At 49.2% G+C, this 1,050,607-nt stretch overlaps 476 protein-coding genes, 6 non-coding genes and 6 pseudogenes across 482 annotated transcripts in view; 243 read left to right on the plus strand and 245 right to left on the minus strand.

Annotated features, from left to right (window-relative positions):
* Positions 1-1,500: 1,500 nt before the first annotated feature.
* Positions 1,501-2,733, minus strand: GL50803_0050102 (VSP; the record flags this gene model as incomplete). Its single annotated transcript, XM_001703839.2, has 1 exon — positions 1,501-2,733. One exon carries the CDS (start codon positions 2,731-2,733, stop codon positions 1,501-1,503), a length of 1,233 nt encoding a protein of 410 aa, XP_001703891.2.
* Positions 2,734-4,199: 1,466 nt separating this feature from the next.
* Positions 4,200-7,736, plus strand: GL50803_004263 (uncharacterized protein; the record flags this gene model as incomplete). The annotated part of the gene is made up of 1 exon (XM_038046102.1): positions 4,200-7,736. One exon carries the CDS (start codon positions 4,200-4,202, stop codon positions 7,734-7,736), a length of 3,537 nt encoding a protein of 1,178 aa, XP_037902284.1.
* Positions 7,725-9,746, minus strand: GL50803_004264 (Ankyrin repeat protein 1; the record flags this gene model as incomplete). The annotated part of the gene is made up of 1 exon (XM_001704732.1): positions 7,725-9,746. One exon carries the CDS (start codon positions 9,744-9,746, stop codon positions 7,725-7,727), a length of 2,022 nt encoding a protein of 673 aa, XP_001704784.1.
* Positions 9,747-9,802: 56 nt separating this feature from the next.
* GL50803_004266 (uncharacterized protein) lies at positions 9,803-13,063 on the minus strand (the record flags this gene model as incomplete). The annotated part of the gene is made up of 1 exon (XM_001704731.1): positions 9,803-13,063. The coding sequence occupies one exon, from the start codon at positions 13,061-13,063 to the stop codon at positions 9,803-9,805; it is 3,261 nt and encodes a 1,086-aa protein (XP_001704783.1).
* Positions 13,064-13,239: 176 nt separating this feature from the next.
* Positions 13,240-13,827, plus strand: GL50803_0015944 (SRR1 domain-containing protein; the record flags this gene model as incomplete). Its single annotated transcript, XM_038045841.1, has 1 exon — positions 13,240-13,827. One exon carries the CDS (start codon positions 13,240-13,242, stop codon positions 13,825-13,827), a length of 588 nt encoding a protein of 195 aa, XP_037902285.1.
* A 430-nt stretch (positions 13,828-14,257) lies between these two features.
* GL50803_0024321 (Kinase, NEK) lies at positions 14,258-15,124 on the minus strand (the record flags this gene model as incomplete). Its single annotated transcript, XM_001704728.1, has 1 exon — positions 14,258-15,124. The coding sequence occupies one exon, from the start codon at positions 15,122-15,124 to the stop codon at positions 14,258-14,260; it is 867 nt and encodes a 288-aa protein (XP_001704780.1).
* Positions 15,125-15,256: 132 nt separating this feature from the next.
* On the plus strand, positions 15,257-18,649 carry GL50803_0041467 (Ankyrin repeat protein 2; the record flags this gene model as incomplete). The annotated part of the gene is made up of 1 exon (XM_001704726.1): positions 15,257-18,649. The coding sequence occupies one exon, from the start codon at positions 15,257-15,259 to the stop codon at positions 18,647-18,649; it is 3,393 nt and encodes a 1,130-aa protein (XP_001704778.1).
* Positions 18,650-18,658: 9 nt separating this feature from the next.
* Positions 18,659-19,036, minus strand: GL50803_0033862 (Ribosomal protein S12; the record flags this gene model as incomplete). The annotated part of the gene is made up of 1 exon (XM_001704724.1): positions 18,659-19,036. One exon carries the CDS (start codon positions 19,034-19,036, stop codon positions 18,659-18,661), a length of 378 nt encoding a protein of 125 aa, XP_001704776.1.
* A 123-nt stretch (positions 19,037-19,159) lies between these two features.
* On the plus strand, positions 19,160-20,326 carry GL50803_0016791 (uncharacterized protein; the record flags this gene model as incomplete). Its single annotated transcript, XM_001704722.1, has 1 exon — positions 19,160-20,326. One exon carries the CDS (start codon positions 19,160-19,162, stop codon positions 20,324-20,326), a length of 1,167 nt encoding a protein of 388 aa, XP_001704774.1.
* Positions 20,327-20,378: 52 nt separating this feature from the next.
* Positions 20,379-22,490, minus strand: GL50803_0014768 (uncharacterized protein; the record flags this gene model as incomplete). The annotated part of the gene is made up of 1 exon (XM_001704720.1): positions 20,379-22,490. The coding sequence occupies one exon, from the start codon at positions 22,488-22,490 to the stop codon at positions 20,379-20,381; it is 2,112 nt and encodes a 703-aa protein (XP_001704772.1).
* A 73-nt stretch (positions 22,491-22,563) lies between these two features.
* On the minus strand, positions 22,564-24,156 carry GL50803_008722 (Myb 1-like protein; the record flags this gene model as incomplete). Its single annotated transcript, XM_001704719.1, has 1 exon — positions 22,564-24,156. One exon carries the CDS (start codon positions 24,154-24,156, stop codon positions 22,564-22,566), a length of 1,593 nt encoding a protein of 530 aa, XP_001704771.1.
* A 1,221-nt stretch (positions 24,157-25,377) lies between these two features.
* Positions 25,378-26,787, plus strand: GL50803_008725 (uncharacterized protein; the record flags this gene model as incomplete). The annotated part of the gene is made up of 1 exon (XM_001704718.1): positions 25,378-26,787. One exon carries the CDS (start codon positions 25,378-25,380, stop codon positions 26,785-26,787), a length of 1,410 nt encoding a protein of 469 aa, XP_001704770.1.
* A 110-nt stretch (positions 26,788-26,897) lies between these two features.
* GL50803_008726 (uncharacterized protein) lies at positions 26,898-29,804 on the plus strand (the record flags this gene model as incomplete). Its single annotated transcript, XM_001704717.1, has 1 exon — positions 26,898-29,804. The coding sequence occupies one exon, from the start codon at positions 26,898-26,900 to the stop codon at positions 29,802-29,804; it is 2,907 nt and encodes a 968-aa protein (XP_001704769.1).
* A 106-nt stretch (positions 29,805-29,910) lies between these two features.
* On the plus strand, positions 29,911-33,282 carry GL50803_008727 (uncharacterized protein; the record flags this gene model as incomplete). Its single annotated transcript, XM_001704716.1, has 1 exon — positions 29,911-33,282. One exon carries the CDS (start codon positions 29,911-29,913, stop codon positions 33,280-33,282), a length of 3,372 nt encoding a protein of 1,123 aa, XP_001704768.1.
* Positions 33,283-33,344: 62 nt separating this feature from the next.
* Positions 33,345-34,733, plus strand: GL50803_0033863 (uncharacterized protein; the record flags this gene model as incomplete). The annotated part of the gene is made up of 1 exon (XM_038046066.1): positions 33,345-34,733. One exon carries the CDS (start codon positions 33,345-33,347, stop codon positions 34,731-34,733), a length of 1,389 nt encoding a protein of 462 aa, XP_037902286.1.
* A 22-nt stretch (positions 34,734-34,755) lies between these two features.
* On the plus strand, positions 34,756-35,385 carry GL50803_008731 (Zinc finger domain; the record flags this gene model as incomplete). The annotated part of the gene is made up of 1 exon (XM_001704714.1): positions 34,756-35,385. One exon carries the CDS (start codon positions 34,756-34,758, stop codon positions 35,383-35,385), a length of 630 nt encoding a protein of 209 aa, XP_001704766.1.
* A 72-nt stretch (positions 35,386-35,457) lies between these two features.
* On the minus strand, positions 35,458-38,115 carry GL50803_008733 (uncharacterized protein; the record flags this gene model as incomplete). Its single annotated transcript, XM_001704712.1, has 1 exon — positions 35,458-38,115. The coding sequence occupies one exon, from the start codon at positions 38,113-38,115 to the stop codon at positions 35,458-35,460; it is 2,658 nt and encodes an 885-aa protein (XP_001704764.1).
* A 118-nt stretch (positions 38,116-38,233) lies between these two features.
* On the plus strand, positions 38,234-38,650 carry GL50803_0028620 (uncharacterized protein; the record flags this gene model as incomplete). The annotated part of the gene is made up of 1 exon (XM_001704711.1): positions 38,234-38,650. One exon carries the CDS (start codon positions 38,234-38,236, stop codon positions 38,648-38,650), a length of 417 nt encoding a protein of 138 aa, XP_001704763.1.
* Positions 38,651-38,877: 227 nt separating this feature from the next.
* On the plus strand, positions 38,878-40,245 carry GL50803_0016792 (Kinase, NEK; the record flags this gene model as incomplete). Its single annotated transcript, XM_001704710.1, has 1 exon — positions 38,878-40,245. The coding sequence occupies one exon, from the start codon at positions 38,878-38,880 to the stop codon at positions 40,243-40,245; it is 1,368 nt and encodes a 455-aa protein (XP_001704762.1).
* A 36-nt stretch (positions 40,246-40,281) lies between these two features.
* GL50803_008738 (uncharacterized protein) lies at positions 40,282-42,267 on the minus strand (the record flags this gene model as incomplete). The annotated part of the gene is made up of 1 exon (XM_001704708.1): positions 40,282-42,267. The coding sequence occupies one exon, from the start codon at positions 42,265-42,267 to the stop codon at positions 40,282-40,284; it is 1,986 nt and encodes a 661-aa protein (XP_001704760.1).
* A 26-nt stretch (positions 42,268-42,293) lies between these two features.
* GL50803_0016793 (uncharacterized protein) lies at positions 42,294-46,085 on the plus strand (the record flags this gene model as incomplete). The annotated part of the gene is made up of 1 exon (XM_001704706.1): positions 42,294-46,085. One exon carries the CDS (start codon positions 42,294-42,296, stop codon positions 46,083-46,085), a length of 3,792 nt encoding a protein of 1,263 aa, XP_001704758.1.
* Positions 46,086-46,107: 22 nt separating this feature from the next.
* On the minus strand, positions 46,108-46,452 carry GL50803_001649 (Tubulin binding cofactor A; the record flags this gene model as incomplete). The annotated part of the gene is made up of 1 exon (XM_001704705.1): positions 46,108-46,452. The coding sequence occupies one exon, from the start codon at positions 46,450-46,452 to the stop codon at positions 46,108-46,110; it is 345 nt and encodes a 114-aa protein (XP_001704757.1).
* A 111-nt stretch (positions 46,453-46,563) lies between these two features.
* On the minus strand, positions 46,564-46,971 carry GL50803_0012741 (uncharacterized protein; the record flags this gene model as incomplete). The annotated part of the gene is made up of 1 exon (XM_001704704.1): positions 46,564-46,971. The coding sequence occupies one exon, from the start codon at positions 46,969-46,971 to the stop codon at positions 46,564-46,566; it is 408 nt and encodes a 135-aa protein (XP_001704756.1).
* A 104-nt stretch (positions 46,972-47,075) lies between these two features.
* Positions 47,076-47,765, minus strand: GL50803_0016794 (uncharacterized protein; the record flags this gene model as incomplete). The annotated part of the gene is made up of 1 exon (XM_001704702.1): positions 47,076-47,765. The coding sequence occupies one exon, from the start codon at positions 47,763-47,765 to the stop codon at positions 47,076-47,078; it is 690 nt and encodes a 229-aa protein (XP_001704754.1).
* Positions 47,766-47,915: 150 nt separating this feature from the next.
* On the plus strand, positions 47,916-49,367 carry GL50803_0016795 (Vacuolar protein sorting 4b; the record flags this gene model as incomplete). Its single annotated transcript, XM_001704701.2, has 1 exon — positions 47,916-49,367. The coding sequence occupies one exon, from the start codon at positions 47,916-47,918 to the stop codon at positions 49,365-49,367; it is 1,452 nt and encodes a 483-aa protein (XP_001704753.2).
* Positions 49,368-49,377: 10 nt separating this feature from the next.
* On the plus strand, positions 49,378-51,006 carry GL50803_003706 (DNA pol epsilon, sub B; the record flags this gene model as incomplete). The annotated part of the gene is made up of 1 exon (XM_001704700.1): positions 49,378-51,006. One exon carries the CDS (start codon positions 49,378-49,380, stop codon positions 51,004-51,006), a length of 1,629 nt encoding a protein of 542 aa, XP_001704752.1.
* A 30-nt stretch (positions 51,007-51,036) lies between these two features.
* Positions 51,037-51,822, minus strand: GL50803_003705 (uncharacterized protein; the record flags this gene model as incomplete). The annotated part of the gene is made up of 1 exon (XM_001704699.1): positions 51,037-51,822. The coding sequence occupies one exon, from the start codon at positions 51,820-51,822 to the stop codon at positions 51,037-51,039; it is 786 nt and encodes a 261-aa protein (XP_001704751.1).
* A 93-nt stretch (positions 51,823-51,915) lies between these two features.
* On the minus strand, positions 51,916-52,641 carry GL50803_0016796 (TP53 regulating kinase; the record flags this gene model as incomplete). The annotated part of the gene is made up of 1 exon (XM_001704698.2): positions 51,916-52,641. One exon carries the CDS (start codon positions 52,639-52,641, stop codon positions 51,916-51,918), a length of 726 nt encoding a protein of 241 aa, XP_001704750.2.
* A 17-nt stretch (positions 52,642-52,658) lies between these two features.
* Positions 52,659-58,772, plus strand: GL50803_00112295 (uncharacterized protein; the record flags this gene model as incomplete). Its single annotated transcript, XM_001704696.2, has 1 exon — positions 52,659-58,772. One exon carries the CDS (start codon positions 52,659-52,661, stop codon positions 58,770-58,772), a length of 6,114 nt encoding a protein of 2,037 aa, XP_001704748.2.
* Positions 58,757-59,932, minus strand: GL50803_0092892 (TatD related DNase; the record flags this gene model as incomplete). Its single annotated transcript, XM_001704695.2, has 1 exon — positions 58,757-59,932. The coding sequence occupies one exon, from the start codon at positions 59,930-59,932 to the stop codon at positions 58,757-58,759; it is 1,176 nt and encodes a 391-aa protein (XP_001704747.2).
* A 194-nt stretch (positions 59,933-60,126) lies between these two features.
* Positions 60,127-60,798, minus strand: GL50803_007685 (uncharacterized protein; the record flags this gene model as incomplete). The annotated part of the gene is made up of 1 exon (XM_038046338.1): positions 60,127-60,798. The coding sequence occupies one exon, from the start codon at positions 60,796-60,798 to the stop codon at positions 60,127-60,129; it is 672 nt and encodes a 223-aa protein (XP_037902287.1).
* Positions 60,799-60,830: 32 nt separating this feature from the next.
* Positions 60,831-72,536, plus strand: GL50803_0041451 (uncharacterized protein; the record flags this gene model as incomplete). Its single annotated transcript, XM_001704691.2, has 1 exon — positions 60,831-72,536. The coding sequence occupies one exon, from the start codon at positions 60,831-60,833 to the stop codon at positions 72,534-72,536; it is 11,706 nt and encodes a 3,901-aa protein (XP_001704743.2).
* A 169-nt stretch (positions 72,537-72,705) lies between these two features.
* GL50803_0024584 (uncharacterized protein) lies at positions 72,706-74,253 on the plus strand (the record flags this gene model as incomplete). The annotated part of the gene is made up of 1 exon (XM_001704689.1): positions 72,706-74,253. One exon carries the CDS (start codon positions 72,706-72,708, stop codon positions 74,251-74,253), a length of 1,548 nt encoding a protein of 515 aa, XP_001704741.1.
* Positions 74,254-83,231: 8,978 nt separating this feature from the next.
* GL50803_00t0051 (tRNA-Gln) lies at positions 83,232-83,327 on the plus strand (annotated as a pseudogene).
* Positions 83,328-84,361: 1,034 nt separating this feature from the next.
* GL50803_00114535 (Kinase, NEK) lies at positions 84,362-87,472 on the plus strand (the record flags this gene model as incomplete). Its single annotated transcript, XM_001704975.1, has 1 exon — positions 84,362-87,472. One exon carries the CDS (start codon positions 84,362-84,364, stop codon positions 87,470-87,472), a length of 3,111 nt encoding a protein of 1,036 aa, XP_001705027.1.
* A 957-nt stretch (positions 87,473-88,429) lies between these two features.
* On the minus strand, positions 88,430-88,525 carry GL50803_00t0050 (tRNA-Gln; annotated as a pseudogene).
* An 8,607-nt stretch (positions 88,526-97,132) lies between these two features.
* Positions 97,133-98,932, plus strand: GL50803_00101877 (uncharacterized protein; the record flags this gene model as incomplete). The annotated part of the gene is made up of 1 exon (XM_038045602.1): positions 97,133-98,932. One exon carries the CDS (start codon positions 97,133-97,135, stop codon positions 98,930-98,932), a length of 1,800 nt encoding a protein of 599 aa, XP_037902288.1.
* A 49-nt stretch (positions 98,933-98,981) lies between these two features.
* GL50803_0025713 (Ribonuclease P) lies at positions 98,982-99,428 on the plus strand (the record flags this gene model as incomplete). The annotated part of the gene is made up of 1 exon (XM_001704979.2): positions 98,982-99,428. The coding sequence occupies one exon, from the start codon at positions 98,982-98,984 to the stop codon at positions 99,426-99,428; it is 447 nt and encodes a 148-aa protein (XP_001705031.2).
* On the plus strand, positions 99,382-101,076 carry GL50803_0032419 (uncharacterized protein; the record flags this gene model as incomplete). Its single annotated transcript, XM_001704980.1, has 1 exon — positions 99,382-101,076. The coding sequence occupies one exon, from the start codon at positions 99,382-99,384 to the stop codon at positions 101,074-101,076; it is 1,695 nt and encodes a 564-aa protein (XP_001705032.1).
* An 86-nt stretch (positions 101,077-101,162) lies between these two features.
* Positions 101,163-101,675, minus strand: GL50803_0017524 (uncharacterized protein; the record flags this gene model as incomplete). The annotated part of the gene is made up of 1 exon (XM_001704981.1): positions 101,163-101,675. One exon carries the CDS (start codon positions 101,673-101,675, stop codon positions 101,163-101,165), a length of 513 nt encoding a protein of 170 aa, XP_001705033.1.
* A 69-nt stretch (positions 101,676-101,744) lies between these two features.
* GL50803_0021498 (Serine/threonine protein phosphatase 5) lies at positions 101,745-102,905 on the plus strand (the record flags this gene model as incomplete). The annotated part of the gene is made up of 1 exon (XM_001704982.1): positions 101,745-102,905. One exon carries the CDS (start codon positions 101,745-101,747, stop codon positions 102,903-102,905), a length of 1,161 nt encoding a protein of 386 aa, XP_001705034.1.
* A 195-nt stretch (positions 102,906-103,100) lies between these two features.
* On the minus strand, positions 103,101-104,207 carry GL50803_0032686 (uncharacterized protein; the record flags this gene model as incomplete). Its single annotated transcript, XM_001704983.1, has 1 exon — positions 103,101-104,207. One exon carries the CDS (start codon positions 104,205-104,207, stop codon positions 103,101-103,103), a length of 1,107 nt encoding a protein of 368 aa, XP_001705035.1.
* Positions 104,208-104,310: 103 nt separating this feature from the next.
* Positions 104,311-105,027, minus strand: GL50803_006679 (High cysteine membrane protein; the record flags this gene model as incomplete). Its single annotated transcript, XM_001704984.1, has 1 exon — positions 104,311-105,027. One exon carries the CDS (start codon positions 105,025-105,027, stop codon positions 104,311-104,313), a length of 717 nt encoding a protein of 238 aa, XP_001705036.1.
* Positions 105,028-105,167: 140 nt separating this feature from the next.
* GL50803_006680 (Kinase, NEK) lies at positions 105,168-106,217 on the minus strand (the record flags this gene model as incomplete). The annotated part of the gene is made up of 1 exon (XM_001704986.1): positions 105,168-106,217. The coding sequence occupies one exon, from the start codon at positions 106,215-106,217 to the stop codon at positions 105,168-105,170; it is 1,050 nt and encodes a 349-aa protein (XP_001705038.1).
* Positions 106,218-106,283: 66 nt separating this feature from the next.
* Positions 106,284-107,177, minus strand: GL50803_0014275 (uncharacterized protein; the record flags this gene model as incomplete). The annotated part of the gene is made up of 1 exon (XM_038045753.1): positions 106,284-107,177. The coding sequence occupies one exon, from the start codon at positions 107,175-107,177 to the stop codon at positions 106,284-106,286; it is 894 nt and encodes a 297-aa protein (XP_037902289.1).
* A 265-nt stretch (positions 107,178-107,442) lies between these two features.
* Positions 107,443-113,163, minus strand: GL50803_0017527 (uncharacterized protein; the record flags this gene model as incomplete). Its single annotated transcript, XM_001704987.1, has 1 exon — positions 107,443-113,163. The coding sequence occupies one exon, from the start codon at positions 113,161-113,163 to the stop codon at positions 107,443-107,445; it is 5,721 nt and encodes a 1,906-aa protein (XP_001705039.1).
* An 11-nt stretch (positions 113,164-113,174) lies between these two features.
* On the minus strand, positions 113,175-115,022 carry GL50803_006685 (uncharacterized protein; the record flags this gene model as incomplete). Its single annotated transcript, XM_001704988.1, has 1 exon — positions 113,175-115,022. One exon carries the CDS (start codon positions 115,020-115,022, stop codon positions 113,175-113,177), a length of 1,848 nt encoding a protein of 615 aa, XP_001705040.1.
* Positions 115,023-115,116: 94 nt separating this feature from the next.
* GL50803_006686 (putative membrane spanning protein) lies at positions 115,117-116,406 on the plus strand (the record flags this gene model as incomplete). The annotated part of the gene is made up of 1 exon (XM_001704989.1): positions 115,117-116,406. One exon carries the CDS (start codon positions 115,117-115,119, stop codon positions 116,404-116,406), a length of 1,290 nt encoding a protein of 429 aa, XP_001705041.1.
* Positions 116,407-116,443: 37 nt separating this feature from the next.
* GL50803_006687 (Glyceraldehyde 3-phosphate dehydrogenase) lies at positions 116,444-117,454 on the minus strand (the record flags this gene model as incomplete). Its single annotated transcript, XM_001704990.1, has 1 exon — positions 116,444-117,454. The coding sequence occupies one exon, from the start codon at positions 117,452-117,454 to the stop codon at positions 116,444-116,446; it is 1,011 nt and encodes a 336-aa protein (XP_001705042.1).
* Positions 117,455-117,960: 506 nt separating this feature from the next.
* On the minus strand, positions 117,961-118,608 carry GL50803_006691 (GA binding protein beta-1 chain; the record flags this gene model as incomplete). The annotated part of the gene is made up of 1 exon (XM_001704994.1): positions 117,961-118,608. The coding sequence occupies one exon, from the start codon at positions 118,606-118,608 to the stop codon at positions 117,961-117,963; it is 648 nt and encodes a 215-aa protein (XP_001705046.1).
* A 63-nt stretch (positions 118,609-118,671) lies between these two features.
* Positions 118,672-119,394, plus strand: GL50803_0021502 (Bromodomain-containing protein; the record flags this gene model as incomplete). The annotated part of the gene is made up of 1 exon (XM_001704996.1): positions 118,672-119,394. The coding sequence occupies one exon, from the start codon at positions 118,672-118,674 to the stop codon at positions 119,392-119,394; it is 723 nt and encodes a 240-aa protein (XP_001705048.1).
* Positions 119,395-119,576: 182 nt separating this feature from the next.
* Positions 119,577-120,605, minus strand: GL50803_0017529 (uncharacterized protein; the record flags this gene model as incomplete). Its single annotated transcript, XM_001704997.1, has 1 exon — positions 119,577-120,605. The coding sequence occupies one exon, from the start codon at positions 120,603-120,605 to the stop codon at positions 119,577-119,579; it is 1,029 nt and encodes a 342-aa protein (XP_001705049.1).
* A 136-nt stretch (positions 120,606-120,741) lies between these two features.
* On the minus strand, positions 120,742-121,335 carry GL50803_003158 (uncharacterized protein; the record flags this gene model as incomplete). The annotated part of the gene is made up of 1 exon (XM_001704998.1): positions 120,742-121,335. One exon carries the CDS (start codon positions 121,333-121,335, stop codon positions 120,742-120,744), a length of 594 nt encoding a protein of 197 aa, XP_001705050.1.
* Positions 121,336-121,393: 58 nt separating this feature from the next.
* Positions 121,394-123,469, plus strand: GL50803_003157 (uncharacterized protein; the record flags this gene model as incomplete). Its single annotated transcript, XM_001704999.1, has 1 exon — positions 121,394-123,469. One exon carries the CDS (start codon positions 121,394-121,396, stop codon positions 123,467-123,469), a length of 2,076 nt encoding a protein of 691 aa, XP_001705051.1.
* A 233-nt stretch (positions 123,470-123,702) lies between these two features.
* Positions 123,703-123,966, minus strand: GL50803_003154 (Microsomal signal peptidase 12 kDa subunit (SPC12); the record flags this gene model as incomplete). Its single annotated transcript, XM_001705000.1, has 1 exon — positions 123,703-123,966. One exon carries the CDS (start codon positions 123,964-123,966, stop codon positions 123,703-123,705), a length of 264 nt encoding a protein of 87 aa, XP_001705052.1.
* Positions 123,967-123,989: 23 nt separating this feature from the next.
* On the plus strand, positions 123,990-125,975 carry GL50803_0017530 (uncharacterized protein; the record flags this gene model as incomplete). Its single annotated transcript, XM_001705001.1, has 1 exon — positions 123,990-125,975. The coding sequence occupies one exon, from the start codon at positions 123,990-123,992 to the stop codon at positions 125,973-125,975; it is 1,986 nt and encodes a 661-aa protein (XP_001705053.1).
* Positions 125,976-126,023: 48 nt separating this feature from the next.
* Positions 126,024-127,439, minus strand: GL50803_0017531 (uncharacterized protein; the record flags this gene model as incomplete). Its single annotated transcript, XM_001705002.1, has 1 exon — positions 126,024-127,439. One exon carries the CDS (start codon positions 127,437-127,439, stop codon positions 126,024-126,026), a length of 1,416 nt encoding a protein of 471 aa, XP_001705054.1.
* A 120-nt stretch (positions 127,440-127,559) lies between these two features.
* GL50803_007896 (26S proteasome non-ATPase regulatory subunit 7) lies at positions 127,560-128,420 on the minus strand (the record flags this gene model as incomplete). Its single annotated transcript, XM_001705003.1, has 1 exon — positions 127,560-128,420. One exon carries the CDS (start codon positions 128,418-128,420, stop codon positions 127,560-127,562), a length of 861 nt encoding a protein of 286 aa, XP_001705055.1.
* Positions 128,421-128,959: 539 nt separating this feature from the next.
* GL50803_007893 (uncharacterized protein) lies at positions 128,960-129,598 on the plus strand (the record flags this gene model as incomplete). Its single annotated transcript, XM_001705004.1, has 1 exon — positions 128,960-129,598. One exon carries the CDS (start codon positions 128,960-128,962, stop codon positions 129,596-129,598), a length of 639 nt encoding a protein of 212 aa, XP_001705056.1.
* A 13-nt stretch (positions 129,599-129,611) lies between these two features.
* Positions 129,612-131,384, minus strand: GL50803_0017532 (uncharacterized protein; the record flags this gene model as incomplete). The annotated part of the gene is made up of 1 exon (XM_038045934.1): positions 129,612-131,384. One exon carries the CDS (start codon positions 131,382-131,384, stop codon positions 129,612-129,614), a length of 1,773 nt encoding a protein of 590 aa, XP_037902290.1.
* A 69-nt stretch (positions 131,385-131,453) lies between these two features.
* Positions 131,454-133,274, plus strand: GL50803_007891 (uncharacterized protein; the record flags this gene model as incomplete). Its single annotated transcript, XM_001705006.1, has 1 exon — positions 131,454-133,274. The coding sequence occupies one exon, from the start codon at positions 131,454-131,456 to the stop codon at positions 133,272-133,274; it is 1,821 nt and encodes a 606-aa protein (XP_001705058.1).
* Positions 133,275-133,451: 177 nt separating this feature from the next.
* GL50803_007890 (putative Transcriptional regulator ATRX) lies at positions 133,452-137,555 on the plus strand (the record flags this gene model as incomplete). The annotated part of the gene is made up of 1 exon (XM_001705007.1): positions 133,452-137,555. One exon carries the CDS (start codon positions 133,452-133,454, stop codon positions 137,553-137,555), a length of 4,104 nt encoding a protein of 1,367 aa, XP_001705059.1.
* A 27-nt stretch (positions 137,556-137,582) lies between these two features.
* On the minus strand, positions 137,583-139,220 carry GL50803_0014578 (Kinase, CMGC CDK; the record flags this gene model as incomplete). The annotated part of the gene is made up of 1 exon (XM_001705009.1): positions 137,583-139,220. The coding sequence occupies one exon, from the start codon at positions 139,218-139,220 to the stop codon at positions 137,583-137,585; it is 1,638 nt and encodes a 545-aa protein (XP_001705061.1).
* Positions 139,221-139,235: 15 nt separating this feature from the next.
* GL50803_00t0052 lies at positions 139,236-139,307 on the minus strand. The gene has a single exon. It is a non-coding gene; the product is annotated as a tRNA-His (tRNA).
* A 932-nt stretch (positions 139,308-140,239) lies between these two features.
* Positions 140,240-142,855, minus strand: GL50803_0021505 (Ankyrin repeat protein 1; the record flags this gene model as incomplete). The annotated part of the gene is made up of 1 exon (XM_001705012.1): positions 140,240-142,855. The coding sequence occupies one exon, from the start codon at positions 142,853-142,855 to the stop codon at positions 140,240-140,242; it is 2,616 nt and encodes an 871-aa protein (XP_001705064.1).
* A 1,258-nt stretch (positions 142,856-144,113) lies between these two features.
* GL50803_0015918 (uncharacterized protein) lies at positions 144,114-144,800 on the minus strand (the record flags this gene model as incomplete). Its single annotated transcript, XM_001705014.1, has 1 exon — positions 144,114-144,800. One exon carries the CDS (start codon positions 144,798-144,800, stop codon positions 144,114-144,116), a length of 687 nt encoding a protein of 228 aa, XP_001705066.1.
* A 153-nt stretch (positions 144,801-144,953) lies between these two features.
* On the minus strand, positions 144,954-146,987 carry GL50803_0094003 (High cysteine membrane protein; the record flags this gene model as incomplete). The annotated part of the gene is made up of 1 exon (XM_001705016.1): positions 144,954-146,987. One exon carries the CDS (start codon positions 146,985-146,987, stop codon positions 144,954-144,956), a length of 2,034 nt encoding a protein of 677 aa, XP_001705068.1.
* A 94-nt stretch (positions 146,988-147,081) lies between these two features.
* GL50803_004414 (uncharacterized protein) lies at positions 147,082-147,993 on the minus strand (the record flags this gene model as incomplete). The annotated part of the gene is made up of 1 exon (XM_038046108.1): positions 147,082-147,993. The coding sequence occupies one exon, from the start codon at positions 147,991-147,993 to the stop codon at positions 147,082-147,084; it is 912 nt and encodes a 303-aa protein (XP_037902291.1).
* A 115-nt stretch (positions 147,994-148,108) lies between these two features.
* GL50803_004415 (uncharacterized protein) lies at positions 148,109-149,674 on the plus strand (the record flags this gene model as incomplete). Its single annotated transcript, XM_001705018.1, has 1 exon — positions 148,109-149,674. One exon carries the CDS (start codon positions 148,109-148,111, stop codon positions 149,672-149,674), a length of 1,566 nt encoding a protein of 521 aa, XP_001705070.1.
* GL50803_004416 (E2F/DP family winged-helix DNA-binding domain-containing protein) lies at positions 149,664-150,452 on the minus strand (the record flags this gene model as incomplete). The annotated part of the gene is made up of 1 exon (XM_038046109.1): positions 149,664-150,452. The coding sequence occupies one exon, from the start codon at positions 150,450-150,452 to the stop codon at positions 149,664-149,666; it is 789 nt and encodes a 262-aa protein (XP_037902292.1).
* Positions 150,453-151,346: 894 nt separating this feature from the next.
* Positions 151,347-152,147, plus strand: GL50803_004420 (uncharacterized protein; the record flags this gene model as incomplete). The annotated part of the gene is made up of 1 exon (XM_038046110.1): positions 151,347-152,147. One exon carries the CDS (start codon positions 151,347-151,349, stop codon positions 152,145-152,147), a length of 801 nt encoding a protein of 266 aa, XP_037902293.1.
* A 5-nt stretch (positions 152,148-152,152) lies between these two features.
* GL50803_0015988 (uncharacterized protein) lies at positions 152,153-155,800 on the minus strand (the record flags this gene model as incomplete). Its single annotated transcript, XM_001705019.1, has 1 exon — positions 152,153-155,800. One exon carries the CDS (start codon positions 155,798-155,800, stop codon positions 152,153-152,155), a length of 3,648 nt encoding a protein of 1,215 aa, XP_001705071.1.
* Positions 155,801-155,837: 37 nt separating this feature from the next.
* GL50803_0015987 (Lysophosphatidylcholine acyltransferase) lies at positions 155,838-156,854 on the minus strand (the record flags this gene model as incomplete). Its single annotated transcript, XM_001705020.1, has 1 exon — positions 155,838-156,854. The coding sequence occupies one exon, from the start codon at positions 156,852-156,854 to the stop codon at positions 155,838-155,840; it is 1,017 nt and encodes a 338-aa protein (XP_001705072.1).
* Positions 156,855-156,968: 114 nt separating this feature from the next.
* On the plus strand, positions 156,969-158,816 carry GL50803_00101904 (putative Serine/Threonine protein phosphatase; the record flags this gene model as incomplete). The annotated part of the gene is made up of 1 exon (XM_001705022.1): positions 156,969-158,816. The coding sequence occupies one exon, from the start codon at positions 156,969-156,971 to the stop codon at positions 158,814-158,816; it is 1,848 nt and encodes a 615-aa protein (XP_001705074.1).
* A 34-nt stretch (positions 158,817-158,850) lies between these two features.
* GL50803_0021512 (putative S-adenosylmethionine-dependent methyltransferase) lies at positions 158,851-159,726 on the minus strand (the record flags this gene model as incomplete). Its single annotated transcript, XM_001705023.1, has 1 exon — positions 158,851-159,726. One exon carries the CDS (start codon positions 159,724-159,726, stop codon positions 158,851-158,853), a length of 876 nt encoding a protein of 291 aa, XP_001705075.1.
* Positions 159,727-159,890: 164 nt separating this feature from the next.
* On the plus strand, positions 159,891-161,255 carry GL50803_00101906 (Vacuolar protein sorting 4a; the record flags this gene model as incomplete). Its single annotated transcript, XM_001705024.1, has 1 exon — positions 159,891-161,255. One exon carries the CDS (start codon positions 159,891-159,893, stop codon positions 161,253-161,255), a length of 1,365 nt encoding a protein of 454 aa, XP_001705076.1.
* A 27-nt stretch (positions 161,256-161,282) lies between these two features.
* Positions 161,283-162,110, minus strand: GL50803_00137699 (uncharacterized protein; the record flags this gene model as incomplete). Its single annotated transcript, XM_038045727.1, has 1 exon — positions 161,283-162,110. One exon carries the CDS (start codon positions 162,108-162,110, stop codon positions 161,283-161,285), a length of 828 nt encoding a protein of 275 aa, XP_037902294.1.
* Positions 162,111-163,075: 965 nt separating this feature from the next.
* Positions 163,076-166,431, minus strand: GL50803_00103946 (ABC transporter, putative; annotated as a pseudogene; the record flags this gene model as incomplete).
* Positions 166,432-166,600: 169 nt separating this feature from the next.
* On the plus strand, positions 166,601-169,789 carry GL50803_00114497 (uncharacterized protein; the record flags this gene model as incomplete). The annotated part of the gene is made up of 1 exon (XM_001705971.1): positions 166,601-169,789. One exon carries the CDS (start codon positions 166,601-166,603, stop codon positions 169,787-169,789), a length of 3,189 nt encoding a protein of 1,062 aa, XP_001706023.1.
* A 35-nt stretch (positions 169,790-169,824) lies between these two features.
* Positions 169,825-170,085, plus strand: GL50803_0060376 (LSM domain-containing protein; the record flags this gene model as incomplete). The annotated part of the gene is made up of 1 exon (XM_038046210.1): positions 169,825-170,085. The coding sequence occupies one exon, from the start codon at positions 169,825-169,827 to the stop codon at positions 170,083-170,085; it is 261 nt and encodes an 86-aa protein (XP_037902295.1).
* Positions 170,086-170,121: 36 nt separating this feature from the next.
* Positions 170,122-170,880, minus strand: GL50803_00d113284 (Ankyrin repeat protein 2; the record flags this gene model as incomplete). Its single annotated transcript, XM_038046445.1, has 1 exon — positions 170,122-170,880. One exon carries the CDS (start codon positions 170,878-170,880, stop codon positions 170,122-170,124), a length of 759 nt encoding a protein of 252 aa, XP_037902296.1.
* Positions 170,881-171,042: 162 nt separating this feature from the next.
* On the minus strand, positions 171,043-172,959 carry GL50803_0042657 (Kinase, NEK; the record flags this gene model as incomplete). Its single annotated transcript, XM_001705970.1, has 1 exon — positions 171,043-172,959. One exon carries the CDS (start codon positions 172,957-172,959, stop codon positions 171,043-171,045), a length of 1,917 nt encoding a protein of 638 aa, XP_001706022.1.
* A 491-nt stretch (positions 172,960-173,450) lies between these two features.
* Positions 173,451-174,122, minus strand: GL50803_00103094 (Ankyrin repeat protein 1; the record flags this gene model as incomplete). The annotated part of the gene is made up of 1 exon (XM_001705969.2): positions 173,451-174,122. The coding sequence occupies one exon, from the start codon at positions 174,120-174,122 to the stop codon at positions 173,451-173,453; it is 672 nt and encodes a 223-aa protein (XP_001706021.2).
* Positions 174,123-175,211: 1,089 nt separating this feature from the next.
* On the minus strand, positions 175,212-176,870 carry GL50803_004789 (Tubulin binding cofactor C family protein; the record flags this gene model as incomplete). The annotated part of the gene is made up of 1 exon (XM_001705967.1): positions 175,212-176,870. The coding sequence occupies one exon, from the start codon at positions 176,868-176,870 to the stop codon at positions 175,212-175,214; it is 1,659 nt and encodes a 552-aa protein (XP_001706019.1).
* A 126-nt stretch (positions 176,871-176,996) lies between these two features.
* On the plus strand, positions 176,997-177,521 carry GL50803_0016162 (uncharacterized protein; the record flags this gene model as incomplete). The annotated part of the gene is made up of 1 exon (XM_001705966.1): positions 176,997-177,521. One exon carries the CDS (start codon positions 176,997-176,999, stop codon positions 177,519-177,521), a length of 525 nt encoding a protein of 174 aa, XP_001706018.1.
* Positions 177,522-177,588: 67 nt separating this feature from the next.
* On the plus strand, positions 177,589-180,102 carry GL50803_0016161 (Kinesin-16; the record flags this gene model as incomplete). Its single annotated transcript, XM_001705965.1, has 1 exon — positions 177,589-180,102. One exon carries the CDS (start codon positions 177,589-177,591, stop codon positions 180,100-180,102), a length of 2,514 nt encoding a protein of 837 aa, XP_001706017.1.
* A 175-nt stretch (positions 180,103-180,277) lies between these two features.
* On the minus strand, positions 180,278-181,783 carry GL50803_004365 (26S protease regulatory subunit 6A; the record flags this gene model as incomplete). The annotated part of the gene is made up of 1 exon (XM_001705964.1): positions 180,278-181,783. One exon carries the CDS (start codon positions 181,781-181,783, stop codon positions 180,278-180,280), a length of 1,506 nt encoding a protein of 501 aa, XP_001706016.1.
* Positions 181,784-181,824: 41 nt separating this feature from the next.
* Positions 181,825-182,259, minus strand: GL50803_004364 (uncharacterized protein; the record flags this gene model as incomplete). Its single annotated transcript, XM_038046107.1, has 1 exon — positions 181,825-182,259. One exon carries the CDS (start codon positions 182,257-182,259, stop codon positions 181,825-181,827), a length of 435 nt encoding a protein of 144 aa, XP_037902297.1.
* A 178-nt stretch (positions 182,260-182,437) lies between these two features.
* On the plus strand, positions 182,438-190,816 carry GL50803_0041304 (uncharacterized protein; the record flags this gene model as incomplete). The annotated part of the gene is made up of 1 exon (XM_038046098.1): positions 182,438-190,816. The coding sequence occupies one exon, from the start codon at positions 182,438-182,440 to the stop codon at positions 190,814-190,816; it is 8,379 nt and encodes a 2,792-aa protein (XP_037902298.1).
* Positions 190,817-190,836: 20 nt separating this feature from the next.
* Positions 190,837-191,796, minus strand: GL50803_0013948 (uncharacterized protein; the record flags this gene model as incomplete). The annotated part of the gene is made up of 1 exon (XM_001705962.1): positions 190,837-191,796. One exon carries the CDS (start codon positions 191,794-191,796, stop codon positions 190,837-190,839), a length of 960 nt encoding a protein of 319 aa, XP_001706014.1.
* A 678-nt stretch (positions 191,797-192,474) lies between these two features.
* GL50803_005522 (uncharacterized protein) lies at positions 192,475-195,498 on the minus strand (the record flags this gene model as incomplete). Its single annotated transcript, XM_038046167.1, has 1 exon — positions 192,475-195,498. The coding sequence occupies one exon, from the start codon at positions 195,496-195,498 to the stop codon at positions 192,475-192,477; it is 3,024 nt and encodes a 1,007-aa protein (XP_037902299.1).
* A 31-nt stretch (positions 195,499-195,529) lies between these two features.
* Positions 195,530-197,644, plus strand: GL50803_0013947 (uncharacterized protein; the record flags this gene model as incomplete). The annotated part of the gene is made up of 1 exon (XM_001705961.1): positions 195,530-197,644. The coding sequence occupies one exon, from the start codon at positions 195,530-195,532 to the stop codon at positions 197,642-197,644; it is 2,115 nt and encodes a 704-aa protein (XP_001706013.1).
* A 47-nt stretch (positions 197,645-197,691) lies between these two features.
* GL50803_005517 (Ribosomal protein L37a) lies at positions 197,692-197,976 on the plus strand (the record flags this gene model as incomplete). Its single annotated transcript, XM_001705960.1, has 1 exon — positions 197,692-197,976. The coding sequence occupies one exon, from the start codon at positions 197,692-197,694 to the stop codon at positions 197,974-197,976; it is 285 nt and encodes a 94-aa protein (XP_001706012.1).
* Positions 197,977-198,028: 52 nt separating this feature from the next.
* On the minus strand, positions 198,029-198,394 carry GL50803_005515 (uncharacterized protein; the record flags this gene model as incomplete). The annotated part of the gene is made up of 1 exon (XM_001705958.1): positions 198,029-198,394. One exon carries the CDS (start codon positions 198,392-198,394, stop codon positions 198,029-198,031), a length of 366 nt encoding a protein of 121 aa, XP_001706010.1.
* GL50803_005514 (uncharacterized protein) lies at positions 198,395-198,598 on the minus strand (the record flags this gene model as incomplete). Its single annotated transcript, XM_001705957.1, has 1 exon — positions 198,395-198,598. The coding sequence occupies one exon, from the start codon at positions 198,596-198,598 to the stop codon at positions 198,395-198,397; it is 204 nt and encodes a 67-aa protein (XP_001706009.1).
* Positions 198,599-198,610: 12 nt separating this feature from the next.
* GL50803_005513 (uncharacterized protein) lies at positions 198,611-198,994 on the plus strand (the record flags this gene model as incomplete). Its single annotated transcript, XM_001705956.1, has 1 exon — positions 198,611-198,994. The coding sequence occupies one exon, from the start codon at positions 198,611-198,613 to the stop codon at positions 198,992-198,994; it is 384 nt and encodes a 127-aa protein (XP_001706008.1).
* A 28-nt stretch (positions 198,995-199,022) lies between these two features.
* GL50803_0060379 (Ferredoxin Fd1, Fd2) lies at positions 199,023-199,202 on the minus strand (the record flags this gene model as incomplete). The annotated part of the gene is made up of 1 exon (XM_038046211.1): positions 199,023-199,202. The coding sequence occupies one exon, from the start codon at positions 199,200-199,202 to the stop codon at positions 199,023-199,025; it is 180 nt and encodes a 59-aa protein (XP_037902300.1).
* Positions 199,203-199,370: 168 nt separating this feature from the next.
* On the plus strand, positions 199,371-199,808 carry GL50803_0018559 (uncharacterized protein; the record flags this gene model as incomplete). Its single annotated transcript, XM_001705954.1, has 1 exon — positions 199,371-199,808. One exon carries the CDS (start codon positions 199,371-199,373, stop codon positions 199,806-199,808), a length of 438 nt encoding a protein of 145 aa, XP_001706006.1.
* Positions 199,764-201,359, minus strand: GL50803_0096580 (uncharacterized protein; the record flags this gene model as incomplete). The annotated part of the gene is made up of 1 exon (XM_001705953.1): positions 199,764-201,359. One exon carries the CDS (start codon positions 201,357-201,359, stop codon positions 199,764-199,766), a length of 1,596 nt encoding a protein of 531 aa, XP_001706005.1.
* Positions 201,360-201,423: 64 nt separating this feature from the next.
* Positions 201,424-201,795, minus strand: GL50803_002863 (uncharacterized protein; the record flags this gene model as incomplete). Its single annotated transcript, XM_038046024.1, has 1 exon — positions 201,424-201,795. One exon carries the CDS (start codon positions 201,793-201,795, stop codon positions 201,424-201,426), a length of 372 nt encoding a protein of 123 aa, XP_037902301.1.
* Positions 201,796-201,909: 114 nt separating this feature from the next.
* GL50803_002864 (uncharacterized protein) lies at positions 201,910-203,520 on the minus strand (the record flags this gene model as incomplete). Its single annotated transcript, XM_001705952.2, has 1 exon — positions 201,910-203,520. One exon carries the CDS (start codon positions 203,518-203,520, stop codon positions 201,910-201,912), a length of 1,611 nt encoding a protein of 536 aa, XP_001706004.2.
* Positions 203,521-203,573: 53 nt separating this feature from the next.
* GL50803_0015939 (uncharacterized protein) lies at positions 203,574-204,872 on the minus strand (the record flags this gene model as incomplete). The annotated part of the gene is made up of 1 exon (XM_038045840.1): positions 203,574-204,872. The coding sequence occupies one exon, from the start codon at positions 204,870-204,872 to the stop codon at positions 203,574-203,576; it is 1,299 nt and encodes a 432-aa protein (XP_037902302.1).
* A 70-nt stretch (positions 204,873-204,942) lies between these two features.
* Positions 204,943-206,070, plus strand: GL50803_0033629 (uncharacterized protein; the record flags this gene model as incomplete). Its single annotated transcript, XM_001705950.1, has 1 exon — positions 204,943-206,070. One exon carries the CDS (start codon positions 204,943-204,945, stop codon positions 206,068-206,070), a length of 1,128 nt encoding a protein of 375 aa, XP_001706002.1.
* A 27-nt stretch (positions 206,071-206,097) lies between these two features.
* Positions 206,098-206,649, minus strand: GL50803_0013413 (uncharacterized protein; the record flags this gene model as incomplete). Its single annotated transcript, XM_001705949.1, has 1 exon — positions 206,098-206,649. One exon carries the CDS (start codon positions 206,647-206,649, stop codon positions 206,098-206,100), a length of 552 nt encoding a protein of 183 aa, XP_001706001.1.
* Positions 206,650-206,735: 86 nt separating this feature from the next.
* On the plus strand, positions 206,736-207,461 carry GL50803_0013412 (Ribosomal protein L10; the record flags this gene model as incomplete). The annotated part of the gene is made up of 1 exon (XM_001705948.2): positions 206,736-207,461. The coding sequence occupies one exon, from the start codon at positions 206,736-206,738 to the stop codon at positions 207,459-207,461; it is 726 nt and encodes a 241-aa protein (XP_001706000.2).
* Positions 207,462-207,612: 151 nt separating this feature from the next.
* Positions 207,613-212,496, plus strand: GL50803_0096570 (uncharacterized protein; the record flags this gene model as incomplete). Its single annotated transcript, XM_001705947.1, has 1 exon — positions 207,613-212,496. One exon carries the CDS (start codon positions 207,613-207,615, stop codon positions 212,494-212,496), a length of 4,884 nt encoding a protein of 1,627 aa, XP_001705999.1.
* A 25-nt stretch (positions 212,497-212,521) lies between these two features.
* On the minus strand, positions 212,522-214,504 carry GL50803_0041311 (uncharacterized protein; the record flags this gene model as incomplete). Its single annotated transcript, XM_038046099.1, has 1 exon — positions 212,522-214,504. One exon carries the CDS (start codon positions 214,502-214,504, stop codon positions 212,522-212,524), a length of 1,983 nt encoding a protein of 660 aa, XP_037902303.1.
* Positions 214,505-214,786: 282 nt separating this feature from the next.
* GL50803_006650 (Ankyrin repeat protein 2) lies at positions 214,787-217,342 on the plus strand (the record flags this gene model as incomplete). Its single annotated transcript, XM_001705945.1, has 1 exon — positions 214,787-217,342. One exon carries the CDS (start codon positions 214,787-214,789, stop codon positions 217,340-217,342), a length of 2,556 nt encoding a protein of 851 aa, XP_001705997.1.
* A 236-nt stretch (positions 217,343-217,578) lies between these two features.
* Positions 217,579-220,887, minus strand: GL50803_0023389 (uncharacterized protein; the record flags this gene model as incomplete). The annotated part of the gene is made up of 1 exon (XM_001705944.1): positions 217,579-220,887. The coding sequence occupies one exon, from the start codon at positions 220,885-220,887 to the stop codon at positions 217,579-217,581; it is 3,309 nt and encodes a 1,102-aa protein (XP_001705996.1).
* A 167-nt stretch (positions 220,888-221,054) lies between these two features.
* Positions 221,055-222,392, minus strand: GL50803_0096562 (Zinc finger domain; the record flags this gene model as incomplete). The annotated part of the gene is made up of 1 exon (XM_001705943.1): positions 221,055-222,392. One exon carries the CDS (start codon positions 222,390-222,392, stop codon positions 221,055-221,057), a length of 1,338 nt encoding a protein of 445 aa, XP_001705995.1.
* Positions 222,393-222,422: 30 nt separating this feature from the next.
* GL50803_0016630 (uncharacterized protein) lies at positions 222,423-226,229 on the plus strand (the record flags this gene model as incomplete). Its single annotated transcript, XM_001705942.1, has 1 exon — positions 222,423-226,229. One exon carries the CDS (start codon positions 222,423-222,425, stop codon positions 226,227-226,229), a length of 3,807 nt encoding a protein of 1,268 aa, XP_001705994.1.
* An 18-nt stretch (positions 226,230-226,247) lies between these two features.
* Positions 226,248-226,976, minus strand: GL50803_008118 (Ribosomal protein S2; the record flags this gene model as incomplete). Its single annotated transcript, XM_001705940.1, has 1 exon — positions 226,248-226,976. The coding sequence occupies one exon, from the start codon at positions 226,974-226,976 to the stop codon at positions 226,248-226,250; it is 729 nt and encodes a 242-aa protein (XP_001705992.1).
* Positions 226,977-227,104: 128 nt separating this feature from the next.
* On the plus strand, positions 227,105-228,742 carry GL50803_0014641 (Transducin; the record flags this gene model as incomplete). The annotated part of the gene is made up of 1 exon (XM_001705938.1): positions 227,105-228,742. The coding sequence occupies one exon, from the start codon at positions 227,105-227,107 to the stop codon at positions 228,740-228,742; it is 1,638 nt and encodes a 545-aa protein (XP_001705990.1).
* Positions 228,743-228,829: 87 nt separating this feature from the next.
* On the minus strand, positions 228,830-229,183 carry GL50803_0028433 (uncharacterized protein; the record flags this gene model as incomplete). Its single annotated transcript, XM_001705937.2, has 1 exon — positions 228,830-229,183. One exon carries the CDS (start codon positions 229,181-229,183, stop codon positions 228,830-228,832), a length of 354 nt encoding a protein of 117 aa, XP_001705989.2.
* Positions 229,184-229,297: 114 nt separating this feature from the next.
* GL50803_008122 (uncharacterized protein) lies at positions 229,298-229,639 on the minus strand (the record flags this gene model as incomplete). The annotated part of the gene is made up of 1 exon (XM_001705936.1): positions 229,298-229,639. One exon carries the CDS (start codon positions 229,637-229,639, stop codon positions 229,298-229,300), a length of 342 nt encoding a protein of 113 aa, XP_001705988.1.
* A 25-nt stretch (positions 229,640-229,664) lies between these two features.
* Positions 229,665-230,603, plus strand: GL50803_008123 (uncharacterized protein; the record flags this gene model as incomplete). Its single annotated transcript, XM_038046354.1, has 1 exon — positions 229,665-230,603. The coding sequence occupies one exon, from the start codon at positions 229,665-229,667 to the stop codon at positions 230,601-230,603; it is 939 nt and encodes a 312-aa protein (XP_037902304.1).
* Positions 230,600-233,377, minus strand: GL50803_008125 (uncharacterized protein; the record flags this gene model as incomplete). Its single annotated transcript, XM_038046355.1, has 1 exon — positions 230,600-233,377. The coding sequence occupies one exon, from the start codon at positions 233,375-233,377 to the stop codon at positions 230,600-230,602; it is 2,778 nt and encodes a 925-aa protein (XP_037902305.1).
* Positions 233,378-233,616: 239 nt separating this feature from the next.
* On the plus strand, positions 233,617-233,976 carry GL50803_0014642 (Prefoldin subunit; the record flags this gene model as incomplete). Its single annotated transcript, XM_001705935.1, has 1 exon — positions 233,617-233,976. One exon carries the CDS (start codon positions 233,617-233,619, stop codon positions 233,974-233,976), a length of 360 nt encoding a protein of 119 aa, XP_001705987.1.
* A 633-nt stretch (positions 233,977-234,609) lies between these two features.
* On the plus strand, positions 234,610-236,175 carry GL50803_00102662 (VSP; the record flags this gene model as incomplete). Its single annotated transcript, XM_001705934.2, has 1 exon — positions 234,610-236,175. The coding sequence occupies one exon, from the start codon at positions 234,610-234,612 to the stop codon at positions 236,173-236,175; it is 1,566 nt and encodes a 521-aa protein (XP_001705986.2).
* A 1,054-nt stretch (positions 236,176-237,229) lies between these two features.
* GL50803_008135 (uncharacterized protein) lies at positions 237,230-237,784 on the plus strand (the record flags this gene model as incomplete). The annotated part of the gene is made up of 1 exon (XM_001705933.1): positions 237,230-237,784. One exon carries the CDS (start codon positions 237,230-237,232, stop codon positions 237,782-237,784), a length of 555 nt encoding a protein of 184 aa, XP_001705985.1.
* Positions 237,785-237,815: 31 nt separating this feature from the next.
* On the minus strand, positions 237,816-239,666 carry GL50803_0096537 (ATP-dependent RNA helicase; the record flags this gene model as incomplete). Its single annotated transcript, XM_001705931.1, has 1 exon — positions 237,816-239,666. One exon carries the CDS (start codon positions 239,664-239,666, stop codon positions 237,816-237,818), a length of 1,851 nt encoding a protein of 616 aa, XP_001705983.1.
* A 282-nt stretch (positions 239,667-239,948) lies between these two features.
* GL50803_0016629 (uncharacterized protein) lies at positions 239,949-242,336 on the minus strand (the record flags this gene model as incomplete). Its single annotated transcript, XM_001705930.1, has 1 exon — positions 239,949-242,336. One exon carries the CDS (start codon positions 242,334-242,336, stop codon positions 239,949-239,951), a length of 2,388 nt encoding a protein of 795 aa, XP_001705982.1.
* Positions 242,337-242,616: 280 nt separating this feature from the next.
* Positions 242,617-243,816, minus strand: GL50803_008140 (putative GTP-binding protein ARD-1; the record flags this gene model as incomplete). The annotated part of the gene is made up of 1 exon (XM_001705928.1): positions 242,617-243,816. One exon carries the CDS (start codon positions 243,814-243,816, stop codon positions 242,617-242,619), a length of 1,200 nt encoding a protein of 399 aa, XP_001705980.1.
* Positions 243,817-243,850: 34 nt separating this feature from the next.
* Positions 243,851-244,237, plus strand: GL50803_008141 (uncharacterized protein; the record flags this gene model as incomplete). The annotated part of the gene is made up of 1 exon (XM_001705927.1): positions 243,851-244,237. The coding sequence occupies one exon, from the start codon at positions 243,851-243,853 to the stop codon at positions 244,235-244,237; it is 387 nt and encodes a 128-aa protein (XP_001705979.1).
* Positions 244,238-244,254: 17 nt separating this feature from the next.
* On the minus strand, positions 244,255-246,102 carry GL50803_0024330 (uncharacterized protein; the record flags this gene model as incomplete). Its single annotated transcript, XM_001705926.1, has 1 exon — positions 244,255-246,102. One exon carries the CDS (start codon positions 246,100-246,102, stop codon positions 244,255-244,257), a length of 1,848 nt encoding a protein of 615 aa, XP_001705978.1.
* A 323-nt stretch (positions 246,103-246,425) lies between these two features.
* GL50803_006226 (Glycogen phosphorylase) lies at positions 246,426-249,200 on the plus strand (the record flags this gene model as incomplete). The annotated part of the gene is made up of 1 exon (XM_001705925.1): positions 246,426-249,200. One exon carries the CDS (start codon positions 246,426-246,428, stop codon positions 249,198-249,200), a length of 2,775 nt encoding a protein of 924 aa, XP_001705977.1.
* A 145-nt stretch (positions 249,201-249,345) lies between these two features.
* Positions 249,346-250,158, plus strand: GL50803_006227 (uncharacterized protein; the record flags this gene model as incomplete). The annotated part of the gene is made up of 1 exon (XM_001705923.1): positions 249,346-250,158. The coding sequence occupies one exon, from the start codon at positions 249,346-249,348 to the stop codon at positions 250,156-250,158; it is 813 nt and encodes a 270-aa protein (XP_001705975.1).
* Positions 250,159-250,178: 20 nt separating this feature from the next.
* On the plus strand, positions 250,179-258,368 carry GL50803_00102654 (uncharacterized protein; the record flags this gene model as incomplete). The annotated part of the gene is made up of 1 exon (XM_001705922.1): positions 250,179-258,368. The coding sequence occupies one exon, from the start codon at positions 250,179-250,181 to the stop codon at positions 258,366-258,368; it is 8,190 nt and encodes a 2,729-aa protein (XP_001705974.1).
* A 64-nt stretch (positions 258,369-258,432) lies between these two features.
* Positions 258,433-258,939, plus strand: GL50803_0016623 (putative Nudix hydrolase; the record flags this gene model as incomplete). Its single annotated transcript, XM_001705920.1, has 1 exon — positions 258,433-258,939. One exon carries the CDS (start codon positions 258,433-258,435, stop codon positions 258,937-258,939), a length of 507 nt encoding a protein of 168 aa, XP_001705972.1.
* Positions 258,940-258,946: 7 nt separating this feature from the next.
* Positions 258,947-260,089, minus strand: GL50803_0016622 (uncharacterized protein; the record flags this gene model as incomplete). The annotated part of the gene is made up of 1 exon (XM_001705919.1): positions 258,947-260,089. The coding sequence occupies one exon, from the start codon at positions 260,087-260,089 to the stop codon at positions 258,947-258,949; it is 1,143 nt and encodes a 380-aa protein (XP_001705971.1).
* A 934-nt stretch (positions 260,090-261,023) lies between these two features.
* On the minus strand, positions 261,024-263,153 carry GL50803_0030354 (Kinase, NEK; the record flags this gene model as incomplete). Its single annotated transcript, XM_001705917.1, has 1 exon — positions 261,024-263,153. One exon carries the CDS (start codon positions 263,151-263,153, stop codon positions 261,024-261,026), a length of 2,130 nt encoding a protein of 709 aa, XP_001705969.1.
* Positions 263,154-267,922: 4,769 nt separating this feature from the next.
* On the plus strand, positions 267,923-269,182 carry GL50803_00d14331 (VSP; the record flags this gene model as incomplete). The annotated part of the gene is made up of 1 exon (XM_001705908.1): positions 267,923-269,182. One exon carries the CDS (start codon positions 267,923-267,925, stop codon positions 269,180-269,182), a length of 1,260 nt encoding a protein of 419 aa, XP_001705960.1.
* Positions 269,183-271,819: 2,637 nt separating this feature from the next.
* On the minus strand, positions 271,820-273,079 carry GL50803_0014331 (VSP; the record flags this gene model as incomplete). The annotated part of the gene is made up of 1 exon (XM_038045760.1): positions 271,820-273,079. The coding sequence occupies one exon, from the start codon at positions 273,077-273,079 to the stop codon at positions 271,820-271,822; it is 1,260 nt and encodes a 419-aa protein (XP_037902306.1).
* Positions 273,080-277,847: 4,768 nt separating this feature from the next.
* GL50803_0050110 (High cysteine membrane protein) lies at positions 277,848-278,285 on the plus strand (annotated as a pseudogene; the record flags this gene model as incomplete).
* Positions 278,286-278,338: 53 nt separating this feature from the next.
* On the plus strand, positions 278,339-280,252 carry GL50803_00114773 (Cysteine protease; the record flags this gene model as incomplete). The annotated part of the gene is made up of 1 exon (XM_001706831.1): positions 278,339-280,252. One exon carries the CDS (start codon positions 278,339-278,341, stop codon positions 280,250-280,252), a length of 1,914 nt encoding a protein of 637 aa, XP_001706883.1.
* Positions 280,253-280,255: 3 nt separating this feature from the next.
* GL50803_00137690 (Helicase conserved C-terminal domain-containing protein) lies at positions 280,256-281,047 on the minus strand (the record flags this gene model as incomplete). Its single annotated transcript, XM_001706830.1, has 1 exon — positions 280,256-281,047. The coding sequence occupies one exon, from the start codon at positions 281,045-281,047 to the stop codon at positions 280,256-280,258; it is 792 nt and encodes a 263-aa protein (XP_001706882.1).
* Positions 281,048-281,434: 387 nt separating this feature from the next.
* On the plus strand, positions 281,435-281,686 carry GL50803_0016323 (uncharacterized protein; the record flags this gene model as incomplete). The annotated part of the gene is made up of 1 exon (XM_038045859.1): positions 281,435-281,686. The coding sequence occupies one exon, from the start codon at positions 281,435-281,437 to the stop codon at positions 281,684-281,686; it is 252 nt and encodes an 83-aa protein (XP_037902307.1).
* Positions 281,687-281,840: 154 nt separating this feature from the next.
* GL50803_0016322 (Neurogenic locus Notch protein) lies at positions 281,841-283,619 on the minus strand (the record flags this gene model as incomplete). The annotated part of the gene is made up of 1 exon (XM_001706828.1): positions 281,841-283,619. The coding sequence occupies one exon, from the start codon at positions 283,617-283,619 to the stop codon at positions 281,841-281,843; it is 1,779 nt and encodes a 592-aa protein (XP_001706880.1).
* An 83-nt stretch (positions 283,620-283,702) lies between these two features.
* On the plus strand, positions 283,703-291,601 carry GL50803_0016321 (HECT domain-containing protein; the record flags this gene model as incomplete). The annotated part of the gene is made up of 1 exon (XM_001706826.1): positions 283,703-291,601. The coding sequence occupies one exon, from the start codon at positions 283,703-283,705 to the stop codon at positions 291,599-291,601; it is 7,899 nt and encodes a 2,632-aa protein (XP_001706878.1).
* A 106-nt stretch (positions 291,602-291,707) lies between these two features.
* On the plus strand, positions 291,708-292,262 carry GL50803_0025715 (uncharacterized protein; the record flags this gene model as incomplete). Its single annotated transcript, XM_038045993.1, has 1 exon — positions 291,708-292,262. The coding sequence occupies one exon, from the start codon at positions 291,708-291,710 to the stop codon at positions 292,260-292,262; it is 555 nt and encodes a 184-aa protein (XP_037902308.1).
* Positions 292,263-292,283: 21 nt separating this feature from the next.
* Positions 292,284-292,898, plus strand: GL50803_00940 (Rab13; the record flags this gene model as incomplete). Its single annotated transcript, XM_001706825.1, has 1 exon — positions 292,284-292,898. The coding sequence occupies one exon, from the start codon at positions 292,284-292,286 to the stop codon at positions 292,896-292,898; it is 615 nt and encodes a 204-aa protein (XP_001706877.1).
* A 132-nt stretch (positions 292,899-293,030) lies between these two features.
* GL50803_0093856 (uncharacterized protein) lies at positions 293,031-294,731 on the minus strand (the record flags this gene model as incomplete). Its single annotated transcript, XM_038046415.1, has 1 exon — positions 293,031-294,731. The coding sequence occupies one exon, from the start codon at positions 294,729-294,731 to the stop codon at positions 293,031-293,033; it is 1,701 nt and encodes a 566-aa protein (XP_037902309.1).
* Positions 294,732-295,887: 1,156 nt separating this feature from the next.
* On the minus strand, positions 295,888-297,306 carry GL50803_005820 (uncharacterized protein; the record flags this gene model as incomplete). Its single annotated transcript, XM_038046176.1, has 1 exon — positions 295,888-297,306. One exon carries the CDS (start codon positions 297,304-297,306, stop codon positions 295,888-295,890), a length of 1,419 nt encoding a protein of 472 aa, XP_037902310.1.
* Positions 297,307-297,461: 155 nt separating this feature from the next.
* Positions 297,462-299,768, plus strand: GL50803_005821 (uncharacterized protein; the record flags this gene model as incomplete). The annotated part of the gene is made up of 1 exon (XM_038046177.1): positions 297,462-299,768. One exon carries the CDS (start codon positions 297,462-297,464, stop codon positions 299,766-299,768), a length of 2,307 nt encoding a protein of 768 aa, XP_037902311.1.
* A 25-nt stretch (positions 299,769-299,793) lies between these two features.
* On the plus strand, positions 299,794-301,800 carry GL50803_005822 (uncharacterized protein; the record flags this gene model as incomplete). The annotated part of the gene is made up of 1 exon (XM_001706822.1): positions 299,794-301,800. The coding sequence occupies one exon, from the start codon at positions 299,794-299,796 to the stop codon at positions 301,798-301,800; it is 2,007 nt and encodes a 668-aa protein (XP_001706874.1).
* A 112-nt stretch (positions 301,801-301,912) lies between these two features.
* On the minus strand, positions 301,913-302,701 carry GL50803_005823 (uncharacterized protein; the record flags this gene model as incomplete). The annotated part of the gene is made up of 1 exon (XM_001706821.1): positions 301,913-302,701. One exon carries the CDS (start codon positions 302,699-302,701, stop codon positions 301,913-301,915), a length of 789 nt encoding a protein of 262 aa, XP_001706873.1.
* An 89-nt stretch (positions 302,702-302,790) lies between these two features.
* Positions 302,791-307,776, plus strand: GL50803_0021474 (uncharacterized protein; the record flags this gene model as incomplete). Its single annotated transcript, XM_001706820.1, has 1 exon — positions 302,791-307,776. One exon carries the CDS (start codon positions 302,791-302,793, stop codon positions 307,774-307,776), a length of 4,986 nt encoding a protein of 1,661 aa, XP_001706872.1.
* A 94-nt stretch (positions 307,777-307,870) lies between these two features.
* Positions 307,871-308,167, plus strand: GL50803_007046 (uncharacterized protein; the record flags this gene model as incomplete). The annotated part of the gene is made up of 1 exon (XM_001706819.1): positions 307,871-308,167. The coding sequence occupies one exon, from the start codon at positions 307,871-307,873 to the stop codon at positions 308,165-308,167; it is 297 nt and encodes a 98-aa protein (XP_001706871.1).
* A 215-nt stretch (positions 308,168-308,382) lies between these two features.
* On the plus strand, positions 308,383-310,572 carry GL50803_0032676 (Ankyrin repeat protein 1; the record flags this gene model as incomplete). The annotated part of the gene is made up of 1 exon (XM_001706818.1): positions 308,383-310,572. The coding sequence occupies one exon, from the start codon at positions 308,383-308,385 to the stop codon at positions 310,570-310,572; it is 2,190 nt and encodes a 729-aa protein (XP_001706870.1).
* Positions 310,535-312,034, minus strand: GL50803_007236 (Reduced folate carrier; the record flags this gene model as incomplete). Its single annotated transcript, XM_001706816.1, has 1 exon — positions 310,535-312,034. The coding sequence occupies one exon, from the start codon at positions 312,032-312,034 to the stop codon at positions 310,535-310,537; it is 1,500 nt and encodes a 499-aa protein (XP_001706868.1).
* A 540-nt stretch (positions 312,035-312,574) lies between these two features.
* Positions 312,575-313,714, plus strand: GL50803_007234 (uncharacterized protein; the record flags this gene model as incomplete). The annotated part of the gene is made up of 1 exon (XM_001706815.1): positions 312,575-313,714. One exon carries the CDS (start codon positions 312,575-312,577, stop codon positions 313,712-313,714), a length of 1,140 nt encoding a protein of 379 aa, XP_001706867.1.
* Positions 313,715-313,759: 45 nt separating this feature from the next.
* GL50803_007233 (uncharacterized protein) lies at positions 313,760-315,058 on the minus strand (the record flags this gene model as incomplete). Its single annotated transcript, XM_001706814.1, has 1 exon — positions 313,760-315,058. The coding sequence occupies one exon, from the start codon at positions 315,056-315,058 to the stop codon at positions 313,760-313,762; it is 1,299 nt and encodes a 432-aa protein (XP_001706866.1).
* Positions 315,059-315,375: 317 nt separating this feature from the next.
* Positions 315,376-315,669, plus strand: GL50803_007231 (CCAAT-binding transcription factor subunit A; the record flags this gene model as incomplete). Its single annotated transcript, XM_001706812.1, has 1 exon — positions 315,376-315,669. The coding sequence occupies one exon, from the start codon at positions 315,376-315,378 to the stop codon at positions 315,667-315,669; it is 294 nt and encodes a 97-aa protein (XP_001706864.1).
* Positions 315,670-315,823: 154 nt separating this feature from the next.
* Positions 315,824-317,485, minus strand: GL50803_007230 (uncharacterized protein; the record flags this gene model as incomplete). Its single annotated transcript, XM_038046325.1, has 1 exon — positions 315,824-317,485. The coding sequence occupies one exon, from the start codon at positions 317,483-317,485 to the stop codon at positions 315,824-315,826; it is 1,662 nt and encodes a 553-aa protein (XP_037902312.1).
* A 2,009-nt stretch (positions 317,486-319,494) lies between these two features.
* On the plus strand, positions 319,495-326,598 carry GL50803_0017192 (Sec7 family protein; the record flags this gene model as incomplete). Its single annotated transcript, XM_001706806.1, has 1 exon — positions 319,495-326,598. One exon carries the CDS (start codon positions 319,495-319,497, stop codon positions 326,596-326,598), a length of 7,104 nt encoding a protein of 2,367 aa, XP_001706858.1.
* Positions 326,599-326,644: 46 nt separating this feature from the next.
* Positions 326,645-327,862, minus strand: GL50803_003256 (Epsin related protein; the record flags this gene model as incomplete). The annotated part of the gene is made up of 1 exon (XM_001706805.1): positions 326,645-327,862. One exon carries the CDS (start codon positions 327,860-327,862, stop codon positions 326,645-326,647), a length of 1,218 nt encoding a protein of 405 aa, XP_001706857.1.
* Positions 327,863-327,943: 81 nt separating this feature from the next.
* On the plus strand, positions 327,944-328,798 carry GL50803_003255 (uncharacterized protein; the record flags this gene model as incomplete). The annotated part of the gene is made up of 1 exon (XM_001706804.1): positions 327,944-328,798. One exon carries the CDS (start codon positions 327,944-327,946, stop codon positions 328,796-328,798), a length of 855 nt encoding a protein of 284 aa, XP_001706856.1.
* A 5-nt stretch (positions 328,799-328,803) lies between these two features.
* On the minus strand, positions 328,804-331,713 carry GL50803_0017193 (NHL repeat-containing protein; the record flags this gene model as incomplete). Its single annotated transcript, XM_001706803.1, has 1 exon — positions 328,804-331,713. One exon carries the CDS (start codon positions 331,711-331,713, stop codon positions 328,804-328,806), a length of 2,910 nt encoding a protein of 969 aa, XP_001706855.1.
* A 12-nt stretch (positions 331,714-331,725) lies between these two features.
* On the minus strand, positions 331,726-339,165 carry GL50803_0032681 (uncharacterized protein; the record flags this gene model as incomplete). The annotated part of the gene is made up of 1 exon (XM_001706802.1): positions 331,726-339,165. One exon carries the CDS (start codon positions 339,163-339,165, stop codon positions 331,726-331,728), a length of 7,440 nt encoding a protein of 2,479 aa, XP_001706854.1.
* A 65-nt stretch (positions 339,166-339,230) lies between these two features.
* On the plus strand, positions 339,231-340,262 carry GL50803_0013945 (uncharacterized protein; the record flags this gene model as incomplete). The annotated part of the gene is made up of 1 exon (XM_001706800.1): positions 339,231-340,262. The coding sequence occupies one exon, from the start codon at positions 339,231-339,233 to the stop codon at positions 340,260-340,262; it is 1,032 nt and encodes a 343-aa protein (XP_001706852.1).
* Positions 340,263-340,306: 44 nt separating this feature from the next.
* Positions 340,307-341,725, plus strand: GL50803_0021485 (uncharacterized protein; the record flags this gene model as incomplete). The annotated part of the gene is made up of 1 exon (XM_001706799.1): positions 340,307-341,725. One exon carries the CDS (start codon positions 340,307-340,309, stop codon positions 341,723-341,725), a length of 1,419 nt encoding a protein of 472 aa, XP_001706851.1.
* A 44-nt stretch (positions 341,726-341,769) lies between these two features.
* Positions 341,770-342,774, plus strand: GL50803_0013943 (Eukaryotic translation initiation factor 2 alpha subunit; the record flags this gene model as incomplete). The annotated part of the gene is made up of 1 exon (XM_001706798.1): positions 341,770-342,774. The coding sequence occupies one exon, from the start codon at positions 341,770-341,772 to the stop codon at positions 342,772-342,774; it is 1,005 nt and encodes a 334-aa protein (XP_001706850.1).
* A 117-nt stretch (positions 342,775-342,891) lies between these two features.
* Positions 342,892-344,394, plus strand: GL50803_0013942 (uncharacterized protein; the record flags this gene model as incomplete). Its single annotated transcript, XM_001706797.1, has 1 exon — positions 342,892-344,394. One exon carries the CDS (start codon positions 342,892-342,894, stop codon positions 344,392-344,394), a length of 1,503 nt encoding a protein of 500 aa, XP_001706849.1.
* Positions 344,395-344,658: 264 nt separating this feature from the next.
* Positions 344,659-345,654, plus strand: GL50803_0013941 (putative Histidinol-phosphatase; the record flags this gene model as incomplete). The annotated part of the gene is made up of 1 exon (XM_001706796.1): positions 344,659-345,654. The coding sequence occupies one exon, from the start codon at positions 344,659-344,661 to the stop codon at positions 345,652-345,654; it is 996 nt and encodes a 331-aa protein (XP_001706848.1).
* Positions 345,655-345,661: 7 nt separating this feature from the next.
* GL50803_0013940 (uncharacterized protein) lies at positions 345,662-346,453 on the plus strand (the record flags this gene model as incomplete). Its single annotated transcript, XM_001706795.2, has 1 exon — positions 345,662-346,453. The coding sequence occupies one exon, from the start codon at positions 345,662-345,664 to the stop codon at positions 346,451-346,453; it is 792 nt and encodes a 263-aa protein (XP_001706847.2).
* Positions 346,454-346,499: 46 nt separating this feature from the next.
* GL50803_0017195 (uncharacterized protein) lies at positions 346,500-347,036 on the minus strand (the record flags this gene model as incomplete). Its single annotated transcript, XM_001706794.1, has 1 exon — positions 346,500-347,036. One exon carries the CDS (start codon positions 347,034-347,036, stop codon positions 346,500-346,502), a length of 537 nt encoding a protein of 178 aa, XP_001706846.1.
* A 61-nt stretch (positions 347,037-347,097) lies between these two features.
* On the plus strand, positions 347,098-347,751 carry GL50803_001995 (Proteasome subunit beta type 4; the record flags this gene model as incomplete). The annotated part of the gene is made up of 1 exon (XM_001706793.1): positions 347,098-347,751. The coding sequence occupies one exon, from the start codon at positions 347,098-347,100 to the stop codon at positions 347,749-347,751; it is 654 nt and encodes a 217-aa protein (XP_001706845.1).
* A 300-nt stretch (positions 347,752-348,051) lies between these two features.
* On the minus strand, positions 348,052-349,416 carry GL50803_00103676 (Alpha-tubulin 1; the record flags this gene model as incomplete). The annotated part of the gene is made up of 1 exon (XM_001706791.1): positions 348,052-349,416. One exon carries the CDS (start codon positions 349,414-349,416, stop codon positions 348,052-348,054), a length of 1,365 nt encoding a protein of 454 aa, XP_001706843.1.
* A 45-nt stretch (positions 349,417-349,461) lies between these two features.
* GL50803_00114751 (uncharacterized protein) lies at positions 349,462-355,005 on the minus strand (the record flags this gene model as incomplete). Its single annotated transcript, XM_038045675.1, has 1 exon — positions 349,462-355,005. The coding sequence occupies one exon, from the start codon at positions 355,003-355,005 to the stop codon at positions 349,462-349,464; it is 5,544 nt and encodes a 1,847-aa protein (XP_037902313.1).
* A 71-nt stretch (positions 355,006-355,076) lies between these two features.
* On the plus strand, positions 355,077-357,338 carry GL50803_0015377 (Metallocarboxypeptidase, M14 family protein; the record flags this gene model as incomplete). Its single annotated transcript, XM_001706790.1, has 1 exon — positions 355,077-357,338. The coding sequence occupies one exon, from the start codon at positions 355,077-355,079 to the stop codon at positions 357,336-357,338; it is 2,262 nt and encodes a 753-aa protein (XP_001706842.1).
* Positions 357,339-357,353: 15 nt separating this feature from the next.
* GL50803_0015376 (uncharacterized protein) lies at positions 357,354-366,089 on the minus strand (the record flags this gene model as incomplete). The annotated part of the gene is made up of 1 exon (XM_001706789.1): positions 357,354-366,089. The coding sequence occupies one exon, from the start codon at positions 366,087-366,089 to the stop codon at positions 357,354-357,356; it is 8,736 nt and encodes a 2,911-aa protein (XP_001706841.1).
* Positions 366,090-366,272: 183 nt separating this feature from the next.
* Positions 366,273-367,310, plus strand: GL50803_0011220 (Qa-SNARE 4; the record flags this gene model as incomplete). The annotated part of the gene is made up of 1 exon (XM_001706788.1): positions 366,273-367,310. The coding sequence occupies one exon, from the start codon at positions 366,273-366,275 to the stop codon at positions 367,308-367,310; it is 1,038 nt and encodes a 345-aa protein (XP_001706840.1).
* A 126-nt stretch (positions 367,311-367,436) lies between these two features.
* Positions 367,437-371,354, plus strand: GL50803_0039587 (Translation initiation factor; the record flags this gene model as incomplete). Its single annotated transcript, XM_001706787.1, has 1 exon — positions 367,437-371,354. The coding sequence occupies one exon, from the start codon at positions 367,437-367,439 to the stop codon at positions 371,352-371,354; it is 3,918 nt and encodes a 1,305-aa protein (XP_001706839.1).
* GL50803_0011218 (Inositol hexakisphosphate kinase) lies at positions 371,351-372,280 on the minus strand (the record flags this gene model as incomplete). The annotated part of the gene is made up of 1 exon (XM_001706785.1): positions 371,351-372,280. The coding sequence occupies one exon, from the start codon at positions 372,278-372,280 to the stop codon at positions 371,351-371,353; it is 930 nt and encodes a 309-aa protein (XP_001706837.1).
* Positions 372,281-372,298: 18 nt separating this feature from the next.
* GL50803_0017198 (Leucine-rich repeat protein) lies at positions 372,299-374,650 on the plus strand (the record flags this gene model as incomplete). Its single annotated transcript, XM_001706784.1, has 1 exon — positions 372,299-374,650. One exon carries the CDS (start codon positions 372,299-372,301, stop codon positions 374,648-374,650), a length of 2,352 nt encoding a protein of 783 aa, XP_001706836.1.
* A 2-nt stretch (positions 374,651-374,652) lies between these two features.
* On the plus strand, positions 374,653-376,881 carry GL50803_0017199 (Sun/nucleolar protein family protein; the record flags this gene model as incomplete). Its single annotated transcript, XM_001706782.1, has 1 exon — positions 374,653-376,881. The coding sequence occupies one exon, from the start codon at positions 374,653-374,655 to the stop codon at positions 376,879-376,881; it is 2,229 nt and encodes a 742-aa protein (XP_001706834.1).
* Positions 376,882-376,933: 52 nt separating this feature from the next.
* On the minus strand, positions 376,934-378,013 carry GL50803_0011214 (Kinase, AGC PKA; the record flags this gene model as incomplete). Its single annotated transcript, XM_001706781.1, has 1 exon — positions 376,934-378,013. One exon carries the CDS (start codon positions 378,011-378,013, stop codon positions 376,934-376,936), a length of 1,080 nt encoding a protein of 359 aa, XP_001706833.1.
* Positions 378,014-378,070: 57 nt separating this feature from the next.
* Positions 378,071-379,618, plus strand: GL50803_0017200 (uncharacterized protein; the record flags this gene model as incomplete). Its single annotated transcript, XM_001706780.1, has 1 exon — positions 378,071-379,618. The coding sequence occupies one exon, from the start codon at positions 378,071-378,073 to the stop codon at positions 379,616-379,618; it is 1,548 nt and encodes a 515-aa protein (XP_001706832.1).
* Positions 379,619-379,693: 75 nt separating this feature from the next.
* On the plus strand, positions 379,694-380,467 carry GL50803_0093938 (Triosephosphate isomerase, cytosolic; the record flags this gene model as incomplete). The annotated part of the gene is made up of 1 exon (XM_001706778.1): positions 379,694-380,467. The coding sequence occupies one exon, from the start codon at positions 379,694-379,696 to the stop codon at positions 380,465-380,467; it is 774 nt and encodes a 257-aa protein (XP_001706830.1).
* Positions 380,468-380,555: 88 nt separating this feature from the next.
* On the plus strand, positions 380,556-382,361 carry GL50803_0092645 (5' nucleotidase family protein; the record flags this gene model as incomplete). The annotated part of the gene is made up of 1 exon (XM_001706777.1): positions 380,556-382,361. One exon carries the CDS (start codon positions 380,556-380,558, stop codon positions 382,359-382,361), a length of 1,806 nt encoding a protein of 601 aa, XP_001706829.1.
* A 314-nt stretch (positions 382,362-382,675) lies between these two features.
* GL50803_0011209 (Cathepsin L) lies at positions 382,676-384,289 on the minus strand (the record flags this gene model as incomplete). The annotated part of the gene is made up of 1 exon (XM_001706776.1): positions 382,676-384,289. The coding sequence occupies one exon, from the start codon at positions 384,287-384,289 to the stop codon at positions 382,676-382,678; it is 1,614 nt and encodes a 537-aa protein (XP_001706828.1).
* A 377-nt stretch (positions 384,290-384,666) lies between these two features.
* GL50803_0011207 (uncharacterized protein) lies at positions 384,667-386,244 on the plus strand (the record flags this gene model as incomplete). The annotated part of the gene is made up of 1 exon (XM_001706775.1): positions 384,667-386,244. One exon carries the CDS (start codon positions 384,667-384,669, stop codon positions 386,242-386,244), a length of 1,578 nt encoding a protein of 525 aa, XP_001706827.1.
* A 17-nt stretch (positions 386,245-386,261) lies between these two features.
* GL50803_0060401 (uncharacterized protein) lies at positions 386,262-387,347 on the minus strand (the record flags this gene model as incomplete). The annotated part of the gene is made up of 1 exon (XM_038046213.1): positions 386,262-387,347. The coding sequence occupies one exon, from the start codon at positions 387,345-387,347 to the stop codon at positions 386,262-386,264; it is 1,086 nt and encodes a 361-aa protein (XP_037902314.1).
* A 32-nt stretch (positions 387,348-387,379) lies between these two features.
* Positions 387,380-388,015, plus strand: GL50803_0015369 (uncharacterized protein; the record flags this gene model as incomplete). Its single annotated transcript, XM_038045822.1, has 1 exon — positions 387,380-388,015. One exon carries the CDS (start codon positions 387,380-387,382, stop codon positions 388,013-388,015), a length of 636 nt encoding a protein of 211 aa, XP_037902315.1.
* Positions 387,992-389,554, minus strand: GL50803_0011204 (Rab-GTPase-TBC domain-containing protein; the record flags this gene model as incomplete). Its single annotated transcript, XM_001706774.1, has 1 exon — positions 387,992-389,554. One exon carries the CDS (start codon positions 389,552-389,554, stop codon positions 387,992-387,994), a length of 1,563 nt encoding a protein of 520 aa, XP_001706826.1.
* A 6-nt stretch (positions 389,555-389,560) lies between these two features.
* On the plus strand, positions 389,561-391,090 carry GL50803_0015368 (Katanin (p60); the record flags this gene model as incomplete). The annotated part of the gene is made up of 1 exon (XM_001706773.1): positions 389,561-391,090. The coding sequence occupies one exon, from the start codon at positions 389,561-389,563 to the stop codon at positions 391,088-391,090; it is 1,530 nt and encodes a 509-aa protein (XP_001706825.1).
* A 38-nt stretch (positions 391,091-391,128) lies between these two features.
* Positions 391,129-391,695, minus strand: GL50803_0015367 (uncharacterized protein; the record flags this gene model as incomplete). Its single annotated transcript, XM_001706771.2, has 1 exon — positions 391,129-391,695. One exon carries the CDS (start codon positions 391,693-391,695, stop codon positions 391,129-391,131), a length of 567 nt encoding a protein of 188 aa, XP_001706823.2.
* Position 391,696: 1 nt separating this feature from the next.
* On the minus strand, positions 391,697-392,302 carry GL50803_0011201 (uncharacterized protein; the record flags this gene model as incomplete). The annotated part of the gene is made up of 1 exon (XM_001706770.1): positions 391,697-392,302. One exon carries the CDS (start codon positions 392,300-392,302, stop codon positions 391,697-391,699), a length of 606 nt encoding a protein of 201 aa, XP_001706822.1.
* Positions 392,303-393,283, minus strand: GL50803_0011200 (uncharacterized protein; the record flags this gene model as incomplete). Its single annotated transcript, XM_038045651.1, has 1 exon — positions 392,303-393,283. The coding sequence occupies one exon, from the start codon at positions 393,281-393,283 to the stop codon at positions 392,303-392,305; it is 981 nt and encodes a 326-aa protein (XP_037902316.1).
* An 18-nt stretch (positions 393,284-393,301) lies between these two features.
* GL50803_0017202 (uncharacterized protein) lies at positions 393,302-399,322 on the minus strand (the record flags this gene model as incomplete). Its single annotated transcript, XM_038045905.1, has 1 exon — positions 393,302-399,322. One exon carries the CDS (start codon positions 399,320-399,322, stop codon positions 393,302-393,304), a length of 6,021 nt encoding a protein of 2,006 aa, XP_037902317.1.
* Positions 399,323-399,340: 18 nt separating this feature from the next.
* GL50803_0011196 (uncharacterized protein) lies at positions 399,341-399,970 on the minus strand (the record flags this gene model as incomplete). The annotated part of the gene is made up of 1 exon (XM_001706765.2): positions 399,341-399,970. The coding sequence occupies one exon, from the start codon at positions 399,968-399,970 to the stop codon at positions 399,341-399,343; it is 630 nt and encodes a 209-aa protein (XP_001706817.2).
* Positions 399,971-399,974: 4 nt separating this feature from the next.
* GL50803_0017203 (SacB) lies at positions 399,975-401,066 on the minus strand (the record flags this gene model as incomplete). Its single annotated transcript, XM_001706764.1, has 1 exon — positions 399,975-401,066. One exon carries the CDS (start codon positions 401,064-401,066, stop codon positions 399,975-399,977), a length of 1,092 nt encoding a protein of 363 aa, XP_001706816.1.
* A 144-nt stretch (positions 401,067-401,210) lies between these two features.
* GL50803_0092618 (Nicotinamide-nucleotide adenylyltransferase) lies at positions 401,211-401,960 on the plus strand (the record flags this gene model as incomplete). The annotated part of the gene is made up of 1 exon (XM_001706762.1): positions 401,211-401,960. One exon carries the CDS (start codon positions 401,211-401,213, stop codon positions 401,958-401,960), a length of 750 nt encoding a protein of 249 aa, XP_001706814.1.
* Positions 401,961-401,985: 25 nt separating this feature from the next.
* On the minus strand, positions 401,986-403,890 carry GL50803_0017205 (5' nucleotidase family protein; the record flags this gene model as incomplete). The annotated part of the gene is made up of 1 exon (XM_001706761.1): positions 401,986-403,890. One exon carries the CDS (start codon positions 403,888-403,890, stop codon positions 401,986-401,988), a length of 1,905 nt encoding a protein of 634 aa, XP_001706813.1.
* A 431-nt stretch (positions 403,891-404,321) lies between these two features.
* On the plus strand, positions 404,322-407,231 carry GL50803_0014901 (uncharacterized protein; the record flags this gene model as incomplete). The annotated part of the gene is made up of 1 exon (XM_038045797.1): positions 404,322-407,231. One exon carries the CDS (start codon positions 404,322-404,324, stop codon positions 407,229-407,231), a length of 2,910 nt encoding a protein of 969 aa, XP_037902318.1.
* A 13-nt stretch (positions 407,232-407,244) lies between these two features.
* GL50803_009210 (uncharacterized protein) lies at positions 407,245-408,054 on the minus strand (the record flags this gene model as incomplete). The annotated part of the gene is made up of 1 exon (XM_001706758.2): positions 407,245-408,054. One exon carries the CDS (start codon positions 408,052-408,054, stop codon positions 407,245-407,247), a length of 810 nt encoding a protein of 269 aa, XP_001706810.2.
* Positions 408,055-408,117: 63 nt separating this feature from the next.
* On the plus strand, positions 408,118-409,911 carry GL50803_0023699 (uncharacterized protein; the record flags this gene model as incomplete). The annotated part of the gene is made up of 1 exon (XM_001706757.1): positions 408,118-409,911. The coding sequence occupies one exon, from the start codon at positions 408,118-408,120 to the stop codon at positions 409,909-409,911; it is 1,794 nt and encodes a 597-aa protein (XP_001706809.1).
* GL50803_009213 (uncharacterized protein) lies at positions 409,912-410,844 on the minus strand (the record flags this gene model as incomplete). Its single annotated transcript, XM_001706756.1, has 1 exon — positions 409,912-410,844. One exon carries the CDS (start codon positions 410,842-410,844, stop codon positions 409,912-409,914), a length of 933 nt encoding a protein of 310 aa, XP_001706808.1.
* Positions 410,845-410,884: 40 nt separating this feature from the next.
* On the plus strand, positions 410,885-414,496 carry GL50803_0016460 (Kinase, NEK; the record flags this gene model as incomplete). The annotated part of the gene is made up of 1 exon (XM_001706754.1): positions 410,885-414,496. The coding sequence occupies one exon, from the start codon at positions 410,885-410,887 to the stop codon at positions 414,494-414,496; it is 3,612 nt and encodes a 1,203-aa protein (XP_001706806.1).
* Positions 414,497-414,519: 23 nt separating this feature from the next.
* Positions 414,520-416,331, minus strand: GL50803_0014903 (uncharacterized protein; the record flags this gene model as incomplete). The annotated part of the gene is made up of 1 exon (XM_038045798.1): positions 414,520-416,331. The coding sequence occupies one exon, from the start codon at positions 416,329-416,331 to the stop codon at positions 414,520-414,522; it is 1,812 nt and encodes a 603-aa protein (XP_037902319.1).
* Positions 416,332-416,416: 85 nt separating this feature from the next.
* Positions 416,417-425,683, minus strand: GL50803_0092602 (uncharacterized protein; the record flags this gene model as incomplete). Its single annotated transcript, XM_001706753.1, has 1 exon — positions 416,417-425,683. One exon carries the CDS (start codon positions 425,681-425,683, stop codon positions 416,417-416,419), a length of 9,267 nt encoding a protein of 3,088 aa, XP_001706805.1.
* Positions 425,684-425,872: 189 nt separating this feature from the next.
* On the plus strand, positions 425,873-426,697 carry GL50803_0014905 (Nuclear LIM interactor-interacting factor 1; the record flags this gene model as incomplete). The annotated part of the gene is made up of 1 exon (XM_001706752.1): positions 425,873-426,697. One exon carries the CDS (start codon positions 425,873-425,875, stop codon positions 426,695-426,697), a length of 825 nt encoding a protein of 274 aa, XP_001706804.1.
* Positions 426,698-426,744: 47 nt separating this feature from the next.
* Positions 426,745-427,011, minus strand: GL50803_009219 (uncharacterized protein; the record flags this gene model as incomplete). The annotated part of the gene is made up of 1 exon (XM_001706751.1): positions 426,745-427,011. One exon carries the CDS (start codon positions 427,009-427,011, stop codon positions 426,745-426,747), a length of 267 nt encoding a protein of 88 aa, XP_001706803.1.
* A 97-nt stretch (positions 427,012-427,108) lies between these two features.
* Positions 427,109-428,545, plus strand: GL50803_0014906 (uncharacterized protein; the record flags this gene model as incomplete). Its single annotated transcript, XM_038045799.1, has 1 exon — positions 427,109-428,545. The coding sequence occupies one exon, from the start codon at positions 427,109-427,111 to the stop codon at positions 428,543-428,545; it is 1,437 nt and encodes a 478-aa protein (XP_037902320.1).
* A 55-nt stretch (positions 428,546-428,600) lies between these two features.
* Positions 428,601-429,887, plus strand: GL50803_0023694 (uncharacterized protein; the record flags this gene model as incomplete). The annotated part of the gene is made up of 1 exon (XM_001706750.1): positions 428,601-429,887. One exon carries the CDS (start codon positions 428,601-428,603, stop codon positions 429,885-429,887), a length of 1,287 nt encoding a protein of 428 aa, XP_001706802.1.
* A 687-nt stretch (positions 429,888-430,574) lies between these two features.
* Positions 430,575-453,590, plus strand: GL50803_00137689 (uncharacterized protein; the record flags this gene model as incomplete). Its single annotated transcript, XM_001706746.1, has 1 exon — positions 430,575-453,590. The coding sequence occupies one exon, from the start codon at positions 430,575-430,577 to the stop codon at positions 453,588-453,590; it is 23,016 nt and encodes a 7,671-aa protein (XP_001706798.1).
* Positions 453,591-453,729: 139 nt separating this feature from the next.
* On the minus strand, positions 453,730-454,251 carry GL50803_005593 (Ribosomal protein L11; the record flags this gene model as incomplete). Its single annotated transcript, XM_001706745.1, has 1 exon — positions 453,730-454,251. One exon carries the CDS (start codon positions 454,249-454,251, stop codon positions 453,730-453,732), a length of 522 nt encoding a protein of 173 aa, XP_001706797.1.
* Positions 454,252-454,299: 48 nt separating this feature from the next.
* On the plus strand, positions 454,300-458,088 carry GL50803_0016701 (uncharacterized protein; the record flags this gene model as incomplete). The annotated part of the gene is made up of 1 exon (XM_001706743.1): positions 454,300-458,088. The coding sequence occupies one exon, from the start codon at positions 454,300-454,302 to the stop codon at positions 458,086-458,088; it is 3,789 nt and encodes a 1,262-aa protein (XP_001706795.1).
* Positions 458,089-458,134: 46 nt separating this feature from the next.
* Positions 458,135-459,352, minus strand: GL50803_0016700 (uncharacterized protein; the record flags this gene model as incomplete). Its single annotated transcript, XM_001706742.1, has 1 exon — positions 458,135-459,352. One exon carries the CDS (start codon positions 459,350-459,352, stop codon positions 458,135-458,137), a length of 1,218 nt encoding a protein of 405 aa, XP_001706794.1.
* Positions 459,353-459,411: 59 nt separating this feature from the next.
* On the plus strand, positions 459,412-460,680 carry GL50803_005171 (Ankyrin repeat protein 1; the record flags this gene model as incomplete). Its single annotated transcript, XM_001706741.1, has 1 exon — positions 459,412-460,680. One exon carries the CDS (start codon positions 459,412-459,414, stop codon positions 460,678-460,680), a length of 1,269 nt encoding a protein of 422 aa, XP_001706793.1.
* A 147-nt stretch (positions 460,681-460,827) lies between these two features.
* GL50803_00121046 (Histone H2B) lies at positions 460,828-461,220 on the plus strand (the record flags this gene model as incomplete). The annotated part of the gene is made up of 1 exon (XM_001706740.1): positions 460,828-461,220. The coding sequence occupies one exon, from the start codon at positions 460,828-460,830 to the stop codon at positions 461,218-461,220; it is 393 nt and encodes a 130-aa protein (XP_001706792.1).
* Positions 461,221-461,965: 745 nt separating this feature from the next.
* On the plus strand, positions 461,966-467,044 carry GL50803_0016699 (uncharacterized protein; the record flags this gene model as incomplete). The annotated part of the gene is made up of 1 exon (XM_001706737.1): positions 461,966-467,044. The coding sequence occupies one exon, from the start codon at positions 461,966-461,968 to the stop codon at positions 467,042-467,044; it is 5,079 nt and encodes a 1,692-aa protein (XP_001706789.1).
* A 57-nt stretch (positions 467,045-467,101) lies between these two features.
* Positions 467,102-467,494, plus strand: GL50803_00121045 (Histone H2B; the record flags this gene model as incomplete). The annotated part of the gene is made up of 1 exon (XM_001706736.1): positions 467,102-467,494. One exon carries the CDS (start codon positions 467,102-467,104, stop codon positions 467,492-467,494), a length of 393 nt encoding a protein of 130 aa, XP_001706788.1.
* A 1-nt stretch (position 467,495) lies between these two features.
* Positions 467,496-468,074, minus strand: GL50803_00102978 (N-acetylglucosaminyldiphosphodolichol N-acetylglucosaminyltransferase; the record flags this gene model as incomplete). Its single annotated transcript, XM_001706734.1, has 1 exon — positions 467,496-468,074. The coding sequence occupies one exon, from the start codon at positions 468,072-468,074 to the stop codon at positions 467,496-467,498; it is 579 nt and encodes a 192-aa protein (XP_001706786.1).
* Positions 468,075-468,095: 21 nt separating this feature from the next.
* On the plus strand, positions 468,096-468,572 carry GL50803_005180 (Peptide methionine sulfoxide reductase msrB; the record flags this gene model as incomplete). Its single annotated transcript, XM_001706733.1, has 1 exon — positions 468,096-468,572. One exon carries the CDS (start codon positions 468,096-468,098, stop codon positions 468,570-468,572), a length of 477 nt encoding a protein of 158 aa, XP_001706785.1.
* Positions 468,573-468,578: 6 nt separating this feature from the next.
* On the minus strand, positions 468,579-471,005 carry GL50803_0092673 (Rad3-related DNA helicase; the record flags this gene model as incomplete). The annotated part of the gene is made up of 1 exon (XM_001706730.1): positions 468,579-471,005. The coding sequence occupies one exon, from the start codon at positions 471,003-471,005 to the stop codon at positions 468,579-468,581; it is 2,427 nt and encodes an 808-aa protein (XP_001706782.1).
* Positions 471,006-471,041: 36 nt separating this feature from the next.
* On the plus strand, positions 471,042-473,999 carry GL50803_005183 (uncharacterized protein; the record flags this gene model as incomplete). The annotated part of the gene is made up of 1 exon (XM_001706729.1): positions 471,042-473,999. The coding sequence occupies one exon, from the start codon at positions 471,042-471,044 to the stop codon at positions 473,997-473,999; it is 2,958 nt and encodes a 985-aa protein (XP_001706781.1).
* A 3,237-nt stretch (positions 474,000-477,236) lies between these two features.
* GL50803_004430 (Zinc finger, C3HC4 type (RING finger) domain-containing protein) lies at positions 477,237-477,926 on the minus strand (the record flags this gene model as incomplete). Its single annotated transcript, XM_001707409.1, has 1 exon — positions 477,237-477,926. The coding sequence occupies one exon, from the start codon at positions 477,924-477,926 to the stop codon at positions 477,237-477,239; it is 690 nt and encodes a 229-aa protein (XP_001707461.1).
* Positions 477,927-478,077: 151 nt separating this feature from the next.
* Positions 478,078-478,560, minus strand: GL50803_0013627 (uncharacterized protein; the record flags this gene model as incomplete). Its single annotated transcript, XM_001707410.1, has 1 exon — positions 478,078-478,560. The coding sequence occupies one exon, from the start codon at positions 478,558-478,560 to the stop codon at positions 478,078-478,080; it is 483 nt and encodes a 160-aa protein (XP_001707462.1).
* Positions 478,561-478,632: 72 nt separating this feature from the next.
* On the plus strand, positions 478,633-481,107 carry GL50803_0016697 (uncharacterized protein; the record flags this gene model as incomplete). Its single annotated transcript, XM_001707411.1, has 1 exon — positions 478,633-481,107. The coding sequence occupies one exon, from the start codon at positions 478,633-478,635 to the stop codon at positions 481,105-481,107; it is 2,475 nt and encodes an 824-aa protein (XP_001707463.1).
* Position 481,108: 1 nt separating this feature from the next.
* Positions 481,109-484,126, minus strand: GL50803_0092664 (SMC family protein; the record flags this gene model as incomplete). Its single annotated transcript, XM_001707412.1, has 1 exon — positions 481,109-484,126. The coding sequence occupies one exon, from the start codon at positions 484,124-484,126 to the stop codon at positions 481,109-481,111; it is 3,018 nt and encodes a 1,005-aa protein (XP_001707464.1).
* Positions 484,127-484,187: 61 nt separating this feature from the next.
* GL50803_0092663 (uncharacterized protein) lies at positions 484,188-485,159 on the plus strand (the record flags this gene model as incomplete). The annotated part of the gene is made up of 1 exon (XM_001707415.1): positions 484,188-485,159. The coding sequence occupies one exon, from the start codon at positions 484,188-484,190 to the stop codon at positions 485,157-485,159; it is 972 nt and encodes a 323-aa protein (XP_001707467.1).
* A 33-nt stretch (positions 485,160-485,192) lies between these two features.
* On the plus strand, positions 485,193-485,639 carry GL50803_001623 (uncharacterized protein; the record flags this gene model as incomplete). The annotated part of the gene is made up of 1 exon (XM_001707416.1): positions 485,193-485,639. The coding sequence occupies one exon, from the start codon at positions 485,193-485,195 to the stop codon at positions 485,637-485,639; it is 447 nt and encodes a 148-aa protein (XP_001707468.1).
* A 2-nt stretch (positions 485,640-485,641) lies between these two features.
* Positions 485,642-487,108, minus strand: GL50803_0016693 (uncharacterized protein; the record flags this gene model as incomplete). The annotated part of the gene is made up of 1 exon (XM_001707417.1): positions 485,642-487,108. The coding sequence occupies one exon, from the start codon at positions 487,106-487,108 to the stop codon at positions 485,642-485,644; it is 1,467 nt and encodes a 488-aa protein (XP_001707469.1).
* A 12-nt stretch (positions 487,109-487,120) lies between these two features.
* GL50803_0025071 (uncharacterized protein) lies at positions 487,121-488,065 on the plus strand (the record flags this gene model as incomplete). Its single annotated transcript, XM_001707419.2, has 1 exon — positions 487,121-488,065. The coding sequence occupies one exon, from the start codon at positions 487,121-487,123 to the stop codon at positions 488,063-488,065; it is 945 nt and encodes a 314-aa protein (XP_001707471.2).
* Positions 488,066-488,071: 6 nt separating this feature from the next.
* On the plus strand, positions 488,072-488,461 carry GL50803_002633 (uncharacterized protein; the record flags this gene model as incomplete). The annotated part of the gene is made up of 1 exon (XM_001707421.1): positions 488,072-488,461. The coding sequence occupies one exon, from the start codon at positions 488,072-488,074 to the stop codon at positions 488,459-488,461; it is 390 nt and encodes a 129-aa protein (XP_001707473.1).
* A 20-nt stretch (positions 488,462-488,481) lies between these two features.
* Positions 488,482-489,027, plus strand: GL50803_002631 (uncharacterized protein; the record flags this gene model as incomplete). Its single annotated transcript, XM_001707423.1, has 1 exon — positions 488,482-489,027. The coding sequence occupies one exon, from the start codon at positions 488,482-488,484 to the stop codon at positions 489,025-489,027; it is 546 nt and encodes a 181-aa protein (XP_001707475.1).
* A 16-nt stretch (positions 489,028-489,043) lies between these two features.
* On the plus strand, positions 489,044-491,662 carry GL50803_0016690 (uncharacterized protein; the record flags this gene model as incomplete). The annotated part of the gene is made up of 1 exon (XM_001707424.1): positions 489,044-491,662. One exon carries the CDS (start codon positions 489,044-489,046, stop codon positions 491,660-491,662), a length of 2,619 nt encoding a protein of 872 aa, XP_001707476.1.
* A 15-nt stretch (positions 491,663-491,677) lies between these two features.
* Positions 491,678-492,706, plus strand: GL50803_0034151 (uncharacterized protein; the record flags this gene model as incomplete). The annotated part of the gene is made up of 1 exon (XM_001707425.1): positions 491,678-492,706. The coding sequence occupies one exon, from the start codon at positions 491,678-491,680 to the stop codon at positions 492,704-492,706; it is 1,029 nt and encodes a 342-aa protein (XP_001707477.1).
* Positions 492,707-492,780: 74 nt separating this feature from the next.
* GL50803_0025075 (uncharacterized protein) lies at positions 492,781-495,024 on the plus strand (the record flags this gene model as incomplete). The annotated part of the gene is made up of 1 exon (XM_001707426.2): positions 492,781-495,024. The coding sequence occupies one exon, from the start codon at positions 492,781-492,783 to the stop codon at positions 495,022-495,024; it is 2,244 nt and encodes a 747-aa protein (XP_001707478.2).
* Positions 495,025-495,149: 125 nt separating this feature from the next.
* GL50803_0092651 (uncharacterized protein) lies at positions 495,150-495,806 on the minus strand (the record flags this gene model as incomplete). Its single annotated transcript, XM_001707428.2, has 1 exon — positions 495,150-495,806. One exon carries the CDS (start codon positions 495,804-495,806, stop codon positions 495,150-495,152), a length of 657 nt encoding a protein of 218 aa, XP_001707480.2.
* Positions 495,807-496,572: 766 nt separating this feature from the next.
* Positions 496,573-497,172, minus strand: GL50803_0016687 (Zinc finger, C3HC4 type (RING finger) domain-containing protein; the record flags this gene model as incomplete). Its single annotated transcript, XM_001707429.1, has 1 exon — positions 496,573-497,172. One exon carries the CDS (start codon positions 497,170-497,172, stop codon positions 496,573-496,575), a length of 600 nt encoding a protein of 199 aa, XP_001707481.1.
* A 95-nt stretch (positions 497,173-497,267) lies between these two features.
* Positions 497,268-497,756, plus strand: GL50803_0019667 (uncharacterized protein; the record flags this gene model as incomplete). Its single annotated transcript, XM_001707430.1, has 1 exon — positions 497,268-497,756. One exon carries the CDS (start codon positions 497,268-497,270, stop codon positions 497,754-497,756), a length of 489 nt encoding a protein of 162 aa, XP_001707482.1.
* Positions 497,757-497,766: 10 nt separating this feature from the next.
* Positions 497,767-498,240, minus strand: GL50803_0025080 (uncharacterized protein; the record flags this gene model as incomplete). The annotated part of the gene is made up of 1 exon (XM_001707432.2): positions 497,767-498,240. One exon carries the CDS (start codon positions 498,238-498,240, stop codon positions 497,767-497,769), a length of 474 nt encoding a protein of 157 aa, XP_001707484.2.
* Positions 498,241-498,340: 100 nt separating this feature from the next.
* Positions 498,341-500,770, plus strand: GL50803_003666 (uncharacterized protein; the record flags this gene model as incomplete). The annotated part of the gene is made up of 1 exon (XM_001707434.1): positions 498,341-500,770. The coding sequence occupies one exon, from the start codon at positions 498,341-498,343 to the stop codon at positions 500,768-500,770; it is 2,430 nt and encodes an 809-aa protein (XP_001707486.1).
* Positions 500,771-500,778: 8 nt separating this feature from the next.
* Positions 500,779-503,655, minus strand: GL50803_0016686 (uncharacterized protein; the record flags this gene model as incomplete). The annotated part of the gene is made up of 1 exon (XM_001707435.1): positions 500,779-503,655. One exon carries the CDS (start codon positions 503,653-503,655, stop codon positions 500,779-500,781), a length of 2,877 nt encoding a protein of 958 aa, XP_001707487.1.
* A 69-nt stretch (positions 503,656-503,724) lies between these two features.
* GL50803_00137688 (putative DNA polymerase) lies at positions 503,725-507,321 on the plus strand (the record flags this gene model as incomplete). The annotated part of the gene is made up of 1 exon (XM_001707436.1): positions 503,725-507,321. The coding sequence occupies one exon, from the start codon at positions 503,725-503,727 to the stop codon at positions 507,319-507,321; it is 3,597 nt and encodes a 1,198-aa protein (XP_001707488.1).
* Positions 507,322-507,327: 6 nt separating this feature from the next.
* On the minus strand, positions 507,328-508,359 carry GL50803_0013091 (Deoxynucleoside kinase; the record flags this gene model as incomplete). The annotated part of the gene is made up of 1 exon (XM_001707437.1): positions 507,328-508,359. One exon carries the CDS (start codon positions 508,357-508,359, stop codon positions 507,328-507,330), a length of 1,032 nt encoding a protein of 343 aa, XP_001707489.1.
* Positions 508,360-508,691: 332 nt separating this feature from the next.
* GL50803_0060433 (uncharacterized protein) lies at positions 508,692-509,288 on the minus strand (the record flags this gene model as incomplete). The annotated part of the gene is made up of 1 exon (XM_038046214.1): positions 508,692-509,288. The coding sequence occupies one exon, from the start codon at positions 509,286-509,288 to the stop codon at positions 508,692-508,694; it is 597 nt and encodes a 198-aa protein (XP_037902321.1).
* A 116-nt stretch (positions 509,289-509,404) lies between these two features.
* Positions 509,405-510,244, minus strand: GL50803_0060434 (Ankyrin repeat protein 1; the record flags this gene model as incomplete). The annotated part of the gene is made up of 1 exon (XM_038046215.1): positions 509,405-510,244. The coding sequence occupies one exon, from the start codon at positions 510,242-510,244 to the stop codon at positions 509,405-509,407; it is 840 nt and encodes a 279-aa protein (XP_037902322.1).
* A 617-nt stretch (positions 510,245-510,861) lies between these two features.
* On the plus strand, positions 510,862-513,794 carry GL50803_0093851 (DNA polymerase, putative; annotated as a pseudogene; the record flags this gene model as incomplete).
* Positions 513,795-513,796: 2 nt separating this feature from the next.
* On the minus strand, positions 513,797-514,858 carry GL50803_0032674 (Deoxynucleoside kinase; the record flags this gene model as incomplete). Its single annotated transcript, XM_001707441.2, has 1 exon — positions 513,797-514,858. One exon carries the CDS (start codon positions 514,856-514,858, stop codon positions 513,797-513,799), a length of 1,062 nt encoding a protein of 353 aa, XP_001707493.2.
* A 72-nt stretch (positions 514,859-514,930) lies between these two features.
* On the plus strand, positions 514,931-515,182 carry GL50803_001499 (uncharacterized protein; the record flags this gene model as incomplete). The annotated part of the gene is made up of 1 exon (XM_001707443.1): positions 514,931-515,182. The coding sequence occupies one exon, from the start codon at positions 514,931-514,933 to the stop codon at positions 515,180-515,182; it is 252 nt and encodes an 83-aa protein (XP_001707495.1).
* A 726-nt stretch (positions 515,183-515,908) lies between these two features.
* On the plus strand, positions 515,909-516,352 carry GL50803_00761 (uncharacterized protein; the record flags this gene model as incomplete). Its single annotated transcript, XM_001707446.1, has 1 exon — positions 515,909-516,352. The coding sequence occupies one exon, from the start codon at positions 515,909-515,911 to the stop codon at positions 516,350-516,352; it is 444 nt and encodes a 147-aa protein (XP_001707498.1).
* A 4,510-nt stretch (positions 516,353-520,862) lies between these two features.
* Positions 520,863-521,642, plus strand: GL50803_004447 (uncharacterized protein; the record flags this gene model as incomplete). The annotated part of the gene is made up of 1 exon (XM_001707399.1): positions 520,863-521,642. The coding sequence occupies one exon, from the start codon at positions 520,863-520,865 to the stop codon at positions 521,640-521,642; it is 780 nt and encodes a 259-aa protein (XP_001707451.1).
* A 29-nt stretch (positions 521,643-521,671) lies between these two features.
* GL50803_0015906 (Tubulin specific chaperone D) lies at positions 521,672-522,565 on the minus strand (the record flags this gene model as incomplete). The annotated part of the gene is made up of 1 exon (XM_001707398.1): positions 521,672-522,565. One exon carries the CDS (start codon positions 522,563-522,565, stop codon positions 521,672-521,674), a length of 894 nt encoding a protein of 297 aa, XP_001707450.1.
* Positions 522,566-522,635: 70 nt separating this feature from the next.
* Positions 522,636-523,442, minus strand: GL50803_0086676 (Delta giardin; the record flags this gene model as incomplete). Its single annotated transcript, XM_001707397.2, has 1 exon — positions 522,636-523,442. One exon carries the CDS (start codon positions 523,440-523,442, stop codon positions 522,636-522,638), a length of 807 nt encoding a protein of 268 aa, XP_001707449.2.
* Positions 523,443-523,779: 337 nt separating this feature from the next.
* On the plus strand, positions 523,780-526,746 carry GL50803_0086680 (uncharacterized protein; the record flags this gene model as incomplete). Its single annotated transcript, XM_001707395.1, has 1 exon — positions 523,780-526,746. One exon carries the CDS (start codon positions 523,780-523,782, stop codon positions 526,744-526,746), a length of 2,967 nt encoding a protein of 988 aa, XP_001707447.1.
* A 42-nt stretch (positions 526,747-526,788) lies between these two features.
* Positions 526,789-528,897, minus strand: GL50803_0086681 (Glutamate-tRNA synthetase; the record flags this gene model as incomplete). Its single annotated transcript, XM_001707394.1, has 1 exon — positions 526,789-528,897. The coding sequence occupies one exon, from the start codon at positions 528,895-528,897 to the stop codon at positions 526,789-526,791; it is 2,109 nt and encodes a 702-aa protein (XP_001707446.1).
* Positions 528,898-528,930: 33 nt separating this feature from the next.
* Positions 528,931-530,463, minus strand: GL50803_0086683 (26S protease regulatory subunit 7; the record flags this gene model as incomplete). Its single annotated transcript, XM_001707392.1, has 1 exon — positions 528,931-530,463. One exon carries the CDS (start codon positions 530,461-530,463, stop codon positions 528,931-528,933), a length of 1,533 nt encoding a protein of 510 aa, XP_001707444.1.
* A 133-nt stretch (positions 530,464-530,596) lies between these two features.
* On the plus strand, positions 530,597-533,170 carry GL50803_0016307 (uncharacterized protein; the record flags this gene model as incomplete). The annotated part of the gene is made up of 1 exon (XM_001707391.2): positions 530,597-533,170. One exon carries the CDS (start codon positions 530,597-530,599, stop codon positions 533,168-533,170), a length of 2,574 nt encoding a protein of 857 aa, XP_001707443.2.
* A 20-nt stretch (positions 533,171-533,190) lies between these two features.
* On the minus strand, positions 533,191-534,318 carry GL50803_009173 (WD40 repeat protein; the record flags this gene model as incomplete). Its single annotated transcript, XM_001707389.1, has 1 exon — positions 533,191-534,318. One exon carries the CDS (start codon positions 534,316-534,318, stop codon positions 533,191-533,193), a length of 1,128 nt encoding a protein of 375 aa, XP_001707441.1.
* A 39-nt stretch (positions 534,319-534,357) lies between these two features.
* GL50803_009174 (Microsomal signal peptidase 18 kDa subunit) lies at positions 534,358-535,017 on the minus strand (the record flags this gene model as incomplete). Its single annotated transcript, XM_001707385.1, has 1 exon — positions 534,358-535,017. One exon carries the CDS (start codon positions 535,015-535,017, stop codon positions 534,358-534,360), a length of 660 nt encoding a protein of 219 aa, XP_001707437.1.
* Positions 535,018-535,043: 26 nt separating this feature from the next.
* GL50803_009175 (uncharacterized protein) lies at positions 535,044-536,621 on the minus strand (the record flags this gene model as incomplete). The annotated part of the gene is made up of 1 exon (XM_038046407.1): positions 535,044-536,621. One exon carries the CDS (start codon positions 536,619-536,621, stop codon positions 535,044-535,046), a length of 1,578 nt encoding a protein of 525 aa, XP_037902323.1.
* A 7-nt stretch (positions 536,622-536,628) lies between these two features.
* GL50803_00101955 (uncharacterized protein) lies at positions 536,629-538,923 on the minus strand (the record flags this gene model as incomplete). Its single annotated transcript, XM_001707384.1, has 1 exon — positions 536,629-538,923. The coding sequence occupies one exon, from the start codon at positions 538,921-538,923 to the stop codon at positions 536,629-536,631; it is 2,295 nt and encodes a 764-aa protein (XP_001707436.1).
* Positions 538,924-539,177: 254 nt separating this feature from the next.
* On the minus strand, positions 539,178-539,897 carry GL50803_0014891 (uncharacterized protein; the record flags this gene model as incomplete). Its single annotated transcript, XM_038045796.1, has 1 exon — positions 539,178-539,897. One exon carries the CDS (start codon positions 539,895-539,897, stop codon positions 539,178-539,180), a length of 720 nt encoding a protein of 239 aa, XP_037902324.1.
* Positions 539,898-540,046: 149 nt separating this feature from the next.
* GL50803_009180 (uncharacterized protein) lies at positions 540,047-540,715 on the minus strand (the record flags this gene model as incomplete). The annotated part of the gene is made up of 1 exon (XM_001707383.1): positions 540,047-540,715. The coding sequence occupies one exon, from the start codon at positions 540,713-540,715 to the stop codon at positions 540,047-540,049; it is 669 nt and encodes a 222-aa protein (XP_001707435.1).
* Positions 540,716-540,722: 7 nt separating this feature from the next.
* On the plus strand, positions 540,723-541,877 carry GL50803_009181 (uncharacterized protein; the record flags this gene model as incomplete). Its single annotated transcript, XM_038046408.1, has 1 exon — positions 540,723-541,877. The coding sequence occupies one exon, from the start codon at positions 540,723-540,725 to the stop codon at positions 541,875-541,877; it is 1,155 nt and encodes a 384-aa protein (XP_037902325.1).
* A 137-nt stretch (positions 541,878-542,014) lies between these two features.
* GL50803_009183 (uncharacterized protein) lies at positions 542,015-547,729 on the plus strand (the record flags this gene model as incomplete). Its single annotated transcript, XM_001707380.1, has 1 exon — positions 542,015-547,729. One exon carries the CDS (start codon positions 542,015-542,017, stop codon positions 547,727-547,729), a length of 5,715 nt encoding a protein of 1,904 aa, XP_001707432.1.
* Positions 547,730-547,735: 6 nt separating this feature from the next.
* On the minus strand, positions 547,736-550,066 carry GL50803_009184 (Transducin; the record flags this gene model as incomplete). The annotated part of the gene is made up of 1 exon (XM_001707379.1): positions 547,736-550,066. One exon carries the CDS (start codon positions 550,064-550,066, stop codon positions 547,736-547,738), a length of 2,331 nt encoding a protein of 776 aa, XP_001707431.1.
* Positions 550,067-550,572: 506 nt separating this feature from the next.
* On the plus strand, positions 550,573-556,803 carry GL50803_0016318 (High cysteine membrane protein Group 1; the record flags this gene model as incomplete). Its single annotated transcript, XM_001707375.1, has 1 exon — positions 550,573-556,803. One exon carries the CDS (start codon positions 550,573-550,575, stop codon positions 556,801-556,803), a length of 6,231 nt encoding a protein of 2,076 aa, XP_001707427.1.
* Positions 556,804-556,843: 40 nt separating this feature from the next.
* On the plus strand, positions 556,844-557,275 carry GL50803_0027652 (uncharacterized protein; the record flags this gene model as incomplete). Its single annotated transcript, XM_001707374.1, has 1 exon — positions 556,844-557,275. The coding sequence occupies one exon, from the start codon at positions 556,844-556,846 to the stop codon at positions 557,273-557,275; it is 432 nt and encodes a 143-aa protein (XP_001707426.1).
* Positions 557,264-566,398, minus strand: GL50803_0016317 (uncharacterized protein; the record flags this gene model as incomplete). The annotated part of the gene is made up of 1 exon (XM_001707372.1): positions 557,264-566,398. One exon carries the CDS (start codon positions 566,396-566,398, stop codon positions 557,264-557,266), a length of 9,135 nt encoding a protein of 3,044 aa, XP_001707424.1.
* Positions 566,399-566,465: 67 nt separating this feature from the next.
* GL50803_00101948 (uncharacterized protein) lies at positions 566,466-574,748 on the plus strand (the record flags this gene model as incomplete). The annotated part of the gene is made up of 1 exon (XM_001707371.1): positions 566,466-574,748. One exon carries the CDS (start codon positions 566,466-566,468, stop codon positions 574,746-574,748), a length of 8,283 nt encoding a protein of 2,760 aa, XP_001707423.1.
* A 150-nt stretch (positions 574,749-574,898) lies between these two features.
* GL50803_0013886 (uncharacterized protein) lies at positions 574,899-576,659 on the minus strand (the record flags this gene model as incomplete). Its single annotated transcript, XM_038045736.1, has 1 exon — positions 574,899-576,659. The coding sequence occupies one exon, from the start codon at positions 576,657-576,659 to the stop codon at positions 574,899-574,901; it is 1,761 nt and encodes a 586-aa protein (XP_037902326.1).
* Positions 576,660-577,144: 485 nt separating this feature from the next.
* On the plus strand, positions 577,145-580,429 carry GL50803_0016315 (uncharacterized protein; the record flags this gene model as incomplete). Its single annotated transcript, XM_038045858.1, has 1 exon — positions 577,145-580,429. One exon carries the CDS (start codon positions 577,145-577,147, stop codon positions 580,427-580,429), a length of 3,285 nt encoding a protein of 1,094 aa, XP_037902327.1.
* Positions 580,430-581,457: 1,028 nt separating this feature from the next.
* On the minus strand, positions 581,458-583,662 carry GL50803_00137617 (VSP; the record flags this gene model as incomplete). The annotated part of the gene is made up of 1 exon (XM_001707370.1): positions 581,458-583,662. The coding sequence occupies one exon, from the start codon at positions 583,660-583,662 to the stop codon at positions 581,458-581,460; it is 2,205 nt and encodes a 734-aa protein (XP_001707422.1).
* Positions 583,663-585,661: 1,999 nt separating this feature from the next.
* GL50803_00115158 (High cysteine membrane protein) lies at positions 585,662-587,020 on the plus strand (the record flags this gene model as incomplete). Its single annotated transcript, XM_001707368.2, has 1 exon — positions 585,662-587,020. One exon carries the CDS (start codon positions 585,662-585,664, stop codon positions 587,018-587,020), a length of 1,359 nt encoding a protein of 452 aa, XP_001707420.2.
* Positions 587,021-587,406: 386 nt separating this feature from the next.
* GL50803_0014478 (uncharacterized protein) lies at positions 587,407-588,708 on the plus strand (the record flags this gene model as incomplete). The annotated part of the gene is made up of 1 exon (XM_001707367.1): positions 587,407-588,708. The coding sequence occupies one exon, from the start codon at positions 587,407-587,409 to the stop codon at positions 588,706-588,708; it is 1,302 nt and encodes a 433-aa protein (XP_001707419.1).
* Positions 588,709-588,763: 55 nt separating this feature from the next.
* GL50803_00137685 (Dolichyl-diphosphooligosaccharide--protein glycosyltransferase) lies at positions 588,764-590,923 on the plus strand (the record flags this gene model as incomplete). Its single annotated transcript, XM_001707366.2, has 1 exon — positions 588,764-590,923. The coding sequence occupies one exon, from the start codon at positions 588,764-588,766 to the stop codon at positions 590,921-590,923; it is 2,160 nt and encodes a 719-aa protein (XP_001707418.1).
* Positions 590,924-590,941: 18 nt separating this feature from the next.
* On the minus strand, positions 590,942-592,876 carry GL50803_00115159 (Phospholipase B; the record flags this gene model as incomplete). Its single annotated transcript, XM_001707365.1, has 1 exon — positions 590,942-592,876. One exon carries the CDS (start codon positions 592,874-592,876, stop codon positions 590,942-590,944), a length of 1,935 nt encoding a protein of 644 aa, XP_001707417.1.
* Positions 592,877-592,938: 62 nt separating this feature from the next.
* On the plus strand, positions 592,939-593,901 carry GL50803_007552 (uncharacterized protein; the record flags this gene model as incomplete). Its single annotated transcript, XM_001707364.2, has 1 exon — positions 592,939-593,901. One exon carries the CDS (start codon positions 592,939-592,941, stop codon positions 593,899-593,901), a length of 963 nt encoding a protein of 320 aa, XP_001707416.2.
* An 8-nt stretch (positions 593,902-593,909) lies between these two features.
* Positions 593,910-597,023, minus strand: GL50803_0014480 (Ankyrin repeat protein 1; the record flags this gene model as incomplete). The annotated part of the gene is made up of 1 exon (XM_001707363.1): positions 593,910-597,023. The coding sequence occupies one exon, from the start codon at positions 597,021-597,023 to the stop codon at positions 593,910-593,912; it is 3,114 nt and encodes a 1,037-aa protein (XP_001707415.1).
* A 126-nt stretch (positions 597,024-597,149) lies between these two features.
* GL50803_007555 (uncharacterized protein) lies at positions 597,150-599,810 on the plus strand (the record flags this gene model as incomplete). Its single annotated transcript, XM_038046333.1, has 1 exon — positions 597,150-599,810. One exon carries the CDS (start codon positions 597,150-597,152, stop codon positions 599,808-599,810), a length of 2,661 nt encoding a protein of 886 aa, XP_037902328.1.
* Positions 599,789-600,991, plus strand: GL50803_007556 (Acid phosphatase; the record flags this gene model as incomplete). Its single annotated transcript, XM_001707362.1, has 1 exon — positions 599,789-600,991. One exon carries the CDS (start codon positions 599,789-599,791, stop codon positions 600,989-600,991), a length of 1,203 nt encoding a protein of 400 aa, XP_001707414.1.
* A 90-nt stretch (positions 600,992-601,081) lies between these two features.
* Positions 601,082-601,486, plus strand: GL50803_0014481 (uncharacterized protein; the record flags this gene model as incomplete). The annotated part of the gene is made up of 1 exon (XM_001707361.1): positions 601,082-601,486. The coding sequence occupies one exon, from the start codon at positions 601,082-601,084 to the stop codon at positions 601,484-601,486; it is 405 nt and encodes a 134-aa protein (XP_001707413.1).
* Positions 601,487-601,512: 26 nt separating this feature from the next.
* GL50803_007559 (uncharacterized protein) lies at positions 601,513-603,252 on the minus strand (the record flags this gene model as incomplete). The annotated part of the gene is made up of 1 exon (XM_001707360.1): positions 601,513-603,252. The coding sequence occupies one exon, from the start codon at positions 603,250-603,252 to the stop codon at positions 601,513-601,515; it is 1,740 nt and encodes a 579-aa protein (XP_001707412.1).
* A 24-nt stretch (positions 603,253-603,276) lies between these two features.
* On the minus strand, positions 603,277-603,987 carry GL50803_0014482 (Eukaryotic initiation factor 4E; the record flags this gene model as incomplete). The annotated part of the gene is made up of 1 exon (XM_038045768.1): positions 603,277-603,987. One exon carries the CDS (start codon positions 603,985-603,987, stop codon positions 603,277-603,279), a length of 711 nt encoding a protein of 236 aa, XP_037902329.1.
* A 41-nt stretch (positions 603,988-604,028) lies between these two features.
* GL50803_007562 (ADP-ribosylation factor) lies at positions 604,029-604,535 on the minus strand (the record flags this gene model as incomplete). The annotated part of the gene is made up of 1 exon (XM_001707359.1): positions 604,029-604,535. The coding sequence occupies one exon, from the start codon at positions 604,533-604,535 to the stop codon at positions 604,029-604,031; it is 507 nt and encodes a 168-aa protein (XP_001707411.1).
* Positions 604,536-604,669: 134 nt separating this feature from the next.
* GL50803_0016342 (uncharacterized protein) lies at positions 604,670-609,628 on the minus strand (the record flags this gene model as incomplete). Its single annotated transcript, XM_001707358.1, has 1 exon — positions 604,670-609,628. One exon carries the CDS (start codon positions 609,626-609,628, stop codon positions 604,670-604,672), a length of 4,959 nt encoding a protein of 1,652 aa, XP_001707410.1.
* A 94-nt stretch (positions 609,629-609,722) lies between these two features.
* Positions 609,723-612,296, plus strand: GL50803_0016343 (Median body protein; the record flags this gene model as incomplete). Its single annotated transcript, XM_001707357.1, has 1 exon — positions 609,723-612,296. One exon carries the CDS (start codon positions 609,723-609,725, stop codon positions 612,294-612,296), a length of 2,574 nt encoding a protein of 857 aa, XP_001707409.1.
* Positions 612,297-612,318: 22 nt separating this feature from the next.
* On the minus strand, positions 612,319-615,285 carry GL50803_0095023 (uncharacterized protein; the record flags this gene model as incomplete). Its single annotated transcript, XM_001707356.1, has 1 exon — positions 612,319-615,285. One exon carries the CDS (start codon positions 615,283-615,285, stop codon positions 612,319-612,321), a length of 2,967 nt encoding a protein of 988 aa, XP_001707408.1.
* Positions 615,286-615,448: 163 nt separating this feature from the next.
* On the plus strand, positions 615,449-616,057 carry GL50803_0019189 (uncharacterized protein; the record flags this gene model as incomplete). Its single annotated transcript, XM_038045946.1, has 1 exon — positions 615,449-616,057. The coding sequence occupies one exon, from the start codon at positions 615,449-615,451 to the stop codon at positions 616,055-616,057; it is 609 nt and encodes a 202-aa protein (XP_037902330.1).
* Positions 616,058-616,071: 14 nt separating this feature from the next.
* Positions 616,072-616,392, plus strand: GL50803_002616 (uncharacterized protein; the record flags this gene model as incomplete). The annotated part of the gene is made up of 1 exon (XM_001707354.1): positions 616,072-616,392. The coding sequence occupies one exon, from the start codon at positions 616,072-616,074 to the stop codon at positions 616,390-616,392; it is 321 nt and encodes a 106-aa protein (XP_001707406.1).
* A 45-nt stretch (positions 616,393-616,437) lies between these two features.
* On the minus strand, positions 616,438-617,889 carry GL50803_0013075 (putative replication factor-a protein; the record flags this gene model as incomplete). The annotated part of the gene is made up of 1 exon (XM_001707353.1): positions 616,438-617,889. The coding sequence occupies one exon, from the start codon at positions 617,887-617,889 to the stop codon at positions 616,438-616,440; it is 1,452 nt and encodes a 483-aa protein (XP_001707405.1).
* Positions 617,890-618,338: 449 nt separating this feature from the next.
* GL50803_0025816 (High cysteine membrane protein Group 1) lies at positions 618,339-621,152 on the plus strand (the record flags this gene model as incomplete). The annotated part of the gene is made up of 1 exon (XM_001707351.1): positions 618,339-621,152. The coding sequence occupies one exon, from the start codon at positions 618,339-618,341 to the stop codon at positions 621,150-621,152; it is 2,814 nt and encodes a 937-aa protein (XP_001707403.1).
* A 205-nt stretch (positions 621,153-621,357) lies between these two features.
* On the plus strand, positions 621,358-625,350 carry GL50803_00101278 (uncharacterized protein; the record flags this gene model as incomplete). Its single annotated transcript, XM_001707350.1, has 1 exon — positions 621,358-625,350. One exon carries the CDS (start codon positions 621,358-621,360, stop codon positions 625,348-625,350), a length of 3,993 nt encoding a protein of 1,330 aa, XP_001707402.1.
* A 104-nt stretch (positions 625,351-625,454) lies between these two features.
* GL50803_0016279 (Kinase, NEK) lies at positions 625,455-627,440 on the minus strand (the record flags this gene model as incomplete). The annotated part of the gene is made up of 1 exon (XM_001707349.1): positions 625,455-627,440. One exon carries the CDS (start codon positions 627,438-627,440, stop codon positions 625,455-625,457), a length of 1,986 nt encoding a protein of 661 aa, XP_001707401.1.
* Positions 627,441-627,537: 97 nt separating this feature from the next.
* Positions 627,538-629,274, minus strand: GL50803_004018 (uncharacterized protein; the record flags this gene model as incomplete). Its single annotated transcript, XM_001707348.2, has 1 exon — positions 627,538-629,274. One exon carries the CDS (start codon positions 629,272-629,274, stop codon positions 627,538-627,540), a length of 1,737 nt encoding a protein of 578 aa, XP_001707400.2.
* Positions 629,275-629,315: 41 nt separating this feature from the next.
* GL50803_004017 (uncharacterized protein) lies at positions 629,316-630,995 on the plus strand (the record flags this gene model as incomplete). The annotated part of the gene is made up of 1 exon (XM_038046094.1): positions 629,316-630,995. The coding sequence occupies one exon, from the start codon at positions 629,316-629,318 to the stop codon at positions 630,993-630,995; it is 1,680 nt and encodes a 559-aa protein (XP_037902331.1).
* An 11-nt stretch (positions 630,996-631,006) lies between these two features.
* On the plus strand, positions 631,007-632,614 carry GL50803_004016 (uncharacterized protein; the record flags this gene model as incomplete). Its single annotated transcript, XM_001707346.1, has 1 exon — positions 631,007-632,614. The coding sequence occupies one exon, from the start codon at positions 631,007-631,009 to the stop codon at positions 632,612-632,614; it is 1,608 nt and encodes a 535-aa protein (XP_001707398.1).
* Positions 632,615-632,877: 263 nt separating this feature from the next.
* On the plus strand, positions 632,878-635,634 carry GL50803_0095003 (Kinase, NEK; the record flags this gene model as incomplete). Its single annotated transcript, XM_001707345.1, has 1 exon — positions 632,878-635,634. The coding sequence occupies one exon, from the start codon at positions 632,878-632,880 to the stop codon at positions 635,632-635,634; it is 2,757 nt and encodes a 918-aa protein (XP_001707397.1).
* A 42-nt stretch (positions 635,635-635,676) lies between these two features.
* Positions 635,677-637,770, minus strand: GL50803_0095001 (uncharacterized protein; the record flags this gene model as incomplete). The annotated part of the gene is made up of 1 exon (XM_038046419.1): positions 635,677-637,770. One exon carries the CDS (start codon positions 637,768-637,770, stop codon positions 635,677-635,679), a length of 2,094 nt encoding a protein of 697 aa, XP_037902332.1.
* A 29-nt stretch (positions 637,771-637,799) lies between these two features.
* On the plus strand, positions 637,800-639,278 carry GL50803_0014101 (Ankyrin repeat protein 1; the record flags this gene model as incomplete). The annotated part of the gene is made up of 1 exon (XM_001707344.2): positions 637,800-639,278. One exon carries the CDS (start codon positions 637,800-637,802, stop codon positions 639,276-639,278), a length of 1,479 nt encoding a protein of 492 aa, XP_001707396.2.
* A 49-nt stretch (positions 639,279-639,327) lies between these two features.
* On the plus strand, positions 639,328-640,662 carry GL50803_006048 (uncharacterized protein; the record flags this gene model as incomplete). The annotated part of the gene is made up of 1 exon (XM_001707343.1): positions 639,328-640,662. The coding sequence occupies one exon, from the start codon at positions 639,328-639,330 to the stop codon at positions 640,660-640,662; it is 1,335 nt and encodes a 444-aa protein (XP_001707395.1).
* A 28-nt stretch (positions 640,663-640,690) lies between these two features.
* Positions 640,691-641,902, plus strand: GL50803_0014100 (Ankyrin repeat protein 1; the record flags this gene model as incomplete). Its single annotated transcript, XM_001707342.1, has 1 exon — positions 640,691-641,902. The coding sequence occupies one exon, from the start codon at positions 640,691-640,693 to the stop codon at positions 641,900-641,902; it is 1,212 nt and encodes a 403-aa protein (XP_001707394.1).
* Positions 641,903-641,925: 23 nt separating this feature from the next.
* GL50803_0016283 (Amino acid transporter family) lies at positions 641,926-643,749 on the minus strand (the record flags this gene model as incomplete). Its single annotated transcript, XM_001707340.1, has 1 exon — positions 641,926-643,749. One exon carries the CDS (start codon positions 643,747-643,749, stop codon positions 641,926-641,928), a length of 1,824 nt encoding a protein of 607 aa, XP_001707392.1.
* Positions 643,750-644,469: 720 nt separating this feature from the next.
* On the minus strand, positions 644,470-646,743 carry GL50803_0014098 (ATP-dependent RNA helicase; the record flags this gene model as incomplete). Its single annotated transcript, XM_001707338.2, has 1 exon — positions 644,470-646,743. The coding sequence occupies one exon, from the start codon at positions 646,741-646,743 to the stop codon at positions 644,470-644,472; it is 2,274 nt and encodes a 757-aa protein (XP_001707390.2).
* Positions 646,744-646,808: 65 nt separating this feature from the next.
* On the minus strand, positions 646,809-661,442 carry GL50803_0040496 (IAD-4 Dynein heavy chain; the record flags this gene model as incomplete). Its single annotated transcript, XM_001707337.1, has 1 exon — positions 646,809-661,442. The coding sequence occupies one exon, from the start codon at positions 661,440-661,442 to the stop codon at positions 646,809-646,811; it is 14,634 nt and encodes a 4,877-aa protein (XP_001707389.1).
* A 47-nt stretch (positions 661,443-661,489) lies between these two features.
* On the minus strand, positions 661,490-662,833 carry GL50803_00101291 (Beta-tubulin 1; the record flags this gene model as incomplete). Its single annotated transcript, XM_001707336.1, has 1 exon — positions 661,490-662,833. One exon carries the CDS (start codon positions 662,831-662,833, stop codon positions 661,490-661,492), a length of 1,344 nt encoding a protein of 447 aa, XP_001707388.1.
* Positions 662,834-663,175: 342 nt separating this feature from the next.
* On the minus strand, positions 663,176-664,906 carry GL50803_0016766 (Lysyl-tRNA synthetase; the record flags this gene model as incomplete). Its single annotated transcript, XM_001707332.1, has 1 exon — positions 663,176-664,906. The coding sequence occupies one exon, from the start codon at positions 664,904-664,906 to the stop codon at positions 663,176-663,178; it is 1,731 nt and encodes a 576-aa protein (XP_001707384.1).
* A 187-nt stretch (positions 664,907-665,093) lies between these two features.
* GL50803_00137684 (Ankyrin repeat protein 1) lies at positions 665,094-669,104 on the minus strand (the record flags this gene model as incomplete). The annotated part of the gene is made up of 1 exon (XM_001707331.1): positions 665,094-669,104. One exon carries the CDS (start codon positions 669,102-669,104, stop codon positions 665,094-665,096), a length of 4,011 nt encoding a protein of 1,336 aa, XP_001707383.1.
* Positions 669,105-669,153: 49 nt separating this feature from the next.
* On the plus strand, positions 669,154-671,076 carry GL50803_0016765 (Kinase, NEK; the record flags this gene model as incomplete). The annotated part of the gene is made up of 1 exon (XM_001707330.1): positions 669,154-671,076. The coding sequence occupies one exon, from the start codon at positions 669,154-669,156 to the stop codon at positions 671,074-671,076; it is 1,923 nt and encodes a 640-aa protein (XP_001707382.1).
* A 24-nt stretch (positions 671,077-671,100) lies between these two features.
* Positions 671,101-672,963, plus strand: GL50803_006212 (RNA recognition motif-containing protein; the record flags this gene model as incomplete). Its single annotated transcript, XM_001707329.1, has 1 exon — positions 671,101-672,963. One exon carries the CDS (start codon positions 671,101-671,103, stop codon positions 672,961-672,963), a length of 1,863 nt encoding a protein of 620 aa, XP_001707381.1.
* Positions 672,964-672,977: 14 nt separating this feature from the next.
* Positions 672,978-675,218, minus strand: GL50803_006211 (U3 small nucleolar RNA-associated SSU processome protein 25; the record flags this gene model as incomplete). The annotated part of the gene is made up of 1 exon (XM_001707328.1): positions 672,978-675,218. The coding sequence occupies one exon, from the start codon at positions 675,216-675,218 to the stop codon at positions 672,978-672,980; it is 2,241 nt and encodes a 746-aa protein (XP_001707380.1).
* A 2,407-nt stretch (positions 675,219-677,625) lies between these two features.
* GL50803_00137672 (High cysteine membrane protein VSP-like) lies at positions 677,626-680,049 on the minus strand (the record flags this gene model as incomplete). Its single annotated transcript, XM_001707325.1, has 1 exon — positions 677,626-680,049. The coding sequence occupies one exon, from the start codon at positions 680,047-680,049 to the stop codon at positions 677,626-677,628; it is 2,424 nt and encodes an 807-aa protein (XP_001707377.1).
* Positions 680,050-682,786: 2,737 nt separating this feature from the next.
* On the minus strand, positions 682,787-684,130 carry GL50803_00136020 (Beta-tubulin 3; the record flags this gene model as incomplete). Its single annotated transcript, XM_001707323.1, has 1 exon — positions 682,787-684,130. One exon carries the CDS (start codon positions 684,128-684,130, stop codon positions 682,787-682,789), a length of 1,344 nt encoding a protein of 447 aa, XP_001707375.1.
* A 224-nt stretch (positions 684,131-684,354) lies between these two features.
* Positions 684,355-685,884, plus strand: GL50803_0015832 (Aminoacyl-histidine dipeptidase; the record flags this gene model as incomplete). The annotated part of the gene is made up of 1 exon (XM_001707322.2): positions 684,355-685,884. One exon carries the CDS (start codon positions 684,355-684,357, stop codon positions 685,882-685,884), a length of 1,530 nt encoding a protein of 509 aa, XP_001707374.2.
* Positions 685,885-685,891: 7 nt separating this feature from the next.
* GL50803_0095233 (uncharacterized protein) lies at positions 685,892-687,355 on the plus strand (the record flags this gene model as incomplete). The annotated part of the gene is made up of 1 exon (XM_001707321.1): positions 685,892-687,355. One exon carries the CDS (start codon positions 685,892-685,894, stop codon positions 687,353-687,355), a length of 1,464 nt encoding a protein of 487 aa, XP_001707373.1.
* Positions 687,356-687,423: 68 nt separating this feature from the next.
* GL50803_00136021 (Beta-tubulin 2) lies at positions 687,424-688,767 on the plus strand (the record flags this gene model as incomplete). The annotated part of the gene is made up of 1 exon (XM_001707320.1): positions 687,424-688,767. The coding sequence occupies one exon, from the start codon at positions 687,424-687,426 to the stop codon at positions 688,765-688,767; it is 1,344 nt and encodes a 447-aa protein (XP_001707372.1).
* A 1,275-nt stretch (positions 688,768-690,042) lies between these two features.
* Positions 690,043-699,570, plus strand: GL50803_0016768 (uncharacterized protein; the record flags this gene model as incomplete). Its single annotated transcript, XM_001707319.1, has 1 exon — positions 690,043-699,570. One exon carries the CDS (start codon positions 690,043-690,045, stop codon positions 699,568-699,570), a length of 9,528 nt encoding a protein of 3,175 aa, XP_001707371.1.
* On the minus strand, positions 699,552-700,874 carry GL50803_00114651 (uncharacterized protein; the record flags this gene model as incomplete). The annotated part of the gene is made up of 1 exon (XM_038045674.1): positions 699,552-700,874. One exon carries the CDS (start codon positions 700,872-700,874, stop codon positions 699,552-699,554), a length of 1,323 nt encoding a protein of 440 aa, XP_037902333.1.
* Positions 700,874-701,773, minus strand: GL50803_0026955 (uncharacterized protein; the record flags this gene model as incomplete). The annotated part of the gene is made up of 1 exon (XM_038046002.1): positions 700,874-701,773. One exon carries the CDS (start codon positions 701,771-701,773, stop codon positions 700,874-700,876), a length of 900 nt encoding a protein of 299 aa, XP_037902334.1.
* A 523-nt stretch (positions 701,774-702,296) lies between these two features.
* GL50803_0021082 (uncharacterized protein) lies at positions 702,297-710,318 on the minus strand (the record flags this gene model as incomplete). Its single annotated transcript, XM_038045958.1, has 1 exon — positions 702,297-710,318. The coding sequence occupies one exon, from the start codon at positions 710,316-710,318 to the stop codon at positions 702,297-702,299; it is 8,022 nt and encodes a 2,673-aa protein (XP_037902335.1).
* A 6,420-nt stretch (positions 710,319-716,738) lies between these two features.
* Positions 716,739-716,858, minus strand: GL50803_00r0007. The gene has a single exon (XR_005248661.1). It is a non-coding gene; the product is annotated as a 5S ribosomal RNA (ribosomal RNA).
* A 1,838-nt stretch (positions 716,859-718,696) lies between these two features.
* On the plus strand, positions 718,697-719,512 carry GL50803_0050116 (VSP; the record flags this gene model as incomplete). Its single annotated transcript, XM_038046131.1, has 1 exon — positions 718,697-719,512. One exon carries the CDS (start codon positions 718,697-718,699, stop codon positions 719,510-719,512), a length of 816 nt encoding a protein of 271 aa, XP_037902336.1.
* Positions 719,513-720,854: 1,342 nt separating this feature from the next.
* On the plus strand, positions 720,855-720,974 carry GL50803_00r0006. The gene has a single exon (XR_005248660.1). It is a non-coding gene; the product is annotated as a 5S ribosomal RNA (ribosomal RNA).
* Positions 720,975-722,984: 2,010 nt separating this feature from the next.
* GL50803_00137682 (uncharacterized protein) lies at positions 722,985-723,794 on the minus strand (the record flags this gene model as incomplete). Its single annotated transcript, XM_001707602.1, has 1 exon — positions 722,985-723,794. The coding sequence occupies one exon, from the start codon at positions 723,792-723,794 to the stop codon at positions 722,985-722,987; it is 810 nt and encodes a 269-aa protein (XP_001707654.1).
* Positions 723,795-727,527: 3,733 nt separating this feature from the next.
* On the plus strand, positions 727,528-728,601 carry GL50803_001908 (DHHC palmitoyltransferase; the record flags this gene model as incomplete). Its single annotated transcript, XM_001707600.1, has 1 exon — positions 727,528-728,601. The coding sequence occupies one exon, from the start codon at positions 727,528-727,530 to the stop codon at positions 728,599-728,601; it is 1,074 nt and encodes a 357-aa protein (XP_001707652.1).
* A 39-nt stretch (positions 728,602-728,640) lies between these two features.
* On the plus strand, positions 728,641-729,306 carry GL50803_001909 (uncharacterized protein; the record flags this gene model as incomplete). The annotated part of the gene is made up of 1 exon (XM_001707599.1): positions 728,641-729,306. The coding sequence occupies one exon, from the start codon at positions 728,641-728,643 to the stop codon at positions 729,304-729,306; it is 666 nt and encodes a 221-aa protein (XP_001707651.1).
* A 49-nt stretch (positions 729,307-729,355) lies between these two features.
* Positions 729,356-729,517, plus strand: GL50803_0026129 (uncharacterized protein; the record flags this gene model as incomplete). The annotated part of the gene is made up of 1 exon (XM_001707598.1): positions 729,356-729,517. The coding sequence occupies one exon, from the start codon at positions 729,356-729,358 to the stop codon at positions 729,515-729,517; it is 162 nt and encodes a 53-aa protein (XP_001707650.1).
* Positions 729,518-729,522: 5 nt separating this feature from the next.
* On the minus strand, positions 729,523-729,888 carry GL50803_0031617 (uncharacterized protein; the record flags this gene model as incomplete). The annotated part of the gene is made up of 1 exon (XM_038046049.1): positions 729,523-729,888. The coding sequence occupies one exon, from the start codon at positions 729,886-729,888 to the stop codon at positions 729,523-729,525; it is 366 nt and encodes a 121-aa protein (XP_037902337.1).
* A 56-nt stretch (positions 729,889-729,944) lies between these two features.
* On the plus strand, positions 729,945-730,946 carry GL50803_0013809 (uncharacterized protein; the record flags this gene model as incomplete). The annotated part of the gene is made up of 1 exon (XM_001707597.1): positions 729,945-730,946. The coding sequence occupies one exon, from the start codon at positions 729,945-729,947 to the stop codon at positions 730,944-730,946; it is 1,002 nt and encodes a 333-aa protein (XP_001707649.1).
* A 15-nt stretch (positions 730,947-730,961) lies between these two features.
* Positions 730,962-731,588, minus strand: GL50803_005013 (Endothelin-converting enzyme 1; the record flags this gene model as incomplete). Its single annotated transcript, XM_001707596.1, has 1 exon — positions 730,962-731,588. The coding sequence occupies one exon, from the start codon at positions 731,586-731,588 to the stop codon at positions 730,962-730,964; it is 627 nt and encodes a 208-aa protein (XP_001707648.1).
* A 203-nt stretch (positions 731,589-731,791) lies between these two features.
* GL50803_005012 (Rhodanese-like domain-containing protein) lies at positions 731,792-732,928 on the plus strand (the record flags this gene model as incomplete). Its single annotated transcript, XM_001707594.1, has 1 exon — positions 731,792-732,928. The coding sequence occupies one exon, from the start codon at positions 731,792-731,794 to the stop codon at positions 732,926-732,928; it is 1,137 nt and encodes a 378-aa protein (XP_001707646.1).
* Positions 732,929-733,051: 123 nt separating this feature from the next.
* GL50803_0060466 (uncharacterized protein) lies at positions 733,052-733,213 on the minus strand (the record flags this gene model as incomplete). The annotated part of the gene is made up of 1 exon (XM_038046216.1): positions 733,052-733,213. The coding sequence occupies one exon, from the start codon at positions 733,211-733,213 to the stop codon at positions 733,052-733,054; it is 162 nt and encodes a 53-aa protein (XP_037902338.1).
* A 109-nt stretch (positions 733,214-733,322) lies between these two features.
* GL50803_005010 (Ser/Thr phosphatase PP2A-2 catalytic subunit) lies at positions 733,323-734,240 on the plus strand (the record flags this gene model as incomplete). Its single annotated transcript, XM_001707593.2, has 1 exon — positions 733,323-734,240. The coding sequence occupies one exon, from the start codon at positions 733,323-733,325 to the stop codon at positions 734,238-734,240; it is 918 nt and encodes a 305-aa protein (XP_001707645.2).
* Positions 734,241-734,273: 33 nt separating this feature from the next.
* GL50803_0016479 (Kinase, NEK) lies at positions 734,274-737,915 on the minus strand (the record flags this gene model as incomplete). Its single annotated transcript, XM_001707592.1, has 1 exon — positions 734,274-737,915. The coding sequence occupies one exon, from the start codon at positions 737,913-737,915 to the stop codon at positions 734,274-734,276; it is 3,642 nt and encodes a 1,213-aa protein (XP_001707644.1).
* Positions 737,916-738,076: 161 nt separating this feature from the next.
* GL50803_0021444 (putative Spindle pole protein) lies at positions 738,077-739,843 on the minus strand (the record flags this gene model as incomplete). Its single annotated transcript, XM_001707591.1, has 1 exon — positions 738,077-739,843. One exon carries the CDS (start codon positions 739,841-739,843, stop codon positions 738,077-738,079), a length of 1,767 nt encoding a protein of 588 aa, XP_001707643.1.
* Positions 739,844-739,889: 46 nt separating this feature from the next.
* On the plus strand, positions 739,890-740,543 carry GL50803_002419 (uncharacterized protein; the record flags this gene model as incomplete). The annotated part of the gene is made up of 1 exon (XM_001707590.1): positions 739,890-740,543. The coding sequence occupies one exon, from the start codon at positions 739,890-739,892 to the stop codon at positions 740,541-740,543; it is 654 nt and encodes a 217-aa protein (XP_001707642.1).
* A 136-nt stretch (positions 740,544-740,679) lies between these two features.
* On the plus strand, positions 740,680-743,388 carry GL50803_0032668 (uncharacterized protein; the record flags this gene model as incomplete). The annotated part of the gene is made up of 1 exon (XM_038046054.1): positions 740,680-743,388. The coding sequence occupies one exon, from the start codon at positions 740,680-740,682 to the stop codon at positions 743,386-743,388; it is 2,709 nt and encodes a 902-aa protein (XP_037902339.1).
* Positions 743,389-743,399: 11 nt separating this feature from the next.
* GL50803_002421 (Cyst wall protein 3) lies at positions 743,400-744,143 on the minus strand (the record flags this gene model as incomplete). The annotated part of the gene is made up of 1 exon (XM_001707589.1): positions 743,400-744,143. The coding sequence occupies one exon, from the start codon at positions 744,141-744,143 to the stop codon at positions 743,400-743,402; it is 744 nt and encodes a 247-aa protein (XP_001707641.1).
* A 12-nt stretch (positions 744,144-744,155) lies between these two features.
* Positions 744,156-745,349, minus strand: GL50803_0016482 (uncharacterized protein; the record flags this gene model as incomplete). The annotated part of the gene is made up of 1 exon (XM_001707588.2): positions 744,156-745,349. One exon carries the CDS (start codon positions 745,347-745,349, stop codon positions 744,156-744,158), a length of 1,194 nt encoding a protein of 397 aa, XP_001707640.2.
* A 189-nt stretch (positions 745,350-745,538) lies between these two features.
* On the plus strand, positions 745,539-746,402 carry GL50803_0016483 (Dephospho-CoA kinase; the record flags this gene model as incomplete). Its single annotated transcript, XM_001707586.1, has 1 exon — positions 745,539-746,402. One exon carries the CDS (start codon positions 745,539-745,541, stop codon positions 746,400-746,402), a length of 864 nt encoding a protein of 287 aa, XP_001707638.1.
* On the plus strand, positions 746,383-746,706 carry GL50803_004954 (LSM domain-containing protein; the record flags this gene model as incomplete). The annotated part of the gene is made up of 1 exon (XM_001707585.1): positions 746,383-746,706. The coding sequence occupies one exon, from the start codon at positions 746,383-746,385 to the stop codon at positions 746,704-746,706; it is 324 nt and encodes a 107-aa protein (XP_001707637.1).
* An 82-nt stretch (positions 746,707-746,788) lies between these two features.
* GL50803_0027293 (uncharacterized protein) lies at positions 746,789-747,997 on the plus strand (the record flags this gene model as incomplete). Its single annotated transcript, XM_001707584.1, has 1 exon — positions 746,789-747,997. The coding sequence occupies one exon, from the start codon at positions 746,789-746,791 to the stop codon at positions 747,995-747,997; it is 1,209 nt and encodes a 402-aa protein (XP_001707636.1).
* A 115-nt stretch (positions 747,998-748,112) lies between these two features.
* GL50803_0016484 (uncharacterized protein) lies at positions 748,113-752,924 on the plus strand (the record flags this gene model as incomplete). Its single annotated transcript, XM_001707583.1, has 1 exon — positions 748,113-752,924. The coding sequence occupies one exon, from the start codon at positions 748,113-748,115 to the stop codon at positions 752,922-752,924; it is 4,812 nt and encodes a 1,603-aa protein (XP_001707635.1).
* A 63-nt stretch (positions 752,925-752,987) lies between these two features.
* On the plus strand, positions 752,988-753,587 carry GL50803_0016485 (uncharacterized protein; the record flags this gene model as incomplete). The annotated part of the gene is made up of 1 exon (XM_001707582.1): positions 752,988-753,587. One exon carries the CDS (start codon positions 752,988-752,990, stop codon positions 753,585-753,587), a length of 600 nt encoding a protein of 199 aa, XP_001707634.1.
* GL50803_004950 (uncharacterized protein) lies at positions 753,511-754,077 on the minus strand (the record flags this gene model as incomplete). Its single annotated transcript, XM_001707581.1, has 1 exon — positions 753,511-754,077. One exon carries the CDS (start codon positions 754,075-754,077, stop codon positions 753,511-753,513), a length of 567 nt encoding a protein of 188 aa, XP_001707633.1.
* A 94-nt stretch (positions 754,078-754,171) lies between these two features.
* Positions 754,172-755,221, plus strand: GL50803_0016486 (uncharacterized protein; the record flags this gene model as incomplete). The annotated part of the gene is made up of 1 exon (XM_038045870.1): positions 754,172-755,221. One exon carries the CDS (start codon positions 754,172-754,174, stop codon positions 755,219-755,221), a length of 1,050 nt encoding a protein of 349 aa, XP_037902340.1.
* Positions 755,222-755,250: 29 nt separating this feature from the next.
* On the minus strand, positions 755,251-755,874 carry GL50803_004946 (Peptide methionine sulfoxide reductase msrA; the record flags this gene model as incomplete). Its single annotated transcript, XM_001707579.1, has 1 exon — positions 755,251-755,874. One exon carries the CDS (start codon positions 755,872-755,874, stop codon positions 755,251-755,253), a length of 624 nt encoding a protein of 207 aa, XP_001707631.1.
* Positions 755,875-756,898: 1,024 nt separating this feature from the next.
* GL50803_0039117 (uncharacterized protein) lies at positions 756,899-758,059 on the plus strand (the record flags this gene model as incomplete). The annotated part of the gene is made up of 1 exon (XM_001707577.1): positions 756,899-758,059. One exon carries the CDS (start codon positions 756,899-756,901, stop codon positions 758,057-758,059), a length of 1,161 nt encoding a protein of 386 aa, XP_001707629.1.
* A 558-nt stretch (positions 758,060-758,617) lies between these two features.
* GL50803_00111732 (VSP) lies at positions 758,618-760,744 on the minus strand (the record flags this gene model as incomplete). Its single annotated transcript, XM_001707576.2, has 1 exon — positions 758,618-760,744. One exon carries the CDS (start codon positions 760,742-760,744, stop codon positions 758,618-758,620), a length of 2,127 nt encoding a protein of 708 aa, XP_001707628.2.
* A 1,235-nt stretch (positions 760,745-761,979) lies between these two features.
* On the minus strand, positions 761,980-767,043 carry GL50803_00113531 (High cysteine membrane protein EGF-like; the record flags this gene model as incomplete). Its single annotated transcript, XM_001707575.1, has 1 exon — positions 761,980-767,043. The coding sequence occupies one exon, from the start codon at positions 767,041-767,043 to the stop codon at positions 761,980-761,982; it is 5,064 nt and encodes a 1,687-aa protein (XP_001707627.1).
* Positions 767,044-767,523: 480 nt separating this feature from the next.
* GL50803_00d111732 (pVSP) lies at positions 767,524-769,647 on the plus strand (annotated as a pseudogene; the record flags this gene model as incomplete).
* A 517-nt stretch (positions 769,648-770,164) lies between these two features.
* On the plus strand, positions 770,165-770,404 carry GL50803_005144 (Protein kinase; the record flags this gene model as incomplete). The annotated part of the gene is made up of 1 exon (XM_001707569.1): positions 770,165-770,404. The coding sequence occupies one exon, from the start codon at positions 770,165-770,167 to the stop codon at positions 770,402-770,404; it is 240 nt and encodes a 79-aa protein (XP_001707621.1).
* A 296-nt stretch (positions 770,405-770,700) lies between these two features.
* GL50803_005142 (Kinase, NEK) lies at positions 770,701-773,664 on the minus strand (the record flags this gene model as incomplete). The annotated part of the gene is made up of 1 exon (XM_001707568.1): positions 770,701-773,664. The coding sequence occupies one exon, from the start codon at positions 773,662-773,664 to the stop codon at positions 770,701-770,703; it is 2,964 nt and encodes a 987-aa protein (XP_001707620.1).
* A 1,388-nt stretch (positions 773,665-775,052) lies between these two features.
* GL50803_007760 (Sentrin) lies at positions 775,053-775,361 on the plus strand (the record flags this gene model as incomplete). Its single annotated transcript, XM_001707567.1, has 1 exon — positions 775,053-775,361. One exon carries the CDS (start codon positions 775,053-775,055, stop codon positions 775,359-775,361), a length of 309 nt encoding a protein of 102 aa, XP_001707619.1.
* A 48-nt stretch (positions 775,362-775,409) lies between these two features.
* GL50803_0090665 (uncharacterized protein) lies at positions 775,410-779,090 on the minus strand (the record flags this gene model as incomplete). Its single annotated transcript, XM_001707566.2, has 1 exon — positions 775,410-779,090. One exon carries the CDS (start codon positions 779,088-779,090, stop codon positions 775,410-775,412), a length of 3,681 nt encoding a protein of 1,226 aa, XP_001707618.2.
* A 2-nt stretch (positions 779,091-779,092) lies between these two features.
* GL50803_0014534 (uncharacterized protein) lies at positions 779,093-780,133 on the minus strand (the record flags this gene model as incomplete). The annotated part of the gene is made up of 1 exon (XM_001707563.2): positions 779,093-780,133. One exon carries the CDS (start codon positions 780,131-780,133, stop codon positions 779,093-779,095), a length of 1,041 nt encoding a protein of 346 aa, XP_001707615.2.
* Positions 780,134-780,183: 50 nt separating this feature from the next.
* Positions 780,184-781,836, plus strand: GL50803_0016713 (uncharacterized protein; the record flags this gene model as incomplete). The annotated part of the gene is made up of 1 exon (XM_038045880.1): positions 780,184-781,836. One exon carries the CDS (start codon positions 780,184-780,186, stop codon positions 781,834-781,836), a length of 1,653 nt encoding a protein of 550 aa, XP_037902341.1.
* A 139-nt stretch (positions 781,837-781,975) lies between these two features.
* GL50803_0090659 (uncharacterized protein) lies at positions 781,976-784,315 on the plus strand (the record flags this gene model as incomplete). Its single annotated transcript, XM_038046399.1, has 1 exon — positions 781,976-784,315. The coding sequence occupies one exon, from the start codon at positions 781,976-781,978 to the stop codon at positions 784,313-784,315; it is 2,340 nt and encodes a 779-aa protein (XP_037902342.1).
* Positions 784,316-784,332: 17 nt separating this feature from the next.
* GL50803_007765 (uncharacterized protein) lies at positions 784,333-785,349 on the minus strand (the record flags this gene model as incomplete). Its single annotated transcript, XM_001707562.1, has 1 exon — positions 784,333-785,349. The coding sequence occupies one exon, from the start codon at positions 785,347-785,349 to the stop codon at positions 784,333-784,335; it is 1,017 nt and encodes a 338-aa protein (XP_001707614.1).
* Positions 785,350-785,677: 328 nt separating this feature from the next.
* GL50803_007766 (Ribosomal protein SA) lies at positions 785,678-786,415 on the plus strand (the record flags this gene model as incomplete). Its single annotated transcript, XM_001707561.1, has 1 exon — positions 785,678-786,415. The coding sequence occupies one exon, from the start codon at positions 785,678-785,680 to the stop codon at positions 786,413-786,415; it is 738 nt and encodes a 245-aa protein (XP_001707613.1).
* Positions 786,416-786,485: 70 nt separating this feature from the next.
* Positions 786,486-789,758, minus strand: GL50803_0016715 (uncharacterized protein; the record flags this gene model as incomplete). Its single annotated transcript, XM_038045881.1, has 1 exon — positions 786,486-789,758. The coding sequence occupies one exon, from the start codon at positions 789,756-789,758 to the stop codon at positions 786,486-786,488; it is 3,273 nt and encodes a 1,090-aa protein (XP_037902343.1).
* A 389-nt stretch (positions 789,759-790,147) lies between these two features.
* Positions 790,148-793,777, plus strand: GL50803_0014539 (Ankyrin repeat protein 1; the record flags this gene model as incomplete). The annotated part of the gene is made up of 1 exon (XM_001707560.1): positions 790,148-793,777. The coding sequence occupies one exon, from the start codon at positions 790,148-790,150 to the stop codon at positions 793,775-793,777; it is 3,630 nt and encodes a 1,209-aa protein (XP_001707612.1).
* A 203-nt stretch (positions 793,778-793,980) lies between these two features.
* Positions 793,981-796,005, plus strand: GL50803_0016716 (High cysteine membrane protein Group 5; the record flags this gene model as incomplete). The annotated part of the gene is made up of 1 exon (XM_001707559.1): positions 793,981-796,005. The coding sequence occupies one exon, from the start codon at positions 793,981-793,983 to the stop codon at positions 796,003-796,005; it is 2,025 nt and encodes a 674-aa protein (XP_001707611.1).
* Positions 796,006-796,438: 433 nt separating this feature from the next.
* On the minus strand, positions 796,439-797,227 carry GL50803_0016717 (START domain-containing protein; the record flags this gene model as incomplete). Its single annotated transcript, XM_001707557.1, has 1 exon — positions 796,439-797,227. The coding sequence occupies one exon, from the start codon at positions 797,225-797,227 to the stop codon at positions 796,439-796,441; it is 789 nt and encodes a 262-aa protein (XP_001707609.1).
* Positions 797,228-797,338: 111 nt separating this feature from the next.
* Positions 797,339-797,944, plus strand: GL50803_0016718 (Partner of Nob1; the record flags this gene model as incomplete). The annotated part of the gene is made up of 1 exon (XM_001707555.1): positions 797,339-797,944. The coding sequence occupies one exon, from the start codon at positions 797,339-797,341 to the stop codon at positions 797,942-797,944; it is 606 nt and encodes a 201-aa protein (XP_001707607.1).
* A 100-nt stretch (positions 797,945-798,044) lies between these two features.
* On the plus strand, positions 798,045-798,539 carry GL50803_0098056 (Ribosomal protein L17; the record flags this gene model as incomplete). The annotated part of the gene is made up of 1 exon (XM_001707554.1): positions 798,045-798,539. One exon carries the CDS (start codon positions 798,045-798,047, stop codon positions 798,537-798,539), a length of 495 nt encoding a protein of 164 aa, XP_001707606.1.
* Positions 798,540-798,588: 49 nt separating this feature from the next.
* On the plus strand, positions 798,589-800,223 carry GL50803_0015026 (Src-associated protein-like protein; the record flags this gene model as incomplete). Its single annotated transcript, XM_001707552.2, has 1 exon — positions 798,589-800,223. One exon carries the CDS (start codon positions 798,589-798,591, stop codon positions 800,221-800,223), a length of 1,635 nt encoding a protein of 544 aa, XP_001707604.2.
* A 58-nt stretch (positions 800,224-800,281) lies between these two features.
* On the plus strand, positions 800,282-801,673 carry GL50803_0025235 (AAA-ATPase like protein; the record flags this gene model as incomplete). Its single annotated transcript, XM_001707551.1, has 1 exon — positions 800,282-801,673. One exon carries the CDS (start codon positions 800,282-800,284, stop codon positions 801,671-801,673), a length of 1,392 nt encoding a protein of 463 aa, XP_001707603.1.
* Positions 801,674-801,764: 91 nt separating this feature from the next.
* Positions 801,765-802,259, minus strand: GL50803_0088922 (uncharacterized protein; the record flags this gene model as incomplete). The annotated part of the gene is made up of 1 exon (XM_038046389.1): positions 801,765-802,259. One exon carries the CDS (start codon positions 802,257-802,259, stop codon positions 801,765-801,767), a length of 495 nt encoding a protein of 164 aa, XP_037902344.1.
* A 40-nt stretch (positions 802,260-802,299) lies between these two features.
* On the plus strand, positions 802,300-804,645 carry GL50803_009741 (ABC transporter, ATP-binding protein; the record flags this gene model as incomplete). The annotated part of the gene is made up of 1 exon (XM_001707550.1): positions 802,300-804,645. One exon carries the CDS (start codon positions 802,300-802,302, stop codon positions 804,643-804,645), a length of 2,346 nt encoding a protein of 781 aa, XP_001707602.1.
* A 49-nt stretch (positions 804,646-804,694) lies between these two features.
* On the plus strand, positions 804,695-806,752 carry GL50803_0025238 (High cysteine membrane protein; the record flags this gene model as incomplete). The annotated part of the gene is made up of 1 exon (XM_001707548.1): positions 804,695-806,752. The coding sequence occupies one exon, from the start codon at positions 804,695-804,697 to the stop codon at positions 806,750-806,752; it is 2,058 nt and encodes a 685-aa protein (XP_001707600.1).
* Positions 806,753-806,774: 22 nt separating this feature from the next.
* On the minus strand, positions 806,775-809,297 carry GL50803_0016720 (Radial spokehead-like protein; the record flags this gene model as incomplete). Its single annotated transcript, XM_001707547.1, has 1 exon — positions 806,775-809,297. The coding sequence occupies one exon, from the start codon at positions 809,295-809,297 to the stop codon at positions 806,775-806,777; it is 2,523 nt and encodes an 840-aa protein (XP_001707599.1).
* A 72-nt stretch (positions 809,298-809,369) lies between these two features.
* GL50803_009746 (uncharacterized protein) lies at positions 809,370-810,572 on the plus strand (the record flags this gene model as incomplete). Its single annotated transcript, XM_001707546.1, has 1 exon — positions 809,370-810,572. One exon carries the CDS (start codon positions 809,370-809,372, stop codon positions 810,570-810,572), a length of 1,203 nt encoding a protein of 400 aa, XP_001707598.1.
* Positions 810,573-810,615: 43 nt separating this feature from the next.
* Positions 810,616-811,365, minus strand: GL50803_0015030 (Ankyrin repeat protein 1; the record flags this gene model as incomplete). Its single annotated transcript, XM_001707545.1, has 1 exon — positions 810,616-811,365. One exon carries the CDS (start codon positions 811,363-811,365, stop codon positions 810,616-810,618), a length of 750 nt encoding a protein of 249 aa, XP_001707597.1.
* A 384-nt stretch (positions 811,366-811,749) lies between these two features.
* Positions 811,750-813,459, minus strand: GL50803_009750 (Intraflagellar transport protein IFT74/72; the record flags this gene model as incomplete). The annotated part of the gene is made up of 1 exon (XM_001707544.1): positions 811,750-813,459. One exon carries the CDS (start codon positions 813,457-813,459, stop codon positions 811,750-811,752), a length of 1,710 nt encoding a protein of 569 aa, XP_001707596.1.
* A 31-nt stretch (positions 813,460-813,490) lies between these two features.
* GL50803_009751 (Chaperone protein dnaJ) lies at positions 813,491-814,534 on the plus strand (the record flags this gene model as incomplete). The annotated part of the gene is made up of 1 exon (XM_001707543.1): positions 813,491-814,534. One exon carries the CDS (start codon positions 813,491-813,493, stop codon positions 814,532-814,534), a length of 1,044 nt encoding a protein of 347 aa, XP_001707595.1.
* Positions 814,535-814,568: 34 nt separating this feature from the next.
* On the minus strand, positions 814,569-819,095 carry GL50803_009752 (uncharacterized protein; the record flags this gene model as incomplete). Its single annotated transcript, XM_001707542.1, has 1 exon — positions 814,569-819,095. The coding sequence occupies one exon, from the start codon at positions 819,093-819,095 to the stop codon at positions 814,569-814,571; it is 4,527 nt and encodes a 1,508-aa protein (XP_001707594.1).
* A 53-nt stretch (positions 819,096-819,148) lies between these two features.
* On the plus strand, positions 819,149-820,942 carry GL50803_0016721 (High cysteine membrane protein Group 2; the record flags this gene model as incomplete). The annotated part of the gene is made up of 1 exon (XM_001707541.2): positions 819,149-820,942. One exon carries the CDS (start codon positions 819,149-819,151, stop codon positions 820,940-820,942), a length of 1,794 nt encoding a protein of 597 aa, XP_001707593.2.
* Positions 820,943-821,064: 122 nt separating this feature from the next.
* On the plus strand, positions 821,065-821,700 carry GL50803_009755 (uncharacterized protein; the record flags this gene model as incomplete). Its single annotated transcript, XM_038046431.1, has 1 exon — positions 821,065-821,700. One exon carries the CDS (start codon positions 821,065-821,067, stop codon positions 821,698-821,700), a length of 636 nt encoding a protein of 211 aa, XP_037902345.1.
* A 536-nt stretch (positions 821,701-822,236) lies between these two features.
* GL50803_0042000 (Coiled-coil protein) lies at positions 822,237-830,237 on the minus strand (the record flags this gene model as incomplete). Its single annotated transcript, XM_001707539.2, has 1 exon — positions 822,237-830,237. The coding sequence occupies one exon, from the start codon at positions 830,235-830,237 to the stop codon at positions 822,237-822,239; it is 8,001 nt and encodes a 2,666-aa protein (XP_001707591.2).
* Positions 830,238-830,281: 44 nt separating this feature from the next.
* On the minus strand, positions 830,282-830,890 carry GL50803_0031743 (uncharacterized protein; the record flags this gene model as incomplete). The annotated part of the gene is made up of 1 exon (XM_038046050.1): positions 830,282-830,890. One exon carries the CDS (start codon positions 830,888-830,890, stop codon positions 830,282-830,284), a length of 609 nt encoding a protein of 202 aa, XP_037902346.1.
* A 48-nt stretch (positions 830,891-830,938) lies between these two features.
* GL50803_006731 (Kinase, NEK) lies at positions 830,939-832,717 on the plus strand (the record flags this gene model as incomplete). The annotated part of the gene is made up of 1 exon (XM_001707537.2): positions 830,939-832,717. The coding sequence occupies one exon, from the start codon at positions 830,939-830,941 to the stop codon at positions 832,715-832,717; it is 1,779 nt and encodes a 592-aa protein (XP_001707589.2).
* A 119-nt stretch (positions 832,718-832,836) lies between these two features.
* On the minus strand, positions 832,837-833,856 carry GL50803_006733 (Zinc finger domain; the record flags this gene model as incomplete). Its single annotated transcript, XM_001707535.1, has 1 exon — positions 832,837-833,856. One exon carries the CDS (start codon positions 833,854-833,856, stop codon positions 832,837-832,839), a length of 1,020 nt encoding a protein of 339 aa, XP_001707587.1.
* A 32-nt stretch (positions 833,857-833,888) lies between these two features.
* Positions 833,889-836,813, minus strand: GL50803_006735 (CLASP N terminal domain-containing protein; the record flags this gene model as incomplete). The annotated part of the gene is made up of 1 exon (XM_001707533.1): positions 833,889-836,813. The coding sequence occupies one exon, from the start codon at positions 836,811-836,813 to the stop codon at positions 833,889-833,891; it is 2,925 nt and encodes a 974-aa protein (XP_001707585.1).
* Positions 836,814-836,970: 157 nt separating this feature from the next.
* On the minus strand, positions 836,971-837,921 carry GL50803_006736 (uncharacterized protein; the record flags this gene model as incomplete). Its single annotated transcript, XM_001707531.1, has 1 exon — positions 836,971-837,921. The coding sequence occupies one exon, from the start codon at positions 837,919-837,921 to the stop codon at positions 836,971-836,973; it is 951 nt and encodes a 316-aa protein (XP_001707583.1).
* A 410-nt stretch (positions 837,922-838,331) lies between these two features.
* Positions 838,332-839,090, minus strand: GL50803_0016647 (uncharacterized protein; the record flags this gene model as incomplete). Its single annotated transcript, XM_038045878.1, has 1 exon — positions 838,332-839,090. The coding sequence occupies one exon, from the start codon at positions 839,088-839,090 to the stop codon at positions 838,332-838,334; it is 759 nt and encodes a 252-aa protein (XP_037902347.1).
* A 43-nt stretch (positions 839,091-839,133) lies between these two features.
* On the minus strand, positions 839,134-840,903 carry GL50803_0014284 (Hypothetical protein with antisense transcription; the record flags this gene model as incomplete). Its single annotated transcript, XM_001707530.1, has 1 exon — positions 839,134-840,903. The coding sequence occupies one exon, from the start codon at positions 840,901-840,903 to the stop codon at positions 839,134-839,136; it is 1,770 nt and encodes a 589-aa protein (XP_001707582.1).
* A 324-nt stretch (positions 840,904-841,227) lies between these two features.
* Positions 841,228-842,901, minus strand: GL50803_0014285 (malate dehydrogenase; the record flags this gene model as incomplete). The annotated part of the gene is made up of 1 exon (XM_001707529.1): positions 841,228-842,901. One exon carries the CDS (start codon positions 842,899-842,901, stop codon positions 841,228-841,230), a length of 1,674 nt encoding a protein of 557 aa, XP_001707581.1.
* A 122-nt stretch (positions 842,902-843,023) lies between these two features.
* On the minus strand, positions 843,024-844,202 carry GL50803_0088888 (uncharacterized protein; the record flags this gene model as incomplete). Its single annotated transcript, XM_001707526.1, has 1 exon — positions 843,024-844,202. One exon carries the CDS (start codon positions 844,200-844,202, stop codon positions 843,024-843,026), a length of 1,179 nt encoding a protein of 392 aa, XP_001707578.1.
* A 106-nt stretch (positions 844,203-844,308) lies between these two features.
* Positions 844,309-844,794, plus strand: GL50803_006744 (Centrin; the record flags this gene model as incomplete). Its single annotated transcript, XM_001707525.1, has 1 exon — positions 844,309-844,794. One exon carries the CDS (start codon positions 844,309-844,311, stop codon positions 844,792-844,794), a length of 486 nt encoding a protein of 161 aa, XP_001707577.1.
* Positions 844,795-844,818: 24 nt separating this feature from the next.
* Positions 844,819-847,137, minus strand: GL50803_0016648 (uncharacterized protein; the record flags this gene model as incomplete). The annotated part of the gene is made up of 1 exon (XM_001707524.1): positions 844,819-847,137. One exon carries the CDS (start codon positions 847,135-847,137, stop codon positions 844,819-844,821), a length of 2,319 nt encoding a protein of 772 aa, XP_001707576.1.
* Positions 847,138-847,341: 204 nt separating this feature from the next.
* On the minus strand, positions 847,342-847,995 carry GL50803_001345 (Ribosomal protein L10a; the record flags this gene model as incomplete). The annotated part of the gene is made up of 1 exon (XM_001707523.2): positions 847,342-847,995. The coding sequence occupies one exon, from the start codon at positions 847,993-847,995 to the stop codon at positions 847,342-847,344; it is 654 nt and encodes a 217-aa protein (XP_001707575.2).
* A 169-nt stretch (positions 847,996-848,164) lies between these two features.
* GL50803_0032531 (PHF5-like protein) lies at positions 848,165-848,431 on the plus strand (the record flags this gene model as incomplete). Its single annotated transcript, XM_001707521.1, has 1 exon — positions 848,165-848,431. One exon carries the CDS (start codon positions 848,165-848,167, stop codon positions 848,429-848,431), a length of 267 nt encoding a protein of 88 aa, XP_001707573.1.
* Positions 848,432-848,475: 44 nt separating this feature from the next.
* Positions 848,476-850,728, minus strand: GL50803_0042008 (uncharacterized protein; the record flags this gene model as incomplete). Its single annotated transcript, XM_001707520.1, has 1 exon — positions 848,476-850,728. One exon carries the CDS (start codon positions 850,726-850,728, stop codon positions 848,476-848,478), a length of 2,253 nt encoding a protein of 750 aa, XP_001707572.1.
* Positions 850,729-850,773: 45 nt separating this feature from the next.
* Positions 850,774-851,307, plus strand: GL50803_006524 (Ubiquitin-conjugating enzyme E2-28.4 kDa; the record flags this gene model as incomplete). Its single annotated transcript, XM_001707518.1, has 1 exon — positions 850,774-851,307. The coding sequence occupies one exon, from the start codon at positions 850,774-850,776 to the stop codon at positions 851,305-851,307; it is 534 nt and encodes a 177-aa protein (XP_001707570.1).
* Positions 851,308-851,469: 162 nt separating this feature from the next.
* On the plus strand, positions 851,470-854,640 carry GL50803_0016650 (Kinesin-4; the record flags this gene model as incomplete). The annotated part of the gene is made up of 1 exon (XM_001707517.1): positions 851,470-854,640. The coding sequence occupies one exon, from the start codon at positions 851,470-851,472 to the stop codon at positions 854,638-854,640; it is 3,171 nt and encodes a 1,056-aa protein (XP_001707569.1).
* Positions 854,637-856,703, minus strand: GL50803_006530 (Ankyrin repeat protein 1; the record flags this gene model as incomplete). Its single annotated transcript, XM_001707514.1, has 1 exon — positions 854,637-856,703. The coding sequence occupies one exon, from the start codon at positions 856,701-856,703 to the stop codon at positions 854,637-854,639; it is 2,067 nt and encodes a 688-aa protein (XP_001707566.1).
* A 69-nt stretch (positions 856,704-856,772) lies between these two features.
* Positions 856,773-857,912, plus strand: GL50803_006531 (Queuine tRNA-ribosyltransferase; the record flags this gene model as incomplete). The annotated part of the gene is made up of 1 exon (XM_001707513.1): positions 856,773-857,912. One exon carries the CDS (start codon positions 856,773-856,775, stop codon positions 857,910-857,912), a length of 1,140 nt encoding a protein of 379 aa, XP_001707565.1.
* Positions 857,913-858,087: 175 nt separating this feature from the next.
* On the plus strand, positions 858,088-859,098 carry GL50803_0014235 (uncharacterized protein; the record flags this gene model as incomplete). Its single annotated transcript, XM_001707512.1, has 1 exon — positions 858,088-859,098. The coding sequence occupies one exon, from the start codon at positions 858,088-858,090 to the stop codon at positions 859,096-859,098; it is 1,011 nt and encodes a 336-aa protein (XP_001707564.1).
* A 275-nt stretch (positions 859,099-859,373) lies between these two features.
* Positions 859,374-859,943, minus strand: GL50803_0014236 (N-acetylglucosaminylphosphatidylinositol deacetylase; the record flags this gene model as incomplete). Its single annotated transcript, XM_038045750.1, has 1 exon — positions 859,374-859,943. The coding sequence occupies one exon, from the start codon at positions 859,941-859,943 to the stop codon at positions 859,374-859,376; it is 570 nt and encodes a 189-aa protein (XP_037902348.1).
* Positions 859,944-860,125: 182 nt separating this feature from the next.
* GL50803_006535 (uncharacterized protein) lies at positions 860,126-860,440 on the plus strand (the record flags this gene model as incomplete). Its single annotated transcript, XM_001707510.1, has 1 exon — positions 860,126-860,440. One exon carries the CDS (start codon positions 860,126-860,128, stop codon positions 860,438-860,440), a length of 315 nt encoding a protein of 104 aa, XP_001707562.1.
* A 508-nt stretch (positions 860,441-860,948) lies between these two features.
* On the plus strand, positions 860,949-862,805 carry GL50803_0014238 (Ankyrin repeat protein 1; the record flags this gene model as incomplete). Its single annotated transcript, XM_001707509.1, has 1 exon — positions 860,949-862,805. The coding sequence occupies one exon, from the start codon at positions 860,949-860,951 to the stop codon at positions 862,803-862,805; it is 1,857 nt and encodes a 618-aa protein (XP_001707561.1).
* Positions 862,802-868,453, minus strand: GL50803_0027896 (uncharacterized protein; the record flags this gene model as incomplete). Its single annotated transcript, XM_038046015.1, has 1 exon — positions 862,802-868,453. One exon carries the CDS (start codon positions 868,451-868,453, stop codon positions 862,802-862,804), a length of 5,652 nt encoding a protein of 1,883 aa, XP_037902349.1.
* Positions 868,454-869,019: 566 nt separating this feature from the next.
* GL50803_0021063 (RNA pol II accessory factor, Cdc73 family, C-terminal domain-containing protein) lies at positions 869,020-871,059 on the minus strand (the record flags this gene model as incomplete). Its single annotated transcript, XM_001707507.1, has 1 exon — positions 869,020-871,059. One exon carries the CDS (start codon positions 871,057-871,059, stop codon positions 869,020-869,022), a length of 2,040 nt encoding a protein of 679 aa, XP_001707559.1.
* A 63-nt stretch (positions 871,060-871,122) lies between these two features.
* GL50803_00t0025 lies at positions 871,123-871,195 on the plus strand. Its single transcript has one exon. It is a non-coding gene; the product is annotated as a tRNA-Lys (tRNA).
* Positions 871,196-871,200: 5 nt separating this feature from the next.
* On the minus strand, positions 871,201-871,665 carry GL50803_0016652 (Ribosomal protein S13; the record flags this gene model as incomplete). Its single annotated transcript, XM_001707506.1, has 1 exon — positions 871,201-871,665. The coding sequence occupies one exon, from the start codon at positions 871,663-871,665 to the stop codon at positions 871,201-871,203; it is 465 nt and encodes a 154-aa protein (XP_001707558.1).
* Positions 871,666-871,694: 29 nt separating this feature from the next.
* On the plus strand, positions 871,695-872,327 carry GL50803_0013897 (MCT-1 protein-like protein; the record flags this gene model as incomplete). The annotated part of the gene is made up of 1 exon (XM_001707505.2): positions 871,695-872,327. One exon carries the CDS (start codon positions 871,695-871,697, stop codon positions 872,325-872,327), a length of 633 nt encoding a protein of 210 aa, XP_001707557.2.
* Positions 872,328-872,415: 88 nt separating this feature from the next.
* GL50803_0016653 (FYVE zinc finger domain-containing protein) lies at positions 872,416-875,388 on the plus strand (the record flags this gene model as incomplete). The annotated part of the gene is made up of 1 exon (XM_001707504.1): positions 872,416-875,388. The coding sequence occupies one exon, from the start codon at positions 872,416-872,418 to the stop codon at positions 875,386-875,388; it is 2,973 nt and encodes a 990-aa protein (XP_001707556.1).
* Positions 875,389-875,425: 37 nt separating this feature from the next.
* Positions 875,426-877,024, plus strand: GL50803_005345 (DinF protein; the record flags this gene model as incomplete). The annotated part of the gene is made up of 1 exon (XM_001707503.1): positions 875,426-877,024. One exon carries the CDS (start codon positions 875,426-875,428, stop codon positions 877,022-877,024), a length of 1,599 nt encoding a protein of 532 aa, XP_001707555.1.
* Positions 877,025-877,090: 66 nt separating this feature from the next.
* On the minus strand, positions 877,091-878,572 carry GL50803_005346 (Kinase, NEK; the record flags this gene model as incomplete). The annotated part of the gene is made up of 1 exon (XM_001707502.1): positions 877,091-878,572. The coding sequence occupies one exon, from the start codon at positions 878,570-878,572 to the stop codon at positions 877,091-877,093; it is 1,482 nt and encodes a 493-aa protein (XP_001707554.1).
* A 43-nt stretch (positions 878,573-878,615) lies between these two features.
* On the minus strand, positions 878,616-880,058 carry GL50803_005347 (Myb 1-like protein; the record flags this gene model as incomplete). The annotated part of the gene is made up of 1 exon (XM_001707499.1): positions 878,616-880,058. The coding sequence occupies one exon, from the start codon at positions 880,056-880,058 to the stop codon at positions 878,616-878,618; it is 1,443 nt and encodes a 480-aa protein (XP_001707551.1).
* Positions 880,059-880,375: 317 nt separating this feature from the next.
* Positions 880,376-882,403, plus strand: GL50803_0016810 (DINP protein human, muc B family; the record flags this gene model as incomplete). Its single annotated transcript, XM_001707498.1, has 1 exon — positions 880,376-882,403. One exon carries the CDS (start codon positions 880,376-880,378, stop codon positions 882,401-882,403), a length of 2,028 nt encoding a protein of 675 aa, XP_001707550.1.
* On the minus strand, positions 882,392-883,378 carry GL50803_002527 (uncharacterized protein; the record flags this gene model as incomplete). The annotated part of the gene is made up of 1 exon (XM_001707497.1): positions 882,392-883,378. One exon carries the CDS (start codon positions 883,376-883,378, stop codon positions 882,392-882,394), a length of 987 nt encoding a protein of 328 aa, XP_001707549.1.
* Positions 883,379-883,412: 34 nt separating this feature from the next.
* Positions 883,413-883,853, plus strand: GL50803_0026379 (uncharacterized protein; the record flags this gene model as incomplete). Its single annotated transcript, XM_038045997.1, has 1 exon — positions 883,413-883,853. One exon carries the CDS (start codon positions 883,413-883,415, stop codon positions 883,851-883,853), a length of 441 nt encoding a protein of 146 aa, XP_037902350.1.
* Positions 883,854-883,919: 66 nt separating this feature from the next.
* Positions 883,920-886,418, plus strand: GL50803_0016811 (uncharacterized protein; the record flags this gene model as incomplete). The annotated part of the gene is made up of 1 exon (XM_001707496.1): positions 883,920-886,418. One exon carries the CDS (start codon positions 883,920-883,922, stop codon positions 886,416-886,418), a length of 2,499 nt encoding a protein of 832 aa, XP_001707548.1.
* A 61-nt stretch (positions 886,419-886,479) lies between these two features.
* Positions 886,480-887,502, minus strand: GL50803_0016812 (uncharacterized protein; the record flags this gene model as incomplete). The annotated part of the gene is made up of 1 exon (XM_001707495.1): positions 886,480-887,502. One exon carries the CDS (start codon positions 887,500-887,502, stop codon positions 886,480-886,482), a length of 1,023 nt encoding a protein of 340 aa, XP_001707547.1.
* A 91-nt stretch (positions 887,503-887,593) lies between these two features.
* GL50803_0012657 (uncharacterized protein) lies at positions 887,594-888,085 on the plus strand (the record flags this gene model as incomplete). The annotated part of the gene is made up of 1 exon (XM_001707494.1): positions 887,594-888,085. One exon carries the CDS (start codon positions 887,594-887,596, stop codon positions 888,083-888,085), a length of 492 nt encoding a protein of 163 aa, XP_001707546.1.
* A 9-nt stretch (positions 888,086-888,094) lies between these two features.
* GL50803_0016813 (uncharacterized protein) lies at positions 888,095-890,281 on the minus strand (the record flags this gene model as incomplete). Its single annotated transcript, XM_038045885.1, has 1 exon — positions 888,095-890,281. The coding sequence occupies one exon, from the start codon at positions 890,279-890,281 to the stop codon at positions 888,095-888,097; it is 2,187 nt and encodes a 728-aa protein (XP_037902351.1).
* Positions 890,282-890,342: 61 nt separating this feature from the next.
* GL50803_0016814 (uncharacterized protein) lies at positions 890,343-891,134 on the plus strand (the record flags this gene model as incomplete). Its single annotated transcript, XM_001707493.1, has 1 exon — positions 890,343-891,134. One exon carries the CDS (start codon positions 890,343-890,345, stop codon positions 891,132-891,134), a length of 792 nt encoding a protein of 263 aa, XP_001707545.1.
* Positions 891,135-891,215: 81 nt separating this feature from the next.
* On the minus strand, positions 891,216-892,175 carry GL50803_0016815 (Seven transmembrane protein 1; the record flags this gene model as incomplete). The annotated part of the gene is made up of 1 exon (XM_001707491.1): positions 891,216-892,175. The coding sequence occupies one exon, from the start codon at positions 892,173-892,175 to the stop codon at positions 891,216-891,218; it is 960 nt and encodes a 319-aa protein (XP_001707543.1).
* Positions 892,176-892,283: 108 nt separating this feature from the next.
* Positions 892,284-892,913, plus strand: GL50803_0088960 (uncharacterized protein; the record flags this gene model as incomplete). Its single annotated transcript, XM_001707489.2, has 1 exon — positions 892,284-892,913. The coding sequence occupies one exon, from the start codon at positions 892,284-892,286 to the stop codon at positions 892,911-892,913; it is 630 nt and encodes a 209-aa protein (XP_001707541.2).
* A 67-nt stretch (positions 892,914-892,980) lies between these two features.
* GL50803_0021053 (uncharacterized protein) lies at positions 892,981-895,044 on the minus strand (the record flags this gene model as incomplete). The annotated part of the gene is made up of 1 exon (XM_001707487.1): positions 892,981-895,044. One exon carries the CDS (start codon positions 895,042-895,044, stop codon positions 892,981-892,983), a length of 2,064 nt encoding a protein of 687 aa, XP_001707539.1.
* Positions 895,045-895,188: 144 nt separating this feature from the next.
* GL50803_0016817 (putative Transglutaminase/protease) lies at positions 895,189-896,562 on the minus strand (the record flags this gene model as incomplete). Its single annotated transcript, XM_001707484.1, has 1 exon — positions 895,189-896,562. The coding sequence occupies one exon, from the start codon at positions 896,560-896,562 to the stop codon at positions 895,189-895,191; it is 1,374 nt and encodes a 457-aa protein (XP_001707536.1).
* Positions 896,563-896,613: 51 nt separating this feature from the next.
* GL50803_0060483 (uncharacterized protein) lies at positions 896,614-897,033 on the plus strand (the record flags this gene model as incomplete). Its single annotated transcript, XM_038046217.1, has 1 exon — positions 896,614-897,033. The coding sequence occupies one exon, from the start codon at positions 896,614-896,616 to the stop codon at positions 897,031-897,033; it is 420 nt and encodes a 139-aa protein (XP_037902352.1).
* Positions 897,034-897,152: 119 nt separating this feature from the next.
* Positions 897,153-900,485, plus strand: GL50803_0016818 (Glycine-, glutamate-, thienylcyclohexylpiperidine-binding protein; the record flags this gene model as incomplete). Its single annotated transcript, XM_001707483.1, has 1 exon — positions 897,153-900,485. The coding sequence occupies one exon, from the start codon at positions 897,153-897,155 to the stop codon at positions 900,483-900,485; it is 3,333 nt and encodes a 1,110-aa protein (XP_001707535.1).
* GL50803_006288 (Ubiquitin-activating enzyme E1) lies at positions 900,466-902,079 on the minus strand (the record flags this gene model as incomplete). The annotated part of the gene is made up of 1 exon (XM_001707481.1): positions 900,466-902,079. The coding sequence occupies one exon, from the start codon at positions 902,077-902,079 to the stop codon at positions 900,466-900,468; it is 1,614 nt and encodes a 537-aa protein (XP_001707533.1).
* Positions 902,080-902,104: 25 nt separating this feature from the next.
* GL50803_006289 (putative FixW protein) lies at positions 902,105-902,506 on the minus strand (the record flags this gene model as incomplete). Its single annotated transcript, XM_001707479.1, has 1 exon — positions 902,105-902,506. The coding sequence occupies one exon, from the start codon at positions 902,504-902,506 to the stop codon at positions 902,105-902,107; it is 402 nt and encodes a 133-aa protein (XP_001707531.1).
* A 121-nt stretch (positions 902,507-902,627) lies between these two features.
* Positions 902,628-903,626, minus strand: GL50803_0088945 (GARP-like protein 2; the record flags this gene model as incomplete). The annotated part of the gene is made up of 1 exon (XM_001707478.2): positions 902,628-903,626. One exon carries the CDS (start codon positions 903,624-903,626, stop codon positions 902,628-902,630), a length of 999 nt encoding a protein of 332 aa, XP_001707530.2.
* Positions 903,627-903,658: 32 nt separating this feature from the next.
* Positions 903,659-905,248, minus strand: GL50803_006291 (uncharacterized protein; the record flags this gene model as incomplete). The annotated part of the gene is made up of 1 exon (XM_001707477.1): positions 903,659-905,248. The coding sequence occupies one exon, from the start codon at positions 905,246-905,248 to the stop codon at positions 903,659-903,661; it is 1,590 nt and encodes a 529-aa protein (XP_001707529.1).
* A 386-nt stretch (positions 905,249-905,634) lies between these two features.
* On the plus strand, positions 905,635-906,447 carry GL50803_006292 (uncharacterized protein; the record flags this gene model as incomplete). The annotated part of the gene is made up of 1 exon (XM_038046300.1): positions 905,635-906,447. One exon carries the CDS (start codon positions 905,635-905,637, stop codon positions 906,445-906,447), a length of 813 nt encoding a protein of 270 aa, XP_037902353.1.
* Positions 906,448-906,500: 53 nt separating this feature from the next.
* Positions 906,501-908,192, plus strand: GL50803_006294 (uncharacterized protein; the record flags this gene model as incomplete). Its single annotated transcript, XM_001707476.1, has 1 exon — positions 906,501-908,192. The coding sequence occupies one exon, from the start codon at positions 906,501-906,503 to the stop codon at positions 908,190-908,192; it is 1,692 nt and encodes a 563-aa protein (XP_001707528.1).
* Positions 908,193-908,232: 40 nt separating this feature from the next.
* On the minus strand, positions 908,233-909,000 carry GL50803_0014161 (uncharacterized protein; the record flags this gene model as incomplete). Its single annotated transcript, XM_038045743.1, has 1 exon — positions 908,233-909,000. The coding sequence occupies one exon, from the start codon at positions 908,998-909,000 to the stop codon at positions 908,233-908,235; it is 768 nt and encodes a 255-aa protein (XP_037902354.1).
* Positions 909,001-909,068: 68 nt separating this feature from the next.
* On the plus strand, positions 909,069-912,836 carry GL50803_0016819 (Ankyrin repeat protein 1; the record flags this gene model as incomplete). The annotated part of the gene is made up of 1 exon (XM_001707475.1): positions 909,069-912,836. One exon carries the CDS (start codon positions 909,069-909,071, stop codon positions 912,834-912,836), a length of 3,768 nt encoding a protein of 1,255 aa, XP_001707527.1.
* Positions 912,837-912,869: 33 nt separating this feature from the next.
* On the minus strand, positions 912,870-915,230 carry GL50803_0016820 (Ankyrin repeat protein 1; the record flags this gene model as incomplete). Its single annotated transcript, XM_001707474.1, has 1 exon — positions 912,870-915,230. One exon carries the CDS (start codon positions 915,228-915,230, stop codon positions 912,870-912,872), a length of 2,361 nt encoding a protein of 786 aa, XP_001707526.1.
* A 53-nt stretch (positions 915,231-915,283) lies between these two features.
* GL50803_0013210 (uncharacterized protein) lies at positions 915,284-916,447 on the minus strand (the record flags this gene model as incomplete). Its single annotated transcript, XM_001707471.1, has 1 exon — positions 915,284-916,447. One exon carries the CDS (start codon positions 916,445-916,447, stop codon positions 915,284-915,286), a length of 1,164 nt encoding a protein of 387 aa, XP_001707523.1.
* A 451-nt stretch (positions 916,448-916,898) lies between these two features.
* On the plus strand, positions 916,899-919,016 carry GL50803_0016821 (uncharacterized protein; the record flags this gene model as incomplete). Its single annotated transcript, XM_038045886.1, has 1 exon — positions 916,899-919,016. The coding sequence occupies one exon, from the start codon at positions 916,899-916,901 to the stop codon at positions 919,014-919,016; it is 2,118 nt and encodes a 705-aa protein (XP_037902355.1).
* A 25-nt stretch (positions 919,017-919,041) lies between these two features.
* On the minus strand, positions 919,042-920,571 carry GL50803_003062 (uncharacterized protein; the record flags this gene model as incomplete). Its single annotated transcript, XM_001707470.1, has 1 exon — positions 919,042-920,571. One exon carries the CDS (start codon positions 920,569-920,571, stop codon positions 919,042-919,044), a length of 1,530 nt encoding a protein of 509 aa, XP_001707522.1.
* A 79-nt stretch (positions 920,572-920,650) lies between these two features.
* On the minus strand, positions 920,651-921,817 carry GL50803_003063 (uncharacterized protein; the record flags this gene model as incomplete). The annotated part of the gene is made up of 1 exon (XM_001707468.1): positions 920,651-921,817. The coding sequence occupies one exon, from the start codon at positions 921,815-921,817 to the stop codon at positions 920,651-920,653; it is 1,167 nt and encodes a 388-aa protein (XP_001707520.1).
* A 129-nt stretch (positions 921,818-921,946) lies between these two features.
* On the plus strand, positions 921,947-934,051 carry GL50803_0021048 (uncharacterized protein; the record flags this gene model as incomplete). Its single annotated transcript, XM_001707466.2, has 1 exon — positions 921,947-934,051. One exon carries the CDS (start codon positions 921,947-921,949, stop codon positions 934,049-934,051), a length of 12,105 nt encoding a protein of 4,034 aa, XP_001707518.1.
* A 7-nt stretch (positions 934,052-934,058) lies between these two features.
* GL50803_0013616 (Glycine-rich protein) lies at positions 934,059-935,513 on the minus strand (the record flags this gene model as incomplete). Its single annotated transcript, XM_001707465.1, has 1 exon — positions 934,059-935,513. One exon carries the CDS (start codon positions 935,511-935,513, stop codon positions 934,059-934,061), a length of 1,455 nt encoding a protein of 484 aa, XP_001707517.1.
* Positions 935,514-935,559: 46 nt separating this feature from the next.
* Positions 935,560-937,284, minus strand: GL50803_00113038 (Tenascin-like protein; the record flags this gene model as incomplete). Its single annotated transcript, XM_001707464.1, has 1 exon — positions 935,560-937,284. One exon carries the CDS (start codon positions 937,282-937,284, stop codon positions 935,560-935,562), a length of 1,725 nt encoding a protein of 574 aa, XP_001707516.1.
* Positions 937,285-937,488: 204 nt separating this feature from the next.
* Positions 937,489-939,369, plus strand: GL50803_0016042 (ATP-dependent RNA helicase; the record flags this gene model as incomplete). The annotated part of the gene is made up of 1 exon (XM_001707463.2): positions 937,489-939,369. The coding sequence occupies one exon, from the start codon at positions 937,489-937,491 to the stop codon at positions 939,367-939,369; it is 1,881 nt and encodes a 626-aa protein (XP_001707515.2).
* Positions 939,370-939,398: 29 nt separating this feature from the next.
* GL50803_0090236 (Glycosaminoglycan polysaccharide lyase) lies at positions 939,399-942,608 on the plus strand (the record flags this gene model as incomplete). The annotated part of the gene is made up of 1 exon (XM_001707462.1): positions 939,399-942,608. One exon carries the CDS (start codon positions 939,399-939,401, stop codon positions 942,606-942,608), a length of 3,210 nt encoding a protein of 1,069 aa, XP_001707514.1.
* A 2,596-nt stretch (positions 942,609-945,204) lies between these two features.
* Positions 945,205-955,395, plus strand: GL50803_0037620 (uncharacterized protein; the record flags this gene model as incomplete). Its single annotated transcript, XM_038046088.1, has 1 exon — positions 945,205-955,395. The coding sequence occupies one exon, from the start codon at positions 945,205-945,207 to the stop codon at positions 955,393-955,395; it is 10,191 nt and encodes a 3,396-aa protein (XP_037902356.1).
* A 14-nt stretch (positions 955,396-955,409) lies between these two features.
* GL50803_0014994 (uncharacterized protein) lies at positions 955,410-964,622 on the minus strand (the record flags this gene model as incomplete). Its single annotated transcript, XM_001707457.2, has 1 exon — positions 955,410-964,622. One exon carries the CDS (start codon positions 964,620-964,622, stop codon positions 955,410-955,412), a length of 9,213 nt encoding a protein of 3,070 aa, XP_001707509.2.
* Positions 964,623-964,780: 158 nt separating this feature from the next.
* GL50803_009598 (uncharacterized protein) lies at positions 964,781-965,083 on the plus strand (the record flags this gene model as incomplete). Its single annotated transcript, XM_038046426.1, has 1 exon — positions 964,781-965,083. One exon carries the CDS (start codon positions 964,781-964,783, stop codon positions 965,081-965,083), a length of 303 nt encoding a protein of 100 aa, XP_037902357.1.
* Positions 965,084-965,153: 70 nt separating this feature from the next.
* On the minus strand, positions 965,154-966,788 carry GL50803_0014993 (Diphosphate-fructose-6-phosphate 1-phosphotransferase; the record flags this gene model as incomplete). Its single annotated transcript, XM_001707455.1, has 1 exon — positions 965,154-966,788. One exon carries the CDS (start codon positions 966,786-966,788, stop codon positions 965,154-965,156), a length of 1,635 nt encoding a protein of 544 aa, XP_001707507.1.
* A 96-nt stretch (positions 966,789-966,884) lies between these two features.
* GL50803_0028888 (uncharacterized protein) lies at positions 966,885-967,457 on the minus strand (the record flags this gene model as incomplete). Its single annotated transcript, XM_001707454.1, has 1 exon — positions 966,885-967,457. One exon carries the CDS (start codon positions 967,455-967,457, stop codon positions 966,885-966,887), a length of 573 nt encoding a protein of 190 aa, XP_001707506.1.
* Positions 967,458-967,519: 62 nt separating this feature from the next.
* Positions 967,520-968,401, minus strand: GL50803_009594 (Heat shock 70kD protein binding protein; the record flags this gene model as incomplete). Its single annotated transcript, XM_001707453.1, has 1 exon — positions 967,520-968,401. One exon carries the CDS (start codon positions 968,399-968,401, stop codon positions 967,520-967,522), a length of 882 nt encoding a protein of 293 aa, XP_001707505.1.
* Positions 968,402-968,452: 51 nt separating this feature from the next.
* Positions 968,453-971,464, plus strand: GL50803_009593 (Coatomer beta' subunit; the record flags this gene model as incomplete). Its single annotated transcript, XM_001707450.1, has 1 exon — positions 968,453-971,464. The coding sequence occupies one exon, from the start codon at positions 968,453-968,455 to the stop codon at positions 971,462-971,464; it is 3,012 nt and encodes a 1,003-aa protein (XP_001707502.1).
* Positions 971,465-971,734: 270 nt separating this feature from the next.
* On the minus strand, positions 971,735-972,436 carry GL50803_00121061 (RNA polymerase III subunit C34; the record flags this gene model as incomplete). Its single annotated transcript, XM_001707449.1, has 1 exon — positions 971,735-972,436. The coding sequence occupies one exon, from the start codon at positions 972,434-972,436 to the stop codon at positions 971,735-971,737; it is 702 nt and encodes a 233-aa protein (XP_001707501.1).
* A 1,752-nt stretch (positions 972,437-974,188) lies between these two features.
* On the minus strand, positions 974,189-974,308 carry GL50803_00r0005. The gene has a single exon (XR_005248659.1). It is a non-coding gene; the product is annotated as a 5S ribosomal RNA (ribosomal RNA).
* A 2,669-nt stretch (positions 974,309-976,977) lies between these two features.
* GL50803_00137681 (VSP) lies at positions 976,978-978,090 on the plus strand (the record flags this gene model as incomplete). Its single annotated transcript, XM_001707447.1, has 1 exon — positions 976,978-978,090. One exon carries the CDS (start codon positions 976,978-976,980, stop codon positions 978,088-978,090), a length of 1,113 nt encoding a protein of 370 aa, XP_001707499.1.
* A 2,566-nt stretch (positions 978,091-980,656) lies between these two features.
* Positions 980,657-980,776, plus strand: GL50803_00dr0005. Its single transcript, XR_005248656.1, has one exon. It is a non-coding gene; the product is annotated as a 5S ribosomal RNA (ribosomal RNA).
* A 1,752-nt stretch (positions 980,777-982,528) lies between these two features.
* GL50803_00121062 (RNA polymerase III subunit C34) lies at positions 982,529-983,230 on the plus strand (the record flags this gene model as incomplete). Its single annotated transcript, XM_001704973.1, has 1 exon — positions 982,529-983,230. The coding sequence occupies one exon, from the start codon at positions 982,529-982,531 to the stop codon at positions 983,228-983,230; it is 702 nt and encodes a 233-aa protein (XP_001705025.1).
* A 906-nt stretch (positions 983,231-984,136) lies between these two features.
* GL50803_0016064 (Poly(A) polymerase) lies at positions 984,137-985,747 on the plus strand (the record flags this gene model as incomplete). The annotated part of the gene is made up of 1 exon (XM_001704971.1): positions 984,137-985,747. The coding sequence occupies one exon, from the start codon at positions 984,137-984,139 to the stop codon at positions 985,745-985,747; it is 1,611 nt and encodes a 536-aa protein (XP_001705023.1).
* A 72-nt stretch (positions 985,748-985,819) lies between these two features.
* GL50803_006942 (Sir2 family protein) lies at positions 985,820-987,790 on the minus strand (the record flags this gene model as incomplete). The annotated part of the gene is made up of 1 exon (XM_001704970.1): positions 985,820-987,790. The coding sequence occupies one exon, from the start codon at positions 987,788-987,790 to the stop codon at positions 985,820-985,822; it is 1,971 nt and encodes a 656-aa protein (XP_001705022.1).
* A 121-nt stretch (positions 987,791-987,911) lies between these two features.
* On the plus strand, positions 987,912-988,613 carry GL50803_0021110 (uncharacterized protein; the record flags this gene model as incomplete). Its single annotated transcript, XM_001704969.1, has 1 exon — positions 987,912-988,613. One exon carries the CDS (start codon positions 987,912-987,914, stop codon positions 988,611-988,613), a length of 702 nt encoding a protein of 233 aa, XP_001705021.1.
* A 36-nt stretch (positions 988,614-988,649) lies between these two features.
* On the minus strand, positions 988,650-989,222 carry GL50803_0014329 (Ribosomal protein S7e; the record flags this gene model as incomplete). The annotated part of the gene is made up of 1 exon (XM_001704968.1): positions 988,650-989,222. The coding sequence occupies one exon, from the start codon at positions 989,220-989,222 to the stop codon at positions 988,650-988,652; it is 573 nt and encodes a 190-aa protein (XP_001705020.1).
* A 169-nt stretch (positions 989,223-989,391) lies between these two features.
* On the plus strand, positions 989,392-991,275 carry GL50803_006939 (Dynein intermediate chain; the record flags this gene model as incomplete). The annotated part of the gene is made up of 1 exon (XM_001704967.1): positions 989,392-991,275. One exon carries the CDS (start codon positions 989,392-989,394, stop codon positions 991,273-991,275), a length of 1,884 nt encoding a protein of 627 aa, XP_001705019.1.
* A 76-nt stretch (positions 991,276-991,351) lies between these two features.
* Positions 991,352-993,616, plus strand: GL50803_0016065 (AAA-type ATPase; the record flags this gene model as incomplete). The annotated part of the gene is made up of 1 exon (XM_001704966.1): positions 991,352-993,616. The coding sequence occupies one exon, from the start codon at positions 991,352-991,354 to the stop codon at positions 993,614-993,616; it is 2,265 nt and encodes a 754-aa protein (XP_001705018.1).
* An 85-nt stretch (positions 993,617-993,701) lies between these two features.
* On the plus strand, positions 993,702-994,211 carry GL50803_0014328 (pre-RNA processing PIH1/Nop17 family protein; the record flags this gene model as incomplete). The annotated part of the gene is made up of 1 exon (XM_001704965.1): positions 993,702-994,211. The coding sequence occupies one exon, from the start codon at positions 993,702-993,704 to the stop codon at positions 994,209-994,211; it is 510 nt and encodes a 169-aa protein (XP_001705017.1).
* A 218-nt stretch (positions 994,212-994,429) lies between these two features.
* On the plus strand, positions 994,430-995,344 carry GL50803_0014327 (Ribosomal RNA-processing protein 8; the record flags this gene model as incomplete). Its single annotated transcript, XM_001704964.1, has 1 exon — positions 994,430-995,344. The coding sequence occupies one exon, from the start codon at positions 994,430-994,432 to the stop codon at positions 995,342-995,344; it is 915 nt and encodes a 304-aa protein (XP_001705016.1).
* Positions 995,345-995,386: 42 nt separating this feature from the next.
* GL50803_0014326 (uncharacterized protein) lies at positions 995,387-996,061 on the plus strand (the record flags this gene model as incomplete). Its single annotated transcript, XM_038045759.1, has 1 exon — positions 995,387-996,061. One exon carries the CDS (start codon positions 995,387-995,389, stop codon positions 996,059-996,061), a length of 675 nt encoding a protein of 224 aa, XP_037902358.1.
* Positions 996,062-996,106: 45 nt separating this feature from the next.
* Positions 996,107-999,724, minus strand: GL50803_006933 (uncharacterized protein; the record flags this gene model as incomplete). The annotated part of the gene is made up of 1 exon (XM_038046322.1): positions 996,107-999,724. One exon carries the CDS (start codon positions 999,722-999,724, stop codon positions 996,107-996,109), a length of 3,618 nt encoding a protein of 1,205 aa, XP_037902359.1.
* Positions 999,725-999,804: 80 nt separating this feature from the next.
* GL50803_0018713 (putative U6 snRNA-associated Sm-like protein LSm2) lies at positions 999,805-1,000,128 on the minus strand (the record flags this gene model as incomplete). Its single annotated transcript, XM_001704963.1, has 1 exon — positions 999,805-1,000,128. One exon carries the CDS (start codon positions 1,000,126-1,000,128, stop codon positions 999,805-999,807), a length of 324 nt encoding a protein of 107 aa, XP_001705015.1.
* A 162-nt stretch (positions 1,000,129-1,000,290) lies between these two features.
* On the minus strand, positions 1,000,291-1,002,105 carry GL50803_0021116 (Kinase, CMGC CMGC-GL1; the record flags this gene model as incomplete). Its single annotated transcript, XM_001704962.1, has 1 exon — positions 1,000,291-1,002,105. The coding sequence occupies one exon, from the start codon at positions 1,002,103-1,002,105 to the stop codon at positions 1,000,291-1,000,293; it is 1,815 nt and encodes a 604-aa protein (XP_001705014.1).
* Positions 1,002,106-1,002,242: 137 nt separating this feature from the next.
* GL50803_009355 (Thioredoxin-like protein) lies at positions 1,002,243-1,002,647 on the minus strand (the record flags this gene model as incomplete). Its single annotated transcript, XM_001704961.1, has 1 exon — positions 1,002,243-1,002,647. The coding sequence occupies one exon, from the start codon at positions 1,002,645-1,002,647 to the stop codon at positions 1,002,243-1,002,245; it is 405 nt and encodes a 134-aa protein (XP_001705013.1).
* A 397-nt stretch (positions 1,002,648-1,003,044) lies between these two features.
* GL50803_009354 (Kinase, NEK) lies at positions 1,003,045-1,007,223 on the plus strand (the record flags this gene model as incomplete). The annotated part of the gene is made up of 1 exon (XM_001704960.1): positions 1,003,045-1,007,223. One exon carries the CDS (start codon positions 1,003,045-1,003,047, stop codon positions 1,007,221-1,007,223), a length of 4,179 nt encoding a protein of 1,392 aa, XP_001705012.1.
* A 38-nt stretch (positions 1,007,224-1,007,261) lies between these two features.
* On the minus strand, positions 1,007,262-1,008,599 carry GL50803_009353 (putative Inositol monophosphatase; the record flags this gene model as incomplete). Its single annotated transcript, XM_001704959.1, has 1 exon — positions 1,007,262-1,008,599. One exon carries the CDS (start codon positions 1,008,597-1,008,599, stop codon positions 1,007,262-1,007,264), a length of 1,338 nt encoding a protein of 445 aa, XP_001705011.1.
* A 29-nt stretch (positions 1,008,600-1,008,628) lies between these two features.
* On the plus strand, positions 1,008,629-1,013,335 carry GL50803_009352 (putative U5 small nuclear ribonucleoprotein 200 kDa helicase; the record flags this gene model as incomplete). The annotated part of the gene is made up of 1 exon (XM_001704958.2): positions 1,008,629-1,013,335. The coding sequence occupies one exon, from the start codon at positions 1,008,629-1,008,631 to the stop codon at positions 1,013,333-1,013,335; it is 4,707 nt and encodes a 1,568-aa protein (XP_001705010.2).
* Positions 1,013,336-1,013,417: 82 nt separating this feature from the next.
* GL50803_0021118 (Long chain fatty acid CoA ligase 5) lies at positions 1,013,418-1,015,658 on the plus strand (the record flags this gene model as incomplete). The annotated part of the gene is made up of 1 exon (XM_001704957.2): positions 1,013,418-1,015,658. The coding sequence occupies one exon, from the start codon at positions 1,013,418-1,013,420 to the stop codon at positions 1,015,656-1,015,658; it is 2,241 nt and encodes a 746-aa protein (XP_001705009.2).
* A 270-nt stretch (positions 1,015,659-1,015,928) lies between these two features.
* Positions 1,015,929-1,016,522, minus strand: GL50803_009349 (Hypothetical protein, similar to AMMECR1; the record flags this gene model as incomplete). Its single annotated transcript, XM_001704956.1, has 1 exon — positions 1,015,929-1,016,522. The coding sequence occupies one exon, from the start codon at positions 1,016,520-1,016,522 to the stop codon at positions 1,015,929-1,015,931; it is 594 nt and encodes a 197-aa protein (XP_001705008.1).
* Positions 1,016,523-1,016,539: 17 nt separating this feature from the next.
* Positions 1,016,540-1,018,831, minus strand: GL50803_009348 (Glutamine-tRNA synthetase; the record flags this gene model as incomplete). Its single annotated transcript, XM_001704955.1, has 1 exon — positions 1,016,540-1,018,831. One exon carries the CDS (start codon positions 1,018,829-1,018,831, stop codon positions 1,016,540-1,016,542), a length of 2,292 nt encoding a protein of 763 aa, XP_001705007.1.
* A 416-nt stretch (positions 1,018,832-1,019,247) lies between these two features.
* On the plus strand, positions 1,019,248-1,020,801 carry GL50803_00137680 (Cathepsin L-like protease; the record flags this gene model as incomplete). Its single annotated transcript, XM_001704952.1, has 1 exon — positions 1,019,248-1,020,801. The coding sequence occupies one exon, from the start codon at positions 1,019,248-1,019,250 to the stop codon at positions 1,020,799-1,020,801; it is 1,554 nt and encodes a 517-aa protein (XP_001705004.1).
* Positions 1,020,802-1,021,543: 742 nt separating this feature from the next.
* Positions 1,021,544-1,023,313, plus strand: GL50803_0050124 (High cysteine protein; the record flags this gene model as incomplete). The annotated part of the gene is made up of 1 exon (XM_038046132.1): positions 1,021,544-1,023,313. One exon carries the CDS (start codon positions 1,021,544-1,021,546, stop codon positions 1,023,311-1,023,313), a length of 1,770 nt encoding a protein of 589 aa, XP_037902360.1.
* A 1,087-nt stretch (positions 1,023,314-1,024,400) lies between these two features.
* GL50803_009336 (uncharacterized protein) lies at positions 1,024,401-1,025,276 on the plus strand (the record flags this gene model as incomplete). Its single annotated transcript, XM_038046411.1, has 1 exon — positions 1,024,401-1,025,276. The coding sequence occupies one exon, from the start codon at positions 1,024,401-1,024,403 to the stop codon at positions 1,025,274-1,025,276; it is 876 nt and encodes a 291-aa protein (XP_037902361.1).
* Positions 1,025,277-1,025,341: 65 nt separating this feature from the next.
* On the minus strand, positions 1,025,342-1,025,860 carry GL50803_0016387 (Ribosomal protein L18a; the record flags this gene model as incomplete). The annotated part of the gene is made up of 1 exon (XM_001704949.2): positions 1,025,342-1,025,860. One exon carries the CDS (start codon positions 1,025,858-1,025,860, stop codon positions 1,025,342-1,025,344), a length of 519 nt encoding a protein of 172 aa, XP_001705001.2.
* An 89-nt stretch (positions 1,025,861-1,025,949) lies between these two features.
* GL50803_0016386 (uncharacterized protein) lies at positions 1,025,950-1,027,440 on the plus strand (the record flags this gene model as incomplete). The annotated part of the gene is made up of 1 exon (XM_001704947.1): positions 1,025,950-1,027,440. The coding sequence occupies one exon, from the start codon at positions 1,025,950-1,025,952 to the stop codon at positions 1,027,438-1,027,440; it is 1,491 nt and encodes a 496-aa protein (XP_001704999.1).
* Positions 1,027,441-1,027,447: 7 nt separating this feature from the next.
* On the minus strand, positions 1,027,448-1,028,719 carry GL50803_00100845 (Lipase; the record flags this gene model as incomplete). Its single annotated transcript, XM_001704945.2, has 1 exon — positions 1,027,448-1,028,719. One exon carries the CDS (start codon positions 1,028,717-1,028,719, stop codon positions 1,027,448-1,027,450), a length of 1,272 nt encoding a protein of 423 aa, XP_001704997.2.
* Positions 1,028,720-1,028,840: 121 nt separating this feature from the next.
* GL50803_0031530 (NH3-dependent NAD+ synthetase) lies at positions 1,028,841-1,029,704 on the minus strand (the record flags this gene model as incomplete). The annotated part of the gene is made up of 1 exon (XM_001704944.1): positions 1,028,841-1,029,704. One exon carries the CDS (start codon positions 1,029,702-1,029,704, stop codon positions 1,028,841-1,028,843), a length of 864 nt encoding a protein of 287 aa, XP_001704996.1.
* Positions 1,029,705-1,029,770: 66 nt separating this feature from the next.
* GL50803_0012889 (uncharacterized protein) lies at positions 1,029,771-1,030,943 on the minus strand (the record flags this gene model as incomplete). Its single annotated transcript, XM_001704943.1, has 1 exon — positions 1,029,771-1,030,943. One exon carries the CDS (start codon positions 1,030,941-1,030,943, stop codon positions 1,029,771-1,029,773), a length of 1,173 nt encoding a protein of 390 aa, XP_001704995.1.
* A 93-nt stretch (positions 1,030,944-1,031,036) lies between these two features.
* Positions 1,031,037-1,031,774, minus strand: GL50803_0016384 (uncharacterized protein; the record flags this gene model as incomplete). Its single annotated transcript, XM_001704941.1, has 1 exon — positions 1,031,037-1,031,774. The coding sequence occupies one exon, from the start codon at positions 1,031,772-1,031,774 to the stop codon at positions 1,031,037-1,031,039; it is 738 nt and encodes a 245-aa protein (XP_001704993.1).
* Positions 1,031,775-1,032,124: 350 nt separating this feature from the next.
* Positions 1,032,125-1,034,554, minus strand: GL50803_00112584 (High cysteine membrane protein VSP-like; the record flags this gene model as incomplete). The annotated part of the gene is made up of 1 exon (XM_001704939.2): positions 1,032,125-1,034,554. The coding sequence occupies one exon, from the start codon at positions 1,034,552-1,034,554 to the stop codon at positions 1,032,125-1,032,127; it is 2,430 nt and encodes an 809-aa protein (XP_001704991.2).
* A 1,580-nt stretch (positions 1,034,555-1,036,134) lies between these two features.
* On the minus strand, positions 1,036,135-1,036,938 carry GL50803_007778 (uncharacterized protein; the record flags this gene model as incomplete). The annotated part of the gene is made up of 1 exon (XM_001704936.1): positions 1,036,135-1,036,938. The coding sequence occupies one exon, from the start codon at positions 1,036,936-1,036,938 to the stop codon at positions 1,036,135-1,036,137; it is 804 nt and encodes a 267-aa protein (XP_001704988.1).
* Positions 1,036,939-1,037,007: 69 nt separating this feature from the next.
* On the plus strand, positions 1,037,008-1,038,978 carry GL50803_0041512 (Flagella associated protein; the record flags this gene model as incomplete). The annotated part of the gene is made up of 1 exon (XM_001704935.2): positions 1,037,008-1,038,978. One exon carries the CDS (start codon positions 1,037,008-1,037,010, stop codon positions 1,038,976-1,038,978), a length of 1,971 nt encoding a protein of 656 aa, XP_001704987.2.
* Positions 1,038,979-1,039,048: 70 nt separating this feature from the next.
* On the minus strand, positions 1,039,049-1,041,358 carry GL50803_0014543 (LMBR1-like membrane protein; the record flags this gene model as incomplete). The annotated part of the gene is made up of 1 exon (XM_001704932.1): positions 1,039,049-1,041,358. The coding sequence occupies one exon, from the start codon at positions 1,041,356-1,041,358 to the stop codon at positions 1,039,049-1,039,051; it is 2,310 nt and encodes a 769-aa protein (XP_001704984.1).
* Positions 1,041,359-1,041,504: 146 nt separating this feature from the next.
* Positions 1,041,505-1,042,137, minus strand: GL50803_0014544 (uncharacterized protein; the record flags this gene model as incomplete). The annotated part of the gene is made up of 1 exon (XM_038045773.1): positions 1,041,505-1,042,137. One exon carries the CDS (start codon positions 1,042,135-1,042,137, stop codon positions 1,041,505-1,041,507), a length of 633 nt encoding a protein of 210 aa, XP_037902362.1.
* A 24-nt stretch (positions 1,042,138-1,042,161) lies between these two features.
* On the plus strand, positions 1,042,162-1,043,148 carry GL50803_0014545 (Serine/threonine protein phosphatase PP1 isozyme 7; the record flags this gene model as incomplete). Its single annotated transcript, XM_001704930.1, has 1 exon — positions 1,042,162-1,043,148. The coding sequence occupies one exon, from the start codon at positions 1,042,162-1,042,164 to the stop codon at positions 1,043,146-1,043,148; it is 987 nt and encodes a 328-aa protein (XP_001704982.1).
* A 79-nt stretch (positions 1,043,149-1,043,227) lies between these two features.
* GL50803_0014546 (Phosphoglycolate phosphatase) lies at positions 1,043,228-1,043,914 on the plus strand (the record flags this gene model as incomplete). The annotated part of the gene is made up of 1 exon (XM_001704929.1): positions 1,043,228-1,043,914. The coding sequence occupies one exon, from the start codon at positions 1,043,228-1,043,230 to the stop codon at positions 1,043,912-1,043,914; it is 687 nt and encodes a 228-aa protein (XP_001704981.1).
* Positions 1,043,915-1,043,919: 5 nt separating this feature from the next.
* GL50803_0014547 (L-asparaginase) lies at positions 1,043,920-1,045,062 on the minus strand (the record flags this gene model as incomplete). Its single annotated transcript, XM_001704928.1, has 1 exon — positions 1,043,920-1,045,062. The coding sequence occupies one exon, from the start codon at positions 1,045,060-1,045,062 to the stop codon at positions 1,043,920-1,043,922; it is 1,143 nt and encodes a 380-aa protein (XP_001704980.1).
* A 325-nt stretch (positions 1,045,063-1,045,387) lies between these two features.
* On the plus strand, positions 1,045,388-1,045,963 carry GL50803_007789 (ADP-ribosylation factor 1; the record flags this gene model as incomplete). Its single annotated transcript, XM_001704927.1, has 1 exon — positions 1,045,388-1,045,963. The coding sequence occupies one exon, from the start codon at positions 1,045,388-1,045,390 to the stop codon at positions 1,045,961-1,045,963; it is 576 nt and encodes a 191-aa protein (XP_001704979.1).
* A 162-nt stretch (positions 1,045,964-1,046,125) lies between these two features.
* On the minus strand, positions 1,046,126-1,046,587 carry GL50803_007790 (uncharacterized protein; the record flags this gene model as incomplete). Its single annotated transcript, XM_038046341.1, has 1 exon — positions 1,046,126-1,046,587. The coding sequence occupies one exon, from the start codon at positions 1,046,585-1,046,587 to the stop codon at positions 1,046,126-1,046,128; it is 462 nt and encodes a 153-aa protein (XP_037902363.1).
* Positions 1,046,588-1,046,640: 53 nt separating this feature from the next.
* GL50803_007791 (uncharacterized protein) overlaps positions 1,046,641-1,050,607 on the plus strand; it is a gene marked incomplete at both ends in the record, with an annotated part of 4,041 nt that continues 74 nt past the window's right edge. Inside the window, one exon of the mRNA XM_038046342.1 lies at positions 1,046,641-1,050,607. This exon is cut by the window's right edge and continues 74 nt beyond it. Within this exon, the coding sequence (XP_037902364.1) occupies positions 1,046,641-1,050,607 (3,967 nt within the window).

Consider the following 1,050,607-nt stretch of genomic DNA (forward strand, 5'->3'; position numbering starts at 1 on the left):
GCTGGCCTCGACTGTCTTCATTGATGACCCGAGGGGGCAGCAGCCAGAGGAGTGAGGAGGCCTTCGGACGCCACAAGAGGCCCGGCTGTCCAGCAGGCTACGAGGCAGACAGGTGACCTCTGAGCACCACCCAGGCACAGAGCCGACCATCAGAGTGATGCCCGATCACAGAGATGATCACGAGCACCCTCCACTGCACTCTGAGGGGCTGTCAATCATCCCAGCTGCCTCTCATAGCAGACCTCCTTGGGGGCAGTGCAGTGGGTCCCAGCTCATGCAGGAGGGTGCACGCCCCTCGGCATAGGATGCCCCGGCTCTCCCCGAGGGGTCATCAGAGCCACGAGAGGTGTTAAGGTTAGTAGACCACACCGGGAACTCCCGAGGGCACAGCAGGTGATGTTGGGTGATCCTCAGCGTGCTCCTCTCTGATGGTAGAGCATCCTGAGACCAAGGAGGCTCACCTCTGCCTACGGACGACACACAGCGCTCCACAACGAGGACCCACCAGGAGCAGCACAGCTGGTCACGGGGATAGTGCAGCCACCCGGTGCCCCACCATGCCAGTCTTCTGGGCCATCACACTAGAGGCACGAGAGAATCCATCCCATCCACAGGCTCATCCACACCCCTGCTGGCCCGAGGTGAACTACCGTCGAGGCACTGGACAGGGCATGCCAGGGGCTCAGCAGATCCACACAGAGCATCAGCACAGAGCATCAGCGAGTAGCAGGAGAGGCTGCGATGGCCTGCCTCAACCCTCACGCACCAGCCAGACAGAGAGGCAGTACTGCCCGAGACAAGGGGCCAAGGGAGGCGCTCAGTCAGGGGGACACGACACGATCGTCGGTGCCTGTGTCTTGGAGTGCAACGAAGGCTGGGGATCAGACACAACCACCTTAGCAAACAGAGCGGGGATCACCCACCACCCCACTGGCCCACTAGACCCAGGGACACATACGAACACCCACCACCTGGTCCCACCAGAGCCCCTCCAGCCTCACCGCCCCATACCCCCGCCCCACCCACCAGCCGGCCCACTGGGACCTACGTGACCGCGACTGTGGGACCACTGCCCAGAACCACAGCCGGACGGACACCGAGGGGCCCAGCCAGCGGAGAGCCCGGTGGCAGCCCCTGACAGACGGGGCATCTAAAAAGGACAGCGACCCGGGCTTCACCCACCGTGAAGGAAGACCAAGGAGAGGCGCCACTGGTGGACGATGTACATGGTGAGTAAGCGGAATCCCAGGCCGACTGAGCAAGCATTCCCGGGTGTGCACACTCAGCTGAGCACACCCCTGCGGAGCGACCAGGGAAGGTGCCAGGTTTTAGATATACTAAAAGAGAGGAGCTCCTCGTTATATCATCCACAACCAACCTTTGTCTCCGGACACGGCCAAAGGAGCGAGAATTTATTCGTGAGATTTCTGGATCGTACCTACAAGCACCCGGTAGCACATCCATATAAGCTACATAAAGTAACGCGTTTACTACCTAAGTCTACGCCTTCCCCCTGCAGAGGAACCACCAGCAGAGGAAGCCCACGAGACCCCCCACAACGACGATGACTGCGACGGAGATCCCCGCGATGGCGCCAGTGGAGAGCCCGCTCTTGTTCGTGCTACCACCGGCACTGTCACCGTTCATGAGGTAGCAGAGAACGGAGCCAGTACTAGACGATGGAGGAGCGCAGCTCATGCAGCCAGCAACTCCCTTGACACTTCCACTGTTGCTGTCACACGAAGTGCATGGTCCAGCTGCTGATCCGACCATATAGTACCCAGCTGCGCATGACGTACACTGGTCAGAGCTATCTGCAGCTGAACATGTATTACAGGTTGAATGACACGAGGGGCATGCTCCATCATTGGGCCGAAGACTATTAGCACATGTTTCGCACTTACCCCTGCTATCAGCTAATGTGCATATCTGTTTGCCTGGCTGCTTGGTAGTTTCATAGCAGCCGCCTTCCTTGAGGAAGTAGTTAGCGGCGCATTTGGTACATGCTCCATTATTCATTTCAGTACAGAAAGCTACTCGTGCGTTACTTGTTGTACAGACCCCGTTCAGAGGAGCCTGATTATCCACTGAGCACTGGGAGCAGTAGTCTGTCCCGCCGATCCTTGCCCCACAGACCTTACATCCGTTCTTGTCCGCCGTACACGCATCCCCGCAGGTGCCCCCTTGCACAGGATCACTACTTTTGTATATTAATGCCTTGCCAGCAGGACAAGCACTACACTGATTGTTGGCTGGCCCAACGCACTCAGCGCACTCAGGGCTGCATGCCTTACACTTCCTGTCAGTATCTCCATAGTATCCGCTGATGGTCGTGCAGTCAGGTATGCACTGGTTTGTTGGAGTGAGATAATTGTTGTCATTACATTCAGTGCAGACCTCTCTGTCAGTCTTCGGGTTATCACAGGCCTTGCAGTTGGGAGTATTGCAGGCCCCTGCCTTCGGAACACACGTGAGCCCGTCCTCTGACGGCTGGTACGTCTCCGTGCACGTGCAGATTCCTCCTGCCTCGTTTGCGTTATCGGGGCACTTCGCTATGCAGCCCTTTCCGTTCGGCTGGACCTTCTGTCCGACCGTCGCACAGCCCGTGCATGTCTGCTCGCCCCCAGGAGGCGTTGCGCACGTGCTACAGCCGGGTATCGGTGGGTCACAGGCCGTTTTCGGGCCGATTCCTGCTAGAACCGTTGTGCACACTAAAAGAATTACTGCCAACATTAAGTTTAAGCTTACGCTCGATTATTATTCTCTTCAATTAAGCTTATAATTAATCCATAAGTTATAGACAAACCACTGTTACCTTTTGATAAATCAATTAGAATGGAAAAGAATAAAATCAAGAGCACACCTACCAGAGGCCGGCTGATAGTGCGGTTCTCCCTGGCTTCAATAGAAACAGGATGAGTGAGGGCTAGACTCAGATCGTGCGTCCCTGCGGAAACTAATAATTGTTCAGAGATGCATTCCTATACATTGCTGTCAGTATGTTTGTCGACTTTTTTGCAGAGGCAAGGTGTAGATTTAGGTAGTAAATGCGTTAACTGATATGTGCAGATCCCTCTGTGCCCAGCTCGGGCTCCTCAGTAGCATACCTGGATCTGATGGATAGAGAAGCACACCTACTATAAGCATCTCTTGCTGATGGCCTGTAACCACCTTTTACAGTCCAGTGTGCATCCTCTAGTGCTCCACTTCCCCCTGTGGCCAGTGTATCTCTAGGGCGAAGCAGACTCTTTTGAAAAGGTATTGACCTAGCACCATGAAGGAGCGCGGGGCACTGCACTGGGCCCGTACACAGGTCAGAGGCCCGTAGTTGTAGGTCAGCAAGATCCCGGTGCGACGGTCGGGTGCTCGTCCATCAGAGCTCTCAGGATGGTGGCCAGGGGGCAGGAGCGACGCCTTTCTTGTCGGTCGCGACGCTGGTCAGTTGTCGATGCAAAATGTGCAAGGCCCCACAGGCGAGGAGCACAGAAGGGCACAGGGAGCGTAAGGCCACCAGCAACTCGTAACTTTTTATATCTTGGTGGCCGGTCTCAGCACTTCGTAGGTGCAGATATGAGAAGCTGGGCCGAGTGATCTGCTGGTGGAGGGGCCGACACACACTTCTCTAAGGGTTCTGCCATGGGTGACGACGATGGTAGGCCGCACCACTGCAGGACCGACGCACGCCAGAAATAGATGAAAGGCTCGCAAGCAGGTGCAGACTGGAGCGCCAGCCGCTGGCCGGATCACCCGCACAGGCACGCTCTGGTTACTTCAATAGATGGTTCAGTGGCACCTTAACGGAAAACACTGCTGCGCTCCACTTGCTGGCCATTTGAGGCACGCAGGTTCGATTGGTCCCAGGGCCACCGCTAAGCGTGGCATGACAGGCTATCTCCCAACATCGGGCGGCGGTAAGACTCACGCCTACTTTTAGCCAACTGAGCTCGAAGCAATCCATGCCCTTGCGGGTCCATACTGGCGTGGTCTGTACAGCTATGCGCAGTGATGCATAACAGACCTCGGAACCGTAGACACCCTGGGCGCGCCCCTTGCTGCGCAGGGCCAGGGACGCCGGGCGTTTTTAGGCTGTCTACCTGGATAGGGTTGTATTCTGGAATGAATAGTAAAATGAAACGCGCTCCAGCGTTCATGCTTAATCGAAGCATAATACATCACTCCAATAAATTGAATGCAAGATCATGAGGTTACACTTGTTTCATCTTTCTACATGGCACTACGTCCTTACCGTTGAATATCAAGGTGTATGGGACTCACTGCCTGGTACGATGCATCTTTGTACAGTTTTGCAGAGGGACACGGTCATTACACAACAAGGTTCAGTAGGTGCTCCCGCCTTCACATTTGCCACCGTCTACACTGAACGAAGCGTTGCTCTAGTTGTCTCCAGATTGTCTGTAGTTTACTATGACAAGGCACTCTCTAAGTACATCAGTGATCTCGATATAACTGCTTTAGATATTCTCGCCCTGATGCTAACCAGTAATGATGATTATGAGCGTGTAGCATTAGAAAGTTACAAGCAGATAAAACTAAAACGATACCGCTATGCCGGACCTGTTCTGCAAAACGAATATTCCACTATAGTGTTGCACAATATCATTCATGCTCAAAAGTCAATATCGTATCTTCTTAATAGGCAACTGCTTCCAGTCTCTTTGGCAACTGACATATTCAAGATATTAAAAAGTGTTGAGGCCTCTAGAATCCGCGATAGACTTAAAAGCGATTTCCAGAAGACATCACAAATACTACTGCGTCTATCCAGCTATTTTAGTGATATGGAGTTACTGTTAATTAGTCATGAGCCCTATTCTTCTCGTCTCTCAGATAAGGATGCTTCATTTATAATAAGGACAACAAACCCTTATTTCTCCATTGTTCACGTTCCTAGAGGGCTCGCTCAGATTGCTACGCCAACACCTGCACAACTCACATCACTATTGAACGCCTTTTCTCCCTCTGAACAGGCTAAGATTGTTATGGAATCCGGATGTACATTATCTGTTCAGATTTTGTCTAATAGCACTGCTGATGCCCTCAATCAAGAATATCCCCACACACTTGCATATCTTATGCGGCACTATTTTTTTCTTCCAACACTCGTCCCCTTACTCCTCCCGTTTTATAATATCAACAGGATATTCCCCGTGCTGACAGATCCACACCTCTCTTACCTACATTCGCAATCACCTGATTCTGTTGATGCTACTATCTTCTCTGATGAACCAGCAACCTGTACATCGCCCCTCTCATTAAAGCCTTCAATATATATCGAACTGGCGAGGCGCTACGATCTTCGCAGTCCAAATGACAAGTCAGTATGGCTGACACTAGAAGTTTCTCAGCCCCTTTCTCGGGTAGGGTACATGTATGCTCCTTATGTGATTCTCTCTACTGCGTTCTCGACCCATACACTGCACCCAGATGATTGTAAGATAATCTTTGACAGGGTGAAAACGTTCGAAGAGCAGCAAACGCTGTATTTTTGTCAGGGCCGCCTAGCAACTGAGATATCCTCTTCAGGAGTCGTTCTTAGCGATATTGGTATGTTAAAGCACACTGTTCTCAATCCTATCAATAAATCCATGGCTTCAAGTGACATGGGTGCGTATAGTTTGGCGGACGCCGTGGTTCCCATATTCAACCAGTCTCCGGTTGATGGATCGGCGTCTGCCGGGTACTTTAGTCGCGAGGAGTTCTCAGAGGTGCTGTCCCTGTTTTCCAACAAAGTGAGTGCATTAGAGCAACAGCTAGCTGTTATCCATGCTGTATATGAAGACCTTTACCTGGCTATTACAGCCGGTCCTCCTGCACATCTCACAAATGATTCTAATATCTTCTACTGCTTGTCATGCGAAGACAGCTGGAGAGCATACCGGCTTGACTGCTTTAAATATTGGCAGGGCGTTGCACCGTGTATAGATAACGGAGCGGCAAAGGCTTTGGATAGTTGCAGAGTGCTGTTAGAAACCGACACAGAGCTTTGCTCTTATCATCCAGCGAAGGCCTTGTCTGATAAGCCTGTCCAACTATCTAAAAAGGACCTGAGGCAATACACTGCTACTCAAGTCAATCCTTTGCCTCTTTGTAGTCTCATGAAGCGACCCATCCTTATTGATAAGAGATGGGCTCTGCAGCAACAAGTGATTCTATACGTTTCCGGAATGGAAAAGCGCTTTGCGTTATCAACAGGCCAGATCTATTTCTCTATTCGACTTCACTATCCCCAGCTGAATCTCTATATTATTAGGATAGAAACGGCACGAATACTTACATGTGGGCAGTTTATTGCCGCTCTTGTGCTTATAGAGGATATCAATCTCAGTCTTAGCGACTATTTGAACTATCTGTCTGATTCCATTGTATTTACGCATGCACCACCGGCTTCTACCCTTCCATCAACCAGCGTCTATCATTGTTTGTTTACTTTTAGCTTGGATGGGGCCTTCATTGGAATCCAGCCTTTGCTGCTGGGAGGACTGGGTCGTTATTATCGATCGGACGATGCTGATGCTTTTACCGTTCGTACTCTGGGCATTCCTACAAGGAGTCAAACAAAGCCTGCCTCTAAGGTGGCCACGGCTTCATTTGATAGCACTTTTCCAGTGTATACAGGGCCTCTGGTAGCATCTCTATATACACGCATATTAAGTGACGTTGCAAGCCTTGCTGTCTCTGTCTCTTCTAGCGTTTATATTTGCCTTCATAATTTGCATTTAGTTTTACATCTAGACGTCCTAACAGGAGAAAAGACGTTGATGGGATGTATGCAATCTCTCGTCCATCCGTACAGCACTCGATTTGTGGTATCTTCAAGTGCTTCATTGCCAATCTTTATGGACATGAAGCTGCAGTCCATATTGCTCCCAGCATCTGCATCGAGCCTAGTGGGAGAGTTGCTTTCTGACTATACTGACACAGAGGTTGTTGACATTCTCCAGAAGGATCATACTATTGACACAGGGCCAGCAGCTTCCATTGCCACATATGCATTAGAGGAGTCAGACGAGATTCGGACTCCAGGCTACTGCACAGATACATCTGAAGGCGAAGTCGATAGTAAAAGGAAGGGCTCTCCTACAAATCCCCAGACTAAGCTCGACATGCGGTTTTCTCTCTTACTGAGTGACAACGGTAGACAGTTCCTTAGGCCACGTCTATTCAAGCCAAACAGATTGTCCATTACTTACTATTCCAAAAAGCATGGTGTTTCTTTAATCTTTGACGACACTATCATGCACTTTCCACACTATCCGGTAGCAATTTCTCGTTTCCATCTTAAAGATACACACCTGATTGCCGTCATTGGCCAGGGCAGAAATAAAAATTACTGGGGAGTTACATTTACCGAGTGTACCTTTGGAGGCTCGTGTTCCCTTGTGCGACAAATGGTAGTTGACTTGGGGGTTCCGTATATCTGCGAATCTCACCCCGTCCTCAACACCACCACCTCCCAAGCTCCACCTTCGTCCACTGGCAAAATTAGTACAGCATCCATATCGTGCACCGGAGATTCTCTAATATTTACTGTCCCTACAAAGTCTTTAATGCCAGGAAATTCCGGACAGATGATCCCTGCGACTAGGCTCGTTGAAGTAGGATTTTACACGGAGCTCCGACAGGTAGCTGAGATTGCTGGTGTCTATCGCACGCACACACCATTTAGGATTGTCAATTATCAGATACGACCTGTTGAGGGCTGCTTAGGAACATAGTGGACACATAATCTGCAACAGGTCGGGCAAAGGAGCCCCGCACCGGATGCACGTATTGGACAAGCTATTCCCATCATCAGTGTCGGGTCCCCCCGCAGTTTCAAGACGATCTTCCTCCTTTCGCTTCAGAAATCTGCCGAAGATCTTTTTTGTAAGCATCACAAATGAGGACGTTCGTTCTTTTGTAGAATTTGTTGTGGTAACTTCTGAGGTGGTTTCTTGGTCTACGTGGGGACTTTGTGCTACTGTCTCTGGGAGTGGAGCCTCAGTACCGCTTAATTGCCGCATTAGCGTCATCAGAAGGGACTGAATATCGTCATTCGTTCTAGTGGGATCATCACTCAATGCAATAGCATCAGTGATAAAATCTAAAAGAGAGCTGGTGAACTGAAGGTGCGACCCTATTTGGCGTTGAAGGGCAGTGATAAGTGGAGCTGACTCCTGATGTCTGTCTCGCAATTCCGTGAGGATGCGCGTAAGTTCTGTGGTTGTCTTTAAGTGGTGACTTATTCCAGCTCTGAATTTCTGATGGAGTAGGAGCGTGTTACCTACTGGAGCATATGCTGCTGGGTCTTGGCCAGGCATATATCTAGAAAAGATGTTACTATTAAGAGTGGATGATCTAAGAGGTCTCCGAGCGGATATACTAGGAGATTGGTTAGAGTCATTGCTATCTGTGCTAAATCTGTCCGACTTTATTCGTTTATGCCGTGACGGATTAGTTTCACCTATAGTGTAAAACAGGTCACTCATGCTTACATCGTCAGGATGCACAGATGCGCTTTTTGCTCTATTGGTCCGCCGATACAGGATTGAACCTTGGGCAGGAGACGCTGGTATAAAGTAAGTAGCGTCTGGAGTATAAGTGAACTTTTCAGTGGAACCGATGTCGTGTACACTTGCGCGTTTTGATGCGGGCGCGCTGCTAAACTGCAATGACGAAGAGAGCAGAGCCAGCGCGTCTTCCACAGGCTTAGAAATATTCCCACCCTCAAGGGGCTCTAGATAATCTGCAATATGCTGATAGCCAAGCTCGTATGCAATTGCGTGGGCTGTCATGCCCCTGTTATCTCTAATGCTAGCCTCATATCGAGCAAGCTCCTTTACGCCATCAAAGTAATCTTCTCTGGCAGCCAGCATAGTAGCAGTCTGACCGTTCTTATTTTGCAAGCGAGCCTCTTGATCTATTAGTAATCTGATCACCGGAACACGACGATGGATCACAGCACTCATAAGAGCTGTTGCTCCATTTTCTGCTTGCAGTCCACCCTCTTCCGCTTTGAGCAAATCTACCAAATCGGCATTACCATTGTTCGCAGCCATCATCAGTGCAGTTAGCCCATGTCTGCACTGCATCCCCGCTTCTTTTAGGGCAAGAATACGCGCAGAAATGCGTTTGTTGCAGATGACAGCCATCATAAGCGCAGTCACCCCTTTGTTGGTTGTCATCCGTGATTCACGCTCTAGAAGTATCCTAATAATCTTGAAGTAGTCACGTTCAGCAGCTAGCATCAGCGCTGTAAATCCTACCGCATCTTGCATACCTGCCTCGTGGTCAGAAAGTAGCTGCGCGCCCTCAGTGTGATTCCGCCTGGTAGCTATCATAAGCGCCGTTGTTCCATTAAGTGTCTGCTTCCGAGCTTCATAAGGCGCAAGAATTCTCATAGCATCAAGCTGCCTATTCTCTGCAGCAAACATAAGCGCAGTTCGACCGTGATGGTCTGCGTGGCCAGCCTCAAACCTGGAAAGATGCTGGACAGCGCGCACGTTTCCCATGGCTGCAGCAAACATCAAGGCGGTGATTCCGTGACTTGTTTCCGCGCCGTGATGTTCTGCAGTATGGGTTTCTAGAGCAGCCAGGTCGTTCTTTGCCGCTGCAATCATCAAAGGAGTAACTTCTGTCGAAGTTAAGGGAGGCTCCATATCAAAAAACAAGTGTGCCAGATTACTGTGGGACATATCCAGATCGCTATCTAGATCGTGGAGGGTCTCAGCATTCCGCCCGTCCATCCCTTTTTTTGTGACAGGGAAATCTTTATTTATTTACTCTAAGAAGGATGTTGCCGCTATTTTCTGCCCAGAAACTTATCTGCATAAGACCTTACCAGCGGTGGGTTAGTCTTCTCCTCTGGTTTTGAGGTTTCTGCAGGGTTAGCTTTTTGTTCTGGCTTGGACGCAAGATCAGCTACCTCTGGCTTCTTGGTAGCTTGTGTCTTTGCTTTTGCCCTGTTCATCAGACTATTCATGCGCTCAGCTTTAATATTCTGTTTCGCCTTGACCTCGTTCTGTATCTCCTCCAGCACCTTGTCCCTATCGGCTTTCCAACTTGAGTGAAGATCAGTATAGACCTGGCGGCAATCACTTATGTATGACTCTACAAACTCATCCAAACCTGGAATGCTGTTATATAGCGCTAACTCCTTCATGCTTTCCATATGCTTTTCTTTCTCATAATTTTGAGACGTCTCATGTATCCGCATGAGAATAGGTTGAAGATACTCATGTTCGGTGGAGTCTAGCAGCTTAAGACGGTCTGTAGCCTCTTTTCTTGCAATAAGGAGAGTCAGCTCTGCAAGATTCGAGATACGGACATCACGGTCGAATCTCTTCTGTGCCCGATCATGCTCAAATTGGTGATGCTTGATTTTAATGAAGTCATTTGGAGCCTGAACGCTTTCGAGATCAAAAGATGTCAGATAGTTGATTAGATCAGTGTCGTGCACTCTGCCAGCCACTTCTTCTATAAACTGTTTAGCCAGTTTGATTTGAAGCTGCCGGATTTCTGCTGCACGCTTGGCCTTGCGCTGTTTATTCTGAGCTTCCAGGTCAAGCGCCTCGTCACGCTTCTGCCTCTGAATGACCATCTCCTTGTACTCCTGAAGCCTTTGCTGCTCTAGTTCGCGAGCCTCTTGAATCCTGCTCGTACGTAACTTAGCTGAGGATTGTATTTGTTTAAGCTTTACGGAGCGTTGGTCAGTGTAGCTATAATCGGAAAGATCCTGCAAAGATTGCATAATAACCAATTGTGCAAGTGTTATATTGTTGTACTGGGATGCAGAGCACGTTAGTAAGGCGCTGGCATTAAGGCTCTTCGCTAAGTTAGATGAGACTTTGCTGTCAGCGTGTGGGGCAGAGTCAAATATGTTGGTAGTAAAGCACGCGTCGACCTTGTTCAAGTAAAAGGCACTAACCGTAGCATATGTTAGAACATCGATCACCTGAGACACGAAGTTATAGCGCCCGATAAAGGTCTTGCATCTAAGGGCATCGATGATGGTCTGCTGTATGAGTTCGCGTTTGTATAAATCATCGTTGGCAAGTTTGTCAGAGAATAGGCCTTTCAAAGCGACCATGACATCATCAAGAGTGACTTGTGTCGTCAAAGAAGTCAGTGTATCTAAGGTCAAGTCCTGGTCGTGGTGTTGTTGTACATAAGAGAGCAAACTGTCATGCGCACGCTCAATGCACAAGAGGGAAATCGCCTTCTTTGCAAGTGCCTCCTGCAGGTACACACAGGATTCACCGAGGCTCCAATTGTCGTACAGTCTTAAGAGGCAGTCTGCGGCCTTGGCAACAAATGCTTCCGCGGTTACAGTGATAAGTAAATCCCTCTCAGTATACAGCAGCGGAACCAAGTCGAGTAGTCCTTTCTGCAAGTTGTTAGAATAAGACGCTATAATATCCTGTAAGATATAATCCAAGATCGAGATTGATGTGATTGTTTCACTGATTGCTGCAAAAGAATTCCCATTGGCCAAGTTCTTGGTCTGGTAAACGGGGTTACTTTCTAAAGAGATAGCATGAACCTGCCTATCAAAACAGAATGCATTGGACGTGACCATGGATGCCGGGGTAAGACGTGTTATACTGGGATGGTTTATGAAGAAGCTTGGATTTGTGCTACGCGTGTTCCCAAACATATTAGCGTGGTTCATTAACATAGACGACTGCATGCTGTCTTGGCGAAGAGAAAGCAGTATCGCGAAGGCCTCATTTATAAGCGTATTCCTGACGTCTTGGTCTAGGGATGATATCAGCTTGACGGCCTTATATAGAGAGATACCTGCTGCAAAGAGATACCCCTCGGATGAGAACACAGAGATGGCTGCCTTTAAGTGCGCAGCAACCGCTGCATTCAGGTCAGCAAAGGTAGCAGGAGATGCACCACCCTTGGTACCAATAGCTTCGGTCATTGCGGTAGAGGGTCCCGTACGCAGCTGAATTGCGTTGTCGAGGCCTCTTTCCTTAGAGAGTGTGGAAAGAAGCGGCGTGGTTAAATCTTGCACTGAGGAGCACGGTGTACATGAAGCTCCCTTGCTGATCTCAGCGTATACCTGGATGATAGACTGGGTCGAAACCATATCCACAAGGTCTGGTGTCTCTTCTCCTACTAAGTATTCACAGGAAAGTTTGTGCAGGGGTACACAGGCTCGTGAAATAGAATTGGTGAGCAGCAAGATGTCGGCTGCAGAGCTCTCCAATAGTTTGATGGCGAGAGTGGGTAACCCAAATGTATGGCAAAACGGAATACAAACAAGCTTGCAATAAATGCCAGAAACCAGTGTGTTGGGCTTCTCATACTCAGACTCAGGAGACTTTACATCCACACCCGCGCCCGGACCCAGGTCTGAGTCAACCTCTCCCACGTCTGTGAGGCTGCGATCCTTGAGGTACTCAACTGCAACGGTCAAGTCAGACTTGAAGGTCATCTCCATGAACCCAGAGAGAACGCGATCGGTCACCGCTATAAACTCGTGTTTTCGGTTAAACCGGCTGCATAGCAAGAAGAGGGCCTCTAAGGCGTCCTTATAGAGTCCAACCATTGTCGTGCACCTCAGCGTTTCGACAATCATACGTAGTGCCAAGAAGGCGAATATTACTGTACGCGCCTGTGGCGGATACTTGTGTAAATCGGCTAGTTGTACAGAGAAAAGCGAAGTAGCCCTCTCGTTGGATCCCCCCAGCGGTGCCAACATGGCATGGTCAAAGTCAGGCCCTATGCCATCAAGCGTGCTTTGGACACGCCTTATGTAATCACGGAAGGCCTGATCGACGGTAAATGGAGCGCTAAAGCTGAACAGCTTTCTATAGTGATTTAGGCTCTGGCGCGATGCTGGAAGTTCATGCAGAGAAATAGCAAGTTCGTTATGCAGAAGAAGAACGGGAAGGAATGGCTCTGTAATTACCTTCGGCATGTTACGGGAGACCAGTATCGGCTTTTGCACGTCAATAAAGCTAGAAAGCTGCTGGAGTGCTGCGCTGGCATCGCCGGCTGCTTGTGCAGCGCGTGCCTTGGCCAGCACATCCGAAAAGTCGCTCTTTCTCATTTAACTCAATTTAATGCGAATTTATGACAATACCCTACCATACCATACACTACATTGGCTGCATTTTTAATTTTCATAATTAAGAGATAGAGAGTCCTGCATCTACCATAGATCTTATACGGTCTATAGCCTCTTCAGATGAGGTGCAATTGATAGCCACAAGAATCACTTCTCACATGGAGCGAGCCTTTCAGAGCCGGGCTAAGCAGCTACATATGATTGTTTTTGGCCTGGGCTCACTTACAGCCAAGCATTCTGCTAAGATCGCCTGTCTGCAACTTGCATTGTTCGAATGTATAGCAGGCTATATTGACGATGACGAGTCCTCTATCCCAAAGTATGCCATTGACCCTCTTTTTACTGAGCGTGATCGTACTATATTATCTACGCTGGGTTATTCTATTCTTCCAGCACAAGATAGTTGCGTACTTTCATCATTCCTGAACTTGCAAGAATCGGATAGGGTGCTTTGTTATCTTCCGCACCTTCCTCTTCACTTGGTTCTTTCGGCCCTTCTTTCGGCCCCTTCTGGCAGTACGTTTTTGTGCCCGTCGGTGAAAAAGGTCTTAGAATTAGAATTTCTGACCGATTCCAGCTCTCAGTTATATCATCTATCCTCAAAACTCAAGAAGTTATGGGATGAATCCGACGAATACGATTGGCTCAAAAATAATACAATCACCATTCAACCTATTGTAGAAACGACTCTTCTCAGGAGTGCCAATGTGGCTTACAATTGCACGTCTGTGTATATACGGCCTTAGTATAGCTTCTATTGGAGATTGTAAAGAGATAGAAGGTAGGTAACAAACAACGTGTTCCTTGAGCTGAGGGGGCTCATCTGCTCATCTTTGCTACGTAAAGATGAGACATTGACTCAATCTGTACATCAGAAGATTTACTAAGGACTTCTATGCTACTAGCAAGGCAGTATCAATATGATGAGCGCAGATTCGCATGGTCGGGTTTCCATTAGAACGCCAGTGCTCTTTCTCCATGGTCCTTAGCGCACATCTGCCTGTTGGATGCTTTTGTGCTTACATATCTCTCGCTTCTCTTGCCTCTTGCAACATTCTTCTTCTAGTCTGGTCCAATCGTGCAGCTGTGCAACCACAAGCAGCTTAACACACTCCCTTGCTGGAGTAAATTGCTAAGAAGTGACCACAATAAATAGCACAGACCATTCACATGCAGCTAAGCTGAAAGCTCGCCCCTCAGGATGTTCGCTATCTCCGGTATAGTTCTCATCTCAAATGCCGTCGGCCTCTTTTTAGGATCAGGGTTCAGCATGGATGACACTAGGTTGACTAGCTTCTTCGAATATGTCGTTATTATCAGCGGAAGGCGTATCTTCTTCAACGCCTCCAAGGGCTCCTCTGGATTGTCTTCCACCAAGACCCGCTTCATCATGATTTCATACATGGTGCAGCCAAGCGCAAATATATCCACCTCGCGACCATAGCCTTCGTTGACGATAAGCTCCGGAGCGTAGTATTGAAGAGTCCCCTGGATATAACCCATCTTTCCCTCCATGCTGAGAAGGTCGCGAGACCACCCGATGTCAGCCAGTTTGCACCTTGTTTCGGAGACCATGAAGATCCTGCGGGGCATGATGTATCGATGGATGATCGCTCGCGTGAATCTGTGCTCGATGTCCTTCATGCGGGACGGTTCATGGAGCTGACAGATGGCCTCCACCAAGCAGGCCAGAAGACACCAGCAGGTCTGCTCAGGAAGGAACTCATCCTCAGGAAGACCGTACAGGTAGTCGTTGAGCGTGCCCATGGGGAAGTCCTCCATGAGGACAAACACCTTCTTGCTCTTTGCTTCATATGTCGCCTCATGAACCGTGGCAAAGAAAGGCGATGCGACCTGTGTAGAGAGCGTGATGTCCGTCTTGCAAAGGTCACACACCTTGGTAGTGTACTCTTCAAGAGAGATCTGACGACATAAATATCGCTCTCCTGTCTCTTTGTCCTGGACCTCCACCAGACGCTGATACTCTGCCTCCTCGATGACACCCACTTCAGTGTACTTATCCGCGAAAGAGAAGGTTTGCATTTTTTATGGGTGCATGGAGTGTGAGTTTTTTTGACTCTGTGGCGTCTAAAGAAGAGGGAATTGCAGTACACGGAAAATGGGTTCAACTGTCTTAGGGACAAGGGAGGGATCCACCTGTTTGCAATTAATAAAATGTCAACGACGACCGGGCCTTCTAGCACACAATTGCCCACACTACCGCGTCCATACAGCTACATAGAGACATCTGCATCACACAAAGCGGACTCTTCTCATGCTACCGCCCGTAATACTGTCACAGGGGAGATTCTACTCTGCCAATTTTCCCGAGGCCCTCAGCTGGATGAGGCAGGTCGTTGGCTTTTACAACTTGATGCGCAGTACATTTGTATGCTGCAGCATGCCAATCTTCTGTCCTATCGCTCCATATACTACGATCCTCCTTTGAGCACTTTGACCATTTTGACAGAGATCCCTGGCCAAAGCCTGTTATCTTTTTGCACTGAGCATTATGCTACCGCGGGGATCCTTCCGCCCGAGTGTATCCTGTGGCGCATCATAGCCCAGACCCTTTCGGTCTACCATTACTTGCAGACCCAAGAGCTCTCCCTCTGCGCCTCTGAGGCCGCCCAATACCATTATTATATTATTCCAACTATGACAAACACATATGTGTCTGACAGCTCGTCATCTTTTTCTATCAAATTGTCATTCGTGGGCGCGACTCACAGTGGGCTAGACTATAGCATTACTCAACCGGAGGACCTATTGTTCAGGCAGTACAGGCTGGCTGATGCCGAAAGCTTCTCTTTCACCCGCAGGACGAACGTGATTCTTAGCTTAAAGGCATTGGGCCTGCTTCTATATAATTTCATCTCGTTTGGAGCTTCCCACCAACTATCTACAGACCCTCTGTCTCAAGAGAAGATAGAGGACATATTAGACTCTGAACAATTTAGAAGCTACTCCCCGGAGTTCCGCAAGATTTTTTCACTCTTTGTGTCTCCAGGAATATACATTCAGGAGAATGCTATAGATATCACCCATAGTGACATAGATCTTCTTTCATTTTTATCTCATCCTATGATTCTATCTGCATTAATAAAATTTGACAATATCAATCTACAATTAAGGTTGCAATCCGTTAAAAAATTATATTCAAAAATTAAAGCTGGGGCCCGAAAATGGCTGGCTAGGAAGGGCTTGCTTGTTAGGGGAGTCCTTGAAGACTCGGTGGTAGCAGGAGAGTCACGGACTAAGGGCGATAGCAACTCAAAGCAGCGAAAGGAAAAGCACCATAAGATGAAGGTAAGCTTTCATACTGACCTTTCTGTGCAGAATTATGACAAGAACAGTTGCATTGACCCCAGTGTAGCGTTGGCCATACTAGATAATCCTGCTCCACTCGCAACTGACTTTGCTTTGTCTGCAAACATTACTTCAAATGATAACATAACTGAGAACAGGGCACCACAACCCCTAACTTCTGATATGAGCTCTGCCTCATCAGGCTATTTTATCATTTCAAAGAAGTGTGACTGGAACCATTGCATCCGTGAGCTAAGAAAGGGGCGAATAAGGCCATATAGGTATACTCGCATATTTATTAATCATGAGCCAATGCTCAGTGAGTATGACACCCTCAATAATAACGATCTGATGCCCGACACTTTAATGGAAGAAACTAGTCTCTTTGTTAGCCCTTTGATCCTAGCAGCTCTAGAAAACGATGTAAAAGCAATCTCAGAATTTGCACCAAAATATGCAGGGTTGCGCTCTGATCGGGACGGAATGACGGCCCTCATGTTGGCTGCCGAAGCAGGACACATCGAGGCCACGCTTGAGTTGCGTAACTACGAGGCCTGCTTACGGAGCACTACCTTCGCCACTGCCATGATGCTAGCTGTTGCTGCGGACCAAACAGAAACAGCCAAGTGTCTTGTTGAATATGAGCACGGATCCACTGACAAGACCTTGCAAACCGCGCTACGTATTGCGGTTGATCGCGATAATATTGATATGGTGTTCCATTTGGCTAAATATGAGAGCGAGATAGGAGACCTGGACAATTACACACCACTTATGTGCGCCATAGAGCAACGAAAGTATGACATTGCTAGGCTACTGGTTCCATATGCTAGTAGGTGCCAAACAACAGACAGACACAAAAAGACCGCTTTGCTCTTGGCGTTAGAGCAAGGTTACCTGGATTTGGCAGAATGCCTCATACCCCTTGAGGCGTGTCTTCAGGATGGCAATGGAACTACTGCTCTAATAGTCGCCATTGAGCAAGGATATGTAGACATTGCCGGTAGGCTTGTTTTGGAAGAGCAAGGACTATGCGATAAAAAGGGCAGAACGGCACTTATGTACGCGGCAAAAAGAGGCTCACATGGATTGGTACACAAATTAGTGGATGCGGAAGCAAAGAGGCAAGACATCAAAGGTTTCACAGCTCTTATGGTGGCCGTGGCAAAAGAGCATGTTGAGCTTGTTGACATCCTAGCACGCCACGAGGCAGGCCTTGCCAACAATGAAGGCCAGCGTGCTATAGATATCGCTATTCATAAAAATAACCAGGAGATAATCTCCATTCTACTAGAGCATGAAGGACAATATCTTTCTCATGAAACTTTGCTAAAACTTCTCAAAACATTTCATAGTTCAGACATCCCCATCCTCCTTCGGCTCAGTACTCTCCTTCAGAAGCATTCCGCCCGCTTCTCTCTCGTCTTGTACGCGTCATCTCACAGCCTTAACGACCTATGCAGTCACATCCTTCACTACCCGCAGCTGGTTGCTCGTCACGACCATCTTTATCTTGTAACATATCTTCAACGTACAAACAAAGACACAGAGAATGTCTGGAAGAGCTATTTTAAGGCTGTGAACACAAATCAGGCATTCAGGATTAATCATTTGATAATGAATGCCCGTCTTAGGAATAAGGAACTACACAGTTACATAGACGAAAAGGCCAGTGGCGTCCTTCGCTTTAAGATGTTCCTGGAATACGTTATTGTAGCCTCTGTGCAAAAGGAGTTCGAGCCGCTGGAGAAGTACTGCTCAAGCATGGCAGTGTGCTCAAAGCGTAAAGGCTTTGAGCGGCAGAAGGTTCCCATGCACGCTGTGGGAGACGTGTCCTTTATTGATTTGATGGTCTCCTCAAACCCCAATGGCAGTATTCAGTCTCCAATGGAATTTCTCGCGCCTCGGCCTCCAGAACTCCGTCGTCCAGGGGAGTTTCCAGTCAAGAGCTTCTCTACTTCTCTAGCGAACATTTTGATAGACTTCTTATTGGAATATGCAACCACCCCCGTCGAGAGTCTCCCTCATCTCTGTGGAGTCTATGACGCTGCAGCTAATGACATGGCAGTGCTTGTGGAGGAGCTGGAAGGGCACAACCTTTGCTGCTACTGTCATGTACAGCCGATGTCACTGATTTACTGGCCTTGCAGGCACCTTTATGCGTGCTGTGACTGCGCCAGAAGCATTCAAAGACAGTGCTGCGAGATCTGCAGAGGGAAGATCGAGGGTGGAATCCCACTACCGATGCCGCACGACTAAGTATGTCGTTTACTGCTCGTCCAGCTTAGTAAGGAAGCTGTCGACGTCCCCACTGCTCATCCCCACAAAGTTGTGGATGACGCAAGCAGACGCGGGCACCACCTTTATGATCTTGTCGGAATCTGCAAGGCAGCGGACCTGCCCAGTGAGCTCCCCAAGGGTCCTGCGGGTGAACTTCTTGCAGAGGTGCACTTTGTATTCCTTGCAGAGGCACTCGACTATATCTGCGTACTGCTTCTCCTCACAGTCAGATGCGAGGAAGCAGATCTTGGCGCGCTTCCTTTCCAAATACTTGAAAACCTGACGGTGGCCGGTCACGAGGCCGTCCATGTTGTGGATCCTCTTGAACGTCTCCTTAAGGAAGTTCTCTCTGGTCGTATCTGCCATAGTTTTATGGAGAGTCAGCACCAACCATTTTAGTCCATAAAATTTCAAATTAAAGTAATTAAATTTTTTTATTAAACCGTGTTGATATTAAATCTCGTAAAGAAATTTAATCAAAGAAACTTAATGAGCGCTGATGACATTTCCAGCGTTGAAGACATCTCTGGCGGTGTTCCGGCCACCAGCCAGACAGACAACAGTCTTATCGAAGCCTTTTCAGCAGTGACAGACTTGCCGTCCTTTTCTGTGTCTATCGACGTTTCTGACTCCTCGGAAACAAGCGGGTCGGACTCCACATATAACATTTCATTCTACTCGCGAACGCTAGGCCGGAAGAAATGCTTAAACATTAATAACTGTGTCTTGCGCGTTGCAGACGACAAACAAGATGACTTGGCCGCTGCGCTAGAGATCTTTCTAAAAGCTCGAGACCCCCTCGCTAACCAGAAGTTCTACAACTACCCCAGCCTAGAATTTTATGTTGACCCAATTCACACAATTATACTCAAGGCAATAGAAGGGTCGTCTGGCCCCAAAGCAAGAATGTCTGACATTTATGCATTGTCTGCCCTACAGTGTGATCCCTCCTCATGCAGAACCGAGGACACACTAATGCGTACCAAGTTGGAGGCCATCTATCCATTGCTTTCGTGGGTTCCTCAACGCTCTAAGGCATACCTAGAGTCTATGTTGCCAGTTAGCATGAGTCGCCATTTGAACCTGCCGGCAAAGCTGTGCATGAGCCAGCCCCTGGGCCGAAATAATGATGAGTCCAACGAAGAAGTTGATGGCGAGGTAGACTGCATAAGGATTCAAATAGGTAATAAGATCCATCCCTTTGAGAGAGTCACAAGCATACCCCATCTAGGAACCACCCTACTATCTAAGGCATACGTCGGCATTGATGATGAATCCCCTGTAATAGTAGAATTCGTCTGTCCAGTCTGCAGCATGGAGCTAAATGTGGATGAGGTAATTAAAGATCTTTTGATTGAACATGGAGTTTCACTGTTAGAGCGTCAAATAGAAGGACTCGACCTTTCGGACCCGGATTTCCCAAAGGATAAGTACACTCTGTCTAGGGTAGAAAAGGCTAAAGAGATCAGCGTCCACGAAGCGGTAGGACATCTTCGTAGAGTCGTGAGTGATTCGCTGCGTGAGTACTTCTGTAGACATCTGGCGAAGGAGAAGTTGAGGCTTCAAGGCATAATGTGCCCCGACGAACTGATGGAGGGGCAATATAGGATATTCATGACAGAGCTTAAGAGGCGACTGGCAGAGGCATCTCTGTAGAATGAGATAAGGCAGAAAGCTTCACCAGAGAGGTAGGGTAGGGACACCAGCTTCAATTCTGCGCATCCATCATGTCCAAAAGTGTAATTATCCCTGTGTATGTGCACACCACGTATAGGCCCACTATGTCGCAATCTTGAGTTCGTCTCAAGGGGCTTTCCATCCGTGCCTTGGGTGCCTTGGTGCCTGAGCCAGGTTTCTTGATTCCTCCGTCCAGGACAGACTCGGTGTCAATGAATATTGCCAGTATGCTCTCGAGTGTCTGGCCGGCCAAGATAATGGCGGCTTTGCTTTGAGTTGTATCTAGCAAGCTTTCCTTCAATTCTTCTATGCACACGCTGTCATTGTCCGTCGCTAGCTCAGTTGACTTCAGAGTATGCCCGTTTATCTTCATCTTCTGTTCCTGCAACTCCAAGAGATGGCGCAGAGCGATCCTAGCCTTTGATTTGACACTTAGATGGTTCAATATTATTCCTATCTGAGCGACATTCCTATCAGTGACATTTTTGGGACTGTCTCCCTCCAGGTCCAACGCTCGAAACAAGGACTCGTTTTGAAGTTCGCCACTCATAGTTTTCTCCTTTATCGCTTTCTGGATGAGAGAGTTCTCATTCATGGACGCTATGGTGTTTCTCACCCTTTCATTTAGCTCTGCAATAGTACTGCTGTACGTGTCATAGAGGGATAAGGCCCGTATGTACTTGATGCGGAACTTACTGTGATCAGCTGGTGATAAGACACGGAGCCTGCTCAGTGACGATTGCTTGATGGACACGGTCACTTGAGGAATCGCTAACATCAATGTTAGCAGCGAGGTCAGGCTTGGCTGCTTGGTGCTGGTCACGAGTGTCTGCGTTGAGAGTCCAGAGCAATCTAGCTGGATGTGCACGTGCCTGGGCAGCTTCACGCATGGAAGCACACTTGTCAGCTCGCCGATCTTCTCTTTAATAGTTTTCTTCGATAGAATTAATGGTAAAAATTCTATTAAGCATAAAATTTGTATTGATTCAAAGGTTTTTGCCTTATCACTTTGAAAGTCAGTGACGTCGTTTTCTCTTTGTAGGAGGTCAGAGACGTTGAGGTTGTGGAGGTGAAGATACTGTGCTATAAACTCTATGGCGAGCACCTGCAAATGCTGCCAAATGTTCTGCAAAGCTGAATGGCTTGCACAAGGAAGTAGAAACACGCCTTCTAGTTGTCTGAACAGGCGTAGTCGTTCTGCTAATTCCTTTTGGTAATGTTTTGTTCTGAAGAGAGTCATCAGAAGGCCTACAAGTGACGACACCAAACTTGCACCTGTACCCAAATTAATAGTGACCACAATTGAAGGTTGGTGGTTCTTTTTATTCAGCTCGTCTACAGTAGTGAACCGGTACTCCTCTGTGACCCCTGTGTCGGCTAGGCCCTGGCTTTCTAGCAACTTTCTTACTTGATGGGCATCTGGGTCTATCCCGCTCGCTGTAATGCCGGCGATAGGGTTGTAAGCGGAATCTATAGGGTAGGGTAGGTCACTTTCCAGTGTTGATTCCTTAATAGTATAGGGTAATTCATCACATGTAGAGAGACGCACACCGGTCTTCTCAAGTTCTGCACAAAACTCTTCCTGCTTGGCTTCAACCTCTGAAGTGTTAAGAGCTAGATGGCTCAGCTTGTTTAATGCGTTGCTCCGCAGCAGTGTAGTTAGTGATTCTACCAGCACTTTATCTTCGTAGAGTCCAGATGTTACCACTGTATACCCAGAGAGTAAGCTGTGCATGCATGAGCCTATGAACAGCCTAGTGGCATTCCACTTGTGATGGGACATGTGAGAAAATAGAGACGTAAATTCCGTTACTCTTCGATCGGACTGGACAGGCGTTAGCTCTCTCAGATAGCTTTCCCAATGTTTGCTCAGCACATCGAAGCCACCGACTGGACCTAGGGCCATGTCGCGCTTACTGGTCGCCTGCTTTCGGAGTTCTTGGGTTGCATCAGGTGCTGTAGATGGCTGGCTCTGGGTATGTGTCTCCTGTTGACCTTTAGCTTGTTTAGAATTGGTCGTCCTGCTGCTACGAGCTAGCTGCAAATTACTGTTGCATTCTGACAGGCTATATGTCTTTAGCTTACGCTGCGCGGCCTCGTCCCACGCAGCGTACCGTGCTCCTTCCAAAGTAAATATTGGCATACTCAATTTACAATTCCGGAATTCTTGCTTTGGCTCATGAATTCACTTGCATATACATGAACAAGCCTAGCTTTCAGGGTAGCTTCTCACGGGGAAGGATGTTGCGCTTCAGTAGGGTTTTTGCCAGTCTCTTCATACGATAACGGACCTGAATGTCGGTTCTGCCCTTGACATAGTTGGCTATCATCTTCCACTGCCTTGGAGGGCAAAGCTTGACCGCCTCAATTAATGCATTATCGTCCTCAGGCGTCCATTTTCCCTTGACAATTGAGGGATCCAGCACACGGAGCCAGTGCTGGCTGCACTGGTCCGCAGAGCGCTCGGGGAGATGTGGACATTCGCGGTGGACAAGCCTGGCGACGTTCTTCCAGTTTCTTGTGCCAAGGGCGGCGACAACTTTGATCAAAGCCTCGTCTTCTTCTGGTGCCCAGTTCGTGCACGGCTTCCTACGTATTACGTAATAGTCAGTTGTTGAAGAGTCGGACTCTGCATAGCCATCAGTGCCTCTATCATCCTCTGTGGCCTCTGGCGGGCCGGGAGGACGATAAGCGTCACTCTGGTCGTTAGCAGGCATGTGGAGTGAACCAGATGTAGGCATTTTCTTGCTCTTGGAGCACGCAGAGGCCAAGTCCTGCTTTGGTCTAGTCTTACCACGTTTGGCGTCATTAGGGAGGGTTGGAACGGCTCTAATACGCTCATCAATTATGGGGCCGTCTGTGTAGCTCTGTGGAAGCGGATACGCTCGCTGGCTCTGACCGTGGACTTTATGAGCATGTGTGCTATCTCTGCATCCTAGTTCGTTGGAGCCAGAAGAACACGTGGTGAATGAGGATAGTGTACTGCTCCCGTTGGCTGAAGGAAGAGACACGTCTCCGGTATCATAGCTGGTGCATGAGTAGGAGCAGTGTCCGGTGTCTTCCTGGAGGTCGTGAGATTGGATGGGCTTAGACTGACCACAATAAACTGGATTGCAGTTGACGTCGTCATGGAGAAACTCAGAGTGGGGATGGTAGTACTCTCCATAGTCGTGGCAGGTGGCGCCAAAAAAGTTTTGAGGATCATCATATGAGATATCTACCTGAGAACGCGCTATGTTTTTAATAGGGGAATTTAATTGGTCTACATGGATTACAGACTCCTTCGAATCCCCATACTCCTCAAATAATGGGTATTTTGTTGATAGCACAGTAGATCCTGTCTCCATGGGATCGTGAGTAATAACTCCCTTGACATTTGGCATGCCCGCGGAAGAATAGCTGGAAGGCATCGGAGTCAAGGCAGGTGGACTGTATACTACTCCGTGCCCGCCAAAGGAGATGCTTTCCTTGAAAGAGTAAGATAGGGAAGGCGAGGAAAGCTGTCCAGAGCAGTGCGTGATGTAGTAGCCGTTGTAATGAGGATGCTCAGACGCATTGACGTCGTAGACCTTTTGTGCTGTAGCTACCATAGGAGAGCGGAAAGGGCCAGCTGGTGCCACGTAGCACGGAGAGATACGAGCCTTGAAGACGTGGAGCAGGTCATCATTAAAGTGGTCTACAGGATAGTTCTTAGAGAAGGGAGAGGAAACGGCAACATATCCTTGAGCAAACGGAGAGTGGACGCACTGTGGCGGAGTTGGCTGGGGTACGCGTTTCGGTGTTGATGGCTGAGAAGGTACCGGTAACATTAGCAGTACAGAGTAATTATTATTTTAGTAAGCTGTAGAAGAAGAAAAAATACATAGCCATAAAGCGTTCTATTGACGCCAGTGAAAATTGCAAGGAAGCGCAACTTCTTATTTCGCAGACTTACCCGTAATGGCGTTGACTGAAGAGAAAAACGTGAACAGCAAATGGAAACGCTACAGTGCATTGTTACAGACTACACTACAGTCGATGCTATGTCTACAAAAGTGTGGATGAGATGGCAGTCGGGCCGCGCTGCATCAGAGTGGTTCAATTGGGACGGAGCGGGAGCAGTCCGTCTAATTCTTTTGAATCAGAATTCTTTGCACGAAATGCATGGCTATCATATGCATTGGGCTGCTCTCATTCTCCAAGACGCCTGGCAAAAGTTTCCCAGAACTGTACCTCTACAGCAACAGGTCTTTGCGGCGTTACAATAATAATTTAAACAGCACTCAAGCGAGAAGGCATGTATAAGTGGGCAACACCCAGGACAGGTCTTGGCGTTTATGGCGTTTCGGGCGTTTACCTTGTTGCGCATGGCGTATATTCTAACGAACCCCAAGGACCCCATGCCATGTACTGCTCATGTGCCAGTTGGATGCTTTAAAAACTCTGAAAACTCATGGTCGATAGCGAAACGAAGAAGGGGAGCCGGACAAACCAGGCTCGAAAAGGCAGACTCGCGGCAATTAAGCTTGCAGCCAATTGACGAAAAAAATCTTTGCAAAAGTGTGGTAGAAACTAGTTACTAATCATTCTTAAATGAAAACCGGAAAGCGCGTCTAGAAGTAGTGCTGTGCCATTGTCGATCAACCGGGAAAGTGCATAATCTGTTTTGGCTCCTAGATGAGGGCCTATTCATGGTTTGCATGTGTCCATCAAACAAACACCAGTTGACATGTTCCATAAGGGATAGAATTTTTTTATAATATTGCAATCAGTTGTGTTAGACAAACCATCAGTAGGCAAGACAGAGTAGGGTAGGGTTAAAATACATTGTGCAGTCAGCTATAGAGGTGCAGGGCCCGTTGGTATGTCGATACACTACGCTGATACAGATTCAGCAGACTAGTTTTGCATGAACCATGGATGGGCACATCCTGTCAACTGCCAAGCCCGCATGCTACAGTGCCAGTAAGCTCCTAGAGGAGGGCCTGAGAGGTTGCGAAGATGAATGACGGAGTAGGTAAAATCATAGACTTTCAAGAAATTTTCAAAAAATGGAAGATGTTGTTGAAGACCTCGGATATGATATCGCACTACCCATGGTAGATCACAGCCTCTCGTCTGCTACAGTAGCAGGGCGTGCAGCCATAAAACTTCACCAGGATATCGAGCGGCTGGCCATGGCAGAGTCAACTATGGAAACAGCGAAAGCATGTACAGAGTCCCAGAGGCTACTTTTTATTTTCATAACAACATACGCGGATCGTATGAATGTAAAGTTAGTACTCGCTGCTGATACCCTTCATCACATGCCTCTAAATGAGCAGGTGTTGGCAATCCTATCAGATGTGGGGCTCCGAGAAAAAGTTGCTGCAGGACAGTGGGTGAGCGGTTATAAGCTCACTATTTCACTGTCTGTAGGCGATGATGTTTGCGAGGTGTTCTGCGAAAAAGGTGCGGTAGAACTACGGTCTGAGACAATCGATGTAGATTTGCGTGCAGCCCTGCCGGCGGTCTGTCGTGCTGTGCTGCAAGAGCAGTCGGGTACTAAAAGGTCGAGGCTGTCTACTAAGCTCTTTTTGAGTATGAAAAACCAGGAGCATGGTGACGTCTACAAGCGGAGTGTTCGCATAGACCCTGCCTTGTTCAGCTGCTTTAGCCAGCTCACTCCCCTCACAGCTTCGTCTGCATATTATCGTACTGGAGAGGGATCTGGTTCCAAGGGCTTTTTGTTCGTGAGCACTCACATCCATAGCAAAGAAAGCATACTATCTACCATATCTACTCACCTGCGTACTGGCTTTCGTCCATGCTCGCTTACTGATAGGCTCAAGCTCCCGATCGAATCCAGCAACAAATACAAGAGCTACGCAGATTGCCTTAGAATTTATAGCCTCCTTGAAGACCAAGGGCTTCTGAAATTGTGTACGGATGAGAACGAAAAGGTGGGCACGACGCTAGATGTTGGGATTCCTTCGGAGACCCTTGCATCCTGGGTAGAAGCCAATGACTCCGATTGCGTAGACTCCAGTGATCAATTAAGTATGCAAGCGTCCTGTGTACCGATAGTCCTGTCATGCATGCCCACAATCAGTCAATATCTAGATAAGTTTGATCCTTCTGGTATGTGGCGAGACATGCAACCGAAGGAGATACGAGAGAAGTTGCTCCAAAAACAGGGCTTGCTTCAAAGTGCGCAGCAGAGATTGAAACAATCCAAAGTACTGGAGAAAGTTGGGAGCCCAGGTGGGTTTGATTATGCGTTACGAAGGCTCACAGACGGCAGTGACCTGCTTGGCGGGATGCACTACCTTATGAAGCCAGGGGCCGAGCACCGACTTGACGAAACATGTGACTTGGAAGCTCTCTCACAGCAGTTAATTCAAACCGCTGGTCCAGAGTTCGTGCGAGGATCTGTTGGTAGCGCACTTCTGGGCCGGTATAGACAAGATTCCCTGCTCTAAATTTCATCCAAATTTCATTTTATAAATAAATTCTGCGACAAGTTAATTTAAAAGAAAAGGACATATTCTTTGGAAAGCTTTTGTATTTTGGAATTTGACTGAAATTATAAATGTCTAGACCCCTGACCTCTCTTCGTGCACACTCCGGAAGCACCTTTCAGCATTCGGCGGACTTGCGTAACGAGCTCGAAGAGGCCATTCTCGCATATACACATGGATACGCCGACAATCTTCGCCAGTTTTTCTTGCAGAATGATAAGGCCAAGACGGGGCAGCTCTCTGACATTCTGTTCCGCCGGGCGCTTCGCTCCATTGGTATCCACGGACCAGTTGAGCTGCTTAATCGTGCAATAGAAGAGGCCACTGACCTTAAGAGTGGACTAATAGATTATGAGGCGTTTTTGGGGCTCTTTGCGTTTAAGGGCGACATACCCCCCGAGGCTGAACGAGGAACATCAACCATTGTTCATAGCCGATACGTGGGTAATTACGCAGAGCTTGACTCTCAGAAAAGCAAGAGACCTTCCTCGCGTTCAGCCACAAATCAGAGACAGCATCATGACGAACCCCTCAACCTTGCTGATGTTGAAGGTGATCCTCTACCTCAGGAGGAAGTGATTGCCGGCGCACCCTCGAGCAGAAGCACGTTTAATCTGCAGGAGGAGATGCGCAAGGCAGCGGATGACTTAAAGCGCATGCAATCCGAAACAAATACAGAATTTCAAGTTGGATTGAAGCTCATTGCGACCCAAGTACTTCAAAAGGGCTCTTGTGTTAAGGTTTTCCGAACGAAATTTGACAGAAACCACAAGGGAAATATAGGGGTCCAAGACTTCCTTCTGGGTGTTCGATACCTAGGGATACCATCTGATCTGATTAGCAATGATGATCTCGTCGAAATTTTCCAATCGTACTGCACAGAGGACGGCTCCATCTCGGTCATTGAGTTTGAGGCTATGGTGAACGCCGGTGAAGACACCAAGGACGTTACCCGGACTATGCACGATCGTCAAGCAAGGTCCACCAGAGACCCGACCCATGATGTGGCTCTTCTGCTGGAGGAAGCCCAGACTGTTAGTGCAAGTGGGATCTCAGGTGAAAGGAAACCCTTACGTCGCACTCAGGGCACTCCAGGAAGGAATCTAACTGTTTCCAATCTTGCCACAAACCAGGGATCTGATCCTGCTTGCTCCTCAGCGCCTAGTGTTGCTGCAAGCACAACTAACCGACCATCTAAGTATAGTGATGAGGAAATAGTAGGAACGCTCAAGCGAAAAATTGCATTGATATGCTCTAACAAATACTCCTCTTTTGGTGATTGCATGGCTGATGCCCAAGACTACAACAGAAAAATTACACCAGACTCGCTGCGCAGGTTTGTTAGCTCTCAGGTGCCAAATTTAGATAAGAGATACGTCAATCTACTCGTCTCATACCTGTGCACACAGGAGAATCTCAGACAGAGTGCAAATTCGCTTGGGATAAGCATAGCGGAAATACAGCAGAGCCAGGTGGGAGCATCTAGCATGCCGGAACCAGCCTACATATCGGCAGTAGTTTTCAATGACCTTTACAAGCTTCCTACCGCTACAGACGGCGGGAAGAGACGCATAGATGATGCTATCTGGACATGCATCACAACAGAGGCCAATCTGAGTAACATGGCTCTTTCTAAGGCAGAGCTTATGGCCATATCTGTTAACAACCAGAGGTCGCAGGGGCTATACACTGATGACCCCCCTACGCCCTGTGAGCTCCAGACCCATGCTTCGGTGTTTGGTAACCTGAACATGGCTGAGGGCCGCCAGGGTGGGTCTCAGGGTGCCGCCATGGCCCAGGAGATCGCGCAGCATCAGCGCCACACTAAGTCTGGAAATTACTTTGATACCACCGCGGCCCAAAATGATGACATCACGTCCTACGTCAACTGCAGTAATGTCAATATTGCGAACCCCGACACCCCCTCTACTCGCCGTCTCAGACAGTCTGGTCGTCAAGCCGAGCTTCTAACAAGCCAGCTCCAGAACCCCGCCTCGTCTACTCAGGCAGAGCGCGCCAGCGAGATAATACGTACTAAAAGACAGCTCCTTGAGGCAATGAACAATAAGCGGAGCGCACTGGCAGAGGCCTTAATCATGGCAGCAGATCGAGCGACAGATCCAATATCATTCAGAAACTATCTCAAGGACTTTACTCAGGAGTCTCTGACTAATAACCAAATACAATGCATTCTTGAGGGCTCTCTGGATTCTAACGGCAAGATCCAAAAGGAGATCATACTCAAGACTATGGGCCTCGATAACGAGTTTATAGCATATGCAGATTCCGGTTTGGAGAGTTCGAAGCTGAAGAACGATCGTGTTTCTGACAGTATGGTGTGCATCTCGGCCGTTCGCGAGCAAATGAATGCTTCGATAAGCGGAGCGCCACGCGATATGATCTCATCCAAGCGTGCCATGCAGGCCAGACAAAAGCAGGAGTCATCTATAATGAGGCAGCTGTCGTCTGCAGACCTAGATCTTATCAAACCTCGTACTCCAAACATGAGCACAGTGGCAAAGCATCAGGATAGCTCTGCACTCGCCAAGGTTGTATTCGACGTAGAGAAGAATATCACTGAGGATTATGAGGGCTGCCTAGCAGAAGCTACCGAGGCCATTGTTGGGGGACACAGAAGGCGCCACCTTGGCGGTGACCTCAATAAGAAGGACAACTTGGTTATGAGCAATGGAGGAGTATACTCACTGCGAGACAGACAACTAGAAGAAGCAGAAGCAAACACCCGACGAATCAAGAACACCCAAAGGTCTGTCATGGAGCACTCCACCCCCGCCGATGCTATTCCACGACGTGGACGCGGGTGCAATCAGGCTGTATCGCAGCTAAGCAGCACAATTGGTAACACACTTAAACAAATTGATGAAGAATATCTTGTAGATTATCAATCTGGCCAAATTGATGAAACTGCCCCTGCTGAAGGAGGAAGTGTCCCGAAACCAGTTGCCTTTGAGGTTTGAAAGGCCTCGTGTCTATGGTATATACTATTTCCGATGAATAAATCGCTTTGTTTTTGTCATGCATGAAAATTTGACTTAAAATTTCGCCCTGTGATTTGCGAGGTCTATGAAACAGGCTGCCCACCTAGGACGCTCTGTCGTTCGTCCAGAAGAAAATGGCCTCGAAAACATGGTCTATAACCATGCAAATGGGCGTGCCGAGACGTTCCGCAAGGAGTTTCAGCTACTAGACTTTGGAAACACAGGATTGCTTTCCGAAGCAAGGTTTAAAGCTGCACTGCGAAATGCTGGGTTTTCAGCGCCGGGGCACATGATCCAAAAAGCAATAAAGATGACTGCCAACTATAAGGCCAACGCCATCGACTACGAGAAGTTTCTTAGGATATGTGGTCTTGCAGATAACGAAGCACGGCCTTCTGATGATCTTTCTAGGATAGGGAATAATTCACTCAGCGTCAGCAAGAGCGGCTCTCCGAGGAAAAAGGCGCGGGGCCTCAGTGCAGATCATGACGTCTTGGAGATGCCAGATCAGTTCCTGACATCAACAGAAAATGCACTACGTCGCACCATTGCGAAGGAAAACCAGTTGGATGCTATTCGGCCAGCTGGCGTGAGAACTCTGAAGACTCCTCCTTTATCCCGTGCTGGCGATTCTGCTGTCCCACTGTTGGCATCTGCCTCATTACAGGGAGCGTTGAATAAGCAAGAGCTAGAGGGACCCTGTCGTCGACGCAGTCTAAGCTCCAAGGGTTCTGAAGGTCGCGTATCTGACAAAACGTACCTGAAGCTGGATGGGGCAGCCGGGACTGCTCAGAAAATATTTGCTGATCACTTGTCAGCGAGAGGGAACATCTCTAAGACATTTAGGACGAGGTTTGACATTAAAAACAGGGGATACATTGATGAAAAGGACTTCATCTTTGGGCTGAGGTACAGTGGGCTTCCATCAGAGCTTATATCCGATAAGGAGTCACTTGTACTTTTCACAGAGGCGACGAGACATAAGCCGGAACCTAAGATGACACTAGTAGACTTTGAAAGGCTGCTGACTCGAATAGAAAATATTGATACTGTTTCTTGCTTCGATTTAAGCCGAGATAGGGGGCCTGGACATGACTCGGAGTCTTGTTTCATGGGCGATGATTACAGGGAGGTTGCTAAAAGGGTGAGCAAGGGTACTGCTGACATCGAGCGGGATATCGCTCTTATGGAGCAATATCCTGAAGAATTGGAGCAGGAAATAGAAGAGCACAGACGGCAGACAGGTAGATCTCACCGCGAAAACCCACAATTACCAGCGCACATGCCTGCAGCGAGACCAGAGTTGGATGCAGAATCTGACCATGTTCAATCAGAGCAGTCGTTTCGATTTTCTACTACAGATGGATCTAATGTTTCTCAGTATAGCGGGAGTTCTTACAGGACAACAGACACAAATGACCGTGTGCCTTTGATCCCTCCATCCGTTCCTGACAGTGTGCTAGTGGACACACTCAAACGTAAGATACAGGTAGCCATAGAAAACAAGTATCCCAGCAAGCAGGCAGCAATGGTGGCAGCTTCTAGTCCTAGCAGATCTATCTCCGATGCATCTGTCTTCCAATTTTTACACAGGCTGCTTCCCGATGCAACAGATCATCAGATAAGGCTTGTTATGGAGCACGTACAAGGCAACGATGCTGCACAACACTCTTCAGAGCACATGGGCATTGATGCAGATTCATTGCCTCGTCAGCAGAGCTGTTCTAAAAGCGACGCATTCGAGACTTCTACAAAGAACATCCCCATAGACTCGGCTGTAGATATAACTACTATGAGCAAGAAGCGCTCTGTCAGCGCTAGAGCAAACACCTATTCGGATCTTTTTGCTCCACCAGATGAGGAATGCTCCAGAAGAAGACGAGAAGATGACGCCATATGGGCAAAGGTCATGGAATCGAAAGCTATCGCTGAGCGTGCTACGGAGGATGTGGCCGCTTCAACCCCTGTTGACACATCTGTATCAATGCAGCCGCAGCCGCAAGCGCAACAGCGACAGTCGAGTAGGCGGTATTCGGAGGGGACCAGACAGGATCACATCTCTGTCATAATGAATCCCAAGGCTGACACAGGCTACAGGGCTCCTTCCTACACAGGAATGAGCACTGCCAACACCCATAAGAAGTGTGATTCAAGCGGCTTAATGGGTGCCATTACCACCAGTGTCACTCCTCAGAGTCCATCGGAAAGAAAGGCCAACCGCCGTGCCAAGTCAAGCGTGGATACTCGCAGTAGGTACAATTCTGAAGCGCTGGAAGCAACTATAAAGCACGTACAAGAGCCGGTATCTGGCACACCTCGCGGATTTCAGAACATAAAGAAGTCGCTACTTGAAGGCATGCACGGCAAAAAGGTTGCGCTTGCTGAGTGTATTGTCACAGCTGCAGCGAAGTCGAAAGATGCCTATGACTTTCGCACTTTCATATCAGACTTCACAAACAAGCAGCTTGACAATAGACAACTGGACACTCTTGTTCGCTGCTCACTCGATCCAGACACCCAGAAGATCTCTGCTGAACGGGTTCTTCGCAATCTAAATCTCACCACAGAGGGTTTGTACAATCTTCCAACTATATCCCATGCATCTGGTGACCTATCAGATGGGATGGTTCTGCAACCTGCGTATAGGCAGAGCCTGTCAAAGACTCAGTCAGCGCGTTCGGGATCGGCGGCCTCAGTTCTTCATGGCACAGTGTTGGAGAGTTACATCAACAATGAGTCTTGCATAAAGACTCCGCAAATGATTGAAGACTTTGCTCCGCGAGGGAAGTATGATCGGTTTGTTAACAGGCAAGACAACACATCAAGCCGCTATGAGAATAGCACAAATCCACATGATAAGGCGCGTACCACCGTGCAAGAGCAAATGACGAAATCTAATGTATTGGCCTGCTATGAAACTGTTTCTTCCAAAGACATTATCGAGGATAGAACCTCTGCCGTTGCCATGCCAACCTTCAACTCCCACAGGGTGCAGGATGCTATGACTACCCTGGATCAGTCTGCACATAGAAACGCGCTAGCGTGTGCTGACCAGGAGTTTTATAGTAGGACCGGCTCCCGACCTCGAGCTGATTCAACTAGAAGAGAAAGTGACGCGTCTGCATCACATAGCATAATGGACGGTTTCAGCCGTAAATCTATGGATGATCCCGACGCCAGAGTAGTGCGGCGTCACTCAGACATCCGTCAGCGGCATACAGACATCTTTGGGGCGCCAGAGGCCAGCAACTTTCATACCATGGGCTCCAGCAAGAGACATTATCACACGGAACGGACGAATGACAGGAGTGTGGTTGGCTTAGAGATATCCCAGGTTGAAGATGGAGGCCTGACAACAAGTGTTGAGGCTACCTCATACCGCAGGCCCCACAGCGCTGCTCCATCCAGCAGAGACATTACTGCATTTGAGGGGCTCACTGAAAAGGGATCTGAGTAGTGCAGTATCGACCGGAGAGTAAACCTGTGGTAATATTCCCAGGCAAGAAGCTTCTTTCAAAAATGGGCCGTGCTTCAGAGTCCCCACGGACAATGGACATTCTTTCGGTAGCCGAGATACAACAGATTTATGGCTTCTGCTTTGACGCTACCAATGCAACAGGCAATGTTCCCTCGCTCTTACTGGAGGCGTTAGGTGAATTATTTACTCGTCTTGGCATTGAGCCTCATATGACCGGAAGCCCTCCCTCGCGACGTGTGCAAAGAATATTAAGATGGTACCACATAGTGAGAGTCTTCTTTCTAATTATAATCTCGACGAGCCTTTTCTTGCTTCAGTTGAAGGTTACAACTGCATCAAAATCTATAGAATCATATGACGTCAGTAAGCAGTCCTTGGGTTCCTCTGCTGTGCTGCGCATAATCTACTGGATCCTAGCTCCTGTATACTTTATGGTGGACCGTTTAGGGTGTCTAGCTCACACACAACTCCTGTCAGCACAAGCAGGCAAGGCAGTTAGTGACCCAAAATTTGCCACCACATCACCAGTTTTGTTAATCTACTGGCAACTGGTGGGAGATACTCTACTCTCTGCTGTACAGATATTTGTGTCGGTGACTCCAGCTATTCTCTATCAATTCCAATTTGGCGTCTCCTTCCTCTTTCTGTTTCTGACTGGCATCACAACAATGATGTATACAATTACTGCATTAAGGGAATCTACGCCCCTACAGCCTGCCTTTAGCTTCTGGATCCGTAGCATAATACTTCAACGGATGTTAACAATACTGTTATGCCTTGTTCACCGCCTTAATAGAATCATTATTGTTCAGCTTTTCATTCCAAAGACCTTTTTGTTTGTTGTCCTGGCTATCGCAATCTATCTTCTACCATCTGCGGCTGTTTGCTTGGCCAGACAGATCATCGTGGAAAGAACTAATTTGCGATCACATAGAGCAGACCTCACATGGACAGAAAGTCTGACAGTGCTCAAGCAATGCACTCTATCACGTCAGGAGCTCCGGCAAATACTCCACAGGTTCATAAATGGAACATACAGTGCTGCAATTGCAATGTTATCCATTGCGGTACCACTCTATCTGGTCACCTATAGAGGCAACGAAGCTACCCGAGGAGCCCAGAACCCTGCTCAACTGATTGTCTTAGGAGCATATCTGTATGGATTGATAATATGCTCTTTACAGTTTCGCGCCCTTCTGTGCTTTCTGCGGGGATCCCTGGAATGGGACAAACGCATTGAGCCGTATCTAATCTTCTATCCTCTTGGAATGCCACTTCTTTACCGGGCGCATATAGCGAAACCACACGGATGTTACTTTGGCCTCATAGTTCTTCTTGCATCTGTTCACTGCTCACTTGTGAGGACGTTATATAAAGAGTTACGTAGGCTATTTAAGTCAGGATTACGTTCATTATGTTCACCCCTTTAGTAAAAAATTAAAAAAACAGAAGATGCCTGCAGACGCCTCCGAAAACCTCGGCGATAGCGAATTTGCATGTCCCATCTGTATGTCCGATCCCAACTATCCTGTACTAACACAGTGCGGACACATATATTGCTACTCATGTCTGAAGTTGTGGCTCACCAATTCTCGTGAATCCAACTGCGCCATGTGCCGAGCCCCAATTAGTTTATCAAGCGGTCTCACACCAGTGTATGCAGGCCGGAAAGAGGGAGAGGATCCGCGGCCCCACGAAGATCTCTGCAGGGAAATAAATGCTGCTCGAGAAGAACGGGACAGGGCCCGCAATCGTTTTCGCCTTCCACGGCTGAACGCACAGGTGAATTTTGCTGCACAAAATCTCACGCCTCTTGACCTACTCTTCAACGGGCTCTTGAATATACTACGAGAAAGAGCGGATCAAGACGAGCAGGATCTAGATCAAGAAGATAGTGCCAGGCAAGCAGGCAATCCTAATGATGATCCTGTGCTTGTGGCGCGCAATAGGCGTCGACTCAATGTGAAGCAGTTGATAAGGGCCGTTCTGTCTGGATTGCTGGTGGTCATTTGGGTGGCGATCCAGATGTACTTCAACACGCCAAGAATTCAGGTCTATAGATTTAACGCTAATCAGGAGTGATAGTTTGTCTAGACCAGTTTCAAGAAACATGTCTTTGCCTTACTTCTATGGGCACCACTTTGGTCATTTCGCTCACTTTTGTTTCCCTCTTTTCTTGGCTTGCTTGTGGAGCTTTATGAACTGTTTGGCCTGTTTCTGCACTCTAACGATCATTATTATCCCAAAGATGAGCCCTGCTCCAACTATGCTACCGGAAAGAATACCGCAAATGAAATAAACGGTACTATAATCCATGTTCTGAATGGTACTCATCGTCATCATGGGGGATTTATAGCTCACATAGTCAGCTATTGAGGGATCCACGGTGAGCTGTAGCCCTACAATACGCTGCTTGCGATATTTCCACATATCCTTTAGCGTAGCCAAGCAAGCCTTTTCAATGGTGAGTGAGTTCATGGAAGAGACCTGGGGAGAGTCGCCCCTTTTGAAGTCAGTAGTGCACGAGAAATAGATGGTGGACACGAGAGTACTAAAGTTAAGATGTTTGCTGAAGGATCCTAGCGTAGAGATCAGGTCGTCATTGGAGAAAATCTCCACAGAAGCTGTGAAAGGCATCTTGATGGATGGAAGAGCACAATCCTTCGCGCGCACGTTTTGAAGCTGAATACGTAGACCGTCATTCTCGATCACTGCGACTGTATAATTGAAACATGCCGGAGTGAGGGTGTCGAAGAAAAACTTTGATGCAGCAGCTGAGGTCGTCTCTCCCGGTCGACGGTAGCTGTACCCCAGAGATCCAGTGAACTTTGATATCGACCCATTGGCCCGCATGTAGTTGTAAAAGCGTAGTGTTTGCTCCTTCTCTTCCTTGGTAACAGCAAAGAAGAAAAGTCGCTTGTTGGCGTTGAATTGAAACTTGGGGAATTGGAAGGATAAGCTCATCTTCTGACCGGTGACAAGGTTCTGAATATTAATGCGCATGTCAACTGTGTTCACGCCTTGTGGAAGCGTGCAGGAACTGATTGCCGTGCCGTTGGTTACCAGCTGTACGTAGACAAGGTCTGGCAATATAAACGTGTCGATGGTTGAATAACACTCACTCCTGTATGAAGTCCTCAGTACGTCCATCTCTGTTGTTGAGCGAATGGTGATCTTATCGACGACTGCCTCCAGTTCAAAGGTGGCTCGAGTCCAGGGGTCTGCAATGAAACTATTCAAGAGAGCAATTTCTTCGGTATGATCGTCATCATATTCCACACAATAGACGCCTGACTGGGGATCATAATGTTCACGGTTGGGATAGAAGGGATAGCTGGAACCATCAGACGACACTACAAACTGGAACTTTGTGATGCGGTAGTTGGCCAGAAAGGTGCATGTTCCCGTGGACTTCATGAAAGTACAGCATGCAAACTTCTCTGTTATCGACGTCTCCCCTGTGGTAGATCGCTCCGGGTTGCGAATTAGTAGTGTGGAAGCCAGGGAATCAAAGCAGTTAGCGTAATTGGCTGTTAATGTCGTCATAGATAATACTAGAGCAAAGCCCAGATGGGTATCTGTGTAAATGGCCATAGACGAGGCCTGACTAATTCTCATCGACTCGCAGCACTCACGAACGTGGTCAGCAGGACAGGATATGCAGATACTTTTTGTGTTAGTGTATGAGTAGTTGTTGAGCAAACGTCTAAGTGGCTGGGAATAGCTGCTAAAATTAATTTCTAAATAAACAGATTGTGGCAAATGCAATCTACATAACTGATTGTGAGTTGGCTCAATCGTGAGGCATGCTTCGTAGGTCTGGTAATTGATTACAAGATGAACGTCCTCCTCCCAACAGTTTTCCAGCCGAACTAAGCTTATCTTTCCTGCGTTCTTATCGCAAAGACCTGTCTCCACATTGCAAACGTTGTAAGCGTCGCAGTCGCTATCCAATACACAAAAAAACTTGCATACACCCTTTATGCATCTAGAGTTGGGCAAGTACTTGCTGCAGACGCTGTTCCCCAGTTCAGCTGACGTAGTGGGACATTTTTTGTAACAAAAGTTGTTCCTGCATGTATAGTCAGCTGTGTTTGGGCAAGTAACTGATCCTGTCGGTGTGCACCCATAAAGACATTGACCGTCTGGACTGCAGGACAGGAGACAGGTGGGATCAACACACTTATAGAGGCACTTTCCCTGGTAGGAGCAGTGCATGAAGAGCGGGCAATCTGTATCTGTAACACAGTATCGATAGCACATACCCAAGAAGGATTGATAAGTGATACCTTGGGACTTGATTAGATTGTTGTTACACTCGTCGTCAGTATCTCCAAGGGCGTAGCAGAATCCCTTATTGCACACCGCTGTATCTCCACACGCAGAGCAACGCATCCGGCAGACTCCATCAGGCGAGCAACCATATGAATCTGTCTCGGGGCAGGGTGAGGGAAAGCATTTAAATTCGCACCGGGACGTCTTTGTATTACACAGCATCCCGGCTCCGCAATCGTCATCAAACAGGCAGCCCTTTTGGCAGTACCCCGCGATGCAAGTCATCCCTGAGGTCAGGTCACAGTCAGAATGGAACCGGCACATCTCGTAGCAGAGGAGAAGCTTCGGATGGCACATTAAGTGAATGCCCTTACTGTTTGATGGGCATTGATGAGAGTTTTGACATTTTACCCTGCAGACGCTATCTGGTGCACAGAGTTGCGTGTAATCTGAACACTCTGGAACGCACGTCTGGACAAATCCGACTAAGAAAACAAGTAGCAGTGGATGCAATAGACCGAATGAGATAAGGTTCATGGAGGTTGGAGGCGAGAGGTGTACTTTGTGCTCTATTCTTTGCTAAAAAATCAAAAAAGGTATAATTTGTGTAATTTTTACATGTTTGCAGTTTCACACTTTCTTTTCTAGGAAGCAGATGCGCATAGGTGAAAGACATGGGAATCCAGATACGCAAAAACTTGTTCAGACAATCGTCTTTGGGCTGAATTTTCTTCTTACTTTTGTTGCTCTAACCTTTCTTTTTTTGGATCCCTATGAGCCTCCTCTTCCGATAATCTACATCAACTCCTTGGTTAACTTTCTTTTCCTCTCCCTCTACACACGGTTCACGTTTCCATACCCCGACGCGCTAGGATTTTCGCTTCTAAGTGTTCTGCGTTCGTCTGCTTTAACCTTTCTGATGCACCTCCCTCTCAGCATACAATACTTTAGAGAGACATCCGTTTTTTACTCGTACCTAATTTTGGTACTCCTGGTCAACATTCATCACATTTATATCCTCATGCTCTGCGTTGACCTTAAAGTAGGAATACAAATGCTAAGCACTGTGTGAAGTAAATACAATCTATAGCCCTAATCTGCGCTCCTGTACAGTTCTAGAATAATTTAAAAATGGAAACCAGAAACCAGGGGTAAGAAATGATCGAGACGATGAACAGATGATCTGATTTCCAAGGAAAATAATTGTAGGCGTTTCCTGGAACAATACTAAAGCGATGGCAAGCTTATGTCCAAGCACGCGGAAACCATGTACCAAAGGTAAGCCCAACGAAGAAAAAAATGAAAGCCAGGTTTGTGAAGCAGACGTTGCTGGGCGAGGGCTCATATGGGCGCGCATATCTAGCCACCGACAATGTGTCAAATGAAAGTGTGGTCATCAAAGAATTTGTAGGGAAAAAGATGTCGACAAACGCCAAACGCCTTGCGATGGAGGAGTGTGCTCTGTTGTCCAAGATGAACAACCCAAACATAGTCGCCTACTTCGGCCACTTTATGCAGAACGGCAATCTCTCTATAGTAATGGAGTACGCCAATAAGGGAGACCTCTCTGGACTGATAAATAAGGCAAACGGAAAGAGGATTAGCGAGGAAATCATCAAGGACATCTTCTACCAGCTCATCAAGGCCGTTGCGTACATACACAAAAGGAACATCCTCCACCGTGACATCAAGGCGGGGAATATCTTCCTGACATCGGCGCCTGACAGCAATTTCTACCGCGTGATGCTGGCTGACTTTGGTGTGTCTAAGGTGCTCAGCAACGATGACGCTTTAACAGAAACCCTAGCAGGCACTCCGTACTACCTATCTCCAGAACTGTGTAACTCTGAGCCATACGGGAAAAAGAGTGACATGTGGGCACTGGGTATAGTCCTGTACGAACTGATGATGCTAACAACCCCCTTCAGGGGAAAGAACCTCCAGGCAGTGTCGGCAAGAATCACTCGTGGAAAGTTCCCTGAGATAACCGGGCCGTACAGTGAGGCAATCAAGAATGTGTGCTATTCGCTTCTGCGCAACGATCCCAATGAAAGACCTTCTGCGGTACAGCTCCTAGATCACAAGATGTTTAAGGGATACACTGAGCTCTACATTGCAGAGTCTGTCAGAGGCAACAAGACATACATCTCAAATCCCGCCTCTCCAGCACCGGAAACTGGCAACAGAAACAGTGTTAGCGGTGTCACCAGAGAACCATCGAGTGCAGAGGTGTCGCCCTCCAACGGATGCATCAAGCCATCTGACCCAATGGACAGCACACCCACGGAGCCTTATCTCATAGAGGTATCACCTTTGAAGATAGCCAAGAAGCAGTATCACCGCATATTGTGTGATCAGGTAGAGAAAGACGGCGACAACTCGGATTACGAATGTATGAGTGAGTCTGCTCTGCACAACCTGGTCTACAGAAACAGCGTTCTACTCCAGCTAGCAGGGTATCGCAAGCAAATCGTCAATGAAATAGGGAATGATAGATTCCAGCAGTATCTGCAGAAGATTGCTGCTAGCGACCAGACGCAGTTGACCAGGAGTGCAATAGAGACTGTTGTCAGACAGATCTTAGTGGGCGAAAAGGAGAAGGCTATACTCACGGTGGTAGACTATGTGACGTGCTATACGTCATTTATGTGCTTCGAGCGCAACTAGACTAGGGGTGAGAAGAAGCAATCTGTCCTCTAAGCTCTAAAGTCGAAGCTCTGGTATGTGTGCTGAGATCTCCTGCAAAAGATTGTTGCCAGCTTCATGCCGCTTTCCCGTTGGCTTGGTAAGCAGCACTGTTATGTTATGGGCAGGAATGATGGTTCCTAGAAGGGCTTCGTCGACAGTAAATGCAAAGTGCCTGTGAACTGTCGCGCCCGGAGGAAGGGGCGGTATGCGTGCCTGGCAAACCCTCAGCTTGAGGGGTGACGCGGCGCTGTTCACTATGAGCATCGCCCCCAGGGTAATTTCAGAAGATGCATTACACACCGTTACAGTCAATGAGGCATTTAAGCCCGCAAGCTCAACAGATGTGACTGCTTGGAGAGTCGATGCCGTCACTGTTGCAGAGGGATCCTGCTCATCCTGTGCCATTGCCAACAAGGTCGCTTGAACCATTGCCTTAGCGTATGCTCTAGAGGAAATGAAGGACTTGAACATCTCCTGCTGGTCAGCGAGGGGAAGAACTTTGTCTTGTAGAGACAGAGCTTTGTTCCCCAGCTGTTCAACATCTAGCGGATGATCCTGAAGAGCTAATCTACCATCATCGGGAGAGCTCTTGTTCAGGTCAGTATTGGGTGCCAGTGGAAGATGCAGTAGCTTGTTTGCTGCTTGACGGACGTAGAAAACACCAAACAATCTCCGCGTAACATCCATGCCAGTACTTAAAGAGCTAGACCTGTGGGCATCAAGACTTAGCAGCCGTGAGAAGCAAAATGCCTTAAAGGACAAGCCTGCCGATAGTTGGTTCATTGATTCAAGATCTGATTGCACCCGAACGATGGTAGTTACACCAGTTTCCGCAACAAAGGCGACAGCACCACTAGAAAGCGCGAGGGCGAAGCCAAGGAAAGGTCGGCCAAGATCCACGTGGACTGCAGAAAGATGGGTGACCGTACAGGGCAATGCATAAACAAAGTCTAGTTTTCCCTTCGCAGAGAGGCGCAACAGATCATTAGTTTTATTACCAACAGTCACGGCGAAGATTGCACGGTTTATTCTGTGCACAAAGCGAAGGATAGAGCCAAAGCTAATAACGTTTTTAGCCAGTGAGCTACCGCGTAACGTATAGATGGAGCCATGACCTGCAAGTATCGTGCCACGCCAAGTGGGCTCGTCGAGGGCAGTCACCTTGGATGCATGACCTTCAATCTGGATGCTTCTGGGGCGTTCAGGAAGCCGGATCGTTACTAGCACTTGAGTAAACCCGGGCGAATACACGTAGATAAAGCAGCACATGGTGCCTACTACTAAGACCTTGCCAGATGGACCATTGTCAGAATCGAAAGCGTCAATGGTCAGAGTCCCTATACAAGTTATTTCGTCATGCACTGTTGTCAGGCTATCAAGTGTGTAATTATCAAGTAAGCGCGCGCGATTGCTTACAGCAGCCCCCGTGGATTGAAAGAGTCCTGTTTGCAAAGGATATTGTTCTGCCTTTGAATCTGCTGGGGAGGGGTCTGGCAGGGATAAGAAGCGCTGGCTTAACTCTGAAAGGGTCTTTCTTTCTTGATGGAGCTCTTGCGACAAAGTTCTGAGAAGCTCCGCTGCTTCTGCTGAAGTTATATCCATAGCACAATATCTGCGCAAGATAGAGACTTCCCTATTATCCCTGCTTAAAGAGCTTGTAAGAGGAAGGTAGAAGATGGACGAGAGAGACGTGCTGTCGGCAGAAAGCAAGCCGACTACTGTCACATGGGTTCGAAAAATAATCGCCACAAACTCACGTGATGGAGTCATGTTAGGCAGAGAAATGACTGCAAGAGTAACAGGATCTTCTAGGAGATCATAAGTGAGAGTTTGGTCACTAAATCCAGGAGCCAGACGAGGTTTTGCACGCCATAATAAAAGTTGCCGGCCAGCAATTACCGCCACAGAGTAGGCACCAGAGCCATCAAGATCAATAGGCAGGAGGTCCACGGCATCAGAGGATGGCAGCGTTCCCACCTCCTCAGGCCCTTCAAAAAACATGTATGCCTAAAATTAAAAACTAGCAAATGGAGGATCTTGCACCGCCGCCAGCCTTTGATCTCTCTGAACTGAGCGTCACGGAAGTAGATATAGCTGCAGAAATTGCTAAAGAGATGCAAAACCGGTCTAGGTCGACAGGGCATGATGCAGATTCCACCGAAATCGATGCTATGATCCAGCGAAGCAGGGACCTTATTGCGATGTTTGAGAAGCAAGTCTCTAAGGATGAGGCGGCACAGCTCCCGCCAAAGCAGCCAGGCAGCGCATCTGGAGCCCTTACAAAGGAAATTGGGACCGATCAGGAGCCTATGCTTAACGTTGATACTGTCAGCGTTGGTGCAGCTGACACGGAAATCTCAGATGTCCAGACAGTCATAAAGATGTCAGCTTTACCGGCATCCTCGGCTGAGTCTCGGACAACAACTCAACCTTCTTCTGCATCTTCAACGCCACAAACATCCCAGACACCGATATCTGGGGACAAAAAAACGTCTTCCAAGAGCAATAGTCGCTTACCGATACTAACAGACGCGGACGTTTTCGCCGCTCAAAATCAATTTCCGCCTACAAGCTGTCTACAAAATGCTGTTCTCACGGCGGAATTAGTGTCTCGTAGCAGTGAAGCAGCCCTAGAAGAGATCCATTCTGCTGGTTCAAGAACCAAGATCAAAATACCTACTCCAAACCTGCCTCTCCAGGCACTCCCACAGCAAGACGCTTTGCCCAAGCAACCCTCACCTGCAGGGCGCCTTCCTGCTCCAGGATTTCTTGCTGCACCAACAGCAGCGGGAGACAGCCATCCAACTGTCTTTTCCGCTGAGCCGAACATCTCTGCTTCCATAGCTAGTTCCCTCACATCATCTACTAGATTATCTCTCAATTCTTCACTGCGAACTATTCCTGTGGGGGCATCTTCACTCCCTCCTGTCGTAGCAAATCTTCCAGGACAGACAAACGTCCCTGCACACGTTGAAGAGCATATTCTAGAGCCTCCTCCTATGTTCAACGACGATAGCAGTGACGCTCTTCCAGGGGCGCTGTCTGACAGTGTCCACAGTGATTCTCTGGCTCCCATGAAGATGGAAGCCCCGCCCCCCAAGCCAACAGCTATGATGGGTATACAGCCATCGCTGCATTCTATACCCAGCACTGACCACCTCAATTATGACGTAGAGGATGAAGAAGCTCTAGTGAAGGTGATAAGAATCTCTGGCGGTCTTACGGAGCAAAGCGGACAATCAGCTAGGCTAGCGGGGTCGCTTGGCACTTCTTCTAGGCTGCGTTTGGAATCTATGGTGCTGGCACCAAGTGCAAAGCACAGTCTGCCTCCTCCATCTCAGACAAGTTCGGCAGCTGAGAGGGAGACCCGAACACTTACTTTAGAAGAGAAGATAGATGCGCAAATAGCCAACTTGGAGAGGAGCCGACAGAATGTTGTGCTGACCAGAGAGGATCTGGCAAGCAATATAATAACGGGGAGATCACCTCCCAGAAGCACGCATGGTATTGATCCACATCAAGGTTATGATCACTCTTCTTCAGCTAATAACGCACTCGTCACAGAGGGTGCTACGGGCTCTTTTACGAAGACAATTAACGAAACCATTGAGCAATTGATCAAATCATCAAGCAAGCCAGAGTGCACCCCGACCAGGCCACTATCTACTAGCAGTATGGCTCTGGGTATGCCACAATCCACTTCGGTGCCCACTGTGCAGCTGACGAGGTCCTCCCTGCATTCACGTTCTCAAGGAAAGCTAGAACAGATGGATGCTGGTACACCTTTAATAGACTCTGCTATTAACGCTGTGCACAGCGCCATGTCACCTTCCTCGAATAAGAAGCTAAATAGACCAGAAGAGCGTATGAAGGACAAGGAGCAACCCACCACCAGATTCTTTAGTGCAAAAGAACTAGCAACTATTCAAAAGCTTCCACAGTTGATGCCATCAGATCAGATTCGCTTTATGAGAGTCCTACAGCAGATTAGTGGTAACCACACCCCTCAAGCGTCTTCTGCATCTCGTTCTGGAGCAACTGGAATACACGCTTCTAGCGAGTATCCCCCAGAGCTTACATTTGAATTTGTTGAGGGAACCGGCGACCTCGTTGTCAAAGTCGTGCAACTCCTTAAGCAGTCGAACAGAAAGGTTTATCTGCCCGGAACAGTTTTCGAGGGTCTGGTAGAAGATAGCTATAGGATAATGATCCCGGCATACCTTATCCCGCCGCGCCTATCGCTTACAAATAGATACTCCGCCAAGCTTCTGGAGTGGCGGCAAAGCAAGAAGATTGCAGACGAAAAGGTACACTCAAACAAGGTTGCAAGCTACACAAAGTCTCTATTACCGTCCCAAAAGTCACTTAACTGGCTTGTGTCATTTGTTGACAATGTTTTTAGAGCCAGACATGTTTATTTGGAGAGAGAGGCAGAGAAGTGTCTGGACAATAATTTAGATGTCTTTGAACCGCAAAATTTCAGCGATTTTATAGATTCTTATATCAAGGGAAGGCTGGGGAACGTTCACCGAGCATCGGTACTTCGTGTAGAGTTGGAGGATGCCATCAGACGGTACTATTTTGTTTCTGCACATGCACGCCTCTTGCATTTGTTTTGGGAGACCATCCACGAGGACACCGACAGAACCAATGGGTATGAAGAGCAGGATCCTAGCCCAATCTCGCCCTCATCGGTCTTGGACACAGACCTGAACACTCTTGATACGATGCCAAGGGTAAGCCTTCGCGCTTGTAACAAGAACTTCTCTGGCGGACAGGTGCGTGAATCGATGATACCACAGCGCAAACTAAACTACACAAATCAGTGCTCAGCCTTTCTGTTAAACCTTAGGCAAGCATGCTCAACTATTTGCGTGGACAGACGCATCGTAATTCCGGAGCATTTGCGTAAACGCGCAGAGACACAGCTTATCCAGAAGGGCTTTGGAAAGGAGGTCTTCGCCACAGCCGGGGTAACCAAGCGTCACACGGCATCGGCGAGTCAACATGCTCACGGTGGAATGAAGATAGGTGGCGCCACATTTGATCCAATGAACCCTCTCGGCCTTCCGAAGTATTACGATGCCAAGGTAATCCAATTTCCCACGCACAAGGCGTTCTTCTCAAATGCGATATTCAATTTGCTGGGAGACTACGAAGGTTTGACAACGCGGATCGTCAAGAAGTTGGAAAAGGCAGACATCTGGACTCCTGGAAAGTCGAATCCCGCCCGCGTCTCCTGTGATATCATCGAGGGGGAGATCTACACTGTTCTAGAGGCTGCACTAAATATCTTTGAGCATATGCTTGTATCTATTAATGGAAGTGAGGAAGCTTTGCGAGCCGATGACCACGAGGCTGGCTCTCCGTCTCCAGAATTCCCACCTGTGCCAGCTGGCTTTTCTGGCAGCGGCAGTCAGTCAGGGAGCAGATCCAACAGTCATCCAAGCCGTTCTGACAGCAACAGCCTGTACCAACAGATCGTGGAGCCGTCCAGGATGGTTATACCCGGCTTTGGCTTTCCTCCAAGTGCTCGTGGACAGCCCAAGATCATACCGGAGGATCCTGCATCAGATGACGAAATACGAGAAGCCATACTAGAGCTGCAGAATGCTAACTATGAGGTGAAGGCCGTTGATGGTGTCGCAGACGCCGTAAATCATGGGGATTCGAATGCTACATCTCAGGCAGTGTACGATATACTTGCTGAGTTTGCGGGGGCTGAGGTTGGGGTTGATGCAGGTCACGAGCTAGTGGAGGGCGTCCCTGATGGGGAAGACCAGAGCGCAGAAAGCTTTCCCATCGACCAAATGTTCTAATGCATGCAGCGGCGGGCTCAGTTTACTTCTTGTTGCTTTCGTAAGTATCTGTTGCAAACTTGAGAGCTTCCTTGGCCGCTTCTAGCTCTTTTTCAGGAGGAGTCGGAAGGGCTTCTGCCTCTTTAAGCACGGCCTCCATGGCCTTTATCTGTTTCTGCAGGCGTGCAAGATTGGCAGGAATGGACTCCTCCACATCCTTTATGACATTTGTTTGAATATTAAGGCGACCTTCTTCTGCGCCTTCTGACTTCATTTTCTCGAGGCGGGCGCGCTCACACTGCAGCTCCTTTGCGTCAGCTAGCACGTCTTTCGCCAGCCTCTTTGTAATGCTGGCCTCTTTTGTCAATTTCTTGGCAATCTCAGTCATTAGAATTTATTTTTACCGAGTAAAAGGTGCGATATGTATTAAGAGCTTTACTAGAGAGGTGCATTCACTGAGAAGATCGCTTACAAGGCCCTAGCTCTTTTTCAGGAGGAGTCAGAAGCAACCCCGCTTTTTGCCACTCTGTAGCTTTTGCTTCAAGAGCTCAATCTGATGGTCCCTTTCGGCTAATTGCTTGGTCATATTGCCCAGATTCTCGCGCAATACACCGACGTCCTCTGCATTAGCCAGGGTTTGTTGCCGTCTTCTGAGAGATCCCACCTCTTGCTGAAGGTTAGTGATGTACTGTCTAATGGGCTGGTTAAGGCCTTCGAGAGACGGAGGCGACAGACTGTTGCTTATGGTTCGCATGGCCTCGTTCAAACAGGCAACTAGGATTGTCGTCTCTTCAGCCGTACTTCCAGATTCTGCACGGAGCTGTTCTATAATCTTCCGATTCTCAAGAACCTCTTGCCTGAGTGCCTCTTCGGTCATCGTGGTCAACTCGGTGCTTTCCCTGAACATATGTTTTTTTGAGATTTTAAGCACTGTGCAGGGAATTAAGCCTCCAAAAATAAAGAGGCGGTGACGAAGATTACGATCAATCTTGGATGGATGATTCCTTATTACTATATAAAGTCGTCAAAGAGCGCCTGCGGATTGTTTTTAGTCCCAGTTAAACAAACATCTTTGTTCGTGTAATTGGTGCAATCCCATGTTACAGTGTAATCACGAGCCTGCTTTTCGCGTCGCTTATCCGCCTCAATTTCCCTGTTTTCCTTTTCAATCAACTTCTCGACCGCCCTCATTTGCTTTCGCAGCCATCGCTCGTGCATATCTCGCTCATTCATGAGGTTGGTCTCTTTGTCTGCAACTTTGGTTTTCTCTAACGCCTTCAACATGTCCTTGTTCTTTTCCTTGACGTGATATCGCTTTACGAGCTTATCTTTTACGAATCCAACGGTCCCTGTCTCCATGGTTCCGTCCTTTCTCAAGTTTTCTGCAGGAGTATAGATGATAGTGAGATTGTCCAACTTACACCCTTCTATGCTATTCTCCTTTGTAAGTTGCGCGACTTCCTCAAGTAGATCCGCCGGGATATCCGGGAATTTCCATTTCTCGTCACAGTCGTGGTTATGCAGGGCAAGAGGATCAACGACTGGCGGCCTCAGGTATACATGTGCTGACGAATGCTTATCAACATGGAACCAGATGTCGCCATTCCAAGCGTATTTGATAAGGTCCTCGTTCTCATACTTATCAAAGCCAATATAGATGGACACGTCTGGATGGCTCAGTGATTTGAAGCGGAAGGGCATTGTAGACTTTTTTTGAATTTTCTCAATGCCGTAAAGGACACGATGCACGGTCAGTTCTTTGCGAAAGATACAACTTATCAAAGGCTGTGGGAAATTGGAAGTAATACTTTTCACATACCTAATTATAGGGACAATCAAGTTAGAAAAAAAATGGCTAATATAGTTCAGTTAGCCAAGCAACACCGAGCTATGGCCATTGAATACGAAGAGAGGGGAGTATTTGTTGGAGCCATCCGCTCATATAAGCTCGCTGCGGAGGGCTTTCTGAAAGCCGCGATGTTCTACGAGGACAAAGTCTGGAGCGATATGTACAAGAAGCAGGCCATGGATATCATAACTCGTTTAGATCAGATACACGATGCTCAGGCCAAGGGTTTGCTACGACCCCCAAAGTCACCAATTAGCGCCAATAAGAACGATGTGAGACAAGGTGCCCCTAGCAAGGAAAGTAAGGCGAGCGACCCTCTCAGTGCTGCTATTTCTAATGCAATCGTTCGTATGAAGCCTGACGTCAAGTGGGACGATGTTGTGGGCCTGGAAAAAGCGAAGGAAGCTCTCAAAGAGGCCGTTATTCTTCCAATGATGTTTCCCCAGCTCTTCCAAGGCAAGCGCGAGCCGTGGCGCGGGATCCTCCTGTACGGATGCCCCGGCACCGGCAAGTCGTTCCTCGCGAAGGCGGTCGCTGCAGAGTGTGACGCCACCTTCTTCTCTGTCTCGAGCTCGGACCTGGTGTCGAAGTACGTCGGCGAGTCTGCCCGCCTCATCAAGGCCCTCTTCGAGCTGGCCCGCGCAGAGAAGCAGGCCGTCATCTTCATCGACGAGATTGACGCCCTTGCCTCTGCTAGGGGCGGCGGAGAGGAGAGCGACGCGTCTCGCCAGATCAAGACCGAGTTCCTCGTGCAGATGCAGGGCGTCGGCAAGACCGGCGGGAACGTCCTGGTTCTGGGCGCGACAAACTACCCGGAGGCGCTCGACAGCGCCATCCGCCGCCGCTTCGAGAAGCGCATCGAGATCGTCCTCCCAGACGCCGCTGCCAGAAAGAATATCCTACGAAGTGGTATCGGCTCCACGCCTAACGTGTTGACAGATAGTGACTTTGCTGAGCTAGGAGAAAAGACAGCCAATTACTCTGGCTCCGATCTTAGTGTATTGTGCAGAGAGGCTCTCATGGTTCCGATTCGCGAACTACAGCGCGCTGAATACTTCACTAAAAAGGACGGGTTCTACTATCCATGCGAAGCCAACGATCCTGGTGCAGAGAAGCTTTCTCTAACCGATTTCACACTCAATAGTGACGATAGAAAGCTCGGCGTGCCGCCGGTTACCAGGAGACATATGGACATGGCCCTGAGTACTACAAAATCCTCAGTTTCAAAAGCTGACATAGAAAGAATTAATATGTTTTCCAAAGAGTTCGGTGAAAGTGGTGCCTATAATCCAGACGTAGAAGCAGAACCAGAACAGAACCCAAGCCATGATCAACCGAAGGCAGATTCATCCGCTTCTGCGGGGAATGCTGGTAAGAAGAATACATCTCCTGCAAAGAAGTCGCATTCGAGGGCATCTACGGGTGGATCAAAATCTGGAAAAACTTCCAAGTAAATAAAAATGAATGGATCCTAATGTAGCCATGCGCTTTGTTCAGGATAAGTTGACGCTCTACCGCAAGCGCATGGATGTGAGCGCAATCAAAGATTTGATATCCAGAATCAGAGTTTTGAAAACACCGGAGGACGCCGAGGATCTCGTGATGAGGGTCATTCTTTGCTCAACCGGAGCTATGATTACGAGCGATATCTATGCGAATATTGTAACCGCACTAGAGTCCCAAGGATCGGACATTTTCAAAGCAAGCGCGATTCTGTCTCTGGGTAATACGACTCCATTTTATTCTGTACATGAGGACCACCTAATCCTGACCTCAGGCGTGCAGAAACATACACGCGAGACTATCTCCAATACTATCAAGCTTCGCATAGCCTTTCTGCAGAGACATCTTTTGCAGTATGTTAATACTACCTTTCCCATTGGCTCTAAGGATGCGCTGTTTGCTTCGTGTTTAAATTCTTGTAAGCACCTCTCATCACTAGCTTTGCTGGAAGGAAATAACAGCTCTTGTGTCCTGGTTGCGGGAGTGCTCCATGACACTCACGACGCTTTGCAACTAGAAGATGAAACTGCCCTTGTTACTTTGTTATTAGACAAAATAAAATACAACAATATTCAAAATTTTGACACATTTTTTTTAGAAAATCAGACTCAAGTTTCCTTGCCTCTTCTAAACCAGGCAGTTGTGGCAGTGGTTGGATCGGTGGAAGGCGGGAAGCTACGGGCTAACGCAATATTTACTCCACTGATCGAAACGCCGGAGAGCTTCAATGCCTTGATGGGCACAGATAAGACGCCTGCATATAAAAGCATCTTCAGTACAGTTCATACAAACACACCCGAATTCGGTTTAGTATTTTCCCAGGTATTCTTCTCCGACAGTCGATGTGTTAATGACCTCCTGCTCATGCTAAAAGAATACGACAGGAACACAGAGAGCAAACACATACCTTCGCACATAATTATTTTCGGAGTTTTTTGCGAGGGAAGACAATCTTCTCCGTCTAATGCGCTTCTGAACATAAAAAAGTTTCTTGATGCGTTAATTACCGAGCAGCTGACCAAGATGACTGAACATACACTTTTTGTGTTTGCTCCCCACAAAGCTGACCCGTCATTGACAGGTGATGTATATCCTCGACAACTCTTTTCCAAAAAAACTGTCGATACATTAAGGACAGACTATCAGACACTAAAGCTGTCCTTTCCCACAACGCCATTCCACCTCGCGTACGGGCACCAAACATTAGTACTTTCGAGCATGCCCCATGAGGAAGTATTTCTCAATCTCACAAAAGATAGTACAGTGATGACGGAGATTGAGGAGTACTATGCGACGCACGAGGAGCTCGCAAACTTCATCGTCGCCCAGAAAAACTTATTTCCATTTCCCCACAGCACGGCCCCTTGGCTCTGGGGCGCAGACCCTTTGCTAAATCTTCTTCCACTTCCAAATAGCATTATACTAGCTGATGGTGCGTTTGCACGGTGTTCTGTAGCTTCGGGAGTAACTGTTGCGAGTCCTGGAAGTTTTTATACTGATAGAACGTATGTTGTCTTCCACGCGGCCAAAACCAACTCACCCATTGACATTCTTCAATTGAGCAAGCAGATGGACAGCGCAGAGTTGTAAATAACTAAGTCTACAGGAAAATCACGAGGATCACATGATGAAGCACCCACCCTGCTTATCCGCAGAGCTCTTGAAGTTGTCCCACGACGCGCCATCAATGAAATCATAGTCGTCTGCGACACCTCTGGCCAGACAGAGGACAGACCGGACGATCGACTCGGTATACACGCTCACCTCAGCCCAACGTAGCTCTCTGTCGAGCACAAAGTTGCGCATTTGTGCCTTTAGCTGCTGATCTACCACATTCTCAACATTGCAAACAGCCAAGATGTGTGGCACAAAGCGAGGAGCAGTCATGGCACGCTTCAAGGTGTCTAGTGTCAGGCCAGAGGAAGGATCAGACGACGCTGGGAGAAGAGCCGCATTATAGATGCTCTGGAGTCGGACAGACTCTTTTCTGAGGATGACAGTCACCTCGTCTACGTGTGCCTTCATGAAGGCTACTGATGCGTCTGAGGACAGATCGCAAACGAAGACACATGCAGAAGTAAGAGGATAGTCCTTCTGAATTCTTGTTATCCCCTTTTCAGGCACATTAATAATCTTAAGGCACAACTGCTTGCTGTCGATGAAGCTGGCAACCGTTAGAGAGTTGCTTTTTTCTCCCTTTTCCCCGCACGGAATCTGAAAATACTCTCGCAAAAGCTCAAATAGTTGTGTCTTACTAGAGTCATCTGTCCCCAGCAACAGTATAGTGAGCGTGTATTCCCGTGATTCCTGGGGCCGTGGGGCTGTCCTCTCTTCTATCAAAGATACTATTGATTCAACAACTGCCGGCTTGAGTGGCGCTGTTGTAGAATTAACGATTACTTCCATCTTTTTTGTGATGATGGCAGAATTTAAGTTTTTTGTCCTCTCTTGATTCTGTTCTGGAGATCTAAAGCCGGGGCCGTTTTTACTGCTTACCCCCTACTTCTTGCGTCCACGGCCCTGCACCTGCTCCAGTTGTGTCAATATCTTCTGTCCCTGGCCTTTGTCTCCACTGTGCTCGTCCATATAGCAGACATAGAACTTCAGCACGGTTTCAAAGAAGGGACAGGGGCCACATAGCGCGAGAATAGAGCGCTGGAAGACGTAAAGATCGACAGCCATCGTCTCTGGGGTGATTGGCGACCTAGAGGCTAACCCAAAATCTATGACACTGAGCCTGCGCTCATCTCTATTATAAAGTAAATTACTTGTAGTCAGGTCGTTATGAACTATGCGAGCCATATGAAGCCTCGCAATGGTAGACCCTACGAGCTTTGCAAACGCCTCATCGAATAATAAATCGGTGCTGTCAGCCAGGTGGGTGGAGACGGAGGAATCACGTATCCAGGACATGTATATACACCCGTTGGGCTCATCAACATAAAGCACACTAGGAACAGCTAGGCCAGCTGCGTGTGCCGCTTCCAAGGCTCGTGCTTCAGCTCTAGTTCGCCTCTGTCGAATCTGCCTGTCTAGTGCAGGGTGCCTGTATTCTTTAGGGAAGCGGTGCTTTGCGATAGCATCCTTCCCTGACGTGGACAGAGTCCCGGAATAGATGCGCGCCTCAGCGCCCTGAAATAGAAGGGAGCAGTTGTCCAGGGCTACGGTGAAGTTAGATGTGCCTGGAGGTCCCGTTTTCATTGCCGTGGTCCCAGATTCAATCATTAAAACTTTTTGACCACATGTTCCCCTCATTGCATTTGTCAATTAGGCCGAACTTTTCGCAGAGGAGTGTCATTGGTGTGGCCATCTACACCTACTCCACTCCCCTCAAGCTTCCCCTTCCCATTATACCCATATTCTGCAGGTCTTCTATCATCAAACAAATTCTGCTTAATGGTATTGAATGCCCTTCAGAGGCTTTGTTTCCCATCAACCACAGCTTACTATACTCGGCGGAAAGTGCACCGAAACCCTCAAAGTCTTACACCTCTCTTTTAGACCTTCAGGATCTCGTTTACACAGCGCGCACCGTCAGGTACCGTGTCGGGGACTTCTATTTAGATCTCAGCTCACTTCTTCCTCAGTTTGCTTTAGCGGAACAACTCAAGGCATCAAGCACGGCATTGGGTGGATCCCTGGACCCAGACGCTACAGACACCGTCAAGGATCCGCTACACGCATCAGCTGCAGCCCCCCGATTCAACCTCATGACCATCACTATTATTTTCGAGACCTGCAACAGATCTCTTTTTATTGAGTACCCCAGTACCTCCACTCTCATGTCTGGACGGCTGAGCACAATGTTAGTCGTTGGAAACACTGGCAACTCAGCTGATTGGTTGCCCATTCCATTGTTTTCTATGTCGGTTAGCCACAACATTACTCTTCAGTTCGCTTCGTTACCACAGGAGTATAGGCCAATCTGTGGGGGCCGGCTGTGTATCTGCAGCCGAGCTGGTAGTCAATCTCTTCCCGCTACACAGGTCACATGTGCCTCGACGGGATATCTATTTACGGATCTTTTCGGGAGTTTGCACAAGCTGTGCTTTATTATTGCACGTGCTAATGGATTTCTTCACATGGAACCCTTCCATACTCCAGATGCTAAGAATGTAAAAGATGGAACATCAGCTAATAGAAAGGAGTCTCAGCATAGCTTTGACTTCCTCAGAACAGAGTACCATAAGCTTATTGACCAGCACAGAACAATTAGTATTTACGAATTAGTGAGATTGTCACCAATTCTCCAAAGCATCTTCACGTTTCCTCATAACGCCAAAGATGGAGGGTTCATCGGGTTAAATCTCGTTTGCTATACATTAACAAATATGAGGCAGTACGATCTTTCTGCACAGGTGTATACTCTTTATAAAGCGTTTAGGCTGGCCATAGACTTCCTGTCACTCACACCGCACAGGGGCCGAAATTTCAATATTGCTATCTTTTTTGATGGCTGTGGTCGCACGATAATCGGAAATGGCATCATTGTTATCCCACTGATGCCCTGCAACTATATGGCTGCATGCATGAGCTATATGAGGGTTATTTCCGAGGTCGTCGCCAAGTACATATTTGGGGTTCACGTTCCCGCTGCAGACTACGCTAGTCAGCCCGTATGCACGGTTCTTCAGCAGGCTCTCATGCTTCACATACGGCACGCGTTGCTTGGTGCTGTGGATACTCGTCGGTTCTATTACGAAGTGAGCATTCGAGGGGCGTCGGAGGTTTCCGCGTCAAGTCCTGCACTTTGGCATCAGTACCTTACGCATGATGTTGAAGAACGGTACAACCCAGGCCAGTTTTACCTCCATCACATCAAGGGAGCTCTCAATTATGGCTTGTATGGCACACCAATGGATAGGATTGATGGCCTCTTGAAGAATGTTGGCTGTACATCCAAAGGCACACTGAACGCCAGCATAAAAAAGGCATCAATCAAGGCACCTGCGTGCATAAGTCATCTGGAGGCAGTCTATAACTTCTTAGATACTTCTTTCGGCACATCCTACAGCGTAAAGCCAAGCAATAAAAATGTATGGTTAGCAGAAAGTGACAAGGATCGCTTGCACTTTCTGAACAGTCAGGGATCATATAAAAGCGCAAATTTGAAGCTGAAGAAAGGGAAAAAGTCCCATGCCTCAAAGTCCCACGAGTACTATCCGTCCGATTGCCAGATTTATACCACACATTTAAAGGAAACAAATCCTATTGAGGTTGCTGCGCTGACAGCAGACAAGTCTCGATGGTTTAATCATAATACTCTTTACAATGTTGATTTTCTATTGAATTTGTATCGATCAACAGCCGCAACAGCTTTCACACAGATGGGTGCACTCACTAATAAGCATGTAGAAGATCTTGCGCAGACAACTATCCATCATTCCAAACATGCAGTCTCATTGGATCCAGATAACTTCTCGCTCGGCAATTCCTTTTCCTCTCCTACTATGCCGCGTAAGATGGGGATGCAGCTCTCAACGGCACTTAAGGTAGACCAGTCTTTTGAGGTTGATGATGTTGTGACAGATTTCGGTGTAGACATTGATAGTCAATCGGCAGCATCAAGTTCAGTTTTTGCTGGAGGAAAGCAATCTGGAACGTTCCGTAGCGTCGATACCCAAGCAGCATATACACTGTACGGCACTCAGAAGTCCGGGATTCTCAAAGGAAGCCAGTACTCGGCCAATATGTCTGACGGAGTAGATGGCGATTCAGCCCTTCTACTGTCGCTTAAGCGACCCATGGATGCATGCATTCAATCACTGGCCAACTCTCTTTGCCTGGACATGGAATCGCTGTCTTTGATGTACTTTTATATTAATGAGCCATTCTTCCCCATAGCATATGCGGTTCCCGAAGATAAGATCCGCACCCGTGCAGAGATTATTGGGATGACCATCAGGAACAACCTCACTACTCAGGGTTTTCGCAGCTTTCTCCAGAGCTTTCTTGACATAGGGTATGTGCAAATTAATTTGTTCTTTAAGTTCCTGGACGAGGTTTGCTCAAATAAAAGCTACTTCACCGGGGGAACGTGGCTTAAGACAGTAGCAAGCGATGCACCAGACATTTCTCCGGAGAAAGATGCAGGGGTTGACTTTCCGGATCCTAACCTTTCACTTTTGCCCGACACAGGTGAGTATAGTTTGAACATCACAGTACTAAAAGGAGCCGCTGGAGCGGGTGAAGGCTTCTCTGCTGAGCAGTACAAGTTGGGCCACGAAACGCTTCATGCCAGTTTTTCTTTAGATGCTTCTTTACGTGAAGCCTCTTTTGACCCTAGAGCTGATATTGAAGGTGTTTACGCTAGTATGTCTCCTACAGCACGACTCGGTGACGACGGATATAATAAGCTCGAACAAAACCAAAGCGACACACAAGCAGCTTCCAGTCCTCATCCATTTACATTTCTAATCCACAAATTGGGTATTATGCCCAATTACATATCAATAGCATACTCCTGTCAGCAGGATAGCACAAACAATCAGTTCACAGACCAATTTGATATCATTCTCTTAAATATGACTACAGGGCTAACAGACTGTTTAAAAGACACATGCACGAAAATAGGTCTACCATTAATCAATAGAGGAGAGTCTGCGGCTGGATGCAGACGCTTGCTATTCTTCCCCAACATAGAAGGGCCACATGAGTTCAGCAAGAGCTACGATTTTACTACTTTTAGAGGCACTATGGCATCGGATGCTAACCTTGCGGTGCATGAAATTACTGACATGCAGCATGCGGAAAGACACGATAGCCGCTCCTTCACAGTTATAAAAGGCGCAAGCAGCAACCTTTATGCTAGCATTCATATGCTCCAGCAGCCGGGACGGATGGGCAGTGGTGGATCCGGGACCTTGAGCTTTAACCTGTTGACAAGGATTGGAAGTGAGTTTCTAGAGAATATAAAAGCTGAAACCTTTATTGAGAAGAGCTTTTACGATACTATCAAGACCAAGAAGTTTGCACACGTGATTATAGACCCTTATAATCAGCTCCCGTTTGCATATAAGCACCACTATGCGGAAAAGAACGATAAAGATAATAACAATTGCTACAGATCTATCGCCAAGGTCGATTGTGAACGAGACATAGCTGTGCAGCTAGAGTCTTTGAACTCACTTAGCTATAATTGTAACAATGACGTCATTCCCCTTCTCTTGGGTATTCTTTATTCTGAGGCAGTAGCACCAGCACTCCAAGAGACCGCGTTCAAAATTCTCATCTATAAAATAACCCGCGATAACTTCTATGAGGCTGTTAACAAAGAAATGAGCCGTCTTGAAATGAATAGCAAGGTTAAAGAGCAAAAGCAGTGGATTCTCTTGTTGAACATATACTTCTTCGGCCATAGACGCCTGTTGAACGCATTTCCCATTCTTCCAGATGGGTACACCGGGCTAACGGCACACAGATATGATCACGAATGCATTATGAAGCTAGATGTAGGATCGTTGGTCGCTTATGCCCTGCTGTGTGGGTATGTCTCTATGTCCAAAGCCACTGACCTGCTCTCCTTGTTAAACAAGGACAGTGATACTGCCTCCTCTAGTCACGCACTAACGATAGCGGTTCTTCAGGCACTTACCTGGCAAATAATCCGTAAAGTGATCGTTATTAATACAGAAGTCTACATGGTCTTGCTCATCTTCATCAACTTTCTTATTAGCAACGCCACTATGATCTCTGTTCGCCGAATGGCCATTTGCTCGTTGACATTAATCGTATCGACGGCCTGGGAAAATCCTGGAGTAGCGACTGCTCTTATTGATCTTTTCAATGAAAAGGAGCTTATTTCGGAAAAGATACGCCTCCTTATTAGTTGCTTATTTGGTGGTGGTTGTTGCGACCAGGATTTGCATGCTATTAGACCCAGTTTGCTCGATACAAAAGATCGTCCTAGATGCTCCTGTAATTGCTGCAACTGTGCACTTATAAACAGCGATAAATCACTCGGTCCCTTTATTATTATAAGGGTGATTTTTGTCCACATTCTGTTAGATATCATAGATTTATACCTTGAGAACAATAGAAATTCATCTGAATCCAGTATGGACGCGACACACCTGCATTACTCTCCAGCTGTGGCCGGGATGTTCATCAGCCGGGAGGTTGTGGACGAGTGCTTCCACTGCCTGGACTTGCTGGGAACAAATAACTACATGACCTCCAGCGACTCAACCGCGTACATCGTCCAGCCGCTCTCGAGCCGCTTCGTCGCGGCCCTGTACAGAGGGACGGTCTACTCCCAGACACACAGCATGGACCCGTGCAACCGCTACGCCATGTCCAACGCGGAGGCGCTGGTCTTCATGATGGCCTACGTGACCCATCTCTTCACCCTTCCCCTTAACGAGTCCAAACAGGTTGAGTGGGACGTGCTGCGCGGGTGCCCCGTATGCCTCGTCAACGGGGGCTGCCGGTGCGTACGAGTGAGCTGGCCTGCCGTCAGGAGCCCCGACTCAAAGTCTGCCCCACAGAACTACGTGACCGTTCGGTGCCTGACGTCGGACTTCTTCTGGACATACGAGCAAAGCTCTAGCAGCTATGCTAGCCTTGAGGAGTACTTCGATAAGCATTACGTGGCCCAGGACCCCATCACAGCCGCAGTGTTTGAAAACGGCAGGCTGGTCAACGCCCACTTCAATCCCAAGAAGCGCTACGACGCGGTCCTGTTCAGACGAGCGGACAGGGCGGACAGAGAAGACAATAGCACAAACCCCGAGCCCCGGGCGAGCTCGTGCTACCCGGAATTCATGCTTCCGTGCCTCTACAACCCGACCACGCGCATCAACTATCCCGGGTACCTATTCAGACAGTGCCTCTTCGACGCCGCGGGCTGCATGATCGGGCAGTCTGTCGCATCCCGGCTCATCGACATGCTCTTGTATCCGGCAGGGCCCCGGGTGCAGCAGAAGGAGGAAGCCGGCGATGCCTGCACTCCCGCCGCCTTAGAGTTGTTCAAGAGAGCAGCAGGATTTGGAGAAGACATGCCACTTCTTATCCTTAACGCCATCAGCACGCTGCACGGCGTGAATCTCCTTAGGGCTCTGCCGCCCTCTCAATTCGACAGTGAGGCAGAGATCGAGGCCCTGGCAGAGCACCAGAGGACGGCATCTTTCAAGGACGCACTGCTGGCAGCAACGCACAGCCACAGCGAATACGTCAACGTTATGACGACGTTCTGCGAAGAGAATGTCACGCTGAAGGCGGGAATGAACGACAACGTGTGCAAGATGGAGCACAACATGGGGTACCTCATCCACGCGCGGTATGAGTCGTCCAACGACCAGGTTCGAGGAACGGTGCTGCGGTTCGCTGGATTTGTAATAGGTTACATGCCCAACTGAGCAGCACTGAGACCAGGAGGCAGCAGCTCGTGCCGGCGCCAGTTGTCCCTCACAAGAGAAAGCGCCTCGTCCCTGGATAGGCTGCGCTCAGACGCAAGAACCTCAATCGCGGTCGCCATTGACCTGTCCCAGTCGTCCTGGTCCTCGCGGTACCAGTCCGTCTCCAGAAGCAGGCACTCCTTGTCAGACTTCCGTATGCACGCCCGGGTGGCCTTGTTTGCCTCTGTGAAGTGGGACACGGAAAGGAGCACGCGTCCGTGGCATGTAGAGACGGCAGCCTGCAGCTTGCGGAATGTCTCGTGGGTCCCGTTGTAGGAGTGCATTATAATGCTGCGATTGTAGCTGGCATACTTCCTGGCCATGGCCTCCAGCTGCTCCGTGAAGATAGGCCAGAGGCCAGGCTTACGAGAGATGATGTGGACGTTGCAGTCCCTGTTCATCTCGAAGGCCATCTCCAGCTGCGGGGAAAAGTAGCGGGTCTGTGTGTCCAGTGGAGAGTCAGCCAGCGCGGCCGGCCGAGTGTCCAGGCCTATCTCCCCCACAAACGCGGTCTGGTCCGCAGCCAGTCTTGCTCTGACTTCAGCCAGTGTCGCTGCAAGATCGGGGTGCATGTGCAGGTAGTACGGGTGCACTCCGTACCCGACTCGTACAGAGAGGGGATGGATCCTCCTGAACTCGGCAAGGTCTTCGAACTGAGTCGGGTCTGTGGCGTTCAGGAGATAGACGTGGTCCGGCCTGAACCAGGTGCCGACAAACGCCGAACTGAAGTGGCAGTGAGCGTCAAGCATTTTAAGTGTCGCCCCTGGGGGCATCGGAGAGATCAGCGTGGGTCTGGAAGAACCGTCGGACGTCCTCAGCAGTAGCAGGGGCTCCTCGAGCTGGCCGCTCCGCTGGCGGTGGGCCTCGGACGACAGGTGTTGCACCAGGGCCAGGGAGTCCTTGAAGGCGAGATCGCACAGCGTGCACCTCAGACAACCGCTGGATGCACGCTTCCCGTCGTCGATGACGGTCTGGGTGCCAGAGAGGGCGACCAGCTGCGCATACCTCGACATGCGGACGGTGTCCGTGCGGTCAATTTTCGTTGGTCCATTCACTCCTATATCTCCGGACGCTTCACCGCGCCAGGACCTAGAAGGGCTCTGGCGGTACGTATCCTTCATCTGTGCGTTTTTCTTCTCACTTATCTCCCTTATATCTTAGGGATACTTCTTTCTGGAGGACTTAGAAGCTACCAATAGGGCAGAGAAGTTAGAGGTTAAGGAAATGGAGGCAAAGCCATTGATGACTGATTTATGACGTTGTTTGCACAGCAATTATCACAGGCTTAGGAGACATCCCCCTGTAAGTAGGAAACTCACGAGACAATGAAGCTATTGATCCACGTACACAGGTCTTTCTGCTCGGCCAATGAACAAAAAATATCCGCTACGCTCACCCCTCCTGGAAATCTTTTCATCATATCATTAATCTCTTCGCCAAAAACGTCTATTTTATCGGACACGTGTGTAAATAATAACTTATCATTTTTCGGAACTTTGATCTTCTTTTCGGCCTCTACCAGGGTTTCGTTGACTTCCTCTGAATTGGACACAATATCCTGAAGCTGTTTCAGTGCTTGGTACTGACTATTACTAATGGCTTCGACTCTATTCTTGGCACTTTTTAGTTCGTCCCGCAGGCGGTGTAGCTCCAAGTCAAGCTCGTACGCGTACTTGTAGTGAGTAGCGAACGCTGCGATATGGCGGGATGTCTCTTCTGCAAATTCTCTGTAGAGCTGCTTAAGCTTTGAGAGCGCCATCTTGCTGGGCGGCCCCTCAGACGCCCTAGTTAATTGATCTGCGGCACCACTTGCCGAGTGAACCAGTCCTGGCTTCTGACCAAAGTTGAAAGCAGAGCTTGTTGTGTTCAACTGTGAGAGGCCTAGCTCACTCCCACTCAATGGAGCCACCCCGAATCCACCGGTAGACCCTCGAGATAGGTCCACCGCCGGTGCCAACGAGCCCCCGAATGAGAAGCCGCTCTGCATTAATAAAAATCTTTCGCGGAGAGCAGCTCGCTATGCTGGAGGTCTTCATCTCCGTTTTTGTTTTTCTTCGACATCACTCCTTTGATGCTAGCCCTGCTGTTTTACTAATGTCCATCTTTTGGGTTATTGCCGGTACCACACTACTGCTGAGCCCCCAGCTGGGTTCGCCTTATCTTCTAAGCCATTACATATATAACGTCATAATGTCTATGCTTTTGATAAAAGATGTTTACTTTTTTCCCAGCAAGGCGAGTGTACTGCTCCTTCTAATTCCTCTTTTAAATTTACTTCCATTATTTATGATAATCTTGATAAGATTTTTTACTCCACGTCCTCCTAACACCTTCATTTACATATTATGTTATTTAACGCAAATTTTTATGTTTCTGTGGCTAGAAGGCTGTGGGCCGTATGCGTTTTACAAGTTGTCCGGGTCGCTGGCCCTTTTGCTCAAGCGCATTGCGGAAGGTATCGCCACCAGGGGGTTTTTTCCTGCCATCTTTAGCACCGATTCTCTTGTACTAATCTACTATAGCGTGCTTACCGTGTTCCACTACCAAATCAATCTATCCTTTATGCATGCCCAGAACACTGCAGCCATAAGGGAAACAAAGCTGTTCTTTGCGCCCTCGTTCATTCCTCTGCAGCGGTTTCGTCTACTTTATCTCATTTCCTTGATCGTCCAGCAGTTCTTTGAAAACATAGTCTTTTCCATCTACTTTGTCTATTGCGCTCTGGTCTTTGTTAACGCTTATCTCATTGCTTCGCGCGGTTCGCTCTCCCATGTTCACAACGGTCCCTGGATAACCCTATCCCTTTCAACCTTCATTTTATTTTACAGCTGCTACAATATATTAATAACCATATTTCCGTTGATCGTAGGTAAGGTCTCTAGATACAGTACTCTTTTAATGATTTGTCTACCAATCTCTTTGGCTGTTTCAGTCGGTGTGACTGTAACGCTCCTTGTGCTCGGAAAACGAATTAGGATAAACGTCATTAACGATCATAAGCGGATCAAGGTACGGCACTCTTCTAGCTTTCGTGGACGACACAGGTGCCTTACAATCAGACTTCTGTCCACCATTCCGGCAAAGAATGTTAGCGTTAAGGTTCTGACTTCAGATGGCCATCATCCTGCCATGCAGAAGGACACTGCTGTTCTCCTGGATCCTACTGCAATCCAGAACTATACCCTTCATACTCCTCTCTCTAAATCTATGGTGATGATATTGGCGTTCTATTTTGACATTCATACAGTCGCTAGCTTTGTTTTACCAAATGACTACACGTTCACAACCGATGATATCAATAGCTTGGTGTACCTCATAAAGGATAGCAAGTCCACCAGGCGTCTGCCAGAAGAGCGCGTCAAGGAAAGACCAGGAGCACATCCCAATTCTATTGTTTCTTTACCACAGCTGCATAGCGACGCGAACAATCTAATCGGCTCCCCGCCCCTTACCAGCTCTATTGTGGATTCATCAAATATTGAGCGGCCACGTTCAGCCAGTGCTACCCACCGACATACCACTTTCCTACACCACGCCTTTTCAATTCCCGACACTAGCCTCACCATGAATAGAGAGGCACTGGCGGTTGAGCACTTGGTGAGCTGCTCGACAGATGCACCAGCGCCCTGTTACAAGTCATCGAATGACGCTCTCACTTATCCATCTAATAGCTCGTCCGAAGACTCGCCCAATTTGTATGGCATATCAGCTACACAAGGCGCTAACTGCCCGTTGCCAACTGGACATACATCCAAGGCTTCGACCACCCCTAAAACGGGCTGTGAGACACCAAAAGAGCTTCCCCTTACGCCAAATCAAAAGATTTTTAGGGATTTTCTGGGCACATTAGACCCTCAGAAAATCTTCACATATGTTGTACAAGCAGAGAACCTTCTAGAGGATTTCAGACTTTTCTATGAGAATATATATGCATCGCTGTTTCTTTCTTATTGCGCTGCGTCGCAAACTTTAGAGTCTATGACGTTACTGGACATTGAGGAATGCCTGCCTATCCCTCTTCTTTTACGCTATCTGCGTGCATGGAAGACGCCTAGTGACGCATATAACAGTATTATATACTACATTGATCAGTTAAAGAGCGTAGACGACTTGAAGCGGGAATACCAAGCAGCGCGAGCCACCCGTCGAGAACTTGAACATGCATCCACTGCCCCTAATGCAACGCGCAGCCTTACTCTCAAGCCCATTTTCGTGGAAGCAAGGAAAATACCATCTTTCACTTGTAGCAACTCGTGCACAAACTGCCCTCGGTGTAGGGTACACGCAGTCTGCAACCACTGTCATGCAAAAATAGCAATCCTTCTAAAATCCACATTTAACTTTGTTATGGGGAGAATGAAGACAGATAAACCGCCATCTAGAGGCTTCAATTGTCCAGATTGCAATCGGCCATGTTCGCTCAAGATTGTAGAGTCACTCTCAAAGAAACAGAATAGGAAGATCCCCGGCACAACTCTGCACACCACATCTGTCAAGCCAAGGATACCTCAAAATTACACAACATTTCTAAACAAATTGACCCCTCTTGGGCGGCGCATTCAAACACCCACAGCCTACTCCAGAAAAAAGCTACCAGCCGTGGACTTCTTAAGCTTTGAGACTGTATCAGAGCAAACAGACGCAAACCTACCTCACTCTCGCCAGCATTCAAAGCGCTTGTCGCGGGATGTTGTGCAGTTATTACTAAAGGCATTTATAAATGACATGGAAAACAGCATAAACGAAGAGACCCCCATGATATGCGAGTGGGCCACACAAAAGTATGCGTCCACTAATGCTACTGATCAGGCCAGTCTCGATGCAAAGCAGCGGCCAAACTCAAACACAGACTCTAAGATGTTTTCCCGAGATCAAAATATTGGACTTCTGCACAAGAGTTACTCCGTCATCTCTCCTCAGAACTTCAATGGATCAATCTACTTTTTATCGCCCGAGATATTTGCAGATGTCACCATATCCGAGGAATCGAAATCTTTCCTCTATAACTGTAGAAAGCAGAATTATCTCTTTACGATCTTCCTCCCAACAATTACAAGCACATCAAGCACAACAGGCAACATCCATCGTTTAAGTTTTGCCTATGACAGAGCGGCAAGCCTCACTAGCCCCCTGAGAATTCTACGGATGAAGGTGCTAATCCACCTGGCTCGGATGCTTTTCCCTGTCCATCTGTATGTGGATAGTATTTACCCAATCCAGCTTGTCCCATGCTACAAGTTTTATACACTTGGAAGAAGCTATATAGAAAATGCCACAAACCGTGTTTCTATGATCTATAGTCCTGAATTTTTATTAAAAAGACAAAAGGACTCGGAGGTCCGTGTAATTAGTAAGAACACGAGCCTGAAGAAAAGCATACAAGCAATGTATCATCAAGAGCCTCTCTACCTATATTGTCTTGCTCAGAATGCTCTAACTATAAAGACACAAGACAAAATGGATAGCTCTATTCTGCAGTTTGTTAACGTAGAGTATTTATTTATGCAGGCTGCATTTACTGGTATCAGTAGCTCCTATCTATCGTTCTTCTATCGCTTGTACTATACCAATAACGTCTCCTTTTTCACCCACTTGCTATCTCTCTCGAAACACTCCAGCGACGCCGATTTTCCAGTGGATCTGACAACGAAACTGGACAAGCACGGATCCAGCCTTTCTACTATTCCTGGGTCCATAGCTATCAATGGACTATCAATAGCTTTGAACTGCCACACCTTATCAGATCAAACGGCGGATGCCTACGCAGTGATTGATAGGTTGCTAGGTGGAATGTATTCGGTTCAAATACCGATCTATACTTGGCTGGAAATGGCAAAGATACGCCTCTCTACATGCACTGTTTATTTGGAGCTTTTGCGCGGACTTAACTCTGACATATTTTCAAGATACGAGAGTGTGCCTGCAATCACCAGCAGCCACTCTGTCCCCATGGAAATGTCAAGCATACCAAGCATACCATCGGGTTTGGAACTGGATGCTGATGAGAAACGGACTCCATTGGTATTTGAACACGGCATTACAAACGCAGAAAGGCAGGACAAAACGCGTCTCAGACACGGGCACTCCTTTAATGTGTCTACACTTGAAGATTACCACCGTCTGCATGATGCCATTGCCGAGCTGCTCTCTGTATGCCAAACCCTCCTGGATAAACAAGTGAGTGAGCTAGGATTTCCTAATGAATCACATGAGGTCCAGATGACAAGAATATTAGATGGTTGTAAGAGCTTTTTTAGGCATTACTATGTGTTCTCCACGCAGCACTTGCTTCACGTTGTCTTTGATCTTCCTGGTATAGTGAAGTACGCTCCTCGCAACACTCGTAGTAAGCCTATTTATCGTTATCGCAACGGTATCCCAGAGCTCATTACTCACTCACGAAAGTATTCTAATCATCCGACTGATACCCTAGATGCAGCAAGCGCTGATACTGAAGAACTTGGGAGCGAGTCTAGCAGCGACTATCTGGAATCTCCCCCCTTGCGTCTGGAGCCTGACATTGAGGACAGTGGGTCCGATGTCCAGGACAATTCTACTGCCTTTGTGGCACACTCCCCGGCGCTAGCATTGGATGGCTTCAACAAGTTATTTATTCCGCAGCTCCCTCACATGGCGACCTCCTCCCACCCAAAAGCCTTAGTGATTTCCAAAAAGCAGATTGCGGCTAATTTATTTGCTATTTATGAGCATGTGATCCTAGAGAATGATATGTTGGAGACTATATTATTAAATAATATTACCATCAACGGACTGCCATCAATTGACATCAATGGCATGCCCTTTTCTCTTCTATCTCTTTTGGGAAAGACCCCATCTCGGTGTGTCGATGGTTCCCCGACAAAAGACTCGAGCGATACCCCGCACGGGTGTACCCCTACCACGTCCATAGACGTAGCCAAATTGCAAGATTTACTGAGCTCACATGCACAAGCACTAGCAAAAGAGAAATACATTGATAAGCTCATGCAGCATTTTAGCTCTCGATCTCTCTATGACAAGGTGGGCTCTGATCATTACTCGCAAATCTCCGCGCCTCGTCTGCGTCAAATTATTCTCTCTCTTATTACAGATAATGCAAGCGACTACCAGAGTAGTGCTTCGGGTTACGGTAACATGTCCTTGGATAATGCCCCGCCCTCGTCGAGCGTCTTGGATTCCGAGCCATGTGCTGGTGCGGCTCCGGCCCTCCCCAATGTATCGGCAACATTTAGCGCAACGTTTAGCACCAGTGCCAGCACAACCTATTCTCACGTAACAGAGGCCCAAAACACGTTTACTGAGCCCCTAGTTTCTGCTAAAGACTTCGCATTCTTGGGGCCAACAATGGCGAGTAATGTAGATCGGTTTGGCATAAAGAGGAAAGCAGGCTACAAGTCCTCCAAGCTTTCAAGTTGGAAGTTCTCGCTTTCCTCATTAAACTCATCAAAGCTACTTCGTAGGTTTATCAGCAAAGGAAGCAAGAGCTCATCGCTGTCTCTTTTGGAACCGGAAAAAATCAAGCTCTTCTTAAAAGCAGGTTCCGCATATGTCCCATTTGATTTTCCTCTTTCAGGCGGCTCAGTGTCATCTTCACTTGCAAGCGATCCTGTTAGCACGCAGCAGCTACTCCTTGCGATGATTGTGATGCTCAATTTACTTCACCTGTACTCCTCTTCTAACGTGCTCACAACTTATGAATATCGTGGCCGGCAGCTTCTAACTCTTCAGCAAAATCGCTTCATTGTGGACTCGACTGGAGAGTATTATCCGGCAGCCTATAGACAAGAGCTAGAGCAATCCTATACCCTTAACTTTAATACTCAAAATCCAGACGACGCTGTCAAGAAGTTTATCTATTGCTTTGATGAATCCTTCACGGGACTGTTCCCAATCAAAAGCCCGATCCTGTGCAAGCGCTACCTTAACACAGACTTTGATCTGACGATACCTATTGATGGTATGAAGTATATCCACGTGTCAGATTCCCCCAGTAACCTTCTAGCACCTACATCGCGCTCTAAGTGGCTTGAGAACTTAAAGCAGCCAGATTTCAATACACCAATCAACGTTTATGAATGTATAGAAGCACAAGTATCAATGAACATGGGATTCTCGCTGATTAGATATAGACTGAGGTTTAGGAACTTGCTACTATATAATAGTATTGTCTTCGACACTCTTATTCAGTTGCGGAATATAATTAGGGTAGATAGCACCTTGAGAGCAAAGATACATGCCTATAAGATGCTCCCTCGCTTAGGAATGTTCTCTAACCACTCTGATGTCCTGCTAAAGAGCTTCTTTGAGAAAATAATAAATATCCAGGACTCCATTCTTACATCAGATCCATCTGCACTCCACATACCTCATGGTGGGGCCACCATGAAGGCCTCAATTGCTGACACGAGAAACAGCGCGCCCACACCCATGCTAATCCATCACTGTAAGCGCCTCCACGAGTGCCTAGATGTACTGTGCAGATATGAGCACATCCTTCAGAGTCTTTGGACCATGAGACTTACGCTGTTGCGCCACAGCTATGCAGAAGAGGACTTTCTTCTTCTGCTACAAAACGAGTGTCTCAGAGCCCTCTCCACAAGCTATGGGATTCCCAGTGAGTACTTCTTTGCGCTCTTTTCTAATATTATGAACTTGGACCCCGAGACGAAGCAGTGCTACATGTCCTCGTCCATAGAGCATGCGTTCCCGAAACATTATGCACTATTGTACCAATTACGATCCAGTAACCAAGATGATAGGGAGGTTACTCTATCGTATCCACTATTGGATGAAAGCACATATGCCCGACAGCAAAACGTTATTCGTTACTTTTCGGCGATGGAGTATGACGCAAAGAGAATCGAGACGGCAAACAGAAAGTTCTTTATCACGATAGCAGAGCTGTTCGCATTAGGAAAAGATCCGCTCGGGCAGATAGAACATATCTTGGCAGCGTCACCCAGGGCCGCAGGAGCTTACATTCTCGGACCAACTTTTGATACCTTACAATTATTTAAAGGAACTATTGGGGTTGATGCGGCTTTTCCTCACTCCAATATCTCAATTGCAACAAAAGACCCTCTAGACAAAGCCGAGGAACCCAAGGATTTCGATGATCTTGCATATTCTAGCTCAGTCTTAACAGATGACCCAACCAATAGCCTGTGTCCTTCGTCAGAGACGACCTTATCAATGACGCAAAATTCTCATCCTCCATTGGCCAAAACAACCGCCAAAGACGTGCAGCATTCTGATTTTCAGAGTATCTTTCGCAAAGACAACTCCACAATATCAAATGTTAAGGATGACTCGTTCAATCGGAACAAACGTAGCTGTGGAAAACCAGATCTTAATTCAGGAGCCTGTGCGCGCATACATACGCAACATTGGCGGATTGTAGCTTGTCTCTATACAAACAGCTCACTGATCCTGATAACGCTCTTTTACATTTTCCTTGTGTGCTACCTTCTCTTTATCTACTCATACTCCCTAACAAACCACGTAATAGCTAAGAGCTTGCTTCAGCAAGGCGGGCATATCTCAGGCATGATGGCGGCCCTCTCAGACTTGCAGACTGAGATAAACATGAATGTGGCCCTCCAGCAAACCAAGAATAATCCCTTTGAGATTCTTTCCAGCTATGCCGAACGGTTTAATGAAATTGCAAACAATGCTTATTCTGCCCACGTAATCACGGCTGCCATGTACAATGGTTTATCTATTAACGATGTTGTTCAAAGGGAGCTGGAGCTCTCTGCCTTCTGGCCACCCCCGATGTTATACTATTCTGGAGAGCAGATAATGAACGTAGAAGACTTGAATGTTAATAGTGGTCATCAAAATATCACTTGCACAGTTACAATGGGTACCCTTTCCGACCAGTCTATTGCCACCTTGACGAACTCCAGGGACAAGTGGCCAGCGAACTTAAGCTATTTGAAATCGAAATTATTGCCACTTAAAAATCTAAAGTACCTTTTAAACTTTAAAGTTTGGACGCAGACAAGGGATTTTCTACAATTGCAACAATCAGATATAAAAGAGTACCTCGACACTTACAATGAGTTTAGCATAGGACTATATGATGGGAGCTTCCGTAATTTTATCACTAACTACCCTGTTACAATCCCAATTACCTCATCTTATTCGATTGAGCAACCAGATGGCACACTAAAAGACCAACTCAATTCTCACAGTACTAATTATTTTGAAACTACTGATATACTCGTCAATAGGGTAGTGTGCATAGCTGCCTCTATGATATATATTTCTCAGCAAGCCTCTAGCTTTAATCCTCAATACATATCCTCCAAAGAGTCCTCAATGTTGACTCTTTATAGGCCAATGGCCAGCCTGATGTTGGAAACAGATTTCTTACAAACAACTTACCAGAGCATGTATGTTAATCTTCAAGAGATTATGATAAACACGTGGGCAATGTACTCTAGATACACGCTTAACAGGCTGGTTCTTCTTGCATTTACATTTCTGGCAGTTGGACTTTTTATTCCCCTCTATTACTTAAGCTTTCAGAGAGTGCAGCGAAGGCTTTTGAAGGCAAAGCTTGACCGCGCCTGCACCCTTGCCAACATCCTCTCCTTACCAAAAGCTATATTAGAGAGCCTAATGGACAATTATGCTCAAGCCTCGATGATCCCCTTCAAGCAATTCTTGTGGGGGAATAAGGGGTATTCGGCAACAGACATAGACTTGCCCAGAGAATACTACTCCGACATATACTCATATACTCAGAGCAAATCAGTGTACAATCAGACACACTTTAACTTGGCGGAGCTCACCATACATTCCTCCAAAGTCATTGAAAATAACGTGAAAATCAAGCAACACAACGACCCCGACTGCAGCTTAAAATTTTATTCGCACACAGACGAGATCTCCCTTATTCTTCGCCTTGTTGCTATCTACGACAATTTAAGCAATAGCAAGATGCACATCTTATTATATACCTTTGCCTGTATGGTGTTCTTTTTCTTTTTCATCGTTAACATGACATTTCCACTTCATTTTCGGAGTCCCTTTGTCTCCTCTGGGCTAGACATCAACAGCTACTACGGACACTGGGGTAACATCTCTCACTTAGCTTTCCAGCTTCCTGTCAATGGCTGGGACTCTGCAACGATATATACGGAGCAACTAGCGCAGCGGCAACTATATAACATTAGCCAAATCACAAAGTATTGGGCAGCAGTCCAGTCAACCCCGTCTTCTTTTATCGTCGATGGCAGCGACCTAGTGGCATACATGACTGGAATTCGCGCCACCGAATTTGCTTCCGACAAACTTTATTCCCCATTCTACATTAACAAGTACATGGATGAGCTTGTGCAGACACCGTTTCTATATGCTTTTGACTACATTAAGGATCATACTAAACTGGTTGTGTCGCTTCTGCAATGGTTAGATGATGTCAGCTTTATAAGCTCCGCATCCTATGGCGCCTCGAGATGCTTGGAATGTACCACAATATACTACCTCTTGCAGTATGTTCTAAAAGTCTCTCCTGTGTCGCTAATATACCAGATAGAACTATTATCCCATCTTTCTAGCGTCAGCACAGAGGATCTTATAAAAGCTGACTATTATCTGGATTTCTTCACGGTACACAAACGCTTTTTAGACGTGTTTTCAAATATTCATGATAAGCTGTGGCAGGGACTTGCCTCTTCTGCAGACGTATCCACCATTTCTGCATTTATGCAGCGCTATAAGTACTTTGCCAACTATAATACCACAGGGGCTGCCAATTACGATGAAAGCGCAGCTATTGCCCTGGTGAACAGTGTGCCGCCTAATACTGCCCTACCGAGCATGATCAGCAAGCATGGAAACCTTGTGCGCAAATTACTCGAACGTCTCTATGGAGGGTCTATTATTTTTGATGCTATCATCTTCTTGCTATTCTTGATCTCCTTGACTGCATACTTAATAGTAGGCTGTGTATTTGTATACAAGAGCGTTCTGTTGACGGTTAGAATGTATACGAAAATCTCTGCTGTCACACGGTGCGCGTGTAGTATCAAATACCTTGTTTCTTGCTTTCTGCCCCTTGACTTAATGTTTTTGGTTCCGGCTCTGTTAGTCGTGGCCCTTATTATGTCGCTGCCGATCATTTATGACGCAAGCACAACCATGGTAGCAATACTTGGCAACTACATAAACTATCCTCTATCTGCTGAGGCCATTTTGCGTGAAAATGCCGCATTTTCTCATCAGCTGACTCCTTTGTCATATACAAAGTTCTCCACGATGCAGACTATCACAAACTACCTTGCTCTTCTAATCTTCTTGTTGTCCTCGCTGTCTCACCACGTAATTCTTCGTAGCAGAACGGTTATTGATACCGTAGGCTACATCAGGTATACCAAGGGACAAGAGCAAGAGCTGTTCAACGCAGAGAAGAATCCATTTGTGCTTTCTATTAAGGAAAAGGTTACTATCTGCAGGCCTGCGAACAACTCGGCTATGGATCATGACAAAAATGATGATAGTAACGACAGTAACGCTTACTTTAATTTGTATGATGATTATATACCTACAGCTGATAGTCTAGCATGCGATGATGCTAAAAGCATTGGGAAGGCTGGCGCCCATAAGCCAAATAAGGACCCTTTCCTGCGAGAAGAGTGCGAAACAACTGCTACTTATGACCTACCCGTTTTTCTTCCACCGTTGTTCATACCTAAACAGAAGTTGGAATATGTTGAGGTCTTCTTGCGCTACGCTCTGATCTGCTTGCTTATCTGTTCAATACACTTACTTCTTTCTGCATCTCGTTTGGCAGACTACAATCCAAGGAACATCCCAATTGCGTTTCTTGATCAATTAATACATAATTATAATGTGCTACGGGGGCAACTCTCACAGATGTATGCATATCCGCCGACAAAGTACAGAGAGTCCCATCTGATCGTCACTACCTTTAGATGCTTTAGACAACTGATCACCTTTCTCTTGGCCAACAAGTACACGCAAAGGACCCTATCCATCCCCATTCAAAGCATGCGCGTCTTCAAAAATATAGGCATAGACAACGCCTTCTACCAGTATGGCCAACACATTAAAGACTTTCTCCAGTCAAACATATATGGCTATACCAATAAAGTGATGGACTTCTCAGGATCAAGTGTGGAATATGACCCCGTAATGCCGACCACGTGGATGAGTGGGAGCAAGTATTATAACATGTGGTCCAACCTTCCACCTAACAACAGGTCACGACTGTTTGTGTCAACCAAGATTCCTAACTATCACAAAGACGGGTTTGCTGACAACAGTGTCCTTTTTCCGCTCTACCAAAAGCTTCTTCTTTTTGAGTATGCATACTATCAGCCGAACTTCGCCAATATTCAGAAGGACCTGGATAACTTGTTAACGCGCTCGGCTACTGGTACGTATGGATATAACTTTCCTAATTTTCTCCCTGAGCACAAGAAGATCATATTCTTTGACATACTGAGGAACCAGATGTGGACGGAGAGCCTCTATTGTAACCATTACCTTAGAATGGCCGGCATACTTCTACACTCTATTTCAATCCTCCGAGCGCTCACAGAGCTGTCGGTTCTTTTAATTATCATTCTAGTTGTTGCAATTATTCATATAACGGCATACAAGCTTCTGTTACTGTTTTACAATAAGAAGTTGACTCTATATGAGGTTTTTACGGTCCTGTTGTTGAAGCGGATTCGTGGCCTCGTGAATTAGTGTTTCTTTTTTGACTACTATGAACGTTGTCTACCGACAATCGTTGCGAAGTCGTGGATACCACGGTTTGGGGTTCGCATAACTGTTCAGGTTCTAACTGATTAACCGACTATTTAATTTTGTCTTCAATTACAATTAGACTTTTCCTTAAAAAGGCGAAAGATCCTGGATGAGTGACCGACTTTTTCACAGTGGCTGGATTTTAAAGACTGACAGCGTGTCAGCGTCGCACGGTCATGGAGCAAAGCCTGTGTTAGCATCTCGGCGGGGCGGATCGGTGCCTAGCAATATTCGGCGCATAAGGACATTGAATCAATCTGGGCCGACTGTGGCGACGCCACCGTCAAAGCGACGCAATCATTTCAATGTCCCGGTAAGCCAGGTGATGTCGAAAGGGAACCTCCCTGGGCATGTTATTGCGTCAACTCCTGGGCACACCTTCGGAGAGACGTCAGAATCGCTCCAGCAGGACATGCGGCTAAGCAATCCGGCCCGGCAGAACACTCCGCAATCAAACATTTTCTCCGAATCAGCCCTGCACCTCAGCGGCGAGCACATTAACATTGGACGCAGTAAAGAAAAGTCGTCCCGATTTGACGACTTCAGTCAGTACTACGCCGTTCTTGTGGGCACGATAGCTTCAGCGGACAATCCAGCTATTGCGGAAGTGAGTGAGTCATGTAACTTTTACACCGGCCTTACGGACAAGCAAGCTCTTGAGCTTAAGAGCCTCGTCAAAAATAAAATAGCAGCAAAGAACGCATTTGATGAAGTAAGTGTTGTGCAATTTCTCACGTCATTGTATTATTCTAACCAATCTCTCAATAAAGTCGGACTAGTAGAGCTTATTGAGGACTTAGGCGCTGCATATGTTGTCACTGACCCTCTGCGATTGATCAAAGAAAGAAATAAGAGAAAGGGCTTGAACATTTACGGTGAACCATTGGAGGCAACTACTGCTCGAACTCTAGGTAAACCGCCAGAAGCTCCTCGCAAACAATCAAAGGAGCTGTCTCCGCAAGAGCTTCAGCTGAAAGATGAGCAAGTCATCAATCGGTTGGATTCTCCTGATCCCGTACCTATTTTATCTAGCATATCTTCAGTCTTACGCCAACGCCCAGAGGAGGTTTCTGTTGGAGTCGGCTCTATAAATATTACTACCAACGCAGACGAGCCAGAATCAGAAGAGGTCTCTGCTGCTGGAGCGCAACAATCGAGTAACAAATATGGGCTCAGACTCAACTTACTTCCCAATGCTCCTCCACTTATGCACGAATCGCTATTATTGTCGTCACGACGCCGATCTCCAAGTATTGTAGGGATGGGAGGAACTCCGCGACCTGATCCATATGCCAAAGCAACCTTTGTCGAAGGCTCAATCCCTCCTCAATCTGATATCGACCTTGTGGGTGGCACTCCACGTGTTTTTGATACCCAGCCGATTCAACATGCTAATCACGCTACCTCTCCTATCCGTAATAAAGATGCTATCACTATAAATTATGCAGAGGCCTCTGGTCTTCTGGGAGGACCTGACAAAAGCGGCATATCTCTTGTTACGGAGGATTACCAACGCGATCATTGCAATCTCGGTAATTATACTCTAAATTATCTCACGGGCCTCGAGAGCGAATCCATAATAGGATATGAAGGTCCAGCAGATACCAACAAAGAGCCCTATGTAATGGGCCGTTTTATAGATCCATATGACAATTAAATTTTTTTAGATTAATAGTGAATTATTTAGATTGGAATTTATTCAACACTCATTTTTAGATTAAAGATCAAGAGTAAAGGGTTGATAAGTTATGTTTCTAACGTTAGTCGTATCTGTGCCTTGGCTCTATTGGCCTGTAATGTGGAGTATATGAAGCGTCGTGACATGGTATGCCAAGAAGCGCCCGGCGAGCAGGTATGCGCTAATAACCATGGAAAAAAGCACTAGGGCTCTAAGGAAAACATGACCACGCGCGCCTAAGTTTATGAGGGAATTGCCTAATAACAAGTCCATTAGAAGCAAATTGATCCGAAGGAATTCAAAGATGCCTTGAAAGACGAACCTTCCCTGATAAGCATGTTCATCCGATATCTAAAAGTGTTACTTAATATACGAATTCTGTGAGATAAAGGGTAAAGGGGGCACTTTCTTATAAGATATGAATCATGTACTAACTGCTACAGATTCTTCTGACCTGGAGATCCTATGCTAATGATCTTTACTATGTATTCATTGTGACTCTCAGACCATGGTATGTTGATTTTCTTTGGCAGTCTTCCAGACATGCCTTACGACGCGGGCCTCTGCCTGCTGGCCCTTGCTGCGGGGGGACGCCCTTGCCGTAGCGCCCTGGTGGCCCGCGTCGCCGCTGAGTGTCCGCCGGCGCGTAGAAGACGAGGCAGGCCGAAGACGGCCTCCGTTGCCGGACGGGCGACGCACGGAGAGCATCCTGCCTCTAGCGCTATGCGTTACAGCAGGCTCGGCGAGCTGCCCTGGTGACCTCTAGTCTGTCCAGGCCAGCTGCAAGAGCGGGGGACTCGAAGGAGACGAGCCTCGTATGTTGTGGGCAGATGACATCCCGGACTAGCGATAGGAGCATGCTATCTAAAGCCTGCTCTCGAGCTTTGTAGGAAGAGCCTGGGATCTGGATGGCAGAGGCGCGATCGTGCAGATGCTTCGGGCCAAGCGGTGTGTTCGCCTAGCCATTGAGTGTGCTGAGTACCTCGATGCTGGTCACAGCTACCGGAGACTCGCAACAGAGACAGGCTCTGTGCAGTTGCTTAAGAGTTCTCGGTGCAGCATCAGATTCCCCGTACTCTTTCGATGACCAAGTACAGGCTGCCCGATGGTTCTAGATTTCAAAAGAAGAGGCTCCTCTGCCGGTTTGCCTATCTCGCACGACGGAGAGAGCAGTTGGGGCTATAAGGAACATCGCAAGCGGCACTACTCAGGCCTGCTGGCTCCCTATAAGCACAGAAGAGAACCTTTTAGGTTCTGAGAGCATCTCGGGGGTCCTTGCCATACGCAGCACGATAATTGAGAGCATCGCCTCCATACTGCAACTAGCAGGGTAGCTCTGCCGCAAGTGCCGAACCTCCCCAAAGAGAAGAATATAGTGATGAGACATCTGGATCTCTGCACATTCTGAGAGCCTGGCTTGAGATACTAGCTGCTGTGCCCTTCGGTATCTCTGTGAAGCAACGGGCACTGCCACGGTGCCCGTTCACTGTCCCTGTGCATTCTTCGGCACGTGACAAAAACCACACAAAAGAGGCTGCTACTGGCTATGATATTGCCGATAGAAATTCTGACACCATTTACTTCGACCGAGTGAAGAGCGCAGGCCCGCTTCTATTCTCTCATAGAGGAACTTGGCTCTAGAGCTTTGATCTCTGTTCACACCTATTGGCCCCTGTGATCTGGCTTTTGTTCGGGGACGCGCAGATAGACCGTTTACAATAGATCGCGTCCGCGGCTTCTAGCCTTCGACAAAAGCTTAGCGACCGCCCAAGTATGTCCAAAGGACAATAGCAAAGAGAAAGCATACATGCTCAGATACACGGTCACACTGGATGTACTCGACTTGCCTGACGACGGTGATAACCCAGCCATTCAAGCAGGGAATACTATGACCGCGAGTATAGAAGAAGCACCCTATCCAAGGGTCTACACTTGCTGATGGCACGGTGGTGCCCGTCCAACCACTTTTCTGATCCGGACTGGAGTCCCTGCCCACCTCTCTGCGCTGCATGCTCTGTTATGCAAGGGTCTCTGCACAGAGTCCGCTTGCTCGGTAGGACCGGCCAGTCCAGCAAGGCCGCATGTAAGCATCAGTAGAGCTAGCCTTCTACCTTCTGCATCGATAAAGATCCGCCTTGAAAGGAGATGGATCGGGTACTAGAAGAGTAGACTGTCCGTCGAGATATCCGCGTCTTGAATTCCGTGGCACTATAGGTAGTGACTCTCGATCTCGATCTCGGTCACGGAAGACCGAGAGGAGGAGTGGCCCTCGCAGAGAAATCACCGAAAAGGCTGGGCCGCAACAGCGTTAGAAGCTACATTGCACAGCCTTCCAGCGTATGTTCAGCATGTCACCAGCGACGACTAGCGGGGACTACAAGATGGCGCGCTGCAGCAAATCTCGGCCTGCCGTCAGGTCTCTTGGGGCCTGGGTCTGACATGTGCGCATCAACATCAGAAGGATATGCATGCGTACTACAAGGGCCTAGAAAAGATCGTTGAGGATACTCTGCCGGGTATTAAAGATAAGAGGGAGCCATTTGCGAAACTAGCGTGCACGTAATATAGTCGGGTGGGCACATACTGGATACCTGTTAAGAGAACGCTGCTTTATGCTAACGCATTTTTGGGACCACAGAAGAGCACTTCGGACGATTCTAATAAGGGCACAACCATACTCGTCAGGGCTGGCAGATGCTTCTCTTAAGTCTAGGCACTTCGAGACATCTCAAGCGATCGAGCAAAGAGCTCTGGGATTTTGTACTAAGGTTATGCTTAGACTGAAAGAGGCGAAGGAAGGATCCACAAACCATAGTGTTGTCTGTTAATAGAAGGATGCCTTGGGCAGACTCTCTAGAACATCTATCAGCGTGTATCAAAACTGATCTGCAGCATAGTACGGCTTAATTTTAGGAACTTCTGTCCAGGCTATGGCATGCTAAATATAGTCACTACGTAAGAAGATTGGTTTTCAGGGTACCACATTGCGCGCAATACACAGTGTGGTTCATTGGAAAATTTGTGTCTAATCATTGTGGCAACAGGGCTTCCATCTTGGTAGGTCATTGTCTGGCCAGTAACAAGACTTGCTTTCGATTCAGAAAAATGAGCGTCTAGGAAAAAATCGCGCACTCCAATGTGCATAGACACTCCGCCCGGCCTATTTTCCTGGGCAGAGCCACCTGTTGGCGCCTGCGTTGCATATGCCAGAGTTGGAAGGGGCCTCGAAGAAGCCAGCAGCTCACCATGGCTATTGCTGAGGAGCTGGATCGGATCCTCTGTGGCCTGTGCTATGCTAGGGAAGAACAAGCTGAGGGACGCAAGATCTTAAGCAAGGGCCCGTTGTTCTTACCGCTACGACGGACTACATTAATCATTACGCTTGAGCCTTGATTACGTCCTTAAAGCAATACTATAGCATAGCAGCAGAGACTGTGAGAATGCTAACTGACCCTAGTAATATATGCTATTGCTAGTGCAGCCCCAGGAGTGACGTGTCCTTTCTATTCTGCTATGTTACTCTGCACTGTTGCGTGTCACTTCCCACGTCTGGGGCCATGGATCACAGCAGCGAGCCATTGGGCCGCTCGAAGATGTGCTTTAATTATTCCGAAGGTGCATGGCCTTCGTTATCTGTCTGGATCAGTAGATGAGCCAATATTCTGGCCATTGCGGCTAAAAGTTCCCACATGATCTTTTGTGACCCAACAGTACACGACCAGTAGACAGCCAGATGGGTTATTGCCGGTCCATTCTCCACCCTGGGCTAGATGGGCGCGCATCCTCAGCAGAGTGGGCTCCCCTGGAACTTCTGTGGTCTCAGATCATTTAGAGCATTCTGGGAGCATCCTTGATTCAAACTTGCATTAGACAAGCACGAACCGTTACATGACTCAGAGGATCTCTAACTGCTCGACTACCCTACAACCAATGGTCAAACAGGCATTACAATGAGCGCGCCGGAATATCGGTTAATAGCTGTAATAATTGTGTCATCGATAGTCATCTAGAACGCTACGCTGCAGCTAACATCAAGGAACGCACTTCTGGAAGTGCCGCAGCCCGTTCAGCCACGGCTTCTGCTACCCTCAGGCCTAGTCAAATTGCTTCGCCAGGACAGAGAGTCATATGACTCCACAGTAGGTAGCTATGCGGCTCTCACCAGGACACTCGGCTTAGGCCAGCAACTGATTCAACTTCCCTAACACGGGAACGCATGTTGACCCACTTCGCAATACGCAGTATGGCATCTTTTGAGCGTCGTCTTTGCACTTTGATGCACGGGAGAAAGCTTCCTGTTTCTGGCTAATTGGCACAGTGTTCACCGTACACTACACCCAGACCCTGCTTAGTTTCTGTGCATAACGCTTATCAGTGCTAGCAGGCGCAATGAGTCTGCTATGGGCCGGGCATTCGTGGAACTGTAGACTGGCACAACGATATTCCAACCGCCGTATACTTCTGTGGTCAGAAGGCCTGGACAAACATACGAACTAAGCACCGTCTCTTAGGCGTTACTGCAGTAGCAGATCGGGTAGAGAGGACGGGAGGAGACCTGGGCAGAGAATCAGACATGGATCCAATTGAGTTTGGCTGCAAGGGCTATAAAGACCGGGATCGTACAAACAGCAAACGAACTTCTCCAGTAAAAAATATGCAAGACGAAGCATGGGCCTGTGGGAGGGTGCCACTCCTATGGTCAATTACGATTAGCTTAACTCATTAGGATGAATAGGACAGTTTCTTCAATGTAGCCCGCCTAATGAAAAGATAATGTGCTAAATACTGCTCCACAAATAGATTTGTGTAAGCAGCCATGCGTGGCGTAAGGTAATTACTTGTAAACAGATACAAGTAGGGAGATACGTTGCTAATTTTAACGGCCTGACTTTGCGGAAGGCAACTTAATACCTGTTATGCAGGGGGCAGCTGACTGATGATTTATGCAACCCTGTATTTGGAGAAAGATACCTTGTGAGGGTCAGATAGTTTTCAGCCATACGCAATCTGACACCAACCGGTAGATCCTCTGATTCTATCGCATTCTGGTCTACCTCTATCTCTTTGCGTCTCTTCCCATTACCTGGACGGCCTATCTTTTTGGATACATCATGGCAGCTTTCTAGGCCTGCAAGATGCCTCAAAGTTTCTGCTTGAAACTATAGTAATTCGTACCTCTCGATGACGGTGCGTACTAGAGCTGAGTACCAACTACATATTGTGGTGGTTGTCAACGGAAGCGATACTCTGCGTAGTATCTCTTAAGCTTGCCGTAACAGGCCCCATAGATATAAAGGCCACATGTAGTCTCCAGAGAAGCCCTTGAAAGTATCTGTGTTTGGTGACACAACGCACCAGAAACGAAGGGGAACGCCAAAGCGTCGTATGTTGAGTCGAAATAAGCCAATCTAATGGCTAGGGGTTTGGAGGCTACTTGATGCATTAGTCGTACACGGATAACAAGGAGATCGGGCTTTCATGCGTACAGGAGTCACTATCTCGGTCAGCTACTGTCTTCTATCGTTTGGCTCTAGGCCCCTAGTCTGCACTCATTATGAAGGGCCCCCTGCATTCGCGGTATAGGATTTGCTTTGTGTTCAAGCCATTGTGATCCTTATGGATCTGCTGTTGAGGAAGACCGAGCGAGCAGCCACTAAAAACCATAATAAAGAAATAGGGTCTGTGATCTTTCCACGCAAGCCACCGCCACCCTGGGCAAGCGGGTATCTCCCACCCTTGCATGGCTGAGATCCACAATCCACAATCCAGAATCCAGAAATTGAAATCTGAAGTCTGAGATCGGATGTCTTCGATCTCGGCAGGAGGAGAAGAAGTTTTGTTCTGCCGCTCGGGAGTCTCTGCTGCTTCTCGCGGTGTCTTCTGAGGATTCATCCCATCCTTTGGCTCGTCGGGGTCACTACCGTTTGGCACCAGTGAGCACACACTATCTCAGGGTCCTGCGTCAGTCGCGACGGCAAGCTTGGCCTTGAGGGAGCAGCTGACCCTGGTCATGTACTCCAAGGTCTTGGTTCTCTATGATGAAGATCGCATGCCATGAACTTCGGGATATCAACCTCTAGTTCTTCGAGGTGCTTCTTCGTCTTCTCACGGATTGTATCATCGGTCCCGAGTATGATCAGAGGGTGCGCTCCCCGTGCGCCTCTATCTTGGAGTCATAGTACGCGTTTGTGGATGTCGATGGAGCACTCCCATGTGTTGTGTCGGGGAAGAGGCTCGGCCCTCTGCTCATGGATCGCAGTGCGCTCTTGCAGGTGGTCCGTCACTCAGCACGAGATCATGTCGACGCTCACCCTGTGCAGTGCGTCTAGCTCAGTGATGTGTGGGCTCCATCCATCCTCGCATCACATGGTGTGCTTGGGGTGATGCTTCGGTCTGTCGAGGCGTCATCCAAAGCATCACGAGCGATCGGGACCGGTTCGCCGTTAGGCCGTCTCTCTCTACAACCGGCGCCCGTCTACTCGAGGGTGTCAGGCACTGCCAGCTGCTGTGGCAGATGCCCGGCAGGTGGCCCAGGTCACCACTCTTCGGTGCGGGCAGGATCAGTCCACTTCTGTCAGCCAGACACTCCAAGGATCCCGACTTGCCTGTCGAGGGATTCACATGGGTCACGTGTGGGTCCATCCTGGCCAGCTTGGCGAGTGATTGGTGCCATCACTGGCTTCGGCCCTCGGTTGTCTTGGGGGATCCTTGAGACCGGCCAGGAAGGAGGCCTCCTGCCCCTCAGTGCTCCTACACCCAGTGCTGACCGTCAAGCCATGTTGCTTCGCCAGGCCTGTCGCCTCTGTGACTGTCCCCATCGCGTCACTGTCGTCAATATAGACACTGAGTGGGGCATCTCCTTCAGTTCCTGGTGAGCAGGTTCTGTACCACGCCGCACAGAAGCATGCGCAGGGCCCTGAGGGACCGAGTCCAGATACCTCGTGTGTCGCGGCCGAAGGAAGGCCTCGACGCAGCTCCTCGGGATGAGGGGTACACTTGCCTGGGCGAGGCCGTCTGCTGTTGGGGCTCTCGTTATGTCGAGCAAGACCGCTGTGCCCATCAGTCTGCGTCTCCCTGCACCGTGCGAACGCCGCCCATGTACATCCAGTGGAACGCAGTCTGCTAGGTCTCGAGGAAGGCCAGGGTCTGGGTCTCCAAGCGGCTCGGGACTACCTTGTGAAGCGAATCATGATCGTCTGCTGATCGTGGTTGTCCTGTCCCATTCTTGGGGAAGGGCCAGGCGGAACCGTACGGAGCACGCATCCCATCCTATGGATCGCACTGAGGATCTCGTTGAAGGCCTGTTTAGGGGCCCCGGAACGCCTGCACCCGGATGGACTCGCCAGCGCAGGCCCGGGGACTTCGAGCCCCGCGGACTGGCCGTCCGTGCTCTCCGATGGCTGAGGGGGCTCTTGTCTCTCAGGGGCCAGGCCGTCCTGATCCGGCCCTCTGGATAGCAAGGTGCTGGTCGTCGGTGGCGCTGTCAGGGTGCAGCTCCCCCTCGAGGCGAGGCAGAGGCTGCAGGCCGGGCAGTAGGATGGTGATGCCGCTCCTCCGCTTCCCCGCTGTGTGAGCGAGGCGCGTCTCCTCGGCTCTCGACTGGAGCTCTGCGGGGTGGTAGGTACCCTCCCCTGAGCACGTTCGCACGACGGGTGCTGAAGAGGACGTCCTTCTCTATCCCCGTTGCCCCACTCAGTAGCACCCTACATCCGGTGTCTGTGCTGTAGTGCGTCTGGACGGCCTCGCCGCGGAGGGTCTTCGCGCAGGACAGGCACGTGCTCTTCCGCTCCTACTACTTTGGCGTTCGCCCGGTGCCGCTCCAGCGCAGAGTGCTCCTCTCCGTCAGGTTCCTAAGGTCCTCGTTCTCGCTGTGATACCTGATCTATCCCTCTTGAGGGGTGGGGTTCACGGTGCACTGGTGCGTGTCCGGGGCGACGTCTCCCTTGTAGAGTTCTGCAGGTTCCACGACCCTCTGGGGATAGCCAGCGACTGGGACCCCTGTTTGAGGCTAGGGCTGGCCTGGCTCCACCGGGCCGCGAACAACTCAAGGGCGCTCTGGTGTTGCTGGTCTCTCAACCGCACAGACTTGGCCTGTCCTGGCAGATAGTTGGGGTCGTCCCTGAGCGCCTCCGAGGAGTCTGGGAAGCGCTCCGGTCCGATGCTTTCTGTCCGGGGCATCATGGCAGGCAATGGTGAGGGCCCACGCGGGACACCGCGCTCGGGCGCCGAGACCTGGTGCGTGGGCTGGCACCGTCTGTCTGTCGCAAGGCTGCAGAAGGAGCTCAGACGGAGAGGGTTTCCCAAACGTGTTGCTCGAGGCCCTTCGAGAGTCGAAGGAGGCGTGATAGGAGACGCAGAAGTGGCCGAGTGGCTCCTCGTGCTGTGGATGATGTAGGAGGTCCTCAAGGGTACAGGCCCGTAAGTGAACTCCGACATTCGTGAGCCAGTTCGTATAGTCAGTGATTGACCCTGTCGGGGCCAGGTGGTCTCCTGGAGAAACGGTCATTGAGAGCCTTGCCACCACGCAATCGTTCTTTGACACAGGGAGGTTCGGTGGGGGGAAGAGAATGTGGGAGTTCCCTTACTCTCGTCTCCTGGCCTCTTCGTTCACGTTGCTGGGCGCTTTCTTGGCGTTTCGCTCCAGGGTCCTAGGGACCTTCCTCAGTGGCGCCTCATGGGAGCAGTCGCGGATTTATTGCTTACTGGGGACTGGACATCGGGGCCGTCAGCTTTCTGTTTGGGCTTCTTCTCCCGCCGGAACTGGACGACGTCTGATTTCTGAACTCTGGGTTCAGGTCTTGGCTGGAAGCAAGCAAAGGCCTGCTTGCCTAAGGTGGTGGTGGCTTGCACGGGAAGATCACACTCAGACAGCAGGTGACAACCTCACCCCAATGAAACAGAGAGAGTAAACCTTTTATAATAAAGAACTAGCCTTCATTATCATCGGCCGCTCGCTGTGGGGCGTGGTGCAGCGGGAGCATACTGACACTTGACATATTTGGCCGGTTTCCGGTTGTTGAGTCACGACCCGGGTTCGACTCCCGGCGCCTCAGTTGTTCGCCTTTTCCCCTTCTGTCCTTTCTCCGCATCCCTGAGAGGCCACGTTTTAATCTTATTAACCTTAATAGGTGCCCAGTCCACAGGTCGGCGCCTCTGCATGCGGCGAGAAGGCTACTAGAAATCGCCGGTAATGCCGATCATTCCAACCTGCTCTATGGCGCGGCGGTAGCAGAGCCTGTCTGCGCCACGGCCACCCATCACATCGCAAATTGCGACTACTCGTTAAGGAGCAGCGCTTCTGGAAGTATGTTTGCATGGAAGTGGCCACGCTGCAATGATCTCAAGTCCCTAGGATTGCTCTCTTTTCAGGACAGAACAAAGTTACGGAAGATGAAGCCAGATATGCTGATGAATTCTGCAACAGACCCCTTGTGTCTGTAAGCAAAGCATCGACACCTATGTGCTCTGGGCATTGTGATATGAGGCGTAGAAAAGCCGCAATGCATCCCAAGTCACGGTGTATTGCTCTCGAACTGCCCGCTTAGTTACTCCACGACGTGAGGTAACATATGGCTCTTCACGCTTATATACTAATCGGTGTAAAGTCGCGCTACAGAACCTCTGCGCTAATGTTGGCGATCTCCTAAAACCGCAACCCACCAGTTGAGGCAGCGAGCCTGAAAGCCAGACCACCATGGTATCCCGGCGTGTGCTGTGTGCCGCTTGCTGAGGCTTTCACTATGGATTCTGTGCTCAAGTGGAATCGTACTCACCTTTACTTTGAGCCGGCCGAGACTCCGTGCCCTAGCCACTGCAGGCTAGAATAGTACCCCGTCGGCCGGCCGGGCGGAGAGCACCTAGCTACATGAGTCGTTGCCTTAGAGAATTGGTATACTGCTTTGTTCAGTCATTCTTACTACTTTGTCGTTTTCAAGTAAAACATGCTTTAAATGGCTCTGGTAATTGTAATGTGTTCCCAACCGTAAATATTACTTGTTAGCTTTCATTTTCGCAAGTATCTAGCTTCGACATTTTTGTACCATTACCATCGAAAATAATTTGAGTAGCTTTGCTTTCATAAAAATCCATGACAATGCACGACCCTGACCAGCTGAGTCAACCAACTGAACCCCTACGAGTGGACCAATGTAATCCTGTGGCGTGCGGTGTCATTGGAACTGTTTATTCTCTTAAAAATTATCCTGACGCTGTGGTCAGGGAAATCAAAATCGGCGACCTTCCTCCGGATATTATGACAGCTTTGGAGACAGAAATAGACATTCTGCCTCGACTCGCACATCAAAACGTGCTTGAGTATCATCAAGTTTTAACAGCCAAGGATGTAGTCTACATTTGCTTACCCCGTTATTGTTGGACCCTCTCTGCAATAATTGCTATTTCCGATATAAAAAACAAGCGTTTTTCCGAGCAGACTGTCTGCATTATATTTGGTCAGATTGCTTCTGCTCTGGCATATCTCCACGATCCAAATAAATGTGATATCAAGGGAAATCCCCTCCCAGTCTTTATTCACCAGGATCTCAAGCCAGACAGTATCTTGGTCAGCGCAGACGAAACTCAATATGTTATTACAGACTTTGGATTCTGTAGAGAAGACCTAGATAGAGGATCTGTTGTTTTGGGTGTGCCTGAATATGCTGCTCCCGAGGCGCTTATTCTTAAAAAGTATACTTCTGCCTCTGATGTATGGAGCTTAGGCTGTATTGTTTATGAACTTATAACTTTAAAAAGGCCTAACTTTGTAGGAACTCGCAAACCAGCCGAAGTTTTTGTCGATGATTGGAGTCCTAACTTAAGTGCTATCAAGAGTACGTTTCTGAAAGAAATGCTCAGACGCATTTTTGTTGTTAAGCCTGAAAATCGTGTCTCGGCTAAGGAGCTTGCAGAAATACTTGAGACGTGGAAAAGCTCACGCTATATAATTAGAGAGCTTAAGCACAAGGAGCAACAAATAAAGTGGAATCAGATGCTCATCGATCGTTCTAAGAGATTAGAGGAAAATTGCAGACAGTTGAAAGCAACGCTAGAAGATTCCAAAGCAGAAGTTAGAAACCAAATAGATACTATAGCTAAACTTGAAAACCAGAGTAACGAGTCTTCTTTGAGAATTAAACTATTGGAAAAGGAGATTGCTACCTTGAGAAGAACTATAGCATATCTAAGTCCCACTACTGAAAGCGCCTCGTCAACTACTCTTATAGATGCTGTGAAAAACAATAGTATTGATTCAGTTAAGTCATTGGTCCAAAACTTAGAAGGACTTGGCCTCCGTGACGCTACGGATACGACAACTCTTATGTGCGCTGTTCACCAAGGAAAGTCTGAACTTGTTGAGCTTTTGGCAACTCTAAAAATGGGACTGCAGGATAATAATGATAGAAATTCTCTTATGCATACTGCGATTCATGATTATCTCCAGGTTTCCAAGATTCTTCTCCCACATGAAACAGAGATTAAAGATGGCAACAATAACACAGCCGCGATTCTCACTGCAAAGGAAAGGCATGGAGATATTGTGGATCTTTTCACTTTCTTGAACAAGGATGGTACTACAGCGCTTATGCAGGCAGTGCTACAAAATAATATTAAAGCAATAGATGTCCTCATTCCCCTCCAAAAGGGCGCCAGAGATAATAAGGGCATGACGGCACTAATGTATGCTGCTGCGAATGGTCATACAGATGCCGTGCGTTTTCTTCTTGAGTACGAGAAAGGAATAAAGGACAAAAATGGTCATAATGCACTTTGCCATGCTCTTAAAAATAATCACCTAGAAATTGCTAATAGTATTCTTCAGCATGATGATCCTACTGACACCGAAGGAGTTACAGCACTTATGCGAGCAGCCGCGAATAACAATGTAGCAATTGCAAGGCTACTTTTGCCAATACAAAAATGCCTAAAAGACAATAAGGGAGCAACTGCACTCATGCACGCAGCTAAAGCAGGTAGACTAGAGATGGTTGACTTGCTCGCTGAGTACGAGTCCAAGTGCAGGGATAATAATGGTCAGACCGCACTTATGTATGCAGCTTCTAATGGCTATTTTCAAGCAACTAAGGCTCTTCTAAAGTACGAGGTACAAATGAAGGATAATTATAATAACACTGCGCTCTCCTTGGCTATTAAACACAGACACACAGAGATAACTAAGCTTCTTCTTTGGTACGAAAACGATCCTTCTTGGACTGCTCTCATGTGCGCTGCGGTTACTGGTGATTTTGAAACAGCTAGGAGGCATATCAGTGAAAGAGATCTAGTGGACAATAATGGGAGAACAGCTTTAGATCTTGCTAAGGAAGCAGGACATGGATCAGTTATTGAAATTCTTGACCATCTGGATGAAAAGGGTTTTACAGCTCTCATGCGGGCTGCTGCGCAAGGAGACCTGGATATGGTAAAGGTTCTCATTCCTGTTCAGAAGGGCATGCAAACTGTTACAGATGGAGAATGCTCTTGTAAAAATGATAAGTACTGGTTCAATAAGGGCACAACGGCACTTATGCTTGCTGCCCACTATGGTCATGTAGACATTGTAAAGGAGCTTGTGAAGCATGAGTACAATGTGCACGATACTCGTGGCCGAACTGCTCTCATGATAGCCGCTGCATGGGGGAAGATTAATGTTGTAAGGGATCTTATACCTTTTCAAAAAGGGATGCAAACCACTGGTGATGGAGAATACGAAGCTGGGGAGCAGGGATTTTGGTTTAATAAAGGCTCTACAGCACTTATATTTGCCTCAAGACATTGCAGACTAAACGTTATCAAAGAACTTATAGAACATGAAAGCCGAATGCATGATGAGTTTGGTGGAACCGCTCTCATGTGGGCTGCACGACATGGACACACCCAAGCTATTTCACTCCTAATGGAGAGGGAAGGTCGAATGCAGAATGAACGAGGGTGGACAGCTCTGATGTGGGCTGTGCATAGTATTAAGTTAGAGGCTGTGAAGCTACTAATAGAGTATGAAAAGGGAATGAAGAGTACACGTGAATCAGAAACTATTCAGCATAATTCAAGCAGTCTTTCTGTTATTTTCAATGTAATACCGGACTCCTTTCCCTCGGGCTCAACAGCACTTGCGATAGCTAAGAAATGCAGCAAACTATTCGTTGGAAATTATCACCCCATTATCAATCTTCTTTCTCAGTATCCTGAAGAACGTTATTAGCCTTTTCGATAGCAGCGTCAATCCTCCACTTCGAGACATCAAAAAACATGCTGAGTTCGTTAGCTTTGGTTTCTCTGCCTTTATTAAAGCTATAGCACATTTAAATAGAGAAGTGTTGAAGTAGTTCTCTAAGGCAACGACTCATGTAGCTAGGTGCTCTCCGCCCGGCCGGCCGACGGGGTACTATTCTAGCCTGCAGTGGCTAGGGCACGGAGTCTCGGCCGGCTCAAAGTAAAGGTGAGTACGATTCCACTTGAGCACAGAATCCATAGTGAAAGCCTCAGCAAGCGGCACACAGCACACGCCGGGATACCATGGTGGTCTGGCTTTCAGGCTCGCTGCCTCAACTGGTGGGTTGCGGTTTTAGGAGATCGCCAACATTAGCGCAGAGGTTCTGTAGCGCGACTTTACACCGATTAGTATATAAGCGTGAAGAGCCATATGTTACCTCACGTCGTGGAGTAACTAAGCGGGCAGTTCGAGAGCAATACACCGTGACTTGGGATGCATTGCGGCTTTTCTACGCCTCATATCACAATGCCCAGAGCACATAGGTGTCGATGCTTTGCTTACAGACACAAGGGGTCTGTTGCAGAATTCATCAGCATATCTGGCTTCATCTTCCGTAACTTTGTTCTGTCCTGAAAAGAGAGCAATCCTAGGGACTTGAGATCATTGCAGCGTGGCCACTTCCATGCAAACATACTTCCAGAAGCGCTGCTCCTTAACGAGTAGTCGCAATTTGCGATGTGATGGGTGGCCGTGGCGCAGACAGGCTCTGCTACCGCCGCGCCATAGAGCAGGTTGGAATGATCGGCATTACCGGCGATTTCTAGTAGCCTTCTCGCCGCATGCAGAGGCGCCGACCTGTGGACTGGGCACCTATTAAGGTTAATAAGATTAAAACGTGGCCTCTCAGGGATGCGGAGAAAGGACAGAAGGGGAAAAGGCGAACAACTGAGGCGCCGGGAGTCGAACCCGGGTCGTGACTCAACAACCGGAAACCGGCCAAATATGTCAAGTGTCAGTATGCTCCCGCTGCACCACGCCCCACAGCGAGCGGCCGATGATAATGAAGGCTAGTTCTTTATTATAAAAGGTTTACTCTCTCTGTTTCATTGGGGTGAGGTTGTCACCTGCTGTCTGAGTGTGATCTTCCCGTGCAAGCCACCACCACCTTAGGCAAGCAGGCCTTTGCTTGCTTCCAGCCAAGACCTGAACCCAGAGTTCAGAAATCAGACGTCGTCCAGTTCCGGCGGGAGAAGAAGCCCAAACAGAAAGCTGACGGCCCCGATGTCCAGTCCCCAGTAAGCAATAAATCCGCGACTGCTCCCATGAGGCGCCACTGAGGAAGGTCCCTAGGACCCTGGAGCGAAACGCCAAGAAAGCGCCCAGCAACGTGAACGAAGAGGCCAGGAGACGAGAGTAAGGGAACTCCCACATTCTCTTCCCCCCACCGAACCTCCCTGTGTCAAAGAACGATTGCGTGGTGGCAAGGCTCTCAATGACCGTTTCTCCAGGAGACCACCTGGCCCCGACAGGGTCAATCACTGACTATACGAACTGGCTCACGAATGTCGGAGTTCACTTACGGGCCTGTACCCTTGAGGACCTCCTACATCATCCACAGCACGAGGAGCCACTCGGCCACTTCTGCGTCTCCTATCACGCCTCCTTCGACTCTCGAAGGGCCTCGAGCAACACGTTTGGGAAACCCTCTCCGTCTGAGCTCCTTCTGCAGCCTTGCGACAGACAGACGGTGCCAGCCCACGCACCAGGTCTCGGCGCCCGAGCGCGGTGTCCCGCGTGGGCCCTCACCATTGCCTGCCATGATGCCCCGGACAGAAAGCATCGGACCGGAGCGCTTCCCAGACTCCTCGGAGGCGCTCAGGGACGACCCCAACTATCTGCCAGGACAGGCCAAGTCTGTGCGGTTGAGAGACCAGCAACACCAGAGCGCCCTTGAGTTGTTCGCGGCCCGGTGGAGCCAGGCCAGCCCTAGCCTCAAACAGGGGTCCCAGTCGCTGGCTATCCCCAGAGGGTCGTGGAACCTGCAGAACTCTACAAGGGAGACGTCGCCCCGGACACGCACCAGTGCACCGTGAACCCCACCCCTCAAGAGGGATAGATCAGGTATCACAGCGAGAACGAGGACCTTAGGAACCTGACGGAGAGGAGCACTCTGCGCTGGAGCGGCACCGGGCGAACGCCAAAGTAGTAGGAGCGGAAGAGCACGTGCCTGTCCTGCGCGAAGACCCTCCGCGGCGAGGCCGTCCAGACGCACTACAGCACAGACACCGGATGTAGGGTGCTACTGAGTGGGGCAACGGGGATAGAGAAGGACGTCCTCTTCAGCACCCGTCGTGCGAACGTGCTCAGGGGAGGGTACCTACCACCCCGCAGAGCTCCAGTCGAGAGCCGAGGAGACGCGCCTCGCTCACACAGCGGGGAAGCGGAGGAGCGGCATTCACCATCCTACTGCCCGGCCTGCAGCCTCTGCCTCGCCTCGAGGGGGAGCTGCACCCTGACAGCGCCACCGACGACCAGCACCTTGCTATCCAGAGGGCCGGATCAGGACGGCCTGGCCCCTGAGAGACAAGAGCCCCCTCAGCCATCGGAGAGCACGGACGGCCAGTCCGCGGGGCTCGAAGTCCCCGGGCCTGCGCTGGCGAGTCCATCCGGGTGCAGGCGTTCCGGGGCCCCTAAACAGGCCTTCAACGAGATCCTCAGTGCGATCCATAGGATGGGATGCGTGCTCCGTACGGTTCCGCCTGGCCCTTCCCCAAGAATGGGACAGGACAACCACGATCAGCAGACGATCATGATTCGCTTCACAAGGTAGTCCCGAGCCGCTTGGAGACCCAGACCCTGGCCTTCCTCGAGACCTAGCAGACTGCGTTCCACTGGATGTACATGGGCGGCGTTCGCACGGTGCAGGGAGACGCAGACTGATGGGCACAGCGGTCTTGCTCGACATAACGAGAGCCCCAACAGCAGACGGCCTCGCCCAGGCAAGTGTACCCCTCATCCCGAGGAGCTGCGTCGAGGCCTTCCTTCGGCCGCGACACACGAGGTATCTGGACTCGGTCCCTCAGGGCCCTGCGCATGCTTCTGTGCGGCGTGGTACAGAACCTGCTCACCAGGAACTGAAGGAGATGCCCCACTCAGTGTCTATATTGACGACAGTGACGCGATGGGGACAGTCACAGAGGCGACAGGCCTGGCGAAGCAACATGGCTTGACGGTCAGCACTGGGTGTAGGAGCACTGAGGGGCAGGAGGCCTCCTTCCTGGCCGGTCTCAAGGATCCCCCAAGACAACCGAGGGCCGAAGCCAGTGATGGCACCAATCACTCGCCAAGCTGGCCAGGATGGACCCACACGTGACCCATGTGAATCCCTCGACAGGCAAGTCGGGATCCTTGGAGTGTCTGGCTGACAGAAGTGGACTGATCCTGCCCGCACCGAAGAGTGGTGACCTGGGCCACCTGCCGGGCATCTGCCACAGCAGCTGGCAGTGCCTGACACCCTCGAGTAGACGGGCGCCGGTTGTAGAGAGAGACGGCCTAACGGCGAACCGGTCCCGATCGCTCGTGATGCTTTGGATGACGCCTCGACAGACCGAAGCATCACCCCAAGCACACCATGTGATGCGAGGATGGATGGAGCCCACACATCACTGAGCTAGACGCACTGCACAGGGTGAGCGTCGACATGATCTCGTGCTGAGTGACGGACCACCTGCAAGAGCGCACTGCGATCCATGAGCAGAGGGCCGAGCCTCTTCCCCGACACAACACATGGGAGTGCTCCATCGACATCCACAAACGCGTACTATGACTCCAAGATAGAGGCGCACGGGGAGCGCACCCTCTGATCATACTCGGGACCGATGATACAATCCGTGAGAAGACGAAGAAGCACCTCGAAGAACTAGAGGTTGATATCCCGAAGTTCATGGCATGCGATCTTCATCATAGAGAACCAAGACCTTGGAGTACATGACCAGGGTCAGCTGCTCCCTCAAGGCCAAGCTTGCCGTCGCGACTGACGCAGGACCCTGAGATAGTGTGTGCTCACTGGTGCCAAACGGTAGTGACCCCGACGAGCCAAAGGATGGGATGAATCCTCAGAAGACACCGCGAGAAGCAGCAGAGACTCCCGAGCGGCAGAACAAAACTTCTTCTCCTCCTGCCGAGATCGAAGACATCCGATCTCAGACTTCAGATTTCAATTTCTGGATTCTGGATTGTGGATTGTGGATCTCAGCCATGCAAGGGTGGGAGATACCCGCTTGCCCAGGGTGGCGGTGGCTTGCGTGGAAAGATCACAGACCCTATTTCTTTATTATGGTTTTTAGTGGCTGCTCGCTCGGTCTTCCTCAACAGCAGATCCATAAGGATCACAATGGCTTGAACACAAAGCAAATCCTATACCGCGAATGCAGGGGGCCCTTCATAATGAGTGCAGACTAGGGGCCTAGAGCCAAACGATAGAAGACAGTAGCTGACCGAGATAGTGACTCCTGTACGCATGAAAGCCCGATCTCCTTGTTATCCGTGTACGACTAATGCATCAAGTAGCCTCCAAACCCCTAGCCATTAGATTGGCTTATTTCGACTCAACATACGACGCTTTGGCGTTCCCCTTCGTTTCTGGTGCGTTGTGTCACCAAACACAGATACTTTCAAGGGCTTCTCTGGAGACTACATGTGGCCTTTATATCTATGGGGCCTGTTACGGCAAGCTTAAGAGATACTACGCAGAGTATCGCTTCCGTTGACAACCACCACAATATGTAGTTGGTACTCAGCTCTAGTACGCACCGTCATCGAGAGGTACGAATTACTATAGTTTCAAGCAGAAACTTTGAGGCATCTTGCAGGCCTAGAAAGCTGCCATGATGTATCCAAAAAGATAGGCCGTCCAGGTAATGGGAAGAGACGCAAAGAGATAGAGGTAGACCAGAATGCGATAGAATCAGAGGATCTACCGGTTGGTGTCAGATTGCGTATGGCTGAAAACTATCTGACCCTCACAAGGTATCTTTCTCCAAATACAGGGTTGCATAAATCATCAGTCAGCTGCCCCCTGCATAACAGGTATTAAGTTGCCTTCCGCAAAGTCAGGCCGTTAAAATTAGCAACGTATCTCCCTACTTGTATCTGTTTACAAGTAATTACCTTACGCCACGCATGGCTGCTTACACAAATCTATTTGTGGAGCAGTATTTAGCACATTATCTTTTCATTAGGCGGGCTACATTGAAGAAACTGTCCTATTCATCCTAATGAGTTAAGCTAATCGTAATTGACCATAGGAGTGGCACCCTCCCACAGGCCCATGCTTCGTCTTGCATATTTTTTACTGGAGAAGTTCGTTTGCTGTTTGTACGATCCCGGTCTTTATAGCCCTTGCAGCCAAACTCAATTGGATCCATGTCTGATTCTCTGCCCAGGTCTCCTCCCGTCCTCTCTACCCGATCTGCTACTGCAGTAACGCCTAAGAGACGGTGCTTAGTTCGTATGTTTGTCCAGGCCTTCTGACCACAGAAGTATACGGCGGTTGGAATATCGTTGTGCCAGTCTACAGTTCCACGAATGCCCGGCCCATAGCAGACTCATTGCGCCTGCTAGCACTGATAAGCGTTATGCACAGAAACTAAGCAGGGTCTGGGTGTAGTGTACGGTGAACACTGTGCCAATTAGCCAGAAACAGGAAGCTTTCTCCCGTGCATCAAAGTGCAAAGACGACGCTCAAAAGATGCCATACTGCGTATTGCGAAGTGGGTCAACATGCGTTCCCGTGTTAGGGAAGTTGAATCAGTTGCTGGCCTAAGCCGAGTGTCCTGGTGAGAGCCGCATAGCTACCTACTGTGGAGTCATATGACTCTCTGTCCTGGCGAAGCAATTTGACTAGGCCTGAGGGTAGCAGAAGCCGTGGCTGAACGGGCTGCGGCACTTCCAGAAGTGCGTTCCTTGATGTTAGCTGCAGCGTAGCGTTCTAGATGACTATCGATGACACAATTATTACAGCTATTAACCGATATTCCGGCGCGCTCATTGTAATGCCTGTTTGACCATTGGTTGTAGGGTAGTCGAGCAGTTAGAGATCCTCTGAGTCATGTAACGGTTCGTGCTTGTCTAATGCAAGTTTGAATCAAGGATGCTCCCAGAATGCTCTAAATGATCTGAGACCACAGAAGTTCCAGGGGAGCCCACTCTGCTGAGGATGCGCGCCCATCTAGCCCAGGGTGGAGAATGGACCGGCAATAACCCATCTGGCTGTCTACTGGTCGTGTACTGTTGGGTCACAAAAGATCATGTGGGAACTTTTAGCCGCAATGGCCAGAATATTGGCTCATCTACTGATCCAGACAGATAACGAAGGCCATGCACCTTCGGAATAATTAAAGCACATCTTCGAGCGGCCCAATGGCTCGCTGCTGTGATCCATGGCCCCAGACGTGGGAAGTGACACGCAACAGTGCAGAGTAACATAGCAGAATAGAAAGGACACGTCACTCCTGGGGCTGCACTAGCAATAGCATATATTACTAGGGTCAGTTAGCATTCTCACAGTCTCTGCTGCTATGCTATAGTATTGCTTTAAGGACGTAATCAAGGCTCAAGCGTAATGATTAATGTAGTCCGTCGTAGCGGTAAGAACAACGGGCCCTTGCTTAAGATCTTGCGTCCCTCAGCTTGTTCTTCCCTAGCATAGCACAGGCCACAGAGGATCCGATCCAGCTCCTCAGCAATAGCCATGGTGAGCTGCTGGCTTCTTCGAGGCCCCTTCCAACTCTGGCATATGCAACGCAGGCGCCAACAGGTGGCTCTGCCCAGGAAAATAGGCCGGGCGGAGTGTCTATGCACATTGGAGTGCGCGATTTTTTCCTAGACGCTCATTTTTCTGAATCGAAAGCAAGTCTTGTTACTGGCCAGACAATGACCTACCAAGATGGAAGCCCTGTTGCCACAATGATTAGACACAAATTTTCCAATGAACCACACTGTGTATTGCGCGCAATGTGGTACCCTGAAAACCAATCTTCTTACGTAGTGACTATATTTAGCATGCCATAGCCTGGACAGAAGTTCCTAAAATTAAGCCGTACTATGCTGCAGATCAGTTTTGATACACGCTGATAGATGTTCTAGAGAGTCTGCCCAAGGCATCCTTCTATTAACAGACAACACTATGGTTTGTGGATCCTTCCTTCGCCTCTTTCAGTCTAAGCATAACCTTAGTACAAAATCCCAGAGCTCTTTGCTCGATCGCTTGAGATGTCTCGAAGTGCCTAGACTTAAGAGAAGCATCTGCCAGCCCTGACGAGTATGGTTGTGCCCTTATTAGAATCGTCCGAAGTGCTCTTCTGTGGTCCCAAAAATGCGTTAGCATAAAGCAGCGTTCTCTTAACAGGTATCCAGTATGTGCCCACCCGACTATATTACGTGCACGCTAGTTTCGCAAATGGCTCCCTCTTATCTTTAATACCCGGCAGAGTATCCTCAACGATCTTTTCTAGGCCCTTGTAGTACGCATGCATATCCTTCTGATGTTGATGCGCACATGTCAGACCCAGGCCCCAAGAGACCTGACGGCAGGCCGAGATTTGCTGCAGCGCGCCATCTTGTAGTCCCCGCTAGTCGTCGCTGGTGACATGCTGAACATACGCTGGAAGGCTGTGCAATGTAGCTTCTAACGCTGTTGCGGCCCAGCCTTTTCGGTGATTTCTCTGCGAGGGCCACTCCTCCTCTCGGTCTTCCGTGACCGAGATCGAGATCGAGAGTCACTACCTATAGTGCCACGGAATTCAAGACGCGGATATCTCGACGGACAGTCTACTCTTCTAGTACCCGATCCATCTCCTTTCAAGGCGGATCTTTATCGATGCAGAAGGTAGAAGGCTAGCTCTACTGATGCTTACATGCGGCCTTGCTGGACTGGCCGGTCCTACCGAGCAAGCGGACTCTGTGCAGAGACCCTTGCATAACAGAGCATGCAGCGCAGAGAGGTGGGCAGGGACTCCAGTCCGGATCAGAAAAGTGGTTGGACGGGCACCACCGTGCCATCAGCAAGTGTAGACCCTTGGATAGGGTGCTTCTTCTATACTCGCGGTCATAGTATTCCCTGCTTGAATGGCTGGGTTATCACCGTCGTCAGGCAAGTCGAGTACATCCAGTGTGACCGTGTATCTGAGCATGTATGCTTTCTCTTTGCTATTGTCCTTTGGACATACTTGGGCGGTCGCTAAGCTTTTGTCGAAGGCTAGAAGCCGCGGACGCGATCTATTGTAAACGGTCTATCTGCGCGTCCCCGAACAAAAGCCAGATCACAGGGGCCAATAGGTGTGAACAGAGATCAAAGCTCTAGAGCCAAGTTCCTCTATGAGAGAATAGAAGCGGGCCTGCGCTCTTCACTCGGTCGAAGTAAATGGTGTCAGAATTTCTATCGGCAATATCATAGCCAGTAGCAGCCTCTTTTGTGTGGTTTTTGTCACGTGCCGAAGAATGCACAGGGACAGTGAACGGGCACCGTGGCAGTGCCCGTTGCTTCACAGAGATACCGAAGGGCACAGCAGCTAGTATCTCAAGCCAGGCTCTCAGAATGTGCAGAGATCCAGATGTCTCATCACTATATTCTTCTCTTTGGGGAGGTTCGGCACTTGCGGCAGAGCTACCCTGCTAGTTGCAGTATGGAGGCGATGCTCTCAATTATCGTGCTGCGTATGGCAAGGACCCCCGAGATGCTCTCAGAACCTAAAAGGTTCTCTTCTGTGCTTATAGGGAGCCAGCAGGCCTGAGTAGTGCCGCTTGCGATGTTCCTTATAGCCCCAACTGCTCTCTCCGTCGTGCGAGATAGGCAAACCGGCAGAGGAGCCTCTTCTTTTGAAATCTAGAACCATCGGGCAGCCTGTACTTGGTCATCGAAAGAGTACGGGGAATCTGATGCTGCACCGAGAACTCTTAAGCAACTGCACAGAGCCTGTCTCTGTTGCGAGTCTCCGGTAGCTGTGACCAGCATCGAGGTACTCAGCACACTCAATGGCTAGGCGAACACACCGCTTGGCCCGAAGCATCTGCACGATCGCGCCTCTGCCATCCAGATCCCAGGCTCTTCCTACAAAGCTCGAGAGCAGGCTTTAGATAGCATGCTCCTATCGCTAGTCCGGGATGTCATCTGCCCACAACATACGAGGCTCGTCTCCTTCGAGTCCCCCGCTCTTGCAGCTGGCCTGGACAGACTAGAGGTCACCAGGGCAGCTCGCCGAGCCTGCTGTAACGCATAGCGCTAGAGGCAGGATGCTCTCCGTGCGTCGCCCGTCCGGCAACGGAGGCCGTCTTCGGCCTGCCTCGTCTTCTACGCGCCGGCGGACACTCAGCGGCGACGCGGGCCACCAGGGCGCTACGGCAAGGGCGTCCCCCCGCAGCAAGGGCCAGCAGGCAGAGGCCCGCGTCGTGAGGCGTATTCAGGAGAAGAGATCATCCTATGGCGGGACATGTGACTATATCATTTTCACGTGACAATGTCATCTTTTTTGTACCACCAAGGTTGCAGATCCATTAGTGCGTCTACTTTTTCTTTGTTAAGGCAAAACCTCATTGGCTCTTGAATTCCTTAGCGAATTTCCTTTTCACTTTGTATATTATTAACGCACAATGACTATAGACTTTAGAACCATTAGGCTCCAGGAGGATAGAACCCGAGGCTTGCATATCAATGAGCGGTGTACATCTGCACTAGGATCTACTGTGACAGATGCTATCGAGGACCTTGAAGGCACAGAAATAATACTTAAAAGCAGATACTTGCAAACACCACAAATGTCAACTACACATCGCACTGTCTTTCTTTCGTTGTTACTTAAGCTGCGGGAGGGCATTCGGTATATCTTCAACATGTTTTCGTCATTTAAAAAGGAAACGTACCTAATTGGCATTCTTTTGCATACTCATGACGACGGTTTTATGATACTGCAAATTAACACGCACGGAATTCTGGACATTCTTCTAGACGAACCCACAGAGCCCTCCACTTCTACAAAATACCTGGCCAAGTTAAAGAAGGCCCTCCTTCAGATTGAGAGCTTTCCGATGGTCAAGCTAACTATGATGGCTTCTCATACAAATAACATTTCAGTGCTTTTTCTCGGAGCGCTCTTGGGTCTTGAGGGTTTATACTATGATCAAGAAAATTTCTGTGTAACATCTATTGTTCAATACTACAATGATGCTGCTACCGTTCAGCAGAACCAGGCCAGTTCCCAAGACACCGGTACCTTAGGAGTTACCTTAAAAGGGATGAGCATGCAACAAACCATAACAGTATCTAAGAGTTTTCGCCTTCTGGTGCTCAGAGGGCCATTTATAAAACCTTATTACTCCATTAAAATGGCGGTAGATGTAATACATAAATTGGTAGAGAAGTTCGAGGCGTCCGTTGTTCTCCTGACGGGTCCACTTTTGTTAGAGTACCCTTCCGACCCTACGGACTATAACAGTAAGGAGCCCCATAGCCTAGCCCAACAGTACCTTTTGACCTTTCTTCTGGCCTTGCACATCTCCATGCTTGAAAACAGGTGTCATGCTATTTTGATTACAGATTGTAACTGCCTACTTGCCCCAGATTCATATTACCCTACTCTACCTCATAGTACAATGCTACCAGATACTACTTCACTTTACAAGACAATATCGTTTGGCGGTGATCCCCTTTGCTTTTCTATTTGCGGCGTCAATCTTGCGTACTTCAGCAGTGCATTACTTGGATTTCAGTTTATTGAAAGTAGCTATCTAAGTCGTCACAAAGAAGCCTTGCCGTCATCTCCACAACCTTCTCATAGTAAGCCTAGTGCGTCAAGTCCTCGTTCGCCTGAATGCCCGTTTGTATCCTCCTTACCAACTACCTCTCAGTCCAGTCCTTTTAAAAGAGTTACAGTCCCAGATTCGCCATCCCGCAATCTATCTAACGGCCCTCCCATTCTATCTAAAGTACCCCCTACACCGACACGCTCAGATGAGACCACCGATACACCCCGAACTATACTTCCAAATGAGAACCTCTTGGGTCTATGTGACAGTCTTATTGAAGGCAGAATACTTGCTCAATCCACTGACGCTGGTATCCTCGTAGGATTGGAACAAAAACGCCTTTTATACTATATCAACGCATCACTTGAGCTTCAAACATCAATACCAGAGTTTCCTTCTTCGCGACCTTTGCTTCATTCTAGAACACCAAATGCGTGGTTGAACCCGGAGACAGACATAGTCATAACCACTCTACCAGCATTCTCAGCACCCTTATTAGTGACGATATATGGAAAGCCCCGCATAATTGTTCCCCTATTGGAGAAGGATGGACAAGGAGCAGTCATTACGTTACGACAAGGAAATGGTACTATCGATAATTTGGCACACTGTGAAACCTACAGCTTTGCCATTAACTTTGCAGAATGACGTAGTCTAGTTGAAATGTATTCTATATAATTAACATTGGAAATTATAAATGACCGAGACAGCAGGTTCACGCGTCAGCACAAGACCACGGGGAAAGCGAGTTCGTCACCCACCTGGGTATAGATCCTCTACGATTATCTCTTCTGAACTCGATACAGCGCCGCTTCAATCGCGCCCCTGGCTTGCAAGAATGGAGTATCTATACAAGCTGTCCCACCTGCTTCCGTTTCATTCACAGCACTATCTCAAGCGCATGCTAGGAATCGCGGCAATGACAACTCTTCGTTTAGACCCTTCAATTAAGGGTACTATATGTAAGAGATGTAAATACCTTCTGATCCCGCACCAGACTGCAACACTTAGCGTCTATCGCCGTGCCCCACAACTACAGTGTCTAAATTGCGGAGCGATGCGTATCCTTGCCCAAACTAAAAAATCTAAAGCTCTTCATGAAGCACATAGGTCTCCACAAAAATCTGGGACACAAGGCTTATGAGCATAGAGACGTGTATTCTAATAGGTCGTTTCCTTTATGCATAGTCAGCAATGTCATTGACGCAAGTTTTGCTTGTACATTAAGCCTATTGCATGTGCTATCAACCCTCTCACAGATTTACTTTTGGCTCCTGGCTACTACAGCTCTGTGTGCTTGCACCCATTACTCGCATTTTCCGACGGAGTTAGATGACAGTCAGACATCAGTGCACTTCAGTATGACCGAGACAGGTTTGTGCAAGTACATAGCCAGCGGATTTGATATTGCACCAATGGCTGCTCAGGGCGTCGCTGGAATGGAGATGGATCTCACCATAGGTGTAATTAAAGTCAAGGTATCGGATTTGTCCGTGAATGAGCTATCAGTTGAGAGCTATAAAACCCCCCTCATTGAAAATGCAGATAGTCGCTATGTTGAGTTTACTGGAATTACCATTGAAATTCAGTTGAAAATCGCTGTTACTGTCTTGCTTGTCCCCATGGAGGCTGTGATCTCGATTGGGATACCGCGTGCGAACGGCTACGCTTCCGGCCAAGTTGATATCAGCAACACGTGTCCTTACCATATATCTATAGACATCACTAACACGAAGATTGATTTTGATGAGATCACTCTTCAAGTTGTTGATGGGGATTCAGGGCTGTTGGGGTCGTTCTTACCTGGCTTCAAGTCTCAGATAGAGTCGGTCTTGAAGGGCGACCAGATGTCTTCTACTATGGCACAGGCATTCAATGCGATCAAAGATGGGATGGAGAGTAGTGCCGACTACATTATCAACTTCTATGAGGACTCGGCAAAGAAGAAGACGCTCGTTGATGTACGCTATACTGGGTTTCTTTGGGGTCGTAACTTAGTCACGTTGAAGGCAGGTGGATACACTTATCCGTTTCTTGATGCTGGTGCCGATGGCTCCACACAGATACATTATGAAGGACAACGAGAGACAGCGACTATGCCAACACAACTAAATGACAAGGACTGGCAGTTTATCATTGATGTGTCCGCATTTAAGTCTAACCTGGACGTGAACAATCGAGAAGCAAAGCTTTACGATGTCCAGTTCCGGTCTGACGACCTTAAATCTGTTTTTGGTAAAGCGTCGGCACCGGGTCATCTGATGGTGGCCGTTACAAACAACGCCTCTCCAACTGTGTTAAAGGTAGGGGGCGCGGGCCTCAAGTGCTCTTTTGACATCACCGCAAAGATGTGGATTACCAAGAGTGATACGGACATGGAGAAGCAAGAGGATATTGGGTCTGTGCACCTTGTTTTTAGTGGTCTGGCGGCAGTCGGAGCAGACCAGTATCTCTGGACGGAGACTCTGAACACTACCATAATATATCCTTCCTTTGAACAAATAATAGACATTAAGGGAGAAGTGTTGGAGAACCACGCTTCGTTTACACCAGGGGATGAGTACTGGTATAAGGAGATAGGCTCTGCCCTGGAGGTGGATTATTTCGGTGCACTCCACCCTATTCTTAGAAGGACCGGTCTTACATGGACTAATTTGAATTTTGCTAATTTCTCCGGTGTCCAGATAGTGTACCTCCCCGAGACGCTGGTCCTTGTCAGTGGGGACTTCTTTGACACTGCTGCTTCTGCAAGTAGTAGGGGTCACAGACGGCAGCCCCTTTCTCTTCGCTAATGTGTGAAAGACCACTGTGAGTGCAAACACTGCCTTTGATGTTCTGGCTTGTGTAAATATGTCTTCTATTAAGTACTACCACTTTACTAGTCCCAAAATGCTCCTAGGGCTTTAGATTCTTTGAGAAATGTATCTTTCCACGTCATGACTCTCTTTAAGGAAATGTACTCTTGGCCTCCATGAGTAACAATAGAAGGTGCTAGATAACGCTTAAAGTGGTCAACCATCTTGATAGTGGCTCGGTTCAAAAGAGTGAGCTCATAGTCAGTTGGCTGATACGGTAGGTTCTGGTCCACAGACTCTAAAGGAACCAAGGTCAAGCAAAGAGAGAATGGCAGCTCTGCCTTATTAAGCCGCTCTAACCCAGTGACAAACGTAATGCTAGGAGAATACTCTGTCAGGTAACCAATCTTCTCGTAAAATCCATCAGCAGAAACAGCAACCTCGACGGCGCAACTGGTCAAGCTGGCAGGGGTAAATGTAAAAACGCTGATGTTTCCGAGGCCGAAGGAATTAGGAAACGAAAGAACATAGTTCCCTTCTGTGGTCTGCTGGAATTGGTCTGAGTACCCCAGATGACAAACAACGCAGCCAAACATGGCAGGTCCAGATCAATCTTTATTAATTTAAAATTTCTTTTTTGAGACAAAGACCACCCTCCCCGTTCTATGATTGACATCCAGGCAAAGATTCGACACCAGGCACTCAGCAACGCTGCCGCGCTCAAAGAGGTCGGGGAATTTGTTGAGCGTATCTCCAAGAAGGACGAGGAAGCCACACACGCTGCCGCCACATTTGATCCATCGACCGTTAAAGTGCCCCCCATCCGGTGCTATGAGATTCCACTTGAGGAAGAAAAATCGGGGCTGTACACCGCTGAAGAGTATAAGGCTGTTGGTAACAAGCTGTTTGGAGAGCGCAAGTTTGAGAAGGCATTGGACTACTACGAGTGTGCCGGACGCATAGACCCAGGTATGGCGGCTGCCTTTGGGAATGCAGGCCTCTGCTACCAAAAGCTTAAGCGCGAAGATGAGGCCCTTGCCTCCTTCTCACGAGCTATAGGGATAGACCCTCAATATACGAAGATACTCGTAAGACGTGGACGTCTGTATCTAGATCGAGGAGACTACCAAGCCTCATACGCCGACCTGTCCTTGGCACTCACTCTCCTTCCTGAGAAGGGGCGACAGGAGGTGCAGCAGGACTTAGAGCTTGTTAAATCAAAGTTAGTACCGGTGACTACTGTCACTACTACCACTGTAGGAGCAGCCGATATATTTGCTACTCAAAACACAGCAAGCAGAGGGAAATCCATCGCCATAGACATGAGCTGTCTCGATGAGGCGGTCGAGTCAAAGTCTCCCATAGGCTCTCCGTCACGCCCAACAGCCGTTCGGTTACGAGATTGCAAGAGAAACATCCCTTCCAACAAAGCCAAGCCTTCCGTTCCTCCTCCACCAACTTCAGCATTTTCTTTGTATAGCGACGTGCTTCATCTAAGTGAGCACTTGGACGTCTTGGCAGAATATCTTAACTCCTTCCACAGTGCGGTATTAGAATCTTACCTGTCAAGCCAGTTGACTGATAAGGAAATCAAGAGCATCGTGGCTGCCATTGGCCTACACAAGCTTTCCGCAAAGAAAACCATCAATACCCTTTATGCACTGACTCGCTTACCAAATCTCTCCTTCCTAAGCCCCTTTTTGTCAGAGGAGATAAAAACGACCATGCGTGCTACTCTTGAGTGGGCATTGCATCAGATTCCAGAGGACCAGGCTGAAGTATATAATGAGAGAAACGATGAGGTGCGCGAGGCCTTTTGTCTCTAGTTGTACTCGTATCTGTGTCCTGAGAGGGACATAGATCGATCCCTGAAGCCGTGTAGGTGTAAGAACCTATAGCAGCACGTTCTAAAGTAAACAGCCAGGTTTTAAAAGCACCCACTATTTACAGTCCCCCCGAAGGATAGAAAAATGAAGTAAGATAGAACTAGTCTCCCATCATAGCTGAGTTGAAGTTGAGAATCAATACACATCAACGTCCATCTGCTGACGTCGGATGTTGGCAGCTGCATCTTTGATTAGAGAAGGTGGTAAACTGATCCCCTTCGCCTTAAGCATTTGGCGAAGCTCGGTGACCTCTATTTTAGGATGCTCAGCTAAGATAGCTGCGATTGTTGAGTGCATTTCGGGGGAAACAACCTTCTTGGATCTCCGCCCCCTCGGCCCCACCTCAAGCTGACCACAATCTCGGAACTTTCTAACGATGTTTATTGCTGCACTATACTTTAGGTTGAGTTGCTTCACTGCTGATTGCACGTTCATCCCATCAATGCACACCATGTGAATAAGCCGCTCACGCGTTTCCTGGGGTATGATTAAATACTCTCTTTTGTTGCTAGCTGATCTCCCTCGTTGAGGGATATGAATAGAATGATCTTCAGGGCCAAGCTCACTAATGCTTAGTTGGTCATGTTCGTGGATTTGATTCTGGTTATAATCTTGGTGACCGTTGTTCTCTTCTGGCATGGTGTTGATCCCTAAAGTGAGGCTAAGCTTAGGATCAGAAGCCGGTCCATGATCATGAGGCAGGTCAGGGTCGTGGACAAGAGTGATAGTATTATCGGGAGCCGAGTTAGAATCGGAGCCGAGGCTAGTGCCAATCCGCTGCTCAACGTGCTTAACTATGCCTTGCTGATTTTGGCCAGGACCCAGATTGGCGGGTGGCATGAAGTCATCTCTGAAGAGCTGCCCATTGTCGACTTGCGGTAGCTCAAAGACATGATCCATGTCTGGTCTATAGAATGTACAGCCCATGCTCCTTTTCCCGCTGCTGCTAGATAGCGATACATTAATCGATGGTGGGTCATTCAACCCTATTCGACTGGCCTTCAGAGAAGATGAATGCGAGCTAGGAGTGCTGCCATTTGAGCCTATATCTTTAAAAACAGGTAACATGTCACCATCTCCAGGGATAGCTGAGATGGTGGATCGCCGCAAATTCCGAGCGGATGTGATAAGCCCCGGGGGCAACTGTCTAAACAATGGGGAGGTTAATTCCCGACTAAGCTCGGTCATCAGGTCTGTACCGCTTCCTGAGAAGACAGGAGCATGCTCATCATACTCGGACATTGGCAATGTATAGGTGAGCAAGACCGAGAGGTCTGCAACCGACAGGTATTTTTTTAGGCTGACGAATCAGAAGACGGTTTACTTTGGACGGGGGTATACAATCTTAGATAAAAGATCCAGGAGTACTGAGCAGGGACGTACCTTCAGGTTGGAGGATGCCCGAGTTTGGTTTTATGGGCGCGGAGGATCTCTTTTGCCTTTTAATGAGGAAATAGAAAGCCAGAGTTGTCATAACTGCACAGAGAAGTACGGTGACTATCACTGAGATGGCTACGGCTGCGCCTGCCGAAAGACACTTATCAGAATTTCCAAAACCTGCACAGATGCAATCTCCATAGGCCATAGTCCACCCATTCTTGCATGATACGCAGTGTTCTCGCTCTCTGTCGTACGAGTCGTTATATCGAAAGCACATTCCTCGACTCAGAGATCGATAGCAGCCGTTCCCGATTTTCTGATACCCTTTGCTACAATCGTGACACGTTGGGACAATCTGGTCTCCCTCATGCTTAAGGTTGCAGTTTCCAAATTCAAACTGCTTCCAGCAACTTTTATCTATAAGGACGTGGTCGTTCGTGCAAGCCGTACATCTGATTTCCTCGTCATTATAATGAAAGCAATTCTCGTTGAAGCAATATGTGCATGTAGGGTAGCACAATCTGTCCGCGTCAGTGTCTTGGGGATTCACGTAGGGCGTGTATCCTACCTGGCACGTGCAAGCGTCTGTACCCGCACCAGTTATGCAAGGAGCGGGATCAGTTGCACCTTTAAATCTATATGGCAGAAGCCACAGTGTAGCTGCAACTAGAGTAGCAGCCATCTATAAACAAGCGAGAGATTTATTTTCCCTTACAAGAGAAAAGATTTGCTTTCTAAACTCAGAGAGAGGCCCTTAGTGTAAAATAGTAGAGTAAAGTTAAGGCAGATCAAGGCGGAGTACCTTTTACACGCTATAGTAATTTACATCATCCTTTTAGCGGCTTCAGCTATGTTTTCTAGACAGGGTCTTTCCGCTGGGTCTATAGATAGACAGGCGTTTAAGACGTGCCTCAATTCATCACTAAATTGGCTCTGTGACTGTTGCATCACGTTCGGGCTACCATTATTAGATGGAATCTGCTTCGTAGGAAGCCTTGTAGGAAGTTCGATGGGCCTGGGAAGACGTGTTATGCTTAAGTAGAGGTCTATTTCGCGTCCTGTGGTAAATGGGCGCTTCTTGAAGATCAGCTCGTACAAGTAGCAGCCAAGGGCCCATATATCGCCCGACAGAAGAGTATTTGTCGCTCCAGGGACGCTGTCACCGTTGCTGTTGGTTTCAAGTTGCTCGGGCGCCTTGTACAAGTCTATGGCTACGGATATGTGCAGATTTAGGGGTGCGGTTATTTTCAGCTCTGACGACATCCCCACATCCATGAGCTTCACACTCCCATCTTTGTCCAGGTATATGTTTTCGGGCTTAAGAGAGGCATGTGCCACAGGGCCCCTACCAAGGGGGTTTCCGTGCAAATATCTGAGCGCGGACACTATCTGACTCAAGGTCTTCCATATCATGGACTCAGTCATGGGCTCGTGGCTTCCAGAAGCACCCATGCTCTCTCTCAAGCTGGGACGGGCCTCATCACGCGAAACTAGCTCTCTAGCGTCCCCGAGGAGAGGGGAGATAATGTACAATCGAAGGATAGTTGAATCATATATGGCATCGATGGGCGAATTGATGTTTGGATGGCATAGCTGCAGCTGGATACTCGCACACTCAAGGAGCTGCTTTTGATGAGGCTCAGTATACATGTCACAAGGTATTTCTTTGCATGCAAAAACCGTTTTGGTATTTTTCTTACGAACGACATATACGCGGCCGTGTGGACCCAGGCCCACCGAGGCTGACATTATGAAGTACGTTTTTGTCTCATCACTATAAGGGTTTAGTTTGACAGTCTTTTCAACAGGGATTTCCTCTTTATCATAATACTCAGCCAGGCTACCACTCCTAATCCCCGCGGGAAACGCCATCTAGCGACCTTTTTTTGTTTACATGTAAATATTTAGTGTTTTAGATGTGGCGTCGATGCAGCACCGCTACCGCCTCCCAACGTGCATGGCCCGCATCAAGACCACTAACATACCCACGACATCGGAGTATATCTTCAAGGTGTATTTGGCCCAATCAGAGCAAGTACTCTTATTGACTGCCAACCACACATCAACTATCAAAAACAAAGCATATACAAGGCAAATAAGGACAGAAACTACCACAGTGGTTATTGAGTAAGATTTTTGGCTCCCGAAGAGATTCCAAATGAAGAGCATGGGGTACAGTAGCCAGAGGAGCTGACTGCAGCAAATGGCTATCAGAATCATCACCCAAACCTTTGTCTCGCTCTTAATGCACAGCGCTATAGATGTACAGAAGACCAAAATGAACAGAACACAGAGTAATGATGATCCAAAAACTATGATGTTGGTCACCATTGAAAGGCCGATAAAGAGTATGCTCGAGAAAACTGGCCCAATTATCAGCAGGGTGATCGTGCCACACTTTCCAATAGAATCCATGCAGCACGAATTGATCATAGAAATTACGATATACCCTATGCAGCCGACAGCAATCAGGATTACCTCGGTGATAAAGTACGTATACAGTAGTTCAGGTGAAACGACTCCGTTATGAACTTTGAAAATAACAGTCGTTACTAATATGTATAACCCGATTGTTAAGATTGCAGTTCCCATTATCATTATTGCCAGGGTCAAATATATCTTAATAGTCAATGATCGGCGGATTGATGTCTCAAAACCATTAACGGTCTGTTCATACAAACTGTTACTGCCTCTTGTGTTGACATTGCTCGTGTATTTGTGGCCATCCTCGATTCTATTCATTCTTAGCGTTTCCTCATTCTCCTGCCTTCTACTGAATCCAGCAGGAGCCAAATAGGGCTGGGGGCATCTCGCTTGGTCGTACGATGTCATGAGCTTCTCCACCTGATTTTTTAAATCTCTTTTTTAAACCTGCGATGTCTATCATTAATGCATAAAGTTATTAAGCAAATTGTAAAGCCTTTAGCCTTTCAGCAATTGTCTTTTAAATCAACACCTTGAGAACAAAACATAACGCATCAGCGGTTGAACCATGGCCATCTAGAACCAGTGCGCTGTACATACTATAAACCCTGTGCATACTATTTTTACACTCCTTCAACACATACGTTGCGGTGTTCAGCCAATTTTTCGGAAGTTATGTTGTCAAGAGAACATCTAAGAAAAACCTCGCTCCATATTCCTCGAGCTGCTCTCGGAGTGGCTTACTATTGGATTTTAGATCTCTATGTTGCGATAGAATAGATAATACATTGTTGATATGGCAGCCCCGGATGTAACTCAGCCCTGCCATGATCACGTCAGCCATTCTCTTGTACGCGCCCTTAAATCCGGTGCTACGATAGATGATGTCAAGCAAGGATTGAGCCAGATAATCGGCTGACCTTTGGGAGATAACTGCGGTATCGACTACGGCAATGTGCACTAGAGCGACGCGGGTAAACGTTAGAATGTTGATAAACCCATGAGACGTGGGTGGGAATATCTGGAGAACTCGCCGGGCCACATAGAGTGCTTTTACGAGTAGGCCTGCTCGAGCATACGCCTCCAGCAGCACGGAGCAAACAAGCTTAGAGGGCAAGAGCGTTGCGTCGGAGCGCATGTATTGAATGCTTAATATCGAAATGCTGTCAAAGTCGGGAAGGGACTCCTTGTAGATTGCCTTGGCACCCTTGCTAGTAAAGGGAGTGGATTCAGAGTCGTCAGTGGGAGCCCCCTCTGACTTCTGTGTAGAGATAAAGGTAATGTTGTCCTTTTCAAGCAGTTCCGCCTCATTTCTAATTCTGAAATACTTGCAGCAGCACGCAATCACAAAGATGCATACATTGAATACGCATTCCTTTATAGCCACCATGTTGTTGTAAGCGACCTGGCACTCAAAGGCCAGCGTTTCCAGCTCACTAGCATTTCTGAAGGAGAGGAAAGCACTGGTCGCATAGAGGCACAGAGCGAGAGGCTGCGATATAACATTCTCTACCACATCGCTGGATAGGAGATAGATCGTCTGTTTGTACGAAATAAGGTGAGCACGCACGGTTTGATCAATGTGGGGAAGAATGTGTATTGACGTTAGCTCAAAGATGTAAGATAGTAGAGGAGGAATAAAGTTGTAACTCTGTAACGACCTCTCCGCAGAGCCCATTGTTTTTTGAGACTTTGTTTCTTCTAGCTGCAGCATCTCTGCAACGGCCTTCACAATGTGGAACATTGCGGCCTTGGGGAGCTCGTGAATGTAACTTGGAGCAATAGCTGCAAGAATCCCTATCATGGCAATTCCCTCAATTGTTGTCCCATACAAGAGGCACCGCTCCACCATAGCTGCTGCCAGTGACAAGTACAGCTCCGTTAAGTCCCGTAAGAAAAGCGCATAAAAGATAAGGAAGAGGAGCTTTTGGATGGATCTCTCCAGCAACGATGCCCTCTTCATATATTGCATAAGCGCATAGGGGGTCGAGGGAGACTTCAGTGAGTCAAAAGCAACCATGATTGCAGCCTGTGGATGCGGCTTCAGTCCATTACCCTCAACAAGATTGGTAGTGAAGAGAAGAGAGAGGGTCGCAACAATAGTGTCCCGGTGAATGCTTTTATTCATGGTTATCATAGGTAGGAAAGCGTTGATGTGCGCCTCATCTCCAAGCAACTTCTGCAGCATTGAGACAGCGATTGAGACAGCCCGCGCCGGCTTGTTACTCTGTATCATGCCCAGTGTCCACTCCCATATAAGTCCCAGCCAGTAATGCTTGTACACCTCATTTGATAGTTTGTCGGTTACATATGTGGACTGCACCAGATTGTATCTTGTGGTGAAGCGGATTGACTGTACCGAATAGCAGATGCTGTTTGCACATGTAAAGTTAAATAGCAAGGGAAATGCATTGTACAACGCGGTAAGTTCAGAATCGGTACCGACCTGTATGGTCTCATTATACATTGTGTCAATCATGTCTGTCGGATCCGTCCCATTGGGGTCTGACTTTGAAACCAGGCTTTGGAGCGCATTTGGTTTACCAGGCAGAGCATCTGCATTGCCACTGGTAATGGGAGAGCTGTGGGCACTGTTAGGGTTTGAGAGTACACCTATGGTACACTTGAGTAGCGAGTCTAGGTCAAGGGAATTAGCAGTTTTGAACGTCAGCAGGGGCCTCTTCTGGGCAACAACCTTATAGTTCGACAGGGACCAGTTCTGCCTTTCCATTGGATTGAGACATAGCATGGCCATAGCAGTCCAGATTTCGTGCTCAGCTGACTTTGCCATTGAAAGGTATTTGCTGATGTCAGCAAAGCTCTTAGAGAGGATGTCGCATGCATATGTGTTTAGTCTCAGAAGTTCATACTGGTCATAAATGTCGAGCAATTTGCTTGCACACGGATTGAGGCACTTCAGAAGCTTGGTTATGTCCACAAAAAGTCCATCATATTGCTCTAGGAGACATGCCCGTGTGCTTGGTGTTCTGAGGTCGGCTTCCATTTGCTTAAGAAAAGCCTCTTGCTGTTGCCAGTTGTTTACCCCCATGTTATGGTCAAAAAAGAAGGTCTTGTGAGTGCGCAAAGCAATCCGTAATGAAAGAGAGGCCTTGTTAATCTGAAGATCATTTAATGAAACATCTGCCGCCTTACCCGAAGCCCTCAATAGAGAAACAAAGTCCAAGTGGAGCTTTCTGATTAGTTCTCCCGTCTCCAGCTCTCTGGGATCATAGTTTCTTATATAGAGGGACGGCTTAAGGTCGGATTTTCTCTCCAAAACAGAGTCCCGTGCAATCCACCTCTTCCGAAGATATAGTGCGATCAGGAATAGCTTTTGGCTCATGCCAGATGTAAATGACTCTTCCAGAACCTTGCATAGACTGATATTATTAAACAGAAAAATGTAGCCTATCCGATTTGTAGATTTGTTAGGATTGTAGGGATTGTGGGCTAGGTCCACGCCATGGTCTGCACCTCCTTGTGCATAAAGCGGATGCCTAAGCTGTACAAATTGTGGGGCGCAAGAAATTAGATGCATATTAGAAAGCTCAGTGAGAGACGTGAGGATCACATCGTCGTTACTGTAATTGAGGGCACTTGTAAGCCAGCGCATGTCGAAAATAGTGCCAAAGACAGACGATGCGCAAAGTATACCCATGTCCCCGTCCGATAGCTTCTTAGAGTTTCTCAAACCAAGAAAGCGTCTTAAGATAACCTGATCTATGTCAGGAATCGCGTCTAGAGCAGTCTTGCTATAGCGCGCTTGCGAGCCTGTGATGCCAGAAATACCATACAGCGTCAGAATCAGCAATTTGATGTTGAGCATTATTGACCCTGATTTCCTCAAGATCTGCTCCACCAAGTCCACCGTATTAACAGATGGGAGTCCTCCCTTTCCTTCTGGGCCATCTGGCGATAACATGAGGGACTTCAATATAAAGGTTTGTGCCATGTCATCTGGAACTTGATCCAGTAAGATGTAAGACGGGTTAAGCAAGCGTTTGACTGCTAAGTTGAAGCTGTATGGCCGGGCAAATAGGTCTTTAATCTTTAGCTCTTGGTTGGAATTGCGTGCAGAAGCAGAATATCCTTGAACATAGCTTTGCTTTATACCAGAAGAGAGAACCGATGCCCCTGAGGCGCTGTTGACGCTAGTTGATGAGCGTGCGTCATCAACTGTCGACTGAGCCTGCGTCTTGGTACTAGCTTGATGAGTGGGAGACTCTTTGGATAGCACCTTGAAGGACGATAAGATCTTTTTTGCTCTGCTGTACTGCTTGCCAGAAACAGGAGAGACAGCATCATCCTTTGTATTCGGCGCAGAGTCAGGTGTTCCAGTCCATGAAAAGCTCTCGGGATATATGCAAGGGGAAAGAGACTCACTTAAAATGACATAAAATCTATCAACATTGAGATTGCCTACGAAAGAATAAAATCTTTTGATGAAGTCCTTACTGCACTCAGAGACTAGGTCGTCGAGAACAAGGACAAAGACAGATGCACGGGTAAGCACAGAGCGAACCAAAATCCCAAAGACGGACTCATAGTAATCTATGGAGACAGCAGTTTTAATATCATCTAGCTTCCCGCGTATGTTCATTGCTGCAGCCAGAGATGGTAGAACAAAGGGTAACTTAGCTAGTATACTGGGATTCATCTTTTCTCCGATGCTACTGAGCAAGGGCTTGTCATCTAACCTAGCGATATACCTAGCAAGATAGAGATCTATCAAATGAAACTCACCGTCGAACTCAATGTACGAGTGTGTGAGCTTGCACTTTATATCATCTTCTGTGAGATACAACATGGGCGACAATTCTGGGCCTGAAATACAAGACAGCACATCACCATTATCCTCTGTTTGTATGTGACTTTCAAATCGCTTCAGTTGCTCGGGTGTTTCAATTTCTTGCATACTTTTAGGCAACTCCCTAATCAGGTGTGAAGTTGTGTGACACATTCTGTAGTAGGTAGCATCGCATGTGTAAAGGTTGCGCTCATCATCAAACGCAAAAGAGCTAGAGATTTGCTTGAAAGGCACATAAAGGCAGAAGCCGAGCAGGCTATCTCTGACTATACGCATTAGGTCCCCAAGCAACACAGACCTGCCAGATCCCCGTAGGCCAGCCAAGCAGCAAATCTTTTTCAGAGGTCGAGCTGCACACTGGGTCTTAGTTGAAGAATAGGCAAATAAGTTTTGCTGAAGGGCCGGAGTCTCCTTTTTTATATTTTCGAACGCTAACATTGCTTTTCTAGTGGCTAAAATGTCATATATCTCTGGAAGCTCTACCGAATAATGGGACGCCGTATAGCACTCGACTACATAGTTAGTATCTGTCTTGAAAAGAGCTCGACGAAATTCAACCGGAAAAGTCTCTGAAATGTTCTTCAGTATTGCTTGAATGTGTATGTCATTGAATGAGAGCCGTATGGAGAGCATTCTCTTCACCATCACCTCAGAGGATAGAGGGTTTATGGGCATGTTCTTAGGTAAGGATGCCTCGAGAAGCATTGCTGGGTTTGCGTTGACCGCCTTCCAATAATTCAAAATGTCAGTGTGAGCCTCTGCTGCAGAAAGATAGATCCGAGACTCTGAAAGGCACAGCAGGCGTAAGATAAACTCGTTGCAGAATGGACCCAAGCTGTACTGCTGGAGCTTCTTGAGCGCGTCCTCCCTTGCTCGTCTCCACCCCGGTTCTGCGTCATGATATTTCAGTGAGAACGGGGAGGGTGGACACTCTTGCGTGAGAAGCTTGTAGAGGAAAAACCCCATTTGGTAAAGGTCTGTAAGTGGGCTAAACCTGAGGTTGAAGCGAACGCGCTCTGTGGGTGTAATAGCCAGGAACTTTCGCAGCTCAGTAAGGTGTACAACGAAACTTCCTGTTTGAAGAAAGGACTCTGAAAGAGGAGGAGCATACATAATTATGTCATGGAAATCTGCGGAATTAAACCGTGGTGGAATGTAGGAATGAAGCGCTGTTTCGAAGTCAGGGGTTGTTTTGATGATTCCGTATGATGCCACCAACATTTTGTTATCACAGGAGTCAAGGAAGACAGATTCTGATGTTATGTTTCTGTGTAGCGTGTTTATTGAGTGTATCTTAGCCAGTATTTCAAGGCATGCGATGGCAAGGACCACAAGCTGCCCGGGTTTGCGAGACCACGAGTCTGGAGTAAAGTGGGAGATTGGTCTACCAGGCGTAGAGATAGAGCGAATGAAGATAACGTCCCCAGACCTCTCCAAGTAGTCTGGGATAATCACTCCATTCTGGCCACGGAGGATAACCCTCTGCATTTCGAGTGAATGGTAATAGGCATCGGCGTGCTCATCGGCCCATCCGAGCGTAAGAACCGAAGTTTCAATACACACGCGCGGCTGTGACCTTACAGCCATTGGTTTTAAATTTACTGTGTTTTTTGTATCGATAGATTTTGATCTGCAAAGAGGAGATCGTCGTCCATTGTTTCGAGCATGGCGTGGATATCATCAATGGAAAAGAGATTTTCTATTCCCAGCTCTTTAATATCAGTAGCAACTTCTGCAAGGGAGCCCTTTGAAAGGCGTTCCATTAGGAGATAGACCTTCGATCCTTCTGCTTCTCTCAGAAGCGGACTATTTTGCGCATTCTTCTCCCACAGATGTTCAGCATAGGGCCTGGCCTCCAGTATACGATAGTCTAGAGCATGGGATATGGCTAACCCCAGGTCGACATAGTTCATTTTCATGCACTGGTAGTAGGTGTTGTGGAGAATGGTCACCCCTAGATCGGCAAGTTCTTTGTAGGTACTCTTGTAAATGCAGAGGCCCAGCTGTACTGCGCATTCCAATCGATCAACCTTAATCAACAACTTTGCAATCCACTCTGTTGCACGCAGCAGAGGCACAGAAAGCTTTAGGCTATTGTTGTCAAGAAGAGTTGGCTCTACTGCAGCAGCGTCACGGATGTGCTCAAGGCTAGAAAGTAGTGCTTGTCCCAGTGTGACAATCTGCTGCTCCAGAATATCTGGCAAGCCGTCCGTAAAGATAGACAAGGCATTGCTCCCAATTGTGTCTTTCCAAATGCCAACTAAGATGTCTAGGCTGTCATCCTGGAACCTTAGCGGTATATCCTTTGGCTTTCTAGTCTCCAATCTGTTTGCGAGCTCCCGGGCAGCAAGGATAAATGAGTCTGCGTTTTGGACAGTGAACGCAAGGGCGTGATTGGGATTCGCTGAGAGGATATGATGTAAGAAAAGGGTGTGCTGGTTCAGGTGCTCCGAAAGTCGTATAAACAGGGGCAATGCCCGCTCAAATATTATCACCAAGTGACCAGCTAGCAAGAGGATACGGAAGACAACTGGTGTGATAGATAGTAATCTCTTGAGGTCAAGAAGTGCGCTTTCAGGGTGAATGGGTATAGGGCACAGTCCTACATCATAGAGGCATATCTTTCCGCTCGTGGTACTCATAACCACGATACCCAGCTCTGACGATACAGCACAGCAAGTTGGGATATCTCCACTCAACAGTGCTTGATCAGCAGCGTCTGTCCAGGTATGTTTGACGTGAAGATTAGCTAACGGAATAGTTACCTCCTTCCCACGATCATCCACACCATTCCAATGGGCGAAGAGGCTAGATATCGACCCGAGGATTAAGGTTCCAGTCCTGTCTATGGCAACAAAGTGGTGCATGCTTGCTGTAGCATAAACGGGAGAACTTGCCAGTTCAATAGCGAATTGAGAGCAAACAGTATTAGAAGGAGTGATAGTTCGCTTGATAGATATAACAAGGCGGGACGGCTGAAACTTTCGTACGAAAAATGTGATCAACATACTCTCTAGTAGCACAGATTCTATAAGAACGGTGTCGCTAGGAAGGTCTAGGGAGGCGACCACAGCAGTTTCTCCGTTAGAGCTACCCCTGTGAGCCTCTATCAGATTTTCACTTCTAACGTAGTGCAAAGGAAGGGCATGGAGAGGTATTTCACTGATCATCTCGAGGCTGGCAACCTCCTGCAGAAATAGGGTACGCAAATCAAACATAAAAGCGTGTGACCGAGAAAACCCCACAACAAAGTAATAATCGCCAGCAGCATGTGCAAACACTGGACACGATGTAAGTGCGACGCGGAAGAAAGGCATATATAGTTCAGGCAGGGGTCGTTTGAGAAGCTCATGTGGGCGTAGCAGAGCAGAAGGCTCACACGTATCACTGAGGTACAAAAGTTTAGAGAAAGGAGCGTCAAGGGGGTTATGTTCAAAGGAGCGCATGCTCTAGTCTAAATGGGGACAAACGAGTGATGTGCAAGCGATCGCTTGAAAGGATCAGAGATCTGGGACAGAAAAATAAAAACGCAGCGAGATTATGCAGTCGCTGAAAGACCATGAATACGATTACAACGAGATTGACAATATTCTCAACCAATACCTAAATAGATACGGCATCTCCTACACTGGATCCGTAGCGGCAGATGAACAGTCTCAGACCCGTAAGGATGTATTAACAGCAACTCCAGTGAGTTCGGCCCTTCGACCGAGTCAACTAGGGCCAGCTCGTGAGAATGATGCTACTACATTGCATGACACACCACGGACTGTGGGGTATGAAGCTAAACAAGAAGGCTCCTTGATGATGACGCAGAACGATGGTGACGACCCAGTGCAACTTGATTTGGTAGACTTGGAGGACCAGTCACATGTCAACGAATCTAGGACGGTTCCCAACGTGGAACGCAACGAACGAAAGATAGTCGCACACGAGCCATCCATCTCCACACTTACCAGAGATATTAATGCATTGGAACAACGGGTTCTTGGTAACCAGAGGCCCAACGTTCATTTGGCTAACCTAGAAGATGACAAGAGCAGGGCAGAGACAGCCATCCAGCTCGATGACCTGGACGATGTACTAACTTTGAGTGAAAACATGAGCGAATCTCTTAGTCAGCACACACGTGCCCTTGCACGACTTCAGTCTAATCTTAGAAACTACAGTAGACATACGAATTCCGCAAACATTTTATCTAATACTCGGAAATATTCAGGATACAAACATGCACTTGCCCAGCAGTACTACACTAAGGGGAAGCGTCCACCATCATGTCAGCGGACAAATAGAAGTGGGCCATCGACCTCACACAGAATGTCCTCCTCACTTCCTGACATGTCTCTGCAAACACCAAAGACTCTGACGAAGAGTACTAACAGCAATCCCATTTACACATCAAGATCCGAGAGTCAGCGGAGGTCACAGTCCCAAACACAATACTCGCGCAGCGTGCTGGACGACAGCCTGCTGGACTACCCGTTCGACACCAGCAACAAGCTTGTCGGGGCGAGCAGGGCTCTCGACGCCGACGCCGCCTCGACGGTCGTCGTCAACGGGAAGCTGACGTCCATCGAGGCCAGAACCCTGTTGGGGCGGGTGCACACCATGGAGCTTCTGCTCGACCAGTCGGCCCAGACGATCGGGGAGCTGCGCCGCGAAAACGCCAGGCTGCAGCGGGTCATCCTGTCCAAGGACGCATCGACGCAGAAGATCTTGACCCTCGAAGCAGAGGTCCTCGCCCTACGCAAGAGCCTCAAGCAGTCCGAGGAATCCCGACGGCGACAGGCCACCCTCATCGAAAGACTCAAGGCAGATTCTGGCGTATGAGCCAGCGAACGAGCACGGTGAATTCACTGGTTGCGGCTTAGCAGCCCTTGGACCCGACGTACTTTGCTAGTTCAACAAGCTTGTTAGCATAGCCGAACTCGTTGTCGTACCAGGCAACCAGCTTAACGAACCTGCTGTTGAGCATGATGCCAGCCTTGCTGTCGAAGTTGCACGTGCTGGTGGTTGAGAGGAAGTCGCTGCTCACGACGTCCTCGTTAGTGTAGGTCATGATCCCCTTGAGCTCGTTTTCAGAGGCGCGCTTGATCTCAGCGCAGATCTCATCGTACGTTGCGTCCTTCTCAAGAGTACAGGTCAGGTCGACGACAGAGACGTCTGGGACAGGGACACGAAAGGCCATACCGGTAAGCTTTCCGTTGAGCGCGGGAAGGACCTTCCCGACAGCCTTTGCGGCCCCGGTGCTGGACGGGATAACGTTAGCACCGCAGCTACGGCCGCCACGCCAGTCCTTCTTGGACGGCCCGTCCACTGGGAGCTGGGTGGCCGTGACGGCGTGGACGGTGGTCATGAGGCCCTCCTTGATACCAAACTTCTTATTGACAACCATCGCAAGAGGAGCAAGGCAGTTCGTCGTGCAGGAGGCGTTGGAGATGACCTTCATCGTGCTCGGATCGTACGTCTCGAGGTTACAACCGCAGACGAACATAGGGGCGTCCGCCGACGGAGCGGAGATGATGACACGCTTGCAGCCGCCGGTGATATGGAGCTCAGCATCCTTCTTCGTTGTAAAGCGACCTGTACACTCGAGCACAATGTCCACCTGGGTCTTGCCCCATGGGATCTCCTCGGGCTTCATAGACTTGAAGACAGAGATCTTGTTCCCATTGACCGTTATGGAGTCTTCAGAGTGGGCGATGGTGCCGTCAAAGCGCCCGTGCACCGTATCGTACTTGAGCATGTACTCCATGTACTCACAGTCCGTGAAGGGGTCGTTGATCGCGACAACCTGGACGCCGTCGATGTTCAGAGACGCCCTCAGGGCCATCCTGCCGATGCGGCCGAACCCGTTGATTCCGAGGCGAATAGGCATTTTAGATTTTTGGGCAGCCCTGTGTTAAGTTTTTTCACTCAGAATACTTTGGACATTCAGGTGGCTTTAGAAAAGATTAGCAGGAGTAAGTTCCCAGGAATACAAGGCTGCAGACCGGATTTACCTCACTTTGAAGGCTCATTAGCAATGATCAATTTCCATCATCTGTAAATTTTAAGGTAGATCAATCTTTCTTAAGGACTGCACCGAACAGATGGTGACCTACAGATCAGCTCATGGGTCTTCAGGCTTCAATGTCACTCTTTCGGCTTTTCATTTACATTTTAGGCAGCCTCTGGATCTTTAGAGCTGTCCTTGATGTGTCAAAAGCGTTTCAGGACAGAAGTAACGATAGGCCTACCTGACACAACAGCTTAGAAAGAGTGGAGCAAGCAGCCACATTCGACAGACGATTATTTAAGTGCGAGGGGAGTAGCGAGGCATTGTTCTTAGAAGTTTGTTCAGTAAATTGCATGGAACATACATGAAGGTAAGTTAATTGTTTGCTAATGCTGCTTTGATTGTCTGCATGTAGATTTGGGCTTTCGAGGTGTGGCGGCAGAGGACAATCTTGTGTGAACATTAGCTTCTGTATACAACAAGTTTCTTCTTGATTCTTCTGCTTTCCGCTTGGCAGTAGCTTCCCAGTCGTACCGAAATGGGGGCAGGCGAGCAGAGACAGAGCTCAATCTACTAATGTCTGCATAGTACCGCGGCGATTTACCATCTATATCGAGTGTAGTGACATTAGCTCCAGACTCAATTAGGACATGGGCTATGTCTGGATGACCCTTGATGCACGCTATGTGAAGAGGTGTCCTGCCATGGTTGTCGACTGCATCCAGGTCGAGGTAGGCCTTTCTTTTAAGGAGACACGTCAACATTTCGAGGTCATTGCTTGCAGCGCATCTATGCACTACCGTCCCACCGTGAATCGCTGGGTCAGCCACGTTAAAATTAAAGCCCTTTTCGAAGAGATAGTCCAATGTATTTACGTTGCCATTGGCGACTGCTATGTGAACCGGAGGAACCTCGAAGCTGTACTTTTGGAGCGGAAAGATTGCTTTTGCAAAAATCCACTCCATACGAGCCAAATCCCCCTCATATGTGTACGCTGTGAACAGCTCGGCAAGTAAATCCTCCGTCTTACTCATCAGGCGTGCCTTGCGAGAAGCCTAAACCTCGCCTACTTCTAAAACAAAAATATCCGGGTTCTGATGACACAGAACGGAGCATCGCAAATCCCCGAAAATGTACTCAAGTGTGCATACACACGCATCACCGATGATCTTCGGCAGGCCCTCCTAAAGTGCATTGATTCTACTAAGAAGGCACGCACATTTGGGAGCGTTTTTGCAGAACCGGTTGATTACGTTGCGTTGGGCATACCAGACTATATCGAGGTCATTAAGCGGCCGATGGACCTCAGTACTCTCAAGAGCAATTTACTTGTTGGCGAGTATATCTTTCTCCACGAGTTCCTCAAGGACGCAGAACTTATCTTTTCCAACTGTAGGACGTACAACGGAATGTCGAACGACGGATACTTTTGGAAGGCCGCCGAAGAGGTTGAGAAGTTTTTCATCAATACAATCTCGCGCATAGATGGCTTGAACCTCACTTTAGACATCTATAAGAAGATAGTCCAATCTCCCATACCTGTCATTCCAGAGTACAGTGAGCTTCCTATGACGGTCTCCGAACTGCAGATAATGATCAAGAGAATGTCCGAACTGCCCAAGCCTGCGTTGACAGCGTGCATCCAGTACTATCTGCAGAGGAAAGGTGCGAGCGCGGAGGAGATGGCCGGGAAAGAGTTTACTTTGCACTTTGTCAGCACTGACAGCGCAATCCTTAGAGACCTTGACAAACTAATAAGAAAGAAAGCAATGGAGGCCAAAGAAAACAAAACTCAACGGGCAAAGAAGCTAAAGCATTGATGTGTATCTCAAATGAATAAGCACGCTACTACTTGATACACAATCGTCACGCTTCTGTATGTTTCCGCTTTACCTACTGTGATATGTTAACGAAGAAGCAACCGAAGCCCAAACGTACGGCAAAGTACGTAGCCAGAGGAAGTCTTGGGCCACTATGTGGGCTGAGCTATCTATATCTATCTTTAGAATGACTCTAGAGCCGGTTGGAGAGCAGAGCGCCACGATTCACCCAAGTTCTTCTCCTGCTCTGCCAGCGACAGGCTGTTTGCCGCGGCAGCAGTACTGGCTGTACTAATCCCAGCTCCATGGAAAAGTGAGCCACGAGAGTTCGCAGTTGATGGCCGCGAAGATCCTTGAGCAGCTGCATATGTGTTTAGGCCAGCACTTGTAACATTAGGTGCTGTCCCCGTTAAGCCTCTACTATGCTGTACAGGTTGCTTCTGTGTGCGGGCCGTGGATCCATGGTGGAGCCTGTCGAGCCCTGCAGCCTCCAATCGTTGATGAGAATCCATACCCTTGTTTAGTAGGTTCTGAGACAGGTGCTGGTTCATCATCTGCTCGCAGGCCGTTATGTTCTCCGTGAGTGTGTTCCTGTACGCTATTGCAGAGGTAGTAAGGTCCAGATGGGCGGTTGCATTCATCGACCTGTCCACATCAAGGCCACTAGTATTAAGCTGGGATGCGCTACCCGCGGTGTACTGGTTCTGTGATCGCATATATGTGTTATAGATCATACGATTTGTGTTATTTGCCAGCGTACGTTGCTCTTGTGGGTCAATCTGATGTTTGAAGCTGACAGTTGGCGTCGTAGCTTCAGCCGGTCGTTCTGTGGCAGTCAGATTGCGATATGTGAGTGTAGAAGTAAAGTAGTTATCACGAAATGTGTCTGTGTCCCATATGTTCGTGGTGTTCAGCAAATTCATTAGCCTTAGGGTGTCAGTTGCATCGCCTTGTGGTAAAAGTGCTGTATCTAGAGTGAGGTTCATCAGAGTGTCATTAGGCTTCAAACCATTGCGAGCTTGCATGTAGTCTCGGAGCCTAATCTCCTCGAATTGAAACTCAATAAAGTTGTTTGAGAAATCAGAAATGATCAGTGTCTCTTCCTTAAAGGGCAATACCTCTTGAGTTACCCGTGCCCCCTGACGAGATGGAGCGACTGGTTTTGCGTCTGGAATGGTGGTGGGCTGGATTGATGAGTGTAGGGTGGGCATTTTTTTGAATCTGTAAAGCTATTTTTTAAATTGCTGTGTCGTTAGTATCTCTGCAATTTCCTCCACGCAAGGTCCCTGGTGCAATGAGCAGTGTGAGCAAGACGTAGACAGACGCATATGTAGTATCATTTACTGTCTAGTCGTCCTTCCACTGTCCACGCTTGTTCTCCTCGATTGGAGTGGAAAATTGGGCATGCCTTGGATAGCGGCCCAATTCAGGGCCAGTGCGGCGCACGTTGATTGTTCCTGTACTGTACAACGTCACAGGGTGGTCATAGCGCGCTTGAGTAAGCGGTCTTTCAATCTCTGGCTTGGAGTAGTCTGCAGTGTATGTACTAATCTTTTCGCCATCCGCAATCCGACCGGCCCTTCCATCTAAAGCATCTTGACGTAGCTGGACATAGCTAGCCCATTCCTTTTCAGCTTGTGCACGAAATCTGGCCTCCAAAGCGGTCCCACTGGTGACGGGGCGGCCCACTGTATCAAAATTACAGTTGGGGTTGAAATACTCCTTCTTATTGGCACGAAAATCTCCATATTCCTTGTTCGTTGTGTCACTGGGCATCTTTTGATCCGGATTCGTTGTCTGTACATATACCGTTGGCACTCTACACGTTCCCATCTTGACGGTTCCATCGGGATTCAAGGCGGTCTCGTAGAGAGATCTCTCCTCAACCCAGTTATCGATCAAGACACGAGGGGGGCCGGGTTCCCGATTGTAAAGGTTCATTTCTTTGAAGAGTCCGAGGGTTCTTTGAATTACGTTTTGAAGTAAAAATTAAAACAACATGGATTATCAGCGGTCACGGCAAAAGAGCCCAGTCGGGAAAAAACAGTGGCTATCTAGTAGTCAGCGGGATCATCGGGCTTCCTGCACTACTGCTTCAGTTGATCTCCGCTGCGGATCCCAAAAGTATTTTGACAATTGTATGTCATCGCCTCAGATTTCTCAAGAATCTAGTGGGATAACACCCGTCCCAACAAACTATCACTACAAAGACTGTGCTGTTCAGCGGAAGGGCCATCAAAGCCTTTCTGGGATCGGTGTTATGGACACTGAATGTTGCTTTGATTTACCTTCTATACCTGCCTCTGACCGGCAAAATTCATCATCGGAGATATCCCAACCATACATGCTTCGATCAGACCGTGCTCAGCAAATATACAAGCCTCGCGCTATACGGCCAGCAGCTGGCCACACCGCGGTGGTCTATGGGCACAATCAAAGTCAACACCAGGAGGATATGCTCCCGCGGAATGTCTATAAAAAGCTAACTCAGATGCTTCAAGCCAAAATTGCCGCTGATAGCGCATACACTGAGGAAGACCTTGTCCGGCTGTTCACTTCCCTTTATTTTTCTAATGCTACGTTGGACAAATATGCGCTTGTAAAGTACATAGAGACAATGGCCGAGGCGTTTGCAGTCAGTGACCCGCTGCGTATTATTCGGGAGAAGAACCTCGCGCAAGGCCTGGACATCTTTGGCAAGAGCATAGCCGATACAAGTATACGACTACCTAGCGAATTATCTCATGAGTCTATTTCTAAAGCTGCAGATAAGTTGCTTCTACGAACTTTAACGCGTAGTTCTAACAATCCACGGACACAACGAAGTTCTGGCACTCATAGCTTGCCTGTCTCTTTGCCAGCTTTGCCAAACACCCTGAGCACTGGACAGAAGAGTAGTTCTTCTTTCCATAATCACTCAACTGTGCAACCAACTACTTGTCTGCAATCTCCTTCTCCTCCATCGATCTCTACAAACCAAGGTTTAAACACTGATTCTACTCTTAAAATCTTAAGTCTAACCACTCCAGTTTGTCCTCCACTAGTGCAGTCAAAGCAACAGCAACAACAACAGCAATCTGTGTCTCAAATACCTCCTGCAACCCTCCAGGAACAGTTTCAAAGAATACTAGAGCAGCAAGCTATTCAACAAGCTCAGCAGCAGGCCCAAATACAGCTTCTACAGCAGCAGCTATGCATCCAGCAAGAGTTGCAACAGCAGCAACTGCTTGAACATCAAATTTATAATGAAAGGATCCGAAATCAGGAATATATCGATTATCTACATACAAACAGGCAGGTGGAACCCTTTCCGCATCTCGCTCGCATGCCAACTGCGTCTCTATCTCTTCCTCGGTCTACAACTGTGGCAACCTCTCGATCTGCAGGGGGCATGGGTGTTTTCAAAATACCAGTAAGAAGAAGGCAAACTGTCAATTGCCACCAGCTAAACACTAGAGCGAACGTATCTCCTGATAGAGCGCATGTTAGTGATCGACGGCAGCAGCTTCTCTATGAGTGCCGTTCTCGTGCACAGGAGCTGGCTGATATCCTTCTCTCTAATAAGATAACAGATAGCCAAACAGCGAATGAACTGGCAAAGGTTGATTGGAACCAGTTTACCTATTCAAAGGAATTAGAGAACGACCGGGTTTATGATGCACCCGCGCTCCCCAGTCAGGTAGATATACCAACGGGTATGCAGAACAGCGCTTCCCAGGCTCCATTAATCGTTGTCGAGGAGCTTGACAAGGCCGTACAGAACACAGTACAGGAGGATCTGCCAGACACCCCCATCCTTCTTTCTAAGTGCAGGCCAAGACGAGCAGGAACTCCTCTGTTATACAGAGAAGGAATTACGACTATTTTATCATACGATGATGAAGATACAGACCCTAACATCATTTGTAAGTTAGAGTCTAGAGGCAGAAGTAGGCTTGGAAGGCGTCATATGAATTCAGATCTGGATCACCACCAGTTTAGTGTCGACATTGATGTTGAGTTAGAGGCAGACTCTGTTACACTCGACAATATGCCCACCACCAGCAAGCGCCCCGCAGATCATCCTGTACTATAGTGAAATGGCACAGAAAAGCTGACCACTAGTGAATTATTATCTCCTGTCGAACACTGCCTTGTGCTAGGCCATAGTTCTTACACATTAGCCCCAAGAATGAATTTACCTGAGAGTTGCACGCAACCCTTGAAGTATACAATCCTAGTATCTACTGAGGTCTTATCTTACGAACTGACCCTGCACAGTGCAACGAGATACCTCTTTAACGTGGCAGCCAGCCAGCCAGATGCAAATCACTGGAAGATGGAGAGAAGTCTCTGGAACACGGTTAGTCGCTCTGTTCTGCCTCTAACAGGCTGCCAGGCAATCTCCATTTGGTTATAATAAGGCCAGTCTGGAACTGTCGCCAGTGCTGCCAGACACAGGCCAAAGGCGTGAACAAGAAGACCAATGCCCATGTTCTTGAAGGCCCAGGCTGTTAGAAGACCGAACAGTGCAAACAAAATAATGATCAGACGCATCAAGTGCCCCGCGCGAATCTGTCCTCTATAATCCATTCTTTTAAAAATAGGAGAGTCGAATGCCCCTTCCTGTTGGTGATATCTGTAGAAAATTCAATACCGTTGTGCAGATACTGATTCTGATGACTACCAGCATCGTCCTGTTCTCCTCTCCCTTCTGCCTTGTCTACTATGTTTCTTTCTCATACAAATTAGATTTCCTTGGAATGCTTGTAAGTCCCGTGACTCTCGTGCTAGTTGCCTTGATTTATAATGTCTCTCTTTTAGTCTACACGGCGTGTCTATTCTTCTCTAGGACACGCGCTCCAGAGCTGGAGTCAGATGCCTACATGAACAAACGGTCGAAGAGTGACCTTGAGCGACAGCACCTCCTAGCCAATGAGCACCCTCTAGGAGATGTGGATGTAGATGATCGGTATACGAGAACAGCAAAGACTCACCTTGGCCCTCTTCAGAGCTTCTTTATGAGGTACATTAAAAGACATAACATCACGGCACTGGTCTTATTCTTGCTTTCCTGGGTATTCGCACTGGCTATAGCTTGTTATTATTATGCTCCTTTTAACCCAATTAAAATTAAGTCAATCAAACCATATCAAACCCTCGCATATTCGAATGCATCAGAATCCATTCAAATCACGTGGAACAAAGACAAGTCGCGGGATAACAAGCTCCTGGTGTTCAAAGAAAACTGGATGCCAACCCGGGACGACATGGTGAACCCCTCTCTGTGGGATGAGATTGTCCCATCTGTTAACAGCAATCAGCGCTACGCAGTCTTTACTAATTTGACACCGGGGCGATGCTACTACTACTATGTCCCATCATTTACGACATCAGATGAGCTTAATAGCATGTGCCTCCTCCCCACTGATGCCCAGCCAACAATAGCGATTATCGCTGATATGGATTCCTCCCCGTACATCAATCGGCTGCTCAACGAGAGATTGCATAGTCTCAACCCAAATCTGACAGTCCTCCTGGGCAACATGGTGAAGTTTGGAACTCAGGAATCTGAATGGCTACTATTTATGCAATCGCAGGGGGTGTTCAACTATTTTCGAAAAAATCCTGCTGTTGCACTTCCGGGTTTTAAAGAATCTAAGGGGTCTGCCTTCTTTTCAAATCGCCCCCGTTACTTCTATTCCCTGGTGTTTTCTGACTCCCAAGTTCTTTCTCGACACAACAATAACAGTAACAGCAGCAACAGCAAGGCCCACTATAGCACAGAGGTAGCCAAGAGTACGCAACCCATATTGCATCGACGCACACACTCATACACCCCCAAGACCGTCAGTTCTAAGCCACAGCCATATTACACAGACGATGATATGAAGTATATACCAGAGCATCTGCGCGAATACTATCATGATGAGCAAGTGATATTGGAGCAACAGGAGACAGTGGGCGAGTACAAATACTATATAACCGGTGATATGGCCCTCGTCCTCTTGGATTCGATGCAAGAAACCAAGCGTGCACACAAATATAAGGTCCGGCTTGGCTCATTTTTGACGGTTGAGCAGGTCAATTGGTTAGTTTCAATCCTGGAGACCGATGCTGTGAAACGGGTATCACATGTGGTCTTGTTTGTGCAGGCACCTCTTTATAGCACAGCTGAATTCAGCGGGGTAACACTGCTTGCAGAGTTACTCGAGCCGATTATTTGTACATATAGGATCTCTGCTGTCTTTGCTGCAGATTCACGTATTTATGAACTCTATCATGATAGCAACACCTGTAGTACATATGGGGTCAACCACACCTTCCTTCACGTAACAGTTGGTAGCGGAGGCTCGCCGCCTGCGTCCATGCTATCCCTCTTTCTGGGGAAGCGGCGCTGGAATGCACTGAGCTACTCTGCCAACTCCTCTGGAGAGGATCCAGAGCCTGCCAACGGCCTGCGTACCAGGGTGTATGCAAGGTCAGGGTTTACATATGCGACACTGGCTCTTACTACGGATCATGCATTAGTGGTTACCGCGTACGATATCACCACAGGAAAAGAGGTCAGCAACTTTCAGCTATCCGTGCAGAAGCGATGACTTGCTATCACCACTATTGCACACCCACAGACCCCTTAGAGATCCATCTCACTTGTATTCTTTTATCTTGTCCAACAGCATATTGAATTTGGCGTTTATTTCTTTCTCTCTAATGTTTTCACTCAAGCTCTTCTTCAGCCATGTGCGGTTTTGATGAGCCAGAGCTTGTTCGCAAGACTTCGTCTCCTGCTCTTCTAATCTCACTGCCAATTTTAGATGTTGCATCTCCTGTTTTTCAAGCTCCCTCTCCTGTTGTCTGGCCATTTTCTTGAAGTGCATATCTCTGTCGTACTCTTGCTTGAGTGCAACAGCCTCTTCTTTCTTACGAGCAATGTAGCTAAGTTGGGCATTGTGAATATCTTTCCTTATCGCACGGGCCTCCTCTCTGTCTCTGTCTTGCTGCTCCTTTTCCTCCATAGCTCTTTGGCCACGTTCATGCCTCGCCTCGTCATCAGCGTCTTTTAGAAATTCTTTCACCCTTATCTTATGTGCCCGCAGTATATTAATTTTATCCTCTGGGCCTGCGTAGCAATCCATCATCCTCTCAGCAGCCTTCTCCGATATTTTTGCCTGCCGCTTGCTCTCAATTAAAGAATCTACGAATTCTTGGTTTTTAATTGCTTCGAGTCTCCGCTGCTCGGCCTCCTGGGCGGCTCGTAACTTCATTTCGTTCATGTATTCATGTGCTTTTCTGCTCTCCTCCTCCTTCTCTGCCTGTTTAATGGAATCTTGAACCTTCCTTATTTCATCTTCCTGTTTTTTAAATTCTTCTACTTCACGTTGGTAGTCAGCCTTCTTCTTTAGCTCTTTTTCACTATCAGCTGCACGCTCAGTATAGATCTCTGTTAATATATCTTTTATCTCTTGCCTTTCTTGCTTGAGTCTCTCCTGCTTTTCTTCGTCGGCTTTGCGTTTATTGTCCGCAATGGTCTCCAGCTGCAATCTGGCCGCTTCTGTGTCTGGACGATGAGTTTGCCGAAGGTACATGGTGTTCCGTTTGTTGAACAGGCCTCTTGCTTCCTTCTCTGTTGACTCTAGGAGAGGCAAGAGGGCAGCCTTTTCATCGATACTCATGGAGTAGTCAACTACTGCTACTGTGTTATTCGTCAATAGTTTAACGAGGGCATCTGCTTTTATGGCAGATGAAGCGCTAGTAGACATCGATTTGGTATCAGATGGTAGAAAAGGCTCCACATTAGACTCTGAGACAATAGGGTCTCTACCACCAGACTGGGGGCTCATGATGTGTAGTGGGGTCGTAGATAAGCGCATAACCTTGTAGGTCTGTGGTGTCTGGGCGGTTAGCTCAGCGTTACTGACCCGTGATCCCGAGAGCGAAGCAAGGAGCGATACGGGCTGCGACGGGCGTAATCTGCCAGGAGTTTGTGTAGATTGCGATGCTATCGGCAAAATGGGCTCAGCAGGCACGGTTATACCTAGATGATCTAGAACATTAAAAGCCATCTGAATTTTAGTGAATTTCCACCTCAAGACCTTAAGCAAGGACCTTAAAGCAGATGCCTTGATTACATTAGTAGCTTTAGACTCAATAAGAATTCAGTAAGGATTTACTAATAAAGACGATTACGAAGTGACTGGCTTCAGTGATCCGATTACCTTTTGGACAGCAAGGACAGTCTGCACGAGGTCGCTGACGACATAGCCACAGGCCATGGCTCTGTGCTCACTTCCAATAAGCTCTGTCACATCTATACCCAAGAGAAGGTTAATTGTCTCCTGCACAAGGACCAAGATTTCCGGGTCCACATCTGCTTCTCTTTCCTCAAGGTGAGAAATAATGTGGCGAATTTCCTCTTCAAGAATCTGAAGAGCGGCCGAATATTGCCTAATCTGCATAGGAAAGGTGGAACTTCCTGTGTGAGACGTTATTGCTCCAGTAGAGACGGAGTTATCTGTGGCAGAGTCCCCGCTCAAAACGACCCGCTCAACGTCTGAAACCATGACCTTTGATGCAATAAGGTGTGCAGATATCACCCCATTGACTGTAGCGAAGGCGTATGCACGAATGCACGGTCTGTAAACATCGATGTCCGAACTGAGCTCAGTGCAATCGACACACAGTAGAACCTTTGTGTGATCATTCTTAAACCCTAGGTGCTCGTGGATGACCATATCTGCAACCTGAATGGCAGTCCCACTTGTGTACCAACCCACCACACCCTCGAAGTGGTAGACGCGTTGGTAGAGAGACAGCATCTTCTTCTGGTACAGCATGTCTATATAAAATACGCCATCCTGCCCGCGAGCTTCAGAAAATGGAACGGGAAAGCTCGTTGTTACCCGCACCGTTCCCTCTGAACAGGTGCCAATTAAACAGCCCAACACTCGGCGGTTTTCCGGTCCACCATCTGCAAGTATTCGCCGACGGTGATCTGCGACGGATAAGATGACTGTTGGGCTGACCTGGACCTCAAGCTGAGCCATAGCAAACTCCTAGTTTAATTAAAACCCTGTTACCCTGTTTCAATCAGGCATCATCAACAGCTCCCATCAATCCGCTGGAAGCCCTCTGTGCTGCTTCATCTGTGTATGCTCTGTGGTAGTGGTGTCGTGGACTTGCGCAGACGCTAGACAACGTGCTAATTTTCGGTCTTTTTGTACGTTGATGGGAGATGTACCCACAGAGTAACACTCCTAACATTATTACCTGTTAGGTACACTGATCGAAATTGACCGGGGCGATCTGAGAGCATAAAGGTCAAAGCCATGGACACTATTCGGGATGTGAGTGGCTAACTTGCATGCATGCATGCATGCATGCACTTGTAGCTAAAACCGTGGGGCAAAGGTCACTTGGGCTCTTTCGTAACCTGTCTGTGACCGTAGCAAAGCGCTCGGGCTGATTAAAGAAATCTATGGTTGTGTTTACCTTTTTGGACACGTAAACGCACGCGCTTAATTACGTAGCCGGCCACGAAAGCAATTGAATGAAGGTAAATTTGACTTTGGGTAAATAAAGTTAAATGTGGCCCACCTTCGCTAAATATGAAGAGTACTATGACTTCACTGTCTCGCGTTCCATAGAAAAGGATTGCTACTGTTATACTTTAGCCCCATCATCACCCATTTCTGTTCCTGGTGTAATCAAATTTTTGAACTGCTACTTCTCCTCCGTGCTAATACTTTTCACTCACGTTAATACGTCAACTCGCGTACAGGCCACGGAGTGGATTCAGCTCATGCCAACTCCATACCTTGCCGAGGGAGGTACAGATGTCTTTACAATTTACCGCGAAGCCTTTCTTCCACCGTACAACAAAGAGAATGGTGCCTTAGATAAGCTAGAACTAATACATCTTCTTTGCAAGCAGCCATCGCCAATGTGGGCCAACACCTCATTGTCACAATTTACTCTGTTTCATCGCATATATACCGATGTGTCGCGCTTGACACAGCCGCAGGCGCCCCAAATGATGTTTCAAGACAGATGCGAGCGGAATGGTACGCTTGTTTCCAAGAAAATATATACATTATTAAATTCCATCGCAGGGGCTCAGTACTACCTAGAGCAAGTTCAGGAACTGGATAAGAACGCACAGGTAAGCCCCACTACCAACCCAACTTCCACAGATGTCATTTGCACAGACTTGTCTAAGTACTGAGTCCGGCCCACCATCAGTCGATGCTCTCAATGTAATTTTCTAACTTAACAAACGTAGGAAAATCGATATAAGAGGTTCTAGCATACATTTGATTGCAGATGTCCTCAATTATTGCCCTTTTCCTATCGTGGTCTCTCTCCGAAAGATCCTGTCTCCACAGCCTATGCCGAGAAGAGGCAACGGACTGGTCTGCTTGGCGTCCCTTCTCCACACGCGGAAAGTACCTGTAGCGCCAGCTGACTGCAAAAGCGTGAGGTGGCATGACATAAGGTGTTCCCGTGGTCGTGGTCGTGGAGGTGCTTGTGCTAACATTCATTCCGGGGGCGCGTGCATATCGTCCACCAGCCGAGCCCGGCGGGAGCTCAATTCGCATGTGCCCAGGGATTCTCACCCTCGCTGGGTGCATCAGCATAGCACCGTTCATTGGGTACTTATTTATCTGGGCCACATGGGGAGGGAGCTCTCGCCCAGCCTGCTCTACGGCCACCCGATTCATTCTTGCTGATAATGACGTGTCTACTTGCAGTGCCATAACACTAGGAGGAACGCATGTGCGGGCAGAATGAGTTTCATAGGAGTTCCTGTACTTTGCGGCGGCATCTGCCAGCAATCCCCCAAGGCAACCTCTTGTGATACGAGCATCCCTCTGCTCTCTACCGGGTCTCTCAATGAGCTTCTCCTCGTCTTCCTCAAGGAACCCGTAGAGCTCGTTATTGATAAAACCAGAATCTACGCCAAAATCGGGCAACATTGCGGTAAGGAGCTCTTCTGACATGTTAGATGTAAGACCACTACTCTCTATTAACTTGGAATATTCGCCACCTTCCAGTTTGAGATTAGAGTAACTACTTGCACTTCGTATTATAGCGTTTTGTAGATTGGCTGAGTTGATAAAGGGATAGCGCCCCTGATTATAGCTAACGGGACCCTGCATCTGCCCTGGATGCTGAGCATTTGGGACGGTACCTATCCGGCTTAACGAGGACTTTATTAGTGTGTCACATATAGTGTTATTTAGAGTGTCTCGGAATAATAGCACGTGACTAGATTGAGAGCCATCTCCCTTATATGTATGGTCTAAGATCGCTCCAGATAGGATATCTCGCTGAGCCTGAGTGAATGTGTACTTCCCATAAACGCGTGAAGGAGACGTAGCCGCAAGACAAACCCGGGTGTTGAACTGTCTTGCGACCTCTGCTTCTCCTAGTTCAGTAAGGGAGCCTCCTAGATTAGCGTAGAAAGCCAGAATTGCAATCGCCTGACTAAACTGGACGTAGTTGTCCCTCAGCTCCTCGTCAGTACCTCTAAGTACATATTTATCGTTAGTAAAATTCTGCTTCCAGAGAATAATATTTGCGTACTGCTGAAATGCATGCAGACAGGTGACAGGTGAAAAGTCTCTGTGCTTAAGTCGTGACGAAACGGCGATGAAGTTGAAGCTGTTCTCTCTTGTTAGGTCAACGATTTCCACTAGCTGCGCGAAGGACCAGCGAGGGAAGTCGTTTATATGCAATAAGTAGGAATAGTAGCGCTCTTCCGATAAAAGGGGGAATGGAGGAATAGTAAGGCTTTTGATTGTGCTCCTGTAGCGATTAACCAGGCTCTTGCCGCTTTCGTTTGCGAAGGGTGTCAGTAGTGCCACCGGAGGGATGTATCGATGGTCGCTTGCAGTTGGATGTACATCAGAGAGCTGCCCTGTTACTAAAACCTTGGTGGCTGGTTTAATATAATGCTGAAGAGATGCAAATGGATGATTGGAGGCCCTGGGTTCATTGTTGTTGCTCATGAAAAGTTACTTTAGATCTGGAAGTTTAAATTTGGAAGCTCTATTGTTGGCATTACCGGTGAGTTCATCATGAGGCCAACTCCTAGTTCTTCCAAGAACACTACAACGCCTCAGGGACCGGGAGATCTCTCTGCAAGTTCTTCTAATTCCGTTCGCCCGTCGCATAGGACGCAGTTGATACACAGTTCAAAGGGAACCAGTGAGAATGCTACCAATGATAATCTAATACGTTTGACACAAGAAAATCTATATTTACGGACGAGACTAGAGCAAAGCAAGGTCTTATTACGGGATATCACCAATGCAGCAAAGATTAATAATAGCCAGTTGGAGTTAATGAAGACCTATAAAGAACAGTATGAGGGAATGTCCAAGCGTTTAGCAGATGTAGAAGCAGCGTACTTAGCAGATGCCGAACGGCTCCAGCAACTCTTGGCTGACAATCAAGTATTACAGCGTCAAATTGGAGAACTAACTGTGGTAAACAATGCCTACTGTGAAGCCTTGACAGGCCTTCAGAGTATGCACGGGGAGATGGTTGAGACCCATACAAAGGCTGTCACTTCCAATCCAACCCTGGCTTTGTCAACAGATTATACTGCACTTAATAATGCACTTAAGAAAGACGTCCAAAAACAGCTGCTAGCAGGCATTGAGTCTAGCTTAATGCAGCTAATATCAAAGCACGATCCTTCTACCGCAAACGCCGGACGTGGAACGTCTAGAAGCATAATATCTAAATCTAAATCCAAATCAAATAGTACAATTAACAATTTACAAATAAAATTAGACAGATTGGCAGTAAAATCTAGGTCGCGAAGCAGCTCTTATGGCGCTCATAAAAGGAAGGAATCTGGAAAAGTCGCAAGAACAGCCAGTAGCGGAGCTAAGCGAGCTCGTAGCACGGGCGGCTCTGGAACTGCTTCTACAAAGGTCACTCTTGATCAAGTTACTAGGTTAACATTTAAAGAAGCGGAGACACCGCGACAAAATATTGAGCCAAGACCATCGTTGTCCGAGTATCCGTACAGAGATTCCTCTCATGTATCTTCAGAACTGGAGGGATCTAGGGTCCCCGACAATAGCTTTACAGCACGAGATGTGGGCACAATAGAAAGCGGGGGATGTACGCCTTCCTTTTCTACTAAGGGTGCTCAGTCGAGTCAAGTAACCCCTGGTACAAGCAATCCTCAACCGAAGCGGTCCACCACACTTAGTGACACCCTTCAAGGAGGCGATGTTTATGGGAGTACTGATAACGTTGCCTTTGTGTCGGTCAACACATCACTAGTTAATGAGAAAATAGACCATGCAGAGCAAGGACTGCACCAAGGAGTAGTAGCTCCTGGGCACATCTCCGAATTTTATAAGCAGCATATCCGGACAGTTACTGAGCCTCTACTGCAAAGCATTGCTGGCCTAGAACATGATAATAAAACACTACAAGTTGTAGTGGAATCTAAGGACAAGGAGATATGCATGTTAAAGGAAATGTTAGCTAGATTATATGCTAAGCCAGAAGGCATACAACCAGGTTCAATTGCTCCAGCATTTTCAGAATCATCGTCCACTATAGGCAGTAGTGCTGAATATTCTAATCGTTTGTCTAATAATAGCACATCCTATTCGCATACAGATAGAGGACTCAAAGACATGGAATCCATTGGTATGTGTACAGGGAGCGGACTTAATACGAGTAACACTAGTTTAAGATGCAAGGATCTAAACACATCTAAGGATGCGCTAGGCTCTAGCTCTCCTCGTAAAGACTACAAAATAGCGTCATCTGGGGACTATGCCGTGTTGAGCGATGTTGAACGGGTGCGCAGCATTTTGCAAGACGTGGAGAAGATGCAGCAACAAATAGTTTCTGAAACGCCGAGCTCTTGAAGTCACAAACAGTCGCATTGAGCATTGGGACTCTTTTATCCGGTGCCAATATAACTTAACCACGTATGACCTCTGAGTGACCCCTTGTGCCTCGAAGGTTTCAAGTTTTGTAAATTGTTATCTTGCTTGCTAATCATATCAACTCAATCCTATCTATCCAAAAATTAAAACGGAACAATGTCTGAAGCGAGCCCTCAGGGTATCCAAGTAGAAAATCTGAGAGCCACCCTTGCTGACGACCTAATTCCTAATGAGCTGCGGGACACATTTAATGGAAAGCTGCACTTTTACCAAAAGGAGACAGTCAACTTTCTAATTTTACGCTACAATGAATATATGCGCAATTTAGACAACCCAGACATTAAGTCAACTCAGCAACACATCAAGAAGCTCACTGGGTTCATCGTAGGGCATGAAATGGGTCTTGGAAAGACGGTTATGGTACTGTTTTTCTTGCGCTGCATAATCAAGCATCCACACCCTGTGATGCGTCCCCAGCGCATTGTCATTGTAGTGCAGAAAGTACTAATCCCGCAATGGAAGCAGGAGATAAGCAGATGGTGCCAAGCAATTCCGCTTTATACATATCACGGAAGCCATCAGCAGCGCAGACAAAAGCTTATGCGTGCGAAAAATGAGCGCGTATGCATCATCTTGACAACGTACGCAATGATAAGTAACGATGGGGAATACATTATGAGTGTTTTGAAAGATACAAACCCATCTTACTCCAGCCTTCTCCCATCCGTAGCTTCTGACTCGTCTAGTAGCACTTCTATTGATTCCATTTCTGCACAACCTATAACAGCTGTGACTCCTAACGCTATAGGCAATGCCGAAACAGGATCTACTGATCAAGTGGACCAAGAGCTTTCCAGCTCCAGTAGCTTCCTCGACCCAGTGTCTGAGTTCTCTTGGATGATAAAGAAGCGATCAGAGACTCCTGGGAAAAGCGCTGCGGCAGAGGCTGCACATCGTTTAAAGCACCTTTCTCTTCAGAGTCCATCTGAGCCCAAACCAAAGCATAATAACACTAACGAAATCATCCATCCTTCTTCACAACTGCCCACTCTCCCTGCCTCACAGGCTCAAACAACAAATAGCACTTCAGTCCAGGGTAATGATAGCAATCCAGAAAATCTCATGTATCTTGCTCCTCCTCCATCCAGCAAGCTTCCAAAGCATTGTATAGACATCCTTATTATGGACGAGGCGACCGCCATTAAGAATACTGCTACTAAGATATCACGGGGGTTGAAGAGTATAGACGCAGGCTTTAAGCTAGCGCTGACCGGCACACCTGTGATCAACAACCTGGGTGAGCTTTGGGCAATCGCCGATTATATTAATCCTGGATACTTTGGAAATCGAACTCAATTCGATAAAAATATTGCTAAACCCATTAATACTGGCGAGCTTCAGGACGCCACGGCGCGCGAGAGGTTCATTGCACAAAAGGTACGACGGGCTCTTAAAGCTAAGCTTTACCCCATCCTCATTCGCCGCACAACTGCAGATCTTGGGTCCTTAGACGTCAACAAGATAACCATTACGTTCTGGATCCCACTTAACGAAGTCCAGTTTATCCTGTACGGTTCTGCACTTAGAGCAAAAGCTTTCCAGGAGATTTATTGCAACTCATCCAACTACACAAAGATGATTTATTTGCTGCATCTCTTGCGTAAAGTGTGCGACAATCCTTGTGAGCTATCCACAGAGGACGCTGGTTTCTTTAAGGGTAACTTAGAAAAGGCAATCCTTAATATAAAGCAAAAAGCAACGCAACCACAGGCCCGCGATGGCGACTACCTGCAGATTCTAGAAGACCTACAGATATCTAAGGCATCAGACCAAGATCTTCCTCAGCAAGACCCTCCACGCTTGGCTAGATCAAGTTCCGCTAATGATACTGATATTCCTCTTATCAATGGTCAGCCTACCTTGTCTCACGACATGGAACACGTCAAAAGAACCGGTGAGATGGATGCAGTAGATACACCTGAACGAGCTGGTCTCAATGAAGAAGATAGTAGCGACAATGAGCAGGACGCCCAAGAATGGGCATTGGCGCGCTCATTTGATGAATACATCCACAAATCCCCAGATCACTACGACCTTACGGTTCGGAGTATCACCGCTCTCTCTAGCAAGTATTCACTTTTCATGGAACTAATTACTCATATCAAGAACAACAACCATCGTGCACTCATTTTTTGCGACTACCAGATAATATTCAGCATGCTGGAGCACCTACTGTCCCATAATGATATTCCATATTTACGTCTTGACGGCACGATAGCCGATGTTTCTGAACGTGATAGGATCTGCAAAAGCTTCAACGCAAACAAAAGGTACACCGCTCTTCTCATCTCAATTAAGCTGGGCTCCATGGGTCTTAATCTTACTGGAGCAAATAGGGTAATTCTGTTTGCCCCTGCGTGGAGCCTGCAAGTAGAAGAGCAAGCGATAGCTCGAGCCTATCGAATGGGACAGAAACACAATGTGGTAGTCTACAAGCTGGCCTGCATCAACACATTGGAGGAGAAGATGGTGGTGCGCCAACTGCAAAAGGCCGGTATAGCTAATGTAACACTCGACGATGAGAAACACAGATCTGTAATCAAGAAAACTGATTTGGGCAATCTATTTGAGTTCAGCCCTAGCAAAAGATTGGAAGGGCAGTTGCCAGAGAATATTAAACATCACGCAACATCAGAACATGTGCGGTGGACGATTCAACAGGCGCTTGGGTCATCATGGTGCGGTGACGAACAAACAGAAGCGGATAAGGAGTTGGAATTTGTGAACTCTTTAATCACTAGGGACTTTTGTATCGATGTGTCAGTGCTTGATTATCTACACAGTAAAGCGAACATAGACAAGGAGATGGATATCTCCGAGCAGGCATCGTCGCAGCTGGGAGCATCAGACTTTGATAGAATCTTATCCGTGGGGCTAGAAGCGTCTTCCAAGCCGGAAGAAGATAACTCAGGAGGAGAAAACCATGCGAACCTGGTGTTCATTTATATTGAGTCTCATCGTACTAACTATTTCCGAAGTATCATGGTAGCAATCTTCACTTATTGTAAAGTTCGACCATCAAATCTTGATGACGCGCTGAATGCGTACTCTAAACGATTGCGTGATAGCATATACACTATGAAAAAGAACAGCAATCACACCAGGACTTACATACCCAGACCATTTGTTCCATTTGTGAATCCAAAGAACCTCGCCCACGTTGCCGAGTGGCAGTGCTACCTCGCGTGGGCAGTTCTGAGGGCATCTATTCACACAGCCGACGCAGAAGCTTTCCCACCCGAACTTCAGGACTTCAAAATAACATCGCGTGAGAGACTAGCGTTCGCAACATCCGACCCTAAGATTCAAGAACTGTATGCCTACTTTAACTTTCAGCTTAATAGTATCATTTCTCACTTCACAATTGAAATAAAAGGGAGCCTGATTGCAGAGATGCCAGACATTTGCGAGATTTGCAGCACAAACACCGTGGAGGAATACGTCATTTACCTGCACAATCTGGTTGTCAGTAGAATCAAGCTCCTAATGAGCAATAAGAGTACCTTTAGACCCACTCCCACTTATCCTGCAACGCTGAACATAATATGCTCTTTGTGTCAAGCCAATAAAATACCTTTAGCAACTCTAATTGCAGCATATGACAATCCGCAGAATTGGATCAATTCAAGGTTCAAGCAAGCGCCTCAGATAGAAAAGGAGAAAAAGAAGATTCCATTACTCTGGGGCCCGATGGCAAATGAGTTTGAGAAAGTACAGAAGTCTACGCTGACTAAACTGCTACAGAAGATGTATGGTCATATCAATTACGCTATCCTTGACACATGCCTACTTGATTCTAAACCATTGGATCCAGCGGGTCAGGCAACAACTAATACCATATCATTAAGCGACGTCACAACGTGCTTTGAAGATGAGATAGTTATCATGCAAGCAAACGACACCTTCAGCAAGATACTGAGTCAGTACCGCTTGATGAGCAACGAGGTTAGGGCAGTAATTCTTCAGGATACTTATCAGAAGCTATGCCACTATCAGACATTACTGCCAGACAATGCTCATCACATAGCTCCCGCCCAATTTACTAACCTCATCGCTGTGTCCGCGCCGAATGCACCTCAGCATACCTACGAACCTGAGTCCAATGTTAGTGTTAGAGAGAAATTGCAGACTGAGGCACAGCCCAGTGGTTCTAACGCGAAAGGCTACGAAGACGAGGAATCAATTGATATACTTGCGTGAGAACCCATTGCGCAAGTCCACACTGAGCTATCTTTTGATGCCCTTGGCTCTACCTTCTACAGTACCCGGTGTCACAAAATTGAAAACCTTTTCCGAAATCTTAGCATCTTCGAATAATAACAGTAGTGAGGATGGAGTGGCAAGTCTCCCCTGCAGCTGCTTGGCAACTTCTTCCACTTCATTCGTAGGCAAGTAGCGCCGAAGATTCTGCACGAACTTGGAAGTGCCAAGGCAAGAGCACAGGGCAGCGTAATCCAGTTTCAATCTTGCTCCATCTGCACCAAGAGTGCTGCAATCTCCCAGGACATGTTGTGCATGCGCCTTATCTCCTCTAAAGAGCTTCAAGCTGGATAGCTGGGCTGTTGTTGAACGCTCAGTTAGAGATAGGGACAAGCAGTTCCCCACAATTCTTGCAAACTCCATCAGCTCTGTTTCTCTACCTGTCTCGTGTCCGAATCTAATCTTTATGCAGCAACTCACGAAATCAATCAGATCGGGCCCTTCCTCCGTAAGAATATTCTCTATCTCGGGAGAAAGGCTGCCTGAGTGGTCATCGGAATTAGGTTCAAGCAGATTGTGTAGATGGAGATTGACTTTGGCTCTGAAAGCGTCAGCGGTAGTGTTCGGCGATAACGTATACCCACAAACCATACAGTACGAAAGAAAAAGATCATAAATTTGTTTCTTATATGTTTGAATGAAGAGCATGCGCATTCTGAACAAATAAACATTGTGTTTTTGCGAGGCATCTTGTCTGGGCGGTTTTGGGTTGGAGGGGCTAGAGTTATTATTTGTGCGAGGGTTGTCATGCTCTAGTGGAAGAAAGAACACAACTCGAGATATGATTGATTCTAGAAGAGTCAACCCCAGTGAATACACATCTCCCAAAGCATCAAGAGACGTGGGTGTTACACTTTCTTGTCGGTCAAAGAGGGAACCATTAGTAGAAAGGAAATCATAGCATCTGAGCGTCGATTCAGGCGCCCTGTACACGAGGGTGCACGTTGTTCCCGTTGAAATGGGGGAGTAGTGATCGGCGGAAAGAACCTCAGGCTCAGCGTAGTTAGCAGAAGCACTTGGAGAGGAATAAACACAATATTTAGCCATCCCCAGGTCTGCAAGAAAAGCAGAGCCGTTGCCATCCAGAAGAATGTTCGACGGCTTGACGTCTCTGTGTGCGATCCCCAGTCTGTGAAGGTTCCGAAGACAAGTAACCACAGAGTGCCAGAAGAACACCATCTGGGACAGTGTAAAGCTGCTTACTAAGTTGTACGTTCGGAACCTTTCACAGTCGTGTGGATAGAGCGGAGTGACAAGGCAGATTAGCGAAGAGCAGTTCTCGAAATGCTTCGCAAAGGGTAAGTCTTTCGTTGTATCATCGAGTCGTAATTTGAAGCTCGAGATAAGATCGATTGCAGGATTCTTAAAAGGCTGGCCGCCAGCCGTAACCTGAGCCAGGTATGCGAGTAAGGTCACTTCACGCAGCACCAGATGGTTGAAAACGCCTGAAATGCCGACAGCCTTGAGAGCAACAGGTTTGCCCGTCTCCTTATCTATCCCCTTGTAGATCGTGCCGTACGCGCCTGCTCCGAGGTATCCTGCGGGTGACCAGTCGATCGCATACCGCTCGAGGGAAGAGGGGATGGTCGGCTGTGGCTCGGTCATCAAAACAAGGGAAAATGCCGGGACCGGGAATCGAACCCGGATTGTTCGGACCACAACCGAACGTACTAGCCTTTATACGATCCCAGCCCGGCGGGCGCGACAAGCTAAAACCAACGGAAATAATCGTATTGGCAGATGGTTTGTGGTGTGAAATGCGTTCGGCTATGGAACAGCTGATCCAATCCACACTACAGACATCATGTGATACTTGCACGAGACTTCCACGTACTATAGCTCCCCACATAGGGCGGGCTCCCAAGGCTGCAACAGGGCCACTAGGGGTCTGCTCAGGGAGCCGCAAGGCAGCACCAGCAGACTGCTCCCAACGGTGGTGCTCTTTACGCTATCGAGACGGAGGCGCCGTTCTTTGTCCTTTGCCTCTGCTGCTGTGTTAGGGCTTGATCTACCGGGCCTGGCAGGAATAGCGGTACCAGAGGGTGCTACCATAGCAGGCGTCCCGGTACGTCTTCCGGCAGGATGGATTGCCATACAATGGAGAGTGTGGTTGAAAACCCTGCTGCTTACGGGAAACCAGTTCGGACCGCCTGCTGTCTTGGTGTGGCCGTGCTGCCCAGCTGGATCAAGGTAGTAGTCCCACTGAAACCCGTCACCTTCACGGACACCTTCTACCCTCTTGCAAGATAGGAACTGAGTGCTGAGGACAGTACAGAGGTCACAGTCCCAAACACAATACTCGCGCAGCGTGCTGGACGACAGCCTGCTGGACTACCCGTTCGACACCAGCAACAAGCTTGTCGGGGCGAGCAGGGCTCTCGACGCCGACGCCGCCTCGACGGTCGTCGTCAACGGGAAGCTGACGTCCATCGAGGCCAGAACCCTGTTGGGGCGGGTGCACACCATGGAGCTTCTGCTCGACCAGTCGGCCCAGACGATCGGGGAGCTGCGCCGCGAAAACGCCAGGCTGCAGCGGGTCATCCTGTCCAAGGACGCATCGACACCCAATCACAATGAAGAGTGGATCAAGAATATTCACTTCAAGATTTTGCGGAGAGTGGCCACTAGTTGCCTGAGGTTCCTCCTTTCCCTTCGAGGATGGCTATTATCTTCTTTTGACCCAACTGCCTGGCTATGTCAAGGGCAGTCCTTTTACCATTATCCCTCATGTCTCCCTCCTCTTCCAGGAGCAGCCTGGCACACTCTGTGTGGCCATTCTGTGCTGCAAACATAAGGGCTGTTAGTCCACCACTCCCTTGCATTCCCCCCTCCTTCTCTAGGAGCAACTCGACACACTTCTGATGGCCGTTCCCTGCTGCCCACATGAGAGCAGTCTTACCATTGCTATCCTTCATGCACCCTTCCCTCTCTAAAAGCAGCTCGACGCACTCTATCTTATTGTTCTGTGCTGCAAACATAAGGGCCGTCATTCCACCACTCCCCTGCATACGCCCTTCCTTTTCTAAGAGTAGCTTGACACATTCTATGTGACCTTCCTTTGCTGCAGCTATGAGGGCGGTCCATCCGTCAGTCCTCTGCATGCGCCCCTCCTTCTCTAGGAGTAGCTCGACGCACTCTGGGTAGCCTTTCTCTGCTGCCCTCATCAGTGCTGTTTCCCTGTAGGTGAGCCAGTGGCCTATCTTGACATCCCCCGTCGCTGTCTGTTTCCCCTGGAGGGGAGCAAGTGCCTTCACAGTCGTCAAATCGTTTCTGTCGACAGCTCTCATGAGCGCTGTGACTCCATCCTTATCGGTGGGATCGAGGAGCTCCACGATGTCCTTGCACCCCGCCCTCGCTGCTATGATCAGTGCAGTGTCTCCATTGCTATTCTTTTTGTCCTTGTCAGAAAGGTACTTCTTGACTGTTGTGACGTCCCCATCCGCAGCAGCGCGCATGAGTGGGGTCCAGGATGAGACATCATGCTCACTCGTGCGCTTACAGAGCAGTCTGGCACAGTCTGGATGACCATATCTCTCGGCTACATCGAGGGCGGTCTCTCTATCATTATTTTTTATATCCTTTTCTCTCTCTAGGAGTAGCCTAGCACAGTCTGAGTGGCCATATTTTGCTGCACACATAAGAGCGGTCCATCCGCCACTATCTCTCATGCCTCCCTCCTTCTCCAGGAGTAGCTTAATACATTCTAGGTGACCTTTCTCTGCTGCAAACATGAGGGCTGTCATTCCATCACCCCTCTGCATGCACCCCTCTTTCTTTAGGAGCAATCTGGCACAGCCTGTGTGCCCGCTGTGTGCTGCAAACATAAGGGCGGTCCATCCATTATTATCTCTCAGACCTCCCTCCTTTTCTAGGAACAACTCGACGCACTCCGGGTGGCCATACCATGCTGCAAACATGAGGGCGGTCCATCCACTACTATCCCTGAGACCCTCCTCCTTCTCTAGAAGCACCTTCGCTGCCCCTGCATGACCACGTGCTGCTGCCCTCATCAGTGCTGTTCCCTTACAGATGGGCCAGCGGCCTATCTTGACATCCCCCGTCGCTTTCTGTCCCCCCTGAAGGGGGAGGAGGGCCCGCACGGCCGGTAGGTTGCTTCTATCAGCAGCTCTCATGAGGGCAGTGACTCCATCCTCGTCGGTGGGATCGAGGAGCTCCACTATGTTCTTGTGCCCTGCCCTTGCAGCTATGATTAGCGCAGTCTCGCCGTCATTGTTCTTCTTATCTTTGTCCGAAAGGTACTTCTTGACCGCCTCAACGTTTCCGTCTGCAGCAGCGTTCATGAGGGGCGTCCAAAACGAACCTTCATGCTTGCGAAGAAGCAAAGCTATATCTGTGTGCTTGTTCATGAGGGCATGCATAACGGCGGTGTTTCCGTCCTTATCCTTCATCTCCTTCTCGTGCTCGAAGAGGATCTCCACTGCTCCCTGGTGGCCCTGACGTGCAGCCCACATGAGTGCCGTCATCCCAGTGATATCTGCACGCCTCTTCTCATGGAGACTGCTCTTGATTGCATTGGTGTCCCCAAAGTATGCAGAGTAGATAAGGTTTGTCCAGCCTAAGGCATCACGCTCGCCTTTGCGCTCACAGAGCAATCTGACACAGCCTGTGTGGCCATTGTATGCTGCAAACATGAGAGCAGTCCACCCATTACTATCTCTCATGCCCCCCTCCTTTTCTAGAAGCAGTCTGGCACACTCTGTGTGGCCTTTCTCTGCCGCAAACATGAGGGCTGTCATTCCACCACTCTTCTGCATGCATCCTTCTTCTTCTAAGAGTAGCTTAACGCACTCTGTGTAACCATTTTGTGCTGCAAACATGAGGGCGGTCTTATCATTGCTATCCTTCATGCGCCCCTCCTTCTCCAGGAGTAGCTTAATACATTCTAGGTGGCCGTTCTGTGCTGCAAACATGAGGGCGGTCTTGCGGTTGCTATCCCTCACGCCGTTTTCTTCCTTCACAAGTAGCTCTACCACTCTTTCGTGCCCACGCACTGCAGCTATCATTAGAGCTGTTCCATCACGTATGACCCAGCGGCCTATCTTGACACTCCCCTTATTCGGTCCAAGCTGAGTAGGTTGATCATCAATAATCCTTTCCACTTCCTCCGCATTACCTTTGTAAGCAGCCCACATGAGGTCAGTTGCAAAATAGTCCCTCGTAAGAGCAAAAGTGCCAACTTCTTCGCCTTCAACTTCTCTAGCAGGAACGTCACTCAGCATTTTTTATTCCATCAAAGCTAAAATAGAGTAAATGATATAATGTCATTCCATGTATGATAGCATAACTATGCGCTTGCTCTTCTTTTCTTACTTTGCTAGTAATTATGTAACATATGGTGTTCACTGCGCCCATGACCCCGGCCTCTGTCCCTTCGTGCTGCAACTGACCGGGATCTTGTGACAGTCATGATCTCCGACGCCTTATGTTTACATCTGTGAGTCTTCTATGGTTGAGAAGAATGTCTGTACGAACAGTATGGGGCTCTCCCATGGTTCGCAGCTACACCCATTGCAGAATCTCCCTGAAAATAGCCTGCACCACTTCCCCGTCATCCTATCGGAGGAAAGATCAATCTCTTTGTTGCTAATATTTGCGGTGAGAAAGCCAAGCGCAAGGCTGTCGTGCATCGAAGTCCATTTCTGTAGACCGTAGCAAGCTCCCGCTTTGGTTTGAAAAGCTTCACTGAACCTGCTCTACAGCTGACCATCTAATGCATACTCTTCTATCTGTCTGAGCAGTAAATTGTAAGGTCAACTAAACCTCAGACATCTTCCTTTTCTAAAATTAGGATTATAGGCTTCATCATGATGGGTATGAGGTTATGACAGCAATCCTTTGACCTGGGAAGAAGAGTGACAGGGTATCTTGTTTATGAACGTGCTTGTTTATATATGAACGTCAAAAGACTGCCTAGCGCACGGAGAAACTTAAACCCGATTTGAGAATTTAGCCAAGTTCTGCAGTTTGCGAACCTAGCACGAGCCTGCAGTTCATGGGTGTCTATCCCCACAACCCCAAGTATCCAAGGAAGACCTCCTGTTACTAGATTTAAGTAGGATGCCTGGTAGTCCTTCCCTTGCAGCGCACGTTCGAGACAAGCCCGGAGATCTTCAGCTGCGCACGACTGCATTCGCCGGGCCTTCAGTAACTGAATAAGTGGCGCAATCCCTAATCGCACTTGTGATATCTCTTTGCCATCCCCACCGGCGATCTGTTCTCGAGCTCTCCACTCCAAGAGAACTCGCTTAATCACAATCAGGGAATACAGCTGTGCATCGTAGGACACTTGCCCGTCTGACAAGTATCGGGAGTTGTATTTATGCAGCTTTGGGTTGGCGAGTAGCTCCCTCACTTGCGCTGCAAGGGGAGATGCACACAGTGGGCAAGCCTCAACCTGCCCTGAGAGTTTCACAAGCGCCCGGAGACGCGCAGACGAAGAGAAGGAGAGGGACACTTCTATTTACTACTTCTATTTACTTAAACATAGATAAGGTCATCCAGGACCCGACCCTTTGCATACCCTGGCCGGCTAAGAATGTCACTGCCATCCTTGGTGGTGCACAGACCAACTGTGTTGTTTGCGGCAGCAACCGCTGAGGCGTAGGCGCCAAAGAGCGTCGCATGCGCCACACCATCACCAACGCCACGCGGAAGCGGCCGACCATGGCTGACAGCAGGTGACCCTGAACTCAGCCCCATGGTGCTATCGCGGGACATAGACGAGCGCGCAAGTGCAGAGTCCTCCAGAAAGCCTGCGGAGCCAGAGAAGATGGGCGCCTTGCCGGCTGAGTAGCTGAGGTAGTCTATGCTCTCAAAGTTGTCATAAACCGGCCTAGAAACGTCGCGCGAAGACTCCATGCAAGAGCGGATGCTTCTCACTGCGCGATCGTCGTGGTCCGACGACGAAAGGAATCTGCTAGTGGTGGTTAGCGAGTCGCTCAAAGCGAAGGCATGGTTCAGATCCTGCGGGTGCTTGACGCGCGAGTGCCTGCTGGCGGTCTCTGCAGCAGCCTGAATCCCGTTGAGGCGGCGAGCAGTCTCGATGCGAACAGAATCGTTCAGGGGCTCCTCGTGGTGTCTGAACTCCCTGCGGACGTAGGAAATTCCGGATCTGTGCTCAGGTCTGGGATCAGCGTAACAGTTAAAGGTTTGCTCGAAGTTCATTATTTTTATTTTGGTGTGGCGCGTAAAGGAGGCTCCTGTTTTGCGCGCGTTTTCTTTTGCGCATAAAAGAACGAATGGCTTTGCTGTGGACTATGGAGAAAAGAACCATTTGCAGTGGCGGGTTCGTGACTGTAAAGGTCTTTGACCAAGCCATTACAGGGTTTGATGTCCGCCACCCATGATAGTTCTTATTGCATCTCCATCGTTCATCCTTATGTAGCTAGTACCTTTTGAAGACGCCTGTTTGGCAGGTTCTCGCCTTTTCCCTCTGCAAGCAAGGAAGTATATGCAAAGCCCGCCTACGGTAAGAACTAGAAGAATAGGCACGATTACAGCCAGTGCTATCACGCTAGAGCTGGGGACGCACGTTATCCCATCAGAGCTCTTTTTAAATCCGTCCTTACAATTGCAGACATGCGTTCCAGTGTATGTTGATAGATCACAGACTCCACCCCCGCCGCAGACTTTCTCCGATTTAGACGACGCACCAAAGCATGCACTAGGCCAACACAGTCCCGTTGATGAATCAAGTCTATATGTATTTGCGCAACTACATTGCCATTCATCAGATCCTAAACTTGTCTCAAGACACTGCCCACCGATGCCACATGGGAGATTCCTTTCTCCACGCACCTCGATTGGACAACTAGGGTGCCAGCACTGAGCACCTAGTAAGAGGTAGCCGGCTTCGCATACGCACCCAAAAGAATCGGAGGATTCGTCGTATGAACATGTCCCCCGATTGCTGCACACAAGGCCGTTGTAGAAGCAGGACTCGTGTGCACAAACACTAGCTTTAGTGCCATTGGAGAAAACCTGCGTAGCTAGTTCAGTCATCGTATCACATTCAGTGCAGAACTCGCCAGTATATCCCTTGGGACACATGCAAACAGTACTCCCAGCAGACCTAGAATCTCGCCCTTTGCGGTGAGTTAACAAACTTATCGAGTCGTATTCAGCTTGTTTTAGCAGCCCCAATTGGAGGGCGTTGGAGGCGTCTATGCATACTCCACCATTTAAGCACTCGTTTCCTGGAGTAAGACAGTCACGTAGTGAGCACACATCACCCATTCTTCCCGGTCTACAATTGCATTTGGCAGACTCTCCGTCTTCGACACAAGTGCCATAACCGCTGCATGCAACACCTGCGTTATCTATTCCGCACGGATTCACGGCACAATCATTACCATAGAAAAACTTTGGGCATAGTTTGCAGACCATGTCACCAGTTGTTTCTATTACACAAACCCCTCCGTTGCATGCGTTGGGACTAATATCACAATTAAATGTCTCGCATGCAGATCCATAATGCCCCACCCTGCATTCGCACTGATAGATCGGCATTTCATTCTCCAACTTTGACCCAACAATACAGACTCCAGAGCCTGAACAGAGCCTTATATCACCGGTCTGGTAATCCTGCTCAACACCGCATGAGTTCAGGCCACAGTCCAGCCCGCTGAATCCCTCAAGACACTTGCAGTGCGACGTGCTAGAAATATAGGGAGACGTAGTGAAAAAGCACGTTCCCCCATTTAAGCACGAGGAGTCATTGACACAGTTGAATTCCTGGCAAAATACGCCAGTGAAGTGTGCTCTGCACTGACATTGGTACTCTCCTTCTTCGGTTTCCACGCATGTTCCTCCGGCGTTGCAAAGTATCCACTTGGGATTATCATATTCATCTATGTAATTATAATCGGCTTGGGCGCCACAGTATACATTTTCGCACTTAGGTCCAGAGAAGCCAGTCAAGCATCGACAGCCACCCGTTGTACATATCCCGCGCTCGTTGCATACTGTTTCATGGCTTCCATTAAAAGTCCTGCAATTCTCGTGATCTTCCTGTCCAACGTGTACATCACATATGGCGCCACTAAAGGAACTAAGGCATGTGCAGCTGAATTCGCTACCAGTATCGGAGGCGCTCCGCCTGCAAAGACCATTGCTCGAGCAGTAAGTGTATGGGATATTAGCCTCTGGATCGTCAAGGAGGGTTGGGTCAGTGCCTTCTTTGAGAGATACGCCACACCTGTTTATCTCACAGCTACTACCTTGTACCCCGAAGGGACACTCACACTTACCATTGTCATTGCAGCGCCCTATCGATGAGCAGTCCTTATAGGATGTGCATCCACTCGCTAAGACAACGGCGATGAGTACCCATGCTGGCAGATTTGGCAGCATAGATCTTTTTATTTTCTATCTAAAAAGAGTATGCGAAACACAGGTTTGCACTTGTATTAGTGCATTCGCATTAGTATCATATCATTGGTACCCCTTATTCTGCTTTAATCAGTTCTTTTAAGGTTAAGCCCTTGAGCAGTATCTTATCATATGCTTCGCCAGGATGGAAGAACCCCATTTCCACAAGGTCGCTGATGTAGATTCCTATGAGAGATGATGAAAATTGATGGGGAGTGATGATAGTACGTATGGTTCGTAGGCCCTTGTACTTGAACACAGGACTAAACGCAGGATCTGTGAGCATCCAAAGGCATCTACTAAGCCTAGTGAGAGGAGCAATTATCTTTTCTGTTATGTCAGCGTTGCTAATTCCTGCGCCTACTTGTTGGACCTTATTAAGGTGTGAAGGCTTAACAGCCATTAGAGCCAGGTTAAATAACACTGATAAAAGACAGTCGGAGTGAATCTCATTATTTAAAGGGTCAGCTCTGTAGCGGTCCCCGAGAGTTAGCACATTTTCTGTTAGACACTTTGTGAGAGGAAATGCTTCAAGAGGGAAGTCCAGAGCACCGTTTGAAATTAGAATGACGTCAAGCACTGCAGATATCTTTGGTATAAACATGAAAAGAAAAGATTGGAGGTCTTTTGAAAAGCGGTTAATTACTAAGCTTCCGGCGGCTTTATGGGCGGCCAAAATATCTGATAAGATAAGGTCGTATGAGCTGTCGTCAATGGTTACGTGAAACATTAGGTCATCAGTAACACTGATTAATATTGAATTGGGAAACAAAAACTGTTCTACAGCTCTAAGAATGTGGACAACGAAGCTTGTGATGCTATCTTGGTTGTCTAGCATCGTTTCTCCTGGGGCAGAAAACTTCAAAATGGAGTATAGACGGCATGAAACAGGGTGTCTGTTGTAAGATAAACCGGGAACAGCTGCATATGCCAAGAGCCCATTTCTCCTCCAATCTAAAGCTTCCTTTGAACAAGTAAGCACCTCCATCTCTTTTTATTTTTGTGAAGTCGGCTAACTATCTCTCCCTGCACTTCTACGAGTGCAGGTCTATGCCCTGAAAAAACAAAATCTCGAAATAGACAAAATCTGGAATTGAGACTTTATGGATTGCAAGACAGTGAACCTTTACACCACTAGCATGTCGGCAAACGAGCTTGCTGCGTGTCTTCGTGTAAAGGAGGTCAGCAGCTCCCACTCATCGCCTTATATAGGCAGGTATGTATCGTTACTTTCAGAGCCTAACCTTTCCCACAGAACGCGCCAGGATAATCCTTTTTTGACCCCCGTGCAACAAGTAGCTAAACAGATTGTGGAGCTACGGCCAGCTCCTGTCTCTGCTGTTGCGACTCTGTCGAATTCTGCGTTGTCTCGTCAGTCCGGTTATTCTTCTAATAAGCACTCGATGAATACTGTACTTTCTGCACGGAAAGAAACAGGTAAGCTAGCTGAGGGCTGTTCGCTAACGACCACTGGGCCATCATCTCGGGCAATTTCTAGTTACAAACCAGCAATCCGAAACCTATGTCCCCAACCAGAGTCACATCCTCGGGATTATAGTACGCTTAAGATAGTCAGCAGACTGCCAAGTGCCTCAGACCATGTTCTTCGACCAACCACAACGGCTACTGCGCCTTATCTACTTGCTCCCGGAGGACAGTATATTTCACAGTTAGTTATTTCTAGAAGTTCGTCGCAGCTCAACCGGCCATCAACAGGCTCTGGTTCTAGAGTACCTTCAATTCGTCCTGCCTCTTTCTCTATGTCAACCAGTAATAGCACGACATCGTGCGTCTCACAAACTTCCCAGGCTACACATAGTTCACTAGTACCACTTAATACGCTTGAGAACGACGAGCTAGATGCCCGTGAACGAGAATTAGAATTAGAGCTACAACGAATCCAAGTGGAGCGCCAAGCTCGAGCGGTAATTAAAGCATCAGCACAGCTACAGAAAGAACCACCTGATCAGACAAATAACCCCCTTATAGATTTACCCGTTCGACTATCCGTGCCAGCAGAAGCTGCGAAGAGTAGTGCATCTACACGAACCATAGTAGAATCAGCAAATATACACACAAACGATCCATTAGTAAGCTCCTTGACTGCGTTGTCAAGGTCTTCGTCTAGAAATGTGTTCTTGGAGTCATATGTAGCAGAGGAAACTGTACGCAGGTGTCTCCAGAGATCCAATATGACTGGGTCACAACCATTAGCCAGCCACAGTGGTGAAGACGTATGTTCCTCTCAAGCCAGCATCCTCACTGCTGTTCATTTAGAGCAAACAAACACAGAAGATCGAAGCAGCCCACAGGTGGCAGCATGCGCCCTAAAGAGATTGATTTCGGAGCTTCTGGAGCACCCCCGGGCAATGTCCCCAACTGCGGACCGTTCAGGGACATTCACGAAGCAAAGTGTGGAATCTCAGTCAGAATCTAGCAGTCCATATCTAAATACGTATTCAGCGCGAGACTATGTGACACACGAAGACGTCCTCTCTGTTTTTGACGAAGACAACTCTTTGAATTTTAATCGGTTTAAGTACCTAGCAAAGAAATTCTATGGACGTATAAGCAAAGCAAAACTCTGGTCCGTTGCAAAGGAGATAGACTTGATGGATAGCATAGACGAGAAGGTAGACTATTTGTATTCGTTCTTATTCAACAGGTGAACATAAACTGTCCGCCCTCTTTCGCACGTCTATTGAAGGTGTCTAAGAGGGTGAGAATCTTCATCTGCTCTAGCTCTATGTCGAGAAGAATGTGTTCTATTGATACGGGCTCGTCCGTCGCAGTGCCATCTCCAAAGACGAACGGGGCTCGTTCTCGTTTGCGCCCAGCCTTGAAGACGAACGGCGTGCTGGCCAAAAGGTTCGTAATGTCATATAAACGTCTTGTCTCTACTCCAGTCAGCTTATGCAGTTCATAAAAGGTTGCTTTTCCGCACCGCTGGAGCGCCTCAACAACCTTTCTGGTCATAGCATCGAGCCCCTCATGCGCTCCCTGGCGTTGGGGACGTGTGCTCGATATACATGGGTATGCTCTTTTTGCAAGTGGCTCCAACGATGATATTCCCTCAAAGACTTGGTGAGTAGCGCCCTCCCTGTTTGTGTTTGTTGTAGTTAGTGCACGTTTTGAACCAATCATACTAGCCATATCAGATGCCTTTTGCTGGAGATTGGTGTCCAGATAGGCTGGCGTCGCGGGTCCCGGATGTGGATATATGTCTGTTATCATTTCCTCATGCCAGTGCATCGGGAACTGCACCGAATGAGAGAAGGAGGGAGGTCTGAATTCGTTTGTACAGCCAAGTAAATTAGCTGGGAAGTGAGATTCACAGACTGCCGAAAACGCATACAGGTCATCACCGCCAACGGTGTGCTCAGATACATCTTGAATATAAGCCGGGGAGTCGCGGCCTGCAGATGGGCCGGGAGACTTGGTGGTCATTTGGTTTAATATAAAATGTCTCGAGAGGTGCCAAAGCTATGATAGTAACCCATTGCATATTAATGCGACACTTATGAAGATTTCAGTGGATACCTTTCTTTTAAAAATGGAAACCCAAAAGAATTAAAACCATTTTCTCTAATCCCGTGGATCAGTTGACCTGAAGGTGTGGGCGCCGGAATAGCTGTGGAATCTCCCTTATTATGGCCTTTCTGTGCTATAGTATCAGTGTTGGTCTTCTACCGCAGCTTTTTGTGTCTTTGCAAAGACTTACGAAGTCTACACAACTCAAGTAATCTATTGTATTAATCTACCAAGTAGTCAACTAATGAAATTATTCTATCGCCACTGAGAAGCTATACAATTGTGGGCAGATGTGTGTTCTGTTTCTCTTCTTTTTATCTACGTTCTGATTGAACCTGCTCTTTTGTTATCGAACTACTACACCTTAATGCAAGAACATTTTTTAATATCTGGTCTTTTGTGGCCATTAGTCGACGGGTATTTGGTCCTTATTAGTAGTTGCAGGAGACTATTGCCTCAGATTATGTTTATAGGGTGGATATAGATTGAAGTGAAAAAACCACTTTCAGAAGCAGAAGCCTGCAAGATAAAGAACTTCACTATCTTTGCAATTAGTCTAACGGACGGAAAAGATTTGAACAGTTGTTAAGAGCTTTTACATAACCCTCGTCACTGCTTAAGGCTTAACTATCAAGAAATTATGGTTTCTTCTCCATCCTGTTGCACCAGGGCATAACGACGCAGTAGTTTTGGAAACGGCTGCATATAGTTCCGCTTAAGTGACGCGATAGGCGCCTGCCAACGTTTGATCATTGTCTAAGTTCAGCTTCGTTTCCACATCGGCAAAGACTCCAGCAAATGGAAAAGAAAATGGACAGCACTGCAGATAATCTGATCATACGCCCAGACCACTTATCATCCACGCTGAGTATTTACGGTCCCTTGAGCCCGAGATACCCTTCCTCGCCATCACAGTATCTTCAGAAACAGATCCCCAGAGTGTCCTGTGCTGCTGATACTGCGTGTGCGTCGGTACTGCTGAAGCTTAAGTCCTCTCGGGTCATTAAGTTGTGGAGCCCTCAGGAGGAGGCCATGCTCATTTCCTTTTACGGTTATTTTCAGAGTAGCTGGAGTCTTTATCGTCCATACTTTGACCGTACAGTGTCGTCCATAAAGATGAAGTATCATAGCATCTCTAGAAACCGACGTAGTTTGGTCAGGAACGCTGCTACAACTTTCAAACCAGACGAGGATCGGGTGCAGTGCAGTGGACCATCCATACTTATGACAAACAGACTCGAGGCAATGAGGTACATTGAGCGTCTAGAAACCGTGGCTGCAGGTAATCCTGCGCTAGCTCTTCAATTGATGCGCATCTGTGGAACCTCCGCAGAATTAGACCAATTTACACAACAATTTGCATGTGATCTGCAAAGAGCAGATATGCACGAGGTCCTCAGCTCAATACCGCCTCTTCAGTCCGGTGGCGCACCAGCTGGCTTCGGTGCTGGTATCGCATATCGACAGGGGGCCCAGACTGACTTTACTTCTTATTCTGTCAATCAGTGCAGCACGTCACCAACAAACTACCCTGTAATAAGGGATCCTAGTGTATCTTTGTTCACAGCTGACTTTCTCTCGATGGATTCTGCCTATAATCCTGACCTGTGACATTTCTATACATTCATGCTTATCGCTGGGGCATCCATGGTGACCACGGTCTTATCTACGCCCTTCAATACCTCACCATTGATGATTATTTTGTTATTAGCGTTGTACTTCTGAATGGGTAAAAAGGGGGCTTCAAAGAGCATTGACAGACATGCGAGTAACGTGAAGAATACCATGCATTTTTCCGTAGCGAAGAATACTACGACACATATGAGAATTATAATCACAGTAAGAAGCCGCTTTGTGAGTACATTTTGGAGATATGCGAACAGTCTGTATGGTCTGCCCGTCAACAGAGTAAACGGTATTAGTGATAGAGTACTACAACAGAGGAGTGCGGCTGCATCGTACAGGATGTATCCTAGATAACCTGTCGCATTGACACTCGCTCCACTGAGATGAAACGGTGCTCTGATAATACTATACATGCACCGCAGTATTATGCTACCATACAACGCCACACAGACATTCGTTACTAGTTGCAATCTAGCCACATCACTAAGAGAAGACCCGCTTCCCCCCGTACCGAAGTACCCACCAATGGCACGCACACTAACAGGCGTACCACTGCTTGATCTAGAAGATCCTGGTGAAAGCTCAACTGCAGGAAGCAGAAGAGAGGTGAGGGACAAAAGAACGACAACAACCGGCGCATAGCTCCACATGGAAAGAAGCACACACGAAGTAGCGATAAATAGTCCCACATTGAGCCTCAGATATCGAAGTCCATTGGAAAGGCCGCCAATCCAATAGCATAGATATGTATCCCTCAGTTGAATGCTTCCATTAGGCTCCACAACAAACAAATCCCTAACAGTCCAGAGGCTATCTAACAAATCTGCAGAGGCCTTGACCTTTATCGTGGGATCCTTGTGTCCCTGTTCTACAAGCGGATAGAGAGCCATTCGTATGTAAAGCTCACGGTTAAACCACAATCTGGAAAGAAAGGCAAGCGCATTTGTGCTCCAAAGACCAAGTAAGTAGTCCTGAGGAACATAGAGTAACGATACTGCATTAAGCAGCTCTGGAACAAAACATAATGCTACGAACGCCAATCCAGCTACGGATGCAGGGAGGGTCATGATGCCCACCAGGCCTATGGTATAGACAATGGTTATTGGATAACGAGATGACAACCCTATTAACATTAGCAGGAGTAGCACGCTTGATACAATAAAGAGCGTGGTTGAATTCAACAGCGTTACGAGCACAGGGGAGATAGCAATACAGACCACAATTCCTAAGGAAATAGCCAACATTTCAGGGGTCAATACAGCTTCAGCTCCATAGAAGTGCAGCAGCGAGGGAGCAGTCAAGAACATTCCAGCCAACGACCCTGTGATCAAGGCTATTAGACTAACTTGAAGATTTGGTAGGCTGAACAAACGCCTAAGGATGGTAGAATGAGAAAAAGTATCTTCCTTGGTATCCTTCTCTTTGCTGGAGGAATTGGTGGCCGCAAAAACACCAGATACACGCATTAGGCCATATAGCAATGAAGTCCAGATACACAGGCCAACTAACGTCGTCAGTACGAAACGCAGCACTATCATTGTCTTCGGGTATGCAGTATACTGCTCGATGTGTGCACTGTGGAACCCACGATAGACAGTTAAAAGGAGCAGGCTTGGGTCACCCTGAGGGACATATCCTACCAGCATGAGAAAACCTGTGCAAAGTAAGGGAGTTATGTTGCAGAAAATTACTAGCAACAAACTTGCAAAAAGCGCAATCAAACCAAAGGATATCCTTGCAGCTTTCTTACGTCTTTGAGACGCGGCGGATAATGCAGCAAGTCCACTCTCAGAAAACGGAATAAAGAGCGAAATAAACAAGAGGACGTAGCACACTAAGCTAATTAACAAATAGCTACCACGTATTTTATATCCAATATGGCGTAGCTTCCCTACGTTGACAAGCGTTACCAGAATCATGAAGATGGCCCGTACAAATATAACAAAGAATAGCTTCAGTGCAAGCTCCTTTCCGGTATACTTGGAGAGAAACGAGAGACAGTAGTATCCGCCAGTAGCTATCAAGAGGAGGCCGCTCAGAAGCGCAGCCGTTCTGGACTGCGAATAAAGGGTAATGAAGAACACACAAAAACAATGCATAAGCGCGTGGTGCCTGAGTGTGGATTTTGCCTTTTGATATTGCTGCATTATGGATGTACTTTCGGGTCTCGTATCGCCCCTGCCATCACTAGTATTACCACTATTGAGCTGAGACACTTTCTCTTGCAGGGCGTAGGCAGTGAGCACGCTATCAGACCATCCGGGGAGAGCTGCGGATGATAAGAATGCGTTGCATATCAAGTGGATAATAAAGTATGCCATATAATGGCGCCCAGGGCTGATGTTTATGGTCAGTGTGATGTACTCAGCCGCGAGAAATGCATAGGGTGCATAAGGTTTCCCTTCAGTCATGGCGGAGATTGCTTGCAAAGAGCATAGAATGGCTCCTCCCACTGCCGTAAAGGGATTGAATAGAGGGCTAAGCAATAAGAGAAGATAGAAGACAGTGCTATTTGCGACCATTATGCACCTTGAGGAGAGGTATGAATAGATGGCAGTGCACGGAGCCAAGAAGAGAACAACCTCATAAGGCAATAGAGTTAAAGTGATGCAGAGATTGCAGCAAAATATGCAAGGAGCCCAGATAAGATCACCGAAGACGGGTTTGTGCAGCAAAAGAGAAACACCTATCTTTAGTTTTTCAAAACGCCTCTTGCTCGTGGCCGCTATAGTCTTCTCCTTACCATCTGGACTGAGTTCAGATTTGTATAAAACTTGCTGCTCTTTGGCTCGATCAGAAAATTTAACATAACCTTGCTTAAATATTCTTGGGGAGAGCTCCCGAAGATACAGGCCTTTCTTCATAAAGTAGAGGATAAGGGCGGAAAGGGAGAGTGTCAAGGTGGTAGAAACAATGCAGAGTGGCACTACTAAAAAGATACTGATTGGACGTGCATAGAAAAGGCTCAAAACAGGAAGGACATAGCTAATCGATATATAAGTGAGACCTCCTAACAACATAGAACACTTACGGGTCTTGTCCGCTTGAGATAAACCCTTGTGCATAATCATGCCCCTATTACCTACCCCGTCTGAATTGGTGACTCCAAAGCCTGCGGTAAAAATGGAGTCGCCTGTGCAGTATAGCGTTAGTCCCTTGTTGATCAGCAACTCGTGCACGATCCTGCTGATAGGGAGAAGGAAAGCCAGTGCCAGAGGGTACCAGGCTCCAAAGAGAATCGGGGAAACACTGAGGAAGGAGAAGGCCAGAGTAAGAGAGGAGCAAAAACAGAGAGCTGCAAATCCATAGGGAATGATCTGCCTGTCTCCGACTGCTAGTAATAGAGCCAGTACTGCTATGGCCAAACCAGCACCGAGCGCCAGGAAAAAGGCAAAGATATCAAATCTTTCAAAGACAAGGCGATTGTGGACCCTGAACGACACGTAAAGCAAGTACTCTGCAAGGAAAGAAGCCAGCAAGTAAACTATATGTGTTTCGAAGTAGTTCGAGGAAATAAGATCTAGGATAAGCCCGGCAACAAGAGCCCGTAGCACCCCATCCCCTCCTGCAAGATATATAGAGGCTACGACTATCTGTGGCACGCAGACTAGTGTGCACGCTTTAGCCCAGCCCTTCATAGACAAAAGTGAAGGAAAGCAAACTAAAAGCAATTTATTAACCGGCGACGTAATGCCCAGAACCAGACCTGCAGTCAGGGTACTGATCCCTCACAATTGTTGAGCACCTACTAACGTCATCAAGCTGTCTCCGATAGTATTGCTTGTCTGCACCTGTCATATTTAAGAGGGGAAGCCCAGACTGGACATGGAAGTAGTAGCGCACGTTTTCAGCGTAGAGATCAGGGTCCTTGGACTCCTCCGTTGTTGGCACATATCTTGGCAAATAGCGGACAGTGCAAGTAGTCCTGAAGCACAGCATCATTTTGAGGATAGCCACCACCATGTTCTGGTGTGCGTCGCTGACGTCTAGTATTCTTCTGTCATATGTGATATGGCAGGCGTGAACCGGTTTCCCGGGAACAAAGAGACCGCGTTTGAATGTTATAAAGACAGTCCCATTTGTTGTAGTTCCCTCGGGTGCGCCCGCAACAAGTGGCCACTCTCGGGGGAGTCCCAGAGGCCCAGAGGCTAAGAGTGTCCTCTCTTGAATAGCCTTCTGAATTTTCTTCTTCGAATCAGGATCGTTACGGTCGACAAACAGCCCTTGGTTTGATAGTTCTACAAGTCCAAAGATGGGCATGTTGCGAATACTAGCTTTGTTGATATGCGAAGTAAATCCTAGCATCGCCAAGATTGCTCCATCGAGAGAGGTGGTGTGATTGTATATTAAGAGATGATCTACTTCGCTATTCGGCTTATTCTGCACATCCTTCTCTATAATCCTACAACCCGTTGACCAGACAAAGAGCCAAGTGACGAACATGGTCTGCGCCCGTATGAGGGTCCTCCGAAAAGGGTTGATAGGCCTTGTAAGATCTAGCTTCAAGGTTAGAATGCGCAGTGATACAAAGGCTATTATGAACGAGAGCACCATAGTTAATAATCTGAAGGGAAATAAAATCGGAGAGGCGATGAACTGCAAGCTCCAGAGATAATAATAACGCAGAGTCCTTTGAGGTCTAACGGGGACAAATGCATGCAAACCTTTCAGTTCCTTAGAAGGTGTGTCCATCCTTGGGTCAAAGACCGAAGAGCAAGGGGCCAAATAATTTGCACAACCCTTTTGCAATCTTTGTAAAAATGTCTTTTAATATTAAATTTCCATAGCTCTCCTACAAATCCTCTTATGCCTTTCCACAATCTCTTGATGGCGACGCGGGCGGGAGCTCTCTACATCTCGGACCAGATGCTCACGGTGGACCTGCGGCCGACCATTCATTATGAACCCTTACTATCACTTTTGAGCCGCGCTACTGTATCTCTTCGAAACGAGCCAAACATAGTCAGGCTAGCGCTTGGAGATGCTCACCCAGGAATCGTTACTTTAAACCGGCGCAAATGGGTGCTCTCTCGGGAGGCTATCGACTTTCATTGTTCTGAAAAGGTATATGTTGTTGGAGACCTCCATGGAAACTACTCTGCATTAATAATCTTACTGTTAGAGGCAAACATTCTTCGCCGTAATGATGCTGGCTACCTCTCTATTGACCAGAATGCCTTCCAGTCCACGCATCTCGTCTTCTTAGGAGACTATGTGGATCGAATGTCCCACTCCATAGAGATCATTGCTCTCCTTTGTTATCTAAAGCTGTCCTATCCTAGCAAGATTACATTGTTGCGTGGAAATCACGAGACTATCGCAACGTCTATGGGAAACACCACTCACAAAGAGCTTTGCATCAAATACGGTAGGGAGCGCGGTGGTAACATCTACAGAATGCTGACGAAGTTCTTCTGCTCTCTTCCACTGGCGTGTCTCATAAATTCCATTGCCCTATGCATTCATGGGGGAATACATGCCCCAGAGCCGGCTCGAATAGGTGACCTGGACATAATAAACCGGTTTCGCGAGCCTGATCAATTAAGAAAGAAAGCAACTCCCTATTATGACCACCTACAGAATCTTCTATGGTCAGATTATGTTGATGAAGATCCTGACGAGGCAGACAAGGGGGGAATATGTCATAACGCCGATCGCGCTACCGGGATTCTATACGGTCCAACCGCGCTTCATTCTTTCATCAGCTCTAACGGGCTATCAATGATAATTAGGGGTCATGAGTGTGTCCCAGATGGCTTCCTCACCAATGAGTTTGGAGCTCATAACACGATATTCTCATCTCCTCTCTACGATGATAAAAACAGCGGTGCAATAATGCTTCTTATCAAGCCATCCGAAGCAGATATTCCTGCATCATACAGGCCTCAAAACATACATCTAACTAAGAAGGAATTTATAGCCACATTTTCACTAGCATACACTAATATCTTTCAACACGATACAATGAAGATACATCCTCTCATATTAGCAAGATCTACTGGCCTAGTTCCAGTTCCTCAGCGAATATACAAGATAGCCAACGCCCTGGAGCCTCGTGAGCCTGTCTCTAAGCATCTTAATCTTGAGTGCACTACTACAGCTCTTAGCCAACAGCATCCTATAGTGTATGATTCTGTCTTGTGTTTGGACGGGTGCTTACTTGACATCCCTCCCGATCACAACCCTCTAGCTGGCACTCCTGCGCCACTGTATGAGCTTCACGGATGCGATGGATCTTTTATCCTGGCCATACCTAGTATCAGACGATTCATTCGCTTACTATCAGAGCTGTGCTTGCATCTTGGGATCCCCAACTATGCTGTGCTGAGTGCCGTAGCTGACCACTACAAATGGCTTGTTGCTCCGAATGGATATAAGTACGAGTTTACCAAGGTCGAGATATCACAAGGGAGTATGCGGCACTACTATTTACAACTCGGAGAAAGGACTGTTTGTGTCCCAAGAGTTCTGTCCCAGCCCATATTCCCCCTCAAAACGCTGATTCTCTTGGCCAGAAAGTCTGAGAAGAGCTTTCTACATGCCTTGGCATGTCTATCTAAGCTTCAAACCAAGCTCCTGGCCCTAAATACCAGTGTTGATGCCGGCCCATCTCTTTTCAATAAGTTGGCCTCCGTGCTCTTGGCTCACGCCTGATTGGTTTTCTAGTTAATGATGCCTGAAAACTACTCTAGAATAGGCTATGACCCCGTCTTCGGCGACCGCTGTAACGACTAACGGGCTTAGCATCCTTTCCGTCTAGCCTAGCCTTGACTACTTGGTGCAGTTTCCACTCACGACTGAATTTAGCAGGTTGTTGCCATTTTTTACCCTTAAGGAAACCTCCTGCGCGTCGCTTTTCAGCGTTACTCATTTGCCTAACCTTAGAGTACCCTATTTGCTCTTGCGCCTCAGTATCCCCAGTAGGGTCGTCTCCATCTAAAGCCGCAGGTAGCTGTTCAGGCTTATGCCCCGAGAATAAAAGGAGATAGAACTTCTTCGCCATAGTACTGTTTGGATAATCGATAATAAGGCCGCCAGTGAAGCCCGCCTTGATGGCGCAGTCTTGCATAAGCGAAATCTGGTCATTATTTTCAGGATATATCTGCAGAGCTGCCCGTGCTCCATGACAGAGACACGAGTATAAACTCTGAAAGAACCGAATGAGCCTTGCACGGGGATTCTCGCTCTTCTTGTTAGAGTAGCAAAGCCACTGGAGAGCAGAAACAGAAATGCAGCCGTCAAAAAGACCGTGGGTAAACGTGAGGCCATCACCCACGTCTTGTTCGACAAGATGGGGATTGTCGTTTATGCTCAGCATTGCAGGTGAGATGTCAACGCCTATATGCTCATGACCAGCCTCAGTCAACACCTGACCAGATATCCCGGAGCCACACCCGACATCCAAAATCAAGCAGGGCTGATTGGGAGGTAAAGCGAGGAGCTGCAGTGCACGCTCTGCCATCTGTCGCTGGATATACATTATTCGTGTGTTCTGGGTGTATTTGGCGACTTCAAACTGATTGTAAAACAGGTCAGCAGGGCCTGAGGCCTCGGGTCTAGACATAAGATAAATAAATCAATTATTTTTTAAGTTTAGAAGGAGCAAGCTCTCGTGTGATCGGGGGACTCGATGAGGTGTCTAAGAACAAGCTTACATACAATTAACAATATTTTAAGACTAAACAGAACACCTTTTTATAATTATCGCAATCAGTCCCTTAAAACAAAATGACCATTGTTCCTGGTCGAAACATTGACAAGGGATTTGCACTGATTAAGGAGGCCGTCGTAAGCGACAATGCCAAGAAGTATCCTGAGGCATATGAAAAGTATAAGAAAGGAATTGAGCTCATCTCCATTGGCCTTACGTCTGAGACCATAAAGGGTCGAAAGGAAAATCTAGAGAGTTATCTCGAAAAGGCCAGGTTTAGGATGAAACAACTTGAACAGGTCCTGGTTACCGCACGCGAAAAGGCCAACATGAAAGGTTTGGGACCAAAGCAAAGTCCTGCTCCTGCACAGCCAAAGAAAGATTTGACACCTCAAGAGCCTCGTAAGAATAATTCTGCCAACGACAGTGTAGAAGACTCAAAGCCAAAGAAAGCGATTAAGCAGAAGACTGGGGAGGATGACGCCCTCAAGGCTGCGATCTCTAATGTAATTATTCGCATGAAGCCTGATGTTAAATGGGATGACGTTGTTGGTCTTACAACGGCTAAAGAGGCCCTCAAAGAGGCTGTCATTCTGCCGTTTAAATTTCCCCAGCTTTTCCAAGGCAAGCGCGAGCCGTGGCGCGGGATCCTCCTGTACGGATGCCCCGGCACCGGCAAGTCGTTCCTCGCGAAGGCGGTCGCTGCAGAGTGCGACGCCACCTTCTTCTCTGTCTCGAGCTCGGACCTGGTGTCGAAGTACGTCGGCGAGTCTGCCCGCCTCATCAAGGCCCTCTTCGAGCTGGCCCGCGCAGAGAAGCAGGCCGTCATCTTCATCGACGAGATTGACGCCCTTGCCTCTGCTAGGGGCGGCGGAGAGGAGAGCGACGCGTCTCGCCAGATCAAGACCGAGTTCCTCGTGCAGATGCAGGGCGTCGGCAAGACCGGCGGGAACGTCCTGGTTCTGGGCGCGACAAACTACCCGGAGGCGCTCGACAGCGCCATCCGCCGCCGCTTCGAGAAGCGCATCGAGATCGTCCTCCCAGACGCCGCTGCCAGAGCAAATATCATAAAGAATTGCATCGGCACTACGCCCAATGTGCTAGCAGATGAGGATATCACTGAGCTCGGACAGCAAACAGAAAACTACTCTGGCTCTGACCTCAGCATATTGTGCAAGGAAGCTCTCATGGACCCCGTGCGCGTGTTGCAGAAGGTGTCCTACTTCCGCCTCAATAAGATCACAGGCATGTACGAGGTTTCAGCATCAGACATGCCCGGCGCTGAGAAGAAAGACTTTATGGATATTCCCAACGATAAGCTGACGGTTCCCTATGTCACTGTGAGTAGCCTGTTGCGTGCCAAGGCAGCCGTGAAGTCGAGCGTCTCCCAAGCTGACAAGTCGCGCATAGCGAAGTTCACAGCGGAGTTCGGCTCCACCTGAGCTGTTATAGCTCTGCCGTCATAGCCTTTACAGCCGCCTTTCCTCCAAGGTCGAAGTGAGATATCCAGTTGTCTGTGTCTGTGCGCTTATCAGTCTTCGTTTTTCTTTCTGATTGGGCCTATTAAGGCTGGAGCAGTCTACCGTGAAGTGACGCGTGGTCTCGATTGTATGGTCGTGCGAAAGCATTTCCAGTCGCAAGCACAGGCTTCCAACAACCTCCGAATCGAGGACGATTGGGTAGGTGTCGGATATTTGTGTAAACTGACGATCCTTATGTGTCATGTTCCTGCTGAATGTAAATGGGCGGGCCGCGACTTCACCGACCACTCGGGAGTCAGCACCTGGGACCGGCGCCGTGCAGAGCTGCAGCTTCACCAAGAGATAGTGCAAGGACTCAAGAAAGAGGGGCGGCGGGGGACAGAGCACGATGCACTCGTTGGGGATCTGGACGGAAGGTCCGTGGTTTGTCTGGATTCTGGTAAGAATGCGATTGGCGGCGTCGTTAGTCTTACAGCGTGTGCCAAGCTCCGACCTGACTACGATGTTGTGGACCGATAGAAGAAGAGGGGCACAGGAGTTCACGCGCAGAGACACCCACCTTGGCAGTCCTGGCTGCACCGGGACGGTGGGGCAGATGTTTCCATGCCCATCCAGGTATAGTACATGCAAGGATGTCTCGGCCGAGGACGCCCGAGTCTGTGTCTCTTCGTCCACGGATACGCGGCTGTCTGCGAGACGCTCGGTGTGGTCCATAAGTCGTGTGCGCTGCCTTGCAAGCTTGTCATACCGTATCATGTATCCCTTGAGACGCTTCGCCCTCTGCTTGGCCTCCATGTTGTTTTCCAATCCACACATGCTTTTATTATGACAGAGCCTCAATCCAACAATTTGGGTGTCACTGACCGCAAAAGACTCGTTTCTGCGGGGTGTCGATCGCCCTGCTACCTGTCTACGCAAGCGCTCTGTGGATTTACTAGCATATGCTAATTCACATCGACGTAAGAAAATCGACGAGGTCTTCCGAATCTACCGAACACCTTACCATATTGGCAAAGATACTGTCAGGCTTGTGAAACAGCACGCGCGGAGGACCCTGCTCGACTATTTGACCACCGGCCATAACAATAACCCTATCCTGGTTGCAAACAGTGCGGAGTCTATGGGCTATCGTAATAATGATCTTTTGCTCCTTATATGCCCCCAGGGCATCCTGGATAGCCGTCTCTGCGGCACTATCCACGTGTGCTGTTACCTCGTCCAATAGGATGACTTCTGTGTCTCTGAGCAGCGCGTGGGCTACGCACAGAAGCTGTCGCTGTCCGAGCGAAAGGTTGCTGCCGTTATCAAAAAGGTGGTAGTCAAGTTGCTTTGACTGAGCTCGAAGTATTCACGCAAGTGCGTCTTCTCCAAGACACGCCACAGCTCCTCATCTGAGAACCGTCTATCCCCGGAGAGATAGGCTCGCAGTGTCCCGGAGAAAATAAAAGGATCCTGTGGTATCAGCGTCACCTTAGACCGTGCCTGATGTAAGCCCATCTTCAGCAGGTTCAGGCCATTCAAGAGAATCTCAGACCCGCCTCTGGCTCGACAAGTCTGAGAATCGCATTGACAAGGGATGACTTGCCAGACCCTGTCTTTCCTATGATTGCAACGCGCTCTCCCTTGCCGCTGTGAATGAGATCCCATGAAGCACAACTGGCAAATGCTGTTGATAGCGTAGCGAAAGATCTTGCACAATAAGCCCGAGAGTAGAGTCTGCCGGCAGCTACTTGGGCTATGCGGAGCGCTTGTACTCTCTGGTTCAAGAGTAGCGTACTCTGCTACCCTTCCACGCTGGCCATAGAAAGATCCATTGCAACAATCCCGAAGCACATATCTATTAACATCATGACAACATCAAAGCCATTCATGAGTACGGTACCTGAAAATATCTCTCCGTTAGCAAAAGAAGACGTTATGATAGTGGACACAGTAACTACTGCGGACACACAGATAGATAGAAGGGTAGTTGTAAAGTGTAGCCATCTGTAGAGGGAAACATCCATCCAAAATGCCGCCTCCATAGCTAGGACGGCTCTGGCGTAGTAGCTTGCCGCCTGGGCTTCATACCTATACGCTCTAAGAGATGCCAGGTTGTAGTATGTGTCTAGAATAAAGTTACACACATGGCTATTCAAGAGGGAGGTGGTGCGTCGCAAGAGGGGCGACACAGCACGAAATCCCATGAACATCCAAAGGAACAGTCCCAGCAAGGGAACTAGCACAAACGTAGATGGCCAGCTCATCAGCAAAGTGGCCAGTAATGAACCCAGCACAAAGATGGAGTTCTCACATGTCGCTGCTAGGCCATTCTTCACCGTCAAATCACATGTACCTGTGTCTGCTATCAGGCGGTTAAGGATCCGTCCAATGGGGTGTGCGTCATAGAACGACATCGATGTATTGATAAGCCCCTCTTCCATGCTGTAGTACAGCTTCTCTGCCGCCTTCCGTGTGAACAGCATATAGAAGAGCTGCCCAACGAAGAGGATCACCATAAATGCAAAGGAGAACGACAAGAACAGACCTATGCAACCACCTGTGCTCAGCCCTAGCCGCTGTCGGTCCAGAAGTTGATGAGCAGCGACGCCAGTTGCAACATAAGTATACAGAAGACCCACATGACAACATAAATGACGAATTCCAGGTCCCGCCTGCCTTGAACCATAGCTTGTAATATTTAGAATTAACAGATCCCAGCTCCGTGCATTCTCCTCCTTAAGCACTGCTGCCATTCGATGCACTTGATAGTCAGAGTCGTGTTTCTCTACAGCCTGTATAGAGGTTAGTGAGGGACTTCTGCGACGGGCAGAGGAGAACAGTCTATATCTACGCTCTCTGGTGTCACTTCTTTGATCGTGCCAGCATCTATAAATAGCACCTTTAAGCACGAACGAAAGTAATGCATCTGATTGGTCGCCAACACAACGGTCTTCCCCCTTGCAAGTAGATACCCTTTGATGGTCTCGCTCCATAACGACTTGCAAACATGAGAGTCCAGAGAGGCGAACGGATCATCAAACAAGTAAATATCCGCGTCGGAGTAGATGGCCCTGGCAATTGATAATCGAGCTTTCTGTCCTCCAGACAGTGTCACACCGCGGCTGCCAACAAGTGTGGCAAGCCCCCCTGGTAGTTCAGAAAGGTCCCCATCCAGACAGGAGAGCCGAGTTGCAAGCTGCATTTTCTCTTCATCATAGGGTAAGAATAACTGGATATTGAACTGTATGGTCCCTGTAACACGGACGGCACCTGCGAGCAGTATGCAATACGGCCCACCGAGTGTATATGAGCGGAATCCGAACTACTTGATGTCGAAAGGGCCACCTCTCCCAGAATAGCCAATAGGAGCTCGACTTCCCGGAGCCAACACAGCCCCCCACCCCAACCAGGCACCCCCTAGGAATACTAAACTGCAAGGATCTAAGAACTGGCACGCACTCTGTCTCTAATTCGCGTACGGAAGACTGAAGTACGGTAATCTGCCTATGCATGGCTGCTAGCTCAACATAGTACTTCCTTAATCTGTCAGTTTGAGAGGAGCACCTGGAGGCATCAGGCGTTGCCGGCTGGGGCTTTGGAAGTAGGAGTCCATCGGGGGCATGGGGCTCGTCGCCCCTAGGAGAACCAGCGGCTGCCAGGGACGGCGTCTCGATCGGACCGTCCATTCCGCACCTACCAGCACATCTTCAGGAGCCTCTTCTCGAGTGCATTGTATGCGCCGAGCAGTTTAGAGCCGCCCTCATGGACAGCAATCTTCTGTTCCTGGCTTGTAAGATTGCTGTTAGAATTGAAAGAAGAGGGTATGTGTCTGTGGCACTGTCTCCCCCACGAATAACTCGGGTTGCCCACTGTCCATATAACAAACTGAGCCGCTGTGGAGTCGTTCTTTTCATGGAGCTTCCCACAATAATCGCCCTCGGGCAGAGTAAGAACCTGCCTCGCTCTGTGGCAGCTGACAATTGCAGAACTCAATGAAGAGATCAAGTACGGTAAATCGATAATGACGCGAGCAAATATAGTGAATAGATACGCAGCCGTATAGGCGTGGCCGTGTAAGGTGCCCGCTTAGCACTGACAAGAAGGCACAGAGAAGCATGGCGGGCCAAGTCATGTAGCCCACCAAGTGGATGCATGATCGCGCAAGGGTCATCCTTCCCACGTATATGAGCTCTTGACGCCTACGTGGGTGCATTCGACTCCTGCACAGCTCCTGATAATTATAGGCCTTTATCACCCGTAGCCCTGCTATTACTTCGGTGACATGCCGTGCACGGACATCGCGCGCAGCAGCATATCGTTTTTCCAGAAAGAGATTGTACAGGGTCAGGAGACTAATGAAGGGGAGCGTAACGAGGATGCCCCCAAATCCAGCAAGAGCACTCCTATCAATTTGAAAAACCAGGAATAAAACAATCATCAACAACTTAAGTGGCACCGCTATCATCCTTGGTATGTTCGACACTAGATTAGAAATGGAGCGGGCATCACCACTAATGAAAGTAATCACCGCCGGAGATAAAACGTGCGTCGCTGCAACATTGGGAATGCGTATGAGCTTCTTGTACAATAGCATCGAGATGGCCTGGGACACACGGATGCTCTGCTCAGCACAGATTGTTGATGCAATGGACTGGAAAAACGCCGTCAAAAGCTGTGCAACAAGGTTAATAACTATCCATACCCATGCCTCGCGGAATAAGCCAACAAGCACACTGCTACTAGAGTCGCGGAGGTCAGCTATATGACCAGTATCTAAGACCTTAAGGAGCTCTGTCATAGTCTTTGGTTGCACAAAAGAAAGAAATACAGCAAGTCCCATTAGTATGGAAGACACAGCAAAGAAGGGCCAGCTCGTCTTCATGACTAGAGAGCCGATTCGGGCGGGTCTAGCAGTTGCCCGTGCCACCGCCAAAGTGCCTTCCAGCTTAGTCAAGACCTTACCATAATTCATGTTTGTTGGCAGAGAAGGAATGTCTGATGGTTTTAATACCCTCTGCTTTCTCGCTCTTGCCACGAATGGTGTCATCCATAGAAATGTATAGTAGAGGATGAATGGGCAGCGCTCGCTCTGCGGCCGTGCACTGGGAAACGCAGTAAACTCGTAGCTCTCATATCGCTCAGCCCTATCTGCCATATGTCCCCTATCTGCCCGATTCTCGTCTGCCAGAGTCTAAGGGCTTTTATGGATTGGGGACAGAGGGGCGGCGAGGGGTCAGGCACGCGGAGCAGAGGCACCCCTCGCAGCCAGCCGTGCGCCGCTAGCGAATCCAGCAAGACGACGCCGGGGCCATGAAAACACAAAAATGGGGGACAGAAACCTGGACTGGAACCGGACGACCGCCCCGCTCCCGTTCGTGTGGTCGGACATGGAGCCGGCGATCTACGAGCTCAGCGAGTCGTTCCTCCCCGTGGACCTGTCCGCCTCCCACCTCGCGCTGGGCAGGTCGTCGTTCCTCTCGCTCTTCGAGGACGAGCTGGGCGCCGACGAGGCGAGGCGGGGCTACGACGGGCTTCTGCCGGAGAGGCCGGGACCCTGCACCCTGGCGGCCTCGCCCCTGCCGGCCAAGCGGGCGCACGTGAGCTCCCTACTGGCGGAGGCCAGGCGCGGCGCATTCGAGTCCCAGCTGGAGCGGAGCGTCCTGCCCAGCTCCACCGTCTTCGCGCGCCTGGAGCAGGCCCTCCAGCGACCCCCGGAGGGCAGCAAGGCGGCGCTCCAGGCGGCCCTGTTCTACGTGCTCGGCCTCCGCATAAGCTGCGCCCTGCCCCTCCCCCTGGACCCCGACACCGTGGTGAAGCGGGCGCTCCTCCTCTTCCTCCACAACGGCGGCTCCTTTTTCAGGCAGGTCCTCAAGCGGTTCGGCGTCCTCGCCGGCGAGTGCGCGGTCTCCCTCTCGGACTTGAGGGCGGAGTCGACGCAGAACGCAAGCAAGCAGCTCCCGCCTCCCCTGACCCACTGCATCCAGGTCCTGCATCTTGTGCTGACCTCCCTGAACCTGCGGGGGGTCACCGTCTTCGAGCACACCGTCTACGATCGCCTGGACGGCTCAGTCGACTGCTCGCCCTACCTCCACACCTTCGAAGGCTTCGTCAGGGCTCTGGTCCACCCCCTTGCGCTCCTACTCTCCAAGCTGATCCAGGCAGACGCAGGCCCGCACAACAACACCTTCAACAACGCGATCGCCCGCTGCGTGGCTTGCTGCCGCCCGGTGGCCCTGCTGAGACAGGCGCTCCTCCTCCTCCTGGGCCCGCTGGGCGACCACAAGCAGGCCCGGAAGTGCCGGAGCATCCGCAGGATGGCCCTGGAGGAGCAGGGCAGCGCCGGGTCTTGCGCGATCAAGACCGTCAAGCGGCTTCCGCCCCCGCGCTTCCGTGGCTACGTCAACCCCACATCCTCGTCTGTCGCGGCCCTGCTGCGGTTCTTCGAGGGCTCGTTCAGGCCGAAGGACACCCCCTTCTCGTCCGGCAACGTCTCCCCCTACGCCGATAAAGGCGTCGCAGACCAGATGGCAGAGTGTGCAAGCGTCATTACGGCCTTCAACGCCCGCCAGCCCAACAGGCGGCGCCCGGGGCTCTTCCCGGGGCTCGCAGAGGAGTACGCCAACCGGAGGGACGAGGCCGCGCTAGGCCTCTTCCAGCTGCTCCCCAGGCCGGACGTGCGGATCGGCCTGCAGTCCCTGGCAGACCTCCACGGCGGGTACATGGCCATGCGGTACAGCTGCGACGCCAGAGAGTCAGTCATGTCGCGCTCCCAGGAGACCTCTGTCGGCGGCCGGAGCGACCTGGACGGCGGGTACGACGCCGAGCTGGAGCGCACCCTCGGCAACGTGGTGGTCACCAGCGACTACCGCATGTACCTCAACAGGGTCAAGCGGGGGCTGACCGCGTCCTTCCCGTTCTCGGGGAGGCCGGTTGCGAAGGGCAATCTGCCCTACTTCGAGCGGTGCATAGAGAAGGTGCTGTCCTTCAACTACCACGAGGAGCGGTTCCGCAGCATCAAATACCACGAGCTGGTCAACGTGCTCACCTACGCGCTTCCCCTGGACGTCCAGCGGGCGATGCTCGTCAGCATTTCCAACGAGGCCGACTGCGTCCTGGAGCACCAGTTCTACCACCTGATCCGAGAGGTCGACATGCCGGCGTTCCTCTCGTCGCTGCTCCGCCTGGCGCTGTGCGGGGTCCCCCACATGCTCGAGACGGTCCTGTCGGCCAAGGCGACTGCGGGCACGACGAAGGACGCTGAGAAGGGCGCGTTCTCCAACAACACCCCGTCGTCCACGCGGCACGTCCGGGAGTCTGTGCTGAAGAGCTGCCTCCACGTCCTTCTCCTCCTGCAGGCGAAGGCCCGCCAGGTCCACCCGAGCGTGGGCCTTTTCGTCTCCAGCATAATACAGCGGTGCAACGGTCAGGGGTGCGGGCTCGACGCCGTCATCGCCACCATGTGCCTGCCTGCGGCCGCGTACATAACGGGCGTGGACCCGCGGACCGCCGCGCTGGGCACGTGCCTTTTCCTCCCCGGCCAGGCCGCGGACGCGCTCGCTCCGGACGAGCGGGTGGCCGACGCAGGCGAGTTCCTCCAGGCCAGGCCCGCCAAGCAGGGCGCCCCGCCGGACCCGGCGCTAGACCCCGCGAGGCCCCTCCACAGCATGGCGAGCGGCAGGCGGCTGTTCTGCCTGCTGACGGCGTCGCGCTGCTTCTACGGCTACATCTCGCACTCCGCGTCCCGGGCCCAGGAGGCCCTCGCCCTCTACTCGAAGGTGAGCGCCAATTACATCTCGTACATCCTGCAGTCCTCCAGCACGGCGGCCAGCCAGGGGTCTGCCGCTGCCGCCGCAAGCCAGGCCCTTCCAGACAACCTCAGCCAGACGACCGTCTTCACCAGGGGCGCCCTGCAGCGCAAGGCAGGGGCCGCGGCGCAGAGCGTCCCGGGCGGGGGCTCCAGGCCGCCGATGGCGTACATCCCGAACAACCTGGCCAACCTGATGGAGTTCCTGCGCGGAGACAATAGCACCAACAACCCCGCCAACATAAACACGGCGGGCACGCTCACGTGCAACTTCCCGGGGTACCAGCTGTCCAAGGTCAACAACCTTTCGTCCATCGTCGTGCTTCTGAAGATCGCCAAGCACATACTGCCCTTCGCGGCGGGGGACTACTCGCGCATATACGGGGTGTTCGAGCTGCAGGGCCTCCCCGCCTTCCGCGAGTACCTGACGAAGCTCATCTACCAGCTCTCCATAAGCCCGTGCAGCGAGGACAGCTGGCGCTGGACGAGGGACGTCGTCGCGAAGAACGCGGCGATCTTCGCAGAGTTCGAGCGCGCCGCCTTAATAGCCTTCACCGAGAAGTACCTCCTGCCCGACCGCCACCCGTCGCTGGCCCACTACGGGTGGCTCTACGAGAGCAGCCTGCCCGACGCCCCGGAGCAGTACGCGGCGGAGGAGGCCGTTGCGCTCTCCCAGCTCCACGCGGGATGGCCCTGTAACCGCATCTGAAAAGGACCCGCGTGTCTTTAGCCAAACAAAATATAATGAACAATGGGAAGCATCGGTTCTACAGTAAACCTTGTCTGGGTGGATTGATGGGAAAGAGGGTCAGGGTGGATCTTGGCTATGGCCGCTGGGTGGAGGGGGTGCTTGCAGAGGCAGACGTCTTCACAAATCTGGTCCTGTCAGACTGTCACGGGTCGCGTCCGCTGGCTCCTTCTGAGGCTGCACCAATCACCGTGTTTCCGTCCTGTGTGGTTCGTGGCGCAGCTATCAAAGCAATCCTACTGGTGAGCCCCGACTAGGTGGACATCTGCAGTGCGTGGAGCGCCTCTTGGCGTTTACTTGAAGACCTCCATGAACTCCTCAACTGGCTTATTGCAAGCAGGACAGACCTTGCTGGCCACGTCCTTCCCGCAGTCCTTGCAGAGGACGTAGTGCTTGCACGGCATGCAGACCAGGTTGGGGGCGTTGGCGCGGCACTTCACGCACTTCGTGTACTTCTTCGAGTTGAGGAGCTTGCGGATCTCGCCCAGGCACTTCTCGAGGGACTTGTTCAGCTGCTCCTCCGAGATCTCCGCCCCCTGGTCGATCCCCGAGCAGGAGAGGAAGTAGAACGCCTCGAAGAACGAGCGGAAGATGGCCATGTTGTGGCTCTTGACCTCGGCCTGCTGCGACTTCTTGGCCATCTCGGTGTAGGTGGCCGCGACCCTCTGCCGGAGCTGCTCCAGCATCGCCGCGTCCATCGTCTCGATGGTCTTCAGCCGGAGGACCTTGGCCGCCTCGAACTGCTTCGCCCTGGAGGCGTGGTTGAGGGCGGAGAGCTTGCCGGCGTCCCGCAGCCTCCCCTCCTTCTCGAAAAGGGCCTGGATCAGCTCGAGGTTCCCCCTCTTTGCCGCCGCGATCAGCGCGAAGGACCCGTCGTTCGAGACCAGGCCCGCCTCTGCGTCGACCAGCTCCAGGGCGACGGCGGTGTGCCCGGCCTCGGCGGCCCACATGAGCGCCGTCTTCCCGTCTGCGTCCCTCTGGCCTGCGTCCGCGGCCTTGTGGGCCCTGACGTAGTCCAGCCTGTTCTCCTTGGCCGCCTCAATAAGTGCCATTCTTTGCCTCCCAATTGCGATCGCGGCTCTTCATAAGACATATTGATAGAAAACTTGGAGACGTTGTTTCATGGCACTTTGGCACGGACCGGAAGCATGGGGCGCTGGTCCGTAAGGCCTGTTCTCCAGGGCCTTCTGCTTCTCGTGAAGGGAACGACGGGTTTACTCGTGAGATCGTGGAGCAGCTTGGCGGCTGTTGCGACCACCGAGGCCCGGTATACGGCTGTCCCTAAGGAAAGATGCTATCTCAGAGTAGCCCTTGGCCTCAAGCTTATCAAAGAGGGATTCGTCAGACTTGTCTATTAGATGCCCCTCCTTTTCAAATAGCAGCTTCACTATCTCTAAGCGGCCGCCATACGCTGCGTGCGTGATAGCGGGTAAGCCATGGGGATCCAGCATGCAGCCTTCGCGCTCCATCAACAGCTGCACTACTTCTGCATGATTCTCAGAGGCAGCCTTCATGAGGGCGGTCGCATTACAAGTATTCCCTGGGCCACTCTCATATTGCATTAGCAGTTGTACTGCTGCTACGTGGCCGCATACTGCTGCTTGTATTAGCGCCGTCCCAGTATGTGTCCATCGCTTCTTCTGAATGGGTATAAGTGCGCTTACTGCTAATGTGTCGCTTATTTTTGCGGCTCGCATGAGCGCTGTGACGCCCCTATCATCGGTTGGGTCGAGAACCTCCACTACGTTTTCGTGTCCTGCCTCTGCCGCAAGGATCCGAGCCGTCTTGCCTTGTCTGTCGGTCAGGTCCTCCTCGTACGGAGCCAGAACAGAAGCAGCCTCCGCATGGCCCTCCTGTGCAGCAATCATCAGAGCAGTACGGCCGTTCTTGCTCTTCCTCCCATGCTCATGAGGGATGAGAATCCTAGCTACCTCAGGATGGTTCCCGTGTGCGGCGTGCATGAGCGCGGTCCAGCCGTTTTTATCTTTGATACCCTTCTCCTTCTCAACAAGCAGCTCAACAGGCCCACCGTGCCCCTGCTGGGCCGCGTGCATGAGGGCCGTCATCCCCCGCTTGTCGCGCTGGCCGATACAATCTTTCTCGTTGGCCAGCATCCGGACGGTCTCCATGTCATTCGTGTGTGCAGCATATATTAGTTTGAACAAGGAGAGGTCCGTCTGGGTGCCAACCACTTTCATTTCACTATTGGATTGTGTAAACTTATCCTCCAGTGCTTTTATCCGGCCTTCAAGCGTGCCAATCCCGGTGGTCTTAACTCTGGGTTCTTGCCCCAAGGCGTTGGCTTCACTTGGCCTGCTCTCAAGAGCGCCCTTGAAAGAGGCAGTCTCAGCAGACTTGGCGTCGAGGACTGCCTCAAGAATAGCAATCCTAGCATTAGCATTATTCAGAGCAGTCTTCAGGGAGCCGCATTCGTACTTCAGCACCGCATATTGAGCCCCCAGCTCACTAACTGGGATGTCGAATGTAGCGAGCGTCTCATGCAGCTCCCTGGCCGTCGGCCTCCTCTCTGGCTCTAGTACAAAGATCCTCTCCAGAACATTCTGCATGAAGCCATCAGTGATGCCACTCAGGTCCGGCCTCCACCCATCGACGAAGACCTCTGCCGGCTCCTTGCCCCCCAAGAAGTCCGGTCTCCTCAAAGTAGTAAGCTCGTAGACGATGGCCCCGAGGTTCCACATGTCGGAGGCGGGGCTGGCCTCGTTGCGGAGGAGCACCTCGGGGGCCACGTATGCCATTATTCCCATGAGAGTGCTCCCACTCCACAGGGCGTCCTTGCAGAGGCCGAGGCCAGTGATGACGAAGTGTTCACCATCTGCGCTGATAAGGACGTTGGCAGGCCTGAGGTCACAGTGGACAAGTCTCTCGGTATCTGCCCCACTGGCCCCGTAGAGGTAGGCGAGGGCGGCGGCGACCTGCCTCAGGACGGAGAGAATCACAGCGATAGGGACGAGAGTCTTCCTTCGTTTGTGCTCGGTGAGGAGGTGCTCAAGGGTCTTGTCTTGGCGATCCGTAACGACGTAGATGAGGCCTTCGTCCTCGACCACTTGATGGTGCTTGAGGACTCCTGGATGGGAGAGGTCGGGGAGGGCGGTCAGCCCACGCTTTAGCATCCACACCGTGCTGACCCAGACCGTCGAGCCGGATCTCCTTCACAGTGAGGTAGGGGTATCCCCTGAGAGAGTAGACTGTTCCCGCGGCACTTTCACTAAGCACATCATCCAGCCCCTCGTAGAGCTCCCTGGGGGTGAACTGCGGGGCACTGAGAGCCACCGTTGCAGACCCAGACGAGGCGGCGTACATCTTGGTTTCATTTTGGTAATCTACCGTTTTGGAAACGATCCGTTTTACATGGGTTCATATCTACAGGTCTACAGCAGTCCCGTGCCTGTAGGGGCTTCTGCATAAGAGATGAGAAGGCCACCTGTGCGACCATTTCACCCACCGGTGTCCCAGTGCTGACCGAGGGTGAGAAGGCCTGCTCCCCCTAGCCTCTGTGGAAACGGGTGGTTGTGTGCCTCACTGACAGCCACCACTTCATTAGGGTGTCTGTTCGCTGCACAACTGGAGGGAGATTCTATCCACCGCCGGATGCAACCAACAGTTAGGCGCGTTCACTCATGGACTTTCTGGGCGGCATCCGTAGCCGGGGCTCCGTCAGTCCAATACCCTCACTCTCAAGAAGGGACACCACCTCGGAATGACCCTCCATATCAGCTACACAAAGAGCAGACTCCCCGCCTATGTCCTTCTCCTTCTCTAGTAGCAACTTAACACAATCTAGACGACCAAAGTATGCTGCAGCTGTGAGGGCGGTAAAGTCTTTGTCCTTCGTCATGCCTCCCTCAACATCCAGGAGTAACTTCACTACCTCGGTGCGACCGTTTGCTGCTGCCCACATGAGGGCCGTCAAGTCGTTGCTGCTCCTCATACCGCCTTCGCACCTCATCAGCAGCTTTACCGTCTCAACGTGTCCAAGCACTGCGGCGACCATCAGGGCCGTCCCGTCGTATATCTCTACCATCCCTGCCGTAACAAACCTCGCCACCATCCTTGCTTGATAATGGATGTAGCGCTTCACCGCGTCCACGTCGTTCCTCTTAGCTGCCTCCATAAGTGTGGTGACGCCATCCTCGTCCACGCTGCCTTCATCATCCATTTCTGAAGGCTCAGTTGGGTTTCCTGCGCCCTCTTCGCTCGTGTCCTTCTCTGGTGCGAGGGGCGGGGTGTCGTCGTGCTCCTGAGAGCAGTGATCCGAATCATCTGCAGACGACATTTTTATTCCATGGCCACAAAGGAAACGCATGTACTGGTAAACTTGCGATTCACGGTATTGTTTACAGATCATCCAGATAGCGCACCAAACATGAACTGCATGCCCTGGGTTCCCTCTGCCCTTCTTGCCTTGTGTGGTAAGTGCCCAATGAGAGATGACTTCAATTGTGGAGTTGTAGTCTGCTGGGCACCAGTGCAGGGTGGGCACTAGAGCTTCGGACTTCTTCATTCCACCTACCAGTCACCTTCAGCGTTGTGCTGCTAGGACCCTTGCCCACGAGCACACCCCAAGGATCCCGGGAGTAACTTCAGTCAATGCTCGATTGTGTCCGGAAACAGAAGCGAGTCGTGGTTAATAGAACAAGGGCTTCTCCGTTGCACTGCTGGAGGCCTGACTATCTTATCACCACCTTCTTTCTGCCGGGCCTCTGCTTCAAAAACCCACCGTGATGTCGGGGAAGAAGCCTGACAGCCTGTAGTAAAACAGCTCCTGTGAACCGTAGACGTTGGGGATCCTCTTGGCCACCATCCATGCACATCGGCAAGGCCCTCTGACGTTCCCAGGGCCCAGCAGCTCGCCATGACTGGAGAGGAGGGCTTACTGGGTCCTGAGCAGCAGTGATTATGAATTCCTACTATCAAGCTTCCCTCTCCACAGTCTTGGAGCCGTTGAGATAGCCTCAGCAGATCATCGAAGAAGAGCATAAGCTCTGGCACTGCATCGGCAAGCTCTGGGGACTTCGCCTTCCCTTGCTGCAGGTCTTCAGGAGCAGTCTAGAGCTGTGGCTAGATGACTGCGTTGTTACTGCCTGGAGTGCCTACTCAATGGGCCTCTCGAAGGCAGGTTGCTAGACAGCAGCAGTGGCAAGTGTCGATCACAGATACTCTGTCCGCCACTTGTGGAGGCTTATCTCCATTTAGGTTTCCTTCTCATCCTTGCAGTGCTCACTCGAGCGAACCAGAGCCTGAGATTGATAAGCCCAGCGAGCCTAGTACAAACCTCAGAGGACTCAGGAGGTCATGGCTCCCTGGTGATTGCCATGTCGTTCTCCTCGCTCGGTTGACATGCACCCTGCTAGAGGGCCCTCATTTACTCGAGCTCGTACATCCGCGCCGTGGTGATCTCTAAGAGCTCGGTTGTGAGCATGTTGGCCTTAACCCACGAGACGAAGGCGCTCTTGCAGTACGCCTCAAACGCCGCCTTCTGCTCGGCTGTCAACGAGGGATCCCGTATCTTCCTACCAAGCACGGTCAGCTTTTCAGACCTCTCCTTCATGGTCTGCCGGAAGACCGAGGGCAGAATGATCGGCAGCGCTTTGGTCTTTCCCGTCAGAAGCTTCGAGTCGAACGGGACCACCGCGGTGCAGTACGTCTTTGGATCCATGAATATCAGATTCTCACACACTCCCAGCCCCAGTGGGCTGTAGAGCTTCATCCCAAAGCTCTCGCCCTGCTGGCAGATGTCCGCTAGTCCTTGCTGCTGCAGGCAATCCTCCAGTGAGGGGAATATGTAATTGTAGGGGGCAATCTTATTCGTCTTTGTGTTGCTGTCATGCACACAGGAGTTCCGACTGGTGACATACATCAGACAGTTCTCAATGGTATTTGCCTTGAAGAAGTCCGCTACGGCAGAGAAGGTCATACGCATGCAGTAGCACATGGAGACGGTCCCCGCCACGGTCCCCAGGACGATCTTTACGTTTCTGCAGTTGGCAATGACGACGTGTGAGCAGGGAGCAATCAGAAATATGGTGCAGTTGGCGCAGTTGGCAATGACAGCTGTGGGGGGTCTATGGGTAGCGGCAGCGAAGACCCCTATCCCTGCCTTGGAAAGGCTTCTGATGCGAATGTGGTTATAGCGATCATCATACTCATATGTGGGGATCCCCGATGCAGACGTACCTGGACGAGCCTGCGGGCATCCTGACGCCAGTGCTGGGCTAGCAGGGGCACTTAGCTGCGCCTTGGCTTCCAGTGTCGGCGTCGACAAGGTTCCCGAGGTACTTAAGACGTTAGACGAAGAAGACGACAGCTGAGGCTGATAGGAGCGAATAGGATCGGGAGCTGATGAAAATACAATATTTGCACAGTCGTACGTCGTGATGTTAAAGAAGCGAGAAATAGAGCTTGCTACAGTAAGAACTGGATCACCAATAGAAATCTCGAAAAATGCACAGAATGAGTCAACGAAATCTTCCTGCTGACTTGTCTCTGCCTGAAGCAATATATCCAGGCCTTCGATAGCATCCTTCGTCAGCGCAATATCAGCTCCATTGATAGATCCTGCTTGTACAGCTTCAGGGGTAAGGCAGAGCGCAGCAATGAGGATGTTGACATTGAGTGAAAAGTAGCTTTTTATCAGCGAGTCCAGATCTTCCCCGTTCATGCTCAATGGCCACGCATCATCCGTGGCCATGGCAGACTTCTTTGAGAGCATGGAGTGTCTAAATATCACGGAAAAGAGAAATACAATGAATCTGTGAACTGTGGGAAGACTGCGAATAACACCTCGAATCCCGCAAGCAAGCGTCGCCTCGAACAAATTATAGATCATTGCAATCTCTTGTTCCTTAAGCCCGCAGCAGTCTGCGCCGACTTTTTGCCAGAGGGCAAAGGTCATCTTGTTCTGAAATTCGGTTGCACCCGTCAGACAAAGGGCTGCGATGCTTGCAAAGTTATCTAATGAGAGCCGGGACTTACTGCTGATGTTGAACAGGGTGAGGAAGATGACCTCTTCACGAAGCCGCATTCCAGGGAATTTTACCAGAGAGGCGAGTTGTTTGTTGCTTTTTCAAATTGCAATGGCTAAATATAAATGAACAAATACAATAGTAAAAGGCCAAATCATTTGCCGCTCAAATCTTTTTAATAAGACATGTCCTTTTGGAACACGAGAAGCGACTTCCGGCTAAACCACAGCACCGCTCGACCTCTGCTGACACATGAAAAGGCCTTCTACCTAGACACGATTCATCCGGTAACACAAGATTACATTACGCCGACCAGGCTCTTCCCAGTTGTTAGGCATAAAGCCCGGACGACTGCCGAAATGCGCCAAGAGATACTAGACGCTTGGGAGGAGGTGCGAGTGAAGAGCGCTGAAAAAGAACGAGAGCAGCGTTTGCTCGTTATGAAGGAAGAGGCCAAGACCCGCAAGGATACTGCGCAGCGCAGGCGCGAGGAGGCCGAGCGGCAGAGACAAATTGCGCAACGCAATGCAAAGCAAATCAGGTGCGGACGCGTCTTCTCTGAGATCTCAAGGGATCTTCGGGACTATACATTGGAGCAAATCTCTGCAGACCCAGAGCTCCAGGATCGCCTCCTTTCTATTCTACCAGGATTGCTTGCCCAGAATGCGCAGCGTATCGCGTCCCTCAAAGAAATGCTTGGCGATAAGTAAACGGTCTTTGGGCCTTACGCAAGGCCGTTGCTTTTAGATATTTAAAATTTCAGTTTCCTACATTCCCATGGCGCGCAGGGAGGACGCCAACTTCAGAGTAGTCGTGCGGATACGGCCCCTCATAGACAGAGAAAAGAGCGCTGGAGATAGGATTATTGTCTCCGCGAATGATACTCAAGTAGTGATAAAAGAGCAAACAGGGAATCCTGCTATTGACGCATATGCACCTCAGCATCGCTTCACATTTGACCGGGTTTTTGGTCCATCAACAACACAGGAAGAAATATTTGACAGCTACGTAAAGGATACCGTTGAACTAGTTCTCCAAGGCATCAACTCCACGATCTTCACGTACGGCCAGACGTCGTCTGGAAAGACGTATACCATGGTCGGGGGTTCTAGTCCACAAACGCTTGGAATTGTTCCTAGAGCTGTTGTCAAAATCTTTGATCTCATCGCCCTCCAAAGCGGAGACAAAACAGTTCCCTATTCTCGTGAGCTTGCTGAGGAGGAACACTTGCAGATCAATGCGCAGGATGGGGACCTTTTAAGGGTTCGCAGAAAATATCTCCTCTGGGTCAGCTACATGCAGATATACAACGAATCTATCAATGATTTGCTAAGCCAGGACCCCACAAAGGACATTAAAGTGCGTGAAAATTCAAAGAACGAAACCTTCTGTGACGGACTTACTGAACACATATGCAAAACCCCAGCTGATATCCTGCGGCTTGTCCAGCGTGGAAACTCGGTACGCTCAACAGAACTGACGCGTATGAACGAGCTCAGCTCACGCTCGCACGCAATACTTTCCATTGCTGTCGAGCAAGCAGTTCAGGTCAAGAATACGTCGGACAGGACCTCCGAGCCAACGGAAATCTTCAAGATGGCTAAGTTAAATTTGGTCGATTTGGCAGGCTCTGAGCGTGTTTCTCAGTCAAAGGTGGACGGGCAACGACTAGAAGAAGCCAAGCGAATTAACTCCAGCCTTACAGTCTTGGGCAATGTAATAAGCGCGCTAATAGCCCAATCACAGGGGAAGCGTAGCCATATTCCCTACAGGGACTCCAAGCTCACACGGGTCCTGCAGGACTCACTGGGCGGGAACTGCATATCCGTTCTGTGTACCAATATTAGCCCCGCCTCCAGTTGCTTCCAAGAGAGCCTTAATACGCTTAAATTTGCGGATCGGGCGAAGCAAATTAAAAACAAGGTCGGGGTTAATGAAACAGTTGATGATAACACCCTTTTGAAAAGATATGAGACTGAGATAAGAACTTTGCGGAGCGAACTAGAAAGAAGACGGGTGTCAACATCTGGCGCATTCTCATTGGGCCAAGAGCAACCAGCAAAACCCTTACAGTATTCCAAGCTTACTCCGACATTTTCCAATGCTGACGGCTTTAGTGATCCTGGTTATGGAATAATCTTGGCAACTCTCGAGCAGAGGACACGGGAGTCTCTTCAAGAAAAGAAGGAACGGCGCCTCCTTGAGGAGAAGATAGCAACGTTAGAGAGCCAGATAGGCTCCACTGGGCTAAAGGGTGCTCTTGAGCGCAACCTCTCCGCCTCAGAAGCGGATATTACAAAGACCAACAGTCTTCCGTGCAGCCCGCAGACAGCTCAGGCAAAGGCCAGAGATTATACCCGTATGAAGCAGGAGTATGAGCGCCGGCTACATTTACTAGAAAAGGAGAGGAAGGCTGTCTCTGGAGGGTCACTAGCCCTCTACGAGAATGTGCTTATGAAGCAGAAGGACCTGTTACTCGCTATTTCAGAGAGGCTATCTGATCGTGAAGAGGCAATTGAGACGTGCACAGAAGAGCTGACGCAGAGGCGCACTTATGAGAGAGTGCTGAACTGTAAGGCCTCTATGCTAAAGGAGGCTCTTCGAATCCTTCAGGGAAAAGTACAAAAGATGCTTCCTGAAGCAGGACTACCAACCTTTGTTTACGATGATGAGACCCTCAATGCAGGTGCTCTGGCTAAGATAAGTGGTGAGACAGGAGAAGAAGTGAGCTTTGATGAGCTCTCAGGTTCTGCTAGTAGTGATAGATTCTCGCGGTCCAAGAGCATTGGTAAGCTGGCAGTATTAATGGAAGCAAACCTCCAGGCTTTGAGGGAGGCTGATAGTAATCTAAGAAAGAACGACTCCGGGGCATATACTGATTTATTAGAAAAACAGTGTGATAGGATAGAGGAAAGTGTTGAAAAGTTGACCGAAGAGCTTGCTAGTCGAAGAGCTGAACTGACACGTCTCCAGAAGCTGATGACCCCCGATGGACAGGTAGAGCTAGTGAAGTTTAAAGCAACCGGTGACTACCCTGCCTTGCTGACTCATCTTTCTACTAACGCAGAGCTTCTTCCTCTACGCAACAAGATCACCGCTTATTCCAAGGAATCTACTGCTCTCCAGACAGTCATAGATAAAAAGATAGCCCCTTTGGTAACTGCTATGAAGCAGTATGCAGCACAAGAGAATCAGCAGAACCTTTGTGCATGTTACCAAAAGCTAACGACTCTGATTGATGCAACCGTCTCCGCCCTAAATGTGACTGCCGGGGACTATTCTGCAGAATAGCTGCTACACTCCTACACACAAACAAGGATCCCATTAATGAACCAAAGATAGTTCACTTGGAGTATAGCTGAACTGACAGGCCCTTGGTTGCCCTTTATAACGTACCAAGAGGGGAATGTTAGAGGAGGAGTCCACAGAATAGGATAAAAAGTAGGCGGAGCAGTGTGGAGAAGGCTCAAATGAAATAAGACATCTCTCCTTCGCGTTTCCCACTGACAATGTTTATAGCTTCTACAAAGTCTTCATGCACAACGGCTTCTCCGTGGCGGCGAAGACATACTAGTCCAGCCTCCATACAGACGGCCTTGAGCATAGCTCCACTATATTCATTAGTGGACTTGGCTATTTCCTGCAAACCAACAGCACCTGGCCTGTCACATGTTTCGGGGTCATCACTTCTTCCTATGAGCTTAATTTTCTTGCTATGAATGCACAGGATATCATATCTTCCTTTCTCGTTGGGGTAGGTAAACTCTATCTTTCTATCGAACCTACCTGACCTGGTTAATGCAGGGTCAAGGATGTCCACCCTGTTTGTGCTGGCAAGAACCTTGATGCGCTCGTCACAATCAAACCCATCCAGACAGTTTAACAGGGTGAGCATGGTCCTGGTTGAGTCTCGATCGTAGCCACCTGTGTCGGAGCGACGCCCTCCAATAGCATCTATCTCGTCAATGTAGATTATGCAACCAGCATCCATGTTCCCCTTGAGCGTGCGCTCCTTTTCAATGAGCGACTTAGCAAGATTGAATGTTTCAATAACCATTGCAGAGCCATCCCCGATATACAACTGAACCAGCTGGGTGGCCGTCAATTGTAGGAAGGAGCAGTTTGCTTCGTGTGCTAGTGCACGGGCAAGAGCTGTCTTTCCAGTCCCTGGGACACCGTACAGAAGTACGCCTTTAGAGGGCTTGATGCCAATTTTCTTAAGAAGATCAGGACGCTGCAGTGGCAGCAAGAAGCTCTCTTTGATCTGAGATATTTGTTGATCAATACCACCAAGGTCTTCAAATTTGTCCATAGGACGTTCAGTGACCTCCATAGTCTTAACACGAGCATCAACCGCTGACGGAAGCTTTTCATAAATAAAATATGTATCTTTGTTGACTGCCACCAGGTCTGTAGGGCGTAGCATCTTGCGTGGAACTGCCCCTGTTGAGGCTAAGAAGACATAGGTTTTGGAAGATGTTTTAATAATTACTCCCTCTGTTACTGTCGAGCTAGGCTTTGATCGAAGTGCCTGAGTAACCTCTCCATCAAGGCCCAGCGTGGCACGATCACTGTCTGCAAACTCCTCTTCTTTGAGCATGGCTTCCAAGGAGGAATCTGTGTTCTTTGCTGTACTTTCAGAGTCTCGATCTATGAGACTTTTCAGCTGCCGCTCGTAGGTCTTCTTTGTGGTGGCAGTTACTTCATAGTTCAGATTCAAGTGATCCTCTGAGATCTCCACAAACTCTGAGACTGTTGCTACAAGGAGTGGCAAACGCTTTGAGTTCTCTAGGTCCCTTCTATTCTTTTCTAAAAGGCCCGTGGCCTCCCGGATAATGCTCTGGTAACGTTCATGTTCACGTCTCAAAAACATGGCCTCGGACTTGATCGCTTCTATGCGCTGCGACAGCATAGCATCATCGAAGCTCTGTATCTCGGGATCGATGGGAATTTCGGGGAAGTCTTGAGACATCCACTCCGGCCCTCTATTTTTATTTTGAAAGAGTCATCGGCTCACGCTACTCCTTTCATCCACATGTAATTTACTAGAATATCAGGTTCTCTGCTAAGCGTGGTGACTGCCTGTTCTCGTGCGAGGACCTCAAGAAGAAGATTACGCAGGCGAGTGTACTGGTTTTTCAGTCGTCTGTAGCGGTCTTCTAGATCAAACGTAGACCTCTTCAGAGGAACAGATGCCGATCTCCCCACCCCCGTATGGTGCACGAGTCTTTGGTGTGCAGTGTAAGGCCGTTCTCTGAAGGAGGTGGAGCATATCAGACGCAAATTGTTCTCTGCGTCACATCTCCGGGCCTGATCAACATAGGTATCAAGCACAGGTCCAACTACTTGACTAACAAGTGCATAAAGTGCACTGGAAGATGTGTGCACAGGAAAAGACAAGGAAGGAAGAAGCCCACAGTCAGACGCATCTCCCTCTGCTCCAATCATTTTTTAATTAGCCCCCTGGTATATAAACTTCCACGTTAGCCCGCCTCGTTTGATGAAGCCGCGGAGTAGTAGATCAGATGTACATCCGAAGAAAGATCTGGTTTACCCTAACCCCTTTTGGCCTCCAACGGGGGCCTGTTGTCTACAATCGCCCTTTTCTCTGGATTACCAGGACGCCATGCTTCTGTTGTTTAGGGCCTTGGAGAGAGCTGTTAATCTCCCCATACTCCGCATGGACGATATGGCGGCCTGCTATACAGTGGCTTTTCAACGTCTTTCACTTTTAAGCTTAGACCATGACAAACTCAATATCTCATTTACGGACCCCGATAGTGATGCAGATCTACGTATGAAGAAGTCGGCTTCTGATGCCATCTCTTCTGAGGGACCGATAAGCTTTTCCAACGCCATTCCTCTCAGACGTTCCACATTACAGGTACTCACAAGTAACCCCTTGGATCTTCTTAACTTGGCCACACAGTTTTATGACTTTCTAAAGTTTCAAACAAGACTCCACAGTGAAATTTTGGCACTAATCTATTGTATTCATCGCATCCAAACATGGTCAAACTCTAGCTCAGCACAGGAATCTAATGCATCGTTTCGCAAACGATCGCATGAGTATTTTAGCTCTTATCTTTCTACATCTTTACAAAACATCAACACTATGATACGGGATTGTCCGCTATTGGTTGATGCCTATCTGTCCAAAATGGTGTGCATTTCTCTATTACGGTGCTTAGAGCCACAGATTGATACGGGACATAAGGATATGCTAAAGGAATTATTGGGTGTGGCTAACTCAGGTATTGAAAACGGTAGTGTGCTGCTTGCCCTGTACGATCAGGTGGAATACTACTCTACCAATGAATTCACTGGAGTATACAGTGAGTCTTACCTAATGCATCTTACCAATACAATGAAGTCCCTTACACACGGGCTTCTGCTTGGCTGGCACACACTGCGAGCATACAGAGTCAATCTCCTAAGGCAATTGGGAAGGTTTGATGATGCTTGTACCGAGGCCCGAGAACTCATTAAGCTAACCATTACGACCATGCAAGGCGAGAAGCACCTTTCTGCTTCTCTTTGTACTTGTGTGTCAGATACTCTCACTCTTGAACCCTTAGATCCTATCATGTTTGTTGCCCAGCAAACTAATTTTGTCCCCGTGCATTCAAAAGGGTACAATGGATTTGTTCAGCTCCCACCTCCCTTTCAGTTAGAGTTGGATAATTCCTTATCTTCATTCAGTAGTCAAAATGCTATGGGCAATACAACGACAATCAAGTTTCCCTCACTAAGAGATATCTACATGTCCTCGCCAATTGGCACTAGTCTGCCACCTGAGCCAGAAAGCTCCAACTCTAATGACCCCGTCAACACCTCAATCAACGTACCCATAAACGTAGACCAGTCCGCTTCTTTTACTGATAAGATGAGTAGTCGGCAGAAGACAAACGCCCAGGCTGCAAACACTAAGGCTAAAGATTTAAGCCACAAGGGCAGATCCCTGTCAGATACTAGTAATATGGGATGCCCAATCCATAGCGCAAGCTCTAAGCATCTAGACTATCGCTTGACTTACTTATTGGCAGTTTTGGAAGCAGGCTATGATGACGAAGCCTTCGAATACCTCATGTCTGGGGTTTTCCGCAGCAGGCTTTTCTCAAGGCTTAAGGCCAATTTGGATTACGGCACCATTTATACCACTCCCAAGAAGTCCGATTATATTAGGTTTGAAGTTCAGAACGACGAAAAGTATCACTACCATACTACTGCCACCTCTGTCAATCCTTCGCCCGTGCACTACCCAACTTATTATAGGCATTACTCAGAGGGTCTGAATCACAAGTGTGTTGACGACTATTTTGCCAATGGCCCGCAACCTGTATGTAAGGACTGCACGAAGAGGACATCTCATGGAGCGCGTCCGCATTTCGTTGTTAGGAATGATGGTGCCTACAATCAGTATACTATGCATAGCTTCCTAGCACGACACAACAAACTCTTGACCAATATACTGTATCAACGCGCCTACAAGCACATCAACCACATGTTTACAAGCAAGCACGGTACCATTCATAATAGGAAGCCACTCAGCAAACTCTCACTTGGTCGCCTGAAGCCGTCGACAAACTTCGTTCACAATCTGAGGATGTCATTCGATCCCAAACTTCTTACTATTATCAATTGTTACTTTTCGAGTCAGATACGTGGACCTCTGTCTCGCATTCTCTTCTACGGGCCATACTACCAGTTTAGATGCACAAGCGATAAGCCCTATACATCCTTTGAAGACATCCAGGACGTGATTGATATAATATCATCTTCTAGTCACCACGCTGAACAGCTGCAAGCTCAAGCAATATGGTTTAATTACCATGCGCACAACAACCAAGTAGGCACCACCACACCTGTGTCTTACTCTATCATTGATTCCCCAGCAAGCATATTCCTATGCACATCAGAGACTAAGGCGACCAACTCACTATTGCGCACAACTCCACTGACCACTACGGTAACAACCTATACACTATTATTCTTACTTCTGAAGAGGAGGGCAACATGGGCTAATAAGCTTGCGCAGTCGATCTTTGCCGAAAGGATGCTCGGTTGCAATTGTGCGCGGTCCTCTATGCTTTTCAAGAGGTCCATGAATGTGATGGACCTAGCTATGGCATGGCCAAAGAAGTGTCTGCATCTTAAGATTATGCCTTCCATGTTGCTCACGGATTTGGGAGTACGGCCTGCAATACCGTCTACCAAGCTGCTACAACTGGCTTTCTCAACAAATCCGTACGTCGTTGAGTATCTGTTAGCAAAGGCGGTCTTGCCAAGCAAGGTGGCGTTATATGGCCTGACCCTTCTATTCGATGCCAGCGCCTGTGAAGACCCAGATTGCCTTCTGGTTGCCCAGTATCCCAACGAGGACCTTCAGCTTAGTACATACAGACATGCCGTGCGTGCGTGGCAGGATCGCTACTGCAGGTCATCAGAGGAGAAGCAAGGCACATATACTATCGACCCAAAAGCTGCCTCGTGCACAGAAGCCAGGGACAAGGACATGAGGAAAACTGCCTCGCGACTGCGCCTATCAGAACGTCGTAGGGCTCTTTTCCAGCTAGTGCAGGATCAGCGTAAGCTGGAGGCAGCAATCTACGCTTCAGAATTTGGTGGTTTATGGGGATCAAACGCTCTCTATTTGCAAATATATGCACTTGCAGAGAAGCTAGCGACGGAAGACGGTATAATGGCCGGTATTCCTTTCTCGTTTTATATTCGCTCTTTGCGGATAATCACTTTGGGGGCTTGTGATGAGTGTGGGAACAGCTTCCTCAATGGAAAGGGAGTGCAGCTATCCTCGCATGGATATCTGCATATAGCCTCATTAGACTTCTTGCTACAGGCATATGTGCAGTATTTGCAATTCGAAGCGGCCAGCACTCTGAGATCTTTAGCAATTCATACGTCTATTACAGCAAAGTCATATCCCGCAGACATTATAGATACCACGGATGCCTTGGACACTAAGGATATTAAGGACACAAGCACATCGCTACGAGAAGCATTCTTCAAGAGATGGAGGCTAATATGGAGGGCGACGCTACTGCAATTCAAGGGATACCCGCCATACCTATCTCTTCGCTCAGCCCAAGCCATGAAGGAGCTATTTTATAACATGATATTCACTCACAGAAACGTATCTACTCCCGATAAGCCTGGCATGCTCAGTTACGTTAACCCTCTGTTGTGTCTTCTAAACACAAATTCACAGTTCCTAGACATCATGACACTTGCATCTACAGCCGCGAATGACAAGAATGGCTTACTGTCGCTTCTCCAGAGCTATCTGGTGGCATTCATGTCTGGCAATCAGAAGGAGCTATTTTCTGTCTCAGCTATAGAATCTCAGCCAACAAATGTCTATTTCGATATGCCTATCTTTGTCGTATTCTTTTCGTTGACAATTATTTCCATTTTAGAGTTCAAGCCCTCTTTCGCACCTGGCAGCCTTCTGTCGGAGTTCACCAGACTTACTACTTTCTCGCCTATTACCGACGCAACCACATCTGCAGGACTACTATTTTATTCTGCAAATGACTTAAGCCACCACTATATTAGTCCAATGAGCAAGACAAAGAAGCATATATCTTTAACACTATTGAATTGCATGGCTCTCGGTATGCTGTCCAGGAAGGAGGACGCCTCTAACGCCCAGATAATAGGCAACAACGCCACGTCATCGAGCGCAGCAACATTCATAGCAAATCGTGATGCATACAAAGCGCTGCAAGGCTCGACTTGTGATACCCTTGACAAGTGGCTGTCTACTAAAGTCTTAGCCACAAGCAAAATATCATCTCTATCGTTTCAATCAGGATCTAATACCCAGCATGATGTGCGAGGAAAACGCAAACCTGCGCGTTATATGAAATCATTAAGCTACCAGCACAAGCGATCACCACCGCCGTCGCGTGCACTCGAGCCACATCATTCGCAGAATATTGACGATATATTGCTGTCTTCGTTCTATATTGATGATGAGAATAGGCTTTATAGGAGCTTTCTTCGTAACCCCGGTCTTTCCTTGCGTCTTTCTAGGCTTCAGCGAACTCAGTACTTTGGACTGGCAACATTAAATACTATACTGGAGATGGAGGACATCATTGAGCGCATGTTTGTTACAGTTAACTATAGCGTCTCAGATCTTATTCTCATATACTTCATGGCACACTCTTTCGATCATACAAGTAGAAAGGCTAATCTGTCCTATATTTACGACTCGGACGCGGTTCTAAACTACCGATGCCCAATATCTTCTTTTGGAACGGCCAACATGCCACCTATCTACTATCTTGTGGAGACGGGACAAGATGAAGTCTTTATGCTGCTTATGGAACGAGTGATATCAGCACTTTCTTATAGAAACCACCTTTCTACCTTAGAGGAGAACTCCACCTCTACCGCCAGCGATTGTCCTGTCCTTCCCGAAGAGTTTTGTGGATATTCCTTTTCACTGGCCGAAGATATGGTCCTGAAAGTAGACCATGAAGATAGTGACGTGGTGTTAGAGGCTGATTCTAATTCACCACTTCTAACGTACTTGGCGGCACGACGAAAGGCCAGACTAGGACCATCCTCTGATCTAGATTTGGATGCGTTTGTTACCCCTAGTACAATCTCCTTCGGTGGAACTCACAAGATAGCAATCTATGAGGCTCAAGCAAAGATCTTGAATATCCCCTTATCTAGAGCCGAGATTGATGCCCTCTATACCGCCAAAACGTTATCTAAACAAGAAATTGAAACCTGCCTGAACCCCCTGTGGGCAAACATAGTTGGATCCACCAAGCTACTGCGCAGTAGTATTGATAGCTTGGTCCACTGCTGCTACAAAGGAGAGACGCTGCTTCATGCTGCATCTAAGAGGGATCACCTACATATTATTGAGCTAATTCTATTAATTTTTCCAGTAGATTGTTATGATCTATTACGCTCTTTTTATGCAGCTCTTCTGAATCACTCGTCGGGCGCTCTTCGTCTCTTTCTTCCCAGTCCACTTCATCCATCTCTTGAAGGTGTTAGAGATATAGCAGCAGATATAAAAGAGGGCATTTCCACAATCACCACAGAGACTCCGGAGTGCAAGTACTTACTGAAGCACTCCATAGCCGCTGCCTCTGCTCTCTCTGATATGTCTAATATTCTACTGAACTCGTTTTCGTACGATGTCAATCCGCTCTTGAAACTTGGCTCAGGCGAGTCTCCTTTCTCGCCTTTAGCCAACCATGAACAGCTAGCCGATAAGCTTCAAGAGTTCCAGCAGCTCGTCTCATCCAGTCAGTATTACTCCTTTCTTGCATGGGCACACCTTGTTAGGACATTGCGGCCATTCTGCTCTGGCACTACAGGCGGTGTCTCCTGCTTACACTGTCATCATGCTAAGTCGAGCCCCTGCAAGAAGAGCAATCTCCTTAAATATCTGTCGTTCGCGAAGACTCACTCAGCTACGAGTGAAAAGACTGAGAAAAGGCACCAGCTATCTACCATGCAAAAATTGCTTGCCCAGCAATGCTACTTTTCCGGTCACTCTCTCCATGGATGCATAGATTTACTGCTAAGCGCTAACATAGATATACGGATATGTGCCATGCAAAATATGGAACTATATAATATGCTCAGCACATTCAACAGAGCTTTTGTTATGGAACAACTGCCAATTAAAACGTCCGAGCAGCGGACAGAAATCTCTTACCCAGACCCCATAGTCTTGTTGAAATATCTTTCATATGTTTACCAAGTATTTGGTACAAGAGGATTGCCGAGTAGCAATAATAATCTGAATAGTATAGTCTTTGATCGCTTCTGCACTCCTATGTCAACGCCCTTGATTATGGCAGCCCAGTATGGAAGTCCTGTTTGTCATATACTTTGCGCCATCATAAACTCTCTGACAAAGTCTACCACTGCTGAAAGGGTGCTCAGCAATCCAAGTACACTGAGCGCATACGTCAATCATAGAGATGCATATGGACTCACCGCCCTTCATCATGCAACTATTCTGTTCATTCGAGCATTTGTTTCCATCATCAAGCATAGCCTTTCACCTATCATCTCACTAGGTCTTAGCCTTACAGCCTCTTTCCCAGCCATACATAAACCAGAAACGGTAATCTTTGATCATGAATTTGCTTGTAGTATCTTGGCCCTGTCACGGGCAAATGTTAAGGCCCTAATGCTGGCTGGAGCTGACCCTGGAATACCCGATGCCACAGGAGTGCGCTGCTGTGATAGACTCATTGCTATGTTGCTAGAGATGAATATGATACTGTTTCCACCAGAGTATGTAGTTGAGCGCTTTCATAAGGATCAGCCGACTGACATACTTATGCATCTAATACTGTGGTCAGAGAAGCACCACAAGCCTTCGCGTAGTGATGCAACTTTGAACCCTGACTCTTCTTTGACCGTTCGCATACCAATCTTAATCGAGGCTAAACACGTTAATTGGAGAGAGGAATTAGTGAAACTACAGCTCAGACAATTGCAAAGATCTGGACACCTTACAAAGGATGTGTTGTCTACTGATCGCACATCTCCACCACTAGCCCTTGATCTACGTGTCCAGATTAGCGTTGAGGTGCACCCGAAAATCTCTTCTGTATCCTCTGCCATGCAGGTCATAATACAATCCAATTGTACCCGTGTGATCTCCGAACTGTCTATCGTGCTATCAATATTCCTCGGGCTTCCCGAATATCAAGATCGCAACCAGGCCTTTTCTAATGATATCATTACCACATCCACTACCACCTTCATTCCTACCCCTGCGGAGATTGTTCCTCTCCCTTTTTGTAGTGTTAGTGCAGAGGGCATTCAGCACTATCTCGAACTCTGGTCCTCAGTGCCGGTCTTGGAGATAACGAAGCAGCCACCCCTCTCTTCACCTATGCCACCTATGCCAATGCAAGAACTACTTCTTTGGGCATACAGTCTGTACTCTGTCTATGGTCTCCGGGACTGTAGGTTCATTGACGAGTTTCATTCTAAATGGGCCACGACAGGTAACGCTTTCATTCCGTGGGATACTCAGGTGTACAGTTCCGACGCATCTGCAGAGGAAACCGTTACTTGTTCATCAGCTACAATACCTGCAGTTGACCAGCTGCCGCCTCTACTGCACTCTCTCTCACTAGAGTCTGCTATCGGCAGACTAGCACTTGGGGACAGTAGGGTGGTATACACTCGGAAATATAATTTAAAATTTTACAATAATCAATCTAATTGTCAATATTTTTCTGTACATAGATTTAGAAATCAGGTGTGGAGGCGGATATTGGGGAACTTAAGAGCTAAGCCTTCAATATGTAATGAAAGCGTACACATCCAACACATAGACTTAGACAAGACAGGGTCTGCCATAGTCGATACCATAACGATGTCCGTGTCGCACACACTACTTCAGAGCTCACTACTGGACTTTCCGAACCAGATGCTATCCACTGCAGACATCTTCACTCTTCTCAAGGAGTCCTTAGTTATATGCTTCCATGAAGAGGAAGCGTGTATAGAGTCTGAAGGCCGTGACTCACTGTGCGCCACTGTTACCTACAGAGATGTACTCGGTCTTTCTAGCTCAGCTGACGACTCCGTTCTTCTGGATCTTCGAACGATATTTCGTCGTGCTAGGGTGCTCTCTATTTTGGCTGACAACATCTGCCCGCGATCGACTCTTCTATTCTGTTCGCCCGATGATCTGTGCTTCCCATCTGCGTGGATGCTGTCTCAGTGTTTCGCGGGGTCGAAGGTGTTCCTTGAGTCACTTTACTCAAGCAACTGCAACAACGATCTAGCGGAGGGCATAGACGAACTGTACGCTCCAAAGATTCCTCTGTTGGACGCTATGATTGATAGAACACTCCAGTCTACCAAAATATGTTCCACCCTCTTTGACGGCAGAGTCACAGAGGAAGCGGAGCCCGTAGACAAAAGAACTGTACTGTTCACACCGAATCGGCTAGGCTTCGCTAGGCTGCAAAATAAACACATTTAGCCGGACATAGACACCGAAACTTAGTTTTTGTACACCGAAGACGCATCTTGGTCCATCTGAGGGAACATGACTGCTTGATATGGCTGGCCGAAGCCAGCGCCAGGGGGCACACCCATTACCGGCTGACCACTGCCAGCAGCCGGGAGCCAATACATTAACCACTGGTATGGTACCGATGGATGATTTAAGAATCCAGGGCCTGCAACTGGCGTCTGAAGAGACAGCTGTTGCCATGCAGTAGGCACAACTGGCCCCTGGCTTGGAGCTGGCGAGGTAGAGGCAGCAGCAGCAGCAGTTGCCGTTGCAGCGGTCGTGGGGGGAGAGAAGGCCGAAAGGCCCACTGGAAACACCGGCTGCGAGACCATTTGGGAAGAGGAAAAAGGTGGTTGTTGTGTAAACGAGTTCGTCGCCGGCTGATCAGCTGAGTTGGCAGTACCGTCAGTCGCAAGGGCAGCAAGAGTCGGCTTCTGATCGGCCGGATGTTGCCTCGTTTTTGACACAATAGAAACCGCGTGACGCTTAGTAGGAAGCGTAATTTTCTTGCGGCTCAGAATACGCTGTATGTCACGGCTTCTGAGCATGTTGTTGTAAGTCATCATAATCTCCTGTCGAGGATACTTGGACTCAAATAGATTACGAATTGTAAGTTGAAAACCATCCTCTAAAATTGTTTGAGTCTCAATCCCCTGGATAATAGCGTCCTTAATTATTTTCTTGTCTTCTGCTGACATCTTAATACCGGATATGCGACGCAGATGCGTTTCGTTATACCAATGATAGACACTTGCGCGGGTCATGCCCAAATCCTTAGCGATACTTGGCCAGTTAACACGCATTTTGGAAACATAACTATGAAGCGTTACCGGATTTTTAATAAGCTGCTCCATCGAGTGCTGGGGATCTAGCGTGGCGATGACTTGTACAGCAAGGGCACGCAATACTGCACGATGAACATCGTTATAATCATCCGGTACAAGCATTTTTTTCAATTCAAGACCGTTAATATATTTTGTGGTCTTTAACAGTCAATGTGCCCTAGAAGCCGCTATCCCGTTAAAGCGCCTCTTTCAGTTTATAACCGAGCAAAAAGCTTCGTTCAGGCCCTCGAGTCATGTACTAATCATGTACTGTCATGTACTATTTGAGTTGTAATTCGTGCAGTCAAGAAGTCATGACCGGCTCAACCCTCTGCTGTAAATCTCGAAGCATATGTCACCGCGTCGTGTGGTCTTCTTGACCGAGCATCTAAATATTTTCGATGACAAACCTTTAGCTAATTTATAAAGGGTTTCTGTTTAGGCAGTATCTTTGGCACGATTCTCCTCTTCGCCCTCTGGGCCCTGTCTATTTTCCCCTGTCAGAATGGTTTATGTATGGCATATCAAATTTTTGTCAAATTATATAGACCATTCAGCTTAGAATCTTGCTTAAGGAAGTGTGCTTCCGGTCTAGACGGTGAAGGTTTACTTCGCTAGTATTTACTAGTAATTTCTTTCGGTATAATCTTATGAGATCTCCTACTCTTGAAGAGTACATCTCTTACTTTCGTTCTTTGCAAAGTGCAAAAGCTTTTGCCTTTCTCTTATGACTGCAGAGGGCTGTAAGGATGGGATGGCCGAAGAGCTTTGAGGAGGTTTTTGGGGGACCTCGGGCTATGGCTATAGCCTCAGAAACAGGTCTGCGCAGCCATAGTCAAGATGCTGTCTTCTTCCGACTGTCCATTCCAGCACTGATACGCTCGACTTTGGAGGATGCGCCATGTTCTGCGGCTGCAGGCAGGCAGGAGATGAGGCCAATAGTTCATCCATGCTGGGCGCAAAAAGGTCTATAGCCAGTCCACTGTATAGTTTAGCTGAATCACATGTTAATTTATATGCCTGTCTAACTCTGTGTGCCACATGGAATAGACCTGCAAACAGAAACGAGGAGGCTACGCCAGCTCCAAACCGATAATAGAGCGCCTCGAATAGCCCCTGAAAAGCGTCAGAAAGCGTCCTATCACATAAGTCTAAGATGTTGGGGAAGGCCATCGAAATTAGATGGTCCAGCAGAGGAGACCCTTGCTGAATAGGGACACACGATAGCATCATGCTCTCTGCCACCCGCATACCCATCAAGCGCATAGACCCGTCTCTCTCTGCAAGCGCATGCGATGCAACTCCAACCGTACCCTCCAAGAGTGCCATGTATGTGGTGCACCTTGTTTCACAGCTCTCTCTACTGCTCTCAGGCAACATCTGTGTACTTGTTAGTGATACCATGTTAAATGCGTAGGTTATTGTGCGAAGTATTGACAATTTAATGGCCCGATCCGGTAGTGCGCCATATTGAACGAGCAGGAACGGGAGAGCAGCACCAACTCCAGCAGAGAGCAAGACTGCAGCAGCTGCATGACACAAGACTAGTCTTGTTGATCTAGAAACAGTACCTTCGGTGATAAAGAGTGCCCAAAAGAGATCGTGAAGTGGACACACCTTACTTGCCTGTACTACTGCTTCTACTGCTAATTGCTCCAAGACACGAACACTGACGCTCTCTAGTGCATCGGGAATCAGACGCAAGCATTGAAGGATGTCTGGTCCCATGTTCTCTACCAGACTAGAGTGCAGCTCAAATTTCGAGAGATGCTTGTGTGCCTGAGAACTGACTGTTTCGAACACCTTATATGTCGCACACAAGTAGCTACATGCATCTTTCTTATCTGCTTTCATCCGCTCAGAAATCATGGTCTCGTGGATCTGGGCACATATAACAGGTAGAAACGACACCAGTGGCCGTATCTGAGTGTGCGAAAAGGAGATGCCAGAGTTCATGATATCTACTAGGAGCTCACACACGATACTGAACCGCAATGCATCTGTGTCTGGCCTGAGGAGTTGAAATTGAGAAGCTATGAGGACAAATGCCCTTTCAAATAGCTCAGCAACCCCACTAATAGTAACATCTTCTAGGCTCTTTGATTCCACCAATAAGCGCAAGTAGATGGACAAGGGACCCAGGTACTGCGCAAAATCATTGCTGCACAGGTACTGCCTGAATTGCGGTAAGACGTGCTCAACTATGAGCACGCGCAATACACCAGGCGTAAGACTAGCTACACTGATGAGACCCTGATGAATATCATGTAACAGTGAAAGGAATCCGTGATCAGTCCGGTGAATGGCCAGGATCAGTCTCTCCAGTGATTGTAGGAGCTGGAGAAGGACTGGTTTGGATAATGATTGATGCTTAGTTGAAGAGAAGCGTCGGAGGGCAAGCATTATTATGGAAAGAAGCGTTTTATCTGATGCTAGGTTGTGCATTTGTCCCTGTCTGCGTCTTAGAAGCAGGAGAAAAGCATTGAAGATAATCTCAGGGAACAGAAGCGCAAGGTCTTGGAACACAGATGTAAAATGAAAATAAACATCACCAGGATAGTCTGACTTAGGAAGTAGGCATAGCCCTAAGATATTAGCTCCTTTTCGTTCAAGAAATCCATACACTTTCTCTCTAAAAGACTCGGCAACTGGAGCTATTCTCAAAAAGGCATTGAGAAGGAAGCAAACAGAACGGATTCCGTGGGCAGAAAAGACTTGATTAACACTGCTAAATTTGTTACCAAGAGTGTCAATAGCGGACGAGAAAAACGCACAAAGGCGGTAATCCAAACCACATATAATGGTGTGTGCATGCACAGACCAGCATATGGCCTCAATGTAAACCAATCCGTGTCTTATTAATGAGTTTGGGTGGGAAGCCAGCGTCACGAAGTGCTCATGCATTACAGAGATAGCATCTGGCGTTTCCCCTAAGCACAGCAGAATTTTCAGTATCTCTTGTGCCTGAGGGAGAGTTTTATCTAACTTTTGACAGAGACAGCTGCACAAAGTCAGGTAGTCAGTCCAGGCAATGGTTGTGACGCAGTTATGACTCTTCAGCATCCAAGTGGTGAAGAAGTGCAGGCCATCGATAACAGTTTCGCATGAGAATGAGACAGACTTTGAGAATCCATCATCATCCTTTCTATTGTTCTTAATGAATGTGGTAGTTAGTTCTTGAACAAGCCAATCAATGAAAAATGGGTTATATGCCTGCTGCATGCGTAGAACAAAGCGGAAGAAGAACGAAGCGTAGAGGTCAATAGCCATCGATGAGTCCGGTCCGGTCTCTGCCTTAATGCCCTCAAGTTGCTCTTTAATGAAGGATAGAACAAGCGAGATAAACGTGGTCATTGGGGTTGTTGTTTCAAGGACAGTGAAAAGAGTCGCAGACAACTTTCCAAAGGTAGCGATGCCAGCCTTACGGTCGAGCCGAGAGAATGCGGTCTTTAAGATGGAAAAGCGAGAAGACTGCCTTACGATATGGTGAATGTATTCACGATACGGCAGTTTTTTGCTTATGATGGCAGATAAAAGATCAAGTTGACTATCTATCTTATCGCCAAGTGGGTGCCGGCAAAGTCTTGCTATCAGCTTCTTAAGAATTTGCATGTGGATATTTGTGCTGCACTCGGGAATATAATCTGCTAGGATGCTGCAGATATCTTTAGAGCTATTGCGGCGAATAAATTCATCATAAAGGGTGTTTGGGCCCAAGGAGCCATTTTTGGCTTGTAAAGCTGCATCTGTAACAAAAAACCTAACAAGTTTTCCATGGGTGCTACACTTAAGTGCTGGTTCGATTGTCGCTGGTCCCGGCAGCATTTTAAAAAGAACTCCCTATCGCTCCCCAGGAATGAGCTATGGGTTTATTATGGGACTTTGCATGGCCTGTACAATGCTCGGGGTCTCTATGAAGGTCAATGCAGTGGAAAAGATGATTGCAGAAGGCCCGTTGTCGCTATATGACGTCATCATATACAGGCCTAATAGTGGTCCGCTAATGCTCCTAGCCATCTATGTACTCCGAAGGCTGGGTCCCTACAGTCTGCTTCTTCATTTCCTTTGGCCGGTTACCCTTGATCTTGTCGTTGGAGCCTTGTATGAGCACACAGCAAAGAAGTTTTTTAGAGAGATGGCTCGGTTGCTTAACCGGTATCTCAAGGAGCCCGACAAGCAGCCCTATAAACGTAAGACTCTCTCCCTAGTAGTATCTTGCTTCACAGCTCCCGGGGTCTCTGTTTTGGTCTACATTCAGAGGAAGATGATGATCACGGAGCTTTTCCTTCTCAATGTCTACTTCTACTTGCTGCAGGGCTCCCATGCTCCATACACGGCCTGCATCAGCACGGCCCTGGTAATGTTAGACTCTAATTACTTTCCGATAGCGGTGTTTACCTCCGTTTACTGCCTCTCATGGACGTTCCTTGTGCCACGAGCTTCTACGAGGCGCTACAGGAATTACATATTTAAGGTTGCTGGAAGACTTCTGCACATTGTTATTCTTCAACTGGTCCTTATTGCAGTGCTCATTGTCCCTTTTGCTCTGATGCATGATGATCCTGCAGAACTGTTAGGATTTATTGGTAGCAGGTTGCATGCCATGTTTGTTGTAAGACCAGAATCGGTGGCACATTCCGGAAACAATATGCACGACCCTCACTCCATACCCCTTCCTTCCTTCTGGGACATTGTATGCTTCCTGAAGGCCATGACATCGGGCAGATTTGATGATCTAACAGATTACATAGAAGATAATAGTCTTTGGGTGTGGAGCGCAGTGACCGTCATAATATTCGTTGGGATTAATCTTTCAATCATGTTCGCGTGGATGCGGCGACACGCAAGTGTAGAACCCATACATCAAGTCCTATTGTGTTTTAGTACACTAATGAGTTTCGTTGTGTTTATCCCAGAGCGGAGTTTCACGATTATTTTGCCGGTGTTGACAGCAATATATTACATTTTATTGGATCTCATTTCCACAACCTCACAAACGGCAACACAGAAGGGTCTGGAGCATGCTGTGGCAACGGAAAGGACGCATCTTGGTTTGCACCCTATTGCTACCCAGCGGGGGTTGATGAGACAAAGCAGGGTGACAGGAAGGTGCAGATGTACAGGGACAAGCACCAGCCTGAAGGACGTAGTCAACATTATTCCTACTAGCTTGGCATCTATCAGCGATACTCCATTTGCCTGTTTAAAGAACGAAAATTCAAGCTTTGACACTGGTACCAGCACCAACAACGATCCTCAAAAACAGCTTCATCAAAAGTGGTTGAAGAATTATAACAATCTTCGCTACAAGCATCTTTCACAGAAGATTTTGGCAAATCGTAATCACATGATTACACACCCCTTCAATGACCTCTTCGTGACCAATGATCTGATTCTCGGTAGCAACGTCTATAGAACTTTAAGCACAAGGGATAAGTGGAAGAGAGCAGATCAGACGTCGAAGAATAGAGCAGATGAAAGTCAATCAGCGCTCAAGTACATAAGGGACGAGAGAGCGGATAGTCTTTTCGGGAACGATGAGGCTCTATGCAGTTGTTTCTCTGGAACGCACCTGGCGTACTTCAACAAAAACATCAGAAACGGAATAGACACGGCCGGGTCTCACTTCTTGGACTTTCTTGAAGAATACAGAGACAGGCTCTCTCACTTGCTTCCATTGATTCTCCAGATGCTTTTTGCCTTCTACAACATGTATTCATCCGTCCAGAACACGGGAATAGTGCGCAGGTATAGCCAAGTGTTTAACGTAGCGTCATTCCTTGCGCTTCGCAGGGCGTTCAAAGAGAACGAGAAAACCTTAATGTGGTCTCTGCCGTTCTTGTGCATTGATCTCTTTGGAGTGGAGTGGGTTCTGCTCAACAGAGGCGTCAAGATGATTCTGGCCCTCTTTATGATCATGTGCAACACGGCTCTTCTGGCATTTGTCGGCTTTAAGTTTCTGGAAATTTAATAAAATTAAATTGAATTCTTGCAAGCGAAAAGCGGCTCAGGCGAGCTATGGCCAAGAGGACTAAAAAGGTTGGTCTCACCGGGAAGTACGGCACTCGCTATGGGAGGGCTGCCCGCAAGCAGCTCCTCAAGATAGAGACCAGCCAGAAGGCGAAGTACACATGCCCTTTCTGCGCCAAGGACAAGGTGCGTAGGACGGCCTGCGGGATCTGGACCTGCAGGTCCTGCTCCAAGACGATGGCCGGCGGCGCGTACAGCCTCCACACAGAGCCTGCCAACGCAGCCAGGGCCACGATCCGCCGCCTCCGTCTGGCCCGTGAAGACGCACAGTAAAGTAAACAGAGTGGACCTGGCACTGCGGTTTGCAACTGTCTGCATAGCTCGTTTACTCGTCCTCGAGCCAGTTGCTGTCCCGGATGAAGGTCAACATCTCGAGCACAAGGGAGTCCGTACTGTGGATGCTTGCGTAGAGGAGGCGGTCCATGAGGGATGGAGGCTTCTCCACAAGAAGCACCTGAGACCGCCTGCCACGCTCGACCATCCTTTGGGTATACCCCTGCTTGAAGCGGTTTGTCTCTGGAGGACTCGTGTATGCCCCAGATTCTCGGAGGCGTCGTCGTGCATCCTCGCGCTCCTGCTTGTTACGCGCCGTAGGATAGTTTCTTTTGCGCTCACTAGTCCATGTTTCACCTCCCTCTCGCTGCTGTGGGGTCAGGCGCCGCACGGTCGCCGGTATGAGCTCGCTAGACATTTAATCCACTAATTTTGCTGCGTGCTCAAGCCTCCTGTTATACAGTTCCATCAGGGTGTCGTACTCCGAGTCTGCAAAAGGGTCGGTGTCTGGCACTGCTTGCGGGGGCTGCATCTGTGCAGGCGCAGGTGGGGCAGGTATATATTTCTGGCATCCATCGACCATGTAACACAGCGGCTCGAAGGAGGCAGTCGGCCGATCCATAGAAAATTAAAGATGCACGTTGAGGTTAGGGTCGGACAACCCGTGCCCGCCAGCCTCCAGAGTGCTTTCGATATTCAGATACGGCCCGCCCCAAACCTGGGCCTGGCAGTAGAGCAGGCGGCCGAGATCCAAAGCTTCCTGGAGTCTGCTCTCCCGCCGTGCGTGGCCATGGAAGAGCTGCGAGGATTCCAGACGGCGATTACCGTCTACATTATGCTCGTAGACGACGCCTCTACGGATGCGTTCGCAAACCTCCTGGGAAGCGTGCTGCGCGCACTCGAGCGGGCAGGAGTCCCCGTCCTGGGCATCCCCGTCGCGCAGCCGCTCTGGGGGTCCTTCACAGCCCTGACGCTCCCCGGCACAGACCTAGTCGTCAGTGTCCAGCGCGGGAAGTGAACTGCAGGGCTTGTTTACTGGGCGGGGCTTAGAGCTCGAGGGCTCCCTCCGGGCAGGCGGACACGCAGGCGCCGCACTCGACGCAGGCGTCGATGTTCGGGGTCAGGACCACCTTGGCGCCTTGGGGAAGCTCGAAGACAGAGACGGGGCACGCGTCGACGCAGGCGCCGGCGGCAGAGCACTTGGAGGCAGTGAGCTTGATGGGCATTTTAAAATCGCCATAAAAGTAAAAACTCCTTTTTGTGGCACCACAAATTTTAAGCACCCGGACAGTTTGGCGATTTCGCAATATTGAGTGTATCGTGGGCCGGCTTTCATCATAGCCCATTAGGTACATAAAAACAGAGTTTTTACTTTTTGAACACGCTTTATACTCATGCGCGGAGTCCTCTCTGCTCTCCCCAGCACTTTCCACAGCCACTTTGTCCCACCATCCGTGGCACCGCTTCCTAGTGCTGGGCCTAAAAGTGCCTCGGAACCTTCTCTCCCCCTCGTTGGAGACCACCTGCATACTCTCGAACCATATGCACAGCAGCTCACAGCACAACAACAGAAGCGTCCTCGGTTCCGGCTGCTGGTGGCAAAGCTTCCCCGGGGAACGAGCCCTCTCCAGCTAACAACACCACTAGAGCAGGCCTTTCCATGTAGTGTGGATAATATTACACTACCCTCCAGTAAGCACGGAAAGCGCCCAAGGAATTTTGCCATAATCGACTTGCACTACAGAATCGATCTCTCTAAAGCTCAAGAGGTTTATAGACAGGCCAATCTAACCATTAAGATGAAGGCTGTGGACGTCAAGGAATCTGTGTAATTCCTTTAGCTTTTGATCAACGCTCATTAAGTCGGCGTCCCCAGCATAGCTCCCGAAGCTATAGTCATACGTTAGTGATTGTTCCAACAAGGCGTTGACCTTGTCCAGAATCTGCCCCTCCGGCTTATCTGTAGTGACTGTGGGGCTGCTCAGCACCAACCCCGGCTCATCTGTATGATAGCTATCCCCATTGTTCTCGTCATTGTCGTGCACGCGCAGGATTGCTGGGGTTTCTCTCACGTCAATCCCATCTTTCTCTCGTGCAGTGGCGTACATTGACTGCAATTCTGTGCTCATCACCTCTGGGATCTCGCTAGAGATGATCAAGTCGCAGATTTTCAATATCTTCTGCTCATCTGTGCAGCCATCGTTAGAGTTGATGACGTTCTTGGATATCTCGATAATCAGGTCTATCATTTTCTGACACTTGGGGGCCATGTCCTTCAACAGGGCTGTCATGGAATCAATTTCATTTCCAAATTTAGCGTTCAAGCTTGCGTTTTCTGCCTCCAAAGCGCCGATTTTCTCTGCTTGCTCATCTACCTTAGACCTTTCTTCCAAGATCTGCCCATTGATCCATGTGAGCTCATCATTTAAGCGATTGATCTCTGCTTTTAATTTATCTCTTTCCTTATATAGGCCTATACACGTTTGACAGGTGGCGTCTAGAGTCTTGCTGCCCTCGCCAAAATCGGTGTTCAACACTATTCTTTCAACCAAGCTGCTGATGGTCTGGCTCTTGTCTAGCCCGACACCATAGGACGGTGCCCCACTGCCACTGGCATCCAATTGCTCCACATCGAGCGCGCTTGATATGATATCCTGGTGGTCTGCTGGAACCGGCGTCAGCGGTGATGTTTGAATGCTCTTGTCACCGCCTTCTGTGCTCACGGGACCAGAATAGGCAGTCTTTGCTTTCAGAGAAAGAGATGCGGAGTCGTGCTCTTCCTTCCAACGAAGCAGTTCTTCATACTTGTCCCTCAGTTGGCCATGCTCGACAAGGAAGTCGTTCTGAACGGCTTGTAAACTATTATTCAACTGCACGGCGGTAGCATTCTCCTCCAGTAGCTTGTGAACCTTGTCCTCTAAGTGATCCTTTCTCTCGGTTAGTTGCCGGATTTCTGTTAAAAGAAGTTCATTGCTATTTTTCTGTCTGTGCATCTCCAGCAGCTGGGCTCTCAGATGCTTCACTTCCTCTTGCCTCTCTGCTAGCGCATCCCTTGCAATTTTAGTGGCATTAGTAATTTCAGTTATAAGTTGCTTGCACGTAGCGTTCTTGACGCGAAGCTGCTGATTTTCAATCTCAAGATTTGCTATTTGCTTTCTTTCCTTGCAGCCGTTTAGAATGGCAAATAACACACGTTCATCCACTTTCAAATCAGATGCTCGTGCCTTAAGGGCCATTTTCAGTCTGACAATGTACTCTTCTTGGAATTTAAGCTCTCTAGTCTGCTCAGCTGCAGCCTGCTGTACCTTGAGGAGGTCTGTCTTCAAGGACGAAATCTGTGCTTCTTTTGCCACGATGTCCTTGCGCAGTGCCTGGACGTCCATTTTCTTGGTGAAGAAAGAGTAAAGCCGAGTTTTTTACTAGAGTGCAATCTTACTACAAAAGCAGCTAGACGAGTATGATGTCTGTAGGGTCATCTGGGCGCTTGCATCGCTGCCAGAAGCCTATCACTGATGTTGTAAGCACGAAGGTAGTCGCAATTGCCCCCATGGCGGCAACTAGAGTGTCTCTGCTAAAAACAGGCCCTGTCCACTTCACATTTAGTAAGTCAGGCACTTGGTACACAGTGGCGAATGGGACATCTACACATTTCTTTTCATTTCCATACAAAGGCAGGCAGTACTGCGTGCGGGTTGGAATCACAAGAGGCACGAACGTGTCCCAACAATAGTGTTCACCAGTGTAGTCAACCACGGGCACTCCAGTCCCGCAGGATTCGCAGTTTACACAGGCAACCAAAAGGAGTAGGCAGCCAAACATTCTCGACGCTCAGAAGGTTCTAAAATGGCCCCAAAATGCTTTATTTAGCTCATCGGCTGAAACGGTAAACAAGTGAAGCTAGTACACAAATACAGCTTACATGCCGAAGCGCCACTAGAACTCAAAGTCGCCAAATTCATCCTCCTGTATATTTTCATAGTTAAACCCGGCAATTGGCTGAGTGTCGTTGCTAATGGTGACTCCGAGGCTTAGATCACCGTAGTTATCAAGAGTATAGTCGCCCTGCGAAGGCTGGGCTTGCTGCGCGGGCTTAGTGCGCTCCAGCACGATTCCAGAGACAAAGTCGCCACCGGCCATGAACTCCGAGTTGAGACTGGGATGTGGTCTCGTTGAGATTGCGTCATCCGTAGCAGCGTGGATGCTGCTGATGTCTTTAATATCGTTTAGCTCTGATGCGGCATTGGTTAAAATGCTTGTTGTTCCCTCTGGCATGCCAATCAGCCGTGCTGCCGCTTTCCCCGCCACCAGGGCCGAGTCCACAGCAGCGCTTTCTCCCATTGCACTGAGGTTGCTGTCGCCAGTCAAGATAGAGTCGGCACTCGGCCCAGGCTTCTGAACCATTGAACCAGGACCAAACCCAGAGTGAATCGTGCTATCTGCGGGTGTGATGGTGCTGTCGTACGCCTGCATATCTCGGCCTACTGCGTCCAGCAAGTTTAGTGTGGCTTGGCGGGTTGGTCCGCCCGTTGATTCGGTGATCGCGCTGCTTAACGACTCAGTATAGCCAGAGCCCGCCTTACTGAGGGTATCGTCCTGCTGGAGTTTTGCTAACGACTTTATCCCTCTACTAGAAGAGCTGCCAGATGCAGATACATCGCTGTCCTCAACTAGAAGGGCGCTTTGAAGATATGCATGACTGCTGTTGTCATACATACACGGATCAGGAACAACGAGCTCGGTCACAAGATGCTCGCTGTGTGCAGCTGACTCTGCATTCTCCTGCGCCTTCGTAGGAGACATAGTCAGATCTCTATTAAGCTTCCCCTGGATCTCAGCGGCTCTACGGGCATGCGCAGCTGTGTCGGGCGAAAGCATGGAATTTCGCGCCAAACTTCTATCTGCATATTTGAACGAGAAGTCAGTCATCCTGCTGGGGCTTTGCCTACTGCTTGAGGTTTCGTCTGGACCAAGGGAAACCCCCGGGGCCATGCTGGCGTTCGAGATGGTGAGATTGGCTTCCTGAGACTGATCATCTCCAAATGGATTATCTTGCTTGAGAGTGAACGCAGACCCCTTTACCGGCTGAGTCGGGATAATTTTCTCACAGTCATCGTGGCGCCTAGGTGAGGCGGTGTTTCGGGCGGGGCTCGTGTACTCAGAAATAGGCTCCATGCTCATATCGGAGAATGCAGCACCAATATCGGAATGGCCTGGAGAGTGCGTGCCGGGAGAAGACATAAATTCATAACTGTCCACCTCTGGCAAATCACTAAACGGTCTTCCAGATTCTAATTCAAGGACCTTCAAGGTGTTCACCATTCCTTTGTCTGTGAGCCACTTCACCAGATATGCAAGGACCTTGAGATCCTCGTCACAAATAAAGTTCGCTGCCTGTAGCAGGGGATCTACCTCGTTCAGTTCCCGGTGATGAAGGATGCCCCAAACCTGTGCGTACATGAAGGCCTTAACCTTAGCTAGCACCCCAGCAGTGTCTAGCGCTGCAAAAACGCCGCGCTTAAGATCCGGGGACTCATCAAGACTCATTGGCTTTTTGGTCCTTGGGTTTTTGATTTCTTCAGGTTCTTCGGTTCCTTCGCTTAATGAGAGTGAGTGATCAACCCATCTGGTATGCGCGGTATTACAAGAGAACATGCAGAGAGAAATTCGCTCCATAGAAGATGCAAGATTGTCTCCTTCTGGGTCAAGGCCAAGACGATCCTGGTAGAAACGTGAGAGCCCCAGCTGATCCCCAGGCTGGGTGTAACCAGTCTATTAGAGGACATTACCACGTCGCGTGAAAACGTGCGGTCACTTTTGTAAGATATTTGCACGGTTTCTGGGAAGAGTAGAGAAGTGAACGGTACCACCATAGACTCCGAAATGAGAGTGGACTGAGAATCGTTAGGGTCACCATGGATTAGTAGCTGATTGCTAACTCTATCTTCTCCACAATCACTGACACCCGGGATTACTGGCGTATAGACATAGAGCTGATCAGTTGGAAGAGTGTTAGTAGGAAGCCGGGGAAGAGCATTGGGAATAGATTGCCCCGGGAACTGATGTCTTCTAGAATGCTGCTGTGCAGATGAGGCTAATTGAGGAGTTGCAATGTAATCTCCCACGTGATTAGTCAACAGCACGGCGAGGTTCTTCAAACACGCAATGTTGAGCAAAGCCTGTCCCATCTCATACCCCGGATTATTGAGCTGAGACTCACTGGAGTTTGGCTTAGTGTAGAGAATGCGCAGGAAGCCAATACTGTCTACGCAGATAAGCTTCAATGCAGGACACTGTCTGCACAACTCCCAGACTTGGCCCGATGATTCAAAGAGCTTTACAAGGCCAGTAGGGGATAGTTCACGCAAGAAGTACAGTCTCTTCAGAACCATCGTTGTATTCACTTGAGTGTCAGTGAGAAAGGGGGAAAGATAGGTCAGGAGATCAACGAGGGTGCTGAGGACGTCTTCTACCGATGTTACTATTAAGGCTATGTAATGCTCCGTCGTCAAGAGCACCACGGAGATGACGTACAGCAGTATGCGCGTCTTACCCGTGCCAGATTCCCCTGCAATCTCAGTTATGTGCTGCTCTCGTATAACGTTTGCCAAGACCAGATCAAATGGTGACATAGTCTTTAGGTGCTTAAAGTTGGGAATAAACAAACTAGACTCCGGCCTTAACCCTGATCCTGCCGAGGCGAACAATCTAACAATGCCGCACGCATCACAGATTTTAGACTTAATTTCTTCAATCTCTCGGACTGATTTATTCTGTTTGACGGCCAATTCATAGCTGTCAGAATTTAGAAAGTTTGCAATTGTGAGACCACCAAGCTTTGTCAAGAAAGATGCGCGTAGGGCCTCGCCAAAATCTAATTCATATTTGTGCCTATTCATTTTAATAAATGACAAGCTTTGTGTCGTCCTTTTAAGAATTAAAAAACACCCTCCCAGCGCTTACCCAGATATGGTAAACTTTGAGGATTGCTCGTTCAGCAATCCAGTCACAGTTTCGGCCAAGAAGAATACCTACCTACAAGATAAAGCCAAGATAGAGCTGTCCCTTTCTTGTAACTCTGACGGCACCCTGACTCTAGAATCCAGGGGCAGGCAGCGAACCAAAATTTCTAAGGTAGTTGCAAGCAAGGTGGGATTCTTGAGGGCTGAAGGAAGTGACGCCAGCGGCGTCTTGCAGATTGCCACCCACTTGAAGATTATATTCACGGACAACAAAATCGTGGATAGCGGCTACGACCTCCTGTCCATTAAGTTTAATTTTGCAGGCTTCACACCAGACATTAATAACATGAAATACTTACTGAGCGTTCTGAAGGACTTGCCAACGGACAAATCTACTTTGCCGGGGAACCGGCAATCCACTTCCTCAGACATGACGACAGCCGCTGTAAACTCTGCGGTCACTAGATTGCCCTTGGCACAAGATCAGTCCATCTACACCTTCTTGATGGAGAGAAATGTGCAATGTGAAACGCTCCCTTCTTGCACCATTATGGCTGCAGACGATGAGTCGGCCGGCTACGATGAGAGTTGTGAGATGAACGCACTGTATGTCGAGCTGGCCAATTATGAGCCGGTGCGATTGAGTGGAGCCAATTCCTCACAAAACGAAGGCTATCTCTGTGCAGATCCTGACCCAGATCTCAGTAACATAGGCTTTAGACTCATATTTCCCAAGGCTAGCATAGTAGAATGCGCACAAGGAGGTGACAGAGGTTCACTCACAAAAGCCGACAGTGATGAAGGAGAGAATCCTTGGCTTAAGCTGGTAAGACTCGCAGAGAATACTTCCTTCAAGGGAGCTCCAGAGTTAGTATCGGAGTCTGGCCCTATCTACCCTGATCTGGAGCAGGAGCCTAGCTCTCAAGAAGAAATGCCCGTTGAAGATGCATCCTTATCGACCTCCTTGCCCGTTAGTAATATGGTGAGGGCTAGCAAACCAAACACTCAAGCCACCTTCAGGCAAGAGTCTATCAAGTCAACTGATGGTAACAATAGTGAGCAGCAGGAACCTGACAGAGCCTTGGTGTCCTACTTCTCGAGTGGTAAGAACTTACAATCCTTTTATAAACATTAGTACGAGGACTTTGGTCCGCACTAACCGTTATTCTGTCTTGCTCGTTAACATATCCTGGACCACTTGGCACAGCGGCTCAAAATCGCGCTCGACGTTTTCTCCAACAAGATCTCCGTCCACATTATAATACTCGCCTATACTCTTCTCTAGGAGTAAATTCTCCTTGTGCTTGACCGTATACAGTCCTGTCCGGGGGCAGAGGCGTCCGGAAATTCGCACCGTCCGACCCTTCGCATCAGTGAGTACGAAGATGGTGCTGTCCTTAGCCTCCAGAACCTTGTGGATTAGATAGAGAGACCAAAACAGAAGTAGACCAACGACAATCGATATGCGGCGAGTCTCTAATGGCACTTTCAAGACCGTCGGAATTCCAATAAATACGCCGGCTGCCAGGACCGAAGACCAGCCAAAGGCCAGGGCTGGAACTCTAGGATCGTACTTGGAACGAATATTATGGCGTGCAAAGAGCTCCACAATTGCAGAAGTTAAAACACGGACAACTTCAAGATTGTTATCGAGGTTGACGTGTGTCCGGTCGACGCTCAATGTGGACTTGCAGAACGAGGGCTTGGGCGGCATTTTCAGTTTCAAAACAATTTATCCTTTAGTACAGCCATTTTCATCTGTAATTTCTAATGATTTATTTTTTGAAGTGCAATTTATTGATGCCCCGCTCGAAGAGGTCTAAGACAGTGGTCCTTGCAAAAGTGGAGAAGAAAACACGAGAGGCCAAGCAGGAGATTATCAAGCAGATTAGGGAGGCATTCGACACATACGACACCGTCTATGTGATTGACTCTCATAACATGACTAGCTCGTCATGGCAGCAGCTTCGCACGAGCATGAAGGGGTATGCGCGTATTTTTATGGGTAAGAATCAGCTTATGCGATATGCCCTCGGTAAAACTGAGGAGGAGAGCTATCGGACTAAGACGTGGCAGCTGGGACGCCTCCTCAAAGGCATGACCGGCCTTCTCTTCACTAGCGCGCCGGAGGAGAAGGTGCGGTCAGCCCTTGCGTCTGTTGCGCGGCCTTGTTTGGCCAGGGGCGGGGACGTTGCCACCAAAACGATCGTAATCCCACAGGGCCCTCTGGATAGAGACAAGTATTCATTTGCGTTAGAGCCAGAACTGCGTAAGCTTGGACTACCAACGAGTCTGCAGAACACAGTCATCCATGTCCTCTGCGACCATGTGCTGTGCAAGGAGGGCGATGTTTTGACATCTGCTCAGGCAAGACTTCTGAAGCATTTCGATCATGTGTTGTCAGAGTCTAGTGTCACGCTCCGGGGCGTCTGGCACAAGGAAACAGAGGATCTTGACGTCCTAGACCCCAACTGTCTCTACCTTCTGGACACGGCTCCTGCAGAAGAGGATGAGCAGAGCGATTGATCTGCGCTCCCCTCTCTGGGGCATCTTGCCAGACCACAGAAACCACATAAAGAGTAAATGCTGTGACCCTTTTGGAACCTTTCGTCTGCGCATGGCTTACTGAAGAAGCGGCAGACTGCAACCGGATGAAAAAATAGTTTTCTGCGCGGGAATGTCCGGCTCAGATAACAGGAGGCTACAGAGCGAGGTGACTAAACTGGTGCGGATTCTTCAGGAGCTTGGTTATCCAGCAAGATCCCTGGGCCCCCTTCAAGACAATCTTTTGCCCCCGAACAGGTTCGAATTCACCTCACTTGCCTTGTTGACCCTAATCCGATGGCTAGAAACAGATTCCCTTCCAATCTACACTTCGTTTCTTTGCGAGTATGTCGTAGACCCGAGAACGATTCCGGATCAGACGGTTATTTACTTAATGTACAACGCTCTCATCGATATCCTTCACTATGAGCCGAAGCTGTCTGCAGAGGCCTTTCTAGATAAGATAGGCGGTACCATAACTGGTGAGCTGCGAGATCTCCATTACTATCGCGTACGAACGGTGAGAATCTTTGCTAAACTCTTACATGATCTTCAGCTAAGATGGATTAGGCACTCCTCAGAACGTATGCGCGGAACAGACGGTTTTATCGTTTTGCTCCCTCCGTCCTTGAAGCCGCAAATGCCTTATGTAGCTCAACGCTGGACCTCTCACCCGGCGGTCATCATGCATCAGCCAGAGAATGCAGCATATCGAGGCATTGTTTCGGAGACTCCGGCAGATATGCCTAGAATTCATCGCGCCCCATCTTTTCCTGGCCTACAACCTCACTATTATCCTGATCCAGCACATAATGCATCACATCAAATTAACCATCTCGTTGATATTACTCGCAATGCCGTAGCTGCTCACTCCCATCCCTCGTCTTTTGACGTGGCTGTTGGCATGGACAAGCTCCCCGGTGACATTCAAAGACGCCTCCACAGTCAGTTTTCTAGTCAGTCAAGGAAGCATAAGAGACACCATTCAAGCAGATCTTCATCACGGAAGAACGAGTTGGCTAGGAGAGAAGCCAGAACTCGCTCTAGCCAGGCAGGCCGTCATCGTAGACGTGCATCGTCAACCTCTTCTACCTCGGTCTATTCGTACAGCAGTAGCTATTCCTCAACCAAATACTACGATGATTCAGACGCATATTCTACCTACTCTGATTCAGTAGTGGAAGAAGCAGATGAAGAAAGGCGCACAACATCAAGAAAGAGATCTCACTCACAGGGGAGGATGTCAACAAGGACGAACCATAAAGTTAGCAGCTCACAACGAAGGTCAAAGAGGGAGTCTACCAGTCACTCAAAAAGGTCTCGTGGCCAATCTGCCCGACACCGACGCAGGCCTTCCTCCGCCACAAGATCTAGGTCAGCAAAGTCAAAACCTGCAGACAAGGTGCACAGTGATTCCTTTATTGCAAAGGACGCGCACCAAAGAAGCATTTATGAGCCCAAAGAAAAGCCTCTTTCTCCCAGAAATCTTAATGCATCGAATCAAGCTTCAGTCAATGTTCCGTCTGGACACCAAACCCTTAATACTGGCATGGATTCAAAAAGTCAAGAGGAATATATGTCAGATCGTGAGCTACTTCTTCAATTGGGCAGAGCCACAGCCAAAAAGTATGTGACTTCCGGCGGAGAATTCTACGACACGACTAGGCAAACACCCACTTCCTTGCAGCAAATGTCTGAGTTTCCTGCCTCAAACTCTGACCCTACTCAGTTGCATGTAGATCTATCGCGTTACTCTGTTAAAGACAAGAGTATTCTTGCAAACACAGCAATTGATAATGCAGATCTTCAGATCAATCATCTCAATGCCGTTCCGCTGCCACCGCGCGCTGGGCCCTTCTCTGCCGGTCCGCCAACTCTTCCTGCAGTCCCGGTAACCAGCTCCTATCCACCGAGCTGCCATCCGTCCATTAATCCGGTATATAATGAACCTTCCTATAACATACAAGCAGCGTGTCCTGCCACACCTCTTTACATTAATCCTCAAAGAGAAACTGGAGCAGAATCTGTTGGAACGAGCGCTGCTAATATGCCCACGTATAATTTCCCGAAGGATGGAGTATACGTCCCTGGATATCCTTATATTGTTCCGACTGAATTTGGTGATGCGCCCTCAAGAGAGCCCTACAGTGATGCAGAAGCTTCTGCTCTGCCAGCGTCGTTTGTTATGGCACAGAGACATGTCGAAAGCACCCCAATCATGAGTAACGGACAAGACCTGAGGCCACTCCTAGATAAGCACCCAGACCCTATGATGGAGTACATGATAGAAGCAGAGATCAGACGTGCAGAATCAGACCCGCGGCAATTAGAGGAAATAAACAATCTAGCACAAGAAGACAATTATCGGAAGAGCGTTACATCAAGAACAACCACTCTTCCATTGCCCTCCACGTCGACATCAGTAGCTCTGAACAGCGACCATCCCACCTCAGTTCCTGCTACTTCTCTGCCAACACCATCCTATTCTGGCTCTGCGCACATGGGAAGGATAGATTCTCGCACCAATGAGCTTCTGCCAGCCCCATCAGTAACCAACAGCAACACTGTCGTTAGCGCTCGTGACGGAGCGTCCAGCCTGCCTCCGCCAACGACCACAAACTCAGGTATCTCCACAGCTCCCCTGAGATATCCTACGAGTACTACTGTTGAGACGCTCGATGATTACACTGGGCTCGTGAAGCATGCCCTCCAGAACACCCCATCCACTGCACCGTCACATCCAACCACCTCTGGATCCCACACTTCTCAGAGTTTTTATGACAACTTGACTAGCTATTCTGGGAAAGAGCTATCTAGTAGCTTTAGGGAGCGTATAAACAAACTAACCAGGGAATCCAGTTCAACGCCAGAGACGGCGTCCGTTTCAGCTAGAGAAGCGATTCCAACAAGAACAGTGGCCTCTTTGAATAACAGAATACTGGTAACCAATGGCCTCCCTGGAGTATCCTCCACTCCCACAGCGACAGCAGCAGTTCCATTAATGGTCAACAAATATGGACAGGTCCAGGTCAATCCAGATATAGTCTTTCCGGAGATACCGGCTTCAGAGCGCCACAAACCAGAGTACAGAGCAGCTATTGAAGCAGAGGCCCTGCGACAAACACATGCTATCGTCCCAGATACAGCCAAGTATCACTCGGTAGGCGATCTTACTGAAGACGATCTTAAAAAGAGTGGCATTGCGTACATCAGGGAGTCGTCTACCACTTCTGGCTCTTCCAGTATCCCAGAGTGTGTGATTGGACACTTGGTAGGAGGAGGAAGTCGCTCTACCCTGTCGATGACCAAACCCACAGTTAACATAGAAGCTCCAGAGGTGGCTCTACAAGAGACGTTGACTGCTGGCGACAAATCATTCCACAAGACCAGTAGACAAGATTATCCAGATCCTTACTCTGTGCCAAAACCGTTCAATAATCTACCCACTGCTAATGTCTCTGCTGTGCCGTCCACATCTCGCTCGTTGTACACACATAGTGTCAGCATTCCAGAGTCCATCCCGTTAGGTGGAAATATTAAGACTGCCATCGAAGCGATAACTGATCGAGTTGAACACGTACAGTCAGAGCTTACAGCGGCAACGGCGGCAACTGCAGCAATAATTGGATCACACAATGGTGTTGGTGGTAGCAGTAGTAGTAGTGCAAGCGTTGCCTCAATCCGACAGCCTTATGACTTGTCCAAGACTAGCACTGGTGCACGGGGATCCAGACGTGATGATACACCAGTGACGAGTGGTCCGAGGGGAGATAGCGTGCTGAGTAGTATGAACACAATGTCCACAAAAAGCGTTCGCTTTGCTGGCCAGGACACAACGGACTCCCACGATTTATCAGAGCACTTGTCATCTGTCCGTGACGACTTTTTAAATTTAGAGCAGGTATCTAAGTCGCCATCTGACAGGGTATCTACATCTATGCACCAAATGACGAAAGAATCTAGTTCAACTACCCTGCCACTGCCCTCCACAAATACGACAAATCCAGAGAAGACACTAACATCCAACCTGCCTGTGGCGTCAAGCACTTCCCAAAACCACAGCTATGACATAGATAGTAAGCAGGCCCTCATAGAATCTGCTCAATCTCTTGGCAGAACAGCCAGTGCTCTGCAGAGACTCCAGGCCAGTGGGGTCTCCCACTCCACGCCAGCAACCTCATCTCCAAAGGAGTATATTGGACGCCGGTTCGACTCTACGCCCGAGACTACTGGTGGCTCTCTTCCTCCTCCCGAAAGCGCGTCATCAGTGTCCAACCCTATTGGTACTGTGATGTCTGGAACCGGAAGCGTATTGATTCCCCCGTCTAGCACAACTAACACGGGTGCGACAGGATCAAGTGCTCGTCCAAATCTGTATCTTCCTAGCCTTGGTCAGTCTACTGAGATGATTTCCTCTGTGGAAAATCCCAATCTTGTACTGAATAATAGTACACTAGTTCTATCCGATGGCATAGCAAATTCCCTAGGACGACGACTTAATGCCGAGATGCACACAGAACCGAAGCATCATATTCCCCAGTATCCTCCTATGGGCCCTCCAGCCTCCAATGTTCCTCCAGCCATTGATAAAGCAGCAGATGAACTAGGTGCCAAGCCAGGAGCCACGTCACAAACTAGTATCATATCCGGGTCTGCTGGGGGCTCCGGAACATCTAAGAGCTCTGGTGGATCAGGTAGCTCAACAAACACTATAAAACACTTATCTCACGGATTAAGCGATGATGCAAATGGCTTGGGAACCCTATCAGTTAATGCGCATCGAACAAGTACAGAAAGCCCCCCTAGTAATGGATTAGAAGCCAGTAGGATACCTTTGAGCGGAAGCCGCCTCCGAGAGCTTAAGGCGCAGGGAGAAAAGCTTATCAGGGCTGCAAATGAAATCGAGACAGCGTTTGTTCCTCCCTATCTTAATCAGGGGTCGTCTACAGGAACCACAGTGATTGGGCCAAGCAGCCTTGGAAGCACGAGTGCAAATAATACGACATACTCCAGTTAGATGCGCGACTTGTAAACTTAGAAAGCTACCATGTTTGTATCCTTCGCTCGTAAGAGCTACGTCGATCTGCTTCTTTAAGCCTCAGCCTATCTTGATAACAATCTATCCAACAACAAAAGGCGAGGTGTTGAATAAATTGATTGAGGCGAAGATCAAGCAGATTCTTATGTCTAGTCCACTTGTCCGTATAAAATTGTCCCGTCTCAAAGATTTCCTGCGCAAATTTTGCAACTAATCTGTTGCAGTCTCTAGCAGCCAGCGCCTCAGACCATGCCCTGAATGCTCGCCGTTGAAGAAGATGGTTAACTAGCAAAAAGCCCGCATCATAGTAGGCATGTGCATACCGTGAAATAATATGCTGATTAGCTGCGCACGCAATAAGAGACTGCCGCTTGTAAATCCGCTGACCCTTGAACTTAAAATGAGGAGCTGTTGTGTCCTTGATTGTGTACCGAGACCAATCTATGTCCGACTGAGAGTCTGTATCGCCAAGTAGATTCAGGGATGTCTGTTCATAGTCTAAGTCCGATGTGGTAGGACTCGAAGGCGCCGAAGGCGGTGATGAGGGCCCTTCTTGTGAAGCAGGCATAAGCTGAGTGACAGTCTTTGGGGTCTTGAAGGCAGTAGGAGATGCTTTGGGTGGCTGAGAACCAGCCTGAGCAAGAGGTGAGAGAGGTAGTGTATTCGGTTTAGTTGAATCTGTGAGAATCGCAGACTGCACATTGGTATTTTGAGATGGGTTTGATGGTCCAGTAAGACTCACTTCCTGGGGTAAGACCGGCTTCCATGACACGTTTCGAGGTAGTTGACAAGATGCATAAGGGTACAAAATCTGCCAGGGAGAGCTCCTTTGAAAGAGGACCTCAATACATGTGGTAATTAATTCCCGCTCTGCACCATTTGCGCCCCAGTCAGCCCCAGGAAGGACGGAGGCATAGTTGTCACACAAATCTACTGCTATAAGGAGAAATGACAACTTCTTCTTTGCATTTTCATCCTTCGAACACCTTTCAACAATTGCCTTGTGCACGTGCCACGTTTCATTAAACTTTGAGATGAACTTCACGGACTTCTTATGTGTCTCTAAAATTTCCTCCATGGACCTCAGCAGGTATACAAGTCTAGCGTGGTATCTGCTTTTGATAAAAAGGGCGTCAGCCAGATCAGTCAAGGGTACAGATCCATTGTCTTTTGGGACCTGAAATACTTTTTCTAGAATTCTATACCGGAGTAGCCCTAAGATTAGGCACGCGGAAGAAGCAAATAAATGCCGTACATAGTCATTCCATGTCAGCGTTTGCTGCACCTCTGGAAAGTTATTGGACGTAAGCAAATTGTCCTGGATGAAGGACAGGCATTGCTCTAAATTGTTATCTTTGATCATCTGCTCTACTGCAGTATACATCTGCTGAATTTCTGCCCCTACAAGAGTCCTTCTTTTGCACTTTTTAGAAGGCACAACAGCATTTGTGAAGTAGCAGAGCAGATGAAATTCCCAGCCAAAGCTGCTTGCCTCACCTGATGCGTGTTTTAGAAGTTCAATGAAAAGCTTATCGTAGAAAGGAAACTCGATGGCTAGCGCGTTGCCTTTGGCTGCCTGAGATAGCAGATGCTTCGTATAGGCATAGATGGAGAAGGGCATCATGAGACAGTAAAACGAAAACAGCGCCATCGTGTGAGCAGAAATGATGGAAGCGTCTTCCTCCATGGAGCTTTGACGAAGCGTAGCGCATAGCTTCCGCGCACTGATGGGGATCACTTGTAGCCGTGGAACAAGATACTTAAGAATCTCCTCTATTCCATACGGCGCATATCTAAATAAATCAAGAATCAGATAGAAGTATGTGTGACAGATTTGGCTCTTGTTCTGTTCTGGAAGAGTAGTCGAGCTGTTAGCCCGTTGATAGGCAATTATTAGCCTCCAGTCGTTTGGCTTACCATTGAGCTGTTCGAATTTAGTGTCATAGTTGCGGTTAGGGTCGGGAGCTATTGAAAAGAAGATGTTCATTTTTAAAACAGTTTGGTCAGTTTTTAGCAAGGCACGGAATTGCAAGGCCAATATCTCAAGTTAATAGGAGTGCAACTTTCTAATACTGTAAGCTCCATTTAACTTTTTGAGCATGGATTCCCGGCTCAGGGAACTTTGCCGCCATAGAGATTTAATAATAAATAACTGGGATTATAGAGGCATGCGCGGATTGCTAAACGTTATGTTGGTGAACGCCCTCGGTACCATGAGAGCCGAAACAGCAAGGATTTCAAAATTTGTTTACCTCACAACCGATAGCGAATGGTTGCACCGACCTCTCAGGGCCAACAAGAGGCCGAGAGCTCCACTAGCGTGGTAGAAATAACAACCGGGACTACTGTTCATCATATTACCATCCCAGCCAGACCTAGGGCTGCCAAGTCGCCGCCTTTGAGATCGGCAGTTGAAAACTTGATGAAGGGGGGTATCTTTTCAACAGCCCAGCATACAGGCTCAGAAGAGGCAGCTACAAGGGGTCTATCTAGGGGATCGGGAGCTAAATCGTCCCTGGGAGACAATGGAAGATCTTGTACCAGGAAAAAGCGGTCCAGAAGCACGATCTTGAATATGAGGAAGGAGCTTGACGATATCCTAGCGCCACTAGGACCCCCTGAGGGCTCTTCTGTTGCAAGCCCGAGATCAGGCCAAAATATACGATCGGTTTCTCCTCTGGTTGCAGTTAATAACATAGATGATACCGACACTGCAGCAATGGGTGGGAGGACTAAACTGATGATGGCTGCTATTGTAGATGACGTACTCGCTGTACAGAAATACATCACTGAACAAGGGCAGCGCACTCCAGACGGAAGGACAGCTCTCATGCTTGCAGCTGAACATGGATCAATTGCGTGTATCGATCAGTTGATCCCCTGGGAGTCCGGTCTGGTTAGCAATAATGGGTGGACAGCAATAATGTATGCCATCGCGGCACAGAAGTTGCAGGCAGTGGAGCTCCTGGCTAGAAAGCCAAAGGAGCTGACCTCGACAACAGCAGACGGACGAACTCCGCTTATCCTGGCCGCTGAGATTGGCAGCGAGGAAGTTGTACAGCTATTTCTGGAGTCCAGACTCATTGGAATGACAACAGCTGACGGCAGAACAGCACTTATGCAAGCCGCGTGGAATAGGCATTTAGATTGTGTTCGTTGGTTAGCAAAAAAGGAGGGTGGAATACAAGACTCAGAAGGGAAAACGGCTCTTATGCTGGCCATTGAGGGGAGATCTATCAATAGGCAACAACACGATAAGGCCAGGACACAGGATTTCGTTAATCTGCTGGCTAGTGAAATGGGCAAAACCACAGCCGACGGAACTACGGCACTAATGTGTGCTGTGCTGAACAATGAAGAGGATAGTATCCCTCTGCTCAAGAGTGAGCTCATGAAGAGGCAAAGGAGTGGACGCACTGCATTGATTCTGGCCGCCAGACAAGGCACACTTACAAGTCTTCATGATTTGCTGCCTGAAGCTGGAAGTAGGGACGGCTCTGGAAAACCAGCTTTATATTATGCACTGGAAGGGCGAAACATGACTCATGTGAGGGAGTTATCTGCAGAGTATAATATGACGATTGATGACGATGTGTCCATGCTCATGTCGGCAATAATTTTCGGCAATGAAGAGGCAGCCCTTCTCATACTGAAGGAGCTACAAAAGCAATCACTTACTACCCCAGCCAAAGGTCCTTTGCCCCCGTTGCATGTTCCAGTTACCGAAAGAGAGCAGAAGACAGCCCTGATTCTTGCCGTCGAGGCAGGAAGTCTCGCACTGGTGAAGGAGTTATCCCTTACAGAGCATTCTTTTCAAGATGTTAAGGGGACCACGGCTCTGATGTACGCTGCAGAACGAGAGTTTTGTGATGCAATTAAGATTCTCTTGCCTTTGGAGGAGCACATGAAAAACGTTGCAGGCCACACAGCACTCATTCAGATGGCCATGAATAACAACATCCTTGCCGTATCCTTCCTTCTCTCAGAGGCCTGTGACACTGACAATTCTGGAATGACAGCGCTTATGCACGCAGCACATTTGGGGCACCATAATATAGTGAGCATTCTTCTCAGTAGCAACGAGGTCGGGATGGTCGACACCCATGGGATGACGGCCCTCATGCACGCTGCCATGAACGGCCATACACAGTGCGTCTCTCTCTTGGCCCCGAAGGAGCACCATTACGCGCGGATGTACCGCTTATTGAAGGATAGCAATACTGGCATGACTGATGAGCAGGTGTGGTCCCACCAAAGTTTCTATTCCGGCCGGACGGCATTAATTATAGCGGCCATGTATAATTCGCTGGACTGTGTCAAGCAACTAATTCCTTGGGAAGCCTGGGTTCTCAATGAATACAATCGACTTCCCTCTACAGTGATAAATATAGGAACTTATTCTAACGACATTCAGGACGCTCTTACCATTCGAGGCATTCATAGATTAATGAAAATGTATTATGCAAGACGGCGTAATGAGCTGGGGTCCTGCAACATCTGCCTCAACAAGATCTCTAGCATGAAGTGCTACCCGTGTAATCACACTGTTTGTTGCGAGGAGTGTGCTGAGAGGCTAATGACAACAAAAAAGCCATGTCCCCTTTGCAGACGGCCAATCCTGTTCTGGATCACAGAGTGTTATGATTTGGCCACTATGTCATTTACTCTAGCCCCAAATTTCGAATGGATCGACCTCCCAAGCGACGACGACGATGACGACAGTGATAGAAAACATTCCAAAGATGAGGATACTGATGACGAGCTGTATGTCAATATACACTTGGACCACGAGATAGAAGTCTCATCGTATTCATGGTTTCACTAGACTCTCTCAGCTCCAAGACATGGATACAATGCTTAGAATATTTCAGCTAGAACCCCAAGATCGCTTCTTAAGTGTAGTAACAATTTCGGCCCTAAAAGTCTGAACCTGCTGAACATAGCTATCATCTAATGGTAACAGCTCATTTTGAAATCTAGACACTTCTCCAAATACTCCAAACATTGAATATTTTACAACCAACGCAGAGAGTGTGTCATACCATGGCGGGTACAAAACCCTTACTTGCGAAGAAGAATGTTTGCCCAGAGCCTCCCAACGGACCGAAGGTCTTTGCTCAAGAACTCTATGTCTTTGAGCCACGAGTCCACCGGTACTTCTAGAACATTTCCAATAACTACTAGAGCCTGCTCGATTAGATCCAACGGGGGCGAGAATACATGTAGAGATTTGGCATATTCTGTTGGTGGAAGAAGATCCATATAGGGCGTAATGCGAATGAGGTACGACTCGTCTGTGTATAACGAGTACGTAAGAATTTGTTCCTCATGTCTCTTTTCTGCATAATTGAGGAGGGACAAGTAGATAGCATTGGACTTATTCGACAGCTGATCAGATTGAGCCACAATTGCAGCATAGAGGAGGCACACCCGCATAGAAAAATCACATACAGTGTCCTTCTTAATAGGATGCTCCATTTCAGACAGCAGATGGACATAGCTGCTCACAAGCGCCTTCTTACAGATGGCGCGCAAGAAGTTTATGTAGACCGTACGGATTATCCTGCAAGTAGACTGTGGGATATTAATGAGAACACCGGATTCTCTCATCAGAATCCACCCAGAGGCAGCAGTGTAGTTCATTATCGGCGATCTGTCATTGTACACGCCTGCGAGCCACTGCTGGGACGAAATGACGCCATCCTCTGTGTATGCAACATGGTTGAAGTAGGAACAGGCTGCCCCTAAAAGCAGGCCTAGAATTTGTGCGTCTGACAACAGGCCGTGAGAGCCTTTTTGGAGCATGGCTAGAAAGATGAATACTTGCCTTAGAACCAGGATAGACCGTGAGCTGCAGTAGTAGGTGCTGGAAACCTCATTGGTCGTGAGCTTATAGCAAAGATCTGAGAGAGACTGGGGAGGTATCTTATAGTGCGACAACTCAAAGTATTGAATACAGGAAAAAAGAAGCCTGAAGAGCTTTTTATGGTTTGACACGTTACTCCTAAACGTGTACAACGTATGTTCTAGCTTCTCGGGCCTCTCTGCCTCCAACTTTTCATCTGAGACACTTCCATTCAAAATGATATTAGCCCAATAAGAGGCCATAGCCTCGTTGGTCATCTTCTTGAAGTTCTTGCTTACCTTGGCTGGAAAAAGCGTTCCAGTTGTGTAATCCTGGTAATCTTCGCATCCTTGAGAAAAGAAGCTATGAGGGTACTGGCTATACACATCTTCATTGATTTTCATTATAAAATGCTCTGTGTCGACTATTTTTGATCTAGAAATAATAATGGACTTTAAAAACGCCTTTTCACTGGCAGAAAGCTCCTCGATGGTCTTGTAATTCTTCTCCGGTATCTGAGGCGTTGGGCAGGCAAGATACTGTCCTCGTACCTTTACGCGCTGGCCTATCTTAGCTTGTCGGACCATGTCGTCTGCACTGAAGCTGTCACGAACGAGCGAGTAGGACAGATGCCCCCCATCGTCTGTTATAGAATCCCGCGCACAAAACGTACCGGACAAGAAGGCGTCGACGGCATTATCAATACTCTGCTCTATATGAGTGACCGATGAACGAAGGTCTGACAAATAGTTGTTAATGTTCATCGTCTCCTTCCTGCTCCTGTCGTCATACTTGTTCAGCAAAGGATTTCTGAGAGATGCGTTGTTCCTCTTTCCTATTAGATGACCAAAGAAGTAGTGGATTGTCTCCAAATGAATATCCTGGTCTCGAACAAAGAGTTGGTGCTGTATCTGTCTCATGAACATTTCTTTCAGATACAGTCTGATCAGCTTTTTCTGCGAGTTCGTGATAGCATCTGTGTTCAGAAGATCGATGGACAGGGCCAGAAGCTGCTGATGGGTCTCTTGCACTAAAAACCTAGATTTATACTGTAGCGGTGGCTTTATATCACCAGAGGGGGTATAATTGATCTCGTGTGCTGGCAAATAGAGAGCTATAATGTTGGGTATGTGCATTATCGTGTATGGATTCGAAGTAACCGTGTCGACTATCTCCTTGGTCTCAACTGCGTCACGCTTCAATGCAAACACATTTGTTATCAAGTCTTCTGCCATCTTGTCGCTCCGGCACGGCTTTGCAAGACAGAAAAAGGTGTTATAGACATATTCCATGAAGCCGATGCGCGAACGCTGGTACTTTTCCAAGAGGATATGTGATATGTAATGCGACACGCTTATCTCTGCGTCCCTTAGGCACCGGATGAATAGTTTTTTGTACCCCTGAAGATCTCCGTCAGAGTGGGGCAGAGACAGTAGGGAGATAACTGTTTCAGTCACCGAATTGTATATCTCTGTAGAGAAGATAGGCGTTTTTATAAACCAGGCGTAGTAGACACGAATCAGAATGTCTTTCATTTGAGTCGTATCTGTCGCCACTGCTACTTCATTTTGATATGCAGCTGCATCAGTAAGAAAGAATAACTGCTGATTGCCCGCTCCCGTCTGTGTGATGTATATATTAAAGAGGTGTCTTGAGCGCTTATTGAACAAGATCTCGCAAAACCTGGCCGCCATCTTGGGTCGCACAACGGGTTCAAATGTTATTGTGCAGGTCACCAAATTGGCTAGGGGAGCGAAAATCCATATCTTTTGATACACCTTAACCGGTAGAAATACATTGAGGAAGGTAAGGAAACGTGTCAGTAGCGTCACTGAAAGATATTTCACATTAAGGACAGTAATTACTTCCAGCAGATTTTCTGTCCACTTCGTAAAAGTTGATTCTTGGCACAGCATATATAAGCACTTCCGCGATGTCACAGTGGACTCCAGAACCTTGAGGAACCTGCTGCGCACGGTGCAATTGATGAAGATTGTCATGATTATGTTGAACACAGCGACAACGGAAAGAGCATGTATAAGTACATTGCTGGTGTATCCGGAAGAGGTAGAGACGTAGTTTGGCTCGGAGTTAAACTCATAGATGAGACCCAGCAAATAGATCACACAAAGTGGGGGAATGCAGAGCTTTGCGTAGAAGGTTGCATGTACGGGGGAAAAGGCAAATGAAGTAAACAGGAGGCAGAGAAAGATGGGCTGGAAAATGTCGATAAAAAGAAATATCGTTCTAATATAGTAGTAAAACATCTCGGAGATAAAGACCCCAGCATTCTGCAGTAAGTTTAGAAACATGTATGTAATAATTGGAAGGTAGCTCAGTGTCACGATCGCAAAGAGCAGGGCGCTAGAGTAGGGATAGTGCACGGAGTCTTCGGAGCGTCTTGTGCGAAAGCTTAAAATTTGTCTTATCACCCGCGCATACCCAGCGATGTAAAATGCTAATGAGATGAATATCCACTCCTCAACTACCAGGCGCGCTATGCCGTGCGGCTCCAGCTCTGCCATGCGCCTGCCAATAAATAATCGGCCAAAAAAGAGGACACAATAGATTAAAAAGTAATGTAAGTCAGGAAAAATGCATAAAAATTATGAAATGCCATGAACGCTAAAACATCATAGGCACCTTTCCGAGGAGCTAGAAGCTAGAGGAATGCACGGCTTGCACAGCCGGGTTATACGATGTTGCGCTTAAACTCCAAGCCATTGCGCAGCACCGAAATGAGATTGTTCAGCTTTCCTCGGTCAAATCTATTGTACTTATGTATAACATACTCGCTCTCTTTCACGGTGAGTACTCGCCCAGACACACCGTCTATGGTTGTTATATCTCCATATGTGGCGTCTATCAATTCAACAAAGTGGAATGCATACTCGCAAAGAGCTCTAGGGCTCACTTTTGCGAAATTTTTGGGCAGTAACGCACACTCCTCCAACGGCGCTTGTACCATTAGCGTGAACTCCCCAGCCTTCAGTTTGGCCACAACAGTTTCTCGCTTGATTCTCTCGGCGGTTCTGGTGTTTCTTAAAACATTGGTAATGTGAAAGCATGAAAACGGCAACAGCATGCAACCAACAGCACCATGCATCAAGCAAGAGAGTACATGAATGGGGACGGAATTGATGAGCCAAAGTGCCATAAACTTAACAGATATCTTCTTAGACCAGGCTAGGCTCAGCACAGGGAGACCAGGAAGCGTTAGGACTCGATAAATGGTTAGAGCATTAATGAGCGCAGTGTTAATGAGTGCCACGGATGTAAAAAAGAGAAACCCGTTGAACCACAGAAGATTGTTTCTGCCTATGCAGCTATTAGTCCAGATGCAGTGGTGATCAAAGTCCAGCACACACCTTGAGCAAACGCCGCAGTGATGAGAACGAGGCGGTCGAGGAACCATGCATGTAGAGCATACTTTTCTGGGGTACAAAAAGGTGTCATATGCACTGTCGGACTCCAGGTCCGAAGCCTCCTTTCGGGCGTCAACCTCCGGGTCTGTCACACCAACAGAATTGTTAGCACCAGTGCTAGATTTATCTGGTGCCACGGTTCCAGGATCCAGCAGGCATGCCAGCGCAAAGGAGGTTGCTGATAAAATATTAAAGGCAGGTACACTGACCATACGAACCTTACCAACTATACTAACCTTACTAGGGCTAGACGAGTAGGGGGATAAATTTAAAAGCGCTCGGGTCCATTGATACGCGCCTTCCTCTCCACTTCTTTCTGGGATGATTACTGTTAGAGGTCCTAGAATAGTTTTGAAAAAAGAATACATGGACATGATGAAGAGCAGCCAATAGAAACATACGACAAAGCAGTTGCGTCGCTGAAATAAGAGCTGGTCAAGGTTCAGAACACACACACCCTTCCTATTTCTCTCTAAACACAAAAGACATTGCCTCAACCTATAGAGGCGCGACGTACGCGGTGCTGCAGCTGCAATGTTGCCAATAAGCACCCCGAACGCAAGAGATAACGGCGCTGCTATGACTAGAAAGACCAATATGGCCATCGAATTTTATACATTTATAAAAAGTAGAGAATGCCTCCAGATCCGAGCATGATCACAAAGCTTTTGCAGCAGGCCGAAGTGGCCTCGGCCCAGCTAGGAAGCACACAATCAAAGCTAAGTCTCAATAAAGCCACTAAGGTCTCAAAGCGGGCCACAACCACGATCACAACCACGGCCACAGCAGTCCCCCCACCGGTGCTTCCAGAAGAGGAGGAGCACGGCGATGTCATGACATCAACGATGGAGCACCTTCTGCGAAACCGGGGATATGAGTATCTCACTGAACAGAATGAGTTAGCCCAAAAGAGCAAAGAGGACGCCCGCATTCTAGTTGAGCAAGGGGCGAAGGAGTTTTTCTATGGCAAAGATCTTCCGCCGATCAGCTTAACGCAAGACCCGGAACGCTACGTCAACAAGGTTTTATCAGATAACTCAGCGTTTTACTCGAACATCAGAGAGTCGTCTATCACCAACAAAGGCAACACTAAACCAGGCTGCACTTTAGAGAACACTGTAAGGAAATGCAGCTCTGTTTTATCTGATGCATCGAGCAACCCTGACACAGTCTCAGCGAGCGGCACAACAGGATCTACTCATACAGGAAGGGCTTCTAAAGAACCAGGCGCAGTCAGGCAACGCAATCATCGCACACTCGCTACGTCTCTTAATATCGTACAGAAACTGCTTAACGAACCAGTCACTCGAAAGCAGTCTATATTTACACTTTCTCAGCGCCACTTCCTCACAGCAGACTTCCTCATGGGCGACATAATCGATGCTTTAGCATCTGACTCCCGTGAGATGCGAGGTGCAATGGAGATGGCCAGGAAGATCTACACCTCAGCTTATTCAGATAACAAGTGTGGAGACTTTCTGCTGTCGGCGGAAATAGTACGCCTGAAGCAGGAGTTACACGAAACAAAAATAGCATTAGAAAAGCAGAGACAACGGGCAATTGTCTTGCTCACAGCCATGGATGACCGGCGCAAGCTGGACCAAAAGAGAGCAGAAGAAACCGTCAAGAAGGTGGAGGAGCAGAGGGCCATAGAGGTCAATGCTGCAATGCAGCGGACTCGTGACTACGGTGAGCAGGTGCGTATACTGCGGGCTGTCATTGAAGCAATTAAAAATGACCAGCAAGTGAAGGAAGTAGAGACCCTCAAGCAGAACCTGGATTCCTCGCGTGCGCTTACCAGGGAGTTGGAAGGCAAAAACGTGCAGCTCATGGAATCTCTTCAAACACTGCAGGCAGCGTACAGCGATCTTCAGATGGAGCATCAAGAGGCTGGAGCTGTAATAATGCAGCTGAGAGCAGAGCTAAAGGCTGCTAACAACGAGAGGGAGTACTGTAAGGGTTGTTCGAGTAGGATCATAGAGAGGTCCAAATACGTCGGTTCTGAGATAACTAATCGCGTAGAGAGGCTGGAAGCTGTCAGTGCCATACTCTCTGGACTGCAGGTCAATAAGGAAAAGCTTCAGATGTCTATTGATAACCCAGGAGTGTCAGAGTATCTCTACGAAAAAGAGAAAGTAGTGTCTTCCTTCTTCGATGATTTAAGGGCAGCGGAGAAAGAGAAGCTGCACCTCCTGCAGCAGGAGCCGCCTGATGCTCAAGCCGAGCATCCCGAAGGACAGAACAAAGGGGCCTCTGTCGTCGACAGAGTAGACGAGTCGTATTACCTTATTGATCTCAGCAAGTTGGCACGCTCACTCTGTCTTATAGAAATGCGCCTGGAAGCGGCGCCAAAGCTTCAGCAGTTAGACGATGAAATAACTGCTCTGCGGTACGAAAACAACAGGCTCAAGAACGTTGAGCAAGAGCTCACCGAGCTAAGGAAGGTATACCGATCTGTTATTTCTCGCACCCAGGCTATAGAGCCCAAGGCTTCGGGTGCTGACACAGAAGCGGACCCCAAGGGGGACTCTACAAAGGAAACTCAGGGCGCTTCAGCCGGAAAGATAGAGGGGTCGCACTTAGCATCAGCTCAGAACCAAGGTATCTACGAGAACTCTGTGACTCTTCTGCGCGAGCAGCCCTTGCAACTGCTTATATCTAAAAATTTCAAGATACAGCTAGTAGAAAGAGAAGACAGAGACAAGGAGGGATCAGAGCTTACAACAACACCAAACTACGTCTCCGCGGTTATTTTGAGCTTTCTCCGACACCTCTGCATGTCCTCTTTCACATCAGATACGTCGATGTGCCGCCAGCTGACCGGGCGGTGCATGCCAAAAGCCGATGGCACACCCTATCCAACGACTTATCCCATACAGGCACTCTTTACGGGCTGGGTTCATGCGCAGTATCACATCGTTCCAGAAGATAGGAGGCAGTTTGAGGTCGAGCTACTTGTCAACAAGGTTTCTTGCTGTCTACAAGCCTTTCAATCTCTCACATCAGACATCTTTATTGAAGACGAGTCAATGCTGCTCTCCCTCGGCTCCCTACTATTAAACACCTCCATCAGCGCAGACGAGGTGAGTTTCTTGATATACATTACCATTCTAACACACGGTGGCCTTCCAGACGCCCACCCTGTGCTTCTCCCTCACCTGGAGAAAGACGTAAAGATAACCACAGCGTACATCTCCCTAAAACGAGCAATTAATATTATTCTTGCTACTGTCTCCAAAACTATTCAGAAGGGCTTTATCGAGTTCTTTATCCATCAAGGCCGGTCGACATCGCTGATAAAAGACGTCACGCTGGCCGACATCTCCTCTGGGAGGGTCTTCGTGGTCGACGTATACGAAAACCTGGATGGGGATGACCTTTATGACGCGGACATTCGTGAGATTTTTGCAGCCAACAAGGACTACTTCAGCGATACTGGAGCGGCGTCCTCCGCTACCGTTGGACTTTCCTCAAGTGTGGCATCACCCATCAAGAACCTACGGAACCGTGACGATCTAACACGAGTCTCCATCATTAACGCAAACTTCTTTTTGCTGTCCATGCTCAAGGCCTACCGGACAGAGGTTATGACGCGCCTTGAAGCTACCAGACTGATGTATGCGGGAAGTCTTCTGGAGACCTCTACATTGTTGCGCTCTTCTAAGATGACCGCTCTTCCGGACACCATGAAATTCAGGATTGTGAGGGAGATAATAAGGATGATTAACCCCATCTGTGACGATAGCATGATTGATGCTGCTTATTTGGATGTCATTTGGAGGAGCCCGAGCGCCAACTGGAGCATCCTTGTCGACGCGTGCAAAACACGTGGCGTGTTTGCAAGCGCATTGAAGTTCCCGCCCATCGAGGTCATGATGCCTTTGGTGGGAGGCTACTATACAGGTGCTACAAACCCTGGGCTGTCATCTAACCCGGGTGTTGCTCCAGCAAGCATAGCGGCGTATGCAAATGACTACGATACTATACTAAGCCAAGCAAGAAGCCTTTTTGACAAAGCAAAAGTGGCCCTTCTGCACCTGTCCAGCGCAATGGGAACGGAATCGGCTGTTTGCACCAGGTCCATTATTCAGGAAGTATCAAACATAGAGAGGACAGCGCTTACGTTTGACAATTTAGGCCTTGTCATTAGTGCCCTCAAAGCAACCCTGCTCTATGCAGTAGAGCTATCCTTCTCCGTCATTTCTGCCTGTGGAAGAGACTATGGAATAGAGTCTCTGTCTGTGCGTAAATCCCTTGCAGAAGGCAAGGGCGTGTCTCTTCGCAAGGTGGCCCGACAGCCGACAGAGATATGGATCGACAGCCTTTATTACCTCACAGGGGCCCTTGCAGCCTCCTTGGGGTGGGAGACGGACTCCGGCATGTGCGTGGCGAGCATGTCTATGAAACGGAAGCTATCATCTCGTGGAGAGTCGCGGGCGTAGCGGGGACGGTTTACTTGCCTAGTCAGCGAGGGACATGGTACGGATGTCCTGGACATGGTCGAGCTGTTCTTTTTTCCACAGGTCAGGCGTAAGAATGGAGTAGGAGCTTTTCAGGGCGTTGTAAACGGCCCCCACCGAGTTCATCAGCGTTCTTGAGTGGCCACTCTGCCTCGTGAAGACATCGGATACGCCCGCGAACTCAAGGACTTTTGCAACCGTGGGGGACGCCACAATGCCTGCGCCGCGGGGCGCGGGAATAAGACGGACCCGGACGGAGCCGCACTTACCTGAGAGCTTCGACGACACCGTATGAGGATCTCCAAGCTTTCCGCCCCAGAAGCCGCGCCTGACGGGAACGATGTTGAGCCTGGCGTTCTTTGCCGCCTTCTTGATGGCATTCGCCACCTCCTTGGAGACACCTGCTCCATAGCCGATGAATCCGTCACGGTTCCCGACTATCACATGAGCACGGAACCTCGTACGCTGCCCGGCTGTGGTCTGCTTCTGGACAGACATGATATTGCACACCTCCTCCGCAAGCTCGCTCTTCGGAAAGAAGTAGTCAATGATCTCTGTCTCCTTGATGGGGAGAGAATACTTGAAAATGTCATAAAGGGACTCTATCTTTCCTGCCTTCACCAAGCGGCCGAGTTTCGTGGACGGATGCCACTCTTCCTCCTCCATCTGACGAGGTCCGCGCTCACCGCGCTCTGGTCGTTCTGGCCTGGGAGCACTTTCAGCCTGCATGCTACGCCATGGACGTTAGTTTTGGGCTACAAAGTCAAATCAAAATTAGAACGTTTTTTTAATCGCTGGTCAGAAAAGTGGACGAAATTTGAAAAGTGTGCACCTCTAATTTCAGTGTAATAATTGCAATGAGCACAAGGGACCGAGAGGCGGAGGAGGCTCTTTACAAGGACGTGTTTGGGGAGTCTGAGCTCCTGGACTTGTGCTCGGACAACAGGGCTCTGCAGGAGGGGTCTGTGCACGCGTCTCCCGGGGCATCTCCTCAATCTGGGGACGGGCGATCCGAAGCGTCTGGTTCAGTCCTCTCCGACGACTCCTTTTTTGATGACGAAGATGTCGATAAGACGGAAGAACAGAATATTCGCAATCAAAAGGCACGAGGTCTTTCCTGGGCCGTTGAACGGGCAGAGGACGATGAGTTTCGAAAAAGACTGGATGAGCTAGCCCGGGAAGAAGCTATCAATGTATTATCTTTGGGGACAGAACCCAATCTAAAAAGGACCGTATTAAGCCAATTGGGTCCTTCTAGTCAACTGGAGTTAAAGCGGCTCTCACCACTCACAGTTTCTGATTGTCCTATGCACAAGGTAACGTCGATTCACGTGCACCCCAATGGAAGACTAGCGATTGTCTCTTCGCTGGACAATAGGCTCCGTCTCTTCGAGATAGACGACCCTACAAACCCACTTGTCAGCTCCTTCCTATTCACGCAGGTTACCCCCACATCTGCCTTCTTTTCAGACAACTACCGGTGGCTGGTGATTACTGGCAATACAAACTTTTATCACCTTTTTGATTTAGAGACGGGGACTGATGTCAAGCGCAGGCTTCCCTTGCGAAAGCGGCACCTCAAAGATGCTAGCTTGGACTATTATCTCAAAGGGAGGAACCGTGAAGTCCTAGTTCTCTCCATGCAGAGCTCCATTCCAGGATGGCCAGGGAGTTCGCTTATATTTTTCAGCGAGTGCAGTGGTGCTGCAAATTATAGCAGGGTGAACAATTTGGCACACAGAAATGTTGACCCTGGGAAAACAAACGGCATAAAGGCAGGCTATGGGCCCCCAGACGCACAATCGGAGACCAGAGAGACAGACAGATACACCTTTGTTTATGGCTTACACTTAGAGACCAACTCATATGCCTATAAGCTGCAATTCCCCTTTGCTACAACGGGTCTTATACGACTCATAAGTCCGTCTAACATGTCCCTGGCGCGGATATCGGGCCACACAAATGAGCACCCTATCCTGGTGGTTTCGGGGCGGGGACATGGTAACATTGCCTTGGTCGAGTTCGATGCATCGAATTTCTACTCGGTGAAGGATCCTATAATCTTCGGTGACGACTCCTTCAATATCACGGCTATGGCGGCCAGCCAAGTGCATATTGCTACGGGCGATGAGCACGGCTTCATCAACATCTATCGCATCTCAGACGTTTACTCAGCTAGTTCCACCAATAGTTCCTTAGAGCAGGACGCCTCCTCCATCTATCGGCGGCCTCTGCGCGTTGCCCCATTATACGTCATTAAGAACATCGTCACTGAGATTATTTCCATGGAATTCAATCCGACCGGAGAAATACTAGTGGTGGCTTCTCAAGCCAACGAGACTCGCTTTATCAATCTTCACACTGGCAAGGTCTTCGACATTCAAAAGCCCCCCAGTGGTGCGTGCACGTTCGCCTTCACTCCGGATCTCAGTAGGGTCTTTTGCGGGAGCCGACGGGGTGTGGTGGACACTTATGAACTAGTGGCTTCAAGTTGATTTTCTTAGAGAGGTGACAGAGAAGGTGAATCTAACAGTGGTTTTACAGAGCGAAAAGACAGACGAGTAAATAGGTACACAAGTGAATTAGAGGAGAGTGAGCGTGGCCCCGGCAAAGCCGATTAGCATGTTGAGCAGCGCCTCGTTGACACTATATGGCCTGTCTGCAATGAAAAGGGAGGCTTGCTTGGCGAGTCCAACAATGAAGATGAATGCACCCGTGAGGCGCATAAAATTATGTGGGCCAAGGGCAGGCTTGCGAGGGATGATACAAGCTCGCAGAAGAGTCCAGACAAAAAGAAGAATAGTTGCTGAAAGAAACAGAGTCGTTAGTAATGGATTGGGGAAGCTGTGAATCATCAGGCTGTTGCGTAGTATCTTTGGGAAGAGCGGCACCTCCTCTCCACGAGCAAAGTAGTCAATGCGAAGGTTAGTCACCATAAGTGCGTATGGGTTCGCTGTTTGCTTTTTTCCAGGAAAACAAACCAATTTACAATGAAAGCTGGGGTGCATGCCACACACAAGCCATACGAGACACGGTGGAAGGCAGCATAATTAGACATGCTTATAGCGTAGATATTCTGTTAAGAAAACCATAAGACGCTTTGTGAAGAGTAAGCACACACAGAAAACTGCCAAAACTACTAGAAGGACCATATTCCGCTTATCGGACCGCCGCTTGGCCGCTGTATCTTCGAAGTATTTCTCTAGTTCAGTAAGATCCTTCTCCCTCCTATCCATGAGCCGCTTTACAGTGTAGATACTCATCGTGAGATATTCCTTAAGATCCGAGTTCTCGGCCAGGACATTGAAAGAGCGCGTAGCTTGGCGATGAACATTTGCGTACAGCTGAGTGTTCGTCAGCTCCGACGGGACATCGCGCTTCTGTTGTTGCATTTGTAAATTTTGTCCTCATTAAAAAATGTTCGAAGAATTGAAGGAAGAGCGGGAAAAGTTCGCAGCGAAGATACAGTCTTTACAGAGGGCCAGACATGAAAGCTTAGTCCGCTCGTTCTATTCTCTCCAGCCTCAAAAGTCCCAATCCCTATCGCGACTTTATAGCCAGACAATTGAGCCGGTATTATGCAGTAAAAGCGGTGATGAGACAAGAGCAACCAACCAGGTCGATCTCCTTGCCGAGTCAATTACTGATCCAGAGAAGATATATGGTGAGAAGCTCGATAGCATTGCTAATATTACTAATGTATCACAGGATAAAGCGAGCAGCACAGTGCCTCCGGCGACCACAGCCGATAATTCATCAGAAACATATTGTTCCCCTACCACATACAATGTAATACGTAGCGGATACCAGCTGTGTGACAGCGATAGCTCTTTCGGCAACTACAACACGATTGATGTTCTCAACCATTTAGCTGTTCACAGCCAGGCGACAAACGAAGAAAGAGACGAAGAAGTAAGTATCCCGGCGGCTGTGCACACCCCAGTGACGCGGCACACAGAAACTGTAGCTCACCGTGTGAACGTGACCAAGAATGCCGTATCTGCGAACAAGATAGACTATCGGCAGGCTGGGACACACACCCCTAGCAGAGATCCATCAACACAAAGTCACAAGCAAGCTAACAAGGGAACAATGACGCACAGCCTGTGTCTCAAGTCAGTCGCTATACAGGTCCATAGCCAGCCACCAAAGGCCTCCGACCACAGACAAGATGTTAAAAAGAAATTAACAGTTTCAGCCTTCGTGCACCCCATTAGAAAACAGCCCAAAATAGAGTACCACCCCGGTGCCATATCAAGCCTGGTGCATCCTGCGTATAGCTCTTCTGTGCTCCAATCATACACAGAAATATATAAAAGCCTCAGCAACACTAGCAAAGCGATACTGAGCAGCTAGTAGTCCATATTCGTCAGTACATCCTCCAGGGCATTGATGAGTTGCCGTGCACCAAGGCTTGCCAGGCCAAGTGGGGTTCTGTGAGTTTCCATGTATGATATCGCCTCATTCACCATCTTCTCTATCTGCTCACTAGATTGGCACAGCGTCGTTCCTAGCAAGGCGTGATGTTGTATTAACGGGTTTGTTAGCTTAGTCTCGCTATAGTTAACGACTGTCTGCCTGTGTACCTGCTGAGTCGTGGAGACGTCCAGAGAGCCGGGATTCAGAGACACCTCTTTGGCAGTTGAGTCTCTTGCACTGTACCCGACCCCTGGTGCAAAGATCAACGAGCTCAACGGCATAGCGCTTTCTGTGTTATAATTGATAAGCCCCTCCTGCACCACAAACTTATAGATCTTATGGATTGTGTCAACTGGTACAGGAAGGATGTCATACAGTACAAAACATTTGAACGGACGCTTCTGCGTGGTTAGATAGTAATGTATTATCGTATTTCTAAACAGGATATAGTCTTGTTCTCGTAACTTCCCATTAGACAGCTCCGATGCGAAGTAGCCCTTTTCTAGCGGATACATGATAGTTACATCTTCGAACCACTTGTTCGGTGTCACCTGGAACAAGCTTGAATAGCTAGAATGAGTACGGGGGGCTGGGCTTTTAAAGTCAAGCATGCACTCTATCTCTCCATCCAGTACCTGTCTGGCCACAATAAGCCCTGACCCGGTGTGTCCATACGCCCTACCGTCATCGGCAACCCCCGTGAATTGCGGACCAAACAAGAGGGTGTCTAGGACAGGTGGGTACTTATATTTATGGCACTTAAACTCGTCCATTATCTGTGAAACAGGGACCAGATTTCCCTGTTCATCGGGTATCTTCAAATATTTGCGCAACTCTAGCTGATTATCACTACACCGAATTATGGATAACAGTATCTTTTCGGTATCACTGTCAAAATTACTATTATAAATATAGCTAAATGCTGTCAATAGAAAGTGCTCTTTCAAGACCTCACACTTTCGTCCCAAGAAGCGCGGGTTGCTCAAAGTCATAGTGCACTGAGCATCGTCTAGTGCTGCCTTTGTCTGATGATCTATTAACTGGCTCAGCACTGGCGAGTCCTCCTTAGCACCTGCCAAGAGAGCATGTGGCAGGTGTCCGTTCTGCCACTTAGATGGGTCTGAGGTTGGACTGAACAGAATATCGACAACATCCTTGGTCGAAAGGACACCGTGAAATGATAACATCCTATGTTCGTTTGGAGCATCTCTAAAAGATAATGTGCCAAAAGAGAGTGTGACATTTATTTTTTCATAGTTATATGTCTCTGCATCTCTCTCGTTTATGCCTGATTGACTGTCAGCTGGACTAAGGGTATATCCTATGTTTTTCTTTAAAAGATTCAAGGAGGACTCGTACTTCTCAGGATGGGCTCGCATGTTAGTGTAGAAGTAACTAAGATTGGGGCTCGTAAACTCAATATCTCGAAAAACAAATCTACATCCTCCACAGTGGCATTCGTAGTATTTGCAAGAATTATCTGAGGGCTGTGATAAGGGCGCAGCCGCCACATTCGCTGACTCCTCGAGGGCAGCTATGGGAACGTAGGTTATGTTTTGCTCGGTATAGTCTGATAGCTCACATAGCTCATTGTAGTTTAACGAATCCAAAAGCCACTGGAGCGACAGAAAGACAACTTCAAGACACACAGACCTGGGTGAAACAGATTCATGGGTGTCTGATTGTGCGGAGGCATCTGAAGAGAAGGTGTCCAGAGCATCTATAAAGTTCTGTGCATCAATGGAGTTGTCAAAAGAGAGTAGGGCGCGGGACCCTAGAAGGGGGACTACCTCACTTGCAGTAGGCTTTACCCCCTTGGCCTCTGCAACAAGCTGCTTCTGTTCCACTGTGTCGTACGAAGGAGGAGACCGTAACATGTGCACCAAGTACTGGTCTTCTACAAATTCCAATATGCGGAAGGAGATTCGTGAAATGGCGAGATTGTCCTGCAATCGTCCTCGTCTAGGCTGAACAATTACTTTTCGCAGCTTATCGTCGCCACTCGGAAACCATGGAGCACACAACACAAGTGGGACAGCTGAGGTAAATACTTTGCCGAGCTGGTTGCAGGAACTAAGTGAGTCATCATCCTGCTTTTGTGTCGTATCCCGATCCTCATCGTGATAGTAAATTTCGTCAGCGTGAACTGAAAAGGAATGCTTGCCTACTACTGCTACTGAAGATGGCGCAAAATAGGACGAGATTTTGAACTTGTTACACGCCTCCCCAAGCAATCTTTTTAACTCTACTGGCATGTGAGGATCAAAGATCAAGATATATTGCTTGCCAATCCTCTCTTCATTAATAGCTGCATAACACTTCGCATAGAGCGATAGGAACTCGTCAGTTGCCATGGAGGAGATGTGCTGGTAAACAGCGTCATACCTGAGCATGATCGATGCCTCCGATGAATGAGAGATAATCATCCGCAGAATAAGGTGAAGCGTCTTATTGCGTGTTTTAGTATTGCTTAGGAGATAATGGGGGATCTTTGTTTGAGGCTGCACCCCTGCCTTCAACCCAAGAAGGGTGTCTGCACGCTCAAAAAAACACGAAAAGATACCTGAGAGCTTGTTGGAACAGTAAGCGTCCGTAAGTTTCCGACCGTCTTCAAAGAATGAGTGCGGAAGTTGCTGAATAAATGAATGAATATATGGCTGTAATAGCGTCTCCAGATAATCTTGAGACCAAGTGGCCTTGAGAAAAACCATGATAATTTATTTTAATTTCAGTAAGCCAACGGTGATTGCTACATGCCCCTCTGTTGCACAAATGCAGGCCGAAACAGTGTTCCTCGGGCAATGGACACGAAGAGCCCTTTTAATTTTAAAGTAATCTTCTGTGAGCACTCTGAATCATAGTCAAAGTGTGCTGGCATACAGATCCTACGAGATAAAGTGTGTTGAGAACCAATATTATTGATATTAGATTACTTAACTTAAAAAGCCGAATGGAGGCCTTTGTTGATGTTCGAATGCTCGGTTTGTGGGCGTCGTCTAAGGCGGCTACATGTACTAACGAGATCTCAGAGTGCCAGGATGTCATGCACTTCCTGCTGGCAGCAGAGGAGCTACTGCTATCAGGAAAGAGTGAGCGGAAGGTTCTCGTGCACTTAGGTTGCGACGTCTACGAGCCTGGTCTTTGCGACTTAAATGGGTGGATAAAGATCCACCTCGGCGCAGGGATTGTGGTTGAGATGACCTATGCAGAGGCCAAGAAGTATTTGACACGGCGGATTCGTGATCTTACCGATGAGATAGACGAACTTCATAAGACCATGGCTGATTGCGCAGCTTTATGTTCTAATTGAGACCTATCCTGTCTTATTCACTGTCTACACCTCAAGATAGCCACTTATCATTCTAGCAGCTAGAGTTCTCAACTCTCCAGTGTTATGTCCTTGTTGGATCGCCCATAACTATCTGGTGCGTTGTACCGTAGTTTTCGATGCACGTATGCAATGCAGTATCCGATTGTATCTCTATTCGGCAAACGTGAGATGTACTTGGATTTACCCTTGAGGCAGAGTATTCATCTTATTAGACGCAACAGTGCTGCCGACCAAGCCACTGCTAGGCAGAGCACACGGCCTGTATCTGCTCATCTCGTGCTCTAGCCAGCCACCCTGCGTGAGCATCTGGAGACATGCCTGGACATATGTGTGGTATTCTGCGGTGTGTACGGTCCCGTGTCCACGCAGTAGGCCAGCCAGAGAGCGTGTGCAGGCACGCCATGTGGCACCACGTCCTTTGTGGAGCGCTGGAGGAATACACAGGTGAGGGTCTACCATCAAGATGCGGACACGTTGCTTCCTGACATGGAAGGTCAATGAGGCTATCCAGATGGCCCAGCTATGGTAGAAGGCTAGCAGATGTGATCGTATTGGCCATCAGCACTGTCACTAACACCAACATGCATGACTAATGGACCTAGCAGGGCCGCAATGTTGCTACTAGTTCTCTGCTTTTTGATGAGCGCCCTCGCCGCGCAACGCACTAAACAACCCACATCCGACTGCGGAGTCGCAAACTGCGCCCAGTGCAACGCGGACGGCAGGACGTGTGATCAGTGCAGCGAGGGGTACAACCTCAACCAGGAGAAGACCCAGTGCACCAAGGCGTGCGCGGTCGCAAACTGCGCCCAGTGCAACGCGGACGGCAGGACGTGTGATCAGTGCAGCGAGGGGTACAACCTCAACCAGGAGAAGACCCAGTGCACCAAGGCGTGCGCGGTCGCAAACTGCGCCCAGTGCAACGCGGACGGCAGGACGTGTGATCAGTGCAGCGAGGGGTACAACCTCAACCAGGAGAAGACCCAGTGCACCAAGGCGTGCGCGGTCGCAAACTGCGCCCAGTGCAACGCGGACGGCAGGACGTGTGATCAGTGCAGCGAGGGGTACAACCTCAACCAGGAGAAGACCCAGTGCACCAAGGCGTGCGCGGTCGCAAACTGCGCCCAGTGCAACGCGGACGGCAGGACGTGTGATCAGTGCAGCGAGGGGTACAACCTCAACCAGGAGAAGACCCAGTGCACCAAGAACCCAGAAGCGCGATGCAATACTCCCAACTGTAAGACCTGTGACAGCCCCAAAACAGACAGTGAAATCTGCACTGAATGTAATAATGGCAACTACCTCACCCCGACAAAGCAGTGCACGCAGAGCTGCGGAACAATAGGAAGCTACTACAACGGAGACAAAGTGTGCGAGCCCTGTGATCCTAGCTGTGCTGCGTGCATCACAAAGGGACCAGCGAAGTGCACGCTGTGTCCTCCCGGGAAGAGGCTCCAGTACACAGATGAAGGAGCCACTCAGAACGGCGGATCCTGCGTAGATGAGTGCAAGCCTGAAGGAGGAGCTAGCGGATGCGAGACCTGCGGAGCCACCATCGGAGGGACAAAGTATTGCTCGAAGTGCAGCACATCCACGGAGGTCCCCGTCAACGGGGTCTGTACAGCAGACAATGCCCGCGCAGCTGCGTGCAAGGTGAAAGATGGCAAGGGAGGGTGCACTACGTGTGAGAGTGGATACTTCCTCCAAGACGGCGGTTGCTACAAACTCGGTAGACAGCCCGGTGAGCAGATATGCACAGCAGCCAGTAGCGCTGGTAAGTGCGAGACGTGCGCCAATAGTCTTCAGCCCAATAATGGAGCATGCCCCTCGTGTCACTCGACCTGTAAGACATGTCGTGATGCTAATTCTGCAAATGCTTGTACAACGTGTGCAGCTGGGTACTATATGGTCGGATCAGCAGCTGGACCATGCACTTCGTGTGACAGCAACAGTGGAAGTGTCAAGGGAGTTGCTGGCTGCATGAGCTGCGCTCCTCCATCGTCTAGTACTGGCTCCGTCCTTTGCTACCTCATGAACGGTGACAGTGCCGGCGGAAGCACGAACAAGAGCGGCCTTAGCACAGGCGCCATCGCAGGCATTTCTGTCGCAGTCATCGTTGTCGTGGGGGGTCTTGTCGGCTTCCTCTGCTGGTGGTTCCTCTGCAGGGGCAAGGCGTAGATGTGTACTTAGGTAGTAAACGCGTCATTGTGTGTGGCTTATATAAATGTGCTGCTGGGGCTATCTGAGCGTGGCCCAGAGGTCGTGCGGGTGAGCCCGCTCCTTCCTGGCCAGTCCAGGAACGATGGCTGGTTTTGGATGATATAATAGGGATCTCCCTTCACTTGTATACCAGGAGTCTTTTGCGTCCCTCAGTTGTTCCGCAGAGGTGTGCTCAGTTCGAGTGTGCGCGTCGCTCAGCCCAGGATTCAACTTACTTGTCCATCTGCATTGTCCACCATTGGTGCCACTTCTTGGTCTACCGCTCTGATGCCGGAGGGTCCCAGTAGTTGATGACCCTGGACTGACGCCTCGACAGACCGAAGCATCAGCCCAAGTGTGCTGTGCAGTGCAGATGGACCAGCCCACACGTCACTGAGCCAGACGCACTGCACAGGGTGAGCGTCGACACGGTCTCGTACTGGATGACGGACCACCTGCAAGAGCGCACTGCGATCCATGAGCAGAGGACCATACTTCTCCCCCGATACCAACGCATAGGAGCTGTCCGCCGGCATCCACGAACGCGTACTATGACTCCAAGATAGAGGCGCACGGGGAGCATACCCTCCGATCATACTCGGAACCGATGATCGCTTCATGGGGAGACAAAGAGGTGCCCCGAGGAACGGGATAGGCACCCGAGGTCGTGGCGTGCGATCTTCGTCACGGAGCACCAGGGCCACGTGGAGGCCAGGCTGCTGTGACCGACGGTAGCCCCGAGACAACAGGTGCTCACTAGATATCAGACGATGGTTGACCCCGACGGGCCAGAGGATGGGAGGAATCTAGAGGCACCGCGAGGAGCGGCAGGTCCCGGGGGAGACAGGATATAGGAGTTCTCCCGCCGGGATCGAGGGCATCCGACTCTCGGATTTCTGATCTCAGCTATTGTATGAGCGAGAGGCTTGCCCAGGGCGGCAATGGCTCGCATGAAAAGACCACTCCGGTAGCAGGCGACAACCCCGCCTCATTAAAATTTACTCTTCCCTAACCTCGTCTCTCTAGATATCTGATGGTAGGCCCATTTGACAGTCTTGCAGATGCATTAATACGACAGATGAACCTCCAGTTGGAGGACATGCGGCACAATGGAGAATACTCTCTCCTTCTAAGGATCATTCGGGGCCAGACCTCATTAACAGACAGAGTTGCCAAGAACCAAGAAGCACTATCTGTTGCCCGGAAGAAAGCAGGGGCAATTTTGACTGTATCACGACCTAAGCCACAAACTGACCCTGGATTTATTCAGAGAACGCAAAAAGCCCTTGAAGAAACACAGGACGCTATCCAGGAGACTCAGCGAAATATAGAGCGTCTCGAAGCCCAGCTAAAAGATGTTACTGCCAAGACTGCAAACAAGGATGAATTACGACGTGCTGCATTGACTCTAGCAGACAGAGAAAATGCGGGTAGGGAGGAGCTCGTTGAACTTTATCACAGCATATCGGGAGTACACTGGGATCAGCCCGACTTGGGATATGTGCTTAGCGAGGAGATTGCAAAACCCATCCGTTTCAGCTCCTGTGTCGATGCCACCAACCAGCTCTGGGAAATGATTAACATGTAGTGACTACATTCACTTCTTACTATGGCTCCGGTCATCTTGCCTTTTTCCATCTACTATCTTTGGTAGGAATGCGTACGGGTTCTGCTAGTTTCCCTTTGCCACGCCCCTTTCCGATTCCTCTGCGAGGCATCATGGGCTTTCTCACTGGGCCCAGCCCTTGTTTCATTGCCCTTGCTGCCCGTGCATCCGCTCTTCGCATCCGCTCTGTCTTGTGTGACCCGATTGCAAAACTTCCCTGGTAAGTAGAGCGTATTCCCTCTGCATTGGGAAGTAAATAAGAGGGGACGAATTTCAGGTGCATTGTCATCTGACGTTGTCTTTCTATGAGGGGGTTCGTTTTGATCCGTTTAATCAGGGCCATATCTTTGCTCTGCTGGCTGAAGTACTTTCGTAAGGAATCTGAAGCCAAAATCTCTGCCTTTATCTCAGAAAGCCGATATTCCTTAATGGCGGAGGGTGTTAGTCCATGCAGCACATCCACAACACGGTAGCGGAAGCTCTCCAGGGCTTGGATATTGAACTGAAATGGTGCGAGGAGCTCTTTTCCAAACTCTTCGCGCTGCGCCCGCAATACGTCAAGGACGACATCACGATTATCCTTACTATCTTCATGGATAATAGTTATAGCGTGCCCGCAAGGATTGGCGCCACGCGCTGTGCGGCCTATTCTATGGATATAGTTTATGCTAGACACTGGGCAGTCGAAGTTTAGCACTACATCGACTCTCGTGAAGTCCAGCCCTCTGAAAATTCCGGCCTCCTTTGAGGCTGATGGCGCTGATGCTTGCTTCTCTGCTGGGGTGCTAGGGTCATGCTCGGCAGCTTTTGTTGCCATGCTCGAACTATCTGCCTCTTGCACACCTTCAGTTTCCTTATTATCAGAAGCTTTAGTACCATCTTTGGTATCACTTTTGGTATCATCCTTGGCACTATCCCTGATACTGTCATCAACCGCAATAAGAACATACTCTGCTCCAAGGTTGTAGCCTTCAATGACTGCTTGCCGAGTCGAGACAGGAAGCTCTGGATTATAAAGAAATGCCTTCTGGCCGAATCGGTACAAGAACAATTTAAGCTTGTACGCTGTAGTGACAGAGTTGACAAAGATCACAATGTATCCGCGAAGAATTTGCAGCTTGACAAGGGCATATATTAGCATGTATTTTTTCTCTGTTGTGTCTAGAGATATTAGATGTTGGACTGGCTGTGTAAGGAGCTTTTGCTCCGTCTCCTCTAGCTTGATAAGCTTTGGCGATCGTAAATGTAGATTGACTATGTTCTCCAGTTTTTGGTCAAGGGTTGCTGAAAGAAAGAACTTCTGAGCTGACGCGGGCAAATATTCGAGGAGAGCCTCTAGATCGGGACCGTAGTCCATGTCAAAGATCAAGTCTGCCTCATCGCATACAAACTGGACGATGTTCTTGAGAGAGATCTTGCTGTCTTTGATAAGGTTCATAACCAAAGATGGAGTGGAGATGAGGATCTCTGGCATAGACCGCAGAGTAATTGCTTCTGCAGAAGAATTTTCTCCAAGATAAATCGCTGCGCAGGTGACAGTAAATGCGTTGCTTGAAAACTCCTTTATTATGGCAAGTAGGACCTCCTCGAGCTGGCGACAGAGCTCACGTGTGGGGACCACTATGAGGGCCGTTATGGCGGCCATTGGCTTAACACTCCTAGAGCGCCCCTGAAGAATGCGATGAAGAATGGCGGTGAGATATATGACAGTCTTCCCGCTACCCGTAAAACTCTGGCAGAGGATATCATTGTGTGCTAAGGCCTCGGGTATTGCAAGTTTTTGTATAGGTAGTGCCTCATATAAGCCAAGGTTTCGCAGTGCATCGCAGAGTCTAGGATCAATACCGAAGCTCTCCCAATCCATTTTTTAAATTTCAATTATTACAAACTCATACTCATTAGAAAGCTTCTGAATGTAGGAGTCTGCGCTTTCTCCGGCCAATATATTTATGTTCCGCCAGTCTAAAAAGCAGCTCGCATGCAGTTTCTGATGGATAGGATGTGGCTTTCTGTGATCGGGGCCACAGAATCGAAACGACAATCAAGAGTGTCATACAGTATTACCATTCGCTCATCATTATGTTGGATTAATTGGCCTGTAGAGAAGCATTATCACGAATGAATCACCTTGCTTCATCATTTGGAATTACTTTACAGGGCCACTTGCATCATCCTTGTTGCTCATTTTCTTTTCAAAAAGTGCATATAAATTGCTTATGCTTTCAATCTGTTTCATCAATATAGAATTTCTAATAAGAATGTTATCATATCTTGATAACTCGGCTGTAAGCTTATTAAAGACCATCACATCCTCTGGTATTAGTGGATCCGGTGATATCAGTGAAGCAGATTTATCGGCGGTCTCTGCCTCTACCTCCAGGGTGTCATGTAAAAGAGCTACAGAACCAGTGGCTCTTGAGCAGTTTTCAGCGTTCTGGATCGTATCCTTTGGCGGCTTCCTGCACAGCTGATAGCTAGATTTGCATGGCTTACAGCAGCACATAAAGCACCTGACACACAGTGGGCAAAGCCTCACAAAAAGGGGGACAAAAATGATGAGTAGGATGATTGACATGATAAGCAAAAGAATTCGCCCAACCCTCGTCGTAAAAAACAGCCTTACAATTTCAAAGAAGCCCTTCCCCTTCAGCTTTTCAAAGAACTCTATTACGTCCCGGAAAACTGTGTTTTTCCACGACGGAACTTCAGGATCAGCAAAAACAAAGTCGTCGAGACACATGTAAAGCTTGTTATCTTCACGCGTTTCATAGCGTGTTGCTCCCTCTGGGCAGACGCATGGAACTGCCAAAATGTTGGTGCTATTATTTTTCTTTCCCTTTCCACAATCTACAGAAATATTAGTAAATGGTATGTACTGAGGGATGAAGAGATCGTCTGCGCTTACCCCATCTTCCGCTGCCTTCTCCTCTGTGGATATGCACACGCCTCTTATGGACGAGAAGTATGGACGAGAATGTCCATACTTAGCTAGGCAGTCGACCGGCCTGCATGACGGAATATCACCCATTTCCATGGTCTGATCACATGAGCAGGCGACTAGGCATACAAGGGTGGATGTTTGTGGAGCTGTAAATCGTATGTCTGGGTCTACACACTGTACAGGAGAGTCTATCCTCACGTAGGTTCCTGGCGCATATCCAGATACTGTCCCTAGCCAAGAGATAGTGGCTTCGCTAGTAGCCGCCTGGGACTCGCTTTCGGGCCCCGCGGCTTGGAGAAATTGTATACTACACCTTCCTGGGCTCAAAGCAAGAGATTCGGCAACGATGACATTTGCCGGGCTCGTCAGCAAAAAGCTGTAGATGGCTGTCTTATCCACGTCAATGAAGTGCTTGATAGGCTTTCCTGTATAAGTAAAGGACCCAACGATTGGAGAGCTCGAAATGCACCGAAGAAGCTTGACTGTCACTACTCCCGGCATCATGCCTTCGTTCCCAACTGTAATGTTCAAGATGGCCTGCCTGCGGACGAGACTCACTACCGATTGAAGCACAACCGGCTTGCCTATGAGTTGTGTGAGCGTGACACTGTCTGCTGAAATGTGTAGACTAAATGCCAATAGAAGAATATCATCGCTGCATGCATACTTTACGGTTTGTGCTGAATCGCCACTCATGTTACACCCCTCTACACAGTTGCAATTGCTTGGCAAATAAGGTGAATCATCCCTGTAGTTTAGTAGCTGATCGGCAGGAAACACGTCAGGGGTTGGCGGACTGCCTATGAATGTCAGCTCATTCGTCCTGGTGCTAGAGTCTGAAGCTATAACGGCTCTCTTCCAGACGCTCGGGAGCATGCCCAGTAAGTTTGTGCCACCAAACCCGACAACATCAAAAGGCACTGCCATGCTATTGAGCACTCCCTCGTTTTCCCTGTGTATCACGTAGCAGCCAAAGCAGAACATGTTATTTGTGGAGCCTGTGGAAACAACCACGGTCTGCATGTATGAATTTCCATCTATGACAGGTCCCTTCTTGTTGTGCTCGTTGAAGATGACGTCATACTTGTTAACCGTTCCGTCTTCCTCCTCAATGGTTATGACAGCAGTCACTGTGTATGATAAACGTGGGAGACCTGGCTTCCACACTTTGTGTGGGTCGACCTGCTGCAGTTTGCGAACCTTGTTCCCATAGGGCGTTCTTTTGCAGTGGCCGATATTTGTATCCGTGAAGTCTGGGCATCGAAGGGTAGTGATTTCTAAGGTCTCTGCAGCATTATACGCATCGAAGCGCTTGGCATAATCTATGACTGCGCGCGCTTCCATCTTGATGAGGACCTTCACCAGGGACTTAAGCTCCCATCGACTGACAACGTGCCCATCCTTATCGACGATCTGGTAAATCTTAGACGTGGTATAGGAAAGCTGCTTGTCGTAAGCATCTGACTTAATCTCGCCATAGATGGAGACGTACTGCTTTCCGTCAGACGTTATGATCTCACTATTGATGCCTTGAGTCGGCTCGGTAGCAAGCGCTGACCACAAGCAAACAGCCCAAATGCACGATCTAATCATATAGTAACTATTTGCAGATCCACACGCTCACCCGTCCATAGCGGTTCGTTTCCGGATTGCTCGTTTCCAGTTGTAAATTAATTTAAAGTGAATTCTTCTCAAGTTTTTACGCGGTGTCGAGAATGATGAGACGTGTTCCTCTCTCCTACAGACTCCCTGGGGATGCTATGTACACCTTACTGATTTACTTTCCTTTTCTCAAGGGCCATTGTGTCGTGCCATTGTGTTTTTGCGGGGCTTAGTGGTTCCCAGTGCAGTCGCCCGGATCCGGCAGGACCTACTACTCTCTATCATCGTGCTTGAACCCAAACTCAGAGAGAGCAATCTCGAGAGCCTTGATCCCTTCGATGTATTCTTTCACTGCCTCGGAGTCAAGGAAGTAGCGGCGGGGGGTCATGACCTCCGTTGCGAGGATTTCTGCGGTGGCAGTCGCGCTGCGTGTGTCGTATTCTTTGCCGCGCAGAAGTTCGTCGCGCCTCATAGTGAAGAATTTGATGATGTTCGTGGCCTTGTAGAGGGCCAGCTTGTACTCACTGGTGCCACTGTTGGTCCCGTGCTTGGCGGGGAGTGATTGCATACTTGTAGACCCATCGACACCGTCTACCTGCTCAAGAACAGCTCCGAGCCCGGTGCTTTGCTGAAGTTTCTGGGTTGTTTCTTGTATCAAGCTCCGAATTCCTGTGTGTGCAGCGCGTATTATCTGTGTCTTATCGTGCAAATCTCGAGATTGCTCGATTTTAAAACGCTCTATGTTGTCCAAGAGATCAGCCTCTCTTTCGTTAAGGATCTTCCGGAGGCGCTCAAAGCCTTCTCGAGTGCGGGATCGGACAAGCTCAACGCTCTCGTTAAGCTCATCTGTAGACACTTTTAGGCTTTCGAGGGCCTGCTCCAAGTCAGAGCTCTTCTGCTGAAGAAGATCGAGGGCAGAAGACATTTCCAAGCGAACCACGGACAGCCCCTTGGCGACACTCTGAACAATGTGGTCCGGCCCAGGTGGATGGGAGCCGCTGACAATGCAATAAATACAGCACAGCTCTTGGCACGTGGCGCAAATGTGCGTCGTCACTTCTGCTTCATGGTACTTGCACATGACAGGAGGCATGTAGTCCAATGCACTGACGCGCTCATGCCTTACAAAGAGTTTGTTATGGTGGATATTAGCTTCGCATCGACTACAAAGCCAGCCTTGGCAGTTCAAGCAGAACACGGATGCCCCTGCCTCTTGACAGCTGTCGCAGAGGTGCTGCTTTCCCACAGACCTCTGTGATGTTGCGCCAGATATTAAATTACCAAAGCCCGATGCTGAAATATGCGGTTCAGCAAGATCCTCGGGCATTTTTGCCTTGGATGCCACGCGCTTCTGGGTCGGTCTGGGCGGCGAACCCTTAGTCTGCGCAAGGGGCATGATGCTCTCATAGCTTTCAGAGTGGCTTCCAGGAGACTGCCGATCAACAGACGAACGCGTCCTCGCGGCTTGCATTAAAATTCAAAATTCTTGGTTAAATGAAGTTAGAATGAAGTTTGTACCTCATGAACGAGGCGGCCTGGGGCCAGATCTAGACCGTGAATGCACACGTGAAGCTCGCGAGAAGCGGACAAAACAACAGGAGTATGCAAGGCGTCTCCGCGAAACGATCCAGGATCTTCCCAAGCGGGTGGAGAAGCCTCCACGCAAAACGGAGGCCGAGTTGAAACGCGAGAGGCAGCAGGAGTATGCGAAGAACATACCAAGACCAGCTGTACGTCCTCAAACTGACAGAGAAACCATTTCCCTCCCTCCTCTTAGAAAGTCTACAACACAGGAAGAGAGGCCCATTGTAAAGCTGATGGACATGCTTGAGCAGCACGACAAGATGCTGAAAGAGTGCGCAGAAATCTACGCATACTTCGGCCTGCAGTGAGGCTACAGCTCGGTCAACTAGGGCTCCATTATATACCCTTTAGTGTACGTCATTGTGAGAACTATAATCCCGCAAATCAATACTGTTGCAGCAATACTCGCAGAAATAAGTCCACTTTCAAAGTAACTTTCTTTTATAAATATGTATTGATACTCCTTGTGAATATCCGCAGCGGGCGCTCCAGAGTCAGTGGGGCGGAAGGAAGTCTCGGCATATACGCCGGTACCGTTTTTGTAAGCTTCCAGGACACTTTTCAGCTTGCTAGAACAGCTTCCTGTCACGTAGTACTCGATATCCTGCTTAGGAACGTTTTCAGACGAGTATACTCCCCGCTGATACATTGTATCGCAAGTAAATACTAGTTCTTTGCCCCTCTTGTACTCTGTCTCCCCAGACATTCGCACAAAAAGCCTTTCCAAAGTGATTGCTGAAATGCTAGTGCCAGAGTGGATGTAGATGTCTAAAGTAACTTCTGTCATGCCCTCAGCAACGGGGCATTCCGCCGGGGATCTTCCGATGGGTCGTAATATGGCCAAATTAGTTGCCACGACAAGGGTAGCCCTGGAAAAGCATGTTCGCTGAACACTCCCAGGATAGGGAATAATGGTCTCGGGAAGAGCTTTTCCTGAAAAGTACTGTAAGGTGAATGAACCTGTCAACGACAGATTGCCAGCCAGCAGCCTATTCATATCTCTGAGGCATGTAACAGTGGTGCATGGAAGGAACTGCTTTGTCCGTTTGAATGTAAAGTTTGAATTTTCGAGGGATATCCTAATAGTAGGTGCAAGTAACGAGGTGTCCTGTGCAGTTGTAAGCTCTCCGCAGACGATGATTTTATGGTAGTCTATTAGGTCGTTGCAGATTGAAGCGGAATCACGTTCAAGAAGCACAGCGAGGACCCCAAAGTAGACCTGCACTATAACAGACTTATAGCACTTAGAGTACCCTGCGCTGGCCTTGACAGCAGAGACAATCCCTGCTTGAGCAACTGTGCTTGGGGTCACCACTTCTACCTGAGGATCTGAAGATGAGACCGCTGTGGGGGTCTTCGACTTTGTCGTACCAGGAATGGGCACATAGACAATCAAGGTTGCAGACCACGCTGTCTCCACCTTGAGGATATCAATAAGCTCTATGCATCTATCGTATTTGTTTGAATTAGTAAGCCAGTCGTTACCAGGGTAGCGAACCCCGTTGCATGAGTAGCAAAATTGAGTTACTAAATTATGGGTATACGGTCTGATAAAGTTGGGTAGTTGAGCATTTGTGCCATGGGATGATAATGTTATGTTTAGATAAGCATCCGGTAGTGTATCCAGATGAATCAACATGAAGGCCTCATAAGTATTCTGCAAATTAGTGTCCTTGGGCAGGTCGCAGTCCGAAGGAGTCACTAAAAAGCATATCTCCTTATTGAAATAATCCACCGAGACCCTAGGATCCGTCCAGCAAGCAGAGTTATTCGTGAGAGTGTAGTAGACATTGGTTGTTACTAACGAGACCTTCGAGCTAGCGTAGTTGAGTTCCACCTGGACCACTGTAGACCCAGTGAGATTTGTCTGGCAATCTGAAGTGGCTGTTTTATCTGTTGGACAGGTAAATGTTAGTAAGTTAGGCTGCTCCATACTCCAAAACGGAACACTTATCGATGAAAATGTGTACGACCCTACCATGGCAGTGGCCGTCATCCCTGTTGTGCCCTGGAGGATGGAGCAGTCGGCGGTCTGGTGATTTAGTGGCAGCGGCCAGACTGTAATTGCTAATGAATGCTTGTTAAGCAAAATATTAACGGTGGTGTTGGGGGAAAAGCAGCTTAGAGCACTTATGGTGGCAAACAGGCCCTTTAAAGCCAAGAAGATGAGCATAAGAGGGGTTTTTTGAAATCACTTATGCCAAGTAAACGGTCTCCGGAGGAGTGGAAGCAAACAGATTGATGCGTTGCTCTACAAGGCAGGCACTTCTGTGGTACTTTTGTAGCGGCACTTAAGGCCACATTCCTCGGCTATTGCCTGCTACTTTTTGGAAAAAATCATTATCCCCTCCCCTCAGTCATCTGGGCACACGCACCTCAGAGCAACATGAAGAAAGCGAAATACTAGGAACGCCATTCAACATGCAATTAGGTATTTTAAAAACCTTATCGAAATTAAATTAAAATTTGGGAATACAAAGCCAAATCGCAAAAGCCATGTTCTCCCATGAGGTTGCCCTTAGCAGCAAGCCGCCAATTTCCCCTCAGAAGCCCGTGAACCCCCGTGTAGCTGCGCTCCTCGTTGAGCAGGACTCAATCGGGCACGGCAAGGCTATCGCGAATACGCTACTGGCTGATAACAGCCAGGCCATGGGGACGTGCATCGGGTCGTTGCAGTTTCACAACATGTTCCAGGTACCCTCTAAGATAAAGGAGGACACCATTCAGAGCAACATCATCAGCTTCATAAAGTATCACCTGGGGCGTGACTCCACCACTATAGACACCTTTGGAATGTTCCAGGCTACCTCGATATCGATTCGCAACACCCTTATTGACAACTGGCGCAAGACTCTACAGCACCAGACCGCTACAAAGGCGCGCACGGTTAACTATCTCAGCTTGGAGTTTCTGATGGGCCGCGCTCTGACCAACACGCTCTACAATTTGGAGTTGGGCCATGTTTATAAAAATGCCCTCAAGGACCTCGGCTTTACCATCGAGGCTCTCCAGCAGGAGGAGTCCGACGCGGCCCTTGGAAACGGTGGTCTTGGCCGTCTAGCAGCGTGCTTTATCGATTCCATGGCGTCTATGGACATTGCTTCGTACGGGTATGGCATCCGCTACAGTTATGGAATGTTCAAGCAAACCATTAGAGATGGGTGTCAAGAGGAGTTCCCAGACTATTGGCTGACACACGGCAGCGAACCGTTCCCCATAATCGAGCGTCTCGACAAGGACTACACCGTGCGCTTCTACGGTTATTCTAGCAGTGAGCCAGATGTCAAGAACCCTAAGCGCAAGCTTTTCAGATGGGAAGGGGGCGAAACTGTCCGCGCCATAGCTCACGATTGCCTTTGCCCTGGGCATCACACAACCAACGTATCTAACATCAGGCTTTGGAGTGCCCAGGCTAGCTGTGACTTCAATCTGGCCGCCCATAGTAGCGGGGACTATTACTCCTCCATCCGCGAGCGCATGGAGAGCGAAAACATCTCCTTTGTACTGTATCCGTCTGACAGTACGGACAGCGGAAAACTCTTGCGACTTAAGCAGGAGTACTTCTTCGTCTCTGCCTCTCTGCAGGATATGATCTACCGCTGCAAGAATATGGGCTGCAGTGTTCATGACTTCCACAAATACTTCGCGATCCAGCTGAACGATACACATCCTGCTCTGGGCATTCCCGAGCTCATGCGCTTGTTGATGGACGAGGAACGTCTCGAATGGTCGGAAGCCTGGACAATCGTCAGCAACACCTTCTGTTACACAAACCACACAGTTCTTCCTGAGGCTCTCGAAAAGTGGAATCTCGGAATCATTGCAAAGCTCCTCCCCAGACATACAGAGATCATATTTGAAATCAACCGTCGCTTTATTGATGAGTTGAGAAAGATCCACAAATGTCCAGACGATGTTATCTCGAAGCTCTCGATATTTGAAGAATGCGGAGGATCCAAGAAGGTGCGCATGGCCAACCTTAGCATTATAGGCTCATACAAAGTTAATGGAGTGGCGGCTCTCCACACGGAGATCATCCGGAACACGCTCTTCAAGGAGTTCAATGATCTCTATCCCAACAAGATTGTCAATGTCACTAACGGAGTCACACCGCGTAGATGGGTTGCGCAGGCGAACCCGCTTCTGTCTCACTATCTCACCAAGCACCTGAAGGAGCATAAGATAGCGGAGTCTGAGCACGAGTGGCTCAGTAATATGCAGCTGCTCACCTCGCTTGTGGAGCCTCTATCTAAGGATTCTCATGCAATAGCTGAGCTTTTGGAGATCAAGAGGCATAACAAGCAACGCCTGGCAAACTACATCCAGAGGCATGTGAGCTCTGAGTATACGTTCGACCGTCCGATTCCCACCACAATGATCTTCGATACCCAAGTGAAGCGTATCCATGAGTACAAGCGCCAGCTTCTGAACATTCTTCAAGCCATCCATTTCTATTTGACCCTCAAGCAGATGCACACGCACGAGGAGAAGGAGGCGTTCATGGGATCAGGGGTTTGCAAGATATTTGCTGGTAAGGCTGCATCGGCCTATGTGACTGCAAAGCGCATCATCAAACTCATAAACAATGTGTCGAAGCGCATAAATAACGATCCGGATACATGCAATTACTTGCAAGTCTACTTTTTACCGAACTATAACGTGTCATCGGCGGAGATAATATTCCCGGGCACAGACCTTTCCGAGCAAATCTCTACAGCAGGCGCTGAGGCTTCGGGCACAGGAAATATGAAGGCCTGCATGAACGGCGGAGTTATTGTCGGCACGATGGATGGCGCCAATGTCGAGATCTACAACCATGTGGGCGAGGAGAACATCTTTATCTTTGGTGCAGACACTAATACCGTTACGGAAGTGAGAGAGCAGTACTCGCAGGGCCGTCGCTTGCAGATATCTACGAGCTTGAATGAGGTCCTTGACTGCATTGAGTCTGGCTTCTTCGGTGGCCTAGACGACTACAACACGCACTTCAAGCCCCTCGTAGACATGATCAGAGCGGGCAATGACTGGTATCTTGTGAGCGTCGACTTCGAAAGCTACAACGAGTGCTACCAGACTCAGATTGTGCCTCTGTTCCGTGATAAGAAGACCTGGGGGAAGATGGCACTAAACAACTGCCTCCGCATGTCATACTTCAGCAGTGACCGCTCCATCCGCGACTACTGCGAGAAGATTTGGAATGTGGAGCCCTGCAACCCGGACAGCAGTGTTGGTTCCTGCCTGGCTGGGGTGCCCTTGAACAGAAGTGCCTAGGTGCGTTTGAAGTTTGCGCGTATAGGCGGGGCAGACGTAAATACTTTTGTTAGCACTCTTTATTTATATATGCCTCCAAGTCTGCGAAGTTTCTGCGCGTTGGGCTCGCATTGCGAAAGATGTCGTGGTATAAAAATAATTACACATGCCAACCCCCGATGTGGTGCAAGTTGACATCCCCGCAGAAGCCAATCCCGACGGCTACAGTGAGCTGATGTGGTTCCGAGCGCGGATCAATGCAATCTCCGGAGTCCACTTCTTAAATCTCATCCTGATTGTTATTGGATTTGCAGTGAGCATAGCATCTCTTGCTTTAGGAGTACAGTTCACCACGGTGCTACCCTTGCTGGCATTCGCAGGGGGCTTCTTTTGCAATATCTTTATTAATTATATAACACTATTCCTATCCACGCCTCTATTTCTTATTGTCGTTATCTACGGAATCTATAGTCTAAGCCTCTTTATCTTGTTTGCTATCTCATCTGGCATAGGATCCTTTTCGTCGAAAGAGCTCGCTGCATTTGTGTTGGACATATGCTTGCTTCCGTTGGGCATTACCTTAGTTGTGTTAAACTTAGTGGTGCGCCGGCTGATTATCAAGACCATGGAGCACGTAATGCCCAATGCGCCTTTGCCAGGCACTGCCCTTCGGTACTCCTACACGAAGGCATACACGAAGATGAAGTCGATGAACGATGAAGCATACATTATTCTGGGGCATAGCGACATTGGAGAACAGTGTCAGCCCTTAGTAATAGCTGCCCCCGAAGAAAGCCATAAGCCAGTATTGCGAGAATTTGAAAAAGACCGGCGCAAGGGAATAATTCGCTCTGGAGGCATAGGGATTTTAAGGGGCTCACACAAAAATATAAACCCGGAGGCAATATCGTACCGCTATATGGCAAAGACGTTTCTGCCTCTAGGCTCTGACTTTGTCCCATCAGGTGTTATAAAATAAGCAAAAACGTCAAAGATAGCATGTTTCCTGGCTTACCGAATCCCAGTAAGCCGGTGACTGACAACGATATTATGGACGCGTACCTCCAACTGAGGAAGCAGACGGGATCCCGGTCCTCTTCGCCAGCTAAGTCCTTATCGAAGCCGGCCGCCCTTCCCAAGACTCTTAAGCCTATACAAGTTTCGCATCAAATGAAGATAGATACTGAAACGGCTTCTCTAGCGGTAGAGCATCGGTTTACAGATCACATGTACGACCTCTTTGGAGAGCTTGAAAACGATCCTATTTTTGGGGAAGATGGGCTACTGAGGAGCAATGGTTCACTTCTACATGTCTCTTCTTCTCTCAAAGTCCCTTTCGGCAAAGAGGTTGGCATTACTGACCTTTCGCCCTCCAGATTCTCGACCGTGTCTAGCCCTTCCCCGCACTCAACCAGCTCAGGTAGCCTCAAGACAAAGGATCCTTTGGATATTTACCTAGAGTCGGCATATTCTGCTTTAGACACCGTAAACACCTTTGACCCTTCCGCCGCAGATGTGCTCTATAGGGTGATTAAGTGGCTAGTAACCGACGCTCGAGTCAAGCCTGAGGAGGTAGCGCGCCACAAGGAAGCATCTGCCCATGCTCTCGCTCTGGTCGCAGACAGAGAAAAAGTGATCGAATCCCTTACAAAGGAGAAGAACTCTGCTGTGGCCGAGTTTGAGGACCTACGAAGACAAATAAAAGACTCAGAAAGCGCTGCTGCTAGACTCCAGTTCGACCTAGACTCATCTAGAGCGGAGATTCGCATGCATCTGGAGAAGATCTCTCTTCTCCAAGCAGATTTACTTGAAGAGGAAAAAAAGTTTTATGACATGAAGATGGAGAGAAATAAGTTAGCTTACCGGAACACGGAGCTGGTCACCACTGGTGTTGAGTTACGCACGCAGATAGAGGAGTTTATTAAAGTCCAGAAGGAGTGCACGTCTCACGACGAGGAGTACACTATGGAGATTAAAAGGCTGAAGAGTGAGCTTGACAATCTGAAGGAGCAGTATGACGATGACATTGTGGCGTATCAGCAAATAGTGGGCTCAAAGACAGAGTTGATTGCAGATTTAACAATGCAATGCAACACGGCTCAGAATGAAGTTATGATATTAAAGGACAAACTAGCGTACATGCAGAATTGTATTATGGCCAACAAAACGGTCTCAAGCCAAAGAGTCAAAGATGGGAGCCTTGAGGGCAGCCTTGTCGGGATTGTCGATCAATCAACAAAGAATACTAAAGGCAGTGGTGATCAATCTGATACCGCGTCACAAGCTAGAGCGGCTGTAAAAAAATCTAAGCCAACTCGTGGTATCGCTGTCCAGATAGGAGGTGACAAAGATGGCCTCTGCACAGTTGCAGGAGAAGATCTAGAGGACTCTGAGGCTAGCTCATTTATCCAGTTCAGACTAGGAGATGCAGGAGCCGGTTCTCAGCTACTGGACTTGCCCTCTCTGGCAGCCTTCCTATCTGCCCAAGTGAGCGCGGAGGCATCGAAGGTGAATGCCCTGCTGGATATATGCTCTACTGGTTCGCCTTCTAAGCAGTCCAATGTTGCTTCCAATGTAATCAGGCGGAAGATGCAGCTATTCAACAATCAGGTTTCAAAATATAAAGAGCTCTTGATCAAACTTGCTAACTCTGAGGACGTGGCTGTCGATCTGGACGTAGACTCAGATATAGACTTTCAGGCCAGCCCACATACCCACTCGGCAAAGAATCCAAACGAGAACCCTTCCAAGAAGACTCTGCATGGAGTAAGCTCCTCTTCTGATGCCCAATTGAAGACCGATGACATTAGGACGTTGCAGACTATACAAGCAGTGCTTGGTGAGACGTTTACACTGGATGATCTCATCACTAACGAGGAGCTTTTACGCATCGTGGGAGAAGCGAAACTGAACTTGCTTCTAGGTAAACTCAAGCAGAGAGGGTGCTCAACCTTTAACGCGAGCAACCTACTCAGCGAGGCTAGCACTAAAGACGCCGATGATTCTAAGCTAAGCGTGGCACAGCATTCTCTACCACTCAGGGAGCCAGGAAAAGAACAGCTATTTGCAGCTACGAGTCCTCATGTTAAAGCACCCAAAAAAGGAGGACAAAAGAATGCACTAGGAACAGAGTCCTTAACCCGCAAAAAAGCTCCATCATTTCCGCAAAAGGTGTTGAATCACACTGGAGTTAGAACTGCACAGAAAACCATGCCTAATCGTGCAGCAGTACGTGATGGCAAACTTCCACAGGATGAGGCTTCACAGCTTGTCATGGACGGCCGCTTAGAGGGCCAAATGCTGCAGAAGATCACTGATATTTCGCAAATTGATGTCAACCTTAATCCAGAAAACGACTCACTGATAGAGGAAAATGGGCCAAGCAATCTCCTACCTTCCGATATGACTGAAGAGACGCCTATCTACGGATATGTGTCACCGGCTCTCACCTCAGATATATTTGGTGCTGACCCTAAAGGATCACGCGAGTACCCAACCAAGGTTATCACTGACAAGAACACTGTGGAGAACAAGCCCGAATCAGTTGTGCATAATAGACTCTCTACTGAAACGAGTGTCTCCCAGAAAAAGCCTGTAACAGCTATTGCTATGACAGGAACGCGAACTGCGACCCAAGAGTCAGCAGAAGAGACACACCAAGCTATGAAGGAAATTCTTGAGCCTCCTGCTCGCCTGCAAACGCCGCAAGATCAACAGAGGCAGAGAATGCCTCCTGACACGAAGCAACAGGCCATGTACACTGTCACCACCAAGCAAGACTCTCAATTGTTAACTGGAATGGTTGTTAAAGCAACAGGTCCTCTAGTTTCTGAAACGCCAGTGCGCATAAAAGGCACACCATCCGTTCAGGTAGGGAAAGCCACGCCACACATTTATAAGTCCAGTGTACGGCAGCCTAATGACCAGATGGTATTTCTACCAGGTAACCCAGTTAAGAGCATAGGCAAATTGAATGACCATCAGGACAGCGACGATGAATCGGAGTCCAGTTCATCTTCGTCTCTTTCACTAAGTTCACACTTTGAAGATGGCAAGCTCCTAGAGAAGGATGTTGCTGGCGGAGTGACCAATGAACCGGCTGCATCTCCAACCCAAATAGGTCTTACTGAAGATCGTAAACATAAAAAGAAGAAGCATAACGCTAAAGCACATATTAAATCTGATAAGGAACAAGGCATATTGATACAGCTCCAAGGAAAAGATGCTAAGAAGGGCTACTACACGTATCTACAGACAAAGAACGACAAGGCATTGCAGTATGAACCTCTCCTCGAGGGCAGCCGTGCATTTTCTGATGTTATTCTCACGGCGTCACATATTTATGATCCACATTTTGAGAATGCCCTTCTGGCGAAAAGTAAGCAGGCGCTGGAGCGCATTAAGACCAGGGCCCTGTCGGACCGCACAAAGCTACAGATGGCAGACCTTGATTATAACTACAAAATGCCGGCAAACAGCATCTTGCAAGGATCCCAACTTCTCAAACGTCAGCAATCAGAGCCGGATCTGTCCAGGGGCTCCGAGAAGCTGGGCGGCCCTATCGTTACGGCCTTGTTTGATGGAACAATTCCTCATGTAGATGGAGTTACATCAGTTGCAAAGAAACTGATAGAAAATAAAGCTATTGATCACACTCCTAGAGGAGATGCTTCTGTGAGTGACCTAGATCTTTCGGGCCTTAGAACATATGACACAGGAAGCTTTGCGTCAAGCAAGTCGGTATTGGACAATGACGATCCACTAATTGACATGGCACAACGCGCAGTGAGACATTTCCGCTTGGTTGGTAAAAGCATGCAAGCGGACGACACTCCACCCTTCACTACTGAAGCAGCTACCAGTACACCCATGCGGGAAGAACTGCCCACAAATCCTAAGCCTTTACTCTCCTTGCATCAATCACCTCCAATAGAGCTGCAAGAGCATAAGACTGCGGCTGGGGAAGTGTGCCAATCCAGTCACGATATGTCTGCGTCGAAGCCTGAACCTACCCTAGCGTCTGCAAAACGTGAGAATTTAGTCTCACAGGCGAGCTCCTTGTTGAAGAAAACAGCCCCCATCCTGGTTCGTACATTTGAACCTGATCCGCTTTTATCGGACCGAGCCACTGATGAAGAAGGTAGCACTAATAAGTGTTGTTATGATATTGAGTCTATCTTTTCACTGGGAATGCCTAGCGACGAGAAGTCCTTTGAATTGCTAAGAACTGCTGTTTCGGCGCTAGCTGCTAAAAATATGGCATTGCATGATGAGATAGAAATGCTTAAGCAGAAGCTTGCAAGCGCTAAATCCACTAGCATCGCTCATCCGACTCCGTCAATATCTATGGCATGTCAATCAGATCCCAATCCAGCGGCAATGGCGTCACCAGCAAAGACAGATACTGAGGCATTTACTGTTGCCGCGGATTCATCTCACCCGAAGCGGCAAGAATTGCGATCTTTTTATCCCCCAAAGGCATTGAATGTTCCTGCGCAGTGTTCTTCTAATGACCTCGTGGACCAGCAGCCTAATGCTTCTTTTGTGTCGCCTCCAACAAACTCCTTTGTAGAAATTAAGTCACAGGAGGGACTGATAGATACACGCTCTCCATGTCAATTTGAGACTGATCAAAGGACTATCAATTTGGAGTTTTCCAACGAGGAGAGAGTAGGTTCAGCGGTCGTAAAGCGAAAGCTAGGATATGAGGTGTTGACACACGTTGCCCAGGTAGCTCACGAGCCGCTTCTCAAGCCAAATAAGGACATAGTCCACCAATCAGAACTTTATGCCTATCCTCTTGTTGATCCAGCAGCTGAGAATACAGCGGATGGTGGCTTTGGAGCTTCACTTACCTATGATACTGCCTTAAATCTGGCGAAGTCTTCTATTAGCAAGTCGATAATAGTTAAGAACAAGGCCATAGATCATCCAACCCAGTCAGCAGAGCTCGACAATCTAATGCAGATAGACCCTAACAGTGAGCATGTTCTTGCCCTGTCTGATGGCTCCGAAGATGAATTCCATCAGTTGGCAAGTACCAACACTGCTGATACTTTTAGACCCAGTGCTACAGAACAGCACATAAATAGAATTCTGTTTCGCAATCACGCAAAGCCTCTGCTAGATGAGTACACGTCCATCAAGCATGCCAATGGACTCACTACTAATGCAAATTCACGCGACGAAAATATTCCTAGTGCTCGATCCGCAGCACTACCTGTTTTGGTTACTGATCTAAAAGCTGCAGGTCTCAAAGGGAGGCCTCATCGCTCTGCAAGCGCATCAACCAGTGTCCAGGGTACTGCTTTGCAACTGTTCCCCGCGGAAGATATTGACACGCAAAATCAGTATCTGGTAAGAACAGGATCATGCAAGGCAATCTTGATAACTACGCAAAATGAAGAGCCCCTGGGTAGCAAGGAATTAGAAAATTCTAATGGCAACATTGCTAGCAGTACTGATAATCAAAAACCTCCTTCAACGTCTGATAGGTTTTTACAGGGGCTGCAACCTCCCACCAATGGAAGAATCCAGCTAGATGGAGATGAAGATAAGACCACTGTTGTTGGCGCATCTCAGTACAATCCATATATGCAGAAAAGAGTTGTGCCTTATGGAGACTTGCAGACGAGTAGAATCCACGTCCAGGATAACTGCGAAGTGGTCCCTGCTGATCTTTTATACAAGGAGCCAACCGATGAAGAGGTAATAAGGCAGCACATACACCAGTCTGCACAGGCAGACCTAGATGCTTCGGCTGAAAGGCTTGGCAGTCTGGTGCGTAATCGGTGCAACGCTATCACAGAGCGCCCTATCAACTTAAAGTCACAACGCTCTTCTCCAAAACAATCGCCATCTAGATCTATCTCCCCAACCGTTACAGCTATGGGCAAGGGCGAGGTTTCTGCGGAGCCTCACCTCTATACTAGCGCACCTCTGAGTCCTATGCGGATGCTTCCACAGCAAAATGACGGGGCCGTTCATCAGGGCTTGCAATCCAAACGTATGTCATATCCAAACACGTTCACTTGGAGAGAAGAAAAGCACCATGATTTTCAGGTTCTGTCTCCACGACGGCACACATCAAACAAGAAGACAGGGTCATCGTTCAGCTTAGCGCTAAAGAAGGAAGAGCTGCGGCAACGGAATGAATTAGCTAAGCACATTCACATCCTAGAGGCAGAACTAGCGCTTGAGCGACAGCGCGTTGAAATGGCGCAGACAAATCCCATGATGATATCGTGCAACTACAATCCAAGCTCTTACCCCTCTGCATTTTTTCAGGTGAGCGACGGGTTCAAGACTATAATGATCAAAAATCTCAAGAGCAAGCCAGCTGCCCGTCTCCTTTTGCGTGTAGGATCAGATTCTTTAGAGCGGAACGATGCTTCTTCCGTGAGGGCGCCTGTAGCAACCCGCTCGCATAGATCTGTTCACCTTCCTTCTGCTCCAGTGGCTATTCCATTATTTGAGCCAACTGAAGTCCATCAAGGGCTGGCGATAAGCGTTAAGAAAGAGCAGAACCCGGATATCAATGAGCATGTTACCTTCAATGACTCTCTCACCTATGCCACTGCACTAGACTGTTTACTGAATGAGATTTTTCCGCTCCCGCCTTCTATCTATAACAACACGCTGACATCATCAGCATTCCTTCAGTCCTATGTTGCAAAGTTTCCAGAACTAGCTGAACTACGCAGAGCTCGGACAGCTGCAGCAGATATTCTTCTTTTAGTTCCAGCATCCTGTCCTGCAGCAGAATTGGGAAAATACATTTGTGACTACCGTGCGACTAATCCACAAACACATACCTATCCATTGGCTATCGGGGACAAGGTGACCATGGTCTTTTATAAACAAGAGCTTACCAAAGGGGATGGGCGCGTCATAGAGTCCACACCTGATCCTGCTATCCAGTTCCTGGTCACTAACTCACCAGATCTACAACTGTTACGATATAACACTACAGCAATATATGCATTACTTCCATGCCATGTTAAGATTAAATCCATCTCTTGGTTGACACGATTGATCCGACTTCTGATTGAAGAGATTACAAGTCAGGGCCCAGTATCTGCTTTGCTAGATAGGAACATGGCTATTAAGCGCGTCCATTTATGGGCAAAGAAAAAGTATGGTCTTCAACAATTGGTTACGAATCTTCTCTGGCATCTGTATTGCTCTCTACTTTTTCATCGACGCACTGATGTAGAGGTGGATTTCTTTGCACGTATTCTGTGCGGAGACTATGATGCCGACCAGCTAAACTTTTATTTGAGCCTCCGCGATCTGCTTATGCTATCTGCAGGTGCTCAAGATAAGGATAAAGATAAAAGTAGAGACAACTGTGATAGCGGAGATTCTTCTGCAGCTTCCGATAAAAGTCAACACATAATCGCCTTGAGCGCAGCATTCTCAGTGACAGACAAGCTTTTCCCGATGCTAAACTCCGCTGACGCCTATGAGGTGTTTGGGGCCATCCTGGACAATTCTACCTTAATGACAGACTCCAGGGATGTTTTCAGAACCGATCTCCGTGCGCATATTAGCACTGTAAAAGACAATCCTGACAAGTGCTCCTCCATACGGTCTCTTTCCGTGCCTGTAGGAACTCTGGAAACGTATGTGCTCGTACACATATTACTTAGCATATACACATCTAGAAGAACGGTATTTAACATGCATCTCATAGATTTGTTTGAAGCAAGTGCTAGCAGTGCCGGTCCCAAAGCAGGACTGAGCTTAGAAATTGGTCTCGAGATTCTGCGGAAAGCGTGGCCGTACCTGCACCGCGAGACCATACTCTCGTTAGTTCATAGAAAGAACCCCAACTCCGCGGTAACTCAGGTGCTGCATTTCGAGGAGTTCGTGGAGCTGTTGGCAGGTCTTGTTATTGCACCCCCTACTACGATAGACCCTCTCCTTCTACAAGCAAAGGCCGGATTTGCTGCTGCGGAGCAGCAAGCGGTGAAGTTGATACCTCTTTTGGACAAGGATGTGCCGGACGATGCAGCGCTTTTGCAGGCGCTGGATTCTTTGCGGCAAGATGCCATTGCTGCGCTGCAAAGGCAGTGTTCGCTCAAGGCAAATGTTGTGGTCGCTGAGTACCTTCGGGTGGCAGAGTTTGAAGGAATGAGGAGAGGCCTTGTGGAAGAAACTCCCGATACTCCAAACGAAATAGAATGAACTCCTTCCCCATAAAGCCAACTATACTTATGTAAAAGTGTGTGTTGTCGCTTTGAATAAAAGTATGGAGCGTGAAGAGGTTCCTGTTTTTGACCCTGAAACGCTCGAGATAATAGGGAAGAGGTATCGCGATGAACTTACGAAAGAGGACATCCATGGAATTGTCTGCGTTGTCGTCGAGAATTCCGTTGGACAGATATTTATGCAAGTTCGCTCTCACACGAAGAAGCTCTATCCTGGAGCCTTTGATCTGTCTGCAAGCGGGTTTGTGCGTGCAGGCGAGCGCTTTGAGGAGTCTGCATCTCGTGAGCTTGCAGAGGAAATTGGACTGATCGTCGACCCCTCAGCGTTGTCTGAGAGATTGATTTTCCGGGGGATGCTAGCGCCTTCAGAGTACCCCTGCTATACACATGTTTACAAGGTACAGACGGATGAGCCGCCTTTGACGTCGACTGATGAGGTCGAGGATGGAAAGTGGTTTGCTCTAGACGAACTGCGGACAGCAATGCAGACCCAGCCAAAGCGTTTCACACGACTTGCACCTTTGGTTCTGAACCGAGTTTATCCATGATTAGAGCTTAACAGCCATTAAGGACGCTCATGATTATTCCCCTCTCTGCTTCGTCAGGACACATTTCGTATGGCTGTGTCTGCTTCTTGACGTCTTGTGCTGGAGATACGCAGTAGAGCGTGCTATAATACTGTGCATAGTCATGAACTGTCAGACCTCCTTCAACGCCATTCCGTTTTGCATATCCCAGAAGTGAGTTAGATAAGCACCTGATCTTGTTGAACCACAGTGGCTTGTTCTTCTTAATCCAGTAGTGCAGTGTTTCGACCTCATTAAGCTCATTGATGAATCCTGTTTCGACTGCGAACTCCATCGCTCTCGTGCTATCTTCATCTGGAAATGCTCTGCGCAAACTGTCCACTGCTTGCTTTCCAATCTTAATGGATGTCTCGGTGTTATTACTGTAGGCCATTACAATAGACTTCGGGGCTATCCTGAGGATTAGATCGCTGAATGTAGAGTTTTCTACAGGCACATAGTCTTGTAGTGCACCTATCTCGTCTATTACACTTTCCAATTTGAACTGGGCGGTGATACTGGATAGTTTTTCACGGACCCACTGTGGCTTTAAGGATACACCTATATCAATGTATTGTGATGCTATACTTAGCATTCGCAATAGATCTGCGTACCTATTTTGTTTAGATGGTTCTTGATCTATATGGAGAACATTCAATGGGACGCCTTCATCTCGTAAGCGTCGTGCAATGCGAGCGACTGCTTCTATATGGCGATAGTCCGTCATGTTGTTGGGATCATCGTTGAGATATATCATCAAATCAGTTGTTATTCCTTTGCTCGCTAAGTACTGGATGTCATAAACATAATCTTCCTCGTACGGGAGGACTCCCTTGCTATAGTAATCTTCATACTCCCACTCCACAGACCCTGCGAAGAGAATTACGTTATTAAAGCCATGGAGTGAGCAAAAGTCTGCTAACTTTTCTATTTCTCCCTGTCTGTTTTTGATCAGGAGGATCCAGGCAGGCGTGCCGTCAATACGGTTGGTTGTGGAGTGAGACCACACATAGAGGGACTTCTTTTGTTCTTTATATGCAGTAAATTCCGGATATAGCGCGTCTACATCACTTGAAGAAGTGAATGCGTATGTTGTTACTGCAAGCTCAAGGATCAGTCCCAGTGTGAGCATTTTATTTCCCGGGCCAGAGCATAGCTTATTAAGCCATCATTCGATTGGGTACACATATGAACAATGAGTTCCTAGTGTTCATATACTTTGGCTGAGACTTTCCTCTTCAGATACGATTACAAAAGTCTAAGATCACCTTTCTAACTATTATCTGAACAAGTTTCTTGGTAAGAAGCATTGTTCAGATTCACACCCCAATACTTTATATCAATAATTTAGAAAGTTTCTGTAGACTGCTTGTATTATGCTGATATGTCTTTGAATAACTTGCCAACCATATCTGCATTATCTACAAGTAAAAAGGAGAGTGCCGTATATTGCTGACTGGTGATGCATCGCACAGAAAGCATACCACAAGACAGTTTAGATAATAATTCACTCCACCTTAGTTATTTTCATCGTCGGCTCTTTGGGACTGACTAATGGCTGCCTCTGTCGTCTCTTGGTGTCCGTCCAGTTCGTGGCCTCAGAGATACTTGAGATCTCCGGGTAGCTGGCGGTTCTTCCTTTCCAATCGCTTTGGAGACAGACTCTCGGAGCCTGTTAACTAGCCCCATCGGGTGCTCACTTTGCTGCCATGCCAAATCTCTCAAGATGTTTCTGGACATAGAATGGAGAAGTCATCTGCTCCATGTGTAATTGAGAGCATCCTATCCTTGTATCTTTGCTGCTTCCTCGTCGTAGTCAGTATGGCTATTGAATGATGCACACGTCAACTGCCTTTCACTTGCCGATAATCCAGATATCCAGCTGTTGAGTATGCGCCAGCTCCCCTACAGCTAAGGATTGTGTGAGTGACCATGTCTGGCTTTTAGTCCTTTCTTTGTGCAGCCTTGGGGACCCTCCTCCATGGTCAAGGATTGAGCAGTCTATAATGGCAGGATTGCGCTCGCCAGGGGCCCTTTTCCTGTCTCCTGGTGATCTAATAGTCTTTTTAACAGCAGCACTCCAACCTTTGTAGTACTTCGTTCGAGAGGAGGGAGACTATCTCGTGGCATCCCCATAGCTTGGCCATACAAAGAGCATCTCCTCCCGTACTGTCTCTCAGACTCTTCTCTCTCACGAGGAGCTTTACACAGTCAATACTACCAATTTTCATAGCAAACATAAGAGCGGTCCATCCCGTTTTCTCCTTCATGCCAGCTTCCTTGTCTACGAGTAGCCTAACACAATCTACGTGACGATTCTGCGCAGCCCACATGAGAGCGGTCATCCCGTCAGTCCTCTGCATACCACCCTCCAGCTCCACAAGTAATTTGACGCAGTCTGTGCGGCCGAGCTCTGCAGCGCACATGAGAGCGGTCCATCCATTGCCATCTTGCATGCGGCTTTCCTTTTTCATGAGTAGCTTAACACAGTCTGTATAACCACGACCTGCTGCAGCCATGAGAGCTGTAGTTCCGTTATTATCTTGCATACATATCTCCTTCCTTAGTAAACTCCTGGCGCAGTTCGAGTAGCCATTACCTACTGTGGCCATAAGAGCCGTTCCTCCATTGTTATCTCTCATACCTCCTTCCCTTTCCAGCAAAAGCTCGAGACAGTCTATGTGACCAGTTCTTGCAGCCCATATGAGGGCCGTCCACCCGCTATTATCTCTTATGCCCCCTTCCTTCTCCAGTAGCAGCCCCACAAGTTCTGTGTGACCGTGTATCGCTGCTCTCATCAGGGCGGTCCCTCCGCATATCTTCCATCTGTCCACATGTGTGCATCCCTTCATCTGCATGCCTCCCTGGAGCGGTATGAGGGTCTTCACTGCCTCCACGTCGTTTCTGTCAACGGCCCTCATGAGGTCGGTGGAGTCGTCCTCTTCGAGATGCTCCTCCTCTGTGTCCTCTATATTGTCTGTCTCGTCTGTCGTATCTATTGCATCTACTGTGTCTGTCGTATCTGTCGTATCCGCTGTATCCGTTGCATTCCACGCGTCCCCCATGCCTATCTTCATCCATATCTCCTTTACCTTCTCAAGCGTCTTGGAGGTCTCACCAAACTGCTCCTTAGGGATATCTGCCCCTGCGGATTTAGCAGCAAGCTCCTTCTCAAGAGATAGGATCTTGTTGTTGGCATCATTCAGAGCAGCCTCCAAAGATGCGCATCTGTTCCTCAGTGCTTTATCTTTGGCTTCCTGTTCATCAGGAGGGCCGTTGAGCATCTGAAGCAGACGGACAAGCCCTCTGGCTGTCGGCCTCCTCTCTGGATCCAGCACGAATATCCGCTCCAGAACACTCTTTATGAAGCCGTCGGTGATGCCACTCAGATCGGGCCTCCACCCATCGACGAAGACATCCTCTGGTTCTCTGCCCCCCAAGAAGTCCGGCTTCCTCAGGGTGGCGAGCTCGTATGCTATGGCCCCAATGCTCCAGATGTTGGACGCGGGAGTTATGATACCGCGGAGGAGCGTCTCGGGGGCCATGTATGCGGGGTCGCCGGTCTTCGTAGCCCAGCTCGACATGCCCATGCAGAGTTCGAAATTCGCAAGAACAATGTGCCTCCTATTTTCTGTGAATAAAATATTGTCAGGCTTGAAGATAACACCAGGAAACAGGCTGCCGTGGACACCATTGATGGGATCATGCAAGTAGATAAGGCAATTAGCAAGGTCTCTTACAAGGGAAAGTACCAACCTCTTAGGAATAGGCTTATGAGTTTCTCTGTAATTAGTGATCAACTGCTGAAGGTCTCCGCAGCGGCGGTCCATGATAATAAAAATCGTATTGCGACTCTTAATTATCTTGCCGCAGCTGAGAACATCCGGATAAGAGGTGTTTGGAAGAGCGACTAGCTTGAGTTTGGCAGCATCTACACTATACTGGTCTGGATCATCAGGCCGGATCTCCTTCGCGGCAAGGTGAGGGTATCCTTTAAGAGAGTAGATAGTACTGTAGGCATCCTTGCTGAGCACGTCACCCAGGCACCTGCGCAGCTTCTCGGGACTGAACATGGGGACGTCATCTGTATCCACCAGCCCCGCAAAACCACTAGCTGACCCCTCAGTAGGACTCCTTAGAGTGCTATGTGCGGCGGATGAGGTAAGGGGGTAAGACCGGCAGTCAACAGCCATCATTACTTTTAATTTTACAGTACAGTTTACTCTCCGTTTCACTGGGTAAATCTCCCATGCGAGCCAGCGCCGCCCTGGGCAGGTCTCTTGCTTACTCACTAACCGAAATCCAAATCCAGACTTCGCAAGTCAAACGTCGTCCACTTCAGCGGGAGAAGAAGCCCAAATGGGGAAGTCGGTGGTCCAACGCCTAGCCCTCTGCGTCCCCAGTAGACAACAAACCCGCGGCTGCTCCCACGAGTGAGCCGCTGAGGAAGGCCTGCGGGGACTCGAAGAAAAGAGTCTAGAGAGCATCCAATAGAATGAGCAGGAGGGCCAGGAGACAGGAACAAGAGAGCTCTAGCATCTTCCTCTAGCGAACCTCCCTGTCATGGAGAAGGGTGTATGGTGGCTGAGTGTGGGGGTTGTAAACCTAGAGCAATCGCCGGGTCGATGGCTTCAGCATGGCTTTCAGCAAGATGTAGCAGGGAATCCGAACCAGCTGAGCATTGGACCAGGTCCTGGATAGGAGCTAAGGGCTCCTGTGCACGGCTGGGCTGCTCTCTAGATGGGACAGGGCACGGTGAGCTGGACGGGTGTGATACTATAAGGTATCTATAGTTGTATCGATACAACTAGTAGGCCCACACTGGACTCTGAGAAGTACACTGCTAGACAGGCTGGAGAAGCCTGAGGGGCGATAGCACCATCTTGTTATCGCTATGCAGTGCTCTGTGGGCATGCATTCAAGACATCATCCCCTGGTAGCCGGGGAGGGGACAGAGTCAGGCGGTAGTGAGCATGCCCATCAGAATGCCTCTAGGTACTGACCAGCCACTCCCTAGAAGCGCAGATGTCTCGGCTAGGTTGCATCACATCCAGAGCAAAAGAGGAAGCTGTACTGTCCTATTTGTTTCTCAGAACAATGTGCGAATAGAAGGCGGCCCAGCGACTGATACTCTGCACCGTCCTCTTCATCCACAGCCTGAGCAGCCAGATGCCAGGCTCAATATGAAGACGGAGGCTGCGAAGAGTAAACTCACCACGGGGCCGATTGTCTGACACCAAAAAATCCGAAAGGACGACAGTAGCTGCTGTCTCCTTGAAGAGTGCATCACACACAGTATCGACCTTGGTCTCCTAGACGAACACTCTAGAACATTCTACACTAGCCCTGACTTCTGAGGCATTAAACCCTATAACTAGCACAGAGTGAGGCAACAGCATGCAGACGGTGCGTTATCTTCATAGATGTGTACTACAGCTTCCGACTGCATATGGATGTACCGAGATGGGCAGTTTGACCGGCTTACATTGGCGACTTGTCCGTCACCGTGTTTGCTGCGATGAGAAGCTGCGTCTGCCCGGCAGACTGAGCATAGATTACAGCAGCTTCTCTGCTGATGCATGTATGGCCATGCGCCGCCCTAGTAGGTGGCGTAAATACCATAATGCCTAACCTGTCTGTTGTTAGCGGAAAATAGCAGTTAGTCGTGTTAGAGATGCCTCTAAGTAAGCCTCTAGTCTTTGTGCCTACTCCTCTACCAATTATAGTGACGACCGTATATTCAGAAAGACTACGGAACTCTCCACCGTCTCTCAAGGAGACTAACGGCTCATGCATGGGCTAGCGACGGAGGCCCATGAACTACCTACTACGAGCCTAGCTTACTGAGCAGTCTGGATCACAGTGCACTTGATAAGCATCTATGCACTCATTTGGATGCTCACTACTAATACTGACAAGACTACAAGGAGGTTTGCTTTTGGTCACACTCCCCTCATAATGCTTAGCCCTTGGCACCACATTTCAACGAAGGAAGATGTTAGGTAGGTACGCAAAAGGCTATTTGTGCACGGTGGTTCCTGGAGAGCAAGTTTGCACAAAGACTGTAAAGGCGACTAGCAGATCAGTGAGGTAAGCCTGACGTTATAGAGACAAGCTGTAGATCCGGATTGCAATGGGGACGCCTGTGGTGTCTCTCTGGCCTTCGAGTGTAGAAAAATCGCGAGGTCTGCAGACAGGTGAAGCTAGTTTTTGATTTATGCGCTTATAGCAGTGTAATATTTATTGGGACCTGTTTCGTCTGAGGCCGAAGACGTTTATCTTTTCTCCGTATACAAGCAAGGATCTACTGTAGAGATATACTGTGCAGGCCAGTACCAATCGACGTGGTTGCTATTAGCAGGTGTCTCACTTGCACCTTCTCATAACGGGTAGCCATCAGCAGCGTCCTCGGCCCACGTGACATTCTAGATGCATCTCTGCCTTTGACCAAAGATTGACACACGCGTTGTGTAGTTTAGATTGCTCATCAGCCAGAGTGGCGTGGCTACCCCTTATCCTCTACTTGTCTATCTCGTACAACCATTGCTGATGGCCTTTCCAGATTAGCATGCAAATGCTCTTATCGGTCCCACAAAGGCATACGTCATACAAATAATCACTACAGTCTAGGGTCCTGTCTACCAAAGAAAAGGCCAACCAGTTTACCACGTAGGCATTCATTGTGCATCTCATATAGTCTGGCAAGTCTTGTGCTCCCCAACATTCCCTCGCAAGCCCTCAGCTAAAGCCCGTATGCATATCGTTATTGACAAGCGCCTTAGCTTCATCTGGCCACTTAGGGCGTTAGACCCTTTGCCTTGTACAATGAGTATACTCGGCGTGGGAGGTATACAATCAGCATCGGCCTTTTCTGCTCGTTGTCCGTATGATACTGTTGTTGCTTCTTGATTCAACCAGCAACCTAGTTAATGGCTCAAGAGTAGGTGATAGCCCGCCAACGGGCAGTCAATAGTGGCCATAACGCATACCTTCACCAAGGCACAGCCTCCCTGAGCAGAGCACAAAAGTGGACCCTGCCATTCTGCGGCCCTACTATTCTCTTGAATAACAGGATCAGAGCAGCTCATGGTTAGTATTAGCTGTCTTCGGGTCTCCACCTGTCCTTATTGTCTGAGGTATGCTTGACTCCGTAGATTCGAAAGATGCTGTACTGTACTCGTACCTGCAAGCCTCAGCCAAGCAAGGCTACCATCTTGAAGGCTTGGCAGTGATGAGCCACACAGTCGGCGGGATCTGCAGAGAGCATTCATCCCAATGAGCCTTTTACTTGTCGTATACAGGTTGTGGCTGTGACCTCATAGGCGCAGGACTTTCTGGAATAACCGGTCAACTACAGAGTCTGTCCACTCATGTAAAGCCACCTGATAGAGGGCGATATCAATCTCGTCACTCGTCTACAACATACACCAGTCGAATCTCACAGATGAACAAGGGCCACCCAGCCCGCAGCACTAGACATTAACAGATATCCTTCACGACAAAGGGGGTGAGCGACTAGTAGACCACAGCAGTCGCCTGCCCATTGAAGATCTTCCAGTCACTGACCTAGGTCAGCTTCCTACAAGATCTTGAGAGCTTTATTAGAGGTGCATGCTTATAGAATCCCCAACTCAAGGTGCATGCTGTCGGACCCTGCTATTTTTCACATCAGCTCGTAGACATCGGTTCTTTTGATCTCTAGTGGGGTCACGGGGGATCGCAAGATATGGTTCCCTCAGTAAGGCTTTATCTGACTCCTGTAGCTATATGACAGGAGGATACCGGTCTTCTATGGATTATTTAACGCATGCTAAGGTGCACCAGTACAAGTCCTACAGTGTGGCATGATTCGTGAGTCAAAAGGTAGGATGCTTGGGCTGATTGGCGTGTCTCCTCGGGACCAAATACAGCTAGGACCAAAGGTCATGAACGAATGCTATTCGATTCCCTTATCAGCAGATGGGGGTCAACTGCTCTAGTATCCACAAGAGGCTATAGAGGGTACTGGACCAGGCATCCGGCCAATTGCTGGCAAATCAACACAACCTCCTTGGATCTCCATTCTTTCCTCACAGGCATCTACATGTAGGAAGCTCTGAGGACCTAGAGCCCTACACTAACAGGCTCAAGGTATTGCACTCCTAGGTGCTTCCATTAGTGGTGGTAGTGATAGCACCAGGATGATCCAGAAGGGGGATAGAAATCCTGCCCCGTTAGCTCAAGAAATGGCACAGTTTGAGCAGGGTTTCCTCCTTGTTTAAATTTGGGAGTACTAGCCTACGCCCTCTGACCATCTGACGCCTTATCATGCGATGGGGAATCTTAATAGTATCCACTACAAAAAGCCAGAAATAGCACCATGCACACCCAACAAACCAGAGCGTCTCATAGGCTAATCTACACTGATTCGCACTTCCACGGACCCTAGCGACCACTGTAACCGTCTCTCGGGATCTTGCAAGGGACTGTCCTTGAGCGCGATTCCTCCATGACAACCAGAAGTCGCAGACATAGTCCAAAGGGATGAGAATACTATAGAGGCGGAGAAGAGATCATCTGCGCACGGGGGTCCGCAGGGGCCCGACCCGCACAGGGAAGGCGTAAGAGGCCAATTCCCCAGGAATGCAGAGACATTAAGAGAGGAACCAGCAGTGGGCCCATAACACAGGGAGGTCACCCGGGCCGCCCCCTGATTGGCCACAGGGTAGAGGAGCAGCATGCGCGCGGGACAGCATTGCTACTTATTTTTGAATTTTCTGTTTCCCTGCATGTTGTGCAGGGGTCCGCGGTGGGTGCTAGACTATAGTTAGTAGATGCTTTCGGCATTAACAACTATCTCTTGTACAACAATATTATCAAAAAGGGATTTCTTTAAGCTGGCAGCATAGCAATAACCGAATGGAGCTTTTTAGCTTTGGGTATCTTTGCTAGTAGGATTCTTGATAGTGGATTAAGAAGAATCTCAATGTTGCTGATAGCTTTCTATCTTGGGCTGAGCGCCCTTGCGGCACAATGTAAGCAAGTACAAAATTGTGCAGCAGGTAAGTGTGAGATGGTTGGCGGCACTGAAATTTGTACAGAATGCGCGACAAATGGAAACGTTCCTATCAATGGGGAGTGTACACCAAAAGGTAATGCGGCTGATAAATGCAAGAAAGTTAACGGTAATGAGCTTGTTGACGATAAGACATGTGGAAAATGTGAGAACACATACTTCATGTACAAGGGTGGATGCTATCAACTTGGCAGTGATGTCGCACTCCTCATCTGCAACGATCAAGCTGCTTCACCTGGAGGGCGTAATGCTGTTGCTGGCGTTTGCACAGAATGTAATGCTACTGGGGGATTCTTCAAAAGCCCAGAGGCGGCCGACACGACAGATTCCTGCATATCGTGCAGTGATACAACTGGAGTGCAGGTTAATGGCGGTAACACGTATAAAGGTATCGAGAATTGTGTAGTATGTGCAGCTCCAGAAAGAGGAACAGGTAACGAAAATAAGATTGCTGCATGTGAGTCATGTCTTGAAGGATTCTTCGTTGCATCTAACAAGGCAGTATGCACACGTTGTACTGATAATGATAATTGCGCTAAGTGTGATGCAGGCGAAAACAAGTGCACAAAATGTAAGGCAACAGCCAGCAAACCATATCTAAAAAAGGGCGAAACCGAGGACTCTAATACATGTGTTAATAGTAACGAATGTACTACTGATAAAACTTACTTCACTGATGATACTGACGACCCTACTCATGGAAAGATGTGCAAGAAATGCTCAGAAGGGATAGCAGACTGTAAGAAATGCGCTCCATCATCACCTTCTGCTTTAGCTACAGTATCCGCAATTGTGTGCACAGAATGTACAACACAGACCAACAAACCCAATGTTGCCGGAACAGGGTGCTTCACATGCTCCGTAGACGGATGTAGTAACTGTAGCGAGAATGACGTATGTGAAAAGTGTGGACCTAACAAGAAGGTGAGCCCCGGGAGGAAGTCATGCGTGGATAGCTGTCCCGAGAACTCCATTGACGATAACTCTGTCTGTACATGCAGCAGTGGGTACAGCCCTGACAGCAGTGGGGCCTCCTGTGTGTCCACTGGCAGTAATAGGAGCGGGCTCTCCACGGGGGCCATAGCGGGGATCTCCGTCGCAGTCATCGTCGTCGTCGGGGGTCTCATAGGGTTCCTCTGCTGGTGGTTCGTGTGTAGGGGGAAGGCGTGACTTAGGTAGTAAACACGTCACTGTATATGGCTTATTACGCTATTCTGCCGGGGCTATCTGAGGATCGCCCAGAGGTCGTGCGAGTGATCCTCGCTCAAGCTCTGACCAGTCTAAGGACGAGGGTTGGTCATGAATAACATGACGGAGAGCCCTCTCCAGTGACACATCCAGAATCTGGGCATTCCTCGCCGCTCCATGAGGATATGCTCTGTCTGGATGTCCATGCCGATCTATCTTGGATTCAGGCCTTCTCGCAGGCTCTCTACTCTACCCGTGGCGCCTCTCCATGGTCTTCCTTCGTGGTGGGTGAAGCTCCGGTCGCTGTTTTTTAGATGCTCCTGTCTGTCAGGGGCTGCCACCGGGCTCTCCGCTGGCTGGGCCCTCGGTGTCCGTCCGGCTGTGGCCCGGGCAGCGCTCTACGGTCGCGGTCACTTGGGTCTCAGTGGGTTCGGATGGTGGGGAGGCGAGGGGAGTTAGGGCGGTGAGGCCGGAGGGGCTGGAGGGGCTGGAGGGGCTGAGGTTGGTGGTGGTTGTATGCGCCTCTGGTCCCTCGATAGACTGGGGTGATCGCAGCTGTGGTGACTGGGGGCTGTCCATCTGTGACTCACCCCTCTGTGTGCTCGTGGTCTGTGAGTGCCTCCACCCAGACAACCCTCAGGAGCCGTGCACACCAGGACAGAGAGGGTGACAGAGGAGAGTCAAGCAGCCCTGCCACGAGGGTGCACAGCAGCCAGCCTGGGCTGCAGGGCCCGCTCGAGCGATGGTAGTGACAGACGACTCCCTCTGACAGCAGCCCTGGTGACTGGCACTGGTCTGCTTTCGAGGCTGAGTGACAGTGTGCACAGATGGACATGAGTGCAGGAGGACCATCCACACACGGACAGACTGTGCCCCCATACGAGAGCGCCAGGCAACCACCCGAGCACCCGAGAGGCAGCAACAGACACGGGCACTAGAGATCCCCAGCCAGACAGCTGCCATGCTCATCCATAGGGGCATCAGAGGACCAGGGGAGTCACCCTCACAATCAGGGTATGATAGGAAGCCAGAGGACTCAAACACTACAGCATAGCAGATCCAAGGGAGGCACACTCCAGCAGGCGAGCAGTGGCAGAGCCCTGATAGCTGCCAGCCCCCCATGACACCCAGGCAGGCACCAGGCTCACCGAAGGCTCTGCTGGCCTCCACCGATGATCCGAGGGGGCAGCAACCAGAGGAGTGGGGAGGCCTTCGGACACCACAAGAGGCCCGGCTGTCCAGCAGGCGATGGAGCACAGGTGGCCTCTGAGCACCATACAGGCACAGAGCCGACCATCAGAGTGATGCCCGATCAGAGACGACCACGAGCACCCTCCACCGCACTCTGAGGGGCTGTCGATCATCCCACTGCCTCTCATAGCAGACCTCCTTGAGAGCAGTGCAGTGGGTCCCAGCTCATGCACGCCTCCCCTGGCATAGGACACCCCGGCTCTCCCCGAGGGGTCATCAGAGCCACGAGAGGTGTCAAGGTCCTGGTAGATCACACCGGGAACTCCCCGAGGGCACAGCAACTGAGATATGAGTGACCCTCAGTGTGCTCCTCTCTGATGGTAGAGCATCTTGAGACCAAGGGGGTCACCTCTGCCTACGGACGACACACAGCACTCCACAACAAGGACCCACTAGGAGCAGCACAGCTGACCACGGGGACAGTGCAGTCACCAGTGCCCCACCGTGCCAGTTTTCTGGGCCATCATACTATAGGCATGAGAGAACCCCATCCCATCCACAGGGTCATCCATGCCCCTGCTGGCCCGAGGTGAACTCCCCGTCGAGGCGCTGGACAGGGCATGCCAGGGGCTCAGCAGACCCACAGAGAGAATCAGCGAGTAGCAGGAGGGGCTGCGATGGCCTGCCTCAGCCCTCACGTACCAGCCAGACAGAGAGACAGTACTGCCTGAGGCATGCAGGGGCCAAGGGAGGCGATCAGTCAGGGGACACGACACGATCGTCGGTGCCTGTGTCTCGGGAGTGCAACGAAGGCTGGAGATCAGACACAGCCACCTTAGCAAACAGAGTGGGGACAACCCACCACCCCAATAGCCCACCGAACCCAGAGGCACATACAACACCACCAACCTCAGCCCCTCCAGCCCCTCCAGCCCCTCCGGCCTCACCGCCCTAACTCCCCTCGCCTCCCCACCATCCGAACCCACTGAGACCCAAGTGACCGCGACCGTAGAGCGCTGCCCGGGCCACAGCCGGACGGACACCGAGGGCCCAGCCAGCGGAGAGCCCGGTGGCAGCCCCTGACAGACAGGAGCATCTAAAAAACAGCGACCGGAGCTTCACCCACCACGAAGGAAGACCATGGAGAGGCGCCACGGGTAGAGTAGAGAGCCTGCGAGAAGGCCTGAATCCAAGATAGATCGGCATGGACATCCAGACAGAGCATATCCTCATGGAGCGGCGAGGAATGCCCAGATTCTGGATGTGTCACTGGAGAGGGCTCTCCGTCATGTTATTCATGACCAACCCTCGTCCTTAGACTGGTCAGAGCTTGAGCGAGGATCACTCGCACGACCTCTGGGCGATCCTCAGATAGCCCCGGCAGAATAGCGTAATAAGCCATATACAGTGACGTGTTTACTACCTAAGTCACGCCTTCCCCCTACACACGAACCACCAGCAGAGGAACCCTATGAGACCCCCGACGACGACGATGACTGCGACGGAGATCCCCGCTATGGCCCCCGTGGAGAGCCCGCTCCTATTACTGCCAGTGGACACACAGGAGGCCCCACTGCTGTCAGGGCTGTACCCACTGCTGCATGTACAGACAGAGTTATCGTCAATGGAGTTCTCGGGACAGCTATCCACGCATGACTTCCTCCCGGGGCTCACCTTCTTGTTAGGTCCACACTTTTCACATACGTCATTCTCGCTACAGTTACTACATCCGTCTACGGAGCATGTGAAGCACCCTGTTCCGGCAACATTGGGTTTGTTGGTCTGTGTTGTACATTCTGTGCACACAATTGCGGATACTGTAGCTAAAGCAGAAGGTGATGATGGAGCGCATTTCTTACAGTCTGCTATCCCTTCTGAGCATTTCTTGCACATCTTTCCATGAGTAGGGTCGTCAGTATCATCAGTGAAGTAAGTTTTATCAGTAGTACATTCGTTACTATTAACACATGTATTAGAGTCCTCGGTTTCGCCCTTTTTTAGATATGGTTTGCTGGCTGTTGCCTTACATTTTGTGCACTTGTTTTCGCCTGCATCACACTTAGCGCAATTATCATTATCAGTACAACGTGTGCATACTGCCTTGTTAGATGCAACGAAGAATCCTTCAAGACATGACTCACATGCAGCAATCTTATTTTCGTTACCTGTTCCTCTTTCTGGAGCTGCACATACTACACAATTCTCGATACCTTTATACGTGTTACCGCCATTAACCTGCACTCCAGTTGTATCACTGCACGATATGCAGGAATCTGTCGTGTCGGCCGCCTCTGGGCTTTTGAAGAATCCCCCAGTAGCATTACATTCTGTGCAAACGCCAGCAACAGCATTACGCCCTCCAGGTGAAGCAGCTTGATCGTTGCAGATGAGGAGTGCGACATCACTGCCAAGTTGATAGCATCCACCCTTGTACATGAAGTATGTGTTCTCACATTTTCCACATGTCTTATCGTCAACAAGCTCATTACCGTTAACTTTCTTGCATTTATCAGCCGCATTACCTTTTGGTGTACACTCCCCATTGATAGGAACGTTTCCATTTGTCGCGCATTCTGTACAAATTTCAGTGCCGCCAACCATCTCACACTTACCTGCTGCACAATTTTGTACTTGCTTACATTGTGCCGCAAGGGCGCTCAGCCCAAGATAGAAAGCTATCAGCAACATTGAGATTCTTCTTAATCCACTATCAAGAATCCTACTAGCAAAGATACCCAAAGCTAAAAAGCTCCATTCGGTTATTGCTATGCTGCCAGCTTAAAGAAATCCCTTTTTGATAATATTGTTGTACAAGAGATAGTTGTTAATGCCGAAAGCATCTACTAACTATAGTCTAGCACCCACCGCGGACCCCTGCACAACATGCAGGGAAACAGAAAATTCAAAAATAAGTAGCAATGCTGTCCCGCGCGCATGCTGCTCCTCTACCCTGTGGCCAATCAGGGGGCGGCCCGGGTGACCTCCCTGTGTTATGGGCCCACTGCTGGTTCCTCTCTTAATGTCTCTGCATTCCTGGGGAATTGGCCTCTTACGCCTTCCCTGTGCGGGTCGGGCCCCTGCGGACCCCCGTGCGCAGATGATCTCTTCTCCGCCTCTATAGTATTCTCATCCCTTTGGACTATGTCTGCGACTTCTGGTTGTCATGGAGGAATCGCGCTCAAGGACAGTCCCTTGCAAGATCCCGAGAGACGGTTACAGTGGTCGCTAGGGTCCGTGGAAGTGCGAATCAGTGTAGATTAGCCTATGAGACGCTCTGGTTTGTTGGGTGTGCATGGTGCTATTTCTGGCTTTTTGTAGTGGATACTATTAAGATTCCCCATCGCATGATAAGGCGTCAGATGGTCAGAGGGCGTAGGCTAGTACTCCCAAATTTAAACAAGGAGGAAACCCTGCTCAAACTGTGCCATTTCTTGAGCTAACGGGGCAGGATTTCTATCCCCCTTCTGGATCATCCTGGTGCTATCACTACCACCACTAATGGAAGCACCTAGGAGTGCAATACCTTGAGCCTGTTAGTGTAGGGCTCTAGGTCCTCAGAGCTTCCTACATGTAGATGCCTGTGAGGAAAGAATGGAGATCCAAGGAGGTTGTGTTGATTTGCCAGCAATTGGCCGGATGCCTGGTCCAGTACCCTCTATAGCCTCTTGTGGATACTAGAGCAGTTGACCCCCATCTGCTGATAAGGGAATCGAATAGCATTCGTTCATGACCTTTGGTCCTAGCTGTATTTGGTCCCGAGGAGACACGCCAATCAGCCCAAGCATCCTACCTTTTGACTCACGAATCATGCCACACTGTAGGACTTGTACTGGTGCACCTTAGCATGCGTTAAATAATCCATAGAAGACCGGTATCCTCCTGTCATATAGCTACAGGAGTCAGATAAAGCCTTACTGAGGGAACCATATCTTGCGATCCCCCGTGACCCCACTAGAGATCAAAAGAACCGATGTCTACGAGCTGATGTGAAAAATAGCAGGGTCCGACAGCATGCACCTTGAGTTGGGGATTCTATAAGCATGCACCTCTAATAAAGCTCTCAAGATCTTGTAGGAAGCTGACCTAGGTCAGTGACTGGAAGATCTTCAATGGGCAGGCGACTGCTGTGGTCTACTAGTCGCTCACCCCCTTTGTCGTGAAGGATATCTGTTAATGTCTAGTGCTGCGGGCTGGGTGGCCCTTGTTCATCTGTGAGATTCGACTGGTGTATGTTGTAGACGAGTGACGAGATTGATATCGCCCTCTATCAGGTGGCTTTACATGAGTGGACAGACTCTGTAGTTGACCGGTTATTCCAGAAAGTCCTGCGCCTATGAGGTCACAGCCACAACCTGTATACGACAAGTAAAAGGCTCATTGGGATGAATGCTCTCTGCAGATCCCGCCGACTGTGTGGCTCATCACTGCCAAGCCTTCAAGATGGTAGCCTTGCTTGGCTGAGGCTTGCAGGTACGAGTACAGTACAGCATCTTTCGAATCTACGGAGTCAAGCATACCTCAGACAATAAGGACAGGTGGAGACCCGAAGACAGCTAATACTAACCATGAGCTGCTCTGATCCTGTTATTCAAGAGAATAGTAGGGCCGCAGAATGGCAGGGTCCACTTTTGTGCTCTGCTCAGGGAGGCTGTGCCTTGGTGAAGGTATGCGTTATGGCCACTATTGACTGCCCGTTGGCGGGCTATCACCTACTCTTGAGCCATTAACTAGGTTGCTGGTTGAATCAAGAAGCAACAACAGTATCATACGGACAACGAGCAGAAAAGGCCGATGCTGATTGTATACCTCCCACGCCGAGTATACTCATTGTACAAGGCAAAGGGTCTAACGCCCTAAGTGGCCAGATGAAGCTAAGGCGCTTGTCAATAACGATATGCATACGGGCTTTAGCTGAGGGCTTGCGAGGGAATGTTGGGGAGCACAAGACTTGCCAGACTATATGAGATGCACAATGAATGCCTACGTGGTAAACTGGTTGGCCTTTTCTTTGGTAGACAGGACCCTAGACTGTAGTGATTATTTGTATGACGTATGCCTTTGTGGGACCGATAAGAGCATTTGCATGCTAATCTGGAAAGGCCATCAGCAATGGTTGTACGAGATAGACAAGTAGAGGATAAGGGGTAGCCACGCCACTCTGGCTGATGAGCAATCTAAACTACACAACGCGTGTGTCAATCTTTGGTCAAAGGCAGAGATGCATCTAGAATGTCACGTGGGCCGAGGACGCTGCTGATGGCTACCCGTTATGAGAAGGTGCAAGTGAGACACCTGCTAATAGCAACCACGTCGATTGGTACTGGCCTGCACAGTATATCTCTACAGTAGATCCTTGCTTGTATACGGAGAAAAGATAAACGTCTTCGGCCTCAGACGAAACAGGTCCCAATAAATATTACACTGCTATAAGCGCATAAATCAAAAACTAGCTTCACCTGTCTGCAGACCTCGCGATTTTTCTACACTCGAAGGCCAGAGAGACACCACAGGCGTCCCCATTGCAATCCGGATCTACAGCTTGTCTCTATAACGTCAGGCTTACCTCACTGATCTGCTAGTCGCCTTTACAGTCTTTGTGCAAACTTGCTCTCCAGGAACCACCGTGCACAAATAGCCTTTTGCGTACCTACCTAACATCTTCCTTCGTTGAAATGTGGTGCCAAGGGCTAAGCATTATGAGGGGAGTGTGACCAAAAGCAAACCTCCTTGTAGTCTTGTCAGTATTAGTAGTGAGCATCCAAATGAGTGCATAGATGCTTATCAAGTGCACTGTGATCCAGACTGCTCAGTAAGCTAGGCTCGTAGTAGGTAGTTCATGGGCCTCCGTCGCTAGCCCATGCATGAGCCGTTAGTCTCCTTGAGAGACGGTGGAGAGTTCCGTAGTCTTTCTGAATATACGGTCGTCACTATAATTGGTAGAGGAGTAGGCACAAAGACTAGAGGCTTACTTAGAGGCATCTCTAACACGACTAACTGCTATTTTCCGCTAACAACAGACAGGTTAGGCATTATGGTATTTACGCCACCTACTAGGGCGGCGCATGGCCATACATGCATCAGCAGAGAAGCTGCTGTAATCTATGCTCAGTCTGCCGGGCAGACGCAGCTTCTCATCGCAGCAAACACGGTGACGGACAAGTCGCCAATGTAAGCCGGTCAAACTGCCCATCTCGGTACATCCATATGCAGTCGGAAGCTGTAGTACACATCTATGAAGATAACGCACCGTCTGCATGCTGTTGCCTCACTCTGTGCTAGTTATAGGGTTTAATGCCTCAGAAGTCAGGGCTAGTGTAGAATGTTCTAGAGTGTTCGTCTAGGAGACCAAGGTCGATACTGTGTGTGATGCACTCTTCAAGGAGACAGCAGCTACTGTCGTCCTTTCGGATTTTTTGGTGTCAGACAATCGGCCCCGTGGTGAGTTTACTCTTCGCAGCCTCCGTCTTCATATTGAGCCTGGCATCTGGCTGCTCAGGCTGTGGATGAAGAGGACGGTGCAGAGTATCAGTCGCTGGGCCGCCTTCTATTCGCACATTGTTCTGAGAAACAAATAGGACAGTACAGCTTCCTCTTTTGCTCTGGATGTGATGCAACCTAGCCGAGACATCTGCGCTTCTAGGGAGTGGCTGGTCAGTACCTAGAGGCATTCTGATGGGCATGCTCACTACCGCCTGACTCTGTCCCCTCCCCGGCTACCAGGGGATGATGTCTTGAATGCATGCCCACAGAGCACTGCATAGCGATAACAAGATGGTGCTATCGCCCCTCAGGCTTCTCCAGCCTGTCTAGCAGTGTACTTCTCAGAGTCCAGTGTGGGCCTACTAGTTGTATCGATACAACTATAGATACCTTATAGTATCACACCCGTCCAGCTCACCGTGCCCTGTCCCATCTAGAGAGCAGCCCAGCCGTGCACAGGAGCCCTTAGCTCCTATCCAGGACCTGGTCCAATGCTCAGCTGGTTCGGATTCCCTGCTACATCTTGCTGAAAGCCATGCTGAAGCCATCGACCCGGCGATTGCTCTAGGTTTACAACCCCCACACTCAGCCACCATACACCCTTCTCCATGACAGGGAGGTTCGCTAGAGGAAGATGCTAGAGCTCTCTTGTTCCTGTCTCCTGGCCCTCCTGCTCATTCTATTGGATGCTCTCTAGACTCTTTTCTTCGAGTCCCCGCAGGCCTTCCTCAGCGGCTCACTCGTGGGAGCAGCCGCGGGTTTGTTGTCTACTGGGGACGCAGAGGGCTAGGCGTTGGACCACCGACTTCCCCATTTGGGCTTCTTCTCCCGCTGAAGTGGACGACGTTTGACTTGCGAAGTCTGGATTTGGATTTCGGTTAGTGAGTAAGCAAGAGACCTGCCCAGGGCGGCGCTGGCTCGCATGGGAGATTTTCTTGGACAGCAGCTGGCAAACCGGTTTTAGTGACGAAAGTAAACCATCATTCGTGATGCTGAACAATGCGTGAAGAACGGGGCTGCCTGCAACTGGACGCCCAAGGCGAGGGGCGGAACGTGTGTGCAGAACGCCACGGGCGCATGGACGTGTCAGTGCAACCCGGGCTACGTTGGAAGGCATTACGACCTCTGCGACAAGGGCATGACGGCTGTCGATGGGACCTGTACGCCTCACAATCTGGTGAAACTATACGCTAGCAAGAAGTGCCTGAACACCCGTCTGGCCGCCAGCGTGTGCACAGGGCACGGGGAGTGCTACAAGGACGCCTGTGTCTGCGCCGAGGGCTACCACGGGGATCTGTGTGACTGCCGTGTGAGGAACATCGGGGCCGTGGCGGGGGTGACGGCGAGCACGGCCGTCTTCTTCGGGCTCCTCTTCCTGTCTGTGGCCAGGTGTCATAGGACGCCCGCCCGGTAGGGTGTACAAGTCCCGCACACGGCTAACCTACCCGCAGCCCAAAAAAGGACCGGATGTTGCTGCTTACCTTGTCTTTCCTCTGCGCGGCATCGGCCGAGCGGGACCCGTTCAGCATCCATATGGCGTGCGAGCATGCCTTCGAGCGCTTCGTCGGCCTCTACGGGAAGGCCTACGACACGCCCGGGGACCGGCTGGAGGCGGAGCGGAACTTCTGCATGCACCTCGAGCACCTCCGGAGGCTCCGCCGGGAGGGCCACGAGCACGTCACCTTCGGGATCACGTCCCGGATGGACCGCCACCCGCGCGCCGGCCTCCTCCCGCCCCGGTCGCTGGGGGGCGGCGAGTGGGGCGCAGTCACGGGCACATGCACACGAGATGATAAATCGAATAAGTACACCAACTGCAACGTCGATGCATACGAGCTGGGGCCGGACCTGAAGGGAGACACTCAAGCTAATTCACAGAGTGCCAACGCTGACGATAAGAGCAAGAAGCAGGACAGCTTCTTCCTCGTCGACGTGCGGGACATGAACGTCAACGGCAGGCAGCGGACGCTCCCCCACTCCGTCGACCTCCGCGAGGTGGGCCTCGTGACCCGCGCGAAGGACCAGGGCCTGTGCGGCTCCTGCTACGAGTTCACGACCATCGAGGTCCTCGAGAACCTGATGCTCGTCGACGCAGACCTCTACACGAGGGGGAAGTACCTCGATCCTAAGCCCTTTCCGTCGAACTACTTCTGCAACTGCTCGGCCCCTGCGAGTCAGGACGGGGACCAGAAGAGTAATGACTGCACCACAGGACTGATAACTGTTACAAATCGCACCGAACAGGACTATACCGACATCCCCGAGAACTGGAAGTCCTACAGCGCGTCCACCCTGCGCCTCTCCGTCCAGTTCCTCCTCGACAACCTCATCGGCGGGAACTACTGCAACGGGGGGAACTACTTCCGCGCCATCGCAGACTTCGTCAACAAGCTGAGCAAGCTCGCGAAGGAGTCCGAGTGCATCTACAGGGAGTACGCGACGCCCGAGAAGGCCGCCCCAGACGATGGTACTAAGTGTCAGGACACCAACATAGGAGACTTCAACCCTGCCTTCGTCTCCATGCCGATGAAGAAGAAGGGCAGCTCTTCTAATTCTGGCGCTGCAGCTACCGACGAATATGAGTATGATGTCAATGGTGGCTCAGGCACCCCCAAGAAGTTCGGCGTCTACCAGATCCTGCGGAACGAGGGCGTGCCGGCCTCGGGGCCCATAGTCGGGGAGATGGACAAGGGGAAGTTCGCCGAGTGGGAGCGGAACGTCATGAACGTCCTGGCCCGCGGGGTCGGGGTCGCGGCGGCCATGCACACAGAGTCCGGCGTCGACACGTCGATCGACAAGGACTACGAGTCCGTCGTCGCCTCTGCGCTGACGTTCAACCTCTACAAAGGCGGCGTCTTCCCCGACGTCAAGTGCGTGCGCGCGACCACGAACCACCAGGTCATGCTCGTCGGCTACGGGGCGTACAAGGGCCGGCCCGTCTGGATCCTGCGCAACTCGTGGGGGACCGGCTGGGGCGTCTCGGGCTACTACTACATCGGCCGCGGCTCCAACTCGCTCTGCCACGAGCTGACCGTCGAGTACACGATGCCCCGCTTCTACGGGCCCGACCGCGACGGCGTCCACCCGCTCTTCCTCTCCGCGCCCGACGAGGCCCAGAAGGTCGCCATCGCAGACGCCGTCCGCGCCTCCCCGTTCAACAGCAAGATCAAGCGGTGCGTGAACGGGCTGGACACGGTCGACGCGCACGGGGGCACGATGTGCGAGGCCCTCGAGGTCAGCGCGTGGAACTACGTCCTGGTGGGGGCCCTGGCCATCGTCATCTTCTTCCTCGGCCGGTACTGCATGCAGTACTACTTCTGCGCGCCGGAGTACATCTTCCACAGCCCCCTCAACCTGAACCTTCCGCACAAGGGCGTGTAGCGCCTAGCGCCCGAACTCCCCGTCGTAGAGGGTGGTCAGGTAGATGTCCATGTTCTCGCTGAACCTCCGTGAGATCTCCAGTACATCGCTGTCCCCGATGGAGAAGTCGGACAGCCGCGGCCCCTCTGTGCTCCGGTAGTCGCAGAGGCTCTCCTCGTCTATGGAGACGACCCGGCTTGGATCGAAATTGACCAGCGTGTCGAACTTGTACTCGACCTCGCTCCGCTGCACTGAGATGGCGACCCCGCTGTTCAGGCCGCGCGCGCACCTTCCCACGCGGTGGGTGAGGGTGGCCAGCGACTCTGGGAGCTCGAAGTTGACCACCGAGCGAACCGCAGGAAGGTCGAGCCCACGGGCGAAGTTATCAGTTGCCAGGACGATCGTTGCAGGGTGTTCCTCGAGGGACTCGTTGGAGATGGCCGGGACAGACTCGAAGTTCGGCCTCCGGAAGACGTGCCCCTGGGCCACCAGCGTTATCCTGTACCGAAGCTCCTTGTAAACCTTGATCATCATCAGGAACAGCAGGTGGGCGATGCGCTGCGCGGTGTGCCTGGAGTTGACGAAGACGATGCAGGGCAGGAGGGTGGTCCTCGAGTTGGTGATGGACCCGGCGGGGCTGCAGAGGAACCTGAAGACCAGGTATACGATGTCTATCTTGGAGTAGGTCCGCTTGAGCTGGACGACGAAGTGTTCGACGTTGGGCGAGAGGGCAAGGCGCGCGTGGCCCTCGTCGAAGTCCACCATGCACCCGCCGTGGAGGCCCATGTTCTCGAGCAGACTTGCCCGGTACTTCATGGTCGCAGAGAGGAAGACAAACCTGTCCGTCGGGAGCCCAAGGCGGTGTCGCTGGGCGAAGAAGAGAGGCACGCGGAAGACGGCCGTGGAGTTCCGTTGAGCGAAGAACTCCCTGATGAGCGCCAGGAAGGACGTGTTGTCGTTGAGGAGGATGTGGTCTGCCTCGTCTATCACCACGTGCCGCAGCTTCAGGAACGAGGTTGCTCCGCGGGAGGCGATTCCTGTGCCCGAGGCCGGCTTGACTGCCGTAAGGAGAGCAGAGACGATCCAGGGGGTGCCGCAGATGATGTACGATGTCTTGTCCTCTCCATACTCAATGATATTTCTGAAGTCGGGAAGTTCAGAGTGTCTGAGCAGAGGCACACAGCGAACGAGACCAAGGAGCAGATGATAGACTGGCTGGAAGAACAGTGTCGCCTTGTGGATAAATGGCAATCACAGACACCGACTATCTGCCAATACTATCTCGTCCGACACCAGCTAGACACATATGAATATAACACGCCCTTCTGGTCAGTAACAGATACTATGGAGTATCCGAAGGTCTCACTTATCAACGAGCCTTCAGATTATTTTTCGGCAGGCGATTATCTTTCTCGATTCCCTGAGGACACGGTTCAGCTGGTCGACAACAGCTAGGTAAGCTTTTTATCTTAAGAGTAGACTCAAGTGCATCGGAAGCTATAATGTTATGCAGCAAGCATTACACGTAGCTCAGCGAGGACACAGCGCTGAAAAACCGATTACTGAAGGTGACAGAGGGCAAAGTAAATCTTCGACAAAATACAATTCACTAAAGTGTTTTTACATTACAGTGCTTTCCAAAGTATCCAACAGAACAAACACAGTTATATCCATTGCACTTTCCATGACCACTGCACACCTCGTTAGTAGCTGAGTTGGTAATACACGACTCGTTAACGCACTCGCCATCAATGACCTTAGCATCTGAGCGACAAGAGCATTTGTAGCTGCCATCATCTTCTACGCAACGGCCATATCCTCCGCAAACAGACGTCGTCTGCGCCACATCATCGTAACTCGTCACACATTCTTCGTGGACACACAAGTTATTGACAAATGTTTGGCCAGTAGGACACTGGTACCACTCACAAAGAGCCCCGCTATATCCTTCGTTACACTTACAGACGCCATCAGTGCAAGTTCCACGATTGCTGCAGATTATAAGTGAAGCAGTCACGCAGCTATTTGGAACACAGATCCCCCCTGGAACGGTTTCATAACCGGAATCACAACTGCACATGTAACACACGTCGAACACATCTCTTCCAGAATATGCAATACAGGTACCTTTGCCAGAGCAGACCGATAGAGCATCAGGGTTGCGTTCATCAATGCACGACCATGGCTGGCAAACCCCATCTATCAGTGTCGCCTCCGACGAGCATTCTTCGCAAGTAGGACCTGAGTTTGTTGGGTTACAGCTACACACACCGGTGTCAAAGTCGCATGATCCCGCACTGTGACATAGCTGAGGCGGATTCGTCTGACTATTGGTGACACACGAGGACGGGTAGCAGACAGAATTCCGACCAATGTAGTCAGTGGGACAAATACACCGGGGAGGGTTCATTGAAGCATCATATGTGCCATGAGGACACACAATGCCATTCACGATGCAAGAGGCATAGATGCAGGTGTTTTCGTAGAAGACGAAACCGTCATTACATGCGCAAGCCGCTCCATCATTGTTCCAAATACAGCGGCCGTGGCCACCACATACACTCTCGTCGGAAATGCAGGCCTCCGGATAGCATGTCTCTTGAGCAGACACGAACCCTGGTTCGCAATCGACGACCTTGTACTCGCAAGTGGGCCCATTGTATCCGCTATCGCAAACACAGCGAGTGCCAGCACAGATACCTCTATCAGAGCAGACCTCCGTTATGCCATACAAGTTATACTCAGTAATGCAGCCATTATAAATGCAAGTGTTATTGTAGAAGGTACCATCATATGGGTAGCACGAGCAAACATAGTGAATGTTCGGGAAGGGCATAATCATGCAGCGGCCCAATCCATTGCAGACCAGTGTCTCTCCAGGGACAAATTCCGTCAGGCAAGACTTGTGAACACACGCTCCATCAATAAGAACAGCCTCAGATGAGCACTCTGTGCACTTTTCGCCCGCGTTCGCAGGATAGCAGCGACAGTATGGCGCGCTCCCATCGGTTGGCTGAATGCACGTCCCGTAGCCAAAGCAGACGCCTTCCTCAGTGTAGCAAGCTTCTGGAACACAGACCTGGTAGTCGTTAATGTAGCCCTGGTCACAGCTACACTCATAGCTTCCGTGTTCCGACTCCACACATTTTCCATGGCCATTGCAAACATCATCAGACGCAAGGTAGCAGATCGACGGGTAGCATCCCTGATTTCCAAGACTGTAGCCAGAGTCGCACCTACAGACCGAGGCTGTGCAAGTTCCATGATTGTTGCACACTGTGTCTTCAAAAACACAGCTGGATGGATAGCAAGCTCCATCAACTTCAACCTCTCCGTCTGGGCAATGGATTGCGGTGCAGAGAGCCACTAGCGTCAAGACGAAGATCATCCAAGTTTTTAAGTTAGTTGAAATTATTTCTCCATTGTGGAAAGTTTGCAATAACGAAATTGCAAATTTGCTTCCTACAAACAATGGAAGGAGAATACGACTCTGACGTCACACCATATGACTCGCCGCAACCAGAATCTATAAAAGACTTCCTCCTCAACTTTAACCCATCACGTTTCAGATTCGCCATGCCTCTACGTCGGCAAGATCTGGATCCACCGCTATTAGTCGCAGAGACATGCAACGTGGAATTGGCTTGTGGCCGGGAGGCCATCTTATCCATCAGCCGCTTTAAGACCAGACAGCACCGTTTAAGGTATACTTTAGCGCGGTTGCGAGAGCGTACCTCATGCCCTTCTGCAGTTTGCAATTGTCCCTGTGATAACAGCATTTTTGTCAGTGCTTCTGATCATGTTTGTGACACCATGGAAGCACCTACCATTGTTCCCTTATCTCTCACTTCTGATGCACAAATAAACCCCCAGTCGTCTCGGCCATCATCTGCTGGTTCAGCTGAGGCACAGACATTCCTTCACAATTGCCTTAATAATTTCGCCGATCCGGCTGCTCTGAAGCAATGCACACAAATGCTACGAGAGAATAATAACTTGCTGCCATCAGAGCTGGTTACGACATCTTTTGTTGGGAACGTCAGAGATTGCCTTGTAGAACTTGGTGCCATGTTGTCCACTAATTACTCTGTATCAAATGTCTTAACTATAGCCCAGAAACAGTTCCTTACAGAGCTTCTCCGACGCACGAATAAGTTTTTTCTTAGCAACTCTCGCAGATATGAATCTGCACTAAGCTTCGTCTGTGCACTCTGGCCGCTCTGGGTGTACCTTTCTCAAGTTTTTGATAAAGCAATCTGCGACGTGGTTTCTACTAACCTTAACACTATAACAAAGTTCTACAGCATCAATGTTTCAAAGCGAGTTGGAGAGTATATCCAGGCAATGCAAAAGTTGGATTCTACACAGCAAGGATCGGAAAAAAGCATAGATGACCCTGGAGAGCCAGTCGGTAAGTCTGACGACTCCAAGGCGGTGGCTAAGCTGTCTGTTGACAATATCATTTCAAGCCTACCATCGCACTCCTTGCTTCGCCGCTTCTGTGATGCAGGATTTAAAAACCCTTTTCTTCAAGCTGCTAGCTGCAAACTTACTTGCCAGCTGTTCACTATATGTAATGACCTGGTCTCTTTTCATCCGGATTTACGCATGCTCATTCACGGGGGTGTTACTTTTGAGTCCCTTCAAAGTCTCCCCCTCTCAGTTGAGAGCGTGAAGATCGCTAGATATACCTCCTCCAAGGTTTTCTTGCTGCAGGCGCAGCGTGTGTATCGCAAGTATGGCGATGAGATAGCTGCTGATGCGGACCTGGATGACCTCACACTTCTTCTTCATGACTACTATTTCCATGTGATACACAGCATGACAGAGGACGGGGTGGAAGAGCCAAGGGATGCGCCCTGTGACGTGAACCATTCTGGCTATATGCAACACTCTTCACTGAACAATGTATCCAAAAGCGACGAGCCAGAGGAGACGCTCACAGATATGTTTTACAAGCGTGGAAAAGAGGTAGATAGAGCGGTTCTCAGCGCTATTAACCTCCTTAAAGAACGGGCCAGGGAAGATGCTGTTTCTCCTACATTTACTGGTGATGATGGGTCTTCGGATGAGGATGACGCTGCTGTTGCAACAGAATTGGCCCGCCTGATGGCCTCTCCACCATCAGACTCTGATTCCGATGTAGCTGAATCGACTACTACTGCAACTACTGCCATAGACTCCAGTGAAGAAGAGAGCGGTCATGCTGCTGACCCCACTGATGAATTAGGCGTCGCGCTTCCTAGTAGCCTGTGCACGGCTGTAAACGTACCTAGCAACGCGACAGTAGCCACAGCAGAGCCTGTCATTGAAGGACCTGTCACTCAACTTGACGATACTCCAAATGATCAAGAGCCGACACCTCAGCTGCCTGAGGGCAAACTCAATGAACAGGCTGATGAAGAGTCCAGAAAAGACGTTATGCAAAGTGATGTTTATGATATCAGACAGATGCGAGCGATCAGCGAGGACTACGTCTCTAATTGGCTGAGTCACAACTTCCTCGAAGACGAAATGGCCATGTCTTTAGAGACTCAAATGCGGCATATGTGTATGTTCATTTCCTCTGTTTCCCTCGTTGTCTCAGAAGCCGACTCTGAGGCAATCAACACGGAACCTCAGCAGGGACAATCATTCTCGGAACAAGAAGAATATTTGCTTAGCCAAGCAATTGAGAAGCTGGCTACGCGGTTTGTAGAAACTGTATCTCTGGATGGACCTCTCAATAGTGTGAGCATAGCACTTATTCACGAGTTTCTCTGCATTTTCCTGTACTGCACGAGCCTTGGATTTGTTGGAGAGTTCGAGTGCATCAATTTTGACACCTTTCTGCAAATACTTCAGCACGTAGACTTGTATTCTGAGACTATCCGTTCTGTGAACAGATATATAAAGTCTATGAGTCTGCTCCAGAACGAGGACATCCGAGAGTCTCTTGTTTCTTACGATAAGAAGATATTTGACTTTCTTCTCAAGAAGTTCAGTATCGTCGATGATGCGTATTACCTCAACGCAGAAAATCCTGCACTAGTTCGCGACACTAGATTGACAAACTTGCAGTCTAGGATCCAAAACGTTGATGCCTTGAGTGCGACAGTTCGTGATCTCCAGAGGCTGATCGAGAAGCAGTGCAATATGACCACTTGTGAGTTCATTAGTTCTTGCTTGATAGAGCATCAGTGCCTGAATTGCATCATTATGGACCTTATTATCCGATCACAAAAGGACTTCTCAGCGTTCCTCGTTGCCAATCCTGACCAGCTTCTCCAGCTTTTACATGTCTGCAAGGATAATTTACTGAACGATGTGCCTGCTAAAGAACTGGCAACAGAGAACATCGACGTAACTCTCAGAAACAGGCTTTCATACTTCCTGCTAATGCTTTTCATTCTTTCACTGCTGGATACAGATACGATTGTTCACTCCATGCAGCTCCTACTGAGTCCTGTAGCTAACCCAGAAGAGACATGTGCAGATGGAACCACGGCTGAAGATAGTACTGCAGGAATGGAAAAGCAACACATAACTTCAGACCCTACTCGTGCTATGAGTACGTTTACGATTGACAACGTTGTTACCTTGATCTGTGCATACTTACAATCCATATGTAAGTACTCGCAACAATACTCCACCGATCGGAGCATTACATATACACTCAATACAATCAACAAGCCGGCTCGGGGCAGTGGGAAGGCGATCAAAATTCCCTTTGAACTGTTCAGAAACAAGGTTGATGGAAGCATATACTTTGTGGAGGGAACAAGCGTGGCAAAGCTTTTGACTGTTATTACGGAGCCCTGCTATGCTGGGCTATTTGAGAAGTCGTATGCTCTCATACCAAAATTGAAGGTTCGGTCAGATGCCGGTGGAATCGCTAGGCGTCTACTAACGACTGGGCACCTACCACTGGTGGGCATGCGTACTTTGAATACTGATCTCTACGATCGTATCAAGCTAATGACGGGAAGGGAGCGGAGTGAGGATCTGCGTTATGTGGATAAGGCCATTCCACGGATACTTCTTGCATCTCTCTTTTTGGATCGCGTCGCTAGAGCACGCATACCCATATCTGCGTCCCCATTAGAGTCGCTGTTGATGACCCTTGAATATCTTGTCCACAAAAAGCTAATTACGCACTTGGCTGACCCACCAGATGGAGACTCCGTTTTGGCACAAAGCCTTTTCTGCTTCCCCGCAGGAATTAAGCCAAAGGTGTCTTCATTTATTGTGTCGTTGTTCACGCTTTCAAAGCATCCCATCAGCATGACGCTTTCTTATGCCCTATTCCACTGGCTAGAACTGCCAGCTACTGAGCTAGCTTTGTTTTACAATACTCTGGAAAAATTGCCCAATTTTGGTTTTATCAATTTGCCCACAGAAAGGATTGCGGCAGCTTTAGCGGCCAAAGATGACCCTGAATCGTTGGATATAGTTGATCCCCATAGTGCTGAGCAAGCACCTGCCTCTCTTTTAGCGCAGCAGGGATTGCCAGGGACACTTGCTGCCACCCAAGTTCAGGCAGAAGCATCGTCTTGCAGCCTTGCTTCCTTCGCCTCTACAGACCTTTTGGACCAATCACTTATACATTCCCCTGTTGATAAGCTATTGTCATCCATGGGAACGCAAAGTACGTGTGCCTTTCAGTATCAATCACAAGCTATACTAGAAGAGTATACCTCCTTGGCGCAACTTTTTTACAGGAGCTTCACGCACGTGATAGTAATATTGCTGTTTGCGTTAGGGAACTGGAGATGTTATCCTCTCGGCCAGTTCTTGTACCTACCTGCTGAGCGGATATCCCAATTGCAAGGCAAGACCTTTTCTATTCCTGATAGATTGACCATGCTGAATTCACTATCTATCATCTTAGGGGAGATAGAAGCCATAGTGGCGTTTATACCGTTCATTCAGCAAACACTTCCTGTAGTGACGCTCCTCAGTGGTTGCCTGGCACACATTGACGAGGCCATCTTCTTAGGCAATGAACCCATCATACGAACGCTACTCCGTATTCTATTACCAGGAGAATTATACTTCTCGCTGATGCGACCTCCGTCGGCGCAGACAGGGCAGATGCACTCTCTCACTTCCTCGTTGGCAACCAAGCCCTTGTCGGCAGGCGGGTCCATACTTCCGGCCCGTCCGCTATCCTCATCGTTAACCACTAAGCCAGGATACTTTATGACTGGATCAATTAATCAATCGCGTGGAGGACTATCTGTATCTCTTAAAACCAAGCAGATGGTTCTTGCATGTCTACGGACTACCCTCGCGAACGCAATTCAAATGTGTGCATTATCTACTCTACCCCAGACCTATCCCTTCTATAATATCTATACAAACGAGCTGCTTCAGCTCTCTCAACTAGAAATATGCTCTATTTACCTAATAGGATGGTTGAGGCTCACTCAAAACTTGACACTATGCTATGATGGTGCCCTCGTTGCTCAGCTTGTCACAATTCTCTCCTACTTTCCGCAATTGAGGTACGGTATTCAGCGAGACACCCCTGAAGAGCCGTCCGAATTAGAACACGCCGCATCTTTTAATGCGTTCGGTTCGGTGACCTCTAACGCGACTCCACTGATGCATACCAATTCCCCGGCTTTGCGCCCCTCATCAAGAGCGTCCACAGCTTCCAAGGCAACCTTGAGAGGGATATCAGCGGGAGCATCTAGCCTGAACTTTAGGAGTATTCCTGGTCTCTTTTCTCCTAACTTTAATGTGGTCAGCACTCCCTTTATTGCGCTGCTTTTTCCTGCCTTTACGTTTGATGGGGCTGTGAGTAACTTCGTCGGCTGGATGATATACCATTTTCTTCTAGGTTACGTTAAATCTGGCGGTTTAGAGGGGATGCTGCATCAAATACATATATCAGAGGAGTCTGTACCTTTAGCTGGTGTGTCTGTACACGCTGACTTAGATTCAGGACCAGAAAAGTATATCGAGTCATTAACCAGCTACTTCTCCACGCAAATGGAGCTTGTTTCAGCATGCAAGAATATATGTTCGCTTGTCTCTGCTCTCACATCTGTGCTTCAGTACGACATGCTCCACCTTTCTGATTCTTCAATGCAGCTCGGACACAAGCTATCTGCACATGTCCTTCAGGGCATGCTCATGGCTCTGCCCGGAACTGTGTGCAACACAGGTGAGTCTATGTTTGATGACCCCAACTCTACCAGTCGAATGGCAAAGATACTGATTCCTCTCTCAGCACCTTTGGGAGCATTTTCAACAGCCGGTTGCTTCGCCATAGATTTACCAAGCACGCAGGTTATCAAAACGGATGCAGAAGAAACAGATACTGCAAAAGAGCAAACAGAGGAAACTAAAGAAGAGACAGAAAAACAGACACTTGGTACCAAGATGATAGATGTATACGTTCCAGCGCCAAAGGTGGCTGGAAGCTTATCAGAGACGCATTTTTCGTATCTTTCGGCAGAATCCAGGTTGGCAGATGTATGGACAAGCTATCAAGTCTTCTTGACCTCTGAGTACAATGAATACTTCTTCCTACAATCTCACGCCATTGTAGATCCGGCCTGCCTTTATGGAGATCACCTAGGGATGTTCTTTGCACTATGTTCATACCACATTTGGTTCAGGATGTTGTTAGATCCGTTGTTTCGTAGAAGCACCCTAATTATGTCTGTCGATGATCAGACCGATCCCTATTACGCCCTCTATAGTGAGGTTCAACACGCCCATAGATGCTATTGCTTGGAAGCAGGCCATCTCTCTAGTGTGTGGTTTGGGGTTGATTTAATCGCAATCACTCGGATCTTACGGTATCCAAATGCGGAAACAGACGAAGCTGACATTGCCCATCGAAAGCAACTGTGCTTACTGAAACGTGCATGCATCTATATTGCTGAGCTCAAGGAGGCCCTTCACGTAAAATCACCGACAGAGGGATTGTATAGCCACTTGGTTGCTCAGCAGCACGCAATGAAGTCAGTGGAGGAGCATACTATTCTAGGCCTTACCCTACCCAGCTCTGGTGTTGATGACCATACTATTGCGCAGATTCTTATGGAAGACCTGGCTGCTCAATCTAAGCAAGAATATAATTCGATGGTGTTTTTGGGCGCTCTTGGCGATATCTATCTTAACGGGGCAGCACTCTTCATGCTTTCGTTCGACGACAAGCTGTTTATGTTTAGGCATCTTATGCGTCTAGGGAGTAACTGTTATCTTCCAGAGCAGACAATGAGCGAGACAATGGTCGAGGCAACGAAATATGTTCCAGCTCAGAGCACAACGCTAGAGATATCTGTGCGACGCGATGCTCCGCTGCAATCTCTCATTGAGTACCTTGATCAAAATGTGGCAGGGTCTCAAGCGGCTCTCCAGAAGCCGTGGCGGGTCGCTTTCTTAGATGAGAACGCTCTCGATTTGCATGGTCCACGACAGGAATACATGAACCTTGTTACAAGCGATCTGATGAATCACTGTCAGGCATTCAGTCGTAAGAATTATCTGCCAAAGACATGCAAAACCAGTGCATCCCCCTTGAAGCGTCAATCAGGGTATTTAGAGTATATCATTTTGGCATATCTGATATCTCGATCCATTACTGAATTTCTTTCTCTAAGCTTTGACATTCCCACGACCCTCCTACGAAGGATCTTAGGGCTATCCTTCAAGGCTCAGGACATCATGCTGTCGTCTCCAGAGATGTACTATGGCAATCTGATTGCTCTACTTAATGTGGATAGATCTAGATTTGAAGATTGTGTGGGACTCGATATTACTGATGTACCCTTTGATGACGCAATCGACACAGAGCACTCCACAATCAAGTACTCTGGAGACACCATGGACCACGTTAATATGATGGTGGCGGAAATTACTAATCGCAGATCTGTGCCGATCAATGTCGTAGCCAAGCTTGTGCAAAGATCCCTTCCATCTGTGGATCTCCGCATATTCACCCCTGTAGAATTGGGACTTGTGATCTCAGGAATTAATGAGCTATCATCGAGCCAGCTAGTCTCGCTATTTAAATGGATTCACCCTCCTCCTGACGTGTCCTCTAGCCTTGTTTCACAAGCAACAGAGCTAGCGTTTTCAACTGTACTCAATGAGCTTACCTTTGAAGAGCGCGCTGACTTTCTATGCTTTGTTACAGGCTCAAGCAGAATCCCACCAATTGGATTTGAACCAGAGCTGAAGGTTCAACGGTTGGCTGCGGACGGTGAGACACCTGACACAAAACCAGAGGACATAGATCCGAAGAAGCTACGGCTTCCATCTGCTAGTACCTGCTTCCACAGTCTGAAGCTACCTCCATATTGCAATCCTGCAGATCTGAAGAGGGTACTAAAGATTTCTGTAAGCGAAGGAAAGACCTTTGAGTTCGCATAAGTAGTAAAGAGCTGCATTACATTATAGAATGGGCTTGATACACTCTACTACTGAGCTCTAAAGCGCCTGCAGAGTGAGTCGGCCGTTCACAGTTCACAAAAACTTGATGCCCCTGGGGGACGCCTTCCATTTGCCACAGATCCAGATGAGGCGGGGGTCTGTTACTAAGCCACCACCCTCGATCCTCGGGGGTTCAAAGGAAAACAGCCCAGAGGAGCAGCTTCGGACTCGGCTCCCTGCCCTCCGATCAGCCGCGTATCAGCGGCCTATAGCCCACCAGAAGGACTCTTCCCCTGCTCTTGAAAAGAGCAGTCTGCGGCTGAGTGCAGGCCTCGGTGCATCGGGCCACGGACCCTTCGCACTGCCGCTATCGCCCTGTCTTTCTGCCGTATGCTCTACTAACGCGGGGTCAACTGGATCATCCTATGTAGCCACTCCTCTCCAACTATCTCAGACAGGCATGTGCGTAGGAAGCCCTATAGTCGAAGGTTTAGCCGGAATCCCCCCACGCGAAGTAGAGCCTAAGATTGTTTCCATGTTCAAGTACAAGGGCGGGGAGATGACTATTATCAACCGCATGATACGAATGTATACGAGCCACAACTTAGGGAGCATCTACGAGCTGCGAAGACTAATACTTGGTGGTGAACGCCTTAGCTGAAAAAACTGTTAGCTATCATTTATGTCAACACTCGGTGAGCGCTACAAACTCGTGGTCCTGGGGAACGCGCGCGTGGGCAAGACATCCTTGATTGTCCGCTTAACGACTAATGTGTTCAAAGACGCATGCACCCCCACCTATGGAGTGGATTGGTTCTATAAGGATATTGAGGTTCCTGACGGAAATGCCAAGGTTTCTCTCCATATCTGGGACACGGGTGGGACGGAACACTACTCTGGAATGCAGCCACTCTATCTAAGGGGAGCTGTAGTCGTTTTATTATGCTATGATATGACTAATCGGTTATCATTCGAGAATCTATTATACTGGAAGGACCTTGCAGCTAATGTCAAGTCCGCAGAATTCTATTATCTAGTGGCAACAAAAAGCGATCAGGCAGAGCACCGGGCTGTAAAGCAACAAGATGCAGAGCGTCTTTCAGTCCTTCTGGGATGCAGAGCATACTTTGAAGTCAGTGCGGCAGATGGCACTAACATAGACAATCTACTGGGTAAGCTTGCACAGGACCTAAAGGGACGGATGGAGCTTAGCAAGACTTCGCCTCAAGTGGGTCCGCCAACAGTTGATGTTCAAGCCCTGACAAACGAATCACGTACCAAGGGGTGTTACTGCTAAAATGTATTAGCCAGTAGTTTACACAGAGGTACTGCAGTGATCTGCTCTTACAAAGTAACGCTGACTGGCGCGAAGAGTACAAAGGGTATCACTCTATTATGCTTTACGCCTAATGTAAATGTATTAGGTCTATCAATCTGCATCAGTATTAAATAGAAGATCTTCTTGGTATTGTAATTCTTGATACTGTAATGGGAATGAGACAGAGAGGTCGTCTGTGGACGCCGGGCCTGCTTCTAGCTGACTGCTGCTGTGAGTGGAGTATAAGTTGCTTCTTTGCAGAGCAAGCTCAAGTGCCTGATTACTGGTAGACGAGTTTAGGTGCTCAGCTGACACGGATGTACTGGACCAGACGGCAAAGTCTGGATGACTGCTAGAACAGGTGTCAAAGCCACCCAAAGGTGTGCCAACACTCATGTGTGTGTTGGAAGAGTGTGTCGACGTGCTGAAGCAATCGATAGAATCTGCTTCAAAGTTCTGACAAAGTGGAGGCTCATCGTCGCAGCAGCTTACATGCATTCTTGAGGCAGGACCTTGAGATGCTGCAAAACCAAGCTGGTCTGCACCAGACGTGGGACATGCCGCTGCCGAGATTGATGATTCTGATGGTGTTTGGGGAGCCGCAGAATATCGTAGTTTCCATACATACTTACCTGCCTCTTTTATCAGCTCTGCAGACGTCGTGCAAACGGGGCATATGCAGACAATATTGTGAATTGGGCTGAGCGGGTTCGGTGCGGAGGGTCTTCCAGAATCTCCTTTATGTACTGAGCTAAAGGTAAGAATGTCACCAGCTCTCATGATACGGAGCGTTTGAATGCTTCCGCATTGTCTGCACAATGCATTCAGGTATGAACCTTCTTCGAGCTTTACTAGCCCAACAGTAGTGAAGATGGGCTCCGGTGACTTCTGTTCTTCGCGATGCTGATGCAGGGGATGTACCATAGAAGGTACAGATCCGCCTAGCTCACTAAAAACGAAAGGCAGTGTTATAGAACCAAAGTAGTTGATGGGGAAGGAGAATAAGCACCCACTCTCCATGTAAAGCAGCGGCACCCCAGTGGATTCCATGGGAGAATCTTTTGAGATCGCACTAGTTTCTACAGGTGAACGATGTTGAGAAATATTTGGATGCACTGGGCGATTGTGTGAAGGTAATAACAAGGGGCTTGGACTAGGGAGCTCGCCCTGTCCTGGCAGAGGGCCTGTGGGTGATAGAGGCGGACAGGGAAGCTGGATGAGGTAGGGTGGCAGCTCATTTAATTGTACTTTTGCAGGAGACAGGATTTTCAATGGATCGAGAAGGACAGGCACTAGATGGGGCTCTTTATGGGCAGCTTCGGAAGATTTGTCCTTGCGTGCTGCACGAGGAGACGCGGGACCATGTACTTTTTGCTTGGTGTCAGATTGACCTCTCTTCACGTCGTCCTTCATGAGCTCCTGCGCCCGTTTTATCATAATGACAATGTTCTGGTGACTCTTGCTATGTATCTTAGAACGCTTTCGGTGTGTAGCCCTCACTAGGTTATGAAACTTACTTTTAATGGAATCTACGGTACGTGTTGGAAAGAACTGACGATACTGCGCCCAGTCGTTGCCAAAGTACATCAGAAAAAGCTTTAGGAGAAGCTCCTCGTCCTTCGTATCCCAGGTTGATGTACGTTTCACGAGAACATTGTTCAATCCACAGGCTACAACCCCATCTGACATTGAACTTAGTGTGAACTTTGCCGAATTAAGAGGACATGCTTCTTGCTTGCAAGTACATTTATTGTCCTTCGGATGTCGTGACTGTATACCATGTGACATACTAGTTGAGTTGGTAGAATACATTTATTAATTAAGAACCCAAAAAATGAATTATAATAACTTGAGAAACGGGAATCTTGGAAACTGCAGAGACAAGCTTAGCCGTCGTGCAGAAATGAATCAGGTCACTAACTAGCGGGAGGTGCTTTAAAGAATATTTATATGGATTTTTAAAAAGATACTTAAACTTTTTAGGATTGAATATTGATCTGCTGAAACGTTGCGAATAAACTATTCGCATTCGTATATGTATGAGAAGAATGTGTTAGTATGCGTTGCGCTAATTGTTATAAACTTAAAACCCGCAACTTGGTTATGTCTGTGGCCGACGAAGAAGACCTCCTGAATTAACCTCTGGCGTTAACTTGCCTCTCCTTACCCCAGATTCCGGTTCCAGATTAATCAAACTTTTTCAATTGCAATTAAATCCTCTTAGAGTATATCCAGAGATATAACTTTGACTATATACGTTGCAGACTGGGGCGCGTTTCCACAATGAGCAAGACTAGTCGGTACAATGTAATGGAAAACGCTATGAAGAGATTGGAAGCGATCTTCACATAATGTATGGAGCTTCGCTGATGGAGCCCTGGGGCTCACTGTTGTCTCGAGCCAGCATTTGTAGAGACCCACAGACTCAACGGCGTTGTAGAATACTGGGGGCTTTAGAGGCATTCGCCCGTTCTTTAAATATTCACCAAAAAAGTCCCTGTAGACCGTTGTAGCGTAGAAGACAGTAGCCAGTAGTCTCACCATTTAATTACAAGCCCTTCCTTATCAAATGATACCATCACTGGGCACAATATATTTTTTTCTTGAACTAAGGATATAACAACTACTCTAGCCAGACTTTCCTGCTCCACGTTACCGATACTCACACCTGGGACGTACTTGTTTGTCTGGATAAGTAGTTTGCACTATTAACGGCCTGAATTGCGACCCGCAATTTCATTTTTACCTTAGAATGAATGACTTATCACAACAACAAAACAGGAGAGTCCCCAAAAGTTGTTATTTACAATACTAGCAAGCAGAACCTAAGAGTATTGCATAATAACGATCAGAGACAGAAACACGAGGCCGTCTTAAAAAGGCGGTTGTTCTTTTTGGGAAACAAGGCAATACACCCCCAGTGCACAGGAAGCTAGGTGCCGTTTGTCACGTGCATACCCTTTGTGTGCTACTTTTTAATGTGCAGCACCCTATTCGGCCGTTTTCGGGATGCTCCGTAGACCGTGTCTCCATAGGCCCTTGCTATTTCGTTCCAGATGTCCAGCGTCATCTGATTTGTGGCAAATATATCCAGAACGTCCTTGTACTCATCTTCTGCACGAGGAATATACAGGCTTGTCAACGGTTTAATTGTTGGACAAAATAAGATGGAATTATCCTCGCGAAACGGACAAAGAACCCGTGTAGCTATGCACCAGCGTTCAGTATCTTCGTAATAGCGAAAGGTTTTTGACAGAGATTCGCGGGATTCGTCCGCAGGGGTGAGACAAAAGGGCAAACACCTCCAGTCAGTCGGGAATGCCTCATTCACGGTGTTTCGTGGCCCAAAATTGAACTCTATAGACCCATACAAGAATGAGGAGCCTGCTGCATAGTATCTATCATGGGGGAGGTTGTGAATAGTACACCTAGGTTTTCCATTGACGAAAAAAGTGGCAAAGGATCCCTTAGAAAGCGGCCTAAGGTCATCCTTTTGAGCTTCAGCATTCTTTTTTCTCGATGGTATACCGGATTCATCAGCACTGGATAGCTGGGATGCTTCTAAAGTTATCTGCATGCTTGTATTCTGACTAGGTATGGTGGCCTTTGTTCCTGACTTAACAAGTGACTTTTCATGGCTCTTATCAATACCCAGCTCAACCTCTTTTGGTAACTCTGGCAAGTCTGGGTTTTTAGGCAGATGGAGCAGGACACCAATGGTGTCACCTGGCCCGTAGAAAAAGGGTCCTCGAGAGACGTTTTCGGCTAGTCCATCTGATGGGAAAAATTCTACGTATGTGTGCACGGCATTGCTATCTGACAATGTGTTGTCAAAGAGGGCAGCATCCTTTGCATCCTCTTCAGCAAGCACCATAGAAAGTGTCTCGCCAGGCTTCCGGGCCCTCCGCGCCAATCTTGTGTTGCTGGTGTGTCTCTCCCTTAGATGGCAGAGGCTTCCGTCGACAGACCGAAGACCAAACCCATAGGAATCATATCCCACGGCCCAGCCCGTTTCAAGCTCAGAACATGCTATGCCGATACGCCACTGTGGTCGATACTGTAGTTCAGAAATGGCGTTTATTTCCTCCTCTGTGATGTCCATCGGTGGATGGGGCATTGCTTCGAAGTAGAACGTCCCGCCCGAAACGCCGTGGGTGGAGCGGCAGGACCGATATCCCTGGGTTCCATACATAGTAAGTTGGTCCTTACTGAGCTGTATGGCGTGATCTCTGCAGATCTCATTGAGACACACATTACCCAGATTAATCGGATTGGTATCGCCGACGTACTCCTTCAGTCGTTTAAGAATATTGTAGGTCATCAGCTGGTCTTGTGTAAATGCTCCAAGGGCTGGGATTTGTGGTTGATCTAAGGGCTTCTCTGACATTAAATTTTGAGACGATGTTCTAATGGGAGTTTCAGACTGCAATAGACACCAGAGCGATGACGATAGAAGCATGGTGTAGCTCAGGCGAGGCTGGAACGAAACAAACTATGACTGATTGTGACTCTGTGTTATCTTTCTTAAGAATAAATATTCTCATGAAGGATACAGTCTATCCAGAAGATGCCGAAATCGCGCGGTTAGAACGCATCCTTGGCAAAGGTGCACAGTACGCTCTTCAGGAATATGGCTTCGAGGACCTTTTTGCGCCTGGACAGAGTTCTTTTATCTATAATGAATCTGGCGAATCTACAGGTAACGACAGCCTAGCGTCATCAGTCTACAGCGCAGACTCTGAAGAGCATCACCTCCCTGCATTTCTGCACCCTCCAGAGGATGCCCCTATCACGGAGACCGTCACTTGTGAAGCCCCCGGACCCAATATCCTTGGCATAGCGTCGTCTTCAATTACTAAGTATATGAATAAGCTAGTAGAAACCAATATAGAAGAGGTCGTTGATGGAATCCTTGCTTCGCGGCCTTTTTATGAAACAGATGGCTATATGGGAGTTGACCTTGCAAACATTATTGTGGCCAGTATAGCAAACTCATATGATCAATCCTCAACAATGGGGGCACTTCTTGGCGCTTTTTTATATTGCTTGCACCTCAAGAACTCACAAGTTTGTCACGCATGCGTGAGTAACCTCTACGTGAACCTTCACGATACCATAGCAAATGCACCGATCTACTCTACAACTACTGAACTCACTTTTATGCAGAGCCTTACAGAGGAAAGTGACTCTGAAGCCCTAGTCAGCAATCTTGTTGAGGCCCTGTCATACGCCATAGCGTTCCGTGGGGCTGCGGTAACCCCTCTGGGCAACCTCTTAGAGACCATGCTGCACTGCCAAGTAATCATCACTCTGGTGACTGAGGAAAGCACGACCGTCGTGGAGTTTCATGTGTTGAGCCCAGCGGTATACAAACTGCTGAGTAGGATTTTGCGAATAGCAGCATCTTTGCTGCTTAGTCTCTGCCCTCTCCAGTATAAAGCCTTAAGCAAACAAATTACACATGACTCTGGGGTGATGAAACAGATACTTCTCTCCCCGCACGCCTCGCTAGAACAACGGCGATTTGCCACAAGACTGCAGGTCTATGAAGCAATGATCAAAGAAGCTAGATCTTTGGGGCTGCATACAAAGAAAGATGTGCCAGTCGCTCCCAATCTACGTGGTATCTACGAATTCATGCATAGCATGAAGAGTGGAAAGCAGGCTACATTGCAAGAGCAAAGCCTCAACGACTGCTTTGCCATCGTCAGTCAGATAAAGAAATTCCCACATGACAAGCATATAGAGCCAAATCTGTTAGAGAAGGGCCAAGAGAGTAGTCTACGGTCTGTCGGCGCCATTATGTCGCTTCTATGGGATATGCTTTTAACTAAGGCGATAGCAGAGGAGTTCACCAGCGGTCCCTTACGACATAGACCTGTGAACTCAAATGGCCTTCGGTATTCTGAGGGAGAACTTATTGCTTGCAAATATTTCTGCTTCATATTTGATGACATAGCGCAGAAACTTGTGGACCCAGAGAGATTCAGTGCTGCATGGAGGAATGCATACAGAACCGAGGGCCCTTCTAATACTATGTTGGACGCCTTCACTAACTATGTTTCTAAGCAACTCTCTTATCTCTCTTCGCAAGAGGGTATTGAACACAGTATAAAAACTTATCTGGATAAGCCGCTTCAAAAGCTCACCGTCCCCTCACTTTTTTCTATTATATTAACTGTTAATGCAGATCGTTCGTATACTGACCATACCTTGATACTATTATTACGAAGCATTATCGCTGCACCAGGAAGACATGATTTCCGTTATCAGCTGGGACTTGCCATCTGGGATTATGTGGCCGGTCTTCAAAACAACAGCAGGCAGATCACCAACACGGCGCGCATCGTAGGGTACCTTTTGGGATGCCCAACTGAATCGGGGATCCACGGAATATCTTATAGCATTCTAAAGAAGCACGTCCTATGTGACAGCAGCAGCATTCAGACTAAGTCTACTAGAAGTACATTACCTCTGGCCGTTCGCACTTTCTACGACTTTCTCTTTTGCTTCCTACTAACAGGAAAAACGCATAGACTTGAGAACTCATCCGGGACTGACATCTATCATTCGCGGATGGCGTTTGGTCCCCTCATTGGCCACGTCGACCAGGGCTTATTAATATACAATAAGTATGAAGAGAAAGAAACAGATGGTATGGGCCGTGTACGCCGTGGCACATTACTGTATCTGGACGATCTTCTGGCCGCTTACACCCAAGGGGATAAAACCGTGCGTAAAATAGTAAGTCACTTGTATGCAGATGGAGCCGTTTTCGAGGAGCATTGCAAGAAGTTGGTGGGCCTCCTGCTCGAAAAGGTCGGGCTTGCAGTAACCAACAGGGTTTAGTGCTGAATCAAAAAAAGAGAGAGAAATGAAGAAGCAATATTTGAGGCAAGGGACCGTTGCCGTGAACTGGCTTCAGCTGTATGAACTAGATTTTCCTTCCATCCTGGCATCGGACGCGACTGATGAGCTTACAAAGATCAGCACGCAGCTTTTGTATGGGGACTTTCGGTCACTCAGCGACCCTCAGTACCACACTTACTGCTATGCAGCCTTGCAGGCTCTGCAGATGTATGGCCAGTACCTTGCTGGAATATATCACGAACAAGCAGAGAAGCTAACAGAAGCCCAGAATTTTTATCTTAAAGCAGAAGCGGCCCCGGAAACCCTAAAGAAACGCCTAGAGGAGTACCAAGCGGAGAACAAGCACCTTAAGGAGGTAATACGCAACATAACTCAGATGAATGCGTCCCTACTGAAGAGGTTTGTGTGCCTTAGGGATCAGTTTAACTCTGTTGTTCCTCTCCTGCAATTGCTTCCCAAGTGCCGCTGTGGCAAGACATTTATCAGTAAGGATACTCTTCTTCATCATATGAAGGTATCTCATCCCCATTGGCCGATTCCTCCAGAGTATGAGGAGAGGTATTTTGTCGCTCCTCAGAAGCCTAGGCGAATAGCGAAGACAAGATTGGTTGAGAGCGCAAGGAGCTACCAGCGTAGCGACAGTGGTAATGACGATGAAGCCTGTTACGAGAGTCAAGACTCTGATCCTGAGCCCCCGGGTAAGGCGGAAGCCTTTCACAGAGCCTCTAAAAGATCAAAGCGACAGACACGCGTGGTCACATCACCAGTCCCGCGATCCTACTCAAATAACGGCGAGTATAGTTCTGCGCATGGAAAAATCCTAGAGAGCTCTTATGAGCCACCACGATCGTACTCTTCATATGTTCCGCAGTCTCAAGTTATAACTGCAAGATCCAACCATTCCTCAGCGCCAACTGCTGTGCACGTGGTCCCCGGACCCAAAGAACATGGCCAGTTGCAGTACATAATTCCGCATAACGTCTCACCAGGACATGTGGCTGCGTCAGAGTCTACCCACAATAACCTCAAAAGTGATGAACTCGAGGCACTGGTCGAACGGGCCATTGCACGTAGCTTGAGCACTTATAAGGCCACTTTCCAACCCACTGGCTGCGCTGCTGATGACGATAGCCAAAGGGGCGCACCTCTCCCTCCCCCTATCATGACTTCGTGTGGGCCTCCCTACTTGAGCAGTCAGGTTGGAGAACAGCAGACACTGCTGTATCAACCAGAGGACTACGAAATATGCCCTACTAGCAAGACAGAGCTGAAATCTCCGATAGGCTTCCGACAGACTGCTGCGCCAGCCACTGATATGACTAGGACTGCTCGTCTAGAGCAAGCTTCCGAGGCGGCAAGTAGTGTGAAGCCACCGCCCTATGCACTCGTCCCAAACTATGTCTCCTCACAATTGGGCTCAGAGTCACTACAATCCTTACATGAAAGAGACCCATTTTCAGGACAAGCGAGCGTGCCCTCACAACACCAGACGAATCCGGCATCTAGTGTAGCGCCGATCAATCCTACAATACTCCAAGCCACAGCACCTGTAGTCACGCTAAATCCAAGTGCCACCTTTGTCCATCCTCCGGATAACATTCTTAGCCCGTTGCACAATAAGCAGAAGGTAGAGCAGCAGAATCAAGAGTCCCAGGCGCACGCTCCTGCAGCCATCAGCCAAGTAAGTAGAGAAAGCACCCTGTTCGCCGAAGACCCAGAGCCTCAGCCAGACACGTCTACAGCAGAAAATATTGCACATATAAATGACGCCTTGACAGAGCATGTAAGGGAAACTTGGCCGGAGCTTTTTCAGAAGCCCGAGGCTCTTCCGTACAATCTGGACTTAACCGAGCCGGAGATTCTTCGTCGGATAAGTGTGCTGAATAGGAGCATTAACAACGCCGTCGCTGCAAACAATATTATGCACTCTAGCCTTTCGGGCTATCATTCCTCTCTCAGCACGTATGAAGAATTTGGAAGCACCATAAATGACCTCTCACATAGATCGTGAATCAACGCTCTCATGGCTGCTTAGAATGGTGAGGAACATATGCTGAGTACTGACTAGCACATTCTCACTATGCAAATTGACGGTATGTAACGCAATCCCGATTTACTCTTTATCACGCATCACTACTTGTACTGTAACTGTAGTCGCTGCTGTATGAATAGCCTGATGCATTACCGCTTTCAGCTAACAGCTCACGATCTTGATCGTTCTCCTGGTCGTTTTCGCCTGTTGTTAGGGGAGCACTTGGCATGTCCAAGACGCTAGATGGATCTACCTTACCTTGCACGACTTTGTAGTAGGTAGCCAAATCACTATACCAGCTGTTTTTTCTTTTGAGATACAATTCATAGATCAATCTTACTTTTTCTATTGGATTAACACTGTATTTTGTACCCCCAAACGAGCGTAAGATGGCATCAAGTCCTGTCATTCCCTTTACGTAAGACACAGAGCCGTAGTAGCTGTGATTTAAATCTAGTATTCGTCGGGAAGGGACGTGCACCCCAAGTTGGTTGAGAATTTTTTGCGTGTTGAATCCGAGGACTTTGTTGACCAGGAACTTCCGTACTTCGCTGCGCACGTCGGCAATGGATATAGCTCCTTCAAAGTCTGCTGCTGTTAAGGATGTTTCCGGGGTTCTATAGTCCGTTATGGGGGCGTAGGGAAGGAACACAGAATTATAAATGATCCGCTTCGAAGAATCTATAGCAATCAGCCTTGCAAGGCTGCTCCTAATGTGTGTGCCGGTGCCTGTCTGTATAAATACTCCGTAAAGGGTCACGATGTTGAGGGAGTCTGACCGGATGGCAGTTTTAGTCTCTTGAGCCTCTGACGCAAACTTTTTGAGAGCTGGCGCTGCACCTTTCCGGGGTTTTTGCCAATTTTGGTCGACTATTCTCATTTGATTTAATTAGCAAAGTGTAAAGCGCTATGTAAATTTATCACCAAGACCCTCTTTTTAGGGTCAATTTTCCAGTTTGAATTTCTAAAATGGAGACACGCGCCTACACCCACAGAGACTACGCATACAGAGCGCACCGTTTACTACAGGCGGCCCGAGTGTTCTCAGCGAATTCAGATCCCTCCTTTCTCCTCGTTGTCTACAGCAGGAACTTTGGCTTTGACCCTGTGTCAAAGGCGATCCTATCTTATTTGCTAGAAGGCACCGCGGGGTATTCATCGTTCATTAGTGTGCAGGATTTTGACGACATCGCCCTCTGTATTGACGTTGTTCAGGGCACGTTCTTGTGGTATTTTCCTACGCAGGAGCTATTGGATCAATACAGACATATTATCTCTGGGGTGTTGAGCTCCTATGTCTATATTGGCTTTACAGATCCTCTGGTATCGAAGACAAACTCTCTGGAAGACGCTGGAGGCACCAAAAACACAAGCTCGCACGAAACTCCGTACCTTTCTCTCCGCGTGGTTGGATGCCGCCGTTATGCCTCCTTAGCTGAGGCAGCATGCACTAAAGGCTTCGCTAGCAAGGTGCTTGAGTATGAAGACAGCAGCAGTGTTTTAGATGTTCCCCTTCTTGCATTCTTGCGCGACGCACTCATCCCCGTCGACGTTTCTGCCGATACAACCCAGACAGCATCTCCGAAGGCCACGCATGGTAATACACAAATACGACAAGACAGCACCAACAAGAGTTGCTGCTCACTCAACCAATCGGAGTGTGCATCGCATTTCACAGTATACAGTGCAATTGAGGGCCCAGCCCAGCCGGGGTCTGACCCTCGTTACAGAGAGTTTTTGGAGTCTATTCCGTCAATGGCTTTAAAAGCTTTGCCTATTGATGTGCTTTATCAGTGTTTATATCATGTAGACATGTGTTCGGCGCGCACGCTCTACCGCTCGATGCACTTGCTCGAGCTGCAATGCTTAGAGTGCGTCAATAAGTCCAAAGACCTCGTGGCATCTATCCCTCCTGGCACGGCAGACATAGGACAAATGCTCTTGGCCTCCATCTCTGAACCGATGGTAGCAGAGTTCACGAACAAGAGGACTCATTATCTTGACATCTGTGCTGCCATGCGAGCGGCAAACGCTACAGATGATTTCTTTAACAGGACAACCACTGTTAAGTACTATCCACTGATGCTTCTAGCTGCAAAGACGGCTGGTGACGGCACTCGCGCGCTCACATGCGGTGGAATTATTGATATAAACGTCGTCCATCCGCTATATCCTTTGCAAGTACGGAGATCACTTATTGTAGAGCCATATAAGTCCACGCAATCGGATGCAAAAGACATAGATTGTGTGCCATCATCTGTTGTCAATGCATTTTATAGCATTGCAGGTGCCGTTGCCTCTCAGCTGCCCGAGCTCGTCACACTTCTCGCCGATGAGCTGGGCCTGGGAAGCAAGCTGTATGCAAAGAGTGATGACCTTGCAAAGGCAGTAGAGTCATCGTTAGGACCATTAAAGAATAAGATATCGGGCACCCTAACTACATCCATGCAAGCGGAGAACTTCTCTGTTAACGCAGCAACACTGAAACAGGCGATCAATCTTACAAGTAATGCTATAAAGATCTCCTGTGAGTACTACAATCTGGGGATGACAAAGGTAGTATATGGCCGCGTCCTGTACCACATCAACCTTGCTATTCAGGTACGCTTGCCCTACACATCTTCGCACGTCCTGGCCTTGACGATTGTGCATGGGGATACACTGCTTACATATCCAGGGGGGTACTATTGCATGGGTTCGCAGCTACTGGCATCTAAGAACACGGTTACCCGGCTCCGTTGCAGCGACAAGTTTGTCTTCCGCGATCTGGCGATGCTCCCCGCGAAGCAGCATAATATGACTAATCTCGCCTGCGAGATGAGGCTTCTACACTATGTCGCCATTAATGGAAAGAAGTTTCTGCTGTCTCCTCTTACCAAGACGTCGTTTCCGTGCCTTCTGCACTTTGATCCCGGTTTCCATCTTAGTGTGTGCCTCCAGAATCTTGGTGACTGTATACTCAACATGACTCCCAACCCAAAGAGTCAGGCATTTTTGTCCACTAAATCTATGTACACGGATAACATGAAAGATCTTTTCAAATATCGTCCTCTATTGACAACTGTAGATGGGCATATGTCGCTGATGCTTTTCACACGCATACTAACTTCTGAAGAGCGCCATGATGTGAGCACAGCTCAAGAGGAAGGCGCTGGTCTCGGTGGCTCACAGCTTTCAGGGCCCTCGGAGGAAAACTTATCTGTTTATATGGAGAACAGCCTGATGGACTTGTCTGCTGTTGTGGGACATAGTGTAGCAGGCGGATTTGCAGCAAGCATAGATCTCCTTGCCAGGAAGCTCAAGATAACTGTTACGACAGCTATCCGCTTATTGTTTGTTGATAGTATGCTCTCAAGTACCGATGCTCTTGGGAAACTACGCAACCTCTCTGCCCTGTACAACGACTGTTATGCTTCTTTGGGGCTTGTTCAGATTTATAAGCCCACCGATGTCACTGCAGCCTACGGCTTCAAGGTATTCAAGCAAGAGCGCGGCGGGGACTTCCTGCTGAGCGAGGATGACTTGCCACAGGGCATCGTCTCTGGAGAGGATCTTCTTCAGCTCATATGGTCTATGGCCAAGTTTGCTTGCAAGGAGGCCGACCTTCCTGCAGAGCTGCAACGTACCACAATGAGTGCTGATTCTATGAAGAAGTTAACGCATGCATGCATTCTCAATGGGCTACTTGACGATGTCTTTTCATGTGGCTCTTCTGAGACGGTTGCAGGACCTGTAGACGCCCCTGATAGCACTACTAAAGCGCTCCTTGAGCAGTCCTCTAAGAACGTAGAGGCCCACAATGTACACTTTTACTCATCTAGTTTTGCCATGGGAGCAACTGGTGTGTACAGGGCAGGTCTCAGTAATATCTTTAGACAAGGTATTCAGGCCATGGAGACACAGGATACTCTGAAGCTACAGGCATCGATGGGAATACATGTAGCGGACAAGATTATCGCCCATACAGGGAGCCCACTTGACTGCCTAGATATGCTATGTTTGACAAAGGAACATGCACCTGTAAGCCCGGTCACGACTCGCTCCTGTGTCTTCGATAAGGATCTCAAGCTCAGTTCCAATAATCATGTGGTTATTATCAGTGGTTTCGGTGATCTGTCGAATACGCTCGTGGCTCTATTTTCGGCTGCGCTCCAATCTGAGCTTAACGGCTCAACCAGCTCAATCAACAAAATTATCACGCGCTCCCTTAATGAACGGGCATTCTTATCTGATCTGCTATCCGTCCTCCCCAATCTAACGAACACTGTCATCATCGGGCAGATAACTGCCGAAAGCAATCTGTCAGTCCTTTTAGAGTCCGTTGGTACCTTCGTAGCGAGCAATTATGTGACTACTGTTCGACATATCTCTGTGTCCACGCCTGCTGTTTTCAACGTGCATTGCGCAGCTACAGAACCAAATGTATATCAACTTCCATTTAACATGTCCTTTATTCCTACGTGGACTAAGAAACTGGTTGTTGTTACAGAGCCAGGAGTGGTTCCAGATAAGAATGCAATGTCTCACTTTGGCATCTATTCATTGTCGGGCCCAGAACTCTCCGCCATCTCAGCCTCTGCGGAATCATCCAAGGCAGCTCAGAGCGCAGCCAAGAAGGCACTCTTGTTGGACAGCCTATCTGCTAACCCACAGCCCCTGACTGATAAGACTGTTTACGAAATATCCAAGGGAAGCTTGTTTAGCAAAGAGCAAATGGTGATTCATAGTCTCACTCTTCCTGGTAACCAAGTCACAGACATTTGCTCCGAAGTAGCCAGAGGCATCACTGATGATGTGTATGCCTGTAGGTGGGACTTTGCGACTCCAGATAAAGACTTGTTCGTGCTCTTTTCCGACCGGCCAAGCTATCTAAAGAGAGATTCTGGTGCAACGAAGCGACAGCTGCATTCCTCAAAACATCACATTATTCAGCAAATTGATAGCTCTTACACCGATACGATGCTCCGCAGGTCTCTGGGAGGACTCCGCCGCATTATCACGACAAGGCAATCGATAAAGGTAGGCCTCTTGCCAAAAATATTTACCATGCTTTTAGGAGCGTGCGATGGTAACGAAACCCAGGGAAATGTGCAGGTAGTATTAAACCTCAGTAATGCACTCTTCTTGGAGCTTAGCACCCACAGGAACACGATATCCGTGGGGAGATATAATATTGATGACTACTCTTCGCGGCGGTTCTTCCCAAGCTTCCTAGGAAAGGTGACAGTCTTGAGCAGTGAGCCTGCCACGATCTTTGAGCAGCCCACTTTTAGCCGCCTATTCTCTAGTTTTATGGAAGAGATCTTCCGTGAGCTGTTTTTGGAATTGGCACCCACCAATCTTGAGATTAAAGAGTATGGGAAGACTGCAGACCCTCTCGCCGTCGTTGAGGATCTGAACACACTCAGTAAGGAGAACATTTCGTGGAGCCTCGTTAAGGAATACTACAGCGACGAGAAACTACCGTCAGGCTGGTACTACGACGGTATAAAGTACATCTCCATGGATGGAGAGCGTTCTAGCGATAGACCTGATAAAGCAGAGCTTATGAAAAGGTTTGCTGAAGAATTGGAGGCTAAAACGCTTCGCCCAAAGGGTTCTAGCAAGGAAGAGAACCCCACGACGCGAGAGATAGAAAACGACATACTTAAGCTTAATATCAGAGACGATTCAGAGCCAGAGAGCGATGCAGATGGCATGAATGTGCCATTCGTAGCAAACAAAGCCATTCCGGACCCTGTCAACGTTGGCAGTTCTGAGGCATCGAGACCTTCAAGGAACCCAATTGGGTCCATTGCAACAGCCCTAAGAGATGAATCGGGGCAAGGCACAAAGAATGCAGTCTATACCAAAAACACCGTTCCTGCTTCGCGAAATGCGGCGATACTGCGCCCGTCGGGCTCCCGCACAACCCAGGCCCAAAATCAAAAATCTAAGCCTGGTGCCAGGCAATAGTAGGTGCATCTTTAGGTTAAAGTTGAAATTAAAATTGAAAGTGGCATTAAAATGATGAGAAGGGGATTTTAAAAATACAACACTACAAGATCCAATGACCAGCATGAATGCGCCCGATGATCGTAAGCAGGAGCTTTCAGGAGAGCTCAAGAATCTTCAGCCTATTCTAGAGATGATGCGCCTAGAGCAGATAATCGACTCTTGCAGTTCATCTCCAAGGTCCTCAGTATTTAAAATGGGCCGCCAGCCAAAGCGCCAGAGAGATATATTAGCAGAGGAGGACATCTTCATGACCTCTACTGAGTGCTCGCTCAATAATTCGCGGGCCGAGTCTCCGAAGGAGGCCAGCGATGAAGATCTAATAGGAATCACATTCAAGAAGAATTTCTAGCGCGTCTATGTTCACCGTCGGTACCTCTAGATGCTTCAGTAATTAGTAGTTCGCTTCTTGTACGCGGTCTACTTGTTTTTTGTTCCGTCTGGGCTTGACTCAGTGGTAACTTCTACTAGAATAGGGATGGAGTAAATCGCTCTGCTTCAAGGGGACAAAAACATGGTTAAAATTAATTTTTGCCCCTGGATTCCGGCTCGGAGCTGCTTGTAATCATGAGTTCAGCCACTATTGCTACACCTGGGCCTTCTTTAGGCACGCATAATCCAGAGCCAGTGATGTCAGATGAGCTACAGCGTTGGTTTATGGCTGCTCGGCAAGGAGAAGAAGATTATATAAAGAGCCACATATCGGAGTTTGGACTGAAAAGAAATCACGAGGGGCATACAGCACTAATGATAGCTGCTAAGTATGATGTGCCGGAGATTATTTCTATTCTGGTTAACAAGGAGGGCGGGGAGCAAACAGACGGTGGCTTAACGGCGCTCGCTTTACAGATCACGTCTGGTCACCCGATCAACCTTGAATTGTTCCAGAAAGAGGGCAATATCCAGGTTCGTAGCCACGTCGAGCCAGCATTCCTCGCTGTCATGGTAGACAACGTGGATGCGCTGCAATTTATCATCCAGAATATGGGCGATAGCACATCGGGCGAGTCTCTTTACTTATTAGACATTTGCATCGACAACAACTCTGTGTGTTGCTTTGAGCACCTTATGACTGCATTTACAAATATCCCCAACTCTTACATCAATAAGTTGATAAGCATAGTAGAAAAAAAGCTAGATGTGAACCCCAGGATCATTAGCATTCTTCGGCGATACAAGCCGTCGCTCACATCCGTGAGTAGAAGTGCTACGACACCTCCACGGACCAAGAAGAAGTCCGAACCTGTCCCACTTGTGGGGAGCTCATTAAAGCGATCCGTCTCCGCGACAGTCGACCCTAACTCTCAAGGCAGTTCTTCTCCTGATCCTATGCTAGGTAAGTTGCAGTCTCCTCGAGAGGCACCTGTGGCCTCTCTGCCACCACCTCCCCAAACTACCTCACCCCTCACCATGACAGACATCGCTCCCCTGCGTGACCAAGACGATGTTCACAATGTATCAAGGGGCCCGACCAAACGGTATACGGCCCAATGCTCTAGGGTAGATCCTGTGGCAGATATGATCTTGAGTACTACCCCCAATTTTCCACAGGATTCCAATGCGTACATGGACACAGGGGTGGGGACAGACACTCTAAGTAATGACCTATTAAAGCCTATGGCTGACCAGCTTGACGCAGATCTCGCCTACAAAGCGGACTACGGGCTACTTCCAGGAAAGCTTCCTCTTGCGGAGGGGATTGATGACAACAATGGTTGCAGAGATAATCACAAATGCTGCATCGAATATGCCTGTCTACTGATGAAGTATGACGATCTGGAGGAAAATAACACATATTTGTATGAAAAAAATTCAGCCTTGCATTCAGAAATAGGAGAGTTAAAACAGAACATCATTAAATTAAAAGCCCAGATTGAGCAGCAGAACGCAGATAACGAAGCGCTCAGAAAGTCGTTGGAGGACGCTAGGTCAGCACCCACTCTATCGGCCTTGCCAGGCCATACCAGCGGCCACCCTGAAATGGATGCTTCTACCTTACATAGTACAGAAGAGCCAGAGTTGGATGAGGGTAATATGATCGGGAAGCTCCAAATGTATATCATGAAGTCCAGAAGGCTTGAACAGGAGAATCGAGCTCTTAAGCAAAGGCTAGAGGACTGCGTAGCTAAGATTCATGCATTAGAGCGAGAGAATACGATGAAGGGCCGTCTCAATCAACTGCTTACAGAGGACAACAAGCGCTCAAGGGAGCAATCCAGGTGCACGTCCGTTATATCGCGCTCAGAAAGCGTCCTGTCGCCAAGCAATACATTCATGGATAGTATGACGGTTGGCCTGGAAGACAGCATAATGGACATGATTACAAGCAAACTTACGGATAGAACTAAGCTAGAAGCCAATGTATTGCGACGGAAGGTTGCAGAGCTCCGTGCCGATATGTCCCAAATGCTAGAAGATCTCATGATCATCAGTAGTTACTCTATGGATCTGCTTCCTCCATCCTGTGCTGGGGGCGTGTATACGGCCAACCTCAGAGAAAGAGCTATACGACTGGAGAAGCAAGCTAATACCGACTCCGTCAAGGTGCTGTTCAAGCGCCACGCAGACTTGGTCATAGACTGCCTGACTTATTTGAGATCCATCCGAGATGAGTCTCGTTCCTATGAAGAGGAGTTCCCGGAGAGCAGGAGCAAGAGCAGGAGTAGAAGCAAGAACAAGAGTAGGATGGGACGTGCATCCAGTAGATCGTTGTTTGGAACTATACTTCACAAGATTGGTCTGGGAGGAGAGGATTAGCGTCGAAGTCTTCTTTAGTTGCATTATCTTTGCTGCCTCTTCTGCAGCTTCCTCTGAATCTAGATACCAAAGCGACAAGCAATGATATAAGTAATCCCGTTAACCCCAGCACTGCACACCACAGGTAGTGAGTCTGGTTGGCAGTAAATCCTTCGAATTCATTAGCCACGCTATTGAACACAGTCGCTTGAACAATGAGTACAATGGCAGCCACGATAAGCGCCTGGCAAAGAAACACGGCCGGGTAGACTGAGAGCTGGCACGAGGCCGCAAGCTGCGCCCACATTACAGTTATCGTCAGCTCCGCAGCAGCGAATTCGACAACGTTTGCTACAAAAAGCCAGATCAAGTGCTTCACAAAGGCAGGGATAATCAGAAGACAGGATAGGATGAAGAGAAGGAGGATCTGTAGGATCCCCGTTCGCTTAACCTTTTTACACGTTAGCGCAAGGACACTCCCAAGCACTCCACTAAGTCGCCCAATCATAACAAACAGACCGTATAACTCGTCCTTGGTGCCCTGCTGAACATCGTAAAGAATGTTTGTTATATAATTCTGATAAAGTGTATGCCCCGACAGGCTGAAGATGCCAATGTACAATGGAAGGACACCCGCGAGCCCTCCGCCCCAAACGTAAGACAGTCCTCGCAGGTAGAGTTTGCGTGACATCTTCTCTGTGCCGATAGATGACGCGCATAGATCGTTATTCTTTCCGTTCTCCGATGTCTCATCAGACACTTGATTCTTAGATACTTTAAAATAGCTAGTGGGGGTGTGTCGCTGAATACATGTAAGTATTGTCAGGGGCACAACTGAAGAAGACACCGAAATGGCGGTAATTATGAAGAGGAGACGCTTAGAAAAGTTCGTGATAAAGCTGACCATAAGCTGTCCAAAGAGATCGCTAATGACATGAGTAACTAGAAGAGTGGTTCTAGAAATTGTGGACGCACGAAGGTGACTGGTCATCACAGAGACAGTCCTATTTTTCAGAAAGTAAAACGTCGCGCAATACACCGTTTCAGAGGCGACTGCCAGGCCGTAGAAGACTTCGGCAAAAATAGCAACAATTAGCTTGTCGACGAATATGAGCAGCGTATAGCACACAACATAACCAACCCAGCCAAAATAAAGCAGTGCGTGATGGGATATCCCTATCGACGCCATGCTGAGCACGAGTAGAAAGCCAAAGTTGCTGTACCCGGACATGGGGAAAACAGTTTGATTTATCTGGTCCATCGAGATCCCATTGTCTATGTAATATGGCACTACGAACGGCTCAGCAGGTTTGAAGGCACAAAGAATACCTAGAAGGACTTGGAGAAACAACAAAGCATTGAACGAGCCTGCTCGAGGAGCATCACTGCGCGTATTACATTTATCGGACTCCTCTTTTAGATCTGTGTGTGGGTAATCATTCGATGTGCTATTTGTCACATCTGCTTCTGGTATTTCGGCCATTGAGTGGTTGTGCTGCTTGGAGACTATTTGATTAAATTAAAGGGGTAAAAATTGCCCCGTGCGCTCAACCGAAGTACGTTACAATCGCCTGAGTAGAGCAGTATCCTAGTGCTGCTGTGCAGCGATACACGACAGTTCGTGTAAGTGTAGAGATTGATCTTTGGTTGCAAACTGCACCAATGGGATGGAAAACGAAGTCTAGCAAAATCGGCACTCTGCTATATCGCCCCTGTGATTGATGGTTGGATGCTCTCACCTCTGCGGAAAATTGCCGTTCAGCTTTTGCTAGGATATGTTGAGATTAATCCCTTCAAAAATGTTCAAGAGCGTCTAAAAAATTATTGAAAAATCAAAAAATTCACAGGGCTATGGACTAATAACAATAAGTTGCATTTTTATCAACTTAAGATCAGCCAAACTTGAGTAAACAAAAACGATGCTCATCAGTTTACTGCTACTGAGAACACACTAATGCGTGGAAGGACACGAGTAGTTGAAGCTTGTACTCGATAGTCATCAATTTTAAATCGATTTAAATATATGCGAGCCGTTAACCTTCCATCGTTTACCTTGCCTTCCCAATCCTACGCCATCATCTCTTACCCCACTCAGCAACCTCACCCTGTGCAAGATATGATGACTCAACTCCGGTCTTCCAACACTGCGATCAACGATCAACCTCAGGAGATTGATCCTGCCTCCCAACTAACACAGATGAAAGTATGCGATTCAGTTGTCTCCTTGCCCATTAGTAACACCATAGAACCAGGCCTTCCCCTGTATAGCCTTGGATCTTCACAACCGTCCTCTCAAGTCCCACCTGCTTCTGTGGCGAACCGTGTATCCATTGTGCACCAACAACCGGGTGTTAATATAGGTGTTATAGATGCTAACGGGATGTGTTACTTGATTACAACTCCATCATCAACTCAGCCCGCGGGGCTAACGACACAGCCTAATCTTCAGCTTGGCACTGCTACTACTGCTTCAAGCAGCAGTGTACCCCACTTAATGCCCGCATCTGACAGGCCTGAGGTTGTACTGACCGACTCCCTTGCCGTTACAAATTCTACAAATATGCTAAATAACACGGCTCTAACGCAATCTGTTGCGCAGATTGCAGCCCTACTCAGTACTTGCCACGTTTCCATAATCCCTACTCAGAGTCTACCCACGGCAACTCCTCTCACGATCCCCACACAATCGCCCTCTTTGTCAGTACCCTATGCTCTTTCCGGACGGAACACCGCTGATATCATGCGCGGTGTGCAATCGTACATTGACCCTATCACACTACCCTCGTCATGTAGTGGAGACCCTGGGCCACTAACATTCGACAGCTTACTCCCCAGCAGTATGAATACGCGTGGGAGCGGGCTCTTTGATTATCCGGTATCCACAGACTCTCTATTTCAGAGACACAGGCATAGCTCAGTAAGACACAAGACCATAGCCGAGCGAACATACTCAAACGCGACGGTGCTCTGGACACCAGAAAAACACGAAGCATTTGTCACTGTTTACGAGAGCTTAGTGAATGCCAAGGAGAAGATCACACAGGGCGCCATTTTCAAGGAAATGAAGAAGCGCTATCCGAACTTTCAGCTGACTCTACGTCAAATACAATCCAAGCTACAGAAGTACAGGCTCCGCCTCAATACCCAAGCCGACGCACGCTAACCATCTAGTGCTAGCTGCCCTGCCCGTCAGCTAAATGCTTACAGGCTATCTATCGTTATCCGTTTTTGCATAGCATTCGGCTAGTTTTAAGAATGCGCCGGGACACTCTTCGATCTTTTCTGATATTACATTTGTCTGGAAGCCCTCGTCTTGTGAGCCGAGCAACGCAGATCGCAGTATTAGTAAACCGGCTGATAGTCTATTTACCAACTTCTCCAGGCCGTGGGGCAGCGTGTAGAGCTCTGCATGCAAGTCGTGCCCAAAAGAAACTAGATTAGCGATCTTCTCCTCCTGACGTGCAATTTCAGAGGTTAGTGTAGTCGACTCCTCAACATTGGCAGAGAGCATGCTTTCGCTCAGTAGTGCCCTCTTCTCACGAAGCTCGGCGCTCAGTCCACTGACCTTCTTGATGAGTGCCTCATAGCCGCTATCTGTGACTGCAAGAGCAGACAGCTTTGTAAACGACCAGTCCGCATCTTTGTCTGTGTCATGAACAGTACTATCAGAATCAAGACATGCGGCGAAGATCTCGCAGCAATCTTTAATCCGCCTGCTTTTCTTACAATCAGCCTCAATGTCGGCAGCCGTGCGCTCTGTGTGTGGTGCCCGGAGGTCGTTCGCACAAATAGTAGGGAGCAAGTCTTTCTCAGCTTCACGCGCGAACCAGTCTGCTGCCTTGGTCAGTACTGAAGAATGTTCAACGAGCGTCTTGATGGTGGTGAGGACGTTTTGTCTTTCTATGAGTACAAGCGTTGCAGAGTCCTGGTCGTCCTGCGCAAGGAGTTTAAGGCTTCGTTCCTTGGTGGCGACAGAAAATTTGTGAAGTGCAAATGCCAGTACAACGCAGTGACTGACATATGCAGTGATTGCCGTAACAGCATCAAAGGCAGCAGACCTAGCCATGCAATTTGCAATGGGTGCTTTGCAAAGAATGCCGTCTCCCAGCATTGCCAAAGAGGAGCTGTCCACCGGCTGGCTCTCTAAGCCTTTCAGATCAGCCCTTGCCTGTTCAAGTGCTTCGGATATCTCTGCCTTGACCTGCAAGAGATGATCGCGTGCGAGCCGACGTAACTGGATAAGTAGCATCAGCAAGCTGCTTAACTCTGTACTGCTTCTCCCAGCTTCTGTTCCTATGAGCGCCCTCAGGGACTCTATCTGATTGTTTAGATCGGACGCGCGCAACTCGTAGGCCTTTTCGGAGTCTTGGAGCTTGCTAATGAAAACGGCACAGATTCCTCGGATAATTGTCCTAGATGCGCCGTCATTTGGAAAGACTGACAAAACCTGTTTCAGAAACCCCTGCTCTTCAGCAGCCAGTGTGGAATAATCACAATCGGCCGCCATTTAAATTTTATTTTGGGTACAGGTGCAGTGCTAGGTAAGGGTGCTAGACAGCCACTGTAAGCCTGGGCACCACCACTAGTAGGGTGGCGGTGGGGCCAGTAGCTGATGGATAGGATGCTGACCCCACTACGCGTGTCTGAGTGGCATAATCTCAGATCGAGCCTGAAGCCGGACCTCAACAGACAAAAGCTGCGGAATCGCTATAGAAAATTTACAATAGACCAATAAACAAAGAATCATACTTTCATAACACAAAATACACACACCCCGTTTGACTCGGAGTAAATACTTTTTAAGTTCTTTTATTTAATTTTAAAATGACCGATGAGAGGACTACGGATCCCTTTCTCCCCATAGCAAACATTGGGAGCATAATGAAGGAGTGTCTTCCAGCCAACACGAAGTTGACTCGCGGCGCCAAAGAGCTTGTTCAAGAAGCTGTGACAGAGCTCATCTGCTTCGTCGCACTGCAGGCACAGACTTACGCTGTGTCCCATAGAAGAAAGACAGTCAATGGAAACGATATCATAACTGCTCTTCACGACCTCGGCTTTGTAAGATTTCATGCAATCTTACACAAATATTATTCATCTATGCTGCGAAAGAATTGAGAAAGATGGCTTAGTTCGTTCTCGGTGATCGCTATTCCACTAGATGCTTATGCAAAGTTCCGACGTAGTTGCGGTACATAGGCACTCCTCACACTTGAGATGACAGTTCAAAGCTTTTATGGGGCAGGTTTAGCACGGGCGACCCAAGACTCGGCTAGAGCTTGGTCCTTGCGCGGGAACCGGACAAGTAGGATGGAGTGGGATCTTCGTTTAAGCTAAAAGGATCATTAACTACTATGCCTGCACTCGAACACGCTTCCTTGTCTTCTGGAATACCTTCAGAGGTATCGAATTTGACAAAGGGGAGGTTCGAGAAGATATCCGAGGAGACAGAGGACAGCTCTGTATAGTTTTGCTGCGTAAATTGCGAATAGAACATCTGCTCGCTTTTAACGCCACCTTCCCCATTGTCTCCAGATGAAGCAGTCCATTGTGTGCCGCATGCCATCTCTTCCTGGGTGGGGGTTCTAGTACCCGAGGCCAATAACGAGGCAGGATGAACAGGAAAGTCCAGACTGCATACTGACGCAGAACTGGACGCTGATGCCGATGCCGAGTAAACGCTAGCGGCACGAAAATGATCTACAACTTGGTTGGGAGTGACCGGGATTGGTGGTGGCTTGGTCCAGGCTGCCTGAGCTGGCATGCAGGGCAACGCGGAGTGAGAGCTGAACGGAGAAGGAGCCGACGATATGGCAGCTGGTTGATCATTAGACTCCCAAGAGGAAAAGGTGGAGCTATAGTACCCTCCAGAGTCACCAAAGATAGGCATTGTGTTGCCATGGACTTCACCATATACAGGTGTTCTATCCGTTTTGGTGACGATATAATCGGGATCTTGCTCCAGGCCCAGCTCCAGACTAGAAGTTGTGGCTAGACCAGGGACACCACGCGATAGCAGATTGGAAGACACACTGCCATGCGCTTGTGCAGGGTTGGGCACCCAGTATTGTTGCCCATCAGCTGTCAGGGGATGCTGCGACTGGGGCTGGGGCAGGGGAGCTATGGGGATAGACCTCATAACATTGTAGGACGAATCTATACTATACTGAGGAAGAGGAGAATCGGAAAGGTTGGCTAACACTGTAAAGCTTTGTGAGGGATTTTTGGAAGAAAGTGAGCCAGAGTACGTAGCTTTTGTTGATAGACTTGGTAAGCTACTTGACATAAACTTGGGATAATTCAAGGAGAGCTTCGGCATCAGAAGGCTCGAAGAACTGGAAGAGCTAGCAGCTCTGGGGCCTGTAGGTAGCGGGAGGTCTCTCCGCTGCAGAAGACAGGTTTGGTCTTGCTGGTCTGTGTCAGCCCCTGTGTATTTATTGCTGGTTCCAGCAAAGAGACTTGGCTGGAGAACGTCGTCCGACGGAGTTATAATTTTGAATTGCTCTTGCTCGCAGATCTGTGAACTCTGGAGTAGAAGATCGTTAAAGGTATACCCAAGATTAGTATAACAATCTTTCAGCATCCGACACTTCTTGATGTTATGGAATGCCCTGCGAAGTATAACTCGGCTATACTTACGACCGCTGGTGGGAGCGAATTTGGCTAGAACCTCTGCAGATGGATAGCATCGGCTAGAAAGGAGAGACGCAATAAACATGGTGAACTCTGATCTGTCGGTGATGTCCATGATCGAGCCAGAGCTCTCATATCGCGGCTTGATAACCTCGTTGAAATGCTTGCGAGCTAGTTGTTTCTGAATGTTGCAGCTATTTCCTATGCGAGCCCAGTCTATTTGGTCTTTGTGTGCCTGAGCTGCAGAAATGATAGCGACAGGATCAGATGAGGGCACCCCGAGCTGGTGCGCCATGAGCATAAGGATTTTATCGGATGTTACCTGGCTGATATTTGGCCCACGATGGGATTTTCCAGTAAGACTTGGCATTTGTCAATTATTTTTTTAAGTTTGGGCACATTCCTTGACGAATAATTAAACACCGAGATTTTCAAATGGATTTATACCAGCGCGACTTTTCTGTTGCTTAGTGGAGACACTTGCTCTTGAACGACCGCACCCGGTAACCACATACATGAAGCGTACTATCTGATGCTGCAGAGATTGGAGGCCATTATACGCCAATACACTTTTGCCCATTTTGTCGGATGGAGGCCTTTTCTCTCTATTATGTTTGTCGGCACTTACAACACGGAATACTACTATTGTGCCCATCTAGACCTACCTAAATATACTTAAATCAGCTTAATTTACAAGCAATAAATTGTGAATAGAAATACACTAACATTAGCCTGGGCAAGCAAGACCGCCTCTGAAGCAGTTTCTCATGAGCCAGTTTGTCCCGCCAACGGAGTTTGACCCGACTATTTACATATATAAATACAAATAAGGATTAGAGGCACTAAGACACTAGGGTCACTATTATTGAAGAGCATAACAATTGTATCAGCGGATGTAGTGTGACAATGTGGACACTTGAAGATAGCAGTATTCTTACAACTCTCAGGCACGCGACGAACACATTTATGCCTGCAGGTAATAACATGACAACCCACTGACTAGACAAATATGCAATGCAATCTTAAGTAGTCTTCTCCAGAGAAGCAAAATAATTCATCGGAATCTATAGTACTTCGTCACACTCACAGAATGGATAAGGTCTGTCCAGCTAGAGACACCATTCTCATGCTTCATCAGAAGCTTCACCGTCTCGTCCCTTCCGTTCTGGGCGGTGATGATGAGGGTGGTCAGACCCTGCCTGTCCTTCTTACCCTTTTCATCGAGGTGTTGAGACACCATGTCCGTGTCTTCGAGTGATGCGGTGTACATAGGCATTGTCCAGCCAGCGGCGTCCTTCTTGTGTGTCATGAGAAGCTTTGCAACATTGTGATGGCCGGCTCGCAACCTCTAGTCCCTTCTCGTGCTAGGCAAGGGTTTGACTGCTTCTAGGCCTCTACTCTGCGCCACTGTCACCAGAACAACAGAGTCAATATCAGTCAGAGCGTTATGGACTTAACGGCCTCTGCATGGATAAAAGGGAGGAAGGATGCCATCAATGTTGCTGTTTCCTGAACCGTAAAAATAGGTAAGAGCAGAAGTGATCTGCTTAGTGGTACAAAAGACGTCATTAGCAGGCATAGTCTCTCCTTGACTCTCTCCCCAGTGCAGATGCAGAGGTGAAGTAACACTTTGCGTAGCAAGGTAAAGAGTAGAACCCTTTCTAAGCATTCGCTGCACCTAGATACTCCCAGGATATGAGAGCGCACCAAGCATCCCAAATGGCACTGAGAGAACTAGGGGGTAAGTTCTCCAACTGGACCTTCAGAAGCACGTTAGTGAGGCTACCCTTTAAGGCGTAAGCAACCTAGTCAGGTTCCTTGTCAATAAGCCCATCGATATCCTGCAACGTCTTGTCAAAGCGGACATGGAGACCAGAAATGACAGGCGGATTTTTAGTCCGGTCGCTAAAAAGTTGTTGAATCGATTAAAGCGCCGGCTTCTCATACGGGCTATAGGGCTACCATAATTGGCCAGCCTGTTGCGTAGTCACAAATAAATACGCGTCATGCTAGCATGTCTTTTCATTTTTGCTGAGAATGTGTCAACGCACTTGATTGCCACCTTCCTTTTCTTCTGTTTTGGGAAGCGATCATTCCACCGTTGCGGTAGGCGGCCAGCCGGCCGGCTTCTGTCCACCAGTACAGACCTGATTTAAAAACTGTTATTGAAGACTGCCATTGCAGACTACAAGTAGGATTGCTTCTTAATTATTTAAATACGATATCTGCAGTTTCCAACTTACGAACTTTCTTCCCTTGCAGAGCTAACAAACTTTAAATCTGATAGTATCAGGACTTTTTTTAAATAAAATGTCACATCTCCCTGAAGACTTCCAATACATTGGAGAGCTTCTTTCTAGCATCATAAGGGTTCTCCCCAGAAAGTTAGGGGCTCTCCGTCCTCCTCTGAAGAACCTAGAGAGTATTTTCATCTCTTTCTTGACAGTCATCAATGAGGACACAGATCAAATTTCAATCAGCGCTAACGACTTCTTGGCGTCCGTTAAGCCGATACCCCACGACTCGTATCTTGCCGAGGGGGCAGAAGTTCTTAAAACAATAGCCAAGCTACTTTCCTCCCAACACCAGAAACTGATAAATCCACAAGACGAATGCACCCATCAGCAGCAAATGATTTATCTAGGGGACCTAGTGGAACTTTCTGCCACAGCCCCCTCCGAGGCTGTGTGTGCTGCCGATGGCGTCACGAAAAGCACGAAGAGTAAGAAAGCCAAGGCCATAGCGCGGGATAAGATGGTTTTACAGCTTTACTACGAGACCTTTTCCAACAGCAAAATGCTTCTTCCACTTCTAGGAATAGCACTAAAGATTCTCTCCCTGCAGATAGACTCTCATATCAATGCTGTGCCCTCAAAGCTCATTGAGCTGTGCTATTGCTTGCTCACAGTTCTTCTAGCAAGTGGAGTACTTTATATGTCGTCTGCCCAACTCTGCTTGCAGGGTCTTCTTGCAGTAGAGTACAGACGACTAGTTAAATATGATAGCAGGAAGAGTGTTTTTCACAACTTTCTGATGCTGGAGTCGTGCTTCAACTTTGACCGAGAGATTGTTGCTGTTCGAACTCTCCTGCTCTGCCTTATTAATTGTGCTGCACTGCGAAACGTTTATTTAATTGAGCAGCAAGCTCAACTAGTGGACAACAGCCCTGAGCCCTCAGCGGCTGTGTCTGCTAACTGGATAACCGAACACACGCTTCTCCTGATCAAGTATGTGCTGTGTCGTTTGTTCACAATTATACTGGCACTGGACAAGAACTTTCCCTCGGTGTCAAAGCTGAAGCCGTCTGTTAGCACAAAGACTCTAGCCACTGATTCGAATATTTATGACTACGCCAGCCTAGTGTTTCTTCGTGTTCAGGCATCTATAGAAACCCTTGAGATAACGCCCGAGCAGTTCTCTTGCATGAATCAACGGAAGTATGAGCAATTTTTGAATACTGTGCAACGATTAGACGTTTTACATCTTCATGAAGTGCTGAATGTTTCCCATTCCTCCTCGCTTCCCATTGGCCTTATGCCATCCACTACACGCATGTACTTCTACAATGCTGTGACAACCTCCATTGCTCAAGTATTTTCGTACGCCTTTCACTTGCGTTCTCTACACTTGAAAGGTGGCTTTTTAATTCCTCGGGTGCCCCCAGACCTTGACAAGTCTCGAATAGCATGCATCGGAGAAGATAAAGAGGCAATGGTAAATCTGCAAGCACCCAGTAATAGCGAAGCTAGCCATAGGACTAATGCTTCCATGCACATGGATACAGTAGAATCCTATATGTTGTCTATTACCGGCGAATTCATAAGGGTGTTATCGCGTCAGCCAGATGCTCTTGTTTCTCTTTCCTTAGAAATGTACTTGGCTTTCACCACTGTCATCAAGGCTATGCAGGCCCCATCCCAAATCTTCATGCTCACATATCGTCATGTTTCCCAGCTGCTGCACATCCTTATCGACACCATAAGCATAGGTCTAAGTGCAGACTCTAGCGAACTTTATCGCATCTCCTTGTACTTTCTTAGAAAACTGCTTGTAGTCGCACTACCCATGCCTGGCCTATTCGAGGTAATTAACTCAATATTGCAAAACTTTCTGATAATGCCTCTGAACGAAAGCGAATCTGCAGACATCCGCGGCCATGGATTGCTCTTCATAGACCTATTGCTCGGAACAACCTATGCTGGAAAGGATGCTACTTATACAGAGAAACAAATCAATCTCCTGAGCTTCTTGTACGATAGTCACATTGCCAGCAGTGATATCGTGTGTTCTGCTCTCCCAGGGCTATATCCAATGAAACCTATTGTTCTCAGCCTGCTTGACGCTGTGGCAAACAACCTCAACACTTATATGACGTTAACAGACGCGTCACTCACAAGCATATCCCATAAGACTCTTTCGTTAGAAGCTCTTTTGTATAAATATATAGACCTATCGCACCGCGTAGACGCTACGACGCTCACGGCCCAATACTCCTTGAGCCCGCAAGGCCCCAACAACACTGCAGTGTTCTTTTCAACTGTAGCCGATTGTGCGGTCCATGTTTTGGTGTCTATTATGCGGGGATTTAGGAGGTTCTTGATGGATAGAAAGTTAACGGAAGCGCAGCAGATGATAATTCTTTCTAATAAGCCGTTAGAGGACCACATAGTTTCGCTGCTCAATGACTATCGCCGGAACACATTGATCTCTGAGTTTGCAACTGCCTCTAGGCCGAAGAAGGTTATTCAGAAAATGATTCAATGCGGCTACATCCGTAACGACCACAGATCCATCATACGCTACATTGTTTCTCAGAATTTCAATAAGAAAGGATTTGGAGTACTCCTTGGCGATCCACACGAATCAGAGCTTCTGGAAGCCTTTGCAGATATTGTTTTCAGTGATCTGAGGCTCTTCATCGACTCAGTGCGCCAAGGAAAAACAGGATCGATGGTTTCAGTCCCCAACTCTGAAGATAGGTCGTGCTACGATAGAGTGGCTGCCATGGTTAATACCGAGTCCCTAGGCTCGTTATTCACATTAACTCAGAAGGAGATGCAGACTCTGCGAGCCCGGCAACGGCAACAACAGCAGCAGCAGCAACAAAAGTCATCATCTGAAGGTCGCCAGTCCGATCATACACCAATTATCCCGGTAATGTGTCGGTGGTCTGAGCAGAAGGAGATGCCGGAAAAATCAGAGAACATCTTCTTGATAGCTATAAGATACTACTTATCGTTCTTTCACATTCCTGGGGAAAGCCAGCAGATTGAGCGAATCATGAAGGTCTTCTCGCAGCACTTTGTGCATCTCTTTTCTCTCTTGCCAGATGACATGAAGAATGGGACGACATTTACTCAGGAGTTAGCATACATACTATCGTATGCAGTGCTCATGCTAAATACAGACTTGCACAACTCATCTGTCAAAGAGAAAATGACCAAGGAAGTGTTCATCAAAAATACGAAGTGTGCAGACAAGCAGGACCTCATCCAAGTCCAATTCCTGGCAGAGCTATATGATGGCATCATCTCTTCGCCCTTTAGTATTAACGAGATCAGGACCAGGCAGTTTATCAGTACCCACGGCTTCCCACAGTTATGCAAAAAGCTAGGAAAGTATATATCTATGGAACTTGACTGTGTCTATCGAGAGTCTGCCAATTGTCACAACACACTTACTGTGAAGCTTGATGAATGCGACGACATTCTGATGGACATTCTTGAAGAAGATACCAACTTAGATCTGGTGTCCAAGCCTTCGCTAACAGCTTGCTCGTCGGAGTCTTGCATTAGGGGTACAGACGCATCACATACTCCACTCGCTTCTACCAGTACAGCATCGAAGGGTCGCGATGACCAGAACAGTGGAACAACCGAGCCTGATGCAGCTGCAGTTGAAGAGCACATAGAGGCAGGAAGCCTGGCAATGCCATTGCAGAAGATTGCATATAATCTGCAGCAAACCACACCACAGTCCACTGCCACTCCCCGTGATCCAGAAGAATCTGGCCATGGCTCTGAGACCCTTGCCACAGCCGAACAAAAGTCACATAACAATGAACAGCCAACTCCGCAAGCTAGCCCGCCGAGTGGACCGATATCCATATCGGATATTCAGGCATTCAAGCAATATGAGCGGTTTCTTCGAATTAATATAGCACTGAACATGTTTATGAATCGCGCAGTTGACTCACTCACAGTCTATATGAAGGCTTTATGGTTCAAAGTTCCAGCTGAGTTCACTGGCGCCGTTCCAGAGCTTGTTTTCCACTTATATAGACTTTGCGATTATTTGATTGTCTGTCAGACGAAGCAGAATATTGCAGAGGAACGTATCAGCGACATCATTTCCCGAGAAGAGACAATACTTCGCATCTTCCAGCACCGATCTCAGCTGCTTCGTAACCTTGTTATTTCGAGCTTATTCTATCTCAGGCGGCATGTCTGGCATGCCAATCTTATTATTCCACACTTGGAGCCTTCCGAGCTATCGACACAGCTAGCTTCTAGCTTAAGGCTGGGTAACAGCAAGGAGGACTTTACTCTCTTAGCCACGTTAGCTGGGCAGCACTGCGCTGTAGCCATAGTCCTCTTCGTGCTTGTATCCTCTCATGTCAATGAGGGCGCATATGAAGCCTTTGGGCATCTATACAATCTTTCTAGAATTCTGTACAAGCTCGTGAGCGACTCTAACCCAAAGGCACTGCGTCAAAGCTTTGTTCTTTCAAATCAAGAATTATCGCGTGGGATTGCTCTCCAGGAGTATACCTCGTTCCACATTATTGAACACTTTATTAATCCATATCTTCACATCCTTATCATTGCCAATAAAGTTTTCCAGAAGTTGGGTCTACGCCTTGAAATCTTTAGCACCCTGGCACTATCCTTTTCTGACAATATTTTGTACTTCTATAGGCACCTCCTAGATATTTTCACAGTGTCTCTTTTGGGCTCAGATAAGGTATGCGCCATTGTACTAGAGCAGCACGGAAAGGAGCTACATGCGTACAACATGATTCGGCTACCTATCAGTGTTGATTTCCTTACATTTACAATCAATATCTTTAAGCTCAGACTGCGAAAAGTTTATAATGCTACACCGGACAAGCAGTTGCCCGATGCAGGCACAGAGGTTCCGGCACTCATGACCCCTCGACGGGGGCTGCATACAGTAGATGTGGACATATACTCTCCAATAACGTGTCTAGATGCGTCGCGGTGTGATGCTAATGATGTTAATGATACTGCATCTAAGCCTACCACCCTTGACATGATCTTGGAGGAGTTCTCACTCGTATACAGTTCACTCATAGTCAGTATTCTCTATGGATATGTGTACTCGAACGACCCGCTAGAAAATGCTGCTACGTGCGCTACTCTCATACGGACTTTGAGTAGGTTTGTCAAGTACATGCTGCCTATTTTTAGGAACAACTTTGAATACTCTGATAACAGACTATCCAGGCTTTTCTTCCTTCCGCTAGCACACCTGAGCAAGCTGATACCGTATCCAACAGACTTGTCGCTGCTTTTTGCAATGGTCAATGAGCTCCTCACAGAGCTCCCTGATACTGATGACCATGACGCTATCTTTTCTGTTATTCTTTCCTCATTGTACAGAATAACGAACAAGAGTCACAATACGTCTATTGAGAATGGTCTTGAAGAGCTTGCATGCACAGAGTGCTTCCATGAGAACAGTGAGCCAGACTTTCCATATAGCTCAAGGTCCTGTTTATTTAGCACTGATTTTCTGGTACTGTACCGAAAGAGCACGCCTATTGACATGACTGCTTTACAGAACACGCTCATGGGCTCCACCATATTGGAACATGGAGCTTCTGTGGTATACCCTACAATCGCGCAGAAAAAGAAGAGCTTACTACAGGGCTCATCTGTTCTTTCATGCATTACACCTAACGCCTCTATCACCAGCTCCATTAGTGCCTCTGTCACATACTCCAATGAGTATAGCTGGTCAACGACCTATGAACAACTTGATGGGCTGCTAAACTTCTTGGGCTCCAAGGTCTCTGAATTGAATAACACAAATGCAAGCAGATTTTGTACTGCCATAGCTCACTTTACATGTCTTGGAGAGACTACCATCTCTAGGACTGCGCTAGGAATCCTCAAAGAAGCGCTGCCAACTATTTTGTCGCTTCACACGGAGCATACACTCGTACTGCTGGAATGTTACCTTAAAACTTTGGAAGCTGCGACCCAGACGAGCAGAGCACTAGCGCTGAGGAACTTTGTATACTCTATCGCCACAGTCCTAATTAATAGCGAGCTCTCTTGCAACTCGGAGCTGTGGGGCTCAGTGTGGCAACGTTGTGTCTCCCCTATCCTTGTGTTCCAGTACACTAGAAACGAGTACGATATCTTGCTCTTTGTGGCCCATACAATTTACTTGATGCTTTCACCGAATGCTCCATTGAACGCTCCATCAAATGAGTATAGCAGTACAGAGGTCGAACTAACGCATCAGACCCTCCAGTCGGCATGCACTTCCTTCCTTTCTCCACTAGCCACAGATTGTTCTAGCATATCGTCATCCAAGCAGCATACCATTGTCTCAGCGTTCTTTGCATTGGTACTGCAATTAATGTTGCAAGGGCAACCCGGGGCCGAGGCAATCGCGCTCCTTTTTTCAGGCGTTATTGAGCCCATGCTCTTGGTGTCAAACATGTACCAGGTGAAGAGCTCCTTTAGCGCTAAGGAATATATTTATGATCCGCTTTTTGATTTACTAGTAGATAGGGTTGACACCACAACATTTCTAAGTTCCACAAAAGAGCAGTCAGTGGCTCCACGCATCACAAGTGCAGCCACACTTCTCAGGTACACACTTGATACTTTGATTTCTGCTCAATTTGATCTGCTTAACAATGATGCATTTGCTTTCTTCTGTTCTGTTCTAGAAGGACCTGTCTTAGAGCTCTTGAAGAACATATCTGAAACATACAGTTCTCATAATAATTTACGAACCGAAGATTGTGAGGCAATTGCATCTGGGGCAGATTTAGTATTTGCGTTAGCAAGCTTACTGGCACCTGGTACAGAGAGCGAATGTTCCGCACCTGATCATTTCCTCAATAGATTGAAGCAATCGGATCACGATATTGGTAGAGTTCTTCGATTTACAGAACAAGGACTGGTTCAATGCATATCATTGCTCACCGTTCTCTCCCGCAAGCTTTCTCCAACGGACGAAACTATTTGCGCTGAATATCACCGCATATCTAACGAGCTCTTTTCAATACTAACCACCCTGCTAACCGCGGACCCATCTATAAAGACCATTTGCAAGGCTACTTTCAAGAAGCTTATAACGCTGGCAGTTCACAACGATTTAGAGATAAGAATGGCTCTAGTTTCATACTTGGACGCTTACGACGAAAAATTCTGAGCAGGCGTGACAATTCACTACAACTAACAGAGAATCCCAGTAAACCTTAAAAGAAGGACATGAGGTCGGCTATGTTGTTCGTCTGGGCTGGAGCTTGTGGTTGCATTTGGGGTTGGATTTGCTGAGTGGGCTGATGAACCGGTTGAGCGGGCATCGTTGAAGGGAAGGGTGCAGAACCCGGGGGCTGGTAGGACTGTGTCTGCATAGGCATCACTGCTTGTGGCTGCTGTTGTTGTTGTTGTTGTTGCTGCATCATGGCAAGCATCTGCTGCTGCTGAGCTATCATCTGCTGTTGATAAGCCTGGAGCTGCTCCGGGCTCATGGCCATCATCTGCTGTGGAGTGAGCATCTGAAGCTGCTGGATTGGAGCTGCTGGCTGAGCAGCAGGAGCCATCTGCTGGGTGGCAGGAGGCTGCTGCATACGCTGCATAGGGTTCGCGGGCATCGGAATCGCGCCCGCAGGCCTCGGCATGCCCATCGGCCTTTGCATGCCCATACCCATGCCCATGTTGGCGCCTGAACCCATTCCTGCTGTCATGGACGCCTGAGACATAGACTGCTGACTAGTATATGCAGAGATGGTGGCATTAGGGTCCTGAAGTCCCATAGTATGCATCGCCGGTTGCGATGTCATGGACATTGAGGCGTCAGCTGGTCTGGCCATGAAGCTTTCAGATTGTCCCTTTCCACGCATGGCAACGCTCTCTGACGAGGTGTAGATGGGAACCTTCTGCTTGACTGAAAAGTTGGCACCTATCCCGGAAGCATTGTTCTGGACAACATCGGCATACCTTTGACGTGTATCTGCTGCATTACGACGCTTATCGTCGATATCGTCGGACATGGCCAACTCACGCACAGTTTCCGCGCGCTTCCTCACATTAATTCCACGATCAACGCCCTCCTCATCCTTGTACCGAAAGTCCTCGAGCGTCTGGATGACATTCAAGTGTGACTGAATGTCGCGGACGGTGTCAGGGCTGGCGTTGATGAGCAGGTGCTCAATGAGCAAAAGAGTCTTGTAGATCTGCTTCCAGCTCTTTGAGTTGGTGCTTGAAAGAAGTGACCAGATAGTCTTCATCACGTTCGTTCGCGCAGAATGGTGCTCGCAATACCTCACGATGTCGTCCATATCTTCCGGGCTGGGTCCCCATGAAACCTTCGGGCTGGTGATTTGATTTACACGGTACTCCTCCTCTGACTGGCGCTTGAAGGTCCGATCAACCTTCCCAAAGAAGTTCTGCATGTTCTCCTTCGCAGGCATTTTTTTTCAACCATATTTGTTTGCAATTATCGAAGGCAGGTATAATCATTCGCATGAGTGGTAGTCAGCGAAGGATATAAAATGACATCTCGCGCCCCGCACTATCATATAGTGAAACGTGACAGCGACCTTCGTGCTACTGCAAGGCGGCTTCTCTCGTCTGAAGCCGACAGTATAGGGCATTGCCCAGAGGGATATTCACTCTCTGAACTGGAGAAGTTATTGCAACAGATTACATTCCTCACCGAGGAACTTAACGCTAGCAGATTGAGCGCTGCAAGGGCGCAGGAGAGGCTTTCTCGGGCCGAAGAGCTTATATGGAGCTTTCTCCATGCCACTGATAGCGCGAGTCAAGAGAAAGCACCGGTGAACACATGCGATGTCAACACAAGTATGAGTGAGGTTACGGAGATACAGGAGAGCAGTGCGCAACACTGCCAACAGCTGCAGATGCAGTTTGAAGAATTGCAAATGCAGCATCATAACCTTCAAGCTGAGCACAAGGACTTATTGAAAAGACTAGAGCAACAACAGTCACACACTAAAGCAGAGGTTAATCAGGAAGAGAATCGCGCTACAATCATAAAATTAAATCAATCGTACGGAGCAGCAGTAATAAAAAATAATACATTGGAACGACAACTGAAGGAGGCACGACACATGTTGATAGAGTCAGAGAGGCGCGCATCGAAGCAGCTGCAGGAGCTCAAAGATACCATGGAGACCCAGCTGGCGGCAAAAGAGCTAGAAATTCAACGCCTAGTCACTGCGGCCAATGAAGCTAAATGCGTTACCGATGGACAAAAACGAGTCCACTTCTTATCACCAATTCCCACTCAATCCGACGATAGCATATGTTTAAAACCTTTGCGAAAGGCCGGCATGTCCGTCAAACAGGTGACAGCGCACTTTCTGGATAGCGAGCTGATCCTTTAGTCCTCTCAGTCTTGTGGCTCCAGTATCTTATCTCGCAGGGGTTGCCCAGTACATGCTGACCCTGCGCTTGTGCACCCTACTCCCAGAATAATGTTCTTCTCCAGTCTCCTCACATCCCGTGGCAATTCAGATGCTTCCTGGGCTCCGGCAACCTTGCTGGTGAAGCTTCTAAATGCGGCTGGAGAGCGAGCCATCATATATGGTATTCTAAACTCCGTGTAGTCGCAAAGCTTTATCTTGTCAGCAGAGATTCTCATTGTATGATGTCCAGTCATCTGGTGACCGACAATACTAAAATATATGATTATCTCATAACAGAGACTATCTCCAGGAGCTATCCCGTAGCGCTTGCTAAACAGTGCCTGGGAAATAGGGACTACAAATACCGATTTCTCTCCGCCACAGGCCCCCGTTCCAATTGGTATCCGAACCGAGCACTCTCCAACATTGTGGTGTGGAGAGTAATCAAACAAACCACAAGTGGCACTCGAAAATGTCTTTGTCTCGATGCAAAGACTCATCATTTCAGTTAGCTTGTCCTGTGGCTTGTGAATAGCATCAAATGCGGTGAATATTGTGGAGTCAGAGTCAAACGATTCTACCGCATCAGGACAGTCATCCCCATCGGATATGGCCACGGTCCCGGAAACATTAAGCAACGATTCAGCAGCAAGATTGTTTTTCACGGTCTTTAGTCTACTACCCTTTGATCCTACACTAGCAGGTGCTGTGATCCCTTTGTCCTTCTTTTCTGTGGGCCAATCATCAAGATAATCGGCACTCTTGTGGGTCTCGAGCCCTTCTGTATTAACTCCAGAATGCTCCGAAGAGTAGCAATGAAAAAGCAACTGCGCAGTGTTAAAGCATCGCAGGAACAAGCTATCGACCAGAAAGCTTATATCCAGCTCTATAACGAACGACTCTGTTTTCGGCTCCACGACAAAGACCCGGGTACCCCGTCTCCCGGCGACTACAAGATATTCTGCCCTGAGGCTATCCTCTGAAAGCAAATTACAGGAGAACACTGGGACATTGGTAGCCATAGAGAGGCCCCTTAGCAGTCCCTTTTTAGTGTGCTCCAAGATGGATTGTTCTGTACCGTCCTTAGGGATCCTGGGAATAAAGATCAATGGATTGAAAGTCATCAGATACCTGGCAACTCTTGCACTATAAATAGAGTACGTTTTAGCGGACATATCGAAGACGCGTGAGCTTATAACGGTGCACACTTCAATTATAGCCTTTATACTATACTCAGCTCCGTACAAAGAGACGCGTATGGCCGACTCCTGGGCTGGCCGTGAGCTGGAATTGGGCAGGGTGGGTACAGAGCGGGTAGAACTGGCAAGGTTTGACGCTGCTCTCGCTGGAGTCGGTTTGTCAGCTGGTTTGTGTGGCGGCTTCTCAGTCAAAGATGGGGTGCTTGCAGTCAAGAAATATCCTAGCAGCAAGTCATAGAGCTCCAGATTGAAGACAGCTATTGGGTAGGGGTCATCTAAAAAGTCTTTAACATAGCTTGGAGTCTGTGCTCCGTCCTTGGCAGAGGGATCCTCTCCAAGATTGTACTTGTCTGTTGTGTATTGCAGGGTGCTGGGCTCTGTTAAAGTGATCAGCATATCCGAAGGATCAATGGTGGATCCGTCTGCTATCTTACTTGGTTTGTTGGCAGGTCCTGGGGTCATGGTTTTAGAATGTAACCCGGCATTGCTATGGTTGCTGTGCATACCGTTCGCAAAGCTTTGCGTCGTGTGTGGAGACTCACTTGCTGTTGCTGCTTCTTCGTTTGCTTTGTCTCGTATAGCTCGTGCATTAGTTGTGAGACCCCAACGGGTCTTCGGCGTTGTGGGGCCAATAAACCGCAGACAGTTAGACTCCATGTCAGCAACAAGGACGCCTGCTCTACATTCGGAAAGGCCCGCTGGCGCCCTAAAAGTAGATGCCCGTAGAGGACCGTCGAGGTTCCCCAAACCAGGTGCCAAGTCATTGAGACAATGGACCATCTCGAAATGAGAGTCTAATGCATATATTCTACCAGAGCCGGCATCAGTAACAAGCAGAACATCGTCCACGAATAAGAGGCCATATGGAAGCTCAAATCTAAAGGAAGCATAGTTACCAACGCCCGTGCGGCGCCTGGACAAATATTGCCGATTTGCTATTGAATTCCTGTATGAATAAGTACACATTGTTCTGATAATAGCACTGCTGGGTCTGCCCACTAGGGTGATAGTTTCTCCGTTCTCTCTAGAAACATACCTCAGGGCCCCATTCTTAGAATCGCACACAATAACGTTGCCGTCCTCTGTTAAGACAAGGCCCAGGGGCTCGTTGAATAGGGGATTCAGTCCATCCTTATACCCAAACACACCCGGTGTTCCGGCTAGAGTCTTTACCTTTCTAGTCATAAGGCTGAGGGTCCGTATGCAGTGGTTCTTCGCGTCAGTAAGATAGATAATGCCGTTCACTGGATCACTAACTATTGAATGGGGGAAGTTAAATGCTGCCTGTGAAAATCCTCCATCCAGGTGTGCAGCCTCACCCGTTCCAGCAAAATGTTCACAGTGGCCTGTCTCACCGTTGATAAACACCAAGCGATTATGGCCTGCATCTGCTAAAAGAACCCCGTTGACTCCGTTAATTACAATCCTGCACAATCCTCGAGGAGCCATGATCGCTAGCTGAAATCCAGGGGCTCCAGATATATCAAGAGTAGAGACGGATCCGGAATCTAGATCCACGAGACGTAGGCAGTTGTTCAGCGAGTCTGAAACCATGACCACTTCATTGGCGAGCTGCTCCAATGCACACGGCCCGTTAAACGATGCCGCCAAAAGAGTACCGTCAGAAACGCCCTTGCAGCACGACCCCGCTACAGTTGCTGTAACATAGTAGGAAAATCGTGAACTGTGTTGCATGAGTTTTTTGCCTCAATAATCTACAAAGTCGGCAAAGTCTCGCACGGAATAATTAACAACTTTGATAACAAGCTCAGGGACCTTGTTGCATGCGTCGACCCAGGTAAGGGCTCTATCAATAAATCTGTCAAAGAGAACTCCCCAAACATCTCTTCTGGCCACTGTATCTATCTCTACTGGCTTGTTCATTGGTGCTATGTACTCCTCTTCGACTTGCGAGACCATGGAATCGTCTACATCCGATGTAGCCTCTTCCTCACCTTCTTTGACCCCTTCTTGGAACTTGGACGAGCCAGCCAAGCCCTCCACGGCAGCATCAAGGAGGTTCTTGCCCTCTTGCGGAACCAGCTCTGACTTTGTAGGGAGCTTTTGATCTTTTTGAGGCGCATTAGACTTTGTTGGACTCGTCTTGGATTTCATATCCTTTTCCGGTTTTGGTGGCAAAATGCCCAGATTTCCTGCAAGGAGCAGTGCATTTTCCTCTGTGATATCAACAACGTACGCACACTTGGTGGCTGACGGTTGAACAATGGCATCTGCAAAGATAGTTCCAAAAGGGCCACTCGGAGTCAATAGAGATAGATATACGGGGAGACGCATTGCCTTGCTGGCCCCACTAGACACACCTGCTGTGTCAATGTGTGTAGAGAGGTAGGAGTATAGAGACTCGAAGGAACTCAGAGTCCTAACACCTATGTTCTCTATGAAAGATATGAGTGAGACGTCTATGGTCGAACAGCCAGGGGTGTCCTTGGCTTGAATGGCAGCAAGGGCCTGCGCCTTCATGGATTCTGCATCTGTCAAGGAGCTCGGCTTAATGCAAAAGAGAGCACAGAGCTTTTCGAGCGTTTCCACTGGCACCTGGAAAGATTTGGACAATTGCGGAGGCTCCTGATAGAACTGCGCATCATTACGCCATTCACCATCCTCGCCGGAGTCACCATTATCAATGCCCTCTTTGCTTCCCACTGCAGCGACTTCAGGTGCAACCATCTCCTTATCGAAAGGCGTGTCTTCACGGTGCGCTAGTGTATCATTAGTATTGGGAACCTCAACACAATCACTGGGCGGTCTTTTTGGAAACGCGGACATTGGCCCAGATAGCTCGTCTTCCACCTCATCGCTCAGGTATGTATAGGATGTAACTCTGTGCACGTCCTGGTTGCTAGATGGACTTTCAAGTCTGTCTGGAAGCGCATATCTCGCTTCTATTGCCTTGACATCAGATTCGGTGTAACCGCATGCACTTATAATGCCCCAAACAGCATCATCAAACTTTCTGTCATATTCTTGAGTGTCGTACTCTAAGGGTGCTTGGCTTCTATACACGCGTTTAGCAATCTGAACCAACTCTAGCATAGTAAGGATGAGGCCCTCTACAAGGTACTCAAGAGACGTCTTCTGGTAGCTCGAGCTGTACGTAAACCCAATGTATTTGCGGATTGTAAAGCAATCAGCATCGTTTTTGAGTTCAGGCTTTTGAAATGTTGGATAGAGTGTGACGTCAGGCTTAGCAGGTACGGGGAGCTCAGACGGATGAATTGCAGCATCAGGGTCTATACCGGCCTCTTCCGCAGTCAGCTCACCGTTAGCAATGCCCACCAGCTTCTGGTAGGTCAGCTCATATTCGTCTAGCTCATCATCATACAGGCGTAGACGATCACAGTGCTCTGCTATTAGATCATCTGTATAATGAGTGAATAGTGCGTCTATGAATGTATCAAACTCCCTCTGGAAGCTTGCCAGCTTTAGCTCATAAATGAGTGAGCCTATGTCAAGTGGTTCATTAAACTCTGGATCATAGTCTACTCTTTTCTTAGTGAAGCGATCAACGCTGGTGACGTCTTCGCCCAGCCCTTTATAGAACGCCTTTGCAAGCTGATATTCCTTGATCTGCTGTGAAGTTAGGCTTTCTAGATACAAGTCTTCTGTCTGTTCTGTTAGTCCCAAATACGGTCTCGGTCCATCCTCCATAATAGAGACACTGAGTGTGAGGTTGCCCCGATTACGCGACCGCTTGGCAATTCCCGGTTTTGCTATAGTACTGGAAAAGTTAGAGTGATTCAGATGGTGACCAGGGCTGTTTGTAGCCATGAGTTTTCCTTCCAGGTCTTCGTCGAGCTCCTCATCGATTTTATCGACATTTCTGATCAACTTTTCAGTAGTAAAAGGAGTGCAGTCTTCAATCCCGTAAGCATACAGAGACAGGTTCATATAATTTGTCATTTCGGAAAATATATTAGTGAGATGAGGCACATCTGGTAATGCCGGACATGAGCTTTCCATGATGAGCCGCCCTAAGTGGAGTAGTAGATTTGGGTCAAGGAATACAACCTCAGAATTGAAGTTCTGAGCAAGATAAATAGACATGCTGGTTTTGAATGAGTCTACTAACTGAATTAAGCTCAGCGTGGTTGCATCAGATCCCTTAGACTTGGAGGAAGAAGAGGAGCCCGTGCCTCCCAGTGCAGGCGGTTGCTGAAGTGGAAGAGATAGCCCAATACTCTTTGCAAATAAGCATGAACATATCTCTACAACATACTTGCAAAGTTGCGCGCGCGCACGATTGACTACCGCGCACTGCTTGTTGAAGACTGTCTTGGCATGTCTAAACCCAACCACACTGATGTAGTGCACCATATTGTCGATGGTCTCTGTCTTTGGAAAAGAAGATAGCTGAATGGCCGCAAAGACAGCATCAAGGAGTGCATAATTAAGCTGCATAGGACGGAAGGGTTGAAACGTTGTAATGGCAAGGCACTCGAAAGCGTCTGAGAGTGCCGCTGTCTGTGTCTCGCTAAGCGTTGCTGGTGTAGTAGCTGATGTCAAACCAGTTAAAAAGCATGCATTAGCTTCAAAGAACGATCGGGAAAACAGGCGTGAAGCAAGGGTGTTGGGGTCTGCATCTGCAAAGAAGATGCCTAAAAATGTCTTGGGCAGGGGAATGGCAGTCATCGATAGCAGGGGCTCCTCTTTGCCTTTCGTCCCCTTTTTCACTGGCTCCTGGACAGGAGGAGTCTTCAGCCTCTCATACGATGCCTTTAGAATAGAAGAAAGGCCCGTTAAGCAGGCCAATCTGTCGGATTCCACCGCTAATGTTGGTACTCCTGTGAGGCATCTGATTCTAATTGGATGCGACTCGATAGATGACACTGCCCTGGGCTTCTCCGAGCTAATCGGTGGCCGCTTTAATAGACCTGACTGGGCGTCAGGCACAGGGAGTGGTGTTACTTTATCCAGAATAAGATAGTCTGAAATTGTGTATGGTTCCTCTTGACTTATCAAGTATAAGTTAGGTGGTGCTTGATCAGTTAAAGAAGCGTTAGAGGCGCTTCGTTGCGGAGTCAATGCAGGAGATTGGTCACCCATTCTTTTTTTGCTGAAAACACGACCCTTCTTGTGTAGTGTTGCATTGGCATATGGATGGGGTGGTGTTGCTTGGTCACTGAAAAGAACAACCTCATAATGTGCATATAGCATATTACGGTGGCTTTGGGACACATTCTCGGGGCAAAACGGAGTGTACTGATGTTCAGGATAGTAGCTCCAGTCAATCTGTTCCGGAGGAAATGATGCGCCACGTGTGACGGCATGCGGATCTATCAGGTTAATTTCGTGGAGTGCATAAATGAAGGGTATGTACATCCGTCCAGACATGGTGAGCAGGTATAACATCTCTCGGAGCATTAACTCTGCAACATCATGGACTATGGTTTCTATGGCAGTGTCAATTTTATCTTGTGGAATCCCTTGCTCCTCTACCAAAATGGGTGCACTGGGCGATGATCCATCAGCTGCTTGCTCCGCCTGCTCCACTGCTGAGAGGGCACAGGCTAATGACGTCCCATCATATGGCTCTTTGGTCCCTGGATCAGCGTAGTACACATGCTTAAGAAATAGATGCTTGAATGAACGAAGTCCCTCCTGGTTGCCTCTGATATCTTTAGCTGTGTCTGTTGCCACAATTGGCTTTTGGGCTCCGGGAGGTTTCTTAACCTTTTCTGCCTCTAAGCGTGCGTGTTCTTCCTCTGCAACAGTCTGACACGTCAACTTCAGGCGATAATAGAAGACTGAGATCATAAAGGAGTCTGTCTTGGGTGCGAACGGTGCATCCTCCTCGCTGTTATGGTTATATGTCTGTAGGCTACGTCTGCGGTGTGCAAACTCCTTACAGACACTTTCCCAGAAGCAGGGCACAAAGCTCCCGACTCCTTCAGCAGCTTTAAGCTCAAGCAAGTGCCGTAGCTTAACCAGGTACACCAAGGCACCTCGTTGCTCAGTGTCAAAGGAAGACAAGTGGCCACCAAAAACGGTATTCAAGGGCCGGATTGATGAGGTCGCAGAGGCCATAGAAATAAGTGTAGACAGATTTTCTGCCCAAGAGGGGCGTGCAGACGCACTTATTAAACCGTTGGACATCAGCGAAAGGCGTTGCTTCGTTGCTCCCTTTCCCCTATTCATCACTTTAACAATCTGCTGTTCTAGAAGCATCTGACAATAAAAACCAATTCTTTCATAAAGAAATCTGGCTAGTGACGTGGGAACCACTGGGGCGGTTAAAGCTAGAAGCTCCTTACTCCTTGCAATGCCACGGCAAAAGACATCGTACTCTATAGACTCCAAGCTGGAAAGCACGACTAAGTCAGGCTCTTTGTCGGAGAAAGCGTCGACTACGACATGCTCCTGAATGAGAGCAAGACTGGACTGACGATACTTATCCAGCTGTCCTGCCTGAGAAGGGGGACCCACAGGATTCTTGGAAAAAGGTGCTGGAGAGTCAGTAGGCACCTGCTCATTGCCTAATGGTGGTCTCATGCTTCCATGCAGAGAGAGAGTTGGAGAAGAATCTGTTTGCCGTGGTGGTACATGGGGCATTAGAAAAGCTTTGAGTGCGACAGAGTTATAAGCAGCAAGCTTTAAGTAATGGGGGGAGTTCTTGTAGAATAGGAGCTGCTTTGCCGGAAGAATCTCGTGGGTAAATCTCTTAATATTGCATGCAAGTCCTTCATTTGCAGCTTTAAAGCGGGAGTCAACCTTCACAAGCGCAAATCTAGCGGTTGTAGGAATTTGCATTGGAGGCAGTGCAGCCGCTCGGAGAGTTGCGTTGACCCTATTCTCGGTGTGCTGTGTGCAACCAGAAGATCCCAGCCGAGCCGCATTTAGATACCCAAACGTGGACACAAGAGCATGGGGAAGAGAGGAGTTGATGGGAGACGCCTCAGGGTCAGCCGCCAAGTGATAAAGCCCGAATATACGCCGCTGTTTGATGGGCGTCTGCATGGATCCATAAGCTTCTAACTCATCGGGGAAATAATCATCAGTGTACCCTGCAAGTAGCGATTGTACACTGAGATCAAGCCCCTCGCATTCAATAACGAGGTCGCTCAGAAGCTGCTTTATGTCATTAGCAACCCCCGCCCATGACACGTTAAGAGTGCCTGTCTCGTGAATGTGCATAGCTTTAGTATTGATATTATATTTTGCTATGCCCCGCTCTTTGACTCGTTCTCTATTATCTAATTCAGTAACACGGGACACCTCCATGGCCAAGAAAACCAGTTCAGAAACTAGCTCTGCGCACATCTGCCGTAAATATAAATCGGACATCATTTTAACTCCACGCTTACTGAGGGACCTAATGGAGTTGCTGATCTGTAAGAAGTCGGAAGATATGCCGTAGCATCGGATATTTATCCGAGTCGAAGTACCATCGGCTGCCGTTTCTATCAGTCTATTTGCATGCAGAGTATCTTCTAAACTAAGAAGGGATACCTCAACAGCAGGAGATGTAACTATCCAATATTCTCGAAGTATTATGCCAGGAGCTGCAACTCCTGTCTCAGAAAGTGGTAGGATAAAGCCTATAGATGTAGAGCACCCTGGGTTTAAGTTCCAAGTAGATGATGGAACGGAAACTATCAAGTTAGTTTCAGTACTCTTATTTTCTTTTAGAAACTGTGTTGCCAAGACACGTAGTTCAACAGGGGTTGTCGACTTTTGAATGAGCCTCTTTGCATCTATTCCCGCTTGTGATGGAGCTATATTTGCGGTGAGAGTCTCGCTCAGTGCATGCTTCCTGGTTTCTATATCCTCTACAGACCCCCTCTTGGATTGATTCCGCGAAGGTTCTGAAGAGCCCACAATATTGACTGTTGCTCCTAGTGACATGTGGCTTGTAGTAGAGATGTTGCTCTTGTAACGCTTGGGGTCCTGTGACACCAAATCCAGAAGCCTGTTGACGGAACTACTAGGAACCGCGCCTAAATTCTGCCGGAGTTTGTGAACGGGTGCATTACTGTTAACGCTCATGAGAGATCGAGTTGACTCTGGGCTGCGGGCCCTGTCGGTGAAGACGTCCCGGCCTTCAAACATTGACATTTTAGAACTAAACTGAATGGGGTCCACAGTGGCCAGGTCTATCGCGCCTTTCGGAACTAGCTTCAATGAGACAACGGAATCTCCCATATTACGCACTGTTACCGTGGCAACATTATATCCTACTTTTTCTCTGGAATTATAGATCACGGTGGTGAGGTTCGTTATCTCTATTCGCGGGTGAAGCTCTTGTAGTGCAAACGCGATTGGCTCCATGATGCAGGTCGTGTTTATTTTATCTGTGTTCAGGTTTAATTCGGGCATATAGGTAGTGACTATGTGACTGTTTTTCTCTGTAATGTACTGGGCGATCTTGTCTGCCTTCTGTGCAGCTGTGCCGGCTGGCAAGCGTTGCCCACGCGCATTGAGAGTGCTAAGAATACCAGTAGTGTTTGTGCGGGCTGAATTGACCTGACAGTCTGTCGGGGTAGTGTTTGGAGAGATTGAGTCTGATAAGGATACAGGGGCTGCGGTGGCATCGTGCTTGGTGATCCTACTTGACGATATGGTAACTGAGTGTTCGTTATTTGGTGAGTCTTGCAAGTGATTTGGGCCTGTTGGCGAATGCTTGTTCTGGGTCTTCTGGGCCAAGAGTGAAAATTCCGCATCTGGTAGGTCACAGGACGGCTGCATGGCTCTAGAAATAGCCCGCTGAGCAACCCGCGATCTATAATCTTCCAGCTCCTTGCGTAGATCGTCTGGAAGGTGATGAGCAAAGTCACGATACTTGGGCATGTTGATAATATTTTGGAGGCTTATCGCATTGGGGTCATTGGAAACTACACACTGCAAACCTGAGTATCTTCCGCCGACAGGAACAACCTGTGTAGTCTGAAGGGTGCGAAGGGATGACTCCCATGATAAATTTGCCCTCTGCCGTCGCTTTGCCTCATTGATAGCATCCAATCTTACCTTCTCTCGGTGCAAGGTAGAGATGTTCAAGATAGATTGAGTGTCCTTTCTAAGTATTGACGCTCGCTCCATATTGGCCTCCCAGGCTAGTGCATGTTTAGCGAGTAGCTCTTGCGCCTTTCGCTTGCGGGTAGCTGGCGAAGGGGCCCGGTATATATTTTGCATCAACACGCAACGAAGCTCAACAGAGCTAGAGCCTTAATTTTTTAAATCGGGATTTGAAATTTTATATGACCCATGAAGCGTCTCAGCTGAAGGAGTCGCTGCTGGCCAAGTCACGGTCATCTAGACGCTCCCGGTGGGATGAAGATGATGACTTGGCGTGTAGTGCCCTAGATGTCAACGAAGGCACACTTCCAAATGAGTTGGAAAGTCATTACCTCTTGCTTAAGATTGCAGGGAGCAAATCACAGACCCATTCCACTTGTTTTGCTGCCTCAGAAAATAACTGTGCTCCTCTAGCCTTGAGCGCTGTTCCTGTGGGCCGTTCAGCAATGGTTGAAGTCGACCGCATGGCTTTACACTCTGCAACGTCAGACTCTGGCTCTGCCGCGTTTCAAAGTCGCCCTATGTACGCCACGCATGGGGCAAGGTGTGCTCCGATTCCTGGGCTTCAAAGCTCTTCCAAACGTATGGCCAGGAGTCATGCTTTGGTTGCACACGGCACCACTGTCAACCTACCAGCAACTCCTTTAATATGCAGCCTTCGTGCCACTGAAGCCAACAAGAACCTATCAACTACTATGAAAACTGTCGCCTCTACATTAGAGCAGCAGTACACTTCTCTTCTCAAAGATGCAGCAACTAAAACTGGTGAAGCAGCAGCGCTTTACTATCTCCACACAAAGGCCTTAGCATTCAATGATCTGCTGGACCGGGCTGAGGCGCATGACCGGGGACAAGACGTCACGCAATACAACACCATATTTTCATGCTACAATGACTGGAGGCAGAGCCTAGATAATATTGTATTAGACGAGGCCTTTTCTACTAATCAGTTGGCGATAGAACAGCCGGATGCTTTCACTGACGGGACACATTCCTCTGTGGTTCAAGCTACAAAGCTTGTTCTGCTTCAGGAGGGTGACAGTTGGTTTACAAAGGAGCTTCTTAAGAAGCTGGACCACTATCGGGCTTGTGAACAGTGCGTTCGCGAGGATCTTGCAAATCTCTTACTCGGTTTAAATCCCCAAAACCTAAAGATCCCTGAATCTCAGCGAGGAATGCTTCTTTTAGTACTGTCAGAGCTCTACACGATATAATCTACAGTTTACTCTGGACCAGTCATCAGCTGCGGAAAACAAAAATGGCACTTCTGGAAACGACAGGGGCTTTAGCGAGCAAGGTGGGCTTTGATGTATATTGCGCACTATGCAATGAAAAATTTTCGTACTCCATGAAATTACATAGTCTGTGCCAGCATGCGATTCTTTGTCATGGTATTCGGGTTTTCGAGGATCTATTGCGTTATTTTAATGGGAAACCCATACTTAGGGCTAGTGACCTTTTATGTGGCCAGTGCTATAACATCTACGGTCCAAACACGCGACACTTCTCAACTGAACATAAAATTAATGATAGGTATTACTGTAAGCTGTGTAATTTTACAACAACACGAGCATCTTTATACCAATTTCATAATCATATACTAAAATCTAATGCGACATGGTGTATCGGCTGCAATAAATTTTTAATGAGATCCAATTGGTTGTCGAGCCACTTCAGGATTTGTCCTGGAAGATTGCTTAGTTATAAGCGAGATTATGAGATTGCCAATGACCATGCTTCCACAGAGATACACTCTAATACTATTGAGCTCAAACCTAAACCATATGTTTTTCCTAACTATGGTTGTGAGGAAACTTTACAGACTCTAAAAGGGCTTAAAGTCATTGACAAAGCCTGGCGCTCGCAACTGAAGTGGTGGTCATGCCGCCTCTGCTCCAAGCCTCCTTCTATTAAGTGTAGAGCATGCTCGACATCCTATTGTGCTACCTGTCAACAAGTCGATCCATACCTATGTACAAAGATGGTTTGCATGCGTTGCTACATGCACGCCTATTCTGTGTGGAATGATCCCGTGTTGGTATTTACTAAGGGGTTGTTCGGAATTCTTTCCGGATTTACTAGGCCGAGGAATTCGACGAGCCTGCGGAACAGCCGCGGACTAGCTATGCACGGACCTTACGCTGCCAAAGCGGGCGCAATTGTTTCAGAGGCTCTTGCGCTTGCCGTGCCGTTAGATAGACTTAATATTCCATACGGACTTGAGCGCCTGGTTGAGGCCACACAGTACGATGATAATGGGATGCCATGCTTTCTAGCTGACTTCGGCCCTTATGTGTTTTTCGCGGGGAGCGTGATGGTTCCGCCTCTATATTTTGCTCGTGATTCTTCAGACCCTATGTGTAGGCTTGAAGTAACTCTGTTGGCAGGCTTAAACATTGGCTACCCTGTCGCTGTTGTTACTCTCCGTGCAGTCAAAGACTTTGCGATAGGACGAAACAAAGTTCGCGAAATTACTATTCGTCGCCAGTGCCTTACGGAATATCCATGGCGGGGTGCTGCGCGCTTCTGTCTCGATCCTATCTTAGCAATACCCCCTCAGCACAAACCTACAGAATTACCTCCAGATACTCCATGTCCCAGGAGCGCATTCAGTCAGTACTTTGCAGGGAAATCGCCGTTTGGAGAACCAAAAGAGTCTTTAGTCTCAATTCAATGATCTGTCCGGACAAAAACAATCAAAAAACTGAGAGCAGATAGTGAATGACAGAAGCTTTTCAGATCACGCTGTGCCGTATGCATGAGTCGCCTGTCCCTGCGCAGCACCAGTATGTGCTGTGCAGGGTCGACAGGTCTCATGACATCGGGTTTTACATTCACTTATTGGAGTGGAACAATACAGAGGCCTTGCTTCCTGCTAGTTCTATTGCCCAGCGTCGCATAAAAAATATCAATAGCTACCTTCGTCCTGGGCAGGAGATCACTCTGGAGGTTGCTCGCATCGACGTTGACCGAGGGTACATAGATTTGGACGAGAGATCAGTAACACCTCAGGACAAGGAAGACTGCAAGATGGAGTTTTATCGCAACAATACTATTCACACATTGATGCGTCACCTAGCGCTGCTCTTTAAAATACCCAAGCTCATCATTCTTTATAAAGTCTTGGGCTGGCCCACTGCGGCTTTAGACGAGGAGCAATCTGTATATAACGCTTTTAGATGTGCAGTGACTTCGTTCGATAGGGTTTTCAAGCAAATTCTGGACGATTACTATGAGCACGGCTACATTGCAAAAGAGGGAGATTATGACTTATCCCACGGCTTGGTTACCATGGAAGAGCTGAATGCTATTAAGAATACCGTCCCTCGTGCTGCTCTGGAGAAGCAGTTAAAAGACCAACTGAACACGCGCCTCCGTGAGCGACCTGTCAAACTCTCCTGTGACATCAGTGTTACCATCTGCCGCGGGATCTTGGGAATCGAGACTATTAAAGATGCTTTACGGGAGGGGCTTAAATACGCTGCAGAGCATCCGCTCACTACCAGCGAAGACGCCACTCAGACGGCCGACGAGCAGCCGCTTACCATCAAGATGCATGTTGCGCCCATTTACACTATCTCTGTGCAGACCATATACCAGAAGGAAGCAAAGGAATTAATTAGCTCCGTGTGCAAGGTGATCGAAGCCAACATTGTTGCTGCTGGCGGAAGGTTTTCCATAGAAAAAGAGGCAACCATCGTCACCTCGGACAAGACTGACAAGTAAATTTGCGGCTTGTCCTGGCTACTTCAACGCTGGGCATCAATAACATCAACAAGGTCAACAAGGAGCAGAAAGCATCTATCACAAATAAAGTAATTTAATTTGGATTTGAGTCCAGGCATGGCTCTCTCACCTCCTCCGCTAGCGCAGAAGGAAGTGGTACCACGCTATGAGGAGAGGCTTCTGATTGTAACTGGGCCCCAGTCTGGTTTTCCCAGTGATTTTGGAAAGTCCCAAACTGTGGAGCCAGACAGGGTCTATCTTGGACTCACAGAAGGACAAGTAAAGATAGAAGAGGAAGAAGCACACCTTCTTCGAGCAGTTAACCGCGGACCGTCTACTCATAAGCTGTCTATTCCTGCGCCCAAAGTTACCCGTATTCCTGCCTATTCATGCTTCGGATTCAAGCCGGGGGTAAGCTACCGCGTTGCTACGGCAATCAATTCGTCAAGGAACATACTAAGGGATTTGGATGATGCAGATCTATGCTTTAGTGATGGGATAGTTCGTGTCATCGAAGCAGAGGCTTCTGCCAGTAAACCATCGCACAAGGGGACACAGAGGTGTGCGCTCGAACTATCAGAAAAACAAGAGGTTAGAGGGTCTAGATTTCCTGACATCCACGTGTCCTTGCCTACTGACTCCATATACTCTGAGGACGTTTTGGAGTGGATTCTGACTGTATTGGATATATTTTTCCCTGCGAAGATTCGTCAGATTTTTATAACCGAAAGAAATATTTATGAAGCTTACATTGCGTGTAGATTAGTCGTCCTGGATTCTTTTGAATTGGAAAATACTATTGTAAGGCCTCCAGATTGCTTTATTCCTCGGATGCCCACAGATTACATCAAAAGGATTGCAGCAGAACAGCATAAGATGGACCAGTCTTCGGACCTAGATGTGGGAACTAAGGGGACATCCAAGCGCAAGGTCGTCGTCAACGAGCAGCTAGAGAAGATTGCTTCCCAAGTCCCATTCATTTCTCGCAGTCTATTTGCTAGCATCTTTTCCTATTTTGTTAACAAACGAAAAGGAACACCCCTTATGCCCTGCATGCGTGACCGCCCATATCGAGATTGGGTGTCTTCACAAGCCAATCAGAAGATGTTTCTAGTTCAGCAAGAGAAGCGGTTTGCGCAGCAGTTCTGCAAAGGAATCAAACGGGCTCAAGTACCTCTATACTATTTCAACCGAATGGCCGAATTTGTCTGTCTGCGAGAGGTTATTGAGTTGGCTGCCGTTACCAATGAATGCAAAGATTTGCTGGCCCAACTGGGGTACAATTCTGCTGAGGAAGCAGAGGCGATATTGAGGGATGATGCCCCGGGCTCCATGCTTATTCCTATGGATAGACCCGCAAACACATATAAGCTAGAGCAGCTATCGCTAGAGATGTATGATGAGGCAATGTGGACAAAGAACAGAAACCAACTTATGACCCATGCGCCAATAAGCAAGGCGGTCACTTCGCGATCGCCCACCATGTTTGACATTACCAAGCTGACTAGTATAGTGGATGTGTTTGCTAATGTGGGGTGTCTGCAGAAATCGCCCGAGATTGCTGCCGACGAGGATGTTGTCAACGCATTCTACCAACGCATACTAGCTTCCAGCACGTAGTCCTATGGTACCCCTCTCTGAGCTGGCATCTCCGCCCTTCTGTTGAGTTGTATTCTGATTAAGCTGTCTTACGCATCAGTTGTCGATCACACGGCCACGATGTTACTGTTCAATTCATATCTAACGCTGAACTATGACATCGTGCCAGCACATTACCAATTGTGTGAAGTAGTAAGGAGTAGTAAATCTTGAATGGCAATTTGTAGGCGTCGTCTTTGCAACTTGCTTCACAATTTGGTGGAGATCTGCAAGTTTTAAAACTTGATGCCTCCTTGCATTTATGACGTACACACCCACACGTTTCTATGCCAATGTGCTGAAAAGGTAATGCCACGGGTGTACTTTAAACTGGCATCAGAGTTGGGATATAAAGGGATAGCGTACTGCTGCCACAACCCTTTCCCTGGAGACCTAGTAACTCCCCAGCACAGAATGGCTTATGAAGAGTTTGAGTTGTTCATGACAATGTATCGACGAGAATGTGCATTTGCTCGGATTCACCTTCCAGAGTTGGACATTCTTCTTACGATGGAAGTTGACTACCTTCCCGATGCTCCACATCTCACTGAAGATTTTATTGTGAGCCACCTTGGAGACTTCGACTGTGTCCTGGGGTCTCTGCACTATTACCAGGAAATTGAGAACGCGTGCTCAGACAAGGAAAAACAGATTAAAGTGTACTTTGAAACCTGGGTACAGGCGCTCAGAACAGGATGGTTTCAAGTCATGGCGCACATGGATTTTATTAAGGTTGTTGTAGGCATGGAGTGGGTTCGCAGAAACAGGGAGGTGGTCCACAAGCATGCAGAAAGCGCCATCACTGAGATGGCGAAGTACAATCTGGCGCGAGAGAAGAAAGGCCTCGATCCGGTTGTGTTAGAGCTCAACACTAGTGGATCTCAGTATGGAGACGACTTTTTTCCAGCTGAGTCCCTTGTGGCTTATGCTGCCAAGATGAATATCCCTTTTTGCTTATCCAGTGACTGCCATCAGGCGTCAGAATTGGGTCGCAACTTCAAGGAAGCCCTTTGCTGCCTGAAGAAACATGGTGTCACAGAACTTTGTTACTTTAAAGAGCGACGGCTTCAGAGATATCTGCTCGAGGATGCCATTGCCACGTTCAAACCGTCCTGTGTGCCTGAGTTGGTCTCGAGAATCAAAGCCCTGAAAGGATATGATGTCTCTGTCAGCGAAGAGCTAGAGGAGATGAAGTGGAGCAGTCTGCTTGCACGCAGGTCTAATGAGAAGAGTAAAAGTTAGCCTAAAAATGCAGGACATACTCACGAACGTGCTCACAAGCGAAGATATCGAGGCGGAGATGCGGCGTCTTCAGAGCGAGCTGGCAGAAGACACCAAGGAACTGATCCGCATTCGAACGGAGTATCATCAGGCAGAGCAATGCCTGCAGAATTGGCAGGGCCGATTCGCTCTTGCTGAGGGGTTTCAATCTCACAGCCTAGCCCCAGAAAGAGACCACCGCTTCTTTATGGCTCCTATCGGATCGGTGGTCACGGATGACGCAGACCCGTCTCTGATTAATGTGACACTGCTCGACAGCTTCAAAGGCTCATGTGCCAACTTGGAGTCCTGGGACAAGGCTTGGGTCATTGGTCTTGCTAAGCATAGATTCTCATCTAACCATTTCCCTGCGTCCGATTTACTAGCTCCTAGTTCAGACATTGTTTCCGGTCCTGTCGGGACTATCACTGTGTCAAACGTTGTGTTTAACTACACAGAGCCGTATAACAACTCTGTACATATATCAAAGTACCTCATAGACAACGCAAGGACTGCAGGGTGCAGTGCTGTCACGGAAGATCAGGACCCTTTTACTCTCGGTGTCTCTCCTCAGCTTCCGTGCTATTTGGAGGCAGCTGGCGAACAAGCCATTCAGTATGAGCTTGTCAACCTTCTTGCAGACATTGTGGCTGTTGACCAGGAGACCGTTAGGCTGACCACCAGTGAGCCTCTTCCACCCGAATTTGTCCTTCTCGATCTCAAGGTCTATCACCCTTACATTGAGGGCCTTACTAACCTTCTAGAACACGAAAAGCAATAGCAATCCACATAAATCACAGAACACCTTTTCAAAGAGCGGACTAAATTTACTTGGGAGGCGCCCCAAAATTGAAGCCTCCCGGCGGGACGGAGGGGGTGCCTCCGGTCTTCTTCCCCAAACCAATCTTAATCTTTTCACCACTCTTGAGAGAGAAGTCTTGATTCACGACTATCTGCGCAGGGGGATGGGCCTTCCGATCCAATAGCTTTCCATGATCTGCCAGGGCTGCTTGGAAAGCAAATGCGCCATCACGCTCCTGAAATCCTATTCCGATAAATGCCATCTTGGCTCCAGTCGGGTCTTTGACCACGATGACAAAATAACGCGAAGAGTCCGACGCCTTCTCAACCACCGGAACTGTCCCCTTGTACTCTATGGGAAAGCGTGCTGCCTCTGCGCCTGTGTCTGGGGCCACAAGGGAGACGGAGCAGGCCTCCCCCTTGGAGATGATGCTGAGGTTGCCCTGGAAAATCACCCACTCACCAGGCCAATCAGCGCACTTAAACGAGCTTAAGTTGAGCGTCGGTGGAAGCTTGTATGCGACAACTTGGGTTACCGTTGCCAGCACTTGCTCGAACTCCATGCCTTTTTATTTTTCATAAGAATGATTTAATGTAAATTGCCATTGGAAACCGAAGTTTCTGATGGCTTCTTTCTTGACTGGTGGAACAGTTGTCGCGGTGGCACACAAAGACGGTGTCCTGATGGCAGCTGATACTGTGCTGAACTATGGCAGCACGCGCAGGACTGACAATTACGAGCGTATCATTCCTGTCGGTACACACACACTCATAGGGTTTACTGGGGATGAGGCCGACTTTAAAGACAGTCTATATACCTTGAAGTCTATGCACCGCGAGGCCCGGTGCCACGGGACACCTCCCCCTAGCACGAGAGAGATCCACGGCTTCCTTGCCACACGTAACTACAGCTCTCGCTTGGAAATGGACCCAATTTACAATGGATACATTATTGGAGGATGCGAGCCAGGGGAGAGCCCTTACATCGGAGTCGTTGATCTGCGTGGGACTCAGTTTACAGCGAGCTTCTTTGCTACTGGAATGGGGAGACACTACGCTTTGCCTGTTTTGCGCGAAGGGTGGAAGCCAGGCATCTCTAAGGACGAGGCGGTGGCCCTTCTGTTAGAAAGTCTTAAAACGCTAGCCTTCAACGATGCTGCTGCAGGATCTTCGTTCATAATCTGTGAGGCTACAAGCGACGGAACGCACATTGGCCCTGTTCAAACCCTCGACCTCGACTGGTCGTCCGCTGCATACAAGGACTCGGCAGTAAACTGAACTTTACTTGCTATCCAAGACCCGCAAGAGAACAAAACCATATCTATTCCGGCTCTTATTCTGGCTCAAGAGCGCCCCCGGGCGCTGAGGAGCTGGTGGTCTAAATTCCATGGACCTGGTCATCAAAGACTACACCTTTTGGCCTACTGTTAGCTAACGGCAGCACATCTACAGGATGGACCAACGCCGTTGGAAGAAGGAAAACCACTAACCATTTGAGGCCCAGGAACAAGCAGGTCGTAAACGAGGCAGACGACCGAGCAACGATGATGCAAAGGTCGACGGAAAGAATTCACTCGCTTAGTAGGCGTCGTCCTCCTCCATGTCCTCGCCCTCGCCGTCGCCAAGGGTCTCGGCGCCGATCTCCTCGTAGTCCTTCTCGAGGGCGGCGAGGTCCTCGCGGGCCTCGGAGAACTCGCCCTCCTCCATGCCCTCACCGACGTACCAGTGCACGAAGGCGCGCTTGGCGTACATCAGGTCGAACTTGTGGTCCATGCGGGACCAAACCTCGGCGATGGCCGTCGTGTTGGAGATCATGAGGCAGGAGCGCTGGACCTTCGCAAGGTCGCCGCCGGGGATGACGGTCGGGGGCTGGTAGTTGATGCCGACCTTGAAGCCTGTCGGGCACCAGTCGACGAACTGGATCGTGCGCTTCGTCTTGATGACCGCGATGGCCGCGTTGACGTCCTTCGGGACGACGTCGCCGCGGTACATCATGCAGCACGCCATGTACTTGCCGTGGCGGGGGTCGCACTTGACCATCATGTTCGCCGGCTCGAAGACGGAGTTGGTGAGCTCGGCGACGGAGAGCTTCTCGTGGTACGCCTTCTCGGACGAGATGATGGGCGCGTACGAGCAGAGCGGGAAGTGGATGCGCGGGTACGGGACGAGGTTCGTCTGGAACTCCGTCAGGTCGACGTTGAGGGCGCCGTCGAAGCGGAGCGAGGCTGTGATCGAGGAGATGCACTGGGCAATCAGGCGGTTGAGGTTCGTGTATGTCGGGCGCTCGATGTCGAGGTTGCGGCGGCAGATGTCGTACATGGCCTCGTTGTCGACCATGAAGGCGCAGTCGGAGTGCTCAAGCATCGAGTGCGCGGCGAGGATCGTGTTGTACGGCTCGACGACGGCCGTCGCGATCTGGGGCGAGGGGTAGACGACGAACTCGAGCTTGGACTTGCGGCCGTAGTCGACGCTCAGGCGCTCGAGGAAGAGGGACCCGAAGCCGGCGCCCGTGCCTCCTCCGAAGGAGTGGAAGATCAGGAAGCCCTGGAGCCCGGAGCAGTTGTCTGCGAGCTTGCGGACGCGGTCGAGGACGAGGTCGACGATCTCCTTGCCGATCGTGTAGTGCCCGCGGGCGTAGTTGTTGGCGGCGTCCTCCTTGCCGGAGATCAGTTGCTCGGGGTGGTAGAGCTGGCGGTACGAGCCCGCGCGGACCTCGTCGACGACCGTGGGCTCGAGGTCAACGAAGACCGCGCGCGGGACGTGCTTGCCGGCGCCCGTCTCCGAGAAGAACGTGTTGAACGCGTCGTCGCCGCCCCCGATCGTCTTGTCGGACGGCATCTGGCCGTCGTGCTGGATCCCGTGCTCGAGGCAGTAGAGTTCCCAGCAGGCGTTGCCGATCTGGACTCCGGCCTGGCCGATGTGGACCGAGATGCACTCACGCATTTTTATTTCCGCCCGTCCAGACTCTGGAATTTGCTGATTTGAATTCTAAATTGTTTTCTGCTCCAGAAGAAGCTCGACGCTCTCTGGAGAAAAGTTGACGAGAGAGGCCTCGGTCGGGGTGTAGTAGATTCTAACACCATGCCTGCTGCTCCCTGCCTTACTAGGAACAAATCCGATAAACTGGAATACGAGCAAAACTAATTCCACAGGGGTCATATTGTGTAGAGTGATGTATGAGCCAGCGCATCGAGCCAGCACCTTCTCAAAGATCAAAAACCATCCCGGAGTTACATCTTCTCCAATTCCAAGAAAGGCTGGTTTCGCGACCTCATTGGTTCTCATTACAGGGACCTTGTCTGATACGAGCACGTACCCCTGGGGTGACCTAAACGACAAGATAGTCTCTCTGCCCATTAGCTTGAATTGCTCTGTAGCATGCAGGGCGTCACAGATCTCAAATAGTGCCCGTAAAAGCTTGGCATTGGCACTATGTTTAGCTGCAAGATCCTCCACGTCCACAGACGGTTTCATAGGATCAGGCATGCCATCCAGTCGCGAAGCAGGGGTGTTAATGATAATGTTCTTGTGGATAACTGGGCCTAATGGCCGAGCGGACTTCTTGGCCTCACCCTGTTTGCCCTTGCGTGTTCCATCCTGTTGCTGGATCGGAGGACACGCACTAAGGAGCTTCTCAGCGCTCAGGGGTTGTTCATACGATACCATGTGAAGCGAAGAAAGAGAAACCATGCACGCAGATACGAGGTCCTTTTGGACTCCTTCGTCAAAGGCCCGTATTTCCAATTCCAAACCAACCTCTTTGGATGGCTTCCCATCGGCAGCTAAGCATGCGCATAGGAGAGAGTATGCTGGGAGAGGATCCATCCAGTAATAGATACCATCATAAGGGATGTCAATAAGGCAATCCAGCTGACAAAGAGGGGTTTGCTCAGGCCCCTGTTTCTTGGTTGTTGAGAACGTCTTTGACCCGCTCTTAAGAGATGCCAGCTCACCGCGTTCTGTCTGATCCTTCATTGTTTGGTCATTTTCTTTTGCTTTTAGTAAGTGTAGCTCCTCTCCTTTAGAAATCAATAGTTTGCGAGTCAGCTGGTTGAGGTACGAAGCCTTGAGACGAGGTATGCTCAGCTCTTTCTGCGGAGACAAAGAAGCAAAGATATGCACACCATCACTGTATAGCCAACACCCGTTTCCCTCGTCTTCTCGATAGCCATCAGCTAATAAGGTCAAGACGCCTGTGGAAACAGGATGCCCTGGAAGACTCTCATGCCCAGCGAAATCAGCATACAGATCCGATGACGGATCCAGCCTTATGTCCGACTGCTGCGAAGAATACTGCTCAACATGTCCAATGTCAAAGCAGGAACGCAGGTCTTGCGCCTGCTGTAGAATAAGAGCATTATTGCCCCGCGTGCTGGGACGAGGCGGTGCAACAGCCAAATTCTCTGTCTCTGGAAGGTCAATGTCGTCGTAAAGCTCAAGGAAATCAAGCCGTTGGTGTACCTTTGTAGAGCCATGCGACTTTGCTCGGCTAGGAGTGAAGCGGCCGCTATTTAAGCGCACATTTTCCACATTTTCCTGAGACAAGCCAACAAAGGGAGCGCCCTGTGGGGACAGCTGAGTAGGATCCCTTTGCTTTGTAGCAGGAGCATCACCGAGGGTAGTAAGGTTAAGGGTCGATGTTTTGGCAGAATCAGAGGGGCAGAGACTAGTTTTTATGCTTGAAACCGTCTGCCCATTGTGCTGCTTGCTCGTATCTGTTACACACGACACGCCAGAAAGCGTAGTATGCATGTTGGAATTATCGACGATTGGGGCTGAAAACAGTGCGGCGGCCAAGTCAAGCTCAGCAGGCCGAACAGCTTTCAGCGTGACGTACTCACAAAGAGATAGGTGGACGCATAATAAGCATCTCTGCAAGACGGCCTCAAGAAAAGAAATGGATGTTTGGCGTTCCTTCATGGACGCGTTCTGTTCTTGGGATAGCTTGGACGTGAAGCCGGTGGTAAGTGCCACTTGAAAGGCATCGCCCAGTGTGTGGGTCATCGAAAGAAATTGCAGAGGCACAACAACTTCGCCGAGAGAAATGTAATTGGGAAAAGGAACAGGTCGAAAGACAAGACACTGGGTGGTACCAATCTGCACGGTGGCCAGATAGCAAACTTCTGCCGGTCTGGCGAACGACCCGTTGCTAGTTGTGCTCACAGCATTCGGTAAAGTGTTCCTTACAACTGGAATTAGATCTAATGAGGTGGAAACGTGTCTCGTTCCAAAGGTGAGCCACCGTGGGTCAACAAGAGTTGCCAAGCACTGCTTCATAGAAGCGTTCTCCAACGACCCTTCTCTTGGGGGAGGAGGTTCTGAAGCGGAAGACGGAGGAAGCCCATCTGGTCGTTTTCCCGAGGTAGTCCTGGGTAACTTAGACGCGCCTTCAACTTCACCATGTAAAGCTTGCTTTTCCTTAGGCACTTTCATAGTTGAATTTTCTACCACGGCTTGGTTGTCAGCACTAGTCGCTGTGGTGGTTATGATGGATTTTGTGGTTAATAGAAGCCCTGGTTTCTTAAGCTCTGATATCTCTTGCAGAAGCGATGCAAGTCGATTGACCCCGGGTGAGCCGCACTCAAACCTCTCATCAACTATTATTTGGCCAGTGCTGTCTTGCAAGAGCTCAAGGGTCAACTCGAAGGACAGAGGCATTGCTCTGAATGCTTCTACTAAGGTACTCACGTTATTCTGCTCGTTCTGCTCACCTATCTTGGGCTGGCGTTGACTGCTCACAGCTGTTAACAGTTGAGCCTTTATAATCCAGACTGTCGATGAAACGGGTGGAAAGTCTAACACCTTCATTGCTTTCTGTGCATCATTGTCACTGAATCGTGTCAAATTGAAATATGCCATGCCAGAGTGGTCTTTGTTAGATAGTGGCGCAAATGGATGTGGACGTCTCAGAGCAATCAAGTATTGCTTGTCAAAATTGGCAACTTGAGGAAGCCGTATCCCACTATGAACATGAAACGCGGTTGCTCGGGAGACAAACGCCAACGAAACACAGCAGTATCGAGACTTGCACGGGATCTCACCACTGAGAGATACCACATAGCCTAAGGCAGCGTAGCCCAGCTGAGGAATCATTTCGTAGACAACAATTTTAGTGTCCGTCTCTAGATCTTCTGAAGACCAAACAGGAACGAGTGCATCCGGCTCAGAAAAGATGTATGAATCGAAACCGGACGACTTTGAAATCAGTCCGAGCTCTAATGGGAGCACTGGCGGTATTGATTCCGCCTTGCTTGCCTGTGAAGTAATGGCTTGCGGTTCGGGTTCTTGCACGTGCTGCACATTCTTCGCTGATCCAGCACGTGGATTGCTGCTTGTCTTTGTAGTTGGCTGTTGGGGCGTAGGAGGTTTCAATGGCTGGGCGGTGGTCACTGCCTGCTTATCCCAATAGATTATGGATCCAAAGCAAGAGTAAGAGGGCTTTTTGAGGCTGGGTTCTAAAAATTGAAGCTTGTGTGTTGGAAGATCTAGAGTAGCTATTTTGACATACTCTTGTTCAATTGTAACTCCTGACATAAAATCTTTGGAGGATATCGAGGTAGCAGAGAAAATAAAGTTGAGGATAGCAGGTGATATGATGGGATATTTCGGAGAAGCGGATTTATCGGGCTCTAGCTCGTCGACCTTAGGGTCATTCACAAATATGAAAGGCGACCCTCGGGGAGTCACCAGTTGAACTGCTCGTGCCGTTGGTCGCACAAGCTGATCTAAATCCGCGACTTCAGACAAGTCAGAAAGAGCTGCTGATCGACTTTCCAATCTACTATCACCCGTGACACAGCTTCTTACGGCATCCTGACGTTCTGTACAAGCCGTCCCAGTTCTTGTTGTTGTTGTTGTTGTTGTTGTTGTTGCTGTCGTAGATGGCTCGTTGCCAAACGCCATCTGTGTATTGCTGCGTAGCGGAGACTCGGGTACGTTATGCAACGCTGTAGCCTCTACTCTTAAACCGAGCTGAGAAGAATAGGAGGGCGGAGGCAACGGAACATCTGTTAGTATCGGTCGTGTGAACCTATCCGCTGTAGTAACATCAGTCCTATTATCAGCAAAGCATAAGGTTGCTGCTTTTCTGCGCTCTTCAAGCATTTTGCTCTGGGTCTTAAGAAAACGGTAACAATATTCAGCTGAGTCTCTATCGTAAAGCTCTCCGATGATAGAGCAAGCATCTGTGTATGTTATGTACTTGTTGTTCACCGTCAATACGCTGGCTGGATTTGGAGGCTCCCCCATCTCATCTCCAAGGACAACAGACACGGCAGTGTACCCAGCCGGTGCAACTGGCGCATACAGATATGTGTATGTCACTTGCTGAGGCTCCCTTGCTGCCCTGTGTGCCGCAGCCCTGGCATCATCCAGAGTGGTGCTTTCCGATGCATATGAGATGGATGACTCACGATCATTAAGAGCTCCTTTGCTGCTATTCTTCTCTGGAGGAGCAAAGCTACTGGGCATAACGGCTACCAAGTTAAATCCTATGCAAGGCACAAAGATCTCGTGAACGAGCTCAGGAGTGATGATAGAAGCGCTTGCATCAGCGTGGTTGGAATCACTCTCTTGGGAGAGCATTGCCAAGACAGAGTCGTGTGGGACCACGGAGTTTTTAGTGCCTACACTATCGCCAAAGCGTGGGCCTCGTGCGGGCTTCACCAAGTACACTGTTGTTAGGTCATCATCTATCTCTGGAAGGTCATCAATGAAGCGGCTTGTAAGGCCAGATTTGGAAAAGCGGCTCATATTCATACCACCGGCCATACTAGCCGAGGAAAGGCGGATGGATCGGGACGAACCTATCTTAGGAGTTGCGATAGAGCGAGTGGACTTGGAATCAGTGTCACTTATGACTTTGTACAACGTAAGCCTAAGTAGGACATGCCTATCTACCGCAGGGTCCACCCGGCGGCTCTTTGGTCTCGGAATGTAGTCAAATAGTCGCGAAATCACTGGGATGTCTCTTACAACAGCCTGTCTTTGGAGCGAAAGGAGGAACATAGGATGAAGAACTGGAAGATAGTTGTTCACGCTGAAGCTGAAGTAATGAGAGCGAATTAGGCTGAAATTTGGAGTTATCGGAGAGCGAAGTATAAGATACGAGAAGGAGTTGATGTCATCTTCTTGTGGTTGAGCCGCAAACTCAGACCGTATGCAGTAAAAGTTGTCTGGGGGGTGCTCGGTAATTGAGACGCAAAGTCCGAGCGCTGTGAAGCCGGAAGGCGGCACAGGAAGCCATATGCGCAGGAAAGAATTCGTCACGGTTCCCAATAAACGTGCTTCAAAGAGAAGACGAAATGATAACGGCTTAGTGTACATAGTTCCATAAGTTTGGCTGATAGGGTTTATTATCAGTATTTGAGTACCAATTGTATCGCTAGGATCGACTCGAAGAAGGTCATAGAAGTAGCCAGAACCACGCGGAAGAACCGGTCTATTGAAGCACAAAATCTGATCCGAAAGAGACCCTTCAATTCTTCCTATCTCAGTAGATATGTTAGTCAATGTAAAAGACGCAGTGTACATGAGTGTTTTGGGACGAGTGCCAAAAGAAAAAATCAGCTTTTTAGATTTTGCGTTGAGGAGAAAGCGTGGATATGACTGCCCCCGCTTTGCGCCTCGTTCATGCCTACGACTCTGGGAACGCCATCGACTTTAATATCTCAGATCCCTTCACTCACCCCGACCATCAGATTCTAGCGCGGGAGATTTCTTTTAGGTGCAGACACGACAACGAAGGAACGCCTCATCAAGTCAGCTTCAAATCCTGGTTTAATTTTTGCATCTTCTCACCCTCGTCCCAACCAATATCAGAGCAACTACTCAGCTTTCAATGGCTCAATCCACCTCCAACTAAAAAGCTATTGATCCATGGGTACAGACCTGTGTTTCGCTTCTTAGACGCCCATCACAAGCCCCTATTGGTCAAAGTGCTTGAGGCACAGGATGCAGGAGGGACCGACTATGAAGTCCTCTTGCCATCACATAGAGAGGTACTCTATAGGCCACTTGATACTCGCTGCATGGGAGGAGGTACTGGCAATGCTGATAAGAACTCCCAGTCTTTGCTGTTTTCGATCCGTGTCCCTAAGGGGACACATGCAGTCCAGGTCAGTCACAGCTATCCATATCCCCTCAACGAGGTTTATGCGCGGCTGGACAGCATTACTAAGCCGTGGGTGACAGAAAGAGTTCCTTTAAAGGGCAACGTTTGGCTCTACAAGGTCTGCAAGAACGAGGCGTCCAAGCAAAAACCCATCATTTATATCAGCGCACGCTGTCACCCTGGAGAGGCGCCTGGAAGCTACGTGCTTGACGGGCTTCTGAGCTCGTTGGAGGTACTTCTAGACATGTTTCAATGTTGGATTGTCCCCGCTATAAATGCAGAAGGGATTCGGGTCGGAAACTATCGTGCTGATACCAAAGGAAACAACTTAAACAGATGCTATAGCAAGTCGGAGTATCCTGACCTGATCACAGCTGACATTATCAGAATGGTCAATCAGACCGAGTGTAACCCGGGCTATGTGCCGGATGTCTATGGCCCACTTAAGGACCTCATGGACCCTATTCTCAAGACAAAGTACTTTGAGCAAATGGGCACATTTTCGGGGAGTAGTGACGTCGATGACGAGCGCTGCCAAGATACTACCGGTATCAGAACATTAACCTTCACACAGAACTCACAGGGCCAAAAACGGAGAAAGTGTAGCGATAGGATGATAGAGTCAGATGAAAGTAATTCCGAGGACACCTCAGATGTGGATATTAGTGTTGAGAGTAGGCCCTCTGCCACGACGTCAACATCGTCGTTAGAAAACGCCACTGCATTTGAGATCTCTCTTTCCAACGGAAAGCAGAAGACCCGAAGAATAGTCAAGCCGATTAAGAAGGCAAAGGAGCTAGCAGATCATAGATCCACCTCATCTGATCAAAGCGATAAGGATTCCAGGCACAGTACGGCCAAAAAGAACAGTTCTTACTATCCTTCGAAGGTGAAAGTGAGTGCTCCATCTGCATCTAAACCTCAATTCAGCGGAAGGCTCCCGCCGCGAAGCGCAGGTGGTGACAGCAGGAGATTTCCTGCTGAGCAATCACCACATTCTCTCGTGCCCCTCACAAATAGCTCTTCGTCCCCAACTACATTGTTCTCCAACAAGGACAAAGCAGAACACGCATATCCGCTACACCAGCCCACGGCCGGGTCTCAGCTCATTAAGTACAGCAGAAAACCCCAAATAATATTCTGCCTGGACATTCACTCGCATGCTAGCATACCAGATTGCTTTCTATTTGGTAATTCTGTCTTTGAAAACGGGCTTCCAAGCGTCCCCAAGGATAAGCTCTTTTTGGGTCAACTGAGGAACATCCTGTTTGTAAGTTACCTCGCCGGCCTCGACTCCACATTCAATGTCAGCAAGTGTGACTTCAAGCCTGACTCTATGACCAAGGTGGACAGGGCAGGGGAAACGTTTGAGTATACCATGAGAGTGGGTCTTTATGCAGAGACAACGCTCCCCACAGTGTATTGCTTTGAAAGCCACTATTATCGAAAGTCTCGCGATTATGCCAAGAAGCCGTTCACGGTCCAGGACTTTCTCTCTATGGGAGCAAATTTAGCCAAAGCAATTCAAAGCTACTACGAATTCACTCCCGATAAAGCGCTCACATACCTCAGACGATTAGAGCACAACATACACATCGGTTACAGTGCACAAAAGATGCTTGCAGAACTCCGCCAAGCTGCCGGCGGAGAGTATCTTGTGATGCTTTATAGGGCTATATATGACCAGCTGGATTATCAAGTCAACGGGGCACTGCGACAGGCAAGGCAACAGGACAACAAAGTAGCTAAGTAGTGGAGTCGACGGCCGCTATGCAAGAAAGCTTGCCAGTTTCTCATTAACCTCTTTCCATACAGTGTGCTCAACGACCCTGAGATATGACATCTGGTATCCCATGCAATAACGACGTGCATGATAGTCATGCTTCAGCTCGGGTCTCGAAATAGATAGTGGCGTTATCTGACGCACTACACGCTCCATATCAATGGATACCAAGAGGCCTCTCATAGGTTCAGTGAATCCGCCCCTGATCCATCGATGGAGCTCTTCTGGGTCAGGTGGCTGAGATGATGATTCAGGAAGCCTTGCTTTTACGTTGCACACGTCACCTATTGTTACCGACGGCAGAGGAAATGCCCCCTGCATATTCGTCGCTATCATCTTGGTAGGGTCATAGTCTCCATGGCCAATATGAAGCTCTAAATCATTGGCGCACAGCGTTAGCCAGGCGTGCCCGTGATCTTCTAGACACATGCTGTCACGAAACTCCGCCAGTACGTCTACCGATTGGACGAAGAAGCCTGCCAGGACGGCAATCATCGCTCGTCGCATAGCCTTGGAAAGGTTTATGCTCCGTCCATGCAGAGAAATCGTGTAAATCAAGCGGACCCCATATACGTCCGCTGACGTCGCTGCACAAGTGGCAAATAGAGTCCGAAAGATTCTAAGGCGACTCGCGGGACTATGCCAAAGGAGGGTAAGACAAAATGTTACATATGTTCCCACTGCGTCTACCAGGTCGGTCGTGTGAATATGAGATAACACCGCAAACAACTGTTCTCCGTGATCATGTATCACACTGAGTCCTGATGAGTCACCAAGCACGTAGTTGTAGTATTCCATCAACATACCTAAAATACTTACAGTTATATCGGGGGAATAGCCCCTAGAAATGTCTTCATCTATATATGGGGTGACGCGTTCCAACAAGCGTATTATCGACTGTTCCATTGCAAGGGCTGCCTGGGTGTCAACCCCTATCCCAAAGGATAAATTCGCATTACTGAGTAACAGCTTGAGCAGCTTGGAAAAATCAACAGAGCGAAGAAGTACTAAGATTTCTGCGGGGGCCTTGGCAAGATGAGATAAGGCCTGCAGACATTTTGAAATGAAAATTAAGCTGTTGTGGTCCAGCGACCGGGCATTCCGAGACACAGATAGAATGGACGCCACTTCAGCGCAAAATGCCTTAATAGCGATACTGGGATTGCTCACTGCAATTGTATCTTCAGGACCTCCCGCGCACGCAGCAAGATACGCATCCAGATACACCCCGCCGATATATGCCTTGTTATTAATTGCACGCTGAAGAGTCGGGATAGAGAGGTAACTTACTGCAGGAGGACTCTTCACCAGTTCAGAGCCGCTACCTTGGAAGGATGACAGGAAGGAGCTGCAAAGACTGATCAACTCATTGGTACAGTGTGCTGACCAATAAAATTCTGGTGACGAGATCTCGGTCGTCAACAAAATCTTAGAGAATGATACGTGATCATGCTCAGCGAGAGACAGGACAAGGGGAGGTGGTAAAAGACCCATCAACACCGGATTCTGTGCACGTAGAAGAAACCCACATATCTCTATGGTCAGAAGAAGCACGGGTGGGACACCCTTTGCATCTTGATCAGTCATGCGTGATGCATTCTGAAGCAAAAATCTTAGTAAATGCACATGAATTGCACTCGAGGCCGCTGCATCGGGATTAATGAAAAGCACCATCTTGAGGATCAGTGCGCACAGGACCGGTCTGGGATAAAGCTCGCTGGCCCACGGTACTTGAAGAAGATTTTGCTTAACGGTGTTTAGAGTTGCGGGGTCATGAATACTGAAGGAGTCAAGCATGGATAGCCCTCCACCACTCTCGCTATAATGGCGCATGTATGCAAAGGTAGCTGAATCAGTAATGCTTTCATCAAGAGCTCCCTTGAGTATAGCTGGAAGATAGGGCGCTATGACAGGGAGAAAAATCGTAGGGTCCTCAATACTGAGGACGTGGATAAGGAAGGCAAGGACAAGCTCGCTAAGCAAAAGCTGCTCTTGGCTCTCAATAATCGTGAATCCTATATAGCAAAGCATCTTCAGAAGAGACGTGCGTGTGGGTTCTTGGATCTGCGTATACAAATGGGAGTCTGTGTAAGCCACATAGAAGACCGTAGATAACATAGCATGGAGAGGGATGAGACTTCCAACATATTGGTAAAACGCTGTAATTAGATTGAAGTCTCTGGAACTAGAAGCACAAGCATAGATCGCTTCTAAGGTGTGCAGCATATCACAGACATATTGAGACGCGCTAAGTGTTTCAGAAGACCCTTTGCTCAAAAAGCTAAGGGTCTGGAGAGGAGTGCCTATGTTAACCTGACCCTTTGATAGATTGAGCTCGACCATCATTCCGAGTATGTTGTTAATATGATATCCAGAGATCAACAGACGCGCGGGATACTTCGCTAACTCTGTGAATTCTCTTTCTGCGATGTCGAGCATCTCCTCCAAAGTACAAACGCAGTGTGTCTTATCTTGCTGGGACTGATAGCCACGCAGCAAGTGACCGAAATACAGAATAACTCGGTCTCTATAGTCGGCATCAAAGGCGAATCGGGGACCGTAGTAGCTACCTTTCATAATTGTCAGGAGCCTCGGGGCTTCAATTCCCCCGGTTGCTACGGAGTCGACATACGATGTGCCGAATATGCGGATGAAACGCCGAATATTGTCAGAGAATACACTACTGATTCCACAGGTGAGTCCAAGAAGCTGCGAGAGGACATCTGCAAACTCAGTGACAGAAAGGATGGTCCCGGTGAAAATATAGATCATGATTTGCGGGGCCAGTGCGACATCAACGTGCGTCCTGATAGCTTCTAAGTAGTAGTGAATGACAGACACCACAATCAGTGTCCTCAGGTAGGACTGATTGCTGGCGTTCGTGATGAGAGAATCCAGATCAACGTGCGGATTCACGTAGGAGATGTTAGATGGAGTGTACAAGGACCCGACAAGTCTCCCCAGCACTTGATCTAAGGAGGGTGTTGGCCCCTTTAAAAATCTACACTTGCACTCGATAGTTTTTAGTGCGGTGATCGCCATGTACAGATACACGAGTGTGCCTGTGACCCCGTCCTGCACGCCATTGGATGATTGAGAAGAAAATAAGACAGTTGGGATGAGCGCGGATACCAGGTCTGCACAAGTGGCGACAAACATCCGTAGCTGCGTGTTCAAGAAACGCAGGGACATAGACAGCGTCCTGACACAAACGGAACTAAACGCCTCTCCCGCCCATCCGTCATCGAGCAAAGAGTTTCCTCCCATGATGATGTCTCCTAACTTCATCTGGGACACTTGGAGACAGACAGCCATGTACTGATGGAAGATAGGATATGAAGGGCGAAATGCTCCGTTCTTGACATAAGTAGAAAAAGCGAGTAATCCGTCCCCAAGGGCCCTTACCAGTAGTATCAAAAGGATAGAGAGTCTCCTCAAAAGATCTGTCTCAGACATACGGTTCTGATTGATGAGATCAGGGTGCTGAAGGAAAGCAGAGTCTATCGACGTCATCCCTACCCTATCGATCTTGGCACTGGCGCTCTGCAATTCCTTCCTAAGCTTACTCTCTGTTGCCCGCATCTCTTCTGTCCTATCTAGCCCCACTTTTAAAAGGTCGATTGCGCGAATACAGCATAGGGATGTCATCTCGTGCAACCCTTCTGTTTCGAGACGGAGCAGTGGGGGAAGAGTGGAGCAAGAGTGGATATGGTGCGTTACAGGAGTAGCCTCTGCATCACGGTCAAGTTGGCAATCTCTGGTGACCTCCTCGGACATGTGATTGTATAGGGCGTTAAGCTCTCCAACGCTAAGAGACAGTAATGTCTGTAAGAAACTGATCAGATCGGTTATGGACAGAGCCACATTTGTCGCAGTCCTGGATATAGAGCGCAGTAAGGAAGTGTATATGCCTCCTGCAAGGCTGGCCTCTATTTCGCGAATGCAAGGATAAGAAGAAATAGATGGAAGATCCAGTTGGCTCGACATTCGTGTCGAAGAGTTGTACAGATAACACCCAACGGGCTCTCCGGTTTGCTTGGAAAACTCTATGTTATGAATATGCGGAACACAGCACCACGGTCCCTGGGTGTACTCGCCAAAGAATCGTAGATAGCTTATCCTGTGGTGTTCATCTACGCTCAAGAGCGCTGCCCGTAACGGCTGCTGCCAGGAGTAGAGTGCTGAATAGAGATAGTGACGCATCTCATGGGTCCACACAACGTTGATTTTGAAGGTTTCATAGGACGTAAAGGTCTCTGCCGCATCTGAGGCCCTTTTAGAACTCAGCAATAGGAGGGCAAGAGGCTCGGGGAGCAGCGACTTGACACATAAAGCAACGCTATTCGAGGCCAGACTCTCCCCTCCAACAGTTCGTGAGCACGATTGGTAAAGCTCCTGCAAAAGAAGGACAGCATAGCTGTTGGGCTCTAGTCCATGTGTATTCGATAACAAGAAGTGGATCACCCCACACTCTACCATCGACTGCGCAATCTCCGAATCTCGCTTGCAGAGCTCCCTCAATAGCTCGCACGTCTGGGTAAAGATTTTCTGAATAATTGCTACTTCTGCTGGAGAAGAGTGGACAGCGCTGGCGACATCAGAGCCTGTCTTGTAGCAGACAAGGTCAAAGCGCTCCTTCTCCAAGAACGCTGATGAGGTGCTAGGCGCTTGGGTCTCGAGGAGAAGGTTGGCAAAAATTGGCAGAAAAGCGCGGCTAGAAAGAGTTTTCTTGTATCGGGGCACCGGAATAAGAATGCGTCCCACCTTATCTGTCATAGCTTGGGACTGAAGGCACCCCAAGATGACCCTTAGAGAAATATGTATTAGCGAGCCATACGTGTGAGCCGCAAGGATGGTCTCTGGATCAACAGACAGACAAAGATTCTTCTCCTTGTTGCAGCTTATCAAGGGCAGGATGTACGAAGCAAGATAATAATGCAGCCCAGTACTTGCAGCGTCAGCATATTTGGCTGCCAGCTGAGAAGCAGCAACCTCAATCAGAGACAAGCATAAACCTGCAAGTCCATAGTCGGCCACAGTCAAGAGGCGGATTGTCTCTGTAGCAAGCTCCATCAACTGAGTGAACCGAGAGCTGGAGTTGATGAGGATGAGGGTGATAGCGAAGATCAGGGCGGCGCGAATAGATCTATCGTTGTCTCGTAAAAGAATAAAATGGGAGAAGTAGCTAGAGACAAGCGTATCTAGATTTGTTGCCTTGATGGCTTCACCAGTACCAACAGATTCTCGAGATCCCGTCTTCACGTCTAGGGTCAGGGTAGATAAAAGCTCCTGCTGAAAGTACCTACCGCTGACGCATTCCTCATGCATTTTAAGAGATATATAGTGCCAAAGAACGTAAGACAGATAGTAGCCGTTGAACTGGACGTCAAAGGATGTTAGAGGAAACAGGCTTTTCCCACGGAGATCTACGTGGAAGGCGTCCACGTTCCAGCTGAGCATAGTGCCGAGGACGGGCCTGTTTGTTACAAGGACCTTCCTCAAAGCGTCGTGTGGCATTGAAGAGATGTGCTTTTCAGCCTCTGCATATAGTAATGTGAGCTCCTGGATAAGCAGCATGCTAAGATTCGCTCGAACAGACTCGTCCCAGACGATGTCGAAGGAGTAGCTCTTAGTGGGCAGGAGATTTAAGAGGTCCTTCCACTTCTCCAAGGGGCCCGGAAACGGCAGCAGTACATAGCTTGGGCCATGCTCTCGAACATAGGAGAGGTGAGTTGCAGTTCCCAAGTGAAAACAGGCTTTGCCGCTGAGGAGGTTAGATGTGCTTTTGCTCCCTGCCTTATATGATTGTAAAGACATAGAGGAAAGTTGAGACGACAAGATGCTGCTGAGAAAGGGCATGGGGAAGACTGCGTGAACAAGAGACCGAACAGTGGCGTTGGCTCCATACGCCGTGGCGATGATCTGAAGAGAGCCCTCGCGTAGGCTGAGTGGGGCAGCATCAGATATGACGTCATCGATATAGCGTAGCATCGCTCCAGAGGATAGGCAATAATCTGATAGAGTTGTCCTCACCTTTTCATTCAGGACGTCCTCGAAGAGGATCTGCTTGATGAAGAGACGGGCCAAAAGAGATATTCGGCGGCAATCAAGCAAGGTAAGCGAAACATAGTCCACAAACCCTTCGCCGAGTGCTAGGAAAAGCTCTGCTCGGCCAGGAGGATGGGGAAGCTGGTTTCCTGCTCGCTCGGCCCTGCGCACACTGTCAGCAAACCATTGCTGGCCCAAGTGACTCCTGAATAGGATAATGTCATCAAGGATACCGCAAATAGGAAGCAGCATGAGAGGCTCCTTTTTGCAATGCTTATGAAGATTGCTCGCAACCTGGCAGACCAGCTTTAAGATTGGGCCTTCCGATGCCATGAGATCGGCCCTGTTTTCCTTCTCCATTTCGAACCGCGACTTGCTGAACGTTATTCCCTGTGTGTACGTAGTTGGCAAGCTATTAGTATCGTAGGCACGCTTTATATCCGCGAGGCTCTTGCCAGAGATAAGAGATATCTCTGCTCTATTGATAAACGACGACGCCATTAGGGCCACTCCTTCCGACGCATCCACGTTTTCTAAAGAAGTTGATTGGAACGCTTTTCCCAAAGTCTTTTCGCTGCGATCGTGATGGATTGGCTTAGAGCTCTTGCAAGAGAGGTCAGGAATCATGAGGTCATTGTTAATGGAATAGACGCTAGAAAATCCTGAATACGAATGTGTTCCCTGCTCAGACAGGACGCGCCACTGGTATGTTAGTGTGGCTCGGACAGCCGTTAGAATCATGCACAAGCCAAGAGGAGTAAACCTGTTGCCGCTAAATATCTCAGGAAGGTCTGAGAAAAGAAAGCTGTGGCAATCTTGCACAGCTGCACGACAAAGTGTTCTGCTTTGTAGCAAAAGAACGAGAAAATCTAGCAGGATGCAAAGCGCAACTGTAAGGTCGGACGGCTGTGCCTTGGCCTCTTTGCTTATAAATGCTAAAATCTTCCCGGCACACGTCAAGTACCCCTTATTCTTGCCGTCATAAGGAAGCGTGCGCGGATGTGCTCCCGTCAGAAACGCCAGATCCTCTAGTAGCGAAGCCAGAACAACGTTGTCAATCTGCAAGACTTCACTGGAGGTAGTCTTTGATACCACGTTATGTAGTTGTGCAGCAAAGTAGTCCATGCTTACCGGAACAGCAGGCATTCCAAGAGGTATTGCTCGATGTAAGCGATAGAACCGCATTCTTACTGGAAGGCAAAGGCTTTGCACGAAATCCAAAAGCTGAAGGAGGAAGCAGAGCCTAGCGTCATCTGAGGAGAAGGTGTAAAAGAGTGACTCCCCTATGTATAGTTTTAGCTCAAGGGTAGATCCCTGCAGGTTAGACTGATTACCTGGGTCGTTACCACTCGGAGGTACAGACTCATGATTGCTTCCATGGAAAACGGGGCTTTTGAGCCCAAGAAATATCTCCGTCCCTTGCTCGACGGGGTCGTCTACAAGCCGCTTGAATGCCTGTCTGAAATTGCCTTTGTACCGGATAGAGCTAGGGTCTAGTACTATTGTATCTATCTGGGCAATAGGTACTGCACGGATAATATTAGAGTCTACTCTCTCAATGATCCAGCCCTGGTGTAGGAGTAGAGATATATCCCTGTAGTGACAGAGGTTAATCTTCCCCGTCAGGTAATTACCAAACAGGCCCTTCTTGAGGTGATCCTGCCGCAGTTCATGCCAAGAGAGCGCATGAGTTGGCGCAAGCTTCTGTTTCTGCTTCTCCTCTCCATCTTCCTTCTTACTAACATCTGGCCCCTCACGAGTAGCCTGCAAATTACTATCCTTTGGGTCCGTGGCCTCCTTCTCTTCAATCGTTCTCTTTGACTCTAGAGCTGGGGGCGGTGGTGGCGGTAAAAGTGGAGATGAAGCAGGCTGGGCAGCTCTCATAGAGGACGGTGCATCTAGAGGCAGAGAAAAGAGCGAAAAAGTGTCTTGTTCAGTATAATGAGTTGTCAGAATCTCAGCTGTGGCCAAAACCCTGGAGGTCTGGAAGACACTTGAGGGCGGCTTTTCCCGAAGACCAGATAGTGCAAATTCTTCATAGGGAATGACCTTCAGTTTGACAAAGTTATCGCGTCGTAAAGTATTCGTCCCCGATACAATGTTACTAGCAAAGGCTTTCGCGGCATCGTGCGTTGCGAACTCAAGTCTAGTAGGGTAGAAAGGCATTTCTTGGTCCATAAAAAAGCACGTGGACACGTATCCTGGGCCATCGCTTACTAGGGCAAGAACGACAGAAGTTATCGCCTCGGGACGAAGAACGAGCACGTAAGATCTGGCCTGCTTCAGTCGAATAAGCGCAAGAGTCTTCTTGAAAAAGCAGAGCTCTATCTCCTCGCCACTTACTAAGTCCTTTGCCGGAAGCCAGGTCGCTTTAGACTCCGGCAAGCCTTTGTTAGCCCCTAAGAGGAGGTCTGCAGTCACTGCTGCGCGGAGGCTGAGATGGCCCGCGGGCATGCAGGTGACGTGCAGTTTGTCTGTGAGCAAAATGATATTGGGGTTTTTCGGGCTGGTGAGTGTGTCTGGAGACCAGTCCCTCCATGGCTCCAAAATTGAAATCCCCTGATTGTCAAAGATGTGTACCCCGTCTGGCCGCGTCTCCAGAATGGCTGGCCGTGTCTTGTACCCCTTGGGGGCATCTACTGGGTACCTTATCCGGTACTCAAAGGGGAGCATCTGGGAAATTTCTTTACACACGAACCTACAAAAAACCTTTGATCTGATGACTTTGGTCCTAGGCTAAGAGGTGTGGAACGGATTCGATTGGTCTTCACTGCACAAGAGGTTCTCACGCACAGATTGGTGTTCATCCAAGGTGCGTACGAATTTCGACCGCTAAAAAACCAGAAAAGCTAGTGCATGTCTCTAGATTTTACCGGCATCTTCCACCAGCTCCTTGGAACCGAGAAGCCGGAAGACGTCAGGGTATCTCCGTCTCCCATGCATAATGCTTTCTCTACTGCCCGTAGAGAAGTCCTTTCCTTGCGAGATATAATTGTTCAAAACTCGAGCAGCTATACCGCCACGACTCTCTCTTCCAACACACGTTCCGTGGAAGGCATGCCATTTACTGATGAAGAGTGTGCTTTATTTGATGCACGAATTCTGACCATTTTCACTCATATAAATAGTCTTGTGGGGAATATCCTCAAAGAACTCAAGACATATGCAGCCAAAGATTCCACTGGCGATGAATTTGATGCAGAAGAGAATGCTCTGGAAGTTCTAGAGCGCCAGCTCCGACGAGACAATAGCAAAAATGCGATCCAGTACTTTGAGGGCGTCGGCAACGTCCTTCTTGCTCAGGTTACGCAGATATTTGAAGACTATGGTTCTCTCCGCGCCAAGCGCCGTGCTGTGGTATCATCAGACTATCTCCGTGAGCGGTCGCAACGGCATGTTTATGCGCTGAATATGCAGAGAGATCCTTCGACGAGCACGCCTGCTGTATCTAATGCCACACAAGAGGGGTCTGGGCGTGAGGGGGCACCCGTGGACCATGCTAAAGGATTGACAGGCATATGGGCAACAGTCCATGCAATGAATGACGAGGATCATGCTCCACAGGTAAGTCAGAGCCACATGGGCACCACTAAGGTGCAGGCCACTAGGCGGATCTTGCCGTCTCTCATGGAAGAGCTAGACATTGTCCGGCGCACAGAACAAACAGCCCATGAAATTCAGTCTCTGAACGCTCTTTTTGCTGAAAAGGTCATCGAGCAATCTGAACAAATCGATAGAATATATGCAGTCACTTTCGAAACGTCAGGAACGCTGGACAACGCTAACAAGTACCTTAAGAAGGCCGCTAAGCGGCTCCGAAGCAGCACAAAAATAACCATAGTCCTCATGTGCCTTGCAATTTTCTGCCTGCTCTTTCTAGATTATATCAACTGATTCCTAGCCCTCTGATGATTGATGGCGATTGATGGTCATCTCTTCTTCAACTGGTGACGCCTCGCGAGTTCGCTGGCGCGTAAATTTCCTGTGTCAATCTGCCCTTCTCTTTGGTTTTGCATTAAAATGCCTCCTGTCACCCACGCGATAATTCTGGCTGATACCTATTCGTCGTTCTTGGATCCGATCGTCCGTGACACCCCTGCCCTTCTACTGAAGATAGGAGGGGTCTACCTGCTTGATATCTTAATTCATCGTCTCTGCACTAGCGGGATCGACTCTATTACTATCGTTGCGTACAACTATGCTTCAACCATTCAGAGATACGTGGACGAGGACTGTCACTGGTCCCCTAAACTCAGAAACGTGGCTACACACTCTATTTTGAAAGACACTCTGTTTGATGCCGCCCAGCCCCTGGTCCCTAACACAGTTTCCATCAGAGTGCTGCAGTCCAGCGATAGAAGCATTTATGCCTGTCTCAAGAAGGTTTTCGGAGATTCGCCGGATATTAAGAAATCATATGAAGGCCAGCTGGGGACCATCTCCCAATTCCTCCTCATAGATGGCCCGGCATTCACTAATCTTAACTTTGCCAAGGCCTTTGACTACCATGTAGCCTTGACAAATCTGCATTCAGGTGACAATACAGATTACCTCCTGACAGCTATCCTCTCCATGCATACAGAGACCTCCTCTCTGAGGCCGCTCATTGCCCCCTCGATAATTATCAGAGACCCGGAAACATGTGAGCTAAAGAGCCTTATTGTAGACGTGGCTAATAGCTCTGCCCAGATTGACCTGGAGCTCCCGTTTGAAGACAAGTGCCACATGAATATTAGTTCAAATCTTTATCTCACAGGATTTTATATTGTCAATCTTAACTTCATAAAGTTCTTCGTTACTAATGAGACATTTGAAGACACAGAATCAATGCATACCTTCCTGTCATCTGCACTGGATAGCAAAAGCGACTACTCAATTAAGATGGGCACGTATCTCCTAGAAAAATGTGAATCCGGTATAACCATAGACAGCCCGAGGCTCTACCAGGAGCTAAATAAGGCATATATTAAGGGGTACTTCAGACCTTACTCTCCTGAGACAAATTGGATCTACTACAAAGGGACTAAGACGCAGTTTAGAAGTGTCCTGGACTGGGTCTCCACGGGCGCAACGCAGCTGCAATCGTGTGGCACACTGTACTGTGACGAATCAACCTCTATTCCCCCCAACACCATAATAGGTGGGGACTCGCTAGTGCACAGAAATTGTACTTTGGAGGACGGTTTAACGATTGACAATTCCACGTTGTGTGATAACGTCTTTATTGGGGCCGGAAGCAAAATCATTGACACTCTGATCAACTCACAGACGACAATTGGGAAGAACTGCGTGCTTCGCCGTTGTTATGTGGGGTCCAATGTTCATATTGAAGATGGAATATCCCTTCCGTGCGGCTCCATGGTGGGTAACGGAGTTACACTTAATTCAGAAATCCTCTATCAGGCCATCAAGATGACGTTCCAGGCATACTTTCATTGCAATTTCCAGGCATATCTCTCCTTTATCATACGGTATTTCCTTTACTTAGATGATCGGATAGAGAATGCCCTTGAAACTGCCGGGTTCACCTTGGGTTCTCCTCTTCCGTGCTTTCATGCAACCAAGGCTACAGAAGCAGATCAACCCGAGTCTGACATGGACGAAGCTACTTGTGAAACAGTTGGAAAGCTCCTTTTGCCTGATCATATAGAAAAGCTCAAGTTGTTACAAAGCCACCAGGATACAATCTGTCGATTCTTTAAGAACGAAATCTCAACTCTTCCTTCCACAATCATTGTACGCTTCATCCCGCCCATCTTTCTGACGGCCACCCGCCCGTCACTCAGTGTTTTAAGAGAGTATCAGGCAAACTCAACATCGCAATATATGCCAGAAAGCAATCTTCAAGGCATTTCTCCGGAGTTCAAAACTATAAATATTTGTAGGTCCATTCCTCGACAAGGGTCCGTGCCTACTCTAGCTGCTGCCTCTGCAGATCAGTCTTCACATCTTCTGCCGCCAAAGCACGTCTCTGTCTACTCTCGTGCCTCCACTAAGATGTCACTAGAGGAGGAGGAAAAGAATACTTTCCTCGCCGACATGATCAGCGGGACTGTACCCATAACAGAGTTAGCATGGCCTGGTGTGACCCAGACCACCTTGAACCCGCTTCCAAATACGAGTAAGTATGACGAGTTCTTTCAATCCTTGGTGAGCTGCGCAAGCAATGAGATGCTGCAAAGGCCAACAGAAGATGATGCTTCATCTGTCTTACTTTTCAATCAGACTGACTTGGATGCCCAGATTGACGTCGCAGATTTCAATAATGTGGAAACTAGTGAGGAAAGCGAGCAGAGTGAAGTCTTTACCAATATTGGAAGCTCAGCTGATGCACATCACGAGATCCCAGGTGGCCAAAAAAGTAATAAAATATCGCCTAGAAACATATATTCCGCTCCCAGACACTCTGAGACTATCTCTTACAATTCTTCGCAACACAGAGCAGACTATTCCATGTGTAGCATACACGGGTCTGAGAGTGAGTCATCAAGGCACGCCCATGCTCCCACTGCATCGAAGCTATCTCTCTATACACTGCCTTACTACATTATCCGATCACTGAACGACACCGAGAAGATCCGTGACCCGAGACAGTCAATGCGCGCAAGCTTTGTTGGAGATGTGCTGCTAGAAAAGCTTCCTGATGGGTACCCTGGCTTGTTAACTACATCCTTGAAGTATCTAATGTTCAGTGGCTTCGTATTTAAGTCATCTTTCTATGCCTTCTTCGATTGTCGTAAGATGTCGTACATGACTCTCATGGGAATGGACTCTCTTCCGGCCAGCATGTGCCGCCCGCTGCCATACATTCGTCATATAGCATCTCTCAAAGATATCCCTCCGCATAAGCTGTCTGCATTCGATATTGACAAGGACATATTAGACGCGTGCAAGCAAGAGAAGCAACTAACTGACATAGTGGGAGACGAGGCGCGGAAGCAGCGCAGCTTGGCGCAGTTCAAAGAGACAGTGCGGGACCTACTAGTGGATGCATTTGCAGCGCTACTAAATACATCCAAGCCCGGTCACTCCAAATCCAAGAGTTTCACAGGTACCTCAGAAGACAACAGCTTGATAGAGGTAGATGACGAGAGGATGAATCTTAGTGCCACATTGTCCAGCATCCAGATGAGAGGCCTTAACAGGGCAGATGGAGGGTGTGGGCATGCTGACATTTCAGGCACGATTCTCAACAAGCTTGTGACCGATTTCCGGACCGCCGTCAAAGCAGCAGAAGACTGTAAGCTTAACACAAATCTCCAGGGAGCAGCTGCAATATTTGCGCACTTCATCTATCTCTACGTGTTCCTGGGTCCAGACCTGTTCAAGAGGCTAGACCCACGCGAGGACAACCACATTCCTTCTAAATACATTATCGAGCAAAAGCACATTGTGAGCTTGCCGGAGAGCGAGTCATGCTCTTCCAAACTGTATATGGATCCCGATCAAGGATGTGATGATGTCCTATCCATTCCACCACTCAGGACTGCACTCGCCAACTTCTCGTGCATTTGCAAGTTTTTCTTTAGCGAGGGATTCAGTAACTCCATATTCTGGTCTGACTATGACGAAGATGATGGGGAAGAAGAGTTTGTTTTGAAGCTCATCGAGTTCATAGTCCTGTTTTTCAACAAGACTATAGTTCACGAGGAAATATCCACTATCTTGGTGGAGCTCTTCACTGTATTGCACGAAAGCGGGGGCATCAGCATACAAACGTTAATGAAGTGCAAGGGTATCCTCAGTACCTCTGACGATGAGATAGATATCGTTCTACACGACTGCGTATTTGTCCAGTTGGAGAAGCTGCATGAAGATGAGCTCCCTGGAAGTGGACAGCGAGACTCTGAAGCAGATGACCCAGCCGCCTTTGCGAAAAACGAGACGTCTGAGAGCTATGAGTATGAGTACTATGAAGAGGAGGAGGAGCAGTACTAGAAGGCATGATACGCTTGTAAATTATGGGACAAGTTTTCTATGCATGCGGCTATGGTGGTACTTGCAGTGGTGGACAGAATGTGCCTGTCGGTGCACAGTGCGACCGCCTGGTCCCGGGTGTATGTGTGCGCAAAGTCTACCAAGAAGACACTAGGCAATGCGTTGTGTGAAGCGTGGTTGTCTATCTGACCCTGGTGGGTGCTAGAAATCAAGAGACTCGGACCGCACATGTGGAGACACTCTCCCAAGAGAGACGCAGACAGAGCCTGTAGACGCGCAACAAGTTGGCCGAGACTGCGTCTGTCTGGAAAGAGGGTGCATAGATGCGCCAAGATATCGTCATAGGAGCATGCTCTACCCTCCGTTTTGGTGAGCAGCACGGACTCTGTCGTCGAAGTCCTGCTTTTCACCGGCAAAACGGCACCCATCAGGCGCACGCCATGCGTAGACGTTGTGGTATCTCTGGCCTTCGCTTCCTGCGATTGAATCTTGCTCTGCTGTGCACCTAGCGGAAACGTAATAAATCCCAACTTTAGATCCATAAAATAAATCTTGGATTGGGTATCATTACTATTATGTAAATTCTTTAACGCAGTGAAAATAGGTTCATGACAATTAAAGGTGCGACACTTTGTAGCCGTCGCTAGCAGAGATTCGAGGACTCCAAAATCGACACTGCAGAGGTCCCCAGATAGGTCCATAATAAGATCGAGGGCGTCCTCCTTACACTTATATATTCCAACCAGGCTAGGCACAAACGAAAGCAGCTGAGAGTGAGCCATAGCGAGCTGGCGATAAATTCGAAGTTCTTGCATAGACGACGCTTTGAAGAATAAGCTTCCATCGGTGGAGATAAGATATACGTTCCTGAAAAGATTCACATGCAAATTGGAAAGCCTATAACTTGCTTTTGGTGGGGATGCCATCTGTTCTTTTAAAAATCCATGCTGGTGTTCTTAGCTGCTCTATGCACAACTCTTCTGGCTGCAGACAAAGAAATAAGTGCATGCCTTTACGAGTTCTATCTTTCTACAAGCGGTCCAAATTGGTATTCGTCTGAGGGCTGGAACGTCTTAGCAGACGAGAGCGGAGATTACTGTCTTGCCTACGGAGTTGAGTGCGAAATCGACAACGAACTTGTGAGCATATCTATGCCAATGAACAATCTTGTGGGGGAGCTTCCGGCCTGCTTTGCAACTCTTCATACTCTAAAAGAGCTTTCTCTCCAATCAAACTATGTGAGCGGATCCATGAAGAACTTGCCACCTAATCTTGTGAAGCTTTCATTAAGCATGACATCATTTACAGATATAACGTCCGACATATGCACTCTCTCGAGTCTGACCACTTTCAGCATGTCCTACTGTGAGCTCACCAACGTGGTGCTGCCCTTATGTCTATATAATGTGCCATCTATATCCATTATGAACTCTGGAGTCCGTCTTCCGGAGGAGCTCACATCTTTGGACATTGAAGTTGGCCGTAAAGGACTCAACATTCCAGGCACTGACGCCTCTAGACTTATATTCAATATCCCTGCCGATGAGATACGCGGCCTCAGTACGCTGGACCTTTCTGGGACAGGCGTATCTGGGAGCTTTAATCTGAGCCAGCTCATCTTTGCATTCCCCAGGGTCCAAGACCTCTACTTGGGGGGAAACAATCTTACAGGGTGGATTGACTTTTCAACCTTTTCAAAACCAATCCCGGCTTCTGTCCTTCGTACGTCCACAATCAATCTAGGGTCGAATAGTTTCAAGGGAATCTTAAACGGTATTGCAGAGGTGTCCGTTCTGCTAGAATCCTTCTGGTCTGACTTGTATGGCATCGATCTATCGAACAACAGCATCATTGGGGTCTCCCCTACCTCCGAGGAGCTCCAACTTCTTCTTCGCAAACACAAGGACTTCTACGTTCTAAATCTGGAAAACAATACGTTTCTGTGTTCAGAAGAGCGTACCAGTCTATTTGATTGTATAGATCTCCAAATAACCAACATCACGGCACACACGGCTCCTGTATGCCCCGCGATGAACGGTACCAGCACCAGCCCACTTAAACTTGATACTAAGGTGCAGATTGACATGCTACTTCCGGGAGAAGTCCCAAAGGATTTAGCAACAGAATTTGTCGCCAATCTGGGCCTTTTGCTTGTACCGTCTGAGGACTCAGCTGCTTCTGAAGTAGTATCTCTAACATTACTAGACACATCTTATGATAAGACACAGGATAACACCCTACTTATCACAGTAACCTCCACCTCTTTAAAAGACGTCGACACAAGGGAGACGCCACAGTTTAAGCTGGTTTGGCCAAACATGAACCTGACACTCAAAATAAGGTTGCAATCTCCGGATGAGCCTGTTGTCGAGACTCATCAGGTAAGCACTGTGTCTGGGAAAGACAACACCACATCGACAATGACATTAGACGTTTATGGAATGTCTCGTTGCCCTTACTTTTCACAGATTATGGTGAACGAGATCCAATACCTGATAGACACATATCCCATGGCCACTAAGATATTAAAAATTCGCTACGTGCCACTGTCCAAGCCGTCTATATATACTTTGAGCGGAGGATACTCATCTCACGGGGCCGCAGAGGTCACTGGGGACTATTACTTTCTCTGTTTACAAAACTATACCGGTCTCAATGCAACCATCATGCGCGACTATTATCTTTGTATGTATGGTGCTAAAGCCTCTGTCTCAGGGGTTCCTTACAACATAACACGATGCAACGCGAAGGTCTTGCGGCAGCAATACAATTTTACCGACACTGACATCAAGAGTGTGACAGATTGTTCGCAGTCTCGTGCAAATACGCTAATTAACGAAAGCTTCTCACATGTATTGGCAAACAAAGTGGGATTCTCGCCGACTTTATTCCTTAACAATGAGCTATTTTGCTTAGGTGGTGTAAAGTGTCTCTATGACGACTCATCCTACGATCTGGAGACTCGCGTGGCCAACCTCGTCGACGTGGCTTGTTCTATTTATCAAGAAAAGTATGGAGAATACCCCAATTGTACCCAGAAACTTGCCGCAGCTTCACAGTGCCCACTAGACAAGATAATAGTCGGATCAACGTGTGTCCTGCAGAAGTCAATTGTAATAACTGTCAGCGTGTGCTGTGTGACGCTCCTGTTGCTGCTTGTTATGTCTCTAATACTTTATAGTATCATTAAGGAGAGGCGGGCTAAAAACAAGTCTCACCGAGGGGTTCACAACGACAAAATAGACGCGCTTCTAATTGATAATAATGGGTCGGTCAGCGACCCGGACTTAATATAAAAATGACGCTGGACCCACCCTCTACTAATCCTGTTCCCCCCACAGATTCTGCCGCTCTTCCAGACGAGAAGGCTGTTATCGAGGAGCCTGGTAGTAAACGATGTGGAAGGGACAGTACGCCTATCAATCCCAAAGCAAGTAGAATAGCTAATTATTACAGACGGATACTTTCCGCCACCGACATGGAGCTGTACCTTGAATACTTTGTCAGGCCGTTGCCAACTACCTTCAGAGTTTCTGCAGCCCATAAGCCGCGGACATTTCAGCCTCGCTATTCAGATCAGTTTGGTATCCTTTTTCATCGCTTTGCTACGGAAGAACAAGACACGTCAGAACTAGGTTCCAAGCAGCAAGAGCTCATGATTCAGAAGCTCCCCTGGATTCCTGGAGGGTGGATGTTCACGGCTGATAGGCGCGTTATCCGCCTGTCTGAGCAGTACAAGCGACTGCATAGTTTCATAAACTTACAGCACGAAGCTGGGTTCATTGTGCGCCAGGAGGCCGTGTCAATGATACCCCCCATCTTTCTGCAGGCACATGCTGGGGAGGCTGTCCTTGATGTGTGCGCCGCACCGGGCAGTAAGACGCTCCAACTGTTGGAAGATGTCGGACCCACAGGGCTCCTTATGGCCAATGATGCTGATCTTAAGCGATGTTATGTGCTTGTTCATAACACCATCACCGTGTCTATGCCCTCCCTTGTTATCACTAACTGTGACGCAAGCCGCTATCCTTCGCTGCCAGGAGGAATGCTTTTCGACAAAATCTTAGCTGACGTTCCGTGTAGCGGCGATGGGACTCTCCGCAAGGCTCCCGATATTTGGCCTCGGTGGTCTCCGCACGGCGGGCTCAGTCTCCATCCTCTTCAGCTGCGCATCCTTCTCAGATCTCTACAACTCCTCAAGGTAGGGGGGACACTTGTGTATAGCACGTGCAGCTTGAACCCCATTGAGAACGAGGCAGTCGTGGCGTCTGCTCTTCAAATCTGTCAGGGGTCATTGGAGGTTTTGGATGCTTCCCACATTGCTCCATCTCTCATTCGATCTCCTGGGCTCACAACATGGCCTGTTGTGGATCCGGCCACCGATGACGTTATAGACTCTGTTTCAGCCGCACACCCCACTTCCCGGGGGAACATATACCAAACCATGTTCCCCTATGCTCTCTTTGGGCCTAGCGAGAACGCCTTTGAAATGCACGCAAGTCTCCAACTGGCGAATCTGAGGGCTTGTGACAAGCAGTTCTCTGCTGAGAGAGTGTCACCTCTACCACATGACATTCAGGCCCAGCTCACGAGAACAATGAGGTTTTATCCGTGGCTCCAGGACACAGGAGGCTTTTATGTAGCTTTGCTGAAGCTCGCAAAGCCTTTGCCGTCATCAGAATCTAGCGCCATCTTAGCAGAATTGATCAGCTCTGCTGCCTCCTTTGAAAAGAGTCAACTGGAGCTTTTCAATGCTGACGCGTGTCCACGTCCTCCAAGGGGCATTCCTCCGCCAATGTGGCAGGATCTTCCCATGCAGCCATTAAAGGATCTAGAGATCGTCGAGTCAGTTAAAAAAGAGTACGACCTCCCCGAAGACTTCATCGGGTCATACGTTCTTGCACAACGTCAACCCGAAGGGGCGTCACGAATTATAATGATTAGCGAGAAGGTTGCGAACATCTTTCTTACTGGCAATGCCAGCAACTACCAGACAATCTTTAAGGTTGTTATAGCTGGGTGTGGATGCTTCCAGAAGCAGACGGGGAATGACAAGTTCCGTGCTACAGATGGCACCCACATATGGCGAATTCCGCAGTCAAGTGCCCCATTTCTTCTGAGTAACGCACAATCTTGCAAGCGAGCTCTTCCACCCGTTCCCCACGACATCTTTATGGCGCTCCTATCAAGCGGCCTGGACAGCGGGGAAACCAACGACCAAACAGTCCTGTTCACAGAGCTGAGCAAAATAAACCCAGAGTATGTGCAGCGCGTCACTGATTTGAAAATGCTCGGTCAATGCATACTTTCCATCGACTGCACAGAGACAGACTGTGGTGCAATACAGATGCTAGAGGGCATGCTTTTTTCGGGGTGGCTTGGGGCCCATAGTCTCGGTTTACATGTTCAAAGAAGGCAGCGTGCCGCTCTGTACGAGATGATAAGTGCTGTTAATATTAAGCCTGGACCCTCTCGATCCACTAGACAAAAGGCGGCCAGAAAAGAACGTAGGGAGCAAAAGGAGTAAGGAGTGAGGAATAAGTAAGGTAGGGTTTTGTTTTATGTCAAGGGTCACGCACCTATTTAAATCCCACAAACAGGGCGTCTATTTCTTCCTGAGTCCCAGGTATCTCTGCCAGGCCCAGCTCGGCCGCATCGCTCCCTAGATTCTCGTAGTCGATCTCGTCCTCTTCAAAGTTACCATTCTCATCTAGATAGTCTTCATAATTGGCGGTGTCGGCAGGGTCTGTGAGCTTAGGGACAATGGGGGCCTTCACGACTTTTTTCTCAAACCAAGACCAATTGACCCCTGAGAAGAATGCGTGCTTCATAATGTCTGCCGTGCCGTTGTTTATAGATGCCCCCAATCTCCTTGTTTTGTCAGGGTTGAGTAAGCGGATAATCAGGTCCTTCGCTGCCTTGTCAAACCCACTTGCAAAAGTTATCTTTCCCCCAAGGATCTTCTTACAGGTCATATCAGGATTGTCATCGAAGAAGGGCGGAGACCCTGTTAGCATCTCATATATGAGGACGCCGAAGGCCCACCAATCTGCAGACATATCGTGCCCGGTCGATCGGATAATTTCGGGGGCCAAGTATTCTGGGGTGCCCACGATACTGAAAGTAAGTTGGGACACCGTATCCCCGTCTGCATTCTTCTCGACCAGGCGCTTAGCAAACCCCAGATCAGCAAGCTTTATATGGCCTGTGTTGTCAACGAGGACGTTCTCTAGCTTCAGATCACGATAGGCGATGCCCAGATTATGTAAATACCCCAATGCCAGGAGGATCTCGACGGCAAAGAACTTAACAACTTGGAGTGGAAATTTGTTATATCTGCGTAGGTGATAGAAAAGCTCGCCGCCCTGGATGAAGTCCAGGATGATGTATACATTCTTGTCGTCCTGATAGGTTCCATACTGCCTAATGATAAACGGAGACCTCACGACACGCAAGATACTACACTCGTTGTTAATGTGAGCAACCTGCCGAAGGGCAATAATCTTCCGCTTGGACATTGCCTTCACGGCGTAGTACTTTCCTGTGTCAATGTGCTGTGCAAGAGTGACCCTGCCGAAGGATCCCGAACCAATATTCTTTATATGCCTGAGATCCTTGTAAGATAGCTCTGGATACGCTTCTACTTGAATATCTTCCATGAGCAGAGTAGAAAGCTTTTTAAATTATTTCTAGTAAAGCTCTGTGCGGGGATTGATATGCATGTCTCTCTGGACATTGATGTGTCGCCGTCAAGTCGCCTACCTGCTGGTAAGTGGCTTGTAATTCGGGCTGGTGTTCAGGAAGCGGATCTGGAGACATTGCCCTCTCCAACTCAGAGGCCTCTTTTAGCAAAAGAGGTGCAGAAGGGGCCCCAGAAAACGCGTTGGTTCTTCACTAAGCTACTTGCCAAAGAGAAGGGTGAGCATCTGGATCATCACAGCTACACGCTGAGGGTCCCTAGAGCGGCTGCAGAGGTCGATGACCTTTCGTCCATACTGCTCGTCGATTTACTTGTTCAAGGAGTACTGCCAAATGAGTGCGCAGAACACAAACATTCGTGGTTGGACACGCGTGCTGACAGCAACGACACTGTGCTGTTAGGTAGGTACAGGGTTAGCCTTGCAGATCTCTTGGGCTCGCGGGGACAATCACAGTCCGTTTCAATTACCTCCCTTATTGAGGACAGCAAGCTTGCCAACTTGGCAGTTCAGTACCAGCAGTTTGCAGGAACAAGGATGGATAAGCAGGTTATCGTGACAATGGACAGGCCAGGCGCAAGAGGGTACCTGTCCCTGTGTGTGTGCACAAAGGAAGCGGGACACGCCCTCTATGATGTGGTCTATCAAGATGTTGCTAGCGGCATGAAGACAGGCCCAACGTTTGAACTAACAATTCCATATGATATTCTCCTGTGCTACTTCTCGTCGTATGGACTGGCAATTGCAGATAAGGGAGAGACAGGTATTCCTTCTAGCAGTGTCATTAGTAATGCAGAGCTGAAGAAGATGGGACAAGACCTTTTGCTTGGCCCTCGAGATAGTCAGGCATCAGTTCGTCTCTCTTCTAACACCTCTCTCAGCACCTCGTCCAAGCTAAAGCAATCTACAATCCGTCTAAAGTATATTGATAAGCAATGTAAAATTGACCAGATACTATATGTCATGATAGACGATTCAGTTTCACTACGCTTTGAATGCATCAAATTAGGAGTACAGACAAGTGCTCGTATGCTTTTGCAAGCCATTTTTGAAAAGACCTCCCAACTGATTGGTGACATGGAACCAGGTCCAGATGAGCGGAAGAAACCCTCATGGCGCATTCCATGGATGGAGGTTCCTGTCCCGGGGGTTAAGCGATTTCTTGAGGAGGCTATCGAGGTCCTTCATTCTCACATAGTAGATGATAACACATTAGTGCGAGTCTCGGGCCTTTCGGAGCGTCCCTTTGGGCGGTTATCCTATGACACTGTTATATCTAAAAGAATATATGCGCTAGTGCTATCTAATGACGTGCTACACTCCATAGATCTTCATACTTGTATCAGCGAATGTAGTTCTGTGGTGTTTCTTCTATTCTGCTTCATGCACCGTGATTTGGACCCCGACAAGCTTCTGGCACAATACAGTAATGTTATTATATTTGATATTCTTCGACCTGACTATGACCAACTCCAGCACGTACTTCTTTCCATCTGCAGTTGCATTCGCTACAATGCTGAAAGCGAAAAACGCAATCACTGTATCTGTGGATATCACATTGGCTAAAGGGTTATGCCCTGGACACCATTGGCTGCCTCGGATCAAGACTTCAAATTAGAAATTCTAGCCAGAAAATAAATCATGCCTGCTCGTCGCCCCTTCATCGGCGGTAACTTCAAGTGTAACGGCTCTCTTGACTTTATCAAGAGCCACGTGGCGGCAATTGCTGCCCATAAGATCCCTGATTCCGTGGACGTCGTCATTGCCCCTTCCGCCGTACACCTGTCAACAGCCATTGCGGCAAACACGTCAAAACAGTTGAGGATAGCAGCGCAGAATGTGTACCTAGAGGGGAACGGGGCGTGGACTGGCGAGACAAGTGTTGAGATGCTTCAGGACATGGGTTTGAAGCATGTGATAGTAGGGCACTCTGAAAGACGCAGAATCATGGGGGAGACCGACGAGCAAAGCGCCAAGAAGGCTAAGCGTGCCCTGGAAAAGGGGATGACGGTCATCTTCTGCGTCGGAGAGACCTTGGACGAGCGCAAGGCCAACCGCACCATGGAGGTGAACATCGCCCAGCTTGAGGCGCTTGGCAAGGAGCTCGGAGAGTCCAAGATGCTCTGGAAGGAGGTTGTCATTGCTTACGAGCCCGTGTGGTCCATTGGCACGGGCGTGGTGGCCACGCCCGAGCAGGCAGAGGAGGTCCATGTGGGGCTCCGAAAGTGGTTTGCGGAGAAGGTTTGTGCCGAGGGCGCACAGCATATCCGTATCATTTACGGGGGATCGGCCAATGGAAGCAACTGCGAGAAGCTTGGCCAGTGTCCGAATATTGACGGCTTCCTTGTCGGTGGCGCTTCCCTCAAGCCGGAGTTTATGACGATGATCGACATTCTTACGAAGACCCGTACATAGGCATGTGGCTAAGCGTGTTGTAAGCTCTTGACCTCTGGGCTGTATCACATCCAAGAGTAAATTGACAAATAAAGGCGCTAGCAAATAAATGGTGCTGGCCGTTCTGGCTCTTGCCCTGCTTTTCGCAAGCACCGCAGAGGCCCAGAATCTGGCCCTTGACGTTATCTCAGTCTCCGATACACATGGGTGGATTTATGGCCACAGACACCAGAAGGAGCTAGGAGACTACGGAACCCTTGTGTCTTACATCGAACGCACCAGGGACGAGGCAGCCAAGGATCCTGCGCGTGCCGTGCTGGCCATAGATGGCGGCGACCTCATTGAAGGTACGGGCCTCAGCGACGCAACGCCCATTAAAGGCATGTACATATACCAAGCCGCCAGTGAGGTAGGCTTCGACCTCATAACAGTCGGCAATCACGATCTGGGGTCAGAATCCAGTACCGCATACATCCATGAGAAGATTGATGACATGTTCGGGGACGCCTATGTCTCAACTAATACCTTCATGAACGCAGACAATTCTCCATTGGTGAAGAACCGCTACAAGCACATGACACTGAAGAATGGGCTCAACGTCCTTATGTTCGGGTTTCTGTATCGCAGTAGCTACGTATCATCGTACGTTGAGCGAGCCAGTGATATCATCAAGACCGCTGAGATTCAGGCGATCCTGGACAAGTACTTTGACAAGACAGACGTCCTCGTGGTGGCCAATCACATGAGCTATTCAGATGGTGAGCTGGAGAACATCGTGAATGCATTTCGCTCATACTATGGCGGAAGGGGATATACTATTCCAATAATTCTTATCGCTGCACACAGCCATCGCTTATATAACGACGCCTGTGCATTTGACCAGACCGGCCAGTGCTTTATTGTGGAGGCCGAGTGCTACTTAAAGCGCATTCAGCACATCAAGTATAGCTTCACCCCCATACAATACATGGATACGAAAACTAGGGCTACAAGAACAGGCTATCAGATGGCCGTCCCACCCACTGTCCTTACTCCTTCAAAGAACATACCAAAAACAATGGCAGACAGATTTGGCTTAGCCGTGGATCAATTTGACACACCAAAGGCAATAGCCCTACGGGAAAAGATACATGGCTGGGTTGACAGCCTCGACCTTAACCGTGTGCTCGGCTGCAGCAACTATTTATACTCCAAGTCTGTTGGGATGGAGTCCCCGACGTCTGTGTTCAATATTTGGCTCAATGCTGTCGTTCCAGCAGAGATTTATAATGATGACCGCCTGTCTAAGTGCACGCAGTTTCCAGTGACAGGGAGCTCGTCCGTCAGAGACTCCATCTACAAAGGAGAGTTCGTCGTCGACGACTCCTATAACGTGATGCCCTTTAAGAATTCATTTGTGTATATCGCAAATCTCACCGCAGAAGAGGTGGCCTGTGCATTTTCCGGTTCCATCCTGACATACACCGAAGAGGAACAGCTACAGAACATTTACACTTACGAGGCTGCTCGCGCCAGCATCCCGCGTTATGTTACCCCGATGGATCCCTCGTCTCTCCCATCTGACAGTTGCTATGACTTAATTCTCACTTCGTACGATGCTGACAAGTTTGCAGGCCGTTTTAGAAAGGGAGGGAGCTGCTATAGTATGGTTGACCCATCTAAATCGTATCTTGCGGTGGACTACCCTACTCAGCCGAGGCCAAATGTTACAACAGAGGAGCTACTTCCAGACTTCTTTTCCAAATATATGCCCTGCTATACATCCCAATCTGTCGATGGGGTATCAGGCCAAGAAGCTGCTACAACCAGGAGCACCATGCGCATCGTATTCTTCTCTCTCAGCTTCATAGTACTTGCTGCAGTTGTTGCTGCACTAATTGGACTTATTCTCTTCTGCTGCCGCAGAAAGTCATGAGCTACTGCCCTGGAGGTTGTCTTTGGCCGCTGTATATTCGGGAGTAAACACCTGCCTGACTCATTGACTGAGCCAGTAGCGGGAGTGTTAATTGTCACCTGTTCTGAAGTCGTGATCAACCCACGGTGCAAAGCCGGAGCTACAGCTGAACTAAAACCTAATTCCATCAATAGCGATTAGCCAATTGCAATCTATCACACAATTACACAATTCACTGATAATAAAATTCCTTTTTCAAAAAAGCCCAATCCTATGAATCCATAGACTGAAAGGCTACTTTAGCGAAGACTAAATGGAACCCATGCACGGATAGTTCACCTAAATAGTCCCCGCTCTCCTCTAATGTTAACAATTGACACAGACGGCTGAGACTCAGCTTGAGATCCCGGCCTGCTAACCCTCCACCTCTTGCTTTTGATAGTCACAACAAGGATGGCTATGAGAAGGACTACAGCAAGGGATAGTATGGTGCACGTTGCCATTATGATCACGAATGCCTTTTGCTCTGTCTTTAGATCGACCTCGATCGGATCTGGATCAAGAGAGTCCTCGTCGCCTCGTTCCAAGATCCCGCTCCAAACAGTAGAAGAGTCAGCAGGCTTCCGCTGGACATATGGCCTATACATCTCGTATCCTGCTAATGGGAAGTAGGCTGGTATCTCCGTGTATAGAGTCTCCTCAATGCACATAGAATTCTTGCCTATTGCCGCGTAGAAGTGGCCATGACTCCCCCATAGATCTCCCCACGAATTCCGAACAACCCAAACGTCGATGCCACTATAGGTGCCGTACCCAATGATGAGGACTTGATGAATAGCAGCCCGGTCACCATGCTTACATGGTATGTCTAAGATTCCCCTATTATACATTGCAATCCTTCTCAGATACTCATCCCCGAGCGTGGATATGTGCAGGGTGGCAACGACAGGTATTCCTTGGGCCAACAGTGATTTCATAATCTTAATCGCCTTCCCGAACGCCCACACAGGAGATAGTATGTCGTAGATGTAGATAAGTGAGGTCTTGCACGCTGACACTGTGACATAGTTTCCTGGGAGGAAAGGGTTTGATACCTTGCACGAGAAGTCGTCTACAATGGAGTCTGGATTGTGGTATGTGTCTTTCATCATAAACGGAAAGTTCTCAAGGGACTCCACAGTGTCCATGTACGGATTGTTGGCAAGATCAAGGGACAGGAACAGGTAGTTCCCGCCCTCGCAGCAATTATTTATCCCAAACGAAGATTTGTTTAGAAAGTACTGCTCCGAAGCATTGAACTGAGGGTCCTTGAAAACGCTGTCGACGTCACCGTTGTTCTTAAAGTATTCACGAGTCGACCGTATCGTCGCCTCAAAGAGTCCCGCACTCGCCATTGCCCAGCTACAGCCACACAGACCCTGGTTCCTGGCTCTGTCCACCAGGCCCAGCTCGCGAAAGTCAACCGAAGGCGGAAGCTTTGACAAGATTGGAAGCGGATTGGCACGTACATAGACTATTGGTGTGTGACTTCCACAGCTACTCGCTACCAGCGGTCCTCTGTGCACGATTTTCTTAATCATGTGTGCAATCCGTCGCCATCTGCTATCAAATTTAATAATATACTTAGATCTGTGGTGTGGTGACACACTCGGAATAATGTCTTTGTGCAAAACAGGGTTAAGAGTATAAACTACATTCTCCTCTGTCCACGTAAGAATGTCTATGAGGTGGGTGATGCTTCGGGCGTGAGAGACATTAAAACGCTCCAAATTCTCAACGAAGTGCCGAAGTGCTCTCGCATATCCAGTGGCACACTCGTAGTTGTGTCCAAAATGCATGTTGTACTCGTCAAAAAGGCACTTATATCTATTTTCTGTAGTCTCTGAAACCGCAGATGCCCTTGCATGTCCTACTAAAAGATATAGAACAACTAAATTCAAGAAGGGCATCAGTAATTTTAAAATCGGTTAATGAGCCACATTAGCCAATGCAATATGTGTCACAGAACGAGCGGGCCTGAGAAGCCTTAGCAATGTAAAAAAGACGAGAAACACTTTTAATTAAAAGGCATTCATTCAGCACATTTTGTGAAGAACATTTAACATTTTTATAAAGCCAGTCAGCTCTCCAGGTGGTGAAAGCTATGGATCATAGAGTCAATCAAGATATGACCTGTTAAAAGCAATTACGTTAAACACGTCTATTAACGTAGTATTTATTGAGTAGATGCTACAGAGCACAGAAGTACGTGTGGGGTGCGAAGGGGGCAGACAATATGTTGCGGGCCGCTTCTGCTACGGGATGTATGCCAAAAAAATTCTAGGGCATGAAGCCCCACACACTAGCGTCAAACCTAATTGCAGCGGCTCGTCTGGGTGATATTGGTGCACTGAAGAATGCGCTACCGAACGAGGTCGGAAAGCTGGGCCCAGACGGCCTTTCTGCGCTCCACGTGGCCATCTTGGCTAATCACGAGGAATGCTGCTTTCTACTCGCCCCTTATGAGGCTCTTATATGTACTAAAGATGGCGTGAGTCCTCTTGTGCTTGCCATCCGGGTGGGGAACGAGATTTTGGTAGAAATGTTGTTAGAATTTTGTGAGGACACAGAAACGCAAGGTACGCTTTCGTTGCTGGATGAGGCTGTTCTCTGTGATAATTTGGGCATACTCAGGCTGCTTCTTACTCGAGACTTTACAATGGAGCAAGTTCTGCAAGCGTTGAGAACCGCACATAAAGGGACTTCTTACGACAGTGTGCATACAATACTATCTGACTACCTACTCACACACTGGGGAGATGCTCACACTGCTAAGAATAAAACCCTCCGCGTGCCACCTGAACCCAATGCCAAGGTCAATCATACGACATCTACAAAAGAGGTAATGAGAAACACAGCCCCGCTGAGTATTTCTCAGCTACAGCAGAATCTACCGGAGGAATCTGTCGCTGCAACATCGCAGACAGACATGGGGCATTCGGACACGAATCGCACAGTCACCAAAACCGCCGAAAGATCAAGCGCTCCCCATTTACCAACAGAGGAGAGCTTGAGAAAAATGTCAAAGGAACATTTAATAGGCCTTTGCCAACAGTTGCAAGAAGAGCTCAAGGTCACTACCATGGAAGCTGACCGGTTGGAACGGATCCTGGCCGAAGTTAACAATGCAGAAACAAGCATGCTGCAAGCTTCTCGCGCACTATTGTCTCCGGTTAGATCGGCTGCTCAGCCAAGTCCTCAAACTAAGACAACCGGGACAAGTCCGGTACCCGGGGCAAAGGATGTCGGAGAAGCAGAGCTAGTGTCACTAGAGTCTTACAAGCAATTGCAAAATGTTCTAATGGATCTGCAGATCACATTCGAAGGAATGCAGAGAAGAATGACTGAGGTTGAACTGGCATACACACAAGAAAAAAGAAACTCAAGGGAGCTAAGGGAGAAATTGAGAGAGAGGTTGAAGGACAAGCCTATCAGCGCGCAGCCCCACAATATCTTGGTTCAGAGACGGCCAACTAGTGCCCAGGCCTCTCATGCAACGCAATCATCACACGCATCGCAGCTTCGAGCAAGCTCTCTTAAGAAGGGACTTCCTACCCCAACATCCATCGCCATTCGTTTAGCAGCGCCAACCGCTGCGAGATCGAAAGAGTCAGAAATAGAGAGACTGAGGATGGAAATCATATCAAAGAACACGGAAATACTCAGTATCCAGGCACAAATACACAGCCTGGAGCATGCGTCACTGCATACCTATGGAGCCGTGCAAGATAAGAATCTTATCATAGAGGCCAGAGAGCGCTTAGAGAGAGCTAAGCACCGTTCGCGCGTCGCACAAGTGCAGTTGGATAAGCTGCTTATGAGCAGCAGTCATGCAACCCCACAACGACTTAGGGCTCATGCGTGAGCGAGTTAAGTCCTTACTTAGCCACGGTCTATCCAATTGTCCAGAGGCACAACATAAGGCTGGAAAGGAACGTGGGACGACGCGTCGTCGCTCAAGTGGCATGTGCGACAGATACCTTTAATGTTTAGACGTAACCACGGGCGATGACATTGCGCACACTGATGGAGGGCACCTTTTGTATACTTCTGCGCTCTGTAACGTGACATGCATACAGAGCAGAACTCTAGCCCACTTGACTTAGATTTCTGTGTTTCTCCACTCTTGCAGAAGGGAGTGCAGTGGGGCCCTGCAGAAGCACGATATGCTTTTATTTCATTGCAAATGGGGCAGATTGACCTGTTGTCTCCGAACTCTGACAACGGAGTGCAGTAGGGGTGACACCTGTCAATTGATCGGGAGCTTAAGTAGTCGGACGAAGAGTGGGCAAAATTGCCATACTTGTGCTGTGAAGAGCACTCTCTGCCTGCTGCACTTCCAGAGTATCCCCCCGTGAGTGAACTCGTTGCGTTCTGAGAGGAACCAACCCCTGTAGTGTCTTCTGCTGAGGCCTTGCTGTGATACAAATGAGACACGTGTAACAAGTCTCCGATGTCCCCCGCAGTCCCCATATTGTTCACACCAGATGACCGCGTGCCCCCCTCCTTCGTCACCACGATGCTGCGGTTGGTTTCGGAGGATGAGGGACAGGTCCGGGACTCCTGAAGAAGTCTCTGACGTTCTCTCTCAGAAACTGTCTTCGATATGGCAGTGTGCATGATAGATGACTCCTTCGGCATCAGCGAGAGAATGGACAGGGAATACTTCTTGTCACTTGTGGCCCTGTTTTCCAAGATCTCCGCATCAGAGGAACGAGTAAGGTCCAGCGTCGGAAAGACCACGTCATCCGCCGTAAATATGTCTGCCACAGTGTTATTAGGAAGTAGGTCATTGAAAAAGCCGTCTTTCAAGCCGAGTATAGATATGTATTCGTCCCTCGATTCAACAACGTCGAAGAGGGCGTTTGTCTCTTGCTCGATGCACTGTGAGAGCTGCTCTATGCTATCTAAGGGCTGCACCTCAACATAGAAACTAAATCCGTCCCCCAGATAGACGTGGAGCCGCATTACTATGTGCTAAAGGGCTTTTTTATAAAGTGATGGGAGAAGGCGCACCAGCCCAAGTAAACCATCGCCGCGTGGCACCAGAGATGGAGCTACAGATCCTCCTTCCGTGGTATATCCCTCGGCTTAGCAGTGCACTTGAGGAAGGAGGTTTGGTGCTTCCCGCGGATGTAAACATTATGGATTTAGCACGGGCCATTCTGCTCAATCTTTTAAGACACGACGCTCCTTTCCCTCAGCGCAAGCGGTTAGAGGCACTGATAAATGAGGCGATTGAATTGGTATATAATTGTCCTCCCCCATTTTATCTACTCCCAAGGAATGCCAAGACAGAGCTCAATCTGCTTGCAGATGAAGTAAGACAGATTATTTCTGCCGGTGTGCGCAGCAAAAACCCTGCGTTTGGACGCTTCAAGGTGCTTGGTCCGGCAAAGACCCAACAGGCACTCTCAAGGGCGGTATCAACCACATACTTGGAGTACGAGCAGGCGATCACTAGCAAGGCCAAAGATCCTACAGCCTCCATTTCAGATAGATTGTCAGAGGCCTCACGCTCATTCAAGGGCTTTCGAGCATACCTCAAAGAAAACCTATACGCTACCCTCAAGCGGGATGACATAGCTTTCTCTACCCTCACAGATAATAATTCACATTTGTTCGGAGGTCGCTAATTCAGCAGCAGCTCTTGCTCTGCACTCGTTAAGAAGCCTTGTCTTGAACTTCACCGCAAGGCACTGCTCCATGAACTTTTGTCCATCGGGCATATATCTGGGCAGTCTGTTGAGATACAGCTGGGCATATGTCAGCGGCATGCAGAGAAGCGAGACCTCTCCGGGTTTGCTGATGTTGGCTATCCAGCCATCGAAATACCGCGCATATGCTTGGCTGTCTAATGGATATGGCCATTTCATGCCATACGTTGCTAAAAATTCGTTATGCAGATGGTTCGGAGGACGGGGTAACATCCTCCCAGAGGCGGCTGTTTTGAAGATGGCCACAGCTGCTCTAAAGATAGCTTTCTCACCCTCACACAACAAAGAATCAAAGATGCGTAGAGAAACTGAAAACTTCAAACAGTTACTAAACACTGTCATAAACCATCCAGGAGTGATGCAGAGCAAATCTATACCTACCTCCTGTAAGTAGCTTGCTATCTTTGGTTCTATTTCTCGAAGAAGGTGCATGAGGGTGAGTGCTCGGAGCTTAAGTCCGTACAAGCTTGGAAGGTACATGTTCCCAAACCTCTTGATGAATCGGTAGAAGCACCAAAACGCGAGCGGTATATCTCTTATGTAAATTAGTAGAATTGCTGCCGGGCAATTCATGCCTTGGCAGTACGTTATGTCCTCGTCATGGGAGGCAAATGCTTTGAGGACGAGAAACAGGGCCTGCCGCCCCTCGAGAGACCTGAAGTATACATGTTTGGGGAGTGTTCTATCTATATCTTTGCCTATCTGCGTGACTACCTCACTACATATCTCTCGCTGTAGGTACGCACCAAATGTGGAGCGATCTGTATATTTCTCGTTTTGTTGGTAAAGATTTTGTGCGTTCAAAAGCCGAGGCCAGACATCTTGCCGATAACAGTCGGGTATGCCTTCTCTGCCGAGCTCCTTAATGGCCCTGTAATCGTTAGGTTGGAGCGTTTTATTGTGTGCCTTCCAGTTGGTGATTATGATTTCCCATTGCTGCATCAACGAGTAGCATCTAGACACCTTTCTGTCGCTTACAGATGCTGTTTGCTGACGCTCACCCACAGGTGGCGTGGGGAATAACCTAGTCAAGCTGTCATCTCCTTGGCTCGTGTGCGTGAGTAGGAGATCATCTACATCAGCAGTATCCGCCTCGCTGGCCGCTATCGCTGTGTTACTGAAAAGCCATGCTTCCATGACTGTTTTGGATGTTGCCGAAACATGGGATGCGGTAGATTCCGAGGAGATATGAGAGACACTAGAAAGGGAAGGAGGAGCCGATGCTGCTGGGCTCTTTGCAATACTATACGATGATACAAGGTTAGAAACACCCATATTAGAAGGCTTGTGAGTGTTAATGGGAACGGTACTTGTATCCAAATCTTTTAAGTCAATGGCCGCTTCTGTCACAGAAGGGGTGTCATCGGGCTGTATTGCTTCAGATGTTTCTGCCTGAGCACAGGCTTGGCTCAAAGCCTCCCTGGAGGTACTATCCAAAAGCTCCAAGTAGAGCTCCATTTTAAAATGCGAACATTGGGTGACTGTATCGAGGACCTTATTTCAGCGCGGAACTATGTCCAATCGGGAAACTATACACCGGCACAGACTTGCTACGATGGCTTTATTGCATCGTTAAATCGATACCTCAACACACTGGGACCCTCGGCCGAGAAGGAGCGGTGGCAAGAAATTAAGCAGCAAATAAAACAGGAGGTTGCTAGCGTAATGACGTTAGCCAATTCACTGAGTGATTTGCAGAGAAAACCGGTTAAAAAGGCAGCTCCCCCTGCAAACAGCATCCCATGTTTTGACGAGCAAGAGGATAGATTTGGGCCCCCAGCTAAACCGCGGGGATCAGTAGCTGCTCAACAGCGCTCTCAGTTACCCAGGAGGCAGTCCAACATGGGAGTTCAGAACACCCCTGCGGTTAGAAAGGGACGCAACCAGCCGGGATCTCAGGCACAGGTCAACAGAACACCAGCACCACGTGGGGCCCCAACCTATTCCCAAGCCCAAAACCTGGCGCCAACGTCATCGGCGCCAAACAACGCAAGCAATGTCCCTGTTCCACGAGATATCACCCCAAGCGCATGTCAATATGAGGGGATATCACCTGATGTTGCCGCAGCAGTTCACGATTGCATCGTCGAATCTACTGGGGTCACATTCGACCAGATAGCTGGTCTCAGCGAAGCAAAGCGACTCCTCGAAGAGGCTGTTGTCCTGCCGATGCTGCTTCCGGACTTTTTCACAGGTGTACGTTCACCTTGGCGGGGCGTGTTGCTATTTGGACCCCCAGGAACTGGTAAAACACTTCTGGCCAAGGCGATAGCCATGCAGGCAGGGTTCACATTCTTTTCTGCGTCTGCAAGTGTGATAGAGTCCAAGTACAGGGGGGAGGCAGAGAAAATGGTCAGGGGTCTTTTCACTATCGCTAGAGCGCGGGCTCCAAGCTGCATCTTCATAGATGAGATAGACGCCATTATGAGTGCACGGGGAAGTGGTGAGGACAACGAGTGTAGCAGGCGTATTAAGGCAGAGATACTCACTCAAATGCAAGGTGTTACCACAGCAAATGGAGTAGGTAATGGAGCAAATGGGGACTTCGCTGAACAAGAGCCCAAGCCCGTCATGACTCTAGCGGCGACAAACCTGCCTTGGGATTTAGATGAGGCTCTGAAGCGACGCCTCGAAAAGCGCATCTATATACCGTTACCAGACTTTGAATCACGGAAGCAACTCTTGAAGCTCAACTTAAAGGACATAACAACCGTAGAACTTGATTTTGACGACTTAGCCAATCGCCTAGAAGGTTTTTCTGGCGCAGACATCTCCATCCTTGTCAGAGAAGTGTCTATGGCACCCCTCCGCAGAGAAATATCTGGCAAAAGCATTGAGGAGATCAAGCAGATGAATAGTGACCCAAAGTTTAAAGAAAAGCTTGTGGTACTGCTTTCGGATTTCGAGGACGCCATTAAAAAGACTAGGCCGTCCGTAGACCAATCAGCAATAAAAAAGTATGAGAAGTGGTTCAAGGAATTTGGAAACATCTAGACAATGCAGGGGATAGAATAAAAGACAGCATGTATACGCTAATCATCAAGTAAATCCCAAATGCACATGTCTTCTCCGCTGTCATTCTTCTGTGAAAGCCTGAACTTGTTATCTGGTGCAGAGAACTTGATGAGCTTGGCCTTGTGCGGCAACAGGAGGAAGCATCTATGATCTGCGTCCCAATAAACGTTACTTATGCTCCGATAGAAGACCAAAAGCGACCGCATTTCAGTCAGCTTCTGTCGATCTCTCCGCTGCTTGTTAGCTTGTTCAGCGCGATGGCGTGCACGCGCATCTGCGAGAGCCTCTTGCTCCTTCTGTAAGGTTTTTATTCCTTCGGCCGTCTCGTCCAAAGAGGCCTGGAGGCTCTTGAGCTCGTCCTCTAAGCTCTTCAATAAAGTGTCGTCAGGAGCAGTGGGAGCAGAGAGGTGAGCGACGATTACATTATGGTTACTGATCGTTGTCTTTAGAGTACTATCATGCTTGGAGATCCTTCGCCGTATTCGAAGAAACATGTCTATGAGTTCAGCGAACGCCGTTGGCAAATCTGTCTTCTGCAAAATCAGGGATTCACGAGTCATCTCTGCACATGCCACAGATACCATGTCATTTATTTCCAGTTGAGTCATTGAGCACGTCAATGAGCTGTGCAAGATTTCTTTTTTTCCAGGTAATGACTACTCCCCCCAGAGAAAGCGGTGGAGATGCTAACAAGGTGTCTGTTGCAGCTTCTGTGGCGTAGACAAGGTACCACATGCCTCGCTTAGCCTGGGCTGCAGGGTAGACCAGGGCCAGAATTGGTCCGAAGTTTTGGTAGATGGCCATGACGGCCTCTGGAGTGAGTCCTATGGCACTTCCAGGGGTGCTACTGTGAACTACCGCGCCCCCTTCCCTCAGCAGGGACAGCAGAGAGTCGATGGACGCAGGCTTTGGCCCGTCGGTACCGTTAACAAGTGACTTGAAAAAGGCTCTCGAGGCCTTTTGTGTACCATCAGTGGATATTATTTGCATCTCCCTGTAATAGATGCAGCACCGATTAAGCCTCATAATTAACTCTGCTGTGTCTTGAGAACAGGAGAGAACAAATTGATGCTCGGCGTTCTGGTTCTTCGCAATAGACACATCGTTTACAGGAATGCCAGCATCTTTCAGAAACGTAAGCAAAACGGCGCCTGTTATATCCTCTTCAAGATTGCTTATGTACAGAGCCATCTATTTTTGTCGGAGTGCAACGAGACAGGGGGTCGGAGACAGCCGTACGCTATTGGGCAGCGGAATCCCCGCCAAGTCTGCTAGCTCCTCTGGAGTTTGGCCGCCTGGTTGTAACAGAGCGCTCAAAGTATTTGGTGGTGCACCCAATTTGATGCACTTCACATAGGCACCCATCTTCACAGACTTCATGGATTGCCGGTGTTCATCGTTATCAAAATTTGAAGGAAGAATGCACGCGTCCTCTGGCGTTGTAAGGCTTGCCATTCGCGGATGATAGTATATCTTCTCGCATTGGGTTTGCAGTGCAGATATACGCCACGCTAGATCAGCGTTCTGCGGGGTGCTAGCAAGTACTAAGGTATCAGACCAAGACCTGGGGTCCTGGATACTGATGCCTTTGGCCTCAGCTGAAGACCCCCTTGCTTTTGCTTGGTCCAGCTCGTTACACACAGCTGTCAGTTCTTTCAATTGATCATACGGTAAAAACATCTTACAAGCAACTGCTTGCTCATCTAAAGAGTGCAGTCCACGGGTCTCAGGAGTCGCTGGATCGTCAAGCAGAAGAGTAACAAGCTCAGGGGTAATCTTCCGTCCAATGGCCCGTTCCATACTCGTAACAGGCTCCGCTGCAGCAAGAATAGCACCGGGACACGGTATGTCTGTCAGCGGAACTACTTGTGAATTGCTGCAGCATACGTGACAAAGCTTGTGCTTCTTACAGTGCTCCAAAACTGCACAGCGAGCCCTTTCTTCTATAGTTGCACCACACAAGTGGCATAAGGTCTCCTTTTTTGCCATGGGAAGCCGTCTTTCTCCTAGATTAAAAACGGCCAATCCAGCTCCCTGATTTGTGCCAAACAAGCACCGAGGACAAATGTATTCAAGAGAAGTTGTGCGCGCACAGAGACTACAAACAGTGGAGCCACATGCTGTACAGGTTACGTAGTCAGCCGGAGACTGGCAACAGTAACTGCATATCATTTTTTGGCATATCTGCAGCTAGTTCAGAATGGGGACGGATTGTTCCAAAATAACGCCTACGAGGACTAGGCATGATATACCGGCAGACAAAAAGACACTATTCCAGAACTCAGAGGTCTCCTCTGAAATCGTAAACCCTGAGATTAAGAGGCTAAGGATTGGAAATCGGATAGGGAGAAGAAGAACAGCGTAGATGACTAAGAACTGAATGGCGAAGAAGACCCCTACGTGAAGAACCCTGAAGCACCGATGCATGGAACCTTCCATGCCTCTCACGATCGGAAGCCGTATAGCAATGAAAAAGGCTGCAATTGAAAAGCTCATAAAGAGGAGAACCATAAGCAGAGTTGCGAATATTACAAACTTACGCGAGAGCGAGGACACAAAAAGGTTGTTCCTGTCAAGATACATAGGCTTAAAGAACTCAGTAGTGCCGTAATACCGATAGTTGATAGACGGGAGGAGCGCTATGGCACTGATAACGATAAAGATGAGGCTGAAGCTAGTAAGCGACGACGTCCGAAGGTTCTTGGACAGCTTTTCCGCCACATTCATCAAAGCTTTAAGGTGGTACCTACTGGGGGGTTGCTTTGTATAGGCAGTCACAGACGGAAGGCTGTGGGCATTGTGTCGGCCCTTCATTCGTATGACTGCTCTGTGGATATGATTAATCATCTGCTTGACTAAGGGATCATGCTGTGAAAGGGATCTAGACCGCAGTTTGCCCTCTATCTGTGTAGGTCTCCTGTGGAACCTGAGCGAGAACTGAAGTACCTTAGGAATCATGAAATCGTTGACAAGGGCATTTGTGAGCAGAATGATTCCTACAGTGGTCGGCGGGTAGTACCAAGGGCGCAGTCCCATGTTTATCATCTCATACCTATAAAGTATACACTCCAGCGTGATATTGGTGGTAATAGTCAGGGCCAGCGTCAAGGGAAAGATTCCTTGCAGCAGGCTTGAGCGGACAGTACCAATGAATGCAGGAAACATTGACAGGAAGAAATATGGGGCCTCTAACGCCACATCACGTAAGTGCTGGAGACCGTGGTGGCCAAACGTATATGCCACAGAAATACGCTCTCTTAGCAAGCGGCGGAGTTGAACATAACTTTCCTTGGGAATACCTAGCTGCTGCTTCCCACGATTCGGCTCATAGCCTGGGCTATAGCCAATTATAAGAAAGTCTGGTTTCCGAGAAAACGAGATGTTACTGCGACAGACGGAAAGGTAGCTTGGAACCGTCTTAGAATCTCCTGCCGTTTGTAGCAGGGTAGCTGCAGTCGTGTTGTCCTTGAAGACATCTTCTTCTTCGATGGTATAAGCATACGAGGAGGGCCTAGATGGGAGGACCAGGGTCACGAACGCTCCTGCATTACTGAGTGCAGACGCAACATCTACAGAGTTACTCTCGGGTATTACAAATACATTCGGCAGATGCTCACCGAGTAGCTCTCCCTCTCGAATGGGAGCCCTGTAATGGGTTCTTTTAGGAGGATTGTAAAATCGTTGAGCTGTTGCCATAAAGTGCTCAACGGCCTTCCAAGTCTGTTGCGGTGCAATAATAGGGTATCCAAGCGTACAATCTATGCTGGAGATTGTAGCATCTTGCCTACGGGGTCTTAGACTATGCACTTGAGTCTCATCTGAAACAAAAGATTCATCAGAAATATTCAGCTCACTAGACGTAGCCTTAAGCTGTGCATATATTTGTCTGTTCTGCGCCAGCTGAGCAGATCTGTGATGGTACTTAGCATGCTGGGTGCGACGTGCATGAAATACCCTTGTATCTTGTTGGGTAGAATTCTGCTCCTCTTCTGCATCTGATAGAACAAGTGGATAGCGAGACACACAGTCAAAATGCTCATCTGCTGTTACAGCCCTCCAATCATCCAACATATCGGCTCGCTTCCGCTGTAGGTGAACATATGACTTATTGTGTCTTCTGTTGGGCCTCGATGACAATAGTAGTTTTCCGTTGTTGTCGTGGATTCTGCTGAGGGTATACAAGCTAACTGCCTTCAGATCAGTTGTAACAAAGCAACGCCTTGTTTGAGCGGTCAAGGGGGGAACGACAATTGGCTGCTTTTGGTTAGAACCTTTAGGCTTCTTCGGTCTAAGCTCTACAGTGGGCAAACTAATATCATGACAGGGTTTGTCTGCCTCAGCATTCGACGTGTTCCAATCAGAGTCTCTTACTTCTCCAAGATTATTTCTGCCATGGCTGGCATTCGTCTGTACGGTTAGATTCAGTGCACTAAGAAGTGTCTGTACGTCAGTCAGAGGATTTGCACACATCTCCTTAGGCCTGCAAAGCCCAAAAGCTGCATGCTGCTGACCAGCATTTGAAGACCGCCGTGTCGTTATTATCAAGTTTGCCCCATTGGACAGGTCTGTGAAACGGGAAATGAATGCAGTAGGAGCATGTTTCTGGGTAGCGTGAAAACCCATTGCGCCAATATAGATGAGATCCAGAGCAGGGATTGTCTCTCTCGAAAGATCGGATAAATCCATATTCGCGACATGCAAGGCTGACATAGCATATAGCACAAGCTCGTGACACGTTGCTCCTAATTTATTGATTTGCTGAGTGGCTAGTTGACGCCTAGCGTCATCCATTCTTCTGTAGTAGAAGAGAATGTGGTCACTGTCCGCTGCTAGTGTAAAAAAGTGATGGTCGCCTGCAATCGTTGAGCCCAGGTCATCTGCTATTGTGTATTTGCACACTGAAATAAGGTCCTCCGGACTGGATGACTTCACCACAATAACTGGAGCCTGTCTCTCTATATACACAAGATAGACGCACAGAGGATAAGTTACAAGCGGATGTATTTGTGCAACACTAAGATGAGAGTCCTGGAGACACCCTGGAGTAATGAGGCGCCCATACTTCCGTACAGTAGCTGAGTATCGTGAGGTTCGTATGCTCCTCAAGGTCCGCGCTTGATTCATGGTCAGGTATTTGCACAGGTATTCCTCAAACCCTGAGAAATAGCTACTAGTGATAACGTCCGGCCTGATTGGCCGAGATAAAGAAAGCTCTACAAACGTGGGAGACGGCTTTGCAAGGCTTGCTTCTGAAGAAGTGCTTGTGCGGGTACGACGGTTGGTGGTAGCGTACAGGGGATCCTTTTGTTCGTGAAAGGAGCATTCACGAGAAGGGGAGCGGGACGATGTAGATTCGGAGTCAAAGGCAACGATCTCAAAGGCATAGTCTGGGGTGAAAATTGTCTGCTCTGTGGTAGAGTTCTTGAGAGCATGAGCGACGTCAGCTGGGCCCATTGTTACGCAGGCCAAAAAGCGCATCAGGCACAAGAGCGTGTCGTACAACCGCCTAGATTGCTTGGGTACCTTGGGGGTTTGAGCAAAAGTAATGTCAGCATGTTGCCCCTCATAAAAGCTAAACTGATGAGAGTGGTCAATCTGCTCAGTCGATTCTACGACGCCTGCGGAGTGCTGAAGGGCGTAACTTCCATGGAACCTTCTGCGCGCGCCGATAATGACATACTGCCCTGTGACGGCATTCACCTGCACAAGGTATCTGAAGATGGAAGGCCAAAGCGGGGTGACAATATCCTGAGCAAGGATAGACCCTTGAAGGCGGATCTCCTCGTCTAGATATAGCCTATGAGTTGTATTTTCACCAGCCACATAAATGAAGGAGAGGTTCATCGCAACCGGGCCCCAAAAGCCTGGAGCATCTTCATGGACCTGGGAGCCCGAGATATTGACCAAGAGAGACTCGTCGATCACAAGAGCGTTAGTGAAGCCAATCGCCTCAAGCGCCCCAAGGGTGTGGATGTGCACATTACGTTGGACAAGGCTCGAGAGATGCTTCGAAGAGACAGAAATGATCGGGCGTAGAGCGACCGTATTGCGATGAAGAAACAGACCAGAGACAAGGCCAAATGTCAGAGCCGCACAAACCGAAGGGATGAACCCAATAGCGAACAGAGCTAACTGATCAGATTGTGCCGGATCCCAGTAGCTGACATACTGACGTCGCAATTCTGAGGATAGAGCGAGACGAGGCAAAACAGGAATGATGATAAGAAAAACAGATACCCAGAGAGAAATTATCGATATAACGCGGAAAAAATTTTGCATAGAAAGAGTTGACGATAGAAATGATGCCGGCATGGAAATAGTCTCGGTCAATGCTTCCTTTCCTTCAATGAGGGTAGCAGGACTAGACACATTAGGCTTGGGCAGCTTTGAACGCCTGAGACTCCTACGTAAACTATGATTAGGGCGTGCTGGAAAGTCAAGAGACTGCTGCAGATCAGAAAGGAGGCGCTCAGATCGCTGAAAAACTGAAGTATCTTTCCCAAGAGCAGTCACACATACTCGAATGCCCCTAGTCACAGCAATGCTCACAGATGAAGAAGACGTCTTCCGTGCGCCTAGTTCGTCAATAAGAACCTTCATACAAAGGGAGGACAGTCTGGCAAACTTTTCTGCAGAAAACTCCGTGGTCTCGGTCTGACAGTTTGCATGAACACGTGCAAAGAATGCCGAGACAATCGTAGATATGGATACGTTTTCAAGAGTAATTGGCAACGGGTTCTTTATTTGCAGTATCTTCTGTCCACAGAGCAGCAACGAGCTCTGGACTGAATCCTGCAACCCTAGCTTATTAACATAGAAAGACAAAGCGTCATCCACGATGGAATTTGCATGCATAGACTGGCCTCTCCCACTAAAATTAGACTCTAACAAAGGATTGCTGGAATCTGCACGTTCTCGCCGAGACCTATAGAGGCGCGAGGATGTCAGCTCTTCACTAGTGTCTTGATGAGGTAAAGATGCGGTGTGAAGAGTGGAACCGATGCCTGCAGAGTAAATTCTTTTTGCCTTCTGAACATGTCGGACACTCTTTGCTCTAGACTTGCATAGAGTGGAATAAAGTGAGTAGATCTTATAGTGAGCGATAATGTTTGCAGCCGTGCTGGTAGGAAATGTACAGTAAACGAGGGGTTGCTTCCTGGCTAACCCATACGAAACAGCCTCTGGGCAGAATGGTCGTAGCTTGTTAGACACATCAACGGGAAATGCAGGATAGCACATCTGATACTCTGGCAAATGCATAGAAAGCGAATGTGCTTGCGTAAAATATGTAGGCAATATGGTACAATCACACGGCACAATCTGACCCTCTGCGAGGACAAGCACGTCTCCAACCACTAAGTTACATGCCTCGATAACCATGAACTCCCCATCTCTGATGACTAGATAATTAGGAAAGGCGATATTTCTAATTTTGGCCAAGAATGAACTAAAGGACTTTAAGACAAACCTGCGCAAGTCTGCCTCCATATCAACCAAGCTAGCGATGTGCTTCTGGAGCCGCATGGGCTTCCACGCTTGAAAGTCCAGGACTTGAGTGTAGATAGGAGCAGCCTCTAGGGTTAAAGAAGTGCTGTCTTCGGCAGTCCGTGACGACTTGTGCTGGGATCGTGATGCATCTGGTACTGGCAGAGTATCTTCTGAAATAAGTGGACCGGCTGTCCGATCCACGGCAGTCGCAGGCAAGAAGGCCTCCTTGGAGCCTGTCATTGGGACGGCCTGGTCTTTGGACTGTAGCATGAGATCTTTTAGCGGGCAAACGCGAAAAAATCTACCGCCGCTGTTTTGTTTAGAGGTTGGTGCCGAGGAAGCTACCCTGGTACTCATGACATTAGAGCCCAGGAAAATTGGAAGATATATTGTCAACGCGATGAAATTGAACATGTTCATACTCGAGCCACTAGAGGATAACTCGAATATCAAACCTAACATACTTAAAAAGAGTCCCAGTACAATGTGAAAGACTTCGTTGTGGAGAATGAACTCCCCAAGGACAGCTTTGATATGGCGTTGTCTAAGCTTCTGCTTTGCTGTCGAGGGGGTTGTGCGGGGGTTTTCGGTCAATTTTCCCAATGGACAATCGGTTACAGAAATAAGCCTCAAAACACTCTTGAGCTGCTCGTTTGATTGCTCTCTATCCCATAGCTTGCTTAGGACCTGGGAGCTCTGTAGCCCCGTGTTGGGATCGACCATCGGCCCTTTGGCTACAGATTATTTTGGAAAGCGGAAAAGACAGTTCGAGAGGGTTCTCTGAGCTTCAGAAGCTGTCCGGCCACGCTCAATGTTATCCATGGTTAGGATTAGCTTTCTGTCTGTGCTCAGTGGGGGAAGCGATTTTATCCCCTTTTGACTAACCCCTTCGCGAGCCACCCTGTGACGGCTTACGGCTGCAGTCAGAAGAGCTAACTCCTCCTCTTCATTGGCAAAGGCACCAGGGTACATCAGGGCCTGGGCAAATTTGCTTGTTTCTTCAGAGAATTCTACTGGGTCTTCAGTGAAATGAGAGGATGAGTAAAGAGTGCTATCCTCGCTGTGAGACCGCTGATTCTGTGGACAGGTGCCTATCAAAGGCTCAGTATGTAGGTGAGATTGTGGTGCTCCACGATTTAAACAAGAACTTGGAGCAGAATTCCTAGGGTCATATCCACAAGAGACTCCTCGGCGGAAGTATCTTGCCCGAGAAATCACATCCTCCTTCCCCTCTCTAATTGACTTTAGTCGGCTTCGGAGGAGTATTGTCGATGTAGGGTCCTCGATATTCCGCGGAATGACATTCTCTGGAGGAACAACTTTAGCAATCTTCCGGCATAATGTGTTGAGGCTGAAAAGCCCCGGGTCCATTGGTTTATCTGACATGGGGAGAGTCGGTCTGAAAGAAATCGTTTAAAATTTTGTGCAATGTGCTGATGAATGGCACCAAGACCGTATTGTCCTCGAACGCCCTATCGAGAATGTCGTTAATGCATAGAGTCAATGGCCTTCTGTCCAGCTCGTTGCACAGCACGGACAGTGACTGGTTGTTCTTAAGAGGAACATATGCAAACAGGCCTCCACTGTCGAAGTCTAGTTGCTTATACCACCCTGGAAAGTAGTTGTTAGCCGCCAGGTAGCCCTCTGTGTTAATCACGCTTATTGAACGTTTTGTCCGGACAGGGTCCTTCGCATTCCTTTTCAAGACTATCTCCAGGCTCTCCATTACAGACCTCCTGAAGGTGACAAAGGAGTGTTTGGGGTACTGACGTGTTACGTCGGACCCCAGCATCACATTAACTAAAAGGTTGGAGTTTTGGATGGCAAAGTAGTGCCCGCACTTTCTTTTATACTGCCCGTACTGCTGGATTCCAGGGGCGTTACGGCGCTCTACAGGAAAAATGCTCCTGTAGGACCCGTGAGGATCCAGCACGTAACAGCCGTTCCTGTTAGGCACCACCGGTCCGTCAAACAACAACTTGGGGTCTATGTAGTTGGTTATGAGACAATCGTCGTTTAGATAAACATAAAATTCTGACAACCCAGGTATACGGTGCAGGAAGCTTTCGATGGCGAGCGAATTTCTCGAAATGTGGTCTGAGGGGGGAATGATGGTTTTGTGATAAACATATTCGATGGGCACCTTCCACTCTGAGGACTTCAACCAGGAAATTCTCTCGCCGTTAGTGACAATGAAGACTCGTCTTATGTAAGGCATGTACCGTTCTACACCCCGCAGGGAATAGTAGAGTTCATCCATATTCCTGAAACGGTGAATGCCCTCCGCATTCAGGGTGTCCAGTTTTTGGATCGGTGCGTGATGGCCTGCAGATCCATTTACCCATGTGTACACGAGATCAATGTTGCTGCATCTGGGAAGATTGTCCCCAATTGTAATTTCATGGAATGAATGCCTGCTTCCTACGGCCACAGAAAGAATTCCGAAGAACACCCAAGCAGGGCACATTTATTTAGTGCTCAAGTAAGCCGTAAACTCTTTCGTCTTTAATAGCTATCTACGGACAGCAGTGCAAAGTCCTTACGAAATTATTTACTAGCCAGGAGTTTCCCTGCATGTACCCTGAGCAGGGAACGCCCCAAAGAAAATAAAATGACAGCCCTCATAATCTTCTGTGGGTCCTTCAATCCAGTAACAAAAGCCCATATATCTATTATAGACAAAGCAATAGATTTTATCAACAATCTCACCTGCGACGATGGAACTTTGCTAGAAGCAGGGACCTACCGGGTCCTGATTTCACCGGTTCACGACAGCTACCCTTGGAAGAAGCTTGCTCCCGCCAAGAACCGCATCCGGATGTTGGAGCTTGCCATTGAAGATAGCAGGTATCAAGACCTCATCGAGATCAATACCTACGAGGCTTTAATCCAGCAGAGCTTTACGCCCACATATGATGTCTTGTGCCATCTGAAGGAGGGATATCCGGACAAGAACATGTACTTTCTGTGTGGAGCTGACTTAGTGGAGTCTATGACCAATACAGCGGTATGGCCGGCGTCCAGCATAGAGAAGATCTTTCACATCTGCAAGCTTCTTGTAGCGCCGCGGAACCTCGGAACAGGGTCAATAGAGACCTGTGAGCTTTTCAGAAAGATCCTCGAGCACCCTTTGTTACACCATGCAAAGGAGAATGGGCAGCTATTCTTCCTACCAGACGTTTCTCTGGATTGCAGCAGCTCCGATGTAAGAGCATATTGTGCTGACAGCTCATCGACATTCAGCGGCTTTGGATTGCCTGACGAAACAGACGTTGCCATGAAGAAGCTCGCACGATACGTGCCTTTCAGTATCATGGCCTACATAAAGAAGCACCATCTGTATGAAGCCCACTACAGCTAATACGTTTACATAAAACGATAGTGCACTAAGTGATAATATCAGAATTACTTAAACTATCCTGTGTATCAAAGAATGAGATGGAAGGATTGGATTCGCTGCTACTCTGAGTTCTGTCCACGGAGCGTCTGTGTGCAGAGACAGTCTTGACTGGTGGCTTAATGCAGAAGCTTATTAATGCAACCATAATTAGCGTAATATATATTGCGAAGGATATTGTCCCCATCATCATCATAAAGTCTTTGTCTGCTTGATGGAGATCGTGGGTCAGAATATAAGGAGAGACGACATCCAAATTCGGCATGTACATCTCGACGTACTTGAGAAGAACGTCGATTGCATTAACCTCTTGTCCATTCTGATCATAGTAGGGAGAAACAGAGTATGGACCGGATCCCTCTTCATAGCAAGCTCCTCCTTCCTGTAACAGAGCAAGAAAGCTCTCTGCGCTTTTTATGGTCGTTAGCAAGTCGTAGCACTTATTTGGGTTTAAGGTAAAAGGGTCCAAAGTTGTCTGGTAATTGATAAGGTGGGGGTCCTCCCAATCAAATAGACCTTCTGGAAGGGGATACATGGTTTCTGCAAGCCCATTCTTCACTGAAAAGAGACACGCAATCAGGTTGGCTGTTAGCCCACGAATCGTCGACATGGTTTGCCAAGAGGGCTGGATTGCAATGCAATCATCTCTAGTGACGTTCCCAGGAAAAAAATCATACCTGGCCGTCCCAGAAGAAATCGTTGGAAAAGGGAGGCACGGAGTAGACCTTGTAGGATAGAACACCGCAGGAATTGCTCCATTGAGCCACAGGTTAAAGATAGAATCTTGATCTGTAGCGTTCTTGAACATGCTGTAGTAGTGCTTGTTATAGCCAATAAAGGCTGTCAGGTTTAGATCTGCCACCCACCCGGCAATCTTATTCGAGAGGATGGCCCCGTTCTCAGTCATGAACGTTTCCGTAGTAAGGTTGAATCTCTTTGCCAAACTCTCGGACGTAAAGTTGTAGGGTAAAGAGTAGTCTACGGAGGAAAACTGGTATCCTGTATACGTATTCCCTTCATGGCTATAAGTCATGGGCTTGAACTCATAGGTAACGTGCTGCATAAAGCGCAGATAACACCCACCCTCGACAATGTAGCACTGCTTGTCCTGACCGTCCATGCAATACGTGTTCTTAATTTGGTGGTAGTGACCGGCAATAATTATTATCGGAATGGTATAATTGATTTGGTTATAAAACGCACGCAGTTCTGTAACTATTTCGGATATCTCCAGGTCATATGTCGGTATATGACATGCGAGGACTAGCAGATCCGTTTGGTACTTATACTTCTCAAGGACACCGGTGATCTCCTGGGATGCAATGGCCTCCCTCGCAGGGATAGTGTAGACCCCGTCATATGGGCTGGTGTGGAATAGAAAGCCAAGCATGAGAACCCGGAGTCCAGTAGGAAGAACGAGATACTTATATCTTCCGCTTCCGACTGGCACGTTCGTATCGCGCATAAAAACATTGGTGGTTATATATCTGTCACCGAAGAGGGCTTCAACCTTGCTGTGTATGTAATCTGTTGTCTCCTTATAGTATGATTCGTGGTTCCCTATCGTCTGTAGGTCGAAGCCAATATAGGATGCCGCCTCCAGTATCTTTTCTCCCTTAACTTTTGTGAGATCACTAAGCCCTGTTCCCTCTACCAGATCCCCCGCATCTACTGCTAACACAGATCGACCTTCGGACTCCAAAGCTTTTTGTCTTGTGCGCTCTATGTAAGAAAGAAGCGTGCCATAATCTCCATATTCTGGTAGATGTCTGTGGCCGTAAATCCAGCCGTGAGTGTCTGACACAGAGATAACGTCGAGGACAATTTTTGACTCTGTACTAAGATACGCTGATCTGATGAGTAATAACAGCGTGTGCAGTAGTGCCAATATCATTGTGGAAAGATTATTAATTTTAAGCAGTTCCTGGTCAATTTTCGGCAAGCCCGTACCCACAGGCTCCTGACAGTAACTGGGTAACTATCCAGGCCAAAGAAGGGGCCATTCCTGTTATTTTAAAACTAAGATAATTATTTTGTAATGTTCAGTTACGTTCATCGTATGTTATTATAAGTCTGCCTTAAGGACTAACTATCGCGCTGCTTGAGTCTACAGATTTACAAGCGAGAGAAAGGACGGTAACAGCTATTAAATCTGTAGAGTTGTCAATGTGTTCGTTGACAGGGTGGAGCCAACTCAGAGCGCGCAATCTCCTCTGTGTAGTCATACCCGTTTTAGAGCAATGGGTACTCGACGCATCTCTTCTGTTAGTATTGCCATTGTAATTGAAATGGCAACGAATCTTCTTGAACTAGCATTGCAGATAGATGTCGTCCCAGGATAGCTCTACAGATTGCTCCACAGACGAAGTTGATGGACCATATGTATCGACAATCCAGTTCGCCATTCAGGACATGGCGCACAGATATGCGCCGAAATTTACCAAAGTCCACACACTGGACACGCCCATCCCCACAAGTCAGATCCACGTTCACGAGCTTCTGAGTGGGAATATTTACATGCCAATACAGAACCTTCCTCCTCCTTGCGACGATCCCACCTCCCCATGGTTTTACATCAACGACTGCAGGCCGCAATATCCGAGCCAACCGTACTACTCTGTTGTTCCTCAGCTCATTATCAGAGGAACTCCATACTATCCCCTCAACAGCCTAACCCCCAACAAGCACCACGTCCGCAATTCTGCCAGAGATCTTGCCGAGTTCTACATGGACAAGGAGGATGTTTATGGAATTGCCACTGCACTTCTTGCCAAGCTTTACATGAGCGCGATTTCCCAGGCCCGCGCTGTCCGGGACACAATCCATGCAACGACAGCTGAGATTCGCGCATCCAAGATCCACCTTGCGGCTCCAACCGACTTTGGTTTTCCAGCGTCAGAATCGGACTGTTTTTCTTCTCAATGTCACGAGCTAACAAAGCAGTTGCAAACTAGGTTCGTCGGTCTTAAGCCATACGCTGATTTGTCAATTGCTCAGGGCATCAAGGATCCTCTGTACCTACTCGACTGGGACGAATATAACGAGTTCACGGTGGGAGGCGGGATTTTTGACAGCTACCTTCTTAATGATTATAAAGCCATAGACTTCTCCACAGCATGTGGCCTCCTTAGTGCGGTGTACAACGATATGTTTGACCCTCCCATGGAGATCCCGCACATATGCGAAAATTCTACTGGGGTCTTCTACAGGCAATCAAACGGGTTTTCCATTGACTGTCTTGCAACCCTTCCGCACGCAGAATATATTATTGTACGACCCATTGGAGATCATGGTGGTGAGTCACTCTCCAATCCACTCCTTATTAAGCCTACAGGAAGGTGGTGCACAACATACGAGTTGCTTATGGCGTTCGCTGAGTCCTTAATGTTGAGGGATTCTGGCTTCCAGGACGATTTCACGCACAGGGCTAAGCAAAAGTTCGAATCTGTTAAGGAAAAATTTGAGCAGAGAAGCGTAGGTGACTCCTCCGGGCGATGCACAGTTTGCGGGAACATCGACTTTGACAGTTATGCTGAGCACGTGGCCTCTACACAGCATTTGAAAAACTACCGCAAAGAGCTCAACAAACTATTCAGGCCGACACTCTTGGAGACGGAAGCAGAAAAGGGGCTGATCAAGCTGGACGACTCAAATGGACATTTCCTGGCTCACAGATCTCCCACTTGTTTAGAGTACATTAAGCATGTCAGCAAACACATGGAGCTGAAGAATACAGCGCTTGCCCAACTGTCCTATCTCGCTAACTGCATTGCAACACGTGAGAACGTAGATTACACCCTTGCATGTGCTGCAGTAACACGCTCCTGTTATTCGATGGGACTTCCACTCATGCTCGATGCCGGCGACAAACCCGTGCGTGCCTCAAGCCCGACTCTGAAGGAAAACAGATCTGTTCGAGCATGGTTGGCAGATGTGCGGCGCGCTCGAGCAGATGAGTTCAATGAGGTCGATGCCAGAAACAGCAATGCAGAGTCTGAGGAGAGGTGCGCCATAGAAGCACAGATCCTTTATGCACTAGCCGCAATGTTCGAGCAAGTGGGCTGCGAGCCTCTTTCCCTTCTGAATGCAGACTTTCCTAACATATTGGCGAACGAAAACAGACCCAACAGGCGCCACGTAATAGAGATTTTCATCTCTGGAGATGACGTGCGCAGTGCATACAGCTCAGCACATCCCTCGCAGCGTATGGGGTTCTGTAACTTTGTTTCTATCTTCGCTCCGCATCTTTGTGAAGTAAGCTCAAGCCAAAGCAGTTCTGGTCTCAGTACAATCGTCTCAAAAGGCCAAGATAGACTATACTTATCCCAGAGCGATATAACAGCTTTGGTCTCGGAACTCAAGGACTATGAAGTGGGGAATTACGCACCTGGTGGCGTTATGTCCCGGATAGCCAGATTCACACGTTTGGCCCTGGAAGCCGATCCTCTCTTTACCACAGAGCTGGTTACTAGGCAAGATACAGCGGTGTCACAAGCAGAAGATTCCACCAAGGATGGTTCCAGTGCTACAAGTACACCATTTGATCCTCCGGAGATAACACTGCCTAATATGCGGAGAAGTATATCCGTAGGAGGAGATGAATTACAGCAGGACTTAAGCTTCGACAGATTTACCGAAGATCTCAATGGAGATACGTCAGCTCTATCTACTGACCTGCAAGATTATCCCATTGATATTTATCAAAGTCTCCTCACGGAAGTAGATAGATATCTTGAGCCAGACGACAGTGAGCCCTTGCAGCTCAGCAATCTTCAGTCAGTCTCATTTGGAGGATTCAACGAAGCGTACAGTGAAGAGTGCTCCTATCGAGATGACTTGATATTTTCCAACAGCTTTGATACAGGATCAGGCATAGCGAGAGATTGTTACAGTATGCAAATGTTACAGGCTGACATAAATAGGCGTGATTATATAGACAAGGCTCTGGCCGGAGACTTTGCCTCCCAGGTCTCTGCTATCTACTCTGCCGTCATTCCATCACACATAGGCCCCAGGTCATACCTTCATGCGTGCAGCGACCTCCATACACAAGTGCTGGATTCATTAACAGCCTATAACGGGGTTTCCTCGGTGGATACGGCGGACGCCGTGGCTATAGCACTCAATGCAACGCGGATTGTGCGCCAGGATGTATATGACATTGCATCAACACGGTCTGTGACATATTTACCGGGAAGCAGAACAGTCCTGCGAAAAACAGCCTTCGGAAATTAAGAGCAAGGTGACCTTACAGGCATCGACAGCATCCCTTCTTTGGACTTGGGGTTTTGCCCTTCTTGGACGCCTCTTCGTCCGAGTCTTCTGTACTATGCTCACTGTCTACCAACTTTTTCTCTTCTTTTTCCTCGCTACTGGGGGTACTCTCCTCTTCATCAGGGTTTCCTTTATTAGCGACGTCCTGATTGCCGGTGTCTCGTCCATTGGCATCCTCAACGTCTTTGAGAGCTTTCTGTTTTTCAGTCTCCTTCTTCACACAGTCGTTGCTCGTATCTAGAAGGGGGCGTTGCACAGGCTGCTCCTCGAAAACGAGACACACATCTTCAGAGGCAACAGATGGCACGCGAGAGACGTACCCTGGCGACAGCGTACAATCTCGTATCCCAATAACAAATTCCTCGGTCAGTTCACCGAGCCTCTCATTCAGCTCTTTCTTAGTAATGGCGTCTGAGTCGTGCTGCTCCTTGAGCCTCTTCACCCTGTTCTCAAACGATTTGTCTGGGTGAAGCATTAGAAGGATGAAGCAGGCATCGTAGTAGTACAGCTTTAGCGCGATCTCTACTGGGTACTTGTTCGAAACGTCGGGTATCTTGTACTCACGCGCAGCAAGTATCTCCACAGACGCCAGCTTATGTGCATAGATTGCGCGAATCAAGCCACTGCAGCCGGTCTCGGTTGTCGAGCCACCCAATAGATCAAGATTCTCCTCCAGATATTCGGTATTACCAGCTGTGGCAGCATCGAACCAGCCGTCCATCACTTCCTGGTCCTCCATAATTACGTTTGTAACGACTTTTTTGTACCCCTGTCTTGGATTCATGTGTCGTGCATAATTATTTAAACAAGTGGAAACAGTACGGAAACACATGAACATGAAAATACAATGCTCACTCTGCAGCTCTTAGCGTTTCTGGAAATTTCAATGGGACGTGAGAAAGACCACATTTATTCATATGTATCTCCACAGAATTGCCCTGGACTAGATGTCACGGAGTTCACTAGTACATACGCAGACGGATTCTGTAAGATTTACCTTCCAAAGGAGGCTTTTATGGGCGGTGATGTGCGTGTCACAATACGGTCTTTGGATTCTCCCAGCTCCGCGGACACTACTGAGCAGGTCCTTCATAATGAGCTCACTCCAGCTATTTTCCCCGTGTACTCGTACAGTTCTTACACTTTTTCCCTTGCCGATGATAGCTGTCCAGCAAGTGCAGAGCAAACTTTGTTCTGCGTGCCTCCGGCGGAGCAAACTTCAGTGCTGTCTACGGAAGCGATCGCGATACTGTACGTGCTCTATGACCTAGAAATTAAGAGGGTTCTCCGTACAGATTTACCAGTTCGTTCCACAAGAGGGTCGGGGCACTGTCTCGGTTTTTTCGATGGAATTTTCCCCGAGCACAACGTGCTATCTACGCTGCTTTCTCATGCCCTGTCTTCACAGTTTGGACGGCTTAACCTAGCGCTTATTCGGTTTCTTCAGCCAGGACCTGCCACTACTGGCTACTGGGCAAGAGCCCTGGGAGACATAGATGACTTTGATGTCGTCAGCAAGCTTTTCTCATCAACCTACACAGCGACCCTCCGAAAGCGGGAGGACGAGGATGGCGGCTTTCGCCTGGTTCTGGTTGTTGCGGACGAAGACGGGGACATCGTTGTTAGCATGGAATCCCAACCCTACCGGCCGCCTCATCTGGCTCCTCTAACCCGAGACGACGTACGCTACGAGAGTACTGGGACCCTAGGTACTGGAATGAACGTGTACTTGCGACGGAAGCCAGGCGTTGTCGTCCTCTTCAACTACTTCTCCCAGCCCGGTAGAGGATCTAGCCGCGGCCCATCGTGTTTGGATTACTTAGACATTCTCGGCCAACACTGCACATCCTACTCGTCCGGATATAACCTCTGTCCGGTCCAGTCAAAGCTTTCTAAGAACGATGTCCTAAACGCTATCGCCGAACAGCCAATTTATCTATCCACCGCCGAGGGGGAGGGCGATTGGACGAAACTATTTACTTTAGAAACTGGTGACATGCTCAATGTTTGCGGATACTGGATGATAGACCAGCCCACTGTTGCCATTACGGAAGAGGGAGACGGGGCGATATATTTTTCAAACAAGAGCAGGCCATCCCCGCTGACCTTCTTCCTCCTAGTCACAGCAGGGTGCTTTACTATATGCATGTGTGTAATCATGATGCTTCTATGCATAACGTCCTTTTGTGCTTGCCTGCGCTTGTATGCAGTGGATTTGCGTTGGTCTCCTCACAGAACCCCGGTGCCGGAGAGTCCGGGAGAGCTGAAGAAGCAGGTAGAACTGCAGAGAATTGGAGCTGAGACAGATACGTCGGTGGCGTGTGTATCTCCACTGCCCTCAAAAGCTATGTCTCCGCTCTTGCTACCACGGGGCGACGCGGCCAAAAAGCTTGCGTCTAAACAGAATCAATGTACTGGAGTCGCACTCGCTATTGCTGGCGCTACAACAAGTCTTGCAACAGGGTCTCCCCTCAGTGACCGAGAGCACAGCAGCGTCACGAGAGATACCATATATAGCAGCATAAGCGCAGGAAGCATGGCGAGCTCAATGGTGTGTGCACCGCCTACCGATTCCACGGCGGTACACTCAGAAGACAAGCAAGATATGGACACTCCTGCAGTGTCAGGTTCGCTGGCATAATCAATTTGAATCAAGGTAGTTCCTTATCTCTTCCTCTGGAACAACATGTACGCGCCCAAAGTGAACACCTGGCTCCATTGATCTGGCACCCCAGACGCTGATCATGCGAAATTCGGCGCTATCGTCTGCTGATGGCCCATGCTTATATAATTGTAAGGCACTTATAACTGTTGGAAAGATGTCACACTCGTGGACATACTTTGTGGGGTCTATTTGGTCCACCACTGCTTGCCTGTCTTTAGAAGGAAGCAGTGGGGGCATGTCGTATCCATATAATACCATGGCCTTCGGATGGAGCTGCTGCAATATTTCCATCGGTGTGCCATCAATCTGTTCATCGTCCGTCTCATCTTCGTGGTCATTGTTGATCTTTGCCCGTTCAAGTTCTCCTGAAGCAAGCTGCACCTGTTCTTGTTCAACTGGATACGAGCGCAGGTCGAAGGCTGGGAGTGAACTACAGATCTTCAGATATGGTATGCCGTCTTGTTCCGTTGCTGAAGAAGTAGTCGCGGAACTAGATTCGGGAGCAGCAGAGACTGATAGCGATGCTCCTTTCAATGCACCAAGCAGGTCTGCAGATGCATTACCTACATCTTCCAGAAGAGATTGCTGCGGAGCTATGTGGGTTTGGGTTTGGGTTTGGCTGTTGACTTTTTCTTTCCAACAGTATGGAATGTTCACCGTCAAGGCGAGACCGGTGTCAACACAATGGACGCTATTGCATATGAATGTATAGGTCACCCTGTGTATGGTTACCGTGGAGCCTGGAGAGATATGCTGTAGAAGCAGGACAAGGGGCTTGCGGCAATACTGACAGAGAAGATCGGGGGGATTGAACTGTAGAGGGAAACACGCACAGCCGCCAAGCTGACTATACATAATTGAAAGCTCGGAGGAGGCCAAGCGCCCGTTTAACACTGCAATTTTGTACATTGACTATCGAAAAATATTCAAAAAACAAATTTCCGAGATTATGGCTACATCCTTGGTTTTGGAGAAGTACAGATTCGGTGAATGCATCAGTAATGGTTTCAACGGAAAGGTTCACAAAGTTTTTGATAAGACCGACGACACTCTTTACGCCTGTCGAAGCGTTAGCTATGAAAACATCTCAAGTAAGCTTATCAAACAGGCCCGAAAGGAATGGCCTCTCCTCAAGAAGGTGGAGCATGCTTCTGTGGCCCAGATCATCGAGGTGATAGATGACGAGGCCGCGAAGACCGTTCATTACATAATGGAATATTATCCTCATGGAGATTTAGGTGCATACATACGGAAGCGGGCGCAGGAGCAGGACCATGTCCCTGAACAACTGGTCTGGCTCATCATGACTCAACTCATAGAGGGGCTTGCATACCTTCATAACCCCCACAAAAGAAACGCTCAAGGGATTGGTGCGATCGTTCACAGGCATCTGTCCCCCTCTAATGTGCTTATTTCTGAAGACAACGAAGTTCGCATATCGGATTTTAAGGTCATTCGCGACGAAAGTGACTCTTCGTATATCGCTGATGAAAACTATATGAAGCGGCAGTCATACAGGTCCCCGGAGACCCTAGCCAATGAACCTGAAAATGAAACAGGCGACATCTGGTCCCTAGGGTGCATCATCTACGAGCTCTGTACGTTTCAGGCCCCGTTCGTGGCGACAGACGTTTCATCAATGCTTATGCTTCAGCAGATGGACCACACGGACGATATTAGTAAGCTGCCTGCTATCTACAGCGACGACTTGCGCAGCGTGCTGGGATCTATGCTGGTTGCGAACAAGAAGCGACGTAATTCAGTGGTCGGCCTCAAAGCCAACAAGACCATTCGGGAATACAATTTGGAAGTCCACAAGCTTTACGAGCGACGGTACGTGCGCGAACGGGAGCGAGAAAGGACACAACGGGGCCTGGCCCCGCCAGAGATAATTGACTATCAGCGGACGCCACTAATGCTTGCCGCGGAGGAAGGTGATATAAAGCAAGTTAAGCGGCGCCTTAAGAAAGATGTAGGCATGCAAGATTTGGTTGGGAAGACTGCGCTGATGTACGCTGCACAAGCCGGTAAGGATGGAGTGTGTCGCATCCTTTTGGATATGGAGGCTAGAATGGTCTGCAAGAAAGGCAAGACGGCGCTTATCTACGCAACTGAAGCCGGTGCCAATGCATGCATAGAGCTTTTGGTGAAGTATGAAGCAAAGATGCAGTCTAATGATCAACGCACCGCGCTTATGTTCGCCATACTCAAGAAGAATGCTCATGCTGTTCAAGTACTTGCTCCCTATGAGCACTCCATCTGCAATTCGGATAATGTAACGCCGACAATGCTGGCATGCTGCGAAGGAAACCCTTTTGCAGTAAATGTTCTGAGTGCCTACGAGGCCGGAATGCAGGACATAAAGGGGTGGACAGCTCTACACTATGCAGCTGCTCAGAACTCCGTCCTGTGCATGAACTATCTGCTGGACAAAGAGATCAAGAAGCTCACCCTCTCTGGACTGACCCCATTGATGATCGCAGCGCACTCCGGTCATGCAAAGGCCATTAAGCGCCTGCTTCCTTACAATAAGCGGGTCTGGGATCACGAAAACCGAACAGCACTTATGTATGCTGTAAGGCAAGGCCATCTTGAGGCAACGATGCTTCTTTTAGACGAGGAGGCGAACTTCCAGGACAAGCAGCACAAGACCGCGCTGATGATGGCCGTGGAGCGTAACCATAAGCACATAGTGGAATATATGGTTAAGTCCTCCAAAGTGGAGTGGGGCCTCCGGAATACCCAAGGCTATACGGCACTACACATGGCCGTGTTATACAACTATTCAGAGTGTGCAGCTCTGCTTCTGCCCAGAGAGGCCCGAATACCAATACTCCTAGATCCACATGGCCCCGAGTATGGAGAAACGGCCTTTGAATTAGCGTTTAATAGAGAAAACTACCAGATGGCCATGCTGTTGGCTCCGATTGAGGGCCCACGAGCCACAAACGAAATCGATCAGGAACGTCGCACTGACCTAATCAGAGCAGCAGAAAGAGGCGACGCCATGTCAGTCATCTGTTTTGCTAGCCAAGCTGGGTGCATAGACATCTACAACAAAACTGCATTGATGTATGCCGCAGAAAGCAACAACCAGACCATCGTGAAAGCACTTATTCCATATGAGGCGAATATCGAGGCGAATGGTCTCAAGGCCCTGACATATGCTCTCTTGAATAACAACATAGAAGTTGCAGAGCTGCTTGCGCCCAGTGAGAGCATAGATATCTCCAAGTACTCACGCCTTGATAACCGTGAGACAGAGCTGATGAAGGCAGTGGCAGAGGGTGACATACTCCGGACATGGTGCTTGCGCTTCCAAGCTGGGCTCCACAATACGGACGGCACCACTGCCCTAATGATTGCTGCTACTACCGGCAATCTATATGCGACGCGTCTTTTGGTGGCCCATGAGGCTGGGATGCGGCGCAATGACCATCAGCGGGCGTACACACTCGCAATGCTGGCAGGTAACCATGGAATAGCAAAGATTTTGTCAGACTATGAAGACACAGACCTCAATGTGCAAAACAACACTCCACTCATGTTGGCCGCTGTTGAGAACCGGATTTTGGACATCAAAGCCAATATTAGATACCTCGGGTCACGAAACGCTGATAATAAAACTGCGCTGATGTTCGCTGCAGAGCGGGGACACCTGGATGCCGTGAAGCTCCTCTTGGACGAGGCCAAGACAAAGATGATAACAATGGACTGGCGCAATGGATACACAGCTCTGATGTTAGCAGCTAAATATAACAAGGTGTCTGTCTGCGAGTGCCTGCTGAGCAGAGAACGTGGGATGAGGAATAAAGCAGACTGGACGGCGCTAATGATTGCTGCTCAGGCAAACTCTATCGATGCTGCCCGTGTGCTTTTTACAGAAGAGGCAGGTATGCTTCTATTGTCTGGTGAGACGACCACTTGCAAAACTGCGATGATGATAGCTGCCGAGTACGGGCGACACGAGGTGGTGCAACTACTACTGCCCTATGAGGGCGGTAAGCAGACCAGCGAAGGGCGCTCAGCACTCATGTTTGCTGCCGCGAATGGTCATGTGGAGGCCGTGAATATTCTGGCCAAGGTGGAGAGCCGCCTTCAGCTATCCTCCAGATCTTCGGCACCGGGATCAACAGCTATCCATATTGCCGCTGAGTTTGGGCAACTGGACTGCGTGAAGGCTCTGATACCTCACTGCCTTGCCATTAAGCGCAACGATGGCTTTACGTCGCTGATGCTTGCAGCCGGTCGGAACCATCTGGAGATTGTCAAGCTCTTGGCAGAGCGTCAGATAAGACTCCAAGCTAACAATGGACTGTCGGCCCTGATGATTGCGGCAAGCAGAGGATACTCGGACATTGTAAAGATCCTAATGGACGACGAGGCTGGCCTGACCAATGCAGATGGATACACAGCGCTGATGCTGGCTGCACAAGCAGGTCACGCAGATGTCTGCAGTTTACTTCGTCCACGGGAAGAAGCTATTACTCATCGCAGCGGAGCATCCCTGTTGGATATGGCGCAAGGAGAAGCAAGGGACTTGTTCATCAGTACTATCTAAAGTATTCTCATACATGTTGGCCCTCATAGGTCTTGAATGGTGTTTATGTTTGCATGCGTAGAGTCAAACCCAAACAGCTCAAAGGTGTCAACATCGTTTTCTGCTAGTAGGCCTTGGACACTTTTAGAGATGGCCCGCATGAGGACGTTTCTTTTCTGTTCATTCTCCACAGTTACAACACACTGAGCAGTCGCAGACATGAATGACAAAAACCGGTCCACATGCTGAATCGACTGTGTATACCCGCAGTGGTGTTTGTTTATGGAGCTTTTGCTATGCTGATTAGGATGGGCCCCTGTTCCTGGTGTTTGAACAAGTGTATCTGGCCTAGACAATTTAAAGTTATTATCGTGCGCTGTGTCTGGGGGCCCTGTCCTGTTAGGCCGGGCTTCTTCGACTTGCTGCATCTTTTTACTAGTGGTACGGGAATTGCGTTTTGTTTCTGTCGATTTTGGTCGCTTTCGGGGGAGATTGACCCCTATTAGTTCTGAGGTGTGCAAGTCCCTATCTCTACTTCTATTTGCCCCGTCTCCAGACGTCCGCTTATTATATTCTCCTGCAGACTCTGGTCTCTTGGGGCGGTTATTAGTCATGCGGAATACTGCCGCTTCCATTGCGTTGCCGTCGGGGACAATCGTCTCTAGGGCTACTTGAGGAACGATAGGTTCATGGGCAGGATGCCTCTGTGGGTATCGGCTGTACTCGTATGCAGTTTCTGTTCCAGAATTGTTCCGCGTGCTGGCCAACGATTCCCGGGGTTGGGGCGTGACATTTTCTGAAGCCCTCTCCATTGTATCTCGTAAAGAGTACATGTAAATTCGCACATTGTCGAAGGTATCAAAACGCTTGATCTGCCCAGACGTGTGATGTATCGTCACAGGCTTGAGGCTCAGCGAATTGATGCGGTCGCAGATAGCGGGAAAGTCATAGGCAGAAGGGACTACGTTAAAGGAGAAGTGATAGTATGGATTGCGAAGAGCCAGGCTACTGCTGTATAGCTCAGAAAGCGCGTGTTCTTTTCCAACCTCCCCTTGCTTTGACAGCTGATAGGATTCCAGCTGAAGCTTACGTTTTCGATAGAGCTCTACAAGTTCCTTTCCAGTTACTTCATTTATGTATGCATTATTGGCGCTGTCATAGATGTCAAGAGCAGCAGCAAGGACCTGCTTCCGTACTGACTGATGCTTTGTTGAGTAGATGTATGACTCTGTTATGGCAAGCTTGTTTCTGCTTGTGCTACTGGCCCATGCGTTTCCAAATATGCATGATGACGCAGAAATACCGTCCTGAGAAGGGATTAGTGCGTATGTGGCCTTCTGCACTGGAGCCGGAATCTCTCGCTCAATGTATATCGGCCTATACTCTGCTGCAAGTCCAGGCCAGAGCACGGCTAGTAGACCAGTGGAGATCCGTGTGTCTGTTTTGAAAACCTCAACAAACTGGGTCTGCACATAGTGCGTCCTACGCTGCAGATCAACGTTACAGGGGGATCTGTCCAGTGTAACCTTGGTCTGCTCAGGCCCCTTAACGAGAAATGAGAAGCTCCAGCGCCCCTGATTATGCTTACAACGGAAGAAAAGATTCTTCTTCGTTGCAGCGGAATGCAAGAAGCGGACAAGCTGTGAAGGAATCCAGATCGAAAAGCAAGCGAGTCCGAGAAGCATGCTAGCGATTTCGCCTACTGCGGAGGCTTCGTCATGCCCTCTAGTAATGCCCTCCACGGGGTCTTTGTCTGGTGCTAAGACGGCTGCCAAGGCACTAATAGCGTCGTGTATTTGCCTCCGCTGAGTTCTATCTAGAAGATCGGTCATCGAAGTGACCAGGTTTGTTGTCATTAGCCCAGTAAATCCTATTTTTGCCCGTCCATCTCCTTCCTTATGAGCCAAAGACTGGTTGCCCTAGCACCAGTAATTTACATAGCTAAATAATGTCGTCGACTATTTGGTTAGCAAAATACTCCTCCAAGGACGTAATCGCTCCCCCCAATGCCGCAGATACACTGTCCGCATCTACTTCTAGGAGCCCGACAAGGATAGTATCTATGGCGTGCTTGATGCTTAGCAGTGCGTGGTGGTGATCGTAGCACGTGATGTCACTCGCCACAACAGCAAGGTTGTCCTTCATCTTCCTGATCACACCTACTCGCCTTGCGGTCCCGTTAAGTATGTCCTCACACATGAGCTGCTTGGACGCCTCCTCAGATAGAGACTTTAGGCGATCGAAAAGCCGCATGGTGATGTAGATGCTGCGCTTTACCTCGGAGTCCACGCTTGTCTCTAGGATGTCTGTCGAGAGAGTCAAAAACCGACCCAGCTGGTTGCTAACAAACATGTCGATGAAGTTGTCTGTGTCCATTAATCGCTGAGCTGTTTGCTTGCGTACTAGCTCTGCATCGTTGTCTTGAGGAATGAGCGCGGTGGGCTTATCCGCCAGCTGAGTGACAGAGCTCGCACTGGGCGCTGGCCGTATGAGGGCAGCCGACGGAGGGATCTCCTCTATCTGGCTAAAGCTGTAGAATTGCTCGGCTATCACTTCTGAATTCCACTGTTTAATGGTGTGACTGCAAAGCTCTCTGAAAGCAGCCTCGTTGATTCTGTTGACGCATCCGTGCTCTCGGCCGAAGTGCAAAAGGATTGTCTGCAGCGCCTGATATAATGTCTTCCTGAAAGAGGAGTAAGCATAGAAGATTATTGCTACAACCCTGGAGAATGGTATAGTGAGCTCTCTGTATTGCTCTGCTGATCGAGTACGCCTATCATAAACGCTTCCTATGATAGACGCAGCCAAATCTTCTCTTCGAGCTCGCTCCCAGTTAGTGAACATGATGCTGAGCAGGGGCTCAATAGAGGTGATAGGGATTGGCTCAAGGATGTTAATGGTCGCATCACGTAATTCCTTAGCACTGTCAGCAATATATGTGTTGAGCTGAAGCGACCTACGAAGATCCAAGTATGCTAAGAAGTAGTCGTTATCTAAGTCACTGAAGAGCATGCGGGCAAACAGGTATACTTCATCGTTCTCGTACTGATAGAAAATAACATTTGCGATGATGCAGTATAACAAGCTCGAAACAAGGGAGCGCAATCCATATCTGCTCTTGCACCAATACACCAAAAAGTGAGGAAGAGATTCTGCGTCTTCTCTACAAAGCTCCCCAGGAACAAGCATGAACTCATATGCTGTTGTGATGTGTTCGTCAGCCATCGGTGCTGCCCCAACACTGGTAGTGAGTAGATTTTTCTCCACTAAATGCTCAGCCTTGTGTTCATCGTGTCGGGCGATAATGATAGTCTCTGTGGCTATTTGGCGCTTATAGAGTACCATTCGAATAATCTTGAGTGTCCATATAAGTGATTTTAGATAGCATGCAGTGATTGGGATCCTGATGTATGCCTGCTTGCTGACCAGTGATGTTACGATTTGGGTCGGGGTGAGAGTAACTTGCTCCAGTAGCTTGAAGATGATAGGTAACGAATCTATCGGCGCCATGAGGTCGTGCGAGCTCCCTGCCCCCTTGTCCACATCAAGCATTCCGCGATCTGATGCATAGTGCAGGCTTGCAGAAGATAGCCGAACGAACGAGACCTGATCACCAACAGTCGGCAATAGGGTGGCCGGCTGCTTGGCCAGTGGCTTCACTATCGGGGACCCCATGCTGGCGTCTTGGGTCCTTTTGAGTTCGGTATCTATCTGATTAATCGTAGCCTTCTGCAATGCTGATGTTGCAGCCAAATCCTTATGGAACTTAACTCTACTGCTCAAGAGGCACGGAGAGCACATGATCTGTCTTGTAGCAGTATTTGCCGGCTTCAGCACTTTGTCGTCAGACGATTCCTGCATTTGAAGAAGAGATGTTTGATTTGAGCTCGTAGACAGGGTGTACTTGGCAAAGATCTTGTCTAGAGTTGTCTGCATTAGGAAGTAACAATACGGAGTAATGTTGAGTGGATTAGCTTGCATATATGTCAAGGAGCCATATCTGGGATGAGGTACCGATCCCACCGGAATTGGACCGGTGAACTGCACAAGCTTCGAATCAGTAGGAGATACGTTGTTGAGTGAAGTGACAATAAGAAGATCATTTGTTGCGGGTTGCTTTCTATCCTGATGCATCAGCTTAGCTGTTGGAGAGGGTGCTGGAGACTCTGGGGCGGTAACAAAGACGTTGGTGAGTGCCTTCGTTCCAGTGGATAATGCCTTGTAGTGTGAAGAGGGATCTGTGTTGTCCGCCACACCGATGACTGAGTTGATTGCCCTACTTACGGGCCTTCGTTGCTTGGCGAAAAGTACATTACTGTTTTGGATGATGTGTTTGATTTCACTAGGCGAAATTCCCATAGATATGGCAGTGTGGTTAGCCATGTAAGGATCTGAGCCAAAGAATTTTCTAGTACTTGCCTTGTTTTTGATAATAAAAGGTCGGATAGGCGATACCCCAAAGTTACTGATAAATCTACTCTCCGGCTGTGCAAGCACATTTAGGTACGCTGCTGACAGTAGCTTTGCGTGTTCGGAATTACTAGGCAGCATGCCTGGCTGGGCTATCTGAATGTACTTCTTGTTATCTCCTTCAGCTTCAGCCTCTGGCACGGCCGGCAAGTCGGTATGGAGTAGGAACTCGCCCGACGAGCCTCTCCGTAGTTTGTTTACGATTCTGGCAAACTTATTGCTTGATGTTTGACGGAGCAGTGTGTTGAGCTCCTGTCCTTGGCCATCTAGTGTGGGATCTAGTTCATCGTCCTGATCATCGAGGCTAGTATTTAGACTCGAATTAAGGTATTTATCAGGGTGCTCCACAAGATTTATGGCTGATTGAAAAGGGAAAAGAGGGGTCACCTGGAGAAGATTTCGCTTTCCACCGGACGCTCCGTCAACGGCATTGTCCACCTTATTAGCAGATGTAAGCTGGTTGTTCATGTACAGAAAATCTTCCACAACACTTGTCCTAGGATACTTCGACGGATTGAGTCCACCAGCAGCCAAAAGACCGGATGTGCCTGGATGTGGTTGGCTCTCTTCAGAGTCGGGCAGGGTGCTCTGCTGTGTGGCTAGAAGAGGGTTGTCAGCAAAGTCCGCTAAAACGGATCTTCTTGTTTTCTTTCCTTGTGCCTCTTGTAGCAACCTTGCACTAGGCAGCAGGGGCAGGTTTTTCGGTCCAATTATTCCTGGCAAGATATTATTTCCAGTAATCTGTGTTGCTTCTGTGTGCGGGGCCGATGGCTGGTGCCTATTCTGAGGCCCTTCTGGTTGGGCTGTGGCATAATGTGACGTGTCCATGGTAGGAAGGTTGCTCTTTGTGTTCATATTAATACATGAGACATCCACGCCCCGTAAGTGCCTCGGGTTGTCATAGCGGAGGTACTCTCGCGGGTTTGTTACCTCACGCGCTAGACGGACGGCAGACACAAGCTTGTCAATGTGGTAAGAGTAGACATCTGTTTGAACAGATACTATCTTGGGGGCTTTCAGGGGCGTAAACAGAGGCTTGTAAATAGAGACATCTTTGTCGGAAGAGCAGATAGAAATAACATCGGTCTGGATTAACTGAGAAAACGACTGGATGAACAGCTGGATCTCTTCCTGCTTTGCAAAATTATAACGCATAGCAGGGTCGTCACGGGGATAGTGTCCAAATGCATAGCCGCTTATGAAGGACGAGTGGTAGAGCACGGGATTGCGCTCCAGAACATCGTTCCATTGCAAGAGTGGTTTGTCTGGTATTGTGTCTGGGACCTTCTCATGCTGATCAGACTGACTACTTACGACAATGTGCAGGTCGACCATTGTCTCTGGTTTAATAGTTAGTAGCGACTCGGACTTATCGATAGTCACGTCCTCGTACAACAATTCTCTACAAACACACGTGACATTTGTCTGCACTGCACATTCTTCTAGACTCAGTGCACGAAGCTTCGATTGGGAGCGCAGCTTGACAGAGCGGCTATTAGGAGATGTGGAGCCAGTTGACTTGCGGTCTATAAGCTCCTGAAGTTCAACGGTGAGAGTGTTTAACTCTTCATCTAGATTAGTCAGTTCATTAAGTTGCTCTTTCCACGAAGAGGATTCTGACGGCTGTTGAGCGGGCTCCTCTGTCTTTGGCTTGCCGTTAGTGGAGGTATACGCAGAGAAGATAAGATCTGATGTTGCAGAAGCCATTTGCCCAGGTACTTTTCCGGTGGATAGGATCTCCCGATTAGCAGATAACAGATGCGTAGCTTTGGGTTTAAATTTGGTGCAAGGTTTTGTAGCAGTACCATTGAGATCGGAAAAGATTACTTCTACATCGGAATTTTGTAGGTCTCCATAGAATTTGGTACCTTGGACTAAGATAGGAACAGGGGCTCCTTTGGCATCTTGTAGGTAAGCCAGGAAGTGTTTGCTTGTAGAACTGGGGACAGAAAGTTGCTCATCTATTGACTGACGCCCAGTTCCAAGACGAGAAATAGATTGCTCAGAAAGCTGCTTCAAAGAGGAAGACTCTCTAACATTGACAGGGACAGCGCTCGAAGCTCCACGATGGACTGGATCCTTTTCTATCGGGTTGTCGAGGTCTTTAGGCGTGAGATTAGTATCATGACCAGGAGGTTTGGAGCAAGAAATCTGAGAAGGCTTTGCTTCATGTGCTGATGAATTGCGAGTACACACAAGAAAGTCAGTAGTAGAGCTCGGCTTGAGAGATTGTTGCAGCCCCTGGGTAGCGCTGAAAAGATCTACAACGGAGTCGGACACATGCTTAGATACGCTTTTCTCCACGTCTAGCAAGTTATGGCTAGAGGCAAGGGCATTCTCAGGGTTTCTCTCTAAAGCATCCTTAGTGCTGTGGAAGGCCAGAGTGAATCCGCTTGGAAAGTCTTTGAGCTCTGCATGCTTCATAGCGTTGTCAAAGCTGTCCATCGCTTCCTGCGAAAAGTATGCAGACGACTGTGCAGCATCCGAGTGAACGGTGATGATGGCGCTTGTCGCACGAGATACATAACGAGGATGCTCATCAGAGAAGACAATTGCAGACAAGCCTTCGTCAACAGTCGTTGGCGGAACCGTTTCGAGACCAAGGTGTCTGAGAGTCGGTCGATCTGAACGGTCTGGTGAAGAGCAGAAACGTTGTTGTTGTGCAGACACAGGTGGAGGCTCTCGAGCTGCTCCTGTAGCATCTTTCTCCTTTTGCACAAGCGCCTCCGAGCTGCGCTTCTTAAAGCCTTTGTAAAGGAGCTTTTTGTCTTCCTTCCTGAGGACCGGGCCTACTCTATTCATGATCGATTTCACTTGCTCGGGTATCGGCACAGAGGGGCCAGGGCTATCGACATTCTCTGCTGAAGCTTTTCTATCCTTAAGAGCCCCAGCTCTTCGACGAACTGTCTCAGCAAAGCCCTTCTTGATGTTCCTTAGTCTAATGGCCTTTGCATTTGTGGTATCGTTGAGGCGCGTCTTTCCAGCTGCATCTATGTATGCATACTTGGTAATGTGCTGCTGGGTGGCAACGGTCTGTTGCACTGCTTGGTCGCTCACCTCAGTCACAGGTGGCTGCGAACAGCTTTGGTCCGCAATAAAGCTCTGCTTGTCACTTGTTATCTCCTCTGCTGCCACGCATTCGTCTGCATAGCAATTGTCCAGTTGTAGTTCTGGCTCGCAATCCAAATCATCCGCCATCAAAATATCTGCGTACATGTGTTCTGTGGCACGGCTCACCATGGGCACGACAAAGGTGAGCTTCCGCCGTGGCTTGGATGTAGTGACCTTGGCTTCGACGCCGACAGTGTTCACTTGAGGGACACCCTGCAGACGCTCTTGTGCGCGGACTGTATGATCTAGAGTGACAGCTTCGCTGTTATCCTTCTCTTCTATAGTGGACGGTGGATCGTTCAGGTGGTTGTCCCCCTGCGCATGATCGCTGTCAAGTAAATTGTACGGGATGCTGGATAAGTGTGAGATCTCTGTTCGTTCGTCATCAAGAATGCGCATACGCAACTTAAAGTCATCAACGAATGAAAACACTATGTCTTGCTTCTCCTCGTCGGTCATGCTAGGTTTGGCGAAATCACTGCCATAAGAATTGTAGAAATCTAGGAACAGATACTTGAATTCGTCACAAAAGGCACTCTTAAAGAGCATGTAGCTAAGGACCATCTTGATTTGGGCCGCTATCCGTGCGCTCTCCATATTATCGGTCAAGATAGCCATCATTCTTTCGAAGTCTTCGGCAGAGAGTGTTTCCAGCTCTAAGCTGGTCTCTCGCACATAGGAGGTAGCGAGATGTTGCTTGGTATCTGCGTCAGGGACGTCTATAACAAGGCCCAACTCATCGGAAGCAGAGTATGCTAGGTCAGATGCAGTATTGCTTTCCACACACGAGTCCCTGGAATCAGCAAGATCTTGGGTACGTTGCTGTGCCTGCGCTATGATAGTATTCTTTACGGTATCTTTGCCCTTCTGTGTGCCAGAAGATCTGGCTTTATCAATTGAAGGCTTGGAGCTACGCTTCTTTGAAATCTTCTTTGGTTTGTTATCCTCTTCGGTCAGATCTTTGTTGGTACCAAGCGTTCGCGTTCTCTCTTTCTCGCCACTCGGCATGGTGTTGGATGCGGTCGACGCAAGCTGCTTGCCTGACTTGTTGGCTCTAAACGCGCTATTGTGGGCGGAAACTGTTTGACTAACCAAGTCAGCTATGTTCAGAGGGGTTTCTGCTCCGTGACTACCCAGGACAAGTCCTGCATCTATGACGTGCTCATCACCCAGTACGTCTATCCCTGCATCTCCCGCTGCGGTCTTCAAAACGTTTTTAATAGCTGTACGCTCTTCCTTGACCAGATCTTGCTTGGTCTTTCCATCCTTTTCAACAATACTATCTGGGCGATTGTAGTCTAAAGCGTACGCCGGAATTGCCTGGCCCAGCTGCTTGGAGTATAGATTCTTCAAGGACACGTTCTTCGGTGCAAAAGCAGCAGGATAGCCTTCATAGCTTGCTTTAGATTGAGCCACGGTCTGCACACCCACAGCTTTTCTAACAACTGTTATCAGCGGTTCCTTATTGATGATGGTGAAAAAGTGGTGGATAGTTGGCGGATCGCGGAGAGTTCTGAGAAGGTGGACAAGACACGCCAGTCCCAGCTGGTCTATCTCTGGACAAGAGGAGCATATATGTATCACCGTTTCTGGCAGGCTGAGCGTTTCCACAGTCTCTGCTGCCATCTGCATTATCTTAGAGGCATTGCCAGATTCCATGATGGAGCGTATGACCGTACGGGTGTCAATTGCCTGAAAATCCTCCGCAGCATTCAAATCCTCGATTACAGCCCTTAGCTTAGTGATCTCGTGCTCCAACTCCTGTAGTTCTCCTTTGTACTGGATATCTTGCCGTTTCAACTTCTGCATCAGAAAGCTAGTCTCTTCAGAAGCCTTTTTGTAGGCCTTTTCCAGTTCCTGCTTGGCCTTGATCTCTAGAATGACCCGCTTCTCTGCATTCTGCGCCCGCGTGACTGCGCTGTCCGCTATTGTGCGAAGCCGACCTGCTGCAACTGTAAGTCGTTTAGATCGAGCAAAGGCCTCGTCCTTTTCGAGGGCCAGCTCTCCCATTTCCACCTCCATGGCGATTCTGGTTTTCTTCATGGCTTCATAGTTATCCTGGAGAGAGTTCAGTTCCCGTTCCACTTTAGCCTTAGCATACTGCAGTGAGTCCAGTGAGCCGATGGTATTGGCGAGGCTCTCTTTGACCTTATCATATGAAGCCCGCAAGTCACCAAGCTCTTTATACAAGTTCTTGTTTTCTTCCAACGTGATCTTAAGGCGCTTTTCCATATCTCGCGCTTGAGTCTTCAGGAGGTCAACTTTACCCGTGCGACGCACAGAGCGTGCAACGAGGTAATCCTTGGACCTCTCAAGAGTATTAAGCAGGCTGGGAAGTTGCTTATAAAGGCTCGAGATGCTTTCCAAGCGCTGGTCACCCTGGAGGCCGTCGTACTCGTCATACTTCTGCTGCAACAGCTCCAGCGCAGAGTCAAATGCCATGACAAATGCCTCCAATTCGCTGATTGCTTGACCGCTCTTGAGAGACGGTTCATTGCTTATTAAGCCGAGTGGGTCCTGTTCATCAGCATTTATATCAGCGATGAGCTCGGCAACTGTGGTGTACTCCTCCGGACTGACAACTCTGCCGGGGACCGCTTTATTGGAGCGAATCACAGACGTTCTTTGTGTCTCGTGGTCCCTAACTATGATGGCCGACTTTTCTCGCATGTTTCTTATTTTATCCAATTGCTCAACAATCTTCATGTCTGTACGGTAGTGAAGAACATGGTTTGAAATCTTGACTGGTGCCTGCCCGACGTCAGAGATGCCCTTTTTCTCACGCTGTAAAATAGGGTTTAGCTGCTTGAACTTATGCTCAGCAGGCGACAAGTCACCAGATCCCTTTGATGTGAAAACGCCCTTGTCTTCATCTTGTTCGCTGTCCGTTAGGACATCTGCGGGAAAACAGTCCAGTTTGGTATGGCTGCACGCCTCCTGCTCCAAGCAGTCGAACGTCTGGATGGGTACGCCTGCCTCTTCGTCCGGCGCTCCGGGGTCGTTCGAGAAAAGCGGGTCAAACCCGTCCAGCGAAATAAGCCGCTCAATACTCAGCTTAAGATTCATTAGCCTCGAGGCGGGTGTCTTGGCCACCTTGATTGTGCCCACCTTGTCCCCGTCACTTCCAACGATGTGCATGCGTATTCGATCTACATCGTCCTTTACGGTTGCTATTTGCCAATTTCCCATGCTTGCACGCTCTGTGAAGGTCTTTTCGCGTGCCAGTGTGGTTGAGCGGGACATATCTTTATCAATTGGGTTGATAGCCTCATGTGCGAAAGCGCTGTTCGGTATAAGATCGCCAGGGATGAGAGGGGTGAAAGCATTTGCCTCGGCCTGCGCATCTTCACTGACGCGGGCCTTCGGAAGTCCACTGTCAAGGATGGGGGGCAACTTGTACCTCGCGTTGGTTAACTTAGGTATCACATATGGATGCTTGCTGTACTCAATGATATCTCCCACGCTGGAAAGGGTTATCGCCCCATCCAGCTCCTCTCGCAGGTTGACCATATGAGATGGGGAGTAGGTGGCGGTGGAGCTGGATCGTCTATCTGAGAGCCCCTTTAACTGATACGTACTAGAAGAGGCGTCACTATCCTGCTCCCGTAGCCTGCCGATAAACTGCATCGTTACTGTCTCAAAGTCTGTGCAAGCTTTTAAAGATTTCAGATTAAAGTTTGGCCAGACCTAACCAGAGAAGCCTGCCTTAGCCATTTCAGCGGATCAGTGGTTCGGATTACTAAGTGACTGCACTGTTTTATAAGTGCCACTGAGCAGGGCGATGACAGAGGGGTGCTTCAAGGTAAATATTATAAAATGGCGACACCCTTAGACAGGCCATTAACTAGAGGTGGTGCCTTCGGAGGCTGCTGCGGTAGTAGCGGGGACGCTCAAGGAGACGACGCAGAAATTTCTTTGGCAAAGACCTACAACACCTCCCAGGGAGGGGGCTGGAGGCCTCCCGAGGACAAAAAGCCCAGGAAACAGAAGTCTGTCGTGGATTTACTAGAGGCGGTCACGGTCAAATACAAAACGGCACAGGACGCACCAATTCTTCCTCCGCGGGCCGGCAATGACAACAAGCCCACCCTGGTATTGGATATGGACGAGACCCTGATTGCAGTGAAGTTTGATCTCTATTTGCCTGGCTCCGATTACATAGTTCCACTGAGGCTTTGCCATCTGACCGAAACGGGGACGGGAATGACAGAATTATACACTATAGCATGGGTTAGAAAGCGGCCCTATCTGGAAGACTTCTTGGCATCCGTAGCCAAGGACTGGGAGGTAATAATAATGACCGCAGGGATTGAAGATTATGCAAAGCCGATCATTGCAGAGTTCGATCGCAACAAGATCGTGTCTTACTCTCTCTACAGGGACTCTTGCTCATGTGATAAGTCCGACGGAATCATATACAAGGACCTCAGCATCCTCGGCAGGGACGTAAACCGTACAGTAATAGTGGACAATACCCCGACATGCTATAAGAAGCACCCTGAGAACGCTATTCCAATAAGCACGTGGGAGAGCTCCAGCAAGGACCGAGCTCTCAGGTCCCTCATCCCGATCCTTCAGGAGCTGTCGAGAGCCCCAAATATAGTTAAAGCTCTAAAGCGGATGCGGCTAAATGAGTTCTAGGGCTCGCTTCCCCCAGCAATCCCAGCGACTTGGCTTCGGGAGGGCTTCTAAACATATTCATACACGGGCTGCATTTCTGCATCGTGGCCGACAACGGTTCTCAGTTTATATGTGACGGACGAACGCTCGTCCATGGCAAGGTCAAATATTCCGTAATCTGCGTCTAATGGCTGATTGTTCAGGAATAGTTGGATATCTTGGGGGTCGTTTCCAATTAGACGTCCTAGTATTCTGCAAATGTCCCCCACCTTCCCAGAAGGATCTACGAGGATATAGTATGCGTCCTTACCACGTTTAACAAGAATGTACAGCATCTAGATGGACGGTAGTAACAGTATCTGTAAGCGTTTGAGTCGGTCGTTTTTAAAAGTTTAATGCAAAATTTAATATGCAAATTCTGGTGCGGATCTCATGATGCTAGAGGACAGATACTATCACTCTCCACGCACACAGCTGACGCCTCTAGTAAGGAGTGTGCAGAATAGTCTAGATGTAAGGGATAAATCAGTCTCGGGCACGGACGATGATATGGAGCCCACAGCCATAGCCCCGACGCTGGGGGCACCTGGCTCGTCCCGGGTGGTTTCAAAAACGCCACCCATATCAGCCGCATGCTACGTCCCCCGGATACCCCGGACAGACCATCGCGGACATTTTTTGCGGGGAGCTACTCTCCAAAAGCTCGAGATACGCGATCCACCGAGGAAGCAATACCGGTCTGTAGCACGGCCGGCCACTACCGCCTTTGATCCGCCATGCTTTCCCGGCGCCAAGGCAGTGCATCAGATATACCTTGCCAATCAGGCGCATCCAGCCTTTTACCCGCCCCCCTTTCGCCGAAGGAAAAACAAGCTTCTCAGCCAGATTGCGCTGCCCTTTTCTGTTCCCGACATCGTCACGACTAGTGCTGTTCTGGGCAGAGGGCTGCTTGATGGTATGGATTCCGATCGAGATGGCTTTTCTGCTCCACTGTCAGACGGCACCGACGGTACTGACGCCGCAGACATGGTCAGTGCGCCTTATCCTCAGCGGATGCTGTCCCTGATGCTTGCACAGCCTGCCTGCGCTCGCCTCCTCCACTTCAACGTGTGCATCTCAAACGAACTCTCATCTTCGTCATTTGCCAGTATAAACACAGAGAACTTGGAGCCCACAACGCCTGGTGCTGAATCGTATCTTGGTAAATCCCCTATCGCAACAATTCTCTCCACACCGTTACCCCAGCCACCCAAGCAATTTCCAATGGCACCCTCTCTTTGTTTAAACGAGGAGTCTGTTGATCACCAGGGCTCAACCAGAAGCGTATGCTCGGGTCGGAGTCTAGAACCAAATCTCTTTCGCTCCGCCTCTGTCGTGTCCGATTCTGATGCACCTACCCCGTTGTCTGGGGAAATCTCTCAGCTCTTCCGTCCGCTCCCAGCCCCAAATGTCCTCCCCTTGCGCTTGGGAGGAGTCCTTTTGCCGGGAGACGCTGTCTTGGCTGTACACCCTAAGACGCGTAGGGTTAGCTCCTGCGTTTGGTATAGCAACAGGTGCGTTTTATTCCCTGACGGCACACAATCACATTCCCATCCCCTGTATCGGGATGCCACACAGCGCGAAGCAGCATACTCTGCAGCGCGCTCCGTTCGGCATGAAGAAATCACTGATCCCTTTGTGTTGGCCGGCCTTATATTCAGCGCGTTGGGTAATGAGATATCGTGCTCTCCTCGCACCCGGGATTACGACATCATCTCCCTCAGTGAGCTCGTGCTCTCCCCCGTAAAGCATCTGCTGAGTGCTGACGAAATAAAGAGAATGGGGGAGAGCCTGGTCCTGGCGCTCTCAGCCGTCAAAGTGAGTATGTAGCTTTTAGTACGCGCTGCAAGTCTTTCATGTAAATTCTATGGTGCAATAAAAGCGCATGGAAAGATACCTCCCCCTGGATGCGTCTGAAATCGCAGCAACTGCGCTCCGAGCGTGCAGACAGAACCATGGAAGCATGGTCGAGGCGCTTCACTCAGTGTCGGCTCAGGTTTCACCCGTTTCGGGATCACTGTCTTCACAGACCACCTGCCAGGAATGTGGCTACTCGGCCGATCCTCAAATCGTGCAGTACTCTCTCTTGGAAATAGAGACCCCTGCGTTGGATGCTGATCCTTTAACGGCTTCCCGCGAAGGCTATGCTGCGGCGCTCTCAGAGACGGCCTATTATACTAGAGTCCTGGTACTTCCTCCAAATGGTTCTCCGATCTTCAACTTCCGCCTTCTCTCTACCAAATTGAGCGCCGCTTACTTGCAAGAATTAATCACGAGCACTCTTGAACTCCCACCAGACACTCCGCTTGCAGCCCTTAGTATAGATAAGGAAATAATCGGGCTTGCAGACATCTTTGCCGAGGAAGATGACACCGGTGATCAGGACCGCAGCGCAAGCCTAGAGCGCTATTGCCGGCTGAACTTCGGTGCCAACCATTGCCTTATCGTTGCCCCTGTTTTACCAGAAGAGCTTCCTACGGATGATAGGAAAGACGTGATCGTTGACATCTTTATTCAGGGCTCACCAGAGAGTGTTTCAATTCCGCTCATTGTGTGCCCAGAGAGCCTAGACAACATTGCCAGGATCGTGCGCCAGCGGCTGGCCCTCTTCTATCCGGATGGGGCTGCACGCAACAGCATTCTGTCCCAAAGCACGCTCTTATCTTTGACTCCAACTACGGAGTGCTCCCTTAAGTGCGTTGTCTCCTTTGATGCTTCTGTAAGTCCTACTGCGCGGAGTCACGATCTTTGTAGTGTGTTTCGATCTAGCCCAAGAGTCTTCCCGGTCATGCAGTACACACTGAAAGATTGCATAGAGAATTTCCTGAAAGAAAAACTAGAACCGTCTTTTGTGTGCCCGAACTGCAAGGCAACGGGGTCGATAATGGTGCAGAAAACGCTGATCAATCAAGGGAAGATCTTACCTACACTGATTTTGAACTCAGCCTCACATATCCTATTGCAGGATACTGTTGCTTTTGATTCGTTGCAGCACACAGTTGTCTTGGCAGTCTTACGGGATGGCTCTGGAGAGCTTCTGGTAGCAAATAGGGTGGATACTCAACTGTGGAGCGTTGATGGGGAAACGCGTAGCCTTGCAGAGTTACAGTCTCTTTCGTGTGTGTTCTTTATCGCTGTGGAGAAACACATATCAAAGGAGATTGACTATTGAATTGGCCTGTCTATAAATGGACAGGCGTCGGAGTATAACCATTTGCAAATGTTTGTTCTAGATAAGATAGTTGAAAGTCACGTGCTTTTCGTTGCAAAAGCGATACGAAAGGAGCTGCTCTTGATGGGTCGACGTGTCACTCTCACGAAGCAGCCAGAGAGCGACTTGCAATCAGTTCGGTATTCGGATCTCATTTATCTCGCAAATATATCCTGTTCTACACGTTGATCACTCATCGGCATCAACAGCTCCTGGACTAGAGAGAGTGAAAATGCATGAGATGTACTGCCTGTCGCTTGCGACACATAACGGCCGCCAAGTACTTAGTCCACTAAGTTTTGTGACTGCGCAATGCCCTATAGTGTTGTCTGCAAGCCTCACTTTAGACACCTCGCTGAGATTGCTACCCAGAGCAGCCTTGCCGCCTTTGGAAACTTCGAACCAACCAGAGCGGAAGGTGCGCAATAATGGATCATTTTTCCCAGTCTATGAACAGAGAACATGCCGTTTAATCAGACCATTGACTCTCCCAGAACAGCGTAAATTGCTAGGTCCCAAATTTCTAAGTTCGCTTTGAGGATACGTGCATAAAATGGTATAGTGCACATGTAAAGATTAGCTGGCCATCTGCGTTAACAGAATACTTCTGCTCTAATAAATCGATTGCGGAGTACAAGATCACACACCATGACCATTCGACCTGTTGCGCTACAGCTTAGGATTCCTCGCTCTCTCCTTGTGTTTAACCAGGAGTGCGTCACAGAAGAGGAGCGTTGGATCAACTTCTCGTGGATTCTTTCTCCACGGCTTCTTCAAAGCCCACACGTATCACGCCAGACCAGTCGCGCACTAAGCCGCGCAGCTAGCAAGGCAATGTGTCGCAATCTGACAGAAAGAATTCGGAACACCGCCGGTCGCCCAGACGGCCTAAGGAATTATATCTGGGTTCAGCAAGATCCAGCCACCGCCTTTCGGGGCTCCCAGCAGGAGAAGCTCCATCCAGCATTCATCAGCTACTCTACTTTCTACCTCCTTCCTGTGTTTGTTAGGACGCTGAACATTTTGACCAATCTAGCCCATTGCACGATGTTTGAGAAGATATGTACGCCAGAAATAACTTTGCACAGAGCTGCTGTGGTTACTGTCCCGATCTCTCTCCTGATCCTCAACCAGCACAATGCCCCAGTCGCCCAGCCACCCGCCGTAATGGCTCAGATGCTTCCAGAGTGTGTAGACTTGTCGCAGAACCCGTACGTCGCGGAGATTCGGAAAATCAAAGACAAAGAGTTCGTCGGAGAGATCTACGTAGAGAACAGCTACCTTGCGAATTCTGCCTACACGGTCCTCTTGGACCTAATTAACTTCAACATCTATTACTTGAGGAAAATGCATGCGCTGACAGATCAGTTCTTTGCCAACTACAAGTATGACAAAGAGTCGATAACAGCACTGTCCCCCTTGGATACACGGCTTGTAAAAGCGCCTCGAGACACATATATAGTTGAGAGCAACCTAATAGATCAGCACGCCCTTGAAACGTGTAACAGCTTTGCCTCTATCCATGTAGAGGAGCTGGCACAAGATACCATTCTTCCACTCTCACTCCCCATGCACTATGATGCTATTTACCCCGTGAAACGAACAACAGCACTCCCTGCTGCACTGCAGAACCTTTTAACCGAACATCAGTGGGAGTACAAGCACATACTCCTGACCCTTCTGCATAGGCAATGCACCATTACCAAGACTAGTTTAGGCACTGTGAGCTTTGCATACAAGGAGGAGGAGTCGGAGCATGTTATTCTGAAGCGCCGTGTCACTTCCCCCATTACTCTGTGCTCACACTATGACGGACCAATGTTTCAGTTCTTTGTGCGCAGTGCCGCTAAGGGGCCCTCTTTTTTCCGCTTTTTTCGCGGAACGAAGGCAGAGATCCATGGTATCGTGACATATACAGAGCGGTATGGCCCGAGACAGACCCTTTCCGCGGACAAGCAGTGGTACGACGAGCAACTAAAGCGTTTAGGCTTTCCAATCATGACGCTCACCAGTGTTTGCATGCAGCTCTTCCCATACAAGCATTTTGCGTTTTGTACGCAGTCCCACAACGACGATATCAACACTACTAATTTGCCAGCGCAACGAACACCCGGTGGCATACTGGCACGTAGGGGCCATACAGCCCAGGCAGTCAAGCGTTCTAATCCTGCACTTGCTAAACTAATCCCCAACTGCACAGGAAGCTTTTCAGAATTTGGCTTGTTTGGAACGAATCGACCATCCTCGCGCAGAGACCTACCATCGCTTCCCATCCACAACGTGACATTAGAGTTGTTAAACGATAACGACCAGAGTCTTCAGAACATGGAGGCAGGTGTTCTTGCTCACCCTCTAGAAGATTGTGCCACGTTCCCCGGCGCATTATCCGCTGCTTCCAATAGGCCATCGTGTGCATTTGACTCCCCAACACTACTTAGTTCACCACGTTTCTGCGCTTCCTATGTATCCCTTCAGGTTACATTTCTAAATCTTATATGTAAGTTTATCGACGCCGTCCCTCTATCGATTTCTGCGGTCAAAACAGGCAAGGAGTCTGTCGGCGTGATCCTTCAAGCATTTAATTCTCTTTTTAGCGCACTGCACGCACGCTACTATGATGTGGGATACAGCTTCATTACAATCAAAAAGCGTATATTCTTTCTCCTTAAGTCGTTTTCAACTGAAACGGTTAGCCTAGTAGATTACTACACTCATCACTATCATATAGAAAAAGGGCTATCCTCATCGGTCCTCGACTTCCTCATGAATCCCTCAACGAAACGGATGCTCCAGAAAGACTCCTTACCAAATATCTATGCATACATGCATCTATATCTCAAGAAAGAAATATATCTCGAAGATCAGAACAAATATTATAGGCTTGACAAGATTTCAGACGACGATGATGCAGAGGAAAACGGCACGTTATTTATGAGGAAGTTCACGGGACCTGGGAAGAAAAACCTTGTTAATTGCTACCTGGGCGACCCCAGTGACCTTCTCGGTGAGGATGGCCAACTGAAGCCGACAGAGGAGGACGAGGAGGCAAGTGAAGAAGCGCAGCCAGCATATGTTTGTTCCGGCAAGGTTCCCACTCTAGAGCGGATAGAGGTTGACGAGGCCAGCCCCATGCTCCACTTTGCCATGCTCTACATCCGTCTCTTCGGTCTATTTGCTCGTGAGCTGACTCCGGTTATATGCAGCTTATTCGCCAGAGATTGCATACTAAGCAACATACATCTGGAGAACGAGCTGCTTCGACAGAGCCCGCTTCTGTGCTACAAACTCTTTTGCCGGGTAGTAATATCTAAATTTCAAGAGGCATACCTTCACGATTTAAATGAATGGGCCGAATACATCTGTCCGCAGTCCCATGTCCCAGTTCCCTCATCCCTGCAGGAATCGTCGCAGCCTTCTTCCGTGATTCAGCCAGAGACCACAGTACCTACTCTGGTTTTGGATCTGGAGCCAGTGTCTACCGACGGAAATCAAACCATCACTGCGGCAGCAGCTGTGGCAGACAGTATAATAACGAGGCGATTCCTGAGCCAGGGCTTTTTTACCACCTCTGATAGACAGGAGATGGACTTTCTGCACTTTGAGTTTAATTGCCAGCAGATTTCAAAGGATAATAGGCGCTACGTGACAGGAGGCGATACAGAGGGTCTTTCTAATCTAAAGATTATCTACGCAAATTCCCTAGACTTTGAACTATCGCAGTTCCGTACACTGATAGCCGCCATCTTCACCTCTGTTACAGAGCTCAAGTGCAACATAGAGCAGCACCTAGAATTCGATCTCCTCTTTCTCTCTCGCAGTGTCGTCCCAGGCTTTGATTCCCTGCTATCTCTGCAGGACTATGTAATACAGCACGTTCAGAAAGAGATGGAGCTGATTCAGGAGAGCCTCACAGACAACATTCTAAATCCACAGACCTTTCGAGATGATATTAAGCGTGCAGAGTACCTCACCGAGATCTCATCGTCCCGTATCCCAGACTTCATCACAAGCTACTACAACATGCGCAAGGAGATGCGCATACAGTACAGCAGATTGTTGATGGCCAACATGCAAGAGCTTACTCGAGTCAAGGAAGTGTACGGGCTTTCATTGAAGAGGCTTAACGAGAACCTCCATGATCGGAGAGCCTTTGACCGGTCCATCCTGCATCTGGAAAGGGATGTCTTTGTGGCATTTGAAAAGCTTCTCTCTTCAATCGGCTCTGTGTCTCAGCTTTGCTTAGCATTCATTGAGCAGGAGTTCGGCACGAACAATTTACACATTTCAGCCAAAAACCTTGTGTTTAGTTTGTGCTTTGATCCCCTTCAAGATGTGAAAAAACTGGAAACCGTGTCAGAGGATAGGCATGGTAAGAAAGCAGTCAGTGTCGTTTATCCTCCAAAGTTCCTATTGAATTGTGAAGGCAGTCAGCTCATAGTCTTTAGCTTTGAGTCACTTCTTGGGTTAGACACTCCACTTGAGCAGTCTGCTTCAACAAAAGGAAGTGGGCGCGGACGGGCTATCGACGGTATGTCCTTGCCCATCGGCGCAACCATCCCCAGGTACAATGAACCCTGTAACGGAGCTAGTGCCGTTGGCGCAAGCTCCCTTCTCGATCATTCCAAGATGCTGGAGCTTATCGAAAACGCAATTGTCGTTACCAAGGACATTATAACGTATATAGAAAATAACCTCCTTCCTCTCCCAGATGTCCTCTACACCAGGTTTGCTACATACACGATTAAGATCCTCAAAAATCAGGCGATTAACAAGCTCTTGTCGCTGGTACGGAAGATTCGACAGCACGTTCAGGAGACCATTTATGCAGTTATAAGGGAGGCGTCTCAAAGAATTCAGGCTTTTAAGGGGTCTCTGGTGGTGGATGTGGACACGCCGGATAACCTGGAGTTGGTATTGCAGTCCAAGAATGCAGCCCAACGGTTCCTCACCATCTGGATGCCGGCTGTCTTTGTCTGCCTTCTGGCCTTGCCCAAGATGTCATATCTTGAATCTTACAGACACGTAAGTAGTATTCAGTGTATTAATAGTGATCCGGAGATAGAGCTTCGTCCAGGCTCTACCGCTCAAGAGCAACAACGATCAACAACTCAGCCCCCAGATATTTACACACTGCTAGAGTCAGACGTATCCTTCGACCAAAAAATGGACCATCTATTCGACGCGCAGTTCTGGATGCGGTGTCGGAGAGACGTAGAAGTGTATGAAGGCGTGAGGCAGAAAGAGGTGCAGAAACAAATAGAGAAGCAACAAGAGCTGATCCGTCAGCAGGAAGTGGAAAGGCGGGATATGATCAAGAAGTTAGCCAGAGGCAGCAGCGAATTGGCAGATGAAGACCCGGCCTGTCTTCAGAACCTTCACAACGAGTTTGTTTCGGAGAAGGGCCTGCTTTCTGTCAAGAAGATACCTCTCACTCGTAAGTATCTTTCGTCAGAGGCTAAAGCTTCCAGTATTAAGCTGCAGCCTATCTTGCGCAAGCAATCTGCTCTTGTCAGCTACCGACAGGAGCTGCTCATGCTCGATCTCTGCGATTACAAGTTCAACATCCTCGATTTCATTCAACTCCTGGCATCTATTAAGGCGCTAATGAGGCGTGCCGACAGGAACATCCAGGCCAAAATATGTCCATTCTCTAAGTATATTTACTTATCTGTAGAGTACCTCATGTATCTGCGCACAGTCTGCACCAATTATGCTGTCGAGATATGCTACATGACAGCCGCCGATCTCATCCTCTCGGTGCGAAATCCCAGCCAGTTTCGAATCAAGTACCCTTACATGACAAGCAATCTAGTTCTCAATCAGATAGACCCCTACTTTGCGTCAGAGGACATAGAGGTCTCATATGCATATCTCAACTTCTTACAGCGGTCCACCTCTCTGGCCATCACTCGCTATGCAAACGAACGTGCTCTGTCTCTTTCGGCTCTTTATACAAGACCGAGCGATTCCAATCTTGTTGGGGTGGACTCGGTGGTTACGCTCGATGACTTCCTGGCCTTTCTGATCCAGCGTGTAAGCGCACAGGACTCGCGACGGGGCTACAACACATCGACAAAAAGTGCTGGCGAGACAGATACCTATTATGACATATACCATATTTTTTCTGACATAGGCCATATCGCATCAGAATCACAAAAGATCTACAACTCTCTAGAAAAATGGGCCATGCTTGTTGGAATAAAGCTTTCTATTTCTAAGCCAACCTTCCTTGAGGTTACCACCTCGCTAAAGCATCCCATCAGCTTTTTCCTCTCTCTAATTAACATTTATGCAACGTACGCGCAAAGCCTGAAGGCTTCTATAAACTTCTTCAACTACAAGTTCTTTGAAAAACACAGCGAGGAGCTTTATTTGGCAGCCAGAGAAATGCATCTTGCCGATAAGCAGAGGTTCAAGTGTGCACAGGAGAAGTCCAAGAGCCGAAATGTGAAGTCGTCGTCCTTCTTCATTGAAGCACTGGACCAGAGCTCGTCATCAAATCCCCATAGAATCCGTCAATCTGGCGCTGTCCATCGGCGCTCTCCGGCAGAAAGCACGTTGAAAGGGCAAGTCGCGCACACCGCCTCTGTGGCCAGTATCAGCAGATACATGGATTCAACCATTGTGCTAGATGGGTCAGCTGCCACATCGTTGCCAATGTCCAGCAAACTCGAGAATAATGCTTCTGATACCCTTCTTACGTTGATAGATAGCATGCAAGAGCTACCACCTAGGTCTGTGCACTCTCAAGACCCAGGATCTACCAATCTGATGGCGAGCAAGCTCAGAGAGCACTATTATGAATTACCCGATCCGCGCAGTGAGAGTAGCAACTCGTTATCGGTCTCCAGCACAGTTGCCAGACATCCGGACTCAAAGGATGACTCTGAGTCAGAGATTATCACCGTTGTGACAGCTGATCAACTTCGGAATGATAAAGGCGCATCCTCAAAGCTCTTGATGACTCAGCTTGCTAACACGCTCGATCCCGAAGATTGTAAGACTACACCTAGCCACAGTGACGATGATGGTGGTGATCTGCAAGGCAAGACATCTAGAGTTAGCGAGACAGATTCTGAATATAGCGACGGAAAAGACCCCGACGAAAAGCTAGACATTGGTTTATTGCGTATGCGACGACAAGAGCCAACTGGCTTTGCAACGTCATACTCGACTGCACAGATGCGCCTAAACACAGCAGTAGCCGAACGCATTAAATTGCAAACCGGCACTGTCAGGCCAGCCGCTGCAACAAGGATCATAACTGACATATGCGCTGATCGTCAACCACTCTCTTCATCAGACATAGCAGGTCCAGATACACACCTTACAGATACCAGTTTTCATATGGAGCCATCGTCATCTGCAACGGATACCAAGAACACGCTGCTCAGGCGACGCCCAAAGCTATCCATTAAGACAGAAGCCGATGAGGAGAAGCAGGAGCCCTGCATGGAGAGCGTCGACTCTGTTGATCCAGACCTTCTTTCTTACCGAATTCAGCAGATTATAACGGACTATTGTAGGAAGAATGAGCAGCCGCCCTTCACCGTACAGTACTCCAGCTGGATCGACACTGCCGACAGGGTGGTTCAAGTGCACTTGTTGGCTATCACGCAGCGTATCATCTTCCTTTCAGAGATACGACGCCTTTTTACCAGCAGATGCTTTGTAGAGCGCCTCTTCACAATGCTTGACAAATCGTGCGGGGACATAAGTGTGACGAACGCCAAAGCCCTGCTTAAGGCAACCACAGTCGATGATATGACGAGACTGCTTAATGCGCAGAACTTTGCGTTGATAACAAATATGACCAGACAGTATGAGCACAATCTAGCGGCAGAGAAGAAGCTTCACGAAATCTATAAGTGGATTCTTTCCCTTAAAGTCTGGGTTATTAAGTACAGCCTCGATATTCCCCTTCATACTGCCTTCAAGACCTATGTGTCGGCCAAGTTAGGCCGCTCAAAGACTCAGTCACACACAAAAAGATCCTACTCGTCACGTGTAAGCAAAGCGCTTCATCGCCCTGCTCGTAGCGCAATGGCAGACACATCCCCGAGCTCATATCAACTCATTACACGGATAGACCAGGCACGGCGGCCCGTGACTATTGCAGACGTGGACTGCTCCCTTTACTGCCCAATAACTCTTGACTACAGTACGCGGTTCCGGAAGAAATATATCAATCACCACAGGCCAACTAGGGTTCTCCTATTTGACAGGCTGGAGCCATTAATAGATCTGTTCAAGGATCAAACCATGGAATACGACGCTGTTTATCAGAAGGCTCGTGTTTCCTGCGCAGATGTTGGACCCGGGGATACGTCACTGAGCAGCGTATCAATAATTTCTGACGACTCAACCTTCAATGAAACGTCTATCAATGTAACACAATCGACCTCGCACAATGCCTCCGGATCCCGGAAGCGTACTGCTAGCGCCAGGAGGCGTCCTGCTCAGAGCTATGACATGCAAGAAACTATTGAGCTACCGTATCCTTCTCTCCAGCCCTACCTGCTGAAGGCTATACGGGAAGCGTTGTTCATGGTCTCCACTGTACTCGGAGATGACCAGATAGTAGAGTCTGTCAAGACAATGGCGCGAAGGCTGCACATTTTCCTCTCGGCCGCAAGGATCTTCGCAGCTACCGTTGAAAGAGTACGCATGCACCTTCCGGAGGTGCTTGCACTTCTGAATGTGATATTTGACGAGGTTCCAGAAACGAGCTTTCTGTCCATTGATCTAGAGCGCTATAAAGGCGTAGTAGCAACCCTGCTTCAGGTCCTTCACTTATTCTCCGAGATCTGCGTTGCAATGCATGAGTCAGATAAGAAGGTTGACTTGGCCAGGTTTTCCAGTCCTTCCTTCGAGCATTTAAAGGCTGTTTCACTGGTAAAGAATAAGAGACTGGACATCCCAAGATTCGAATTCATCTCCTTCCTCTCTGATCTCACTGATGACACTTCCGAATATAGTGCGCAAACAAAGCACACTAGATTGGCGAGCTACCTTGACGGGGATAGCACCTGTATGCCCCTTGCTTTTCTCTTTGAACAGCAACAGTACTCGCTGGTTGAGAACTTCATTGCGGCAGCCAACCAATGTGATGGCCTTTTACAAGACGCTAGAGAGCTATTTTGGAAGAAGAGAATTGGACATGTTATTTCAGGCCGTCTTGAGCTGGGGCTTGAAAACCTCCCAGAGTCGTTCTATATTGTTTTTAGCAAATTCAACGGATCATTCACTAATGCACAGCTTTCCAATCAATTCTTCGACGTGGCGCACACAGGATCTGAAATGAAGCCTCCTCTCCCTGACCACGTACACACCACCCTTTCTGGTGTCCTCCAACTCCCATCGCAGCGAGACACACGCCTACAGACCACAAGGCATCGAGGTGGGTCCTACGTTAGTGCCAGATCTGCTCTGCCCACTACTCGCCTCTCAGCAGACACCTTTAGCAAGCTTAAATATGCATATACATCGGGTCACATCATTGCAAACAAGCTCCTGTACTCTAAAGGTGGCACACAGATAAGCTTCTTTGGAATCCAGAGTGGCCACGAAGCCATTCTTTATGATAAGGTAATTAACTTACGATGCCGCTTGCACATGGCGTCTGTACTCCTTCATCCCAAGATTCTTACCTCGGCCATCCAGGCAGAGTTCCGTAAAGCAATCATCCTTCTCCTCAACGAGCAATATTCTCAATGCCTGTGCTACTGCACCTACCAGGCAGTTATCTATGCGCTCTCTGCATGCGTGCTCGTCTACCTGGATGGAAGATATGAGTCATTTGAGTACTGCTACTACCACGTTCTTGGTGGACTGAAGCGAATTATCGAGTGCTCTTATCCGGACCTCCTTGCCCACATGGGCAATGCAAGCGCTTCCATCTTTAACAGCCCAACTGACACTGACACAGCGGTAACAAAGCTTTTCACTTTAAAGGCAATCTATGCTAGAGTCATAGAGTTCATGAACTTGTTAGACATTATCGCCCTTAGCGTCGTTTCATATATATTCTCACTAAACCCGCTCTATTTGTCTCGGTTTCACAAACTTGAGCCTCCCTTTTCTCTGCAGAACTACAGTAAGCTTCTAACAAAGTTTTCTAGGAGTGCCATGCTCAACGAGCGTAGTAAGAAGCAAGGAATCTCACTGTCTTTTATGCATAACAAGTTCACATCATGTCTTTTCTTATCACTTCCGAGTCTGAAGCTGTTCCAGAAGACCCACTGTAGCTATGACGCCGCAAGAATGGATGAGAAGGCCCTTATTACAGAAGCATACAGAAGGGCTGTAGTGGCCCTGCGGCGAGCAGTCCCATTACGTTCGGTGCTTGAGATGCAAAGCGCGTCTCATGGACTTTCAGATATAGTCGCAGTTCCGGACATCCGGACAGTGAGTTCTGTGGAGTCCACTAACGATGAGGACTTCAGCGACGCACAAGCAGGCACACCAAGCAAAGCGCTAGCGACGTTTTCGAGTGCAGAGATCGCCTGCCTGTCCCCTGGTGTAGCTTCCGCTCCGCCAGTGGCTAGCGGTGCTGCTGTTTCACATGGATTGTCTAGAGGAGAGGGAGAGACACTCTTTATTGATCCTCTTCCTCGGCTAGTGCCGAACGACATTGTCTACATAGATGCAGACGAACATGGGGATATAGACATACCGCTAGAAACTCCTGCGTCTTTGACATCTATTCTGCTAGGGCCGTGGGGACTGAAAGACTTCAATCTTGCCCATGTGTCTTGCTGTACTCAGTATGATACGGTTTTTATTGACTACACACACAAACGCAAGTGTGCACTTCTCATCAGCTCATTGATTGACAACATTCCAGTAGTGATATTCACCGACCGGCACATGGGCTATCGAAGCATGGAGGTCCCATACATTCTGGAGCACGCTACGAGATTATCTGGACTACGCTATTGCTTCCTCAACGTCGCTCCAGGGAAGCTGGAAAGCTATCGCATGGCGATCTATGCAAATATGCTATCCGGAGTGACGACAGTCTTAACGGGACTGGAGCTCTCCGCCACGGATGGACATGCAGAGTGGGCATTGATATCTGCGTTGTTTACGCTCTCACCTGGAGCAGATTTCCCACCCATCTATGATCGCATAAGCGCAACTCCCATGGACTCAAAGGCATATCGCAACTCATGGCACACATCCAGACTCGGAGGAATCATCTTCTGGATTGCAGACGCAGTATGTCTGAACAACAGCGAGGACCAAAACTACATTGTTTCTGATTGGGCCCTCAAATTTCTTCGCCTCTTTAGGCAAAAGACCCAACTCTACTTTCCCACCTCATACCTCACTAACGACTGTCATGTGCTTGCAATGGAATACACTATGGATATGCCTACCTACATCCAGCGCATATCCTTCATTAAGAATCAGTTCAGCGCCAGCATATTTGATCTGGTCAACAAGAAGGCCACACTATCAGAGAACCTATCCGTAAAGGCGTCCGCTTCTCTCGCAAGTTCTGTCATTTCGTCGAGGGAAACCATAAAAGCAGCTACATACGCGGGCAGCAGCCACCTTCCGCGCCTATTCAACGATCTCCACATTGTTTCGGATCTATCCTCATCTTGCACACTCGAGGCTCTCTTTTGCATCATCCCACAGTTTTCTAGCCAGCTGGCAATATTTGCAGAGTTCCTATTGCGTCAAACTACCGCTTTTCCAAAGCTGGTCCTGGGGGATATCCGTACCATTATACAGACATTGCAGTCGCCCATTACAGCGCTAAACATGTCTCTTGCCCTGCTCTTTTATTTGACCGTCCTAATGTGGACAGAGGAGACTGCGACAAACCAGTTTTCTGCGAAACAGATGTATTTGATGGAGTACTTGGCAACATTGTTTCACCTCGATGCACACGAGCGCTCAAGGTTTAAATCTCTGGTAGAGTCTCCTCTCAGCAAGTTCGAGCAGATCATTCAGACTTACGCTTCAGACACGTATATCTCACAGTTGGGCCTCTTGGCACAAAGCTCTGGCCTCCTCTCTTTGTTTGGCTCTCACTCGCTTTTCACACTGGGCCGCATTTTGGCAACTGGCAGGCCGTGCCTCCTATTTCTGGACACCATGGACCCCGGAACGCTCACCCGCATTCAAGCTGGCGTTGAGCATGTGTCACGTCTTCATGTCCTAATAGTCTATAGTATCTATGATCTATTTGAGATGACGGAGTCCATAGAGAGGAGCGCAGATGACACCGGCCTCATGCTAGTGTGTGCCGACCCAGCGGACTCTCACTGGATCGGATCCATTTTTGCCATGTGCTCGTGCAGGCAAGAAATATGCCTTCCAAATAAAATCAGGTATGTGTTCCCTCGCCATTGTAAAGTAGTCGTTGTGGCGCACTCAAAGTGCCTATCTTTGAGGAAAATATCCTGTCCAAGTATCCACTTTAATCGAAACGTGCACCTCTCTCCTCTCGGTCTCCTCCAAGTCAGCTTCTCTTCAGTAGCCTTCCTAAATATGAAGTACTTCAATGACATCAGAAACATCGAAACAAGCCACCTGTCAACATACAAGGATGTCGTCGAGCACATAGCAATGAAGTATGACGTTGACTATCACCTCTATACGCACGCAGAAGAAACCCGCATCAAGCAGGACGTCTATCTCAATTACCTCAATTTCTTTTATTACAATCTAACAATCTTGGCGTCGCGAAGAGTATTTAACATGTATGCGTTTACAATCAGGGATTGGCGCGTACTAAAGGCATTGATCACGCTCTTTCTTGTGTACGATAATGTCCTGAACATCAAGCACTACATGGACGTCATGGACGGCGAGGATTATCGGTTATTCATCGGATCCTCCACTAAGCAGCAAGCAAAGCCAGGCTCTGCAGACATAAGGGCCCCAGAACAAAGCACCATGTCTCAGCAGATAGCAAGAACTATAGAAGCCGTCCTTCCCCCACGCCGTGTCTCTGATCTGAATCCGTATGCAGAGCTTGCTTACTTTTCATATTACGATCAGGAGGAGCGCAGATCAGAGAAAAATGAGGCAGAATACATCAAGGAGTGCCGCAAAGACATTGACTTTTCGGCAGTTGGTCTGTCCGACCTGCGCTATATTACCGGAAGCCCTATCTATCTGCCATGGGCGAGCAACTTCAGCCGTAAAACGCAGATCATTTGCGAGTTTAGTTACTCCTTTACTAAGCTTATCTTTGTCAACACTAGCACTGCAGAAGTTATCAGGAGGATCCACTCATCAATCTTTGCCGCCATCTTTAACGCCTTTACCCTTCTTATTGCAGCCCCTTATGAGCTTCATAGCGCAGAGCAGGACAGCGCAAGCTATCGCTCCTACTATCGGAGATATTTGGAGCTTCTTCCCTCCTTTCTTCACCTTGTGCACAAGTTCTTTTGCCCTGCGTATCTCTTCCATTCTAACCCATCAATGCAGCAATGGTTCGTCAGCTTCTATGCGTCTCTCAAGGCTAGCCTGCAAGACCTTTATGCAGTACAGTTATCTATGCACGGCTTTATAGGAGCGGAGAAATACTGCAGGTACACATGCCTGACCCATACACAGAGCATGTCCGATGTCACACTTCTTCGAGCAGCTAACTTTCTGGGTGTCAAGAACCAACTCCGTAGTGACGTGGTAGAGCATGTCCAGCTATTCAACTTAAAGTGTGGGCAGCTGGATAGAGAGGCACAGGAGGATCTCTGGATCCCCGGGGAACAGCAGCTGCCCTCAGCCAGATATGACAAGCTTTCGCTCAGCCAACTAGACAAAGATTCATTTCACACAGCAGAAACATCATCTACCACAGCTATTGCAGATACTCCTGCTTCTGAGCAGAGTTGCCGCGCATCTACTGATGGCGATTCAGTGCTTCACCGGACTCCCCAAATAGATAACGTTTTGTTGAAAAGATTCGCAGAAAAGGCCTATGTACACGAATTATTCGATTCTTACCATGACCTTGGCCGTAGTAGAGCTGAAGAATGCATGCACCTGCAAATTGCTGAAGATCTCAAACAAGAGCTTCCCAGCGATCTACAGCTTAGCGGGCACGATAGTCATCTAAAGCCTGTCACAGACATATCCCTGACAGGTTCTGCTCCTCACTGTAACACCTCCAGGACTACTGAAGAGAAACAAGAGCTAGAGGGGCCTGCATCTTACCATAATCCAGACACCACTTCTGAAGCACAGCTTGATTCTGCGCATGCAACTGACTATTTGGCGTTTGTGCGGCAAACATATCAATTCCTCCCTGTCCCATACCACATAGGAGATGGCTTGTTTTCTAATCCTGCACTATCTCACTATATGCAATTGTATAGCGATAACGACGTAGAGCCACCACTGATCATAACTACTGAGCTCTCTGCAGTTGCTGTCTTTTTAGCCGGGCTCATTTTAGCAGGTGAGTGCTTTGCTCTGACTGGCAAGCGGTTCTCGGGGAAGACAACTCTTCTGAAATTGGCATATGCTCTTCTTCCTCAGAATATTGTGTCTCTAACATCCTTTAGGGTTCCGTGTGGAGAGGATTTGGACCCGCAGGAATTCATGCAAAGGATCCTTCAAAGAAACCTAGTCTTTAAGCCAGACACAACCAGTCCCGGTGAGCGCTATAGTGTCGCGTTGCCTGAACGAAAACTCCTCGTCGCTCATATAGAGAGGATCGATCAAGGAGCCTGGGAGAAACTAATGAATCTCAATCTGCAAAGTGGCTTGCTGAGCCTTAGCCACAATGTCTCGCAGAGCCTCGAGCTGGGATCAGACAACGTGGGAGTGCTGTTTCTTCCTGGAGTGGTCTTTGCGTATGAGGCCTCCGCCGATTACTCCGATCTGTCAAGCAACCAGAATGACCTTTACTTTATACAGCACTCCAGCACCTCCACGCCATCCTTCCTGCATAACTTTCTCTACTGGGGCTTGATTCGGCGTCGCTTTCATCTTTCGGACTATGTGCCTCTAAGTGACTCGTCCGCTCCACTCAACGGAGGGCATGCTCTGGAAGATTATTTTTCGAACGCATTGCTTACCAAATTGCATGAGGCAATCTGTGCAGGACCGTCCAAAGATGTTCAGAACTCCTATACTAGGGTTTCGTATCGAAACAAGACGCCGCAGCTCCACGAAGAAACACTTTGTAAGCTTCCAGTGCCAAGCGCTGAGCTTCCCAACACTCTTAAGACGTTCGTTCATTTTCTCAAGCAACTGGAGAGCACCACCCCCATTTCATCTCTACGCCTTGTTTGGTCGATGCTTCAAAACTCTGCCAGTGACGACGGCTTTCTGGTCACGTCAGTTAATGTTCCTCCTGTTCCTATCTCACGAGAAAATGCATGCTTCCAGTTTCCGTGCATTAACCTACTGCTATCTACTATCGTCCGTCACACAGAGCTTCCAGTTGATGTGGTTTTTCAATCTATTAGTCAGCTGATTAATACCAATACCCTCGACGAAGTTCTCAAAGGGAAAGAGGAACTGCCTTCCAGTAGCCTTCCGCTACGAAGGGCAGATCCTGGTAATCTGTATCTACTCCATGAAGGGTGGATCCAGGGCCTTAGCTTGCTTCTAAAGCACCATGATCAATCCATTGAGGACTTTGTTATGGATTTAGCTGGCGACTCCTATTATATGAAGCACAAGAGGATACTCTATTCGCAGGAGGACCAGTTGAGCGGGCGCAGCCCATCCCACACAAGGGTTCTGCTTCCCTACTTTAGCAAAGCTGGTCACATGCTGTACTTCAAAACAGACTTAGGTGGCCATAGCTCTCCAGATCGTCGCGCTCTAGCTGCCTCCAGCGGCTTTTTCTCTGACCCCCACTTGATTGGAAGCCTTACCTCCGGCCTTGGTCTGATGAGCAAGCTCCGTCCGCAGAGCACTCTTGACTCTGAAAGACTCAAGGCAAAGCTTCCGCAGCATCTTCTGGACAAGGGAAGCATCTTGATGGGGCGGAGCCTGCGTGCCTCGATGATGAATATAGACGGAGTCCAAACCTTTCCATCTGGCGAGCTGGTCTATCCGCAGGATCAAGCAGATTGCCCTGCAAGGGCTGTCAGCTCCAAAGTGCTTTCCTCGGCCAACCTTTGCCGATCGCGCGTAGACATAGATAGCGACTCGTCAGAAGAAGACGATAAGATGCAGAAAAGCTTTGTGCTTGAGCAGCAAGCCTCTCTGGAAGAGCAGAAACACAACGTTGTTGCGTGCTTATTGTCACGGTGCCGCACGGTAGCACACGTTGACACCTATGCAATAGCTGCGATTATACACATTTATCTGGCGATTACTAGAGCGTTTCAGTCCAATGTCTTGAAGATGGCAGAGTACCTCCTTTACATGCGAAGGGGATCAAACCGCGCTTGCCCACAGTTTGTGCAATTCAATCCCTTGGCAAACCCGCCAAGAATGCCCATTATCAACATGCTCGTTCCATCTGGGTCGACACATTTTGACTCTTATTCCCAATATCTCCAGGTCCTAAGAAGTATAGGGAAGTACGTCATGTTCGACACAGTGGAGTTCTTCGAGTTTGTTTGTAGAAATACATACAGTCCGAACAATGGAATTCTGAAAATATCTATCGAAAAAAAGGCTGAGACGTTCAGAATCTATGAGAGCGCTGTTTTGGAAGAAGTTTTAGGAAGTTCGGTTCAGAAGATCGAGCCTGATGCTGCCCCAAAGGCCAAAAAGGAAGTAACCCTCCGGAACGTCTTTCAAGGACGCGTCGCTTTTGCTAATTACGCGGTCCATTTAGCACGAACTCACCGATTTATCATTGACATCAATCAGGTCCTGCAATACGTCCAGGCAGCAGCAAGATGCATCAAACCCGCCAGCACTACGCACGAGGTTTACCACAGCAATAAGGATCCCTTAGAAGATGAAGAAGAGCTGTCAGACGAGGACCAATTCGTCTCTCGTGTCGATCCACGAGTTCTGCGAAAAATGCCACTCAAGCCAGTCATCTCACCGGATGGAACTGAGTTCAAGAGGAATAACGAAGTGGTGAAGACGTATAGTGGGAAGCTGTCCAAGACAGATCCTTTCTTCTGGATATTCAAGGAACAGGAGGACAGGACTGGCGGCGGCTTCGTTCCGACGTATGACTACAGACACCACCGGCATCGCTATTTCAATAAGCTTGTTTCTGTGTTTCTTGATTCTCACGATCCTCGGCAGCTAGTACACTACATCATCCGATCAATGCTTCTCATGGCCCTGGGTTTCAGCCCTCTCCTCGGTTTTGTTGATCTGTCATATTTCAAGCGTGATGTCTACAACTATCGGACATGCTACACATGTGAGCTATGGCCCTACGTTGACATGGAGAAAATGCAGACAGATTTGGAGGCTAGCGATCTTGCCGAGCTTGTTCTCACCGAGCCCTGCGACATACTTCTGACGGTCCCTTTCGAGTACCTTGATCGCAAGAAGATCAGTTTTCTCCCAGAAAGCTGTCCTTACTTCAGCCCCACAGAGCTCAAGTTCCTAGGCTACCTTGTCTCCTTTGTGTATGGACTGCAGCACCTACTTTCAGAAACAGAGCTGTTGTGGCTTTGTAGTCGCAACCTAGCCATTGTTATTCTCGAGGGCGGCGAGGTGTGCAATACAATCGACTCTGTGCGCTATACGGCATTTTCACCCCGCATACACACGGCTTTATTGGAAGAGCGACTCAGCAGGCTACACCCCCGATTAACTACCACATACAATGACGCGAACCAGCAGCCTATTTCTCTGCATGTGTCTTCTGCCATGAAGCAAGCATTGAGCAGCCTCGCCACGAAGGGATTGCTGTTGGAGCGCAATATAGGGTCACCTAAGGGAGATTCTACTATTGGTTCTCTGGAGAACTCGATTCCGTACCAGTTTCTCAAGATCCTTAACGAGAAATATAATGCAGCAAAGATGCTGAAAAATGGCCCTTTGCCAGGCGTCCTTCTGATTGCGGAGATAGCATGGAAACTCTATGAGTATCGTGTTGAGACACTTAGCAATATACTACAGGCATGCAATACGATTTTGTGGGGGGCTAATAGACTCAATGCCGACGAGCTAGTGGCAGACAATGGGCCACAAACGCCGCTTAGCCATATGCACACAAGTAGTGTCAATACCTCTGTGCGGTCCTTTTCAGCTGTATCGTTTTCTGTGCCTAATACGCAGTCTAGATCAAGGACGAGAAAGCGCGCTCTTAAGTCAAGAACCAGAGACCAGCAGACCACGAGTCAGACAATTCATGAGTCTGCCTTTGGCATCAACTCATTACTCAGTGAGCCGAAGGGCTTTAAAGCCGAGGCCCTCGATCCAGAGCCGGCTCATGAGGTGGACAGAGATGAGGTGACACAGCGCTATCTGACTATCATTCAGGAGATGAAATCTGAGTTAGAAGGTCTGCTACCTTGCCAACTTGAAGCGTGTATTGATATGGCTGTGAGGTTTCTTTGTCTCAGTGAAGACTGCTTTAGCTCCTCTGATGCTGGCAGGGATGCTGCTTCATCGATGTCCTTATCACAAGGAAAGAGGTCTGTGTCTGCTTCTATGGCACATGACGTATTTAAGCAACACCGCCATTCTTGTGATAGCGAATCAGATCCGCACTTACCACCTACCTGTGCCTGCACTACCGACTTTCTCCTCGAAGAGTTCAGCTACTTTACTATCCCAGAGAGCTATCCTACTCCTGCTCTTTTGACAGCGTTTTTCAACATCCTCCACATCAACCTTGGGGAAGCTTTAGCAATCGCTGAGATCTTGCTTGACTCCAAGGCAAGGTGCTTGCCGGAAGAATTTCGTTCCGGTGAGATGCGGTCTTATGCCAAGAGCTTGCTCGTTGACAGGAGGATGCTATCTATATTTGCAATATATCTCATATCTGCGCAAATCCCACGACTGGTGCCGCTTCTTCCTTTCAATTATTCATTCATTGTGGTCCTAGTACTAGAAGCGTGTCAGAGGCCAGCTTTGTTCAAAGACCTGGTACTTCGTCGCAAGGACGCAGACATTGACGTTGATGCAGAATTCCGTATTAGCTACGTTAACTGCGCAGTCTCCAAGCAGGAGTTTGCAAAGAGCTTAGATAGCATTCTCCAAGATGACGGTAACCAAGACGGGGCAGTCGTATTATATAATTGCTTCTCATGCAAAGGCCAAGCGACAGAGTACTTAGTAACGTTTATTAGCCTCCTATCGAGTGCAACGCTGTTGCATGGCGATACACTCGTCTTCGATGGAGCCACAAGGATAAGGTTGAAATACGACCTAGCTAGGACTCGATTCTACTTTACTTCAGCTAGAAACGTTGACTACTCCTCTCTATCTAAGTTGCAAGAGAGCGTTTACCCCATCTATACGCCACAATACTTGCAGCAAGCCCTTATTCACCGGATTGAGGCATTGAAGTCTGGGGAGACCGTCCAGGATCCCACCGACGGTCTGAAGGAGTTGTTCATAGATCTTTTTTACTACATGTTGCACTACTGCACAATGTACGACACACACCCTTTGTTCCGCAATCTTCTTCTCCTCGAAGCAAAGAGGGACGTCATCAGGGAAGTCCTGAAAACTAGCGCGACCATCCACAGTATCACGATGGCAGAGCGCGGCGCCATAAGCTCAGCTAAGCGGCAGATTATGGGCAGCATTTACAAAGATGCAACTGCACTCCTACCAAAAGTCATGCTCCTGAAGAGAGGCTGCCTAAATGGTCAGCAACTCGAAGATACACCTCAACTTATGCAGAAAATTGCACAGGCGTATGCCGCACTGTTTGGCTACTTTTATTCTTTAAGCGCGGACTATCAGCAGGTATTATCCCTCCTTACTCCAAGATTCTTTGCTGGCTGGCTTGACAATATGATCGAGCTGATACACCACAGCAGATGCAGTATGGGCGATCCCACTATCACACAGCTGGTTGGTTGGCTGGCCCATCATACTGTAAGGTATCCATTACAATATGTTTCTCGTTTGCTCCCGTTAACAAAGATAGAGCCTGTGCTATTCACATGTACGGCCATCTACTGCACGGCGCTGGAGCACATGAGCACCAAGGAGCTTAGTGTGATAAAGCTGCTGATTGCTATAGAAGATAATCAGCTGCACACGCTAGAAAGGATTATCTTGCGTGGAGGCAAGAAGGAGGCAGCTGAGTATGATGCAACTCAACGCCCATTCATCAAGATGCTGTCACTAGCCGAAGAGGACTGCGCTGCAGCAGCACTCATTGCCAATTGCTGCGGGTTCCCGTCCCAGAAGGCTTCCAATGCATGGATCAGATTGTCCGTTCTATACGCATTTCTACCCAAGCTTGTTGGCCCGTGGGTAGCCCATTTCAGGAAGGAAAGGCGCTCGTTCGTGAAGTTAGCCTCTGGTAATACCTTCCGTTCATTACTTAATCAGTATCTCGGTTTGGAAAGCGAGCCTGCATGCAAATTCATCGGGACAGAAGAACTTTTTCAAAGCAGAGTCGCCGGGGTCAATCGGGATTCGGTCACAGCTATTGACCACTTGATAAGAGACCAACGGATCCCCTACTACCAAAGAAAGCGCGCAAAGACCGCGCCGTCCAAGAAGCAGACGGAGGGCGCATACACAAAGAAAGCCACCATAAAGCCAATGATTATCAACCAACCCCTTCCTAAGCTGGCGGACAATGTACAAGCAGTAGCACAACCAGAAAAAGACCTCTCTGGGGACAATAGAACCGATGCGACTGTGCACAGGGAAGTAGATAGAAGCAATTTACAGATTAAGGAGCTATTTCTACTGAGCTACACATCCATGAATGGCTCTTTCTGTCCGCAAAGGAGACAGCTTCTTACCACTGCCTCATCAACGGCACAGCAACATGAAGCCGACTCGGATACTCTTCTGCTGCAATCAACCGCTAAAGGGCTGGATTTGGAGCTAGAGAAATGCACTGAGCCATTAGCGCTGCCAGCTGACATGACGTCGTATTCCATCAGAACCATATGGAAAGCACTTCTATTGAGCCTGGCATGTGACAGAGAAGCGCGTTCTGATGCATGTAGCCTTCTTCTCCGAATCTGTCCACTTTGTAACGTCACAGACACAGTGAAGGAATATTACAAAGAGCTATCCGCTGACAGCACCGCACTCGCCGAGTTTCTAGGCGTGTCAGGTGGCACGCTTTCTCCCAACTTAACCCTTATAGTCAGAAGCCACCTGTTACCACATTCATGTGAGGAAGAAAGCCAACCATTAGGTGCGGTTCTACAAGAAATGGATCCTCAAGTATCTGCTGCACGGAGAAATCTACTTTTGTGGTACGACGAGTCTGTTGATATCGAGCGCCTAATCAGCTACTCCTATACGTGTGTTTGGAAGAGTCTTTCCTCCTACTCGTCTTTGTCATTCAGTAGATATCCTACCAAGGAAATGCTCATGACACCGGAGTCTGTCATCGCTGTAATATGCGTAGATCCTAACCTACAAATTTCACACCTCCTTGCTATTAGAGAGGGGCTGTGCGATACGACCGCCGCATCTATCATCATATGCATACCATCTAGCTCTAGGCCGTCGGTTACTGTGTCCCAAGTCATAGCGTTAACAAATATCTTCTGCACCCGTACAGAGAGCCTGATAATGCCTGAATGCGTCTTTAGACGGTACAAGGAGTACTTCACCTTAGTTTTGGCACTAGCGGCAAGAAATACAGACATCGCCAAGCAACTGTGCGCACTGTCCGCAGATGAGTCCCAGTTGATAGTGTCGCTTCTTTTATTCTTCAGTGCAATGAATCACAAAACCAGTAGGATCTCCTTCGTGGCAAAACAACTGCGCTCATGTGACAGCCACGGATCTCCTGTCTTTGGTCCGTGCATCGTTCACTCTGAGCATATATACTTCACATGGTTAATAGAAGCATTTTCCACGATGCAGCGCGGATGGGCCACTCTTACAGAAATACGGGCATTCCTCCAGACGTACATAGCGCCAGAGGAACAAGCATTTATGGAGAACACGGCAGAGGACAACGCAGAGTACGAGCAGACGCATCGTTACTCACTTGAATCGCTGATAACAACAGCTGCAAAAATAATGGGCACACTTGCAGCAGAGGCGACTAAGGAGCGAGAGGGCCGCACGAGCGCCTTAGCCGCGGCAGACAAATCAGCAATCAATCTCTTGAACCTGTCTCTTCCATGTCGCGTAGCACGGGACTTCTCCCAGTCGAAAAAGCAGACGGCTTGCTCGCCTCTTCGCGCTAATTATCTCCTCGAAAACATTTTCAGCCACCAACTGATCAAAGCCTTTGAGAAGGGCGCTGTCCTCGGAAAGTACCCCCTGGTGTATCCACGTGTGTGCATTAAGGCTAATTTCTATAGACAAGATGAAACAATAGATGGAGAAGAGCCTCCTATTGACCCAGTGTGTGCTACTGACCTGAGCGCAACCGCGTCAGCGCCAGATAAACACGCCTCGGGTGAGTGCGCTTACGGGGCCAGTATTTATAATGTCAGCGAACAGGACACGTGCTCTGCAGACAGAGGAAGCTCCTCGAACAACATATTGTGTTATTTAGATCATGGTGGCAATGCAGGGCAGACAGACACTGATTCAATAGACAGTACAAGCCAGGATCCGCAGCATACATATGCGTGCGAGATAGAAGACTACACAGTATCATATGCACGGGAAATCGGTACATGTAGCATGGACATAGCCGAAGTATCTGCGCTAGTTACCAGTAGTACACCACTCATGCAATCCCTTGAGAGCGTAGGTCGCGCCTTCGAGACGCTTGCATCTGTAGCAAGAATCCATGGGACGCCAGAACAAAAGTTCCTCCTAAGTCAGCCTACGTGCCTTACTGACAACTCTTCTGCTCAAGAGTATAGTGAAGCGATGCTTAGCTTAGCAGTCCGCGTGATTACGACTGTGTGTGGCGCTCCCCAGACTCTTTTTTACGATAAGACGATGGAGTATGGAGACGACTCCAGAGGAATCTCACAACTTCTTGTACAGTACTCAACACTCAGCGATTATGCTCGCCCAGCAGCGCTCCCTTATGCACAGCACTTAGTGGAGGACGCCAGCCTCATGTTGCGGAGTCTCGGACGCTCCGGCGGGCTCATGACAGCACACCCCTGTGTCTATGGATCAGCGCTATTTGAAGTCATGGCGTACCACAAACTTAGCTTTGCCAGCGCATACTCTATTCCCCCAGAAAACGTACGCACCGCATTATTCGCCAAGTTCCCAGATTGTACAGGATATAACCACGCCATCGTAGGCGAAAGCATGATCGTGGAGAAGCGAGAAGACGGGAACCCAGAATACAACTACATACCATTCTGCACCAAGCTAGTCGGGATGAAGCTGTATGGAATGCTTTACGACGCACAGACGGGATCTCTAGTGGACTTTATAACTCCCGCACACAGGACTCCGTCTAGAATCGATGTCTACGCAGTCCCCCTCTGCTACGAACCGAAGGAGGAGACACAGCAGCATACAGACCCAGCCCACCCAGGGAGGCAGGGCCCAGATACGCAGCCCAATCCCCTACAATTTGTGCGCGTGCGATGTCCGCCGCTGCCAGGCATATACGCATACTTCAGGAATGAGACCGGCCTGAAGGCCGACGAGCTCCTGCAGCGGGGGCTGCGCCTGGAGATGGAGTAAACAAAAGCAAAGAAGGAGCGAAACCGTGCGGGCCCGAAGGCTAATGGCATGGCCGCCTGCTCAGCTGCGTGCGGCACCCTCCCCGGGCTTCCCCGTTTTATGGAGTGCGAGACGGCTATCTCGGCTGAGGCCATTTACATTACTTGGTGTACACAACCTCGAACTCACGCTCAACCCAGGCACGGGCCTCATCAGGGGTTATCTTATGCGACGCACCAACGTGCTGCTGCTGTGCCCGGCGCTTATTGACGCGGAACCCGGGGCGAGAAAGGACCACGTAGAAGTCCATACCATAGATACCCATGGACGGGTCGTACTTGATCCCGAGATCAATGTGTTCCGTGATGCCGAACCCGAAGTTTCCAGTGGTGGAGAAGCAAGAGTAGGGCAGTTCAAAGTTCTTGACGCGGAGGCCGCGCTCGATGATCTCGCGGGCCTTTTCGCCGCGAACGGTGACGTGTGTGGAGATCTTCTGACCGCGGCGGATCCCGAAGCCGCGGATGGTGAGGCGAGACTTGGAGAACGTCGGCTCCTGGTCGGTGAGCTGCTGGAGGACCTTAGCAGCCTTTGTCAGCGCGTCGCCCTCTCCTCCGATGCAGATGTTGAGGACGAGCTTCTCAATGCGGATACGCCTCATGGGGTTCTCACTCTCCTGGGACATCTCGGGGGGACCTTTTTTCAGCTCATGAATTTCAATTTAAATTACTAGATGGCATGTCCCTCGCCAAGCGCAGAGTTCTCTGATCTCGTCGCTGGAGGTGACCCAGTGGCTTGTCAGCTACACCCCACGCCAAACCCTATATTGGAGATGGCACCCGAGCACATCTTCGATGACCCGGTCAGTTCATCCCCGGATACCGACCATAGTCTTGGCAACGAACCAAACGAAAGCGAGGACGACGACACCGACGAGGATGCCTTTTCTACTGTTTCTCTCAAAGATATTGACACCTTAGTTGCATTCTACGAGACGCTACTCAAGCACTCTGTCAATACAGATGCCTTCCATGCCATCTCTAAGGTGACCCTGGATCTGAAGGACCTAAAACTCTGCCACGGTGAGTATCCGAAGGACATGCAGGCCACTCTGGGGGACAGGCTCTACCTTGCAGCACAGCTGACTGACTACTGCATTGTTTGCCTCTCTCTGGTGCCGCATCACGAGAACCTTTTTCTGAAGATACGGTGCCCGACGTGTCAGGCCGTCGAGTTCTGCTCTGGATTTTGCTCGCTAGAACAAAATACGCATCCTTGTAGGCTTTTGAGCAAGCTAAGAATGATGTCTCGCTGCAAGGACACGTATATAGATACTTATCGTGATAGGAAGAACATGGTGATAGAGCGAGCCAATATGCTTGAGGCACATCACGCAGAAGCGCTTGCGCTAGATGCACAGAAGGAGGAGCTTATTCGGCGGCGTGGAGTGAGTGAGGAAATCACGGATTTGCCGGAAAGCAACGCAGAGCTCGTCCTCACAGAGAGTGATCAGTATATCTTGAACAAGCTCCAGCCGGTGTGCAATATCTTGGGTCTTACTAGGAAGCTGTACACAAAGAAGGACCAGGTGTTTCTCAAGGACCTAGCAGAGTCTAGCTTCACCATTGCAGACTTGCGTGTTAAGGATCCGTTCACCTACGCCTTCATACTCAAAATCGCCTTTCTCTTCAGCGGCGGTATGACAAAGGTCCAGCAGGAGAAGGATAAGCTCACGAGTGTCCTCAAAGAGATTCGGAAGATGTCTGCTGAGTTCGACTTCAACTACAGCTTTCTTCATCAGACGCTGACAGACCTGAAGAAGATCATGCTTACAGCCTCCAGCGAAGCTACAGACCTGGCCTCTATCCAGAGCGTGTACCAAGCTTGCAGAAACACCCTCAGTATGACCGACAAGATCAAGCTTCCTGAGCAGTGTCAAGCCGCTCTAAATGACATCCGGAAGGTGGTGTACTTTTGGAACGAGATACGGATGTCGAATCACTTGATTGATGCGCTCAACAGATACTACGACTTTATCAAGGGTATAAATCTTCATGAGGCGCGAAAGAAGCAGCTCCAACAGGAGTCAGCAAACCTCACAGACCAGATCAGAGAGTGCCAGGAAAATATAGCTGAAGTCAAGCAGGCCACACTAGAGCTTCAGGCCCGTTTGGATAAGCTCAAGGTTGGTATTTTTCCTTCGTCAGGTCCATCCCCTGCCGAAGACACTGGTTCAACCGCGGCGTCCGCTGGCGACTCGAATACCAAGCAGCCAAGCATTGTCAAAACCCGTGGAAGTGTGATGGGAGCCAGCACGGCTGCACATAATGGCGTGACTGATTCACTATTGAAGGAGCACAACCTATCCGCTTTCTCCAATAGCAGCAGGTTACTGGGTAATGTAACCTCAGCAACAAGGCCGGCTGCTCATGCTCAGGCCTCCATTGCAGAAGGAAAGGCCTCTACATTAACTCGGTCTCAAGACCCAGATACCTTGCCGCGTCTATATTCCCAATCAGACGATGGCACACTTACAAATCGTACATCATGCATCTCCACCAACATATTACCTAAGTATCTTAACGAGGCGCAAAACGTATTGGCACTATCGACGGTAGATGTAGAGCACGGAGGAACCGAGGAGTCCGATCATCTCCAAAGACAGGAGGGCACACACTCGAAGGGCGGATTGGACAATCTTCTTTCCTTCTCCGACGTGGTTGTTAGCATTAATGATATCATGTCTGCTCCAACGTCACCCCAACTTCCATCACTGCCGCCACATCAGGTTGAAAATCTTAGCGAAAGCATATCAGCAGAACCTGCACCTCTTACGAAGCGAAGCATACTTGAGCAGCACCCTCCTATGGCGCCATTTTCTCAATGCGACGGTAGCCCAGAGATTCCACACCTTGAAAATGCGTTGCACCTTTCTCAAGCACCGCCATTGGACAGATCGCTCTCCAAATCTACCCCCGATGACGTGCCTTTAAACCTTACGCGCCCCTTAACGAGATCCGTGAACATCCTTCCTGGAGCCGATGACATAATCGCTTCAGAATCTGACCCTTTGCGTCTAGCAACCATAGCCCGCTCCATTATATCCAAGCCCCAGGTGGATACCTGCAAATCTGACAGCAGTCCGCTTCTGACTAGATCCTCAACTAGCGACCAAGTGCTCCTGGAGTTCAACGAGGAGCAGAACCGAGAGTCCACTACAATGCAGAGCCCCACTTTTGGTGCAGACATGCAAGAAAGCACCGTAAATACCCTGCAGAAGCAGCAGAATCCAGCTCATGATCAGGAGCTTCGCATTCGCGAGTCGTCTAACCTACATGTCGCCCATTTCAGATCACTTAGTGACAGCATGCTTACTAATAAAGAAAAATCAAGCGAGACAGATCGTGCAGAGAATGTATCGGCGATTCACATTATTCCACCCAAACCCCCGATCAACACATTTAATAAGGCTACCGAGGAAGGCACAGACATGGCAAATAGCTGCATCAGAAACTCGACTACATCAGTCACAACGGCGATTAATCAATACGAAGCTGACCCGGCTGCTGGCCGTATCCCTGCAAAGGTGGAAGCACAGACAGATACAGACGCATCTTCTCAGACCACAGAGTTTGGACTAAGCTCTCTGACCAGTTCGTCCACACAGACTGATAGACAAACGAGCCATGTGCCCACAGACATTTCTGCAGATCATCCACGGATTCCAGAGCAGGATAGCAAGCATAGGTCACTGTCTGATAGATATAGAGATATGCATGCCAAAATGATAAGGCAAAGATCGATATTCGACAACGTTGACGGGGCGTCCAAGAGCACATCTGATGCACGCGGGAATGAACATAAGCTGAGAAAGAGTATGCACATATCAAGCATACCTAAGAACCTACTTGATTTCAATGTCACTGCAGAGAATACCAATATCCTGGCGTACTTTAACAAGCCTCCGAGCAACCCCAAGTTGAGCCAGGTGGTGCAGCTCAACTCCCAAAAGATATCAAAATATCTAGATGATCTCACCACATCCATGTACACAACAGAGGTTATATTCTTAGCGAAGGTGTGGAAGACCATGGCCAGGGGGCTGCTCCTTTTGGGTAGAATAAACAGCTACTACAGCAAGAAGGCAGCTGCTTCAGGAGAGACATATGTGGACAGGGTGGTTGGAACACATGAGCAAATGCTTGTCAAACGAATCTATGAGATGATCCTCACCAAGCTGATAAACACTAAGTTCGAATACTACAGCTACATCAAGCTGTGCCAACTTCGTTTCAACATGAGCATAGGGACGGCAAAAAACTGCAAGTGGAAGAGCAGCGACGATGTGCTCAAGTTTTCGTTAACCGAGGATCAGTATAGACGCCTTAAACAAGCTAACGCCCTCCGAGTTAATACAGAAAAGATGAGCATCGCGCAACGAAAAGCGTTATACACATCCTTAAAGAACTACATCATGGACGGTGTACAGATAGACCCCAATGAAGTGTTGAGGGCTGGCTGAGACGGACAGAACAGAACACGGCAAGGTGGTCGTAATGATCTCTTCTTCACTTGCCTATCTTAGGGAGACACTTGAGCGTAGACATGGACCCAGCTAAGGGCGTTGTCATGCTATGAGTAGGAGAGGCAAGCAGTTGTTTAGACCTATTTTCTTGCAGCAATGGCGGCTTAGCGCTTTTCCCACCTGTGTCCTGATCATAGGCTTGGTGTGCTACAATGCCCCGGAGTCTAATAAGATCTGCTTCTGTTAGGCTCTTAGCTGACTCCACGAGCTCTTGCGAAATGGCAAGTGCAACCTCGCTAACCTTGGCTGTATTGGTTATGGTGTTCTGTATCTTTTCCACTTTCTTGAGTAAATAGTTGTACTCAATCTCTAGCATACTTCTGACTCTGATGATGAATTCGCCAGTATAGTCTGACGCCGTTAATTTCAGCTCACGCAATGTACTGGCATCATAGATGGGTGGATCTACCACCTGCTCTTCAGGCTCTGGCTGTTTTTCTGGACCTGTCCCGGATTGATCTCTAGTCGGCGGGCTATCAATAGCGTAAAAGTCTACGTCACCTTCATCTTCATCACTACCATCACTGTTATCATTACCACTATCCTTCATAAGAGTATGCACCTGTGGCACTACTTGTACTGGAGAAGAAGGGATTGGATTGAGGGCTGGAGCTGCTTCCTCGAGAGACGGTAAATGCGACGTGTATGCATGTAATGTGGAAGGTGTATCTCCAACCGTACTAGGTGCCGAGGTAGCAAAGAGAGAGTCGCTGACATAGCTGATATGTTTAGCATCCGCCTGGCCGGCCAGTGTTTTAACGGTTTTCGAGGAGAGGATGCGTTGGACAACCTTGGATGCTTTAAACTTCTCTTGCTTGTGATATGCTTCTGCTACCTCGTTAAGACGTCGTGCTTGACTCTTTGACCTCGACACTAGAGCCCTTTTCTCTGGCCCAGACTGTTTCAGCAAGTCAACGACCTCTTTAAGCAATGCCTCATGCTCGCCGAAGTGGGGATAGAGACCCATTGTCTGGATCAAGGTACTAGCAGAATCGGAGGCAGTGACCACGTTGGCAAACATGTCACATAGTATTTCAGCATTGGTCAGCGCTTCATGGTAGACATCTGCATTACGCTCCACCAGATCTTTTCCTACCGCGTGAAGGGCGAAGTCCCGATCGGCGGGGGTTGTCTTTTCCTGGATGATGTCCCACACCAATCTAATGCCTAGACAGTTCTCTGCTTGTTGAGAGGCCAACATGCATGCACAGACAGCCGGAAATTAGAGGGCACAAAGGCTTTTTACTAATCCTTAACTAAATGATTCTTCCCAACAATCCTACTCCAAAGGACATCGCAAAGTTCCGCAGCCGCCTCCCAAAGCCGGGGCAGACAAATACCACGGGAAAGACGGCGCTTATGCTTGTAGCTGGGGAAGGTTTGACAGATTTGGTAAGGGAGTATGCCGAGTACACTCCTCCTGCGAAAAAGGGCGTACAGCAGCCCAACCCATATTTGAAGGCTAGAGATACCGAGACATGCGCCACAGCCCTCATTATCGCCACAAAGCACCGCCACACAGAAGCAGCGGCCATCTTGGCCAAGTATGAAGCAGGCATACGCGACAGCCACGGAAGAACGGCTTTAATCTATGCCGCCATAGATGACAATATAGAGTTAGTTGCCCTTCTCATGGACGCAGAGAAAACGGTGGTTGATAAATCGGGGATGACGGCACTTATGTATGCAGCCAGCAAAGGAAACCTGCAGACGGTCAAACTTCTTGCACCACTCGAAAAAGGAATGTATACACGCAACCATTTCAATGACACCAGAGAGCAAAGGGAAGAGACCAGGAGAAGCATAACGGCCCAACGCATGGCAGTCATGGACGAGATTGCTTGTAATTTGCTTGACCACATTGGTGGGCCAAGTGGCCTGCCACCCATGCACCCCACGCACTCTCCTGGCTTTTCAGTAGGGACTCGCAGAAGTATGATGCTATCGGCCATTGCTGATGGATCAGCGCCACGCTCCACAAGAGCCAGTATTGACAGCGCTGGAATTCGAAAGTCAATGAGCATTGCTGCAGAGAGTTTGGCAGAAGATGGCAAAGTAGTCGAGAATGCTGCTTCGTACACAGCTTTGATGCTAGCGGCTAAGGAGCATCATCCAATGTGTGTGAAGGTTCTGGTCGACTACGAGGCCGGTATCAAGGACCAGATCTTTGAGCAAACAGCGTTAATGAAGTGTCTCTCGGCCATGCACAAGTTCATGTCCAGCGGATTCCACGAGGATTATACCAGTGTATACACCGAGTTCTATCAGTGCGCTTCTATTCTCATTCAAAAGGGAGGTGCAAAGGGCGAGCTTGGCATAGTGGATGTAGAAAGCAGAACAGCCCTACAGCGTATCTTGATGCTTCCCGTCGACGACTCCAACATGGAGGATATCAATGAGCTGATCCAGCTTGCTTTCAAGGAGTGTCCGCGGGAATATACTCTGACTATAGAAGGATGTGAGATCAGAGGAGAAACTGACCTAGTGCAAGTCCTCAAAAATTTGGAGAACCATCCAGTAATAGAGTAAAGCTATTCATTATAGTGGAATTGCCTGGTCTATCCGTCTAGTTTTTGGTGATCCCAGCTCTTATATCCTCTTGGTCTTGATTTTATAGAAGTGCACAGGGGCGCAGATTTCGGCTGCGGAAGGGGGGAAAAAGCGGGCGGGAAAGAAATGTCGAAGGTGGAGACGAAGCGCCTGATGAAGAAGACGGAGGCCGGGGACAAGGGCGACGCGAAGCGCAAGCACAAGCGCCACGAGACGTACGCGACGTACATCTACAAGGTCCTCCGCTCGGAGAACATCCGCTCCGAGGCAGACACGGACCTCGGGATCTCGAACAAGGGCATGGAGGTGATGAACTCGCTCGTGAACGACCTCTTCGAGCGCATCGCGTCCGAGGCGTCGAACCTCGCGAAGATCAGCAAGCGGAACACGATCGGGAAGAAGGACATCGAGTCCGCCGCGAAGCTCGTCATCCCGGGCGAGATCGGCCGCCTGATCCGCGACGAGGCCGACAAGGCCCTCTCGAAGTTCACGTCCTCGAAGGAGTCCACGAAGAAGTAAATTATAGCCCGCGTGCCGTTTTGCAGAGTGTGCGTCTCAGCTACCAGCGGTGTGGGGCGGAGCATCGCTGCTGGGGGCGAGAGTCTCGTATTGCGAGGCCGTACCGTTTGAATGGTTTGTAAGGTAATATCTGAGCCGCTGACCTTCAGAGTAATAGGTGACGCTACACCATTCTCGGAAAAGGTAAAAGAAGCAAGTTCGTCGGAGGTCATACGGCATTCTGGGCAGGAGAAGAAAATCTAATCTGTCTTTGGATAAGCAGAAGAGGGCTATGCTTTGATGGACACAACAAATCCGTCTACGGCCGCGCTGTGGTTCTGGACACGTCGCCCCAGTGTGAAGGTCTTATTCTTCGTAGATTCGGAAGATAGATATGAAGAAAGCAGGAAAGCCCTGTCCGTTCTACTCAATCCTCCAGCACACTCCTGCCCAAACGCTACGACTTGTCTTTCGGCACCATCAGAAGGAGCGCCTGCTAGTGCGAACTCCCCAACATTAGAAGCTAAGGACATGCTCTACCATCCAACTTGAGCGCAATTCCACCGACTCACCGAGTGTTGAAGAGCGTAGCTGCAGAGACTCCTGGCGTTGTGATCCATCCAAAGTGTGTATCATGTCTCAGAAAGTGTACATTTATCACCAAAAAGTGTCCATTGAACGATTTTATTCTGCAATTTCAGCTTTAGCTTACAAATTCACAATTGTTTGCTGCTAGAATTGCTTGCCCCTAATCAACAGGAAGGCCATGTCCTGGAATACAATCTATAGGGCACACCTTGCGCAAATACCCTATCCTGACGTATTAGCAACGACCAAAGACGGCCGTGCCTTTGGCGCTATGATCTGGGGGATCAACGACATCTCGTTTTCGGCGTCCTTTGCAAGTAAGCGGCAGGGGGGGCAGCTCGGAATCTGGTTCCGGGTTTCCATTTTTGACATGACCAACAGACTCATTGTAGGGAATGAGCTTGTCTCCAAAATTGCCCGTAGTCCATCCTTGACCGATGACGGAGCGTACCGGGAGCTTTCGTCGCCTATGCCTTACGTGTTTGTCACTCACGTCCCGCCAGAGCATGGGCTTCTCATCCAGCTCTGCGCTATCATATACACCGGTGAGACCCGCGTTATAGAGTCCCACCCCTCCTGCTTCGTACCTGAACTAGCCAATAACGTGGTAGTTCAGGATGAAATAGTCTTGGGGTGGACTCTATTTCGCTATGAGGACAAGGGGATACGCAGAATAGAGTCACTCCTAGCAGAGACAGGTGACACCGCTGTTTTTGAGCAGCAATTAATTCGTGGAAATCCTGCAGACTTGTTTAACGATAGCCATGACGTCCTTTCTATCCTATCCAGAAAGAGTAAGGGGAGCAGGAAGGCGCCCTTTCTCCGCTACATCCTATTTAAGTATAAACAGCGGGACCTAGCCATTCCCGATACTCCGCGTTATGTCATCCCCTTCTTCTCACTCATTGACGCAGTTCATTGTCCTCCTATCTTTGCCCCTCGAGGAAAGGTCAGGCTTCAGAGTCGGCTAGACTGCATAGAAGTCCCAGGGACTCTCCTGGACTCTCCAGATCGCACAGAGATGATCCGCTTATCAGTTGACGCAGCAGCAGCGTCGGTTGCACGCTTCTATGACTTCAACAGCTGCGAAGGGCCTCAGAGCCCGCATGCGTCTAGATCCGGAGCATGCGTGGGAGCCCTTCGGATGGTTGAGACGTACGCATTTGAACAGCACATAAAAGAGTGTATTGCACAGCTTCTGGCTCCAAAGTTGGCGGATAGAGCAGGCCATGACGTGGATGAGAGAAGCATTCGTATTCACATTTTGGGGTACACTATTAAGATCCTCCCCCACGACGGATTTCAGCCCATGGCAGACGCTCCCTACGAGATTCCCCTGGGCTGGATAGCAGAGGGAGGGCGCAGATCTGCATCCAGAAGGCATCGTAAGAAAATGAGCGCGCCGTCTGACGCCAGCAGGACATTAATGGAATCCCAAAAGGGCGCTCTTTACGACATTTCATCGCGACAAGTTTCCTCCGAAGCAATGGCTCGGACAGACCTCAAATATGATATGAGTAGCATTCTGCATGCAGACTCCAGATCCAAGAAGAAGCAATCACACAAGAAGGTTGGCCATCGGCCTATAGCTGTGCAGATGCATGCGGGGCTTGTTGTCGCCATCTGCGTCACAATATCAATTGGCCTAAATACCACGGGTCACAAGGACATCTTCTTGCCACGCTGTGAGTTCTGTTTAGGCTGGGGAGCTATCGACGTGCTTCCTGCTTTATTCAGCTCCCAAACAAAAAGCGTCCCATGCACGATTCAGCTTAAAACAGAAGACGAGTTCACTGTGGGTGTTCCGGGAATTAACCTGCCGATTCTTAATTGTAACAAGGTCACACGGATTGACATTTGGGCCAAGGATGATGACATAATTGAGCGATCCAAGCACGCAAAGCACAGAGCGCATTCGCGATCTACTTCCAATGATGCTCATGGACGCGAACGAAGCTGGTCCAGAGTGCGAAGTTCCTCGCAAAATAGAGTAGATGCAAAGGCGCGGTCTGCTCAGAGGTCTGCAAGCAGGTACTCAGACACAAGGTCGGCCTCAGAGTCCTACACTGAAGTGTCATCTACTAGTGATTCCGAATCTGATGGTGGATACAGCCATACGATGAGTGGATCTACCAGCATGATGGATTGCTTCTATGAATACATATGTCCGGTTGTCTCGCTTTCATTCCATCTCACAAAGGAAGAGGAGACTGCATCGGCGACAAATCGCAGCTCTCCGAGGGTGCAGGCAATTGCAGAATCGACGAAAAAAGTCGAGGATTCTCTCGGGCCCAGCGTTGTCCTAAATTCTCCGCAACAGACATCCAGGCTTGACTCAGACAGTGACTCAGACTATATAACCCAGACTCCCACAGTAAAGCAGAGGAAGGTCCAAGGAAACGATTCGGTTGAATCACTAATTAAGCTTTCGTCAGCGCCAAATACAAGCGATCCCTTGGACGGGTCCCTCGGTGAGGTGCCTGAAGACATCTCTGACCAAACAGATGGCAGACCGATAGATAAGAATAGCTATGTGTTAGAAGCATCCAGCAGCCCTGAGCGCATTGAGCGAGACCGTCGCTCTGAGCACTCGCACCGCTCATCGACCCCTTGTAGCAGGGACTCCACTGTGCCCCAGCACCTCCCGCCCATTGGCTTCGAGGCTCAAAGTCGAGGGTCAGGACCACACACCCAGAAGAAGAGCAAGTGTACAGACGAAGGAGGCGCTAGTCAAGCGAGCAGGGATACCGCGTTACAGATGACTGCAAACTTAGAGCAGACGTTGACGCAGATCCGAGCATACGACCCCCAGACCTATAGGAAGTATAAAAACTATTCTGAAACACGAGTCCTCGCTATTTCTCCTCTCCAGACACGTCTCAACGGGATAGGCTTCATACACGCATTGTATCACGGTTCCGGAGGCGATATGCAAGAGGTCTATGGGGAAACCATTAACCTTTCTGATCTCTCTGGTCCAAAAAATGTCTCTCCATATTACTTGTCAACCCCGGCTCCATTGTCCTCTCAGTTGATTGGCTGTACCATTTCCCTCTGTGTCTTGACTTATGATAGCACACTGGATCTTGACCAGCTCAAGGCCCGAGCCTACGCCGTTGCATCGTGTTACGTTTCATTCCAAAAGACTCGAGGAGGATCTAAAAGCGCAAAGAGGGCGTACTATGATCTCTATGGCTACACACTTATTAATGAGCAGGACTTTAGTGATCACATACTTCAGTACAAGGAAAATCTCTCCTTCCAGGTAGATCTGCGGTCCGTCCATGCCGATAGCTTCTTTGATTTGGCGCGAGAGCCGGAGTTCACCCTCGAGATCAACGTGAAACTGAAAACTATGGAGGAAGCGCACTCCCCGGTGGTGAACGACATTCCAAACTTACGCTGGGAAGAATATAAGGTTCTTGAAGACACGACCACGGTCACACTAGACCCCAAGCGACCGGAAAGCAAACCCATTTCTGTGGACGGCCACACTCTAGACCTGCTCGGCACTCAGCGGGACATGACATTGGTAAGAAAAGCTCTTCCGGATAAGAGGCACGTAACAAGGTCTGAACTTGTTTCCATCCTGGACAACTATCTGGCTTACGTAGAAAAGGAGAACAGCGCCTTTTATACTGCGGAGAGGCTAACGCAGATGTCAATGCGCGCCTCGCAGATCTTACAGCAATATGTGTCCATATATCCGCATTACACAGGCTCTGTGTGCCTTTTTCCTGGCTTAGAAAGCTACGAGCGCCGTTACCACGCCAATGACCGCCTCGTTGTGTCGCTGATCTCCCCGATGCCCTCTCAATTGGCGCGGCTGGGGTTGCAGCTGGACTATAAAGCTAATGATTTGTACTTCCTGCAAACTGGTGAGCCAGGCGGACAGATAAATATTAGGAACAGGCCCCACTGGATGCGGATTAGTGAGCATGAGATACACCTTCAGCTGGCCAATCCTCACCACATCGACCAAATACTTTCTCCCTATATTGTCGTCTCCTCGTCCAGTCCAGAGGTCTTTATCAGGTCCACTCAGATTCAGCTAGTCTTTCTTCTAGAGTACATCAAGAAGGGCATAAAGAGGACAGGAACGCCGCTGACTAGCGTGGTAAATGTCAACTGCCATCCGTATATGCCGCTGATAACCAACTTGCGTGTGTGTTTGCCCCACGCAGTACCAAAGGAGTTGCAGAGCACAGTCTTTAATGTGGTTTTTGGGGTCAATACGCTTACGCGCGAGGTCTTTCTTGTGAGCCCAGATTGCAACGGGTGCTATATTTCTCAGCAGGAGGTAGAATATTTGCAGGTACTTAGCGCCACCAGTGGGGCGGCCAAACATAGAGTAGGCGAATCTGCAATCTATGACGACGACGTCCTTCTGGAAAACAGCCACTTTTCTAGCGACAGCCAGACTCTGGAGTGTCGGGTTGTGCGGCTAGATGCGCTTGATGACCAGATTCATGGAATTCAGGGGGACCTTGCCGGACCGTCGGTGCGAACACCGAAGCCGCGATTGGCCATCCTCCCCGGTGCGAACAGGACCTTCTGCTCGCTGCCTCATATCATCAAGGCCGGCCTGGGAAGAGTCGGCGTTGTATATTTGGTGTGCAGCCTGAACAGGGAGCTGTTGCCCATTTACTTCAGCGAGGGTAACAATTACCATGTCGTTGAGCTTTGGAAGGGGCAATCTATAGTTCTCAGGTTTGGCATCACGTGGTCGATGTACAGACACACATACAGTGAGATGAGTGCCGGAGTATCCATCCAGGCGCCCACCCAGCTCATCTCCACTGAAGCATCTCTTATCAATACGATACCAAACGTCTACAACGGCTCCTTCTCGATCCCCGGGCCGGGGGTGTACGTGCTGTCTCTCTTCCCCGCAGTTGGCGTAACAACTGCAAATCCGTCGGCGCACAAAGGCATAGTGTGTCTAATAAAAGTGAAGGAGATCCCAGAGATCGCACATAGGTATAAGGTCACAGTTAAGGGGGTCGAGAACAAACGCTTTCAATACAGTAACCAGGCATCCAGGGGCCCGAATGTGCAAATGGAGAGGCCGTCCATTACTAAGCTTCTTAGCGTGACGCCAGGGTCGGAGTCTGAGCCGGGGTCAGGGATTGTAAAGTTCAGGTGCGGAAGGTGGATATGGTGCCGCCCGTACGAAACCACCGCGCGGGTATTGGTCTATAGCGCGGAGGACACACAGGCGCCCTATGCGGTCCTATTTTATTTGCGATTTGAATAACTGCACAGGGGCGCAGATTTCGGCTGCGGAAGGGGGGAAAAAGCGGGCGGGAAAGAAATGTCGAAGGTGGAGACGAAGCGCCTGATGAAGAAGACGGAGGCCGGGGACAAGGGCGACGCGAAGCGCAAGCACAAGCGCCACGAGACGTACGCGACGTACATCTACAAGGTCCTCCGCTCGGAGAACATCCGCTCCGAGGCAGACACGGACCTCGGGATCTCGAACAAGGGCATGGAGGTGATGAACTCGCTCGTGAACGACCTCTTCGAGCGCATCGCGTCCGAGGCGTCGAACCTCGCGAAGATCAGCAAGCGGAACACGATCGGGAAGAAGGACATCGAGTCCGCCGCGAAGCTCGTCATCCCGGGCGAGATCGGCCGCCTGATCCGCGACGAGGCCGACAAGGCCCTCTCGAAGTTCACGTCCTCGAAGGAGTCCACGAAGAAGTAAATTATAGCCCGCGTGCTAGTATTAGAAGGAAGGCGCCTGCCAAAGCGAGTCCCAGAAGGCCTCGGCGTCGTGGAGTGCGCGAGAGGACCTCTAGTAGGAAAGGAGGGACCCGAGGCTGATCAGAGGCCGTGGCGTTTTTCATAGGCAAGAGGTCGCTTGCAAGCATCCCAGAGAGTAGGTATGCCCTGAAAGCATTAGCATCCGCAAATGCGCGGCAACGAGTTGAGTCAGCAAGAAGACCGGCTAGCTCGGCCTGATGGTTTTCGTGGAGATTTGTGTTGACAATGAGAAAGTGGGGCAACCGGAGCTGCATGGCCTCCAAGTAAATCCCAGTCGCTGCGTGGCTAAAGATTACATCCGCGTCTTCAAGGTACGAAGCGAGCGATGGAGCGTAATCAAAGGAGGACACTTTGAGCCCAATGTTAACTGCAGAGGGCGGCACCTTGAATGGCGAGCTGCCATGCTGAACAGTCAAGTGGGTAACACCGACTCGGGCCAGCGCCTGAAGAACTTCCTCGTCGCCGAAAATGCAGACCAACTCGTCAAATCTCGTGGTCCCGACTGATGTGAAAACACGCATTTTGTTTTAAGTTTCCCCTATATGACGACAAGCAGCCTCATTGCAGATCTACCGAAGTGGCGGGCTGTGCCTGACGAGCAATATGCAGCGTTGAAAACAAATGCCCGTTCGCCCAAGGATGCACATGGAGCAAGGGAGTTGACGCCTGCGCAGCGCAACGTGCTCTTCAACCATGGCACAGAACAAGCCTTTAACAACGAGTACTATGCATGCAAAAGCTCGGGAACATACATTTGTCGCGCTTGCCACCTTGCACTCTTCAGCTCCGGGGACAAGTTTGACTCTGGGACCGGCTGGCCATCCTTTGTGTCTCCACTTGATTATCGCGTAGTAGCATATACGCATGATACCTCTCATAATATGGAGCGCACAGAGGTGCATTGCGCGAATTGTGGGGCTCACCAGGGGCACGTGTTCAACGACGGGCCTGCTCCAACAGGTCTTCGCTTCTGCATCAATAGCGCGTCCATCTTATTACGTCCTGAAGATAGTAAATAGCTTAGCTTAAGCAAACGTTGCCTCAAATTCTCTGATTCTCTCTATGGCGCCTTCAATACTGTCGACCGGCTGCACTCGGTTGCGAATCCAAGAGCTCAGTCTCTCGGTGTGCTCAGCGAACCGGCTATCAAAGAGGATGAAGCTGCACCAATCATCCTTGTGGCGAATTCCTCGTCCCATGCACTGGTTGACAAGCGTGAACGCATGGTCCATAAGAAATTGCTCGCCGCGTTGTCTGTGTTTTTCCCGCACAATTGGGTCACCCAAATTGGGAAACGGAATACCTACAACAACGAGGCGGCGGCATAGGTTGTCCTTGAAGTCCAAGCCTTCACTCACCCTGGCTCCTGCACTGGCGCACAAAATGCACCTGGAGCTACCAAGTGCTAGTGCATAGGTCTCCATTAGTTTGTCAACAGACTCTCCTGCTCGCTCAAAGAAAACAGCGGGGACGGATTTGTTGGTCAAGGATGCTGAGAAGATAAGAAAGCGGTCTCTGATCTTCTCCACGATGCGGTACGATGGAAAGAAGACCAGTGTACCAGTACAATCTCTGCCACTCTTGGCAATCTCCATAATATTCTGGAAGACAACATCTACTTGCTCAGGCGTCCAACTTGACGCAACAAAGAGGGCTTTTTGCTGCCCAGTGGCCTTTGTAGTCAGCGAGACCTGTTGAATGAGGGTTCTGCTGGGGGCTGCCACATGATCTATGGAGCAGCAGCTGTTCGGATCTGCTGGCTGACCAAGAAGCTCCCTACTGTAGTAAGAGAAGGGACCTAGTGTTCCAGAGACAAAACATATCTGCGCTTCGTAGTCTCTGCGGCCGTCCCTGGATGTATTAAACAATCTTCTGAAAGGAGACCTAGTCTTGCTGTCCACAGGGGAGCTGAATTTATATAGATGTAGTGTCCTGGGTCGGTCTCCGGTCACGTAAGTTTTGTACAGCTCGCGCGTGTCAATCTCTGCAAGAATGCGGATCATGGATACAACTGAGTAGATTCTCTGGCGCGGCTTATCGGTCATGTCTGACTCCTTGCACAATCCACACAGTTTTTGTGGAATTCTATTCAATAGAAGAAGATTGAGAGCTTCACAGAAGTCAAATCCCCTCAGTCTGAGTGAGGTTAATAGTTCGGTGATTGGGGTAAGAACATCGCACGTGGCCGTTTTGCTTAGATATTTCCTAATTATGCCGAGGACTGTCGCCAGTCTGTCCAAAAGGCGTGCTGTTGGATTGGGAAGGCCTAAGCGCGTCTGGAGAAGATACTTATTGAGCGCTTTGATAAAGCAGTCCAGATCATCTTCGGAAACAGTACACGAGTTCCGAGCGTCTAAGGCCCCGGGCATGGCGTGTGCCTCGTCCACTAAAAGGAGAAGCGGGGCCGACTCTAACAGCCCTAACGATCCTGCAGCACCATGCAGTTCCTCCACGAGCATCGCGTGAGAGAGAAGCACGACAGAAGCATGCATTGCGGCATGCCTAGCGCTATAATATGGGCATACACCGAGAGCGCTGCAACGTTCACGGAACGCTGAAGGAGAGCGTATCCCAGACAGACACAATGCAGTGCCCACAAGCACCTTGGCGGGGCTGTAATAGTTACACCTGGAGTTCTTGCGCAAGTCTTCGCAGAGTTCGCCAAGATCCTCTAGGTCTGCACCTGAAGACGACTGGAGACAGTATGTGTCTCGCCCAGCCAGCGATACAACGGGGGCAGTGGAGAAGTCAAATTTCTGGGGTCCTTGCTTCTCAATGATCCCTCTGAATCGGCGAAATGCTTCTACAAGCTGTGCTATCTGCGCATGTGTTCGCGTCGAAAGCAGGACGCATCCTTTCCCCAGGTAGCCCGTAGCACCATTCTCTGGATGGCCCCGGCCATCTATAGCACTGTGTGGCTGCGTGAGGGACAGATAAGTGTCTAGAGACAAGATCTTGTCCAGACCCAGAAATGCAAAGAGGAACGAATACGAGTTTGCAGCTGCCTGCTTACGTAGTGGCTCAGCTGTAAGACTAGGGTCCGTGTGCTTCTTGGAGGCGTACTCCAAAAGAGTCTTCAAAGCATCTGGATTTGCGTAAGACTCTGCTATATGGAGGAGTTGCCCAACAAAGGCCCTGTTTATGTGCCTCGAAGCAGAAACCAACTCAGCGGCCGCCTGTTCGCTGGCATCTACAGCCCAGTCAGGGAGCTTGTTGACACTACCCAGCTTAGTACTTGCACCAGATTGCACAGATTCCACTTTAGAATGGGTGCCTACCAAGTTTTCCAGGCTATTGATCCAATCCCACGCCGTGTGAAACAGCATCGCCGTCTTCCCGGTCCCTGTGGGGGCGTCCAAAAAGGCAGGAACTTTGTTAGCAATGCAGCGCTTTAAGAAGGATACGCCCTCCTGCTGCACGGCGTAAGGAGAGAAGGGGAAGAAAGCAAGCATCTGGGCGCCTGCTCAGAAAAATCTAAAAATCAAATTATGACATCCCAACTTGATAAGGTGTTCGAGCATGAGTTGGATGTTGTCCAGTCGTTGAAGGGAACCCTTAGCAAGAAGGACAAGATACACTTTTGTAAGTGGATCTCGCGGTTACAATACATCTGCAGAACAAAACACGAACGGACTATCCGGAATCGTTATCTCGAGCTTCTTTCGCTTCAGATCCAGCTCCTAGGGCATCTGGAGGAGCCATTCACGCGACTACCGCTGGAGGGTAATCTGGAGTCCATTCCTAGCTACTGGTTGGAGCGATTGCAGAAGACCCGCGCAGGCCTCAGCCGGGGTCGCTCCCCACAGCCTCTGGTCCACGAGCGGCAGGGGCCACAATCTCCACGATTTTCTCACATGGGAATAGGACAACACGTCTCTTCTCTTCCACACCAGTTTGGAGATCACCGGCACGTCAGCTTTGGCGAAGATAACGCCAATCCAGACGGGTATGCATACGTTAGCAGCGCCTTGGGGGGAAACCTTTCGAACTCAGGCGTCCACACAGACTATAAACATGAACTGCCAAAAGGACAGCAGCAGGCGGAGTTCCCACTGTCTTCTTTTAAGGGGGCGTCGTTTACATCGCAGTCTTTTGCCGACGAGCCAGCGCACGCTATTACGATGGCTGCACAGAGAGACACTCCAACCTTTGACACTATTAAGGCAGCCAAGCGTGCAAGATACGATACCCCGGATGCCAGCTTGATGCGCGATTCTTTCCCTGACATTCAGTACTTACAACTTACGCGGCCGCCACTAACTGACGCGTTGTCCAATAGGATGAATACATTGCTGCAGCACGAAATCCCAACACACCTGCAGGGACACAATCAGATGCAACCTCACTCCTTACAGAGGGGAGCGACCAACAGCGATGCAGACGAAGCAAATGGATATAATATCTCGATTGCAGAGCTACGTGCCGTGCCCGAGGCAGTGCCTAGTATGGTTGCAAGCGTTCACAAGCTAGTCGCTTCTGTGATAGATAACAGCTCCGTGGTCCACCAGTTCGGTAGTCCTAGCAGGAGCTGCTCTGGACTGCCGAGAGCTACTGAGCAGAGCCTGTCTGTGGAAAGCATTCGGAGCCGCAGAATCCTGTCAGCTTCACGTATGGACAACGGCGCCGCTCCTGCTCTTGCGACTGAACAGCGCTATGTCGTCGCTGCAACAATAGAGGCGCCTATTTCTGCGCACACATCAAGGAGTGGAACGGCCGCGAGCACACGGTCGGCACGGGGCTCCGAGGCCCTTGCTGATCCTCCTATCGTGACTGCCTCTCAGCGAGACCTGGGCGGCCATCCTGCCACTACTTTAACGGACGATGGGCCAGACTGCCACGTTACCACAATGAATGTGCTGCACGCCTCGCAAGCACTGATAGAGCCGTCCGAGGCTCGTCCTGTTTTATCGCCCCGTCGTAGCGCTGTCAGCTATGTAACCTCTGAGGTCCATGCAGAGCCGCTTCCCACAGACTCTCGCCCTGATGGCACTACCGAATCCGTTACCTATAGAACGCAAAAGGACTATGCAACGAGCGAACCAAGCTCTGTTGTGCACAGCTACACTAAAGACGGGCTGGGCCCGACCATTGTATCAGATGCGCTTATGACTTCGACAGACGTGTCTCTGTCAACAGAAGCTGTTGCAGATGCGGATTCTGGGGTAAGAACGCTTATTATCAAGCCGCGCACGTCTTCCTCTGTTCCAGAGCTAGCTTCTGTCCAGGTAGTTGGGACTATACCACTGAGAGGACCGGAGTCATTTTCAGTTGCGCCTCCCTCAGCTCAGCAGGATAACAATGGAACGGAAAACGAGCCCGCTCCTACTGTTCTTTGTGCGCCGTTAGCAATAGCAGACACTACTGCTGTTCAGGAGACTGAGAACGAGGTCCTGACCGCCATCACTGAACTTCCTGAAGTGGATGCACAGACACTTTACTTAGAAGGAACACATCAGGACGACCACTTGATAAAGCCTGTGAAGGCAGACTTTGTTCCTCATGTCATTCCCACGAGCTCTCCAAGAAGTGGGAGCTACAAGTCCGTCATGGCTCTAGATAAGGGTGACATTTCCCCTGCTAGGTCCCCCACAGGTAGTGCCGATTCCAGGCACAAAAAGCCGCGGGTGCGACTCTTACCCACTGATTCGCATGAGCCTGTGCGGAAATTAGATACCAGCGCGTCTTTGACCCCAGATGCAGTAGTAGCCCAGCCAAGCGGACAAGCAAGTTGCGTCGTTGCCAAGTCATCGCCCCGGCGGATGGCAGGACAGAGTCTATATTCAGACCTCCTGTTCAGCCGCATGGAGTCGCTGGCCTCTTCAATCTCTCAGTCAATTCTTGAGTCTAAAGGTCCAAACCCAGACCTTATCACGCAGCCCCCGATGCCCAAGCAAGACCCGGACCTGGTGGAGACGCTACTGACCAAGAAGGAAGGGGCAGGTTCTAGTTTCGTTGCGCCCGACTTGGCAGACGCGGAGGACAACGTTGATCAGTCACTTTACTTTGTTGTCACAGACAAGCGAGGTCAGGACGTCCTGTCCCCAGACACGGTTACATGTGAGGCTGCTGGCCGCCGCCTAATCAACTCCAGCCCCCCAGATGACGACGAGGCCGCCGTGACGGCGATAATGAGCACGTACCAGCATTTCGGGCAGCGGACCTTCGAGGAGCGCAGTCCTAGCTCTGACTTTGATGAACCAGAGCCTCCCATGGTTGTTTGCGACGCGGGAGATGCCCCGCCGGTCGTGATAAGGGCCGGGGCCGTTGCGCCGCCCATGTCCTTCGAGGAGAACATAGCCCTGCTGCAGAGCGCCAAGCAGGACGGCTGCATCTCCTATTCGCGGAGCCGCGCCGGGTCCAGGGCTCTCTCTCTGAGCCGGCGGAGCGTGTCGGCAGGCCGGCGCTCCGAGGCCCCGCCTCTGCAGCCGCAGCGTCACTGTAAATAGTTGTCTGTCGCCGGCCGTGGCACCGGGGCGGTCTTCTGCTGTGCGGCCGCCCTTGGACATTGATCCGGGGGCTGGGAGCCTGGCGGGCCGCCACCCCTGGGCCAGCGGGTGTCCGGGCGAACCTCCCCACAGTCTGGAGCTGACGCCTGGGGAGCGGTAGCCGCTTGCACGGTGCCTGGCTCCTGGACGTGTTCCAGCTCATGGGCAAGCCTGAGATTCGTTGTTCTTGGTTCGACCGAGCCCCTGGGGGCACACAGACTCGAGGAGCCAGCAGTTTGAGCGACACAATGCGAGGGACCAGAGCGTCTCGGATCCATAGAGGGCGCCGCAGGTGGGCGCACAAGACCGACGTTGGTGCACTAGGTGTTATCATGGCGGGCTTCATGAATAGATGGGAAGCCACATGGAGCACCACAAGGTGAGAGGGTAAGCACTGTGTCCGTGTGTGAGGATGGCCTATGTCTATCTCACGTAGCCGGGCTTCCTCCCGCAAAAACGGGTCATCAGGACGACGTCGACCTCTATGAGCCCGTCTGGATGACGCTGTGCCGTCCTGCGCTCAAGGTCCAGTTGCACGGAGCCATCCTCCTTAGTGCCTGCGTGGTGCTTGGTATCCACTCTTGTGAATGCGGAGCTCAACGGCTGCGCCGACACAGACTGAGCGTCTGTGGCGAGCCGAGCGGATTGATAGGCGGCTGGTCTGGGGAGGGTGTACAGGAGTGAAGCTAGTTGTTTCCTTGCACCTCAAAGCTAGCCAGGGCGCCGTCAGGTATGGCCCGGTGGGGGAGCCAGCGGCTAAGGCGTGCGTTGTGTTTGGTTCTGTGTGCTGTAGCTGAGGCCGCTGCCTGCGGGCAACATAGTGCCTATCTTAGCGGCGGCCTCTTCCACTTTTGGGTGGTCGGGTGCTTTCCAAGGAGGTGGAGTCGAGCGTTCCGTTGGGTTCGGCGTATAGCTATTCTAGCAGGATTAGTGCCTCACCTCCTGGTCTTGGCCCAGGCGCCGCGCGTCGGTGCGCCCACCTGCCCATCTGCTTGCCTCGGGCGCGGTGGAGCCACAGTGCAGAGCGTTAGGGGGAGGCGGCCACCCACATCTGCGCCTGGGCCCTCCTACCCCACGCCAGCCGTCTGCCCCGCCTGGTTCTCGCCGCTCGGGTCGACTGGTGCATCCACTCGCGCGGCGCCGCGGCGAAGCACACCGGCGGCGGGTCGCGTCTTTTCGGGCCTGTCTGACTTCTCGTCTAAACTATTTGGCGGACAGATTCCGAATTGATTTTGATTCGGCCTCGGGTTGACCTGGTGTCCGGAAATAAAAAGCAGCGACCATGTCTGATGCCACCATTCCGACGCCGCCTCTGGAGCACCCCCCGAGGCCGCCCGGGATCTTCTCGAGGCTCCTCTGCATCGCTCGAGCCGTTCGAGCCCTCCCCCGCACCGTTCGAGCCGCGTTCCGCGCTGTGATGCGCCTGGACCAGCTCACTGTCAGGTTCACGCTCGGCCAGGGGAGGGCTTGCCGCAAGGTCTCGGTTGTGCTCTCCCACGGGAGCCAGCCGAAGTAAACAGCGCCCAGGGCAGGCCGCGCAGGCTCTTGCCCTGCCCTCCGCAGAGGGGCTTGAGGAAAGGCCTTCCAGGCGCCCGCACGACACCTCGGTGCGACATACCGGCAGCGCCGGCGTCATTTTATTTTCCGGGAGAGATTCCGATTTGCAATGGTTTGGGTTTTTTGGAAGACGGCGCCGGGTCCCGGGGCGGCCCAGCGCGTGGCGCCGCGGCATCTCCGGCGGCCGAGAGGCTTGCGGGGGCGCGGGCCGCCGCTCCGACCCAGGGCGCAGGGCCAGCGGCGGCGGGGCAGAGTAGGGCCCGCGGGGCGGGAGTCCGGCCCAGAGTGTGGGATGGTTGTGGGTCTGCTTCGCCATCGTTGGTGCTGTCGTGGATTGGCCGATGCTCGGGCCCTCCCGGACCTGCGGGGTGCCTCGTGCGGTGACGATGGAGTCCTCCTTGATGTCGAAGGATGAAAGCCCCGTCGTAGTTGAGGCTGTGGAAGTGGACGAGCTGGGGCCTGTTAGCTATTGCGAGCTTGACGAAGGCAGCCCGGACCACGGGGTGCTCCCTTGCACTGGACGGTTTACTCACCACTTAATGGAGGCACTGACCTGTGGCCACAGAGGTCCGCCACGAGATTGCCCAGAAGCAGCCAAGGTGTCTGTCAAGGGTCCGTGCGCATAAGCTTCACCGGCCTCTCTCAGAGTTTTTACTCTGTCCGTACTAACGAGGGGGGACATAAAGAAGCTTATACTCAGGATATGGTTCGAATGGCTCCGGCTGCGAACCATACGTGGCCACTACAACAGGCCGGACCCCGGTGGGAAGTAGGCCGTCTAACATCGCCTTATCTCTGACGTCCTCCAAGCGAAGAAGCATGCGCGCAAAGCGGTGAGTACATGGGGAAGGGTCTGCCCAAGGCGCCCACAGGGTGTTGCAGGGGCCTCTCCGGGAGGAAGGGCCGGAACCCTCCCCGCGCGCGTATATCTAGGGATATAGGGGTATATAGTATAGGTATAGGGACAGGACTATAATAGTTTATGTCAATATGGCGCAATATACTAATAAATGTGAAATGAACACAAGTGTTTTGTGCAATGGTCACAAACGAAATGTGAACTTAGCACAAAATAAATGTGCACTGGTCACAGCGCCTCAAATAAAATGCTGGCAGACGTCGTGGGCTTCTCAGAGATCCCCCCTTGCCCTGTTATGGATTCAAATGGTAAACTAACTCTTCCCAAGCCGCTCGAGCACTATGTCTCGGCGGCGAAACTCTCCCCCCGCAGGCGCCACAAAGGCCGTGAGCTCCTCCAGGAGGCGCTAAACAAGGCCTGGGACTCCAAAAAGGAGCTCCAGGACCAAATGTTCAAGCTCTCCGTAAGGGCCGACCGCGACAAGCAAGAGATCGCCGAGCTCAAGGAAAAGCTTCGCCAGAGCGAGAAGCTGGAGTCTCTCCTTGCGGAAACGAGGCGCAACAACGACTATCTCTCGCAAGCGCTCACGAGAGCTCAGGAGAGGGAAACGGAGCTCCTAAAGGAACTGGAGGCCGCTAAACAGCAAAATGCGCGCCTTAACGACATGCGCGAGAGCCAGGCGCTTTATACACGCGACCTAGAGGCGGTTCTCAATAAGATAATGAGTAAATGATCCTAAATAGGCCTATATAGCTTGAATAAAGGAAATCAGGGCCGTTTACTTAAAAATAGAGCTTTTGGGCTTTTATTGCCACCTTGCGGCAAAGGGGGCACTCTATCGGCCTTCCGCGGATCCTTGCTTGCTCATCGAGGACATTAGCGCATTGTTCGCAGTAGGCGGCATGTCCACAGGGCATTAGAACGTGCGTGCGCTCCCTGTCTAGGCAGATCACGCACGCAGGCATGGTTACCTTATCGGGCAGACTGCGGCGAAGCATAGGGCGTATTCCGGCTGCTCGGCGCTTATAGCGCGCACAGGCCTTGCGGACGCGGCTATTTTCCTTCATCAACGCGCTTATCTCGCCTGTGAGCTCGTCGATGCGTTCCTCGGCTGCGTCGGCGACGTCTGCGGCCGCTCTGTAGTCGAGGATGGCCTCCTCCAGCTCCCTGTTTAGCTTTTCGCACTGTGCGTAGTATGTCTTAAGGCGAGCCTCGTAGTTCTTATGGAGGATCTCCTGGTCGAATTTTGACGCTTTTAGTGTCTCTCGCAGCCTCTTCAGCTTGAGGCCGCGGTGCGAGGACTGGGCGATGGCGTGGCGCAAAAGCTGCTTATCGGTCATATCAAGGTCCAGCTCGCTTACCGTGGTAGACGAGCTGGAGACCTCTTCCGATGGAGCGGGGCATGAGGGTCGCGCAGGAAGGCCTGCAATGCCAGGAAAACTCCCTATAACGTCAAAGACAGGCGTAATCATCTAGACGGGTCTTTTTCTCAATATACAATTTCACTTTAAAATGCTTTGCCGGCGTATATTATAGTGTAACATAGCAAAGTAGTGTAAATAAGAAAAATGGCGCCAAGGACCTCATAGCGCCTGGAGGTTAAAGAAGTGTAAATCAGCTCATTTACTCATCGCTTTCCTCCTGGAAGTCCTTCGGTATGAAGCCGTGCTTGTAATAGAAGTCTTCCAGGGCGAGGCAGGCCTCCAGGTGGTCGCGGGCGAGGTCGTGGCGTTGCTCCGAGCTGTAGACGATCCAATTGCCAAGCATGTCGCGCCGCTTGAAGATCTGGATCGCCTTCAGCTGGAGGAGCCCGTCCGCCGCGCTGAGAACGTCAGGAAGGAGCCTAGAAAAGAAGTTGCTGCACCGTTCTACGTATAGATCGATGAGCATCAGGCGGTTCTTGTTGATGCGGGCGATCTGGGCCGCCCGGAGCCCGTTGCGGCGGCGGAACGAGCTTTGGCGTAAACCCTTCCGCGGCACCCGTTCGGTCCGGAGGCGGTGGAGCTGCTTCGTGTACGCGCTGATCAGCTCCCAGAGGCGCCCCTGGGACTCTGCCGCGTCGCACACCAGGATGGCGGGAATGTGGCCGAAAGCTGGTAGGAACATTTGAAGGCTTTTTCTTTCGATTTGAGAATCGAATTTAAAGTGTTTGCAACATATACGCCGCACAAAAAATAAATGACGACGAGCTACATCCAGAGCGGCGGCGCAAGCCTCGAAATCGACCCGCTGACCGGCGAACTCACGTACGAGGACTTCCTCAACGCCATTGAGAAGGCCGAGCTGGAGCCTATCCAACCACCCAAGATCGACCTGGGGAGCCCGTATTCCATATTCGGCATTCCCCTTGTCGATCAGATGTTCTCAGACGTCCTCGAGAACATCGACCTCTTCAAACAGGACATCGACAAGTTCATCGACTACCTCAAACGGAAGATCAAGCTGACGATCAACTGGACTGTGGCGCTTGCCGGCGTCACAACGATCTCGGCGCTCATCGGCGTGATCACCAGGGAAATCACCAACGCCATCTTCAACATAAAGCGAAAGCAAGAGTGGGAGGACCTCAACGACCCGGACGCTAAGGCAGAGATGATCCCCCAGGCAGACATAGAGGCCAAGGAGGAGATCAGCGAAATGAGCGGGGAGGACATCGAACCGCCAAGTCTAGGAGAGATCGAGGAGCCCGTGCTCGATGAAGAAGGGAACGAGATGTTAAACCCCGACGGCACAACAATGATGACAACCCGCATCGTAGAACTGCCGCGGGACATCTCGGACCAGTACGACCCGATCCCCGAGCCGGTCGATCTCTCCGAGGAGCCTCTTACGCCCGAGCTGGCCGAAGAGATAGAGGAGAACGAGGGCGACATCACCCTAGACGTAATCAATAAGCTTATGATGGAGTTCGACCCGCAGGGGGTCACCCACGAGCAGAACAACGAGTGGCTCATCGATAGAGGGGTCTACATCCTGCATATCCCCCATCTGTTCCTCAAAAGGGAATGCCTCCCAGGCGGAATAAGAGCCGGAATCATAAATGGCGCCTGCGGCATGATTAACGGCGTCGTCATGCCTGCCGTGGCGGAACGCTATTCGCGCACGTACAGGCGGAGAGTTCACGTCTGTCCCTACGAGGAATCCAAAACGCATGCAGACAAGGAGCAATCCCCGGGCGGCAACCTCATGAACGTCCACTGCTGCATGTGCTTTGAAAAGAAGCGTGTTCTTAAGAAGGGAGATCCCTTATGGGCCGCCAATGTCTGCACCTGCATGCCGCCCTGCGAGTGTCCGTGCCACGAACGCTCGACGAGACACATAAGGTATCTGAAGAAGACCTGCAGATCGTTTGCTCAAGAGGCTCCGTTGACTGGCTGGTGGGTTGGTTCTGATTGTATGGGAGACAGTCATAAAACATATGAAAAAGACGATTATAACTGTCGATTCTACCCTTATATCTGCTATGAAAATGAAACGTCCGAACGGATAACAGACAAGCCAGAAAGTCGGTTTAATGTAATTCAGATCTGCCCGTTCTGCCAGATAATGTATGCCTACATCAATATCGTCGGAAAAGGCTACAAGCTCCACCGCTCCAACACAGAGGTCTACATCTTCTTCACGAAGGGCGCCAACTCGACGCTGCTCCTCGGCGAGCCGGCGAAGTATTTGGTAACCGGCCCGGCGACCAACAAGACCTTCGACTATATCAATAAAAACGATAGCGCCTTCGACGACGCCATCTGGGGCCGTAAACCGTTATTCGAGTACCAGGGGCCTATCCAATGCAAGTGCTCCATTGGTCGCCCCATATGCACGGCCGCCTTTAAGGGTAATGCCAACGAAGCACACACCAACCTCGTCACATATATAAAGGGCCACGCGCAGAAGATCAAGTACATCTACATGCCGGACTTCGAGGTGACGGGCGGCGATCCCTGGTGGTACAACGACCAGCACGACTACCAGTCGATCAAGGACCTCTGCATCTTCGACGGCATCCTCGAGCACAAGGTCCCCGAGCACGTCTACCGCTTCTACGAGTACCGCCGGCTCCTCGACAAGACGTGGTTCCCGCGGCTCTACCAGGACATCTACAACCAGCTCACCAAGGACTATCCCGACATTCCCTCAGGCATGGACCATCCCACGGCCAAGAAGTGGAAGAACTGGAAGGCCTGGATGGCGATCGACAAGTTATTGAACGACCTCATCCCCATCCCGGAGATCTACCCGGAGCTCGCGGACAACCCGAATCCCCTCTTCGCGCGAAAGCCGGTGGGCTGGGAGCAGGCCAGTGAGTGGGGGACAGAGGCCGTGCCGTACTCGCTTCGCCTTCCCGAGGAACTCCAGCGCATTAAGGACTACCTCATACTGCTGGACAAATACTACCCGGGCTGGAGAGCGTTTCGCGATGAGCACGATCCGGGCTGGTGGAGCGACTTCTGGCGGCAGATCCCCGTCATCGACAAGGACGCGCGGACGACCATCTTCCTCTACAGCGACCTCCGGATCGACAGGTATAAATTCGAGATCACCGGGGAGCCCGAGTGGTGGCGCGACTTCTGGGGCCCCACGATCAAGGACAACCTCCCCGACCCCGAGAGACCCCGCTCGTACCAGGAGGTCCTCGAGGTCGTAAAGGATTACTAATTCACAAGCTGTAGTTCTCGACCGAGCTCCTGGCCCAGTACCAGATCGCCACCCGCTGGCCGCCGCCAATCTTGCCGATGCTTTTATCATATGCAAAGCGTAGCGTGACGTTGATGTAGCTGTCATTGGAGTTGCCTTCGCGATAGTCGTTCCAGGCCACGAAGACGCGGTCGTAGGACGTCACCCAGACGTCGTAGGGCACAATCGAGACGATGCAGTCGTTGCTCTTGCTGATGGCGTCGCTGGGGAGGCTGGACATGGAGATCCGCATGAAGCCGTTGCCGTCCGTCGTCTGGCCGGGGATCCACTTCCGGACGAGGTACTGGTACTTCAGCTCTCGGCAGACATAGGTCAGCTTGTTTGACTGGGCGTTGAGCGTCGCGATGCTGTCCCGGTTCAGCCGGATCGAACTCTCAAAGCCGGAGACGGTCGACTCGAGCCTACTGAGCCTGCTCGATGCGGAGCTCAGCGAGCCCTGGAGGTTGCTCACCGTGACTTTGAGGGAGGCGATCTGGTCCCGGTTCTGCCCAACGGACCTCTTGAGAGTCGTTACTTCGTCTGTCCATATGGCGATGGTATCTGCGTTGTTCTTGATCCTGGTCTCGTTAGCCCTAATTTTGCCTTCGCAATTGGCCACCCTTGTTGTAAGAGCTGATAGAGCGGTTTCTTGCGTCCTAGTCGTGTCCCAGAGCCCCCGTATGTTGCTCTCGGCGGCGTTGACCCGCGTCTCGAGGGCCGCATAGTCGGTTGTATTGCTCTTGAGGTCGTTTATGCTAGTCTTCATCTCAGAAATGTCGCTCTCGTTAGTCGCTATGCGCTCTTCATAACCAGCGAGTCGGCCAGACAGAGTGTTGTAACGGTCCGATATCTCTGTAATAGTCACATTGAGTCTCTCGATGGTCGCCCGGTCCTCCTCCCTCTCCCTCTCGAGCGCTGCGACCCGGGCCGACAGACCTGACACGTCCTGAATAACCGCAGAATCGTCCTTTGAACCCTCCTTGGACTCTAACGCATCGAGGCGCTCGGTAAGCCTTCTGATCAGCTCGTCTTGCGCCACAATGCGCTCGGTGAGGAGCCTCCTCTGCTCGGCCGACCGCTCCTGCTCCTCTTCGATCTGGGCTTCCAAAGCATCGTTGCGGGCAGAGGTCAAACTGCTGATGGCCTTAACCTGGTACTGCAGCTCCGCGACGAGCTCCCGCAGGTAGTTGTAGGCGCCCTCGAGCTCGGTCCGGATCCCGCTCATGTCTATGATGCCGCCGACCGGGTCTGTGAACGAGATCCCGTTCCGCTCGAAGAATTGGACAACGACTGTCATCAGGATCTCGATGCGGTTCCGGAAGTCCATGATGTCATTCTGGTTCTCGGTGAGTCTCTCGATCCGCTTGGCGTGGACCTTCGCCTCCTCCTGCAGCGCTTCGATGGCTACTTGGTCCTCTCCGGCGATGCTCTGAAGCACCTTGATGTGATTCTTCGCCCGGGCAGCCTCCAGATGCACGAGGGACACGTCCCGGTTGATGTGCGAGAACTCGTTCCAGATAAACTCGAAGCGGTAGAAGAGGTCGTCGGTCAGGAACTTGTAGATCCTCTTAAACTTGTAATCGTGCTCGTCGAGCCGGTTCTTCGCCTGGATCGCATAGGCAAGGCCTGTGGAGGCGACGGTCAGGATAGCCGCGTCCAAGGCATAGCCTACGGCCATGTTGATCACGTTGAGCTTCGATCCGATGCCGCCTGTGTTTCCGCCCTTGTTGATTTTGTCCTGGAGTTTCTTGTAGTCGTTGTCATCGGCCAAAAGCTTCGCCTTGAGGTACTTGACGGCCGCCTGGAGTTTCGTTATCTCGAGGTCGAGCTTCTTGTTGTTCCGCTCCAAATTCTGGATCTTGGTCTCGTGCTTCAGGGCCCGCTTGCCCAGATAACGCGTCTGGTGCGTGACACGGCCCTGCGAGAGCTTCTTGAGGTTCTTGATCTTCAGATAGCTGCCCCCGATCTTGTAATTGCCGCCGATGTGCTTGCGAAGTCCGTTGTCCTCGTCTCCGTCTTCGTCCTGGCCCTGCAGCTGGCGGTAGAGCCACATCGTCTGCTGGTTGACCGTGGCCGCCATGAAATCTGCCCGGGACACGCGGCCGTAGGGAGAAAGCTTCTGGTTGTTCCTGCCAGCCAGAGAGCCCCCGACCATCTCATAGAGGTACTGGATCTGCTGGAAGAGGGGCTGCTTGCGGAAGTCATCCTGGGAGATGGCGTTCCCTATGCCGATCTTGCCCTCCAATGCGTCAGGGATGAGATCGTTATCCCTGGTTTTCTTCTTCTTGAGCTTCCGAGGCTTCTTGGGCTTCTGCTCCTTCTTCTTCTTCTTGAGCAGCGCCTTCTGGTCCGCCATCGGTAAGAGCTCCTCTCGGAAGGCGTAGTTCCCCATCATCATCCACTGGAGGGCGACGATCTTCTGCACGATCGTGAGCCCCCGCATGTACTCGGACTTGTTCGTCGTGTCGCGCATGTACTCCTCGGGCTGGAAGTTGTTGTTAAAGCCGACGATCGGGGCCGCCTTCTTCATCGCCTTCGTGAGCTTCCCGCCGTTGAGGGCGATGTTGAAGATGCCCTTCGGCGTATTCTTGAAGCCGATGATCTCCTCCATGAACTTGACAAGAAATACCAGACACGGGCCCTTCAACGGAGACATCCCATCTAACATGTTTCCGTTGTAGTCTTTGATCTCGTAGTTGTGGGCATTGCAGTAGTACCGGAGAGCACTGGCCTTGTCTTTTTCGGTCATGAGCTGCGTCGCGCAATGGACGGTCTTCGGACCAAAATATCCCTGAAGACGATGAGTCAGATTTATGTTCAGATTGCTTCCCAAGAGAGCCCTCCGTTGATCGTCTCTCAAAGCATTACGCTCGCAGAACTCCTTGAGCACATTGAAGTAATACTCTGACGCAAAGCTAAGCTGATCGACGACCTTCTGAAGGCTCTCCTTCGTCACGAACTTCCCATCCAACTGCTCCGTGCGGATGATGAGGTTGTTCATCTATTTTAATTTCGCAACCATTTAGAATCAGAATCTCGTTTCGGAAAATAAAATGGTGTAAATGGCTACTCTCAAAGACCTTCTGAACACCAATCCAATCGGCATGAGCGAGGAGAACTACGCGCAGCTGCTGCGCTCCCTCGAGACCCTCAACTACGGCCAGCTGCGCCAGTACGTGCTGGCCCGCCTCAAGCCCCTCGTCGACAACGTCCGCAAGCATCTCCAGGAGGACCCTGTCGGCTCGATCGACCAGGTCCTCGACTTCCAGGACGCCTTCTGCACCAAGGAGCTGATCCAGACCGTCCGCTGGAACCTCGCGCAGTTCCAGGTGAACGCGAAGAACCCCCGCAAGGCGCCGGCCGTGCGCAGCAAGGAGGCGACGGAGCTCTCGTACGCGACGGACTACAGCTTCCGGCGCATCGTCTACCCGATCGTCGCAGACCTCGCGAAGATCCTCTACCTCCGCGCCGAGGAGGCGAACGTCCGGAACCCGAACAGCCTCGTGCGCTACATCCCGCTCCTTATCATGTTCAACCAGCAGAACGCAATCGGCTACCCGCCCCGCGTCGCCTTCCTCGTGACGCCAGTAGTATATATCCTTGTGGTGCCCACTTTCGTTTTTTTGGGCCTGCACGGGGCTGGGCCCAAAAAAACGAAAGCGTCCCCCACAAGTGCGTCTGCGTGTGCCGGTCCGCCCACTAGGCTCCCACACGCTGGCGCTCGTTTACCTACTTTTCAACAGAATAAAAAACCTGTAAATTTTCAAAAAAAATCGCGGCCTCCCCCCGGAACCGCCCAGCGTGGTGCCGTGCACGCCGGGAGGAGACCGCGTTGTCCTTGGATGTGTGTGATGCGTTCGCGCCCGGTTCAGCTGCCGGCCAGCCTGGTCTGCTCCCTGCCCCCGGGCCCGCACGACACCGAAGTGCGACATACAGACAGCCCGAAAGCAGAAAGCAGGCCAGCGTTATTTTTTTTTTCTGGGAGGCGGCAGTCAGGAAGTGCAAACCATTCTGACGAATTGATTCTGATCTGATTAATTGATTCAGGGCGGGGAGGAAAATAAAATATGACGGATGAGCATTTGGGTGGCGGCGACGTTCAACCTGATAGGGACGATGGCGACGCTGGTGTGTCTGGGGATAACGGCGTCGTCGTGCAAGAAGACAGCGTCGATCATGCAGGAGATCCTGGACAGACAGAAGGCCCGCCAACAGCAGAGCCAGCCACAGTACCAGCAGGCGCCGACTCCCCCGCTGTACCAGACGAGCCAATGGATGAGTCAGAGCTACTAGCAGAGCTCGCGTCTGATAAGATTACCATGCCGATGATGGTTATCACTATGGGAGGAAGGTTCTTCGACTGCAAGGACGCTGAGCTCACTGTCACGATGAAGGTAAACGACGAGACGATGGAAGGATGCTATGTCTTGATTGGAGATACTGTTCAGGAGGGGGAGGATGGAATAAAGTTAATGGGGTTGGTGTTCAAGCGCAAGGACGTGCCGGCAGAGTGAATTCACTTGTAGAAGAGCTGGAAGATGGGGGCCCAGTCGCCCTCTATCTTGGCAGAGAAGGGCCTTGCGTCGACAGAGCCGTCGGGGTAGGTGACTATGTGGTCTGCGCGGAAGTGTAACTTGTTGGTCGGCTTTTCCAGCTCGTGCCACGCCCAGAACAGCGGGTTGATGACTTGGTAGCGGTCGTGGATGCGGCGGGCAGAGACGATGGGATATCTCTCGTGGTACTCTTTGCAGTAGAGGTTGATGCGGCTGTCCTTGTTATACCAGACATACGGCGGAATCTTTATGCGCGTTGTAGGAGAGATCGCCTCATAGAGCTTGATAAGATCCGTCTTCCTGATGTGCCAGGCAGTGATAAAGTCTGGCGTTATCATTAGCATGGTTACCGTGGTCATCAGAACGAGATCGTCTCCATCTAACCAGGCCGCGATATAGGGACCGCTTGGGTTAGGCCCTATTTCTTTCAAGAAGTAGTTGTTGATGTATTTGAAGATGTTGACCATGGCGGTCTTAGTGATGACTGTTCCGCGGAGCGACAGGAAGTACGGGTCCTTGTGGGGGTAGAAGCGTCTGACCTTCTTGCTTGTTACCTCGATATATGCGTCTTTGCCATATTCGAAGGTGAAGGTCGGCTCAAGGAAGAAAAAGTCAGGGACGCTCAGCTTGGCGACGGGCGAGTGCAGGAGGATGGCATGAGGCTTTTCGAAACGAAAAAACCCCTGCTTCTTTTCGTGTTCTGCAGACTCCGTGATGAAGAGTTCGAGATAGACGGGAGCGAGGGTGAATGGGCGGTTGTTTTGGTCAAGGATCTCTATGTCGATGATTCGGCCCTCATTGATGCGGTGGTTAACGGCGATGTGGGGGTTGATGAGGGAGAAGTTGTTTGTGATGTGCATAACGCCAATGCAGGCCGGCATTGTCATGTTGGAGTCAGACGTGCCGCAGACGTTCTTGCAGATGATCTGGAGATACTTGAGGGTGACGGGAGGATAGGGGATGTCTGAGAGGAGGATGCTCCGTTCGCCTTGCGGAAGGTTTCGGGAGAATAGTTGCTTGGTGGTTCCGAAGCCAAGTGCCCAGGCAGCCGACGGAGAGAGGTTGAGATTTATGAAGTGGTTCTCTGCTGTGATTGCTTGTGTTAGTATGAAACGAACAAAGCCATCCTCGGTAATGTTTATTTCGACGTTAGCAGATATGCTGTGTGAGATCAGGTCAGCAAGGTTCTTAGCGACTCCGTCGAATTCGAATAACGTCTGGTTGGCGGTTACGTCGGTAATGTTGAAGGCGCCGATGCTGTCGAATATAGAAAGCGGGGAGTATGCGCTAACGAGACTCATATAGTGGCCTGTCGGATAGTGAGAGAGGATTTCGCGGATCTTGTTGCTGTATATCGCATGGTTTACGAGACCCTTTCCTATATTTTTAATTGTTATAACACCTGTCTGCTTTGTCTCGAGTCTCAGCATTATTTTTTAATTATGCCGCTCGATCTCTCGCTCAAGACTGCGTCTACCAAGGACGCGCTCGAGTTCCGGGAGAAGCGCTTCCCGGTCTCGAACAACTGCTTCATCCCGATCGTGGGTGTGACGGGCTCTGGGAAGACGACGATCATCATCAACCTCTTCCGTCTTCTCAATGAGATCTACCGCTACAGCCACATCATCTATGTCGCCGCGAACTACCGCCAGGACGCGACGCTCAGGGCAGCGAACCTCACCCAGGTAGTTCTCGAGGACTACGTGGAGTTCGAGCAGGAGCGCGAGCATACGAAGCACGTCTACACGGCGAGCACCGATCTGCTGGACGTGGCCATCATGAAGATCTACGAGCTCCAGGACCTCCACGCGAAGGCCGAGGAGCTCCGGGAGCAGAGGAGGCAGATAGCGAGGGCGATCAAGATCGCGAAGGACCAGCAGCCAGAGCTCCTCGAGGACCTTGTTGCCCGCTACATCACAATCACCGAGGAGATCGACTCCATAGCGCCGACCAGCGACGGCACGCGTCCGAAGGTCCTCCTCGCCATCGACGATAACTCGGGTGCCAAGGCCTTCAAGGTCAACTCTGAGAACAACCTTGTGTACCGCCTCATCAGGGACAGGAGACACCACAACACCTCTGTCCTCGCCTGCATCCACAACCTCAAGGCCTTCCACGCGCCCTTCCGCATGCATGCGACGGAGTTCATCTTCACGGCAGGTCTCAACAGCCAGGCGCTCAAGGATGTTTACGAGGACCTGGGGAACATCTTCCCGATCATCAACGAGAAGGCCCAGGACGGCACGAAGGCGTGCGACCTCTTCTGCGGGCTCTACGACAAGGTGACGGGCGTCTACCCGAACGACGAGAGCCGCCGCTACTACTTCCTCACCGTCTTCCGTAACGCAAGGGAGCTCAGGGAGAACTTCGACACTGTCCTCAAGTAAATAAAAATGCGTGCTCACACCCAGGCGGACGACTACGGTCGCGTCTACACTGTCTCACACCTCCCCTCCTGCGCTGTCCTGCCGACGGGGTCTCCTCCGTATGCGCCTCCCCGCGTCGTGCAGGCCTTCAAGGATCCCCTTGCCGGCACGCAGGTTCCCTTCAACTCGAAGAACGACCCGTCCGTGCACCGCATCGTGAAGGCCCGCCGCTTCGCCTCCCAGTCGAACCTCATCCCCCTCGACTGCAATAGCAACGCAAGGCACATCCAGGTCCCCATGCCCTCCAAGACCCTGACCCATGCGATGGCGAAGCGCATCGACCCGTCACTCGCAGACACAAAGAGGCGCACCGCAAAGATGGAAGAGGCCAAGATGCGCATGCGCACGAAGAAGTGAACTCCTAGGAAAAAAAAATAATGACAGCCAACGTTGACGTTCAGGCGATCGTCGCGGCGGTCCTCGAGAAGCTCAAGGAGCCTGCAGCTCCGAAGAGCGTCTATGTGCCCCCGCAGGCCAAGCAGGCGAAGACGCGCATGAAGGAGGTCCCGATCACCGCCCGAGAGGACCCTGACATCGACCCCTACAAGGAGCTCCCCGAGATCAACCGCGAGACCCACGAGTACATCTATTGCAAGAATGGGAGGTGGAGGGCCGTCCCCAAGCAGACCCCCGAGCAGATCAAGGAGCGCACGGAGAAGATGCTCGAGTCGCGCCTCAGGAAGCGCGCCGAGGCCACCAAGAGGCTCGAGGAGAAGCTCGCCCAGATAAGGGCCGAGAAGATGGAGGAGAGCATGGTCGAGACCGTGGCGCCCCCCAAGAGCGAGGAGGAGCACGAGTCGGGCGACGAGGGAGACCCGGAGCTCTCGAAGATCATCGCCGACCACCTCGCCGAGAAGCAGCGCAAGGAGAGCCATGCAGCAAACGTGTCAAGCGTGTTCGGCGTCTCGGTCACGCATAAGTGAATGAAAAAAAAAAATCATGGCGATCGCCATTAACCCCGATGTCCGCGAGCTGGACTTCAGCGACAACGTCAAGGTCTCGAAGTTCATGCAGGACTTCTCGGACTTCAGGGCGAAGAAGTGGATCACCTACAGGCCAGTGAACGCGCCCAGCGAGAGCGAGCCCTTCTTCGGGGGGACGAGACAGTTCATTATCAACATGGGCACGGGTCACATCCTCGACACAATGTATTCTGGGCTCTGGTTTGAACTTTACTTCCAGAATAATAGTGATGTGGTGTTGTGGCCTATACAGGCTTCTCTTCCTCGCACTTCTTCAGCTTGGATCGAGTCGGTGACGTTCCAGCATTCGAAGGTGGCAGCCCACATAGATGAACGCCTCTGCGATTACAACGCTGTCAGCACCATCTTTATTCCCGCGAAAGACATCCTCAGTATGAGGCAGACCTTTTTCACTACGGCAAATCAGCAGTTTGCAGACAATAATATGTTCAATGATGCCGTAGCCGATGATATATATGGCAAGCTTATGCCTGTAGGCTCGTTGACTACTTCTCGCATATCCCAACAAACCTTTTCTTTCTTCATCCCGCTTCGTTATTTATCAACCATCTTCAATTCAGGCAGATACTTCTTCCCAAGCCTGCTTCGCGGTAATGGTGAGATGACTCTATCTATTCGCTCTGTTGCTGCGTCTCTTTCAGAGGTGTTTGGTGGTTCTCGCAGTTCTATGGCCATTTATATGAATCCTAATTTAAATGATTACCTTTGGTCAACTGCCGCTTCTGACAAAAAGATTAACTGGGATGTTTGTATGTATAATATGAAGTTAGTTACGCTCTGTCTCGATAACGCTTTTCTTACCAAAGAGTACAACGCCTTCATTGCCAGCGGCCGCAAATTTATTCGCTCTTTCAAAGCCTATAACTACCAGTTCTACCAGGTCAAGCAGGGTTATAATCGAATTGAGATAGCGAACACCCATCAGTCGATATCGCACATTGTTCTTGCGTTCCAGGTGCCGTATTCTGTACGCGTCGATGGTCGAGCTATTTCGATGATGGATAATCAGTCATTTGGTATTCAGAAAACAACAGCGGGCACAACAAGCCAAACGATTAATGCCAAGAACCAGGGCGCATTTGTTCCGACACGAGCAAGACCTTCTATGACAGGTCACGCCGGTAATAATTATCAGCCAGCGCCAGACAACCCGTACATTTCAGCATCAAGTCCAAACCCTCCTTCTGGTACTCGCGCATTTGGTAGAAAGGCGTTTGATCTTGGTACTAGTATAATGTGCAAGATATGGGATAGTGCTAAAAATCTGAACTGGTCATTTTTAGCACAACCGACTCTTGCCCTTGCGGCCAGTGGCCTTCCTAAGTCAGTACAACCTCTCGTAACAGCAACAGCCAATATGTTAGTTCAGAGTTCCTTGCAAAGCGCCACTAGAGCTGGAAGTGTTAAAAGACCTGCGCCGAGAACGTCCCAAGAGAATGATTTGTTAAAGCTTCAAAGAAATAATGCCCAAAGCCTAGCTAGAGGTTTTATGGATCCAAAGAATCGTGATGTTATAGGGACGTTTATTGACGAATTTAACAAATCGACAGGCGGTACTCTTGGAATAACCGAATTTAATGCTATAGCACATCAGTTCCTAACTATGAATAATGCCAAAAGTAATTTAACACAAAAACAAAAGGATGTTTTTACAGATCTTATGAATATGAAGAAACTTGATCCTGTCTCAATTAACTTGATAGCTTATTATGCAACAGATGATGAGAGTGGTCCGTCAGCCATCACCAATGACCAAGTGAAGAATTATCTTTTGAAACACAACATAGATGAAGCTGACATAGATGAGGTGACCGATATTATAGCACGTCATAATTTAGAAACGGCAGGGGTATCTGTCTCCCAGGGAAGACTTGCTTTAAACGGTTTGGAAATAGATACCAATACCCAGAAAGTCGTTGCCGAGACCATGGATCGAATATTCGGAAGCGATGATACGTTAAAGACTGCCTTTACTGAGAGTCAGAAGACGTACTTGGCAAAAATTCTCGCAGAGCTGACTGACCAGAACCACTTGGATCATCACAAGTTCTTTACGCAAATGTTCCCCGCCGAGCCAAAGCAACTCTTTGATCTCGGCATGCACGTTATCGAGAACCTTCAGGTGTACCGCGGGACCGGTAACGGTGAGACGGTCTTTTCAGAACCAATTAACGGAGACATGTTCTACCACATAAGTAGGGAGGCAATGGGCGATTCTGCTGAGAACCATCCATTTTTCAGTCTTGAGAATTTCAACAAGGACATGGCAGTAATTGTAATTAGTCTCAACACTTTCATGCGCGACGCTCACCACGAGTTCTGGGACGGGTTCAGCACGAACCGCGTTGCTGATCGTCTCTATGTGGAGTTCAATAATGAGGAGTTTGTCATTCCGGATCTGTCTAAGATTCAACCTTGGTTTGATGATATCGGTTACCAGGATAATTGTATCGGCCTAGACTGCAAGGTCTTCACGATCTACGACAACATCTACTTCATCGACCGCGACAACAACCTGAACGTGTCCGACACGCTCCTGCCCCTCCAGGAGGGCCGCATTCCTGGGTCTGACTGAGTGAATGGAATAAAAATGGCGCTGCTCTCTGCGAAGGGCCCGGGCTACGTCGAGATGGACCTCGTCTACGTCAAGGACGGGGGCAGGGAGGAGAAGTACTTCGCGGCGGTCGAGGCGTTCTCGCGGCTCTGCTTCGTGCGGCAGCTCCCGGACCGGAAGGCGGCGAACCTCGTCCCGGTCGTCGACGAGATGCTCACGCACTTCAAGGCGAAGAGCGTCCGGGCGGACATGGAGTTCTCGGCGTTCGAGATCCTCAACCTCTTCGAGCGGCGGAGGGTCAAGGTCGACCTCGTGCCCTTCGAGGTCAGGGACTACTCGCGCCTCGCCACGATCAACCGCTTCTGCCGGTCCCTGCGCCACTACCGGATGAGCGGCGTCAAGCCGGGGGACATCGAGAAGCACCACAACCGGGAGAAGCCGGACCACTACTACCCGCACAAGTGCACGGCGGACGTCACGTACGAGGAGAACGTCGCGGTGATGAACGCGAAGCACCGGAAGGGGATCCTGCCGCTCCGGGGCGGGCCCAGGGCAGACGCGGGCCAGACGGTCCACGTGCGGCTCCTCAAGGACGGGAAGTTCGACAAGGAGCGGCCGAAGTGGTCCCGGGCGCGGTTCCGGGTGCTCGGGGTCTTCCAGGGCCGCTACGCACTGTGCCGGGAGGGCGACAAGAGCGGCAACGTCATCCTCCGGCGCTTCAACGAGGTCGCCCCGGGGAGCAAGACGCACACGTACGCGGACGACCACGTCGAGGAGAGCAACCTCTACGTCGTCAAGCGGATCGAGGAGTGCACGGACCGGAAGAGCAACCCGGTCAGGACGCTCGCGGAGGCGAACAAGATGGACTGCTGGTACCGCGTGCGGATGCTCGACGACAGCCAGGTCTGGGTGACCGCGAACCAGGTCCGCTTCCAGTCGAACGAGCCGACGGCGGCGGAGCGGCGCTTCTTCGGGGAGAAGGCGGCCGACAAGCTCACCGTCATGCGCGCGACGAAGGAGGAGCTCGCTGCGAGCAGGAGGAAGTTCCCAGTAAATAAAAAATGAAACTGACGCACGAGACCCTGATCCGCTCGAACCCCGCGCAGATCCTCCTCCCGCGGTTCACGGTCTCGCAGATCATGCGCAACGACCAGCAGGTCTCCTTCCGGATCTTCTTCACGGCGAACTACAACGCGTTCAAGGCCCGGGACTACCTAGTTGTCAAGTATGCCCAGCCGGACCAGGACGGTCTTCCGTTGACCGATGCGAACGGCTATGTGAAGTACTTTAAACCGGATACGGATCCGAAGATTCCTGCCAACGGACTGGTGTTCGGCACGCTCCGGTATAACCCCGCCAACGACTCATATGACATCGACTGGACGCAAAGCACGGTTTCAGACGATCCGCAGCCGTCTGACATGCTGATACCTGAGCCCGTCGAGATTAGGGTGAAGAAGGCCAAGCAGAGCCGCATCCTAAAGTCCATCACTCCCACTGAAAAGGCGCTCTCCTCAGCCACGCTCGACTCGCGCAGCAAAACGCCCATCACAGACGAGTCTTCCAAGACAGACGATCAGCGCGAGGCTGAGGTCGTCGTCATGAACGTGGCCATCCCTGCACCCGAGTCTTATGCCCAAGTCCGCAAGGTTCACTATGAAGAATCGGTGCAGACTTACGCTTCCAGAATGGCCGACGTGCCCGACACTCCTCTTGGCACCATTGTATCATGCAATGCGCAGCTGACACCCAATGTTGATACGCCGCCCGAGAAGCAGAAACCAAAGGAGAAGAGGTATAAGCTAACGCCCCGGGGCAGGGTGGTTGCTGTGCGAAGCGATCGTCTCAACGAGCCGGCTCCGCTGTGGGTGCCAGACGGGATCAGAACGTTGCCACTCACATATGAGGGAGATGACACGGCCGATAATCTCTTTCTTACGCCCACAAGGGTGGTTGATGGACAGAGGTTCACTTACTGGAACCCGTCTATGAAGTTCTACTTAAGGAAGTATAATGAAGACAATGCCATGGGCAGCGACACTTCCTTCCCTCCGTCTCAATCATCGCAGGATCCGTCGTCGTCGACAACAGATGACCTTTCTAGTGAAATAATACTAGTGGCCGATCCTACTGGGGGAGCGATTCCGTATTTCGAAAACGATGAGCAAAGAAACAAGTTTATCAAAGATCTAAGAAAGACACCAGGCGCCTATGCTAAGATACAACGTGGTTTGAGTAAGAAAACATATGGATCTCTTGTCCAGGCTGACTATGACAACAGGGAGCATATCAGGGAGATGTTAGAGGAGTCGTCGATCGAGCGGGACATCCTCATTGACGGAAGCGTGATACATCTGGCAGATGAGCCCGATACGCCGGATTCGACGACGCAAGACAGTAGCGAAAATATCGACAGCGATAGCAGCGTCAATGTCAACGGCGATAGTAACATATCCGAGCCGCGCGGTCTGACTTCACAGTTACGTGTCGTTCACACGGCAAGCGACGTGGAAGAGATAACGGTCGACGATGAAGGCGGGATGGACGAGGATCTGGATGATGATGAGACGGTAATCGAAGATATAATTGAGGAGGAAGATGGAGAGGGTGAAGGAGTAGAAGAGAATGGAGATGACGACAACAATTTCGATGATATAGGCGGAATTACTGAACCGCCTGCTCAAGAGGATCCAGATACTCCTAACGATTTAGTGCCGCCTAATAACCAAGATCCCGTTCTCGACCCTGAACCAGTCATACCCATGCGTGCCCACCTGCGACCGTTCAAGAGCCACTTCGAGCCGGGCTATGACACAGCAACCGGCGACTTCGTCTGGAAGGTCCGCCTTGGCTTCGATGGGGCGTTCGACTCGTTCGAGGACTATGTGCGTGTCTTTACCGATGCGATCTGCAAGCGCGTCCAAGAGGAAGCCTACATGGCCAGTCAGGGTCGCATGGTCGTCGATCCGAAGGAGATAATCGATGGCCTTGCTATGCTGGCTCAGAAGCGGCTCTACTTTCGCTCGAATCCGGGCTACGTCTATTGCTACTGGGACCATTGCTCGCCCCGCCTGCGCCGTCTTTTCCAACCGCCGCATTACTTCCGAGACCACTATAGCCGCCACCTCTACTGGTACCTCATCTGCGGGACCGCAAACTGCACGGAGCTCAAGGACAACACGTTCCGCATCCTCATCGGCCGCCATGCATTCGTAGGACGCGCGGAAGAGATAACGATCGCCTCCCACGTCCCGATCACGATCCCCGGGAACTCCTTCTTCAACCCGATGAAGATCGAGATCAGGGACGAGAATGACGAGCTGTACGAGCTTGAAACGCCGTACATCGTCGAGTGGACGTTCACGCCCCTGCGGGCGGCCTAGCGTCGTTTACTTGCTGAGTAGCGACGCCTCTGCCTCGGCGCACGCCTTGTTGAGCTTCAGGAGCGAGACGATTCCGCGGACCGCGGGCACCCTAGTAAACAGGCTCAGCACGAAGATCGTCAGCTCTAGTAGTAGAAGGAATACTTTTTTCTGGCGGGCGACTTGATGCGGCGGGGCGTGTGCATCAGGCTCGACTCGATGATCGTGTTGAGGATGTGGTACTGCTGGGTGCTGTCCTCGATGACGTGGCGCTTCAGCAGGTAGTAGCTCAGGCACGTGAAGACGACCTTGTGGCGGACCTTCGCGACCTCCTCGCGGTTCTTGCAGCTCTCCTTGTAGATCCTCTTCGCGTGGTAGCAGAGCAGGTCGGCCATCGAGCGGATCTTCGCGTGGATGACGTCGTTGGAGAACAGGTCGTACGTCTTGAAGATGCCCGAGACGACCTGACGGAACTCGATCATGCGCTCCTCCTGCTGGATGCGCTTCTTCGGATTCGTGTCGAGGCCCTTCAGAAACTCGGCGCCCGTGAGGGTGAGCTCCTTGAAGCTCTTGTCGTCCTCGAGGACCTGGCGGACGTTTTCGGGAATCTTCGCCACGTTCGTGTTGATATTCTCGAGCATCTGGGGGATCGAGGGCACGTTTACGAGCGTTTCCGCCCCGAGCATGGGCGATTCCTGCGGGATTACGCTCTTCGGGCGCGGCGGCGCCTGCTCCTCGTGGATGCCGGGCGTCATGACGTCGGAAAGGATAAGCATGTCCGCAGATTTAGCCGAAAACGCCATGATTTTTTTATTTTTCAGTGCAAACTGGCCGTTTTCTGCTATGTATAAACGTGCTGTTTGCGGCGCTTTGCGGCCGTTTGCAACGGATGTGTTGCGGATATGGCAGAGCGTTGGGCGGCAGCAAAATGAGCCGGCGGGTCGAGAATGCAACCAATGTGTTGCTGGGGCGCACATATGGGCGCATGGGCGGGAACGGTCATATACGGTCCTGTACGCACGTATATAGGGGGATATAGGGGTATATAATGTATGGTAGTGTAGGGATGTCCAAAAAACCAGGCGGCGGGATGGGCCGGGCCCGGCCGGCGGGGCGGGGCAGGCAGGTGGGCCGGTCTGGGGCGGAGTCCGCGGGCGCGGGGCGCATCGGGCGGCGGGGCAGACCCCGGGAAGGCGGGCGGCTGGCGGCCGGAGGGCGGGGCTAGGCGGGCCAGGGCGTATGGCGGGCGGGGCAGGTCCGGCCTAGGGGCGTTGTGGGCTGGGCGGCAGGGCAGGCAGGCAGGCGGGCGGACAGACAGCGGAGCGGGCGGGCAGAGAGAAAGCCAGGCGGGCGGCAAAAAGAACCGGCCCGGGCCGAAAATGGCGGGGGCAGCGGGACTCGACACGGTATGTTGGTACTGTTGATAGCCCGGCTATCCAACTGAGCCAACTGTCCCCGAGGGCCGGGGCACGAGAAACGGGATATATTACGTGTCGGCCGGCTGGGGAGAGCCCTTCGGGTCCTCTGGGTGCCATACGGCTTGAGTAAAGGAAGTATTAGGCAATTCACTCAGGTAAAGCGTATCTGGCAGGTTTCCATCGCCCTGGCCCTGCAGTAGGGGCATTTGGCGTCTACACGCATTAGCAGCTCCGCGCAGGAGCTGCAGACGCACAGATGCCCGCAGGGGACGAAGGCGTGCGTGCTCTGCTTATCTAAGCAGACGCAGCACTCCCCGTCGGGCAGCTGCACCCTCTTGACGGCTTTGGGGCGGCGGCGGCGTAGGGCGGCTTGCTGTCTCCTGATTATCGTTTGAGCCTTGGCTAAATCGAAACCAAGGCTTCTCGCTGCCCCTTCCGCCCTATCAAGCTGCTCGTAGAGCTCAGATAGGGCGGTCCCCGCCGTTGTGTATTTGGCCAGGCGCTGCTCTAAAGAGCACTTCTCTTTCCTGGCCTGCGCGCGCTCTGCCCAAAGCTTTTCGCGGAGCCTCTTCACTTTGAGGCCCCGACGCTTCGCCTGGCTGCTCGCCATTGCGAGCAGCTCTTCGGCCGATCGGAGGAGGTCCAGCTCGTCCACCGTAGTGGAATCGAGCTGGAAATCCTCGTCCGGCGTTTGTGGGAAGCCCACAAAGCCGGGGAAGCCGATCATGCAGTCAAAAGGCGGAGTAGTCATCTGAACGGGACTTTTTCTCTATTTGCAATTTCAATTTAAAATGCTTCTCCGACGTTTATTATCCCTATACTCGTCAATATAGTGTAAATAAGAAAATGGGCAAGGTCATAAGAGCAGTAAACAGGACAAAGAAGGGCTATGTAGGCGCCCCGCGCAGCGCCCGCTCGACGGAGGTGGTAATTACGCTGCCTCCGCGCGAGTACAGGCGCCTCAGACGCAGCCTCGGGATGACCCGCCCCCCGCCCGAGTTCGCCGAGAAGGGGCGCATTATAAGACACAATAAGCCCTCCCCGGCGCGCAAACGGGCCAGGATAGCCGCCCTAGAGGCCCTGAGGGCGGCCAGGGAGGAGGAGCTCGCCCGCAAGCGCTTCCCGGAGGACAAGGAGTACATACTGAGGATCCTCCGCAAGTGGCTGGGCGAGGCGGCGGCGCACGAGAACGCCCAGATCGTGGACTCCCGCGCCGTCTGCGGGCCGAGGGCCGTCCGCCGCAAGACCGCCGTCCGCCTCCTCCCTCTGGTGCGCCAGTGGCTGCTGGAGCCCCTCAAGGACCTCGTGGCGAGGCTTGAGGCGGCCGAGAAGTAAATTGCACCGTTTACTCGTCGTAGCCCTCCTCGAAGAGGTCCCAGGCATGGTAGAAGCTCTCCAGGGCCGCGCACTTGTCGACGTGCTCGAGCTTGAGCGCCCGCCGCTTCTCCGGGTCGGGCTCGCGCCAGAAGGCCATCGAGCTGATCTTCTGGAAGGCCCGGAGCGCCCGGATCTGGAGGCGACCGTCCCGGGGCGAGAGGACGGCGGGGAGCAGCTTCTGGCCGAGGAGCCCCTTCCGCGCCATGTACAGCTCGATCATCTCCGCCCGCCAGCGGGTGAGGCAGCGGATCTGGCCCGCGCGGCGCGCGCTCCGCCTTCTGAACGCGCGGAGGGGGAGCCTCCCGCGCGGGCACTTATCGCAGCGCAGCCAGAACAGGTGGTCCGAGTAGAACGTGATCAGCTCCCAGAGCTTCCCCTGGGAGACGGAGGCCGGCTGGGCCAGGATCTCGGGCACGAAGCCGAAGGGAGGGAGGTAGGGCATCGCCCTTTTTCTTTCCCGTCCGCAGAAGCCGATTTGAAGTGGTTTGCAACACATATGTTGCTTGGCCGTTCTGCAACACATATGCTGCCGCGAATAAATAATGACGCGGCGCATCCAGTGCGGAGGCTCCAGCCTCGAGATCGACCCGCTGACCGGCGAGCTCTCCTTCGAGGACTTCCTGAACACGGCAGAGCCGCCCGAGCAGGACCCGATGCCCGTCCCGAAGATCGACGTCGGAGGATCGCTGGAGATACTTAACAGCCCGATTGTCGAGGCTATCTTCGGCGACGTCCTTGATAAGCTAGATCTTTTCAAGAAAGATGTCGACGCGTTCATTGCGATGCTCAAGCAGAAGACGAAGAACGCGATCAATTGGGGGTTAGCGTTAGTCGGCGTGACGACTGTCTCGGGCCTCATGGTCGTCATGGTGAGAGAGATCACCATGGCCATCAAGCGCTGGCAGCGAACGAGAGAGTATCAGGACAGTCAGCAGCCAGAAGCCCAGCCGAAGATGATCTCCAAGGAGAACATGGAGAAGAAGGACGAGATCAGCGAGATTAGCGGCGAAGATGTGGAACCGCCGAGTCTCGGGGAGTACGAGGAGCAGGTGTATGACGAGAACGGCAACGCCATGTTGAATCCTGACGGCTCGCCGTTGACAAAGACAGTCGTTATCCCCCTCGATCGGGACATCTCCGACCAGTACGACCCAATTCCCGAACCCGATGACATCTCAGAAGAGGAAGAGGAGATAGAAGAGGACGAAGTGGAAGAGGAGCCGCCCATCAAGATAACTGATGAGCTGATCAGCGATATCTTCTGGGAGTTCGACAAGCAGCCCATCCTCAACGAAGAGAACTTCGAGTTCCTCTACGACAGCGGCGTTTACATCATTCACATCCCCCACGTATATATGAAGCGTACATGCAAGTTGGGCGGCGACTATGCGGCCTATCCCTGCAAGATGATCGAAAGCATCATCGGACCTGCCTTATGGGACAGATACGGCCATACATTCAAACTGCGCTTTCCAAACTGCTCACATCAAGTATCTGGTCCCATGGGCACTGAAATCTGTTGTAAGTGTCATATGAATGATTCAGTTCATTGGAGGATACGCGTAATACCGGACGATCAGCCTATATGGTATAACAACGACTGCACGTGCGGCGCTAATTGCAGTTGTCGTTGCCATACCAAGACTCCAGAGAGCGTCTTCACCGTAACATACAATTGCGTTTTTTGGTGTGTTCCCTGTGCCACAAGATGTATCTATACCCAGTACGAATCTGACTGTTGGACTCATTACAATTTTTCCACGGATCGGGGCTTTAGATCAGAAAGTGTCGCCGATAGTAACGGTTTTAGTTCTGCATATATAATACCCGCAGGTAAAAAAATCATACGTTATGAGAGCGAAAACAAGAACTACCCATATAACTCGCGCGAGTGCTGTGACTTCTGCAAGGTGATGAAGAATTACTTTTACGAAACCGAGGGCTACAAGCTGCACCGCACCAACACAGAGGTCTACATCTTCTTCTCCCGCGGCGAGAACTCGACAATCTTCGAGAAATGCAACGACCTCTTCAATGGCTATGTGTCCCAGAAGATCCACGACCTTCTTTCAGACTGGGACGCTGGCAACAATAAGATCATGAATCGACTCAGCATCGACTGTAAGTGCGATGTGAAGCGGCCGCGCTGCACGGACGTCTTCCGAGGCCTGGGAGAGGTCCATGCTGATACCGTTGGTTTCCTAAAAGGCCATGCCCAGAAGGTCAAATGGATATACCTCCCCGACTACGATTCAAATCTCGGCTTGCCTTGGTGGTATGACGACCCGCACGACTACCAATCGATCTCGAAGGTCTGCGCATTCGAGGGCTTCCTCGAGCGCAACATCCCCGAGCACGTCATCCGCTTCTACTCTTACCGCAGACTCACAGACAAGAAGTGGTTCGGGAACCTCTACAAGCAGATCTGCGATGCGATACTCTTGGATTACCCAGACATGCCTGCGGGCATTGGGGCTGCTGCGCAGAAGTGGAAGGACTTCAACGCATGGAAAGGCATTGATAAGATGCTCAGCGACGTCGTTCCGGTTAAACAGATATATCCCGAACAGGTTTATCCTGAGACGCGGCTCTTCACTAGCAAGCCGGCCAACTGGAACCAGCTGAAGCAGCGCGGCGCGAGTTGGACCGGCGAAGTAGAGCCAGAGCTCGCGTCCTTCAAGCGCTACCTCGACCTCCTCAACAAGTACTACCCGGGCTGGTGGGAGTTCCGGGAGACGCAGGAGCTCGGCTGGTGGGACAATTTCTGGACCCAGATACCCGACCTCAGGGACCTTGAGCGGACCTCCATCTTCTACTACGAGGACCTCACCATTGACGAGACCCACTATGAGATATACGGCGAACCTCCTTGGTGGCGCAGTTTCTGGGGGCCGACGATACGAGACAAGGCGCCCGACCCGGAGAGGCCGCGCACATACGAGGAAACAGTTGAAGTGGCAAGTCGATATTAGTGAATTTACTAATAACTGATGTTTATAGCCGGGTTCTTTGCCCAGTACCAGATCTTCACCCGGTTACCTGAGCCAAGGGATCTCGAATTCGACCATGTTAATCGTAGGTTAATGTACGAATCGCTAGTATAGTCCGACCACGAGACTATGATTGTGTCATATGTACTAACGCGACAATCATACGCCTGGATCGAGACAATGTCGTCATTGGATCTGCTCTGCATGTCGCTCGGAAAGTCCGCGAGATTCAGTCGCATGAACCCGTTGCCGTCGGTCGTCTGACTCGGCACAAAGCTCTTCAGCAGACACGGCGTCTTGAGGGCGTTGCATATCCGCTCTGAGTAGCTGCACAGCGTCTCACAGTCAGTAATCCGGCTCAGCTGATTAGAGAGCTGAGAGGTGTTCTGAGCGATAGAAGCCAGAGCACCCGTGATCTTACCAGCTTGCTGACTGACGTTGTTCGAGATGACCTGCACCTGGTTGTAGAGCTGGTTATAACAACTAATGTGCGAGTTCAGAGACGATTGGACACCGCTAATGCGATTCGTGTTCCCTAAGACAGAGTCCCAAATGCCGCGCTCATTCGACTCAAGCGCATTGATGCGAGTCTCCAGAGCAGGCACATTTCCAACATTGCCATCAAGACGAGTAAGGCTCTCTCGAATCTCGCTGATGCTCTGGTCGACTGCTGTCATGTGGCGGTCATGTGCATCTAAGGCGTCCTGCGTAGAGTCTCTCAAGCTCTCTAGTCGACCGTTTATCTCTCTCGCTGAATTGTTAACTGCATCGATAGTAGTCGCGAACTCTGTCGTTGTCCTCTCTAACGAACCTATCTTCACCTCAGATGCTTCCACTGTCCTGCTCATCCGAGACAGCGATGAAGAGAAGGCTGCATTGTCTGTCTCAAAGACGCCTACCTTTTCAGCGAGCCTTCGGATGATCTCGTCCTGTGCAGCAAGGCGTTCTTCAAAAGCGCTTGCCTTTGCGCGCTCCTCTTCTAACTGTCTCTCAAGAGAGTCGATACGCGCTGCCGTTAATTGAGCGCCCACCTTTGCCTCGACCTTCTGCTGGTCGATGAGCTCTCTGAGATAGTTGTACGCGCCCTCGAGGTCTCTCTTGATCGTCATAGCATCGATCAGACCTCCCTCGAAGTCGGGAACTGAGATGTCGTTCCGCTCAAAGAACTGTGCGACAATGGTCATCAGAATCTCCATGCGGTTCCGGAACTCCATGAGACTGTCCTGGTTACCCTCGAGCACGCTCACGCGGTCCTTCGTTTCATCTAACTGAACGCGGTCATCGTCAGTGTGACTCGTCAAGTCCCGAATACGCTCTTCAGCTCGCTTTACTTCCAAATGGGTCAAGGTCATATCATCGTTTATGTGTGAGAACTCATCCCAAATGAACTGGAAGCGTTTATAAAGATCATCAGTCAGAAACTTGTATATCTTGCCGAACTTATAGTCATGCTGGTCGAGGCGGTACTTCGCTTCCACTGCATATGTAAGGGCTACCGCAGCGACGACGCCAAGACACGCGTCTATCACATATCCGGTAATCAAGTTAATCAGATTCAGCTTCCGGAAAAGACCGCCCCCTGCGGCGATAATAGTATCAAACTCGCCGAGCTTATCCTTCATCAGATCTTCCTTCGTGAACGTCTTCTTCTTGATGAGATCGATCTGGCCCTCGGCGCGCTTGATGCGAGCCTCTAGAGTCTTCCGCTGCTTCTCGAGACGGTTGATCTTTGAATCGGCTTTCATTGCGTGCTTAGCAAGATAACGCGTTTGATGTGAGATGCGTCCCTTGCTAAGCTTCTTGAGACTCTTAATGGCTGTAACGTTACCGCCGATCTTGTAGTACTTTCCGAGGTGCTTGCGAAGACCATTGTCCTCGTCGCCGTCCTCATCGAAGCCCTGAAGCTGTCGATAGAGCCACATTGTCTGCTGGTTGAGCGAGGCGGCCATGAAGTCTGCACGAGACACGCGACCATCGGGAGAGAGCTTCTGATTGCTGCGACCAGCAAGCGACCCGCCGACCATCTGATAGATATACTGGATCTGCTCGATGACCGGTTGGCTCTTCAAATCGTCTTCGCTAATAGCGCCCGTCACGCCCTTGATGGAGATATCAGCATCTCTTGCAGCTCGCAGCCCAAACGTCTCAGGCTTCTTTATCTTACGTGGCTTCTTCGGCTCCTTTGGCTTCCTCTCCTTCTTGAGCTTCTTCTTCTTATCTGTAAGCGGCAGAAGGTCCTCCCGAAAAGCATAGTTGCCCCTTACCATCCACGTGACAGCAAGGATCTTCTGAACAATCGTCAGGTCGCGCAAATAGTCGAGCTTGTTCGGCGCATTCATATAGTCCTCCGGCTGGAAGTTGTTGTTGAAGCCGACCATTGGGACCGACTTGACCTTCGGCTTCGAGAGAGTCTGCCCGGTTAGAGACATCGTATAGAGATCCGCAGGCACAGTCTTGAAGCCCAGTATCTCCTCCATGAACTTCACTAGAAACGCTAGACACGGACCCTTCACCGGAGACTCTCCGTCGAAGGCATTGCCGTTCCAGTTCTTGATTTCATAGTTCTCATGATTACAATAGTACTTGATGCACTTCTTTCGCTGAGCGGGGTCAAGAAGCTGCACGGCGCAGTGTATTGTCTTCCCGCCAAAGTACCCCGATATGCAGTGAGTCTTGCTGAGATTCAGGTTAGACCCAAACAGAGCTTTGCGTTCGTCAGGCACTAAGGCACACTGCATCACGTAGTCTTTGATGAGGTTATAATGATACGATGAGAGTGCGCTGACCTTATCTGCGAACGACTGCATCGACTCTGTCGTCATGAAGACGCCGTCGAGCTGCTCCCTGCGGATGATGAGGTTGTTCATTATTTATTTTCCCCACTCACACCAACCATTTGAAAGTGGAATCTGTTCTGAGAAAATAAAATGACGTAAATGGCAACCACTAGGGAACTCCTGACCATGCATCCCCAGCAGATGTCCGAGGACCAGCTCGCCCAGCTCAAGACGTCGCTCGAGACGCTCAACTACACCCAGCTCCGACAATACGTGCTCGGCCGCGTCAAGCCCCTCATCGAGAACGTCCGCAAGCACATCCAGGAGGACCCCGTCGGCTCGGTAGATCAAGTCCTCGACTTCCAGGACGGCTTCTGGTCCAAGGACCTGATCCAGCGCGTCCGCTGGAACCTCGCCCAGTTCAGGGTAAACGAGAAGAACCCCCGCAGAGTGCCGACCAGCAGAGCGAAGGAGGCGCTGGAGCTGAACTACATGACCGACTACTCCTTCCGGCGCATCGTCTACCCGATCGTCGCAGACCTCGCCAAGGCTCTTTATCTCCGCGCAGAGGAAGCTAACCGCCGCAACACCGACGCTTCGGTGCGCTATGTCCCGCTTCTTGTCATGTTCAACCAGCAGAACACGTTCGGCTATCCGCCCCGCGTCGCCTTCCTCGTGACGCCTGCCGTCATCACGTTCCTCCGCGGATGGAAGGTCTTCGCCGACGGAGACGACGCCCACCAGCACTACCTCAACGCGGTCACGAGGGACGCGGCGCAGATCCACGGCGTCCAGTCCGCAGAGCCTGGCGAGATGCTCTACTGCTTCAACTGGGACCCCATTTTCGCCGGCACAGAGAGCGACCCCGAGAACCCCCGCAACGCCATGTTCTCCTTCGGGACGATGTACGAGCCCGTCTTCATCTTCCAGATCCAGATCATCCGCACCAGAGAGGGCCAGCGGAAGCTCATCCACCGCAGGGGAGGTATGGCGCCCTTCACGAACGACTCGTTCTTCGACCTCACGCGCTACCAGATCGAGAAGACAGGCGAGGGCTTCAAGAACAGCAAGGACACGTGTTTCCTCTACGCCCTCAAGCAGAGCGGCGTGCTGAGCGACGACGAGATACGGGCCGCCGCCTTCCACATCAACCAGGCCTCTGTCACCTTCGCGATGATCGACGCCATCGGCAAGCAGCTCTTCGTCTGCTTCCACATGCACATGGCAGACAGGGTCGTCCTCAAGGGCGCGCAGAAGAACCGCAAGGTTCCGCCGGGCGTCGCGATCCGGAACATCCACCTGGGCTTCGACTTCAACCACTACTACATCTTCGACGAGAAGCTCCCCTACAGCAAGACGTACGTGAACAACGCAGCCGTCATGATGGAGCACCACACATACCCCGCGAACACGAACCTGCGCGAGGTCAACGTCAGAGACACCTTCCACCCGCAGACCAGGGAGCCGACGAAGAAGGTCGTCTTCGGCTACCACCGCGACGACGACCCCCATACATGCTCGAGTCGGGACCTCATCCTCTCGCTCCACAAGCAGGGCCTCCTCAAGCCCATCCGCTCCGACAGCCTGCTGGCCATCAAGGAGTCCTTCATCCGCGAAGAGCACTACGAGGAGGACGCGCTCAACTACTGCGAGGACCAGCTGAAGGAGATCACGCCGAAGAAGAAGACCCAGTCGCCCAAGGACGTCTGGTTCGCAGACTTCGAGACGACGACCGACGGGGACCAGCACCACCCGTTCCTCCTCTGCTTCCACGGGATCAACAACGTCACGGGGACGTACTGGGCGAAGGACTACAACAGCATCGGGGACATGGTCCGAGCGGCCTTCAACCGCCTCGCGATGCTCAACCGGCCCCAGCTGGTGTACTTCCACAACCTCAACTACGACGGGGCCTTCGTCCTCCCGTACTTCGACGTCAAGAAGGACAGCATCGTCACCCTCGGGGCGAGCAAGATCATCGCGTTCACGATCCATGTCCGGCTGAGCGACGACCGGAAGAACAAGCCGATCCCGATCCACTTCCGGGACTCCTACGCCCTGATCACGGCTCCCCTCAGCAAGTTCGGCAAGATGTTCAACCTCAACGTGCACAAGGAGGTCCTCCCGTACTCGTTCTACACCCAGGACAACGTCAAGAAGCTGTGCCAGGGCTTCAAGCCGACGCTCGAGGAGTACCTCTCGTACGAGATCGAGAGCAGGAGGGAGGAGCTCGAGCAGCTGCTCCGTACGCTGCCGGAGATGCTGGTAATAGACAGGGTCGACGCCTTCAAGTACGCCCACTACTACTGCGCAAGAGACTGCCACGTGCTCAAGGACGGGGTGATGGGCTTCAGACGCCAGCTCCTCGAGGTCACGGGCATCGACGCCTTCACATCCATGACGCTCCCGAGCATTGCCTACAACTTCCTCATCAACGAGAAGTGCTTCGAGGGCTGCTTCAACCTCAACACGGCGCCGCTCCTCTTCGTACGCCAGTGCGTGACGGGCGGGCGCTGCATGCTCCGGTGCAACGAGAAGCAGTACGTCGAGGGCGAGGTCATGGACTTCGACGCCGTCTCGCTGTATCCGTCTGCCATGGCGCGCCTCCACACCCTCATGGGCCACCCGAAGATCGTCGACCCCGAGAAGCACGACCTCGGCTGGCTCCTCCGGCAGGACGGCTGCTTCCTCGAGATCGACATCGAGGTCGTCCCGAAGCAGCTCGACTTCCCCCTCATCAACAGGCAGACGGAGAAGGGGAGGCACTTCTCGAACGAGCCGGGCCCGATGTTCGCCGACAACATCACGATCGAGGACATCATCGAGTACCACAAGGTCCCGATGAACCGGATCAGGGTCCTCCGGGGCTACTACTACGACGAGGGCAAGAACACGAACATCCAGGCCGTCATCCGGAAGATCTTCGAAGCGCGGCTCAAGTTCAAGGCGGAGGGCAACCCGCTCGAGAGCATCTACAAGCTCATCATGAACAGCTGCTACGGGAAGAGCATCCTCAAGCCCGTCTACAAGCGGATGAACACGGTCGACCACGCGGGCCTTGAGAGAGAGCTCCTCGACAACTCGGCCGATGTCCTCTGCTGGGAGCCGCTCTACGACGGCGGCCGCTTCCTCCTCAAGCAGAGCAAGCCCCTTCTGGAGGCGAACAGCTTCCCGACGTTCGGGGTCCAGGTGCTCTCGATGAGCAAGCGCATCATGACGGAGGTGATGGCGACGGCCCAGGACCACGGGCTCCCGATCTACTACACAGACACGGACAGCATCCACATCGACAAGGCGTCCATCGAGCCCCTCCGGAACTACTTCCACGCGCGCTTCCAGCGGGAGCTCATCGGGAAGAACCTCGGCCAGTTCCACTCAGACTTCCCCGACAGCCCCTCCGGGGAGATGTTCGTCAGCCGCTACTTCATCGGCGTCGGCAAGAAGGCATACCTCGACATCCTCCAGGACAGCCAGAACAACATGAGCTACCACGCGCGCCTCAAGGGCATCCCCGAGCAGGCGATCCTCAACGAGGCCCGGCAGCGCTGCTCCCACAACTTCCTCGGCGGGCTCTACAACCTCTACGCGGACCTCTACAACGGCGTGCCCCAGACCTTCAACCTCATCTACGACGGCGCGGTGCGCTTCGTGCGAGACGCCAGCCTCGCCTACCGCTGCAGGGACGACTTCAAGCGGAGAGTCATCTTCGAGAGGGAGCCCGATGAGCCCCTGAACATATCAAAGCTGATGCAGTAAATTTACTTAGCGCTCCATAATCTCCTTGAACCTCCCAAAGGTTAGAGGCTCAGCATTGAAGAACTTCTTCTTCCTTGCCCACGCAGAGAGACGATCGAAGAAAGCCTCAGACGATATCTGCTTGTCCCCAATGGTAAAGCTGTAACGACGATCATGATACTCATCAATATCGAACCAGGCGTCTGTGATCGCAAACTGACGCGTAACAGCAGCTGCCTTTATCAAACAGTACTGGCCACCGCTCCATATGGTTCCCACATGACCCGGCTCTATCGCGACAACTGGGTTGTAAATGCCCTTATGCTCGAGGAGGAACTCGTTCGTCTGCCTGATCGTGTCAAGCGCATCGACCTCGCACAGACGATGAGGATCATCCGAGGCCCTGTCCTTGATGTGGTCCTCACAGACAGCCGGGTCGATAGCGAAGCGCACATGGAAGGCCGGAAGGATGCCTGCGCGGAGCATGTAGTGGTCGATCAGGTAGTGGAGGTACTGGCCTTGCTCCTTCGTGATGTAGCCGTCACTCATCTTGAAGAGGATGAACGCGCTAGTAGACGGCAGCCAGCGGTCGAAGATGATGAAGTCGTACTGCTGATACTCTTCGGCAAAACGGCAATGAAGAAGCTGCTTCCCCAGTGCATGGACCACCTGCTCCTGGAACTGGAAAGCAAGCTCCCTGGGGTTCTTGTAGTACTCCTCGAGGGTGATGCCTCCGTTCTGTCCAAAGTGGTTGTCTGCCACGGCCTCCTCGATGATGGTAGCTTCGAAGCCTTGGTCGATCAGGTACTTCTTGAGATGCTTGCAGAAGGTGGACTTGCCTGCGCCGATGGGACCGTCAACAACGATGATGCGAGGATCAATGACAACAGGCGGCACAACTCTCGAACTGAAATCGCTGAGCTTCCATACGAGGTTATCGTCCATGTTGATCCCGATGTCAACTGACTCCAGAAAGTCTTCGACTGGCCAGTGTGATGATTTACTATCGATGAGGCCTGGCTCAGCTGGCTGGTTCTGGGGCTCGTAGTACTGGCTCATTTTATTTTCCCAGTAGTGCACGTCTCAAGAGCCAAACCATTTTAAAGTGAATTCTCCCCACGGAAATAAAAGTATGGCTGGCCACCTTCTCAACAGCAACGGGACCGCGAAGAACGAGAACAAGCTCTACACCCAGAAGCCGACGCCCTTCTACGACGCGGGCACGGTGCCGGTCCGTCTGTCCTCGGTACCCTTCGAGAGCCGCAACGAGCCGATCCGCGTCCAGATCGACGAGCCGCCCAAGCAGCGCCCGCGAGCTGGTCTAGTGCGCACCCGCAAGAGGATGATCCCGAGGAACCGCTGGAAGAGGAACGGGAACAAGCAGTAAACGTTTACTTCGAGATCTCCTCGAGGAAGCGGTTGAAGGTGTTCGTCTCGGTGGAGGCGTTGAGGAAGCGCTGGATGCCGTCAGCCCACGCCTGGGCGCTCTCGTCGCTGATGCTGAGACAGGTGGCTGTGTACGTGCGCTTGTTCTTGGGAAGCCTCGAGAGCCTCACGAACTCGTCTCCGGTCTCCTCGTAGAGATAGAAGGCAGAGCGTGCTCCATCAGAAGCGCGTCTGCAGAAAGCGGTGTAGTGAGGGGCTTGCACGAACTCGTCCTCGGGTCGCTTGACGAAGCGGAAGACGACGCCCTGCTGGTTGAGCCACTTGCAGAACCAGGAGGTGACTCGCTGATAGTCCTCAGTACCCTCAGCGCACTCTGCGGTGACTCGACCGAGCAGTCTTCCGACCTGGCCGCAAAAGGACTTAAACGCGGGACTGGACGGGGCGGGAGGATTTGCCACTGGCAGAACGGGCTCGGCGTCGGCGGTCTGTCGCTGTCGGGTTCTAGAGGCAGACTTCCTATGAGTGGGCTCTCTGGAGGAAGGAATGACATCTTGAAGGAAGGGGTCCTCGGCGAAGTGCTCTGGTATGAATCCATCTGCCATGCTTATTTTATTTTCCTGGGAGCCCTGTAACCAGATCAGATCAGAATTGATTCCTGATCAATTCGGACGAAGCGACGACTCCAGAAAAAAAAATAACGCTGACGTGAATTCGATGTTTACTTTGCAAACAGCTTTACGATGTCTTCCTTGTCTCCGGCAATGGCCAACGCAAAAACCCTACCATTATTGATGTCCTTCTCCTTATCTGCCAACAAAGCAGCACAAGCAGCATGGCCATTTCTCACAGCCCACTCGAAAGCAGTACCACGGGCGTTATTGCATAACCTGGCCTCCTTATCTAACAACAGCTTGACGATGTCTGCGTAACCACAGGATGCTGCTAGCATGAGAGCGGTCCAGCCGTCGTTATCCTTCATGCCTGCCTCCTTCTCCGCTAATAGGTTAGCGCACTTAGTGTGACCCTTACACGCAGCCCACATGAGAGCAGTCCTACCATCTTTATTCTTCATGCCGGCCTCCTTCTCTAACAACAGCTTAACGCTGTATGCGGAATCCTTGGATGCTGCTATTATGAGAGCCGACCCGCAGCATCTCGCACATATACCGGCCTCCTTCTTCACTAGCAGGTCAACGCACTTAAAATTAAACTTACTCACAGCCCACATGAGGGCGGTCCTACCGATGACATCCTTCATACCAGCCTCCTTCTCTAACAGCAGCTTAACGCAGTCTGTATAGCCTTCGGATGCTGCTATCATGAGAGCCGTCAAGCCGTGTCCATCACTCATACCAGCCTCCTTCTCCACTAGCAGGTTAGCGCAGTTAGTATGACCCTCCCTCGCAGCCCACATGAGGGCAGTCCAGCTGTTGAAATCCCTCAGGCCAGCCTCCTTGTCTACTAGTTCCCTGACGACATCGATGTTACCTTGCGCTGCTGCTTCTATGAGATCCCTAAAACCATATCCTGGCGACTTGTATTCTCGATAAGCCTTCATATTTTATTTTCCTCCCCGCCCTGAATCAATTAATCAGATCAGAATCAATTCGTCAGAATGGTTTGCACTTCCTGACTGCCGCCTCCCAGAAAAAAAAAATAACGCTGGCCTGCTTTCTGCTTTCGGGCTGTCTGTATGTCGCACTTCGGTGTCGTGCGGGCCCGGGGGCAGGGAGCAGACCAGGCTGGCCGGCAGCTGAACCGGGCGCGAACGCATCACACACATCCAAGGACAACGCGGTCTCCTCCCGGCGTGCACGGCACCACGCTGGGCGGTTCCGGGGGGAGGCCGCGATTTTTTTTGAAAATTTACAGGTTTTTTATTCTGTTGAAAAGTAGGTAAACGAGCGCCAGCGTGTGGGAGCCTAGTGGGCGGACCGGCACACGCAGACGCACTTGTGGGGGACGCTTTCGTTTTTTTGGGCCCAGCCCCGTGCAGGCCCAAAAAAACGAAAGTGGGCACCACAAGGATATATACTACTGACGCCCGCCGTCATCACGTTCCTCCGCGGCTGGAAGGTCTTCGCAGACGGCGACGACGCGCACCGGCACTACCTCAACGCGGTTACGAAGGACGCGGCGCAGATCCACGGCGTCCAGTCTGCAGAGCCCGGCGAGATGCTCTACTGCTTCAACTGGGACCCGGTCTTCGGGGGCACTGAGAGCGACCCCGAGAACCCCCACAACGCGCTCTTCTCGTTCGGGACGATGTACGAACCCGTCTTCTTCTTCCAGATCCAGATCGTGCGCATGAAGGATGGCCAGCGGAAGTTCATCCACCGGCGCGGCGGCCTGGCCCCCTTCACGAACGACTCGTTCTTCGACCTCAACCGCTACCAGATCGAGCGGACAGGCGAAGGCTTTCGGAACAGCAAGGACACGTGCTTCCTCTACGCTCTCAAGCAGAGCGGGCAGCTGAACGACGAGGAGATCAAGGCCGCGGCGCTCCACATCAACCAGGCGGCGGTCACGTTCGCGATGGTCGACGCGATCGGCAAGCAGCTCTTCATCTGCTTCCACATGCACATGCCGGACAGGGTCGTCCTCCGGGGCGCACAGAAGGGCCGCAAGCTCCCGCCCGGCGTCGCACTCCGGAACATCCAGATAGGCTTCGACTTCAACCACTACTACATCTTCGACGAGAAGCTCCCCTACAGCAAGGCGTACGTGAACCACGCGTCCGTGATGATGGAGCACAACGCGTACCCGGAGAACGCGAACGTCCGCGAGGTCAGCGTCCGGAACACCTTCCACCCGGAGACCCGGGAGCCGATGCAGAAGGTCGTCTTCGGCTACCACCGCGACGACGACCCCCACACGTGCACGAGCCGCGACCTCCTCCTCTCGCTCCACAAGCAGGGCCTCCTCCGCCCGATCCGCTCAGACGACCTCCTCGCCGTCAAGGAGTCCTTCATCCGCGAGGAACACTACGCGGAGGACAACCTCGAGTTCTGCGAGAACCAACTCAAGAAGATCGAGCCCAAGAAGAAGCAGGCCCCGCCGAAGGACGTCTGGTTCGCGGACTTCGAGACGACGACCGACGGGGACCAGCACCACCCGTTCCTCCTCTGCTTCCACGGGGCGAACAATGTGACGGGGACTACTGGGCGAAGGACTACACAGCATCGGGGACATGGTCCAGCGGCCTTCCCGCCTCGCGACCTCAACCGGCCCCAGCTGGTTACTTCACAACCTCAACTACGACGGGGCCTTCGTCCTCCCGTACTTCGACGTCAAAAGGACAGCATCGTCACCCTCGGGGCGAGCAAGATCATCGCGTTCACATCCACATCCGACTGAGCGACGACCGGAAGAACAAGCCGATCCCGATCCACTTCCGGGACTCCTACGCCCTGATCACGGCGCCCCTCAGCAAGTTCGGGAAGATGTTCAACCTCGACGTCCACAAGGAGGTCCTCCCGTACTCGTTCTACACGCAGGAGAACGTCCGCAAGCTCGCAGAGGGCTACCGGCCGACCCTCGAGGAGTACCTCTCGTACGAGATGGAGAGCAGACGGACCGAGCTCGAGCAGCTGGTCCGCATGCTGCCGGGGATGCTCGTCGAGGACCGCGTCGATGCGCTCCGCTACGCCCACTACTACTGCGCGCGGGACTGTCACGTGCTCAAGGAGGGCGTCCTCCGCTTCCGGCAGCAGCTCCTCGAGGTCACCGGGATCGACGCGTTCACGTCCATGACTCTCCCGAGCGTCGCGTACAACTACCTCATCAACGAGAAGTGCTTCGAGGGCTGCTTCAACCTCAACACGGCTCCGCTTCTCTTCGTGCGCCAGTGCGTGACGGGCGGGCGCTGCATGCTCCGGAACAACGAGAAGCAGTACGTCGAGGGCGAGATCATGGACTTCGACGCGGTCTCCCTGTACCCGTCCGCAATGGCGCGCATCTACACCCTCAAGGGCCACCCGAAGGTCGTCGACCCCGAGAAGCACGACCTCGGCTGGCTCCTCCGCCAGGACGGCTGCTTCCTCGAGATAGACATTCAGATCGTCCCGAAGACCCTCGACTTCCCCCTCATCAACCGCCAGACGGAGAAGGGCCGCCACTTCTCAAACGAGCCAGGCCCGATGTTCGCGGACAACATCACGATCGAGGACATCATCGAGTACCACAAGGTCCCGATGAACCGAATCCGCGTCCTCCGGGGCTACTACTACGACGAGGGGAAGAACTTCGCCATCCAGACCGTTATCCGGAAGCTCTTCGATACGCGCCTCAAGTTCAAGGCGGAGGGCAACCCCCTTGAGAGCATCTACAAGCTCATCATGAACAGCTGCTACGGGAAAAGCATCCTCAAGCCCGTCTTCAAGCGGATGAACACCGTCGACCGGGCCGGGCTCGAGCGGGAGCTCCTCGACAACTCCGCCGACATCCTCTGCTGGGAGCCGCTCTACGACGGCGGCCGCTTCCTCCTCAAGCAGAGCCGCCCGCTCCTCATGGCGAACAGCTTCCCGACGTTCGGCGTCCAGGTCCTCTCGATGAGCAAGCGCATCATGACGGAGGTGATGGCAACGGCCCAGGACCACGCGCTCCCGATCTACTACACGGACACCGACAGCATCCACATCGACAAGCGGTCAATAGAGCCGCTCCGGAACTACTTCCACGCGCGCTTCCACCGCGAGCTCATCGGCAAGAACCTCGGCCAGTTCCACTCGGACTTCCCCGACAGCCCCTCCGGCGAGATGTTCGTCAGCCGCTTCTTCGTCGGCGTCGGCAAGAAGGCGTACCTCGACATCCTCCAGGACAGCCAGGGCCACATGAGCTACCACGCGCGCCTCAAGGGCATCCCCGAGCAGGCGATCCTCAACGAGGCCCGCCAGCGCTGCGCCCAGAACTTCCTCGGCGGGCTCTACAACCTCTACGCCGACCTCTACAACGGCGTCCCCCAGACCTTCAACCTCATCTACGACGGCGCCGTCCGCTTCGTCCGCGACGCGCACCTCGCCTACCGCTGCCGCGACGACTTCAAGCGCCGCGTCATCTTCGAGAAGGAGCCCGACGCGCCCCTGAACGTCGTCAAGCTCATGCAGTGAATTTACTCCATGCTGCTCTCCTCGTCGCGCGCAAGGACCTCCTGGAACTCATCAAACGACAAGGCCATCATCTGCATGCGGCGCTTGAACGGATTGACGAACCTCCCATATGCGGTCCAATCGCAGAGCTCGTTGAAGAAGACAAACGCGTTGATCCTGCGCATCCCGATCTGGACGAAGTAGCGGCGGTCCTCGCCGAGGAAGAGAGTATTCTCGACAACGTACTGGCGCGTCACCCTCGCGGCCGCGACGAGCGAGAACTGGTTCCCCGCCGAGAAGGCCTTGCTCCACTCGGTGTCCGCTGGATGGTTCAGGTTGAAGACCGGCGTGTAGACGCCCTTGTGCTTGAGGAGGAACTCGTTCGTCTTACTCACGACCCCGAGCGCGTCCTCCTCGCACTGGCGGTGTTCCTCCTCAGCAGCGCGCTGGACGATACGCTGCGCACAGATCAGCGGGTCCGTCGCAAAGCGGACGTGTGTCGCCGGAAGGATCCCCGCGTACGACATGTAGACGTCGATCAGGTAGTGGAGGTACATCGCCTGGCGGCCCGTAATATGGCCCTCCTGCACCTGGAAAAGGACGAACGCACTCGTCGAGGGCAGCCAGCGGTCGAAGATGACGAGGTCGTAGTCCTTGTACTTGTCCGTGAAGCGGTACTCGAGGAGCTGGTCTGCGAGAGCATGTGTGACGGCGAGCTGGAAGCGGTACGCGTTGGCGTGCGGGTCCCTGTAATACTCGTCGAGCGTGATCCCGTACGCGCTGAAGCACTCGAGCCCCACAACCTCCTCGATGACCACTGCCTTCAGCCCGCTGTCCTGGGCGTGCTCGACAAGGCGGCGGCAGAAGAGGGACTTGCCGGCCCCGATGGGTCCGTCGACGACAATCATGCGCGGATCGACGCACGCCGGCGGGATGACGGATGCGTGCCGCGCCAGGCTCAACCCGCGAAGAGTGGACAGCTTCGAGTTCACCTCGAGCAGCTCCTCGGACACGTCGTAGTAGAGGCTCGAGTGGCGGACAAGCTCGGTCCCGGGCTGGTTCTGGGGCTCGTAGTACAGGCTCATTTTATTTCCTGGCGGCCTCCCCAATAAATGCCAAAGCATTTGAAAGTGAATTCTCCCGCCAAAAATAAAAGTATGGCAGGCCACCTCCTCAGCAGCAAGGGGACCACGAAAAACGAGAACAAGCTCTTCACCCAGAAGCCGACGCCCTTCTACGACGCAGGCACCGTCCCGGTCCGCCTCGCGTCCGTGCCCTTCGAGAACCGCAACGAGCCGATTCGCGTCCAGATCGACGAGCCGCCCAAGCCCCGCCCTCGCGCAGGCCTCGTCCGCACCCGCAAGAGGCTGATCCCGAGGAACCGCTGGAAGAAGAACACGTACCAGTAAATGTTTACTTCGAGATCTCCTCGAGGAAGCGAGCGAACGTGCCCGGCTCGGTCGAGGCGTTGAGGAAGCACTGGATGCCCTCTGCCCACTGCAGCGCCTGCTCGTCGGTGAGGCACGGACTTGTCGCCGTGTACGAGCGCTTGAACTTCGGGAGCCGCGACAGCCTCACTAACTCCTCCCCGGTCTCCTCTAAGAGGTAGAAGGCAGAGCGCACTCCATCTGATGCTCGCCTGCAGAAGGCGGTGTAGTGGGGCGCGCGCACGAACTCGTCCTCGGGCCTCTTGACGAAGCGGAAGATGACCCCGAGCTGGTTGAGCCACTGGCAGAACCAGGCCGTGACTCGCTCGTAGTCCTCCGTGCCCTCGGCGCAGTCGGCAGTAATGCGGCCCAGTAGTCTTCCCACCTGGCCACAGAAGCTCTTGAAGGGCGGGCCGGCGCGGGCGGATGTCTGCTGTGCGGGCTCGGGGTGCGAAGTCTGCTGAACGGGGTCGGGGTCGGCGTGCGCTCGAGCCTTGAGGGGGCTTCGCTTGCGAGAGGATCCTCGAGGAGGGAGGGCGATGTCTTGCGTGAAGAGGTCCTCGGTGTAATGCTCAGGAATGATGCCATCTGCCATGCGTCCTTTTATTTTCTTGACGCTCCTATCATAAAGACGCAAACCATTTCAAATCCACTTCTACCAAACAATATTAAATTCACTTCCTTCCGGCGTCTGCAGAAAAAAAAAAAATGCTGGACCTCCGCAAGCTTAACAAGGAGGACTTCGAGCAGGCCATAGCCACCTTCATCGAGCGTGCTCTTGACCTCGAACGGCCGGAAGATCTGAACAAAGACGAGCCGATTTATAACAGAAGCTATCTCCAGATCGACCCCGTCACGCACGGAGAGTATAACCTCACCCCGGCCGTTCTCTGGTCGCTGATAGTTATGACACTGACCTCCTATGGCCTTACAATGTTTACTGAGGACGACTGTCTTTGCGTGCAATATGGCAAAATATACAAGTTTCCCATCGAGCCGGCAGACGAAGACGTTCTCAGAGAGATACACTATGCCATACACGTTGAAGCGACAGAAGACTTGGAACTCTTCCCCCAGACCGAAGAGGAGATCGTGGCAGCGTTCAAACAGATACTTGGCGGACAGATAGAATTCCACATCCGACCCAAGTAAACCTGCGCTCCTCGGTCATGCGAATCAATTCCCGAATCAGAATCAAATCAAAATCAATTCGTCACAATTAATTGCACGAGGGGTCTCACAGGGCTCAGAAAAAAAAAATTACGCTGACCTGCCGGGCTGTCTGTATGTCGCACCTCGGTGTCGTGCGGGCCCGACAGGCTGGCTGGCTGGCCGGCAGCTGAACTGAGCCTCGAACGTACCACACCCACAACGCGTCTCCTCCCGGCGTGCACAGTTCACGCTGGGCGGTTCCGGGGGGAGGCGCGTTTTTTTTAGAAAAATTACAGGTTTTTTATTCTATCAAAAATCATAATGTTTGGACGGGAGATTGCAGCAGGGAGAACAAAATCGCGGCGGTCGTTTTCGTTTTTTTGGGTAAGGCCCCCGGCCGGCCCAAAAAAACGAAAGCGGGCGCCTCGAGGATATATACTACTGGCGTGCTCCCTGTAGAGGTGATCGCGCTCTCTACGTTGATCGAGCACGATATTGTACAACTTCTTCACTTTGAGGTTGCGGCGCCTTATTTGGGTTCTAGCTCGTTCAAAGAGCTCCCCGTCGGTTCTAACAGGCCCCAGCTCGTCCACTTCCACAGCCTCAACTACGACGGGGCTTTCATCCTTCGACATCAAGGAGGACTCCATCGTCACCGCACGAGGCACCCCGCAGGTCCGGGAGGGCCCGAGCATCGGCCAATCCACGACAGCACCAACGATGGCGAAGCAGACCCACAACCATCCCACACTCTGGGCCGGACTCCCGCCCCGCGGGCCCTACTCTGCCCCGCCGCCGCTGGCCCTGCGCCCTGGGTCGGAGCGGCGGCCCGCGCCCCCGCAAGCCTCTCGGCCGCCGGAGATGCCGCGGCGCCACGCGCTGGGCCGCCCCGGGACCCGGCGCCGTCTTCCAAAAAACCCAAACCATTGCAAATCGGAATCTCTCCCGGAAAATAAAATGACGCCGGCGCTGCCGGTATGTCGCACCGAGGTGTCGTGCGGGCGCCTGGAAGGCCTTTCCTCAAGCCCCTCTGCGGAGGGCAGGGCAAGAGCCTGCGCGGCCTGCCCTGGGCGCTGTTTACTTCGGCTGGCTCCCGTGGGAGAGCACAACCGAGACCTTGCGGCAAGCCCTCCCCTGGCCGAGCGTGAACCTGACAGTGAGCTGGTCCAGGCGCATCACAGCGCGGAACGCGGCTCGAACGGTGCGGGGGAGGGCTCGAACGGCTCGAGCGATGCAGAGGAGCCTCGAGAAGATCCCGGGCGGCCTCGGGGGGTGCTCCAGAGGCGGCGTCGGAATGGTGGCATCAGACATGGTCGCTGCTTTTTATTTCCGGACACCAGGTCAACCCGAGGCCGAATCAAAATCAATTCGGAATCTGTCCGCCAAATAGTTTAGACGAGAAGTCAGACAGGCCCGAAAAGACGCGACCCGCCGCCGGTGTGCTTCGCCGCGGCGCCGCGCGAGTGGATGCACCAGTCGACCCGAGCGGCGAGAACCAGGCGGGGCAGACGGCTGGCGTGGGGTAGGAGGGCCCAGGCGCAGATGTGGGTGGCCGCCTCCCCCTAACGCTCTGCACTGTGGCTCCACCGCGCCCGAGGCAAGCAGATGGGCAGGTGGGCGCACCGACGCGCGGCGCCTGGGCCAAGACCAGGAGGTGAGGCACTAATCCTGCTAGAATAGCTATACGCCGAACCCAACGGAACGCTCGACTCCACCTCCTTGGAAAGCACCCGACCACCCAAAAGTGGAAGAGGCCGCCGCTAAGATAGGCACTATGTTGCCCGCAGGCAGCGGCCTCAGCTACAGCACACAGAACCAAACACAACGCACGCCTTAGCCGCTGGCTCCCCCACCGGGCCATACCTGACGGCGCCCTGGCTAGCTTTGAGGTGCAAGGAAACAACTAGCTTCACTCCTGTACACCCTCCCCAGACCAGCCGCCTATCAATCCGCTCGGCTCGCCACAGACGCTCAGTCTGTGTCGGCGCAGCCGTTGAGCTCCGCATTCACAAGAGTGGATACCAAGCACCACGCAGGCACTAAGGAGGATGGCTCCGTGCAACTGGACCTTGAGCGCAGGACGGCACAGCGTCATCCAGACGGGCTCATAGAGGTCGACGTCGTCCTGATGACCCGTTTTTGCGGGAGGAAGCCCGGCTACGTGAGATAGACATAGGCCATCCTCACACACGGACACAGTGCTTACCCTCTCACCTTGTGGTGCTCCATGTGGCTTCCCATCTATTCATGAAGCCCGCCATGATAACACCTAGTGCACCAACGTCGGTCTTGTGCGCCCACCTGCGGCGCCCTCTATGGATCCGAGACGCTCTGGTCCCTCGCATTGTGTCGCTCAAACTGCTGGCTCCTCGAGTCTGTGTGCCCCCAGGGGCTCGGTCGAACCAAGAACAACGAATCTCAGGCTTGCCCATGAGCTGGAACACGTCCAGGAGCCAGGCACCGTGCAAGCGGCTACCGCTCCCCAGGCGTCAGCTCCAGACTGTGGGGAGGTTCGCCCGGACACCCGCTGGCCCAGGGGTGGCGGCCCGCCAGGCTCCCAGCCCCCGGATCAATGTCCAAGGGCGGCCGCACAGCAGAAGACCGCCCCGGTGCCACGGCCGGCGACAGACAACTATTTACAGTGACGCTGCGGCTGCAGAGGCGGGGCCTCGGAGCGCCGGCCTGCCGACACGCTCCGCCGGCTCAGAGAGAGAGCCCTGGACCCGGCGCGGCTCCGCGAATAGGAGATGCAGCCGTCCTGCTTGGCGCTCTGCAGCAGGGCTATGTTCTCCTCGAAGGACATGGGCGGCGCAACGGCCCCGGCCCTTATCACGACCGGCGGGGCATCCCTTAGCCTTGGGCCAACCGGGCGCCGCCCATGAGCCTCGCTGTCAGGTGATGTAGCGTCTTCAGGCCCCAACGACGCTCGTCACTGTCTCATCGTGCTTTGTGACTTAACTCGTGTGGCCCTTGGCTTGTCCTTGCCACAGAATGCACTCTTGAAGTCGGATGAGCGGAAACTGATGGTCGACTGTAGCTCGCTGCAACGTTTGTGTGTCGACCACCTACCCAGCCACGCTCAGAGATCAATGACCCGGCCAACTCTTCTTGGACAACAAAAAGGCCACCGGCAGACTCGAAATCCTTGTGGACGACACAGGGAAGGGATCCTCGCTGGCATCGATCTTGTCGGGGTCGTGGAGGTAGGTAAGGATGATGACGATCTGCTCCATGATGGAGAGCACTGTATCGGTAGGGTTACCGGTTCTTGCACAATCGGCAACCACATCTTGAGGCACCGATCCCAGCGGTCCATAACGATGACATGGAGTGGGCGTCTCTGAGCACCCGGTAGTGCCTAATGGCATCTAGGTGTCAGCGTCTGGAAATGGTGGCCAGCGCGACCCAGTGGCCTCCGTGAGCTTCCCACTCTGAGCCTTGGGTAGCTACCTATCACATGGACAGTACCAAAGCTGCCCACATCAAGCACCCCTCCTCGCATCGATGCAGCTCGTCAAGAGCGAACACGGAATATCGGGTGCGCCGTCCCCAGCCATGACGGTGTCAACGGCGCTGTGCAGAGCACGCTCGGGGGCAGGGGAGTGGCCACCCCTTTTCCCGGTTGCTGGCTGGCTGGCGAAGTATACGAGGCGCACCCGCTTGTCAGGCAGCTGTCTGAGATGAGGGCATTCCCGGCCCGGAGAGGCCCCTGCTTAGAACAGGTCACCAATTGTGTAGTAGAAGGAGCACGATCCTTGACATCCTTCCGTGCCAGACTGAAGGAACAAGCTCTGATGCGCTCCTTGCATTTTCTATTATCATAAACAGTGCTCGATAAGGTAGACGGTATCCCTAAGGAGACACACCGATGCGCTGTGCGAGTCGTCAACCACTTTCCGATCAATCTTATATGGGTGCGTCTCAGTATGGCCCATATGTTCGCAACATCACAACCGCCGCAGTTGCTATTTACAAAAAGTGGGCCATCAGTGAATGAAGCCAACAAACCCTGGACTGTGAGGGAGACGCCTTTTCACGCCTGTCTCATGCCAGTACTTTGGGCCCTCGAATACTTATTGCCGCAAACCAAGCCAATCTATCGGCGTGTCAGGCGTATCGTTGCGACCATAAGGCTCAGTTTCTTTCATAATTAGCCCTGCTACCATCCACATCGCTGCGAGTGTCCCGCAATAGACTTGAGTAGGAAGCGCTTTAAACCCTTGACAAAAGCCCGCAGGCGGCACTAAACGCGCAGTTGATAAGCAAAATGGCCTTAGCCCCAGTAGTCTGTACAGCGCTGGTTGCGCCACGTAGCAGGCTTTCGGAGCACCCGTCTTCCCCTTCTTCCACAAGGGGTCCCGCTGTTGGTCATGGTGTTCTGAAATTGGACTGTTTTAGGCACATCCAGAATACTCACACCCACCCTACTAGCGCACCTAATGCCTGTGCCGGATGAAATAGTGAGCGCGATCCATTTAACCTCAGTTTTCTGCGTTCAAAGTAAAAATTAATGTGGAGCTGGGAGAGATCGCACTTTCACCACCATCATCACTACTGTCACCACCATAGTGTCCCTGAGTATGGGGTGCTTGGGGGTTTTGGCGGGCTCATCGGAGGACTCATAGGGGGCGCCATCGGGGCTAATCTGGGTCGCAAAAAAGAGAGAAAAGAGAAAGAAGTTATAGTCCAGCAGCAGCAGATCTCGCCCCCGCAGCAGAGTAAAGACAAGGAGGTTCACATCCACATTAACCAGTACACCCCGCCAAATAACGCTGCTCCCTCTCCAGCGGCAAACAATGCTAGCAAGCAAGCTGGGAGCAGTGCAGAGCCGTCTACACAACACATAGAGGCAGGGCTAGCGTCACTGGAGAAGCTTATGTATCTCGGCAACATAGAGGCGGCTAGGCTGCAAATGCCGGCATTCAAGAAGTGGTACTTCTCCGAGCGCGAGAAGTTCACCGACCTCAATCTGCTGGGGGTGTACGACACGCGGCTACTGACTGTAGACATGTGGCTGGTTAACGATGCCGCAAGGGTTGTTAAGGCGCCACAAGGCCCCTTTACGGAGAACGATGCCAAGAAGGTTATGGAGCGCCTGGTAACCAAGGATGGCCAGCAACAGTTTGTGCAACTGTTCCAACCCGCCCCCATAATGGAGGGTGATAAGCACGAAGACAAAAGCTCAGAGGAACCACTCTTCCTGCGAAGCCTGAGGAACGCCAATCTCGCCCCCCGCAGCTCTGTTTCAGCCGACCCCATGCAGGCCTACCCGGGCCTAAGAATGAAGTGACCCTGTACGCGATCGTGCAAGGACTCTCTTTACTGTTCAACCAGGGCGGTGACCGTGTTTCCAAACAAGTTTTCTGGTTCTAGGGAGGCTACGTCCCGGCGCACTTTATAGTGCGGGTTGTCCCCCGCCTTTAGCCATGAAAAGTCGCGAACGGTGAAGCACTGGGTCTCGTCTAGCACTGGGTCCAAACCCGACTGCAGTAAACGCTTGTTGAACTCAGGATCTAACTTGCCGAGGAGGGCCGTGTGTGCCTCAATGGTGGCACGTGTGAGCGGCGCAAACTGCAGATCAAGGCTGTGCTCAATGATAGGGGAACTTCCGACAGCCACGACAAACGTCGAGGACGCTGTGTGGTGGATCCGCAGCTGATGGCAGGAAGCGATGACCACCAGCCCGCGACAGCGCTCCATGTGTAATGCTCCAGACACGCTGCTGCAAAAGATCATGCAGCCATCACAATCATCGACGTACAATGTAGATAATTGGGTTGGGAGGACTATTCGCGCGTTGACGCACTTGCGCAGAGTATAGTCCGTGCCTTCTTTGTCCGGCTCGAGTCGAAAGCTAGCGTCAACAATGTCGCAGGTAACGTTTTCATCGATGTACTGAATCACGGGAGCGCTCGGGGTTTCTACCGCGCTGTCCTTCTTGATATATTTCCTGCTAGAAAAGGCGAAAGCCTTGCGGGGGACCTTGAGCTGCCTCGCTGCAGCCAAATTGTAAGCCAGCTTAGTCAGCTGGATATTTGTGACGCGCCTGTCATAAGCGCTCAGAGAAGACGTTATTTGTGCCCGGCGCTCATATGCGCGTAGCTGGGCTGCCAGACCCCGGAGCACCGCCTCTGCCTCGTCCCTGTCTGTGATGGCTCTAAGCTCTCCCAAGGCAGCGTTAAACGCGTCCACCTCTGCGTTCGCTAGGGTCATCGGGGTCGACGAGCGCAAGGAAAATAAAACGGGTAAAGGCACAATTCACTGAGCCTGACAAAAGCCTGTCTTAGAAGACAAACTTCTCCTCCTGGTCGTCCTCTGGACGAATGAAGGTCGAGATCTTCTTCATGTTGTTCTGGAGACCGTCGAGGACAGAGCCCATGGTCCTCACAATCTCGTCGTAGCTGGTCTTGCGGGTCGCAATCAGCTCAGCAACGACGCCGGCGAGAACCTTGCACTCTGCAGACAGCGAGACGACACCGTCGCGTGCGATGGACTCATAGTGCCTGCTCAGGATCTCGGAGTCGCGGAGGTACTCGTCGATGCTCTGCTCACGGTCTGCACGCGCACGGTCATTCATGTCGGTGGCATGCTTGAGGTCGCGGTCCACCTTGCTGTAGATCTCTGTCGCCAGCGCCATCCTGGTATTGCGCTCGTTGGTGAGATTGCCAATAAAGGCGCCAAAGGACTCCTCGGCACTGGTCTTGAAGTAGCGGATAGACTCCAGCAGATCGTCGTGCTCCTGGGCGATCTTCGCCATGGCGTGTCTGCACTTGTGGGCGAGGTCGGAGAAGTTGTCATTGTTCTCCTTCGTGTGGAGGCTCACAGAGGCCCCGAGCGCATCTCTTGTGTCCATTATGCGGGTGGTGAACTTCTTGCGGATGTCATCGAGGCGCTTGGTCGCTCGCTCGGTCTCCAACTGGAGGATCTTGTCAAGGTGCTCAATCCCGTTCTGGATGAGCTCGAACCTCTCGAGGTCAACCTGCTTGGTCTCGTCAACCTGCCTCTTGAAGTCCTCGTGAAAGTCGGTCACACGGCTGTTGATCTTTGCGAGGCGGTCCTTGAGAGAAAACGACGTGGAGACGGTGGTCATTTTTTTCTGGCGCAAAAGCGGACTATTAATAATTATGAAACAGAGGGCAGAAGGCGCGCATTTGGCCCTGACCATGCACCTGCAGCGTGGCCGGTAGTGCTAGGCGTCTCCTTGCCGTCGAAGGGTCTGGCTTAGGAATCCGCATCGGCACTCTGCCCGCGGCCAGCCTTTCAGAGCACCAAAATTAGTTTAAGGAACAATCGTCAGCGGAAATCCGTCCATCGAACAAGGAAAGATCAAGGGTGCATAGCCACTAGCACTACGGTGCAGGATGTTGTGGTAAATTTCCGATTTCACGTGTCTGGACAGGCAGCAGCTTCTGGGCTCCATCTAAAAAATGCTCCTCTCTCTTCCTGTCCAACCTCTCAGACTACGGCACCTCAAGAGTCACCAGTTGCTCGTGCAGGTCCAGAAGTACTGGGAGGCAAAGAAAAAGTCGCGTGCAGATGAAGAGTGCCGGTTCTGCGATGCAGCGCGAGACTCCGCTGAAATTTTAGAACAGGAGCATCTTGAGTCAGATACTGCACTCCGAGAGTATCAGCGGTATTGCGCCATGACAAGCTCTGTCCACTCTTTAACGACCTGGAACAACAATACCCTCTTGCAGCTTACAACCAAGAATCACCCAAATGTGTGGCAGTTTTGTGCTACAGATAGCGCTTCCTATCAAAGCACATGTCTCTACAATGATATATTCAGCTCCTTTTACAGTTCTTTCGCCATTTTATTCAATGCTTGCTGTGCACAGGCCTCTGCTGGCACTGGTCCCTTAAACGCCGTTCTTCCTCACAAGAGATTCCTGTTCAAAACTATTCTTGAGCTTTCTAGCATTATCCGTGACTCCTTTGCATGCTACCTCCCCGATGAGCTTTTGAGCACCGAACTCGCCCGCTGCCTCCACAGCGACGCATTTGATGCTCTGTTTTCTCTTGTTGACCTTTCGATGATAGAGCTACTACTTGCAATTGACATTGATAGGATTGAACAAGGCGGTCCTTCAGATATGCAAAGCTTTTTGTCCGTTACTTTTCTCTACACAGATATATCTACCTCTTTGCAACAGCAGCTCTTGAGCATCCACGACAAAGATCCTATCTTCCTTGCTATTCAGCAGGATCTTGCTGTTCGAACACCACTTTTTCTTGCATATACCTACTGTTCCTTTGCGAAAGCAATGATGACATCAGACAGTCTGCCGTTGGCAGGTACATATGCACAAAAAGCGTACAGCTTCCTGGAGCGGTTCCCCTCCAAGAACAGTGCACCCACCGCTACGATAGATCCAAATCTGGTATCGCCGCCAGAAGATATCAGATTGTTTGTCCAGCGCTTGCGGAGTGAGATTAACGAAATCGTAGAAAGGTGTGGCACAACAGAATTAGCGGACGTGCCATCTCCCCCGCCTCTGTCTATAGAGCGTGTTCGTGAGATGCTGCTGGCAGACGATGCAGACTATGAAGTACTCGAGCACTATCGACTTCTTCTAAGCTGGGATCACGAGAAGAAACGACTTGTATTCACACCGCCTATGAAGGACTCCACTGGATCGTTCGACATGGAAGGTGATGACATTGATTTTGAGAGCATGCAAGGAGGCTCTCGGTCTATCCAAAAGGGGCTTGACTTAGATAACGAGGACCTTCCAGACTTTAAATCAAACCCCTCCGAGCCCACTGATAAGCAGGAGTCTGCTGGTTTGGATGCAGAAGAGAAAGCTGTGGAGGACCCATCTTCGGATGCTCATCATTCGGACCGGGCTTCGTCCAAAAGCTCTCAACCATCTATGGTGTACATCGAACATACGCCGACCATGAATGGGCTCTCAGTGAAAGGAGAGCACTCTCTGGATGTGATGGAGACCCCGTCAATAGAGCTACCCACCCTTGCTATTGAAAAGCCAAGCAAAATACCAACTCCCACCTTTACGAGCAGTTATGTTGACCGCATGGCCACAGAGGATATTCCTTCGGATCCTACATACAAAACAAAGCTACCTGCACTGGAAGGCATGCCGCTCCCCAGGTCTATGCCTGCTGTTATCAAGCCAGAGTGCTGCGATAAGCGAGATAACCTCGATCCCTCGCTACCCCTTGATCTCTTGTCAGATAGCTCCAGTTCCTTACCATTTAATTACGAATCCAAGCCAACGGAGAGTGATGTCCTAGATGTACCTCCTGCACCAGCTCAGCCTTCAGTAATGTCGACATTTGATCATGGAGATCTCCATACTCCAGAAGACCAGGAGAAGGTGAGCGCGAAAGAGAGCTCGCAGCATCCTGCTGAAGCGCTACAGTCACACGATTTGCAGGATACACACAAGCCTTCGGGCGACCCAGAGGAGGCCTCTCACGAGCTCTATCTTGGAGCGCCTTCAGATGTCGTGGCCATTGATCGGGATGCGGTCTTTCCAAACGACTCTCCTTCTGTTGAGAATTGTCCGCCATCGACAGACAAGCTCTCTGGAGACGATGACCTTGACAGTATGACCACTAAAGACTTGATATGCAGTAACGGTGTACATGATTCGTTTGAGCACGATTCTATGGAAGAAAAGGAGCCAGAAGATGATGGCAACAGACCGACAGCTTTACTCGATGAGATTGCAATTGGCATGCAACAATCGACGCAGAGCGGATGTTTCATGGATAACTCCTCCAGGATAACTGAACCGGTGCGAGAGACAGAGCTAGAACTAGACATGATCGTCAATGAAATGAATATCGCGCAGAGTGACGACTCTCTGAAGATAAGCTCACATACCAGCATTCATAGTAGTGGGAATGAGCCTGCAATTTCACGGGTGTCTCCCAGCTTGGTTAAGCCTGGCTCAGCGGTTACATTATCTGCGCCGCCTAACGTTAATTCATCAACAGTTGCAGTCGATGTCAATGCAGTGTTAGCAGAAAAGATAAACCCAGAGGAGGCCATGAATGTAGCCGCGCCGGTGTTTATGGCAAACATGCGCTCCACTTCATTAGGGCCCACGTCAACCTTGATAGAGAACGCGCTGTCGTACTGCGAAGAGGTTTCCCTTCACCACTCTGTCACTTCGAGCAACGTTAACAATATAGTTCTTTCCATTGGTTCTGGTGCCAGTTTCTCCACGTCTGCTGATTCTATTAAGAAGTTTCTGTCTGATTCTCAGACAAGCCTGGGGATGAATCAATCCGTCTCTCTTGGTCACAGTTACATTGACAAAGCACGCATACGCACAAGACTTCGTCTTCTACAATCGCGTGCCGAGCGAGCAATTCTCATTGCCCTGCTAATTACCTTTGTAATAGCAATAGTATGCACACTATAATCGTGATTGTAAATCGCCCCGTTCACACTAAAAGCTGGCTCCCTACTCGCCAGAAAAGGTGAAGGCCCCCACTTGCACATGGCCTCGACCTTCGGGAACGTAATGGAGAATGGGAATCCCATTCTCAAGCCTGTCAAAGTAGTAGAAGCCCCACCTTTCCAGCTGCAGAGTCTCCTTCGGCTTGACGTATTGTAGTATATTCCCCTGGACGTATGCATCGAACGTCTTGAAGGAACTCTTGTTAACGAAGTCTCTGAAGTCGTCATCAGGCCCAAGAATGTCCTTGGTTATTAGGTGACCGAAGTAGCACGTCCGCACACGCTTCACTGTCCTTGACTTCCCGACCCACGTGATCTTCAAGGTGCCTGAGTAGTCTGTATCCTCAGGAACATGCCTTAGGGCCAGTGTCTGGGCGCCGTAGTCAACGGCCTCGATCTGCATGTTACCCCACGTCATAAGAGTGAGTTTATCGCCGACCTTCAAGCCCTGGTCCTCCATCTGCTTAAAGTCCGAAGAGTCGATGAGAACCTCGGGACGATAGAGGACCTGCTTTGTGCCCAAGTCTGCATTCTTTGCATGCAGTGGGACATCCCGCAGCGCGTAGAACGCATGCTTCGGCGTGAAGTTCACGATTCGGGCAGTGACAGCGTCATCTGAGTGGACGGCGTGGAACCTCTTAGCAATGGGCTCTATGAATTGCTTATTCACGGCCCAGATCTTCGACCACTCCTGATAGTTGTTGCGGCGCGACGGGCCCTGATCCAATATGAACTTCCGCAAGGCATCGGGGCGCAGTCCTCTGCGCATGAGACCCTGGACGGTGGGAAAACGCGGATCGAACCAGCCTTCCACGAGTCCTTCCTCCACAAACCACTGCAGATGACGCTTGCTCATGATACTGTATTGCATACGAAGACGCGAGAAATCGTATAGCTCAGGCTTGCGTAGGCCTAGCTTATCGCAGAACCACCAGTACTGGTTGTTTCTATCTAGAAACTCCGTGGTGCGAAGGGCGTGCGTGATTCCTTCCACAGAGTCGACAATCGGACACGCAAAGTCATAGGTTGGATAGACCTTGTATTTTGTCCCGGTCCTGTGGTGCTCGTCCTTGACGTTCACCCTGTAGATCACTGGGTCGCGCATGCACTTGTTAGGATCGTCGATGGATATCTTTGCCCGCAAGCACGTCAACTGGCCTTCCTCGCTGCCCTTTTTCATCTCCTCCCACAGACGGAGAGACTCTCCAACAGCTGTATCACGAAAGTCGGATGCAACTCCATCAAATCGCCTCTTCTGCATCTCTTCTGACGGGGTTTTGTCGCAGTACGCCAGCCCGTCGAGAATGAGCTTCTCCGCCAACTGGAGCATCAAGTCAAAGTGGTCAGAAGTATAGGAAAAGGAATCGAAGTCGAGCTGCAGAGACTTCATATCACGCTTCAAATTTTCGACAAACTCCGGGTTTTCGCGCCCGGGATTAGTGTCGTCCATGCGAAAGTGCAGGCGACCCTTATATGCGCGAGCAAAGTAATGATTGAGCATGGCCGCCTTTGCGTGACCAATGTGCAGGTACCCGGACGGCTCGGGCGGGAAGCGAGTGCAGACCTTTCCGAGCTCCGCGTTGTTAAGCACAGGCCCGTCTTTCGGCAGAAGAGACCGGGTGTAGTTCTTCACAGCCATGCTTGTCTGCCCGCGGGCAACCTTAAGGGCAACATCTGAAGCGTATGCCTCAAGCAGAGAAGCTGTCCTAGGGTGTCCGGCGAGGACATCAGCGTGAGGAGCGCCGACGATGATATAGTCAAGCTCCTTGTGTCCTGTTGAGACAGGCGTATCCTGCGCTATTGCAGAGACTATCGTCTCTAGCATATCGGGCTGCGCTGGCTGGTCGATTAAATAGAGAAGAGGAAGAACGGCGGTAGAAATAAGCATCTCGACCTCAACAGGCATAGACGGCCAAAGGATCCTAAAAAGCTCCAGATAGCCCGTCGTGAGGACGCCGTCGGGCGCCTTGTACGTTGGTTCGGTCAAATCGGCCTCAGCAACGTAGTTTGCGTGGACGCCCCCCACGTAGGCCAGGAGAGCTAGTGACACGGGGGCCCGATCGGCGCGAAACGTGATGGTTGCGGCTGGTGTCTTGTCCTTCTTCGCGCACATTTTTATTTACTAGGGAACAGCAGTGCGGGTGCATCAGAGCTTGTTTGCTACAAGGTACTTGGCTGTGGAGACGAGCCGTCGATAGTCTTTGACCACCTTGTTGATGGCCTTCAGGAAGTCGGCCTCGGAGATCAGACGTCTTTTATCACGCAAACAGTACATGCCTGCCTCTGTACATATTGAGCGTATCTCGGCTCCGCTGGCGTTGGGGCTGAGGCGCGCAAGAAGCTTGACGCGGATGTTCTTTTCTACGCTCATCTTCCGGAGGTAGATCTCGTATATTTCTTCACGGCCCTTCTGGTCCGGCAAGCCAAACTCTATCTTCTTATCAATTCTCCCTGGACGCGTCAGTGCAGCATCCAGGATGTCTGGCCTGTTGCTCGCCATGATCACCTTCACATTTCCCCTCTGCTTGAACCCGTCCAGCTGCGTGATTAGCTCAAGCATCGTCCTCTGTACCCCAGTGTCTCCTGTCTCACTTGCATTAACTGATCTCTTCAGCCCCCACGAATCTACTTCGTCAAAGAAGAGGATCGCTGACTTCTTTGTCCTCGCCAAGCTGAAGATCTCACGAACTAGTCGTGCTCCCTCGCTGGAGTATTTCGAGATGAGCTCCGAGCCCAGAATACGAATGAAAGTGGACTCTGTACGGTTGGCCACTGCACGGGCTGTGAGGGTCTTGCCGCTGCCCGGAGAGCCGTAGAACAAGAGGCCCTTGCAAGGCTCTATGCCCAGGTTTGTGAATCTCTGAGGATGGAGCAGCGGAAGCTCTAGAGACTCGCGTATCAGCTTCAGCTGCTTAGCGCAACCGCCAATGTCTCTGTACGTTAGGTTAGGTCTATCATCAACCTGCATAAGGGAAACAAGAGGGTCAATCAAAGGCGGCAGAGGAAAACGGATGGCATACTTGGAGCGGTCGCAGGCCACGCGCATGCCCTCCTCAAGGTCTGCTGGCGCTATGTTTTCATCTTTGCTGACAACGTAGTTGAGGTGCCCAAAAAGATCGATGCATGCACGCCACACAGGCTGTGTGCCCCCAAACCGCCTTGACTGGTCGGAAAAGAGCTGAGGAACCCCCAGGTCGCCTCCGTCAAGCGTGTGCAGATCAGCGGAGGCGGATGTGTCAGAGTCAGGGGGTCTGGGGATCTTGCTCGCCGCTTCCTGAAGTGCAGCCCCTGGGTCATGCGAAGAGGCAGGTCCGCCTTGCTGTGGAGCGACTCCGGTAGGTGTTATAACTGTGTTGTCATAGCCCAGTATGTTGGTAATTGTTGCTATTTGCAATGCCATGAAGTTGCGTACAATCGCTGCATCTCCCTCAATGTCCCATTGGCTTGGAGGCGCTAGGCCACAGTCAAGATCCTCGAGGCCGGAGTTTGTCTTAATGGTGTTGGCTAGGCGCGTTATGGACGTCTCTAGCTTTTCCAGCTCAGATGAATAGGGCCCCTTCCCGATCTGTTTGAGAAGGTCCAACTCGCTCTGATCGAGAGTTGGCATATTGGCTACAAACTCATCCATATCCGATTCTGTGTCGTCTCTGTATCGCCTCTTCTGGGCCTGTGGGGGCATGATATTTTTTTATTGTTGGTTCCATCGGGATCTACAGTTCTTGACATGGAACTTTTGCACCATGCACAAAGCGTGCCAGTGTGTTAGGACCCGAAAAATAAATTCCATCTGCGTTGAAAATTCAGAACCCCTTATGTCTCTAACGGCCGTAAGCGATCTTCTTAAGGAAAGCGATGCCATGCTGGATGAGGTCCTGCGGATCAGAACCATTATTCAGCAGTCCAAAGACGCGTCTGCAGCAGAGCTTCTACGCCGCGTTCGCTATGAGGCGGCAGCCGCCCAGTTCATTCCCTCAGATACCATAACCACGCAGCAACTGGAGGAAAATGCTAGGCTCTTGAAGGAGCAAGCGGAGGTCTCCAGTGACGCCTTTGATGATCTTAGGCTCACAGATGAGGAGGTGCACCAATTTGAGCTTGAGCTTCAGGAGAGAGCAGCAGAGGGCATCGATAAAGTTCCGAAGAGCAATCCTACCGGTGGACCGCCTAAACCCGGCTCTCGGCGTGGCCAACGAAATGTGAAGGGGTCTTCGGGTAAGCCACATCTCCAGGGTAAGTCCCGGGGTAGTGATCGCCTCCAGAAAGGGACTAGCCAGCCTCAGGGACCGTCCCGTGTACTAAGCGCTGATAGCTCCATGTCAGCAGAGCAAAGCGATTCGTCGCACAACTGTGGAGACTCAGCAGTTCTTCTCTCTGTCATTCTGCAAGAAGGCACCTCTTATGCACCAGAGAACCCTGACGGGGACCGCTGTGATGCAAACAGCGGAGTGCTCTCAGAGACGCAGGATCTTGATGAGATGCTTGACGGCCTTCTGGAGTACCACGAGAAACTGGAAAACGACCGTGTGGACGGGTGTCGGGGTCGGGTTTTCCAGACAGAATTGCCAACCATCCTGGAGTCTCAGACATCGTCCCCAGGCGCTTCCCAGTACACTGCATCTGAGGCATCCCTTCTTCCAGATCCAACATACAACCCCAATAACATCTACAATCCGAACTTTACAGTACTATTAACTGAAAAAGAAAACGACAAAGTTGAGAAACTTTTGGCAGAGGATCTCCCCACTGAAAATGCGTTTCGGCTTTCAAACGAAGACATCCGCCGCGATGCCGAGATATGCGCACAGCTGTCCATGCTTGTTCCGCTGGACCGTAGCGACATGATCTATGCCCCAACCTTCACAACAGAAGCCTCTGCCGACGAAACCGTAGAGACGGCCTCTAAGCGGCCATCACGTCCTTACACGCACAACTCGTCCTCAACGCTCGTGACTTTGTCAGAGCCTTCCCATATGACGGAGCGAGGGCGGGAACTTTGGGCCAAGCATACCAGAGGCCTGTCACTGGGCGAGCCACTGGACATCTTTGTTCCTCGCCTCAAGTCTGGAGTCCCTGACTATTTGAAGGAGCAGCGGCGAGACAACATCTTGGTCCAATATTACTCTGCGATTTCACAGTGCTTGAACGAGCTTAAAAAAGACAGAAGCCTCATCCACATGACAGGAGAGAGAGTGAAAGAACTCCTCACGGACTTCTATATGACCCCAACAAACTTTGAACTAGTAGGAGACCTCCACAAAGCCATGGATAGTGTTGCGTCGAGCTCTCTTCCCTTGCGCAGTATAGGAGACGATGAGACCCCCCTAACACCTCAACTCATCCAGAAACCTGAAGACCTTGTACGGAACATCCTTCCTCCAGAAGATCGTGAAAAGCTAGACGACATTCTCTCAAGGGTGCGTAGCGATGCGTTGGAAGTTATTGAAACAGATGAGTATTACAAAGATCTGGATCTGACGGAGTATATTAAGACGGCCACGGCTTTGCAGGACTTGAATGCCGATCCTGAATCCTCTCCTAAAAGCTACACAGCATATTCACGTGCACTAGATGTTGATGATAATCCAGGGATACAGGATCCACTTCTTCTTAAGATCTACCGTGAGAGGCAGGCCGCTGCTCAAAACGCCGATAATATCGAGAACAGCAGCTGCGACTACAGCAGCATCAGTGATGATTATGATTTCGAAGATTATAAATCTAACCAACTTCTAACAGACCAAGAAATTAAGCGCGAGACCAAGAAGTTATTAGATGGAAAAGATCAGGAGGGAGGGAAGTTGTATACGATATTGCAAGACGGAACAGGCCTAAACACCGAAGTAATGTCAGGGGCTGCAGGCCCTACCATAGCCCACTTCTCTCTGCACCAGGGCACTGACGTCAGCACTGCAGGGCTGGGAGGCACAACGGCAACATCTGAGGCAACTGATAGGACTGCCAACAAGACCAAGATCAAAACCAAAAAGCAGCTCACGAACACTGAACTGTTGGCCAAAAAGAGCAAAAATCTTAGCAACAAGTTCCAAGAGATAATAAACCGTTCTAAGCCATCAGAGATGACTGCAGAGCTTAACCGCGTCTACGAGGATCTCCAGCCAGATGACGTAGACAAGATCCTTTCGGGTCCACAGGCCAATCAGCATATCCAGACACTCAAAAGGCAAGGGATAGCTTTACTGGATCTAGAGCCGGTCGGCACGGAGTGTTCAGGTCAGTCGATGACGACCCAGAACACGTCTGCATCGTCAACTGTGCTTGGAGCCTCATCTGGAAGAAGCTCTGCCAAGCCTGTCCTGGCAAAGTCGGGCACAAAGGCGTCGTCTTCAAAAGTTCATAGCAGAATTCCGCAAATACAAGATCACTAGAGGCTAGCGCGTGTCTACTACTACTTCTTCATGCCAAGAACTCGGAGTATCGCGTCATCTCCCCCCACAACCGTGACCTTGGCCTCCTCATTGATTCCTATCTTATTAATCCCACCTCTGCACACAGGAACCCTAAGGACTACCTCTTCTAGTTCATTGTTCCAGATCGTGAGTGTTCCGTCAGAGTGCCCGCAATATATCAAGAAGGTTTTCTCCACGAATCGATGCGCAATAGACATGATTGGAACCTTATCAGTAATGGTTACATGGTTGAGTTTAGAGATATCTCCTTCATAGTTTTCATAAATAGCGAGAGTTCCATCTGAGTGGCCTACGAAGAGAAGATCATCGTCGGCAGTGAATGCAGTGACTCGCCCGCAATTGTTACTTGGAAATGCTAAGTAGTCGGAGCAAGAAGAGGCAACCGCTGCTGCATCAGTCGACCCCCCTGGATTGACAAAGATAGTCTGACCATCGGCGCCACCGAAAACACACATGCTACCGAATGGATAGCACGCAATGACAGATTGTGTAAAGGCCTTCTTCTTCCAGAGGATGTCTCCGTTGCTCTTGTCGAGGACGAAGATACCTCCGTCTCGGGCGCCTATGCCCACATACTTTCCCCCAAAAATGCAGCAGGTCATTAGATTGGGCGCCGCCTTCATCTTTGGCAGGACAGACGTTTGCCAAACGAGCCTTGTTTGGTGCATGAGGCAGACCGTTGCATGGGACCCTCCGAAGACACTCTCTTGGGTTTCCCTGTCGAAGAACCCGTTGGCGATCGATCCCATCTGAACCTGTTCCGTCCCCTTTGCGCCACCCTTCGCCCACGAGATGACACGCCCGTCCAGGCCTGCGCTGAGAATGTCGCCCGACCGGAGAATCGCAACAAAGGTGACCCACTCCACGTGACCGCCCTGCTTAAACAGTGTCCTGACGTGCTTCCCGTTGGGCAGGGTAAATACACGGATACTGTGATCTCCAGAAGCGCTGGCAACAAGCCATGGATCGGTACCATAGTTGTGCTGCTCCCAGTGAAAGTCGAAGAGGGCCCCATGACCCTCGTCGTGACCCCTGCATTCCAAAACGTGGGTGAAGAAGGGGTTCTGCGGCATGTCAACGCGGACAGTCTCAAAGCCCCCACTCATTTTTTACTTTTGTCCATCACTCTGCTCTACGCCTCTGACTTACTCCTCCCGTCCAGAAATGGCCATGAGGATAATCATTCCGAAAAGCAGAACCTTCGCCCATTTGTGCTCTTGTAAAAGAATCGTCATGTATCCCAGGCCCGGAAGATTGATTAGCATTTTCCCGACCAACTCATACGGCTCAAGGTACACTCTCCCCGTAGTATAAAGGAACGTGTCCTTGACTTTGTTTGCGTCTCCCTTTGTGATGAATGCCAGTCTGCGACAGGGACTGGGCAGTGCTGGAGGGTTTGCAGCTTTTGCAATACTGGAAGGACCGTGATGCAACACGACTCCAGTAGCGTCTACTACAGTGCTATTCACGTCACAAGGAAAGTCGTTGTCGATAATGACACGTCTCTCGGTAACTCTGTGGGATATCGGGATAGCCCTATGCATCAGCGAATACCCCACGATGTCTCCGACTTCTATTCCCAGATTGTGGTTGGTGCTCTTAATTGCTGAGATGTCTCCTCGCATGAACCCGGGCACCATGGACCCCGTCAGAACTACTATGCCCGGCATATCGTTGTTTAGAAAAAGCTTGAGGAGGTTCCAGTGCATGTAAGCTGTGCATATGGAAAGGACGAACTTCAGTATGTAGTAAAGAACGTCGAAAACAGAGAGCGAGCGCACGCGCTGGAGGGTCTTGGAGAGCATAGTTTTTAAATTGGAAGCCTTACCAACTAGGTCTTTGTAGCGGATTCCTCGTACTTTGCCGCATGTGGTCCGCGAAGGAATAGTTCACAGAGGTTCTGAATAGTGAACTCTGCTCCTCTAGTATCATCACTGTCCAAATTGAGGATAATGCTACAGTCGCTAATCATATCCGTAGAGGTCAGACAATGAGACACGCAGAAGATCTGGTCAATTTCGTGACTGAGTCGATTGTAGACACTACTATTTAGAGTTAGTCGCACCCATACAGTGTATCGGTTGGCCGTCAAAGCTAGTGACCAGTCCAGATACTTAAGGATTGCCTCTTGGATGTCTGTCAGACACGTCTGAGGCGGCAGAGTTAAGAGCTCGTTTGCGTTGGCAAACAATGTGGTTTCTATCTCTGGCAGGAAGAACGTTTGGGGAAGAGATGGCCTATCTCCAGAGTGGGTAGTGGAGTAAAATGTATTAGCCGATGCCTTAAGCAACGATTCGCGGGAAGGCAAAAGAGTTTGGCTAAGAGAGCTATTTAGAGTGATGGCTTGAAGGTCGCCAACGTAAGGTAGGGTAATCGAGGACGTCACCTCATCGCATGCCTGGTTCAATGCTTTCCCCACATCTTGGCAACGAGAGAGAAGGCCCGCATATTCCTTCAGCGTGTATATAGGTATATTTGTGAGAAGAGCAAAGATCACAATAGGGCTTATCCAGAGCTCCACGGCATCCACCAAACACAACATCGCGTCTCTGTTGGCCATCACTAGACTCCAGTTATATGCAAGCTGTGCAAACAAATCGAAGAGCCGCCGGATCAGAACGTACTTACCCTTTAGGGAGTCTCCATACCAGCCAGTCGACCCCGCAGTTGATGCATTTGTGCCTCCAAGCAGTCGCGGAAGTATCTCATCCAATTCTGAGGTGTCCTGGCACGTGGTAAGAATGTAGAGGGTGTCGCACTTGGGCTGCAAAACAGTCAGTGACAAGCTAGACTCATCGAGAACAGATGAAAAGGAGTTCTCCTGTGCTGTTGGTGTGAAGGGGTTCTGTCTTAGAATGAAGCTAGGGTGCATCCGAAACCGAGCAGAGGCCAGGACTTTGCTAACGGAGGGCTGCTCCAGGACTGTCTTGGATAAATCGGAGAGACACATGCTTGCCTGATTGGCGTCCTTGATGCTAATGATTGCGGAAGATACGGTAGCAAACTCTTCGTGCCGGACGCCAACAGGATCCGCGTCCGCTGTAGAAAAACGTGCAGAGGGCTGCCAATTATTACCAGATACTGACAGGTGAGTGTGCTGCGATACGTCTCGCTCGTGCTTATCTAAATAAAACGCTACAGTGTATGTGCCACGCTGGCTTGCCGAGATGCTAAATGGAGGTTTAAATGCAAAGCTGTCCGTGGATATACGGCTCCACGTGCCATTGACGGGCTTAAAATACATGGACTTTGGATAGCTTTCGAGGTAGACCTTCCCATCGTTCATGCGAAACGTCACCTGTAGAAGAGCATTTGGAGGAAACCAGCGAGGAGCTATGTCATGCAGAAACCCGGTCTTCAAGCTGCCGGTCTCCCACTTCTTGTTTTTGTGCCGAAAGATAATACGCATACCCTCTTTAATTTACCACCGTTGGGGTTACAACGATGCGGTCAGCCAATAGCCGAAGACTCGCCATTAGCCGTCTGCTGTGACCAAGGTTTTCCCGAGAGACCCGTGCCTTCTTTCTGTACATCACAAGAGAAGAGTAGAGCACCTTCAACGACTCCGCAACAATCTCGTTGGCTACAAAGAACAAGGAGGTATTTTCGATTAGAGATAAATAGTCTTGCAATGTATCACATGCAATGCTAGCGATCTCCGCGTCTGCATCAAAGGACGCTTGTTGCCTTTGCACAGCACGTATTGTACGAAATACGTACTTTAGCCGCAGAAGAGAAAAGCCCTTGCCGCCTCCCTTGTTTCTCTCATTAGTTAGCGAACCGAGAGAGTCGAAAAATAAAGACCACAATCTACGAAGAAGAGCGCCCAGTGTGTAGCTATCAATCACTTCAGGATGCTTGATAATCTCCTCTATGGAAAGCTTTCCAATCAGAATGGCCATTAGGACCGCAAATTTGTGGTGTCGAATGCCAGATGCTTTCGGTTCTGCGGCACTGTAGTGTTCGAACTGAGCCGTCTGTCGCTGACCCACATTGAGGGCAGGGTGTGTTGAGTGTTGGATGTCTCCTAGAGCCCCATCATTGAGCATCATGAAATCTATCCCGGCGTCGTCCAGGATCAACCCCGTGGTGTTGTCGCGACCTATCAAGAAGTCAAGCCCAATCATGTCGTCGATCAACTCGTCATTATTGGCCATGTCTTCTCTAAAGCGGTCTCCCGGACCGGCAGCATTAGCATATGTAGTTCCTAGATCGACGAAAAACTTGTGCATGTCCGTTATCGGCTCGGAGGCCGTGATGTTATAGAGCTTACGTTGAACGTTAATGATTGCAGTACTGAGACGCTTCACATCCCTAGCCTCCTTGTCCCCGAGGACGTATCCATACCACCCCCCGTAGAACCGTATGTCCCCTACGCCCATGCGGGCAGCGGTGGCCAAGAGGGAGTGGATCAGGAAGTCAAATAGATAGAGCAGGCATCCTGGACAAGAGTTGTTGTAAGAGTAGATGTGCAGAGGCAGCAGGTCTTTCAGATACGCTGGAGGAACACCGTAGTGGCAACATCCCTGGGTCACCTCCAAGGATAGCACCTGTGCCTCCTGCGCAAGGCTGTTGGCACGATTGAATGTTGCACTGAAACCGTTCCAATCCACTATGTAAAGGGACCGTGAGATGGACGAAAGGATGGTGTGCATAAGTCTCACATCCTCAACGTAAAAGCAAGGAATTTGATCTCTGTAACGGTCTGGTACGTAGGAGCGCTTGTGGAAGAACCTTTTCCTGGCCATTTCTGCGGAACTCTGGCCTGGCTTGGCTTCTCCTAATCGACTGAAGAGCTCTGTACGTCTCCTGGCTTCGGCTCCGCTTTCTCCAAACTGAACTGCAATTGCATTGATATTGGTTGCATCCATAACATCGCTCTCTGCAGCTAAAATCTCAGCTACGCGTCTTGCTAATAAGTCATAGGTTTGCGCCCCAAAGCCAATGGAGAGCGATGCAGACACGGGCAGAAGCATGTCTGGTCGCTCCAAGATGTCTATTGGTCGTGAGACAAGTGCGCCGTGAAAGACTGCCACAAATCTTATCATTGCGATGGACGGAAGGACCAGGTAGTAAATCATATGATAGTTCACGGCGATGGTGGACGGCGCATTCCGTACGAGAAGGTTGAGTAGCCATGCGACGCACGAGAAGAGGATTGTCCAGCGTATGGCAGCACTGAGAATAAAGATCAGGGTGACCTTGATCGAGTGGCGCAGACCCGCATAGATGCCGATGTAATATGGAGACGTGAGTCGCAGGGTACCCTTTGCGTGTACTATAGAGCGAAGAAAGAGAGTGAAGAGAACCGTGACAAGTGCATATACAAGAGCGTCTGTGCTTTCGAGCCAAGTCAAGTCCACAGGTGAGAAGCGCGAGGCCAGCGTAAAGACATCACTATTGGGGCTTGTGTAGGCAACTCTCGGCTCCAGATGCAAAAGCTCGAGTGTGAATAGAAACCCGAAAACCAGAACGAGTGGGGTGCCCAGGGAATTGTTCCGAGAGTAGTAAAGGCATGATGTGAGGAAGGGTGACAGGAAGAGGAACAAGGTGGTAACAGGCGTCCGGTCGTAGACCTGGGGCATGCAGGCGTAAAAGACCATCGAGAGAAACGTATTACAGAGGATCGTCACAAACGCGCATCGGAATGTCCACGTCCGCATGAACGAGCGAATGCTGTCGTTGGTGCTACATATAAACGATGGCAGCATTAGGGGCCCAACGACGCCGACTCAGCAAAATTTACTGACTGAAATCAAAACTGATAAACCAAGCCCCGCACCAACCAAGAAGGGGGACACCGGGCTATCCAGAAGCATTGCCAGGCGCACAGAAAAGGATATGCACAAAGGAATTTTCTTTGCTCAATAGGAAGAGACGCGTTGCTTCGTGCTGACAGGCTTATAAAGCAGCTGACGCGTTCCTCGTGTCTTACACAGAAACCTCTGTCTCTCTGCCGGATCACTCATTGAATACTGCTCCCTTTCAATGAAGCCCCTGGGATCTGAGCAAACTCAGGCCAATACCCCCGATCCAAAGCGCAGAGAACGCAGATTGGAAGATCGGCTGGTCCAAGAGAAGAGGGGATTCTAGATGGAGGTTGGTTCACAGGACCAAGCGGACTCAGGGATCGCAGAGTCTTTTGTATAGTTGTGGAGGTAATTGTCGGTATCCTGCTCACCGTGCGCCTTTCTTTTTCCAGAGGTGGAAGTGCTTGCCACCTGTGAGAGGATAAAGCGTGAAACTCAGCTGTTAGATTCGGAAATAAAACGGGTGCTGCAGGAGTAATGGATGGCCTACGGGAGGCATTGAAACTTTGCTGTGTACTCCTGTTCGTCATCGTGCAAGGCTGAGAAGAACGACAGAGTAGGGTAGGGTACGTTGTAATCAGCTCTGCCTCCATCGAGCCGGTGCGCTCATGATGGATAAAGTCTCTTTGTAAACACTGCCCAGAGGTATCCTCATGTGGTGCTTGTGGTCCTGCATTCATGGTAACTAACTTCGAGGATGTGCTCCGGCCAAATGTTTTGAAATTGCTGGGATCAACTCTAGAATAGCCTAAGACTTCTTCTATGCAGGCGATGGACTTTCCAAAGAGCTCCTCAGAGGCAGGATCCTCAAGAGAAAGGATCCGTTCAGAAAGGTCTGGCCGGGCAAGAAGCTCGGATGCCGCTTCCGTGAGCATGAGCTTTTTTCTCTGCTTGGATGCGATTTTGGGATCGACATGGCGGAATACAAGTCTCGCGTCGTCATGGCTCTTAGAGATATCGGAGATCAAGTCTGTAGAGAAGGATACCTTCGTATCTGGTTTGCTATTCAACGGGCCCACTGCTTTTATATTTGTGGCAAATCATCTGATGTATCTGTGTATGTAGCGAGGGTGGCACTGAGAACGGTAGAAAGTTTACGAAGACTATACAATTTGCTGACCGTCCTTCCCCTCAAGCACTGATGTGAAAGCTCTGCCGATCTAACGGGCCGTCCGTGAAGCAGCGGTCCTAGAATGATGGCCCTGTTGATCCCCTGGACAGCAGCAGCGCGGGCCAACGGGGACTCTTCTACTTGGCTTATGCTGGGCACCTCTGCTGGGCACAGGCTGCCATTGAGTGGCATGGGTGAGACGGCCAGCCCGATACTGACAGCCTGCTCACTGGGTTGCATATCGTGATCAAGTATGCGTATGACAGCAGACTCATTGGAGTCAGCAGACCCCCTCTCTACGGGAGTACATCCTATGTCGATAGTCTCACCGGCGGAACTACCTCTCAAGTGTATATTCTCAGCGGCTTTGGCAGCAATTTCAATAGTAGGAGCTGTGGCAGAACGCGATGTGTGCCTCTTGTCTTCAATCGCTTTGGAAGTCATAGCAGGTACTGGTTCCCATAATGCTGTGTCGAGGGGAGTGAGCTGGATGCAGCTTTCTTCCTCAATAGTAACTAGGCGTGGCTCCTGTGCTTGTGGAATGCCTACGAGAGGGGATAGCAAGGGTCTTTTAGTCCTCATAAAATAAATGGGCGAAACGGATATTTTGCCATCACGGCAGGCTTCCCCAAGGGCGAGTGCAGAAGCCTCTGCGCAGCTCTATAAGCCGTGGGAGTACTTGAAACGCGCACAGGCCCTCCAGCCGAACCTACAAGAGACCAGCCCGTGTCAGCGAGGGCCTTACAATCTAGCCTCCGAGGATCCCGGAGACAGAATACCCCTGTCTAAACATGATCGGCTAGTGACAAGCCCGCAGAAAATCGATGATGCAGACGGGGTCGCGCTTCCGGTTCTCCGTCAACCGCCTTCCGTCAAGGAAGGTGTGGCTGGGCGGTCTAAGAAGCGATCTTCCAGCTTGGCTACAGTACGGGCTACAGCCGGAACTGCCGACTACTCCTCAGCAGAGCCTCGCAGCGGTAAGCGTGCGCCTTACCAGAACCTAAACCCCATTCGGTATCGACTTTTCCTTGACCAACTATCGTTCCGCAAGAAGACGAACAGTGTTCCAGAGCCCAGCCTGCTCTTGTCTCCACTCGAAACCAGCCTTCTCTCCAACGACAAGCAAAGACTCCCCGCCGCAAAGCCATGGATTGGATTCCGCTACAACCTGAAACGATCGGATCCGGTAGTCTTCTCCCCTGTTCTCGTCACTAACAGTGATTTATTGGATTATGACGGCGCCCCTAGCCTGGCAGACTCACATCGATATAAGATGTTCACTCAGAGCGGGAGCAAATCCATGACAGTCAGCGCTCCGGTCCTGCAGACGACTCCCTTAAACTCCTCAACTATCCTTTCTAAGGCTGATGAGTCTCTTCTCTGTGGCTATAACACCATTAGTGCATGCAAGAAAATGCTTGCGCGGTCATTTTCCAAGCGATCCTCCAGTACAGTCACCCACCGAAGCCTGTCTACCGGTCTAGCAGACGCAGAACAGACCAAGAGTACGACCAACAGCCCGTACGACTCAATTTTGCTGGAATTTGCAGACGATGTTGTTCCATTTGCTGAATCATCCAATCACACTCCTCACCAACGGGCCCTAATCAAGGCTCAAGAGCAGCGAATACAACACCTAGTAGATACGCAGCCCGATGTGCTAGCAGAGGCCGAGCCCCCCTCCTTTGCCAGCTACTACGTGCGATCAAGAAGGGGGTCCACGGGGATCAACAGCGTAAGTTAGCGCAATTGCCGGCCCATGGAGTCAGCAGCCCTCTCGGTAAATTATTTTCCTCGTGTTTAGGCTTTACTACTAATCATCACATTTGACCTACACCTTTGATAGGGTTTAAAACATATTCTTTTGTTTGACAATCATAAATGTCGGGCACTCGTCTTCGGACCGCACCGTCGTACACCCCTGAAGATTTGGCGAGCGTGATTGCCGGGACCGCCAGTGACGCTGTGATCAAGGCGGTCCTGAACACGGCCGTTGCCAAGCGAGAGCTAGATGTCCTCGAGAGGCTCCGCGCTGAGGGCCCATTCAGCATCCAGCGCTGCGCAGAGCGCCGTCTGAAGGTTCCGGCCATTGCCAAGCTGATCAGGAACTCGGGCGCGGCTCCTCCTCCCTCTCTGCCATCGTTCGATTCCTTCACCGGTAACTTTAATCCTTCTATCTTCAAGAGAGCCGTCAAGTCGTTTTACAGGCAGACCCGCCAGCTTCCGTGTGAGGCGCTTTACAGCGTGTACTTCATCCAGGGCAGCTTTGCCGTTTTCCCCCGTTGCTTTGAGGCGGGCTTCCAGGCCTTTATGCTCAATAAGCTGAGCCTTGCTTTAGATGACTACAGGGCGAAGTTCACCCTTGACGAGACCCAGACAGCCGAGTCGTCAGATGCGTTGGTGAGGCTCAGAAACATCTGTGCCTACTACGAGAAGCTGTACTCTCTGGAAGGTATTCGCATCTACTGCTCAGCCCCATCTCAAGGCGTTCCCCTGTCAAGGGAGCAGAGGAAGGCTTGTTCTAGACAGGAATTCGCCAACTTCAAAGACCCCCTGGCGGTCAGACAATGCAAGTATCCCCACGAGCTTATCCTGGAGAAGCTTCCCACCAAGGCATTTCTGACGATTCTTTCGGGATCCTCTTATCCGTCGATTCCCTTCGTTAAGCAGGCAGCCTCGATGAACCCCGTGAAGACTCTTCTGCTGCTCGGCGTCTTGAGCGAGCCCAACGGCACCGAGGCCCCACGGGTCAACTTCTCCATCTTCGACATGCGCCTCCGCGATGACCTTGTTGTCTATGCGGCCAACGATAGAGGCTTCAAGCTGGCCTATTCGTATCACAACCTGACACACTGGTGGATAAACACTTATCTGATTGAGCTTCTGGACACGGGGTTGATGAAGAATCTCGTCAACTCGGGCTACTTCGACCTCGAAACTGTCTTTGTGCTTACCTTTATGAAGCATCGGGACCCCACTGAAATAGGGCCATCTCTCGACCTCCTTACCTCGTACTTTGCGAAAGTATCACAGGGGCTCATTCCATTCTTTTCTGGTGACATGATCGAGGTGGATCGGACTCTCCGGGGAGGGGAAAAGGCGGACCCCCATCACGTGCTCGATAAGATGGTCTCCTCAACCGCGAAGCTGCTTCTCATTTTCCTGGAGTATATGGTCTGCTGGACGCTCGGGATCGGCCGGAAACAGCTTCTTTCGGAGCAAGACCTTGCAGCTCTGAAGCCGGAGGAGGTTTACACGTGTGTCTCGACCAGTACCATTCTGTCGGCCTTCATGGCGAAGACAAAGAGCTTAGCAAGCGCGCAGTCTGCGTTCACACTCTACATCCTTGCCCACCAAGTAGCGGTGCTTCACAAGGCCCAGGGAATGGACTGCCCGAAGATCATTTCTAATCTGTCTCTCCAGCAGTACATAGAGAAGTCGCACCTCCTGACAAACAAGGATGCGCATATCCGCTCTTCTGTTCTTGTCTCTCTCTGCAGACACTGTGAAGCCTTTGCGTCCATGGCCCGCATCACGGCTTCGTGCAAGCAGCTACACAAGGTCTTCCTGGACGAGGCTCACGAGACAGCCACATACATCAGGTCCATTGTCGACAAGTTCCTAAAGGACAAGGAAGCCTTGAGCAACGCTTCCAACTATCTTAACTCGAGATTTGATTCTGATGAGGCCGTTTATAACCTTTTCTATGTTGCGCGGCTCCACGACGTGCTGTTCCGACTCTGCCCTGAGAAGGCGTCGACTGAGTTTTTCACGAGAGCCTTGAGGGTCTACTTGCGGTTCTCAGGGGATGGTTCGATCAGCATCTCTGATAGTTACTCTGTCCTCTGTAAAATCTCTACCAGATGGCAGGAAAAGCTTCAGGGAACAATGGATCCCAGCTACAAGTATACTCCGACGCACTACCCGAGCGGCTGTCTTGTGTCAGTAGAGTATCCGCACCACGTTGACCAGCTGACCTACGACACCTTGTCCAGTGAGATACGGAGTGCCTTGTCGTGTGAAGATCTTTCCTTGCTCTCCCCTGTGGACATGTCTCGCTACATTGCCCCACGGATTGAGCCGTCCGCCTTCTACGTCGGTCCTGGGTACATGTACAGACGGCACCATCCTGTCGTTGCAGTCCCACTCCTGTCAGCCTCTTCGGCAGACTCAGTCCTGCTTTCGGTTCCTCTTCGCGTGGCGCCTCGTGACCCGACAAAGAAGGCCGCTACGCCATCCCTCAGCGAGAAGACAGAAAAGATTCTCCAGGGCTTGTCCTATTTGCTATTCCGGGACAGGTTTGCCGGCCTGAAGAAGAGCCTGCAACATCTCGTTCTCCACAAAGACGTCTTGGCTCCTGCCGTGAACGGAGGGGCGCCAGTTGCCGAGAGACTCTTCCAGTATGTGCAGTCTCTTCACAGTTATGTCACGCGCCTTCTGGGAACTCTGGCTAGAGTTCCAATCTACGACAAGAGCATGCTTATTTGTCACAACAAGGATTTGACAGAGGAACAGGCGCTTTCCCTCGCTACAAGAGCCTCCGCGATTGTCCTGAATTATTCCAACAGAAACCTCAAGGACCTGCAGAGTGTTCTTGAAAAGTACATCTCAGTCTTCTTTGAGACTACCCTCTCCATTAAGAGCGTCAGCGAGCACATCGTGAAGCCAATTTCACTTTTGATTCCGTCGAATGACATGAAGGTATCGCTGCAGCGTAAGCACAATCAACTTCTTAGGGCGCAGGACCCGTACTTCGCCTCTCCTCCGACAAATGTCCAGATCAGGTTCGACTTCAAGGGCACAGAGGAGTACTACAAAACTCTGATGAGCCTCCCCATCATTTCTAAGAACTTGAGGTCTCAGATGAGCACAGACACGGTCACTGCCGTCATCCAGTTTTCCTTGGTTCAGCTTCTTACGGACGACCTCCTCCCGGTCACCAAGGGAGTCTTCGCTAATTCCTTCAGAGAGAATTTGCTTTTGTACCTGAACTACACAACCCTCTACACAACCCAGAAGAGGCTTGCTGACGTCATATCTCGCGGGTACGGCACGTTCTTCAGCAACGTCCATGCACACAAGCAGTATGAGAAGGCCTGGAGCTCCCTCGTCAAGAACGTGAGTATAAAGCTTGACGACTTTGTGAAGGTCCGCGAAGCTATGATTAGCCACAACCACAGGGACTACGTAGAGAACATCTGCAAAGTGCGTACATCCAAGACTTTCATGGGCGATTGTGAGCATATCTTCTACAAAGCGCTCTGCTTGATGATCGACGACAGAAATCTGAAAGTGGTTGACCAGCTGTCCGACGAGGCTAGGAAATACTTGCATCCGTTCGACCCCGACCAGCCCCAGGCACAGCGCGCCTTCGACACAGAAGGATTCAATAGGCTATTTGGGTGGATGATCCTCCTGTGTGAGTGCATCATCAGCTATAGCGTTCTCGAGGAGGACGTCCTGGACTCCCCTGACCTTGGCTTCCTTTGTACAAAGCTGGACGACATAGAGAAGATCTTGGGTGCAGCCGGGCTGCTTTGCAAGGAAAAGGCTTGCACTTTGAACATCGGGGCGTTCATGACTTCTCTCAGGAGCATCTCTACAGGCAGTGGCCTCGCGGTTGCGCACCGGTCCCTCCTGATCATGCTGTCTACCTCGGTTGTGGTGACTGCCCACCTGGCGCCTGTCCCAGCCGAAAGGTCCAACGTCGATCTTAAGCCTCTGCAGCCCAGCTTCGTCAAATATGTGAAGGAGCACATCAGGGTGTACATGAGACACGCTTGCCCTGCCCCGGTTCCAATGAAGATGGCGCGGACGGGCATGGCGGCCAGAGCCTGTGCAGTAGATTCAGCCCAGCCTATGATGCTCTGCGCTGCATCGAATCGTGTTGTCCCAGAACGAGAGACGAAGCGCAAGAAGCTCGTTCGTGGCGGACGAGGAAATCAGCGTGTCTTTAAGCATGTGGACTATCTGGTTTCGATCATGGCTCGCTTTTATCGTGCCGCCAGCATGAAGCTAGCGATCACTGCGGGTGTTCTGCTCATTTCCAGCAACACAAATGCCTTTGTCTCCCCGCTGATCTCGATTTTACAGGCATCCGTTTTGAATGAGTCGGATGTCACCTCCGTGATCGAGTCGTTGGAGGCCATCACGGCCAAGTCCTTCTCCGTGGCATCTATGTCTATGATCGTCAAGATCATCACGCTCCCCGTTCTCCTGCAGCACCCGCGGGCTCCGGAGTTCTTGTTCAAGAAGGTCGTCTTCTCCCACTTCGACGTCGACCTTCTGCTTATCCGGTGCTGCATCATGCAGTTTAATACCGACCGCGCCATGGAGGTCATCGAGCACTACATAGATAGGATCTCCAAGGGCTACCATAATGCGTGTGCAAATCCTGGCAAAGATGATGGAATTGTGGAGTCGCTCAAGATTGGAGCAACGGACAATATCACAGAGATCCCGCAGGATGATGACCTCGTTGCGTTGCCGAAGAACGTCGAGACCGCCCTGCGCTATATGGCCATTATTCCTACCATGCTGAACCCGGAGATCCGTCCCCGTGGCTTCAGCGGGGACATCCTTCCCAAGAGCGACCAGGAGAAGTATCCCCTCATCGTCACCAAGGAGTCGAAGCGTGACGCCTTCATTGAGCCCGAGCGGATCCTCCGCCTCGTTCAGCTCACTGAGTTCTTGATAGATCTGCCCAATCCATTTAAGACGGGCCAAGTCGCCGAAATCAAGATGGCGTGGTTCGTCAACGCTGTTACACACGGCTACTTTAAGAAGTCTGTCATGGACACGGCGTTCACGTTTCTGGACAATTGCAACGGTAAGAGCCTGAAGTACCTGATACCAGGAGCATCCGAGGCGGAGCTCCGCTACCTCCATGAGAACATATCGGCGATCTCTGAAGCGAGTGTCCTCTGCGTCGCAAGCCTTGTTAGGGCTGGCGAGAAAGAAAAGGAGGACTTCGCCGCCGACAGGTTCATCAACAACATGAAGTTCATCGTCAGCACGGCCACCTCAGAACCGGATTACCGCGTAGACTCGTGCATCTTCACCTACTTCGATCTTGCTCGGGAACTGGTTCAGCGCCAGCAGGATGCCCACGGGTATTGCTGCGACGCGTGCGGCGGCGATCGCGTGCCGCATACAGAGTGCACGCTCTACAAGGACATGTGCTTTATGGTCCGACTGATTGAGTGGGCTGCTGAATACAGGACCTCGTTGCCGGACTTTGTTAAGTTCCGGACTCTCTACAAGAGTCTTCCCATAGACGAGATTGACGCGATGGGCTCGTTCGCCCTCGCGATCGTCAAGAACCACGAGGCCCCGGGTGAGTCTTCCTGCCTTAATGCCGTAAGCGCTGAATTGGCCAAGTTCGCGACCGCGGCCATCGCCATGGGCGTAAACATTCGTGTGGATAGGTCGTACGTGAGTGTCTACACGCCTGTCGTCTATTCCGATGCACCTCTATTCACTCGCGGGATCTTTGCCAAAACCTTCAACCTGCATGACGCTATGAGTGACATCTTAGCTCAAATGACTCTTGAGGAGAGGAGCAAGCTGTTTGCATACCTCTGTTACTGTTTGTAGTGAATCCTATGGTTCGTCGCTGGAGTAGTAGTCCGAGCTTTCTTCCTCGGAGCTCGAGACCCAGCCCCTGTAGCGCCACACAGCTGGGTTCTTCTTCCTTCTGCCGCCTGTCTTGCGTCGTGCTGCCTTGGATGTTTTGGCTATGTCGACCAGCTGGATGGCGAGCTGTGCATAATCTTTGTCGTAGATAGGCAGCCTGTGCCCTTGTTCGTCTGTGGCCGGTTTGCTGTGCGCCATCTGATCTAGTAGCGCTCCTCTATCCACGTGGCCGTGTGGCTGTTCTCCTCCTGGAGCTGAAACAGCAGCAGGCGACAGTAGTGGAGGTGGCGAGGTGTCTCTGAGCCTTTTCCGCGATCTGGTATGCCGCGGCGCCTCAGGAGTGTTCAATTGCTGCTGAATCTCTGTGTCTGCACCCAGCTCTGCCTTCAGCAACTCCAGGTCTAAGTCTGCTTCTGTAAAAAAGAGAGGAGAGGGCGGTACAAAGTGATAGTCGTAGAGCCGCCTACTAAGCACGAAGCACGGCACCATAGCAAGCTTTCTACCGCTGCCATTCACTTCTTCGCTGGCTGCAGAGGCACCCAAGAAGAGCTGCATGACATCTTTATAGCTGGAGTGCTTGACAACAGGCTTCTTCGGGGCAGCAAAGTAGCGATGATTAACGCCCGACTCTGCCGTGGAGCTATTAAGCCGCGTCTTGTAAACATAGTAAAGGCGCTTGTACTGCTCCTTTGCTAGCTGCTGCTCCCTTTGGAGAGAGGCCAGGGACAGCTTTACAATATCCTGTATGTACTTACGCTCGGACTCGCCTATGTATGTCTTGCAGCATGTTGGCGGCAGGGTCAAAAAGAGATACTGATAGAACGCTCCGAATGCACAAAGCATGTCCCCATGGGGAGACCACGACACACAAGTTAGAAAAGCTGTTTGGTAGCTCTCTCCCTTGAACACGGCTATGCAAGAAAAGTCCTGGGTAGTATAAAAGTGAACGTCACAGCCTGCGACGATGGCAAAGATCATGCTGTAAGGAAGCCCAGAGTAGTTTGGAATTCCCGGACACAGCTCATAAAGATGTGGTGAGAAGGCAACGTCTACAGACGGAAAGCGGTGTCCGGGCAAGACAATGTCAGGAGCCATGGACTTGTCTCTGTCCAGGAGAAGAGACTGACGAGACAGGACATACGAGCAGAAGGTGTACCCCAGTATATCGTCTTCCCGGTTGTCTGGTACAACTGGGAGGAATCCGCAGGTAGCAACAAGGAACGACCCGTCTGGAGAGTATGCACAGCCGCGTCGGTAGAGAGATATGGCGTACATGGTCCGCAAAGAGCGCCGTTCCTGATTCATGGCCTTTTCAGGTCCACGTTCCAGAAAAAGACTGACAGTGGAGGGAGAGGTGGCGTGTTCAGAAAGACTCTTGGATCCTTGGGTAAGCAAAGCCATCTGAGCCCTGGCAAGTTCTTCAGGCTGTTGAGGTGGATTTATTATTCCCCCACTATCATCTCGCAAGAAGCAATCTCTGAGATATCTTTCATATTCACCGGGAGTAGTCATGCGCCCGAAGGCTAGGAACTCTCCCAGAAGCTTTATATCCACTGAAGACACTTTGGATCTGAGAGAGTAGGACGCGTGTCCGTTCTTAGTGCGTGTTCGAAGAATGAGAAATAGGGACGACAGAGATTGAGCAGCTAGGATGGATCCACAAGGGGACCACGATATGCTCAGGAGTTGTGACGAGCTAACTTTGACTGTTTGTGGATTTGAGTCCCGCGGACGCTCGTCGCTGACTGAGTTGTAAAAGAGGTTGTCTGTACAAACTGGGATAATAGTGATCGTTCCGTTTCCTCCAGCGAGTGCAATCGACGTTCCATCCGGAGACCACACGATGCTCGTGGGCCAAGTATCTATCAAGAAGCGTCGGAAGTGCGTCAGCATATTGCCCTCGGAGTCAGACAGCACAGAAAAATCACTGGGGAGGATGGCAGCAGAAGTAGGCACTAGGTTAGGAAGAGTTTCAAGGCCCTGGATCTCGGCCGTGCTCGGCCGGAAGTGGTAGACCAAGAGCTTGTATGATTCAGAGTCACAGCCCGCCACAGCCAAAAATCTGCCGCTGGGAGAGAAGCGCAAGGCCTCGACAGAGTTCAGAGGGAGTACCTCTTCGAGGGAGACCTCAAACATGTTCTCGTCTGGGCCGCACTGAGAGCGTCTGCACACAAACTTGACCGCTCCAGACTCCTTGTATATTCCACCGGCAGCTAGGACGCAGAGCTGCGGGTGAAAATCTATGTGCTTTGCAATGATGTTGTCCTTGGGATCCAGCCCAAGGTTGTAGGCGTCCATCGAAATTTTTAAAATGGCACCCCAATGAGGTCATCGAGGCACAACGGCTTCACTGGCTGTCATCGCTCTATGTGGGGACGTGTCCCGCCACAGCTGCCAAAACTCTAGCTCTCCGTGCCAACCAGCTTTTGAGGTAAAGAGTGACTTGACAGGAGCTAAGAACTGGGACAAAAGATGGTCTACGTTGGTCAATAACTAATCCGTATAAGAATATAATCAAGGTAGGCAGAGTGTTGAGCCTCCAAGAAAGCTGTCGGAATGGAGCACTACTGTAGATCTAATGACGCGTGTTCCTATACCCGGCGCACGACGCCTGGTGGCAACAGTTGACCGCGTCTAACTGTGTTGCAAAATTTATAAGGAAAAGATGTTGATACATATTCAGTTTAAGTTGGTACGCTGTTGTGGCTGTAGTCCCATGCAGTTATTAATTAGATGGCTGAGATAATCATAATTGACCCAAAACCTTTTAACTGAAATTCCCATTCCAAATAATTAAACTGGCCATGCTTTTTGCGGCGTTGGCGGTCCTGTTTAGCTCTGCGTCCTCTCCGGGATGCATAGATCCTACACAGAACCCAGACGGCGAGTACGAGTGCCAGCACGGAGGCGTCTGCACGAGGTTCGAGACGCTTCTCAGCTCCGGCTTTATCTGCGACTGTCCTCGCGGGTCCTTCGGCCGCGCATGTAACTTCTGCGACCGGTCATTCATGCTCATCAATGATCGGTGTGTCAGCCCCGCTTGCGTCCTTGATGGTGTGAGCGTTTGCGGGGGCAGCGGCGAGTGCCTCTACACCGAGGACACAGACTCATGGTCGTGTTCGTGCAGAGATGGATTCGTTAACATCGCAGGGACGTGCGTCTCCTCCTCATGCATTAATCCAGAGAGTCCGGATCTCATTTGCAGCGGCAACGGCAGCTGTAGGTCTCTTCCAGGTGGGGAAACAGGCGATGACTATCTCTGCGACTGTAACGATCTCCACTTGGGCGACCATTGTGAGGCATGTAATCGCAGAACGTCTAAGCCCGTGACTACAAACGGGGTGACAGAGTGTGTTTCCCTGGAATGCTTTACTGAAGATGAGGAGCTACCCTGCGGCGGTCACGGACACTGTGGCAGCTACCCTGTCGATGGGAAACTCTCCTATACTTGCATGTGCGGGTTTGGATACTCTCTCGTGAACAAGACATGTGTAGCATCATCGTGTATTTTTGAATACAGTAACGGACATCATGTCTGCGGCTACGACGACTCCTTCAAGACGGCGTGCGTAGAAAGTGCCCAAGGTGAGTGGTCCTGTAGATGCCCGTCCGACACTACATTCATGGACGGCTATGGCTGTGTTTCTAGCCAGTGCATCGAGAATAGTGGCGAGCCTCCATGCGGTGGCGTTGGTGGATGTTATGTATTCCAGATTAGCGGTGAGACGAAGACGTACAAGTGTCAATGCCCGCATTACACTGTTGGAAACTTTTGCAAGACTTGTTCTCCTAACGAGGCAACGAACATAGACGGTGTTTGCGTTCCTAATGATTGTATTTATGGCAACACATCGTGTAATGACCACGGGGTGTGTCATAGTCTTTTAGTTCATAGCTTCTGCGAATGTGAGTCGGAATTTGACACTGTTGATGAGATGAAGCACTACTGCGGGATACCGGAGTGCCATGACCCCAACACAAAGATGCTTTGCTCCGGGGCTGGTGCGTGTAACGAGCAAACGCGGGTCTGCGTGTGCATCAACGGTTTTCAGTATCAATCATATGGCGGCTGTGTTCCTGATAAACTAATTAACGAGAATGGTGTTTGCAATGGGCGCGGAACGGCCTCCCTGAAGGACCCGTGGGACCTTCCTGCCAACGAAAAGCTTAATGCCACAAACCCCGAGCATTGGATCTGCGTGTGTGGTACTCTATACACTGGCGAAACTTGTGACCAATGCAACCCATCAACATCCTTCACGCCAACAGCTTCCCCACCAGAATCACAACCTACGGGTGCTCCTCCTCAACTACCAACTTGCACGCCTCGTGATTGTTATAATGATGGGTATGAGTTGAAGGATCCTGATCCTCCTGTCGATCCTAATCAGCCGTCTGATCCTACTTATATCGATCAGCCTACTAAGCTATGCACGAATCCTTTACAGGAGAATAACAGTCCCTTGGGTACGTGTGAGAGCTACAAGATAGAGGACGAAGACATGTTCATATGCACCTCGAACGATCCGAATCAGTACCAGCAGGCCTATAATTCTTCCTCCATCTATCCCGTCGCCTGTACGACACCGGGACAGCATTACGTTCGCCAAAATTTCATGTGCGGGCTTCTACAGGGCAAAACAGCTCCTCTTGAGATCAGGATGGTTAGCTGTAGCACTACCGAAACCAACGGTTACAACTGTACGTGCAATGGAGAGTACAACTGGGTTAGCAGGACGATCAATGGCGTGATACACTACAGCTGTATGCACGACGAGTGTCTTAACGATGGGGCTACTTCCGGGTCTTCAGACATTAACGACTATTGCTCCGGGCTGGGCGATTGCATACTGGATCTTACTGGAACAACTCACACTTGCGCCTGCAGCGCCAACGCCGTGTTCTACAAGAATAAGTGCATTCCAAGAGCGTGTGTTTCTGGGTGGAAAGATGAGCAGACGCCAATCATATGCGGCGGCCGTGGAACCTGCACACACTGGGGAGACGGCGACTGGGGCTGCAAGTGCATGGATGTCGATCACTATACTTACGTGAGCGGGGGCTGCTATCCGAATTCTTGTGTCTATCTCTGGCAAAATCCTACCGATGGCGCCTCATACATCCAACTCTGCGGTGGTGATAGCGTGGTTGCAGGGGGCACGTGCATCGTTGACGAGGCTGATCCTTCGAAGTCCTATTGTGAGTGCAATGCCGACTTCGTGAGATATGGGCAGACGTGTGTGCATAAGAAGTGCACATCTGTGGATTATCACAACGACTTTCAGGTAACCCCCGACTCCATCTGTTCTGGAAACGGCTACTGTCTGTTCAACTCCCGTACCAATATGTCCACCTGCTTCTGCACGAAGGGGACTGCCTACGGTCCATTTTGCTCCGTCGAACCATGCATTACGAATATTGAGTATGAGTTTGGAGATACTTGGGGTGAGATAACTCTGAATTGCGGAAGGCCTGGGGCCGGCGTTTGTAACATCACTGGGGAGTCCACCGGCGAATGCTCATGCAATCCCGATTATGAGCTTTTGCCACCAACTTCTGAGCATCCAGAACTGGCCAAAATTTGCGTCAATACAGGGTGCATCGACAATGGAGTATACTGTGGCGGAGACCTGGCCGCAGTTTGTGGTATATCCAGAGCCGTGGCTACGTGCCTATGCAGCCAGGCATTCGAGGCCGTGAACAACACATGTGTGCCGAAGATGTGCTATGCGCCGAATCCAGACGGGATGATGGCCGTCTGTGGCGGCGTGGGAACGTGCGAAAAGGAATCAGGCTCTAATGTGTACTCTTGCAAGTGCCCCACGAGCGGCTACACAGCTGCTCAGATGAAATATAACGGTAACACAGTCTGGACTTGCGCCCCGCAGAGCTGCGTCAATGGCACAGACAGTAGCGCCACAGTGTGTGGAGGAACTACTGGGGGGTCTTGCGTAGGCTCCGGCGGGCAGTATCGCTGTTCATGTAGTGACGGATTCTTCCTTATCACCCCCACCCAGTGCGTCAGCAACAATTGCCTCTCGCAGAATATGAATGGTCAGATTTCCGTTTGCAGCGGGGTAGGAACGTGTTCTGAGAGTACAATGGGCATGTTCACTGAGTACTACTGTACTGGCTGTACTACTGGTTTCAAAGCTATAGATGGAAAATGCGTCAGCGAGAGCTGCTACTTCCAAATCGATTCCCTGAGCAAGTACTACGTTTGTGGAAAGCTGGGCAACTTCGGCGAGTGCGTGGGGACGGGTTCGGGATTCACCTGCTCTTGCTCCTACGGCTTTTTCCTAGCCGAGAAATACTGCGTCCCTAATCAGTGCACAGATAACCGCAGACACCCGGCAGAGTGTGGGGGCCATGGCGAATGCAAGCTTAAGAGCCTGGCCGAGTTCACCTGCGTTTGTAATGCCAACTATGAAACTGTCGACACCGATGAGCTTGGACTTCACTATTGTGTCGCCCAAGCTTGCATGGTGAAGGATAACGGAGTTGTTACATCCATATGTAATGGTCATGGCTTGTGCAGGAAAGATAGGTGTTCCTGTTATGAAGGATATGCAGACGATCCATCTGCATCAACTAATGATCCAACAGGAAACTGTACGGTTTGTGCTACTGGTTATAAAGAGTATCCTGCTCCTAACACTCTCACCGCCATCGCAGCCAACGCAAACTGCGTCAAAAATAACTGCGGCCGGTCGACTCAAGACGATGACTGCGGCGGGTCCACTGTTGCCAATAATCCCTCCTGTGTGTACTCGTCTAAGACTTCGACCTATGAGTGCTCTTGCAAGACAGGCCACTACTCTAACAATGGAATTTGTAAGGTCTCCAGCTGTACGGACGGCGACTCCACTGTAGAGTGCGGTGGCTCTCAATTTGGCACGTGTGATAACACAAACAATATATGCACGTGCGTCTCTGGGATGGTTTTGGTCAAGCCGTACCTTTGTGTCTCCCCGCGCTGCATCTCCAACAGTGCAACGAACGAGGTCTGCAATGGGCACGGAACCTGCGCAATAAATCCTCGCACGCAGATAGCCGCCTGTAGGTGTACTGACGACTACGTTACAGCCAGGGACGGTCTGTGCTACCTCAGCACTTGCTTCAACGATCCCGAGCATTCTCAGCCAGTGGTTTGTGACGGTGCTGACAACAGCTGCAATACAGGAGGTGAATGCTCTTGCACACCGCCGTTCGTTAAATTCGCTGGCCAGAACGGGTGCGTGCATAGCAATTGTATCCAGAACGGGGTCGTTTGTGGAGGTCGCGGCGTGTGCCGTGCAAACCTTCTTTACACGCAGTACTCGTGTTTCTGCAATGATGAGTACATCCTAGCGTCAGACGGAACATGCCAGCCTAGGTCCTGCTCCCGAGACGGGGTGACCGTCTGCGACAACAACGGCACCTGCGAGGCGGATGCAAGTGGCTCGACATATAGCTGTAAGTGCAATGGTACAACTATACTCTACATGAATGGCTGCGTTCCACGCGCCTGTTTCCCGCAATACAATCCTCGAGCATCTCTTTGCGGAGGAAATGGTCTATGTGATATGTCATCTGGGATGTGCCAATGCAATAGCGACGCGTCGCTTACGGACGAACTTCTCTGCCAGCCAACCGACTGCGTTAATCCTCAGTACTCGGCAACAGTGTGCACGAATAACGGAGTGTGCAATTCTGTCAGCAACGTTTGTTTGTGTGTCGAGGGAAGCTCTGGGAAGTACTGTGAGTCGTGTGCCTCCGGATATAAGAAGTACACTAGTAACGACGAGTACAACGGCAGGTGCGTCAAGGACTCCTGCGGAAGCAAGAATTGTGGGACCCCAGGAAAATGCATCTTCGACTCCGACATCATCGAATATCGCTGCCTATGCAATGACGGGTTCTACTACAGCACATCCGAGCAGGAGTGCCGCCGATGCCTCATGGATAACTGCGTTACCTGCAACGGGGAGTCTTCATGCGCCGTTTGCGAGGATGGCTATTATTCCAACGGAGGGCGCTGCAGGGAGTGCGACGATGATTGTCGGACCTGCTCAGGACCAGAGGAGAGCCATTGCTTGAGTTGCATGCCGGGGAAGGTCCATAGCACAGGGGTCGGTCCCGCAAATTGCATTGACGAGTGCAAGGAGAATGAGGACGGATGCGCGACGTGTGGCTCGGTGATTGCGGGAAGCAGGTATTGCTCCGTCTGTCGTGGACAGACCAGCTTCCCTCTCGAGGGTACCTGCCATGCGAAGACCTCCCGGGCCGGCGACGCCTGCGAGAGCGTCGTGGCAGGCAGGTGCACCAGGTGCTTGGGAAACTACTTCCTTTACGAAGGCGGATGTTATAGTAGCAGTCGTCTTCCTGGGAGCCAAGTGTGTTCCGTGGTTCTCGGGGGCAACTGCCTGAAGTGTGCCGACGGGTACTATAAGGCCGGGAGCGACGTCGAGCACGCATGCGTGTCATGCGATGGTCTGATGGAAGGATGCACTAAGTGCATGGCAAGCGGTTGCACAGAGTGCAAGGCTGGGTACTATCCAGACACTTCCAATGGACGGTGCATGGAGTGCGCCAGCCCATGCAAGACGTGTAACGGCGCTGGCGGTCGGTGCACATCCTGCGCGAAAGGATATTTCGCTCAGTTCATGGCCGATGATCTGAACAACTACGGTGAGTGCCGGAATTGTAGCAACACCACCGCAGACAACGGGCTGGTTGGTGTGAGGAATTGCAAGGAGTGCGTCGTTTTTGCAGTCGGATCCCTTTCGCAACCGGAGATGGTCCACTGTAGCGAATTCTCCTCCGTCAAGTCGTCGGCCGGCGTCATAGCGGGCTCTGTCATAGCAGTGCTTCTTGTGCTAGGCGGAGTCATCGGGTTCTGTGTCTGGTGGTTCCTGGTCCGCGGCAAGAAGGGTCAGGCAGCTCAGAAAGGACGACGTGGAAAGTCCTATTCTGGCCGAAAGTATGTGCGGACTGTTTCCGATCCTGACAGCACGTCGTTGCTATCCACAGACATGACTAACTCGCTTCTTTAGAGTGAATTCCTATCTACCGCTGTTTACTATCCGAACAAAAATGGTCAACGACGAGGGGACGGCTCTCCTCTATGCTAAAGAGGCATCCGAGTCGACGAGAAGAACGCAAATCTATAGTATGGAGCCGTACGCGTCTCCAGGCGAGATACCGTTCCAGGAGCAGGCGTCTCCATGGCCAAACACCGGTTCTCTTATCCACCTGAGCCCAAGTGTTGAGCCTGTGAAGAAGAATGAGTATGCCCTTCAGCCTGGCATGCCGCTCTGCACGATACTGTTTGTCATGGGCTGTCTACTCCCTCCAGTGCTCTGGCTAGTCGGCCCTATATTAAGTGCTAGCCCTACTGTGCACCCGGATGTGCGCACCAGGTTCTTCTACGCGACAGTGGCTTCCCTGGCATTCACAAGCATGCTTGCACTGGCAGCCCTAGTGACAAGTTTCATTCTCTACAACCAGACGGTCTCATCTGAGTAAAGCGGCATTTTTGTTGAACCATTCAATGAAATCTGCCCATTCATGACACTCAGTGTAGTAGTAACTTCTACGGTAGCGAATGACGACTCCATCGACAACAATATAAAGGCGGAGCTCTCGGACAGGGCCAGTTGGGAGGAGCTTGAAGAGGACGGTATAGGAATGGTTGCTCAGTTTCTCAATAAAGACGCGGTAGCCAGGTTTTGATGATTGAAGAAGCGTCTGTTTGGCTTGCTCCTTTGCAGGCTCGCCCTCCTCGTCTTTTCCGCTCACAAAGTAGCTGCTTCGCGCGATGGAGCGCAGAAAGTTATTAATCGGTCGGACAAAGTCTCGTATGATGCTCTCCAAAGAGTCAAAAACACGCTCGTTGGGAAAGGAAAGGGCCTCGTCGGGTAAGACCAGCTGCCTGATCACCAGTTTCTTGCTCACTGCCAGAGAGTTGCGTTGCCCGTTTGGAAGGAGAGGTTTGTAGCGCTCATCCTCCTGAATAGTGAAGTACATTAGCGACCTTGTGGTCTGCTGAGCCTCGGGGACACACATCACTAAGCGCAGCTTGTTGGGCCCGTTTCTGTGCGGTACAAAAATGAATGGTCGCTCGTCCACCTCTCGTTGAGCGTTCAGATACTCATATATCTTGCTCCCAAAGATATTCCTGAAATAAGGGTCGCTGATCTCTCTGCGAACGATGCTTGGGCGGAGGTCCTGCTGCTGTCGGTGAAGATGGTCTGCGTATCGCTGGGAGCCAATAAAAAGAAGGACAGGAATGTAAGTGAAGTAGTTCCAGTGGGCCTCCCTGCAGAGAAAGACAAGAGGCATGTGTGTCTCCACCGTTAGCCTGTCTAAGAACACTTGGTCAGCCCTTTCTAGTGGGTCAGAAATGTCACTGTACTCTGCCAAAATAGATGCCAGCTCAGTCCGGAGCTGCGGATGTCGGTCCTCGATAGTGCCGATATTGTTCAAGAAGTAACTCAGATAGTTAGCGAATAGCTCATCAATCCTAAACGCGTTACTGAAAAAGCCTCTGTCGCCAAATAGCTCATTCAGCTGCGTCTGCAGGGCCTTGTTCAAAAGGTCCCGATACAAGCTCCCAATAATGGTCCCGGACGACCCGGATAGAAGAGTGTACAGAGCAAGCCTAGTGAACGTTCTACACTGGGTTTGCCTCGTTTCGCCAGGATCAGATATGCCTACGTCTGACAGTGCTCTGAGGAGATGCATTAGTGCCTCGCTGATGGAGACGGGTTTCTCCAAAAATGAGGCGAATTTCTTTGGCATCTTGTCGATTCTATTAAAGTACGTATTGGTTATAGAGGTGCTTAGCTTGCTGTACCTATAGCATTGTTCTGTACTCAAAATTGCATCCAGAAGACGAAGCTGTAGCTTATTCATGTGAAGCTGAGGAAGACAGTCCACTACCTTGACCTGCCTGTCAAACGCTGCGTCTTCGTCACGGGAGAGCGTGACCACAAGGGAAAGGACATTTTGATGAAGATCTATGCCAAAAAGGTAAGCATCAAACTCTGTTTCGATGGCACCCTCAGTTTCCAGTGTGGAAAGATCAGACAGCAAGGAAACCTGGCCTGTAAGACCTTCGTAACGGCTCACGCGCACCCGCTTCATCACAGAGTTGGTAATCCACTGAGCTGCAGGACAGAACACCTTGAATGCCCTATACCGCGAAAAAACTGCAGGGTTGGATTCCCCAGATAAAGATATGAAGATTATCTCCTTGCTGTACTCAATGAACGGCCGTCCCGCATCGATAAGCTCCATTGTGGGATAACGGAGCTGGTGATAGCGCGTTGCTTGGGTAATGACATCCAGTACTTGGGAGAGAACGGGCCGAATATTCTCGGCAGAGCACAGAAGATCCCGCAAAAGAGGATCTATTGTCATAAGTTGGGAGCATAGGAAAATGAACCCCTCTGTGAAGTCCTTCTTCCCGCTACCAAGCTCATCACCGGAACTGCTTCTTGCAGTTCGATTGAGCCGCCCAACCAAGTACTTTACCAGCTCCTGCTGAAGAACGGATGCCGACCCTCCTGCGACAGAGGAGTGCTCCACGTAGTCGTCGCCAATGCTAGACACATACGTCTCTTTAAATCCCTTGTAAAAAGCCAGCAATAGGTTTTCAACAGGCTCTTCGTCACCAAGTTTGTCTAGTTCTCGGTCCATTCCTTTGTAGAGAGTACAGATCTTTTTATAGTCATCGAGCTCCTCAAGATACAGTTGCAGCGCTTTGTTGTCCCCACTCTGCTTTATAGATAAATACCTGTAAAGCTCTTTGGCAAATAGAAGCCTAGACGGTTGAGGATTTAGATCCTTTAGTGGCACGCCCTCTGCTATGCTTGGCTGTATTCTTCCTAGCCAGTTTGGAGCCTCTTCCAAGGCAAGCTGATTGATCGAGCTGAAAAATTGGCGATGATTTTCTTCAGCCTTATTATGCAACTCGTTACGAAGACCGTCCAGCGCAGATCTTAAATCAGTGCCTCTGTTAAATAAAGGGTCAGCAATCAAACTACTACATGATGCCTTAAACAGCAGGCTTGTTAATATTAGTGCAAGGTTCCTAGCGGCACAATAGTCTGTCTGATACAAACCCATCTTGAGGGTCAAGTTGTGTAGAAAATCATCAAGCTTTTTGGAACCTTTAAACAAGCAAAACTTGAGGAAAAGACTAGCAACTAGTTGGGTCTCTTTACCAGATAGAGACACCATGTCATGATAGGTGAGCCCCATAAATTCCTTCAGCTCCAAACTGCTCAGGTAGTTAGTAAGGTTTTCAGGCCAGAAGATGGCATCTGAGTACAGAGTCTGCGGCTGGGTCCTTTCCGTCAAGCTTTCATTTGTGTAGCCATCCTCCTCATCCTGCACACTATTAGAAAATGCATTGATGGAGACACTATGATAAAGCTGGGTGTAGTACAACTCCAACGAATTTTGTATCAGCATAGTACGATCGATAGCGTGTCGGTACCTGTTAAATGAAAAATCTTTAATTCGTGGCCCAATCCAACGTAGAAGCAGTGTAGTTACAATATTAGGATTCTCAGCAGTGTAGGCAGCAGAGTATGCTCCACCCGGGTAGCTCAATATCACGTCATGTGTGATCGAACACCCGTGGGCCAACGCGACGTTAACCAACTCGATGTATTTGCAGACTCTTTTCATGACATTCGTGGGGGTGTACTTTGGATTGGTAAAGAAATCTATTAAGCTCTTCTTCATGTAAATCCGTGTCAGCTTAGTGAAGTAGACATTTGCTATAAGATACCGAGTAGCGTCTGCAGAAGGCGGCCTTTCAAATGGATCCTTAACCAATCCTATATCCTCAAGGTGTACAGAACTGGTCAACCCTGAAGGCAGGCTACTCTCATGTTTATCCACATACTTCTTGTAAAGAGCGAGTTCTGGATTTATGAGCTGTATATTGCAGATATCCGCGACCGTGCAACTCGACCTTGCCAGCCCGACTAAGCCTTTGGCAACGTGCTCGATATTTTGAACGGCCTCCTGATATGTAAACGGGGTATCGTCCTCTATGCTTTTGAAACGATTAAACGCGTCATCTTGAAACTCCTTAGTGGAAACGCAATATGTAATGACAAAATCCTCTAGAATTAGCTCTGCAATTATGTTAGCTAGAAACGCCTTATTTTTGAAAACCATCCCTAGTCTATGCTCATCGTTAGCTTTCTTCCCTGCAGAGAGTTCTGTGTCCATTTCACGTACACCTCTCCGCTTGCTAGAAGATTCGACGGTTATCCGCTCTCCGTGAATATTACACGACGTAGCTGCCAGAATAGCCAGATATGACTGGCGAATCATCTTGAGGAGATCCCCATTAAAGTAATCCTCCAATGATTGTATGGTCTTCATGAGGGAGTCTTTGGTGGAGTCGTCGCTAGGAAGATCGGCTTTATGTAGGTCTGTTAATTTGTCAATATAAGCCTGCAACTCTTGCGCTTTTTCAAGCCCGCTGGCATACTTCTCGATATCACTGCTTAAAGCTAGAAAATTATCGTGGCGACGAGATATGAAAACTCTCTTGTACACTCTGAGAAGCTTCCGTGCAGAAAGCCACGGGAGAAAGGCTATCAGATGGGTATAGTGAGGAGATATAAACGGCAAGTTGATGTCTGGACGGCGTCTGTAGATGGCTAGTGAGAGTGCATAGTGGGCTATGAATGAAAAGCAGAGCTTAAACCTCGCATGGAAATCAGATGAGACGTTGATCGTGCGGACCTTATCACTGCTCTCAAGATTGGTTAAGGGAGCAAAGTCGGTCATAAAATTAATCAGGGGGGCTGCTACCAAGTCTTCTATCGACCCACCCCCATTTGCAAGGCATGCATAAGCAGCGAGCGGGTCCAACAAATAGCGTCCTGCCCAGATGCCAAGGACAACGCTCTCGCCGTGGTAATGATCCTCTATTGCCCGGTAGTCTACCTTGGGGTGCACATACAATCCAGGGAGATACTGACCCCTAAAAAGCTCTGGTGGAAGCGCATCTTTTTGCAAACGTGCCCCGGTCTCATCCAACTGCAAACCATCAAGCGCAAGTCTAGTGGCAACACTATACATTTTAACGTTACCAGTGGTGAGAGAAAGCTTCTGTCTACAGAGGCGAATCCGATCATGTGCCTGCGAGACGGGATAGAGATTCCAATGGAAGGGGCTGCTACTTATGATGAGATTTGTAGACGTCTTAAGCATGCTGCTAATAACATTCAGCATTATGTCTCTTTGCCTTTGAAAGCTAAGTCGAGCCCCTTCTTCTCTGTGCGTACCTCTAAGTATGAAACTGGGATCATGCATCATACGGAACTTCTTACTATATAACGACATTGGGACATCAGCAGGGATGCGTAGGAGATTGATTCTTGTTATGTTGTAAGCTAATGGCTGTCTCTTAAAGAAGAGATCATCTATGAAGAGCGGATTTCCACTGATCAAAGCCTTCTCTAAACATGGGAACTCCACGTTTCTCCACTGATCTACTTGAAAATTGGATCCGGAGGCATCGTTCGCCTCTTTTCTTAAAAGACTTGCCTCAATGTATTTTGGTAGTGGAAGGTTGAGATACTGAAGTGTGGCCTCCAAGTTTCGATACGTTGAGTCACTAGTAAACCCGCGGGATAAGACCCCAACCGCACAAACGCCGGAAGAAATAATGTAGTCGTGAAGCCTAGCTTCGTCCAGGATGCGTTGAAACTCTGATTGGCGAGAAGAGTAGACCTGCAATGCAGGCTCCAGAACCTTGAAGAGCTTTTCACGGGGACAGCTGACAAGGGAGGCGAAGATGGGATCCAAGGATCTGACAAGCGCTCTGTACTCGTTCCGGACCTGCTCGCACGCTTTTTCAGTGCGCAGAGGGTTGGGGAGCTGCTCATGATACTGTGAAAGAATCAAGTGGGATACGTACCGGCCGTAGCGGTCTAACACGACAAAGGTGGTGCAGTCGTGTCCAACTCCTGCTACGGATAAACCCAGGTGCTTGTCGTCTCTAGATATCTTTGACTTGTTCACAGAAACAATCCTATGGGGTATGCATATCATAATTCGGAAGTGTTTGCACGCTCCTACAAAACTCGGAGATTTGTTGCGTGTAGAGTCGATGTCAAACGGAGTTTTATTTTCATTATAAAGCGGAACCAGGTTTGGCTTTTCACGTCGCTCCTTATCTGTTTGGCTCATGGTTGGCTTTTGCAAGCGGAGAGGATTATATTCTGGGGTGGAAAAGCGGATGCTCAACGAGTGAAGCGCCTGCGTTTCTAGAGCCTCTATTGCATGACTATGTAGGACCTTTATGAGATTCTCCTGGGCTCGGAAAAGAATCTTTGACACAATATCGTCTAAAAATGTATTACAGTTATCGTACCAGCATTGGAAATTGTCGGCGACAATCTCGTGCAGATCACTGATCTGATGACCACTCCGTTCTTCCAGTCTACGTTGTGTCAATTCCAGAAGGCTATCAAATGATGAGAAGTCATGCAACCGGTCTAGATGGTCAAAGAAGCACCCATATGGAAAAATAAAGGCTGAAACGGCCTCTTTTAGCTCCCCAAACTTGCACACGTCGAGAACCTTAGGGCACACAACTAGAGGATGCTTCGTCTTAGCTATTGAAAACTCTATCCTCGGAGTCACTTTGTTTGAGGCAGGAATACCCTCGTGAGACGAAGCACGCTTGGAGCACTCATAGATCTCGTTAATATATATAAATGCAACGCGATTGAATCCCTGTGCGTAGTACTTGCTGAATAAATACAGAGGTGCTTCATGGATGTAGCACACACTGGAGAATATATCATCTACATTAACTACATAGGATGCTTCGCTAAATAGAGACTTGTATGCAACTGGATCCTCCGTAAATTCTGACACAAGCCCTTGACTTGGGACATTTCTGCGCTGAGAGACATCTGCCGGCAACTCGACTGAGATAGCCCCGAACTTGAGCAAGAACATCATTGTCATGTATTCTACGATCGGATTTGACTCCAGATAACTTTGCAAATACACCTTAACGTTTTCGAAGAATTTAAACTTCATCTCTTCTGGGGTAACACCAAGGTATTCATCGTCTTGCGAATAGTATCTGGATCTGTGAGTGACCAGTTTATATAAGTGCGGAAATTCTTCGGGCTGCTCCCCTTCTATTGCTCTTTTATAGATAGTATAGATCTTGGAGATGGGCATCTCGGCCGCCTTCTGCGCATAGATAATTTGGATTTTATCCAGAAGCCGCTTTCTAAACAGTTCTGGGCTTTCTGTATAACCTAAACAGCTCTCCAGTCCTGGCGGGACGTAGTTTTCATCATCTATCATACTTGCTTGCTCGTCTGGAGAGAGATCCGTATAGAAGGTGACTTCTCTATCCTTAATTTGGTAGAACTCCATGAGAGTACGAGCAAATAGCTCGTCAGTCATGGTGTCAATATACTTGGCCAGCAAAGTATCCACTGAGATGGAGCCAAAGTAGTAGATGAAAAACGGTACTGGATAGGTGTTGTGCTCTGTGGCTGCTGAAGCAAGCACGATATTATATACTAGGTCATTGACAGACGAAGACGCGGCAACGGTAGAAGTAGAAGTATTAGGGAGAGTCTTTCCTAGAAACTCGTGAAAAAGAGCGGATGCTGTCTCTGATATTGGCAGAGAGCATTTATTAAAAGAAAACGGTGCCAAGAAGGTTGAAACGACATAGTTGAGAACACGGATACGTTCAGAGATCGAACGATAGGTGAGCAATCCTATGTATTCAATCATGTCATGACTATCAGCAAGTAGGGTATCCATGGATGCAAAATCAATGGGCGCATCCTGCTGTATTTGAAGTTTGAAGCTGGCACATATACCAGCTAGTTTCCTAATGCATCTTCCGATGTGATCTGCAGCCAGAATGTCTGTGCTGTTCTTTACCCACTCCTCCAGTGTTTCTGGAATGAAGAGGTGACCCATGTAGTCAGCAGCCTTCTTGTAGAGTGACGCGGTCTTAAGGCCGTGGACGTCCAGTTCATCAAGCGTGTTGAGCGTAGCAGATAGTAGGTCCCTGATTGTAGCGTCTTTGAAAGAAGTATTATCTAATAGCATGGGCCCAATATGCTCGCGAATGGAGACATCAGAAGAGGTACTTCTACACAGTCGTTCATGTATAACACATACATTGTGCAACTTCGTCACCAAGAAAGACGCGGCAGCCTGTTGAATTCGATAGACAGTCAGATCAAATGCAAAGCCCACCAGCTCACGCTTATGTGTTACTTCGTAGTCCTTGGGGATTAGCGCGTGCTTATTAATCCCTCCGTTTGAGGATGGCCTATACATGTCACTGAACATCGTAGGGGTGTCGGTAGCAAGCACAACCGACCCTACAAGGTCCGTCATTGCTGAACTATACATGTTCGCTTCAGTAGCAACAACGGCTGCGCTTACCCCCTTGGTAAACTTCTCGATAGCAAAGAAGACAAATTTGATCGAATGGAGGAGGCGAACGTTGTAATTAAGGATCTCTTCTACCTCAGCACATATGTCCTTCTGTGCGCGCTTCAGTGTGTCGTTAATAGCGATGTCTTGACGTTCTCCATAGGAGCGGTCCAGTAGGTGATTCCCACTATCTGTGCCGAGATAGATCATGTCAGCAGCCAAAAATACCTCGTATTTAGATGTGATTGTCTCCATCTTCTGTTCTACCTGAAGGCTCTTGGCAAGCATGATGGCAACATCAGCACACGTGCCTGAGGAAAGATGACTATCTGAGGGATACTCCGAAGATGCACTGAGTATGATCTGCTCAGAATTCACGGCAAGAGTCCCGATATCTTCTATAACATCCTGGATATCTAACTTAAGCTTAGCAAACAAGTCCATGTTCTGCAGATCTGCATTCAGAGTCCTAGTATTTTCAATTTCAATTATTATATGCAAGAGCTCCTCTAGGTGTCGCGTTGTGCCTTTCAGAGTAGTCAAAATTCGAATGAAAGAAGCAGAGGAAATGTGAAAGACATGGTTCATCTGCTCTGCTACAGCTGCAATGTCACGAGGCACGACTCTGGTTAAGGAGATGGTTGGTATAGCGCGAAAATCAGTACAGCTGTCCACGAACTTCGCCACAAACTGGGCAAAAGGCTTAATCGCTAGGACATACGGTTGCGTCTCACCTAGGACAGAGCGGTCTAGAAAAGACGCCTCAAAAGCAGAGGGCACAAAGATATCATAGAGAACGGCCACGGTGATCTCGTGAAGCAGACTGTCCTGGTCCACATGGTTTGGAAGATGGCGGCATATTTCCAGAAAGAGATGCTGTACAAGCTGTGTCTCATTGATGAACATCGAGGAAAACCTTCGGCCGATGTTACTAACCTGGAACTCATCTAGGGCGCTTAGCTTCTGTAAAATCTTGCCTTTCTTCCGTGAGGTCTCGCCTCCTGCCTTGCTCCTTACCTTATGGCGCTTGACGACACTTTCCTTAAAGTTCTTAGAAGCAAAATAGTTTTCTAGGGCGTTGTCTCCAAAAAGATCCTCCATTGGATCATCGTCAGTCTCGGACGATTCATCCACGTCGTCTTCAGTGTTAACAAAGCTATAGTCTTCGGACTCGTGAGACTCGTCGGACATATCTCTCTACACCTAGAGCACCTTCTGGCAACTTTTTTTTCAATCGCTCGGGCCAGTTGAACTTCTTATGAGCTTTCAGCTCCACGTCTCCCCTGGGCCTTCCCAGCAGTTGCTGCACCAGGGGATAGTTGTCAAGTACTCTGGGTCCACCTCTGTGGCAGCGCAGAAGAGTCCAGTACTCTCCGACAATTTGAATGCCTGCACGGCTTCAGCCTTATCGAAACAGATTGCAAAAGTAGGAACTCTCAGTTCTCATAAAGTCATAGACATATCTCTTTGTGATGACGCGGCATATGTTCTACTCTCCACCGGACAGCGCCTGAAGCTAGCCGTTACTCCTCCTGAGGACCAAGCCGCCACTTCCCTTTTTACCTCCGCTCCTGTCGAAGACTTTGTAGCCTGGCCAGCCCTGTCCTTTCCGGGGCCAGAGTATCTTGCATGCCAGACGCGAGTCGTAGTCGTATACAACTTTCTATTCAGGCCCTCAAATGTATCTACCAATGTTTTGGCAGAACAGCCAGATAATGCTGCTGGCGAGGGTTCGCAAAAGCACCTTTTTTCGTATGTAGCGCTTATTTTCAGCAATCCACAATTTCTACCAATGAACAGATTGCTTCTCGACGGTAACTTTCTAATTACTAACTGTGCATTTGATGAAAGCACAGTTATAGTATCTCTTCTTTCCGGTCATATTCTATTTATAGATCGTACACAGCAACTCCAAAAGCACAATGTAATTGACTCCAGCAACTATAGCTATTACGGTTTAATTTCCTATGCTTCTCTTGCTTCGCAATTAATGAGTGACTTCCAGTCAGCCTTTTCAGGCAATTTCTCTTTCCGTGAAGCGATCCGCCTTCTATCTATCTCCCCCTCCAAACACGTTCCATTCATTGCATTTCGTGGTTGTGACTTTATCCTTGCCATGCCACTAGGATGTATTTTCATATTTACAAGGCATAGACTACATGACGGTGGCTCTAGTCGCCTAGTTCTTTCTCACGCCACAGTGACTCTTCCATTTGTGCGCCATGACCTCCCTAACAAGAGCTTCAAGATAACGCACTATGCGGCAAGCCGAGTTTCTTTCTTCCTGCCGGTCAGTGATACCATACTGATCGTTGGCTATGATAATTCTGTGATTCAATATTACTGCTGGGATGTTGATGGAATGGCACATCCATTAGATGGTGTGGATCTTTCTGCGGGAAGGATAACCCATATTCACGCTGGCTTGATGCTTTTATCAGACTCCAGGGACTCGGCGTCCAGTTCGAGCACCTCTGGGCTTACACACCCAACACAACCATCTAACATGGTTCCCGTTAAGGTGCTTATTGTAGCGACCATTGGCTCGTCGCTTTTCTTTGTTGTCCAATGCTTTCCCAAAATGGCGCTTATTACCACCATTTCTGCTCCAGAAAGATTTATCGACTCTGGAAAAATCTGTTCGCCTACTAATCAGCAGTTTTCCCCTATACTTATTTACACTGCAATTGATGGGTCGCTACGATATACCCACTTCCCGAACGGGTATCTATTCCGATCCGGTCTTTATGAATCCGGTGAAACTGCTCAGCATCACGAGCGGCCAGACAAGACAGTTCAAAAGATTACTTCACTCCTTAAAAATGTCACCTGTCAATATGAGAGCGATGAGTCTGCATCTGAACTTAATGTACTTAATGATAGATCTAAGGCCGCCATTCCTGCGTTTCTACTTAGTTCTAGTGAACACGAAGCTTCTTCGCACTCGACAGAAGAACACAATAGGCCAAAACGATCCATTTTGGACATAGGTAATATAAAGACTGAGCCCACTGGCTCTTCCCACCGTAGAAAACGGCCCCGAAAGTTAACCAGCATTGGTGCACGCTCCAGTCTTTGGACTCCGTCAGTTCACAATAAAGTGTTAGCTCTGGGTGAGCCAGCCGAACCTGAACTGCTGCAATCGATAGAATCGCTTAGTATTTCACCATTCGATAATAAGTCTACATCTCCCCATGTAGCGCCAACATTTCAGCTTGCATGTAGACCCTTTGAACAAGTCAGTGTTCAGCTCGGTACTGAGCCGCTTCTGGTGGAGCTCCAGGGACTATATTCGCTTCTAGGGACAATACACCGAAGGAAGTTAGAGACGGGAGAACGGGTGTCCTATGATGATAGTTCTTTGACCAGACTTAGCATTATCCGCAACACCCACGATCTGATCAAAAGGACAGCACTTATGACACAACGAGTTACAATCTCAGAATACCAGAAGTCTATCTCCCCCTCTATAAACATTCATAAGCTGTTGATGTCACCAGAAAATCTCACGCGCGCAACAGAGCTACTCGCTAGAAACGACCAGATTTTTCGTTCATCCAGAAACAGAATTCTGCCTCACGTTCGAAATGCATATCTCCACCTCAAGTATGCTGATAGAGTAACTGGAAAGGCGAAAAAGAGGCCAAGTAGCCCTTTCCGCTTGGCAAGACCCTTGGCCAATCAATTTGCCCCACTAACTAAAACTGGCTCCCTGACCTCCACCATATTCTCTGGTCCACGAAGATCCTTGAGTTTAAAACCATATGGAAGTCATCGTGGTGTGCACGGTCACCTTAGTGCTGAACGTGTCCTGAAGCACAAGGGGAGTCATGCGTTTCGGTATCTCCCTATCCTAGCCCGGGATCTTATGCTCGATAATGTCTATCCTGTTCTTATGGAGCCAGAATACATTTCACGAAGTGCATGGTCTCCCTCGCTTAAACCCCGTGAAGGACCACATCACCTAACTAGTATTATAATGAGATCAAGAAGCAGGCAAACAGAGCTAATCACTCACAGACATACGGATAACTTCATTGGTGTACTCCGCAGCAAAGTGCTTGAGAAACCGGTAGAAGGAACTCTCAATAGAGTCAAACACAAGGAGAAGGAAAGGGCCCGCCCCAAAATAGTAGTTAACAGATATGAGCATATCAAAGTGATAGACAAAGAGTTATTGAAGGACCTTCGCCGCTTCAAGGCGCTCAGGCTTGGCCGTGACTTAGGAGGTAGAATTCTTCGAGACAAGGCAGTTCTTAGTGCTCTCCTGACGGGTAAAAATGCCTCTGAGAACCTGAAAGGCCTTATCGATCTTACCAACCACGATAGCATGTTCCTGGACGACATTCTTTCTATGGGTAAGAATATCATTAGCATACTCGATCCTGAAAACGACTGCATTCTTGAAAGCATCCCAGCGTCTAGAATGGCAAGCAGTCGCAAAGGCCTGAGACCTGGTAATCTCACTGATCATGAGAGCTCCACTCAAATGGATGCCGTCGAGATCGCTCGTCTTATTACACCAAAGGATACTTCGTTGAGGACTCTGCAGCACAGTAGGCCACCTACTGCAGAGCAAAAGGATCTCTTTGGGTTTGATCTAATGAACCAACTGCTTCGTAATTTCGACTATAGACTAAATCGGAGGCGTGTGCGGAGCGGCATAAATGGCATCATCACTGTTTCTGATGAGTATACCAAAACAGTTTTGCTCCGAAGATCAGCCTCGTTGCCAACAATTGAGACCCTTAATAGAAACAGGATTGATTTGGCCACAAAACTAGATTCCATTTTGGGCCATGAGATGGGGATAAGTAGATGGGATGAGGACGCAAATCGTAGCTATCGTGCACGCATCCTTTCAATAGATCGTCTTTCTGATCCTGAGAGCAGCATTTGGGATACTGAGGAAACGTTCAGCTCTTCCTACAGCTCTGTGCCGAGCGATTTAGAGGATAGCGGGGTATGTATTCCTATGCCTGCTACAAGTTTGGTACCATTCGCTGCACGGAACTGCTTTTCAGCAGATGCGCCTAGACGAGTGAAGTTGTCGTTAGACAAAGACCCTCTTCCTAGAAGATCGTATTCTGCTAGGCGAGCCGCTGAGGCGACACTCATAAATCTGCAACCTTTAGACACAGACCTGTATGCTACTCGCATAGCTACCTGTGGAACCATAGATTTAGGAATAGATCTGGATAATGACAGGGCAGTTACTCCGACAGGACGTGTGCACCCTGATAATGTTGACAGTTCAGGCTCAGAGGGTCCTTCAGATAGCGATGTGCCCCGCTTGAACTCCGGGACAAGATCTCCGAGCCCTACTACATCGTTGTCTGATACCATATCCAATGAACCCACTGAATACGCACCATCTATCTTCGGCATTAGAGGAGAGTTTGATCCTAATCAATACGTCGTCTCTTCGTCGTATCTCCCTGACCTTTTGCTTCGTGCAGCGCTTCAAGATTTAAAAAAGCAAATGGCGACTACGAGCAATACAAAAAGGCCTTTACCCCTGCTTCGAGACGATTGTTCACAAATATTTAAAGCATTGCGCAAACCATCTATTATATCCAACATCAAGGTTCAGAAAAAGCAAAGTCAATACGGATACAACCCGTTGTCCCGGTACTGCATGCAAAACCATATGTTTTGTCCGCGAGAGCACTTCGAGCTCCGCACTCTAGCCACGAGAGATGTAGCTCTTGATGTAAAGCGGAGAGCATATTCATTTGATAAGCTGGAGCCTTTAATTCTCGCTAAAGAAAAGTATGGACAAAAGCCCATACAGTCCCAGCGTGCGCATAACCATCTTCTGAATGCTGACCTTAACGACAACACGTGCCTGTCTAACTGTCCAGATTGGTCGCTTAGAGACGATTATGACTATCTAAGTTTTAAGCCTATAAAGAGCAGAAGATGGGAAAGAAGAGGATATGCTGACCATACCGGTGCATCGCTTATTACAAACCAACAACGAACCCCGCCAATAGTACAGCAATCTACAACCGTTGCCCCATATACTTTTGTTGGAGACGAAGACCATAGAGCTGCTGTTAGACTCAAAGCGTTTACTACCCACGCAGAGACCCTGGCCCTAAACCGGATAAAGCGAAGACAAGCAAGCACTCTGCCACTTATTACAAAAATGAGGGCCTTTAAGAAGCTTTTCACCAGAGAACTATACGAGGATTGGGCCAGATTGTATCGTCACAATGTGATCAGAAGGGATACCCTCTACGATGATCAGTTTGAGGTTACCGTCATGAAGCCAACGTTTCCACTATATTATCATGTAATGACAAACAAAACTGAAATGGACGGAATGATCAATAACATAATCAACGACGAAGCCGACGGCTTAGAGTCGGTTGTGCATGCAAATTTAGTGGTTACAAAAGCGCAGTTTCCCTTTTCTGGTCCTCAAAATCAGTCTATCGATTCTCTCTTTGACGACATGCAGTTAGCACTAGGCTCATGGCCCGAGCAGCAGTCTGAAGAAAGCATGATACCACATCATTATGCTCTTCCTCCTAAACCACCTTATTACAACCCGCGAATTCCTGTTGTTGACTCCTTCGATGGATTCTATGATCCTGCTTCTATTGTTCCACTGGAGCCACTCCTTCCAGAAGGAGAGGACGGAATCCAGCTGCAAATTGGCGTGTTTACACCATATGCGTTTTGTCTAAAGAATCCCGAGTTTGTTGATAACGAAAAGCTAACAACGGTTTTAAATCCAGTTGCATACATGAGCTGCAATGACGTTATACTGAGTTCTTCTCACTGTGAGAAACCGCATAGTTTCCTAGCAAAGCATTTAAAGGAGGCGGGATACCCCCTGGCTGATGGTACTGACAATGAACCATTAGACTTGGAGCAACTAGACTCGCGACAAGGCTGTCTAGCATCCTTTGATGTCAGAGTCAATGAGTTTATTACATCTTTCTTTAGTCTTTCCGAGGCTAGATCAGAGGACCTTCCAAAATACCACAAGGGTATCTATGCTCACTCAGTTCATTCATTGCCGTCGCATACAGAAGGTTTCCTTCCCAGGGTTCGGCTTTCCATGCTCACAGTTGGGCAGGCAGCAAAGACAGTATTCATACGATATTTTCAATCATTCACGCCAGTGCAGAGGAAGATAATGGCCCAGACTGCGTCACGAGGCATTACCATTGATTACAACCGGCTTAATTATGTTCCATATTCATTTTTGCAGCTACTGTTGCTCTACTCCACTGCACTAGCAATCCTTGAGCTCCTGAAGGGCCAAAGATATGCATCCAAGCATCCAGAACAATCAGTGCCGTTACCAGGTTCTCGCCGGTTGCGTTATATTCTTGATACGCAATTCCCTGTAGAGCCAATCCTGCCGTCCAAAATGAAAAATAAAAAAGATAGCTATGGACGTGCCTCATCAGACGTATATACAGAGCCATACTTTAATTTCTATAGTGTCCAGGCTGTACTGACATACAGCTGCGAAACCTTTGTTCGATATTTATTAATAATAATATACTATGTGCGATTGTGCAATCTGGAGACCTGCATTTCGAGATTTGTGGATTATCAACTTAGGCGAGTGCTCAAACAGGATGCGTATATACAAGAGCTTTCAGACCCATACAAAGGTGTGGTGAGAATCTATGAGCAAATGGAAACTCACATTTGCGCTGTCCGTAGCTTGCAAAAGGTCAAGGAATTCAGCTGTGTCTACGAAGATTGCCTTCGGCAATCTATATTTAAAGCCGCTTCGGGTGAAGTTTCAGTAACTCGACCGTTTCCCTTTCTAACATACTTTGGGCCTCGATCAGATCTTGCAGCCTTGTCCCGTATACTAGGGAAAACTCTAGGAATATCTGCAGATTTGCTACCAATGCAAAGTACCACCTTAGCCGTGATTTACAATGACAGTGACTTAAAGGCGGAAGCACTTGAGGCCATTCTAAGTAAGTATGCCATCGGCTGCATGCTTGATGATACAAAAATGCATATCCATGGAGTCTACGCTGCGATTCTGAATCGTTTCCAACTTACCAAGAGGACTCTTGCGAGCGAAAGTACTCAGTACTTCTCTGGGTTTATAACCAACTTAGTTGCGATACCTCTATCTATACTAATTCTACTCAGTAGATTGGAAGAGATTGAATCGCTAGACATATCGCATACCCAAAAGGCCGTTATTTGTCGCAAGTTACACATAGTATTGCTTGAGGCATACATTAGGGCGTTCATTACACACAAGAAACTATCGCTGGCCATATTTTCTCCGTTGGTTCCCATGTATGTCCATACCTTTAGAATTCCAAGGTCATCAAGCTACCAGAGCTATGCATCAATGCTCCGTCAGAGGCAGCATGCTATTTATAAGATTCTTTATAACGCTTCTATGCACGAATTGCGGCTGCGCATGCACAACAACTATGTAATACAGCATCCTGATATAACAGGTGTCATTGGAATAGCTAAAGCAAATGCGCTCTCTCACTTCTTCTCTACTCACTTTCATCCTGCATATGTGGCTGGCTATGTGAAGTATACCGTTTGCCACAAGGTAATAATAGGTGAGGGGATTTATTCCGAGGCAGATATTGGCGCCAAGGATGAGTCATCTCAGTTAGATGCTTCAACTATCTCTATCCCCGGCAAGGCCTACTCTGAGCTACGTGATAACCAGTCTGAGTCTTCTCTCAATCTTTCGTGGTATACGTCACTCTGCAACGCCGTGATTAAGAATCCATTGGCAGAAGGAATACAAAAAGCATACAAGAATAGATACTCGTATGACCTCTATGAAGACAACGTTTCTCTGTTAGAGCAAGTCAACCAATCCTCCTACAAAGGAAACTCGCAATTTCTAGCATTAGTCGCTACAAACAAATTTGACGAGCTGCGTCGAAACATTGAGGAACGGAGACTTAGCTTAGACAGAGGACGCCTTAGTGAAGAGCCGACAGGCCGGAGCATTGACCAATCAAGAGAGGACCTTCCCGCCCTTGGGAGGAGCATCTTTCGCAATCGGATATTAGACACGTTGAAAAGCAGCATTGTAGATCCGGCGCAGAAGAACTTCGGGGATAAGAGTATGATTGAAAGGTCATCGGCGGAGGAGCTATGCATTAGTGAATCCCTCGGGGATTCTGTTCAGGCTGGTGAGCGGATACTTGCGAATACTACTGTGCAACTCCTCAAAACACAGAAGCTGGCGCATAACATATCGAACTGGACTGAGATTGCAAAAGATGAGGAATCAAACCTGGAGCAATCCTGCATAGCAAACCCTCCAGACGCTACGACGCAAAATTCAAATAGAGCTAGCGTTGACTCTACATATGAATTGCGTAGGGCATTTACTGATATCCGTGTACCTAGGTATCGTACATCCAGTGTACTGGTGCATACTAACACAAAGCGTCTTGGAATCTTACTCAACAAACCATTGCCGTCTATTCCTGCCGGTTCCACTCATAGATCTTCTTTCATAGAGGAAGAAGAGTTATTCGCAAAGGGTAGGAGGAGCGCTTCAAATGCTTAGGGCACGTCTCTACTTCAACCTCTTGGTCTATTCTGGATTGTTGGTAAAGCATACTGCGCCGTTAACTGTTAGCAACGTCTGTTGATATTATGCTAAAGTGTGGCAAACTACGAATACACAGCATCGGGTGAAGCGGATTGAAGGCTTGTCCTAAGTTAGTGAGGGAGACCCCAAGCATTCAGATAGCAAGCTGGGTGCCTCTTTTGTCCTTTCCTTTGACACCTTAATTACCCTATGCTCAGGGCTGCAATTATTGTGAATAAGCTCTTCGCACAGGTGGCAAAGTAGTGAGCCTCCTGCGCAAGTTAAGCAAATCCTATTACCATAGGCCAGCAAGCAAAACATGCATCTCTTTCTGACTTTTTTTGGTATAGCAATCTTTTGAGGAGCCGTCGGAGCATGTTTATCGCAAAAACAAGTTACTTTTGTTGCGGTAAGCAGCATCCATCGGATAGGATTATTACACTCCTCATCCTCCTCGTTACATTTGGATGGAGCAGCATGAATTATAACTGGTCCCTTTAATATATCATTTGGTGTCAATCCAGAAAGTAACCTTGGATTGTGATAAATAGATTTCATCCGAGGCTGATTTCCTCCACGAGAGAGGTACTCGAGGAGGAGGATTCTCTGACGGGCCTCATTGTTGCGAGGCAAGAGAATTGTTTGGACTAGCTCTATCATTGTCTTTTCCGAGCAGGACCAGAATTTAGGGGTGATGCGCACATATGGTCGCCAGGTTGCAGATTGGGTAAGTGGGGACAGGTCGAGCTGGGGGTTGTACCGCAGGAGCCAGAGATTTAGAGGTTTGCTTATATCTAGAAGTGGAAAGCTATCCCAACACCTTGAGAGATATACCTTTTTGGGACGAAGTGCTCCATGGGTGGAACATGCACGCTCTAGTATCCAGATTACTGTGATGCCGAGTAAACACAGGCCAATAAGCTCCAGGATGAGGATAACCGCATTGGGCATGTCTGGCACAGCGGCTGCGTTTTGCAGCGTCTGCTCTACACAGTCTTCAAGTGACTTGTTCAAAGAATAGATTGTGTAGCTTACTAAAGAGGGCAGCAGCTTGTCTTGTTCAGTTGCTGCCATATAGAGGGTTGAAGGAGGTAGAACAGAGGGCACGCTACTGGCATTGTATACACGCCATACACCGCTTCTAAAGCGTGCACAAAGAAACTGTGAGACCTCCATAGATTGCTCGATTGTGCTGGGTACAGTTTCCACAGTACCGGGTAACTCGCATACATCAAATATGTTTGGTGCTGCACCCTCTACGATAGCATATAGTACTCGGACAGTAACAGAATCACTGAGCTGTGTGTTTGCAGAAAGGGATGCTAAAAGGGGCACGGGGCGGTATAGGAGGCGAGCCTGTGTAGGAGAGACAATCCCAGCCGCGAGGAGACGGCTTCTATCTTCCAGGAGATCAACATTGACTATACTATCGAGGGTGCCCCTTATCCAGTCTTTCTCTGTCCAAAGTGAGATCGTAGGAATAGCAAGCACGGCACGTCTGCACACGTTTATTCGTTGAGGAATGGAGACACGTCCATCAGCATCTGCCCAAATGTAGAGGGGGCCATCCCTAAGCAGATTGTCAGAGACACGAAGGATAGTGGGAACATCGGGGGTCACTTCAAATGACTCCAGCCCAAAGGCACCCTCATCAGCAGGATCTGCTGTGCTGACATAGATTGTTGTACTGCAGCCGGAGACTTGTAAGACAGGACTGTCTGTGGCATAACATGGTCTCGAGTAGGAAAACGAAAGAAACGATCCAGAAATACTGGCTTCCGTACCCTTCTCGCGCATCGGCAAAAGTACTATTCTTGGCATGCAGTCTATGGACTCGTGAACAACTTCTAAGCAGATGGCCCATACAGTGAGAAATAGGAGGAGCATAGCTTTTGTAACCAAGTACGTTTCCAATTAGTCGATCGGAAACGACGCACTCTTTGGAAACACACTAGATCGTCACCCTTTGGGAGCTCTGTTACAATGAGCCTTGTGCAACATGAGATTGGTCTTTTGCACTAGCTTGTGTCTACCGAAATGGCTTCACAGCTCTTTATCTATGACCTTGGTGATAATTGCTGAGTATTATTAGGCAATTACACACCTAAATCTCAGAGAAAACTAAGTACATGCGTTTACTTAGCCATTACACAGGATAGGGGGATTTCGTCGATGTTGATCAGTAACAATTTTCTTAGGTATGACTGGGGTAGACAAACTGTAGGGCGAATTATAGGGCCCCATACCGAACACTGCTGAACCACTGGCTAAAGAGTAACATTTGCTTCTGATATTTCTAATTCAATTACATACCGGCTCCATTCTTGACGTCACAGCTCTACGCAAGGGCTGTCCCCTGTTCTCACAGCGCTATGAAGGACACATCTACCGAATCTATGCAGCAGTGTAGCACTGCAATAACAGCTATATCTCTCATTCTAAAGAGGGCCATAACTGCCTCCGAAAGCGTGCATCGAGAACTGAACGATGATGTTACAGTCGTTCATCATAATACGGTCCAGGCTGCCATGAATACTGACAATTATTCTCTAAATATGGACTACGAGCAAGAACTTCTTCAACTTAGAGAGGAGCTACACGCTGAGCTTAAGAAACTGTTGTCGACACTAGTTGGTGAATACCTACGGCATAAAGATTTAATAGAGTCGTTATCTAGAAGATTAGAGAGCCTGTGCTCTATAGAGGCCAAACAGGTATCCGGTGCACCTTCAAATCAACCAAGCAGTGATCTTCCATCTTCATTTCCTAATATCCATCGGCCTGAAGATAACGTCATAGCCACTGCAGCCGATGCCATTATAGAAGATCTAATTTTGCAGCATGCTCCCAACTTGTGCCTTGATTTGACGGAGATTCAGTTATGGGGTAAAAGAGCTAGTCTTCCTGTATTAATTGGCATCGTTAACCGGCTTATTTTGCAGTATACTACCACAGAGCTTACACTTTCTGAAATAACGCAAATACTTAATTCTACAATTACTAGCATAAATGATTTAAAGCTTTCCTTTGAGCTATTAACCTCCCATCTAACTAGAGACGCCTTCAGACTAGTAGATATTAGCCATACTAATCCACCAAGAGGAAAAGGTGCAAGTATCATTGAACCTCTTTGTCTAGCATTATTATATTGGCTAACCGAATTGATACTTAAGGCTAAAGAAAAAGATTCTCAAATTGAAGCCATATTTTGTGCAGATAGAATGTCTGATGACGCGACACTTAAAGACTTGATGATGCAGTTGCAAGTCATTCGAGCAGACAACACTAGCACTCTGCTATCTGAGTCTGCCCTTTGGGAAGTAGAAGATAACCTGGAATGCCGCAAAGCTGAGCTACTGGTGGAGTCATGTAAAGAGGCGTCGGTGCTACTCATTGAGAAGGACCGATATGTTCAAGAGATCAATAAGCTATTGACGATTCTGCTGAGTATTTTACATAAGAACAGCAGCCTTCCTTGTCCTTCTTTCAACGGGTCTCTTCTTTCAGATTTAGTTTCATCCAAGCTAGCTCTGCAACGGGTTGAGTTGGAGAAACAGCTGCTGGCCTGTTCTACGTCCTCAGTATTGCTGAAAAAGCTTATAATCTTACATGTAATGCGCCACTATGGCTATTCATCATCCCTGGATGTATGGTCTGTTCCATTAGGACCCCACGACAGTCTGTTGGTGGAGCAAGAGTATCTCTCTGCACAGGAATATTCAGCTCTTGCAAACTTACATAGTAATCATAGCGACTACGAGAACAAAGCGCTCTTGATGAAATTGATAGCGGAACTCACTGAAGATCTGGATGCAGCCAAGCAGCTGCTAGATGGGCTTTCACTTAATATGTGCATTCCTGAGATAATTTTAGATAATACTGAGCAGTCTACCGATCCTTTATATTCATTGTCAGACTTAGATTGCTTTTCCAGTTTAGACGTAATTAGGAAACCTCTTATGATTCTATCCTACGAAGAATCTATTCCACAGATAGCTGGACTTAAATGTAGATCTGGAAGTCATAAGGACTCTAGCAACCAGATTACTACTCTGACAGAGGATCTTCAAGCCATGATTTTGGATCATACATCTGATCAAGAGGTTTCTTTCTTATCTGCAACACAGTACACTGCCAGGACAACAATGAAAGAGCTTAGTGAGCTCATCCAAAGTAGGCTCCAGCTGTTCAAGACTATCTGGGAAGATCTTTTAGAGATTGCTGGAAAGCGAAAAGAGATAATGAAGAATATCAAAGGTTTCTTATCTGGCTGCATCGACGAAGTGTCTAGTACAGTAGCAGATTCTTCTCAAAAGCTGTCGCTGATTGTCAAGGATGCGCTTTTGCACGCTTTGAAACTTCTTTCCGCATCACCTTCAGCAAATATGGATCTGCTGAAAATCATATTGAACAAACTAAAGCATCAATTAGAAGAATTTGAGGTCAAGTGCATGCACAGTTCATGCGAGCTCCGATTCGATCTCTTAGGGGAGACCCTGTCAATAGAGTCGGTTCTGGATGAATTCATTGAAAAAGCTCAACTCCAATATGACATGGTGATATCAAGAGCATATTTGACCGTCACCTGGACAAAGCTGATTTGTCTTAAAGAGTGTTGGTATCCTAGGCCCATGGCCGAACCCTTATTAATGGGACACAAGGCTCATTGCTCATCTATACACTCGGCCATAGAACACTTCGTTACACCTATAGCCGTTCGCCAGGCACTATTGGATACGTTGGATGCACTAGCTTTGCAACCAAATACAGACACGTCTTTAGCTGAAGACGATTTGCATGTTTCAGGCTTGGTGATCAGTCGCCCAACACCTCATCTTACCGCCAGTATCAAGGATAGTAAGAAGACTGCATCTAGCGTTTGCAGCGTCTCGTCAACTATTTCCGCTGCATCTTCGTTAGCATGCAAAGTAGCGGCCGACGTGCTCGCGCCAGATGCATCTGAAAAGGGGTATATTAGTGCCCTTCAAATGTCGCAATATGCCAAGGTTTCTAACTATGCTTATTCTGCGGCTCATTCTACTTTTGCTACTGATTCGGTAACCAGAACAAAACAGAGCACTGGATCATTGATGGCCAGTCAAGCTGTTTACAAGTTAGGAACTGGCGTCAAGGCAAGGCAACATGACACTTTATTCAACGGATATTCAGAAGATGTGGACACCCCCATGGAGCATGGAACCATACACTACTTTGATGAAAATTATGACAAGCTCTATGTGGTTAAAGCTCTGGGAAGTTTGCGGAGACCGGAGGTGCGGATGTTGGAATACCTGTTTGGGTACATGAAGCGTCCCCACCATGTTCTTTACTGGACGGCAAAGGCGTTGCATCTCTGTGATTGCGCGGTTTATCTTTCCGCCAACCTACAAGCTATCGTCATAACGCACTGTGAAAAAACCATCTGTTCAATCTCATCGCGATCCCTCGTGGCTGTGACAGAAAATCCTCTCAAAATGCATCCTATAGATAAAGCAACTCGTTCTCTTCCTCTTGTTTTATCAACCAGCAATAAGGGAGATTTAATGCTACTTTTCACTGAAGAGAGAGGAGCAGTGGTTTTTAAGGTTGGTTTGCAAACACTTGTCCGACACCGTAATAACCTCTCTAGACTGGCAATTGTAAGTCAGTGCGAATAGAACAAATAGAGTTTTTACTGCTCACTTTATCTTACTTCGTTAATGATATTTACATGAAAAAGATCTATGGAAGTTTTGGATTGTATATATCATAGAATAGATTTATGGTTTGCTTGTGCTTATAACAGAGTGTATTTATCATGTAAAATACCTTCTATGCTTACAACCTTCTTGATTCTTCGTGAGTATTGCATTTAGGACTTTGTCTTCAAAACCTCCAATCGCCCTATATAGTGAATTGTGTGGTGAAGGCATCAAGCTGTGGTTTTTTCTGCTAACCGATCTGAATCCACCCTCTAGTTGATATAACGTTCTTCTGATGCATGTGCAATAGGCTTATCCAATGAAGGGGCGGCTTCCAAGCTCACTGGCGGGATATACCTACGCTAGTACACATTGTAGGCTACGCCAATGGAGCAGAGCTACGACTCCGTCTGAACGGCCGCACATCCCGCTGTGCACCCCTGGATTAGCACTCGTAGCTACACATACTGAACAGAACATCCCCGCCAGCTCGCCTGTTCTGCTGATACTGTCAGGATCACCGATTCCTCCAACGTCCCAGTAAGCCGGCCATCCGATACCGGCCAGGAAGCACAGATACATAGGACATCGGAGGATGCTCGAAATCTCCCGCTCTGGAATGGCTGTCGTCCTCCCCCTCTGGGTCTCTATTATAGTTGTACTAGTAGCCCACTGGCGTCCAACTCAATAATCACACACTCATCAAGCTAGTAACATCCAGAACAAGCCCTCTATAGACTCCTGCTAGTGTAACTGCCACGTGGTTGGAAGCGCACTACTAGAGGCTAGCCATTTACTATAGGGCTACTTTGTAAGGATGGCCACTATCTCCTTGAGAGCTGGAACAGGTGGAAGGCATCTTTAGAGGGCCTGCTTCTCTTAGGGACGGTGGTCCCGTGCACCGACTCACCTTGCGGTCAGAGAGACCATACTGGGACAGTTTGCCTGTGTGGCTCTAGGTCAGACCCACAAACAGAATTCGTCGACGCATTTACTATCTAAGTCTACGCCTTGCCTCTGCACATAAACCACCAGCAGAGGAAACCGACGAGGCCGCCGACGACAATGATGACAGCCACGGCAATACCAGCGATGGCGCCAGTGGAGAGCCCGCCCTTGTTAGTGTTCTCGCCACTCTGCACGAGGTAACAGAGGACAGACCCTTTATCGTTAAGTGGAGGAGCGCAGCTAGCGCAGTTGGCGACGCCGGTGATGGTGCTATCAGCGGTATTTGCCGTGCAAGACACACAGGTAGTCCCAGATTTGTAGTACCCAGTGCTGCAAATGTCGCAATTTGAGGCGGATCCTGCACACGTAGCACAGCCAGTGGCACACTTTGTGCACTTATTATCAGTCTTTACATACCCATACATGCATGTAGTACACACGGTGTTACTAGTGCAGGTCTTACATCCAGGCGAGCAAGTCACAAGGTCATTGTTATTAAGATGATAGCCTGGAGCCTCTGTTTTGCAGGTATCCCCATCCTGCGTTACCTCCTCACAGACGTTCTTTCCAGGAAGTTTGGTCGTCTCATAGCAGCCCCCGTTCATACGAAGAAGCCCGTTGGCGCATTTGTTGCAAACACCACCTCCTTGAGTAGTGCACGTAATAGCCTTTCCGGCCGCCGCCGAGCAGACTCCGTTCTGTGGAAACTGGTTGGCGTCCTTGCACTTGGAGCAGTAGGCCGTGCCATCGACTGTCAGCTCGCACTTCTCGCAGTTGTTAGTACCCGGTTTGCATTCTGATTTGCACGTCCCCGTGTTGCCCTCTCCTTCGTAGCTGAGGGCCTTCTTAGGCTCGCAGCTCGTGCACCCGTTGGAGTTCCCGTTCGCGCATGTCTTACACGAGGTATCGCACTTGGCACAGGCGGCTCCGCTCTTGTAGTACCCGTCCTTGCAGGTATCACACTGTCCCTGAAGATTGCACAGGAGGCAGTTCTCAACCTCGCACTTCTTGCAGGCCTTCTTGCCCCCCTCGTTGGTGCCCGCGTAGTAGCCTCCCAGATCTCCGCAGTTATCGATGCACTGGCCCGTGGGCGTGAGGGCCTTGGGGCCTTCGCACTCTGTGCACACCTCCTTGCTTGTCTTCGGCTCGCTGCACGTCTTGCAGCCGGGGGTGTTGCACTGGGGGTCGGGCTTCTTCGTGCACCCGGTGCCCGCGCCGTTGAGAACGTAGCCATCAACGCACTCACAGGTGCCAGCGGTCTTTTCATCGTTGGAGTTCGAGGGGCAGTTCTCAACGCACGACTTCTTTCCAAGGCCAAACTTGGTCTTCGTACCACTCGTACATGTCTTGCAAACCACTCCGGTGGGGCCTTTCTCACAAGTGGTGCAGTCAGTTGTTCCAGCCGACACACATGTATTGCACTCCTTTGCTCCTTCATCAACGTAATGAGTTTCCGGGCAGCCTTTTGCGTCAACGCATGTGCCAGTTGTGGACTCGCCATCCTTCTTCAGGTACGGCTTGTCTCCGTTGCAGGAGGTGCACTTCGCAGCCTCGGTTTTACAGGTCTTGCATGTCTCAGCGCACTTGCTGCATTTTTTACCGTCAGTTGTATCGACGAAAAAGCCTGGGGCATCCGTGCACTCTTTTTCTGTCACGCAGGAGGTGGCTGGGTCTGTGGCCGTCTTCAGATACTTATCCGCCTGGCACGCAGTACACGTCGCCACCTTAGCCCCGCTGGCATCGGCTGGCGCAGGTGCATCGCACGCTGTGCACCCATCCACGCCTTTGTACGTCTTATCAGCAAGCGTTACGCCCGTCGCGTCTCCGCACGAAACAACCGAGTCGTGGGTCTTATCTGCCCCCGGCGGAACAAAGTAAGCCTTCGATTCGAGAGCTTCTGTACACTTTCCGTCTGCCGCTGTTTTGCACATGCTACTGCCAGGTGCTTGACTCGTTTGGTAGCAGCTGCCCTTGTACATGAAAGTCTGCTCGGCGCACTGTGCACAGGTCCGATCAGCTGTATCGCCTCCATCGGCACCTTTACAGTTGGCTTTTGCACCTTCTTTGTCTGCACATTTTCCATTGATAGGAACAAATCCTGTGTTACATCGAGAGCAATACAATTTACCATCAATTAGAACGTCGCAGATTTCACAGTCATTTGTTTTATCTGCGCATTCAGCCTGTCGCGCGCGCTCTGTTACTTTTTCTGCCAACGCAATCTGGACGAGTACCCCCGCGAGAACAAAACTGCCAAACATTGCCCGATTGATAGATTGGTAGGAACATACTCGCGGTACATCAGTCAATCCGCGTCGATTGATGCAGTTGATTGATCCTTCTGGCACACGTTGACCACAGGCGCTGATGGAATCAACACTCACCGGGTCTATCGCGAACACTACTTGCAATCTGCAATCTCGGCACAGGGCCAGAAGGAGGTGGATTGAGCCGAACAGAACTGCGGCTGTCTCAATGTGTATGTCATACTAATGCACCTCGTGGCTCCGTTGCAATCTGTACGGACCATCCAGTGCGAGCCAAAGCTGCCACACGTGCACTGGGACAGTACTGCCCAGTAGCGGTCCAGAGCTTTCAATGGCTCCATCAACGGCCCACTGACAACTGCAAGGGCGACCCCCGCAGCTCTGCATAACGTGCATCCAAGGCCCGAGAGGCAGTGCACAGCAACGAGCGTCTCTCAGATGCGCCAGGAGCCCGTCCCAAGGAGTGTTCAGCCCCGATACCGCTTGGTGTGGCTGTGCTGCGTCTCATAAGGCACCTTCTGCAGCAGAACTAGGATCCATAACTGCGTTCTCCATTTGAAAAGTCAAAGGGAGCAGGAGCGCCCGCCACGAGGAGCCGGCCCCCGGGACGGCTGGGGCGGCACGCCTGTCTGCGGACCCATCCCGGGCTGCTGCGGCGCGCTCCAGGCGCATGGGCACAGCAGCAGCCCAGGGCGTTCCACCGGTTGCCGCTGCCGAGTCGATGGTCCGGTGGTCTCCCGGCGCCACCGCACCAGCAGGAGGCCGAGCACTGGCCCCCGTCCTCGGCTCTGTCCGCGGGCCGCTCGCATTGGAGCAGGGGCAGGGCCAGAAATGTTTTGTCCCTCGGGGCCCGCCTCTGGGGCGCCGCTGCCAGGTGGAGCCTGTCTGGGACGCGTCGTAGCGTGTGATTCTGTTAACACTACACCCAGAAAAGCGTTGACTGCATCTGGCGCATTTCCGGCAGACCTCTTCTGCGCCTGGTGCTGCTCGATGGGACGACGGGGGCGCTCATAGCCCTCCGGTGGGCGGATGGGATTACGCCTGCCTAGTTCTCTGTCCTCTGAGCACAGCAAGAAGCGGACGATCGGGCTTTCCGGTGGAGCCATGAAGCGCCGCTGACGGGTAGGATGCACCCCAACACCGGCAGATGCATTGAGGGTCTCTTCTGCTGCCCTGGTCGAGGAAGATGTCATCCCCGGAAAGCGACGATTTACTTCGACAGCCAGCTATTTCTAGCGCTCTAGTACTGAGCCCCCTGCAGCCGCGGCCCAAGGGTTGCGCAAGTAAACCCACCTCCCCGCTCTTGTGTGAAGACGGGGACGAGCCAAGCCCGGCTCTCCCACTGCAGCAAGCTCTGGTGACTGGTAGTCCTTCCTCTCCCCAGTCTGTCTGAGCTATTCGACAAGAATCAAGAGTGTCGGCTGGACGAGACCCATAGAGGCACTCAGTCTAGCTTTAGGACCCGTCTAATTAGCTAAATATAGTGTCTGTCTCCTGATGTTGCGTAGACAGGGTATAAATTGAAAACTTTCCATCACCTAATGGAGTCTTCGAGCCGTTTCTCCAACTCGGAACGGAAGAGGCCATCCGCTCTGTGGTCCTTGATGCATATCTTGAACACGATCAAAAATAAGCAGGTTTCCCACGCGAGTTTTGGACCACGTCCACAAAGGGTTCAATATTACGGCAACACTTGTGAACAACAAAGCACCAGAGACAGCTTGCCAGAATAGTCAACACCTCACTACTTATCTGAAAGCTTTTCTACAATAATCAACATAAACAACTGCCATGTACTTTCATCAGACCTGATTTACACAATATGCATTAGACACCACGAGCGATGGGATATTGCTCAAGCAACGGAAGTCAGGTAACGCAGCCCTTTGCAATAGGCACCTGTATTGTAGTTTGCTCCTGTATATTATATAGTAAGTTTGTTGATATTTAAAGAGTTACCAAGACTGTTCAACTATTCGATAGCTAAATGCAGATGTCCAGGAAATTTTTGTTAGCAATATTTATTCTACAACTGGCATGGGCCGTCCAAGTAGAAGATGAACGTGAAGAGGCAGCCAGTGACAATGTCAGTACGTCCGGGATATATAGTTTCACCATCGAAGACAAAAGGTATTGTCCCCAATGCAACCATAGTGAAGACAATCCTGACTCCATAAGCAGAGAGCATGTGGTAAACAACACCATAAATAGCAAAGAGGCAGAAGAAGAGCCCACCAAATGCGGCGAGAATCTATACTTAAAAGTGGATTCAGGGACAACTTCATGCGTAGCAGGCGAAGACTGTGGAACTGGATCATTCCCTGGGACTGATAGTGCTGGTAATAGGAAGTGCATTTCTTGTAGCGATAGCGCTAACGGAGGCATACAACACTGTAGTGAATGCTCCTTGCTCGCTCCTACGAGTAGATCTGTCACTGTCCTTATCACGTGCTCTAAATGCTCTGCTAATAATCTTAGCCCTTTGGGCGATAAATGCTTAAGAAAGTGTCCTTTTGGGACATATGATAATGGTGATAACGTCTGTGCTCGCTGTCATGAATCGTGCGCTAGTTGCAATAACAGTCCTGAACCTACTTCTTGCACTTCTTGTTATCCAGGGTTTGTACTGGATCACGCTGGTGGGCCTGCTGGCACATGCATCCCAGAGTGCACGGGAAGATACGCGGAGAACTGCGAGGCTGGCCAGTGCACGGCTGTTGTGGGAACGTCCAAGTACTGCAGCAAGTGCAAGACTGGATACGTCCCAGTAGATGGTATTTGCGTATCGACAGCAACAAGAGAAGTCATGGGATGCACGCCAGGAAACGACGGGACATGTACGGCCTGTACAGGTACATATTTCTTACAATCTGGTGGCTGTTATCAGTCAACAGCGTATCCTGGTATGAGATTATGTGAGCAAGCTCAAGATGGAAAGTGCACAAAGTGTGCTAACTTGCAAGCTGTAGATAAACAGGGCTCTTGCCCCTTGTGTGAAACTGGATGTGACCTATGCGGTACTTCAAGGACGACAGCATGCCAGGCTTGCTTTCCTGGATACTATCACTCTGGCACTAAATGTTTTAAGTGTACAGATGATAGTGATGAAAGCGGTGTGAAAATCACTGGCGCCCCTAATTGTGTAAGCTGTGAACCCCCTAATCCCGGCAAGTCTGGTCCTGTTACATGCTATGTAACACAGCAACCAAATAACGATAATACTGGGTGGTCCATGAATAGTAATGCACTTTCCCCGGGGGCCATTACAGGGATCTCTATTACAGTTATCCTTATTATCGGTGGCGTGGCTGGCTTTCTTTGCTGGTGGTTCTTTTGCCACAAGAAAAAATAGACGCTCACTTGAGAGTAAACATGAATCTCTATGAATACACCCGTGGATGGTTACCTGGGAAGCGAGCTGCTAAGTTGCCATTCAGAGCAGGTAACAACATCCACTCTAACTTGTGAAATCCAAGATTTATCAGAAGAGGAGAGGTAAATGGTTGCGTATCTATCCAGTGAACTCCAACTCCTGCTCCTTCTGACATCAAGTTTCCCTTGTATGACGAGCATCCGTCTGTTGAATGTCTCATAGAAGGTGGCATTAGCCTAGTATCTACACCAATAGGCCAAAAGTACAAATTCTGCAGGGATAGGCCATATGTACATGGCAACAGCCGTTGGAATAAGCCATGTGAATTGTTATGCGAATTTAATTCTTCTCTTGAATTGCTTGTTATGCTAGAGTGTCCACAACGTCCATCTACTGCCGCCAGTACAGCTTTCAGGAAAAATACTCGCCATGGCAGTGCACTTCCACCTAAATCTGAAAGTGGTCTACTGCCGCTTGCAAGACTCCAGACTTGTCAATCTGCTCTCGGTAGTCTAAGATCAAAGATAGACAATAGCCGAGGCCGTGTAAGCACTTTGTCGCGACCTAGAACAAGTTACTTTCAACGATTCAATCAACAGCCAGCTCAGGAATACTCGCCCCACTACTTGCAGTCGCTCCACACGTCAGAATGGCTCTCTAATAGGCGCGTGACACATGACGAAATCTTAATTCCCCGGGTTATTGATATTTCTGCACTGCCCTCTTTGGAAGAAACTACATTTTACTCCAAAGCTACTCTATCTAATAACAGAAACCAGATTGATGAGGTGCTGGAGCCTGAAGACACTAACAGATCCTTCTTTTATAACAGAAAGCGCAGACAGGCAGACTTTGAATTTATAGAGCAGGAACTGCTTGCACAGGAGGAAGCATACAACAATAGTAAGTGTCCTTCGAAAGGTGCACTTGCAGCTCTTCGGAAGACTGCACAAATGATCACATGCTCTATTCCAGTAGCCTCATTGTCTGGTGAAACTGCTGCAAACTCATTACTGCTCTCTGCATCAGCAACACAAGCAGCGCCGGAGGGTGGTGAGGAGAACAAAAATAGATATCCCTACACTGAAGAGCTGACCAAGAGCCAGTCTAATGAAGGCACCTTCCTCAATGCGTCTAGTCCTGCTTACAAGTCTACTCACAACCAGGATGGCAATACTGGAGCCGAGAACAATCATCATGCCACCTTTATGACAGGAATCAGCAAGTCTACTGTACCGCCGGAAACAACGTCTAAGTCTACCCGGGCCTCTCAACAGGCAACAAGCTTGACACGTCCTACACATGTAGACACCCAGCAGGTGTACCATCCGCCAAATCGTGACACTCAGATATCCACCAAGGACCCAACTCTACATATTACCAGTTCTATTAATTTGGGAGCAGGCTCGTACAATCTTTCATTCGCATCTTTGAGGCCACTGTCCCGTAGTCAGCTTAATACTTACATCCCTCCACTCTCACACACCGCTCAACACACCTCCAGACACATCGCCAGACACGCTTCTCAATTGAGAGCTGTGTATAATGCCAATGAATTCAATGATAATTATTCAATGGGTTCTGGCATCAAGCAGAATGCTGGTGAGGTCCCTGTGATGCAAACATCCCCCATCCCAGTTACTATTCTTGATTTCTTCGCATATTAATGAGGGGGAAAGACGTGAGACAAAGGGTCAAATAAAAAGGACAAAAAAACCTTGGATGACTGTTAGACATTCCCTGGAGCAGTACGCCCTGCGGCCTCTGGCGCTCATCGGGATGATCTTTATTGGTGCGCTAGCCTTCTTCTGCCGCCTCATGTCTGTCATCCGGTATGAAACTGTAATTCATGAATTTGATCCATATTTCCAATACAAATCCACACTCTACCTTAACGAGAAGGGTACCACGGCCTTTCAGGGGTGGCTGGACACTGATACATGGTATCCCCTGTCTCGCTCAATGCCCATTTCACTCTACCCCGGACTCATGTACACTGCCGAAGCTTTTCTACGCCTGTGCAGGGCAATAGTGTACACCCCCATTTCTGTTCTTCAAGCTAGTGTGTTCATGGGCCCTGTGATGTCTGTAGTTGGCTCAATCTTTAGCTTCGATATTGGGTATATTATTGATGAATCCCCCAGCACCCAGGTCATGACCGGCCTCTTGACAGCGTTATTCTTTAGCATAATCCCCGGGTTCATTCAAAGATCGGTTGCAGGGAGCTATGACAACGAGTCGTCTTCCATAACCGCCATGATGGTCATCTTTGACATATGGCTCCGGGCTTGCACTGCAAAACAAGGGAACATTGTGCTTCCGTTCCTCGCTGCACTTGCATATTTCTATATGGCTGTCTCCTGGGGCGGCTATGTCTTCTTGACCGTCCTTATACCTCTTCACGTGTTTCTGGGGGTATTATCGGGAATAGCGACACCTCAAACCCTTCTTGCATTCAAAGTCTGGCAAACAGTCGGCCTGCTCTCTATTGGTTTGATCTGGCGCGAGTACTCCGGCACATTCTCTTCACCAGTGTATCTACCCGGTATAGGCGTGTTCTTTCTTGTTATCTTGTCAGAGTACCGCCAGGTTCTCAAGTCAAAACTGCCAGCAGACACATACAGCGCTCTAAAGAAACAGGTAGCGGTCTATCTCTGCATCTTGGGAGCCCTAATAACCCCGCTCCTCATTAGAATGGGTCTGATCGGAAAGCTTTCTGGTCGCCTTCTTTCCTTCATCAACCCTACCTATGCGAAAAGATTCAACCCCATAGTTGCATCAGTGGCAGAACACCAACCAACTGTCTGGTCATCTTTTTATTTTAACACAGGGTTTCTGATTGTTACGGTTCCTGTGGCACTCTATTTTTGCATTCTTGTCAATCGAACTGTCCCTACTTTGTTCCTTGCAGCGTACATTGCCACAACCATTTGGTTTTCAGCCGTTATGGCCAGGATGATCCTTATTTCATCCCCTGCCGTTTCTGTGTGCGCTGCGTATACGATAAGCAAGGCTTTTGAAACTATTGTCAACATGCCTGGCAAACAGAGATTGAGGCGTTCTAGTTCCCAAGATAGATCTAAGGCAAGAGACAAAGACGTTGAAAGCAAGTGGGGGTCACATTCAGGAGCTGTGAAGAAACTCGTTTCTGTGACTGTGGCAATATTATTGACATTGGTGTTTATAGTTGCATTCATCAAGCACTCTCTCTTCTGCGCAAAAGAGGTCTATTCATCCCCGTCAATTGTTCTCATCTCTTCTCAGCGTCGAGAGAACGGTAAGGCTGCATATATAGACGACTTTCGCGAGGCATATGCATGGCTGGAGCACAACACCCATCCAACCGCAAAGGTTGCATCGTGGTGGGACTACGGCTATCAGATAAACCAAATTGGCAACAAGACCACGCTGGCTGATGGCCTTACGCGCTCCACCTATTGGATAGGGCTGATAGGGGCAGCTCTGGCGTCTGACGAAGCAACTGCTTGGCGCATTTGTCGAGAGTTGAATATCGATTACATGCTAATTTTATATGGTGGCATGTCTGGCTATTCCGGTGACGACCTCAACAAATTCATATGGCCGATCCGAATTTCTGGTAATCGCCATTTTGAAGAAACCTATCCGTGGATTGCACCTATTCACGAGCACAACTACTACGCAAATGGAGAATACCGCACAGACCATGCCGCGTCCAGCACAATGCTAAAGAGTCTGTTGCTCAAGCTGTCGTATCACAACGCCCACCAGTTGGGTATGCCAATCGATAGAGCCAGGAATGCACAATTTACACCGTCAACGTTGCAACACTTCGAGGAAGTGTTCTCTTCTCAGCATTTTATAGTAAGAATATATAAGGTAAAGGATTCGCTGAACTTTTGAAGCTCAGGTAAATACAATCTATTGCTTTTCTCCTTGGACCGGCTGTGTTGTGCATGCCACGGTTGCTGGGTCATCGGGATTAATCAATGCACGCTTTTCGTCGTTTTCTGTACCTTCTACTAACTTAGGATTGCTAAGTTTTACGCGTTTCCTATGTATTACCGTTCTTATTACAAGTCCCAGAACGGCGGAGATGATCGCTAGAAGCAAAATGATTATTACTGATGTCACTATCGGAGATTGGGATTTAGGAGTAGAGTTTTTAAATATTATTAAAGAGGGAACTGTAGTGACAGGCAGCGAATTGTGAGGGACTCCCCTGTGAGGAAGACCCGGCCAGTCAGAAAAAGTAAACTTAGGAAGGTCATTGTGAGTCCCCAGGGTGGGGCCAAAAATGGCCCAGAAGCTCATGTCGTTGAAGTTATAGTTGGCAACAACCTTGGCATCTGTGGCACCGAAGGGGGCAGGGTTTTTCCCGCACTCCTCATATGATCGCAGGTCGTACCGTGATGCAATAGCACTACCCGGATCCTTATTGGATGCACTGTCGGTCTTATAACTGTTATGACGCATAAGAGTTACCATAGACTTACAATTACCAACTCTGGTCCCTTCTCTCATGAAAATAGAATAGCGGGGGCTTCCCTCGTACGGATCATCGTCATGGAAGTACCCATACTTCCTGACATAAGGATCTGCAGGGACGTTAATACTGACATACAGACCATCGTGGATGAGCTTGGAAGTGGCATCAAAGGACTTATAGTATCCTGGAACGACCTCCAAGGAAGTCAGTATAACAGGCGAATGAGTCCTTATATAGCTATCACGCTCTCCGCGTGTCTTGCACATAGAGTTGATTGTATCCAGGATAGCATAATCGGTGATGAGCCAATTGTCATTATATGTATAAGAGATTTTGTTGGTAAAAACCTCTGGCCAATTGGCAGCCGATGAGGCTATTAGGTTTGCTGCCATAGCTCTAGACCATGTCAGAACAGAGGTGTTACTGGCTCGTGATATAGCGGAAAGTGCTGCTGTAGTATTCATGATGTTGTAGGATGTTTCTATGACTGAAAACTTGATAGGGTGCCCGGTTGTTTTTTCTGTCCCCTTAACGATATAGAAATCGTCAACAGAGGAAACAAAGCCAGGATACGAGCTGAAGCTAATTTGCTGTGCAGTTGTGTTGAGGGTCTGGAAATTGAAATCATAAATCTTCATCACACGCAAGAAACCAAATCCCCAGGATGTCCACGTGGCATGCCCTGTGAAGATTTCATCTAAATCGTCTGCTATTCTCACACACCCGCTGCAATGTGAATAGAGCTGTTCTGCAGCTCTGTGCTCAATGGATTGGATGACTGTTTCATTGTCACCATAAAGAAGGAGCTCTAGACCTATTTCCCAGTCACCTATTGACGAGAGCATGTAAAACTCGTCTTCCGATATGTCAATCAGCTTCAGAGACGGATTATCAATACTATAGCGCATGTATCCTGCGTGAAGACCACTTATGTACCTGTCACTCATCAGATACGTTGCCACCCAGAAGGGCTCGAGTCCGTGGGTGTGATAGTTGTGCACAATGCGGGCTCTGCTTTCGGATGCATACTCTCGGAACTTACTCGGCCAATTGCCGTCATAGAGCTCAGAAAAGGTGTCGTCCATCACATTCCTCATATGATCTTGAATTTGAGGGGCAAGAAGATAGCCCTCTGCATACCCCATATAGTAGGCACGCTCCTCATCGGTATCATGTTCCGCCGTGCTTGCTGCAGAACGAAGTTGATAGTATCCTCCAACTGAATTGACGTCCGTTAGCTCGGAGTTAACTATAGCATTGGACGCAAAATTGTGGAGCAAGCTAACACCTCCCTGGTCATCGCGCACAATGGCCAGTCGTCTGGATGCGTGTGCAATGGTAACGAAGGATGTCAGGATGAGAAGCATTTAAAGTGTTTCACTTTTAAATGCCAGTGGCAAAGCCTTTAATAAAGACTATCAAACTTTGGATGTCTGGTGGGTTCAGTTTCGGAGCTCCCGCTCAAGCATCTTCCCAGCCACAAGGTAAAGCACCTGGATTCTCCTTTGGATCTGGCTTTGGCCCCGCGCAGTCAACGCAGTTAACCCAACAGCCACAGCAGTCACAGCCTGCCCCATCATTCACGTTCGGTGCATCATCCACAAGTGCACCAACCTCAGCCAACACTGGAACTACTGGCTTTGGATTCAGCTTCGCGGCTAAGCCGCAGGTCTCAGGGGCTGGAGGCATCGGCCAGACAACTTCTTCCGTAGCTCCCACAACAACGGCGCCAACTACAGCATCTGCTCCTGCTCCCTTTTCATTTGGGGCACCTGCTGCTCAGTCTTCACAACCTGCACAGCCCACACAACAACCACCGCCGTCAACAGCACCAGCAACCACTGCACCTTTTGCATTTGGCAAGCCGTCCGAGCCTGTCACTGTTAATAAGGCAAAGGAAGATCAGCCGTCAATAGCTAGTGGAACACAACCAGTCATGGATGCCCGGCTCGTTGAACTGGAGGGCAAAAAGGTCTCAGGTATTCTTGATAACTTGTATAGTGTTCTTTTAAAAGATTTAGGTACAGCTAACAAGCATTCTGCCGCATTGATAGCTTGCGAGAAAGACATTGAGCTTCTCGAGGAGACCATGAAACAGTTTTCCTCGAAGCTCACATATATTCAGCAAAAACAGTCTGCTACAGAAGAATCACTGCGAAAGCTATATGAGCTGCAATGTGATGTCCTTGATATTGTAAAGAAAATGGAAGATTATTCGCAGTACACTGCGCACCCCTTAACCCACGCCATCAATACCGTGGAGAGTAATCTTCTGACCCTGGAACAGAAAATCTTGTCATCAAGCGTTATCGATAGAGAAGTACTAGAAGTGTATCAAGGTCTCCAGAGGCAGATTTCTCTTATAGCTATGCTCGAGGCGGAAGCGCAGTAACTGAGTCACTACTCTCCTACTGTGTGTCCTGGGCGTATGTGCCACTTTTTAAGCATTGAAATAAAGCGAGAGTTACCAATTTCAGAAGCCATGGATAGAGCTGTTTGTCCGCTACAGTTCCGCATTCCCAGCTCCTTATCTACTAACAGCAGCGCAGTTTCATATGCATTATATTGCACACAGTACATGAGAGCGGTCATTCCTCGGTCATCTTTCATTCCACTCTCATGGGGGACAAGAGCTCTGGATAGTGCTGTATCTCCCAAGGCTATGGCGTGCATAAGGGCCGTTGCCCCCACGGCATCGCGGGCCCCACAGCCTAGAGGAATACATAATTGTGCAAATGGGAGTTTGTTGGCCTTGATGGCATATATGAGAGACGAGTCGCAACCAGGACACCAGACGTTTGCCTCAAACGCTAGAATCTCAGCGCACTTGTAGTGTCCTGATTCTATGGCGACGATGAGCCCGGTTTTTCCTTCCTTGGAGAGTATTTTGCCCTCGTGTGTAGATAGGTGCCTTACACCACCCACGTTCCCCACCTCCGCAGCAATCATAAGGGCTGTGATGCCTGTTTCTGTGACCGTCATTCCATATTCTTCAGAGAGAAGTGGGATGGAGGAGTTAAACGAGAGGAATGCGGCATACATCAAGGCAGTCCACCCTCTAGAGTCCTTATGACGCACTTGGTGTAAATGCTTTTTTACCTCGACTATGCTTTTCTTTTTGATAGAGTTGATTAGACCTAGCTCGCTATCACGGAGCATCGTGCTATGGGACATATTAAGTTGTGAAAGCTGCCTGACTGCATCGGGATCGTTTGCTGCAAATGGACCGGAAACAATAAGATTTGAAGAGGCTCCTAAACTGCTTTGATAACCAAAAAGGCCAGACGAGTGGGCTGATTGCCGAAGAACTTGTTGAGACGCCAAAGATGGAGATACTTGCCGAGAATTTCGCAAGATCTGAGCGAGTCCTTTGTCATGTGTTGACCGAGCGCTTAGTGGCATTGCGCATACGCGCTCAATGCGAACCAGATCTTCCTTAGAAACGCAGTCTTTAAGCTTAGCCCAGTGGAGCTCTCCGAGTGCATCCCTAGCCGAGTCGATCAGATCAAGAGCCAGCTGTTTCATTCCCTTGCGCATAACATATTCTAGCGGAAACATGCCGTCTCTGCCTCTAATCATAAGTTCATACGGAGCCAGAAGCATCGCTATCTTAAGCATCCCCATTTCCAGAGCCACGGAGAGTGCAGTGGCCCCGTTCTTCTCACGCTTACCAGCATGCTCAGGTATAAGCTGAAGAATTTCTCTGGTAGGGTCATTATTCTTGACTGCGGCAATTAGAGGAGAACCTGTGTTTCGATACAAAAGCTCTGGATGGCAAGACGTTGGTCTTTTCCGCTGCTTGATTGGTGTGCATTCGTTTGTCTCCTTTGTATCAGGCTGAGTCGTCGACAGTAACAGAGTGCTTGCTACACTGGGAACAGCGTATTGATTAAATGTATCAACAGCAGACGCCTGCGAATTTAGAAGGATGCTCTGATTGCGTTGAAAGTCTTCCGCTAGAATAAGAATATTGACGATATCTCTGTTATTTAAACTTCGGGCTAAATCTATGGGAAGTAGATTTTGTGGACCGTGGATGCGGGATTCAAACCGAGCTAGAATGCGCACAAAGGATCGACGATTTAACCTTATAGCATGAGTTAGAGCGGTATTGGAAGAGGAATCGATGCAGCCACATTGAGACGGAGTGTACTTTTCAACACCACTTGGCAGATTATAAATCACGGATAGAATCAAACCTGTCTTCTTATCAGCGCCCACTAATAGCACCCCAGATGTTACTACGGCTTCTACTAGCTCTGTCATATTCTGGATGAGGGCGAACTCAAAGGCTTGAGTTGAAAGCAATATATTTGAGGTCAATTTCTGATGAAAAGCTTGTAGAGAAGACATGGTCTCTTCCAACTCCTTCACTAAAACAACAGCCTCATCAGATAGGAAAGCCTGCACTTGGTCGTTTTTATTTGTTACCTGCTTAATTCCCTCCGCAGAGTTGCATGCAGGGAGACTGTCATTAAGAGAAATATTAGAGACATCTAACGTTCCGCTTAAGCTACTATCCTCTCGAAGATTCTCTGCCTGACGATAGACCGGCTCAATCTTTTCGCTCCGAGAGAGAATTATGTGAGACTGAGGCCTGGGACGAGACGCTATAGAAGATAGGCTGGCAGAAGCAGTCTTTGCCTGCATATGCTGGGCTGCCGCGGTACGTAAAGTCTGAGTTCTATCAACACTACATGGAGCCTTTCTCATCATAGAAGTTCCTGACAAAGGTCTTCTGGTCCTTTCTGGAGTGACGGCCGTCGGGATTAGCTTGTTAGCTTGAAAATACTCATACTCAAATATTCGTTGAACAGATCTCTGCAAGTCCCTAAATGACCGCAAAGATGTAATCCGCCGCAAGTAGAGAACTGTCTGCTCGAGCTCTGTGCTATACGTTCCATTAGGTACATATGCCATTGCATATGCCAGGATACTTCCCAGCTGGTTCGCGTCGTGGCAGGCGGAGACCGGTGCTTCTGGGTACATATCGTATCCTGTAGTGTGTTCCTTCCGAAATCTAAGTTGTCGAGCCATGGAGTGGATGTCACCGAATGCGTAATCCGCGATCAAGATGGTGTCCCCAGTCACTGACGCCACAACATTTTCGAGAGAGAGGTGACCATGTATGTAGTGTCCCCCATTAATAGCCTCCAGAACAACAAGGCCTTCTATGATTCCTTTGCAGATCCTTCGCAGAAAGAGGTCTGGTGGCGCCTTCTGATGTGTCGCGGCCACTCGCAGAATATCTGCCAAAGAGCGGGAATTGTCGTACTTATACCCCAGCTTAATGGATCTCTGCGGTGACTCAGCATTATCTAGATGTATAACATCGTATGAGATAACTTGGGGCACTCTTATGGGAGCAATACTTCGCACCTGCTGGATGAACAGGGACACCATCTGCGGGGGCAAGTCTCGCAAAATAACGCGTCTAAAAATCTGCCGACTCTGTGTTGCTGCACTAGATGTTGCATAGATGCAGCTAATCCGGTCAGATGCGTACTCTTTCATTTGGGAATTTTGGCGACAGATGACCACGTGGGAAATTTAAACTGCGAAGATGCGCACGGACTAACAGATGTTCATGCAATTCTCTATACTGAGGTCATTTACATTAGAGTCGGTTAGCCCAAAAAGATGTCTAATAGCAATCTTGATTCATATTTGCGTTCTGCTCGTCATGCGCCTGTGCTGCATTGTCCTTTTAGCATATATTCGGAGCTGCAGCACTTAAAAGACTCTAGCGATCTTCCCTCATTCCTTTTACGTCCGCTGAGCTATAGCTTATCCCGCTTTAACTTATTTAGAAGCGCAGGGTCCATCTCATTTTCAGCCGCACTAGCTCCTGCAGCTCCCCATGAACACTATGCATATCCGTGTCTTGCCTCACTGGTCCAATTTCTAGGCTACAGGCCAGAGGACTGTAATGCATCCGTGGAACTCGAAAAGCCTCTGCAAAATCATGATGTCTGCACATATATAGCTTCACCTGACGAGCTGGCGTGCGCTCTATCACTCCTCGGCACCCAACACACCCATCCACCTGATCTTGAGAGCGATACCACGAGCGACAGTGAAGAGCTGTCTGATGATCAACAATCGCCCAACAGGTCTCGCCCCAGAACTCACGTCGAGCTCCATTTGCAACACCTCCGGAGGTCAATTCCGCGTCCAAAATCAACTAAGCATGCAAATCTTTACTTACTTCGGGCATCATCTAGGCCTACTGTCTGTCCGAATATCATTCTCGTCGAAGACAGTGGGGGTGCTGGACTTGCTGCACTTTTTCGATCGATATGTCATCGGGTAAGTGACGTTTATAGCAATCTGCCTGTCCACAGTATCTTTTCAACCGTTTATTCGACAAGTATTGGAGAAAAGCAGTGCTTAACAATGGCGCATAGAGGCTTGCAGATGCAATGTTGTAACGACGGTGCTACTAGTGACCTTGCTACTGAACGTGTGCTCTTCACAGTCCAAGAATCAAAGAGAATCATGCGCTTATTCAATCGCAAAGAGCGCCAGAAAGACGGGACCTGGACAAAGAGACCCCGCAAACCCTTAGTATCTCCATCAGAGTCTATAACACAGGCTCTTTTGCGTGCCAAGGCTGCTGCTCAAACAAATAGCAAAGATGAAGATAAAGAGACATACCAATTCTCCTCTTCTCTCTCCCCCTCTTCTTCTGAGTCCTCCCTTACTGCGCAACACAAACATAAAATTACATCCTATTTTAGCTATTTGTCAGGCTACCCCACCCTTGCATGGCCCCCCGTAACAGTCATTGACTTTAGTCCCATTCAATACAACATCTCTACGTTTGATATGTGCAGCGAGATAAGCTTCAGCCTAGGTACGGTCCATAAGGAAGCAGGGACAAAGGCGGCTAAGCGGCCAATTCTCGTGGGCTATAGCAGACACCGCTTTAGCTACAGACGACAACTTTTTCGTGCGCAACTTTTTTATCATATGCTATCTAATTCCTCAAGCTACAAATTGGAAAGTGACAAGTATTACTATAATAGTCTAAATGATTGCATGGACCTACACGTAGAACAGGCAGTAGTTGAGAAGAGAAAAGGCCAGTTTCGTCCATTATCGGTTCAGGAAGTGCTCTGCGGGATAACTGGAGAGAGTAGATCCCTGGATGAAGTGGTGCAAAAGATCAGCGAGCCTGCTGATATCATCCCTCCCAAAAAAGTACCAGAGACGAAAAGAACCCAGAAGAAAAATGCAAAATCTAGTAGCAAGCATTCTATCTTAGATCAAATGGTAAAGGTATCTCAGAAGCCATCAGAGGCAATAGACTGTGAGGTCGGCGAACCACTAAGAAAGCAGCTACCTTCATCCACCGTCCTAGACGCAGACTCTTTTATTAAGCTATTTAACAAAACATCAGACAGTAACATAAGCTCAATGCAGCACCTCGGAAGGGACGCACCTGTGCCGACCTTCATTAACGGTCGAGGCCGGGCGCAACATGAATACTCGCTCATTAATGAGTACTCAGCAGATGATCGGGAGGACATCTCTTTTATTAGTGTGCCGTTGTGTGAGATTGCTCCATTTAATTGTAGCCACTTATTTATGCTCAAAGATGTGGCTTCAGACATAGCCAAGTATAAAGCGCTTGCTTGTGAGGCACTTGTCTTAGCATGCTATGACACCGCCAGCTGGCAGGCGTCTAAGCATACGCTATCTCTGCGTCCAGACATACGCCAGCTTTCCAACCTTATACACTTTTGGGGAGATGCAGCGAGTATGCCCCTGGTGGCTAAGCGAAAACAGGGTGCTGCCTGGCCAGATCACACGTATGCAGACGTTATAGAAATATGTTCGTCTCTTTGTGGCGGGTTCCTCATTCTGTCGGGGTCATCTCACTTGTCACTGCATCAAGCATCTACTGGGCAGGCTAGTTGCACGATTGAAATAAGTCATATCGTGAATAGTGAAAGGATTCAGTCAGCCGTTCGCTATGTTCTGTTGTCGCAGAAAGGGTCTCGAAAGCGATACAGAGTAGACTTTGTACCGGAGACGTGTCCAGCACTTCCCGTAACAGAGAAGTACATATCGTATCTGGAACGTGCAGATCATCAAGATACCATACAATACAATATATCACTCAACATGGACCAGAAAGGCATATGGGGTGATATTCTGTTGGCTAGTGGCGAGATCATGACCAGAAGAATGGTAGACATGGTACACATGGCGCTCCCGATGGTCGACTACGGGGCACCAAGCAGCGTACTTCAAGGTTTGAATGTCTTAAAAAAATGGTCTTATTTGTTGCTTTGATCTGCACGGGACTCAGCCTTGAACTCAAGCGTGTCCAAGTTGTAACGCGTCACGGGGCCAGGACAACTTTAAACCCATTTCCGGCTGAGACAGAGGACTGGATCTGCGATGGAATCGGAACCATTGCCTTTTCCACTCTGCAGGCAGGGTCCACAGCACATACAAAGCATTTCTTGGCTGTATATAACACACCGCATCCCACTCTTAAGGGTGGTTCGTGCATTCAGGGCATACTCACGAGGGAGGGTCGACTTCAGCATGAGCAATTGGGCAAGGCTTTTCGACAAAAGTACGGCGACTTCTTTCCCCGCAGGTTTGTGCAGGAGGCATTTTATATTCGATCTACCAACTATGAAAGAACAAAGCAATCCGCTATGAGCTTCTTAATAGGCATGTATCCAGAGCTGGGCCAAGGGTCTTATCACGATGGTCACCAGATAACTATGCCGGCTATTCACATAGCGGAGACAGATGACTGGTTGGAACTTATGGACTGTCCGTCAATGGATAAGGCCAAGAAGTATTTTTCCAGAGATCCGGACTATGTGCAGTTGCTGGAGCTTCATCAAGAGTCGCAACAGCGCTTGAGTAGGCTTGCTGGATTTAATGAAACAGTGGGCTGGGGCGTTCTCCGTGACAATCTTATTGCTCGCACAACCATGGGCATTCCCCTGATGAAGGGCTTTACAGAGGTTGACGTCGAAGAGTCTCGCGAACTGCACGACGCTAAGTACAGGCTTGTGTACTGCCGCTCTGATCTGGAGGAAAGGAAGAAGTATCTCCGTCCTGCCATCGGGAGGCTCTTGAAGCTCTTGACCACTGAAATGAGCGACGAGCAGAGGGTGGAGAAACTCCTGCTGTACTCGGCACACGATACCACCCTGGCTCCGTTGATGGGTGCCCTTACCGACCCAAGCAAGTACGATTGTGCCCAGCCAGATTATGCATCATCAGTGACTTTTGAGCTTTATCAGCATGAAAATGACCGATACGTACGTCTCCTCTATAATAGCAAACCATTTGTCCCGCCCTTCTGTGCCTCGATTACAATAGGCGATATCGACAGCTTATGTCTGTTCGACGATTATGTTGCAGGCGTTTCCGAGTTCTACAGTATAGACTTTGAGGAGGAGTGCTACCACACTCAGTGGCCTGACGCTCAGGAGATCAAAGCGAACTGAGGATTACGGATCAACACTGGTATCTTTCAATCAAATCTGAGAAAAAAATCTGAAAAATTTAAAAAATAAAGCTCGGAAAGAAGGAAGCAGATGGGAAATCCACGCATCGCAGCAGAGCAGTATCTCAAGAAGTACAACATCCCAGACCTTTTTGACTATCTCCTTTCCCAGATAGTCATCAACCTGCCGGAGGATCCATGGACCCATCTGTCCGAGATATGCGAAAAGCTTGACAGCCGCTCTTTCCAAGACAACATTCCCTTCTTCACGCGGGACGAGATCAATATTGTATTCAGCAATTATGAGGTCTTAAACAGGGGTTACATCACAGGCGCCCAGGCAAAGCAGGCACTGAAGACAATGGGCCTTAAGCCGCGAATAGTAGATGATTTATTCATTGACGACGACGCCAATCTCTCTCGAGAGGAGTTCAGTCAGTATGCCGTCAACGGATTCAACAAGAGGTTGAACTCGTGGCTGGGGAAGTACCCATGAGGTCGGGGCAGGCCTTCAGCCATCCATCATTGTATGCACGGACAGCCCGTATGCACCTCTATCTGCTCAAAGCGATCAGTAAACCAGTACTTGGCCAGGCTATGCAAGAAGTTGCTACTTCCAGACAGACCGGTTCCTTTGAAGCACTCTTTCGTTAGCCGACGCCCCTGCTCGAGCCGAGTCCTGATGTTAGCGAAGAGCCGGGCATTTAGAGTGCAGATGAGGAAAGGAACGTTTTCGGCGTCCTTCTGAGCATCACAAAGACGTGTCATAGATTCGCCTAGTGTGCCCTGCACGCTGGCCTTAGTAAGAAACTTATACTTCTTTAGAAGCTTTGAGTTAACGTACACATTACTCAGACGTGTTTTGACGAGATAGGGATGAATGAGACTGGGCGTCAACTGTAACTGCCTGGTTTGAACAGAGGGCATAAGGATAACAATGTCAAACATCTCATGGAGCTGTGATATTTCTGTTGATATGCCTATTACGCCATTGAATGCGATGTTAAATGTTTGTGCTTCGCCGAGAGTCAAGGAGGTTGAGGCCTTATCGTCTGCATCTGACCAGAGGTAATTAAACATGGATACTTGAGAAATATGCGTGAGCCTTGATTCAACTGGCCCGCCGTGTAATTTGTGAACGACATTCTCGGGCCCGCTCTCGGTAGGGTCTAGAAACAGAAATGGGCGATTGATTTTGGTCTGCTGCGCCACAGCCAATGAATGCAGTTCAATGTGACCCAACAAACGAGGAAGTAACGTATATCTTAGGGCCTCGGGAACGTTGTCCGACGTATCCGAGAGCAAGTCGCCGGGGGCAGTTCGTGACTCACAATCGTCATCAAAGAAACCCGATGCATTGTTTTTCAATTGCGTAGTTTGAAAGGACTTTCTCTTTGGGGAGACAACGACTTTACCCTGTCTTTCTACCCGCCGGGCATTCTTCTTATTCTTGTGACCATCATGGGAGGCAGCCTTTGTGACTGTCTGGGGTGAGAGCAGTATGTGATCATTAAACGTTGTCGTTATGCTGAGCATGGCGAGGGTTCCGATGATATCTACTATATGCTTAACAGGTGGGTGTGCTGCAATACCGACTCGAAGACCTAGGAGAAGACCTGCTCTGACAATTGCTAAAGTCGATTCATCAAATTCCTCAACAAGACGCTGATCCTGATGAGGTCGAAAGAGCTGTGGCCTCATCAGTAGTCTAGCACCCAGAAGTGGACGCAGATGTTCCTTGAGCTCAGACCCAAGATCCAATGGGCTCACAATAGCCTCGCTTTCGTCGCGAAGACGTACAAGCTCGGAATATATCGTGTCACATACCTTTTTAATCTGAATGGCGCAATCAGAGTCTACAAGCCCCCGTTCCAGGAACAAGAGCATGTCTCCATGCCCAAAAAGAAGACCAACAGAGAACATTACCGCGTTTCTATTCGCCTGCTTTCCTGTTTCTCCTCTATAGCAGAACAGTGCAAAGCAACCTTGATGATAGGAGTAACACAAGTCATGCGTCTGCGTATGTGCTCCAGAGATGATGGATGTATGTTCTAGATTATTACTAAGCTTGTGCATTAGTAGCATAGCCGGATCAGAGCTCTTCAGGGCGGTGCTGAAGTTATATACAAGCCCCTCCGAACTCATCAATAAGTCTAAAGTACTGCCATGAAGCGGATCGAAGTGCGTGCAGAACACATGAGTGGCTTCCGCAAACCGCGGTTCCTCAGACTTGGTGTCCTTGGACGCCGACAGGAAGGCCATCTAATTTACACACTCTAATTTACGTTAAGCGAGGACCACCTTGATCGAGGTCTGGACTGTTGGCACATCGATAACGGTGAGAGTTTCGTGCAGGGCGACTGTCTGTGGAAAGGAGATGCGCGAGAGACTCGACACAAGGTGTGGGTATTGGGTTTTGGTGTACTGTGTGCTTATGTGAAGTTCTTTGAGGACGTCAGTGAGCAGAGGAAGGACCTGAGTGCATGCCCTCTTGCTTCCAAACCACACCTCTATCGTGCAGAACTCCTTCTCTAGCTTCAAGCAGCAGCCGTTGATTCCAAGCTTGGTCTTGTCTGTGGAGGCCGAGGAGTGCTCCAAAGCTCCAGTCAAAAGCAGTGTGCAGATAAAATTCCAGAGAGAATCTAGATCCGTGGGATCGACAATTGGATGTAACTTGTTAGACGCTTGATAGACCGCCTGGACTGCTTGCACCGATAGGCAACAGCGAAACCTGACGATCGATCCGCCGGCATTCATGGGATCTTCCCACAGGCACTCTATTTGGTCTCTGAACAGTGAAATATGACCCTGCCTCAACTTTGAAATGGACGGAATGCTGTGCAAGGAAGATATAATTTCATCTAGATCAGTTGAATCCACGCAAATCCTGCTATTCTGCTGGCTGAACGGTATCGGCAGGCTGTGCTTGGAGTAGAAACGCAAGGGCACCCAAAAGGCAACGCTCCACGAGGAGAGTAGCTCTCCCGTTGCCCCCATTTTTTGACCCACTCGTTTTAAAACAAAAAGGCAACACGGATTCAAGGCTGCTTTGGCACATCGAGCCACTGCGCAATTTTGTCACAGCCTTGGCCGTCCAGCCCACAAAACATAAAAACCTCTTGGACGCGGTCTTTGTCCAGTTGTAAAGTGGTCCTGTAATAATCGGCCTTTTGCGACACCCCAGGCTGGTCTATTTTCGTTACTACCACTGCAAAACGGGAAGCACGCATGTCCGTGTGCCCCAATATGTCCTTTATCAGATCCCGCGCTTGATCGAGCGGGCTTGTCCCGTCGACCACAAAGAGGCACGTTTGCGTGCCTGAGTAGTGCTCACTCCACAGCTGCATCATCTCAGCCGAGCCACCCACGTCTATAACTTCATATCTATTGTATTTCTCTGCAGTGAAGTTGATTGTGGGATTGACAACAGTAAACGAGTTGGTTTTTAGGTAATTGATCAGGGTGGATTTCCCAGAGAACTGCCGGCCCAGAATCAATAACTTGGCTGTTTTATGGCGAGCGGGTCTGGAGCTGGCTGCACCCATAATATTTTATAATTTTTTAAGTTATGAGCAAGGAAAGAGGAAGGCATAACAAAGGTCTTATTGGATGAAAAGCCTTAGTCAGTACTTACAGAACTAGAGCCGCAACAGAACGGGATCCGGTCATAAGACCCCACTCAGATCTTACCGTAAGTGGACCTTCTGCTCGGTGTAAGAGCGGTCCCAGCCCCGGAGCTGGGAGCCCTGTAGTTCAGTGCTTCTGCAGCCTTCGGTAAGTCAACTAGCATGAGCTTGTCCATCAACTCCTTCTGCCTTTCCAACTCGGTCATAACTATGGTTTTCTGTTGCGAGAGGGTGCTCATTGTTTGAGATGCATCCAGCATGGATTTGCTGAGCCTTGTCGTCATGTTCTCTGCCTGATTGCGTAGATCGTTAATTTCTTGCTCATATCTAACATTCTCGGCTATTATATCATCCATGGCAGACATCTGCTTGTTCAGAGCCAATATATCTTTCTTGAGAGCATCGTTTTCTGCCTTAAGTAAAAGAAATTCTTTGGTTGATGTGATTAGGCTACTGAATTTTGAATAGAGCATAGAGTGCTCCCTCTCTATACCCTCTGGATTATCTGCCGTCACTTCTATCTCCTGTATTAGTGCTCTCAGTGCATCACGCTCCTCAATGAGAGAGGTTATGTCTACATAGGTCTTCTTAAGAGATGCCAGTTTCCGTTTCAGTATTGTTACCTCCTCGATCAGGCAAGGATCGTCCTTATGACCCAGAAACTGTGCCAATTGGTCTTCAAGATACTGTCGTTCGAGAACAGCAGCGGCTACTTCCGGGTTAGCTTGTCTTGCCTCCTCAAGTGAGCTGGAGAGTGAGGCTATCTGCCGGTCCAGAAGTGTCGGATTGGTGGAAAAATCCCGAAACTCTTGTAAGTCCTGAGACAGTTCGGCTCTGTGCTTAATTCTGGCGCTCAGGGACGTGTTGCTGTCACGAGCAGTTGCTAGCTGTACTTCCAGTGTCTCTATTTCATTTTGGAGGCGACTCTCTTGGCCTATTTGGCTCTTGAATTCCTTTAATTCCTTTCTCAACGATAAAGCCTTATCGATCATGGTGCTAAGGTTATAGTTACTGGACTTAAACGCCTCCAATATGTTGTGCAAATTATCAATCCTGGTTTGTAGCGCCTTTGTGTTTCTCTCAGTTCCTTCTGCGCTCTCTGCTGCCATCTGGCAGTCCTCACAGAGGATGGTGAGGTCTTCTATGTCAAGAAGGCAGTTATGTATTTCTGGATAAGACTCTCGTAATTCAAGAAGGTTGTTTTGTATGACTTCGCGGCGAGTTTCTAGCTCATCTAGGGCTCCTGGCCTGAGATAATTGTCTATCTCGGCGTGCAAGTCCTTTATGTCCTGGTTCAATGCAGTTATCGCGTGATCATCCTGCTGCAGTTGTTGAAGCTGCAGTTGAAGATGTGCCTTCTTGGCCTCTAATTGGTCAAGGACGACTTTTGGATCCTCGATGCGCTCATATTGCTTTAGTGACATTCCCAGCTCGTCGCAGTCCTTTATTAACTGGTGTAGCTGTGGATTGGCCTTCATTAGCGCATCGAAACGAAGCTGCAGATCACTCTTCTTTGTCTCGAGCAGCTCAGTATTGAGCCTCCCTTCATGGATGTCACCAACCAACGTCTCTAGGTACTTATTTTCCTCTATGATGCTGAAAATGGAAGGATGCTTCTGTTTGAGAGCAGACAGTTGATCTACCAAGTTGGCATTTTCACGCACTATGGCAGAAGGCTGTTTAATGGCATTTGTTAAGCTATTAAGCTCTACCGTGGTTACTTCTATGCGGTTAATAAGCTCGGCTAGCTGGGGATTAGACTTCCGGAGCGTCTCCACTTCTGTTTCCAGACTCCTCTGACGGGCCTCGAGACGGCTCGGGTTATCTTTGTATGTCTTCATCTCTTCTAATATCAGTTTGAGGTGCTCTACCTCGTTGACAAGGTGAGTGATGCCTTTTTCGCTCTTTATAGTGAAAAGCTCGGTCTGGAGTTGCGAGATATCATCAGACAACGTCTTTTCATTGATCTCTCCGGATTTAAAGGCATTAATGAGACCTCTGAGCCGGTCTTGTTCGTCAAGTAGTAGCGAAACAGCAGAATTAGTATTTCTTAGAACGCGTGCCTCATTGCTTAACGATGTAATGACATTGCGTAACTCTGTTGTATCCAGAGAGTAGCGCTGAAGTTCAACAATCTCACGCTCTAGTTGGGCTTTCTCAGCTAAAAGTGCACCAACGGGTGACTTCTTTGCAGTATCATCTAGCGCTTTCAGTTGAGCCTTCAGTTGGGCAATTTGTTCCACGAGGCATTCTGACTTGACAGAGTTATCTTTAGCTAATTGCGTGCTGGCTTCCAGCTTCTGCTGAAGAGAGTCAATCTCTGCAAGACGCTCAAACACATGGCTGTGCGCACTGTGCAATTCAGCAATCTCGTGCTCAATCTCTACTTTTTTCTGAGCAAGCTGGTCAGGACTATTAATATAGTTTTTGTATTGGCTCACTTCCTGCTGCATGCCCTCAACAGACTGCAGCAGCTGAAGAACATCCGGGGAGCCACGCTTCAAATCCTCCAAGGCATTGATTAGCTCACGATTTTGCTGCTCTAGCCGTGGCCTAGATTGAATAGCTATCTCTAGTGTTTGCATCTTCTCCTTCAGGCGTTCATTTTCAGCCAAAAGGGAATCTATGTCTGGGTTAAGTGTCTTCAGTTCTGCAATCTTATCTAGCAATACCTGCTTGCTTTCCTCCAAACGTCCTCTATCATCAATGCTCGCGTGGAACTCATTGATTTGCTGCAGCAAGCACAGCTTATCTTGTATGATGGATTCGATATCTGGAAAGTCGAGCTGCAATGCCGCCAGATTCTCTTGTAGCTTGTAATTATCTTCTTGCAAAGCTTCAGGATCTATATTTCCTTCTTTAATATCCATTATTTGGGTGCGGAGTGCGTTGTTTTCGTCCAGGAGCCTCAGAGTATTTCCGTGGGCTTCTTTCAACGCTGCTAGATTTTCCTGCAGCTGGATATAGTCCGCCTCAATTGTGAGCTTATTGCGCACTGCTGTCTCTACTGCTGCTTGCTCTTCACGGATCTTCTCCAAACCGGTTATCATAGATAGAATCTCCGCACTACTCTCCTTTATTGAAGCCAGCTCTTCTTGAGACTTAACTAGCTCCCCTAGAAGTGTAGAAGGAGACTCAGCGTATAGCTTAAGCGACTTGATCTCGTTCTGAATGATGCCACGCTTTTCTAGAAGCTCCACTACTCCCGGTGAGTTTGTGCGGAGATCGTTTAGCTCCTGTTCTAGATTACAAATCTCTGTGGCAAGAGCGGTGCTGCTGGTTGCAAGTCCATTGAGCTCCATGATCTCGTCTTGCAGAGCTGCTCTCTGCTTAGTAAGTTTCTCCACCTCTGGGTTATTGCGTTTAAGCTCTTCTTTCAGCCCGCGCATAGCCTCCACTTCGTTGTAAATTGTCTTTATATTGGCCAATGAATCTCCGAAGTTCTTGATATCCTGAGCCAGCTTGTTCTTATCTGCCAAAAGCCCAACGATATCTGGGTTCCCTTCTACTAGCATTGTTAGCTCTCCTCTCAATACCTCTAGTTCTTGCTCCAAGCTTTGCTTGTTATTTATGTACTCCTTAAACTCTAAGATCTCGTCATGTGTTCGCTTATAGATGTCAACGAGAAGTTTCACATCCGGAGAGGATGTCTTCAGCATTCCTAGCGTCTCCTTTTCCTGATTAAGCTTGTCAGCAAATCCAGCATTGTTGTCGAGTGCCTGCTGATAGAGGTCCACAATAGATCTGCACTCCACATGCTCTCTAACCAGGAGGGAAATCTCTGGGTTGTTCTTTTCAAGTTCTGTAAGCTTCTGCTTCAGGCTTGTACATTCAAAAAGAGCACTTTCTAGAGTGCTGGTAGAGATGCGTTGTATCATGGAGCGCAGGTCTTCTGCCTTCTTAAGGGTCTCTGCGACATCCGGGTGGTTGGCCGCCATTTCCTGGTATTGCTTGCGAAGCAACGCATTCTCATTTAACCCATTTGTGGGAAACTGCACCATCTGCCGCAACTCTTCGATGTTCGATAGTAGCTGCTTTCTCTCTGTATACCCTTGCATGACTGCCGGGTTGCTTTCGAGTATGGAGTCTATGCTCTGCTGGAGCATGCTTATATTATCAGTTAAACTAACAGGATTAATAATATAATTGTCCAACAGGCTTTTCTCTGCTTTGAGTTCCATGATTTTGTCAATATACACCGATGCAGTTTGATGTTTCGCGCGCTTAAGCTCAATGGTCGCTTGAAGTGCAGAGATCTGGTGCGATAGTTGGCTCAGGTCTTCCCCTGTATCCTCGGATGGCGCTGGACCATTACGAACAGGATGCTCAATTAAGGAATATAGATTAAGCTCGTGTTCTGCGTCTAAATAATCCTGTACCAAGGCCAGTGAATCCGCACTCATCGCTTTTCGAGTCTCCTCAATCTGCTTCCTCAGCAGCTCTGCCTCTGGGAGCATGACATGGCTTCCACTTGAAGCTGCCTGGATAGCTCGTGTAAGTACTTCAAGCTCCTTTTCAAGCTCTAATTTTTCAGATGTACATTTTTGAATGGTCGGGTTTGTGCCCAAATCTGCCACCCGTGTCCGTAGCTCTTCGACTGTGCGGGAAAGAGAGCTCAACTCGGCAAGCTGATCCTGCAATTTAGTGCATTCTTCTTTGAGAGCTTCCCTACTTCCTGATTGTTGTTCAATGGCTTCAATACTGGCAAGAAGGTCCTGTCGTGTGACAGATAACGTGGCACGCCCAGAGAGATCTTGGCAGGACGCAAGAATTGCACCATAAAGAGACTCCACCCGGCCATCGAGTTGCTGACGATACGTCTCCGAGAGCCTCTGTACCTGGAGCTGAAGCTCAGCACCAAGATTCTTCACGACTTCCTCCGGAAAAAGCCCTGCACCGCCCAAAAGCGCCAAGACATATGTGCTAAAGATATCCATTGTGCCGCTCACAGCACCGTTCACTTCCTCGACCAGGGCACTCAGCTGCTCCAGTGGCACGGGATTCAAGGACATTGCCTGTATAGTATTAGTCAAAAATTATTACAAGTAGTTGCAAAAATTATGGCAAATGCTAAATTCCGAATTTTGAGACACCTCTAAATTAAAAATGTCCGAGGCTATGGTTTTCAGCAAGATCGACGAGTACACGCTCTTTATGAGCCGGTCTCTCCAGAAATCGCTCAAAACATTTGCTGAGCAGGTCATGGCCCTAATTTATCAGTATAAAGATACGCTTGTCGAGGATAGGCTTGCTCTCACCAACACCCTCGACGAGGCGGTTCAGATTCTTGTCGACAGTGGCAAGGAGGAGGCGGATAAGCTTGGATTTAATATATACTCTGCGGTGAGTAGGTATATCAGCGAGATCTGGGCCTCTCAGTCTGGTCAGACAACGGCGGCCCCGCCAGCGACGGATATCGACGGGCTCCACAGGCAGCTTGTTGCTCTCAAGAATAGCCTTGGCCAAAATGCTGAGCTCTATGAGCAGAGGTGCCAACTTCAGGCGGAGTTGCGCGAACTTCAGGAATTTTCGGAGAACCCCGCGGCAGCAGTCGAGGAAATTATGCAGCTGAAGGCCCAGATAGATGAGCTCAAGTACGGGGCCTCGAACCACAACGCCCTTGTCCAGGAGAAGAGGGATCTTGAGCGCCATCTTGCAGACCTGCGCCTCAGTAGACAAGACACTAACTCACGCCTCCCCCAGGAGATCGACAGACTTCGCGCTGAGATCGAGGACGAGAAGCGCAATCTGCCGCATATGGACGATCTGCAAAGGCAGCGCGACGAGCTCCAGAGGCAGCTAGACACAATCAGGCGCCGGGGCAACACGTCGGGTGTCATGGCCGAGATTGAGAACATACAGAGGCAGATAGACGATGCCAACTCCTCTGCGTCGAGCGAGCATGAGCTTCGAATGCTCCGTGCCGAAGTTGAGACTCTCCGTGCCCAGAAGTCCATCGTCACCCGTCTTGAGGCGGAGAATGCGGATCTGCGCCGAGAGCTACAGGACATTCGTGGCCGTGCTCAGGAAATGAGCGCTAGCCAGCGCTACAGCGCCAATCAGGCGCAGGAGCTGCAGGAGAAGGCGATGCAGGCAGAGGAGCTTCTGCAGCAGAAGATTGAGCTTAGGCGCCAGCTTCATGAGGCTCTAGAGCGAGCAGATGCAGGTGAGGCTGCTCTTCGTGACAAGAGGCGACTTGAAGATGAGATAAAGGGCCTTCAGTTGCGTCTTACCGAAAACGACTTTACGAAGGAGCGCTCTATCCTCCGGAACGAGATCCAGGCTAAGACTACCGAGATAGACACACTTATCAGTGACCGTCGCGCTCTGGAGACCAAGCTCCTCAATAAAGAGGCAGAAGTGGATCAGCTTCTTTATGAAAAGCAACTTCTCAAGACAGAGCTGAACTCCTATCGCGGAACAAACGAGGATATAGACAAGCTTACCTTTGAGAAACGCCAGCTTGTTGAGGAGCTAAACGACCTGCGTGAGAAGACTATCAAATACGACCAATTGGCTCGTGAGAAGGCGGCGCTCGAGACTGAACTCAAGGAAAACTCGTACAACTTTGACCAGTTGCTTGAACAAAAGCAACAGATGCGTAGCGATCTCAATGCCCTTCGCGAAAAGGCAGCCGACTACGAGCGCGTCGATCGCGAGCTTCGCCTCAAGGACAAGGAGCTCGAGGAGAAGAATGCTGAGATCGAGAGGCTTCTTGAGGACCGCCGCGTCATGCGTACCGAGCTCCTCCACTCTAAGGAGTCTGCGACCGATGTTGACAGTTTGATACAAGAGAAGAGGCTGCGTGACCGAGAGCTTGCCCACCTTCGTGACCGCATGAGCGAGTATGAGCGTGTGGTAGAAGAGAGGATCCAAAAGGAGAAAGAAAATAACCTTCTTAAGCAGCGTATCACGGAATTGGAGCAGCAGCAGCGCACCGCGACAGTCCGCGAGACCGAGATGAGTGCCCTCCGTGAGAAGGCTAACGAGTTAGATGGCTACAACCGTGAGCGCCAGGCAAGAGAGCATGAGATCAACATGTTGCGTGACAAGGCCTTGGAGTCCGACAAGCTTCGCCAGGATAACAGGGTGATGGCGATGGAATTGACAGAGCTTCGCGAGAAGGTGCAACTTCTCGAGAAACTCCAATACGAGAAGAGAGCACGAGACGTAGAGATGCTCGAGTTGCGCCACAAAGCCATGGACGTTGACACTCTTGTTGAGGAGAAGCAACGCCTTGAAATGCGTCTTGCAGAGCTCAAGATCAAGGTCAATAATTATGATCAGCTGGCAGACGACAAGGCTCGTCTGCAGGAGCAACTGAAAGAAATGTCAGACAAGCTGATAGAGTTCGAGATGATCATGGATGACAACCGAAGGCTTAAGCTTCAGGTTAAGGAGCTCGACCTTAAGACTGCAAACATGGAGAAGCTTTATGAGGAGTACAAGAAGCTCGAAGACCAGCTGAAGGCAACGAAGGCGATGACCTCTACAGGCATGGGTGTGTCGGCTGCCTCTCCGGCATTTTACAAGACGAAGAGTATGCGCCTTACACAACAAAACAACCAGATGAAAAACACAACAGACAACCTCCTAACGCGCGACATTCCCAAGTTGATCGACAAGCTTATTGAGCGCCCTGCGGGGACTACAACCATGGGCCGAAGTGGTAAGTTCTGAGCCTCTGTGAATTTACACCTGGTCATAAGTAGCCTGTGTTAGAAAAGTTAGCAATTTTGTCGTACATGTATGGTTTGCAAAAGTTCATCTTTATATGTGGTCGTGACTTCTGTGATATGAGATCGCAGTAGGAGACGATGGCCGGACGTATCCTGTAAACATGCTTAGATCGTGCTATGGAATCCAATCTTTTCATTAGCTTTTCGTCGATAGATTGCTGGAGTTGCTGCTTGCGTAAGATATCGCCTGCGTTGAAGGCCAGTGAGAGGTCTAGAATAGCTGTAGTGGTTTCTGTGATAATGTCTAATGGTTCTTTCGCTCTGGAACCTAGTAGATGAAATGAATCAATCTCTACGCCACTTGTTGCAGTCGAGGGTTGCTTTCCTTGCGTGCTGTTGCTCTCATAAGATAGGTATTTGCTGGAACGGGGATTAAGGGACAATGGCTCTAAGACGGACTGTCCATTCTTGTAAAAGCGTATTGTCTCGGTTGCCATATCCACTATGGCGCCTACCACATCGTTGGATCCCAAGAATAGTCCACTGAATCTCCTTTGACCACGCTCAAAGATAAATCCATCTGTAGTTATAAAAGCTCCATTGATAGCCGGAGAGTCGCATCCGTGGAATAGCTGCTCTTCATACATTACCCCCAATGCTAGATTTGTAGCACTGGGGAGGTTCTTGAGGATAAACTCGAAGTACACCTTAGCGAATTTGGAAGATGATAAGATGTACTTATTACATTTGATCGTGACATAGTGCCTAGGAGTCTTTAGTTCAATATGGAGCCCGCTCACATCAAGATCATAGAGGTCCATATGCTTAAGCATGCAGACGGTTCCATCCAGGATCTGATATTGTTTCACTAGCTTCCGGCTCTCAAGCACCTCTGTGAGAAGATCTTGGAACGGTTCCGTCCCTGAGGTAAGAGCCATTTTGATTGCATCCTCACTCCACTGTTTGTACATTTCACGCATGGCAGCTCTTCTACTACGCATCTCCTCTATAAGGTATTCAAACGGCACTATCTCTACTCGTGTACGTTTAGGGCATTGCTTGGTCCCACAGGGGTCTCGAGGATGATCACAGGGATGCTCCTGGGCCTCCTCTGATGGGTGGGAGAAAGGATTGGGGGCACTATATATTGTAGCGCTTGTCTCTGATAGCTCATTATTGGGATTGTTGGTAGTATTAAGCTGATGGAACGAGGAGAACTCCTGGACAGATGGAATGACGACATGCTCCAGGTCCTTTAGGGTTTCGTCATCAATGTGAACAGAACTACTATCAATTAATGGAAATAGTTGCTCCTTTAACTCCTGATTTTCCCCTGTTAATAGATTGATCTGTAACGTGACTCCTTGCTTGTCTTGCAACACGAGATTGTACTTATCTCCATCTAATCCTGACTGTCCTGTGCTCTCCTCATCTCCTGTGAAGGGCGCACGGGATTGTCTTATGGCCGCAGAAAAGCCTAGGTTAATAAGCTCTTTATTTGCACAGTCCTTCATAAGAATGCACCCGTACGCCCTGATATGCATGAAAAGAAGACCCAAGTCCTTTGTAGAGACGCGTCGAAGAATCTCTCGATAGATATCTTCTGATACAAGCTTGCAACTGGTCAGTGCTGGTGATGTATATATCTCTGGTGAGACAATATGGCGTGCAATTAGGACCGTGACAGCATCTATGAATGTGTCCGACTCCAGAGAAATGGCCATTATGAGCAGTTGCGGTAGCTGAGCTATAGGCTTAAAGATCATTTCCTCTAGCATCTTTAGATCTGCCAGTCTGCGACTCGTTCCCGCTGTCTCCTGAGTTAGCGCAAAGAACGCCTGAAGGTGGTCCCTGTACTCTGTTTCGAGCGCATCATAGTACTGCAAAGCATCCACTTGGTGATCCACATACACACTATCAATCTGCTTGGCTCCATTTTTCAGCAGCCCCTCATATTTCAACTGCACCTCCTTCACTGCTTCTATGAAGCTCGCGGTCACCTCATCACAGAGTCGCTTCTCTGCGTATGCCTTCCAGCTTTTGAGACAGTTAAGCCTTTCCTCCCTACGTATGTCGATCAGCATATTGAATTCGTTGGTTATTTCAGTTGCATATGTTTCAGCCAGAGAAATGGCAGATGATATCAGTCGCTGCTCACTTATAACAGTGGGGTGGCGGCAAAAGAGAAGAAAGCGTGCAAAGCCATCGGGATATAAGTGAGGATGAGATCTGTGTGTTTCGCAGGAGGCCATATGGGGGAAGCTTCTGTCCACTAGCTCTATGGCAGCATCCTCTTCAATAGTCGCAAAGCAGCCCTGAGACTCTCCATAGATGGCGGGGGGAAGGTCACGTGTCTTTTGTGCGTAAAGCCGTGACATGAGATTGGACTGCCTGGTAAGAGCGCATCTTCGAGTAACAAAGGAAATAAACTTCTGGCCTTTCAAGTTTGTGTAGAGTAGGGAGTCTGAGATATGAGATAGAACAGGGGAGCTTGCCTTTAGTTCCTCTGGTGGCACATGCAGAGGAAACTGAACAATTAGCTTCTCTTTTCCGTAGTTTGAGGTTTCTCGTTGGAAGATCAGTTTCTCCTGAGTGTCTGTCTGGGGAGGAAAGGCCAGCAAGGACCGATCCTTGAGAAGTATGCTCTCCGGATCCTTAAGTATGGCATCTCTCTCCTCTTGTAGTGTAAGCTCTCTGGAGATAAGGGAAACTAAGGGTGCATATAAAGGAGAATTAATGAGTGTATCTAGGCGCAGAAGAAGCGCTTTACTGTACAAGTTGTACCTCTCTGGTTTGGGAAATTTGCCGGGCGCCTTTTCTCTCGCTTTTGCATAAAGATAACAGAGTGCATCATTGATCCCATCCTCTGTCGTACTTTCATAGTTATTGGCCCAGTACGCCGAGAGGAGGAGCTTGTCTTCCGAAAACGAAAACTCAGTAATGGCAAGGGGCATCGGCCACTCCACGACAGGGGACGCGGGATAGCCCATTATTTTAACAAGTGCTCGTCACACGTGGGCGCTCTAGATTTACAATAATCACACAGAAAATCTAATGGTCTTCTTGTCAAGCCTTTACTAAGGTTTATGGCAGTGTATAGACAGAAAAATAATACAACGCAAGTGAAGGCCCGAGCTGCTGCCTACGCTGCCTATGGCCTCATGGAAGCACAACCAAATAGGCTCGTCCGATTTTATCTTTGCCGAGATTGACTGTATGGGGGTCTCCATCATTGTCACCGAGCTGCCCACCGTGTCTTCGCTTCCGCTCCATTTGCAAGTTTATGATTTTCTCAACGTCACAGCCTTAGTCACATTTGGCCCAGCTAGCTACAGCATGGCACCTATCAGGAATCGTGGCTTGAGCGTCACGATGTTTGACTATTCATCTTCAACAGCGCTCACACACAACGCCCTGGCTGAGTGGCAAAGCTTTATGCAGAGGAAAATTCTGGATGCACACTCCTCTCCCAGACGTGAGCTGATTTGCATATTGGACGATACAGCCGGTGTCAAGACGATCATTCTCTTCTCTCTACTAATGTATCACTGGGGGTGCTCTTTGGAACATGCGCTGCAACGTGGCCGAGAGTACTTGCCTCGAGTTGTCCTCACGTCTGAAGAGGAGATCTTTCTGTGCAAGCAAATCTTAGCTACCAAGCAAATATCACGTACCAAACGGTTCCTTTTCCTCTTTCGACGGTATGTGCTGCAACTGAGGCTTTGTAAGCGGCGTAAAGAGTATAGTGCTACTCTTCTTTAGATCAAGAAAAAACAATGGCCGTGGCCTCTCCTCTTTTAGAGCAGTTCCTGATGGTCAACTCTGGTAATTTTCAATACAACATCGTTGACAAAGGTGTAGACGGTGATATGCTCTTTTACAAAGTTGCATTTTTCCTCATGGACCCCAAGGAGCCCATCCCAGAGGCAATCATTTTTACCTTTTATGAAGGCTCTAGCAATGGAGAAAGCAACCTTCTGTTTGTTCCCGAAAATTATCACTACAAATGTGACACGCGGTGCATCGCCGAAGGGAAGTTTTCTGCCCTTTTGATGTCACGCTTCAACCAGAAGTTGCGGGCCAAAGGCCTTACTTAGCGGTGTTACAATCTAGTGCGTAAATTTTTCTGTACATGTCAAGGTTCACTTGAATGCCTCCATGTTCCGCCTATAGGCTTGGAGCTGACCCACCAGGTTGTCGAAAATGGTAACGTAGGACGGAGCCAGTTCTATTCCCATCAGGTTCGTTCTGTCTCTTCCATCATACTTCCCTTGGGTCATCTTGACCGCTACGTCAACCTCCAGAACCTTGGAAAGAAGGTGTAGTTTTTCGTCGTCTCCCCTCTCCATAAACTCATCTGCAGACATGCCCATGAGGGTGGATGCATAGGGGTCAAAAATCGTTATGCGCGTGTGTGCCAGCACATCAGATATGTTCCCCCCTATGCGCCAGTAATACTTTTCGCCTGCACTGGTCTCTTGGCACTTCGGGCAGATGGGACTGTCTCGCAGAGCACACTTGCAGGATGCACACCCCCGATAGGTGGCTAACTCCAGATTACGGTCCAGTACGAGAGACACCAAGGCACGCAAGGGCTCGCTACTTGCGAGTTCTCCAAGAGTGCTGTAGGGCATCGTCTTCCAGCCACCTGCTCCCCTGTCGTCGCGCCTAGGAGAATTGGGCTCCATGTTTGCTCCCGATAGATTAGCACACGCCTCTTTGGCCTCCTGAGACGCCCACCAGAAGCGAAAGTCCTTTAGATTGCCAAGCTCATCCGGCTTGGATGGAGCGTCAGTAACCAGAAAAATCTTAGTGTGACTTGTGCAAGAACATTGGATACCATACCTCTCGCTGCTTCTGAACTGAACTCTCGAGAAAACAACAATCTTTCCTGTGAGGTGTGTATCGACGTTGTCTTTCGTGAAGTTGTACGCACTAAGGAACGGCTCTAGTTGCTCCGACCAAATAGAGACTTTAATGTTCCCTGTCTTATCAACAACCAAAAGGTCTAACCGGGACCACTGGCGAGCCGATTCTGGCGATGAGTAAACCATAGTTGCATCCGAGATGCCGGCAAGAATGGTACACACATGAGTGTGGGGTTGCTCAGAATCACCTTGCAGCTCGGACCTAAAGCCTACTGAGTTGTGTGTTTGATTCAAAAGGCCTTTTACAACCTCCTTAGCCTCAGATATGGCCGAAACAGTAGAGAGCGCAGATTCAAGTTGTTTCTCCTTATTTGGTGGCGGGGCAGTGCTAGCTGCTGAGAGTAGAGTAATGATTGTCCCGCTCTTTATTGAGATCTTATAATCTGACCGCGACATGTCGAACTTTCTGTCTGCTGGAGTCTTTGAGGAAATCCCAATATTCTTCAACTGTATGATATCCCCCACCGAGATCTGAGGGGAAAACTTATCAGCGTCGGTGAAGCAGTCAACCTTGACGTCTGAAGAATCGTCGTCGAGCAGAAAAGAGAACCACGGCTTTCCTGTGCGCGTAGTAGCAAGCGGCTTCCTACTAACGACTCTTCCTTGAACTGTGTGCTGACCAAAGTCGACCAAGTCAGCTATTCGGGTGATAATTGGTTCCATCATTTTTTGCAATCCTCATAACAGGATGTGAGAGGAGGGGCGATGACTGTGTTGATCCAACCACGTACACTATTGGTCAACGCTTCCCAGTGTCACCAGATCAACCGCCTGACAAAATTACAGCTGTATACCTTAATTCCCTTTTGAGAAAGAAAACATTAGGAAGTTAGCAACAACGATTGCTCCCACAGAAAACCGCATCAGAGGTGCACGTGCGCTCAAAAAGGCCAAAAAAACAGAATCTTTCGGGCCTCTTTTGGGCCAATCGTTTTTACTGACATGAACAACTGTTAAACGTTGGTGAATAACTAGAAGGCCGCTAAAGATGCGACGATTCACTGGCACGCCACAGCTATAATTTTCTCTCACTATAGGTAAAAAGATATTGTAAAGCATTACATTAAACCCATCTCTGCGTTAAAAATTAATTATTGGCAGTACTCGGAGGCACCATGTCCTGGTCATCACTGTTCGCGCTTTTAATTATTGCTATGCATGCTCATGATGAAGTCTGCGCACGCTGCCTTCATGATAAGTGCTTGCAGACGAGGCACGGCAGTGTATGCACTCATTGCGAGACTGGATATGTCCCCTTGGAGGGCCGGTGCACCGCCACGGATGTGTCTTTCTGTCTTGTCGAATCAGAAGGGGGAGGTACATGTTCTCAGTGTGCCTATGGATATAGAGGCCTCCTAAATGGTTGCTATCCTGTGCCACTGTTTGGAGTGCTTGACGGTAATGTATCTGCTGCCTCAGCCTTTTACATTTCCACTCACGTCCTTCTTAATGGCCAAATTCTCTTCACGGGGTGCTTTGCAAACAATGAACTGCCCATCAATGGTGTCTGCGCCGAGGACACTGACAATTGGTGTGCTCAATCTGGAGAGACTGACTTTAGCTATGGAACGTCCTGTTTGCGGTGCACAGGGACTAATGTGTTCTATTTCAAGGGAGGATGCTATAACACCAAGACAGAGCCTGGCAGCCTGATTTGCAAGGCAGCTTTGGATGGAGTCTGTACTGCTTGCAATACCGATAGCGGCTACGTGTTCGAGAACCCTAGTACAGGTACGAAGACAGACCAGTGCATATCATGCGGCGATGGATATGGAGCCGATGGGTACAGTGGCGTTGAAAGTTGTAAAACATGTGTAGCGCCAAGTGGAAATAGCAAAATAGCTACGTGCTCTGCATGCCCAGATGGCTATAAATTTAACATTGCACACACTCGGTGCTTTAACTGTGCATTGCAGGGGTGCTTAAACTGTGATGGCTACGACAGCTGTGAACACTGTGACACCGGCTTCTTTATGGCTGATCAATCGTACAGCAAAATCTGTGTTACGACGTGTCCATCAGGAACGTTCCCGTTTGTCAACTCCACTGGATATAATAAGTGTTTCTCGTGCTCAAGTTCTGATGGAAGTGATTCTATAGCTGTAGAGCGCATACCAGGCTGTGAAACATGCGCAGTTGGTAGTGGCAACCTCCTGACATGCAGCGCATGCCTACAAGGGTATCAGCTCACGCCCACTGGATGCAAACAGGTTTGCGCTGACGTATTAGGGTGCGGTTTAGATGCTTGTACTGTTGTCATAGGCTCTATGTCATACTGTTCAAAGTGCAAAAGTACAAATAACTATGCGCCCATAAACGGAGTATGTGAATATGTTTCCATGAATGATAAGTCTGGTTGCAGAAGAGAAGAAACTATCGCTGGGGTCTGTCCTCAATGCGGTGAGGGGTATTTCCTGCACATGAATGGTTGCTATAAAGCTGATCAGGCTCCAGGAAATCTTGTGTGTAGCAGTGTTGGAACTGGTAGTCGATCTCTTAGAAACGCTGGCGCAGGGTTGTGCAGCGTCTGCGGGTCAGGGTACCGTGCTAAGCATGGGCGGTGTATATCATGCAATAAACAGCACTGCCTTGAATACATCCCAAACACTTGTGTATGCACGCTATGCGAGGACAACGTTCTCCTAATTCAGGGGGAGTGCGTTTCGTTTCCCAGTTCCGGGTGCAAGGTGCCCTACTGTGCGCTGTGCGAAAAGAAGCTGGAAGTGTGCACGCGTTGTGAGGCCAGCTACTATATCACACCCCTGCACGGATGCACAAAGGACTGTGAAGACCTCATGGGATACCACAACAACGCTGATCTGGGCAAATGCGTTAGATGCAGAATTAGAAACTGTTACAAGTGCTACGATAGCGCTCGCTGCTCAGAATGCTCTACCGGATACGGGCTCACGGACAACCAGCAATGTGTACGGTGCCCCAAGAACTGCTTTGCATGCGCACATCACAATAAGTGCACGACATGCAAGTCTGGATACATCTTGAGTGACTCCGAAGTATGTGAGTCGGAGGATGAGTATAAGGTGGATTGCAAACATGCTGACGCTAAATACATCAAGTACGAGTTCGCACGTCATATAAAGGGATCTGTGCGCCAGAGATTAACGGCCTCCATGTGTTCAGAATGTAATGCTGGTAAGGTGCCCATAAACGGTAAGTGCGTTTCAGTATCTGCAAAAGCTCCGAGTTGCACGCCTGGGACCGGGGAGAATGCTGGAAAGTGCACCCGCTGCATAAGTAGTGGCAGCTCAAATAGTACCTTCCTTTATTCAGGGGGTTGCTACGATAGCAATACTAACGTGGGTAAGTCTCTCTGTGCAAGCGTTGGCGACAACGGATTGTGCGCCAGGTGCCCACGGGGCGGGTTTATGCTCGACACCAGTCGTAATGAGTGTGTACCGTGTCCCATGAACTGTATGAAATGTAACTCATCTGGCTGCCTAAGGTGTGATTCTGGCTGGCTGCTTATCGAAAGTGAGTGCGTGCCGTGCAAAAAAGGCTGCCTTGAATGCGGCAGTTCTTCAGACAAGTGCACAAGTTGCATCACTGGGTACTACGTAGCTGGAGCCACTACGTCATCTGGAAAGGAGGGGATATGCCGTAGGTGTGATGATACACAGGAAGTAGACGGTTGGAAAGGGATCCAAGGATGCACACTGTGTACACCACCAGTTTTTGCTGGAGAGGTGCTATGTTTGTCCAAAGAAGTGATAGAAGATGTAGTAACCCGCTCGCTCAGTTCTGGGGTCGTAGCAGGAATCTCTATTACAATAGTAGTTGTGGTTGCAGCGATCGTGGGGGTCCTAGTTTGGAAATATGTTTGCAAAAAGAAATCATCCAAACGCATCAAAATGGTTGACATGGACGTCAGCATCAATACCAGCCAGTACATGTCCACAAGCACTGTGTAAATTACTGTAAGATAATGTCGGCATCATGTCTTGATCCACGGGTGTTCGCCCTTAGTGTCCTGGACAATACAGTGAGCCTCCACGGAACAAATACAAAGTCCTTATGGTGTTCTCATAGTAGTAGAGTTGTCGAACATATTTGCTTAAAAGTTTTTACACTCCAATTTGCAAAAAAGTTTGTGTTTTAACTTTGTTTTAAATTTTAATGACAAACCCGCCTCCTCTCGCAGAGACGATCCTGCAATGCAGCAACCCGGAGCAGGAGATGTTCCGCTCTCTCAATGTGGACATGAGCGACCGCAATGACGAGATCACCAACAAGCTTGTCCTCAGGGAGTACATAAATATGAAGCTCCAGACCCTTGGATACGAGCCAATTCCGTCGTTAGAGTCGCTTGTACTAACAACACCTGGTTCCACAAACTCACAGAGTGCTTCACAGGCAAATACGCCTGGCCCTGCCCACTGCATCCAACCCTACAGCAAGCCTTGCGCAGAGTCAGGTGTGACGTCCGCTCAACATGAAGTTGTGACGGTGTCGTCTATTGCGCGAGATCTGCTGAGGTCTCTCCGTATTGCAGACATTGCACTAGCGGATCACCCATCTCCTGTTGACATGCGTATCCAGGACTTCATTAACCAGGACCTGAAACCCTTCCCAGGCCTCTCTGCGGACGAGGTAGCTGCACTGAATCTTCCTCCGAAGGCGAACTGCTTCTCTATGGATCGCTGTGGAATCTCATTCGAGCTATCTACGCCTTTTGACTCGAACTACTACAAGGCAAGTGGCACAGAAGCAGTTCACCTCCCGCAGGGTCTCCTTGCCAACCCAGAGTCTGACAAACGCACCACAGTGGGAACATTTCATGTTGCAGAAGGTCATCTGCCGATTCCACAAGATAAACTGGCGGTCCCCACGCGAACCTTCATCCACTTGCTTTCACACGCCCTACATCCACCGAAGGAAACGATGGAGCTTCCATTCACGGGTACCCTCCCTGCTGAGAAACGCTGCCGCTGCTGGTGCTCTGCCTACCTGACCCCTGTGGTGCAGCCAGGCGTCAGTGCAAACTTTCCTCAGAAGCACATGGAAGTGCGCTTCTTTGTTCCAGGAGCCTACGTCAGCAATTTAGCATTCGTTGAGTATATTTTTGGGAACGCTGGGGATCCCAGCCTTCCCGAAAACGATCTCTGGCTCAAGCCTGACCGGAACATTGGGGTCACCAGCTGCATCATCATAGCGCCTCACCTGCGCAAGCTCCGAAAGAAGGACCTTGGCCTGCCTAACGTTGCGGATGCAACAGATCGCCAGAAGAGGGATGGAATGTGCTGGGCATCTGAGGATGAACTGTACAATGGTGGAAAGGCGTTTAAGATCTGTTACCGCTCCAAGGAGGGTGTGTCGATCACGCTTGTTGCAGACACCTACTACGGCTACTCTAAGAAAGAGATAAAGACGCAGATTTCATATGCTGCCAATGTCCGTGGAAATGCAGAGGAGGAACACAGCGGGGGCTGTCTCGCTTTCCCTGTTATGTCGTGGGGTCGCAACTTCCGTGCGGATGATAAGCGCATCGGGCTTGTTTCTACCGTGGACGAGCATTCGAATCCACGCAGACTTGTTCGTGAAAACTCGTGTCTTTCAACTGGCCTCCCGACAACCTGTCATACGTTCAACGAAATGAGGAAGCTTTTGGCTCCATCTCCAGCGTCCCTATTCCTGACACTTACCTCTCAAAATTCATCGGGACACGATGGTTCTTCCAAGAAGAGTATTTCTGCGCACGTGAAGCCTGTTGCCACTTATAACAAGGCAAGGGGTGTTCTGATTGACACTCGCTACCCAGATGACATCGTTTATGTGCCTGAGACTATGTCTATCGATTTGGCCACACGGCACATCAGCTGGACTCACCCTGAGTCGGGGGAGCAGATCACAGAAACCATCCTGGCCAATGTCGACTACATCCTCCCTAATGGATACCGTGTTCGCTTAATTCGTCACCCTATTTCCCATACCTGGATGATTAAGGGAACAAGCGCCGAAGCGATTTGCAATTTCCATAAGCCATTCACTGTCTCCGGGGGTGGAAAGTCAGAGATCAGCAAATCGGTCCTGGACGCAATAACTTCGGGGACCTTCTATGTAAAAAACTTCGACGATCTAAAGACACAGGTTGATACCGTGTTCAACTACGACTTTCCTAAGAGGTTCCGCGACGGAAATATCAAGGCAACATCACGCCACATCCTGTCCGAAGATCGTACGCTGGGGTCTGTGATCAAACTTCTAACGGTTGACTATGATATCTACACCGATGAGTATAACGAATGGCTCGAAAAGCTTCATAAGGAGATGCCGGATGTCATTGGCTTTATCTTTATTCTAAAGGCTCTCTATCGCCCGTCCTGGGGTGACTACGACAGCTGGAAAACCAGATTCAGGGTTGATAAGATGAACGGGTCAACAAGTCACACTATCATTTACCAGGATGCACCCCTGGCCGTTAACTATTTGAGAGTGGGGTCTGAGAGGGACGAGAAGGGAATGTGGAGGTGGCGAAATTATCGCCTACGCGCAGATTACTACCCCAGCCAGAAGATTCAAACAGAGGATGACATTACGGCGTCCACAGTTGTGCGCAGCAAGGACCTTTACGACATGGAGATGGACGCAAGCTCAGCGTTGATGGGGTCGCACTGTGGATTGCCTACGCCCAATACAGAGGGCGATGCCTCCGAAAAGTCCTACAAATTCGTCAGCAATTGTGAGTACCGCTTTTTCCAGCGCCCGGATGACTGCGTACACCCAGGAGCAGATAAGCAGTGCGAGATGGACCTCTCTCGTTGCAAGGGGAGGACCTTCATCACAAACTTCCAAAAGATCACTAGAAGCGAGTGCAAGGCAATGGCAGCCGATGTAATGAGCCTCGAAAAGTACACACAGCCTGTTCAGCAGCTGATCCGCGACTTCGCAGCAGGCGCTTATCCACATGAGGAGTACTGTGTCGTCTCGTCTCTTCCACGCATTACAGGGACAAAACCGGACGGCACTCCCATTCGCAGTGCTAATGTCCGCTACCTCCAAGACAGGCCTGAGTGGTACGAGCCGTGCAAGCGCGAAAAGTACTCTAGCGAGATTTCCCTGCGACTGGCGCGAGGGATAAGTCTAGAGAAGCCTGTGCTCCTGCCTGTTTCGCTGGTCGTTCCGGGGCGTAGACTGAATCCTAAGGACGGAGATATCAGGCCTCTCGCGGTCTTCAATCCGATGCACTATCAAGAGCTCCCAGAGCTTTTCATGGATCTGATCCCGTGTATCACCGGGAAGTCTCCATCCACGACTGGAGCTGGCGTTGAGGGGGCGCTCACAAAGGGCCCGTTCAACAGTATTCTTCCGATAGTGGACCTCAACAACTGCTTCCTTTCTCTTGTACTCACTGGAACGCCATGCTTTTCAACAGCTGCAGGCTACATCGGCCACAAGTTTAAGGTAGATCACGACATTTCTCTCATCATCCCAGAGGTCCTGAGCAGGATGAGCGTTGAAGAGAGGACCCCGAAGTATCTCATCTCTCACAAGTTTATGGAGAAGATTGAGGATTTCGAACACAATGGAAAGCATATCCCTGCATCAATCCTCGGTTACCGTATCACTTGGAGTTTTGTCAAGACGTTCTTTGCGAGAGTCTTTGATTCCGTTCATTCCCTCTTCACAGAGGAGCATCTCAAGCCTGAACTCCAGGACATGGATGCGTTTGCAGATGGTGTCCTGAACATCCACGAATCGCAGCTGCGAATAATCGACAACTATTTTGCAGACGGCTCAGTTAACGAGGCAATCCCACCTCTTAAGTACCTCCTTCACATCTGCAAATACGGCGAGTATAAGGGCCTGAAGCTCCACTCCCCCGAGTTCAGAAAGATGTTTACTCGCGACTACGTGTTAGATAGCGACTGGTATCAGCGACGCCTTGTGGTTAAACAGAGCTTAGACCTGAAGCTTTTAGAGAAGAATATCAAATACGTCTTTAACTTCTCCAAGAACGAAGCCATTGCAGAGGAAGCAAACCGTCGCGGCCTGTGTGTGGATAGGGTTCTTGCAGAATCCCTTGCACTGAAGAGCTATATTGGCAGCAACAAGTATCTCAACGATCTGGTCGGCACAATTGGTGTGCAAGTGTGGGGTGACGAAGATTGAGCAGGCTGAGTCCGATAGGGCAGTGAGTGAATTTGCGTGTGCTGCATCTTTATGTGGAGCTTGGTTGCAGGGATTTACTGCGGAGCACGACGGTGCGTTCTGACTCAAGAAAGGCGTCTCTGCGTCAAAACGCCGCGAGGGATTGAGATTGAATGATGAACTGACTGTGCAGATGAGGTCCTGCCATGGCTATTGACGGGACTATTGCTTCGCACGTGCTGACATGTACGGTTTATTTGACGAAGCTTTTCAATGCAGCGAGTAACAGAGTCTGCATACTTTAAGGATGCAAACCCCTTGGGGTTCCACTTAGCAGATTCATATTTCTCATTATAATCTTCCTGGAGTCTTGCCGGGGAAGGATACGAAAAGTGCCGTACGTTTTCCTTGATTATAGAAAAGGCAGAATGCGATCGTTGTGCAGCACGCTCATCCGGCATATTACGCAAGTCTGTTAAGTTCTGCATTTCTCGGAGCTCTTTAATGGTGCAAAATTCGTCAAACTTCGACAAGGATGCTTCCATCTGTGCGGCCAGAACATCCTCATCTCCATCTATAGGAGTGCTGATTCTGGCAACATCAGTAGTGGCCAGACGCTGTGCTCTAGCAGGCTCCTCACTGCGGGGAGAGCTTGGAGTCGCTGAGAAAGCACGTCTCTTGTCAACAGCTGAATCGGTAGGAAGTGCACATCTTCTATTATAGCGCTCTGGAGAGATGTTACTGTAAAGAATGTAGCCCCGCGACGGAGAAATAGGCTCATCAACCAATCTGCTAGATTGCACTTTATTGGCGTGCCTATCCATTGACCTATCGTTTGAGGCTTCTGGCTCCATGATCCTGATACTGTTTCGGGCAGAAGAATGGGAAGAAGAGTTAATCCGTGGCTTAGCGTCATTGCTATCATCCCCAACTGTTCTAACAACACTTTCAGTAAGAGGAAGGCTCCGCAAGATGTTAAAGAGGTACTCCAGCGAACATTCATCAATACTCCCAGACCATGATAGCTTGCAAAGAAGCTGCTTCAACTCGTCACAAGTTTCAACCCTAAAAAGAAGCTTTCTAGCTATATCGCTGGGCACGTACAGTTCCCTTTTCAAATCATCCGACAAAATATCTTTGAAACAGGGATTACGGAGGAGTTGAGATGCTCTAGGTCGAGCGGCTGGGTTTATGGTCAGCATGGCCTCCACCAGCTTAACTAACTCAGAGGATCTCCCCGGCAAGCATATGCCGAAACGATTTTCTCCCGAAAAGTATGCCTTTTGGACATCGGTATTGGGGAAAAGGCGCTCCGTAGTGGCCATCTCATAAACAACGCATCCAAGAGCCCAGATATCATTCTCCACCCCAGCTACAGAATAGTACGCTTCAGGAGCCCTGTATCCTGGCGCTCCAGCAAAGCCCGACTCCTCTGTGTTAGTAACGTAGTCAAGGGTAATGTTCTTCAACTGCCTCAGCTCCTCTTCATCAAACTGTGCCGCCATAGTAAAGTCTGCTAGCTTGATGTTATTATCGTAGTCCAACAAGATGTTATCTGGCTTGATGTCACGGTGGGGTATGGGGAAGTGAATACGTGCACTGTCCACGGTACCCTGATCATCTTCTGTGTTGCCAGATTTGTCGTCTATGCAGCTTGGCCGTCTACTGGTCGATCTGGAAAGTAATTCAGGGATTTTGTACCATGCTTCTGTCGATGGATCGTGCAGATAATGCAGAGCACTGAGAAGTTGGTACGTGTACTTCCATATGTCTGCCTCAGGAATGGGTTCCCTGCGTCTGCGGTGGCTCTGAATAAGCTTCTTGAGAGAGTATTTCATGAGAGGCATAATAATATTGATTGTTTGCAGCCTGCTGTCAATGACGACTTCCCGTACGGGGAGGATGTATGGGTGATGGAATCCCTGCATTAGGTAGCCCTCCCTAGACATCCCATAGTACTCCTTGCTGTCTCGGTCAATATCGCCATAATAGATAATTTTGACCACCAACTCCTCTCCAGTCGCCCTATCCATGCAATGGTGTATCTTTGCCTGTGTTCCCATGCCAATCATTGCCGCTACGTCATACTTTAAGGCGATTTTGCTCTGCATTGGCTTCTGTTGCAACTTTTTTACCCTTTGATTTACTGACTTTCGTTGTAAGCGCCCAAAAGACTTGTCGCCCAGGCTGATACTTCCCTTTGACGAACTAGTACTGCCCTTCGATGATGTTATTCTGAGAGACGTTGGCGTTATTTCTTTTCATTTGCTCTGGGTTATGGAGGCGCATGACCTCGGATCCGGGCTGATTGGTGACGTCGCGCTCTGCTCCTGCATACTGTCGAAGACGCTCAACAACAATCCTGTCTATGTCCTCGTCGCAAAGCTCAAAGTTGTCCACGGCGGTCTTGATGCGGGCACCTGCTTCTCTGCGCAGCGCACTCTCTATGGATTTAAAGATCTCGTCTTCTCTGCTGCGTTTCCAGTTGCGAGCCTCAGAGTTAGTGACCATCTTATTAATCTTCAGTCGGAACTGCTTGGCTTCTTCTGCTTCCTTCATGAGGGCGAGGTCGTTTGCTTTCTTGGTTGCAAGAGCCTCCTTTAGTATTCGCTCCTGGCGTAGCTGCTCATTTAGCTCGTCCCTCTTCCACTTTGCCTCGAGCCGGAGGTTTTCCCGCTCGACAGCAAGCGCTCTCTTTAGGGTTTGAGCTATGCGGCCCTCGAGCTTGTAGTAGTATGAGACTTCTTGCTGATGTATCTCCTGCATTACCTTGTAGATCATCTTGTGCAGTTTTATCTTCATCCTCTCCTCTTCGAATTGGATTGTTTTCTGTTGTGTTAGAGATCGAGGCTCGGTTGGCGTCCTCGGTGTTCTGGATGCTCCTCGTCCAGAGCCAGTACCGGGTGTGACAGGTGTGCGCAGCTGTCGTGACCGAGAGGTTGTTGAGCGATAGGGGGACATGGACTTGGAAGGAGACGCGCCACTGTAGGCTGCTGCCCGAGTGTTAGCACTTACGGATCTGTCTGCAAGGGCCACCACAAAATTGCGGAGGTACTTATCGTAGTAGAGATCTACCATTTCACGCACTTCCTGATTGAGTGCCTCTTGGTCAACAACAGACTTTCTACTCCCCTTTTGGTGAGCACTGATAGTTGCCCGAGACGGAGTGTTCGAACTGGTGCTGGGTCGAGACAGCGCCATAGTTCTGTATGGCGGAGATCTATGCTCAATACTGGGGGTTGATTGATTGACTCCTTTGTTCCCTCTAATGGGAGAGCTAGAGTCCCCTAAATAAGAAGAACTAACGGACTGATTCTGAGAAGAACGCTGTGGCGGATTGACAGAATCAGTTATTAGTAGGGACCCGTTGAGATTTCCCGACGCCCCAACACCAATAGGTCCAATGGATGCTTGATGGCTATCTGCCTCGGCATACCTATCTAGGATCTGCTTTGCAGATAGAATACCCTTTGGATCCTCGTACTTCTTCTGCTGCTCCATATACTCAGCTTGTCGCTCCATCAAATCCCGTGACTCTAGTTCCATCTGCATCTTAAGCAACTTCGTGGCGACCGCTTCCGACATCATCGGGTAACTGGGCATGTCCTCGCTCTTAATAAGCGTGTATACTATCTCTAGAAGCAGGACACAGTCGAAAAGCTGGTGCTCTTTGAGTCCCTTTGGAGATATGTGATTCGTGGTGATACCCAGTTTGCTTTCAATGTATGAAAGCAGGCTAACTTCTTTGGCATACGCACGCATGGATGACGTCAGAGATTGCGGAGTGGGAAAGCGGTCCAGCTTGAAGTAGACAAGTGCTAGCTGGTTCACGACCTCAAACGTAATCTGGCTTGTGTCCGAGAGTATGTTCTTGATTCCAAGCTTGCGGAGCAATATATTAATGCAGGACAGGGCCTGGGCCTTGTAAGAGTCCACGCTGGACATTGGATTTCCAGAATAAAATTTCTTTTCTTCCGCAAATTTCCATGGAGACCGGAGTGGGCTCAGAGCAACACTGGGGATTATGCCCAGGGCTTCGCGCATCATCGTGTCAAGGTATTTCTCCAGATTTATTAGAGTGTACCCTCTTTGTTGACATGGGCGATCTACGTTATTTATTTGCTAATATATGTGATATTGTCCGGGCCGTCAAAGGGGGCAAGCAGTGTCGTGTGTTTCTTTATGAGAGGCATGCACATCTACTATGTAAGTTGATTGTCAAGCTCATCCTCTTACTTCTTATTGGTCAGGAGACAGACGTCAACTCCAAGATCGAGCTAGCCCACTGCTATTCGGAGATCCACGGGAACACATTTATCTCAGCAGATGCCAAAGAGCTTTTAAAGTCCGCATTGAAGATAGCATTAGCACTATTTTCTCCTGGATATCGATCCAAGCTCTCTGATGCACACAGAAAGACTTATCTGGCAGCAGCTAATGTTCTTGATTTTCGAAGCTATTTAAAGCGCGGCGATCAAGACGATTTCTATAGTATTCTTCATTCTATGCTAGAAGAATGCACGGTGAAGCAGGCAGCACCAGACGATGGGAAAGCAGTCTATCGCAAGAATAGTCACACCCTGACCCCTGGGGTCGAGAAGATAGAGGCGGTGATGGGCCCAGGTGATGCGTTTGACAAGCGTTTGAGAGACTTCTATCTGGAGAGATATGATGTGCGTGCAAATGTCTGCATGTGGGACAAGCACATGCACTTAGCTAGTCGCCTGGCCGTTATACACGACCCTTTCTTTCAGTCGTTTCGTACCTCGGGGATTTCATACCTAAGAGCCTACTACCGTGGAGCTGCAGTCCTGGGCAACACCGAGGAGGCCCTTCCAGTGGCGCGGCGTGCAGCAACTACCCAGGAATCCAAAATGTACTGTGGCGAGGACAATCCGCTTCTTCTTTCGAGAACCGTCGAAGGGTCAAAGGTTTCAACTACTGGATATAGAGGAGACATTCTTCTAGGTCCCTGGTTCGAGGTCGGTTACAATGTGCACTACTGCTTTCCAGACTATTTTGAGCAGGTCCTGAAGCCCACAATGCATCGAGAACCTAATGCTACCGTACCACTAGTTTCCGACCTGCACGAGTTGACGACTCTGGAAGACTTTGAGCTCTATCGTGTGTACTCCCCCACGGGCCCGTCATCCTTTGAAGGGATCTTCTCCAGCGTAGAGATATCTGTCTTTAATCTATGTGTCTGCTCTTCTCTGCTCTGGGAGCTAGTAGATGCATACAGTACCTTGGACAGGTCACAGCCCACTGGCCCCATTGTCTTGCTCACCGGTGACTTCGGGTCCAGGGTTGGGACCATCCACAAGACTGCCAATCTCTTCACTGCTGTCTTCCTGAGCATAGAGGGGTGTCGTCTTCTCCAGTCTCCGGATGTATATCATGCCCAGCTGGAGCCGTGCTTGCGTAAGGGTGCTGGTCACGTACTTATCACTGAGTTAGGACAGTACGTACTGAGACTGCAGCGAGCAGAGGTTCCTCTGTTCAAGGACAAGCTTAAGAGACAATTGACATCTTGTGGCTATGAAGCCTCTGAGGCAACGGCAGTTCTTCCTTTCTTCAATAAATATCCAAAGGAGGAGCAAACAGAGGCTATGGGGACGCACCTTGTTGCTGTTGTTGCAACCGCGAAAACCCCCAATCTTGAATAACTTCCAAAAAAATGTATTCGCTGGGCCTCCCGAATCTTCCTCACACTTACAGATCAGACCGACAGAGATTGTTTGTTGAGGAAGACCGCACATACGTAACACTCAGAGACGAGAAGAGCCACTGTTTGCTCCTTAGTTTAAGAGAAAAAGGTGTTTACCAATATCTTCCCATCCTGGTCTCCACGTCTCAATACATTCTAGTTGAAGATGAGGTAGAATACGCGGATGAAATCGCATGCAACCTGACCTCATCAACGCTGAAGTCTGCTAATTCCATTCGAGCAATTGTAGTTGATGACCCTGCATACAGCTCCTTTATCGCTAGCCCCACTGAGGAACCAAATAGCTCTCTGCAAAAGAACTTTGCTAAGAGTATCACATACCACGCCGTCTACAGCATCAATCCCACCAATCTTATATTGATTCTTTACTCCCGCCTCTCCCTTGATGTGCAGTTCTATCACATTATTTTGAAGAAGAAACTGATTATCAAGGAATATACGCGGATTCTACCCAATGCAGTGTCAGTCTCTGCTGTTGTCGAAACAATGAAGGTGGATAACCAGATTTTCATAGGGGCGTACGACCGGCTATACAGTCTCACATTCCCTAGACTAAAGGGTCGCGAGCTTCACATGTTTATTGAGCCTCCAGAAATAAATCTGGTTCTATTTGGCAGGCTTATCTCTGGCTACAAACTTAGTATAAACTTTATCCCCACAAATGCAGTGGTTGGACAGCCTAGCAAAGAGAATTGTGGGCCTGATCTTCCCAGGGAGTCCACGCAGAAGAGCCAACGCAGTGCTGTAGATGGAGAGCTTCTCAATTGCGACGTGGAGCGATTACCCACGCCTTCCGAGAGTGCTATGCTCGCCGCTGATCAGCACCAGGACAATTACAATCCAGTAACTCTGATTAGCACGAACAACGCCGCAACCATGGATCTTGCTGACTTCGGTGCTGTCCCAGACACTCTGGGAGTGGAGGAGGTTAGAGCTGCGTTGCAGAGGGGCAGTGAGGGAGGGCTGCACCGATTTCCATCCAAGGCAGACACTGTGGTCACCCCATTTAATGTGCAGGACACAGAGCACGGTACTAACATATATCCCAATAGTACCGATCATCCTACACGCGCAGTCGCCTGCTCTTCTTATAGTGATGAGGCTAACGCATACATGCGTAATCAGCTACAAAGCATGGTGAGTGCCTCCACGGCGTGTGTGGTATTGATTGGTGGGGTTGTGCGCGCTAACGGAAGAAAGTACAACAACAAGCGCATACTATACATACCGATAAGCAACATGAATAACTGGGTTTATCAGACGCTGGGGGAATCGAAAGCCATATGGCAGGACTGGGACATTTCCTTCTTGGAGCGGGAAAAGATAATAGCATTTGGGGGGCGGCGGCGACGCCTCTCATCCGACCTTCGAGTGATCGACCTATCGAAGGGTACTGTGTACGTATGTAGTCCACTCTATGGGTGTTTGGTTACTCCGAGAAGAAAGGCATCAATCTTCCTTTTCTACGATAAGGGGGTTCGGAAACTGCGAATAGAGTCGGGCTGTACTCAAACAGAAGTATTACGAGATGTGGCGGAGCTTGTTTTGCCGATGTGACCCGGACCTCTGTAAACGGCGCTCTTTAACGATGGGCTTTCCACTTCTACTTTTAACTTTTCTGTGCCCATAGGTTGGTATGAACACCTTTATCCACAAGCAGTGAGAATGCTCAAACGAACGTCTGGGATATTGAAGCTAATTAACACTGAAACTTAATTAATCTTCAAAATCACAAGGCCGAGGAAACTTAGAGGCTTGGCGAGAGTATACTGGTTGTTCCGTACTTTATCTAGGCTTATTTATCTAGGCTCTTAGGGGTAATGAGCAGACCTGGCTTGTATATAGGGCAAGTTATTTACAACTACCGAGTCTTAGAAAAGATTGGTACGGGGAGGTTTGGGACTGTCTATCGCGTCCAGAGAGTGGGTACAAACAAGCTTTTTGCACTGAAATACATAGACCTCAAAATGAGCACAGAGAAAGCCAGAAGGCTGCACATGCGCGAACTACAGTTACTGCCGTATCTTAAGCATCGCAACGTCATAAACTGCTGTGAGGCACACTTAGACAACAATATGACCGCGTATTTGTTCATGGAGCTTGCAATTAGCGATTTGAGTAGCCTCTCTAGGACGTGTGCAGCGGCCTATGCACCTGATTATGAACAGCATATCTGCAGAATCATTGCTGACGTAGCTTCTGGGCTGCACTACCTCCACACCTATCATACCATGGAAGCTGTCTGTGGACAACCAATCGCTGGGCCCACACCAACAAAGATAGTTCACCGCGACATCAAGCCCGAGAACCTCCTTCAGATGGCCGACGGCACAGTGAAGATAGCCGATTTTGGAATCATTGGGCAGTTGAATGTAGAGGAGATGCTCTCCACAGGAGTCGGCACAATCCGGAACTGTGCGCCAGAGATCTTCAAGCTTCTCAAGTACACAGAGAAGATAGATATATGGGCTCTGGGATGCGCCATTTATCGGTTTTGTCATGGGACTGATATCTTTAGTCAGCCCCAAAAGGCCACTACGCTGTCAAGGGTGCGGGAAAGCATGCTTCAGCAACATTCTGCCCTGGCCGACGGAAGAATAGCCTTTGAGTTTCGCGGTTTTTCTCAAGAGCTATGCAATTTAGTGAAGAGCATGTTTGCCATAGATCCCAGCCAGCGTCCCAGTGCCTATGAGATTCTTTGTCATCCTCTTATTAACAGGTGGGTGTACAGAGAACGCTATCTGGACTATAACATCCACAATGACATCCCAGCAATCGCCGGTTATCACGACTTTCATTTAATTGAATGTACACATAACAGCAATATCTATAAAGCAGTATCTAGTCACACAAGGCAGCCTGTGGTGGTAAAGCGGATTCAATTAGAAGACTCTGGGCATGCTCGCTATTTGCAAGATGTTGAACTGCAAATTAGTAGAGAGATCGCCAAAGGGACGTGGAACAATCTTCTTGGTACCATATTGGATGTAATAGATCCGATAGAAGTGCATCCTGGGTGCCAAGAGGCATACATAGTTATGGAATACTATGAGCGGGGAGACTTGAACGAATACTGCAGAGTAGCAAATATAACAAACGAGCAACTGGCAGAAGATTATATTTTAGTGATTATGGCTTCCATTCTGGAAGCCTTGGCATTTCTTCATACACCGAACGCTGCACTTAATAAGCCTGCTATTATTCATAAAGACGTTAAGCCAGGTAACATCCTCTTGACCTCATTTGGTAGCGTGGTACTCATTGACTTTGGATCCGCCACCGAATTGGAAGGCGACTTTCATGAGAGAGACGACTTCATTACAGGCTCATTGATGTACATGGCACCAGAGTTGTTGCGAGGAGAAAGATATAACGAAAAGGTTGATATCTGGTCTCTCGGAATGACTGCCTTGTTCCTTTGCGAAAGCCACTATCTAGTTGTTGGATCTACGGCCGGCGCAATACTAAGTAGCATAGAGAGTATATTTCGTAGTGACTATAGGATACCAAGTAGATATAGTGATGGGCTTAACTCCTTGATCATGATGATGCTCCAATGTGATGTGCAGGAACGACCCTCGGCGCAGGCTCTGTTGAAGCACCCTCTGATTGCCGCTAACAGACCAAACTCTTCAGTGGACAGACACGGGAAGTGTCCAGTGATTCGTGCCATCGAAGCTCGTAAGGAAATAACACACTCCTTAGCGACACGCTATCCAGACACAGTGGATTCCTCAGGGATGTTTGCCTTAGCGCATGCTGCAAAGTACTGGGACTCAGCCGCCATTCGCATCCTATTGGATATCCAGAAGAAGATGGTGACACTTCACAAGCAATTCACACCCCTAATGGTATTTCTCTTATCATTACAACTATCTCGTGAGAAAGATGTGGTGAGCAATCTCGAAAAGATTGAGGAGTGCTTTGAACTTTTAGTACCCTCATTTGCTCGACTTCAAGATGCAACGGGGTATACAGCCCTCATGTGGACTATCCGTCTATATACGCAGATTAAAGAATCCGGCACACCAGAATCAACTACCTGCGAGGTGCTTCTGAAGTTTATTCCGCGGCTTATCCAAATGGAGCAAGGGGTGGTTCGATCGACTGGAGGCACGGCTCTCATGTTAGCCGCGGAGCTGGGATGTCTCGAGGCCGTTGAAGAGTTTGTCCGTATGAACGCAGAGCTCGGCATGCAGAAGCCCAATGGAGTCACGGCGCTAATGATTGCAATCAGAAAAGGGCATAACAGCATCGTCAATCTTTTGGTTGAGCGGGAGCACTCACACACAGTAACTGATCCTCCAGGGTTCACCGCCCTCATGCTCGCTGTGTTGGCCCAGAACACTAAGGCGGTGGAGCGCCTACTGGCATTCGAGGCACAGAGGGCAACAAACGACGGGGTGACCGCATTGATGATCGCCGCGGAGATAGGCAAGTCGGAAATACTCGATCTTTTAGCTCCAGCAGAATACGGCCTACTAGACAAAAACCACAATACAGCCGTGGACTATGCGTGTAGTAATGAAGTGGGGATTTATCTACAGAGATATGCCAAGGGTGATAGTAACCTATAGCGTAGCAATGCACGTGCTACTAGGCTATCACAACTACTAAAACTAGATAGGGGTGGAGTAGAAGTTCCTTATAACTGAGATAACATGCTCAAGCTCTCTTAGCGTGCTATCATAGAGAGCAAGATCAGTTTGCAACACCGTGAGCTGAGAGTCATTAGTTTCGATTAGAGTGTCAACAGATACGTCTATGGCCGAGTTAAACGACTCGCCTTGCAAGAGATAAGGGGCCATGCTTTTGTAAAGCGCGGAAAGCTTATTAGATATCAACGAGGAAAATACATTGGGTGCCATCACTTCCCGTTGCTTCAGCAGAGTATGCGTATCTACAACCCACCCATCCAGCTGGGCCACCTTGATGCCCTGCACAATCCCTGTACCTCTATCGAGCTTGAGATGTGGGTTAGCGGTACCGCCGAGCTTTGTGACTCCAGAAGGTGTCAGGTATGCGTCTGTCATGTGGTCATTGATGATCCTTTTTGAGAATATCGATTTGAGGCTCTCTTGATAGCCGTCAATACGTGCCAAAAACGAGTCCAAAGCATCAAAAACTTGATTCTGGACCTCCCAATTCCTTGAGAGACAGGTTTTAGTGAACATGGATGTGAAAAAGTGTCTTTTGGAGTGATTTAGAAGCTTAAATAATTCATACACGGATTGGATGCAGTCAACAGAATCCCTCAATTGATGTGAGTACAGTCCTGGTAAGATATCATCACTGTGGGCCACATGAGAAATCACTTTTCGGTGTCGGTGCTCCTCTGTCACCATTCTCTCTGAGACAGAGTCCTGACTCAAGGGGATTGTTGCACCTGTTCTTATTATTTCCTTAAGGCGCATCAGCACTGCACTACTAGAAGACCCCTGCTCAAGCTCTCTGATTGCCAAAGAGTGCGCATACATGTCTCTGAAAGATGTAATCGCAGACAAGGATGAATAGGTGTCTAGGGAAGCATGAATATCACTGAAAACTTTCCATATCCCATCCAGCTTTTCAGTGAGTAATTGCCTGTGCTCTTCTCTACCAGAACTCGTTACAGTAGCCTCTATTTTCTTGTTGGTTCGCTGAATAGTATCAGTAAGGTATTCTATCTGTTGCAATTGGTTTTCTGTTTTCTGTCTAAGTGTGTTTGTTTTGTTCATAGCTGATACTAGCTCGTCAACAAGGCGCTTTGTTCGACGACCGCAATTCTCAAGCTCTCTGCTGTGGTCCTGCAAAAACGAACTGCACCGTTGTAACCCGAAAACCTCTGCCTTCAGGAGAACTGCGCCTAGCTGTGGTGTCTTTGTCATCAAATGCTTAATAACCTGAGATGTGATGTTTTCTGGGGCCAGTTCAAAAGACTCATTACAATAGGTTAGCAAAAGGTCGTTTTCACGCATGCGCAGCAGATCTAGCTCAGCTAGTATTGCTTCTCCCTCCTTAATGTTACGGAGCGTTGCCTTGTACACGAATCCTAAGCGCGGATGAGTATCTGGGTAGGTCTCATTAGACTCTTCAAAGACCTCTTCATCGTCTCGAAGAAATACCTTAAGTTGGTGAATCGCTGACTCTATCTCACTCTTGAGTTGACGGAGGAGGGTGGCAAGCCGATGCTTGGTGCTCATGGTGAACTGTCGTGTAGCCTGCTCCTGTGCAGACAAAAGGTCACGCTCAGAAGTTGCTGTCTCAGATAAATTGGTAGAATCAACCAGAGCCGACCCACATGCGCCTCGAAAAGCGTTCAAGGATTGCACAATTCCATCTAAAGCCTCATTGACCCTTGTTAGATGGACAATTTTAGTTAGTTGGTTTCGTGTGCTTTCTTCGCTCTTTGCATATGTATCTGTGTCCACAAGTACAGACTGCACTAGCTCAAGGAGTTTGGATGGCTGCTCTCCGACTGACATTTGAGTAGACGCGTTCGTGGCAGCAATCTTTTGCTTTTGGAGCTCCATGATGCGGAAAATCTTTCGAATGCGTGTATACTCGCCCGGGCTAACAGTGTGACGCATCAGCTCTTCCTGAAAGCTCTCATTTGATGCTGAAAGGCAATCAAAGTTCTTGGGATGCGGCCGTAGCCTTTCGTCATGCGGAGCATAGCCGAGATCCTTCGTCAGCCAAGTATGAAACTTGATGGATGCCGGTGTGGCACACATTTGGTGTGGAATTAAAAAGTATTCCTTTAATGAATGTTGAGCCTAGCAGGGCCTCAACTGCTTCATATGTGCGTCTAGTAAAACTATATACCCGTAGCCTTGAAAGGTGTGCCAAAATAGGAAGTATGTTTCCATCTGCTACGATAGTTTCTATGTGCCTGAAATGTGCTAAAATACTCGAAACTCTCAAATTATCACATTCCGGACATACACCGGCTTCTTTTTGTGAGGCCCACACGGTGGACGATGCCTGCGGTGTCCAAGATTCATATGCAGTTGCCAGGCCTTTATATGATTTTCTATTCAAGTTGTTAGAGATTGCATCTCAGGTGAGCGATAGTGAACATGCAAGAATGCAATTGAAGGGTATATTAGATAACAGGGAAAACAGATCAGCATCAGAAATTAGAGACAATCTGCAGCGTATATTATCCTTACCTCAACAGCCATGTGCGCCTCCTACAGAGGCGATATGCATTGCATTATTGGCTACTAAAGATATCAATCAAATGGCTTTTCAAATTGAACAGAATTTCGATCAACAAATGGCAGACCTCTATACACTGATGCGCGCCGGCAAGGCCACCTCTACTGAGGTTGAGGACTTTCTTAATGGAGAACGCAACCACTCTAATTTCCGGTTTTATATACTTTTATGCACGTACATAAGCACGGCGGGATTGACTGTCAAAATCAATCAACGAACCGGGACTTTGGTGCAGTGGAAGACCGCCCTGATTGATGCAGCAATCAATAATGACCCCGAACAGGTATACGCGCACCACGACAAGCTATTTCAACAGAGCCAAGAGTGGATAGATCTGGCTGCCAATGGGGGGTCACACAAAGATCATGTCAAGCTGTCGTCTTTCAATTTAACTGCCTTGATGGCCGCTGCGTGGTATGGTCACATCGAGTGTGTAAAGCTTCTCTTGGCGGAAATGGGCCTGCAGGACAAGCTGGGGTATACCGCGCTAATGATGGCTGCACAGAATGGAAGCGTAGACGCAGCCCTACTCCTTCTGGCAGAGGCAGGGTTTTCTGATGAGTCTGGGTTTACGGCACTGATGGCTGCTGCCTCCAACGGGCACACAGAGATTGTAGCTATGCTGGCAAGCAGGGAGTCTCGCATGCAAAACAAGGATGGGTCGACCGCCCTAATGCTAGCAACATCCAGGAACAATATCGACGCAGCACGGATTCTTGCAGAATATGAGGCAGGGATGTGTGATAACGACGGCATGACTGCTCTGATGATAGCATCTGCTAATGGCTGTCTCCAAATTGTCGGGCTCTTATACCCAAAAGAAATAGGGCATCGTGACAAGTCTGGCTGGACAGCAATGATATGGGCTGCCCAGCGATGTGCATATTGGTGTATGAAGCTCCTTCTCCCTTATGAAGGAGAGATCAAGGATAACACGGGAAAGAGCCCAATGGATCATGTAATATGTTCCTCTCATGGAAAGCCTTTAGACAAACAACGGTGTCTTTTTCTTCTCGTCTAAGTGGATGATTTGCTGATAGCAACTTGCTTTTAGTTTCAAAAATTGATTCATGGACAGAGAGAACATTCAGGCCCTTCGACAGTACAGGAAGTTCGCTGACTTGACAGACAGAGACCTGCAAATATTGAACTGGGACACGCGCAGCCAGTTGCTAGCAACGCTGATGGACGGCATCGCCCCCAGCTGCAAGCTTTGCAGGTTGTACTACTCTTGCTCACAGACTATATTGCCACGCAGACACCAAGCAGAACGGGGGGTATTCACCTATGAGGACTATATGGAGACGATGAGCAGGGGCATTCTGGTCGAGCTACGTAAATTGAACTACAGCTTAGAGCACATCTCGCCGGAAATGGTGCGCAGCGGCTCTACAGAAGCATTCAACGAGATCGTGCAGATACTTCTTCGGCACTATAACCCAAATATGGAACCTCCCCCGGAGGCGACTTCTAAACGACCAAAACGGCCCCAGGCTGAGACTGTACACCCTCATGACCATATTTTCTCCGGGGCAGCATACGAGGCTAATGGAGAAGCAGAATCGTGCAACAACCCAGGGCTGGATGCTCCTGATGCTGTGGAGGAAGAGCTTCAGGAGCCGAAACAAAGGCCTTCAGAGCGTAGGCTAGGAAGACAGAAATCTACACAATCACGACAAGGCACGGCTTCGTCTTTTGGCCGCCCTGTTTCCTCAGCTTCTGGTGGGAAAAAGCTCACGGCATTAACCCAACAATTTGAGGCCGTAACTCGGGCGATTATGCTAGATCTTCCCACGGAGTTCAAGAATTGCCTCCAACATTTGCCGCTACCGTATGACCTCAGTCAAGAAGAGATAGAAGGTAGGCGTCTCATGTACGTGAGTGCGCGGCGCCTCTGCATGCTGAAGGCTCAGATAGCATGTCTGGAGGTGTCTCTTCAAAGCTACAAGAAGGGCCTTACCGAGCACAGAGAGCGAATGGATAATGTACTGTCCGCAACGGATAATCTGGAAGCGGCGTGTCGTAAAGCCCTTCGAGAAGCAGGCACCAATGGGTCACTAACCAATGACCTAACGGTTGTCTTGAACAGCTGTCGACACCTGCGGGATACAGCAGAACCGGAGACATTAGATGTAGACTTTTCACTGATCAAAAGACAGCAGTCGCTCCCTGCAGTCCAGGAGCTTGAAGAGCAGGTGGTGCGCCTCTCTGCTGATGTTAGAGCAATGATAGAGCCTGTGCGCACTCTCTTTACCAAGGACTTTGGGCTGGAGCTGAGCCCCCAGAAAGCGAATTTGTATGAGCAATTCCACTCGGCTCTAACACTTTTAGAATATACTACTGTTCGCTTGATTGGGGAGCGCAGCAACGTTGCGACCATAGACGACACCCTTGCCAAAAAATAAGGACGCCTCTGAATTAAAAAACTGCGGCATGAATGTTCGGACTGTGGAGGACTGGTTCGCCGCTGTGGCCTCGGGAGATCAGCCTCTTGTGGCGGGCTATAGTCCACGATTTAAAAAGTCAGTTAATGAGAACGGTATGACGGCCCTTATGGTTGCAGCACAGACAGGAAACACAGAGCTTGCAGCCATTCTTCTTAAGGACGAGCAACAGATAAAGGACAGTCAAGGTCGCACGGCATTGATATATGCCATCCAAAGTGGTCAGTCGCAGCTCTGCCGACTCCTAGCCACCCGTGAACTGGATACGAGCAACTTAAAGAGCCAGTCTCCATTTTCGGTGGCAATTCAGAACGATGCTCACGATTGCCTTGAAGCCATGCTGCAGGCTGTTGGACCCGTTAAGGTAGTGGATAACCCCTTGCTGACTGCGACGTCCGTGGGGTGTCTTCGCTGCCTCAGGATCTTGCTAGAGTATGGCCAGTGTTTCGAGATGAGCGAGTTTGACGAGGCACTCGCTCGAGCAGAGGAGCTGGGTCTTGCGGAGCTTTGTACCGAGCTGGTGAGTTGGAAGCACGAAATCACAGACATAATAGCGATCGCAAACAAAGCCCCTCAGATTTCGAAGGAGAAATTTCACAATACTATCGATACGTCTACCAGAGCACTAGTGGAGAGCCATTTTGTCGATATCTCCGAGGTAAAGCATGATCTCAATGAGCGGATAGCTCATCTGCTCGCAGAGAACAAGGAGCTGCGGGCTATGTTGAAGAACTTAGAAGCTAACAACAAAGTACTGCGCGCTGAGTTGGCCGACGTGCGGACTCAGCAGGAGGACCAGATAGATGGCTACAACCTTGGTGTAGAGGACCCTTGCCTACAACCGCACGGCAACGGCACGACACTTCTCAGCACTGATTTTCCCAACACCAGTTTACAGCCCCCTGTGGATCTTCTCGATGAGGTTCTACCATTCGACGTCACTGAGACGGTCACCCCTTCCATGATCCAAGCCGCACGAAATTTCACGCTGAAAACCAATCCGTATCTACTTTCTCGAAGGCTATTTGGGGAGCAGAGCGCGTGTGACCAATCTTACTCGACGGCTTTTTTGGCCGAGCAGCACAGCATCCCAGAAGACGGTGACAGAAAGAATACAGGGACGGGGCAAGCACACTATAAAGGATCAGCCTATCATCGTAACGCAGGAAATAAACGCAGGAAGGCACACCACACTAAGTAGCTCTTTGTTGTTTGGGTTAGATTTCAGTTAGATTGATTAGGATGATACTCACTGCCATTTGGACATTTTTCTTCTACTTCTGGTGCCAAGTTCAGTATGTTTATAATGAAAGACGATAGGTTATAGATTGTGGCGAGGGCCATGCAGGTACCGAACACGGCATATCGCCACTTGGGCAGCGCAATGTCTGGAAGCCGTCTCCTTCCAGGGCCCTTGCGAATACGTTTCCTGAGACTGGTCTGTTTGCCCTTAGAAGACGACTTCTCAGGCGCGGCGTCGACTGTAGAACTATTCGCCATGTACGATGACTCATTGCAGGTCACGGTCATCTCGGTGAGCTCTGTCCCTGTAGCATTAAGGTTCTTGACGTCCCTGTCGTCGAAGTCTTCTGTAGGCTTTCCCATGGCGCGAATCCGCGGCATGTACATGATGACCATGAGGGGTGCGATCCACGTCACGAAAATGCCGAAGATCGATGCTGCATAGTTAAATATCTCTCCGATGTTGGGGTATAACATGGCTACGCCCATGCACAGCAATGTTACACCAAAGCCAACGGAGTAAAATACAATTGTGTCTGTTCTCCCGTTCATCTTGTTGTATGGAATCCACCGCATTATGGAGGCCCGGACAGGGAGAAGGATGATGGGATACGAGACGATGACAACGCATGACATCGCCACTCGGATGGCAGAAATGATTTTTTCTTCGTTCCCAGGCTTAAATGTGTTTAGAATGTTGTCCTTTGGCCTGGTAAACATAGTGCTGCCAACAATTCCCATAACCAGGTTTATGATTGTGGTTATAGGTACGGATATCATGATTGCAAGCTCCATAATCCTTTTGCGCGCTGTCATCGATTGGCCGCGCATCTCTGCAAACATTGGAGGGATAGAGGAGTGGACCAAATACAGTGTAATAGGGAACGCAGCATATATCATAAAGTGTAGAGAACTCGGCGGGTAGGGTTTTACGTGTATCAAACACTTTTCAGTTCCTATAACAGGGGTCCTACTCTTCACATGACTACAAAGTAGCACAACTAGGGTCACCGTGGTGAAGAGGACCATGATGGTGGCGACAATGCTAACATAGTTCAGAAAGTTCAGGCCACGGAAGCATATTAACGGCACTATTATAATGGTAACAATTACAACCGCTATGTAGTGTTGGTGACATTGCGGAGCATACTTCCTTGCATAACACGTGTCGTAGTCGTACCCTATTTGGCCTCCAAACGACGTTATGAACCCGAGTGAGTACTGAGAGGCGATGACGATGTATCCAATCAGATAAGACGATAGAATAAGGGTGTTAGCGACGTCGATGATGGTCGCAAAGACTGGCCCGAAAATAAAAATAAATAGTTCCCTAAATGTTCTACTTTTTGTGTAGTATACAGCCTCGTTGATGGCTATAAAGCTAAAGTAAATTATAACAGCAGATCCTATGAGAATGATTGTCGCGCCGATCAGGCCCATACTGTAAAATGTGTCTCCCAGCGCTAGCATGCCGGCGCCGATGACGCCGTTCACTATGGTCATAGCAGTGTTGAGCCCCATTGCACACATCTTCCCGCTGGAGAGATCCCCGGCCGGGGCCTTGAGTCCTGCTGCATCGCCGCTGAGCTTACTTCTTTTGGCAGCCTTCGGTTGAATGTCCCACTGTTGTGCTCCAGCCTCCTCATCTGCAACGTTGACAACAGACAGCGGGGTGTGCTGTGCTGTGCTGGGAGACGAGCCCCGATAGGGTGTGGAAATCGAAGCAAACGCTTCTCCCGGCGGCACTGCAGGGTGTGCGCACTCAATCCCCATCTCATTGCCCGTTTCCGGAAACCTTTGCTCCATACTTTAAATTTTTTACACAGGAGAATTTCGGTAGGTGTTGTACTAAGTTTGTCGGCTTGAAAATGTTTGTATGCTGGGTCGCTCCCTGCAACCAGGAAGACAGGAGTGCACCGCACATCTTGCCCATCTTGGTCATCTTCTCCTGATAGTTTCAGTGATCTACCTCAAGTAGATTGGCGAGCTACTGCTGCTATCGATGTATCAAGCTATCTAGTGGGTTGACACTTATGATGGCCTATCTTTAGACTATTTACATGATTATCATAACCCTAGTCATAGTCTAAACCAGAGTCTAAAAAAGTCAAAACATTACATGCATCCATTTCATCCCAAAGCAAAAGCTATCTCTCTGCCCTTGCCATCTTGACTACAGAGCAGCAGAACAGATAGCAAGTGGTAAGTCGTTCCTCACAGGCTAATCAAAGAGCACTTTTTTTTGAATTTTTTGAAATAGAATCTAACACGGATGCGTTTTAAAGGTGATCAAGATTGAAATTACTTTCATGTGTTTCACCTAAGACCTTCTGTACAGAGCAGCCAACCACTAGGAGGCAGCTTGTCAAAGTGTACACAGAGACTACGCTCGTTTTGACCGCCAGTTTACTCAGTGACTACAAGAAATGGTGTGGGGCCGGTCATCCTAAAGCTGTAGTCTACAGATCAGGAGTGAGGCTGTGAGGGCGAAAAGGCAGCTAACCAACAGGGTGTCAATCAGCCTATCTACGGCTTCTGCTTGCGCTTGCTCTGCATTTCCTCCTCTGACTCATCAAAAGAGGAGTCATCATAGCTTGACTCTTGTTCAGAGGCTGCTCTTCGCTTGCTCTTCCTCCTGTTCTTTCGTTTATGTGCTTCCCGATCGAAGGAATCGTTATGTGCTATGCGTTGTTGGAGCCTAGAGACGTGAGAGGCTTCATTTGGAAACGTTGTACCGGAGTGTTCTTCACTAGCCGAAGTATATGACGACAGCTCGCTCTCATCGCTTTCGTCTTGAGCTGAATTGTTGGTGTGTTTCGCACTGAAAGCGCCAGACGTAGATTGGCTCTCCTCGTCGCTACTTGTATTAAGAATCTTGTGGCGCCCAGCTTCTCGGGCAATTCGAGCAGCCTCCTCAATGGACCCCTTTAATAACTTTCTCTCTATTTGCTTTTCCCGTTCTTGTTGAAGCTCCTCTTTTTCCTTGGAGCTGAGTACAGATGTGACAATCTTGGTGACCTTTAAGAGATCGTCTCTCTCCTCTTCATCGTCTGCATCAGTATGCTCGCCTTCTGGTTGGCGGATCCCTGTAGCTGATGCCATCTGCTGTTCTGATGCAGGGTGTTGCGTAGATATACCAGGCTGCTTTCCAACTGATAAATTAATATTGCTGGCCAATCCGTAGCTCAATGCTATATCTGTTAGGTTGAGTTCAGATGCCGGGGGAAACACCTCCCGATCACCTTGGACATGGATGGATTTAGCATATGAAACTATCGCTTTTTGTGCTAGGTGCTTTATGTATGTATCTGTGATGCAAAGCTCTGTAAGCTTCTGGCGTATGGACACGACGGTCCTTAGCTTCACCGTCTTCTTCTGATAGTCAATCTTTGCCTCGTCCAGCCTCTTCGTGAACCCCTGCTCCTGATCTGTTAGGAATAGAAGTGAGAAGCCAGGGAGGTTCATTCTTGCTGCACGACCTGCTCTGTGTGCGTAGGTGATCACACCATCTGGACAGTCGAAGTGCACCACCCAGTGAACAATAGGAAGGTCTACACCACGGGCACACATGTCTGTGGTTATAAGGGCAGCTGTGCGCATCCCAGAGAATTCGATAAAGGTATCGTGGCGCTTCCCAGCCTTCATCCTTCCACTGAGGCACATGATAGGTATTCCTGGCTCACAGAGCTTAAAGCTTTCACAGAGAAAAGCTGCCTGGCGGGCTGTAGCAACGAAAATCACGATCTTGCTGTTGCTCTTGCTCTTTAGAAAGCTAAACAGAATGTCTATCTTGTCTGCCGGATGTACTGTCATGATGATGTTTGTCAAATTTGGAGGGAGCTTTATACCTCCCGTGTCTGGGCAAGAAGAGGTAACAAACTGTATGTTCTCTCCGTATGTATCTGATGTAATGTCTTTCTGTGAGATACCCGCTAACTGTGCCAGTGATATCCCATCAGCTTTGTAGAGATCTTTTCCTTTCGGCTTTTCTTTCAAATCGTCTGTCTCCTGCTGGACAAGCTGATCAAGATTTGCCACTGTCACTACTCCTGTATTCATATCAGCAATCTTCAACATGTGCTCTGCTATTCCAAAGTACTTTATTAATTTGATGATGGCCTTGCGCACAAGAGGCGTTTCTATTGCCGTAAAGAAGCCTAGCCAGAGCTGCTCGCTCTGCTGTGGTATGTACTTTATGATAGAAAAAATATCAGCATAGAATCCCTTTTCAAGTAGGTTATCAACCTCGTCAAAGATCAGAACGCGAAGATTGTCAGCTGAAAACTGGATGCAAGAGGAAAGCTGGTGGAGAAGCCTGCCTGGAGTAGCTATTATGACATTCATAGACATGAGCACACGTTGCTCTTCCTTGACGTCGTGGCCGCCAGTGATGAGGCCGACAGACATTTTGTATTTTCGCCCGAGAACGTTGAGGACAGTGAAGGTCTGGACACAAAGCTCGGCTGTAGGAAGAAGAATGAGCGCGCCCAGGCCGTCTAGACGCTGCCATTGAAGGGATATAAGCCGCTGAAGTAAGGGTATCAGGAACGCTAGAGTCTTGCCACTACCCGTCCTGCTGAGCCCGAAAACGGCCACAGACTCTCCTGTAAACAGAGGAATAGTGTACCTTTGAATTGGGGTCATCGTCTTAAAACCGCTCTGGGCGAGGTTGTGCTTGAGGGTTTCGTCTATGTCTAGTGTTTGAAACGAATGTTCTTGAACATTCTCCTGTTTAGTATCCTCAGCAGGAGCCAAGAGCGACGGCCCCCTGCGATATGCGCGCCGCTTGTGAGTGGGCATAACTTGAATTATTTTCTGGAAAGACCCCAACTGGTGCTGCATACAAAAGTTCACTGATAATGAAATCACTGGTTCAGCGCTGCAAACAAGGCTACGCCGCGCTTGGTCCACTTGGCACTTTCGTCGGCTTGAATCGGTAAATCCACGGGCATGATGAAATTGGTGCTGTGTCCTGTCGTACTCAGGACACCAGCGCGCGCAAGAGTTCGGTATGCAGGGCACCGATATATTCTACGAGCAACCTCGGGGTCGACATCCTTCCCTTGCTCATCTGGAAGGAAGTGGATGACCGGCATCCGTGAATACAGCTCGCGAGAGTATGATTCCTGGATAGTGCTGGTTTCCATGCACCACCTGGCCCCCTCCATATAGAGTCCGTAAACGTAACACCCATCTGTGTTTGAGCGGTGCAAAGCTTCTACACGAGTGTTGAGCTCTGGGCCTTCGTTGAGGAAGTTGGTTGTGTTTACCATTACATTGCTAATAGTAAATCTAAAGATGAGCTTATCGATTGCAATGACATACTTTCTAGCAAAGTTCTGCAAACAGCCGGTCAAGAAGCCCTGCGTGAAGAAGAAGCCCGAGATCCAGAAGCAGATTGGAATCCCCTTCTCAATCCAGACATTGATGAAGGATATCCGGTCCAAGAGGTCAATATAGTACGAAGCAAGAGGCTTGAGGCATGGATAGCTATATTTAAGCCACAGTGCTGGGGTTTTGTTGTTCGACAGGTTATCCGCCAGCTCTTCAAGCTCGGCGTTCATGACGGAGAAGCCCCGAATTGCCTTTTGTAGGTCTTGGAGAGACTTCTTGATATTTATAAGCAGCTTGTTATACCTCATACATTCTTGAACAAGAACAGTGTTGAACGACTCTTCATAACGCGTGGGATACTTCAGGCTGACCGCCTCAACGTCGAAAAGGTCGGGGCAGCGGTCTAGGAGCCCCTGGGCTTGATCGAGGAGAAGAACGTTTTTGTCATTTCCGGTGGAATTCTGGGAACTGTCTTCGGCGTCTCCGTCTTTGGTGTCTTTATTGTCTTTTGGTTGCAGCTTAATCAGGTCATTCAGCATGGCCTGCACAGCTTGATTATCGCAGGTTATGGCTGCATTCATGTGGAGGCCAAAGATTTCTGGTCTGGGGTCGTTGGGAATCTGCTCTCGGATACACTCCAGATAGTCCTTATAGTTTAGATTGTCTGGAAGCTGTTTGATCGAAACAATCTCTGTGTCGTTCATCCGACTAAAGTCATAGCCCTCCACAAGGGCTTCGTCTGAAAGGTAGTCGTTAAGGATGGTAGTCAGACACCTCTCGTCGTTATAGTCTGTTACACGCCCGCAGTAGTTTATCTTTCCGAAAAGAAACTGGAGGACGTTGTACGGCACCGAAGTGTACGAATCAATGAAGAGACCTAGCTGTTTAAAGCACATGTCAAGATCGCCAGACGTGAAGTCGTAGGAGATGTTATATCCGAGCGGGCCAAATTTGCGCCTCTCCTGAGTGACAGCATGAAAGACCGACATGGAGAAGGTAAGCTTCTTGAAGATCTGAATCTTTGTCGGATCGCCAGACTGTATCGTCTCGTTAAGAATTTTATCGTTCAGGTTGCTGTACGTTCTAAGCACATTGTTACGCATCCCGAGGGCGGCTTCGTTTGTCATTTTAACGGAGTTCTGCAGAATAGAGACAGGGAATTGTTCGCTGGGCATAGAGGTGAGCCACAGCCTGAAGTCGCGATGAATATTTGAGGGATCGGAGCTTAGTTGTTCAATAATCTTGTCTAGCTCTGGCATCCACGAGACCGCCAGGTGGCAGTTCATGAGAATGATCCACGAGCCCCGCTCGATACCTTGAGTAATCAACTGGCTTGCTATCGCTCCCTGTCCTTGGCCCAGAGAGATGGACTGCATCTTTCGGCTCATCCTCATTTCGTCTGCGAAGCGGAAAAGGTCGGCCATGGGATCTGATCCGCTACTCAAAATGAAGAGCAGGGGCGTAACATTGTTGGAGTCCTTAAAGGAGAGCTCTAGATTGAAGAGTTGCGGTTCGTTAAAGCGTGGTCCAAGCTCCTGCTCTATGTATATACGAGAGTACGCGATAATCTTGTCTGGACGAATGCACATGAGTGGTAGAAACCGCTGGAAGGGAGTGAGTGCGTCTTGGTATGGCTGTGGGATTGGAAGCGTCTCGGGTTGTGAACTCTCAAACATTCGCCTCCAGATAGCCTGGTTTTCTTTGTTGGCAAACGTATTAGAAAAGCCTTTGAAAGTACCTGAAACGTTGTCCAGATCACATATGTTGATCCAAGACCTCTCACTGAGCCATTCGGGGCACGGGTTAGGCTTTGGGGCCGTTGCAGACGCAGACCCAATAAGCAGATATCGAAGCTCGTTGGTGTTGAGGTCTCCGGCATGGTGCTTTATGCGTATCGCTACTAGCACGGCGAAAAGAAGCTTATGGACTTCGAAGAGAGACCTGCAAATAGTGGTGTAAAGGTAATAGGTAAAGTGATCAATCAAGTTCTCTAAGCGTACACTCAGCTCGTCGGCCTGCTCAGCGTCAGCTATTGCTTGGACAAAAAGACTAACGTACCACTGCAAGGAGTATTGGTACATGCTGTCGATGTTCGCCATATCACAGCAGCAGAAGTACAGGATGCTAGCACGCGTGGCAACAGGGCGGTACAGCTCGCGCGTGACATCAATCTCTTTTTCGGTCTTTTCAGACTCGGCAACCTTCGTCGCGATTTCCTGGCTAGTCTTCTGAGACTGCGATAGCGTCTCTATCAGTGTTTCGTCCGACAGGATATCGCCCGTAGACTCCGAGAGAAGCCTGAGGATCGTTGCCTCAAGGGACTTGAGCTCCTGACGCATTCGACTGTTGCTTATGACAAGCTGGCTCTTCATGCTTTCGAGGTCCTGGCGTTCTCTGTTCACGACGGTGGCCAACAGCTGCTCCTCAAGCCCGGACTCGTTGATGGCAAAGTTGAGGGTTAGGACCTTGACTGCGTTTTCTGGAGAGTATTTTGGGTTTGGCAAGCTTGTGACAAGGTAAACCCTGAAGTTCGGATTATATGGAATAATCTGGTCTCCTAGTTTTATCACCACAGTGTTCCCATCCTTGTAAACTTGCTTCTGCAGAATTCCGTCAAGTGCAGGGTCGATCTCCTCCAAGAGATTGACGATCATAACCGGCTTGCCAAAGCGCAATGCATTCTCCATGGTTCTGAGGAGATCTTTGTCGCTTGCTTTGCAAACTGTGAGCGAATTGTCCTTCTCCATGTTACGGACGAACTTCATGCCCTGGCCCTGTGGGTCAATGAGTAGTGGATACTTGTCACTATTGTACATAAAAAGAGCGTTCTCTATCGAGTGATTATCCGAGGGCAATCCGTTGACATGGAAATGCTGAATTTCAACCTCGTCAGAAAGTATCTCCTTCAGGTTTAAGTGTTCTCCTGTAGAGCGCGGTATGTTCAGCTCATCAATGAACTTAATCCAGCTCTGGGCAATCTTTGTTCTGAACTGCGATGTAAATGCGCCGAGGTAGACGATGCATCCAGCAGAGAACAGACAGTCTCCGAGGATGGAGCTCAGCTTCTTGTCCATGTCGGCCATAGCCTGCGTCCAACGATCCTTTTCTCCGCCAAGCCCACTTATCAGCTTTTCAGCCCTCTCGAGTTTCAGCCCTGTCTCCTCAACCTGGCGAGTAAGGTCCTCCTTCTTTTCAACAGCTGCCGAGAATTGCGCTTCCAGTTGGGCAATCTTATTTTCAACGGTATTTAGCTCATCCACCAGCTTATCCAGGTTCTGCTGGACAATTGTTAGCTCTCCCTCTGCTTCGGCAAGCTTTTGACGTTTAGGCTCGACCTGTTTCGCCACGTGATAGTACTTGTTCATAGCGTGCACCCAGGAACACATCGCCATGGCGGCCTTGGACTTCTTCTCAATCTCCTTCGGAACAAATTCTGGGTCAACAATATACTTTTGAATCTTCTTTATGATGTCTGGTTTGATGTTATCTCGATCGTAGTTCATAAGCTTGTCTAGAAGACCACGAGGATCCGAAAGTAGCTTTTTGCTAGGGTCCCAATAATCCTCGATAAACTGGCCTGGCTTATCCTTGTCTTGAACGCGATTGCCCTTGACGCCGAAGAATTGACAGACCGCTTCAAGGACCAACTTGACACCGTAGGGTGGGCTAGTGTAGTGTCCAATTTCAGAGAGATCTGAAACCTTCAGGGACTTAAGCGCTTCGAGAGCAGCTTCGAGGGCGGGAATTGCCTCTGCCAAATCGCGCTCAGCATCATTCTTGATAGCTTCACACTCGTCGCGCTTCGCTGCAGCAATTTGTTTCTCCTTCGCGACAACTTGCCTGGTCTTATCGGCTTCTGTTTTGTCCTTATCAAGATCAACCATCATGGCCTCCACCTCTGTCTGCGTCCGCTCAAGGACGGGTTGGAGCGCAATGAGATCTTCCTGCATCTTTGCAACCATAGTTTGTGTGTCCAGAAGCTTGTGCAGCCCAGATTTAAGTTGCATCTTGTACTCATTAACCTTGTTGTACTGGGCCTGGAGAACGCGTGCAAAGGTGGATAAGAGCGTAAGATAAAGAGTTGGGGTGATATGATTTAGACGTCCTGACTCTTCCTTGTACCTCTTGGACCAGGTTTCGATAGAGATATGGAATCGCATGCATAGCTTGATAATTGAGTTCTGTAAGAGGGTCTTTTTCTCCTTCCTCTTAGTCTCATCTAGCTCCATCCCAGACTGCTCGTCCAGATAAGCATTGAGAAACTCGGATTGCGGAGAGTCTGGGAAGCATGTCACACCCTGTTCTATTAAAGCATAATTATAGACACTGCGACCAACGTCGATCAGCGCCTCATCTGGCCATCCTGTGAACCAGTCCAGCGTGCAGCAATTGACCAGAGATGGGAAGTTCCGAAGGCGTGTTCTGAGTGCTGCAGACGGACTGAAGGTCAGAACCAAGTGGATATTGGCCTTGACCCGGGTAAGATACGCATCAAAGAGGGCTATCTTTGTAGGCTGGAGGCCCTTCTCCATACACAGTGGTCGTACGGCTGCGAAGATTGTCTCCATATCGTTTAGGTCATAGAGGTTCTGGATGTCAGCAGTGTTCAGGATTGCGTTGATATCTTCCACCATCGCCTCGTTGACAATCATGGAGTCTGTAAAGAGGAAGACAATCTGCTTATTGTCTACACCAGCAGTCATCAGAATCTTCTTCAAGTCATCGCGCCATTCTGGTATCCCGTAGTTCTTTCGTAGTTCAATTGTGTGTAGATCATACTCGGCAAGAAAGGCGCTAAGACGCGCCAGGCTACTACGACCAGAGCCCCCAAGGCCTATCAGCAAGCAGTTTCCACCGGGTTGGCGCAAAATGCGTGAGATCCTGCTTAGGTGCGAGATGGCATCCCTGAACATAACGAGGTTCATCTGCTTGCTGTTCTGATCGTTATAATCGTTGAGAGTGTCTGAAAGAACATGAGAAAGAGCAGGTATATCAGTAATTTCTTTGTAAGGCCGAATTGCCTGCTGTGGATTAGCAAAGTTACCAAAAAGAAGAGTGTCTGGGTGCTTGCCCTCTAAGACGTCCTTATCCAGATCACGGTTAAAGAAGTTGCTTGTCTGCTTTGTCAAAAGCTTCTCAAACCAATGCCTATCGTGGTCATCGACCAAACGATCGTAATACACTCGCATGTTCTCGTGGATCCAGAGTCTGATTAAGTTCTTCTCAACATCAGCGATAGAATAGGGGACGGTGGATCCATCATTGCTGAGCTTAGCGACAACGCTGAGAGGGTCTATCATGAGGATGCCCTGGAACACTTTAGAGAGATCGCGCAGATTGAAAACATAGTGGGACTTCTCTGGAGTTGGCAGAAGTTCCGCCCTTGCACTGTTGTACACACTGAGAGAAGCGTCAACAAGAATCTGGCACCGCTTCTTCACCTCGTCAGCCAGGTCTGCTGCCGACGCCGTTGTGAAGGATCTGCCGGACCACCACTTAACAATAGTCGAAAAAATGCCCTTAAGGCCGTTATCGTTCATCTCTGGAAAGACCAGAAAGTTCAGATGCCTTTGCATACGATTTGTTATTGTCTGTCGTCCACCTCCAGGCGGCCCCATAGCCGTGATGAGATACGTGTCAATGATCTGCTTAAAGAAAAGCTCGTCTCGGTCGTACCAGCCGCCGTGATCCACCATTTGCCGAATAAGTTCAATGACAGGAATAGCTCCGTACTTCTCCTTGTTAGGAAGATTAAGGTCATCTATGAAAAGCACAAACTTCTTCCCTGCTACAGGCCCATAAACGCCCTTCCTCCGCTTCTCCATCTTTCCATCTATAAAATCTTGGGTCTGATTCGCCCCCGTCCTAGCGGAAAAGTTCAAAAAGATAGGGATGTTTGTAGTCATGTCACTCGCGGGGCCTCGGAGAAGGTAATTCTTTATAACACTAGTCTTACCGGTTCCAGTTTGACCCACAGCAAGCACTGGGAATCCATTTAGAAGAAGCTTACGGACAAGATAGCTCGAGCGAACGGTGTCGGCTGTGGGAATGAAGATGTCTTGGAATTCAACGGTCTTGTTGGGACCTGTCCCCAGGCTGTCAATGGAAAATTCTGGGATTGTCTGCATCCATGGCACCCAGCGCGGTTGGTTCTCACCTTCTTCGTTATCATCCATAGTTACTTTGGCATCTATCGGCGGATAGACAAAACAGTAATCGTAAATAGTCGTTGGATGACCGGTCTGGGGGTCTTTTTCAGGAAGCGGAAAATCTGCCAAGTAGCCGCCCTCGTTGATCCTTGCTCTTAGCCAGTTGTCAAAGCGCTTTCTGTCGTCTTCTGTCGCGATATTGCTGCCAACACCCCAAGCCAGAGCGAAGAAGAAGAAGACCTCGAGATAAGTGTTCAGTGTGTCGATCTTCTGTTCCTCAATGACATTAAACTCATTTGGCTTGAACTCTCGGATGAAGCAATCAAGGATTTTAGTCGTTGCATGTATAAGATTTTGAGGGCACGATTTTATCATGCTCTGCGTGTTTTTGGCTACAAAATCAAGTGAGTCGTTGAGGTGTGAAACGAACAACTCCTTAAAGCGCTTTGCCACATCGGAGTACCTCTCCGTGACACCGAGGCGCGACTTCATCGAGGTTCCGCGAGAAGAATCAGCGTTTGCACTCTTTCCACGAGCAGCATTAGTCCCGACAACGCGCAAATCATCAGGAAGACGGTCAATCCATGTGTCGACATAGGCTGATGAGCTGACTGTGTCCAACCCATTGAAGAAGATCATGCCTGCACGACTGACGGTGGCTGGGGAGGCTTCGGCGAGATCCTCGACTTCAAAAACAAGACTAATCACATTCGTTAAGGCAATGATTTCGCCAGATGTCAAACAGAGTTTCTTGTTGTCATCGAGAACAGTGTTCATAGACTCTATCCACAAGGCATCGATGGGTCCACAGATATGGAGCCACTGCCGCACATGGTCGAACTTCCGGACGAATGCCGGTCCGTTCACCTGAGATATCGTTAAGATATTCTTGTCGGTGACACCATCGTTTTGCAAATACATAGACTGCTCAATATAAGTCGTATGCGCATTGTACGCAGCCACCGACTTTCTGATCAGGTCGGCCAGAATACCATCAGACCATTCGTGGGATACCAGGTCAAATTCACCATAAAGCTGGCCCATCGTGATAGACTTTGGATTAATGCGGTGGATCACTGCCTTCATGAATGTGTAGTCCTCGGGGATCTCCTTGTCCGCCTCAGCCAGGGTCATGCCGGGGTTGCTTCGGAGAAGCTTATTAAAGTGTGCAAGTCTAGCGTCATATTCTTCCTGATTAAGCTTGTTGAGTGCCAAGGCCAGCGCCTCAAGAGCCACGGTCTTTCCAGAAGACGTCTGGCCAACGGTCATGAGACCGTGACGAAGCAGAACAGTCTGGTACACCTCGATGACCTTATTGATGAACGATTCCTCTATCTGCATATAGCCCATCTGATTGGACCGCAGCACGTATGTAATGCTTTCAATAAGTTTGGTGAAGTCGACATGCGGTGATTCTGTCCCTGGGAACATATCCTTGACGATGTTGCCAAAAAGAATAACGTCATTGCTGAGGAACTTAGGTACGTTGACCTCTTTAATAGCGCGCAAAAGAATTTGCTCCTCTGTAACAGTTAGCTTTCCGTTGGACGTGTACTCCCGAATCATGTTGCCGGCAGCCTGAAGAGTGGTGTTGAGCGCACGCATGCCAAAGTCGTAGTGGTCCTGTGACGATAGTTGTTCTGAACTAAGCTTAAACGACGCAGTCGTCTTACGGGCAAGGATCTTCGCATTCTTGTATCCAAAGCTATAGAGCCGTATTTCTGCAATAAGAGAATAGTCTGGAACCATACACGAAACCGACCTAAACAAAGCCTTAAGATTGTCAGGCAGCTCAACGCGACCAGCGTATCCTGGGTTCATTGTGATGAACACAGCGCAGGTTGGCTTGAGGCTGATCTCGCGGCCTTCAAAGAGGAAGCGCTCCTGCCTGTTAATGATGGCACGTTGAATCGTCAAAATCTGCTGAGCGATAACAGAAAGAACCTCTATGTCAATGCGGTTGAATTCATCGAAGCAGCTCCAAGCTCCAGACATCGCCAGTCCGGTGAAGAACTTCCCCATGGCCTTGTAGTCTAGACCCTCAGAGCAGTTGAAGACAATAACTGGCTGTGCGAGGGCTTTTGCAAGATCCTTTGTAGACTCTGTTTTTCCTGTTCCCGCAGGTCCTGCGGGAGCGCCTCCAAGATAGTTTGAAAGGGCAGAGGTCAAGGTAATATAGATTCTATCAGTAAGAGGAGTAATGACAAGTCGGGATGTATTGCCTAAATATTCAAAACCATAGGGATAAGTGGTCTGAACCTGTCGGATATGCATGTCGATTTGATTATTGGTCTTGGTGAAATAAGTTCTGGCCGCAGACTGGACCTGAATAACACCGGTGTCTTCATTAGTCTCCAAGGAACCAGGATCAATATTCTGAATGGCTATGTCCAAAAGATCTTCTGGCTTGCTCTGATCAGGAACGTTGCAGACATAGTATCGAAGCTGCGACATCCACTCGAAGTCCGACGTGCGCGTGATCTTCGCCTTAACGAGGTTAGCGACTGTGTCTCTGTTGTGAACGTCGAGGGTTAGAAGAGCTGCTAAAGTCTTTGCCTCAAGCTTCGTGAGTCCCTGCCTCACAAGGTCTGTCAGAGACGAAAGTTGCTCCTCTTGCCGAGCATAGAATTCTTCTATTCTCCCTTCTACAATAGCTGTTTCTGTGTCTGAGCAGAAGAAGAGCTGGCTTGCAGCCAGTACGCCCTGGGCAAAGAAACGGCGCACCCACTGAGAGCGGCCCTTGATTCCGTCACTGACCCACGCGACTTGATACGCCAAGATAGACTCAAAAATGCGCTGGCGAACGGTCCGAATCATCATCTTCTCGAGATTGCCCATCCAAACCTCAACAGACCCCTTCGGATAAAGAGGCTCGGAAAACTCAACCCACTCACCTTCGTGAGAGAACATCCCGCTCATCTGGTAATCCTGCTCCTCTGGGGCAAACTTGACCCGGTTGATATTTTCGAAGCAAGACCTGAAGTAAGGTTGTACGCAGTTCGGATCTCTTGTCTGAGATAAGATGGATAGGAGCTCTGCATCGGACAGAAAGTAGAATCGGGGAAATGCTTGCCTTTTCGCCTCAAGATAGTCTGAAAGACCCTTCTGAACCGTATCAAGGATCTTATTGGACTCTCGAAGCTTGGGGAGGAGCTTATCTGTATTGAGGCATATCTCCAGCACATTGGGTGTCTTGTACGTATTCCCCATAAGCTTTCGCCACACAGCATCCACCGACCGAAAGTTCTTGCTTTCTGCGGGGAGCTGACGTGAGATATCTGGTGAGGAGAAGACAGGCTCAAGATAGAGCCACTGTTGCTGGACCTGGAGCCATACCTCTATAATTTCAGAAACCAAAGAAAGCTTGCGTTCCCAGGACGCGATCTGCTCCTCGAAGTATTTCTTGAAAGGAGAGAAGCCCATAGTCTGAACAAGTGTGATGTTATCGTCCAATTTCTGAATGATATCATCAAGAGAGCGTAGAACATATGTATTGGTATTAGCGTACTCCAGTAGGTCAAACTCTACATCGGCCCATTCCGCCTGGATGTTTTTAAGAACCTGTTCAATCGCAAACTCCTTTGAGGCGACTTCAGAGACTTTTTGGATGATGTGCAGCTTTGATGGTTCGTTCAACCCGTGCACCTCGATGGCCTGTCTGAACGTATACTCGACAGGTCGCGAGTTTAGCTCAGCAAGCTGTTCTGCAGTGTACTCTGCATAGTCTGTTTCAGAGTCTACGTCGTCATTCACGGCTTCCCCATTCGCCTCTGCAGCTTCGTTACTGGACCCACGCTGGAGCGTCGCATCTTTGACCTCGATGCCATTAATGTAACGCAGACATGATAGGTCGATGTTTATTTCTCGAGAAATGCGGTACCAGTGCCTTTTGCGCATTCCAGGGTTCCGCAGTGCAACGAGCAGTGGCATGTAGAGCTTGAAGTCCGCTATCTGTGTCTTCACCGTCTCTGCGATCTCCTTGGTATTCCCCGCATTATCTTTCAAGGAGCGAATACACTTTGCAATATTCCTGTATGCCTGGTCTACGTTGCGCTCTGTGACACTCGCGTCAATGACTTTGAAGTCGTTCTCCATGACCTCTGTGTACGTGGTGTTATAATCTAAGATAGTCTTCCAAAGGATGTTTAGAGGCTCGAAATCCCTAATGACCTGCTCAAGTCGTGTGTAGTCTGTCATCGGCAGGTCCATAATGATTTCACGTTTGTTAAAGAGCTTCGCCTTTTCTTGAAGACGGTTAAGCTGCCTGAAGATCTGCTCAGCGTCCTCTGCAGCAGCCACATAATCGGTGACGCTTGTGTACTTGAGTGGAAACGAAGTCACCTGCCGAGTGCAGTTTTCTAGCGACTTTTCCAGGCTCTGCTGTTGCTGGTTCTGCTCATCCTTGAACTTCTCGCGATCCAGAGATAGCACCTCCATAGTCTTTGTGACCAAGTTGCGAATTTCCAACGGATATGACATGGTCTTGTATCGTTGTTGGACGACCTGGTTTGTCTGTCCGACAAAGAGATCATCGAGGATAGAGTAGTAGTCAAGCATAATACCGATGTTGGCTTTCATGGAACTAATAATGCCATCTATCTTCCCTTTGATAAACTCCTCCGTGACAGAGACCTCTTCGATGTTTTTGTTCTTACGGTTAATCTTTTTATTAATTGCAAAGTAGGTCTGAGAGATCATGTTCGACTTCTTACCAGCTATCTCAGAGATGATCTCCTGGGTCAGCTCGGCCAGTCTGAGACACTTGTTCGAAAGGAAGTTACGGACATTACCGTTTCGCACGACAAACAGGCCGACATGTACCGATTCTGGGATGCTCAAGAGAATATCTTTTTGTCGTGCTAGCTGGTCGTTAACAAGAGACCGCAGATCTGCAGGAGAGAGCGGCGTAGCGTTCTGAATGGCAGTCTGCATTGTCATGGGAAGACTACTAAACCCTTCAATTTCCGAGGTATCGCTGGTGGTACCTTCGTCCTTCTTAGCATCTGCCCCCATCTTCAGGTAGAGCTCTGCACGAAACTTTACAGTACTAGCCCATTTCTCTTCATCTAGTAGAATAAGCTCTGTATACCTGCTGAAGCAACGCAGATATTCAGTGAGCGGCTGAATTGCCGTCTCCATATACTCAACTAACTCTGTCCGGTAATTGACATAGAGCTCTTCCTGGACAGAAGGGCTGGCTATGTGAGTCCTGTCAGCCCATATAATGTTCTGGATAACAAGGGGCTCGATCTCCCCAACGCCAGAAACGGTGGTGAGCCCCGTCTCAAAGACTTGAAGGACAACCGAGATAAAGTCTTCCGGTTTGGTCATGTATGCGATAGTCTTGACAGTGTCTGGGAGCGGGACCTCTGGGGCGACATCCTGGACACCTGCCTTTACTGATGAGCCTGGCCTTGTCGTTGCTCGACGAGACTTGCGAGAGCCCTTCTCAGTTGTGGGTCTATCGGAAGCCTTCTCAGCAGATTGCTTGGAGGCATCCCCTGTCTTCTGCGCTGTGTCATCCTTTTCATTGTCATCACCGTCATCATCGGGTATAACGTCTGCGTTACCGTCGTCCTTGCCATCATCGTCGAAGTCAACTACCTCCTCATCGGCAAGAGCCGTAACGCCGTATATGTACTCGCTGTTAAGCTTAGTCAGAATAACCTTATCTTCGTTGGAAGTTATCCCGTCCAGGACACTAACTGCTATAGAGAATAGAGGTTGGCGATAACACGTGAGGTATATACTTTTCTGCGTTTCTAAGGCCTTTGCAGATGATCCCGCTGCACTCAACGGAAGGGCAAGAGGGCTCAAAGAGTCTACTTCATGATCTTTCTCCTGCTCATCCAAGAGAGCCGCATCTGCACCCCGATGGCTTATGTGACTCCTCCCCAAAAGGGCGTTATCTCTATGGTAAGAGCGGACGTCGCTTGTTGAGAAGGATTTGACCTTCCACATGGCGCCGGCACGGAACATCGCGACGTACTGCTTGCAGGAGAATTCGCAGAGATACCGGATCGTGTCTGCCATTGTTATTGTTATCCTGCGGAAAATACGCTTCAGTTTAGAGCTCTCATAAACATCTTTAGACTTAACAGAGATGTCGTACCACCCTTTGCCACACTTCTGTAATGCGTCAATGATCCCATGCTTGAGGTTTCCAGTCCATGTCTCTTCCAGGTACTGCTTGAGGTGCCTTGCGTGTGTATTCTGGGTCACACGGAAATCATCAAGGGTATACGTTTTAACCGCAAGGGGGAGGGTTGCAGAACCAGTCTCCGATATGATTGCGTAGAGATTCTGGTTGTACTTTACATCATCGTAGCGAAGACTCGGAAAGTCTTCATAGTTGCCAAACAGTGAGTTGGCTTGGACGGTAAAGTCTGTAATGGAATACGAAAGAATCTTATCTACCTCGTAGTTGAGACACTGAAGGGCCTTGATAGCCTCTGGGCTGGTCAAAAAAGAGTTAAAAGAGATGACGTCACGAGCTTGCGTAAAACGCTTTTTAAGGTATTTTCCAATATTATAGCAGACCGCAGTGTCGGTTATAGTGTCGTCAGTTAAATTAGCCGTGAAGGCTTCTTGGTTGCACGGAGAAACTAGCTGGCGGTATATCCCCATTGCCTTCTCTATATTGTTATACTTATATATTTTTTCGTACTGAATATAGTCGACAGCGTGTTCTAGGTTGAGCTCACTCATGAGACTTGGCTGCCGCTGTAAGCTTAGGTCAAACAGCACTCTGTTCTGGCTGGTATAGAAGCTCCGCACGACATCACTGGTTAACGACTCAAAGACGGCTTCGACTGTTCTGTCTTTCAGCTTTTCCACTATAGATGACTCGAGCGTGAGGACTGTTCGCTTGGTAAAGAAGGGAATAGACCGGCGCTGGATGCTGAACTTGAGGGCATCAGAGAATTCAAACAGCCCGCTCACGGGCATAGAATTGATGAAGAGATCGTACTTCAACAGTGACTCTGTCTGGTCCCGGAGGAAGATGGCTTGACGGAGCCGCTCAACATAGATCCTGGGATCTTCCCCCCAGAAGTGAACGTAGAGTCGAGGAACCCAAATGCGCTTTGCCACATTACTTCTGAGGACGCAAAGAAGTCTGTCGTCGAAGGGTTCATTGTCGGCAGGCTTCTTTTGTCCGATGACAACTACTCGCTCCCACTGGCCATTGATGAACGCTTGTCCATAAAGCCCTTTGACCGTACGAGACCGGCCAGAGGCCATATCAACCAAGGAATAAGCTTTAGAAACAGTCCACCACGCAGCCATAGTACGGACGTCGAATTCAGTGTCGTCGAACAGCTCCAGTGGGATGTGCATTTCATTGTCTGCGGCGCTTGGATCCACGGCAGGGCTGCCTGACACACGGGCCGCCTCCTCATACAACTCAGTAACACTCTGGAATAGTTCAAGCGTGTTTACCGACGCTAGCTCTCTCCGCTTACGTTCGAGGGCTATGGATCTGGGAAGAGAACCAGGAACGGTTTTGAAAGGAACGCGAATAACAGGATCTGCCATGAAATGTAGTATTTCAGACGTCATGTCGGATGTCGCTTCGACATTTTGAACGGTTTGCGTCATTGTAATACTCTTCGCAGTGCCACCAGAAATTACCCCTGCAGTAGTCTGATGGTTGATAACTGTGGTTGGCGCAGCGGAATTGATTGATGGAGCAACAGTCCGGAGCTTGCGCGTGGTGAAGGGCTTAGATGCAGTGTCAGCGACGTCTGTGATCTGCTGATCATGTGCAAGAGTTGAGCCACGGGAGCTGGCCCGAATATCTCGAAACGGGGATCTCTGTTCCATCGGAGCTCCCGTGGCTATACTAACGGCACTGCCTGCTGAAGGACGAGAGAACACCCCAATGCTGTTTGCTTGGATCGGTGACTTTGCACGAATGGCTCTATCTGGTATAGCAGACTCTCCCAAGCGGTTGGGTCCCTGAGCTTCTGCGTACCTCTGTGGATCCATCGAAGGATCGGGCCCAGAAGCACTCATGGCCAAAAATTAACTTGCAGACTTTTTGATTTCGGGAATTTACTCGCTCAAGCGTACTCGTCGCCGAAGTCCTCCTCCTCCTCGAACTCCTCGCCCTCGTCGACGCCGGCCTCCTGGTACTGCTGGTACTCGGAGACGAGGTCGTTCATGTTCGACTCGGCCTCTGTGAACTCCATCTCGTCCATCCCCTCGCCCGTGTACCAGTGGAGGAAGGCCTTGCGGCGGAACATCGCCGTGAACTGCTCGCCGACGCGCTTGAAGAGCTCCTGGATGCACGTGGAGTTTCCGATGAAGGTCGCGGCCATCTTGAGCCCGCGCGGCGGGATGTCGCAGACGCTGACCTTCATGTTGTTCGGGATCCACTCGACGAAGTACGAGGAGTTCTTGTTCTGGATGTTGAGCATCTGCTCGTCGACCTCCTTCGTGGACATGCGCCCGCGGAACATGGCGGCGGCGGTCAGGTAGCGGCCGTGGCGCGGGTCGGACGCGGCCATCATGTTCTTGTTGTCGAACATCTGGGAGACGAGCTCGGGGACCGTGAGGGCGCGGTAGATCTGGGAGCCGCGGCTCGTCAGGGGCGCGAAGCCGACGAGGAAGAAGTGGAGGCGCGGGAACGGGATCAGGTTGACCGCGAGCTTGCGGAGGTCGGCGTTGAGCTGGCCGGGGAAGCGGAGGCAGCTCGTGCAGCCGGACATGACGAGCGAGACGAGGTGGTTGAGGTCTCCGTAGGTGGGGCACGTGAGCTTGAGCGTGCGGAAGCAGATGTCGTAGAGGGCCTCGTTGTCGATGCAGAAGACCTCGTCGGCGTGCTCGACGAGCTGGTGGACCGAGAGGGTCGCGTTGTACGGCTCAACGACCGTGTCCGAGACCTTCGGGGACGGGACGACGGAGAACGTGCACATCATGCGGTCGGGGTACTCCTCGCGGATCTTCGCGATGAGGAGCGTGCCCATCCCGGCGCCCGTGCCGCCCCCCAGGGAGTGGCAGATCTGGAAGCCCTGGAGGCAGTCGCACGCCTCGGACTCCTTGCGGACGACGTCGAGGACGGCGTCGACGAGCTCGGCGCCCTCCGTGTAGTGGCCCTTCGCCCAGTTGTTCCCGGCGCCGGACTGGCCGAAGACGAAGTTGTCGGGGCGGAAGATCTGCCCGAAGGGGCCTGCGCGGACAGAGTCCATCGTGCCCGGCTCGAGGTCCACGAGGATGGCGCGGGGGACGTACCTGCCGCCCGCCGCCTCGTTGAAGTAGACGTTGATCCTCTCGATCTGGAGCTCCGAGTCCCCGCGGTACTCGCCGCTCGGGTCGACGCCGTGCTCGTCGGAGATGACCTCCCAGAACTTCGCGCCGATCTGGTTGCCGCACTGGCCTGCCTGGATGTGGACGATCTCACGCATTTTTAAATTTTGGCAGTCCAAAAAATTCCCAAGGAATATTAAATTGAATTCTAATATGCTTCGTAATTTTCAATCTTCAGTGTAGTGTATTCGACAACAAACTAAAGGCCCGCAACACACTGCATGCCAAATTTCAGCGACCATTATTTGACCATCGTACTTGCATGCCTGGGTCATCGCACTACTTAATGGTCTTCAACTTGTATTCTGCCACCCGTCCAATAGATTGAGATAGGTCTTAGCTTAAGTCTAGAACTACTCATAAGGGCGGCCCACTTCAGGATCCCTGCTTTGTCTACCTAGCCCTAATCACAAGTCCAGAGAAGCATACTCAGTCACAGTTTACTCGACAAGTCTCCCCATGAGCGGAAAAGCAATCACTTCTCGGATGGTGCTACTGTTAGTCAGCAGCATAACCAGGCGATCTATGCCTATCCCTATCCCACCTGTGGGAGGAAGACCGTAATCGAGACACTTACAGAAGTCCTCGTCATACTCCATTGCGTCCATATCCCCGGCAGCCTTGTCTCGTATTTGAGCCTGGAAATTCTCCCTCTGAATAATGGGATTATTCAGCTCTGTATAGGCATTAGAGACCTCAAAGCAGCTGATGAAGACCTCGAAGCGTTCAGCAAGTTCTGGGATAGAACGATGTGGCTTGGCCAAGGGCGACATGAGGACAGGATGGTACATTAAGAATATTGGGTTCGGCGTGAGCGTTTCAAGGTAGCGCTCCACCAACTTGTCAAGCATCCGGGCAGTTGTCAGAGGAGGCTTGCATTCCAAATCCAGACGCTCCAGTAAGGAAACAAGGAACCCATTGCATTCTTCACCATCCAAAGGCCGTGGAAACTTAATGCTCAGCAGCTGCTCAAGAGTCTCAATGATAGGAACACGCCTCCAGGGTCTACTGAAATCTATGTCGTAAGTCTCTCCCTTGTGCGAAACAAATGTGAGCTTGTAGTGCTTCTTCTCGTCTGGCAAGCGCACATGGTTGTAGGTGATATTGTACCACCTGACCAATCTCGAAACAAGGCCCTCAATGAGGTCACACATATCTTCCAGATCATCATACGCGGAATATGCTTCCATCATGGTAAACTCTGGGGAGTGCGTCTGATCAGAACTCTCGTTGCGGAAGTTCTTGTTTATCTCAAAAACCCTATTAAGCCCTCCAACGACTAAGCGCTTGAGGAACAGCTCGGGAGCAATGCGCAAGTAGACATCATGGCCAAGGTCGTTGGACTTGCACACGAAGGGCTGGGCTGCTGCTCCGCCGTGGACCGTCTGCAGCATCGGAGTCTCCACTTCAAGGTAATTCCTCTGATCAATCATAAAACGCCTGATAAAGTTAATTATGCCCGACCTTTGTACTATCTTCTGCCCAGTATTATTGATTATGAAGTCCAGGTACCTCTGTCTGAAGCGAGCATTGATGTCTGTAAGAGCCGACGGGCTGTTCGGTATCATATGTAAGCACGGACTGAGAAGAACCAGTTGCACGGGGATTATAGACAGCTCCCCACTCTTGGTAGTCGTGGGATACCCCTTCACGCCCACGATGTCGCCTCTATGGAGAGTAGAGACAATAGTGTCCCAGTCGAATTCCAACTTGACACGAGAGTCCTCTTTCGGGACATGAGCAAAGATCTGGAGCCTGTCATTATCTCCGTGGATAGTGTAGAATACGAGTTTTGCGCCAGATGTCCGGATGCTATGGATCCTTCCGGCAACAGAGACCTGCTCCTCAGCCATTTCTCCTAAACTGCACTTCCCCTCATAACGCCTGCGGAACTCAGCAAGGGTCATCTCGACGACGAACTTGTGAGGCCACGGATTCAATCTCCCGGACTTTTGAAGTGCAAGAAGCTCATTCTTTCTGTTCTCAAAATACTTTGTGGGATCTATCTCCTCAGGTGCACCTTCCACTGGCTCTGATCCCGATCCCGCGGCCTTAGCGGGAGGCGCAGGGCCCTTGGTCTCTTTTTCGCGAAGCTTCTGTCGTCGCTTCAGCTCGTTCTTCGAGACATACTCTCCTGTCACTTCATCAAGGTGGCGTTTCTGCGAATCCATGGCCTTTCGGGTCTTTTATTATTTCAGTTCTATTTTAATTATTTTGGACCTTTGCAACCTTGCAATGATCTCCTGGAATCTTTGTTTACAACTTGTAAAGAGCAATCCCACAAGTGGAGTGACACAACCGTCATTGGCTCCATACTAGCGTACCGGAGCTAGAATTAGACTGGAGCACATTATCGTCTTACTTGTATTTGTAATCGCTGAAAAGATCTATCAGCGACGCCCTTACCTGGGGAGGAACACGTGGGCTGCAATTCTGGGCGTAGTACTTGGGGCCTCTACCAATGCTATCCTTCATACCACCTTCAAAAGGGAGAAGGATGGTTGCCGCTTTGAGCCGGCCATGGTAACAGGCGAGAATTAGAGCCGTGAACTTCGATGGCAAACGCTCGTGCCAGCGACCGACAAATCCTGCCTCGTCTTCTACTAACAAGTTGACTAGATTGTTATTGCCCATTACAACTGCATACATCAGAGCCGTGAACCCATTCCTGTCTTGAATCCTTGTCTCTGCTGTCGCGAGAATTCGTGCACAGAATGTCCTCTTCTGCTCAACTGCATGCATCAGTGCAGTCTTCCCGGACCAATCCTGAACGCGACCCTGGAGGGGAATCAAGCACCACACGGTAAGCGGATTGTTCTCGGTCACCGCAGTCATAAGGTCAGTGTGGCGTCTCGTTGTGACTTTGATGCCGTTGCCTATATCGATTCCCTCAAGAGACCTAAGTATAGCTGCCGTAGCGTAATTCCCCTTGTAAAGGGCAATCTCCAATGCGGTGAGGTTCTCTGGACCGCGAATATTTGCTTCAAGAGGGCCCAGTTTTTCAGCAATCTGTGCCCTATCAAGATACGCTGCAAGCATGAGGGCTGTGGCACCGTCAGATCTTGTTTTACGCACATACATCAGGTTCTTATCTACTTCGCTGATTTTATCGTTCAAAACAGCTCGCATCAAAGGAGTTACGTTAGTATATATGCCATCAATAAGATTGAGACAAAATGAAGCGGTGCTCGTCGTCGTCGACGTCATGCTAGAGCCTGGCTCTAGATCTTGCGTTGTCATTCTTCTGTCTCTCTCGTCTTGGAGAGCAGCCAAGTAGCTGTCCTCTTCGTCTCCCGGCACATAGTCGCGCATGTCAAACGGATTCCGACGTCCGGATTGGTCGCTTTTCTCCTGCCTTACGCTGCTTCCCCGTCTGCTCGAGATCTTCTTGCATAGTTCATCAGTTATAGAGCCAGAATATGAAGTTGCCCTATCGTCGAGATTACCTCCAGATGCATACACGTGGCTGTCGCCCTCTCCTCGGAGGCTTGCTGGCCGCGTTGACTGTGTTGACAAAGGAGCTTGGGGACCTTTAGTCTGCACATTTGTGCACGCTTCAATCTCCTTTTGTTCTGGTTGAATTTCGTACAAAGAATCGTGATTTGCTCTATGTGCATAAGCTGGCCGAGCCTCCAACATGGCCTTTTCGGCCAAGATATCTGCATATTTCTTTTCCTGCTCTTTTAGCAGCTCCCTTAAGTCAATGATCTCGGATGCCAACTTGCCTGCCTCGGCGCTCAAAACCACATTGCTGGACTGAAGATCCATGCACTTCTTCTCGAGGTCATCATTGCTATTTTGCAAGCGTGTGAGTTCTTTTTCAAGCTCGTCATCTGCCGGAAGATGACTCACGGCGCCTGTTCTAAGATTAATAGTGCTAATTTCATGCACTAGATTCTTATTAGGGTCATCGTCTGCGGGATCATCTCTATCGTATGCCTTTTGATGAGATAGAATATCGTCTATTTCATCGGGGCTAAAATTCAGCTTAATCAAAAGCTCATGGTATGAATTAGAGTTTCTTATAATGTCGTATATATCGTCCATCTTCGGAGATGGCTGCTGGTTGTTATCATTGAATCCTAAAACGCTTACTGGAGAGCCACACTCGCCAGGTCTTGGTGAAGAGGTCATGCGGCCTCGAAGCTCCAAGATATCATTGGAAAGCGTACTTTCTTTTGCAAGAGATTCATCCAGCCTATCTTTGAGCTCCTCTATCTCTGAGGTCATGTGATCTATTGTGTCGCGGCAAACAGTAAGCTCTGAGACCAGCTGGGATTTTTCATCACGTTCTTCTCTAAGCTGCTCGAGGATGACCTGCTTGTCGTCGAGGGCCTCCTGAAGCTCCAGCTGCACCTTATTAAGCTTTATCTGGACAACAGATGCATTTATTTCCGTAAATTCATTAGATTTAGTGCCCGGGAGTGGAGGAAGCTTTGCAGTGGGCGGTTCCCTATATCTGATATCTTGATCAGTCCCTATGTCAAATGACATGACGTACTCGCGACCCTCGCTGGCCATTTGATTAGACCCTGCAGATTCTCCCTTAGTGCCATAATGCGACTCTGGAAACGAGAAAGACGTGTTAGAGATAGTCATATCAACTTCAATTTCATGGTTTGTCTCACTCAAATCGTATTTGTTTGAAGCGATTTGTGGCCTTACGCTTTCCATGCTGGGTCCCATAGTCATGCTCATTTTAAGCTGAGACTGACGCAGGTCATATAGCTCTTGCCGCAGGGTTTTAATTTGCTCGTCTCTTGTTGCCAGCTGCCTCGTTAGTGCTTCAACTTCAGCCTGCAAGGACAAGTTTTCTGTTTCAAGGCGCTCCTCTAAGCCTGGAACAACAGTGCAACCAGGGGTAGGGCTTCTCATTTCAACCATTTCAATCGAGCTACTGTGCGATGTGTCCGGGCAATTGCTCCCCACGTCGTCCACATTATTACATGGCCCATCAGTGTCAGCATCAATAGGCACAATACTTTGGGGTCTCCCAGTGGATGATTGCTCAGGGACACTCATGCTTCGCTTCAAGTCGTTGTATACCTGCTCTGCGCTATCCTTATTGTTGCGTAAAAACTCCAAGATTTGCTCCACAGTGAGCTCTTCTGTGACGCCCTCGTTCTTTGCTGCATCAGGCAGCACTTTGCTGGATTGACCCTGCTCTATGTCATCCAAGGACATACGCAGTTGCTTGTTCCTTAGCTCAAGGCTGGACACCTGCAACTCAAGGCTTGAACACTTGTCTTGCAACCGTCGTATGTCTGCATCTGGTGTAGTTGGAGTAGTAAACGAGTTGTCAAGATTGGAAAACTTATTCTCCCATGAGCGACAACTCTGTTCTTTCAGTAGATTCTGAAGCCGCTGTATTTCATACGTTGCAGTGTAGAGCTGAGACCGCAAGTTCGCTATCTCCTCCCCCTTCCGACCGATATCCCGCCTTGTCGGTGAGCTCGAATTGAAGATAGAGGCGCCACCCTGCTGAAGATTTGCATGCAGTTCTCCAGTTTGTATAGAACGTACATCAATAGATGTGTCCGATACAACAAGATCATTTTTCGAATCTAAGTCCCACGGAGTGTCAGTTCCTGGAGGACTGGCATATACGCTGTAAGGATACATACTGTCCACTGTTGCATGCTGGTGGTCGTCTGAGCTGACGTTAGCGCTACAACAAGCTTCGTTGACCCTAGTGTCATCATACGAAACGTGGTCAATGGAAGTAGGCTCCCCTCCTTTAGATATGCTTCGTTCTAGTGCAGCTGCGCTACGACACTCTCTTATGACATCGTTGATAGAATCAGACCCGACGATTTCTTGAAGTAGACCGTTCAAGAAGTCTAGCATCTGCACATCCCCCTGGGTAGTCGCCATATCGATACAACTTACTAGTTCTTTTTTGGTTGGGGGGAAAGCTCGTACAAGTATGGTTGCACACTGTATATGCCCGCTTAGGGCGGCGTAAAAGAGAGCGGTATGTCCTTCAGAATCAGTGTCGTCACCAATATGATCAACCAAAACACGCAGCGCGTCATTGCTTCCAGTATCTGCTGCAACCATAAGAGCATTAACGCCCGTGTCAGTCGTGATTCCGCTCTCCAAAGGTGCAAGCAAACGACACAAATCCGTATTATTTGAGCCCGCGGCTAACATCAGCGCGGTGTGTCCAGTTGGCGTCGTCATCTTGGACTCTACCTCTGCAAGAATATGGGCGGCAGCCAGGTTTCCAGCCCTAACAGCAACCATCAGTGCTGTCTCGCCCTTGCTGTCCAGAGCACGCTGAAAGTCGTTTAGGTTCATCTGTAAGACAACGCAGTCGTCTTCATTGGCAGCCTGAAACCATTGGCTCCTAGTAATCTCGGGCTCCATTCCAGGAATCGGGAATAATCTATTTTGTTTTTTGGACGCGGACACTCCTATGCCTATTATGTCGGGGTCTATGCTCGGCGATCGCTATGAGATCATTTCCAGGCTGGGCGTCGGATCCTTCGGTGTAGTGTATAAAGTAAAAAGGCTTTCTGATGAGAGAATTGTAGCGGTCAAAGAGGTTCGTTTAGAATCCTTCGCCAGTAATAAGCCTAGTGTGGAAGGTGAGTTCTCCATTTTCCCGCACCTCACCCACCCTCATATTGCTACGTACTATTTGCAAACGTATGATGCAACAACGAACTGCTATCTAATAGAAATGGAGTGCTATGATAGAGGCAATTTAAAGGCATACATTCAGGAGTACAGGCGTAACAAGATAGATATCCCCGAGGAGGAAATCTGGAGGTTTTCATCCGAGATCCTTTTGGCTCTGGATTATCTCCACACCGATGATCATCAAAATAAGACTAAAGGTGTTATCATTCATAGGGATATCAAGCCAGAAAACATACTTCTTACACAAGATAACCACGTAAAGCTATGTGATTTTGGAGCCTCTCGTCTTCTGAAACCCTCCGCGATGGCAGACTCTGTCGTGGGCTCTCCATTATTTATGGCCCCAGAGGTTGCATATCATAAGGGTTATCGCGAACCAGTTGACATCTGGTCTCTTGGCTGCGTCATAGTTAATATGTGCACGCGGATGGCGCCCCAAGTAATTAGGAATAAATCCTATGATCAGCTCCTTGACGTACGCCCTAATATTCCAGAGATATACTCACGGGACCTTGCTGATTTTATTGCCTCTTGTCTCAAGATAGATCCGTCCCATCGGATAACCGTGCCACAGGCTTTGAGGCATCCCCGTATCATAACTCATTTACACAAGGATAGCCTCATTGCCTCTCTCGTACCCCATAACGACAAAGGTGATACAATTAAGGCACATCCATCACTCCCAGACACCACACGATCGACCTCCGGTATCAGAAGTCAACGATATTCTCAGGTATGCAACGGGTCTTCTGTAAAGAGTACTTTGGGTACAATTTCTGTCTGTTCCTTTGAGGCTGATGTGCGGCCACTTAGCGTGTCTGGATTCTTAGTTAATACATCCGCTCTACCCAGTGAAAGTACTGCTCCTCCACGCAGCAACACATCCACAGCACCTCCTCGTATACGTAGATACTTGGAGGATTCTGAGCTTAGCCGCTCCTCCGTCTCTAGGGCCCCTTACCAAAGCACTCATTACACACCTATAAAGCTCGCTACAAGCGCAGAGTACAACAGCTTTGCTGCCACTTTGAAGGACGGGACGACAGGTCTTATGTTGGCAGCTATGGCTAACGATATTGATGCTTTTCATGACCTCTTACCCATCCAAGCAAGAATGCAGGACAAGCGAGGAAGAACAGCCTTAATGCGAGCTGCAGAATACGGTCATATAGATGCCATTGTAATTCTCTCTCCATTGGAAAGTAGGCAGACTGATGTCGATGCTCATACAGCACTAATGTACTCGGCAAAATTTGGCAAAGTGCATTGCATCAGTTTGCTCCTCCAAGCAGAGGGAAGATGCAGAAAGCGAAACGGGTGGACAGCATTAATGACCGCTATAGAAACAGGGAATTTGGAGATTGTTTCACTGCTTAAACCAAAGGAAGAAGATATTTCCATGATGGACGGCACAACCCCACTTATGGTTGCGGCCAAGGTGGGGAACGTCGCATGTCTTCAGATGCTCATTGACGCAGGAGCCGGAAAGGTAGACGAATCTGGCTTCTTTGCGCTACTTTGGGCCATCGTCTGCAATAATCCACCATGCGTTTCTTTTCTCCTTCCTTATGAGCTACACATGGCAGACAAAAACGGTAAAACAGCCTATCAATGGGCAAAAGACAAGAAAAAGAAGGAATGCCTTATACTTATCGAAGAATATTGCAGGGCCAAAGGAGTGAATTTGCAGTATTAGCGTTATGCGTGCTTCTTCAGTTATATGAAATTAATTTCTATGCAAGGCCATAGTGTTGAGCTAGAGCTGCAAAAGCAGGCCATGAGCGCCGATTCATTAAATGCATTGGGACTGTCAGCTGGAAACGCGTTGTGCAGGTCTCCAAAAGTAACATCTAGGCCTCTAAAGATCTTATTCAGCTACCCGACTCGGGAGCTAGCAAAGGACGCACTAGAGTTTTTTAACGGCTTCACGGTCATTCTCCGGGGACAAAAGATAACATTTTCTGCTTCACATTTGGCTTGTGTCAATCACTCAGGAGAGAATAGTGCAAACAGCCTTAAGTATTCAATTTTACTGACAGAAGAGCGTAACGTGTGTGCTAGTTGTTCATGTGTTGAGCAGAAGCACGTTAGCAGAGCAAATATTCGGAGCAGAAGTCCCTCTACACAGCTTGCCTCAACACTAAGGTCTGAATATCAATCAGAATACCTGATCCCTTCTCAAGGTGTACAACCAACTGTGACGCTCTCTGCGAATCACGTTACCAGGGAAACTGCAGAATTAAATGACGCGACATCTAAGGTATCAGAGACTAACGCTATGCTCACAAATCGACTCTCTAGCTTAAACCTCTTCGCTCCCCTTTCAACCAAATCACCAGACCTTACACACCTACATGTTAATAATTCAGTTAGCATTGCAGAGTCGTACTGTGCTCCAGACACAGATACTAAGTATCATATTGTGATATCTAACATCCCAACGGACACATTATCACCAGATATTGTGAAGATTTGTCGGAGTCAGGGGTTCTTCCCCCTTGAGGAGGCACCTGTTATATTTGAGGCCAATTTGGAAACAAACAGCAATCAGGTATACATGGTTCAAAGATCCATGACTGTCTCCTTCTCAGATCTTGCCACAGCGATGCTCTGTAAGGATTTCCTTAATCAATATGTTATTGATCAAGATTCTGGTGTAAAACTCTTTGCAAAGCTGGTAGATAAACTCTCCGAACAAAAAGTGCATGCCACAGGGGTGTTGGTACGGCACATACCTCGCATAGTTCAGCAGGATGTCTTTTTCAGTGCCATGTCGTCGTTCGGTGGAATTCTTAGCTGTAGGTTTGTCCGTGGAACACGCACAACCACTGGTTTTGGTGCTGTCATTTTTGAGGCTAGCGTTGCTGCTATTGCGGCTAAAAAGCAAGGCCTTACTAAGATCAAGGAGTTCACGCTTCAGTACATAGAGGCTAAACGCCTTACTAAGACCCAACAAGGGTCATTGATAAAAAGCCAATCGTGCCGAAACGAGCTTCAGCAGCAGCCGGATTCTGTAGCTACCGATAAACCGCTAAAGAACAGCGTAAGCTTTGGGGCCGTGTCATATGCAGACCCCGCGGCTCCGCAGCCTCTTGTTATGTCATTGAGCAACAACAGTGATGATAGTACTACTGATGTCATACGTGCAGTTGTTGAAGCAAATAATAGATTGATATTATCTAGAAAAAAAGAGCCAAAAGTGTCCCACGCAGAATCCGCGCATCTCGATCCTCAGATCAGTAAGCTTGACCTGCTTTATACAGCTATACACAATCACCACCTACCAGAAGAATTCTTTAAGAAGTATGACACACTTATTCGTCAGGCCGGTGCAGATGATCGACTCCTTTCATTTCTTCATCAGAATGCCATCCTTCATAGAGTAGTCGCAAGCCATCGAGTGCACAGTAGTGTGGCCAATCCATCACTCAGCGAGTACCCAGCTTGCTTAGATGGCGACGTGACTCAAGTCACCGATAACACGCTTAGGCCTGAAATTAACTGCACTAATGGTATTGAGCTTGATGCACGGGAGCTCGAGCTAGATATTACTAGCGAACTTACCGCGACTACCGATTCATGAAGGGATACAGGCCTTTACTCATTAAGAAATATTGTTGCCTTGCATGCTATACTCTCCACACACACGTCTGGTGGGAAGCAATTTCCCAAACGCGTAGCATCTGTAGCCTTTGTATACACTATTATGAGAGATCTTGGTATATCTTGGTTGACACTAAAGTATCTTCCTGCATTGCTCAGAAGCTCAGGCGACCGTGGCGGAGATAAGAAGATAACGTTTTGAAGTTTTGAAAAGGGCGGTTGACGATAATACAGAATTCTTTCCGTGACAATTAAGAAGTTAAGTACACCATTTTCGAGCTTGCGTCTTAGCTGCGTAATTTCCTTCAGGGTAGCACTCTCCTCTATAAACCCCCACACTATGTTAGAATATGCAAGAAGCTTCAGGACTCTAACAATGCACACCATCATATAATAGCTGGGCACAACAACTAGCATGTGCTTATCTATTTCTGGCGCTCTTATTAACCGAGGAATGAGAACGTTAATTAAGTAGTCGATCTTGGGATAATCTTTTACTAAAAAGCTCAATCTCCGCTCATCTATGCTATCTGTCTGACGAGCCTGGACAGCTCCCTTTTCTAATCTGTATAGAATAATGCGGAGAAACGGGAAGTCTTCTCGTAACTTCACATGCGGATATATCGTTGGAATAGAAGTAATCCTAATAAGGCCCTTAGAGTTGTGGACTAATGAGCATGTAGAAAAAGCCTCATTCATTGGTATTGACTGAACAGGCCCGCTACGTTTGATGGAGGGCTCATTAATAATCTCATCCTTTTCTGCCTTCTCCACATTCTGTTGATGCAGTAGCTTATTGAAGTCTTCTCCAAAACATTCTCCCACAGCTAGTACTTGGAGTAAGAATCTTTGTTGTCCGTTGAGATATGCAGGTAGGTATGTTCGGATGTCACAGGCGTAATTATGCGTCTGCACGAGACTTCCTTCGCGTGGAGGCTTATGAATCCCCCATATGCAGCTCAAAAAGTGCTCCCAGTTCTGCATCTCTAAGGCGTTGATGTCTCCTATAAGTAAAGTGTGCAACGATGAAAGCATCCCGATAAAATTGACAATCTTAAAGCCATCGCCAGCCCGAGCCTTGAATGTATTATCAGTTGTTGGATCAATATTGCATTGTTGTCTCAGGCCAAGCGGAGACGCCACTATTATATCTGCGACACGCAGCGGCGTGAGAAGAATGATTTTGTTTCCATGTATTTGTATTCCAAAATTAAAATTATCGTCTGTATCGCCGCAAAATGACCGATACCATTGTGCAGTATTTCGTCGCCGCTGTTCAACAAGTGCGTCACTGAGGGCGTCCGGGGCTTCGTCGGCCAATAGGGAAAGTGTGTGTGTATTTCCATCCTCTAAAACAGAACATGCGATTCTTGGTTCATCTTCATCGCACCCAAACTTTTCTTCCCATTCCTCCAATCGATGCGGAGTTAATTCAAAGATTTTCATCCCAACAGCTAATAGGGTCATTACAAACCTCCACGATGCATGCCTTGTTGGGAGTAGAACTAGCGTGTGAGTGCGTGTGTATCCATTACATGTAAGATCGTAGGCAGCACTCTCGGATGTATCTCGCCCAGCACGCAGATTCTGAACAACGTCGTACCGCTTTGCAGCATGCTGAACTGCTTGGTTCAAGAGATGCACTACAGCAGCTTCCTGATATATTGCTCTAACATCATAAGAAGGAGATGTGCAGACAACAGACACGCGAGATGAAAATAAGCCCAAAAAACGCTTGTACAAAGCTTGGTTGGCAAAACGCTGATCTGGATCGAAATGGGTACGAAGCTTTGCTAGAAGAGACCATTCCTCTGGATCGAGCTTTTCAGAATAATAGTCTTGAAATCGTTGTTGAAAGGCCAACAAAGATTGGACTTCCGAGTCATTAAGGTTGCACGAACACGTAAGTCCTGTAACAATGTCAGAGCTATATGTGAACAGGCCAGTAATCTCCTTCGCCGCCTTAAAGTGTGTTCTGTCGGCTGGTATAGGAGAAGAATGTAAGTGATCCCAGAATGAAGACAAGATACTGCTTTGTTTTATCTGAGTAGAACGATACTCCTCCTCGCTCTTCTCGTCCTCTTCATAAAGATTAGGAGCAAAATCTGACGTGCGTCGCAGGATAGCTCCTACGCCACACGAACTTTCAGATTCATCAGTAGGCTCAGTAAACTCGTTGCTTTCAGCCCTCTTACTCCCCTGAAGAAGAGAAATAAGAGATTTGTAGTCACTCATATAGTCAGAATATTTACAATTAATAGCGAATTGACAGCGGGCTCCTAGCTAGGCTTATTGCCTCTAAGACACCGAAATATATAATAGCATAGCTGTTAACTAGGTAACCGATTAAGATTCGGTTAATTGTAAATGCATATTTTGCCTCTATTAACGAGGAAGGCAACGACTATTGCTCCAGTATTCTTCAATAATCTGAGCAGTTTTGCAGGGCTTTCCCCATGCATTTTTAAAGAGGTTGGATTATGATTATAGCAATCTGAAGAATACAAATTTTTAAGACTCACTGCATATTACCTTTAACTCGCTAAGCGATGCAGAAAAAGATGTCAGCTTGGCCTGCAGTAGTTCTCTGACCCTTCTGCCTCAGTGGCCTCTCTGATGAGCAACAGCCAACTGGAAAGTCGTCAATCGCTGGAACGCTCATACCACATAGTGGCCGCTCAAGAGGTGCAAGGGCTGCACACACCGCTGTGGACGGGATGTTCGGTCAGCGGCTCTCCGGTGCGTTGAGCTGGCCCTTAGTTGCCACTCTGTGGCCTCCGATAGGGACGAGCCTTATGAAGAGGCTTGCTTGGAGAACTCCTGACATTGCGACGCCTATCCTGAGAAGACAATGCTAACTCGCATAAGGTACTTCCACTGCTCATTCCCGCTGATCCAGATAAACGCCTTGCATGCTTCAGATTGTCCTCTGTTGCCAGCAGAGCAGCCACCGCCCTGTGTGTCTCCTTCAGACACATGCCCATCTATGACGGCGCTTCCTGTCTCTTCTCTGAAGAGGCACAACCGTCCCAATCCAGACACCTTGCTCTCAGCACACACCTCGTATCTATCAGAGGCCAGGTGTTCGTCGACCATATTCCATGAGCATCAGTACTGTGCCACTATGTTACTTCCTGTCCTGAGGGGCGTGCTCTGACCATCCCAGTGTCTCTATGATAGGAGAGCTGTGGATCCGGAGGTGGTTGTTGCTTTCTGGCCCTCTCTGCTGTCCAGTAGACTGCAAGAGCGCCCTTCGGAAGTCGGTCCCCTAACCTCCTGTTCTCTCGGGGAAGTGGTCCTTGGATAGCGCCACTCGGAAGACTCCCGAAGCCTCACTACACGAGCTGCTGCACCTGGGGACTCCTGGAGTATCCTTATAAAGTCGCCCAGTGACGCAAGTCCTACCCATTGTCAGCGGAGGTCTCGGCTCTCAAGGACATCTCAGGGACAGCACGTCAGCGCCACTTCCTGACAGGGGCATGCGGAAGATCTGCTTCCTCTTGTGGATCCATCATTGGCATCGAGAGCACTAAGCCTGCCATCTTCGCTGGAGGTGTCAGCAGACGGTACTCCGCATCCACCCACGGAAGGGCTGAATCGTGTGCTGTCGTCATAATATTCCATATTAATGCAGATAAACCTCCCGGTGGCACTTGGGGATTCCCGACACGGTGCGCTAATATACTACTTGCTCGAGCTATTGCTCAGATCTGCGATCCCCGTGGTCTGGGCCAGGTGCCTTGAATGGCCTCCAGCCCTAGTAGGAGCACAGGTCGGTGCTCCTTGTTCCAAACAAGCATTCCATCTATTGTGCCCAGCCCTGAAAGACCCGCTCCTTTGCCGGTATCCGAGCGCTGTCTGCCCCCAGGGGGCATGCTGGCATTCAACAGAGAGGCTTGCAGATACCACAGATCTCGGTGGTAAAGCGCCTGGGCCCCTGCCCTGGGCACGAGTAAGAAGCCCCAGCAGTACTTCGCTGCGGACTATGACACGGTTCCTGTGTGGTGCCAGGCGATGCACAGCAGCCACGAGTGTGCAGTCCTCTGCGCCTGCCCACCGATGACGCAGCCGGGGCCTGTGGAGCAGCAGGGTCGAGACACACATATGGGAGGCGCCGACGGGCATTGGACCATTGGCCGTCAAATGGTGGGTATGACTTGAGAGGTGGCTCGCGGCAGGTAATTTACTCGACCGCAGCAGACAGGATCGCCTTTGGCCTAAAACCGCCATGTGTCGGTAGATGCACCTGTGTCTTCCACCACTGTTCTGTGTGCCATTATTATATTCTGGCGTCTCTAGATTTGGCAGAGGCATCTAACAAGGAATTCACAACTAGAGGCTGGCCCAACAGCCAGAGAGGCGTCTATTGGGCTGTACACCCATGCACCGGATTGTCTTGAAGGGGTCGTTCCCTCTCTAATCACGTGCTCTGTCCCCGGTCCGTACCAGCGAAAGTCTTACTGAGACAATGCACTGGCAACGGACACAATAACCGGTGTTAGGGTAACTAACTGAGACACCCACTGCCCAGGATACTGACCAGACCACCAGGCAGCGATTGGCCGGAATAAGGGAGAGCCGCTCTCCTTGGCATACTCTACTATGTGCGTGCAAGAATGGATGGACCATAAAGTGAGGCCACTCAATTCTTCTTTCGGAAGACGAAAAACCAAACCAGCACAGCCGCCACACCGCCGACGACAAGGACCACGCCGATGGCGATGCCAGAGATGGCACTAGACGAGAGGGCGGACTTTTTGGAGGTGTTGTCGTACTCCAGACATATGGGTGTGGCTGCGCCCTCTGGAACCACGCAGAGGCTGCACTTGGAGATCGCCTTGTGACACGCCTTGCACGTGTTTTCGGAGAAGTAGTACCCGGTCAGGCAGTCGAAGCATGCCTTCCCATGGGGGCAGGTGGCGCAGCCCTTGGAGCACGCCTTGCATGCCCCCTTCTCCAGGTAGAACCCGCTGTTACAGGCGTTGCAGACCCCACTACTACACATTGCACAGTTCGTCGGGCATGTAAGGAGCGTTCCGTTGTACGTTATCCCATACCCAGCCACGATGCTATCACACCAGCCGTTATTCTCCTTCGTACAGACAGTCTTCCCGGGGAGGAGTGTGGAGGTGTAGCACCCCCCGTTGAGGCTGAAGGAGTTTGAGCTGCAGAGAGCACATCTACCGTCGGCGACATTCACGCACGCGGTACCAGCCGCCCGCGAGCTGGAGGAGGTGCACACCCCGTTGTTGGGGTACTCCGTGCTCTTGGCACAGCGCGAGCAGTAGCTGGTCCCGCTCACCGTGAGCCCGCACTCTGCACAGCTGCTGTCCTTCACGCACTGCGGGACGCACGATCCCTTGGCACCGTCGCTGTACTGCAGCCGCTTCCTGGCAGGGCAGGAGGTGCAGTCGCCGGATGCCGGTCCGCTGCACGTGGCGCACTCAGAGCTGCACGGCTTGCATCCTCCCGAGCCCTCGACGTAGAACCCGTCCCTGCACGTCTTGCACTTGGATTCCGACTCGCAGACTACGCAGTTGCCGAGCGTGCACGCCACGCACCTCGAGACGCCGCCCACGGTGGCCTTGTAGTACCCGGCGGAGCCCAGGCAGTCCTTCACGCACAGACCGTGGGGATCGAGGCTGTTGCCATCGGTACACTTTGTGCACACGTCTCTGTCCTCGCACGTGTCGCAGTTGGGGTCCTTGCACTTGGTCGCCACGCACTGACTGCTGGAGAGTGTGTAGCCATACTTGCACTTCTTACAGCTCGACTCGTCACACTCAGCGCAGTTCTCCACCGCGCACCCGACACACTTCCCGTCCTTCAGATAGGACCCGTCATCGCACGCGCAGCTGTGGACCGAGGATGAGGACTCCTGCACGCCCTTCTGCCCCTTGGGACAGCTGGCCAGGCAGCTCCTCTTATCCAGGCTCAGGTAGAGGTCGCGGCACTCCAGACACTGAAGACCACTGTCCTTCATCTCACACCTTTGGCATCCCTCTATTCCCCCGTTGGCTGAGTCCCCGCAGCGCCAGCATCTGCTATTCTTGGTGAACACCTCTTTGGTTGAACTGTTACATGTGGTGCAAACGTTGCCCTGCATTGCTTGACAAATATAAGATTCTATTTGATTCGGAGCATTATTAAATAAGTAGCATCCACCATAAAACAAGAAGTATTGCCCGCTGCTATCATTCTTACAAGATGTGCATTTTCCTGTTCTAGGATCTTTCGTACAAACATTACCAAATTCGCTGATTGACTTACAGAGGCCATTCTGAGGCGCTTCTGATGAATTGGCGCATTGTGTGCACAACGATCGTCCCTGTATATCTATAGTATTTCTTGGTAAACAGATACTGTTACCAATTATACTATCTGCGGTATAACACCCAAACTGACTCCAGACGTAACCCCTAGGGCAAACATAACAATAGCCAAAAACAGCTGTGCTAGAAGCAGGCTTGCATCGAAAATCAAAAGGGCACATAACTCGTTCTGAGCATTCGCTACAGCTGGGTATAGTGTTCCCTGGCAACCTATGTTGGTTACAGTACTGACACCTATATACACCACTACTCCCGCCAAAGCCTACTATATCTCCGCAGTAGATACAGCGTTCAGGAGAGGTCGCATTAGGGTTGGTAAAAGTTATTGGGGTATAATACCCACCGCCCTTTCCGCACTCTTGACAAATCCCATTTTCTGCACGATCGCAGATACTTGCTTTCCATCTGCCAGACAATTCATAGCAGCCACCGTAAAATAAGAAGTAACCATTGTTACATCCTGTGCACCATCCACCTTTCGGCGATTTAACACAACCGGCTTTATTAACTTTTTCGTCTGTAGTAGCAACACATGTGCCATTGATGGGAACATAATCCTGGCTACACTCTGTGCAAAAAAAAGTAGTTAAGTCCACTAGGCATCTATCCTGAAGACACTGTGGGATCCTGCCTTCACAAGAATACCCAAAGCCATTGTAGTATACAAACGTTTCCTCAGAGAAAGACCCTGCCAGAAAACAAGTCAGAATCACGATCAGCGAAGCCAAAATCATGGGGCTATTATTCTTTATTGGATACCTATGAAAGTTACACACTAATCCGAGTCAGCCACTGAAAGCCTTGGCTTAGAATTACAACTGTCAGAATAATACCCCTTGTACTTCTTACAGACAGACTACAGCCGGCAGACCCATGGAAGGGCTCACTCTACTTACACTAGTCATCGACTCACACGGCGACCTGAGCAGCCTGTAATCTGGCTCTGCAATGAAACAGTTAGGCGATCTGTTTGTCTCCATTCTCAAGCAGACTTGCCTAATTCAAAATTACTAACATACGCTTCAAAGTTTCGCAGGACTTACAGTACAGAAAACTCATTGGGAACATGTTCCGAGCAAACACGTTCGATACACAACCACCTCACAAAGGACTCTCTGCTATCAAGAAGATCCTCTCGAGGTCTATGAGTGGGGTAACTGTAAGCAAGCTCCTTGAAGAATGGCTGTTTTCAGGCGCCTGTCCATCCCCTTACCCCGATGTTCCAGGAGCCAGCATCAGTCATATCTTCGTTGAGCAAGGGCACTGTGGAGGGAACCCTGCAGGGCCTAACGAGCGTTCGGAGGTGCAGCAGAACAACGACGAGACACGGTGTGCCATCGCATAGGCACTAAGATCTCGCTGACCTGTGCACTGAAGGATGCAGGCCATCCGAGTCCTTCTCTGTATGCAATCGTAGCCTGCTGCTTTCGTCGGTGTTTGTCCTCCACGAGGGCCCTTATTACCCGAAGCCCTAGAGCCCTGAGGTCGTACTGCGGCAAGCATCTGCTCTACAGGTGCTGACGTACAGGCCACTTTACTTTAGTACTGGCAGTCGGAGAATACTTCGACGTGGTTTGTTCAGAGACGCCAGGAGTACAGCCAAGTACCTTGCCGACAAACACAGCATCCAGCCCCAGAAGAACATCTAGTCCTCCTGAGGCACGATGCGGCCATGTTTGTCTTCTGCTGGTACCGGGCCCAAACGGACAGCCTGCTTACCGAAGAAGAACGTATGCAGTTAGACACCTCTGAAGGCCTGGCCTGCCCTAGCAACCCAATTCACTGCGGAGTGCTCTTTGCTGCCCCCGCCCCCGGTGCACGGAGATTTAATCAAGTAAATCGCTATTTGGACATTGAAACATTCCCTTCCTTATTATCAACAGCCGCCCTGCAGCCGCTACCGGAAGGACCCGCGTGTATGACCTTTGCTCTAACGCTAAGCAAGGGTGCTTTAATGTGTGGCAACGTAGAACTCGTTTCGACAAAGCATGCGGCCTTATCCACTCTCTCTATGTGCCTATTGGATAAGGCTCAATCGAGTACACACAAGCCTTTTGTTTATCAAAAAATACTACCTCTGGCCGAGCCTACCTCTCATAACCAAAACGAAGGCACTTACTGACGTGCAACACGATGGGAAAACGGACCCACACTGTATCTTGAGGTAGCAGTCAATGATTAGGCAGGTGGTGCTTGCATTAGCGCATCAAAGGGAAAATTATGGACCACTGCCTCTGAACTTAATGTCAAGTTTGTACAGCCTAGCCCCATATGGGACGAAGCTTATGCGCATACATGAGTGGATTTGACTGCATAATCACATTGAGTTGAGATACAGACGACACAGGGTATTACGGCCCAGTCACATGGAGTAATCGAGCTTCCTGTGGAGAACACCCTGAAAGGCTAGACCATCTGGAAAAGATACTTGACCTCACAACATTTGTAGATCCATCACATATAGAGATCCGCTCATAGCCAGTGTGGTCATCGCATGGGATCCGTCGATGATGCGCTTATTATTTAAGTCTATAGCTTTCCTCTACAAAGGAGCCACCAGCGGCGGAAGCCGGCCAAAGCAGCAACAACGAGAAAGCCGGCCGCTGCCCCCTGCGATCGCTGCCCTCTTCCTGACCAGCTCCTTGGCTGGAACGCAGACGCCCTTCTGAGGACTGCGTCGATCTCACACATGCACACCCCCTGGTTCGATGAGGCCCTGGCGCCGCACCCTTCTGCACACGTCCGCTGGTCTACTTGGACGTTGTGGCCCGAAGTGACACACGAGAGGCACCTACCCGACTCATCGCAGGCAGCACACAACGGCATGCCAGAGGAACACTCGACTGCGGACACACACCCGGATCTATCCAGCGCCGGCAGGAAGCCCCGCTCGCACCAGCACCTCCGCACGCCGCCGGACACCTCTCCCACCACCTTGTCCCCGGTGCACTCCTCCAGGCACGACTGCCCGTCCAGGCTCACGAAAAGCTCCTCCGCGCACTCTGTGCAGAAGGATGTATGCCCGCAGGTCTTGCACCCCGGAGTGGCGCAGGGCAGGCACGCGTCTCCGTATGCGTAGTACCCGTCCACACAGGCGCCGGGGTCGACGCAGCTCCCGGTGGCGGCACCCGAGGCCTTCTTCAGGAGCTTGTCAGAGGGGCACCTGGTGCAGCGGCCGGGGCCAGGGGCAGTGCACTCCAGGCACCCAGGGGCACAGGGCTGCAGGCTCCCATCGGCCGATATCCAGTACCCCTTCTTGGTCGTTGTGCACTTCCCGCCTGACTGCTTATCACAGATAGTACTTCCCGGATAGTACTTCGTTGTGTAGCAGCCCGTTCATCAGGAAGGCCGCTTCAGAGCAGGCAGGGCAACCTAGGAGTGCACACCCGGCCCGGCGCTTGTCACAAACGACCACTCACAGCGGCAAACGGAGGTGCAGGCCTGCTTAGAATGCGCGGAGAGTTTACTCACTCAGGCGTACTCGTCGCCGAAGTCCTCCTCCTCCTCGAACTCCTCGCCCTCGTCGACGCCGGCCTCCTGGTACTGCTGGTACTCGGAGACGAGGTCGTTCATGTTCGACTCGGCCTCTGTGAACTCCATCTCGTCCATCCCCTCGCCCGTGTACCAGTGGAGGAAGGCCTTGCGGCGGAACATCGCCGTGAACTGCTCGCCGACGCGCTTGAAGAGCTCCTGGATGCACGTGGAGTTTCCGATGAAGGTCGCGGCCATCTTGAGCCCGCGCGGCGGGATGTCGCAGACGCTGACCTTCATGTTGTTCGGGATCCACTCGACGAAGTACGAGGAGTTCTTGTTCTGGATGTTGAGCATCTGCTCGTCGACCTCCTTCGTGGACATGCGCCCGCGGAACATGGCGGCGGCGGTCAGGTAGCGGCCGTGGCGCGGGTCGGACGCGGCCATCATGTTCTTGTTGTCGAACATCTGGGAGACGAGCTCGGGGACCGTGAGGGCGCGGTAGATCTGGGAGCCGCGGCTCGTCAGGGGCGCGAAGCCGACGAGGAAGAAGTGGAGGCGCGGGAACGGGATCAGGTTGACCGCGAGCTTGCGGAGGTCGGCGTTGAGCTGGCCGGGGAAGCGGAGGCAGCTCGTGCAGCCGGACATGACGAGCGAGACGAGGTGGTTGAGGTCTCCGTAGGTGGGGCACGTGAGCTTGAGCGTGCGGAAGCAGATGTCGTAGAGGGCCTCGTTGTCGATGCAGAAGACCTCGTCGGCGTGCTCGACGAGCTGGTGGACCGAGAGGGTCGCGTTGTACGGCTCAACGACCGTGTCCGAGACCTTCGGGGACGGGACGACGGAGAACGTGCACATCATGCGGTCGGGGTACTCCTCGCGGATCTTCGCGATGAGGAGCGTGCCCATCCCGGCGCCCGTGCCGCCCCCCAGGGAGTGGCAGATCTGGAAGCCCTGGAGGCAGTCGCACGCCTCGGACTCCTTGCGGACGACGTCGAGGACGGCGTCGACGAGCTCGGCGCCCTCCGTGTAGTGGCCCTTCGCCCAGTTGTTCCCGGCGCCGGACTGGCCGAAGACGAAGTTGTCGGGGCGGAAGATCTGCCCGAAGGGGCCTGCGCGGACAGAGTCCATCGTGCCCGGCTCGAGGTCCACGAGGATGGCGCGGGGGACGTACCTGCCGCCCGCCGCCTCGTTGAAGTAGACGTTGATCCTCTCGATCTGGAGCTCCGAGTCCCCGCGGTACTCGCCGCTCGGGTCGACGCCGTGCTCGTCGGAGATGACCTCCCAGAACTTCGCGCCGATCTGGTTGCCGCACTGGCCTGCCTGGATGTGGACAATCTCACGCATTTTTAAATCGGCGCCGGCGGAATCTGGATTTGGCGGCGGCCAAGTTCAGATTGCGTAACAATAAATATGCAATAATGACATGAATGCAACCACTGTTATATACCATAGGTGGTCCTGTGGGAATCCTTACTTAATGGTACAAGGCGATAAGTCAACAAAGTGTTGGAGCACCTACGGAAATGTCCAATAAATACAATATTTACACTACAAATGCCGTCTTAAAAATGTCCCTGCCTGAGTTGAACGAGCTCGAGCCCAAGGATCTCTGGCAAAACTTCTTCTTTATGTGCGGGATACCACATGGGTCGGGAAATGTCACGGCTATCGTCCAGGCCCTCAAGGAGCGTGCCGAAGCAGCCGGTCTCAAGGCGACCATTGAAGCCTCCTCCGGGAATCTTCTCATTGTGAAGGAGGCAGACCCAGGATGCGAGAATGCCCCAACAGTCTGCCTACAAGGTCATTGTGACATGGTTTGCAGCAAGCGTGCCACGACAGAGCACGACTTCCTCAAAGATCCGATTCGCCCACGTCTTGAGATGACGGACGGCAAGCTCTGTATGTATGCAAACGGGACGACTCTCGGGGCAGATAACGGGATCGGCGTCTCTGCTGCCCTCGCGATTGCTTGTGACAAGACTCTGAAGACGGGCCGTATCGAGGTCCTCGTCACTATCGACGAGGAGACTACAATGCACGGCGTGAAGCACATGGGGACGGACCTTCTCGAAGCCAAGTACTTGCTGAATCTGGACTCTGAGGACCTCGGGGTCGTAACTATTGGGTCTGCAGGAGGGTTCAATGGCAACTTTTACTTCAATCCCGCAACCTTCAAGACCATAGATTGTGACTCTTGCAATTGCCTGAGTATTGAAGTCAAGGGATTCTCGGGTGGACACTCTGGCGTCGACATCCACCATTACAGAGGCAATGCTATAAAGATTATGGCGCGTATCCTGGACATTGCCTGTAGCCTTGAGTATCAAGGAAAGATTTGCTCCATCAAGGGCGGAACAGCCCACAATGCAATTCCTATGGACTGTTCTGCCTGTCTGTGCTTCTGCGGTGTCAGTCAGGCCAAGATCGCCAGCTTCATTTCTGAAGCCAAAAAGCTTGCGGAGGATCTTAAGACTGAGTACAAGACAACCGACAGTGACGCCACGATAGTGATTCATGAGCAGAGCCAGACCTGCCATGGCAAGTGCACTCATGCTCTCTATGTTTCGTCGCGCAGCCTTGTTGACTTTCTGCTTACTTGCCCCTCTCAGGTTATTCGCGTGTCTCAGGACGTTGAAGGCCTTACGGAGAGCTCGATGAATCTGGGCAAAGTGAGGTTCAGCGCAGAGAACCTCCCTGGGAGTTACATTGTCACTCTGTCTCGTTCGTCGGTCAACTCCTACCTTGATGCCAACGACAAGATGTTGGCTGGGCTCGCCCGCATGGCCAGGATCTTCAAGTATAGCGGCAAGCTGGATCCGTACGGCGGCTGGACCCCGAATCCTCACTCCAAGCTGCTAGAGATCTGCAAGAGGCACTACGCAGACGCCCTCGGCGGGAAAGAGCCGATCGTGGAGGCCATCCACGCCGGCCTTGAGTGTGGCGAGATTATCTCTAGATATCCCAGCATGGAGGCTATTTCCATCGGGCCGACTATTAGGAATCCTCATAGTGACAGCGAACTCTGTGAAGTGGAGACTGTTCTGCCGTTCTACAATGTCGTCAAGGGCATTGTCTCGGAGATTGCCACCCTCCAGTAAATTTTGAATGCCGTTTATTCCGTGGGTGCTGTGTCGCAGACTCTCAGGCTTGCTCAGAGAGCAGATTCGCAGGTCCCTTGAGGCAGTGGGCGATTATATAATTCGCGGAAGAGAAGGAGGAACTAGACTCCAGTTTATTGTTATTCCATCCGGGGAAGCTGTGGCGTCATCACATCTTCTGCTAGACGAGATTATGGATCTTATTCAGGTTTCTTCTCCAGACACGCACATAGTGAGCTCTCTAGGGTCTGACATAATACAAAACGTTCCTTGGGATAGGACGGACATTGCTTTGATCGTCGATGGAAACGACCTCTTTCCGCTACGGGGAAATGACGATGGTGCGCTTCGAGTCATGCGGTGTTTCCTATCCCATATAAGGGCCAACGAGGCTTCGCGCATCCTTCTTATCATATTAACAACCGCACTTCCCACTGTCTTCATTTACATGTTCAAGAAAACTATGGCCCGGGCCGTCGGCCAGATAACGCTTTTAGTGCCCCAGAGCATACAATGCTGTCCACTACATATTGGCATGGACCTCTGCGATAGTATCCTTGGAGAGCTGCTCGTAGAAGGAGTTCTCCCAAGTAAAGACAGTGTCAACTATATGAATAGTCTCGACGGGTCAGAACTTATAATGCTGCCTGAGATGATCTACCGAGCCCTTACACAGACTGGAGCAGTGCAGACTAAGGTAGCTAATCATCTGTGCAAGATTCTAAACACGTGTCTTCTAATATACCAAGTCATGATACAGCACATCCCCTTCCAAGGAGAGCTGAGTACATTTTGCTTGTTTCTAATTAACATGTTGAAGGGCCGCCTTGACCAGTGGCCCCACTCTCGGGCAATAACCTTGGCAACAGAGCGGGAAATGGATACAGCCCAAATGGCTATTCTATCAAAGTGTATATGTGACATTTTAGAGAAAGGGTCGGTGCAATCAGACCCTAGGGACACGCCCCGCTGGGTCTCAGAGTACAACAGTATGCTCAAAAAAGAGGTAGCGTTGCTAAGCGACGACCTCCTAACTATAGAAAGTTGGCCTGCAAAACGCCGCACGCAGCACGCGCACACGATTTTTAACACAGTATACGGAGGGATAATCGGACACCTGTTCCCCCTGTCTCTTTGGGATGCTGTCTATACAACGGAGAACAGTTCCTTGTTCCTCGTAGGACAGCATAACAACCCAAATATCCAACTTGACGGCTTGATTGGCTCATACAATGACACCATCTGTGAAGCAACCTGGAGCATTCTCAAGACAGTGAGGGCAGGGTCTATTGCTGTCAACACCCTCTTCCAACAAGCAGCAGAAAACTACTTCAAAACCCATTGGATACGGTCAGATGATCATACAACGCTGATCAGTGACTTCATCACCTTCCTAATGGCACTGCAGCAGGCACAGATAGTGACAATCACCGCTCAGAGCGCCAGACTGATGGTTGAAATGATTATATGATTGCCATTTAAATTGCAATCTGAACTTGGCCGCCGCCAAATCCAGATTCCGCCGGCGCCGATTTAAAAATGCGTGAGATTGTCCACATCCAGGCAGGCCAGTGCGGCAACCAGATCGGCGCGAAGTTCTGGGAGGTCATCTCCGACGAGCACGGCGTCGACCCGAGCGGCGAGTACCGCGGGGACTCGGAGCTCCAGATCGAGAGGATCAACGTCTACTTCAACGAGGCGGCGGGCGGCAGGTACGTCCCCCGCGCCATCCTCGTGGACCTCGAGCCGGGCACGATGGACTCTGTCCGCGCAGGCCCCTTCGGGCAGATCTTCCGCCCCGACAACTTCGTCTTCGGCCAGTCCGGCGCCGGGAACAACTGGGCGAAGGGCCACTACACGGAGGGCGCCGAGCTCGTCGACGCCGTCCTCGACGTCGTCCGCAAGGAGTCCGAGGCGTGCGACTGCCTCCAGGGCTTCCAGATCTGCCACTCCCTGGGGGGCGGCACGGGCGCCGGGATGGGCACGCTCCTCATCGCGAAGATCCGCGAGGAGTACCCCGACCGCATGATGTGCACGTTCTCCGTCGTCCCGTCCCCGAAGGTCTCGGACACGGTCGTTGAGCCGTACAACGCGACCCTCTCGGTCCACCAGCTCGTCGAGCACGCCGACGAGGTCTTCTGCATCGACAACGAGGCCCTCTACGACATCTGCTTCCGCACGCTCAAGCTCACGTGCCCCACCTACGGAGACCTCAACCACCTCGTCTCGCTCGTCATGTCCGGCTGCACGAGCTGCCTCCGCTTCCCCGGCCAGCTCAACGCCGACCTCCGCAAGCTCGCGGTCAACCTGATCCCGTTCCCGCGCCTCCACTTCTTCCTCGTCGGCTTCGCGCCCCTGACGAGCCGCGGCTCCCAGATCTACCGCGCCCTCACGGTCCCCGAGCTCGTCTCCCAGATGTTCGACAACAAGAACATGATGGCCGCGTCCGACCCGCGCCACGGCCGCTACCTGACCGCCGCCGCCATGTTCCGCGGGCGCATGTCCACGAAGGAGGTCGACGAGCAGATGCTCAACATCCAGAACAAGAACTCCTCGTACTTCGTCGAGTGGATCCCGAACAACATGAAGGTCAGCGTCTGCGACATCCCGCCGCGCGGGCTCAAGATGGCCGCGACCTTCATCGGAAACTCCACGTGCATCCAGGAGCTCTTCAAGCGCGTCGGCGAGCAGTTCACGGCGATGTTCCGCCGCAAGGCCTTCCTCCACTGGTACACGGGCGAGGGGATGGACGAGATGGAGTTCACAGAGGCCGAGTCGAACATGAACGACCTCGTCTCCGAGTACCAGCAGTACCAGGAGGCCGGCGTCGACGAGGGCGAGGAGTTCGAGGAGGAGGAGGACTTCGGCGACGAGTACGCCTGAGTGAGTAAACTCTCCGCGCATTCTAAGCAGGCCTGCACCTCCGTTTGCCGCTGTGAGTGGTCGTTTGTGACAAGCGCCGGGCCGGGTGTGCACTCCTAGGTTGCCCTGCCTGCTCTGAAGCGGCCTTCCTGATGAACGGGCTGCTACACAACGGAGCACTATCCGGGAAGCACTATCTGTGGTAAGCAGTCAAACGGAAAGTGTGAGAAGACCAAGGAGGGGTACGGGATATCGCCCGATGGAAAGCTGCTGGAGTGCGACCCGACATGTCTGGGGTGCACTGCCCCTGGCCCCGGCCGCTGCACCAGGTGCCCCTCTGACAAGCTCCTGAAGAAGGCCTCGGGTGCCGCCACCGGGAGCTGCGTCGACCCCGGCGCCTGTGTGGACGGGTACTACGCATACGGAGACGCGTGCCTGCCCTGCGCCACTCCGGGGTGCAAGACCTGCGGGCATACATCCTTCTGCACAGAGTGCGCGGAGGAGCTTTTCGTGAGCCTGGACGGGCAGTCGTGCCTGGAGGAGTGCACCGGGGACAAGGTGGTGGGAGAGGTGTCCGGCGGCGTGCGGAGGTGCTGGTGCGAGCGGGGCTTCCTGCCGGCGCTGGATAGATCCGGGTGTGTGTCCGCAGTCGAGTGTTCCTCTGGCATGCCGTTGTGTGCTGCCTGCGATGAGTCGGGTAGGTGCCTCTCGTGTGTCACTTCGGGCCACAACGTCCAAGTAGACCAGCGGACGTGTGCAGAAGGGTGCGGCGCCAGGGCCTCATCGAACCAGGGGGTGTGCATGTGTGAGATCGACGCAGTCCTCAGAAGGGCGTCTGCGTTCCAGCCAAGGAGCTGGTCAGGAAGAGGGCAGCGATCGCAGGGGGCAGCGGCCGGCTTTCTCGTTGTTGCTGCTTTGGCCGGCTTCCGCCGCTGGTGGCTCCTTTGTAGAGGAAAGGCGCATCAGTGCCCCATCAAACGCTAGATTCATTGTATTGAGTCTACGTGGCGGTGTGACACCCTGTCCAGTGGTCTGCTTGCGCCGTATGGTAAAGAATCAGAGTAAAGTCATACAGGAGGCAGAAGGCGAAAAAGAACATAGCCTTCGTGTGCTATGTAGCACTGAAGATCTGCTAATCAACTCTGTTAAAACTTTCATATGTCTATTACCATCGACAAGATATAGCCGTCTGAAAATAGATACCAAAGAAGTGTCTATACATTAGATAAAGCCAGCAGACATTTGATGTGAAATCTGCCAAATTTTGATAAAGAGAAACAAAAAGCAGAATCAAGGATGACCTCCGAGAGTCTTTTAAGCCAGATGTATACTGGCGAGGAGCTCTTTCATTGCTATGATCGAACGTTTTACGCAAAGGGAGCAACGGTCTATGTTTTAAATGAGGACGGATCAACTATTCCGTTTTATACCAATGGCGCTGGAAAGATTGACGCCCTAGCCGTCACAGAAGGCGCACAGTATCTCTTTCTGGCGTACACAAAATTAGCCACGTCAAGCATTGACGTGATAGCTCTGGAGACGAAAACCTTGATCCATACCTATCAGCTACCTTCTGACGTCACCTACATCTCTCGCATGGCTATTAGTCCTGATAGCCAGGTTCTTGCATTCATCACAGCACTTCCGAGAGAGGTTCTTTACGTGATGCGATTAAACCACATGAACACGGCATTAATCTCTGCGCAGCTCGATCTCTCTGGAAACCGGGCCTTGCTATCATTTTCTACAGATGAGGTGGCGCGGCCTGGGTCGCTAAGCTCCCCTCGACCATCTTCTTGGATTGGTTTGTCCTTTTGTCCAGAGGGCCATGCTCTAATGTGCATATCGCATAGGATCTCTCTACTTGTCACGTTTCATTTCACTGCACAGTTCTGTTACCTCGTTGCGCGTCAAGTAGGGCTAAACCTCCGTTCCTCCAAGAGAGCCTTAACTGCCACAGAGTTCATTTCTAACAACTACATACATTCTATTGATCCGCAGACTATCAGAGGCACCGATGACTTCGCAGATTTTTCACTATCTGATCAGCAAGCGGAGTCATTGTCAGCAGGACAGTATATTGTTTCGCAACAATACGGGGGTTCAGGTCTTCCTATGGGAAAGAAAACCTCCCAGAAGCTTTCTTCACCTGACGGAGATTGGTCAGTTCACTCTGAAGACGAGGTAAGCACACTCTTGCAGAACGTTTATTCTCAATCAGTAGATACCAGCGACCGGCTGCACCACGATCCCCTTGAGCTACTTCCTCTCGTCTCTACTTACTGTAGTCTTGACAATAACGCGTCAACCAATCCAACGGACTTTGGTGCCATTTCTATCAGTACTACACTCTCCTCACATTTTTATTCTATAGACAAGGTGTTAGATGACGAGGCAGATGAACTTGAAGACTACTTTCTTTTTCCTAACGGCCTTAGAACCACTGATCCCTTAGCAACTCTCACAAATCTTATAAAAGTTCATAACTTTAACTTGATAGATATCAGGAAGGTCTTCCACTTCACTGGATCTCACGTTTGGATCCCTAAGCAATCAGTTTGCTTAATTGTTTGCAGAAACATGGGAATACTGGCTGTGGCGGTCCCTGATTTTAAGTATATTTACTCATCTGAGAATAGGAAAGCCGTAGCAGCAGGCTCATTTATCTTTCCTCCCCCACCGAAGACTGCGTTTCTGATCACCGACTACGGAACAAACGACCCGGCCTTTGACATGAAGACTTGGGTATCAGCCCCGGATAGTCTGTTGGGTCTTGGCGATGGCATTAGTAACCGCTATCTTTCCAAGTATAAGACGATTCCAAATCTTCCCCTCAATACCTGGTATCTTGGAGATAGACGTCTCATGTCTATTTCGTCATCTGTATATTTGAAGGCGGATACTCAAGCCATGGGCTCATACCCTCCCAATTACGATTTTGCACCTCCTCCAGAATCTGGTTCTAATATCACTGTGCATCCAGATGGAGAGCTACTGAATGAAGAAACGCAGAACTATAAATCTTACGTACTCATTCTCTGCGGGTTTGGGGATTCTACAGTCAAGTGGTTCAGCCTACCCTTGTCCGCTGAGACGACTCCGTTGAACATTAGTGACCCTGTGGCACCAATTTGCACCTATACCTATGCCTCCCTCGGGCCTGTTAGGTACATGACAATGGTACAATTAACTGATAGATCAACCTACTATCAGAAGGGAAACTCTTTCCATAACATCGTGTGTCTCTGTCTCTTTTCTGAAGTGTTTGCATACCTGCCTGCACACGCTCTTTTAGACAATTCCAGCCCCGCATCTAATAAGCCTCTTGTGAACCAGCAACCCGCTATTGATCAAGACCCTAAGGATGATGGTGATACCGCTCAGCAGCTTGACGCGCATTATCACAGTATAATGCTTCCCAGTAAGCCGGCACTCTTGTGCACCATTATTTCATCATTAGCATATAGGGGTGAGAACTTGAGGGCTACCCACTTCAGGTCGCTAATTAATATAAAAATAATGGCTAACTTGGAGGTCAATCGAGGCATTCTTTCCCACAATGCATATCGGTTGATTATTTATGCCTTGTCCAAATACAATAGTGGCGTACTTATTGATCATAGAAATAAGCGTTGTGCAAAGACCGATAATGGATCGCACAGATCTATTAAACCAACGGCATTAAAAGCAGACTTGAAGGAACCCAGTTGTTCGTCGAATCCTTTTATCAGTGTTTCTGACTATGTTCCACTTGTTACCGTTTGTAAGCCGATATCTCCGTCTCCATTTGCATGCAACACCGTAAGAAATTCCGTTGCCTTTCTAAGTTTTCCCATGTCGGCTCTGACTCCTCAAAAAGCTGAAGTACTTCAAAAGAGCCAAAATACTTTGCAGAGCAGTTCGCCTAAGACAGGCAGATCAATACACTGTGCATACATTGGGACGCTGGACTGCGGGCGCCTGTACATGTTATTTGCCGATGAGCAGCACCGTGTGTATACTCACTACTTCAGTTGCAGAATCCCCATGAGCATCATGGACAACACCTGGACAGTTCCGGACCCTATATGTTCCATGATATCTCTCCAAGAGTCAAAGTTTGTGATTACTGGCCATGTAAGTGGCTATATTCGCGTCTTCTCATCCGGCTTTTCGAATCTTGATTCTCTCCCTTTGAGCCACAGGATGATTATTAATCTGATATTCCGTGTCAAGGCGTCAGATTTGCCGATTGTGCACTTGGCAGCCTCTCCGTCTTCATCATACATTACTGCACTAGACAGCGCTGATAATCTATATCTTCTTGGTGGCCCACAGTACGAATTTGCTCTTTACGGCTTTATGCAGCTTAAGACTCAACCACACCTGACCCCGCAATTTGTCTCCCAGCCAGAACAAGCCTTTAGTGGAGACAAACCGTTACAAGAGAGTGTCACTTTTGGATATTCCCACGCATCGTTAAACTTTCAATCATACATAGTAGAAAGGTTCACTAATTTCATCATAGACGGACCATCGATTTCTTCTCTGTTACGCCGCATAACCGAACTTCACGACGTGACAACTCAGAAGTGCCTTCCAGAACAAAGCGACTATGGAGCAGATCTACTATTTACTGAAACGAGTGTCATGAAGGAGGTCGATGTGCTGAACCCTATCTTACCGTCGCCTGCTATGACACCTTCTATTGAAAGCCAAGATATAACAAAAGACACGCATAAGGTGTCACAGTATTTTATGACTCTTTACGAGACGTCACAGATGTACACTGTTCCCGTACGTAAGCATAGCATGAGCTCAGATGTTCTGAGCCAAAACTCCCATGCTGGTGATGCCGACGACGAGGACAACGCTGCGCTACGCCAGGTTCTGCATACATTTTGTAACAACCTGAGGCCAACCTACAATCCATTCATCGATGACTTCATTCCTTTATTGTTCAACAACACAACAGACCTTGTTTTAACTAATGATTGCATCTACATTTCTTTCTCGACCGGCGATATTTTGCGACTTAATTATCCTCAACTAAATATTTCTTCACTGCGTTCGGAGCTGAATGCTATCGTTTTACAAAATGATTACGACGATGCTCTGAATTCTAATTCTGAACGCGACCTGGAGAATGCATATGCAAGGTACACGAAAGTTGTCACAGATAATTTGATTCTTCCCTATTCTGCCATGAAGCCGTACATTATTCGCACAGGATATGCTGTGAAGTGTATTGCAGTAGACCCCATGTGTATTCCGCCACCATGTTCGCTCAGTGACCTTGTTTATGTAGGTCTAGAAGATGGGCGGGTGTTCTGCTATATCAGCAAGCATGAGATCGATCAAACCATGATGTCACGCATATCTCAATATGTCCAAGACACGCCCTTGGTCGGGCTTCCAGGGTCTTCAGGGTTTAGTGGGATATGCCAAATGCGCGGTCCGATAACGACTCTATCTGTACTGCACGATGGTGGTCTTCTTGCCGTCACAGATATGACGGGCCTCACTCTGGTTATGCAGCTTTGCCAAGTCACCACTGCGTTTTTGAAGCGAGTGATCAATCAGGCACGTGACTTGAACGACATGTCTGGACCGAATACAGCTCAATCATCTACTGTCATTCTTCCAACACAAAGCGATATGTACATACCAACCCCACACATCTACGGTATGCCCATCAGCATGACTCCTACAACATATTACTATATTGATAATGAGTCTGGTACATCCCTGACCACATTTTCTAGCTTGCACAGTAATTCGCTTCTTCGAGGCACCAACACATCCGTCGTTGATATGCATGGATCAACAATCTCTTACTTTTCTGAGCAATCTGACCATTACTGTATACTCCTTATTGGGACTTCAGTGGGCAGCGTTACTCTTCACTCTGTTGACAAGGCCCTGGTTACATCTGCAAAGCAATATGTTGCAGCTCTTGATTCGATGGTTACTCAGTTCCTTCAGGTGCAAACCACTCAGGAGAGCATGACAATCTCCGGTACAGGATCTAAAGCCTATATTGGCTGGAAGCTTGCTATAGAGCAAAGGCAGCGTGCTAGGTCTGCTGTTCTTACAACCAATGACTACCAAGCGCTAACTAAGCTTTATGAAAACCTGCTAGTATCCGTATCAGACTCTGAGCGTATCGTAGATGGATGCCTTTGGAAGCACCAGACCTCCCTAGCACCCCCACTGTATACGCACCATCCTATGGTCATCACCCTAGAATGCGATGAGATTTTGTCTGGGGTACGAGACTATGATACGCTTAACTGCTCTACAAAAGACCTTCTTGAGCAACAGGGAGAGCTTCGTCTTGACTCAGCTCTTGAAACTGTTCAAGTGGCAATCAAGCAAATGCAAAGCCGCATGGAGCTTGTTGTAGCACCATCCTACCAGGATGTCTCACTTCGGTTTGCAGCCCAAGTGTGTGCACTTCGATTCAATAGTAGATCAAAGCAGAAAAAGCTGGCCCGTCTCATTGGGGAAACACAGAAACTTAGGGAATCATGTAGAGAGCTAGAAGCAGACAATGCTCGGATATTAGCCGATCACGATCTAGATGCCATTTATAATGGCTCAGATATTCGCTCCTTAGAGGGCCTTCTGCATGTAAAGCAGGATCTAAACCTTGTTCCTAGCGAAATCCCTGCACTTACGGCCATTCAAAGTCGGGTTATGAGTAGGGATATCGCTGGCTCCATTCTATCAAGAATCGATTCAATTAAGAGCTTTAAGGCATCTATGAAAGAGTTAGAGACTGCTGCGGACTCTCTGGAAGTCGAGCAAGATCATCCAGAGTCTTCGATTGTTGATGTCAACAAGCTGTTACGTGCGACCGCACGAGTTTCTGAGAATGCATTTAGGATATCAGACGAAGTTACGCTACTGGTTAGGAGCTATCTCCTCAAGCACATGGTCAAAGTAGAACAGTACATGAAGGCCACTCTTCTCCGCTCTCTGTCCTATTTACACGTTTTAGAAGACCAGCTTATCCACAAAGCATCTTCAGATGAGATAGGCTATGCCGTATGTGGCCTAGCAGACCCTTGCATTCACGTGGTCTCCTTCCCCATACCAAAAATCTCAGGGAACATTATGACTAAGGCCAGGAAGGTGTGCTTACTGCGCTCTGCGCAGATAGTCTCTGAGCGGTACAGTATTTATGCACCGCAAGTCACTTTGCAGCGCGCACCCCAAGGCAAAGACAACGATGATCATTCTCACCGTTTTAAGGACAATCCTAACCAAATTGTCTTTGGGTCATCAACATTACCTCAGCCACACAAATCTATTTTCACACGTATCATGACAAATAAGGAGCTGCCATATGACGAAACAGGTACACTTCTAGACTTTTCTGCTGCCCTTCAATATTCGCCCAGAGTGTACCACTATAAACCAAAAGACCCCTTTTTCCTAGAGGACAATAAGGTTCACCTTTCCAATACTGATGACCAAGATCAGACAAAGGATTCTCAAGACGCCGCACAGACACATCTGGATTTGCCTGGATCCCAAACTCTTTATTCAATGTTGCAGCTCTCTACCCTTATATTTGACAGAGCCCCGCAGATACCTTTCGCTCAGGTTGCCGCTGGTGACTCCTTGGGGTTCGTTTATCCAAAGCTTCCTACAGCAGATGTCATTGGAAGTCATGAGTCTTTATCGCTCCGACGGGCCCTCTTTACTGAAGCAGAGTGTGCTTTTTCAATTCGTGCAAAGCAGCAGATTCTTCTCTTACAGGCCATTGGTCTGCTTTTGATGAAAGACTTTAACATAAAGCTTGCAGAAGAGCGCGATAAGAAGTATAAACTACAGTCGCGAATTCATGATATAGCAGCTCAGATCAAAGATAATAGCAAAGAACTGGTGTACCTAGCAAAGGAGTCGGTGCTGATGGGACTTATTGAGCAAGAGCGCAAAAGAGTTTTTGCAGATCTTCAGAGTCAAGGAATAGGTGTCGAGGACGCAGCAAGCAAGGCAGCAAAGCAAGCCATCCTCGGCTTACCCAATGAAGACGTGATTGCGCAATTGGCAATTGAAAACGTTGATATAAAGCTTTTAGACATCAACACCATAACGGGCTACAGTCCAGGAGGCGGAGATGCTGGCATAGAAGCCTGCGAAAGCTTAGCCATCATGCTTGGATATAATCCGTATTTACAGCACAACCAGAGTGGAGACAGGAAGAGTTACATTGACACTTTGACGGATAGCTTGCGGACCTTAGCTAACCAGTGCACAATGGAAAAGACACTCCAAACCATAGTAGATTTTCTGGCATATATCAACGGCACCGGCCTTTCTGAAATAAGCAAGACTGGAGTAAGTGCGGCTGACATTCAGCAGGCACAGCTAGTGTCAGCAAACTTGTTAGGGTTCAGTCTTAAGTTTGCAAATTTGACAAACAACTCTGCGGTCAATGCGGCAATCCTCACGTTAACAGATGAAGGTCTTTTCAAAATTGACCATTTGAAGACGCTGATCCGTAGGATTAAAGAGCAAGAGAAGACAAAGAATAATGTAACTAACAAGGAGGTCCTGAGACTTTGGTATTCATATAAGCGAGCCCTCTACGATATGATGCGCGGAGCTATTGATGCAGCAAATCGCGTTACTGTGCGAGACATTCCCATTCCAACTGTCTTCGGTTTGGACAAAATCCCTGGGATGAAACTAACAAAAGAGCAGGAGCAAGAGCTTGACATTTATAATAACAAGATCAAGGAGCTTGTAGATAAACGTCTGAAGGAGAAGCGGCAGCTCGAAGCATCATGTGGTAGTCTCCGTGAGCAAGCGGAGAAATTGAGCATGCAATTTGACAATGATAGGCTACATATATTACGTGCAATACGCTTCAATGCAGAACTAAAGCTACAAGCTATCCAGCTTGCCATAGGATCTTTGAACTTGCGGCTTTTAGATAGGGCTAAGACCCTTGGAACCACCAGTGATCTTACCCGCTATGAACGATATCTATCTTCCGAGACAGTCGCGCTAAATAACGCAGAGTTGGTGGCTTCATCAATCCTTAATAGGCTCCAGCAGCGATTAGTAATTCTTAGATCTGCTGAAAAATTCTATAACCTGGGAATTAAACGCGAATTACAGGATCCTCACTTCCTTAAATACCTTAAGCAGAAAAGTAATCCAAAGATCACTAGGAATGCTCTTCGGCAGTATTTCACCACAAAACCTGATTTAGATTCGGCTGTTCGGGACTTGCTTAACACCACCCCGGCAAAGCAACACAGTCTGACTGGAACTCTAGCAAGCAGTACGTTCAGCACTAGCGGTGTGAGTGCCGCCATAAGCGGAGTGGCCCCTGGATCCACGTCGTCCCAGAGCGGCAATATTTCATTTGACATGATACAGAACATCAACACTAGCGTTATGAACATTGCAGATCCACAAGCGGTTGCTGCCTCTCAGCAAAAACAGGCATTGCTAATAGAGTCAGAAGAAGAGGCCATAAAATGGCTGGCGCAGACACACAGTATTGTTGCTCACTACGAGGAGGGCGATTTTCGAGACCTAACTTTCGAAGTGGCTCTGGCAGAGGCTTTATACTTTGATTCCAATGACACCCCTGCTGAGATAGCCAACTTAATGTCGCTTCCGGCGCCAGAAAACCCCGTCATAGTGTCTCTCATACATAAGATCGTTCCTCTTCATGGCCTTCCAAATATAACCCAACTACTTTCCCAGGTACCTTCAAACAATCAAGAGCTGAAGATTTTTGATGTAATACGATGCACAAAACTTGCTCTAGAGCTTCAGATCTATGAAACAACAAAACTCCTTCAAGATGTCCAAACTCACGTCGGAAAACTAAAGACGGAGGGATCATTCTTTGCTGGGAAACTAGAACGCCATCACAGCGACACTTTGGCACTATCTCGACAGCTTAATGCAGAATTCATCAACCTGCCGCTCCTTGTTCTTGTATCTGAAGGCCAAGTGGAGTCATCTCGTGCCTGGGACTTTGCAGTTGACAAAAAGCCCCTTGTCTTTGGTGGAATTAGAGTGGGAATAGACATTGAGAAGACGCAGACTAGATTCCTCAACAGGACAATAAACAAGTTCGACGAGGATTATACCAACATCGAACTGGATGCAGATTGGGATCCTGAAAAGACAAATACTGTTGAAATGGACAACGAGGACGAAGGCGTTTTGCTCCAGGATAACTCCTCCTTTGTTATCCTCGGAAGCAGCTACATAGATGAGTTGAATGATCGTATACGGATCTTGGGCGAGCGCCGCAGCACGGTGCTGATGAACCTGGCTCGCTTCAGACAGCAAACGAAAATTGTACAGTATAGAATCAACCTCATAGAGTGGCAGCGTAAGGATGCAATCGCACAAACAAAAGACTATCAGCTCATCCGCGTTAGTAAGGAAATGCATGATGTCTTGCGCGAAAGTTCATCTACAACAGAAAAACGCAGTAGAGAAGTCAGCACAGTCCAACGAAAGCTAGAACACACTCGAAAAGCAAACATTCTTGCCAATAACCAACTGGAGAACAAGATCAATGCGGTGCCTTTAGAGATACAGGCCATTGAACAGCAAAATATCGCGATAGAGGCGCGCATAAATGAACTACGTGCAAAGAACATTCAGCGTCGACAGGCGATACCAGAAGCTGAGCTAAATGAAGCAGAAATAGATTCTAAAGCAGAAGCCGATAAAAAGTTCCGCAGAATTGCAGCGCTGCGTAAGATGAAGGAACTTAGCAAGGCCCAAGAGGAGGAGCTACAATTCCTTATGCGCGAGCTTGAGAAGCTGCGTCGCAGAACCTATCCTAGCTTTGATTGATCCATTTTGGGATTTGTACGCGATGGTAGGGCACAAGCCACGTCGAGTGAACTCTTTACAAACCTTTCAACGCTAAGCTCACAAATCGTAGCAAGCATGCAGGCGACGTCATCTACCAAAGGTAGTTCAGCTGAGTTCTCATCTATAGCCCTTGACTGAGTACCACTCGATCCAATAAACTCTTCCAGTGAAAACGAGTTGAAGGGTTTATATACTAAGAAATTGAGGCCTATGGCTTTGAAGAACTTAGTTGTTTCAGTTGACCACATGAAAGAGTTATGATAACGAACAGTCAAGTTCGACGGGAGCAAGCTTGGACTTGAATATTTCCAGAAATCATCCTGAGAACGAGCTAGCATGAGAGAAAGGTATGCTAGTAGCAAAAGAATGCAGACATATCGACAGGGAGACAGAAGATTCCTTGATATGCTGCTGTTAGAAGACGCTGCTGGTATAGGCATAAAGGCATGGAAGCCGCAGAGAGGTATTGGATAAAGGGTGGATAGGCGTGTAGATAACTCAATCCATGGAGTAATTAAAGGATGGTCCAACTTGTAGCCTTGGAAAACCAAACATAGTGATGCAATCTGGGTAAATGCTGTCCTAACATCAAAGAGCAATCGTGCCCGTGTCATTGGAGAAAGGATGAGAATGGGGAGAATTCGGTAGCACCTGGAAACAAGTAGGAGAGACGGAGGCTTTTGGGCCGTGTCCCTACTTTCCAGGTACAAAGTGATACATGAAGGCATCACAAGTTCTCCCGCTAGCTCAGCTGCAAGGACATAGGTTGCAATAGCCATTGCCTTAGGACGAGATAACAAAGTTAAGATGCTGGATGATGAGATGTTTGGCTCTAGACCATTGGCTTGACACTCTAAAATCGCATTTGCTACAAAGTTGGCATGAATACTAGAGAAGGTGCCAGGGTCTTCAGCAATGACGGTCCGGAAATGTTGATATATCCCTAGGACTGACGAGCAAGCACGCTTCCAAATAGCTGATAGAGTCTTGCTAGGCAGAGAAAATTGTCGGAGTCTTCGAGAGTACTTATTATATGACAATCTCAGTTCTTTGAGCCCTTCATCATCAAGCTGCACTTTTCTGCGCGTGTGCTTCTTTATAGAACGACGTGGTTTCACTGTTTGCGTGGTTATCCACTTGTTCTTCAGTGTCTCTGTAAATTGCTCAGGAGTCACGAACTGTGCGCTCTCGTTGTCTTGGATATATTTGCAGCGCCTGCACAAGTATATGGTCCCGTCGCCCTGCAATTCTAATGTGTCCAGATGACAGCGAGGACATCGCATTAGTCTGCGGTATATTTATTTGATTCAGGCTCTTGTCTGTGGAGCGCTTGACGGAATCTACAAGCCATTGCAAATAGCGAACCCATTCCCTGTGACTCTAGAAATAGGGGCTCGTCGCGGAGGCGTCTTAAAGAAAGGTACTCAAGAGGCTTTTTGCGCCGTATTCCTAACAAGGCTGCACTATATGCGTCCATGTGCTTGAGAATACCCTGTATCAATGTGTGAAGGCGTGCACCCAGTGGTAAAAAGACGATCATCAGCCTGACGTCTGTGCAGTGACGGAGAACATGCGCTGCCCGCCGAACGGTCTGAACTGCCATGACGGAAGCACGCTCTAGCTTTTCAATAGCTGCTGCCACTGCAGAAAGAAGCTCGTAGTACGCTTTCGGTGTCATTCTGCCCCTTGGAACACACCTTTCGAGAGACCAGTCCTTGCGCAAGACCTGATTCGTCAACGAAGTGGCACGTTGCAGAAAATGGTGGACTGGCAGGCGCCTATAAGAGCTGAAAGATATCTTCAAATATGCATGTGTCTCTCTGACTACTTTGAGGGTTTCGGGGGCTGAAATTGCCTGTTTTAACGCTATAAACGAGCTGTGTAAAAGACTCATATTGAGCTTTTCAGGTACAAAACTAGGGTAATCTTCTCCATTAACCATTCTCCAGAGAGAAAACGTGTCTGCAGACATGGCTCGGATTCTTTTGAATTGGTGGTAGTTTTCAAGAGTACTTGATGGCTCAGCTGGTAATGGAGAAACGTCGCACACTTTACGTGTACATCTTCCAGACTTTGCAGAAGCAGTATCAAAGCTCTGATGTTTTTCACAGAATGTCAGTCTGACCCTGTAATGAGAAATTGAGGGTTGGCCATGAATTGAGGCATGATTACATACACACATGTGTACCTTTATTAGCCTCCGCTTTGGGAAAAGAGCACTACAACAAGAGTGTAACTGTATAAGCTTTCGATCTAAGGAGCGCCTGCCCTCCAGAATACTTACAGAAATATTGCTAGAATACACGCTTATGTGATAGGCCACTGGATTGATAGCAATTCTAGACCGTTGATATAAAGGTTATGTTTACTATTTATCTTCACAAAAGTACATTGCCTTGGGAGAGATAATAGCATAAATCAGAAAAATGCAGTGAGCACCGTATTCATTGTAATCACTACATGATTTATATAACGTATCATCATCAATTCATATTGATAGCCTGCAATTGCATAGCGAGCAATATCAAGTTCTTTCAAATTAACTGCGTGAAGCTCAAAAACACAATATGCACTAGAGTAGTATTTACATATTACATGAAGACCACACAAACCTTTCTAAAAGGTCTCTCAGAGGGGTACAGCTATTATTTTGATAAATTATCCTGATAACTTGTACTGGGTCTCTGTCCTTTTATAGAGCACGGCTACCCTTTTGATGACTTGGCGTGTCGCTGATGATAACTCGCTACGACCACGTCATCAGTAAGAAGAGTGCGGTACAGTGGGCAATAGAGGTGCTCTAGCTGCCACATTGTAAGAAAGACAATAGAGTATATCTGGTGTTTGTGTAGGGTATTTCCATATACATGCAATGTCGATACTTTTGTATACAGGTACCCGGCTGTCATGATGGAAAATCGGCGCCAGAAGCGATTAAAGAATTCGCGCGTGCTGGCGATAAGGTCCATAAGGGGAAGAAACACGCCATAAGTTGCTTCACGCGCACTTGTGCACGCATTGAGTAGCGCATTCTCGGTAGCGACCACTTGGCCGTACACCATACTGTTCTCTGGAATATAGAATTGCAAGCAGTCGACCACCAACTTGTATAGTGACCTTATCATGTAAAAGAATGCCTCCGTGGGGAGGTCTCCACGTAACTCCATTTGACTTACTGTTGAGTATATGTCACAAACAAAGAGGGGGTTGTTTATATCCCTCATGAACCTAGCAAGGTCTCCTCGTCTGGAGCCTCTATCAAGAGACTGTGCGCAGCTAAACGCCTGAGCAATTCTCTGATTCTTCGGGTTACGGGACTCCTCGTCCAACAAATTATGAAGGAAGTTAAGCAGACAATCATAAGCGCATGCCTCTATTGACGATGTATATTGCAGTACATACAGAAGTTCCCGCTGTATTTCTGAAGTGGCGTGGTGGATATCGTCGCGAGTTAAGGCAGCGTCGGTTGCGTCCTTGAAAAGTTCAGTAGTGTAATAGATAGGGTTTGCTGCAGTGTATCTCCTATACGGATCTTGCGCAGTGCTGGATGAGACTGCCTCCAATAAAAGCGGATCCTTGAAGATATATGTGTTAAATTTTGTCGTGGTGAGGGTGACCTCTATGGACTCACAATAGAACGCATTAGCAAGTTCTAAGAAGTCCTTATAAATGTCAGTGACAGAGCACTCTAAAAGGTGGAAGATTGGTTGGTCATCTAAATCGTAAAACTTGCGCTGGATGGAGCCGATAGGTCCTCTGTTGGCATCAAGTTGCAGATTGATTGACTGGCTCATCTTGGTCACTAATTCTATAACGCATAGCTGCCTTTTGTATTTAAGGTCTTTGCTTACGGTAATTTGGAAATAGGATTGTAGAGGTTTCAGTTGAAGTGCTTGTATAGAGTCACTGGGCGCAGCTAATATATCAATCCACCTACCTCTTACAGAAGCCTTTTTGTCAGAGGATTTATCGAAGAATGACGTCAGTGGGAAGAGATGAGTATGAGATTGGATTGACTCCCTGAGTGCATCAGCCAAAGCAAGATTCATGTTACCACGTGTGTAGTCGGCATAGTGTGCTGCAGTCATGCTGATATTGTGTACAACAACAATGCCGTCTTTAGATGTGCTGTAGTGATTGGGTGAAAGCTCAGGAAGTTGCGTAGGTGGATAGGTCTTGGATTCACGAGTAAGTTGTGTATGCTGTCGGTTGAAGAACCCATCTACCAGGTTTCCATACGCTAAAATCTGCCTCCTTCTAATCCAGAAGTCAAATATCAGCTCTACTTGTGTTCTGTTCTCAACAGGGTAGCTCATTATATATTGAAATTTTGTTGCAGTAGAATCTTGGTCGGTACCAGGATTAGATTTAGTTGCTCTTTGTTTTGATAGCACATCTCTTGAGCGACCCATACCATTTAAAAAGGTTGCAGGGCTCAGCAGAAAAGCTAGTGAACGTATTCTTTTAGAGCTTGTATGCGGAAAGACTAAAATGCTTCCTGTCCTATTTGTAGAGGTTAGTTGGACCATGGGAAGAGAAAGCTGAAGAAAGGCTCTATTCTGCGCTGGTGTCCAGATGTTTTTATAGCGCTCTATGCGACTAATAAGCTCTACATTTGTGTAGTACTTTTTCTCCTGGGTGATAGAGTAGAGGACATGGTACGGGTATGCAGGCAAGGAAGTTGAAGGAGTGGAGACATGGCTATTTAGAAGAGGTGTATCTTGACTTGCTGATGTGTGCATAACAAGGCTACGTTGGAAGTCCCCACCTAACTCCTTGTACTTATCATTCAGTGGTAGGTCAGCTTGAGGAGCATTAAACACATCTTCATTATTTGTGACACCTATCTTCTCGCCGCTTGGGTCTGCCAAATACTTCTGCAAATAGTCTATCTCGTAAGTCAGGGCATTAAACGATCCCGAGTAGCGGCAAATATTCAAATCTGGAATACACTTACACCCATTGGCTTTATTCCTAACTAAACCATTGAGGTAGTTCCCCCGTATCTCTCCACCTATTACACTGTGTCCCAGAGCCTGGATGGACATGAATGGAGAATCGGTATACAAGTAACAAGGTATTTCACCTAAAGCAATCCTATGCCTTTCTATGGTCCGCATTTGCCCATCTCCAAAGACAGACGCTACCAAAACACGTCCAGAGGGCTCCTTTAGGACCTTCAGAATGTCGTCATCTATTATTCCATTGTGGCGTCCCTCCAAGAAATCGATATGTTTGTGCATTTTGACTTCTAGAAACAAATCTCTTTCGCGATATTGTCTATCTATGTGGTTGAGTTGATAGGCATTCATTGCATACATCTGTTCCACTGTGAGAAACTGGGTGATGCAGCTACGACTGAGTAGCTCTATCATGTGAAATACATACTTTATTAGGGTAAGCCTACTATTCGCAGGATCTGCTTTAGACGGGTTGATGTTTTGAGCACAACTTTTCTGGAATTCTATACAAAAAGTATACACATCAAATGGATGTATATGTATCGCTAGCTTTTTCCGTAGCACTGGATCTAGAATGGTTACGTCATCCTGGCCCTCAGAAGGATCTATTTTGGCGTACACGCGAGACCCTTCTTCTGTTCTAAGATAATAGTTATATTTTTGCACCAGTGTATCGATTGCTGTTTCGAAGAATTCCTTATAAAGAAGCAGATCCATTGCAAGGTCACGCTTTGCTGGTGTCAAGGACGCGCTTGCTGGCCTCTTCACTCTCGACTGTTCGGTGATCTCTTCAAAGTCATTTTCTGTGGTTAGATATCCGTACAGTTGGGTAGAGTCTGTCAAGGAAGCTGGAAAATGCGCAGTAACGGGAATATATGAAGCTGTTGGATAAACACTTAGCTCTTTTGTCTCATCATCCGCACCATCTGCTATATCCTGTGCAACGTTAACCGTGGATACATCCAAATCAGCATTCTTATTATTGTGAGAGTGCCTCCGTCTTCTTCTTCGCCGTCTAGTCTTTATTTCTTGCTTCTTCTCAGTGTCTGACTTTTCTAAGTCTGCAGAAGCGAAGGTATCCTGTGTTTCGGCATGCAATTCATGACTTTTCTTTCTTCTTACTTTCCTATGCTTTCTGATGGATACTTCCCCTATAGAAGGCATCTCTTTCTTTTCTTTCTCAGATTGTAGTTGCATGGTGGATCTGCTTCTTTCCCTTTTAACTTTTGGTTGTGGACTTTCAGCATTGTGTTCTTCAGTTCCTGACAAGTTTGCTTTCTTGCTCTTGGTCTTTGATACCTTCTTCAGTTCAGGTTCTGCGCCATCTACATTCTTACGCTTAATCCCTTTGGTGCGCTTTAAGTCTTTCTGATCTGATCTTTGTACATCTTGTAAGCCTTGTTTATTATCAAGCCGTTCCTTAGTCTTTCCAGAAAGCTTTTTATTTTGCTTCATATGGTCTTTTGCAATCACAAAAAGCCTATAACGAAAAAGAAACTCACTGGGGTAACCTGTCTCTAGGACAGAAAACATGTACCTATCGAGTGTGAGCAAGTTTTTTGTTTTAGAAATGATATCAATAAATCCTAGTAATTCGTGGATTGCAATCCCAAACACTCGAAGCGTTTGAAAAATAGTAGTGTCCTTTTTGGGAGCTTGGTCCTTATCTAGCATGGCCATCTTTGCGTGGCAAACCACGTTAGGAAGCCTCATTGGTGGCTCAAGAGTGCTTAGCTCATCAATATACTCCTTTAGCTTTTCATCTGAGACTCGGAGTTTTGCTGTTTCTTCTGAGAAAGAGCTCTCCCCTAACTTGATAAAGCGCGCATACAAACCAATGGTTGAGTATGGGGAAATGTACACCTTTTCCATAGGATAAAACGTCGATCCTTCTAACGACGAAGCTATTACGCTGTATATGTTATTAAGCATACTGGCGATCCCTGCCTTTTGGTTTGTAGCATATGGGAAGACGTGCATGCGATTTTTGAAGAGCAAATCACGACTACCGCAAGGCTCTCTAAATAGATCTTCAACTCCTGCAGTATCTGCCCCATACTTAAGCTGGCGCGAACCAAAGCTCCGGATTCCCGCCACATCAGCATGACTGTATGTAAGCAAGAACCGCATATCACGCAAAGCCTGCAGGTATGAAGCTCTATAATCAGTGTAGAAAGAAATTACTAGCCGAGACCAGCCAATGAAGCGGTCGAGCAGAAATGAACCTGGTCGTTCGTCGTTAATAACAGCCTGTAATAGATAAGTTTCTGAGCTTGTTTTGCGCAGAAAATTGTCTACAAATCCTCCAGTTGAAAGAACATTTTCAAACATGAGTATCTCGATAGGGTCACTATAGGATTTGAGGGGTAGCTTTTTAATATTCGCCTCCTTTGCGTTAACGGCATAATATCGCGAGTTGAAGACGATATTCTTATAAACATCCTTCATAAAATTCACCTTAAAGAGCTTCTTACTGAGCTCTGAGGTTAGTTCGCTAAACGTGATTCTATTGCATGTGTCCGTTGGTGTCTCATCAATAAGTCTGTCCAACATATAAAGAAGCCGCCTCCTAATAAAGTTCTCTATGTTCCACACAGATAGGACATGAGGAATGGTATCGCATTGGTACTGTGCTCCTTTTTTGTATACACCAACAGATAGGCTTGTCTCAGTGGCTGACTCCTTTCCAGTTTGCTTCTTTTGAAGCCGCGATGATGCTGTCACACGTTCTGTGTTCATACTACTGTCACTGTTATCTATATCTTGTAACTCGAATTGATCTTCTGCATCCAACTGGCTGATCTCTTCACCTTTTTCTGAGACAGAATTCCGAGATGCTGATGACGTGCTTCTCTCATCACTTTCACTAACATCTAGAACGCGTTTTAGAAGGTTTTTATCTACATGCCTAACCGCCTCTGAGTCATCAAAGTCGCCTCGTATGGCAGCTATTTTGCTTCGATAATCGGCGAACTTGACGGCCTGAACGCGTCTTATATGTTTTTTCGTCGGAAGCTGCATCGAAAAGGATGGGAGAGGATGCATTTGACCGAGGAGTGCAACGGTTGGGAGTTCTCTAAGCACCCAGTATGTTTTAAAAAGAGGCGCCTGCTGTGTGTCTTGAATATCTAGTGGTGCAGAGCTATTACTCACTTTTTGGGCAGTATCTTTTTTAATAGCAGAAGACTTCGGATCGTTGTTCTTCAAAGGATTGATCGGAGTAGGGGTGATGGTGGGATCGGCAGCATACGGGGTTGAAAGTAACGGATGCGAAATGGCACGTTGTCTTTGTTGCTGCTTAATGAATTGCTTGAAGTTTTCATTATCAGAGTCGCTTTGCTCACGTGTGTAGATCTTCTCTCGGTTCTTAACTAGAAGAAATCTGTTGCGCTGACCGTAAAAGCAGCACGGAGTATGTCCGTGGGGTCCAACTAAGAAAATTGCTGCTCGCTTGGCGGGACTGTATCTGCCCGTTAAACATTGAGTTAACAAATGCACATTAGGAATAGTATCTGTCTTATATATTTGTGTTTTCAGAATTGGTGGGGTTAGGTACATGCTTTTTTCCTCCAATTCATTAGCGAGCATATCATCATACAGCTCCTTCTGTGCTTCAGCAACTCTTTGCATGTTCTTAGTATAGAATTCTGTAAAGCCAGGGTTCTTAGTTAAGTCATCAATGGAGTCTCTGTAGGCAGATAAGAATTGCAGATTATGGAGGTTTAAATCTCTAGATAAGGGAACACTGATGCTAGACAAGCTACAAGAATAGCGGTCCGAGTCATAAGACTCCGATAGAACAGATTGCTGACACTCTGAAGCATTGCAGAAGTAGTTTGTATCTCCTAAAAAGGATGTTTCCTGATGTTGCTTGTTGTCATTACACAAGGTAGGGTGAATGTCATAATTATCACAAAGGTCCCCAAGACAATCCATGTTTCCTAGTATACAATTAGAATCTTCACATAGCTCTGGATTATCAAAATTGAAGGAATCGTTGGACGTGTTGCTTAGACTAAAGCTACAAGCTTCCAAAGCATTATCCATGTGTTCTTCTACATCATATGCCGCTTCTAATAGCACATCTTCTAGTGCCACCTGAGCACTAGTGTGAGTTGTTTTTTTAGTACTTGAATGGGTGGGACTTGCTCGCTGAGGGAGACTATAAGCAGTAGTGGAGGGCTCTATATAGTCATCTATCCATGCAGTGGGGAAGAGGAACAGCTCAGGTTTTTCGGAATAAAATCTGTGGAGAGCATACTTCTCTATTGCCTTCTTCTGATATTCAGGGAAGCCGTGAAAAATAGCAAGTCGATAGGCCATTCCTGGAAGACAGCACGCAAGAGAGAATGAATCCATGTGCTCTGCCACGAACATCCGTCCAGAGTATGCATACAAGTTACTACTGGAGATCATGGATACACCCTTAATGATACCCAACCCAACAAGAACAGAAGAAACAGATGTAGTGCCAGACTTTCCACAATGAAGCCTTAGGCCAGGGACATCAAGAGTATAAAGAGGATTATCTGTTGTGGCATAGAAGCCGTTATGTGCGAGTACTTGAAGAGTCTTAGAGGTCATATTTCCCGTAGCAATAAGTGGACTAAGATACTCAGAAGGTATGATCTGAAGACTAGAGAGAATATCACGATATGAGTATACGGTGGTATTCATCTCTTCCTCTTTTAGAATGGCCAATTGAGAAAAAATAGGGTCTTCTACGCTATTATCCACTTTTGACAATGGGCTACTTAAGTAAAATTGCTGATACACTGAAAATTGGAGAGGATCGCAAAGAACTGTGTTAGGACCTCCCAATGTTACACTAAAGACAGCAAGAGAGTTGTTAAACATAGGCTTGTGATATGTATAGAGTGAGGGGCCTATTGTGGACAGGGTAAAAGCTCCCAGAGAAGGGCTTTTGCTAGTGCACCAAATGTAATCTAAGAGTTTTTGGGAATAGAAGAGATTGGTGTCTGTGTAGGTTGAAGAATATTCCATAATCAAATTGCGAGACAAGAGCGTCATATCTATTGAAAGGCCATGCTCATTATAGTGGCCTGGGGATTTAAGTCCGAACTGTTGTTGCCACATGGAAAGTGATGATTGCTCCGAAAGAAATGAAGCGTACGCAAGCTTGATAGATAATTGAATAGCTGAAAGGTCAGTATTGAGAAGCTGTTGTAAAAAAGCTATGAGTAGAAATCGTTGTGAAGAAGGAAAACCATCATGATTAGTCGGGTAAAAACGAATTACTGCTAGTATAGTAGCTAGGGATATTTTCCTAGAAGATACTGCGCCTTGAACAAGTTGAAGCAGCATTTTTTCTGCTTGTAAAATAGATGAATTGCCATAGGAGTTCAACACTGCATATAGTAGAGCTCTGAGAAAAGGCATAAATTGGTTGGGTAAAAAAAGATCTGAATAGTGCGATAGAGTTGCTTGAGATGGCGACCTAGATACAGCCTTAAGATATTTGCAAGTAGTCTCTGTAGAGGTTGAGTGCCAGCGAGTATTATTACAAGGAATTAATCCAGTGCTCTGAATAAGTCCATCTTCTGTAAGTAGTAGCTGAGTATCGACAAAAGTAAGACCGTAGTTAGTAAGAAATGGCTCTAGATGGGCCTCTCTATGATTGTTCTTCTTGACAGACAAAATGTCAAAGGGTTGAAAACCGCATATATGCTTAACAGAACCCACAAATTTGCTTGAGGCCACATTTGGCCATGATTCTAGTGAGTTCTCCGTTTTTTGATTTTGCATTTACTTTGCTCTTAGGTCAGTTCAGCTTTTACTCATCGGCCCCCGGGCGGCGCTCGGCCCGCATGCCGCTGTGACTCGGGACCGGGCAGCGACCAGGGAAAGCCTGGGGCCGACCGGGCGCCCCGAAGGCTCTGCTCTCCTGGCTTCCCCTTACCTGGAAGACAAGGAGTTAGTTTAGCACCTTTTCTGCTGCTAAGCTGCTCTGCCTCCTGCTAGAAGGAAGCGAGTGAGCCCTTGGGTATCCGGTAAGACTTCTGAGTAAACGAGGTAATGCTTCGGTGAGTGTACGTTAGTCGCATCGGCACAGAGCGCGTACTAATCAGACGAAGTCACATGTCTGCTAACTTCTATATAATATTCTAAAGCTATCCGGTCTCTGGGTGGCACCGCCAGGTATGTAGCGGGGCCCGTGGCCATTAAGACCCAGAAGGGCCTCCTCTCCTACTTGGCTCCGGAGTCAGTCCCAGTAGAGCATTGTTATGAGGCTGTTGTGCAGAGAGACACCGAATAGTTTGTACCGGTACACACCCCTTGTCCCCAGACGGCACTCACCAGGGGTAGGCATTCGTAGAACCGCAGCATCGTGGGCTTGTGCACCGCTCACTGCCCACACACGTGTAGCTGCAGGCACACAAGCCAGTCGAGAGGCGCTCGCTTGCCAGAGATCCCTCACCACTGTTCAGAACACCGAACCGACGCTCCTGCCAGCGCGCCGCTCTTTGTAAGATACTCCAGAGAAGCTCAGGCCGTCGCTCAACAGCGTGCATGCCCGAGGCCTCTGTTTAGAGAACACTGCGCTAGCCTCTGCATGCCTTGAAGGCGCAGAAAAGAGGGTCTACCGATAGAGCCCTACACCATGTCCAGACATCCATGTTTTCAGAATCTTCGCGCAAGGATAAGAGGTAGAATGGGCAGAGCTCCACTGGCCTCGCGTCATGCAGATAGCGATGCTATGCGTACCACATGATTGCATGCCACCGCACGAAGACAAGAGCCTGTATCAGCAGCCGACGGCATTTTACCAGTAGACCGAGGGACATTCCCACACTGTACTCAGTCTCTCGCGTAACTTTCAAGCATGTTCGGTCGTGCTGGACGCTGCCTTTAGTTATATCTTGCTGAATAGCCAACGCAGTTGGCAGTGACCCCAAATATAGTGCGCCTTGCCTAATTCAGACTTCGGGATAGGCGTGTGGAAGACAAGCAGACGCATAGTATGGAGTACAGAGAGCCGTAGAGGCAGTTCTAAGTGCAGCATAGAGAAGCAGAGTGGGCTGTGGCCTCATGTGGTTAGAGGTATATGAGCGTATAGTCTTCTGTTCAGGACACATATCTTGGGAACCACTGCGTTGAGTCCTCTAGACCATCACTTGGAGGACGAACCGTCATGCAATGCAGGGCTGCATGCCAAAAGACACATGTCTGTCAGGAGAAGGTCGAAGGACAGATCCACAGGCATTGCATGACTTGCTGGCATTCTTCTGTACAGAGCGTAATGCCTCGTGACAGGGAAGTCGTAGTTTTGTCACCAACCCTAATAGGGCTAAGGCATGGTCAGCGCGGAACTATGCATTCCTGCTGTGGTGCCCACAGAAGTGCTTGTCGAAGAAGATGCTTGCGCTCTCTGAGGGCACACACGAGGAGGAGCTGTGTAATGCGAAGAGCCTGGCACAGACCTTAAAGGGCTCAGGCTCGTGGTCATAAAAAGTCGCTCCTGCCCGTCTCCGCGGGTACTGCAGTTCTCGATGGCGGATCATCGCGTCTTCTCCTTAACCGGCACGTTGGCAACCTGGTCTCTGGCGTAGGCACGCAGAGCATCGGGCCAGAAGCGCCGACTCGTTACCTCCTTTGCTCGGCCAAGTCCCGTGTTGGCCACAGAACACGCGTGTCTGCCCCCAGTGCGTAGCCGCTGAATCCTCAACAGAGGGACGTGTTCAGAAGTCTACGCTAACGCAGCCCACTGCAAGCAAAGTTCATCTGTCTCTCAGAGAAGAGGCGGCTGGGCCGTGTGTTGCGCATCAGGAGGCCTTTATGAAGGGCGCCCGCACGTCTCGTCACACATGTGCGTCCGAGTGACAAGTAGCAGCCGGCGATACGGCCGCCCTCAGCTTCGCAGACACAGCGGGTGTGCTTACTGGTGTTCAAAGCAGTATGCCGTTGATCGTGGCATGCCTTTTCTCCAGGAGGGCTGGACGCCACTCGAATTGTGACTGTGTCCCATAGACGGGTGCTCTCCTTGTTACTCTGTAACACTCGTGCGCATCGGGACCGGCGATTCGCATCTGTGATCCAGACAGGAGCAGCGTCTTGTACTTCCGAGTAAGATGCAGCCGGCCCGCGAGCCTACGTGCCGATCTATAGTCTATAACAAGCAAGCGGCAACCACTTGGCGTGCTACTCACGTGGACATTGCAGACTCTGCATCTGAATCGAGAGGCTTGACAGCGTACCGATTCCACGCTTGGCCGTCATAGGAGCCGGTTCCTTCTGCTTAGTAGCAAGCAGTCAGGCTTTACCGGTAGGAATGATTCGGTATAGTTGAGCGGCCCGAATAGACCCTAGCGACACCACGGCTTTCTGTTTATATTAAACGCCTTCGCTGTACTGGGGTCTCAGTGAGAAGACAAGCACAGATCCAGGCATGCAAGCCTTTAGAGATGCGTACTGCACGCAATTCCGGTGTGCTCGCCTGACGAGTCCTACTGCTCTAGCCGGCATACCGTTAGATCCTTCTGTACAGATTGAGCGAGCAGATATTAGCATACGGGTCACGTTAAGTATCTATGTTCAAGGCAGCTGCTGCTGAACGGGCACACCCAGAGCCACTGTCGCGTAAGATGCCAGCAAGATTCGCGGCCGCAGAGCACACTGTAATCTGGCGACTGATTTGGTCATGCCGCTCCTTTGTCCGCTGGAAACTCGGCTGGGCGCGGTAGAGAGCGCGTCGGGAGAACTCGATGGGAGAGGACTGGCAGGGCTTCCTGCGCCACGAGGGGAGCCACCGCAGGAGGACGCGCAGACACGCACGCCAGGCCACAGTAGACACGCGGACGCCCCTGTAGACTGGGCTGGCAGCAGGCGTCCGCAGAATCCGCGCCAGAGCCAGCTGCTCAAAAAACTGGGCAGCCTCTGGTCGTGTGCAGGCCTTGCAGAGCGCTGCGGCTCCCGACACTCGGCGACCCCTCTCAGAGCGGAAGACCCCGCGGGCCGCAGGCAGCAGCTCGTCGTCGGCGATGTCCCGAACGAAGGGGACGGCCCCAGCCTGCCCGCCTCCGTAGAGCTCTGGGCATCTGCAGACAAACCGGGGCTGCGCAGAGTGCGGCTCTCCCTGGCGGCCGAGGGCGGGGGTCCTCAGCAATACCAAAAAACTCCGATCAATACATCAGCCCCAGCGCCGCCGTGTGCAAAGCGGTCTGTTCTGTGTGGCGGCCTAAGCCAGCTCGTACTGCGGCGATGGCCCGGGTGAGGGCGCCCTGCTCGCCCGACGGACCGGGGCAGGCAGGCAACAAACACCCGCTAAAGCTTTTGTGCAAGGCCTGTACATATTTAATTTCACATTATTCGTTGGTCTGTTTTTAGTTTTATCGCCGCTTCTATCGGATGGGCTCTGGGGCAATGACGGCGGAGACGCGCGCCTCCGTTCTGCTCGAGCTCGCGAAGCAGGTCGTCGCTGCCCGGCGGCTGGGGGAGACGGCCGAGAGCCTCGCGCGGCGGCCGCTGCTCCTCCACCGGCACGTGCTCCGGACGGCCATCGACTGGAAGAAGATCGCCCGCGCCCTGTCCGAGGACCGGAGCAGGATCTATCACTGGTACCGCGAGACGCACTCGCGGAGCATCCTCAACGTGAAGATGACCGGCGAGGACCGCAGGGCCATCAAGGCGATGATCATCGCCGGGGTCAGGGACCGGAGCATCCTGGGCCCGGACTTCTACCGCAGGGTCCACGAGCGCTTCGGGGCGAAGTATCCGCGCCAGGAGCTGCGGATGACGTACAACAACGCGCTCCGCACCCAGGACGTCCGCGCCGCCCTGGAGGAGCACGGGGTGGTGCTGCCGCGCCGCACATACGGCCCGAGGGCGGCCAAGCAGGAGGAGGAGGTATCTCCTGTGACGGCCTCTCCCCCGCCCCCCTGCGTTCTTGGTTGCGCCGCGCCTCCGCTGGTGCCGCCCGTCGGGGGGCCGGTCTTTGTGGCCCCGGGCGCGGTCTCTGCGCTTCTGCCCCCGCACGCGCCGGGGTGCCTCGTCCTCGCCCTCCCGCCCGGGGTCGTTCCTGGGCCTGGCGTCCTCCCGCTCCAGACGGGCCAGGGTCTCCTCGGGTCGCCCGTTGCATTCGCATGCGTGCCATGCTTCCCCCCTGCGAGCTACGGAGGCGTGCCTGGGTGCGCTGATGCGAGCCCCAGTAAGGGTTGAGGACTGGAGACCCCGGCTTGCTTGGTGGTTGGCGAAGAGTGGTCGGTAGGAGCAGCTAATGGCCGGAGCCTGGTCAGTGACGAGACCGTCATGTCTAGAGCGTGCAGCATGCTCAACCACGGCACAGCGCAGGGCCCACCAGACGCAGGCTACGACGGTCTGGATGTCGCGCAACCCGCATTCTGCGCATTGCTGAAGAGACCACATACAGCAGACGAAGGCAGGGCTCTTCCATGTGCCCAGACGACTCGAACACCGCGGTCTGGGCCAACGATCTACCAGACAGGCCCGTCCGGTAACAGGCGACTGAATGCTCTCTGGGCCGTGAGCTAGGACTGATGTGCAGCTGGCCGGCCACGACATTCACCCTGGCTGGCCCTCTGTCTTCACGCGCCGACACGCCAAGGAGCTGCAGGCCGGCTCTCGACACAGACTGATGCTTGTCTCCTTGTTGGCAGGTCGTGAGTGGAAGAGTGGACGCGCTCTGTAAACGGCATACTCGATCCGCTCGTTCGGTGAAGCTTTTATCAAGAAGAGATGCGATGATTGTCTCACCAGGCATACTATTGTCTGCGCACCTGTGCCTCAGATGCGGCCACCACGGCGCAGCTGCATCTCCGATCATCCTGGGCACACCTCCTGGCACGAGCAGGTGCGCCGGAAGGGATGCACTGCCCACCGCCGAGAAATGGATGAACTTCCTTACCCAGGAGCCGGCTGACCACTAGCCGTGCCCAGCAAACCCCAATAAGCAGGCCTGCTGAGCCAACCCATCCAAGAAGCTGTGTATCCGGAAGAGCTTCGCGTCGAATGGCTCCTTGATTAAAGAAGCTGGCATCCAGCGCGGCATGACGACTATCCGCCTGGTGCTGATCTGTCTGCTGGGGAACACGCAGACGCCCTAAGCTCCGTGTGAGCCTATGTTCAAAGCGTCCTTCACTGGCAGGAGATTCAAGGAACTAGGCGTAGATAGGAAGAGCATTCCCCACTGGTGCCACGAAGTACCGGTATGCTACCTGGCTACACTAATGGCAGCGAAGAGCACGAGAAGGTCCCAGGGCCTCATCGAGCGGGTCTGCCCCTAGCAGGCCCAAGTAGACGCTCTCTCCAGCAGTGTACAAGAAGCCCGGGAGGGAACGCTCGGGTCGGAGCTGGGGTGTTGCTGGTACAGGCTGTCCTTACTGAGTGCATCCCTCAGCGTCCAATAAGTGGAAAAGTGACCGGAGCTAGGTGTGCCTGCTTCTTCTCTGCCGCCTGCATGTTGTTGCATCTCTAGCTCTTCCTCATTTGTCGAGCGACTGCTCCTTCTGGCTTCTTGCTGGTCCTCGTTCGTCGTGTAGTCTCTTTTGGAGCTGCTCCCTGGAGGCCGAGCTGACCAGCAACATAGAGGAGCCTCATTCTTAGCTTCACACTCCACAACTGGCCCAGCGACATGTTGACCATTTTACAAGCAGTTCTGGGTCGCCCAGTCTGGGGCCGGCTGCTGTGCATTCTCTGCTTGACTGCCAGGGTCAGCGTCTGGCCCAGACACTAGATGGACAGGAGGCACGGACAAACGCCATTTGCTTGTTGCTTTCATGATCCACGAAGCTGCTGTCTTTATGTGAATCTCGACCCAGGTCGGTCTCCGTTGTAAGTGCAACGGTCTTGCGCATGCAATCTGGAGGATCTACGTTAGAGAATCGAGCCGAGCAATCCTTGTTAGCGCCTGCCATCCGACGTCTCTGTTGTTGAACTGGCCTGTAGAAGTCCGCTATAGGCCCTCAGACTCTTTGTCTGTGAGGTCCTTCATACTGGCCGGCCTGTCCTCGCAGAGCGCACTAAGTGCCCACCTATAACGCATGTCGGCGGCAGACTCCTCGGGAGCAATTTGCGGGGGTCTCGATGGGGTGGCCGACGCCCAGTGAACGACTCCAAGCCACCCTTTAGTGTCTGCGCTGTCGCTCCACGAGAGTGCGTAGTGGGATGCAGCCGGAATCCCCGTGTGCGGGGGCCGACAGTCAACGGCAGAAAGTTCGGCACCCCGTGTTCCCACGACGTCTCCGATCGCAGTACTGGCGGGGCCTGACGGCGCTTCTCTTCTTAATTCGGAACGAGTTAAGGAGTTTCCGCCGTAGGATGGCCGAACTGGCGGCTGAGGGAGCTGTGCGATGCGTCAGAGACTGTTAGAGATTCATATTGTGTATTGTGCAATGACCGATATGCATGGGTGTCCCACCGAAGACCCGGTGAAGGATGGCACCGGAGATGAGACAGGATGACCCCTGGTGGAGGAGACCACGGTGCGGGCTTGCCTGCAGATGCCGTGACTAAAATCTCAGCCCGTCCAGGAGTTTAACGGAGGTCATGCGACCGAATACCGAGGCCTACCGGAGAGCCGCATCGCCCCTGCACGAGCCAGCAAGCACTGCCTTCGACCCGACCACAGTTGAGAGCGCCCATGTCCGTGGATGCCGTCGGTCAGGTCCCTGAAGACCACCCTGCTCACAGCCCCAGGGATCCTCTGCAGACTCTGATTTCTATATCCCTGGGGTAGATGTTTGCAGATAGCGGCACAGGGCTCAGCAAAACCGCCAGAAGATCCGCAGCACACTGTCATTAACCATGACGTCCTGTGGTATTCATTCCATGGCTAAGCCACCAATAATGGCACTGGAACTGGAGTAAGACACTTCTAGGGTGCGACTACAGGACCGTGGAGGAGCTTCCTTCCCACGAAGGAGACCCTGCAGCTAGGGCGTGGTCCATCAACTCTTAGCACTGCACACCTTGGTAGAAGCAGAGCCAAGCCCACACTTAGAAATCGATGGCTGCTCTGTTGGACCCCGCACACGATGCTAGCTATAGAAAAGAGCCCGGGCAAGGAGATCACGCGGACCAGGTGTACCCGGACTGAGAAGCGTCTACTTTATCAAGTAACGGTAACCGGTCTATGCACACAGATCATGTTTGGCGACAAGCTCCCCTGTAGCTCATGTATACACTGCGAACCGCTGCTTAGAAGCCTGCGTTGGAGATGCTGCAAGACACCAATGGCTGAAAGGTGTGACTAGCCGTTCTTCCAGCTATCATCTCTCTGGATGCGCCGGGTACTTAAGGTGATAGTCCAGCATTGCACGCCTTGACTGCCACGGGCCTTGTGCATAGCCGACCAGGTGCCCGACACACGCCGCTTAGGAGTGCCCAGACCCCACGGTGCTGTAGTTGGGCTGCTAGGATGCGAGAGGTGGTGCACAGAGGCGCATATTAGAGTCAAGATCCATGTATTTCGCCTGCCCAGGTGGGCAGAAATGTTAGAGCGTCTAGACGGACTTAGTGCGTATCGCCCGAAAGTGAAGAAGCTGTTCGTGTAGGATCTGCATCGAACAGTCGCGTCACTGAGAGAGGAGGCTCATGTCTTCTTATGACCAAGGAGCCTAGCAACAACATTTACACAGCAATGCATACTATCGCAATGGACTTTCCTTGTGGGCAGTGTTAAAATGTTCATGTGCCATGTCGTGAGGCCATGTCACATTCTGCATCTCCTGCGCCAACGTCATCGCTGCCTATTAGTGCAGAACCTGGCTATCTTGGAAGGCTTCCTCAAGTTCGTCTATACCTTTCTCGAAGAGGGTCCTTGGTAGTGGAGCCAGCTTTATGAGTGCTGTCCACCTCCTAGCAGAGCAAATTGACGGATGATGCACATGCGGGCTATACACTTTTCCGAAGCTTGTAGGGTACGGTGTTATGGTGGCTTTAACGATACACAAGCCATGCCCACCTGCAATAGATAGCCTCGATAGGATGCTCTTGAGTAGGGCACCAGTCAGCTGTCAGTCCTTGGGTACCGCAGAAAAGCACCAGTGCCTTCTTGTTCTGCACTGCAGCGTGCTCACAGCGACACGCTGAAGGATGCATGCGACCCGGTGGAGGCGGCTTCCACTGCTATCTGATCGCCCCTTAGTGTGAGCGTGATTCGGCGGGCAATGTTGTACTTGGCAGGTTTAGCATTCGCTTACTTGGCGCTTGCCGATCCAAAATCGTGCACCAACTCTCAAAATTGTGCATCTGGAACTAACTGTCTAGATGTCAATATAAATGGCCAGCAAAAAGAGATTTGCACAAAATGCGAGGCCACCCACGTCCCGGTCGAGGGGGCGTGCCAGGCGAAGGACGGGCAGGACAAGTGCACGCCGCAGGACGCCCCCGACGGGACCTGCAAGGCGTGCCAGGGGAGCACCTACCTCTACAGCGGAGGATGCTACGCCGCGTGCCCCGACGGATTCTACGGAAAGGGCGACAACACATGTGCCAGCTGTGATAGCTCCTGTGACAAGTGCGAGGCCAAGACTCCCACGAGCTCACGCTGTACGAAGTGCGCTGTCACCCACGTCCCGATCGACGGGGCCTGCGAGACCATAGCCGCCGCAGGGGCCAAGTGCACGGCCAAGAGCACCCCCGACGGCACGTGCCAGTCGTGCAAGGGAGAGAACTATCTATACAGAGGCGGCTGTTATGTCTCGTGCCCTCAGGGAACACCAAACTCTGAGACTAACACATGCGATGGAGTCCCCGCCCCTGATTGCAATCTTCCTAACTGCAAGTCATGTCCTGGCGGCACGTGCACAGAGTGTAACGACGGATTTGTTCTAGGTGATGATAAAAATTGCGTGCCTTCTAGCGTCAACAAGAGCGGGCTCTCCACTGGCGCCATAGCGGGCATCGCCGTGGCCGCTATTATTGTCGTCGGGGGTCTCGTCGGTTTCCTCTGCTGGTGGTTTATCTGCAGGGGGAAGGCATAAATTTAGGTAGTAAACGTGTCTCCTATTACACCCACTTACTCCATAGTTTCGACGCCGCTATTCTACGAGGTCGCTGAGTTACCTGTCTCCGAGCATCCACTGGATTCTGTGGCAGGACCGCGCCTCCATGTTTTGCCGTGCCCGCTTCTGTATGGCAATGAGCACCCCCTACTATTGTACAACTATTCCACCCAGAGGCAGGCGACACACAGACCCTTGGCTCTGATAGGCGCCTCTGTGCACCACCTCTCGCATCCTAGCAGCCCAACTACAGCACCGTGGGGTCTGGGCACTCCTAAGCGGCGTGTGTCGGGCACCTGGTCGGCTATGCACAAGGCCCGTGGCAGTCAAGGCGTGCAATGCTGGACTATCACCTTAAGTACCCGGCGCATCCAGAGAGATGATAGCTGGAAGAACGGCTAGTCACACCTTTCAGCCATTGGTGTCTTGCAGCATCTCCAACGCAGGCTTCTAAGCAGCGGTTCGCAGTGTATACATGAGCTACAGGGGAGCTTGTCGCCAAACATGATCTGTGTGCATAGACCGGTTACCGTTACTTGATAAAGTAGACGCTTCTCAGTCCGGGTACACCTGGTCCGCGTGATCTCCTTGCCCGGGCTCTTTTCTATAGCTAGCATCGTGTGCGGGGTCCAACAGAGCAGCCATCGATTTCTAAGTGTGGGCTTGGCTCTGCTTCTACCAAGGTGTGCAGTGCTAAGAGTTGATGGACCACGCCCTAGCTGCAGGGTCTCCTTCGTGGGAAGGAAGCTCCTCCACGGTCCTGTAGTCGCACCCTAGAAGTGTCTTACTCCAGTTCCAGTGCCATTATTGGTGGCTTAGCCATGGAATGAATACCACAGGACGTCATGGTTAATGACAGTGTGCTGCGGATCTTCTGGCGGTTTTGCTGAGCCCTGTGCCGCTATCTGCAAACATCTACCCCAGGGATATAGAAATCAGAGTCTGCAGAGGATCCCTGGGGCTGTGAGCAGGGTGGTCTTCAGGGACCTGACCGACGGCATCCACGGACATGGGCGCTCTCAACTGTGGTCGGGTCGAAGGCAGTGCTTGCTGGCTCGTGCAGGGGCGATGCGGCTCTCCGGTAGGCCTCGGTATTCGGTCGCATGACCTCCGTTAAACTCCTGGACGGGCTGAGATTTTAGTCACGGCATCTGCAGGCAAGCCCGCACCGTGGTCTCCTCCACCAGGGGTCATCCTGTCTCATCTCCGGTGCCATCCTTCACCGGGTCTTCGGTGGGACACCCATGCATATCGGTCATTGCACAATACACAATATGAATCTCTAACAGTCTCTGACGCATCGCACAGCTCCCTCAGCCGCCAGTTCGGCCATCCTACGGCGGAAACTCCTTAACTCGTTCCGAATTAAGAAGAGAAGCGCCGTCAGGCCCCGCCAGTACTGCGATCGGAGACGTCGTGGGAACACGGGGTGCCGAACTTTCTGCCGTTGACTGTCGGCCCCCGCACACGGGGATTCCGGCTGCATCCCACTACGCACTCTCGTGGAGCGACAGCGCAGACACTAAAGGGTGGCTTGGAGTCGTTCACTGGGCGTCGGCCACCCCATCGAGACCCCCGCAAATTGCTCCCGAGGAGTCTGCCGCCGACATGCGTTATAGGTGGGCACTTAGTGCGCTCTGCGAGGACAGGCCGGCCAGTATGAAGGACCTCACAGACAAAGAGTCTGAGGGCCTATAGCGGACTTCTACAGGCCAGTTCAACAACAGAGACGTCGGATGGCAGGCGCTAACAAGGATTGCTCGGCTCGATTCTCTAACGTAGATCCTCCAGATTGCATGCGCAAGACCGTTGCACTTACAACGGAGACCGACCTGGGTCGAGATTCACATAAAGACAGCAGCTTCGTGGATCATGAAAGCAACAAGCAAATGGCGTTTGTCCGTGCCTCCTGTCCATCTAGTGTCTGGGCCAGACGCTGACCCTGGCAGTCAAGCAGAGAATGCACAGCAGCCGGCCCCAGACTGGGCGACCCAGAACTGCTTGTAAAATGGTCAACATGTCGCTGGGCCAGTTGTGGAGTGTGAAGCTAAGAATGAGGCTCCTCTATGTTGCTGGTCAGCTCGGCCTCCAGGGAGCAGCTCCAAAAGAGACTACACGACGAACGAGGACCAGCAAGAAGCCAGAAGGAGCAGTCGCTCGACAAATGAGGAAGAGCTAGAGATGCAACAACATGCAGGCGGCAGAGAAGAAGCAGGCACACCTAGCTCCGGTCACTTTTCCACTTATTGGACGCTGAGGGATGCACTCAGTAAGGACAGCCTGTACCAGCAACACCCCAGCTCCGACCCGAGCGTTCCCTCCCGGGCTTCTTGTACACTGCTGGAGAGAGCGTCTACTTGGGCCTGCTAGGGGCAGACCCGCTCGATGAGGCCCTGGGACCTTCTCGTGCTCTTCGCTGCCATTAGTGTAGCCAGGTAGCATACCGGTACTTCGTGGCACCAGTGGGGAATGCTCTTCCTATCTACGCCTAGTTCCTTGAATCTCCTGCCAGTGAAGGACGCTTTGAACATAGGCTCACACGGAGCTTAGGGCGTCTGCGTGTTCCCCAGCAGACAGATCAGCACCAGGCGGATAGTCGTCATGCCGCGCTGGATGCCAGCTTCTTTAATCAAGGAGCCATTCGACGCGAAGCTCTTCCGGATACACAGCTTCTTGGATGGGTTGGCTCAGCAGGCCTGCTTATTGGGGTTTGCTGGGCACGGCTAGTGGTCAGCCGGCTCCTGGGTAAGGAAGTTCATCCATTTCTCGGCGGTGGGCAGTGCATCCCTTCCGGCGCACCTGCTCGTGCCAGGAGGTGTGCCCAGGATGATCGGAGATGCAGCTGCGCCGTGGTGGCCGCATCTGAGGCACAGGTGCGCAGACAATAGTATGCCTGGTGAGACAATCATCGCATCTCTTCTTGATAAAAGCTTCACCGAACGAGCGGATCGAGTATGCCGTTTACAGAGCGCGTCCACTCTTCCACTCACGACCTGCCAACAAGGAGACAAGCATCAGTCTGTGTCGAGAGCCGGCCTGCAGCTCCTTGGCGTGTCGGCGCGTGAAGACAGAGGGCCAGCCAGGGTGAATGTCGTGGCCGGCCAGCTGCACATCAGTCCTAGCTCACGGCCCAGAGAGCATTCAGTCGCCTGTTACCGGACGGGCCTGTCTGGTAGATCGTTGGCCCAGACCGCGGTGTTCGAGTCGTCTGGGCACATGGGAGAGCCCTGCCTTCGTCTGCTGTATGTGGTCTCTTCAGCAATGCGCAGAATGCGGGTTGCGCGACATCCAGACCGTCGTAGCCTGCGTCTGGTGGGCCCTGCGCTGTGCCGTGGTTGAGCATGCTGCACGCTCTAGACATGACGGTCTCGTCACTGACCAGGCTCCGGCCATTAGCTGCTCCTACCGACCACTCTTCGCCAACCACCAAGCAAGCCGGGGTCTCCAGTCCTCAACCCTTACTGGGGCTCGCATCAGCGCACCCAGGCACGCCTCCGTAGCTCGCAGGGGGGAAGCATGGCACGCATGCGAATGCAACGGGCGACCCGAGGAGACCCTGGCCCGTCTGGAGCGGGAGGACGCCAGGCCCAGGAACGACCCCGGGCGGGAGGGCGAGGACGAGGCACCCCGGCGCGTGCGGGGGCAGAAGCGCAGAGACCGCGCCCGGGGCCACAAAGACCGGCCCCCCGACGGGCGGCACCAGCGGAGGCGCGGCGCAACCAAGAACGCAGGGGGGCGGGGGAGAGGCCGTCACAGGAGATACCTCCTCCTCCTGCTTGGCCGCCCTCGGGCCGTATGTGCGGCGCGGCAGCACCACCCCGTGCTCCTCCAGGGCGGCGCGGACGTCCTGGGTGCGGAGCGCGTTGTTGTACGTCATCCGCAGCTCCTGGCGCGGATACTTCGCCCCGAAGCGCTCGTGGACCCTGCGGTAGAAGTCCGGGCCCAGGATGCTCCGGTCCCTGACCCCGGCGATGATCATCGCCTTGATGGCCCTGCGGTCCTCGCCGGTCATCTTCACGTTGAGGATGCTCCGCGAGTGCGTCTCGCGGTACCAGTGATAGATCCTGCTCCGGTCCTCGGACAGGGCGCGGGCGATCTTCTTCCAGTCGATGGCCGTCCGGAGCACGTGCCGGTGGAGGAGCAGCGGCCGCCGCGCGAGGCTCTCGGCCGTCTCCCCCAGCCGCCGGGCAGCGACGACCTGCTTCGCGAGCTCGAGCAGAACGGAGGCGCGCGTCTCCGCCGTCATTGCCCCAGAGCCCATCCGATAGAAGCGGCGATAAAACTAAAAACAGACCAACGAATAATGTGAAATTAAATATGTACAGGCCTTGCACAAAAGCTTTAGCGGGTGTTTGTTGCCTGCCTGCCCCGGTCCGTCGGGCGAGCAGGGCGCCCTCACCCGGGCCATCGCCGCAGTACGAGCTGGCTTAGGCCGCCACACAGAACAGACCGCTTTGCACACGGCGGCGCTGGGGCTGATGTATTGATCGGAGTTTTTTGGTATTGCTGAGGACCCCCGCCCTCGGCCGCCAGGGAGAGCCGCACTCTGCGCAGCCCCGGTTTGTCTGCAGATGCCCAGAGCTCTACGGAGGCGGGCAGGCTGGGGCCGTCCCCTTCGTTCGGGACATCGCCGACGACGAGCTGCTGCCTGCGGCCCGCGGGGTCTTCCGCTCTGAGAGGGGTCGCCGAGTGTCGGGAGCCGCAGCGCTCTGCAAGGCCTGCACACGACCAGAGGCTGCCCAGTTTTTTGAGCAGCTGGCTCTGGCGCGGATTCTGCGGACGCCTGCTGCCAGCCCAGTCTACAGGGGCGTCCGCGTGTCTACTGTGGCCTGGCGTGCGTGTCTGCGCGTCCTCCTGCGGTGGCTCCCCTCGTGGCGCAGGAAGCCCTGCCAGTCCTCTCCCATCGAGTTCTCCCGACGCGCTCTCTACCGCGCCCAGCCGAGTTTCCAGCGGACAAAGGAGCGGCATGACCAAATCAGTCGCCAGATTACAGTGTGCTCTGCGGCCGCGAATCTTGCTGGCATCTTACGCGACAGTGGCTCTGGGTGTGCCCGTTCAGCAGCAGCTGCCTTGAACATAGATACTTAACGTGACCCGTATGCTAATATCTGCTCGCTCAATCTGTACAGAAGGATCTAACGGTATGCCGGCTAGAGCAGTAGGACTCGTCAGGCGAGCACACCGGAATTGCGTGCAGTACGCATCTCTAAAGGCTTGCATGCCTGGATCTGTGCTTGTCTTCTCACTGAGACCCCAGTACAGCGAAGGCGTTTAATATAAACAGAAAGCCGTGGTGTCGCTAGGGTCTATTCGGGCCGCTCAACTATACCGAATCATTCCTACCGGTAAAGCCTGACTGCTTGCTACTAAGCAGAAGGAACCGGCTCCTATGACGGCCAAGCGTGGAATCGGTACGCTGTCAAGCCTCTCGATTCAGATGCAGAGTCTGCAATGTCCACGTGAGTAGCACGCCAAGTGGTTGCCGCTTGCTTGTTATAGACTATAGATCGGCACGTAGGCTCGCGGGCCGGCTGCATCTTACTCGGAAGTACAAGACGCTGCTCCTGTCTGGATCACAGATGCGAATCGCCGGTCCCGATGCGCACGAGTGTTACAGAGTAACAAGGAGAGCACCCGTCTATGGGACACAGTCACAATTCGAGTGGCGTCCAGCCCTCCTGGAGAAAAGGCATGCCACGATCAACGGCATACTGCTTTGAACACCAGTAAGCACACCCGCTGTGTCTGCGAAGCCGAGGGCGGCCGTATCGCCGGCTGCTACTTGTCACTCGGACGCACATGTGTGACGAGACGTGCGGGCGCCCTTCATAAAGGCCTCCTGATGCGCAACACACGGCCCAGCCGCCTCTTCTCTGAGAGACAGATGAACTTTGCTTGCAGTGGGCTGCGTTAGCGTAGACTTCTGAACACGTCCCTCTGTTGAGGATTCAGCGGCTACGCACTGGGGGCAGACACGCGTGTTCTGTGGCCAACACGGGACTTGGCCGAGCAAAGGAGGTAACGAGTCGGCGCTTCTGGCCCGATGCTCTGCGTGCCTACGCCAGAGACCAGGTTGCCAACGTGCCGGTTAAGGAGAAGACGCGATGATCCGCCATCGAGAACTGCAGTACCCGCGGAGACGGGCAGGAGCGACTTTTTATGACCACGAGCCTGAGCCCTTTAAGGTCTGTGCCAGGCTCTTCGCATTACACAGCTCCTCCTCGTGTGTGCCCTCAGAGAGCGCAAGCATCTTCTTCGACAAGCACTTCTGTGGGCACCACAGCAGGAATGCATAGTTCCGCGCTGACCATGCCTTAGCCCTATTAGGGTTGGTGACAAAACTACGACTTCCCTGTCACGAGGCATTACGCTCTGTACAGAAGAATGCCAGCAAGTCATGCAATGCCTGTGGATCTGTCCTTCGACCTTCTCCTGACAGACATGTGTCTTTTGGCATGCAGCCCTGCATTGCATGACGGTTCGTCCTCCAAGTGATGGTCTAGAGGACTCAACGCAGTGGTTCCCAAGATATGTGTCCTGAACAGAAGACTATACGCTCATATACCTCTAACCACATGAGGCCACAGCCCACTCTGCTTCTCTATGCTGCACTTAGAACTGCCTCTACGGCTCTCTGTACTCCATACTATGCGTCTGCTTGTCTTCCACACGCCTATCCCGAAGTCTGAATTAGGCAAGGCGCACTATATTTGGGGTCACTGCCAACTGCGTTGGCTATTCAGCAAGATATAACTAAAGGCAGCGTCCAGCACGACCGAACATGCTTGAAAGTTACGCGAGAGACTGAGTACAGTGTGGGAATGTCCCTCGGTCTACTGGTAAAATGCCGTCGGCTGCTGATACAGGCTCTTGTCTTCGTGCGGTGGCATGCAATCATGTGGTACGCATAGCATCGCTATCTGCATGACGCGAGGCCAGTGGAGCTCTGCCCATTCTACCTCTTATCCTTGCGCGAAGATTCTGAAAACATGGATGTCTGGACATGGTGTAGGGCTCTATCGGTAGACCCTCTTTTCTGCGCCTTCAAGGCATGCAGAGGCTAGCGCAGTGTTCTCTAAACAGAGGCCTCGGGCATGCACGCTGTTGAGCGACGGCCTGAGCTTCTCTGGAGTATCTTACAAAGAGCGGCGCGCTGGCAGGAGCGTCGGTTCGGTGTTCTGAACAGTGGTGAGGGATCTCTGGCAAGCGAGCGCCTCTCGACTGGCTTGTGTGCCTGCAGCTACACGTGTGTGGGCAGTGAGCGGTGCACAAGCCCACGATGCTGCGGTTCTACGAATGCCTACCCCTGGTGAGTGCCGTCTGGGGACAAGGGGTGTGTACCGGTACAAACTATTCGGTGTCTCTCTGCACAACAGCCTCATAACAATGCTCTACTGGGACTGACTCCGGAGCCAAGTAGGAGAGGAGGCCCTTCTGGGTCTTAATGGCCACGGGCCCCGCTACATACCTGGCGGTGCCACCCAGAGACCGGATAGCTTTAGAATATTATATAGAAGTTAGCAGACATGTGACTTCGTCTGATTAGTACGCGCTCTGTGCCGATGCGACTAACGTACACTCACCGAAGCATTACCTCGTTTACTCAGAAGTCTTACCGGATACCCAAGGGCTCACTCGCTTCCTTCTAGCAGGAGGCAGAGCAGCTTAGCAGCAGAAAAGGTGCTAAACTAACTCCTTGTCTTCCAGGTAAGGGGAAGCCAGGAGAGCAGAGCCTTCGGGGCGCCCGGTCGGCCCCAGGCTTTCCCTGGTCGCTGCCCGGTCCCGAGTCACAGCGGCATGCGGGCCGAGCGCCGCCCGGGGGCCGATGAGTAAGTATTTTCTTTTATATTTTTAATAGAAAATCACATAACCAAACATCCACAGAAACGAGAATGGATAAATAATCAAACCTATTATGTAAGAAAAGCGACTACTCTATACTTTTATCTATGCTTGACAAAAGGATAGGAGAGTCAACAAAGGTTTAAATCTTAATGTGTAAATTCCACGGTATTGGTCGGTGCTGTGGCAAAAGGGGCATTCGAGGGCAAGACTTCGGCTGTTTTCTTGGAACAGTGGTGGTGTATATCCTTTATTGTATTCTAACTTGCGTTGTCCTCGCTAGAGAGAGTCAACGTGTTCTTACCCCCTACGTTTCGTATGGAGTTACAATAGCTACATGTATTCTTTGTGTAACACTTTATTTACTTGCTGGAATCACAGATCCAGGATATATGCCTGTCTGTTCAAATGATAGGTTCAACGCGAGGTCTGAAGTGGGGATCATAAGCCCCTATACAGTGGGAAATTTGGCAGGAACCGCTGTTTATTGTACTACTTGTAACATATTCAGGCCTCCAGGCACCTCCCATTGTGATGATTGTGGCCACTGCATAGTGTATTTTGACCACCATTGTCCGTGGGTTGGAACAGACGTAGGACTTCGTAATTATGGGTACTTTGTTTGCTCCATGCTCGGAATCCTGATCTATTGCGGTTGGGTTCTTACACATGCAGTTGTTTGTTTCGTTGCTATTGAACCAACAGTCCCCACTATAGTGGTGTGTCTCCTCTGTGCTATAGGAAGTCTCTTTGGGATATGTTTCAGCGTAGGAATGGGCTGCGCAAACCTTCGCTTGATACTAAAAGATACCTCTACTCGAGCATACAAGCGAGGACGGTCTAGTGCAACTGAGCAAGTAAAACAGATGCATACAGTGGATGCTCCAGACAATGATTCACAAGATGGCACAGAGCCAGCTAATCTATATGACTCGATGTCAGCGCAAGGTAATAAGGACACTCTTGTGCTTTCTTCATCGGAAGCAAAGTCAAAGATGGAATCGGAGAATCTTCCTAGCTCCTATGGAGTTTCCCAAAATAGGGTCGTGGAGATCCTCACAACTATACAGAACACATGGACGTACAAGCACATCCGTCATTTAGGGTGGCGGCGTGTCTTTTTAGGTAGATATATGCCTCAACTTATAGACCTGTCGGCCCAGGAAGCTGAGGAAATTGCATGGGTATGGACAGTTGTGCTATGCTCCAGTGACCCGCTTGTGTAGAACTTATTAGATCAGCTAAGTAAAGGCTTTAATTCAAAAATGGCTCGAATTTTCTTCGATATTGGCTCTGAAGATGGAGAGTTGAGGGAGCGGCTTACGTTTTCTATCTACAGGAATGTTAGCGCCCAGACACGTGACTTTCTTTTCAAATTCATTCGCGAAGCGGGACCGAACGCCTTCAGTTACCGGGGCTCGGCGGTCTATGCTTTTACAAGCACATTCTTTGCATTCGGTAACTTGGCCCGGCGAGGAATAGTGACAAAGAGCCACTCGTCAGATCCTTTTTACTCTTTTAGAACCCCTAAACTTGGCGCAGGAAGACGTATTGCACAGGAGGGCCATCTCTGCCTAATCTCCGCAAGCGCCACTTCATCCTCTCAAGAGCTGCTGGTCACCCTTAAGGATTGTGCCAACTACGAAAAGGACCTAGTCTGCGTGGGCGAGTTGGACGGAGACACGTCTGCATTGGCCAGAATTGCATCCTATGCAAACGTGCAAATGCTTCGAACTAAGGGCGTCATTTATATTATTAATTGTGGTGTCGAAGGAGATCCTTCAGTACCTGATTCTCCTTTAGTGGACCTAGTCATTCAAGGCGAAAGAGATAGACAGGCAGCAGAAAAAGAACGCGAAGATCACTGGCATCGCGAGTTCTCTCTTAAGCTGGGAAAGCCCGCGATTGATATGGCAAAAGTGCATATTTAACACACAACCCGACGTTAGGCCCTACTCACTCATCTGTGTGTTACAAAAAATGAACGAGCAGACATACTCGGGGATACTGAATCTATTTACAGCCGTAACAGTTTGCATAATTCTTATGTACATCATCGTGTGGGTCATCACATACTATCAAGGAGCCGAGCTGGAAGACGGTGTGTCTCCCCGTTGTGTGGACGGCGGCATAAGTAAATGAACAGATCACTCGTAAGGTCTGTCAACTCTCTGCACTCCTTGCCAGATCCCTCCGTAACCGCACACAGTGACGTCTTCGTACTCTGTATTGTCCACCAAAGCATTTGTGCCACCCAGTCTGAGATTTGGACCAATAAGCTGGGTATAGCCTTCTTCTGGCGAGTTAGAGATGCCACTATATGTCAGCTCCAATTGTACCTTGCTTTCGGATTGCTTTATGGCTTTAAGAAGCGAGGCCTTCAAAAGCCCCTCGATACTCTCTCGAGCCGCAGACAACCTAGTGAAGTAGTCTGAAACTAGCTCACTGTCCATTGCTCGTTGGAGAGCCATCCATATATCTGCATGTGGAACCAATCCAGGCCACTCAAACATCGGAGGAGCCGTCATTGTTCCGTTCACAACTCAAATTTAATAAAAGCAGTCGAGGCATGGGTGATGTTGACATCCCTGCAGCAGCAGACCTCCTGGATGAGATGATGGCCATGATCAATCGTAATAACGATGAAATTGCCGAAAAGACGGCTAGAGCCATGCAGTTGGTGTCGACAACGAAGGAGCTAAAACCGGCCCCACCATCTATCAACGAGGAAACAGATGCACATCCCGCCGGACCGCAGAGAAATATGCTTTCCTCAGAAATAGACAAAATAGATCATACAGACAGAGTTGAGAAGACTAAGATTCAAAAGCCAAAGCAAAAGCGACTCACAGTCGAGGAGTCAAAGTACCAAAGGCGAATTCAGTCATTAGCTGAGCAACTTGCAGCGGGAGAGCATGGAGGGTCTGGAGAAGATGTTGGGGCTAAAGATATCGTGACAAAGCTTGGCGAAGAGGCAGAACTGGCCTATTTACGAGCGCGAGTTGACACGCTGACAAGGATGGTTAACGAAGTCAGTGCAGACGCATCTAATGCCGTAAAGCGAGAGAAAGAGGCTAGGGAAGAACTCGCCATCCTGAGGGCAGAGCGAGATAGGTTGCACAAGACGGTCAAGGAAATGAATACGGCATCCGATAAGCTCAAGTCCCAATTGGATAGTGCAAAGAGTAGGCTACAAGATGAGCAGGCTGCGAAGGCTGCTCTTCAGGACGAAGTGGATAAGGCAGAACGGGCAGTAAGGGCAGGTCGCACGGCAGCAGGAAGCAAAGACAAGGACTTAGTTAGGGCGCTAGAAACTATAGACAAGTACAAGCAGCAAATAAAGGAGAGTCTAGATAGGGAGACATCGCTGCGTGAAGAGCTGGAGAGCCTGAAGAATGCACAAGGCTCTGAGAGCAAAAAGGCCGCCAGGGAGAAGGAGGAGCTCCTATTAATAGTCAGGAAGCAACAACAACTGATCGATGTACTCCAGCGCCAAAAACTCCACTTACAGGGTGCCTTGCATTTGGGGCTGACAGAGGCTCAATTCAATAAGCTACTCGAAGTACAGTGAAAATCTAGTGGACACTTAGGCCTCATTGGTACCTGACACTGCTGGCATGTATTCTAACTTATAGAGGTAAAACGTGGGCATTGTTTGAAGAGATATCTCTAGTGCAGGGGGGATAACCTTGTATGGTTTGCTGACGACAAACGTTTTGGATGTGCAATACTCTAGCATTTCTTGGCGATCAAGACCGTCAAAGGAAAGAGTGAACCACACTGAATTCGGATTCATGAGCCGGTACACTGTCTCGATAGCTTGTTTCATTGCAGTCAGGGGTTCAAAGGAATTAGTAAGCAGGCAGTCCAGAAGACCCTTATCTATCACTATGTCAAATAGCTTGTTGAACAGAGACTTATTAAGTTCTGCCACATCCTTTACGAGATATTCTATCTCCGGCCTTCTTCGAAGCTCTCCTTCCATATTCCTTTTGGCTCCAGCTGAGAAGTCAATGCATGTGATGTTTTTATATCCAAGATCATATAGCTGATAGGGAAGTCTGGAGACTCCTGCTCCAAGGACGAGGATATGCTTGTCTGGGTGGAAGTACTTCTGGATGTGTGGAAAGAAGATAGGAAGTTGCACATACCAATCGAAGAGTTCGGTGTGGCTTTCATACCAATCGTCCCAGTACTTCAGCTCATAGAACATGGACTTGCTTTGTTAAATTTTAGGAATGATGCGGAGATCACCAGCAACGTGCAGGAGTGCAGGATAGCCTTTATTGATTGCTTGCTAGTGTTCAGAGGCAGTACTTGGAAGCTACGCTACTCAATACCTCGCTGCAACAAAGGTAAGCATAAAATGGAGTTCACTCAACACAGCCTACACCTTCTAATCCATAAAATTATAAGATGTCTCTCAGAGCAGGAGCATCCACTAAGTCCAAGGTCGACCCATTGGACAAAAAGCTGCCAGCAAACCCTAAGTATGCAAACGTCACCTCGACAATTAACTCTGGTCCAACAATAGATAAGTTTTATGCTAAGCACGGGCAGGAGGCTACAAATGCACGCTTCAAACGTAATACAAGCCAAAAGTACAAGAGAATTCGCTTGGCAACCCTTCAGAAATGGATAGAGACGGCCATGACCGTTCTTGCACAGCCGGATTTCCTAGATTCTGGAGAATCAATTTATTCCCTAGACGATGGAAATGGACCCATTCAAAGGCCCGGAAGTGTTTGCTCTGCAATTACCTCAGTATCTATGGCAGATACTGAGGCCAGTGTCTGCGGAGACGAGCCGGGTGTGCCGCCAATGTTCATGGGGGGTCCAGATATTAAGGAACTCCTAAATCGCCTCAGCATTTGCAGGCCCACAACATCTGAAGCAAATGGAGCATACATTCGCGACACAACGGCCATGCCAGTCGTCACAGACTACGTCAGGAATTCCAAGATGAATCAAGCCGTTGCAGACAGATATCAATTGGCCAGCAATACCGAAGACCAAGATACACTGCGTAACGCCGTTCGCGAAAAGAACACTCGCTCGCATCTAGAGGGGCTGGGAGATCCCTCCAGTGCACCCACGTCTCTAAATGAGGTCCAGGAACTCACCACCAGAAAGCGCCATAACAAGATTCTGGAAAGAATACACCTTATTCCAGGGCTCAAGCTTGAGATGCTGCGGTCGGATACGGAACCCAAGCGCCAGATTTACTTGCCTATACCGACCGTTACCAAGCAATTTTGCGTTCTGGATATGCGTCCAGACGAATCTGAGTACAACAGATCGCATATCTGGGGAGCCGTTTGGCTGCCCACGGCGCGACTCCACAGGGCGACAAACAAGATGCCCCCAGATCTGCACTACTTCGTTAAGTTCGATGAGTCCATCGTTATCGTGACAGGGCTGGAAGGAAATAATGCAGAAGAGGCAGCAAATCTCCTTATGGAATATGGAATTGCCCAGCGAAACATTGTTCTTCTGATACAAACGATCGCAGAAGTAGAGCAAACTGCCAGAGGGATCATTGTTACCGCGTGACCAGCTGTGGCTATCGCATCCAGCAGTGAACCACCCCTTTGTTCTGATAGACAGGTACCATTCCAGCGCGTGTAAATGACCCTAGCATGCTGCGTTCATCTACCTATTAACCACCGGGCGTGTTCACTTCTTCGACGCCTGGAGCTGTGCAGCGGCCGCCCTTGTCTTCTCCGCTGCCTCTCGTTGCTTTCGCTTGAACTCTCGGTCGTCCTCGTCCTCATACTCTTCCTTCTTACCCTGCTTTTTGTGCTGAGCCTTTCCAGATTGCTTTCCTGCAATGGGCATCAAGTCTTGCCTTCTTGCTTTTTTCGTACTGCGCTCACTCGAATCTGGAAAAATAGCACAAAATTTGGTACTTTTAGCATTTTTGATTTTCATGTTTTTAAAAGCAACAATGGCCAAAGTCGACATCGATGAGTTTATTGAGCGTCTATACCGCGGAGAATTGCTTGTCGAGGAGGAGATTCGAGAAATATGCGAAAGGGTGAAGCATATATTCATCGAGGAACCCAACATTCAACCAATTCTGGCCCCTGTTACGGTTGTCGGTGACATCCATGGGCAGTACCACGATCTCATTGAAATGTTCCGTATTTGTGGACGTTCACCATACACAAATTACCTCTTCATGGGCGATTATGTCGATCGCGGATACTACTCAGTTGAGTGTATAACTCTCTTGGTCTTGCTAAAGATTAAGTACCGTAATAGGGTTACTATGCTTCGCGGAAATCACGAGTCTAGGCAGGTCACGCAGGTGTACGGCTTCCACGAAGAGGTTGTAAGAAAGTATGGGACGTCTGCTGTTTGGAAGATCTTCACTGAGGTGTTTGATTATCTCCCCATTGGCTGTTTGATAGACAAATCCATATTTTGCATTCATGGTGGTTTGTCGCCCTCGATTGATACCCTCGATCAGATCAGACAGCTCGAAAGGGTAACGGAGATACCTCATGATGGTGCCATAGCAGACTGTCTTTGGTCAGATCCAGACATAAAATCAGGTTGGGGAAGGTCACCCCGAGGAGCAGGGTATACCTTTGGTCAGGATGTGACGGAGACCTTCATAAAGAACAACGGGCTTCTCATGATTGCGCGTGCCCACCAGCTTACCATGGAGGGCTACCAGTGGCACCATGACAAGCAGTGCGTGACCATCTTCTCTGCGCCAAACTACTGCTTCCGCAGTGGAAACCGCGGGGCAATCATGGAACTGGACGAGAATATCCAATACACCTTCATACAATTCAACTTTGCTCCTCGCAGAGGCCAGCCACATATATCTAGGCGCGTTCCGGATTACTTCCTTTAGTCGCTTGAGAGCAATGGATAAGTAAATCCCCGGCTACCGCGGTTTCTTTCTAAGGAAGCGTGCAATCCGCATGTGTCCCTGTGAGCGGGCCATGGCTTCGACGGTCTCCCCGAACCCTGTAGGTATGTGTGCTTCGTTGACGAGGAGCTTGACACAGTTGAGTTGTTCTGCTTGAACAGAGTGGGCGAGTGCAGTGTACCCACTAAAGTCTACGATGCCTTGCTCATACCGCATGAGTAAGCTGACACAGCTGGCATGTCCTTGCCGCGCAGCATACATCAGCGCAGTTCGGCCCAGAGCGTCCCGCTTAGATGCCTCTCCAATATAGAGCTCTGCGGTCTCTACATCACCTGAGGCCGCTGCGATCATTAAAGATGTAACATTACTGATCTTCTGCTCTGAGGCTAAAAGAATCGTTGCGCAGCCCATGTAGCCGTTAAGCAGAGTCCGTAATAGAGCGGTACTTTTGTCAACATCTGACATGCCAGCCTCTGTGCGAAGATACTGCACACACTTAATGTGCCCTTCTTCGGCAGCATACATCAGAGCTGTCTCTCCTAAGTTGTTGGCTATGCACATCTCCTGTCGCAGCTGCTTGAGCACCTCGGTGTGCCCACACCTTGCCGCATAATGCAAGGCTGTGTTTCCGTTATTGTCCGTGGCGCCACATTCGAAGTCACGTAGCAGTGACACTACGCCTAAGTGTCCCTCGTGGGCCGCAGTCATTAGTGCAGTACACCCACCCTTTGTTTTCAGACCAACCTCTCCCAGAAGCAGCTCAACACATCCCAAGTGTCCCTGTTGTGCAGCCATCATAAGGGCGGTGAAACCCTCGCCCACTTGCAGACCAAGTTCACCGAGAAGCAGTTTGACTGCCTCCTCATGACCATAATAGGCGGCTATCTTGAGAGATGACAACCCGTTGTATACCGTGCCAATGAGATTTAAGTTAGCCTTTATGTCGTCCAAGTTATTACTCTCCGCTGCCAAATATAAGGGACTCTTCTTTGTAGATACAGTTGCTGCAACGCGGGGCTTTAAAGGAACCGAAGTACGTTCCATAAGAATATGATTAGTTATGCATTGTATATACTTTACCTTGTTTTCTATTACAGCATAGTCTAAAATGGTGTAACCGTCAGGCATCTTTATAGATGCCTCCCCTTTTAATAAGGCCTTAAACATATCCTTTTTGTTCAAGTCTAGTGCTATCTTCAGTGCCGTTTTACCGTATCTATTTAGAAGACCCTCTGCTGACGCCAGATATGGCTGATATTTAATTTTCCCGTTCTTCACTGCCCAGATGAGCGCGGTGTCGCCCTCATTGTCCCTACAGGAAGCTTCATACGGACCCAAGAGTTCGACAATTTTACTAAGTCCGCGCTCCATTGCGATGATCAGTGCCGTCTTCCCGTTGGCCTGTATATATGTAGCCTCTCCGACACAGAGCTGTACCAGTTCAACATCCCCTGTGAATACGGCGCGAATGAGAGCTGTTCTACCGTCACTATCGACATGGCCCTGTTCATACTTTGCCAGGAGCTCACAACACTTCCGTTGCTCGCGGTCTGTGGCGAGCATTAGAGCTGTTCTGTGCTGGCTGTTGAGTATACGAGACTCCTTATTGACCAGAAGAGACACTATTGCATCGTGGCCATGCTCTGCCGCATACATAAGTGCTGTATTTCCTTCTCCGTCCTGCATGCCATGTTCATGTTCTGCGAGAACCGTGGCTGCACTTACATCCCCAATCCTAGAGGCATGCATCAGAGCAGTTCGCCCTTGAGAATCAACGCTCCTTAAAGACTCTGGGAGTAGCCATTTAATGTAGTTACTCTTTCCATTAAGAATGCACCACATCAAAGTTGTGAGGCCTGGCCCAATTCGAGCGCTGATTTCCTGGGGCATAAGTGCTAGTCTTTGAATGCATGAGATGTTATCTGAAACTATAGCAATTAGTAATGCAGTTTCGCCACTATGCGTTTGGATGCCGGCTTCTACTTTCAGAACATCCAAGCATTCCACATGGTTAAGTTTCACAGCTAGTACAAGGGCTGTGATGCCCTCAACGTTAGACAGTCGCGCTTCCTTCCCAATGAGTAAGTGAATCATTTCAACCTGATTAAGGCGCACGGCCCACATAAGGGCTGTCTCGCCATATTTGTCTATTAGTCCAGATTCCCTCTCAAGTAAAAACGATACGCATTCTTTGCTGCCATTTATGGCCGCATACATAAGCGCTGTCTTGCTCGTGAGATCGTGACACCGTTCTTCATAAGGAGCGAGAAGCTTTGCACATATGTGATGGTTATTTCTTGCTGCGTGCATCAAAGCCGTCATTCCATCTTTGTCCCTAATTCCTTCTTCTACGGCAAGAAGGCGCTCCACAGATTCTCTGCTGCCGGCGGAAGCAGCATGCATAAGTGCGGTCATGCCCTTGTTGTCTTGCAACTTACTTTCCTTCAGTATGAGAGACGACGCCTCAGCAATCGTATTCTTTCTGGCCGCGTGCATCAAAGCTGTCATCTTGTTATTGTCATACATCTGTCCCTCATGCTCAAGAAGAATATCTATGCAATCAGAGTGTCCAGCCATAGCTGCTAGCATAAGAGCAGTACGTCCGTTATGGGAACGCATCCGGACTTCGTGCAAATTATTTCTTACGCTATCTACATCCCCAGACAACGCAGCGTCCATAAGAGCCGTCTGGAGTCCGAAGCCACTGGGTCTAGGGGATACTGGTGACTGTGCTCCGAGCCTTAGCCCAGACGGCGAGGAGGCCCGAATAGGGCTAGGAGACCACACAAGTGCATTATGCATGGTTTGATACCTTTGAAACTCCATTCTTCGAAGGACTTCTTGAATGTCAGGAACAAGGAGGAGATCTGCGCTGCTTATTCGTGCATACGGTATTCGTTCTAGACACCGCCTGATGACGAGTTTTATAGTATTACTGTAGCCTGAAAGCTGCTGCAAGTAAGGCTCAATAGGAGTGTCGGCTATAGAGGTGGGAATTTCAAGAGTGCATAATTCTAGTATAATGCAGCCCAAAGACCAAATATCGACCTTCTGCGTGCAGGATTGTCCATTGAGTATCTCTGGTGCCAGATAAGCAGGGGTCCCGAGCACCTTCTGCACACTCGCAGATCCGGTAATAGAAACAAGCTCCAGGGGGCGACAAAAACCAAAATCAGCAATCTTAACGTCGTCATCCAGGAATAAAATGTTTGCCGGCTTTATGTCTCTGTGCACAACAACCGATAAAGAGCCTGTCTTGATCTGGGAGTGAAGATAGGCAAGACCAGCGGCAATTTGAGCCAGTATCTCCCATATCTGCAGCTCAGGTATAGGCTCTTGTCGGCGGCGATGCTGCATGATGAATTCCTCGAGCGTTCCCCCATTGCAGTACTCCATCTCGAGATACACATGTTCAATCTCTGGATCGCGCAGCACACGCGTACAATTAACAATATATCGTGACTGAAGCTGTGGATAGATATCTAACTCTCCCGTGAGGGACATGCTACTAGCGAGGCAAAGGCTTTCATCAATTTCCTTCAAAGCAAAGATCTCACCAGAATCGGTTTTCGAGACCTTGTATACTTTCCCAAAGGCTCCCACGCCAAGTACCTCTTCACAGATGTACGATTTAGCGATGGTTGTGGACACAAGCATGGGGCGGGGAGCAGGGGAGGAATAAATTAAATCTCACTCAAAAGGATGAAGGACCTCTCGGGCATCTACCGTATTTACCTCTATTAGCTTAGTTTAGTTAACTGTTTGATATAGCCGGCAAGCAAAACACTTCACTATATCACCTAGGGTAGAAGGGAAGACTAGACTGCACTACGGCTGTGCATCTGCGGCTGCCCACGCATCCCAGACAGCCGAATAGATGCCGGCTGAGATGCCCTGAGCTCCTCCTCAAAGCCTGCATTTATGGCAGAACCGCTAACAGATGCAAGAGATGCCTCAAGTGCACTCACTCTCGCACTTGCGCGCCTAAATTCTTCTTCGCGGAGGTGCAGGTTTGCTTTTAGATTGATTATCTCTTCGTTGAGCCTCAGCTTTTCATCTTTGAGATTCGTGATTGTCTCATCCCTACGTTTGATTTCTTCACGTCTGCTCTGCTCAAGTTCTTGGTATCTCTGATCGTTTCGCATGTTCGTAGCATCGACAGTCGCAAATATATGTGCATAGTTCCGTTCTTTGGCGCGAAGCCTCTCTATTTCTATCTTGATGGGCTCAAAGCGCTCCTTCATATACTCATAAAGGCGCTTAGCCTCGTAGAGCTTGCTCACCTCGGCTGCTTGATCGTCTTTAAGGCGCTGCAGCCTTTCGTTCTCCTCCACTATCTTGCTCATCTGATCATCTGCAATGAGCAGCTTTGCCTTCTGAGACTCTACCTCCAGGCGCAGAGCGCGAGCCTCGTCCTCGACTTCCTTCAAACTCGACACCGTTGTCATCGACTTGGTGTACTCGTCAACAAGCTTGCTCTGCTGTTCCTCCAGCTCTCGTATACGCAGAACAGCGTCCTCAGCCGCTAGCTCTGTATTCCTGAGACGAGAGAGCTCTTCCTGCAAGGTTCTTATCTGCTCCTCAGCTCCAGCAAGACGCAAGGAGGTGCCATCTAGGTCTGCGGTGACCTGTGCCAGGGACACTCTGGCTTCTTCTGCCTCGCGGGCTTTATCTCCGGCCAGCTCACTTATCGCTTGATACTTCAAGTTCTCCTTCTCCATTGAGCTGTAGCGTTGAGTTAGCTCGTCGTACTTCCTCTTAAAGCTTTCTGCTTCGGAAAGAAGAACCTCTAACTCCGTGATACGAGACTCTGCTTTGCACAGGTTCTCCTCCCATGTGTTAGACTTCTCCTGCACAGACCGAAGGGACTCGATGGTACTTTCAAGACGAGAGATCTTTTCGGTAAGGGCGATGATCTGTGCTGTCTTTGTCTCCGCATTGGCCTCGTCATCTTGATAGATAGCAAGCTGTGCAGCAACATCCTCGTACTGCTCATATGGAACAAACCTCGGTTTTGCGCCAGCTTGTATCTGAGGATTAGGAGCAAGCACGGGTTGCACCCCCTGGGCTGCCGGCACCACTGTTCCTAGTCCTGATATGGCAGGGCCAGACTGCGAAAGCTGGATGGGCACGGGTCCCTGTGACTGTGCCAGCGCAGAGGGTGCCAATGCAGCAGAGACTGTCGCCTGAAGGGCATTAGTGTTAAGGACAGATACGGGAGCATCTGCTGCAGAGAACCCTGTAAGCTCATTGATCGTATCTGTGAGCTCCATTACATCTTTAGAAAGTATGCCGTTATCTGTCTGAAGTAACGCAATTTGCTCTCTAAAGGCTAGATGCTCCTCCTCAGCTTTGTCAAGTTTCTCCCGGAGTTCATCGCACGATTGGCGAAGCTGAGCGTTCTCAGCCTCGAGGGTCCCCACGCGAGGTGCGTCGAGTTTACTGGCCGTCTGGGCCGAGAGCAGACGTGAATTTGCGTCTTCGAGACGAACTATCTCGAACTTAGCCGCCCGGAGACTCTCCTCGAGGATCGCAACGCGCTTCCTGCTGTCTTTTAGCTCATTGGTCAGTCGCTGAAGATCCATTCGGAAAAGACAACCCCTCTAAATTTTGTTTAACAAATTTAAATGAATGGGTGACCGGAATGACCGAAGTGACGTTGCTCCACTGCCCGGCGGGGCTGCTGTTCCTGTGCGCACAGTGAATTGCCAGTCAGCACTTGAATTGCTAATAGACCTGCGGAGCCAGGAAGGCTTACCACCTTATGATTCTGCTAAGGTGGCAGCCGCCATTAAATCCTTGACGGATATCTACCCGCATTTGTCCTACTATCTGGATCTTCTCTCGCAGGACTTATCGAAGATCGATACTACTGCTGTACTTCGCCACTTTTACCCCTTTTATATGATCTACAATGAGTTTATTCATCTTTTGGTCGTCTATCATATGACGCGATTTCGGCGTCTACTCTCCACAATCAATAACTCAGTAGATCTACCCTCAGACTGTGCGGCTGCTCTCTCCCCCTACGAGCAGGAGCTGCTCAAGCAGGTGCAGGATATCAGGATCAACTTTTACTTGCGAGAAGGCGTCTTACCAACCCCAAAAGTGGCGCCTCCGACCTCTGCGTACATAGACGTCATGGTTGTGGACAACTCTGTTGGTGAGGTTCTGCTTCAGAGCGGCGAAACTGTTTTCTTGAACTATGGGTCGTTCCATCATCTTCTTCGCTCCGATGCCGCCGAGTTTTTAGCTCGTGGACAATTGGTTATTCTTAGCGAGTAGTGTTCACGGCAACTTTATTCCTTTTTAGAAGTATATCGGGTAAATCCTTGCCAACTTGCAGTTAGATCAGCTATTAAAATTAGTTAAAAGTAGTTCATCTACACTTCTATAGATTGAGCATTTGGTCGTTGAGATCATGAACTTGAGTAAGGTATGGTCTCCGTACGATGCCAAGCAACTGGGTGAGGAAGTTGGCTGTCCTCCAAAGCAACTGCTTCCAACTGGAGAAGACCCCCTTAAAACCTCTATCGATAGCCTGATATTTCCCGTTGTTTATACTCCCATCTCCTCAGTCAAGCCACAGCCTGGTTCGACCATCCAGAGCCAGGGTGTGGAGGCCATTTACTCTCTTTTGTCTATCGTTGATGATTTGGCTGAATCCCTTGTAGGAAGAGACAAGTGGCAACTTATCTATGAAGATGAACAAGGAAAACTTAGCGCTAACACTCAAGTGCCCAATAAAACGCTGCCGATACTGGTGCCAGCATCGAGGATAACGAACAAAGAGCTTAGCACCGGTGTAGCCACATTCTTTCGTCAGGTAGATGCAGTAACCAATACCATAAGTCGAACACAGCTCAACTTACAGCAAACTACACCTATTGACCATGGGGTAGAGAAGGAAGCAGAATACAAAAGATTCGCCACTAATTCGGGGGCAGACTTCTTAAGCACTTTCTTACGCTTGGCGCTCCAGACTATCGACAGTCTGCCCTGGTTTCAGGCGGGTTCTTCAGAGGATCCTTGCTGTGTGCTTTGTATTTCAGATGACCAGTTGGTATACGACAAGTCCCAGGACATCTATAAGCTCACTGTCCGTGATGCTGCTGCCCTTAACAGCCTCCTGATACCTGGCGACATCGTCAGCATACAGGGACAGTATTATGTGCTATCACTTTCTCCCCGCGCTCACGGGCTGTTTGAGCATGTTACGGAACAAGTATTTACGGTTACGCCCTGTCTGATTGCTAATTTCAATAGTGTGTACGCAGGTGCATCGATGAAACTCGAAAGACAGATGCGGGGGTCCCGGTGGAGAAATGAGCCCCTGTTTAAAGAGTTAGATACTTGCCCCACATTCTGTTGTTTCACACAATGCATATCTATGTGGTCTGCCGTAAGCCTCAAACAGGACTTCTGTGTTATTGCGGCCTTCTTCAAAGGACACCCATACGAATTGGGGCACTTTCCTCTGACTGCTTTGCAGATAGTTAAGTACTTGGCCTTCTATGATCCCAAGGATGCTGTTCTTCGCTTCTTTATTCTTGACAACTCGTGCGGAGCGCCATCTGGGATAGGAGTCAAAAGCGTGACTTTAGAGAAACAAAGTGAGGTTATCAGGGAGCTCACAGATAGCAGGAGTGATATCGATACTGCAGGTGTCGACGGCTCAGCTTCTAGTGGCATAGAGGTATCTACTCCTTCCTCGATAACGTCAGATTACGTACTAGAGGCAGATTTGGGGTGTTGTGGGCGCGAAGCCGATGAGTTCTTCTCTAAGTACGACATCGATGATTATGGATTTCTGAAAGACCCTGGATTATTTCCCCCCACCTGCTCCCTCAATTCCCTTGAATTACTTGAGGTTCTGAAGTCGAGCCAGGACCCCACCGATTCACTCAGTCCTGCTACCTCGCAACAAACGTTCCTTTCAAACTTTCACGCTGCCATCCAATCGATTAGCTATGGCGTCTCGCTGATGTATGAAGTCCCTATGGCTATTTCTAGAGAGTACTTTGCTTGGGTAGACGTTGTAAGCGAGTCCTCAACCGAATTGCTTTACCTATATGATCGATCTACCACTACTACCATAACTCTCAAGCGACCACTTCTTGTCCTTAATTTGCGCAAGCTCCTTTCTCACTATCTCAAGAAAAATAACGGAAAAGTTGAAGAGCATTTGAATGGGATCAGTTGCATGCCTGCTGTGCAAAGTATTTACGCTCTGGGTTTGGCCTATAACCACGTTCTTCTAATTATGATACCATACATGTCTGGCTCCTTCTTCTTTTGTTCATTTAGGAAGGACGAAGTGCCCTCTTCTGCAGATATATGTATTGTTGCGCAAAAGAGCGTTATTGATGTTGTTAATATTGATTTGCTTCAAACTCACGGATTGATCTTCGTATCAACGCGGACATTTGCATCTGATCCCCACAGCAAAACTAAATCGAGCACACATCTGCATATTTTCACCATGGTCTATAACTACAAAGAGACAGATCAGATAGATTTCTCCACACGAGACGGCACGCTCAGAGAAATCAGATTTACTGTACTTTTTAGACCTGTTCACACGCTTTTCCTTATGGATGCTGGATACCCCGCTAAGGGCATTGTGCTCTTGAACTCAATGCGCTTGGCCATCCACTTTGAGAGCTTATCATACTTTTATATGATAGACTGCGAGTTTTTACAAGGCCACAAAAGCCGAGACTCCAACGATACCTCATGCTGCATCTCAGCCACACCTATCTACACTGCATGTCGGTCAATAACCACCCTCTTGTATGCTCATGATGGAGAGCATATAGTATTATTCGAGCACGGAGAAAACCAAGCATTGGTATACTCGCTAATTAATCTAAAGGAGCTAAAGTATTCCATTGTCCTTCCAGGAGGAGACAGAATAAACCATGCGGCACCAGGCGGAGACAGTGGCTTACTTGCACTTTCCGGAGACCACACAATCTCAATTTATCAGCTAGGCGCTTCGGAGATCTTTCTGAAACACTATGTGACACGGGGAAAAGCCATAGGCATAGCGTGGTCTACACCAACCAGTTTACTGGTCGCAACAGAACAGGCTCTTTATACAATCACACTGCGTGCAGAAGGTGCTTAGTATAGTAATTATTATCTGTAGTAGGGCGGCTGTATCTTGGAGGCAGTAGAGTTGCGTAGATAGTAGCGACATCCACCTACATCTAGAAATGCAGCGCATGTGGTCTTTTTGACGCAGGTGCTGCAGTGATTTAGTCCGCACGCATAGTACCCTGTATGGTTAACAACATAGTCTTCTCCTCCACAATTGATAGTAGGATTACACTGCAAATCAACATAATCTACCACCGCGAGATCCAAGTGGCTAAAGCTGTATTGCAGTCTGTTGCATCGTGCTGTAAAAAGCTTAAGGCCAAGTTGCTGGGAGTCTCCCAAACACGGGGGAACATCCCCTATGAGCGAATTATTGTCCAAGTGTAGGCTATGGAGTTTAGACAGTGCACATATGCATTCTGGGATGTTTCCATCAAGACTAGTATCTGTCATGTCCAGAACTCGCAGGTAAGAAAGACCCCCGAGCAGACAAAGGTCGGAGTCTTTGAGATTATTGCCAGATAGATATAAGCTGGATAGGTATGTGAGGTTTGTTAGGTCAGAAAGTTGACCATTGAGCCCCATGTGCTGCACATTTAGTGACACCACATTATCATTGTCGTCACAGCTGACTCCGATCCAGTCGCAGTAAACATCCGACTGTAGCCAATTGTTTGGCATCCAATTTGCCCCGTCTGTGCTGTCATAAAACTGAACGAGTGCATCATATTGCATGTCTACTAAACCATATCCAACCTCAAGGAGAAGAAGCAGAGAAAACATATCAGTAGTAACTTATTTTTTGGGAAAGACAACTGTAGAGCTAAGTAACTCAAAGTCTACAGGACGGAACGATGCAGTGATACCATCAAAATTATTTTTCTTTGATGAAATGGTCTTTAACAGCCCTATAGCCGCCGGAGTGGTATGCATGTCTATTTGCAGGTAGTATTCTCCTATCTCCCCCAGACCCTCCCGAACTGATTTGACTGCCTCCTTCTTCGTGATGAGACCTGTTCCAAAGAAATTAATTCCGTGATACTGGTCGGGAATGTTGCTAACAAGAACACACTTCGTGTCTCTCTTCTCCTGTGTCCTCTCCTGCGATGGTTGAAATTGAGTAGATGAAGGATCGTTTGCCATAATTTTTGGTTTAGGAGAGGACTCCAAGCCTAGCTTTGCAGCTTGAACATACTCACGGAGAGATGCAGAGTCTCGTAAAGTGCCGTCCTGCACAAGCATAGAGGTCAGAGCGGCATCAGCGTCAGGAGGCGGGTCACTCTTGGCTTGCTGGTCCATTTGCAAGCGGTTTACAAAAGTGACCATCTCGATGCCCTTAAACTTACTATTATCTGATGCACTGTCTTTGTAGTATCTAATGCACATAATGACTGCCAGAGCCTGCGAAAAGTAAATCTCGGCCTTGTTGAAGTCTTGGTCTGTGGAAATGCGGACCAGGTCTCCGAATCGATTGAATTCTTGGCTTATTTCGTAGACATTATTTAGCGTCCGAGGGATATTAGCAAGTTTGAGGATTGGGAGCAGCCCCTTCTGAAAGAAGTGAACAGGCCCCAGCGGGATTTCGAAGGGCAGCCTATCCTTTGGGTCGGGGAAACGACAAACTCGGCGGGGCCGCTCATACTTTGTAGATATCTCATTCTCCATTTCGATAATCTCTGCGAAATTATCTGGGAAAGTTCCGCTCTGCTTGTGCTTGTCATAGATGTTCCGCAGATAGAAGATTTCTTTAGCAAAGCTCTCGGATTTCGCAGAATTAGTATTAAGGTACTGTGTGACGAAGTTCTTGTAAAAAATTACGTCATTAGGCACGGTCTTGCGCATGAGCAATGACACAAAAAAGCAGGCAGCGTCATAGGAAATAACTATATGGAGGGTCCTATAGATGAAGGAGATGGTTTGGAGGCGTAGCCACATGCGCAGCTTAACCGGGTGATCTGCAGGGATGTCCGTCGTGGCCACCACTTCCATCTTGATCGGCGCGGCGGACATCAATTAAAATGTTTTTTGATCGATCTTTCCTATCTTTTGGAACTTAAGTAAGACCTCACTGCGATAAACTGACTAATTCAGCAAGCTTTTAATGGACATCCTTTATGTCATGTGCAGTATGTTCTTTTATGTCCCATAAAGACTTTACCTAAAAAGTGAACCTTCCTTATGCGGCTCTTTGTCCTTACAGGTGCCATCGGCTGTGGGAAGAGCACCTTTGCATCATTCCTTAATAAGAACGGGGTTGCAATTATCGATACAGATGTGCTATCTCATCAAGTTGTCGAGCCGGGGATGCCGGGGCATGCAGCTATTCTGGCTCAGTTTGGCCCATCCTTCTTTTCTGAGAATGTCCTGGACAGGAAAAAGCTTGCAGATCACGTATTTTCTGATGCTACTGGTGACCTGAGACGTAAGCTGGAGCAATGCACGCATCCCTACATCAACTCCATGGTCAGTCAGCAGCTCAGGCGTATATTTTTGAGACAGAAGCAAACAAAAGGAGTCCCTACTGATTGCGTGGTGCATGCCTCACCAAAGGCTGTCTGTGTAGTCATTCCACTCTACTTTGAGGTAGGTCTAGATAAGCGTGGTCTTCTATCAGCAGCCCCCGTGGTTGCCTGTGTATTGAAAAGTGTGGATGTGCAGATCGCTCGCCTCAAGAGTCGGAGCTGCCTTTCTCTAGACGAGCAGGAGGCTCTTGCTCGCATTTCTCACCAAATGTCCATGGAAGAAAAGGCTAGCAGGGCATCGTATGTTGTTGAAAATGACGGACCAATAGAAGAACTAGAAGAGCATGCTGGTTACTTTGTTACCAGCGTCATGCCAAAGCTAAAAAGTAGGCGCATCGCTTTACCAACCATTATACACCGTTATTTCGAGGAGGGATTCTGGAATCTAGTGCTGGAGGTAGTTCTCCTACTCATTATTATTGCAAGGCTGGTATACAAAGCTAGATATGGAGGAAAAAGCCCCCTCATGTACGTCCTCGATAAAATAAGAAAACCGTCAGATGGCGACAAACGTGAGTAACTCCCAGCCAACTCTGGCATTCCCCAGTGTTGATAGTAAACTATCCGCTCTGGAAAATGTCATAACGCCTGGGAGATTCTTAGCGGAAAACATTGGAAAAGAAGTCGTCGTCAGGCTTAAAGACGGCCGGGAATATACCGGGACGCTCATATCGTATGACAGCTATTACAATTTGAGGCTCAAAAACTGCATAGAGAAGTCCAGAGAGGGCAAGTGCGCTTTGTCGTCGTTAAAGGACATGTTTATACGGTGCACCAGCGTGCACCTGGTTTATACAACCTCTCCAAGGACGAATAGTGTGTAGAAATGCCGGTACACTTGCTTATAGGTGCTCTGTGCAATGCAATTTCAGCCCATGCATCACAGGCAGGTCACATCCAAAAAAGATGTTCAATGGCGGCCTCACCAATGATTTTCTAACTCACATTACAATCTATTGCCCGCTAACCGATACGCGGCCATTTCGATACAAGGAATCTACATCGTATGACATCCGCCTTTTCGAAGAGGACTTTGTAACCCTTCAGGGATTTAAGAATGCAATTAAAGAACGCACACGCGCTGGCTTCCTCAAGTCGCAGTTTTTTCGTGTGACATTTGACAGGAACATTACAGATGACACCCATACCTTCATTAGTGACGATGACGACATCCTGCAGGCCTTTGATTCCAATCGTGAGCTTCCGTGGCAGTTGATCATAGTTCGATATACAAAAGTGCAAGCCAGCAGACTCCGTGATAAGCTCAAGTGTGGCGAGCAGACCGAGCTAGATCTCCTTACAAGACAAAAGCGTCGCTACACCCGGTCCTTGGCTCCAAGGGATGCCGGGCAAGACATGAATGTTTCCACGGCATCTGTCGCTACAGGCGACATATATGGGCACACTGACTACGTAACGGATGCCGTGGGCGCTTCCGTTACTTCCGAGCTACTACTGTCACAGAGCTTAGATTGCAGTGCAGACATGCGTGGACACCAACCCTCCTTTATGCATTCAAATGCTCATATGCTTGAATACGGGGCTGGGTTTAGCAATCTTCCAAGGTCCTCTGGTCTGACTTCTTCCCAAGATCCCACTTTCACTCATCGATCCTCGGAGGATGGTTGTCTTTTAGCTACCGACTCAATGATTCATGAACAAGACCGTGATATCATGACCTGGAGCACCAAGAGTCCGTCCACTGGCCCACTTACCATAAACGAGGCAGTCACTAGGATCTGTGATGAAACTCCACTTGGGCGGCTCTTTAGCAACCGCGCCCTGAAGATCTGGGCATTAGAAATCATTCTAGAAAGGCACAACTCCTTTTCCATTCCCCCCTCGTTCTTTCCTATCCCTGATATGTACCTCAGGCATTGCTGGCGTAGCGTGGCAGTCCCCATAGAGCTTCAGCCCATTTCTATGCTTTATGCCAAGTATCTCGCTGACAAGACATTAGAGCACGCCATTGCCTCCGCAGAAGATGGCACAGACGATGACGTTAGTACCTATAGCGCGGAGGAAGGAAATGGCAATACTGACACTAATAAGTGTAGCCACGAAGGCAGGATCGATAATTTATCTGACGACGACGAGCAGATTAACCTGATCTAGAAGATACATTTTTTCTGAGTACCTATGGATTACTCTCTTCCCTGCGCCGGGACCAACGCAGGATATTCGGACTGCAGAAAAAAATATTCCGCCCTCAGTCGAGTGAACCAACTACATGTCTGAATTGGAGGCGTTAGCAGCAGGGTATTTTGCGACCAGCAGCGCTGATAGGATGGCTGCTAGTCTCAAGTTCGATCAGTTTTTAGAAGAGGATCCTCAATCCATCTTTAACTTGGCCCAGGTTACCTTTACCGATTCCCAGCAGTCCCAGGCAATAATATTAGCAGCCCTCCTGATTAAGCGGTACCTTTCGTCCAAATACTTTGATCTCGCTAAGGCTAGCATTCTTGCTGGTCACACACCCCTATCTTTAGAGTCATATGGCATGTACTCCAATCAGCCAAGGTTCGGTTCCTTGTCTTGTGAAGATATTGTTTCTATGGTCCAAGTCTTGCTTAGCATTTACCAAAACGCAGTCTACCAGTGCGACCATATTCGGATGAATCTGTCCATAGACACTGCCCTCCTCATAATGGATGCAACTAGGGACTTCATTTCTTATGCACTTGTTCTTCAGAAGTATTATCAGAGCTCTATTTCCCAGACCAGCTTTTCCGGGTTATCTATTTTGTTCAATCACCAGAACATTTTCCGCATATCAACCCGTGATGACGTATATTTGTGTGCGGAGCAATGCGTTCTCTTTTTGCGAAATCAAGCCATCTCCTCTTCCTTTGGATCTGCTACATCTGCTCAAAGTGACTTCATGAGCTGGGTTCAAACGAGAACAGACTGCAGTACTGCACTATTCAATGCCGTCACACGGTATTCTGGCGTTGACTTTTCAAAAACAACTAGCGTGATAAATGTTACGTCTTATAATCCCTATCGGAAACTCTTTTATGCTTACTGTGCTCCTACAACGCAAGGCCCCAGCATGACAAAAGCACCGTATGACTTCTCGTTTGTAGAACGCTTGTATGAGGCGCTTGCTTATATGCTTTCTCTTACTGACACTACTGCAACAGGCTACTCTGGACCCATGCTGGACAAGCTTGTTGAAGGAATACTATCCACTCTGAATCTTCTTTATGTCGTAATCTCTATGGAAGAGATCTATGATATCCAAGAAAGCAATGAAAGAGGGCTTATGGAGATTCATATGGGACGGATCACAGATATCCTTACCTCCCAATTCTTTTATCCCTTTATTTCTACCTTCTCCAACACAGCATCCTTCTTTGCAAAGGTCCTCTTCGCACTACGGAGGTCCTCTCGTCCAATCGCCTTCTTCTCCATGGAACCTATATTTTATAGGTATATTGAAGCAGCTCGCAGATTGACTCTCTTTCTTCATGGATACGAAGATATAATATCTTACCCAGAAGCGTCTTCTATGTTAAAGTGGGATGCCCTTCAAGGTATGCTGTTAGACACAGGACAGTTGCAGCTATCTCTCTCCGCTGACTATGTGGAGGCAGGAGGCATTATGATGAAGTTGTGGCATAAGTTTGGGCTTAATCTTTCGTATCTTAGTCCAGCCTCGGACAAGGTCAGAGACATTGTTAAATATACACAAGAACTATGCACAGAGATGTTTTATGCATACTTGCTTGCTTTTCTCTATCAGTGCAGTAACTTTTACAACGAAGAGTCATCCCACATGGAACAGCTTGTTCGAAACCTGAACGAAGCATACTCTAAGGTCGATACAGAAACAAGGGCAAAAGCAGTATATCAGCCAGGTGCAGATAAGGATCTAGACAGGGTGGAAACCCCAAAGAATGCTGATAGTGAGTATTGCGAAGCAGGTCAGCCATCCAGCACGCTAGCAGATTCGTACTTGGGCAGATTTAGATCCTTCATTTCGGCAATTGCTGGGAACGCATCGTTCGATTTGCTCGACTTTAGTGTTCACACTAAGAACATGACGTCAACGTATGAGATATCGGTAGCAGCTATTGATTCAGATATGTGTGACACGTTTCTTAATACGTCGCATCCACTTTTGCTGCTGAGGATTCGGGGGCTTATCTATGCGTTTTCTCAAGCACTTACTAAAATCCAGGAAAACATAAATCAGGGATGTTTCACACCAGCCGATATTACTACTCTACAAGCGTCCGAATCCTGCTTTTCTGTATCTGCTTCCTACTTCCTATTTTTCTTTAAGGTTCTTAGGGCGTCTTCTTTAGATGATAAGGATTTTGTTGTGACACTTGCTCAGACATCTGTCGCACTCTTTCAGTTTATAGGCTCTTGGCTTCAGTTCAACTTTTCCCTTTATGGGCAAGACAGCCCTGTTACACCATACCTAATTAATAGGCCATCATATCACCTTTTTTCTGTCATGGCAGTGGAGTTCATTGACTCCATGGTGGACATCACATCTCGCTCCACCAACAGAGTTGTGTTTAGAGATGTAGCCGCTGCTCTTATGAATCAGGGCACTCTGCGCATGTCCTCATCATATGCCCTAGCGACAAGTTTGACTGAAGCATCGGTCACCGAAGATCCTCTGAGTCTTTCTCCAAGCGACTTTATTGCGCCCTTTCTGTTTGATCTACAATTCCAACTCAATCTTTTGTACAGCTCCATAATAGTTTCTAGCCAAATGCATGTCCAGCTGGAGCAGGCCAGGGAACAAGCTAGACCGGGACAATCACCCAATAAGCTTACCGAGATATTGGGCATCGTGTTTTATCTGGACCAAGATCAGCCGTATTACATTATAGCGTCAACCTTAATTAGAACAAAGTTTTCCAGAATAAGTGAGCATTATTGCACTTCTCAGCTATTTCAGCAGCTTGTCAAAGGTAACCTAGCGCAATCGTCTTTTAATTTAGCCCCTCTCATTTACAGCCTCTTTATCGGCATACATAACATAGCCCGCAATTACACTACAATCCGCATGTACTACAATGCGCTTATGTCAATGATCTTGCGCGATCCTATTAACAAAACAGGACAGACAGCTCTCCTCATTGTCACCCTCTGTAACCTAGTCAACCTGATGGGTGCACCCTCCAGTCCGTGTGAGCTGATCAACTTTCACATCAATGTTTTACAGCAAAATCTCACAGGGTCCCTGGCCAGTTCCCCCATAATAAAAATAGTTGGCCCTTCTAATGAAACAGGACCCGCCGGGTCTATGCCAACCATGCCTATCACCACGCAACTGACACAGAGCGAAAGTATAGGGATCAATGCAGCACACCTCACATTTCTTGTTTCAAAGCTTAACACGCTAAGTCACAATAATCTTCAGATTCCCATGGCAGAGCGTGAGTTCATCTTTGGGTACGTTCTTTCGGGGCTTCTAGGGGTCCTGCAAAGTGTCAAGGGAGACAATCCCAGTCTTATAAGCTTCGTTAATATCCTCAGTTCCCGTCTTGGCCACATAATCACGTGTAGCATTGCTATCGACTCGTTCACGGACATGTTGATTGAGCTACTGATAGAGACGAACGCAGCTATCGACAACAAAAAGCTTGTTGGGGAGCTCCGCATCTCCGCATCGAACCTTCGCTTGATGACCAACGCATTTCTAGAGACGCTAACTACAAACGTATATAAGCAGTATCACATCTTGCTGAAGTGCGTCAATGTCGTTGCAAATCTACAAAGGATGCTTACCAGCAGCTCAAGCAAGTCTGCGCAAACGTTGGGAACACAAGGCGAACGCTCTGCAGATATGCTTTCCCTGGAGCTGCTTCTTACGCAGGCTTCTGACAAGGATTTTCCCGACATTGTTCGCCAACTCTCGAGTGGATTGAGTAAGGCGGAGATTGACTTTGATCTTCCCTATATTCAGCTAGTGTATAAGGCACTCCTGGCTCTTAACATGCCAGATATCTCGAGCGAGCAGAAGCTGTCGTTTCTTGCTAAGTGCGAAAATCAGCTTCTGGAACACGTGTCCAGGCACCATCTTTTCCGCCTACTCTCTGCCATTGTCGAGCTGGGGACATATCTCTATACAGAAGCTACCACTGCTGCTAACACTCCTGCCTGTCAGAATATATTATCACTTATTGCGCTCATGAACAAAGACTGGATGCTTGATTACAGACTCCATCACAATTGTAATCTTCTTCTTAACACAATAGACTTCCTCCACGTGGTTTTGGTTAAGAACCCTGAGATTATGGGCGCTCTTCCGAAGTATGCGGTTCGAACCATCATGGCACTGCTCTGCGAGGCTTCTACCTCAGACATAGTCACTGACACAAAGCAAAATAGAATACTGGTCTCACTGCAATCTGTTTACATTTTCCTCGCAAAGGCCTTGATGAGCAATACCATCACAAACTCATTTAGCCAAATAAGTAATAGCGGCTCAAACACCATTAATTTAGAGTACACTAACAACATCCTCGGGTGCCTAACGCTCTTCAGTGCCTCAACCATCTTCGATGAAGAGATCACAGCAGCAGCAATTAACATACACTCTTATATCATGGACTCAGAGCAGACATATGATTCTCTTAAGCTATACACGAATCTCTCAAATATTCCTCAGAATCTTGGAATCGGGTCTTCTCCATCTTTATTAGGCTCCATAACAAATTCGATAACGTCTTCTACTGCCCCCGGGAGCAACACACATGCTAGCCCACTCTGCTACTCATTTACAGATGGCCTATCGACGGCTGTCCCCATAAACGCTATGGTCTACGTAATCCAAGGGGTTGTGGATAAGAAGATAAATATGATAATTCAAACATCATCATTCATCTTCGCTTGCGCACAGATTAACCAAAAAACTGCGGTGATAGCCGCTATCTCACGCATCAACAGCTCTGTAATCGTGCAGATTGTGGCGCAGCTTCAACAATTGGCAGATGCTATCGACATAGATTCGCACAAAAGGTCGAAATTCACCGAAGCAGTATCTGACATCTTCATGAAGCGCAATAGCGCCATATAGCATTCGATTGGATCTTGAGTACACAAACAAGGTTTAATTAGTTTCTAGTTCAATTTAAAATAAATGAGTTTTGGTGTGCTGTTGCCTGGGAAACCACCGATCACAGAATTTGAAGTTCGCGGAGACTCCCAGTTGACGCTCTGCATACCAGAAGTCACGAGTGTGACGCACGTGACCGTCTTTGCAATCCAGCCCCCTCCCCTTCCCGATGGATACACTTATGGCATCTATCTGCAGCAGGGGCACAATCTTTGGGTATGCATCGGGTTAATCCATGCAGGCTGTCACTCCATCTCCGTGGCTATCGGCAAGTACATGGTCGACAAACAGATAAACTACACCGGGTATATTCACATTACCATAGCGACCACTGAGGATTGCATGAGGGCACTAGAAGACGCCAGAAGCAAGTATGATATCAAGGATCGGGGGCACCAGCTGCTTGATCAGATTGGCGAGGCTTTAGCCAACGATCTAGTGAAGTATCTTGTTTCTTATGAAGGAATAGACTATAACGGAGATCAGTACATTCCAAGCGGTGTACTGGACAAGTGGACAGAAACGTATCACCAGAGGGTCAGTACGTCTAGTCGATTTTGGCGCCCGCTTGATTCTTCTTGTCTGTGTGTATCTCATCAAACGTCACCACAACCTCATCAGTAGCCGGAGGGAAATAGCTCGGCCTTGTTGGAATGTTTGGCCACAGATGGAAAGGAGCCCACGCTGTAGGAGGAGTGAGGCCGTGAGGGCTCATATTAACACTGGGATCAAAGACAGGGTTTCCGGCGGCAGAGCAGATTAGCTTGACCTTCTGTGATATTTCATAGTCAACAAACAGCTTAGGGATTTTGTCTGGTTCGTAGACAATGATCATGTCTGATATGTCTGCAGATTTATAGTAGTAGTCTCCATCAGCAGACACATATGACTCTGTCGCCAAGGGCGTTTTAAAGACTCTGAAGGGGTACACACGGAGAAGATTGTCGTACTGGCGCAACAGGTGCATCTCTCCCGACTGACCAGTAATATCAAAGACGAATTCAAATGCAAAGTCTGGATTGCGACGAGCAGCCTCGGCAAGGGCATCAGGAAGCTCAACAATGTACTGCTCCTGGCAGAGAAAGTCGTCTTTCAACATGTCCACCGATGTCATCGGCTCGTTATTATTGTTGTTATTATCATTTTGCTATTTATGGTAAATTGCAATTTACTATCTTGCCATATATTATTGAAAGAAGGTGTGCTGCATGCAGAACACTACAAAAGTAAAGGTTCAGCTCCTGAAGACCCTTGATGATGGATCGGTAGACCCTAACTGCTACGCGTGCAAGATGGGTCATGTGATATTAACAAGTGATGGAAGGATATCCTCTGAGTCACCAGCAGTCAAAGATAAGCAGTTGCTAATCAAAAAGAACGGGAAAGTTGATAATAGGTCAGCAATATGTAAGAAAACTGTAGATCAGGATAGAACTATTCAGGCCCCCTTGGGTTCATCTTTGTCGATGACACACCCGAATACCATGCTTGCCACTCGTGACAGCACAGAGACAACCACGCCTGGCGTGCAACAAGGCTCTACTCTATCTATTTCATCTGAACGCAAGCCAACTATACACACCACTGTTTCTCCAGCCCCCTCTGCCCCTCTATCAATTCCTAATACAATAGTTCAGCCCCCTGCTTCAAATCAACCAAATCAGCTTTCCTCTTTGGCCCCAATTTCACTACCGCCTCCCGTACCAACTGTTAGGCAGTCTCCCCAACTACAAACCCATGCGACCGCACACAGGAATCCACAGTTTCCACCATTGAGTCATCAGGAAAAGGCCCCCGTCCCCAAAGGATCAGAGCACCAGGCTCATAATAGTAGTGTTCATAGTACAGAGTCTATTTTCAATCGAGCAGGCATTCCAAGGACTCACGAGTTCGCTTGCGTAGCGTATTCTATGGCCTCTACCAGAAGTTATTTTACGTACAATTTTCTGTGTTTCCTTCAACGTTTGTTCCATCGTCCCGTGGACACCGAAGAGGAGAGTATTCTGGGGTTGCAGCCCTTCTACAATTGCTTGAGCCAAGAAGCAAAAGATGTGCTCATGAGAAATCTTCCTGGGTGCGAAAAAGAGTTAGTATTGCGTCTATTGGGACAAAGCATTCAGCTAATGAGCCCATCTGCACTGTCTGTCATCGATGCAATTGAAAGTGCCATAAGTGAAGACAAGCCGTTCACTAACGCATGCCAAACGTTGTATCAGCTAAGCAAGCACGTAAGAAGCACATTACTGGCGAATTCATAGATACTGGCCCGCTGAAATCATAGATGAAGTCATAGAAGGTGTGCAAACCTCTCTCTGGCAGCAGAGACATTTATGTGGCAGTACCCATTTGGCCTACTTGCCAGGTACTTTTGATGCATCTCTTCGGCCACGCTATAGTTTTTCAGCTCAGCTACCTCTGTCACAATCGGTTTCTCATAGGATGGCCGAAGCTCCTGCACTTTCTTTTCTATTATCTGAACGTCATCCTTTTCACATGGAAGGTAGTAAATCCCGGACCTGTACTGTGTCCCGACGTCATTTCCTTGAGAATTTTTGCTCGTCGGATCGATCACAGCGAAGAATATGTCGAGTATGTTTTCTAGTGTGATCACCCGTCTATCATACTCAATGGCCACAGCCTCCGCAGCGTCTGTTGCGCCAGAACAGACGGACTGATATGAAAGCCCGCAAGCAGGGACGTTTGCATGCTTGAGAAATGGAACAGTCTGGGCTTCTACGCTACCAGATGGCATCACTCCACGTGCATCTGTGCTTGCGTTTGCATAACCAACGACAGTGGTACAGATACCCTTGAAGCTATCCATAAGCGCCTGGAGGCCCCAGAAGCAACCACCCGCGAGGACGATATGCCTAACCTCAACTGCCTCCTCTTGACGCCCCACACCATCCATTTTAAATTTTCTTCGGCTCCCCGATTGATGCAGCTAGACTGCACGGCTCTGGTGGCGCTTCTCAAGTCGGGAGGAATGTCATCAGTTCGGCTGTTTGAGCTAGCACAACCTTTGCTCCAAAATGAAACCACTCTTGCGTCTCTTTGTTCTAAACTTACTGACGCAATGAAGCGGGAATTCGACTGGTCTGAGGAGTGTAAGAAGCCGTTATCGGTGTTCTTCTTTGAGAGAGCTTATGAGTTCTTCATTGCAGTGCTTCCATTGACAAATCTCAAACATGAGACTCAATTGATTGAACTATTTACCTTTACCGAGCATTTTTTAACCTATCAGATGAAAAATCGCGGCCCGGCGCACTATCAATTGGTTTTTGTGGCGGAGAGGGTCAATGACAAGGCAAGTGACATTCTTGGTTGTACTTCTAAATCTGCTTCTGAATTGTATATCAGACGGTATAGCAGACTCTTAGATGTCCTGTTTGACTCACTCACAACTCCTAACTTCCGCATCCTCGCTTTGCAGCGAATCATACAGCATATCTCACAGGTCATTGTCCCAGCCTCTTCCGATACAGCGTTAGCAGCTCTGGTCTACCTCCTCACGGATATGACGTTGAACATTGACGCCTGGACAGTGGACACGATCATCTCGTTATTTAATCATGCAGCACAGCTGGCGCTTTCCATGGCCCTTGCTTTTCAGTGTCTCTTTGCGGAAAGCCTCATCGAAACCGTGCGGGTGCTCGCGTCCAATACGTTGGTGTATAGCTTCCTTGATAGCAAGCACGTCACAGCCCTTAGCCGGACTCTTCTACGAAGCCTGTCGCTTTTGCTAGACAAACAGGATGTCCTGGACAAAGTTAAAGGAACTACTGACATGACATGCTTACTTTCTAGCATTGATAACATGGCCCTTGCACTAGACGACCAAGGTATCAAGGAACACTATGACAAACTCCTATCTGCTCTAAGCTTAACTTCTGGCTGCGTTTGAGTAGAAAAAAGTGAATTCGGCTTTGCTAGCTATGAGCAAACCGCAAGATAGTGCTCTAATATCTTCTGCGGCGGTGACTCAGACCCCAGATGCATCCATGCTTCACGTAAACCAGGAGAAACAGAGCGCTATTACCGCGTCTCAAATTGGCAATGCTGGGCTTTTCCTTTCTGCAAATACTTCAGTGATGCAAGAAATGTCATCTACACAGGCGTTCCACATCCTCAAATTGCAGCCCCAGTCTGCTACCAACGGTGCTACTTTTACCCTCCTAGAAGACAAGGAGGTTATTGATAAGCTTGACTCCATGGCCACTCAGATTCACGAGCTTAGCTCGGCCATTTGTGTGATGAGCGATGACCTCTTCAAAAAGTCTGCCTTAATTGCTGATTTGACCAAACAGTTACAAAGGTCTGAACGAGAGCTGGTTAGGCTCAGCACTATCCAAAGGCCACCAGAGCCTACGTTAGCTGAAGGTAGTCATCCTCCATTGATAACTGGAAGCAATTTGCCGATTAATGTGGAGTTTGCCACTCTATCTTTTCAGTCTAATCAATCTGACGGTACTCCTCCAGTATCCACACTTCTAACCAATGAACCTGCCCTAGATTCGACGCCGCCTCTTACAATGCAGCTTTCATTAAGCAATCCCCCTGACGATGCCTATGAGCCGGAATCGCCTGTTAACTACCGCAGATCCGAGCTGAAGACATCAATAGATGATAACGTGCAACCGACAAATGACTACGCGGTAGAAATCACAGAGCTCAAGGCTCTGCTCTCTAACCAAGACCATCTCATCAACGCGCTTGTAAGCATTGCTAACGAAGAGGCTGAGCTACTCAAAGTATTGTTGATGGATGAAGAGTATCTTCCAGAAGATGTCAATGGGATTCCTTGTATCGCCGCGGCCATTGATACACTTAAGGAGTCAGGTATCCTATTAGTTCGCGACGATTTAGATTTACACAGAAATGTCAAGACCAAGCTGATAGAGCTGCAAGAGCTACGGTTTTCTGTGAAGCTGCTAGGTACTGTAAAGCAGAGGACTGATGATCGACTTCTCGCAGTCGCCCAGAAGGTTTCTACTTCGCTGTCGAAATTTGAAAGGATGTTTTGCTACTTTGTGATCCTGGGTCTCTGTGCTTTGCTTTTTAGTCAATGGATTGTTAATCCGTGGAAATATAATTAAAAATAATGCAACAATTCTATTGTGGCCGATAACCCAGATTGCATAAGGTTGTCTAATCACTTATGACTCCACTTACATGTTAGTGGAGGTATCTGTAGATAGGTAAATCCACGACAGCGCTTAGTAGGTCAAAACTGGACAGATGTGTCTAGTAAGCGTCTAGCTAAACTTAGAGCTAGTCAACTCAGGATTATAGTTTCATTTTGTGCCCTGAAAGCAGTTGCACTGAATCAGGACATCTCGACTACCTTGTGCTGGTGACTCTCTCTACTGATGGACACGTGCCAGCACGCTACCCTCTGTGCATCCGATGACGACAACTCGGGTTCGTTACTGGAAACGGAGGACTCCTTCAAGATGGGACAGTCCTACGCATGGCACCACAAGCCACACAGGAAATCGCGGTCCATTGGTGACACGTAACCGCTCGGTAGGAATATATCCACATGTGGGCAGGACTAGCTCTCTGCGCCACAACTGCTGTTGATGACCCCAGAGTCGCCCGGACAGTCCAGCGGTACGTAAAGCACATATAAACCAGTGCGTTTACTACCTAAGTCATGCCTTCCCTCTGCATATGAACCACCAGCAGAGGAAGCCCACAAGGCCAGCCACGACAACCACCACAGCGACGGAGATACCTGCTATGGCGCCTGTGCTGAGGCCGCTTCTGTTGCCCCCGCTGGGCTTGGTGGACACGCACGCCTCACCCTCCAGCCTGTAGTCGTCCCCGCACCGGCCGCACTTGTTCTCCTCGCTGCACCTGACGCACCCGTCGATACTGCAGGCGATGCACTGGGAGCCGTCTGTGTTCGGCCTCTGGTCTTTACTGGTACAGGCCTCGCACTTGCCGCCTGCTCCACAGTGCGAGCATCCGTCAACGGTACAGGTGAAGCACCCGCTCCCAGCCAGGTTGGGCTTGTTGTTGCCGCTACACGCTGTGCATGTGGCAGGGGTCATGCCAGGAGCCTCTAGCGCTGCTGGGGCCGTGCATGCTGTGCAGCCATATACTCCCACATATGCCTTAGCGGTGCTGCCAGCCCCTATCACTGTGCCAAGGGGGTTCTCGCAGGCCAGGACAGACTGATCAGTATTGGATGCCCCCGGGACCAGGAAGTACCGGCCGTTCTCGCTGGGGGCGGTGCACCTCCCTCCCTCGGCGGTCTTGCACATGTGGCTGCCAGGAGCCTTCGACACATCATAGCAGCCGCCCATGTACAGGAAGAACCCGGCAGCACACCGGGTGCAGACGCCGTTCTCGCAGGTGTTGTCACCCTTAGTTCCTGTGCAGACCCCATCGATGGGGAACGTGGCGGGGTCTCCGCACAGCGAGCAGTACTGGGAGAACGCCCCGGCGCTGTCAACGACGACCGCCCCGCAGGCCCCAGACGTCCCCCCGCAGGCCGTGGGGTCCTCGCAGACCTTTGTGCACTTCACCGGATTGGTTCCCTCCTTGCGATAGTTGGACTTGCAATCGGTGCATGTAGGGGTTAGGCCGCTGTTACATTGGGAGCACCCCTCTATGCCATTGTCGGCTTTACTGTCGCAGGCGAAGCACTTACCAGCAGAGCCGGGTTGTTTCAGGAAGTACCCTGGCTTGCATGTATCACACTTATCATTTCCAGCTTGAGTGCAGGTGGCGCAATTCTCGCCACAAGGGTCGCAGGTAACTGAGTTCCCGCTTCCCTTTTTTATATACCCAGCTAAACAGGCAGAGCATTGATCCTTGCCTGGACAGCTGCTACACCCGGCAACGCCGCCTCGCGCATCATCGCCACATAGGACACAAGCCTTTGGAGGTGTTTGATCAATAAAATGAGTGCTAGTGCACTCTCCCTCCGCAACGCATGTCGTCGTCCCGTCTGCCGCTGTCTTCACTATCTTGCTACTGCTGCAGGTCTTACATTGTGGTTGACTAATAGTTGCATTGTACTCACAGGTGGCACAGTCAGCTATGTCAGTAGCGCAGGCCTTGCACTTGTCTACTTTTGGATCTGCATAGCTATCACTACCACATCCACTAGCCTCTACACACTCAGTCCCCTTCAGGAACTTCCCCTTGGGGCAGGCGGTGCACTGAGTCGGAGTAGCAGACTCACACGTCAAACAGCCGGGTCCGCATTGCACACATGCATCGCCCTTCTTGGCGTACCCTCCTTGGCATGCAGTGCACGTGGCAGCCCCTGTACCGCCACCTGGCGCCGTGCATGTGTAGCAGCCCGCCACCCCCGTGACTCCGTCTCGCGGAGCGACGTCCGAGCAAAGCACGCACTCGTTGCCAGGGGCTACTGGGCTGGCCGGGTTCTGGAATAGATACGCGGCGCCTGCCTTGCAGGTGGTGCACACCCCCTTGTCGGCCGCCGTGCAGATCTCAGACCACTGGCTCGTCTTGTAGCACCCGCCCATGAAGAGGAAGTACCCGTCCCCGCACTTCCCGCAGATAGTATCCGACCCCGCCAACGCGGTCCCGTCTGCCCTGGTGCACCCGGCCGCCGCGGCCTGGGGGGTGCCGGGGGGCCAGCAGAAGCCGCCGACCGGGACGCCCCCGGCCCTGCACTCGGTGCAGATCTCGGAGTACCCGACCGTCTCGCACTTGTCGGTCTGGCAGCTCGCGGCGTGGTCTCCGTCTGGCTGGCAAGGCGCCGCGAGTATGCTTGTCACAAGGTGCAATGCAATCAGCAACATTATAGTGCGACACAGATAGTGATAAAGCTCTGCTGGTGGCAGCGCACTCTTCTGATGAACAAGCTCTGTTTTTGGAGTCACCAGTCAATCTCGATTATCATCAACTTCCATCTCAGAAGGTTGTCCAATACGTGCTCAGTGGAGAGTGCTGACTGTCAGATCGCATCTCTACCAGTACTTAGGGCGCTGTGGCATCCAACTCTGGAGTATTGAGTGTTGTCCTCTACCATAGTGCCCACAGCCTTCTTGTATGTGACGCCCGTGACTATCACGTGTTCTACCGCACCCAACTGGCGATCACTATCCTGATGCTTTGCTATTGCTCTCGCTCTTTATACAGGGCGTCTCAGAGAGGGTGACTCTGCTCAAGACTAAGTCGGCCAACGCCAAACAGGCTGCTCCCCTAGACACTGATATCCGTTTGTACTATGCTGCTGAGCCCCCACCTGAGCGTGGTCTAGGAGTCTCACGAATAACTTCTCGTTCAATTCCTGGCCAGTCTGAGGGCGAGGGTTGGTTGTAGACAGCAAACAGAGGCTTCTCTCTAGTATTGTATCCAGAGTCTTTTGCCTTCCTCGGTTACTTTGCGGGAACGTGCGCTATCTGAGAGTGTGCATCTAAAGCCCTGGTCTTCTCACAGGCTCATGTGGTTTGCTAGAGGTCCCTCGCTTCACGGTGGGTGAGGCTCTGGCCGCTGTCTTTTTTAGATGTTCCCGCCTGTCGAGGGCTGACATCGGGGCTCTCTCCACTGGCTGTGTCCCGGTCCAGCTAGTGGGTAGAAGAGGACTGATAGGGGGCTCCTGATGGGGACCGGGTGGGTGGTGTCCGTATGTGCCTCTGTCCTCTCGCTGTGGTATCCATCTGGTTACTGGATGACACCCACGCCCACCGCCTTGCACTTGTCGGACTCTGCTCTGCTCCGATCGCCGGGCTGGTCTGATCTCCAGCCCGCGTTGCACGAGACACAAGCCCAGGCACCGACGACCGCACTGGGCCCATGGTCGTCCCTCGCACTAGTGGAGGGGAACACCTGCTTGCTGCCTACGATCATCCCATCCTCGGACAGATCAGGCCTGGACGGGCTGCCGTGCGGACTCTGGATGCGCCTCAGGCGAGGGACAATTACTCTCAGTAGATGATTCCTCTACTCGAGTCGAATGAGTCTTATACCCAGATTTACAGTTTTGGAGGACCGACTCGTGCATGCTGCAATATCTTGCATGGATGGCGGCGAACTAGAGCTGGACACTAGAACCGGCATGAGATGACCGGCTCAGTAGGGGCGCAGTGGCGTGGAGCGACGCCTTGGAGCTTGCTTGCTTCTTGAGCTTTTGCGAGCCACTAAAGCTAGGGCCTTTCCGCGGGGCGCGCTCCCTCAGCTCACCGCTCTTCCTGGGCCGTATCACGAACCACCAGACGAGGAAGCCGGCCACCGCAACGAGGACGAGGAGGACGACGACCACGACTGCAATCGTTATGGTACTTGATGACTTGTTGGATGGAGCAGGGACTCCGCAGACGAAGTCGCTTGTGAGAGAGAAGCCCTCGTTGCACACGCAGCTGGGAGTCACGCCGTTCTCGGACACGCACCTGCCGTTGCCCCCGCAGATCGTCACGGTGCCGTCGGTGCCGCGCTGGACGCACTGGCTGCTGATGCAGAGCCCCCCGGAGACGGTCTCGTAGCCGCTTCTGCAGCTGCACGAGCCTCCGTCGGAGAGCTGGCAGTCGCCGTTCCCCCCACAGAGCGTCCCACTGGAAACGCAGGCCGATGGGTAGCAGAGAGTCCCGTGGAGGGTCCAGCCCTGGTTGCAGCTACAGGTCGCAGAGGATCCCTCGCCGGAGCACGTGCCACCGCCGTTGCAGACCTTCCCGTCCTTGAGACATCTTGTGGGGATGCAGTCTTTGTCGACCAGAATATAGTAACTTGCGCACAGGCAGCCGTAGGTGTCGCCGGTCTTCTCGCAGGCGCCGAAGCCGCTGCAGAGCTTGTTGTCCGACGAGACGCAGCTGCTGTGCACGCAGCCGTTCTGGCCGTCGAGATTCTGGAAGCCGTCTACGCTACAGTTGCACTTTTTAGTGTCTTCACTGCATGTTCCACCACCATCGCAGACCTCCGAAAGAATGCTCTCGTGCGCCCCGAAGCACTCCTTGACAAAGCACTGGCCGGTCTTCTTGTCTGTGCGGTATCTGCTGCTGTCGCACCTGCACAGTCCTGTCCCGGCGACAGGGCCCTCTACGCATGTCCCGCGCCCCTTGCATATTGCTTTGGAGTCGCTTCCATCCGAGATGCACTGGCTATAAACACAGATGTTTGTCCCGACTAGGGTTGTCCCGGGGTTGCAAACACACGCCCCAGTGTCCTCGCCGTTATCATTGCACGTACCCATGCCGTAGCACGTTTTTTCTGTCTGATCGTATGGATCCGTCCAAACGCATCTGGATTTTCGGCACTTCTTGCTAGCACTGTCAACGACGAAGCTCGAGTTGACGCAGACGCAAGCAAAACTGTTTCCGCTAAATTGGCAAGCTCCTACGCTAGTATTTTCCTCCGTGCCACAATTGTCTGCCGGACAGCCATTGAGGTAGCACTGTGCATCTGTGTGTTCCTTGTAGCCATTTGCACACGTCTCACATTTGGTACCATCATACCCAGGCCTACACTCGCACTTTCCTGGGTCTGTCTTGAACTGACAGGTCCCTCTTCCGTTGCATATAGTACTGGAATTTGTCTCTGATACAACACAGACAGCTGGTACGCACAAATAACGGCGATCGTCTGCAACCGTTTGATAATTTTCGTCACAATTGCACGAGTACCCCACAATATGATCCCCTATACACTTCCCATGTCCAGAACATTCAACGTATCCCTCCGGACCTCCAGAAAGAGAGTCGCTAAGACAGGTTTTCTTCATACACTTTCCATTTGTTATTTGAATAATGTCATATCGATTTATGCACTTACAGTATGACTTGGATGATTGAGTAGCATTAAGAACGCATGTTCCAAACTGCTTTCCACCGCACATCGTCCTCACCTGCTGATTAGTCAAGGTTGTGATTTCAAACATGCAAGCTTTTGGCAGACAGAACCCATCAAGTTCTTCATACCCGTCAGGCCTCGGGTCCTTGCACTTACAAGCGTAGTCTCGACGATCGCCGTGTGATGCTATCTTTGTGCACACCCCAACGGTCTCGCCACCGCACACAGACTCAACAAGTCGTCCGCTATCATCTACGGTGTTAATAAAGCAGTTGATACCAAAGCAAGCCCTTTTAAATAACTTTGTCCCCAGATCGCATACGCATCCTGTGGGCCCACAACTGCCTAGTCCTCCACAGATAATCGGCGGTTCCACTCCGTCCTCACTAGAAATGCACTCACTTAATATACATGTTTCTCTCAACTCCCCATTCACATCTCTAAGTGTGACTAGCTTAGCACCAGACTTGCACTCACACCGCCTATTCTTCAACAAAGATCCTTCTCCGCCACATGTTCCTAACCCATTGCATGCAATAGTGGGATCACTCAGCAGCCTTCTGTAAACACACTTACTTGGAATGCATTCCGAATTGAGCTGGCCCCTCTCATAGCCTTCGGAGCAGACACACCCGTAATAGTAATTACTCCCCTGCACGCATGCAGCCAGGACATCTCCTCCGCAATAGACGTTATCATACGATACGCAACGCTGATGAACACAGATCCCATTGACAGATCTATACGGAGTAGTACACTTGCAGGAATATGTGCCCTTATCGTTTGTACAATCTCCAGTTGTCCCATCGTAGATTTTGCACTCAACATACTTAATTTCTCCGTTATGCATTACCTTTCCGGCGCATCCTGGATGAGTGCAGTAGCCCCCAAAGGCCTCCAGGCCACTTTCGCACTCGCAGCCGTACCGGCCGGTCAGCTGGTTGTATGCGCAGACCCCCTTTCCGGAGCAGACAAGCACGTTGATATTCGGATTCCTTATGTTATCTGATATGCCAACTGGCAGGCAGTCGTAGCTGTAGCACATGTCACCGATCTTGAGGAAGCCATTGCTGCAGACGCAGGTTCCAGTACTGTCTATATATCCCGCACCAGGACCACCGCAGAGCCCCCTTGCTCGCTGAGTCTTTGGATCAGCGTTCTTACTCTTTGAAATGCACGTCTTGTTGTACGTAACATAGTCCCCAGTGCAATTACACTGCCACGTTGTGTCCCGTCCGACAGTGCATTCGAGCGTAAAGGTAGACGGCCCAGCGCAATACTCGGGCGCCCATGGACCAGCAAGACTCTTGTCAAGCTTGCATGCATCAGTGACACACGCCTTCAAATTTGGATCCCATTTGGCAGCAGTCCCACAATCACACTCGTATCCGCTTTTATCCTTTTTCTGAATGCAGTCTCCCACACCGCCGCAGTAATTGTACCACATCTGACTACTGGATTGGCCATCGTGACAACTCTTGTGCATACATGTGCTATTGTTTTCCCCAAAGTGTACAAGGTGAAAGTCAGTTGGACAGTGAGTACATGTTTCAGGCAGATCGGGTTTTCCGGAAGGTTTGGCGCACGTAGGCAAGTTATTGGTTGGCAGGTTTTCTGTTACATTCTCAAGGAATCCACAATAGAACCTTCTTGTCTTGTCTATCTTACTGATAAATACACATCCACGTGGAGCAGAGAAGGTGCCGTTGTAGGCGGAGACATTCCCGCTACTGGCATCTTTAGGAACGCATGTGATGAACGGATTGCTCGGATCTCCATAAGTGGTGTACGTGCCTGTGTTCCCGCAGATATCCTGAGCAGTAGCCATGCGCAGACTGGGCTGTGGATCCGGTGGCTGTTGCTGCACAATGCACTTCTTTGCAATGCATTTCTCGCCAATCATTTGCGCATTTTGTTGATCACATTCTGCGCACTTAGCTCCTGTGTAGATAGGCGAACACTGGCACGTCATCGTATAAGGAGCCTCAGCACTAACGACAATGCGTCCATGATCACTGCAAACCGTGGCAGGGCTATCCACCAGACTGCTCAAGATGCAGCGCCCCGGGGCGAAGTAGGTATAGTCCTGATTACAAGTGCATTGTATATTTCGTAGATCGTCCGTCTTGCACGTACCGTGTCCCGAGCAGACCTTCCCAAGTTCCTCGTCCATGCACGCGGGGGACGTGCACTCTCCGTTTATGGCAATGAGCATGTCCGGGCAGCGGCAGTGGTACTCGCCGTCGGATTTGACGCATGTTCCTCCGTTCTTGCATGATTCTTGGTTGTCCGAGGTGAGGCACCCCACTGGAACGCACTTGCCATTTATCTTAGCAGACTTGTCAGTGCAAGTATCGCAGAGGTCGCCCGTGGCAAGCCCTCGGCAGTCGCAACTATAGCCAGCGCCGTTGCGCACACAGGCGCCCACTCCACCACAGATCTTTGAGCGGGACTCGTCTGTGCACGCGGAGTATGTACAAAACTGACCGACCTGGACTGCATCCGAATCGCAAACGCACTTGAAGGTACCGGGGCTATCTTTATCCGTGCACTTCCCAAAGCCCCCGCAGACGACCGGAGACCCGTCGATCGTGGCCACGCACTCCGTCCTGACGCACTTGTGCCCAACGCGTGTATATCCCGTCTCACAGACACAACGGTAGTGATATGATTCGCGATTGAGGCCCACGTCGAGGATGCACGTTCCCTGGCCTGAGCACACGACCCCATCCGAGTCCTGGCAGGCCCGCGCATTGCACGTAGGGAGGGCATCAGACGAAGAGCTTCCCGCAGCGATCGCGTTGGCGTCATCGCACGACTGGCAGAGGCCCCCACGGTAGATCGGGTAGCAGTCGCACGCGTAGTCGTCAGCACTCAGTCCGGCCAGCCCGGGGTCCTTCAGGAGGCAGCGGCCGCGGCCGTTGCAGGGGGCCTTCGTTGCCTCCTGTCCTGAATAGTCACCATCATTATTAAAGCACTTTTTTGGTAAGCACTCGCCCTCGTAGGACACGAAGCCATCGGGACAGGGATCACACGAGTACGCCCCCGCGTAGTAGGTGCACTTGCTCGACCCTGTGCATTCTGTCCCGTTCACGAGGCAGGCGTAGTTGACGGCCCTGTCTGTAGACGCCTTGCCAGTATTAGTAGTTACTCTGCGGAACCCCGCGCGGGGAGCGTCGCACGCAGCCCCCGCCCAGCCCCGCCTGCACTGGCAGAAGTATGCTCCGTCCCCGTAGGCGCAGTCTCCGTTAACACATGCAGGTCCTGTCCCGCACGCCTCGGCGAGACATGCAGCAGCACACAGGAGAATCAGCATGCGGTGTGCCTAGGACTGGCTTGGCTTATTTATTAGTATGTTGTAAACATAAGAAGGAAACCTGTGAACTGATCAGTACTAGAGAAAAGCCATGTCCAGGCCAGCCCCGGCCATCCCCCGTGGTAGGGCGAACCGATGCATTGGAGAGTTGCATCAAGTCACGCGCTTTTGGAAACACCCACTCTACTTCAGTGGCGTGTTACATAGTCAGATCCCCAATACCGGATTAGGGCACCGGGCCTCAAGGGCTGTTCACAATCGACTGAGCAATAAACTACGTACGGAACTGAAGCCAGACGAGTCAGGGCTTGCTCACTGTAGCCATCTACTGGGAGCATAGCTTCTAAGAAGGCCGAGTGCCGCCCTCCCACAGGGTCGACAGGGCGCCTATCGACCATATCTCAACATGCACTCCCCATTGCAAGCACAACATTCGGTACACAGCGGGTGGCGGAGGCGGACCCTCTGAGGCGGCACCCACTGCTGTGTGTAGGAACCACGCTTGCAGTCACACTCGTAGCGCCTTGCCAGCCAGACGGAGACCACGCCGCGAGCTGCCAGACCGACAAGTGCGAGACGGTCGGGTACTCCGAGATCTGCACCGAGTGCAGGGCCGGGGGCGTCCCGGTCGGCGGCTTCTGCTGGCCCCCCGGCACCCCCCAGGCCGCGGCGGCCGGGTGCACCAGGGCAGACGGGACCGCGTTGGCGGGGTCGGATACTATCTGCGGGAAGTGCGGGGACGGGTACTTCCTCTTCATGGGCGGGTGCTACAAGACGAGCCAGTGGTCTGAGATCTGCACGGCGGCCGACAAGGGGGTGTGCACCACCTGCAAGGCAGGCGCCGCGTATCTATTCCAGAACCCGGCCAGCCCAGTAGCCCCTGGCAACGAGTGCGTGCTTTGCTCGGACGTCGCTCCGCGAGACGGAGTCACGGGGGTGGCGGGCTGCTACACATGCACGGCGCCAGGTGGCGGTACAGGGGCTGCCACGTGCACTGCATGCCAAGGAGGGTACGCCAAGAAGGGCGATGCATGTGTGCAATGCGGACCCGGCTGTTTGACGTGTGAGTCTGCTACTCCGACTCAGTGCACCGCCTGCCCCAAGGGGAAGTTCCTGAAGGGGACTGAGTGTGTAGAGGCTAGTGGATGTGGTAGTGATAGCTATGCAGATCCAAAAGTAGACAAGTGCAAGGCCTGCGCTACTGACATAGCTGACTGTGCCACCTGTGAGTACAATGCAACTATTAGTCAACCACAATGTAAGACCTGCAGCAGTAGCAAGATAGTGAAGACAGCGGCAGACGGGACGACGACATGCGTTGCGGAGGGAGAGTGCACTAGCACTCATTTTATTGATCAAACACCTCCAAAGGCTTGTGTCCTATGTGGCGATGATGCGCGAGGCGGCGTTGCCGGGTGTAGCAGCTGTCCAGGCAAGGATCAATGCTCTGCCTGTTTAGCTGGGTATATAAAAAAGGGAAGCGGGAACTCAGTTACCTGCGACCCTTGTGGCGAGAATTGCGCCACCTGCACTCAAGCTGGAAATGATAAGTGTGATACATGCAAGCCAGGGTACTTCCTGAAACAACCCGGCTCTGCTGGTAAGTGCTTCGCCTGCGACAGTAAAGCCGACAATGGCATAGAGGGGTGCTCCCAATGTAACAGCGGCCTAACCCCTACATGCACCGATTGCAAGTCCAACTATCGCAAGGAGGGAACCAATCCGGTGAAGTGCACAAAGGTCTGCGAGGACCCCACGGCCTGCGGGGGGACGTCTGGGGCCTGCGGGGCGGTCGTCGTTGACAGCGCCGGGGCGTTCTCCCAGTACTGCTCGCTGTGCGGAGACCCCGCCACGTTCCCCATCGATGGGGTCTGCACAGGAACTAAGGGTGACAACACCTGCGAGAACGGCGTCTGCACCCGGTGTGCTGCCGGGTTCTTCCTGTACATGGGCGGCTGCTATGATGTGTCGAAGGCTCCTGGCAGCCACATGTGCAAGACCGCCGAGGGAGGGAGGTGCACCGCCCCCAGCGAGAACGGCCGGTACTTCCTGGTCCCGGGGGCATCCAATACTGATCAGTCTGTCCTGGCCTGCGAGAACCCCCTTGGCACAGTGATAGGGGCTGGCAGCACCGCTAAGGCATATGTGGGAGTATATGGCTGCACAGCATGCACGGCCCCAGCAGCGCTAGAGGCTCCTGGCATGACCCCTGCCACATGCACAGCGTGTAGCGGCAACAACAAGCCCAACCTGGCTGGGAGCGGGTGCTTCACCTGTACCGTTGACGGATGCTCGCACTGTGGAGCAGGCGGCAAGTGCGAGGCCTGTACCAGTAAAGACCAGAGGCCGAACACAGACGGCTCCCAGTGCATCGCCTGCAGTATCGACGGGTGCGTCAGGTGCAGCGAGGAGAACAAGTGCGGCCGGTGCGGGGACGACTACAGGCTGGAGGGTGAGGCGTGCGTGTCCACTAAGCCCAGCGGGGGCAACAGGAGCGGCCTCAGCACAGGCGCCATAGCAGGTATCTCCGTCGCTGTGGTGGTTGTCGTGGCTGGCCTTGTGGGCTTCCTCTGCTGGTGGTTCATATGCAGAGGGAAGGCATGACTTAGGTAGTAAACGCGCCGATGAATCCTGCTCGTGACCTTCTGGGCACTGGTTGCGAGGGAGCCCCCTGGTGCGTGATGGGTTCTAAAAATGCAGTGAGCACGGGTGATCCTGTAGGGCATGCAGCTTCAGAAGAGAGCACCGACGGGTCAGCGCTGGAAGGCCACTAGACCCTGCATAGCCCACGCGGATGAGTGGCGGAGGAGGAGCAGAGGACGCGGGCGAGTGCTGCTAGATGGCCTGTGCACACGTGGAATGGCCATGACTGCACAGTTGGGGGAGCTGGTGCAGAGTACTAGTAATGCGTGATAGTCGCGAACGGGCCAGGACAGACAGGGACGCCATGCCAGCGCATGCAAGGGCGCTCCACAGTGTATGGGACGACGTGTCTGCTGTCGTGAACACAGATTCGAGAAGTGAGGCTGGCAGAGCCTGTGCTCTCTTGTAGCCTCTGAGGGTGCGGCCCAATCACTCGTTCAATCCAATCGCTTGGTCTTATTTTTGAAAATAAACTGTCATGGCCGACAATGGCAATAACGCATTCAGTCTTTCTGCAGTGACTCCCACCATCCCACCGTTCACCTTTAAGGAGCTCCACGAGCGGCTGAATGGCGTGCTAGGAAGAGATGCCACAGGTGTAGTCTACTCCCTCGAAGGTTATCCGAGTCTCGCCGTGAAGGAGATCTTGCTTGAAGGCTTGGATAGGAGCAGTGTGGATGCTCTTAGACACACTATGCTCCAGATAAGCTACCCTTAGGCTGTGAATGCCATCGTGACAGATAGCTGTGTCCCAGTCTACCCAGGCGACACAGTGCAATATACGGGTAAACAAGTCACTCACTGGTGACCTATAGGCTTTATGAGCTCAGTATCATGTACTAGATAGATCTTCAAAAGCGCAAGACTAACGCCCTAGACAATATAGAGTAATGTGCGGCACACGCTACGAATAAAGGAAGGATACAACCAGCGACTAATCAACGCTGAGAAACTCCCTAGTTCAAATGATAAGTTCGTCTTTAGACAATTTACACAAAAGAGATTGTTCTGAAATTATTCGCAATGTTCTTCAGAATATTCAGAGAGTATAGTCGTAATACGCGTATATTGATAATACTTAGCTATTGAAAGGGCAGTCCTGTCATTACATACAGAATGGTGGTATCGATATGATGAATAGTGGTGGTATTGATGTGGAGCCTTCATTCCCTTTTCGTACTTTACAAGCTCTTGTACAACACTTTGTTGTTTAAATAGAGTAGCAAACATAAGTGCTGTAAAACCTTTGGGAAAAGGATAGTCGTTTTTTCCACTTTTGTAACATCCATTAGACGTAGTTTGCATTCTTTGCTGAAGAGGAATAAGAGCTAATACTGTAGAAACATCCCCTCCGGCAGCAGCTCGCATGAGTGCGGTGACACCATCTTCATCTGTTGGATTTATAAGTTCCACCATATCCCTATGACCTGCCTTAGCAGCGAAAATAAGGGCAGTATTTCCTTCTTTATCTACCGCATCTTTTTCATGAAGATACTTCTTAACTGTTAGCAGATCTCCTTCAATAACTGCACACATAAGTGACGTCCACGAAGAATCTTTTTCGTATTTCAATAACATAGTGATAATATCCTTATGCTTATTATTAAAAGCGTGCATAAGAGCGGTCTGTCCACTGTTATCTTTTAGACCTTTTTGGATTGGTATAAGTAGCTTCACCATCTCTGCATCTCCTCTGGCAGCAGCTCGCATGAGTGCGGTGACACCATTCCCGTCTGTCGGATCTTCACTCTTTATAAAGGCCTCGATATCTTTTGTATGCTCACTCTTGAAAGCGTAGTATAGAACATTACGATTCTGCTTATCTTTGAGTCCCCGCTCATGGCTGAGGAGGATTTCCATGATTTCATTGTGACCTTTCTGCATGGCCCACATGAGAGCAGATATTCCAGCATCGTCTTGTCGTCCCTTTTCGTGAAGGTTTTCTTTGACTGCACAAACATCGCCGAGATATGCAAAATAGATGAGATTTGTCCATCCTGAGGCGCCACCCTCATGTTTCATCAGAAGCTTCACGACCTCGTCCCTTCCGTTCTGAGCAGCAATGATGAGGGCTGTCTGGCCCTGTTTGTCCTTATGGCCCTTCTCGTCGAGGTGCTGGGACGCCATGTCTATATCTCCAAGAGCTGCGGCGCACATGAGCATTGTCCACCCTACAACGTCCTTCTCATAGTCCATGAGGAATTTCGTTATTTTCCTGTGACCAGTCTGGGCAGCATAGATAAGAGCTATACATTTGTTTTCATCTCTTATTCCCTTCTCATGCTCAGCAAGGATATTGACTATCTTGAACCGTTTATCTTTCACTGCCATCATAAGAGCGGTGCAACCATGCAAATCTTTAAAGCCATACTCATATTGGGCAATTACTTTGATAGTTTCTATATGCGAATTAATTGTAGCAATCATCAAGGCCGTGTTGCCTTTGCTATCAGTCAGACCCTTTTCATATGGAACTAGAATAGAAGCCATCTCCGTGCATCCTTTCTCTGCAGCAATCATCAAGGCGGTACGGTTGTTAGCTCTTTGTCCACATTCATAACGGACAAGAACTTTGACCACTTCAGGATGGTTATTATGCATAGCATGCATGAGCGCGGTCCAGCCATTATTGTCCTGGAGGCCCTTCTCCTTCTCGGCAAGCAGCTCAACGGGGCCCACGTGCCCCTGCTGGGCTGCGTGCATGAGGGCCGTCATTCCCTGCTCGTCACGTCTGCTGATGCCAATCCTCTCATTGACCAGCATTCGAACAGTCTCCGTGCTATTCGTGTGTGCGGCACGCATCAGCCTGGTGAGGATAATAAGCTCATTAGACGCTTTCAAGGCAGATATCACTTTTTCCAGGCCTACGATTTTCTTCTCGAGCATACCTATCTTAGAATATTGCTGATTGCAATGTTTTTTAAACTTGGCTATTCCAGCTACTTTTACGTCGAGATCTTTTTGGAGAGATGCTATTTGAATACGTTGATTTGTATTTGTCTGTGCAGACTCGTTCAGGGCTGCTTCTAAGCACTTACATTTATCAGCCAGCATGTCACATTGTTTAATCACCATGTTAATTTGAGAATGTAGTTGTTCCGTGCGCTGGTATATCAGTATTGTGGCATCGGCATTGTTCCGTAGCTCTAGCATATGTACAAGCTCGTCTGCTGTAATACGGTCTTCTGGCGTCAGAACAAAAATCCTTTTTAGGAGCTCTCTTACAAATATGCTTGACACAGAGCTAAGGTCAGGTGCCCAGTTGTCAGTAAACATAGCTCCGCTGGGATCGCTACGCGAAAATGCAGGCCTAGTTCCAGTTACAAGCTCATATAAAATGACGCCGAGACTCCAAATGTCAGAAGAGGGGCTATACTTTCTTTCTAAAACAGTCTCTGGTGCAGCGTAGAGTAAGGCATCAACAGGAGTGCTGTTAAACGCTGTCTCATCCTTACAAAGACCAAAATCTGTAATGACAACAGCTGTGATATCTTCGTCAGTCAAGATATTAGTTGGCCTTAGATTCTTGTAGAGCATAAGGGGTAAGGAGCCATCTTTCGGACTTGTCTTGTCTGGGCTGTGAAGATATGCCAGGGCAGAAGCAAGTTGACAGGTGATATCGAGTGACTTTTCAAGAGATATGTTAAGATTTTTTCTCTTATATATTTTAATGACTGAATCCAAGGACTGGCTGTATCGTTTCATAAATATGTACAAAAGACCTTCACGCCATACTACTCGCTGATATTTAATAACTCTAGGATGATCCAAGTGTAAGAAGTGGTTAACGTCTTCTCTCAAGGACTCCAGCCTAGTGGGAGGAACTCCGTCCAGTTGAATTTCTTTAACCACGTCAGTTGGCGAACTCTTGAGGGAATAAACAGCTCCACAAGAACCTTTCCCAAGAAGGATGTCCATATCATCTACAAGCGTATCCAAAAGGTGTGCTTCCCCGACGCCCTTGATGTCTTCAGTCATAGGATTTTTATTCTTCAAATTTGCAATTATTTAGGAGCTTAAACGACGCTACACGATCTAGACAAGTAAATTCGGAAGTAGAGCATACAAAGAGCTAACTAGGATAAATGTTCTTTGCCGTTTTTCTATTAAAAAAGTAGAGTAATAAAAGCTGCTCTGAAGAGAGTTGAGACTGAAGTTTTGGGTTGATTGATAAACTTGTAGTAACTTATATGATCGCATGAACCTTTTATTCTTCAATACTACAGTCAATCCATATTGTCCAAGTGATTGGCTTTTCCATCGAAGTCAATCGATTGAGGTATATCGTATAGTGACCGAAAGCATGACAGGACAGTGGTGCAAGGTTCCAGTATGCTCGGAAGCCCTTCTATTCGTTCGAATTGCTGCTGAACAGCCAAGAACCAATTGAGTTCTACTGATGGTAATCGTAACATCCAGGATCATCGAACTCCAGTGCTCCTGAGAACTATAGAATAAGAAGAGATAGATGTGCTAACAAACTTAGTGGGCAGAGGATTGCCTATGCCATGTGCCAATTGTGGTTCTAAAATGCTGAATATAGAGTTACTGTAGAACAGTTGAGTTGCTTGTGAAGGGGTGCTTTAAAGCCGTAGGGTAACAGCACCTCGGTAAGAGAAGATAAAGAGGATGTTAGGATCAAGCAGTAAGAGTATTCAATACTAATTGTTGGGTGTAACGTACAGCTCTATGATCTGGTAAACGCACGTCTACACTCTACCTCCCTGGTCTGCAACCACAAGCGATTAGCAATAAGCATAATAATAAGCCCTAAGCCATCTGGTTGTAGTATTAACGCAATAAGGTACTTTTGGTCTTTAGTCTAAGTAATTGATTGCTTGTTCAAACATAAAACGAATGTGCCCCTAGGGATGTTTAGGTTGCAAAAGATGGAGTCCCCTCTTTAGCTATCATTGAAAAGTGCATTCTTGTGTGGTTAAAGGGTAGAAGGTGCCAGAAGAGAGGCAATCTCACGGAATATCGACACTTTCCTAAGCTGAGAGAGGTTGCTCTTAGATAGTACGACATATCACACGTTATAATGGTTAAAAGGCAAGGGGTAGAGAGTTACCATTGTATTTCACGTCTCGTGTCCTACGTCATGGTAACCTAACTGTTTCGTTCTGACAGCCATCACGTTCATTAAGAATACATCCTTCGTATACAACTAACCCTCTACGCCTGTAAATAGCGCCTCCAGTCCTTACCGCTCAGCTAAGGATAGCAGATAAAACGGGGCAACCTACCTTCGCCGAGAAAGCAATTGTAGCTGGTAGGCCCATACCACTCACTTCATCTCCACAGAAACAAGATCAGACGGTTCTCGTCATTTTTACAAACATTCGTTGTAGGAATTTGTAAATAAAATGGATGACGAAGGAGACGTCCCCCCAATTGAAAGGAAGCCAGAAGCAGAAGTCAAGCCCGAGCAGGCGCAGAAGATAATGATAAAGGTCTCAGATGAGCACGAAAACGCCATTTGCTTCAAGGTTAAGATGACAACCGCCCTCTCCAAAGTGTTCGACGCTTACTGCTCAAAAAATTCACTTCAGCGAGGGGACGTCCGATTTTACTTCAACGGTGCTAGGGTATCTGATACGGCAACCCCCAAGAGCCTTGATATGGCTGAAAATGACATCATTGAAGTGATGCGAAATCAGATTGGCGGCCACTAGGTCTGTAAACCTATTAACCTAATTGTAGAGGAAAAATAATATACCGTCTCAGTGAGTGGCTAGGTCGACAGATGGGGCAATGCTTTCAGGAAGAGACGTTGCAGGTAAGTCTACGGGGTCTTTGGGTTCTGGAGTAGCCGGTTCCTTGGCATCTGAACAGCTGTCTCTAACATTTGCTGCTGACGATAGCTTTATCTTGCCCAGTCGCCGACTAGCACGCGTTGACGTAGCTCCTGATGGTACTTCACTGTGGATCTCGCTTGTTGTGCGGCTGATTGCTCGGCTTCCTGTCCTGCTAGTCAGTCGGCTTCCGCTTTTGCTAACTGATCGGCTCCCACACATGCCGCGTTTGACTTTTTCCTGCCTTGTCTGCGACTTGGTAATCGGAGTCCCATTAAGGAGTATCTCTTCAGCCGAATCCTCATGAGACTGATGAGTATTCACCTCGCCCTCTTCCTTCTGTAGCTCTAGGGCAAGGATAGCACCAACTTCCTCTGGATTAACACCTTGGGAGGGAAGCGTGGTATCCTGCATGGCTTCATGAACCTCATTAAGCGGTTGCATCCGGTCAGCCTCCAACTGTGATGGAGACATGACAGTGTCATGGAGCTGGGGAGACGGCTGCTCCTTAGATTCAGGCTCTGGTTCGGCCTCGATGACTTGATCGTAAATACTGCTCATTCCATTGACTTCATCTATGGAAACTTCAATATTCATTATACTGGCCTGGGCAGTAGCTCTTGGAATCAACGCTTCAGTTGCGTCGAGCATGTCAACAAGGATGGGGATCGCCTGGACAAGTTGCATTCCTGATGATCGTGCACCGTGGTTCGGCGATGTGGCCCGAGATGCGCCTCTACTGTTTATTGAATTGCCAATCTCTCGCAAAACATCTTGTAGGTCCTGTATTTCTGGGCTATTAATGTTCTTTATACTGTGTGCCGATGGACCAGCATCCATAGCATCTTCATCGGTTGTCACCTTATGAATCTCTTCTGGTATGCTTACATTGGTACATCCCACAGCTGGTTGCTGCTGGTGGAGAGAGGCTGTGGCTATCTCAGAGGAATCAGGTGTTGGCTCTCTTGTAAGGCTTTCTTCCTCTTTTGCAAAACCGGTAGAGTCCTCGGGTTTAGGCTCTTGAGCATGAGAAATAGGGGGGCAAGAGTCATTTGGGTCATCAGGTCGTGGGGGTATGTAGATCTGGCTGTTTCTTGGTAGTGGGCTCTCTGAAATAGAACTTGTTGCTGCGGGGTTCTCTTGATCAATTGGGACTTCTTTGGTTGCTGTCTCCAGGATTACTTGAGGCGCAGATGGAAGGGGAGATATAGGTAATGTTGGGGACGCATAATTGGAAGGATGAGCGCTAATCGTAACCAGGGGAGACTCTGACCTGTCCTCTGGTTGCCGCCTAACACTTCCAGTAAGTTCCTGGAAGGTGTCTGATCCATCCAGCTGCTCGCCTTGAAGCACTGCCCGAACAGAGATCGCAGCAACGGCAGCAGCTACTGGAGGTCGGGGAACAATAGGCAGTGACGATGATAGACTGTCCCGCACCGAAGTTGCGGTGCATTGGGCATTGGCAGACTCGCTTAGAGAGGTGTTGTTCAGCACGCTCTCTTCTACAGTGCCAGTAACAACAGACTCGATCTTATTCTCCTTGACCGAACAGTCGATCTTTATTGAATCCACTTTTAGAACAGCTGTCATGGGGTTGAGCTTTATAGCATCGTGAATGGCTGACGATACAGTATAAGCGATTGAACCCCGCTCCAACTCATGTACGTGCTCTAAATTCGCACCGGTCACGGAAGCTTCTACCTCGACAGGAAAGCCAGAAGCAGGGTCGGACTCCGAAGTAAGTCCACTGTTCTTGACGGGTTGAACCCGGTGGATCCTAGTAACAGTATACGTCTGCTCTGGCGGGGGGACTTGTGGAGAATTTGAACTGTGTATTTGTTTTTTGGACAAAGACGGGCTTTTTCTTTTAGTAATTCGCACGGCAATTGCTCTTGGTGAGAATAGTTGCTGCTGTGAACTCGCCTTTTTAAGCATGGAATCCTGTAGGTCTGGTTGCGCGCTTGCAATGGAAATATTGCAACAATCAGTGCTTGCGTCTATGCCTGATGTGCTATCTCTGACTTTGATTGCCGTTACAGGCTGCGGACTTGTAATGGGGGCATCCGAAGGTGAAGGCGAAGATAGAGGCAAACCTGCTCTTTCTTCTAGATATGTTCTATCCTGTTTGTCCTGATTCTGTATATTATTTGCAGATATATTAGAAATAGATTTGGTTTTGGGCACTCGTTCCAGAATGCAAGACAGAGAAGACACCATTACCTCCTCTTCCATGGTAGTGTGACTATGAGGCTCTGACTCAATAGGACATGTTTTATCTTGCCGTTCTTTCATAACTACAGTATTAATATGTGTATTTTTTTGAGCAAGCGATAGCTCCTTTGTTGCACGAGCTGTACCCACTGAGAAGGGTAATTCCTCTGTATTTTCATTATCTACGTCTACCTCATAAAAGTCTGTTACAGCAGATATTGGAACAGGCTCAACGGCCTGGTGAAAGCAATGTATTGGCGATGGTGATCTATTAGATATTGCCATATGATCAAGCTTCAGTGTGTTTTGATCTACATGCCTTCCTATTCCTGGCGTCACAGTTGGGGTTATCCCGCACGCAATGGGTAATTCAGAAAGATATGACAGATCGGTCCGCTGCTTTGCAGATATTGGGATAGTTGTAGGGAAGGTGTCCAGTAAGCTCGCTGCATTACCGCCGCTACAATTAACAAGCTCATCGCCCACCCCACTAGTAGCAGTCATTCTGCTCAGTTCCACTATTGGGCGAGAGTCTATGACAGTGACAGGCTCGCTAACCGCTGTAAGTGACGCTCTCTCGTCAATGACAATGCTATCTTGCAGATATATATCCAGGACCCTAGATGTCTGTACAGAGCACTGAGAGAGCTCCGCACCATTTGACTGATATAAGTGATGCATAGCTGACGCAGGAAAGTTAATTCCAGTGGGGCTTATAGTATAGCCTAAGAACTGGGACGCGTGCTTGTTTTCGAAATCGGTTGAAAACTTTCTTATGTCGTCTATGAAATCTTGGCGCTGCGGTAACAACTGATCAAATTGTGAAAGACTTGAGGCGTTTGCGCTCATCGGCGTGCAGAATGGGCATGCTGTTTCTGCTGACGAGAATATAGAGCCGGAAATAAGCAGAATAAGATATTTGCGATCATCAGTAGAGAGAAGCGATATCTTTCCAGTGTCTGCGAACAGAAACTTAAGGAGATCAGATCCTTCTATCCCTGTGGCTAAACACCGATTCAAACAGGTCCTACAACAGGTCCTCAATAGATGGTTATATAGATTTGCCGAACCAGGGCCGAGGTCGACAACAGTGGTCGGCAAGTGCATCTCAGTACAATCTGGAAAAACCGAAAGGATAAACCCCTGAGTAGACCCCAATGAGCCCAGATCGATTAAGAGCTGTTTAAAGAGCTGCGTACTGCATACACATTCCGGCAGTAAATCCTGCAATACAGCCTCGTCGCCCACACCAGCACAATCCTCAAATTTCTCAAGAGATAGCTCCATGCTGAGCGCTTTAAAGAGATCAACAAGATCTGCCATGCACTGGGACATTGGGCTTCCTATTATATGTTGCAAAAGCCGCAATTTGATGTCTAAAAGCCTTGTTGGGTGCATTTTCAATTTTTTGGTCTTGGTGCTTCCACCGCTGAGGTCGAATGTGGAGCAGATTTCGAACGAGGATGTAGAGGTGATTCGCTCTGCAATCGCTGTGTAAATCTTTGCTTAGCATCAGTCTTGTTGGCTCGCTGGATTGCTATTAGGTCTGAAATGGCTTTCTCTCTGTCCTGCAAAGCCACCAGCTCTTTGAGTGAGACCCTAATTCTCTTCTGTTCTGCATCGAGAAGGGCTTTTCTTGCTTCTTGCTTGCTGACTGTCTGGGCCACAACGCGGGCCTTGAACCTAGCTTCGGAGTCCAGCATCTGTATTCGCGCTTGGACTATCCTTTGGTGCTTCTCCTCTAATTCTTTATCGTACTCTTCTGAAAGAGTAGCGTATGCTGCTGCCAGCTCCTGACGTAGTACGGCCACCGATGCTCGTTTGGACTGTTCAAGTTCAGTCTTACGTGTTCTTATGTTTTCTTTGATGCTTAGGGCCATTTCCATGTTTTGCTTGTGTTGCTTGACAACACTCTTCTCACGCTGCTCTCGTTGCAATCTTTGGTTTTCTTGGCTCCTGACTCGCAAGTTGTGAGTTCTTTGGGCTTCTTCCAATCTAGTTACCATATTCTTAGCAGATCGCTCCTCTAGCTCCTGCTTGAGTTTCAATCGGTTTATTCTCCTTTTCAATAGTTCTACGTCTTGCTCGAGTTTGTTTGCTTCATCTTTTCTTTCGTCAATCATTCGTTGGGTAATCGCATTTGCCGGTAGTTGAAAAAGCTTAGCAAGACGTGCACTTGCTGGTCGTACAGGCTTCGGATCTCTATGAAGTAAATACTCAGTAGCCAAGGCATGATTCTCTAGTTGTAGAGCATCCTTTAACGAAATGACACGGGGAGAACCAATCCGACCTGATACAGTTACATTACCAGGAACTCGAGAGGCCGTCTCTAGACCGGTCCGAGCTCGCCACAGGGACTGCCCTGCCTTTTCAAAGACAATATCCTCTAGTTCTACTTCACTTAGGTCGCGAAGCGTAAGAAGATGACCCGAAGCCCTCATTTTACAACACTTCTTTGAATTCATACCATTCATTAGCTGAACCCTGTAGAATGCCCAGTCCACCACAGTCTTTGTGCAACCTTCACCCGTGCAAAGGTCACTCTGGGCCTCAGAATCTCAACGATTACCTCGATTCTTGTTCTAAAGGGGATCCTGCGCTCGTCCCTGGCACTGATGATATAGCTATCAACGAAGACACTCCCACTGGAACCCTATCGATATGTAAGGCCTTGGACGCCTCTACAATAGCTGGGAATGAGCCCTGTCAGCTAGCAACCGAGAGCTTCTTGGCGGCACAGACACCTAAAGGGAAAGACCCTTGTGATAGTATAGAGCAAGCCCCAAAGGCCATCTGTCATGGTGATATCCTAGAGTGGCGGCAGATAGAGTTAGAAGAATGGCCAGGCAATATCTCTAATGACAATAAGAGTGGGGGCTGGAGCACATTCACAGGTGCAATAAGATGCATGAATACGCCTGTTACTCAGCACGTAAAGCGAAACCTTAATGAATGCTTTGATATAAAGCCTTTCTCGCAATCCTTCTTTGAATCTGTCAACCAACACGATAGCCTTTCCACTACCTGCCAAGCACATATAGTCAAACCCCTGGGTGACCGAGAAGGGCTCTACCCTATTGCTGAGATACGTGATTCTGATCCTATTGCATACAGCCCTTTTATCCAACCCTCTTCTCCATCGTCACAAGCATCACCGCGCTCTCTTCTCACAAACACTGCCGTCAAGGCCACTCATAAGCCCTCAGCACCATATTCACTTAATCCCCTGGTTATTAGGCAAGCTAGGCCACATAACTTTGATGGGTCCCCGTCCAGTTTTTCTTCTGGACCTCGGACTAATGAAGAGGCACAATCTGTAGAGGTTAAGTTGGATGGACTTGGAGGAGCTGTTATCACATTCACTCCACTGACACCGTCATCTCCGTCGCGAACTGCTCAGGGGCTCTGTCACACAGTTGATTGTTCACCGCATCGGCATTTCCCGAAAACAGCTCTTTCATTCAACAAGCGGGCAACGCTGCACACCCGCATTAAGGATATAGCTTCGGACCAGCAACGCTATACCTTTTGTGATAGCAGTGAAGCTACTATCTCAAATGAAACACCAGACTCTCCACCTCATGCAGTAGTACACACAGCTCAAATGCACGGTAACTCTCTTCCACATGCAAGAGTACGATCGGCATATCGGACAGTTAATCCTGTACCTACTAAGAGCCCACCAAACTTGCACCTGACTGGGTTGTTTTCTCCACCTTCAGCTTCACAGAAAAGCAAACACTTTACTGCTTCTGAAGGAGTCTTATTAGTAGAGAACAAAGGGTCTTCTTCCTCATCCATTCTATTAAAGCAATCCATGATTAAACCTAGCCCAATCAATTCATTGAAGGAGATCGCTAAGTCAGAAACTGGATCCCACTTGGACAATGCTCGGCTTTCTATTCACACTGGAATCATTAACAATGCTAGAGATGTGCCTGTAAGCTATGACGCCTTCACAGAATCTCCCTTACAAACTCGTGACCGGGAGATCATGCACGACCTCAGCCTTTCTCCTATAGAGCTATGCTCCCTTGGACTTCACAATGGCCGAACGATGACTCCTCGAGCGAGGGCAATATCGGCGTTGCAAAAGCTTAGACATCATCCATCTCGAAAGATAGATACTTCTATTCACTGTTAGGCAAAAATCTTTTTATCCCATACCCGCGGCGCATTCCATGATTGTCCTTTGAAAACACTAAATACTAATAAATTAACTTTCAGCTCTCTCATCATTAGTGTGCCTTTGCGATCAAAATCATTCATAGGTCCTTTAGCACATGCAGCTGCGACTTACTCGCGGACCATCACATTCATATACAAAGTGTACTGCGAATTTGTTGCTAGACCCCGTCCAAAACACAGATGATCTTTTACTTTTTTATCGCTCTGCCCCCTCCCATGCCGTAATATTTTTCGCTCCTAGATACCACGAGCTCATTCGTAGAAGCCATCTTAGCCTTCAGCGCATCATACATGACGATAACTCTAGCGTCGCGCTTTGCACCTTTGTGAGCCAGCTGTCTACTGCGCTCTCAGCAGCACACCTACAGTGTATGTTTACATATATCATGACTAGTCTTCTAAGACGTATGTATTCTAATGTTCTTTCTGCACTAGCATTTAGAGACGATACGTATGTTTTCTATCATAAATCACATCCAAAATCTATCAATTTCACTGCACCTTCGTCATCGCGGGGTGATTCGTTACCTTTGAAGAAGAGAACCGGGGATAACCGTCTTCTACACACAGAGCCCTGGCCTCTCACCCCCATGCTTCGAAGACCTAGCAGCTATGCCCTTTTTAGATCCTTTGATGATTCGTGCATACACATGTGTCTAACTCTTCAGCCACGATACGCTATTACAGATTTACAATCATTCATACAGTATGGCTCAAAGGTTCTTCCCAGGCGCACTCAATCTTGGGACCAGATTGTCAATGTTCCTCCCACAACTGATGGAACCGAACGGGTTCCGGCTATTGCATCTGCCATAAAGTGGAGGACTCGCAATCTGCTTAGACAAAAAACTCCTAGTGTGAAAGGGCACAACCCATTCTCAAGGCTAGGAGCTACCCTCAATTCGCCATATTTGCTCACTAAGTGTTCAAGAGATGTGATTCAGAGAAGTGAGTCTATACTAAAGACATCTCCTCCCAAGACATCAAGAGCTACCTCCAGAATGGATGACCCCGTTTTAAACAAACATTCAAAGAATGAGCCTCTCCATTCAGAACTGGCGCTGCTCAAAGAGCTAGACCCGCCACTCACCAACAGCTCTCCAGTGCTTATGCAGACCACAGAGAAGTTTGTGTCAACACTAAGTAGCACCAGCCTTTTCGATGATCAGTCCCTGGTTAGTGGTGGTTGCGAGTGTGGACAGAATGAGCTATTCTCTAAACTTGTCTGCCAAAACTATGAAAGCCTTCCACCTTCTCAAGCTATTGGGCAACAAGATATCAACGAATTCCAATTGTCAGCTCATCGAAGCAATGACATGAGCAACCTTTCAAATGGAAATAGTGGATTGATTCTGAGCCCGACAGTTTCTAGTGATGCATGCTTAGAGGAACAGCTCGTGCTACAAGGTTCTACTACTACCATGACCTCGGACCACTCATGTCAACTGGATCATAGCTTATCATCTGCCCATCAAGAATCCTATACTGCACCATTGGTGACTCCCTATGAACAACATCAGTTCCCAAACGACATGGACATTTACGACCTAGATGTAGTTTCGTGCTCAACAGAGATGGCACCGGTAGCATTTGCTACTCCATTGAAAGGAGCTAACAACGAGAGCACAGAGACTAGGCCGGCCACTCAATGCTTACGTACTTTTCAGGTTCAATTAGAAGCAGATCCAATGAAGGTACAACAAAAACAGCCTGCGATTAAATTCAGCATGAGAACGTCGCAAGTTGTTGATCAGTCTAACGTTGACCACTGTCCAAAGGTAACTACATCACCAGTACACATAGAGGCTCCTCTCAGCGGTACCTCAATGATAAGGAAAAAAGCATATGCAATTGTAGGAGACAGAATCGCACATTCCCTTAATCAAGGAGCAATCCCCGCTATGTCACGTGATAGTCTTGCTTCTTTATATGCACTAACAAATAGCTCTTCCAGCGACAAAGCCAGCGCCGGTATCTTTGATAGAATAAGATTGAAACTAAACGCCAGGCGCACCGGGATAACTAAGAACCTCGTCTCGCCTGGTCCCACATCCTTCAGCTCCTCCTACGTAAATTCTGAGAGTCTAACATGTGTGTCACTAGGGGGCAGTGGGCACACATATCTAATGAGCATGCTGCTTCTTCAGCAATCACGGAGATCTGCAAATAAGAAACGTGCATCTTACGGTAGTAGCACTTTACTCGCGCCTTCGTCATCTAGAGCTGAGATGGGCTGGAGGCCTACAACAGCCATAGCTAATGAAGGCAAGATTGATGACCATAACAATAATCCTAAGAATAGAGTTACCTCCCAGACAGTGCCAAAGAAAAGAATGCGGTGTCGGCATCTCGATGATCCTATAACTTCAAGAGACAAGGGCTCCGCAAGATGTAAGACCATTTTAAATTTAGAGATACCTCTGTCACAGAAGTAACAGTTATAGCTCTACTTTTAAACTTCTTCACGAGCCTGTATATCAGCGTACACAACCCCGGTAATTATATATGCTGCCTTGGCCGACACCTTTGGTATTGTAAGATGCACCAAAGAGTCAGACTGAGTGATGGGTTTGTGTGTTCGTAGATCGCCAAAGTCAGCGGCATTGTTGAAGCTATGGTTCTTTTCCACTGGTACCGCTGGACCGACGGGCTGTGAGACAAAGTGCTGCTGATAGATGCTGCCATACTGGCTATTGTCGACATAAAAGCTGTAAGGAAGTTGATTTTTTGGTTGCGGTAGGAGACCCATGTCCATTTCTGTTCCTGTCTCTGTCACAGATACAGGCAGTGTAGTGGTCGACACGCTTACAGACTTTGCTTTTCCTTTAGATGATGTGCGCTCGTTAGTAGAAGGCCGGGATGCTGCTTCTGCTGGTGCTGGGGGCATTGACGTGCTTACCGAAACGCTGTCAACGGACGACGTGTTCACCCCAACGGAGCTCACGGCCTTGTCTTGCTCAACTGTAAATAGAGAGCGGCAGTCCTGTGGAATGTCTATTAGCTCTTTGCCCGTTAAATGCGAGGCCTTATAGTACCGTGCTAACTCTATCCAGCTCTGGTTGGGACCCGACCAAGTGGAAAACGTATCTTTTAGATTGAGGACAATAGAGACGATATTCTCAGAAGAGCCATCTGCTTTCTGTGCAAGCAAAGGAGGACTTCTTTTCATGGGAGACGAGGACGGGCCGTGGAGAAAATAGGAGACAATTACATTAGAGTTGCTGCAAGTATCTAGGAATTCCTGTTCAGGGACATGTATGGAGCGATATTTTCCTCCTTGCTTGCGATACCAAATCTTCATCTGGTCCACAGTTGACACAAAAGACTGTAGTTTCTGCTCGACAGCCTCAATAAACTGCATAAGGCTGTTGAACCATATGCGCCCACTGAATACGGGCGCCTCGCGCCGTTGCCGGGGGTTGCACACCCTGATGTTGCAGTCTAGGTAGTAGAGCTTGGTCCCCAGCATTATAATTATTACCGGTGCGAAAGGTAGTGTAGACCAAGCATGACTATATTGACAGCCAGTAAGCGGTGTGTTCTAAAGCACTACCAATGGAGTTACTCCTAGGCAGCTCCTCGAGATGAGTTGCTTACGTTGTCAGCTACTTCAGAACTTTTCCTTTCAGGATTTGTCGTCCCTATTGGCACGACCTTTCTTGTCTTACCATATGTTCACGGCACCTCTTTTCAGCACCTTTTTCCACGCCTTAGATACTGACGCCTAACTCCTTAATCTATTAGGAAGTAATTTAAATTCAAATCCACAGGCATTAAAGAAGTGGCCCTCGAGCCCTATGTCGACAGAGAAAACGTCCCAGGCGTCCAAGGAGTACCAGCTCAAGGAGGCTGATGTGAAGAAGATGCTCGTTGCAACGACTCACCTTGGCGTCCGCAACATCGATAGGAGGATGCAGTTCTACATCTTCGACAGGCAGAAGGATGGGACCTTTGTCTTCAACCTGCAGAAAGTCTGGGCCAAGATCGTCTTCGCAGCACGCATCCTCGTCACCATCGATGACCCCGCCGAGATCGCCGTGGTCGCTAACAGACCCGATGCTCAGCGTGCTATCCTCAAGTTCTGCAAGTACACGCACGCGACTGCCTTCCCCGGCCGCTTTATCCCTGGCAACTTCACCAATCGTATGAACCCGAACTATTGTGAGCCTCGCCTCCTCCTCGTCAACGACCCGGTTGTCGACCGTCAGGCTATTCTCGAGGCGTCCTACGTGAATATTCCGACTATATCGCTTTGCAACTCGGACGCTAACCTGAAGTTCATTGACGTGGCAATCCCCTGCAACAACAAGACTCCCATGAGCATCGGGCTTATTTACTGGCTCCTTGCTCGTGAAGTTCTCAGGCTCAAGGGGAGCATCTCAAGGACTGAGGAGTGGGATGTGAAGCCCGATCTGTTTGTTGCTCTTCCCGAGGAAATCCCAGACGAGGAGGAGAGTGAGGACTTCTATGATGACGATGAGGAGGAGGATGAGGAATTTTCCGCCGGCAATGGCAACCTCTTCGACGAGTACTAAGGCGGCTCTTGTTAAGCTGAAAGTGTAAACGCTTTGCTCGGTATGCATCCCTCGTTTCACCAGAGAGGTTTCACAACTCCAGGACGGTTCCTTCTGCGATTCCGAGGATTTCGTAAAGTCTGGCTATCATGGCACTACAAGTGTCGTATCGTGCTTTGATTCTGGCCAAGCTCTTCGTTGCCGTGGCCCGATCTGTGTCTGTGGCCGTTGCACGTATAGAACATGAATCTAGCTGTGCTAGCTTTTCCTCTGAAATAGGTGACAGCTGAATTCCCTCGGTGGTTCTTAACTGAGAGTGCTCTAGACACGATGGGGTCTGCAAGCGGTCCACTCTCTTCTGTGCATCATGAAGGTGGAAGGATAAGGTGGTCTGGTCTGCAGCCAGGTGCTCTAGCAAAATAGGGCGATAATTGCTAAGAATAGTAATGGTGGACTTCGGGGGATCGGGTGCGTTTTTACCAAAGAGGCCAACAGCAAGAGAAATGACAAGCTTGCGCAGATGCCTTTTGGCTTCTTTCTGATACTGCTGCAACTGAGGAATTATATTGGACAGATAGACAGCAAGATTGAATATCAACTCTAGTACATTCGGATTGAAATTTTTTAAATACTCTCCACTAAAAATAGACTCCAAGAGTGTAATCAGCTGGATCACAATCCCCCCGTTGGCCGGGGTTATCCGCTTGGAGAAACTCTGGGATGCTAACTGGGTGATGGTGCGGGACACCATATCGTCTCTTTGAGATATCGTCTCAGAAGAGGCGTCGCTGAAGTCAAGCTCTCCGAGGCGGGTAAATAAGGCATTGAGGCTTGAGATGCTATTGAAGCAAATGCGATCTCGTCCTGTTAAACCGTCTAAAATGCAATACAGTGTTGTATTTAGCGGCAAACCCAATATAGAATTTGTTTGAATGGCCTCAAGATTTATACGCATGAAGAGGAATCGGATAACACGTATCATGTATCCCTGGAGCCTGTTTTGGTTTTGGCAGAACTTGAGGGATAAAAGAAGCAGGTCACCCCCCTGCAAAACTCTCTGTGCATCAGTTGGCGTCTCGTGACGCCGTAGAAGAGCCATGATTCCGATAACCACCTTGCAGTGCACCTTTGTCGGATAGTTGCTGTGGGATAAAAGGGTGGAAATCAACATAGTAGCTTCTCTATCTATTGCAAGCTCTTCCTCGTCGCGAGACAGCTCCTTGCTAATAACATCTGACTCTAGCAGATGACAATAGCTACTGACGGCATGAGCAAAGAGATCAATAAGCTTCATGGAAAATGCTTTTTCGTCTCCTTGGGCTAAGGTAGCTATGGTTGACTGAAAAGATGGCCACGCCTTGATGCAGATATTGACAGCCCGGAGTGACAACTGAAAAATGTTAAGCATATCAGCCACAGGAAGCTCTTCTAAGTAATAAAGGGGAAACTTAGAAAGAAGACAGAGTAGTTCCATTCCTCTAAGGAGTGTATCTATATCAGCTGCATTATTGAGGAGAAATATGCTGCACGTGAGAAGCTGGTCCATTATGAGGGTCCCCAGAACCTCATCGAGGGCCGAGTTGAGGAATGAGAATGGCATCTCCTTTGTAATACTCACAGCCCCTGCCTGCGTTGCTGCTGCCAGCTCATTACGTATAAGGGCATGCACAAAGAGGTATGGTTGAGAGGCGCTAAAGATGTTGTCTTGGGACGGTGCTGTTGGCACTATTGCAACTGCCTGGTGCTGCTTTTTTCTGTGTCCGCGGCAACCCATAAAAGTATCCGTAATATCTCTCTCGGCGGTGTACTCTTGCTGGGAGACAGGCTCTCCGCTCGCTGTGAAGCTGGTGATGTTTAAAATGTGGAGAAGATCAACCGTTACTGCAGAGCTGAAGTAGGAGCACAATTGACAGTCTAACCATGAAGTCGTGCTGAGCCTCGTACCATGCTCATGTGGATCATGAAGGGTTAGACGCTGGAGAACAGAGAGAGGGATATTGGTTCCATCTTCAGTAAAACATATCTTCAGCGAAGGAATGAACGGAAAGAGCTCGGCAAAATGACCGATAACAGGGAATATGCCAAAGAAAGTGGCTAGATATTCGACAGACGTAAACAGCTCTTTCTCGTGCTCAACAGTTGTATCACTTCCGATACCTTCGAGCAAGGTAAGAACCCTCCTAGACACAGTAATAAACAAGGGTATCTGCGATTGCACCAGTGGAATCAGCACATCGCTATCCTTTGAGGGGACATAGTTTCGACGTAGAATCTCCCTCTTCATACCACTAAGTACAGATCCAGCCATCGAGAGAATAGATGTCCATCTGAATCCTGCAGGAGGGTTTTCAGTGTGTGCTAAGATAAAGCTAATATCTAAATTAAGCTTAGATGGAGACACAGTGGTCCAAAACAGGCGAAACATGGACAAGTACGCAGCGACAAACTCAGATGATTGATTAGACGACTTCATGATCTCGTGGAAGCATGACTCCAGGAGTCCATAGAAGTTAACCAATGACGACCCTAGTAATTGGGAGTATGGGGTGTAATTTAAACGATCAGCTCTAGAACACTCTGCCGCCGCCATGCACTGCTCTGCACCACGAAAATACGAGCTCAGAGCCTTAAGTGCCAGTATCGCAGCTGTATCCCCTGGATGGTCAGAATATGGTGTACTAGCTATGACATGCTGATCCGCTTGCAGAGTCTGCCGTTGATGTGGTCTGCTTCGGTGTTCATCATATGCAGATGAGAGCAATGTAATAGTAAGCACACGACAAGGAAGACTGTCCAGAGAGATATAGCTAGTCCAAAGAAGGGGGCAAATGCTTTGCAGGCGCGTCGGCAGAGTCATATAAAATGAGAACACAGTTTTAATCAGAGAGTGATTACTTGTAACGCTGCCATTCTCCATGAAACAGATAGTGGCGAGAGTCTTGAAAAGACAAGCGATCTCATCTAATGGGTTGGGAAAGCTGAGGATAGCAGCAGACCGATGGTGCAAGATGTTAGTCAATAAATATACAAGACGAGCGGCGATCTTAAAGTGACGAGTAAGAGAATTAGAGCACTCCTTGAACAGCATTCTATAACTCTGGACACTGACAAAATTAGGGGTCTTATAGCTTCGTGCAATATAATTAAAGAATGATGTTATGGTATCTCCACGAATGGTTTGCTGAGGCAGAATTTGGGAAACAAAAAGATTGATCAGACAGTCTCCCTCACCAGATCCAAAGGTACAGCCATTCTGCAGCACAAGAGCCTCCGCTTCTAGCACTAGCTTATCATATCTTATCGGCGGCCGCTGGGCCTTAATCCGGCCATCTAAAAATTGATTGAGTGTCACGACCGGCTTCATTTCAATTTTTATAAGCACCTTTATATAGCACTAATGCTGCGTTGGGCTTAAGCCACTCATGGTTCGGGGCAGTGGAAACTACTTACCTGTAAGTCTTAGTGGAATGCCCCGAACAGAATCCTCTGAACCTTCTTATGGTCACACCTGTGTCTCTTAAGTAGCATGTGTACTCTGGCTCCTTATTTGTAGGTCAACGTAAACAATGCACCTAGGGTATTGATCTTTTGCAAAGTGAATAGCAGCATTCTGCCCTTATGTCTTTAAATGAGTCAAGTCATTTAGTACTGCCTCAACAGTGATCCCTCTTGTTTACCTAGCCTGCTGGCATAGTTGCAGCTCTCCTTTTGATCTATACGATTCGGCAACTTAAAAGTAATACCGAAATAGCTATGTCCATTACCAGCGACACAGAGTGGTTCCACGCAGTTGCCTCTGGCAACGTGCACCTTGTGGGCGCATACGTTTCAAAATATGCCCATACGCGAGATGCAAACAACGAGACTGGGCTGATGGTTGCGACTCGCGCGTCTGCGCTCCCCGTCATCAGGATCTTAGCCGAATATGAGGCGTGTTTGATTAACAACGATGGCTGTACAGCTTTGATGCTTGCAGCTATGTCAGATAACGGGAAGCTCTGCAGAATTTTGGCAGAGTATGAAGCAGATGCTGTATTGCCGGACGGGAGAGACGCATTGATTCTGGCTGCACAGATTGGAAATTTAGAAGCTATGCATGAATTGGTAAAGGTTTGCAACCTTATACAAGACTGCAACCAACTAACTGCCCTAGATCATAGTACAAACGAAGGACACTTGGATTGTGTCCGTGTCTTGATCAGATCTTATGAGATAACTTTGGAGGAGATCAACTACTGCATTGTTATAGCAGAGGAGCGGCATTATACAGCCATTTATAACTATCTTCAGAAGGTTCGGGACGGTGACATGTCCGACGATCCTTCATTCTTTGACGCCACCTTCACACATGAGACCATCACAGGTGATACAACCATGGAGGAGCCCAGCCCGGGAGATCACGCTGGCAGCTATTACAGCAACACAATGAATGCATCCAATTTAACTGGAGGGATCAATGGAGTAAGCAAGGCCCGTCTAATGAAACTAATAGAATCTTTACAGTGTGAAATAGCAGATCTCCGGCAGCAAAATACAGACCAGCGGGACCAGTTGATGAGATACATCGAGAAGATCCCCACCACACCTCTTGCGCGGGAAACAAGTACCAGAAACAGTAGCATTTGCTATCCACACCGTGTTCTAGATGAAGTAAAGTTCAACGTTGCCGCAGACGAGGATCTGACGTCACCTTCTATAGATCTCTCCTACCACGTCGGTGAAAACCCGTTTATGATTAGCAGGGTTGTTTCCCAGGCCCCAGTAGAAGATATACTAGCTGAGAAAGATGAAGAAATCCGTAGGCTGCGGGCCATTAATGACGATCTTCGTCTAACTATCCAGAATGCCAACTTTACAAATTATCAGAATAACCATCATTCTATTAGTCCCACAGATAATACTGGGCTTGATTTATCTGGGCGCCCAATCGACTCCCCAGTGTTGCAGGATCATCACCCCCAGCCCTTGGCTAGAGACAACATAGACTCTCCTGTCAATCTCCACCAGCCTGCAGAATTGTCCAAAGAGCTTGTAAGGAAGATTTCTTTTTCTGCGTTCCAGCCAATCTATGGAGCACAAGCTAATTCCTCAACGAGCTTTACCATATCTCCTTCTATTATAACTTCTAAGCGCGACGATAGGTCTTACCATCTTAATTCTAACCAAAGTAATAGTGGAACTATCGGTCTAGATGGCACTGGGACATTTTTGCATCAACAACGCAAGAGCAAGCCTCGGCCATATAGCGGACACTCTAGCAACACAGTCTTCAATACAGAGCTCTCTCTGAAGCTGACACAGGTGCCTCCTCTCTTGAGTAATACATTTGGTGAACAACGCAATGACCCTCTTTCAACAAGTACCGAACTATGCCCGTCAAATAATTCTTCATTTATCAGCACACCCAATCAAATCAATCACAGCTTTCTTCGTAGAAAGAAAGCCCTTCCCCAACGAACTCCCAGAAAATCTAGCGAAACCAATTACAAAGAAACTCGCTCTGTCAACTTCGATTCTAACCGTACCTCAGAAGCCATGGATGCACCAGACATAGATATGCCTGATTTCCCCATAGAAGCTGCATCAAGCACATTAGGGACTCGCAAAGGTGCACTGCGCAGGAATATTCGGCGCTCCGAAAGCTTTAGAGTTGAGTCACGCGACTCCTATGAAGTAAGGAACGATGCACTTGCGGAAAGGCCGAGAATATTTAGCGCTAACCCCAAGTTCAAAGCCCGTTCACGAACTCCTCGAAATACAATGTGCCTACGACCCAAGACAGAGGCGTCAGAGATTTGTGTCTACGAAGACCTCGATGATAGTTTTGTTGAGTATATCCTGCCGTCATATGACAGATTGCTTCGTGAAAAGAGCGAGGAGATTGAGCGTCTTCGGGCTATGGCTGAAGAGCTTGCAACCAATCTGTCTTCTGCATACCACCTACTCAGACTTAGTCAGGAAGCAACAACGTCATTTATTCACAACACTGCTAACAACTCCCAGCATGGAAACGTGTATAGCTTTCTACGGATATCACAGACGTCTCAGCCTACGGCATCTGTTCAGCACCTCAAGCCTGCTGCTCCACGCGAGTCAGAAGCAGATGGATTCATTATTGGCGATTATTCTGTCTCCATAAAGAGCGGTTTTAGTCCCTATACGAGGCCTTTTTCAGATTGTCAAGACAGGAAGTTGACCCAAAGTGCTGACGAAGGCAAATCTTTGACAACCAACATTTCAGCACAGGACCTGAACGATTATCTCATAGCAAATGGCCTGCGAGCATACCTGACAGACCTTTCTAATGACTTCATAGAAAACGGCCAGTTTAATCTGGCTACTGCTCTCCGAGAGCTTACCAAGCTTAAATATGCAAAGGCAGAAAGTCCAGCAAAGCGATTTAGTGTATATAAATCCCCTTCACAGTACGCTGCAGAAGGAGCCACCAAGCCATCCTACGGGTCTCTGCCCTATCCACCTCTACTAACAGCGGAATTACCTGCGTCACCCCTCCCAAGTGGCCCCAAAGATATCACAACACCGTTGTCCACAGGACAGATCAACCATCTTAAGGAAGTGCGGCAAGATCACGTGGCAAGTCGCTACACAACTCCCCTGATGGTTGCGGTTAGTGAAAAGGACCTGGATTGCGTTCTAGCTAATATGCAGTACGCAGGAATAGTTAACGATTTCGGAGAGACCGCCCTTATGATAGCAGTCGACCTTTCTTTCATGGATGCCGTCAGAGTGTTAGTGGACAAGGAGGCTGGAATTGTTTCCGGAGCAGGTCTAACGGCTCTCCAGCTGGCACTCCAGACAAATAACTTGAAAATAGCAGATCTTTTAAGAGAGAAGGAGGGCGTTTCCTCAGATAACTTGATCATGGCACCTGGAAGGCAAACCGACCTGATGTACGCCGCAGAAGACAATAACTTGGTCAACGTGTACTGCTTCTCCCCTGTTCAGGCTAGGCTGCAAGACATGAATGGGAGGACTGCACTAATGTACGCTGCAGCTGCGTCACGGTTTGAGGCAGCCAGGCTTTTATACAAGTTGGAGTTCGGCATGCGAGGAAATAGAGGAGAAACTGCCCTTATGGCCGCTGCTTATGCAGGTAGCGGATCAATAGCACGTCTATTAGTCTCAAAGGAGGCCAAATGTATGGGTTTCTACGAACCAGAGATACCCGAGGAGCACAGTGCACTGATGATTGCCGCATATAATGGCCATGTTGCATGTGTACGCATACTAGCTCAGTTGGAGTATAGCCTCGTGACACCCAGTGGGAACAGTGTCTTGACGTTTGCTGAGAGGCCAAAGCACACAGTACCGGATGCGACGAAGCATGAGGTAATTTCCATATTGCAGGGGTACATTAAGTAAATACAGACAAGCATAATATCCGAAATCCCATATAATGTGCGGACACTTTGTGGCCACTTAAATGCGCAGTTGTAAGGCAAATGGTCTATGAATGGAGTGTGTCGAGGTATACCTTACACTTCGGCATTAAAAGTTGATAGGCAATCGCTGAGAGAAATAGTATCTATCATGCAAGCGTGTAAAATAGCGTGTAAGAATCTAAAATGCAACTTCTTACTCTAATCGCTCTTCTTATTGGAACATTAGCTATCAACTGCCCCCGAGACCACTATGCTCTTGGCAACATGTGTGTTAAGTGCGATGACAGCATGCTCTGGTGTCTCTCGTGTCGGGGGCCGGGAGCCTGCACTGAGTGCAAAGTGGGGTACTACCTCGACCATGGCTATTGCAAGCCGTGCGACCACACATGCAAGACGTGCAATAATCCGAACAGCTGCTTGGAGTGCAGCGCGAATCACTGCAGAAACGCAAGTGGGGTCTGCGATGAGCCCGGTGAGGTCTATGACGGGTGCATCAGGTGCGCACATGACACCAATAAGTGCATACAATGCCATGCTGGATACTTCTTTAACGCAAAGACCTTTACGTGCACTGCATGCAAGGCCAATTGTTACAGCTGCAAGAATGAAACTGAGTGTGAGGAACCCTCTTCTGGATATTATCTAGATAAGAGTACCGGGGATATTACCCCATGCACAGATCATAATTGCGAAATTTGTAGCACATCTAGGGACACATGTGATGAGTGCATTGACGGGTATACTCTGAACGGAAGTAATGGCGGTAGCTGTACTCAGTGCGCTGACAGGAATTGTAGTGAGTGTGAAACCACAGATACGTGTATAGGCTGTAAGAAGGGCTATGTCCTCATTGGAAGCAGATGTTCTCCTTGTGCTTCGAACTGTGAGTTCTGCATGGATGGTGCGTATCCTGCACCATATCGTTGTATCAATGGCGCATGTAATCTTGGCTACAGATTTGATCCCAGGACTTCTTCTTGCATGAAGTGCCCTGAGGGTTGCATGTTGTGTCACTATGATAGTGATCGGGAAGAGACAGTGTGTGATAGATGCAATACGACAACGGATGCCATTACTGGCCCAAAGATATATGGTGTACTATGCTCTTCAAGCACAGAAGTATCATGCTCTGAAGATGAATTTCAAGAGAATGGGGCCTGCATACGCTGCGAACTGAGTATACTGGGATGCGATGCGTGCAGCGAACGATACAACTGCACAAAGTGTCAGGATGGCTTCTACTTGTCTGGCAATATCTGCGTGGCCTGTGACTCCATTTGTGATACATGCGATGGCCCAGGTAACAATTGCAAGACGTGTTGGAACGGGAGAGTTCTAAAGGGAAGTACTTGTGTTCCTGCTAATGAGGTTATTCCATACTGTGAGGCAGCTAGCGAAAATTCATCGGAAGCCATCTGCATCCAATGTGCTATCGGATACTATGTATCTGACGGCACCTGTTCTCCATGTGCTGATAAGTGTGCAACTTGTATTAGCTCTGATATATCTAACTGTATGAGTGCCATTGAGGGATATCGATACAACAGATCAACTAATGCTATTGAACAGTGCCAGGTTGAAAACTGTAGTAGATGCACTTTTAATGTCAGCGAGTGCTCTACATGTAAAGATGGATACTATCTGTCAGAGGATAACAGAGCTTGTATTCAAGGCACTGTCCCGAACTGCATGAAATACGTTAGAGGGCAAAACAAGTGTAGCACATGCGTCCATGGGTATGGATTTTCAGAGGGCGCTGATCCTGCCTGTATTCCGTGCCAAAAGGAGTGCATTGAAGGCTGTTACTTTGCAGATGTTTGTATGCTCGGAGTTTGTGCTGACGGTTTCTACTTCAGTTATGACAACAGTAAGTGTCTTGAGTGCCCCTCTGGATGCTCTATGTGCAAACAGTTCTCAAATAATGGCCGAGTTGGATGCACGCGATGTGCCTCGGGAGAAACTGTCAGTCTAAGCACAGCCTATGGCCTGCACTGCAGTGGCCTTTTGAACAAGTCTGGCCTCAAGCCCGGAGTAACAGCAGCGATCGTGATTCTGGTCCTGCTCCTCATAGGCGTCTGCGCAGCAATACCGTTCATCGTGAAGGTCCTGGTCCGCAAGGGGGTGCGTAGAAGGACCCGGGCAATGAAGTACGATCGCGGGAGTGCAGACAGTCTGCTGCCCGAGGGGTCCGCCGACTCTGCTCTTTGATGTAAATGTATCTACTGCGGTGGCGATTGTGGAGAAAGCTCGAGTAGGTGCGCCCATTGGCAGGAGACAGCGACTGTGAGTGCGAATTGGGCGACGGGTCCCCGATGTCTCTTGTATTGGGAAAGATCAGCTGGAGCCGAGAACGATGGTGATTGGATTGCATAATGCTCGAGACTAAGACTCCTTCAGGCACTCAACTTGGATGAGGATTGCTGAAGATCTGTGTCTACAATAACGTCCTCAGTATAACCTGGGCCAGAGGTCTGCAGGAGGCGGCTCTCATGGGCTGCTAGGGCTGACGTGTAATCGGCCCCTTCACTGCATCCAGAATTGTAGGTTCCTCGTGGGAGTGCATGCACGTCCGGAAAAGAAGGACAGACTTGCAGCACACCCAAAGAACGGGCCAGCGTTAGTGAGACGCACCATCATGCATTCACTTCTGGACCTGCCCGGTCTCGATGACCTTAACAATGCTGAGCAGGGACTTCGCCTGGTTGACAATCACCGAGTTGGCAAGCAGCGCCGGGACCTTTCCCATAGGATCGCTATGGCAGACAAACGTGGCGGCTGTCTTTCCGCTGCCCGGGGCCGTCTCCTCAAAAAGGAAGGCGCTGATGTGGACGACTCCGCGGACCCAGCCCTCCTGCTTGGTCGCCTCTGGGTAAAGGGCGAGAAGCTCCGGGAGCTCTGGGCTCATGAACGAGTAGAGGATTCGGCGCCTCCCCTCCGCCTTCGGGAGCTCCCTGAAGTTGAGGACGGTGAGAAACTCGCGGTGGGCGACAATCGCAGAGGGAGACGTGGTGACAAACTGGGAGACGCTAGAGATCTCCCTGACCTCGGGGAAGTCCTGGGCCGTCTTCTGCTGGGCATAGCCTGCATAGGCTCTCTTCGTCTCGGCGTCGGCTGGAGACTCCAGCGTCTCGCGGCGGAAAAGCGTCGACTTGCGGAGGGCCTGGCTGTTGGTCTCGTCAACGTTGATGTTCATCGCCACAAGGGCCCCGAAACAGCAGTGGACGGGGTATGGTATCTCCATCGTCGCCTTGAGCGCGTGGTTCTTGCTGCCCTCGACCACGGCGGTGGTGATCGACATCCCCTCATCCACCTTGGGGTCCTTCCACGACGCCCCCTCAATGAGCCCCATGGCTTTGTCGAGGCTTGCTGAGCTCAGGGCGCGGATCTTGGCCCACACCTCCAGGGGGATAACGGCCTCTGTGATGGGCATCCTGCAGAATATTCATGTTGGGCTGGCTAAGCAAAATGTAAATGAAATCGCACGGAGAGAGAATTTACTAACGAAATTGCACTTATAAGGTCCTTGCCGAATATCTGCCGAATGCTTGAACAGTCTATACCGCAGCCTCCGCAGTTCGCACCGCTAGCAGCAGAGGATGGCCAGAAGTCCTTCGAGCTCAGGAAGGTGATGGTGCCCTACAACCGCATTTCGCCCATAAAACGGGAGTGGAATAACATATGCACGCCAATCGTTACAGAGCTTTTGCTTGACATTCGCTACAATATATCCGGCCGCTGCATTGAGATACGGCGCAATGCGAAGACGGTTGCCCCCAACGCCCTCGATCGTGGACAGGACTTCCTCCGCGCCATAACCCTCGGCTTTGAGGTCCAGGACGCTCTTGCGTTTCTGAAAATGGACAATCTCTACATAGACACCTTCGACATCACTAACGTAAAGCTTGTCCTTAAGGGCGATAACATGTCCCGAGCGATAGGAAGGATAGCGGGCTCCGGCGGCAAGGTCAAGTTCACCATTGAGAACGCGTCGAAGACACGGATTGTGCTAGCAGATAAGACGGTGCACATCCTGGGCACCGTGGCAGGTACCCGTGTCGCCCGCGATGCTATATGCGACCTCATTTTGGGGCTTTCTCCAAACAAGGTCTATCAGAAGCTGAAGATGGCTGCAAGCCGCTTTTCCTAATCCGAGTCGTGACGCTGTGATGTGTATAAATGAAAAAAAACTATTTATTTTGATTTCGTTTTTGATGTCTGTTTTTGAAGCCCCGTGAACGCACCGGGGAATGGTCAAGTACGCCTTTAAATCGGACAATCTCCTCGTAGGAAAGTCCCGCAGGGACGGCGTCAAGGCCTCCTTCAAGAACACATACTCCACCTGCAGAGCTATCAAGGGAATGGGGGTCAAGAGAGCCTTTGCCTACCTCGACAACGTCCTGAACCACAAGGAGATCGTCCCCTTCTTCAAGTTCTACAAGGGTGTCGGGCGCCACTCGCAAGCCAGGGGGAGCGGCACGGACAAGGGTCGCTGGCCCGAGAAGTCTGTTGTCGTCGTCAAGGACATCCTCAAGCAAGCCGTTAGCAACGCAAAGCACGCCCACAAGAAGGAGGAGGACGAGCTGTACGTCATCTCGTACTGCGTAAATCGCGCACGCGGCCGTCGTCGCAGGACCTTCAGGGCACATGGGCGCATCAGCAAGTATGAGTCTCAGCCCTGCCATGTCGAGCTTATTGTCGGGCCGAAGCCTCTGGACGTTGAGAAAGCGAAGGCGCTCCAGTGAGTCTGTCGGGAGTAAATGCGCTGCTTCTTCCCAACTTCTAATAATTGAAATGTCTAATGTGGGGTACATTCCGATTTCGGCCCTTCCCGTGGCCCAGTCTGCGGTAACACCAACAGAAGCGTTTTTTAATCAGTTCACTACGCAGACGAGGTATGAGTTGAACGGGCCTGCAGTCTCCATTGCTAGACATCCCCAGGCGGCCGAGCTCGCCGTAGCTAGCTCCACACAGGTTATGCTTTATAAGGTTTCAGAGGCAGCGCTTGCAAAGGGTACTGGCCGCTTTGAAATGACCACCACAGCCGTAGCCTATCGCCACGACGGGGCCTTTTATGTTGCGGCAGATGATAGCGGAGCAGTTGAAGTTTTCATACCGGGGTCCCACTCTTGGCAGCGACGCTTTTACGATTCATCCACTGCAGTCCATGCAGTTTCGTTCAGCGCCACCGACCAGGAAGTCTTGGCCGGAACTCGCTCCGGAAAGCTTTTCGCGTGGACTGTGACGACCGAAACTCTCTGCTTTGGAGTCCAGGCCCATGCCGATTCTATCCGTGCAGCGTTCCCTCTTCCCTCCCCACATGCAGCTGATCATTTTGCCCCAGTTCTCACAGCTTCCTATGACAGATACATTCGGATATGGAATATGCTGTCCGGCGAGATAGCTCTCGGTGTGTCTGAGGATCCCAAGCGTCGTAATGCTGTTGGTCGATCGGGCACAGGCCCCTCCATGCTCTTTGAGTACTCTCTTTCAGAACCAATTGATGCCGCAATCTGGTGCGATGGATATGTCTATATAGCATGTGGTGGATACATCTACTCTTTGCTTTACGTTTATACCGACTTGTCGCTATCAGAGGATAACAAGGATAACAGAGGTTCAGTCAAGCTAAAAGCCCACGCTCAATCAGACTATGTTCCTAAGGGAATATCGTCCCTATGTGCATGCTCCACTAGCATGGGGACATTCATTTTGGCTGGCTGCTTTGATGGGGGTGTCAGGGTTTATGACTCCACGACTCTACTGCAGGTAGCAACCCTGATACACTTTGATGTAGCGGTCCTCTCTATAGCTGTTCAGTCTTTTTCACAGACTCCAATATTTTCCAAGAAGGAGGAGCTGGGAATATATGTGGGACTGCAAACCAAGACCATGGTGGTGCTGACGTCCTGTCCTCTGGAGGATGCCATTGCCCTTGCAAATGAGAAGGACAAGCCAAAGCAGCGCCTATCAAAGAGAGACTTCATGATCCGTCCACGAGCAAATCTAGATTACATGGTCCATGGGTTGAACGTTAGACCATCTTTGTCCCAACTGGATGTCTACTTGGCAATCTACAAACATCTGGATGCACTGCAGCTGAGTCTCTTGACCAGCAGGGAGCTCACAGGAAGCGTTCTTTTGGAACTAGAATGCCGCGGAATTAAAAACTATCACGATGTACTTAGGCAACTTCGAGATGGGGATAAGGCAAAGATACTTGAGTATACAATGAGCTCCCTTGGAAATAACATGCTCTGTGGTCCGTTCTTACGTGCATGCGACGTTATAATCCCCACAATAACGCTATCTTCAAGCTCTAAGCTTCTGCTTACTGTACACGAATTTCTGATGACCATAGAGAAGGAACTGGAGCTCATCGAAAACCTTCAACAGTGTCGGAATAACCTTTGTTCACTAAAGATTTGATCTTCCGATGCCACTGTAGATGCTAACTGTAGGCACATCTTACTTTTAGAACAGCAAAATGTTCGACTCACATGCATATATGGAAGGTGGAAACGCTCTCAACAGCTCCGAACTGTGCGAGGTAGTTCAGCTCTTTGATATTCAGTGGGCCACAGCTACTCTCCAGCAGGGCATAGTTACCGCTCAAGTGGAATTTATTATTACCTATCCATTCTTCAACACGATTATCTGGAGGTGTGAAGGATTCAACCATGAGACAGTTGTTGATGGAGTGTTAGGGAAACATCATCTGACTTTATATTTCCAGAAGCCTACAGTGTCTGTTGGTCGTTCTACTACTACTGACACCACTCCGCTAAATCCCATCGAGATCTCTGGATCATCTGCTGTAACACAGAGCATGTACTCCAGCACACTAGGTAGCTCCACAGATCACTTTGACCTTGAGCTGGATATTCCTGGCCTTCTTATCGAACCAGTCTATATAACATTTGTTTGTAGCGGAAGGAACCTCACTGCCATTGCGCCACATCCAGGATTTGGAAGAGTGTCTACTATCATAAACCCAGGTGGCCGCCCATTGCTAACCAGCGACTACAAGAGTGTTGTTCTGGACCCAGACATTTGCTTCCGCGACTGTTCTGCTTACATGGTAGACATGCTCCAGCCTCAACGCGTGGTCTCGCTAGGCACCAAGAGTGGCTCGGGAAAGACCTTCGGCCTTTCAATGTTGGAGTCTTTTATCAGCACCACTGCACCCGCTAAAACTTTGCAGTCATTTGCTAAGTTAGCGATCAGGGGCTGGTCTCAATATGACCAGCATCTTGGAGCCCATTCTGTCCTGAGCCTTGACTTTTCAGTATTCAAGGTGTCGAGTACCAGTGCATTTTTCGAATCTATCGCTGCATACGTTAGAAGCGTTTACGAATCATGGTACGAGCGGTGTGCTCCGGCGCTGACTGATGAACGGAGCCAAAGGATATTCGTTAATATCATGAGGAACACGGATGCAGAGGGCTGTCAAAACTTCAAAACAGGTTTATTCGGGTCGTTTGCAGAGTTGTGCAGGTTTATCTTTAGGGCCACGCGGCGCCATCCCGTAGTACTTATTGACGGCTATGATTCACTAACACGAAAGCTATGGTTTGCTCCCCATGACACCCTGAGGCAGATATTGCCGATGGTGTCGCTTATATTAACAGCGACAGTCACAGAGAATATGTGTAAGTACTGTGCAGTAGTAGCAGGAGGCAATGACCCACCAGTGTACGGGGGCTTTGGTTACGTAAATTCCCGATCACTGAGGTGTAGCCCAGAAATACCGTTGCATGGGAACTCAGCGTCTAAGGAGATTCAAAGCCTACAAGGCTCTCTTGTGGGTCACGAGAGTGGAGAGCCGGCAGCAGATGTAAGAGAAGAGATTGTCGGAAATTATATGGAGCGTAATTAAGTAAATGGGAAATATCACAGCCGTGGATTTGAAAAGGAATGAAGAAAGGGATTAGTCTGATACGCTGACCAAATATGGATAGATAAGTCGGTCAATTATTAGTAGAGTCTATTATCCGAGGGGTTGTGAGAGGCTCTGCCTCGGGCTGTAGTGATACCAAGCCCAGCATGGAGTTGTATAGATCGCTCCTGACGTGCAAATTCCAATGGATGCTTTTCAGATACCAAACACACATTTCTCTTACGGTACTAGACTCATCAAGACAGCGGGAGAACGCTGGCCACACAGAGAAAGGTAGCTCTAGATCCGAGAGCATATTGCACGCAAACATGAGGCTGACGATGAAAAGCTTCTTTACATTGCGCACTGTAACATGCCTAGAGATCTTCTGAAGCCGTAGTAACAAAGTACATGCATAAACTGCGATGGTTTTCAAGTCCTCATCAGAGCACTTACTGATTAGGTAGAAATTCGATAGAACCTCGTGCAGATCTAGCTTGAGCGTGTGCTGCACATCGGCACCACAGACCATTGACAGAATTAAGCACACATCCCTAGTGATCCGAAGGGGTGCAGACTCAGGCATGACCTGGGGCTAGCGATAAATTTTAAAAGTACCAGAGGCTATGAACGACGCTCTTTCCCTTAGAGATGTGATCGCAAATGCGTTTACAAACTCCTCGGGGAAGTTGCTCATCGACACGTTGATAATGAACTATGTCCAATGTGTTCTAGAGAATACCTTAGATACAGACGCAGACAGTATCAGCAGGGCAACACAGACCATTGCTCCTGTAATTCACAATTGCAGAGTAACAGCTTCGCTTGATGAGGCCGAGGAGATAGTGACAAACCTCGTTTGCGAGGTCTGCTCCCTGATAGCGACTCATGGCCGAGACTCCGCAGTGAGCTTGCGACTAGATGATGCTGTGTCCGTTTCACAACAAGTACAACGAGCCGCGGCCAATAATGAGTATTGGAAGGGGATACAAACAGCAAGGGACTTAGGAATGCAGAAGCTCCAATTCCAGATGATAAAGTCGTCAGAAAAAGCACGTGCACTAGCAGAGAAGCGTCGTCTAAAGGAAAAACACGTTAGCAAGGATGAAATCCCTGCAGCAGACAATGCTGTCAGTATCTCTCAGACAAAGTTTGTTCCTCGCACGGGGCAGGCCATCAAGCTCGATAGGGTTACTCTGGCATATGGAAAGAATATCCTTTTAGAGGATTGTGACTTTACTTTCCATTTTGGGCGACGATACTCGCTTATTGGTCGGAATGGCACGGGAAAGTCGAGTCTCTTGCGAGCTATTGCGCACGGAGAGATTGCATGCATCACCAATAGAGACCAGTACAAGATACTCTACGTGTCACAGGAGGTAGCGCCATCGACCGACAGGGTCATCGATGTCGTGTTGTCGGCCAATGAGGACTATGTCAGGCTCACCACTGCAGAGCACGCCATCAAGGCTGCCATAGATCTCCTTGAAGAACATCTAATGCGTCTTCGTAGTGCCTCTCATGGGAGCTCTTCTCTTAAGTCCGAACATTCCGCTTCTCGCACGTTGAAAGGCTTGCTTCCAGAGCATGTCTTGACTGAGCTTAATGCTAGCATTTTTCCAAGCATAAGTGTGGATACTTCCGCCGCACTTAATGCTTCTGCGACAGAGGCGCTTTTGGACAATCTCGGGGTAGCTCTCCAGCAGCGATACGACGAGATGGAGGCAGCTGATCTGTTCAGTGCACAGGCACGTGCATCGCAGATATTGGCGGGGTTGCAATTTACACCAGCAATGCAACTCAGACGCACCAAGGAGTTTTCAGGTGGTTGGCTCATGCGTGTAAGCCTTGCTAAAGCACTTTTTGTAGCTCCAGACATACTCTTCCTTGATGAACCAGACAACCACCTGGACACAGATGCCATAATGTGGTTGGAGAACTGGTTAGTCAACTTCCCCCAGGATAAGCTTGTTATAGTCGTCTCGCACGATACAGACTTTCTTAATCAGTTCACTACAGACATCGTCTTTTTAAATAACCGAAGGCTCACGAAATACTCTGGAAATTACAGTGCATTCATCGAGCTTCGGGAGAGTGAGCTCAAAAATCAGCAACGGCAAGTAGAGAAGCAGGAGGCTCTACAGGCGCGTGTGCAGACTTTCATTGATAGGTTCCGATATAACGCTGCGCGGGCAAGCCTGGTGCAGAGTCGCATTAAGATGCTGAATAAAATGGAGCGGCTGTTCGTTTCAGAAGACTACGCGGTCCCACCATTTATTTTTCCTGGGCCCGAGGTGTCTGGCGCCCAGTTTGAATTGCTATCACTCAAGGACGTGGAGTTTAGCTATGTGCAGCAGAAGTTAGGAGGATTCTGTCTCAAGGACATCAATCTGACTATTTACAATGATAGTAGAATAGCAATCTGTGGCGCAAATGGTAGCGGAAAGTCAACCATTCTCAAGCTACTGAGTGGAATGGAAAAGCCTGACTCTGGCGTCTTCATTCGTAATAGCAAATGTACACCCGCAATATTTTGGCAGCACCACACGGATCTCCTGGATTTGGATAAGACACCACTCCAAACAATCAATGAATTTGCCCCTGGAGAGACCAACAACAAGTACCTGTCCCACCTGGGAGCATTTGGAATAACTGACGACCTGGTGTTCCAAACCAATCGCACGCTTTCTGGCGGGCAGCGGTCTCGACTGAACTTCGCTCTGCTCACGTTCCAAACCCTGCCATCCCTCCTGATCCTGGATGAACCAACCAATCACCTGGATATAGAAACACGTCTTGCACTAGCAGAAGGTCTAAACCAGTATACTGGAGCGGTACTGATAGTGTCTCACGACGCACAGATGATCCAGAGCGTCACAGACGAACTCTATGTTGTGAAAGACGGGACACTGTCTAAGTTCGATGGCGGCTTCCTTGAGTACAAGGAGCACCTCCGCGGTAGTAGAAAATAAAGACCAGTAAATTAATGCCAGTGTATTCTTAATCTTTACAGTCTGAAAAATGTTCATTTTCCTCGTCTGTTCACTAGCGGGCGGGGCTTTGGCGGTATCTGTCGCGATTGACGGATGCGACGTGTCGGTGACTAGCATGGGAGCAGAGTACTGCATACATTGTAGCGACTCTAACATGCTCCCCACTCCCGACGGAACTGCCTGTGCTCTTAGCTGCGGAACCAATGAGGGTATTAAGGACTGCGTAGCCTGCGGAACGGGTAAGTGCTCGAAGTGCGCTACCTCGGGTAGTTCTACTCTAGTGCCTACATCCGATGGGCTGAAGTGCGTTTCCAAGTGCAATACTAGCCGTTCAACTGGGATAGAACACTGTCAGACTTGTACCGGGATTCTTCAGCAACTTCAGTGCACCACGTGTAACAGTCCTTATACTCCGTCGTCAGACAAGAAGTCCTGCGTGCTCCTTTGTAGTGGTGTCACGGTAGACAATTGTCAGGAGTGTGACAGCGGTGCTACCACATGCAAGACATGCCAGCCCGGCTATGCCCTCTCTGCCGATAGAAAGTTCTGTTATCGGACCTGTGGCACAAGTGGACCCATTCAGTATTGCACAGGGTGCAGAGAGCAGGTGTGTACAGCGTGCAATAGTCTCACATATCTTAAGAATAACCACTGCGTCTTGCGAAGAGGTTTGGAAGAACCCTGCTCTGCCGACGACCCCTGTCACGTTTCCCTAAGGTGTCTCTTTTCGGGGCTGGGGCTAGAGAATGGGACAAAAAAGTGCTTTCCAGCCTCCTGTGCTCCCGCGTCATCTGATCCTGGAGTGCACTCTGTCTGTCACGGTCAAGGGACGTGCAGGGACACAAGTTTCAATCTGGAAAGCCAGTCCTCTGCAGGCACGTGTGCTTGCCTATCAGCAGACTTGTCTTCTGGCGATAACTGCGGAGTCTGTATCAATTCCACTCTTACACCGAGCTATATCGCAGTTGGGACTTGTGTGGCAAAGCAGGGCCCGTACGAAAGCTGCTCTTCGTCACTTACCTGCCAGCCCGGTCTTTCATGTTACATGAACTATCAGTGTGTCCCAGACGACTGTATTTCTGGTAATATTCTCAATAAACTTGTATGCGGTAAGGCTGGAAGTTGCGGAGAGGCAAGCTTTGATTTTAGCTCAAATAAGTGGACTGCAACCTGTGTATGCTTTGACCCTAGACGGAAACCGAGTGAAAAGTGTACTAAATGTACAACTGGAGACCCTGTTGGGATAACCTGTGCCAATACAAATTGCGTCGAAAACAAGATTGTCTGTAGTGGCCACGGTTCCTGTAAGGAAGATGGATCAGGATGCGACTGCGACGAAGGATTTGCGCCTGTCACTGTCACTGCCAAGCATCGCTGCTATCCTTCCACTTGTGGCGGAACCCCGTCTGACTCCGGTACCTACTGCAACAATGGACTGGGAACCTGCTTGCAGCAGTTAGATAACAGTTATCTCTGCGCGTGCCCTGCCGGCTATAGAGGCGTGGAGACCCACGGGAACACAAGAGCCGCCGCTGGCTTGGACGGGTGCGTACCGTGGTCATGTTACCCGATGCTTAACGGGAGTATTTGTGGTCCATTCGATGGAGGAACATGTGGGACCACTGCAGCTAGAAGTCACGCATGCACCTGTCACTCAGGCTTTAAGCTGACAGACAAGGGCTGCCTTCCGGAGAAGTGTGGTCCAAAACAGGACGGTAGTGTCTGCCTATCCAAGGGGATATGCAAGAGCAACGGCGGCATTTGGACCTGCGAATGCCTCGACGGCTATCGCGTGACAGACGCTGGCTGCCTTAATCACCGCTGCAAGGCCACAAGCGCTGGAATCCCTTGCAATGGCCACGGTGTCTGCCAGGATAATGTCAGATGCAAGTGCTCGTCAGGCTACGCAGGCCCCACCTGTTCCATCACAACAGTCGCACTCGCCGCGGCAATAACGGTTCCGATTCTGGTCCTGTTTGTGGTCGGGTTTCTGACATACATCCTTGTGAAGCGAGCGATTGCAAAGCGCGAACAAGCCAAAGTCATGAACCGAATGTTCCCTGTTATCCCCAGCAGGAAGAAATGATGACTATGTATCCATACATTTACTAGGGCTCCTCCTCTTCTTCGGCTTCCTCTTGCTCCTCCTGTGCAGCAAGCTCTCGGGCACGTTCCTCTTCCCTTGCGCGTTTTTCGGCCAAGCGGGCCTCCTTCCTTTCTAGACGTTCTCTAATAAGCCTGTCAAGCTCGTCCTTATCACGACGCTCAATGTCCTCCACCCGCTCACGACACTCAGTTTCTATCTCCAAGACGGGGTCGTCTTCCTCTAATATGTCTGCAGGAGGGAGTTGCATTGGGGCAGGCACCACCGCGCGATACTTGTCAAGGGCATTGATACTCTCTGTCTGTCGACCATCGCCTATGTAAATAGAGGTATAGACCAGGGGGTCGCCGTTGCTGTGGTTGAAGCAGACATTGAGCATTCCTGGCCAACGGTTGCTGCGGACGACGACGGGAGAGTGGCGGTTCAGGGTCTTGTTGAAGATGACGGTATACGCAGGGACGACCTTCTGCCCATCGACCTCCTCTGCGTTGACATCGACAGAGCCCATTGGCCCTGCATGAAGGACAAGTGGAGCATCTGTATCTGCAGGAGAGAGCATCTCTGGTCTGTCCTTTTGGAGGACTTCCTTTTCTTCATCATAGTAATCGCCCTCCAAAAGCTGCTCATCCTGCTCCTTCAGAGTGTCCTCTATCTCCTGTTCCTTATCCCAATATTCGCGCTCCTTGTCATCAAGCTCCTGCTCTTTACAGTTAATGTCAACGGGGGCAATCTCAAGTCCAAAGTACCTGCTGGTCTGGTAAACAGAGCGGTTCTCCTTGAACACAGGGTCCCATGGATCTCGAACCGCCTCCCAGAACGCTCGGGGGACCGTAAAGCGGCACTTTTGCCGGGCAATCTGCTTATAAGTATCGATAGCCTCAGTTAATATGCGGAGCTGATCAGACTCGGCGTATGCAGCATCAAGCCGCTCCTGTACAGGCTTTTTAGGAGGAGGAAGGGGCTCCTCTGGTTCCTCTTCTTCTGGCTCTTCTTCTCCTTCGTCTTTATCTTCGCCATCTTCACCCTTTTCTTCGCCATTGGCATCCTCCTCCTCTTCAACCTTCTCCTCAACTGGAGGTTCATCCTCAGGTTCTTCCTTTTCTTCCTCTTCGGGCTCTTCTTCCTCCGCCTCTTCTTCAGGTTCCTCTTCGTCCTCTGGATAAGTCCACGGAAGAACCTTTCCTCTGTGCGACAGGATCGGACATGCATGCACCCAGTTTGCCAGCTCTAATAGCTCAACAAATTCAACGTTAGCTATCTCTCTATTGCGCTCGGGCCATGGAAGAATGCTTTTCCCAGCCATCTTAGAGTCTACTGGCTCGTCTGGCTCACATGAATCCTTGGAAAAGTCTGCAACTACAGTAGGATCTGCAAATAATAGGGCCTTCTGCCTCGCTTGTTCCTCTTCCGTTATATCTTCCTCTGTCTCTTCAGGCTCAGGGCCTGGCACTAAGCATGCAGCAGGAGCTAGCTCTGCACCATGCTTGATGCGCGTGATAATGCACCGCAGATAGTGAGCCTCACATCCTGGAAAGGGAGGAATTCTGTCATAGATACGCCTGGATAAATTCCCTGAGAGGCGAACATTAATGAACCGCGACAGCTTTAGTTGACGGGCCTCCAAGTCCGGCAAACGGACCCACTTGACAACCTGGTTCACATCGGCAACGAGCAAGTCTGCCGTGACAAAATACACGAAGCGGTTGGCCCCCTCTGGGTGCACCCCATCGCCAGCAGGCTCAACGTGTGGATAGAGGCGCCGAGGCTTAGGAGCTATCGTTCTCAGATCAAATTCTAGGTCATCTGGGTCCAGATAGAGCTTTTCCTCGTCAGTAAGCTTCTTAATCTTTCTATCTGTGAGGTAGGTGTAATTAGCAGGCTTTCCATCTTTGGCAAGTGCAGATGGTGGAGGAGCTATCGTTTCTGCTGTAGGTGCTGTATCTAGATCTTTGTTTAGATCTAAAATATCCGAATTGACTGAGGCAGGTCCCGGCCCCTGAAAGCGGAACATCTTCTTGCGCGGCTTGAAAGGGAGGCACTCCAGGACATAGTAGTGTCCAGATGTTGTGGTAAACCGGCCGAAGAAGGAGATAACAGAAAAGTAGCCCCGCCGCTCTACCTCAAATTGAGAAATCCTCTTTTGTAAGATAGATGCGGTAACGTCGTCAAATCCCTGCCCAACTAACTTAAGCTGCTCATTGAGGCGAAGGATATTGGGAACGATTGTTTTGCACGGCTTAAGGACAGAGACAGCATGATCTGTCGACAGAGCTGACTTGAGAACCTCCTCCAATCGTGCAAAATCATCATCAGAAAGGACTGGTTCATAGGTTTTTCCAGCCGTCTCGTTATCATAGCAACCAACAGACGCCTTGATTTCCCTGGAAATAGAGGCAATGGCTGCTGCGGCGTCTTCAGGATGGTCATCCAGTAGTTTTGCAATGATCTGGGCAAGGTGGCCATATATGGTCTGTCCGAACTCATTGCACACCTGCAGGTAGTCAACGAACTCAGAAATGCGATCCATTGTGCGTGCTTGAACCTCTGACCTTCTTTTTCTGTGGCTCGATTTTTAAATTAAAACCTGCCAGATTTTGCAATGAGCCAGACCCTCTATCGTCAATCCCATTGGAATGGTGAGAGGTGGGTTCACGTGCATATATATACTAATGGCCGGGAAAAAAGACTCACACTTTACGGCCTGGACACTGTAATTAACACATCGACATTTCTGGCGATTTGTTCGCTTCAAAACAGCTCCTATATGTATGACTATGGCACGGATACACTTTACGAGTGTAGTGTTTATGACCCTCTCACATCTGACGAAAGTCTTTCTTCTCAGCTGCATGCTGTTCGCTTGACTAAGGTCCTCCTATTACGACAGCTACGCCTCAAGGTATTTAGCGACAGACACACATTGTCTACACCTCCCTGTTCACCTGGTGCTATGCGGAAGCCACAAACTCCTCTTCTTAAGCTTATGCGCAACATAGACACACTTCAGCCTTACGATCATCTCGCATCCAGGCTACAACCACGCAGTCTCACAGCCACACCGGTTGTTTCAGCGGCCATCTGCGCTATCAGCCAAGACACCCTTATGATCTTTTGCGTTCAACGAGGATTTGCTTGTGGTAACAGCACGCCCATCTACACTAACCATCTCCTCAAAGTGAGCCTTTCTGGCAACGACTCTGAAAGGCTGAAGCTTCAATCGCAATTTGAGCGTGTGCATAGCTTGATTTACTATAACGGTAGCCTATTTACGATAGTAGAGCAGAGTGTTGCCCTACCCAAGACAGAGGAAGATTTGGAAGAAGAAAAGCGGCGGGATGAAGAGCTTGCAAAATTGATGAGGCGGCTTTCCAAGATGGATCCGGAAGACGAGGAATATAAAAGATTGGAGCCATATTACCGATCATCTGTTGAGCCATTCGAGACAATCTATGCTCTATGTCGAATAGATATAAACACCTTCTCTGTGGAGATCCTTATGAAGAAAAGGAGCTTTATGAAGGCCTTTGCAGGCGACTCGGAAGATACTGTCACGGTCGTTATGCCAACATACGACCTATCCTCTACTATAACTGTGGCATCCTATAATACCGTATCAAGGGAGCTTACTCTGTCTCATCCCGCATTGGATCCTTGGTTTGTAATTGACAGGACGCTACTAGAGTCATCCTACTTACAGAAGAGTATTCTTCGGAACCCAGCCCTTTCCCTAGAACTAGAGTTATCCTCAGCTAAAGTGTGTGTGCGCCCAACAGATTTGACCACTGAGCACGCAACTCAATGACTCGTTGTTGTTTCTCTTCTGATTTCCATGGCTCGCAACCCCATCAGCAAAAGGTGGCAAGGTGCACCAAGAGCTCCGTCTTCTTGTCATCATCTATGCCCAATTTATTGTTGAGCAGCATTGCTCTCACATCTTCTCCGTGGATTGATGCTTCGTATTGTGCTACCGCATGGAAAGACGGAACATGTCCGACTCTCGCTGCTATATGAAGAGCCGATTGACCATCTGCATCTACCATTCCTCTCTCCTTATCCCAAAGGCAATCGATACACGAGTAGTTCGAGTGCTCCACTGCGTACATTAAGGCGGTCTTCCCATTTCTATCTTGCAGTCCACCCTCTTTGTCAACTAATAGTGTGACACAGTTCACAGCCCCCACGATTGCAGCTATCATTAGGGCAGTAAGAAAGCACCGTGTCTCCCTCAATCTACTTTCATACTCTGCTAGAAGCTCTACAGCAGCTGTCGCGTTGTTTGCCGCAGCTATCATTAAAGCTGTTACATTAGCTAAGACGTAGCCAGAGATAATAACGGGGCATCTCATCTTCATCTGCCTTTCGTCGATGATCAGCACCTTTATCACATCCGGCCAGTTGCCCGCAGCGGCATACATCAGCGCAGTGCAGCCCATCATGTCGAACTGCTGAACATACCCTCGTCTATTACGGGCCTCTCTCACATCTCCTTTAATAGCTGCGTGCATTAAGGGCGTACGACCGCCATACCCACGGCCGTGATCTGTAAAGGCCGACCTGAGCTCATCCAATCGATACACATGCCCAATTGTAAACATACCAATCACGATTTAGATAGATGAATATTTGATAAATGAAAGGTTCGGCTTTACAGGCGTTTAAAGGTTTTATAGGTATGTTGCTATCACACACGGAGGTCTATTGCTGCAGTGTGGGGCTACCGGGACGGCAAGGCATGCAGCTAGGATTTGAGCTTAGCAGCAGAAGAGGATTGACTTTGTGTATAAGGGCATTCTTCATCCACCAACTGTCTGGTCTTCTTAGAACTGGTTTCTGTGGGGAAAGTCCAGCCTGCAATGTCTCATTTCTGTAGAAAGAGTATTTACTAGTTCAATCCACAAGATAGTGTAGAAAATGTTTTGTAGCACGATAAAAATAAAAGAGATAAACAATCTGCTTCTCAATCCTCACAAGAACGCAGATCACCCGCCCATTAGAATATTGTTTATCTCTGAAACCAACTGCAGACACTTCTTCTTTGGCTCGTCGTAGCAGCTCTCAATGGTTTTTTGCACAATGAAGAGCTCTACCGCATACTTCTTCTGTAGGTTCGCTGAGAGCTGGTCCAATAGATTTCTTAGCAACTGCGCATTCTCGTTTGCTGCAATTTGATCTTCTATGAGCCGCAGCGCACCCTTGCTCTTTTCGAGGGTTTTCGTTTCTTCCTCATGCATGGCTTTTAAACTAGTAAGCTTCGTCTTAAGGGTGCTTTCCTCTGCCTCGACATTTTCAATTGACTCTGCATCGCGTAGGTCTGCTCTAAGGCGTTCAAGGGAGTCAGTTAAAGCTGAAACCTTGTCACCATAGGTCCGCAATTCAGCGTTGACCCGCATCTCCGTATCAGTTGTACGGTCAAGCTCGCGCGACTTTTGCTGTAGTTGTGCCTCAATTGCACCAGGGTTCTCCTCTCCAGGCACTGAGACGGTACCCTGAGGAATGGGCAAGCGGGAAATAAGATTGACAACTTCTGCCTGAGCTTGCTTAATACTCGTTTGAAGGGCCAGCTTTTTGTTGGGAAATTCAACGAGAAACGCTTCTGCTTTGATGACGGACTTCAACAGATCCTTCTGCTCCTTGGTGATGGTCACAGTTGCGTCAGGGGTGATCTCTTCCAAAAGCTTCTTGCGTTGTTGAACGCCGCTTTCTGTTATCTTGATCTCTTCTACTAAGCTCTGCGTCTCCATTTGCTCTACACGAAAGCGATTCCTAAGCTGCTGCTTAAGTGATTGCTCCGGATCATGACTTTCCGCAGCCTTAATTTTTGCCTTGTATGCATCAAGCTCTCGTTTTGCCGCTCTGATCTGTCTATGGAGCGTAATAGCCTTTTGGATGTTTGTATCCACTCCGCTTATGCGTTCGTCCATTGCTATGTGACCCGGTTGTCCAGAAATAGAACCACCCGAGGTGTAGTTGGAAAGGATAGTGCAGAAACTGTATGCATTCGCCGCCACTGCTGCTGCCTCCTGAAGCTCCTTGCGTAGTTCGCTTTCCTTTTGCTTCAGTGTTATATTCTCGTCATTTAGAGACCTATATCGTTCTGCAGCTTGTAAACCGAGCGTTGATTCTATTTGAGCCTCCATTTCCGTGCGCAGATGCACCGCAGACGCCTCGTTCTTGCGAAGACGCTCCTCGGCATCGACCCTGGCCTTGTAGGCTATGTTCGCCTCGTTTCTAGTTTTCGACGCGGCCGACTCTGCTTCTGTTGCCTCTGCACGAAGATCCTCGAGCGTTGCATTCTCACTGAGTCTGCTCTGGGAGTAAAGAATGTCTTGAAGCTCTCCCTGAAGCTCGTCAACCTCACGTTGGATAGCATGAAGAGATTCCTGCTGGCGTTGGAGCTGGCCTTCACGCTTCTGTAACTCTATGGTCTGCTTTGAAAGCGCTTCTGCCTCCTTGTTTGTGGCTGTGATCAAATTGCGGAGCTCACTGGTATAATATCCCAAGTCCAGGACTTGCCGCTGGCCGCCAACGGCCCGGGTTCCTGGCATGCCCATGTTTGTTATAGGTCTGGCGGTGAGAGCTACTTGCGTCATAGCAGCCGTACCTCCAACTGCTTGTTGAACCGAACCCCGCGTAACAGTACGGGCGGTCATAGCCGGGTGCATTGCTGTCCCAGTAGCAAGTCTGTTCATTTAATAAAATTTGGCCACCCTGTGATCACGAATGGGAACCAAATCCAAAAAGATACAGAACACAGAGACAGTCGTAGAGCAGCGTGGTAGTACACAGCAGAAAAAGACGGAGGCTAACCTTATTGGTGGCCCGTCAACCTCCAAGCAAGAGCCACACAATAAACCAAAGAGGATGCAGGAGATACCTGTCCAACAGTTTCGCGGCCTGGACCCTCTCTATGACTCTTATGTGCGCAACCCATCTGGGGAACAAGTTGTTGAGCCCGAGGACTCATCCGATTTAGAAATGTCCACAGAGGGATACCTCGTGCAGATTCCCTTTGCGCCAGGATCTGAGCCCTGTACTGGTCCCAATGACCCAAATTATCGGAAGCTGAAGCAGAAGGATGTAACTCTAGGGGACCTACAGACCCCGAGAAGGCACCCTATAATTATATTTGACTCTCCAAACGATTTACTGGACTTTCTACATCGATTTAATCGCTTCCACATCCCCGAAGACAATCTCAATCTTCTGCTAAAGGAGATTGAATTTGTCGTAGAAAGAGGCGGCGATTGCAGGTTGATGCCCGATGGCAGGTTTGTGATGTACACCCGTGAGATAGAGGAGATGATTTCTAAGCGGAGAGATATGGCGGGTAAAATTTCTACAGAGCATATACAGCTGAGAAAGCTCTGCTTCTACTTTTTTGCTCTACTCCTATTGTCAGCGATTGTCATAGGCGGCCTTGCCTTCATCATGAACTTCCTGTTTCCGTCGCTCTTTAAATTCGGGTCATCTAGCTCCGAATCGCTCTCCCCAGAGGAAAAGATGCGCGAGAGCTACAAAGCTCTGGACCTAGCCCCTGATTCCTCTGTAGAGGAGATTAAGAAACAGTACAAGAAGCTTGCCGTTAAGTGGCATCCAGATAGGAATCCCAATTGTGTGGATTGTGAAGCCAAGTTTATGGTCATTGCCGATGCATACAAAGCATTACTCGATATTCTAGCTGGTGGAGATGGAGAGCCAACCCAGCAGCGCGAGGGATCCGACCCTGATAGAGAATTTGTTGTTCGGCCGATGCGCTATAGGTGAATGTAGGACCACACGACTGACTGAATTAAGCAGGTTACAAGTACTTCAAGAAGTTAACTAAGTCACTACGGTCCAATCCCTCGCACTCATGAACCTGTTTAATTGTAAATGATGTTCCAGTACTAGTGGGGAGGGGGGACCCTATGGATGTGTGTAAATTGCTATGGTTACTCGGAGTTAACTGCCTGAATTGGTCCATGTTTCGTGCATCATCTATCGGTTTGGGTTGATCTGATGACCTTACCTGGGTGTCGCGACGAAAGGTTCTAGAGGCAGCACGGGAGCTAGGCCTGGATGATGTGTTACTAGTAGAGACGAAAGAATCTGCCTTTTGGAAGGCTGGAGATGCCACAATACTAGGTCTGGAAGCTTCTGGAACCACAGGGCCATAGGTGATCTCGAATTCTAGAAGCTCCATGGACGCTTGAGCAAGAATCTCAGTCAGCGGTAAGTCAAATTGATCCTCGATATAAGAAAGACGCTTTTGAGACGCTTCGATGAACTTCGCTGGGCATGCGTTGAGGGCTGCGCTTGCAAGATCTTCTGGGTGTTGGGCCTGTTGCTTGTTTAACCTTGAGCGGCTTCTGCTTCGGGGCTCAGAGTGAGATTCCGAAGAGTGAACATTACCGACATTGAGCAGACGTAAGAAGGTAGGATAAGAAGACCGCTCTTCTTGTAAGATAGCCAGCCGAAGAACCGAGTGCTCCAGCACAAGACCTAGAACACTCGACAGGGGCTTTTTAAACGAGTGACCAGAATTCGAGCCAAGGACTTGTCTCGAAACTGGTTCTAGATAGTTGCTAGTGTATCTATAGCAAGGATAGAGGTATTGTGGTATTGTATCAGGCTCCTTTACCCATGCCGGCTGATAAGGAAAGCTACCCAAGTCTTCTAAGTAGCTGCTGGCGTGCTTCCAAAGATTCTCAGGTATACCTGGGTATCGTACCTTTGAAGAACTATAAGAGTTGCCCATAAACTCTTCATAGATTTCTAGCAAAGGAATCCAAAGCGTAGGAGCAGCAGAGAATGCTTGAGAAATAACTTTGTACATGCAGGCCTGAACCCTGGCGAGATAGTTCCCGATCTTGTGGGTGAATGCTCCTGCGTCTACTTCGGCAATATACGCATCCATTGATCCAGTGAATTGCTGAAAGGAAGGACGTGTTAGGAGCTTTATCTGGCGGGGCCAATCTCTTACAGAGGACCTGTGATATATGTAATAATCACGTAGACAAGGGTAGGCACTGCTCATGTATGTAACGTGGTTGCTCAGTGGATGGAGACAAGCAGAATTGTCCAGTCTGCCGGCAGAAAGTATGCAGGGGTTGAAGGCATGAAGATTATTCTTTAATAGTACATCAGATATCTGCATGCCTGTCTCGTCCATCTGAGCAAACGATTGAAGATAGGAAAATTGGATATCAAGTAGGTTACATACAGGCTGTATGCACCTATAAAATTGCCGAATTGATCGTAAGCTCAGAAGGTTCTTTCGCATCAACTTGCGGTAGTAGCAAGCAGCAAATGCAGAGCAAGTTAGCTCCTTAGATAGCCAGTCGTAATCGCTTGAAGCAAACATGTGCACGGCACACAGGTATAAGACCGAAAAGAGTGCAAGAGGACTTTCAGACTCTAGTTTAGTGTTCGCCTCGTTACAAACAAGTAACAATTTAGATGAGCTAAGGATACCCAGACACTTCTCAATAAGCTGCGACTGTGTAGAGTTACAAGTGGTTTCCTTTCCACGGAAGTTGGCAGGAACAGAGAAGGTTGGCCCCAAAATGTCAGACATTACGTTGGACAGGAGATAGCCTTGCATGAAACATGTACCACAAGTAAAGACCAAAGTAGAAAGGAAATAGAAGAACGAATATATCTGTACGGATAGCAGTGCATGCAAGAGAAGCTGGTTCGTTCGCAAACCTAAGGAGCTAGTAAAGTTGCTCTCTGAGGGATGCTCCACTTCGTAGGCAGGGTCACCTGGTATCAGAAGTTTCATCTTCTGAAGCTCGTTGTGAAGATACTTTGCTTGTTCTTCTGATACGAGATAAGATAGAATTGCTGAATAATCAACCTCTACTGCAAGAAGCTGGCAAAGATAGGTGTCATAGAGGTATATTGTTTGAAATCGTTTCCGAACCTCTGCACACCCGTTTGCCCACAGCTTCTCCAACTGAACTTCTTGGTCACAAAGATTAATGGCAAGGAACGCACAGTCGCAAATGTATATGCCCTGATCTGCTGTAGGGAGCTGTACAAATCGCTTCGACGAGCAATCAAGCAGTGTCCCAGATCTGTGTAGGTTCAATTCCTTGAGAATAGTAATATATGCCACTTTCTCCGTCGTTACTGGAATCAAGTGAGTTAATTCGGAAAAAAGTCCTGTAATGGTACAACCATCTGAAGCTTCAGTGTCCCAACTTGTGAGTTGAGATAAAGTTAGACATGAGGACAAATCAGGATTATTGGTTGAATGTGTGTTCTCACAAGAATGAGTACTATGTTCTATCGATACAGTGCCAGCGTCATAGGACAAGACCCGTGACTTTGCTTTAAAGATAGACTTGGGAATAAAGCGCTCTGTGGTATGACGGAGTAATTGTCTGGACTGATAGATAAGGGCATCAGATGAGGAGCATGAGATCACTGGGGGATCATCGTTTGAGTTGGAGTTAGCACAGATAATGTCAAACAAAGACGACTGGACCGGATATGCGCGGTCAGAGCCGGTGTTGCTATCTACTTCATCGGTACCCGTGCAGGTAGGTGTAGGAATTCGATGCACGGCTCCAGAGCGGAACAATGTCGCCATGTCAATACTCAGAAGCGTGTCTGTGCCCATGAATACCGTGGTGAAGCCTCCCACTTGAGTACATGAAACTAGCGTTGTCTTGGCCACACCTGCTACAGGGTCAGGGACTACCCAAATGACTAGGTTAGACGTGAAAAATAACTGAGTAGAGCACACCGAAAAGAAAGAATGACGGTAAGTGTTTCGAACCGCAACTTTAAACGTGAGAGAGTCGAGGAGAACAGAGGAGTTTAGCTCGCTAGGTGAAAGACCATGCAAGATGTGACTAGAAATAGCAGCTGCAAACAGGCGGAAGTTAGTGGTGTCGACACGCTTCGTGACACCAGCTTCTAGCTTGTCCTCGTCGCGCCCTGTCATCTTGAGTCCTTCCATATTCGTGTCTATCCGTGCACTTGTGTGATATATTGCTTCCGTAAATGGTGAAACAAGAGTAAGCATAGCTGTCATTGATGCCCCGCTATCTGCTGCAATGTCTGTGGGCACAGTTGAAGAAAGAAAGTACTCAAATGCAATAATTGGAAGTGCTGATGAAATGCTACCGAACGAGACAGCTATTGTGCATGGAATCAATGCACTAAATGCTTCTGCCACAATGAGGGGATAGTCTGGGAATGGTCCCACGCAAAGGGATGTGATATGTCTTAAACTGTGTGTAGATGGGCCAGGAACTTGTGGGACAGAAAGATTACTTGGCTGGGAAGTGCTTAGACCAGAATGCCGACTAACTGCCTTGCGAAAGTCTTTATAAATGGACACCGTCAGGTTTGCTGTTCCAATGCTGGCCATTTGAGAGGCAATCCGTTGCCTCGTTATAACAACCAAGTCCCCGGTTGTGGGAAGAAACTGCCTAAAGGCCACAGGCTCTCGCATGTGTGAAGCCAGCGTGCCTAGGTGCTTGGCCTCGTGCCAGATAATGAATGACTTCACCTGATCAGTAAAGGATTTATTGAAGCGAATATTTATTTGCTCGATTGTCGTCCGAGATACTGTCGTGTCTGTTGGCCTGTGATAAATACAGTTAGTGAAGGGCAGAGTATATTCATCTAAAATGGCTCCTGATACATAAGATATCAAAAAGTATGAAAGTGAACTCTTCTCCATGGTAATGCTGATGTTATCAATTTGAAGGACAGAAGAGTGGTACGGAGTTGGGACATCAGAGACAAGATCTGGACTGTGCTTCTGTTCACCAGACAAAAAGTACCCTATCACGGGGTCTGGGGCATTGGACACCAAACGGTGCATCCCATACATGCCCATGATTGGCTCAACATCACAACCTGCCACAAAAGACGGCCACGAGCCACCATCTTGATAGCTTTGTGACGCAAGAGAGACTAGTATAGTGTCATGCAAGCGACGGGAGCGCTTGATTGGTTGATTGGTAAAGGGAGAGACAATAGACACAAACGTCATCAATAAGAAGGCCCCGGAACCAGGCGAAAGAGCACAGTGATAGACGATGGCAGCCGCCGATATTTTAAAGATGGGAATAGAGCTTTGAATTGCATCGTTTGTGGAATCTGAAATGGATTGCAGGTAGATCTCTGAAAGAACAGACGAAGGCCCACTGAGTGTCTCCAGAACAACCAGCATCCTTCCATCTGGTGCCTGTCCGACAAGGCGGCAGGAAGAGGCCGACTTGGAACGAGTTGGAGACGGCAAACACCAATTGGCGCCACCGGTCTCTATATGCTTTATGGCTTCATTGTGAACAAATCTTTTCAATGTGCTGCGTTTCAACAGCATCGTGTGCAGCTGGACGACCCCGCGCCGTATCCGGAAGGGCTAGTTTTAAAATTATGTGGCTAGTCTGGCTCGGACAGCTCATAAGTCTCAGTTATTCTTTTTGTCCCCTGCGCAATTGCATAAAGTGTCCAGTCACTGATGCTGATAAGCTTTGCGAAGTTTGTAAGCTTGGATATTATCTCGATTCCACAGATAACGTTTGCTTGCCTTGCTCCACGACCGTAACACACTGTAGCAGGTGTAGCGCTGACGGCAAAAGCTGCTATTCATGTGCTGATGGTCGTGTACTGAAAACAGTTTCTACAGGGCAGTCGACCACACAGGAATGTTTCCTTAGTCAGGAACAGCTCTGTAGTGCAGTGTCCAACTGTGGTCTTTGCACCGTCACTGATAGCACTACTACTTGTGATGCATGTCTGCCAGGATACTTCCTGCAAAGCTCTTCAAATGCTTGTGTGAAATGCGCTGAGAATTGCGTCTATTGTTCAGCAGAGTCCACCTGCACATCTTGTAAGGATAACTATACACTTTCATCACCGCTGCCTTCTACCTGCACTGCATGCACTCTTCAGAACTGTGACCTGTGCTATGATGGTTCTATTTGTGACACTTGCTCTAGTGGATTCCACCACAACGATGCTGGAACTTGTGTGCAGAATACTAACTGTGATGATGTTGGATGTAAGGAATGCAACGGTGGACATGCTCCGTGTACGAAGTGCTACAAAGGATATTACCTTACAGGTCAGACCTGCACTCTATGCAGCGTCGACATCTCCAACTGTATCCTCTGCGATTCTCCATCTGCAGGAGCCTCTTCCCGTGCTACTCTGTCATGCACTCGGTGCCAACAGGGTTATCACTTGAGGGATAATGCCTGTGAGTCCTGCTCAGATATAACTAATCACTGCCAGAGCTGCCCTAGTGGAATTTGTACGTCCTGTGAGCCAGGGTACCAGTTGATGAACTACCCGCGCTACTGCAAAGAGAAAACAACAACAGATTGCTCAAATCTCAGCAACTGCCTGGCTTGCACGTCTGATTCTCGATGCATTAGCTGTGCGCCTGGGTACTCACCAACAAATGGTGTTTGTGAGCTTTACACTGGCTGCGCCGTTGCCAACTGCGGGATCTGCAGGAGCGATCAATACACCTGTGACTTCTGCGTTCGTGGATACAGACTAGAGAATAACCAGTGTATATCGAAGTGTACAGATAGAAACTGTCATACCTGTAGCCCTGGGGCAGACGGACAGGAGGTCTGCAAACAGTGCATGCCTGGATACATCCTTGATACAGACAGTAGCGTGTGCACCTCATGCGGCGTTGAAAAGTGCGTTTCGTGTTCTGTATCAACAGAAGCAAAGAAGGCGTCAACTAGCCATGCCTATAGGAGCTTCTCTAGGTGGTTACAGCAGTTCCAATCCAAGAGAGCTGCAACCGCTCCATCTAACCGGATAGAGGATTGGGAACATAAGTTGAAAGCAATAGCACAGTATTATAGACTCACTGATATCCAATTGAATAACCTGCGGGTTGTTCTCTATGATTACTTTACAAATGGATCCATTTCTATGCATTTATTCAACGACTCCGACCTTATTTTGAAAGAAATATCTAAGGTATATACCAGCGGCAAACAAGGAGTAACGGAGGCCAGCCTATCTAGTGCCAAGCTGTTTGTCTGCTCAAAGTGTGAAGACGGGTATACCCTAACGCACAATACCTGTGTGAAGCAAACCCTGACTGCAAGTAATATTGTGGGCATAAGTGCCGGTGTCATTTTAGCAGTCGGGATAATTGCTGGGGCAATAGTCATGACAGTAACTTCAAAGAAGCACAAGTAGGTGGATGGTTGCACTCTACTCTCTAGCCCCTGTGCGTCTGATTTTTGTGGGTATAGGGCTCATGAATATGTGAATGTATAAGTTTGTACTAAATGTTCACTGAGTAACCATGCAAAGTTCTAATGCAAAACCTGACTATAAGCGATCTGAACTCCTCCTCAGTAGCAGCCAGAACGTCCATTATCACTAAGAGAAGGGACAATGATGTAGGAACTTCAGGCTCAAGGTCTCGACAGAATCCACGAAAGAGCACAAATGTGCCCCTATACAATTCCAAGTCGTACATACGGCGAACACATCCTGATGACCCCGCAGAAAATAGCATCCTGGCTGATCTATCCTATATACCTGAGCCTCTTAGCGTCTCCGCGGGCCCAACAGTCGCGTCAAAGGGCTCCATTTTTTCATCTACCGGTGTGACGTCAATTCGCTTTGACACGGCTGCAGAGCGGTCACGGACAGACGAGGAGCTACAGGACTTGGTACAAAGGCTTCAAACCGAAGTTCGAGATCTTAAGAAAGCGCATGCAGATTGCGACAAAGAGCTTGAGGACCTCACGCAGCAGATGCAACAGATTAGAGAGGTCATGGTCAGATCAAATGAGAGCATGGTGCGTGCGTTGGACAGCTCGTGCTTTGTTGTCTTGCCATGCCGTCATTATGTAATGGTTGATAAAAAGATTTCAACGCTCACTAACTCTAAGTGTCCAAAGTGCAATATCCACGTCACAGAATCATATTTAGTAAAGCATAAGTGACTGCTCTTTTTGAAGTGCTGCTAGGTATTGACACAGGATTTACTTTCTTCAAGTAAACACACGGTTTGAAGGATAGCAGATAGTAGGAAAAATAGATCACAAAGGTAAATCTAGATATACAATCAATCCATTAATCGTAGCATAATGTAACAATAAGCTTTTCAGACAATAGGCGGAGTGACTCCTACGCTTATCAAGGGGCTGGAGAAGTGGTACATATTAACTCTCCAGTTGCGTCATGCTCGACCTACCAAGAGCTGACTGACTAATTCATAGTCTTCCAAAGTTTCTATGCCTACTCTGTCGGCTTCTCAGGTACCAGAACAACTGCAGATGATATTGCTCTAAAGGATGCCATTTATGGGAGCTATCAGGACCAAAGGAACCTTAGGTGATGAGGCCGAGGGGCGCGTCTATATTCCTGGTGAGTGATGATGACTAGAACGTGCACAGATAATGCGTGTATCTTCACGTTATAAGATAGTTTGTTAGCATCATCTGAATAAGAGCTTTTGAAGCAGGAACAAGCTCACATATTAAGAGCCGTGGTTTTTGAGAATTGCAATCTCATCCACGAGAGTGCGCAGCTCCCTCTCACGATTTATGATCTCCTGCTTCAGACTGTTGTACTCCTGCCGTACAAGCTCCTGTTTGTTATCGCTGCACCATGCCTTGGGAGCCTTTCGTTGCCTATCAAGAATCGCCCTGTCAAGTTCTAAACTTTCTCTTTCTAATCTTGCTAGCTCAAGCACCAGCTCTGTGTTCTTGTCAAGAGCATATTTCAGCTGATCGCGGCCACGCTCCAGAATCGTCTCTTTGTAGAGCTGATCTTGCTTGAACTCTAATTCTTCCTGATTCAGAATTCTGGTAAGCTCTTCTGCTTGTTCGTTTATGCACGCGCTGTCTAACTTGGCTATGTCAATCAGCTGGCCGAATTTGAGCATCTGGACCGCTTCAAGCTTTTCACTATAGATTTTGTAGTCTTTTTGTGCTTGCTTTTCCTTCTGCAGCAGCTCGTAGTGCGTGTCTTTGAGAGACTCTCCAATCTGTGCAAAGTGTCGCAGCTGCTTCTTCCTGAGATCTATTCTAGCTTTGAGGTTCTGTATTTCCTTTGCGTCAAAGAGAAGAGCGTTACTAAGATCTTCAATAATAGTATCATCCTCGCTCATGTATGCATACTGGCCCATAGTAACGAGTGCCGCCGTCTGCACGCTGTTCAGCTCCTTCTGTTTGCCAGCGCGGAACTGTGTTAGCTCTCTGTTTGCTGCATCCGTGGCAGAGACTGCTGCCTTTTCCCTTTTCTGAAGGACTAAATACTGCTGCTTCAGTTGATCTGCCTCTTGGTGGATAGCTGCCAACTGTGCGTCATAGTCTCGCTTCTTTGATCGCAAATTGAGAACGAAATTAAAGAGCTCGTTGCTAACGCCCTCCGGGGCAACTGTTTCATCTACAGGCTCATCATCATCCTCGACCCCTCCCTCAGAAAGATTAGAAAGCTCCGACGACTCATCCGATTCGTCCATATAATCGTCTGGGTTTGTTGACCCGAGAGCCTTCTTGGTCGCTCCGCCTCCGACTAGCGTTGCCTCGAGGCCAGCTGGCTCGGCGTCTGCCTGCGGCTTGATAGGCTTGGGGGCCCTGTACTTTTTGTTATAGATTTTGATCAACTTCGTTCTGAATGGAGCATCAGTGCTAATAGAATTGTTGAATTCACGAAGAAGCTTTTGGAGGTTAGTCCCGACGGCCATCGCCTCCTCAGTCTTTTGGGAGATCTGCTTCCGGAGATGCTCCAATTGTATGGTTATTTGTCGGTGCTCATTTTTGCAGTTCTCGAGGTGTTCCATGGATTTAGCATCCCTAGTAATATAGAGATGATGGATTTCTGTTTGCTGGAACAGGCTTATGATGCGAATGCGCATACGAGCAAAGTCCATTTTTAGTTGAACGCTTGAGTACTGAAGCTCTCGAACAGCATTATCAAACGCAGTTGCCAAGGATAGCATCTTATTCAGGATTTGGCTTCTACAATACAGAGCAAGCGAAATCCAGTAGTGAGCTTTCTGAGCGTAGTCCTGACTAACCTGCATCTTGCTGAACACAGAGATGGCCTTGGTGGAGTCATAACTTTGCGTCCCCTGGAAGACATTCATTTGCAGGTTGTTATGCTGAGCCAGAGTCGAGGTGATATCGTATGTATCGTGTCTGTTATATAGAGATGGCGCATGCTGAGCGTTTTGTGCCGCTAACGCTGCAGTGGGGCGAACACAAGTAGCTTCTTGAATTTGATATCCAGAATAAAGGAGTACGTCTTTGGCTAGAGGATGCTTTTTAGCTCTTGCACCATGTGGTACACTCCCAACCGGGAAGTGCTGTGCGTTAGCGTTAGTATCAGGGTCTTTTAAGTCATTGATTGCGAGGATAGAGGAAGACTTGTTGACAGAAGAGTCGAGCCCCTGAACGCCCATGAATATGGCTGTGTTAATATAGGGTCGACACATATTAACCAGCTCGTCCTCATCCTCATTCTCTTCATCCTCGTTAACCTTGTCAGACTCACTGCTTGACTCGTCATTTGAGTCGTTAGCGTCATTACTTAAGGGGTAGTTCAGTTTCGGAAGCGTACCATATCTAAGCCCACCCAAGGCCTCGCTGGATGATAAAACAATTTCCTGCACGGCACTTTGGATACCAGTTGGCGGAACATCCAGAAGCTTCTGTAGTCGATCAGCTTCGTCGCTAGAAATAATCTTATTAGAGACACAAAACTCCAGATATTGTAGCGCTAGCGGATCACTACCAGCAGGATCACTTTCGTTGAAGAACTCCCCTGGGGCGTGAGAATAACACGACTGTAGCTGAAGACAGAGAGTCGTATTGTCAATCTGGTCTAGTGGTGTGTCTGCCAGCTTGCTGGAAGCCCAGTTACGAATATATCTATCGTGCACCTCCATGCGTCGAATGTGTGCTATTTCATCAGGATGAATGGATATCATGCTCAAAAGCTTGTCAGGGTCGGCGCTAAACTCGTACTTGGCCAGTCTTGCGTCTATGTCTGCCGCTATTAGGTGGCCGGCCATGTGCTTTATTGAAGCAGTGATTCGAAGAGCCTCTTTCTTAAGCGTGTTGACGCATTCGACCACAGCCTGCTTGCAGGCAAACAGAACGGCCACACGTTCGTTAAAATCTTTTTGCGCGTCATGAAGACCCTTTATAGCTAGCAGGAACTGTAGCCAGCGACCCTCTTTATTTTCATAGACGTTCACGGGAGGCACATTCTTACCTGCTCCGGTCGCGTCTTCGTGTTGCTGCGCTAATTGTCCAACCTTGAAGACATAGTCCTCCGTAGTTTTAAGTGGGAATTGCCCGAATGTTTCGAGGCTGAAATCATATGCTTTTTCGTCCTCTGGGGAAATCTTACTGGGATCGGGCTTCTCGGCTAAAAGGGCGCGGAGCTCCTCTTTTCGCTTCTGCCGTGCTTCTACCCGCTGCAAAACTCGTTGCTGCTTTATTTGGGCGTCAGAAATGGTGTCCTCAAGCTCATCTTGCTTGATTGTTGCCTCACCCAACTTATTTGAAAGGGTCTGTGCAATGATCTTGTCAATAGCTTTAATGGTCCGGGTGCCCGCCACTGAACCAAGCCTACTACCACCCGTGGTCCTCGACGATCTTAAGGGAGCAAGAGCGCTCTTAGTCGCACTAGTGTTAGACTCTGCTAAAGACTTTTTGGTGGTGCTCAAGGAAGTGAGGGTCACTGCACCCAGCCTACTAACTGACGTTTGGTTGAGAGACCCGCGCTGATCATTATCTATGATGGAGTGGTCACTGACATCACTAGTTTCCATAGTATCATTAGGATTCATTATGTTAGCGTCAGCCCTCATAGTAGATGTTGTAGTTAAGTTGTTTGCAACCTCTGAATCACTACGATGGTCATAAGCAATCTGGTCTAGCTCATCAAGAGATTCTATGCCCAGAGCCTCACAAAGTGCGCTTTCGAACTTCTCACTAAACGGATACAACTTGAATGTGGTAACTTGAAAGGCAGGATTTGCAAAGGCACGTACGGTGTAGGTAAACTCCGTCACAGGAAAATTGGCGAGGACGCTCTGAATCTTCGCAGTAACACCCCGAAGAATATCTCCTAGTTCGTCATATATAATTGTATGGGCCCTGCGCTCTTCTCTGCCAACCCAATCATGAGCTAATAGTAGATCTGGTGAGATCTCATGTGGATAGAGACGTTTCTCTAAAGGTAGTGACGCATTCTCCTTGACCAAGGTGTCATAGAGGGCTCTGAGACCTTGTATTTTTAATAGAACAGCATGCTTTCCATCCTGCCCAAGCTTATTTGCCGCTGAATCCAGTTCTGACAGCCTGGCCTGCTCTAGGGTCAAAAATTTGCTCGCTCCTTCTACCTCGGTCTGCTCTTCTGCAGTGGTATAGTCATGGACAACGGCCTGCTGATCTAAATCATCGCCCTCAAGGGGGATAGTGTCTGGCTGCTGTTTTAAGATGTCTGCCCCCTTTTCTTTGAAAACAGCCTTTGAAATTAGGGAGAAGACCTTTTCATGGAAAACAAGAGAGACAGACGGCTTGAACCCTTTAATCCCAGTGGAGTAAATATTATCTCGCACATAGCGCGTACAAAGGCCGTTATCAAAGGTCTGTATGTTATTTGCTGATAAGTATGCTGCTTGGAGTCTAGCTAAGAGAACCTTCACTTCATGAGTTCCATACACGAGTATGTTTCCAGATCTGTCTCCGATGACGCAGACATGCCCGCCAAATCCCACGTTCATGTAGCATAGGCCGTTAGCTGGAACTGCCTGAGCACAGTACGCAGTCCACCACTCAGACTTCTGCTCTAAAAGCTGCATGGCAACGAGGGGATTTAGGTTTGACGCTTCTCCTTTTAAAACATTCTGAGTGAGCGATGCAAATTCGTCTTCAGTTCTGTATGGTTCGATGGTCACAGAGCCACCAGCCTGGATAGTAAAGAGAGTACCAAAAACCTTTCCGGCCGGACCAGAGCGTTCGGCAGACAGCAGCTCCTTATTCAGTGCGTCCTCCATGACACAGTCCCTGAGGGGCTGAAGCATAGCAGGAAATGACATGATAGGGGTTCGCATCAACAGGCTAATAGACTTATTATTCTGAGGTTCAAACTCCACATCATCCAGCTCTGCCTCCTTGAGAGCAGGCGCATCCATGAGGGGTCCCCGATGAGCCGCCGGGGAGATTACTTCTGGCCGTATAAAGATCTTCTTTGATGACTCTTTGCTTGACTCTTCTCTGTTGTCATCTGCTGCCGGCGTAAGCCCCGAATTCATGAGGAGGCTCCGTGACCCGATGGAATTGGCATTAATAAGCGAGAAAAAGGATTTCTTGATGACTGCATAATCAAATAGGTATATTAAGCTGCTCCTATATGCTGCACGAGCTTCGGCAACGGCTAAGGCAGCACAGAAGAGAGCGGGGTCTCCTGCAGCGATGTTGGATGCAGTGGCGCCACTTGCCTCAGCACGGGCTCGAACGCTCGCCATCGCCGAGTCAGCCCTATTCCGGATTTCCTCATCAATAAAAATCTTGACAAGGATGGCTAGCTTTCCAGGCGTAGCTATATCTGACACATCACTGATATGAGTCTGTCCAGCAAGGTCTTTGGATCTAACAAGCCCTGTCCCGTTAACAAGGCTGAACTGAACAAAGTCAAATTTCTGGGGCTGATTCATGTCTTCATAAAGAGGGTCATTGGGGTTGAGCTTCTTCTTCTTTTTTCCCTCTATCTTGTTCCCATCCTCATCGTATTCTTCTTCAGACTCTGTCGACTCCTCCTCTTGTTTTTCTTCCGTTATTTCCATGGCCAGTAGGGCGTCCATTGCCGACTCCATGGCCCCACGACTAGGGAGCATCGCGCTGATTTTCCGCTGCACGACTGCCTGCTCTACTTTGGCGATCGTCCCTTCACAGGTCCCCGGTAGGGGGGTTACGGGGATTGCTATTGACAAGAAGTACGGAACAGAATTAAACATATGCATTAAATTATATGACACTGAAGATGGTTCTCCTGGTAAGTTAGGTTCTGTGCTCGGAGCTGATAAATTCATGGTGGTGGAAGATAGGCTGTCTGTCATACTAGATCCTGATTTGAGCCTGTACTGTATTAGATCATTTGCTGGCGGAAGGGTGATCGCCACAAGCCTGTCTTCTGGAGAGGTGCAGTTCAGTACGGCCATGGCCAATACATTGGGTTCTAGGTAGAAGAGATGGCCTAGCCGCTGTGAGAGTTTATCGGGCGACTCTTTAAAGATAGCGTAGTATACATCAAACTCTCCAAGTGGTAGAATGTCCTTCCCAGTCATTCCAAAGATACCATTAGAAGCCATTACTGCCAATTCAAATGCCTTCTTTTGCGACTCATCCTCCGCAGCATCACGCACGTTAAGAAGGCCCTTTGCGAGGGATGACATGTGTTCCTGACCAGTTTGTGCAAGGGCGACGTCGTTTCTTAAGCCACGTCTGATCAATGAGAGGGTTGTCTGGATCAAAAACAGATGGCCGGAAGCGCTTAGCACAGCGACCACACCTTCTTGAGAGCAAGTTATATCCACAACGGCATCCGAAAAGCACTTGTACGCTGCAATTAGAAAGAGACAGTCATTAGCATCAAGTATACCTGCCGGAACCTCCTCAGAGACAGAGTCCTTTCCGGAATAATCCTGGGCATCATAGTAAACAGAGAAGAACCTAACAGAACCATCGGAGTATCCAGCAACCAAACACACTCCGTTATGAATGAACAATACTTTAGTACCCTTTCCCGAAGCTGATCTTTTTGCCGAAACAATTCTCCGCGAAGCCAAGTCGTGCATAAATATAACGCCAGAGTCCCCGACAGTAGCCACAAGCGGAGAGCGGATGTTCAGATTATTGATGTCGTTGTTTATGCCAGATAAAAGGAGCGAGGAGCTGCTATTAACACAGGCAATGCTCCGAACAGGCCCTCCATGACTATAGCAAATACGTCTGATGCTCCGAGATGCTATATCCATAAGAGTTATCCCTCCGATTCCCGCGTCCTGCATAGCCATCGAGGTAGAATCAGAAGAAAGGACCATATTCCTTATACAAGCCCCATGGCCTATGTAAATCTCCTCTACCGGAGTGATTTCGAAGAATACCGAATCGTTGTTGTCCACAAATTGTGCTTGGAGAAGCTGATGACCTGACCAGAGTCTTATGTATCCGTCAGATCCAGCCGTGACAACCACAGGAAGAAGTGTTAGTGGACTATCTTCATCCGAGTCAGGCTTTCGGGGGGTTGCAGACGCCCCTGCATTCAAATTTGCCTCTTGTTGCTCGCCCGCAGTTGTGAATGGGCCTTGCACCAATGAGTTATTTGCTTCTGATACTCGAGGAGACCAATTGTCGCTTAACGGTGGTACCCCTCGCTGCAGGAGTGTGTGGTAAAGCAGAGTCGGAGGGTGGGTTGTCAGTGGTTGACCAAGGACAGTGTCATCATCTCGCTTGGCAGAAACGGCCCCACGCGTAAACAATCCGTCCAGATCGCAGCTCATATACTCTATTCTTCCCTCGTGGCACTTCTTCCCCCCAGGCCGTTGAAAGACTAACCGAACCGTGCTAGAATCCCAAAGAACAATTTCGCCTGTGCCACACCCAGAAAGGATATTCCCTGAAGGAAGCTCTATAAACGCCGTGCAGTCAGAAGAGTCCAGTATACCAAACTTGGCCAACTCGCCTTGCAACTTAACTCCTGTAAACGTCTGAGCCATCTTCCAAAACTTCAAATGTGTGCGCCCACCCGTTATCAATCTATCAGTTGTATACTTGCAGAAGCTCACTCTGTAAACAGGGCTGGTAAACGCCGGGGCCTTGAGGAGGAGACGCCGCTGAGCCCAGTTGAGAACCGACAGCAGATAGTCTGGCCCACAGGACACCGCAGCCAAGAGAGTCGAATCATGATTGAAGGCCAGGGACTCTATTCCTAGCCTTCCTATATTGGAAAGAGTGACTTTGTGGACCAGGAAGAGCTTGTTATTCACCTCGATGGGCGGTAGAAGTGGTTCTTCATCTGCTGCATCAGTCTGGCTCTGGTCCACACTCGTACCCTTTACTGTCGTTTCAACATGCTCCAAAAGCTGAGGGTCTTCAATAGGACGGGCAGGGCCTTCGGGCCGGTCGATAGCGATGCTGAAGATAAGCACTCTAGCGCCTATGCCCTCGCTAGCCAGGCCAACTGCAAGGTGGCTGCCGTCCCCAGTTGTTGCTACACACGTAACGCCACCCATTGTGAATGAAGGGATAGTGGTCTTTGTACCTGTCGCCGAGTCGATAATATGTAGAGCACTAGCACTCGCAAAGCACAGGTGCTTGGTGCTTAGATATGCAAGATTAGAAAAGTGGTTTGAGTCGCTTCCAAAAGAATATATCTCTGTATATGAGTCTGCAGGGATGTTTTGGGAGCAGATTATGGAGTTCCCAACTCGTGTTGGGGCTATAAAGGGGCCAGTGCTCATGAGCAAATTTTCTTTTTCGGTGTGCAAAATATGACTGTCAATGCCTAAAACCACACGACCCGCTGGGGCCAAAGCGTTTTCAAGAAAAGCGAAAATTCATCTACCGAGAACAAGAGCCTTTTTGCCAACGAGACCCCAGCAAGTGCGCGAGGAAGATCGTTGCTGTTTATCGTCTCCGTCAGTTTAGCTATCAGCTCTGGGCTCGGCACGTGGTTCTGCACGGCGCCCAACAGTGCTGCGACTCTCACTGCTATGTCACGTCCCTCGCCATTGAGTGCATGTATGATAATATTGTCTAGAGATTCCCCAGTGTAAGTTGAGTTAGAATAGGCCAACAGTTGACATACTTGGCCATCATCCAGTCCTGATATCATAGGCAATGTCATTGTGATCTCCTTTGTACTTACGTCGTGGGCAAGCCGCCTGAGAACTTCCATTGACAAGTCTGTAGAGAGTTCAGTATGCCTGGGAGACGTGGCATCTAGTAGCAACCGTGAGCTCAAGCTTATAGCGTTCTCTAATACCCTGGTGGCTACTTCGGCCTCCTCTATCAATGCTATCAGGCGATGCAGCGTTATGATGGTCGTTTCCCATGGCCTCCGCGATCGAATGATGATGATTGCAAGAGCAAGCTTCGTCGGTTCACCGTGCATAAGCCGGCAGTGAGGCAAATAAAAATCAAAATTACTGCATACCCTCCCATGGCTACAACTTTTCAAACTGCCTATGAATTGATAGACAAGATTGGGCAGGGCGGATTTGGGTCCGTCTATAAGGTACGGCGGCGCTCAGATGGGGCTATTTTTGCTTCTAAGGAAATAGATTATGCAAACTTCTCCGAGGCCAAACACAAATTAGTAACTTTTGAGACAGAGTTGTTAAGTACTCTACACCACCCAGCCATTGCTGGGCTTGTGGAGCTATATGACGACACAGAACGAGACGTCCTCTATATCATCATGGAGCTTTTCGAGAGGGGAGATCTAAAGAACTTCATTAAGAATTTAAGGATCCAACTTCTTTGTGTGTCTGAGGCGCAGGTGTGGTTCTTTCTTGAGCAGATCCTTGCAGCACTCTGTTACATGCATGATAATCAGACGGACCCTCAGCGTCCAAAAAAGATCATACATAGGGATATAAAGCCAGAGAATATTGTTATCACGCAAGATGGCCGCGTTAAGCTAATTGACTTTGGTATCTGTAAGGAGCTTGTTGATTGCTCAGTCACCCACACGCGTTGTGGAACATCTCAGTATGCTGCACCCGAGGTATTTGTTAAGAAACCGTCCTATGATGAACGGATAGATATTTGGGCTCTGGGCTGTGTTGCGTATGAGCTCGCCTCTAGCAAGTCTCTTTTCCCGGCTGACAAGGCTCCTACAGTTGCCATAAAAGAAGTACCGCCGATAAGCCTTCCAGGATTTAGCCCACTGCTTGCCGAATTTATCTCATCCATGGTGGTTATTAACCCCGAGGCGCGCCACTCGGCCAAACAGTTGTTGAAACATCTCCAGAATTTGCGTCTGGAGAAGCAAGCTCTTTCATCTAGCAAATTTGCATTATCCCTCAGTGTGTCGCCACTTTTTTATGATCCTCGTCAACGCCTAGACGCCCGTCTCAATCGCCAGGACAAGACAGAACTGCAGCTCTTTGCAATAGGCGGGCAGACAACGACTCTGAAGGACACGCTTATAACCGCAGTGTGCTGCGTAAATAATGAAGGCAAGACTGCTCTGCACCTTGCAGCTAAAGCCAATAAGAAGTTTGTGGCCAAGACATTGATTCCGCATGAAGCAGGATTAATAGATAATGCTGGAAGCACAGCTTTTTCAATTGCGGTGAAGATGGGGCACACAGACATCGCCGAGATGTTGGCGCCCTTTGAGGCTTTCGCCTGCATTTCGAAAGGTGCAGGCCCCAACGACACCGATGAATTTGGAATGACTCCCTTGATGTGGGCAGCCATTACAAACGATGTGGGATCTGTCAGTGTATGTTTAGCCAAGGGGCTATACGTCGGACTTCAAGATCACGATGGTATGACTGCCCTTATGCATGCCGCGCAAAATGGAAACACTGACTGCTGCAAAATGCTTCTAGAAGCAGAATCTGGCGTTGCCAATCGTCGCGGTGAAACTGCGCTCTTCTTTGCTGTTGCTGCTGATCACGTTGATATCATCGACCTACTCTTTGAAAAGGAAGCCACTATCTCAGTTAGAGCCGCAGTAAAAGGTCACAGAACCATATTGGAGGCGGCTTCGTTTGTAGGAAATATGGACGTCATCTCAAGGCTGCTTCCGCTCTGTGCCCCGTCTACCTCAGGTGACCCTATGTTTTGGAGCACTCTTGCTCAAAACGTTACGGCTACTGCTTCTCTCCAGTATAAAAAGTACGGAAGCCTAACAGACAATCTCCGCTACCTTAGTGCTATCTTAAGCCACCTCACTTGCATGGACTCTATGCACAATTCTACAGCATGAGTGTCTGGTTGTACCGCACTCCCTCCCCCGCATTTCTTCAACTTGTACGCTGCCTTCCGGCCAGCAGAAACGCTTTTGTTTACTCTACGTCTGTGCCACTACACCTTTACGTATTCTAATTAGATATCTTCGCGTGTTAGCGCAACAGTCCATATCCACGCTAGCTTTTCTGCCTCCAACGGGTCGTGACGGTACAGTGAAGGCATAAACCTAGCTGTCATGATTCTGCGCCACCCGCTGTGCTTACACCTGAATGACTTGTTCCTTTTTATTTCTGCTACAACAGAGTTATATTCTGTGTCCTCAATGTCCTGCACAACGCGCAAGTTTTGATCTACGGGGTCTTCGCGTTGCTTGAATGCCTGGATCACTATGTCCGCTGGGGTTTGCGTTTTCTTGAGTTTTGCACGCGTTGTGGTATCCATTGCAATCATACCGCAGTGAGATGCACTCATCATTGACCCGAAGAACATCCCGAACATGCTCCCCATGATGCAGAGCACAACAGGAATGATTACGGTGAAGAAATCTGTGTCGCTCTTTTGTATGCATACTATAATTGCGGTGATAGACATCACGAAGACCCAAGTACAGTATAGGCCAATGCCCGCTGTCCCGAGTATAAAATAGAAGTGGTTCCTAAACCCCACGTCTGTTCCAACCCATGGACAATGATGATCAAGGTACATGACACAGTGGCCACATGTGTTGCAGTGAGAGGCTCCGGGTGGACGGACAATATTGCATGTCTTGCAGAGAACGGCCGGGATGTTAGCTCCTGCAATAGAATAAATAACATTTTGCTGTGCCTCTCCAGGCTTAGCAGTGGATGGGGCATCTGCTTCCGGCACCGGGACTGTGTCTGAGGGGTCCGGGGGGAAGCGTGGTACGGGGCTTCGGGGGAGGTAGCCTGGATCTACCCAAGCAGGAAGACTGAAGACCATCACACAGAAAATGGAGAGTATGGGCCCAAGAGAGTAGGCAATGTAGGGGGTAAATGTTGAAGACACAAAGGGAGCGACATAAGCAGTGGAAAGAATTGCATAAAATACATAGACAATACATGTGACAAAGTAGCATGCGAAGTTCGTGCCAACCATCATGGTGCCGGAACAGCACAAACGAGGCTCGCGACACATAAAAATTTTTCTTTAAGCCCCTGGCACGGCCCTCAACATCCCTGCTTTGCACGTTTTTCTGACATCTTTACCACATAAATCGTCACGAGCTTCAGTTGGCTGGCGCTGAGCCTGTTGAGGTATGGAGTGAAGTCTTCCCCAACCAGGTAATACAGGTCCACCAAGCAATAAACAACTGCCTTTCTGATGTCTGGGTTTTCATTTGAAAAGGCTCGCATCAGACCAGGAAACACGCTATCGATATCTTCAAGCAGAAGTGCGTTATCTTTGTAAAAGTGGCTAGTCTTGGCAAGGAGCCGCAAACTTCCGTGCAGGACCACGTCGGCTGCAGTATTGACAATAGAGGAGTATCCCTTGAATACATTTCGCACTGGAAGGACGGTTGGTAGGAGGAGAAGGACCGCGTCGGCAGCACGTCTTACGATCAATTCAGGATCCTTGTAGATCTCTAATATGGGTAGAAGAAACACGTCTAGGATGTCTTCGAGTAGCGCCCCGTCAGAAACAACGATCAGTCTGATTATGCCAAGTGCCTCTAGCCTTACGGCAAGAGACGAATGCTTGGTTAGGTCCAGCAGCACCAATATAGCCTGTGCATAAGACCTTCTTAGCTCAGATTGTAGCTCTGGAAAACTGTTAGTCCACTGCTTCATAAGGCTCAGAAGCACATTGTCTGGTTGAGTGCTTAACGCTAAATTGCTCAAGATCCCATTAAGACGCGTTGCTGTCTGAGTGTTCGTTACCAGCTCATCTACGTCGTCTAGGTCATCGTATGCTATGGTACTAGCTTGTTTTGCTGCAGTGTGCACAGGACCGTTGTGCTCTGGCCGTGCCGTAGCAGACACTGTCTTTCCCCGCTCTGAAGATGCAGTAGCACTGATTGGCGTTTTGCGCGATATCCTCGAGCTTTGCTGCGAGCTTGACGCGTGTGGTAGCGCTCCAGTGGATGTGCTGGACACCTGCTCTACTGCTACATCTTGGCAACCCAAGGCGTCGGTGAAGCCACTTGGAAGTCCTCCCACAGAGCTCCAGCCTATGAACTTGTCGATAGTCTCAATCAATAAGACCTTCCAATTGAAATCTATATCCATACATTTGACATAAGCGAAACGACTAGCTGACCGGAGCCACTCCATTAAAAAGTCATCTGATGCTAGCGGTACACGTTTAGTTTTGTGGGTTTTCCCAGAGATATAGTAATAGCTAAGACAGGTTTCTCGTACAGATGCCTCTATTTTCGGTGCCTTGGAGCCTAGAAGCTGAGACGATTTCGACCAAAAGCTCAGCCGTAAGATCCGCATCACCAGCAAGGCACACTTAGCTGTGATCCGTGTGCGCTGTAGCGCGTCGTCTGCCAACTTGCAAAAAAGTTGAATTATATCTGCCTCGTGTCGCAACCAGAAGTCTATCTCAGAACAGAACCCTCTTCCGGCTAGATACCCTTCTGAATGCAGGCACGCTGAAATAAATAGTAGCAAGATATACTCTATTACGTGTGCCCGTACGTGCGATGACTTATCTGCCTGCCCGTGCTTCACAAGTCTAGCAAGTGCCATTTTTGGATTGCAGTATACAATGATTGCCCGCATGGTAGCGTCAGCGGATGTCTCATAACAGGCACCCTTTTGGTTCAAGAGTCTAATAAGTGGGTCTATCAGATCTACTACAAAACGGGTGCCATACGTGCCGTACCTCTGGGCATATAACTCAAGGAAGATGCACATCTCTCGAGATAGTATGCTTCGTCGAGACATGACACACGCGACTATCTGTGCGAGGTTTTGTGAAAGAAAATCAGTGAATGTCTGTGCAAATATCTGCGTGCTGAGCGTTACACCTGCTTCTGAGTCAATAATTATCAAAGATATTAGGGCTTTCACCGTGTCCAGTTGTATGGTCCAATTTGCTTCATTCTTAAGGTTTGCAGAGAATACAGAGAAGATGGCGTTCAGCTCATCTACCATTTTTTGCTCCTCGAGCCGTAGGATGCTGTGAAACTTCTTCTGAGTAAGATCTGTGCCAGCAGACACAAGTGAATTGGGCGAAAAAAGGAGATCATAAGAATAGAGTGGCCGATAGGGATAGTACGAAGCTTGCTGTGTCGGTGGAACAATAGAAAGAGGGTTTGATTGTCCGTCTGGATCTTGGGTTGACGGGGGCGGAAATAAGCTGATGGCTGTGTCTGTGGCCGATGGTATTGACCCTCCTGTGCCTCCAATACCAGATCTCCCAGGGATGTTGGAAGCACTGGTCTCGCGCCTCACTCCGCTTCTGTTTACGCCACTGCTGGTTGGCTTCTGTATGCCGTGGTCTCGCGACTCCTTGTCTTTATCTCCCCCCGACTGACCTGCCAGTCGTGCTAGGCTGTCTGGATACTCTTCTGTCAAATTTGCAAGTGCTACCGTCGCCTGTGACCGAACAACAGGGGAACTATCCTTCGTCAACTCTGTAAATCGAGGAACGACCTTTGCCAGTGCCTTTACGTCAGGCTTTCCAAGCTCCAGGAGAATAGTAGACAGCAGCTGAATGGTCGTCTCTCGAACGCCCGCGTTCTTGTGTGCCAGTGCAGTCATGCAAACCCCAAGGTTGATATCGAAATCGGACACAACCGTGCTCTTCATCAGAAAATATGCAAGACTGTATGCACACTCTTTGACGCTTGGCCGCACATGGCCAAATTTGTCTAGGGTAGAGGATAGGAGTCTCTGGCCGTAAGTCTTGGTCAAGAAGGCTGTGTTACGCGATAAGATTATCTGTACAGCCTCCAATGAGTATGTAACAACTTTGAAATTTGTATCATCGAAGTTTCCCGTTAAGGCGTCGACAAACACAGAAACATTATCTGGGGCCACTGTTTCGCCCGACTTAAGCATCCCAATAAATTTCTCTAGTGCCTTGAATCTTTCGGCCGTTGGGCCCACTGAAAGGGATTCTGCTACCTGTGGATCTAGTGGCATTAGCCCAGTTAATAAAATTTTAGAGCAAGATTTACTGCACTCACGTACTCGTCTGTCCGATGCACTCTGAAAGATGAAGAGTAAGCGATGCTGTAGGATACTGCAAGAGAGCTATAGCTGTATTTTCCTGTCTTTGGGATCTGCTGGACGTGTTAGTCTAAAGTTGCATAAGTTGCTCCACCTCAGAGTTCTTGAAGCGCATGTAGTCAAGCATGTCTCTGCGGCTCATTTCCTGGTTCAGAACTTGCGGCTGCCCGGCACCTTTATCTTTCTTGAAGCCGGAATCGTACTTTCGAGGGCTTGTTTCTTTCTTCCCAACGGCCTTCGGTTTGATGCAGCAGATAATAACATTGATAAAGACGAGGATGAGAATAAAGATTGGTAGAGCGAACATTTGTGAATTGGTCTGCCCTGATTGGTGCACCCCCGAGATAATGTCCTGGAACGACTCTTGCTTCACCACTGTTCCATTATACTGTCTGAAGTAGCGAAGCGCTCCAGAAATCAAATTGATGCTTACATTTTGCGCACTATTGACCTGAAAGATCCCCGCGATGACAGGGTTGGCATACATGGACACCTCTACCGCCAGGAATATCTGCTCCTGTGGGTCCAGGACGGTCCACTCCTGGCACGATGGATCCGAGAGAACCCAGCGCCTGCAAATTCTGATCTCCGTCACTTCACATCTCGAGACGTTGTGAGTGAATATGGCGCCGGCTATCTGGGGGAACACCCCGTTGTCAGGCAAAGATGAGCACACAGAGCTAGCCATATACGCCTCTAGAAGGGATTTGAGAGCATTTCCCCTCAGATAGGTGAGTGTAAATTGGTCTGTGGGAACCTTGTTGCCTACTATGGTCTGTAAGAGCATTGGGGCTGTGACCTTTCCAGCTGGGATATCACCCGTGAAGCTCAGTGACTGGGCCAATACCACTGTCACGCCACTGGCAAGCCGTACTCCATCCAGAGTTATTTCTGCTATCTTGCTGGGCTGCACCTGAGACATGTTCATGGCCTCTTGGAAGGTAACGTAAAATTGGTTATCAATGTTGCCTATTTGGGCTGTTATGGCAACAAAACTAGCCAGCCAGAGATACACGATCATCCCTATCTTTGGCTAGTATTTTGGCTTTGCCTCAGATTCCCACACTAGCTCCGGAAAGAATTTTGATCGATGCAAGTATGCAATCGAAGTGAAGAGTAATGATATGCAGCTACATTAGAGGGCCATCTAGTCCATGTATTAGGGGGAATTCAGCGGCAAGAGAGAAATATTCACTCTATCTTACAAGATAGCATGTAGTAGACCTGGATTTCTGGGCGTTGTCCTGCTCACGAACAAAAATAGAGAAGACATGCATCATGTGCCACTATCACGATTGTAGGGAGCCCCACCTTTGTGAAGAAACTCTTACGTCATTCGGGGGCAAATCGGGATACTGATAGCAAGCTATGGAAGACAGGACACCCGTTGGCTAAAGCAATAGTGACCATACCTTACCGTTACCAATATTACTAAGTCGGTACCTGAAACACGCGAGCTCGGTGTCCTGCTGATAGATGCTGATTCTGGCGTAGATCGGTGTTGACTCCAGTGGCGCTGCTCGCTTGGTATTTCTTGCCCCGATCCTGCGAGTTGAATATGTACTCCCCCGTGCTCATGATGCTCTCGTCATGCTTTTCAGAAGGCCGATCGAGAATGAGAGTGTTTGCTCTGTTAACTGTGTTGGCCTCCCCGACGAGGCCTCTATACCGATTTAGCGTAATCGCTTTGGCCGACTCGGGCCGGAAACCAGATGCAATTGTCAGATATTCTGCCGATAGAGCAGATTGCCCAGTGGCTTTAGCCAGGCGTGCCAGGCCTTCAAAGCATGATCGAAGAGCCCGGATGTGCTCCTCCTCGAAGTCTGTGCATGTCGATATGATCTCGCTGGCTTGCTCTGCTGACGCTGTGCCGTGTAATTTTGTGGCAGTCTTAAATCCAGCCATGGCGCGCTTAATCACTGACTTTGAGATTTGTAAGAATGCAAGTCTCCCGGCATTCAAACTAATTGCTACCTCACTAAAGAGATCCTCAAAGTGACGGGCATTAGCTGCGCCATTCAGTGCTAAAGATCTGTAGTCCAACGGTTCTGTGGAAGCCATGCAGTGGAGTGCCCTTGCAAGCGCACCAAAACTCCTTGAAGTGTCCTGGAGACACTTCATGGTGTTCCCGAGCGCCACAACAAGCTTCTTTTCCGCAGCCAGGCGGATCGGCAGGCTCTCGGCCTTCATAGTTTTAAAATCACAAAGGCACTTGGACACCGTGAGCCCGGAGTCATGAAATGTTGTACTTGGACGAGCTTAAAACCAAGCCCAATACGCTAATTAGTGACGTGATGACGTTATATACCCCCAATTCCTGGATAAGAGAAAACTTAAACCTCGGGCTCCTACTTGCGGAAAAGGTGAGCATAGAGCAGAAGAAAAAGCGACCGAGTGACAGAAGGTATATGCTTATAGTCTTTTGGTCCATCAATAGGTGTGTTACCAATAGAATATGTGCACCTATGAAGAGATTACTAACATAGCGCACTATTGAGGTGCCAGAGTCATTATAAATGCTATCTATCCACAACTTTTCTATCTGAGTGAGCCACTTATAGTTAAATTGCTTGAAAATAGGTACAAGTCCGTTCAATTTAGCCATTACTGGATAGGACACTGCAGAACATGCAATGCACAGGAACACGACGTGCCGCTTGATGAGCACCTCCTTTTTGTAAGCGCGTTCAGCGTGTGCTCTTACTATTGCAGCCGTAAACAAATCCACAATGGAGATGCTTAGCGAGTTGAATGTGTCATACAAAAAGCGGAAAAGCGTTAATTGCATTATTTTAAGTGTAGAGCGTTCGGTGGCCATTATCTGTAGTCTAGAAAATACGCACATGGTGAGCAGGGGCACTAAGATGCTGATTCGGTCCAGGTAGACAGGTATCCACGAAACCAGAAAGTGCTTCACGATCTCTGCAAGGCCTCTCTTGTCAGTCAGAAGAACTAGGAGGCCGTAGGCAAATGGAATGCACGAGACGGCAATAGGATCCCTCTTGTGGTTTGCCCATCCCATCTCTCGTGTTCTGCAGGCGACCAAGCAGGCGGCGATGACTATGAACATGCAGCTCGATAATAGAATGCTAAGGTGGTAGCTGTACAAATGCACCCTCATAACCAGTGATTTGGATGACTCCTTACTCACCTGTGGAATGTTGTGCGGGCTAAGTAGCGAAATAAGCTCCTGGATGGTCGTTGCAGTTGACACACTGTGTGGTTTAGTTGAATACAACATTCCCTCGTGGTAGAACTCACTGGTTGGGAGCTTGACAGATTCATTGAACTCTCCTGTCCAGTAGCTGGCCTTGCGGACCATCGGCATGCTCAGGTAGAAGATAGACACCATGAACACAAGCAACTTAGTGAACTCTCTGGCAGCAAGTGCCCCTAGCAAGATGACTGATCTCTCCTCGGCCATGAGAATGTGTTGCATGCAGGTCGATATGGTAACGATGGTTGCATTGATCCAGGTGGAGACCGTGTAGGCACGCATGCACCAGGGCGCCAAGTCCCCAAGCAAGCGAGTGATGAGGGTGTTTTGAAGTAAGGTGCACAAGAATGCTACTGAAAGGGTCATGAAAAGACTAAGCAATATGTATGCCCATGCGTAAGCAACAAAACTCAGTGCTTTATCCTGCTGAACCAGCTGTGTTAGGGAAACGTGTGCAACGCGTGACATCGCATAAACGGGCGCCAATATGACAATCTCTTGAAAACAGTACAGGATGCCAAAAATATTGACCATTTGTATCCCCAAATATTGTACAAGTATTAAGAATATTAAGAAGTTGACAATGTGGTGAAGATAGTTTAACAAGATATACAGGCCCTCATAACACTTATTACTTACGTGAGAGCCATGAGAAATCGTGTTAAAGAGTGCCGGGCGTTTGTACTGCCTCTCTGTGTCTTTTTGGACATTGGAGGCCTTAGAGTTAACCTCGAATAAATAGTATTCATCTGCAACCGCGACAACGTACGACAAAAGAGTATTCATTGCAACGCTCAAAATACCGCGGGAGGTTGTCTATGCAGCAAACGAAGGCAGTGACAAGTAAGTAGCAAGACCTTGCCCAAATTTTAAAGTTCTGCTAGGAAAGTATTTGTAAATAGAACAATTGTCCAATCAAATGTTTTATTGTACAAACTATTAGATGGCTTCTCAGCGGCCTAAGCAAGGGGGTCCGTGTTGGTATTACTGCCACCTCACGATGTCCCTCTTCTTCTAGTAAACCCTGAATGAGCGAGAGGTCAACAAGATGTTGACCCGTTAATCCCTGCCTGTGACAATGAATTCACTTAAACGGCGCCCAGTGCACATTCAATACTTAGGAGACCACTGGGTATCCCTCAGCTGGGCTAGCAGCTCAGTGTCAGAGGACGGAAGTATGCGACGGGACTGTCCCTGCTTTTCGGCGATACGGATAAGTCCAAGGGCGCACTGGCACGAAATCTCGCGGATTTCATCCAAATCTGGAAGAAGCTCGCCTCTGCGGAGCTTTTCTTCTGGGACCATTTGCGCTAGAGCCCCAGAAACCCCGGTAATCATCTCGTCAGTGATCTTCTTTGCCCTACAGACATATGCCCCCAAGCCGATCCCTGGGAAGACATAGAAGTTGTTGCACTGCGCAGGCTGGATTGTGGTACCGTTCGGAAGTGTGAGGCTCGGCATAGGGCTGCCAGATGCATAGTATGCAGTGTTGTTGGTGTACTCCATGCACTCTGCAAAAGTGCACTCACACTTCTCAGTAGGGTTAGAAAGCGCAAGAACGATTGGCGGCTGGCCAGTTGGGAGGCCCTCACACATTGTCTCAAGAATCTCACGTGTGAAGGATTTCCCCACTGTCGAGAGCCCTAGAAGGCACGTGGGCTTGACTGCCTTGATGACACTCAGCAAAGTTGTGTGGCCCTTGATAGAAAGGTCGTGACGCACATACGGAAGCTTATGTCCGGGCATAGTCCCATTCACAAAGTCATCTCTATCTGCTGTCAGCAACCCCTGGGAATCTATCACGTAGAACTGCTTGCGGGCCTGTTCAAGCGTGTATCCCTCACTTACCGAGAGAGACGCTATGTTATCTGCGACACCAATTCCGCCGGCTCCAGCACCGAACATAACATACACCTGTTCTGACGCTTTGGCTGTCCTATTCATCTTCAGAGAAATAGCACGGAGTCCTGCAGCAATGGTGGCTGCAGCAATACAGCCTGTGCCCTGAATATCGTCGTTGAACACAGGGCCAGCATCGCGGTGCTTCTTTAGCAGTGTAAAGGCAGTGTCATTAGAGAAATCTTCGAATTGGAAGATGCAGTCTGGCCACTTGGAGTGCACGGCCTCAATCGTCTCCTTGATTATCCCGTAGTACGTGTCGTCCTTGTTCCGCTTCTCTGGGATGCCGAGATAATGAGGATCTTCTCTGATCTTGTCCGTGTTACACCCAAAGTCAAAGGAAATCGGCAGTGTATGCTCCGGTGCAAATCCCCCGCCCAATGAATAGAGGGTAAGCTTCCCGACACAAATCTGGTGGCCACCCGTTCCCAAATCTCCTAACCCAAGAATGCGTGTTCCATCGGTCGCAACGATGATGCGTGGGCTATAGGGCCATTGGTCAAAGATCTGCTTGACTTTGCCGAGATGGGTGCGGTTCAGATAGAAGCCGCGAGGATAGCCCTGCCAGAGAAGTGAGTAGTTGGAGCAGGCAGTGCCCACTGTAGGGGTGTAGACGATGGGGAGAACCTCCTTCAGATACTTCAAACAAAATCCAGAGAAAAGGGTTTCATTAACCTCCTGAAGACGGGTCAAGTAGAGCCACTTTTCGGTGGGCGTGGTGAGAACATCAAATTGTGCGCGGCATCTGCTGATTTGCTGCTCAATCGTCTCCACTCTTGCTGGAAGGCGCGCAACAATGTGGTGAGCCTCTCGCTCTGCAGCAGTGAAGGCAGTATCCTTATTGCAGTCCTTGTTGCGCAGCACAGTGGAAATAGTTATGGGCATTTTTAAAGCTAAAAATCAAGGATCTTTCAAAATCGTTTGCACTGTTACATACTGACCTGTTGATGTTTTGAACAGAATACCCAACAAATAAATTCACATCGGTACTCCAGATGCACATAGACTTATTTGACAAAGTAGAGAGAAAAGGCAACAACCAGACCCGCGAGAGAAAACGCGTTCCCTACGATGTGCACCACAATTTGGTCCGTGACGTCTACAGGCCATGTCCTGGGCCAGCTACGGAGAGCCAAAAACATCAGAAGCGATGCATACCCTTTACGAGACGTCACAAATGGGAAATTATTAGACAAAAAGTCCACGACTCGCTGGATGTTAAAAGCGTAGAGGAGGACAGAAATAAGGATAAAGAGATAGAATAGCAGCTCAAACCAAAAGTTTGGTGAACGCCACCCGCCTCGGCCAACCAATATTATCAAAATGTAGGCAACCAGTGTGAATGTAGCGCCTAAAATCAGCAAAAATGCCACCATCTTGGAGATATCCTCTGGGTCTGTCAGTGGACCGTATTTAGAATCAATGTGGTAGGCCTTGATGCTTTTCCCCCCGGTTCTGCTACGCTCCGCGCGGTCACCCCTGCCCCTCTCGTTCTGCAGAGAGTCACGTCTCCTACGTCTGGCTCGGCTATCATAGATCTCCGAACCAGTATGGCTGCTGTAGCTATGTTCAGCACCGCTATCTGACCGTGACCTGGAGCTAGTGTTGCTGTGCTCACTCTCATCGACGCGCCGCCTTCTGTGGTCGGCCTCGCGCTCGTGAGATCGAGTATGATTTCTGTCACGACTGCGACTGCGTTCATAATCATAATCGTGGCCGTGGTCACGATGATAGCTTCGTTCACGGTCCCTGCCCCCACTTTTAGATCTATCTCTGCGTCTATCCTCATTGTGGCTGTATGCTTGGCTGTTCGCTAAGCTTCCCGAATGACTGCTATGACGAGAGCTGTGATGGCTCGAGTAAATGCTTCGCCCGTAATCGTCGTAATCTCTGTCCCTAGATTTTGATCTTGACCTAGATCTGCTGAGTGAGACAGAATCTGCGTGGTAGTCCCTGTGACGGTTGGAGCCATAACCATCGGGCATGCTATACTGCCCATGGCTATGGTGTGTACCTCTGTGGCCTGGGCTGGGCTCAAAGGAGCGATCGGCTGGGTAACGGGTGATCCCACTTGCGTGCCTCTGTCGCCCGGCTGTCTGCGATCTTCCAGGGTGCTCACTATAGAAGTCACTTGCCGTGTGCCTCCTGTCGTATGGACTCAAGGCCCACCGTCCGCTGCTTGACATGAGGTCGGAAGTGTTTGCTATGCCCTACTAAACTTTTGGCCATTTTTATTAAAATATTAGACATTTAGTATGTTATCCCACAAATTTTGGCAGTCCAAAATCTCCTATGGCACGCAAACCAAACGCTCGATCTACAGAGCCTGACTTGACAGAAGAGCAGAAGCACGAGATTCGGGAGGCCTTCGACCTCTTCGACTCCGATGGCTCCGGCCGAATAGACGTCAAGGAGCTCAAAGTGGCGATGAGAGCCCTTGGATTTGAACCCAAGCGGGAGGAGTTGAAGAGAATGATCGCAGAGGTGGATACGTCTGGCTCTGGGATGATTGACCTTAACGATTTCTTCAGGATAATGACTGCCAAGATGGCGGAGCGCGACTCGCGAGAGGAGATCCTCAAGGCTTTCAGGCTTTTTGATGAGGACGACACCGGAAAGATCTCGTTCAAAAACCTGAAAAAGGTCGCCAAGGAGCTGGGAGAGAACCTTACTGACGAGGAGATCCAGGAAATGATCGACGAGGCAGATCGCGACGGCGACGGCGAGATCAACGAGGAGGAGTTCCTCAGGATAATGCGCCGCACGTCCCTCTATTAGCTGTAAATGGTTCACTTGCACAAATTAGAGGGCTAACAGCTGCGAGACCTTCACCCGCTTTCCGCAGCAGTCGCACGGGCATGTCGGCTCGTCCTCCTCAGAGCGGAAGCACTCGCGGCTTGGTGGGCGCATCGCATCGAGTTTCTCCTGGAGCTTTCGCCTGTTCTTCTCTGCAATCTGCGCCTCCATGTCCTTGAGCATCTGCTCTCTCACAGCACGCTCGTGCTCTGCACGACATCGTCTCTCGTTTGCTGCGTCCTCTAAGTCTTTGAGGTATGCAGCCATGTCGTCAGCCTCCTCTTTGGCGCGCTGAAGCTTATCACGCATCCGCTTTGCCGTAGCATCACGCAGAGCTGTGTCTCTAACGTCCTCTGCTTCCCTGCGCTTACGGGCAAGGATAGCCTCGATGTCCTCCGGTGGAAGGGCCGAGCCCATGTCATAGTAGTCCGGTATGCGAGCATTAGCAAATTCGGGAAGGTTGTACTCAGCCAGCTGACGGTCCAGAAGCTCCTTCTGCAGTCTCTTCTTAGCCTCCTCAGAGGCCTTATCAAACTCTCGCCGCAGAGCCTCCTCTTCCTGAAGAGCCTTGGCATACTCGATGTCCTCAAGGCGGCTGCGCTTCTTCTCGCTTTCCTTTGCCTGCTGCTTAGCCGTGAAGTCTCTGATAAAGTCTTGCATGCTCTGCTCGGCAGCCTCGCGTCTCTTCCTCTCAAGCTCCGGATCGTTATCGAACAAAACAGGCATCGGCTGAATGCTTCCTTCAGAGAGGTTGTGGCCAGCACGGCGCCACCGCTTGTATGCATCGTAAAGCCTGTCTGCTTGATCTTTATTGTATTCGTAGTGCGATCTGTCGCGTTCGTAAGCAGCCCGCTTCCTTGCCTCCTCCTCGCGGCGCGCCTCTTCTGCTTGGCGCAAAGCCTGCTCTGTGAACTCCTTCTTTTCACGGGCAATACGCTCTGCGTTAGCCTTACGCTTTGCCTCCATCTCCTTCTTGGCGGCACAACTAAAGCAAATCAGTCCACGGAACGGCCTTGTAACAGAAGCGGTCGATGGGGTGCCGTGGACGCGAGAATTAATATATGCATCCCGCGCCTTGTCCAGCTCATCGTGGAGAATCCGCTCATATACCGGGCCATACTCTAAGTGTGACCGAACAGGTGGCTTGAATGTCTTACAAAAGTCACGCGTGAACTCTTCTGCCCTTGTGCGGAAAAGTTCCTCGGCAGTTACACCTAGTGGACGGGTCCCTGAGACGGAGAGAGGAGTCTTCACCTCTGAGGCAACGAGCTGGGTTGCAGATCGCGAGAGGGGCTTCTGTGAAACCTCAGGCACAGAGTCAGACATTGCTGGTGGAAGCATGCCAGTGTTGTCAAGCGTGACCCCCAGAGCGGGTTCCTGCATCATCGTTTCTTCGTGGACGCCTTTAGAGACGGTGCTGGCCGGTCTATCGGTGGCTCCAAAACTTCGCACAGACATACCCATGTCGTTTCTATTGGACATCAGCATGAGGAGGGTGTTCTCATCAACGCGAGGAGTCCCCGGTCTTGAGCCTTGTCGTGACTGTCTTTGGGATGGGGGCAAAGAATCAACCCGGAATGGTGTGTTAAGACTGAACGGTTTCTGCTGCTTGTTAACTGGTCTGACTGTGCTTTCGTGATTAAGAACGTTGCCAAGAGAACCCATGGACCCCGGGCGCCCGTTGGTCAGAACGTTGTTTGCCCGCGGAGTCATTGTACGGGAAAACGGTCCCTGTGCCGCGGCCTTTGCGGTTGCGTCGTATGGTCGTGTTGTTGCCATTGTCACGTCCATCGTCTCGCTGGAATCTTTCGGTTCCGGCCACGGATGGCGATAAGTCGGCTCTCTGTGAGGTAGGGATGGATGCATGTTGAACTTGTAACACCTGGTTCGGCGGTCAAAGACCAAATTCCCAAGGCCTGGGAGCTGCAGGTTCACCCGCTGTGCCCTCACGCGTATAGCGTCGCCTAGCTCCTGGAAAACAAACTGCAGAAGGGTCTTCGCATCATGGCGGGACGCTGTGGAGAAGTCCGTGTAGCACACTTGCCTTATTGCCGAAGGAACCATATGCTCGTCTGTCTCACAGCGAATGTTGTTATTTCGCACAAAGGTCTTAGTGAACCGTGCCGTTGGTTTACCTTTCGCATTGAATGAAAAGACGGCAAACGGCGGAATGTCTGTTGAGCAGTTATCGTTATAATTGTAAACAACTTGCGCACACAGGTCGCGCCAGACCTTGGTGATTTCGTCAGCTGTTGCGGTAATGAAAGGTTTCTGCAAAACCAGCGCAACCATGTCGCTATTACCATACTCCGTAACAGTCGTCATTTTTTACTTTCGGAATTCTCAATGCCGCGGAATCCTGTTATTAATTTTGAAAGAACCGGGTGAGAACGCGGCACGCGGAAGTGGGTCTGGCGGCCACCAAGAGCGGGAGTTGCGCATGGTGACGGGGTGATTTACTCGGCAGAGCCTCCCAAACAGAGTTTGGTCGAAATCGATGCAAAACCCCGGGAACCTTCTCAGAAGATCTTAGAAGATGCGGTGAGACGGGCCCATCGTGGACTTGATGTACACGGTCTTGATGTTCTGCCACCCCTTCTTGAGTTGCGTGGCGAGGAAGTTGAGGGTCGTCATGATATTCTGAGCTATCTCGGACGCCGGCATTTTGACGTTGCCGATGGGCCAGTTTAGTCCGACAGCTTTCTTGAACTGGACCTTGATGGTGGACTTGCACTCAAGAACCTTCAGCTCCAGGTCCTCATCGGGAGCAAGGGGCAGAGGGGTGCGGCCTGCCTTCGTGAACCCTGGGCCGGCGTAAACCGTGATCTGACGGATAAGAGACTTCGACGCAAGGAAGACGTCGTAGGACTTAGCGAACTTCTTGATCTGCTTGGCGTCCTTGTTGAACTGCTGGAGATGCTCTATCTCTACGTAGTTCAGGCCAAGCTTCTTGGCACGATCGGCATCGCGAGCATCGGCAATGACGCAGAGCTTCAGGTTCTGCTTGGCTATGTGGGGAAGGACGAGGGGAAGGTTGAAGCGTGGATCCTTCTTCGGGTCGTAGCCCTTGAGTCCGACCTGCAGCTCCACCGTTTCCAGAAACTTGCGAGGCTTCTCGTTGGTGGCGCGCTCGATGATCTCCGCGATGTGCTTGTTGAGGGCTTCGGGGTTAATTCGCTGCATCGCGAACCCCATTCTTAATGACTCAGATTCTAAATTAATATTGAAAGATTTTTATAAATCCACCTCGCTCCGTTTGAGACTTCCACCACCCACTTCTTGCGCAAGGTACGAGTGTGCATAAATAGTAGGGATCAATCTAGTGGCCTCAAACAGTTCTCAAGCAACACAAATGAGCAACCCACAAGTTTGCAGGGGATACACGGGAAGCTTCGTGGGGCACGTCTGCTCTTCGTGTGAAGGAAAATGTGTCTCCTGTGAAACCTCCGAACGTGGTGCTGCTTCCTGTCGGGTGGCTCAGATTTGTCGAGTGTGCTCCCAACGCCCCCGAAGAGCATGCGTTCTGTGTGGACTTCCCGGAACTAATCTCGCGTACTATTGCGAAAGGTGTGTCATGCTAGAAAAAGATCGTGATGGTTGTCCAGTGCGCATATCATGACAGCCTTTCTCTGCGTCTTTACACCTAGGCACGCTCATGCTCTGCTATATGTTAATAAATAGGGCAGACGGCATGCTTGCTTTGCAATCTGCAATCATCTTGTCTATTTGTTTGATGTAGTTATCGATAGAGAGGCCAGAGTACGTCATGTGGATCCCTGCCTCGTGCTTCGCGTCTGCGGCCAGATTCCTCAGTCCTGTGCTGGCTCTTTGGAGCTCCCTGAAGCAGCTCCATAGCCGTGTCTTTCTGGCCTCCAACTGCTGGATGCTTGCAGTGTTGTTGTTGTACTTCTCAAGAAGCTCGCAAAAATCACTTATGAACTGCACTTTGTCTTCTATCTCATTACACAGCAGACTCTCCTTCCGCCAGAAATCAATCATTTTGTCTATTTTGCCCAGATCAGTGTCTTTGCTGGATAAAACTGCAAAAAGGTCCAGCCGCTCCATGATGGGCATCTTCAGCTGCTCCCAGACCTCCACCAGCTGTGCTGTTGTGCCGTTGTCTCCCAGTGGAAGGGCGACGCCTTCTGAAAGAAAATTAGTGTAGGACTCCAGCTCTGAGACCTTGAATGGGTTGTCTCCTGTAACGGCGAGATCCAGTTCTGATAATACCTCATCGATAAGAGGCGCTACCTGCAGCTCTCTGTGAGCCAGGGGGTGTAAGAAGAGGCGGGTTGAGGCCATCTCATATAGTGCCATGGTCGCTATCCTTGGATCGAGGTCCTTGTCAACATTTGCTTCGTGGTACTTGGAGAAGAACGATAGCAAGTGTTCATTATCTAATACACACTCCTTAGCGGCAACATAATTATCTAGCCTTTGTACGGCTGCTATCTGGTCATACTCCTCCTTGTCGAGGAATGTTGTGGGCTTTCTGGCCCGCGCTGGGATCTCCGCGCCCTCTGCTATCTGCTTACTTATCTCGGCGTCATACTGATTCATCATGCGTTGCATCTGTTGTGCCGTAAGATCATTTGATGGCTGATATCCTTTTTTATTGAGATTCACGTATGCGTCAGACGCGTGGCCCTTAGAGACCCTTTTGAGCTCCTCCTCGTTTGCTTTGTGCTCCTCAAATACTGCATGTAATTCAGTACGCCTGTTAACAATTGCCCTCTCACAATCCTCAATGTACTTGCTAACGGCTGTGCCAAATTCAGAAGACATATAGGCTATTTCCACGTCTGTATTCTTATGCTTATATGGAGCATGTATTTCTGCCTTTAGTAAATCGATAGCTTCTCCCAGAGAAATCGACTGTAGTGCCTTCAGCTTCCCACTCAAGAGCAGGTTATCGACCTCCTCCTCAATCTGTGGCCGTGACAGGTCCGATATCTTGAAGTTAGCAGAGGAGAGCATGTTGTCTTTCCCATGCTTTTCTAGGAACTTGCACAGGCAATTACCATAAATGCAGTTGTCCGATGTGAAACCAGAATTATTACTATCATCGACGCCATCATCCTGTGGCTCGCTTGACGCCAAAATCAGCCGTGCTATCTCCGTTGTTGGCCTCAGCTGCAAGAAAGAAGAAGAGCGTAAGCTGGCAATGAAGTCCTTACCAAACGACGTAGCCAACTCTGCTGGTATTCCGTTAATAATGCTATGAATGAGCTGCTTTGTTGTGGCATTCTCGTCTGTTCTGACCTGTTCAAAGTGAGTCGGACTGTACGGTCGAATAGGAAGAAAGGGCATGTAGTTAAGGGCATCATCGGGTTCCGTCTCATGGCTATTCTTGGACTCCTTCTTATCCTCATTTGGGGCCTTGATCACACGCGCCTCTCCTGTGATTATGCTCTTGCTTCTATCAATGTCCACCCGCTGATCGAGGTATGCGCCAGCTGTCCGTCCAGAGGCTACCTTCTCCTTCATCTCGTATAGCTTGTTAACGGGAACCATGCCGAGGGCCATGCTCAGACCGGCGTCCCGATAGTCTGCTTTATTGTCCACGTCGAAGAGAAGGCGACTTATGTCGTCAATGTCTCCGCCAGTTCTAGTGGAAATTATGCCAGCAGTTACCCTTTTCCTCAACTCTTCATGTGCCAACTTCTGCATATCCTGTTCTCGCTGGGCGTTGAGCTTCACTGGATCTGGAAGAGATAACCGTGCTACCTGAGCATTATCCTCCTCAGACAAGGGAAGCACATTGGATCCCAAATGGGGCTCTTCGACCACAGACAGGTCAACGAGATCCTGCTTTAAAATGCTCGGCTGTGTAATCTTGGAGTCAGTTTTTCTAGCCTTGATAATATCTGCAGCCAGTTTCTGTGTGTATGTTTGCTCTGTGTACCCATCTGCCATCAGTGAAGCGGGCTTTAAAATTATAGCATTTCGGAAAAGTGGCAAATGAGCTCCAAGACTCAGAAATCCTCACCTACAGAATCGCAAATAATTATCAATCGAAAGCTTCTATGGGAGCAGAAGAATCCTGACCCTTATTATAAGCTCCGTCTTACAAATAGTGGCGACCTCTACAGAATCCACTTCTCTTGCAGAGGCCCGAAGGGCACCGTGTTTGAGGGCGGTATCTATCACGGTGTGCTTGTCCTGCCACCTTCCTTTCCGTTTAAGCCACCAGACCTGATGATGATCACCCCAAGTGGGCGCTTCGAGATTAACAAGAAAATCTGCTTCTCATATACATCGTACCATCCCGAAACGTGGTCTCCGGCGCTGAACTTCAAGCATATCATCATCGGATTCCTCAGTCTCTTCAACGAGTATAGTGAGAGTGCCATAGGAATGATCACTACTATGGATAGGCCCACAATCGATAGATACAAAGAGGCGAATATGAAGTTTACATGCTCAGAATGTGGCATGTGCCACTCATCTATCTTGCGGGAGCTTGAGGAGCTGGAGAAGAGCAAGGGATGCTGACGGTTTAAGGGTTTATCTTTAGCATCCTTCAAATATATGCGACTGTCCTCTTTCTAGCGACTATGGTTCCAGAATGACCGCTTTTTGGCCTTCAAAGTGTTTGTCCCGTCTTACTCTGTTTTGTATAAGTATTGCACAGAAAGAAAAACAGGTAAATTGCTGATGGATTCCAGTATTGGAAGGGTACGCGTCATCCTTCGAATCAGACCCCTCGTTAGGGCGGAGCTCATGGACGGCGGGGGTGTCAGTGTTCAGGCACGAGGATCCTCTATATTTCTTCAAAATGACACATCATATATGTTCGATTCTGTACTAGGCCCTGAGTCCTCTCAGGAGGATGTATCTGCAGAGGTGCTGAACGGGTTGCTTGCACCATTCATTCAGGGGTACAACTGCACCGCCTTTGCATATGGTCAAACTGGCGCGGGAAAATCCTACACCATTGGGGTGCCGAACCAGACATCCCTGAGCTATGTGGAGGCGTGTCTTGGAGAAGCCAATAAAGAAAGTCATGCTGGCGCAGATGTAAGCGACGTCGACGTGGACCCTCAAACTAAATTTGCGTCTGTCGGCCTTATCCCTCGCTTCATCGTTCAACTCTTTGATGCCTTGGCCAGCATTCAGTCTGTGTGGAAAGTAAGAGTGTCCTTCCTGGAGGTTTATAACGAGACGCTTAGAGACCTTCTTTCCCCGGAGACAGATTCGTCTTCTTTGTGCATACGCGACTACAAAGGAAAGGTCGTCGTCCAGAACTTAACTGAGCGAGAAGTCTCCAGCGCAAAGGATGCCGCTAGGTGCTTTGTTAACGGCGGTATCTTGCGTGTTACAGCCGTCACCGCTATGAATGAGCGGTCTTCTCGATCCCACAGCATCTTCACGGTCACCCTTGAGCGCGTTCAGGATAATAAGAAGTTTCTCTCCAAGTTTTCCTTTGTTGACCTTGCGGGCTCTGAACGAGCAAAGAAGTCTGGGGCCACAGGCCTCCAATTCAAGGAGATGGTCGGCATTAACTCCGGGCTGTTGGCTCTAGGAAACGTGATCAGCGCTTTGGCAGCCAATCAAGACTCAAGGGAGAAGCGGCATGTACCGTACAGAGACTCTAAGCTTACTAGACTTTTGCAGGACTCCCTCGGCGGCAGCAGCACAACCATAATGATAGCAAACATAAGCCCGTTCATCGGCAATTTTGATGAGACCAATAGTACTATTCTTTACGCTGCACGTGCACGGAACATAATTAACGTCCCGGTGGCTTGCCACGAGGAGCTCAACCTTGGCCAAGCACAGGATCAAGTGCGCCAGCTTATCAAGGAGCTTGAGAAAGAGAATCTAACGATGAAGGCAGATCTTGACCGAGTCAGAAAGCAGCGAGATGACCTGCGAGGTGAGATAGAGATCCTTGAGGCACAGCTTTTAGAACGCAATGCAAGACTAATTACAATGGCCAAGGGTGCCGCTCTCGAGCCTTCAACCCAGCAGGCTTTGGGTAGCAATCAGCTGGACAATCTAGGAAATCTGAGTGTGAATGCTGGAGTCAAAGAGATACCTGAAGTTGTGCGAGAGCTCGTGCGTAGTAACTGTATTGCCATTGAACAAGAGTTTGGCACGTTTTATGCGCCCAAAAAGATTCAGACCATTAGATTGCTGTTAGATTTATTAACAGATTACATTTGTAAGACGTACCCTGTCGATAACAGTAATTACAATGATGTATTCAAGGCACTTGTTAATCAAAATGTTATAAGTTCACTGAAAAGTGCCAATGCGCGTAGCTCAACTGGCACGGGAGGCAAAGCTGCTGGGCCGTCTTTTACAAAAAAGAAGGCATCTAGCTCAAAGCAGCTGCTAACCAATGAGCATAACAGCGCAATGTTTTCCGATACCGTGGTTGCCACACTTATTGATGCGTTACTGCTACTTAGAAAGGCTGGGTCGGCACCGCTTAATAAGCGCAAGAAGCAGCCTCGTAAAAGCTCAAGGGCTGCGCTTAGAGAACACTCTAAACTAGATAATCAGCAGGGCAATACCGAGGCACCGTCAACCAACGGCGTGCTGTCAGAACAACTCTCGAAAGAGAGTGTAATCTTTACCAACACGTCTTCCTCTACTTCCTTGCTGAAAGTCAGCATGCTGGACAAGAGTACAAGCAGCGACGTGTCTCCAGTCAATGTGAGTGAGTTCTTGGATCGATCGCTATATGAACATAACAACAAGGGCGAAGGAGATGAAGAACAGCAAGATGTATATGACTTAGCCTACAGGGATATAGTTGATAATACAAGGAATGTCCCGGAGGGATCTGCAGCGCTGACAGCGATTAAGGATCTGATAAAACGCCTCATATCTAAAGAAGCGTGCCCAGAAGAGATATACCACTCAACTGTCACCGCTATGATGGCACTCCAGAAGCAGCAAGAGCATATTCTTGAGCTAGAGGGTCAAATGACATACATACAGCAGAAAGTGCAGGGGAAAACTTGTGACGAGAATGTAATCGAGTTGAGAACCCGCATAAAAACCTTAGAGGAAGAGCATAGAGTTGCTCTCGAGGAACTGCGCACAAAGGAACAAGTTCAGCTGGCGATGAATCAGGTACAAGCGCGATTCCAGTCAATGATAGAACGGTATAAGAAGGAGATTATCGAAAAGACACGAGCATGTGAGGAGGCCAACAGGCTCCTTAAGTCACAAAGGATGAACCAATCGTTCAACGAAACCCCAATCAAGCCAAAGAGGCCAGGAAGCAATCGTCTCAGTATGGGTCAGATGCATGCACACAGACGTGTGCAGTCGAACACCGAACACGCATTTGCAATGATAGACTCCGGCTATGCACCAGCAGTTCATGCCAAGCACGCACACCATCTGTCCTCAGTTAATATGACGGATTGTAGGCCAAAAAGCAAAAAAGATATCGGTCAGAGTCACCAGAAACTAGGCAACAGGGACACTAAGCTGGCTGAACTAGATAGAAAGCTAGAAGATCTGCAATCTCTCTATGCTTATAATGCTAAAAATGAGGAAGTACTAAGGAACAGGGTAGAGGAGCTAGAAGCGGAGAGAGATAGCCTGGCGAGCGAGAAGCTTTCTCTCCAAAAGAGATTGTCACAACTTGAGCAGGACATAAAGATGCGTGTGGTTTCTCCAGTTAGAGCATCTGTGGAGGGAGTGCCACAACTCCGGAGACAACTCCAGCAGCAGCCCCGTCCTCGACAATCCTCAGGTGCAAGTGGTACTCCCCAGGCAGCTAACCAGAGAGAAAGAAATCCTGATGAGCTGAAGGGGTTACAGCTGCAAGGGCTGCCGATGCTTGGAGCACGTCAGAAAAGCTAGGGTTGTGAATCGCCCTCATACGTCCCCGAGAATAAATATTTAACAGCCCTCTTCAGGCGCTTGAGGAACCCTTGTGGGGGGCCAGGTGAGTCTCGGGAGGAATGGAAATGCTCATTCTCATACTGAAGCCTGCTATATGCATTCAGGCTTCGGCACACTGTACTCTGAGAACGCGGGGTAATTCTTCTGCTCCCGGGAGTCTCTGGACAGTTTGGTGTGCGGGGAGAAATAGCCTCAGTTTCATCCTCTGAGTTGTCGAGGCCCATGATACTGAAGTTTTTACTAGAACGACCCGATGTTCTGGCCTTTAGCTCAGCTACCTCAACCTGCAGGGCCGAGATGCTTCTCTTGTTGCTACTTCTTTCCTCATCGATCTTAGAGCTGATCTGGTTACATCTCTGCTCGAGGGCCTTCAGGCATGTTCTACTGTTCTCCTTAAACTTTTCAAAGTCTCCCGATATTCCTCTGATGTTCTTTTGAACAGAGCGAAGGTTGTACCCCAGAGCAGTCACCTGAGACTCGTTTTGCTCGAGTAATTGTCTAGTGGCCTCCCACAACTCATCTTTACTGGGCTTCCCTTCTGCTTCTCCACGAGGCAGATTGAGCACCTCACCCAACATACCAACGAGCTCCTCAATTCGGTGCTCCTGATTGGATAAAAAATCAGAGATAGTGTCTATGCGCTGTGAAAGTCGCAGGATCGTTTCTTGAATCTCGTACTGACTAGTTGTGTCATGCTGATAAATACTGTTTTTATTCTTTGTTCTAATTGCATACCCTGGACCAGTTGATCTACCAGGTGCATCAGTGACCGGCTTTGGGGCAGTTTGGAGATTGGTCACTGACATGGCCGTTGAGTGTACGCGCGACTCACTGTTGAGTGGTGGCTTTTTCAACTGAGAAGTGAGGCTAGTTTCTAAAGAATTGTTATAGAACTCCATCAGCTCTTTTAGCTCGCTATCGAATGTGTTGCCCGCCACCTTTGTGTGTTCGAGCTCTTCAATGACCATATGACTATCCCGCAGTTCGTTGGCGACCGGCGCAGGTGTCATTGCAGGAGTTTTCAAGGAGTTGTTGATAGTACAATCGGAAGGTATCTTCCTAGTAGCAGCTATCATGGATGCGCTCCCTGACAGCCTAAAGCGCTGTTGGTGGAATCGTGTAATCTCGTCAACCACCTTTGTAAGCCCTAGTGCCCTGGCAAGCTCGAGGGGTGTCTGACCCTGTTTGTTCTGCAGGGCCTCCTCTGCTTCTATCAGAATGATAGCAGATTCTGCATGATAATTCTGGATTGCTAGTAGGAGTGCTGTGTTGTGGTTATTGTCCCGATGTCCCGACTCATAGGCTAGTAGTGCTTCAGTTGTCTGTGTACGACCAGAGTAGGCAGCATACATTAGTGCTGTGTGACCTTGGGCATCCTGCAAACCTGCCTCTACAGAAATGAGGAGTTTCACCATCTCGACATGCCCGGCCGCGGCCGCAATCATCAACGCTGATCGCCCTGTGACGCTCCTCATGCCTGCCTCTTGTGAGACGAGCATTTTCCCGCATTGCCACTTGCCGGTCTGTGCAGCAAACATGAGGGCTGTCATCCCACTGTTATCCGTCAAGGATGCCTCCTTGTGTCGCGCCATATCGACAAGCTCAGTCCACCCTAGGCGGCTCGCTATCATCAGAGCGGTTGCACCGTCCTTTCCTTGCATTCCCGCCTCCGCCTCCAAAAGGAGCCGAAAGCAGCCGATACTCCGCCTATATACCGAGCTCATCAGAGCTGTCTGTCCACCAGCGTCCTGCATGCACCTTTCGTACGGAAGGAGAAAGGATACGATGGCCTCTTGGTTGTTGTAGGCAGCAAACATAAGGGCTGTCTCTCCTGTGTTCACCTGCATTCGCTGCTCCTTTTCTACCAGCAGCCTTACACACTCAAGATGCCCAGCGCTGGCGGCGAACATCAGGGCAGTCTGGCCGTTTGCGTCGGCTAGCCCCACATAAAGGTGCAAAAGCGCACGCACATCGGCCTCCCTACCCTCAAAGGCAGCGACCATCAGCTCGGTTTTACTCATATATCCCTAGCACTGCTGCTGGCGCAGACGCAGGGTTGTTGACCTCTGGATTTCTTCTTTTTTAGAAAAATGGATGACGTCCCCTCTGTCTTTCTGCAGTCCAGATTCGGCGCCGTCAGTGCACTAACGTTTGATATATTAAACGACATAGACCCAGACATGGCTATGGGGCTGTATATCGATACGGCCTGCTTTGCAAGCAGAAAGCTCGTAGCCCAGGCCGGATCGCTCAACAAATTCACGGGACAGCACAAACGGCCGATTCTCCTAGGTCCGGACAACTGCTCTCATCCGGTCCAAATCAAATCTAAGAAGCATTTCACTCAGGTACAGTATTCAAGCAGCACCGTGTATGAGTACTTTAATGCAAAAGAGTTTGTGGGTCTCATCAATGATTTGAAGCCGACATTTTTTGTTCTTCCTAATCCCCTGCCTCTTCCTAAAAGTCTAACAGGAGCCTCGCCAAAGCCATCCGATATTATTTTACATTGCAATGCATCGACTGACTGGCTTGCTATAGCAGACACTGCAAGGAATGCTCTGATAGCAGTCACCGAGGAGACTCTCCGCTACAATGACCCGCTGCCAAAGCCAGAGCTGTACGCGAGCTACCTAGATGTTATCAGCAAATCTAAGGGTCCCTTCTTCCTACCGTATCTATCCCAGCTTCCTGTCATTCGTGACGTCTGTAAAGCCCGTGGATACCCTACTCGCATCGTTGTAGCTTCTGGAAGCACTCTCGTCTCTCTGCTGACGGCCTTGCAGTATGAATCTGTCAGTGTCATAACTGATATAGTGTCACTGTACTCTGAACAAGGAATAGCCATCACTGTCCCCTTGGATCTCTTTACTAAACAAGTGGAGGTACAAGAGGACCGGGAGCCCCTGCGTAAGCATACCATTGGCACGGGTGTGTATCCCTCAGAGACTAAAGAGCATCGAATGCTCACCTATCTAGACTCCTCCATGTACGCAACAGACCAGGAGCCTCTAGACAAGACGTGCCCGTGTCTGGGATGTAAGCGACCGAAGGCGTACTTACGCCACCTTTATACCACACACGAGCTGACAGGATTACTTCTAGTAGCTGCACACAACGTAACGTGGATAAAGCGATTCCTACTTCTTCGGCAGAGGTGCCTCGAGCTGCACGGACCCAGCTTGCTGAGTGAGTTAGTTCGCAGTATGCTGAGTGCTCTAGCACATTAGGTACTCGCCGCACATGTTAGTAAAGAACCCTTGCCATGTTTGTTATCACACTGTGTGACTTCAATCCATAGTTCCCGGTGGAATCGTTGCTCTGGTATCAATTGTGACCACAGCTCCTTGGATAGTCGATGCACTTGGGTGTCGCAACCCACAATCTTCCCGAGGAAAAAGAAAAATGGGCGTTCTGGATGGAGCTCTTTTCTCGTTGATAGATCTCGTCACCACTAAGCAGACAACAATCTTTCTGCTGTCTTGTACCTTTACCCTGCTCGTTCTAAGCAGATATTCTTCCAAAAGGAACCTTAGACAAGCCATAGAAACTGTTCGCGCCGTCCGCACCATCCTGCCCCTGGACGTTCAGTATCCGTCTGTTAAAGGGTTTAATATGCGGACTTATCGCTGGGCTGCGGTTTCATCGGCCGATGACGCCCCTGTACAATCTCTGTCTCTGCTCATTGTCACAAGCAGTGCAATGAACCCATCCTGGTATATTCTCCGTTATCTCCACGTTTCAGGGCCATTTCTACTCTTTGAGGTGGCAATACTGCCTCAAGCAAAGGGACTCTACGCCATTCTGGTCGGCCATCACGAAGGCAAGACGTTTAACAACGCATATCCGTACGCTGGAACTCGTGTATCTGACGCAAAGAGTCCTAGCATGTATCACCAAGCATACGAGTCGTGCTCTGGCCTTGCTAGAGGCCTCTATGACGCCCTTGTCTCCGCAAGTTCTGACCCTATCGACATTGCCAAGTCGGTTATCACATGTGCTCTGATGGAGGACAAAGTAATCTTCCATACTCACAATTCCGGATGTATAGACACTCTGGAGGGCATTTTGAGGGCCTTAAGGTCTGTGCTTCATTATGCAACGTCGTTCAGCCCAACGGACATACAGAGAAAACAAATTGCTAAGAAAATGCTTGCTGCAGAGCGTGAGATGGCCAACATAAATGCCCAGAAGCGTTCAGAAGAGGCAGCAGAAAACACAAAGAAGCTTCTCAAGGAGTACAACGAGCGCCTTCGGGACCCCCACATAACCGAGTCAGAACGTAAGAAGATCAACAGGAAACTTGATAGCATTGAAGCCCAGCAGAGGGCCTCTCTGAGCAAGATGCTCTTTGGATATAGCATGCCGAAAATGAAGCCCTCCAAGAAGTCTCGCACGCAAATAATATACCAGTAACGTTTGCAGCTGCACTAGGCACAGTGGTTGTTTTGCAAGGTCTTGGATCAACTGGTGGGAACTGGCGATAACCCCCTATTTACTGAGTTCTTGCGACAGGAACTGACTATGCAAGCTTGTGGTGCCTCACTATCCCTGAACACGCACAGGCACAGGTACAGCCAAACGCTTTTATATAGACTTCGGGTGTGAACAAGAAATGCACACTCCATATACACGAGATGGCATCGACTGTAACTAGCAAGCGATGTACTACAGTGCATACATACTTGCGGCTAAGCCGTAGAGAATATGTTGGAGTGCATAGATGGAGCAAATATCAAGAACAGGCGCCGGAACCACACGTCTTGCGACGCGTACGTCATTAGAAACAGGGATCTCAGCTGGCAGGGGGCTCTTGAGGTTATTCTCACCTGATCCATCCTAACCTTGTAGAGCCACGGCATAAGCCACGCAAGCCGAGGAGGTGTTTGCAGGAAGTAGCACTTTGCACGAATCCGGCCTGCCAGCACCGCCTTCCCTATCTGGCAATGGTTTATGTGGCCTGTGACACCTTCGCTGTCAAAGGTGTAAACGGTAATGGCATCACCCATTGCCATGTCCATTCCGTACAAGATTATTTGTAGAAGTCGTTCGCTCCACGGTGTATAGGGATCATCGAGAAGAGGCGTCCGAAGATAGTGAGTCCTGATGGCTGAGAACCTTCTTGATAAGGATGCGAGCTCGGAGGTACGGAGAGCCCCCTGCCTTGGGTCTTGTCTGCTTCCTCCTTGGAGCTCTGCAGATTCTCTCCAGCCGCCAGATGTCAAGCAGAGAATGAGCGTGGGAACCTCATGCTCCTCCATGTGCTGCAGTAGAGGCCCGAAGAAGAGCAGCTCATCATCGGGGTGCGCTGTCAGGACAATCACCCGAGTTCCGGAGTACTGCTCTAGCTGAGACACAACACTGAACAGTAAGTTAGTAAATGTCACGATCTTTTGTTTAAGACGCTTTACTCGACCACGTAATAGACGTCTACATTCAGAAAATGTTCTGGCTGCTTATTTTTGCAGTGGCCGTGCTTGCATACAGACCGTCAGATAGGAAAAGGGACACGTATTCAGCTGTTCTACGCAGCCCCAAGCCATGCGGCTTGAAAGACTACGAGGGGCTTCTAACCTTCATGAAGTCTCCCGAGCGCGACCTGTACGATCTTACTATCGAGTACGGCTATACCACGCCTGTGCTGCTATTCTTAGACGTCAATGAACAGGAACTAGGCCGTGTTTACATCGACAAGAGCCACACGCCTGTGGCAATTCAGGCGTTGCTGGATGAAGCTGATATCCCGGTTCGCAGGTAAAGATGGTCAAGGGGGCTCCAAGTGAACACAGATTTCTGTTCCAGCAGTTTCATAAACCCCGTTGCCGTAGTAGATTCCGTAGTCTTCTGCACGTTGGCCAACAAAGGGCACGGGTGTTAGGAGTTCCTTACCCGATTTCCCTGCCCTTATAGGCCATGGATTGGCCCACAGATGCCCGTATTTTTCCCGCAACTTCTGCACGTGCTCGTCGCTTTTGTAGTGACCCTGTTGCGCCTTCTTGGATCCAAAGGATACTCCACAAACAGTGCACGAGACCAATGGAATAACCTGGGAAACATGCATCTCTGCCATCTCCGGATGTAAAGGCGTCACTGATTTCGTCACTAGCAGTGACGACGCGGACGATGAGGCGCTAGGCTCTATCATTAAAAAGTGTAGGCAAGTGGACGACTTTTTTCGCGCTATTCGTGCCGGAGACTATGAAACAGTCTCCAGGCTTGTACTACAGTATGGAGCTTGCACCGATGCTAACGGACACACTCCCTTGATGTGTGCTATGGCTTCAAAGCAGGAGGACCTTCTTCCTGTGCTGATTCCGTCGTCATCGGGCATGGCAACCGAGAATGGGGAATACGCCATCACACTGGCTGCTGAACTGGAGTTTCTTCCTGGAGTTCTCGCTGTACTCCCGTACGAGCATCACTATCGCAACCGAGACGGAGATTCGGCCCTTCACATACTTGCTCGAAAAGGGATTGTCGACATCATTCCTCAGTGTGCACAGTACTTGGAGCGAGCAAGGGATGCTACTGGACGTATTCCTATCGACGTTGCAGCAGAGCATAACAGTGTTGCATTTCTCAAGGCCTCGATAGAGAATAAGCTGGGCTTGACGGCGGACGATGTTTTGCGCACGTTCTGTGCGGCACGACATGCAGGTAGACAAGAGGCCATGGATTGTCTTCGTGAATACATTTTCGTGGAGCCTGTTGAATGCCTCTGCTATCGTTGTAGCAACGTTCTGGACTTTCCTTCTAATAGTTCCAGCAGGCTAGGGACACCAATAGTATCGAGATACAGCTCCATATGTCGCACGCCTTTGTCGTTCAAGTCCATTCGAAGCCTGGGGTCTCTTTCTGCAGAAAGGAGGCCAAGCTTGCGCAGTCCCTGTCTTTCCCCGCGGCTATCTAATTCAGTGGAGACGACATCCATCGGCATACAGGTTTCTACCGCTTGTCAAAACTGTACTGAAAGTGCACAGATATATGAGCAGCAGATTGCTGAGCTAAACGACAGATTGTCAGCCCTGACTGCACAACTAAACACATTTTCTCAAAGATCGCCACAGGTAAGCACGACCCTACCTCATTGCACAGAGTCAAATTCTGGTTTTAGTGAAAGGAGACAAAAACAGAGAGACATAGTGGAAGCGGCTGCTCTATCCTTCTCGCCCCTACAAGAAGCCTCGAAGGCACAAACAAGAGAGCTAATTTCTGTGGTTACGCCAACAGTGAACAGAATCACAGATGACCCGCATCCCAGCGTCCCAAGTAGTCCCTTGCCTTCTTCCTCTCTATGTTCAAGCCAAGGGTCCAACCCAACAGTCCTCAGATTTTCGGGCTTTCGCGGGATCACCGAACTTGCTCTGTCGAAGGTGGGATCTCTCAAGAACAGCTCTCCGCATTTAGAGGACATGGGATCCCTGTATGAGGCCCCTGACATGCATACCAATATGACCGACCTTATGCGAGCAGCATGCAGCGGGAACGTAGGACTTGTGGGAAAGCTTATCGCTACCCAGTCGCGACACCAGACGGAGTCAGGCTACACGGCGCTAATGTTTGCATGCAGAATAGGAAACTTGGCAGCAGCTAAAATGCTTCTGCCCTACGAAGCAGGGATGCAGACGAAAACAGGATCAACGGCATTGATGGAGGCATGTGCAAGCGGAAGCAAGGAGCTTGCAACTCTATTGCTCATTGAGGGAGGCATCTATCGTAAGGATGGGTGGTCTGCTCTCATGAGTGCTGCTCGAGCAGGACTTCCCGACATTGTCCGCTGCCTTCTTCCAGTCGAGAGCGGTAGGGCTACTTTGGGCGGAGTAACCGCCCTTATGAAAGCCGTAGAGCAGGGACACTATTCGTGTATTTCAATGCTCATTCCATCGGAAATTCACTTTCGAAGAAAGGATGGGCGAACGGCAATAGACATCGCCCGTGAACTGAATAATACAGGCATAATTGGCCTGTTGGAGGACTACATCAACAACCATCCAGTCAGCCTTTCAGATCATCAGACAACAACTGAAAGGGATAGCAACCAGCTGACCAGTAGCGAGATGGAACTCCTTGCAGATATCGATGAGTATATAATCATGGGTGACGGCGCTTCCGACAAGTGTTAGGTAAACAAAGGCGGAGGCCCCAACTTAGGAATGTCCTTCAGGGACGTTATGATGCTGTCTAGCGTCTCATTGGAGAGTGCACACGGCACCGGGGTGATTTCTTTTTCGAGACGCTCTTCATGCTCTCCTCTCATAACGGGGGACGATTCTTTGCTGGCATGGTGCTTTTCGATCACCTGCTTGACATCTAAGCTCAGGCTGTCCATGAGGGCTACTAACGTGTTAGTGTCAACGCCAGACATTGCAGAACCGAACTCTATGGGACGCGTGATGTTCTCTGAGACCCTGACGTCGGAAGAGCCTTCAATGTGGCTCACATCCTTATTCAGTGTATCAAGCTTACCGAGCTCATGGCTGCTCTTGGATATCTGAATAATCACCGGGGTCTCAGACCCTTCAGATGCGGAAGAAGCGGACAAATTATCTTTATATGACGACAGTTCTGGTGTAACGCTAGTATTCGGAGCCTGCCTTTCTGCCAGGCTGGCCGAAATGCACTCAATAAACGTTGATCGCTTTGACGACGGACTCTTTGCAGCTGGTGGGGGTGGAGGAAGGGCATGTTTCTTGATTGTTGCGATAGATTTGGGAATGCCTCCCGGGCCTGAAATCGATGAGGCTCGGTGAGATCTTCTATCTGATAAGTGTGCTTTCGCGTCCTCAACGGTTGCTTCTTCAACTACGGCATTTGGCGTTGCACACGGAACTGGAGTTGAGCCAACCTCAGAGGTACAGGACGAAGAATCATGCGGTTCTGCAGAGATTTCTGGGTGTGGTCCACGGTTAGAAATGACATTGGTATTAATAATATCATCCAGCTTAAAGGCATCGTCCTCGTGCTGGTCTTGGATTCCAGCCTTGACGTCATGCACACTTAAAGCGTGCGGTTGTCTGGTGAAAAATTCATCCTCTGCTGTTTCGTAGGTAGATGCGTTGGATTCTGATTTTGGGACATTCAATAGCGTAGAGATCAGCCGACTAGGAACCTGCTGGTGCGATGTAATAAGAGAGGGGCTGTGTTTTTCTGTAATCCTCCCGAACTGGCTGCTTGTCTCACCACTAGTCTCAGAAAACCGACTTTGATTCTCGTTCTCTTCATGCAATGCTTTTAGTATCTTGCTTGAGTGTCTATAATGATCGGGATTATCAACGCCAATGTTGCCTTTAACTTTAGTGGACACATATGTGTCAGAGAACTTCCCTGCAGTGAAAACATCATCCACAAGTGAGGATCGAACAGTAACTCCCTGCTCAGTGCCTGTTACAGTGGGTACTGCGAAGCTGTAATTGCCGTACTTCCTAAGAAAAGCCCTAACTCTCGGAATATATGCGTTGATTGACAGGTTGCTTTCTGCATTTCCGAGGATAATGTTTTCGAATTTGACGTTAACTTGTAGATATCTAAGATTATTGTCCATGACGAATCCATACCTAAGTGATTCCTGCAGCATCTCAGTGAATGCAACTGTTTGCAACGGAGACAGGTTGATTGCCTCCATGTTAATTTCGTGATCTTGCTCTGTTACCGAGCCTGGCGATGGATGCTGTACTGGCGAGGAACAAGAATTGAAACTGGTTAGTGACGTCTCTGCAAGCACACCGGTACCTCGTCGCGGCTGCATAAGTGTAAGCATCAGTGCCACAAGGGCAACAGAGGACATACGGGAGACTTCTGCATTTGTTTCTGAGAAGTAGTATGCAGTAAGCTTCCCTTTGTACGGAATCGCAGAAACGGCCTGCTCCCCTTCGGTGTCTTTGGTGTACACCCCAATGTATCCGTTTTGCTCCGGAAACCGCTCGTAGTCTGTATCAAATGTCGATGTCTCTGGATTGAATAGTATTTTGGAGCCAAGGAGGCCGAAGAACATGAGGCGTAGCTCGTAAAGACTCTCAAGTACTGACTCACAGATCTTTATTGCCACTTTGCGGTGAATGATGTGGAGGATGCTGTCACTGTCATCCTTTGTATTGTCGATAAAACGAAGCGTTCTGTCGTTGTCTTCCCGCGCTTTTAGGGTGGCTTGAATAGCTAATTCTAAGGTGTTGTTCATGTATGACGGAAACAGCTCGGCAACAAATGCAGAAGAAAACGGAATTGCTCCTGTTTCCGTAAGGTCAGGGGAGTAAAGAATCTCCGGCACACGGACGTTGTAATCGCACCTAATCACCTCCAGGATCCAAGCCGTTATGTCTAGTAGGTCGGCGAGCTGAAGCCTGAAGTTAGGAAGGGAGATGCCAAAGTCGGCCTTGAGGGTCTGTATTTGTGAAAACTTGGAGGAGACCATGAAAACAGTTGGGTTTTTGGTATGCGCCATCTGCACTTGTTGCATAGCGGTTTTTTCGCAAGTGTTGTGTGCGTAACGTAAGCAGTAAGCAGCATTGATGCCAAATCCCTTGTAAGAAAGGGTATCTCTTTTCCCCATAAATACCATGCCAACTCCGTCAGAAAGCTTGTCAGCCTGCAGCATATGAGAAATAAGCTTGCATTTGATCTTATTCGAATGCAATCTAGATACCTGTGCCAGAGAGGTAGAGGTCGACAGGATACTATAAGATTGTGAGGTGCACGTCTCACTTTTGGAGTTTGCATACGTGAGGTCAGAGTCCAGAGATCTGGCGATAATCAAGGCGTACCTCAATAAGTCTGTTCCTCGCTTCTGTGTTCCGGCGAGAGAAGCGTTCTGAGATGCAATCGTGACCAGGCTACTCCCATAACAATCACACAGTTGCATCATGAGAGATGCAAAGTTTATTTCTAGTGGCACCAAACCGGTTCCAATCATCGGGTCAAAATGCTGTGCAAAGGAGCCTGTTGTTTTCAGAAGGCCTGTGTCTGTGGCCTGTGTGCCGTGCACTCTCTTTAAGTTGTCTATTTCACGCAATCGTCTGACATCGTTGGCAACATTTACGAGCAGATTGTGGGGAAGGTCCACCAGCTTAGTTGTTTGATTAGTCACATAGAAGTCGCAGAAGGAATGAACGGACTTGACGAGAATCTCGTGGGCTAGAAGCGAGTTTAGTTGTTGGATGGTGTCGTCAATGGTGATCCTTAATGTGCTGTCGCACTGGTCAATCTTATGGAATACCTTAGATAGAGTATTATTGTCCCCGGTAGCCAAGAGGATATAGGGATTACAAAGGATAATAAGAAGAGCGCGACAAAAAGTCAGCTTGTCCATGGCACAGAGAGACGTAAAGTCCGTCTGCCCCCTACTCGCCGACGCCATCAGCTCTAAGTCAAGGGCTTCGGACAAATCGATTATGTAACGAGAAATTGCGTCTGTAACAGTACTCGCGTTAAGAGGCTCATTAGACCGTATATCGTGAAGCAATAACACGACATGGGTAATCAGAAACTCCCGTGTATTGCGGCAGAGAAGAGTCACGTTTGGCGAATTGATAGACTGCAAAAGAAGCAGGACGTCTTGACGACGATACAGAGAATAGATTGTGTTGGGCGCGACGTATGTCTCATACTCTTGCATTAGTTTGTAATGACTATCTTCCGAATACTGGTCAGTAACTTCAAAAAGGCTGACTAGGCAATCGAGAAACGTGAGGTACGTGCATGCGCTTACTAAGCTTAGCTCCTTGTCAGTAGAGAACAGCTTTAGCGATGCACTGCTTGAGTACAGGGCCAGAAGGTTGGCGTTCATGCGTGAAGTGCGCTGGCTTTGGGCCAAGGAACTTGAGGCGGCAGCTTTCGTCTTGAATGATGCGGAATGCCCGAGACTCGTCACCGGATCTTCGTGTGCACACTGTGCTGCATAGAGAGCAGTGGACATAGCATTATAGCCAGAACTAAGCAAGATGATGTCGCTGGAAATTGGTCGCGGAACCGTAGAAGTGCCCTCCGACAGGGTCCCTGAAAAGCTGGGCTTGATGTCGATGAAAATATACACGTCCCGGAGAAAATCTAGTGAATTGGACATGAAACAATTGGTCAGCTTTGTTAAGATAACCTCTTCCAATGGAGCAGCATCAGAAGAAACGTACTCTGCAACAATCTGAAGTAGTGATTGAAAGTTGGAATAGTCTAGAGTGTTTCCAACGGCAATGCAGAATATGCCAAACGTTGCTGCCGCGTAGACGGGAATGGTCGGGAAATATGTAACTGGTGTTATTATGTTCTGCACCAGGGGAATAAAGAATGTGGCCATAAGCGTCTTGCGTCTTCCTGGCAGCCCGGAGCTGGAGGACAGCTTCATGGTCTGTGTGTTAGATGCCTCAAACTGCAGAGCATTGTACTCCAGAAGCGCTGCATCGATCAGTGTCTGCCTAAAGAACGAGGGGGAATACACTAAAAACAAGAGTATAATGCGCAAGTATGCGCCTACTATTTCATTATAATCATTCATGGGCATACTGCTGCAAGATTCCAAGCCTGCAGTCTTCGTGTCCAGATAGGAATAGAAGAACGAGGCTAAAGACCGAAACATTCGAACACTGTAAATAACGGAGAGGTAATCTACGATCGCCTGCTCTTCCTGAACCGAGAAAAGTGGTAGACGGTTTTCGAGAGGGCCATGGCTCTCCAAAATGGAGAATGGCACCCGCGTATATGCTTCTATCCGCCTCTCTCCGCAGTGCAGGAAGAATATGCTAAGCAGCCTGACCGTTATAACATCTGGTTGGTAGATGATGGAGCTGTCGCCAGCCATTGTACGCGAAGTGTCCGCAGATAGGTGTAGACTGAATGGAGACCGTGTGGATGCAGCAGACAAAAACGCTTTGGTGTCTCTGCCACCCAACAGGTTCGTCACAAGGTAGTCGTCCATAACTAGTCGGGTAAATATCTTGTCCTGGTGTCGAAGAAGAGCGTTGTATTGGGCCAGCGCCTTATCTACTTGTTCGCCGCTATCGAGAATCGCCTTTGCAATGGATTGCTTGAAGGTATGGAGCCGCTCCAATAAATCACTGAGCAATCCCAAGGTTGCTAAACGTGTGCTAGCAGAGCTGGAAACAGGACACTGTGCAGGAGGAGACAAGACTCTTTCAAACAAAAAGTCAGGCACCTGCGTCGAAAGAAAGAGCAAGAACTCGTCTGTTGAAAAGCTAGTCGTTGTATAGAGAGCCAAAATCTCTAACATCTCGTTCAGTGCGTCAGGGTTACCGGTGCATGTATGCAAATACGTCGTGAGGAGAGAAGCCGATTCATACGTCTCTCTGAATAGGCAAACAATCCCAAAGCGGACCTGAACAAAGTGCCGTAGGAACTGAACTGCGTAGTTTGTCAGCTGGGTACTGCCTGCCCGCGGCTCAGACATGGCCTTTGCAAGCTCCTCCATGCCACCGAGAGCCACAAAGCTCTTCAAAAGACATGTCTGGACCCTAACATAGGAGGTGCTTTCCCCACTGGAAATACCCTTAAGGAGCTGTGTCATGGTTCCTAGAGCGAGACATTTGAACCGAACCGTCGTCTCGTTAATGGGCTTTAAATCTATTCTGAAAAGATCCAACAAGAGGGCGACCAGCCCAGACGAGATTAGTACATCAAGCCTATCACTTAATGGGATTGCGTTTGAGGCAGCGACAGCGTCTTGCAAAAGAGACTGACAGATACTGCTTGAGGTATCGATGAACGCCGTCGAGCTGTACGTCCCCGAGAGGACCTCCTTTACTTGTGCGACAATGATGGGAATGGCCATCTTCCACTTAATTATGGGATTTGGCGCCATGCATGATTTTAAATGCAAATATGAACTGAAAATTGGAAGCAAGGGGCTTGGCTCGTAGGATCTTACCTTTCACACGTTTGTATGGTAATGTTCTACTTACTTATTGACACTCCACATACAGCTGGGCTCTGCACTAACACTCTGAGTAATAAGTAAGAACGAAAATAGTGCAACAATAAGTTTATTTCAATCATGCAGTTTTGTCCAATGTAATCAATCTTGAACTACTTCAGCTTTCTCACCACTAAAGACCACTAAAGGCTAGTTGTTTCTGCTGAGGCCTTCCCCGAACGACAGTTTGTTTGTGCGTTTACAAGCAACATAAGCGCCAGCTAGAGTTTAAGGAAGCTTCCAAATTGCAGTGATCATCTTGCTAGTGCATGAACTGATGAGTGTGAGGACGCGTTCACACACCCCGTAGAATAGGAACATGCTTATCTCTGAGGCGGAATCCCTATAGTCGACACAGCGGTCGGGACTGTAGTGCTATCTGGGATGCAAATTCTATATGGTCTAAACTTATTATACTCATAGTGTTAACCCAATCTATTTTCAATTAGCGCCCAGAGCGTCTTCATCTGTACATGCACAGCCGCAGAATCTATACTGGATAGCTGAATAGAGAAAATATTATCGCCTTTGTAGTAGGGCGGAGCTGCTTCTTCTCCTTTCATATGAAAGTACACCCCCAGAGATTTAGACAGGACATACGCCAACTTATCTTCGTTGGGCTTGTTGATGCGAACACGATTAAATTGAGAAGATTGCTTTTCCAAAACCACGCAAAGAACGGCACCGCTCTCCCACTCCTGCTCAGTAACTTTTCCCACGTCGGATGTAAAGACCAAAGTTCGGGCTTTGTACGACAAAACGATATCGTCCGCAGCGAAGGACAACTTGTCCTTGCTGATGCTGAAATTCGTTGCCCCCGCTTCCTTGTCCTTGGCCTTCTGATGAACGTAGCTGTATTGGGGACGGCGGTAGTCCTTAACTTTCTCAAGACGGTTCAACGGTTTAAACTCTCCTCCTACGAATAGATAAAGTATGTTCCGTTCATTGACGACGCAGCTGCTGTAGGCAGACGGTATTAAGATGTATCGTGGGCTGCTCTTTGATATTCGCTGTTGGAGGCTTTGGTTTACCTCTGCCCTTCGCTCGGAAGGTTCCACTTGAGAGTCGGGAGATCTGTGATAAAGACCTGATAGCACTTGCCTGAGCGTACTATCCGCGACAATCGGAATGTTATTTCGGATGAATGGAGCGACAAACTTTGCATAGTGAAGCGAGTTGGCAGAAATAAAGGTCACTGGCCGTTGTATTTTCGCTGCAACAACCCTGATGGTGTCGGCGGGATCCTTACGCGCGGTGATAGTGCAGTACTTACTAAATGTACGTAGGACTTTGGACAAGTACGCTGTCGGAACAAGAGACGCGTAGAGAGAGGAGAGATACACGGTGCTACAGAACAGCGATGGCTTGTATGTGTTCATACTTCGTGCGATGTCGTGAATAGTGTTCAGGATCCGTGACCCGCGCGCCGAAAAAAAGTCTTTACTGACAACAAATGTTGAGCGATGTATAAAGCTGGTTATCTGAGCCTTTTCAACCTCTAAAGTCTTAGGAAGAACCTTCACATTGGATGTGACTCTGGACGAAAGCACAGAAAGACGCCCAGAGTAAATCAATTTCTGGTCTGGGCCGTCTGTTTCTGTGGTTAGTTGTGGGTTACTGGCAACTCGCTGGTCGAGCTCGCTGTACTTTTTGATTGAAGAGATTGCTTGGTCAAGAGAGAAGCCAGAGGGGCCACTGGCATGCTCTTCGGAGGTCTTTGGAGACATAGCTGTGGGAGCAGCTGACCTGTCTGCTAAAAAGGGAGTCAGAAAGTCCAAGTGTTTGGAAGCATGCTCGATCGCCGAGTCCACCTCAGTGAGAAAGCTGGCTCCGTGTGAGTAGTACGAAAGATATTCTTGGTTGTCTTTCTTATCGTCCGCCTCCCGCGATGCAAGGAATTCGTGCAGTGCGCTGTAGTAGGAGCTGACGTCGCGCCGCCTGTCGTATTCGTGGACATCGAAAAACGCACCTTTGTTAGAGTCCTGAGTCAGTTTTATTATGAGAGGAATGCCTCCGCTTTTGAGTAGATCGGGGACTGCGCTGATGTTGACGTCAGTGATGAGACGCACGCTGGAGGGGTGGATAATGTCTGAAGAGTCTGCATCAGAATAGATGGCGGCATAGAGCCCCAGTATGCTCTTCCGGTCAAACACAGTTGTGTGGGCTTCGCTGGCGAGCGCCGCGTACTTCGGCCGGATGCGTCGAACGAAGAGGTTCTCGGCGACAACCGGCTCTCCGTTGGCAAGGATGAGCTGCTGCTGGGTTGCGACCATGACGCAGAGGTCTGCGACCGTCATGGGAACGCCCTGGAGCGTGATCTCGTCGTGGGCGGGGAGGAGGGAGCCACCGGCGTAGACGTAGCGCTGCTGGGAGGCCTCGTCGTCGACAAGGCACCAGGCGCAGGCCGGGTCCCGGGTCTGCTGGAGGCCGGTGAGCGCCGCGCGGGCTGCAGCGAGCAGGGCCATTTTGCAGGGCCAAAGAGGAAGACACCCCTCCCCTGCGTGTCTGTGGGTCTGACGGCCGTTGTCGCCGCTTTAGCTCAGTTGGTAGAGCGTTGGACTTTTAATCCAACGGTCGCGGGTTCGAGCCCCGTAGGCGGTGTTTACTCACGCGTACGTCGCAAGGAGCGCGGCGGCCTGGTCGGACTTGTAGCGGAACGTCGGGGGGAGGCGCCTCGCCTGGCGGTAGTAGCGCGCGAGGCGGTGGATCCTCGACTCGACCAGGATCAGGCGGAACTTCGAGTCCTTGTCGCGGCGGCTGCGCTCGAGGTGCTTGCGGATGGCGACCGCCTTCTTGATCATGCAGTAGAGGTCCTCGGGGATTTCGGGCGCAAGGCCCTTCGCTTTCAGGATGCGGACGATCTTCGACCCCGTGACGTTCTTGACCTGGCCGATCGCAAACTGGTCGCGGAGGATAAGCCCGATCCTCGAGGGGGGCGTGCCCTTCTTGGCGAGCTTGCAGATCTGCTCGCAGACGTCCTCCGGCGTGTACTTGTTCCAGGGCGCAGGAGCGCGAGTGTATGGTATGGCAGAGCGGGATATACCCTTACCCTTCGAGTGCATGCGGCCCATGGCTTTGTCACGTGCCCGCTAAAATTGCTATGCAAAGTGAATTTAAAGTCGCGGAGTTTTTTTACAGGCAGGCAGCCCGCGGCCCTATGGAGCGATTTGCGCGCGAGTGGTGCACGAACCTCTCCCTCCTCAAGGCGTCCCAGGCGAAGAAGTGCGTGGCCGGCCTCAAGGAGCAATTCCCCGGCGCAGAAGCCCTCATCGACGAGCTCTTTCCGCCCAAGGGAGAGGTCTCCCTGGTCAAGTGCAAGAACTACATACAGCTCCTAGTCAGCACGCTCCCCGCTGGCAGCGCCCACAACACAGGGACCAAGCCCGTGAAGCGGATCGTATTCTGGAACATCCGCGACGGCCCGTGGATCCCGACCCTGCGTCTCCTGCAACGATACCCGACCCTGCTCCCCGTGCTACTAACCGACGCGTCGTGCCCCAAGTTCATACTCCAGGGCGCTCAGATGATGGCCCCTGGCATCCACCAGATGGACCAGGATCTCCCTCGGGGTGCGATTGTCTCTGTGAGCATCCAGGGTGCCCCGCCGTTCTACATCGGCCGTCTCACTCAGGCCGGTAAGGAGATAATGGCCGAGGGTCGCCACGAGCAGGCCGTGGAGACTCTCAACATAATTGGCGATGGGTTCTGGGAGTACGGCGACGACTATAAGTAAATCGGAGTTGCCGTGCGTGCGCCGCCCGTCTGTGCGAGAGCTGCGCTGATAATAATTTTGAAACGTTTTCCTGTTTTCCGCAAAACAAATGTATTCGGGTCCTTACAATAGTGCACCTGCGGGTAATCCCTACGGTGGCCCTCCGCAGATGTCCTCTGGTGGTCCCTACGGCGCAGGCGCCCCACAGGCGGGCCCCGGCCCCTATGGTTCGTCCATGCCTTCGGCCAACGCAGGCCCTTACGGTGCCCCCGCGGGGCCCTATGGAGCCCAAGCCCAGGGAGCTTCTGGCCCCTATGGCGCGTCGCAGGCTGCTCCACAGCCAGCATCGGGCCCTTATGGGTCAACTGCCCCTGGATACGGTGCGTCAGCCCAGCCTTATGGAGCCGCTGCTTCCACCGCAGGCGTCGGCCCCTACGGCGCAGGCGCTCCATCGATGGGTGGTAGCGGGGTCGGTGGTCCTGGGCCGTACGCAAACCCTGGTGGCCCTTACGGCTCATCGGGCCAGCCACCTGCAGGGCTGTACGGCTCTGGCGCCCAGCCAGGTATGATGGGAGGTCCTTACGGCGCACAAGGGCAGATGGGCATGGGTGGTCCCGCTCCAGGGTACGAGCAGACTCGGATCCCGGGAATGGACGTAGGCGGGTATAGCCAGGGTCCTGTTGGGGGCCCGCAGACCATAGAACCGATCGAAGAGGTCAAGAGAGTGCGCTTCCACATGACGAACGGCTACGAGTTTTCTCTCTCCATCGCAATTCCTCACAAGACCCTTGTCCCTCGCACAGAGTGGATTCAGGACAAGGACGTGAACAACTGCCAGGGCTGCGACACGGCATTCACACTTCTTAACCGCCGCCACCACTGCCGTAGGTGCGGACGCATATTTTGCAATGCTTGTTGCATCAAGCCAATTGATATCCTGAGCGATACTGGAACAGACAGGCTTTGCAAACTCTGCAAGGCTGTCATGCTTGTGGTGGACGGGCCTCCCAATCCCCTTGCTTACGACGTAAAGCAGTTTCTCGAGGACCAGAGCTTATCTGTGTATCTCACGTCGCAAGACCACTTAATGGCCGCCGAATACATCCGCCTTATCCAGAACAACCTCAGGAACAACGACTCTCGCACATTTCTGATGCAATACAGGCCGCAGCTCATCTATAGAGCAGTCGAGCTTTTGGACCAGGCTGTTCGTTCAATCGTTGATCATGCCTCTCGGGTTCACTACATCACGCTCCCGCAGTCCCAGGGCGGATATGCCATCCCGAACGGTCCCCAAATGATGAATCTCCGAGATGCATCAACCATCATTTCACACTCACTCGGCCTCTTGATCAACCTGACGAGCACATCGAACAAGCAATTTGCTAGCGCCTTGGCCTACATCCGCGAGGTAGACACAATTGGCATAATAGTCTCGGTCCTTACTCCAGAGGTGGACCTGGTCAAGCAGGAGTTGGCGATTTGGGCTCTCCGCAACATTACCGCAGATCCAGGGTGCATTCCTCGCATCATGGAGCATCGCAACTTTGTTCCTGGAGTGGCGCGCCTCCTCGGCACCGCTGTCCGTGCAACGGGAGAGTTCATTACAAGCCTGATTGGAAACATTGCCCTTGCTGCTCCTGACTATGTTCCGCGTCTCCTGCCGTCCAACCCTATACCGAATATGGTCGATACTCATGAGATCCTCAAGTTTATCATGCATAATATAGACATCACGGCGCATGTCACACAGTGCATGGCCATGCGCCTGATGGGTCTCTTTGCCAAGAACGCGCACTCTAAGGATATCCTCATCAACTACAAGGTTCACGAGTCCATTGTGGCTGCTTTAGCTAAGCGTGCTGTTGAGTTCTTTACGACTGCGGGCAATTCCGCGGCCATGGCCCTCGACTCGGCTCTTCGCTACGTCAGATCAGAGACGATGGCAAACCCCATGAAGGACGTTAACGAGGCCTACGTCATGTCTGGCGGATTCTTCGCCTTAGGGTGCTTTGTGGAGCTTGACGAGGAGGCTGTGACAAAGGCGATCATTGACGGAATCTTTGGTTCTCGCGAGCTGACTCTTTACCTCATGAAGTCCATCTCCCGAGAGACGGCGTACACCTGTGTTGAGAGTTCCTACTTCCTTCGTGTTCTTCTTGCAGGTAGCACTAAGGAGGTGTCTGACCGAATCATCGGAGACGAACAGTACAAGAGTGATTTCATACGCAACGTTGTCATTGTCCTCGACCGCCCCTTCATTATGGAAACAGTCACCACCAATTGCCAGTCCATGCTGTCTGCGCTGCAGAACAGCGACAATAGCTCTTTAGCTACCGAAATAAATACTCGGCTCAAGGGAGGCGCCGGTTCGCAGGGCCAGGGTGGAGTTAACATTGCGGAGGCCTTGTCTTCGAACTATGCCGGCGCAGAGATGAACGAGACAGATCTCAAGAGGCAGGCTACAGGCCCCTATGGAGTCCCCAGTGGTATGAACATTTCTGGAATCCCCAACCCATATTCAATGCCCCAGCAACAGTGCCCTGTGATCCCGCAACAAGGGTACCAGGGACAACCGTCAGCAAGCCTCTATTCTGCAGGCCAGCCTCCTGTCTCTGCTGTTGGGGGCCAAGGTTTTGGGCAGTCTGGCGGGATGTATGGCCAGGGAGTTCCGCAGCCGGCTTCGGGGGCACCTGGGCCGTACGGCTCTTCCGTTGCCTCCAATCTGTACGGAGCTGTTTCCTCGTCTAATCCGTATGCTGCGGGTAACCCTTCTGCGGGCTCTAACATGGGACCGTATGGTGCGCCCCAACAGGGCTACTCTGGAGCCGTTTCGGCACCAGCGCCTATGTCAGGCTCTTATGGGGCTGGAGTTCCTGTCTCGACATATGGATCCACTCCAGCGCCCGCCGGGCCTGGGGCTTCTGGGCCCTATGGAGCACCACAGACTTCCAACCCCTATGGTGCCCCTGCACCCGCCTCGAATCCTTATGGCGCCGCAACGGCACCAAATCCTTATGGGGCTCCTAGTGGATCTAATCCGTATAAGACGTCTAGTTTTCACAGTGAGGAGCTGGCGTGATGCGCCCTAGTAAATCTGTTGGCATAAATATTCTAAAATGGGTCGAGACTTCCATGACTATTTGGACGAGGACAAGCCCGCTGCAGAGTCTTCGATAGGCTCGGGGACCGATAAGACTCTTAACTCAACCATCATGAAGCTTACGACAGCAAATGTGAACGTCCTCTTGTGGTCCACAGCGCTCCCCTACATATGCGGTTTTCTTCTAGAAGGGCTTGCCTTCATCGGTGACTACAATTTAGTCATCTACTACCCCGGCTTTGTGGGCCTCTTTGGAATGGCCCTTGCATATCCTGTGGAGATATTAATGTGCAAGAACATTACACTGGGGTATGGCTTAGCAACAGCAAGCGCCATCCAGAAGGCTCTAGCAAAGAATAAGGCGTCGCTAGCCAGCTCCTACCTTGCCCACTACATAATGCTCAGCCTCCTCTGGTCTATTCTGTGCACAATTTGCTTAACACCGTCGGCGGTCCCATTGCTGAAATTCATGGATAATCACCAAGGAAATGAACGCGGCATGGCGTACTCTCGTATCGTCTTTTCGACACAGAACTTTGCCAACATATTTAGTAACTCCATTAGTCAAGTCCTTGCTGTTGAAAACCGAGTAGCGCTCAACTTCTTCCGCCATCTCGGCTCTTCCTTTCTATTCATCCTCTTCGATTATATAATATACTTTATATCAAGCTTCTATTCCTCCAAGATTCCCGAGCTTTGCCAATCGTCTGCCATTGCATATACCTTGGCTCATACCGTCATAAGCGTGTGGATCCTCTGCGTTCTTTTTAAGAGAACCGCGTTCGATATTCCAATAAAAACCTCTCTTGATCTAAAGCTCAAGCGATTCTGGCCACTGAAGCCAAAGATCATCAAGACCATTATAGTCGGGAGCCTTCCCCCAATCTTGTTCAACTCTACAATTCCAGCGACTATTCTAGTGTGCAATATCCTCGTTAGTCGATATTATACTTCCTTAGAGACGATTAACGCATCTAGGCTGAAATTCATTACCTACCTCCGGTATAATAATCTATTTATGTTTATCAACAACGGATTTAACCAAGCATTTATCACCACTTGCGGCTTCAACTTGGGCCTCAGGAACTATGGCCGTGTACGCCAGCTGATAGTTGCCTCTGCGCTTTGGACCCTTGTGCTTTCTGCAATCCTAGGCATACTGATGTTTATCTTTTACAAGAGCGTTGCCCAGCTCTTCTATCCTATTCTTGCGTATCACCAGGCAGAGCTGGAGTGGAAGGATACACAAAGACAGTATGAGGAGACCTACGAGGCAGTGGCCCTTGCCTCCCTAGGGCCTATATGGATGGGCCTCTTCATGACTGTGAGCTCTATTGCACAGCTTGAAGACAAGTTTCTTGTGTTTGTGCTTTTGCAGACATCGCGCATTGTTGTACCGATTATCTTTGCTATATCGGCAGGCCTCTTGATCCAGGACAACGCGAAGCTATTAACGGCTCTTCCAATCGGTGACGGGATTGCTGGCATGTGCTGCCTTACATTTTTGTTCTACTACTTGCAAAAGTATAAGCACCTAAGCCTTATTGAGCAATCACGAAAGGAGAATGAGGCATTAGAGGCACAAATAGCAAATCTGGACGCTCTGAACGACTGATACATCTGCGCTACGCCGTGCACCAGGTTCCTCCATTTTCACTTGAGAGGAGGCATTACCAACAGTTTACAATAGAGGAAGAAGCTCATTCATGCCCATTTTCTCAGCTGCAGCGCGTGGAGATATTCTATCGACCTTTATGTCCTTTTCATGCGAAGCCATGAGCCTGGCAAACTCCAAATTTCTGTTTTCTATCGCATAGAGCAAAGCAGTGAATCCAGAGAGTGACCTCATTCTCTTCTCGTCATCGAGGAGGATCCTTCCTGCTTCCACGTTGTTAGTAACGGCTGCAATCATCAGGGCTGTCATGCCGTCCAAGCGTTGCTTTCGCTTATGGCTATCAATGTGGCGCTTCACGCCGTCTATGTCGTTGTCTTTTACTGCGTCTATGAGAGGCGTGGTACTTTTGAGGATTATATCGTTGAGATCGCCGGCCGAAAGGGGCTTTAACGCAGCATTGGACACGTCTAGGCTTACAGGATCAATCTTGACGTCCTGAATATCCAGAGGAACAGGTACTGCTTTTGCACAATTATCTTGACTGTCTCCTACGCGGCCCTCAGCAGCATCGCCTAATTTTGAAAAGTCGTGCAAGCCAAAAAGGTTGATGGTGATCGCGTTGGCAGCAATGGATGGGCTGTCCACAATCCTGATGTGACCATATCTCCCCTCTTCGGCCCACTTCTTTGTTATGCTCTGAACCTCCGGGGACTTGATGATGTCGGATGCAGAGGGTCGATCGTCAGGGTGGTACTTTATCATGGCTGAAATGATCCTGACAAACTCAGTGCTGTATCCAGGTATTGACAGCTGCGACGACGACACTTTCCTCGCCCTCTCGAGACGATCTCTGTCTGTGGGGCCTGTGATGAGATACTTTTGCGCAGCCAATTCGTACATGGTGCACCCAAGGGACCAAATGTCGAAGGATGTGGTGTATGTTCTAGACTCAAAAGATTCTGGGGGCATGTATATGGGCGTCCCGACAATCGTCATTGCCATATGCTCCTGAGCATTCTCATAAAGGCGGCAGACGCCAAAGTCTGCAAGCTTCACCTGCATGTCATCCCCGATGAGCAGATTTGCAGGCTTGATATCGCGGTGAATGACGGCCTTCCCCGTCGCATTAAATGGAGAGTGACAGTAACTCAGCGCCAAGAGCACTTGGATCATGATTGCCCAAAGAAGATCCTCGTCGATTTTCTTTCCATGCTTCTTATGATCTGTCAGAAATTTGAGCATGTCGCCGTTCTTGTAATAGTCCATGATGATTGAGTAGCTGTTTTCATCCACATCATCGAACACTTCATAGTACTTCACAATATTCGGGTGGTCGAGCTTCATCGTAATATCGATTTCGTTGGTGACTAGCTCCTTTGCTTTCGAGCTGAGACAGGAGTACATGATCTTCTTACAGCAGAGAAGCTTATCCTTTTGCGCAGATGTCACGGCATACACCTTTCCATAGCTGCCTGTCCCAACAACGCGATCTATGGTGTATTTGTCGGTGACTGACCCCTTTTGAATAAACACCGGCTCCTCTGTCATAAAAGAGTTTTTTATATTTGTACTGATTGAGGCTAATATTAATTTACAGGCTCCGAACAGCAGAAAGGCCCCGGTTGGAAGAAACGGGGGGCAGCTGGTCTGCCGTCAGAATACCTCTTTCTAGAAGCATCGGCGCGAGCCTCTGCAGTCTTCCCCGAATCTGCACATCTGTCCGGTTCGGCATGAGGGCACTTATGGCCTTCCAGTTCCGCGAGGGGCAGACCTTGACGGCAGCGATGAGCTGCATGTCCTCCTCAGCCGGCCAGTTTCCCTTTGTGATCTTAGGGTCGATCGTTCTCAGCCATCGCTGATTGCATTGGTCGGCAGTGCGTCGCGGAAGGTTATGTCCGTTTATGTATATGAAGTCTGCGATTTTTCGCCAGTTCTTCGCCTTAAACATACCCACGGCGATCTCGAGCAGTTGGTCTTCTTCTTTAGACCAAGTAGCTGTTTCCTTATGGCTGCGAGAGCAGGGCTGGCGCGCCACTGCCGACAGGGACGGTGCAGAGGCTCGCGTGGCAGGAATGCAGGGCTCTTGCTTCATGGGAATTGTACTAGGTGTGTGTAGACTCTTTTGTATAGCCGACCCCGGGGGGATCCCAGAGATGCCCGATAGCTTGTGGGTTGGTCGATCGACTGTAACGGGAAGGAGGGATATGGGAACGCGATCTAGCGGTGCCTGGGATGTGGTTATCTGGGCAGGGTAAGGCAGGCCTGCATGGGCCAAGGCGAAGATGGGAATGGGGGGCACCGGAGGAACCAGGATTGCAGAGTTGATGGCAGCCACATCAGCCTTAGAAAGTAGCTGTGCAGAATCACACGGAACCTTGATATTCTCCAACTCCGAAGCAATGGGAGAAGAATCAAAGGAGATCTGCGAGGGGAAGGCAGTAGAATCAGAAGAGGCACACGACCCCAGCCCGGGGTGTGTGGAGACAACGAACGCCGTGCTATCGAGGCTGTGATCGCTGAGCTGGATCGTCGAACTAGATGCGCCCACCTCGTACTCTGAAGAAGCATAGTCGGTCCCGTTGGGAGTAGACGTCTGAGTCTGGCTGGAGACGGCAATTGCCTCCACCATTCTCTTGGATGTGTAGCACGTGGTAAAGAGGGATCTATATATCTCTAAAAGTCGTATGTCTAGTGATGAAGCTGCAGAGGGACAGGTAAATTGCTTAGAAGGCTCACTACCCGCCTCACCAGCATTGCTGCTACTGCCAGCAGATGGCGCTGACATCGCTGATAACTGCGCGTGAAACGAGTTGGTGATTGCGTAGAGGAGCTCCTGAACGAGAAGATAAAGGGCTTTGAGGCCCTTGACTCGCCATTTGTCTGTCTCTGCGTCTATCAAAAAGGGTGTCTGCAGAAATCTATCCATTGGACACGGGAGCTCTGCTGTACCGCCTAAATTTTGCGTATTGTTGTTTGTGGCCCTAGTACTGCATCCAGCGGTAGAGACCGCCCCGTCCAGCCTGGTGTTAGACATGCTAGCAATGTAGTTCGGTTGTGTTTTTTAATCTGAGCTGTATGCCAGCTATACACACGCCGTCAGAAGAATTTGGAAAGTCCAATTAATCCGTGTATATTGCAATAGACAGACTTCCAGATTCACATTGCACAGCACGAGGTTACCGGATACTGCGGCGAAACATAAGAGCTGGTTGATTTCAAAATGCTAGTTCCCGAATAATTCTAGAGGACGCTCCAGTAGTTCCGAAGAAGCACTGCATCCTACATCTGGTGCTATACTTCTAACAGTAGGCTCTAACAGAGTAAACAGTAAATATACTGTATGGCCAAAAAATGAATAGAAATGGCCTCCTGGACGGCACAAAGGCGGGCCTAGCCTCAATTGATAGAGACACCATCAACAAGATAATAGCACGGGAGACTCAGGGGACAGCTAAATTCCTTCGCATGCGTGAAAAGGAGCAGGCCTCCTGTGTACGCTCAGCTCTCCTCGCTCAACGAGCCAGTGCCCTGACCCCCCAAGCCATTAGAGAGGAAACACTCCGGGTTGATCGAATGATCGCAGAAGCTACCCAGAATCTTCGAGGCTGGCAAAACGTCATAGCAGTTTTAGATTTCGATTGCTTCTACGCCTCCATTGAGGAGCGCGATAATCCATCTCTGCGTGGCAAGCCAGTTATAATCACAGGCGGGTCCATTGTCTGCACCAGCAACTACGCAGCTCGGAAGTACGGCGTCCGGTCAGCCATGCCCACCCACGTCGCCAAGGCCCTCTGCAAAGATGTCATTGCCATCCCTGCGTCCATGGAAAAGTACATGTCTGTATCGCATGCAGCAGCCGAGGTCTTTGCAGGCTACGATACACACTATTCCATGCACGGGCTGGACGAGTGTGTCTTCAACCTGACTGCATATATGAAGCAGTATGCCCATGAAAGGTATGGTGTGGTAGATATGTGGAGCGCATATGCACATCTGGATAAGCAGTGTGCCGATGGCGCACTATCTACAGATGCAGACTCCATACCCCTTCCAGCTGTCCAACATACCAACACTCTGTTCAAGGAGAAGCCCGGGTTCATAGAGCTACTTGCGGCTGAAGTTGTAAGTGCTATTCGAAAGGATATTGCCTCCCGACTCGGAATCACGTGTTCTGTGGGCGTCGCCATAAACCAACAAGTGGCTAAGATACTTACTGAGTTAAATAAGCCTGACGGCCAAACTATAGGGCCGCTGCACACTGTCACGCAAGATAACTACTCAACTATTCTCCACTCTCACCTGAAAGACCTCCACATAAGGAAAATTTGGGGGGTGGGGGACGCGTCTGCACAACTGCTATCAAGAGAGCCCTTTATGATTACATCCATAGGAGACATTTTCTTAAAGCGCGGCCTTCTGTCTCTGCTTTTGACCCCAGCACAGGCCAAGTTTTATATTTTCGCTTCGGTTGGTCTATCTAGCGTACAGCAATTGATGGACCCAAATAACCCCAACCCCAAGTCTGTGGGCCAGGAGTGCACCTTTCCAGAGACTTCCGATGAAGACGTACTTAAAAACATTCTCCGCAACCTTTGCAAGTTGATTGCGCAGAAGCTACAAGAACAGAACCTGGTGCCTACACGCCTCAATGTGAAAGTTAGGTTCGCAGATTGGATTGAGAAGACGCACGTTGTTGATTTGAGCCGGCACTCCTGGGATCTGGATGTCCTCTACCTGGCCGCACTCGAGGCTCTGCGCTACATACAAAAGTGCAAGACAGACGAAGTTGGTTACCCCATGTCTACAGGCAACAGTAACGAGGGTGTAGGGCATGGGCGAAGCGCCCCCTACTTGACGGTAGGCTTCGGCATATACAGGCGTCTTGCTCGGTGCGTAGATATACGCCTCCTAGGAGTTGCTGCACACACATTTCGTGAATGTCAAGACAGTAATAGCGGGTCTGTGTTGTACCAGCTTAGCAAGGCAGGGGCAGCACACAGAAACTGTACCAAGAATTGTGCAAAGGCACATTCTGTTGTGCATATAGACCATGCGCATTCAGAAGGTGTATCTGACACAGAGGTCATTATAGTTAGCTCTTCATCTCCACCTCCATCTTCTCTCGGTGAGAATGACTATTACCCTTCAGGGGCGTTCAAAACGTTGAAGAGTGACTTTACGGTCAGGCCCACTAAACAAGGGAATAGAGCAACAAACAAGCTGAGCAACTTTAATAAGACTGTGGCCAGGCATAAAGCAACAAGAATAGAGTGTGCACAGAAGCCAAAGATCGCCACAACCATAAAAGAAAAGCGCAGCTTTGTTATTAGTTCTAAACCGTTGCACAACAAGTTTCATAGGAGTCGATCATCTACATAGCTTCGATAGTGCTTCCTGGACAATGATAGCTAGGTCGTCCACCCGTCTATACACATCGCTGCGGACGTTCTCAAAGTCTTTCGCCAATCCTTCCTGGGCAGCAATATCTCCTGTCTGCAGCTTCACTACCGCCTTAGCCAACAGCTTAACCTCAGTGCGTAAAATCTCTTGATCATTGAGCAACTTGAGCACGTCGTGCTCAGTGTTTGTCGTGAGGTCATCTATGGAGTTGGTCATCTTGATCTGCTTCCGCTTGATGCCTGCAATCTCACCTCTAAGTGCCTCCAGCTCCCGTGTTGCTACCTCTATTTTGTCCTGTGTTGCCCTCTTTGCTTGCTCCAACGTGGATGCAATAGCTTCATTTGGTCCTGTGCCAGCACTAGATAGCATATCCAGGTACAGCTTCTTGGTGGCTTTTGTGTTGTCTGCGCAGGCCGTCTGTAGGTCTTTGAACCGAGTCTCGTTTGCCTCTATTGTCCGCGAAAGGGTGTCTTGTAAGTGGAGCAGCCCCTCCTTCAGGTCATGGAGGTCTGGGTGGGTAATTAACTGATTTATTGCTTTGTTGGGTATTCCGGCGCGTTCCGACTGGATCTCCTTTAGCGAAAGCTTGAGCTCATCCACCGTCTTCTGAAGAGATGTCATGCTGTCACTTAGCTTTTTTACCTGTGATTCTATCCGCTTCATCCGCCGGTTGCTCTCATCGCAGCGATCTTTATGCTTGGACAGTGCGTCAAGGAACATGTTTGAGAGCTCGCGTATGGCCTCTGTAAATCGTTCTTTTGTCACCAGTTTTGTTACGTCCACCACAAGGGAGGGCTTGGAGACTCCTTTTTTGTCTACAATGCGGTCAACCTTGAACGTTGGACTCGAGGGTGAGAGAGTATCGATGAGTTGCGGAGGACCGCTTTCTGGGTGCAGGCCTGTGTAGAGAAAGGCGGTAGCGGACTTGGAACGCCGCTGGTACTCGCGGGACATAGAGGTCTTAAAATATAATATTTATCACAGTTCGATGGTCAGAGCAGCCCTGCCACTTGCACTTAGATGTAACGCGTGTGGACAGACCGTTGCGCGCGGGAAGAAGCTGTATATGCAAAAGAAGGGAAGTAAGCAGGGATTGATATTTATGTTCAAATGTCCGTACTGCACCACAACTCTCTCATTCATTGCATCAATCGCTGACGGCTGCTACCTTCCTGGAGAGCACACGGTGCAGGTTGGGACAGCTGCACGAGAGCAGGCCTCCGAGCAACCGCCACCAAAGCGTCTCAGTGATGAACTGCTGCTCTCTACTGCTATAACAAAAAATCCCAGGTTGAGTGAAGAGTATGTCATGCGTGAATATGTTCGTCAGTTCAAGGTACTCCAGAGGGCAGCTAGTCAAGAAGCTCCGGAAGAGCCGACCAACCTTGATACCAGATATCGCGCACTTTCTTTTCTGGATCATGCCTAAAAGATTAAAAAATGAAACTTACTTTTTGCTAATTTTTATCCTCAAGCTCATCAAAGGGACCGTCCTATGTTCAACCGAAAGGTAGCCTCACAAGATGAGCAGCTCATCAAAGACCTCCGCAAGCAACTTAAGGAACGTGATGAACGAATTCAGGCCCTGTCGTCGGCGTTAGAGGATGCACACATAACGGTGAACGACCTGGAAAGCGCCCTCAAAACCGCAGGAGCAGCGATAGGTACACCGAACCCTCAAATATGGCGTGAGACCTTCGTTCCAGACGCGATCTCCAGCTCACGCCTAGGAAGCTCCATCCTGGGCTCGCCGCCCAGACACGTAGACTCGACCTTTTCCCACAAGGACCTCTCTATGCTGACGCAGTCAGGGATACAGCCGCCCTTAGAGCTTAGCGCGACGTTTCTAGACTCCCAACAGTATCTATCTAACTCCAACATAAACCATGATATGTATGACATTACAGAATTCAGAAACGATCTCCAAGTCATGCAGAACCAGCTAGCAGCAAAAGACAAGCAGATAGAGGAGCTGTTGGCTGAGGCTGAAGAGTTAAAGAATCACATCAAAACTGTTAATTTGGAATACAATACCTTCAGAAAAACCATTCTAGACATGTCTGTATGCAACTCAGACTTGAGAGTACAACTTGCACAGGCCCAGCAAGAGCTTGGAGAGAAAGAGCGTGCCTACAATTCTTTGATGGCCAGTATGGAGTCCCGAGACAAGGTCACGGAGCTTCTGAGCTCTGTAACCCAGAGACCTAGGTCTGCCAGGGATACATCCAACCTCTCCGCATCGAAAAAGGAGACTCTAGCCATGCACAAAACGATCAGGGATCAGGAAGCAGAGATTGTCCATCTAAGGGAGGTTTTGGCGGAGAAAGAGACAGAGATAGCACGGCTTATTACGACGTGCGATGAGGCGGTCCAGATGAGGAACGAGATACAGTCCTTACTAGATCAATCCATACAAACAAACCAGATGCTAAAGGATAAAATAGAGATCATGTCAGAAGAGGCCAAATTAGCATCGGTACAAGCGTATCAAGGCGAGACGTTTGGAGATAACGTGCAGGAGATTGCAATAGACAACACCATGGTGCCATACCCCATATATCTTAACGCATCACGGAATAGCAAGGATGACATGGTGGATGCGACGATCGTGCAGCTCCAGGCGCGTGTTGCTGAGCTTGAAACAGAGTTGGCATCGTCCCTGAACACCTCGTCTCTCGCCAAGTCCCTGGCATCCCCGGATGTCTCTACCCTCTTGACGTCAAAGGACGAAGAAATCAGCCTTCTCAAGAAGCAGGTGCTGTCTCTTGAGCGGTCTCTTCTTTCTGCCGATAACAAGCAGACTGCCTCACAAAGAGCGAGCCCTAGTGGGAGCCGCGGACCCAGTCCCGGTGTCTCCAGTCAGTGGCCTGGTTTACAGTCAAGTGGACATGCTAGGGGGTGCTTTTCTGAGGTAGGTGGTACCAACTATCTTAAGCTAATGAAGCGTACAAGACTGCTCATAGATGAAGCCTCTGACGTTTTAAGTGGGAGTGGCAGACGGACCACTGGGACTGCCATGTCGACAGTGTCCGCCTCCGGCAAAACGAGCTCTGATGACCAGATGATGTCAACGAGCATCCACCTGCAAGCCATTGCAGAGCTTAGAGAAGCAAATGCACGCATCATTAACAGCATTATTGAGAAAGACGATCAGATTGCGGATATGCTAGAGATCGTAAGCATTTCAGAGGCAGAACTAACCGACATAAAGCTTCTCATGGAGGAGAAGGACAGAAATCTCATCCAGTTAACTGAGGACCTCCATAGAAAGGAGAAGGAGCTGGATGCATTAGTGAAGGAGGTCAAAAATGCGTTTTCAGAGGTCTTGGAGCTTACAAACACTGTGAGGTCTCGCGACGCTCTCATCAAGGATCTTTCTGACGGGCTGACCGAGTCCCAGGACCTCATAAATCAGATAGCCGCAGAGAATACCGCTTTGGTCCAGAAGATGAACGAGAAAAACAATGATCTCGAAAAGCTGCTGAAGGAGTCCGCTGCGGCGTCTATAGAGCTATTCAAGATTAAGGAGCAGGGCAGCATCTCAAAGGACGAGCATGCTCGGTTGCTGGCATCGATTAAGGACTCTATATCCTTTATAAGGCGTTGTGCGGAAGCGACGGTGGAGGGAGGCGAGGACGCAGAAGGAAACATCATTAAGACTAAGACAATGACACCAGGGGTAACTGAGATGGTCGCATCACCAATCCACATCTCTGGCAAGTGCGATGTCATTGTCGGGGTGGTAAACTACCTAACAAGCAAGGCGGAAGAGCTCAAGATGCTTTCAGCATCCTATAATGTGAAGCACGGCCGCTTGCTGGCCTTTCTGAACGACCTAACGGCAGAGCTCGCAAGTGTTCAGACATTTGCAAGCATTCTCCCAGAGGATAGTCAGCTGCGCTCTCTGATGGTGAGACTTGGAGAAGCGATCGAAACAGACCTCCAGGAAGTGAAGGAAAGCCTCGGCTCTACAGATCAAAATGGAAAAAAGTAGTAAATGGCTCTGTTTATTTAGTCCATCTAGTTAGAAACCGGATGCAGGTGTGAGGTCCTGCTTAAGCCCCACCTGCCTTGCGAAACAGTGTGTCGTATCCCTTGATGAGGCTCCCCTGCTTGTTTAACTTATCCACACTTATGTCTAACCGTAGAATGTCTCTGGGCTCGATGCATCCAGCTGTAATCTGGGACACCTTGGGAGCGTTCATGCGCTGGGTCATGATCTGGTGTCTATCTCTTTCGTAAGCTTCTCTGGTTCGCTGTCGCATCGCGTTGAGCTCTTCGGTTGCGTCGTGCTGCACCTTAGCGTTGTAGTCTCGTTCGTGTCTTGCGAATTTCTGTAGGACGGCGCTTCCGACCCCAATCCGATGATTTATGACTCCTGGTTCTGGCTTGAAGTCTGTGCCCAGCCGAAAAGGCTTGGTCTGGATGCAGCCTGTTCTGTGCTCTTCTTCCAACTCGTGGGGGATAATGAAGAAGGGGTCGATTGTTGAAAAGCCCGAGGGAGGAGGTGGCTTTCTGTGTCTTTGGTCAACACGTGGGGGCTGTGTCCGTTTCGTTTGTGGGAGCCGTGGGAGGGTTTCTATGGGTAGTGTAATGGTCTTGCGTGCTGCTTCAACCAACCGTGCCTTGAACTCCCTCTCCTCTTGCTCGTTCATACCCATTACATCCTTCTGCGAGGGCTTCTTAAATCCCCGAAGATTACTATCTCCTAGTAAGCCATCCATTCTGGATTGATACTTGACGTCGTCGAGTATCTGCTCAAGCTCAGTTTTGTGGGGTAGCGCCGGAATGTCCGTGTAGGTGGGGGTTGCGACATCTGCAAACTCCGCTCTCTCCTTAGCCTCCTTAAGAACTTTAGCCGCCCACTCTGACTTCTTCTCGTCCCTGACATAGGTGGCTGTAAATAGCTCGTCCGACGGATCTTCTTCGGGCAATTCCGCCTGATTGTAGATAACTCCGCCGTTAGTGAACTCAAAGGCATTCAGTTCCTCGTAGGTATCAGCTCGCTGCTTGTATGTCCTGGCTTCCTTGATCTGTTTGGATCTCTGAAGCTCTCGCCGCTGAAAAAGGGTGGTCATTTTTGAAACTTCCTGGAAAAAATCTCGCTTACCCACCTACAACCTTCTCAGCTTCGGGTTAGAGAGATACTGGTGGAGTCTGTAGGTAGTGATGGTGACCAATATCGAGTTTGTTCCAGAGGTGAAGCCAGATAGAGAGCTGAAGGTGAAGGATATTCTCCGATTTGTTAATCCGCCAGACAGGTTCCATAGCCCGTCACTTTTTTGTCTAAAGTTGCTGGCCGAATACGGCCCTTTACGGGATGGACAAATCTGGGGCGGGGCAAAGATGCACAGGGCCATAACTGTACATGAAATGAAGCTGATCCTAGAGCACTACAAGGCACAAACAGACAAGATAATATTTCAGCTGAGAAAGGAGGGGTGTAAGGGCGAGTTCATTCATCCCATGAATCACCAGCTTATACCGATGCTGGAGAAGTACCTTCGGTGCTTAGCGAAGGCCCGACTGGACTATCGGGACGGACCGTTCACCGCAGAGACAACGATCGATTTCACTGACCTGTCAAATGCGATAGAGCAGTTCTATCCTCAGCTGGTAAAGATGTGCATGCGCACCAAAGATAAGCGAATCTCCCCGTAAAGTGTACCCCTAGAGGAACATGCCTTTAGCATACCTGTTCTGGACAATCTTATCCAATACTTGGACTATATAGGATGTTGCTTCATTCAGGCTGGTGTCACTTGTGAAAACGGCCACCATGTCGATAAGGTGGGCAGACTTGTAGTGTGCCTCGCACCACTTTGCTACCTCAGGCGCTTGGCTAGGACTTGGTACATCTAGTACGACGCTATTGGCCAGGGAGGGCGTTCTACGAAACGCTGATCCAAGAAGCGATCGCCTGTTTGAGCCTGCCCTGGATTGCCCTGCGCCACCGCTATGCTGCGATGCTTTGACAGAGTTTCTGGAAGCCGACGTCGATCTCTTTGGAGTTGATTCAAACGACGCCCTTCCTGATGCTCCTGTCGCCAGTAGCTCTGACCTGTCCAGTGACTGTGTAGAGTCGCCGGAGTATCCATTAGTAACAGGATATGTACCGCTGGCGCACATGCTCTGTATGAGCGTTCTGTGAAGAGGGATCTTTAGTACGCTGAAGCACGAGGCCATCTGGGCACCTGGAATTGTGTGGTCGATAATTTCCCACGGAACACTGTCTGCCCTCGGAGCTTTTGTCTTTGTCTTACCGGTGCCTGTAACCCCGGGCATCTGATCATAAATGTGTATGTGTGTCATCCAAAACACCATCATTTTATCCTCCCTCTTCTGTACTGAGAACCGGAGTCCGGCTCCCATACAATTGTGTCTAAAGAAGAACATACTTGTGAAAGCAGCCCTAATGGCTTCCACGCCCGTCCTTAGCTGACATATTTGCGTATCTACTAAAGAGCACTCATTTTCGCTACTCATGGAATTGTGGCTTCGTTGGGATTCAGAAGATGGTAAGAAACAGGAGGCCTCCTCCAGCAAACCATGGACGCTGTGTGTGAGAGTTTCTTTGAATGTGTGGTTGGATGCAATGAATGCTAAGCATTTATTACGCGACACTGCATGTAGATAGTGAGATGTCATTGCCTTCAACGGATGGCATGCCTGGATGTATAACGGAGGAAACATGGCTGGAAAGAGCTTGCGTGCCCGTTGGAAGCAAGTTGAGTGTAGCGTTTCGTGAACCACTGTTGCAAATGCTTCCAAGTTGTTCTGGTACCTTTGCTCCAGCTGCTGAACCAAATTGCTCGTCATTAGCACGCAGTAGAAAAGTGTAAAAACAGGAATCCGGAGGTTCTCTGCCGTATGATCACTGTAGGAATAGGAGTCTAGCGCTTGCTGGACAACTATGCCTGTTACTTCACTTCCTTGACAAGTTAGGTTCATAATATGATAGCTTTTGCTGAAGTACTCAGATACCTCCACAGTATTCAGGTCTTGCTCTTCCAGTGATCCCATAAACTTATCGAGAATACAGCCTGCGTCCTTCTGTGAAGTAGTGGTCCTTGGGAATTCGGGATCATCTCCCCACTTGTCAGTCAGTATGCTGTGTAGCTTAGAATAGAACGTACTATGAGCAAGCATGGATATATAGTTGGAGTGAGACAAATAGTCGCGGGGAAGAAGGCCTTTGGGGGGTGGTTCGCAGGAAGTAATATCAAGTAAATGCGCATCTAAAAACGCTACCAACCGCGTAGACAGGATGATGTTTGCTCTGAGGTCCAAACAATCTGCTTTCGCGCCTGAGGTGTACGCTTGATCCATGATATCCCTATGTGCCTCGGTGAGAACTGTACTGAGAGAATTAAATAGAACGCCGGTCTGCATCAGTGTGCAGCGAATGGTGGGAAGGGCCAGAGGTAAGGGCCAGTACAGGCCGGGCTCCCACTTGAGCAAACGGCTGGCCCTCTGCATAACAGCGTTTAAAACTGGTATGGATTGGCTTAGCCGCTGCATAGGACTATGTAATCCTTCGTAGATAAAGTCATACGGGCCCAGGACAGTGCGGATGACGCCAAAAAGTATTCTGCACCTAAAGGAGGCTTCGACGGCCGGGCACGCTCTGGGGGCAACAAAAAGGACATACAGCTTATACGATTCTAGCCTTCCAACTTCCACTTGCTGAAGGCAACAGCGATACCCTTCGCTTTCCCACGACAACTCTCCAAGATTTTGCTCCTTGAGGGTCGTAAGAGAAAACGCAATGAGTGGTTGCAGATACATGCTGTAGTCTAGGGACATCGTGAGAGAGGAATACAGTAGTGTGTGGTCTTCGGTGATAATACTGATCATAGGCTTTGTCCTCGTGGACTGTTTTAAAATTACCACGATAAGCAGCTACTTGTAGCGGTCCATGGGGCACACTCTTACGCGTCCAGACTGCGAAATGCTTCACAAGATCATCAACGAATTTGTCAAGTGTCTGGTCTATCGAGCCGGAAAAGCCCAAACCAGACAGACCCTTAGCCTTCGGGAGCTCCTTTCGTTTTCTCAATTGGACGTCGTGCGCTTTGACTTATCTCATTTGCCGCTACTCTATCTCCTTGATGGCGACAAGGACGGGTTGTTCTCAATCCATGACTTGCTCAATCTGGGCTATTATTACGGCAGCATCAACCACATGACCAATTATAAGGCTCACGAGTGTGCTAGCATCATCCAGGCATACTCCACGGGGATGCTAGCTCTCTACGGGGATGCGCCCTCCTTCATCAAGTGGTTTGTCAAGCTCTTGGAAGTCATAGAGCCAACCGTCACGGTCGAGAGTGTCAGGTGTGTATCGGCCTCTGTGGTCCGGGTGATGCACACTGTGCTGAAAGTGGAGCTCATTACTCGGGAGTCATCGGAGAAGCTCCTGGACACCATGCAGCGCGCAGCCGTGCAGATGGGGCTCATCGATCAGCAGCAGCTCAAAGCATTCGATGGACTAGCACCCCTAGTGATTGTTCAGGCATTTGGAGACGAGCTGTTCAAAGCGTTCACGGCCACATACAACGACTTGGGGCTAGAGTCTGTTGAAATATTGAAGTACTACCGTCCCTTCGACGAGACCAGCTTCCCCGAGATAAACTCGCTCTTCAAGGACAAGTTGACAGAAACGCTGAACGCCATATCCGTTCACTCTGAGGACAGCAGCGATAGCTGACGCCAAGACGCTTTCCCCTAGGGAAGATATGATCGTAGGAGAACCTAAACGACTATGCTATGTGTATTCTATGTGGCGCTTCTAGGGCATCAGAGGGTCAGCAGGCCCGTCTGCCTTAACATCGCTTCCAGTGGGGCTCGAATCCATGTCTTCGAGCTCTTGAAAATCGGGTTTTCCCTCTATCTCGCTGTGCAGCTTCCGGTATCTGCTGTTGTAGTACCTTATTTGGACCAAGATGGTAAAGTCCATCATCATGGGGAAGATTGCAGCGATTATGTACGGCGTAGTTCGCAGCAGATACTCTCGCTCCTGACTGAACGTGAATAGGGATGTCGTCTGCGCAGCGTTGGCGGTGAATATTATTGCAAAGAAGCTTGGGCTGAGATCGTCAGTGGCCTTGGTCCTGCAGTTCTTTATTACCTGCAGAAGCCCGCTAAAGCAGTAAAGAGGAAGGGTGATGTACGCCAGGACAGACCCGACTATATACCGCGCAGAAGTGTGCGAGAGCTCTGGGGAAACAACACACTCGCTGAACATCTGCGGGACCCGCTGAATGTATGTCGTTACTGGAATCGAGTAACACAGAAAACTCGATAGGCAACCAGCGAAGAACACGGTGTAGATCACTGCCTCCGACCTGCGCATCCTCCCCATAGACTTCACGTCTATCTCTGGGAGCTGCTTGCCCTTGTGTTTCCGCTTGTAGTACAAGGTGACAGCGGTCATGGTGCTATCGAGAAACAGCCAGAGACCGCCCATTATGATCTGTGTTAACGGCTGCCGCAAGATGATGAGAGAGCTGAAGTTGCTGATGTCTCCAGACACCCAGAGGAAGAGAAGGACGCTTGAGATGCATTCGGCCCGCTTTAACAGCAAAGAGAGCCGTATCTGCGGATACGATGCCGTGAACCAGCACGCGATGGATATCCAGCCAAAAATGACCGAAACGAGTTCATGAACGCTATACACGCAGTCATCGAACACTGCCGCAGCAAAGGGGTTGGCCGGGGTGCCATCGGGCAGCGGGGCGCAGTAGCACATAAGCGACCTAGGACTCCTAGTTACACAAACTTTGTGAAATTCCAATTTTTTCTATCTAAGCAGTATTTTGCGCATTGGCAACAGTTACATTTAAAAATATATTTAAAAATGTCTACTGTTAGGACGACGACGACGACCACGCGCACGACGGTCGTAACGAGCCCCGGCTCTAGTACTCCTGGGCACTATCCACAAAACGGATCTGCCCGCAGTGGTGGCAGTACTGCTGGACGACCTGCCGGCGGCAGTCATCCTGCTGGCCGTTCTGGCGGTGGACGCACGAGAAGCAGCGGAGGCAGTGGCTGCAACTGTGGCGGCGCCGGTGGTGGTGGCCTTGCTGCAGCTGCGCACTGGCTCGCCCTGGCATCTGCCATCATCATTATCGTCGCCTGGATCTTCCGCTTTATGGTCGCGGATAAAAAATACGAAAGCGCCCCTGCTTGGTTTGAGTTCTTGCTATTTCTTTTCCTCGCCCTCATGGTCATCCTCGGCGGGTTTGGGATTGGCAATCTAGATGGATTTTTAGAGGAGTATTTACAACTTACGATAAGCATGCTCGGCAAAGGTGTGCTTCTCATTCTGTTTTGCTGCCGTGTCTATGCTAATAGGTGGGGGTGGTTTGAACGTAAGGACAGTAGCTCTAGTGCTGTATTTCATACTCTTGCATCCCTCCTCTGCTGTATTGCCGCGAGTCTGGCCATCCTTGTTCTCTTAGTCGGTCTGGGCGTCGCCAAATAATTATGTTTAGACATCGGTTAGATTGTGTGAATTAGTGCTCATTGTGCCTGTCTGATTTATTGTCTCATCACAGCTCGTCCTTGGTTGCCCGGTGGTAGACGTTTGCGGTGTACCGTGTTCTGTCGTAGGTGTGCAGAACGCCACGCTGCCAGTCCCACGGATCAAGGCCGTTGCGAAGCGCGCATTGTGTAAGACGGAAGAAAATCGTGGGTGGGCCGTCGGGTCTGTTCTCCGGGACATCGCACACCGCGTGGCGACCGTCCCAGAGGACTATAAAGTGCCCCTTGGCATCTGTCAGCTGAAAGACATTGGTGTACTCCCACGAATGATAAATGCTGATCTCGACAACAAGGGAGCGCTTTATATCGATATTGATGTCCTTGGTGGCTGTTTTAGGAAGGGCACCCTCGGCAATCAGGGTCTTGTACTTCTCACGTAAATTCTTTAGCAAGGAATTGATGTGTGACGTAGAAAGCCGTTCATTGTACACATTAGTGGCCTGTTTGATCAAGCTTGTGTAAATACTTTCTGTGGGAAAGAAGTCTGAGTTGATCAGCTCGAAAAGGACTGTCTCCATGCACATGTCCCCAAGCTCTCCATGATTATAGATGTCCCTGAGAGATGTTTCGATGATATCATGTTCGTTTGATAGGGTTTTTGCGGGCGCTGATCCTCCTTTTGCACGCGCGCCGCCATTCTTCTTGCTTTCAAAGCGTCTGAGCTCCTCATACTCTGCAGAGTGCTCCGCCAGTATGTACACCCTTAGCGAATATGGAGCTAGCTGAAACAGCTCTGGTGGAACGTTCGATTTGGTACCGGAGGATAACATCGGGTTGACCTTCTCACCTCTCAGGGCAGACCGAACATGCTCCATCAGATAGCGAATAGCTGCATCAGAGAAGCCCTCGGTAAAGGTGACAGGCGTTGGGAGCTTTGCCACGCGCCTCTTTTTCTTCTTAGCATCCTGCTTGACAATCTTGTGGAGAGGAGGCTCCTTAGAAAGGGCCATGCTGTAGTAGATTTGATGTCCCGTGGGATTGTCGTCGTCTGTAAAGCCCGATATGTCTACATTCGCATAGTATGTGTGATAGTAGGGCTTCAGAAGCATTTTGGATCTGTTCATTATGGGATCAAAGGACGTGTAATAGTCGAGCATGCGCCACTTCCAGTGAGGGGAGTCCGCGACGGTACTGGAGCGCTCGCTGTAGCTCGCATCATCGGAGAGACCGGCGGCAAGAGCTGCAAGCCGAACCACAAGGATCTGGGAGGCTATTGTTTTCGAGAAGGTAGCTCCGGTAGTCCCAGACAAGTAGTAAAGCCACTGCTCGAACTCAGTCACTGAGCTCCGCATGGTAATGTCGGACAGGATGTTTTCGATGTAGACGTTCTTGAACAGGTCGACACCCGAGGATACGGAGATGGGGATGATGAGAAGGTAACGCTTTCCATCTGTGCGGCGTCCGTACGCGTCCAAGTTGTCACCTGCAGTTGTGTTCTCGTTGTGGAAGAGAAGATCATTGAGGGTTTGGGCGGCTAGCTGGACCTGGTTGCGCAGCGTTGCATACAGGATTATTGGGAGCACCTTGGTCCGTGGGTTCTTTCCTGCGGGGAAGAGGGCTCGAAGCCAGAAGAAGGGGTGGTCGAAGTAATCGGATTGCTCTACAAGATAGTTGTAATCCATTCCTGGTCTCCCCCCTGTTCTGTCCCAGAAGTCGTTACGAAGGTCTGCATCCACGGTAAAGTTGCCCAGATGGGTGTGAACGGTCTCTCCGGTGTATGCCACTAAGGGGTACAAGGGCGTCACCTCTCCACACATCTCTGGGTAGTACCCACTAACGATAACTATTGTGTCATAGCTCTCTATGCTGTCTCTGACCGTCTTCAGAGAAGCTGCAATCCCTCTGTCGGTTGCCATGTCGCCCTTGAAGCCAGGGATTACCAACACCGACGGGGTAGTTGTGGGGAGAGGTATGTCAGCCTTGTTGATCGCATCATTGACGTACTTGGAGGCAGCCTTGGCTGTCTGGTTAAACACAGAATAGGAGACGTGCGGTGTAAGTACCGAGTCTGCAAGACAGAGGGCGAACAGGGCCAAGAAGAAGATTCCTAGGGGCGTGCCTTTAGTCTGCATGTCTGAACGGTGGACTGAACTGTAAAGGATTTAAAACCTTCGATTTTAAGACGAACTGCAGTGGTTTAGGTTGAGTTGAGAAATGGCCTATTGAAATTCACTAACAAGCCAATTGACAGTCGTATCGGGCAGACAACTAGGTACCTAAGAGTAGGTGGAGAGCACCAGGCAATATGCATGCCTGTCCGAATTCGTGGTGTAGTTGAATGTGCCTTCCTGGAATCGGCCGTTGGCACAGCGCTTTTTGGCCTCAGCCAACACGTGAAAGACAACTCCGTTGAACTTTTCCATGGTTGCATTAAACGAGAACTTGTCGTCAAAAGTAAACAGGACGCTCGTTTTGCCGGAGTCCACGGCAGCAACCACGGCAGCGATCATCGCCTCCTGCTCCCTATCATTGAAGGAGGACAACTTGATAGACCTGCAAACAAAGATAGAGTCGTCATATTTAAACTTGAACCCAAGGGCAGGAAAGGCGTCACGCCCGTCGGTGAAGCTGATGCTGTTAATAGCAATCTTGTGGTCTGTGTTCTGCCTGATGTAGTAGAGGATGTTGTAGCAGTTCTCCTTGATCATACTAATCGTTGCCTCGCACCTGATTCTCTTGTCAAACAGAAACTCACACTGGCTATATCCAGCGTCAAGGTAAGTGATGCATGCAAGAGCCACGGATTCGATGAGCGCGTGGTCCGATAGACCTGCGCTGATGAAGGAGCCAGACATCACGTTGTAGTTGTACTTCATGGAGTTCGCCTTGGGGTATCCAAATTCGCTGCTCGGCTGATGGTTGATACTGATGTACTCGTCAGAGAGGTTCATGTATAGATGGGAGATGAAGTGATTCTTCTCTCCGCGCTCCGGCGTCAGCGGGTCGTCCCAGGTAACATCTACGTGGTACCAGTCATCTTCCAAGCGCACCATATTCCAGGCATGAGGACCATTGTGGCCAAGACCGGTGATCTTGAGGGCTCTGATTCCGCAGTTGATGCACAGGTAGAGGAAGACCTCGGTATAGCACTCACAGACGCCCAGCTGGCGGCTGAAGAATCCGTAGATGGTGTGGTCACGGTGCAGGTTGCTGCGGCCGCTCGAGTTAGCCGAGTACTCACAATAGGCGACGATGAAATCATGAATGCAGCGCTCGACCTCATACTGGCTCATGGACGGCCTTAGCTCTGCTTTGAACTTGGCGAGTGCCTGATCAATGGTTGCATGCTTGAGCCTCACCTCTGCTTGATCGAATTCCTGGAAAGAGACACGCGTCACGATTCCATTGGTCAGGGAGTAGTTAGTCGGGCGAGTCCACCAGATCTCTGGATAGTCGAGCTCAAAGGCCTTGTTAATAACCTTCATATCCCGGTCGTAAATCTTGAGGTCGGCCGGGATAACGACGCTGGGAAGGAAGCTCTCCGCAGCAGACGCAAGGATGTCTATGACTTCTCTATAGCGGGACTCGACAACGGACCTGTGATAGCGGAACTCACAAGGAACCCCGAACTGGATCGTTTGGCCGGACATTAAAATCCCATGTCACACCTTTAATTCAATGGACATAAATCTTAAATCGTGATGAAAGAGAAATGCAACGCCTCAAATTCTGTGCAAACATCGCGGGGCAAGCCATGGTTCATTTACGAGCCCCCCACGACGGCCACTTCCTCTTCCCAAGTCTGGGTTGTCCCACCCCTCTTCGATGGTGAAGCCAAGCCTGTAAGAAAGGCTGTTGTGGAGGCTGCTGTTCCTCCATATTGGGGCACAGATATCTCTCGGACTGCGTTCCTAGGGTCATCCGACCGCCCTTTTCGGCATCACGGAGGCACTTCTGAGCCTAGCATTGTTCTATCAGCGAATTCTGCCATCTTGACCGCTATTGATTACAGTCGCAAGAGCCTTTCTCCCGTCGCATCTCAAGGGAAAAGCCTTTATACTAAACCGTATACCCACCCAGACCTGCAGTCGTATAGCCGCACCCCTGACACGCGTTCCTGACAAGGTAGGCTCTTCTGCTCAAGGGGTCCTTGCACAGAGTCAGCGGGGGCATTGTATCAAGATGATATTGTGCCTTGATTTATGTAAATTTTACAAAAAAGCGAATTTCATAAGAGCAGATGACACACAACCAAGGCGCTGCTGGCAGCGAGCTGGACTTTAAAGTGCTTTTTGCGACTTCTGAAGAGCCAGGTTATAAGGCAGAACGGCTTCTAGAGCACAATGTACTAGGGTCAGGTTGGCGCTCTCTGCGGAGGTGCTCCTATCCTCAGAGCATTGCAATCTCACTCGGTCAGGTTTATAAGATTCAGGCTGTTCAATTTACAACGCACGAGTTCTTGGTTCCTTCGTTTGTGGAGCTTCTCCTATATAACCCTCAACAGCAGGCGTGGGAGACCATTGGCAAGGTGCAGATGGGGAAGGATGGGCGGCCGACAGCCGGGCGTGAACGAAAGACAGTCAAGATAGACATAAAAACAAATGCTCTACGATTCATTCTCCATCAACCCTTACCTCATCAGAATAATAATTACAATCAAGTGAGCATCGCTGCCATTACCGTGCTTGGAAACCCAGCTCCCACAGATATCCGTCCCACAACACCGCAAATCGGTCATCCCATTGTCTCTCGTAGCAAGCGAGGAACGACTAAGCCCTTGTCAGGACCTTCACAGGACAATTCAAGACAATCGAGTAATGGATCTTCTTACGCTGGTGCAGCCAAGGCACAGGCCCAGATGGCTCCCACTCCGGGCGTCTTGCCGCAAATACTCAATCCACCGGATAGTGGCGACTCTCAGGCCAGCAGAGGGCATTCATATTTAGAGAAGGGAGAAGAGCTCCGGACGGAGATAATGATTAACAAAACTAAGGCTGCAGCTGCAGAAGACTTTCTACTGGCAGACAGATATAAGATAGCCTATGACGCGCTAGGCTCCCTACTTGTGGACTACGCATCTCTGGATGAGCGGAAGGCTGCTGCTATTGCTGCTGAAAATTACAAAGGTGCACACGAGATCAAGACAACGATGAAAGAAGTGGAAAACATCCTTCAGCTACCGTTAGAAAAGCTTGTGAGGATGCTCAACGGAGAGCCAGAGCCGCCGTCCCCCAAGGTAGCACCACCAACCTCTCTAAATAAAGGATCGAAACCTAAGCATCAAGTAAGTTATCAAACTCTAGAGCCAATGGGAGAGAACGCCGACGAAAACGAAGACGATCTCACGACCAATGATATCGGAGGAGCTCCCCCAGATGCAGCTTCCAAGCAGGCTCGCGCTAACAGCAGGCCACGCTCAAGGATGAAGGCGTCTGGAGTGAGCGACACTGAGGATCTCTCTAGAGCAGTGCCTACCATATCAAATAAGGATATTATTAACGAAAATGGCGAGCGAATGCTCCATAATAACAATAATGGTTATCAGCAATTCTTCCTTACCGAGGAAGAGAAGCGAGAGCTTGAACAGGAGAGGAAGGAGAACTACATGCGCCGACGAGGAACGAACCTTGCTGCGAGCATGATGACAAAGACGCGGACGTTGACAGGCAACTCTACTGGGGCTGGAGGGAGCGAGGAGCTCGGTGCATCCACTCGTATGCGTCAAGGGGTTACCAAGTCCCAAGTTACCAAGTCGCAGTTGGCCAAAACTGGAACAATGCAACAGTTTTCTTTCGATGATGAACTTAATAATATAACCAGTAACAGAGACAAAGAGACTGCACCACCTGAATTACCAGGGAGTGTCATGAGGGGGAACAACGCAACTAAGCTGAAGGATGCTGGGTTCAATGAGATGTACATTAGACTTGCTTACTCTTCAAATAAGGGAAACGTCATAGATGCCATAAATTTAATGATACGCGCTCTCGTTCACGATCCTGTCGCATTCTATCCTGCAGGCATTTCTCTAATAACAATCATTTCCGAGTCTACCAATACAGCACTGATAGGCTTGATAGGCAACCTCTTCTGCCATGTCTATCTGGCCATAATGAGAAAATACAGAGGAGCACCCAATGGTGGAGAGCTTGTGGGTACCGTTACACAGACGAAGAACACTGTGGTAGACGCTGGGGATATGACCTTGACATTTCTAGATGTCACGGCACAGCTCACTCTGCAGAAGGAGAATGCTGTGACATATGCTGAGTTGAAGTGCACATCTGAACGGACTGTGGAAAAAGCTATCGGCCAAAACATGTCCAACTTACACAATGATGTGCTTCTACTGCTGGCACCTATCATCCACAAGCTCTCAGACAGTCAGCGGAGGACAAAAATCAATTCCATTAACATGTTGGCCACTGCCTCAACGTTCCCCTTCTTTCCCACATTCAACTTTGTGAACGCCATTATCTCCAGGCGATCCATAGAAAAGGCCTCTGGACTGGCTCAGAATGAGCTGTCCTTTCAAAACCAAAAGCTCATATATCTAGTAGAGACCCGCAGCTGGGCGACTGCAATATTAATAACAGGAAATCAGAGGCTTATGACAAAAGATACCATTCCTGTACTGCGAGCATATATAGAGTGGATTATTCCTCACGCTACTAAGCAAGAACAGAAAAAGCCTGCGACAGACATCCTTATCGCCATGTATGGTAGCTTATTGTCTGACATGATTGGAATCACAAACGCCGTCGAATGTGCGAACAAGGCATGCACGACAGAAGCCATTCTCAAAACCATCTACAAGGCAATGGTAGAGTGTGATAAAAAGCTAAGCATCAAGCCGCCACGGGTAAAGCTTCTCCCTCCCTCAGCTGACGCACCTGCAGGCAAGCTGGTAATAAACATGAAGCCGTCGCTATCAAGTCGTCCATCATCTCCCGATTATAAGCGAGACACTGCAGCTGGTCACGAGGGATACAGTGCACATAGTATGGATGGTATAGATAACGCCCGTGCTCAACAATATCAGCACCAAAGCGGAGGCAATCAGCAAGAGCTTACTGCAGTCGCAGAAACTGTTGCTGACGACGATGACCCCCAGTACGGAGATTTTCCCCCTGGGGTGTGTCAGTTTTGTTTAGAGGAATGCGGACAACAGGAGGACATGGCCCTCAATATGTACCGGCACCTGCTCATCAAGTGCCCGTGCTGTTGTGCTTGTCCAGCGTGTGAAGCCATAATAGAGATACCATGTCTGCCTGAGCACATGATTTACGAGTGCACGCACAAGGGCAAGCTGCAGTACTCGTTAGACTTATGTAAGAATTGCAGATGTATCATAGAATCGAAGTACATGGCAAGTCACATGGTGACATGCAAAACTATACTGGGAGAGGAGGAAACGATATGTCCACTTTGCGGAGAGCTCCTTCCCAATAGCGAAGCTGCGCTCACCCATTATAGCGACGGAGAGGGATGCCCTGGCAATCCTCGAACTGCTGCTAATTTACGTACCGTGGTCTCGAACAAGGTGAACTCCATTAGGCGCGGCCCGCAGTAAACAGATATGCTACTTCTAGCGTGTTGTCCGTCCGCACCATAACATTCATAGAGAGCTGCTTCTGGGTGTGAGATGAATATTTTATTTTTAAAATCTCACCATCGTAAATCTGAGAGGCAGATTGTAAAGTATTTTGGACGTGTTCTGTTTCATCATTCGTTCCTGGCGTGGAACTATCATCCGTCCACCCTGAAGGCGTATCATCTTCATAAAGTAGCACACCGTCCCCGTAAATCGCAGAGATGGTAGAGGAAAATTCTTTAGTAAGATACTCGATAACAGCATCAACGGAAAGGGGAGGTACATCCTTCACTTTCAGAATGTAGTAAGGGACACTGCATACGACACAGGCTGGATTTGAGGGTCGCAGATCATCGTTTATCAGCAATGTCCTTCTAGAGTTCTTAATGAAGTGCTGAAGAGAAATAGCTGTGCGGTGCTGCTTGGTTATGAGGGAAGAGAAGATCATGTGGGCGAGCTTCATTGCTAGAGCAGCTACTGCAGCATTGGTGAATGTTACAGCGGGGACGATTGATCCTGCCAGAGTACTGAGCTCAAACGGAGTAAGCGTCGTAGTGATTCCGAACGAGTGCATCCGCAACACTGAAAGGCCTGCAACGAGAGCGACCAGGTGAGGATTGTCTCTGTCATACGTGGTAAGGGTATACGCCTTACATGCAATGGATCTTGCAAGCGCTGTAGCGCTGATGAACACTTCCTTTAAAGCCTGCTCAACGGACATATGCTCATGTAAAGTATAGCTAACCGAGAGAGATGTCTGCTTTATGCAGGGCTGAATCGCTCCGTCTTCGTGCTCTGATGCAGCCAACAAATGAGTAACAGCTTGCCTTGCCTTATTTATGTCCTCCATGTCCAGCACTGCAGAGGCGGATGGATTGTCTAAAAGGTGAGTTTTGAAGCTATAGTAGAGGAAGCGAGCTAACTCAGATAAGAGCTTGTCAATCGAGCCACTACAGTCAATAGGTGTGTACTCAGTGAGTTCGGAAAACGGGTCAACGTCGTACATACGCTGCACAAGAAGAATGGAATAACTGACACAGTGCTCGGGCCGCGTCGGCTTATTCTTCATGGTACATATAGGAATGTCTATACGTGTGTCCCTATTATAACAGTTATAGCACTCTACTGTCGGGTCCTCGGACAGCCAGTACAAAGCAGGAGGGTAGCCAGTCACGGAACCAGACAGGCCAGATGTCCCAGCATCTACCAAAAGTTTATTGGCGAACCAGCACATCTCACCCACATATTGCCTGGGAGCGAAGGCGTCAAGACACGTTACGGTGACATCATATTGAGAGAAAAAGGACGGACCAAAGCGCTTTGGGTTGATAACCGTCTCACTATAAGAGTTAACCCTTAGTGATGGCGCCTTTGCCCTGAGATAGTCCGCAGTGACATGTGCCTTCTCGCGACCCACGTCGTCCCTACTGTAGAGAAACTGACGATTGATATTCGAAAGCTCAATGCTGTCCATGTCTATGACTGCTACAGAGGCATAGCGAGCGGGGGCCTGGACAACCAGCTTCGCAACCTCGCACCCAATCCCGCCGCACCCGACGATGCACAGATTCATTTATCACATTTACACTCATACTTAATCAGAGACTGTTGAGCTTCGAAAGGTGCTCTTCGCATTCGTTGGATGCAGGGTGTCCAGACCAGACCAGCTCCCCATCCTTGTTGAAGAGGAAGGCAGCAGGGATGCCCTTGCAATTGTTCTTCTCCATAAGGCTGCGGACCTCCTTGTTCGTGTCACAGGCCACGTTGTACTCCTTCATGTGGGAGATGCGAGAAGCAAACCCCTCGACGGTCGCAACATCCTCCTCGGAGACGCTCACAAGGTATACGTTGGGGTACTTGGTCGGGATCTTTGCAAGGTGCGGGATCATGCCTCGGCAAGGCGGGCACCAGGTTGCAAAGGCCTCGACCATGTAAGACATTCCGGGCCTGTACTCCTGGACCTTATTTACGTAGGTCAACGCATTGATATCAGGCAGCATTTTTAAGAAAAAACCAGAAATGATTGGTCACAGGAGAAGGTCGAATTCAAATCTTATGAATCCACAACGTTGGCATAGGAACCACCCTGTCCTGTTCTACCCTGCATGTCCTGCTAGAGGCCTAAGAATACCAAGACCCTGTTTGTGGAACCTCTGTCGTGTCAGCTGCACAGATGAGGCCCACAGTAGACGAGTTTAAAGGTTGTGGTGCCATAGAGTCTAGTCCAGAAAACAGTCTTGTGGTCCCTGATAGATATGTGGGAGGTGGGGTGATAGCATGGATCTCACCGTCAACGCCACTGGTACGTGGCCGTTGTGCTTGCAGACGAGAGTGACTAGCAGATTGACAACTGAGGGAGGCCTTTAATTTGTTCTGAAGGCGATATTTTTGTAATTTAGATTGAACGTGTTTCTGCGTGAGATCAGGGTAAAAAGGGCTCATAAAGCGGAGGATCCTAACGGGTGTAGGGACCTCCCCGATGATGCTGTTGTATGCTCGCACAAAGAGGTCATTCATTTCTGGAGTCCAAACAATGCGGCTGGATGCCTTGCATGTCCTTTCGTTGCGCTTAGAGGAAACCTCAAGGCCTCTAAGAGGTACGTTGTTTAGCTTGGAATGACTCTTTTCAGAGACGCCGTTGATGGCCTTGCTTTTGCTGATAGGTACGGGCGAGAGTATAGATGCAGATGCAATCGTGGTGTTGGGCTCTAGGTCGGAGGCGTAAGTATAGGTCGGAGAAGATGACGTCATAACACCTCCCTTGCCATAATACTGAGGATGTCTAGTATTCTCCTCAACTGCTCCCTCCGCATGAGCAGATTGATGGTCTTCCTCCGAGGCTCTCAACTCAGCTCTAAACGGCATCAACTCCAAATATCTAAAGGAGACAGAAGGATTTATCCCTTTACTAGCTGGTTGTGAAGAGCGCTTGAGCGACTTGCAGACTGAGAGGAAGTTCTTCTGGAATACACTCCGTGAAATGAAAAAGCAGTCTTTCGGCAGCAGCTTTCTCAGCTCCTCAGAATAAAGACTAGTTGGCATGGGTGTGGTGTGCTCCATTAACCCCGTGCTTTGGTCATCAATGGTTGCGTCAGACTCATCGATCAATCTTCTCTCCATTTTTTTGAATTTACAACCCAATTTCAAAAAAATCATTGGGGAAACACGGTCTTGAAAGATGATGCAGCTGCCTCGCTGCATTTAGGACAACATATGTCTATAGCCTTTAAGTCCTTCCAGCACTCATTGCAAAAGACAAGGCTGTTACATTTCGTGCACAAAATAGTCTTTTTTTTGCTCTGACAATGCAGACAATTGAACTTTTTTTTGAGATCAAAGTTCCCAGCATCAGCGAGCAGCATGTTGCGCAAGTTATCGTTAGTGCGTTTGCTAGACTTTAACATGGTACTAAGAGTCTCATATTTCTGAAGTACTGCTCCGTGGGACCCCGTGTGTGCTTTAAGCTGTTGAATACGCTGCTCAAGACCACCTGCAGCACGAACATCTTGTGTCTTTTCAATGGCTTTCAGTCTAGTATACGTCTCCATCACACCCCTCATAACCCCATTAAGCTTTGCAAAGCATTCATGAATATTGTTACATTCTGCATTCTCAAGGAGACCATTATTTTGCAATAACTCCAGCAGCTTTTTACCCTCGGCCAGTGCGTCATCAAAGATCGCAAGTTTTGCGCTAATCTGCTCATACCCTTCATTAGCCTCGTCCTTCAGTGCCCTTATTTCCTTAGCTATCTCACTGTTCTTCTGTGACAGTTGATCTCTTTTGTCAATCAATCTTGCATTCTGCAGCTTCACCGATGCCAGTTTGTTGGCCCTTGCTATTAGTAAATTCTGCAGGTGGACATTTTCTTCTTGCAGCTTGTGTACTTTGCCCATGGCCATCTGATCTACCGAGTTACTGAGGGCAGCTAGAGAGCCGTACTCCAGGTTGTCAATCTCTCTAGCTCCGCTTGCTCTCACCATAAAGTCAAGCATTTGACCAGCTCTCCATCTTTCTTTATCATCTGCAAATAGAGACCTTTCAAAGATCTGCCTGAGGTCATCTGACTGAATACCTTGGAGGCTGGCCCTGTCGACTCCATGAGTTAGATCCCTAAACGTAGCCATTTGGTAGAGAATACAACATACCTGATTAACAATATGTGCATCGATATCCTGGTTGTTGTACTCCCGTGGCGTGCTGTTTGCTATTTCGGGAATCAGCATCCACAAACCCGCAAGCGAAAACGATGTCAGCGCGCTGTCGCAGGTTATGGTGTCAAGTGATATGTCGGTGATATTGCAGATTGGCACGTCCGGCCCTGTGCCACGCTGCTTCTTGCGTGGGTGGTATACATACATTAATGCCGAAAGGATCTGTGCCCCACAGGTCAAGACGTTCCTGGGAGAAAAGGGCTTACCCTCAGCTGCATGCGCCTGAACGAGTGTGGATAGCTGCGTGCGTAAAGGGCCGTGCTCCACATAAATAGAATTGCTGGCAGTGGAGATAATACATCTGGACGGGCTCTCAATATATTGGTGGTGCATGTCTACTAGGAGGCTGAGATCATAGGCTATTTGAGCCGGCGTACGGCCAGTATTGGGGTTATAAACTAATGAAGTCACTTCTTTCTGCCCAGTGTCGTTGGTGTCGTGTAGTGCATCAACCTCTGACAGAGGGAAACTGTCGAAGGGAGCATTTGGGTTGAGACTCTCTACAAGCTTAACTCGCGGAAAAAGCATGCAGCCCCAGTAATGCCTCAGCGATTGAAAACTATGTTATTGTAGCGAAGACTTATACTGGGCTTGTTAAAAATTAAGTTATCTCAATTAATTTATCTCTAAGCCTTGACTACCACTTGAAAGCCTTTAGTTTTTTGGTTTTGAAGTAGTAATGATTTCATGCTAAGTTCTATTGACTAGAAGCATATGACTAGGAGCATATAGGACATGTAAGGATGCACAAGGACAATCGTGCAGATTGGACGAGTTGCATACTACAGTTGAGAGAGATTGGGAAAGATTGGTTTTTTAACGTTTAAACGCTTGAGTCAATGAGCAAAGGAATAGATCCGCTAGTGTGATTTGGCGAATCGCTGTCCTTTGGCGACTCTGGTAATTCTGCAGAAATGAAAAGTCTGTTACTGGGACTTCACGAGGACTTGCATGCCTTGCGAGAGAAGTTAGAGCACCAGTGTACGGTCCTCTCCAGACAGTTTACAGCAGTTGAGCGGCTCACAAATCCCTGCATAACGCTTTCTAACGGCTCGCTAAAGTTTCTTCCACCACCCCACGGAGACCAGCTCAAGGCTGCCGAAGACACAGTCATTGCATACTTAGATCACAGGAGTGCAGAACAGAAGGATGCGACTGTTGAGAGCCAATCGCTTATCCCCGTAGACCCTAAGCTTCCTTCACTCGTCGACCTTATTCTGCAAACATGTAGCCAGTACTTGGACCAGAAGCCGGTCCATACCTTTGATTGGAGAGACAGCGCGTTGGCCCAGATAATGGAGGCAACCCTGGGCCCCATCATAGACTCCGGTAGTAGTGAGCCTGCCTGGCTTCAGGTATCAGACAGTGAGCTGGCGTCATTGGGAGCCAGCATAGCGTCACTACAGGCCTTTGAGCATCCTCTGATGCAGAGTGGAACCGGGAATGAAGGCTTTCTGGCAGGCTTTTTGCGTGACATGGCCCTGAAGCAAGGCGGCTTCAAATCGTTCCGCTCCCGTCTTGTGCTAAATAAGGATGAGTGGCGAGATCTAACAAAGTGCCTAAGTGCCGAGGTCGCAGAAACAGTACTAAGTTTATACAAAGTAATAGAGAAGGCCCTCAAAGCTGCTTTGGCGCTGGATTTACCACTGCAAGAAAAGATGCGGCTGGTGCGGCTGGCTACTGACGCCATCTCTCTCTCGCTTCATCTAACGCGCGATAAGACCTAAAGGTACACCATGGAACATGACTTATAATTAATCTCTATAGAGATTAAATTGGCATGAGGCGTTGTCTTCTGGACGATAGGGCACATCTGGTCCTTCTCCAGCCGAGCAATGTTTCGCCTGCACGTCGGCAGCCCGTTGTCACCGGAGTAAATCTTCGGCTGGAGGACTTTTCACCGCTTTTAGATACTGAAGAAGATGAGGCAGCACTTCTTGCGGCACGCCGTCTGGCGAACTATTTGACAGAAGCACAAGACGAGTCATCCCTGGGTATCATTGGAATGGAGCCTGAGCTCCTCACCCTTGCCCTTGAGCGATTAGAGCAGTGCGTCCCTCATCAGGCCCATTCTGAATTAGAGCGTCCTGAGGGTGTGAGGTCCACTGCACCCTCGCACCAAATACTTAGTGCCCTTTTGTCCATTTTCACTGCTATCTGCGCTAAGCCACATACTCTGGTTCTTGCTGGGATTGTCTCTGCTGACGATACAGTTGAGAGTTCACTAGAACGACGGCTTGGTGATAGTAACTCTACTGTGAGAAGGCTTCTCCATGCTGCACAGTCTTTCGTTGAGCACTCCACTCTCAGACACTACGAGGCGGTCACGATGGCCCTCCGTCTGATAGGTAACTTGACAACCCATGGCCTATGCGTCGCACGTCACTTGCTCGATAGTGGCATGCTTAGCTCCATCTGCGCGCTGCTGAGCACGGAGCTCTACACCTGCTTCACATCGATTCGGGCAGAGGTCCAATGGGTCTTTACAGCAATGGCCTCCCACTTCCCCGGTGACCAAGGAGGCGACAAGCTTGTTATCCAACTAGATCATTGCGTCTCACCGGCGCTACCATCCGAGACTTACTTAGGAGTGGCTCTGCGCTCAGCCATAGACTACATTGCTAGTTCTTTCCAGTCAATAAACACGTACAATGACAGTAAGCGTTATGACAGATGGTACCTCTCAATTCGCTGGCTTATGTACTCCTTTATGTGTCCCTGTCTCGTGAGCCGAGATTGCATTTCTAACGCCTCCGTTTTAGAGCTAGTAATAAGAAGCATCTCCGTCCCGACACCCGATATCTCTAGCATTGCTATGGTAGCTCTGAATCAGTATTCCATGAATGTACCAAGGGACATCAAGAATAAAACTATGTTTACAAGCCAGGCAGTTGCATTGCTCCGTCATGGCTTCACCTCAATTGCCACTACTTACATTGATGCTAATTTATATGGAAAGGTAGAACCCTGCTATGTTTCTATTCTCAAAGAGGCTCTAGTCTTTTTAAACAACGAAAACAGTGATATTGAAATACCTGGCTTCTGGGTGCAAACAGTCGCTAATCTATATGCAAGGTTGTTGCGCGCGCACAGGGTCCCATCCGCGGACACAACTGAAGTGCTTGAACTCTTAACAGAAGCACTAGGATCCACCGTTTCCATTTGCTCCAATGAAACGATGAACGTGTTATGCAGTAGCAACGCTCGAATCTTTTCCCAATTGATCAAGCTTCTCAAATCATATAAACCGTGTGTGCAAATGAGGAAAATGATGTGGAAAAACAGCTCAATTCTACTAAATGTGTCAGAATTACTAAGAACAATGATTGACTATGTTCCAGATACGGAGTTAGAGCTCCATAGGCACGACCTCATGGAGACTATCAACGTGCTCTTGGAAGAGAACATAGATGCGCAGACCGCAGACATACTAGAAGAAGTACAAAAGCATCTGTTCCGCAAAGATGACTAGGGCACGCCAGACGAGACGTGGCATACTTCCTCTCTGATTACTAAGATGTGGGTGTGCGCTTGTGCCTACTTCCTTTACCTTCGGCATGTGAACTGGTAGTGGAAGAAAGTACGCACTTGCTCATATCAATGATTGTTGACACCTCTACCAGATTGATCTTGTGTGATCGCTCCTTAGCACGCTGTTCGGCCTTCTCCATCACCTCTTCGAGTCCAGATCGCCCCATGGCGCGTTTGAATAACTTCTCATCACTTTCTCTTTTCCTGACGCGCTCACAGACAGAGATATAGCCTTTGACGAGCTCTGTGGCTGTCTTTGACCGTGGAGCCATAGGAGACACAAGTGAGTCCATCGAGTCTAAAGTCGGCGAGGTTGCGAGTCTATGGGTCCCCCTTTGCGGTGAACCGTGAACCTCATATGCAAAATCATAGTTCAATTGAGAGAACAGCTCCAGGTGATCAGGAATAACGGCCTTTTCTTTTCGCTTGAGAAGGAGGCTAGAGGGGTCTATAGCAGAGGAGCGCGATAGAAGAGATTTGCTATGTACGGGGGACGTTGCTGATCGGTGCACGGGGGATCTCTCTAAATCTGATCTGTGGGGAAACAGATCGTCTGTGTGTCGGTCGAGTACGCTCCTGTGCCTGATAGTAATGTGCTTTTGAGCTTTCCGTGCGCTATATACCCCGTTGTATACGTTGGGAACATTGGGGGAGATGGTGTACATGTAACGAATACAGTTTTCTCGCATCTCTTTCTTGTCAATGTGTCCAAAAGGGTTAAGCTCATGCTTTTTTAGTGCTGTACTCATTGGTTTGTTGTGATGGACCAAAGAAAGGACCAGTAGAAAGAAATAAACTTTTGGTTTAAGTCAAAGGGATGTCACGATCGAAAAGATACAGCAATTGGCAAGAGCTCCGTGTGTCAGACTTGACCCAGGCTGCCTTAGCTGTCAGAGTGTGCGACCGGGAACGCGTGTTTGTTTATTCAGTTAATCTGCCAAAAGGGGCAACCGTTGAGCCCAGCTCCTTAAGAAAATCTATGGAATTAGTTCAGTCAGTCTCTGCATGCATGACGTACAGCGACATGCACTATAACAAAGAAGAGAACAAACTCCTGTTGGAGAGACCTACACGACATTGCATTTCGCTCTATGAGTACGGGGCCCTTTCCACTCAATTTCTGATACCTCCACATGCTAATGAAGACGTGCAACGGTATCGTTATGCTTTCAACTGTTCTGATGGCCTTTCCGAGATATACCTTTGGAAAATCGTGAAGTACCTACTAGATACATTTGTGAGGCTGCATGATCCTTATGCTTGGCCTGACTTCCGGCCTCGGCCTCACCTACTTCTTTCACCTTCCAACATCATCGTAGGCCCTGACGATAGTTTCCTCTTAGAAGCAGCCGGAGTTTCTCATCTTCTATCCACTCCCAACCGGCACCGACGTAGTTGGTATTGTGCAATGGAAAACACTAACCTCTCTTCCCACGTCAACGATGCACAAAATGCAAGCGACAACTTTTCCATCATAGCAGCAGAGTATGTGGAGAACTTCTTTTCACGGTTTATAGGAGAGAGCCGGGACGCCTCCAACATCATTGCAATAGAGGGCGTATTTGGATTAGACCGTTCAACCAGAGAGAATAGACTTGATAACCTTTTCAGATTGACCCAGATACTCACTTTTGAGCTAGTATCACGTAGCTTAAATTCAGGAGATAACGATGCCGCCACAGACTCACTAGTATTCTACTCAGCGTACATTGATGACGACCCTGATACTAGGCTCTACACTAGCGCGGGTTTTCCGCAAATCCCTCTGGATCTAGAAGATGCCAGTGATGATTTTTTCTTGGAGGCATGCGATTACCATGATCCTGCTGCTCTGACTTTACTGACAGAAGACTTCACAACGAAGCTTGACGTGTTTCTTCTAGGAGTTACGCTCATTACACTAACTATAAGAAACCAGTGCCGACACTCTATCGTATCTCAGATTATCAACACCGTAAAGGCTCTAGACTCTTGGAGAACACTGATAACAAATGGCATAACAAAGGAGAAGATACTGGATCTTTTTCAGCCAGTTGTGCAGAGCATAGTCACTGCAGGCTATTCTAGCCAACTTGCCACGTTCATAGCAACGTGCCTTATCCCCAACCCGCAACTGCGTCCTTCTATGCACGAATTAAGAACCCTGTACGACAGCCTCTCCCAGCCTGTACTGAAGAACTCGTGGTGTCTGTACTCATTGTTCCGGAGTAGATCCTATAATATGTCTAATACAGTTAAGTACGAACTTAATGCAACTGGTGTTAGATTTGCCAAAAAGGCTACAGAGCTGATGAAAGCAGTCCGCTCCTTTGAAAATGATTTAATACCGCACTACTTGGACGACCTTCTTGTGGTTGATGTCACCACAGGAAGGACTGCACTGATGGTGGCCGTAGAGAAGGACAATATTGATGCCATTCAGTATCTACTCCAAGAGGCTGGCGTTGAGCTAGTAAGAGGGGCATCTCTGGCCGCAAAAGACCGTGGACTAAGACGATTTGACCTTCAGGCTTCACTGTATGATATGGCTATCCCAGAGTCGGTCGTTTGCGGCTTTACTGCGCTTACGTTGGCCATAAAAGCCAGAAATACTGCTGCGATAAAACTTCTTGCGCCTCTGGAGGTGGGCTTTGGGGGCTTCACAAGCTTGATGGCTGCAGCAGTTGCCAATGACTATCACGCTGTCTGTTTATATCGGAGTGATGCAGGTAAGTATTGCGAGGGCACGACAGCGCTCATGTTGGCACTTCTTTTTGGACACGTCAAGTGTTGTGAGCTCTTGCTCTGCGAGCTCTACATGACTGACGCCCAAGGAAGAACTGTACTGTCTTATGGTGCCTCCATCGAAAATCCATCGGCAAACGTCAAAGCTGCTTTGGCATACCTTGCACGGGAATGGATCTATTCGACGTCTGTGGATCCGTTAATATCTCGAGTTATTGCAGCGCGCTTGATTGATCCTGAAAACTCACACTCATTTGTAAGTACTTATCATGGATTGGCTGCGGCCACTTCCCCGATAGAAGTACCGGTAGATGGTATGCAGGTCTCTGCCATTGTCCACGCCCTACAATTAAGGGACTTTGATGCTCTGCAGGCCCTTCTTCCGATATACCACCATTCTACCCATCAGACGCTAAACCTGCTTGAGCTGTCACTTAAGTACAGGGATCTTCCTGCAACAGACTTGATCTCTGAGTTTCTTGTGGCTCAGGGGATCTCTATGAAGGTGTCCGGTTCAACGGGTATCAAAGTTACTCAACACACGCCCCTAATGAAAGCGGCTCTCAATAATGACGTCACTGGGGTACTCCAGCACCGGAAACAGTACGGGAGGATGATCATTTCGAGGGTTTACTTCTTCTATTTCAACTTTCACTTCACTATTTCTCCGCTTGACCCTAGCCAGCAGATTACTGCTCTTATGATGGCAGCCAAAAAAGGGCATCTCGAATGCGTCAAGTGTTTGCTGTGCGAGCTAGGAATTAGGACCTCTCTGGGGAATACTGCATTGATGTTTGCCATTCGTTCCAAAAGGCTGGATTGCGTGCGATATCTTCTTCCTGAGCGTAACATACATAATACCTATGGCCGCACTCCTTTGATGACGGCTGCAGAGGTGGGTTTCCCAGAAGCCGTCGAGCTGCTCTGTCCCGATACAAGAATGACTGACAACTCAGGAGAAACCGCACTGCTTATTGCCTTGGTTTGCAAAAACGCAGACTGTGTTGCTCTTTTGCAGGATCAGATAGGGTATGCTGGAGTAACTCAGCTTATGGTTTATGCAGCCCTAGGAGATGTCGAAGCAATCAAGGCTTGCTTGGAGACTGAGACCGATCATGGTCACCTGCTTTGCAAGAAAACTATCGGTGATTGGACCGCCCTTATGTTTGCAGTCCTGTATAACAATTTAGAATGTGCACAGCTCTTGATGAGAGAAGCAGGGATTTCAACAACGACCAAATATACAGCCCTTCTGCTAGCAGCCCACAACCGCTGTTACGGTGCAATACCGCACCTAATTGATGAATCCGATGAGGAAAACATGACGAAGCTTATGGCTTACGCAGCTATTGGCAATCTAGACGGTGTCGAAGCTAATTTACGGTATTTGAAAAAACGCAACGTGCTAGGATGGACTGCTCTAATGTATGCAGCAGCGGCTGGTCACGCAGATTGCGTTAGTGCTCTTTTAGAAGAAGTCACGCTCACAGATACTGATGACGAGACTGCGCTCATGAAAGCCGCAGAGAATGGAAACGTAGGATGTGTGATGCTTCTTTTAACGTTAGTTTCGCAGCGGTCAAGTAAGGGCCAGACTGCACTAATGAAGGCGGCCAAAAAGGGATGCGTTGACTGCATTCCTCTTCTTTCTAACGAACTGACAATTAAGGATAATAAGAATAGAACTGTTATGATGCATGCGGCTAGCTTTGGACAGCTCAAGTTTCTTCAAGCGCTGCCACCTGACGGGGTGCTTGATAAAGATATAAATGACCAAACAGCAAAAGAACTTGCTAAGGAACACGGTCACGAGGATTGTGCTAATTATCTGCATGAACTGGAGGCTGCCATTATCTCTTGACTGTCAAGGAGGAGCTGAGAAATGTGTGTATATTCACTTAGACTCCTGCTCATTGAGAAATACGCTTTCAGTCATCATATTAACTACCGAATTATTTGCTGAAGCATTAGAAACAGCTAATGTTGCGATTTGTTCTTGTAAGAGTACAATTGCTTCTTTCATCTGCTCCATATTGACCGTGATCTCCCGGAGCTCCTTATCCTTTTGTTGTAAACGCTCTCTCATGACTCCTATCTCGCTATCCTTCGCTGAGAGTATGTTTTTCAGTATCTGTATGTCTGTGTCACGCCGCTCATCGCGCTCCTTCAGCTCAGCCATTTCGCTTGTTATGGAGGCTAAGAGCTTGGAGTCTATGTTACTCATTGGCCTAGTGTGTCCCCCATGAGTCTCCACGGCGCCAGGCAAGCCCCGAGACGCACCAGAAAGACTTCCTCCCAGTGCATAGCTTGGGCTCCGCAGCTCGACGCTCGGCCCACTATTTGTCATATGCTCATCTCTATTCATGACGTCTACATTGTCCAGTCGTAGGAGGATGGGAACAGTTAGCACTTCAACCTGGCCTTCTTCTAAAGCCACAGTTAGATAGGTCTTCCCACACTTGTTTCTTATGTGGCCTTCATAAGGGACCAAAGCCATCACACAAGAGAGATGCCCGTGCATCGCTGCATGCATGAGGGCAGTGTATCCTGATGAATCCCTGAGCTGAGATTCATGGTGAATAAGTAGGTCTACGCAGTCCAGTCTTCCTGCAGCGGCGGCCAACATAAGAGCAGTCCTTCCATATTTGTCCGTGGTTCCTTTTTCCTTGTCAAGAAGAAGCTTTGTTGCGATAGCGCATCCAGCCTTTGCTGCATACATGAGAGCTGAAGTTCCTGTCTTGTCCTTCCGGCAGCACTCATACATCAAAAGTAACGATACTATGTCTGATTGATTAGCGTCTGCGGCATGCATGAGCGCCGTCTTTCCGTGTGCATCGGTTAGACACGCTTCTTCATCCATAAGAGTCCTGCAAATATTGAGGTATCCTCTTGATGCTGCGCGCATCAGCGCACTCTGCCCTGTCTTATCTCGTATTCCTGCCTCGACATCAAGCATGGACAAGGCCTCTTCAGCGCCCACTTGTGCAGCAAACATCAGGGCGGTCCGGCCTTGCCCGTCTGTCATGTGGCCTTCTCTGTTAACAAGAAGCGACACAATAATTGAGTGATTGCAAAGTGCAGCGTACATCAGCGCTGTGTGCCCGCATGCATTCTTTCGTCCGGCCTCTTTCTCCATCAGCATTTCAACTATCTCTCGATCGCCAGCAATAGTTGCGTACATCAAGGGAGTCCAGCCTGCAGCGTGGCTGATGTCCGCTTCGCAACTGAGCAGACACTTTGCGGCGTCTGGATGACCCGCCTCCATCGCCAACATGAGAGCTGTCTTGTCTGTTCTGTCACGTATGCTTCCTTCCCGCTGAGCAAGCAGGCGTACGATATTACAGTGGCCATTCTGTGCGGCGCACATGAGAGCCGTGCGTCCAGACTCTAACCTCATGCAAGACTCTTTGTCAATCAGCAATTCGCATATGTCGTAGTGGCCGGCCCGTGCTGCAAACATCAAGGCAGTCCACCCAAATGAGTCTGCCAGACCTGACTCCTTCTCGTACACCAACTTCACAATGTCTATGTGACCCGACGTGGCTGCTATCATGAGTGCAGTCGATCCGAACTTCAGTTTTTTTCCTGCTAGTCTCGGTGCAAGTGCCCTCGCAAGGTCTACGTCATTGGTAGCGGCGGCATACATAAGATCTGTCCAGCCAAACGTTGTTGATATCTCGTTCTCCGAGTCATACAAAATCTGAACTATATCGCCGTGTCCGTTGACGGCTGCATAGAGCATCGCAGTCATGTGACTCTTTGATATGTGGCATGCTTCCTTTTTATATAAAATCTTGACAATCTCTGCATGGCCATTCCTTGCGGCATGCATTGTAGCAGTCCATCCATATGAATCAACGCAACCCGCCTCCTTATCCACAAGCAGCTTTGCAATATCATAGTAGCCCTGTTCGGCCGCATGCATGAGCGCGGTGGTCTGTCCCTGCTGCTGGTGTGCTGCAGATGAATTTGTCATTGAGACATGCAGTTTAACAGTCTTTGCATCCTGATGCTTTGCTGCGTCGAGTAGCGTGCTCCCGGGGCTTATGCTCCGTGCTATCATCGACCGCGGGCTTGGCGGCCGAATGCTCAATGACATTGGACTGGTGCTCCGGATCAAGGCAGCCCCGGGGCTCGCTCCTCTCAATCCAAAGTGTCTCGGGGTTACTGGTCGGACTGAGTTGGCCCCGATGCTTGGGGCACGTGGGACGACCGGTGCTATGCGCGAAGTCATGGCCGTACCGTCGCGGAGCATGAGAAAGTTTAAGAGGTAGGGGAAAATGTTTACTGAGTTTGAATTTTTGGATTTTATTCGGTTAAATCGAATACGATGTTCTGCATCATGGCCTTCAGGCGCTCTGCGTCTTGCTCTTGAGTCTTTAAGTTCCTTTTCTGCACCTCAAGCACTAATTTTTCGGCAGCCAACTCCTCCTGCAGCTGAGCATGAGACGAAACGTCTGTCAAAGCTCGCTGAGCAGCCTTGGTAAGTTGCTCTATCACTGTCTTTTGCTCCTGGATCACTGCCCTGAGAGAAGTAACAAGCTGATCGGAGGAGTCCTGCTCGTAGGCGTTGGTCCTTTGGGTCTTGCTGCTATCCCGTAAAGCCTTCCGTATGTCACTAGCCAAGCTCTTCGCAGTCTTAGCACAGAGCTCCGGCTTGTCAAACTGAAGGGGCGCTTTGTCATAGATACCTCGATCTTCCAGCACCTCAAAGTGCAAGCTTCTGAGTTCCGAATCCAGCTGGCGAATTGCATTCCTATAATTCTGGATTGTGATGGTTGATTGCTCGTCTACAGATTGCTTGCCCTGTGCTTGTTGTTGGGATTGTTTGGGGTTATCTGGACACAGTAAATTGAATAGGTCGGAATTATCAGGATTATCAAGTCTCAGTCCCCCAACTCCTCCGCCCATACCGAGGTAAGATCTAAGTCTGTCAGTCAGCGCCTTGTTTTCGTAAATTACCTTTCGCTTGGCATGCTCGAGCTGCTTGTAACGCCTGGTGAGGTCGTCGTATGAGGCTGTAAGAGAGCGGAGCTCCTGCTTGAGATTTGTAATGGTCCCTCGAAGCTCGTTTTCTAAGGCCTTCGCGCCTTGAAGAGAAAAGGTTAACTCACGGAGTTGCTTATCGTGGGCGTCGTTGGTACGCTCTAGCCGCGTGTCCTTCGCTCTATTGTTACTCTGGAGCCTAGATATTTCATCGGCCAGGACAGAGTTATCCTCCTGTACCCTTTGGAGCTGCTTAAGGACTTCGTAGACACAGTTGACGGTGGATACTACGTCATCTCCGTCCATTTTCAAGCTCAGCTTCAACATTCCGGCCTTACCGGGTCCAAGGAGTGCACCCAACCGTGCTATCAGCTGCTGTGTGCAGGGATACACTGCAGCGGCACTCTCACAGAACCCAGAATGCGACACCTTGTCTGGTAATGGTATTCCATCTATGTATGCGCCTAATGTCATATCGTCGTCCATGAGTTTGTCGGGCTGCTCCGTCAACGATCCACAGAAACTGGTAAGGAAGTAAATTTTTGGGGTCTGTGTCTCGAATCGATGGGCCAGCGCTTCCCCTATTCCGGCAGTTCAAGCTTTTTGTGGGGACTCAGCATAATGCAATCCATCTACTTACCAAACGATGCTGTTGTTCGCTAAGTTTTTCTAATGATAAGCAAAAGCAGCGTAAAAAGTCGATATATTTCAAAACCTTCTTCTGTAATCTGCTTCCACAGATGATATTTTAGGACCCTGTTATCTTGGCTCAATCAGAAAATATTGCCTATAAGCTCTATAAAAAACCTGATGGGCTGCGAAGATCGGGATTGAGTATCTTTTTCTAGATAAAACGCTGTACAGGTGCCCATAGAGTCTATAAATCTATTTTCTCAAAGGGGCTCGAAAACTCTCATCAAAATTTGAGAAAATCTCCATGTCTATTAAATCCACTTACAGGCCTCCAATTTCACTTCAGCACTCCGCAAACAGGTATGTTATAGAAACGAACAATCCAGCTCCTCCGACCCTTTGTTTAGACGACCGATCTACCTACCCAATAAGTCAGCATGCGAGGACAACTAAGTATGCGAGTAAAACACAAAGCCACGAACAAGGGACGAACAGGTCCACTAAGCCTTCTGCATCCATGGAATCGTCTTCAATGACGTCCTTTCTGAAGGCCAAAAGCTCAAGGGAACTAGACATCAATGGACACATCTGTCCAGATTTGGAAGTTGACAAAATCTCTCTAGAGGCTGGTCACCCGCGAAAGAGAAGTAAGGTGTCTGTTGCGCTGCCCATTGTATCCTCGGCTACTAGAATCTGCTCAAGCTTAAGTAAAGCTCAGCCACCGGAAAATCTCTTGAACACTCCAATCGAAGGTCTCACTAAGTCTCAGGACGACTCTTCGGTTGACAGCCCACTTGACAACGATCGGCTAAATCAGGGGACAGCGTCCCTCAATAGAATCAATCAACTGCTTCCTCAATCCGAAGCATCGCAATTGTGCAGGTCATTAGAAAAAAATAATAGTTCCTTCTATCCGGTACTTATTGATAAAGCCTCAAATACAATGGTGAACCACATGCAGACAGCCTGGCAGGCATCCCTTGAGCAGAAGTATTCACAAATTGACACAGATGCGAAGGACGCCTTACTTTCTTCATCCAATCCTAACGCCTCTATTGGTAGGCGTGATAGGTATGTATTGTCAGTCGAACAATTCTTTACTCGAGAAGGAAAGGGGATTAACGGAAGGTGTAGAGTGCATGGTGACACTATTAAATCTCCAACAGGTGCAGGGTCCTGTGCACACCCGAGAGCGACAGCAGTTGATAGAGCCTTGGGAGGTACCCTTTCCCTATCTGCCCCAGGGGATTATTGCGGCCACCACAAACTTTGTAACAGTATCTATTCATCTGCACGCGAGCATAACGAGCAGCATCACCAGTCTCTGATCGAGGCACCTCTGTCTCATCTTGTTCCGCAGCGACCATATACAGCTCTCAATAGAATCCCGCATGTTCTTAGTGATCATATGAAATTCTTGCAAGAACCTAGGAAGCGTGCTATACGTGCACTTATAAAATCTCTTCCTGCCACTGTCAAAGCTAGTTCTATTCCTTTGAAACCCATTTCCGCAACCACACAACAACTCGGCTCCACTGACCCACCCATGCATGTACTGATCAATGGAGAACAAGTCCCAATAACATATTCAACCGATGACTCCCCAGTTGTGTCCAAGTTGAGAAACAACTTCTCTTACACGGATTTAGAATTTACACTTGGTGCACATACAAATTTGAATACTAGACTGAGGACAGAGACAAAGGTGGATACCAGTACACACCAATACCTGCAAAAGAGAGCCACGGAGATAGACATAGCCCAGCAATCAGAAAAGCTAGAGCAATTAGAGCAGCTAAAGCAATCACCACCCAAGCACCAACTTGATAGCAAAGATACACGAGCACAGAAGCGTAGCATATTGATTAACAACGTTTGCTCAGTGCCATTGAGGGCATCACCAACGAAGAATCCTTTCTGTTCACCCCTTAACTTCTCAAATGTCGATAGTGACGAAGACTGCACACATACGTGCAATTCGCTGAGTGATTTATTGGACAATTCGGTAACTAAGCAAAGAACGACGAGTAATATATTAATTTTGAAAAGACGCGAGGATGTCTTGAAAAACGATACACTGCGCAGCATAGCCAATAGCTTAAAGAGTTTAGAAGCCATGCAACAGACACGAAAGTCTAGTAGATCCTTTGCTAAGGCCCAGCAAAACAGTGTCACCGAGATCCTCCCTAGTTACAAAGAAAACACAACGAGAGTACCCTCACCACACTCTCCGCATTCTCCAAGGAAAAGAGCGGGGGAGCACAATAGCCTTGAGAGGACACTCCATCTAAAAGACTTAGCAATGCAATCGATGGGCCTGGAGCCTACGCAAAGCTACAACAACTGTGCACCCATCAATTCTGTATCTTCAGCGTTTCCACAAACTGCAAAGAGCACGCGTTTCTTCACCTTCAATGCTTAAATATATTTATTCACATCGGGCTACTCTACGTACTGAAATTGTCAGTGTTAGTCATGCTGTAATCCCTAGAGTTTGTCACTGCATTATCATAAAAGGAGTGCTCTCCATTAAAGCTGTTGAGTGCGTCATCCTTTTTCTTAGCTTTCTTGCTCCCTGAAATTGGGCACATAAACTCAGCAAAAAGAGCACACACCAAAAGGTGATTAAAGTGCAACATGTCGTATGCTCTAAGCCTCCCTGGATGCCAAATCACATAGACTATGCTGGTTAACAAAATTAAGCTCTCCCATATGATGCAGAAGAAAGTAAGATAGTAGACTCTCTTGGCATCTATATACACCTTAGTCCTGCGCATACAATCCATCATAAGAAACATCATAATTAATGAAACAACATACGTTACCGTAGCAATGGCAGCAAAGACGTAAGAGGACGCTGTGTAGGATTTGCCCAGAGCGGGATCAATGTGGCAAAGCGTGATAGACGCAGACCCGATTGCTGCAAAGATGGGAGTCACAATAACTGGTATTTTGCCTCTAAAGAATGAAAGGAGCCTCACTAGCTGCACAAACTCGTTAGGGATAGAAACAAGAAGATGTCTGCACGCCATTAGTAATAGAGTAAGAGATCCCACGATCGAGAGTTGCTCCAGGGCGGAGTTTGCGATGATGTATTCGAATGTGTCATCAAAGTACTGCAGTAGGGAAAGCGGCGTAAAGGAGAAGAGAGCACAGAGTGACATCCAGATGGAAAGCTTGGAGAAGAATGGAAACTCTGAGAATCTCCCAGGCCACGATAGGCGAAGCACCCAGGAGATATGAATGAATACCGCGGCCCCGATAGCCATGCCCACGCAGATGAGAACCACTGAAAGAATGCCGCTTTCTTTGGGTCCGGGAACAACTTCAAAAAAGATAGAACTTACAGCACTGGGGTTAGAGAACAATAACGTCGAAACCTCAAGCTTGTAATAGTTCTCGTCAATCCCATCTTTTTTATAAAAGAAAACATTTGATGGCTTGGACTTCGGGCCACGGTTATTCAATTTTTTAACAAAGAATGTTCTCTTTTCTAGAAGTTCCCATGAATCAGGAGAGTCTTGAGCGTATGACCAACCCATCCATTCGTGTTCGTGCAGATCCCGGTGAGACGGAGGAGATGACGGGTCGGTGTCATCATTAGAGGTGCCTCTACTGACCGCCCCAAGGGTTTTCGTCTTGTAGATAAAGTAGGTCATGTTGAGGCTTATTTGTTCTGTTAAGTTTAGCTTCATTCGAAAATCAATTTCTCTACTGAACGGAGAAAAGGGGCCGAAGATCATCGAAAAGGGTTTTGCCGGGGTTGGATTGCTTCTGAAATCTTCGCCAGCACAGAGATACTCGTTGAACGGAACAACATTACGGGGACATAGATCTGGGGATACCGAGTAGAAGAATCCATGATAAAAGGAGATGGCTATCGTGCCTGCAATTGCACCCAGGCCCAGCAGCAACGCCCCGGCCACCAGGGATGCACATGCACACCGCGAAAGCTTCTCCATCCTCGAAAAAGTCATGGAAGTTTTTAATTATACTTCTGAAAAGACGTGACCCAGTCGAGACAAAAGCAAAAGACAAGACCGAAAGGTAAAGCCATTACAGATTTTTACTAGTAGGGCAGTTCTTGTAGGGATAATCCACTATGTTTGGCTTGGCGATGGGAAGCTCACAGTATAGAGAGTAGAAGTACTGTGAATAGTCATGGACGACTGTGCGGTGGGAGAGGCTACGCTCCTTGGCAGTTTTGGTGAATGACGTGCTCAAGTCCAAGAAGCTATCGAACCATCCTTGTTTATCCTCTGTGAGAACATAGTGTAACGTTTCCTCGGCCGGAAGATTGTTCGTGTACCCTACTTCTATGGCGCTTTCAGCATACTGCTTACCCACCCGTACAGCACTGTCCATAGCACTTGTTGCTAAGCTTTCAACCTGTGCCTTTGTGTTGCTGTATGCCATCATTGTTGCATGCGATGTCATATAGTAGACCACGTCACTGAATCTCTCTGCCACGCTCTGTATGTCGAGAAGCATGTCTATCTCGAGTGCCAAGTCAAATAGACTGAACGACTCTTCAATTGTCGCCAACTCTGTACGAACCCAGAGGGGCTTGATTGCCACGGAAATGGGGAGCTTTTGACCAGCCAGGTAAAGCATGCGGATGTAATCTGTATACGCGGTTGGATTGGCCGGTTCCTGGTCAATATGGAGTGTCCCAATCAGCAGATCTGAATTGGCGTTCTTAAACAATCTGACTGCCTCAGCAATCTGTTCCATGCGCTCATAGTTTTCCAGGTTATCGGGCTCATCATTAAGATATACCATTGGGTGGGTCGTGATCTTTTTAGCCGTTAGCTTTGCAATCGCAGAGCGGACGGCCTGTGAATGTGGAATTTGCAGATTGGAAAAGTACGCATCCCATTCCCATTCTGCAGAGCCTATAAAGAGGTAGACCTCTGAGATCCCGTGCTGCTTGCAGAACGCGCAGAGATACGTAATCTCATCATGTTGGTCCTCTAGTAGAACTTGCCACGCAGGTGTACTCCCAACTTTACTGTCTGTCGTGTGGGACCAGACGTAGAGACCTTTGGAACTGGAGACGTATGTACCAAAAGACGGCACTACTGGAGGCTTTCCGTCTCCCGTAGACAGCGTGGAGAAAGTTGTCGACGAAGTAAAGATGATCCCTGCTGCTAGTGCACTTAAAACAATTGCCCCAACCGTAAACCCTATGGCAACTCCTAGGTCCTTGCTTGGTCTGTGCATGGTTTTTTTCGGCCCAGCTTCTCAGATTAAAACTACAGCATCCTACAGGAACACACTGTAGAGCCGACGACCCAGTTGCGTCTAAAATAAAAGCTGCTGCTTGGATGCTAAAATGTAAAAATTGAATCCATGAAGGCGCTTTCGCTTTCGCCATCAAAGGTTGAGTTTTTGGGTGTAACCACCGGCCGTGTTTATACCAAAGCAGTGAAGATTATTAATGTATCAAAATCATCGATTAAGGTTCGCATGAATGCCCCCACCACAGAGAGCTTTCGCCTTCAAGCAGACGTGGAGGCTAATCTACCTCCCGGGCTCTCTCAAACAATCCACATCTCCTTTTATACAGAGGACACTGTAGGGTCTGAGTACCACGACTCTGTAGTAATATACTCAATGCACGAACAGCTTGAACTTCCTCTGTTTGCAGAAAAGTGCAGGCCTCACTTGTTCCCGGACACTTCTCACCTCTCTTTTGGCAATCTAATTCCTGGATACCCCATTACCAAGGACTTGGTGATCACGAATAAGGGAACAGAAGACGGACAGTTTACTATTAAGATTGATGCGAGTGAAGAGGAGTTTGCCCGAGGGTCTCAGAGCGATATTCCCCCGCTGTCTAAAATCTTGTCCTTCAGCACTATGACCGGGAGAGTGCCGTGTGGGAAAGCCGTCACTGTGCGTGCGACAATAGTTTGTAACAAAACTGGCGCATACCGCGGAATTGTTCGGCTTATTGATCAGTACAAGAGCGAAGAACTCATAGATGTTTCGTGTAGCATCATAGAGCCAGGACTGGTATACTATCATTACTTAGACGATCTCTCCAAATCTGAGGCAATTACAAGCAAATTTTCCACTACACGGCTATCTACTTTTGAGACCAAGACGTTTGACCCCGACGATCCTCGTTCTAAGCCCCGAACTCTTGTCCCTCTAGACATTTGGAAATGCCAGGCAATCTTTCAGGAGGAGACTACCAAAAAGATAGTTGCACAAAATGTCTCACCATATGTCATGAATTATGAGTTTCAAGTGGAAGTTCGGGACAAAAAGCCACTTTGTGACATCGGGAAGAAAAAGCTTAAGGCAGGTGAAACAGAAGAAACTGTCGCTGCAGCGCAAATGTTGGAGGACATAAGCTTTATACGCATTGAGCCCTCTGCAGGTGTTCTGCAGCCCGGTGAAAAGGTAGAGATTCAACTCACGTTTGCTCCTCGACTAGACCTAAATCGCATCGAGCGTGTTTGCAGGTTCATGAGCAATACAACGCTTAGGGAATGGCGACGCATCTTCAGCTTTGTCGCAAAGCAGGGAAAAAATAAGGGAACCACCAATACAGATGATGATTCAGACCTGGACTCATTTGACACGACTCTAATTGAGAAGATGAGCGATGACGAGCTGAAGCAATTCGGTACCGAGTTCCGCTTCTTCAAGACCAATTTAGATAACATAGCATACGTATACGAGGTCAGGACAAAGTGTTCGGCGTCCTCTCTTCATAAGACCTTCACAGATGCAACGTTCTTCAGCGTTAGCGCCATGGCTACCCGTCCTCTGGTCTCTATCTCTGATACGGTTATGCACTTTTCGGCCGCGCAGGCCCAGAAGAACTTTTCGGTCAAGAATGTTTCTGTTGAACGCGTGAAGCTTCGTATTGTTGCACCATCACCATATCACATAGATGATCCCCTGAATCACAACGAGCTAACGACGTTCTTACTCCCTAAGGAGCAACGGATCTTCTACTTGTTCTACAATCCAAAGTCCATGACCGCGTTTAATGATTATATGTATCTTTACTTGGGTGAAACAGACTACTATCAGGTTACAGTTTCGCTAGTAACAAATAAGGACAAGGAAATGACAACAAGGTTGAAGAATGTAAAGGCTGTACTGGACACCGGAAACAAAAGAACAGTAGAAGGCATGGCGTTGGGAGACCGGAAGCTCCTCAACGCAACAGAGCTTAAGAAATACAAGGAAGAGCAGCGGCTTGCCTGTGACAAAACCTATAATGCCAACAAGTTGAAAATTGCAGGAAAGGCCAAACAAGAAGGTCGGAGGACTCTTGCCCAAGGGGGGATGGCTGCCGAGTCCAGCAAGTTGTACAATTATAACAGGATGTATCTGGACAAGGATAGCGATTCTAGCGAAGAAGATGACGCAAAATATAAGACTATCAGTCAGACTGGAGAGCTGAGTACCTCAGGACTAGCTGGTGCTACAACCAAGCAACCTGGGATGGAGAGGGCTATGGAGGTATCCAGCTCGGCAGCCAAACCGTCAGCTAAGCTATCTTCGTACAACGATGCACTGGATTTAGGGATGGAGCCGGAATACGGAGATAATGACTATGACAGCAACTATTGCAACAAGCGCAAGAAGTCTAGGGTAGCTGAGGAGCTAGATCAGCTAGATAGAGACCATGGAACTACAGTTGTGCTCCAACCAAAGAAAAGAGCGACGTTGGCAAATGACACAACAGCACCAGTAAAGCTCTTTGGGCCTTCCAACTATGATAATTTAGAGCTCCTAAGAATATCTCAAGACATCAAGGAGTTATCCACTCGTGAGCTGGCGCTTATTTCAACTGGACCAATGGCCTTTGACTTGGGAACAGTCACCGTTGGAACTAAAGTCGTCAGGTACTTCAAAATTGCAAACGACTTGAAGAGCTTTATCAAGATTGAGCTCAAGACAACGCAGAGAAGCGTCAATGATGAGAAGCAACGGAAGAGGGAGGTAGAGCTTGTCGAGGATAGCTCCTCTGAAGATTTCATGCCTGGAGAAACTCTTCCTTCTGACCTCGGGTTCCAGCTAGGTGTGCCAGATATGAAAAAGCTTAAGCAGCCTCCTGCAACCGTTCCGTTGTCGAGCGCTAGGGCACAATCTGTACCGAACCTGATGGACCGACCGTCTGATGGAGGAACAGATGCTAGAAGCACATTTGTACACCAAATAAGTCCGCTCAAGGCTGCAAAGGTTGAGGTGCAGCCGTACATTCAATACCTTCCCCCGGGATCAATGGCTGGCTTCCCGATTAGTATCAAATTTGTTAATATTACGCCGAATTATGCAGATATCATTAAAATATACATTAACGACAAGGAGTATGGCGTCATTAATCTGACGGCCTCCATAAAGAAGCCGACGCTTCGGCTCAACATAAAAGCATACACTCAACTCAAGGAGGCCAGGGACCTCATAGAAAAGTATGCCAATTTGTTAATGCGGAGTACGAGCGACAGAGGACGCGACGAACGCGAGAGGGATGCTTCAACTCCGATTAGCGCAAGCACAACTCAATTCAAATCTCAGATGATGTCCGATATTATTTACTTTGAGCTGACACCTGCAAACATATACGACAAGGTTATTCAGAGAAACATTTCCATTATTAATACGGGCACAGCCCCAACAGCATTGGCCTTGGCTGTCGGTGCAGACTGTGTCTTTTCACGAAACTGCGTCGCCGGAGGAGACTTCCAGGCGCAGCCACTTTCCATTTCTGGATCGTATAGCAATAGCACTGTCACCGAAGGCCTCAAGAAGAGCTCCAGCTCTGCATCCATAACTAAGGCTAGCACCGTCGTTCATTCAGCAGTTGACGTATTCGCACTGAGCGAGACTGAAGTCAAAAACTTCCAGAGCGAAAGTAACAAGTCGGTGCTCCTCACGTGGTGTCCTTCTAATGCAGAGATTACCGCAGGAATCTTAACCATTCAGGCGACTAAGGCCGATATGCTATATGTGCCAGTAATTGCACATCTTCTGCCTGGCAAGGCCTCCTTTCTCGAGAAGTTCATTGACTATGGTCTTATTAATATCGGAAAGGTCTCACGTGTCTCTTGCACTATTGCAAACAAAAGCACAGAGATAGAGTGCTACTTTGAGCTTGTAGAAGATGACATAGTCAGTGCGTCAATTACAGAGCCGGGAAGGAATCATCTGACGGTTGACGTCACGCGGGGCCGCTTGGGTCCTGGTGAGCGGTTACAGCTCCAGGTCAGCCTTACTACCAGGGTGTTGGGGCCTGTATCGACCAAGCTTTGCTTCAGAATTATTGGGGGTGAGCAGATAGAGCTGCCTGTCAGAGCACTGGTGGAATCACCGCAAATTATTGTTAGTGAAGCCATTGAGGGCCGGTCCTCCCTCACAGTCATGCCTTCTCCAAGCATGATATCCATGACAGGAACCGTCTGCTCTTCTCCTGGGAAAAGCGTGACAAAGAGCAGGACAACCTCTCGGCAATCCAAGCAAAATCCCCATGGGTCTCCTGCAGGCTCCCTTGGTGGAACAAACAGGGTGAAAGTCAAGTGTCAAAACATTTTGCCCGAATCTGATTCTGAGTCTGAGGACCTAACATTTACGCAGCCTCTTCTTATATCTCCGTCACACATTTCATTCAATGAGGGCGTGACGCAGAGCATACCGACTCTCAAGAAGTTCAAGGTAACCAATGTAAGCCGAGTTCCGGCAGACCTATTTGTTGATTGCACTCTTTCTCAGTACATAACCCTCGTCTCTGAAATTGGAGTAAGCGACTCAGGTGGTGATGCAGGGGTTATTAGTACATTGATTACTAAGAATGACCTATTGGAACGGTTTCGTTTATTAAGTGACACACACATTCTTCAATCTTTTCAACCGCTGAAAGCATCCCAAGACGTGGAGTACAGTCTATCAACCTACATCAATGAAAACTCTGGTCTTGGAGTCACAGAGTCTCTGTTGCGTGCTCAGAGCAAACTTGTTGATAGACTTGCACAAAAGCACAATCTTCCCGTCTTTCCTGGCACTAATGATATCGACTATCAGTCATACACTGCATCTCTACTCAACCTAAATGAGATTCCAGACATTGATGGCAGCGGAAAGCTAAAGCAGCCATCAGAACTCATGGGTGTATCATCGTCAAATGCAGATTACAACCGCGTTATGCACATCTATATACCTCCAGGCTCCTCCACCACGCTGATCATGTCCATCCTTGCTTTGGACCAGAAGGCAGCTGTCAATGACTGCGTGTTCTTTTACTTGCTAGGACAGACTACATGTAGTGAAATACTATCTGATCCTTCATCCATTTCTGTGCAGAAGTCGGCTCCTTCGATTGGATCCGATGTGGGGGTAAGGCGCGCGTCCCGCAAATCCTCAGAAATCAACGCGGATGTATTGAAAGAGCTTGACTCCTCCTTCCTTCCTGCCTCCCGCAAGTCTGTTAGGGAGTCTACCGGCAAATCAGAGTCTACACTGAACACACTGAAGGCTGTTGCGGGCGGTAAAGAGCTTTCAAACGTACTTATCTTGTCATACAGTATTACGCCGGCAGCTATATTCACAAGCACCTCCCTGGTGAACTTTGGCATTAAAGTCTCCGATTCGTCGTACAAGCAGAGCGTCGCAGTTTATCCCCCCATGTTTAGGGACATCTTCCAGAAGCTTCTGGCACATACCGGTTTTGGTGGCCCAACGACTGGTTCGGGCGACGAAAGTGCAGCAACATCCCTGGCGGGCACTACCGAGCTTTCTGGGGACCGGTTCCATGCTATAGCGCGGGAGCTACCCTTTATTTCACAGATGGCTCTTTCGGGCCTTTACTATCAAGACGTTAATCTTATCAATCAGACTAATAAGGTGATTCTTTTTGTAGCGCTGGTCACAGACTATAATGATCAGCTGCTATCAACAAAGCTGTATGCCCTCAATCAGCCGTTTGGGAAGATACAACCTTATGACAATGTCAGCGTTCGTGTCTTCTTTTCTCCTACCAAGGTCGGTGTACACAATGCCAAGTTAAAGGTTTACTACATGGAAGTGGTCACCGGTGACGGTGAAGCATCAACTCACTCAGAAGCTGCACCGGCTTCCAGTGAGCAAAAAACATTGGCATTCTCTAATGATATTAGTAATACACCTAGAAATATGAGCCCAGAGATAAGTTTCTTCTGCAATAAAGGATTTGTGCTCAGCAACTATCTGACAATTCACTTACAGAGCGTCGCGGTTTTCCGCACAATAGCATTCTCGGCCAATCCTGTTATCTTCCCTAACACTGCTGTTGGTGTCCCATCTCGTTGCCTATTCTATATCCGCAATCTAGGGTATAAGCATAACGTGAAGCTAACCATTACGTTCCCACCGGAGCTGTCAAAGATAGCGTTCTGTGTCATTTGGCCCCTTGGAAACATCATCAATCATATGATAAAGACCCTCCCTGTCCTGATAACATTCATAAGCAACACTGTGATGAGCTTCTCAAGTCGGTGTGTGATTTCAGATGATACTGGCACCCCGTATAACTTGACAATTGGAGGCAACTGTGCAAATGATCCGTATCTATTACGGGAATATCTCCGGGTCAACTCCAAGCGCTTACAGCAATCTACACCTTTGCAAGCACTTGCTCAATCTGCTGCTCTAATGGAACCAAGCGTTGATGCATCAGCTGACGGATTTCAGAAAGAGTTCTATGACTTGGTGCCTCGCAGCGTAGACCCGTACTCATTGACAACTCCGGAATTTGGCATCTATCACAGTTATAGTCAGTTGACGGAAATCTGCAAAGCAGATGAGACAGACCCAATCTTGCGTAAGTATGGGCTAAACAAAAATGTCTTGCTGGCTTTGGAGAGTATCAACTGTAACACTCTTGTTGAGTTTAGCGAATATAGCAAGGCCCTTGGTCTCGAAGAGGTCTTCCATAACATACAGAATAAGAAAGACGCTTTTCTAGCTGTTGGCGTGTCTCCGTGGGACGATGAATCCATTGCAAGGGTAAAATCCTTTACTCTGATCAACTACACCTCAAAGAAGCCTGATGCACAGCCCCTAGGAACAGACCGCAGTGACAAGCAAAGCAGCACCAGAGCGTTGGGCTCTACCAAGGACAAGCAAAAGTCTCTCTTCCAGCACATCAGGCGGATGGTCTTCGGGCCATATGCGACCACGGAGTACCCACGCTATTCCAACGCTAACAACCGTCTCGCATTTTACTGGCATTTTATCTTTCGTACTGTAGGGCTGAACTCCGAATCTTGCCTAACACCCTACATTCCCTTCATCCCAGATGTTGTGGGTCTTTCTACAGAGAATAACATTACTATCAGCTTCATGATCCAAACCCTCTATTTGCTGCTCAATCTTCGACTCAATACTAACCTCCCCTTCCCTGCGCAATTCACACAGTCTACTTCAAAGACGTCGCCGTTTCTGTTATGGGCGTGTGGAATCCTGAAGAAGGATATTAGTATCAATCCGAAAACACTTCAGAACCTACCATCTATTAACAAGCTTCGAGTGGAGTTTCTTCATTCGTGTTATGACGACATGCTGACTGCCTTGAAAATCAATGGCGCCATGCTCAACAACATACCATGCGAGCTGCTCATGGCACGGGAAGACTTTCTCAACTGGTGCAAGTGGTCAATTGCAAAGGTGTCGAGAAACAGTTACACGAGTGCGCTTGCTGATGTAGTTAATTTAGACCAACAACCACCAGGAGACAAGGATGTTGGAAGACCGCACGAAAAAAGTGCAAAGCTTCAATCTAGCGTGCACAATAAGATGAAGCACTCAATAGCCCCTGCTGCTTCCGTCCTGCCTACAGATGAATTTGAGCCTCAACTGGTATCGCCCATGATTACCCAAACAAGCTCTCTCGTTATTCTCGATATCCTCCGGGCTGTGCACGAGTTTTCACACCGCTCTGCCTGGTACTTTGTGCTAAGCGAGCTTGTCAGGCTTTTCATTTTGAACACAACCTCAAATGCAAAGGTTCTCGAGGCAAATATCCAAAAGCACAGGGTCTGGGTGAGCAACGAGGCAATTGAGTTTGAACTAAGCAAGGGCATATTTGACATAAAGTGCCAGAAGGAGTCTATAGCAGATTTCTTCGCCAAATTTGATGCATTTTCCAAAGCCACTAAGCTGAACGAGAACGGATGCTTGCTTTATCTCTTCACGTACCACGCGTCCTACATGATACACGGAACCGAATTTCAGGAGATTGTAGTTAATCAAAAGTACACAGCACCAGCCAAGGCTGATATAAAGGACAAGAAGAACATTGTTACTCGGTCGCAGCTAGCCTTGCAGAAGAGCACAAAAAGAATCGTCCAAGATTCTGCTATTGATACGCTTGCTGGGACCTGCAAGGAAGAACCCCAGGGGTCATTATCTCCTCGTAGGTCTGCCAGGGGGACGCCGAACTTCTACGTGCTTAAGTCTTCACGGGCTCTGTTCTCAGGGCTTGAAGTGGGACTTACAATTCTTAGCCACTACCCTTACTGTGATGGAATCCGAAGGCGTGCAGAGGAGCTCATGAACGCCTCTGTTGCTATTGCAAAATCTTTCTTGGAGCTAGGCATCTCCAACTTCACACCGGACTACATTTTGAATCTAAAGATCAAGATCCCAGAACTCACAGACAGGATGTTTTCTGCGCTAGAATCTGCAAGATCTGCACTATGGTTGGAGATTGAGCAATTCCTTCGCCTTGAGTTTAATATCAGCCTTTTACCCTCAAGCTTGTACATGACAAGCCCCTCCTCGACATTTGACTACTCTCACAACGTTGCATACACAAACGCACTAGCGACAAATCATCAGATTCTTGCGACTCTGCTCTACCAGGTTCTGCCGTCATATCTTCCATATAAGGCTCTTCGCGTCTTATCCAACTTAGGAGACACAGTCACACAGCCTCTAGAGGTCTCTAATGTTATGAAGTCGTCTTCAATAAAGTATAAAACCAGCATTCTTTACCCACGGAGTGACGACGTTTCTGCAGGTGGGCCTAGCTGCGAAATAAAGCTGAACACAAGCATGTTGACGATCGAGCCACGTATGTCGTCGACTCTCTTCATCAAAATGACGCCCCGCTTCGCAAAGCCCTGTGTGGCGCTGATCGGCCTGAGACCTTCATATGAGGTTTCTTCCCAGACCTCTTCAGGCTCCTTCTTGGCACCGTCCTTTGTTGCAGTGGTCATCGAGACAAATGACACCGTCCCTGTGAAGGTTTACGAGGTAGAGTCTAAGTGTCAGCAGCAAGCGAAGATTTCTATAGATGTAGACAATAAAAATGGGCTTGAAGCAAACTACAAGATCCGCATTACCGAGAAGTTCGTTGCGCTTGATTCTGCGTCTTTATCGGCAAGCGTCAAGCCCAAGAAGGTGTTTGGATACATGGAGCCCCTGACCACCCAAGCAGCAAAAACAGTCAACCCAGCTGATAAGAAGGTCCCCGATACCGTTGTGCAACCGCTCTGTGGTGTGACAGTCTCTCCCATTGCTTTCAAGACCAACGAACGGTCTCTTAACATAAAGCCCAGAGGGCGTCAGGCCATGAACCTGTACTATATGCCGACGCATCCAGGAGCGTATATCGCTTCGGTTATATTTGAAGATGCTAATTTGGGCTCGTTTATGTACGAGTTGCGCGGGTATAGTATCCTCCCAGATATTTCTCACACGTACAACATCAGCTCTTTGGCCACGGAATCTAGGACTTTCAATATAGATATAAACGACCTACTTGGCCACGACCTTGTACACAAGTATGTTAACCATGAGCTAAAACAAGTTGTGGACACCAAGCAAACAGATGATGGTAAACAGGCACAAATGATCCAGCTGACGTCATCTATAGACCCTCTTAACAAGGTTTTCACCCTTAAATATGTTAGTAGACCCAACGTTGAACCGGATGTGCACGCCTTCCGCTTTTTGATCGCTACAGACACGTTCACCAAGCAAGGCCTAATTTATCTTAACTTGCTCAAGCGTCAAGAAGAGATCCAGATGGAGATGATTGTACCGGCGAGGGAGACGGTTTCTCAGAAGTTGCCCGTTAGGAATACGATGGACAATGACTGCCTTATGAGTGTGACAATTACAAGTCAAGGCCAAAATGCGTTGCAAAGGGCAGGCCGCGGAGGAGCCCAGAAGCAACAGCTATCTAGCCTTATCAGTTACTTCTGGGTTAACGGCCAGGCAATGACTGATGGGGTGCCATTTACGATGTTGGTACGGCCTCATGACTCTCCATTCATCTTACTAGAATTCAAGCCTAAGTGGATTGCTCTGTTCAATGCTAAATTAGTGATTGAAAATAGCACTAAGGATCTGCTCGTAGACGAATACCTCTTGAAGTGCCAGGCAACAGAGCCGCTGACGTCCGGAATCATCAATCTAGAAACTGTCGCCATGGAGCCTGTTGTCTATAAGTTTACTATCAGCAGTCCTCCACTCCTTGAGACTGGTCAGGCTTCTAATTTGCAGCAGCAGCAAGCCCAGCAACTCACTAGGTATACAGTATACTTACAGGACAAGAAGGCTGTTTTTGAGCTTTCTCACTCATCTTTCGACCTGGCTCCAGGAACTTCGCAGGTTGTTGAACTTCGTGGCTTTTCTCCATGCTCTGGACAGTCGAAAAACATCCTTTTCATCCAGAACAATGGGACCAATACCTATGAGTGGTATGAGGTTGTTCTCCATGTGAAGCCACGCGAATGCAGTGGTGTCGTAGAGTTGCAAACGTCGACAAATCTCAACGCCCGTCACGAGTTCTCTATCACTAACACACGTTCAGACGTTTATGCAAACGTGAATGTTGAGGTTATGAACATTCCGTACTATTTGCTGTCTTTCAGCCCGTCTATGCAAATTGAGCCGGGAGATACCCAGTCTCTTATCCTGAATGTTAGGCCTACCTGTCGAGGGGTGCTCAAAGGCGTGGTTATCTTTAATTCTATGGAGCTGGGGGAGTTTTGGTATGAGCTTGTCGTGACTTGTAACGAACTAACTGTGAAGGAAGAGACAATATACTCTTTACTTTCTGCCCAAGTGAGTAGTAAGATCATGATTGAAAATCCAAATCCCACCACTGCACTAACTTATACAATTGAAAACTCCAACCATAATGCGTTCACCTCCCATCCCAAGTCATCCTTTATCGTCCAACACAGCAGTCAAGAAATAGTGAAGATTAACTACCGTCCAACAAAAGTCAATCTCCCCGAGATAGGAGAGTTCTATGTCTCTGGGGTGGATTCAAAGGGTGTTATCCAGAGCGAGTACAAGTACGTCTTTCGCGGAATCGGGCAGATGCCGAAGGAGCAAACAATCACTAAGATCTATGCAAATGTGGGGTCGTCCAATGCCGGTGTGGTGACGTTCAAGAATCCCTTCCTTACAAGTTCACTTCTTCGCTTCGAGTACGAGAACTCACCCGATCTCCAATTTAATATTCGGCCTGAAATGATTATTCAGCCATTTTGCGATGTGCAGCTTCCGTTTACTTTTACGCCCAAGTCCCTGAAGCTAGTGAAGGCGAAGTTTCTAGTACATGTGCAGCAACTTGCCGACACTGAGGCAGGAATAGACACCGCCGAGATTCTTAAGATGGGTGAGGAAACCTTCACAACGCTGCTGAACAAGTCTGAAGTCTATACTTTTACATATCCGATTGAGGCAACTGCAGAGATAGTTCTAAACGAGACCTTTGCCTTTATGGCGTGCTCCGCCAGGAACAGTGTTTCTGTCAGTAAGCCAGTACCATTCGATTCTCTTGCGCGCTATTCTGCAGGGGATATGTCATTCTACATTGAACCTATTGATACCCGGACCCTTAAGCCAGACTCGGCTTTCTACATTGCGCAGAAGTCGATACAGTTCTTTTATCGGCCCAGCGGCTCTATGTCTCCCTCTGGGTCTACTAGGCTGCCCCAGGTTCTGGGAGGGATAGGTAGTGCGCCGCAGATTTCTCTTTCCTTTACCCCCATGAAACCTTTTGCATGCGACGTTAACATGATAATTTCCATCCGCAATAGTGGACGGTATAAGCTTCCTCTCCAGCTGGTAGCAAATACTCCAAAGCCAGAAGGGACAATAACAGTCGAGCTGGCCAACAGCAACACTGAGGGCGAATATATTCTCAAGATATGCAATATTTACAACGTGTACACAGAGTACAAGGCATCATTCAGCCCCACGTCTTCCGAGCGTTTTTCTGTTTCTCCGTCGTCGGGGATACTCGAGCCAGCACAGCCAGCAAACTTAAGCAATCAGAAAATGACTCACATCCGGATTTCTTGTAGCCCAGGAAGTAGCCAAGCTAGAGGACAGCTCTTTGTAGAGACTAAAGATGTCCTTTTCATATGGGATGTTATTAGTGGATATAAGAAGTACGTTCCGCCGGCGGGCGTTAGCAAGGTTGTGTGCCACGAGTGATCACGCTCTAGTCTGCCCCGAATAGATCGCGCACGTGGTCCTCAGGTCTTCTTCTTTCATGGACGGAACTCTGTGCAGTTCTTCCGTTATCCTTCCCTTGAATAACCCGTTTTCTGGTACCTATTGGGGTCTTTTCTAAAGCTACTTCTGGAGCAGACTGGGGAGCTGGGGTATTGAGAGATGTGTTGGCGAACTTTGCCTTGTCGTAAAGAGCCTTATCTATGTAAAACCCATGCATGTAAGGTATACAGAGAGAGGAGTCTGCCACTAAGTCCAACCCAACCCTCTCCAGATCCTCCTTGGTCACAAAGTAGAGCCCTTCGTATGAGCTTGTAAGCGCGTTTGTGGACATGTCTGCAGCAAGGTCGTCCAAGAATGCAGCAAAGACAGGAGATGGTCCGAGCTCAGGGACATAGAAGGTATTAACGACCATGTCCTCACACGGAACCATCAGCAGGCCAGACTCAGGAAAGACGGTAAAGGAGTTAATGGTCACATCTGGTTCAATAACGCAGAACAGCTTGCTTTTGCTAGTAGTTGAAGCTGTGCTCTCGTCTGGCCTGAACATGCGTATGGAGCGACTATCGGCAGAGATAAGTGTATGCGTGGAGTAACTTGTGTGGAAGCATATCTCTCTAATTGGAAGGTCGGAGTGATGTGTAAATTGATGAAGAGGATGGGATGAGCGTATGTCATAGAGAATAACATCAGACTCACTGGTACCGGCAGCAATCTGCAGACCGGTTTTGTCAACAGCAACCGCGGTACCTTCGTTTTCCAGCGCTATGCTAGAAACAATGCCTCCCTTTGTCCTGGCGTCATAGGTGCTCAGTGAGTGGCCATCAGCTGCAAAGGTAAGGCAAGTCTCGGGAGAGTAGACAAGTGCATTGACTCCAAATGCATCAGAAGAGATGAGCTTCCGCGAAAAAGATGGTGTGTCCCAGGATGTGCGAAAGCGGCCTTCTTGCAGGTCCACTCTGTAGATTTGTCCCCCAACTCCACCAACAATCAATTGGGGCGTGTGGCAGTCAAATGCAGAACACCTAGGGGGCCTAGGAATACGCATCTTGTACAGTTTCCCACCCTTGTTGTGAAATTCTAAGTTTCGATCTATTTCGACAAGGGCCATGAGCTGATAATCATCGGAAAGAAAGTGGAAATCGACAATCTCCGAGTCTGTGTTCCGCTGAACCTTGAGGCCCGTGTTTCCCAAATCGTAAAGCCGCAGCATAGGAGGATAGCATCCGCATGCAGCGAAATACTGACAATCATTGGAAAACCGAGCCTTGGTTGTTAGAGTGGGGAACGTGAGGTCTTGCAAAACATCAATCCGCTGCTTGTTCGTAGGTGCTTCTTGCATGTTCTTTCGTTCCTGCTTTGAGAGGAAGGCTGGGATGCCCTTTCCGGGCGTCACGTTGAAGACTTTCACGTTATTGACAGTTGTTGTGACGAGGAGCGACATCAATTAATTGCATAATAGAAAGAATTCACAATGATTCCAAGAAGCGTCAATTGCCATAGAAACAAGCTCCGTCACGGCAGATCCCTCTTCCCTTGCATACAGTTCCATCGGCCCCAATGCACGCCGGGGTTGTGCAAACACCGTCAATGAGTTCTGCCTCTCCGTTGCAGCGGCACCGAGCAACTCCGTCCTCTGTTATGCAGTGTCCGAACCCGGCACAAACGCGCCGGACACCGTCTGCATATTCAGTAACGCACGCATCCGGGACGCAGCCCCAGGCCAGAACTGCCGTCTCGCCTTCAGGGCATTCCCGGTTTTCACAGCGCGTACCACTGTAGCCCTCGGGACATGCACAACCCTCGGGTCCGAGACAGAAGCCAACGCCACTACAGATGGGTTTGAAGGAAAGATCGCGATTTAGGCACTTGAAGTGGGTACATGTACTTGTTTCTAACGCAAGGTACCCATCTTCGCAGTCGCAAAGAAAGTTATAATCTTCAGGGTGTTCTGCTGAAAAGGAAACAACGCAGCCTCCATGCCCGCTGCACTCAACAGGGTTTCCATTGGCATCATAACTTATGCAGGATAACGAGACGCACCTTTCACCGATCTGGAGTGCCTCATCGCTGCACTTCTGGCAATATGTTCCCGTAGTTATCGAGAGGCAGATGCAGCGGCGAGCCTCCATGTCGCATTGGCCCAGTCCAGAGCAGAGCTTGGGATCTCCATTTGGAAGGATGTCAGTGACACAGGAATTGGGGTAGCACTTGCCATTGTAGGGCACATACTCTGCGCGGCACACACACGTCCAGGACATACCTTCACGCTCACATGTCCCGTACGGGCACACCTCTCCGTCGACGATGCAGTTGGATGGCATGCAGACGTTCTTATCGATGAGCTCGTACCCCTCGTTGCAGGTGCATGCGTTGTTTGCGCAAACCCCGTGGTCACCGCAGACGTGTCCGTCGGGGGAGATGCACCCATCGGTCACACACTGACCCTCAAAGTAGCGCGTACCTGCAGGGCAGTCGATAATCTTGTACTGGCAGACGTCGCCCTCAAAGCCCTCGTCACAACGGCATGTTCTGTCTGGCTCGCAGATCCCGCGATCGCTGCAGGCCACGATCCTGTCCTCCGGCTGGGACGCACACGTGAATGGAACACACTTGTAGTTGTCGAGGACAGTACTCGGGTAGCAGATGCAGGAAATGATCCCGATGGGGTAGAAGAAGCAGACCCCGAAGCCCCCGCACTCGACGGTGTCGCCCTCGTGGTTCTCGCTGAGGCAACGCTGGTCGACGCAGTGGTCTTCGAAAAGGACCGCATCGGGTGCGCACTCCTCGCAGAAGGTCCCAGCGTAGAAGGGATCACAGACGCAAGCGGGCGTGCCATCCTCAGCAACACACGCTCCAGCTCCACCGCATATCTTTCCGTCGTGCACGCACTCGTCGGGAGCACACGTCGGGGAGACGCTTGTGTAGCCCTCGTCGCAAGCGCAGGAAAAGCCATCCGGGCCCCTCTTGCAGACACCGTGATCGCCGCAGACAAGCCCCATGCTATCCGTACACTCCGCAGGCGTGCACCCGGCGTTCGACAGTCTGTAGCCGTCGTCACAATAGCAATAGTTCACCATGCAGACCCCGTGGCCCGCGCAGACTGTTCCGTCGAAGACGCACGCCTCCGGGTAGCACTCCCCGTCGACCTCGATTTCGCCCTCGGGGCACGCGGAGAGGAACCCCGCTAGGAGCCCAAGAAGTACAGGAAGCATTTGTTTTTGCTAGTCTGCTACAAAGTTGATCACTCGTTTTGTGTGGTCACAATTTTGTTCACGGAGGTAATAAAAATACCAGGCATAGCAGGGGCAGCTGTAACAATTAGAAGCCTAAGCGATGACATCTCTTTGTCTGCTATCAGACTTTAAATAATTCCATTTAGCTGCTTTAAGCTGTGCTGCATGGATGTAAATTATACCATGAAGGTGCCAGTCCAACAGCAGGATGCCAGACGACGAAGACAGTGGCTCAACACCTCGGACAACTCTAAGCTTGTCTTTCGCAGAGAGCTCCTCGAATCTGCAGATAGCGTTGCTTTGAAGACGGAGCGTTCGGTTGCGCCAATCCGCAAACAGGATGGGGCTCTTTTTGAGAACGGCAAGTCGTTTTCTGAGCTAGGTATTCACGAGCAGATCTGTGAGATATTGAAAAGTAAGCTCCAGGTTCATAATCCGACGTTTATTCAGCAGCAAGCAATTCCGCGAATAATGAGTGGAGAGGACGTTATAATCAAGGCACAGACCGGGTCAGGAAAGACCCTTGCATTCCTTCTCCCTGTTTTGACCAAGCTATTTACCGACTATCAGCAACGGGGTCCGTCCTCGTTCAAGCGGGAGGAGTGGGCTTCGAAGGTCTTGATTGTTAGCCCCACAAAGGAGCTTGCCATGCAATCGGAGCTGGTGGTTGCAAGCCTCCTCTCACGGACTGTGATGGTTTCGGGGTCCTTGATTGGTGCCGTGCCTAGAGACAAAGAGAAGGCTAGTCTCCGTAAAGGAATTACCGTGATATCTGGAACACCGGGGAGGATCCAGGATCACCTCAATCAGACTGCCTGCTTCAAGCTGACGAATATACAGGTCGTTGTTCTGGACGAATGTGACCAGCTGATTTCTCACGGGTTCTCCTCTGCTTTGCAGGCCATTTTGTCCCATGCACGTAAAGCTAACCCAAAATTGCAAGTGATCTTGGCCTCTGCGACGGCGGATCGTCGCGTCCTAGACTTTGTTCGAAGCAGTGTTCGCGAAGCAATCCCAATAGGAGATTTATTTTCAGCTGAACCGGTAAACCCTCAACCAGAAGCTGGGCTTGCCAAGGCGGTTACACCTGCGTCTCTTGAACAAAGGTTTTGCATAGTGCCGAGTAAGATGCGGCTTGCCCTCCTAATCTCTACCCTTGCTTTCGAGACGGTGAAGGCTAGCGAGTCCAAAACTGCTGTACGGATCCTTGTGTTTGCAGAGACCAAGGACGTGTGCTCTTTGTTGAACGAGATCTTGATGCGGCTTTCCGAGGCAGAGACATCTGAAGATCACTTCATACTAGCTAAGATCTTTCATCTTCACGGGTCTCTGGGGGTTGAAGATCGCCAGATTGTCTGGCACAAGTTCTTGGAGTCTGGTGGGATTCTGGTGGCCACTGATGTGGCGGCGCGTGGCCTAAATCTAGGATCAGGAGCACTGTCATCGGGGCTGCACGGAGTCGACCTTGTTATTCAATTTGAAGCACCTTCATCGTGTGAGCAGTACGTGCACAGAGTTGGCCGTGCAGGTCGTATGGGACAACGTGGAAGGTCCATTCTTTTTCTCCTTGAAAATGAAGCTGGCCTCGTGCCATTGCTGGGCAGTTATGGTATTGCTCTTGCAGCTACTCCCGTTGACGCCCTTGCGGAGCGGGTCCTTGAGTACAGAAAGCCAATTCGATTGATGGAAAGGGTACAGGCTAAAGTTGAGGAGCTGATTGCGGGCGACAAGGAGCTTCGCCACATGGCCGTGCAAGCATTCTCAATGTATATCCGGGGGTACTCCATGAAGTCCTCAGATGTACGCCACATTTTCAATCTGAAGAGCTTGCACCTGGGACATATAGCGAAAGGATTTGGACTATCCGAGCCTCCATCTAAGGTCTTGGGGGAGTTTCGGCCATCCAAGAAGCAGATCAAGGAGGCGCGGATGGAGAGGCTTGCAAAGGTGCATGGAGTTAAGATGAAGAGCAAGTGCAATCCACGCCTCAAGACGAAGTTTGACGCGTCGGAAAGAGACAACAGACCGGTCTTTAAGGAACAATACTCTTTACCGAATAAATAGTCAAATACCTTAAATATCTTAAAAACTCTATGCTCATCCTGTTGCTCTTGACACTATGCTACACACTCTTTCCATTCCCTACTATTAGTCCTCCGATAAGCGTTGCAAATCGATACAGTCAAATGCTGCAGACTATCGGCCCTTTTCAAATCGTTAGGGACCAGACCATGTACAAGTCGGAGTCGCTCAATAAGTACAAGACTGCCTTTTCTTCAGAAGCAAAGCAATACTATGACACCTTTGATGGTGGCAGGTACGGCTGGGATGATCTAAATGATCCAACGAAGGCATCAACTTTGCAAAATATTTTGTACAGACTTATAGTTATGGCAACGGCCTATTTGACAGACGGTATGGAACTCTATCACAATGAAGATTGCAAAATTAAGATTTTACAGGCATTTACAATATTTTCTGGTAAGTACAATCCAGCTCTATATTATTCTAATGATCATCACACATGGGATATAATCATTCCAAACACTCTTGTCAATCTACTACCGCTGCTAGATGAGATCTACTCTAACGACCCCTCCCTCTCTGTTGGCTATCAAAATGCATTGACGCGAGTTACTGAGGCTCTCCTAACACTTCCAAAGAGGTCCCCCTTTATTAACCAATGCACAAATCTTCCATCCACATGGTATAGAGATACAGAATGCACACTAAGTTCCATTGTTATGGAACTACAGATGGCAAAGCTAACCATTTTTGGATCTATACTCATTGGCGATCTTTCTCGAATGAACGTGTATTACAACAGGATCATTGATCTATTCCAAGTTAGACACTGGAACTATGAGCTTGCCCCCACCGATGACCTCCATGACGGCTTTCGCTCAGATGGGACGTTTGTCGAGTACTTCTCGTCTATCATACCTGGCTCCACAGGGTACTCCATGCTTTCGCTGATCGCCTCCATCCTTGCTCCGTCTCAAAAGATCATTGAGCAGCTGACAGCTTCTGGCAACACTGATGCCGCCCAATCGATACAGACTGCCGTGCATAGTATAGCAGGTAAGGCTGCAACTTATATCCTAGACTCTATTCTACCGTTCGTTGTCAATTGTGGAGTCCCTGACATGATGGCAGGAGCTGATGCAGCAAACGACTCCAAGCCTCCGCTGTCCAGGCTCAAGGACATTTCTATGGGCATCATGCAGTTTGCATATGCAGCTTCCCTGCAAAATAGTCTACCCTCTAACCTCAATGAGCTACTGGGACACGTGTTCAAATACCTTAACTATCACCTTACAGACTGTCCACAAATCATCGATGAGATGACAGGGCACTACAATTTTCCCATCATAGGCGAGTGGAATCGCTCAACGGGTCTCTTTCTCAGTGTGCCCACCTATCCTGGAGAGATCATGTATGGTCATTACTTTCTTTCATATGGCGATAGGTATGTCTACAATGCACATGACTTTTCGGTCAACATAGCCATGAACTCGTACAAAACCCGTAATTTCCAATGTATCCGAAATCTCAACAAGCTGGGATTTTATCAAGCAGCCGGGGCTATCATGCCCAGCGTGCGCTACCATAAGGATCAGTACAATCATCATGTCCTGTTTGCGTCGGAGAAGGGGTACATGGGGACCACTGCTTACCCAAAGTTTTCCTCTAAATGCTCGTCTCAGACCCACCTTTTTGGCTCTCTCTCAGATGGAAAGTTCGTCTCCAGTATTACAGACGGGGAGCATGGCAGTGCATCCATGGACTACTACAATGCGCCAGAGAACGATGTTCGTTATCGTGCTCTTTACCTCATCGAATCTATCTCACAAGGGGTTCATGTGGCGCAGATGACCACTGGTGGCGCAAGACTCGGTGATCTTACGGCAAACGTGGCTGTAGTACCTTACGTAGATGGCGATACTTTTGAAATATACCTCGATGGCGCTAAAAAGACTCAGGATACAATCTCTTTCTCCAAAGCATCACGCATCCTCATCAAAATGACCCCGAAAAGCGGGAGCCAGTATGCTGTTGCTCTCTTCTTGCGCAAGAATTTATCCGGAACAATCAAGAACGTGACAATCAACAAGCCATATACTGACTTGGGTGGCAGTTCAAGCACAAAGATCAAAACCTACGGGATTCACATTTCCCTCACTCTCAAGCTAACCAGTTTTTACTACACAGATAAGATATACTGGAACGCTCGCAAAGCTATTTTCTACTCCTATTACCCGTACTTACCTTATTCAACCAATGACCAGGACTTGGCTACTATGGAACAAAAGTACAGATTGCTCTTCAAAAAGGGTCGGGTAGATGAGAATGCTTCCGTCCATAGTAACAAATACATGCTGGTATCCTTCAGTAACTCCACGCAGGATATTATCGCAATCAGCTTCTTTGAAAAGGGGAGTGCGACTCTTGCAAGCGGGATAACCATTGCAGCAAATGACACGGTTCAAATCTTGTTTAAAGTGACTGATAATACATACTATCTCATAATGCGTGATCCTGTTATTTCCTCTCCGCGACCAATTCGAGTTGAGGTTCAAGGCCTTATTGATATGCATAATCTTCAGCACTGGTGTCATAATGCGGGAGTAGTTGATTCTACTACACTTGTCATTGAGGAGTCGTTTCTTGGTCCATCGCTTTGCCAAGTACGAGTCGATCGACAGGTATCACAGACACCAGATGACAAGCCTATTCCACCCACCAATCCTCCTTCTCCAACTCCCCCGCCTTATATTCCACCATTCCTGCCTACGGATGATCTGCTGTACGACAATTCAACAGATGTCATTGTGATTCCAGATAACCAGGCGATGAGGACGGCAAAGATTGCAGCTATATCTGCCTCTATTATAATTGTGTTGGTAATTATAGTTGTGCTTCTAGTTGTGTTCCTCCTCCGATGTAAGAAAACTGCAAAAGATCTAAAGGCTGTTGAAGGAGCACTCAAAATGACACCCATACCGCCATCAGGAAGAGAGCCACCTCATGCCTTTTCCGTTCTAGATAATGATAGCACAGTGCTAGAATCAATCCATAGTGTGCACAGTACGTTTAGTGAAGCGTCTGCCATTAATACAACAGATCCTGACCCAAAGGAGGCTCCCCAACCTCGTAGAGTTAAAGTCCAACGGTCGCTCCCATCAAAATTCGGTAGCAAGAAGACTACTGCAGTTACTAACTACATAGATGAGGACGGTGTGGACAACGATAGCTTCGACAGTATTTCCATTCACCATGCTGCAAAGATGTTCACACAATAAATATGAGGCTTAGTGCAGGCTGAGGGCGATGCATAGATGCGTGGTCTAACAGGTTATCTCATACAGTCGCCGATAATCTGAAATACAGATCCCTATAAGGCTATATGCATATGTACACCGCCCGTCTACATTTCTATGCGTTGGAGATGAACTTTCTTGCTTATTGTTATCATTATGAAAACAAAGCTGCATAGTGAAGATGGATTTATCAAAGTAGAGGAATTTCACAATAGTGTTGTGATAAGAACACATGAGATAGTGATTTTTAATCTAGATAAAGCTGGCTCACTTCCCTAACCAAACCCATAGTATAAGAATGAGCCATATTGAGCATATGCAATAGCTACCAAAACTGATACAACTACTATCAATATGTTCGTTATTGTATGGCGGAGGAATAGATGATCCTGTTCCCCTACTGAAGCGTCTTCTTCTAGATAAGTACCTCCCCCTTGTTAACCTGATTCTGGCCGGGACAGGAGTGGCCCTCATGAACGGGAACTTCATCGACTACGCTACCATCGACACTGTTTATCTGTGCAGCGAGGACAGAGTGCTCTTTGTTGTTGACATCGAGAAGAATCGATATTTTTCCTAAATCTTGCATCACGTATATCCTCGCACGTCGAGGGTTCAGCCTGTACCATATGAACGGCTTGACTGAACGAAAGCGTGTCTTATTAGTAACACTATTTAGTAGTAAATGTTTGTAGACCTCCCCGGCGAAACGCCTTAGGCCAGGGCTTCTGAGCATCGACGTGCACCGTCGCACTGATGATGCACAGGAGCATGAGTCTTCTCCAATGACGAGGACAAGCGGACCGAGGAGATGCGTGTGCTCGTGAGCTCCTGGGCTGGGCTTAGCAGGGTCGGCCGATGGACGTTTGCAATCACAGACCATGACATTGAGAATGCATCTTCAGCGTGTCACAGATAAGCCCTGGTATCCCTGAGCTCTGGAACTGCAAACCGGATCCCGCGCAGACATGTGGGCGTTGAACTGTATACTGAGCCGCGGACGCTTGCTTTGTTCCTTGATCCTCGGGATTGGATACATGGTCACTAGCGATTGACTGTGCTCCCTGCCAAATGCACCAGCTATGCGCCGTCATGGCTGCACATATCCATTCACAGTATGCGATGTGCCTACTATCCGGGTAGACACTAATCCTTAGTCGCAGAGGCCACTTGCAGATACGCTCAGCCACTGCGGCCTCTGCCTGTATCTGTGTACTGGGGCAGCTCCGTGCATGCCTGGGCCCTTGTCGTGCAGCTACCCTTTGCCTGCAAGCGTCCACTTGCACATGCTAGCCTGACTGCTGTCGACGCCCCGTGGTCTGGCAAGCAGTTACAATGAAGGCATAGGCTAATGACCCCTATGTAGTCGTTGACACACGAGTAACAGCTGTGCCGTGCGACTGCAGTCGATTCTCACCATCTACTAGGCACCAAGATGAAAGTGACGCACTGTGGGACCTACGCCTTTGTGTGCCTTAGATCTACGACCCTCGATCCTAGTGTTGGTTCAGAGGTCTCTTGCTTGACCACAGTGGGGGTCTTGCAATGGTGTGCACTCAGTCCCCATGGTCAGGACAGGGTGACTGGTATGAGTCGCGACGCATATCCTGCCCATGCTCCGACAAACGGACGCTCCAGAGGCTCCGAAATACACGGTGCTCTCCTGTTCTGTGGGAATCGGTATGCTCAGGGATACCCGGGACTTGGGTGTGTGTCCGGGTGGGCACCAGGCACTCCGGCAACACTGGCGGTAGAGTGGGATAGGAGACAGGTGTATTCTGTCGGGTGCTGATGGCAGTGCTCCCGGTGGCCATCCACTACACGTGCCCGTCCGTCTCATAAGGCCAGGCTGGCCTGCACAGCCCCCCACTGTGGTCAGCTGATGGGAGACCCAGTGGAAGAGAGCCCTCGGGGACCGGAATCCATGGGAGACGGGTGGACTCAGTCACTGGTCATGCAAGGGTTGCCATAGCCCCATCGAGGTCCAGTACCATCACAGCCTGTCACAGGGCGGGTAGAGCTGCACACGACAATGCAGGGCTCGCTGTCGCTGTGATCATCGTCGGTATCCTCTGCTGGTAGCCATCTATCTACGAACTCTCCAGTGAGTGGCAGATCCCAAAAGGCTAGTAAGAAGCAAGCATCTGTATACATGCTACTGCATCCCGCATGTTCTCAGTACTGCTGTACACTGGTAGTACGGGAAAGTTTGTAGTTGGGCTCAGATTGAAGAAACGCGATCTTCTTTTCCTCCGCCAAAGCTAGATTTATTCTGGCCATAGGATCAAGCTCCGGCAAGGAAGCTGTCCAGTGTGCCAGCTCACTCTGACTGATCCGCTTGGACAACAACCCGCCGTAGTAAAGTAACGTAAATTGTGTGTCATACTTGGTAGTTCCAATAGAAGGAAAATTCTCTGTCCTAATAACCACAGGACTCCCATGAGACATGGAGACAGCTCTTCTTTAATTGAGTCTAGTACAGGCATGCAGTTGAAAAAAGAGGCACTGCTCTGGAGTGTTTGATCAAGTTCATCTAGAACACATTATGAATGCGCACAACATGGTGCTGTGCTCTAACATGGTCAAGGACGCACCATTAGACCGTTCTAACATACGTCAAGGGGAGTTCTCTCCTGCGTTTTCCTCATTGCTTCCAGCTCCTATTCTCTTCCATAGAGTGCACAGTAACTGTCTTACTTGTTTTCTTTCAAATGGAGAGCTCTACAAGCTGTTTAGAGACGACTCTGGCCGCATTGAAGCAGAGCTTGTTTTCCGTCTCCCTCTCTCCAACGCCCTGCTAACTGCTGGTTGCTTTGCGCATGGAAGCAAGAACATTATTATTGTATGCTCAATCTTACAATCTTCATTAGATTCTACCCGATTTCCAGTCTCTTTCGACTCACAAATCAGTGTATATTATCATCAGAAAAAACAGTACTCCGTCCCTCTTCCTGGGTCTGTAATTAAAGAGTGCATTCCAGGGGATGGCTATATAATGCTTCTAGGCCACGAAGGTGAAGTTTTCTTCTACACCTGTACAGGGGACTCTTTGACCCTTATTAGGAAGTTCTCTAGTTCACATGACTTAGCGGTAAAATTACTTATACACTGCGGAAAGCTCTTTGCGCAATCCTCTTTTAATGTAGTTTGCCGACTGCTGATGTTAAACGTGGCTATTACACCCTTAGCCTTCACCTCTTCCTCGCACCTATTCTTACTATATCAGAACGGTGCACTATTGGCATTGCATGGCCTTTCTATTACTCTCTATGCACTTTTGCAGCCACATCAACTCGGGAAAGCGCTAACCTTTTCTGCGTTCTGTTCTGACAAGCAATCAACACCATCTAAGACATCATCTATAGTTCGGCCAACAACGATTTCATTAGCATCTGGCTATCTGTTCGTCGGCTTTGCCAACGGCTTTCTCAGCGTTTATGCTCTGGAGAAAATCAAGGACGACATGTCCCAGGGAAAGTTAGCCACACAACCAATAGTATCATTCAATACTTTAGAGCTATATAAAAGTATCCACTCAATAAGCACTACTGTGCACACAAGTGATGACCAGACCTTACACAAAGGAGTTTCAGCACTGCATCCCGTGTACCTGTGGGACACGACCACCTGTCAACCACGTCTTGAATCGCAACAAGATGACGACGATCACACAACTATCTATCTGACTGAGCTTTCTAATCAGGCAATGTCCTCGACCATGCAGGATGTCCCAAGCCCCTTCAGCCACCTTAATCTGTACCTTTTAGTAACGATTAGTAACTCAGCTGATGTATTCCTTTTGAGAGTTTTCCCACAGAATGAGCTAAAATTAGTCTTAACATACGAGAGACCCGCCCAGCTGCAAATGCTTGCAGTCAGCATCACCCAGATCCTTTTTCTTACAAACAGTGGATTCACTCAAGCAATTTACGTACAGCTCTCTAATGGCTCCATCTTTCGGCTCCTGCTTCCTGCTCACGTATTCCTTTACTCTGCCCTCAGTCCACCTCCACCAAAAGCACCACATAGCCCTGACAAATTAAAAGAGCATAACACTTCTTGCAACGATAACAGCGTTGCTGATATTGTGTCAGATTTACTTGATAAACCGCTGAGTACTGGCATGCAGCCGTCACGACATCCCCTTATCTCTTCCACCAAGAATCTAGAGAAAATGGTCGTCAACAGCTCTATAATTATCGCTAACCTCTTCCCCTATGGGCAATATTATTCTGATAATAGCATGACTGCTGTATCAGCCGACAAACTCCATTCTGCAGATCCCTTCATTACCAAACAGCGAAATGCAACTCTACTAAATGCATTGCTAACAGATACCCAGCTAAGGCCACCTGCTACATCAGTATCTCGCTCAGGACAGGCTACACGTAGCCTCCCTCCTTCTCATACTGGGCCTTCTGGTCCGTGCTTCACCAACTTGTTTGCTCAGAATAGCCCCTTAGTAGCACAAGCGACGAAGAGTAACAATTCAGCACTGAAGTCTCTTGAGAGGCATGCAACTCTTAAAATCGCCAAAGCAATCCCTAACGAGAAAGTCTATCACCAAGTAATCCTAAATCCTATGACTCCTGTTCGGTCACGCTTCGTTCTTAATTTTTTACCAACTGGAAATCCTGTTTTGCGACTGTTAGATGGGACTATCAGCAAACCAAAGCCTATACTTGCCCAAGTTAACGCTTTATTTGGAGGCGCTGATGTTCAGTCACAGATACCTACTAAGCACTCAAACCATGCACAAGCAGAGCTCACTTCCATAGCTCCTCAGCTCTCAACGAGCAAACCGACTCGGCCACGACCACCCTCTCCTCCTCAGCTGCATAGAAGTCATCTTCTAAATATTGAGCTACCAATGCCCTCATTTTCTGCAGAAGGAATTAAATCCAAACAGCATCATTTATCTGCATCTCCATTCACTAGCACGCGAAAAGCGACTAACAATTCCATCGCTGAACATGTGCTTCCACTGCGTGATAATATTGCTCTGGGGGCTAGAATATTGCCAATAAGGGGTAAGAGCGAAAGCTCTTTAGACGAGCTGTTTCTTTCTCACTTAGAGTCACGTGACTTAAGCACAGAGTGCACGGCTGTAGACAGATGCTATACACCTTTTGGTCCGGTAGAATCTCTATCAGTTTACCGGCACTCGGACTTCTGCAAGAAGAATGGTGACTTGAGGCTGATATATCCCCACAAGCGGCTTACACACGGGTCTGAAGACTCGTTTAGCTGCACTCTAAACTTTAGTATCCAATCAGAAGACGCACTACAAGAACGCTCCAGAACGTCTCAATCCAAGAGTATCTGGACAGGCTCAGTGCGTTCTAAATACAAGTATAAAGCCGCTTCAGGACAATTTTTGGCCAATTCACATCTCCATGCAAGTGCCCTTAATGTAGCTCCGGCTAAGATATATTCTCACTCAGATAACCTCAGAAAGAGATGGCACTCCAAGCATTTTACCACAAAAAGACATTATAGTCACGGATTTTCCACTTCAAAAGCCAGCCATCATGGAAGAAATCGTCCTGCAAATGCTGTAAGCTTTTTCGTAGTCAATCTGAACGACCTCTTTGCAAATTCAATAGCTAAGCAGATTCTGAAAATTAATGTGACCTCAACTAGCACAATAATACCACAGCCATCAGCTCAAACCTTGGCAGCTAAACTTCCTAAGAAAATAGGTATTGAAGATACTAGCAGAATCTTGGATGAGCATATGGGCTATGAAGTGCTAAGTCACGATGAGGAAAAGCAGCCCAATCTCGGAGGAGACCGGCGGCTTCTCACCTCGAAGTCAGGACTCTGGGATTCCTCCACTATTGTAAGGAATCCCGATAATGGCGTAGATAGTAGTAAGCTATGTGATTCAAGATATTTACCACCCGATCCAATTATTCCCTCCGCTTTAGTAACTGATCAGGTGGAGGTTTTAAACAACCAGATTATCACTGATCCACGAGAGTTGTGCACTGACAGCTCTCTTTCTGAAATTCCTCCTAAAATAGGGTTGCCTATGCAAAGTGTGCAGGACCACACTTTACCACGAGAACAGCACAATCAGGCTGATATGGTTCCCGCATCTTCTCAGCTGCATGATCCATGTGTCCTAGTTGACGAAGGAGGGCAGTTAGTCATATTTTCGACACCCATAAGTCCAATTCTTAGTGATATTATTAAGGATTGCACCCTCAGACCTGTATTAGATGGTCTAGAAGATCTATCTCAGGACTCTGTTGAAGAGCCCCTGGCTTTGAAGTTGCCAGGGGTATTTCGGCACAACTTTTTCGGGTCGCAGGAGGATGCAGAGCTAGGGATAAGCCTGGATCTTTTCCCACACAATAAGATGCGCATTTCACACAACAAATATGATCTCTTGAGCATTTGCACCTATCGTGGTCCCCTGCCCCAGATAGACGATGACACAAAACGATTTCTAGAGGTCATGGAGCAGCGGAGCAGGTTTCATCTTGATACCAGTGATCCTGGCAATAGCCTTACACTTACAGGGTCCTACATCTCCGCACAGCAAAGTGTACTCAAAAACTTGGGGCTGTACCGTCAAACTATATCCACTATGAGCGCGCAACTGCAGCGAGCTAATCTGAAGAAGGATAGAATGCAACAGCTATACAGAGAGATAATTAGACGCATATTAAACAATATCGATCGCCTTTGCGAGCAAGATTGCATTAAAAAGGTTACGCTAGGAAAGGACAAATACTATTCCTTAAGGAAACAATGTGTAATAGAATACTCTGGTTCAGACGCCGAGTCGTTCTCACAAGATAGTGACTCTGAGACAGATGGTTTACGCAAATGTCATGATAATTCTAAAAATCCCTTCGCTGAAGAGTCCATACTTCGACTACAAGATGACTCATCCGTTAATCTAGAAGAGCGTCAAGTATATCAAGAAATACCAGAGGAAGCACTCACTGGTGACCCATCTATTCTGACTTTGGATCAACTTAACACTAGTCTCTCAAAGGAGGATTCGTCCAGTCAAAACTGCCAGGCCAATAATTCATTCCTAATGAATGCAACGCCAATTAATGAGCCGAGTATCAGTAACATCGATGCAAAAAGTTCCCAATCTCCAAAACATTATGATATAATAGCGGACCATTCTAGTGATCCCTTCAAGGACTCTTCAAATCAAAACCCTATTCTACCTGCGGAGGATTCAAGACCTTCTTCTCCTGAGGTGCATGTCTTTGAACGATATGAACATGCAGGAGAGCCATCGCAGAGATATGTCATTCATAGAGACCGAACAAAGGTTCTCTTCGATATTTACGCAGAAGATCAGGAGTACTCTGACACAGACCCTATATACACAGAGGATAACCCGAAGTATGTACCACTAATGTTGACCACTGAGCAATATAGGACCTTGTTTCACCTTGATGCAGACCTGAGCAGGCGGCTGCGACGGCTAGATGTGTCTGATGCACCATCTCTATACGCTAACACCATAGATCACCGAGTAGACCCACAATTATGGTTCATGAAAACAGGATATATTTTTTCTCCACTGGAGGACAGCGACCCACCAGCCAAGGAGCAATCCGTTGCTCAGCGAAATGCTCTTTCGTTTCAACGAGTTAGGACGCATCTTACCCTAGGAGACATAGCGGAGCATCATACTTATGAGGACATGGTCTCCTTGTTGACAACTGCATTACCCGATGGTGAGAACAGCGAAGAAGCACGCATACCAGAGGAAACGCCGGAAGACTTAGACCTAGATATTTTCGAAGAAAGCGTCAGCGCCCTTGCCTACGAGGATTTGACTCCTGACCAGAAGCTAAGATACTTGCTGAACGAGCCGTATGTTGATGCAACACATTTGTATCTAAGCAAGACTCTTGATGAGTTAGGGTACTTTATGCAGAAGAGGAACAGAGACCGTCAAAGGAGAACCATTTACGCCGAGGAGAGTATTTTCGATCTGATGGCCAACGGGTTGGGGTTCACAAAACCTCGCATGCCAGATAACTACATGCTGGACGACCATACACGGAAGCACAGGGTTGATCAAGCATATGGAAAGCTTCTTTCATTTGCAAGTACCCCTCATTCGGGTTGCTTGTCTGGTTTTGGGAGAGCTGAACGCGCTGACCTCACAGCTGCAAACCAGTTTTACTGTAGTGCGTCTATTAAGCAAGCGTCTAAAGCTCCATCTGATGTAGAACCTGACATCTTAGTGCGAGATTATAAGCGGTCGCACTACTATCATAATCCCCTTATCAATTTGCTTCAGTGCTATTACCTAGTGCGGAATTACGCTGCATTAAACGTTTATTTTTCTCGACACTTAGTGCTAACTGATAAGATATATACACGACCCAAATCTGCTCCATTGTGGCTTGGAAAGAAGCGAAAAGAGCAATCCATTCTTGATCTTTGGGAAGAGACATACGGTGTTGCTCAAAACAGAGTGCTTTGGGACTCTACGCTTGCTTTTAAGAGAGCGTCACCAACCAGGCAGCTCAGTGTTGATCATGCTGTTTCCGGGCCACAACTGGATAGCAGCGCTCTCAGCTTTCTTAGAACTGAGGTGCTTACTAGCAGCATAGGGAACGGACATCCCCTAAAGCATGGGAAGACCCTGGCAACCCCTTACATACATACGTTCTTCAACAGTATGCGCTGGAAAGGTATCGACTACAGGCAAGCGATCGCAGAGATGTCTAAGGCAGACCTATATTCCGCAGAAGTTGCAGGTATGTTCGCAAAGTTATACAAGATCGAGCGTTTGGAGACTGAAAAGCACCTTAAGGACCTGTACGATGTGGCAAATCGCACAGGAAATGCCAAGCTTTACGGTCTCTGCATAAACGTCATGCTCTTTAGGCCATACCTGAAGAAGAATCCTTTTAAAAGCGTACTAGCTGGTGTCAATAGTCTTGTAGATGATGACACCTCGACAGGGTCTAATAGCGTTACTAGTGCCCTGTCTCCCCGACAGCCAGTTGATGATACCACTGCCAAAGACTTGTCTGATATTTTCACCTGTTCGTCTGCGGCATCGCTTCTACTGAAGCTACAGGAAAAGCGCAAAAGAGAGCAACAGGAGAGAAAGCGCAAGCGTGCTTTAGAAACTAATACGAAGGCTCTGATGTTTGAGTTAAAAGCCGGAACTGCAGTTGACATATCGAATATATCTATCCCATTTGATATGCGCTTCGATTACAAGGACTTACGTCCAGGAAGATGCTACTTTTGCGCCGGGGTTTTCATTGAAATCCCGTTCTTACCTCCTTATAAGTTCGAAAAAGATAACGATTTGGAGGAAGAGCTCAAAGGGCTTGTTGATAAACAACTGGGTGTCTGCAAGGAATCAGCAAACGCCTATGCACGCGGGCCCGATGGCGAGCTTACTGACCTTGAAGAGTTGATCAAGCGGGCAAGTAAGATCAGTAATGAAGATGTCACTCTTTTTGACATGAAATTTCTCTACACAATGTACCCTGTTTTATATACAAATCTTACAGAGCTTCTATTAAGCAAACGAATCAAAAGAATGGACGTTAATTCAGATATCTCTGACATTTCCAAGCTTATCACCAACTTCACCGTCGAAGAGCACTCTCTAAAATTGGATCCTCACGCTCAGGAGCAGGAGTGGAAGTCCGCTATGTCAGACTCGTTTTGCTCACTATCTGCATCAGAACTCGAAGGCTATGCAAGCAGTATAGATCACGTCGCAACCGAAGTTATCGCTAAGGTCACTGATTTGGATATATACTTAAACACATCGGTAGTCAGAGGATTAGACCAACCGGAGAGCCCTCTAAGATCAGCGCCCTTTTTACAGCAAACAGGCCAGCCAGACTCGTTCGGTAATAGCCCTGTACCAATAGACAAGAGCAACGCCCAGCCAACGCCACCACTTACCCCATTAGCAGATTCGGGGATAAACATTGCTGAGCTCAGTCCGGACAATCGAGTGCTACCTACTAGCTACAAGACTATCATGAATCTTCAAACGGACTACGTATTTGAAACAAACTATAAGTACTATGAGCACATAGTCATGCAATCCACACTCAATGATAGGGTTTATAGGTTCGGATTGATGCCAATAAAGGCGGTCATGCGGGACATTTTGTTTGAGTGTCTGGCCTCCTTGCCACCATTTGCGCGATTTATTGCAAAGAAGCTAGTTGAAAACGGAAATATCTTTCGTCCAGAGGAGCTCCAGATGTTGCCATTTGTCTTGTTGCAGGCTCAGTTGCTTTACAGGCCAGCCAGAGATTTACTTATATACTTGCGTCATGCCATGAAGAAGATACATTTACTAGAAGTGCAGAAGACTCAGAGGAAAGCAGTGGAAGAAGAAAATTTTATCCGTGCTTCCTTCAAGGATGATGCGCTGCAGAGTGATCAAGAATCTGTCACAGGCGATCGTCCGTCAGGGTCCAATGCTTCGTGGAGAGAACTAATGTATAGACCATGTTCTCAGCTTCTGGACTTCGATGGATCTTGGGGGGACAAGGAGTCAGATGTTAATAGCAACAAGCGTCTTTTTAACTACTGTGTCCTTCTCCTTTATCATACTCGTTTGGCTGCAGGAAGAACTCGTCAACTGATGATATGGAAGCTTCGGCAGATCGCAAAGCGTGACAAGGGCGGTTTTCAAAAAGGGGACGCTTTTGCTGAGGTGGCATCTAAATATAATAACATTGCAACGAGCACAGCTGCACACAACAACCTTATAGAGGCTGCACGTTTTTCAACGTTCTACGAGAACACACTGAGCGACTTCAGCGGCATTGTTGCCATGGGCCGACGAGCATCTCCAGTGGTCATTTACTTGCGTAGGCTAAACGACCAGTTCGTTTGTCTGTACGAAGATTTCTGTCTGAAAAGTAGCACAGCAGATGACTATGTAGCTAATATGAGATTTCTTGTTTTAGAAGACATGAGGCGTGAAGCACAAATACATGCCTACGCAGTTCTACGTATTTATGGCTACAAATATATAGACGATGCTCTGCTAGGAATTAAGTCCAGCAGCCTTCTGCTTGTCTATCCGCTCTCGCTAATTATCAACATACACACGTTATATACACTGAGTTCTAACTTGATTGCACATGTAATGCATAGCAAAGCCCAAGCCTTCGGTGATTCTCCCACTCAAATAGATTGCAACACGGACACGGAAAGTTTAAGTACAAGGGATCTTTCATCGCATAGTAGCGTTAAAAGTGTTTACAATTTCACTGCTCTTCTATTTATGATGTTTATAAAGCACCACGTCAATAGGATACGCTCGGGATACAGCTTTCTTATCCATGTAGCTGCTATGCTTTATCAGAACGTCACAGAGACGCATCTAGCACATTGCTTCTACAACTTGGTGCTCTTTGAGCTGAAGTTGCGCATGGACAATTCCTATGTCGTGGACTGGCCCCGCTTGACAGTGCTGTTGGGTTCGTTTAACACTGAGATGCTTGCAGAATGGCTAGAAATTACATTCAAGAACGTTTACATGACGACCAGAAACGCAGCAAAGAAGGATGTCATTAGTTATCTGCAGAAGCAGCAAACAATGATTTCAGCATTGGTTTCTTTCGTTGCACATGACGAGCATACAATCTGTTTTAGCAATGCCTCTATATCCGCAAAAGGAGAGCTCAGCACACAAGCAGACCCAGAGGAAGATCACCCGGCACCACCCAACGCAGCAAACACTGAAGCCCACACAGAGGCAGGAATAGACGTGCCACTCGGGCTTATAGAAGGTATGCGTCAAATATCATCTCCAGCACGCCATGAAAGGCTTACGAAGGCCACCGATGAGCTCCTGAAAATAGATAGGGACCAGTTTGTCACCGATGATATGATAGAAAGGGTACAGCAGCGAGGAAGCTTTGCCACAAACATGCAGAGGGATAACGTAGACGCAATGCGAGCAGAATTAGACTTTCGAATGAATGAGCTCAAGGTCATCCTGGACAATCAAGAGCCGAGTTCCAATGCTGCCGACTACGAGATTACAGAGGTGCGTGACGAAAGGCAGGCAGACGAAATGGGCGAGCAGTTCATTGAGTATGCTGTATCTAAACAGCTCACTGAGAAGCTTCGCGTTATAAGGAGAAATCTATCTCCAACTAGTTTCCGGACAGATGAAAGCATGGATCTCGTCACTCCAATGCGTGAGCTTAGAGAACAATGCATAAAGATAGAGTCTATAAAAAGACAGCATGAACTGAATGAGATGTTGCGACTTTCGTCCACTGAGTCGCCAGAGGTCAAGAGTACTTTGTCATCAATTATCAAGAACGCAGAAGAGACAACACACAAATTAGCACAGAATGTCAACGACATTAGAATACGTGGATCATCGATGTCCGCATGGCGAAATCAAATCAGGCACATGATACAGGAGGGTTCAAAGCACTTGGGCACAAGGCATTCTCCAGACAACAAGATAACAGGAGCTGACTCCGGCCCCTATCTCAAGGGGGACACCTGTATACGAAGTGCCGATTACGTACTGACTTCTGATATACAACTACCCTCTAGGATACAAGGAACTGTGAGAAGAATTTTGACCCCTCAACCAGGAAAGATTGGAGGCTCTGCACTTGTAAAACAGCCCCCAGCCAGTACAGTTCCACGGCGCCCGTACTCCATCCTAGGCCACATACAAGGCAGTCCTGAGATGAATACAGAGGTGAGAACATGCTCTCCTCCTCCGCCGGGATCAACAATATTCAGTAGTGATCTGTATGAGTAGTACTTATAGGCCTCTCATTGCGAAGCATATGTAACTACCGAATTAAAGAGGAGCGTTTCTTCACATCCTCGAAGCAGCTTTGTACACATGTTCGTGAGATCAACTGGCTCGACAGACACCTGTGTCTCCTGAGCCCCCGCTGCAGGCTTCTTTGCTCCTTGTGGCTTCTTCTCCTGTGCTGTAGGGGGCTTATTTTTCTTTAGACTTTCATCAATCCTTTGCTTTAAGTGGTCCAAGAGATACAACGTAGTTATAGATGCAATAGTAGTAGGCGAGAATGGAATCTCGTTCATAACTATAATCCTGGGCCCGGAGGAGAGGAGAGATAGTCGCACTCCAAAGTCTGAATCTATAAATTGCAGGCTTGGCGACCGAAGCAGCTCGCGCTTAGATCGCATGTTACTGAACTCAAACTCGGAATGTAGGATAGCGATCTTTTTAACAGCAGCAAGTGTCTTTGGTTTAGCAATTACTAGCGACGGTTTGAGGAGTAGACGTGGAGCGGCGAACGAACATATGAATGCTAGGCTATCCTCGTTCAGATACTGCATTATCTCATATGGCACGCTCGTCAGCGGATTGCCGTGATTAAATACACCTCTAAGGAATGGAATCAGATCTGCGAATGCGAGATTCAGCCCACTCGACAATGCAAAGGAAAGGTCGTCGTGTACATCGATGCTTGCATTGCCCTTATGACACTCTGACGCAAGAATTTCTGGCTCTATCAGCGTCTCCCTATCCTTAAGCCGTGGAACAATCACACGAATACGTCCAAGATCAGAAAATACAATGTTTAAAAGCACCGCATATGGCAAGCAACACATAGAGTAGTCAGATAATATAAGTGTCAGGGAATGAAGCTCTTTGTCATCTGCAGACTCTGATGTGGAACCTTCATTAAAAGCACAATTGGCTGTTATTTCCTGTGGCAGCGCACTTCTAAGGTTATCACATAGTGATGTAATTATCTCGTGGAGAAGATCGCTGGCCTTTTTCAGGTGAGAAGGAATAAATCCATACAACTCTGCTGTACTAACTAACTTGGCTGACGCTATCGTCTTTGGCGACATGGCGGATCTTTGAGAGGTTGCGGAAGATAATGGTCGTATGGTCCTCGAGTTAGACTCCATGGGTGCAGAGTCAGTATCGTTTAATACTTTAGTGTTAGCTACCTCCGACTGTCCTAGCGCAGAACTAGCACGCGAGCGCGCCGATTTGCGTTTGTAATACAGTCGTGACATACCCTTCCTGATTGACTTTAGATAAGTGAAGAGATTCTTCAGGATGATTGTTTCTCGATCTGGATCCAGTTCTGCCTCCATCCTGCTCAAAACTGTCTGAAGTTGATTGATGACTGCTGCTGGTACGTAGTTCCAGTAGGAAGCCATGAGTCTTCGTGCACAACTATACCAGTCTGTGTAGCGTAGTGATGCTTTTGCAACCTCATCACTAAATGAAGAAGACTCCGATGTTTCTATAGGCCGGATGGTAACAACGTCCTTTTGAATATAGCATATAATTGTCCACTTTACCATGGGATTTAGTTGAAGATAGATGTCGCTGCCAATACTGGCACTAGTGGTGATAATCCTAGACTTTTCTGATATGCCCGGGAGGGCTGATTCGATAGCGGTTAAAAGATCATGCTGTAGCTTAAGATAACGGGCATCTAAGCTTGTTATTATTGCCGCTACAGGATCCTGGAATAGTGCTGCAAAAATGTGGGCCCTATCCGGCGAAATAGTTAAGAAATCCGGAGACATGTCTAGAGAACCATCGGGCAAAAGGATTGATGGTGCTACCTGCTGAGTCTTTCCCTTTGAGTCCTTTCCAGACCCTTGTACCGGTGCTGTGGGCGGTCGTTTGTGAGTGAAAACATACTCGCCGTGGATCCTGAGAAGGTCGTCGTAATGAGGGTCAAAAAGAGTTAGTGACTGCAAGTCCTGAGCTGAAGATGCGGATACTATAATTGGACTGGATGTATGTGCACCTATCAGTAGTTTGTGCCCTATAATCGCCCCACTACTCCATACTATATTTGACAATAGATTTGTGGGTCCTACAAACTTCTGTGACTGCATGTAGACGATCTGCGAAAGCATCTGCGATTGCACTTCGGTTAGGATACTCGCCCGTGTAAGATAGAGACAACTGTCAGACAACGACGGGGAGGTTACTGCTCTGCTAAGGCGGCTGCATATCAAATGGTCAAGAACCTCTAGCACAAAGGGAGCGTGGCTATACGAGGCAGAGATAGAAAGCAACGTCTGAAGAGAGTCATAAAAAAGCATTAATAAACGAAATTCTCTGGTTGAAAATACCAAATCTATCAGACTAGATGTATTATCAGAGTTGGAAGATTGCTGTGTCTTCTTTTGCGACGTGGATGCACCCTTTTCAGCTGACCCTACAGCTGCGTCGTCCTTCCGAAGAGAAGAGCTATCTAAAATCTCCTGGACAAAGCTAGGAATGGAACTGTCTGCCTTCGCAAGGCCATTCAGCAGATCAATATATTTTTGAACAGATTCATCGTGACCATTCATAGCAGAATGCAAGTCCAAGGAACTCAATAGCGCAATACAGATCAGACGGATTGAATAATGTAACGGATTGGGGGGAGGATACACAACGCTCAGGGAAACATCACGCTCTTGGTCATCCGTACTTGTACATCTCGATGATATAAATTCCCCGATGTTAATCTCATCTAGCAAGCAGACACCTATCTGTGCAGTGACACGCAGAAATTCTTTAAATCCTTGTCTATATAGTCCTGTGAGTGTCGACAGCGCAAAGATAGCTTGTGGAAGACTGTGGACACCGTACGCCGGGGGGAGCGAATCGCCCTTCTTGTCGACAGCCGCGCCCGACTTTTTGTCAACATTATTTAGATCTGCAAGGAGACCAGGTAGAGCCTCAGTAAACAGCGGTGCTTCCTTACCATAGCGTGCAACAATTGTATCTACAAAGGGTATAATGCCTATCTGTGTCTGCTGAAAAGGACCACGAGTCAGAAACAACCTTAGGAGCTGAACAGTGAAATCGGCTGCGTCATTTATCGCAGACCCTAAATCGGATGTTGCTTTCTTTTTGATGCTGTCGTTACAGGAAGAGTATGCAGGTATCTCGTCCAGGTTTAGGCCAGTAAAGTCTAGCTTACAAAAGCCAGATGCCAGAAGAGCCTTATTGGATGCAAAAAGCAACGACGGGAGATGAACGCAGAAGCTAGTGGGGTTTCTACAATATTCAACCACACTCATCGAGGTGGGATCAAACACAAATGAAGACGTCGTTTCTGTTAGCCATCGCGCAACAACATGGTTGGTCACGAGCTTGCTTCCTAAGACAATGTCTTGGATTTGCTCTGGGATTGTCTCCACAATGAACGCCAAGCGCTCCAAAATGATTGCCTTCAGCAACTCTAATTGCCGTCGTAAAGGACACTCCTTCAGATGAGGGCTACCAAGAACAAACGAGGGGCCTGTAAGCTTCAGAAGAATGAGGGCAGCCAACTCAAGCCGCTTTCCAGCCATTCCAGCAAGAGACACGTGTACCTTATCCAGGGTGGTATCGGCAAGAAATTCCATCAGCGAAATGTGTGGTGCCGTCAATAATGCAGCGATTATAAGAATAGAAAGTCGTGCTATTCTTGACTGCTCTACAGGGTGATCGGATAGATGACCCAAAGCATCCTCCACGAAAGCAATACACTCTATCAGAGAACTGTGGTAGTTGTGAAGCTGACCACTGGTGGGAAGCAGCACTCGGCTGGGCCTAAGAAACAGAAGAGAGTACTTAGTATAATCAGAGAAGATGTACCCCATGCTCGTGCCCAAAGCCCCTGCTTGCAATAGCTGGATGCTCAAGGTGCCAATAAAGGCGCCTGCATCGAGAACATCCGGGGGAATCCCTCCTTCGACAACAAGCTTTTCGGAGGTACTAGTTAGGTTGTCGTGCTCGCTGAAGAAGTGGGCCGCATACTGATTTTCTCGCCAGTAGGCATGGTCGCCATAAACCGCTACCACGTTAGATGCGTGGAGACACTCTAAAATTGTGGATTGAAGCGTTCTGACCCTCTGAATGACAAGTGAGTCGAAAAGATAACAGCCTGCTCCAACCGCCGTGTAGTCAGAAAGAAATCGCGCACGCTTTTCTCCAAGTTGCCTTTCTTCTAGGAGAGGTGAACATGGTTTTAGGCTACGCACAGTCGCTAAATGCTTACTCCGAAAGTTGTCTTGTTGTGAAGAGAACCGCTTTGTATGTGAAAGAAGACGCCAAAGAAAAGCCTGAAAAGACTCCATGTCCGCGCGTGCAAGTAACCGCACCGCAGTGGTGAGGCGCAGATAAATGTCCATCAAGGGGAGGCTGAGATAGAAAGAGGTGTGGCTTTCATTCTCAGAATCTACTGACAAATGAGGCACATAACTATGAAGGGGACTTTCAAGAGATCGGCTTCTCTTAGTCAACTCAGTTGAAACTCTCTCAGTTATGTGTGCAAGCGCTATCCGATAAGTTCTTTCATCCATAAGGAGATCGAGGGCATAGATGGTACATTGCGCTGCCGTTACCCGGGATTGGAAGAACTCAATAATTCCTTCTAGAAGAAGACGAGGAGCATGACAGAGCGTGATATATGATGTAAGCTCCTCTTGAAGCGGCTGCAAAGGTGCTTGTTCACCATTAGTAGATGCCTTTCCACCACACAGCTTATGAAGTGCGTGCTCAAATAACGATACATTCAGATCCTCGGTCCCTATAGGTGTTTCATTAAGGATATAACTTCCAACGGAGATGGAGCCCCAAAGGGTTGAGTTGATAGCATATACTAATATCTTTGACTGTATGTGCCTAAGTATCAAGGATCCAGAGCCGCATCTAGATGACTCTATGGCAAACTTCTCAAAATCTGTAAACAGATTGTTACTGATAACAAACTTATCTAGCTGGGCTGCCAGCAAAGACCACAGCTGCTCAGTTTCGTAATCTCGTAACCATGCAATGACAAGTTGCAAAGCTACAATCGCTGTGGCAAGGGAGTACCATGTCAATGTGGCGAGATAGGCGCGAATCGTTCCTACCAAAGCTACGCCATACATCACCACAATGGAGCCATAGGAGCAGCTCGATAATTGAGAAGTGTTATCAAGAAAGGTATGTTGTCGAAGAACCACCATTTCCACATAATCAGAAAGAACAAGTACGCACGTATCAGCATGCGATGGGCCAACCATCGATATCGGCGTGGACAGACGCTGAAACAACTCCTGCTCCCCCAACACCGTAGATCCTAGTTCAACTTGAGTATTCAACCCTTTTAATAGCTCAAAAAGATACTGCTCTGTATAGGTAGATGGATCGTTTGTATTCAGCATAGACTCTGTCGACTGCCAACCAGCAGAAATCGCTTGCTTAGTCATAAGTCTGTGATACAGGTACATCACCTGGAGATCCTCATCAGATGGTGGTGTCAACTTTGATTTACGAACGAGATAAGAAAGGGTAAGGGAGACTGTATCTTCGTTGATAGATGGACGCACAATAGTTTGATCCGCATTGTGCTGATCTGTAGCCTTTGTCTGCTTACTTCCCTGCTTTGTGGCAGTCGCAGTACGAGAGGCTGGCCTGCTAGTAGGTTGAGATACCACAGGTGCACTATCTTCAGTAAAGAACGGCTTGGATTCCTTGGAAATTAGCTCTAAAAGGTCAGCATCATGCTCTTCTTCCAGGTAAAGACCCAGTTGAATTAGAACGGAATACTTCAATGCAGAAAATGCTAGTGAAAACTTTCCGCGTATTTGCGTGTCAGAAAGAGCCTCTAAACGAAGAGAAGTAGTTTCCAGAAGAAAGAGGATGTTTTCTGATAAACGCGTATACTCATTGGTGCGTACTTCTGGCAACGATAGGAGCAGCTTAATTCCTGCAAAGAGAAGCTTCACCAGTTGAACCTCTGGGAGATTGAGGGACACAATAAATGGTCGTATTTCATCATTGAAGTCTCTAGTAGCCGCTAACAAAACAAGATAATACAGTGACAGCTCGTAAGATGACGCGACCAGAAACATATTTGCCTGGAAAACGGGAACACACTTAGAATAGCGCGTGTGTAACATGAGAGTTTCTATACATAAAGACACGAGCATCTGCATCCATTGCGTCGGCTGCACCATGGTTGTCGGAGGCAGTTGAGTCGCTGCATTGCTGTGCTTCACAACCGGTCCTGTGTGAAGAAACATGTCGTCGACACAAAGTGACAATTGTGTCGTTGCAGTTTGCCGCAAGAGAAGCTGCTGTCCTGCTGACTCAGACGCATTGGCCACAAGGTCTCTAGTTGCCGCAAGGAGCTCTTTATCCGCAGACAACACATCCATAGACTTGATCGTTTGCGAGACAGATGCTCCAGAAGCGGGCGATACCAGTTTATAAAGCTCAAAAAGTCGGTCGGCTATCTCTATGCGGGCTAGCTGCATGGCCCGCTTAAAGAGAAGAATGAGCCCAATGGTTATGTCTGCGACACATCTGCTGTACATTGCGGTGCTCACACGTCCAGTTCTATGGCTCTCAACCAAAAGACTAGCCGTTTCATATGCTGCATCATAAATCTGATGTACTAACTCTGTCGTCTTCGCACCCTCAGGACATATGCTCTGGCTCTCGTAAGGAAAGATGACTGTATTAAACCGAGCATATTCAAGGTATGTCTTTGCCGAGCTCAACAGGATATCCACTGGCTCATTACAATTGTCTAGCGCTATATGTTTCGAGGCAAGCAAAAGGTAAAGATTCTCCAAAAGAGTAAAGACAGAGGTAACAGTTTTAGAGGCGTACAGCTCTGTGGGATAGGTGGAGTTGAATCCAATTGCATAAAGTGTGGCTGCGCCTAGATAGAGGAGATCATATAAAAGCGTAAACGTAAGAGGGAAAGAATCTTTGAAGGTAGATGTAATCATCGCAGCAGCCTCCGGAAGAGTGGTCACAGCTTCTACCACGGCTACCTTCTTGTCCCCCTTCTTTGCAACGGACGTACTTGGGGGCCTTTTAACCTCTTCAACTGGTGGGCCATCTACCAACACCTGAGTGGTAGGAAGATTGATACATTGCTTGTTCATATCTAGAAATATAGTTAGGCACACTGAGTAAAGCTTTGTCTGGTCCCGGGCATGCTTGAGTAGGAGATAGGAAAAAGATCCTAAAGCCAAGTAGCAAGATATTTGCAGGGGTGGGTCATTAAGTAGGGGTTGAAGAGTGGGAATCAGTGAAGACAGGCTCGCTCCTGGGGTACAACCAGAGATAAGTGATTGCTTTTTATCGCCACCTTTATCGGACTTTTCAGGTACTGAGATGCTATCGAAGGCTATCGCATTGATCACAATAGACTGAATGACACACATCACATCTGGATGATATGTGAGTGTGTCCCCTTTGATATCGTAACGATAAATAGGTCGTCCGGAGACAAGAGATAAACATTGAATGGATTGCTTGTAGATCCTGCTAAAAGTAGAAATAAATGTGCCTAGAGTACCCACCAAAGCAGAAGGTCTATTTTTTCGCGGAAAGAAATCTGGAAATAACTCCGTTGTATCAAGAGACAAAGTGATGAACGCGATAGGCAAGTGACAAAAAGAAATTATTGCAGCGCAATCGTCCTGCGATGGTAGCTTCTGTGAGCGAGGCGTTCTATGACAAGTTGACAAAGCAGCGACCAATAGTGACTCAGAAAAACTGTAGCTGTCGGGATATTGTACTATTCTAGCTGTATTACTTGCACCAATTTGGCCAGATTGCTGAGCACCATCTTCAGGTACAGAGGCCGAAACATAAGGCTCAGAGAACAGGAGGACTGTGCAGGAGAGACCTGCCAATCTAGACATGGTCATAAAAGAATTACATATGGTCAGATAGTCCTTTGTGAGGACAGCATAGTGATTAGAACTAGCCACATTTGCAGCTTCAGCGTTCGCTGGTTTTCGCGGAACACCGGTTAAGAGTTCGCAGTATGCTGAATAGTCCGGAGGCAGCTGGTCCTTATCTGAAATGTGGTCCTTCAAATACGCAAAACTACGCTGTAGAAAGTCAAATCTCTTCTGTACATGAGTAAGCAGTGATTCATATCTGGTATGAAACGATAGGATACCCTCACATAAGTTGTACGGCACGACGATCCTGTGAACTGAAAACGTTCCTAATATCGGTTGCAGGGCGTTACAGAGAACGTCAGAGAGATGCAGATATGTCCGGGCTATCTTTTGGAGCAGCTCTCTGTTAGAGGTAGCCAGGTTAAAACGTGAACAATCAAACTGGGATACAGGTGCATCCTTTCCTTTCGCCTTATCCGACGTCACTGCACCAACCATAGCGGGATATAGCTCAACACCAGACCCCCCTTGCCCCTCCACAAACAGAAGCAACTCATCATAGTGACCAAGAAAAATCCTGAGGAAACCAGAGATGCATGACAATATACAAGTGATTTCGTGGCATGCAGACTCCGATATGACCTTTCGTATGCTTGGGCTCCGGGGACGCTGTTGCATTTGTGCATCCGTATATTCCTTTGCAATCTTCCACACTAGAGGGAGAACCCTTTCTATGGCTACACAGAGACATTCAATGAAAGATGCTGTCGCCAGAAATTGACTCATAGAGAGAGGAAGACAGGAAGTAGGGGGAATGTGATTGACCAAGATCGCTCTGTGAGCAAGCTCAATAGCAACGTGCAGAATATTAGTAGAAGTAGGATCTGGGTGCGCGATAAGCGACTGTGAAGTTGCAAACAAAAGAACGTTCAATATCGTAATTCTCATTGCTTTATAGTCAGCATTTAGAGCAGTGTTGGAGGTGTAAAAGAATGCTTCTCGCTCAAGATAAGGTTCTGGAGATACTAGGTCTATCTGATATGGTAGGGCAGCAGGAGTAGTGTCCTTCTTTGAAAGACTCGCAACTCCACCGTTCTTCACCTTCCCAACTGATGGACTTTGAGGTCTGGAATTAATATTATCTACTTTCGGTGGTGTGGGGTCCTTTCCAGTTATCGCATGGAGTATACCGAGCGCAGTATTCTCTATAACCTCTGGGTCTGTGACAGTGACAATATTATAAACGTCTGACAGGTAGGCAGAAAGCTTGTAATTGAGTGCACGACCCATGGTACCATTCTCCCTTTCTGTCTTTAGCCAGGTCGAAAAATTCTCTGGTATATCTGTATATGGGACTGGTACACTCATGGGTTTTTTTAATGTGAGTGCTAAGATCTCAATAGCAAGGATGCCACATGTCATGCAGATCTGTTTGTTATACCTATCCTTAAACATGTCTTCTTTGGAGTCATTTCCGCGGACTCCACCGAAAGGCTTGCCGTGAAAATTCAAAAATTTAGCGGCAAATGATCCCTCTAATTTTGCCTTGCTCTAATCACCTGACAGAGCCTTTGCCCAAGAAAGACGTTTTCAGCTTTGACTTGGACAGCGAGCGACTCTTGAGTTTTGGATGCCACGACCAATGCAGTGAAGAGCGAGACAGTCCAGATCTTCAAATTCCGACGAGAATGCTTACTGTTGAGGATACGCGAGACTATAGCTTATCATACCCTGGAGCCGCGGAATACTTGGAGACTTCCGTATATGATTATGATTTACTCGTGACTTTGGCAACCGACAAATTTAGGAATCTAGCGGATTGTCACTAATGCAAGCTCCAGGTCGTGACGCAGACCTTCGCAATCATTCACTTGTTGCTCGATCGGCTGGCCTAAAGCCTTACTTTCGAGCCTCTTCGATCAGGGTTATCGTGGGGCGTGCACAGACAGCGGTCCCCTCTGCAGATTCTGTAGCAATTTGCTGGATTGGCCCTGGGTTTTGGTAATCATCATTCATGAGCCAAGTGTCACGGTTTCTTGCTAATAGCTTGTACGGATTGCCATTCAGGTCGGTCATCTGCTTCATAATGACAGGGGTCTTGTGGCCGTGGCGCATCTCCATGTTCATAAGGCATGTAAGAGGAAGGCCAATAGGAGACCAATCGGCGGGAGGCCTGACAAGGTTGCGAAGAGAGGCCATGTAGCCTGTCTTTCCATTGCAACCCAAGATTGCTGCAACAGCCCCCAAGCTATAACAAAGGGAGCAGTCGAAGTCGGAGGGCGCAGCACACCTTCCCTCATAGCCAAAGAAGTGATAGAGCGGAGTAAACTTTGTCTTTGAACCGCGCTCCCTCAGCACTTGCTGCACCCCTGCCCCCAGAAACTTTTCCGTTTCAATCTGAGAGATTGCAATGTTACCATGGGGGTCTCTATCAAGAAGCAACTGGGTGCGGATACTGGCGGGAATTGCCATGAAGGTCGTTCTCAGTGGATCTGGAAGCTTAGCCGCCACGGCGTCCGCAGTGAGCTCTCCGGTCCAGTGAGGCAGAAGTGTGTTATTGAGGTATGCAAAGAGCTCGTTGTTCTCGGGAATGAACTCAATAAGTCCCTCTGGAACCAAGCAGACCCCATAGTTCTTGCCACTGTCAGCTCGCTTCGTAACACAATCAGCCAGATATTCAAACAGCTGGCGAGATGTCATTTTCTTACTTAGGATCTCTTCACCGACGAGGCAGATGTTTGCGTGTGTCTGCAGCCCGCACTCTAGCGTAATATGAGAGGCCGAACGGCCCATAAGCCTGATGAAGTGCCAATACTTCTTAGCGCTAAGACAATCATAACATATGTTGCCTATGAGCTCTGCGTAGACTTTCGTAGAGCTATCAAACCCGAAGGAACATTCGATCCCCTTCGTGGAGTACAGGTCACGGTCGATTGTTTTGGGAACGCCGATTACAGCAGTCTTTAGACCACGCTTGAGAAAGTCCTCGGCGAGGAGGCATGCGTTAGTATTGCTGTCGTCTCCCCCAATGATACAAATTATGTCAAGGTTATTGTCCTTTGCAGTTTTGGCGGCTGCATCAAAATCCTCAGGCTTAGCAATCTTGTCGCGGCCACTCCCGATAGCATGGAAGCCACCCATATTTCTGAAGGGCTCGAGGAACTTCTCCGTGAGCTCAACATACTTGTTAGTCATAAGGCCTTTTGGTCCGTTCTGGAACCCGAGGAGAACAGACTTGGGGGCGATCTGCTGCAACTTATCATAGAGACCACAGAGCACATTGTGACCACCGGGGGCTTGTCCTCCAGAGAAGATTACTCCAACCCTCTTTGGCTCAAGGAGCTTCGGTGCACCAGTGTCGGGCTGAATGTCAAGAAGGGGAAGATGCGTGGTCTTCGGGAAGAGCGCCGCTATATCCTGCTCGTCAGCGACAGGGTGCGTCTTCTCTTCTGTGTGGAGATGATAGCTTGCGCCCTGAATTGCACGAGGAAGCGCTGGCTTGAATTTCCTACGGTAAACCTCGAAAGCAGACATTTCAAATTGAGCCACACGCTAGCTAATTTTTGACCAGTTAATAAACAGGCAAGGTTTACAGGTGCCCGCAGTTCCACCAATTCTATCTCAAACTCTTCATGTATGTCTCCATATAGCTGCTAGCAGTTCACGCCAGTCGTCTTGTGGATCTCCTGTAGCATAGACGACTCTTGATGCTTCGTTGGGAAGATCCTTAGCTAGTCTGGGGCTAAGCACAGTTCGCAGCAACTCTAATTCTTTTGAACGAGTGCTGACTACAATCTCGCATCCAATGGAAACAATTTTAAGGAGTTTTAGAATATCATCTACAGTTTTATCCAGATCTACTGGACCTGCAATGTATACTACTAGCATTGTATGTGCTAAATAGACATTTGGGAGTGAATCAGCAATAGCCGAGTCTATATGACTTGGAGGTACGCACGCCACTCTGGCAATACAGTTTAAGAGGTGCACATACCCTGTGTTGACAAGGAGTGCAGTGTGTTGCTGATCATGAGCTGTGGTCATGTTTGTCAAAAGCCGGTAGACTGCGACTGAATCGCCATGTGCTCGTCCAAGGATAAGGATTGTGGGAACAAAGCGTCGTTTCTTCACTGCTAGGCAAGAAACTACTAGAATCGTCAGAAGCAACGATTGCAAAAGAATTGTAACTATGGTTATGCCCATACTAATGGCCAATTATTCGATTTACTTTCATAAGCGGCAAGATTTATCCGTGAAAGAGCGCGTTACTTGAAGCAGTTGATAATTTCCATGAACGCCTTAGCAAACTTAGGGTCTCTCATGTGAACGGCAGCGGCGGCCGGATCCTTGGCGACTTCGTCAAGCTTCCGAGTAAACTCAGGGTCCTCCATGGCCTGAGCAGTAGTGTTATTCGATAGCAACTTCTGAGCTGTGGAGGCGGAGAGGCTCTGTGCCTCTGATTTCAGATTGTCAAGAACACGAAATGCTTCTGGTAGGGGACCCCCCTTAGACTTTGCAGTTTCGACCTCTGCATACACTCGGTCTGCAAATGATTGTTCCTTCTTCTCCTGTGCCTTGGCAGATGCCTTGTTTTGCTGTTCTTCGAAGAGACGTTTTGCCTCTGCTTCCTCCCGCTTCTCTGCTTCGACCTTCGGATTCAAGCCTTTAATAAGCTCTGCAACGTCTTCGCTATAATCAAGGCTCTGTGCCTTCTGATAAGCTGCAAGCGCTTCTCCGTAATGGCAGAGATAAGTGTAGGCTTTGCCAAGAAGCCTAAAGGAGCCAACGTGGGTAGGGGAGCGCTCTGTAGCAGCTTTGAGATCCCGTATAGCAGCAGCAAGTTCACCTATGTCAAACAACACTTGTGCTCGGGACATAAGCATCAAGGCCGAACACGGGCAGAGATTAATAGCATCCGTGAGAAGGAGGATGGCTGTATTCAATTTTTCCGGGTAGGCATTCAATGCACGGGCTCGTAGTTGCATAGCCTCTTCGAAAGCATCGTCATCGTATGATTTGAGAGGATCGCCTAGACTTAGGGCTCGGTAATCAATGAGCAGCTGTTCCGTCTCATTGGTTCCCAGGTCCATTTCCTCTAAGTCCGGTAGCTCAGAACAAGAACTACAGCTCGAAGGATCTTCTGCCATAGTGCGTTTTCACACCTACACAAACCTTAAAAAATAAAAGATTCAGTCAGAATGACGCAGCCCCCTGCCTTGTCTACCCTTCAGACCATCCGCACATCAAGGATAAAGGCTGTTGACTTTCACTGCCAGCAACCATGGGTCGTGCAAGGGCTGTTCAGTGGGGAGCTGGCCCTCTATGACTGGGCAGTAGGAAGAGTCCTTAAGACCATATCTGTTTGTCCGCACCCTATTCGCGCAGTTCGTTTTCTTCCAAAGACTAGTTTTCTTCTTGTAGGTTCTGATGATGGCGTTCTACGCCTTTATGAATCTGGCTCCCTTCAGAAGCGTGCCGAAGTGACGGCTCATTCTGACTGCATCCGGGCCATTGAGATCCATCCTACAAGTGATGAAACCGTCGTATTTACAGGTGGCGATGATGGAGTCATACGTGTCTGGAGTCTCAACAGTCAGGCTACCGGATTTAATTTAGAGCAAGAATTGCACGGGCATGCGCACTTCGTGATGTCACTCTGCATAGACCCAGCAGGTCTCAAGCTTATCTCTGGATCGATGGACTCTACAATCAAAGCGTGGGATGTCAGCCGCCTTGTCAATATGGAGTCATTCCGTGCCAAGGCTACTATAGCCGCAGATGCTCCTGCTGTTGGGGTTCTCCAGACAAACTTCAGCACCTATACTAATGATGAAGAGGATAGAGGCCTCGCCATGACTTATGCTACTTTGGCGGCACAAGGACTTACAAGGGCAATCGGAACAGTCTTGAAAAGGGGGAGGGATGACGGGTATACGTCTGCCGATGACATGAAGACTCTTATGCCGAAAGCCACAGCGATTTCGTTGTTTACGTTATTTGGTCACGAGCAAGGGGTCAATAGCGTGTGCTGGTGCGAGAGTCTCAACAATGATGTTACAAGCAATCCGTATTACACCGGGGGATTGCAGTACATTGCATCAGGATCCGATGATACAACTATCAGGATCTGGGACACTCACTCTCGTGCGGTCGTTCGTGAGTTTGACCACCACTCAGCAAGTGTCAGCTGTGTTTCGTATGTTACTGGTTCTAGCTATCTTCTCGCTGTTGCTGAGGATAATAATCTTTCCATCATTAATACAACGTCCATGACTTTGGAACGCACAATGAACTATAGCCTTGGGAGAATGTGGGCTGTCTCTTACAATTTTGATGTTTCTGGGGTCTATGCTGCAATTGGCTGTGACCAAGGGCTTGCTGTTGTGAGGATAGGTGAAAGTACTCTTAAATACGCCTCCTATGACGGATCCTCAACTGCTGGACACAGATCTTTTCTAGCAATTGCGGGAACTCCAGTTCCTGGAAGTCGTAGCATAATTCCAGGGCCAGGAGCTGGCGTAGCATTTTGCACCTTGACAGGCGCTTTAGAGCAAGTGGAATGGAAGACAATTTCACCGGAGGAGACAGGACCTTTTGTAAAGGACTTAACTTACAGCCCGAACGGTCGCTTCTTGGCCATAACTGGAGACGGTAGCTACGCACTAGTTTCTACAATGTCTCTCAAAAAGAAGATTGTCGGCTCTTGCTATGCACTCGCTTTTGCGACAGACTGTGAGCCCTTGAATTTTGTTTATAGAGACGACGCGCTGGATGAAAAGGCCTCCAAACTTTTGCTCACTGATCGTGCCGAAGAGGGGCTATACGCTATTGTTGATGAAAAACGGAGAAGACTGGCAATGCATTCTCTAGCAAAAGAAAATGTGGAGCTATGTTCTTTGAAGCTTATTTATACCGCCCAGACCCTTGTTTCAGGGCCCTTGCTGGCTGTGCTAGCTGAAGATGCTGTTGTATTCTTTGACTGGTCCCGAAGCTTCAAGTTCCTCTGTCAGGTCAACGTGACGGCAACATCCTTGATTTGGAGTGGCGCTGGAGACATGCTTGCAATCACTTCGCCCGCGGAAACATACATCCTTGGCATAAACTGGGGATACATAACTGCAAATATTGATAATGAAGAAGTTTATGATAAGGAAGATGGGTTACTGAATGCGGTAGCTCTTTTGCATGTTATAGACAAGGAAGTAGAGTCCATAGCTTTCAACACTGATGGAACCTCCATTCTTTATTGCGTAAGTCTTCGGGGGAGCTCCAGCCAACTAGAAAATTCCACTAGCCTAATTTATCAGATGAGTACCAAAGAACTTATCTCTTTGGTAAACGTATCATCTGAATCGGCTGGAATATCAATAATGCCGTCTGCCATAGTTGTAGAGGGTGCTAATAGAATATTGGGCATAGGGCTCGTTCAACCCATTAAAGAAAAGGATGGTGATGTAATTAACTTACAGAATGACCAGATCATTGTACTTGGCACGCCAATACACAATGGATCTGGGTCGTTGCATTCTAACACCATAACCCTACTGAACGCTAGGTTAGATAACCGTATGATTAAGTTGAAGCAGCTTCTGCTGGAAAAGAAACTGCAAGAAGCACTTGAGTTGGCCCGTTGTTTCACAGAAAATACCGTTCCCGCAGCTCACCAACTTATTAAAGCAGGCTTATCTTACGAAGACGTTGAGGGAATTCTACATAATGCCGAGCAAAAGAGTCTAATCGCTTCGTATGCTGGTCGTGTGGACATACAGCTTACTCTCTTTCCTAAATCTGCTGATTATGATAGTCCCGAAGCAAAGCGGAAGATGGGCGACTTGGCCTTTCGTAGTGGCTATTTGGAAGATGCGTATTCTCTATACAAAGACGTGGAAAATTATCCCATGTGCTTTTTGTGTGCCTATATTGTGGGTAGTGTTGAAAAGCTTAATGAGTTAAGCAGCCTCACTACTGATCTTGCTCTAAAGTATCGCATAGCTTGTGCTATTGGTAATGACAAACTAGCCTACCAAGCGCTCGATGGGAGGGCGTGTTCCCCTCCTGAAATGGACGATGATAAACACTGTAAAGGGAACCCGGTCCTTAAGTATATATTTGCTGATAACCATGAAAATGTTGCTGATTCCGCAGCGCTTCTCAAAGAGGCTTGTGACTATTTAAAGAAAAGCGGAAGATTGATTACGTTCCAAGGATAATCCAAAGATTATCTTTTATGCTACAATATTGTGAATATAGTGCTAAGATAATTTTGTCATCGATCGTGCACACCAACAATGACAGTGCGCTCCCCAGTGGGCCCTGATGCTGAGAAGCGCTTAGGCGCATGGAAACTGGCCCAGTGCCCTCTTGATATCCTTACTCTACAATTGACGCCCGACTCGGCGGCACCATCCTTGTGCCGGGTCCGAGACTGAGCCGGCGGCTGGCTCTGGAATCGGCCGGGAAGAACAGCCAAAGAGCACAGGCTAGTCGGCCCCGCTCAGCCACTGGTTGATATAAAGACATTGCTCGGGAGAGATGGCGCTCCCCGGGCCACAAACATACAGGTGAGGGCACTTGCAGCAGGGGGTTGCTGCCACGTGCATGCCCTGGTGTCCAGGCACCTGGTCGTAGCTCGGGCAGTAGGAGTAGAAGTCGCTGTTGACTGATCGATATGCCGGACCCATGTTTGTGAGCATCTCCACCACAGCGCCATCTGCTATCAAGGCCCCCACGATCACCCGGACCTCCTCAGGTGTTAGAGTCCCGACCTCGTTCTTCTGAATGGCCTTGCAGATGTCATCGAAGACGACAGGCGCGCGTCCCACCGCCTTGTACACAAGGGCAGACAGCTTGGAGAGTTCGTCATCGCTGAACCGGCCGGCCAAGGACGAGGAGACGGCGTCGCTGGCCCGGGAAAGCTCCTTTGGGAAATAGTATCGCGCCTGCTTTTCCTGTACCGAGACTATCAGCTGCCGTGTTTCGAGCTTCTTCAGTGAGTCGGCGACGTTTCCTGCGGTGTAGCCCCGCCTCTGCAGGACGTCCTTCACCTCAGAGGCCGTGATTCCACGTGTCCGGGCCTTCAGCGAATGCATGCATACGACGACGTAGACATTCCGGAGATCCGTTTCCTGTAGTCCTGCATAGTTCTTCTTCATGGTTTCTGAAAGCTTCACGTCGGGGGGCATTGGTTTTTTAGAACAGGTAGTGGAGAGGCACAAGCGTGGGCCCTGGACGGTAGCGTGACGACCAGTACTGACACAAAGGCCTTCCAGAAGTTGTGTGGCATTCGGGAGCCATAGGCTGTGCAGGGCGTTGATCTGTTATCTTGAATGATTGTGCACGCCAGGCTTCTTCAATTAGAATGGTTACTAACATTACAGCTTTCTGCTAGTCGTCCTTTGCAATCCTTCCGTGACGGCCTTCATCTGACGCTCTATACAGCTACTCACTGCGGTGATCTCGCAAACCACGTGAAACATATCTGTGCTGCAGTAGAGCCCACCTAGACTACTCCAGACCAGAATCGCCTTGCCTTGTCCTCAGCTCCAGCGACCATAGGCTTTCCCTAGAAGGCCGACGCATCCTTCCCTACTATCGTGCAGCTGAGGATCACATCGGGATACAGCTCTTGTTCTAAGGAAGAGCCGGGCTGCACTTGTCCTGTATACTTGCGCAGCACAGAGAACCCTACAAGTCGTAGTGCTAGGTCGTGTAGTGCGCTGTTTTGCTTTCTTGCATGGACTGCGGGGCTTATGCAAGAAAGTTGATAGCAAGAAACGTGTACACACTGGTGCTTATATCCTTCTGCTTGATACAAGGCAGCAACGACGCGTTTTTGTACACACAGTCTAGGATTAATGGCTAAGTACCTTCACACATTGCGTGCCCTGATTTCTGCTTGCTATGGGCCTGTCTGAGCTCTACAACCCTCTGCAGAGAGAGCTAATCTACCTAACGTTAGCCAAGGCCGCATTCTGACGCTGATAAGCTGGCCACTGACTCACCAATCAACAGCACATGCCACCTTGCACTTCTACCCATAGAAGCTGCATCTCGGTGTTCTGCTTAACCATAATGTACGGCCTCTCTGCAAGACACGCGTTCCCTGTCTCGGCGCAGCCATAGTAGGATCTGTGGTCAAATGCGTAGAAGAACGTACCCAAAAGGTATCGTCTCGGCTCTCCACCTACTGTGATGCGTACTAGCATATGCCAAGTAACTAGTTCATGCGTATCTGTAAGAGTCTTCAGATACCGCGTAGATATGCGCAGAAGTACTTAACCCTGCCCGTACAGCGCGGCCCCTAGATCACAGATCTTTGCAAACAACCTGGACCGCTATCACATGTGCTTCTCCGAGCAAGAAGGCAGTACCTCGGGCTCGCCTAAAAGTAACCGCTATGGATCAGCAATCCTTTAAGGAGTGTCTCGCTAGCATCACACGTGCCTATTGGTGGGTGGTTTGTACATCCGTGATATGGCTGTTCTTGTACCTCCAATTACTTCGAGAAAGAACCAGGGAGCGCTCCTTGCGGATTACAGCCGTGCCACATCAAGCATGCGGCCGCACACCCTTCCAACGTGAGTGACGCACACCGCTGAGACCCATGCACGTTGCTCCGCGGTGTTGCATTGGCACGCAAGTAGGCTATTCTGAAGACTGCAAACTGTTTCAAGCACCCTGTTACTCCATTCCATATCTTGCAGACGCGCCACAGCGGACGCTTTCACAGATGCCTATAGCAGAGGAGCTCCTTCGAAGTAAGGGTTACCTGAAGGTCTTTCTTTATATTGAGGTGACTTGCTAGCCAGCTGGTATAGGCGTCGAAGGAGCCCCATACCTCGCCTCGGCGATATACCCACCTGCGCACTCGCCGCCCTTCAAGCCTGCCTGCGCTCCCAACGAACTCGGCGAAGGTGGGCAGCAGGCGCGCTGGGAAAGTTCGGCACCCCGTGTTCCCACGACGTCTCCGATCGCAGTACTGGCGGGGCCTGACGGCGCTTCTCTTCCTAATTCGGAACGAGTTAAGGAGTTTCCGCCGTAGGATGGCCGAACTGGCGGTCGGTGGGGCTGTGCAATGCACAAAAGACTTGAGCTTGTAAATTTAGCTTGTTACAATTGGTCTATCGCCGGGGCTGTGTACAAGGGCTGACCAATCGAAATGGGATAAGCGGAACGGTCTCTTGCCGAGGAAAAAGATCGCGCCCGAGGCAGTGCTGGAGTCGTCCTCGAGGGCAAACATCTGGGGACAGCTACCAACATGCGACCCCTGCCAACCAGCACACGGAATTTGGTCGATAAGCTGACTAGGCAGCATGCATCTAGGGGATTAGCGTTTACCAAAGGACCACGCGCAGTCTCTTGAATAGATGAGATGTCGCGTTTGGGTCGAAGGCAGTTAGGTAGCTTCTAGCCCCCAGAATGCTAACCAGTGCCCTGTAGGCTGTCTTGCTAGCACTTGCCTTTCTGCACCCACTGATTGCAGTGTGTCGAACGGATAGCTTCTAGAAGGTAATGCTAGATTCAGGAGGGATCACCGCGGAGCCCTCCGGCACGTGCTTAGTCAATTAAGGGGTACTACTACGATGTGTATCACATACTATAGCCAGTTACGCCAGCATGGGAGGCTAGCCATGTCTGGGAAGTAGTAGCTAGTGACACGGTCGACTGCCGGCCATGAGAGCTCCGCGGGGCTGTTCTACTGCGGCTCCATCCTTACACAGAAGGTGCTGCTATGGGCTAGGATGCGCTGCAGTCCATCAAAACTTGATGGCGAGAGTCTCGATGAAGACGGAGACGTGCGTGTTCTGAGGGCTGATCCTGCTTCTATTGGTACCTTATCATGCGCTGCTCTCCGTGAAGCAATAGAACTGCATGCCGGGAGCTTCATTTATATGTACACATGACAAAGCAGGAACAAGTAGTTCTCTTGGCTGCTGATCAATGGCACCTCTGTAGCCTACGTCGATCCGGTGGCGAGCCGGCTATTGAAGCTTCCTGTGTCCAATACTAATACTGCCTACGACGGGCGCCATACTAGCCAAGAATTTGGATAAACAATACCACGATTCATGGGTACGGAGAGTGGCTAGATCGCGTGACTATGCCTTCCAGTTCTCTGCTCACCGCTGGCCGCGCACCAGCTATCTTGGATGCCACAAGAAAAGAGATCAAGCGTTATGCTCTCATTACAAGTATCTCTACGTGGCTCAACAGAATACCTGCCCTGGCACTGTATGCGTTCTAAGGGCCTCTTACTCAACGAGCAGGACACGGACCCTGTGGTGCTACATCCAGACACAGGAAGGGTGGAGGCTGACTGCTAGAGACAGTACGGGCCTGCACTGCCTGTCAGGCCAGTCGGATCCTCATGCGCTCTCCGGCCCCTCTGCTGGGCGCTGAGTCCTTGCTAACCTTAGTTACACACCGTCCGCGGAAGCACATGCGGCAGACCTCGCGGACATGCAGGTGTGCTCCGAAGTCTAGTAACCTGGGCACAGGATGCTGTGGCCATCTGGTTAGTATTACAGCTTCATCCTGGGCGCGTACAGGTGACCCAGATTGGCACGGGACGTACGGGAAACCGACGGAAGCCATCTGGTGGCGGGATGCACCACAACCAGCCCCGTCGCCCGATATAAGATACCTCCAGCTGGAAACAAAGTATTCTGTACTGATACGTGCTCGTTCAGAGGTGTGCCCTATTTATCACTTCCTGCTCGGGTAGTCGGGAGCTAGCTGTTTAGTGCATCTGCCTAAAGCTAAGTAAAGGCAATAGTGGGCACAGCAGCCAAGAACGGCCAATCAGACAGCCACCGGACGCACCTCTTCGCTGTTATCATTGTCAAATCTGGAAGCAGCTGGTGCTTTATTGACACACTATGAGTGGCTGCCTGGTCCCAGCCTTCTCCCATGTTGCAGCACAATGCCCACACACCGCAAGGGGCGCACAAGTACTCGGTGCGTATGTTACAGGGCTTGTATGATCGTGGATGGCCGACATGAGGCTAATCTTTTTGCTTCAAGTAACTTGGTTGATGAAGGATATGGAGCTGTGGTCTTCAGGGATAGCCTCTGGTCCATCATTGCGAGATCAGCCATAGATAAGCATGAGTATATCCAGTCACACCACAGTGGAGCCCTTAGCCAAGGATGGCAAATGCTCAAGGCCCAACGTCCAAGAAAGATATACAAGTGCTCGGTCCCTTCTTCTGAGAGCCCAGCATCCTCCCAGCGGGTCTGGAGGCCATGGTGCTCTTCATAAGGAAGGGTATAAGAGTCAGACGTAATTGCTGACTAGTCACTGTTCTGAATGTGACTAGTAGGTATGAGAGAATCAGGGTGGATCTAGTCAAGGAAGAGCGAGGAGATGCTATCAGAGGGAACGCAGGGAGACGTTAAACTGACGATCCTTAAGTGAGCGAGAGGCCGAGCTTGACACCACACAAACAGATAGAATCTTTGGAATGCACGTAGAAATGAGACAGCCTGTCTCTCCGGACGGGGATACAATGTGCTGGGATTGCAGCGATGGACTGCCATACAGGTTCCTCCGTCATGAAGGGTTATAAAGGAGCGCTGGCGTGGCAAGCGACACTACTACTGGATGGAGTGCGCTGGAAGATCCTAGAAAGGATCCTTGCGGGCTAATTGGCTGTTAAACATTCTTCTCCTGACGTCTCATATTACTGAGTGAAACCACAAGCAACACGTGAGTCGAGCACCAATGTTACTACCAGCTCTCTGCTTTTTGATGAGCGGCCTCGCCGCGCAACGCACTAAACAACCCACGTCCGGCTGCCAGGTCGACAACTGCGAGCGGTGCGTCCCCAGCGACGAAACAAAGTGCGAGGCGTGTAACTCTGGCTTCGACCTCGACGAAAACACAAAGCAGTGCAACCCAGCGCCGGCCGAGTGCCCGATCGTGAACTGCCAGACGTGCTCCCAGGACAAGCAGACTTGCGTGGCATGTGAACCAGGCAAGCATCTGACCCCGACGAAGAAGGCATGCTTAGATGCCTGCCCTGTCGGAACGTATCTATCCGGACAAACGTGCGCGCCCTGCGACCCCTCCTGTGCGGAGTGCAGCGGGGCCGGCGCTTCCAAGTGCACGGCCTGTCCCGCCGGGAAGATGCTGAGGTACACCGACGAGACCAAGCTTAATGAGGGCGGCCAGTGCGTGGAGCAATGTGTGGAGGGCCCGGAGTGCGAGACGTGCGGCCTAACAATTGGAGGTACCAAGTACTGCTCGAAGTGCAAGGGGAGCAACGTGCCGCTCAATGGCGTCTGCACAAGCAACGCGGCCAGGACTCAGTTCTGCACCACTGCCGCTGACGGTGCCTGCACGGCCTGCGCCGCCGGATACTTCATCCAGGAGGGCGGGTGCTACCAGACGACGAGGCTCCCCGGGAAGAGCATCTGCACGACTGACAATGGAGGGAAATGCCAAACGTGTGCTAACGGACAAACCCCAGACGGAGGGACTGGAGTGTGCCCGTTGTGCGACTCCACCTGCAAGACGTGCACAGCAGGACAGACACAGCAGTGTCAAACTTGCTTCTCTGGGTACTATAAGTCTGGAACAAAGTGTGTGAAGTGTGATGCTAGTGACGGCCAAATTACTGGCGTAACCGATTGCGTGAGTTGTGCTCCACCATCTGGTGATAGCGGTTCTGTCACTTGCTATGTGAAGATGGATGGCAGCAGTGGAGGGAATAGCACGAACAAGAGCGGGCTCTCCACGGGGGCCATAGCTGGTATCGCCGTGGCTGCTGTCATAGTTGTTGGTGGTCTCGTCGGCTTCCTCTGCTGGTGGTTCATCTGTAGAGGAAAAGCATAGATACTTAGGTAGTAAACGCATCAACCATTCTATTAACAATTGTATGATCTCTGTAGCTATTGCTGAAGGTCTTTGAGGATGACCCTCTAGTGAAAGCTTAGACCGAGATAGAAGGTGAAAAGCAGGCTGACTTTTCATCAGGCGACACGACTCTGCTAATTCATTGTTTCGGCTATCTACAGGTATATTTCGCAATTTAGATTCATGTCCCTGGCCTGTCTGACTCAGTATCTCCTTGCTCCCTCTGATAGCATCTCCTCGCTCTTCCTTGACTAGATCCACCCTGATTCTCTCATACCTACTAGTCACATTCAGAACAGTGACTAGTCAGCAATTACGTCTGACTCTTATACCCTTCCTTATGAAGAGCACCATGGCCTCCAGACCCGCTGGGAGGATGCTGGGCTCTCAGAAGAAGGGACCGAGCACTTGTATATCTTTCTTGGACGTTGGGCCTTGAGCATTTGCCATCCTTGGCTAAGGGCTCCACTGTGGTGTGACTGGATATACTCATGCTTATCTATGGCTGATCTCGCAATGATGGACCAGAGGCTATCCCTGAAGACCACAGCTCCATATCCTTCATCAACCAAGTTACTTGAAGCAAAAAGATTAGCCTCATGTCGGCCATCCACGATCATACAAGCCCTGTAACATACGCACCGAGTACTTGTGCGCCCCTTGCGGTGTGTGGGCATTGTGCTGCAACATGGGAGAAGGCTGGGACCAGGCAGCCACTCATAGTGTGTCAATAAAGCACCAGCTGCTTCCAGATTTGACAATGATAACAGCGAAGAGGTGCGTCCGGTGGCTGTCTGATTGGCCGTTCTTGGCTGCTGTGCCCACTATTGCCTTTACTTAGCTTTAGGCAGATGCACTAAACAGCTAGCTCCCGACTACCCGAGCAGGAAGTGATAAATAGGGCACACCTCTGAACGAGCACGTATCAGTACAGAATACTTTGTTTCCAGCTGGAGGTATCTTATATCGGGCGACGGGGCTGGTTGTGGTGCATCCCGCCACCAGATGGCTTCCGTCGGTTTCCCGTACGTCCCGTGCCAATCTGGGTCACCTGTACGCGCCCAGGATGAAGCTGTAATACTAACCAGATGGCCACAGCATCCTGTGCCCAGGTTACTAGACTTCGGAGCACACCTGCATGTCCGCGAGGTCTGCCGCATGTGCTTCCGCGGACGGTGTGTAACTAAGGTTAGCAAGGACTCAGCGCCCAGCAGAGGGGCCGGAGAGCGCATGAGGATCCGACTGGCCTGACAGGCAGTGCAGGCCCGTACTGTCTCTAGCAGTCAGCCTCCACCCTTCCTGTGTCTGGATGTAGCACCACAGGGTCCGTGTCCTGCTCGTTGAGTAAGAGGCCCTTAGAACGCATACAGTGCCAGGGCAGGTATTCTGTTGAGCCACGTAGAGATACTTGTAATGAGAGCATAACGCTTGATCTCTTTTCTTGTGGCATCCAAGATAGCTGGTGCGCGGCCAGCGGTGAGCAGAGAACTGGAAGGCATAGTCACGCGATCTAGCCACTCTCCGTACCCATGAATCGTGGTATTGTTTATCCAAATTCTTGGCTAGTATGGCGCCCGTCGTAGGCAGTATTAGTATTGGACACAGGAAGCTTCAATAGCCGGCTCGCCACCGGATCGACGTAGGCTACAGAGGTGCCATTGATCAGCAGCCAAGAGAACTACTTGTTCCTGCTTTGTCATGTGTACATATAAATGAAGCTCCCGGCATGCAGTTCTATTGCTTCACGGAGAGCAGCGCATGATAAGGTACCAATAGAAGCAGGATCAGCCCTCAGAACACGCACGTCTCCGTCTTCATCGAGACTCTCGCCATCAAGTTTTGATGGACTGCAGCGCATCCTAGCCCATAGCAGCACCTTCTGTGTAAGGATGGAGCCGCAGTAGAACAGCCCCGCGGAGCTCTCATGGCCGGCAGTCGACCGTGTCACTAGCTACTACTTCCCAGACATGGCTAGCCTCCCATGCTGGCGTAACTGGCTATAGTATGTGATACACATCGTAGTAGTACCCCTTAATTGACTAAGCACGTGCCGGAGGGCTCCGCGGTGATCCCTCCTGAATCTAGCATTACCTTCTAGAAGCTATCCGTTCGACACACTGCAATCAGTGGGTGCAGAAAGGCAAGTGCTAGCAAGACAGCCTACAGGGCACTGGTTAGCATTCTGGGGGCTAGAAGCTACCTAACTGCCTTCGACCCAAACGCGACATCTCATCTATTCAAGAGACTGCGCGTGGTCCTTTGGTAAACGCTAATCCCCTAGATGCATGCTGCCTAGTCAGCTTATCGACCAAATTCCGTGTGCTGGTTGGCAGGGGTCGCATGTTGGTAGCTGTCCCCAGATGTTTGCCCTCGAGGACGACTCCAGCACTGCCTCGGGCGCGATCTTTTTCCTCGGCAAGAGACCGTTCCGCTTATCCCATTTCGATTGGTCAGCCCTTGTACACAGCCCCGGCGATAGACCAATTGTAACAAGCTAAATTTACAAGCTCAAGTCTTTTGTGCATTGCACAGCCCCACCGACCGCCAGTTCGGCCATCCTACGGCGGAAACTCCTTAACTCGTTCCGAATTAGGAAGAGAAGCGCCGTCAGGCCCCGCCAGTACTGCGATCGGAGACGTCGTGGGAACACGGGGTGCCGAACTTTCCCAGCGCGCCTGCTGCCCACCTTCGCCGAGTTCGTTGGGAGCGCAGGCAGGCTTGAAGGGCGGCGAGTGCGCAGGTGGGTATATCGCCGAGGCGAGGTATGGGGCTCCTTCGACGCCTATACCAGCTGGCTAGCAAGTCACCTCAATATAAAGAAAGACCTTCAGGTAACCCTTACTTCGAAGGAGCTCCTCTGCTATAGGCATCTGTGAAAGCGTCCGCTGTGGCGCGTCTGCAAGATATGGAATGGAGTAACAGGGTGCTTGAAACAGTTTGCAGTCTTCAGAATAGCCTACTTGCGTGCCAATGCAACACCGCGGAGCAACGTGCATGGGTCTCAGCGGTGTGCGTCACTCACGTTGGAAGGGTGTGCGGCCGCATGCTTGATGTGGCACGGCTGTAATCCGCAAGGAGCGCTCCCTGGTTCTTTCTCGAAGTAATTGGAGGTACAAGAACAGCCATATCACGGATGTACAAACCACCCACCAATAGGCACGTGTGATGCTAGCGAGACACTCCTTAAAGGATTGCTGATCCATAGCGGTTACTTTTAGGCGAGCCCGAGGTACTGCCTTCTTGCTCGGAGAAGCACATGTGATAGCGGTCCAGGTTGTTTGCAAAGATCTGTGATCTAGGGGCCGCGCTGTACGGGCAGGGTTAAGTACTTCTGCGCATATCTACGCGGTATCTGAAGACTCTTACAGATACGCATGAACTAGTTACTTGGCATATGCTAGTACGCATCACAGTAGGTGGAGAGCCGAGACGATACCTTTTGGGTACGTTCTTCTACGCATTTGACCACAGATCCTACTATGGCTGCGCCGAGACAGGGAACGCGTGTCTTGCAGAGAGGCCGTACATTATGGTTAAGCAGAACACCGAGATGCAGCTTCTATGGGTAGAAGTGCAAGGTGGCATGTGCTGTTGATTGGTGAGTCAGTGGCCAGCTTATCAGCGTCAGAATGCGGCCTTGGCTAACGTTAGGTAGATTAGCTCTCTCTGCAGAGGGTTGTAGAGCTCAGACAGGCCCATAGCAAGCAGAAATCAGGGCACGCAATGTGTGAAGGTACTTAGCCATTAATCCTAGACTGTGTGTACAAAAACGCGTCGTTGCTGCCTTGTATCAAGCAGAAGGATATAAGCACCAGTGTGTACACGTTTCTTGCTATCAACTTTCTTGCATAAGCCCCGCAGTCCATGCAAGAAAGCAAAACAGCGCACTACACGACCTAGCACTACGACTTGTAGGGTTCTCTGTGCTGCGCAAGTATACAGGACAAGTGCAGCCCGGCTCTTCCTTAGAACAAGAGCTGTATCCCGATGTGATCCTCAGCTGCACGATAGTAGGGAAGGATGCGTCGGCCTTCTAGGGAAAGCCTATGGTCGCTGGAGCTGAGGACAAGGCAAGGCGATTCTGGTCTGGAGTAGTCTAGGTGGGCTCTACTGCAGCACAGATATGTTTCACGTGGTTTGCGAGATCACCGCAGTGAGTAGCTGTATAGAGCGTCAGATGAAGGCCGTCACGGAAGGATTGCAAAGGACGACTAGCAGAAAGCTGTAATGTTAGTAACCATTCTAATTGAAGAAGCCTGGCGTGCACAATCATTCAAGATAACAGATCAACGCCCTGCACAGCCTATGGCTCCCGAATGCCACACAACTTCTGGAAGGCCTTTGTGTCAGTACTGGTCGTCACGCTACCGTCCAGGGCCCACGCTTGTGCCTCTCCACTACCTGTTCTAAAAAACCAATGCCCCCCGACGTGAAGCTTTCAGAAACCATGAAGAAGAACTATGCAGGACTACAGGAAACGGATCTCCGGAATGTCTACGTCGTCGTATGCATGCATTCGCTGAAGGCCCGGACACGTGGAATCACGGCCTCTGAGGTGAAGGACGTCCTGCAGAGGCGGGGCTACACCGCAGGAAACGTCGCCGACTCACTGAAGAAGCTCGAAACACGGCAGCTGATAGTCTCGGTACAGGAAAAGCAGGCGCGATACTATTTCCCAAAGGAGCTTTCCCGGGCCAGCGACGCCGTCTCCTCGTCCTTGGCCGGCCGGTTCAGCGATGACGAACTCTCCAAGCTGTCTGCCCTTGTGTACAAGGCGGTGGGACGCGCGCCTGTCGTCTTCGATGACATCTGCAAGGCCATTCAGAAGAACGAGGTCGGGACTCTAACACCTGAGGAGGTCCGGGTGATCGTGGGGGCCTTGATAGCAGATGGCGCTGTGGTGGAGATGCTCACAAACATGGGTCCGGCATATCGATCAGTCAACAGCGACTTCTACTCCTACTGCCCGAGCTACGACCAGGTGCCTGGACACCAGGGCATGCACGTGGCAGCAACCCCCTGCTGCAAGTGCCCTCACCTGTATGTTTGTGGCCCGGGGAGCGCCATCTCTCCCGAGCAATGTCTTTATATCAACCAGTGGCTGAGCGGGGCCGACTAGCCTGTGCTCTTTGGCTGTTCTTCCCGGCCGATTCCAGAGCCAGCCGCCGGCTCAGTCTCGGACCCGGCAGAAGGACGAGGCGCCGACTGCACGTCTGCATAGCATAGAGCTCCATCACTAGCGAGTGTTTCAATAAGCTTTAACTTACTGAACCTTTGACTCTGTCTTTAGCGCTCTTGTGTAATTAAGACTTAGAAGGATACGTACTACCTTTAATACTAGATATTTAGAAAGGCTCAGCATATTTTAGATATGATTACTTTCACTCTCATTAAACCCAGGACTACGCTCATGGAACGTCTGAGCTTATATGCCTCCATATTTTGTAATATAACTTAGATATTTATGAATCTTAATGTAAATATAATGTTTTGCTTAGGGCTTATCCATTTTTAATGTGTAGCAGCCTATTCAGGGTGGGCTGGCTTTAGCGTTAGCAATGAGCTCAATCATTACTGCTAAAACTTTTGCCATCGAGGAGAAGAGGGTGACTTTTTGGATTTTAAAAGCACTTATGAGCATTCTGTTAGAAACTTAACAGTAATTTATTTCCTGAGATTGATACTTCTGATTTTAAATCTGAATTTCCTTTACTAGTCTATTGCTTTCCCGTCAAAATGAGCTTAGTGATTTGCAAAATACGATAGTACTTCAATTTTAGAGTGGTCACTGTCAGAGTGATGCTTCACGTCTACGCCACTTCTTTGGAGCTTATACAGTGATGATTTTAGAGCTACATTATCACCTTGCTCTCTATCCATGAACTGAAGGAAGGCATTCTACATCCTTGTTCTCATCCTAAGTGTTAGTGCAAGCATAATGGGGAATTAGAACTACTCGCGAGACGGCATTGTCACACTAGTCTACTGAAGTTTCCTGGGGCACCGTAATTTAAAAATCACAACTATGGCTTCAGAGCCGTGTTCCAAGAGCCAACAACTATCGACATCTATTCAAGTAACAGAAAGTGAGGCACGTCTTTTCAACACTCTTTTGGCTGCCATAGCCTCGGTCAATAAGCAAGATACTACACTGCGTGTGGCAGGGGGGTGGGTTCGTGACAAGCTACTCGGGTATGAATCTCATGACATAGACATAGCGGTAGATAACATGACGGGCGTTGAATTAGGTACGATCATCAACGAGTACATAACATCTCAGGGAGAGACTGTGCACAAAATGGGGGTCGTAAGTCAAAACCCGGAGAAGTCTAAACATCTAGAAACAGCTTGTATAACAGTGTGTGGTTATGACGTGGATTTGGTAAATCTACGTGCGGAGTCTTATCAGGAAACTAGCAGAGTCCCCAGTGCAATAAAGTTTGGGAGCCCCCATGAAGATGCGTTGCGTAGAGACTTTACAGTCAATGCGCTGTTTTATAATATAAATACAAGAGAGATTGAAGATTTTACAGGCCAAGGGCTTGCAGATTTAAAAAGTAGATTGATTAGAACACCATTAGATTATAATATAACCTTTTATGACGATCCTCTCCGCATACTTAGAGCTATTCGTTTCTCGAAGAGGCTGGGTTTCGAGTTGGACAAAAAGATGTATCAGGCAGTAGAAAGTAAAGAGCTTACAGCAAGATTGCAGATAGTTTCTAGACAGCGATACAACAAGGAGCTTATAGAAATCCTCTCAGGAGAGACTGCACTTTGTGGCCTTCGTGGTCTATTTAATATGCACATATTTGAGGAGATCTTTCTGTACATTCTAAACACTTCTATGAATAAAGAGCTGAATGTACACTCAATATATCAGAGAACAGTGGAAATCTGGGAAGAGTATTCTACTGCTGCGCAGAAGGTAAAAGAAAAGCTCTACATTGATGCTCTGAAGGTTAATTTAGACACACTCTACTACTTCATTTCACTACTTTCTATCGGGCTGGCTATTAACGAGGCGCTGCTTGACCAGGATGCTTCAACCTCCGCTGCAGACGTATCAATAGCTGTTAGGTTCCTTGATGAGCCGGTGAAGGGGAATCAGAGTTGTAAAACAATGCCCATCATGTGGTATGTAGCTAGAGTCTGCTGTGCTTCAACAAACACCGTTGCAGAGACGTTGTCGGATGCTCATATGTACAGGGCTTCTCTTGGATTAAAAGACCTAGCCCCTGAGGAACACATTCTATTGTTCAGAGGATACAACAAACATGCTGTCCTTCTCTCTCTTTGTACACTGGCTCTTACCCCACACTTTGAAGATCTAGTAGTCACATACAGACTGGACAAACCTGCACATCTTTTGGTCTTGCTAGATGCAAAGCTTAATGTGAATGTCCCACAGCTAGCACTCCTTTGTGATATCAAAGATAAGCGGAGGTTCCGACGCGTAAAAGAGGCAGCAATCCTTTGTTATCTTTCAGACAGTGTTCTTCTAGAGTCTCTCAAAACACACAGTCTATTAAGGCCAGAATTCACATTCGAGTACTGTAAGAACAAACTAGATGACATACTGAGGATCTTGCAAAACATGCAGAACGGTAGAGATGATGTGCCAATAGACAAATGAATGGTGAGCGAGCTTACTAGATAATGTAGAGTAAGTAGCCGCTTTTATCGGTGCAACTTGTAATATGATAGATTAATATGGGATATTTAGAATGTTTGCAAGGCGAATCATGGCGTCTTTTCCACCTTGAGCTATATGATAGAACTGAGGTGAGCCTATACGAGAAGTGGTCCGCGCACGCTTTCTTTCAGGGTTGATTCTGAATAGACTACACGGAATGTCGCTCTTAGCGCATCGTCTGAGAATACTGTTGAACTCGTGGCGAATAGTTGGTATGCGAACTCCGCAACCTATTTCAAGTAGACAGACCTTTCTATTTTTATTTCTAAACAATTGTCTTTTGAACGAGTTGTACTTTTCTTCTTCGTCAGTGAGTTCCATGAACATTGCATCATCAAACATAAGTACTCTGGGGCGAAGATAGTACTTACAGTGCGGACAGATTGGATGTCCATCGTTATTTTGTGATGCAATCGGTCTTACTGACTCATATATCTTCTTGTAATTAGATTCGATATGGATTGGGTCATGCACTGCAACACATCCACGTTCGCCCTTATTCATTGAAGATGCACTAGGGGGTGACAAAGTATCCTTGCTCATTGGCAATGACTCTTCCTCTACGCGTATCTCTTTAGTGGTATCGTCAGTCACACTCAGAGACTGAGCTGGGCGTTCTACTGCATCGCATACTTTGGGGGCACTCTTTGCTGAGTGTGCACCCTCTTGGTTCAGTACGGGAGTGCTTGTTGTAGTAGAAGTAGAAAGTGATGATAGGCTGCACACCCTTTTGGCCTCGTGCCTTATTGCTAAGTAGTCTATTCCCTGCTTAGCTAGTGCATCGTGTAGAGCGCCCCTTGTCTGTGAATTACGACTACATTGGGAATACACTCTGTCATACACCTCTCTTCTAACCATGGGAGACCCCCTTTTAGTATCCACTTGCACTGGTGGATTGGTAGTGTTCAGAGGAGCCACTGGCCTGACTACAGAGGCTTCCTGCACAGGTGATAGAGGAACTACTTGAGAGCAGCTAGACGAATCTTGCACCGCGTTATCTCCATAGTATGAGAAATACAGTTGAGAAAACACTGATGTATTCTTACCAGGCTTTGTAAATCTCGATAGAATAGGAGGTGGCCTGGGAATAGCGACTGATGTGGTAGACGTAGTAGATGAATACCCGGGTCCGCTCCTGATAGCATGTACAGTGCTGCCAGTAGAACAGCGCATTGTTTGCTTGTTAATATTAAATCTATAATAGAACGGAAGCCGATAGATTGAATCTATTCTACACGACCGGGAGCATTGCCAGTCCATGCATGTTCCGTGAAACTCATAAAAGTGCTGCCTTGACACCCCGATTTTTTCAAAATGAGAATCTACGTTACTCGAATAGATGTAAATGTGCTTGTTAGGATATGCTGCTATCATGTTCTTAATAATTGTGTACCCCTCGTGAGGTGTAGTGTCTCTGTAGGAGTTAAAGCAATATCCCCAAAAACCGTAGAACACCTCTGGGTTTCTCTGAAGCCAGATGGGGTCACAGAGGGTAGCATAGTCAACCCCCATAAGGTCATAGGCAGGTACCCTTGCAATATCCTTGTATACCGCTAGGCCAGAGTCTGCTGAAAACCCTGCCCCAGTCCCTATAAGGATATAATTGGCCTCTTTGATAGTTTGAGCCAGGGTAGTGATAGCCGCCTCATCTCGGTCAATTTGAGTGTCGTCACAAAGAGCAGCACCCGAAGAGGCAGGTGTTTCCGAGGGAGCTGTGGTTGGGCGCAGGTCACTCTCATTGGGCTTGGTTTTCCGTAGGCTGGACTGTGACTGTGATTTACCTAATGTCCGCACTTTAGGCCCTCCTTTAGATAAGGGTGTTTGAGCAGCGGGCCGAGAAGTTGGTGCTGTTGATGATTGGGCTGGATGGTTCCGGCACGCTGTTGTGTTAGGTCTTCGTTTCTCAGCTGGCGCAGTTCTTACAGAAGGCTGAGCTGACAGCTTAGGAGTTGTTGCAGCAGCTAAGCGCTCATACACATTCATGTATTATCGAAATTCAGGTCCCTAGAACGACAGAACACTGAAGGAGCGTCGAAGAAAGACTGCAAGCAAAAATTTACCGAAGATTTACTAAAGAATAACTCTAGTTCTGCAGGAGAACGACATGTCTCAGCCTATGAATGCAAACCTGATGGATGTTGTGCAGAAGTTCAAGACCTACGAAGAGTACTTGGACTCTCATATTAAGAGTGATGCATTGTTCTTTTTGGAGAGCCAGGAAATCGCGCGGGCCATAGTCGAGACTTCCTCGCTTCGTAATGAGATACTCAAGCGAGACGAGTTTGAGGCGGCGAAAAAGGAAATTTCAACCACAAAGCTCAAGGGGACGTCTTTCATGAATAGTCAGCTCGCATCAACGGGCCTCAATCTTAGCGAATATCCATTTCTCTTTGCACTTGCTCAAAGGGAGGAACAAGTTAGAGATGGGCGACTTGCTTGTATCATTTTCATTCGAGACAGAAATCACTCGGGGCAAGAAATTTCGGGATACATAGATTACGCTCATCGATTGAAGACAGACAACTTTGTAGCATACTTCACGCGAGCAAAGAAGCTTCTCCCTCGATCTACAGACCTCAGTTTTTACAATTGGGATACGCAGTTTGTGTCCTCACTGGCAAGTAACACATTTGAGATTATCGCCGACAACGAAGAGGGCTTCTTGTTCAAGTGTAAAAGAGATAGAAAGGTAATAAATGTCAATCCTACGGCCGTCAATGACGACAAAACCGTACGCCACGTCATCGACACCCACGAATACATGCACGTAGTCATATACGATCACATACTCCGCAGGAAAATTTGACACAGAGGTGCTGAGTAAGCAACCGGCGCAGAGCGTTTACATGAATATGAACTCAGTATCCCTCTCCGTTAGAGCCTTGTAGACCGCTGAATATGTTTTGGTACGCTCGCTAACCTCGTTGTATACAGCCTTCGGGAGCACAACCTGGAGCCTCGGGTTAGAGCCCGCAGGGTAAAGGGTGCGCTTTCCAATGACATGGATCGGGTAGCAGATGTCGTCCAGGATGCAGTTGTAAACAGATGTCATGGTACGCGACCTCGGACGCCTTATGCTCTTCTTACCGGTGAATACGTACGCATTCTTCATTATCGTTCTGTTAGCCACTATAATGAAGCGGTGTCCCGAGTGGTTCTTCTCTAACTTAAGGATGAGAGCCTCCGAGTTTTTCTGGAAGCTCTGCAGCATAGGATAGGGGACATAGACCACCGCAGCCTTCTTGTCTCCGTCGACTGCTATCTCTTTGACAGAGCTAATATACAGGGTCCCCAGGCCCATCTCCCTCAAATCTGGATCGTCCTCCAATTTCAAGAGAGTACCGGCCACCTGCTTCTCAAGCTCAGATAGCTTCTCGAAGGGCTTCCTGATCTTGCGCTGCGCGGGGAAGGTCATCGAGGGAATTGATCTGGTTAAATGAAAATTCAAATTAAAATTATTTGTGGAAACTGGCTAGGTCACCATTCACTTTTCATTGCTAATTTTCACTGCTTCGTTTAGTTAATAATTCAACTCCTTGCGACATATCCTCTTGCAAGTCGGCTGAAAACCAACTTCAAAAAGGATGGAGATCACCTACGTGTACACCAAGCTCCGCAAGGATTTCGGGCGCTACGTTTCCTACAAGCGCGTCGATGCTGAAGTTCTCCTGGATTATACCCCAAACGCAGACGACACCAAGGATCTGTGGACTGAGGAGCAGTACGCTGAAAAGGCCGTCCAATCTGGTGAAGATTTTTCTGAGCACACCGTCAATACCCACAGGATAACAGTTGACACACGCGGAGTTCAACACAAGCAAGGCGGCTGGCCCAGGGAGATAGACCCAACAGATGCAGAGCACACCACGCGCTACCGCAAAAAGGTGGAACGTGACCCTGGCTATGCAGTCTCGATTAAAGCGTGTGTGGATAAGCTCGAGGATGCAACCCTTTTGAACAATGCTATGGACTTGACAGAAAGATACTTCAGTGATACTGCGGAGAGCTCTCTTCTTTTGCACGCGCAGCCACCCACAGTGAAAGTCATTTCCATATTCAGGGATCCAGCCAGCATTAAGCGCACTGCTCGCCGAGTACTTTGGGCTCCTGAGACATCTAAGCTCCCTAAGAAATTCGTCACCGCATTTTGCAACATGACTTACCAGTACGACATCAATCTCAACCGGGCGCTAGCAAAAACGAGCTCCCTAGCCGACACCGAGCTTTACCGGGACCCGACAGAAACAGGTCTGACTATCACAGGAGGAGAGCCCAACATAATTGGTTCATTCAACTTGCAGAACTCATCGTCGTACATCTACGATGTTAATAATAGCAACGCGCCTGACTTCGAGCTCATAGCACCAAATAGTAGCAGTAATGCAGCTATCACGTCTCTCCGGTACTCTACCAAAGACGCAAACATCCTCTTCGCTGGGTTATACAACGGCCAGGTGGGCTTTTATGATTGTAGGAAGTCGCACCACATCGTCGATACATCACCGGTGGAAATTAGCCACAAGGACTCTGTCTATGATCTATATGTTGTCAAGAGCAAGTCTAGCACAGAGTTTGCGTCCATATCAACGGACGGAAGGGTGCTCTGGTGGGATGCCCGTAACTTCAGCAAGTATACGCAGGAGCCTGTGGAGCTATTCATTACAAGTGACGATGGGTTTTCGGGTGAGAAGTCCAAGTCCAGACCAGACACGAAAAACTCTACGGGCAGAAGCGCAGGAGAAGCAGAATTCTTGATAGGCGGGACGTGCTTAAACATAGACCCTGTTGCCGGCCTTTCCAAATTCCTTGTGGGGTCTGAAGCCGGGCACATAATTCACTGTAATAGAAAGAACAAGCCTTCGGAACGTGTAACTCAGGTTCTGATTGGCCACAATGGGCCCGTCCACTGTATCAACCGATCTCCATTCTTTGGCAAGTTCTTTATCAGCTGTGCAGACTGGTCGTGCAAGATATGGGCAGATGATATAAGGACCCCCATCCTTACGACGGCGTACTCGCCTGGTTCGGTAAATGCATGTTGCTTCAGCAACACACGCCCGGGAGTCTTCGCAACTGCCCGCTCAGATGGTTATTTAGATATCTATGATCTCTTCTACAAGGTCGACACCCCTACTTTATCTTGTAACGTCGGCAACGCGAGCCTTTGCTCCTTGGAGATTGATCCTACAGGTGAGTTCCTGCTTCTGGGGGCTAATGATGGTGCAGTTAACTTGCTACAGATGTCCTCTGGACTGCACACCTCGACAAATATGGTCTTAGAAAAACAGTTTATTCAGAACCTTTTCGAGCGAGAGTCCAAGCGCGAGAAGGCGCTGGAGCAGAGGACTAAAGAGATGAAGCTGAAGAGCGCGGACAATGCACCAAAGGGCCCGAGAGACATTGACATTGTGATTGACCCCGATCTCTTGGCAAACATTGAAGACGAGTATGGCAACTTTACATTTTAACTATCCAGCACACTCTGCAGGCAAACGTGTCACGTTGACCTGGCGCTTTGGCTGTTTGAGGCGGGCTAGTAAATAAATGCACTTGTGCAGTTGGGAACGCCATGCAGAGCTCCATCCTTATTCTTGGTATTTTGAGGCACCACAGGATGTCCTCGATGGCTATGGGCTTCAGCATGGTAATATTGTTCGTATCTTGCTTGATGGTACGTGCTACATGTGCATAACCTATAGACGGGATAGGCCGAAGGTTACAATAGGCGGATGCATTACTCTGTTAGAGGACCCCGTAGTAGACAACCTTCATGAGTCCAATGGGCAGACCTCTGAAATTAATGTGGAAAAACTTTCCTCTGGTCTTATCTTTAAGTCGGAGTTAGACTCCATAACAATCTGTCTTCCATCGGCATTTCGCCACACAGCAATAAAGAAAGAAGCCATCAGTATCATTAAAACGGTGATGCATGGAGCTCCGTATCTTCACAACACTTGGATGGGTATCTGCCTCGTCATGGTTAAAATGAGGATAAGAGTAACTCACACGGAAGAAAGTACTCAGACTGAACTAGATGGTAATCACACAACAAATGTTAGACTTCCTCCCGTATCAGAATCTCAATGTTCGTGGATAGGGTGTACAGCTATTAGAGACAGGCTTAGCTATTGCCTATCGTCCCCCTCTGTTTCTCATTTTCTTATCTCTGGCCCCAGAGGAAGTGGAAAAATGACACTACTTAAAACCTGTTTACACAGATTGGAAAAGTTTAACAGCCTCATAGTGTCCGCCAATGATCTTCTTGAAGGGAAGAATCTGTGGAAGGAGTATACCAGCGATAGCATTCTATCACCTGATAGCTCTACGACCTCTAATCGCATCCTGTCTCAAGTCACGGAAGGATGTATCCGCGATTTCTTTTCTAGCTATAACGACTTTCTCCGTATCTTAGCTGTGTCATGTCATGAGCAAGTGGACTTTTCGTTGCTCTCCAAAAAGTGGGAGGCGACACAAGGACGAGCCAATCTATCTTCATCGTTAATTAATATAATAGTTAGAGCCGATGCCTACGACTTTCTCATCTTTAGGGAATTCGACTCAGTATTTGTCCAGCGGTCTGACTTGGCATCCCCAGAGCAACGTCAACTAACTAGTACTCTTTTGATGCTATTAGACGGGGGGACAAAACGTTCTGTCGGTGCACAAGGCCGGTGCAAGTATATTGGAATAGTCACCGATCTGGCCACTGTAGATGCAGCACTAAGGAGGCCTGGACGCTTTGAAGAGGCAGTCACCCTCACAAATCCAACATTTGAAATGCGAAGCCAGTTCTTGCAGAAGGTCTTTGCAGACCGTGGCAACACCTTAGATAGCTCAGTAGTAGAATCGTTGACGAAGGCTACGGCAAGTATGCCACTAGGCGACATCAAAGAGCTGCTCACTATGTGTGGTGCTGGTGATCAGGTGCACCTAGTTAAAGCCGTGCAGCAGCACGTACAGGAGTTTAGAGGACGAAACACTCTAGAATTGTCAGGTGAACTATCGTCTTGTAGGGTTCCTGATCCCAGCCCCTTCGAGCCCTTTGAGGTAGTCTCTGTACATGAGGATGTCTTGAGCAAATTAACTGACATCATACTAATGCCTGTATTGTACAAGGACTTATTCTGGAAACTGATGAGGAGCAGATCTTCCGGTAATATCTTGTGCATGGGGTGTGCAGGCTCAGGTAAGACATTTTTAATTCGTAGATTGATTAGGCAACTTTCAGGCCGTATAAACTTTTTTGAACTCAATTGTGCACAGGTGTTTTCGCTATACGTTGGGCATACGGAGAAGAACATTAGAAAAGCATTTCAAGAGGCCCGGAGCAACATGCCGTCGGTTCTCATTTTGGACAACTATGACTCTTTGGCTGGAAATCGTGATTCAGGGGATACCTCTGGTGACTCCGTGGCGTCTAGAGTGTTAGCTACCTTGCTGGTGGAATTGGATGGGCTCTCGACGGGAAGCTTCGGCCAGGTTACTGTCCTCGCTATAACGAGCCGTCCAGACTGTATTGACCGGGCTTTAATTAGGCCTGGTAGAGCTGACCACAAGATACTCATAGGACATCTTCCTAAAGAAACTATCATGGAAGAAAAGATGTGGACGGAGATTGAAAGGCTTTACAATCTAACATTCGCAGATGTGAGTGCAATAAAGGAATGCATAAGAAACGGCTATGACCGCGGACTCTGTATCACCGTTGGATCTATTATTAGAAAGAGCCGGCTCCTGGCTTCTAAGGCTGTCTCCCTGGAGCAGGCACTAGACGACCTAACTAAAGCTATGGTTGTGGCAGACTCATAACAATTTCGGTGTCCTTGCAGATGCCCTGGTTGCTATTGAATATTGGACACTTGGCATCGGGAAAGAGCTGAATCAAAAATCCAGGATGGACGGCTTTCAACTCAATGATTTGGCTGCGATGCTAAATGAGTCCATGGAATTGGCAGAGAAAAGTGGAGCACATGGCACTCGGGTTGCTGATTCTAGTGAGATGAGGGCTGTCCAGGGCTCTTCGAAGCAGGTGGTAGGCACAGCCCCAACCTCAACACCCGCCGCTCCCATGATCGAGGACACATTTGGGAAGGGCTTCAAAGCGCCAGAGTATTCTTTTGCATACAAGCAACGAGTAGAGGCAGCAGAGGTGTATGGAGGATTTAGTGGCCAAACGCCGTCAAATGCAGATAGCCAATACCTGGTTGTTCGCTTTGCTCTTCCAGGAGAGGATGGGAAGGATGTAGACCTCGATGTGACCGAGACAACGCTGACCCTATATGCCAAGCATCATCGTCTGCACCTTACTCTACCTCACCCTATTGATCCTAAGAGCGTTAAAGCGTCATTTACTAATCAAACTCTAAGAGTGACACTTCAACGCATAGACGTACTTTCTTTATGAATGAAGACGAGGCTGTGTGTGGCCATACGGTATCTCACCCATAGAGTGTGCCGTAAGGCATTCGACAGTCTACCTATTGTTGTAGCTTACTCAGTGGGCACTCTTGTTTTTTCCTCGTGCTTTATGAGCTTCTTTAGCTTTTATTCCCCTTGGTTGAACACTTCTGCTGTTCCTTTAATTAAAATTCAACTGGTCCTCAAGGTTTAGCACAGAGAGTGATGTCTCGGCCCCGCTCAATTTCCATGAAACACGGCAGTGTGACCAAGCGCCTTGCGGGTTCGCGCTTCCGGGTGCTTAATGAAGCGTTCTACACAGAGTCCTCCTTGCAAACACAGGAGCGACTCCGCATGAACCCAGCTGAGTTCGTGGATTATCATAAGGGATATCAAGAACAAGTGAGCAAGTGGGAAGTAAATCCCATTGCACTCTTTATCGATTTACTAGAGCGCGTTCTAGCTGGGGATGCGGAGGGTGGAGATGGGTCTGCAGCTACAGTAGGGACTCCATCCGCGAACTCAGCAGGAATCGGCTTATTAGATGCAGAGCTTGTTCAGAATCTTCAAGACCTTGACGTACGACATTCCGCCAAGCCTTCTAAAGCTAACAAGCACCAAATTTTTCCCTCGTTTACTGGCCTCACTCGGGACGATATTAAGACGATAGGTGACATGGGTTGTGGTAAAGCTGCTCTAGCTCAGGCTATAGTTCCTAAGTACTCTCCTGGTGTTGCTGTCCATAGCTTCGATCTTGTAGCACTCAACTCATTCGTTACCGTGGCGAACATTCGTGCACTGCCGTTGGAGCCACATAGACTTGACCTAGCAATATATTGCCTCAGTCTTATGGGCTCCGATTATGTCTCCTTTATCAAAGAAGCGTTCAGAGTGGTGAGGCCCGGCGGTGAGTTGTGGCTTGCTGAGGTCAATAGTCGTATTACAAATACAAAGCACTTGATAGAACTGTTCTCTGCTTGCAGTTTTCGCAAGATAAAGGTGATCCCATTTACTCACTTCACGCTGATTAGCTTCAGGCGCCTTGAAGATCTCGAAGAGGGCCACCCGAGTGAGAAGAAACGTGCAGATATCACGAAGTACGAAAAGTGTCTTACTCCTTGTACATATAAGAAGAGATAGCTTTTCGCAATCTAGAGAGTTTGCCAGTAAAATTTGGGGTTTATGTCCGTTACATATGAGGACGTTATTTTTCGACTGAAGGCACTTCCGCAGGTGAGCAAGATCGAGTACCAGGCACGAGGCCCAGCGACCCAAACAGATTTTGAGAATTGGACCAAGAGAAACGATATAGACCTTCCGCCGGACCTTGTTTCTTTTTACCGGCAAAGGAATGGATTGGACACATGCTGGCACTTTGGAACTGAGGAAAAAATCGCAGGACGCTTTTTACTGAATCAGGTGCAGGACATACGGGTAGTCCGCATTCGTCATAAGAATAATAACATCCCTCTTGGTATTCTTTCCCATGACAGCTTCGGTACGGTCTTCATTTCCCTATCAAATTCACTTGAGCGGGGGTCGGTCTGGTTCTTGCCAGGATCTTACAGTGTATCTGTAGATATCACTATCAACGATCTCTATACACTATGCGAGTCGTTCTCCTCGTACTATAGGCTGATGTCTCTCCATTTGGGGATCATATGCTGGCAATATGCGTTTGTGCCACGCATTGGCCTCCCTATTTTCACTAGACTGCTCATGGCTAGATTCTGCCCAGACAGGCTGTCCATTGATCTTGCGCTTGCGCACCAACTAAACACAGATGCCTCTACTACTATAGCTTCTGAGTGTGGTCAACTAAGGTTCGGGGCCGGGATACTAGCGTCAATTAGCTAATCTTTTATACCCAGCCCGACATATACTTCTATCTCTTAAAGACACCTACTCTGTACTGAGCGTGTCGCCTAGCATCTCGCCTATTGTGTAGTCTCCAATATTGACCTCCATGCTATCGTTTATTTCAGCGCGCTGGGTCATCAAAGCAGCTATGGTGATGTTAGTGGGTACTTGTGTGTTGAGTTGTATCCGCTTCGAGTGCTTGAGGCTATTAAGGACAGCCTGCCTAATTTGCTTGGTGCTGTTAAAAGGTATACTCTTTAGCTCTGCAGTGAGCTCGGGTACTATATGTTCGTTTCCAGAGTAGAATATGCCTATTGGCAGCTGATCTTCAGCTAATTGGATGGATCTCCCAGCCAGTACGCAAAAGCAAGAAAGGTATGAGTCATACTGACTATACTGTAAGATAAATGCAAAAGAGAAAGTGGCGATCTTGTGTAGCAGCTCATCAGGTGCCTTATTAGTGCAGGCTAAGATAGGGGTGATAGGTGGTGTTGCAGGACCGTCTAGACCCGAGTTGGCCACACCATCAGAACGTACGCTTTCTCCAGACGATGAGCACTGGTTTGGCTGTCCCAATCCAGTTGGTGGCCATGACGATATGTAGTCAAAGATTTTGCATATGAGAATTGCTATTTGTGCTGCGTATTTTGCATCATTGCTAAAGGATACTAGCAAACTAAAGAGAAGACCCAATGAGTAGTCCACAAACTGCTGATTCGTTGATAGCACGGCTTGGATCCGTTCATTGATGTCTCCATCTTGAAGAAAAAGCTTTACACATATGTCCATCACTGCTCTATTGCATAGGTTTAAAATGTTTCTAGCAAGAACTTCTTTCTTTTCTCGAAGGTCCTCCCACAACATGCTTTCCGCGGTGCGAGAAAGAACACACGTCTCGCGAGTCTTAGGAAGGAGAGCACTCAACGCTTTGTGTTCATCCTTGGTAAGCGCAGTGTAAATAGAATGCACGTCATAGTATTGCACGCTTACTATCTTTGAGAGAATGAGGATGACTTGAACATCACAAAGTCGGGGGACAACGAGCAAGATAAGCCGCAGAATGTAGATAGGGATAGTGTCGTAGTCCAGCTGGAGCAGATATTGAAGGAAGTCATTCTGGTTCAGGGAAATGCACTGCAAGCTACTGATTAAGCAGCGCTCGAGCCAGCTGTGGGCGTGCTCAATGTCTGTTGCTGTCGCATCATGATTCTCAAGATCAACCTTTGCCACCCCACCAGAAATGGTCCCCCCTAGGAGAACGCGTTGGTTGGAAAGCTGCTGCTCAAAGTATTTAGGTGTTGCGGATAAAAAGCCTTTGGATGCAATTACCAATAGCATACGTGTGATGTCCTTCAACCTGTCTATAAGATCGCTTTGACTCGAGGTTGTTCCAGATGCGTCATGAACGCGATTAAGCACTTCCTTGGCTTGCTGTATCGCGAACATAATCTTCCTGCGGAGTAATAAGCTTGGTAGCGGCGTGGGTGTCGTTAGAGAAACAGGGTTCGAGACGGAAACATTGTCTAGCCCAAAGTAACTAATAAAGGCTTCAGGAGAGAAGAGAATCGCTGTAATCTCTTGACTGAAGAGGACACTGCGTGATTGCTGAAGTGCGTCAGTGACTATACGCTGGAACCCTTCACTATCGTTATGTGCAAGCATTGTACACGCAACTATCTGATTCAGAAGCACATGCTCATATGCAGTTACCTGATTCTGCTGTTGAAGAAGCGTAACATGGCCTACAAAGGCAGCAAACACGTCAGGTGATGAGATGATGTACTCCTTAAGGAGATATCTATTGCCTGCTAGAATCTTGGCCCGGTCTGCCGCCAGACGTCTGATTGCCAACGTGTCCTGGCTCAGCCTAGAATAAAGCTCTTCTCCAGATATATCTGTTTCCCCGAGAACTTGAGACTTAAAAGCAATCATCTGCACATACAGCTGAAAGATAGGTTGCAGAAGGGGTGCTATGTACTCTGCCAATAGTCCTTTAACTGATGTACCGGATTCATTCTCTGAAGAGTCCTTTACCGATTCTGCCGATGGAGGGTTCTGTCCTTGGGCTTGCTTTCTCTTACCCTTGAAAGGCTTTACTACCACATCTCCAGTGGCGCTAGATATACTGTGCATAAAGTCTCTATAAAAGTTTTCCAATATAGCCATTAGTCTATAATAGATAATAGGGTGGATAGGTCGATAGGAAAGAAGAACGTGAGCAACACCAAGGACGTCACCTGGTTTCAACACATCTTTGTATGTATTAGTGAATAGCAAGTGCCTAAGCACAGAGTACACCGATGCATCGACTATCGCTATGACGGAGTCCATCGCATTGTATTGTTCAGTGTGACGTGTAAATTGTTGTGCTTGTTCCATGGTCATATTGTTCTCAAAACTGGCCAAAGATGTCAGAAACTGGCCGAGATGCTGAGTCAGCGTAGTGAGGGTGATGTGGGGGTAGAAAATTGCCAGCTTACCGACTAAGGACATGCAATTTCCCTTGAAGGCAGCAAACCACGTGAGCCAGAACGAGGTGTTAGAATCTATTGAATCCTGTGCCAGGTACTCTTCAGACTCTGTTAGAGTATCTCCTTCGGTCACAGATAGCAGGCTTCGAAGATTATGCCTATTGACGTAGAAGCAGACACGCTCGATTAGGTACATAGTTAGAGATGTAGGTATCTCATATACCCGAAGGGAAAGGTCGTTAAAGATGTTAATCAAAGAGGGTAGTAGTAGATCGAAAATAAAGTGGGAGGGATGCTGGGCAAAGACGCAGAAGATGTTGTTGAGTGCAGAAACTATGAAATCTTTATTGGGACGGAGGGTGTTGCTGTGAGCGGTGTAGATAGTGGTGAAACACATGGTGACGGCCTTCAACTGATTGTAATTAAAGCAGGAATAGAACCTAGGACCATTAGTAATCAAGTAGAGGAGAGGAGGACCTAGATACGGAAGAGCAGACGGGTTATTCTTCGGCAATTTTATGGTTAACAAAGTAACTACCAAATCAGCAACATCGCAGGTAATTTCCTGCTGTAGGAACATGTCCATGAAAGCAGAAGAAAAGTCAGGAGCAGTAAATATGAAACTGAAAAGAGCTGGATCATTGGGTAAGGCCCCCGTGGCAGCCTTAAGAAGTGTGACTAGTTGAAGCTTCTGATTCGTGTTCATTTGGTGAATAGGAAACTTAGAAACGGCGGCAAATATGTTTGCTGATAGCGCAGCAATGGGCTTTATGTTGGTCTTACACTGTAACGTAAGAGAGTTTAAAAGGAGCTCCTCCAGGATTGGCGCATATACGTCGAAGCAGGTGCTCATTCCAGACACCAGCTCTTGAAGATCCATCTGAAGTTGGCCGGACGCCTTAACCAAATTCATAGCCACAATTTGAGCAAGTTTGGAAACAAGGGGAGCTACCAAATGAGTCCGCTCGAGAAGACACAGCTGGGTTATAATGTACTTAATGGCATCGATGGAAAGCTGTGGTTGTAAGGCAAGTACAGAGCATGCTATTAAGCGGGTACCTACACTCTCATTAGGGTCAAATATGTAGGTGCAAAGGTCTTCTGGTTCGGCCCTCACAACTTGTCTTTCTGCCTCTGCTCTCCGCTCAGCATCTTGCTCCAGTTGCAAAACTAGTAAGGCCTGCTTCATCGTTTTAATTTACAATTTTGGTTATTGGGGGCTCCTAGACTTCGATAGTACATACACTGTACAAGAAATTGCTGCGATTGCTAGGTAGCCAGGTTCTCTTGGCTGTGGTGTTCTTTGGCCCAGTTAATGCGCGAGTCATCGGCCAGTGCACGGAGGGACAACGACTCATCACCCTCCACATCATTCAGATAAAGAAATTGAATTGCAGACCCTCGGATGAATACTCTTCGGCCGCCAGAAACGTGTGTAAAGGAGATGTCAGAGCCATAGATGACGGGGTTATCCAGAGACAGGTTGGCAAAGTTGTCAGAAGCTAGAAGTACTCCGTGCATCTGCATCCCAGACTTGAGCTCCACGTATACCTTACGTCCCACGAGCTTAGAGAGGAATGTCAAGTAAAGCATTTATCAAACCGTAGCAGAGCAGTTTTATAGATTTTTAATAGATTTAACTTTGATGCAATCTTTAATGTCCTTGGTAGAAGCTCAAGGAGCGTGTTGTCAATACCACTTTTAAAGACGATACAACGTGTACTGGAGCTAACTGTAGCTCTCATACTGGCGTGCTTACTCCACCGAGCAATAGTCCCAAATGAAGTTCTGAAGTATTGGGACCGACACTTTCTCAATGACAGTGATTATACTTATTGTTAATAAAGTGGACATATCGAATGATACCAGGCAGCGCAGATTCTGAAGAAATTTATATTTCTCCAGTTGAACCGAGCGCTTATTATCCTTTAAATCATGGATGTCAATTCCAGTGCTCCCCAGCAGCGCCTTGAAAATGGGGCTGTTCATCACTATTGTTGGGAGAGTCCTCCCATCTGGATCTATATTTAGCATCTTTTCCAGAAGGGCTGCTAGTGTTCGCATCTCTACAACGACATCCTCGTTGAGCTCCAGCAGAATAAGAAGGTCCTTGTAGTGCCCTAGCTGTAAGGATGATGTCCGAAGGGTTTCCAATCCAGTGGTACTAGAAAACCGAATCAAAAGGCTGAAAAACAGAAGCTCACGGATACTGTAGCTGGATGTGGTGTAGTAAATCTTCCTCCTCCAATACTTCCCGCTCAATAAGAGCATATTTCTCATGACCAATCGCGCTAGCCGTATGCTCTCAGAGATAGAGTTGATCCCCTCTGGCGTTCTCTCCGCAACCAGCGGCCCCAAGGTCTGGCGAACAGCTTTTATTCGCTCACTCTTATGCTTTTCATAAGCAACAGTCAGCGAAAGGCTTCTTGCACGTATGGACGGATCCCGATCCTGCAGGTGCTTATTCGGAGACGACGTAGTATCTTCGTCATCGACACACTTTAGCTTGTCATTTTTACTTCTCAACGCAAACAGTTTCTCTATGAGCTCATCTGAGTTCAGTGCTCTGATGGTCTGCTTATAGACATTGAATAGTTCTGCCCGCATCTGGTGCTTGCTGGTGTCAAGGAATCCAGCGTGATACTTTGTGCAATTAACAAGAGGATTGAGATAGTTAATCAGTGCTAGAACCTCTCCAGTAGCCTTGAGATCATCACGGTGGATTGTCTTGAACAGGGGTACATCGAATATCAAGTCACAGATACTGCATCCCAGGCTCCATGAGTCTCCCACAAATCCAGAGTAGTGCTTGTTCAGCCCGAAGCACTGTTCAGGAGCTCGCCACCAAACCGTTCCACATATGGCGGTGTTGCCGTTCAGCAATTCCAATTGTGGGATAGTTGGCACTTTACAATTGATTGACCCCACGTCTGTCATCTTGTTCCGAAGGTAGCGCTTTGTAGAGTGATTGTAGCAGCCTTTGTGACCAAACCGACCGAAGAAAGGAATTTCACAGCGTGCCATCCCGAAGTCACAAAGGAGGAGCTGCCCGTCACCGGAGACTAGGGCGTTGCTGGGCTTGATGTCGCGATGGGACCAGCCAACAGAATGTAAAATAGCCACGCTACGGACTAGGAGAAAGCACAAATGCAAAAACCGATCCCATGAATAATTGATGAGATTGCCTGAGTGTAAAAATGAATGCAGGTCGCATGGACAGAAAGGAAAGACTAAAATCAAAGAGTAGGGAACATAGTCTATAGGTGGGTGCGGATCTAATAGCTGCACGTCGCTTCCATTTATAATATCGAGAAGTGGAATAATCGGGAAGTCCACGAATATGTCTCCACCTCCCAAATCGGGTCTTTCAGCCATAATCTTCTCCAGGGAAACCAGTGCCATGATATCTCTGGTCTGGGTATGAGGCAAAAGTCCATGACCGTCAGTTACACGGAGAAACTTAAATGCAAGCTTCACAGCCGGATCGCTTTTCAGATGGCCTTCAAGCACGCATCCATAGCTACCTGACCCCTTCACATTTGAACTGATGACATATTTGTCTGTCTGCATTTAATGCAGCCTGGTTTCGCTAGTGCAGCCGAAAGTCAAAACGAGAAACAGTTTGAGGACAAAAAACTGAAGATGTACTGCACCAGGATACAATAACGAAGAGGCGAAAGGTAGTTTACCCTTGGAAAAATGAGGAATTAAGCACTATTGAGCTTTCCGAGCCATTCATCACACTCCGGGGATGACGGAACTCCGTGCCAGATCAGCTTCCCGTCCTTGTCAAAGAGGAACGCACCGGGGGTGCCCATGTTCGGTGCCTCTGCCTCACGGAGCGCCTTAACCTCTCCTTTGGCGTCACAAGCAACATTGTACTTTTTCATGGGTGGAATCTTTTGGGCAAAGGCCTCGACCTTGTCCTGCTCTTCCTCTGTGACTGCAACGAGGTATACATTGGGATACTTTGTCGGCAGTTCTGCCAGGTGCGGAATCATACCACGGCAGGGCGGGCACCAGGTTGTAAACACTTCGATCATGTAGGCCATCCCGGGCTTGTATTCCTGGGCCTTGTTCACGTAAGCGAGCGCGTCAATGTTGGGGAGCATCTAATTAAATTTTAGAGCCGTAGAAGTTGTACTGTAAAGCCACAAACTTAACTGATGGCACCTGAAGCTTGCATTGTCTGGTAAGTAGGCTTCCAGGTCTAGTCTCCCTCATAAATGCACTTAAGACAAGTGGCAAAGCGAGTAATAAACATCATAAGGTATTAGGCCTTTGTGAATGTAGTTACTGTAAATTCAAAAAATTAAAGCCATATACTTAGCAATATTGAATTAAAATTTAAAAAGCCAATTGATCCGATCTAAGAACTTGTTAACTAGCAGCCTCCAACAATGATTGGCGCCCTATGCAATTAAATTTGACATTTTTTTTAGTTCTTTTGGCTGCCGCATACACTTGAAATAGATTTTAGAACGACAGGCTTTTCCATTAAGGCTAAAGATGGAATGTGCTGGATTGATCCAGTCAATCTCAGACTTCTATGACGTAGAGAGCGTGGCGAAAACTCAGTTTGGTGCAAGCTTCTATCTTGTTAGAGACAGATCTACTGGCACTTGTTTAAAATTGATCTCTATTGAATTTACGGATAGCTGGATCCGGAGACAGGCTAGTAAGGAGGCCTCTCTCGATTATTGCTCATCCCTCACTAATCCTGGCCTAGCAAAATATCAAGGGTGGGTCAAAGAACAATCGTCACAGGTCTTGTATGTAAAGGTCGTGTATCCTAGCAGTCCAACAATATTAACACTTTTAGCTCGCAATCATGCCTTTTTAGAAGATGCTATTTGGGATATTGCCACAAATCTGGTGGAGCTTCTCGTCTATTTACACAAGCATCACTTGCTAGCTTGGTCTGGCTTGTCGCCCTCTTTTGTGCATTTGACCACTCAAAACGAACCTATCTTAGATAACTATTTCGCTTCTTTTCGTTTTAGAACGCTTCTATCAAAGGTTGTCGATCCATTTTTGGCTCCAGAAATTTCAAGCATGTACTTATCAACCTCTGAGAAGATATCGGACGCTACCTATCTGGACAAGGAGTGTGCCATATCGGCTGAAGCTGATGCGCAGTTTGGCACCAATGGAACATCAAATCGAAGCACATGTACGAAGAACCCCCTTGCTTTAAATATTAACTCTATTGATACTAGCTCCTTCGCCAATTGTGATAATCTCTCAACCCCTCGCAATGATAGAAATGATTTTACAATAGAGCAGGGCCTGGGAGTTTTTAAGTCATCTGTCACACCTTGCTTAATTCACCGACTATCACCCTCACATGCATCCTCGGCCCGTCAAGGTGATGCTCCTCCGCCATCTTCATATTCTAAGGAGGGATCTGAAGAAATACAAAGGGTGCAGCATATGATAGAACTAGCAGGTCTCTCGCCGTCCAAGCAGTTTAAGGCTGATGTTTGGGCCATGGGAGCTCTCCTGTTGTGTCTCTGCCTTGGTCGGCCACTGAATCATAGGGACGATTGTGTGCACCTGGCAACTGATCTTCGCAAAAACTCCAAGCTAGGGTCATGCTTATACTCTTACTCGTTGTGCTCATTCATCTGTAGCTGCTTACAGCCAGACCCTGTGAAGCGACCAGCTCTATCTATACTCAAGGAGCGAATACAAATCCATATGGCGCCCCGTCTATCTTTACCCGAATCCTTACGGGGAAGCTTCTGCTGTCACATGAGCGAATCAACGAGCTGCACAAACCAGCTTATTCTAACCACTCCCCGAGGGTGCATCCCCAGTAGTAACAAGTTTCAACAAAGGCAGCAGCTGAACTCTGAGCAGACTGATAACCCGCTGATAAAGGCAGCAGAAATTGGAAACTACGATGCAGTGAAGCAGAATATAGGATATCTTGGTAAAACAGGGTCAGGAGGCCGGACAGCTCTGATGTTTGCTGCGGGGAATGGCCACACAAAGTGCATCAAGTCACTGATTAAAGAATCTCGTATGAAAGATCAGCAAGGGCTCACGGCCCTTATGTATGCTGTCAAGAATAGGTACAAAGACGCTATTCTCTCACTGGCCAAGGACGAGGCTGGGATGCAAGACGATCAGGGGTTTACTGCGCTGATGTACGCTGCTATAGACAATAACAGTGAGATTGTATCCATTCTCATGAAGAAAGCAGCAGGTAAAGAGCTCAAGAAGCAAAATCTCAAGGGGGAAACGGCATTGATGATGGCGACCCAGTATTGGAACAATGAAGTAGCAGATTACCTTGTCAAGGAAGCAAAACTTATTAATGTGGACGGTAGCACAGCGTTGATGTATGCAGCTAGAAATGGAAATGTGAACTATGTCAAGCTTCTAGCACCAAAGGAGGCAGGCATGAAAGCATTGAACGGGGACCGCGCGCTAGAGCTGGCGCTCATTAACTCCCATGCAGACTGTGCAGACATTCTTTCTCGCTATGAACTAAAGCTGCATGCAGGAGAAACTCCGTTGCTTTATGCATTGAAGTCTGGTGACAAGCGCTTAGCGACAATCAGCACTCCGGTGTATTCACAAAGCCACGAGCTTTCTAACACCAGTCATCTTTCCTATGCCATAAAGAGCAACAATGCTCAAGCTGTCAAGGAGCTACTTTCGTTTGAACTGCCGTTCGTGCACCAGCCAGATGGAAGCTGCTTGGACTTAGCCATCAGAAGCGGCAGCTTTCAAATACTAAGCATTATCTATTCGTATGCTCTGGAACACTCTCTGGGGATTTGTGTTTCCCGGCGACTCGGGACTTCTATCACAAAATTGATGAAGTGTGCGATAAGTAATGACGTAGCGGAGATATCGAACTATCTTTTTCAGTTGGGGCTAACTGACGTACACGGAAACACAGCGTTAATGTATGCTGTTCGGCACAGAAACCGTGATGCCACAGCTGCATTGGTATGCGAGGCAACCATCCAAAATCTAACTGGATGGTCGCCGCTGATGGTCGCTGCTGCGAATGGTGATGCGGACTTGGTTCATGAGCTTGTTGAGCACTCTTATGGGCTTTTAACAAGAAGAAAAGAGACAGCCCTGATGGTAGCCGTCAAAGGAGGGTCTCTTCCTTGTGTGAGGCTACTAGCAAAAGCAGAGGCAAAAAAGCAAGACATTAATGGGACAACTGCTCTCATGTTGGCAGTTATTCTTAGAAATCATCCGATTGCAGAAGTGTTGATGCCCTTTGAGGCAGGGATGCAAGACGTCAATGGGATGACTACCCTGATGATAGCAGCACAATTGGGAGATGTGGACATGGTGCGCCTCCTTGCTAATCACGAAGCCACGCTGCAGACTAACTCTAGCTGTATTGATGGCGCTGGCTGGACTGCCATGATGTATGCGGCACGTGAAGGCCACTGTGAGGTTGTTGCTATCCTCGCAGCTCATGAGGGTAGCATGCAACTGGTGACAGGACGGACTGCCCTTATGATTTCAGCGTATGCACACAATGATTCCTGTGTGGAGCTACTCTGTACCATAGAAAGGGAGGCGCAGGATGAAAATGGCTTTACAGCTCTTATGTATGCAATTAACTCAAAGTATGACAGCTCCGATTTTATGACTAGGATGCAAGTTCAGCGATGTATTCAGCTGCTGCTACACGAGGCCTATCTTTCTGATTATGGTGACACGACTCCCTTATCCTTGGCTGCAAGTGTTGGTAATTTGGATGTGATAAAGCTTGCCACCTCGAATCTCATCTTGCGTAAGCAACTTGTCAAAGTTGACTCTCAAGGCATGACAGCGCTTATGCACGCAGCCCTTCAAGGGCATGCTGATTGCGTGAAGGAGTTACTGAAATACGACAAAGCTACACTAGATAATATAGTCATCCATCTATCTCGGGAACGAGATGCTAATGGCATGACTGCTCTCATGTATGCCTCCTGTAACAATAGAGCCTCATGCGTTGACATCCTCCTTCCGTTAGAGTGCAACATGACATCCAATGATGGAAGCACTGCGTTGATGCTCGCTGCACAGGAGGGGTACATCAACATAGTTAAGAAGATAGTCACTGGAAGCAGCGAGCTCGGTATGGCTAATCATAATAGATTGACTGCACTTGCAGCAGCAGCATCAGGAGGGTATACTGAGTGCGTGAGATTTTTGCACAGCTCTTGCCTTGACCGAGGACTTTCTCTGACGACACAGGGCTTTACCAATTTGATGCTGGCCGCTTCTCTTAACGATCTAGATGCAGTCCGAATGGGAATCGATGAAGGAGATGCACGGAAGACCAGTCCCATTGGATTTACAGCCCTTATGTATGCAGCTATCAATAATTCTATTGAATCTGTGCTACTTCTTGCGTCCTATGAAAATAAGATGACAACGGAGTCTGGCATAACTGCACTCATGCTAGCTTCTAAAATGGGTCACGTAAAGTGTGTCAAAGCCCTGATCCACGAAGAGGTAGGAATGCAAACCGTTCAAGGCTGGTCTGCACTGATGTTTGCAGCTTTCTCAAACAAGCCAGACTGTGTAGAGCTTCTACTTAAGACTGAGTTTACATTGAAGAATGAGGATGGTAACACGGCTCTTGACTTAAGTAGAATTTATAAGGCTAAAGCAGCTAATGAAATCCTTCATTCTTATCACGCATCACTCCGTCTTTTGTAGACTTGTGTGTAGAGTAGTCTGCCATACGCCCTACATATCTATGTGCTCTTGTCTGTCTGCAGTGACTCTAGTGAGTTTGCAATATCTAAGGATACAGCAGCTAGCTGGTCAGAGTGGGTCGAATCGTAGTCAGCTGTGATGAAGAACGGGATATTACCCTTTCTATCTGGCTTGAAAAGATATCCTTTTTTCAGGACATACGCACTTCCAGAGCTCTTAGAAAGAGTTAGCGGTCTGGACTCCTTGGTGTATACGTCGATGTTCAAAGAATGAGCAATCCCCATAAATGCGCAGATGTCCCATGGCTTCAGAAATCCATCTATATAAATGACACCAAAGCATCCCCCAAGACCGAGGAGGAACTCCCTAAACTTACACAATGCACCATAGAAGGTTTGAAGACCATCCTTGGATCTAATCTTGATATGTGTCTCATCAGTTTGTTTGTCAATCCACTCCAGCAGCGGGTTGAGTCGGTCAGGTGACATATTCTGTATTTGAAAATAGTGCTCGGAGAAGGGCTTAGACTCAGAGAGCTGGCTCAGCCTGCTGGTCCAGAGAGTCTGTCGGTACTCAGTCAAGTTGCAATTGCAGTAATCACCATACTGGGCCCCGAAGAAAAGGTCTATCGGGACGTGTTGTTTCTTAAGTTCGGTAATCTGTGCGTGGAAAGGATGAAGCAATGCCCCATTGTCCATGTATATGTGTAAATCCTTCGGAAAGTTGTACTTGTGAAGGAGCTTCTTAGAGAAAAACGGATAAAACATAACTCCGGCTATTGCCTGGCCTTTATAAGTTAGCCCAATGCTCACTCCAACGCCAAATAAGCAGCCATGAACAAAGTTGAATGTGCCATCAAGAGGATCGACAAAGACAATACAATCTTCTACCGGTAGGTCAATAGAGCAGGGGACATGAGGAACCTTGTGGCAAGACATAGTTTGCTCTACAGGGCTGTCTTCATCATACCCCTGTAGGGCTTCTCTGGCTAAACACATAGACTTGCTGCACAGACTCCTTGGACTATGCTTTAATTTTGTATGAGGGAGGCCGCAATCACTGGCCAGCGTGCTTATAGAAGAGATTCTTTCCTCTATGTTTGAGCTGCAGAGAACAGAAGATGATTCTGGAGAGCAGCCCTCACAATTAACCTCTTCACCGACTATCTTCAACTGAGGAAACTGCCCTGTAAGCACTGAAAAAATCACGCGTTGCGCAGAACGATCAGCAATAGTCACAAAATCCCCGTCATTAGATTTAGTCTTAATATCTTTCTCAATGCTGGAGGAATCGGCCCCCACCTTCACTATCACATCTCCTGCGCTGAATGCAGCTTCTACAGCTGTCTCTAGCCACTCTTGCAAATTCACTGTCATTTTTTAAAGGGAAAATCTCACCATCTTTGATGACAAGTTTTATAACGCAATCACCCGGTATACATAAAGCATCCAAGGTGCTTTTTCTATTGGAGCGCATTCTCGGCCCGCAGGATGACGAGGAGCTGTACTTAGCCATCACTGATGTTTTGGCTGCACTTAATAAGGAGAGCAAAGACATCGGGGTGTCCTATTTGGTCAACGTATTTGGTGATGTTGATCCAGATGCCGCTGCTCTTATTGGTGACCTTTTAGATGCAGCTTTTGAATGCCAGATTGAGCTTGCTGAATTACTGGATCAAGGTATGATAAATCGTGAAAAAAACCAGAAGAAACAGTGCCCTCCGGATGCTCATCTGTCCAGCATCCTATGCAATGAGGTTCGTCAGTATTTTTCTGATTTTCTAACCTCAGACACGCTTCCTCATGGACAACTCTCCTTACCGGGGCCAATTTCTAATAAGCTTACTGGGAGTGATGAGTGTGCGCTAGTAGCGCTACCACCACCTGAGCCGACTGTCACGGCGTATGGGAATCGCACTGAGTACTCCCTGCTTTGGGAGACTAAGCATGCAAATGAGACTGTTTCTATTACTTCTGTGCTTGTTCGTTTACAGATGGATCTAGCATTTGGACGTGTCTATGGCTCTATTACCACCTTCAACAGCGTCCAGATGCGAGTAGTCGATCCCATTTTCAACGGGGGCAACACCCTCGTGGCAGCACCTACCGGAGCCGGAAAGACAAACATTGCCCTTTGGGCTATGATATGTTTGCTCCATACTTCTCGTTACAAGTGCCGGCCGGCCCAATTGGTTGTTTACGTGGCCCCTCTCAAGGCGCTTGTGCATGAGATTCTCTCACAATTGGAATCATCCTTCCAGCGACTTCCTAAGGAATACACTGCTACAATTTGTGAGTATACTGGAGAAGAGTCCATTTCTCTGAATACTATATCTTCTTTGCTTCATTGCCCACAGACAACCACAGCATTGGTAATTCTAGTTGCCACTCCAGAGAAGTTGGATGTGTTTACTTCCAAACTAACTGGAGAGGATTTCCAGCTGATTCGGAATCGCCTGGCTCTTATTGTTTTTGATGAATTGCATCTAATAGGTGATCACACCCGTGGGAGTGTGATTGAGGAATTGGTGCTTCGCTTTCATAGACATTACCAGGAGGCTATGCTGCTAGCTCTGTCAGCAACGATTCCAAATGTCCAACAGATAGCAGATTTTCTTCGATGCGCATCAAGTAACACTCTTGCATTTGACTCGTCGTACAGAGCTGTTTCTCTGCAAGTAACAGTTTGTGAGTTGCATTATAAGCATTCTGAAGAGTCGTATTTACGTACAACGAGAGAGGGATTTTTGCATAGCATCATTCCAAAGCAGCTATCCAAGGGAAGCATACTTTTATTTACACATACAAGACGTGATGCGGAACGATTAGCAATACAGCTACAGGCTAAGTTAGACACTACCAATTACTCTAACGCCTACGCGGAAAAATCTAGAAACAAGAGGCTCTATAGTCTTTTATCAACAAACTCGGCAGTATTGTTTCACCACGCCGGGCTTACTCGCACAGATAGGTACCTAGTTGAGGAGCTCTTCGCTGAGAAAAAGATCTCTATCCTGGTGTCAACTGCGACTCTTGCCTGGGGGGTCAATATGCCAGCTCACACGGTTATTATTCTTGGTACAAAGGTATATGCTGACTCTTGCTGGGAAGACCTCTCTTTTGCAGATATTTTGCAAATGGCTGGAAGAGCTGGACGACCCTCCTTCGACACCAATGGTGAGTGCTTCATTATCCCATCAGCAAATGATGCCTATCGCTGTCTGACTATCTTTAGTAATAGATTTAATATAGAATCATCTTTTTTAACGTCTCATACAGCACTTGAGAAGCTCTCAAAGCTAATTATAACAGAAGCATTTCTTTCTGCTCATGTGTTTGTAGATGAACTAGTTCAGATTGTTCAGTCTTCACTGTTTGCAGTGCAACTGTTTGAAAGGCTTCCTAATTCACTGAATGGATCACAAATCATTACTGATATTGTGAGTACACTACTAGATTGCTGTTGCGATGTAAGTTTGTTAGAAAAAAAGCTTGACGACTCATGTCCTCATCTACTTCAATATCATCCTACACCCTTGGCACAGCTGTGCGTCAAATATTATGTTTCGCCCTTTACTATCGTTCGATCCAATGCTGTTTTATCGCAGTCCCCAATCGACTCTATACAGCAGGCTTTATTGTTGATCGCAATGTCTCACGAATATGCTTCTATATTCGTAAGAGCAGATGAGGGATTTGAACTGACATCGTTAGAAGAGTATACTCCTATTAGATATCCGCCCTTTGTCACAAACCAGGGGCTCGGTAAGATCTGTCTTCTTTTGCAAGTCTACATTTCTACTGGGCCTTGTTATGGCACAACATCAGTTGCATTTAGTAGTCTTTCACTTATGTCCGACTATGCTAGCATTATCGCGTCTGCCCCAAGAATCACAGGATGCCTTAGAGAACTTGCGTGCCTTCTCATCCAAAGCAAATCTCACCAGGCTCTAACCAGGCTGTATTGTATGCTTCAGTCTCGATGCTGGCCTGCGTTTCTATTTGTGCGAGAAGTTCTGAGCAATCCTTTATTCAAATTCGATTTTCTCTCACCAGAGTACATACTGTGGATAGAACAATTAGAGTTAAAACAATTCAGTCCAAATGTTCTTCGCAGATTGACAGTAGACCAGCTTTCTCAGATAATTGTTTCTCCAGATGATAGAACCCCACTCGATAAACGGCAGCTATCTCATCTACGCACAGCTATTGTAGGATACCCGATCCTCAGAGGTAAGATTGTAACCCTATGTCAGTTAGACCCTAAGCACTACGAGGTCCGGTTTCACTGTTGTCTTATCGGAAGCCAGACTATTCTTCGTTGCTCAGAGCAAACGTTTTCGTTACATTGTGCAATAGAGGCCGAAGAGAAGACGCTCAAGGCAATCTCTCTATCCATACAGCTCAATGAGGAACTAGATGTAACATTACGCTTCAGCGCTACTGCCGAACTATGGGTGTGCAATATGCACCTTTATCTTGAAGAGCTTTTATTTGCCACGTCCTCTATACGTATTGATTTGGTAAGCGCAGACCCTAATAAGAGTTTAGTAGCAGGTGTGTCCATTAAGGAATGCAGTGGTAATGAGATATCAGCTATAACTGCTCATGTTGAGACCACAATTGCAAACCTGGGACGCGCTTCAGGCCTGAGCTCAGGATCCGATTCTGTTTTCATTGCAGGGAACTGTCTCTATCTACAGCAGGCGGAGATGCTCAGCAGCATTCTGTCTTTCATACGGGACGTCTCAGCAAGTTATAAAGTAGATGCTTTAATTGTAGGCAGTGTCGGTGGGATCAGCGGACAACTTGCAAGGGAAAATAATATACCGTATATGAATACGTGTACAGTTTACAAAGAAATTGACAAACTGTTTACAAGGCCTACAGCAATCATAATTCCGTCCATCGCAGAGCTAGCAGAGCCTATAGGCTATGTATTGGAGCTGCTTCTGATGAAGCTTATAAGAAAGGATACCAATCTACCTATCTTAGTCATTTCCTTTTCCATCGCTCTGGCTGATCATTCAATCGTCGCTTTGTCTCTCTTTCTTAATTCTAAGTCGTTTGTTATCAACGGGCCAGATAATTTGTTCACACAAACCGTTCCGTCACATGCTTACACTGTTTCGCCTAGCACTCTGTGCGATGATCCTAGCAGCGTACACAATGTATACGAAGCACTGCACATAGTCGATGATGATCCCGAAGTAAGCATGTTGACGCCCTTCTTTTTGTGCCAGTTTCTGATGATGTGCGCCACAACAGGAACAATATACATAACCAGGAACGAATGTATCACATCTGCCACCAAAGGAACCAACATTCAATATCTGAAATCCCAGTTACACACGGCTGATGGCCTCTTCATGCTGATTTCTGAACACTCTCAGGACTTCTATGACAAAGGATTTGATTACATAGCCGAAAGTATCATAACGACCGACATTTCGCAGTCGTATCTTTACTTTTCCTTTTCAATTCTTCCTGGACAATATCTCAATTACAAAACTATGGTGAACTATCATCCTAAACCAGAAAAAGAAGATCTTCTTCGCGAGGAAGACGCCATGCTGGACAGGCTTTCCGATTGGATAAGTGAAGAGCTTATTGCACTAGAAAAGAATGCTACTGCCCTGTTTCGTGCCTGGAAAGATGATAGTCATGGTATGGATTGTAGCTTCAATACCCTCAACAGCTTCAGCTGTCTATCTATGGTAACAACCCGGCTTTGCATTGTGCTTGACGCAGATAGAGAGCAACTAGCTAAATCATCGTGGTTTTTGGCACTCTCGCAATCTATCCACAACTTAAGTTTGCTGTTGCTGTGTGCCTCAGGGGTCTACGGTAATGAATTGACTAATTATATTCAATATGAAAAGGCACTATCCTCACAAAAAGATCTCGACATTGAAAAAGCTATTCTAAAGATTTTAGCAAGCATGGTGGATGCTTGTGCAGAGTCGAGGGTATATGCCCTACTAGTTGCGCTTACTTCGCTCGCCCTTCGGGTTCATAAAAGCGGAGATCAAGCGGTCCTCGAGGACACCATTCTATCAGGACAGTTGGAGAGGCTTCTTCGCAACACACTGCTTATAGATCTACATACGTGAATAAAATACGACATGCAAATATTAAATGAGATTTCAAAAGATTAACTCTGCATTCTTTGAACTAAAAAAGGCCCCCTTTGAAATGGACCGTGTACAGATAGCAGACGGATGCGCTTTTATTCATCCGTCGCCTCTAGATACTATTAGTCATGTAGCTCTCGACGAGGAGAGGGAACTGAATCCATCCATCCCGGTCTTGAAGTTGGTCCGGAAAGCTTTCAAAAGGTTTTCTGATAAACCTTACCTCGGGTATCGTGCTGGCCTGGCCACGTGCGTTAAGGAGGTAACCGACAAGTATACCTACATGACCTATGGCGAGGCAGACTCCTACGTGACCGAGCTCGCCAAGGTCCTGGCAAAGCTTGGTATTGGGAAAGGCGACCGCGTTGGCATCTTTGCACGCAACTCCCCCCTCTGGCTGCTTTTCGACTTCGCGTGCACGGCCGTGGGCGCAGTGGTCGTCCCTATCTACGACACCCTTGGGGCCGCCAAGACATCGTACTGCATCAACCACGCAGAGGTTCGCCTTCTGGTCACTCAGACAGAGCTACTCCCACTGGTTCTCGGAATATGGCCATCGTGCCCGGAGCTGCAGCGCGTCCTAATTATCGATACAAGCATATCAGAACTAGATGACCAAACTATGAACAATTGCTTGCATAAGGCTGTGCCCTCATATATAGAGGCACAGCAGTCTGACGGGGCTTCCCTCGGAATTGACCTATCCAAGCTTTACGTGGCTGGGAAAGCAGATGACTCTGTTTACAAATTCAATGTGCTCTCTACTGTTACGTCCCAGCTGGGAGCCTTATCTGATGCCACTGATGTTCGTATGGCTAATGCGAACATCAATGACTCAAATACTCACATAGCCGAGGTAATTAACGAAATCTTGGAAAAAACACAGATTAAGGAATCGCCAGGCAAAATATCTTTTTTGAAGAACATGCTGGATGAAGTGAAGGGCCTTGACTACAAAGGGGACTATGAGGCAAGCGTGGATGAGGTGCACACTATCCTATATACCTCTGGATCGTCTGGAAACCCTAAGGGAGTGACACACACCCACAGTACAATACAAGGGTCTTACACCATGGTATATGGATTTCTTCCATATGTATCTAGGGACGGTGGTCAAATGGTAACTATGTCCTATCTTCCTCTCGGCCATATATACGAATCTGCTGGAGAGATACTTTTTACCGTCCGGGGGTACAAGATAGCATACTATAGTGGTAACACAAAGAACCTAACCACGGACATCAAGCTGGCCAAGCCGACGATTCTACTGGCCGTTCCGCGGGTGCTCCAGAAGATCTACAACGCCGTGATGGCGAAGGTTGAGGCGTCGCTTGTCAAGAAGGCTGTCTTCTGTCTAGCATGCAAGGTGAAGGAGTACACGGAGGGGTCCTGGATTAAGACGGGAACACTCCCCTGGCTCGACAACGTCGTCTTCAAGGACATTAAAGCCGCCCTCGGGGGCCACCTCGAGCTCATCGTCAGCGGATCCTCTGCTCTCCCCCAGGAGGTGTGGCGATTCATGCGTCTCTGCACCGGTGCTCGGATCACATGTGGATATGGCTTGACAGAGACGTGTGCTTCTGGTCTTTGTCAACTTCCTCACATGCCTTATGTGGGATCGCCGACAGGAAGCCTTGTGCCATTCATGCAAGCTAAGCTCATTGACAAGAGCGACACCTGCGAGCTCTCGCTGAAGACTCACCGTGTTGGGGAGCTTCTCCTGAAAGGTCCCGGCATTGCGAAGGAGTACTACAAGATGCCGGAGAGCCCTCTACGGGACGCGGACGGCTACTTCCACACGGGAGATCTGATGAGGCTCAACGATGACGGTTCCCTCACATTTGTCCGCCGCATAAACATGGTTGTGAAGTCTCTCATGGGCGAATTCATTGACATATGCGCAGTTGAGGACGCCATGGAGAAGAGCCCACTCTTTGCAAGCGTCTTCGTGCATGCTCAGAGTGACAAGTCGTTCCCGATTTGCGTTGCTGTCTTGGACAAGACTGCGCTTGCTCACCGTCTGAAGTGTAGCACTGATGATGTGGAGAAGGCCGAGTACGCAGCTGCAACCAAGAAGATTCTTGAGGCCGAGGCAGCATCCTTTGTCAAGCGCGTTGGGCTAAAAGGATATTGTGTCCCCAAGTGTTTCAGGTGGCTCTTTGATATCGATTGGAGCACGGACCAAGATCTCATGACTCCGTCCCTGAAGAAGCAGCATCGCTTCTTTGCGAAGCGCTACGCTGCGGAGATTGCAAGCATGTGGGAGGAGCTAGAAGGCTCTGAGCGTGCTCTGGCAAAGTAGCGTTGGAAACTGATATGATTTCTTGTTGTGAATTGGATTTGTCGATAGGCACAACCATAACTCCATGCTTATCATACTCTATTAGATCGACAAGCGTTGACAGTGCGTCTTCAAAGTACTGAAGTGTAAGATCCCTGTAGCCGTGAGACGAAGCTTCACAGATTGTTTGAATTCTTGCTGCATTGAGAGAAAGTAATGTGTTGCGCCGGACCACGTTCATTATGTTTTTATGACATACTGAAAACTACCATTCACTGGTTTAAAGGAAAGCTATGCTTGGGAAGATAGTCTTTGTTTATACTCAGTAAAGGTCATATGCTCAACGCTGGATTCGAAGCGCGTGCATGTTATCCTCTTTAGTACATCAGCCGTTACGTCTCTGACATAAGACCCTCCCTTATGGAGAAGATGCAGCAAGGTTGTAGACTGATCCCATCCTTGCTCCTCAGCAACGCACGGAAGGAAGACAGAGGAGCGTCCCTCGTAGATAATTGTTATCCCGTGCTTCCCCACCACCCAATCCAGAGGGTCGCAAGGGGTAAAGCGGACTAAAAGGGAGACATCCACAAGTAGATCACCTTTGTCAAATTCCCCTGCTGTCACAGGAGAAAATCGTGTATCCTCCAAAGCAGCCACGCATGCATACTTAGGAATTCCTTGCTGAATCTTCAACGGGGTAAGACAGCCGATGCACCCCCTGAGATCTGGGTCTCCTGTGCGCAAAGCCGTGTGCCATGTTACAAAGAGCGGACACTCAACGTCCGGTATCAGATGATTCACAGCTCTGGGGGCGCGGCCATGGACCTTGTCATCAAGGCTTTGGAAGGCTGCAAAACACATGTCCTTGGTCGCTGCTAGAGACATATTTACTAGTTTTTACCTTAGTTTGTTGGAGGGACAAAGGTTCCACGAAGCTCCACAATGCGGTTGAAAACCAAGTGCTTTGCTGTACTGCTGGTATCTACAATAAAATACCCGCTGCGTTCAAATTGGTAACGCTTAGGAGAGGTGTTATTTTTGGCCTGCTCAGCGACATATCTGGGCACACGTGCCCTTGGACACACGACCATACTATTCGGATTAACGTCGTCTATCCAATCTCCTTCAACCTCATATGGATTTGCGGACTTAAATAACTTGTCAAAAAGGCGTACTTCTGCCACTCTGCTTCCCGTCTCCGAAACCCAGTGAATGTGCGTCAACTGTTTCTTCTCTGCCTTGAGCCTCTTGGAAGCTTCTTCCTTCTTTTCTGGACACCAAGAGTGCGTGCAATACAGGACCAACTCAGTATCCCCGCCTTTGAGAGTTCGTCTCTCAAAGTGATCAACAAGAAGCAGTGGTCCATAGCGAAGACCTACTGGTTGCCCTGGTGCTAGTCGGAAGAAGTCAGGAGTATTGTTCTCGCAAAAGTCCTCTGCATCTATGTAGAGGATGCGCTCCAATTTAATTTCCTCAGTACCCATTTCACTATTCTTCGGGTGCAAGCTGTAGGAAATGGGTACGGTATCCAGAGGGTCAGATCCAAAGTCAAGAAGCTCCACGCGAATAGGCGAAGTAACTGCCATAGTTCGCTCAGCAATGGGATCCAGCTCCAAACGAAGAACATGTTCTAGAAGGTGGTAGTCTATTGTCTGTGCGTTACGAGAAATGCCTACCACCTGACAGAAGGTATTGATGGAGCTCGGTGTATATCCACGACGCCTAAGGCCATCCAAAGTGAGTAACCTGGGGTCATCCCACCCCATAACAATCTTCTTGTCAACGAGGGTGAGCAAGCGCCTCTTGCTCATGACATTATAGGTTATGTTGAGCCGTGAGAATTCCCATTGCATAGGCCTATAACCTACATCAAATCCATCAGACGTGCGGAAATCATGGACATTGTGCGTGACCCAGTCGTACGATTCTCGACGAATGCCGAACTCCAGAGTGCATAGTGAATGTGTAATGTGCTCAAATGCGTCGATAAGACAATGAGAGAAATCATAGGATGGATAGATACACCAGGCGCTACCGGTCAATGGATGTCTGCAGTATTTGATACGATAGGCGATGGGATCGCGCATATTTGGATTATCTGACTGCATATCTATCTTAAGGCGTAGCGTGTACTGTGATTCCTTATACAGCCCGCACTTCATTCCTTCAAAGATTCGAAGATTCTCCTGGATTGATCGTTTTCTCCCAGGTGGGTCTAGACGCTCTTCTCGATACTTAGCAACCTCTTCCACAGTTTGATCGCAGACGTAGGCTTTGCCTTGGCGTACAAGCTCCACAGCAACATCATAAAGGCGCTGGAAATAGTCGGAGGTATGTGTGAATTTGAAGGGCTTGTGACCCAGCCACTCGATACTAGCTAAGATAGAGTCAATATACTCCTTGGACTCCGCCTCTGGATTGGTATCATCCATACGAAGATAGGTCTTTCCGTTATTAAGAAGAGCATAGTTGAAGGAAATGAACATGGCCTTTGCGTGGCCCAGATGCAAGTATCCATTCGGCTCAGGGGGAAAGCGCGTGAGAACACTGACGCCAAGGTTCTTGAGAAAGTCTTTATGCTGCCACTTATACTTGAGAAGCTGCTCGTAGCGATTCTGCTTTGGAATAGCTGACAGGACCTGTGCAATGGGAGGGACGTGGATGGATCCAGTCGGAGGGGAATCTTTAGACTGGGCGGCTTCTGATGTTTTCGTAGTGATAGCATCTTCCTCACAACTATGTGCAGTTATCCTCATTTCCTCAAGCTCAGCGAATTTCTCGGTGGCGAGGTTGAGAAGAAAGTCGTGCTCGGCCCATGGAAGGTCTCTTCCCATTAATGAAACAAGCTGGTAAGGATTCTTTATGCTGTCCGGCTTTGCCAATGCCTTGTCCAAGGCGCTGGATATCTCCTTCTCTGTGTAGGTGACCCCAATCCCGCAGGCCTTGTCGAACTCTACTTCATTGATGGTTGGAGATTGATTGCTGGCCAGGTATGCGATAGCAGCGTTGAGCTGCTTGGTAGAGAAGCCGCTCATTACCTTGGAAAGTAGAAAAGAACGGTGTGCCAAACGATCTTGGGGAACCTTTTTAACTAGTATATTGAGGCATTCAATGGTTGATGAAGAGTACTCGGCGTTGGGGTCGATCCCCAGAGACTCGCACGTCTTGCTGAAGGCAGACTTCTTCTCATGCATAATAAAATTTAAAATCAATTATGGTGTCTCCATGCAGCACGTTGACGGATGCACAGAACAAGAAGCTGGCGATGCTGGTCAACGTGCGTGAGCAGCGAAGAAAATCCTATCTTCTTGACCTTCTTAGTGGTATGGTGCTTGAAAACAAGCTTTACTCTTCGATAAGTAACTAGAATACAAGATGCAGTAATTATACAGCCAATAAGTAATTCACTTATATGTAACTATTCATCACGTGGTTAACTTTTAATAGAAAAACATACCAATACTAAAATTATAAATCCTGATCATAGACCATCATGAACCAGCATATCCTGCCTTACGTAATGTATGGTTTCAGTGATCTGATTAAATGAAATATTCATATTTATTAGTTAAGCGAGTGTAAAACCTGAAGGACTTTTATAAAAGTAGTGATGTGGTTGTCCTATTTTCTGGTGATCTTTTTGCTTGAACTCTTTGTCGGCCAGAATGAAGGTGTCGATAGTCCACATAAGGACACGGCTCTCTTTGACGAGTTTAACGCACACTTTGCTCACTTCTACAGGTCCGCTGAGGAGTATGAGACGGCGCTGGAGCACTTTCACAAGAATCTGGCTCTTCTCGGGGCTGACCACGCGCAGAACCTCAGTCACCTCCGCGACATTCTCGAGCGCACGGAGGGGTCAGTTAAATACGGCCTCAACCCCACTCTTAACCGCGATATCAGCCAGAATGGGTACGTGCCGATTGATCCTGCTGACATGATTGATCTAAGCACCCCCTGGCGCCGGTTCTCCTTCTCGGTCAAGCGGCTCTTGCTCAAACTTAGTCGCTCTACGTCTGGGGGCCTTGAAAATGATGATGATTACTGCAAAAAGAACTTTCGTCTTCGTGATAACCCGCTACGTACATTCTCCTCGCCTCCTCTTTCAGTGGATCTGCGAGAACTTGGTTTGATCGATCTAGCTAGAAATCAGGGTTTTTGCGGCTGTTGCTGGGCAATGGCTTCTGCTGCGCTTTACGAAATATCAGTTCGCTCAACAAGGAACTACTTTCAGTCTGACTCTGCCGTTGATGGCGCTTTCAAGGATCCTCACTTCAAAGCTTCAGAGCAGTACATTATGAACAAGTCATATCAATCCAATAATTATTGTCAAGGTGGCAATTATGTAACAGTTTCTCGCGACTATGCTGTCCACCAGGAGCTGGATACGCTTGAGTCTCTAACTAATTTCCCTTTTGAATCCTTCCAACTGACTACTAATCCTGACAATATAAAAAGAGATGCACAAATGAAAGTCAAGAACGCATTTGTCCCTGGTAATACGGTAACTGTGGCTAGTTGTCCAGCAGCTATTTTCCGCGTTTATGACAGTGGTGCTGCCGACAGTGATTTCAAGAGCTCCGTCAAGGTTGCAAAGTCTCTCCTTGCGCGTGGAATCCCTATTGTTATTACTATGAGTACTGTCGCCAATGGGAAAGAAGAGACGCAGAAGGCCATGCAATCCTACAAGTCAGGTATCCTTGACGTTCCTTGCACCAACAACGTTATAGACCACCAGGTGATAATAGTGGGCTATGGAAGAAAGAATGGGGTTGACGTTTGGGTTGTTCGCAACTCCTGGGGTGAACGCTGGGGCAGCAAAGGGCACTTCTATGCTCCAATTGGGAAGAACTCACTGTGCACCGAACAGCAAATGTACACAGAAATACCAAGATATTTTCCTCTGAATAAAAAGGCTGCAGATCAGTTGTATGCTAATAGAGCGTCTTCGCTTAAAGACAATGTCTGGGACAATATTCTTCAACGAGGGAATGAGAACTCTTTAGATGTCGACCCAGTCCGCAACTCTATATCTTCGAAGAGTGGATCTATTATAATAGCACTTGTGTTCATTCCAATTGTCGTTGCAATTGTCGCTTTGACTTCATATATCTTGTGCAACAACAAAAAGAAGAAGCACTCCCAGAGGGGTGTTAATATCTGATTACTTCTATGATGGTACTAACGAGGGTTCTTTTCTATAGCCTCGGATAGCCACGGTGTATTTTCCACGTCTCTTCTATTGTATAAATTAGCAGTAAATTTTATCTAGATGATATTCATGGTTCTCTATTTGGGGTTGACGGAGAGCGTGGAGACCCTACTCTTCTTCTTCCATGCAAACAATGTCATAACATAGAAGTAACGTCATCACGGCGTAGGAGCCACCCAGAAGACTCCCGCGCCGGGTCAGAGCAGAGATGGGTGCTTCTACGAGGCTGTGGTCCTGCTGGGAGGCACGACTCTCCGGGCACGGAGCACACGATAGCCATCTCACGGCATTAAGCCAGCTGTGGCCTGGCATCGTCCATCCGTTCATCGCCGCAGACGATCCCCAAGCAGATGTTATCGATATATGAATCGTTCCCGGCCCCCGCTGCCAGACGGCGAGACACTTGGCCGTGGACGCGCTTGCAGACGGCCCTACGCTAACGGACACACGGGCGGCAGGCAGGGGTGCATCTGGGGTGTCGGAGCCCGGAGAGCACACTCACGCCCCTGGTAAGTGGCGAACGTACACATACAGAACTCCCTCGTCTCGCAGTGTGTCACGTCCTGTGAAAAAGCGGGTGGTCGCTGCCCCTCCTGCGGGCCTCCACAGGCACGCATCACAACAGCCTCGGTGTGGAGTGCAGCAAGCACAAGGATGGCTGTGCCCAGAATAGGTGCGCCCCTGGCCAAGTCCGATGAACGGAACGCGCACGGCGTACTCCGAGAGCGCTTCCTCTGTGTGCATCCTGGACAGCACCGCGGCTCGGTCCACTGCGTCGAGTGCAGGGGCTCGGGCTCGGAGGCGAACGCGCTCCTGCTCTACGAGGTGGACACGAGTGCAGCGTGGTAGGGGCGGGCGGTGTGTGCTCGCCAACCCGGGCAGCGGTGCGACCGAGGGATCTCACAGCTGCAGCAGCGGCTACTGCACGTCATGCCACAAGACGCATCTGTTCTGTAAGTATGGATGCTACAGCCGACACAGTTCGACTGGATTTGCCATATGCGCGGGGGCGAACCAGTGCGAGCTAGACAACGTGACGATCTGCACAGAATGCGTGAACACGTCGCATGCACCCAAGAATGGGGGGTGCACCTTCGTCGGGGAAAGCGCCTCCAGAAGCCTGTTTTCTGACTGCACGAAAGATGCAAGCAGAGGGTTGTGCACAGGTTGCTCCAGCACCGGGAAGTCTTTCTTGTTCTATGGCGGCTGCTATGACAGAAACTCCCACGTTGGTTCAAAGCTCTGTCTGGAAGCAGCGGGCGGAGTGTGTAAGCAATGGCGTAGCAATTTTAACTTCACCTTCTCTAAAGCTGAGGGGGCCGACCGATACCTGTGCGGTGATACCAGCAGTGGTGTGCGTGGCTGCGCTACATGCGGGTACAATAACGGTGTGACGTGTACGCGGTGCTCGACGGGATACCTCGGGGTGGATGGGAGGTCCTGCAGTGAGAGCTGCAGCGGAGACACTCGGGGGGCGTGCACGAAGGTAACAGAAGGGAGCGAATCAACTGAAGTGTCGTGTCGATGCGTCTGCAAGCCGACGTTCTACAGCAGCTCCGGAACGTGCATATCATGTACGGACTCATGTGCTGTCTGCAAGGATGGCACACTAACCGGCTGCCAGCAGTGCAGCCCCGGCAAGATCCTGAACTTCTCGATTGCCTCCAGCGAGAGCGCAGACTGCGTTAGCCAGTGTTCTGTTGGTAGTGAGTGTGCAGAGTGCGGCATCACCATCGACGGCAGCAGGTACTGCACGCGCTGCAAGGACGCAAGCACGTATCCGTTCAACGGGGTGTGTATTCTGAACACACAAAGGGACGCGTACTGCACCAGCAAGGCAAATGGCGTCTGCACCACCTGTTCCTCAGGCGCCTTCCTGATGAACGGGGGCTGCTACACAACGGAGCACTATCCGGGAAGCACTATCTGTGGTAAGCAGTCAAACGGAAAGTGTGAGAAGACCAAGGAGGGGTACGGGATATCGCCCGATGGAAAGCTGCTGGAGTGCGATCCGACATGTCTGGCGTGCACTGCCCCTGGCCCCGGCCGCTGCACCAGGTGCCCCTCTGGAGCGCTCCTGAAGAGGGCCTCGGGTGCCGCCACCGGGAGCTGCGTCGACCCCAATGCCTGTGTAGACGGGTACTATGCAGACGGAGACGCGTGCCTGCCCTGCGCCACTCCGGGGTGCAAGACCTGCGGGCATGCCTCCTTCTGCACAGAGTGCGCGGGGGAGCTCTTCGTGACCCTGGACGGGCGGTCGTGCCTGGGGGAGTGCACCGGGGACAAGGTAGTAGGAGAGGTGCCCGGCGGCGTGCGGAGGTGCTGGTGCGAACGGGGCTTCTACAGCCATGGTCCAAGGGTCGTACGAATAAACCCACCTCCCCGCTCTTGTGTGAAGACGGGGACGAACCAGGCCCGCTCGACCTCGGTGACCGGTAGTCCTTCCTCTCCCCAGTCGGTCTGAGCTATCCGGCAAGGATCAAGAGTATCGGCTGGACGAGGCCCATAGGGGGCATCGGGTGACTGGCTCGGACCCATCCGGCAGGCCTCGTCCGTGCCTGTTCCTGACCTAACAACTTGCTGCCCGCTGCAGGTGCTGAGAGCAACCCATCTCTAGGGCCTCCGCCCTCTCATACAACAGTCCATTCGGGGATGCCCCCGTGTCCATCACTCTGTGCTGGCTGGCACACGTCTGTGGCCGGGATGTCTGTTCTCCCCGAGAGCTAGCATGGGCGGGAGACATACTGAGATACATATGCGCCCTCTGTCTGTCTCTCCTCATAAATCTAGTATCACCATCTGTGGTCTTAGGACACTACAGTATAATTACAATTGCTCTAGAATAATCCTTGTGACTCGCCCCGCCGTCTATCATATATGTTGTAAAGATATCTGATAATCAAGATACTCTGCATTATATAGAGAACCCGAAAGTACGGAGTATGACACCTATAGAGCGCTGCTATATAGTTATTTACTTCCTTCAGGGTTATGTGGCAATGGACATCAAATTCTATGCTTGGCTATGATCTTTGACGCTTTAAACATCTATATCTAGTTCTCTAGCGTATCCCTTAACAATTCTTTAGTGAACCTCCATGGAAGCTACTTCCTAACCACGACGAGTTCTGAATGTCGCAACTAAAGAGTAATTGTCGGTCTCCAAGGCCCCATCTCTATCTCCAACTATACTATAGAGGCCATCAAGTGGTGCATAAAAGGCTCTGACATAAACGGCTAAAACCATTACTCAATGAGTAGTGTAACTATTTGTTTATAAAGATGCAAAGATTGGCATTCTGTTAATACTATGTAAGAAGTAAACACTAAAGACTGAAGATGTCCTAGTTCATAGTATGCTTTACTAGTACTAGCCTTGAATAAATGATATGAAAATACCTTTGATAGGATTGCTTGGCAAAATTTAGAAAAATGAGTCTTCCCACTTTTTGTAGTTACGTCTGTGTAAAATCCGATACACTTCATGAACACGCCGATGGTTACGAAAATGAAAAGAATTTAGAGCCAAAAAAGAGAAGTAGAGACTCTTTATGCTCCTAATATCACCGGGAGTACTCTGCATAGATCAGGATAAGATGTGCACCTTACCGACATTGGCTAAGTCTAATGACATGGTACAGTGTGCTGCCTCTTTCCAAACTTACACTATGACTCATTGTCCTGAATTATCGTGGCGTTGGATTTTGGTCACTGCATCTGGACAGGATAAGAGCTATAACGGTGCGAGCTCGGACCATGTGATTACCTTAAAAACTAGTGCAGAGAATACACAAGACCCCTCTGCTATAAACGTTTCTTCCCACGGAAGTATCATTTTAAACCATCTTGATAACTTGTTTGCGCAAGATACTATCCCAACACGGCCATCCTTTATCATCCTGCTAGAGAGCAGTGGCCGTCCTATCTCCTTAGCTTTTCTCTCCGATTGCAGAGACTTTCTTGCTGAACGAGCTGTTCCATACTGGCTTTCCTGTCCCCTGGAGAGCTTGTTTACAAAGTCTACTGATGACTCTGATGAGCTTGCCTACAGATTGAAAGGGGATGCCGCTCTCGTCTTACGGCATATGAATATAGTTTCTGTAACGGAAGAGTCGTTAGCTGTGGTTGCTGACTCATGGGCAGATGACACCGGAGAGAATCGAGAATCAAAGCTAAGGCTTTGTCTCAGTCTAATTACTCCAGGTGAAAGGAGCGCTGTTCTGTATGTTTCTAAGGATATGCTAGGAATCTGTTTTGGAGAGCCAGACTCTGAAGAAGCAACTGTCAAATTGGTTCCATGCCTATTTGAGGCTAGCGGAGGATACTCCTCTATCACTCCCGTTGAGATGCTAATCCGGTTCTGTGCCCTTCTAGAGCGCGGAATGAATTTCCAAACCGCCCTAGCAAGCATAGTGGCACAGGTATAAGCAAAGTCCTTGATGAATGATTTACTTCATCCTTGATTGGCAGTACGCTAGCAGAGTGCACGGAATCATTGTGGAACGTGAGGAGCTCTGTCCTGGAAGCGTGCTGTCCTTGCTGCGCGCTTCACATGAACGTAGGGACAAGGGTGGGGGAACCTAACGCCCTTCTGGGTAAACATAGCCACCTTCTCGCGGCGGACATCTTCGTCGGCAACCTCCTTCACATTGATAATCTGAATATCATGGTAGCGCGCACGGCACTGTCCAGCCATCTCAGAGTAAACCTTGTCCATCGCTCTAGCGCTCGTGGTCTCACGCACCTCGCGATACATGTTATGCTGGCCTACACGGGAACGATAGCGCAAGAGAACACCGAAGTTCTTAACAAAATCCCCATTCTCCTCAATGTGCTGGCAGTCAAGGATCTCTCCGTGCGTGCGCTTGATCTTCTTCAGAGACTTCAAGTGGTACCAGAAGCGGCTCTTTGCTACGATCTCGTTGGGGGCGTAGATTGTCATGCGGAAGACCTCCGGTTCTGGGAATTTCTCCGAAGGAAGCCTGCGGCCGTAGACGATATACTTCTGCATCATCCCTCTGGTCTCGGCCCGGCTTTTTAGAGCGTCCACAAATTCACTTTGAAATTGTTTTAATACTTGATAGAACAGAAGCACTGTCCATGCGTCCAACCAGGACCCGCGGACTCATGCAGGCACCTCAGGCTTCTGCACGCCAGGCTACCTCAGGAACCCGCGTCTCAGGCATAAACCGTCCAGTTAGTGTGCGACAAGGATACAGTCGTCCAAGCTCTTATAACGACGCATTTCAAGCGGCTAATGTAGCTCTGCAGAAGGCATACTCTAGAGACTTAACTGCGCAAGTTTGTTTAGAAATTGAGAAGATTATTTCTGACTGTACAGACGACTGTGATGCTCTAGATGGTCTCGTGTCCGCTCTAACTGCAAAATCAGCGCGTACGGGCACTAGGATGGAGCGGACAATAACATGCCAGAGCCTTTGTGCGATAGCGTCTAGGTTAGGGAAGCTTAGTGGGCTCATGTGGCCGAAGATTCTGCGGTACATAAATAAGGAGCTACAATTGCGGGATGTCTTTGAGGTAGACAGTCACTATATGGCAAGTCTTGCGGCAGTGTGTGGTGCATACACAAAGCATGTTCTGGAGCCTACAGATATCGCTGTGTTGGTTTCGTTATTAAAAGATCTGATTGAGAAAGTGCCACCAATTAATAAAGCAGCAGGAATAATGGCACTCTCTAGAGTGGTAGAGGAGATGCACTCCCGTGCACTCTTTGATCCAATGGAACACGGCATACACATCTCTGAGTATATTTGTCAACTAGCGCAGAAAATAAAGAAAGATCCGGACGATCAAGCTCTATTACAGTCATGTCTTTTGCTGCATGCAGTCGTCCAAATAAGTCCAGATATAATCAGCGTGCCTCCTATTGCTAGAAAAGTGACTACATTTGTCACAGATGGTTGTAAGCACAAAAATTGGAGAATTAGGGAGACTTCACTGCGGATTCTTGAATCTGAAGACCTCCTAAACAATCTCCCCTCTACCCTAGTTAGCTCAATTATAAAAGTAGCAGAAGAATGTAGATATGATAGAATTGAAGCTGTACGCACAGCTGCACGCTTGCTAATAGGGCAGCTCAAGATCGAGTTGCCAAAACGTCGCCCACAAAGTGCAGCAGCAATGTACACTCAATCACACGAGGCACGTCCAAGGTCAGCTTTCACGAAACGGCTACTGCTGGGTAGGCCATCTAATAATAATACACTTGTGCCATGGGTTGATGCACGGGACAAAGTCGGGATCACTGTGACTACCCCTAACTACGGAACACAGACAAGTAAGGCATATACGTATATCCCCATTAACCCCACAGCTATTGCCCCTCCATTTCGAGAGTCTCGTGGACCTGGCCTTGCTCTGTCTTCAACGTCCTCAACTTTGACAGATAAGATTGCATCGGATGACAGTGACTCGTGTGATAAATCTCGGTGTCTACTGAAACTAGTAGGAAAACCACATTCATATACGAATCGTTCTTCTTCTACCACCGAGTCTGACCACTCCTTGAAGGTACAGACAGCGATCTATTGCAAGAGGCCAGACAGTACTGTCGAGTCATCTTCACATTAGCTATGAATTACGGACTAAGTCCATTCGGTATGTGCATCTCAATAGGTATTGCCTGGTTGAATAAATATCCATAAAATCCGTGGTCCACAAGCCCAACTTCGTCTGGTAAAAACTCTCCTAGGTCGTGGGGCGATATTTCTGAAGCCAAGATTCTTTTATTTGTTTCCCCTGCTTGTTCATATGTGGTACATACTGTCTGGGCATATTCGCTCTCCTCTACTATACTCAGCTCCCCACTTATTTGTGGCAACACACATCTTCCATCTCTGATGTGTACCGACTGCAGAAGGATGATCTTTCCAGGTACATACAAGTCTGCATCAGTGTACACGCTTCGGGATAGCTCTCTGGTTGTTATCTTCTTTCCTCGCTCTTTGTCTTCAGCAAGTATCTCCAGACGCTTGAGAAAGGTTTTTATTGAGTGCAAGCTAAGCCTAGAAATAGTATCGAAATCATAGACGTAATTGGTGGCCCATGACCGTGCATCATTGGCAAAACTCAGACCAGCCATAGCCGGGCAGCCGAAGCCAAGAGCCTTTAGATTGCTTGAGTTGTAAACTTCTGGATGGATTGAGATAAGATGGTGGCCCAGAGCCATGGCTACCCCTGCCCCCAGGCTGTGTCCGGTTATTATCAACTTGTAAGATTTGGCAGCATGATTCTTCTTGTAGTTCTGGAGTATAGGGTGAACGTTCTCGGCGACCCAGAGTGCTGCTTTTTGCATGCCTGCATGAAGAGTAACCCCGCTTTCCAATTCCGTTGATATAGCATCCAGGTTGAGAACTAAATCCCCTTTATTAACTGTGCCTCGAATGACCAAGAAAAAGCACGCTAAGGTCCTCTGTACAAGCAGTGCCCAGCCAGGCTGGTATGCCCGCGTACCCTTCATATTCGACGCCAGGTACTCCGCGTCTGCTATGTCTACCAGCTCTGTCACCCGCTCACACTCCCACTTCGTCATTTGCCGGGAGTACTTCAAATGGGGAGCAGGCATATAGGTGGCCAACATACCCATTAACCTAACAATGTATGGGGCGCTCTCGTCAAAAAAGCGATTAAACTCAGGTCCATATATCTTGCAGGAGAGCGTGCTGCAAAGTCTAACGAGGTTGAAGTCTATAAGCTCTTCTGTGCATTGGGAAAGGATGGGCACAATCTCTCGTGCTGGCAAAGCACCGTAACGGAACAGCCCCCTGATGTGTTTTTTCCGAGACTGTCCAATTGTGTTTTTCAGGACAATGATCATTGGCCATAAGGGCGTATGCCCGAACCCTAACATTTTACTTAAGAACATGGTTCACAACCTTGCGAAGAATATGAGATTTATATTAGTTTTGGTTTGGAAGATACTTAAATCGACGATGAATAAAAACTGACTAGTCACACAGTTACTACCAGTTTCAGATGTTCAATGGGAACACTTTCTTATGTCCATTTTTAACATGTATACTTTCTAACAGCCTTCCAACTTTTTCATACTGTAATTGTGCGTCACGTGACACGGTCTCCAGTGTCTTCTTTAATTCTGCGTCCTTCTCTAGGGATACATAAAGCTCCACAAAGTCATAACTTGCACCTATTTCCTCCTCATCTGTTTGACCTTCCCAAAGGTCAGCACTGGGCGGTGCATCCAAAATAGATTCAGGGAGACCTAGGTACCTGCCAACTGCAAACACCTCACTCTTATGCAAATCGTGAATCAGTTGGATGTCTGAAACGCCATCTCCTGCCTTAGAAAAGTAGTAGAGAAAGCCGTCCTCATCATAGTTTCCTGTCCCCACGACTACAGATGGCGTGCCCTCCTGAGAAAGAAGTTGCGCTACGTAGAAGGCGGCAGGCGTCCGCATATACGACTTAAGGTTACCTCTTGCAAACTCCTTGCCCCTAATACCGCAAGCGTCTTCTACTAGCGATGTCAGTGACATAAAGATGTCTGTCTGATCAACCGTTACTATCTCTCCATAGCTGGACAGCTCATAGGCACGATTCTGGATCGATGCTGTTGACAAAATAGGCTGAGCCAGCCCAAGGACTCTAGTGATAGGGGACTTTTCTGCGGCCTTCGAACGAGCAAGCAAAGCAAAAGTGACGGCAGAATCAATGCCTCCAGAGAGATTCACGATACATCCTGCAATTCCTGTTTTCCTTGCATACTCATTCAATGCATCTACCTTCTTGGCAACCCATACGCTAGGGCTGAATGCCCTCTTTTTTCGGACGCCCGCAAGTAGCTCTCGAAGCTCTGGGTGCATCTCCTCGGCCATTTTCCTCAAACGGATTTTTTGTCTTTGTCAACAGTCACACCCTACTGCCCTCATCTCTCTCCTCTACTATAGGTTATCATTGGACCTGTGAGAAATAACAGCATCAATGGACTCTGCAATCATTTGACGTACTTGTCCAACAGTTGGACGATTGTGATCTTGTGAAAGGGACCGCTCGGCATTGAGTTGTGCTTGAGTTCGCCTTTGCATGGCTTGGAAATCAAGATGGTCTACCTTTCGGATAATGTCTGCCTCTATGTTAGATAGGCGAGAACCAAAAGATTGTATTTCGCGGAGTATTTGACTGTAGGTCTTAGTGGTTTCCTCAGGACCATCTGAACGCAGCAATTTGACATCTGCCATGGCAGCGTCTGCCGATGCACAGGCTTTAGATATGGTGGCCGTATTGGCCCTCACCAGTACTTCTAGCTCGCTGATTTGCTCCTGAAGCTTATCCATTACTACAGAAACGCTCGTGCGAATAGTTTCTTCGAGTGCTTGCTGCTGAGCGATAATTTTCAATTCTATCTTAGACATGCGACTCAGTATACCATCGTCTGCAGATACTTCTTGCTTAAATTGATTGAAGGTCTCTGCTTTTAGGTAGGGATCGAGAATTGCAGGCAACCTGGTGATATCTACCTTTGCAAGCAATGCGTCTGACACGCTCTCTGCATCTGCCTTCTCACTCATAACATCAGCAAGGGATTCCTGGAGAGAGGTAACCATGCCGGCAATCTCTTCAAAGCGCTGCTTTATTGTTGCTATGACAGTGCGCTTGTTCGCCTTGCTTTGTAGTGCCTCTTCGATGGAGCTGATCTTGGCATAGATAGGGGACAGCTCCAGCGCAATTTGCTCTGCCAGTGCAACACTTAAACCGCCTTTGGAGACTCTATCCTTTGGAGAAAAGTCTTGGAGGGATTCTTGCAATTCGGAGAGTAACTGTTGCTTTAGCTGATTTATAAACGGAGCCGTCGGCTGCCAGAGATTGTTTAATACCTGTGTGATTGATGCTTTCAGTGTGTCGTAGTCTCTGCTAGTAGGATAGTTAGCAAGCAGCTGAGTGGTTTTCAGGAGCTGTTCTCGCAGAAGAGCGTTCTCTGATTGCAGGTTCGCGCACTTTTTCTCTACCTCCGTGCACTTCACCTCCAGTAGAGAAATGCTCGAACGTATCTGCTGTAGCTCCTTTGTAACTATGTCTGGGATGTTGTAAAAGGGATCTTCACGAGCATGAGCCATGCTGCACGCCGAAGGAACGCTCTTTTTTAATCCCACAACCAGCCCCTCCCAGAAGTAGGCTGCAAGGAAATGCCAGTCAATAAATTCACAGGGTCACGCGGCTGTGCCAGCGGAGAGCTTAGACTTCTTCCCCAGATCGCGTGTGCTATGCCGCTCTACATGCACGCGGTACGTGTCGCCCGTCGTTTTAATTCCGACTATGATGTTGCGTTCTCCGTACTTGCTACATGCCATCGCTGTAAAAAGAGCAGCCACAACAGTCTGAAGAACAAAGGACCAAGAGGCAAGGACACACATGACGACACCAATAAAAGTGTTTGTACTGTTGGTAACGACGCTTCCGTTGTTGTCAAACACAGCGAAAAGAGGCTTCTTTGCGGGTCCTTCCCCATCGAGGCCCATCTTGACCAGTTTGTCGATGAAGTTGGTAAATGAGGAAATGTCGACATCCTCTGGGACGAGAGAAATAACAAAGCTGAGAGTCTCCTTTGGCCGGCATATGATGTAGTAGACAGAAATAAGGAAGGAGAGTCCGAAAAAGACAAGATGCGAAATAATCCATCCGGATTTGAAGGCCAGATTCAAACGAAGCCGAGTCATCTCCACAATGTAGAGATATAGAAATCCAATAGGGATGGCGAAGATAGCGATGATATCGAGGATCTCTGATTGAAATGTAAAGCTCTTGGTGATGACGCCCTGGATGTCATATGTATAATTCCCAAAACCCAAGAAGAAGACCAGGGTGGTACAGGCAATAACGACAATGCACGCAAAAGAGCCAACTCTAGTGCTAGATGGTATCGTTAGCAAGACACGAGTAACTGCCATTTTTTGACGCCCCAATTATTCGCCACACGCACACGTCACTCGGAACTGTGTGCAAGTCTTATTTGTTTTTCGATTCATATACTGCCCTCCCTTATTAACTAACAATCCTAGCAGCTTTATTCGCGTTCTGTATCATTGTCAGACAGGTTTATAATGTATGCCGTTTATAATAGAATCTTATCAGCATGTTGAGCAGCACTTGTTCTGGATAGGGAGTATCATCAATTGTCCCATGTTCCTCTTTGATGGGTACCAATGGGTACATCCCCTGTCGCTACTTTGCAAGTTTTCACTTTGTCTCAGATTCACACTTTAGAGGTAAGCTTTCTAAGGTCATAAAGTAGCGCCACTCAGTTCTTCTTTCGGAAAACGAAAAACCAAACCAGCACAGCCGCCACACCGCCGACGACAAGGACCACGCCGATGGCGATGCCAGAGATGGCCCCCGACGAGAGGGCGGACTTTTTGGAGGTGTTGTCGTACTCCAGACATATGGGTGTGGCTGCACCCTCTGGAACCACGCAGAGGCTGCACTTGGAGATCACCTTGTGACACGCCTTGCACGTGCTCTCGGAGAAGTAGTACCCGGCCAGGCAGTCGAAGCATGCCTCCCCATGAGGACAGGTGGCGCAGCCCTTGGAGCACGCCTTGCACGCCCCCTTCTCCAGGTAGAACCCGCTGTTGCAGGCGCTGCAGACCCCACCGCTACACGTTGCACAGTTCGTCGGGCATGTAAGGAGCGTTCCGTTGTACGTTATCCCGTACCCGGCCACGGTGCTATCACACCAGCCGTCGCTCGCCTTCGTGCAGACAGTCTTCCCGGGGAGGAGCGTGGAGGTGTAGCACCCCCCGTTGAGGCTGAAGGAGTTCGAGCTGCAGAGAGCACATCTACCGGCGGCGACATTCGCGCACGCGATGCCAGCCGCCCGCGAGCTGGAGGAGGTGCACGCCCCGTTGTTGGGGTACTCCGTGCTCTTGACACAGCGCGAGCAGTAGCTGGTCCCGCCCACCGTGAGCCCGCACTCTGCGCAGCTGCTGTCCTGCACGCACTGCGGGACGCACGATCCCTTGGCACCGTCGCTGTACTCCAACCGCTTCCTGACAGGGCAGGAGGTGCAGTCATCGGATGCCGGTCCGCTGCACGTGGCGCACTCAGAGCTACACGGCTTGCATCCTCCCGAGCCCTCGACGTAGAACCCGTCCCTGCACGTCTTGCACTTGGATTCCGACTCGCAGACTGCGCAGTTGCCGAGCGTGCACGCCACGCACCTCGAGACGCCGCCCACGGTGGCCTTGTAGTACCCGGCGGAGCCCAAGCAGTCCTTCACGCACAGACCGTGGAGGTCGAGGCTGTTGTCATCGGTACACTTTGTGCACACGTCTCTGTCCTCGCACGTGTCGCAGTTGGGGTCCTTGCACTTGGTCGCCACGCACTGACTGCCGGAGAGTGTGTAGCCATACTTGCACCTCTTACAGCTCGACTCGTCGCACTCAGCGCAGTTCTCCACCGCGCACCCGACGCACTTCCCGTCCTTCAGATAGGACCCGTCATCGCATGTGCAGATGTGGATCGAGGATGAGGACCCCTGTATGCCCTTCTGCCCCTTGGGACAGCTGGCCAGGCAGCTCCTCTTATCCAGGCTCAGGTAGAGGTCGCGGCACTCCAGACACTGAAGACCACTGTCCTTCATCTCACACCTTTGGCATCCCTCTATTCCCCCGTTGGCTGAGTCCCCGCAGCGCCAGCATCCGTTGTTCTTGGTGAACACCTCTTTGGTTGAACTGTTACATGTGGTGCAAACGTTGCCCTGCATTGCTTGACAAATCTGAGATTCTATTCGACCCGAAACATCTTTAAATAAGTAGCATCCACCATAAAACAAGAAGTATTGCCTTTTGCCCTCATTCTTACAAGACGTACACCTTCCCGATTCAGGATCCTTTACGCAAATGTCTTCAAACTCAGTTATTGATAGACAGAGGCCATTCAGAGGTATTTCTAACGGGTTGGTGCAGCGAGAGCATAGAGCTTGCCCAGACATCTCCATGATATTCTCCGGTAGACAGATGCTGTTGCTTATTGGAGTATCTCTGGCATAACAAGCATAAAAGCTCCAAATGTGTGTTTCGGGACAGTATCCACAAAGACCATTGCTTGCACCTTCAGTGATGTGCTTACATCGATAATCATACGAGCATGTATTTTTGTGGTCTGAACATTGGTAGCAATTTGGGACCACTTCTTGCTTTATCCTTGAAGAGTTACAAACTAGACACCCATATATCCCACTATATCCACCAAAACCCACAGTGTCTCCGCATGAGATGCATCGCTCGGGAGCGCTAGTGTTGGGGTTGGTGAGGACTGCAGATGGGCGCATTCCGTTTGCTTTTGCACATTCTACACATATCCCCTTTTCTGCTCGTTCACAAATGAACTTTGTCCAGTCTTGAGATAAATTATAGCACCCACCGTAAAAGACAAAATGGTCATCGCCGCACTTAGTGCACCATCCGCCTGTTTGAGATTTAGCACAGCCAGACCGAGTAGCCTTGGAATCTCCAGCCAGAACACACTTGCCATCAATCGGTACGTATCCAGACTCGCATTCTGTACAAAGAAATTGCGAGATTACACCCAATATGCAACTATTTGGAAGGCAATTTGGTATTTTACCTTCGCAGAAGTATCCAAACCCATTGCGATATATAGGTGCCTCTTCAGAGAAGAACTCTGCCAGAAGACAGACCAATAGCAGAACTGATAAAGATCGTGACATGCTGAGCATTATTATTTATCAAATACCTATAGAATTTACATGCAATGAAGTAAGCAGGTTATTGGGAAACCAGTTTCAGAAACAAGATTATTGAATCAACCTCCCTCACGATCCCTGGAAGAAGAGCATGGGCGCGTTATTTGTAGAAAAACTCACTCTACTTACACGAATCACTCGGTTACACGACAGCCTAGACATAGACTGTCTAAGCTCCACAACAAAAGACGTCATTCTATTCTGCCTGTATTCATTGTTAAAGAGACTACTTACGCTACAGTATTGGCATATTGATGTCCTGGTGCTCCCGCAAGGTCTACGGTGCAGAGGGCTCCTCAGTGGAGATGCACTGGACGAACGCGTCTGGCACATAATGTATCTCACCAAGGGCTCTTCAGCTTCATGAACACCATTTCGGGTCGTGAGTGGGCACCTGTGGGCAGGCTCTTAGGGAGCTGCATGGCTTCAGGTAGTTGTCCATTCTATGACCTGGACAAGTCACGCGCCAAGGGCCAGCACTAACACCTCTGATAAGTAGGGTGCTATGAGGATAGCACTCCAAGGTCCGCTGGATGTCTGGGAGCACCAGCTCGCCAGAAGGCATCATTTGCCAGCACAGGCTATCCAGGTCTTCTTTTCTGAAAGGGATCGTGGCCATGGGGTTGTGTCTTTCTGCCCACCGGTGCCTCATTGTCCACAAGGCCCTCAATGCTTGAAGCATCGAGCCCAGAAGATGTCCAGTCATCAGAGTGCTGGCCCCTGCAATGACCGTTCGAGACTCTTCAGCGCAGATCCAGTGTCGGGAGAATCTTCATCTCTTTCCAGAGGCACAGCACATCCAGCGAATCGTCGTCTGAGGCCTTCCCTGCACCCACTCAACAGTCTCTATAGAGGGGCCTGACACGTGACCCTCTGCAGGCTGTGCTGATTAAGGGTGCTGCTATTGCGTGATGGCATGGTCCTCCTCTCCCTTACCTGTAGGTGAGACAGCCGATCACTACCAGCCTTTCGTACCCGCTGACGTGCACGGCACAGCAAGACCATTGACTGCATGCTACCGTGTTCACCTATGAACCGGGCGTGGGCAGAGCAGGGTGTCGCGGTCTGGTGGTGCCCAGAAGCTATGCAGAGGCAATGGGCCTTCGGTAGAGATGGCCTCAGGTAGAAGCTCGGTTGCACAGATGGAATGCAAGGTGGAGCACAATAGAATCCATGTAACTTCTCGCAGAGTATGTATCTGGCTTTCGGACGCTAATAATGACGCCACTTTTGTACTCATTTGTATGAAGAAGTACATTGGTTGTGCTTCTATGTTTCAGTTACACAAAGACAAAGCATAAGAGCTGCCAGATGGCCATCACTACTCTGTAGCTAAAGAATGAAGTATACGATGCTTCCATATGGGCCCTTACGGGTATGCATACTGTCAATCTATCGACTAATATGTCGTGCTGTTGCATGTCATGGAAGCGATGCCAGATGATCATCTTGCAAACAATCAAGTATGATATTGCGGTAAAATATACGGAGAAGAGTCACGTTTCGTAATGACAGCCAACAGCTGCATACTATTGAATTTACAATCAGGACTTCTTCTCCAGTCCGAATGACTTCTTCATCCACGAGAAGGTGCTAAACTTGGGTGTTGCAGGGACTGTGAGCTTTTTAGCAGACTTTGCCGGCACAAAAGGGTGCTCAACCTTATGCCATTCACGAGCCCGAAAGCGGTTCTTTTCATACTCTTCCTTCAGATCCCTGAGCTCATTTTCATGTATCACCCGTTTTCTTTCCTCCTCTTCGCGCTTTTCTTGTTCCATCTTCTTCTTCACAAAATCGTCAAATGCTTGCCTTTTCACTGCCTGCATAGCTGTGTGTAAACGAACGTGGTGGGCCTCGCGCAAGTTCTGAGTTTGTACGTTGTGGTGGCACTCGTCAGTGACAGACTCGTCACCGTTGTACGGATCAACTAGTGGCATTGATTTCTTTGCAATGAAAGGGACACGTATGCTACGCATAAATCTCATAAAGTAGTTGCTTGATGCTTGGGGTCGTACGTGCTTGCTTCGACGATGATCCTGTTGCTTCCAGGCCGCAAACGCTTCGCGTTGCTCGTCAGTGTAGAAGTCCTTCGGGAGCTGAATAGGTTTATCAAATGAGTGCACCTTGTTAGCATTGCTGAGCCGGCTCTTTTGCACTCCACTTCGGGCTCGAAGCTCGTGGCTAATATTCAAAGCCAGCTTATCATCTGCTGTATCTTTGTGCTCTGCAAGGTTTTGCATGACCTTGCGCCGCATGCTCCTTGCAAGTTTCCACGATTCGTTCATTTCCCTAATCTCTGAAAGTCGCCCCATGGAGACCGGTGCGACGCCTGCTCCCTGCCTGGGCATTTCAGTTTTCCATGGCACAAAAAAAACGAGAGCGCAAAATCTCTGAGCAAAACTTTAAACTAAATTTTGATGAGTAGGAACACCACGTACCGTCTCATGTCGCAGACCAATGTAGACCCCAAGGACATACCATTCATGCCGGGCACTGCATTTCCAGATCCTCACCGCACAAATTTCCCCGTGTCTCATTCTCTTGACATGGACCATAGGATCAAGACTCACGACGACGAGAAGGCTCTTGCCGCACCAACAGGTCTAACGTCGGCATACACAGCTACTCTTGCTCCTATTGATTACGATGAGCGACGGGCTCTCCGCACAACTTGGACGATGCGTCAACCCGCGGACTATCTTCAGTGGGGAGAGGGTCACACAAAGTCGATGACTGTTCGGGGTGAGTTTCTTCGCACAACTCGAGGGGCAATTGGATGCAGGACTAACTCATTAAATGCACTGATGGCATCGGGAGTACGACCGGATGCGACTCTTCTTCCGCGCACCCATGAAGAGGAGCGCCAGTTTGCTAGAAGCATACCAAAGTTCAAGCCTGAGCACGCTGTCCTCGACAGAGTGGTAATGCGCTTTTTCGCCTGGTTTATGGAAGATGTCTTTGAGTCCCAGTCCGAAAAGCGTCGTATCAGACACGTCTTTATTGACTACTACCTTGCGGACCGGACAATCCAGATTCAGGAACGCCCAGTCAAGAACTCTGGTATTCCACAGGGAGACCTTGTTAAACGCCACCGCATTCCCCGTGATCACCGCGACGCATCTGCCGGATTTCTTAGCCTCGAGGATCTTCGTGTGGGTGACGCAGTCTGCATCTATTCAAAGGTGTTTTACATCTATGGATGCAACGACTCCACGCGTCAGTTCCTGGAGTGCCAAGCCGCTCCGGGAGAAGTGATTCCACCGAACCTCCCCCCAGAAAGCATTCCTCAGGATCCTTATCTTGCAGAGCGTCAAGCCACTGAGATAGCGGTCATGCGCAAGACGCATGTCACACAGCACGTCCCCGAAGAGAAGCTGGCCAAGTTTCTGCGTCATGATCGTGAGGTGCTTCGCTTCTATGCTATTTGGGACAATAGGCACTTGGTCTACGGTGAGCTTCGCCAACTCATAATTCATTTCTTCCTGGCAGATGATACCGTAGAGGTTTTGGAAGTCTTGCCACAGAATTCTGGCCGTGATCCATTCCCAGCCTTTCTTCGCAGGCAAAAGGTTCCGAAGCAGCACACGATGACGCAGTTCGCCGAGCATTCCCTCGTCACCAACGAGTTCTTCGGGGCCAGGGACTTCCGGATTGGGTCAGTGGTCTCAATCTACGGACGTCCTGTATATATTTATGACTGCGACAATTACACCCGCGAATACATGGTCAGGGAACTGGGTTATCCGCCTCAGGCCGTTCAGCCCATTAATAAGCAAGAGCTCATAGGCACTCCCGCGCAGCAGATGTCACTTACACAGCCTGCTAATCTCATGGGTAAAACACGAGCAGACATGTCTGCGCTCTTCCCAGCTGATATCCACCATATCGGGGCTGATGTGGATACCGTCGGCAGCTGCATCTCCATCCATCCGGATGCCCCACGCACGGACGTTCTTCGGTGGATCAAGTTTGGCAATCTTTGCCTGAGGTTCCTTGCCAAGTTTGCCCCCTGTGATTGTAACAAACCCGTCCACATCACTCAGGCTGACAGGCAGTTTGTTATTTCTTATTTCTTTAGCGACGGCACTGTTTCTGTTTTTGAGCCGACTGAGACCACAACTCCTGGTTTTGGGTACAAGTTCCTGGAGCGCTCCCGGATCGTGAACGAAGCCGCCACCGAGGCCCAAGACCTCGCAGGCACCGGGCTCCAAAGCAAAAAGAAGATCTACATAGACTTTACTGATCTTGATGTAGGAAAAGTGGTGGTTCTTAACGCACATTGCTTTGAAATTGTAGAGGCAGATGAGCGAACAAAGCGTATCGTGGAGGCATTGCGACAAGTGGACAACGACCTGAACAGATTTGATCCCAAGCCTTTCTTTGACTAAGTCATTATGGTTACTTAAGTAAAGAACTTGCATAGTCTGTATTGAGTGATGTAATGTGCAGCAACCGCGACTAATCTCCGCTGTTTGCTGGTGCAAAGATGGATCTTATGCACCTTGTACAGCAGTTTGGCGGCTTCTGTGGCGTGTTCTCCTCTGTTTCAAGATACTCAAACGTTCCTGTGACCCATTGGTTTAAATGCTCCTTGCCTTCCTCGACCTTGTAGCTCTTGCGTAAAAGACATATCATATTAGGTGTGATGTCCTGACCCATTGCTGCCCAAATAATTCTATCGAGATTACTGGCAAAAAGGATTGTCAGAACAATTATCACAATTGGAAAATAGTTTGAGAAGTCCATGCCCATGATGGGTATCGCACTCATTTGAGCCATAACTGTTCCGTACGCAGTGTCAAACTGAATGTTGAGCAAGAGCATCAGATTCCACCCCAAAGGAAATATATACGTTGGCACCCGAGCGATGATGAACAGAAGAGACATAATGTCTGTGGAGTGCTTCACAAGACGATAGATATTGAAAAACCGAAGGTTGAGCAGGGCGCATTGAAGATATGCAACCAAAAGTCCAAAGATAGCATAGACAAGAACTAATCTGGCACTAGCAGAGCTCGTATCAGTGACATAATTGTAGAGAACCAGCAAGGGGGAATGGGCTGCAAATGCCTCTATGGGAGACATCAGCTCAGACAGGACTAGAACGACCGAAAAGAATACAAAGATCATGGCTACCAGCATCAACAAAAGCGAGCGAAAATACTTAATGTACAAGAAACTCATCTTTCCTAAGCACCTACTCCCCAGCACCTTAGCCCAATACGGGTTAAGGTTTGGCTGACCCATCAGATCATGTAGAGTACTGCCTTTTTTACGGCAATTAACGAGCATTTCATAATAGTTTCTCTGCACAACCAGATACTCCATTGCACCATGCTCACGCATAGCATTCCAGTACAAGAACTTCAACTTGAAGTTGGACTTTTCAACAAGCTTTAAGCCCTGGACAACAGAGGTAGTGATGGTCCTCCGTGGTCCTCCATGACAGTTACAGCTGCAGAAGGGCATGTCCACCGTCGTGGGGCCGCTCGGAAACTTCACCAACCGCCCAGCCAACTTTACTTCTGGTGTACAGTAGTCCGAGACAGGCCTCTCTGTTGGGCTTTCTACGAGGTGCGCGTCAGTCGCGGAAGATGTGTTCTCGGCCTCTGTCTTTCCACCAAGAAACTTAGATGAAGACATCTCAATAGAATCTTCTGTGAGAGCGCTGGACCCTCGTTGCTGAGAATTGGCACTAGCCCCTGATAAGCGTGAGAACTGTGTTGATGTCCTGCATTCAACTATGGTTTTTTCTTTAACCTCATGGAACAAATTGCAAGTAGAATCTGACTTGATGTTGGAATGATGACTCCTTGGTGGGAGGGGAACGTTTTTCATTTGGCGGGTGTTGTTCTGAACACCGGAACTGGAAGAGACCTGATCTGGAAGAACAGGGGCACTCTGATACAACTTATTGGACTCACAATTGGACGAATACAAAACCTTTGCCGAAGATGGCACTTTAGCAGAACCCCTTCCAGTAACAGTTGCTTTTTCCACCAACGCATCCAGCTTCTCGTTTGGGACCAACTGCATCGCAACAAGGCGCTGACTATAAACATACATGTGATTCGAGCGAGGAATAATGGACAGGCCCACATTTTGGTTGCTCCTCTGAAAGAGAATGCTTTTGTATATCTTGCGGATATTGCGTGCGGTCTTGAACGCATCATAGTAAACCTGATACAGCCTAAGAGTAGGAAAGGCAGCCATAATAAGTCTCCTGGGCACGTCGACGATGCCATAGGCCAGCAAGATGACTATCTGGAATGTTCCAAACGTGTTAATAAGAGATATCAATAGCGTGTAGAGGACATTCATGGTGAATTTTCTGGTAGCTATCAGCACGACAACCACAATAATTGCAGGGATGCCTATAAGCAGGTAGATGGTCAGGGTGCGAAGCATCCCATGACCCAGCCGGCCCCAGAAGTTCCAGTGGCCAGACTTGAGGAGCTGCTTATAGAGAAAGATCACAGCCCAGTTGAAGGCCAGCCAGCCAAAGTACAGAAACTTCCAGAGGCCTACCATGGGGCCAGTGGAGAAGGCTGATGACTCAGAAGATACCATAGAACTGGACTCAGCTATGTCCGGCGGAAAGCCAAGGAAAGCGGTCATTCCAAAAACTAGGGCGGTACCCACAATGATGTAATCTAAAAGATTGATAGTTGAAGAATTTGGGAACAACTTAAATACTATTCCCGTATATGTTAGAGCTGCTGCAGTAAAGAAAAGAATAACAAGTATAGCCAATTCAGAATAATCCATGGGAATACCGTGCCAAAATCGACAATTTGATAGACTGTGTCAACAGGATAGACAGCCAAGACCAGATGCCCAGCTTTTATTTTTAACTCCGAACTTTTTGGGCCTGAATCAGCGTGTCGGAATGGAAGTACATGGTAGTTCAAGCGTTACCTAAGGAGATATTCGCCGTAGCAGCAGTCCTTTTCCTCACCGTTGTGTGAAAGGTAGATCCACACGACAAAGTCTACTATGCCAGCAGGTTCGTGTAATGTGCTGGCTAATTGCTGAAAAGTTTTCAGAATGAACCCGCTGTCGCTATTGTGAAAGAGACGCTGAAATAACCTCTTCATGTGAACATCGGGCTTTGCGGCGGAACAAAGACCTATGTTTCTCGCCAGTTGCCAGCAAGTCGTAGGCCCGATCATAGGAAGCTTTGTCAGATCTCGGGGCTCTTTCCAAGTGCGAGAAACAAGTCGGTACTTCTCTGCTCCGGCTGGGCCCGAGAACTGCATGAAGGTTTCCCTAATGGCGGCACATTTTCTCTGGTTCCTGAACACCTCCTCGAGAGGAGTTATGACAACTCCTGTTGAAAAGTTCAAGCATGATAATATCTTCTTCGTGTATTCTGAGGCAACTCTGGCACGAAATCCACTTGCAAGGACAGTGTAGACATATTCCTCAAAAAACACCTCTGGGTCCTCCGTCAAATTAGTTTTTGTCCGCAGCCGCTCCACATCCATGCTGTGAGTCTTCTCTGCAAAGACCTTGGCGTGGGTATAGAGAGTGTGAAGGTCCTCCATTCCTACTCTAAAAAGAAATTGACAATGGACGTTATAGACAAAGCATATGAGAGCCTGACCCAAGTACGCGAGCCAGGGATGGCTGTTGATCTAGATGTTAGTGACATCCGTACTATTGTGGAGAGGGGGTGCGCCGTCCTTAATGCGCAGCCAAATGTCTTGTACATAAAATCCAACATATACATCGTAGGAGATACACACGGACAGCTCCACGATATTCTCAATTACTTTAATGTTCTGGGCTCTCCACTGACAAAGAATTATCTGTTTTTGGGAGACGTCGTGGACAGAGGATACCAGAGTGTAGAATGCCTCCTTCTCATGCTTGTGTGCAAAATAAAGCGGCCAAATAACTTCTTTATAATCCGCGGAAACCACGAAACAACAGATCTACAGCCAAATGGCCGTGGCGCCAGTCTCAAAGAGGAGTGCGACGAACGCTATAGCGAAGAGCCAGATCTTGTGTTCAATCTGCTGATGCGGGCCATGGACTCGTTACCCCTTGTTGCAATCATCGGCCGGCGCATCCTGTGTGTGCATGGGTGTTTGGCATCAAACTTCTCTCTCGAGAAGCTCAAGGAGCAGAAGCTCCCCTTCAGCCTGAACAGCCTCACCGATGAGATGCGTGACATCGTCACAAACCTTCTTTGGAGTGATCCTTTTGAGTATACAGACAAGCAGGACTCGTTTCCAGTCAAGAATGTGGCAAAAATAGGAGGCTCTACTATCACTGCATATGAAAATCCTAAGAGGGGGTCCGGCGAAAAGACACCTGATGAGCTGTCTTGCAGCATTTTGGACAAGTACGGTTTTGACATATTAGTCCGGGGCCACGAGTGCTTCCATGACGGGATGAGCACCTCTGTCTCTGGGCGCGTCTTCACGGTGTTTGGGGCAACACACTATCATAAGAACGTCAAGGACATTACAGCTTCTGCGGTTATGCAGGTCTCAAAGGACATGAAAATTAGCTTTGTTCAATTCTTTGAGGAAAATACGCGCACTTGCTAGCCTATCTAGTGCAATCTACTGTAGTAAATATACCTTGGGATTTACTAAGGTGGCCAAATGATTGAGACTGAAAATTCAAATGCTGCTTGTCTTTGATGTTGACGGCACTCTCATCGACAACGTTCACGTCTTTGTCTCCTGCATTAACGGTATCTTGGGTAGGCACGGTTACCCTTCATTTTCTCAGGAGCACATCACGTCTGTCATAGGGTGGGGATGCGAGCATACTATTAAGGCACTCCTTCCAGACGTAGATGAAAGCACACAACTCCAGCTGGCCAGAGAGTATCGTGAAGAGATCAAGGCCATACAATCTGAACCTCAAGAGCTCTTCAATGGCGCCTTTGATGTGATGATGCGCTTGACCAAGATTGCTCAAAGAACCAGGGATTCAAGTTGCCAGGCCCTTAAGCTGGCAATTTTATCGAACAAGGAACATGACGCAACTCTCATCGTTGCCGATAAGGCATTCTCAGCCTTCTCGTTCGATGTTATCCTTGGAGCCGAGAAATCCCGTCGGTCCAAACCGCATCCCGATGGTCTGCTCGACATCATGCAACGCTGTTGTGCCACGCCAGAAGACACGTTGATGATTGGAGACATGACGGTCGATATTCAAGCCGGAGTTGCTGCAGGCGTCAGGACGATTGCATGTACATGGGGCTTCCACGGCACGGACATCTTGGCTGCTGAGAATCCTACCTACCTCGTCAACTCATGGCAGGAGCTTGAGGAGCTTTTACTGAGGCTTATAAACAATTCTTGATGCATTTACATAACACGAGATTGGATTGTAGGAATGTCCAGCTCACCTGCTAGATTGCTCTGAAAGAGCGTCTCCACACCGCTCTGATCAAGGTCCTGACCAAGTAAAATAGACAATTTGGTGTAAGCAGCCTCTGGAGTCATAGTGTATGCTGAAATTACACCGGCACGGCGCATGGCCCCGCCAGTCTCATAGAGACCGAGATCCACCATGCCCCAAAATGTCTGCGTAGCATCCACGATTACCAAACCTCTTGCATGAAGAGTTTCTAGAGCGGCGATAAACTCTGGATCAGAGGATGGACCGTTCCCAGATCCAAACGCTAGAAGTACCAGCCCTTTCTTTCCGACGGCTGTTGCAAGCAAGTCGTTGCCAGAAACTCCCGGATAAATGTGTACAATTCCAACAGCTGAGGAAACTGCGTCCTGCACAGTTGGCTTTTGATCACTGTCTGCCCTGCGAATCTTCTCCGTGTTGACAAAAACACTGACTCCCATGATAGCTAGTGGCGGGTAGGCTCCCGAGTCAAAAGCATTCAACTGCCAAGAGGAGTACTTCTGTGCCCTATTGCCTCTGTAGAGCTTTCCAGCAAAGAACAACCCAACCTCGGGAATGTCATACCATCCAGCTAACAGAATTGAGCCCAACAAGTTGAAGACACCGTCATTATATGTTTCAGCAAGAGGTATCTGGGATCCCGTTAGTATGACAGGCTTTGACAGGTTTGGAAGAAGAAAGGACAGCGCAGATGCTGTGTATGAAAGGGTATCAGTTCCATGGATGACTACAAATCCAGTGTAGTTGTCATATGCATCTGCAATGTCACGTGCTATCAATAGCCAGTCTTCTGGCCTCATATTGGATGAGTCCAGCAGTACATCATATTCACGTATGGTAAAGAGAGGCACGTCATCGGCCGAGAAGCATGGAAGAGAGGCAACAACTTCTTCCAGGTATCCTGGAGTTGGAACATACTCCCCAGTCTCATCCTTAGTCATTCCAATGGTTCCCCCGACATAGAGGCAAAGAACGTGGGGTCGTAATCCGACACCTCTGTTCACATGCCAAGGGGCGTCCACTGAACCACTTGCTGTCGAAGCAGTAATAAGCTGAAGTATAAAAATGGTAACAGCAGTCAGAGAGCTCATTATCCTTTGCACCTTCACCACCAGTCAAATTATTTCTCTAGGCAATGCTTTTATGTTAACACAGCCAAGAACAGAGTGTTTTCTATCCTAATGTCAAACACTTTCAACGAAATCCGGTACATGTCCCCATATAGGTCTTGGCGATAAGTTGTGCGCAGTAACACGTAATGATACACCACCCAATTTAGTCTCTGAGTGGCTGGGAGTCGCCAAACAAGATTGTCTAAGGCATTCTAGTAGAAGTGTTTAGAAGTCCTGCAGATCCTTTGGCATCCTGTACAAACTATTATGATTTCAAAAAATAGAAGGCTGGCCATTAAAAAGAATGGGCCAAGGCGCATCAAAGATCTTCGGTAAACTCTTTAGCAAAAAGGAGGTTAGGATCCTTATGGTCGGGCTGGACGCTGCCGGGAAAACGACCATTCTTTACAAACTCATGCTCGGCGAGGTCGTGACCACCGTTCCCACAATCGGGTTCAATGTTGAGACTGTGGAGTATAAAAACATTAACTTCACAGTCTGGGACGTTGGAGGCCAGGATTCGATCCGACCCCTTTGGCGCCACTACTATCAGAACACCGATGCACTCATTTACGTCATAGATTCGGCAGACCTTGAGCCCAAGAGAATTGAGGACGCGAGGAACGAGCTCCACACTCTACTCGGTGAGGACGAGCTTCGCGACGCGGCACTCCTTGTATTCGCGAACAAGCAAGACCTTCCCAAAGCAATGTCTACGACAGATCTGACAGAGAAGCTGGGCCTCCAAGAACTCAAGAAGCGCGACTGGTACATCCAGCCGACCTGTGCTCGATCCGGCGACGGACTCTACCAAGGGCTTGATTGGCTTAGTGACTACATCTTCGACAAGAAGAACAAGAAGAAGGGGAAGAAGAGATAAGGGCTCATATGTTTGCAGAGCGTGTCGTTTTGTATCCTCCTGTATTAAGTTCTGGCGCCTCCTCTTGCGGGAAGAGAGTAAACGGGTTAGTTAGCCTCAGTTGCCTTCATTGCCCGTCGCTGTCGGCTAAATTGACTCCGGGGCCTTCGGTGCATAGCGCGGTTACTCTACAGCTACAGAAACAGAGAGCATGACCTTCGGGCCATCCACCTGGGTAATGGTCACATTGCCCAGTAGGCCAAGAGAATCTATTGCACCTGAAATGCACCCCTCAATAAATGCACAATAGAAGGTGAGTAAATTGTCTTTTTGCATAACAAGCTTATAGCTCGCAAGAGGCAATTCTGCTCCCTCAAAGAGTGTCTCAATATCTTTAATGGTAGGATTTCCAAGGAACGTTCTGGTTTCTGGCCCAAACAGCGCTTCCCAAATAAACGCAATAAAAGAAACTTGCATCTTGGAGTCGCTGAGCTGTTGTGGAGGCAGAGTCTTGGTATATGCACTGCCGGAGCGAAAACCAAGATTGAAGCCTAGTTGTTGCAATTTGAGTATAGCTTCAGGGCCTTTCAAGGAATTACTGTCTACTGTTCGCGTTAGGATGGAGTCTAAGAGCACGAAAATCATGTTCTAATTCGCAGGTGCTTTAGAAATTATCTAGCAAAAAAACACCCGAGGACATGCAATTTCTTTACCCTACTGCAATTGTAGGGGGCACAGTTCAGTCAAACGCGCAAGTGGTCTTTCATGAGGTCGACCAGAGTGTCTTTATCTTTATGGTGACTAATTGCTACGTTTCGGTCTACCATTACTCCACGGTTGACGAGAACCCTTCAGTCACTACTGCAGGCTTCTGTGTGCTATTGGAAACAAAGGAGTCTTGTAGAATCACAGCAATTGCTATACAGGGTGAAACTTTATTTGCTGCCGCATCCTCTGGACTTACTAGAAACAGTGAACAAAAGGACGGCATTAATCCACTACACAGCCCTCTCAAGGAGGGGCACTCCTCTAGCTATCTGTTTGCAGGGAGCGTTACACAATTAATGCGGCGATACACCACAGACCCTGGGACAGCTGGTATAGCCTTTCTAAGCCCATTACCGGCAGAGTTGACCCTTCGAATCAAGGAGCCAATCGTTCTTCTTAGAATTGTTGGATTAGCCACTCCAGATTCTCCCGACACTAGCATGCGACCTAGCAATGCAGATGAGTCGCAATACAGCACCGTAATCGCCATTGTAACGCAGAGTGGGAAGTTCTACTACACTTATAATAACTCTCCAGAGATCTGTGCAGTAGCTCTGAAAGCCCCCTGCACTACCATCGTTGAGTGCCCAAGATCTACCAATATTTCGCAGCTATTTTTGGGCGGAGTGGGATATGTTGCAATGGTGAGTCCGTTTGATGGCGGGAGCGTACGGTATATCGATCTGAGCCAAATGTCAAAACAAGGAGATAGTACCCCAATTAACATCGTCTCCATCGTCAAGTATGGCCGATACATTTATGTCTTTTCCGATGATAGCCGCGTGCTGCAGGTTAAGCTTAGCGACGGAAAGGCTCTACGGACATTGAATCGACCTATTCATGTTTTTACAGTGCTCGGGGTAACGCAGAGCAGCGAGCTTTTCCACTGCTACGGCACTAATGGGGTCGTTCGCTTACTTACCTGTGATACTCTTAAGCTCTACCACAAGGTAACCATTAGCTCTTTCAAGCACCTACACTACTACTCCTCTTCTTCAATTGTAGCTATGCATGTGTCCAAGTCTGGAATATGTTCTGTTTTAGAAGATAGCACGATCGCCATTTACAAGCAAGAATCCCCCTCAGATGAGGCGCTCAAGAATCCGCGGAGCATGTTGCGATCGCGAGCAGGAGCACCCAGCAGTGGAGATGGATGTGCCTCGGCAAACACCCACGCCCGTGATTCAAATACTCTTGTGCTAGCGAGCGTGTTCTATGGACATACTCCTTTTTCAGATAGCATATTCCTGGGAGAATCTATCACGTACTCATATGCACAGACTCCAGGTAACCCCTGTTACCTGTCGATTCGTGGAGCAGAGTATGGGCAGGTGCACTTCTTCGATGTCTTCCCTCACTACATCAACTTCTTCTCTTTAGGTGAGCTTGTGATAGGCTTTTGCACAACAGCTGAAGCTACGCGGATAAAGCTATTGGCCAAGGCGGATCCTCTTTCCACTGTTTGCATGGTTATATATAGTATCAACGCGAGAAAGTTCATTCTCTCTTACTCCTTTAAGAAGTTTACCAAGGTGGATTTACTGACAGCAAGCTTTACTCCAGACGACAAGCTGCAGATATACTTTGTTGTTGACGGAAACATCTTCTATTTCCGGAATCTGGATGTGAAGCAATCAGCCTTTCACAATATTGTGCCTCTTTGTGCTAAGTTGCCGCACCTGAAAGCAGCGGACGCTTTTACTTCAATCATCACGCCTCAGGTGCCGAACTTCTGCTATTGCTTGACTAAAATGGGGTCTATCTACCAAGTGGCGTTTGGCACAGACATCAAGACGCATACGCGTACAATTTTCCAGCCCCCACAAGATGTCATAGATGTGTTTGGGGTACACATAAGTCCAAATGGAAAGTATCTGCTAGTGGGTATCACCTCTATGATTGATTCCTCCCTCAAAAACTCTCCTACCGATTCCTATCTTCGGTCTGACGTCTTCATAATTAATATAGACAGAGAGAGCACTAGAATATTGCTGAAGCAAAATATTGTTGAAACGCTGTCATTATCGGAGATACCGGAGGGTCCAAACGCATTGGCAGTCGGCTATCTCGGCCGTAACAGCGAGACTTTGCCAAGAAACGGCAAAAATACCTCCACTGGATTTGCTAATATGGTCAGTAATCAAGGGGATCTTTCAGACATGATTTATGCTGTATTCTTTAAATACAAAAGCCTTATTAGCATACGTTCTGTTATTCTCAATAAAAGAATTGCATTAGTTAATTCACTTCAACTTGACTCTTCTTTGCACAACCATCAGCTATATATTAACAATTATGGAAATCTTATCGTTTATGTAGCTAACGATAAGGCAATCGTTAAGTTTTCACCGCTGTCTGTAGCCGCGTTCCACTCATCATTGCAATTGCAGACCTCAGCCAGAAGTTCCACAGATGATGTTCCCTCATCCACTGACTTTGTATTTGGAGAGGGGACATACTTTGATGAGGCTGACTCCGGGATTCTACTTCCGAGGCCAATCTCTACAGAGCTCACGATAAAGCTAGAAGCAACATACACAGGTATAAACCCTGGAAAGCACGGTATAAGCGATCACATTCAGCCATCTGATAGACACTCTAATTGGGGAGCCGAATCTCTGGAATGCGCTCTTTCTGCACACAACCTTTCTACAAAAGGGAATGGACACACTGGTGATTCTCAAGAGCAGCAAGATACAATGCATAATGATTCCAAATATGCTTCCCTAAGTGAGGATTCCGACCTTTCAAACGCTGTGTTAGAGGCGTATGAGTACAATATGCAGACTGTGAACGCAAACCAAGCACCGAAGCTAACAGAAACAACCCTAGATAGTATATTTGAAAATGTAGACATCCTTGACGAGGAATCCGTACTGAAGAGGCTCGACTCTAAAGAAGCACGCCAAACCCTCTCCGAGTCCATTATTTTGACAATGAAGGATATCCTGTTGAGCAATGATTCATCACCGTTGGCGCCTGACAAAGGAAGCGCACAAAATACTCCGATTATGCCGTCTCTGGCCTCACCTCCAGGCTCTGCACGTCAGCATTCGCCCCCTTCCCAATTACCACCAATCACCCCTAAGGTAAAAGCCGCTATTTCTCCAGATGTTTCAGCACGTATAAAGGTAGGCAATCTAAAGCCTGTCATAATTTTCAACGAAAATGTGGGTCAGATAACATCTGCTGCTCTTCCAGAGTCAAAGTTCGAAACAGCCTCATCAGTGCAGCACATCCCACAGGAAAAAAAGGAGGTGGAGGCAGGAAGTCTCCCTACGTCTCCAGCATCGAAGCCAGAGCCGGAACCAGAGCCATCCAAGGAAGCAAAGCCTATTGGTACGATCTTCTCACCCAGCGGGCATGATGAATTCAACAATACAATAAAGCCACCTGGTGATTCTAAAGCCGCCGGAGACGCGAAGAGAGTCATAGAGGCTATAGATTTGAGTATGTCTATCAAGAAATCATCTACGCTTTTGCAAAGCATATCTGCTGCACGCATGAATATAGCTGCCGCCTTGGCTGAACTAGAGAACTTACGGGAGCATTGTAGTGAAGACGAATATGCCAGTATTCTAACCTCTGCAGCGCCTCAGCTTCAAGAGGAGGCAAAGCACTTGAGCCACGTGCAATATAAAGTATCAACACTTGCAACACTCCATTCTTCGTCCTCTATGCTGACGTCATCTGCAGAAGCCTCCAAGGTCACACCCCACAGCCCGACGAACAGCGTATTATCCCAGTACATTGACGCTGATGGCCACATACCTGCCAGTCAATTTGAGAGTATACTGGCTCAGTTTGGGAACAACCTGATTCAATCACTGAAGAGTTTGATTAGTCGGCCGAGCATTGAGAGTGGTGAGGGAGCCCCTTCACAAAGCCAACAACCGC

Source organism: Giardia intestinalis, chromosome 5 (genome assembly GCF_000002435.2).
Source record: "Giardia intestinalis strain WB C6 chromosome 5, whole genome shotgun sequence".
NCBI classification, from domain to species: domain Eukaryota; phylum Fornicata; order Diplomonadida; family Hexamitidae; genus Giardia; species Giardia duodenalis.